Consider the following 1,153,433-nt stretch of genomic DNA (forward strand, 5'->3'; position numbering starts at 1 on the left):
CACTAAAATTAAACAATTATAAATATCTAATTTAAAATAAAGGAAAATCCCGTTTTCTTCTTCAAAGTAGAAAAATATTTATTTAACAAAATAAATATAACATATATATTTACATATGCGATAAATCTATGACAAAAATAGAGAACAAATTTTTCACGTCATACATATTCATCAAATCAACATTCATAGATGATTTACTCTCTCTTATTAAGTATAACATATATATTAATCTAAGTTTAAAAATAAAAGAAAATAGGAAAAATACACTGCCTAGAAAATCAACAAGAATCTCTATTCTATAAATAATGTTCTCAAACATATCCGTATGGCTAATGATGAAATTTCTTTCATACGTGACCGACAATTAAAAAATAACCTGTTTGTTATTCAACAAAATTTCAATTTCAATGAAACAACTGCATTCATTATCGTTTCAAAATAGACATTTTTCTTGAAAACATTTAAAATATGTATATATGTATGTACGTACGCAATAACAGATGCAAGAGTACACTTGGCACGAGTTATATATTGAACAATCATCATAGTAACTCTTCAATAACAAAACGTACATACTAATTTCAAGCGCTGCAAAATAACTAGGTAAATCTTTTATTTTCTAAAGTTAACATAAAGTATAACACTCACAAATGATGCAGTTTTCGAATTTGTATATATAATATAATGCGTACTGCATTTCAATGCATGATTATTTGTGGATTGTGGAGAAATTATAATACTTATAATGCCACTATAGAACATAAAATTCCTCATAAACTAATAGATAATTTTTCATACATGTATATGTGTATGAGAGTCTGCAAAAAATTTCAAAGTTTCTATTATAATTAATTTTCTGAGATAACTATAATCTACTAATTTAAAACATCATAATTAGAAAAAATTTATGTAAATAAATCAGTTGCGCAATAAAAATAATTAGTTTGAATTAAATATACATTATTGTTCATATGATAAGACAATTAAAAAAATAGAGATAATACGTTTTGTGCGTTTTACTTATACTTAACAATTGTGTAATAAAAATGCAATAAGGAAACTATTCTATTAATAAAAATAAATAAATAAAATTTCTTATTAAAGTAGATTTGCACAATTCTTTTAGTCAATTTGAACTCTTGAAAAGAAGAAAATGAAATCGTTTATGTAAGAAAAGTTAATAGGCAATGTGGTACAGCATTATTAGCATATCAGAATCACGCGACTACGATAATAATTCTCCTTACAGTACTTTCTTCTTTTTAATCTCTCCTTCTCTCTTTTCCGCGCGAGTAAACAGTCAGTCTCGTTACCATAGACTTACGATCCAGTTCGCGAAGAATAAGGACGTCTTACTTCCATATTTATGTTGGTTTCGCCGGTGTGTACGAGGGCGCGTAATTCCATGGATAATTCGACAAGGTAGGCTTCTGCAGTTGATATGCAACATTGGGATAATAATATACCGGATATATTGTTTTGATAGGTTTATAAAGAATAGGGTTGATTAATGCGGTTTGCGTGCCGTATGTATGTTGGATACTAGATGTTATAGCGGGGGTGACTTGCGCTGGATATATTGGATTTGTAGGCAGCAAAGAAGTGACTGGATGTACCGGCGTCGCGAGAGGATGTAATGGAGCAACAGGTCGTATTGGTTGAACTGGCAAAGTTACCGGCGTGATTACCGGTGTAAAAGCAGCTCCTGGTTGATTAGCAGAAGAGGTGGATGAAGGTGTTGTCGTTGATGGGATTGATGGCGCCAATTCTGCCGGCTTTTGAGACGGTTCCGTAGGAATCGGTATCCCAAAGTGAGTGGGTGATGTCTCGGAGGATTGGATAGGTTTGATAGATGTAAAGATGCTTGTACCGTAACTAGGAACTAAGTTTGTACCCGTAATGATGGTTGGTACGAACCCGCCGTAAACTGGAATTCCTACAGGAGATCCAGCCGCGGCTGATCCAGATTGCGGTGATACTTGAGTAGTACCGTCACTTTTAGATGGTTGCGGAGGTCGAGTGATCGGTATTCCAGTCACCGTTGTCGTAGGAGTAATCGGCGTGGTAGTCGAAACCCCATAGTTAAAAGAAAATCCCTTCAAAGGATTGACCGTAGTTCCTGGTAAAAAAGGCGACTGACTAAGAGCGGTATTTTCAGAGCCAAAAACTGCAGTTTGCGGCGTCGAAATCTGCGATTTCATTTGTTGACTTATAGATTCTAGAAGTTCCTGATTCTGAATGAAACTCGCTTGATTCTGAGCGTATCTTCCTGCCGTGCTCGGAGTAGTCTGGGCTTGAGCGAGAGCTTGTTGCAGCTGCACGATTAACCGATCTTTCTCCAAAGACTGAATCTGCTGCAGAGTCTCTTGATTAAGTGTTCCCGATGCATACGGTGGCAACGCGCCCCGAAATTCCTGAGAGCTCTGCAAGGTACTCTCAAAGTCTCCAAATTGATTCAGATTCTGAATTTGATTGTTGATATCTTGAGATTGATTAGGCGCGAAATCCTGATTGTTCGCGGGTGAACCGTAAAGTTGTTGAATCGCTTGCGCGTTCTCAGACAGAAAGAGCGCAGCGTCGGAGATCTGATGATTCTGAGTCTGTACCAAATTTTCATTCTGCAAACTTGTGTCGTGAGAACTCTGTAATGACTGCGGAACGAAATTATTCGTTGAAGAATAAGCTGGAACTTTTTGATTTTGCGGTGGTAAATAATTGGCCGTGTGCATGCCGAACGGCTCGTTATTTTGATTGGCGATCGGATTTACTTCCGCGAAATCGACGTTTCTGATCGGACTCGGTACTTCCTGCTCCGCCAATCCATCATGGAAACTGTTCGACTGTTGTTGACTGACGTGATGTTGTAATTTGTCTCGATGCTGTTGAGAACGATATCCTTGTGTGATTGGACCGGAAGTCGAGTGGCTCGGTGGTCCATATTTCGTGAACGGTCTACTTAATTGACCGGGGAATTTAGATACGATTCGACCTCTAGATTGATGACCTTGAAAGCGCAATCGAGCATTTGAAGAAATATGATTCGATTTATTGTGGATGTATCCAGAATTTCTCTTCCGTTGGACATCGGTTTGCTCGGAATTAGGCGTAACTTCGATCTCGCCAAGGTTCACCACTTCCAATTTCGTAACTTCTGGCTTTTGCACTTTGTCTTTCTGCTCAGCTTGAGTCAGCGAAAGCACCAATACAAGAATATAAATGACCTAAGAATATATATTTCTTATAAAATAAAAATAAATGCGTTGTGTGAATAAAAATAAAAATATGGGTGTGAAATAGAATAAAATTATTTTAATTAAGCCATAAAATATGAAAAATAAATTCACTAATTTATTATTTAGAAGAAATGCATATCTTATTTTACATATAAAATTTTTTATTTTGTTTATATTAATAAAATATTAAGGTATATTAATGTATATAATGTATTATAAAGTATAACTGACACAAATTTATATAAAAGATTCATACATAGTTAGATAAAGAAACATGATAAAGAAATACAATAAGATTTTATATATAAATATTAAAAGAAACTTTAAATTCTAATACAATATAATATAATTTTCAATGTAATATGTATAATATAATCTAATATAATATAATTTTACATAATTACAGAGAAATTTACGAATGGATATAATAATTTGATCTAAGCCTTAATGTTACATACTCACCAGAACGGGCCGCATTTTCGAACCCATATAATTCTTATCACACTTAACACTGCACTAAGACAATCCAATTATTTTTTTCAAGATTGTGTTACTTTGCATGAATGAGATCTTGACATTGAATTCTACTGCACAAAATTAATTTGTTCGAGGATGGACAAGTCCGTACTGACTAAAACTGCGACCATACCTGCACATGTATAAATACAATCGGGTCGCGACCATCCACGAATTATAATAGACTTTCTTACTGGCTTTCATCGATCGAGCTTAAGCAATACTGTTACGGATTTGTGATGTTATACATATCGATGCAAAGTACATCATATAATCGGAGCGATCCCATGATCGAAACTTTGCTATCGCTTACAAAGATCTATTATTCTTGATAATATGTGTCGCTACAAAATGCGACTGAAATTGCCAAGCAAAATCTATTTTGTATTACTAATATTAAATAAAATGCTATATAACATTGAAATTTCTCTAAAAACTGAAAAAATTGTAAAAATACAAAAATACTACATAATTGCAGAGCTATACTTATAAACTTATTAATTATTTAGAAAAAATGAGAATTAGATAATATACATATTGCAACAATCTTTTGTAACATACATGTTATATTTGCCATTTATTTGAAATAAAAGAATGCATAATATATCTTATAAAAAGCATTCAAATATAATTAAAAATACATTCATTCGATACATAAATTAATAACACTGTGCATGACTTATTACCACCGGAAAAAAAATATTTTTGTTCTTTTAAAAACCTTTATTGAATCTCTGCGCATCTTGTAAAGAAAAATATAATGAAGCGTGAATAAAAGTATGTAAAAATCAAAATAGTCTATCAAAAACGAAGGGATATTTAAAATCGTAAGACTTATTTTTAATAATATTTTAATTATTGCTATAAATTCAACTTTGCACTGGAAGGATCGTGTTTCTTCTTTTCTCTCTTTTATCAAGATGAAGTTTGCAAAATCTTTCCTTCGCTGTCGCAGCGAAATATAACACAGGAGTAAATAGAAAAGAGCTCGAAACTTGCATATTATAATCATTTCCCTATCTTCTAATTGTCCTTAAATTATTCTCAATAGAGAAATGTGAGACGGTGAAGGAAAAGAATATCGTGAACTTCCGACGAGATCACATTATTGCGTGAAAACACAGCGAACTCGTTTATAGGATTCTTGTCACGCTTGTCCGGCTCTTCTCCGGGTCTTCCAGTGAAAGTCGCAAAGGTGAGTCTCCGGTCTCGGAGAATACGGAATAAGCGCTCATTTATAGGGATATATTCGTATTGTGTAACGTGCGATTACGCGTAAATCAAAATTTGCATCCGAACACCCGAAACATTGCCTTTTTAACATATGTATTCGGGATACCTGCAGTGTTATGTGATTTAGTATCGCGTAAAACAGAAATCGAAAATTGGATAACATCGGGCATGTCATTCGCTCATCGCTCACGTGTCCTTCTTCGATGGCGGAATTGGTAAATAGACACATGTGGAAGTGAGGACGCGACTTAATTATACATTAAAATGCATGAAATAATGTTGTAACGACGCTATAAAAGAATAATATTTCGCACGTTTTGGACGATTTTTCGACATCGATCAAAACTTTATATTTTGGTTTATGGATGATCTTTAAATACAAGGTTTTCAAATTTGTTAAAGATAATATTGAACACAGCAAATTATTAAAAATAAATTATTATTATTTTTATCATACTAATTAATAATATATGTTTAAATAGAGTAATAATTAAGAATTTTTTTTGAAAAGTAATAAGTAATAAGTACATATATAAAATATAAAAATATTTTTTTAAATCTCTCTCCCTTTAATTATTTCAAATATTTCTTGGATTATATTTTAAATGTTACATAATAAACAAAAAATAATTAGAAAATATATATCTCTTTATTTCAAAAATTAGAAAATATTTATATCTTTTTATTTCAAAAATAATTATAATTAATTTAATACTAATTTACAAAAGCAATTAATATAATTTAATACAAAATTCCGTTATGTTTTGCTTTGAGATATATTCAAAGAATTAATATAATTACATGAAAAGAATTATATTATATAGTGCTTTGAAGAAGAATATAAGAAAATTCATATTTTATATTTTAGGAGACTTATTCTAGAAATATTAAAACAATAATTTCTTGTTATCATAAATTCAAATTATACAAATATTCCGGAATCTATATTATGATAATGGAAAGCATGCATTGTTTGACATTTGTTAAAACTGACTGTTTTGTTTTCTCTATATTACGCAGATTTACTCAAAGAGATGTATTACTTGTGCGTTTGTGATTTCCTACTGCTCTTGTGCCAGATATGGAATTCATAGGTATGTCGCATTAGTGAAACTGATGTCAATGTCCACGGCTGGTGGTGAAGCACGACGATACTAATGCAACCCTATTTACGTGCACACGCGTTTACGAGCGTCAATTCATTTTCGCAACTTAATAATGTCAACGCTTTCGCTCAACGTCTTTCTGCATGAATGTCTGAAAATCTGCACTGCAATCCGAGATAATACATTATACATCCATATTAAACGTGAAAGAGCAAACGTATGTGCGATAAACTCGCCGAATCTGACTGTGAAAATGATGTTTGTATATCGGATATATGCACGATCTGCGGTTACATTTAGCTCGAATTAATATATTTTTGTCATTAAAATCATTAAAATTTGTAATACTTTTAATAATACTTTTGATAGCTTAAGGACAGTATTCCAAATAAACTAATATTTTGCGAAGATTAATATTAAGATTAATATTATAATAAATTATTTTTGCAAGTTATAATAATTTGCAATGCAATAGTTTATAATTATCAAATATCTCAAAAATATATATCATTTTGAATGATATATAGTCTTAATAAATTAGTCATTTATTCTGTTATAAACAATATAATAATTAACATAATTGCCAAATATAATTTTAGGCTTTCAAAATTTCCAGGAAGGAAAATTATAGAAGGGACAGAATTTTTTCGTACAGTTCATTGAAAAAAAATTCACACATTTCTTACATACTTAATATTATTTTATTATTAGAATGAATACAATGATAAGATTGCTGGTAGCCACTTAAACTCACATGTTCATGGTTACCGAGAATTTGAGGGACAATTAAAGATTGAGCGAATGTACATAATTGGAGCAAAATTTTCCAAGATTTCCATGATCTGTCCTATGTCTTGATCATCGCGTCTTAAACTACGTAATAGGGAGAATTGTAGTAAGGGTAACGGTAGTAGGAATAGGCGTACGGGGGGTACGCGTACGGCAAACTGTAGCTGCTGTATGTATATGGTGCTGCATATGAGAGTGGTGCATACGCGCCTAATACGAGGCCTCTCTTGTCTCTTGTGGCATCGTCGACCTGCGTTTCCTTCTCTGCGGATACAACCTTCTTTACCTCAGGTACCTGTTCCACCGCCATAACGATGGCAAACAGAGCCAAAAGAAGAACAGCCTAAAAAGTAAATTTTAATCAATCCATAGCTAATGGTTTTATCGAATTCATATCATATATATATTTTATAATGTGTGCCAGATGATTTATATAAAAAGCTATTTTCCAACTAATATACTATGATATAAAAACATCATATAATTTTTGTAGGACGCATGAAACAGAGACAGGATCTTATGATTAATTGACAATCACTATAAATGCCTTTATGAACAAAGTAAATGTGTAAGTATATTTAATATGTAAATATATATATTCAAGTTACATAAATATAAAATATAAAATTACGGAGAGATACAATTCGCAATTTAAAAAATCTGAAAATATTTAAAAAGAACCATTAACCTTTAAATATGAACCATTTATACAACATCACATATGTAAAAATTAATGTAAGATGCAAATATCAAAATAGATGTTGCAGGGACCTATTTTGAAAAAAATTGTAAAAGAAAGTAAATCATCGATAATTAGTTACTATTAATAATATGAGAAAATATTAAAATATCATATAAACACAAATACCAGGGCTTAATCTAAAGAAACTCAGAATGTGCAGTTGATCAAATTGATAGATTTACAGATATCCGCGCGATGATTAAACTAACACGGCATAGGACGATCAGTTAGTGAATTATCAGTGAAAATCTATTAGAATGCAACCTATCAGAATGCATGGGCACGATATATAAATCACACCAACATATACGAAATCATAAATTCACGAATATTTTATCAAAATCTTAACTTGCTTAACTCTTTGCCTTAGCTATATCAGCGAATGCGTACAAAATATCAGAGAAGATCTATCGGAATACTTACAACAAAGCACTTCATAGTTGATTGGATCCTTTGAATCGTATGAGAGATCAGCTGCTGATGAACAGTAACTGAGTGATGCCTCTGCTTTTCGGCGGATTGCTTATATACCCGACGATCCATGCGTTCTATCTATACGCGTCCTAGCCCGATTGATCAATGCACGAGGACGCACGCGTGTGTGCGTGTTGCATGTTGCGCGTATCTGCGAGCCGTTACATGAGGGTTGTTATACGACGCATATTGTACACGCCTTTTTTTCTCATACGTAATCTGTGGGCGTATATTATCGTCGTCTTCGTCATCGTCATATAGACATCGTAGAGATTCGCCAAGACATCCCGTATTCCGCGATGTACTCATGCACCTTCGATGGATGGAGCTTGGGTGAGGCAAGGGACCTTGGCAATCTGCCAAACACGGAGGAAAGTGTTTTATAATGCCTGCATAATTATTACTGCATGTATTACGTATCTGTCTGTAAAGTACTCGGTGAACTTCAATGCGCAAATTAATTGCAGTCAAGGTACGAAATAAAAATAAACTAATTGTAAAGCGTAAAAAGTATATCGACCATGTAAAAAGTATATCGACTAAAACCTGTATTTTGCGATTATTTTACAAAAGTACATTTATACCTTTTGTATGCTAATATGTTTATAAGCATGAAAATATACAAACATTTAAAAATTAGAAAATATTAAATAATTGTTATATCTCTAGATTAAAATCAGTATAACTTCGTAATATGATTCGTATAGTTTTATTATATATATGTACTACATATATATATATATATATATATATATATATATATATATAGAAAAAAATAAATTTTAGAAAGCTGAGAGATTGGCCTTTTATTTAGAAAATCATGTAATACAATAAATAAATATTAAAGATTTCTTGAACACATATTTATATCAACAATTAATTCGAAATTTAAATTGAATTTTATAGAAAAACTTCTCGTAAATTATTATTATAAATGTATTACAACTAGCAAAATATTAAAAATTATATAGTTAAAATATTATTAGAAATCATATATATGTATAATTACTTGTATTAATAATAGCTGTATGTAATTATCACTTTGTTCGAGTATTGATAATTACCGTATCAATACGAAAAGCAAAAAAAAATAAAATTACCATATGCATAGTATCCAGCAGAAAGAAACCAAATTAGTGTGTTACAAATATGATTCTGTTATTATACCAGTTTTGTGGCTGAATCATCTAGATTATAGTGGCATGAAAACAAATAATTTTGCAGAAGAAATTAAAATAGAATATACAACAAATCTCGGTCAAATAAAATTAATTTATGATGTCTGGTTCACTTTGTCTCATTCAATCGTCTTTTCAGATGGATAAATATTTCTGGAATGCGCTATTAAATCGCTCTCTTATTATCGTGGCTTCTTAATTATCTTCGGTGAAATAAAATATACTAAAAATTTGGAATTTAAAGTGTTTTTTGTCGTAGTCATTTCAGGAATAATTTACAGAACTTCTTTAGTGTTACTAAAGAATGCGAGTTTATTAAACGCAACAAATTATTAACTCCTGAACTCTTAATACAGTCTATGCTGCATTGTGTCTACTTTGCTACATTTATATACTACGGAATCGTAAATTGCGAATTTCATTTTGTTGAATTTGCTTGAATTTGCATTTGTAAAAGCTAATCAATTAAATATTCAGTTCACATCCATAAATTTAATTAATCATAACGTACGAATTTGTCTCAGTTTAAAACCGGCAATACCGAACATATGCGTTTTGCTTTGATTTTCATTTACAAACATTTATGCTAATTAATTAGTAATCTAAAATAGAAACTCTATAATAACATAATTTTAAATAAAGTTACAATGTTAAAAAATTATAATATTATCTTATATTTTATACTTAACGACTTATAATTTTTATATAAATTTATTTATATTTAAAAAGATATTCGCATTTGCATTAACATTATTTAAACCCTTAGAATTAGAATTCTTAATACAATTAAAGAATACATTATATTGTATTGGATTTACAGCTATTTATTTATAATTATTTATTTGTACTGGATTTACAATTATTTACAGAATCCAGTCATAAATTCTATTGCATAAACTTCTATTAGTCAATAAGAAGTTTTATATCTATATTTCAGATTCATCTCGAATAAATCATAAGAAAGTAATATCACAATTAATTTTGAATTCTGAATGGATTAAATGTTTCTATCTGACAGAAAAGATCAAGGATATTTATTCACTTGAAAATAAAGTTCTATTCTCGATATTTATATAAATCCGGATTCATGATGGCGCCGTAAAATTGCGTTTATAAATTAGAGTGGCCAGTCCCATGACCTCAATTTTAAAGACAAAGTATTTATTTTCGGCGTCGATTGCACTAAATTTTATTAAAATTGTAATTTATACGCTAGTAAGACGACATGTTTGCATAAAATAGCGATTAATACTAGGCTCACGCTCATCACCTTCGGCGCCGCATTTTAAATTCCTATAAACAGGAAAAAGATCAACTTGTGTTCACGGTTTAGATCGTAAAAAATTCACATATTTCTCTCTAAATTTTTCTAAAAGCACTTTTATTTTTATATTTTTGCATAGTTCTTTACGTCTATTATTGTCACTGATTTACAAAACAAAATGTTTATATGACGTAAAAGGATATCTAAAATCCCATTATATATGATTTGCAAAATTTAGATTATTATTTTGTAAAATAGAATATATAACTAATCTTTAATATTTTTTAGATTATAATTCAATTTGTATTTTATATAAAAGAACCTTTAAAAATATACAGCTTTATGTATAAAAAATTTAAAAATATAATAAAATTAATAAATGATCTCTCTCCCCCTCTCTCTTATTTTTACAATAGTAAAATAGTAAAATAGTAAAATAAATAAAATAAATTAAAACAACACTGAATCTCTAACGTAAATAATTGTGCGCGTTTTTTAAATGTAATATTAAAAAAATGGGGGAAACAAATATGAATCATCTGTATTTATTTTATTGATACATGAATTATTATAATAGCACTGAGATCTGGCGTATGACTCTTTAATTAATTTTACTTATTTTATTGTACAGCTTTATGTAAAAAATATATAATCGATATAAATAAATCAATAAAAATACTATATAATTTTTTAATTCAATGCTATTAATTGAACTAAATTTTTTACTAGTAATTATAAAGTAAATTTATTAGTTATATAGTATATGTATGTTAAATAAAATAATTTCAAAAGTAAAATCATAATATTCTGCAAAATTGCGGACAATTTATTCAAGTGAAATTAATTGGAACACGGTATCAATTTAAGTAATAAGTGTTACAACGTTCCCAAAAGTGTTTCAATGATTACACTTTCAAATCAATTTTTAACACATAATATTTTATTTTAACATTAGCGTGTGATAACTGTCTTTAGTCTTATTATTCATTTGCAATCTTAATGTTTGCATTAAATCCTAAATGATATGCTCAAATGGGCAATAAATTGTGACACGATAAAATAAGTCTATCCATATTTATCATGACTTGTCATTCATAAGATGCTTCTTCATTTAATTATGTCATTTCGTAAGAAATTTTAAGAAGCATTTTTCACAATCGTATACAAATTGCATTAATATTTTAACATAAATTTTCAGGTCTTAAATCTTTTATGTTAAAATATTAACGCAATTTGTATACGATTGTGAAAAATGCTTATTGTTAAAATTTCTTATATATATATAATAAATATAAGATTAAGTAAAATATCATTTATAAAACAGAAATTCTAAATTTCTCTTCTGTTTGAAAAAAGCAAAGATTGTTTAAATTATAATATTATTTTATAAAAGAAGAGCGTAATGTATGTAATTCTCTTGTTAAAATAGAAAAATAAAGAATGCCATTTCAAGATTTGTTAAAATTGTTTTCACACTACATTCGACTATATTTAATTCTAGAAGGATTAGAAAGATCGAATCCTTTATGTGAATTACAAATTGCTGTTTATATGCTGGAAATAGAAAGGCATGGAAAGGAAGTCGGAAGTGTTACATCCATTCCCCGATTTCAAAGATTATGAATTCAGTTTCACAAAATAGATCCCTTTTACTTCGACAGTTTTTGTATAGTTTGGAAACATTACTTGTATCTATTAGATATACTTTTTTTAATTTAAAAATAATATCATAATTATATAAGCAAAAAATTAGATATGAAAAAAATGCGACACAATGCATCAGTCATTATGTTACGTAAAAAATGATATCTGTGCACTTGAATGTGTGTGTATAAAATTATTGTTGCAATTTCGATTTAGATTATTGTTGTCCGCATCTCCAATTCAAAAACTAATAGGTTACGATATGATTTAATATTTCAACACACGCTTTCTGAATCCATTTTATTAACGGATTATTAATGTCATGATATTTATAAATAAATGATAGTATAATATGCTATGGTAATTAATTTAAATATGTCAGATACAATTAATTACATTTAATAAGGTTCGTGTATTGCCAATAGAGAACCAAAATTAAACGAGATTAAATAGATTAATGAGAATCAAATGTATATGTGTGTGTATAAACATAAATATAAAATAAATATAAAATTACATTAATTTATGTACTATTAAACATGTGAATTTTAACTGTATTTTCTTAACTCATTAATTGATGCGATCATTTCTGCAACATATCCATGCATATGTGCGTAAAATTCTTAATAATTGTTTTTTTAAAAAAATAAATTTGGAAAAAATATTTTACACGCAAATGTAACATGCTGCTAGTTCAAAATAAAAACGAATTTCTTTTTAAAAATATTATTGTCTCAATATATTATTTAAATTATTTGAATAGTTTTAGAAAAATCCTTATTTTTAATTTTAAAACAAATTATTTTTATAAATATGGTGAATTTACAAAATTTACGCAGATTGAACTTCAAAAAATTACATATAATGTAGGTGTGCGTGTGTTACACAAACTTTTCTGTATATTATAAAAATAATATCATAATAATATAAATATTCGATAATACTATACATTTAAATCTAATTAATAATTTTTACTTAAATTTATGTGTATGAATACAATAAAATAATATAAAATTTTCTGCGCGATATCGCGCATTTTAATATGTACAGTAAAAATTAATATAACTGATGGTAATAAATTAAACAGTTTTTTATCGCTTGTTAGCTACTAAGGCATATGTAACTTCCATGCAAGTTTTACAATAAATTAATTTTTATTATTTTTAAATTATATTTATTTTACCTACACTCATAAATATAAAATTGAAATTTATTTACTCTAACTCTGTACTGCCAGAATTAATAAAATTATATACTACTGCTAGGGAGAACACGTATGTGCTTTGTAATATTTCCACAAAAAGAAAGACTACCGTAAATTAAATATATAATTTCTTTAGTGATAAAGATTCAATAATAAATACGTGGTTTTAACATATTACTAAAAAAATTTTAAATCTTATATAAAACAATTTATTTTACCGTAGATATCACGATTATTACATTAATAAAAAACGACTGCTTTTTATATTTTTTGAATGCAATTTAAATACAAGTGGTTATTTAAAAAAATGTATGCAACGACACAGTTCACGAGTTTAAATTTAGTCATCAAAGATTTTAATTTTAATTTATAAATAAAATTCGAAATTTTTAAACATTCACATATAATTGTGTTATAAATGATAATGAGGGAAATAGGGACACTGTAAAGATTGAAGAATCAAAACGGATGAAGATAATATATAACAATATTATTTTTATATTTTATCCGTAAGATTGAAATAACAAAATATTTCAATATATTTTTTAATTAATAAAAGGATTTTAGTACAGCTGCAACATCCATGTATGAAAGATAGTTAAAATGAAAGCAGAAATGCTTTCGAATTATTTATTCAACTTGCATTGCACAAAATTGATTTTCTTGCAGCCTTGCAGCTTCCCTTCGATTTTCTTCCTTTACTGTTCGCGCGTCATCAATTGTCCCGTTGGTATTTCTACGCGACGCTTTAGCAATGTTAGGAACGCAGGAAACTTGATATCTGCCAACAATATAGTAATTTGCGATTTATATTTGTGTTATGAGAAATAGTTAAATATAAATATGAATTGATAACGAGTTAAACATCAGATAAAATTAATAAGAATCAGGGGATTCATACGAAAGATGGTGTTGAGAATCATCATTTAATATTTTATATAAATAATGCTAATATTGTGCAATATTAACATTACACTCACCATGTGTATAATAGAGCGTACATATATATAAATAATTTCTATATCTCTATATTTATATCCCAACATAAACCTATGAACAATAAAAAAATTTATAGTTTCATAATGCTGTAAGGTCTATGAAAACATATTAATTTATAATAAAACTGTCAGATAGAGCTAATATAATAATCACGATTCATGCGAAAGATGGTTAAATCATCATGAAATGTTTATATATATATAAAAAATTAAAAAAGTACAAACATTAAACTTACCATATCACTTTGTTGATATGAATTGTTTATATGGAATCTACGATCACAGAGTTTTTCCTATAATATATATATAATGATATTTATTTTCTGTAATCATTTTTCATTATTTTAAGAATATATTAATTGCTATTTTTCTCAGTGGTAGCGACGAAATATATAATTATATCATGATTTGTCAATATAATGAATATATATACATCATTAAAACATATTAAATACAAAAATTATAAAATATATATTATCTAAAACATATTTTACAAACTTACAGTATTTGATATGGCTTCAATTTGCTTCAATTCGAAATATCTAAAATATAAAATATTGCTTTTAAATTATTTAAAAAATTAATAAATCCAAAATATAATATATGAATAAAGAAATATCAGTTAGGGACGAAAGACTATAATATTAAGTTGTCGTCAGAGTTGTATCAGTTGAACTATGATAGTCATCATTATGTATCATACAAAATAAATTAATACATATATAATAAAAATTTAAATATGTACCTTTATATTAAATGTCATAGATTTACAGTATTTGACATGACTTAATTTGATGTTTGAGAGGTCTCTAAAACATAAAACAATATTGTCTTTAAATTATTTGAAGCACCAATAGATTCAAAATATAATATATGCATTTTAGAAATGTCAGATAGGGACGAAAGACTATAACATTAAATTGTCGTCAGAGTTGTATCAGTTGAACTATGCTAGTCATCATTGTGTATTATATAAAATGAATTAATACATAAATTAGAAATTTTCAAGTACGTACATTTACACTAAAAGTTGATTATGTTACACCAATTTTCTTTTGTAAATCACAATTCATACATGTTGGCAATTCAGATTTTTGGCAAATAATATTATAAAAAATTTAATAGCATTTTTATTAGAGTCCCATAAGCTTTTGATCAATATGTATAAAATGTCATCTCCATTTCAACATTCTTATATAGTTTGCCATAAATGTAATGTTATTGAATTATTGTATTATCTGCAAAAAAATTAAAAAATTATGTTAAAATAAATTTCGGTAAAAAATAATACAGAATTTTATTAATAGAAGAATCAGTACTGCAGGAATTTCGATCATTGAATCTGATAATTCATTAATCATCATTTAAATATCAATAAACAAGTATAAATATACTTTACAATATAATAAAATTTTACATTTCAAAATATACTCATTAAAAAGTTTATAGAGCTAGAACTGCTAAAATTGCTAAATAAAATAGAATTACCATTTATTCTTATATTCAAGATTTCTTGAATTTTGCCTGCACAAAAATTCTCGGAACATCAATGTTTTCCTTCAAATTCACTGTACGTCTCTGTATATAATCACAACTTAGTATTTGAAAACCAACAGATACAAATAAATCTGCTACTTTGTCTACAGAGAAATAATAACTCCTGAAATCCAAAGGACATATCTATCATTAATATCATTACTATCATTAATATGCATTAATTTTGTGAAACAGAAATCTATACATTATATAACAAAATCAAATTTCAAAAATTTAATTTTACTTTATGAATAGAAAATTTTACCTTGTTCCATCTTGCCGCATATAGAGATTCTCACTGATTTTATGTCCAGGTTTAAAACGTAATTGTGCCATATCGTATAACCCATAATCTCGGAAAAGTAATATTCCTCCAGTATCAAGAGCATTGTATATATTTTGTGCAACTCTAATAAAAGCAAAAAATGCAAGCAATTAATAATTGCATGTTTAACAATATTAGAATTTTACAATAATTTTGTTATTGATGTATTTATCGTACTTGTGAAATTTATCAGGATGAATAGCTGATAATACAAAGATGAGAGTTGTAATATTAACTGGACAATTAATTTCAGAAAAACAGTTCTCTAATGTAACATCTGTTTGAAAAGCTTTCATTATAGCTGGATCATATAATGCGTGACTCTATAATGAGATATTAACGCACATTAATTTAATGGAATAACATTAGCACTAATTTTCAACAATGGCTTATTCAATGTACCTTAAATAATTCGATTGCTCTTGTAGATAAATCACATGCGAATATTTTTCGAAATTTCAATCCATCTTCTACTAACGGATAAACGAAATTCCCGACTCCACATCCCACTTCGAGGAAGACATTTTGATTCTCTTTGCTAGCCAAACCCAGCAACTCGTCAAACTCTCGCGTCGTCCAGTGTCTATCTTTGAAGAATCTAGTATCGTTACGCTTGTAAAATAAATCCCAATGCTTCTTCGCATCCCTCTCGAGTTGATTCGCGCGAAATTCGGATACCAAACGGGAATCTTGTGCTTTCATCCTATCGATTTCTTCCGATGTGAGACGCTTGGCCACGTGTTCCACGCTCGATGTACCATTTTCAATTAACTCGCTCATTTTTCTCCCGAATATATACTATCGGAGCGACTAAAACAAAAGGAAAAATTTATCGCGCCGTTCGTCGATATATTCATGCTCTCATAAAAGTTCATTGAGATTTGTAAATCCGATTCATAAAGAAAAAAAGATGCTTACTTGTTACTAATTCATGCTTCCTCGTTGAGATATCCACAGGAAATGAATGAGAGTAACACATAGCGCGCGAGACGACCTTGCCATGAATGTGCAACGCCGAGTGCGATGTTGCCACGTATAGCTACGATGGGCCACGTGACTGAAACATAACACGTGATTTAGTACGCGCGAAATTTAAATAGAATATTTTGCGAAGAGCGTGATTTTTTTGAAGAGAACAGCATTTAATGACATATACAAGACAGCAGCACTTTATTTCTCAATTGTTTGTAATTTGAAGACTTGTGATATTGAATAAATTATTAATCCGCATAATAAATTAAAAGACTCTTTAAAAATCTACCATTTCCTTGAAATTTCTGGATAATATAAATATCTCTTCCACATACAATATTCATTTTTCGATTACTTTATCATAATTCTTTTATGCAAAATTGCCCAGAATGACAAAGAAAATGATTTGTAAAAACACACAATTTTATCTAAAAAAAATGGAAGTTGTCTTCCTGTCTTAAAAAAAAAAATATCCTATTTATTCTCTAAAAGAATACCAACTAAACTCAAAGAGAACATATTATTTTGTTATCTTTAATAGTTTCCGAGAAAACAGTACATGTAAAATTTTATGGATATTATATATTTGTTTAATATGTTGTGTCTATTTTACTTTGAAATTAAAATACAAAAAAAGTTTATCATTTTAAATATATAACTGAATCTTCAATAAATCTGTAATACATATGCAAAATCTTCTATATATTATAAATTATTAATGTAAATATTTTAACAGTGGCTAAAGAAAGGTTAATATTAAATTTATTCGATTAAATTCCTTCACGTATTGCTTATCCAAAAATTAACTAGACTTCTCTTTACGCATGTCGATATTCCGCATGCTAACACGTTTCTTCGATTAACATGCAGAACTCGTAGGGGACAAGTATTTTATGCCACCGTATAGCATTGGCAGACAATAGTATACTATTAAAGGAGGGTGAGCGTGACTAAATTTAATAAGATTGCACATTGCTCATTGTAATGTTGTAAAAAAATGAAACGTAAAAAAAAAACAGTTTTGATAATTATTATATATATCCTTATATATATGTATGTATGTTGATGCAATACAAGCTCGCATAAATAATACCTCGCTTTATCTCTCATCTTTATTTCATCATCATACATGTTTCACATATTATTCAACACATTTTATGATTTATGAAGAATCTATAATCTGTAAATCAAGCATGGTTGAAAGAAAATGAATCGATCGAGTAGTATGTAGGTCATTGCAGACCACAATTTTGTCGAGAGCTTCGCGAGAGGTAACAAACATAGATTACCTGAATGGAATGAGAAACACGTTTCGCAATTCACAGTCATTAATGCCTTGTAGTCGTAGAATAACGTCATTTTGCTGTTTTCAACGCCACCATCCTTCATAGCCGCTTTATAACCGCATTTGCCCTGAGCATAAAAAATGTCACAATTAAAATCGCGCTTCCATACATAGTAAATCGTGACGTAAAATAATCAAGTTGGTCATATAATTTATCGTAATGTACTAAAAAAGAAATCTCGATTTTCGGCTCTTTATATCAAGTTTTTATTAATATACGCGTATGCTTTTATTAATTATAATAAATAATTTAAAATATAATAAATTACTTTAAAGAGAGTTTAGGTATAATCATAATATTAATTATAATATTAATATTAATTAATTAAAAGTTACACAAACAATCAAATGAAATATTAATTTAAATTTCAATCAAAATTTTACACGCTAATAATCAAAGTAATATTGTTTCATTAAAAAGCCGATATAAAAATATGAAAAAATAATATTAAATGGAGAAAATTTTTAAATATTAATATTACATATCCATAAATGATTATAGCAATGATTATAGCAATATCGGAGTTTTATATGAAATGTGTGATGAGCGGGAGATCAAATTACATGAATAATTTGTATCCAGAAGCCGCCGAGAGCGAGTAATACCGTAAATATCGGAATTACGATGCACTCGCTAACATACATGATTTTATTTCGATGTTATTACTCGAAAATTTATCTCTCTAATTAGTGGATCGTCATAGCTAAAGCGTGCTTCTCGCATCGGCTTTCATTCGGAACACTGCGAGCGGTTTATGATTATGTACAGAGGCGCGGTGTGCATAATCGTAAAAACAATCCTCATTCCAGGGAGAGCTCTCACGAGATTGAGCGGCCCTCACGAGAGCGATCAAGAGATTATGCGAATTTCTCTTGCCGCTGATACCCGTTATTACGTTTTAGCAACGATTTACGCCGTTTCAAATCCCACTAATATTTCCATTAACGGCCAATGTGAAACCATTTTTGAAATTTTTCAGCGGAGAGAATTACAAAGATTAGCTGTGGCCGTTGTTATCCGTGAAATGGTCAGTTACCTTTCCGCATACAACTAAAAGCTGCGATGAAAAAATTTCCCTCATGGGAAATGAAAAAAGTATATGCCAAAGTAAATATTAGTCGGTGAGAAATTCTTTGACGGTGTAGAAATTGTGCTTTCTGTAAATTTAATCCACTGTTTATAATTTGTAATTTAATTTGATAATTTATAATTTAAAATGATAATATTATATTATCTGTGCTTTTCTAAGAAAGAAACATTACAGAATTAAATAAATATATATTATTAACATATTAATATTTATGTAATAATATACAATAATATTTAAGACGATAACATTCGCGAATTACGTATTATGTCATGGATTACACGTCAACATACTTAATGACTGCTTATTCTTTACGAGAAGAATCTCTGCAATTGTTTACGGAGCAGTTGCGTGGATGCTTCTCACGATTTATGAAACTGTGTTACACATAGTCTACGAAATGATTATTTCTCATAGTGAGACATGCTATAAATAGATTACATCGCATGCTGTATTATTATTCTCATGGTGACAAAGATTATATCTCTGACGTAATAAATTCTATCGATTTGTAGGTATCGATCAATGTAAATAATTTGTGCATTCTTTGCATTTATAAATATGATATAATATGTTTCTTTTTCTATAAAAAATATAGTACATATTTTAACTATTTGCAAATTTTATACAAATAAGCCAAGAAAACATTACATATTTTGAAGTTAAACATATCTTTCCTTCCATATCCGCTTACAATTAATCGTGAAATTTACATTAATAAATGCACGATATCCAGATTAAAATTTCTTAACATGCATTGACCGAGAGAGGAAAAGAGAAAGAGGGAGAAAGCAAAATTGAATAAAAAGTTAAAATTTACAATTTCTAGTGTAGATGAATATTAGCAATTAATAACAATAATTATTAAAATATAAGTTATATGCAAATCTAAATGCAACTGTTGAACAAGTAATGACCGATATAAATTTCTTCACCGTTATGTTATCAAAAAGAGCAAATAATAAATACGTGATGATTAACGATCAACGCGGACTCATCTAAAAATACGTCGTATCGAAAAAAATATTTCAGACGTGTGACTTCACTCTTTCAAGTACTGCCGCTTACTTTACATAACTTTCCAATGCGCAGTTAGAAAATCACGAATGCCAGAATGCAATTGAATAATTTTGTGTGAATAATTTTCCTTATTTTATGTGTATTGCACATTTTTAATTTTTATTATTTAATATTTACATTTTATAAAATATAAAATAAATATAAAATAAATATTCTTTTAACAAATATATATCTTCTTTTAAAAATATTGTTAATAAAAAAATTATACAATACTAGATACGTTATATTACATAAATAATTTTAATTATATAATCTGTTCCTAAGAAAAACACCTAAATACTTTATCATATTTCTATAAATCATTCTACGCAAATAATACAAATTTACTCAAAGAAATAAATTGTAAATGATATATTAAATAAGACTGAAATTTTATCATCTTATATAACGCACACAATTAATGTACAACAATTTTTATTACATACTTACAATTTAATGAAAAATATATATCTTGAATTAATAATTTTGCTTGTGAAACTTGAATAATATTATAGCGTGCTGCTTTCATTAATTTTCTAAATGGTACGTAATAATTTTGAAATAACATCTTAACAAATATTGTTTTATTTTAAATATTGTTTTACATTCAGCTTTTATATCTGAAAAAATATTAGCTTCGACTCTGTATAATCAATTCAATTTATTAAAACGTTCGTCACTACGTAATAACATCTTCTTGTTTAATAATTTGATAAAATTAAATATAAAAACAAGAAAGTTTATATAAAATTAAATTATTTTTAATTCAAATATCTTATCTAAAACGTAAATACGATAAATTATTGACTAATTTCATTTTTATGAAATGGCTTATTCCTTAATCTACAAACAAATAATATTTTTCAAATAATAACATACCATTTTATTGATTTGTTTAGAGAGAGAGAAAGAGAGAGAAAAATGGAGGGAGAGAGAGAAAAAGAATAAGATATTTTTGGGTAAAATTAAAATAAATATTAACTGTTATCTTTTAATTCAGTTAGATAGATTGAAAGCGGAAAAGGGAATAAGCTCTATAAAAACATATATATTCAAATAATTATTCGGTTATTAAATTCTAAGATATAATTAAAAATAAAAATAAATATAAATATAAATATATCATCAGCTTGATCAAAGATCTGTTATAGCTTACGATAAAATTATATAAAATTAAATTTTAAAACTGCTCCTATGTTACATTTTATCGATTTCTTTTTTAAAATAGACTGCGCGTCTCTATAAAATCCTATGATGGTCCAATTTGTAATATCATCTTTTTCTTCATGGCAATCGATGCATCTCAATTATTACGATGCGATGCATGTGAGAGGCACGCACGTGACCGTAGGCGCGGCGGAGGTACGAGAAGATGCCTCCTTCGCCGTGCCTCTTCCATTCCGTCGAGGTAGGCACGGCCCGAGTATCGCGTATATACCGTTCCTTCTCATGGGCATTCCAAGCGGGAATTCTCGAAAGCCAGTCGTGTTGTAGAAACCGCGGCGCGGCTTGCCCGCTCGCCGGTACTTTCGACTGGTCGTAAAGTCGACGTTTCGCAGCTACGCGCCGCTTTCAGTAATACGGAATTTCGCCCCAAAAGCGGACGCGACCGTCGTCGCCGAGGTATTGGCAACCCATCCGGAAATCCCGACGGACCATCCATAAAATTCTGGTGAGTTATGCGCACAATTCTACCTATCCGTCTACCTGCGAAATCGACGGTCACTTCTGCCAGGCATCCATCCTTAACGTTGAATAGAACCGTCCGGCTGTTCAATATTTCAACCGTCAGTTGAAATATTCGAGACATCGGTGCTTTAACTGAAATTTATGGCTCAAACTTGTTATTTGTATTGTGTGCGTTTAACGTAAATGTTATGTTGCATTATTGAAAATACATATTGATAAACATGTCAAATTATATTGACCATTCGTGTTTATGTGTTGCTCATATAATATGCTACTGAAAAAATGTGCTTTCAATGATTCTATTTGTAATTTCATGCGCCGTATATCCTAATATATTTTATATGTATTTTACTCTTCTTTAATATTTTCTATATTAGACAATGCATAAAATAATAAATGGAATTTTATCGTAAATTTCGCTGAAATTTTTATCATGATTTATAGATAATTTAAATTTTATAGATAATTTGAAACAAATTTAATGTATTTTTAATGTATTGTCTTATTTCATGAATCTTAAAGAATTGTGTTAATATTCTTATTCTAATAACATCAAGATATCAATAATATTACTAATGTCAACATTCTAAAAAAATATCAATGATATCATGGTTTATTTTATGCACTATATCAATCTATCATTCTATCGATTTAATGATAAGAATATTAATAAATTCAAAAGAGCAATTTATTCATTATTTTAATGCATTCAGATTATTTAAATCTTATTCGTATTAAAAATAAAGTTTAGACTCTAGCTTGTTTGAGTATGATGTCAGAGAGACCTCATTGTCGTAGAAAATAGCAATTAAATGAATTATGAATTAATATTCTAATTTTGTCGCGTATATGTCAATGACGTAGAAAGATTTTTCTTTTGTTGACATTCCAAGAGCAATTTAGATAATTGACATATTTGATCGACCATCCAGAAAAAATAATATTAAAATTCAATTAAAAGCGAAGATTTATTTAAGCCGAGATTTATCTTAGAGTAGATTTATCTTAGAGTTAACACGCTGATCGTTATATCAAAATTTATCTTCCAAATTAGTTTTTAACAGTTTTGAAATGAACGATACTACTTCGTTATTAAGAAATCCATCGTTAGATATGACTTATCGTGAAACATTTAAATAAGTCTCGATAACCATTAAGAGGAAATTAAAATCTCGTCAAATGTAGGAATTTCTTTCAAAGTTTGTCCTAAAGTCATCGCGTTAATCGATATCTGATATTTGGGATTTATCTTCGAAATTGCGTTTGAATAGTCTCGAGTATAGCGTCGAGTTCGACGAAACTTCATCTCGCTACATTTGGAAATCCGTCGTATATACAGTATCGTTTGTGAAATGTATCTTGTGCGGTTTCCGAGATCCAAGGAAACTCACGAACATAATGTCAGGGCTGCATTTGTTTGCACGAGCGACTCCTTTGTCTCGATTCCTCGACCGGGGTGAGGCTCGTCGTTTCCGCTTTGGAGCCTTCGATTATCGCTACTAGCGGACCGTGTCATCGCGAAGGAGACCGTTTCCGGGATCGATTATCCACGTCGTGAACAATATTTCTGCGTCATGTCGTTCGTAGGAATGTGAGATCGTCCGATGCCGAGAGAAACCGCGGGTTTATCTCTAGATATAATGAATTCGAAAATCGACGCTGGACGCCATTTTCGCGGAGCGTAATAATTACAACTTAATTAAGTTGAGAGGACTACGATGCAACGTATGCCAGGGTTGCAATCTTTTTTTTTCCCAAACGTTCGCAGACGTTCGGCTCACTCAACGTGCTCTACTTAACTAGTGATTTAATTTTCACTTCGCGTCGCAATTACGAGCTTTATCGCAATTAAACTGCTCTCCCTGATCATCTTCACTGTTCGCGACGCGCCGTCATCATCATTGCTGTCCTCGTTGATGATTCTTCGTTATTGTTGCGGGTTCTATAATCTTTCCCGGACACTCGACAAGCGAAAATGACGATGACCGATAATAACGAGTTTCTAAATTTGTGATGAGAGATCGGTTTTTCTGCCCGTCTCGAGAGATCGTGGAAATGAGCGATGCTTACAGACACTCGATACGTGAATCAAAGACTTTTCGAGAACACTTTTCATTAAAGTTATCTCAATTCATCATTGAAACAATTAGATTATATTTCCAGAGAGTCCTTACATTCGATAAAATGCAATTGCATAAGTGTAGGATATCGATTGCCTGTAGTATTATATTTATCCATCATTTTACATTTAATTTATGAATTTCTGTTCAAGATCAAACGATAATGTAATCTTACGAAAGTCAAGAACATAATTTCTCCAGAAGCGATCGTATTAATTAAGCAAGCTAAAAATATGGTTCTCACTTTGTATCATTTTTCAAGATAAAATCGTTTCACAAGCAAAAGATTACGATAAGAAATAATATATAAGTGAAAAGTAGCGCGTTTAATTTTTTTTTCTTGACAGATGCCACTTTCGCTACGCCCTAATTACGGCGACGCGATGTGAGCAGTTTTATATATTTGCTACAGGTGTTGTGCGTCGATGCATGGATCACGATTATGCACGATTAACTCGCGCATTTATCTAATAGTGAAAAAAGGAGAATAAAATTGTAAGTGAAACGTTAATGTTGATATAAAGCGCTCACTTTGCACGGAGATTATCAGAGTGAAATTGATAGTTACTCTACACTTACAAAACAAACTTGGAAATCAGGTCGACAGAAATAATTGCCAGTGTCAAACAAATTTCGTTGGTAAAGCAATGTAACTTAAGAAAGTCAGCTATTAGAGGGAACGCACTTAGTTCGCTCGAGCCATAAATTAACCACAGTGGTATTGTGATTTCAATTAAGTGATTTATTACACCACATTAGTCTGCATAACGCTCTACATTCAGCATCATTTCTGTAATTGAACCTTTACGCCAGGCAAACTAATTCCGAAGATATAACGTCGCTCTTCATTCAAATTTTCACCGATCTTCGACGACATCGCTTTTTATTCAAATTTTCACCGAGAAGCGTTTCTACAAAGAGAAGAAGCAGGAAATAATATCAAAGAGATTCGATTCAAAATTTCTTGTCTCTTCACAAAGAGTAGCAAGTTCAACACTTCACCCATCTTAAATTATTCGATTCAAAATCTCTTCCATTCTTCACGAAGCTCGATCAACTTTATCCGTCCCAAACAAATATACTTTTTAACGATTCGACTTCTCTGTCCAACTCGAAGAGTCCCGGTTGCTTGCGAGACCTAGCGACCCGTAAAGTTTATTAGTGTACCCGGATGGATGTATACTTTCTCATCGACACTCGCGAAAATAAGTAGTCGGAATATCGAGTCTCGTGAATCGTAATATCGACTGATTACAATGGCGAAGCGAGTCTTGCGAGCATCTTGCATTCCTGGACGAGCATAACGTTCTCAGCCTTTCAGTTCACGGCAGGAAAAGTGCTTGGCTTAAACTTTCTAAGCGTTTCACGACGTGCCATATCGCGCTTCATATTCGGCCCCAAGATATATAGAGAGAGACAGACAGAGAGAGAAAGAGAGAGAGAGGGAGAGAGAGAGAGTGATGGAAAAGGGGGGCGCAAGGGGAAAACTATAAAACCAGGTCTGTCATCGTGCAATGCCGATAAAACCGTCGAGGCTCATTTATGCGATCGTAGTCGGTTGCTAACGCATGTAATTAGAACTCCATGCACGCTCGCGGAGTCCAGTTCTCTGCCCACCTGAATCGCTTAATTACTCCCGTTGAAATCCTTTTTTTTTCCAACCGGCAGAAGCTAAAGTCGCTCGTACAGTTTTCCCTTTCTAATTATTCAGAGCTTTTTGTGTAATCTGAGTTTTAGGAAAATGTTATCCTCAAGATTTGGTACGCCATAATTTGATACAAACAATTAACGTTATATGATCTGAAATTAAAATTTTAGATTTTTAAATAAAATAGTTTAAGAATTTATTACGTTACATTATATTACTTACATCATATTTTGATGTATTGTATTAATAATCTGTTAAAAAATAACAATATATGTTATAAATAATAATATAGTACTAGAATATATAATATATTTATTAGAATATTTAATATAATATATATAATTAAATATAATATATTTATTAGAATATTTAATATAATATATATATAATTTAATATAATATATTTATAGAAAGAATGAGTGACTCAATAATTAGTGATATTAATTCTCCTTGTGAGATATCATTCGCAAACCTTTCTGAGAAGCATTGCACCATCACAATTGCGACGATCGGATGCATATGTCAGCTACGAACTTCCATATTACATACTAAGTCACTAACATGCTATAATTTCTTAGAATGTATAGAATGAGATATACGAAATTGATGGTGATATTATGCGAATTGCCATTTGTAGTACAGGAAGTCATGAATATGGTAGAATATAATATGAATGCAGTATAAAACGAACGCGGCAATACTTTCACAAATAAATCGCTCAGGTAGCTTCACGTACGTACATAGATAATCTTTATACATAATTACAGTTCCGTATGTTATCTATTAACATTATTACTAATTACAAATGATTATATATTGTAATGAATAGTGCAGAGATATCAATCACATTGTAAAAGATATTATATTATATTTTTTAATAAACGTACACTAATTATTCACAATTAAATCTCAGATAATATTCATACTTTGCATTCATTTTTTTCATATTTTATGAATTAGGAGGAAGAGAGAAAACGACAAATTGGTTATATGCAATATAATTGCATTGATTACATTACATATACTTCGTGTGTTGTATCGGCTTGTTTTTAATTGGCCATAAACACGTAAACCATTCCTCTTTTGCTTGTAAAATCGTATAATATTTTAATTCAATATTTTAATTTACGTTTAACGCATTAAATGCAGGTGAAAAGTTTTGGTAAAATCGAGCAGGCTGATATTTTCCAAACAATAGAAATAATTAAAACAGAAATAATTTAAAACACGTTCTTTAATATATCTGTCGATGTAATCTAATAAGAATTTCTTAACACACTTAGTACATCTAATAATAAATTGCTGTTGAAAAGCAATAATTAAAAAAATAAATAATTTATATGTGTTTAATTTATACAGAAAACCCCGAAACTATCGGGTGGTTTTTGTATGTGTGTAATCAACATAAATATACTTTTCTAAAATGTCAAAAATAATGATTAATTCTTACTTTCTATTATTTTTAATAAATAAGTATATTTTTTTATTTTATATAATCTTTTAATATCGAAAACTATTATTATAAGCATATGGAAGTATTCTCTCATCGATGAATTTATGTGCGAGTCTATAGCGAAATTGAAATTGTACTTTGCCAAGGAATAATTTCGAGATAGATTGAGAAGATACGCACGATGATGCGATGAATACCGTTAGAATCACGACTCGTTTTCTATCATAAATACGTAGGTGTAAGATGAACGTTTCCAAATTGTCATGCAAATATTGAACGACGTACATGGGCCAGCACTATTTACCTCTTACACACGGTCGGCCGCTCGCGGTCAACTGCAAGTACCGTTGCTTCGTGTTGTCCGGCAATTCTGATGTACACACGCGCGCACACGCTCGTAACCACGGATTACACGTTGTACGCCCACGCATCCGTAAACAGAAGTCACTGTCGGAGCAATAATTCTTACGATTATGAGAAAAAAGGAGAGGAGGTCGACCGTCTGCAAAGCCGTTAACCTGCGTCCTCTCCGCGAAAAATCGCGTCGATATTCGCGAATACTTCCGCGAATTGCCTCCCTTCATGTTTTCGCGAATATAAATCTCAGAAATAACAAGGAAATTGCAATTAAAATGATGAAAAATCTCTATTTAATATTATAATTTATATTTGCAATATTGCGGTCAGTTGCTTACGACCCGTTAAATTTTAAATGTCTCATTTCTTGTGTGCTTGAGGTCAGCGCACATTAACGGTATAGTTCAGTGATGTGTATTATGTGATATATATATATATATGTTCTACGTTATGTAATAGTGATAATAATAAAAATATGAGAAAATCCTTCATATATAAATGTTTAATTAACTTGTAAAGCATAATTATTTAGATAATTTGTATACGATCGAATTGATTATATATGTTTAATTTATACAGAAAATCCCAAAAGCATCGGATGGTTTTTGTATGTGTATAATCAATATAAATATACTTTTCTAAAATGTCAAAAATAATGATTAATTCTTACTTTCTGTTATTTTTAACAAGTACATAAGTATATTTTTTTATTTTCTATAATCTTTTTATTCTATATATCTTTAAGTTAAAAAAATTTCTATAAATCTGAATCGAAATTGATTGAAAAATATGATTTTAATAAAATCAAATTACAATTTGTCTCAAATAATAATAATTAAAAATTAAATCGAAATTGGCAACTTAGAGTCACAGCGCGGTAGTTGGAGCGCAGAGAAGAAACAACACTTCCTTCTTTCTGATTACTCGTATATTTCAAAATAATCTTTATATACGAGTAATCAGAAAGAAGGAAGCGTTGTTTCTTCCCTGCGCTACAACTACCGCACTGTGGTTCTAAGTTGCCAATTTCGATTTAATTGTTAATTATTATGATTTTAACAATTTCTATGGTGAAATATATGATTTTAATAATTTCTATGATTCCTTGTGATTTTAATAATTTTAATTTAATTTAATTTCTCTTCTCTGAAGCTTAATTCGTTAAATTTTTTCACGTTTCAACTTGAAAACTAGAGGGACCTCGATATTTTTATTGAGGAAGAAACAAAATAGACTGTAAAATGCAAAAAAAACATTCAGTTATTTTTTGTGGGTGTGTATATATGTTATCTTTTAAAATATATTTTTATTTCATATAAACTTTAAATTAAAATTCTATAAATCGAAATGGAAATTGATTGAAAAATGTAATTTTGATAATTAGTTTTCCTTCTGAATCGTTCTCAATTCGTTAAATTCTCTCACGTTTCATTTTACTTGAAAACTAAAGGGACCTCGACATTTTTATTGAGGAAAAATCGAAATAGACCGCACGATGTAAAAAAAATATTATTTTTTTATAGACGTGGATGTGTTGTTTTTCAAAATACAATTTTTAATCTAGATGCACATAGTGCAAACGTTGAGGCTTAGCTATGCGACGCGTTTTCCTGCCAACCTTTTCCACATGCGAAATCGAAGGAAAAAGCCCGTTAATTTTATAGCAGGATGCACACACCGGAGCGAGGATAATCATTTGGCATACATTAGTTACAGAGAGCACGCGGCCGAAGATCGCTCTTCCTAAAATGCTTCGTTACCCTCGGCAAAATCGCGATTTAATTCCTTCTCTCCCCGCAAACCGATGGTTAAACGCGCAGAAATGCACGGTCAAGCGAATCGATGATTGACGATGCAATCGAGAGTAATTAGCTATCAAGTAGCGTTAATTATCGAACGATAATCACTGATGCAACAGTGCAATGTACTTATACGTAATATCGCTTTGGTTTCCCGGTACGTGTTACATACGCTAAGTAATGAATCTCTCGAGAAATTGAAGCCTGAATATTAATATTGAATGATGAGATCGAACGATAGCATCAAGAGTAATGCTTTCATTGTCAGTTTGAAAGACTAAATACAGACACCGGGCTATTTTGTTCTCCGCACCAGCTACTTTCGCTAGATTTCGTTTATGCGAGCGATTAAACACTATATCCGAATAGCTCTCTTCGTAATTTGCATTTGTATTGTTTGCTCGCTCGAATCGATTTGAATTGATGAATTTAGTTTCCTGAATCTCTCTCCCTCTCTCCAGGAGGAAATTGCGGAACGCTAAAGAGTCAAATAATTAACGAGCGTTAATTGCATGCGCAAACTGTTCGGGGGTTCGCAAAGCGCTCGAGAGACATAGGCGTTAATTCGCGCTAAAAAAACTATCGCGTTGCTTGCTACCAAGCGACGCGTGAACACATGCATTCGTTTGTGGATGCAGGGAAAAAGTTGGTAAACACCTGAAGGAATGCAGTGATTACCTTTGAGCAATCCCCCGCCTGAAAATGCGCGGCTGGTTATTTTTATCAGATATAACGGGTGAATGTGTTGCAGCAGCTGCATGATAAGCGTGCATATCTTGGTGCTGCTATCGTTCGGGTATAGTACACACGTGTTAGCGATATAGGAAAGGAGGATCGTTGCCACAACCACGGATAGTTGCATACTGTCCCCATGGAGGGAAAGCTTTGTCCCCTCCTCTCCCCAGCCACCCCTTCGCGCATACCCGTTGTAACTTCCAACATTCCAACTGGCGCACGTCTCGCGACAGACTCGGCACTAGCGATTAATTGAGATGACATAGTCGCTTATTAGCATGGCGTTGCAATATGCAAGTTGCTTCCATCCATGCGGCACAAGTCAATACTCTCCCTTCAATTACAAATATAACCAATATCTTGAGACAGTTTGACTTATGTTATTATTAAATTTTTAATACTTTTTCACCTTTCTTTAGAGAGAAATAACAGGGAAGCTATTTTCATGTATTCTATTGTTAAATTTTAACAATTATCAATTACTTTACGCAATCCAATTGCAATATAATCACTTAATTTAATGCAAAGTAGAGTTTAACAGAGAAAATTAACGGTAAATTTTTCTTCTTTGAGTTTATATTCGTTTTTATTAATTAATTTTTTTTTTCAAGTGAACAATGTTTATTATACTGTGTGTAAAAAAATTAATTATGTTATATATATTATTGTAATTTAAAGTAATACTAAAAAAATTTCAATAATTGTCTTTAAATGAGACAAATATATTTATATAATTTCGTGCTATGCAAGTATTTAAGAATTACTATATATGAGCATATTTTAGATAAAACACATTTATATATATTACTTGAGATGTACGTTTTCATTAATATAAGTTTAATTTGGAGAGCTATTATGGTACGACGGTTTGTTATTAAATTACTCCCGTGACTCGCAATTAGAATAATTAATGTAATTTCCATCTTGAGAATTGAGGGACAAATGTCATACCTATATTCAAACACGTTATACATATATTCAATTCCAAGCCGAGAGAGAGAAATCATTAACAAAATAATTACGGGGGGAATTTCTCATTTGCGAATAGGGGTACAAGGGTATATTGCTTTATATTTATTGATTATATAATATTCTTCCTTAACGTAAAGCTTAACAAAAAAAATACTATATAAATCTATAAATATATATGTATATATATTTAAAAAATTGAATTTTTCTTCAAAATATGGCATGAGAGAACCATAGTATTTCTCTATTTATACATATAAATAATAATCTCTATGTAATATAGTTTTTAATTCATCAATAAATATATTTTTTAAGCTTAGAAAATATAAATGCAATAATTGGCCACAAAAACAATACTGAAGACATTAATCAAGTGAATGATTAATTAAATATATGCAGATATTTTCGATGAAAGAAACATGATATATCTGACATACATATCGCGTAGATACGATGTTCCTCATCAACGCGATGCTTCTAGCTAACGCTTGAATTCCGGAGAAAGTTAGTGGCGATGACACGGTCCAGCAGGAAGAGAGAAATGTGCTACGTACGCACTATGTACATTAAATTCGCGCACAATCGCGGATGGACACATTCGTCGCGAAGCGATGAAACGCTTATTACATAATTTCAGCGTCGAGTGACAAACGCTCATCTATTAGTCGTATGTCAACGAGTGTATCACTATGACGATGAAAATCATGCTTCGCGATCGAGATCAATTATCGGGAAACGGCAAGTGGTTACTGATATATATTTATATAACTATCACTTTTTTTTTATTCTACAACAAATATGACTTACAACAAAAAGCTGCAAAGAATTGTGTGATTTTCTGACATTTTGACAGATACGGAAAATCGTGTTTCAGTCACCTCGATCGGGAGAAAATGTCGCAAGAAACGGACTAGTTTTTGTGCTTGCACATCTCAGACGCCAAGCTGACGTTCTTTAATATAAAGTTATACGCTTTTTATACATCGCTTTTTCGCACATCTCTGTCGTTTTGTATGTAGGTGGACGACATTCTCGAAAAGGATTGCGTAAATATCTGTACATGAAACTTCTTATTCTGAAATGGACAAGTTTGCAGATATGAAGACATTTCTTTTACAAGCATATATATATATATATATTATATATATATATTGATAAAAAGTATTCCGTCAAAAGAATGTTGTCTTGCACAAGCAAAAAGCGTAGGAGAATATGATAAGATATTTATTCTTCTTTTTCTGTTATCTTTAATCAAGCAACTTTGAAATGCGAACAAATGAAACGTAAATAATAAAGTTTCTTTCGCCGGAGGGGATACTGAAAATACCAGAAACGTGGATGCGCATGCGAGAAAGCTTCTTGAGACTGCTACCATAGAATATGTGCGAGGCAAACATCGGTTTCACGTCTCGGTATATCTCTTTTACAGTATATACATATATTTATGCCTGATATGCATCGGACAATGCTTTTCGAGAAATGCATCTACCCTTCCGCGTGTACGAATCAACGTTTACATACCGAGCGAGGTGGAAAGAGCGAGAGAATAATGTTCTCTAAGAGAAATTCGTACAAACTATCTTGTAGTCTTGTTCTCTTGAGTGCGATCAATAAAGTTCGTTTTGCCGCAATAAGGTTGTTGTTTTTGAATATTTGTTGTATTTGAATCGCCATTGGGATTTTTGATAAATGTTTCAATTTTGTTTATTTATAATTTATAATTTATTTATTTATAGTTTATTTATAATTTTGAATAAGGTTGTTGTATTTGATTATTTTTAATTTTGTTTATTTATTATTTATAATTTATTTATTTATAATTTAATTATAATTTTGAATAAGGTTGTTATATTTGATTATTTATAATTTTGAAGGTTGTTGTATTTGAATTGCCATTGGGATTTTTAATGAATGTTTCAATTTTGTTTATTTATATTACCCGATTTCGATTTTTAATATTTCTACTTCAAATCTCCTTGTCTTATGCGGGCTAGATTAGACCGGGAATTGAACCCGGATTCTTTCGCCTGTCAATCGACTTTTCTCCGCTGATAATGAACCATCTAGATCACCGGACATTGCATTACGCGCGTACATTAATCCCCTGATTCACGATGCGTGTCGCAAAGACGCGGTTCGATGTTCTCTATTATAGATAGCGATCGGCGAGAAAGCGCGAAGAAACATTTCGTACCGCGAGAGAAAATGTCCCCTCCTCCATATACGACCTGAAATACGACGGCCCGGTCCGTTTAATCGATTCGGCACATTAGCGGTACACGGTTCCGCCGCTATTAAATCAGCCGAGCGAGGAGGAACAAACGCGCACGATTTTCATCGATTGTCGGAATTTCACTGGTGTGTCCATCGATCTATCTCGCGAATCCCTCCGGCAAGCGATTTCCAAACGAGCATTGCGGAAAATCAGTAGCTGACCTAGTAGACCGAGCCTAGATACAGTTTAGAAAGGCGAGTGATTCTTCCGAGCAAAAGCGACCCCGCCCCGCCGTTCACTTTTCACTGGAGAATCAATTCCTCGAATGCACTTCTTAGACGTTTTTTGATTCTTTCATTTATCGAGTCTTTACCTGTTGTTTGCTGTGTGTAAAACAAAAACTAAATTATTCACGAGCACTATTCCCTCTCTAATTTAGGGTTTTTCTATACAAACTCTCTTCAAAATTTAATATGTAAACTTTCGATATATATAAAAATGCGAAAAATGTTAAGAATGCATAAAAAATTATAAACTTCGCGAATTTTCCTCACGCGAAGGGGATTTATAATTTAATTTAAAAATTCAGAACTAAAATTCCGAATTGATTCTAGATTACAAGCTATACTTTGACGTAGCTTTATAAATATGTACGTTGATATTTTTTGGATGCAAAAAAATTTCTTGGATGCGTTAAAATTAAGTTTTTGTGTACATTCATTCGTTTATTAAATATTTGATGTTCTATTCATAAAATCTCGTCGCTATATACATTCGTATAATTAACAAATATCTCATTCATCTTGTAAGAAATATGAATACTTGAGATTTATGCCTGCTATTGTTCGCGTGCTATGATAAAAGTACCATATTAAGGATAATAAAGCACTTTCCTTTGAAAATTATTCATTAGCGCTGCCTCACGATTTTCATGCAAGAATATACCTCCTCAATTAATTAATAATTGTCGCTTTGTGTGAAAGTTAATGTTATTATTATCATTATTTGATATTATCGCAATTGCATACTATTTTAGATAGGATATGAAATATATATTCAATAAATATTCTACTTATCATTAATTCTGCGAAAACATTCTTACATAACTATCTATGAACATATATATATATTTAAAAATAATATCTCCATACTTATTATTTTGTACTTTATACTTAATATCTTTATATTTATTAAGAAAAAATATAATTATTTATTTTAGACATTTAATTAGACATATAGAAAGAAAGGCTAAAATTCTATTAAATATATTCGGATTCCGTTGAAATACCATTGATTTAATGAAAAATAATCCATTATGCGACGATTAACGCGATTGCTTCTTTTATTTCGCAGATCTGCTGCAGCCGCAACCAGTCGCACAATGGATGTTGAAACCGGGGCCATTCTGGCCCTGCAAATATTGGCTCTATGCTCGATAGTCGCGGCTCTATTGGCCTATCTGATGCGACAATCCAGGAATGCCGCCGATGAGTACGAGTCACGTAACAAACGTCACGTACTTGTTACCAGCTGTGATACATGCGTAGGCCTGCAAATCGCCCTTGCACTCTACGAAGCCGGTTACAAGGTAATAACGACCTCGGGAGGAGGTGGAGGAAGAGTATGCACATCTCTGCCATAAATTACCGGCGCTACGTAAACTTCGCCGTACGTTTGCTCTCCCTCTGCATTATACCACAACCGCCGATATTCTGCGGTTGTTAAATATTCAAACTTGAGCGAGAGATAGAGATAGAGATGGATAGATAAAGACAAAGAGAGAAAGAGAGAGAGAGAGAGAGAGAGAGAGAAAACCGCGCTGAAGGCTATGCAAAATAACGGCTTGCAGCTTCATTGCGTGGGAACCGTACCGAATGTTTTTGTTGTTACGTCAACTAGTGGGAAATCAATGTGGAGATAGATATTATATTATCGTAACCGAGTATGTGACTTGTATCTATATATTGTAAATTTCTCGTAATATTTAATAATCGAAGATCGAAGCGATTACATATTTTGACTATATTTTCATCTTGAATTTTCAATAATAAATGCAATTTGTGTGAAAAAATTTTTCATATTTTTATCTTTGTTCAGAAATCAATTTTTATTTTCTTCTTCGTGATAGATGAGAAACTAGCTTTGCGAATAGCTGGCAGTTCTCTCGGACACATTAACATTAGAATGGATAGGCATCAGACACCTTCTCATATGTCCATTCTTTTTGCGGTTGTACAGCCAAAGTTGAACATGATGACAACCGTTGAAACGCAATATCTCGCGGCCTCACGTCAGAATCCCTATTATCCCTTCGAGCGTGCAACATATTTCAAATTGTCGGAGTCCGGGCTCCAAATTAGTTTCCTTGTGTCAAGGGAGCGGAACATCGGTGAGCCCTTAAATCAGTTCTGCCGACAATCTCGACAGGTATTCACGTATTCACCAGTCCCGCCGAGTATATCGCGTCACCACTCAAGAGCTCTGCTCAATCAAAGATTGCCACTAAAAGATGAATATTCGGTAAAGTGGGATTCCACTCGAATAGGAACTTGCAAAACATAACTTCGTACTGATATTGTGATAGTTCTGGTCTCTTGAATCAAATACATATCTTCTTGAGATCATATACATCTTCAATATTAGTTTTTTGAAAAGATACATTGAACACACGCGCGGGGCAATAATTTCCTGTATAATCTGTATGTAATATGCGCGATAATTTAGTAATTTAATTTAATTTTTTAATTCAACATGAACTTATGTTGTCTAATTATTTATTGATATCTTTATAACGTTTAGATTAATATTTAATGTTGAAATTTAGTTTGATTTCATTAACGATTTACAGTTAATCAACTTACGTCATTCGCGTGCTTCCTACTAAGTATGCACTTTAAATTAGAACTGAACGGCACACGAAACTTTCATGTCGTACAAAGGCAAAGTTAATGTAGGTCATCTACGAACGGATTCCAATTGTGGTTCGATTGTTCCATGTGTCTGAAATTCGAGCTTTGGATTACCTCTATTACCTTTTGTGCACCAAGAGCCGCGTATGTCAAACGACCGCAGCTGATTTACATGAAGATTGTTAAATGATTTATTTGGATTTTGCAATTAATAACTCAAAATAATATTAAGCGGATATAAAAAAGTACTTTAAAGTGCCATTCATGGTACAAGAGTATTTAAAAAAGTCAGTTTTTTAAAATTTTATGAAAAATAAGCACACACACACACAACTTAAAAAAATTTTTTAATAATATATATTATTAAAAAATTTTTTTAAGTGATATAACAATAATATATTATTAATAAATTACTTTACATGTAATGTATATTATTAAGTTATGTAATATATATTATAAGGTTTGATTGAGATCTTAATTAGACACCAACATCAAATTTCTTTTTTAATTAAAAGCAAAAAGTGTCGAAAAAATTTCAAGCTTTTCATTCTTTATTTAAGATCCAGTTCATTGATTATAAACGAGTTCATATGTCATTTAACATGACGTATCAGCATCAAAGCATAACGTTATCGAGTGATGTCGATATGGTGGCTTGTGTAACGGAGTAGCACGCGAAATTGCGGTGACGATGGGCTTTCAAAACATAACGTGACGCCATGTTTTTCCTCTATGACAGGTTTTCGCGGGTCTGCTGGACCCAACAGGCAACTCGCCCTCGGTCAAAATCCTGAAGGCGATCGAATCGGAACGGCAGAAAGAGAGCGAACCCGGAGGTGCGGGTGACAATAATCCACAGCAACTGGAAACTGCACGTGCCCGCGGCCAAATCGTGCCATTGGAGCTGGATCCGACGAGAGAGGACAGTTTGCGCGCTTGTTTGGACGCTGTCAGGGCAAAACTTCCAGCCGGCGAAGATGGCAAGACATTTTTTATTAATCTAGCCCGATTTCCTCAACTCATGAAATTGAATAAAGTTAGCCGAGAGATAACTACATTTTTCTTCCTAATTATAATATGAATAAGTAAATATGAATCTTACTGTACATAATTTAAAAAAGACTTTAAGAGTTTAATTATTATTTGTTTAATTTATTTGTTTAATATTTTATTATATATTATGCGACATATACCTATGTGATTAGTAGAAAAGAGCTGTTATACACAAATGCGTATATATTTTAAAGCGTAATATTTTTAAGAATTATAACATAATTTAAGAATTATAATAAATTTTTCATTTTTTATTTATATATATATATATATCTCGGAATAAATTGATTCTGAAGAAACCGGGCATTATACGAATATTTAAACTAACATAAGACAGAATGAAAAGAGGATCTTTAAACACACGAAAATTATAAAGCATCCTTTTTATGACTATTTCAGAAAAACTTTAATTACTCTCTCGTATTACGGAGATATTAGTCAATGTTGTACTACATATAGACTATGTAAATGATTCATTTACATATAATCTATGAAAGTGCATCGTCTATGTAAACAACGCTTTTAATAGCTGTGCTTTCTTCCCGCTTTAGTTTTGCTTAAGTTTATAATTACTTCCTTGATGTTACAGTACTGGCGCTTATCGTATATTAAAGCCATTCTGATATCGGTATTAAAATCACCGTGGAAAATTTCTACTTTTTAGTCTACAATATTTAGTTATAGAACAACTTAATATTTTCGCTAACCTACAGTAGATGAGTGCAATATGGAAACAAGACACAATTTATTCATAAAATCTTTTTATAATATGAATTCATAATATTATAATATAAATTATAAGTTATGAAAATCTAATATTATATAATACACATAAATTTACATATGTCATTTAATCAACACTTTAAATATAAAGATGTTGAAAAATTGTTTGTTTCTTTTTGTCTTTATGATTTATTATGAATTATAAATGTGGAAATTAATCAATAGAAAGTCGAATATATTTACATATGCAAATGGATTTTTTATTGTGTATATTATTCTCTCGTAATTATATATTAAAATATATTGGATATATATTTTTGGCTTGTGTAATATATCTAAAAATATATTTTTGTAATTATGTTGTTTCATAAACATTTTAGTTTTGTATATGATGTATCTATTTATCTTTTTTTTGTTTAATTAACTGCACGAAATGATAACTAAATACACACGAATAAAATGAAATAATTATTCCTTTTTATATTTTCGAAAAATTTCGTTATTTATTCAGTAAATCAAAAGAGATCTTCTACACATTCAATTTCATTTTACATGTAGCTTCATTAATTTTATTGTTAATTATCTGTGAGAGAAATATTACTAAACTCTAAGAAAAAGTTTTATATTTCAATGTACGGATACTAACATGTAGGAAATATGAATTCAGAATGTTTCAGATATATAATCAATATCATAGCAATCATTCACAATCTTGTTAGATTCGATAAAGTGTTTTTTAAGGTTTTATCGACGTCAACTGGATAGATATTGATGAGTCTATCACATATAAGAAACCAGGCAAAATTCATATGAATCGAAAGTATCATAATAGAATAAACAAAGTATTTAAGATAAGAGAATGAAAACAAGATTTTTAAAATTTGTAAATTAATTGTTAAATATAATATAAATAATATAAATAAATTTTTAATTCTCTTATACAATGATGATCGTATTAAAATTTTTATCTGACAAGCATTTGCAGAAATCACGTGATATATCTCGCACGATATTCGTGCATAATACAATAGAAGTATAATGGGAAAACACGAGGATATAACATATTTCTTTCATCGCGCAGAATAAATAAGCGCAAACGTCAGATTCGTAGATCTCTGCTATTTGTTACCTCCGCGAAGCTGTCAGGTAAATGTTGCGAAAAACTGAAAAGAAAGCGCATCGAATACATTTATTTAATGTTAGTTAATGTGGATAGCATAGGTGAATGGAAATATATTTTTATTATTAAAAGTCATACTTGCAGATGAAATTTTAGATGCTCTATATCATTAGAAACCGTAATTACTCGCGATCCCTCGTTACTAGCTGTACGTTCTCGTTAGTGCGAAATCGATATGAGCGAAATTCAAGTTCGGTAAAATAAACTTCCGTCTACTTCGTTTCCGCGCCATCCGAAGACAGTCTCTTTAAGTACGTCGAAGTGCTCAACTTCACTTAATTGCAGGTCTCTGGGCGGTCGTGCACACGGGTGGCTTGGTTTTGCCAGGTGTCATAGAGAAACAGACCAGCTCGATGTGGGAGTCCATGTTGCGTCATAATCTGGTCGCACCGCTCAGAACAGCCAGAGTATTCATCCCTCTTTTGCGTATTAAGAGAGGTTCGTTAAATATACTTATTATGATATTAAAGAAACCATTGTTTGCCTTTTCTTGAAAGACCAATAATTTTTCATCTTGTTTTAAAGAAGATAATTGTTTTTCGAATAACGAAAAATATTTCTTGCCATTAAGTATGTCGCTAAAAAAATATATATGTTCCTAAAAATATATAAGGCCGCATCGTTCTCTTGGGCGATTCCGAGACGAGCTACAGCAGCAGGACGGGCTCCGGATTAGTGGCCTTCAGTGCATCTCGTCGGGCCGTGGAAGGTGCCGCCGAAGCGTTAAAAAGCGAATTACATTCCTCGGGCGTCGACGTTGTGCTTTTGAAACCGCCGCTCGTGAATCCCGTCATTCTTTATGCACCGCCCGTTCTCAAGACGTAAGTGCCTACCAAGTATCAGTTTATGACGTCTTGTTTTCGCCAACTAACAAAGAGTCGGTTAAGTCGGTTACATGGGCAGACGGGTATCTGAAAGTTTTGCAAGCTGCTTCACGGTTTCTAGACTCTAACTCTCCCTATTTTTATTTCTCTCTATTTATTTTTCGAACGCACATGATTCTCGTTAATCCCAAAAAAATTGAACTACTATTCAAAGCTGTTACTCTTATCTTTAGATATTTTTCTACCCTTAAAAATGTAATAATCAGAATATAATAAAAGATATTACTTTCTGCTGCTGGTATTGATAAGCGACGAGGAAAATATGACCTCGTCTGTTGAGAATTAAATTCCAATCATACTGCACTCCAGAGAGCGTTAATATTTCAAAGTCTTTAAAGTTTGTCTGCCTGATGTGTCAATGCGTCCCGGCTTATGATGGAATTGGCTGTTACGAAGAGTATTTAATTATTTGCAGAGTTTCAGACGTGGAGTCTGGTGTAACAGCCTCGGAGGGGAGGTGGACCGCTCCGCTATCGATTCACTCCATACAGAACGTCCTGATCCCTGCAATTACTTCCTCGTGCCCTCTGAGCGTTTACGATATGTCCGTCAAGCCAAGGCTCTTCTGTCGATAATCTCATTTATATTGCGCAAAAAGAAAAAGAAATTGAGAGAGTGTATTAACGTGAAGGATTTCTTAAACCGATTGTGTGTAGTATATGATATACAATCGAGCGTGGAAAATACGGGAGATGCATGTTTGCGATGTCATTTGCACTGACATGCCATTCCGTATACCCTAAGGCATCATAAGCGGGATTTTTCCCTCGCTTTCTGCGTATGAAGATTGTCATTCTTTCACGTGCTCGTCCCACAAGCAGTATCAGTTTCGAATTCTCGTTTGTTTTCCATCCATTTTGTATCACGTCTACTGTCACGTTTTGTATCGAATCGAAGAGACGTTTAATAAAACAGCCAGCAATCTTTGACCAATAGAATAAGTTTGTACTGCAGATAACTGTCTCTTAATATTGTGCGTTTCTCGTTTCAAAGTCGTTCCAGTGCGCTTAATAAGAATAAAATTACCCCAGAAATAACTATTACGTTCTCGTATATTTTCAAGTTGTAGATTGAAACTGGTGAGTTTATCTTCGATCGTGGTATTTAAATATTTGGTTGTGTGTTACGATTTCTCGAAGTGTATATGTATTCAAGAGGTTGAAACGGAAAATGTGTTTTACGTGAGAAATTCTAACAGGCGTCTATATAAAGTTAGAAATGTTTTCACTCGTGCATGTATAAATACATGAATCTATAATATAATATATGTGTAGAGAACTTTCATCTCAAAAATAGAATACCTGAAGAATTCTCCTAAGTTTAAAAATACGAGAAAGGTGTCAAGAATATAATTTGTATGAGTTGCATAATTTGTGTGAAGAATAAGTATAAAGCAGAATGTTTTTTTTATGATCATTATTTAAAAGTTTCCAAAATCAATATGTTTTCTTTTAAATAAAAGAATAATATTTTTACTTTCTCCTCTTATATTTTATTATTAGCACTGAAAGGAATTTATTCTACGTCATAAAAATTCTTCCCGCTTTGCCTCTTTAAATTATACAAATTACATTTTTAATCTACAAGAGTTATTCAAGTATTTTATTTCTAGTAAACCATTGTATATAATTATGTCAGCCCTTCATGAAAACTATTTGTGTTAACAAAGCATAATTAAAATTGAATCTTTTGCTAATAGATTTACTTTTACATAGAAATCATAAAATGCAACACATATACAGAATCAATTATTAAAGCATTAAAATTAAAGAAAATCTGTATGCGTCCATGATATTTGTTCTACGATAATATAACACGTTTTTCTGTATGTTTTATCAAATTATATGTATAAAATAATTTGAAAAAGCTTGTATGTATGCTGTTTTAATAGTAATAGAAATATTTGAAATATCATAATTTATTTTTGCTACGTGTGTAATATACAATAACCTTCGATAATTAGTTTTAGTCTGCTTTTAGCATAACATTTCGATTTTTGCAAGAAAGTATATTCGGCAAACGCGAGAGCTGCTGCTTAATTCCAAATTACGTTCACTTTATTTAAGCGGCAGTTAACTTCTAAATGGACTTGGCAAAATTCGAGCGAAATAGTATGTAAGGTCTTGCGTAAAGAATATCCATATTTCAAGTATGTATATGTATTTCTTCGAATAATTATAATTGGACAAGAATATATGTTTTATATAAACACTCTTTACATTTAATGAGCGTAATTCTCGTGACTTTGATTGGCTATTATAGCAGGAAAAATAATAATTCATTGCAATAAAATATATATCTCCTCTCTCGTTAAATAAATACTTGTTCAATTTGCGCGATATTTTGCAGATGCCAGTCAATTTTATAATTCGCCCAATGCTCGTAATTATTCCGTTCGCGATATACAACTGGTAGTAATTAGAACTGCATATGTATTACCTTTCGCGTTGGTGGCAGTAGTTTCCATCACGAGTTTCGTGGATAACTTGCCAGACAACATTGTGAATAATTAATTTGTATGTAGCTTGTTGCGCAACGCGAATAATAAAATTTCGAAGTAAGATTAACGCGGCGCATAATGTTCTATGCATATACATCAAGTGTAAGTAATATTGCGCTCGTTATCGTGTTGTCCTGACTACGGGAAATTAACGGATCTGCCTGTCGCTTCTAACAATGAGTTTCGCATCGGGAAAGCAACATTGGAAACAGCATTGGAAAATTGCGCGAGACAAGAACGGGTAGAATAATCGAAAATTCTGCTCGCGCTTTCTCTATGAGAGGGCGAGTAAAAATCTCCGGTTCGCTGCACGACTGTGATTGCGTCACTTTTATGGCAGCGCAAACGAAAAATGCTAATTGACTGTTTCGGAAATTGGTATGTAATGAATGATTTCGTAAGATGTGGTCGAAATCAATTGCATATCACGAGAACTATTACAAAATATACATAACTTTCCACTGTTACGATTAAAATTTGTAAAAAGATATATATATATATATATATATTTATAAAAAATATATATAAAAGATATATAAAAAAAGTGTGTTTGAATTGAATTTTTTTACTTAAATAATTTTCTAACTTAAATAGAGTTTGTCACTTATACTTCCTTGATATTTAACCAGGAGAGCTTGATTGATGTAAGATTACAATTCTTTGCAAGATATAATTCTTTTGTAATCTTAGGATTTTTTAAATTAATATTGTATATCAATGTATATTTTATATAATTAAATTTAATCTTTTTTAGTTAATTTACGCGTTAATTTTAAAAATAAATAATCTAACGCATTTTATTATCGCGATTTCAAAAGCTGCTTATATACTAATATACAAGTCACTCCTCAAACTTGTAAAATTGAGAGAGAGAGAGAGAGAGATATTAGCTATTCCAATCAGACATTATCTGAATGAGCGCATTAATAATCATGCCGGAAATTCATAGCCCTGACAAAAGGTATTGTTATTGATCATTATGTTAGAACAGATATTTGACATACAATCTCATTGACAAATTACAATTCTATCAATGTCGCGTACATCACATGAATGCACGCCAATCAGAGAGAGACAAAGTCAGGAAGAGAAAGAAACACAATAAAATCTCAATAAATTATATTGCAGTGATATCTGGCTGTTCAACCAACGTATGACACACATTTGTTTTGCTGTTTACAATTTCTGTGATGTTTTATCATTTATTGATTTTACAATTCTCGTAATTCCATCTTTTCTGCAAAATTAAAATCGATAAAATTCAACTAAAATAATTAGAAATTATCGAATAGTCATTATCTCGTAATATCAGAATACTTTAAGAAACTTTTTCGCTTTTCACTCAAGAATTAAAGAAATCTTTTACAAATAAAAATAAGTCTTGTTTTAAGAACATTTTTTTCCAAATTACATACTATTCTTTCCCGTATTTCAAGAAAGTTTTAATACGATTCATTTATATCCGAATCTTCTATTTATTTCTACAGTGTTTGCAAAAAGCACTGATTAATCAAGTAGTAATAAACCATGAAAATTAATGTACATTATATATTTTATTATTTCCAAACCGTTATTTTCCTAAAAGCACGATGGCAATTCGTATCTGGCAGTGACGAAGATCGGGATCGTACTGGAGGGTCGTTGTTTCAAAGAATTATTATTATTTCCACGACCCGACTGGTCACACACCTCTCACAGTGTGGTATCGGGACCAACCGCAGGCAAACGAATTAATGGTTAAAAGGGAGTGTTTCTGGCTAGTCGGGAATGCTATAAAATGCTATAAAACGATCCCGGTTCTTTTCGTTCCTGGAACAAGTCCATCGGCGGTTTTCGCAAAGGAGGAAACACGGCCTTTGTGAAGGTAAACTAAAGTCGATAGTACGGTATTTGTTACCGCGTGTTGATACGTTGCGGACACGAACGCGAAACGCGTTACGTACTATTACAGCGGACGCTTTGAACGCAACGGAAATTCGTGTTGTAGCAGGTTGGCCGAAGGCATGCACACGTCGCTTATAATTACGTATTCTTGCGAACAAAATTGCGCGGAAGGTGTTGCGAATCTTTTGTGCGCGCGTTACGGTCGCTGACGTCGGAATAATTGCGGATTCCGGAAAGTCTTACTCTAGAAAATGTTACGATGCGCGAAACACACTGCACTGATAGGGAACTTTCAGTTCAACGTGGCACGTTTGTGAAACGCGATTAAATAACGATTAAATCGGAAATGTAATATTCTGTTATTATAAATGTTGCAGTCCGTTCAATTGCGATTGCATTATACATTAAAGTACTTAAGTGACACAATTATATTAGAAATAATAATATATAATGTTATATCAATTGATGACATAAAAGTATAAGCATTAGTGTGATTGAAATCAATAATTATTAGCTCCAAATAATAAATAATTTTCTAGAATTCTGTGTTAATAAGTAATTAATAATAAATGTTACACATATTATTTATATTAAATTCATAAATTTAAACATTTGAATGGTAATTATATTAAAACTTTATTGTAAATGATTATTGTAATATTATATCATATTAATAATATAGAAATTAATGTACGTCTCATACACACACATATGCACAATTTAGTATTTATTACCTTTAAATGATAAATTGCTTTCTATAAAATTTAGTATGTGTTCAAATTTTTGATATTCTTGTCTACAATATTTACACAATACATGTAGCAATTTTTTTTTAAGTCAAAATATATCAATTAAATAAGAGAAAGAACTTAAGAAAGCAATATTATATAATGATTGTCTTATTTAGAGAGAAGAATACGTAAAATGCTCTATCCATCTTCATAAAGTCATTTATGAAACGTTACAATACAAACTTATCGATCTTTCCCTCATTTCTCGCAGAGGTGCTTTTTTATTTTATAAGTTAACTGAATGGAAAGCATCAGATTAAAACTAGAATGATATCAATAATGAAGAAAAATGAATGTAATATACCGTGTAATGTTTAAAGCAACATTTAATGTAAAAAATCGAAAAATATTCCGTACTAATGATGAAATTGTAATAAAGCTCGCATCAAATAGTCAGAAATTTCCTGAATGGCACATTTTACCGCGAGAAAGCTCAAAGCCCTCTCTTTGATATCCAATTTGCGGAAAGTGGACGGATATTAACCTTTCATGATCTCCGCGCCCGGGCAAAGAACTACAACGTATAACGTGAAGAATAACACGAAGGGCTCAGCAGTTTTACCTGGCCGCGGGCGAGAACCCGCCGGGTCCCCCAGCCACAACTCGGTCGGATCGATCCAATTTCAAGTTTCGCCGATCTCATCGACCGACGAAGGGCGGATCGCAAAAGCTTTCGTAAAACGAATCGCCGGTACCACGCCGCGTTGAACAAAGTATCGCGCGGTCATGACCGTAAAGTATGAGCGTGGTGTGTTTTGGAGATCTTTATGTGGGCGGTAAAAGCGTCTGGGGGGCACGAGTCAGTTTCCGGTGCGCATATTCGGGGACGGAAGAATAATGACGGGTTTCTTTTTCGCCCCCTCCGATATTTTTTCAACCGCTGAAGTGTCATAACGACGATGAAAATGAATTTTGCTCTCCGCGCGTGTGGTTCTTTCGATTAGATTTAAAGGATTAACTTTTCCAATTATTCGCAGTCACCAATTTGCCTTTAATAGAGAACGCTGCTTCATGGGCAACATTTCCCGGTCACAGAATGTCTGAATGTCCCTCGTAGCTTTACAGAAATTGATTGTCCGCGTTGTCTTCGTCGCTGTCGTTGTTAAGGACTTTCCCAGGATGTACGAGGAAGATGCGGTAAGTAAATGTCGCTCGTTTAATTCGTGAAATCGATCACTCGAAGAGGCAATTATACCTGTTGGCGAAAGAAATATCGATTCGCGCGCAATTATCCTTGCATTCTCACAGGTAAAAAATAATTGCTTAAATTACGTGAATTGCTTTGGAACGGAATAAAACTTTTCTACAATACACGTAAAGTACATTAAAATAATTTTAAAGTACATTAAAGTACATTAAAATACTTTTTTTTATCATTTTAAACTTTACATTTTCAAGATGCAATCAAATATTTTAAAAACCAGAATTATATTCAATATAAAAAGAAATATATAAAATAATTATTCTGTTTTCTTAGAGCTTAGAAAAAACTTTTTTCCTTAAATTATTATTCGAACAGAAAATAAATATAATGATTTTATGTAAAATATTAATCATAGATAAAATTTTGACAATAAGATAAGATACTGGTCAAATAATCAGGCATCATCTCGTTATCATTTTTTCAGATACATCATTATGAAAAGATATTCTAGAAAAATAAGTATAAACATCAACATTATAATTATAAAGCTAACTTTCTATATCGTTTCTGATATTTTTAATATTAATAAAAGCAAAATTTTTAAACAGCTGAAGATTGCTGTTAAAGTATTAACTCTCTGGAAGAACAACATATATATCTTCTCGATATTATTTATAGTATCTCTTGTTAACGTTAAGGTTACTGCAAAATATCGATGTAACAATCCCAGGTATGTATTGTACAACACTGATCCAGGATCAGCGAGGTAGCGCGATGCAACTTGATCTCGCGCTCTTAATTAGAATCTCGAAGTAATTGGATATCTGGTTTGGTTCTTAATTAGAAGTAGGAGAGGCGAAGGAACAGATTCGTTTCTTGCCCGAACTTGCGGTCTGTTGAGTGCATCCGCTACTTTTCTGGCACGCTTCGCAAAAACGCGAAAGCCCCTTCGCAGTCGCTAATATCCGCGTGCGCCTGTTGAATTTAATTGTGACTGATACTGAGAAAGGGGGATGAGAGTTTATTACGTTTTCGTTGGGAAGCTCTGCAGTAAAGCCGGCGAATGAAATGCACAGAGCTTACAGCAAAGCTATCCGATACGACTAGGAAAACGTGTAAATGTCTGCGTGAACGCGAATTTAATTGAAACGTATAGGTACACAAGAGTTTCTATTATATCTTCATTCAGCGTAAATACCATCTCCGCGTTCTGTATAAGAAATATCATTTACATGTGCATTGGACAAACGATAGGAGTAACGGTGTATATTACTTTGACAAATATATCGTCAAGAATGCCACAAATTATGCAGGCCCACTTTTAAGTTTTCTTCCGCAGTCCTGCAGAAATTAATTTAAAAATTTCTTGGCCAATCTACCTCCAAAGTTATTGAGTTTATTCTCGATTGTATACTTAAACTTTCTCTACACTTTTATACGCCATAGAATTAATCATATCAAACACATTTCAAAGTTCACAATGTTGCATAAAAATTTCTTATAAAAAGTAATTATAAATGTAATTATAAAAATAATTATATAAATTGATAATATCAGTTGAAAAATCTAAATGGCATTGATTCCAATGATGATTGCACATCTTATTTTTAATAAGAAATCTTATATGAACAATTTAATCAAGATCTAATATCATGTTTCTTACAAATCTATAAATCTTTAATTGATTTCATATTAATTATTAACTAAATAGTCTTCGATTAATCTTGCTTATATCATCGAACGATCTCTGATTAACATTTCTCAAATTAATCGTTAATCCAAAAGAGTTAAATTAAATTTATTAGACTAACTTTAAAAATTTAATTGATATTTTCGCATCAGGACTCACTTTTGAATTTTTGGGGTAGGATTCTTTTTCCCACATTCTCATTCTCGGTTTTACCACAATAGCGTGATTTCGTTTCATCGGAACGAGCGAGGCTACTCATGCTCGATTTCTGCTGACTGAATGCGGCGAGTTGGCCGATCGCTCTCATCAACAGGGACCGCAACATCGTTTTTATCCAATCACGTTTCCGCGCACGCGTCTTCGATTTCTCGAGTCAGCAACGCGACGAAACGTGGCGGCAGCGGTCCGGGTTGTCGAAAAGCGATAGAAGCGCAAAATTCACTGACAGCAGGCAGGAAAACGAGTTGGCGAGTTGAGAGAGAAAGGAGCAAAAGCCGAAATTCCGTGCTTGAACAATCGCGACGAACGGGATTGGGGTCGTTCTATAAGGAGATCGGTTGGTCATTGTATTATACCGGGTCTGACCAATTTTGTTGCCAATTTCGTTGCCAATCTCGTCGCCGGTTTCTAACGCGGATAATCGCATCGCGCAAACGCTTCGACAATTTCTCTTAGCGGCGAGACTACGGTTGTGTAGGTTTCCGTTGAGATAGAAATGTTGAATTTCTCCGAACGAACAGAGCTAAAGCTGACTGCGAAACAACGTTTCCGAGCTTATAATCTTCGTCCTCGATTTCATCTAACAATTAGTTCGAATCGTTATTGTTGCTAAATCGTCACTATAGTAATAAAAGAGTGAGCTAAGTGACGTTATGAATCATGATAAAAGTTTTTTTTCTCTTTTGAAGGTAACAGCAAAATTAACTTTGTCTCGAACGCTTTTTTTCTCTTTTGAAGGTAACAGCAAAATTAACTTTGTCTCGAACGCTTTTAAAGATTAAAAAAAATAATGATATAAATAAAAGTATACTAGAAGATGTGCAAATATCATGGTTAAAATTTTAAAGATCAATTTCTTAAATTTTTTATTTGTCGCATAGTTTCAAATCTGCTGTTATTTTATGAACATACTACTAGAGTGTTTTTTGAATATTTATTTACGAATTTTTTTCGTACATATCAATTATTAGACCTTCTTGTATTCTTCTCAATTTTTATCCATTGATTACATTAGCATTATATAAGACAATTTATCCACGAAAGATTTCGTTTCTATAATTGATGAGATTTGTAGAAAATATAAATCTAATAACTAATTAAATAATAATTATAGGAAAATATTTCGCATCCTAGATTATAAATTTTATATTAAAAAATTCGATTATTATCTCTGTTTTTTAATATTGGATTTTGCCGTTTTCGATATCTCATTGTTTTATGCAAAGCCGCTGTAATACTATAGATATATTGCTCTTGGCTTCTTGCTATTGATCACTAATCTGTTGTAAGACCTTGTTATGTATATGCGATTAATTCAAACATTGAGTTAAGCCGACTGATTACTCGTTTTAGCTATATTAGATTGACATCAGAATAATAAAAGATGAATTAATTCATATCGCGACAACATAGTATGAGAAAAAATTATAATTACACGAAAATTTAAAAATATACACAATTTTTCGCTTTTGTTTTTATAATTAATGGTTATAGTAAATGATCAGAAATAATAAAATAAATTTTTCTTTTTAATTTACTTAAACAATTATTATAACTTAATGAAATTATAACAAATGATTGAAACGTAAAAGAAAAATAAAAAGTATAAATTCGTAAAAGTAGTATACAAAAATTTTGTTACTTATACAATCAGAAAAATAATTATTTCAATTGATTTTTGAAGTCTCCAATATATAATTGATACATTTATTTCTCATTCGTAAAATTAGAGGGATAAAGAAAAAGAGAAATAAATTTTTTAATAAAATTTTAATCGTTACATATGAATATATTACTTTTATAGTGAAATTATTTATAATCTAGTAAAAAAATAGAACTTGTAAAGAGAGAAAAATCTTATTTTTGATTTTACATTCTTTTTCATTTATCAATCGTTTTTGTTTTTCATTTAACAATTGAAATGCAAATTAAACATTGATAATTATTACACTAGATCAATGTGTAATTTGCTGCTTTGCTAAAACTAGAGTATCTTGTAAATTCCAGCGCAAGTATTGTGTTCAATCAGTTAAATAATTACAAAAGATGATAAATTAAATCAAGATTAAGTGATGTGAAGAGAACGTAAGTCTTGAATATCATAAATATGGCGTCGCATAAATGCATGGATATACGCGAAGGCGATGCAACGTTCTGCGTATAAACGTATCTCGTTGCAACACAACGGCTCGGATCGATACAGTCGCAAATTACTGAGAGCAAATGGATGGATTACCAGTTGACTACAAACACTGACACAGTCTCTTTTTCGGACATGTGGCAGCTCCGAGGACAGTTATTTCAGGCCTAAATTAATCTAGTCGATACAATTCCGCGAAATATATCTAGCTAGAGAAACAGAAATTGCATCGCGAAAAGCGACAGTGCATTTCATAGGAGGATCATGCCAATTATTTCACAGATATACACGCGATAATTCAAGACCAATTTTATTTTAACAACGTGCAACAAAAATATTTTTTGGTCTGCGTAATCGAGCAATTATCGAAGGTTTGACTTTGTTTGATGCATCGGATATGGCCGGCAATGCGCATTTACTTTGTCTTTCTGTCGGCGACAGAGTTATGAATGAGAAGGTTAAATCTCTGGTATCAAGCGTATCACACGCGTTTGAATTTCACAGGCAACACAACGCATTTGTAGTGTTAATCGATTATTGTAATACGTGGCTTAAGCTTGATGTAACATGATGCGATATTTCGCAATAATGTAACTACTTGTTATGTTAATCTTAAGAATGATAGAGTTATGATATATTGAATCAATAATAATGATTTAACTGACTTTATCGCAGATGATGCTTGCTCCATTGTCCAAAATTACTTTGACTTAATGTAAAAATGTTTATCTAAGCAAATCTGCAAAAGAAATCATCAATATTATTTTTATATCCACTACATGATGTATAATAAATCAGTGTATATTTTTTTAAATTACATAATAACTAATTAATATTCTTGTAAATATTTCTTCTCTTTATGTAATGTCCACTTAAAATTATTTTTCGATTATTGAAAAAGATTTATTTAGTAAATAATCAAAATTGTGAATATTTTATACAAGATTAAATAAAGTCGAGTTATTTTATTTACAAAAAAATGATATTGAAAAGAATTCAGTTTATCTAAAAATTCCTAAAACACACACACACACATTGATTGGAAGTAGTTTCATCCCCCACTACGATTCCTAATAAAAACAAATTGTTTCGTGAGACTTGAGAAAAAGTCTTCTATGACACAATCGATAGAGCGAAATCGATTATGATTCTAGTGAAACCAGGCATTCACATGCATGGCATTCACTATAAAGGTGTTTCATCGCAGGAATGCTTAATCTTATGCATAGAAAAGTGATTGGTTCACGTTGTGCTTTTTGTCGCTCTCGCAGGAAACGTTCTGTATGCCTACTAAATAGTATTGGCGAAATTTTCTGAGCAAAAACGAACGCTGGCGCGAGCTATATAAACTTCCATCGATAGACAAGCGTATCATTCGCATTTAGGAATCATTAAACACCGGAAACATGGTAAAGGTTTGTATCTCTACGTTCGATAGATGATCAATCGGAAATGATTATTATAGTTTAATTGCGTTATATTTTTGACTATTTAAGATTACATAAATCTTTGTAAATATTAAAAATGCTAAGAGCATTTATACGTTGTTATTTTAGAATATCTAAATAACTTATGTAAAAAGTGAATAAATTTGTTATTGCCACAATTCTCCATTATTTCATACAATTTTTAATAATAACTGTGCTTTCAAATAATCTGTTGCATCTATCTTGTTTTTAATGCTTTAGTGAACATTACATTTTCTTTTATTGCAATTGTTATTTTACTGTTAATTTTACGGTAACTGTTTTCGTATGTTATCTTAAATTTTATTACATCATGGAAACATGTTTGTTTATCACAATTCGCTCGTGCAATCCATAAAATAAAACTAATTGTTATAGCTGATATAGAAAAGTATTAGATATAAATATTAGATATGAAATATTACATATAAAATTTATTCATTAGAAATAAAATTTATTTTCTTTTTCATATAAGAGTACGTATATGTAATTGGCATCAATTTTTATTAGCAGTTTGTCCCACTGTTGGCTATATTGGCTCTCTTAGCGATCCAAAGTGGATTGACAGAGCATGCTCACAGTTTCGCGCATTTTTATGGACCTGTCAAAGGACCCGGCCATGAAATAGTTGTCCATGATAAGCACGGTCATCATCATGTAGATTACATCGCACATCCCAAGTACGAGTTCGCGTATGGCGTCGAGGATCATCATACAGGCGATTATCATGGACAAAAAGAGCAAAGGGACGGTAAGCTGAATTCGTAATTTCCATAATGTTGAAGATAACAACTTGTTTACAGGCACTGTAATTAAAAAATAGCTCATTATAAATGCTTTTTAAGCGAAATACACAATTGAGATTTGATAATCACTCTTAAGCTTAGTTAAAATGATGACATTTACATTATAATACGGAATATGTAAATTATCTTGCTTTTATGTTAAAGGAAATATAAATATTATTATTTTACGTATGTCCTCTTTACTGTTTTCTGAACGATAAATTGAACATCGTAAATTATTCAACATAAATTTTATTAAAATTTATGTAACTATGCAAAAAGTTGCTGAATTTTTTTTACGATGTTTGCGCAATAGCTTGGAAAATGCTGCGGTTACTAAAGTTTCTGAAAATTTCGATCAAAGTTTGTTTGGCGGATCTTGGCGAGAGATATTCGAAAGCGCAGCTCTGAATCGCAATAAGTCGGGCAAAGAGGCGGCGTTCAAATTTATTTCTTTTTTCTTTGCCTCCCACACTTTTGTATCTAACACAACGGCTGCAATGTGATAGTTAAAGGTTATAAATGATGGGGTCGGATTACACGGTAGTACGCTTTAGCGTGCGCTCAATTTTAATTAAACATTGTGGCGGTAGTCGTATTGACGTAACATAATATGTGGACGGTACACACATGTATTACGTTAATGTCGATGATCCTCGTCTCTAATTCTCTACAATTAATACACGTTTGCGAACGGTTAGTTATAACGTTGGCCGCACAAGTTCATATTACGCATTTTCTTTTTTTTTTTATTCACAGGGAAAAAAGTTACCGGCGAGTACATTATCAAGGAACCAGGCGGTAACACTAGGATCGTGACGTATCATGTCGATCCTCACGGAGGATTTTTTGCCCATGTTCATAACTCCGGTGGTAATAACCACCATGGCGGTACGTATGGTGGTCACGGACAAAAGTATCACTGAAGGCATTACAATTTTTAATCTGAATATAGTATTAGATAATATAATATAATATATATTATATAAAAATTCTCTTTAATCTTACACAACAAAATTATCTATAAGATTTCATTGAAATGTTTTTCTAAGAAAGCATACTCTTAAGAAGAACAATATTATTTTGTATAAAAGAACACGAAATATTTTGAAGATAATAAAATAATTATTTAATAAAATAATTTTTAATAAAATTAATAAAATAATTTTTTTAATAGAATTAATAAAATAATTTTTTTATTAATAAGTTAGCGTTTCACTCCGTAATTAATTTGAGCATAATACAATTTACAATAAATCAACAATTTTTTTTTACAATAAATCGACATTCTTTAAGAGAATTTTACTAATATGATAAATCAGTCTATAGCAAAAGAAACAATATATTAAATATATTATACATATGTAAAGCGAATGAATATTTTAATTTAATAGAAATAATTTAAAAATATATGTATGTGTGTTATATTCCTCTAGACTCTGATTCATAAAATTATATTTTACATTTCTATCACACAGACGCTATTTCGATTTTGCTTATGTAATCGAAAATGTTATTACTTATGGAATAGCAATGGCAATTCGGAAGTGTAGGCAGAACAAATAAATGGACAGATTGCGTGTATATAGGTCTAGCTCAATGAGCGAGCGAGGTATTCTAAGCTTCGGCGAACATATTGGGTCACGTATTGAGACCAGTGCGATCGCTATCATGCGAATAGACTAGCAGAAATTGAATTGCACTTGCAGATATAGATGGTATTGAATAACGTAAAAGTTTCCATTATCGCATTAGAAAATACATGCTAAAAGAAGAATTGCAGTAATTTAAAATCTTTATGATTGTTGACCCTCTTAAGCCGTGGTTTCATATCTAAGGAGATGTCTCGCTGTTTACATTAAATTAGAGAAGAAAGAAACTTTGTGAATGTGAAAAGATTTACGTTATACTTTAATCTGTATTCTTACGTTTGATATGAATCTTTAATATAAGATGAATTGCTTATTCACCTTCCAACAATTTTCTTTATAAATATCCTGCAATTATTCATAATATTTTGATATGCGTGCAGTTTTAAAATCACAGATTAATTATATTTTAATTTTAAAAACGCATTTCATTTTATTATTCTTTCTACTATAAACTTTTAATATATTTTCAAAATTATTTCCCTCCACAGTAATAAATATTTAGTGATAAATATTTTATATATAATTTGAATTTTTTTAATAATTGATAATTATAAAGATACATTTCAAAATTTCAAGGAAAATTCTGAAATTTTGAAATTTTAGTCACATTGCTTCTAAACAAAATAATTGAAAAAAGTGCAAAAGAATTATGGGTACAAAGAAATTATGATTCCGTTTTTAAGTTGATTTCGATAATAAATGTAGAATAAATTTTTGAAATATTTGACAAGACCAGAATTAACAATTATGCGAGGTTAAAATAAACAAGCAATGATAATAATCGATGTGACATAACATTTAAGAAATAATTTTCTTAAGAATTATCGATTGTAAAATATATCTAAGTCTAAATTAACAAATAAAATAACAATAACTATTTATGTATGAGACATATTTTTGTGAAATGTAATTTTAGCCGCTCGTTTGGTTGAAGCTCCGCGATTAAAAGGATGAAATTAAGATGCCGTTCTTTGAGCTGGATGAGATGCTACACAGAGAAAGAGAACATTATTCCTTGGAGGATGAGCCGAGCTTAAATGTCGAGGAAGCTATCACACGACTTAGCTGCGTCTGGCGTCAGACAACGCATTAATTTTTCACGGCACATCAGAGATGCGATTGAAAATTAACCCGGTGCATGCACTTTCAAAGGCAAGTTTTCGAGCACATAAATGTATAAAACAGTTTTATATGGATGTCTAAGAGAAATCGGCATTTGTTTACAAATTTTTCTGAAAATACTATTAAATTGATTATTTTACACACAATAGACTTTGAATCGAGCTGATCTTGATAATAATTATAATAATGTGTTAATTCAATTTTTATAAATAAGGATTAATTACTACTATATTATAAGAAAGCTAAGTTACCTAATTAATTAAATAACACTTTTTTGGTTAACACTAGTTTTTTCTTTTTATAGACAGTTAATTTCTAACAAACGAAATATATAGTATCACCTGTATTTATAATTGCATATACAATTTATATACGTATTAATATAAAAATAAACACCGCGGATGTAGTCAATATTGTATCAATATTGCACAATTCGACATTTTTGATCGAGCGATTCCATCAATTCCAATTGTAATTTCGTGTAAAAATTCATTCTAGAACTCACCGAATGCACTTGCGCGCGAGTCCTATATATTACTATGATTGATCATACGAGAGGAAAAGAAAAATGTCAGAGATGATATATAAACAGCGAAATATATGAAGTGCACCTAGTCTCAATGATTTCATTTATATGAATGATAATATAAATCTGTCTATATCAAGGTTGCTATTACTTTTTCTTTTTTTATTTCTTTATCTACTCTTTTGTATGCCATTCACTACCAATTCATATGCTTACAATCACAATTACGGAAAAGCTGTCTATGATTCGCGCAAGTGATAAATGAAATTTATTTTCGTTCGCCGCAGAAAAACACAAACAATTCCCGAAACTTTCTTCTCTCCAGCTTTGCAAAGAAGGTAATTTTATCAGCATGTGTTATTCCGGTCACCACAGTCACTCTTCCTTCCCTTTCGATTCTCTGCAATATCTTGATGCTGCTTTGCAAACACTAGCTAATCTACAGGGCTGGATCGCATTGTTCTACAAACTCAAAAGGGATGAAAACAATATCAGTAGAAATCGCTTAGGACGATCAATTTGCATCGGCGATAATTTTGGAAACATAATAGAAAAAAATCTCTTTTTTTACATTTTAATTCTTTTGAAAATTTTTTCTTTATATTTGTAATAACGTTAAAAAATAATACAATCAAAATAAAAATAATACAATCGACAAGCCTTGAAAAATATAATAATCTAACTTAAACGCGAGAAAGAGAAATATTAATTTTTAATTTTTCACGCGTGAACAATTTCTTAAAACAACAATCTAAATACCTATCACAATTATATTCTTCATCAAATATCTTATTTTATATTGATATATTATAGTTATATCGATCTTATTCTTTAATATTGATATAAAAATTTAACTAAAAGTTAAAAGCAATTAAATTAAATTATGAATTACGAAGGCACAAAATATTAATGAATAATTAGAACAATATAATTATAGACTTGAGGAGCTCCAAAATGCGCAGGCATGGCGCATAAATTCATCGATAAGGATAATTCTTATTTGCACGGTCTTTAATTCGGCCCTGAAACAGCGCTCTGTCAAGCGTATAGCCATATTCAGGTCTCGTCACGTAAGAGGAATGGGGACGAGTTGTCGGAAACAGCCGGTGGCAATAATGCGAGATGGACGTGATAGGGTGCGATCGATTTTCTCGATCTCGTGAGAATAAAGTCCTTATTATTCCGACGGGTAAGGCGCCTCCACGCGAAGAGGCGTTGTTATTCGATTCTAACCGGCGCAGCTCATTCTCACTCGAATCCACATAGTCGCTGCCACCATCACCCCTTATTTCCTTAGCCTACTTCGCGACCGTAAAAATCCAATTCATCTCGGGACGCTGGACAGGAATAAGAGTATTCCAGCAACGTCGTTTTCGTCGCACCCGTACAGCATAACAAAACCGCTGCGCGTCGAATCTTGAGTTAGGGAAGAAATCCGGGCGGTCGAAAGTCGTTATCGTCAAAGGCCAATTCGGCAAGTTCACCACGACTATAAATCTAAACATGACCCTACGTAGGGTGTTCGGTAAATTATGGTACATACAACCGGCGAGGAAGTGCTTCCTCATGAAAAGACAGCTAGAAACCACAGAATAAATTTCTCTCATAGGTTGTACGTAATTTTTAGGAAAAATTATTTTGCGAATATAAAAATAGCGCGTTATACAAATTTTTTTGATTGTAAATTTTATGTAATGTACAAAGAAAGATATAAATAACAGAGGATAAAAAAATTTAATTAAAATTAACACAAAGTATAAATATATAGTTAAATATAAAGATATAAATATATAGTTTTGAAATATGTATATAAAAATTATGAAAAATCCAACGATAGGTACATTTCAAATATAAAGTTGTGTAATTTAAATATTAATGATATAATCAAAATATGCATCTATTTTAAAAATAATGATTATTTGTTTAATATTAATTTACAAATTTGTTTAATATTAATTTACAAAAATAGCTGATATATATGGTTTAATAAAAAAGAGATTTAAGAGATGTAAAATACATAAAGAAGAAACTAGCTTTTACAAATTTGTGAAAAAAATAATTTAAATATTTTATTATTTATATAAAAAAATTATTTCAATTAATAATTTAAAATTATAATTTTTTAATTTATAAATTATAATTATAATTTCAAATGAAAAATACGTATTTTATAATATTTATATTTTTCTGATTTATAAAATTAAATAAATATTTTAAATAGGATTTGTTATTATTTTTAAGTATTATTTTTTAAATACGATTTTAAGAACATACGAATATTATTATTTCACAGTAACTATTTATCTAATAAAAAAGTAACACACATATATATCTTTATTTTTCCTACTTTAAATTCTATTTTGCTTATTTTTGGAAAAACCACAGATTTACACATATAAATCACTTTTAGCAAATTTCAATTTGCCGGTCTGTCTTATCATTGACACAAAGGAAATCATTATCGCGTTTCAAATCAGCGTCATTCAAAAGCGAGCCCTCTAGGGAGAAGTTTCACGGTTCGCCGGCTTGAAGTGCTCTCACAAAAAGACCATTATAAATTCCATTAATACTTGCCGGGCATTCGGAGCAAGCCGGGAGTTTAATTATCTCATGGACAGGTTCCTCCGCGCGATGCTAAGTAAAGGGAGGGAACGATACGCTGAATTAAATAAGACTCGATAAAACGATCGTCAAGAATTAACAGGTCAGCTTGTGGTCTTCTTCTATAGAAGTTGCTCTTTTCCATTTACAATATATTATATTTATTATATATATTGTCTATTTTATTTTTTGTATGTGACATATGTTTCTTCTTTAATGATTCTTTATATCGTACATTTAATGATTCTTTACATTGTACATTTTAAATTTTATATAATTCGTACGCATAATTTTTTTTTTAACCGTACACTTGTCAAGTGTTACGAAAAATTCTTTATACAAATCATGTAATAATTTATGAACTGTAGCAAGTAAAAACTATATTATTATTATATATTTAACACAATAGTGTTAAATATATTAATCGTAATAAATGGATGGAGTCACAATACAAATATTATAAATAAAAAACATGTAGGAAGAGCTTTGATTTTCGAAAGTCGCTGCGTTTCTCTTTATTCGTTAATCCAAAGAATCTACTCTTCCAACGATAAACAAAGTCAGGGAGAAAACGTTGTGTAAATATGTTTATAGAGGAAAAACTCTTTTTATTTTATGAGAGATGGCGAGCACACAATAGCGGCAGCTGGTGAGGTAACGATTTTCTTCGGATATACTCTGTTTTCTTAAGATGCAACCTGATCAGAAGTTACAAAGTACTTCGTTGTAAAGTTTCCGGCTAGGATAACGATCGGCTAGTAAGACTATAACTCTTTTATTACAGGATTTGTAACGGAAAAGAGAATGCTGTGTCGATGAAAGCCACAATCTCTTCGGGTATTTTCTGTTTAATTATGTTTAATTTTATTTTGCGCAATAATCCTATTTCTGATGTAATGATTTAAATTTAACTTTTCTAAATCAAGTTCTAAATACAATTTTTTAACTGTAGATGAGAGTCATTAATTATTTTTATATAAATTATAATAAAGGAGCTTGAAGCATAATATTCAAGAATGATAAAGAAACTTTCCATTCATTAAGATTGTAAATGAATAACGCAAATATTTTTATTCTGTTTCATGTAAAACAGACATTATATTTATAAAAAAATATATGCTATATAAGGAAATTTGTTAATTATACATAATTTATAAAGTCATACAATCAAGATGTGATAAACTCTGTATATATTTGGCTTTCACGTTTATTTTAAATGAAGAACACAAAGTTCTCTTGAAAAAGCGTTTTACGAGAGTAGTCTTTTGAGAGACTTGATTACAATGCGTGCCATTGTGGACTTTGAAGGCCAATCGAGACTTTGGCTTATCGCCTGTTACCAGCTTAACTCGTTTCCATTTAACTTTTGCAATACCGGTCGTCTGCGCTTCCGACAGATGATCTTAATGATTCATAAAAGCTCTCTAGTTAAATTACAAATACTTATAAAAAAAGATCTTCACAGATATTCCATTTTCTAGTTAATGTTTCATAATCGTTCCTTTTAAGACACAGTCTTATAACTATGTAGGTAGTTACAAAAAATTTTAATTTTTATAATTATAAAAATTCTCCATTATTTCTACATGTCAGTAGCAAATGACAATTTTAAACGCAGACAAAATTGAAGGTAATTATTTATAAATAGCTTTGTTTCAAATAAATATTATTTAAAAATGTACAAAGGAAAGGACGAAACATACGGAAAGACATAGGCAAAATATTTATTTAAAATAAAATAAATAAATTTATCAATTAAAAAATGTATATTTTTTTTTAATTGATAAATTTACTTATTTTATTTTAAATAAATATTTTGCCTATGTCTTTCCGTATGTTTCGTCCTTTCCTTTGTACATTTTTAAATAATATTTATTTGAAACAAAGCTATTTATAAATAATTACCTTCAATGATCTGCGTTTTAAATCATTCATATATATCTATCATATATATATAATATATTTAAATACAGTTTAAAAATCAATCATTTTTAAATATATCGAGATTATCAGGTAATTTTTAATTGTTTTATTTTGTTGCGGTTTAGAGAAAATACACGTCTTTCTGGACACCCTCTACATTTCTCTAAATTCAATCGAAGATTTAGTTCTTGCGATTACGTGTTCACGTGCATCGCTCCTTTATTTTTAACCGGAACGATTCCCGGTATAGAGTGACATTTCAATTAATGCACTCGCCTATTCGTTGGTGTCGAAGGAATAAAAAGGTGGTAAAATCGCGGGGGTAAAGCGACTTCATAAATCTCGCTGTGCCATCTCATTGCGCGCGCGAGGCGTACATTTCATTCGAGGAGTACATTTCCGCTCGCGACTCCCAAACGCGAAAGGAACGGATTAAATCCACCGGATGTTTGGCAACGCAACCGTCTTTGCTCATCCTATAAAACACTTTTACCCAATATGTATCCAAGATTTCCATAAATTCGCGCAGTTCCCCCGGCTCGCTCGCGATGAAGCATCGTACCCCCGCGGCGGAAATGCGCCATGAAAATATTCGGAAAAGTAACGTTCCGGGCCGCCTCGCGTGGACTTGTGACGGATTTGTTTTTGGAGTCGCGACAAAGAAGCTGCTTCCTCCTCTCTTCGATGCGACACGGTTCGTTTGTTCGAGAGCGAAGGATCGCTCACGAAAGCGACGTTTTTTACTTACGAACCTCTCCTTTTTCTCGTCCTGAGAGAGAAATGGTCGATCCTCTTGACTACGTGCGGTCGGCCGTAGTGAAACTTTCGGAGATTCGAAACAAAAGAGCCGGTGGAGTGACAATAAGAAACAAAGGACCGGGGATGAATTATTGCGGAAACGTTAAGAAAAACAGCCGATGCTTTGAGCAAAAATGATATTTGTTTCTGGTAAACACGGAATACTAATATTGTGTTTAATAAGCTTTCCGCCACGGTACAACTATTAATGATTCATTTTAATCTCGTTGAAGATTTATTAGAAGTTCCCGTAATATTTCCAGACAAACAGTGTAATAACCACGCAGGTGGTTTTTGTCTTATAGGAATCCTTATGTGCCCCTCGTTTTAGTCTCTTTATATATTCCTTGAGATAAAAGGAGAGACAGAGAGGAAGGAAAAAAAGACGCCTTTGTATTTATATTCATAAAAATCTGAATAGAAAGCAACACAGTAAATGTCTTCATTTTCATATTATCATATCTTGATATACTGGGCTGAGAGGAAGAAAGAAAAAGGGACAGAGAGAAAACAAGATTAATCAAGATTAAGATTAATTCAACTAAAGATTAAGATTCTCTTATGTAAATGAAAGAGCAGTCATAATATATCAAAGGTATCCGTGTCTTTTCACGTCGACATGAATAAATTTTCATTTTCATATTACTGCTTTTACTCTGACATACAAAACTTATTACTCCATTTTACAAATAATCTTTAGATTTGATGAGTTACGAATATTGTTGATGCAACGCAGAATACAATCTCTTTCTGCTATGAAACAACACCATGCCATTGAAACTCCATTAAATATATTTGCGAAAAGTAATCACTAGAAGAACGACTATTTTTCTCTCAGTTTCTCTTCAAATTAATCATTGGAAAATAAACTATCTAAAGAGACTGGATAAAGAAATGAAAAAAACAAGATGTAAAATAGATTTTTTCTTACACGATTTTTTCTTCTATTATCAAAAAATTCGATCGTAACTATTAGTTAATTCTTGTGATGATAATTTCCGCGATGCTCCGTCATCCCTGCATCAACAACTAGTCCTTCTCGTTACCGGATAACATTAGAGTTTTGGTTCTTTGCCAAGATATATCTGCAGATCACTACTTGCAGACATGCGATTGCATGTATAAAATCGGGGAAATGCGAAAGCATGTAATAGTAAAATAATTTATAATTAAATACAAGTTGATTTCTTCTTAACAAGAAACATTTAATAAATAACATAATCAGTAATTGTTCAAAGCATCAAGAATTCTTAATAAATTATATTTCTTTAAAAAACTTCTTTCTCTTTCTTTCTTTCTTCCATTAAATTTACATTTTTAAGAGCATAGATATATGTATTTCTATTATCTAAAATGTAATGAAATAAATATTCTGAGAGATTTAATATCCTTAGCTTATCTGTTATAAAATTTCATAAACAGCAGATTTTCTTTGAAGAAAAATCGCGCAAATTACATATGCTTGCAATCCTCTGCTGTCCATTTATTCTCGGACATATACCGCATACATCTGCAATTTCTTTGTCATCCTTGTGTCTCGATTTAAACTTGCTCACAAGAGATTCCTTCTCTCTCTCTCCTTTTCTCTATCGTTTCTTTTCTTGCTCTTTGTATGCTACGCGCGGCTTTATACAGCTGGCAATCGATTGTCGGTCTATTCGAGCTCCGTTTCCGCTGAGACGCACGCCAGCCCTTTACGGCTCCACATATCATAAAAGACGACGCGTTTTATTCACGGGGACCGCCGTTCTACGCTCGTTTCGCGGACACACATCGTTGAAATTAAATTCCCTCTCGTGCTGTCGATCTCTACGGACTCTTCAAAGGATGGCTTATCTACGAGGTATTGCTTCTTGACCGCGACATGAAAGACATGCGTGGACATGCGGTAAGTCTTAGTCGTCCGTTTAATTTCCGTTCTCTCTCTTCTCTCTTTTTCTCCCTCTCTTTCTCTTTCTTTCATATATATGCCGTTTTCTCATTCAATACGACAAGTAATTACGCAGTGACATGTGTCCTCTATAACGCATGTATTGTTTTGTGAATAAAATTTAGAATCGAATTTTATGCCTCGTTAGAACATGGCGATTAATTGTAATGAAAACTCAGAGAAAATTGTTTATCTCTTTTGTAAAAAGACACTGATTCGGAACTTAATAAGAATATGAACTTATTATTTTTTTTGCATACATTCTCAAACAAACAATAACATGAAGAATATTTCTAGAATTTAAAAGGACACATCTTATTATCAAGATTTTATTGTAATTCTACACACGCGCGAGAATTTTAATAATATTGTTATGCACATGATTATCTTATATAATTTAATAACTTTTGCAGCAAAAAGCAAGTTCAAAAGAGCAATAAAATACATATAAAAGCAAAATTTTTATATACAATGATTTTTTATAGGCACATAAATTTAATACCATTTAATATATATTTTTTTTAAATTTCTCTTTGGAGAGAAGATTATTATTAATTATTATTATTAATTATTATTATTAATCTCTGAAATGAGTGTGAATTTTTAATAAAGAGTTTAAATTTTATTCAGGTTTTATCTTAAATATTAATGTCTTGTATTCTGCATCTATTGAATTTTTGTTATACTGAATTTTTATACGAAAATACATCTGGAATACATTTGGAAATTATTTAAGAACGATTCATTCACGCGATTCTGATGGTCGGTGCTACCGATACCAAAACTCGTATATCAGGTGGATTTTCTTGTACCAAAAGCGAGGGTACGTAGATTTATAGTACGTTTTTATCGTATTTCAACTTAACTGCTTCACATACATTTCGACGTCAACGCAAGTACGTTAAAGTCACGAACACGAGATTCTTCTTACCACCGTTTTGCCTTGGTAGCTATCCTACAGTTTCCCGTTATTGCGCACAGTCGCTTATTTCCTGAACGCGAAAGAGCGGCCGTTGGGCAACTCGTGATTTCGTACATCCATATTTGTCACAGGCCTTACGATGGTAAATCTACATCTTATAAAATTATTTTCCGATATTACTGTTCAATAATCTCCAAAAATAGTAAGAAACCAGCTTTGAAAAAGATTTTAAACATGTGTATACATTTTACTCGTCGAAAGAAAAAATTATCGATCGATTATTAATATATTAAAACGAGTGCTTAACTTTTAATTTTATTTATTATTGGTAAATTTATTTGTTTATTATTATTGACGTGTAGACCACGCGTAAATGTTGGGGCGATGCAATCAAAACACTTCACAGGCACTTCTATTTCGGATCGGAGGAAAGGTATAAGATCAGAATGCCAAGCAGCCACGCCGTTTGTGGTATGGAAAGAAGAGAGTGGAGAGAAAAATGGAATTTCATTATTGTGTAAAGCTGCTCTCGCGGGTAAAGTTGTGCTTCTATAAAATTTCATCTCTGTTTATGCCGGTACGCCGCTTCTATTAAATTGAAACCGTCATTCACGCAGTAAATATATAGCGCACTTACGTATGTGAATGCAGATTCCATCTGCCTTCGAATTTGTCTCTCTTTTACATATAAAAAAAATATATTTATAGTCTCGATTATAATTCCAATGACATTTTTTTCTCGTTATTTCCTGCACGTTACATCATTTTAATCACTTTTATCTCATGATTGATATGTTGACACGCATATATCATGATTAAAAATGATCAAAAGCTATTATAAAAATAACTATTTTCACGTGATAATTTTTAACGCTGAATTATTTCGCAATTTTTAATGAAAATCAAGGCTATAAAATACAGTTATATATACTCCTGGACAAAATTAACGCACAATTTTTTTTCACTTTTTCTTTAAAACTGAAAAATTAAATTTTCTTTAAAAATTTTAAAGAAAAAGTGAAAAAAAATTATGCGTTAATTTTGTCCAAGAGTATATATTTTAATTTTAAGATTTTATATATAAAATTTGAATAATATGTAAGAATTTAAATAATATTTCTAAACTTTAGCATTATTCAAAATTTGTCGATCTCCTGTCCTTTCAATACACCACCCGCAACGCATTATGCATACACATGCAATCACTACTAGTTTCTAAGATACTTGTATCCGCAGTTAACGCATCATAAAACTCCACGCACAGCAGGGAATTCATCCGTTTGCGCTGGATTCAACTCTTTCCCATCTACCTCGCGTCCGGCCTCGTCATCGCCTTGGCCGTTGCAAAGGAAAAGAATCGTATGGAAGAGCGAAAAGTGAATATCGGGATGTATGATTCGGTAAAGCCCAAGCGCGACGGGGTTGCATTACCATTTTGGCTGTTGGCCAAACCTAACTCTCCGAACTCCGGGAATCTCCGATAAAAGATAAGCCCTCACCTCCTCCGCTCGCGGTTAGATTCAGATTGCACACCCGGTAGATAAACATACCCGGGGGAAGCCAGCCCCATCCCGCTTCTCCAACCCTCCCGTCGACTTCTCCCCGGCTGCTGGGAGCGCGTCGGGAGGACATGAGATTTACAAGCCGAAATTTCCTTATCGCAATCAACCAGCTATATGTTTCTTCGGGCGGTCATAAGAAATCGAAAGGAAGCGAGTTATTAATCTTGCAGTAATATCGCTCGTACTTTGTCGAGCGTTTTTTCTCAATTTTTTCTTAAAGTATCACCAGTGTAATTTGTGTGCATTGAAAGTACCGTTCAATGAGATCAAAAGCTCATAAAGAGATTTCTTAGTCAAATAATGTATTGAGATACTGATAAAACGTAACTTTATACGTAAAATTATTTATTTGCACGCACAAATTGTTGCAATTTTAAAAATTATTAGATATATCAACTTTCGATAATGTTATAATGCTTCATATCGAATAATTATACATAATAATCAATCTATACTTTTTGATATTATTTTCTCTTGAAGACTTAAATGCTATCAATATTTTATTTATATATTATAACATGATAGCCTATGTCCAACATTTGTATTGCCTTCCAAGAAAATATTTCGAAAAGTTTCATCGATTTCCTATCAGATAGAATGGAACGAACGCCTACATTCACATTAACGCATTTCTTTTTTACGAGTGAAACTTGCTCCGTTTTTTCGATGATATTTTTTGTATATCCAATTGATGCCTAGTGTCATATTTTCTTATTACCTATAAGATTATGATTAATGATGATGATGAGGGTCGCATACGAAGAAACGTAAATAAAGACGGCATAGATTGAGGTGTGTAAGTAAAAGATTGATTCTCTGATATAAATAACAATTGTCCTCGAAACATTGTAATACGATAATTTAGAAAGAATAAATGTCTATATACGATCAGACATGGCTACGTAAGATACAATATTATGGAATCAATGAATATTTTCTTGAATCGCTGTTTATATCTCAATTTGCGAACGATTTTTCTTTTGTAGAAATATTATCATTTATTGCAGCAATTTTTAATTATCTAAATTTTCAGACAAAAAATTCTATTCAGAAAGAATCTACTTTTCTTGTAATTAATTGTAAAATACAATTTCGTTATTTAATTATTTTCATAAAGATTAATCTATTAATCTAAAATGTATTTTATACTTTTAATTCATAATTTATGTCGATATATCATTATATAATTTTTTCTCATAAACATTATGTATATTTTAAACTTTAAATAAACTCTTTATTAAATTGTTATTGTGTATAAAAATTAATTTAACATTAACTATAAATTGCTATATATTACATTTTTAAAACATTTATTTTTAAGAAATAAATGGTGCACATACATACGAAATATTTCCTATATAATATCTCTTCCCAGAACCAAAAGTATATCTGCTACAAGAATACAAGATATTCCCATATCTTGTCCTGAATCCTTTTTTCTTTTTCCGCTGAAATTCGCTTCATATCTTTTCCCTGTCGTATAATCGAGCATGTCGCTTGACAATCAAATTTTTCTTCGGCATTCCTTCAGATATATTTGTATTCTTCCGAGAATTCTCTCTTCCACTTTCCAAATATAAAAAAGTTTCACAAAAAACATTAAAAACATTAAACATTATTAAAGAATTAAAACGTTGGCAATAGCCATTACTTGTAATATACCTCGACAATAATATTCCTGCAAGCGTCTAAGTATTTCATTCGAGTTATAACATTCATCAATAGTTCATGTTTAGTTTAGCTATTTCCTGCATCAAAGTAGTTAGCATTCAATGTAGTTGCACTATTCATGAATAATTTAGCCTGCTATATTAGATCATTACTTTATCGGATCTTCCATTATCTGTCATTTACTATTCAGTTATTTCACTTTTTATGTTAATTGATGTACGAAACATATATAGATACAATTTACAAAAAAGTGTAATTGCGTATTACAAGTAATTCAGTGCATATTATATACAAAAAATAAATCCATTATTCGACTTGACTTCTAATCGCGAATTTGAGAGCGAATATATCGATAGTGTTTCTGTTTTTAATGCTATCTTATGTATAAATTTGAAAAAATATTTTCTACTTTGAGACAATTAAGTTTAATAATAATAATTTTAGGATTAGGATTAAAATTTTTCAGTCATCACTGTTTCGCTGCGCGATCGCGTGCTTCACATGACCGAATTAGCTGTGCGTAGCACGCGCGTAGTAACCGCGATCCACCACATCGCGCGCGAGCAATTGTTCATTCATAAATCGAACGCGGCCGTGCCTGTAATTTTATAGACAGCAATAACTCTATGGAAAATCAATCGAGTGGCGCGCGACAAAGATAAATTTTCAAGGCTCGCGATCGAGTGTTTTTTCATAGATGTGGTTATTTAAATTTCTCGTTTATCGAAAGAAGGGAATACTATTCAAATACAAAGACGAATATATAATTGTTTGATTTAAATTTCTTTGATTATGGAATTAATTGATTAATTGACTAATTTATTAATTTACTAAATTAACTAATTAAATTGAATTTTGAACGAATTAATGTTAAAGAGAATTAATTTTAAAGAGAAAAATGTTTTAGCCGAGATACGAGAAATATTTTACATCATAATTTAATATTTTAATTAGTTAATTTAATTAATATTGGATATATAAGTTAATAAAAAGTAATAGTTAATAAAAATTATTTTAAACAGATTAATTAATATTCATCATTTCAGACATGTAATATTTGTTTTATAATTGATGGATATAAAGACATAATTTTAACGTCAGATAAAAAAATATCTTTCTTCCAAGTTTTTCTTCCAAGAGTTTTAAAGAACGAATGATATGTCCGTCACGTAGAGCTATAAGCCAACATCAAATAGTGGATTTGAATAGTAACAGTCAGGAAATGAATGCCACGTGATCCCTTTATCGGCACTTTCACTGTTATGAATCTCATTGAATTTATACAATATTTTGTACAATTGCACTTATATTTAAGCAGGCGTTATGACATTTTTCATGCATCTCTGGTTAATATCTCTTTTTATAAAAATTTTTTTTCGTTTCTTATAAGTGTTACTTTTTAATAATTATAATATGAAAAAATTTTTTCTCGATATTTACATTGACAAATCTTTGAAACATTTTAGAAATAACCCTCGATTCACAATCGTATATAATATTTAATAAAATATTAAATAAAAAATTTTATTAAAATTAGAAAAAATTTTAGTAAAGTCAGTAAAAAAGGAAAAATGAATGAAAATTAAATTAATAGAAGAAAGCGATAAATATTGTTCTCTCTTTTTCGTTTTCTCTCTTATGTATATTTATCGTCAACTTTAACCGCGCTTAAGAATAATATACTTGATATGGAAATTATATGCATAATATAATATTTTAATAAAAATATATTTTATCTTATATATAATATTTTAATAAAAAACTTCTTGAGTAACTTCATTTTTTCTTTAACATAACACATAAAGAATTTCAATTTGAAAAAAAACTGTCTTAAATCAAATATATAATATTTACAATTATAAATTTTAAATATTTTAATATTAAAATATTAAAATACTAATACATTATCTAAAGTTTTAAAAAAATTTACTTAAAGTTTTAAATATTAATAATTTATTGCGGAAGAAATTATCATATAAGGCAAGATATCAGCATTATTCAAAATATTCAAAATCTCTTTGACTATTACTTTGCTCGTGTCACAAAAGAAGGCTTTTTATTATAAGAAAACTATAGAAACATTATCGTGAATTTAAATAAGTGTTATGCCTCTATAATGGAAATCTCGCTTAAATGTACGGAAGTTTTTCGTGTTCTTCAGAGCTGGCACTATTTGAGGTTCGTAACGAGCCTTGGCAGCAGAATTGCCACGATCACAATGCAAAGGCGAAATCGTACGGGGAAAGTCCCTTTATCGAAGCTATATAGAGGGCATTTCACCACATTAAGGCAGCCCGCACCGTATTATCACTTTCAATTTATTCTCCTTTTCTCCCCTCGACGATTTCGCGAAAGCGATGTGGAGTTTCGAACCGTTACTATCTGCTCATAATGGCAGATAAATGGTAATGGATAAATGCTCATTGATAGAACTTGATGAAAAAAAGGTATATGATATAGACTTTTTTTAAAAAAAGTATTAAGTATAAAATTAAGTATAAAATAAAACTTGCTTTTTAAAATTCAATTTAATTTGTTTTTTTTCGTAGGATTTTAAATAATGTATAACTATGTAAAATAAAATAACTGCAATAAAAATAATACTTGGAACTTTTAGAATGTGATTTTTATAGATATTGGAAACGATTCATATCATATCAATATATAACAATATATCAAATTAATGGACAATTTCTTTTTATATTCTTACACGTCCGTATGTTTATATTGTTACTATAACATCGCTGAGAGCAATTAATTTCGTGAGTAATAATTGTAAATTAAATAAGTTATAAATCATAAATTAAATAAGTTATAAATTTCTAACTTTAATAAAAATAAAATAAAAAATGTATAACTTTAATTAAAAATAAAATATGTATAATTTTTAATTAAATAAATATATATATGTCGCGTCATATGACATACATAATTATACATCAAATAATTTTTAAATAACGAAAAGCGAATACCGCGTATATATCTAATTAGGGTTAAAATTTTTTAAAATCTTTATACGTTTATGTAAAAATGTTAATTATTATTTTATAAAATATACAATATTTCATATTTGATGTACATATTATATTGTCTTATATTGTGATGTAAGATGGATTATCATCGCTGAGAGCAATTAATTTCGTGAATAATAATTATAAATTAAATAAGTTATAAATTTCTAACCTTATTTACTCCACCATCGTTGGATGTCTTCACGGGCCCGTTTCTCCTCTCTTGTTCCTTGAATGCTTCTTCATAACCTCGCACCTGTCTGACACTCGATACGATTAATTACGATCGCGAACTAATCAGATGGATACAATGATCGTGCGTTACTACGTACTACGCACAATATTCCCGATATTAATCGCGATTCCTCATTATATAATCAATATTTACGACGAAAAAAATAACGGAAAAATTATAACCATACAAAGTTATTTGCTTTTGGCGTTTAAGAACCGCTGCAGTTACATTTATACGGCGCGTTCAAAGATAAACGAATACTTTTAGAAAACTCTAACAATAATCTAATAACAATCGAATCAATTAAACGATAGCGAAACACAATAGGCCCGTTCTTTTTAGCTGCACTGCTGCACTAGTGCAATTAGAGTGAAAGAAAGTATGTTTGTCTCTTTCTAACTTATTGCACTAGTGCAGCAGTGCAGCTAAAAAGAACAGAGAGAGACGCGTCCACACGATGTCACCACCGTCGCGAGACTGTCCAAGATGGCGCTCCTTGCAAGATTCCGCCCGGCGCTGATGCCAGACCGAGGACGCGGCTCACACGCACACAATCAGAAGACCACATATACATGCTGCGCAGAGCGTTCTGCGCAGCACATATACATGGCTCCCTGATGTGTGGATGTGAGCGCCATCTTGGACAGTCTCGCGACGATCGGACGTGTTCGGACGTGTTTGGACGTGTTTCTCTTAACCGCCGCTAACATTATTAATTATGTGTTCCGCTATTGTTTAATTGATTAGATTATTAGATTGTTAGATTGTTAGAGTTTTCTCAAAGTATTCGTGTATCTTTGAACGTACCGTATAAATGTAACTGCAGCGGTTCTTAAGCGTTAAAAGCAAATAACTTTGTATGGTTATAATTTTTCCGTTATTTTTTCGTCGCAATAAATTATATAATAAGGAATCGTGGTTAATATCGGAAATATTGTGCGTAGTAACGCGTGTGATCATTGTATCCAACTGATTAGTGCGCGATCGTAATTAATCGTATCGAGTGTTGGACAAGTGTGAAGTGTTATGAAGAAGCATTCAAGGACAAAGAGAGGAGAAACGAGCCCGCGAAGGCATCGAACAATGGTGGAGTAAATAAGGTTAGAAATTTATAACTTATTTAATTTACAATTATTATTCACGAAATTAATTGTTCTCAGCGATGATAATCTATCTTATATCGCAATATAAGACAATATAATATATACATCAAATACGAAATACTGTATATTTTATAAAATAATAATTAACATGTTTATACATAAACGTATAAAAAGATTTTTAAAAATTATAATTAATTAGATATATACACAGTATTCGCTTTTCGTTATTTAAAAATTATTTGATGTATAATTATGTATGTCATGTGACGCGACATATATATATTTATTTAATTAAAAATTATACATATTTTATTTTTAATTAAAATTATTCCTTTTTTTATTTTATTTTTATTAAGGTTAGGAATTTATAACTTATTTAATTTATAATTTATAACTTATTTAATTTACAATTATTACTCACGAAATTAATTGCTCTCAGCGATGTTACAATAACAATATAAAATATAAACATACGGACGTGTAAGAATATAAAAAGAAATTGTCCATTAATTTGATATATTGTTATATATTGATATGATATGAATCGTTTCCAATATCTATAAAAAAATTATAACCCTAATTAGATATATACACAGTATTCGCTTTTCGTTATTTACAAATTATTTGATATTGTATATTTATGATGTATGTCATATGACGCAACATATATACATATACTTATTTAATTAAAAATTATACATATTTCATTTTTTATATCAAGTTTTTTGTTATGCCGGAAACATTCACTATTTGAATGAGATTTAGATTCCTGTATCTAGTTATTCTTTTTCAAGATTTGATTTGCAAATATAACCTGATAGGCTCGCAAACCTTCAAAGTATAATGTAGAGGACATTTTTTAATTCGGCAGAGTACTTGCACCTTGTCAGTGATTGATTTCCATCAAGTCATTTATTTAATAAATTAAATTAGAGGTGACAACAAAATCAATCATAAGTCTGTCATTAATGTGATCAATTTTATAACAGCATAAAAATTAAAATACAGTAATCTATCAAAATGTCGCACATATATGGTACCAATTATATTCAATAATAAAAATGTAATTATAGCCTATATATTATAAATAAATTGATTGCATTGATGGAAAATTAATTATACAAAGTGCAATTAATTTTATATTGCATAGCAATTAAAGCTTGCGTGCTAATCTCCAATCTTGTGAAATATTAATTTAATTCACTTAAATTAATTCAAAATATATTATATGCGTAAAATATAAGGAAAACAAGATATAATAAAAATCTGATTACGTATATCTATTTCCATCGAATCGTATCACGTGACTGACAAGTAGGGACGAAAGTGTTTTCGCACGCTCGATAACAAAAGTGAAGAACAATGAAGCTCGATAAAGTTCGGTCAAATCGCCACTGCAACATAAACACTTCGCAAAGTGGCGAAGTTGAGAGCTCTATGCAGCCATGTCACGCCATTTGGATTATAAAGTCTATATGGAGTTACTTTATTACCCCAATGTCGCGCGCGATTCTCCGTCTGCGACGAAAAGTCTTTCATTCACCTCACGATGTTGGAATGACTGTACCAGTTTTGTTACCGTCGTAAGATTAACGAGATCTCGCGCGCAAGGAAGATCTGTTTGTTTGCAACACACGGAGCTGATAGCGATGTAACGAGATGTGCTCGCCACACTGTGCACGTAAGATTGAGCTTTCACGAGATGGCGAGACGAGAGAATAGCAAGTCGCGTGGCAACTGTGAATAGAGGTGGATTGTCAGTCCAATAAATCGTGGTGGCTTTGATTGTTTTTGCAGATACGAAAGCATATACTTTTTCATATGTCTTCAATAGTACGAATACCATTTCCAGTTTTGCAACTTAATATTTAAAAATCAAAGGAGATAAAATACATTTAAAATATAATTAAACGTGAAAAAATAAAGCAATTAAAAAATTAATAAGATTCTCATGTGAAACACATTTTTTTTTTAATTTTGACTCTTATTAGCTCGAGAAATTAAAAAAGGATAAAATATAAAAGTTATATAGTATGATATCCAAATATAGTTCATATGTTCAAATAATTTAAATTAAACTGAATTATATTTTTTAGATTAAATAATAAATTTTTAATTATTTTACAGAAAGAAAAAACAAAAGAATATTTAATTAATAGTCCAATATAATTCGACAAACATACATAATTATATCACATAGAACATTCAGTACAGAAATGTTTGAAATGTCGCTGCTTATTATACAGTTCTGTGTGCGTTAAACTTGCCACTTTAGAGAATACCACTATATATATATATATATCTCTTCCAACTGCGACATTTGTTCTCTATCCTACTTTATTCTGGAGAGTATTTCGACTACTGATCAGTTCTATAGTAAATATTATAACATTAATATTTCAGATCAATAAAGCTTAGAAGTTTTATTTAATGGCAATATTGCGATATTGTGAATTTGCTGTGTAAAAATAACAAATATAAGGCATATATATATATATATATATATATATATATATATATATATATATTGTATACCTTATCATATTACTTTATTAAAAAAATATATTATAAAAACAAATGTAGTTTTAATAGTTTCAATTAATCACAATCAATATTTCACACACACATACATATTTTTAGGTAGAAATTTTATCAAGTATTAACTGTGTGCATGTGTGACTTTTTTTATTAATAAATTTAATTTCTTTAAATTTTTTTTATTTAATACTCGAACATATTTTTGTTAAATAATTATATTATTCAACAATTTTATGTCTTTCCAAGAATTAAAGAAATAAACTAACTCTTTTTTTTTTCTCAAACAATATTCTATCTATTTATTTTTTCTATCTTTAATAATTTTAATAACCAATATAAAAAAAAAAAAACAGAACACAAAAGATTTTACATATAAAATCGACAAAAATTATTTTAGAAAATAAACGCTATTGTGTGAAAAAAAAAATAAAGATAAATCTTTAACATAGATAACTGCATACGTTATATTGAATTAATATTGAATGCTTTAGAATATTAGAATTCATGCTCAAAATTCGCATATGAATCATCACTTGTATATTTTAGTTTATTATAAAATAGTGAAACAATAATATTTAAAAAGTAAATATCATTGGATATTGCTTGCTTGATTTTATCAAGAAAATCTCAGTCATATTTCCTTACAATGCCTTACCGATACGCGGTACCAAAGATTATTCTGAGAAAACTGCTACAAACTGCAAAATATCAACGATACAAATCGCAACGTTCTATTCTTTTATTTGAACTTCGCCACGTATGCTCCATCGGGATTATTCGCAGCTTGCATACGAAGATCTATCTCTCGATCTAAAATTCGTCGCACCCAGATACGCCTCTGGTCCAGTGACGCAATCCCGCATATGTGCTTTGGAGGTCGGGAAAAGTGGATGAGGAAGAGAAAAATAGAGAGAGAGAGTGAGAGAGAGAGAGAGACAGAAAGAAGACCCGCGTGTGGATGCTCGTGTGACACTGCTGTCGCGTATCGAGAAAAATTACCATATCATGCAAATCCGGGCATGGACCGAAACACCTCCGGTTCGGAGCGTTGGTCCCCGGCTACTAGCAACGGACGAAAGCTGATAGAGCGTAACGCATTTGTGCTGCCAACACGCAATTCCGGTCGGCCGAAACAACAGTGACGAGCCGGGGTTGCTGCTGTGCAGATCGCTCAAAAAACGGCATGCCCGATAGGACACGGGGGCACGATCGGCTTTAATGGAGGCCGTACTACGCGTTCTGCGTCGACGATTTTTGCGTCAATATTGATATACGTCCGTTGAACGCGCAGTTTATAACTACAAAAGCGGACTTGCGCTCGAACTGGTTATGTAATGCAGGTCGTGTGGAAGATGTACGGACGATTCTCTTTAAAAATATTTACTATTAAAAATGTTTACTACTAAAGAAAACTGTTAAACAACATCTCTTCAAATAATCTGCATTCGATGCTTTTTTAATTTTAAAAAACTTGCAATCTTAATAATATTTAATATACGTTACAATACATAATAATTATAATGCAAAAATATATGTAATATTTTTTTTAAAACGTCTTTTTTCACCAAAGTATTATTTGTAAATTTGAAACATAAATTATTTTTTCCTGTACACACATACATACAAAACAAATTATTAAAATTAAAAGATGTGAGGAATTTCAATTATGTCGTTTTAAAGCAAAATTTTATTTTCTATTAATTACAATACAAAGCACATTTTTTTATTTGAATTGTTTATAAAATCTCTTTATTTCTAATATATATCTTTTTCGAAGATTTATTAAATATTAATTCGATTATATATACTCCTGGACAAAATTAACGCATAATTTTTTTTTCACTTTCTTTAAAATTTTTCGTTAAAATTTAAATATCAGCTTTTAAAGAAAAAGTGAAAAAAAAATTATGCGTTAATTTTGTCCAGGAGTATATATCATATTGATTCTGGAAAAGAATGCTTCAGGAAAATGCTCTAATGTATTATATTTGTAGAATTTGAAAACGGAGGAAATGCAAAATATGAGGAATAAAACTCGAAGAATGCGTGTCGATTTATACATATAACGTGTATCCTGCAACGTAAACAGTATCCTTGGTCTCGTGTGTGTCATTTTGCGATCGATAGCATTTTTCTCGATGCCATTATTGTTAGATCTTCATTCTCGAAGGAGTTTGTCCATTATTGAAAGAATAACAGCCCGCGGTCGCGTCGCAACAAAGTCGAAGAAAACGCAGAATACATCGAGGAAGAACGAGTCCCATTTCTTATGTTTGAAGCGGTGATTGTTCCATTCCTCGATCGCTCGTTATTTGTATTCTCAGCAAATGTAACATGTAGATATAGTACATACATCGATCCAACTTCCAAGATAAATGTGTCATCTCAGCTAGATAATTATAAACACACAATAATTACGGTGCGATCGATACGGAATATCTAATAATGAAATGATACAAGATAAGATAAATGAAAAATAGAAGAAATTATTATTATAGACTCATTAACATCAAGATAAAACGATTAATATTATTAGTACTGTAGAAGGAATTTGACGGCAAATTTTCTGTTCAATAAAAAATCGTGAAAAGAATTACTAATTATTCTCTTGTGAAAAATAAATTAAATTTCTATGCGTATCGTATCAAGAAATGAAAATTAAAATTGAAGAAAAAATTAACAAACAAATTCTTACCTTCGATTACTTATAATTGGAATAATATTCACATATTTTAACAACGTTAACTTTTATTAAATATATAAAACGTTTTGGCAAAATTTAACGCAATTCATATGAGATTAATTAATTATCGAATCAGTTGCGCAAGTATGTATTCCCTCTGCAGTAATATCATGACAGTAATATTGCTACCGATCTCTCTAGAACCAGATTCGTAATCGACTAGTATCAACATCGATATTTTGCCTGAAAGGTTCTGGTTTCTGGGAAATTCAAATCTATTTATATGAAAACGTTGCACAACAACATGTTTTCCACAAAAATAAAATCCATTTTAAATCGACAACTCGTTGAACGGTCGCAATCGAATACTTGTCATTCGGAAGAAGGAGATCAAGTAACGATGTGCATTCCACCTCGTTGACGGAAATTACACCGGTCAGTACACGTCGGTTTAATTACAGCGAACGGAGTGCGGTAATTGGGGGAGAGGTGGGAGATTGCGAGGCAGAGTCGTAATCGGATTACACTTTGAGAGCACCGTAATCCGAAGTCTCTCTCACGAACAATTAAATTTCGCGGTATTGGCTATATCTCTGGATTCTCCAGGACATACGAGCCACCTCCTTTACGCGGTCATTTGACTTTTATGACGCAGCACTTGGAAAGCAGAATCGTGGGGCTGAATTCAACGAGGTAGGATAAGCAAACCAATATTTCGCACGTTTCTGTATAGGTTACGGAAGGTCTCGGGGTTACAAAACACTGACCTAGCAATCTCCCGTTTCTATCTGTATCTAAATATTGAGATTATCGATTATAACATTCTTGAAAATAAAGAGTACAAATAAAATTAGGGGAGACAAAAGAAGAAGTAAGATTATAAAAAAAATTATTAATTATTATTAAAATTATTATTAATATATAAAAAACGCAAATGGTAACCATAAAAATAATTATATATTTTGATTCCAAATACACTAAAAGAAATTTGAAATTATTTGCAGTTTTAAGCTTTCAATTAAACTATAAAAATTATATCTTCTTTTAAAATAGTACATTTTTTAACTCTCTAATAGCCTAATTATATTTATACACCCGCACATATATTTAATATTATATAATCTTATTTATGAGTTGTAAATGTACAATATCTCTCTCTTGTTCAAGTTTAAAAGAAAAACAAATCTGAACTAAAATCTGACCTAGAAATATGTCAACCCTAGAGAAAAAACTTTAGACGAAATGTCTCGTCGAACATGAAAACGAATACAATGTGGAATGAAATCTAAGCATCCCTCTCGAGAGGAATTTTGTTGCACCCCTCGAGAAAGAAACAAGGTTGAATGTCATTCAGATATGCGCAATAAAGCGTTACTGTCAAAAGAATCAGGACGAAATTGACATGTCCGGCGTACATTTTTCAAAATCAAACCGGAAGCAACAATCCCAGCTATCGGAAGATCAAGGACGTTTCGAAGAGAAAGACTTCAAGGTGTTATGTACATAGGTATACGAATATCTCGTATGCGACTCGCGAGTTACCATCGGTCGAATAAATTCTCAGCGATATTTTCTATCTCATATTGGGAGCTCTCGTCGCGAATGTGAAGGATACCCCGAGAATTCTCGCAACGACGCAAAAATCGCACGAATGCAACACAAATGCTTACAGTCGATGTTACATACAATTGCATATGGATTTACCTAAGAACAGAAGCTTAAAATATGAATGATTCTCGGTTCTGATCCACGAGATTCTGTAACATGTTTGTGTTATGTCACTTATATATTTTTTCATATTTTATATATGTCACTTGTATATATATATATATAGAACATTTATATACATAATATATAGAATATATAGAAAAAAGAGCAAAGATACTTTTGAACGTTTTTATGATATTTTATTAAAAATAATTAACATCACTTATTTAAATATTTATATTTGGATAAAGTAGTTAAGTAATATTGCATCCATCATTGACACATAAAAAGTTAATAAAAAGTATAGCAATGTTTTTTGATTTATTTTTTATAACAATTCTAATTTTTTATATTTTGTATTATTCTAATTTGTCTCTTTCTTCATTTTCCATCTTATTTTTCTTTTAATATCTCACGGAAAAATTATTGTATATGAATTTAAATGAATATATACATAAACATATATGAAAACTAAGTAATCGATAAAATGTTTTATACGAGAGATAATCAAATTGTGCACATAAAATTTATATTTCGTTATTGAAAACACGATATGCTTATTTTTTTATACAAACTTTTAATTATAAAGATTAATTGTTAATCTAGTAATATAAAACAAATGAGTATTTTCTTTTTTTTCCAAGAGAGCAGGCCTTAGGCTAATTGTAAAATCGAAAATCAGCATCTAGCAACAATAAATTATTCTTGAATGAGTTTCCAATAATGAAAAATGAAGAAATTCACATTTTGTTTTAATTTTAGCTTCTAGATATTTTATTTTTTCGACAATTTATGCGATAGTCTTTAGAAAATAAACAAACCCGCACTGCGGTTGCAAGATAACGGCCAAGTAATAATCTTATAACCGAAAGTCGTATTGCAAGTCTTTGTGCGCGATTTCCGATACATTAGAAATCTCTTCGATTGACAAGTCGCGAGTGCCGGCTCAAAAGCTAGTCCTGTAACCCAATTCATGCAGATTGCCCGAATTCAATATCGGGATTAAATCCGGACTCGGCTATATCTCCGGAAGTATCCACAGGCGAGAACTTGGCTCTGCGATCTTAGTGGTTCCTTTACTCGCAAATCCAAACGATCCAACGATCTTATCCGAACTGTAGCTACGCACACTTGGAACCCTTTGCGTAATGGGTGTTAAATCCGATTTACAGCGTCTAGTAGTTGTATATAAATTGATAATAATTAATCAAACGAAATAAATAATCTTGCAGTCGATATTCGCGAACCCTAATTTGCGCGGTCCTTCTATCTCGGACGTGATACAACGGCGTTTTGATATTTCGAAATTACAACTCATGCAAATCCGTTACTCCTAACTCTGATTGCGATTTTAATTGTCATTTCCTGTGTCGTGCGCGAACACATGCTTCATTTCGATCGATCTCGTCCCGCGTGATTTGATATATGTATCTGAACGAGAACTTTCGAACAAGGAAATTTTCAGAGCATTTTATTATATCTTACAAATCTAATATTAAAAATATAATATTTTATTTCCAATTAATAATATATATATTTTATATATATTTGACAAACAATATATATAATTTTTTTTTATTAATATTTTTTATTTAAATGAATTTTACGTGATATTTATTAAAAATGATGTATAAATATATCATAGAGCTCACATGAAAATAGTTGGCGATCAAAAACGTTTGAAATAACTGTGGCGAAATTATTCCATTCAGTTAGAGGAAGGAAGTACTGTTGACGTTGGTTCAATGATCTTGAAAGTCGACGTCATAATGGTAAAAGCAATGCTGTCGTATATATCTAATGCCGCTCGACCCACTTTGCGTCGTATAACAGGCGATGCAAATTTTTGTCGCGCCGCGCGATCGCAAATGCTATTGCCTTGCGGTCTACTTCCGAAGCAAATACTGTGACATTCTTTACGGACGGAAACTTCGCAAACAAGATATGAACGTCGATTGTAGATATACCGCGACGGTATCATGAGATCACAATTTTCCATTATGACTTGCATATACATCTTACAATTACATTAATTAAAAATATTTCATTAATAAAGCTTAATGAAAAAGCAAATAAAAAATTAGTGCAAAGAGGGAGAAGAAAAAGACAAACGTATGTGTATGAATTTATTAAATAATAAATATGTAATATAAATATGTAACAAAATCTTGAAGAACATATTCATATAATTCATATAAAATTATGATATAACATAAATTTTAATAAATCTTAATTTTGATATAATAAATATTGAATATAGATAATCATGATAATCATAAATTTTTTATAGTTGAACAGATATACGAGAAAGAATATTATTATTATATTATTTTTCTTCTAACACGATACAAAAATGGATAATACAGATGCAAAAAATGGGCAATTATCCTAAATAGAATGGGAACTCGTTTCTATATTGAAAACATATATTGTTCATTTTTAGTTATATCAAAGTAAATGGAATTCTTGATGAATCTCTTTGAGGATTTAAGATAGAGAGATATTAAACAGAATATCGAGAATAAATAGAAAATTATTATCTCTGTTGTTACTATAATTTTAATATTCAAATCAACTCATTTTCTCTCAAATTTCTAAAAGCACCATAGAAAATAAAATAACTTTACAACTACTTTCAAAAAAATTTTTATGCAACTTATCGAGGAATCACAGGTGAGGAGAAATGATATGATACAAACAAGAATGTATTTTGTTTAATCTACAAGATTTTTCAGCAAACATAATAATACTCAAATTATGTTTCTTTTACTGTTTCGAGTCTGAATTATTTATTTTCTATTTCCGAGAAAGAAAGCAAGGGGATTCTCTCTCCTTTCTCACACTTCCTATCGATAGAGTTGTGTGACAGGGGACAAATAAAGACGGGTTTTAGCGGATTAAAAACTCGGATTGCTCTTTTTCGTAATGATGTAACGGCCTCTCTCGAAGGAAACGCGATCGTGCGAGTTGGCGAATGTGGGATTCGGGTACTGTCAGTGAGAGGATGCATACGAACTCTGCGAGATACTCGGATACACGACACGCCAAGTACGCGCGCGATTCGCGAAACTTTCAAGTTTGGAAACTTACCAACGGATAAATGGTGATGGTAGTTGCGAGAAGACGTAGGAGCAGGACAACGCATCTCCTATAGCCGCGTTATATTTTAAAACTTGGCAGCTGCAGCTTTTAAACATTTTCGAGAGCGCCAGTGTAGAGCACTATTGCGTAACATTGCCAAAAATCTCGGGGGTGCGAGTGACGCTCGTCTGTAAACGCGCGTGAAAAACGTGTCACGAGTTGAGTATCAATCGCGCCATGAGGTAGGTACACAAAGGGCTTTTTAGAAAATGAAACAGGATTGAGTATCGGAAAAGAAGGATCACGGATTCGCGAATGATTACAAATTATGTGTGTGCTGCTTGTATAATACTTTTAAAAATATATAATACGTTTTTACACAAGTTTAAAAGATAGATTTTAAAATTATGATTAAAAGAGAAAAGAATATTATGCGAATTCGAGTGCCTTTACACGTGCCTTCTCTCAGAATAATTTATGGCATAATAACGAAAACTTTAAGCTATTTAAGAAACAAACCAATGTTTGTTGGAACTTTGCCATTAATTATTAAACTGAATATCTTTCTCTCTCTCTCTTTCTCTTTATTATCGTATTGCGAAACTTTGCAAATTTTGTAATAGCAATTTAGAGAGTTAATAAAGTAAAAGAATAATACTATCTTTGACCAATATTTCCGGAATTAAAATAGAAAGCAAGAGTTTTATAATATATAAATATAAGTGATAATTTTTATTTTGATTATCGTGTAGTCTTGCATTGACATCAATGACGGACATAAGATTCGATAAAACTATTCGAAGACTGAGATGCAATAAATATAGGAACCCACACTCAAGGGAACAAAGTTAGAAACAAAGACAATCGCGTAATAAATTATTCATGCATCTATTGTCACGAGAACCAATCCAACTGCGTTGACAGCTGACGATTCTCTAATGCATGGTCTATCGCAATCGTATTCAACGACATTCAAAATCATGTACGTTTTCGGTGGCCATTTTGGAAGTACAAGGTTTCACGAAGCTCGATGATCTGCATAAATTATGCAACCATTAACTTCGTACGTTGGCTGCTTTGTTCATTCAGTTTTGTCGAGTACCGAAAATTCGGTATACTAGAGAAGGACGAGCTTTAACTTAATTCATTTACATACTTGCAGTCGTCATCAGTATTTTACACTTCGAATCTCATTATCCTATTTACGAATAGTGTATTTGGAAAAAACTATGAGAGAAATAAAAAAATGCGAGAATATATATAAATTCTTATGGATATAAATTAATATATCTTAATATTGTAATATTCGTACATTAAATAATAATGTCATAAATGTCACAATTGATAAATTACTAATAAATTATTAATACGCTACTTTCAAATAGCTAGTAATGATATTCATAATATTTCTTAATATTATGAATATTAAATTATTCAGAAAAATATTTAGAATATCAAATTATTCATGAAAAAAGACATCATGTAAATAATATTACTTAAATATATCTATAATTATAATATAAAGATTCCAATCGAATCATGTACAATTATATTTTTATCTTCTAACAATGAGTAAAGAATAATTATTTTTTCTTTAGATTAGTGTATGAGATAAACTTCGTGATACATCAATTATTTAATAAATAATTTATACTTAAAAATTTTTGTATTTAATTTAATAATCCGTATATATATATACAATACATACACACACACACACACACACACACACACACACACACACACACACACACACACACACACACACACATATATATATTAATAATAAATTAATAATAACACAGTATTCGATCTTTGCATAATAGCGGATTAATATTTACATATTTCAGCTCTATTATCATTCACGCGACGATACTTGAACAGAAAAGTAGTGGTACGAAACGCTCAGTTAAATTCCTATTTTAAACGTGATCGCGATCAATATCGGAAAATTATTTGCAATAATAATATAATTAATGAATAATTAACTTTTATAAATAATGTATAACTACATATGTATATCGCGACAATAGTTCTCGATGTGCATATTTCGAGTAATTTATTCATTTAATCAAATAAGAATCGTAATAGACAGGAATTTAAAATAATAAAATAAAAATTTCCTTACGATCTTAACGGACAATTATTATTTCTTTAATGATACTTACAATTAAAGTTAAATATATTTCGTCCGCGATCTGCACTCTTTATCTAGTTTGCTATAATTTAAATGTAATTCCAATTAAGAATACGCAATAAAACATTTGAATCGAACAACTAATTAGCATAATAAAAGGTTCTGTGATATATCAATAATCTAATAAATAATGAATCTGTAATCTAAAATATACTTCTATACTTTAAATATTCCACATACATATGTGTCAAAAGTACGCAAAATATTTCGGCAATGAATTGACAACAACACGGTGTTCGGCCTTGGCGGCGTAAATAGTAGCGCGCCATTGTTTATATCTCACGGCCTTGATCATCAGTCGCTTAACGACACTCAAGCAATAAAGTAGTGCTGTGAAATACTTCGTAGTATTTAATATTTGTCGAATTCTTTTTCTGAAGGTAATCATGACTAATATCGGGACATAATTTGCCATGATTATTACAATTAACAATTAATTAACTTGATAAATGACATGAAGTAGTATTACGTTGATAAATGTTATTAAAGAGCAACTATTCATTGCAAGTAAAAATTGAAACAAAATGAATATAAAATAATACATTTTGTTACAATTCTTTGAATATCGATTTTACGGGCAATAATTATTTAGTCTAATATATTAAATTTTTATAAAATGCAAACATAAATTAACTGTTAATTAAACAATAATTATACCATAATTTTTCGTTTCTCTAATCTTTTAAGGAAAGAAAAAGTCTTACGATTTATATCATATATGAATCGTACATATATCAACAGTAATAATAAGCTTATTGTAACGAGTCGCGCATGATTTTGTCCTCATGTAAATGTCAAACAAATCATATTTTTAGTGTTGCTCTATTACAATATAATAAAAAGCATATTTTGTGTGATTATTTTGTAATTGGAAGTGCTGTGTAAAATGTCTCGCATATTCGATCAATCATAATTAACTGTGTTTTCACGAAAAAAAAACAACAAAGAAAAGAAGAAGGAAATTTGGAAAAGCATCCGATGATAGACTGAACAACTTATGCGGTATTTATATTCATATTTATCATTTATATTTTCCCAATATACATATCGCTCATTTTTTATCATTTTCTCGATTTATTCTTATAATGATCTATTCTAAATTATATAATATAACGCATATATAAAACATTTCATGTTTTAATTTTAAATACGTAAAAATTTCTAATAAAATATTTTTATTCGAGAGATAGAAATATATTAATATTTTATAAATATATTAATATTTATAATAGAAACACATTAATATATTTTAAAAGATATTTCATAATTGTATATGTAAAATCTATTTTATAATATGCTTATATAATTTATTATTTCGTCTATATATTATACATATATATTATACGTAAATATTTCAGGAAAGAATTATCAATAACATGGTTTTTGGCCTTGGCGGCGTAAATATTAGCGCGCTATTGTTTATATGTTGTAGTCTTATTATCATTCACATTGCGATACAGTAAAATAGTGGTTCGTAATGCTTCATATTGCCGAATTCTTTTCTTAAACGCGACTAGTATCGAAGCATAATTCGATATAATTATTACAGTTCATTATTATTAATTCTTAGTAATTCTTTGATAATTAATTTCTTTGGTTACTTATTCTTTGGTAAACGACACAAAATGTATCGTCGTGATAAATCTTTATCAAAGCGAAAAATTTATTATTCATTGTTACGAGTAATCGTAGCGACAGGGATAAAAATTATAAATTTCATTACGAACTAAATATTTCGCACAATTTATTCATTTCAAATAGAAATCGAAGAGATAAAAATTGAGATTTATTAACATTTACGATATATTTATAAACAATAATTATTTTTTTAATTATTCTCATGTACATTTCTTATTTCGAAGTTAAATAGAAATTGGCAAATAATTATATTCGAATAGGTATCTCGCATCGCAAGTAACAATCGATGAATAACTATTAATTAATTTTTAATGCAATTTTTTGAACATTCAAGTGACATTTTCAAGTGACATTTTCATTATATTATGTCATAATGTAGCTTACAATTTATTTTTTAATTAAACAAGCGGATTTTAATTGATGGTTATCTTAAAAAAAGAAAAAAATATATATATACATACATATATTATTATACGAGCCGAATTTAAATTAAGTGCATATATAATAATTTTTTGAAATATTAATTTTTTTAACCTAACTACAATTTTAATCTTTGTATGTTACAGATCAATGCAACTGATAATCCTGACGACCTGAGAGGAGGAGGAGGTCTAGGATAGGCATCCTGCATCGGCAGGGCAACCTGAAGGTGAATATTTATTATTTGTATATTAGTTGTTATAAATCGTACGCACAATAATATTCGGTCTCATTATTTAAATGAATTAAACAAGAGAAAATTATAGAGAAAGATTTTTCATGAAAATCGTATAGAAGTTTCTATTCAAAAAATAATTTTAAAATTCAAAAAATTTTTCCATATGTATATATCTGCTTATTGTTTTATACACATCGAATATAAAATTTGATAAAATAATTTCTCGAAATATTAATTTTATTTGGGACGTTGTTATAATTTGGATTTTATATTTTTATGTTACAGACAACGTAATTTCGATAGCAACCGCTGTTGCGCATCAGTGCCGGTGAGTGAAAAATTTTTCATTTGATATTGATTTCTAAAATATTGATGTCGAAAGGATTTACATCAAACGATTATCATACATTTTTTATATATATTTTTATTTTTACACATCTCACAAACGTATATCTCCTCACGTATTAAAATTAATTTCTTATATTACATCCTGATGTTGAAAGGATTATTCATTACATTAAAAAAATTATTTTGTGGATAAAACTTTGCGGCAAAAATAAGATGTTTTTTGACGATTGATTCAGCGCTAATCAAGCAATGTACTATTCAAATAATATGATAAATCAAACTTCTCTAACTTGAAAAATATAAGAAATATGAGAAAAACGATGTATTAAAATTCTTTAAAAAATAATTCATATTTGATAACGTCTTCAAGAAATATTATCGAAAATATTTAATAGGGAAAGTCTCTATAAATAACTCGCAATGCTGAACCATAATTTTCCAGCGCAAGGCAAACCATAGACGTTAATATCGACCGGTTAAGCTCCTAATATGTATGCAATCAAAAGGAAGTCGATCGTTCCGAACTATCGGGGAAGAATGTGACGGGGTGTGACAAGAAAATTGCTTTTAAACCACAATTGCATCCGCAGCTACCTGTTGGAACTAACTGCACTTTTCTCACCCTTGTCCCCCGACTTCTTCATTCGTTTCTTACGGGATGTACTTGGACAGGATCGATTTCATATACTTCGTGAACGGATTCCTTCCGATTGTCTATATTTTCTCATTGGTTTTTCATAATTCTTGCCATTAGAGTGGGATTTATTTTTTTTACTTTGAAATATAAGAAATTAATTTTAATACGTGAGGAGATATACGTTTGTGAGATGTGTAAAAATAAAAATATATATAAAAAATGTATGATAATCGTTTGATGTAAAAAAATGGATTGTATATTTTAATAGGAATTTTTTACTTATTAAAATAAACTTTAGACTTTAATTCTTTAATAGAGTTCAAAGTACTTAATAATTTAATTTAATTTTTTGGATAATTGCGTACATTTATTAGTTTTTAATCGTTTAATTATTCATAGATTAATTCATAGATTATAATATTAATTATACGAGTGCATTCTCCATCGATGTAGAATATTCATCAAAACTAGAATAATAATGACTTTTTGAAATCTCGATAGAAATGCGCAATAGAGTATATTTTCAAACGAGAAAACGTTAAAGAATGTAAATTCTATTTTTTTCGTACATGTAAAAGAATACTGCAAATTTTTGGAAATTTTTAAAATTGTTTCTTGGAATCCATTAATGGTTAATAGTCTGAAGGTTCAATTTCCGTCTGTGTGTGCGCGCAATGAGCGCCAAAGGAGACATCAATTCCGTGGCCGCAGTGGAATTGCATGGAAACGTAACGATAGTTTATGTGTTCGACGTAATATTACGAGCTCGTTTGCTTCTAATGTGGCAAGATATCACAGAAATGAAGCGCTCGCGGCTCGTAATCTGGCCGAGCTAACCACTAGATTGAAACGCGCGTCCATCCTCACGTCTCGATACTCTATACAGAGAACCCTAGTATCTCCTCTCATCATCATCTACATCTCTGTGATGAGTAACATCGTTGCATACTCTAATTTTCCATTCAATTTCCACTCCTCGATAAGAGGCGTATGGCTCTTTCGGTGCTCGCGACGTTACATTAATCAAAGCGGAAACAAAAAGGAGAAAAAGACAGGAGGAAAAAAAGAAAGAGAAAATGGGATGAAGTGGACTAAAGAGCGGTGCTGCGAAAAGCCGCGAATTCGATGAGACGACACGCCCTTCCTCGGTTCTGCGCGAAAGTCGCCGAGTTCGGCGCGGTTAAAAGAGTCGCCGTACTTTCCAATAAGCACTGCGACACTTCTCAAGAGCTTCCGGAAGCCGCTGGATATTACGAGCTCCGTGTGAACGCGTTAAGAGCTTTTGCTCGCGTCGTCGACTTGAAAAATCGACGTCGCGGTTTATCGTCGAGCCCATACTCGAGTCCTGAGACCCATTGTCGTTATCCGTATCTCTGACAGGCGTACTGCAATCATAGAAGTATATTGAGAAAGAAGCATTGTGTTGTCTCGATCGATGATCCGATAAATAATCGTTTTACAGCAAATTCGAAAATAAAAATTTTTCACAAGAGACGCCTTGCTCAACAAGCTTTTACTCATCAATTTTTATTATTATTTTTATTAAAGAAAAGATGTAATTTCTTTAAGAAATTAGATTTATTATATATATATATATATAAATGTAAGATTTGCGACATAATTCTCTGTTTTCTCTGAATAACACTTAGATTTTCAAGAATGATAAATTAAAAACATGAATTATACGTATGACCATCATGAACGGATTTGAGGGCACTCGATTTCGTAAATTAATAGAAAAAAATGAAGAGTAAAATGAAGAGGAGAAATTAAGTAAGATTCTGAAAAAAATGACTAAAGATTGAGAAGAAGAATGGGGTCGAAGAGAAAATTTAAGAGATAATTACAATTCGACGAAATTGAATCTCACGAGATAATGATGAGAAAAGATATTTCTGCTAAAATTGAAATATCTCCTTTTACTTTTCGAATCAATTCTACGTCGTTGCTAATTAAAGAAATAATTTCAGTCTTAATTGATAATATTTTATTCTGAGAATAGTTTAGAAAATTAATTGCTGCTCTCCTACTCGAGTTGATGTATTAGATCGCTTCAGGTATTGGTATAGATTATGTATACCTCACATAAGCTTCGCATCACAAATCCGACAGTAGTACACGCTACGCTAAGCAACAGAAACAAACACTGTCGTATAAAGCGGGCACAAAAGGCATGAATAAATCACCGGGGCGCAAGACGAAGTTTACGGACCGAGGGGAAACTTTTCATAGAGTGGTCGCGTCGATTCCACCGTGGGAGTAACTCACTGGGACAAATTCAAGGTACGCTGCGCGCTGGCGCTACAATTTTTACACAAACACGACCGTAACTCTCTTATTCCGCCCGGTCGTGCGCGCTTGTTCGTCCCGGTAAATATATAGCGGCATCCGTGGAGGTAACTCGGTTCGTAGGTTCCTTCCGATTCCACTAGGAACGAGGGTAATTGGAAAACGTTCGATCACGGGGATAAGGGGTTCGGAACGCTCGAAAATCGTGAGGCATCGAAACCGCTGAGCTCCATAGGACACCTTAATGCGTACCCTAGAGATGGGATATTAGTGACGTATTCAGTTAATTTATGGTTTTCCTTAAAATAACGATTGCGACACTCGTTGACCCGGAGTTGAGTAAATCGGATAAATACAATATTTATTATAATTTGATACCGCGATTCAATTAGAAGGGAAGAAACTAATCACCAACGTAAAATGAAGCGGATTATATGTTCAAATAAGATAAAATTTAATTATATTAATTAACTTAATTAAATCACGGCTCGTGAGGTGTCATGTATATCATAAATTATTGCATTTAATTAAAAAGCCAATTTAAAATTCCACGTCAAGACCAGAAATAAATATATCGCTGAAAAACTTGATTTATACGTTAAAATACAATTGAATTCTTGTCAGGGCAACGACTAGCATAATGTACATACATTTCATGAACATAGATCGAATCTTGACTTAGCATGCAACATTGTTTTGCAAACAAAATAGATAAGCAGGAAAAAGAGAAGTTTTGAATACCTCATAGTTTTGCACAGGGTTGCGTTCCAAGCGAACGAAAGGATGAAAGAAGCAAGAGCTACCATTTTTCATCATACATAAACTATGCATAGTATGAGAGAATCAGGAATGTAGAGGTGTTCTATAGATAGTACAGCTCTTGTCCGAAAAATGATGCTTCTTCACTGGAAACTGACCGAAAACAAAAAGAAACTGTTATTCAAAATCGCCCCGGGTGTATTCGAAACTATTTTACTCGCTTCTACTCATATTTCCCTCTATTGGGAATGGCTCATCCTTCAACGTACTCACGAGCTTATTCAATTTCCGGCGGTGGGTGGTTAACTCTTTTCCCGGCGAACTTTACGCGGCGAATTACGCAAATGGACAACCGCGCACAATTGGACGCATAAAGTCCCGACCTAATTCGCGCGGCATCCGATCAAGTTTCGTAGGCGGATTACGAAGGCTTAGTAGAAGGCAATGAAGTCCGGAAATGGAGGCGGACCCTTCGATTCGTCATAAATCATACGCTCGATTACCTGTCTCGCGGATCCACTTTGATAAAGATTTCTCGTCTGCGGCGCGGAAGCCTTTCAAGTTTACTCTCGTACGGGAAACTAGGCCTCTGTATCTGGTAAGCCTGTGTGCGGTTTCCGCGCGGAAAAGCCATCACTATTGCGGTATACGCTTGCTATTCCGGGCGCACGTTAAGGGAGACACTCGAAGCCCGGCCTTCGCCGCGCAAAACGAATCTTTAGGCATAATTACTGCTCGAGGAAAAATCCCGGAGAAATGCCGGGCACGTTGTCCAGCAGACCGGCTGACGGACGGCGAACGTGATTTTCATTCCGGAATACGGCGGCTCTTGACGAAACGCGCCTTTTTTCGCGTCGGAGGAGCTTTTCATGCATGAAGCGTGCCGGATCATTAATTTGTCATACGCAATCACGGCCGACTTTCTAGTAAATAAACTACGTAGTCGTTTTACCCGTGGAATTGCACGATATAGCGGAAGAATTGAAAGAAAAGAAAAATGTAGATAGAAGTATCCTAGAGGAAGAAATAAATTCATGAGAGATAGCGCATTCGAAATATCATCAGCTTATCGCACTGTCGGAAAATATTTTAAACAACAGGTTCTTGGACAATCTTCATATCAATCTCTCGTGGAACAATTTAATTTCCTGAAATTTTGTATTATCTTCAAGATACAAATTTTTTCCATTTCATATCTTTCCGACAAATGTGTAATGTGTCGTAGTAAATGTCGTAGGAAGTGATCGCTATCAATAACAAATCATTTTTACGGAAGATACATACTACGCGCACATATATATATATATATATATGCAAACACGAAGCTCATCCTTTTCTAGAAAGAAAGAAAATGGATCAATTCTACTCTGTTTGGTTTGGAGCATGATGGGAATTTATGACCGAGAGTACGCCAACCTTCTCGCAAGCAGATGGTTACAGCGCGACGCGACGTCGAGATAAGACCAAGACAAATTCTCCGTAGTGGTAGCAAGAAAAAAAAAGAAGAGTGAAGAGGATGGAAAGACGGGGTGAAGCGACACGAAAATTCGTCACGGCCAAGATCGATGTAGCGTAAACGCCACCGCGCAACGACGATTCTCGTTAGGAATCCAGCTTCTTCATTCTTGGCGAAGCGTTTCAATTTTATCCGCTTGAGAAAATGTACTTTATAATAACGGCTTTTGATGATCGCATTTAATAATGAGCACGTCGAACGAGCAAGTCTCAACTTTTCAACGAAGACATTATATAAGCAAGAAACAAGATCATAAGAAAAGTATATCTGACATTGCATGCATCGAATAATCTCTATATGCCTCGATCAAGTTTGATTGCCACTGCAAACTAAAATAATTAAAAATTAATTTTATAAATTTCTAACGCCTTATTCTTGATATAATAAAATTATGAGATTTATTAATGGATTTAATAATGGAAGAAAAATTTAAAAAACAAATTTATATTTATAAATTGAGCGCTCTCTTTAATAATGCCCTGCATCAATTTATTTAAAATAATCACATTATTTTTAAGTTATCCACTAATTTTAAAAAATATTTTTTAATCTTCTGTTTTCTTTTATGTCATTATTTTGTGTCCACGACAAAATACTATACAAAATACAAGCATATCCTGTATAAAAGCCGTTTCCTTTTCCAACGTTGGTTGCAAATGCGCCGAAATAAATGAGCAAGTTTTTCAGCATGCGAGCTATTTTTTTTTCGAGAAAAAAGAGCATGGATAACTTTGTATTCATAGAAAAATTACATAAGAATTTTCACGCGCGTAAAAACAATTTACATTCGAGAAACATCTTGATTTTCCCGAATATATCATCTTTACATATCCCGGGGAGGAATTTTTCAAATTTGTGAGATTCCATGGTGAAGGACGCGCGTAAAGTTTCGCAAGAGCAATATTTTCGTGATTGTATCATCTGCCCTGCGAATACTACATCACCGATCACTCCTCAAGCGTCAATCTCGATCACGTCGGAAAGTCGACAGGACGAATCGATCGATTGAAAGTCGTAACGAAGCGCGCGCGAAAAGCGGGAGGGATAATTTTTCGCGGTGATTCCCTGCACCGGCAGCGTCGAGATAACTCGGTAGCGCGCAAGCGAGGGTTTCCATTAGCATCGGTTAAAAGTGCTTTCCATTAGCAGCGCCGCCGGGCCACGCCGAACAAAAGGGTTGGGGTACGAAAGGCGGGTTACGTGCGCGCGCGATGGCAGACCGTTGAAACGAGAACGATGGCAGGAGAGAGAAAGGGAGAAAGAGACAGAAAGAGAGAGCGACAGAGAAAGAGAGAGAGAGAGAGAGAGAGAGACGAGAAGGGCAACGGCCGGGTAGAGAGCAAAAGGACCGACAGATAATGGGTCTTGCTGCGCGGCCGCTCCTGGCCTAGACCGGGCGAGCGCACCTACTCAAAATAATATCGCAGGACGATGGCTCGTCATCAATCACGCTGCGTAATGAAAAGCCCCGGTCGACGTTAAGGGTGTGTGCGCCGTTATGAATGGCCCCGATCTGCTGAAGCAATGCACAACGATGGCGTTGCTAGAGGGCAAGCGTAGGGATGTTGTTCCTCGTCAGGTTACTCGCCATGATCGAAGCGACCTTGTCCTCGATATTCGTTGCTCTTTTCCCGTCTCCTTTGCTCGGGATTTATACGAGGCGTATACGAATTTTGTTTTCTTTTTTCACGACGAGAAACGTATCTTAAAAATGTACTAGATTGTGAGATTATTATGTTGTTACCGAAGCCTGCTGCGACTTTTCTATTATTATTTCAGATACAGTGATTTAATCATCTCATTGCTATTACACAGTAAAAAATAAAATGTTAATTATAACATTTTTCACGTGTCCCAGAAAGTCCACTCTAAATTTTAAGTTAAAATAACTCATTCGTCATATGTTACTTATTGACAAACTAAAAATGTTAAATAATTGACAGAATACTTTACATTTATTTTTGTTATTGTGACTTTAAGTGTAATGTAAAAATAACATACAAATTAATTAAAAATTACATGAAAAAATAGTTACAATAACTCGTAAGAAATGTTGAGGACATTAACATATAATGGTAATTATTTTAACTTAAATTATTTGTAATAGAAACATTTGATTTTAGTAAATTTGATTGTTTTTGTATGTCAAAGTTCAAGATTATTTGAAGATTCACTTTTCTTAGAATGTTAAACTGACTTTGAGATATGTTGATTGTTTAAAATGATTGTAAAAATTACTCAAAATACTTTTAAAATATAAGGTTTAAAAATATTCAAAATAATATTCCATTTCTAAGAGACATATACAAAGTGTTAAGTTATGAAGGTGACATAAATGTAACACATGAAAACGTTATAAAAATAATAACATATAGGTTGTATGTTAATTTTACATTGAAATGCTACTCAAAACGTGATAATACAAGAAAATTTTAACATATGGATGCACAATTTTTTACTGTGCAATAATATAAGCTCGTTATAAACCGGTAATTATTGCAATTATGTAATATATTTTATTAATATAATTCAATATAGAGATTGAGGATTTATATATATTCAATTATCGTTTCTATATTTTTGTGCACATCCACTCACTTAAAGAAGAGTACATTGCGAAGAAATTATCTTGGACCTTCAGAGTGACAGTTTAACTGGCACGTAGAAAGGTAAATTTTACCCTGCTAAGATAGAAAGATCGATGAAACAGGAGAAGGGTGAACGGTTTCCGGTTCTCCGCTTTCTAGACAGGTTGCACACTAAATGAGACTTACCCTGCATAGCGAGTAGTTTAGCTTGCAGTGACCCGTAAAGTGATCCGCGAGAGTCTTAGTATCTGTTACGTTACAGAAGAGAATTCCTGTCGACAGTACACTTCTCCCTACAGTAACACATATCAAACGAGTTCACTGCACAGAGAAGCTAACCCGATAGATATTTTATTACAAAGTCCTGTTTATTAGGAATGTACCTGTCATTTACCGGTCAATTGTTTTAAAGACTTATGAAATGACTAACAAAACGAGATTAGACTTACGCTATTTTGGAGCTTGTTTCCGAGACAAGTCCAAAAAGCTTATTTTGAGAAAAATTGACATAACACATATATATTTTTTCTTATTATATTCTTATTATATTTATATTCACATTTTAACGTTTTGAATTTTTTCCCGTACATAAATTTCTCCATTCTTTTTTTATTTTTATTGAAGAAATCTCTTTATCTATCCGAGATTTTTGGCGCACATCTTATTTTTTGGAAAGTAAATCCCCCGAAGTCTGTAAGTAACTTAAACAAGGGAAAGAGAGAGGTAAAGTTTCGAAAGTTTGCTTTGTTGCTTTTCAGTTGCGAACGCGTTTCAGCGTGCGCATAATCGCCGACTTGTACCGGAAAAGTGGCGGAGTTTTATGGAACGCGTTTGAGAACGTCACCTCGTAAAATAGAACTTTCGCAGTTTTTACACGATAGTATAAAAATACAAGAACGCAGTTATTAAAGTCACTGAGCTTACTTTTTTCCCATAAATATGGCAGACCTCCGGACCAAGGTGCGTCTTAGCATTGTATAAAAAAATACGTGATGGTAACTCAAGCGATTTTAAAGCGACTCATCAAGAGTGTATTCTTGTGTCGAAATTTTATTATCTTTGCGTTCCAAATGCATAAGATCATTGAGTTTAACCGATTGTGACTGCATAATATTTGATGAGGATTAAAACGAAGGCGGTGAGAGAGACCGCAAATTTGTATTTAACCTGGCAACTTGTTCCGCCACTTGACAGCCGCTTCATTAGAGTTATAACAGTAGTAAAAGCAACCGTGAAGCAACAAACGGAATAATAATTCTATGTTGTTGTATTTTTCTAATTACATAACTTTTTAATTACATTTTAAATGTAAAATAACAAAAATTATAACTTGGTAAAATTATAACTGGGAATGAAAATGTTAAATTATGTTATTTACGTTATGTGAAATATAATGTTTTAAAATTGGTCAAACTAATATATGTATATTTAAAATTAAAAAGTGTCAGACTGTGTAAAATTAAAAATTTGTAAAATTAAAGATTTAAAAATAACTTATGTGCATGTATATATACTTGTTATACAATCTTATAATCACAGCATTAGCAAGAAATAATCTTGTGGATTAAGACGTTTAATTTTAAAGGCAATTAAATCTATTCTATTTTTTTGAAATTATAATTATAAAGTAAGTATCATAAGTATTTGTATCAACGGAAAATTATAAATTTTTCACAGTTAAAAAAATAAGTTTAACCATCTTTGCAAATTTGATATTGGATTGTATAGCAATCCTTGCAATCCTTTAGCAAGAACAGTCCACGCGTTGATACTATGCAAACAAACACAGATATGCACTGCAATTAAATAAACAGAAATGACCTTGTGGAATTGAATGCAAAATTGCGACTTGCAATGCATACGTTTAGTATTAGCGAACGTATTGTAGAGGAACGGCGAGCGTTTACACGATTAAGGCTTTTGTTTCAATCTCATAGCTCGCGAATTAATCGCGATACGGCTTCGGATCTACGTGTCTACGAGTTCGCTCATGCGAGCTTTAATTAGAGTCACGCTCATGTTCGTGCATCGACGACGGAAGCGAAGAACGGAATACTAAAGTAGCTCCGAAAATGGAGTGTCCGGGGATGACAATTGCAACGATAATGTGACCGCGATGAGAAAATGTCTCTTAAGTTCGATGCAGCTCGTGCTCGGCAGACAATGGCTAATAATTGAAAACGAAATGAACGTTCGAAACGCCTCAACGAGATGCGCAAGTCGTGTGTTTACGTAAACTCGTATTGTTCGTAAACGAGAGGCAATCGCGCGAGAAGTAACAATGCTATTCCGCTATCCACTCGTGCGTCAGCGTGTCATGGTAATTAGCGGTTCCGGATAACAAAGCACTGTTTTTGCCGTTGTTCATTTAATCAGAAAGCTTCCGAAAAAAAAGAATGTATATAATATTTAAAAATAACAATAAAAAATAACAATCCCATAAATAATTGTATAAGTGGAAAGATATATTTTGTAGACAGACGAAAAATTGCGAAAATATTTATAATTTTAATCACATTTTAATTACATATTTTTAAATTACATTTTACTGGAATTTCTTACGAGTTAATTTTGCAAGTTTACATCTTTTGGCTCTTAAAATACTAGTGAGATAAAAAAAGTATTGAAAGATAAAATCATGGCATATATACGTTTGCACCAGAATAAAAAGAAATTTAGAGATTATATTTAATGTTGTTTAAAAGACTAAGTATAAGGATTTTGTAACATTTTTCCATATTATAAATTATTTTTATGATATGAGTTTCAAAAACGTTCTTTAGCGTAATGCACATTTTTTTTACTTATAAAATGTTTTTCACTCTGAAAAACATTTTATGACGATTTATTTAATTAATATTTAAAAAGTTTGACAAATGTTAAAGGAATATTTACAGTTTACGCAATCAGAGGCAATGATGTCAGAATAAAACTCAATTATCGGAGTGCAATACTGCCACAAATTGCTAAACAAATCGGTAACAAGTGACTATAGCTCTTCAAAAAATCGCAGAGTGAAGAGGCAACGCGGTACAGGCGACACAGATCGCACAATTTGATTAAACTAACTTAACTCCGCTAACGAGTTTAAGTTTTGCCTATGAACTCGATATTCGTCGCAATATTTCCTCGGCTAGATCGCCGAACGTCGTAATTAGCGGTAATTACCACCGAAGTGGACACAGCAGTTCAGTATTTCATTATCGATAATAGTCGTCCCGTTTTACGACGTTGAAACGCTGCTGGCGCGAGACTGAAAATGGGGTCGGTGAGCGAGCCGGTCAACGAAAGGGCGAAAAGTCAATCAGAAATCGGGTGTTGAGGGCCAACTGGAGAGGAAACTGAAAGAGGAAAGTTGGTTGGTGGAAATGGCGGATTAACCTGAATAATCTGTGGAATATAGGCGAGAGAAGAGGAAAAGTGAGACTGCATGTTGGGAGTGTGAATGTATATATATATGTGTGTGTCTGTTTTGTATATGCATGTGAAAGAAAGAGAGAGAGAAAGGACAGGAGATGTAAATGGGAGAAATAACGGAAAAAGGGACGATGGGAATACATGGAGCGATAGTTTTGAACCGGCAATCTCTGAACGAGTTCAGGATACCTTGCACGTGACACTCATATGACCTGCTAATTGAAGGAAAGCAATTAAAAATGTTTAATCGAACGTTCGTTTACGCCATACGGTATACATAGAAAGGATGGAAATTTCCAATCGCACCACCGTCAGTTTCGATCAGCGCCGTGTGTTGCCCGACTTACGGGTCATACATTCCTTTAGTTTTATTTCCGGTTTAATAGTAATCAATGTATTGTTATGTGAAATTATCGGCATACATTCCACAATTTTATAATTCGAGCATGAATTGAAAAAAAATCTATGCAATTTATATTAATAAGATAAAAGGGAAAATACAGAAAGATATTTTTATTAAATCCAGTGCTATTTGACTGCTTTAAATTAGAATAATCGAATGATTTATTCGAATTTATATCGCGAGCTAACTCTGATTATCCAAACATTAATTAAATGAAATTTAATCAGTCCTTTTTAATCAAAACATAGTTTGTTTGATTTTTGCTTTTGTATGAAACCTAATATTATATCATGAAAAAATAATAACTTCGTTACAAGATAGAAAATATTATTATGGAAACCTGCTGAAAAAAATATGGAATTTTCATTTATAAGGGGTTTTAATAAAATAATAGTTTTGACACAACTATTAAAAAATTAGATGCCAAGAGCTAGAAAAGAAATTTTAAAAAATTTTATAAAAATATAATCGATAAACTGTTAGCTCTTCTATATAATTTATTTCGAGAATTTAAAAATATTGAAAATATATATATATACATAAACTATTGTATACACATTAAACTTATTATTTTTCTGTATTTCTTTATAATACACGCATTTCAGATTGCAATCGTTCTGCTTACATAAAAAAAAATTTATACGAGCAGTGTAACAGCATTAGTCTTTTATCACAGTTAAATATGACATATTTAATAATGGAACTTTTGCTTGTATGTACATTGTAGATACGTTTGTGCATACTATTGTACGTATCATTATACAGAGCATTTTTATATGCTCTTTTCATTTATTTTATTATAAAAGTAATTAAATAATAAATCAAAATTAAATAATAATTTTGTGTAATAAAGGAAAGCAAAGAAAAATAATTTAATAAAATGTATTTTTTAATTTTGCTAATTATGATATGTTCTTTTAGTCATATTTTTATATAAATAATTGCAATGATCTTAATATTTTCAAAGTTTTACATATGTATACGTCATGTTACTAGCAGATTATTATTTCTGCAGCTTTTTTGAAATTAAAAATCTTTGATAAAGAAATGTTATTTTTATTTTTATATTACGCTCCATTTGATATAAACTGTCAAAATTGCTGCAAATTAATATATTATTATATACAACATTTAAATGTTAAAAGCTCATAGGATATTAAAAACAAAAATGGGATTTTATAATACCTTTCCCTCTATCTTGTCAACACGTACATGGAGTGGTGCATTTTCCATTTCCTACGAGTTTGCGTACTCTCATACCACTTCCTAGCCAGTCTCATCTTTTTCTCGAAGGAAAACATCATGACTTCGTAACGAGCTGGCAAGACGCCGTTCTTTACGCAGTCTGAGCACACCGGTAACGTAACTTAATTATGTGCCATATTCCGAGACTTCTGATGGAATAGCTAGACTTTCGTTGGAATTATAAATATTTTTATTGAACCATTTCTCGATTTATTATGAAAAAAGATAGAGCTAGGCGGCGATTCATTGATGACTAAAATAGAAAATGTAAAAACAGAACGCTGTAATCATCGAGATAGAAGGTTTCTACGCGTATTTCAAGAAGCGCTATGCGTTCCCCATTTTAATGACCATTATACTGCATAATGCAACATAGAACATTCATATTTTTCTTCAAACATGTGTATGTTGTAATGTCGCATATTAAAGTAAATGAATGCCGCTGTGTGTGTGTTAAAACAAAATACTAGCTGTTTTAAAAGTTTAAGACGATAATAAAGTAAGTTTGTTTAATCTCTAAATATCTTTAAATAGTTTTTTTTAAATAGCTTTTTTATAATTACAAATCGATATCAACTCATGTAGAAAAATAAAATCTTTTTACATTAAAATATTTTTTACACAATAAGATAAAAAATTAATTAAACTAATTTAAAGAAAAATATGAAAAGTTATATATTATTGTATGACATAAAAGTAATAATTTATACATGTGTGTGTGTGTATGTAATTAATATAAAAAAAGCTATTATTGCATGTAACTTTTTTAAGTTTTAAAAATACTTTCCAATTTTTACATTATAGTAAAATATATATTAATATATATTAAATATATATTGATTAATTTAGACACATCCCCCATACACATACATTTGTTAATATATAATTAATATTAATAATATATAACAATCTCTTTATACGAAGGCTTTTCGAGTTATAAAAATATATTTCCGCAACATAACTCAAATCTTCTATAATATAATTATGTATTGGTCAATGAAAGAAGATTCGTTCTCATTTCCGGAAACATTTCATCACGCTTTTATATAATTTGATTTAATTGAGTTACATAAAAATGCGACAAATTACTTCAAGAAATAAGGACAAATCTTCTTTTATCGCGTTAATAATGTTTGGCTCGTTGCGTAATTAACAGCATGTTACGCCTTAACATTAAGGAGAATTTGAGCTGTACCGAGAGAGAATGGTTGTCGCACGAACCTCAGGCAGTTGTACGCATTGTCCGTATTGTTCGGGAAAACAATGCTGGTAGCGGCGAATGCGCCGCAAGCGTTCTATGACGAGTTGTGTGTAGAAACTGTCGGTACGCGATGTGGAATCCGGTGACCACTCTTGTTTTCCGGATTTCGAATCTCACTCCAATTTCGAGACGGTAATCGCCTGTTTATACACAAGCACATAGAGAGAGAGAAAGAGAAAGAAAGAGAGAGAGAGAGAACAGAGTAATGTAATTTAATGTATTACAAAATGAACGTCAAATGAATTCACAAAGACGCGTATTGCATTCAAATGAAGAAAATATGTATGAGATCAATTATATCCTCTTAAATGGAATTATCCTCTTAATTAGTGCAATCTCACTGAATTGAATGTGAAGAATCAATGGTAGTAGTTAATTTTTCAGTGAAATATTATACTGCCAATCAATAAAATATAAGACAAAGCAAAGTATAAGTGTTTTGTCACTAAAAATCATTAAAATATTTCTTGATCTTTTATGAAATCTTATCATTACTTTATCATTACTTTATCAGTTATATTTTCACTGATTCATTTTAAAAGAATAGAAAATAAAAGCTATTATACAATAATTTTATCATTTTATTGTTTAAAAATTATTTTTTATTATTTGCTTATTCATCAGAATAAATGCATAATCATAAAACATATCTTAGATATTAAATTGCAAAGATTTATTATTTTTGCAATTTTTATTATAGGGTAGTAGATAGCAATATTGCAAGACCGCAAGATTACAAACGTGATTATGCGAGAATGTAATTTGAAGTGTTGTATCAAGAGATATAACTCTTTGACAATTTGACAATTACGCAATCTCTTATACACAATTTTGATTAATAAGGTATTAGATAAGAATGATATTAATTGAGACTAGAGAGTTTTTTCAAGTTCACTTTCTTATGCAATAAACATATAAATTATATTTTAATATCTGGTATCCTTGTAATAATGCAAATTTATACAGAAACGTTACATTTCTCATTACTTACATTTTATACAAAATAAATGAAATTAAACGTACTCATTAAACTCACGGATATGATTAATAAAGATATTTATATGCACTTCAATAAGTACATATATTTTTCGCGCAATAACAATTGGACATACATAACGTAGCCAAATAATTTGATCCTTTATTAAACATTTGAAATAATAAACGGTCTCAAAAGGGAACGTTTATTTCGCTCTTCATTTGCATGATACATAAAAATTTCAAAAATTTTAATATAACTACGCGAATATTATCCTTCATATTTAATTACCATGGAGAAAATTACAAAATGTCCGTTCTTTTATTTATACCATTTAATGTAATGTTAATAATTGAGCTTTTATACAATTTTTCATTACGTTAACATGATCTGCTTCTGTGAAGAAGCATTTAATTTGAGTTATTTCAATATGTAATCCATATCGAATACTTTTAAGTACATTATTATAGTTTTAAATAAACATTAACCAATGTTGCAAAATGAAAAAATTTTAATATAATTTTAAAACATTTAATTTACTTTTTAAACTGTTAAAACATGTTATTCTCGTCTGCAAAGTAAAATATCCATTTACGCTCATTCAAATAGCTTTATTGATTTCAATATTCATATATGTCGACAAAATATTTCAAATTGACATGCTATTATGAAATAGCTGAAATTATATCTATTTCGTTATACGCTTGATGCATCACTATAAATTCTATGAAAATACTTTGTACAGTTTGATTAATTAACGTTTAATAGTTGGAAGTATTTCGCGGTTTTTTAACTCATTTCAATTCTTTCAGTTCATTTCATCTATCTATTGTTATCGCAAAAATATTTAAACATTTGTCTGTATTAATAATACATGAGAAAAAGTCTAATATATAAAGTAAAGTAAGTTCATACGAAGCATTGAAAATATTATTTCGCGAAATTGTCTTTTATTCTTTCCTCATTTAATGGATCCCACGTTTAGCATCGATAAAATTAATATCATTTATTATTCTTGTCATTATTTTATCTATTAAGATTATATTTAAGAAATGTGATGACCTATCAATTGCTTCGACATATATGATTATACAGAATTTTGATGAATAAATTTGTAATTAATTGCTAAAGTTAATCATTTAATTTTATGGCATATTGAGCAGTATTATCTTTTCATAATACATATAAGCTAACATAAGGAAACTCTTGGAATTCTTGCAACGTATAGTTTTTTTTATTTCGTGCATGCGCACCGGAACTGCGAGTTACACCATCGGCGATATATTCGCGAAAAAAATAACGCGGCACTGAAATAAACACTAAAATAAACTAAGTTTTCCTCTTTTCACCTCACGCGTTATCGCGTTTGGCAGAGTCTCGGCTCTATTCAAATATATTCCAGGCACTCCAGTCACGTGTGTATATTGTGCATCCTATAAAAAGTTTTTTTTTCCTCTGTTGCCATATGCGCACAACGTATGTACTTCTGGCACTAAAATCTCCAGGGTTTGCTTCTGGTTGAACGTGCCACGTATCTACTTTGCCTGCTACGGAGTATCATTTATATTGCTCGAATGTTATAGTTTCTAGCAATGTTAGGTAAAAAGAACACTTTATAAACCTTCCCAAGTTAAATTTAAGAGTTTCATTAAAGTCATATTTATTTTTCAATCAAAATTTTCTTCTAACTAACCATTTCATTTATAAATGTAAAAATATAATGCAGAGATATTTGCCTGTCAGAGTATTGGAAAGAAAATTAAGTTGAAATAATGAACAATATATAATTATATCAATATTTGTGATCGATATTTTTGTTACGTTTGCAATATTTTTTTAACCAAGAGATCATTATTTCTCGCAACTTATTTCTCTTATTTTAAAGCTTAAATAATATAAATAAAAACTCTGTTAAAATAAAATTAACTTTAAATTAGAGGAGTAAGAATTTGCTTTTCATTTGCATCGCTGAAGTTTAAGTCACGAGAGAGAAACTTTTCGTCCTGGATAGCTTATTACTCGGAAACCATCAATGTTTCCACCATTGAAACTCAGCGCATTCTTCTTCGTTTGGCTCTGGCATTCGTAGTACACAGAAAGCGCTCACGAAAATGCATTCAATGACATTTTATATAAAATGAGAAAGAAGAAGCTAACGAAAAGCTAGACGGAGTAAGAGGAGACAAATCTCCATCATGGGTACTTTAATTCAAAATTGATTTTTTTCCCTCTCCTCGTAACCTTCTCTTCGACTTTGGATCCTTTCTGTCGCGTCTCTCGTCATCTCTAATCTTTCCGATCGATTTAAACTCAATCGTCCTTCCTTTTGCCCTTTCCTTTGCCATTCTTTCCTTTTGGCGTTCTTCCTCCGAAGAACACCTTTCCGTTGACCCGATTGCTCAGGTTTTTCCTTCCACCTTGCTGTTTCGCAACTGCCTTTCCGGCGACTTCGATGCATCTCTCCTCGACCGATGCGTCTGTGCTATTTCACTCTTAAGTAATTCGCCCAACCAAAACGATCTTATTCTCGTCCATTTCCTTCAATTTCATTTCCGCTCGACAAGCGTTGGTGTAGCGATATATGATGATATATATTGAATCAGGAATATAGAAAGATAAATGCATCAACAACTAACTTTTCTCAAAGAGTATTTTATTAGGTAGTGTAACTTTTTTTAAATATTATTTTTATCGTATACTAATTCCCTTCCTTCGGATTTAAATTTTTCAATGATAATGACGTCATGTGAAAAAACGCATACATGATTAATGGGAAAAATATATATGTTTGTAAACATGCTTATATTTTTTTCGCATTTTTACTTATTTTTGTAGCATCCTTAGCATCCTTAAAAATTTAAACATAATAAAAGCAATAATAAAGTGAATAAATTTATATGTAGCGATCCGGAAAATACATTAAAAAATCTCTCATATAAAAGCAGAGCAAAAAATATTGCAACAGAAACGAAAATGCTAAATGCGACAAATGCGAATCGACTTCACTTTCAATTATACGAACATTACTGTTCATTAGATAGCGTTACAATGTATCTAATTAAACGTATAAATTGGGCGCTAAATTGGTCGGTTTCGGTTGTTTCGACATCCTATGTGTCATTATCCACAGTGGCAAATATATAACGCAAATTAGAAGCACACAGAACTGGAAGCCTAGTTTAACGTAAATGATCTAAACGTTACTGTTTAGCCACATTATCGGTAATAAATTAGCTAAACACACCATACACTATTCACTTGACCTCAAAATGATCTGCTTATAATTTAATATTAAATTTTATATTAAAATGTTTGATATCGATTTATGTTATAATCTTATCATGGAATGAATAATGAACGAACATATTGTTACAGAAAATGTACTTTTTAGCAAAATTGACTAGTTAATTACAAGGGAAATTACTTAATCTGATTTCGCTGAGTATTGTATATAATAAAGTATATTGTACGATTAATGAAATTCACACATTTTTAGCGTCAATAATTATATAAATTGATAGTATACAATTAATCATTTGTTTCATTATATTAATCTCATTTTTAAATAGTTAATTTTTTAACTTTTAATACTTAATAATTTTTTATTTTTTTAAATTTCTCTATTTGTCACGTACACAAGTATTTTAATATTTTATAATTAGATATTTTTTTGGATATGTATTTAGCATGTGTGTGGTTTTTATTCTTTACTTATATATTATATATATATTATATATTATGTACATTCATTATAGTTTAAAACAGAATAGCAGATCTAACATGAATTTATATTGTAGAACGTTAACTGTTACAAATATTAACACAGTTGACAAAGCTTTTGTTTTTAGCATGCATAGCGTGCTATTGTTAACACATGCAGTAATATTATTGTCATTTATGCTGTGAGACGAGAACGGAAAGGTCGCGGCTTCGTATTGTCAGATTATTAGCCTTTGAGAACCGCGATTATATCGATTATTACAATTAGCAATTAATGACTCGTAAACATGTTAAATCAATATTGTTATTCGCGATTTATTCGCGACGTGCTATATAGAAGTTAAAGCGATGGGAAATGGCAATTATAAATCATTGTTTTATTTCGGCAAAAAATTGGGCTATTATTTGCTAGGATTAAAACTACTAAAGTTATTAGAACTATTCTGTTCAGATAGATACTTTATATCTGAAAGAGTTGAATATTATTAATTTTAACAATTTAATTGAGAGATTTAAAAAACAAGAAGGTGTAGCTTTCTTAATGGAATCTTGGAGCTGCGACGGCTCGCTCTTTGATCTCATTAGAGAAATTTAACGCAGTAACATGCAAAAGATTAAATAAATAGGCAGGTAGCGCGCTTTGAGATGCCGCAGAGCCAGCAAGAAGCAATTTCCCGACCTATCAGAAAATCTTCAGCGCGGGCGAATACTTTATAAAAGATAGAAGAGCAGCGCAAATATAAAGAAGTCCAATTTCTACGCGGACAGCAGAGCCTTTGGCACGAATTGTACGGTGTGCAATTACCAATTAACCGCGTGAGCGCCTATAAAGCACGCGCGTTTGCGAGATGCGAAATAATTGCTCATAAAGTTATGACAACTTGACACAACGCGACGCAGTCGACAGGTCGAATCTGATAATGGCAGTGCTCGAAAGACGCAAAAGAAAGGAAATGAGTAAGAGAAAGAGAGATAGAAGGGAGGTTTAGAGGGAGCTTTAATTTCCCTCGTAAAAAGTGAGATAGTCGTACAATTTTTCTTCGAAAATACGAGTGAAAAAAGCACTTAATGTTTCTTTGATAGCACTGCTTATTAAAGTGCCTACCAAATTCGTTCAAGTATCATCAATGTAGTGTCAAAAGTCATAAATAATATTATAAATAGTATTATATATGAAATCAGCAGCGAAATGAATAAATGAGTTGGACACTACATTGATATTAATTTTATCATTGTACTTCAACGATATAAATTTTCACAAAAACTCTATATATTCTTATCTTCTCTCGTCTTTCCGTCGCTGAAAACGAATGATAACATTTATCACGTAATAACAGAAGAATTAGGTAGAAGAGCTCTTGATATATATAGCATAGGCAAAATGGAAAAAAGAGAGGAAATGAATCTTTCTGAGTTCTTATTTATATAGTTTTGATCTAATTAATATTATAATAATATGTAACATATGCATATTCCCTTTCTCTTTTTGTTCCGCAAAAGACAATAAAATTACAATTGACAATAAAATAACGAATATATAAGATATGTATATATTGTGTAATTATTAAAATTAATCTCTAAATATAACATATTCGGCTGAGTTATAAACAGAAAAAAATCCATAAATGAAAATTATTATTATTATTTTATTGCTATTATTATTTTTCAATTATTGCTTTTTTTGACGTAAATAATATTTACATTTTCACGTGATGAACGGTAAACGTATTAATACATGACACAAATTATGGAAAAATTTCAGATTGAGACTCATGTTATTCATTTTAAGAATCGATAATTTCTTTCTACAAATCTAAAGTAAGGACAAATTTTTATTCTAACATACTCTGGAATTGGCACAGCGTACACGTATGTATAGAGAAAATGCTATATCTTTCTTTTTTAATATTTTCTGGTTAAATAGCTGATAAGAGATTTTTCGACCCTCGCATGGCATCAAGAGGAATTCCGGTATCTACGTCCATGGTGAAGCTTTCGCTTACGTGGCGGAATTTCTGAGAGAATCGAGCGAAAGAGTATTCGCAAGAGCGCTCCGAAATGAAAAATTCTGATACGTTGCATGCGATATTCATCTCGCTGGTTTGATAATAATGCATAAAATAGAGATTATGCTAATGTATGATACAAAGAGCTTATACGAGACAAATTGGGCTGATTGTATTCAAGAATGCGTAAACAAAATTCTTGAAAAACAAGGTGAATAAAAATATATAAAATTCTTTTTCCAAGGAATTCTCTTTTCTAATAATTATAATTAACATGCAACTTTTCCATTTATATGATTAATATGTTAATGTGTCATATAAAAATATAATATAAATTAAATTGAATTAATAATTGTTGTGTAACAAACTATGTTACATAATTGTAATTTTTTTCGGTGCAGTTAGATAAATTCATATTGCTATTTAAAAAATAATCTTCTTTTATCGGTTTTTTTTTCTATGTATTATATAATTTTAAACATTTTATCACAATATGTATACATATATATGCATCTATTCATTATTATATTGTTGTGTATTAAATACTCAGCATATAAAGAATGTCTATCTAACAATAAGATTCTATTTTAGATGCATTCATATGCATTTATTTATCTGTAGAATCTGTTGTTCAAAGAGTAATCTTGTTATTAAGCAATTAAGTTCATAGGAAAATTTTATACTTTTCCAGCTGATAATTATATAATTTTACAATTATTGAGAGAATAAAGAAATATATCCATATAAGATATCACACTTATATTAATAATTGTTATCGATGTCAAATTCGAGAGGAATAAAAAGTCCGAAAAAATTGTACCATGTTAGAATAAATAATATTCTTTAGTTCTTTATCCAAGTATTCTTTAAAGAAAACGGCTTTGCTGATAACAAGAAGGCGAATAAAAAGGAATCAGTGTCTGAGATTTTTACGTTTAAGACATCCTAAAGTAAGAATAATATTTAACAACAAGAATAATGTTTAAATTGCTTAAACAAGAGGAGGATTTTTAAATTTATAATATTAAATAATTTTATAAAAAATTTCTCTGAAATTTATGCTGCGAAAAATGTAGTTTCAACTTCCGGAAAAAGTCTGCGGATGCAGGAAAATCCTATAGATATGTCAGTAATCCTCGATGTTATTTCTGTCTTATTAAAAATAGTATGCGTGCCTCCGTCCTATAACGACGATCCTGCCATTATATTTAAGTCGCATCTTACCATCATCTGATCGAAAATCAATCATTGCAGAAATAAAGACTGTCACCACGACTGTATGAATAAGAAAGATCTTGCGACCTGACCTTACTATCCTTTTTAAAATATATGTAATAAAACCAAAATCACTTATACCAGCTCATATTCGATGATCGCATGATTCATCGTTCTTTCGAAAAACGACAGGATCGTATCCATACGATGGAACCACATAAGATTTTACATAAATTTTTGGCAAGACTAGGAATGTAGGAAAAAGGAAACTTAGATAACATTCTAAAAGAAATATGACTTAAAAAACATCCCACAAGAACTACAAGAGATTTTCGAGATTTTCTTCTTTTATCGTACACTTTATTCATCTAAAATACTGATAATACATGTTATGTAAATTATTCTCTCTCTCTCTCTCTCTCTCTCTCTCTCTCTCTCTCTCTCTCTCTCTTTCGATATTACCATATTTTTATTTTTTTTATTTTTAATTTCTTTATTTAATATCTTTATTTAATATCTTTTAAAATTTTTATTAAAAAGTTTTAAATTTTAATGACTTAAGTAACAAATATTAAATGTCTTATCGAAAGAAAGATTAAATAGAATAAAAAAATAATATTTGCTTTTTTTATTTTTCTCTTCTATTTCTTTGCTTTTTAAAATCTTACGAAATATATCTCAACAAAGTTATATTATATATTATAAATTATACAATAGTAATTGCACAGTAAGTTAAATGTCATACGAAATAATTCTTAAACAATTGTTTTATGAAAATAATAGAAAATAATAGAATAAATAACTCTAAACAAAAACATAAAACAGACTGTGAGAGCCAGCGCAAATATTAATTGTTTTATGAAAATATAAAATGCATAAGGATATATTTCTTTTATTTTTCACGTAGAAGATCTCGAATAAAAATAATATTTTCATTTTATTTATTTCATAACCGAAACTTTAAAATAAATCTGATTTTTTTAAATTAACCCATATATACAACAATGTAATTTTTTCTTATTTCATAAAGTCAAATATTTCAGACAGTGTTTATCAAGACACATTTTATAGATATTCATAAATTATATTCATAAATTATAACGATGATTTTGCAAGTAATTAATTGTAATTAATTATTTAATACTAACAAGAGAGAGAAAGAGAGAGTTTCCTAATATAAATATAGATATATTTTTCTCTTTCTTATTTTATCTTTTAACAATCTTATCATTTTCTTATGATAAAATAGAGGAACAGTTTTCTCTTTCGACTATCACGTTCATTCTAATCAATTGCAGAATATTTAGAGTATATATATATATATATATATATATATATATATATATATACATAATATATATTCTGTTTATACACAGTGTATTATATACTTGTAGCGAGTTAGCTCCACGTAGATATCACTGTCTACATCGAAGTTGTCAGTAGTTGTAAACGGACTTTGAATTTACCCCGATACGGATACATTACGAATGAATACGTTAATCGAATTTCGTGGTCTCGGTATAGTTAACGAGGTTGCGGCGCGAGACATGTTTCGCGATAATACGGATTGCAAGTTCCGTAACTCTTCATCGCTTAATAAGTTACCCCAAACAATCGCAATATTTCGCGATACTTATCGCAATTACGAGTTATACGTCAATTGAATACAATCGCGCAAGATATAGAAATAATTTCTTCTTGTCGTTTATCATCGATCTTTGACTCTGATAGCACGATTACGCGAGCTTTAATCGAATCTTCCCGATACAAACAGGGTTAGCATAATAGTGGCGCGGTATTACTTACGAGAGAATAAGCCGATAACGTAACCCGAGTCGTCCCCTAGAACAGGCTACAAAACTGGTAGATATTCTGATAATAATTTCATTCCGCTTTGCGCGCTCGTCGTGCGTCCGCACGTGCGCCAGGATAATGCATGATAATCGGGCATTAAGGAGCGAATTATACGGCGCTTAACGTGCATCTCGGAAGGCCGGGAGTTTCGCAAACAATCGGCTTTTTACTCACTCGCGTTGTGTACGTTCGCCAATTAAGGACACGGCCGTGATTAGAGCGAACGGAGCAAGCTCCCTTTAAGGCTTCGGCCGTTAAGATGCTCTTGAAGTGAAATTTGCATAGCTTCCCCCGGTCGAGAAGGAGAGCTTTCTTCGCGGACGCGCCAAGTTACCGTGGTGAAAACGGAGACGTGGCTGTCCAAGTTTCGCCATTTGTTTCCAGAACGGTGCTACAAAGAATTAATGAGGATTAGAGATAAGAGTTGCGAAAAATTACGAAAAGATTACTCGGCTACCATGGATTATTTTGTTATCTCATTGTTTCACATTATTTTCAAAATGCAATTTTATTAATTGCAATCATTATTTATTTAAAACTAATATCTCATATCATTATTTATTCGAAATTAATCTCTCCGCAGTCCGCTTTATAAAGAATTCGCGGCAGACTCCAAAACAAAAAATCTATTTATAACTTTATGTGGATATTTTTCTTAGTTTAATGTGTTTCGACATGTTATATTTTACATGTGTGAATTTTAATTCTAATATTTTTTATGTTGCATGACACATAAACATATTTTTGTCCTATGAAGTTCTAATCGTAGAAATTCATTCTATCGATTTCATAAATCAATATTTGTGAAATGTTACATTGTACTTTCGCTGAAAAAATATCGATTACGTGTAGAAAAATATTGAAATTGAGCAATAGAACAACATTTTGCGTTTATTACATAATCATAACTTCGTGTATATCGTGGCAATCGGTTATGAGTGGCACTATGTTAATGAGAAGGGCATTAGAGCGCAGTAGGTAACGAGGCACGCACATATGGCACATCATGATAATCTTCGACTTGAGCCGCGGTTCTCTCTCTCTCTCTCTCTCTCTCTCTCTCTCTCTCTCTCTCTCTCTCAGCTCGATTAGGAATTCCATCGGTTGGTGAAGCAAGACAGTTGCTTCCCTCTAAACTCGAGCGATTGATTTGACCTAAATTAAGTGAATTTTATTATCGAGGAAAATGTGAAATATGACGAGAGACAACTTCGTTCTCTCAATGAAAAAGTGAAGCACTTTTAATGCCACAGAAATCATGTATGATTAGAAATGAGAGGACAATGCTTGATAAGAAGCGATTTTATATTAATCATAATAATTTCAAAGGGCTATGATACTACGATAGAGATTCGTCCGGATCGCGAGAGGTTGATCTAGACTCCTCCATCGTCGTTTGAGCCGTGGAGCTTAAAGCATGACGGTCGACAGCTTAATTGATGTTGACCGACAACAAACAACTCGATATTAATCCCGACATCACCGCCGCGCGCGCCATTGATCGATCTCGATGTCTTTGAGTTCACAGAGTTGACGTGAAGCTCCTTGTTTGTGTAGAGATGATGACTTACCAAACGGCGGTATAATCGATTGGCCCGTTCTCGTCACATATCGTGTTAGATTTAATAGATACAACGATACCGGGATATATTTGGCTATACCAATTATGAATTAAGAAATATAAAATAGAAAATATAAAAGAGAAAAAAATAATGAATTGAAAATTGGATATAAATATTAATAATAATAAGACCAGAAAATAATTAAATTTATATGTTTGAGAAGTACATCAAGGAAATTAATCAGGAAGTACAATCAAGGAAATTAATTTTCTTCCATTAATCTTAACTCTTCTAAAACAATTTTTCTGAAAAAAAAAGAAAAGAAAACAGATTAGAAAAACATGTCAGGCACACAAAGTTTAAATGTAACAAATATAAAAAATAAATTTAAAAAATAAAACTATCTTTTAAATATATATTATAATAGAAATATACAGATTTAAGTCTAAGTAAGATCTAAGTAAGATTTGTCTTTATTTACAAATTCTGTATGTATTTTATTTCGTTATCTTTTATTATATTTGTGCTATTATTTTTTTATACAAGTTTTCTCTTTCTTACATAGTATATAATCTTTCGTTTTCGCATACTTGAGTGCATTTTTAAAGAGCTATTGAAAGTTATTTTTATACTCTGATATTGCTCTCTCAGCTTCCTTGTCTTAGGTGATTATTTCCAGTACAAGTAATTATGAAAAGACATTATATGCTTATTTATAATACAAAAATAAGTTTTAAAATAATAAAAGTAGGAAGTAAATATTGTATTTGATTTCATAAAATTATTTATCTTAAAATTAACTCTCTAAAAGCTTTTATTTGTCTTAAAATTAATCCAATTTAGCATCATAAGTTTTCTTGTATAGATAGTATTCAAATAATAATTGTGGATAGTCCATTTCGCATTTTCCTTATTTACCTAAATAACTAAAGTGAACATATTAAACTGAATTATTTAAATTGTCATTTTTTAAAATTAGAATGTGTATGTAATTAAAAAATCATTTAACATAATTAATATCACACACAATAGAAGAAAATAATCTAAGATATTGTACAAAAATCAAATCTTTTAATTATCTTGCTCAATCATATCATGATCAATTTATCATTATTATAATAATTTGACAATTAATATCGCTATTTCTGATTCGCGCAACAATTTTTCGAAAAATTGTCGAATGTTTCTATAAAAGCAGCTTACGGAATTTCAATTTTTTTCTCTCAATAAATAGAAATTCGGAGAAAAAGATTAACGCGGAACGTTTCATGCATTTCATGTAATCGTTTCATGTTCCTCGGAGCGCGGAGTTGTTGCGTGGGCGGATAAGTTCTATCGGTCTATAGATTGAACGGATTTGTAAAAAACGTTCATTCGCAAATGATTTCTAGATACGCCGGTCACATAGTACTCGTAAAACCGCGCGACAACAGCGGGAACACAACTCGACGTTTTCTCCCTGTTATCCCGGTCTTTCCCCTCGTAGCGTCCTCGATGCTAGAAACAGTTGTAAAACCTGCCGTTTGCCAGGTGGATGCGAAACATTCTACCGGATCCACTTTAAAATACTCCACGCTAGCGACGCGAATTCTCCCCTTCCGTTCAGGCGTTTCGAACAACATCGAGGGATGACCCGTGAAAACGTCGCGCTGCAAAATTGAGAACTTTTTTTTTACCTGCTGTTGCCGGCACCCGCGCGTGTTATCAGCTAATCACGTTGACAGCATCGATCGTAAAAAAGTTTATCGCGAATCATCTGGCGGTGACGCGCCGCGCGTGCAACCTCGTATCGTTACATCGGTTCTTGGAAAAGCAGCGAATAGTGTCATTGAAGTGTTTGACAGTGCAAAAACGACGTCAAGCGGCTCTGTGTCGTTCAGTTTTTCGCCGGAAATTACTTCTTCAATGCATATCATCGAGAAAGAACATAGAAAAAAGTATACTTCAAGAAATAAATGCTTACCTGTTGGGATAATCGCGCGTTGCTTTTTCATAGATACAGCTGATTTATGCATTTTAATTTAAAAAATCGAGAAAAAAAAAGATAATTGCTTGTAGTTTTGATTTTTAATATGATTTAGATTTTATAAATTAATCTGTGATTTTTAATAATTTAATTTACAACTTTCTTCAATACTAAATCACAAAAATCTTAATTATAATTTTTATAAAATTTTTTCGATAATAAGAAATTTTAATATATAATTTATTATAATTTTAAATAAAATAAAACCTTTCCGACATACTTACATACCGTAATGTTAAACTATATTAAAATACTCTCCTCTTTAAACCTCAAATTTTTTCAAATTAAGATGCTAAGGAACATTTACAAGAATAAAACTTTAGTATAGCTAAACAAATTGGGAGAAATAATTACTATTTTTTTTAAATTATGATATATTGAATTATGTTATTCATTGAATTATGTTAATCTTGAAAATAATCAGCATAATTGTTTTAATTGTAAGATATTTTAATTGTTTGCATTTTCTTTATTAAAAGAATGATATTTTTAATACTTTCTTTGCTGTTCCTACTTCGATTTTCTTGAGTCTCACATACACATACACACACAAATATAGTTCTTTCAGCTTAAAAAAAGATATTATGCGGTGAAAAGTTTAAGCGTACTTACAAGTCGCTCGGGAACTTTTAGATGCATGAACTTTCGAATACGCCTCTCGAATTACTTCGCAGGAAGTGCAAGCATCGTGTATATGGATTTAATCTATTTCCTCGGCTCTTCCAGCGCGTAAGCGGAAACTGGAAGAATTTTCATGCGCGTCCGCGATCCGAATCCGATTGCCTAAGCATTGAGCTGTGCTAGAGATACTTTTATTTACGCCTCAGCCAGATTTTGCGAGCTTATGCGAAATAGCTCGAGCACATCTTGCCAAAACACTTTGTATGCATTATATTCTACATAATATCATGCACATACATATATATTTTACACTGAATCAAAACTTTTGATATAGTAAAATGAGAAAAGTTGGTTTATGAAATTTCAATTTAGGAAAAAGGTTAAATATATATACATCACAAAAATTGTAATTTAAATAGACGGATCGTATGTTTTCCGATTAATTTAATTCTGCCGACAAATTTGCACAAAAGAACACCTAAAATTATAAAATTAAATTTAAATAAATTCGAATGAAAAATAAATCGAATAAAAAAAATAGTAAGGCATGGAAAAAATATGATATTTGCAGAGAGTTTCTCATATTTTTAACATAGCTAAACGTAGGAACACTAATATTGTATACAACTTCGAAACTATATCCAATTTCGGAGCCATGTGTTTTATAGATGTTTGTGAGAATAAAATATCGCACTAGTTTACAACGATCGATTCAATGTACTAGACTTTCTTTTTATATCCAGCAAATCGAATAAATTGTTGAATGAAAAATTGGCAAACTGTATCCGACATTGCATTTAATTCCAGCTTGTTGTACACATATTCTATAGTGATCTGCAGAACGAATTTTTTTAAATGAATAAGAACACATGCAGCTTCTCTTACTTTTGCTTTACTTTTTGCAATGCAGCAATGCAATGTCACTTTTTAATTATGATATATATCGTATATATAACTAAGTTTTATTTTTATTTTACTTTTGATAATCTAATGATGAAAAATTATTTATTAAGTCGGAGATATTGCAGAAAAGAAAAATTTATGTAATACCTGCAAAAAATTTATCGACGAATTCAAACGATTAGCGCGTGACACAACCTACTTTTCTTTCTATAATAATTTTATTTTATCGAAGTGTATAATCTTTTATGTAATAAAAAGAGAACGATTTTGTTACATGATGAAAACAAAATTTCAAACAAATTGATCCATATCCGATCCCATTTATTCGAACCGAATGGGATTTGACACCGGACTGATGAAAGTTACAGTTCTCTTTCCGTATAACACGGACAAAAAAAATGTTACAGCCATGTACCAACCTGGCGAGGTCAAAGTTCTAAATCATCGTGCAGCGATTCGAAACGTTCGCCTCGGGGTTACGCGTTTATGTGTCCTCCCTCTATCAGTTTTATCCTTCACAAACGAACGGACCGTCACCGCCGTATCATGCTGCCTCCACAGGAGATGCTTGCGCTTTTGCCGTTTTGCATACTTTTCTTTATGCGCTTAAACACACACGTTTACACGTGTAAGTTGTATGTATATGTGCGGCCAACGTACGCGACAAAGCGACCGGAGCCAATATTATCGGAATGGCATGAAAGAAAATGCAAAGCTGAAACTAACGAGCTTAACTTTGCTCTGTAACCGCGGCAAAGCTAGCAGGATCAGAACGGGGAAGTCTGCTTTCCCGTCTCTCCTGTCACGAGCATGGTATAGGTACGCGTCGCCGGATCCCGTTTTGCCAACTTGGTTGCAGTCGATCCGATGCATTAGACACCCTTTCGGATTTGACAGCGTGACAATTAAATCTGCGCCGATATTAATGAGCGGCGCGCCAATCGAGCTATTTCCAGTAAACGTCAAATGAGCCATTGGATGGAATATTGGTACGTGATGATGTACAGCGATTCTCGTGTGCGAGATTGAAAGATCAAGTATTTTGAACATTTCTAAAAGTTACTTAAAAATATATTATTTTAGAAATTCGTATTTTTACTCGAATAATATGTAAAAATCCGTTTTTATACCTTATCCCTTTTTTCTATTAAAAACTTTTATAAAACATTCAATTAATAAATCAAATCAATATCAAAGAAATAGAGAGAAATAATAAATAATTTTAAAGAAGAATAAAAGAAAGAGAGAAGAAAAATATTTTGTGTATATATTGGAAGTCAATTTAACAAGTTTAATACAAAATGAAAATTTAATTATTTTGATATTATTTAGATATACAAAATAGGAGAATGTATTTATTAAATTTAGTTACAAAATGTTTAATTACGCAATACAATCAATATTAAGTTAGGTGCTAGAGATAACACATTTTATTTTTTTAGAATTAATAAATATAATTTAAGGAAAGGTATGAAAATTCTAAGAGATTTTAATATACATTTTATTTTGCAGCTTATTATATATCGATTTATTAAGATATTTTATTAAAATATACAAATAATAAATATCGATAGATATCAAATATTAAAAAATAAGAGAATAATTTATAAATTCAACACTGTTTATTTTTTTTAAATCTAAACAATAATGATAAAAATAAGTGAGTTCCCCAAGAAAAAGTATTATAACTTTTATATTTTTCTTTTCTCCCTGTTAATAAATCTTTGACTTGCTTGAGTATACTCTCGTTCTAAAAGTAAACATTACATAATGCGGCAACATTCAAGAAATATAAACATTATCTTGAAAAATTACTAGTAAATACTAGTAAATCATCCTCTGTATTATATGATTGAACTCCAAAGCTTAGGTTAATTTTGTTTCGTCGACAGGTCCTCTCGTCCTGAATTCAGGCGCGTAACAAAAGCGTGATAAATGATTTATTCGCTACAGTAATTACTCCCGCGGAATAATTCACTCGGGCCCGTCCGTCGTTTCTCCCTCGTCCGCGGCCCATTATTTGCTCTTCGGCTTATGCGAGGACCGCGCGCGCACAGTTTCTCATTCTGCCGGTAACGCGAAACGCGTCCGGTATTTCGGCGGTTGAATTTCCACGCGAAAATGCATATAGATATATGTAAGATGTATGTAAATGAGACACTTGCATCAACAATTTATCGTTACACCCGTACGTCACCGCCATTCGTACCTGTCGCATAATAACGTACACGAAACACCCCTCTCCTCTTGCATTCGCGTGTCGTTCAGTCAAGAAAATTGTTTGTGATACAGAAGAAAGAAAAGAGAGAGAGAGAGAGAAACGGAGAGAAATATCAACTCATAAAAAAACTGAATAAATAAAAATACACAATAATTTTCTGAATGTCGCGTGTATTCAGAAAATTCGCAAGATAATGCATTTGTTTCATTGTAAATAATAGAGAATAGTTTATAATAGAATGTATTTTTGAATATTAAGGCAACAATAAATTTGATGTGACTTGATAAGGAGATTTAAGGAAATCAGATTAAATAGAAATTGAGCGTACAAATAATTTTGACAAAATTTTAAGAACTTTTATGGCTTGAAAGCTTTGTATTTAAATGACACTAGATATTCATATTTATTTCATATTTTATTTCATCTCCTAATAAGAAAACAAATACACTATTTATAATAAATATTTTTATATCTTTATATAATTTATTAATTATATATATGTATATGCATATGTGAAATTGCAGTTTGTAATTTCTATTTGTCATATAAATACTTACATTTCTTTCTTAATAAATTTTAAACAAACAAAGCAACCTTAACACAATTTTAAATCTTTATATAAAAATTATTTAAGTAATTATTTTACGAATTTTTTTATATTCAGCTTAATTGGTTTTCGAAAATGCGGACAAGAAGTAAAATCTTTTTGTATTTTTCAATTTTATTTTTATTATATTTTGCTGGTTATAAGTTGATATAATTTGTGGCTTAAGGGAAAACTTGCAAATAAATAAATGATACTTCGAATCATGTGTATATATACGAATAGAAAGACTGTATGTCACTGTCAACTGCACTCAAAACGTGTCGCGCTTGTATACACGCCTAAAATATTTACGTATACCCAAGTACCAGCATGAAAGAATATGAATATCCTGGTTGTCTGATCCTTTGTACCCATTGAATTTAAAATAATGGCCATATTTTTAATGCGTCACCTGAAAGTACATCGTGTCACTATGATCTATACATAAAAATTTTTATATATGATCCCTCCGGCGAATAGAAATTTCTTGCCGTGAGATTGAGATAAATAACGGCCATTTATCGAAGTACGTCGCTTATAGAACTTAATCGATTTTTTTTAAGTAAAAAGCATGTTGCCGTAAATGAAATATATTACGAACATTATCTTTGCGTCAAACCCGTTGAAGATGTCTTAATAAAACGGTGTCTCTTAAAAAGTGAGAATAAGTTATTTATAATTTAAAACAGTTATTTTATTTGTTATTTTATATATAATAAATAAAATTGTGTGAATAAAAATACGATGAGCAAAATGATTGTGGGCGATGCAATTTTGTAAGAAAATGATAAAAACTAGAAGTCAGCAATTTTTGTCTCGTGTAAAAATATTTTTACATTCGAAATGATATTCAAAAAAATTAACTTTACTTTTTTCATTTTATTTTATATTATTTTATCTTATGATTTCATATTTAGTGACGAATAAAAGTCATGTATTTACGTGAATAGGTACGAGGTCGAGCATCCGGCGACATATTCGCCGAACAACCGAATGTAGCCGAATACTGATATTCTGGTAACTATGAAATATGGAAAACAAACCTGGTGTACCTGGTTGGAGATGGACAGTATAGCTCGTTTCAGTCGCTACGAATATTCTATTACATGTCGCAGTTGAATTGCCCATCTATAGATTAGCAATTCGAGAAAAAGTTAATTCTTTTTCCTTCATTTATGATATCTAAATTATTATTTAGTATCATTTAATATTCTTCTAAGAACATTTTATCTAATTTAATATAAAAGCAAAAATTATTATGATTATTATTATTATAGAAATAATTTTGAAGTAAATTTTTGTTTACAAAATTTTTAAAAATTATATTGAAAAACGAATTAATTAAATTTTAAAATTCTAAAAATATTTTATATAATGATATTTATTAAAATTTTCATGAAAAAAATTATTTTAACACAATGAAAATTTAGTATTTATTTTAGCCTATTTTAAGAGTTTTATACCTTTTTTTCTCTTCTCTATCAAAAATATATATTCAATATTAGGAACAAATTAAACCTTGACATTTTATTACATAAACAGATATTTCTCTTCTATTAAAAAAAGTTGAACTTTAACGTGTCACAGTGTTCATATATCGTAATCTAAACAGTCATGCTCGTTTACCTCTTGATTAATAATTCCTTTACTAGCTCTTCTTTGTAAATACCTTCTAATTAAGGATTTGCTTCGGATTCTGCAAGATCCAAATGCATACGAACGGAAGTTAAACAGTCACGGTTGCCGCTGTCGTTAGGGGATGCTCGTGTGAACCCTCCCCTCCCTTGGCTTAATTGCGAGGCGCGAGTCAACGGGAAAATCGAAAGGCAAAACTTGTTTGCGGTCGTCAGAAACGAGTGACGAATTAACAGCGACCGCAAACAACATGCCGATGGCCGGATACTGCGGTTAGCGCGACTGCGACGTTTGAAGCGACACATAGGAGGCCGACGTTCGCCCTGTGGGTTTTCATTGAAATTCATCGGAGAGAACGAAACAACCGTGTGACGTACGTATGTGTATGAGGAATGTATTTTATATAAGTGTAGTAATGCATGCGTAAACGAAATGCGTGGGAGAAGAACGGATTGATAGCGGAAGATAGTTGAATATATCACCACGACATGAATATGCAATCTTGCCTTCTTCGTGTTTACGTAATCTTATTACGTATTGAAAGACCATTAACTCATAAGTACACTCACGTCGGACTCAAGAGAGTTTCCGTTCGTTTGAATTTTTTATTATAAAGGAGAATGTAAAAGTATATGAAATCTATTGCTAAGCTCTGCCTAAAAGTGAAATAACTGATATCATTAACAAGAAACAAAGATTCGACATGACTAGAAATTTGGCCAAATAGATTAGACATAAAATATTTTTATTCTTTTTCTTTGATTGACTCATTGTTTATTATTATTTATTTATTTATTAATATTTTTTATTTATTATTATTTTGCTTCATTTATAGAATATTTAAAAAATATTCAGAATATGGTTAAAAAATTACTGACAAGAAAGTTATCTTGCAACGAAGAAATTTTTTTAATAAGAATGATAGTTTATATTTATTGTGATGCAAATTTAAATTCTATACACAATTTAATTTAGATTATAATAAAAAAAGTTCCTTTCACTTTTTTATAAATTTGCATAAAAAGGCATTAAGTATATGTGCATAACTTTCTATTATGTGAATACAAAAGTTTTAAAATGAAAAAAAACTTAAATGACTATGAAAATGTGAGACAAGTATTTTGTCAAGTTTTTAAAATAAAACTAGTTCACGATGTTTAAGCATAGTTTGAAAATGGAATTAGGTGTTACTAGAATTTTCCAAGCACTGTTCGAGAGGCAATGCATTGAAGCAGTGACTGGAAGCTAAGTGCTATGGGCTTTTATAAGGATTTTCAAAAGGTTTTTATAAGAAAAAGGTTTTTATAATGCGCGTAATGGCATGGAGAGCGAGAAGAAAAGTTTATAGAGTTAAATAAACGGTATAATCGATTTTATGTATAATTCTTTATGTCAAAAATATCAGAGTACAAATTTGTACGAAATATTTTAGTTGAGAAATTTGATACTGCAAATGTTGAAAATATCTTCATTTTTTTATATACATATTAGCCTAGAATAAAAGATAATAATACCCAGTATTTTATACGATACGCATATAAATAGAATTTTTAATTATTTGTTATATATTTTGATGTTATAACTTTCCTTTGTGTGTATAATTCTTTATAATTTTCGTTTTAAAATAAAATTATTTATATAATCACATTTTACAGCAACCGGCTCACAAATAATTTAAAATTACCTACTTTATGTTTATGTATCAAAATTTGATCGAGTAAAATACAGGCATTTATCAACTAATTTTCACAATATTATTATTTACAACGTATTATTATAATCCGGGTTTTACTGATTTCAATATAAAACGCGTTTCGATATCGGTTACATATGAAGATTATAAAAGATATTAATAAAATTACGCGCATAATAACATTTTCTATCAATTAAATTGTGAGTTTATTCTTAATATGCAAGCAAATACTTTAAAAAATTTAATAGGATGTGTAGATACAATATAATATTAAATAATAAATTAATACGTTTATTATTATTTAGTATTTTCTGATTGCGAGATAGATGAGAGAAATATCATTCATTTACTTATATGGAATTTTTTATCTCGCAGAATATTGTAGTGCTTCTATTTCATTTAGTTTTTGACATTCCAATACATTAAATCTCTGCAATAATTGCACATACTGATATAATCGCGCATTTTATACAAGTTACACAAGGCAGCCATTTAATTCCTCCATATGTATTATACACATAAATTACAATATTTAATATGCTAAGCATTTTTTTCTTGTTTGCTTGCTGTTATATTAAAATTGTACGTGTACGCGTGCCTACGTAGCACGAGATTAGATATATTATGGTAAACCATTAAAGAGCTAACCCCTTGGAAAGTAGCACGCATCACAGTTATTCAATCTCGCAAGCATGTCAGGTTTACTTTAACGCTAATTAATTCTAACAAAGAGCACTCGTGCGTCGGGATCTTGACAACGTAGAAAACGCGGCGTACAAATGAGCGTTTACATAAAACGTTGCTAAAAATACTTTTCCCGATAATCTACCGCATAATTAAAAAATAAAGGTTATATATTCTCTTTATTCTATTTATTATACAATAACGGACTATTCTAAAACGATATAGGTATTTAACGAAGTTCATGTATGTGCAAACGAGCGCAAAAAATATTGATTAAGATTTTTTACTTATAGAAAAAACAGATTTTAACAATAGTTTATTGAAAAATGAATCAATTGTACGCTCGACTTTATTATATGTTAAAATTTGCTGAAAATATCGAACGAGAGGTCTATAAAAATCATATTTTTAATAATAAATTGACTTGAATCATTACATTGTTTTGATCGCACAATTCTATTTTACTTATTAATATGCCATTAACGCGCGCAATGCAACATGTATGTCAACGGGCGAAAGGAGAGCGGGAGAAAAATAATTTCGCATAATTATTATAATTTGTTTTCGCTTCGCACGTAAACACGTCGCTAAAATTTAATCGATCGACTCTCTGCCAAGGGCACCGCGCAAGTACAGATGCCGAAAAAAATCTCCGAGGTTTCCACGAGAGAAAATCTGGTTTCCGGCTCTATCTGGTTTCCGGCTACCCTCCTCTCCCCTCTCCTTTCCCCTCTTTCGCCAACCGTTATCCCGCGAACGGATAATCCATGACTGGGAGCCGATAGAGCCAACCATTTTCCTATCAGACATTGGAAAAACGTGTCTATCGAATTGGAATATATAACGGTAGTCGGAGGTGGAGGAAATCCGGGCAGGATATACGTGGGGTGGTCTCCACGTATCATCTTTCTCGTACACAGTTATCCCGCGACCGAGAGTATCATTCTTCTCACTCGTTCGTGCACGAGGCGTGCGCCGATTCTCGTGCAAGAGGGAAATATTTCTTCTTATCGACAAGTCGCAATAACGGTGTCTGGAAGATACTCGCTCGCTTGGCAAGATGGGCTCTTTATGAGCGAGGCAGATTTACAGGCGCGGAAAAGGAGCTTCCACTCTCGCCCGCGTCGCAAGAGAGGCTGTCCCTCTTGTCCTAGACAAGAACCGTGCTATCTTATCGTGCGCGATGCGAAAACAGGTTGTATTGAGTGGGTTATCTCGTCCCCAACAGCGTTTTTATCAGGCGAACAGTGTAGCCGGGTAGAAGGCTCAAAGGCGGATGCGATAAATTGGCGCTCGTTGAAAGTTAAGCGGGGAAAATTGGAGACGTTAACGCGTACGCTTCTCGAGATGGTACATATAATCGTAAAAGTTTTAGATAGTTCATGAGTAAAAAATAGAACTTAATAAATAGCCGACGATTTTACACTTTATTCTGTTTCTGTGAGACTTTTTACGATAATAATTTTTATTATAATATTAGTAACATTAAGAGAGAGACTTCTCCTTTGCAAAGCATAATTAAAATTTTTGCTACAGAAAAGGATTTCCTTTAATGCAGCTTGTGTGTGTGTGTGTTGAGCTTTTTAAATTCCAAGTAATCTTTCATTTTCCATTGTCAAATTTTTTCAAATAAAATCTCAATTTTTACATTAAGCAATGGCTATTTAAAATTACTTAATCTCAGTTAGCCATTAATTTATACTTTTTATATATTTCATTTAACTCTAGATCTCATAATCAGTAGTCATTATTATCTTTATAATGATTCGATAGAGTTTAAGATTAACCATATTGAGTTAAAAAATTATACCCTTAAACTATTTAGCGTTGACTAAAATTTCTGTCTTCGGTGTGTTCGCGAATTGTAAATACGGCATTAATTACCTCAATAAACGAGGTTCAATCAATATTTTGCGATTTTCGGGTCACCTGATACCGCATGACGAGATCAGTACGTTTACGGATGCAAAGAAATCCTCGTGCGACGTATTCTCGGTGACCGCAAATAGGAACGAGCTTCGTCCTCTACCGATTGATATAACGAGGTGCATTAATTAGACCGATCGATAGCTTGTGATTAACAGGTCAGCCATCGCTACCTCGCGTCCCACTTACTTGTGTTCGCTTCGATTACTTCTCGTTCTATTTTTATTACGCCAATAAAGCAGTAGGCTGCTCCAGGAGGCCTCGAATACACAAAGACTTTGATATACTGTCGGTGAATGTATGCAAATGCAAGGATGCAGCTGTGCGGTTGATGAATGCATCAGAATATGATAATTAACGTAGACAAGAAAATATAGTACCACGACTAGTCTGCGAGTAATGCCATGCCCATCAGTTTCTTCCATTGTAAATATACATACGCTTCTATCGTTTTCTTGAAGACTTTGATTGAATTATAAATATTGTATTTTCTATTTCTTTAAAATTAAAAAAGAAAAGCATTTATATACAAACTTAATATTTAACATTAAACGAAAAATATTGTAAACGCAATAGATATATAAATATAAAAATATATGAAAAAGAGTACTAAATTTTGGTTCACATAAAAAAATGCTTATCAAACTTAGCATATATTCAGTATAACGATCTTATTACAATAAAATTTTTGCGAAAAAATTCATCTATATTCATCACAAAATAATTGTACACAGATTTACTTTAGCATTTTAACGAAGCGATAAACAAATTGATTATATAAAGATTTATTTGCGAAAGACAGATTATTCTTTTAATATGCCTCGCTCTTTACTCAACGTCTTTCTCGTTCTCGCTTATCTGTTCTGAAAAAGGAGCATAATAATTACGTTAATTATCTAAGTGAAAAATTAATATCTTTGGTTTACTTTCATAAAATGGAACGAAGGAAATCTTCTTTCTGTATTTATGAATAATTAAAAATCTTTACGTATTTATATATGTAGTATAAAATTATATATTATAAAATTATACAGGGTGTCCGATTCCTGAGTGACCAAACGAAAAGTAGTAGTAGATTGGGTCAAACTGAGAAGAAAAGTCCTCTACCATTTTGCAAAATTCGCAATAATTATTAAAAAATAAGCAAAAATGTCTCGGTACATGAGAAGCGGTAAACCGCTTGTAGTGTGTGATTATTAAGTGATCAAACGAAAAGTAGTGATAGATTGGGTCAAACTGAAAAGAAAATTCCTCTACCATATTGCAAAATTCGCAATAATTAAGTTATAGGCAAAAATGTCTCAGAGTATAAGAAGCGGTAGACAGATCGCTTCTCATGCGCTGAGACATTTTTGCCTATAACTTAATAATTATTGCGAATTTTGCAAAATGGTAGAGGACTTGTCTTTCCAGTTTGACCCAATCTACCACCACTTTTCGTTTGATCATTCATTAATCGGACACCCTGTATATTATATATATATATATATATATATATATATATATATATATAAAATTAAATTTTTACAATATTAAGTGTAAGGAATATTTCTTATAATACAATTTTTCATTTTTAATTCTATCATAATTATTCAAGTACCATATTCCTTGTCACGTATAATATGTTTAAATTATGATTTATAAAATTATCTTTAAAAATTATAAAATCTTACAGATTAATTAAACACGATATAGTTTCTTTTTTTTAATTTTTAGATTAAAATCTATATTATTTAAGAGAAAAATTTTATGTAAATTAAAACTTTTACTGTATATTTGAGCCATTGATGTTACATTTTTGTCAGTTTACGTACAAGATATTGCTTTTATAGGAGAAAACACTCTCCTCTTATCATCGTAGAAAGAAATAACATATTCTACAACAGTGAGATACGGTCTTTTGAGAAAATAGAATCTCCATGCTGCGAAGAGATTGATATAAGTATATGTTCAGGACAGAGTTTATCTATCAAACCATTGCCTACAGGTAAATTGAGTCACGTAGCTACTGTAGACAATTTCCTTACTTTGTTTCTTTATTGTTAACAAGCTTCCTTCTGATATGTTTCTGATACGTTTTGCCTGTGTAATTATTAAAATATCTCTTTACTGAACACATTTGCATTATATATAAAATTATCTCAGCGATTCAAACATTAAAATTCTATAAAAATTATTAATAATACAATCTTATTTCGTGTCATTTTGAATTATATAATTTTTTAGACTAAATATTATTTATTCCAGATATTCATTTTATGCGAGAGCACACTAGAGGGAATACGAGAAATCGATAGAACACGAGAAATCCAAATTGTACTATTTTTAAGAATTAAATAGGCCATCCTCTCTCTCTCTCTGATTTTCGCGAAAAACGTTGCGAATTCCGTCTTTTAGGACAATACGTTACGAAACTATGCCGTATTTCACCACAGCAACGTCAAGTGAAACGAAACAACATAATCCCCTGTCTGCGATTAATGGATCACAGTGTGTAATTCCTCCTATGTGTGTCAATTCAAATCAGATACGTCAATCGGTGTCTCAGACAGCGCGGATAACGCTATGGAGCGTCTCCGTGTCACCGTGATTGGCCGCCGCTCAGCTGAAACGTAAAGCGACACAGTCGCACGTCGACAGATGTTTGACTTTGGATTAAACGATCCGTCAGACCTAAACGATCGCCGTTAATCGCTGGAAAGCGGCGGAATCGTGTTACACGATTATTCACGCGCGCGCACGTAATGCGCGCAATTCAAAGAGAATTACGCGATAGGTGAAAGCCGATTTGCTCCAACGTATCCGGATCGACGGACGTAACATCGCGGAAGCAAAAACACATGGCTATTACTCGTCGACGTTGAGCATTTCAATTGGCATCGCAAAGCGCGGATGTGTCTTCAACCGTATCGTACACTGAAAGCGTAGGAAGTATGAAAGCGTATGGAGAAATTTCGGCATTGAATTTCGCATCTCACATTGACGTTTCACCGAATCTGTCAAAATCTTCTGCATCAATATTTGCCATCACTTGGAATTGATTCTGTTTACACAAATGCTCCTTCTTTGTTTCCCCAAATCATACGTAATATTATTATTCGGAAAGATAAATTGCTTTAAAATTATTCTTGCTCGCTCTCTCTCTCCTCTTCTCGAATTTTAAATTAAAATTTATGAAAAGTCTCTCTTTCCTCAAAAATCTGTAAAATGTACAGCTGGAATTTATCGAAAGAAGCCACGTATATCCGGAACGAATTCATAACGGTTTTCCCTGTCACGCGTTTTTTTAAAAGAGGAGCAACAGTAATACTTAATTCCGCTTTCCCATTGCAAGCACAGCGGGTCATAATTCTACTTCTTCTTATAAGTATAAACGGCGCTTTTACAGACGTTAAGAAGTTTCTTAAGCTTTTAGGAACACGAAACATTGCGAATACTTGGAAACTAAACTCGCCGACAAGTAGAAAAGTGGAAAAATAGCGCGTAAAAAAAAGGGAGGAATGTAAACGCTATTCCGCGACAATAAGCCAAGTCAAATAACGGTTGCGTCAAAATTATCAAACAACTAATGGGCGCATTAATTTAGCAACACTTTCACATAAACAATAAGCGGAATGATAATTGTGCTTTTTATTTAGAGAACACACACAAATGTTTATTACATATTCAAACATTTTTATATCTTCGATCTTCTTTTCAATCAGCTTATATTTTCTTCCAAGACATTAACATATCTAATTAAAACAAGACGAAGATGTTTTGTGATAAGCACACTGAGAAAAATCGTTTGATTGTACCAACAAGATGTATCTGACAGAAGGCATTTTTTATAACTAGAACGTTTAGTTAATATTTTCTAGTTGGATCTATAAAACTTCTTATTATATTAATTAAACATAGATACAGAGTGATGCCTTTTTTTGTAAATTTAGTATTATTACCCAGAAAAATTTGATAAATTTAATAGGAAGAAATTAATCATACTCATCTGATAATTCCTAAAGGAATTTTGATTCGTCCATTTTCCAACAGACGGACTGGTTGAATCTACGAGATTTCTAATGAATGCAATCAGATTTTTTTTCTCAGTGCATCTACTTTAAATCCAACGTGCACTTTTTCACGAATCCTAGCTGAATTGTTAGCGAGTTATTTACATTTAACTCATATACATATCGCAGCGTAATGCGGGAAATTGTCCTCGCACCTCGGACCGGAAATAAATGTCAATATGGCGCGGCGCGCCGGCCCGGGACCGTCCAAGAGATCGCCTATGCTAATTTATGGACGAGGCTTCTCGCGAAATGAAAATGATAAGCGTTATTTAAATCGCGTCTACGCGCGTACCGGCACCGCCGCGAAAACGCGATCAGCGTCGGGGGTGGTGTTTGCAAAATACACAAGTATTATATGGCCGGGATGGTAGCTCGCGCGCGCGCGCGCGTACTTTTGTTCGCGTTGCTGCATTATTCATGAATGTACTTATAAGCCACTATTGCATCGCGTCGCACCGGGCCGTGCATCTCTCTCCTCCGCCCACACGTTCGCATCCCACGTCGTGTGTATCGCCGGAAGAGCCATCCTCCGTGCGACGAAAAACTCGGCTACGCGGCTTTCTAGAAGCGTACGACGTCGTACGACGCTTGTCCCATATAACGAAAACTTTATCGGAATCACGAGCCGCACGCTCTTAAGCCGGAGATCCGGCTTTTGCAGGATGCCGATGCGACATAGCCGGCTTTCAGGATCTCCGAAGTCGCCTGGGATTGCTTGACCACGACTGGGAATGTTTGCGATATATTTCGATGAAGAGAGAATGTGTATTGAAAAAATATTTTTCTCTTTCCTTTTCCTAAATTGGTGTGTAATAATTTATTATTATTACTTTGTTGTGGAGGAAAAATATCAAATATATTTTGTTGTAATTTTTGACGAGGATTTGTGTAATTTTTCCGCAATAATTAAATATCTTCGATCTATATATGTAATTCTTTCGATAAATATCTTCCTATCATCAAGATATTATGTAGAATATAAATATCTGAGACAGTGTTATGAAAAAAAAACATATTATCAAAGAAAAGTATTCATTCAAATCAGTCGATAATGATAAAGAATATTAATTGTAATTTATATATATAAATTGTTCGTTAATTTTATTAATTTGCGATATATTTTAATATACATATAGCTCCCCAAAAATATTTCCATTTGGTTATTAAAAGCACTGCACATACTGCAAAGACTGCTTTGGAAAAGATAACATCAGGTAATATCAGCATATTCATAATCTGCTTATAATTATTAAAATTACTTGTATCACTTAAATCACTTTAGTCTAAATTAAATTTTAATTTAAATAATTTGTATAACACCTGTTCATACAAAAACTGTTAGAAGACGAACTGTAGAATATACCCTCTCTACATCGAATATTAATTAATAAAAACATTCGAGGGATTAACTGGTATCACGTTTCAACGTGATATTAAATTTTAATGAAAGAGGGATAAATCAATTAAATCAGATAATTACATTCTTTGTAGATATATCAACAAAAACATTTATCGTTTATTATAATAAGTTTTAAAAGTATAATGTATGATTTGTTTTTTAAAGGTGGCTTGGCCCCATATTTTATAAGCTCGAGAACCGAGACAGTACTTAAAAAATATTAAAAATCTCGTTAGCAACAAAATTCATGATGGAATTTTCATTCATGTCAATGATAATTTATAACTATTTTTCAGTTAAAATCGCACAGATTTTATTATCTCATGAAATTTATTAGGTCTATGAAAATCATTGTTTACTTGCAATCAACGTTTTCATTAAAATCAGAATTTTAACACACATGCACCGTTCTCGTGTTGAAAGCAACGTGAGCGCAGTGAAAATGAATTTTCTTCCTGGTAAACACGACAGAGTGAGTTTATGACGTACGAAGAAGCTTATAGTGCAGGATGGAGCAGATGCCTCGTTAAAACTCTTAGAAGATCATTCCTCGGTAAGCACCGCGCTAGGATGTGAAAATCTTGTTGTATACTTAACCGCACATAACTTGTCGAAAGTATTTATCGGATGTCGAGGAAATAGCATTCCAGGCGTTCCTAAGAAGCTTTTCTTTCCCATTTTGTGCAAAGAGGTTTTATTTTCTAAACTTGTCGTTCCCTTTAAATAAGATATTGATCATTCATGAGAAGTTATCGTATATCGAAAGTATGAAGTATTTTACAATGATATAGCATACAAAAGTATCTGACGATATGTTTTTCGAGATGATTGTTATTTTAAATATGTAGTTTTATATATATGTGGCCACAATCTCTCTCTCTCTTTCACGTGAAAAATGAAATGTCTTATGTTTTTACATCGCTTTTTTTCACAAATGCTTTTTCGTAAAAATTTGGCAAAAATACATCCCATTCAGTACTTTTCCCTCTGTCACATAGGAAGCGTTTTTCACTTGCTGTCTGTAATATTTACGCAGTACACCGAAATAACGCAAAATCAAGTTTTGTACGTATTCGTTTTTTGCTTTGATCTTTGCGACTCTTTTACTCACTTTTCAGTTTATCATACATACGATGAATGATTAATGCTGATACTATTTTTCCAGAAAAGATTTTCATTCATCAAAATTATATAACATTATTATACATAATTTTATAATGTAGTATTAATATTTCTCCTCCCCACACTTTATAATCAATTAAAATAAAAAGTCTCAAATATAAATATAAATAATCAATTTTATTCTATGTATTTCATATATTATTATTTTAAATTTTTGCATGAAACCAACTCCACATACATATTTTAAATAATAGTTAAATTATAGTAATAATTATTAAATTATAGTAATAATTCATATGTGGAAAAAAATATATCTTGTAACTTTTGACAGAGATTTGATCTAATTTCTCTAATGCAATAATTAAAATCACGCAAATAAAGTGGATTTTTTAGTCGTTTTTTTGAAAAATAAAATTTAATTCGTCAAATTATTTTGCGATTAAATATAAAATATTTATATATTGCAAAAAAACACTATGCATGTATATCATTTGTAAAAATTTAAATATTTTCCTTTATTTAGATTTTTTTCTCTCTTGCCTCTTCTTTATGTATAACATTCTCTATATAACATTCGCTTCAGTCTCTTTCCTCCACAATTATATATTTTTTACCAAAACATGATAAATATTTCAATAGTCAAGATTCTTATGCGCGTTCGCTTTTGCATTTAGATAACTTCATATGCATATATTTAGCAGCCTTCAGTGTTCGCTAATGCGGACAATCGAATCTGTTGCGAGCAAGATTCGACAAATTTATCACTTTATATTCACAATCTAATAATAATCGATGACTTTAACATCTGCCAATACGAACTGTCTATTCCGCATTTCACAAAGGATTCATGACGCTCACCTTTTATTAGGACGTTCACATACATTTGATATCGACAAGCGAGACAGGCGCTTTCTTTCCATAGATTCTTTTATGAACCGCGCGTATTAGTTCGTACACCGACTCGCATACACAACTTTGCGAAATTTTGTCTCAATTCGATGAGAGTCCACTCATTTTGCGGAGTGTACAATATGCGCCCCGCGAGAGAGCAGCCTCTCGGCCTGTTGGAAATCAACACGGTTTTCACCGTGAAACGACGGCAGGGACCGCAAAAAGCGATAGAAAGTTACGGTTGATATGCGTCGCTGCTACGTAATACCCGACGAGAACACGAGAGTCAACTTCTTGCTGGTCCACGATACTGTCCGTCGCGGATGAGAGGCGAGATGAGAGAAAGAGGAAGATAGAAAATGAGTACGGGAGGGAAAGAAAGAGATAGATCTCTTTGTGCGGCGCGTCCGCGTATATGCACGCCCGTGTTTACGCGTGACACATCGCGGGAGAGCACAACACTCGACAAAATCTCTCCAATGCGAGCTGCGATAGTGAAACGGCCTGCCAAGGGCTAAATTGGACAATAGCCGCGAGTTTCGATGCTGAAACTCGAGCCAGAGAGAACGTGGCTAGAAAGGCCGAACAGGTGCAACACGCTTGTAATAAAAACTGTCGATTCAATTCCTGACGTCATGAATATCGGTGCGGTCCCTCGCTTTGTCGAACATGTTAAATAAAATTAAAAACAAAATTGTATTTATTTCGAAGTAGTATTTATTAATCAAAATAATTGTTTTTAATATGTAAATTAATTTTAATTTTTGATAGATAAATTATTATATATTGTTTTTAATAGATCTTTAGAAAAAGAAGTTTTTAAAAAAAAAATTAAAATAGTAATTTCATTTAAAATAAAAGCTTAATAAGAAATAATGAATTTCCTGAGGCACATTTTTAAAACATAGCTAAAAGAATGATACATTAAAATAATTTAGAGAATAATTTAATAAAATATTAAAATTGCTCTCATTTATTCAAGAATAGATTTTTTTCTCAGCTGCATATTAATTATCAATAAACATCGAAACGCTAAAAATATATCTCATAATTTTGATATTATAATTTCTTGTATTTTATTAATCAAGAAATTTTTGCATTTTCCCTATATTTTGTATTTTACACGTCAATCTCTTCTCTTAGGAATTTGCGTGTTCTCTTGGTATATTTTTACTTGAGCTACTTAAAGTTTGAAAGCATTCTTGGTAAATTCTTGTGTTTTTCAATGTCCTGACTAAGGCAGGACGCCGCGAGCGGCGTCAACGAAGTAACTCCGAAGGGTTAACGATTCTTCGCCGGAAGGAACTGCAACTATTCTCCCATCCATCTTAGCTCTTCTATTTTCAGGCCTTGTCGGCAGTTTAAATTTGCCCAACTACGTTGCGTAGTCGCGAATCGCAAAAGTGTCAACATTGTTTCCATGTAAAATCGATGCGCTGATGCATAAACATCCGTTGCATAAACTAGCTAGAGAATAGAGTAATTATTCCGGTTAGATCTAGTTTCGGCCGCAGCCGCAATGTTCTACTTTCAATTGATAAATATTGACATTGTACGATGTTACCTATATCGCTCATGTTCGAACAAAATCGAGTGTTCCGCATCTACAGGATAAGATCCTTAAAAAAATATATCCAGATATTTTTGTTGATTTTAAAGATACAGTAAAATTGAAAAATTGAATGGTTCAATGGTTGATGCTAAATGAATGGCAGGGTAGAGAAAAAAATTAAATTATATTTAAATTATATTTATATTTTTTCAAGATTTCAAATGAAATCTTTCTTAAATAAATATTAAAAATGCATTCATTTCAAATATCTGTATATGTGTTATAGTATATTATAGTATAGTATATATAATATATAATCACTATATAATAATATTTTTTATGTGTATAAATTTTTAATTAGGCTGGTATCTTCAAGTTGAAAGGTTCTGAAAATTTTTTTAGGCTTTGCAAATGCGAGAAGTCTCAAAAGAAAGTGATCATGTTGACCTAGTTATGTGCAAGAAATTTGTATGTGCTAAAATATGTACAAATATATTCCATTGATCACGTCATTCCTCACACACACACTACTTTCTATTTCTACATTATTATTCTTAGTATGTATTATTTTTAATATATGATAGAGGGAATATTTTTTAAAAGTATATTATATCACTGTTTATTATATATAATAGATATTTAGATAACACAGGCTTTATTTTTAACATTTTTCGTCGAATTCAAGAGCGTTAAGAAAACATACAATATGTATATCGTTTAAAAAAAAAGGCAAAATCGCCATAAAACTCATACATGGGTGAGGATTGTATTGAACGTCGATTCGCGCCACTACGACGGTGAAACATCGGAATCCGATAAGCGTCGTCGATTATTTAATTATCACTAGGAACGTGTCGCAGAGACATTTGTGTGTGACATATTTTCCGGACGAACAAAAATAACGATGTATTTACGTATATATGTGCATGCGCATCTCATTCTCTCTCTCTCTTTCTCTCGCTCTGGCTCTCACTTGATCTGGCTAAACGGAGGAAGCGAATTATTCCGTTTGAATCGAAGTTCGATGAGAGAGAACGAGCCACTCTCCGTGCACCCGGACATACGAAGATATTTACACTGTTAGGAGGACCGACAGGAGAGAGAGTGGATTAGTGCGCGGTCGAATACGTGGGTGCGTTACACGAGACTCAACGCGATTTTCCAATTTACGTTGATCGATCCGCCATGCCGGCCCGAGGCGAAAGCCGCGCATATCTCGCGCATAAAGCGTAGCCGGTTTTCATTATTGAGGCAAATTCGACGTGGCGCACTGCTGAATGGCATATTTGCAATTCGAATTAAGGGAAGCGTTAATTTAATGGAAAGCGGGAAAAATAAATGCACGACCGTGCGATATCCGAGTACCCTTAATCAAAGGGAAAATGGATGCTTCGTTATAATTGAGCTTATTCTGCAGAATATTCATGTTTCCTCTCATGAGCTTCAGTTAAGCATAAACGTTAATTTCAATTTCTAAGATGCTTATTCTTTTATAAACATATCGGATATATATTTCACTTAATTTCTACATTAAAATGTGACTCTCTTTCTTTATTTTTTTCACTTTGCTACACTTAATGCAATGAATTTTGATTTATCAATTTTTCTAAGAATATGATTTAAAAATATCAAATTAAAAAAAATATACGAGTTATTGTAATTTTTCCATCTACCGCATAAATTAACAATGTTAATTTGTAGAAAATTTATTTAGATACGATAAGAAAATTTATCGAAAGTGTAATAGACATTATACGAATACAATATAAAATGTTATTATTAAGAGCGCCTTTTATATCTGATAATGAATCGAGAGGCTTGTCTTTAAGGCGTTAGCTTTGCTGTAGCCATCTGTGAAATTCTCTGCGAATGGAAGAGCGATTTACTCGTATTCACGTGTGCGAACATGGACGGACCATGTTTCTACCCAGTAGCAATCCCGTCGTTCACGTTTGTGGAGCGTTTGTCTCGCACAAACTGTCATTTCCACACCGTACGCTGCGCCAGTTTAACGATTAATTTATTCGCTTCAGCTTTTAAATGAGCGCGTAAACGAATAATAATGGTCAAATAAATATCTAAAATGTGTATTATCGCTCATTGTTGTCGAAACGTCTTACGAAATGTGCGCCACGTTATATACGTTGGCTTAGATAAAAATTATTTCCGCCGCAATGAACACGAACCGTCGACGATTTCTGGATGGGTGAGAAAATTCGAACGCGCTCCCCGGCATTTTAAAGCCTGTAATCCGCGAAAGAGGATATAATGGGATTTACAGCACGAATTGAATTTTCGTATATAGAGAGCTCCGCGCTGGCTGACTGAATTCGAGCATAATAAACGGATACGCGCGATTAACCATGCTATTTATTTATAAAGAAATTGATCATGGAAGAGCAGTGCATATTTAAATTTTTTAAATGGCTAAAAAACTGTGTTTATTTATGAAAAAAGAAAAATAATCTAATATTAAACGCGTTTTGCAAAATTTATTTTTGCAAAATAATTTAAACCGTCATATGAAGCAGAAACTCTATATACATATACCGTGAAAAATTTATAATTTTAAACTCATGCGGGATAATACATAAGATGTGTCCAACAAATCCATATCCTAGATATAAACTAACTAAAACACATATGCTTTATACAATGAGTTATTTAACATCCTTTAATATTGAAGTTCAATCTTGAAAAGGCGAATTTTTCTTCGATATTATTATACACATGTATTAAATTAGAAATAGGATTCTCCCTCAAATACTGTTGTGAATTATAAATCATCCAAACGTGCTTTCTCATCTCTCCTTTTACTAGAACCATTCTTTTTGCGCATTGTACTACAAGCGACACTAGAAATTCAAGAAAGTAACGATGATGCCCTCGCAACAGTTTGTCGGGGAACTAATGGTTTCGGACTGCAAGTTCGGAAACGACGCGACGGCGCCTCGCGTGGTGCATCCCCTGTATTGTATCCTGTGTAGAAAATAGAAGTCCCCTGCGGTCCGAATTGAGCTCTATAGGAGCGCACAGTGTTTCGAGGTTCGCCACTATGGCTCGCGGTCCGACCACGATGGCAGTTGATAACGTGGGTCGACCCGGTCCGTTGGGGAATGAGGGCTTTACTTTGAAAAGCCCGCAATACCTCCGTCGAAATTCAGTGATTTTTACGCGGTCCGGTTGCATCTTAGAGGATTTACCATTCTGATGTGCTAACAGAATTTTACGATGCGTCGACGTACAGCGAATACAGTACGTATGGCGAGGCATGCACGATGGAGTAATGCGAGAGACGCAAAAGGTAGCTAAGAATCTGAAGTGGAGCAAAGAGATAAGGGAGTACAAAGAGACGGATAAGAAGACGGAGACGAAGTGAATGGAGGATAAGAGGAGAAACGCACGTCGTCAAGCGCGTAGGAATAAAAGCGTAAGAATTGTCTTGTCACGTTGAGGAAGAGAAAGAGGACGAGGGAGAGGAAGAGATGAAGTTTCTCTATAGAAAGTGCAAGCACAACGCGATAAAGTAGAGCATTAACAAAAGTAATACTCTTGGTAAAATGTAATGGATTTTATTTCTATAGAAGCTGTTTATGTAGATACTGATAATATATTTTTTTATATTGCATAAAAATTGCGATAAATTCAAATCTCTTTGCACTATACATTCTTTCTTTCTCTCTCTCTCTCTCTCTCTCTCTTTTGAAGTTACATGTAATTGTAGATTTTAATTCCGAATCTTCAGTATATGATATTAGATCTCATAGAAAATAGATTTTAAAATAGTTTCTTAAAATTCAAACTCTAACAGCAATCTTTAAAAAAAGGAAGACAACTATAATTTCTTATATGATAAGGAAGTTAAATTAATATAATATGCGAACTTTTATTTTTTTCCTTGCGTGTCTTGTAGGATGGGCGCTTTGTGCTACCGCAATATTAATAATGGACAGAGTTTCTGGTGTACATATATGACAGCCTTTTCATACGACAAGGGCTCACGCCGGTAATTGACTAGCGAAACGACGTGGCGCGTTTATGGTTTCGCGGCACCTTGATTCGTCCACGATGGCCCATCAAATCTTTATGATCTTTATGATCCACGATACCGGCGATGCACGGATTTAACGTAAGATTTCTCTACGCAAAGTGCATGTAGGCGAAGAGTTCCCGTTTCAATTAACTCACCGGTCTTAAATCAATTTTATTTAACGATTCATACAATATCGATTATACTATAGTAATCAATATGAGAATTAAGTTTTTTATTCAGAAATTATATTTCTGTCGATTGAAATTGCAATACGAGCAAATCCCCGAGATATATTACGGATTTACATATATAAATTTTATGATTTTCTTTAATATTATATTTTAAAAATTGACTTTTTATACATTTATTATTTTTTGTCATTTTATTTTTAATATAATGTTTTTTGTATATTTTAATTTTGTGCAAGAATAGTTTATTTAAATGTTAATACAATTATAAGTATGCAACAGAAAAAAATGAAAGAGAAAAAAATTGTGCACAAAACGATTTTTCTATATAAGCAAAGTTAACAATCTTTTAATTGAATTTTTTTATTAGCCTGCAAATGATTATTGTAAAAATTTTTATTTATTTTAATTACATTAAATTAATATCTCACAATTAGTCGATTTCATCAATCTTTAAAAAAAATAATTATCGATTTTTTAAAATAAACTAACTGCACGGATTTAAATAAAATATCAGTACTCTATATATCAGCAATATTTAATAATAAAAAATTGCATTTAATAATAAAAAATATCGCTTGCAATATCATGATAGCAAACTATCGCAATTCTACAACATTTAATTTGGATAATCGGAAAGTCAATTTGTTAGATTACATCCAATATATATTAAACATGAGACACAACAATAATAACGATCCTTAATAACTTTATCTGTACTTTTTAAAGTACCTACGAGTATCGCCGATATTATACAGCTACCGGAGAACGAAAAGGTCGTCGTGCGCGCACTCGCGAGCCCGACGCACTCGTGCGCTCTATAAATCACGATTGTATCGTGCCGGTCCCCGACAACACGAAGAGAGCTCGCTCGATGTCAACGCTCTCGGGGCGGCGCGTAATCATATTCGTCACGAACAGGCAGCTTTGCCGCGTGAATTTACGAGCACAGGTTTACGATTTCGCCACGGCGCGATCGTAACAACGGACGACAACGAACGGGGCGAGAGTCGTCGATGAAGCGACCGATCTCTCGAACTACAGATCATACACATACACGTACAAAGAGAGAGAAAGAGAGGGAGGGAGAGAGGAAGTTGTCGCGGAAACTTCGACGCTAATTATTATCTCGTTCCCTATCGTTGGTCGCCACAACTTCGTGACGCGAGAACTTCGATCGATTGGTCGCTTCGAAGGAAGTTATTCCCGGCTATCAGGACACTGTCGTGCCTTTCATTATCTCAGTATTTAATCTATCCGCCAGTATTGTGAAATGTTAGTAATTGACTGCTTGATCTTGTAGGTAGGTAGATTACCTATAGTTTCTAGGAAATTCCTTTCCACGATGTTGTTGAAGCATGAAGTATAGTCTTTGCAAACGTATAATTTGAAATTAACATTATTTCAAGTTCATATACAGGGTGTCAGGGCAATCTCTTCCCCCAAAAAAGCTCTTGTAGCTTACCTCGAGAGCTTTTCAAAACACTATAATAAAGTATTTTTTCATCGAGTACTTTTCGAGTTATGAGGCTTGAAATAATTTCTTAATTTTTACATAAACATTAAAATATCTAGTAAAATATTCATTTTTCGATTATCTTATCTTAATACTTTTATGTACAAAATAGAGAGGAATTAATTGATATAAAGAAAACACATAATTGTTTCGGAAAAAAAATATGTAATTGTTAATTGCAAATTACATATTTTTTTCACTAATTGATTCCTCTCATTATTTTGTACATAAAAGTATCAAGGTAAGATAATCGAAAAATGAATATTTTACTAGGTATTTCATGGTTTATGTAAAATTAAGAGATTATTTCAAGCCTCATAACTCGAAAAGTACTCGATGAAAAAATATTTTATTATAGTGTTTTGAAAAGCTCTCGAGGTAAGCTACAAGAACTTTTTTGGGGGAAGATGTTGCCCTGATACTCTATATCATGTTCTCCTCAGTTACTATACATCTTTTTTATGATTTTAGTTCATATAATTTTCTAATATTGCACAAGCGAGATTGACATTTTAAAAGAGCCTTTATAATTGGATATTGCGAAAAAAGACATAAAATTCGAATAAAAAATTCGTTTCAATTTCCTTGATAACTAAATATAAAAAATGCGCAACAACTTTTGCGATTAATAACAATAAATGTCGGATTACAGGATGCGCTGTCAAACCTGCAATCGTCACGTTGTACCTCGCAATATGTGTCACTTTATATATCGAAAGCATTATTTCAGCAATTTTTGCACTGGGAAAGCTTGTCGCGATACACGTTTGATTTACGATTGCGTGCGCCGGAATGCGGCAGAAAATGACTGAATCATCGAGTTTCGAATTCGCTCGCGATAGTATCGTCGTTCTCGGCAAATCCCCCGCGTGTTCTAGCTCGTTTGCCTTCAATGACTCGGCAGTTTCGCGAGAATAACAGGACAACCGTACGAAATCTTATCGTAACTGCAAGTGGAGGACCGTAACGGCCGCCGTGAGTCAGCGCGTTGTCGGCGACCGTTTGATCTCTTTTTCAGTCGGCGCGATTATAGGAAACGCGTGTTGAAATAAAAAAAAAACAATTCTGAAACAGAAAAACGTTCGAACGCATCATATGCCGTGCAGCCGGTGTATATTTTTATGGTATAAACAAGTCGGAAAGCAGCAAAGTTTATATTAGATTTTACATGTATATAAAATCACATTTTTTCAAATAAAATAAATTCTTTATTTCTAAGTATTGACAATATAACATCACGGATAATATAACATTAGATATTATCGTAAGAATTAAATTATTTTTTTTTCTCTTAAATTGCTCATATATATATAAATAAATAAAATTTTGAAGTTTGCGAAACAGATGATCACAAAATGCCTCTCCTTCATTTTATCAAAAATCGTGTTCGAAAATTATGCGAATTTGTCGCAATAAAATATCGATACCCATCTCCATACTCATCTATATGTATACGTTTATGTCACAATCTTATATGCGATATCTGGTGATGGAGAAGTCATTTATTTTGCGAACAATGCAGTTCCTTTCTTGAGTCTGCAGTTCTCGTTTCAGTTTCAATCGCTTCAGTTTCGGATGTACGTGATACGAGTGAGAAACGGGAACGCCGAGTAGTTAGGGACAGTCGATAGTCAGACAGACAGACAGGCAGGCGGGCTCGACGGCTGGCCGCGCGCGCGAGACGGTCTTTCTCCACTTTCGTAGGTTTACGGTCCTTCGATCGTCGGATGAGCGATGCGTTCGGCGTTATTGCGCATTCCGACGAAACGCGCTCGTTCCAGTCCGATTGCCGAGTCGATCTGATCGCCTATCTCGTATGATAATGGATTGCGGGCACAATCATGGAATGGAAATGATGAAGAAACACTTCTTTCTCAATTGAAATTCACCGATCATGCGGTAAACATATGCATTTGATATAACGTAAAGTTGAAAATGTTATCCACTTTAGTTCTTAATTTTGTCTACATGTTATTTATATAATATTGTCCAAATTATACTAATTATATTATTTAATTTATATTATTATTAATATTATTATTATTATTAATTATATTATTTAATTATATTAATTTGGACAAACTTACTGTCTTTATGTATTAATCGAGACAATATTAATGATCAAGTAATTTAATCAGTATTGAAAAATTTGGATCGATTAAATCTACATTAATCAAATCGAAATTGTAATTATTTCTTTGTAATAAGAAATATCTTGTCATTTTTCTTTAAAATATATCTGTTTAAAGAATCGACACATCTTGTTTCTCAGTTTTCAACGGATTCTTTTGTATATACGGAGAGAATATAGGTATATCCCGTGCATTTCCACAATTCCTAGAATAATCCGCCGACTACTGCAGAAGATCGCATCGCATATGCGCCGATAAATATTGTTTACCGATAGAAAAGTGTCCGAATCGCGTAACGCTTCGGTGACGGCAAACGAAAAGAGTGGAGATGTTGAGGAGCCGGCTTATTTCTGAGCCAGGATAGAGGATGGTATCAGAAATCGATGACGGCTCAACCTGTCGTGTATCTGCGCAATAACACGTTAAAGCTACATGAAGGATAAAGTGCAGGACGAAATGAAGTCGATTGGGGGTGGAGGTCTCGTGAGTTATTTTTATATTAGGCTCGACCTATGACATATATAAATATACGTCGACGCACGTTCCTGAAATCGAATCGATTCCTCACTTTTTCGGAACATCATTTTCCGTTTTCATTAAATTGAGAACATTACGACGAAAAAAGATTTACTACATGAATTTCTTGGACGAATAAACACAATAATTGACACAAATATTACTTTTTATGGGTGCTGAACAAATCGAATTCGCGTATAGCGATCGTAAAACGAATTTGTGTACATGGCAACAGAATCATTTAGGAAATAAGGCAGTCTATACATGGAAAAGGAGTAGAGAAAGAGATTCTCCTTGACTTTATTTATTTTATATAAGATAGCGTTTTCTTAGAAATATTTCTTAATTCTAGTTTTACCGATTCTTTGTGCAAGTATTCATACGTTATTATTGTGAATAAATTGCTCGTACATATGCAAATTTTTTTCACACATATAAAATGCATTTCAAATAAATGTGCTGCTGCGGCAAATTAAACTGTAAATAAATCTAAAAATAAAATTTAGATTTATATAGTTACTTTTAGGAATTAAATCGTTGGAATTAATATTATCCTAGAAAGAAAATATAATTTATCAGAAATTCACTTGCTTTTTGAATTTTTCAGAAAAAATATACAAGTGAACTATCGATTTCAATCGCAATAATAAATGTTAATGGATTAATTAATTAAAATGTGTAATATCGTAATGAATTGGTTTGAATGATTAATAATGAATATACGTGTGTAATATCGACACGTTATAGACTATTAGGATTTTCTTTATTGCGTCATTTAGGCGAATCAGTATTGCGGTATTGATTTTCTCGCACTAATGCGGAAGATTCTCATAGCCATATATTTTTCACTGAATCTATGGACTCTCGTACGGATGTCATCTCGACGTCCATCTTACGGTTCCTTTCTCTCTTAGGGATGTAGCTTCTTTGAAAGATTTATATTCATCCGCTTTCTAGATTCTACAATAAATTGGCTCAACAAGCTTCGTAGCTTACTTCGCTGAGCGAAACATCGATCATGGATCCTTGCGAATGGATATTATGCATGGATCTATTGTATATTTACACGATGATGTATCGTTTCGCTCATTCAATTAATTTTGTTTAAGAAATAAATTAACATCTTTCTGCTGACAGATGTTTTTGCATAACAAAAAATAAATTGTTTAATCAAATCTAAATACTTTATCGTGCAATAAGTTATATAAGAACTTTACATATGTTTATGTAATTTTAAATGTTGCAAGAAAGAGTGTGTTTCGTAAAAAATTATAATATTTTATACTAAGCACCATGATTTGCACCATAGAAAAAATGATTACGATACTAATATTCGATATTTAGAAAAAAATAATTCCAAATAATTCATTCCAGTCGTGAGTTCATATTTTTATAACATAACTGCTGAATTTCATTCGCGTACGATCGAATATAATCCCATAAAATCTTTGGCGCACAATTGATACGATGCAGTTTTAACCGCACATTTCACGGGATATATCGCTTCTTGCTGTTTTTAACGCGACCCGCAAATAGAGGGGGAGGGATTACAGCAGTCAACGGGCAAACGATCGCGAGCGAATGCAGCAGGGCGAAAATAAAGCTTCGCTATACCTGCCTATTTATCTCTTCCGGACGGTGTCATTGAAATGCGCACGTGCAACTCGTGCACGGCTGCTTCCAACAATAACCGCGCGCGCGATGCATCCCGCAGAGATATCTTCGCGCTGAATGCACCGGCAATCGATTATCCCCGGGCAGGGCGACGATGTCGCGGAACGTCGGGGGTTCTAACCGAAATACGACAGTCCGTATCGCAGAAGAGGGAGCCGTCCGGGGTTTCCTCCTGTTATTCATAACCCGTGTCGTTAGGTCGTGCCGTGGCGCGGATTCGCCATCGTACGGCAAGTCGTACGGCTTATCCGGATTTCGCGTGCATCGTGCTTTCGCGAGATGGTGAATACATATATATATATATGTATATATATATATATTATATAGTTGGACGCATATACCAGGGATAACCTGTACCCCCGGCACTAATGATGACGCGCATCAAGAGTGCTGTTCGTACCGTGACTCGCCGTCGCTCGCGAGCCAAAATTTCTCTGCACACAAGGCCGCGCGTGACATTATCTCGAATTAAACTTAGACTGTGCTTTTGCACAGTGTACAGATTGTTTCGTGAGCTTTTCACTCGTATGACATATTTGAATAAATATAGAGACTGTTATTTCGAAAAATTTTCTCTCTCTGGTTCTTCTCAAATTGTCAAAATTATGTAAAAATTATATTTCTTTATATTCTTTCAATGACGAGTCTTCAATTATTAGATTAATTTAAGTAATTTGTGAGATCCGCTATCAAAATAACATAAAAAATATATTTTCTTACTTTACTTATTTTAATAAATAGTTTTCTTATTAACAAGTATCCTCTCTTTTTTCGATTTTATTTCACTCTTATTAATTGTAATTAATTCTTTTAAATAGAATTATAAATTAAAAATATTGGACGTTTTTTACGTGTAAGCAATAATTGGATAAATGGAGGCAGAGAGAGATTATCGAATTATATATAATATTATTATTGTAGTAATATTATTGAGAGAGTTTAAATATAAATTTCAGTTTTTAATGAGTTTTTATATGATTACAAGTTTGAAGAATTATCTCCAAATTTGTTAAAACTCTTGCTTTCAGAGATTATCAAAGTTCTCGAAAATTTTTCCATGTAATATTAAGACTGCGTCCATCTGCCATTGTCACAAGAGATTGTAAATGTCGATTTGTCTCGCTATAAAATATTTTGCAATATAAAATCTGTCATGGAGCTTCCGGTAAATTAGAATGTTTTCCATTCAGTTTGGCAGCTTCGTAAGCTAAACTTCTTCGATAACGTTCCAAGCGCTTGCAAGCGTCACGTGCATTCTGGCCAAGGAAAGGAAGAGATCACTCTTCGCCTGGGATATCCGCGTCTGATTTCGTTTCGCAAAACCATCCCGGGATTCGTTTCCGCGAATGTCTCGTTCCCCAGGATGTTTCAGATTAAAATGGTAGAACGGTTCGGTTGACGGAGATTGGTTTCAGTTGGTAGACGGTGGCAAATTCCCTATGCAAGAGGTGGTTTACCAAGATCGAGTGAGGCTACCTCATTGCACGGAAGCGCCCATCGAACCAAATCGATTCTCATCGCACGTATTGTCCTTGTTACGCCGACATTCGCCGTGATAGCGAAGGAACTCGCTCACGTCGTTACCAATCAGTAGCCAGATGTACAGCGAACTCAGATAATCCGAATTGTCAATAACGGATTACCTTTGAGAACGATGCTCATTTTGTGTGTGTGTGTATGTATGTTCGCGGTTTTAAATTGAAATATGTCATCGGAAAGAAAGTTTAAAGTGATAAGTACTTGGAAAGATAAAATGAAATGAACCCAGTAGAATGAGTTTTTCTATTAAAGTAAGCGATGCTGTTGAACCATTTCTGTGATCTCAGATCATGCTTACTTCTTGTTTCCTAAATAATTAACATGAACATATTTTTATGTAATTCGACCGGACAGCAATAATAGTTATTAATGAATATTAAGCTGTAATATCACGTAAATGATTCATATAGGATAAAAAGATAATTTTTCGCGAAAAAAAAACAAATAAAAAAATGTGCAACAAATTTTCGTATTGATTTGCGTAAAATATATTAAAAAAAAGAAAATAATTTTGTAGAAAAAAATATATTATTTAGCCAATATATCAGTAAAGTATATTTAATATATAAACATGTATCTTAGAATATTCCTTTCATAAAATATATAATGCAATACATTATCCACACGTATCATTATAAAATGTACAAAATGCATGAGAATTAATGTCCGTTCAATTAGAGGTAAGAGAATATATTACAAAAACGTAACGACTGATTGAGTGATATTGGTAATTATCTTAAAATGTCGGCACATTTATCGATGAAAATAATTCCCAATGTAAATTCTCGAAAATTGATAGTAAATGAAATTATTAATGTAACATAAATATTATCGATTATATACACGTCCATATATGTAAACGTTATGGTGAAACAGTAAATTAGTGAATATAATCTTCATTCATTAATTCATCCATTATAGCATATACAAGTAATCCTAAATAATAACATTAATTATTTATTTTTTGTAATACAAACTAAATTTGATCTGAGAAAGAATAGAGAAGATATTGTGGGATCTTAAAAAAATGACTATGTATATCTTATATTTTGCAACCCTAAAAAAATGTAAATTTTCGTCTTTAAAAATTTTATCTATATATTTCTTTTCTTCAGCGTAAATTTCCTAAATAATTTCAAGATGCATCCACTATAGTTACTCCACTAAAAACAAGTTTAAATTATTTCGTACGATAAATTTTCTGGGAGTACATATCTTAAAAATCTCTCTGGTTTCCACTGGCTACGTGGTCACGGCATGTTTACTCGCTTGCGTGCAATCTTTCTAATATAAGTAAAAAAAACCACTGAAACGGCACAACTTAATTTGAAATAAAATTGCTAGGTTTATGCCGGTTGCTTATAAGGTCGACCAACGTCAGGGAGCGTCATAGAATAACAACCCGAGAAATTACCTGTATTGCTCATCACGGTTAAGTTAATCTACAAACACATCTGTTTAATATTAAAATAAAATAATATTAAAATAAAATTGGTCACAACGATAATAATATTAAAACAAACATTAAACAGTTATTGCGAAAATAGCAAAATTTTACATCAGTTGAATATAATATTGATAAAATTTAATTTTGTAGCATTGTAATCAATTAATTATCATTAATTTAGTTAAAGATCGTTTATATATATATTTATATTCTTGGTCAGTGCGACTAAATTTTTGTCTTTTTTTAGCTTTAAATATATATTACGCTGAAAATAAATGTCAACTTTTTGTAAGAAGGTTAATAAAAAGCTCGTGTCGCAGCTGCTAACACCGAGATATTGCTTTCAGCAAATCCTTAACTTGAATCCTTAACTGAAATGAAGGAGCCTTTAGAAATACTGCAAAATCAAGCATTATTCTCACGAATAGCAAAATTCTGAAAATGTCTCCGGTGTCACAACAAAAAAAGGATACTATTTAACACGCAGATTTGCGGCGTAATATTCGTTTTCTCCTTGAAATATTCGTTAAAAAAAGGACATGTTTTATGTTAATCTTTTAAACATAATGAAAGTGTCAAGCTGTTGTTGTTGGAAAAATACATGCTTTCATATTTAGAATTAGAGTTGCACTTCAGATGCAGATTAAAAATAATCATTTAAGAGAGAAAGTAGCTTTTTAAAATAAAATATAATTTGTGAAAAGACGGAAATATAGTTACTTTTTTCTTGTAAAAATAATAGATAAAAATATTTTTTTAATGCAATAATTGAAATTATTAACTAAAAATAATAAATTATCAAAAATTCTTACTTGAAATAATAGGTGAAATTTTTGAACTTGCATTATTTATTTTAAATATCTTTCTTATATTATTTTAAACATTATGTAAGGAAAATTATAAGAAGAACGATGAAATAAATACATGCTTTCATTTAAAAAATAACTACTATTTAATAGTAATTTAAAAGGGCAATGATATAATTTAATAAAATATGAATAAAAACAAATTTAAAATACGTAAGCCACCCTTTTTTCTAAAGTATTTTAATAGCTGTGCTTTTTTTATAGTTTAAAATTTCTAGATGTTATGAGATAGTTTTATACTATCAATGCATTTTCGAAATTTATATTTGGTGTATTATAAAAAATATGAAATTAATAATGCTTATATTGCTTCATGTTAAACGCTTCGCGAACTCCACATCCTTCATGACCATTGATTTGCGGCCGAGTATAAAATATCGCGGAACCGTTAGAGGGCCCGAAAATTAATCGCGGTACGCGTTCGAAAATTGCACGAGCCGCTCGGAAATGGAAATTAATCGATTTAATTACGGCGCATCGGGTTAATTCCGCGGATATTAATGCCAATTCGTCCAGCGTTACGCGGTCAATTTAACATCCGGTCGCGACCCGCCCTGAAAAAAGAAAGACCGAAATAGTCCTCGTAATTTCTTGTTATAATTTTCTCGCTCGCGACACGAAAACGACCAAGACTAATCCATTTCGAGGGTTCTCGTCTAATTTTGCTTTAATCTCAATCACTCAATTTGTAGCGGTACTTTTTTTAGGAATCCTTAAAGGAATCAAATAACAAAGCTAATTGAATTTTCAATCACATATATGTGCATGCATAAATTTGCGAAAGAATATCTTTATTAAAAAATAAAAAAATTCAAGAATATTCGAAATTCATGAAATGTGAACAAGTGAACTATTTAGAAAACTATATTTTTGACATTTTATTATCAGAAAAAGTCATATACTTTAGATTATCATTTTCTTGTTTATTTTTAAGTAAATTATCGATTAAATTTTACGTCAGTTAGAAAGTTATTCGTATATCTTTTTTGCCGACATTTGTGAAGTTAATATTTATTTAATAAACTTGCAGCTACTAAAAATATAAAAATTAAACAGTTAAGCGAGAGCAACAAAAAATTAAATATTAATTTTTTTAATATTTAACTTTTTTAATTTTTCTCTTTTTACAAGACACAGGTTACAGAAGTTCTTTGACCTAAATGTGAGATCGAAAAAGCAGATATAAATTTTCAAACGATACAATCTATTCTCATTGATTGTAAGTTTTATGTGTTTCCATAAATAGGAAATGAATGTAATAAGTATAAAATGTCATACACACATATATAGATACGTGTAAGCGTGAAATCTTCCTAGACAGTTATCTCTTCAATTGTGCTTCAGAGCCGGAAGATTAAGACAAATTTTAATTAATAAGTTTAAAGTACGATGAGAGAGGAAAACGAAAGCTTTATTTCTCTTCTTCCATCGTATCTTAATCTCACATTATTTAAAATTTATCTCGACTCTTTATCGCTTGAGTTAAAAGATATATACCTGTTCAGAAACTTTAACACGGCACCATATATTACGTATGAATAATACAGTCTCGTGACAATGGCTTTAATTTTACTTAATATACCTTATTTTTTTGTTGGCGTAATCGCTATTGAGTCAGAGAGAAAAGTGCAGTAAAGGAAAGTAGAAAGCTATTGAGGATATTATTCGTCATTGTTACGATAGAAGAGATCTTTTTGCTAAGAGCAAAGTCCGTGAGAGCTTATCAATTTGTGTAATTAAGAACAGCCTTAAATTAAAATCCGGTGATGTCAGGCGTTCCACGCGCCGGAAGATTAACGCCGGCGTAAGAGTCCGCAATCTCGACGCATCGCGGCGAGATTTATCGCTCGTGAACCGTGGCGAAGGTGACGATAAATTACAAAAACATCACACATAAATCGCGCCACCGGCCTGGCGTTTATAAAGCGTAACGAATAAAGAGTGCGACTATTCGCAGTAACGACAATGCATTAACGTTGCGGGGGAGGATACCATTGTTCCCGGCTGCGAAAACGCAACGTGAAATTAAGCCGAATACAATTACGCCGTAATGAATGGCCGTAATAATCCAATTGTGTCACATTCTCAGAAATGCGCAAGAGTGTTGCGGATTGCGCGGTAAGCCAAGAATTGCTCGCAGGCCGTTGTAACTCATGGGGCGACAACTCCTAATTACGCCATCATAATACATCATCGTGACAAATTAGTAATCCTGCGAGACTTACCTGATGAGTGGGCATGTGCTGGGAGTTTCATTTATTTATGCCATTACCAACCAATCTTGTCTGGAGAATGTCTCTTTAGCGATATTCATACGCTCAACAAATGCAAAAGTGCATTATATGATATAGGAATAAAATGATTAAGGCATTTTTAATAAATTTTTATATTTATTTTTTTTTTTAACGACGAGAGGAATTAATTCTCAAGCTTCCATTTCGCGAAAATAAAAAAGCTTTAACTGAGTTTTGTAAAAGTTAAAATTATACATACACATATAGAAGAATAAATATAAAAAAGCTAATATACATAAATATTATAGAGAGGAAAAAATCAATATATGAGAAAGAGAGAAAGGAACTATACTATTTAGCAAACTTATTAATATATTATATCATTACTTAATTAATTCAATATGTCTGATTAGAAATAAAATCCAAGCATAAACAGTTTTATTGATGTATTTAATGGCATATCTTAAACATCTCTTTCTTAATTTATGATACAAAAAAAATGACGTCTTATTGTGTTAGTATGTTGAAAGCTTAGTATGTTACGTTGAATATTGCAAATTTTATAAATTTTCTATAAGAAAATTCTTTATTTTCATTCTCCGCACATCAATCGTATCTTTTCACAAGTACCTGCTTTATTCGATGATAATTATTTATAACGCTGTTACTATTTACAACTAATAACAAACTAATTACAAACTTTAACTGTAATAGAAGATTGGAGAACATCAGGGAAGTCGTCCAGAGAGTTTTGTCTAAGTTAACGAACCTGGAGAGCCTAGTATCGGTCGAAGTTTGTTAATCGATCGTCGAAGATTCTTAGAGATACCTCATGTGGTAATTGCTAGCGGTAACTTGTGGAGTATGTGACAAATTTTCGATACGCTTGGAATCAACTAAAATTTCAAAATGGCGTTTCTCTTAAAATTGTTAGATCAAAGTTTTCATTAATTAGGTGGAGACGAAGAAAAATGTCTATTACATATAAAATAGCCGCAAACAGAGATAAAATATTACTCGTATACGTAAGTATGGAATCTCGTTCTTATGTATGAATATTTTATGAAATAATCAAGAGGTACGCTGTAGCATAGACATCATCTCAAGATCTTGCTGAGAAGTGCAATATTCTTAAAAAATAATAATTCATATAAAAAATATGAGATATCTAGATGCTATTTCTAAGATACATATGTGCTCAATATTTAAAGATATTTCGTTATATCTATACAAATATATATATATATATATATATATATATATATATATATATTTAGATATACAACTAGCACATCAAATTATTCATATTTATATAGCAATAATTAAAATCAATAAAGATATAAAATGTAGCAAATAAACTAATTGTAAGTAAGAAAGCTTCTATATCAGCTCTTAATTACTGAGAAATAAAAATATGATTAATAGAAATCTAAATCATTATATTAGTTTCTTTCTTTCTATTAGAAAAAATTTTGTAATCAATTTCTTTTATGGAAACAAGCTAACAATTTTATCAACAATATCTTTTTTTTTTATATACCGTTGGCACATGTTTATTAGAAACATTTTATTTTAAATGTATATAAATTCCTTTTTCTCTCTTGCTAACTACTTGTCAATTGACAAAATTATTTATTTTCACATAAAAATTGTTCTTGACCGCTGCAGAGACCAATTTCATATATAAATTTGATTTATTGGAAATACACCTCGAATGAAAAACATAGGCGTGATCGATCACTTTTCAGTATTTTAATTTAATTGTCGATGTTATTTGGTTCCGATATATTAAAATTGACACAACATGAAAAAACTGAAAGAGTAATCGAGGTTAAAAAACAAACAAAAATATTAATTGAATTGTCGTGAAAAATCTGCAGGAATAATGACAATATTTCAAAGTTGTACATTTTAGTGGTAATCATTTAATTTTGTTTTAAATTTAATTACATTTGATAAAACTATTTGGAAGATACTACTTTTCGAATTAAATCGTGATTTAATGCATACTTTGCGAAGATGACAGAAGTTACGGTGTATATCTTAATATCTTAGAAAATATTCTACAAAGTAATGAGAATATTTCATAAGAAAGTATATCAGCTTGCTCCCCAATCCAATAAGTATATAAGTATGTAAGGAGAATGCAGAACAGACCGTTCTATCAACGGTTAAACTTTCTACTTAATTTCCGGGAAATTTTCGCGGAATTTTCCGCCAATCCATCCCTGGCCGGAATAAAGCAAAGAAGATTCCCTTGATAAATTCGCATCCGCGGAAGGAAGCGGAAAACTTTTCAATACGTTTCCTTCATTCGTGAATAAGAACGGCATAATGTGACGTATTTTGATGGGCAACGTGAATTTGACGCGCCGTGTAAAATTTTCGCCGGTAAGGTCGACGAGAAAACGGATCACCATGAAAGCAGCTTTATCCGCGGCGTCTGACGTTAGAGGGAAAAAGGCTTCGCCTAAAATTTCACGTCACGGGACGAAGTGGAAGCAATTTGACACGCGTCCCACCAACGCGTGTATATCAAATTCAAAAAAGCAGCGCTCAGGTTCCGTTGAAATACGATAACGCGTTGCTTTTTTCCATATATACAGCGAGCTCGCGTTTCTTTGCGCGTTAGTGTAAACGTGATGTTATGCGACCGATGATGTTATGTGACCATTCGATACTTGTAATAACGATAGTTATCGAAGCATTTGTTTGGCTGACATATACGGCTGGTTAAATACGATATTATTGAAACAACCGAAGATGGCACGGAATAAACGAAACATGCAGGAGAAAAATAGATATATAAAGGATATAATGCAATATAAGTTATTTTTATCAGTTTTATGCAGTTATAATTATTCATATGATGTGTATAAAAAGAAAATATCAAAAAACTTTAGTAAAACCATCTAATAAAAAATTTTCATGTAAAGTTGTGAAATATTTTTATAATAATTAAATTTTACAAAGGCAAAATTATCAGTAAAATTTACACGTTGATTATTTGCATTTATTTTATTTTAATAAGCTTTAAGAGAAAATTTATTTCATTCTGGATCGTAAAAAGCAAGATTTTTATAATGAAATTAATTAAATTAATAATTAAATTAACTTTTTTAGTTTAATGTAATAAAATTTCATATTTTAGAAATTTTACATTTTAGAATCAAACGTTCCTTAACAAATGTATTTTGCGAATAAAATGGTGGATGCGTTTACACAAGGATTGTAAATTACCATGAAATAACATGGTTGTTTGAAAAGAAAAATATCGTGTAATTTGCATGATTATTCTCCATTTTATTGCAAGTTACAATTCAACCTTGCATTTGTGCGACTACAATACTATTTACAATTTTAATTTAAATTCACCATCTCTACTGTTATCAATCAAATCAAATATTAAAGTATCTCTGCTTTCGAATAACTAAACTAGCGTGAAGAGTAAATACGAGAGTTTATAAAACATGTAATTATATTTTTCAACTGTAATTTTTTTGTAATAAACTTTACTGTATAAGACGTACATAATTCTAGAGATATTATTCGTATTATTCATCGTATAATTTTCATCTTGTTAAAAAAGTATGTTAGTATCAAAGACATACTTTAATTCTCATTAGGAAAATTTTTTCAATCATTAGTAGATGTTAGCTTCATATATGGAAGACTTAACACTTTGCTTAATATAACGATATAAAATACAAATGGTCGTTCCTATTATCTTAATGGCTTATGAAATATTTTCGAGTTTATGTTCGACTCTGTTAATGTTTGCTGCAACCGATAAGGTTCTTCTATTGCGGCATTCCTGTGGATACGAAGCAACGAAAGCCATTTGGGAGGGTAAGGATGGCAATGAAAACGAGGATTACCAGGTTAATCCTGAATTCGCTTATAATAACAAGGATTGTCATAAAGACGTTTACGATGCCGAAGCCCGTAGAGATTGCAACGGAGATTGCGCGCTAATGATTGTTGTTTATGTCAAGAAATATGTCGTATTGTTCTATTTTCGTTACTGCTAAACATGAAATAAGAAATGCCGTCATTAAATGTGTCCCGTTTCATTCATTAAAAATTTCTCGATGCAAATCTAAAACATGAATTACTTTAAATCATATTTTCCTTGTTAATACATGCGGAATAGCAGCTATATAAGATATAATTTGTAAAAGAATATAATAAAATAATTTCAAGTATGTTTCAATATCTAAAAAAATTAAAATATAATCGAAAGATCAGATTACTTATAAAAAAGTGCGATTGCCTAATGCTTATTTTGAATTTTGCAAAAGTAAAATTTCATAAACTGATGAGAAATATATTAAACTGTTTTCTTTTATTTCTTATGTGCAATGTTTGTGCATTGTAAACATTTTATATATCATGTGTCACTTTAATTTTGATATTGCAAAACTCCTTGAAGAATTTTATTTGAAAAAAAATTGATATGAGGATTAATTAAAGATGTAAGATATAAGGAAATGTCAGAAAACATAGTACCATTGAAAAGGAAGGAATATAAGCTGTAAATAAATATATTAAAGAGATGAAAATATATATTAATATGTCTAATTTCAAAATCAATACTCTCGAAAAGCTAGCTTTATAAGAAAAAAGTTTACTTGACATTTTCGGCTTATTCTTGTACAAGAACTTGGTTCCCATCGTACCATCTACATCTCACTCTATATAATATAATGGGAAATTCACATAAATCGCCTTCGCGCTTTGCGGTTGCGCCTAAAAACAACGGAGAGATCGAGCGAAAGCATCGGAGGATGGATAATCAAAGATTGATGCTGGCACCTGCCGCGCTTCGTCCAATATCAGTCGGATGAGATGATTGATCGAGACATCAAAACCTTTTATGGCTACGCCGTCTAAAAATCCGCTGGGATATTACCGAGAACAGAGGCTTCGCCGCGAATATTTTCGCTCGCCACTATCTCGTCCGTCTATTCCGTGTTCAACTTTAAATCGAATTTCATACTTTGCGCGGAGTCACGCTCCGCGAACCGCAAAAAGAGACGGTTAGCATATGATGGGATTTGCCGGGGAATCGCAATTAAACTTCCACGCGCTCCCGGAAGCTAAAAAGATGATCGTCGAAACGACGGAAGTGAATGCGAATGGTATAGTGAAAAAAACTCGCCTCTTCTTTTATATAATCCAATTTTCATGTTAGGAAGATAGTGGAAGAAAATGGAAAAAATATTTTTACATCTATATTATATTTTATACAAGATAATATAAAGATTATACCTATTAAGTGACTTATATTAATCGTATTAATTATTTTAATTATTCATTTGCGTACGATCGAAATATAATCAACGAAAAGTTTATTTTTGTTAAGAATAATTTACATAGTATAATAATTACTTATATATGTGTTTATAATTGCGATTAGGATTTTCAATTTTGTAGGAGCATAATTGAAATTTGTAATAAGATCCGATAATCATCCAAAATCATATACATGCACATTTTAAGCAATAATTACATCTCGATTTGTATGCACATGCATAAATTTCTACATTGTCATAGTTCTGTGTGTGCACAAATATATACATACATATTTGATTGTATGTCATTAAATCCTTAATCCTAATCAAATCAATTTGCATTTTGAAGAAAAAAGAATTCCATTTGCAATTAATTCAAAATATTTTTCTCTTGCACAAAATTCTTTTTTTCCTATTACATGTAAATTATCTGCAAAACAAAAATAACTTGGAAACTATTTTATCACGTACATTTATTACATATCAACATTATAATTCTTTATTTTCAGGTATTTTTTTAGCACATCGGTGTGAATTTATAGAGATATCTCGAAAAAAATACTCAACTAATTGATAAAACTGCATAGTTTGCAGATGGATTATCCTAAATCACACGCGCATAGAACAGTAACACATTAATGGCTACTTGCCAACGTTGTCCCTTCCGTCTCTCTTGTGTCGCATCGGGAGCTCAGCTATCTGGAGTTTAATTAGATACCGAATCGCGTATCGGGGTTTGAATCGCGTTCCACGTGACTTTGTGTCACGATCGCAAATTAAGTGGTTTATCGCTCCCCCTTGTTACGACACATCCATGACCGATGCAATTAAGCATTTAACAACACAATTGCACAATCCACTCTTTTTATCTCACAAAGTATTATTTGTTCCCGATATCGGAAATTAACTAGACTAGCTAGACAGAATTTTGCCTATCGGCAATTAAGTGATTAACAATGCTGATTGCAAAACGGTATTTATTTTTTAAACTGTAGCGCGTGAAATTCCGTTTCGGAAAGCATAGATCTCGTTTGAAAATTCAGTTGTGAAATACGATGAGAGAAGAAATATTGAGAAATATTACACATAAAAACTACATATACAGGATTATGAAAAAAATATTTGCTATTAAATAAGGAAAGAATAGGGGAATATGAGGGGAATGTGAGATAACAAAGTCATAAATATGCGTTATGGATATCAAACTATGATCTTTTATTTTTAACAATAAAAAAACTGTGGAGTAATAGATAATTTATATAGATTATGTGTTTGCGCACATATGAATCAAAAGTACATAAGGAAATAATGGATATAAAAATGTTATAAAGAAAAAACACATATAATAGATATCACATATTTTTATTTTCCTTTATAATATGGACATAGCATATGTTGTGTGGGTTTCATGCGACATGTTGACGATTTTAGTGCGGCTCTATGCTGTCAATATTGATTTATTTTAGGCAAGAGAGAACTTGCGCTCACTGATATATATTGGACATATTGGTTTTTCGACTTTTCGATAGGTATTATTCATGTATTTTTTATTGTTTTGGATAAAACATATATAATGGTACATCGCTTTTTAAATATAATATATAAAGTAATTGCACAAGAGTAAATAAATGCCAATTGTTTTATTTATCGCATTTTGGAATATTTTTTTTTTTTTCATAAAATTTTACATTATAGGATATATGATTGCTTTTCATTTAATCTAGGTCACTGAATATTGGAATTATGATTTGTAGTTGAGTACAGTGTGTGTCTACGTGGAATGTAATAGACAATACTTTATGTAATGTCAAATTCTGACATACACATATACAGACATAATATAGTACACATATATAATCCAGTATTGTTTAAACTATAAACGAAAGAAAATTTTAAACCATTTCATGAATATAATTAATTGATTTTCGTGTCTTATATAAAATAAATACTAAATATCTTATAGTGTTATTTTGAATATAGTAAAAAATTATGCTACACACATAAATGTAGGAAATTTTTAAATTTACAATATATGCGTTTTATATAAGTGCAAAACTTTATCGCAGGTTAGTTTTTTTACTTATTCCGCGTTGCTTACATGCAATCTTGCTATCATATCTCATCTCTATGTCCCGACTTTAAGCACCGAAGCGTAATGTGATTTCGCGCATGCGTTGTTTATGCAACAAATGCATTTCGCGTGCACGTTTTGTACGGAACGCACCTCTGTATTTCGGAGAGTTTAGTGCCTGTTTACCTTAAAAGCCGTAATGCGGCTTGACGCGTAATTTTCCGCAATGCGCGGATCATGTAACTCAGTTTGCCAGGCGGAGCGCGGCTGGTTCCGCAGGGGATGGATTCTCCCTAGGAGGCATTTCTGGATCCAGGTTCGCGGATTTGTTCCCTTCGAGGAGGCTCGGTACGTGTCGTGAGAGCTGATCTCATCGGGCCGAAAGTACGGGATCCTTGCTGCTGTGAATTTAATCAGAACGCCCTCGGATAGGCTGGATAGCGAAAGTTTAATCAGACGCCTAACCGGCCCGCCATTCGATCGCGCATTTCGCCCATCGTCGGCGTTATTTTCGTAAATTACTTAACTCCTCCCAGCACACTTGGGACTGATTACCTGCTCGTCATTACGTAACTCCGGCTGGACCGCCAGCAATCAAAGATTTAATCAGAGGGGAGAGCGCGAGTGGATCCTACGCACAATACATCATGCCGAGTAAGGGGATACAAATTTCCATCTGCTTCAGATAACGCTTACACTTGTTCTCGTTAAAGGCCGAGAATTGTGCATCACGGCTTAATAGGATCTTAATGCGTACTATAACATTTAATGCGCATAACTTCTCTCGTCGCGGACCTAACTCATCTGTTTCAATTTACATCTTGAGAATGAGTAAGCGTTTTGCGTTAATTACTACGATATTATATATTATTATTTATTTTAATATTATTTTCATTTTTATTATATTTAATTTTATTTTAATTTATTAAAGTTTTTATGTAACTAATATTTTTTTTCTTGCACCAATTTTTTAATTTCCGCGATTGTAGAATAATCATATTTTTTAATAATAAATTAATATTTTTCTGACTATACTTAATTTGTTTTTAAAATAATTAGGATAAATATGAATTAAATAATAAATTATATAGGATTGCAATAATATAAACGATAAGATAGATTGAAAGAAAAAAAGTAAAGAATAAAGAAAACGTAAAATCGGATATGAGTTAAAAACGATCGGAAACGAATAAAGACTTAATAATGAGAAAATTTTAACTAATGAAATATGCAAGAGTGAAAATAAATAAAAATGTCTATATGAATGCAATCGATAATAATATCCGTGAAAAGAAATAAAATCAAGTAGCAGTTACAAAACGTAAATAGTGAACGGATAGGTTCTCTTTGGAAAAGTAAAAAATAGATATTTTTTCCATATAAAAGAGTCAATACCTATAATTTATGATATATTTTCAATGTAAAATTATTCGGGAATATAGATAGATTCGAAGACAAAGCTCGAATATATTTTTAAAAACTTATTTCTAGGATTTCTTTACCGTCTTTTATTTAACGTACATACAAAGCAGACACGAATTCTAGCAACCATAGGAAGTACCGGAATGTTAAAGTAATACTATAAAAGCAATTCATGCTTATTATCTCACCTGCGTGTTCATGGATTCTGCAAACTCGGGCCCATCACTGAATCCATTATACCGATCTGAATTACGTATAATTAACTAGGAGAACAAAGAGAATATATCTCACTCGATTAATGCTGTTTCTTCTGTCCTCCGGATCAGACAAAGGGATACATAATTTTTCGAGAGGGCGCGATACGCCGAGAGGGGATGAGTTAGTGACAATTACGGCTTTATCGGAGCTCATTTAAGCCGCGCTCTGAAACATAATGCGCCGTGCATAATATAATATTATCCCGTTCTATGTTAAGCAATTTATTACGATAAATACAATATAATAAAGGACGTGCAGGAGACCGTTTGCTTTATTAGCGAGGCATGATTCTGTCAACTGTAAAACGGTGAAAAGGAAGGCTATATGACTCGTGCACAACGTACAAGTTAAATATGCATGTCACCGACCACGCTAAAGTTATATTAGTCACGACGGATATTTCCCGCACTTTTATGAGCCTCCTTTACCTTTACCTTTGCCTTTTCGCGGCACGATATCATCATCGTGTACAAAGAAGAAATTGCGGCGGTGTAATGCGATAAAGAATTCGGGCGACGGAGACTATTTTAATTAAAAGCGGATGAGATGTAAGCATGAAATTGCCATCTGAAATTCGCTCAAACGCTTCGTCGTCCTCGGCTCCTTTTTAGCGGAGTTTGCGTATCGTTTGTTTTAATGACGATGTTTCAGTAATGATGTAATTTAAAGGGCTTGTACTGCAACGTCTGTGGTTTTATTGCTTCGATTTATATTTCGCTGTCACATTTCCGCCTTTTTATTATTACTTCAAATGAATGTCAAAGTTCGTATTCATAAAAAAAATTCTTATTATATTATAAAAACTGATTAATCTGAACGATAACTATACATTATGTTATAATTATAAATTTTATGGCGCTCAAGAATATACTTTGGAGTAATATAAAATGTATTATTCAAATTGAAATATAGCAGTCACACAAACTGTAAATTTAGATTAAAATTCAATGTAAGATATTTATATATTTGAATTTACTACGTATAATGACGAGTTAATGTTTTTACGACGAGATTAATGTTTCAGTAATGATGTAATTTAAAGATATGCAACGTCTGTGGTTTTATTACTTCGATTTATATTTCGCTGTCACATTTCCGCCTTTTTATTATTACTTCAAATGAATGTCAAAGTTCGTATTCATAAAAAAAATTCTTATTATATTATAAAAACTGATTAATCTGAACGATAACTATACATTATGTTATAATTACAAATTTTATGGCGCTCAAGAATATATTTTAGAGTATTATTAAATGTATTGTTATTCAAATTGAAATATAGTAGTCACACAAACTGTAAATTTAGATTAAAATTCAATGCAAGATATTTATATATTTGAATTTACTTCGTATAAACATAGAGTTTCCTTCCTCTCTTTCCATCATAATTACATTCTTAACAAGTCATGATAAATGAGACGAAAAGGCGCGCGCAATAAATTAGCATAATGCTTTATTAGTTCATTCTCCAAATTGTGCTCGCTACACGCGATGTTTTACATAGATATCCTTTGAGCGTACGAGCTGCGCGTACGCGAGAGCATTATCATTAGCATCACATTGTCCATATTACATGTGATATCGCTTTTGGCGCAATTTAGTGACTCGGTAATATATACCTGTTTCTATGCGGGTAGCTAATTACAAATAGCTTTTGTATTAATACGGACCAAGCAGGACTCGTCTCTCAGGGGTCCTTTCTCGACTTGACTTGACCGCTTGCGGGTACGTGGCACGCGCGCGAGGTCTCTCAAGGAACACGTGGGATCGCTTTCATGTAGGGTCGCATAGAATTACAAAGGCGTTTGATCCTTCGCGTCGACAAAGTACCGAGGACCACAATACCTCAAGTGCCATTCAGATATGTGCGCGATAAGTTGTTCGAATAATAAAAAGAAGAACCGCTCGCTTTAAATGCGTTAACGTCATGTCACGTACGTAATGTCGATTAATTCCAGATAGATTTGCATTGTATTTAAATTTCTTTAAAATTTTCTGTCAAATACGTTATATCTGATAAAAGTTTAGAAACATTTGGAAAGTTTCAAAAAGTCAACACTTATAAATAATGTATTTTTATTTGCATTAATAAAATATTCCATGTATCAGCGATTATATGGCTCGTTATCGATGAAACAATGTTTCTCTCGACAATTTCTTTAATAAGATAAAATTTACATATTTCAAAAAAAATGATACTCTTTGTCTTTTCAATCATTAGCTTATAAAATATTTTAATTTGCGACAATCAATTCTATCAACAGAACACATGACAGTCAGAGCAACGCGAGAGTCTGTATTAATCAGTATAATTTATGCGCGTAATAACTATGCATTGTGATGTCGTATCATAACGTATAGCATAATTATTTATGTTACTTCTACACATACGAATATAAATATTTAAATCTAATGTTCGCGTTAATACATTAAATGACTTAGCCGTTCATTAAACGGATAATATGATTAAAAGTGTAATTGATCGTTCGCTCATTGACCGTATGAATTTCCACGTTGATAATCTCGCGAGACAACGTTGCGCCGAATAAATCACGACGTGACAGTTCGCGCCACGTGTAATGTAATTTTTCGCGATAAGGACGATAAATGCGCTGATAGATTAGAAATGTACGTATTACAGCGTTGGACCACATGAAAAGGAAACCATACGCGATACATCAAGTCGCATATAAAACTCTAATCTCCCTCATTAATAATTGTGAATAGCATTTGCGAACCCCCGGCTGTCGCGATGCGTTTACGAAGCTATTTATCTTTCTCGCGCGGCACTAATCATAGCTGGAGTAATTGTGGCTGGATTTTACCATTAATGAGAAACTGGTTATTGACGCAAGCGCGGATCATTTTGATAGTTTCGCGCTATTTCCCTCGGGATAGCAATTTCATAGGTAAATCCATAGAGATCTTCTCTATGCATTTGCAGGTCACATTTTTCTGCAGATTGTTAAATATGAAAATATTTAAAAAATAGTCATCTATAATTTCGTGCCTTTTGTCAAGAAAAAAAGAACAAAAAATGTGTTATTTAAAACTCTTCTATCAAATAAAAAACAAATTCTATATTTCTACCGCACACATTTTGTAATTAAATTTCCATTCATCAATTAACTTTTAATTAATAGATATCATATATCGAAAAAATCAAGTCAATTCTTATCGTACAATGTGAATTTGCAACATTGTACCTTTCTTCTACAAATAGCTGTTTTTAGAATATTTACATTCAAAGTTCGTTGCGCTCATACGCAATAGCAATTATTTTCGAATGTACGGACTGTACGTGCTGTTTGTTGTAATCGATAAGTAACTGCGAAACGAAACAACTGCAATTAGCAACGCAAAATGTATAAAACGTGATCAATTACGTTTCTATCGTTCATCGATATAACGCCCGTCGAGCGCCCAGCACGCGTTTGAAATATTTATCACGCATATAGTGAATCTTGATTCTGATAAAATATATTAATTGTCGTGCTATTTATTTATAAATAGATTAACATCAGGATTTTAGCACACGATAGATATATATTTATTATAATTTTTAATATAAATATATATATTTTTTTAATATAAATATATATTTTAATATAAATATATAATTTTTAATATTTTTAATATAAATATGTATGATGGATGATAAAAATCACAAGTAAAAAATACGATACAATAAGTGAGACAGCCGCAAAATGTTCTCTTAGAAAGAGCTATTTAATAGAACGGACCTTATCAGTGCTGCAGACATTATCTCTTAGGCTATTTGCATGACCAAGTTGGTTGAAGTGCGTTTGTTTGCGTATCGCCAAAGCACGTGTCGGACATGGTCCGGTGACGAGAAACTTGATTGCGCTCGATCAACAGGTCTTAAGATCGCGACAAGCGGCGCGCTTTAACACAGAGCGGAGGTGTCACGCTTGGGTAAGCGCGACAAGTGCAAGTATATTGGAATCTTGAACTTTGATTTACGTAGCAGCGCCGTCGACTCATGAATGATCGTTGACGGCTCGCCAACACATTAATCCGTGAACACATGGTCAACTATTCCATCACATATGTCAAGCCAGCGAACAGTTATACTTTTAATCTCTAGAAGAAAATTATATCAGAAACACAGATTAGTCTTTTTTGAAATTTAAATAAAAATAGAAATTAAAGAGTTAATAAGATTATATTTTAACTTATATTTTAGTAACTCGTATTTTAAGTTATTAACTTTTAAATGAACATTAAACATTCTAAGTATGAAAAATTTTTTAAATTGTAAATCTTCCTCTTTAGGTGTTCATTCATTATCTAAAATGTTTCCTGATACGAACATAATTCACTTTGAATTTTCACTTTAAACTTTTTTATTTTAAATCAATCAAAGTTTTGTAATAAATAAATTAAAATGGTTATTGAACATTACTGCAGAATTTTTAAATCAAATTAAAATATTTTTACTTATATATATTCATACATATACATGTATATAAAAGAAGTATACAAATTATATATAGTCTGCATGCAATCTCAAAAAATTGATTCGTTTTATAATTGAAAGGAAAGAAATATTATAATCTCAAACAAATAAAAAAAAACTTATAATAAAACGAAGCGCGGAAATATAGAGAAAATATTATATACATTGGAAATGCACGAAGCAATTAGTTAACATATTTATAATACACAGAAGAATGAAGATTTATACAATAATATCTAATGACAAATTGTTAAATACAATATTCTCTTACATTTATCATTTATCATTTATAATTTATCCTATAAAAAACGATAAAATGTCATAATGTCAGATGTTTGATGTTCCGTTTAAATTGCATATTTATCATGATTTTAACGAGCGAATCTTTGTCGATGCAAGTGTTATCTTAATTGTCGTTTGTTCGTCGGCATTGCTGCAGGTAACGGAAACAACACTCGATACGCCTTTTCGTGCAACGTGTGAGTAAGTTTGTGAGTAATTAAGTACCGGAATGAAGATTGATTAACTACGCGGATGCTCGTTAAGATCTCATCGCTTTTGTATTGCGAGTTTGTCGAAAGCTCCTCTCCACCAGCTCATGTTTTTGCCACTTAGGACTCGAGGAAGATGTTAATGTTTGATCGAAGGAAGCATAAAAATGGACAGCTATAAATGATAGCTTTAAAAAGTAGTTGTAAAAAATTAATATTATAAATATAATTTTGTATGATGCAATTGATTGACGTAAAATTACTTATTCTTATCCTCTATTTATTCTAAATATTTTAAAAGAGATATATTAAATATATTTTAATATTTTTTAATTATTTTTATTAATATTTATTTAATTTATTTAAACGAATATGAATTCGCCAAATTCTCCAAGGAATTCGTAATTGAAAAAAATGGCAATATATAGTTCTTAAATATACATACTTTTATCTATGCGATGAAAAAGCGAAATAGAAAAATAGTACGCATCAATGGCGCGTTTCTCGATGATTGTGTACATTTCAACAATTCGTAAGCGCGATATTCACGGTTGGATTGGAGATTAATTCAGCCAGGCTCTCAACGGGCGGTACGTGACAAACGCGAAAATTAAAAGCCCCATACTCGCCAGTTACGTCGTCGAGCATTTTGTACCTCGGGATTAATCGCCAAACACAATTCGCAACTCGGTACTTCTAGACTAGTCACGCTCCAGACCGCGACACTTCGCGAAGAGCGGATGGAATTATGTTAGCCTTATCGCGTTAACCCGTTTCCAAATGATACGTATTTACCTACGATCCATCCGCCTGAAATTGCGGTGGAAGAAAAATAACGACGGAAGAAATTCCGCAATGTTAGAGTGTCGTACAACGACGACTACGCGGCTGATGCGGACGGTTTCCCGCCGGGATAAGTGTCCCGGGCGAATGAGAAATTTCCGTGGGAATTTTAATTGAGCTTCTGACGACTGAAGCGCAATAAGCGCGTAGGAGTGCTGGCGAGTTCCGTGCTTCCGGCTCGTGATATCTCGTCCGTTACTGCCGAGAGTAAAAGCTCAGCTTTCGCGCGCAGTCAGAGTTCGCGTAATTTGCGTAAATATGTTTTTATGCGACGTTTGCTATCGCTTTTCATTCGAATGTTTCTGCTCGCTTTGCCTCTCTTACTCGCTTAATTTCGATAAATTCAATAAACATTTTTAACACTTTTCTTCCATCGTTATATCTCATGATCAGTACAATTATTATTATTTAATATAATTATTAAATTCATCTTCAAATCAAATTTGTTAATACTATTTAAATTGAACTTCTTTTATCGGTAAATATATTTTTTTATCTTTTTCCCTCATCTTACATAATATTTGATAAAATAATATTTGAAATAATATTTGATAAAATCTTTAAAAAACATTTAATAAAAATCCTCTTGTATTTAATATAAATTTTAAAAAAATCATGTTTTTTATTTAAATCTAAAAAAAATTTTCTTATATTTATCTTCTTGTATCTATAATATTTTCTTTTCATTTTCTTTATCATTTTAAATACAATTTTGTGAAGACGTCGAACATTTTTTGATATGTGTGTTTACTTTAGACGCTTCAACAATTTGTTTTGCAGTCATCTGCGAATTTAATGCCACTTTCAAAATTGCTCGTTTTTCACAAGGTGTTACCACTGCAGGTCGCTCTAAATTACTTTACTCTTTTTTACCTATTATTTTTTAGATTTTTAAAATATTTTTATGACAAGATATTTTCTAGATTCTTATAGTAGATTTTATAATTAAATAATTTTCTTTTAACAAAATCAAAATAAAATCTATTTCACTATTGTGTCAATCTATTTCCATGATCCATTTATCAGATAAACTTTATATATAATATTTAAATATTTAACATTCGCATGGAGAAGCGATTGCGTTTCCTGTTACATTTTTATAAGTCAAACAATGCAGATTTGAAGCGCATAAATGTCATGCAATAATTTGCGTCTTGATAAGATAAGATTACTTTATATATTTGCGTGCATGTATGAGACTAAAATCATGATGATAAAAAATAAATTGTGATATTTTTCATATATAAATATTTAAGACTTATGAAATTAATTTTATTAACAATGAGATTAAGCGCAATTCAAAAGTTTGCGCATTGACATTATAAAATACTGTTTTTCATTATGACAATAATTCCTAAGATAACAAAAACATATTCAAAAAAATTCTAGGTAAGCTATTTAATGATACCTCGCTTTTTTCATATTCGTGATATCGAAACTGCCCAGCTTAATAATGTCGATTTTTATTATTTAAAAATATCTTATTCGCTGAATAAAATATAATAAATACTTATTTATTAATATAATTGCAACTTATATTTTTTGTAATAGTGACATATTATAATATTGATATTATTCTTTCTTATGCACGATAATATAATATTTCTAATTCATTTTGCATCTGCATCGTGAGTAATAAATGTCACTCTTACATATGCAAGATGCGTTTTTATTTAGAATCTTCGGGAGATAAAGCCGAGAAAAGAGCCGTCAACTTTACTCTCACCTTTACCCTCCGCCGTCGACGATCGCGTCAAGTGTAAATTGCAGTAGATTCACCCGATCTGGGTCAGACTCTCTCTGCATGGGTTACCGGAACTGCGACCTGAGCGCTCCACGATTAAAACGAATCCACGAATGTGGCAGATCTTTTGAATAGGTTTCTCTACGCGAAAGCAGGGTCTTCTTTCTCTCAGTCAAGAAGCTCCATATCGCGCTGGGAATCATACTTACTCTGGGATCGAGCTTCTTGATTTACGATCTGAAATACGAGGCGTAGCCTTTTATGGGGTTCAAGTTATATAATATATTTTATATATATATATATATATATATATATATATATATATAAAGCTAAGATCTTTTCATACGCGCGGGATTCCCCTCGCGAAACCGTTTCGATTCGTGGAATTTCAACGAGAAGGGCTTTGTGCGGTATAATGCCGATTTAATGGGCGAGTTGAAGCAGCACGCGAAACACAAAGAAAGTTATCACGGGCAAATTGTACGGTTGCAATTAAATTATAATTGATCCTTAACTTATATACACGAGACGAAGAAAAATCACGCATATAATACGAAAGCGAGGTCATTGACGTCTTGAGAATGAAAATGTGCAATGAATAAAAATACCATTGAAATATTCGGAACATCTCAAATGTATCATTCCACTCCCTTATGGATCCTCTGATTAATTTGGAGCGGTGAAGAGGCACGTGGAAAATGTCTGTATCGATATAAACAGTCAACTATCTTGTTGTAGAATTGCATTACAATAATTAAATTGATATTTCATTAAACTGATTATTCAAGTAGCGAAATGTATCTCTCGATATGTGCGATGAATATCTGCGAAATGCCAATTAGTTTAATCGAGTCGAGCGTTCACCTTCTGACGTGCGTCACGTGCGAAACGAAAGCATAATACAGTCGACAACGCGACGTTCGTTTACAAATGTTATACCGGAACGCGATGAAATCGCGCGGCACACATTATTTATGCCGGTTTATTCGATGTCCGACCAGTTTTTTGCGCCAACTGTCAGTCGCTTTATACGTGTTGATGAATTTGGACTTCAATTCACTTATTGTCATCATTCGTTGTTGAAAAGTCGGTCACTTGAGAACATAACGAATGACATGATCGATCTATTGAATTATAAGTTATCCTAAAAAAGAAAAATAACATGCCAAATACACAAGAAAGTATCTTTACTTGTATGCGATAATTAGAATTTAAGAAAAAACAAAAATTAAAACATGCACTTGTATATATTTGATGCTTTTTATAAAATGAAAATGTTTATCATTCACCAGATGCACAACAGCGAAGTTGATTACGAAGATTGCATTGATCTGTAACAAATATAAAATAAAATTTATAGCAGCAATAAATAAATAAATAAATAATAAAGAAATATTTTTATTAAAAAACATTTAATATATATTTTTATTATATTATACTAAAATAGGCAATATTTTAAAAAATAACTACTGTACGTATCGAATTTTATCCAAAATTTATAATTAATAATTATATAATAACATATAATAACATTCAAAATTTATATTATATATGTTATAACTCAAATAACATTCTTTGATATTAATTATAATGAATTGATTAATTCCAAAATATTAATTATATATTATACTGTAAAATAATATTCACTTTCATGTATTATGTAAATAGAGAATGCGTATTATGCGTACTATAAAATATACTAATTTATTCTATACTTTAATATTATTAATATATTTATATTGTAAATACTTATTATTACATTATACTTAATAATAAGAGAGAGTATAATGTAATAATAAGTATTTACAATATAAATATGTTAATAATATTAAAGTATAGAATAAATTAGTATATTTTATATATATATATATATATATATATATATAAAATTATATATATATAATATATACATACATATGTATGTATGTATGTATGTATGTATGTGTGTGTGCGTATGTGCGTGTGTGTGTATGTGTAACATAATCAATATTAAACTAATAAATAATTTAATCGAAAGTTAACATCAAGATTATAGTATAAAAAAAGTACTGTTAGATTTCTCAATTCTAGATATACATTAATTAAAAACATTTAATTAAAAACATGACATAAGAAAATTTCGGATAAATTACTTGGTAACATCTGGATGATATGCCGTAAATGGCACGTCGCTCACTTTTTATGTATAACATTTGTCATTATGACACCACTATCGGAGATGCAGACACAACAATACACTCACGGCATCTCTGATCACTACATTGCTTGATTTCAGAGATGACAGAATTGTGTTATAGTCAAAGTGATATCGAAATAATATGTTTGTATTCTCTGCATACATCTTGAAATGTCGAATATTAAGAGGCATGCATTGTACCAAACCACGTTATTCGCATGTTTATCGACATTACGTTCGCGTATTTTCCTGTGGATGTGTATACTATTACTCTAAAGCCACTTTAACCCCCGCGAAGCGCATTATATAATAAAATTCTCTCTGTATAATTTGCTTATTTATTAACTGTAAAGAGAGAGCTTATTTGCGAGACCGCAAAATTGCTTCAATTACCGTCCTTTGTAGCGGCGATCCAGGACACTTCCTCTACGTCAATTATATTACATCGTGCACTGAGGTCGAGGGGGTTGGTTGATTATCGTTGCGCGTACAGAATATCACGTTCGACTTGCTGTTGCTTCGAGGAGCAAGAATATTATGCGGAGAAATGTACAAAGAGCGAGCGCAAGTGCGATACGTTTATAATCGTTTGATGCGAAGACACGGTAATTTGTGCCGTATGTACGCGTTTATAATGGAGCACATTTATATTCAGCGAAGAAACAAGCGTATCATCGTTCCCCCTGTCGTCGTCGAAACAGCGGTTTATATCGTTTCAAAGGTTTGCCGGATGGTTAATAGTGACAAGGCTTTAATACGCGTATTTCCGTAGAATTTCTCTCACTCACAAAAGAAAATCCAATTAGCGATGTATGGCGAGTGCTGACGCGGCCCGTATTTCCCTTTACGCGCGTTCATTATCATAGCGCAGTCCATTAATCGGGTTATCAAATGTGGCGAGGTCGATCGTTAACGTCCATCCTTATTCGACACCGCCATAAATCCCGCCGATCAAATTACATGTCGTGAGTAATGGGCATTTACGATAATAATATATATTATATTATTATAATGATACTTATCTTATTAACTACGTATATATATATATGTATAAAATATATGTAATTAAATGTACATATGCGTATAAACGATAGCTTGTTAATCGCATACCACGCATGCAGTTGTAGCGGATTTGCAATTTACGCGTGACGTCATTTGTTATTATAAATAAACAAATCGTGCATGAATATATCATTCGTGTGTGTGTATATATATATATATACACACACATATATATATGTATATATGTGTGTGTGATATCGTATAATGGACGACACTCCAATGAATATGCTAATCATCGTCGCTAATGGAAAGCTGCGAAATCAAAGAAAGATATGCATGAATTTGATTTATAATAGCGTCATATTTTACGTTTCGCTCTCACAATGTCGAAAAGGCGAAAGGAATTTCCGTGATACATAGCTTTGTGATATTTCTTATCGTTTCACAACGAAGAAGGCAGAGAGACGCCTTCCAGCGTCAGCCAACTTTCGGTTGACTCTCTTTCGTGAAAGCAGCATCTCTCTTGGTGCGCGTTTTAAACTGGAAAAAAAAAAGATTTTATGTCAGCTATTTGAGTATGATGTCGACGCGACGTTGCTCTCTAAATATAAAATACGAATTATTAAAGAGGGAGCAGCTTACTATAATCCTTTTGCCGATATTCATAGATTATAGTGAATAATAAACAAATTGAAAAATGATAATTATCGGAAATTATTGCATTAATATTGCAAAAAAAAATATTTTTTTCAATGATTACTGTTTTTACTACTTTTATTATTCTTATTATTTTTTATTGTTGCTATTATTTGATGTCAAAAACACTTGACGAAATTTTATACGAAAAGACCTGCGCTTAAGAAACGCTTTTCATGAAATGGATGAGTCTTTTATAGAACTCTGGATTTTCATCAAGCCAGATAATCTTAAAAAAGATTACTATTGGAGAAGGAACAGTTAGAATGAAAGGAAATAATACAATCTGATCCAATTTTGCTTAAGAATTCACGAATATTATATTGATGCAATTAGAACTTTAAAATATCTTTAAAAATTCATCAGAAAAATGTTTGACGCAGGAAATTGACGGAGTATGCTTTTATGCAGTTCAATATTTACTTTAAAAAAAAATTGCAGTGCGGGAGTAGTACGCAAATATTGTACAATATTTATATTTAGCCAACAACATAAATGTAAATTGATATGAGTAACACGCAACTTTTTCGCAAATTGTTGACATTAATAAAAAAGAAAAAAGAAGAAAGTTTGATCCATATTTCACATATCATACAATTAATCAATTTTAGAAATTTATAAAAATCTAATTATCTTTTATTAATGCTCCAAGCAATTTTATATATATATATATATATATATATATATATATATATATATATATACGTAATTAAAGCATTATTATTCAAGGATAAGCATATTTTCAATTACATAATGTGATTTAATTTAATATCTACATGTATCATTCTCTCTTTATTTTTAGCATATTATTATTATGTTTCTTGAAATAATAGCTTGAGAATTAAGATTTTCGTTGAAAGTAAAGAATTTTCATCTCTGAATTCTCAGAGATAAAAATTGATTCTCTCAAACGAATCAAGTACCGCGTCTCGATGTCGAGAAAAGCTCGCGGCAATAGTGCCGTGTATCTCACGGGAAGAAGGAAGCCATTCGATGAGGCGCCGGCTGAGAGGAAGGAAGCGATCTTATACGATCTCCCGGATCATTTTTCAATGCACATTCTACGTAAAGATGCGCCGGTCTATTAATACGTAATCGGTTTTATGGCATTACGAGTCATCGTGAAACGCCATTTGGAACTCGTGCTGATTTTTGCAAAATATAAAGCATATATAATACGATATTAATTCTACTTATTCTAAACAAGCTACCACTATAAATTGCGCCTCCATTAAAAATAGGGAGAGAGATATATTTAGAGATGATAAAATCTTAATAACTAATAACTTCTCTTTTTAAAAATGTTGCTATTATTATTTTTTACATTTATTTTTTTAAATAATTCCGAAATGACTTTCTCTCTTTCTTTCTCTTACATGTGCGTGCAAAATGCCAAGCTTTGTTATATCTATTCATACATAAATATGAATTTGAAATTTGCATGTCTAATACACATTAAAGATGAGTGCTTATTGTAAGTCAAATGATCCTATACTTTTATACTAAAATCTAGTTTTGTTAAAAGTAACTATTTTTGTAACTATTTTTATATTTTACCTATTTCTGCCTTACTTATATGTTGGATAGACTTTTGTTATATTTATAAATACACTGTACAATTATTTTTGTGTTTTTATTCTCATAAGTATCTTCTGACTATAAGTTTTTTGTTTTTTTCAATTTAATTACGTGATGTAATTTAATTTAATTTCTACATATATACATATATCATTCTCTCTTTACTGGATTTTTGGCATATTTTTATTACGTTCTGTTTTTGAAATCATCTCTCATTTGAGAATTGAAATGTTCGTTGGAAATAAAGAGTTTTCATCTTTGAATTTAGAGATAAATATTGATTTTCTCAAACGAATCAAGTAGATAATGTATAAATAAAACTATATTGCGCGTTTATATGATTTAAAAATACGAGTTTACATTATCCATGTATGTTTAAAATTTATTTATTATCGCATTCTTTTTTTGAATGTCTCCATGTGACATTTATCTTACTGTCTCGGAAGTATATCTCAATCTAACATCTGTATTCGTCTCGGAACCGGAACCGGGCGCGGATGTACGCATGTATGTATGCGCGGGCACGTGTAAGCAGAGCGGGCCCGCTATATAAAAGCCTAGAAAATACGCTGGTAAGTTGCAGTTCTCATCTGGCCGTCTGAAATACCGTAATGGTGGAGATGACTTTCAAGGTAGAGTGTCGAAACTCATCGCGAAAGAAGGAAAAGTGACGCGGCGCGGAGAAAGTGCTCGTTAAAGAATAACTCCGCGACATTCGAACAGAGACAGATGTAGGGGACAGTAAAGAGAAAGAGAGGGAAAAAAGAGAGTGAAACATAAGGGAAATTCTCAAAAGAAAATAAGAACGAACGGCACTACGGATTCTTAATTGCCTCGTAATTACGAAGGTGTAATTGACGCGCGCGCAAGGGTTGAAATAAATAATTCGAGATGAGGCGGAAGGAGAAAAGTAGTTCTATACAGTCTGTCGGAAACCCGAGTAACGCCAACGTCGTGAATATAAGATGAAATTAAAGCGTTCCTTAACATTCGGGTCTGCTTGATGTAATTAGTTCGTTTAGACGAGTCGTATCTCGAAAGTACGTTTTTACAGAAAGGTACAAATTCTAGGATTGAATTCTGTATATAGGAAAATTAAAAAGTGCATCCTGATCTATGGCAAACGCTTGTTTCGAATCGAATTAAATAACTATTTTTATATATTTATAATAATATTTATTTTATATATTTATAATATATTTTATATATTTTTTTCGCTTAATCTTTAGACTTTTTCTCTTATAGCAAATTTTTCTATATTCTTTTATTATAGCAAAAAGTTTTATTATTTTTCTCTATGTACATATAAATATTTTTTTCTTTTATATATTTTTTGAGTAAACTCACATTTTATTCCTACTGTACAAAAAATATTGATATAAAACTGCAGGATTTTAATTTTTGATTTAATCATTATGATAATAATAATCTTAAAACTTAATTATCTTAAAAAAATATTTATATACTACATACATTTTTTGAATTTTGGAGATTTATGATATGTGATTCGAATTATGATTCATATTTGCCCTTTGATAAATATTTAATGATACATTCGGTATACATAACACTGTGCAGTTACATAAAGCAATGTAAAGTATGCAAAATCTTGCATAGTGCATCTTAACATACATATATTCCATCTTTTTGCATATATTGTACTACATTTCTAACTTGGACGTATATTCATAAACAGTAGTTCAAGTTGTACTTCTACGTGCATGAACAATTGTCTATCCATGTTGTCAGTCCTGGCAAAATTTGCATAAAATAACTTTATAATTCACGATATAACATTATTAATATAACTTCAAATTTCGAGAGAGAGAGTATCTGTCTTTAACTATTTATGAACTATTATGATTATGCTCGCAGATACATTTTTCAGTCTTTTCTATTGGACGAGTAACAATTTTTTTTACGTTACATTTATTTATAAGTTAAAAAGACGCGAACATCAAGTGAGAAACGTCAATTATAACGAAGACAAGATTGATAAAGCGTAAGCAAAGACGAGGAAACGTTTCTTTCATTACGTCTATTTCGTCTTTTCAATCGAGCCACTTGAATCGGTTCATGTTGGTTTGAATGTTGACGGCCGGGCTCTCGGGACTTCTGTAATTAAAAACGAGAGGTCGATGAACTTTCCCTCTCGCGAGAGATATGTCGATATCGTAAAATTCTAGAGTTTCATCATGGCATCGAGTGAGTTCGTATACAAAGGCAACATCGATTGCGTATAGATCACGGTTACATTTCAGCGCAATTTCGACTCATCGAACATTCTGCTAGTTTGAAATGTTCCAATTTGTTTGGTCGTTTATATATACTATACGTCTGCACAGAAAAATATTTGATTAGAACGGATTAAAAAAAAAATGTTTAAATTACAATCCTTTTCGCACTCGGCGATTTTTTACCTGATATCCGGAGGCATTACTCCGCGAAATATTGTCGAAAAAAGCTTCTCCAAATGAGAAGGAGGAAGAGCATTCTGATAAATATAACTAGCGCTTATGTAAATTAACTCAACGGTTCGTGCGGTAACATGCGCTATTTACATCCATGATCGATAACTCGATTGGAGAATCGAGAGCGTGCCATTCCGTACCGGAGGTGAATCTCCGGGACGGCGCGACGATGGTCGTCGACATAAACTTCTTGTGTCATAGGTCAACGTCGCGCTAACCATCGGCCTCGCCCTGGTCAATCGATCAATCACCGGCGTGATACCGCTGGACAGCGGCGCTCACCACGATCATCGCGTCTCGGTGGCCAGTTCGTACATGCACTTCCACGGGCCGGTGGAGGGTCCGGAGTACGAGGTGAAAGTGCCGCACGTTGTCGTTGACCACTTCGGCGAGCACAATTATTTACACGGCCAGGACCATCAGGAACATCGCCAGCATGACGGCTACACGGTCGATTACGTGGGGAATCCCAAGTACGACTTCTCGTACGGTGTCGAGGATCATCATACAGGCGACTTTCACGGCCAGAAGGAATCCAGGGACGGTGAGTCAGTCACTTTTACGCCTTCGTGACTTTCGCGCGCGGATGACAACGGCCTCTGGGATGCTGGGGGCTACCTGTGGCGTCGTTTTACCCGATTTCCACCGTGACGTCGGCAAAAATTGCTACGGGTGAAGAGAAAATTGCATTTCCGTAAAGGCTGCCCGCGAACGCGCCCTCCCGAGCATGTGGGTCTGTATGAACGAATGCGAGTTGCGTGTGTATGAGTGTATACGTGTGTATACGCGTCGACACTCTCTTCAGTCGAAACTACGTTTTCTCACTTGGAAACGTGAAGTTGACTCGAAGAATCGTAAACTGGCGTCAACAGCGACGATATGATATCATAGTTGTGTACAAGGACCCTATATAAAGTTACCGAAAGTCGGCAAACTTTACAGGTGTATTTTTTGACCAAGTTGGAGTCAATTTTTTTCCAATGAAAGTATGGAGGTATTATTTAGTTTAGCTTTCTTTGAATTATATACGTGATAGAAAGTGAAAGACTCTGCAAACATCTCAAAAGTTTAAATAAGTAAGGGAATCTTGGTCTACATTTCAATTTAAGTATACTTACTTGTATAAAAAGAAGTTTAATTTTTAAGTATCAAATAATATTCAATATTACATAAATGTATATTAAAGCATCTTTTCATCGAATCTTTTTCTTCAAAAAATTAGTTTTATCTACCATTCGATAAATCGATAAATAATGTGATATTACGAAATATTTTTTTATATTTTGCTATGTGTTTTTTGTTATCAAGTTTTTATCTGAAAGAGCGAAAAGAACAAAACCGTATATAATATATAGATCATATTTTGATTATATAATATATTGATTGACATTATGTTACTAATCTAAAAAGAAATAAGCATTTTTCACAGTCGAAAGATAATTGCCGATACTATTACATTATAATGACATCTTGAAATCGATGTTCGCCCTGTCACGATTGCCCGTAATTTAGAAAAGAGAATCAAGAGATACTCTGTCTTGTTATCGAACATCTTTCTTTTCGTAGGAGGTAGCGTATCTGGAGAATATAGCGTGAAAGATCCAGGTGGCACTTTTCGGGTCGTCAGCTACCACGCGGACAAGGAGGGATTTCACGCGGTGGTGCACACCTCCGGGAAAAACGATCATTCAGGCGGGGTATACGGTGGTCAAGGACAAGAAACGGAGACCCAAAGTCCCTTTCATGAATACGCCGCCGCGCTATCCGCACACGCGGGATACTGAGTGACATCAACCATGGCAATCATGACTGATCGTTTTCGCGCGCGTACCTGGTATAATTAAATTCTTCCTCCTAGATTGTCAATATTGATGCGTGTCCATTTTGTATACCAAAGGTAACAACATGCTATCCGTTCGATATTATAAATACGCAGAAATAACGTATTCTATGCACCGTTGTAAATATTGTTTATCCTCTCTCCAATATACGATACAAGCTCAATAAAAGGTACATAATTATTTGCTCATATTATACATAAAAGTTATTGATAAAACGTGATAAACATATAAACTGTGCATAAATAAGGATTTATGCGAAGCTAATAGAATTTTTTGGTAATTTGGCGTTCGCTTAATAATAATCGAAAAATATTGTGGTGATCAAAAATGATTTTTTATTATATGTATCTCAGTTATTCTTTTTATATTTATCGGAAACCAATAACACTTTAATCGAGAATTTGCATTTATTTAAAAACTCTTATTAAAACGCCAGGAAAAATTTAAATACATTGGGGAGGGGGCCATTCACAAAGTATACTTATTTAATTTGCGAGAATTTCTGCACTTTGAAATTTTCTGATAGTCAAACATTTGATTTAAAAACTAATAAAATATTTGAGAAATATAATGTTAAATATGTAAAAGAATATATTAAAATATATTAAAATATATTAAAATATATTAAAATGTTTATGTTATAATTTTGATTACAATATTCTCTTAATACCAGATATATTCGAAAAATATAACAATATTATTAACGTACACTTTATGCTTTTATAAATTAATGCTATACATGAAAATATTATACATATATAAAAATACATTTTATTTTGTAGAATCCCTTTAAAAAGCTAATATATATATATATATTATATATATATTATATATATATATATATATATATATATATTAATATATATATTATATATATATTATATATATATATATATATATATATATATATATATATATATATATTATATATATATATATATATATATATATATATATATATTATATATATATATAATATATATATATATATATATATATATATATATATTATACAACAAGCGTTTAAACTTATTAAACAATCGATGAATAATTGAGATATAATTATGTAAAAAGTGTATATATATTCATTATATTATTTTAAAGTCATGCATAAATTGTTCCCTACATTTTAGTGAGACATGACATGCATATATTATAAAAGAGTCGAAATCGGTATTACGAGATAGCACCTTATTAGTGTGCTGGCGATGATTAATATTGGAAAGCTATGGCAAAAGTCCGCGCGAAATATAGAGATATAATGACGGGGATCGCGCTCTGTACTAATGAAAATAAATTGCGCATAACGGGAGAACGAGTAATAATTTCTGATGCCTCAAGTGCGAGGAGATTCCGATTGCCGCTAATCACGTGGATTACTCAGTAACGATGGTGTAGCGCAAGGTCGGTCGCCAGCGAAATGAAAATCCAGGTCACGGGATTGAATTATCTATTGAATATTACAGACCCGTGGAGGCTACGGGTTAAAAGTCCGTGTCTCAACGGCGCCATTATAAAATAATCGTGAAAAAAGCGCGCTTCCTTTAATATGTTTTAACGTAGCATTAAAAAGCTCATTTAAAACTTCGTAGCGCATAACTAAATATCGCAGCATCCTACCTAATTCAATTTTCGATGTAAGGAATATTTTTTTTAAACATACAAAAACACTGTAAACATTTAGTTTATGAAAAAGATATTAGATATTGGAATAGCACCATGAGACAAAAATCACATAAGATAGACATCGCAAGGCGATAAACAATTCAACGTATCGATTTTTAGAGAAAAGAGCTAATGAAAAAATTAATTAAAAATACAGCAGTGCAAACTTTATCTCGCAAAAACCAAAACATATGAGTTGCAATTTAATTTTTGAAAGCAATTTCCCCGCAATGTATTAACAAATGAGAATAGAACAGAGAAGGAAAAGTCATTTAATTTGATTTTACGTCAAGAATAGTTATTTCAAAAATGTACACGTCATTACAGTGCATCTTGTGCAATCTATTCAATAATCATGAAACGTCATTATCGGGGATATTTTAAAGAAAAATGTAATCTAGGTCTCAAAGATATCCGATGCGGTAGTGTACACGATTCACAAGGAAACTGCAAGAAACACGTTTTTAATCTCCGTTAATAACGACGAAGATGCACGTCGATGAAGAGGTAAGATGGGAGAGATAAAGATGACTGAAAAAAAGGAGAGAAATTCTCATGTGACACGAAGGCTCGAAAAACATTACGTTATTAGATTAATATCCGATAAAAATTCGCGATACAATTCCGATAAGATAAATCGTTGCGAGTTGAGATAAATGCGCACATCGATGGAGAAATATCTAATAATTTTATCACGAATCGTTCAACTCGCGTTTGCAAGTTGCACGTATTGGAGTCGTACTTTATGCGCCATCGTCGTAACATTTCAAACGATGTAAACGATCGCGATAATGACTGCACATATAGATATTTCGTCCTTCCAGCCTCGGGAGTCGAGTCGGCCGCCCGCGGTAATTTCCGCAGCGTCGCACGAGCTACTAATTACTGCTGGCATCGTGCTGATTATTCCTCCCGCTACTGCTCGCATCCTCAACAAATCGCTTGTGATCGAGCCGCTGCTACGTGAACATCGTACCCGTTGCCTGGCAAAGGCGAGTTTATATGCTTTACTTCCGATGATCTCGAACAGCGTGTTCGAGCTTTAATCGAACATTGAATGTCGCATCCTCACTAATGATACTGAAAATTTCGTACGTTCGAATATAGGTCTCTTTTACCGAAAATTTAGAAACTAAGATTACATTTTATTATCGATTAAAATAAGCTGGTTCTTCTAAGATAAATTTATGACAGATAAAATTAAAAAACTTCATCAATTGATAAAATTAATAGATTATAATACATGGAAATAAATTTATAATGAACAATTATTAATGAAACAAAATTCTGTGAATATGTATCATGTATCGTATAATTTTTCGGATGCGAATTTTTCTTAAGAAACAAATATTCACGTTTTGTCAACCAATTGATAATCATTGCTGTGGTGCGAATGAATTAATAATTTATATTGCTGATTGGAACGTACGGTTGCTTTAATCAAGGCACCTCGTTAACATGATATGGTCGCTATGTATCGTGGTTTTATTTGCGTATTCATAGCATTATAATAATTAAAATGCGAATATGCATTATGCTGAATCATATTAATGCATGCGCATATATCTATGTAAATTGTCTCTAAGAAATCTAAATGTAATAGCGATTTAAAAATATTTAAAAAAATTTTATATTCTTAATAAGAGCTATCGAATTACAAAAAATTCTTTATTATAAGCTGTATATTTAAAGAAAATAATATTAAAATATAATAATATTAATATTAATATAATAATATTAAAATAGTATTTTCTAGTTTATTAACAAGTAAACGTTGGTTTGAAAACGACTTAATTGCAGATTCAAATATGCAGACTCGATAATCGAATGTTGCAATAAATCTTTTCACCAAATTTTTATTTTAAAAAATCGAAATTTATTAAAAAAGTTGTTATTTAAATAATAGCAACAACAAAGAGAAATTAGTTTAAAATTCTCGCTATTTACACTCATATATATATATCATAATATAAAAACCATTGATAAGATAACTGTTGATTAGATTTATACAGTAAACGATAATGTTTACGATTTTATCGTCCACATATCCAATTTTATAAATCAAATTTAGCAAGTCGAGGGAACAAACTTCGCACTTGTGTTTCCCCTTTAAAGTCAGACGTTAAGAACAATTTAGTTTCAAAACCGGATTTTATTCCGCAAGTATCGCGTTTTACGCGGTCAGCGAATAACTGTATCGATCTAACGGTAAATTTGCCAATAGCCAGGAGAGCAAATATTTTTAGCCCGGTAATTGAAATCAATGAACAGCGGCGAATTGTTGCATAACCACATGTAGCATGATCGCGTAAGAGAGGATCCTAAAAATTCAGTCTTCGATTTTCAAAATTTTTATTAAGTTTGAAAAACACGATATTATTTTCGATCCTTTTATTTTAATACATTTTATTTTTGCGTAAGCTCGTAAAAATATAAAAACAGAATTTTAAATCTATACATATATATACAATTTTTATTTTTGTCAGAATTAATGTTAGTATAATATAAATAGAGAATACATACACACATGTTTCCATTAATACAATTTGACAAATATTATAATTAAATTAATATTAAAATTAAAATATATTTAAATATTAATATAGTATTTAAATATTAATTTCTTAAATCAAATTAATAGAAAAAGCGTTTTTCTATAATATCGTAATAACCTCGTAAGTACTATCGCAATTATATGCTCAGTCATTAATTAACAAATTAGCAAACGCATGTATGCAATTGTCGGTCGGCTACGTACTGGAAAATACTCGATTGAGATACGAGCTCTCCATCCCTCCTTTCCCCAAATTCTCTCGGCTTCGACATATAGCAGTATTGGTAGATATTCGAGCGATTCAACGGCAAACCTATCGATTATCCGGCCACGTTTCTATCACTCCGTCCATTTGCGAACTGATTCATTATAATTGTAGCGTCAAAGTGACCCGGCCGTGCTGATGTATGCGCGATTTCGCGTGCGTCGCACTTGTCGTCGCGCCGGTACGTTTACGAGTTTATTTTACGAATAATCCGCCACCCTGAGCCATCACGCGATAAATCCTCGCTCGAGTTTTATCTCGTAATTGAATTTTCCGACGCGGCGGGAGTTACGTTAACGCTCGCGCGTTACGCGAAACGACAGGTTACGTTACAGAGAGCTGATGCTGTAACGTTGCTGTTACAAGCCTTCGCGCTGCCGCTACGCGAAAATTGACCGCGTGCGTTATTTATACACGCTATCCAAAGCGTATTACTTTAATATTGTTTATCATGTTTATGACGCATGCAGTTTATAATATAAATAGCGTAGCATATTACGTACGTGAATTGTACGCGGATGCTAGTCTGAGTTTTGTTTTAACGGACGTTGTTTACTTTAGCAAGATCGCTATTGTCTCTACAATATAAACACTATTTTTATTTTGTTATCATTATCTAATTAAGCGCAACTCGAACGTATTATTCGGAAATATTTCATATTATGCAAACAAGTATAAATGTACGGGATAGAGAATAGGATTTAAATTGCAAGGTATCTAATTATATAATTTGTAATTTTTACAAAAAAGTATAATATGCAAATGACATAGCGTTTTGACATAAATGCAAAGAAAATAGCATTTTACGGTGCATCTTTGATTTTCCCTTCAATTTAATGAAAAATTAGTAGGTTGTTAAAAGAGAAAAGCACGAGTAGTATATTAAAAATGAAGGGAAACAGGAGTTGGCGTGCTTAAAACGTGTATTTGAGTCCGCTCAGAGTTTATAGTAACATTATTAAACGAATAGTCTAAAGGTAGTTTTAACGACGAGGAAACTTGACGCTGCCGACTGTTTTTCTAACCATTCCGGAAGCAGCGAAGAAGGAGAATCCCGTGTTAATAAGCTTTATTTTTACGGAACGGCTCGGTTCGCGAGAGAGTTAAACTTTCCGTGGGTTTTTTTCCTCTATTTAATTTGGGACACGTCAGGTGGTTAGCAGTACAACGTTCGCAAAGTAGCTAAGTGGTTCAATTGCAGTGTGACACGAAGCGCGGGTCCACTGCCGTCGACGGTTCGTGGAAAGATTTTCACGTGGACCGAGTGCGCCAAAGTGCCAAACGCAAGTGACAAATTTTCGGCGGATAAAGTATTAAAAGGGAAAAAAAAGGAGGGAAAAAGATAACTATTTTTCTTACCGTCGAAAGTAACTTCCCTCGAAATGAGCAGCGTGAGAACCGAGCGTTCGCCAAACTTCGCGAAACGATCAAATGGATCTGGCTGAATATTTAATCTCCCGATCTGCCCGAAAATACCGTCCCTGCTTGGAAAGAAAAGCTGGAGATAGACGAACGTGACTTTTTGCCTTTCATCGTGCTCACGAAAACTGAATTTCACATGCGCGTGAGCGTGCGCATCCTCTGTAGGGATGGTAAGCTGTGTATGCATCTCTCGATGACAAAATTCTTTATGCATATATATCAGTATGTAATGTCACACCCAGACGCACACGACATGACATAGTTAATATGATAAAAATACATATATTGTTGAAGAAATTTAATAAATGTCCTAATATATTCTTTAGGAATTAAATGTGATTATATTAAATGTGATTATATTAACTGTGGTTTTACCACTCGTTGTGTACTTTGAAAAGAATCTAATTGTGTCTTCAAATCCATTTTTCACGTATTTTTTTATTATTTATTTTATTATAAAATTTTGATGAATGAAATATATTAATTCCACATTATGAAATACATCTGTCGAAAAAGTTTATTAAAATAATAATCTAGAAAATGTTTAAAATATATGCACAGATATTCTTTAGATGTTTTTTTTAATATCTACATAGACATTAGTCGTCTGTGAAATAGTATAAAAATATAAAGAATTCAAAAAATGAAATTTTTTTAACAGTGAAATACTATTTTACGAATATATAGACCGGATATAATTATCGATTCAATGGCTCATCATTCGGACTCTATGTATGTTCAGGGAAAGAATCGCAATTATCGAGAAAGAGAGAGCGGGAGAGAAAGAGAAGAGGTCAAACGAATTGAAACGGAGGCTGTGTTTAAGAGCGAACTGAATCAATAGCCCAGTCTACTGTGACCCGTAGGCCAAATGTGGGTCATACCGTTATCCAGTTCTCGCTCTTTCGTCCCTCCGCTTCGCGTTCGACGCCACCCTCTTTCTTCCTCTCTTCACGCTATTTACTCTCTTCGCGCCCCTTATTTCCGCTCTCGTTCACTTCTTGCTCGCGCACACACATACACATCTGCACATGTCTCTCGCCTTATTCGTGTTCATTCTCGCGCACTTCATGCAATGTTACTGCACCCCTACTTTCGCGCGTACTGATGGTTTATATATTTTTCATAAATAAATTCCGAAAATATCTTGCACAGCAATCTTATCATTCGTGGCCAATATCTTCCTAAGATCGTATCCATTGCGATCTTGTACGTCTTATTTCTTACTTCTTTTGCTCGCATTATCCATAATCGAATTAACGCGAGGAGCTATTTAATTCAAAGACACATGTGTGTAAGCAATTATGATGAAAACAGGTCAAGTACCGTATCAAAAATTTTCTCGTAAAACATATTAAATAGCAGCTGCAAAAACTCCTCTGTCTAATGAAGCTTTCCGAGATGACTTCTCAGTCGCGTCCCACGTGTAAACTGCTTTGTTATACAAGGTGCATTCTCTGGAGATTGCATGTGTGCGCACGTCCGTTACTGAGACTGACATTTTGGATTCTCTAGAAAATTATGAACTTCTCATTTAGATTAGATCCAAAATAATTCATAAGCGTTCCGGAAATTAAGATATTAACTTATACTGATAAACGTAAATTATTTCTTGCGTCGAGCAAAATTTTTTTGTCAATTAAGCAATAAGAAAGGCTAATAAAAAAGGTCGTAAATCTTTTTTATTATATAACAATTATTATAATATTCTCTTAAATTTTTTAAATTCGTATAATAAAAGTTATAGTCTCAATATATTATCAGATGGAGGCGATAATGTTCATCGTAATGATAACGTTAAACATTTCTTAATGTTCCTTAATTTTATTCTAATAACGGCGGTGATGGGAAGGTGACATTTTCCATGACATGCGACGATCATTACCTACACTATTTCCGAAAAAGAAATACGATGACATGAGCCAAGATAAATCGCTTCCTTACAATCTTTTCGAAAAGATAAGCGCACGGAGCAAAAATTTATGAGAAAAATTATCATAGACGAAGAAAGAGAAAGAAGGATTTTAGAAAACGGCGCATATTTAGACATTTAGACATTCGCCGCTTGCACACTCCGCGCATATGTAACATTGCATATGTAATCGTAACATATTTGGCTCTCAGGATATACATACAAAAATTACTAACTGTTTAAACTTAGTAACCAGTAATTTTTAAAGAACTCATTTAATTTCAAATTTGCATACATGATGGAATCTTATAGAACATAAATAATGTTAATGACGTTTGCTCATTATTTGCTTATTAGAACAAATATTTGCATACTAGTACAAAAAATTCATATAATTATAATATATAATAAATATTTTTTAATGATTTTTGGTAATTGAAAAAGGAAAAACTGAAGGTAGAAAAATATAAAAAATGATACTAGAAAATCTGAAAGCAGAAAAATATAAAAAAATGATACTAGAAAATGATAAATTATATATAAATTAATTTAATTAAATTAATTATAAATAAATTTAATCATAATATATAAATTATATATACATTTTTAGTAAAAGAAAGAGATACTAATAGAAAGAATTTAATTTACAGTCCAGCATTGCGATCATTTAATGTCAACAAACATTATTTAACAATCGCTATTTAAAGTTTAATCATAATACGAATAATAAACAACAAATTGTTTGCGTTCAATAATTATTGGTAAATAGATAGGCCATTATCGGGTTTAACATCTCACATATATGAAATGTTATTCAATAATAAAACGTTGTGAATAACAATCGAAAGAAGAACGCAATTACGTATGTATTATGTCGGAATATATCACGTGTTTGTTTTTGCGCGTATTTCACAAGCGCTGTTCTACGAGCGAAGAAAAAAGTGTTCGCCCCTTCTGCGATCGATCGTGTAACACTCGGGCGATTTTATCAGTCAGAAAACTTTTTACACACCGTGCATATCGAAGCGAGCAGAATCGATACTTCACGATCTATAAACCCGATATGCTTCGAGGACGCTCCACACAAAGCTGCATGATACTCGACGCGAGCTCGCATCCCATAGGATCATGCATGGTTTGGCGCCACAAGTATATGCACTCATTTGCGTTCATGCAGCAATGAAGCATGGCATATACAGTCCTTCAGAAGGCAGATGAGAGTTACGTAAAATAATATCAAATAGAGACTTAAAGCTTTGGCATTTCTTACGTATAATAATTTTATTTGAATAGTGTATTTTTCTGAAATACTATTTTTACTTTTAATTAACATATAAATATATAGCATTTTGATATCGATGCCAATTGTATATAAAATTTTAATTATCTTTGTAACAAATGTCTATGAATAAAAGTAAAGAAGATTATTATATTTATGCTTACTATATTCATGAATTTATATAGTGACAAGAGATTTTCGGAGATGATTCAAGAAGGAAATCAATTAAGAAAATTCTTATATAAAGCGCAACTTGAAAAAGAGCAATCTTTTCGAGATGAAAAACGAGAGATACAAAAATATGAAATAAATATTAAGATGTTTAGATATAGAGAGATAAAAGATTCTGAAAAAAGCGATCAAAAATACATATAAATATACATCAAGTGTATATATAAAAAAATAATTTTGACATGAGATGAATTTTCGTACTTTGATTTATATCACGTTATTAGATCTTGAGAATAAATGATTAAGCAACTGAAAATTAATTAACCTAAAAAGATCAAATATCTTCTTATGTTTCTTTCGATATTCGAATGCATATATCTTACAAAGAGTTCAAGTACTATTTTGTAAATTAGATTTAATTTTGCTTTATTATTGGCCTAGTTTTAAAGAACTTTCGCAGTTACTTTACATTTTTTAAATATTGATTTGCACCGTAAGAAATTGCTTTAATTACTGGGGTTATTTTACATTATGCTTCTGTATTATGAATGTGATTCGTTTCAGAATAAAATCTGTAATACAACTTAATAATTGTTCTGTAGTACAAAACAAAATTGCAGTAACTTAATAATGTTTTCTTCCATCTTATATTAAAATCTGCTTTTTTTAGCACTTTGATTTTATTTAAAAAATATATCTCATACTATTTTCGGATCTTCAATTACGAATAGCTTTTTGGTGATTGTGTTTTACGCGCATGTATGTAAAAAAAGAATTATGTGACATATATGTATTAATTATATTTGCTCTGTTCTCCTTGAATGAAAACGTTCTTTGTTATACAATCTGATGTTTCGAAGCTAACGAAATACCGCATCATCTAACGGTTATTTGCGCTGTTTCATTAATTTTAAAGTGCATCTCGACAAAGCAGGTAAACGCTTCGTACATAAAATATAACGTAATATGAAGAGAGTGTCTCCCGAGTGCGTGTTCATCATGAACGTCATGTCAAACTCGTTTCCACTCCTTTTTATGTACACGATGCAGCAATCCCATAGGAGTCAGTCGAGGGTTAAGTAGGTGCCAGGATGATACTAGGCGGCGGAACGGATGCTTCCTTCAGGCACGAATGAGCGTCTGACGGTCCCTCCTCGGAGGATTTGGCGTCATCCTGAACACGAAACGTGACGTCGCATATTCAGCGCTATGCCACTTCGCGTCCTTTCTGCGTCCCGAATCGCCTGTCTGATCGTACACCCCTTTGTCACTTCCCCCAGAGGCTTCTTTTCCCTCTTCTGCCTCTCTCTTATCGGAGACCGCTTATGCGTCTATCTTACGGATTTGCGCACCGTCGTGGTGAAGCTGGATGAGACTCTCACGTGTCGTCGAAGTGGTTTAGGCTCCTTCAGCTCACACAAAACAGACCCTCCATCCTCGCGCATATAACGCAGGATCTACAAGGGGAGAAAAGAGTCTTGACATCGATGGTTTGTATATTTAAATTTAGAGGTGATTGCCAACGAGATCATCGAAAAGCTACTTGTAATTGAGGATCAAATAAGTGCGAGATATATTTTTTTATAAAATTTAATGCTAACAAAACGTAGAGTTTTTTTAAATTAATAAATGATAACTGACGACAATCTTTTGTTATTATATAAATTCATGAATATAAGCAATCTTTATTTATTACAAAGTAATTAAAGTCTTATACGCAATTAGCCTTAATATCAAGATGCTAAATCTACTTCTAGAATCCTCCTAAATTAATGGTAGAGTGTTGTATCATATTGCGCCAATTCATTTCGCATTTGTTTGAAGTGGCTTCATTAATGGCTTCATTATACAATCAGTGTGTGAAAATATATAAATTATATTGAAAGATATTTATTATAAATATTATCTTTATTTGACTGGAAAGGACAAAGTATATATTGAGAAAATTTCTGCTCAACTCTTTGTTCGTCCATCGCAAGTACTTCTTTTAAGATATTCTGACATGTGAGAGCGTAGTCGACCACACAGCAGTAATCCTTTAGAGATTTCCGGGATTTGTTGGAGCTATGCCAGACCGCAGAGGTGAAAATGCAGAAGTATGATTCGAGACTGCGTTACAAAATATTATACCGTTGTAATCTTCTTGCGTGACGTTAAATCATTTATTATTAAATATATATAGCAACAAATGTATGTATATATGAATAACATATGCGTATTACAGTTTCTCTTAAAAATTCATGAAAACTGCAAAACTTTTTATTTTTTTGCGGATGATAATCATATATTTTCAACGCCATGTAAAAATAATTCAAATCTCCCAGGTTTATGTAATTTTAATATTCATTATTTCATTATTTATGCTGCCATATTTATGATGACATAAATTTAGAAAGCTCTTTTTATAACGTTTTATGAAATCCGTTCCTTTGTTTCCAAATGATATTATGTTGTCACGAAAACTTTGCCGAATAATCTATGCTAAATGAAGTCGCGCGAATGAGATTCTATAACATTATCAGTCGTTAGGTGCACCATTCACAGTAGAGATAAGAATCGTCAGTCATCTCTAAAAGACCGAATGTTCTTGGATTCGCTGGCGCAATTCTCTCTCTTCCACTGTAACAAGTTCGACTTTGAGCATCGCTTGTCGAATTACTTGCGCGCGCGCGCATTTATGACGTAATGAAGTCTTCGCCGCAATTTCCGCTTGAACTGTTTCGATCATCGTCAGAAGAAGCTACGAGACGGTAATTAGCAACTTGTTTAAATTAAAGTATCATCGATGGAAGCATCTCGAAGATACCGAGACACTCGTGAAATACGCGAATCACGTTAAATCTTTTCATCTCGGATTAACTATAAGTGCTCGATAAGATATATGCACATGTAACATTTTTTTTAAATGCGATAATATATCGTAACTGTTACGTCATGATATTAATTAAATATTATATGTCAATATTATATGTACAGTTAAAAAAAGCTTCATTAATTAGTAAAAAGAAATTGTTTTAACGTGTAGATTTTATAAATAATGAATTCTGATTATATATTTTTGCAACATTTTATTTTAATTTTCAGAATAAATAATTCATAAAGGGCCTTGTGCTTTTATTATTGAGTATATTTATATGTTTTAATTAATAAGCACGATAATTATAGGATTTGATTTGATTTAATTTATTGTTTTCTCTAAAAATAAGATATTACAATTTTAGAAAGAATTTTAATAAAATTAATTTTTGTAAAGTATACGAATATAGAAACAATAAAAAATTGTCAAGTTATTTTTAGTCTCAAAACATTTCCTTTACAACGTTCGCACGTTCTTTTCGTAACGAATAATTTGTTAAATCGATTTTTATCAGTGAAAGAGAGAGAAAAAGAAAGGCAAAATCTGTTTTGAAAAGATGCGCAGCCAGTACAATCGATAATTGACTATCCGCCAATATTTCTGCAGAACGTTGCGTTTCACGCTTTACGTTCGCGCGTCAGCGTTTTCATAAAAATTCGTTACAGATAGGCAACTGATACGTCGATATGCAAACACGCCGCGAAAATCGCTCTGTTGCACCACGATGGCGCGCCTCCGATTGCGGATTATGCGCGCTCGAGCAAAAAAAATCGGGCAACGGGAGGACGGGGATGGGAATGGAAAATGCGAGAGGAAACCGAGTCCGAGGGGTGGCATCCCTTCCGTCGAGGCCTGGCAATTGGCCAATTCTCGGCGCGGACTAGATACGAGAGAGTAGCGGAGCCTCCTCTCACGCCCGAGTGGCAATTGAATTTTTATATCTGTCGAGCGAAAAGCGAACGGCATAGGATAAGAAAGAAAGGAGAAGGGAATGTCGAACGGCTCTCAAGTTTGCGCGGTACGAAAGATGCTGAGATATCGAGAACCGTCATCTGTCTGACACGACGCGTCTGTATCTACTGCGTGACCGGCTTTCCTTTTTCTCTGCCGTGACGTTTCGTATTTTCGCATATCATGGTTGCGCATTTACACCTACATTTTCCTTCCACATTTTATTATCATGTTATATAAGGAGTTTTATAAAGTAGCGTGCCACTCACTGTTATCCGTTGAATGGAAAATCGAAGCCACGATCTTTGCAAGTTTTTTCGACGATGATATATACTACATTTTGCAGGCATTATATTGCATTATAATTTAGATAAAATTTCGTAATGTTAACTTATCACTTTTTCTTCATTTTTTAAATACAAACAACAGATATATAATTAATAAATCTATATATATGATAGATTTCTTCAACTTTATCATAAATTTTGGAAATTTTGCTTCCATGTCCATTATAGAGATGAAATTCTTGATCGCATAAATTAATTTCGAAGCGTTAATTGCGCATTAATCATGCATTATATATTGCTATTTTCTCTGCAAATTATCGTTATTATCATATCGTATTTTAGGGAATTTTTTTCTGCGAACGATATATATGTAATCGCAATTTCATGAAAATTGGTTACAGAATTTTGATGTAATATTCCGGCAAACTGTATCAAACAACTATTGAATTCCGGTGATGGCCCATTGAATATCAACGGAATTTTTCGGTAGTGGTCCTGCCAGCTCGATCCTCACAACTCATCGATATCCGTTTTCTATCTTGCTTAGAATATTTTTCCTTGGCGTTTGCATCCCGATAGCACGTTATTGCTTCCGTGGCATTCATTGCCGTCGAAATATTTGATGTGATGAAAAATATAGAGCGGATTCTTGTGGCATGTGAAATAACGAAACGCGACCGACACATTAAATTTCGACGGAAAATGCATTAAATATATTATCGCAGAAATTTCACGGTTGATTGAGAAAATATTTATACGATCTACTTATGTTCTTAACCAGTGAATTGTAGCAGCAATTCGTTTCATGCGAATTTAATGTTATGTTTAAAAATTAACTCCAATATAATTAAAAACGATAGCATATATTCAAAAATGATGACGCAATAATGAATGCGCATTCTTAATAAGATTAAGAAATAAGGTTTAAAACTTTACACGTACAAAAATCTATATTTTTATTGATGGGATTTTTTTTTAAAGGCGAAAGAGTGTATTTCGTAATATTTGATTGCTGCATAATATACACGTTTGCTTTCATTTCGCCTTTTCTCGCAAACGCTTTTAACGCGACTGACATCACTCAGGATTTCTCCTCTCAAGCTGTCGTGCACACGCACACACACGGATCTTCAGGCGTCTTGCCTTGCCAGGAAGCTTACGCTCACGCGCGTGTTTATGGAGGGCCTTATTGAGATAACGAGTCAAGGTGCGATGGCATAACTCTTGTTTGGCGCACAAACTAAATAAATTAGAAACTTGCTTCCGCACGCGAGCGCATCTGCCAGATGCCGCGAGACGCGAACACGTCCCGATGATCCGCGTATACCATATGACTGCTCATCTCCGAGTCAATTACTTCCTGGAGCAGCCGATGGCAACGACGGCACTTTCCGCTACCGTCGATTTCATCTAGTAAATGAAGCTTGTCGCCGGAAGCCGCAGTGGGTTTAGCATTTCTGGCGTGTTCATCATGCCATACGCGTACATATATCTGTCACTTTCTTTTAATTCTACGATGACGTCACGACAAGTACACATGGATTCACAGAGCACATGCACACGTTACGTTTATTTGATCTCGTCTCTGTTTAACTCACTGTATAATTATAATTTTATTGCAATTCTCTAGAAACTAATTACATTAAGTACTGGCGCTTGAATTATATTCATATTATTTTTAACTTTTTTTCAGTAGAAATTAAATAAAAATTAATTTCATCGTATAAAAGAGAGAAAGGTATCGTATAATTTATTTTACTTATCTTTATTTTTATTTACATCTTACTTATCTTTATATTTCATTTTCTAGAATATTTATAAAGATATCGTGTTCATTATATATTTATTTAGCATTTTAATTTAAAGCACAAGCTATGTTTTGTAAAAACTCTATAAAAGATTGTTGTTATCGTTCTTTTGTAGCTCAGTTATTAAAATAATTCCGTCCTTATTATAGTAAGAATAAATGGACTGCATAATATTGTCCGTTAATATGCAAAAGCAACGTGTGCCCATTAAGCATTATAGATAATGAGGAAAGTTTGCATGTTAATGTATTTTTTAGGAGTCGTTACATAATAGCTTTTTATCAATGCATCTATTCACGATCTCTTTTAAAACTTGTATTATAAACTCAACAGGATACAGAGAGATCCTTGACTTCTATATTGGGAGAAGATACATATATATTGTTAAGAAGAAACGATAAAAAAAATATTCTATAAATTATACACTTTATTAAAAAGCTAAAAGAAATAATTACTCCATGTAGTTCATGCTTGATGCAGTTTTGGGGTCCAAACTATTTGACATTAAGTTTTAAGAAAATTATTAATTATTATTTTTTTCATGCTATAAATATGAGTGAAAAGAATTTAAATATATTAAGTATATTTTAAATTTCTTTTTATAATTTCAAACTTTTTAGAATTATGACAGAAGATTTCGAAAAATTAAAATCAAATTTTTATTGAATTGTTTCATCTATCAAATGTGCAACCACTCACATTTTTAACATTTACACGACCTCTCCACATCGTTCTTCAAAAGGAAACAATTCAAAATGTCCCGGCATCCGGAAATCACAATTTCATCCGAGCTCGGGATCGTAACCCTGGTTGTAAGACAGGTTCCTCAATCCCTGTAAGTGAAACGAAAATCCGTGGGAGCTGCGAAACTGCGGGCGAGGTGGAGTCGACGCGCACGACGGTATCTCGTCGACAGGCTTGATCGGATATCGTGAATCCCCTTGCGAATATATCGATCCGGTTGCGTATACGGAGCGCAACGACGGAGATGCAACAAGAAAATGCACCGAGGGCGCTATATCGCGCTATACTCATCTGCATCTCGTAACTTGGGAGGAAAAACTCGGATGAGGAAAACGTTTTTATACAGGCATCCACTCTATTTTTCTTTCGTAAGGAAGACGCTTTATGCAAATGCAATAATCGATATCGGGATGCAAAACGCGAAAGGTTTACGGCTCGAGAAATGTGAAAAATATACACAAAAGGTTTAAAATTCCGACGCGAGAGTCTTAAATTATATTTTTCCAGGAATATCCAATATATAGTGACTCTGAAACATTATTAAACGATAATGATGAGAAACAAGATTGCAAATTGATTTTCTAAAACATAGTACTATCTATAATATATTTGAAATTTTTTGAGAAAACCTGAAGACTATCTTTTGAAGATAGTCTATAAATATTTCCATGCATAAATATAAAATGTATATAATTCCCAAGTAATATTTATTGTCGAAAAAGAAAAAGAGAGTTACACATTTTTTGATTGTAAAATTATTTATAAAATAATTAATATATTTATTCTAATTAATATATTTCTAATAATATATTTATTCTAAATTATGTTAATTCATGTTAATTATCTATGAAATAATTAACATAAATTATTTATAAAATAATTAACATAAATTAACATAATTTAGAAAAGAGAGACAAAGGCGTAATTTCTGAAATTTCTCTCGATTTCGATATGTTTTACATTAATCACGTGCAAAAAAAAATAATTAATCGTAACACTACTCATTGCATATTAAATGCATTAATTTATAAATTATCGTTTACACACGATACACAGCTTCTCATAGAGAAGCTCCAATATAGATACAGCAAATCCCTTTGCGGATATGAATCGATATTCGGTTCGGTCGAGTCGACTGTGCGCGGCAAGGAATTGGAACGATAGTCGCGTACGAAATCGGCGTCCCGTACTTGAAGCATTTGTGCGTGACGCATGAGGATGCTACGCGTATTTGCATGCGTACGTAGGTTACGTGAAAGTTTATAATCTGACGGGACGCAGTCGATCGCGATCATTAGATGGCATCCACGTTGCCTACCAATGTAGCCTACGATAGATGCGGCAGATCACCGGAGGATACAAATTGGCTCTCGTATCGCATTGGGAATTGAGGTCCCGCTGGCATAACGAAGCCAATTCAGATGAATCGCGTGTGTACGTACGTAGGGACTGATAGCGCGCACGAACGCATTGTTAGAGCGAGCAATATAAAAACTAATGACTATAAATGACGAACGAAACAAGGTGCATATTTATAGCTCTAACAAACGAATAATTTTTGTTAGAGATCTCATGATAATTTATGAAATTTGCGTGATTTTGATTACGGTAAGATTACTTCTATAATGTAACTTATTATAGTTTTATATATATTTTCTTATCTTAAGTTTATTAACTCGAAAACAATTTTTATTATTTGAAAAAAGACAATTTTTTAATCGCAATCGATATTACTTTTCTCACTTTGTAAATTTATAATTACATTTTCAGCTTCTGACTGCAGGAATAATAATGTATCGGCGAATTTTTAATCGTGAAGTATATTGCATTAATTTCTGTTGTCACACAGTATGAAAAGCTTTTGCAATTTAATCTCTTGTGGGTCAACGAACAGCGTATGACATCAAGTTTCATGGTATTGGAAGAGTAATATCAAAACGAATTTTATTCGCACACATAAAATTGGATGCCACATATAGTAAGTGATGGCATTGTATGTTTATTTGTAAAATATGTAGTACAAGTTTTTGACATGACGTTATTTTGCCAGCAGCGAATCATAAAATCGATATCGAAAAAATTAGAGAAATTGAAAATAAACCTAATTATGTTTTTGCAATATTAATTATGAATTTTATAAAATCATTGGCATTCAAATGCGTACGGTTTGCAATATACTTTTTTACAAAAGTAGAATAAAAACTTCTAATACCTATATATATATATATATATATATAAAATTATTAATTTTCTCTCTTTGTCTTTTTCATTCATATGTTATATAACATATTTCTAATATATTATTACATTTTCCTTATTATAACATTTATAATAATAATTTTAATGCTTATAATAATAATAACGCTAAAATAATAACGTTTGAACAATCAAAATATTTAATTATAATAAGAAACATAACATATATGTGTGCAAGAAAAGACAGAGTGTTAAATCAAAATATATCGAGATTAATATATATAATAATAATTATATAATTTCATGATAAACAGCTCAATTTATTTAAACTATTACAAGTGATATCAACTTCTAATGTACAATTAATATTACGATGAATCCTTCACGTAGTTTTCTCTTCCGAATTAGCGAAAGTAATCGCAAAACCTAAGCCGCTCTGTATAATCGTCGCTAGCAGATTGCATATAAAAGCGTGAGGGGGCGGAACGGAGAAAGAGGGATAGGATTTGCAATATTGCTTTCCATCTCGACGAGCGGCGGCCGTAACAGTTTCACAAAATTTCGTGGACCAGCGTGGAACTGGGCTAATCTCATTCACGATTCGTCCGCGGCATTTATGGAGCCTTCCCGTAAACTACGCGCTATCCACCGTGCCATTTATTAACATCGCGCTGCGCCCGGCGCTTGGCGGAGAATTTACGCTTTCAACACCGCGAGGAACGTACTCATCTATGTATGTATGTATATATATATGTATGTATGTATGCATGTATGTATGTACCTACCTACCTATCATCTATTCTACGCTTTGTCGCGCAGTTCCTCCGAACTGCTGATTAATTGTCAATGGGAACTTTCCAAAGTGGAACGAACCGGAGATACAGCCGAAGACGCTTCAGAACCTTTCGGGCGAGGTAATTAGTATCGCTAGATTAGTGAATTTAAATTAAGTAAGTCGCGTAATAGCGCTTTGAATCGGGAACGTATCGGATTCGAGATAAATATATGAAAATAAAATAGAGCTAAAATAGTCACGTCTAAAAAATTACTTTAATCAAGAATAAAAGGAATATTATTATTTATACTTTTCTCTCTGACAAATTTAAACATTCACAAATAACTGAGTAATTTTATGGCTTGAATAAAACTCAATTATATCAATTGATTATAATCTGTCTTATATTTTTGAATACATTGTTTAAAAATGATATTATAATATAGTAAAGAATAGAAAAGATAAAAAGAGATTTATGGAGTTCAAACATAGATGAAGATTAAAGAGCTCAAATATAGATGTGAGGATATATATAATATAGAGAAATATTTCAATTTGAAGAACAGATAATTTTAAACAAGTTTAAATTAGGAATTTATATTTTATATACTTTTATACATTAAGTATGCGTTCATTCGCATTTAACTCGCATTGATTTTTTTTTAGACTTACAATATTATTCTTTAATCATGCACTTTTATTTCATCCGTGCTCAACTCGAGTGCCCTTTTGATCTCCTTCTCTTAATTTTTTAATAATCGAAAAGTTTCTTTCTAATATTTTATTTCATATTATAACAGTTTTCTCATTATAAAAGAAAATAAATCGAGTTTGTTATACATGTATGACGTTTCAAATAACTAAAACGTTTTAAGTAATAAAATTGCGATCGAACTTGCTGTCTTCGCGAAAAATTGCGCAAGAAAGACGACCCGATTCGCGCAGCGAGAAACGAAGTGATAATTTAATCCGATTCTTTTTATTTCGAAAGTTTCGGCAACTTTTCGTGCAGGCGACTGAGCGAAAACCAGGTTATACTCACTGTCGTCGCATTCGCCGATCGGCGCAATGTAAAGCACAGTGGATAATAATTTGGCGCCGTACCAAAGTTCGGGATTCTGTTAGCCGGCTCGGAACTGTCGCCGTAGAAAAAATACGATTTCCAAACATATCGGGGGAATCCGAGTGTCGTCGTGCCCGCTGCTATTCAGCGAAACTTTGGGGACACATCGAAACCCGACACTTTTTTTCTTTTTACTCTAATTTTTCCCTCATGCACAATCCCCTGAACGAATAACAAGTTCCAATAGATAGAATACAATGCGATTGATTTTCGCGAATATATATATATACTATATTTATTAATTCCTGTTAAGTCTATTTATTAATTCATTTATTAAAATTTCAAAACATTCCATAATTTCAGAATATCGAAATGACATTGCTATGTGTGATTCTATATAAGAAGATTATAACATCTAATCAGAAATTATTATCAATTTCTTAATGCATCGAAAAATGAATATCCGCGCTTTCTTACTTCGGCTGATATTTTATTTATCTTTTAATCTATAAAGATTCTCAAGACAGCTGCAATCTCAGGAGAGCCAAGCGGTGCCAAAGTACAGATTCGAATTTGAAGCGAGAGGTATGCGCTCTCCGGGATATGTCCAGAATTATATGGAATGGTAGGCCGCTGACCACGGAGCCTAACTCTCCTTATATCCATATTCAAGGATTTGTGCTGCCAAGAATCTCGGGATTCATGTTCTCAAGAATCCTAGAATTCATAGAAGTGAGGATGGCCACGTGCGCTCAGTTAGATTCCATGCAATATTTTTAAGTCTTTTTTATTATCGAATTTTATTTTTTAATGGCATATCATTATATAGTATATAAAATTCGATAATGATGAAAATGCATGTCGTTAAGTATATGGAATTTTTACCTAAAACAATTATTTCTGAAACAAAGCATATTGCTTTTAACTCAACTATAAATTTTCTTAAATCTTCTTAATTTTTTTTAAATAGAATCATAAATATCTATTGAAAGTTATTGAAATATAAATAAATGCTTTCAATCAAATACTCTTTCATATAAAAGAGTTTTATGATTTATTATTCTTAATTATTAATAAAACAACAATTTTAATATTATTTTTTTAAAAGAATTAATTAATTTTGAACTAATTTTTTAGAAATCAAGAAAAATACGTTCTATAAAAATAATTACATATTAATTTAACATATATATGTATATTATTGCATACTTTGCATGTGTTTTTAAAAATTCTCATTTAGGAATTAAAAAAGTTTATATACTAAAACCTCGATTGTTATAAAAGATCTATTATATATATGTATGCTATGAAAACTCGCAGATCCTGCCTGTTATTACGACCACGTTCGAAAGCATAAATTCGATATTGCTCAAATCCATGCATAAGCCAGGACGAAGGGAATTTAATTCTCCGTGCGAGAGTAACGCGGCCACACCTATACGTATATATAAGTTAGCATGGGGACAGTTTCTCGTCGCAAGGCGAACACAGTAAAATCCGCGTAATCCTCGTAAGGGCCGAAATAGATTACGTACTGACTCCCAAAGGGTCCGAGGAGAACATTGGTTTACGGAAACGGGTTTCCGTTATCGGCATAACGCTGGGGGTTCGAGCCGCAGGGTTATCTTTCTCGAGCTTACTGATCCCTCGGCCCGTGCTCTCTACGGCTCATGCTCTCTCATATCGTACCAGATATAATATATATAATGCGCGCATAAGAAAGGTCATGTATAGCTCACGTCAACGAGGATCACGAAAATAAAAAGATTTGAGACCTTTCGATTCTCGTCGTTTTGAATCTTTCCAGAAAAAATCATATAATTATAATATGAATATTATTTAATAATGTAATACATCAGAATAAGCGAAAGAGAAAGAGAGAGATGGATTTTTCAAATATTAATTTTTATATTTAATATTTAAATTAAATTTATAGATAAAATTTTATATAATCAAATTTTTTTGCAATTTGTATTGTGTATTAAAATTAAATTTTTTATTTGTCACTTTCCGATGTAAACTTTATCTTGAGAAATTGTTGCGCTGCACACATACATTTAATTGCTGCGCTAATCATATTAAAAATATTAAATTACTTTTATTAAATTTTTATTAAATTTTTATTAAATATATATATATATATATATATATATATATATATATATTATAAAACTGCCATTAAAGATTTTTGCAAACATAAATACGGAGGTCGCGGATTTACACAGTAAAAAAATGAAAAATTAGATTTTTAAGATTATGAAGACCAACTAGACAAATAATTTTAGGTTTACCTAATTTAAAATGTGAAGTGCATAGATTTCAACATTCTGGTGCAGCAGAATTTGTGAAGCATATGTGTACATGGTATTTTCCATGTATTCCTTATATATTTGCGAAGCGATACATATGTCAAACAACGTGGGAATTTGTGCAATTGCAAGCACATTAAAGGTAAAAGCATAAGCAGATTGTAAACAGGTTTATCAACATACAAGACCTAAAAGACTTTCCTTCCATGTGGACCCTTATAATCTATAGCGACCTATACGTTACAAAGAGTGCTGCACACAGATGTAAACGGAGCAAGTACGTGATAATTAAATTTCGTGCGTGGAAACCATCGGCGCTCTTTACAACGACGTCATTTTAAAGTGATCTTATTATTCATTAATAACAAAAGTTAAAAAACAGCGAAAAGCTTTCATCTTTGCTTGCGGCAAAATATTTCGCTTTTTTAATATTTTTATCTTATGTGACATTCATATATCAATAATTTTTCTCCTTTTATCAAAATAAATAAATGTACTAGGAAAATATTAATAAAGAAAAATTTTCCTTTTTTGAATGTCATAGCGACATTAATTCCTAGCATGAACGGATGTATAAATATTGCAAGAAACAATCATGTGCGTCAATCCGCGCAAAATTATTTGAACAATTCGAAACATTTTCGATAAACCAAAAAATTGTCACATTGATCGATGGCTAGTATTTAACGACCGCATGTTCTGCCGAATGCAAAGCTTGAAAATATGAGAACTGCCCGAAGCGCTTCGTTCGTCAGAATTTCCGAAAGGGCCGATAATATTCTGGCAGCGTGCAACCAGTATCTGCACAAAATTGATAACGTTGGAAGCAACTCAATGCAGTTTATGGAATATAGGAATATAGGAATTATGCAACGATTTAACGCGATATAACACGTAGGATAGACTTGCGATTGACATGATTGAAATAAAAAATTTTGAAATTGTATAATTCATAGTCATACTTGTCTTTCTTCTTCTTACTTATAATAATAGATGATAAATCACACATTTAAATAAAAAATCGGTCTACCTAAATTAGTATAAAAAAAAACAGATAGTGTCTTCTTTATTTCTACATAAAAAATATAATCAATATCTGTCCTATCTAATCTATCTGATTCGAATATAAATGTCTCAATAAAAGAAATCTAACAAAAAGAGATCCATGTCTTAATTAATACTTCTGTCTAAAGTTAAATATATAGTACGAGTTCAACAGTATTGAAGAGAGCATCATTAATTAATCGAACTAAATCAGTAATTGTAGCATCAAACATTTACCTCTGTGTCTCATGTTAGAAATTCGAGTTTAATCTATCTCTCTTTCGGAATTACTTTATATTGTGCACAGGAAGAAGCGAAAGATTTGCAAAGACATATCAGAATATGTAGCTCGCGCGGTATTCGAGATATCCCACGCTGCGAAACTCATTTCCCGCAACGCGATGCGTTTAATTCCAAGCGGTGCGTTCCTTTCGTTGTCCGTTCTCGACCGACGATGCTCCCGAGCACCGCGGACTCCCGAGGCTTGATTTAAAGTCTTGAGCAATATCGGACGCGGCCTCCAAGGCGCGGAATTGGACTCCCCGGGGTATGCCCGGGTAGATTCCAACGAACCCCACCTCGGTACGACGGCATGCCGGCAATGTCTAATCAGTGCCAACTCAATTTCTCGACGCGTCTATTGTCACCCGATTCCAGGCGCGTCTCAACACCCGACGTGTGGATGCGCGAGCGTGCAGTGGCCCACGTGTGGGTGTAGATGCGGCGGGGGAGGGTAGGAAAGGGGAGGGAGAGGAGAGGGTGGATGACCCTTTAGAATACACTCGCTAATTCAGGAGGGAATGGCTCGGACGAAACTATTGGTCCCTGCGGAGGACTAACGTGCGTCGAATTAACATTCTGTACAGATACGCCGCAAGATGATCAAATTCGAACAAGTAATCGGAAACTATCGTTAAATTGCATGTTTGACGTGATACTGGGAAACACGTAAAAGGCGTAGCAGTAAAATAACACGATGCGATGAAACATATCGCGGTCACCTATACTTGACAAATGAGTGAGACGGTTTTTATTCTGTATAAATAATACTCCACAACCTTCTCAGGATTCGTTAGTGTGCGCATTTTAATATGCACATTATTAAATTATGATAATGAAATACATATATATATATATATATATATATATATATATATATAAAATAATATATAAGAAATTTAATACTATTAAAAAATAATAATAAATATAAAATAATAATAATAATAATTAATAGTATTAAATTTCTTATATATTATTTTATATATATATATATATATATATATATATATATATATATTTCATTATCATAATTTAATAATGTGCACATTAAAATGCGCGCATTAACAAATCCTTATTGCTTTGCATATAACAATATGTCATATGCAAATGTAATATCATATGTGTATTCAATACGAATACATATTATTAGGAATAATATGAGATTTTTCAAAATTAATATCAATTAAATAATTTATTTCATTTTTCCGCTGAAATTAATCAGTAATGTTACAATGAAGTATAATAATTTTTCATATTACAATATAACAAAATAAATTATTAAATATCTAGTGAATTACATGATTTTTTTGAAATCTATCTCTTTTAGATTTAAAATTATAAAGAAGATTGAAAAAAATAAGGTTCTATTTTTATGAATATAAAAGTGAATATCTCGAAAAAAGTCTCTATTTAGAACAAAACTGAAGAGTGCCAATAGAACCATGTCACAGGATATCCTTCTAAAACAAAACTTTTATCTAAAACAGTTTCCTATAAAATATTTTAAAATTTGTTGATTGTAATTCAATGAAAGAGATATATATGTTCAAAAACAAATGTTCATAAAAAATCTATAAGAATTGTATGTATTAAAAAAAGAGCTTCAATTATTTTTATGTCTATTGGACAATGAAAAATTTATGTGCAATTTTAATAAAAATGCAAGTATCTCCGAAACTAAATTGTAAAAATTCCAAGTTTCTTATGTTATTTCAAACATTATAAATTAATATTCTTTTTACATAAATCACATAGTTAAAGTTTATTTATTACATAATTAAAGCTACGTAAAATAAAAATAAGATAATGACATCAAAAAGTGAAGAAGAAAGTATTTCTGAAGCATAATTGATATACATTTTTAATAAATTAGAAGAGCGTCTAATTAATTCAATTTAGTTGGTTATTCTTGTCTAAGTAGAAAATGTTGAAACAACTCATGAAAGTGTGGTCTAATATTTTTTGCAGGGAAAAAGATCTCGCCGGAAGAGTATTCTTCCTTCGGATGTGTCACGAATTATTTATGATTTTGTATGAGCGAGACGATTCTCGAGCGGTTAAGGATTATCCCTCGAAAATTCGAAGATGTAAAAATATCGAAGATCATGATTATATTGATTTTGAGATTTTCGCTTAGAAAATGAGAGTAATGACTTGTGTAAATACATTGAGGAACCGACGTCTAAATAAAAACATTTTAAATAAACAAAAATATAAGCATATATATCTGCGTATATAGCTTTATTTCAGAAATATTCCATTAAAGTTGGAAAATTAAAATTGTCGCGTGATAGAAAAGACGATATATTCGATCGACACATAAACGTAGTGCAACGAATGTAAAATATGCAGATAAAACAAAGAATTATGACCTGAATGTAGAAGATAATGCGAATATTTAAGTATAATATTTTATTAATAAGATGTGCTATGCAAATAGAGGGAAAGAAAGGAAAAAAAGAAAGAACGTATCGTAGAAAAGTATTTTAAATAGAACACAATTTTTTTATAATTTAATAACGCGATATTTTTCATTTAAAGATTACTCGGAATAATAAATGTTTAATTCTCTATTAAAATAATAAAGTGGATATTATATAACAATTTTATACAAATTATACAATTAACGCTTTCTGGTCGTTTTCGGAAAGGCCGTGATCTTAAAATAAGCGTCGACAGTTTAATGCGAAACGTCAAATCAATCGGCCTATGATTTTACGTAAAAATTTTCGTCTGCGTATCCGCATATACCAATTGAATGTAAGCCGCAAAACTAGGCACATTTTGGCTTGGCCGCGATTTTAACTCATTACCGTCTAAACGATGTGAAGAGCACATTTTCCACAATTTCGAGCGTGCTGTATATCGGCGATGAAACGTATGATAAAAATTCAATGGGACGCGTCGGGATGATTTTCGTTATCTCGCATCTACGACGGGATGGATTATCGATCGTTCCCGTTCGCCCACTGTTATTATTATATAGAGGCGCTAGCTCGTGCGTGGCGTGCGCGCAGCCCTACTTCACATATACGGGGTGTATGTAATAACGGCATGGACTAACATCACGAAGTAAGATATAAAGGCGTCGGCGGAACATATGGCGAACGTGCCGATGCGGTTTCTTTCTCTGTGTGTTGCCAATTTCTGCCGCTTACTTCCCTCTTCCAGATGCAATAACTATGCGGTCGGCAACTATAACGATGTTATTTCATGTTGCGGTTATTCCGTGTACACGAAAATATCTAGTACTCCTTCGAATATTCCATCCTTCGATCTGCGATTATGATTACATGCTCCTTTTTGATGCTCCGATTGACGCGCTCTGACGCTAAGAATACATTTTGACGATCTTTGTTAACGTATATTGATTCATAAATATGCTCCGCGTTATAAAATCAACGCTAATTACGTTGCTGTTGTTATAAAATGCAAATTTTGTACGAATCGCGTGTAGCGATAAATTAATAAGTGTAATGCAATTATAAATAGGTATGTTACGATTTAGTGAATTGTGCAATTGATTAATATGTAATTATCTTCATGTAACATGTTGTAAGCTCTGTACAAAATTTATTCTACTTTGCTCGATATGTATCGCGAGAAATTAATTATCTCTTCCCTGCTGAGATTATTTACGCGATTTTGTACACGTGAATCACACAATGTTTCATCTTTCTCTATTTATCGCAGACGACTAGTTCTAAAAGAAGATTAACAATTTTTCTTCGAAAAATATTGTTGTGTTTAAGATAAAAAGTTTCTCTCTCTCTACGTGCGTCTTTCAATCAAATGTTTTAGTAACATCTACGATATTTCTAAAGGAATCAAAGAGAAGAAGAAAAAGCAGAATTGCAATTGTCTATTTTTCGTGGGAAGGATATCAAATAGTTAAGTAATGTTATTATATTTTTTTATTTACATATATATGTGCATTTAAATTAAAGTAGCACGATTTAAGTCAGAGGACTTCAGACCAAGCAAATAATTACAAATAAATATAACTTAATCAGCAGACTAGTTTAAGAAGAGTTGATTATTTATAATTTATAATTTTTTAATTTTTTGATTTTTATATTAAATCTCATATAAATTAATGTTTATAAAATTATTAATTATATAACGATGTTTGTGATATTTATTCATACTTGTTTGCTTAATTTTATAAAGATAAAGAATACATTTTAAGTTCAAATAGATTTAATAGTTCCTCGTAGACGATGATTTATTATATGTATATTCGATTTTTCCATTTAAAAGGAGCGTAATTCTTCTGATGAAAAAGACATAAGAAATTCGTGGTTGCACGGATTGATATCCTTATCGCTGAAAGACAAATAGCTCGAAGGATTAAAAAGGTGAGATAAAATATGTATGGGAATTTTCATTCACTCGAATGGTCTGCAGATGATTACTCGTGAAAGGATGGAATTCTGCTAACAATGTAGCTCGAAATAAAGGGGAAATCGAAATCAGTGACGGTTCATAGACGCGGATGGAATTAGCTCGATAAATCTATACGTTATCCCCCGTCAAATCTCATTATATTTCGGTAATGAGCAACGCTATTCCATAATGATGTTTATTCAATTTAACATAATACGCTTGTAAATTGTATGACACATTAGCGGAATCAATCGAGAGAGTTTTATTTGTTATAGCAAATAAATTGCAACAGGTCTAAATGAAACAAAAAAAGAACAAATGATTTTTTTCTGGTAATTGTGCAACATGTCGAATTGCATGGAAAAAACTCTACAGACGAGTAGTATTAACAGAAATTATAAATTATTAATAATAGTTACAATTAATTTCACTTTTTTCAAAATCGTTAATAATTTTTATATTATTAGTTTATCAAGTTTTGATGAAAATTAAAATAAGAAAAAAATATATTGTAAATTAAAAACACACTAAACCGTATAACGATGAAAGAAAAAAAACCTAATATATTAAAAAAAAAATATTTAAAAATGTATTCGAAAAGAATAAATTACAGATTTAATGATTTCTTTACTGCTTAATAGTACATGACATTTATAAAAGAAGAGAACCGTAAGAGAATTGGAAACTCACACAAACCAATACTTATAAATAAGTATGATTGTAACTTTTCTATTTTCTTGTTTCTTGTGCAAAACCTTTTCTGATACAACTCCATATTTTTGCACGCGTTACTTACATTCGCGGATAAATGAGAAAGAAGGGATCTCGAAGTTCTGAGCATTAGCGTGGTGCTTTACTCCTACATTAGCTCAAGCCATTTACTGACAACCGGTTTCATAATTCGCAACGAAGATACCGCGAGCTTACCGCAGATCTGAACGTTTTCTTAAAGACTCCGGCGGCGCGCGCAGCCCTTCCATTTCCGCCGCAAATCCGATTATGAGAGGATTAAATCTACATCTTCCTCTTCGCACCTTAACCATCTCTCGTATTTCACAATGGGATGAGAGGCGAGAGGCGAGAGGTCGAATTTGGCAATAAAACGACGAATCCGAAAATTCTCGCACAAATCACATTACGTACTTCATCTCCGGTATTGCGAACGATAGCGTGTGTAACGTACTTTATCTCAGCTTATATCCGTGTTAAACGGATATCGCGCTACGCTCATGGCGAGCTTATTGATGAAATATGAGCAGAATTCGATTATACAGCAGTTTACGTATCTAATTGCAATTGAGTATTATCTATCGCATTTTCGATGTTACTATTTAGCTTTAGATGGATAGTCGATACTACGAAGAAGACAGAAAGAGCGTATATTAATATATAACTGTAAAAGAGAGAGAGAAGAAATATCTTATTTTCAATATATATATAATAGTTATATATATAAAATATTAAATAATAAATTTCGTATTTATAAAATATTAAATATTAAATTTCGTATTTAATCAATGTTCTCTGCCAAACAATATACTTCCTAATTTGATAATAGAACATTATTATTATCGAAATACAAATACACACAAATATAAATTTTCTGATACAATTAAAATATATGAAAGGCAAAAGAACACATATTTTGAAAAATAGCAGTATGTAAATGATTTTAAAAATAGCGATATAAATTTAAAATTATAGTGTGTATATTCTATTGCATTTGATTTGATAGTTATTAACGATCGCTAAATTAAATGATAAAAATAATCATAAGGTAATATTATCGATTGTGCAAAAGCGGCTCAAGAAAGGTGAAATACTCCAACTTAGAGCAGAAAGCGCGCAAAGTTGCCAAATATTACCTAAGAACACGCCAAGCGTCCGGTTAAGAATTGCATATATACATATATAACCCAACCTGTGCCTGGCAGGTGTGCTTAACATCAAAGTGTTTTCCTGCATGGTCAGAGGCACGCGGTCTTAAATCAGCTCGATTATCGCGTATAGGATATTGCACTTGGTACGCGAGCCGTTGCCCTGCATTACGTTCGACCATTAGAGAGGTCAGGAAGCCGACCATTACACTATCGTGCCGCGTATCCGAGGAGAATGAGGAGAGCGAGAAAACAAAGAATCTGTCCGGTGGTTTTTTCAAGCCATGTCAACGAGGATAAAGCTGCCCGGATGTTCCTTTCAAGGTGCAGTTTACGTGAGAGACTAACCGCTCTTTATTATGTAAGTGTAATATTAAACGTCTCTTGCTTGCGCGTGTCTTATATAATTAAGCTTTATTGAAAAAGCGATAATTTTTAACGCTTTTATTTTCTTTTTAGCTACAAAATCACATGTCGTTTATATTCTTTATTTAGAATAAAATACTTGTGATAAAATTACCGCATATTTAAATAAATCCTTTACTTGATACATTTTACATAATTATGATTGTAAAATCCACAGCGATATATAGGATGTATATAAATTTATTTTTGAATAGTTTTACAATACTTTAGAAAAAAGCTAAGAATTTCCAGCAAAGATTTCTAGCAAAAATTTACCATTTTGTAAATAGCGTCCGGTTGTAACATTTGAAATTACTTCCTTGAGTCGATAAAAAATTCGAAAGAAAGAATTCTTACTGCCTGCGAAACGTGAATAGATTAAATCAAAAAGCAATTATTTCCCACGACAATATAAAAACCGAGAAACAGATCATAATAAATACGCTCTCCTGAGATTTGTCTGTATTTTGGTTCTTAACCTTTTTCTTTCTATTTATCCAGTAATAGGGATTCGGCAATGATGAGAAAAGAAAAAGAAATCCCTCTGGAAATCATGACACGTGAATGGCTATTTCTCACAAATATAACACTCTGTTTGAACTTATTTTATCAGTATCCAATCTAGTATGTTTATTTACCCATTTCTGCAAACATTTCTTTCTGGATTATAGAAAGTTCATTGAAAGGTAATTTATGGAGCGACAGAAGAGTTTATAGTTCAAATGCACGATAATTCGCAATATAATCAGAGCACAAATAAATTACAGAAATATGTCTTTATAGAAACTTTTTCTCTATAGTATTTTTCAATTAAAAAATCATAAATCAGTAAATCATTTCTTCAGCTTATAAAAATAGTGTAATAATTAATTAAATTTTAATTAGAATATTATATAATTTTTTATAATTATATTTTATATTTAATTTTTTATAATTATTAGATGAGAATCATCCAAATTTATCGCGTAATAAAGAAAAAATATTCAAAATTTATTATTTTGATTTCAATGATATATTACTTTTTTGTATTATATGAAAGTATTTGTTGCTTAAACTAGTTTCCTGCTTGAAAAAGAACGACGAATTCTTTCCATTATTCTTAGCGACAAGGCATCACGCCGATGGCGGATAAGCTTATCTTTGTCATGATATGCACGGAGGACAAAAGGGGAATTAAAATGGACGGAGAATTATCGCAACGAACTCAAATCCTGCTGACCTGCACTCTCTCGATTTCGTGCCACCGCCACATACATACCGATACCGTGATAATCTCTGTCACGTGTCGCCGCATCTTTTGTCGAATCATCTTTTCGCTGCCACGTGGAAGTAGAAGTGAGAGGTAAAATCCTGGATTTGCTATGCCATCACTGCTACTTAATTCCGACGATAAAATTTACGCCGTTTTTGCGTGCGCGATTCTACTGTATTATACGACTATTCCGGTCAACAACAGTTTTCGATACTACGCGCGACAGCACGAGAAAATTACATTGCATACCACACTTGCTGTTATTTTCTGCTCGTGAGAGCATAATCGAGAATCCATTAAATGGCACAGCTAAATGCAATATGTTATTACGACTATAAAGTGCAATTTAAAAAACATATAATTGTGTGAATACCTTTGACATTACTTTATTAAAAGTAACTTGATTCGTATAATATACAAAGAGAGAATTTATGTAGCGAAAATTAAGGATATTTGCGCGATGTCAAATTAATTAACGTTCACAAGCACGGTAGATTTTTCATTCTTTAAATAATCATATTTGGTAATTATATTTTAATTTTTTATATCTGTTAATTTTTCGCACTTTTATTATTTTACATAGATAATGATATTTGACTCGACCTGCCTCATTGAATCTAATAACGCTTGGTCATCATTGTGTAATAACTTAATTTTCTCTACAATTTTGAAATTTAATTTTCTCTGGAATTTTGAATATTATGCAAATTTCGTCATGGCATCCGTTGCAACGACATTACTTTTGTTTCGCGTGCGCGTGACAGTAACGCGTTCGTGATTACAAAGTTGCGACGAAAAATAGTAGACTTTGAAAGTGTGCGAAACTTTAGCTAATTTTAATTACAACTTGCAATATCTACGGTGTGATATACGCAGGTCTCTCTGCGAAATTATGAAGATGTTGTTGGCCGAAAGTTGCGGACTAGTTCTTTGTCAAAGCTTGGACTCGAAAGAATCTTGAGCAACTTTTCATCCATCTGCTTTCGAACTATAATTAACGAACTCGAATATAATTGCATATTAAACAGACAATTTCCTAGAGAAAAAATGTGGATGCTTAGATTTAACTTTAAAAAGGATGTACATAATTTAATCTCTCAAATAACAAACAGTTGTAGCTTTAACTTACATGCAATGGATTAATTAGTAGCTTAAAGTTTAAATAAAGCTAGCTCCTATCTAATGTATAATTTATTCCCTACTGCAATCTGCTTAAGGAAAAAGGCCAAGCTTATTGTATCTTTCGAAGATACTTCTTCGTTTAACATTACTAATATATTGGAATACTTTGCAATTTGCTTATCTAATGCTTAATGATAATATGTTATCGTAACACAAGATAAATTCGATATTAAAACTTAAAAAAAATAATTGACTTAAGATTATTGTTAAAATTAATTATAAAAATAGCTTGTTATTTCGACGTTATTAAATTGTCTGATTATTTATGAACTTTACTACTCCATACTATTTTTAAATATATTTATTTATAATCATCATAAGGATATTTTATATATTGATGGAACAATTTTAATTATTTTACGTATAAGTGTATAAAAAATTTTCCGATTTAATTTAAAATTTTAACTAAACTAATTTAAAGGGCACATTTCGATCTGCTAGATAAAAACCGTAACAGTGTAACACAGAGAAGAGAAACGGATATTGAAACTATTAAAAAAATAATATAATTAACTCTTTTAAGATTATTGTTAAAATTATAATTATAAGAATTATAGAAATAGCTTGTTATTTTAACGTTATTTAAGCAAATCTGATCATTTATGACCTTTATTATTGCGCACTATTTTAAATGAAATTGTTTAATCAATTTTCTCATTCAAAAGCTTTATTAAATATAATACGTCATAAAAATACATATTGATAAAGCAACTTCAATTACTTTACATATGTGTATGTGTGAAATGTATATGTGTATGTGTAAGTATAAAATTCTCCGATTTAATTTGAAATTACATTTAACAAAGCTAATTAAAATGGCGCGTTTCGGTCTGCTAAAACGAGCAAAAACAAATATATCACGTTTTGTCGAATTTTGCTAAAACAAATTCATCCGAATTTAGAAAAAAAAAGAAGAAAAAAACCGAGAATAGCGAACTTGAACATGAAAGTCGCAACGCAAGCTTTCGTTTCTGCATCATAGAAAAATTTCGCGTTATGCATACTGCGTATCTGTCGAGTCTCAAACTTCGTTGCGAGTTGCAAAACACTGAAAAACACGGAAAAAACTCAATAAGTTTTTTTCCCTCTCCCGCCAGAAAGTCTCTCTACACGCACACACGCGTTTTTCCATGTATAATACTGCTTGTTTGCTTGCGCGCGGAACTAATTGCCAGTTTCGCGTTGCATATTTTAGGACTGGAAAACGCGTTGCACGCAAGTCGGGAGAGAGCAAAGGACCAAAATACAGTTTTCGTCGCTCGCTTCTCGACCGAAGCTTCGGAAAACATGAAACCGCGAGTCTTTATGGGGCGAGGTCGTTTTACGAGCAGCAACACGCCGTCTAAAGCAGCTTGTGTATTAGCAGACGGAACGAAGCGAAATTCTTTTAGCTTTTGTGTCGTCCCGTCGACGATGTACGATATAAGGCGCCGCAAATACAAAAACAAAATAGCGCGCGCTTTTATATACCAACCAACGGATCGGCGTAAACTTTTAGTGCCGGAGAAGACCATAATTTTGGCGCTATTTTGGAAAGCTCATTCCGTTATAACACGACTGGTTCCGAGGTTATATCTCTGTAAATTAATTCTTCGCGATTCAAAGTAATTCTCGGGAAAGTGGATATGAAATATTTTGTTTCTTTTTTAATGTCAATAATATATCTATAAAACTATTGTATTATTTGTTACTTTTATTGGAAAATAAATAACTCATAAATCATAATCGCGCTATTTCAAATAATAAAATGTAAATTTACGCATGCTTTATTAATTTTATTATTTGATATTAATCTATATCGTTATTAATTCGTATAAATCTTTAAATATATGTACAATGTTGCCTGTTTGAAAATATCATAGAAAAATATTTGAGAAATGTGAACCATGATTGAATTGATAATTCATTTCTCGGGGAATAATCCAATTTACATAAATTACATTTAGGAGAAAATATCAATGAAAATTTTCATTGCATTGATTTTTGCCATTCATTTGATAATGTGGATATTTAAGATAGTTGAAAAAGAACAATACATATGGAAACTGAACATCGCCTACGGTGATTCGATAACATTAATAATTAGAAATATATGTTTGCATGTCTCGCGGCGCAATGCAGGTTTCTCTCTGGAAGTTCTCTGAAATTTCAATGATGTTAAGCGAGAGAGGCGTAGTTGTTCACAGTTATGTATACGTAACTTGCTAATTTCCACCTATTAATACATACGCGTAAATCTATGTGCATATCTATGTAAGTAAGATTTTGTCATTAAAGTTTGCTATTCAATAACAGCGAATATTAATTGGTTGTAATTGTGTTTGAGTAAAATAGGATGAATGTTGTTTATATAAAAGGAGTTAGAAATAAAAAAATCAATACATAAAATACATTAATATTTAGGACACTAAACGTACTATTGCATTATAATTATATGTAATGCTGGATCGCCAGCTAGAATCACATGATTAAATAAAAAATACATTGCGCTTAAAACATTTACACACCAGTAAAGCTTGAATTTATCGCATTTTCTCTGATATACTTTTTTAGCTCATTAATTTTCATCAATATTTGTTCTTTTAGTCAATCTGTATCAGCTGCTCTTGCAAAACATTAATACGTTTACCTATATATTTCACTGTTTTGCGTCTACCTGGCATGTTTAATGGATGTACCGAGTATACAGTCAAACTATCGATTGGAATTTTAGAAAAAAAAGAAAAATACGAAACCAACAAAATACGATACAACAAACTTGATACGCTATTATGTTTTGTAAATTGAGATATTAAAATAATGTAACTCTTTCGATATCATATAATATCATTGTTTAGTCATATTTTGTTTATTAATGTATAATAATATTTTACGAAAGTATTATTATTTTTTATTTATATTTTATATTTTTGCAAGCACATGAACACAAAAATATAAAAATTCAAAAAGTATACTTTTTACGAATTAAAATGAAAGTATACATAAAAAATAACTAGTAAGTAGTATTAATTAATGTAAAGAAAAGAATATAAACAAATCTTTTTTTCTAATAATTTATCTACTTTCTCTTTATCAAGCGCGGAGTCTGCAGAAAATCACTATTGAAAAATCCTCGCAGCACCATTCTTACCTTAAATGCATCAAATTCAACTCTCGACTTACCGGAAGTGTTCCGATGCGATTCTCGCTTACACGTGCGCGGCCGATTGCGGTGGACAGTTCCGGATGCGGAGAGCCCTCGTCGTTCGTGATTAATCAGCGTGGACATTTCGTAACGACGTAGCAACACAACATCTGCCGTGTGTCGCGCCACTAAACGTCAGTCCAGAATCCGCTCGACAAAAAGCGCCGCCCGTTATGCATAAGAGCCCACCGGCTCGGATACCAGTCATCCCTGTCGACGATGATAACTTGGCTACGAGTAGGGAAAGGGTCGGGCACATAACGGAATGATCAGGAATAACGTGAAGGAAGTCCGTTTGCCGACATATCCCTGCGATATTTTCAACTCTTTGTTTCACATATTAATTAACCCCACTCGTTCTCGCATATTTATCGTCCCTTGCAAAATAGATTCCCCGCGAAACACAATTTATGTTAGAAATACCGTTTCTGGGATTATAACGGAAAAATTATTCGTGGAGTCAAACGAGCCGGTTTAAAAGATGCGGGTAATTCTTTCTATCGCGAGAATACTCACGAAATAAATGTAAAAATGTAGAAACAACGAGAAGCCTAGGAGCGAAGCGCACATCATCCTTGTGGGACGAGAGCCGCGACCGTTTCCGCATCAGGTATTCTCGAATTCTTTACGTAGCGTTGTAAAGGCCGAGTGCTCGAATTACATTAGCATAATAGCAATTAACTATAATTATTCAATTTAAAATCGCCGAATAAAGTCGCGGTGTTTGCACAACATTTGCAATGGAATAGGACTTTTTGCATGTTGTGAGAAAAATCCGCGGAAGAGTAAATACTTTCCGCAGCTTGTGCGAACGAATGGTATTCGTTCACTTGCGAATTGTAACGACTAACATCGCACGCATTGCATATTCCACGATAGTGCAAGAAAAACTTCGAAATTCGGGCGAGAACGTAGCGCGAAAATATGGAGAGCCGCACAACCGCCGCTCGCAATTTCGAAATTAAAACATCAATGTGTAATGTGCTCATACACGTTTCGTATGCAAACTTAATTCAAATGCATGTTCGCGAGGGCTGAACATTACCTAGATAATAAAGCTAGTCATTTCGATGCAATTTGACATCAGAATGACTACTTTCGTTAACTGGATGTCGTTTAATATACATATGACTTGTAAAAGAAGTATTATATCACGAAATATTAAAAGAGAAATGAGATAAGAAGCGTGTTATTTTAGGAGTAAAATGTAAATCGTACTAAAATTAACGTATCAAAAATTAAAATTTAAAATTTAATTTTGCATAAAATTTACAATTACGTATGTCTAAGCTGCTTTTCAAATAAATGATTTATCTAATTTCTTCATTAAGCTAGGATATGTTCTAAAATTGACAATTCTAATTGCAAAGTGTATTCCAAGAAAAGACAAGAAAAATGTCGATTTTAAGAATATTTCACATTAGTGTACTATATATATAATTCTAGAACTAAATGATTCGTATTTTTCTTCTTAAGAGTGCTTAAATTTCATAGCATTTACGTACTACTTCATTAGCACGAAATGTGGAGCACAGAATGATGAACTTGCCCGACGACAGAAATCAATGATGTGATATTTCTGCATCGTGTCCAAATTATTTAACAAACCTTAAAAATTAAATGACGCCGCTCATTAATGTTTTTATTTATAATATTAAATATTTTGTGAGGTCGTGTTAAAAGCACGAAATCATATAAGTCATTACTTCGTTCATTTTTCTAATTGGTTAAAAGTCAGAGAAAGAAAGAGAGAAAGAGAGAAAAAAGAAACATGTAAGACACGTAATTGCGAATCTTTCATTAAAGTAGTCTCATCACTCGAGTAAAGTCTATACAGGATATTTCGGTAAAAGTGGAGAGCAGATAAAAAAAAGTAACGCCACAAGTTCCTATAAGTTTTTTTTCTACAATGCATTTTTAATCATCATCATTTACTTTGAATCGGTCAAATGTGTTTTTCTCGGAAAAAGTTTTCACAAAATGAAATAAGAGCATCTTTTTTTAGAAAAAAATGTAGAGAAAATCTAAGAACATATTTAAAAATATATATATTTATAAAAGAAACCTATCTCTCGGCTTCAAAGTTACAAAGTTTCAAAGTTAGAAATCTTGTAAGTTGTAAATCTAAATCCGTCCCTAGCTTTTCAATATGAAATATCTATCATGCTATATATATTTTAAAAACCTTTAACATAAGAATAATGATTACAAATTATTAAAATCGACAGAGTGATATAAAAATTATTTAAGAAAAGACGTATATCTCGGTAGAAATGCGTGGTAGAAAAAAATTTTATAGGCACGAGGGAACGACGATGCCAAGATTAAAATAAGGAAAGAGAGGAGGATTGTATTCGGGCTCTCTCTCTCTCTCCCTCTCTCGAGGTCGTTCGAGGCACCACCTCGTTAGTGCGAGAAATCGGCGCAGGACTCGCGGGAGACGCGGTTAAAGCGCCACGTAAACACAGTCCAATCAAAGGTTATGGGTCATTAGGCAACGGAGAAAATTGCGCTGCGTATGCACGCGCGCGCGCGCGTGCGCGCGCCCCTAATCGGACGACGCGCGCCCGACCGAGCGCGTAATCTTTTCGCGTCATTGGGCGCCGCGAGCGCATATAAATCACCGACTCTCCGGCCGCGTCGACAGCGCGAGTCCCCCTCACCCCTTTACCGCCGCGCTCACCCCCCTTGCGCGTAAGTCGCTCGCGAAATTACACGGATCGTTTCCGCACGTTGTATCGCGACCCCGCGAGCGCGAGAAAAAGAGCAACGCGAAAAACGTGCCCCCGTAATTGATGCATCGCGACGTCTCATCATGTAACGTCGTCACGGTGTGCACGAGACATCTATGCTGAGTTCGCGGTTTCGCATCAGGAAGGCGAGCGGAGCATTTTTGCGAATCTCTCCAAGTAATCAGCTTTGGTAACGGGAATATTAAAAATTTTTAAGGGGAAATTATCTCCGGATTAAAAGGACGTAAATTTGATTACATATGCAAAATGAAAAGGATGTCACGAATTAAGCTTTAAAATAATAGCGTTTTATATTTTGAAAAATGTTTTTTTAGTAGAAAGATTAACATTCGATTTTTCGCAAAGTGATTCTTAAAGTTCTCGAATAAATATAAGCCATTACATTCTATCGCGAGTAAAACACACACGTTTTATTACTGGTATACAAGAAGTAAGTACGCGTTAAAACTTTCAGAGATTGAATTTGTTGAAGTTTATAAAATAGCCCCTCGAGTGTACAGGAGAGTACAGGGATGGATCTTGGAAGTGTTACGCCTTGTACTCAAACTATAAGCGGAACGTCGCAAGATCTACGGGCTCGTTATGCCTGGTCGTTTCGTCTTATAGTTTGTCGCGAGTGTCCTACCAGCCCCGCGATAAAATGTCGCAAGAGCCTCGATAGAAAGAGATTTTCCCCGCGACCTGTTTCGAGAGCTCTTCTCTCTCCGGCTTATCCCGATCTGTCCTGGAAAGCCGTTTCTTCGTCAAGACCACTAAAGAGATTGGTAGTCGGCGATAATAAGGGCTCATAAATAAAAATTACGAATAGAATCTCTCGGAAAGATAGAAGGGAGGAAGCATCATCTCGGGGATGCAAAAAGAATCTATGCGGAAAAAAATGTCTCTCTCTTCATCGCGCAAACTTTATCACTTTAACCTTTTCTTTATCTCGTCCTGAGCGCGTTCTCGCACTCGCATCGAGCTTCTCCTCGTCCCTTTTAGCACAGAACGAAATCTTCTTTTATATAAACTCGAGAATGACTTCTCCTCACGCTGCCAACATATCGCTTCTATCGTCGTTTCATCCTATACTCGTCTATCGCGTTCGTCTTCATCTCAACGCTTTCTTTCTCTCATCCTTTCTTATTCTCAGTCTCTTTTCCTTTCCATGCATTTTTTATTCACTTTCGCGTTACTTCGTCCAGTGGCTGATTCTCTCGTTTGTTTTATTTTTGTGCTTTCCATCTTCTCTCTTGCTTTCTTTTTCCTCCGCTCCTTTTATTCCTTTTTGTCCATTCTTCTTTCCCTTGCTTCTTCGTATCACGAATTGGTTTCTTTCATCAGTGTAGTTTCCGTAAATCCAAACTTATTTTGTACAATTTCGTGTATTGCGATGATAATAAATACAGGCTACTTCAAACATCATACACGTTATCCGCACAAAGATGCTAAAGATTAAAGAGAATGTGCAGTTATTTATCAAAGTGTCAACTTTAATATTTATATATATTATACAAATGCTTTATAAATATATAAAAAATATATAAATATATATATATATATATATATATATATATTAATATAAAATTTATTACTATCTTAATTAATAAATTGATATCTTGATAAATATTAAATATTATGACTAAAATTATTAAAAGTTTAATAATTACATGTTTACATCTTTTAAATTATTATTTTATAGGGAAATAAGATTTCTTCTCGCAAAATCATTAAAAATAAATTTATTAGATAAAGTAACAATCAAATTATTATATTTAAAAACTGTATTAAATTTAAAACAAATAAAATCAAATTTATACAAACAATAAAACAGAAAATTTATTTAAGAATGAATGATTAATAATTATATAAAAGTAAAATTTAAATTAAATGTGAAAATGTTTTATATAAATTAATTAACGCACAAAAAAATTCTTCATAAAATATTAATTTTTATATATTTCTTTATATTATTATATTATCGATAATTTATAGATATTTACTACTTGTACATATTTATTGTGCATACTTATTCATAGAACACTAAAATCTAAAATCAGATTCTTGTGTTAAAAAGAGAGTTACGTGTAATATAAACTTTCATAAAATTTTCCAAACATCAAAGAGTCATACGTAAGATATGTAATAAAATATTTTCACATCTAAAATTATCCATATAGCTCAAGAGCAATTTTTCACGAAAAATCAATAAACACAACGTGAGATTGATGCATATTGAAATTTCCAAAGATCAAGTTTCAATGATAATGTATCGAGCAGCCCTATTATCGATAATTGGATGAAAATAGGCAATCGATTCGCCAGTTTGTCTTTAGCTTCGCTCGTCCGAAGTCGGACTTTCAGTCGATATCAATATTGGCGAGCACAGTAACGATCACGTAGCTGCCGTAAAAAAGCGACAAAAATGTATATCTTCTCGCTATATGCATGATTGATATATGTATATCCATTAGCCAAATGCGTTATAGGATTTTCGATAATGTTGCTTATGGAAATGCAGCGACTGCAATATATGATTGGCGCGCGTAATGTTTGTATATCGACATTACGACGTCGACAAACATATCATATGGCACATTTCTTGGCATGAAAATAATCATACAAGAAAGAACACTTATTGCATTCACGGGAAAATGCATTTAGAATGATTTTACTATTCAACAAATATTATCGAATAATTATAATAATATAATCTTATTGTATATTATCTATTGATTTCCAAAATCATCGTAAAAATTGTTTATGTGTTTAAATTTTTATTTAATTTCTTTTTATTTTTTGGAAAAAATTTAAAAATGTTTTATTTCTCAGTCCTGTATAAATTGTTTACTGTATTCATCTAACATATTTAATAATGCATTAAATCCTTTAAAATTACAACAAATATTTTACTTATTTTATATTGACAGGATATAATTTATTCAAACAAGACAAATATGGAGGCACGAAATTAATAATTACATTTATTTGTGAAAATAAGTAGAGCATAATATATAAAAATTTTCAGACAATATTTGAATTTGCAAAGTTTTAATTAAGGTAATATGCGAGGTTCATAATCATTAAACATGCACGATTTGTTACCGTAACGGCGCGAATTGTGTATTTATAGGATTTCATATAGCCATTAATTTTCGATTACATTGATCGATTCTAACTTTCCAATATCGTGCCATAATTTATGCACGCGCATATCAATACGAGCCAACATTTATTTTGACGATTTTCGGATTTACGTTAACTAAAAGATATCGAGATAAACGGTTTAGTAAATGTTGACGTGAGTATTAATGAAAGATTTGAGAATATCTTGCTGACGTTTCATCGAGATATGATTTTTAAAATATATCTAAAATGAATTATATATTATTGAATTATACATTAAATATCATATCATATAATAATATTTTAATTGCAATTAAATAAAAGCCATAGTTAATATCGAGTTTATTACAACGTGTTGCCATATTTTAATATTTCATTCGTTTAATTTTTATCAATATAATTATTCGTTCTTATAAACTAATGTTACTTATGTTTTTGCTATACGTAATAAGTTTGATTTCTGCTGTCGTTTAACAGCGTTTTCTTGAATTCGCGACACGATAAATGAAGAACCACAGTGCAAGGGTCGCTCTCATAAAAGTTACAGTGACATGATATCAAGGCGCACTATATCACAAGTAGTTGCAAATTATACTGCTTCGCGCTGCGTTTGATAGACGACCGTAATTCAGCTTGCTAGTAATGGCCACGGGAACGCCTTACGAACAGCTGGATCACCGTAACTTCTGAAAATAAGTAATGGGCTTTTATCCCCGCGCGCACGTGCCCTGTTCCAGAGAAAACCCCCTCTTACTGATAGGATTAAGCTTGCTTCTAAGTTCTAGACAGAAGCATTAAAAATTATGTTTTCAACTCGGGATTTAGTTGCAACTGTATTAACTTCACAACATTCATTTTTATTCTCCGTCGCTAGTGAAATATTTTCTGAAATACCAGGATATACTGGGCTTACGTAATCTCCGTATATAAATGTATCTATCATCAATTTATCTCACTCACGGTGATATCTTTTTTAGAAGATATTTATTCCATCTTTCACGCCCAATTAGATTTCTCTCCTCCGTTTGATTCTTTAAAATGAGGGATTTGAAGAATCGATGGTAATTGAGACACGAAGTAAACATATATAAAGATATTTACTGCACGTGTATGTAATATATTTTATATAGCAATTTAGTACTAAAACACTAACTATTTGCTTTATAAGAGACAGATAATTAATTTAGAAATATTATTCAGAAGTGATTCTTAATTTTATTATTTTTATAAATATGTTACTTAATGTCAGAACATATGTCGAGGGTTTATAACAGAAGAGCGTATCTTTTTCTAATTTTAATACTAAGTTGTAATATTAAATCAGAGATTAATATTTTGCAAATCCAGAAATATGCTTATATCCTAATGGAAATCTCTTTATCCAAAATGATAATGGAAATAATATTCCCATGTATAAAATTCATATTTTACAATTTTCATTTTACATTTCTTCCTTGTTCTTATTAAGTTGCGATTTCTGGCTTTTAATAAATAATAAAACACATTCGAATAATTTCACTTTCAATGTGATAATCATAATATAAATTATAAATAATTATAAATAATGAGTATCAAGATATGATTATAATATTTTAAAATTGTGTAATTTTTTTTCGACTGCATTTCATTTATAGCTTAATATTGTTCTTACACATCGTACATATTCATAGAAATACTGATAAGCCCGAAATTTGCTCATTATAATGTTATAATCGTAAACAGTCGTTTCAAAATGGAAATAGGTGGTGGTAACATCGTTGAATTTCCTTGGGCACATATTATGTTACCCTGCAGAGAGCTGCAGAGATATGTATGTAGGCAAGGCCGATGCAAATTGACTCAAAACCGAACTTTGTACACGAATTAAGTACCGAATTAGGTTCACACGAGAGGCAACATCAACAAGCTAAATGTTCGTGGAACGAACATGCGTGGAACGTGTTTCATGTTATTTTGTTTTAAATTATATATAGAGTTGCGAGTTTGCTCATCATTCATGATTGCTTAATATACGTGGAGTTACAAGATTAAAAATACATTAGACACACTATTGAAATAGTAATATTATAAACTTATATTACTTTACTTATAGGGACGCGTACGTTATATCTCTTCTTGAAATAATAATGAACGTCAATTCCCTTATCATTTTAGTATTGATTTTCCATTTATAGCGTAATACTCTTGATAATATCTATTTGAGAACCCGAACAAACTAAATAAGTACAGTGGGACAAATAAAAAAAAAACAAGGTTAATTGTTCTCAGATATTTGTAGAACGTATAACATTATTCATTATGGATCGTATCTTTTTTTATTATCTGCAATAGAAAAAAGTAGTGCGAAAAATGACCATTTTGTAGAAACTCAATTAAGTTTTTTAATATTATTTTTAATATTTTTATTGTTTTTGGTAGTTTAAATAAATAATTCTGACTTAAGACTCTAGAAATATGTTCAGTTTGAAACATTTTTTTCATTTAATAATCAGAATTATTCTTTTTTAACTCAAAACATCAAGAATTATAGAATTATTGAAAAGAAAATCAGAAATTGTAATTATTTATGATTTGCCAACTAATACATAAGAAATTTTTTCTCATCATTTTATAAATTAATGTATTTAAAAAAAAGGTGAATATTTTAATTTTAATTTTAATTATTTTATCATAATCTTTATATTTTAATCTATCACATTGTAATATAAAATGTGAAATATTTTATAAAATACAATCAGAGTTTTAAATTATTTTATTTAATGCTTTTATGCATAAATTATTAGAATTTATAATTCTTTATTTCTTTTTTCATAGAGCAATGTAGCAATATTTTTAATATTTCACCAAATATTATTTCGTAAAATAATGGTCTTTCTATAGTGCAAAAATCATTACGCATTGTAATGAGAAAATTATTCGGCACGATCTCGTGTAACTTAAGACAAAAGCTAAGTGGTAGCTATTGAATTGTATTTCGAAAGGTAGCGAGGAACACCGGCGAACTATCCTTTCACGCACAAAAGGAAGTTCCTGATATATGAACCAACCCGACTTGTTCTTCGCCATTCATTTCTCACAGATGTAACTTTGGGCAGATATGAACGAGAATTCGTATATAACATATATTATGAAATCTACAATGGCACGTCGAATAAATGTGAATTATTTAATATACGATTGTTGTATGCACACCGTTTCTATACATCCAAAAATATAAGAGCGCGAATTCCTCTCGTTACACATACTATCTGCACGAACATAATGAATTGAACGAATTATTTAATAAAAATAGATAGATAAATAGATAGATAAAATAATCTTTGAAAAATAAAATTCAAAAATCAAGAATTATAGAATTATTAAAAAGAAAATCAGAAATTATAATTATTTTGACTTGCCAGATAATAACATACATAAAAAAAGTGTGTTTTATATCATGTTGATAAATAATTATTACAAAAGAGTGATAACATTATTGTTGCACTTTTATTTTCATCAAAGATTAAGAGTTTACCGTGATCTGACAGCAAAACGACAATTTAATATTGATTTATATTAATTTTTAGCATCGATAAATCACATACTTATATGCGTATTATAAAATCACAGAAATATGTACATGTAGTAACACATAACTTGTTATATATCATGCTCAATTCAGTATAATAATCATAAAATACTATTGGAACTAAATGGAGAGAGAGTGCAGCGTTTTTTGATTTTTTTGACATTTATCCTTTTAAAGTTAATTGAATTTTCATGTTAACGAGCAGGTCGACAAATCCAAGCCAATTTCCGGTATTAAACATTTCTATAGCGTTTATACAAAAGTTGAACGAATGGTGAGAGATTTGATACCTTTCAATTAACTTTTGTGGTGCACTTTGAAAGTCAAGATGATTTGCACACACAGGGTATCGCTTTATTTTCATTTTCAGGTATTTTTGAAGAGAAACTAATGTACCGAGATACTTCAATCATTCTTCTCATATTATTTATTTATATCAAATCGTATAAAAATCTAAGATGAAATTTCGAAATTCAAGCTTTTTGGAAAAATGAAATAGAATTAATAGCATTAGAAAAAAAATTAAATTGTATAATACCGTAATCATGTATTTATCAATTTTATTACCAGGTTTATTTTTGTTTTCACGAACCGTTTATAATAGGTCATCTGCGGTAAAATCGCCCGTTACATCGGTTATATTTTATGGTAAATTGAGTTTTCATATTATACAATTATGCGGAAAAGTTACTTGCTATATCCCTTTCATCCGGAGCTTTGTGTACGCTTTAAACGCGCCGAGTCATTTCCGACACATGTGATTCAAACACGTACACGTAATAACATCGGATAAAAATGTTTCGAGTAAGATGAAAGATGTTTTTATATTCCGCGAACGTGGACGCGTGGTTGCATTTTACGAGGGTAAATAAAGCAAGGAAATACGCGACCGGGCGTGTAAACTTCTCTTCGGTTTCCCCTTTAGTTTTTAGCCGTTCGATCGATTTTAATGCAATTCTCGACGATCGAAGTTTGTCGCGTTTCGAAATGTAATGCGATATTCACCTTTACGAGCTATTCCTCCGTATGCAAAAGTTACATATATGTATATTAAAAGAGAGTCTTAATTATATATAAGTATAATTTTTAATTTACCCATATGTTTATATTTATATTGTAGGTACTTTTATAATATATAAAAGTGTGTGTGTATACACAGAAAAATACAATATATTTTGTTCTTTAAATTTATTCTTTTATTCCTAAAAAGTTATATTTAAAAACCATAAATTATTCAATTATAAAATTCATTATAATTACGTCTATAAAAAATTGTTTTTCTTTATTTCCGACTTTAAATTGTTGAAATCAAATTCTGATCATTGATGTTTATTTAAATGTCGATTAAAAAATAATAATTAATTCATTACTGAAGAATATTATTTGCAATAATTATTAATTTATTTATTCAATCTAAATTTTAACTTAATCAAGTAGAATATATCTGTCCATTGTTGACACATCAGCTGCTGCTATTCGTATCCTTCGTTTGAGTGTTGGTGCGATCGTTAATTGAGAATATGGATATCACGATACGAGAACTCGATAACGCGGCGCGTCGTAGGTAATATGCCGATATAATCAGCGCCTATTGCTAATGAATTAATTAAGTTATCAGCAAAGGTGACAGAGATAGATACCTAGAGAAAAAAAAGAGAAGAGGAGAGAGACAATTCGTGCCTCGTCGATTGAATATTAAAGGATTGAGTATTCTAGTAGTTGAATTCAGCGATTTTTAGAAATATCTGTAAAAGATCGTAAAAGATTTCGTCTTAAAATTATTTCTCACCATTTCCAAAGCAATTATTTTTAATTGTATCAACAGTGCATGTAATTTCTCATAAAACATTATCATTAGATATCAGTGAGATTAAGTTCGTTAAAATGAAAACTTATATCATTTTCAAATTTGTCGTTTTGTTTCTAATTATATCGCGAACAATTTTAATATTTTAATATTTTTTTTTTTATAAATTACAACTACGAATTATCCAATCTTCTCACTTGTACATCGAGCATTTTTATCCATTCACAGAGAATTTATTACCAGTAATTTTAAACTACCATGATTGCGCATTATCTCCAATTTCGTTGCAACCGTTCTGCGATAATCAGCACGTAATATATTGTCGTGCCAAATGTCCCTACTTTGCTACATCGCGTTACTACCCGCGTTTAACACAATTTCCTACGCTCTGCCTTCTGATCCCTCATTTGTCGCTACGATTCCGAATCACGCGACTTCAGACCGTCCATCGTCGTATCGCCGCAATATAAATCAACGGAGATCTTAAAGATCAAAAGGGCTTGCTAATTCAACACTCCGATCAGAAATCAAATTTGAGAATATATGGTATAATTGAATGCTAATTTATTGCTAATTGGTTTGCTAATTAATTATGTTATACATACGAATTTGATTTCTCATGATAGGATCATCTCTCATGATCTGATATTATTTCTCATGATATCAGATTAAGGTTTCTTAGAAACGGTGGGCGATAAAAGTGTGATAGGAGCTCGTAAGTGCACGTTTAACGTAGTATTATCGAATATTAAGATCGCGGTAACGGAATCGTACTTTGTGTTTTTTCATTTATTACTAATATTAAATACATTTTATTATTTTGTTATAATCAAAGAAGAAAATTACATAAAATTATAAATATCTAATTAATGATAAGATTTTTTTATCAATTAAGTATTTATTACAAACTTTATCAATTAAGTATTTATTACAAAGTAGCATCTTATTTTACTCACAAATAAAAAAATTTAAGGAAAATGTTTTCTTCTTTACAAAGAATGATTAATTTAAAATTGATCTTTTTTTCTTTTTATTCCAAAAATAGTTAATTAGAAAAATTTAATATGAATACTTTCTCTTTTATTTTTTTATAAATGTTTGTCAGTTAAATATATGGAAACTGATATTGCATTAATAAATAGATTAAAAATAGGTACATATGGAATAAATAAAAAATTGGAAGAAAATGAGAAATTATATTTTGATAAGAAAAATTATATTTAAAAAAAAATATATTGCGTTACAATATTATAAGTCAACATTATATATATATCCATAAAGAATATAATTTAAACAGAGTTATCAGTGACAAATTGCAGCATTGTTCATATCTTGGATAGCTCATAAGTGAAGAAATGCTTGTGTTAAAAAATGGGATTATATAGAGTAGACGTAAAGCATTTTCATCTTTCTTTTATCTGCATAATATAAAAAATGCCTTGATATTATTAAAATTAAGCGCAGGCTTGCGATTGTAATATATTTTTAGAGTGTTGCACGCTAGAACCGCAATTACAAGCTTATTTTTTTCTTGCTTCTCGCCATTACACGCCGCCATACATCACTCTAGTTTAAGACATGCGACGAAGCTGCGATCTTGGCTATGCGCTCTATTAATAATCGTTATTAGCATATTAAGGTGAGTAATATTTATAATTATATACTCTTCGTTAAAAGCACTCGTGACAATCGTGACATGATGTCTTACGCGAAAATCAAGTAGTAGAGACATATGTATGCAGCGTCGTATTATCGATTCGCCATTTTCTCTCTCCCTTCTTTTCTCTTTCTCTCTCTCTTTCTCTCACAGCAAAGTTACGAATATGTCGCGAACGTCACGCACGTCATGCTGCGTGAATGCGTGACTTAAATATGGAGAGGAAATTGTTAAGAAATTGTTAAACTAGCAAAAAATGCTAAAAAAGGAATTTGAACATATTTTAAGAGAAAGTATCTCGCGAATGTAAAATTTTTTAAAATCGTTGTTATTATTTTAATAAGCGTTTTGATTTGAATTCGAATTGAATTGCATATAAGTTGCACACAACTTAAATATATTTGTCATCAAATATCACATTTGAAAAATGATAACAATTTTATCTATTAAGTTAAATACAAAATTATTAATTACTAGTTATATTTAAAATTCAATAAACATATTTAAAGTGTATATAATTTTCTCATTTGTATAAGAAAAATTGTGCATATACATATTTGCATTCATCACATTAAGTTTTATTTTCATTGTTTATTTATACATTTATTTATTTACATCTTTTCATTCAGATAATTTATTCATGCAATTTTACTTAAATCATACTTTTGATTAAAAAGCTATATTTAGAATGTGTTAAAAACTGTAAAAAAGCGCGATATCCAATAAAGATCACCGCGGGAGATGAAAATGCGGGCGGAAAGGTATTTTTCCGAGTATATCAGCAAGTCCAATCAGGCTTCTCAGCGAGTCGTGCGCATATTATTTTTAGTTCGCCTACCCTCGACATTTCGCCAGCTGGTGAAAGATCGAGCGCGGAAATACATACGAAGGTCCCACGATGAAATGGCAAGGACGAAATTATTATGAGCAGAACACGATGTATGTGAGATCTCTGAACATTCTCGCATGTACATGCGGTAATGTTCCCTATGACTGTTGCTGCAGCTCGCCGCAAGGAGTGTATTAATTGAAAGTTTCGCACAAATGCCATTTGCTTTGAATACATGTTTGATGCGAGCAATTATCTATTTACATGAAACGTGTGTATCCAAGTGTGTATCCCATCAGTTATTCTACCATGTATCAATAGAAGATGCAATAAAGGTAGAGACGAAAGTAAATGTGAATAGGAAGATTATTTTTATCGATTATTTTTTGATTTTCGATGAATTGCTGTATCATAAACGTATTTAACTAATGAAAAATGACAACTGTGCAAGTTTAACATCCTAAACTTTAAATACATAAATAGATTTAGATTAGATATTTGACATTATTGTAAAACAGTTTGCACTCTGTAAGGTAATATGCATGAGTCGCGATATTGTAACGTCGTATTATACAGGCTTATTAATATATTCAACGCGGCACACTCGCCTCCTCACTTTCCACCCCGTGTGGAAGAGCTGGCAAAGCCAGAATTAGCCGGTTAAACGCGATAATTACGAGAACCTATTATTCGTAGCAAAGCTCTCTCAAAATATATTTTGCTTCAATCTGTCCCAAAATGAATCTTCATCCATAGTCTCGTTTCGCTGGCAAACAAGATGATTGTTATTTTCCCCGTATACACAAATATGTACTCAAGTAAGCACATCACACGCTCTCTTGTTCGTTTGCACATTTGATAGAAATTCTTTGGCTAAACAAAATGCATTATCTTTCGGTAAAATTAGGTCCGCGTCTGAGAAAATCACGCTAAAAGGAATGTTGTGTCGGATTAACTATTTCAAAGGCAGATTTACAGCAAAATAAAAGTTTCTTTATAATTTCGTATAACACACAATGCGTTTTAAATGTCAACGAACGTACATGATATGAAAAACGTTAACAACATTAAATTTTAAAATTTAATATAATCTTTATTATAAGGATAATAATTTAAAAAATGAAATTTTATTGCCATTCACAATTCAGGAAATAAATTAGCGGAAAATATAAATTTCTATCTGAGAGATTCGAGCGAAATATTTTTCCAATTAATTCTAATTAAATTGTCTCATATATTTTTTCTTTAATCCACAAGATGCATCGTATATTGTTAAAAGAATATATTATTAAAAAAATGTATCGATATTTTATTTATAAAAATATATTAAAAGAACAACAAAAAGAAATATTTATACTGTTATTAAGTAAAAGCTACATGTCATTTAAATACGATCATTATTAACGTAAAATTATTTTTGTTATTCGTCTGCCCAAGCACTCGAACATCTTATAGTACGGTGTAATTGAAGTTTCGCGGGAGGAATGGAAACGAGAACGCGACTAGACAGACAAACAGGGATAGACTTTTTTAAAGTCCGAAGCGGAGTGCTGCCGGCACGTAGGCCAAGAAATTTGCGTAATACATGGAAGAAAAGGAAAGTGGGTGCGCAGTTAAGGTGGCGCGTTGACGGACGGATGGACGAATAGTCGGGCGGAGCCGGGATGCTGCGCCCAAGAGAAAAGCGAGAAAAGCCGCGGGAGCGAAGATTTGCAATGCTAACCAGGGACTGCATTAAACGGGAATTAATTTCTTGCTAACCGTCTGGAGTAGCTGCGCGCCTCGGGAGAGAAGAGGAAGAGATCTCCTTTCTTCTTCCCCTACGCTCTGCCAAGGATAGATAGGAAAGAGGAGAGAAGGGCATCTTCGCATACTCGTTGCCGTTGCCGAGCATTACTATGGATAATCCTGTCCCGTTTATTACGCTTCCACGGGACGAGCGTTAAGAAACGGTGACCATCGAGTACAGAATAGAAAATAGTCTCCCGAGCCTTTCTTTCTGGCTATCCTGGCGCGTTCTCGAAACCGGCTTAAGGCCCGGTATACTTGGCGCACGACGAAAACGAGCTTGGCTTGTGTTTGTCCACGCCGTAACGGCAAACTCCATAAATCTCCATAATTCAACCCAGTGAATCTCTGTGCACACCTCCAGTCCGCGATAGAAGCTTCTTTTGCCTGTCGCAAATTTTATTTTGATGATTTAGGGTAATTTTTCGATCTTTTTTAAACGTTAGATTAATTGTCCATTTTTTATATAATGGCTTGTTTAAACTTTTATATGTACATATATGTAAAGAGATTTTTTTAAATATTTGAAAGAATTATTTAATGTTTGTAATCTGCGTCTGTATGTGTATGTATGCTATTACGATTATTTTTGTGAAAATGAATATAAATATGTAAATGCTTTACATTCTATATACATTTGTATGCTAACAACTAATTTTAAGTGGCCATTATTTACTTTAGATATTCTGTCATAAGACACAAAGCGTGTGCACGAGTAGCATACAAATTAAGATTTTGGTAATGCACAAAAGAGCTTATCTCATGAAAATCTACATGCAGCTATTTACATTTGTATTACATTGTTCGAATATTAAGTGTAGGTTTTCGGTTTATGCGGCATTTTATTATTTGCTTTATCTTTTTTATTATTTTTAAACTAATAATTTATTATTTTAAATAATCGTCTCACTGCTTTTGATATTTTTAAGACAATTTTAAAATATTATTAGTGAATGAAGGTTTGCGTTTGTGACTTTCCCAATCTTTTAGCCTGAAATCATTCGATTGAATTTTTTTGTCAGACAAATAAAATGCGAAATGTATTATAAATATTTTAGCAATAATCGTTTTTTGTAATAATTATATGTATCTCTCACATACGAGAAGAATAACTTTAATAAATTTATTTTAAGGACAATTATTGCTAAAATATCAATAGATCGATATATTTTCTCATGAATGTATTAACGTTGTAATAATAATGTTGTATACCAACCCCTCATGAATATAGAGTCACAAAATAGGCAATCAATTTTCAAATAATCTAATCATATTAATATAACCTGTCAATTTTATGCGTAACAAACCTATATTAACTAATCTACTAGTGAATAAATTTGATTATGCAAGAGTTTCTGATACATATTATTATTTGAAATGTTGTAATTTTGTTTTTGTAAGTGATAAACACACATTTGTCACATATTGAATTTTACGATAAATATGTGATTAAATAATTTCGATATATGGTAGCTTAATGAACGCTGGGTTAATTAATGTAACTGGGTTGACTAATGTAACTAATAATATAACTAATGTATCTTCATGATCAATATAATTTATTTATATTTATTATTTATGAATTCAGTATCACATATTAGGTAATAATATGCAGTAAATAAGAATTTTTGATTTTTAATACATCGAAAATGATTATTTTTTTTTTTGCTACGAGAGGTAAATAATAGGGCCTCGTAATTTGCTCTCACAATATATAGACATGTTATTTGTTTAATCCGTTTTCAATTTTTATTGATGAAACATATTTGCTTTCAGTAAACCACATAAATACGTAACTCGATCGTCACATCACCATAAAAACCAGTTCAGTTTTTAATTGTAACAATAAAAATAAATAATTTTGAATATTACAAGAGAAAAGCAATAAATATGACACACACACAGCTTGAAATATATAAATTCAATAAAATTTATATGTCAGCATATGTAAGTACGTTTATCAAATTAAAAAATGCGATAGAGCATATTAATCCATAATAAAACACATACATCTAAAATGTGTTATTATATCGAAAAATTTGTAAATATTTCGTTAATTAAAATATATTTTATCTATTTTTGAATAATTTATTTTTAACAATTTTTTATTTCTTTAAACTTCTATATTTTATATATAGATTTTTGTGTAATATTATATAATGTAAATATATTAAGAAATTATATATATAGAAACATATAATTATAAATTTTAATTTTTGTTATTAGAAAAATTCGAAAAATTAAAGCTTATTATTTTTTATTACATGTATACTTTGAAAAATGATTGTTTTAGAATATAGAAAGCGTTTCTTGTATTGTACGATACTTGTGTGCGTGTATGTGTGTGTATAGCATAGTATCAAATTATTGCTAAAAGGAAAAACAAGAAATCTCACGATTTCTCACAATCTCGATACTTTAGCGTAATATTTCATCTACATCAAAAAAGCTGTGAGATGAAGAAATATTACGCGCTCAACGAAGTAAAAAGCACGGTCCAGCAAATGGACTAAAATAATTTCTTCTTTCCATCCGGACTCGATGTTTCTTCCGTTCCCTCGTATATTCACACTCTCATTTCTCAGATTCTTTTCTCTCATCATCGACATATCAATTCTCCTCCAGCATTTCTCTCAGTCATACGATATCCGAATCGTCGGCAATTACTCCTTTTAACTTTATTCTTAATTTTTTGATATCTTTCACACATCGCATATGAGTGTCATAAAGGGATCTTATGCAAAGGCAAGCGGCTTGCTTAATGTGTCGCAAATATACGTATGAATAAGCAACAATATTTTTCGAAATTATAGAACGCGAAGCATATCCCGTTGACTATTGAAGAGACTATCTCAAACAATAGTCTGTTTGTGAGCTTTATATTCTACATATAATTTATGCAGTTAGAGAATTATGTAAGGCTTACATAAGAAGTTAGAGAATTATGTAAGGCTTACATAAGAAATATGTAAAAATTACATAATAATTATATAATAATTATATTCCGATTGATCAATCTGTAAGCCGCGAGTGACGTAATCGGATAAATAAAATATCAAATGCATTTCCGTATCGAAGAATGCTAATTATTAAATGGGCAAGTTGTATAATACATTTTACGGAGGCTATAATTTTTGACAGAAATTGATTTATAATTTTATTTATAATTCTGTGAGTTGTGCATAATATATTTGAAAACATTCACATGAGATCAAAATACACAGTAAAGAGAATAAAGAGAATTATATTTTTAAATTGTCACAATTTATAAGTAGTTTAAAATTGTTTATTTATTAACTTTATCTTATATTCTTGTTTCTCTTGCGACGCACTCATTATAAATTCCTCTACTCAAAATATAATCAAAATATAATGATATTAAAGCTTAGAACAAAATTAACATTTTTTTATTATACATTAGATGCTCAATAAGGAAGAGCTAACAAAATTACGAAGGCATTCAGAGATATATCATATTAGACGGCTCAAGTTCCAATTTAAAGCACCGCATATCGCATACTTGAAGAATTTTCAATTAAAAATCGCAACAATCTCCTTCCTGCATCAAATCTACGTCAAGACGTGTTCAATCAGATCACTTCATGCTCGTGTTACGCGAGTAACTTTTATGGGGCAGCCGCTGCGCAGCGCAGTCGCGTGAATCTTAACGATGTAATCATTTAATGGAGTGTCTGCCGTATCCCGGCATGGCTGCGAACAGGAAAATACGCAGCAAAATTCTCTCCGTGTTATTCTACCGTGATTCGCCCTGTAGATGGTAGCCAGATAAACTGAGGGCCAGCAGGGCTAAACGACTTAGTGACTCGGGATGCTCTGGCGAGTCGGCAACGCGCGTATACCGGAAAAATTGCGCTCCCGGCGAGAAAAGCTATTCCATCGCGGAACAACTTCTTTTCGTTTCGTATCGGATACACGGATTTTCACGAAATCTAGGGCACGTCCGGAAATTCCGTCAAGAATCGCGAAATCAGTGGGATCAGTGAAATTGCGCGAGTCTAATTATTTCCTGAAACTTGATTACATATCAGAACTTTATTCACCTTGAAGCATTTTATTCTGTAGAAATTATGAGATTATTAATTAAAGTTTTGAACTTAAATAAAATTTATAAGAATACAGTTTTCTAACCTTATCGATTTAACGCATAGAATAGGGAATTGTTAATGTTATGTTCTATATATTAGTGATGTAATAAAAAAATTGCTGTGTACTTTACACTACCTTTCACGTATGGAGTTTAATTAATTCATATTCGTTTTTTAATTTATATATTATATTAATAACTAATAAGAGCAAATCAAGATAAGCAATATAGTGAGTGAATTAAATTTCTTCAAGATTTTAATTTAATAGAAAATTACTATAAATTAAAAATTAGTGTAATATATATTATTATAATATTGCAGGTTTTTTTAAATTTAATTTGATGTAAGTTTTCGCGAGTATTCATATTGTATTTTTCAGCAAATTTTAAATCAACTTTTTCTATATGAAAACTTAAAACGAGATGCAATTATGAAGCTATTTAACATCTAAAATTAAAGGCTTTTGATGGTGGATAGAAGCAGTAGATGAAAGCGGCAAGAATGCAAATTGATAAGAAAAAACTTGAGCTAATTTTTACTAAAGCTTTAATTTAAAACAAATTTAATTCGATATTTTTTTTCAAGATAATTAACATGGAAAGTTTAAATGCTGTGAAAAAAGATATAGAATTTTTATTACAGAAAAATTATCTTCCCAGAGTTCTAAAGCTCGCAAATAATTTTTGCGGAATATCTTGTAAATGTAAAATTGGTATTTCGATTTATTATTATTTGAAGCATTTCACAATTAAAATTGATTATAATGTAATTTTTTAAAATAAAATACCGATACTTGAATGAAGTGACACGTCATAATAATGTTAGTATCAGGCGAATTTACAATCCGCTTGCGAGCAGTCTTGACTCGATATATCTCAGAGCGATAAGGAAGTATAGTAAAGACAGCTCGCGAGAGGCGAAGGAACGGACGGAGCGAGCAAGCGGCTAAGACAAATGGAGTCGTAGTTTACGTCGGTGCGGACATATAGGTGGTAGCTTTCGTTGGAAGAAGGACGACGTAAACAAACGTGGCGGACGACGAAATGTAGGTAGGTGTCGATGTCGAGGTGCGCCCCTCTTTCCCGGAGGGTGCGCATGGGACCGTATCTCGTGCACTGTCCTGTTCCCCTTTTCCACGAAGGGATGTGTGGCCGAACCTGATGGTCGATACGTGGGTCAGCAGCGTGCTCCACCGACAGCGCTGATGGGGTGGTTTACGAAATCCTCCTCGAGAGCCAGTACAATCCGACTACGAAGTATTCCCCGCATCCGACACCGCAAGTCCCTCCAATTGCGGTGGCTAAGTGCACGGTAATGATCGTTACTGATGTTCAGCATGAGAGGAGAAACGACTCTTCCGAACGTGCAGCCGATATGATCATTTGGGAGCCTCGGGAAATTTGCCGATAGATATTGATTTAATTCCTCTCAGCGTTTTTATTTATTTACGTAGTGCAGATAATCTGAATATATCCTAATCAATATTGCCGCTTGTGTGAATATAGTGAATACAGCGAAATATGAAAGCATTTTCGGATATTTCTCAATCGTACAAGATTGATTCATTTATGAGGGCCTATTTCTCTTTTCATATATTTTACATGTCTGGAGAGAAGCTTATATCAAAATAATAACTTTCTGTAATCTTGAACATCGATAATTATCATTTATTTTTTCCAATTCTTATTCTCATATTTAACTGCTTTTCCAGTAGATTTCTGGAGTAGATTGATATCGCGACATCCTTATAAGTGAAAGCTTTTGTAAGAAAGTTGTTTAACAAATTGAAGAAGCGATCTACGCTTTGAAACGACGTTTTGGCTTTATGGGCATCCGAGCAATTGCTGCAAGATACCACTTTGAGAAATTCCTATGGAAACTATTACTATTATTCAATGTCTTGTCAAAATAATCGATATCTAGCATTAACAAAAATGAAATATCATGATATATAATACAAAAAATCGACATACACATTTTTCATTTACAATCACGTGCACATGTTTCAAAAGCAATTAATTTTTCACAATAATCCGATGAAGATTGTAAGTCCCACTAATTAATTTTAAAAATTTATTAATTATTGTATGTTATAACTTCGAATTATAATTATTAATATGTACAAAAATAAAGATTTAGGTCATATTAATTGTCAATATTAAAGCAGATTAATAAATAATCAGAGTAGATTATACGTGATGTTCATAAAAAAGTACATATTCTGTTTTACTATTACTTATTAAAATATATATTCGAAATACAATTCAAAATAAAAATTTCTCATGTTTAACTTATAAAAAGACGAATTTAGAATACACCTTAATATAATCGATGATTTGTATTAGCTGATTAATCTATTGGCTTCACAATTATCGCGTGTCCATCGCGTCGTTGTTTTCTCAACATCGAAGCTACTTCATTTTCTCTCTCTCGCGATTCGACAAAGTTACTCTCCCTTCGCCCAGTGCACAATGGTTGTTCTTGCTAAAATCCCATTTCTCTCTTCCTCCTTTTTCTCTCTCTTTCCTTCCATCTTCGTCTTATCTTGGTCATTTTGTTGAATCGCAGGGTTGCTTGTCGCGGGACAGAAGTAGATCCCAACTGCAAGACGAAGTGGACTAAAACCACGAGATTGAAAATCGATTTTCGACGTGGCGATAGAACGGCCGCCCATTTGCCAACCTTTATTCGATTAACAGAGGGGCTTAATAAGAGTTGTCGACGCGCTTTGCGGTCGTGCAAATAAGGAGACCGCGGACAAAGGAATGTGGACGGTTTTATCGGGGATCTATGAAACACAATCGTCTATGCAAATGTCGTAGCCATTAAAGAAATGGACCAACTCCATTCGTCTCGTCTGTTTTTCACTTCTTGACTTTGCACACGCTTCTCCTCTTTCTTCCTCCCCTTGTTCATCGCTATATCTGTCGAGCGCGTTGAATCTACATTCTAGTGGACTCTGAAGGAGAAGTAAATCGAATCAGCGTGATTGGAAATCGATTTTCGATACGGTACTCAAAATCAATCTCTGAGACAGCGGCAAATAATCCCTTTGTACTCTTGATTGACATCGGCATTCAATGTCAATAATATAAGATACGCGACCACTATTAGCGACGAATTGGCTTATCCATTAGACTAGTTATTTTATCGCGAACTTTCAAAATCGTGAAAAAATTTAATGTAAACTATAGTGTAGAATATATCATGTATGTAAAAGATGTTTCATCTATAAAATCCGAAGCGAAATATCGGAAAGCGCAAATGCCACGTCAAGTCGGATATAGAGTTTTTCGAGTATGTTGGAAAATCGACATTATTTTCTTGATCTGTCAAGTAGGCGGAAGAAGATAGCAGCCCTTTCACATAGTATCGGAAATCCATTTTCAATGTTGCATCTTGGATTTGTTTCCTCTATTCGAACATTGCCTCGACAGCACACGAATGTGGCAATTTCCTGATAAGATAATAATGTTGTGATTGAAGAGGAGTCTGATACAGAAGAATAAAACGGGCAGTATATAAATTATGTTTCAAATATTAAAATAAATATTATACTTACAAATATATAATCTTACACAGCTGGAAAGAAATGATAAAACAATCAATGCCGATAAACACAATAAATTTTTTTATATCCATACATATTTTTTATATATTTTATAATTGAATTTGATATGCACATAATAATACATATTGCATATTTTGTTACCATCATCTTTCAGAGAAGTAATTCTCGGATAAATGTACTATCCATTTTATTTTAATTTAATGATAACGCAATAACTCTCTTTTTCTTAATGCATTCTTAAATAGGATTTAGTTTCTTGGCAAAAACGATTATGCTTTATCGGTATTGTAAAGACGATTCTATTTATTTAACTGTCCAAGCAGATACGTCTTAATACGACATATAGACGAAATAAAGAACCGTGGCTGCGTGAAATGGACTACCTGTACGTCTCTTTAATCTATTAGAAGCATTGAACATAGATTCCGTCCGCGGACGGTCAGGAGATTTACTCTCGTCGGTTTCTTTAACCCCAAACTCGCTTCGTCCATTTTCCACTTTTACGAATCGGACCGAGCTGCTTCCTATCTCTTTCACTTCCTGCGTTTCTTTTTATCTGAGAGCGAGCGCCGTCGTCTTATCTCCGTCCGCGTTGAGTCCATAGACTGTCCAGGGACTGAAGTGGACGAAGTAAGCGAAGCGGAATCCCAAAGCCGCGCAATTGGAAATCGATCTTCGACACTGCTGGTTCGGGTAATTCGTAAGAATGTCCTCGTTTCAATGACCGACGAATGACCGACCATTTGTCTCGATTATCCTGCGCAAGAACGGGCGGCTGCCGGTCTAGGATATATCCTTTGGAAATTGGTATACGTGGTTGCGCGTTAGTGAACAAATGTACACGTCCCCGGACATACGTGTACGCCTCCAAATCGATCCCTCGTCCTCCTGTATAACGGCGACGGAAAATTGCGAATGCGATATTTGCGGCAACTTCGGAATAAATGGCTGGCGACCAGCTTTCTTGCGTAGCGAACGTAGCAAACCGGGAGAATTTTCCTTCTCCATTCCGCATTATTTCGATCGTGAGTCCGGTTATTTGCGAACCTGTTTGTTTGTACGTAGTTCCGCATGTGCATACAAGTATATCCACTCCTATTACAAATTGATGTATGTACTATCTTTTTCATTGAAATTTACTGTGTGGATGGTTATTGATCAGATTGCACGCTCACGGGTGAAATCTTGTTATCACGAACAAAATATTTTATAGCACGACGTCGAAATAAAGTAAAAAATATTCAAAATTTCTTTCAGCTCAATATCAAATTATATTTTATTTTTATTAAACATAAGAATATATGTGGTGATTTTTTATCTTTACCAATAAATAATTTAGAAAAAAGTACTAGAGAGTAACTGATCAAAATATATAATATTTCTCTCTATAAATATATTTAATTTTTTTTATTTCTTTTTATTAATTTTTTAAAATATTTTGAGATACATTATTTATATTAATAGGTATTTTTTTATGATTTTGACAAGTACTATATTTTATCGTTGCAGGTTATTGGTTATTGTAGATATTTCTCTCTTGCACATATTTCTCTATGTCATCCAACTCCCTCTGGTCCGAATGTCAAGATTAGGAAAAATCGAAATATTATTGATCATATGGAAGAGAGATATGGAAAATTTAGAAGTAAAATGCCACCATGTTGACGTTGCTTAATAATCTCAAAAATCGAAAACAAGAAAATGAATTTACAAAGAATAGTTAAATTAGAAAAGAAAAGTCGAGAAAAAATCAAAAAGGAACAAATGGAAATTTGATTACAATAAAATTTATAAATAATAAAATATATGTATATTTGCTTTTACAGATTATTTTTTAGAACATTTAATTAAATGAATCTCTTTTTTCTAAGAAATTGTATGGAAAAAAAGTACTAATAAAATAAAAGATAATAAATATCAAAAAAATGTATATAAAATAAAACTAAGAAAGTTAATTGTCGATCTATTGCAATCAATTTAAAATAAAAAGGATAGTTTTTTATTCCTATATTTGCTTGAATTGCTTTTGTCGTTCTTTTTTTACCCTTTGTTTTTATTCCCACAAACATTCTATGCTCGCAATTCAAAAGACTATCGCGTTTCAAAAGCTGCGTTTGAAAATAAAATTAATCCAGTACTGTGTAAATTCGGCCAATAGTCGAGCGATCGTACATTTAAAGTTTAAAGGCGATTTACAAGCTATTGTTAAATTGGGAACTGGCAAGATAACGTAAAAGATGTTATTGCTCCCAACGGACGTGAGATAAATTCGATGCATACCAATGTAAAGCTATATAGTCACAACGACGATCATCTCGCTTGGACATGTGATATCGTTGGTGACAATTTATTTTAGCGAATACAAAGAAAATCGCAAAGCCTTTCATTGTTCCGTCGTTATCTCGTCCAATCGAGTCGCTGCTTCCGCTCCTGCGAAAGAGCTCTCTCTAATCTACTCCTTCGTATAATTTCATAAAGTAAATCTGACTGCAAACTTAATGCTAGACTGCACAAATTACCATCGTAAACTTCCCTTTACGAGTTCGGTTATCGTGAGGAATTATTTTCTTGATTTGGTCGTCGAAGAGCGAGGCAATGCGACGCACAGCGAAGGCGCAAACAGTGGAATAGTCGCAGTAGATTGCCTTGTTAGACTTTGGAACGAGCCTGCAAAGATTAACAATCGTCAGAGGAAATGAATGGAATGAGATAAAGACAAGAATACGAAGGCAGCATAATAGAAAATGCATGGGCCAGCAAGGAAAGTATAAAACTTGTTTGTTCTTATTTGGGAAATGGGGATGAATAATATCAATGTGCCTGCTATTTCCACGCGGATAAAAAATTCAAGTAGTGAACACATTTTTCTCAAACACAGATTATTGTATATATTTAAATAATTTTATTTATAAAATATTTTAATTTAAAACAAAATCTATATGTAGGTGTATATTTTTTTACGTATAAAAACGTGATGCAAATACGTATATCAATATTTCTTTAAAAAACATAATAATTAATATTATTAATGTTTTGAAATAATAATTGTAAAAAATTATCACAGAAGAAACATAATTTAAAGTATATAAAGAATTATATTTTAAAAGTTTCCAAATGTTTATGTTTATTATTTTAAATATTTTATTTCTCATATTATTTTAAATATTATGCAGTAGAATAAATAATTTAAAGAATAATAAAACAAATATATATCAGTATATTTTTTTGCTAATTTAAAAAATTATCTAAGTTAATTTAATAGATTATATATATGAACGGATATATAAATAATTTTTTTAAGTATTTTTTTTCATACAAATATTCTCTAGCCAACACATTTTTATTCCTGTAGGAAAACATAAGAATCATACTGTTGCAGCAAAGACGTAGATGACATAGGTTTTATTCGGTGAATGATTTTATTAGACACATAATTTTCGTGACAAGAAAGAACTGCAGCTTTACGCAATTTCCGTCCGCTCTCATGGTTGGTCGACTGACAAGTAATCTGCAGTTTTCACTGACTCGCTAATGCTAGCACGATCTACGGTTGAATTTTCTTTTCTCAAGCTTGACCTGCACATTCTCACCTATGCTGGCGTGAATGTATGTATGCGTATGTGTCTGTGCAAACCCCAACCTCACGATGGAACTATAGCAATTTCAACACACCGTCTGTAACACACCTTCTACTCGCTCTGGATATACAGAGTGGCTTTAGACAATAAGTAACAGAGACAGTTTCAAATTCCACCGTAAAAAGCTTCAACAAATCCAATTTTTATACAAGGATATATTTCATAATTATTGTTAATTTAAAAATGAGCAATCAAAAATTTAAAAGAAGTATGATTTTTAATTTTACAAGAACATAGGATAATAATAATTAAAGAAAAATTCAATGTTATCTATCTAAAAAAAGAGATAATATTATTAATATAAATATAATTCTGTAATCACAAAATTTGTTGTTTCAATTTTTTTCTAATTGTATCCGTGTTTGTTTTCAATTAAGTAATAATGATATTTCTGTCATTTTTTTCGAGCTACATGTGAAAGATATTTATTGCCCACCATATATATCTGCCTGTACACAGAATCGCGACGTGTTACTAGGTTTCTTTGCAAAAACCATGCAGCTTTAAAGTGCAAGAGAACAACACCCCATCAGCGAATCGTGGCGAATACAAAGGACCAACATTTCTTATGGTAGATATACCGCTGCAGCCGCGTTATATACGCAGTAAATTACATGCGATTCAAGATACATGAACAAATATTTATTATAAGTAATGTTTTTTACGTAAATAGCAGTTTTCATCGCAAATTTGTTGCGATAAATCTATATATTATTATAAATATAAAAATCTACATCGTTTTAAACATTTCTGTCTATGAAATTTGAAGGCTTTACTATTAAATCTTATTTTTCTTGTTTTGGAAAAAAACTTTTTTTCAAAACAACTTTTAGTTGTATATAAAAAAGCGTTTTTTCAAAACAACTTTTAGTTATATAAAAAAGCTTTTTTGCAAAACAAGAGAAATAAAGTTCATTAAAATTTGAAACCAATCAAAAATTCCAGATACATTTTATAAAGATGCATTCGATTAAATCATTTTCGGAAAAGAATTTTATCATAAATTATAAATCGAAATGCAGAAGGGAATTTTACCAAATTATAAATCATTTATTAAAATTTATGTGTTATATGATACAAAAGATATTTGAAAAGTAAAATACACACACATGTATATAAAATATATTACACACACAAGATATGCATATTTACCACTTATAAAAAAATTAATTTTTAGAAATAATATATATTTTATTTTTATATAAAATGTAACAATATTAAATGTAATATCAATAAACAATATTAAATATAGTAATAGTTAAATAATAATTTTTAAAAATTTGAATTGTGCAAACTATTACTACTACCGTACAAAGTATACATTAGATGTTTAATCAATCAAAGTGTATATATTTTTGCATTTAAATAACTTAGTATTTAGTTGCTTTTAACGTGTATCAATTCACACATACACACATACAATGCCAACAATCATACCCTCAAACTAAACAGGAAATCATTGCATAAGTTGCAACGTAGTTATTCATGAATCATCTTATTGTTGTATCTTATAAACATCAGCGACCGTGTATTTCGTTCAAAGCTGTCGGAGAGTCGTGTCATCATACAAGCATGATATCTTACAAGCGTATAATGTAATGGACGTAGCCGCATTTTCGTAGCTTTATTCCGCCAAAAAGAAGAAAAATCTCTGATACGCGGGCGTGCGATCTCGGATGTCGAGTAAATTACACAGTTTGTTTCCACCGCGGATATATTTCCCGGTTTAACGGGCAATCCACTACAACCACTCCTTTTCAACGTACCCCTCTCGAACCTTTTAGCCTCTATTTGCCAAACCTTCCCTGGCTGTGGCAACTTCCAAAAATGGCTCCCGGGTAGGTAACTTTCTAGCGCGCGCGCGCGCGGAATCCGCAAATAAATACATAAGCGCGGTTTTACATTTGCTGAGTTTGTAATAGCACCGTTTATACATAAACGCGTCCACAATGTAACAGTAGTTAGCCAGAACTGTGGCTTGTATCATCTTGTTTATCTTGTTACGGTTTTTCTTTTTCGTTAACTCAAGTAACGAACGGGAGAGCGTGAATTTATAGTTATGGTCTTCAAGTTAAAGTACTTTCCTCTCTCGAACCATGAGAACGTGAATTTTTATTTGGGACAGACCTGGATCCCATTTTAAAGTCATTTGTCTTAAACCATTACCAACCAAATACGTGAATGCCATAAATTACTGTTGCAAATATTTAATTTACAATTTACATATGCTATTTTTATATTTTTATATATTTTTTGTCAATATATGTTTCTTTAACAAAATTTGTAACAGAAATTTATGAAGAGCTTATAATTCTTTTTGCTTCAATGAATTGTTTAAAGAGAAGAATATGCATCTTGATTAGCACATTTATCTTAATCGAAAATTGTCTTTAAAACGAAAGTAACGAGAAATAGAAAGAACTTTTTGTAAATAATTTGCAAATACTATCGCATTCAATCTATCGCTATTCAATCGAATAAATATCGTCAACGATAACTGTCCTGCCTGTCCTGCTAAAACTGCGTCATATTCCGGGATGATGTACGGACTACGAAGTCACGCGAGACGTGATCGCAAGAAAGCCAATTTACAGGCCACGATCGTCCGAGGTATCCGGATCGTAATTTGAGTAAGTGGCTCGTGGAGGCGCAATAATGGATTCGTTGGACTGACTTGAGGGGCGAAACGAAAACAGCCCTACGTCGAGAGACATCGTCACTGGTACGACGTTAAGGCTCGGTCCCTCATTAATAATGGCCGCGGTCGCCGCCACGGTGTCTGGAAACGCGTAAATTACGATCCTGACGAACGTTAACGAGAACGTACGACAGACTAACTGCGACAACGACATTGAAACGGCTGTTACATGCCATGCGATTACAATAACACGAGTTCTATCAAAGGTTTTCTCGCAGACGGATAGCTCTTCGGTATTATCTGTTGAAATACTTATGCGGATGGCTCGACGATTAATGTGAAGTTCTTCATTACGCAGTCAGTCAAGATGTAGTTATCTACTCCGTTAATTACTTTAATCTTCTAGACGATAATCTTAATATTAATGACAGCTCTTTTTAAAATTAAAATTTTTTTCTTCAAAAATATCGGAATATCAATATTCCCATTATAAATGATTGAAAAAGAAAAACTACTTCGCAAAATAATAATAATAAAGCCATGTTTTTCAAATAGATTTTTACAATAAAATTTTAATTTGAATTTAGAAATATACGATACGCGTAAATAACGAATACATAAATAAAAACCTAGAAAAAGTAACGATAAATGATGATTTATGTCATTGTTTTTATTAAAGGAAAAACAATTTCGTAATAGTTAGAAAATTTCTCATTTTAATTAATTTAATTTATAAAACTTGCATAATAATAATAAATCACAACATTCAATTTAATTTGATATAATATAAAATTTTACATTAAACTTTTACATTATTGTTCTAATAATTATAGAAAAAAATATTGTAATAATATCTTCCCTCCTCTTTGAGATGTATTGCAATATAAAAATAAAAGCTATAAGCGCGACCTCGATACTACAGATTCCACTCTCCCTATAGATATACCTATAATTTTAATGAGAAGTAAAAGCCGAAGCTGACTTCAGGCGATGCAGTATATTCTCGAAAGAATAATGTGGCGAAATAAGCCATATGTATCCAAAGGTATATGCAGGTTTTCAAAGAGAAATATCGAAAAATTGTTACTGTTGTGTATTATACCCGTTATTCTATGTAACACACAAAAAAATATAAAATATAAAAGATAATTCCGACTGTGCCGACGTGGATACATCCGTGATCAAGCATTAATGGAACATCTCTGCGTGACCTGCCAATAAATTGCATTTCCCACAGGAATCTACAACACACCGGCATTTCATATAATACGCGATATTCCGCACGATCATCCATCGGCGAATGGACGCTTTCTCGCGAACATACGGTGGAAAAGGGGATTAAATAACGATAAAGATTTTACGGCCGTTCGATCGGCGCAGCAAGACCCGTACATTGCAGTTTTCTCAATAGGAAGACTATCAATATTACATGACTTCAAAGAATGAATTCGTCGGCGCGAACAACGAATTTAGAAGACGTAAGAGGAATTTAGAATAATAATCTTTTAATTACTTGAGATTGATGACAATTCTCTAAATACTCGAGTATTTATTATGTAGGATAAATCTAATGTATGATCTAATTAATGCAAGAATTCCAGATAAGTTGATGTTAAACGCTACGATTTGTATATACTTGATATTATACATTTAAAATACATTTAAAATAATAATCGAGCTTGTTTGAAAAATTTGATACAAGTTTATCCTATTTTTTTCATGTGGTTTTTATTATTTGCTTACAAGAGAACCTTTTTAACAAAATATCATTACTGATATGAAACATCTAAAGAGATTATTAAAATCTTGCTTCATATATACTACTTCATACGTATTACTGAAAAAATATTACATATTGTTACTAATATATTTTTGCTAAAAAATCCGTATTTATAATAAAGATGGAAGACAGATTTTATAAAAATATTAATTATTTTGATGTTTTTTTTTCTTTTTTAAATATAAAAATGTGCGAATATATACACACATTAACAGAGAGATTATTTTAATCAAGAATATTTACAATTGTTACAAGTAAAATGAGCAAACAAATACAGTGATTTCGTAATTTATCGGTAAATTAAAAAGTTGCCAGACTATACCATTGCTATATTCACTGATCACTGGTGTCTCCAACCTACTTTTCAGATGACCGACATACGGATCCAGAAATACGGTTTCAAAAATTCCATAAGTTTATCCTCCTTTTTTTATCGTCCATTTACCAAAAATGTAATCCTGCCAAAAGATAGGACATCTACTGCGGAACGCGATGAGAGACGTGCCCTTCGAGTTCTTCTTCCATTTTTTCACAAACCACGCTGTTTCGCCGAATAAAAACAATTTCTTAAATATATCGAAATAGTTACGAAAAATGATCGAATTTTAGAAGCGTTTTTTTTTAACGGATTGAATGTTGGAATATATTTTATCTTTTCTAAGAGATGTCCATTATATAATATAGGAAAAATAATGTGATGTGCTTGTATCTTAAATAAGTTTTGTTTTCTTTTAAAGATACAAAAATTTATAAAAAGCAAAATTGTAGAATATAAAAAATATATAGCAATAAAAGAATAATTTTTTTATAACCAGAGGCGTTTAGAGATTCAAGTACCGCTTTTGTTATTTAACTGGCACGAAATAATAACTTTTTTCTTTACATAAATCCATTTTTCTCATTAATCTACATCTCATTAAGAAATGAAGTCATATAGAATAATAAATGCTTTACGAAAAATCTGTTTTATCTCATTCAATAAATTATTTAATTATATAATTTTACTTCTTTCTATCTCGTTTTTTTTTACTGTAGAAATTTCTCATTTCCATGTCATTTCAGTTTTAAATTGTCACTCCGATTCGACTACATAATTCCGTAAATTCTGATTAATCGCTTTTAAAATAGTGCAATAATTTAGTCGATGCATGAAGTTATTTAGATAATTTCAAGTCATCGATTTATCGTCTAGTTTTATCTACTTCATTTCTCTTTCCAACAGCGGCGCACAGATTTGCCACTTCGTTTCTCGCGCAGTCGACAGACATTAAAGAGGAAAGAATGTCGCTGGTGTATCGGAGAAAAGAAATGTCAAGCAGTTTATCGGTGATACAATTACGTGTCTAAGGATACAATAAACGTGGCAATTCAGGAGATCGCATGGATGCGTCTAGTCGCGATGAGAGTTTACCGGTATTTTACAAGCGCGATGTTATGGTCGTGTGTGGAGCCGAGAGAGCCTTTAACTTGGAGCAGTAAAATCGTTTATGTGAATTTATATAGAGTTTCGTATTCCGCGAAACGATTCCGTTTTTGGCCGAGGAAAAACCAAGAGGGAAGAAATATGAATACAAAATATGAATATTTTATAGAACAGCGTTAAACGGTCTTCGCGTAGATAATATACGTCTATAATCGAGCGTAACAGAAGGCATTACTGACAGACTTAATGCTGCGGCGCCTCTTCTTCGTTCTCTTCTTCGTTCTTCTTCGCAAGAAAATTTGCCGTGACATAAGAGGATTTATCTTGCGGCGCGATCCCGTGATTCTTGCGATTGAAAGCCCGTCGATGAGAGCTGATTTCTTCGCCAACTCACAAATACTGTTGCTGACGCGGTATTATTGGATATATCAAAGGTATAAGAGAGACTTCCATCGTAGTGCGAAGTACAACGAATGGATGATGCAATTCGATATGACATAAAAAAATATTATTCCGTTCGGAATAAAATTCGTAAAACGTCTCTCTTTCTCGCATTAAACGAGCACAACAGGAGGATCCTTGCTGTCGTCATCTTGTCGTATGCGTAAACAACAATCTCTAGCAGAAGAAAGCTCGTCAGTTGCGAAAACGTTTCCACGCCTTAGAACAGGATTCATGAGAGACTTCCTTTAATCTCTTATTTGCGTCTCTTGGCGCGCGTCGAGTGATTTCGTCCTTCCTGTACTATATCCTGTACTTTACGAGCATCGGTATACTGAAATTCTTTTCCGCGTACCTCTCCTGCATTCGTGTTAAGCACACTTCCGGAGAACGACGATCAAATCGCGTATCAAGCGGAAATGACGGAAACTAATAGCAGAATAGATCCAACGACGATCTAATCGAAAGATTTTCAATATCCATTACACATACGAATAGGCATCGCTCTTCTTTAACTTTCAGTTTCTCTTTCCATCTTTATTTTCCTATAATTTCTTTATGAATTATTAAATATAATTATCATTTCTTCATGAGTTATTAAAGAAATACCGTACATGTTACAATAAAATATGCGAAATACTAATTATAAGTTTTGGAGTCTATTCGACAATAAGCGCGAAATAAAAAATATCGAAAAAATTCTATGCATGATATCTCATTTCTCACGTATTATTTTTTAACGACAGATTTTTTAACCCAATTTAAAATTAATTTTTCTTAAAAGAATTTCGGTATATCAAATTTTCAAATTACGAGCGATTAAAAATAAAATAAAATATTTTTTCCGAATTAAATTCTACGGAACTGAATTAATAATAAAAATAGATCTTTCAATTAATTTGTCAGTTAATTTTATATAGATAAAGTTTATTTTAATTGGGTTCTAATTTGAAATTTGATTATAAAAATACATATTTTTTCATAGAAACTTTTATCGCTTATTATTTATTCTTCTCATACATGCTTTGTATTATTACTGCATCTCTTAATTTATAGAATTAAATATTTATAAATAAAATAATTGCATGTGTTCTAGAGATATAACACCAATTACCTACACAAAATCATTATATATCTCTAAGTTATTATATATATTTTTGAAAGAATGCATCTCTCAAAATTATACATATCTCTTTCTGTCGTATTTTACATATATTATAATCATCCCATCATGTTATTAAAATATTAATAAATTTTAAAATTATGGAAAAATTACGTTAGTCTATATCTATAAATATGTCCATAAATTCAAGCGAATATATAAAGAAAAGAAAAGATAGGGAGATTCTTCTTATAATGACAGCACACTTGTTTACGAGTGTAACTTGGACACTCCTACGACGTTGAACGTTTGTAACTACGTTGTAGAATGTCTGTAAGCGGGATAAAGAAACACACAAAGAGGCGACTCGCGATTGGGACGAGTAGGAAAGGAGTTAAAGGACGCGCAGAGGATAGGATGTGATGGGAGCGGCGTTAACTTCTAACTGCAGCTAACCTGCTGGTCGCTCGGTCAACGAGATTTATGTGTTTACGCGCTCCCGTAGCAACTTTCTATTTTCTCCGAATCTCGCAACTCCCTCATTTTATTTCAGCCCCAAATCCGTTCGCCGTGAGGGGTGCGCGTGGCCCGCGCTCACCCTCCTCGGTGAGGAACAAGCGGCTTCACTTGGCTCACCGCCAGGACGACTTGCCTTCGTCGAAACTATTTTCGACAAAGAGACCTAAACGATGCCTTTCTGCTCCTACTCATGCCGTCGGCGTAACGTGGCTAGCGTCAATCGAAATGTTCGCGAATGTTTCCCTAAACCTGGCGCAGATTCACGTACACACATTCACAAGTCTACGTCGACAAACAATGTTGAAGTGCCACATTATTCTAATTTTAATTACAGATGATTGATATAAATTAATACACATTCAAGCTGATCTTTGAAGGTTTAAAGCTAATGGAAGCTCTTTTTCAAAGAGGAGTATAGTTTATAAAATACACGTAGTTTTATCTAATTATCGTATATAGACTATTCAGCAACATAATTGTTATATAATATTTTAATATATAATGTATCTTAATTTATAGAGAAAAAAACTGAAAACACATCATAATTCAAAAAGCGACGTGTACGCCAGTCTATCCGTTATGAAACTATTACAAGGCAAGTTAATGAAGCAAACTAATTATAATTTACTTTGAATATAGTCGGTTTTGTATACAGAGTGCTCTTTGATATTACACAAGCCGTTTTATTGAAATAACTTTTTACTTAAATATTTACAATGTGCATGAGAGATACATTTATTAATGTTGATACGTAAAATTTGAGAATCTATTTTCTGACAGGACATTTTATTACGAGTATGATGTAGGAGTAAATAAATTCAACACATACTTTTCTTTGTTGTAAAAGCGAAGTCAGGACCTTGGAATGATCCTTACTAGTCATATCCGAAGAAGACGCGTATATATTCCGTTCGTGTACCTCCCGCGAGAAATTCACTAAGCGTATCGCCTTGAGAGCGCGCAGCATCCAGAATTTCAAGATAGAGCTAGGTCGATCGTCTCGGTAAATCGGACAACTGTCCGCCGCAACGGCCGCCCATCATTTAACTAGTCTGCACTTGCGGCCAATTTCACCGAGTATTCGCAAGCTCCGACTCCGAAGCTTGCCAATACGGCGAATTAAACCTTAGTCACACGAATTCAATGCAAACCGCGTTGGATACTCGCTCCGCGCGCAACCCCTTCTGGCATCGCAACCAAACGCTGTTCGTTCGCCGTGAGCGATCGTGATCCCGATTGGAATATTCTCGTGAGAACATCGTTATGATTGCTTCACGTCTGTCAAGAGAAGATAGACGATCGAACGTGACGAATAAATTAATTTAGTGATTCTTCAAATAAATAAAATATAAGAAAATTATTATTTTTTTTGTGAAAACTTATTTTTTAGAAATTTTTTCTTCTGCCATTAATTTCATTATAGATTTTTCTCATAGATATTAATATGTATTATCATTAAACGCATTTATATTCGAAGCTTATAAAATATAAAGAGAGATGGGATGCTATATGTGATATCATCTTTTCTTCTCTAAAGTTTGCTTAATCGTGATATAATTCACATGTGCACACGTTATCCACATAAGAGACGAATTGAAATTTTCGCACGCTAATCAAACGTTTTTCACGGCAAGAATTTAACGATAATTCGATGAGTGTCGGAAGAGCATTCGTTCATGAATTTCCCGTCGTTTTCCGTCTCAATAGTACGCGGGTAAAGCTGCGGGATAAAAATACGACATAGGAAATACGCCCGGTATTTGTTCCGTATAATTACCGAGCGCGCGAGTTACGACAAAGGCTTTCCGTGTTCTACTTACGTTTCGCCTGTAATACACAGGATGCTCCGTTTTGCATTCGTATACATGTCTACAAATGCGTTTGTCTTGATATACGAGTCATAATTAATTCATACAAATAAGTCATTTTATTTAGCATTATCTATAAGAAATTTTTTTTAAATAAAAGAAAATTTTTTTAAATGATAATTTTAATTTGTTTATCTTAAAAGATTTAACTACATATGTTTCTTAGTGTTTAAAAATGTTTACGTTAAAAATTACAGAAAAGTGAGGAATATTTATTTTTCCACCCTTTTGTGTCATCTTATCCAATATAATATTATTTTATTCAGTATAACAAATGTATGAACAAAATGTTAGTTTTATACAATACAAATAAATGACGTATAACTTGTCACTTAAATTTTTTGGTTTATGTATTAATTGAAAATGCAAATTATAATTTTTTAAAAATACAATAATAGAGTATTAATACTATATTAAGTAAACATTTTTAAAAATCTTTCAATTTTAAAGAAAAGTTATTTATGATTTTATAGTCAAGATTAAGAAACACGTGTAAGCAACAAATATAAGCACCAATAAATAAAGCGTTTCTTTCTTCCTATTGCCGGGTCGTGCTCGTTGTGCGCCCGACTTATTGAAGAAATAATGGTAAGAATAATGAGCGGGTGCATGCTATGCGATACACGGAGGACGCAAAGTGGGACTGTATAACATGATGAGTAGCGAGTTCGTGCACGGAGAACAGAAAGAAAAGAGACGGCGAGAATAAAGGTGGAGGTGGCTGAAGTGGGTGCTATTGGAGGATATACCGGACGACACGATCGTAATACTCCGCGAGGGACGACAACTGGGAAAAGACTCTCTTTAAAATGGGAACAATAAGAAACACGGTATATATACACGCGGGACAAGTTTTAAAAAGGTCTATGCCGTGCATATTACGGAAATTCTTTCATGCACACTTCTATGGTAAGCGTCGTGCCTAATATTGCAGCTGACAAAATTGAGCAATGTCGACTTTGAAAATGCAGCGGACTTTGGTAACAATAAAGATACATGAGAGGAATAAGCGAGAACCTTCTTCTTGATTTATCATTTAGTATTTTCCAATATAAGAATTGATCTAATAATTAACGATAATTGTCATAATATATGCAGATAACGATTCTAATAATATTACATATTAATTACGATTTTAATAATATTTTATTTTAATAATAAACATGTAATGTGATATTTTTTAAATATATTAATGTTAAAATTAATTAAAAAACGTGGCATGCATCAAATATGTGTAACATCACATATAATATGCTTAAAATATTTGTACATATATCTATCCGTATTGTCATAAAAGATTAACACAAGTAAAAAAAAATATATATATATATATAAACGTGAAATACAAATTTTTTTCTTGCTTTTCGTAAATTAAAATAATATTCAAAAATATGACATAAAGCTACACTCTATAAAGAACAACTTCCGTAACATAAAAATTACACAAATGTATAAGTCAAAGTGATATTAATAACTATACCAATTGTTCTCTCAACCCTTTATGTATAATTAATGACTCTGTAAAAAGCGAGTAAAAGAATCGTACACATTCGTCAGATGACAGACACATTTGCGTTTACTTTTAAACTTTAAACTCTTCCGGGTAAAATAAAATAAATTGTCGCGACATATAGTCTACGTTATTACTACCTAAAAGACCAATTATTGTCTTCCAACGGTAACATGCATGCGAGGTATCATGATGTAATATTTCGTAGCCGTTATTATATGTATGTTGCCACGTCAAAGTTATCTCGCGTTCTCACCGGTATATAATTAACACCTTAGCAGTTCAATGCAATTGACCTGCATAACGCGTTCGTTTGAAGTATATCTAGCAGATCACGCCTCCGGTTAATTGGCGACACGTAACCCGCGTGAGTATTAACGTGGACGCATGATGTAATAGCACGGTAATATGCAGTTACTTGAGTAATAGCTCTGTGTGGTGTTGTAATTTGACTTGCGACAATCCTGATATCTCCTAACGTAAAATTTGTTTTATCTAGGAGGATAAAAGAAATATTTCATCTAGAGCCATGCAAAAAGAACTATGTGCGAGCAGTCACGCTTGAAAATTTATTTATTCACTTATATTTATTTCTGTGCGTGCAGCAAAATGAGCAACAAAATTTCTTCATAATTTTATCGAATTTTCATGATTAATAAAGAGAAAAATATCGGAAAGAGTCAATCATACACGTAAAGCAATAAAATTACACAGCTCATTATTAAGCACGTGAAGACAATATGCAAAATGCAAATACAGGTAGACAAAGTCTTTTCTTTGATCGTAATGAAAACTCATCTATCCCTATATCCGTCCCCCTATTTTTACGCATTCTTTTATTATGTCAGCTTTAATATTAAAAAGTTCCATTCGCGAGATTACCACTAGCAACGATGACATAATTACGTTTGCTGTTTTGTATATTAGTCGAATCTAGGTACATACAAAATGAATAAACAATTGCACGTCTCGACAGTTAATTATTCTAAGAACATGTCTTTAGTCTAATCTCCATTTTTTGCGAACGCATTCTAACTGCCTATTGCAGACAAGATTAAGTGGGACAAGTAACAGCGGAAGAATTTGTGCTAAGTACGGGGATACTGATTACCCGCATGTTGCAGGTTGCGCTGAATGCGAACGGTTATCTTGACATTGCAAAAAAGTATCCGCGATAGAGCACTCACATCGGTATGTTCGCAAACGCTTGCAAGTAATTTTACCCCATCGTGCACCCCATCTCACTCTAGGCGCTACTGTAAATCTCTCTCTGTCTCTCTCTGCCTCTCTCTCTCTCTCTCTGCATCTCGTAATACTAGTATTAAGTAATGGCGTTGAGTGCCATCTCCGAACCAGACGGTGTATTAATTCAATTTTGCTTACGTAAGGTAGATAGCCGAGGCCGGGCGAAGACACTAATTGCGATTTTTAATTAAGGCACTGATTCAATTACATCCCTTTATCCGCTCTAATTATTAATGTCGGCGGGAGGAGGCGGTGGGGCAAGGGACAAAGAGGAAAGAACGGATTGTAGTTGCTCGAGGATGGCACCTGACGAATGGTCCGCAATTTTGAGCCGGCCTTGCCGAACGCGACGTTGTAACCCATCGTGGCTGCTTGCCAGGAAAGCTACGATAGTCCGCGCAACGAGCGACATTCTGCTCTGATGCAGATTTAATTGATTACGTCTTGCAGTTTTGCTCATTTAAATTCGAGACTGTCGGTAGCGATACGCGCTGCGACATCTTCATGGCTACTGATGACGTTTGACGTTTATGTTAAAAATGTAAGATGCACCAATACACTTATAACGCAGCAGTGGTATTAAACAACCATCTATGGCAAAATGTACGCCTGATCGATGATCTACTTGAGCAAACATTCATATGAAATTTCTTTACTTAGGATATCTCCAGAGAGATGCATTATTTTCAATCTAGAACGAGCACGTTTATTTTATGATGATCAAATAAACAGTTATTGTTAAACGTAAGTTGAAAATAATTAATTTCGCACAGTTTGCAGATTTGAGAAAATTGAGTTAAACTACTATTATTATCTAAGTAAGAGCTTCACCTTAATACTTTAAATTTTCTGAACATGAATTTAAATCCTTGCAAGGTAAATGCATAAAAATGGCATAGAAAATTGATTTTATTAGTCTAATATTGAAATCTGGTACATATTACATTAAAGTTCAAATTTTACCACTGATTATTAATATAGTACACAAATATAGCTTAATAAATTAGAAGCAAATTAATATATAGAAAATGATTTCAGGATTTATGTTAATAATTTAGTCACATAACATAAATAGGAAAATAACTCTCTTTTCGTAAATTTTTTCTTTACTTTTCTACTAAAACGTTTCTATGCGATAGAACGGAAACAAAAAAAGCATTAAAATTTTGGTTTTATTTTTTTTTGATAAATTTTTTGAAATTTATAAAAAATTTGAAAAGTTCGCGGAGTTTGATTGAAAAATTTACAAATCGGAAGAGAAGATATTAGCAAAAAAAAACAAATATAGAATTTTTGAAGAAAACTGGCAAACACATACATACGTAAACGTAATTAAATTTAATGTTTGCTCAAATTAAACAGAGATGGCACAAATTTTAAAAAAAATCTGTTATTGTTTTATTCTCCTCTATTTATTATTTCTATTCCTCTCTATTTCTGTTTACTTCTTTTTAAAATTTCCGATTTGTTTTCGCAGTTTGAACCATTTTGATGAAATGTGCGGGTAGAATATTTCGGTAGCTGCGATAAGCAAGCAAATATTGTAACACGTTTTCGACTATCGCTGCTGCTGCCACTGCTATCGTCATCGGCGATTGCATCTCGAAAGAGGGCCATGCAGAAAATACTTTTCCCATGATCGTATTTTGTGCCATCGCAAAATTGCCACATCGTGAGCTAGAAACACAAGCAACACTGCACCCCCTTCATGCACCGTTCTCTAGAATTCGAATGAATCTTTCCACGTGATCGAAGACGTTGTTTTCTTAAACTCGAGCATATACGGATGCACTTTACTCGTTTCTCAAATATGCAACGTCGCGGGAAGAAGTCCATCAAGAGAAACAGGAGAAAAACACCGAGATATGAGACGAATATAAAACTAATGGAATTGAAGTGATTCTTATAAACAAAAATTATTTAGACGAAATTATTAAGACTATTAACAAAAATTATTTAAAATTTCTTGAAAATCTTATCATATATATATATATATATATATATATATATATATATATATTTTTTTTTTTTATTATTCGTTTAACTCTAAATACTACTAGTCTCGATATTTTTATTAAGAAAGATTCAACTGCAAATTGATCAAAAAATTCATATAAAAAAGATTAGCTAAGACTGCGATATATCATCCTGTATCTTTTTGCTTAATAACTATTCTGATTCGAGAGAACTCTTAAAATTATTAATCTTAAGCAAAGTCACATTTGTTTTGTTGCAAAGATTGAATTGCAGAAGCACGAGTGGAGAAGGGGAAGGAAATTTGAAAGCAAAGATAGAAGGAAAAGGACAAATTTACGCTGCGTTCGGCGTGAACGTACGTTCGACAAATGTCGAATCGGAAAACAATTGAGACGTGTACGCTACTCGCTGCTGAATGTGACGGGGACATCTAGGGATGGAAGGGGGAAGGGGGGGAGGAGAAGAACGATCGAGAGAAACCGGAAAAGACCTCGGGGAACATCGAAGCGGAAGACGAACAACCGGATAAACTGTTTCTTTAAGAAGGGATACAATGGGAGTGAGGGGCTATCGCGCTGTGGAATCGCAATAAATAGCTCCTCTGAAAACGCAACCGGACAAGTGGTTGAAAGAGTAGTCAGGGAACGGGTATGAGAAGGGGGAGGAAGAGGGGCCGATTTAAAGAGAGGGAGAAAAAGCGAGATATGTGTCGATGCGGATAAATTCGTCGCAAAATATCGAAATATCGGCACGCTTTTGGTATCGATTAATGTCGTCAGAATTTATTGTCGTGTCGTCAATAGTATTTATATCGTAATCGCGTCTGTTACGACACATTCCTCTAAAAGCATTGAATTTGTATGGCTTTTATGTATCTACTTGAAATGTTTATCGTGTATTCCTAAACTCTTTGTCTTTTAATTTATTATCGCTGAAAGCGTTTTGGCAATATTTTATGATAAATTATTATCATAAAATTATATTTATTAAAACAATAATTTGTTTTATTCATAATCTTATATTGACGTATATACATTATTGTAGAAAATATTTTTTAAAGAAATATGTGAAAGGATATAAAATATGAAATATATTATTACAGAACATGTGTTGTCGACATGTAGGCCACACATATTATAAATATTGGAGCAATTTGAGTTCTAAAATTTAAGAAAGGCTGAAGGGATAATAAATTTACGGTGAGAGATCAAGTAAGCATGACATTGGCAATAGACAAGAAAATTCGCGAGAAAACCAGGACACGGAGAACCAGAAGATGTATCATAAATAAATGAATCGTTCTCTCTACCGCAAAGCTCGAGGAAAATTGACTAAATAATATAACATATGCAGTTACTAACATGACTTATTTTCTGCAGCAAACAATTCTACGGTATCCCTTATGACAATATTAAGACGCATATACTTTAATCGTAAACTATATATTAATTATAAATAAACAGGTCTCTCTGTGCGCGTACAATAATTCCAATTAAACATTATTAGATGGCTAACTACATATAACAAGATAAAAATAATAATGTAAAATTATATATTAAAGAAAAAGGGTATATGTGTGTAGTTTAAAGATATATTTCATATTTTCTGATTTACAGATAGTTAAACTTCCTAGTGTTTTAAGTCTGCTAATATATAAAAAATTCTAGATATAATAAATTTCGAATTTACACAAAAATGTTTGATTTCTTAGATAATATTTAAATCTCTGAGTATATTTTGCATCGCAAATATTATACCCAAAAAGATGCTACAAGTATTGTTGTGTCTGATATAATATTATAACAAAGAAAGAGAAAGAGAGAGAGAGATTGTAACGCGGATTATATTCAATGTTAGTTGTCAGATGGAAATAGCGGGCAAATAAACAAAGATGTTAATGCGCTGGGCTGAGGAATCCTTGACGAAACAAAGGTATCCATTCGCAAAGAAATTCTAACCAGTTCATCTACGAAACAGAAAAAGAAGCAGAGAAATAAACTCTTCTCTCTTTCTCTTGGAGGAAACATTTCCCAAAGGAAACATTACATTCACGAAGATATTAATCGTAAAGCAGAGATAAAAAGCAAATAGTAATATATATTGAGATATTAGTATATATCAGCTGAATTATATTTCTCAATACCTATTTCTCGATAAATAAACTACATAATGTATAACAGCTATCTGCGAGAAACCGAATAGATAAAATTTTGCTAAAAATATGATATGTGTTTATGTATGTATAAACGTATGCATATATATGTATTATCGTTATTATTATATATATAAGTAAAAAACTAGATCTATATTTTGCGTTTACGTATACATAGCGTGTAATATTTCAATAAAATAAAATTTTGAATGTAAACAAATTTAATTTATTTCTTTTCTCTTCTTTTCTTCTTTTTTATCTTATATCATACAATCAAAAATATCTATATATATTCTATATATATTTAAAATATTATATTTAAAATATTAATTAAAAGAATAATATTGATATTTAAGAGTTAATTTACAGATTTTTATTGCAAAACAAGTTCTCATGTACTTTCAATAGAATAAAGAATATTATAGAACGTATTTATAATTCTCTATTATTGATCGCAGCGACAGAAATAAAGAGTGCACGGAACATCGAGACTGTTAATACCGCTTAAAGAATCCACTGCGGAGAGAAAATAACCACTCGCGACAAGCTCGATATCTTGCGATAGCTGACTTAGCGCAAAATAAATCTGTGGCAATTAATATTAATAACGAGAGAAAAAAATGAGGATAACGCGATAAAGAACAGGGGAATAAGAAATATAGTTGTTAATATAGAGACTCGAGAAATTTCTTTTACGAAACAAAGCCGTGGTCATCTCTCCTCGATGTCGGAGCTACTTGGACTTCGATAAACGGAAGGGAGAAAACAAAGGAGAAGAGAGACAAATGAAGAAAATTAAGACAAGGGGAGAGAAATAGAACGACGTGGGGCGCAGCCGCCGCTCTTCGAGCATTAGCACCTCGTTAACGTGTTGCATGGACATTTCCAATTTTCATTTATGACCTCGCGCGCGCCTCGGTAAAAAGTTAAACGGGAAAAGTTTCGCCGAGATCTTTCCGAAAGCCGAATACGAAATGCGAGCGGATGTGTGCGTTTCCTCGTGCGCGATAAGCAACGAAATCGAAGCTCGGAAGATAAAATGGCAAGATGTGTTTGGGTGCGGTCAGAAATCACCAAAGATTGAACTTAGGGGAGATTTCGGAAATTGCACACCGAGAGAGATACAGATGTGATATGCGGGGACACAGGATATGTCCGTTGTAAATAAGAAATAAATGAAGAGAAAATGAATGATAAAAAAAAAGTAATTAATTATTGCGCCATAAAAATAATTGTATTTTATCATTCAGTAGCAATTTTTCTATATTACATAATTTTTCATATTTATAATATATCAATCATATATAATTATAACATACATAATCATATTAATAAAATATAATATGATAGAGGAGAGTTTAATCTACTGAATAATTCTGAATACTGAATGATACAATTGCAATTTATTTCAATGTCAATTAGATCGTCAATTAAATAATTTAAGAGAAAATATATACCGCCCACTTTTTTCTATAATAAATCAATTAAATTATAGAAAAGAGAGAAAGAGAAAGAGAGATCTATTTTCTTTTTTCTTCTTAATTTTATGGAATAAGAGATGACACGATTAGTTTAGATAAAAATGTATGTAAGAGAGAGTCTGTGTGAGCGTAGTTATAAATATATTATCATTTATAGAGACAAATATTAAAAAACACATTTTAATTTACATTTACATGCTTTCCAATGATTCAGAAGAAATAATAAAATAATAACAATTGAAATAATACTAAAAAAAGTAAATTGAATAATAATTGAAAAAATACACTAAACAGTAAAAATAAAATGTAAAACGAAAAGAAATCGAAGTAATATAAAAAGTTATTTACATAAGTAGTTATTTTCAATTAAATTGTTTTTCAAGATTAATTTGACTTTTAATGCAGAAAGCAAGAATTTATAATATATTATCTCTTATAACTGAGCAAAATTTTTAATATCGTTTAAATCGTTTAAAAAATTATTTTCCAAATATATCATTAAATCAAAGCAATTCCTAAAATAAAAATATGCTAATATAAATATAATAATAATAATTTTCTCTTTTTTTTCTTTTTCCTCTATTTCTCTCTCTTTTTCTAAAAGTGGTTTATATATGCTACCGTGTTATTTTGTGACTTGTAATTTTGTCACATGTTCGATCCATCTGATGAACAAACATTTCTACCGTATTATGATCAGTTCGATGTAATGTGAAATAATAATCCCATGTGCATAATTAAATTTAGCTACATTTACGAATTGATTATAATTCGTTACACAATAGTACACCGCAACTTTACGTTACATATATAACCACTGGAAAGTAATTTTATGTGCATAACGCGCAACAAAATGTTTATGCGCAGCAAAATGTTTATGCGCAGCTAAATGTGAAATGTGTAGGTGTATGAAGCAGCGTTTATTTTGTCAGTGCAAAGGTATCGCAAGAATTTCTAGAGGCGGAAAAGTATCATCCGAAATAGGAGCAGCGGACGAACACTTATACACGCAAGTTCGCGAAGTTGGCCATCATCTCGGAGCAAGAATGTTTGCCCTGCTGTGCCTTGAGCCAGCCCCATTAAGTACTCGCCTCATCGCCGCAAGCCGCAAGCCGCAGGCTAACTGAAAATTACCGTGCCACTGAAACCCTTAAAACCGTCCAGGATTTACGTTGCCACACGACGTTGAAATGTATACGTCGTACGTGTAATTATGTAGTAAAATTAAAATAGGGACGTATGTAGACTGGATACTTTTACTGTCATCGCGTAATAATTTCCTCCTCATTTTATTTATGCTGGGCTTTTCTCGCTCGTTTCGTTCTTTTACTACTAATTAAGTATTTTACTGTACTCTAATGCAAAACAAGATGTACGAGACGCAAAAACAAATTAAATGTGTATAAATATGTTAAAAATATTTATATTGCAAAAGCATTTCCAAAATTTTTACTTCAATATTTTCAGACTTCTAAATTCATTGTTTGAACAGAATTAAGATAGAGAAAATAATGAGAAAACATTATTATACAAGTTTGTTTTTTATTTTCTAATTATAAAATAATAGTTATAATTGATAGTGAAAAGATTATCATTATCTTATTTTTAATTCTAATGTCACTGTCCCTTGTTTATTTTTAAGAACAAAATGTAATGCAATGAAAAAATAGTAATATATTTATTAATAATTCCGTGCAACGTCAAAAGAATTCTTTCAATTCTACTATAATTATAACAAATATAAATATATTAGCATGAGTTTTATGATAGAAATTATTGTGAATGATTTGACAAGTTATTCATAAGTTCTCTATCTTATTAAAAGCAATCAAGTATCATTAACAGAAAGAGAGAAATTATTAATTCAAAAAGGTCTAATATAACGTCTATATATGAAGTTTGATAAGGAATTGAGGAAAAGTGTCCAACTCTCTTTCCACAATGTCAATACGATGGATCCGCATATTGAACAAGTAAAATACAGCCGTACAAAGGTACAAGAGATCGATTCCCAGCTAAAGAGCCGAATCCACGCAGAAAGCGGGGCAAACTACTCAGCGAGTTTCCCTGATTGGTTAACAGGCTGAATACCCGCGTAACATTTTGGATCGTGATCCGGTCAAGTAAGAGCGCCCGGTCAAACCGTGAGTCGCAACAGTGGAATTCACCATCGGGAGCAACTTCTCTTAAATAAGCAACCCTTTGACGGACTCATGCCCTGGGAGCTTCGTTTTCCCGCGAACTTGCGAATCGGCATACGCGAAATAAATCTATCGTGTCGTAACTTTGGTAACAAGCGGGTCATTGCAAGGACGAGAAATTCTGTCTCCTGGCTCTGTTCGCTTAACTAAGCAAAAGGAAATATCAACCGGAGGCTATTGTCCGAAGTACAGAAACGTTGATGACCAACTGATTTTGGCGATATATCTGAAGTATTCTCCGCGTTCAAATAATCGAAATTTCATATGCTCGAATACGATACATTAGTTTTTGATGATTTTCTTAATTTTAATAGGATTTGATATTAAAAATGCATTTATTTTCCGCACAGATGAGTACGATAGCATATTAGAGATAAAAAATAGGGAATATTTCTAAAACTATGTCATACATAAAGATTCTAAAATTTTGGTCTTCACGTTTTTTATATATTCAACGGAAGATTCAACTGTTGTATTCCATTTTATGCAAGGATCTGAAAAAAGACATAATTTATAATATCGAAATATATTCCTCACTTGTCTAAATATTAGAATTCGCAACTTATATTCAATTTCCGACGCAATGCTGAACTGTGTTTAACACGAACCGCAAATTCAAGCACTATACGTAACTATCTCGTCTTGGCGAAGGTGTCAAAATTTTCGATTCAACCAAGATCTCTACTTAAGTCTGCACTCACGGTTAACCTACGAGGATCGCATGTTCCGACCATAATCTTGCGAACTTGGCTGTTTAGTTTATAGACTTGGTCCAAAGTACGCAGGAAACTTAGTCAAAATACTCTACAAGCACGACAAGCAATGAAACATTTCAATTTAGCGTTTGCTACAATAGATAATAAAGTCTAGTAGTACATATGCAATACACGAACAAGATTGAAAGATAAATCAAATTTCAAATCGATTATTTAAAAAAAAACACAATATATTATCACATCAACAAACACATCATATTATATATATATCATATTATATATCATATTAATATATAATATTATACATATAATAAATTATATATCTTGAAATTTTGAAACTTGATTAACTCTTATTATTAACATGTTAAATTCAATTAAAAATATCTTTATTAGTTTAAATTTATAAATTGTCAGTTACTCTTATGTATATGTCCAAACTATATTTATTTTTCCCAAGCAAATTTTTAATTTACGTTCGATTCGCCTATCAATCCAATTTAGTTAGCAATGCTAACTTAGCGTATATTTTATATGTGTGACACATTTGTCAGTTACTCTCGTGTATGTGTCCAAGCTATATTTATTTTTTCCGGAGCGTAAATTTTTAATTTACGTTCGATTCATCTATCAATCCAATTTAGTTAGCAATGCTAACTTAGCGTCTCTTATGTGTGGTACATCTTGTATAATCCCCAACCGCTCTCTTTTTGCATCGTTGACAATCTTCCCGATTGAAAGGAAATATCACACAGCGCAGAAAAGAATATTTCATCCAGCAAAAGCGTATCTAACTTATTGAAATAGTTATTTGAGCAAATATTTGATCTTTATCAACACAATGCTCCTTTATCGACACACAATTCTCACAGTATTCAATTTAAAAGCATCGATATTCTAAAACGTCGTGAATACGGTTAATGCGTAAATGCTTCGCTTAAAATTCATCTAGGGATATCGGGTCTCAGCGCAGCACCGAGGGAGTCTAGCAAAATATGCGAGTATAAACATTCCCAGAGTGCGGAATCGTTTATCGCGGCGCGTGACGTATTTTTCCGTCCTCGCCCTGGTGTTTTCAATTTCGCGCAAAAGCGATTGGCGCAATCGTGCGCCGATAAGACAACACGTGAATAAGCAAACGAGAACGGCCAACGTCCATCGGGCGTACGTTATCAGCGTTAATTTCGAAATATCGGAAATCTTAGCGTGTTACAGTCGTGTTTCGCGAAAAAAGGAGGTCGCCGGCTTACCTGAGCTAGAGACAAGCTTTATACATCACTCTTTGGGTATACGCCCGATGTCGTGAGTATAAGTCTACCCTTTAACTCTTGGTCCGACGCACACATACACCCATAAAATGCCGACATAAACAACTATCGCTCGAGTTTATCTGCGAAGTGTGGAGTTCCGCGCGGCAGAATTTTATATCTTTTCCCTGAGTTTTTTTAATCTCGTTCTTAAAGGGTATAATCGTCGTAGCCGCCGTTGTGGTACGATGCGAAATTAGCGGGTGCTCCCGTAGCGAATGAATCAGCCGAACGATTACGACGGCTGAGCGGCGTTTCGGGGGAGTAACGACTTCGTTACTGCGTCCGATTACTCACGCCTGGCGGAATAATTTTCAGGAGCGTTAAAAGACTAGGAGAAGCATGTTATTGCCGTTACAGGTTTTCATACGAATATTTTAGAGAATAAATTTATCGTCAAAAAAAAGTTTAATATAAATTTTTAAGAATTTTTTAATAAAGTTCTATATAAGAATTCTTTTAGATTTGACGAATCTACGCATCACATGAATTAATTGATGAAATTGCCTTTCTTTTGGCAGAAATATTAAAAAAGATTATAGTTTCTCGTATACTTTTATATTAAATATCTTTATAACAAATTCCCAGATATTTTACAAATTTTTCAAGTGTGTAAACTTTAGTTGAAATTTGTCAAAACATAGATTGATTTTAAATTTATATGTTAAAAATTAATTTTCCAAAAATCATAAATTTTCAATTTTTTATTTTATATTTGAGAGAACAGATATGTTTGATAGTTGAACGGATTAAATTATTTGGAAATTTTTTTACAAAAATACATTTGCCAAAAGTAATAAGATTATGTATAAATTTTAAATTGATTAATGAATTTGCAAAAGAGAACGTGTATATATGTATATATATGAGCAATGAACTTAAAATATCCTATGTACAGCTAAATATTTATTTGTTATAATCCCCGATTTATTAGAGAATAAATTGAATATTCCAAGCATCTCTGCTAAATAAATGTTTTTCTCTCTTTCTTTATATTTTTTACCTTTCCCCAATTTAAATTTACATTTAAATGTCGAATTAATATCTTATATTCACGACAAGAATCATCGAATTAACTATTTATATGATTCGACAGATGTAATCGTATCTATGATTGAGAGCACATATAGAGGATCCTTAATTAATTCAGATTAACTGAAGTAAATTGGTTACTGTATGTATATCATATATTGTATGCGACCCAAACGACTACGAAGTCTAAGAGCTCTGATTAGCTTTAGACGCGAAATCTAATTACGGTATGTTGTACATTTCGACACACGGTAATACTATCAGGAACAATGTCTTCCATATGGTTTGGAATATCTAACACTTTGTCCTTTACAAAAGGAAACTCTAATTAAATCTCATATAATACTCTAGATGATTTATCTATCATGATAATTAAAAGTAATTATCAAATTTTTAAAACAATCTTTTTTTAATGTATTACTTTTTTTACGTATAATATTATATACTTTTCCTTATAACAATGTTTGTGTAAATCAAACATAATCTAACTTTTTTAATTTTGTAATTTTTATACAAATTACTGAATAAAAAAATTGAAATCATATATTACTAATTCGAGTTAATCGCAATTTCTCGATCGAGATATTACAGGAAGAAGAAAGAAAGACTGAAACTCACTCGGAAAAAGCATGACCAAAGCGAATCGGTCATGATCAAGAAGAAGCATCACGATGATGCAACGATGGAGAAGCAGTCAAGAGCAAGATCGTCGGGAGCGATCATCATCATTCATCTCCCGGGGATGAAACGCACTCGCGTCGCTATCTTAACGGCGGCGAAGCTGGTTTACCTAGTGTCGCGCTATCAGCTGATCCGCGCCAAATGACCCGGGCGTTGAAAGATCGCGCACGGAATCGCGTCGCGTGGCGACGGCAGACGGATATTCGTCGATCGGCGTGTCTTTCAGGTAAAACGATCGCGCCACGCCGAGTCGAGTCGTTATCAGAGCGTTCACGTGCGAGGCGCGGCTGATGAATGGTCCCGCCAGCCAAGGTACGGGCCCGTCACGCGAGACGTTATTTATAACCCTGCCGAGGTGGAGGCGGAGGATGGAAGGTCTGTACGTCATCGCGAGGCGGGACATTCTCCTTTTTTTTCTTTTTTTTAAATTCATTTTTCGAGAACACGTTTGCCTCCACGAGTTACGCCTTCGCGCGATCAGTGTCGATGGAACGAGCTCATATCCGATACACGTCGCGATGCGTATCGCGTCACAGCCCCGTCTTCGCGAATTGAATTCGCGGCGAGCGCACAATCTGATGAGAGGGAGAGAAATAGAGAGAAATTAATGGGGCGCGCACTCTGTTCTGCCTTTATGACCAACGCAAACGACCGGCCAACGAACGAAAATATGCCTGCCAGCCGCGCGGTCGCACTATGCGTCAACCCTCCGTAGTGTGCAAACGTTTAATTATTTACCGATAATGACGGCAAATTGAGGGCGTCGATTCGCTCGCCAAATGGCCCCCGATATAAATCTCGCTTTGATTACGTACGCTTTCTTCATTAGCGCATGTCGAGCTAAATAAAATATATCACTTTGTAAATGGCGTTTGAGAAGAAATTTTGAATAATCGTTAACATTGTGTTTTTATGAGGAAATTAACATAACTTTTTTAATATATTTCAAAAATGACAAATTGCGATCGTTGAAGCATATTTTATGTAGATAAATATATGCATAGAGATGAGAATTAAGTTATTTTACATAAACCTGATTAATGTGACAAAAAAATATTAAATTGTCTTAAAAATTATATATATTGCAATTACTTGAGATTGTGTCTTTATTTTGTAATTATTTTGCAAGCTTGATTAGAGAAAAACTTTTTACGAGCATAATAATAAAAACATGTATCGTAGATTATTTGTCGTACGAGAATTATAATATCAGTGTACTTTACTTAGGCAAATGTCACATATTTTTTTCGCATCAACATATCCTATAATTTTGCGCAAACTCATCCCAGCATTCCAATCACTGACCTATATTGCATGATCGTTTAGATTCTGGAACATCAAGTATCTATGTCGACATGTCGATATACAAAATAAAGACCTGAGTTAATATTTAACGTCTCCGTGTGCTGACCTTATCATGGACGTCCAAATATTTACTAAGGTTCTAGAAATGTTGCCGATCTATACACATTCATTATGCATTATGCACCATCCCGAACACGACTTACTGCGATGGGCCGGAAGACCAAGCCATAAACAAGACACACTAAAACGAAGAACGGGTGATCCATTGCGCAGTTAACTCTTTCAGTACTAAATTCTCTCTATTTCTTTCCCCCTGTCTCTCCTTCTCTCTCATTTATTTATTAATTACGCAGACTAATCTTTCCGAAATTCTTGGATACAACAATTACAAAATTTAAATTATTGTTAATTATACGTGACCAAAGTAACAAGAGAATTTATTGTCATTTCTTATTTATTATTTCTCATTTTAAAAAAATCTATGTTAATAAATAGAAAACAGCAATAGAAAGAAAGATAAATTTATTAATTTTATTTAGGTAAACGGTCATTTTTTTTTGCATATTTTATATTCATTATATTTATTCTTTTAATAAAAAAACTGACATGTGAAAATTTTTTAAATTATAACTTTTAAAACATGTATATAAATCGACATAAAAATATTAAGTGACATAATTAAGTGACATAAAAATATTAAAGACATATGTTTATATATCTTACAAATGACATAAAAATCTGTCCACGATTGTGGGAATACTAACGGTTGTTACACACGGGATTCGGAATGACAGAATTTCCATCCGCGCCGAACGGAAGTAAAAGTTTTACCGCGTTTCCACCGTGAAAAAGCGCTATCGAGGGAAATGGTGGCCTGCTGTGTTCGGCTGATTACTGCTGGCAGCTTAAAAGCGATGATACATACAAACGTAAATCAAACGATGAAGTATTTTCAATGTATGGTCCATCCTCCCGTTTTCCCCCCCAGTTCACTCGTGTTAAGTCGCGTCGAATAACGGGGTAGGAAAATCTCCCGCAATATTTACTTCCATTTTGTCGTGATGCAGTAAACCGGTTAAAAGTTTTGAATCACGGCAAATTTACGCGGATGCACTTTTCATATAAACAAATGTTGGATTTGCACTTTAGCGTTTAGATAGTAAATCTGTATTTCTACTCAATAAAACGAGAAATTTGTCCGCTAATATGCTTATCCGTACAATTGTTGTAGATTTTATTGTGTTTTTATTTTAAAATAGGAAATATGGTAAAAATATAGTGTGCCCATTTAATATATTTTATTATATTTTTTTTTAAATTGCGTATTTTTTTTGGATTAAGAAATGTTTGTTATTGTTAGTATCAATAATTCTTGAATTTTTATAAAATTTAATAATAAAAACCTGAAATAGAAACCTGATTTTGATCAAATTGTTACTTAAAGATTCGACATTAATTAACTCTGACACATGCACGAATTAATTAATGTCTTAGAATAAATGATTAGAGAATATCTTTTGTCTTAATTTAAATCATACATATTTCCATAAATCATACATATTTCCATAAATCATACATATTTCCATTATATAATATCTTTTTGTAATAAAAATTTATGCCGGTTTTTTCAACACGGCTTCACCACGCAAAAATAACGCCCGTCACGACTGCAGGTCGATATAGTCAGCGAAATAAAAATACGAGCAATTTTCAAAATTACCAATAACACTTTCGTGCAAAAAGTTCATGCACCGTTGACATACTTTGTGGCTGACATACCTGCCTGTATCAATTGGATCTCTGATAGTATGATTAGTTTCACCAATACTCTTGCGCGTAGCATTATGCTTTTTGCAAAACAAATATTTTATCAATGATATTCCATCAGTATTTCATTATCTAGGACATTTTATTGGCTACACAAGCTTTTGTTTAGAAAGTGCAATAAATAAAAGCAAGCAAATCATATGTAACGTATTAACAAAACTGAAAATTAGCTTTAACTTTGATAAAATCGAGGTTTTTAATTCATATTGATTAAAATATTCATTTTATTTTATTTAAAGAATGTGCTCTAATGTGTTTTTATTCAATTCAAATAGGTATCTTCTTTAAAATATTATTTTATATATCGCATAGATATAAAATATGGAATATTAAATTATTAAATAACAATATTTGTTGGATAATAATAGAATGGAATGTGTATCAGTTACACACACACATATAATATAAATAATAGAAAAAAAATACAGAAGATATATTTTTCGTATATCGACATTTGTGTCTTCATAATCTGCGATAGGATCTACACGTATCGCACATGGCTTTTTAAGTATACTTCGCAACTTTTACAGTATATTTGTATTCCTAAAACGTTTTCTTCACATTACAATTTCTTTTATGGTTCGTATTCCTTTAACTTTTAATCGAACTAGTCGAGAATTTGTAATACTTACGTTCCTGGAGTGTCGTATTCCCGAATCAAGATAGTTTCGAATCTTCGAAGCTTGTAAGTATTTCAGAAGAGTCTAAATAAACTGTGGAAAAAATTGCGAATAAAAATTGAATTCGAAAAATTAGATTAAAAAAAAAACGATTACTACAATATTGAAAATTATTCTTACATCATAATTTTGTGCTAGTCTTTTGCTTTAGGTAGTCAGATTTACATTTTCTCTGAAAAAGAGAAATCTAGAAACCTGACAGTCAGAGATCCGCCATATTCGTGATATTGGATTGACAAGTACGTGGAGACGCGAGTAAATCTTTAAGCCCATCACAATGTCTCTAAGAGTACCGTAGATTTCGTACCTTGATTCTGCACTCCTTGCACGCCTTGCCACAGTTTCTGTCCGTGACACACAGTCCTGTACGTCCTGAGGATAAGAAGAAGAAAGGGTGAGAAGAGAGAGAGAGAGACAGAAAGAGAGGGGGGAGAGAGGGAGAGAGAAATGATGAGGAAGAAGAGAGAGAGAGAAAGGGAGAGGTTTCCTTTACACACACGCATACACATATAAGTGTGTGAGTGTGCGTACACCCTCCTAGACGAATGTTTGTGTGTCGACGTACTTCCTCGTGGAAAGAGAGGGAGAATATATGTGAATCGGTGTGAATCTTTATGTGTGTGTGTGTGTGTGTGTGTGTGTGTGTGCATCCGCGGACCCTCTGCGCGCTTCCATCGTCACAGGGGGTGGATCGGAAACGCGCATGCTCCCACGGCCGAGAATCTCCCCAGTCAGGTTAAATCTGCCACCGAAACAAGACGTGCGTGCGTGCCGTTATGCTATATACAATGTCGCGTACGCGAACGATCCCCGTGACGATTTCTTAAAATAGCGCCGCGTATAACAGCTCGCGAGACCAAGTATCGACATGGAAAACCGCGACGGTTGGAGTTCCGAGTTGTTTATCGAAACGTAAAGTCGGAGCGCAGGGGGAGGCTGAGAAACAGAAATAAAAAGAAGCTCAGGAGGCCGCATGATCCGACAAACGTTCTTCAATCGACGAATTATTAAAGAGTGCTTTGATGTAAAAAGAGAAGGGTGTCGATGAACGGATGTCGTTATGCGGTGAACGGAGAATCCTCCTGCGATCACGACCACTGGTTCGAACAATTTCGAGCGGAGCGACGGAGTGAGGGTGAAGAAGAGACTGCGTTTCGAGAATAATTCTCGACTGTCAAGTGGCGCGCGATCGATCGATCGCTCCGACGCGCAGCGTCGATCGCCAAGATCTCGTCGCTTCAATCGAAAGCAGCTCGAGATAGTTCTGATTATGTGTCTTACGAGACCACAACGATTTTTCATTCTCAGGATTCTCCGCGCAACGATGAGAGCCTCGCGCGTTCGCGCGACGGAAGCTGGGACCGTCCTGTGAAGGGACTTGGTTCGATAATCGCGAAGCAAGGGAGAAGCAAGTTTTTCGAATCTTCGCAAGTGTAACGCGTAGAGCGGAAATTCCTCGGAGCAACTGCAACGAGAGTTTACAGGTTTCTTCCGGAACCAGACAAGATTCAAACTCTACCGAGTCGCGTCGAGAAACACGACGGGGTGAAGACTTTATCCGACGATATAGGTGGAAAGTTCCGCAGGATACGCGGCACGCCGCCCGTCGAAAGTTTTGCCATAATCATTTCCGCGCGTGTTATCGTCTACCTAGCCGTTATATAGGAGATACCACTTTGCGGAAGATCGATCGTATGCACGATCGGGCCGCATCTTATGGGAGATCCGACCAAACTGCCAGCCGTCGCGCTAATTCATCCCCCTTTTAGTTGAACTCGCGGCGAACGGATTGATATCTCAAACTAACCGTGAATAAGTATCGGCTTTCATTTCCCTTTGAAACCCCTTTGAAAACCTTTAGACGCGACTGTGAACTGTGTGTGTTAATTAACGTGTAAGAATCAGAAAGAGACGAGTGATAAGACGCCTCCTGATCAGTGCCATGTCAGTGAATGGTGATAATAGCGATCACGGGTGGAGGATGTGAATGATTTTAGTAATTCAAGTGTAAGCGTCTCTCGAAGAAATAGTCGCGGAAATGGCTCTGAGATGGCAAGCGAGGCTCTCGATTGCTGCCATACTCTTTATGTGCACAGAAGGTAATCACTTTGCTACTTTCTAATCATCTTTGCATGATCCCCTCGTAACTCGCGACGAGGAAGGAGGATGATCCGTGGCGTGCACTTGCGACATTAGACGACCGTAGGGAAATCGTGAAGAAATACTCTGCATCATAAAGAAAAAAAGAGACTAATATCTTGGAATTATTAATGCATCCGTGATGCACAATTGCAATCTCGTTGTAACTGGTTATTAATTATTAAAAACGGTGCATAAAATTGTTTGCTTTGATAATTGCATCTTTGAACATTATAAACATGCTAAAGCAAACAATTAATTTTTAAAACAATCAATTTTTAATTATTGTAAGTGATTTAAATTAATATTGAACATACAATCTCTTGCCTCGCGTACTTGAATATAAATATTTGCAATATTAATATTACAAAAAAAAAAAGAAATTGATACAAAAATAATAATGATAAGAGGAGAATATAAGAAAGGATTTAGGTTTAGGTTTTTTTAAATATAAAAGAGATAGGTATATATGTATTTACATATATAAAGCGGCGAAGCGGTATTTCACGATGCAGATAAAATCTCATTTACTATCGTCCACGAAAATTAAGATTCAGTTTAATTACGTTAATTGCAACGCGACATTTGCTGTTCAGAAAGGAAGAGAGATTTACGACTGCTGTTCTAGTCAAAAAGCAAGAGAGGGAGAGAGAGAAAGAGGAGTAGGGGAAAGAAATGTAGAGATTTATAGCTCATGTTTGCGCTTCGTAAACGCAGAGGAAGTCGATTGTTTGCTGTTTGCCTGTGATACCCGTACAATTCCTTTAGTATGTACGGTCGATGTAAACTGAAAATGGAAGATGATTTATAATTGAAATTTTGTTGATGATAGATGAACATCTAGAAATGATAAAAATTACGACATAAGAGAGAAATACGTAATAATTTAAGGTCTTTTTCGTGAAACAATTATTTATGCATATGTTTAAATAAAATTTATTATTAGTGATAAATCTAATATGTGGGAACAAGAATTTTCGATTTGTGTGAGAGCTACAATTTCTCTTGAAATAATAAAAAAATCTCTTTCGTAAAATAATAAAATTAATAATATAAACTTAATTGGAATGTAAGAATAAATTTTCCACTGATGAAAAGTTTTCAATGTACATTGCTCATGAAGAGATATTTCATATATAAGTATTAAATTGTTTTGTATATTCTTTCATTGCCAATATAAATAGTTGAGATAAAACTTCTAACTATTTCTGATAAATAAAAACGCGCGGATACGGTAATAAAAATATAAAATATTTGATAGCAAGAAGAAGTTATCAGCAAATAATTAAGAAGCATCTAACAAGTTTCTTAAAATGAAATACAGAAATGCTCATGAAATGAGATCAAGAATGAAGAGAATATAATAAGCTACTCGAAATTTATAGAAATGTCCAAGAGAAGAAATTAATATTAATATAGTGATATATACATATTTATATTATACAATTACTTTTAATTAGGAGAAATGTCTATAATGTATAAAATATATTATAGGTTGAAAATTGGAATCAATACATTAGTGATAAAGCAATTCAATTTAGAATTTTGAATTAAATAGTAAAAGAGATTAGATTTACAATTACGTTGATAGGGAATATTCAATTATTTACCTATTAAGTTACATGTAATTATTTATAATGAAAATATATAATTAATTTAAACATTTCATATATTGGATATATATTACAAGATTTACATATAATATAACTTAACACGTATAGTAAATACATATATTATTATATTTGCAATATAATAGTAAATAAATAAAAGAAATGAATAAATTATTAACATATTGAAATGTAACTTTGACACATCAAATATATAATAAAAATGTTTACAATTATTTTAAATTACATAATTTTAAAATGTTATTTAATTGTTACTGATATTTGATAATGCTAGAAAGATGATTAGTGCTTCTGTACGTGCTATATAAAGTAAAAGTGTGGAAGTGTGTATTATAAGTATGTATATAGTTCTTGCCGTTTTTCGTCGATTAATTAGAATGATTAATGAATCGTCTCATAAAGGAAGGAAGAGATGGTTAAATTACGACACAAATAGATAATGAGATAACACTACATATTATGTAAAGGACATGAATTATTATCAACTATAAAAATATATAGACACGAGAAGATTCACTATCGAATGAATTTAACATGTATTTATGGCAAATTATTTTCTTTATTTTATTTGTAGAATAGATTGTGCTTACTAAACACACACAGTGTTGTTCGAAAAAATGTAATAAGTCATATTTTATTATATTTTTTAAATATTTTTTTTCATAAATGTATGCTTGTATATGTTAATTAAATATAATTAAATATAACGAATGTGACACAAGTCGCCTTTTTTCGAATATATCTTTTTTATTAATATGTAATTAAAATCTTCCATTAAATAATTAAAAGTAATATTTATTAATATTTATGATAAATAACATTAAAAATAATTGAAACTCAAGAAAATACTAATACATTAATTAAAGTTATGAAAAAATAAATCATTGTTATACATAATAAATCATTGTTATACATAATTTAATTTCATTGATTTTGTCATGCTAAAGCTCTGTTCATACAAAGAGAATGTAATTATCTTTCTTATATATCTATAATTCTGAAGGTACACTATGACACGTCAATAACTTTTAATCTATAGAAAACTTCTTTCCGGAAACTGAAATATTGCTAGAATTGTTTATTTTTGTTTTTATTATTTTAAGTTAATTGCTAAAATTAATTTCAAAACTTATAAAATAGAATTTATTTTTATTTGCGACAGAACAAATATCTATTGTTTATATATAATTTTATAAAAGTAGAGAATGTTAACTCTTTACAAAGTGAAATATATTTTCTATATTCAAAATTTTTGTATATCCATATAAGTGTGCATAATATATCACAATTTCTCATTTTTATATAAAAACATTTATATAAAATTTTTTTATATAAAATATCTATATGAAAGTTTTTATATAAGAAATTGCAAACCTGAGAAATTATTGTTTGTGCTTTTCTAGAATTTTAATGATAAATAATTGATCTATTATTTCATTGATATCACTTATTAACAAGATAACCATATCTGTTAAAAAAATAAACTGTGGACATTAATGAACTAGTTAACATGCCACACGACATTTATCGTGCGCGAGAAGTATCGGGATCACGTACCGCACACCCTGCGACTTGTCGTGGCGCAGGGCGGTCGTAGGAAATAATGGAATGGTACTTGGCGGCGTGAAAGGAGTTACTCAATTGAATCCACGGTATCGGGCGATAAAACGGTACAGCTAATGGAATTACACCGGCGCGCTTGCATGCGTGCGACGCAAATTTATCGCATGCATTATTCATAACTCGGCCCAAGTCGGCCGACGCCGTCAGCGATGGTGTTCGCGCGTCCCGCAAGTAAAGCCCTTCTCCTCCTCTCGAACATATATCGATGTGTACATACATCGATCTCGCACACATGGGGAATATCGCGCGACATATATTGATCATTGGAATGTTACATGGACGTACGGTGTAAAAAGTCGCCTCCGGAGAGGCCTCCGGGTGGGTAGGAATGTCGTCATCGTTGTCGTCGTCGTCGTCGTCGTCGTGCAGTTATATTTCATAGCCTCGCTTCACACCTCGTTTGCGCCATTGTCGTTCTAGACGAACAACTTTCGCAATTTCATTCGGCGCCACGGACTGCGACAAGGACTTGGCGCGCGAACTTGGTCCAGGTAAATTAAACGCTTGTCTCCGCTCGCGATGCCTAGCTCGGCGATCTTCAGCCGCGCTGGAGGACCTCGGAAATTCAAGCAATTACCATCGCTTCGGGCGCAAAATGATAAAAGGCGAGCGTCAACGATAAAGTGGTCAAAATAGACCGAAGTGGACAGACAAAAGTGCCAGAACGTCAAAAGTTTAGCAAGGCGGATATTAAAACCGGTATAATTTCGATGGGTTTGATTTCCGATGTTGCGTAAAAATTGACAGAAGCAAAGGCCTTACACCACTACGCATTTCTGTCCCAAAAAATATAGATATTTTTAGAATTGCAGTCTACGAAATATAATACCTGATTTAGGACAAATTGGCGTACTTTTGCTATCGGTTTCCAAATATTTATTTTTCGCGCATTCGTTGATTAATACCAGTTACGTCAGCAATGATAACGCTCTAGATATACACATCATGTTTTTTATTTTTTATTGAACTTGTTAAAATTGAGATTTTTACAGAAAATATTATTGTATAGGATTAATAATTCAATTATAAATATAGTAATAACGGGAAATGTGTTAAGAACTTTTACGAATTTTTATAAATAAGTTGCAGAAAGATATATAGATTCGTATTTTTATCAACTTTATATATTCACAATCCAAATTTAACTAGATTATATTTTGACAGAATTTTATAGCTTGAAGTTTTTTAATTACAAAAATATTTAATTTTAAAGACTGTTGAAAAATTGCAGTCAAATTTTTATTGTGGAAATTTATAAATTGAATATAAGTTTAGAATAGTAGAAATGGAATATGGAACTTGATATAAACTTACCTATTTTACATATGACAAGCTTCCTGTTTTTATACAGAGTTTATAGCTTCTCTCATGTATAAAGTATAAAGTCTGTCTCCATGTTCGTTACAATCTTTGAAACTTTCTCTTCACTGTTCTAAGCGGGCTAAAACATGCTAATTGGGTAAGACGTTGCGAGATAGTCACCGTAGGCGAAGGTGTTTCGTGTTGGATCTCACGATATTATGGGATCAAGCAAAGTTAATCTTCTGGAAACGCACCCGTGGTTTAACAGATTTACGCTCGGCAAACATTTCAAGAGATTTCGAGATTCTCACGAAAGGATTGCTGAAAGGGACCAAGAAGGTTTTATGCAAGATGCCGTAAAAAGTGCACAAAGACTTTACAAACAGTTTGCATGTATCTTAATTTAAGATGATAAGATTTTTAATTTAGAAATGTTTTATAACGGAAAATTACGCAGATTTGAAAAATGTAACAGGTACTTTGGCTGTTTGAAAGATACATGCGTCAAAGAAACTTGAAGAGAAACCTCGTAATTAATACACGCAAATTATTGTTTCTATATATCTTCTAAATTTTTAGCAAGTTTTTAAAGGTGTATGCCTTTCCGCTTATTTCTTTTAAGAAATATTCACATATTCCTGTTAAAGAGACTATATAGAAATCATAGTTTTTTACACTCGGAAGTTTGTATAATGATACAGTTTCCTACTTTATTCTTTGCAAGATTCTTGCATATCCTAAACTTTCGGCCGTTGTTAGCCAAATGCATACCAAAAGTCTCCTCAAAAATCTTTGCATTATCATTTTCACGGAGCTTTGCAAAGCTTACAAAAACTTTCCGACATTTCAGAGTCAGCATATAGCTTAAATAAACTTTTGAATATCTTAGTTTTCTTTCTATTTCTCTCTTTCCTTATTTCAATAGGCTCCAAAATAAAACGCATTTTATTATAAACATTCTTAAAATATTTATATTCCATTCTCACTATTCATGCAAATTAAAAACAAATCAGAACTGCTTCTGCAGAATACGATGCATTTCGTCGAGTTCGCAAACAGGTCAGTTTCTCTTTTTCGCTCAATATATTTATAAAATTAATATTTGGAATTATAGTTTGCTCTAATAATCTTATCACAATAACAGCAATTCATCGATTGGATTATCACCAGATTAATGATGAATTTGCACAGTTATTATTAAAAGCCATAAAATATGGTGTTGATGTAGGCGCCGCGCCAATATTAAGATTAAATTTACGGGATGAACACCGTTGTAACATTAATAATGCACGATAGCGATATTTATTTTCCTTTTGCATACATATCTCGTACATGTTTCGCGAGAGAAAGATAAAAAAAGAATGATTGATGTCGCACACTCAACGCTAATATATACGCTAATTAGCGCATAGCAATATTCTACAAAGCGACTTTACCCTAGTTAGCATCTCGATACGTCGCGGATATAACGACGGCAAAGTACGGCTTATAGAGCACTATAGACGACTCGCGTTTGCCTCCAACGATAATGGTCGGCCGTGTATGCCATCCGTCGTGAGGACGCGAGTCGTTGACCCGCAGTACTTGAACCTGCAATAAAAGCGACGTGCGTGTGCCTTATCGATAGATATGTACATATATATGTGCACAGAGAAAAAAATTTCACCGTGAACACGAAGAATGTCGAGTGAAAAGTGCGTTGGAATAGTTTCAGGTGTCCCAATGTGTCTCATTCTGAAAATAATGGTCCACCATAATTCACTTTGGGCGACGTACATTTTAAGCCGGGTTGCATTCACAATCAGAGTCTAAAAAAACCTAACTCGAATTTATTTTAATTTTAGTATCTCTTGATCATTTTGTTATAATGAAAAATATTATAGGTTGATGATATGGTTAGTCATAATAAATGAATAAAATAAATATGATGTATATATGTAATAAAATCATTAATTGAAACAAGCATTAATAACTTTTTGAATTAAAAATGATGAAGAATAAGGAGTTTTTGTACTAAAATTTATATAAATAAATTAATAATAAAATTATATTTTTCATATAATTTTAGGTAGACTTTATTTTCACAAAATTATCAATTTAAAACTGAAATATAAAAATATATAATACTGAAATTGAAAATATATTGTAAATAATAATATTGTTACTATAAAGAAATTGATTGAAATTTTAACAAAGAATCTGTTAAAATTAAAAGTTACTAATTGTGGAGCATCTATGTATATTTGTAGAAAGATTGATTTTATATCAAACAAATATATGCATATATTGGATTTCTCGTGTAAATTGAGCCTTCAGAAAAATTCTCATATCTCATAAATTATCCCTCTCCAGACATCTGATCTCGCCAACATGACTATAATCAAAGCCACAACCGACATTAGTTATCGATAAAAGAGCGTGCTTTGACATATAACCCAAGATCGATAGAACTGGAAATATCCAACTATAATTTATTCACGTTATAATCAAAAGTATTTTTATACTTATAAAAACTATTTATAATAAATATAAATATAAGATATATATATCGGAAATATAAAAAATAAGATATAAGAATAAAAAAATTCTTTTTAATATAACGATAAAAATTGTAAAATCGAACATCGAATTAACATTTATCACATATGCATACAAACGTTATAGAGATGTAATTTTCTGAATCTTTATATAGACTGAGAAAAGATCACATTTTTTGAAAGATGTTAATTATATTAGAAAAACGTCACATCAGGGATTACGGTCACTCTAAAACCGTATCTCAAATTGATCTTTCGCGACGAGATCTAGATATGATTGCGAGATAAATCAGAGATAAGATCAGAGATAATGAAACACCATAGAAAGTTATGCGAAATATCCTCCAGACACTGAAAACGTTAGCAGTGTTTCTTTTTACTCTCGAACGTACGACTCTTCATTATGTTATATGAATCTTCCCTTCTCTCTTTCTCCCTTGTTCTCTTCCTATTCTGGTGGAAAATGATTGTTATAGTCTCTCAGTGCACTTTTGCAAGCGTGGTATGTTTCGAACTGTCTTGTGAAAGCACAAAACTTTCAGGCCACGTATCTCATCTTATTATACCGGCTTGTCGCCGCGGAGCTTGCGGCGCGCTCGTTCCGGAAAATATGACCCGACGTCGTTCGAAAGAGAGATCGGACCCCGTTCCTTCTCTATCTCGGCGATAAATCGAAATTTCCTGCTTCCCCGCTGTTCCGAACAACTCGGATCTCCTACCAGTTTTCTCGCTGTATAGTACGATGCTCTCGCCATGTAGTTTCGCAATATTAAATTTTAACGAGAGACACTTTTATCGACTCGAAAGTCGATATTTTCTTTGCGAAAATTCGATGGCAGTTCATTATTCTCAATATTTAATATGCTCGCGATTCAGTCTCCGATAAAATTGACGTTAAAACGAAATCGAATAAAACTAACTTGAAAAACGAGATTTTATGACCTATTTATACATTATTGAAATTTAATTAACGAGATGTTTTTAACGCACATAATTTTCAGTATATGCATTATAAACGTTACATATTTCCACGATAAATAATTCTTTCATAAAATTTATTGCAAGACTCTTTCAATATAAGCATGAAAAAATCTTTTATTGATGAGAACGGGACAAGACTCGTACAAATAATTTAATTATTAGCATATTATCATTAGTAAATTTCCTTCAAAGATATTTTTACAATATCATAATCATATTTTGCATTGTCTTTTATTTTTAATAAATTGGAATTTTGAAATTAATCTCTCTCTTCGATATGCGCATCAATTCTTTTTGTCATGATGTTATCATTAGCATTATATGGCTAAAGTAAGACATGTAATTGTTTTGATTAGCGTTAATTGCAAACCAATGTAATGCATAAATAAAAGGAAGTTTATTTAAGGAAATATCGATTCAAAAACTAACTTGATTTCAACTTCAATAATACCTATTACGCAAATATTTATCACCAATCAAGATATTTCCGCATGTTTTATAATATACTTGTAAAGTGTTCATCAGAAAATTAATTTACTCATATTTATCCACATAAGCAATACATTGAATAATATCTGCCATTTATAAATAAAAAAGCTACGGACCGCATTGCAAACAACTACGTTGAATTCAATTTTAAAAATGGTATAAGTTTAATCGCAAGAATAGATATAATAAGAATAATTAAGCAATTCTAGTTTAGATAAAGATATTTCTATATTACTTCAACGAGAAACCAGTTCTTTGAAGAAGTCCACTATACTGTCTCTAGAAGTTTGCGCAAACGAGAGAGGTTCCTCTCTGCGATTGAAGTAAAACTTTATTAATTAAGTACTACTAGTATAAAACTGTCGAAAAGGTTATTTCTCAAGTTTAAAATGTATGTGTAGGTGTGTATGGGTATGTGTGACTTTCATTTATATAAATTCATGACAACAAAATCATGAATATAAAATAATGAATAATGAATAATGAAAGATAATTTATGCATAAAGTTTGTTGTATTATTAATAACTTAAAAATAAATAAAGAAGTGTCAAAACAAATTTTTCTTTTTTATTTTAATAGACTTTCTCTGGAGGCCTGCCCCGGCCCTATCTTAGGGTCCATCCGCCACTGCTATTTGGTACAGTGGGGATTTTAGTATATACTAGAGGGATCTTGGGGGATGTGATCACTCTACGGCGTTGTGCTCGTCGGTGCCGTTTTATACGGAAGGCCAGTCGGAAGCCAGCATGTACGCGAATACCTCCACCGGCACTTATTTGGTCAGCGAGCGACCTTTTCAAGGATCCTCCATGGCAATCGGCATTGCATCCATCGAGCAAGATACCAACATCGCTCTGGAGTCGCATATCACTGTGTTAAAAAGCAGCATTAGGTGTGAGGTCTGGATAGCTCAGTGGTCTAGAGCAGTTGCCCGGAAAGCGAAAGACTCGGGTTCGATTCCCGATCCAGCCACTTGCGCCTCACATATTTTTCTAGTCTGCGAATATTGTTTTCTAGCAATTATTCGTTAGGCTGAAAAATGTGTGAATGCTCTCTCCACAGGATATGCGTCAATGCCGTTGCCACGGATGGATTCTGTCGCTCGTTGATCAAATGGGCGTAAAGACACGTCCGACCTCCTCCCACATACATCCCTATCTTTCTCTGGACTATTGCAAGGAATACAGATTAAAAGGAATATTATCATACATTACATAATTTTAACGTGAAATATTTTTAAAAATGTAATAAATATATTATACAGGGTGTCCGATTCGTGAGGGACCAAACGAAAAGTGATGATAGATTGGGTCAAATTAAGAAGAAAAGTCCTTTACCATTTTGCAAAATTCGCAATAATTATTAAGTAATAAGCAAAAATGTCACATGAAGGTTTAATTTTTTAAATGGAACCCCCTATTTTTTATTATGTATTCTTATAGCTTATCTCGAGAGCTTTCCAAAACACTATAATAAAGTATTTCTTCATTGAGTACTTTTCGAGTTATGAGGCTTGAAATAATTTCTTAATTTTACATAAACCGTAAAATATCTAGTAAAATATTCATTTTTCGATTATCTTACCTTAATACTTTTATATACAAAACAATGAGAGGAATCAATTGGTGTAAAGAAAAAACATAGTTTTTTTAAACAAAAAATATGTAATTTGCAATTAACAATTACATATTTTTTCTTAAAAACAACTATGTTTTTTTTTTACACCAATTGATTCCTCTCATTATTTTGCATATAAAAGTATTAAGGTAAGATAATAGAAAAATGAATATTTTACTAGATATTTTATGGTTTATGTAAAATTAAGAAATTATTTCAAGCCTCATAACTCGAAAAGTACTCAATGAAGAAATACTTTATTATAGTGTTTTGGAAAGCTCTCGAGATAAGCTATAAGAATACATAATAAAAAATAGGGGGTTCCATTTAAAAAATTAAACCTTCATGTGACATTTTTGCTTATTACTTAATAATTATTGCGAATTTTGCAAAATGGTAGAGGACTTTTCTTCTTAGTTTGACCCAATCTATCATCACTTTCGTTTGGTCACGAATCGAACACCCTGTATAAATATTATTTTATTATATAATATTTGTCTGTTATATTGTCTAATATTATACTATTATATAAAATATTATATAGAATAATATGAAAACTCTAAATAATATTGAATTTTCAAGTTCAAAAGTATTTTAGGAGATAAATTCGAATAAAAATTTTAAAATTTAATAAAATTTTAGCAATATTTGCAGAAAAAATCGATATTCATAGTAAACAATAAAAAAGTTGCTAAGTTATGAAAATTGTATTTATGTCATTATATAGCAGCAAGATTTCTGCATAAATTTCGCAGCATGCCGTCACATTTTTAGGACGTAATCAACGATCGATTTTTACAGCTATTTTCAGCGAAGATTCAAAATATCTTTGACCGTGTTATTCAACAAATTTAAATCTCGTGGAGCTACTATCATAGGTGAGATATAAATCTCGATCCGCATGAGTTTGCAGTGGATTAAGTGGAGCGGAAATCATTTCGCGACGCGGAATGCCGCTGAATCCGGCGTAATCTCTGGAAGAATCGTCTTTTTTCGCGCAGCATTGCCGGGCGGATCCTTAATGGAAACTCGAGAGTTTCGCGTACGACGTGAAAAATAATTACCGGGCACTTTATTCTTATTCGAGTTTTCTCGCCGATATATATACGCGAGACTCCTCTAAAAAGAGATCCCCGAACGGAGTAACCAAGTGCGCCCGAGGGCACTACCGAGGCAAGAAACTCCATGCTTGCAAACTTAGTCGAGCTTACTCTTTCTCTTTCTTCCCCTCTCTCTCTCTCTCCTTCTCGTTTTATTATTGCGAGAAGTTATTTCAAGGTTCATCATACTTTTCGAGAGCGTGCGAAAGAGGAATAAAATGATTCTAGGATGGAGTCTAGCAGGTAAATTCTCGAGATTGACGGCGCACCTGCCAGCTACGGCAAAATTCGTTCCAAAAGTAACACCGTTAGTCGCTTGGACGGCTCGAGTTGCGCTCAATTGACTCGATATTATAGAAAAGATGATGACTTGGGTGACTTTAGTCAGTGAGAATAAACGAAATGGTCGCGAAATAAACCTACCTAATGAAAAAGAGAAGGAGAGAATTATTCTAGAGTTTTGATGCTCTTAAATTTTGAAAAGTCAACCGAAGTACCTTAGAATCAGTCATTAAATATTGTTTCCTTACTCACTGTTCGCGTGCATTTTGCAATTTCTCATGGAAGAGTTCCGATGATTATAGAATGCAAAAGTTTTATTAACAAGCTCTGTTCCGTCCGTTACATGATAATTAATTATGTGTCCAAATAATTGCTCAGAAGATAAAAGAATATCCTTTAATGTTACAACAGAAACTTATATAAACTTTGTGTGTAAAAAATTAATTATATTATAAAGGAAATAAATTTTGCATCGATTTAACACACTTGCGACTCATTGTACGTGAGACTGTGAATTACACCTACATAAATCATCCGTTATTTCATTATCGTACATATCTCGTTGAAAATATTTTTATCGAGTTTGTTCTCGTGAGTACACACAATAAAGCTCTGGTTAATATCTACATTAATGTAGCGAAAATTTAATGCAATCCAAATATCAGCACAATCAAATACACTTAAATTCAGATTCAGAAATTGTTGTAACGAGATTCGTTATTATATTACTGCGTTATGCAAATAAAGCATTTCATTCCAATCTCTCCTCTACGAGTTCGTCTACCTCTTCGCATGCAATTCGCAAATGACGTCACGCACACGATGCAAAACGTAATTTAAACTAGATTGTGCAAGATTCGGGGAAACTTATTGTTATTCGTGAACCTTCGAAAGAGGAAGGAAACGTTAAGTTTCCCCAGTTCCCCCTCCGCGTTTTAATTACGAGACTAAGTGTGAGTGCTTTCGCCTGTTTTAAACGGAGTTCTTGCAGTTTTGTTGCACCTTCGCGTCACGTGACAACAAACGATAAACACGCGGAATCATGACTGTCATCATTTCGCGACGCAACTCGCTCGTCCTACATTTGATATGTTATATAGCCAAGAGATTTCGAGCGCCATATAGTGCGTCTACATGTTTTTAATTAATTGGTTCTATCACGCTGTGTTGTCTCGCGAGGATGCAATGTCCTTTTTTCCTTTTGCACGTAATGAGCGAGGAAAGTTAGGGAAGATATTCTAAAGAGAGAGAAAAAAAGTGGAAGCGTCGAGGTCTAATTTGGGATCATTAGCGGTTATAATGAGGGGTGTTACTATGAAATTTATACGTCAATAAATTTAACTTTTTGCGTACTTAAACTTCCTCTTTTGGTCCTTTTTTGTTGAGGTTAATGACGATAGGCTCATTATCAGTGTTATTAGAATATGTAGATACAAATAATTTAATTAAAAGTACGGTATTTCTTCACTAATGGAAAATAGTCGTTATGTGTAAACGAGTGTATTTACCTAATTCCGCCGACATCTGGTAATGCTCAAGCTTTGATATTACTTGCTCTTATTTTTTCTCACTTGCCCTTATTCTTGTATAAAAATTAAAAAACTCTTCCACTCTGCAACTCTGTTTCCACTGCTGGAAAAATTTATAAAAGAGTTTTTGAGAGGTAAAATTCAACATTTTATTAACGGAAAATAACTGACCTCTGAATAATTAATGAAATAATATTGTATTGTATTGAAATATATTTCAATCATCTTTTAAAACAAGAATTTATATATCATATACATACATGATTTATTTTAGATATTAAAATATTTGGAGAAATAAAATACTTGTAATTTATATAATTTCATCTTTCACTACGCTTTATACAATATATAATTGCGTGTTAGTCTTAACACTGGCACCAATATTTTAGCACTATTAGCTACAAATATTATAAGATTAATTTTTTAAAATTACTTTTATAAATATTTAAATAAAAAATTTTATTAATTTGTAATATCTTACATTTTTAAACGGTTATATATATATATATATATATATATATATATATATATATATATATTATTTATATTTTTATATACGTATTTTATTTTAATTGACATTAAATTATTTTATGCGAGGGCAGAAAATCAAGTAATAAGCAGAAAACATCATAATTTATTGCAAAACGGATTCATTGCAATTTACGCCGATTAATTTATGTTCTACATATAAAATATATTTTTTATGTTCTGCCATCGCTTTATACGATCTCTCGATTCCACGAGATACTGTCCTCTTCTATTCAGGTTTTCGTGTAATAAAAATCATAATCGTTTAAATTTATGAGTGAACGTGAAAACATCCCGAGACACTTGCAGTTCAAAATACTTCTCTAGAACTCGCATTTAAATATCATAATGCCCTGCCGTAAATTCATGCAGTTTTTAGCAAGGGAAATTTTACGCGACGATGCATTGGATGCAATGTGCGACGAGCAACGAGAGCGAGTAATCTCGAAAAAACCGACACGAACTACAAATTCGGCGAATGCAAAACGCATTTGCAATGTCGTGGCTAGAATTATTTGAGAAAAAATGCCACACACAGCGGCATTAGCGAGACAACTGAACGAATTAGAAACACGCATAATAAACGTAATAATATTTACTTTGCATAATAATATTTTTAAAGCAACCTTTCTATATGATTACTACAACTTTTGTAATATTGTTGTCTGATTAGAAAATTACGAGTTCCTGAAACTTTCCTTCAGAAAGGAAAACAAAGCGATCCTCACTCGGTATATGTATGTATAAAGAACAGATTTAATTTTAAATTAAATATATTATACATTTTGTGCTATTTATTTGCGATAACTGAAAGATACGACAATTGTATTCATTATCAAATAACAATACAAAACTGGCAAATCTAAGATCTATCATGCACAAATATGTTGTACCATTTTGAATACAAAATGTTAAATAAATCAATGATAATTTAAATGAAATGATAATTAAAATGAAATTCTCTAGGATAAACTTAAAATTTTATTAATCTAATTATTTTAAGATAAAAAATAGAATTTTATTATTTATTTTATGTGATCAAGATATATATGTTATATTTATATATGTATGTATATATGTAATTAATATAATAAAAAAATAAATTCATTTTTCTTATTTCCATAAAAAGTATAAAAATAAAATTTAATTGATTGAAAAGAATAAAATTGATTGGAAAGAATCAACATTTAAGAAACCACGAAAATTATACATATTATTGATTAAAATCCAATCTTTTACAAAATGCAAAAATTTATTTTCAGATAATTTTCAGATATTTGTTTTCAGAAAAAGTAAAAAAAAATGATTTGTTTTACCAAACAAACTTTTATACGTTATTTTAAATTTAAATTAAATTTATAGATAAATTTTTATTTAACAAAATAAAATTTTTTGTAGAATATCTACAGATGTATATATTTGTATTTTTTAAAAATATTTTTTCTTTATTGAGGTAAATTCTCATATGCTATATAATAGTATTATTTCTAATTAAAATCAAAACTTTTGTTTAACAGAAAACAATTCTTTTATCAAATATGTAAAGATATATATATTTGCGCATTTTTTTAAGGATAAAAATATATATGCTTACCTTGTCAAATAAATTCTCATATGGTACGTAACACATACCATTTCAAATTTCCGCTTTTTTTAGGTTCAGAAATACCCATCTAATTTCGTTATTAAAAAAATATACGCTTGCACATTTCGCACGCCATAGTATCAGCGACGGGCGCCCCGTTTTATTCCACTTTCGTACCTACCCACAAATCATTTACGTCGCTCGTTACTACACGCAAAAGTTATGCTCGCGGCGCGCATACGAGCGGGCGCGATTTATTTCCGTGCAATCTCGGGCAACGTGAAAAAATAACGCGTCTCTCGCGCGAGCACATAACATCGGGCACAGACGCAACGACTCTCATGGAAGACAAATCCGCGATGCGGGAGTCACGCGACTGCGCGCCGGTGTGATTAAATTATATGGCCTGTTTCAAAGAGATAAGGAAACCAGGGGATTATCTGACTTACTTATCGAAGGTACAAGCCATTCGAGAGTGACTGTTAAAGAACGATCGAGCTTCGAGCTTCGAGCTTCGAGCTTCGAGCTTCTTGACTTGTCGATTTATTTTAAATTTGCATATTTCGCTCTTACACTTCCTTCTCAAATATTCGTGCATCATGGATGCATAATTTACGAAATAATAGCACATATAGACGCAAACAGATGTACTACTGGACGACGGAATTACGTTTCGGCATTTCCGTTATTTCCGCGAAACTGCACGCAGAGTACGCATTCCGGTAGTCGTAAATCTTGGCAACGTATCGCGGATTTTCGCGTGGGATTTTATTAAATTTATTCCGCAAACAATTTCGATGTCTCTAAGCAAGATTTCGTGTACGTTCAGAAAGAATGAAACAATCGCGGGTCGCAAAACGTCGCGAAATAATGTATGAAATGTTACTCAAATAACTTGCGCGTTCTACAATTTGAATAGAATATTTCTATGAAAATTGTCATATATTTTTTTTTTTTCAACTTGTGAATAAATTTTACGAAAACTTTGCAACAAATGCGTGGTAATTCACTGTAAACTGCGTGCTTTTACAAATTTGTTCATGCGACACGCACAAGTTTCGCGCACCAATAATTCTTCGTGGGTAGAGAGTGAAAAATGTTCAATCTCGTTTATTACACAGCGATGCATATCCGACCGGAGAGTATTTTCACAAACCAGGTAAATAATATGCGATATCTTAAAGTAAGTTTCTGATTGATTTCAAACAGATTGAAAATGTAATATCAAATAACATTGATATTTAAAATAAGGTCGAGTTTTGCTACGCACGATAAATAATTATTCAATATGTAAAAATGTGAAAAAAAATGAGGCGCGAGAAAATGTGAAGTGAAGTAATTAGGTTTGTGCGATATTATTTCGCTGAAAAATTCATCGCGAGATAGATACTAAATTAAAAAAATTAATCGGAACAAAAGTATTTATCTTTAAAATATATATTAAAAGTTAAAATTGTTACAAATATAATTCATGCACTCTTTTAAATATATAGATTACAATATTATTAATAAAAGGAATTAATTAAGTAGCTTTAATAAGGATAAATATATATCTGCAGTGTGTGTATTTATTCCACTTCACTACTTTCTAAAATTTATTAAATTAATTTGAAACTTTAACACATATGACAAGTTTTTATTTATAATATTAATTTGTAATATTTATATTAATTATATTTTCTCCTTTTTTTTTTAAATATGAATTTGTTAATATAATAAAGAATATTCATTTGATGAAGGATACTCATTTTCGATCGTTATTTTTTATTTCTATTATTTCTCTTCAAAAGTTTATTTCATCAAGCATGTATTTTAGTTTTAATTATTTATTACATTTTTAAATTACTTAATAATTAATTATTTTTTAATATTCCATTATATAGAAAAATCGATTTCTCATATTGTTAAATAATCCATAATAAAAAAGACATGATGACAAATGATGATAGGTTTATGGCAAATATTTTTTCTACAAGAAAAGATAAATAAAAAATATTTATTACAAAAATGAAAGTCATTTTATAATTATTATTATTAATTTCTTAGATTGCGGATACAGTTTGTTAACTGTCGAGAAGTTTAAATATATAATCTTCTATACGAAAAAGTATTAAGAGTAAATTAATCCACTCTCGTTATATATCAAGAGAAAGGCCAGCGCAAAAACGATTAGATCTGAATATTTTATTCCCGCCCCTGTAGAAAAATTCCCAGCCCTTTCGTTCGTTTCGTCGAGCCACAGTTACAGAGCCGAATCGTAAAGGCGAGGAGCCTGAGTACAAATTGCGATGAGCCCGAAATAAGATCGTAACTTTTACCGTCCACTTACACGCGGGTGGAAAACGATCTTCTCTCACTATTGTAAAGGTCACTCGCCCGATGCCCCAGAGCGATCTAAATATTCAGATCGCTGGGTTATGGTACAACGGCAGTCTGGAATTCCCCTTTTTCCCCTTTTCCGTTCTTTCTCTATCTCTCTCTCTCAGGAAATTGCAACTCAAAGACGGCTACGATCTGCATGTTCGTTTAAATACCTTAATCCAGAAGCACCAACGCGAGTCGCCCGCAAATCCTTTAGGTCACATGCGGCTACGCGCAGTTGGCGTCGAATAAGTCGGCGTGAAAAGTAATTTTCCGTCCAACATGCTGTGGAAAAAGACGCGGAAAGCGCTATGCGGAAGATTATTTTGTGACGATCGATATATCGTAACGCGAGAAATATGTGCCCGCCGGAGGTATCGTTATTCCTCCTCCATCATCGGCGTTTTATGATACGGCTGCGGCCACCGCAGCTGTTACAATATCTATTGGTACTTTCGCGTCAATAACTCATTGTATATGCCATTCTTTTTCGCGGCTGCCGTTTCGCGAACTATTTTCCGGTGTAATGAATTTCGGCATTCGCCGCTGGCCGCGTGAATGACGGACGGTGCTTGAAGCAATAACACGCTAAGTTACACACAATACCGAAATTGGCCAGAAACTAATTCAGAAATCGTTTCATAAACAAGAATTGCATTTCTTTTCAAAGCTTTTAAGCTTATTTCCCGCTACAGCATACTATCTTTTAAAAGAATTATAAAAATATTTTCATTAAAAGCAAAGTTACATTTGCTAAATTTTTAAGTCCAAGAATCAAGAAAAGTTAAGTTCTTGAAAATCAACCTTCTCACTGTTTCAGATTTCTCCGGAAAACTATCTATATTCATTGAGAGATCTTGCCCCATATTTTTCTCCACGATATATTATATTTTTATATCACGATTTTCTTGAGATATTAAATTTATTTCAAGTTGGACAAAAAAACAGATATGTATATGTAATCAATAATGGTTAATTGTTTTTGAAACTCGATGAGGCTCAAAAAATTAATAAATATGTAAAAGTTAATAATCTGTATTTTAATTTAAAAATCATTAATACTAATCTTTTTTTTATATTTGAGACACAGATTAACAAATATGTACCAGTAAAACAATAAAAATGTGAAACTTGAAAAATATACACCAATATAGACATTTTATTTTCTAAAATTTTTTGAAAATATAACTAATGATTAATGCAGCACAATTCATAAAAACAAGAGAATACGGAAAATTAAATTTAGAGATATCATATAATCCGCGTGCTGGCTTTTTTTCTATATAACTGCAATTAAAGCGCGCTTATTCTATCATACCTAACATAAATCTATGATTTCAGACACGATGGTAATAACGTGAGTAACCATCCATGTCAAATAATGTCAAAGTGACGGAGAGCGCAATTACTGAGAGTCGCTCTGAAAAAAAGGAAGCGACATGAACCCATCGACAAATCCAGTTTTTCCTTAACTCACTGAAAACGAATGGTTCGCAATTTGCTGAACGGCTAGTCGTCTATAAATTGATGAAAATTGCCCGAGTTATACTACAAATCTATTCGCGAATAATCTTACTTCGCGGAATGTTTTTCTTTCTATTGAATATAATTTGTATGTACGCTGCCTTTCGTTCCGAGAGATTTATTTTTGCAGAACGTTCCATGTTCATTAAACAGATCAACATTCGCAAAATAACAAGAATATGTAATATGTTTCTATTGAAAATATTCTATCTGAAATTATAAATTCTCATATTATATATCTCATATACAATATTAAAATTTATTCAATTCCATATTCTCCATATTCCGAAATTAATCTAGAAAAAATTAATATTGTAGAATTAAAATTTTAAAGTATTAATCATCTAGAATTAAATATTAATGATCTCTTATACTATCTAATTGGTATATCTGTTTTCTTATTAGAAATATAAATAATGTACATTACTTAGATTCGAACAAATTATTTGTAAGAATAATTATCGCGCGTACTGTACGTAGAATATATAAATTGACAAAATTCGAACAGAATTTCAACAATCTATAATGACGGTATACTTTTCGAGATGCATGCAAGCTGCAACTGTTATATTATGCAGTATTAACATGCCACGCGATGTCATAATGGTGACGAGCAAGATATGAACACTCAACAATGTCTTACATATATAAGTGACGCATAATTTAATCTTTATCTTAATAACATTTTCTCTCAATTTTAAACTGGGAAAACATCTATCGCTTATTATCTCTCTCGCAAAGTGATGCGGATTAATCGCTGTGTGGTCAACAAAAGGACATTTCTTGATATCTCGCATCTGCCTGAGTGAGCACTTGCTTTAATTAATTTTGTAGCGGCAACTAAGAGCTTATAACGAGCTTTTCCATGCACTCCGGGGAGTCCCTCTCTTTGGCTTTTCCCAGAACTCTTCTGTTCTATATCATCACTGTCTTCGTACATTGAGATTCGAGCAAGCATCTACCAATACTAGTATACATACACACACATATAGATACATACATTTCTCCACGGATATCACATTGTTAAAGTTTTAAAAGCATGAGACTACTGCACCTGAGGCGTATCACAGTGGAAAGCTAATGAAGTGCAAAGTTTTCCACAGACTATCAGCTTTTGCTCGCTTGTTGCGATACGTCCGCGTTAATTAGGGAGGTTACAATCTACCGTTTCCATTTGAATGCGTTGACATCAAACTAACAACTCGACTTACTCCCCTTTGTTGTCTCACGAGAAACGAAGCTTCAACGATTTTATCGTTAAAGTCGAAATAAACAAGCAGTATAATTATCTGACTCGTTTATAAAATGCATGTGTGCAAATGCATGCATTTTCTGTCATCACGATAACATATATTAAAGATCGAATACAGAAAAATGCTTCTTGTTATCTTTTCTTTAAATTAAATTTAATAAAATGTGAAAATTTTTATACGTAAAGTTTCAATTAAAATAGGTTTTATACTTTTATATTTTAAAGCTTGTTGCAAAGATATTTGAAATAATATTTTTTCAGATATGAAAAAAAGTTGTGAAAAATGAAAATCGAGTTTACGAGAGGAGAGATTCGAAAAATACGAGAAAATATGAAGAAATGTGCTACTTTTGCTATCGTCTGTGTCGTCTATCAGATCTTGCGAGGATGCCAAAGCTGAAGAGCTACGTCGGCGTCTTAAAGTTCAGTTCAATGTTTCGAGAGACAAAATACTACTACTATTACATTGCGGCTCATCGCCATTGTCTTCAAGATGGCAGTGCCATTATCATCCACGTGATGTATTATAGGAAAAACAATAAGGAAAAAAGATTTATCTCGGACGGAAGTAGAGTCCTTTACTCATTCTCTACCTAATTCACTCTTAAGCTAAAGCGTAATGAGCTCTGATCTAATCTAATTCTATCCAATCTTCCTCCGGCTATAGCTACATCCCGCAGCTATTACAGTTCTCTGATTACTAAACTATAGATACGTTGAATGCATTTGATTGTTAAACCTATTCATCCATATACTATCTATACATTGATTAAGCGCAATTAATCGTGATTTTTTTTTAGAATCTTTGTTTTCAATTATTATGTATTTTATGTGCTGCTCATTTTGATTAAGAATTTTTCGCTTAATTTATTACTCTTTTATTGTGATAGGATAAAATATAAAATATCAAGAATATGTAAATGTAAAATATCCAGGATTTAATGTCTATTTATTTATTTGATTATTTTAATATAATTAAAGGATATGAATATTTTATACCAAAATTAACATATTGTATTATAGTTAGAATAAAGCCGAAATATGAAAAAGAAACAATTAATTAAAATGCTTTAAATATGGAGTTTGTATGACAGCGCAAGATATATCTTTGGCCATTAAATCCGGAATATGCAGTAGAGTTAGTTTCAAACACTAAGCAAACACTTCTGCTACTTCGAAACATATATCGACCGTTCCTGAGTGCATTTCTAACTCAACAACTTGCAGTGCACAAAGTGCACGAGTGCTATAGACCATTTTGCAGCATCTCAACACACAACTACATAGGTCTTCGGTAATCCTATTAAATTTTCTCGATAGTTGATTGTATTTCATTAAATACATTATGATTAAATAGAAATTATTGTTTTTATTTTCTCTCAAATATTTAAAGTATACTTTAAAGTATGGCTCTATAATTATATTATTTCAAATATCGCAGCGTAAATTGTGCATTTCGTAACTTTCCGTAACTCTAATTAAAAGTTAACATGTACATATTACTTAGAATCAACGTTAGAACTTTGAGGTGAATAGTTTAACCACTCATGACATCAAACCACTTGTTATACACAGTTACTTGTTGTATTATGTTTTATAGTTTCAGGAGAGAGAAAAGTGTTAACAGATTAAACAGGAGAGAATGTAATTTTAACATTTATAACATTCTTAGCAAAATCTCCTATAGAGAATAAAATAATCAAGCGTAAATATTACATTTTTTTACTAATTATGTTTACGATATATTTGAGCGTCAAAGTAATTAACAAAAATCAGATATTAAAATACTATATTTATGCATGATGTATTCTTTATAAAATTTCTACTTAGTATACGTATTGTGTTTACCATTGATAAAATTACATTAGTTAAATTATGTACAGACGTAAATTATGTTCTTTTTGCTTTATAAGAAACGATTTCCATTTTTCGATACAATTAGATCGTTCCATTTCGTTGCGCTTTAACGATATTTGTGTTGTTATCATGCAGTTGCTTCCCATAAATTGATATTTATACGCGATTCGAAAATCGATGGTCCGCAGTTGGCTGGAACGAATCCCGAAAGTTATTCATCGATGCGCACCATTTTCACACATGTATTCTTATTAAAATATTCGTTGCCTTTCTTAATGTAAATATATACGAATAATGACAATTCGCTTTGCTCTCGCAATTTCGCATATAGAGTAATTTCTTTAATTATAGAAGAGAGAGAGAGAAACACAGAGAAAGAGAGAGGCGGGAGGGGGGAGAAAAAATACATATAAAATAAAGAAAGAAAAGAGATTGAACAGACTGAATAAAGAAAGAGAAGAAATTAAATAAAAGGCCGAAAGAGAAAAAGCTTCGTATATAACAATTTCATTTCTTCAACATCGCAGAGCAAAAGCGTATTCAGTGCAGATGATGACTTTTAACAAAATTTAAAATCTTTGAAAGTTTCAACACAAACATATAATTTTGAACAAAAAAATGTTAGAATAAAGATATTCTATATTCTATTTCATATAATATATAATAAAATTCAATAGTTATTTAAATAATTATTATGTATATTGGTAAAATTATTTATTGCTGCGAAAATAGATCGGAAAAAAATCTATTAAATAATTATTATTAGTCTTTATTGTGCATCTACTGACAATTGAAGATATTTAAAATTCAAATGTCACTACCATTTATATAGATTCGCTCTTAAATCGACTATGTTGCAAATGTTACAAATTTAAAGCTTTCACTGTAATAAAGTTTCCGCGTATAAGGGGATCATAGTAAAATATAACAAAAATTATTGCAAGCGCGTGAGCGTATCACATGCAAGAAAAGATACAAATGCGTGCAATAGTGGCGAATGCGGCAAGAGTGAATAGACGGAATCAATAGCCTCGATTTGTCGAGTGAAACGCCAATCGCTCTCTATTTCGAGGAATACTACGATCGTCGCCTGCGTATCAAACTGTCGCTACCTGCGTTACTTCTGCGAGTATTGAAATAGAGGGAGAATTGATAAAAAAATCGATTTTCAAGTTACAAAAAGATTTGATAGTTTTTATTGGAACTTGGAGCGAATAATTCTAGGAAAAATGCGCTGCCGAGAATATTGCGTATTTTTCAAAGAGTTGTAAACGTTTGCGGATGTTGCATTTCAGAGCTTCGTTATTCCTCGCTCGTGTATTTAATAGCTGCCATTGGAGATTTCAATTAACCGGAAATTTCACTAATCGCTTATCTGGTTTTAAAAGCTGATTTATCAATCGTAAATTAAAGGATATAGATAAAATATTCTATTCATGTATTCTAGTACAAATTGAAATTCTATAATTGGAAATGTCAATCACAAATATACTTCACGCACATGCCCTTTATTTAAAACAATAATAAGAAACTCAAATAAAATTTGCTGCAATTTTAATGTGATAGCAGTTCTAGAGAAACTCTCTTGTTAAACATTGTATATAAAAATTAATTGATAAGAGAGAACAGTACGTAAAATACATTTATACATATGTACTTGCGTTGTCGTCGACTATAATTAATATCTCATTCGACGTGTGTTATAACTTGTGAATACTCAATCAGCGAATTTCTCTTCGTTTCAGATACGCTGAGTCTAGGAGATCGGACGATAGATAACATAGATAGACATGCGATTCAAACCAGACCACGACAACAATTGCTGGATCATTCTTCTGAGGTGAAAGCGAAACTGGAACCCACCTTCGACTTCTCGCAGAATACTAACGTGACAGCTCTGATTGGAAAAACAGCATATCTCACGTGCCGAGTTCGCAATTTGGGCGACAAAACCGTAAGAGCTTTTTTCATACATATATATATATATGTATTATAATCATTATAAATTATAAAAAATATAAAATAGAGAGATGTTAACTAAAAGTAATACTCACATTGTTTAAAATGTTACAATTGTAAATTGTAGTAAAAATTATGATTTAATAACATCTTTAATCTTAATATGTTTATTTTTCTAAATATAAAAAATGCGGAAATATTGATTATATTGCGCGCGCGCGCGCGCGCGCGCACACACACACACTGTCCATATATATATATATATATATATATATATATATATATATATATATATACAATAAATTATATATTCTAAAATTCGTGCATCAAATTCGCATTTAGAATTAATATTCATATTTCAGTATTATGCATAAATAAACAAGAATCTTCATTTTGATTGAAAACATCACTTTGCATTGTTACTCACACACATGTTATATTAATAATATTACATTTTGTGGTATTAATTATACGACACCTAATATATGTATAATGGATGATAATATTATATTAATATTTTTAAATATATTTTCTCGCCTACAACACTACAGGGGGGGAATAGAGGGATAATAATTAAATAATTTCTCGAATTGAGAATTATTTAAAATTTGCTTGGTATCGTACCAAGAAAATTTTGTGCCCTGTGCACACAAATAAATTTCAACGAAAACTTAATTCTCGTTGAACTTACGCACTACCATCCGCGTTTGGCTCTGATGGCCTGTTTAAATTTAAATTTATATTTTAATATACAGAGCCTAATTTCTTATAGTTATTATATTAATAATATCATATTTTTCTAATGCGGAACATTACTTATTTTTCATATACGTATAATTTAAATCTGTGAAGACATTTAAACTAAAAACAAACAGTTTTTCTTGCTTTCACTCCTTTTATTAAAGAATTCAATCTTAAGAGAAACTATTCCCAAGATATAATCGAATTGCACAGGAGGTCGATTGGATGTTAATTGACCTTAGAGGTAGCTGGAAACTCAATTTTATCGTAGACGCAATACTACCATCTCTATTGAAAGAAATCACCTGAGCTGTTAAGTAATCAAAATGATCGATCTTAATGTGGATCATTATTAAGAATATAATCCTTTACGCGAATACACACACATCCTGTAAAATATATGTAATTTTATCCGTTTGATTATTTAAATAAATACGTTTGTTGGATATCGTATAACGATAGTCCTTGTATTCGCTTTCGAAGTGTTGATGTTTTCCTTGGTACAAGGCAGAGATTCAGTTACTGTACTCTAATGAAAATAGATTCTTGCAACAACAACATGGAAACTTAACTCCATGCCAGGCTTTATGAAACAATTAAAAAGATTGAGAAAAATATTATTTGACAAAAATTAAAGATTGTTACACAAATTATTATGTATCGCACTCTCTTTTTTCTCGATAAATTCTGATAAATTATTTTTTTAAGCTAGATTTAATCTTTTTCATATGAAAAGAACTTTAATAGTTTTAGAAAATATTTAAAAACTTAAAAATATAAAGAGAAGGAGAGAGAGAGTTTTATTTCTTAAATTATTTTGTCGCTTTAATAGCATAAATAAATAACAAAACTTATATAAATAGATTTTATTTCAATAGAGTAATTTAGAAAGTTTCTCACGTAAAAAATTACTAAAATATTGAATATTAAATAAAAAATTTAAAAAAAGAGCGGGCGAAAAAAAACAGGAAACGTTCCATTAAATTTTTATATTAAAAAGAAATTAATTTAATATTATAAGAAGAAGATGCAAATACAATATCGTACACAAAGCTTGTTTTATTTCTTAAAATATATCTTATATATCTGCTGTTTTCAATCATAACGGAATTATTAAAACTGCACAAAGACTTAATTTAAGCGCTATTGTCTGTAAAAGCGTCGGATGCAATATTACATGGAAGAAAGAAATTGACTTTGCACTCCTTTATAGTTGTTTCGCCGCGTTACGTGGTAATTGCGTTTAATAATAGATCAAGGTTTTGCTCGAAAATTTTTCCGCGATTTTGCTTTCTCACAAAGCAATTTAATTATTCGTGCACTAGTGGTTAAGCTGCCTCACGCGGAACCCGATTTACAAGTTGGTTAGTCGCCTGAGGCTGCTTGTTGCAAAGCTAATATATAATATACATATATAAATAAATTACTCAAAAGTAATTATTATATTATAAATCACTAAAATCTTAGATTTAAATCATCTTAAACTGATGTGTATGATAACTTTCTTCTCTATTTCTTAAATTTTACGAGTTATCAATATAATTACACGTATGATTTAATTCGATGAAAAGATACAAACAATTTGGTTAAACTGAATATTATTCATAAAGTTTGTCAATTAAAATTAAATTGAATTAAACAATTTTTTAATTTAAACTCAATTAGAGTAAACATTTCATAAAATTGAATAGAAGCAACAATATAAATAAATTAAATAAATATGGAATATTATAAGTGATTGTTAAAAAAAAAAGAATATACTTAAAATAAACTTGTTAACAGAAATGCAATATATATATTTACAAACAAAATATATTTTAAAGATTTCTTCGAAGAATTTCTCAAAATATGAAACTTAACATCATTTATGATGTATGATTTTTAAATTAATCTTACTGATTTACAAATCGAGTATTATCGTTTGGCGCTTTGCTCATGACGTTATAAAAATTCAATGTGTCTATGTCAAGAGTGCTCCAGTTGAAGCCGAATATGGCAAAATTGTGTAAAATTAAGACTTAATTCCTAAATAAATTTATTGTTTGTATTAAATAAGAGCAGGATTAACGCTGTGCGCACATAAAATAATACCCGTACAAGCTATTTTCTCGAAATTCTATTACAAATAATGAAAATATCTTTTTTATTATTTGTAATAGAATTTCGAGAAAATAGCTTGTACGGGTATTATTTTATGTGCGCACAGCGTTAATCCTGCTCTTATTTAATACAAACAATAAATTTATTTAGGAATTAAGTCTTAATTTTACACAATTTTGCCATATTCGGCTTCAACTGGAGCACTCTTGACATAGACACATTGAATTTTTATAACGTCATGAGCAAAGCGCCAAACGATAATAATACGATATATAATATTTTATTAAGCTTTTTTTATGAGTTTACATTATATTTATATATGCGATATAATAAATATATAAAATTTAAAAATAGAGATAAAAATAAGCATTTCATTTACGTTCATCATTGCAGATTACTAGACATAATATTACTATTGGATTTTGTTTTATGACATTACACAAAGTATTAAATGGTTATATTGCCACTAAACAAGAAAAAAAATTTACAAAAATTTCATATCATCTTTACATTATCACCTTTACATTAATAATTGTTCTTCCATGTTATTTTATATTAGAAATGACGGTTGTGTGTGTATAATTAATTGTTAAATATTGCATTAAATATGACAAGTCTAATATCTTAATTATTTGATAAAATAATGATTTATATTTTTCGACAATTTCATAGTTGTATTAGTCTGGATTATATTTCACATTTGCGTCCTTCCAAAGTATTGTTAGTAAAAAATAGTGGTCATTTTATATTTCTTTAATTATGTTAATAAGTACAAAAAAGAGTTTTTAAAAGTAAATGTTGCTTATAATTGTAATAATTAAAATTGCATATTTATGTGTCATTTGAAAAAATTAGAATAGTTACACTATTTTCATTAAGCAACTGACGGTAATATTCTGTTGCATAAAGATTTTTAATGATCTTTGTAAAAGTCTGAACATCTCATAACATTTTATCAAGTTTCCCCATATTGTATATTTTTATTGATATATACAATATATTTAGAGAGAGTCTGTACTCTATATATTTTTATAAATACGCAGGATATATAATAATATTTTATATTTTCGATAACTACAGGCAAGCGTACAATCAAATGTTTCAGGAAACTCATATTACTCGGAATTATTTTCATTTAGCATCGATGGATTAAATTTCAATACATGCTTGATGTGGCACGCATATTAAAAGAGGGAGTTTTTAATCATATTTTATGACACAAACGCTCGTCTGATTAGTACGATAGCGGGGATTATCGAGAGAAAAATAGCACGAAATTCCACGTAATGTCGGTCATATAGATATTAAAAAAGATAAAGAAGAAAATTTTACAAAAGTGAAAATACAATATTCCGCAAAATATCGAAGCGATGAAAGCGTTATTATAAAAAATGATGAAACTATTTGTATATATTATTTTTTATATTAATGCAGAAATTTATATTACAGCATAAATCTTCTTGCAATAATTCTATACGTGATAAAAAAATTCAGGCTTGAAATTACATTTACAGTTATTATTCAAATCTCTAACGTATCTTTAATCGCAGATTATTTTATATCAATTGAAATGTCCGTATTTTATATTATTATATAATAATGACAAGGATTTTATAATCTATAGATATAAAAGAATAGATAGAGTATAGACAAGTTAAACTTTAAATACTAATATTAATTTTAAATTTAAATATTAAATTATAAATATTAAATAGAATAAATCACTAGAGAAAATAAATATCGGATATTATTTTTATATCTTTTAACAAGAAAATAACGAAACCTATTCGGTATCTCATAATCACCGCACTTTCTAAGGTGATTTTTGCTCAAATAGTATGATCTTAAATACCATTTTATAGTTCTAAAGGCCACAGCACGAACAGATTCTCGTTGTAATCCCATACTCTCTGCATTTATGATAGAACAGATCCGCATATGCGGGTAGATAGAACCGATTTTAGCGGAGAAAGGAGGGAAATCGATAGTTTCAGCAAATATGGGTCTACCGAATTGATTTTTGTTAGAGATTTGCAAGATTTCTGTTCAGTACAGAATATTCGAAACCCATAGATTGCCTGATTGTTACGTTTGCGTCTTGTTGTTCGATTTTGCGAGCCGGATATGAATGAGAGAAACTTCTTGAGTGCTACAATAATACACGTCATCAAGATAACTGATAAGATTTATCGGAAAACCACTAATCATTTAAGTGAAATTTTTAAGCAAAATTTTTCTACGAGTAAAAATTCCACTAATGGTATACGGCAATTAGACTCTCTCATCTTTTTTAAAATTCTCTTCGACAACTTGGAAGGCTATAAAAAATTCTTCTCAATAAATCAGTGCATCACCGCATAATAGAATTGCCTTCTTTCATCTTCCTTCGATAATTACAACAATTTAAAAATTAAAAAGGATATGATTTCAGATCCTATTTATCAAAGTTTGATCCAAATTAACGAGCTTACTTATAAGCAGTGGCAAAATATTTTTGATTTTAAAAAATGTATAAATTTTAATTGTCAATTTTGCGATGGCAGTTTGAATAGCAGATGGCAAGACTAAAATTTAAAAATTTTAAGATATGCTTAATTTGAAACGATACAAATTATAAATAAAGAATTTTATTTTTTGAGATAGGAAAAGAGAATATGAATGATATATATATTTATATAGTAGTAGTTATAACTGTAAATATTGTGTCATATGTAATTCTCACAATTGTTTTGTGATGAATACAATTTTTAAATTCATGTAAAATTTCATGAATAATTTCAAATAAAATATTCTGCGAAAAGATAAAGGGACCTTCTCGATGCTATCGAGACTCGAAATATATCCTGACGCATGTCACGCTAGATATCTGTTGATGCGCATGCATTACCAATCACTGCCGTCAATATCGCAACGAATTGATGGTTAACATTTATATGACGAAAAAAATATTTTACGACTAAAGTAAATAAAAACGATCGAATGTCGATCGACGAACACCGGAAAGATGATCAACTAACAGAATCATATATCGTGTGTTCAATTGACGCGAGAGCGAGGATGCTTGTGAAAAAGAGGCGATTGAAAATAAAATAATGAAATATATGAAGTTTATTCGCGATGCATATGTACAAGAGTTTAAACAAAAACGGCATCAATTTAAGAGTAATTCTTCTCTTTATTATGGAAAATGCAAAGGACTTGTAATACTTTAATTTTTACGTAACATTTATATAATGATTGCTAGAATTGCTAATAATATTTCGAGAATATATAGAAGAATTGATGGCTAAACCGGAGAAATGTATCTTAGCATACAAAGTGTTAGAATCGCTTTTAAATATTTGATTTCCAAATTTTTAAAATTTTTGTTAAATTTTACTCAATATTAATATCAAAAAATGATAAATATTGATATATTGTACAAAATAACAAAAAATTATAATAATTTTAAAATTATACAGTTTATGTGTGTACATATATATTTAATTATAAGAACACTAATAACGAATTAAAAAAAATTCTCAATTATACTGTAATAAATGTATCTATCTGCGTTATATCAATACGGACTATTTTGAACAATCGCGATATTAGCAGAGTTTTGAATTAGAATCTTTTTGTATTTTTCTTTATAGAAATGTATATGTTAGAACTAGCAAACAATATGAGAAACCATTTGCCACATTCCTGTTATGTTCGCACGAGTTTCACTTAACGTTCGACATACATCATTCCCGACGTCTCCTTGTAGTTTCGCGCGGGTGCCGGCGCTTCGTATCCGTCTGTGAGTCGCCCCATTCGTCCCGATGGTTAAGTTAGGAAGCGCTAAACTGCTTTTGTTCCCGTGCGATAGCTGCCCAGACGCCGCGAGAGACGTAAACTTCGTCGAGTAAATACGCTAAGTGATGCCAACGGCGGGATGTGGATACATATATGTGGACGGCAGTAGTACGTACGTACGTGTGCGCCGACACACCACGGTCCTCCTCGCCTCGTTTACGTACGGGGTCGGACACTGTGAAAATATCGACGAACGGGCAAGTTCCGACCTCACTCTGCTAAAGACCACCCACGGGGATGTATTTCTGAAATTTCCTCGCTTCGGGGATGCATGCTCCATGCGAGGACCCGACGTTAATACGCGTCGAACTTATACAGGGTTCCAATGTTCGCTCGTTGCTCCGCGATTGCTTTCGGGATGGATGGCTGACGGATGGCAGCGATAAATTATCTCGACACGAATATTATTTCGCACGACGACTCTTTGGACACTATGATTTAACGGTATTATGACTTAGCGAGGCGTGTATCTTTTGATTAAATTTAATATGAAAATGATTAAATAAAAAATGTTATTTAACTATACAAACTCGGACAAACACGGGAAACATGTTGTAATTTTATATATTATAGATATTATTTATATTATTATTACAAGACCTTTTTCCTTGGCCTGAAATCTTACAGATTTATTTTTCTTCATCATTATGTTGTATATTCGAAAACAATAAAAGAATAAAAATATGTACTTTGACAGAAATATATACACTTTATTAAAAGCTTGACGAGTAGTCTTTGAAAATATCACGACAGCCGATGAGCTTTGACGTGAGAGAAGTGCCTCTTCTTACGGCCTAACTTTTAAGTGACTGAACTTTCCTCATCAGAAAGATTTAATTTCTCGTCCCTGTCCACTTATCACCGCGATGTATTATTATTCCACGCAAGAAAGAAGATTACGATTAAATTAGTCCCTTTATTGTCCCTTTCATGTAATTAGAATGATAATTAAAATTTCTTTAGACAGATGGCTGCCCCTCCTGAATAGTTTTCATTCACAAATTATGTAAGAAAATTATTCAAGATTTTCTTATAACTTCTTACTTAATAATAAACAATGTATAATTTAATTAAATTCTATGTTAAGTATATCCATGATAAAAAGAGCAGAATTCATACAAGTCCACTCTTTATGCTAATCTGTGCTATTTTGTAACTTGTCCTGTAATTCGATTCCTGTCATAATTATATTGATTTTGCTTTTCATATTGTAACTTTGTTAACTTTGCCTTCAAGATAAGATAGTTGATAAAGAGTTAAGAATACTAGATAGAAAGTCTCACAATCAGTCGAGTAAAAGAAATACAAGAAGATTCGAATAAAGGGCGCGGCTCCTAGGATAATATTATTTTTGAAGAATTCTGAGGGAGGGATTCAATGTAAGAGAACGCCTGGATCGTTTCGTTCCGCGGAAATCCTTTTATTTTCCGTTCGAAGACTTTCTCTGAAAATCGTCGAAGACTCTCGTAGTTTCGCACTGACACCACCACGCGTTCGACGGAATCTCCTTTGCGTGCGCCAAGAGGAGAAGGGGACGCTAAAACTTCCCCAGGAAAGTTTTCTTCGCAACTTTTCTTACCGTTTCGCGCACGGATCGCTGGTTTTCCGCGCAAGTACGGAAATAGACGAATAGATTCTCTCAATCCTTCTATTGCGGAATCGCAATAAAATCAGATACTATATACGAAACACTTCACTAGACGCTAGACTGTATTACAATCGAGCGGGTTAGGTTCAAAGTTATCGAGGTAAGCTTCCAATGTGAGAGTATATATTCTTACAAAAGTATGAGTCGCTCTTACAGGAAAAATTCACTTAAGGTGACGCATAAAATTTATGAAGCAACTTTCTCATTTGTACATGCATCCGCTTTAAAAGGCAAAACTTAAGAAATGATTTAAACTTTTAAATAGTTAAAGAAGAGCATTTTTTTACTTAAGATTACTTATCTTTTATAAAAGTGATACGCGAAAATTTGTAATCGTTTTGAATTTACGGTATTTATTGGATGTCTAAGGTATAACTGATATGACTATAAAAAAGATGATTAAAGGTAAATTTAAAATATGTGATAAAAATTTTTAATATGAAAGTTAATTTTTGAAAGAATTTTTTTTGAGGATTCAAAGAAATAAATAATATCTTTTTTCTTTTTAAACAAAGTATTCATAGATTTTATAAATTTTATCAGATATTAATAAAAAAAATAATTAAAATGATAATTTATACTAATAATATTATGTATGAAATTCTACTTTTGTTTTTCGAAATAAAATGTAATCGAAGCATACAAGACACTTTATGGGCGTTATGTATATTGATTATTTGTTTATCATTTATCACATTTACTGTCATTCTCGTTTGCAAAGGTATCCTGGGTCAGGCACAGAGATATCCATATTCTAACGGCAGGAGCATACACATATACGAGCGACCAGCGATTTCAAGCGCTACATAAACAAAACACGGGTCACGAATGGTCCGAGTGGACTCTCTGCATAAAATGGGCGCAAAAGCGAGACCAGGGAATCTACGAATGTCAGATTTCCACCGCACCTATGAAGTCGTATCAGTTTCATTTAAACGTCGTTGGTAAGTTTTACGTATATTTTCGCATGATTTAATCTTACATAGGTTCTTCTCATATATAATAATATTTTTAGAAATATTATTTATACATTGTAATGGAATGTATTTAATTTTCAATTCATATAATGTCTCTCTCGATCTAAAATATCAATCATTCTTTTTTTTTGTTTTTAAAAAATTTTATTTATGTTTATAGTAAAATTAACTTAATAAATATATTGAATGAGCAACAAAGAGAATGCATAACCATAAAAAATTATACATTCTCGATAATTATATATCGAGTCATATAAAATATGCATAGATGGTGGATAAATTTATTTCTCAATCATGCTTAGAAAAATATTCATTGTGAATAAAGAAATAAAAAAGATTAGTATAAAATAAAAATATCTATAGATGCATATTTCTTCAACGAAGAAAGAAACGTTTGACGATTGAAACGTTTAACGATAAAGTTCCTAAGGCTCTCGGTAGGGAATAACACCGACATCCCGCTCATTATTTCAATTAGACTGACCTTGCGCTTGTGTTAAGAAGCTCCACCTCGTTACTCCTCACAGATCACGAGACGACTTTAAAGATCTTTCATTCCCCTCGTTCGCTAAGTACCATTCCCGAAAGGCTTTCATGCGGAGAGCTTTCACGATCTCTGGAGTTATCCAGGTCGAGCGAACGAGAGGGGAAAGTGCAAGAAATAATGGAAGAAGTAAGGAAGTGGAGGAACGAGCGGGAAGGGGGGAAAAGAATAAGAGAAAGAGAGAGGAAGGCGAAAGAAAATTTTTCTTTATCGCAGTACCTACGGCGACGATACTGGGCGGACCTGAGCTGTACGTCGGTGCTGGCAGCACGATAAACCTGACATGCACCATACACTTTAGCTCGGAGCCACCAGTCTACATCTTCTGGTACTACAATGAGAACGCCCTGAGCTACGACAGTCCCAGGGGCGGCGTCTCGGTGATAACCGAGAAGGGTGGCGACGTCACCACTTCCTGGCTCCTTATTCAGACGGCGCAACCCTCGGACTCCGGGGAGTACAGCTGCAAGCCCAGCAACGCCAATACGGCGTCCATCAGGGTTCATGTCCTAAATGGTGAGTCTTTGCTCCTGCGAGTCCTCGCCAGCTCCGACTTCTCGGCGATGTTTTACGAGCGACACGAGTACGATAATTGCGAGAGGTTACTAGACGCGTAGAAATGTTGCATCCCACCGTTTAATCAAACTTTTACCGAAGTAACTTAATTACAAAGTTCGTGTTTCGTAAATTTGGAATTTTTGTCAAACTATACATACAGCGTTCGCCAACATTTATATAAACAAATCGAATAATTACTAAGTATCGTTCATAAAATCTACGCATAAATTTGCTAATAAACATGAGCTCTTTGATTGCATTTATTGGGAATAATATGTTGCAATATATAAAAATTTTGTTCAACCGCTTTGAATGTTTGTGAAAATATTAAAACAATTAACAAATAGTAAAAACGTGCGTCAAATTGAGAAGCTATTACTTACGCGTGCAATTCCATATACTTAGGATAATTCTGTCTCGTTGTGTAATGACTGGGCATCATTTCGAAGCACGCAAGAGGATATACCGGGACTCCGATTCGACTATTCATTCCGAAAGTTGTAATTTCCGCCTCAGGAATTCCCAAAGTTGTCGTCAGTCCCCGTTTTGCAGCGTTCAGAATTACTCTATTGGCCGTCTCTATATTCGGGGATTTCGCGCGGGGCTTCTAAGCATTAACTATTTACAGCTAGCTCGTAAACTCGAGGTATTTCGCGACCATGATCGTTAAAATCTCTTCCCGTGCCCGATGTGGATCGAAAATGTTTTCCGGAACGCAATGGAAATGGCTCCGCCATTTCGCTTAGAATGGAAATCGGACAAATAACGCCGAGAGGAGAAAATAAAAATATTTTCTCTTGCATTCGTACTACTCTAATTACTCGCGTGTGTGATGACTCACATATAGATTTCGTATAGAATTTTAAATTCCTGATATCTCGAAAATAATATCGGTCTGAGATGTACGCTTTCACAGCTGTCCCTTCCCAGCTATCGGTTTCGAAACTTGCCGCTCTAATCAACTCCCGGTAATTATGCAGTCGCGAAGTTCGCGCGTACAAATACGCGAACGTCTGCACGAATACACAAGTGCAGCGAATGCACCGGTCTCGCATAATAAGGCCCTTCGTCATTCGCGACGAGCTGAGTTGGTAAACGCTTCGATGATCCAACTTGAATAATTTATTAATGAAACGCGCGCGGGAAACAGAATTATGTTCGTTACCTCTATCTGTTTTTCGCGACGCGAAAATATTGCGCGAGTACGGAACCAATTTCAATTCGTGAATATTCTCGCATCAGAATTTATAAATCGTCAAGTGGAACATCACGGGACAAGAAAATAATCCGAGCGTATTGTAATCGTGTACTATCGTATGTAACAAGCGATCACTTGCAAAAAGGGAACGATATTTTTTTTGTAGATAGTTTATTCTCTATATATTCGAATATATTCCGATATGAAGAGAAGCCATTTTATCCAATAATATTCTATTAATGAAATTATAAACGTGGAAAGCTAGCGTTGGATGTTTATAAAAATTTCTATTATACATCTCTTTTGTCTGTGCTTCATAAAAGATCCATTTACTTAAAACAATATTATCAAAACTATGATACGGTTTAATAGAAAGAGTAATTTCCATAATAAATATCCCTAGAGATAAATTTTTATTTTATACTTTAAATTAAGCTTCAGAGAAATAGAACTGTATATCGATTCTAATGTCTTTCTATTTGCATGTTAAATATATATATATATATTGATGTCATTTCAACGTAAATTGTGAGAGTTAACAAAATACATTAAGTGGAATAAATTCTAAGAGCTTAAGTTTCCGTAACCTTTAAATCTTCCTGATTTTTTCCGGGATATTTACTTCGAAATCTATCGCCAGCGATTTGATGTCGCAATACCGATTAATGCGCGTATTGTCGCAGAAAATACAAATTGCAACGGCGAAAAATAATTCTCGAGAGTACACGCTCTTAAAATTTCACCGTCGAAAAATCCCGACCCGTCCGTTAGAATACGACATCTTAAAAGCTCGCAGAAATTTACAACTACCCGGCTTGATACGGCTTGAACGGGGCGGAAATTACTCTTCGATTCGTACACGCATACAGAGGCGCGCTCGTCCGGTCTTTGGTGCGACCGATATTCCACGTCGAAAGAAATATATAGGTCTCCGATTTTCGTGCGAAAACTTTGCCATTAGCCGTATTCCGGAATAATTCCTCTAAGAGTTTCCGGTTAAAATGCGTTAAAAACAATTTCAGAGAAAGTTCGTCTCCTACTTTCTTCTCTCTCAACCCTGCCCCCCCCCCCCCTCTACCCAATTTCTTCCGTCGTCGGAAAGAATGTCTTTCCGAAATCTCTTGCGTTGCGATAAGAAACGCGGATAGCGCGGGAACGGTAGCAAAGTTTCGCGTGGGCGCGAAACTTGGAAAATTTACGAGGACCGAGTCGGAAAATTTCGCGTCCAGCATCATCCGGATAAAGCGAGGGGACGGGGAGGAGGACGCGCGTCTCCGGAAATTGTACTTCGATTCGCTTTACGAAGTGACCGATATCCGATAAAACGCCGGATTAGAGGGGACGAGCCTAATACACACCGCTACCGTACCTTTCGGCCGGAACTTTTACAATAGCGGACGAAATCGTCCGCGATCAACATTCCAAACAAACAAACAAACAAACAAACGTACGGCGGCGGTACGGCAAATTGCGCCTGTCAGAAAATAGGATCATTTATCCGGATGTATCGCGCGCTCTCGCGAGTTGAAATTCATTAAAAAGTTTCGCGACGCGGAACGAACGTACGATTCAATTAATTTCAACCAGTCACATCGGAGAAACTTTCCTCGCGCGGTGTACACGTCACTAGTATTTCAATAACTTTCCATGCAAAAATCCAATCCGTGGCACTGGCACGTGTTGCATAGAGTAAGCCCTCGTTATCCGGATCACACCCGCAATCCCGGCCGTTTCAGCTCCCCTTTCTTGTCTCCCGCCCGCCCTCCTTTCTCACTCCCTTCTCCTTCTCCGCTTCCGGTTCGCGTGAAGTAGATTATATTCACTGAATGAGACTTGATAGATTGATGGATGGTTTATTTATTCCTGGCATAAACCCCCGAGAACCTCTCATAATAATGGGTTTACCGCGTAACAGAAGCAGAAGTGACGTAATAAAAATGTATAGCCGGTTAGCCGAGTTACAGTTGGAAGGGTAATTCAACGCCAACGTGTCACGATAAAAGACGGAAGCGCGCGAGAAAATAGAGAGAGATATTCTCTCGTATAAATTGCATAATGAGATAAATATATTTAAAAAAATGGAATCAACCATTATTTATAAGAGATCAGCAATCTCAAATAGGATTGCTCTTCGTGTTACAGGCGAGCGACCGGAAGCGATGCAGACCGGGACTGCGGGACCGATACTGTCCTCGAGTTGTCTATTGGTGTCCCTCATCATTTTGTACATATCCTCGGTGTAAATGGAAACGGAAATGGCGCCACGACTCGGAGTTCACATCCGTCGCGGTACGTTCCTCATGCGTTTACGCGAATGCATTTCCATGTATTCCATCTAATAGATGTGATCGCGGGACGATACTGCATTTTTTTGTATGGGATATAAAAAGATTCCGAAAGAAATTAAGACAGCGTGTGTTTAGTTGATACGTTGCATGTAATTCGCCATGATTTTATAAAGGAGAAAAGAACTGCCAATGAAAAAAATTGCAATTTTCTCCCCGTAAATAACAGTTTTCAATTAACTGGGATTATTGCACCTCTTATAAAAGCATCGTGAATTACAATGTATTAGCGATACGTCAGATTACAAGATGTATATATATATACCGTAAAGCAAGGATGCGCGAAACATAAGAGCGCCCACGCGAATCTATTCCTTCTCTTTTCTGATCTCAAAAGGGATACGATGATACACATCGAGTTACTGCCGAACTGATTGGTTTCTTCCTATCGGAGAAGAAACGCTATTTTCTCCATACACCATTAATTAATAACAATCTCGTGCCGATGTGCATCAGAAATCAAAATGGAGAATGCAGGAATGTATGTACTTACTTACGTCGCACGCATTTCGGCCGGCCGCGATGGAATTGTGCGCATTATCGATGGAATGAGAGAGAGAGAGAGAGAGAGTACGTGTGTGTGTGTGTGTGTGTATATGCGTGTGTGTATGCGTGTGTGTATTTTTGGGTGAAAAGACATTTAGCTAAGTAAATGTCGATGCTAATGCCGGAAGCGCGGGCGCTTCGTGACAAATCCGACGTGTAAAAAGTCTCCTTCCCTACGAAAGGAGGAAAAAAGGGTCGTCTTCGTCACCGCTTGACCCCCTCTTGATAATCTAGGTAATCCGCATCGGGAGAAACCGATTTACGAGAAACGTAAAGGCGAGAAGCAATTGCCTTTACGGTACGTTTTACGAGCGGTCGAATCTTGGGAATGCATGCTACGTGGATTCAATGGAAAATAAAACGTGACTGGAGTGCTCAATCCGACAATTTTTCATATTTCATAAAATTGCCGTGCGATAATCGGTGCGATATTCATATACTTTTTATATCATTCTTAGGTGATGCTTCCCGTAATTATATTTTAATTTTATTATATCATTCGCCGAATTATCTCTGTACGACGTTTTCTCTACAATTATAGTTTTATCACAATTAAACATGTCTCGGAATTTCGGCACTCCTTAAAAAAAAATTCTGCTTTATAGTGTCATAAATAACCGCCCTAAAATAACGTTCTTTTTACATTAATGAATAATATCGTTATACAATAAATTTTATGACATTTGTAGAAGAGTTTTTGCGGTCAACCTGATATTTAAGTTTCTTTTTTTCCTATTACCATCGCACAGATCAATGCATTGATCAATTTGTCCTTATTTTCTTTATCCGTTTATTTTCTTCATTAGTAGAAGCTGCAAAATGATAAACATTTATATAGGAAAAAATATATATATATATGTCATCTCCAATAATCAAATAATTAGAAAATACTTATATCAAAAGATATTGATCGTTGAAAACATTATTTTTCTACTCATATAGTGAAAAATTAAAAAATTAACACTGCATGTAAATCTTAATGTACGCACAAAAAAGGATAATAGAAAATATCGATTTTATATTATTTTTTTGCTGAAAATATACATACACATCTTTATGTAGCATTTTACAAATCAATCATATTAATTATAATTTTATACGAATATACACATCAATTATACTCAACTATCAATTTAAACAATTAATCCCATTGATATGATAAAAACATCCTAATTTAAATAAATTATATATATATATATATATATATATATATATATATATATATATAACAAATATTTTCAATATAATCAAATATAACATCCGATAAGACATGTTTTGATGCAGGCAACATACATTGATTCGCGTATTGTGAAATCGTATCTAAATTTGCGTTCGTTCAATTCATGATTGAATTCGCGGAGACATGGAGAATCAGTAATTGAATGCAATCAGCATAAACTCACAATCGGCTTAAGTAGTTCATTGTAAAGGCTTTAATTATGCCCTAATTTTCTATCGTCCACGATTAGCCGTTAATTAAAGGCTTCAACAATGTTGAATAGCATGAAGATAAATTATCGAGACACATTTAATTTCGAAAATTTCCCTATTAAAGTATAACTAAAATTAATAATCATCGGGATTTAAGATAAATTGCATAAAAGAAATATATGTGATCTTTTTCGATTTTTATAAGAAAGAAAAATATATACACAAAATTAAAATATTGAAAAAGAAATTATATACAAAAATTTGATTTTTAAAATTTGGTTTTTTAAATTTTAAATTATTTCTCTTATGAATTTAATGATTTTTACGTATTAATCTGCACAAAAATCTTTAGAAACACATTTGAGAAATAAATTGATATATAATAAACAAATATTTTGTGTACAAAAAAAAGCAAACCTGAAAATCAGAAAAAATGCATACATCAAAATCAACGTAACTGTAATGCGACGATATAGCGTTTAATAGTAATCGTCTTATTTTAAGACAATAAGCAAAAATACAAGGAACAATTAGACGCGCTTGTTTTAGCTCGGCACATGATCAAGAGCCGGTAAAAATCAATTAGCGCGGATGGATAACAATAAACGCGGCATACGCATATGAAAGTTAATCTTATAATCGCAAATAAACGCGAAACGGTTGAATAATCGAATCGAAGTTCACCGTGTGTGCGCGACAGTTTGATACAATAATCGCCAGCGATTATTGCGGGTCACGCATAAATAAGCATCGACGGAAATAATGACGAAGCGCGCTTTAAATTTTACTTCTGTAAATCGATCGTTAGTTAGTCATAAAAAATTTTATACATTGCACGATTATATTTCTCGATATATATTTACTTCTATTTTGCAGTCAGTTATAACCATTTATTTCATGTATTCAATATGATCGCCATATCATGTTATGTTCCATTATATAAACAAAACAATGCAGAATTGGATTACCTGTTAAAAGAATGTAATTTGACGATAGCGAAATATTATTATATCAATTTTTGAAAAATGCATTCAATGCAACGTTCATTATAATGACATTTTATTAATTCCTTATTTTTGTAATAATTATCCTATCGAATAATAATCCAACTAAACATCAAGCTTACCAAAAGAGATACGTTAAACAATATTGTTTTATATTGCATATTTAATTACGCGCTATCTTTAATATCATATCGAGCAAATTGTTACTCTATTAATTAAATTCACACAATACTAGAGAGAGGATTATGTAAAGATCTTGACATCAAAGTATCAACGCAATGATATCGGCATAATTTTGCATAATTTTGAATGCATTAGTTTATCGCTAGAAAACGAGAAGTAACAAATCAAACGTCGAGCACTCCCGTCCTCGTTTGTCATCACCCTAACGATCCACGTTGCCGTACAAACAAAATGAACGAGATAATGATGCAGACAGATGAACGAAATAATTGATTAAAAGACGAGCCTGTAGAAACACGCGTGTTAGCTCGCTTATCGGACACATGTTAACATCTCGACCCGTGATAACACGCATGCACGTACGTACGCACGCACGCACGCACGCACGTACCAATGTCTCTTTGGCACGTATTTCGTACGCGTCTACATACGGATTAAGCCTAATGGCGATGTGCCCTAATCAGCAATGCGACGAATGCGTTGGACCGACCTGTTTTGCCGTTCAATGAACGTCCTGCCGGCGTTAGCATCAGCATACTAAATCGCGAATTTGTACATAATGTCTGTATCATAACTGTGCGACATCACATTCACACGCCTTGGAAATTTTAGACGCGAGCCGATCTCTCCCCTCACTCTCGGACGCATTCAGACAATCGCGAATTTTTGATGCGGAGAAATCACTTTCCAATCGCGCGAATGAGAGAGATAGATAGATAGATAGAGAGAGAGAGAGAGAGAGAGGGAAGGACTTCACTTTCTATTGTATGTTTCGATGTGACATCCTGCCGGAGAGCGCTGACGAGCGACGATCGACCTGTCTGACGAGAAGAAGCTTTATCTCCTATGAAAAAAGTAATCTACAATCATTTACTTCCTACAAGTTTCGCTTAGATTTTGTTCTGTTATATGTAGAATGGTTTATCATCGCAAGTGTATATACAATTAATAATTAAATACAATATCTCTTTCTATATTAAAGTTCTATATAATTATCCTTATTGATTTTAAAAGTATATAACAAATTCGGCTTTTTAATACCATATAATTAAAATTTATTTAACATATTTTAAGTAGACGAAAATTTTTCTAGGATACATTTAAATATTCAAATGTTTCATGAATACATAATTGAAAAGTTTTTGAAAAAGTATGTAAATGTATTCTCTTTATTGTATATAATTTATAATATATATTAAGTGTTATAATATAAAATAGAATTTTGACTTTTTTATTCCTTTAAAAAGTTAATATTAATCCACATATATATTTATTAATTAATAAAATGCGTAAAAATTTTTAAACTATTTAGAAAAATTTTTAGTCCATTATATATATTTAAATACAGATTTAAAAAATGTCTTATTTGTAATTGTAATATCGGAAATTTTTATATTGAAAATATGAATTTTAAGTGCAATAATGTGTGAAAAACACGTCATTTTTTTGTCGCTTGTGTATGTAAAAAATGGAAATTGCGAGAAAATGGAAAGCTAATAAAAGAAATCGTCATTTACCCGCTAATGCGATCAGATAATATCGAAAGTATTGTTCAGGTCATCCGCGTCCGATGAAACAAAGTCGCTTGCATTTTTGCATTCCTACGCGAATATAAAGCCAGCTGATATAAAAGAAACTCTAGGACGGCAGATGGTCGTTTGTCAGAAGCGATTTATGTAACGCGATGAGTCGAGAGAGCGATGAAAAAAGATAGAAATATACGTGTTGTCATGACTCTAGAAAAGTAGAATCTTACAAAGAATGTACATTTATTTTTATTTGTCAGAATTTTTCAACAAAAATAGATATTTGTTTACAAAAATAATCGGCTAAAGTTTCTTAAATTCTTCTACTGACAAAATGTTCTGAGATTTCACGAAAGCCTCTTTAAATTGGCAGCGAAGAGAGAAGTATATAAATAAATATATTGAATCTAAAGACACATATATGTCTTGCCTTAATAGAGTATAAAAAAATTTTCTTTCCAATTTATTTGTATCAAGGAAGCTAAACTCATTGAATTATTTGAATAGAAAGATTTATAAAATTTCACAAATTTTTACATTATTTATAATATTGAAAAAGAATAAGTATATATTTAGGACTATTATATGATTAACAAGGATAGTATCATCTCTTCTGCCGTAAAGTATTTTTCATATACTTCATTGACATCTTTTCTCTTACATGTATTATGCTTTGGAAAGAGGGAGGAAGACATAAAAAGCAGGGAAAAATGAAGCTCATAAAGAAATCTCGAAGCAGGACATGTCGGCATCTTGCCACGTGGTTGTGGAAAAAGCACGTAATTCCGAAAGAGTGCAAGAGTAAGAAGATAATATTTCGGAAGTTCTCTCAAGAAGTCGAACTTGCTAGAGTCACGCTTATACGTGTGGTTCGGCGGTAGAATATACGGTCCTCGAATACAATGAGAAGTTGGGAGAAAAATAATTGCGCGGGCGGGCACGAACGTCGGAGGCCGAAACAAAAGTTTGCAGGCATTTTTCTTTCTTTTCGACGGAAACTGGGTGTAAGAGATAGGAAGCGCGCCGTTGAGTCGCGGAACCGGGTCCGCAATGCGTGTCGCATCGATTTTCTCGTTACTGAGCGGATGTTTGGAAGGCGTATCAATGGCCCTGATTATTCCGGTTAAACACAGAACGCTTATAAATGTATGTTACTAACAAGAATCCTTCAAATTTGTGGTTAATTTTTTCTTAATGCAAATATACGTAAAAAAAATTATACATAAAAATATAAGTAGCGTCTAAATTATAAAAACGACATACTAGAATGCAAATTAGTTGATCGTGTATTTTATAATTTTATCGTATTCGGCATGTCTACGATTAACGAAAGGACATCGAATAATCCGAAAATGAAATAAACGTGTTATTCTCTCCTGATTTGAATTTACATGAACCGGAATGTGATACAGCATTTACCTGTTTCTCTGGAATTTAATGTTATGTTACGCTGATCCTATTATATAACTCATTATTTGTTGATAATGCTATTTAAACTAATGTCCTTCCGCGGATATTTGTTTGAAATATCGTATCTGATTAAAAATAAACTATTTTTTCGATTTCATGGATGTTGATTAAAATAATCAATAATTTGTAGATAAAATTATCATTGTTATGTATAAATTAATATATACATAATTGTTATATGTATAAATGTTTAGTTGTAACATAAATATTTCTAAAATGTATAAAATATGTATTTTTCATTTTAATAATTATAGTATATATAGTACGTTTTACATATTAACTTAGCTTGATTGTAATTTATAAAATACGTCAATGTAAATTAGAATTAAGAATATACAATTTGGCTGTGATTTTGTAGCTTCTAATATTAATATCAAATTTTCTCTCTTCTCTTTCTCTCTTTTTTCATTCTTTATTATAGTACAATTTACAGTACATTATAAATTTAACACGAGAGAGAGATTTTTTTCTAAAAGATCTGTGATGCGCAATGATGTCAATTTTGTTAGTTGTACAAATGCTAAATCTAGCAGTAACGCAGTTAATACTCTTCTAACTTTAATTGCAAAAATATATTCGATCCATATTACTTTGCAATATTCTTCGATAAACTTCGATTCCTTTAGCACAACAATTAGCCGAGCGCTGGGAACGAATCCAAAATCAGGCAATTTCGCACGAGCCATTAGCCGGCATTCATCATCCTTCGAATGCAACACGCGGGTGAAATTATTGTCCGATCCAAACGAAACTATCGGCAACTGCAACCACACCACATATACATCATACTTACACATACACACAGACATTCGAAGATTACTCCTCTCCTTCTTTCGCCTAATATTACTTCCTAATAATACGAATTATTGGATGAAACACCCGTTTTATTACGCAACGTATATATCACGCGAGCAAAATCCTACCGAGAGTGTCGTGACCGAATATCGTACCAGGCATCGCATGGTTCACGCTAGAATTCATCTATGGAAACGGAAGTAACTTAAACGTCACGTCGCTCGCTGTCAAGGGTGATAACTGCAGAACAATTTTGAACAGTAATTCTTATCAATTTTTCTCACAATTATATACAATATACTCTAGAATCATCGGAATATCGTTAATCATTGCTTTGAAATTAATTGAAGATTATTTTTCTTGTTACGAAAATATCTAAAGAGCTTATTTATTTGTTACATTTTTTCAATTATATAATAAAACTTTAAATTAAAATTCTATATAAGCAAAATTTATTTTTAAATAGTTGTCGTTTTCATTTTCTTTTTTTTAAGCTTAATCTATTAATAATTCCTTATTTTTCATCTCATTAATTATTCAGAATTTATAGATGCCTGGAGAACAAATCATCTCAAAATAGATTAAAGGATTTCTCCAAGAACACTACGACGGTTTTATCCTATATAGTGCGTAGAATAGAAGCGGACACGTTCCAAATTCCCGACTCCGCGAGCCGCGAAATGAGGTAAACGCGGCACGTTGCCCGAGCTCGGAAAGATGAAACGAATTCGAATTTTGTTCATTCCACGTGGCCGGCCGTGTCGAGAATTGAATTCCAGGCGCGAACGGAATCCAATTCAAAGTCCGTGGTTGGTTTGTCCGCGAAAGCTCTCTCACATCCTCATCCTGATCTCCGAACTTCAATACGATCGTTTTCCTTTCAGTGTCTTCACTTTCAGACTATCTTTTCCCTTATCATTGGCGAGCGCGAATTTTTCCCGTATAAATAAGCACTTTTGTTGCGAAAAGAAAAATTCTGGAGTTGTGACACCTGTGCAGTTATACTCGCTTGCATTTGTATTTTTATGTACATTATTTGTACAGAAGTCATTTACAGAAAAAAAAGAATTAGTTGTTTGCAGAGCTACGCAAAGTGCGATCATAAAAAAAATCACGGAGATTTTAAAGCATCGCTCATCCTCTCTCGATTCGTCCGCATCGTAATGTTGCGTCCAATTTGCGCGCGCCGCGCATTTTATTGCGGACGCAGAAGCGTGTGTGAAATTTTTTCGCAACAGCGACAGGTGATGGGCGCCGAGTGAGAAACTAATCGTTAAATAGATCGTGAATTAATTGTTTGGAGATTGCGCTCCGATGAGAAACAATGCGACGGACCGAATTCGACGAGCCGTAGATCCTAATTGACGATTTCGCTAAGCGTAAGAGAGATAAGAAGAAAAAAAGTGGACACAAAAGAAATCCGTAATCGCAGTGATATCGTTAGAAATAGATAGGTATATTATTGTACATACTATGATATTACGATGTTTACTAAATAAAAATGTTGAAAGAGGAAGTGGAGTGGCCTGCTCTTTCGGGTGGAGCATGTAGAGCCGCATGTACATAACGTATCCTAAAAAATAAATGCTCCCTGATAAGTCTCCATTGATCTTTTCACTGGTATTGAACAATAATAATTTTATTTCATGATATTATGTATATGAAATTTATTTATTTTCTTCTCTTAATATAAATCGTTCAATCTCTCCTTATTGATTTATAATTTGACATGTTCGCCAAAAATTTTCCTTACAAAATCATCAAATCCAGAGACCAAAAATTATGTATTAAATAGTGTCTCTTCAGGAAAAAAAATTCTTCTCATTAAATTTACTTCTACTAGTATTGTGTATAATATGAATTATATGTGATAATATTTAATAAACATATATTTAACACAATATAGTATATTAATAATAATTTTTGTTATTATATTTATATAATAACAAAAAATTTTTTTATTCAAGATTGATATCATACTTTTCGTCTCGCATAAACATGCGATTGACAAGTGAAAAAGTTCGTTACAAAGGTGACATCGTAACACCTTTAGACGATCGACTTGAAAGTATTTCCTTTGTTACAATCTTCACCTTTGAGAGACATCTCGCAGTCGTAGAAACGACCAGATTCTCGAAGAAATCCTTTTGCTTGAAGACCTGCGTCTTCTCTGTTCCAACAGTCTTTTTATCGAGAACGCTCCTTTTGCCAACGATAAGTAACTAACGAGCATCAAAGGACATCGTCGAGCGGTATTTCTGGCACTCTATCGCCACATGATTGTATTCGAAACACGATAAATTAAGAGAAGACAAAAAGTAAGCACGGGAATCGAAACTCAGATAAAAGTACATTTTTATATTTACTATACATCTATTGTTATATCTATATCTTTTATATCTGTTATTATATCACTCATACACACATGTAACGATCGAATACGTAACCGATTCTTTACATATTTATTTTATAATAACAGATTCGTTTTTTGAATCTAATATATAAGAATTATTAAATTTAATATATAAGAGTATATCGCGTGTTTTACTTATCTTAATTAACAAATCACACAGAAGATTCATTATCAATTTTCTAAATACCGAAAATAACTGTATATCACCATTCCTAATAAATATAAAAAAAAAAAGAATTTAAAGAAAAGAGATAAATAAATATGTCACAGATATAATTTTTAATAAGTCTTTTCATTAATTTTAGCATTTATCAGGAAATGTTATTCAAGATAATTTTTTTTAGTTTTTTAAGTTTGTTTTTAAAGAATGACTAAAGTACGAACAAAATACGTATATTTTACATAAGATACTGGCACATTTCTTGCCTCTTTCCGACTTTTGCGAACGGAATCGGTATGAGACCGTAAGATTATGGAAATTGAATATTTAACTACCACAATACGCGCGGGTCACCAACTTTTAATAACCGCGCACTGGCATTGTTCCAAATTAAGGATAACTGGCTACTAGTGGAATATCTTCCTGAGAAAAGTTTCCGTTGCGCTAAAAATTTCAGTGCTTTCTGTACTTCTCTTCATCAAAGGCGAAAAAAAGACAAAAACGTAAGCAGTAAGTGCTGCAGTCGTATTAATGTCATTGCAGTATTAAAAAATGACTGTAGAAACGAGGTTGCGTATTCGATCGTGGTTATTTTAAAAGCTCACCTATTATTATTAGAAAATATATAAAGTAATTAATCTTCTCTCTTTGATTTAACTTTAGTTAAATCATGACACATTATTTATTTTGTACAAATTTATAAAAGAATTACTAATTTTTTTCTTTCTATCACTTTATATGGACGATTTTATTAAATTATACTATTATAAATTTTAAAGAATAATCTTACAATATATTTACCATTGCCGAACACTCGTAGAATATTAGGAATAAAATGACATTCTATAATATCACTTTTTTCCTCCAATTACATAATCATATTTCATCTCCTATTCATCTTCTATATGTTTTCTCAGTATTCATTAGTATCTCAATTCTGCTTATGTCTGTTTCATTGCTTCATCTTTCGCGCAAGCACCCTCAATTTCTTTTCCAATTTGCGAGAGACATCTAAATCAACTGCGATCAATCACCCTGCATTCATCGACTTACAAATGCTCGACTCGATTCAACGAAAGGTAACGCAATATCCTTCTACAGCTAACGAGCATCCGGCCAAACCTCTCTAACAGCGTGTCGAGTTTCAACGTTTGCAGCATCCAAAGTGACGGACGTTTCTTCTCCAGAAGTACCTAAGAAACGAACTCGCGAGATGCCGCGCGGTTTTGTAGATTCCGCAGTAAAGAGCCGTGTTTCGTACACGGCTAGAAGAAGAATATGATAATCCTTAAATATGCTACAAAGGTACATGACGAGTTCTAACGAGACGCGGATGTAACACGAAATGCAACCGCAAAAATCATTGCACAACCAGCCGCGACTATGATAGCGTGACCAAACAAACATGGAATGGTGAGGATGATTTCAGAAGATAATCATCACAGTGTGAGTATAATAAGTGAAACGAGAAATAAAAATATTAAGCTAATTCTAATTAATTATTGCTAATTAATTGCTAATTAATTATCATAATAAATTTTTGCACATCGGTAAAGAATGGTTTTCATAAATCTATCAAATTTATGTTAAGCTATTATCTCTAAAACATTATTTAACGACAGTTATAATAATAATAAAATATATGTTATATTTTTTGTAGTAACAATGTATGATAAATACATATATCGGCAAGATAATTATCGCGACTAATTTTTTAATACATAATTACATTTTCTCTAATTAATGAGCAAATATATAGAAGTACATATCATTATTATTACGAGAAGTTTCAGAGTAGTTATGTTTAGCAAGCAAACATATGTCTCAGTATATATTGCTCTAATTATCCACTTTAATATTATGCGTTATAATATTATTTTATCGGTATATTAGCATTCTTAAATTATGGCATGTTTTAAACTGCTGGATCATTCGATTTTTCGGCTCATTAATTCATCGTATCAATGATTTTATCCTTAAAGCTCTCCGAGAGACAGCTTCTGGAAATCCGCATAATTTATACAGCAAGGAAGTATTAATGAAATTAATTACGTAAAAATCAATACAGAGTATACAAGATGATAAATAAATCTACTTAATCAACAAGAAAGCAGGATTTCTATCGCGATGCAATGAAATAATAAAAATATCTTAAGATATATAATATGTATGAAACATAATAAAATATCTTATCGTATATAATAATATGTATAACAATGGTAATATTATACGTTTATTCATTGCTAATATAATTTATGGATTTTTAACAATGTGTTAAAATTAAGAACACTTTTCATGTAAAATTGCAATAATAATATTTCTCGATTTTTCCTGCAAAAAAGAATTTTCCCAATTTTTTCTCAATTTGTTTTCAGTTTTTAAAAGAGAAAATTCCGATGCGCGCGGTGAATCAGTTTTCGCATAAGTGCGGATACGTCGTCGACAATTTGCGTTCCGCTACCTCTTTCGTCCTCCCGGACTGACGGGGATGATGCAAAAAATTTTAATTTCAGTCAGAATAACACGTCGGAAATGGTGCTCAACGTACAGCACGATTATACATGTACGTTTCCGTATAACCCTTTTTATCCAGGTGACTTTATCGCTTTGCAGCGCGGCCGTTAAGAACGAAAAGCACCCATCCCTGTTTTGCGGTTAACTACAAATATCAGTTCAACTGCACCGCGCCGCTCTTCCACGTACATGCCTCGAATATTTCGCTATTTGCGCTTCGGACTTTACAGCTCCCGAGTGAAACAGTTGATTCTAAAGATACCGAGAGAGGGAAAGAGTCAAACAGAGAGGAAGTTACTAATGTCGTTGTAAAACGGCACGCTTATACTAGAGATGCACAGGCGAAGGGAGAGAAGGTGGGAAACAAAAATAAAGGGTGACAGAGAAACGTCGATGGAGAAGGTAGCGAGAACAAGTTGAAGGAGGATAGAGAGAGAGAGAAAGGGAGAAAGGGGTGAGCAACGTTTTATAGCCCGAGCTAGATGGTCCGGAACGCAGGGAGAGAAATAAACAAGATAGAGAAACTATGTTCGGCACTACTCGCGGTTCAGACACCCGTTGTGCAGATACGCTTTTCCCATTAAAATCCGTTTCCAACATCTCGGTGAACATATCTACGATAAGGGAAAGGTACGTACGGCCTCCGAGGGCTGGTGTGTGACACGCAGCGGGATGGATAAGCTATGACAGTTCGTTCTTTGCTCAGCGACGTAAGGTCTATCGCGATAAAACCACACACTTCAGGAGAAATATCGCGTGGCGATTCGGGAAGCGGGAAAATCCACCGCGATATGATCGCGAGCTGATTAGGCCGTTCGCGAGGAAACTTTAGTTCCCAAGACTTCCACTTCATTAACCCGAATGCAGTGCTGCGCTTGCATAAGTTCTGCAAGACCGTTGAAATCATTTCAATTCTCTTCCGGTATGTGTAACTTCGTTTAATTTAGTGCCACTTAATTTAATTGCCTTAATCGCGATACTTCCCTCCCCCTGTTGCCTTGAAATATATGCGCGTATGCATTTCTTCTTTATGTAATAGCAAATGTGCGAAAGTATAATAAAAAAACAAACACCACCAGAAAGGACGCATCTTATTCTATTTAAACGAAAAGCATTATTAAGTAATTTACATAATTCGATAATATACCTCATTTTTCTCGCGCCTGTAAGAATCTCATTTTATACTTTCACAAAAAATAAAAATTCAAGTATAAATATAGGGTTTTTTTACTGGAATATCATAGCAATTTCTACAAATTTTTCTTAACAAAAATAATAATTTTATGGCATTGTGTGAAATTTTTAATGTATTTATATATATTTTTTAAGCAGTAACTATATATTCTATCAAAGTTTTAATCGAATTATATTAATAATGCAAATTTTGTTTTATTCGATTTTAATAGCTCTTTTGCTACAGTTAAGGTGAGATTTAAAAAACGCAAAAAAATGTTAGAATAATAAAGTTCGACGATGCAGAATAAAAACAGCGTCATATATAACCGTAATCGCATCTAAACAGAACGTAAAGCCAATATCACAATGCCGTTTATATTCCGACCACTAAATCAATATAATTTCCTAATATATACCGCCAGCATATTTCATAGACTTTTTTTAACGTTCATGTATTTTTATATCGAATTGTTACGTTCGCGGAATTATTGATAGAACATAAATAACTAAGTAAATGATAGAATCAAGATACATGGATATTAATAAAGCTGATAGATTCGCAAAGGCTACGTTAATATATCGATTCAAAATCTTAAAACTGCATATTTGATTCAGATCAAGATGCCAGATTGAGCATCGACCTTTACGTCGAGTTTTGACAGCTGATTATCATCGCGAACAATTATATCAGCAGCGGTATATTATTATTATTTAAATATGACACTCTCTTCTATCAAGTGTCATCCTGAAATATTTGTTCAATTCAATGATAACGATTCGCTCATCTTATATATAATTTCTGTAATTCTATAACACATATATTATTCCAGTCAACATGCATAAGAGATACGTTAGAAATATAGCATTTAACGAGATGCAAGAAAAAGTCAGTGAGTATAAATTCGCTTATCAATATCTTTAATTGCAACTGTAAGAATCGTAATCTGTAGAGAAACAAAATTATTTCACTCTTTCACTTTTCCTATACAAATAAGACAAATGAATTCAAATTATAGGTATTGCATATCTCGGCTCACCTGAGTCTGAGCGAATAATCACAATAGAGCGACCGTTTATGGTGTGATGGCACGCTATGTAAGACCGCTAGTTTCTCCGAACAAAAGGTTATTAGATTCTGATGACTTCGCTTACGGGGCCGATTACGGAGCAAGCTTAACCCTTAGGCAATCCGATGGAAACAAAGTTTTGATATGAACTTAGACGGAGGCAGATATCATCTTCTCATATGTCACTTTGAGGACATCCGAGATAATTAGAGTTTCTAGAGTAGAGGATGAAGGAAAAGGAGGGGGAGAGCGATCACTCTGGGGGTTGATTTACCGAAAGGAAATGGTACTATGTTGTTTCGACAATAATCGATTCGTCATTGCTAATAGCTACGAATACGCACTTTGTCATTGATTACAAGATGTTACATTCAATCTCAAATCGGACTAGCACGGACGCGATATATTCATCGTAATGTATAACACTTGCACGTCTTAATCAGCTTGCGATTATGCGTATATGCGTGTAATACTGTATACTGCAATAATTTTCACATGGATGCATGAGCAATTTATGCAGTTGTTATATTCGATATCTCCGATAGAATTGCAATATCTCATGAGTCTCTCATGTTTTACTTATATTAAAAATGCGATATGGTAAGCGCGTGTTTAAGATATTGTAATTGATAAAAATAGAAAAAAAGAAAAAAAAATTATACTGAATCTCTGCTTTTCTAATTTAAAATTGGATTATGAGTGAATTGCGACACGTTCAGCGGAAATTAAGACCAATGCGACACATTCGTAGGAAATTAAAATCGATGCGAATCTCGCTCTGACTTTTCATTTTTCAGATATATACTAGGAAAACCGACACTTTCTAAGAAGAGTCGCGAGATGACAATGAAATAAGTGCACAGGTGCGATTGTCTTGCTTCTACGTGATGCATTGTCTCAAAGCTGTCAAGAATTCTTTGTTCTAACGCGAATGCAAGACATATATACCGAGGTAAACCCTATACATTCCATGTTTCTCGATAACTTCCGGCATGTCGCTGCACTAGCTGCTGACGACACGTTGCGGGATTCTTCCCGATGACGTGCGCTCCAACGGTTGTGTCTTCAAGTCTCTAAGTACACGACAGAACTTTGTTTCGACGGGTCGACCGAGAAGCCATAACGTCACGTGTAAGTAAGCCACAAGATAAAGAGAGAGAGAGAGAGAGAGAGAGAGATGAGGAAGAGAGAGTGAGATCGTCAGGATCTAATAATCTTTTGTCGGGCAGCCGGATGGAAACTCGCCCAGTTACATGACGTCGACGTCGTGCCGTGTTACCATGTAAATGGACGTCTGAATGTCCTTGGCAGGGATAAACGAGTCTGTAGCCCGGTTCGCTATATACGTAGCGACGACAAGTTCGGTGCCATCGATCCGACTCGGCGAAAGCAGGTCGGAGATACTTTCTTTGGAGACATTGTCGGCTATCCCGGGTTATCTTTCAAATTCGAAAACAGTTTGACGATTGATACCACCCCGCCCTTCTCGCGCGCGACGTGAACTTTCATTTATCTCTCATTTGCCTGCTCCTGTGTGCTCGCGATGGCGCAGACGTATCGGTGACAAATGTCGCCATCAATCGTGCAGATATAATTTTTGTGTTTGAAGAAATTTTTAAATATTTAAGGATTATTTCTTTCCATGATAGATTATTATTCTGATCATATTTGTTGTATTGAGAAAATATTAGTGGATTGTATATTATTATCAATAATATTTTGATGAATATTGAATATCGCATATTAAAATAATTTATGCAGAAAAATGAATTAATGCCAAGTATAAGATAAAAGGAATTCTGTGAAAAGAGAATTTCTATGAATGCATTTCGCCGATGAAATAAATTAATTGGCAAATGTGTTTGAATGTCTTCCATTTGAATGATACTTATTATATGTAACTGTTTTTGTTATATTTCCAGAATAAAATGTAAATCAATTCATTGGGAGAAATTTAATTGTTCTTGATTTTTTTGTTTTTGTTTTGTATCTCTTTTTTATATACTAATAATTATAAATATTTTTACATTTTCATTCTTTTAATAAATATAGATCTTACACAATTTTTATGATACTAATATTTTTAAAATAAGTTATTTATTATATTATTAACATTATTATATTGTTAACACATCTATGTAATTTTACATACATTTAGCCTAATAAAAGAAAAGTCTAAGAGTTTAATGGGATTGTCTGGTATGCAAAGATACGTGTGTTGACTAATTGCTGGGGCTGTTTCGAGTCGGATGATAATTAGACCGGTAGTAATTAGCAGCAGATGTTACCAGACAGAAACTAACTATATACATCTTTGTCGAGTTGAGCGCGAATATCTTCTTTAAATCGAAAGATTATTTTCGCGAACGAATTAAATTATCTTTTACATTTTAAAAATAAATTTATATAAATATTATTCATATATATATTAATTCATATATTTTTTCCAATTTTTTATTATATTTCTGACAATATATTTATCATATGAAAAGAAAAAAATAGTTATGTTATGTTGATAACTAATATTTATAAATCTTATATCTTGTATTCTTACATCTTATATTTTTAACTATTGTAATTTAAATTACATATGCATGCTCATATATTTATTTAATATTACGTATTTTTATTTATTTCGAAATATTCATTAAATTCATATAAATTCAGATTAAAGACAGCTATACAAAATTTTTTAAATAAAATCAAAGTTTTAGAGTAGAATTGTCTTTTCAAAGATTTTATATTGTAAAACTATAGAATATAAAATAGATGCCTTACTCAAATTCCTTGTTTGCTTATGGAAAATTGCTTTGTAAAAGAAGAAACATAAAAGCAGAGTAAATTTGCGAGATTATAAATTATTTATATATACGTTACATACACGATATACGTAACAATGTGAGAAGCAGGAGAAAGAGAACAATATGCACGTAATATGATAACCGCTAAACGATTCAAATCAATCACGAGCAATTGGCCTGGGACTGAAATTTAATTACCGAATTCTAACGGTGCGTTGCGAGATACGAAGAGATTACGCGAGATCCGCTAAAATACTTGAAAATCGATGGGTCTATCTAAAAACTTTCGGGAAAAAATTAAAAATAATCTAACAATTTTCTTAACATTCATACATCGCGATAAATTGTGATTTAACTTGTAAATACTAAATTGCAGGACATATTTAATCAATTATTTTATTTCGATTTTATTTAGATTTTATAAGTTATTTTTAACACTACTCAGGTTTTTATAAATGTTTCTTTATAATTTTCTCTTTACATGCAAAACGTGTTTTCAAGTTCCTCAGAGTTATTCTATCAGAGCTATTCTATTTATATACTTCTATCCTTTTTTTAAAGAGGAAGTTAAACTGTGAAAGATTCAGTTAGAATGATCTAGTTATCTTATTTTGACAGACATTCTCCATTCTAGATCTCTTTTATACATGGAGGTACAAGTTATGTAAGTTTCATTTTGTAATATTCTCATCTCCTCTTCTCGGAGATAAGAAAATCATAGGAAATAAATGGGAAATTGCTTGCGAATCCATTGACGCCAATGTATCATTCAGACAGTTTCAAGGGTTTGTTTTCCAATCGCGCCACGTTCTGCAGATAATAATTTCGTGAACTCGACATTTCGATCCGACAATCCTGAAATTGCGCTTAGATCTTCGCCATTGACATAAGCGATGGATATGTTATACGAGACATGTCGTTTAATACAGAGAGAGAGAGAGAGAGAGAGAGAGAGAGAGATCGTGTATACATGTGTATGTGAAAATGATCGCTTCTATCGAGATGTTAATGTAATTGTTATACATTGTTATATATTTCGATATTTTGAAATAGAATGACATATGTGTACGATCTGTGTACATGTCTACAATATTTTATATTTTTTTTTTATACTTTAGTTATATTTAGTTGTACTTTTTTAGATATAAATCGTTATTTATAACGTAAGGGAATCGCGCAACTTCACTTAAAAATTTGTTTCTTTAACGTTGTTTCTTATATTTACAAGGTTTCTTATATTTAATAGGATTCTTTGAAATTTTATATCTCTCTTTAAGAATGTAGGTAACTATATTTTTTTAGAATGTAGATAACTATATTTTTTTAGAAAACTTCGTGACATGGCTCTACGTTTTCTCTCTCTCTCTGATTCGGTCAGCAAATCGTCATAAGCGCATTGTGCACAATCTCAATTCCTGGTTACAACACTACCACGTAATTAGGATTGTCGACTGTATAGAATATATAAGCAAGAACCTATACCGCTGATAGCTTCAGAGGGAATTTTGCGCTCGAACGTAAAGGATACTGATACTGATGAATATATAGAAGCATGGTTCTCTACCTCGTAGCTATCGAAATCGCTGTTGGATAATCCGACGCACTTGATTGGATGCCTGCCTTCGCAGATTGATTGTTATACAAGTAGTGTTATTGAAAGCGTGATGAAAATTTAATGGGATACATATAGATCAATGGGGAAATGTTAGTCTTGCGCGAATGTTGGAGTTCGCCACTTTGTGCCTTCATAAATTTGCTCCCGTTTCACAACTTGCGTTTGAAATTACAAAGTCAATTACGAAAAGAATTTATTAAGAATGTTAATCGCGTGTAATCTGTTTTTAATAAAATTAATAAAAAATAATTAACCGCAGATTAAAAATTTATATTTATTTTTTTAGACGAGATTTAATAAAATATTTAATAAATTTAATACATTAAAGATTTAATAAATTTATTCCAAGTATCTTACTCGTGTTCGAAACTGTCAGTTAACTGCTGATTGAGTGATAGAAAATATTGATGAGGGGAAAGACGGATTATTCTATTTACTTGTTCACACGATGTGTTGTCGCAATTCAAAGCGATAAAGCCTCACGGGTGTGAAATGATACGAGCTGTGAAGAAGTGGTGCGAAACGAGACGAGACGAAATATATAGGGGTGCGGGCTCTTAAACGGACTGAGCATAACGGCGTGAGAAATGGCTCTGTTTTGACAGTTGTCCGTTACGCCGATTCACTCTTTACCCGCCATTGCTCACGTCGATATTAATTTTGATAAACTTTACATTAAAAAAAAGTATATATATATATATATATATTTTTTTTTTTTTTTTATGTAAAGAGAGAAAGATTCATTTATATTATTTTCTACATTCTTATTTAAGTTTAAATCAATATTTTTAATATATAATTGATACATAATGCGATATTCTGATAATACTGATTTGTAATAGCCTCAATGACGGAAGTTATTTTGCATTGAAATTACATTGTCACGATTAGGCCGTAATCAATATGCTAACAATATCTTAGATCTGTCCATATTACAATCGAGGCCAAATGGGAGCTTAAGCAGGACTAAGCATGAATTTAATGTACCTTATCTCATACTTGGATCAATCTACTGGAAATATATCCGATATGCTCTAGATGACTATTAATTAATTAGATAGTTGCAAAAAGTACAAATTACTTGCATTGATATTACGTAAATCTAAATTAAGTTTTAAACTTTAATAAGTTTCCACAAAAATTTTTATAGATTATATAGATAAATATTAATATTACAAAATTTTCTATTTAATAATATTCTATCACAAATAATTGTTAAAAAATCAGTAGCTATAAAATAAATTTTTTAAATTTCTATCCAATATCTAAAATTCTTATACATAATACACACATATATATACATATATATATTTAAAAATATAGGAACAATTATTTCGTAAATGAAACTAAAACAATTATTGTTTTAACGATTAAATAATAATTTTTTTACGTTACATCTATCAAAAATATGCTTTGAAAAACGTTGATCCATCGATTGTACGGATAGTGTGTTTTATTTTGGAGACAAATAAAACGTGTAAACCGCTTTTGACTATGTCTGACGAAAATTGTTTTTACGAATATAGCTATTGAAATGCAACAGTATCACGATGAAACGCAACGCTCACCACTTGCATTTAACCTGTGCTTATTGTTAGTCGAAATATCACTATTGTTATATCACTAAATGCTTTATGTATTAGCGGTATATAACTAGTGTATTGCGCCCACGATTAAATTCGCGCGGAAGACATCTCTCATTGAATGAACCAAATTTCAGATTAAATCTCGCACAGTTACGTCTACAAACTAGTATTCATGTGTTCTAATATTTACTAAATAAATTTATACATATAAAATAAAAAATAAATTATTGTCCTAATATCACGTAATTAAACGATAATTAGTTAATATTATCTAGGCGACTGTTGTTTGAATATCTTAAAATCACGTGATGTTATGTGAAAGATGTAATGTCACAAACTCGGCCGTTTTCATGCAAAGCCTTTACACACGCGGCGACAAGTTAGCGAAAAACTCCGCTTGCTCGGTTGAATGCAACGACATACCGACATTCACGGAATACGTATACGCTTGTTATAAATGCGAACTTTACGAGGCACTCGGAGCAATTACGGCCTCTGCCGTGTCAGCGAGTTTTATCGTACCGGCTCCGAATTTATGGGTCTCTGACTCCCCCGTCGTCGAGATATTTTTAGATTCATCGGTTTACAAACGACTTGACAACCCTACACAGTCTCGTCTGACTCTTTCCTTTTTGCAGCTTTACAGATGAATTAAACAAGCATAAAAATCGCAAAAAGAGCACCCTTTTAACTTCTAATTATACATGAAATGCGGACGAACGTAGTAAATAATTAAAAAGAGCCAGAAGAGCTAGAAGAGACTCTTTTATTAACGGTAAAACAAATTATGGAAATTCAAGGAAAAAATTCTGCTCTTCTCTTAGATTATTAAACAGATCTGAGGTTTCTCGTGTTACGTACATTGAGATGTATTATTCAATATATCTTAAAGTTATAAAAATTTAATATTTTTATTTTCTCATTACCCTAATAAATTACTCGCATAGTTTCCTCTTTTTCGCATCATACAGTTTTCCATAACTAAATCCACAATTCAATTTTGTAAAGTACTTCTTTTTTGCATATATTTTTCACATCTAATCTATATTTTGTAAATTTTGTAATTATGTCACATTAATTGTACGACTATTTTTTAGCATAAGTTTAATAGAGCTTAAACTTTACTGTTAAAAACTATCCTCAACCTAAAATCACTCGAACTATATATTGAAATATCGTAGAGTATGCAGTTCTGACTGTATAAATAATGTATCGTTAGTGACAGAAGTCCATTCCTCGCGTACATGGTTCGCCAATACGCGTGCCTCAATATGTACGAAAATCATTAGAAACATATGTCACGGCCATGAATATATACGTATTGCCAACATTCCTGAAATGTTTAACGCGCCTGGGGGCTAACGATATCAAAGTGCAGGCCAAAATACATGGCGCGATGCGGACGAGTTTTGAATGCATTTCAACGGACCGAATTCCGTTGGGCGCGGTCGGCTCTCATGAGGCTAATTTCGTTTTCAAGCTGTTAAACATGTAATTGAATACGCACGACTCGCGAAATACCTTTCACGATCCGATCGAACATTGCGGATTCAAGTATTTTTTATAACGAAAAAAATCACATGTATATATGTAAAATAAAAATCATATTTAATCGCTAAATTTTTCCAGTCTTGAAATTCTACTATAACACGGACGTAATAAAATTACTTGATTCAATTAATTTGATGATTATTTTCTAAATGTTGTTATGAAACAATAATGTTAATATGAAACGATAAAATAACAGAGAATCGCTAAGAGAGAAAATACTTCAAAACTTTTATGTGATTTTTATCGCTTTGAAAATGATTATAAGTAATTCCTTTTATGTATCAAAATATTATTGAAATCCTAATACAATAAGCAATAAAATAAAATAAATTTTATTTATTAAATTTAAAAAACTAGCTGATAAAAATACTCAGAATCTGCAGTATTCATAATATTTACGATATATGTATGTCTAAAGGGCGGTTATTATTTAAAACTAATTATTCTCTAAAAATATATTATAATTTATATATTAAAAATGTATTGTTTTAAAATATCAAATAATATAATAAGATATTTTCGAATTTTTAAAGATCTCTAAAAAGATTTAAGGCTATATATTCTCTAATTAAAAATATAAATATAATCAAAATATAAATATATAAATATTATATAAAAATAATATAAAATAATATAAAAATATAAATATTATAAAAATGCAGATGGTTTCTACTTATTGACAATGAAGTTTCCTAAATATTCGAAATCATATTCGGTGCGTTGAACTGTACGTTGCGATATTTCGGTTACTTTAACCGACACGCATATATTATTCCGGTCATACAATATGCACTAAATTGTCCGTAAGAGGACATTAATGTCCACTTCGATACGACACACATATAATGGCAGCTCGAAGCGACCTAATGACCTAATGAAATATCAAATCATTGTCAAAAGAAATAAAAATCTGAGGGAATATAATAGAACAAGATACCTAAACAAATATTATATATGATAATATATTATATATGATATTAAATATAATGTTAAACTTTGAGATACATTGTTAATTTTTAATGAATAATATTGTGTAACAATATAGAGTCAGAATAATGTTATATAATTAAACGTTAAATTTATGATGCCTTATTATGAGTGCATGTTCGCGCGCGAATGTTTCTACGATAATCGGATACACGAAGGATCGCGTACTTTTAATTAAACTGCGAATTATATTCCGTATCGTGTCTCGTCCGAAATCCAGTTGAACTGTGGCGTTTAATCAGACCAGCGATACAATAGTGTAGTGCTACAGTCATATTCGTTGCGCATCACATACACATACACATATCTTCTTCAATAATAAAGTGTTCATTCCGTTGTTCAAAGAAACAAATGTTAAACTTAGCAGCTTATCAGCTCGTGCACATGGAGACTTCTCGTTGTTCCACTACGAAATAAACGAGATTCAAAACTAAACTATTTATCCCTCGAGTATCATAATATTCTATCGTTACTAGAATTAGGTCAAACTTGATCCCAGTATATTTCGCTTATAAAAAGCATTTACACATTCTTGTGAAATATACCTATAACATTTTTTTAAGAAGAGTGTTGTCTCTCTCTTTTACTGAATTTTTAATTTTTGCTTTTTTCAAAATTTCTAAAATAAAATACTTGAAAAATATTGAAATTTTTGTAAAATACAATAAGTATATATTTTAAATGAGTTTCTAATATTTCTTGTACTAAACTGATATTGCTTCCACATCTTATTCATTGTTAAGTTATGCTTTCGACAAAAAGTTTTGCTGCTTGTTAATGATATAATTTGTTCATATTAAAATTATGTTGTTTTCATTATGCCATTATTTGCATTTTGTCCATATTTTCATTCTATTTGCTCTTGCATTTTATACATTTTTATATCTTATCCTACTTTTATAAATCCAATGCAATTATGACAACATTCATTATTTTATAAAGTAAAATATGACTTCTTTTTTATATTTTCGTATAACACACGCGAAATGTCCATACGATCCGATAGTATGAGAAAAAAGAAGCACATCCCCAGTTAAAATAATGACGATGGGATTGATAACTATTATTGATAGTGCAGTTTTTATTGCACGGACCGTTTCTAAAAACTCTCTGTCCTCTGCTACACTTTTATCAATGTGATACGCGCGCACACAGAGCTAATCCATCGCGAGCGTCCGACTGCGAGTTTAGAAAGGAATAAAAAAAAAATCAAGTGATTCACAAAACAAATTGTTTCCCAGAGTGTAAGATAGCGGTTCAGCGGCGTGCTGAATTTTACGGTATAGACCATGTTGCGCAGATTGCGGTATGCATGTATATTTCACGGCTATTATATATTGTTTCGATTCTCTTCTCTGCTCTCGTCCCATCCCGATAAATTACTTTCCCATAAAAATCGATATATAAAATCACCCTCTCCTCTGAATCGCGATAATAATTTGCACAGAAAAATCATAAAAGAAAAATATTCTTGTACTTTTAAAAACCTTGCACGTCGTACTCCGCGGTGCTCTGCTTTAAAAGTTACTAAGAAAATGGGTCGTAACGCAAAACTTTCAAAATTCCACCAGTGTCTTATGCACGTTTCACTCTCTTTCTCGTAAATTCTCCTCTGCAGCCCTCTTTGCTATCGAAGTCTCTTTTTTTTATTTAGTCATTTTCTACCGCACTTAAAATAAGAAGTGTAGTAATATATTGCATCACACATTGTGTGCGATTAAATATATATAAGTTTTAGAAGACTAAAATTATATATTTTTAGTTGATATTTTTTTACTATCAGGTTTAAAATTTTGACTTGCATAGAAAACTGTTTGCTTATTCCTGTGCTATTTTCTACGCTGTAGATAAAATTCTGATTTTCTCTTAAGGTAAACTTACGTTATATTTTATAAAGTATCTGAGATAAAATTATTTAAATAAATTTTCTTTTATCATAATTTTTCAACTTTTACAACAGCTTTTGTTATAAAATTATATCTTTTAGGTTAAAGAGAAGAGATATTACAAAATAAAAATATTCAATTTAAATTTCATAATATATGTAATGTATCAAACAAGGATACAACCACCAACTATCTTCCAAAGTATCAAAGTTATTCTCCTCGTCGAAAGAAAGTTGGTTCCGGTAAGCTACAGTTGTGGTGGGCAATCGGACAGACAAATCGGCGGATAACATACGAGCTCGAAAACTTCGCGGAATGTTATTCACTTTCTTATTTTCTTATTTGTGTGAGCTGTATCCGGCAACACACCGGACGTCGTATCCGTCGCCGATATAATTTATGAATTCAATACTCATGCTTTTTCTCACCGATTTTTGTTGCTGTACTAGTATCACAAGTCCGACTGACACGTCCTGCGTTTTAATATCGGTTTCATCTTATTTAAAAAAAAATGTTGCATTAATTACATGAATATTTCGTCATTTATAATAATAATTAAAATCATCCTTGCAATTCTGCACAATTATAAGAAGAGATAATTGTAATATTTGCAATAATAGAAATTCTTATTTACAATTATATAATTCGATATGAAATATTCTTTCCATTAAAATTTAGAATGTAAAAAAAAATAAATTGACTTTTTTACAATTTATATTATAGCGATCTAAAATTTAAACAAAATATTTCTATAGTCAATCGAAAATTTATTTATTTATCAATATAATAAATGTGATTTTTTTTTTGATACTACGGAGGGGGCGAGCAACTACACTCGCAACGGAACAGAAGCTTTTGATTAAAAAAGAGCCTCTCTCTTTTCCAAAAATTATTCTCGCCAGATTTCGCCCATTTTGGTCGATTACTATCTATTGCGCGGCAGACTTTCGGGATTTTAGGAAGCTTAATTTTCCGTGATGTGCTGACTTCGGCTCATTGGGAACTTAGCTGGTGTCTCGTGGGTGCGCTCGCATCTTTTGCCTTGCCAGACAAGCCTGGCGATAACAAGGGGGACGAGGAATAGCATCCCCGCCATTGCCGACCCATTCTCCAGGGTGCCGTTGTTCGGGAAGCCTCTCGAGCCGATAAACCATCCGGAAGCGGATTCGGGTCAGAAACTTTTCATTGCTTTGCCATAACGTGCGTGCAATTCCGCGAAATACCATCAATTAACAATACAACACGTATGATCCAACAACGGAGTGCTATGACTACAAGTTCCGGAATGCTGCATTATTAATATGCATCAGCACGTTCATAAAATGTTAGGATCGAAGTTTAAACCGGTATATTCGAATGTTATAAAATGAATGAATGTTTCAATATGGAAATACAGAGTTAAGTAATGAAACGCGGTTCCATGAGATATGTTGCGCTCTCTTTCTCCTTTCTTTCTCTCGTTTTTTTTCTCTCTCTCACTCCCCACGCGTCATTTTTCATACTCTTTGGGTATGTTTCCGCTCGACGTATGGCGAACTAAATTAAAACGTTTCCGTTGTTGCTTCCTATGAAGATGAAACGACAAACAAACACCAAAATTGTGAGAACAAAATAAAATGGAATAAATATAATATCATTTGATCCGCGTCTGAAGAATCTGTAAAAAAATTACCTTTACTTTAATAAAAGTAAAAAAGTTTTTATTCGCGGAAAACGCGAATATTAAATCGAGATAAAATCGAAAATAATTATTTAATCCCGTAATTTTTTTATTACAAATAAAAAAATTTAATACAAAAAGACTTTATAGTGCTATAATAATTTTTTTATATTTTATTGTAGTGTAATTTAATATAATATTTAGATATTAATAATAATTACAGCGTTAAAATGTTAATTTTGATTTTCTCACGCCAACATCAAGGTTCTTTTTGCATTAAATTTTTTTATTTTTAATTATTGTGATTATTATTTTTATCGATATATATTATATTTTGAGAAGATTTTATGTATTTTGTTTATAGCAGAGTACGCAGAGCAAAAATAAAAATACTTTTCTATAATTATTATAATATACAACGGTAAATTGATACTCAAATGCACGATATATTAAATCTATTAAGATATTAATTTGTCCGCGATTAATAAAATCCGATATTTATCTAACAATAAGATATAATTTCTCATATATATTTCCTGTCAAACTCGCTGTTGCTACGCATAATTTGAGGTGAAACACCTGGTGCGGCCATATCTCTTGATCGTTCGATTTTAGTGTCAGAACTATCCGCTGCTTAGCTTTTATTCTTTCTACGGCCATTCCAATATTGATAAAGATGCATATGCATACATATGTACACACATATATATGCATACACACAAGACGTCCCCTGATATTTCGCAGCGCTTTAATTTCCCGTATGTATCGGCTTCTCTGCGTTCAATTTTATTTTTGGCTTTCAACTGCTGGTATAAATGCGAATTAAATTTTTGTTTGCAAAGCAATTTCGCAACGAAACATGCAAGCATCTACACGTATATTGAAAGTTAACACAGTAACAACAATAGCTATATTTATAAGTTAAAAAATAAAATTTCAATTTAGCTGATAAGCAATAAATGCTAAGTATATCTCTTGATAAAATAGCAAAAAAAAATTGATAATGCATATGTTGCATTTCATATCGATGCGATTATAATTGCAAACAGAATGAGTATAAATTATATAGATTTCACTTATCAAAATAAATGCCTCTAATTAATTTTGTACTTATCTCGTTTATTAATTAAATTTTTTTTCTATTGCATTCTTTGATAAATTTTCTAAGATATTCCACTAAAAATGAAAGATTCATGCGCGAACTTCACTAAAAAACAATTTCATGTTTATGTTTGCTAAACTTCAATTCTTTATATTTCTACATGAAATGTTAGTTGAAATCTTAGTTCTGGTTTGAATAAACTTAATAAGTGAGCAAAAATAATACCGCTGCACAAAAATATTTTTTTATCAAACTTTTTATAACGAGAAAAAGGGAATCGACATGTCGCATTTAAATATCGATCAGATCTACAGGCTTTGGAAGCGCTTTTCCACTTCCGTTTGATTAAACGTGCACAATCTCATCAGAGTCATTCGTCGAATAAAGCAGAGCTATCCGAGCTTTATATGACTGTGGTGTTACTTACATCAATGATGTTTTAGAAAAATAAGCTATAAGAGGATGAATCCTGACGGGATCATATGTACAATGAAAAAGAGGATAATTATTTTTAAAAAAGTCGCGAGATAGAAAGAGAAAAAATAACAAAGGAAACGAATTATAGACGAAACGCTGTATAAGCAAGAAATCCACTTATCCAAAACAATCGTAACCACAGCGAAAAAATTCTTTATTATTATTTTCTTAGTTATTTACGAGAGCCATTAATATTGTAAGCAAAATACAATTAAAATTAATATGTATTGTAGAAATAACCATAACGATTCTTGTCTTTGACGTGTTTTTTTAATTGATAATCAGCTAATATTCTTTCGTTGTAGATTTTGGACAAATACTGCATATAATCCGCGATTATGTATAGTTTATTTATAGAAAAAGCTCAAGAAAAAAATCATTATTCTTTTTAATTTTTTCATCCTCAATATTATTTCAAAAATACTCTATTTCGTTATAATTTTCGTTATAATTTTGACAAAATTGAGATTAAAATTATATAAGAAAAAATAATCTTAACATAATTTGTCATGTTACAATTGTGAGATGGTCGCAATTAATATTATGATTAATCATCTCATTCGCTTTGCTTAATGTCTCATCTTACACGACGTTTCTCTAAATTCTTCAATTATTCGTTGCACATTGTTATTGCTTTTATTATTGTTATTGTTTCTTGGCTTTTTAATTATTAATATCAGAGTGAGAATCAAAAAATTCAATGGGCCATAAGTTTATCTTGATCAATTCTTAATGTTGCCATTAGCGAAGAGAGACAGAATCAAATTCAATTTCATCCTTAACTCCGTTAAGGCAACGTTTGCATCGGCCTTAATAGAAGCGGTAGTGCTATGGCGAGCGCGGTTTGGATTGCGCCTTACACGACAACGTAGCTCGAGGATAAACCGAGTGCGCGGATGTAAACTCGCGGACTGGATTCGTTTGAAGTCTGCGATAACTGTCGTAACGAATTAATGTTCACGTTCAATTCGCCGAAGAGACCCGTCGGCGTTTTCTCCGCCGCCGACGTATATACGCTCGCCGTTCATAGTCGGCACCGACGGGAAATAACTGCGAATGAAATGACGAGTAACGAGATTAAACTCTATCGTGATGGCGGCGGTCCCAAGCTTTGCATTGTGAGGGCAACGGAAATGTCGGTGATAACGGGATGTAATAGACGTGCAAAGTGGACAGCGCGCTTTTCCCGAGACGACGCAGTATCTACCCTGCATTTGTGACCCGTATGATTTTATCGTCACTTGCCTCACAATATCGTCGTCGTTGTTTTGCTAATATTATGTAATGCATGTTTCTTTCTCTTGATATAATGGAAATATGCAGAATTTACTTTTATTTCTTATCTCCCTTTACTTTCTTCCCTCTACTTTAGGCTTTATCGATTCGAACAGTTGCATGCCACGGTTTCCTACGTGAATCGGAAAGTACTTTATTTCGATAAATCCCACGAAGAATTTATTCAAGCGTACAAATAATCGAGGTCTCAATTTAATATATTTTACATTGCAACTAAAAATTCGCGATTAGAGATTTTAACAATTAAACTCTTTTTTTTCTTATATACATAAATAATCAAAAATAAAAATCAACTCGAATCTTGTGGAGATAAAAATTACACGTAAGAATGCGATATTACTTTTAGATTTGTAAGTACAATATTTTCGGTGCTTAATGAAATTAGGTAACTCACAGGAGCGAACTTTGCTGTTTGCATAGACATACATTGTCGAGGCACTACCGTTGTTGATATAAACTCGGATTCGTATGTTGCCACATCATAAATCCCCCAAGTACGTGAGCACTCTGCGTTAATCATATAACGTCTGCCATTTGCAGAATTATCATTAGCATTTGAGAACATTAATTCTCGTCAGTTTTAATTTGTCAAAATATTCATAAGATAATTTCCTTCTCTTCTCTACTTTAGATAGATGTAAACTATTTTTTTTTTTTAATTCATAAAAGGTAGAAGCAAGCGCGCGTTTTTAAATTGTAAATTTTTATCTATTAATCATTATATAATTTAAATCATTAATCATTATCCATATTTATAAATATATCCATTTATAAAATACATGTTAGTTTTTCCGATACAGTCGAGGAAGAATCAATTTCGCATTGACCAAAGAAATCGTAACTGAAAGAAAGAAAATTTCTAGATACGTATCACAGACTGTCCATTTATCGAAAACAAAGTTGAGTCTTATTTTCAGAAGCTGAGCTGGAAACGCTCTGCGGCCTTACTTGATAAATTCACCCTACATTTTAAAATTCGAAACTCTTTTCCCCCCCAAAAAAAGAAAAGAGCGAAATAAACTGCGAGGGAGATAGCGAGCAAGCTTTTGGCAACTTAGTAAAACAATACCACAGCGAAAATCGAAGTGCTCGCACTTTCCCGCTTCAACCATTACAGTTCTCGTCGTTGGCGAATGTTTCATCAGTAGAAAGATAATTTAGGTAACAGGCCGTATTTCTCTCACGCGATCCTAACGAATAATTAATCAAAAAATTGTTCAGTCACGCACGTTCGTGAAAATAAATGATGAGTTCAGAATCGCCAAAGAAACTGTCTAATTTAAATAGCTTATTAGCTATATCGGCTTATTATCTCGCATTGCTCTGTGATTAAAATATTATTTTAATTTTAATATAATTATAATTTTCCTATACATCTATGTGCGATATCAATTATTTAACTAATAACGTTATGAAAATAATTTTAACTCAAAATATAAAAAGTCGTACATGATTCCTTTCAAGAGATTATTTCCACAAGTTTGTGAAAAAAAGTTGGCAAAATAAAAAAGTTTGGCGAATAGTGTACTAATTGCATAATGACAAACTTTGTTTTGCAATTTTATAGACCTTCTTTTATACCTAATGGGTTTTTTTTCATAGGAATTGTGTTAAACATCTTTTCTAAAAAAACGTTTTAAACGTAGAATTAAAAAAAGAGATATTAATTATAACTTTTGTTTTAAACATTTTTCACAAACTTTGGAATTAATCTAGAATATACATTTTTATTCAATATATTCAAAAAGAACTAATTTAAATATTAATTTTAAACATATATTGTACTATAAAAAGTGAAATAAAAATGTAAAATAAAAACTGAGATATTTCACTAGTATAAATCAATTTTCTAGCGTTTCTTACGACGTTTGAGTTCATTATAGGCAATTAGCACAAGAACTGGGTCATACGATCTATACAGTACGCTCTGATAGCTCTATGGAAACGGAATAAACTGATATTGACAAATTCAACTCTAGAGTGAATATAGAACAAATTATTTCTTACAATAATGAAGTGATAAATATAGATAAAATAAAAAAATATAAGAAAAGGATGCAAAACAATTTGGCAATAAAATCTGGAAACATCAGATTTGAGCGTAAAAAAAATTTCTTAACTAGCTATATGAATTTCTTGAATACAATTTCTTGAATACACAAGATATTCCAAGTCTCCAGATGTTTTTTTAATAGCAGATTCTCTAACCAATTTAAAGATGACTTTTTCTTAGTATTAAAATGTAGAGGAAGATTACTTCTTGCAAGTGTATAATTTTTTATTATATATCAAGCAAATCAAAATTAAAATTCTATCAAAATAAATTAAAAAATAAAATTTATTAAGAATTTGTAATTTTGTTAATTTTTTAACCCTCTCTCTCTTTCTATCTATCTATCTATTTATCTATCTATTTATCTATCTATATTTATCTATCTATCTATCTATCTATCTATTTACAAAGATTAGTTTGCGAAAAATTTTTCTTTTTTAATTGGTCTTATAAAATTCTTCTGAAATTGTTAACTCAACATTTTGTCAAAAAAAAAATCTGGCCAAAATGGTCAGAGAATCTGTTCTTCAAAGGACATTTGATGGTTTTTGAAAAGAATATGTATGTAATATTGTATATAAAATGCAAAGTAACGGATATAATGCTTTGAAGTAAATAAAATGAAATGGCTTCTGATTCTTCAATTATGACAAAGAATAAACTAATAAAGAAGAATTTCTAACCTGGCAAGTTTATAATTCAAAATACATGAACGTAAAAGCATTTTGTTAGTACGGCAAAACAAAAGTAAAAGTAAAGTAAGTATTTTGTTACCGTTCAAACGAAATAACGGAACCAATCGAAGTGCAGGGGAGAAATCGTTAGTCTTGGAGACATTTGAGCCGGTCTTGCAAGTCCTCGCGCTTTTCGTTGTTTCTTTTCGAATTTCAATCCGGCGACGCGAATTCAGGTCGATGAAAGACGGGGAAAAGCTATTTGGGCTCTCGATTTTCCGGACTGTCGGAGAACTTCGTTAGTCTTGGCTGGAAAACCCCGAAAGAGGGTCGTTACCTTATCGTGACGTATAAAATATTTTCGTAGCGGCCGCAACGTACTCGCTCCGGAAGTGAGCGCTGTCTTCTTCGGAATTTTATACCGCGCCGTATGTATGAGAGTGGCAAATCAGAAGCGTAATATTCCGAGCGTTATTGAGACTCCGTATAATATCTGCAGTCATTTGCTCCATTTTATCACATTTGATATTTTATCATGAATATAATTATAATAAAATATAAAATTATCTCTTCTTACATTTTTAAAAACATTCTTCAAATATTAGTTATTGATTTCAATTATAATATTGTACATAAAAATGGTATATAAATTGACTAATTTTCAAATTTTGCAGTTCTTAAAGATATATATTGTTAATTAAAATGCTTTCTAAGAATTTATTAAAAAAATAATTACAGAGAAAGAGAGAGAGAGAGAGAAATTCTCAATATATTAGCGAAAATATATCGATATTATATGCAAATTAATATATTGAGTTAATTAAATTATTTTACTTAGTTTTTTTATTGTTTCTTCAACTATTTCTTATACGATATTTGAAATTACTTTCAAGGTATTTTTTTACAAGGATGTACATATGAAACATTTCTTTTTTCTTTTACTAACACTGTACAAGAAAATTTTCTATTTCTAACACTGTATAAGAAAAGTAGCAGAGAATGACAAAAATATTAGTCTAATTGAAGAACAAATATCACGTTTCAATTCCAATCGATCGCTCTACGAAACAAGCGTACAAGCAAATGCAACGCTATATCCACGTAGGATGCAACAAACAAGTATTGCATCCCGTGTGTTGTCCGACATGTTTCGCCAGTGAATTTATGCTCCACTCTCCTATTTCTCTTGGCCGTTTAATACGCCACTCTTGGTTCCCATTGTTTCAATCAGCGTAATACCGTGCCATCGCGCGACCGCTTCGCATTGGAGTAAAATTACTCGAGAGTTTATATAGACGTCGTCGTTAATAACCATGCCAGATTACCAGCATTAATATAAATGAAAATGTATCTCTAAAATATTCTATGCATTATTTATATAAAATGGATTCACTTTTTAATTGTCAGAAGCCAAGCAATTTATTTTATTTATTTGTATTACTGTATTCAACGTGTTTTCATATATTAACTATCTTTTATCTGTTGAAAAATTCAATAAAATATGAGTTTTAAAATCGACTATATTTTTATTGTGTTATTCAAATTTTATAATTGTGATATTATTTAATAGAAAGTTAAATAAAAAATAATAAAATTAAAACTTCATATAAATCCACTTTAAACAGCAATTTTATTCTTTAAAATATATTCTCGTATTAAATAAAAAAAAATATATATATATAATTATTATTTTCTTCGGCATTTTCTTACGTTAATTACTCGTTTTATAAGAAATAGCTTGGCCAATAAATTCTAATTGGCACTGAAGTAAGTTGCTTCTTCTTTTTGTCGTCTAAGATCTTATTTTGCTCATGATCTAACGAGAAGCATTTTGCGCGAGACATCGCAAGCATAGTTCGACAATAGCAGGTGTAAATAAAAAATTTAGCACGATTTAAACTTTAATATACGAGTCAAGTTTCTAAAATGGAATTTTAGAAAGTAATATCGCGAAAACTGTTGATTGAAGTGACGCGCCTTTGTGCGACGTCGCCCGTAAAAGACTGATGTAACTTCCATATCTTGAACAAGGAGTGTGATGGAAAAAAAAAGTTCGACATATACTCGTCTCACGGTTCCGAGGCGGCAGTTCCGTTCTAAGCATCTCTTTGCTATGTCATTTCTTTGTGAAAAGTGAGTAGAGAAAGGAGTTAGATGTGAGGGAAATGTCTCATACGTGTATGTGTATCCCTTTGCCAATACATTCAGATCTCAGACCTTAAAAATCATAGCCGCGACATTTTGCCTTTTTATTTCGTAAATTTTTCTTAATCCGACGGCGTTGAATAGCTTGTTAAAATCTTGTTCTATCAATACAAATCGAAGATCGAAACTAATAGAACGTTCAAGGTACTTTGAGAAATCTGAATGTTTGACGTAGCATAAGAAATTCAACCGATGGGGCAATCCATCAAATTTCTCTTGCCATCAGAATCAATCGACATCAAGTCGATTTGCGGACAGCTATGGCATTCTCCAAGATATATTTTCAAACGGAGATCATAGGACTTTTCGCATCGAATGCTACCGAATCATTATTTCTCTCGTCTCGCTGATCACAACATCAGGAGTGTAGCCGAAGAGGCCCTTTTGTTTTCTACTTCCTTTGACAAAATCGCTTCCTTTGCGGTCCTTTGACCCCCACAATCCTTTCCATGGAAACCTTTTCACCTTACGATTCCGCCCCATCATCATCAGAGTTCTACCGACAGTTCCATCCGTGATTTTCTCCGACTGAATACATTTTACGGTATGCAAAAAAATTCTTAATTACCGCGTCGCATATTATGCAAAATTGTTAGTATCGAATACGAGGATCCGCTCGAAAATGATTTGCATGACAATAGGAACACTTTAGCAACAGACATTTCCAAAGAGATTATATAATCTTTATTAGTGATATCGGTAATATAACAATATTTGTCAAAATATTAATAAATATATAATAATAAAACAAAATATAATTTATTTTAATAAACATAACAATGCATGTATGCGTGTATGCGTTGGCGCATAAGTATTTTTCTATTAATTATAATATATATGAAAATTAAAAGTTATCACGATCTGATCTTTTGCATTATCTTTTACTGCAGGAAAATAATTAAAAACAATTGTTAAATCTTATAATCGAAGATATTGAAATACTAATTTTTTTCAATAGCGAAAATTATTTACAAAAAATTGTCTTTATTATAACAACAACTATTAAAAGATTTAAAAACTTTCATGAGAGATCGATCTCCCTCTTTCTTTTTCTTCCTTTCTTTGTCATCTCTTGTTACTTACACATTGACAGTCCCTGCCCCAATTGCGATCGGATTTCAATCTATGCATATTAGATCCTAATTGCGATTGTAATTTCCATGGAAAATTCTCAATTCAGGAGCGAATCCTCATCGTCGCCGGAAGAGACGCGACTCTGAATAAAAAGTATGCATAAATCTTCGGTCCTCGGCGAAGCGATTCGACAGCCAATTACGTTACCAATGTTGAGGCTTTTTTGCGAATGTACTTTGCCGATGGAAGCGTTCCAACACGGTGATCCCCGAAGGAGAAATTTACGGGTCACCTAACATTGCACCCAGAAAAGATTCAGGCGTTGTCGTCGTGTCGTCCGTCAAATCGACAAACGGCGCTCCATCGGCGATAAATTAATTGATTAATTAAATTAGGTGCCGCGATCTGATCGGGTATTTGTGCGAAGAATATTTAATCAAGATCAAATCTATATATTTTCTATATAAAGCGCTTAATTACGTAACTCATTTCGTATCATATTTATCTAGCAAACTTGTGGCATATTAAACAGGATATTAAAATTGAATTAAATGAACAATTATATCACATGCGCGCGAAACGTCTCACACCAATAATATTTCATATCGATATGGAGGTCATAATGAAAACCAACTCTTAATAAAACTAAGTACATATCATAATAAATTCATAAAATATTGAAAATTAATTTATTACAATATAAAATTTTTTGATAATAACAATGGAAAATTTTGAAACAATTGTTAGCGTAAAATAAGTTTCATCATTTTACGTTATTTTAAATAAAGTAACCAATGCTACATCAGTAAGAATAAAATAATAGAAAGTTTCTTAAATATGTCACGCAGCTTTTGTTAAATTTTTTAATTGATGCACATCAAGCTTTCCTTAAAAAATGTTAAAATATTAAATATTAAATTATTTATAGTAATAAAGATGAAAAGATATTTATTCCTTGCTTAAAATGAAATCTAATTGCACGATAAGAAAATATAACTTTATTTTAATTTTCTCTGTTTATCTAACATCTAACTAATGTAACTTTATTGTTTTATTTTTTGTGTCAACTTTGTAACAGAATTAAAATACAAAACTTTACATCTATGAAAAAATATATATATGTTTTCTCTCTAATTTATGTTAATAAAAGTTCTTTTAAATCTCCAAAATCCAAAAAATAATACGATCAATCAAAAAGTTAACAGGAATTTAATTTTAAATTTAATTAAATATTAAATAACATGAAATAATATATAAAATTAAATTAAGAACTGACTATTAAATTAAATATATAATATTAATATTTAAATTTTTAATAAGATATAAAAATTCTAATATTTAATATATCATATTTTTTAAGTAAGAATCAAATCTGAATTATATGAAGAATTCAAGACTAGAAATAGCATAGTAGATTCTAAATCTCTTCTTTATAAAAAGCAAAGCAAATTAATCACTATGAAGACAATATAAGATCGCCAAGCCAATTAAAGAATGGAATTGCATTCCGGTATTTACGATATCGTTGTTGCAACGAACAATGGCGATAACAAATAGCTGCACTTTTCCGTTGAAAGACCGGAGACGATTTAATCGAGAGAAGAAATCTTCTTGAGAACTATATTTAATATACGTTATCCGAGTAACGTAAGATTAATTTTACGTCCCGACCCTTGTGACGTTCTTTAGAAGAGTCTCTTTTCAAAGCCAAGACGAGCCCATTTCAAAAACCCGTTCTTCATTTCCCGTTCTCTTTCGTTATAACAAACTAATTCTTCAAAGCAACTTCTTAATTAATTAAAAATCAGTGTGGATCATTTATATATTTATTCGAACATTGTGCACAAAAACGCGAATTAATAAATATTCCAACAGTTTTCGAATTGCATAAGAAAATAATTATAAGACTCTGCATTGTAATCTTCCTCTTCTTAAGAACTCATGTAAACTAAGGCCATTAATTGCATCCTAGCCGCTTTGAGCATAAAATAATACGAATACAATACGCATTTTGATGAACGCTTACAGAATATATATGCATCAGATACATAAATACATCTCTATGTATTTATTCGATGTTGAAAAACGCGAATCAATATAATTTTTTATTTGAGACTAAACCGATTTAGTTTCAAATATTTGCATAGATATTACAATTTATTGCATTTTAATAAGTTTATATATATTTCTTAATACTTGAGACAATAGAGCCAAACTGTATAATTATTTCAGTTAACTACTCTTTGAACGGAAAAACTAGGCAGTAAGTCAAAACTCCTAAATTTGTGAAGTTACTCAAATCACCAACTTTGACTAATTAATTAAATTTCTGCCCCAAGTTAAATGTCAACAGTCGCTTGTGCTCTTTTAGCTTTGACAGCTTATTAAAACACAATAAACTAGATGTTTTTAAAGAAATTTTACGGTCAGAAGTTTGATGAAAATAAATGTGCTTTCTAATAAATTAGAAATTCTATTTAGTTTTATTTAGAGTCGACGGAAGAACGTAAATCCGGAAGAAAGTAATTACCTACGTTTTATTCGAGCAATTTTCTCATTCAACCTAGTTACTTTTAATTTAACTAAGCTTGAAGTGTACATAATACATTGCACAAAATGTAAGGCAATGAACTCATTAAACATTATATGCTAAGATTTTATTATACAAAAAATTTTGTAATATTAAGATCTTTAAATTTTAATTAAGCTCCTTTTTTTAAATAAGATATCAATATTTTGTAATTTTGAAAATTTTCAGATTCATTATTAGATTAAAAAAACAAATAATGGTTCTTGTAATGCAAATTATTTATGCAACATACATATAAATGGCAAAGTAATTAATAATAACACAATATGCTATTATAATAGCTTTATTGCGGCACGCTCATAATGACCGACTGTGTAGCGTTAATATTTCCGAATACTTCCTGTGGCAATTAATTTATATCTTAAGCCTGGAAATTCTCTTCCTAATTAAGTTCTATTTACACTATCCCTTGTCCTGAATAGTCTAATTTACGTGATTTAACCGTGACTATTCAACCGTGATTTCGTTCGATTAATTTAACATATGATTAATTTCCGCGTGCATTGTTTGAAAATATAATAAGACCGAAGAACCCCTTTCATATTCATTCTTCGTCCGGTCTTCTAATGTTTTGCAACGATGCATTATCGTATTAAAATTTAATCTTGATAATTCATTATAAAGACTCGCTATAATTTGATAAATCTCTGCTAATTTTGAAAAGACTAATTTTCCTACATAATATATATAAATACTATACATATTATCAAGCATACATGCATACTTAGTACTTAATATTATTATAAATTGTATCTTGATAATTTAAAATGTGAGATATCTTAAATTTCAAGTGTTCAATAATAATAGAGTCAATTATACGATTAACAACACATATTCGCGCATCTCTTTTAATAAACATTATAAATAAAGTGTCCAAGTGTAAACATTCATCAATTATGATTGTCATTAAATAATTTTCTTTACATTCGATCATACATTCTTGGAAATGACATGAATAATAATATAAGTTTACCATGTTAATATAGGTTATTTACACTATGAACGGAATATCGGAATTGCGCGATGTATATAATCCAGATTTAATATCACTCGGCGTATTCAATGCAGTCGACGGGAATATAATCAATATTGGCCGGTGTACGCGATAAAAGTTACCATGTACCTCTAGCTGTATTTATGTTAATACGTGTACAAAGCATTGATATACGTTATGCCCGATACAATGGCCGCGTTATAACAAACCACCGAATATCCGCGAACGCAGCCGGAATCAACTTCCGACCGCGAAGCAAATCGTAATGCGATCGTTTGTTATCGCGCGTGAAAACTGACAAAAATAATATTTTTAGCGTATCGAGTATATTGCATGCGTAAATATTCATATATTTGCGAAACAACGATTAAAAAGGCTTCATTGGAATTTCAAATTGCAGATATGGGTCCATTCTCCTCAAATGCCGCAGCGTGGCCACAGAAAAAAATGTTAGATTAAATTTTAAATGTATTCAATAACACAATGTATTCCAATATACGCTTCTGATATTGATACCGGCGTAATTGTAATTCTTGGATAAAAGACCAGTTCTTTAATTAAAATATGATTCAAATAAAAGACACATTGAAAGGGAATAGTGTTTATATGAGCAATAAAGTTAAGACAAGCCAAAAAAAATCATATAATACTATTCCATTCGTGAAAAATGTTGAAAGTAATTTTTCACTGTTGGAGTTAAAAATAGATAAAAATTCTGGTTATGTTTTGAACTTTTTAATGTTATTATTTTCACGATAAATGATTTTAAAAATATATTTTTGAAAATTTGAATAGAAAAGTTCTCCAATGCGAATTGTACGATAAACCGATGTTAAAATGATACGAACAGTGGCGATCGGCAATACACAATGCAATGAGTAGTTCGGTAATCGCGATGGAACCGATTGGCTTCACACTACAGAAGGTTGATGTTCGATGATTCGATATCGATTCTGTATCGCATCGAATCTCTCATACTCGTCCGTTTCTACGACACTGGGTAATTTTCTTCCGAGGGTATCTCGTATGGCGATGGCATAAAAGAGAACGGAAAATGCGCGAATACGACGATGCTTCCCGAATAGCAAAATTTCAGCTGTGAGAATGTCTATGTTTGATCCGTTTTATCAAAATTGAGAAAAAGAAAGAGGAAGATCTAAAGCAATACATAAAATTTCCACCAAAAGATCATCGATCGAGTCAGCTATAAATCATCTTTCTCTCTCTTTCTCTCTCTCTCTCTCTCTCTCTCTCTCTCTCTCTTTCTGTTGCATAAAAAAATTGATATTCTAATATTTTATATTCTAAAAATTCCGTACATCATAAACAAAATCGTCCAAACATACGAGATAACCTGAAAGTCAAAACACGATCCGTCATAAAAAAAAAACGAAAATCAATCGACATTTTCTTAACAATAAAAATTTTATTTTAATTTAAATATAAATTTTATCTTTAATTTAAGTAATGTTTTCGATAAAATTTGCTGCATTTTATTTGCTGCGTTTTATTGCGTAAAAAATTAAAAATTAATTACTGCAAGTATTTTAAGATAAATACTGATTCAACGTAAACAGAGAGATAATTATTAATAACATAAAATTTTATAAATTGACAAGTTTTTAAAAAGCTAATAGTTCAAGCAAATCAATAATTAAATATATTTGTAATTTCCTCGACTTTAAAAAATAAGTTACTAAACATTTTATTTTTATATCAATTATTTGTCTGACCAACTTTTCAAAAGATTTTTAATATTAAATGGAAAGAACACAAAAAAAAAATTAAAAATCAAATTTTTATATTAAATTAACAATGATTATTTATTTCTGTAAAATTTGAAATTTTTCATTGCAGGTTACTTTATAGCATATTTAATATGTAAATTGTGAATATGATGATCATATACGATTTTATGTGGTTACAAGATATCTATTTTATTGCGCTTTCTACCTCTCTTAAAAGTTCGTCGAATTTTTCGATAGATTTATATTTCTGCACGATTGAGCTATTTAAAATGCAGGAACTGTCACGTTTCGAGCAAGTTAGTTTTTACTTATTGTAACTTTTAGATACCGTGAAAAAGCAGCGCTTTTCACTTTCTTAGCTCACGAATTACAAGTCTCGTATTGAAGTAATTTCATCGCGCCACGGATTAGTTCACGAGGCGTCCCATAAAGACGAGAATGCGCGCGTACGGTCCGGATATAACGTCAATGTTAACAACGCGATAACGTGTAATTGACGTTTCTGACAATGATATCGAAATAGCGCGCGCAGCAAGTGCTCGTGTAGGCGGCGCACACAAAGCGGCCAGTGTCACGAATTTACACCGCATCCAGCGAGAGGCTGGGTAATAAACAATAATTCCGTTTTCTAAATGACGTGTCGTGATAATAAGCGCCAAACAGCTGACCAAACGCGCTCGCGGTTATAAATCGCCGTCGTGAATCATAGACGAGATATTTCTGGTATTTTGTACAACTGCCGCCCATAACAAAAATGTAACATATTGCTTGCGACCTATCTTCAAGAGATGGACATTACTACAACGAGAAAAATTATGATGTAATTGCGATTTGCAGATTTCATGTTTATTTATTTTTTAACGCCAAAAAATTAGAACATCGGCTTTTTCATATCCCGTGCCTTGTTTTCCGTATTTCATTTTTATCGATTAACAACAAATCTTTCACAAAGTAACGAGAGCACCACGTTCTATTTTGGCAAAATTATTGGATTCATCAACTAATACATGAAATTTGACATGGTGACGTACAGCTGATAAACACGGATAAGCAAGACGTTCGAATTCCCAAATTATTGCGCGACATCAAAAATCTATCTAACTCGTTAATCTGAACAAAATAAATCGTGACACGAGCTTCTCCTGATACGCCCGGTTACAAATAAAAGTGATCAATCATTGTATTTTATTTAATTGTTATATAATAGAAGAATATATATGGAATGCGCGTGTGAGATCGATTGTGATTACACAAATAAAATTTTTAAAATAAAACAAAACTTAAATAGAAATACAAATTATATGTAATTAAAGATTATATTTCTAAAAAAAAATTATATCGAATTATATATAATTAAAAATTATATTTTCAAATTTCATTAAATTATATTTAATTAATAATTATAATTTTCATAAAAATTATAAATAAAATATTAACGATACTTTACTATTACTATTACTATTTAATACAGTATATTTATTAATATTATAATACTATTCATGTTATTAATTTCAGTCCATATTTTTAATCTATATTTTGATTTTATATTTATTGAAATTAGCTGCTAATTCAATATCTGTATAAGATATAATTAATATTATTGAATATCCAATAACTATCCTATCTGTATGTATCAGATATATGAGTTTCTATATATATATATATCTCATTATTATTATTTGTTAACCATGCTATTCAAACGTTATATGATATGACCACGCATATCGCGCAGGCCACTAACAATTTGAATTTGACGTAACCACATTTGCATATTACAAACATTATGCTAACTATTCGTTACGTGCGAGCATCGTTACTCCCTCCTGTTCGCGTATTAAGTTGAGAATTCAAATTCCCGACGCGTGTACCGGACTTTATTACGACAGTAATCCCCCTTTATATTGTTTACAAGATCGCGTTACTAGCGCTGACATAAATCTTCGACGACTGACCTCAAATTTGACAGAAAACAAGGAAGGAATTTATTCGCGTTAACATTTAGATATCATAACGGCCACTATTTTTCCCTGGCTTTACTTCCGCCTTTCTCCCATCACCCTTTTCCCCTTTCACGCTGCGGGAGGCCTCATTTTTCTCTCGTTATGCCGAGCGGAAAGCCGCTTAGGAGGGTGACTTACCCTCCATTCGTAACATCGTGCAACTCTACCTTTGTTAGCAATAATGAGAGAACCATTCATAAAGAATTGGGAGAGCGTCTGTTGCGAATATGTGCGAATATAAGCGATATCGTTGTCTGATCATTATGAGAGCACATGCTGCTCTATTTGCGACTTTAATATCGAACATGTCAATTGCGAGAGGTATATATTCATTAAATACAATAAGAAGATGAATACTTCATTTATAAAATTTTGTCCGCATAAAAATACTTATAATTACATATATTGTATACGGATCAAATTTGCCAACCAAATTTTTAACACATTTTTTCTATTGCGAAAATCTTAAAATTTAATCGATAGTAATTTTTTGAACGAGAGATATAATTGTGATTATTTTTGAAAAATTTGTGTAGAAATATAACAAGCGATAAATATATTATTTAATCTTTATTTGTTAAAAATTAAGTTTGAATTTTTAGTGTACAATGTTAACAACAAATGTTATAAATGTAACTGGAATTATTGAGATAAAGATGTTGTTTAAATTTAATTTTGTGCAGTAATAATAGATCAACATTTTATGGGGCTCTATTGTAGAAATACGAACGTTATTCAAGCATACATCATTATACGAATATTTTCCTATAAAAGAAAAAGAAATATCTCAAACAAATGAGAACTACTTTAAAGCGTGACGTTTACGCAAAATTTCCGATATTGATCGAGCAAAGTAGTTTCATTATTTGCATCCTTCCTACTCTATGCGTCGGCGATAATAATCCTTCCAATGTTTTCGCGGCAATGAATTACCACGCTAGGATGAGATATGGGGGACGGCCAGATCGGATCGAGCTACCAAGTCACACTGGGCTTAACGGACTAACAAGCCACTTTAATATAGAAATGCCGCAGCACGCTACTAACGAGCCCCCGGGGCATCGTCCATACGAAACGAAGCAATAAACGTTTCCAATTGTTATAGGGACAAGAGTTGAATTCCGTGGAGGTTTTCACCTGAAAAGCACGCACAGTTTCCTGAGCTCTCGACTTTAGTCGCGCGATTATTTACGATAAGCACAAACTTTTCACATACAGAGAGATATCCTAGAAAAATTAAACTTTATTTTAAATATTTTTTTATTCTTTTTTACTTTAAATTTAGAGATAAAATAAAAACAAAAAGAGAGGAAAGAGAAAAAGAGAAAAGAGATAAATAAATATATATATAATTAAATAAAATATGTAATAAAAAAACAAATATACGACTATCAAAAAGAAGATAAAAACAAAATAAATAAATGTTTTTGTAAATTTTTTATAAATATTTTTAACAATTTATCCCTTTTCTTTACAAACAAATATTATAAAAAGCTACCTAGATAAAAAATCGGAACCACTAAAGAAGAATCAAAAATTCGTATGTTATCAGATAAGAATGTTTCGTACAGTTTTTTACCGTTTCTCATTATAAAAGTTGCACAAATTTTTGGATTACTCGATACACTCCTAGAAGGAAATTATCTTGAATAAAATAATATAAAAAAATGTTAACAAAGTTAAAAGTTAAATATCTAAACAAGAGAGTCCAGAGATACATATTTTTTCAATAATGTATCGATGTTATTGAAATGTTACATGCAACCGACACGCGAGACGCCATAAATTTTAAAGCATGACATTGACGCAGCTTTTACCAGTATGAAAAACAGCGAGTGTTATTGCGCAACAGGCGGCGAAAGATAAGTCGTAACGATGTCATTGAATAATGCCCGTTGCACGAATTTGGCTGAAATCTAAATCATCCGGCGCAGAGTCCGAGGCAGATTGTAAATCTTACGGCGTTACCGTGTGACCAGATTTATCGTAACCCCTGTAATCCTCTTGGTTCTCGGCGCATTTGTTGTACCCCCAGTATTATTAGCCGTAACATTTTGCACGGAGATAACATAATTCGAGAGGTGCACGCGCAAACAACCTCCCAACAAATCAATTCGAATATAAATTATGCAAAAAAAATTGAAATTCTATTGAAAATTGCCGACTTCTTTAATTAGTGCACAAGAAAATCATACGCTCCTTTACAGCGAAATTATTATGAGAAGAAATATTAAAAATATTATTCCTTCTATTTCTTTTATTAATTTTTCTTATTTTAAGACTCTCTTATTAAAATATTTTGATTAAAAGGAACATAATTAAAGCCATACTTGAATTAATTACAGATTTCTTCTTCTCTTTCATGCATATAGACTAACTTCGAACAAATATTCCGACTATCTTCATTATAAACGATCTGAATATAGCGAATCTTCAGCAATTACATGAAGGATCTTGAATGAACATGTATAGAACGTCTTGCGCGTATACGCTCTTACCATCAAGATACAACTAATCGGATGAGGGAACACAAAGCAGCCATTTTGAATGTACTGGTCCTACCCGAATTGTGAAGCTGCTCGTCCAGTTTCTCCTATGATTCTGAATATACGGAGCAATAACACGGTTCGTTAGCTTATATAAATATGGAGTGTGTAATATGGAAGACGATTTCCGTGATAAACTTATGCGCGCGGTCAGTGCAGTTATGCTTGGCTTAACCCTTTGCTGCAAAGTGAGCACGAGTGCTATTTAGCATACGTGCTGCCCAATTTGGTCAAATATATATATAGGAACAGTGATAATTTAATTTAACGGGGTAAAATCGCGCGTAGATTGAAACGATAAAATTGCACCAATCTTTCTATTTGTAAATCTGCGCCGGGAATTTCCGAGCCGACATTAATCGAGACGAGAAGACTGGAGAAAGGAAGTAATTTTGTCATAAAGATTACATTATTTCGAACGAAATATCAGAATTTTCGTGAGATTGGTCGAGTGGGAGAAAATTGCGACTGTTTAAAATTCAACGTGTGAGCTATTACGACTAATGTAAAATAATATAGCTGATGATAACGTTCGCGAGCAATAACGACATACAATTTTAGCAGAAAATTTTAGCATGAAATTCGGGAATGTATGTAAAGATGACTTGCACCGAATAGTTCAGTTTCCTTCAACGTAACGTTGGGAAACCGGAACCGGGACAGAGACGAAAAGTACGATGTAATTCTACAGGAATCTGTTCAATTGTTAAAGAATTCTTATAGTTTCGCTCAAAGGAAATTCAACACTTAGCATGAACGGAATACGTGCATCCGTGTGCGACCTGCTTGCAATTCCTGAAATTCTCCGCGTACCAAGGGACCATGACAAAGGATCATTTATGCAAGTGGGCGATAAGCCTGATAGGTCCGGTGATCATCTTGTCCTTTTCGTCCGGTTCTCGAATCACACTTAGTTCGAGGGTTCGGAAACAATTGATTGAAGTCTTAAGTCTCCTCTAATAATAGAGTAAAAGCAAACATAGTGCGATCAGGTGAAATTAACGAGAAGAATGAACGAGTAAGGGATAAGAGAGGCAAAAAGAAAGTTGTCTAAGTGTAAAGGAGAAAGAAATAAAGATAAAATGCGAGATGTGCGGAAAATGTGGCAGAAAAATCAGAGAGAAAAGTTAAGAAAAAAATTGCAAGGAAAAGCAAGTGGAATATAAAATGCATAAGAAAAATAAAAAGAATGTCGCGAATACTGAAGGAAAAATAAAAGGTAAAAAAATATGTATAACAAAGTTAATAAAAACGGAGATAAGAGAAGAAAGTGAATGAGAGGAGGGAAGAGAGAAAGAAAAAGATAGAAAGACTAGAGAGAAATTAGAGTGGTAGAAACGCGAGGTCGAGCGGATACTTTTGCGCTAGAAGGTGAAACGACAAGGCCGTGCGACATGACGACCAGAGAGAGAAAGGAACGAGGAACGTAACGGGATGTGTGTTGGCGGAGAACCGGGCGCAAAATCACAAGTTGCCAAGAGGCATGTAATGTCGTCGGATTTGCAATTCCATTACCGGCTGCCATCGTATAGGTAAAGGATGAAAAGGGTGCGCGGTTGGCGAGGATGCTCTCATCTCGGTACTCGCTACCCATTCCTCGTCCCCCTCCCCCGTTGCTCTCTCCCACTTCCCTTTTCACCCCGTGCATTAGACGCTTATATTGACCAACTGTGCGGTTACGCAAAGGTTTCTTTTGTCGGCGGCGTCTCAAACAATAAAAAAAATTGGAGATCGCGTTTAAACAACGACGACGGCAGCATCGAGAGAGCAACGTTATTGCATTACTGTACTTTAATAACTGTCCGAGCGCAAAGAAAATACGCGATCCAAATTCTTGAGCTATTGCCAGCTGCCCTGACCTCGTCGGTGGCTGGAAACGATTGACAAAGTTGTCCAAAGTATCGGAATTCGTTAATGGATACAACTTAATTAAATTAAACGCCGCGATTCCAATGTAATAGAATGCCTGTGCAAGACAAATGGCTGCGGATTTATGAAACTTGCTGAAACTTACTATCAAAGGATACCGCAAGAAGGTCCTATTCAGAAATATTTGTCAGTTTCTTATGATTACGAATACTATCACACTACATATAAATATGATATACGTTAAAAGAGGAATGTGAGGCTTTTAATTATAAATATATTTAAAATTAAAAGTAATGTTTGCATTTTAGAAATAGCATATTTTTTACAAAATTCGTTTTTCTTTTTCAAAATATTAATAAAAATTATTGCACTTTAATGCATATCTTAAAATATTTCAATATACACGGTAAATATAATTCATAATGTAAACGAAAAATCGATGTTTGTATAAAAATAGATTGAAAATGTAGAGAAGTTTCTTTTCTTTGGACTAAACTTTTAGAAAGATTGACATTGAAGAATAATATCTTCTGTCTTTTTTAAGATTGAATCTTTGAAAAATCATTGATTCAAGAATTGTCTTGATAACAATAGAAATCCGGAATAGAAATAAAAATTTTAATCACTCAATACAAATCTTATATATAGGAAATAGATTATTCACAAGCTGAAAAAGCGGAAATATTTATTAATTTGCCAAAGTGTCTTATAGTGTATTTTTTCCAAAAGCTAAGCTTCGAGGAAAAGATTTTGTCTTACATTTTCAATTTATTTTTAAATAAGAAATCATTTTCTTGTGGAAATTGTATCGCGAGTTATATTTCTGTATTTTATTATATAACTCATAATACGTATAATTGTGCCTCATTTTTCTCAGGTTTCAGAATCTCTTCAAACACACCTTGCTCGCAATCTCCTCGTCATTTCCGGGCTTCACGTGCCCCAACTCTCATGCGCGGCAATGAATCTGTATTAAAGCACCGCTGACCGCGGCAACGAAATTAAGTATTCTCCGACAAGGTGCAAGGTGCGTAGATTCGTGATGTACGTGTCGACGCGTGTGAACGAAGGATAGATAGATCTCTGGTCATTTTGAATTTAATTGACGCGATAGATGCACTCGGGCGCATTGAACCTGTCGTCACTTCGGATAATTTCTAAATTGAATTGGCATCATACGTGTATATATATATATATATATATCATCGAACGGAGAGAATAAGGACACATATAGGTGTGTTAGACTCCTAGAGGGACGGAGGGTTAATTTAACTCCCTGGAGGGATACGGGGACGGCGCAACGCGCGGTGGAGATGTGCGAAGTCAGGGGTGAGCACCGATGTTACGGATGTATGCTAATGGAGACCTCGGGAAATGTCTAACATCCACTGGCCTGAATTGCCTACGTATATGTAAACGACTACGTTTCCGTGTTTACGGACCTCGCGGTCGAGTATACGTTTAATAAACGGCTGAAACTTAGCTGGGCATCAAATCGCCAGATTCAGAATTTATTACCGCCATGCATAAACCATGTCTAGAGATTTCCGGTATTAACCCGGCAATAAGTTTGGGATATGCATATATCGAGCGCGCGACGATAGCTCGGTTAATTCGATTATCGGGAATGCATCATTTCTATAGCCGATTGGGAACTTTATCAGCTTCAAAAGTATATATATCTTTTCTCTGAAAATTGAGATTCTGCAATTCTAAATATATTTTCGATTACCTAATTTAATTCTTCTTACATTTATTCTTTTTTAACTCATGACATATACTATCACTACACTTGTTAGCTGATTATAATTATTTTTCAACTGAAATTTTTTACACAAAAGATTTATCTCTCAAAATATATTTATTAAGAAATATGTTCCTAGACATTAATCAAGTTTTTGCAAGATATTTTTCTATTTAAAATTATTCTAAAGAGAAAAGAACTAATTATAAATTTATCACAAAAGAGTTACTACTAAAATATTATTAAAAATATAAACGAAAAATGAATTTTTTGCAATACTCGGTATATTAAAAATCATACGTGAAAGATAAACATAAATATAAATATAAAGAAAACGCTATACTTTGTTACGGGAAGAAACTCGTAAATATTTATACATATACAGGTATATGCATGGTATACGACATAGAGAAGGTATAGGAAGTCGAGTAGAGTTCGCTAAAAATCGCCGATCCACGTAACTGTGACACTACGTGCTCAAAATGTCGCAACTTCGAGAGGAAATCCGAGTGTATGTGCGCCGAATTTTTGAAAGAGAGATGACCCTAGATGACTGCAATAATTTGGAAATGTTTTGCAGTAATGTCAAGCTCATGTAATTTTACAAGTATATATCATAAAATAACAACGTAACAAAATCTGATTGTTAATACGTATATTTGGATTAACTAGAGAACAAAAGAAAAAATTAAATAATATTATCACCGAAAAGATGTCTAATGTGTCTGTCCGGTAAAATAAAAAAGATTTACTCGAAATTTTTCAAAAAAGAAATATCCTTTATTTTCTTGAGAGCTTTTTCTCTTTTATGAATATTTATTAACGACATTAGAATAACGTTGTTAGATTGTTTTTATCTTAAAAGATACATTCAAAATTAATAAAACGTCAATTTAGTATTCGTTAACGAAGATTTAGGAGAGATTTTTTTTTAGTAGTTTCTTTCCTTTGGCAGATGGCCAATTTCATCGAGCTTTCTCAAGACATATAACATCCGTTCAACCTTTTGCTTTTATCGATATCCGCCGACAATTATTAAATTACTTCCATTTATAATAAGCTGTTAGTAATTGATAAAACATTAATCTACCGTTTGTGAACAAGAATATCAGGAAAACTTGCTAAAATTGGACATGGCACATAAATACAACTTAATGACTTAAAATGCAACTAGGACAACTTCTTGCATAAAATCGATTGATTCTATTATAACTTCTCAGCATCGCATGGAATATGCGTTGTATTAATTACAATTAAATTATTATTATCACTTTTGCAAGAAAATGTTAAATACCTACGTATCTTTATTCTTTTACAGAAATTTGATATCATGTTAATTTTAATCTGAGAATTCCTCGAATCACTGTGTAAATACATGTATCTGCGTTTATATCACATTACAGTTATTATAGTCAATAAGCAAATTTAACAAATTATACCCTTCTCTCTCTTTTCATCTGAATATATATTATTATGGCTCAAATTACAAATATTACAAATTATCAATTTACAACGCTAATCGAGACTTTCGTCATTTACATCAGCGAACATTGTTCAGATATCGATATTATATTCTGTTACAGTAAAACAATTACAATTCGTCACAAGGGTTGTTACGAGAATATTAAATTATTAACGATTTAACACGGGTGGTTGGTGCCGAAACCACCGGGGGCGGGACGTTTATAAAATCCTAGAAGCCCTCGAATGTAATCGCGCTTTTAATGAGGTACTCTCGCTATTTTTAAACGTTTGCGCGTATTAGCATACTCCACCGCATTTGCATCGCATTTGCATTTTATCCGTGCTGCGGCAAGAGTCACACGATTACGTACTGCCTTACAAAGTTATTACTACATTTCAAAATGTGGATGTACAATGATATCTTTAAGGTGGCTGTTAATATTAATTACCTATTTCTAATCTCTTTTTCTTTCGTATAAAATGATAAAAAACATAAAGGTTTGCAAAAAAAATGTAATTGATTTTATTTAATTTATTAACTAACGATCCTAAATTGATGAGATATTTATTATTGAAAATATATTGGCAGTGATATGTATGTGTAATAATAAGCTTTCTAAAGTGCATTTGACATCAAAGTGAATTCTTTGAAATTATATGTTAATTATATGAAATTATATGTTATGAAAGTATATGTTATGAAATGGGACTTATTACATATACAATGCATTTGGCCATTATTTTGCATATACATCAAAAATTTGTAAAGTTGGAATTGCTTGAATATATTATGTTTGAGTAGTTTACTTTTAATACTTATGCTAAAATTTTAATCTCTAGTAGAAAATTTAATATTTATAATACAATGCATATTAAAGTAATATATATATATATAAAGTAAATAGTTTAATTTTCAATTACTTTTCACATTTTCTGTAAATAAAATTTCTTTTCATATATATGTGTGTGTGTGTGTGTGTGTGTGTGTGTGTGTGTGTGTGTGTGTGTGTGTGTGTGTATGTATGTACGTATTTTTATAATAGTGAGTAAAATTTTTAATTTTTATTCACAATGCACGAAAATCGACGAAAAGATTATGAGTAACGTTTACTGAATTGGAACGCAATAAACATTAAATTTATGTGTCAGATAATATCGATAAAAGCAATTAAATACTTTAAAAAACATAGAGATTTCAAAATCTAACACACACATACACACACACTTATGTACTCTAACATACCTAAAATTCAACACCGATAAATGATAGAAGAGAAAGTGGGGCATAGCTAATTCGAACCTAATACAGTTTCGGAAATGAGCTATTAATAATTTGTGGCGAATGCGCAACATTTAGCATCTGAGGCATTGATGAACTTTGTCAAAGATTCAATCTCCAATCAGTGAGCAAATCACACGGAATAAGGTCGCATGAGTATGAAAATTTGAAAGCACCGTAAAATTACTACGCAAATGTGATAAGATGATGGAGGTAATTCGTGAAATGCAAAATTTATTAAGCGCAATTAAATTTGTACGCGATAAGCGTTTGCATGAGCTTATTTTATTATAAATTAAATTATATTTAATTTGTATTTTTTATTGTTTTATTGAAATGTACTATTCTTATGTAAAAATTCATTTAAAAAGAAAAGCGAAATCTAAGCGAAAATATATCTAATATAGAGAAAAAAAGAATAAAAAATTGCTACAAATCTCTCTTCGGACAAAAATTGTTAAGAATTATTTTCTCTGCTCTTATCGCAGAGAAAATGCGATAACGGAAAATGTTATAACGCGCAGAAAAGATACTATAACAGCGACGTGAGACGAGGATATCGATTGAATCTTCCGGTTTTCTATTCTCATCGTGCACGAAAGAACTCTCGCAACATCATTATCCGTTATATATATTTTTTGCATTTTTTGCATTTATATCGATAATGAATACAATGTTTAGAATGCTTGATATATTCATCGATAATTGCAAAAATTTAATAAATCAAAATTTGGCCAATGGATTCGCCGTTGATTAACATTAGATTCGGGTGCATCCGAAGAGGTGCGCGCGTCAAGGGATTATGAATAATTACAAGGGCATAGAAAAGAGAGAGAGAGAAGAGAAAGAAAGTGGGGTAGCAAAATCGGACAGATGCGGTCACTTGCCCATAGGTGGTGGAAAGAGTCACCCAGCAGAGTTGACAGAAAGAGTTGGTTGGTTAGTTGAAACGAGTGCATGCACCGACTTTATGATGTTTTTTGATGCGACAGCACGATCGTCGCGTTTACGCCAAAGAGATGAAGCGGAAATGAACTCGAGAGTGCAGCTTCCTATTCGCTTTTCAGACTCCTGTTATAGAACGGACAGAGAAGCGCAGAAGGACATCGCGTTACGACAACAATGTCTCTGAACGTATGCACGCTATTTTCACAGAATACAGCTGAATTATGAATCGGTCGAGTTCATTCTCGTCTTACTGATTGTCATCGTGCAAATGCACGTGCAACTCTATCTCCTTGCATCTCCCCATCACGAAAAAATAATTCGGATGTATGACATAATTAAATGCTAATTTATTGCAAATTTATTGCTCTAATTTCAAATTTATTGCTTTTCCCAATTAAGGGAAATTGATATGAAAGATAGGAATGTTGATATTATGCTAGTACCCCAATTATCCAAAATTGATTGTAGCAAATTCTATATAAAATGGAAATATACCAGAATTAATTGTTAATTTAATGCTTAAAGAAATATTTAATTTTTATAAATAAATTTATATGGAATATTATATAACTATAATCTTATAAATATGTAAATATAATACACAGAAATATTATATAATCATTACATCAATTAAGTGATCAAAAATAAGAAGTATTAAGATTGATGTCAAATTATTTTTCGAATTAATTCTTATCATAATATATCTCCTATTATATCCTAATACATCCTATATAATTCTAAATATATTATTCCCAAAAAATAAAAAAATAAAAAAATTTATTATGTGAGCATTAATTTCAAAAGTGGTATATCTTGAGAGCAATTAATTTAAAAAACGTTTTAATAAAATCAAAATAGCTCAAATTATGTCATACATCGGAATTCGATTTTTTATAGTCACATTTATCATTAATCTTACCGTAAATGATAATCATATCTCGTAAACAAATTATTTAGTTTGAGTGGCATTCTATATTTTTAACTCAAATACTACTATTTAAAATATAAACAATTTAAATATTTTCACTACTTAATTTTTCGAAAAAACTCTTATTATAGTATTTTTTATTATAGTATTTAGTTTTCTAAAATTTGCAACACCTAGTATGTATCTTTCAGGCAATTAATAAAAATAAATAATGCGTAATTAAAATTAAATGCCACATGATTTAAATATCGGATTACTGTAATTTTATAATTTTATTTATACTGGATATCTCTCTGTGATATAATTAATTACTAAATGCTCCAGATTATCTCAAAATTAAAATAAAAAACAATTTAATATTTACTGATATGATGCTCGATAGAATCGTAGAATATATATTGATTTTTAAAATATAAATTCATGCAAATTATATAAAATGTTCAAGATAATTAATATTCCCAAAAATAATTATTACACACAATTAAATTGTAATTTGTCTATTTAAACAAATATTTAATAAAAAATTTATTTTAATTCAAAAATAAAAATTTGCAAATTAAAAGTAATTACTCTGACAAAATTGTCAAGAGCCAAGACACAATTATTAAGAATATTAATTGAATAATAATAATCTTTTCGTCTCTCTACGCGTTGGTGTCTTTATCCTTTTTTTTTTTTTGATGACTTTTTATTCTAGAGACGCGTGCACTACGTCATATTGATATACTGTTAACAATAATAAATAAAGACGCGTCGCTATTTCGTACATATAATCATAAGATTTTACACATCTAACCCAATGTAAAATAAAATATACTTCATGTGCGATTAATTATATTAAATGCTACGTGTAAATTGCCATATGTAATATATTTTCCGAATTATATTCAATTTCATTAAAATATTAAAAGTACGTACTTAATATGTATATTTTAACAAAATTGAATAAATGTATGTAATTTGGAATATAATAATTAAAAAGAAAAAAGTTTCTCTTTTCTGCGTTTGAATTTACCGCGTCTTCGCTCTTGCCAAATTGTATCGTTAGATAAAATGTTATCTATATAATATATATTATTAGTGTTATAAATTTCTTATTAAATATTTGAAAATAAAATCTACAATATTTTAATATGAATCTAACTTTAACATTGCATAATGATAAAGAAAATTCTATTGCAAAGATCAGCATAATTATTTGTAAGAATATTAATTAATAAATTAACAGAGTTAAATTACTCACTTTTTTGAAGTCCCCTGTCATTACATGATCTCCCCGGATTTCTTCTTCTTTTCGGATGTGGATGTGTTGTTTGTCCTTTTCAGAGCACTCGCCAACACTCACTCGCGAAAAGGATTAATTACGATCGCCCGACACTTTACGGAGCACTCCCGACATATTAGTCGCACACTTTATTTTATGTTACATCCAGAAAATATAATTATAGTCACGTAATCCGCTCACCACTGGCATATTGCGCGACGAAATTCATACGTCATATGTTGCAAAATTCAAAGATCTTGACACTCACCGAACGAATATGGCGCTCTTCATGCAGTGCCACCTATGTGTTACATCTTGAAACACTACACGTATGTAGGAGACGCGATCATTTTGTAGGCGATTATTAGTTAACACGCATTATTAACGAATTTTCTCAATTATCGCGTATCAAGCATTGTGCGAATTCGATCTCGCGATTTTGCGATCGGATCTCGAACGGATTAGTTTCGTGTACGTAAAATTAGTTTCGTGTAAGTAAAATTAGTTTTAAAAGAGCGAACTATGTCAAAAATTACGAACCGTTGCCAAGAATTTCATCGATAAGTAACATACACGGATAATACGTCCTTCTACATGTACGAACGTTAATCGAATAATAATAATCTGTTTGTCTTCGTGCGTGTTGTCCTCTGTCTCCTTTCTGTATTTGTATTGTGTAGCGAGACGCTCGCGCATCCCCACTCCGCGCGCCGCATACCAAGTTAGTGACGTAGCACGTCAAGCATGTGAGTAGAAACGCGTCACTATTTTTTACGCGTAACCGTAAGATTTGCTCAGTCTTTCAACGTGCAATATAAAGTAAAGTATATTTCGTGTGTGATTGACTATATTAAGTGCTCCACATGTAAAATGGCGATCGTGATATTGTAGTAATTAGTGCGTGCGTGATCGTAATTAATTATTTTCGCGAGTGAATATTGTATATATGAAAGCAGCAAAAGATATGCAAGGGGGAAAGAGGAAGCATCGAAGAATCAGCAAAGCAACTATCGAGTGAGTAGATAATAATATGTTAATTTATTATTGATTATTTGTAAAATAAATTTCTCGTTGATATTCGCGCTAGTGGCTCGTGTTTTATGCTACATATATTTTATAATGTATTTATAAAATATTCTAAAGCTTATTTTGAAGTGTTTGATAAAATATTTCTAATTAATAATTTTGTGCAAATCTATACAATATATATGTTTTGCACATTTCTTTTATTTATAAGATTTATAAAATCTTTTTGATTATTCATATAAGAATTATAAATTTCTATTTTTTAATTATAATTTACGTAAACTTTTACATATGTACGTGTACATATAATTATAAAAGCATAATTAATACTGAAGTAAAAAAAATTAATCAAAGATGAGTAATCAGTTACAACGTTAATTTTGACCTACAAATGTCGAATATATTGTCAGTTTTATCTACTATAAAAACGTTTATAAAATACTCTAAATCTTATTTTTAAATATTTGATAAAATATTTATAATTAATAATTTTATATTAAATATATAAAATGTTTTTTGCAATTTTTTTTATTTATAAGATTTATAAATTTCTTTACATTACTTGTATAAAAATTATAAATATCTGTTTTTTTTATTAAAATTGTTCTTATTTATATTTACATAATTTTTATTAACATAAGCTTTTGTATATGTATATGTACATATAAAAACGCAATTAATACCGAAGTAGAAAAAGTCTACTTAAAAATGAATAATCAACTACTACTATTAATTTTGATCTAGAAATATATTATGAATCACAAAAATATTGTCAGTTTTATCTACTTTTTAGTTTAAAAGCTTTTTAGAAACGTTGCATATAATCATTCTGCTGCGTTGAATCGAAATTTTTTCACTTATACAACATTTTGCGAATGCCGTTTCTATTCCTAACTGGAGATGATCTAACGCAACGTTAAAATGCTTAAAACGCGTTGAAAACTCGCTTTTTTGGACCTTTGCTGGTCCATTTACGTCGCAATATATTGTCGCTCTCTCGCGTGTGTGGGAAATAAAGTAAATATTGAAATTGCACGTCCACTATCGTCCGTCTGCTAGCGTGTGATCACGAACACGGTTGAATTCTTTTGAGCGTGCACATCCGGCAAATCCGAAAATCCGATTTTCGTCGACGAGTAGCCTACGAACAGCCGATCGAAAAATGCGATTCTGTAAGCTTTTACGTAATATCACACGCTCAGATCCTAGAACAGTCACAGTCGCGGAATATGACGCTTAACGTAGCTCCATATACCCCTGGCGGAACGACCAAACTTTTCAAGGGACATAAATTCGCAGCGCGACTTCAAGACGTTCATAAACGCCTCGCCTACGTTTCGCACGATTTACGAATGTCCTAATGAATTTATTAACGTATAAAGTTTAAGGGAAATAATGATATAATTTCGCGAAAGAATATATGCATTTCGTGCGAAAAGCGAACTTGAACATTCCTTCGTTTTACCTTTTTTATAGACGCTACTTAATTAATAAACGATATTTCTCGTACTTTAAAACAGCAACAATAATTTATTGACTTTCTATGATAATAGCACTTTGAATATTAATAATTACAAAAAATGATTATTAAAAATGAGACATTAAAAATGAAAAATCTGACGAAAAGGTATAATTTCTCTGCTAAATAAGTATATATAAAAGATCTATTCAAAGTCAGCACACTTCGAGTTCAGCAAAATGCTTCGACATCAAAATGTTGAAAAAGATTCATTCCAAAGGAAAAGCATTACATTACGATCACATTTTGTAGCTATGTATGTCCCTGTAAAGTTGCTGTAAAAAGAACGTAAAAAGTTTGGTACATAAATCTAATTTTTTTACTTCACTTGACAATAATGCGTTTGCTTCTTCATAGAAGTCTTCTTCAACGAATTGAATAATTTTATTAAATTATATAAAATTCTAATTATTATGTATAGCACAATAGTTTGAAAACCATATAGAAATACTAAACATGTAAAACACTTGTCGAAATTATTTTTTAAGATATATAAAACAATTTCAATAGAACAATAGAGCAATTAAAAATTCATTATTAAGAAGAATTAATATTTTTTTCTTATGCTTATTCTTGAAGAATGCTTATTCTTGATTTATGCTTATTGAAATTTATTATTATCATTATTGTATCGATAATTACTAGTTATATATTACTGCTAAATATAACTTTATTATTTATTCGATGATATGGATGATGCATAATAAGAAATAGTGCAACAACAATTTTCTTCATCAAAAAATTAAAAAAAAAATATTAATATTTTTGAAATATTTTTATATTTACTTTTTATTATTAGCATCATTTTTATACTTAATGTCGTATATACCAAATATATATTGATATCTGAAAAAAATAAAATTTTTCATTCTGATTAGTTCCAAAATAATGTAGCAAAAGTAAAATATAGTTAGTTTCGTTAGAACCTCGAATAAATTCCCGAATAAAAGTTTAACTTGAATAAAGTTAAAAGTTCCTTTTTCCAGAGTTCCATTTGTATAGAAAAAAAAGTTTTGATTTCCGAATGCATATCCTCGCTCTATCTCACTAGTGTGCCAAAAACTTTTTACATGCGTACATGTCGATTCAACAAATAGGAAAAAATCGAAAAATTAAAAAAAACTGTGGTTAAACCGTTATGAAATGATTATATATATATATATATATATATATATATATATATATATATATATATATATATAATACTTTTGAACACGTGTTACTTTATTGTAGTAGCAAAATATATAAAATGTCATTTCTCGATCATGCACACAATGTCATTTTCTTTGTATGTGGGAAATGTGAAATAGATGAAGAAGCAACGTATAAAAGGTATTAAAAATAATATAATAATAAAATAATAATGTAATAAAAATAATATAATAAAATAATAAAGTAAAGAAATTTTACATTACATCTACTTAAATAAAGTAATAAAGCTTATTAAAAAACATACATAACATATAATTTCAAGAAATAATACGTATAAAAATAAATTGTAATACACAGCTAATATAAAAAAAATAAAGTACATTAGTTTAATTAATAATAATACTCGTAACAAGATTTTAAAAAGCCCCAAGGCACTAGGCATAAATTCATCTAGATAACAAAATTTTTGAAGCAAAACGTTACCAAAATGATCGATGCGTTAAGAGATGACGGACGAACCTGTTTCGGCCATCAAGACGTAAGTAAAGAAGCTAAAAAAGCGCAAAATTCTCACCTGCATTGTAACTCACGGAACATAGGGAGTTGCATGAGAAGGAATTGGATACAAAATGTACATTTTGCCCGACAACGTCGAGATGTAACGAACATACAAGGTCAATATAAACGATGCAAGATTGATGCTTGCTCTGGTATTCAGTGCGCGCGCGAAACGAGAAAACGGGCGGAACCGATATCAGGTGATTGAAAGGACGGCGAGAGGTATAAGGCGAAAATTCACAGAGGTCGATTCTCGGCGACGAGCGGGCGTGCCGGGCGGCGTTCGATTTCAAAGCGGACTGCGAAAAAGTGTCTTTGACAGTTTCGCTATATAGAGCCGGTCGTTAGGCGACGGGCGTCGCACGGATTTTACGGCGAAGTCGCGAGGAATAAATGACGCCGAGTAGCGAATAAGCACGTTCCCTTTCCCTTCCTCCCTTCTCCCTTTGTCTAGAGTATAATTGCGATAAATCCGCGTTCGCAGCCGTGCCCGCGGATACGGGTCATGCTGATAAATTGCGTCGCGCGCGCGTTCGAGGGCGACGAGAAAAGCGCGGGCGGCACGGTGGATTTAGAAGAGGGAAAAATTGTGAAAAAGAAGGGTGAGGGGTGGGAGGAGGGAAGAGGGAAAGAAAACTGAGGAAGAAGTAAGAAATGCCTCAGTTTCTGATATTATACGGAAGTAAACGCTCGCCGGTAACGACTAGAAAAGACATGAAAAAAGGAATCGGTGGTTAGATGGCTGGCACAACCGTGGTCTTTCGCGTCTCACGGAGAGCCGTGATGATGTTCGCGGTTGTCTCGAGGAGATGTTTTTTCGAGGACGGGGATCTTGGAGGATCGCCGACGCCATATCTGTCATCTGTAACGTGTCGTGAGAACGGACGGAAAACGGTTCGTACGAACGCTTCTGACGTATTTTTCTTCATACTTTAAAGAAAACATAATGCTGGCAAACAAAATCGTTATACCTGAAGCATCACTGTAGCAAGTATAATATCAAAAGCGGTATTTTTAAAATTATTGTCAATATTAAATAACATTAGAGAAATATTATACGTAACTTAATATTATCCATAAATATAATTCTGATAAATAACGATGTGTATATAATGCGTATAAATGAGATGCATATTGATAAACCTTTATATTTCAGAAAAAATTTTCAATAAAAAAATTAAAACAAGCGTTGGAAATTTCCTTCGTTGTTATTTGATAAATAATATATTGTTCCCGATACAGATAATACATAATAATGACGTATCAATGACAAAAATGAGTCTCATATTGTTGATATTTGTAATTAATGATACTGTAACACATACACAAACTAGCAAATACAACATGTATAAATCGGAAAACCCGTGCCATTCGTCAAAAACAACCGAAGCAGAAGAACGGTTAATATATGGAGCATCGAAAATAGTTTCGCTTTCTCTGGTTATAAATATCAGGAGACAAAATTTAGCTGACGTCTAACCTACTTTACAAAACACCTTGAAAAACAGAAAACGCGCGCAGAAATGTTCGTGATAAATAATGTTTTGATATCCTCCACACGTAACGACGACAGGATAGTGTCGGCCCCCGCGGTTTAAGGACGTTTTTCGCCCCCTACATCTCCGGCGCACGATTCCAATGAGTTTGCTGCTCCGCCTGCACCCTCATCCCTTGTTTATCACTCTGCCCCTGACGGATAATCTTCTTATCCCGCTCCTCTCGTACTCCGTCTTTTAACCCCCTCCCCCCTTCTGTCTCTCTCACTCTCTCATCCCATGTTCTTTCATCGCCCGCGTGCACAAACTCCACCAACAAAGTCCGCCGTGTCTCCTACGGTCTCAGCAACAGACGCTGCACGATCGTTTCAACTCGGGGAAACTGCCATTGAAAGTTAGCGCCCAGCAATAAGGAGAAAACAAGGAGAAGGACGTAACGATCCGTCGGTAGAAAATGAGCGGTGTATCCTGCCGCTTTCTTGGAAGGTCCCGAAATGATCGGCGCCATCGTCGTGAGAAGAAAGCCGTCCTCGGAGTAGGGTACATTGTCTGATAATATGGTCTCCTTTACTACTGATCGACGAACAAAGCGCGCATTCCGCGCCTTAAGGTGTCCTTAACCCTTCTAATCGGTCCATTTTTCCCTTGCGAAACTCAGTCAATTAATTTTTTTTAAGCTACAAGTTATCTTATTATATATAAGAAAAATATATTTTAACAATAAAATAATTCTTTTAATTACATATCATTTCTATGAAAAAAATTAATAAATAACTGCAAAATAGTAATATATTTTAATTTGAATGTTAGAATACTATACTATAAAAGTTATCATAAAAACTAACATAATAAATATGTCCAAAAAAATTGCTTTTTTATAACTCTAACGTAAAAATATAAATTTCTTAATGCTTTTTTCAATATGTTAAGTATTTAGAAATAAAAAACTATAACATGTAATTAGGGAAAAATAAATTAAAATAGATTTCTTATAAGATTTTGCTTATTATATAAACAATTTTCACAGTAAAAAATATTAAAAACGCTTAAAATTTGAACAATTTATATAGAGATAAAATCAAACTTATAATAAGTTGTTATAAATTCATGTGATTAATTGAAATTATATAATTCATAAATTAATATATGTAATGTATAAGTATAATTCATCAAATTAATTGAGATTTATATTATAGAATAAATTTCTTTATTGACAACTAAAAACATCAACTTTATATCAATGAATAGAATTTATTTATTTATTTTAAGAATAAAACTGGCGTTTAAATATTTATACGATTAAATTTTTCGCATCACTAGAACCTTTATTTTTGTCAGATATTTTACTGGTATTTACACATTGATTATTTATGCGCATTAAATATGTACATTGCGTGAAAAATGCATTTCTGATAAAATTAAAATGAAATTGGAATGAAACAAGAAACGGAATCACAAAATCAGATTAATTAATGCATTTCGATTTGCCTTTAGCTAATATCATGAAATTTTATAAAATTTTACAGTGTAGAAATATCGATGCAAATAAGTTATAGTATCATTTTGCAAACATGGGTAAATTATATGTGAAACTGCACGCAAAAATGTATTGTGTGGAAGATTGCGTATAAGATGAATAAAATTAAATAGAAATACAGTTCAACTGCAGAGAGAAATAATATATATATTATATATATAATACATTAGAGTGAATAGTATGTATATAAGTGATGAGCGGATTTTAAGATTCATTAGAATTGATATTTAGTAATAAATAGAAGCATACATTTTCAGAAAATATCTAAAATTTTCAATATAAATAAATGAGACATTTTGCATTATATTATAATATTTTGTTAGAGAACAATATTTCAGATGTCCAGATGTTTCAAAGCTCTCAACATTACAATCAAATATTAAGTAGCATTAATAAATTTTAAAACAATATCATATGTATAAAAATTCTCATATTTTAATGGGAAAAATTGAATAATTATTCACGTATTGCTTGTCCACACTTCGAGTCTCTAAAGTTAATCAGACTGTGAACAACGTTGACAAGAGATGAGTATTCGTACGCACTGATCAATAAAATACACTTCTCTTTGCGAGAGAAATTGTACATAAGTTTAATCGCTAACTCATAAAAGATACAACATTGATCTGCGTTTGTAAAATCGTGATAACGATTGTAAAAAAATAAATATATTATCGTCCTGCTCATGCGTCGACAAAAACGAGAAAAAAAAAGACAAAAGACGATATTGAATTTAATAATACATAACTTGTTAATAAATATATCGCGCGGGACAACGCATTGTCTGTGCTCGGTCAACAATATATAAAGCCGAGCAATAACTTCGGTGAACCCGGCTATTAATTACCTTAACGGCCATGCTTATATGCTTATCCAAGCGGTCTGCCCTTCTCCCTCGAGACATACGCCCACGTATACTAATAACACATCGACCATGCACTGATGAGTAGCCATACTACAGAGCTGCTTGCATATGTATTTTGCAGGAACGAAGCTTGCTCGAGCTCAAAAGAGATAAGGTTTTCATACATACACAAGCGCATATATATATTTTCTTTTTTTTTCATTTTACCTTCAATCTAATTTACCAATGTGTACAATTTAAATGCACAGATTACTTAAAAATAATTATATGAGAACATTTATTATTGAAAATATATTTCTAATTTAATTCATTGTTCAAGTAAATTAAATAAATTGTATGAAATGGATAAATCAATTCATTATTCAAGTAGCAGAAACTATAATTTAAATTATTTAAACATAATATGTTATATTTCTATTGTACAATAATAAATGAATAGTAATTTATTAGTAGTAATTAAATAGTAATTTATTAGTACATTTAATAGACTATGTTTCAGTGTTAATAATTTATCTTGATTCAATGATTTTATGTTTTACATATATTTCATATATATTTGCTTGCAAATAAATTATAAATTAATAATTAAGAAATCTATTTGCATAATTAATCTCTATAACTCTTTTTAACTTTATAATTCTTTTAACAATAAAATTTAAAAAATTTCGTTTCAATAATAATAAAATAAATTTCTATATAATTTTATATAGAATGTTATGTTTGTCATATATTATTACAAATTCCTATAGCATAATAAACGACAATTATTACTGCAATTATTATTACGACATTTTTAATTGCTACAATTGGTTTTAATTTTTACGATTCTTTTTTGTACACATATGTACAAATCTGTATAAAACTGATACGAGTTAAAAATACACATAGTAATTATATTACAACCCGATTTAAGCAATAGTGCGCTGAGTATTAATCAGAATAAAAAAAGGTCACTTTTTTCTTTTGAATAACGATCAATAAAATTTATAAAGATATAATTCTACAAATATGATTGTTATTTTGTTATAGTTTTTATTTCTTTTATCATACATAATTTTTCATTACATAATTTTAATATAAAATTTCATTACATAATTTTCATTTTTTATAAAAAACAAATTTGTTTTGGTTTTGCTATATGTAGCTTTACTGGTTTCAATTTTTAGCCATTTTATAAATTTATTCCACCTATATTTAATAAAACAGAGTTAATAATAAAAGGAATGCATATTAATAATAAAACAAGTAATATTAATATTTAAAGGTGAAATAAAATGTAAAATGATCATAAAAATCTTTATGGAATTGTCATGGACAATGCTACTGCTATCTGCGCAGTGATGATTGTAGAAATATTCTGTCTTATAAATTATTGACATTTACTACTGAAATATCAAAAACTATATGCTATGAGCACTTTTCTCTCTGAAATACATTATTTTACATTTTCTTACTATGAAACCTCGACAAATGTAAAATATATAAGAGCAAAAAATTATTTTTTATAATAATTAAAATAATATTGTGCTTGTGCATATGCACACATATATATATATGCATATTGCATGCGTTCTATAAAGATTACTTTTCAAATATCACATTTATTGTGGGAGATAAATTTAATCTTTATCGAATGAAAGAAAGCCATTATTTTTACGTTTCCTTTAATAATTTGCTAATTTTATTTAGATATAATGTTCGTTTTTTTTTTGGAAAATTATCAAAGAATAAGACTGAATGAAAATTGGAAATCATAACAATGGACGATTAGAGATACAGGAATATACATACATACTTATATAAAAAGAATATTGAAATGTGCACATGTATATAAAGAGGAGAGAAAATAAAAGATGATGCACTATATTGTGATTGGCGAATGAGAGAAAGGAAGACAGAGAAAGAAAGAGCCTCAGGCTATGCACAAACTATGTTTGGCAAGCGTAACGATAGGAGATATTTGAATTGGCGCAAACTAACGAACCTATCACCCGTACAGCCAGCCTCAGGTTTGATAGCTTATCCGTAAACAAATTTTGCGGCGATATATAAACTTAGCGAATACCTTTTAATCGTTATAGACTTCTGAATTCGAAAGAGAAATCTGAATTTCTTCAAGTTTGAACGAAAATGTTTATTCAATAAAAAATCTTTATTGTTATTTTAACCAGCACAAATATAGAATTTATGAATAAAAATGCAAAGTTTACATTTCTTGTCAAATTTTCTGCTGCATTTTGGAAGACAATGATTAAAGTGATTAAAGTGACTAGAGTGATTAAAAATTGAAAAACTTTAATTTATTTTAACAATTCTAAAATTCTTATAATGAATACATTAACGCGGTTTATATTCATGATTTTACTATAATTATTTGTTATGATTTTTTATTATAATTTTTAATAATACATGCAAAATATAGATTGAGTATATTATATTTCATTGATATTAAAGGTTTTTTTTTTATAAAAGCTAGTTACGAATATAATTTCACATATTTGTGTGTGTGTGTGTGTGTGTGTGTGTGTGTGTGTATGCATGTATGTATGTATAAATCGCTCTATCAAAATCAATATTAATTATTATCAATGATAATTATCGATATTAATTATTCAGCATAATGCTCTTTTATAATCTATGGCTTAACGTTACCCTGATGAATGTCAAATGTGTGGAAAACTATAAATCCAATTACATCACTTAATTTGGCAACAGTTTTGATTCATCGGTCAATTTTACCGCGTTTCTGCTAGTTTAATCAATTAAATTTATTAATCTGATATTAAATCTATACATCTATGATAGTTGCAAAGATAATTTTAAATAAATTTCAAAAAAATTTTAATATTTATATAAAGTTTTAACATGTATTACTCTTTCCATATTATTTTATATATATATGGATATAATAAATTATTATTTTAAATTTACATATGGATAAAAATAACTAATATAATGCAATTTAAAAAACTTTTTATTTAAACAATGTTTATATTAATCTCGAAAGAGAGAAAGAGAAAAATAAATAATTATTAATATTTTTAACAAATAAAATATAATACACACAATTTATAATTATATTTATAATTATTATTGAATATATAATATGAAGGTAAATGAGATTTCATCTATCTCTTTTGTCTTTTTTTCTCTTTTTTGCAATGGTAAATAAATTTAAAATATTGTATTCTGCCTTTCTCTTTTTATGTACAGATGTATTATATTCTATATAATATTTTACTCTATTTTCTCTTTATCCAATATTATCAATCTCTCTTTGAGATATTAAGATCTGCTATTAATTTCCGGATCTACACGTCGACATGTAAAGTGATATCTATTATATGTCATAGCATAACAAAGACCTTCAAATCCTTTACACATGAGTCGTCACTTGATCGAAGTTGTCATTGTCGTAAGATCCATTATTTTCTGTTCCAACGCAGGAAGGGTGTTACAATACTTGGCTTCTCGTAACGCATAAATATATGCCTATATATGTTGCCTATATATATACACACACACACACGCGCGCGCGCGTGTGTGTGTGTGCGTGCATATCGCATGTGCGTGTATTATGCGTGTATTGTGTAAATGACAAGGACAAACGTTGCATGCAGCATTGATAAATTGTTCTGTTTGATATCATTGAACATCCAAAAGAGGGTTAGGGAAAGCGCGATCTTCTTTCTCCGTTGGTTGAGTCGCGTGGAAAATGACGGGATTGAGGGACACGCGAAAAGAGAAGGACAGAAATTGCCGAGCCCGACTACGGACTACCGTATAATCTCACTCGCTGACTTTTACGTGGTTTACTTTCTCAAAGAGGCGTATAAAGGCATAGGCACGCGAGAAAATTGTAAACGGACCAGGATGAATTGAGTCTAAAACGACTTTATCGAATGTACTCTATTGCGCGCGAAACTAGCAGAACGATCTTTCGCTTTCAGCTCGCAGGTTTCAAAAGATTAGTGCACACCTAAATAATCATTGTAACTCAATCGTAAATCAATTGTATTATATTTTTATGCTGCAAATACTAAAAATATATTTTCTGTGAAACTTAGATATACATTATTCAATAATAATTTAATAATGTTCTGCTATTTAATTCATTATTATGCTCGTACAGTTTCTTTTAATATGCCAAATTTTTTAGTTTTTGAAAAGATGCAATCAAATTATTTTTATGCATTTTAAATGTAGTATTAAAAAAAGGCTTGCGCAAAATATTTTGTATTTGAAAAATAATTTTATGTAACTTATTGTATTATTAATTATTAATTATTATCACATTAATTTTTGTGTGATGTAATATATTTCTACGTACAAATAATATTTATTAAATTAAACATTTTAATTATATATTATTTAAAAAAAATAGATATAAAAATATCATTGATGTATATGCAATACAAGCTGTTTAAATAACGCAATCTTAACGCTCAAAAGCTCTAGTTATGTATTCAAAAAAATGTCTTCTCATTAATAAGGCCTTAATACCACCTTCTTCTATAGAGATATCCGCTCATTGATTTGGAGTAAGGATCAATAAATTAGCTGTCTGATGGAAGTTACCGTTTGCGAAATCCATATTTAGATTTCGTGTTTGCTTACCCTCGGTGTGTATGGTGCAGTGATCCATTCGAGTCAGCTCAGAGTAAATTCGTGTCAATTTCTCCTCCCTTCCCTATCTCATCTCTCAAAACAGTAGCGTGTAAATAGTAGCTAATTACGGTCGTCTGTGATAATTTCATGCAGTCTTTTGCATCCCACATTTAACAGTCGGCGTTCCTTTGCCTGCGGCTGGCGCAGTAAATTGCATGCGGTTATGGTCGTGCAAATATTTACATGTTACATTCGTAATACTTGCACGATATTAACGCGGTGCCTCCGATAACCAAATTCACCGTCACTTGTTAAATTTTTATAGTGTGAGATTTATGAGCTACGTGCTTATGTAGGAATTCTCTCGGCTCTATCTATGCTAATATTAAGATATAAAACGTGTTCAATTACATGATAACATAGTTATATATATAATTATATATATAATGATAATTTATATATGTATTAAAACCAAAAAAACACAGCAATTCGCTTATTTTACTCATCATCTGTATGATTATACTTTGAATAGATATACGAGTAGCATGTAATATAGTGTTCCAAATCTAATAAATCATCTTCTTATTTAATTAATTTTAGATCGACGTAGCAAACTTTAAAGACAGTTATTATTTATCACAGGTTTTCAAAATTTTCAATCATAAATATAATTTATAATTATTATAATCTCTTTTCAAGTAATTTTCAAAAGATTGTTAAAATAAAGTTTACTTGAAATTAAGAAAGAAAAAAAATTTTTATATTTATTTACATGTGCATGTGTATGTCTAGGTACATTTCTATAAAAAGTTAAAAATATTAAATAATCCCTTAATTTTAATTAATACATATTATTTATAGTTAAATTTATTAAATATTAAAGTAATATTTAAATAAATTATTTAACCTTAGATTGTTTTATAACTATAAATTATCGGTTTTCGTATATTTGTATCAGACAAAAAACTCTTATATATATAAAAGATATTTCGATAAATCTAAAACACATACACATATACTATACATGCACGTTACAAGCACTATGGAATATATAATATGTAATTAGGGTGCGGAAGTTTGCAAGGTTTCACAGTAAGCCTTTCCAGACGGGCGGTACTTATACGTTAAGATGGTCCAGGGAGACTTATCGTGAAGATATTTGCGATCGGAAACGGGAATTTCCAACTACTATATTTTCAATAGTAAGGAAGAAGATTATGGATTTTTCTGATAATATTAAATATTAACTTATCTTTTCCGCATTGTGTGTACACTCATATTCGATGTTATATTTTTACATATATTGCATAAAATAATTATAAACAAAATGTCCATTAGTTGCATCGTTTAGATTTTAGATGATTGATTCAAAATTACCTGACTAAGAACATTCATCAATTTCCGTTTCTTAATAATAATGTATTGCATATCGATTATGTTTATTGTACAATTGAGTCTCTGTTTTTGTAATAATAAAAATAATAACAAACAATAGATTCTCCGACATAGAACATAATCGGAATTTATTAAAAGCAGATCATTTTAGCAAACTGCAAGTAAAACATAGCAAATTAAAAATTAAAATAGCATGTTAACATTATGTTTAATATTATTTTCGACAAAGATCTTGACTTTTTCAAATCTTATATGTTTGGTAAAAGTCAGAGAACCATCAGAGTTACTTTCATGCATATAAAATGAACGCAATTATCATATAAATTTTTTATATCGATGAAGATATCTATTAGAGTTGAAAAATTAAAAGGTACATATCATATAATCGAATAAAAGTATCTCATCGAGGCGCTTCCTTCATTTTAAATAGTACAAGAAGAAGATCGTTATTCTTCTCGAAGACGCGAAAGCCTTTTAAGGATCATCTCAGCCCATAGGATGTTGTTCCTTTTGGTTCCTCACGATCTCCTCACATGCTCGAACTCGGGCCAACGAACGTGCTAGGCGCCACTTAAGCATCCGTCTCACGTATTTTAGCGGTCGCCGATCGTCATTGGACACCTAAAACCGGACGCGACAATTGTTCGGGGAACAATAGCTAGGGTCACGAACAAAGACGAAAAACGAGTGAACAGTGTGCGGAATCGCAGGACTGCGAAGGAGGGAGAAAAAGTGTCGTGATAAAGAATGATGATAATACGAAGAGAGAAAGAGAACGCAATAAAAAAAAGATGAAAAAGAAAGGAGAAAAAAGAAAGCAAATCCTGGAGAAAAAATAAGTCCGAAGAAAGAGCAAAAGGAAAGGGAAAAGGAAAGAAAGGAAGGATGAAAGAGCGGGATGGCTACGCCAGGCTGGCTCGATGCCAACCAATTACGAATGTAAAGTTATGGTAATATTGATATCGAGCGCAAAAAAAATGGCCGTAATAAAACCGAGAACGTCTCCACCGTCTTTCTGTCGCTCGCGCCGAGCGTACATTATTCAGAACGTTCTCTCATACATACTCTGAGTGCGCCTATCGCGCGCACAAGATAATTGAAATCCAATATATCTGTCGGTCAGGTTGCGAAAAGTCCTCGCGGTTTATTTCGATGCGCCTCTTTCCGCGGGATTTTGTTTGCAACCGTTCGAGTAGATGCAACCACGATAGGGCCAGACAATCTCTCGAGATATGCATTACAATTAAATCTTGACTTTTGATTGATGCAAAAACGATCTGCGTCAATGCAAATTTTCAAAAATCATGGCTGAATAATTTATCCGCATAAAAGCATTCGTATATCAATCTGAAAAATTTTATAATGATTTAATCTCGCATTAATAAATATTTTTATATTAATTTAAATATTAAATAAATTTATTTGTCATAAGTTTTATTTTATAAGTACCTGATGAAATATTGTATATTGCATTCATATGTTACAAACGTTGCATTTTAGACACATTATAAATTTTTAAACAATACGTAGAGAAATATTCGTATCAAAACTTGTTGTAATTATTGTCAGTCCGGGCATTATTATTGACTGAAAACAGCATGTGCAAATTTCGTCTGTCATTTCAATGGGCGCACTTGTCGTTAAAACCGCGATCGGATTTACCGTTCAATCCGGTACACGATTAAAATTGAAAAAGACCTGAATATTTTCCAAGAGATCGTATTATATGTTAATTCTTTCAAAAATAATCGCATTACGTTAACAGACACGTATCAATTATTTGAAACGTTATGTATTTGAAATCATCTATATTTGATCATAAAAATTATATCTGAAAATAAAGGATTTATTATAAAATTCACTTCGGCGTTTTTAAAGCTTAAACCTACCGTCCGCTTCTCGTGATTTTAATCGCATTTTTATTAATTTTATCATATATAAACAATTTGAAGAACCATATATGCAGTTATTTTATTGTTATGTACAGTATATTTATTGTTAAATGAAATTGCATTGCTTGAAAAGTGTCTTATAATATATAGGGTAATGACAGAAAAAGTAGAATCTTAAAATATGATAAAATATGATAAAATATGAAGTAACATTACATTAGAGAAAGTTATAAAATAATATTGAGAAAGTTACCGTTAATATTTGATTGCTTTACATTATACAATTAATTATAAGCAATGAGTGGAACTTATGTTTTCCAAAATATTGCTAGTATTTATATAGATAAGCTAATATTTTTGTAAGAAAATATTTGATTAAATATAATGAAAATTTATTTATTTATTATATTAACAATCTTGATATAAAATGTATTTATGCCGCAAACTATATCTTAAAATCGTACATAAAAAATACAATTAAGATGAATTGTATATATTTTAATTAATAATTATATATTCTATTACAATATATTTTAATTTTACATTTTAAAAAATATTAAAATATATATGTATGCATGTTTATAATTATTTTTAAGTAGAGGAGAAAATTGGAAATTGATTATATTACATTAGAATCGTTCAGAAAACGATTTATCTATACATCTATGTGTTAACACATCTCAAAATTTAATGTCATCATAAAGTTTAAACTTTGTTATCAATATAAAATATCCCATGATAAAATTATAAACATAATAATCACAAGTTAATAGAGCTAATATAATTTAAATTATAATTACAATTGTTATTAATTTTAATTATAATTGTCGGTTCTAGAAACATATACATTCGCATCAATGTAGGTCACGAAAAAAAATGATGAAACTTGACTATTTAACTACAAAGATGAATCTACTACTTGATCGCAAAAAGATGAAAAAAAAAACAATATTACACATTTCTGTGAAATATGTGTACGTATTATTCCATACCTCGCCGCTCACGATAAGAGCAAACAAGCGCAGCTGCGATGCTTTCTAACGATGCTTGCGTTGTTTGCAATTTTTACGTTTGCATTGCAAATTCATAGCTGCGGCTAAGCAAAGCGAGGCGTTTGCGCCCGTCGGGTTGCGCAATGTGATGCGATTAATGAGCGCTGAGTCGTCGCACATTGCTGGGTACACGTGTACGCGATCCCGCCAGCAGCGCATTATAATCCATTAACAATTAACGAACCGCTAATGAAATGGAACGTCGGTGCTGGGCCCACTGATCGTCACGAGAGCCCGATATAGGGCAATCGTTACGAATCTCATTGCGCAATAATCGAATGCATACATGTACAATGTTGCGCTTGCTCTAATATTATTGTAAAAACACGTCAAACGAAAATGAAGATAATACGTGCCTATGCTTATAATATAGATTTTTTTGTTTATATAATTCGTCAGTGGAAGAAAAAGAATTCTCTCGACAATTTTTCTTCTCTGTATGTAGGATTCCGATGAAAATGAAATATGTAGATATATTTTTTCTATTCATTTTAACAGCCGTGTAGTATCGGAATACGTGACGAAGCAACGTCTACAAGTAATACGGCCATTAAAGACAAGGATCACGTCGACTGCAAATTAAGTTTAAGTCAAACGACGCATCGGATAAACTTCAGACATGGCTTTTCTTAAGTCCGTGGCTTTTCCCGTCGAAACTCTCATACTATGAGAGAATTCCTTTCCATTTCTCTCTCGTCATCAATTGACAGCGATGACACATTTTAAATGCAAACTATTGAGAAAATAATCTTTTAAATATAATTTTATTTAAATAAAGTATGTGTGTTGTTTAAAATTCTCTTCCTGTTAATAGTAATAGGTTACAAATATGTGTATAGCAATCTAACAAAATCACATTAATACAGTAACATTAATAATATAACTAATATAATAACATTAATAAAACGTAAGAGTTTCGAAGTGTAAGAGAAATGTAAATATAATATAATGTAACAAACTCATGATATTTTAATATCTTACTGTCCATATATATAACGAAAGAAATAATTATTTTAATGGATAATATTTCTTTAACGAGAAATATATAAAGATACATTTAAGATATTTATTTTATTTGTTTGCAATATCGATTGAATATTTTAAGTAAGATTTTAATTTTTTACTATACAAATAAATTATTATTTGACATTAATTAATTTTAAACAAATAAAAAAAGTAACTTTTATAGATACTTTTATGTTCTGTTTCAAATATATATACTATATTTTGTTCACCTCTCTTCAATCAGCTTACTCGTATGTCTCGAAAATAAAGTTTGCTCGCATTCGTCGGGCGAAACGCACGCCACAGCAAACGAATAATCGAATCAGCCCGTGAGCATGCAGAAATTTTATGCAAGCCAAAGTTGCCGAAGGACTATCTCGCCGCCTGCCGCGTATCTAATTAATCGAGATTAGCGGAGCGACAGCGTGACGTATTTTGTGCGATTTCGACTCGAAAATCTAATCTAATTATTCGCGGCAGCTAGACACAAAAATTAAGCGAACTCGTCTGCACGCACTCGCACGCATTAGCGCGGATGCGTGATATCTCGATGATAGGAGTATTCAATGAGAGGTAAATTGCATTACCACGTTAAGATTAATTCACATTATTATGATACGTAGAGTGCATATCAACCGCAAAATGCGGTTACTAACGGCGGTAATGTTACATTACGCATAATATGATTCGATCTTTGCGTGTCTGCATTCAGGCGAACGCGTTTGCTATTAATTCTCATACATTGTATAATCGCGAATTAACATCGTGAAAAACTCAAAATTCTTTCAGATTATTGCTCTTTAATCTCACAAATTTAAAACTTTATACAGTTGATTTTTCACGGTTTTTGCAGCGAAAATTATCATATCATTTTAATCAATAATTAAAAAGAGTATTTTAATCTTATAAATAGGTTTTTTGTAATGTTATATTTATTTAATATAAATATTGATATTTTCGAATAAAAAGAAATTTTATCGAGTAAAGAGAAGATATTATTTTACTTATACCGTTTATACGCACGATCATTTAAGTTAAAATAACAACCACATTGCTAAAAGATACCACTGATACTTTTATCCCTGTTATAATTTAATTGAATATGATCGATTCAATATTTTAGCAGGTGCTAAAGTATACCGTTAAGTATATCGTGAGCTTTGCGGTGACGTCGATCGAAAAGGAATTTAATGACGAATGGCATCAAACGATGGCAAGGGAATTAAATGTGAAGAGGGAAAGAAGGAGACCTCAATGTCCTCTCAATCAAACGGAATTTTTATCGAATTTAACGACCGGTTCTCCTAACGATCGAGGAAAAAGGTCACGACATTACGACTTCTAATGTCGAACACGCTCAAACTTCCACTCGTTGCACTATACGTTGCATATACAATTACAACTGGATCACTTTTAAAAAGAATCAATACCTCTATATACAAACTAAGAAATAGATTTTCTAAAAATAAAAAAATATATACATGAAAACAACACATGAAAATAACATATATACATTAAATATATGAATCCAAAAAAAAAAAAACGATATACGTAGTTCTACTAAAATATAACATTTCTAAAACAAACATATATTTGTGTGTAAAAACATATCTACTCTAAAAGTATTTCAACTTATATTTTAATAAATTTTTAAAAATAAAAGAAAAATCAAATATAATAAGGAAAAAAATTAATTATCGATTTCCGGAAAGAAAAAAAGATATTTCTTCAAAAATAATTTTCATTATATATAATATTATTATTGCAATAATGATTAATGCTTTTTATTTATGATTCTATCGATATATATTGATTCTATTGGCACAATAGAATAGTAGAAATTATTTGATTATAAATAATAAATATCGCAATATTGGTGCATAAATTTATAATTTAGAAACTTTCACACACAACTTGATTACTATTAAATATATAAAATTGACAAAATAGCTTGTTCGATTTACAGTTATTGAAAAAATGTAAAAACATAAATTTTTTATTCCAAATTTGTAAGAAAGCTCATTGTTAAGCATATTTACTCAAATATGTTGATACGCTGCTGCATCTCTTAATATTAATCATATACATTATGTCATATGAAAACAGAATTTATATTAATGGATCTTTTTAATCTACTTACAATAATTACACAATAATTACAAATATTGTAATTATTTATACGTATGTACGTATATTATAATAATGCAATTAATAAATAAATTTCCAATTATTTAGATAAGTAATCCGTGTATAGAGATAATTGATCGAACTAATTATAAAAAGAGATTTCGCATTATACAAATCCCAATTTATATACTTTCAAATTATTTTCGTGGTAAATTTGCGTGAACAGTTATAATTCTTAAAAACATTATTAGATATATATAAGAAATTAATAAAAATATTTAAGAAACTTATGCACTGTGCTTTAAAAATATATCAAAATTTTTGTGGAAATATTAAAAAATCTTTTATTTTTTTTCTTTTTATTTTTTACTGCATTGCATTTTATTTTATTGTATTGCATTAGTACATTTAATTGTGTTATTATTTAAAATTATAATAAAAAGTACTATTTATATTTCTCTTTAAAAAAATATAAATAAATTCTTAAATTTTTAATTGTATTTTAAGCATTCGAATACAATTCTATTTATTTCTAACATGTAGAAAAAATTTCTTTGGATAAAATTAAAATAGATTTACACTAACGTAATTTATTAATTGAGTTAAATAAACCACGTGAAAAGATGCAAATATAGAAACCGAAAGAAATAAATATCCTTTCCAAAAACTGCTATTGATTGAATCAATATATCATCTACATGGTAAAAAAAACCTACATATATAAATTTTAAGTATCCCTATCATTTCTTACTGGTATCTTTAAATAGAAATATATTTAATTAATTATATAATAATATAAGTACTGGCGTGATAGTATTCTTACAATGATTATAGATATCGCACGCGCGTGCAACTTTATGCCGTGCAAGCTAAGTCGAAAAATCAGAGAAGCGCTTTCGTATCATCAGATTTACTCTGGCAGGGTTATGGGATCGTGGACGATTTACCGCCTTTTCGTTATATATGGTGTCACCGTCGGTCAAGCGATGCAACACGACTAGTCTGCGTATATACAATAGTTTTATGCGCAACAATTTCCACACAAAGATGAGAGGCGGTACGTTATGTCAGAGTTAACTGCTTTGCTGAAACGTGTTTTCACTTTTATAAATTTCGCACAATGTTTTACGATTTTAATAGTTTTATCGATACAAACAATTCTTGCGCGAAGAAGTCCTGATGCAGCTCGTTGATAAAAAAATTCGTTGTAAAAAAAAAATGAACACGTATAATGTTCCGTTTTATGAATTGTTCAATATCAATAAAAGTCATGGATTATAAAACTGTATTGATTTTCTCTATAAAATAATTGTGTTTATTTCTATGTTTAATCTCTTTAATAGCATTTCTAGAAATTTATTAAATGGATAAAAATACAATGCTTATGTAATAAAACATGAAAACATAAGACGAAGTTTAAATAAAGAAGAGGAAAAGAAATAACACGCAACTAGTAAAAACAAGTTATTGCTTTTTGTGAAAGCCGTAGTAGGTGAAATGACAGTAATAAGAAAGAAGAATGTATGTCTTGTGATTATTTTAAAGAAAAAAAAGCTTCAGACCAAACGAGTTTCCGGAAGACGATTCATATGCTAAGTACCTCTTCCCAAACTTTCTGCACACTCACGTCGTACAAGGGTTGCCTCGCAGCTAGGAAAAGTTGTTAAAGAAACAAAAAAAACAAATCTGAGGAACCAGTAAGCAAAGAGCCGCGTTTAGCACTCGATAAAACGAAATCACATTGTATATTAATGATGTATATTAAACTAAAATGGACATAATTCTAATCAAAATTCAGCAGAATAATATATAATCAATAAAAATATTTTTTGTTTCACAGGAAATTTTTATAGATTAAATGTCTAAAGGAGATAGTGATAATTATTAATATTGCTTTTAGAAATTATATTGATAAATTCAGTATATCGAATGTTAAACATTTATATTATATTATTATTTTATACGAATTAATTAGACATAGTACTCTCATTTTAAATATTTTGCAATCTAATATACCAGTTTATATTAAAGTCGTTTTAATATAAAATAGATGTATATTTTTGATCTAAATGTAATATGTCAATATTAAACAAGAAAATAAATTTAACTGTCAAATAATATATTCAAATGTTATGAGAGCTAAGAGTTTTTATTATTAGTTCTTAATTGTTTCTGCGCGCGTTATATAATGTTGAAGAGAAACCAACTTATACTATAAAATATATTACACAAAATATAGAGAGATCTATAATCAGTTCTAATATTTATATATAAAGATTATAAATTGAAAATGATTATTATTTGAAAAATACTCTCCTTCATTAAATTTAAAAATCGACATTAATTCAAGTTTTAATGAAACTTGAATTCAAGTTTCAATGGTCAGATTGTTTAATATTGAAAACAACATTTGCAACGCTACGACCTACATTGGTCTTCAATCGAGTTTCCGATAAGAAAAGCACGATTCTGTATTCGCCAAGGAGTCTATAACTAAGGTGTACGTGATTGTTAACACACCCTGTATAGCAGGCGCGAATCTGGTACTTCCTCGCCATGACCGTGTACCTGCAAGCCGCGCATTCCTTCTATTCAGGAATTCATTAAGCCCGATTCTACAGCCGCGCAAATATAGCTCGCAGACATCAGCCAAACGTCAGACGAGAATTTGGACGCCGGCTTAATCCGCAATTTACGTGGAATTCGAATAATCATTCACCAGAGAGAATGCACTCTGCTTTCTCTTATTTTATTATTTTACGCGAAAATACGATTTTCACATATTTGTTAACATTTTTATACATACATATATATATATATATATATATATATATATATATATGTGTGTGTGTGTGTGTGTGTGTGTGTGTGTGTGTGTGTGTGTGTGTGTGTGTGTGTGTGTGTGTGTGTGTATGTATATGTATATGTATATATGTATATATATACATATATCCATAAATTACATTCTATACATATATATATGTGTATATGTGTACATATCCCAAGTTTACTACATATAAGATATTTAAATATGTTTAAGAAGCTTTATTTAAAAAAAAATAATAGATGTTAGTGCTATTACAAATTAAAATAGACATATAAATTATCCTAAATGAAGAATCATAAATGATAAATAAATTCACAGTGATATCTGTGCAACTTATTCTTTGTAATAGACGGTAGTTTGTTTCATTCGTGTATATATATTAAATCGGAAATAGAGAAAAGCATTGAATTTACGCACGATCTCAACTTAACTAGCAAGAAAGATTTTTGCATATGCAAAAGAAAAGTTCAGAAATCTATGATCTCTCTATCAATCCAACCTTTTATCTCCTTGTTATCTGTTCGTATTCGAGTTTCACTATCGGAGAGGAAATTCAGCTCGTTTTCAATGAGCTCGAAATGCCTGATGTACTCGGTATCATTCCGAGACGGCTCCTGTATCCGGTAAATCTTACGCGAATGCAGAATAGACCGTAATGAATTCCTGAATACATAGAATATATACGGCGAGCGGAAGTAAGTCCAATTTGCTCGTATCTGCACACGTACGTGACGCACCAGCTCCGTATCGGACATGAGGACAGAATACATCCTGTCAACGCACTGTAGATATACAGTGTCTTCACGATCAACGGGGCTGTGGCGGATCAATTTCCAACCGTGAATGATGGCCGCTTGAGTATGTCCGGGAAATCGATTTATAATAGAATGCCATTGAGACCGATCGTTTGAGGAATAAGATAATCTATTCTCCTATTATATCATCGAGAGAGACGCTTAAGGGGAACTATATATATAATAAATGAATCAGAAATGTTGGATTATTTTATTTTTTAAACGATACAAGAGAAAACAAGTTAATAGCTCTCTTTCTTTTCAATCATCTTACAATATGACAGCTTAATAAGAAATAATCTTTTTTCAAACTAAAGAAAGATCATTTTTTCTATTTTCCATTTTTAATGTTAAATACAATTCTAATTTTCAAAATACTCTGTTACATCACAACAGAAAAGTTTTATTCTATTCATTTAAAAATTAAGGATGTATATTATTAGAACTTTTAATCTTCAAAAAAAATTTAATTGCAAAATAATTAATATAATATGATTTCTATAATTAAATATTGATTTAGTGCGGAAAAATTATAAATTAAGCCATTAAAGATTGCAAGTAATCTCTAAAATATCTCTTCCAATTATTTATTCAAACTTAAGAACTTTCAGTTCGTTGAATATCAATTTGATGTCAAGAAAAATTAAAAATGATAAATTCAATATCTATAAACTTCTCAGTTGAAGGTAACGAGTAGTAAATTACTTTAAAATATTCATTTTACTCTTAATTCTTTTTATTTTTTAATATTAATCTTAATTTTCTCAAAATTACAATGTAATAGAGAATTTCTAAAACTAAAATTAGATTAAACATGAAAAATTTATAAATAATGATTATTTCTTTTTCCAACCTTTCTTTTCTTATTGAGCTGTGTATCTTATTTATTATTATGAATATTATTTATTTTGATATCTTTGTAAATTATTACGATCACATTACAATTGAAACAATAAATTTTTCGATCGTGCAACCATCTATATTTATTTTCGATAAAATTTTTAAGACAAGTGAATATAAAAAAAAGAACAGAATTGCGCCGATTCAAAGATATTTATTCGAAGACAATTATTATTTTACTACAGAAATTATCCGTTTAATCTTGCAGCTATTCTGTACCAACAGTTTATTTGCATAATTTTCATAATGCATTAGTGAGATTTCTATCAGAGACGTGATGCACCTAGCGCAAAACTGTGTAATCAACGGGCGGACTGCCGTGTGGTCGGCGGACGTGCAAACACAGATATGCTTCCGGTGTACCGCGACAACCGTTTCCTATTGACTGTAAATGTAGGTCTACAACCGTACAAATCTCGAAGAATACAGCCGTTTCTTCCATAAAATGTCCGGCAATATTTTGTAGATGTTTTGTAGATATTTACAACTTAATCTTATATTGATAATTTTACACACATTGTTTTGATTTATTTAGCGAAACATCGTATTATTGTGCGTGCAGTGTGTGTGTGTGTAATTAAATAAAATATATATTTAAATACTAGAGATTTTTTAAATATAATAAATTCAAAAATAACATTTTTTTATTTGAATAATTTTGAATTTCTTCAAAAACATTTTAGTTTTCAAGTATTTCTCTAGTTATCAATCTATCAAGATGCATAATTAAATTTATTTAAATTCTTCAATTCCAAATGATACATGATTAAAAATACATGATTGAAGAGAGTTTGAATATTCTATTCTAACATTATTTCTATATACTATAGTCTTATGTAGACGATGATGTATTACAGAACCTTCATCTTCTTGGATAACGCTTTGAATAAAACATTCCGATATCTTTCAAATCGAGTTATACGTTGGAAGAATAAGAAAATATAAATAACACGTTGCGATAAAAATTCAATGATCATCTCTCATTTCTCACGAGGAAAGAAGGAATCAGTGTTGGATCTATCTTTAACTTTTGAAACAGAGAAAGTCATGTTTCAGTTTCGATCGAGTATTGCGATGTTAAATCATATTCTAACAATACATTTGACGTTTGTGTTTGTGTTTGCTGCGGTATTGCGGCTATTCCATTATGAAGGGCTCTTGGATCGATAACGTACAGCATGAAATTTAGCCTTGTCAGTACCGATAGTGCGTTAACGTGGGCAAATAGATATCCGGCAAACAGAAATTAGTCGGCGAAATCTAATGTTTAAGAAATAGCAATCATTTGCATGATTGCAGTTACATCGTGAGCCAAAATAACTTGGGCAATTGATGAATACGTATTATACATGTCGTATTTCGATGTATAATGAAGGTGAAATTGGTTAGACTCGATCGTATGCCCGTTCTATTTATGGCGAATAATAACCGTGGCAATTCTACTAATTACGACTAGCGACGTTTGCTTAAATGTGTACTTAGGGCACAAGTCCCATGCCACGGATAATGTACCCCGAGATAATTACACTCCCGCGGTAATTGCGGCGGGCTCTAAAACCAATATTTCATACGCTCTATCTACGAGAAGGAAGCGCGGCGAAAATGTTACCGATCGCAGCCGAGTGAAATATCGCGCCGAAGGGGCGTAATAGCGACAACGACGGTGGCGGGTTAACAAATACGTAAATCCTATCCTTGTAACACCTCGTAAATCTGGCGTTAATTTCTCTCGCGAAATTGGCGCCTCGCCAAAAGTGCAAAAAGTTCGGGTCGCTTGAATAAAGTCAGCATCACTTCCCCCCCGTCTCTACCTTTCCTACCCCTTCTCCTTCCCTCTCTTACCCCTTTCGTATTGAAGGGAGAGAAGAGTAACCATTTTCTACGGTCGCGAAAACACGGCTTTCCGATCCGCGAATTCTCTAGAAGTAACAACGTTTTTCGATAAGAGGCCGCCCATAAATCAAAGCCGCGTCAAAAGGATTCGCGGTTTTCATTTCATTCGATCATGTTCGTAATGACGCGTTTCGACCCTCGTTGTTGTGTTTCGTTAAAATGCACGCCGTCGTCTAATGCTTCGTATCGCTAGCAACAATCGTTAGCGTCGCGCTTCTACACGTCACATTCCGTTAAACGCCTTTTAATTGCGCGAATTGCGTCCGCATGAAAATTCAGAGGCCGGGCGATAAATATTATCGCTCTCGGCTAGCGCTCTTAATCAGTCTATTATACGTTATAATCGCATTAAATGCGTTTTATTGTCGACAGTGCGTTGCGATGCGGTCGCGATGAGAGTAAGTTTTCCATTCTCCTCGCGCTTGTTTGGCTCGTATTTAATTGAAATTTAATATCATTAGCATAAAATACAATTTCACAGAGCATTCCTGAAATTGAACATACCATGCATATTTAATATTTGCAGAATTTTGTTGTCACATAATTTTGATGTGAAAAGAACGTACAAGTTTTGAAATAAATGTTGTTTATGCTGTATATAATTTTATTTATTTATTTAATTATATGTGATTAAAATAAAATCATATTTGATCATATTTTATTGATATTTCGGTCATTAATAACACAAAAATTTCGAAAAAGATAATCTTTTTTTCTTTAAAATTAATATTAATAACTTCAAGGAAACAACATTCCATCACTTGTATTATACATAAATTTCTTCAATAAATTTTATCGACATAAAGCAGTGAGGTGTAAGAAACTAGAATATTTATCAGATTGCAACTTCTATTCTTGATCCTATCGTTAAGTTGATGTAACGATGTGATCTCTTTGGCACGATACATCATGTCGATCGAGTTTTGAAGCGATATTGTCTACGATCGCCGGAGTTATATCCGTTTTCCCAACAGTTTCTTAAGTTTTAATGATCGCTATTGCAACTACTCCAATTTTGTAACACATACATGAAAGAAAAAATTCATATGAAAGAAAAAATTGCTATCATTCACCGATACTCCTCATTAAATAAATCGTGGTGCTTTCTAAGTATCAAAACATTGTACAATATCGTGTTCATGTTCGAGGACAAATCGATATGTCCGATTTTTCGCATTTCAAGTTATGTCTCGAATTCGAAAGCTACGGGCGATAAACCACAGAGATAAGGATTTGACACATGACTAAGAGGATTTGCTTTTTCGAAATCTTTCGATGGAGAAATCTCTCTTAACATACTGTATATCACATGCCACAAGTTAGTTCGTAAGTTGAAATTACTTCATGTAGGACGATTATTTACGTACACATATCCTTCATGAATTGATATATTTAACAAATAATATTAAGAACATCCCCGTAATATATTTTTAGATATATAATTTTAGCTATAAACTTTAAAATAATATAACATTTTATTTTAAAACATTTTACTTACACTTTTCATAAATTTATTTTTCAAAAACTATTTCCCAAAATTAAAATAAATATAGGCGAAATATTGCAGTAATTAAAACATGTTAAAAAATATGTGTCAAAAGATAATGCATTCTCTCTATTAAATTATGTTAAATTTTTTTATCAAATGAATACATATTGCATCTTTATGTTAAATATTAATATTCAATGGAACATTCTGTATACATGTACGTATATGTGCACGTACTATTGTATGCGTTTTACGTCATAACATTACTTTATACGTTAGCATTTTGTCTTTATAAATCAAAGCGAATGTTTGTAAATCATTGGAAATATTCAAGAATTCGAAAAAAAATTGACAATAAGGAATTCAGGATTGGATTTCTTGAATTTCTAAAGGAGACCCACAATTTGCCCCTTTACTCTCTAACTTACACCTTTTCCAAGTTCCGGATATACCTAGCTACCTAGCTAGTTGACTGAAGCTCGGTGGACGAAGTTCTCCAGAAGTTTGATCTTGGACGGAGGGCAGCCGGGCATCTTGAGACGAGGAAGGGGTCGTTGGGGATTCAAAGTTATTATCTGTTGGTAACAGAAGGCTGAGAGCTGCCCCTTTTTAACCCCATCCCGCCTGACAAAGTATTTATTCTGCGTTTCGCAATGGCGCGCGACTCCTATTGAAACCAGTTCTACGCAAACTTATAATCGTTTTTAGCTTTCTCACCGTGCAGGATAGGTAGATAGAAACGCGTCTGGTGCAAAGTCAGATTAAAGTTTCCGTGAGCTTGAAATATTCCACCGCATATACAAGCGCGCGATGCCTTGCGAAAATGCTGCATGACTGATAAAAGTATGAAAAAAAATGAAATGTAGAAATTTGCAAACATTAATATTAATCTAATAATTCATTCACCAATTACTTCTTATTGCTTGTAAAAAGATTATTATTAATATTTTAGGACATAAATAAAAAATATTATACATACTTTTAATACATAGAGAAAATTAAGAAGGCTTCATAGAAATAGTAAAAGTAATCGATGTTTCTATAAGCAAAAAATAATATTTATATTTTTATTAAGCAGAATTTTTAAAATTTTGTTACGTTAATTTTAATTATAATACACACACGTGCGTATTTATGCCAAGTTAAAAATAAAGATATTTTTCAACACATAATATGTATTAATATAATTATATAACATTTAGGAGAGAATTTTACATATAATATTTGAATATCATTTTTCGATAAGAGTAACAAAAGTTGCACATATTTCTTTTATTTTTTAAATAAGAAAGAATAAAATACATATATATTTTACATTGTATTATGTATTATAAAATTTTGATTGATTCATTATTTCCCAATGTAAAATGAATATTTAATTATAGTAAATTATGTATAGGAAACGATGATGATGATAATTATTATTCATAAAGGGCATCGTTATTACAAAGGCTCGAAGTAAATTTAGGCTGATATTCGCGTTTCACCGAGACTTTAGTGAGAAACTGACATCTAACTTTACGCTCCCCTTTTAATAATTGCAGCGCAGCATCAGCCATAGGTGTCGTCTTGCACTCCGCATCTAATTGCATTGCGCCCCATCGGTATTAGTTTACACAGCTATAGATGACAGTGTCGGCCTTTGACCTTTTGAATAATATCTTCTCTAATTTCTCCTCTAAAAAATTTATACTATTTTTACAATGTATTTCCTGGCAAGAAGAAAACTAAGCTTACAATATCAGATTTTAAAATTTATATCTAGAGATTGAATCGAATTGATTATATAATATTTAGAGATAAAATGATAAGGAGGAAATATAGAATGAAATGTGCGATAAACGTAAAAGATTATAAAAGTTGCACCATTTGTTATCGACTGATAGAGGTTAGCGCCTTCGTATAGATAAATAAACTAATATTGGGATACCAGTTTCAGAATCCAGAGATTTCCCATGTGACATTTCAGATGTGTATGTATGTGTGTATATGGTGGTTATAAATACGCTTACGGTAATTATTATTGCAACGACTGTGCTACAATGTATGTCGGTTTATGTAGAGCATTACAGGTAACCAGAGTAGAAGATTAATTAACCGTGTGCGGATATAATAAAGTTAGTTATTGAGGGATCATTATTAAGATATTTAGCGAAGCCTAAAGGCTTTTAAAGATTCAATGAAAACTAATAATCAATTATTACACTTAAATGACTATACAAAGGAATAATAACTTTTTTCAAAGTATACTTATAAAGAATAAGTAATATATAAATACATACACACAGACACACACATATCACATCACCATATGTTTATAATTTTATAAAGCATGAAAATTCACAAGATTATACGAGGAATATATATACACATATTGTATATATATTCTTAATACAATCAAAATAGTTTTACAATTTCTCAGAAAATTCTCTGATGACTCAATCGCTGCAAATTGTACGAAATATTTTATACGATGAATTTTCAATAGCATTAGCACGTTTGTTTCAAGGCTTACTAAAATTCGTTACAGTTTGTAAAATTGGAATATTTTAACTTGATTAATATGTCATTTCTCTTTCTCTGTCGACGAGCAAAATAAGGCCATTTATTAGCATTTTAAAATATCATGATATCTTCCTATTAATTTAATAGCATTGTAGTATATAATAAAAAATGCAAACTACATTGCATTAAGTAATATTTATGTGCTTATATGATTTTCAAATTAGTTAGGAAAATTCAAAATAATTCGAAAAACTTGATTATCTCCATGCATTAAAAACTATAATATGATATGAATCTTTAGTGCTAATTCTATTTTTTTTCAGACAATATAATACGTTTATTTTATTTATTTTGTTATTTTGTTAGTTTGTTATTTTGTTATTGCACTTCGATCAGTTGTAAGAATTATCGCCTTCTTTATGAATTTTACTGCAATTTTACTGAATACTTCTTTCGCTCGTCTATGGCGTCGTGTCTCATCGTGGCAAAGTCCTCCTCTTATCGTTTCAATTATGATTTCATTAAAGATTGACTTTTCAAATACTGTTACATTTAAATTTATTCGGCAAATAGCAAAACATTTTGTTAAGAAATCTAATTACTACACAGAAAGAGTATTACAGAAAGAGAAAAAAAAGAGAGAAATAAGATCATTTTTTTAATTCGATAAAATCTTAATTCAGCAGTTTTTCATATTTTGCACAGATTGCAAAAATATATTAAAATATATTAAGCTAGTAATTAAATCAGTATATTAAAGAAAATGCAAGATATCCATTAATACATTACAGTAACATACAAATTACTTTTTCTGTCAACATTACTCAGACATCAATCTTACGATTTACATTGTCAATAAATATTTCATTCTTTTATCCATTTTTACACGTAAATTTGCTAGTGAATCTGTCTCGCAAATATTCCACGTGCATCACGTTCACCTATGTAATTAAATCTTGTCAATCTACGCGCATCTCATCAAATATTTAATTCAAATATTAATCTCACGAGGCTTTGATGGTATCTGTTGATGATATCAATAACGCATGTTGAAATTCAATATTATTCATTTACATGTACAGTAATAAGAAATAGAAAATATATACATATACAAATACAAATATAATAACTTATATGCGGAATAACAAGAAGCTTAAAACTAAGAAGCTATTTGCTTTTTTTAAAACGACTTTTATTGAGCTTTATTATCAAGCTTTATTATTGAGGAAAATTTTAATTGTGATCGCTTTATCTAGTCATTTCATAAATTCAAAAGTTTATGATAAACAAAAAGTATATATGTAGTAGAATCAATTAATCTCCGGAATCTCAATTATTTAAATAAACATTGATTTTTTTATATAATTAATATTCAAATGTATAAAAATAAGAAAATTTTAAATTTATATTTCCTAAAAATGTATTGTCAGTATATTAACAATATATCATTTTATTTAATATCTTTATATAATATCTTACGTTTTTACTTTTTATTTAAAAGCTTCGTGTTTCAATAACAAATTTATTTTTACATATTTGTTTGTCTAAACAAACAGTATTTTATACTCTATGCAGCAAGATATGATTTATATCAAGAAAAATAAATATTTTTCATTAGAAAATGTGCAACTCGAGTATAATAGCTTTTACTTTGACATCTAGTTTCATTTATATTCGCAAAAAAATTCAATTGTAGAGATAGCAGTAGCCCCGTTATGCAAATGCGACGGTATAATCCCGTTCTGATTAACGAACTTTTTAATACTTTCGTCAAAATACACGGTACATAAAGCGGCTCTTTAATCTCCGCGGAAATCTACAGACAAATCCAACTTCTGTACCGGAACAAAACAGATCGCTCTCGGGAACAGCATGTAGCCAACCTCAACACGTTCTCGAGTGCATCGCCGCTCGTGACTACATTTTCCTTAACCCAGAACGTACGTTTCTCGTCTCCGCGAATAACCGTGGTGTATACGTTGTAGATTTGTCCGGGCAGCGAATAACAAATAAGAGCTGATCTCTTTCGCTCGTCGACAATCATTCCGTATTTCGTCGGTACATTTATCGCTTCACATTTTCCATAAGACAGTATCTTGACCCCGGTGTTTTTCAGCACAACGGCAGAAACTCGATTTCGAGTAATCCTTTTAGCTGAAGACCCTTGGATCTTTCAGTCGATTTCCTTATTCTCAGTTTTCATCTTTATGCGTCTCCTTAAGCATTATCAAGATGCTATCTGAAAGAAAATGCCATATCGAAAAACCGAATTAAAAAGTCGAGTCGATCTTCAACATATTCTCAATTCGGCAGAATGGAATTATCTTTATTATGAACATAAAATTCGAAATATTTTTTAATTATAATTATAGAGCATATTTAATTCTTACAGTTAGTTCATTTAGATTGCAAATTATGAAAGAAAAAGTTTTTTAGAAATTGGAAAATAATACTTATTCATTTCACTAACACGTACATACACAAACGAAAATACAGAACGAAAAAAAGCATTCTTTTATATAGTTATTAAATTTTATTAAAAAGCAGTAAATCGAATAATAATTGAAATTGAAATTATGTGCTCATTATATGTGTCATTTAATAAAGCTGTTTTATTTTAATATATAATAGAAGAATATTTAATATATAATATACATAGAATTTTAAAAATGGTTAAGATGTAAAAATTGTTAATATGTAAAAAATTCGATACGTAAGAAACTGAATTAAGAAAATATAAGAAAAATTTAAGTTAATAAATATCTAAGAATTTTAATAATTTAAATATCTAAGAATTTATTTGACAGGTAAAAACATTAAATAATAATTATTCGTAAATTATTGCTTCTAATTTAAGTCCTCGAAATTCTAGCAATGAGCAGTCTGTGATCCGCATTAAATAAGTAATGAAGTAATCTGCACGTACATACGGAGCATAATTACTAACGGCATTACGCTGTGGCTACCTTTGCGGTATGTTTATGATAGCGCTATGCAGGATTAGTTCTTCGGCATTTACATCTCATAGCTCGTACTCGGCTAAACGCAAAGTTATCGTGAGTAAAGGGTTGCAACGATCGCTTGTAATCAGCAAATTTGCGGCCAAGCCTTATCTATCTATATGTTACCTATGAATACAGCTTGCTCACTTGCCACTTGTATTAATTTAAATGCATTTATATGCTATCCAGAAAATTTCTCATTGTATTGTTGAAATTGCAATGATGCAATTGTTACACGTGGCTTCGTTACATATATGAAAAGCTTTTGTAATTATATTTTTAATTTATATAATTTTTCTCTTCTTTTACTTCATAATTTATTTCATTTAACAAACATTTTGCTATTGATTCTAATTAATTTTTCTGTTGATAATTTGTGTTAAATTTTGAATCACACTTATACACATAATAGAAGTTATTTATTTTAGTTTAACGTTAATTTTTTATTATTGTTCTAGCAAGAGATTGCATAAAAATTCTCTTTGATATTATTATTGTTGACACAATACTCGTATTTTCAGTATATACGATAAGATTATATGTATATATAAGTAAATATATCAAATTAATCCCATTAATATAAATAATATTAGCTTATTGTATTTATATAATAGTTTATTTATATTTTATATCGATACATTTAATTTTACTCGCCAAAATAATCGGAAAATAATTGCTACAAAGTTGCTTCTGGCTGTTAAACGAATAACAAGCTCCAAAATTATTTATATATTATTATAATATATTAAACATTACGGTAAATGTGCAAAAGTTACATGAGATTTTGTAAACCAAAATTTAAAACGATCTGGCTATATCGATGCGAAATACTATCTTGACCTTTGAATGGGTAAACGAGTCGACCATGGGTAAGAACTCTCGAGAATAAAACGAAAGGAACCTCGTCGACAATCGAGCGAGAGGATATGAACCGTTGGAAACTTATTCAGAGAAATCATGGAACGGAGTAACGAAAGTTTTACGGCCAAGTTCTATGGATAGCTGAAAATTAAATCCCACTGAGAGAGAGATGGAAAATGTTCGATCTTATAATACGCTACGCTGGCGATCGGCATACAATCATTTATCATAACCATTTCTCATCTCTTTGTACAAGTTAAAAAATACACCGTGTACAAGTTAAATTAATTCAAGAACCAATGATTTGATTAATTATGTGTTTAAGATGTCAAATATAAAAAATAATTAGAAATAAGTGATAAATGTGCTAAGTAATAAATGATAAAAGAAATCTTATTTAATTTAGAAATGATTCTACACGAATATGAACATTTACGCTATTCAGTTTATTTTTGAGATAGCAAATATTACAATAATTACATATATATAATCTTATTTTCTTAATATATCTTTTATTTTTCATAATTTTCCAAAGAATATTGTATCTCTTTTATAAAATTTTTAGAAGCATCAACTATGTTAAGCTCGTTAATTTAGTATTAGTTTAAAAATACAAAACGAAGCTCTAAATTTAATGTTATTATATTATGTAGGTCATTGTAAGGTATATGAGAGTGTAAAAGGCAATTACACGCGTAAGTCATAAATTACAAAAGGACATTAAACTATGGACATTAAAGCCCTGTTCAAAGTAGATATGTATCATTGTATACGCATGCAAATTTGTCCAATATAAAATATGAATCCCGCGTGTATGTTTTCACGAAAAGTCGGGCATCATTACCCGTATGTACATTCAACAAATATAAATAAAATAAATATTCAAGTAAATATTTGATACTGTTATATATTTACTGCGTCTTTTTACGTTGAGCACTTGAGCTTAAATAGATCTTCGCAAAATACAGTTAAGACAGACGTAAGACACCAGACACCTTTTCGCTTGGCCGCTAAATAAAACCAAGCGTGTCAAGTGTGGTATAAACAGTATGAAATGACATGCAGAGCAACACAGCGGAAATAACAGTCTTTGGACTGTCTTCATGTTCACAATGCATATTGTTGGGCACGAATCTGTCATATGTGAATTTACATGAAAAAAATGTACGTAAATAGAAAGCAATTTTTTGACAAGGTTTTAATAAAATAATTGATATTATGAGTTATAATTGATTGCAAAAATGCCTCGGCTTGCTATAGATAAAAAAATATTTTTTTATCTATTTAATTTAATAAAAAAAAATTATAAATTAATCCTATTTATGGATGCAAAAGAGAGATGTATATTTTGATTAAAATATCTTTTGATATCAAAATGAATTAAATCAAATAAATCTAGATAATATTATTGCGTAAGTAATAGGGACAAAAGCTAAAAATAACAACTTTTATTCTATTTGATTTTTATAGCAATATTTAATTTATTAAAAAACGTAAAAATGTTTAAACGTGCAAAATATAAAATAAGTTAAAGAAAATATTATATAAAAAATATCCTGTCCATAATTCTGACCCAAAAAATTTTATTTTAATTTTGGGAAATTTCAAAAATTCTTTTTATTTTACTAAATAAATGAAAACTAGTCACATTGTTGCTCGACGTTTTGACTGGTCTATATAATATAATGGTGCAAATACATCGACAGAGCATAATTCACGCGACGCGTTTGCGAGAACTGGATCGATCGTTAACGAATATCGCGGAGAGGGACCGCAGATAAAAACTAGCCGAAAGAGAAAATGAATCAGAAACAGGGGAACGTGACCAGCGGTATGGCACAGCAGCGGCGTCGGCGTCGGCAATAAACCACAAATCATTGTTTTATGAATATTCAGAACTAGCTGCGAAAATAACGTCGGTTGCGGAAGATCGATCGGCATTTCCTTCCTTCCTCCGTCCTTATGCCGTCGTTTTAAGCTCGCCTTATGCAAATTCACCCGCGTGCAATATCTCTACAATACTTCTCGTTCGCGCATCTACTCTTCCACTACGAATGTGTGCACGTGTACGATTTTCAATGGTCATGAACACGAACGAATGAGCAATGATGCCGAGCTGTCTTTCTCTTTTGTCCATCCTTTTTGTAAAAAAAATCCACGTTAAAAAGATTTGAAGAAAAATGGTAGGTAACAATCTTCTCTCTCGTGACCTATTCAGGGAACAGTAGCGAGAAACCCAATAAGCTACAACATTTGACGAAAGATTGAGAATCTCTCGCGTTTTTTTCTCGAATTTACTCGTTATGCCCAAGTTTATAAAATTACCGAAGTCTTCATTGTAAATTTTTAGTTGACTGCGATAAATTTGCTTTCTGCGTCCTATTGGAACATTTGAAAATTCGCCGTATGCGGCTAATTCATACATCGTAACATGATTTCTTAGTATCTAAAAGAAGATTTGCATTTTCATGTATTCGCGTTTATGTTACCGCAATGAGAATAAAAAATGGAAACTTGAGTGATACAAGCATTTCGTTTATAAATAAAGAAAAATAAAGAAAGTTATCTGTTTTCTCATTCAAGAAGGCAGCAACACTGATAAATAATTTCAAAATTTATTTATTATAGTAAGCAAAATTATAAACAAAGAGCATAAAAGAGTGGGAGAGAAAGAGAGAGAGAGAAAGAGAGGTGATTATATAAAGAAATAATTAAGAATTGCAATATAATTTTTTTCCGAACTGTCTTTTTACTTTTTATCTCATAATTTAGATAAATTAGATTTTCTGAATTTTTAATAATTAAAATGCCATTCGAGCGTTTTAAAAGTACGTCGTTACATTCTCATTTCCGTTAAATTCTCGCTCTCGGGATATCCGAATGGCAGCCGCGCTCATGAAATAAGCTGAAAAACCAGGTACACAATTCTTATCCGCGATGTTCGTGAAACGAACTCGGCAATTTTTTATTTTGCGCTGAAAATGTGAAATCTCTCCGGCATATTTTTGCGACGCCGAACGTAATTTAATTACTACTACGGATGTAGCCTGATATTTGTGAATGCAGATAATTAAAAATCGTGCTTGCTTATTTTAATAATTCGCATAGCCTCGAAGAAAAGTTGGAAAAAATATTACATCAGAGCATTATTTTAATCTTGCTGATTAATATGAGCAAATCGTAAAACTTAAGAACTGATATATTCTTAATTTATACTCGCGATAGACAATTAAGATATTACTTTTATGCTTGCGATATGATTTGCGCGAGAAAGAATTAATTTAAGTTATGGCTTTTTTTGACGGTTACTAACGATGGTTTCCACTTTCCATTTTATGAATACTTTTCTGTTCTATACGTGAAATAATATTGAAAACGATTGATATGGATAAAGATGATTTGCGGAAAAAAAATAATGTTTATATTTATACGTTAATAATTATTTATTATTAATTATTAAATTTTTATTATTAAATTAATTATTTATTATTAAATTTTTAAAATTGATTTTTAATATTTAGAAATTTAATAAAAATTGTCAGATGTTACTGTGCGATTTGTTCTAATCTTAATTGTATCAGTTACTTTGAATAATATTTTTGCTAAAATTGAAGTTGCGACATTTAAAAGCAATTACTCTAGAAAGTTTTATCAAGCAATTACTACCAAGAATTTTATCTTTATTTATTTACCTTTGGAATTTAATTTAAAAATTCCAAAAATAAAATAAAATATATATATTCAAACATATTTTGATATTTAAACATATTATTACAATTCTGTTTGACTTCAAGTTCTTCAATTAGTTACTATCATAAAGAATGGAAACTAAATTAATATATTCAGACATACGAGCGCGTTAAACTTCCGCACACGCGACTACGAACTCTGCTTGGACACTTGGATTTTCGGATCTGTAACTATTCGTGAGACAAATACATGAAGATCCCCGATAAAGTAATAGTTCTACAGGAACCGCAGCGAAGAAAACAGGAGATGTTCGGGATATTCTTACGAGAGTTTGTAGTCCCTTTGATCGCGCGAGGATCCTCCGCGGATCTCGACGGTAGGAAAGAAAACCCGAGTATCCGATCCCCCTTAAGTATCCCCCGAGGCAGTGAACAAACTTACGATATTTTCCCGTCGGAGGGATCATAGGTTACGCAAATAACGCTTGGTATTTTGCGCAAGCGGGTACAAGCGGACTTGAGCGTCGCTTGACTTCCTCTTATCCGCGTATCACTCAACTTTCCATTGAAGCAGCATGCAAACTTGCTCGCACAAATTGCAAACTTTACCGCACTGGACACGAATATCTTCTTCAGAACGACAGAAAGTTACTAACATGATATAACATCTAGCACGGATTTCATTGTAAATAAAATTCTAATTTTGTAAACATTCAGAAACAGACCAATTTTCTGAAAAATTGAAATAATCAAAATTATCTACATATCACAGTTTATCTCGACTAAATTTAGTATGCATTTGATATAAATAGATTATAAGTGACTCAATATTAAAAATGTCATTTTTTTGCATTGCGACCGCGTACGATAGAAGATTGTAAGAATAATTAATTTATTGCACAGGCCATAAATCTTGGATATATCTCTCATGTGTCCGTGATAATACTAGAGTTTATAGCCGAACATCGAGTTTTCACGGTAAATTGTACGAGAGTGAAGCAGGTGAAATGTTTCCGACGATAGCCACGCAGCATATATTCGCAGGGCAGAATACGCTCTAATTATACACCGTCGCAACGCAATTATCCTGATATGGGTATGATGAAGCTGTTACTGACACGGCGAACCGGTAGATAATCTTTGCCGTTGATAAAACTTTTCCTTGTTGCAAGTTTTTTCCAAAATAGATTCACGCGGGTGGAACGAATTGATTCAAATCTATCCCATCATTGAAACTTTTCACAAATGTTATTATTTGCTAAAAGCTTTTGTAGACTGTCAAACGCATATTTTTCTGATATAAAAATGAAATATTTAAATCGATGAAACATAATCATCGGATAAATTACTTAATTTTGAGATATGCATTAGTTTCAAAATATACACGACAAATTTGTATGTATTACTTAAATGTATATTGGATAAATTCCAAGTAAAAAATACATCATAGCGTTTATTCTTGATTAAATTGGCTAAAATGCACATTAATCTTAATTAATATTATATGAAAAGTCAATTTGTAGTATAATATGTATTTATATATGTATAATTTGTATTTATAATATAGTACATAGATCTTGTATCGATACTTTTAATAATACTAAATAATAGTGTTATTGAAAAGAAACATTATTTGAAACCAATTGGATTTACTATAATCATAAAAAAATATAACAATAGAAAATGAATTTTTGATAGATGTAAAAAATAAAATATTTCTTACTCTATATATATATATATATATATATATATATATATATATATATATATATATATATATATATAATGTCTATACTTTCTACAAATGAATTATTTGCTCTTATCTCAAATCTGCAAAATATTTAACATCTATTAATCATACATATTACCTTTGATGCGGATAAATAGAATTCAATTATTATGTAATTATACAACAATTTGTAATTTAGATGAACCAAACAAAACTATGTTTCTATGCTCGCACGAAATACGAGTCAAATTAAACACGGACAATTAATGTAACTAAATCTCTTTCGTTAATGAAAAGGCAACATAATCTATTAGACTATAGTGTTGCATATTTTATGAAATTATCTTACATCAACTTCTATATTATATATTTAATTTTTATATTATTTGTTAAGATACAGTTAATGATAAAAAAAGTTATCTTAATAGATATAAATATCTTAATAATTAATAAATATAAATATTTTAATTATCAACTTAATAAAATTAAAATATCGTTCGCGCGTGCAGTCCCTTTTATAAAAATTATTTAATTTTAATATTCTTCAAGTTTGTTAAAGGAAAAAACCTATTAACAATCTGTCATTGAAAATTGCAAACTTGTATTTTAATATGCATCTTAGTTAGCTTGATAAATATTAGTATTGAAAACATTGTGGAATTTCTCCTGGCTAATGTAAATACTTATTCATAGTGTGTCTTCATGAACTAGCATAGCAAATATGCAAAATTCTATAGAATTAGCTTATTTAATCATAGCTATCATTAAAGTGTTTACTGCTACATATGAATTTATACCTTTCACATACAAAAGTATTATATACATATATACATATAGATGTGTATATGTATTTTAAAAAGAATCAGTTTCAGGTAATTCACGACAGATTCAGGATAAAAATTTATCTATAATTTTATATGCTGCATATTTTAATAAATGTCTTTCAATAATAAAAAAATTTAAAATATACTCAACAAAAGGAAAAAAATTGAGTAAAAAATTATTTTGCATATTCACATTCTTACCAATTTTTCATACTAATTTTATCTCTTAATCTCAATTGAGTGCACATGCATAAATCACATTTCATATTTATATAAAAGAAAATACGAAACAAAATGTTGAATATGTAATTTGTATCAAGCCTAGTGACAGAATGATCGCGACGTAATCCGAATTATAGTTCCATAGATTGCGTAAAAAGCTTTTTTGTAATATGCAAGTGCGCGTTAACTTTGACTATATGAAAGCGCAAAATATGTCACGTTACATATTTTGCAGTCACAAAGCGGTTTTGTTCACATCAGAGAATCCGCGGAGAATCCTCGTTTTTATTATCATTTATATATTGACTATGTCTCTATATATATATATATGCATGTTATATCACGCTCGACAGGACAGAAATGTGGACAGTGGGGAATAAGCTTGACATTATATAATTAAAAATGTCGTTATACTATTAAGATTGAAAGCAACTCAACTGATTTCGCGCACTTTTATGTACACTTCAGCAAAATAAATTGATAGAAAAAATATAACTAAATTAATTTTTATTAAACCGAATGTTAATTTAATGATTAAAATTTTCTTAAAGAAATAAAAATTAGAATAATTAAGCATACATTAAAAAGACAATATATATTTTATATATATATATATATATATATATATATATGAATTTTTAAAAATACAATATTATTTGTAATAAAAATGGATTTATTTATAACTTTAAAATATAGAGAAATATGATAACGTGATTTATCGATTGTTGGCTTAAGCAAAAATTATAATTTTATGTTAATGCGGATTAATATCCATATAACATATTATAAAGTTCTTCTTCTAAAATTCATACTGAAAATTTAAGCATGTTGAGCTTTACTAACATAATAAAAAGCTCAAGCCTTAAAAGTACAGGTAAGAGATCTTAAAAAGCTGATCCGGTAAAGCCAATGCTAAGAAACTTTGAGATCTTTGTACAATATCTTATTTATTCCTAAAGAAGATAACTCTCAATTGCTCCTCTATGAATTATAAATTTCTATTTCTAGTTTTATCAAGATTACATTATTTTCTATCCTTTGCGAGGAAATAATTTAAATATAAAATGTAAGGTAATTACCGATAGAGATATAAATCTAATTGAAATGGATAAGAAAATTTTTATCATATATTAATGAAGGAAATGAATATAAAAAATTTAATACTAAACTTATTATCTGTTTTAAATTAAAGATTACGATTCTAATATATTTGCTACAGCATTAAATAATCATAAATTTAAAAAAGCTGAAAAGCATGAAAAACAATACATAATATCTTTCCAAAAGAATAATTCTATAAAATTAATTATATACGAAGAAGCAAACTTTTTCTAGTCTATTTGAAAATTGTGAATTTTTAATGTAAAAGTTCTAATTACCCAATCTCAAACTAATCCCAAGAGAATTTAAAAGGAGAGAAAATATCAAGGCGAGAAAAATATCGAGGATTGAATCGAAAAGCTGTGCGAATCTTTCATTTTCAGGCTGACAATCGCAGAATTCAATTTCTTCTCAAAGAATTTCTCAAAAGTAACATATTGTACACTGTACTTCGACTTTTATCGGTTTATTACCATTTGATATCCATTTTCTTACAGTTATAATTAAATTCTTCATAAAATGACTAAACTATCTTTCGAATTGTACAGGAAAGTCTCGAAAATATCTTGCAAGTACTAGTATATACTTAGAAATTGACATAACAAAATGTTTACTAAAAATTATTGTTGATAAATTTGTAAACTAATTTTATTGGAGTTCATAAGCGTCATTAAAATTTACATTTTAACTTTAAAGTACAGTAAATATTGTGTATATCGGCATCCTTGAGAAAAGCGTCAACTCTGATCGATACATGCTGGTATCATCTTCGGATCGACAAACCACCGTCCCCTTGGGCGCTTTTTCCATCCTTTCTGCTGCATCCGATCGTCGTAAAGCGACGACCAACCCGCTCAAAGGAATCCGGAGAACCATTAACCGATGCAAAGAGACGACAATAGCCGTATCGAGGCGACAAAGCCGTCTCGCATGCGTTCTTCCTTCATCACTCCCTTCACTAGTTCGTTCCTTCTTACTTTCTTCTCGTTTCTCTCCGAAGCGACAATAATAGGGACACGTAAGATGCAGAATTTTTCGATAGAAAAAATTTCGATGTAATTTAAAATTACGTTTTAAAAGGATCAATCGCTAAATTTTTATATTTTTTATAAAACTATCAGATTTTTCTATCACAAATAATAATAAAAATAATTTTAATACACACTATTGTGTAAAGGACATATTATATAAAGGATTATACACTATATACTATCGTTGTATAGGACATATTATATAAAGGATTATAATTTTAAATATAAAAAATTAACGAACTATAACGAAAAATATACATACTTATTTAAATATTTCAGTTATTCGGAAAAAACAGAGAGAAAAAGAGGGAAAAAAAGAAAGAGAGAGAAAGTTTAATTTAATTTAATGAAATGTTATGATTGAATTAATAAAGTAAGAAATACAGTAAGATAACCTAGCGTAGATAAATAAACAATCCAACATTATATATTTTACGATAAAATTATCAGACCACACACACAATTGACAAGCAGATTAACATAAGAATTTAACATTTTTTGTTCTTTTTCTTTTCCTTTTTCTTATCTTTTTTCATCTTCCTGTCGGAGTTGAGTCAAGAGCAAAAAGGTAGAACCCGTTGACCAGCTCGCCGGGAGCGAGAGGATGATTATCAATTACACGGGTACCTCGCGTTAGAGTTTTCCGGAAATTCACGTAGTAAGTCAAGCCCAGGGACACTGAAACTCCGGCGGGCGAACAATGCCGAGCAGGCCGCGGGAGCTTTCACATTTGCATATGAATTGGAGGAGTCCCTGCAGGTCGACGACGCTGGGTCCTGTAGCCTTTAGCACCTCCGACCGACCGAAGGTGGACGCATACGACCAGGTGGTTAACAGGCTCGACTGTTGGATAGTTCGAATTACCCTGAGGACATCGGTTAGATGACTGGATATTCGCTCGACATTCGACGTTTGATGTCTACTAAGTATATTTATCTTTGAAAATGGTAATCTGAATATCCACTGCAAAAATTTATAAACATAATCTTTAATTTTGAAAATTTTATACGATCCTATATATAATTGAAATTTCTTATATTTCTTTTAATTACTCTATCTTTTTCATTTGTATATTATATGTATATTATCTTTTATAAGAAAGAAACAGCATTAAAGTTTAGGATCTAATCATTTTATTCAAATTGACGTTAATTAATCGAACCATATTAAAAAAATTATGAAAAATATATTGATATAATGAATGTCAAAATATGGTACGTTTTGATAATGAAGAAAGAAAACCAATATAATGTAAAGCAAATTTATAAAACTTATATATAACAGCGTTTTTTCAAAATAATAATTTACTTTATTATTATAACTTAGCAAAAGAGACATATTAAATATCTTTCGAAAGTAATAAAGGCAATGGAAATCATTTAAATCAATAGGACAATTCTCAATTTAAAACCTCAATCTATAATAGTTTTAGGATTTGAGGAACTAGATGATAATCGAGCATATCAAGAAAAGAATTCCGCAAATGCATCCAAGTAACTTATCTAGTCCTGATTATAAGATAATTAGATTATTTTGTGTAAGAAAATAATCTTCTTTCTTTTTTTCTATTCTTTTATTACATATAATTTATAACAGAAACTTATATATATATATATATATATATATATCTTTTCTTTATTCAAATATGAAATTTTTGTTAAACCAAATCAAAAGTCGAAATTACATAAAACTAGTATATTCCATTTCCACTTACTATATGCGCGACTATTACGTCTTTAAATTACGCCCGGTTAATTAAGGTGCAATTACGATTCCGTCCGCACCGCGAGCCGTCATGAAATTGCATCTTGGGTGAACTCTCTCTTTCGGCTGAGCGAATCTTCCTCCAGGGCAAGTAGCGCAGGTTTACTTAGGCCATGCGGGGCACGCGGAGGACCGGGGTGTTTGCGATTTTGCGAGCGTAAACCAATTACACGTTAGGGAGACGTAGACCGCAGGAATAACCCTAATTCGGCTAAGACACGTAGGCTCTCCGATCGATTTATCATCACTGACATATATCTATACGTATGTCAGTTGCGCCTAATGTTGACCTTTGACGTACGCGACAATTATAACAACATGTAATTCGATAAATGTTTCTTCATTCGAAATGAGAGCAATGCGTTCTATCGGCATGATTCCATTGTCAACGCAGAACATGGCATTAGACATATTGATCGATAGTTGCAGCTTCCAACACATAATATTTCTCACTGAGAAATCAATAAGTTGCAATTATAACGGTCCATATTAGAACGAGGATAAAAAATAAAAAGAGATTATTTTTATTCTGGACGAATGTAAGTTTATTCACATAAAGAAAAAAAAGGAAGAAAATTCTATTTTAAATTTATATTTCTTCAAGAAGATTCTACAGATTTTATGCAAATGTTATGTATAATATAATTAAATTATTTTTAATTATATTAATAATATTCTTAATTATTAATAAATCTCGATATTTCGTTAATTCATGCACAGCAAAGGTTAAAATTTTAATTTAACTTTTCATTTAGCATTACATAACCGAATATCTTCATTCTTGCATATAATTGCATAAAAATTCTATGCTATAATTCTATATTAAATTCATAATATTGAATTCTATATTAAATTCATAATATTGAATTTAATATTTTACATTTAAAATAAATGTTTAATATAAATATATGCACTTTTTATTACTTACAAAATATTGAGATTTAAGAAGATACAAAAAGCCTTCTTTTATTTCTTTTCAGAAATATGTAATAATATCAAATAATAGATATTGAATTAAAAATATTCGCTTTTCTAATTAATAAATATACTTGTCAAGAAATTAGCTTGAGAACTTTCTATCGCTTTAATTATTCGCTACCTATGTTAAATTCATATACTTTATCAAAGAATGGCGAGATCAGCGAACAATAACGAAATACCTCTTTGGGAATGCACTGCATATGTGGAAGTCGGACTGAAATTAGTTTCATTCTTGCAGTTACTTGTTTAAAAGGAATGCTAATTGTTCCCAAGTGTAACCATCTCCAAACACACGAAACTTGCTGGAATCTCGTTGGATATGCATATACATATATATGTAGATCCGCGATAGCCTTGCTACTATTCTGGTCAATTGTGGAAGCTGATGCATAAATATGGTTGCCGCAGGCCGCACGTCTAAATTCGTGTTTACGTACTTTTTGACAGTTCCAGGGTCTTCGATGTACTTTAAAAGCGATATACAACTGTCTCTCGAGATGCGGAGTCGCGGACCGATGGTAACTTAGTCATTCATTATTCTGATACGGTTGTATAATGCCTGAGAAATCCTGACAGTTATTACAGTGGCGTCGCAGGGACTTCCTCGTCCCGCCGGATTTCGAGATTCAGCGAATTACGGGAGCGCACGGAATGGATTTACAATGTTTAATTTACTATTCAAGCTAGATAGGATTAAAGATTCCACCGGAAAATTATCACAAAATGGATAGAAAAATAACACCGGTGGTCGCAATTTCGCTATTTAAAATTGATAGAATTGACAGTCTAACGATAAGAATAAACTAAAAATAAAAATTTTTCTCGAACTAAAAGAATTAAATTTTTATAAAAAAAATCTCCGTGATTTCTTCAAAATCATCACCATAACGTCATTAAAAAATATTTAAGCTTGTAGCGTTTAAGATTATAGCGTTAAATGCGCATGTAATAAATAAAGTCGCAAAGTGTAAATTAAAATAATCACGACATCCTTATCTATCGCACGTAAGTAAATTATAAATTCAATCCTCCCGCTGTTGTAACGAAAGAAAATGCAAATTTGTTCTAGCAATGCTTGCAGTGGCACCTCGTAGTTGCTCGATCAATCATGCACTTGCCACCTTGCTCCTCCCTATGCGCGTTACTCTTCTGAAAGTAATTAATATAAGAAACAGATAGAGAGATAACGCGAGCGGCAAATGAGCCGCGATTAAGTCGAGACGGTGTGAATCAAATAACGATACAGTTTACGTAATGCTTTCGAAGAGGAGCCAATGCAGCTCAATACCGATCGTTGTCAACACCAGGTATTAACCTTTCGCCATCGAATCGCATCGAGAGTGCCACTTACACAATGGATGGTAATCCGCGGCGGATATTCCTAAACCTACATTAACTTTAGCGTCGCTGTGAAAACCAATTAACCCGACTCGCCCGGTGTGACCCCGGCCGTGTCATCACCGCCGTAATCGGGACACTTGGAAAATTAGCAAGGTCCCGGAAAATGCTCTTGGTCATTAGCGGAAGCGCCTCGCTACAGACATCGCGAGACTCTACCCCGAAGCACACTCGAGGTATACTCGAAAGTAAACTTTCTAGAAATGACGTTAAAGCAACTTTACACGGAAATCTTCGAATTTCGATCAGAATTCTATCGTTATACTGAATTACCTTCTTTCTTTATGCGAGTCTGAAACTTGAAATTACATGGTCGCTTTCCACACACAAATCAATATTATTATAAAATTATCATTATCACGATATTATTCGATTGATTGAGTATGACAAGGTTTTAAAACTGACAAATCGACCTTTTTTTACAAATAATTGACCGATCAATTGCAGTTTTAAAATTAATTACACATTATTATCGTAGGCTCTGGATTTTGTATGATATCAAGTTGAATTAATATTTCTATGAAAAAGTTTTTTTGATACACATAAATTTATGATAATATTTCTACAAGCTACAAGATTCGTTAACACAGAGAGAAGCGAATGAAGTTGCGAAATATGCAAACATCTAGTTACGAAACATGCAGGCAATTTACGCGAAGCCTTTGATTCGCGCGCGAAGAGAGTTCACTCTGCAGCATCTTTCCGTGATATTTCTATCGAATTTTCGCGTCTCTTCGCGTGTTTCCAAGCATCCATCCGCATCTGAGTGTACGATACGGAGCTAGCTCACCCTATAGCTTCCCATCTTTTCTCCTATTCTTGGCGCATTTCTATCTCCGCACAATTACGCGAAAACTTTCGGGCGAATATCTGCCGGCAACTCTGTGGCGCATACAAGGATGCTTGAGTTGTTTTGGGATTCCGAGCCGCAAATAGGGGTCAAGGAGGTGTCCCGAACCGCGCCGAGCCACGACGTTGCATCGCGTTACATCTTCAGCTGATGTTGAGGCGAGATCCCGACCCATAAATGGGTGAGCGTCCTCGAAAGCGCGACGACGACGATGCATGGAGAGGGTCGCTGGTAGAGAGAACGGCTTGAAATTCGTGGACAAACAGAACTATTCGTCTTTCTCTGGGCGGAACAATTTCCTTGGAATTTATCCCGGAGACACTCTCAACTGCAGTTGCACCGGCGTGCGGAATAGTTACGATGCCTTAGCGCGTGCGCGGCCGCGGATAAAAGGAGGAATCTCGGCGTCGCGTAATCTCCGGGATTTATCCCGGGGGAAGTTTCTTACGGCTTCGTGTTGTCACGAATTCATCGGCTTCTGTAACTTCTTTGTCGTTTTCGGTCTTCTCGATGAGAATGCGTGCATTTGATATGAGGAAGATATAGACAGCTTAGTCTGTCGAAAAAGCCGATATCTGACTAGCGCAAAAGGTTTCATTTCCAGTCTAATAGTACAGGTAAAAATATTTTGAATAGAAATATTAAAAATTGCAATAATAACGGACGAGTATAAGATTGAGTATAAGATTGAAAAAATTTGCTGTTAATAAAAATATAGAAGCATGAGGTAAATATTGTGCCTCGATAAAAATAAATATTTAGAAAAAGAGACATCATATATATATATATATATATATATATATATATATATATATATATATATATATATATATTAGATAGAAAGATTAGTTTGGCAAAAATTCGATAAGACACATTATCGCAGGAAAAAATGTCTTGGAATGAAAAGCTATCTGTCACAGCAAATCATGCACAGCAAACATATGAATTTATTAAATATGTAAAAAAACATGTAAATACATATGTGCATAATAATTGTAATTATATGTGTGTGTGTGTGTGTATAAATACAAATTTCAAAATATTTAATATTTTCTATTAATAATTCTATATTTAATAGTTAGCACATGCAACTTTTATCTATTTTATGACGCGATAATTTCGCAAGTTATTTGACAGTTCCATTAAGTTTATCTCATTCTTGCGTGAATATTTACAGTATACATTCTCGTTAAAACATTAAAATATTTGATACTTTACATTTTGCGCAAAAATGCACGGTGCAAACACGGCAATGATCATTAATAATACTGTCAATAACAGTCCACAGTTTATTAAAAAGCATTTTATATATATATATATATATATATATATATATATATAAAATTTTGAATATTGTGAATAGATAAAAGAATGGTTTGTCAAGTGAGCGTGAAAAAGTGATGATTGTATAACACGTATAAATAAATTTGTTACAATATTAAAAAAAAAGCAAAATAACATATACAGCTGAAAATGCGAAAAAAAAACGGAAAATAGATTTTTCCGGAGGGAAAGAAGTAAAATAAAATAAAATATGATGATTTATTGTCTAACGTATGCGCATGCCAATTTGTTCATCTTCCACGCGTGAACTGTCTCGTGTCGTGAGAATCTGTCCCGCAGGATGCAGAAAACACGGATTGCATAGTCCAGGCAATGTACTCGTGCAATGGAATTACAAAATATGTCTGCGGATTACACACACGTGAGTGTGGCTGACATGTCTGCACCGAAGATACGCCAATAATTGTCCACCAAATGATATGACAATTATCGGAATCAATAGACAAGACCTTTCTATTTGTTCGATAGCATGAAATCACATTGAATAGCACCGTTAATACATTTTACCTAAAGTGAAGTATTAGTTTTACTTTCTGTTAAAATAAATTAGTAGCAAAGCTATATGATTATTGTTTTAGTATATTTCACCCCATTTTAACAAATATATATTTATTTATTTATTTTTCTTTTGTAATCCGATTATTTGTCATTTCTTCTGTATGTGATTCAATATTTTATTAACATTATAACAAGAAAGAAAGAGTTTTTTAAATATAATACGATAATACATAAAAAAAAGATAATTATTTATAAATAATTAAAATTTAAATTGTAATAATTTTCTAATTCTATTGCAATATTATTTCTAGAGCAAAGAAATTATAAAAACCTAAAGCAAATCATTAACCGTTATTGTGGAAAATACATACATCAAATTCATCAATTTAAATTTAAATATAAATTATGGAATTTTTATTTCGTGCGCCTTCTGTTTCATGCAATAACAAATCATATTTTCTGCAATTTAATCTTGAGTTTGATTCATTGCCGTCTCTTTATGCAACTTCATAATTTCAAGAGAGACTATAAAACTTAAAAATTATACATATAATTCGCAATCATTTTCGTTTTGCAACATTTACTTGGATATACTTATAATAATTTTTCGTTTTATACAGCTGTTGTGAATTACTTTATTTAACAAGAATATAATTATTCAGAAATAAACTTTTAATTAATTTATTGTAACACGTTCGTTACAGTAGATTGAAAAAGTAAAAAAAATACATTTATGTAGGATGTTTTATTTTTCTCGACAATCTTATCCTTGGCCAATTCTAAATTAATTTTTTCTCAAAAAAAAAAAAAGTATATATATATATATATATATATATATATATATATATATATATACACTGCTATATATACATAGTAAAGTAATTAGCGATTAAAAATAAGAGGTTTCCGGTATATTAAGTTTAATGACAAAATAGTAAATGACAAAATCATATTCTTCAGTAAAGTAAATTGCTTTAACGGAAAATGATTTCCCTTGACATTTTCTTTAATAAAAATTGTTATTATAAAATAATGTACTAGGAATGAGCAAACACTTGCACATATTTGTACAAGAGAAATACATATAATATAATATTCAATATATTATAGATGTGTGTATATATGTGTGATACAGAGATAATGAATTTATGTTAATATAATAATAATTAATATAATCTAATTACTATATTATATACAAATTATTTGGGTATAAAAATAACAAGCAAAAATTATTAATATAAAGAGCATCGTAAATAACTTTTATAATTAATATTAATGCTAATAATGTTAAATAAAAATAATGTATATATATATATATATATATATATATATATATATATATATACATATATTTTATTACAAATATAATAACAATAGCATTTTTAATATTTAATATTTAATATTTAATTTTATTAGTATTATTATGATAATAGTAGCATTCTTGGAATTAGCATTATCGCTTATTTATGTGTATAACTTACCCGCTGGAGATAAGCTTCGAGTGTAAAGGCTCGTAAAAAGGAAACTCGTCAGTGCACTTCGTCATTTCCTTTATAAGGGCTGTAAGAGTCATCATGGTAGACGAGAAATTGAGAGCGAAGAAGCTGCTGTTGCTGCTGCTGTGTGGCAACGCGTTCGCAATTAGGACGAAGACGAAGACTTCAGGCTCCTCATTAACTCCGGCATAAACTAGCGAACGAAGCGCATCAACGGGCTAAAGTCGAAGAAGTAACAAGCCGGCATCCTGCATCCCGCGCCGTCATCCGCGCTCCGTTCCTTTTATTTCGCCGGAGTGTCGCCGGCAAATCTTATTTAAGGCAGATTTATCGCCGGCTCGGCACTGAGATCGAGGTGGGATATTACACCGGACCCGGATGCGCCATTCACAATGCGACTTCTCGACTCAAAAAGTGTCATAACTCAAAACCTGAGCGCCTCTTCGAGCACTTCCGCCGCTCCAGCACATCGTGTGCCAGAATCTGTCCTCTCGTCGTCCCTGCTCCGACCCACCTCTCTTTCACCTATCCCATCTCCCTCTCACATTTTACCCATCCTTTCATTCCTTCCTGTAGCAAGGAGAGAGCAAATGGAGTCTTCCGTTTTTTGTTAATATGCGAGAGGACATTCGGGTTAGTATCAAGGGTTCTGCAAATTTTTTCAGCATATCTCTATTTCATCCGCATGACAAAAAGTACCGTGCTGAAAATTTTCATCGAATTTTCTGATATTTTTTGATCAAGAGAAATTATTCGATTTATTCAAATTGAATAAAATTAATGAAATTTACAAATATACAAATTAGTATATAAAGTTATATAAAGTCACAACCTATACTGTTATGGGTTAAAATTAGTAAAAAACTAGATAAAAAATGAACTCTTAAAAGGATGAAATGTAATATAAATAAAATAGTTCAATAACAAGTAGCTTTAGTTAGAACTAAAAAAGTTGGCTGCATTTCCTATAATTTTACAATGCGGAATTCTCTTTTCCAAAATGTTGTCAAAATCATATTATTATTTCAAGCAATTTGAGAAAAGTTTAAAAAAAGTAAACTATTGTATACTTTTTACTGTGCTACGACATATGATAGACATAAAAAGATACAGAAAAGATTCATTTTATTTAAGCTTTACTGAATAAATTTGCTTATATACTCAATAATAATATTTTATTTCTATTTTAAAATATAATTTAACTAAAAAAACTAATTAATTAATATTCAATATATAAAATATTAGTGTGTTAAAACTACTATTAACATTTATTTATATCACTGACGTAAATAGTCGCTGTCAAAGTACGACAAGCGGTTTCAATTGGTCTGTTGATCTGAAAGTGATATCTATTCGATTTCTTTGTCCCGGTCTCTTTTCTATTGCTATATTATCTATATCGATTTGACTCCCGGATATATCAGACGAGAACTTGCATAAGGAAGGACGCATTAAGAGAAATGAACCGTGGGAGGTAATGTTTTTTGGTACACCGGAAGAAAATCCAGCATCGTGACGTGAGCGTTGTCCCGCGACGTGATGGCTTTCGATGCTATCGATCGCGGCCATCCTGATCGATACGCGCGTGTCGCAGAACGAAAGAAACGGGCGAGTCCAGCGATCCATTTTTTCGCTCTCCTTCCGCAACGAGCGGGCTCCATTAGTCCGAGATTGGCTAATGCGCTCGAGCGAACACCGCGACACTTTTTGTGCCGGCTGGACCGGTTGAATAATTGTGTTTTGCAACGTCCGCGGGAGCGCTTAGTTGAACTCCCTCGGGCATGCATCCAAAGAAGAATTAAGCAAAGGGGAAACTTGTGAAAAGCAAACCTATAAAAGGAACAATGGCACCAGGCGAATCGCACAGTTTTTGGGACGATCGCGGGTCACGCGGATTGATTAGGCTTTTGCGGAAAGGGGGATAAGATTCGCGAACATTAATTAACGTCATGATCTCCGAAGTGAGTGCATATTGCGTGACATATTCTAGTCAATTCTGAACCAATCGTCAACTTTAACATTCCTTCGTAGAGAAGCGTTGAAACTACCTGTATCAATATATTGTAATCGTTGAATGAGTCAATCTTGCGATTAAAATAAGTTTTCATCTTTTCAGTTTTGCTATATATTTTTTTTAAACTATGCTATAAAAAATTTAAATATAAAATTTACAATGTTTTAAAAATGCTAATAAAATTTTATACCATTTTTATTTATACTATTATATATTTTATTTATACTATTTTTAAAAAATATGATAATAATTGAGAAGCTATTTGATACAACTAAATAAACAATCACACAAACAAACAGAGAAAAAGCGTATCTAAGAATAATGTAATTTTGTATTAATATGCACAAATTAGAATATATGTAAAATTTTTTTAATTGTTTGACTTTAAAAAAAAGATGCTTTTAAATAAGATTAATAAAACTTATTTAAAAAAAATAAAACATAAATAATATAATATTCTAACAATAGGTTCTTCTAAACCCCAAGATTCTATTTTCATTAAATTTAAATTTTTTCATGATATTCAGTTAAAAAGAAAACCAGTTTGAAAATTTCTTATTACTTTTCTCATGTGAAGTTTATTTTTTATTATATGATAATTAATTTAATTTTTTCTTTTCGTTAAAGTTGTAAATCTTTATATTTAGCTGCTTTTTTGTCATTTTAATAATCTGCATTATTTTCGTATTTCCTTTCAGCCAATATCACATTCTATTGCATTTTCATAAATAAATCTCTCTACAGACCTCCTTTTCTTCAAGAATTCTATTCAAATTGCTTTATTTTTTTCTCTTAGCTATATATATTTTCTTTATTATCCTAATATATTCTTACATATACCTCAACACTTTGTCTTTTGAATTCTACCTTATATTTCAATGCTAATACTTAATTCAGGAGAATTTTATTAATCTAGTCAATGTATTTCTTGTCAAGTTTGTTCTATTCGTATTGGTGCTTTCGACTTTGCTTTTGGTCAATGCAAAACCAGACGGATATGCACACTCTTTCCAACATTTTCACGGGCCAGTGATGGGCGACGAACATGAAGTCACCTGGAACGACGATGATGGACGTCACCACGAGGACTATGTCGCTCATCCCCATTATACCTTTTCATACGGGGTCGAGGATCACCATACAGGCGATTATCACGGTCAAAAGGAGCATAGGGACGGTAAGATACGTAGTTTGAATGGAGATTAATCTCCTCTGCTTTAGGAGGATCCTTCTCGTCTTCTCGTACGTATCGCGAGCGGAAAGAATAAGAATAACCTACTTACGTACGCGGAATCGCGATGCCGTGCTCTGAGGGAGAAAAAGCTGACAAATGTACCGAGGTGAACGTAGGACAGACTGATTGTGCGAATAAAAGTGGCAACGTGACCTTTGCTTGAGCAATTTTATAATGTTGCTCTTAGAATACTCAATGGAAAGCCACAACACGGTAATTCTTTTAACTTGACTTACATATGCTTTATCATTCGTCAAGTGATGTTAACAATATTTTATTAGTAATGCATACAATTTTAGAAACGATTTTAAAAAAATAAGAAAATTTGAATATTAATATATAATTTTGTTTTGACTAAAAAACTATTTTCAATATTGCCATTTAAATGAAAAAAGTAAATTATATTCTTTTACAAATATATATTTTAAATAAAATCTATGCTTGAGTAATTCTTATAATTTTTAATAATAAATTTATTTAAGCCGCATTCATATGTGTCGATAAATATTTAAAAATAAATCTTACAATTAAATCTTACAATTCTCATTCATTCTTTCTTCTTATAATTAGTATATCTCACATTATGAGTAGAGACATATGCCATTATAGTGTGTAATTGCAATATAATACTTTATAAATAATTTACTTTATAAATAAATTTTGTCAGAATAAAACAAAAATTTTGTAATGCCAAAATAAATATTTTTTACGTTGCCAAAATAAAATATTTTTACGCCAAAATAAATATTTTAAATGTTTTTAATGAGTTTTTCATTGATATAATTTTGTTATAATATTTTCACAAAACATAACTCTTTTTTATATAAACTGAGATCATCGAGCGTCGTCAAGTTTTAACTAGAGCGAGAGATTTCGTAGCAACGCGCCGAGAGAAAAGTTAGGAACGATAAAAGTGCTGCTAAAAAAGCACGCTTCAGTATTCCTACCTTCAAAGGCAGACGCGCACCGGCTGAAAAGTTTATAACCATATAAAGCATAGATAGCAGCTATTGATAGAAGAGTCTCTGAGCAATTGCGAGCATATCATTCCCATCCTCTTTCACAAACATTAAATTAATTAGAATAATTAAGATAAATTATACAAAATTTCAGTTGCGTTTTATCAAAATAGAATTTTAATCTAAATTTAATAATGTGCATTGAAATATGCTGCAATTGGATTGATTAAACGAATGTAAATACATTAAATTATGATTTATCAATTATTATATTTGATCAATGAATCTTCTTTAGATAAACTCAAATATTTTTAATATTTTATAAGAGATATATTTCTACATTTAAATATTAGTTATATTAAATAATATTTATGTCACATAAAATAAGAAAAAAAGATTACAAATTTAGCAATATTATTGTTAGAAATATCGAAGATTATTAATTATTAATTACACATAATTATTAATATTGCACTTCTCTAACTTTCTGCTTTTGTTAAAATTGATTTCAAATATATATAAATATAATTAACGAACAGAGTATGCTGTGTATGAGCATAAAATTATTGTTATTAACTTTTTTGATAAAATAAAAGTAAGATATTTACGGAAACATTTTTAAAATACATTATTAATAATTCTTGCATCTTTATAGTATATAGTTTATAGTATATAGTAGTAGATTTATCAAAATAATCACTTTTTTCTCTCTTTTTCTCTGTAAGATTTTCATTTTTTTAAGTTGAATGTTTTAAGTTTATATAATCGTGTGAAAAACATATGCAGCGAAATGTAAATGATTATGGATTTCTGAGAGGAGTGCGAAAATGTTTTATATTCCGTTGTATTCGTGTAAATCTCAATTTGTCTTCATAAGAAGGAACGATAACGCGTGTCTCAAGTGTACCAGCTTCGCATGAAGCAGCGTGAGACAAATAACTTGTACGTCGACGTTTTGCAGGCACAGAAGTGTTCGGGGAGTATACTGTGAAGGAACCAGATGGCAATATCAGAACAGTGAAGTATCAGGCGGGCAAGGACGGATTTCACGCTCAAGTGCACAACAGCCACCGAAAGGATCATCATAATCATGATCATCGTTAGTCCACGCGGCTCAATATTACTTTCTACCAAACTTTGCCTTATTCTATTCGAACTTATTTTTACGTATGTAAAAACTTAGTTACGTATTAGTACGTATTTAGTTGTTTTATATCCATTGTTTTTAACATTGAATATCGTTAATAAACGTTTAATTTATATACACTCATTAAAAGAATAGTTAAGTACCTTAATTGTTTTAGTTTCCATCTTTTTAACGAAGATCCACGGCTATTTTCACGATAGACTTATAAATTGCCTTTCAATATTACAAAATGACTTTGAAGCTGTTGTGAAAGCTGATCAATCGCGCAATTATCGAACTGAATTCTTCTTTGGAAGAAATAATTACTTCTTCTAAGAAAATCCAGTCGATTGTAACCGACAACATTGGATTCTTATTAATTCAATTTCTAGATAGAATTATTTAGAGTTTTCCAATAAAATAATTTTGTAAAAATGTATAATTTATTTTTTATATTTGTAATTAGTTATATTTGTTATATTTCTCTCTAATTATAATCTAAACTCTACTGTTAGGGAATATTTGATTAAACGATATTTTATACATTTTTTCAAGGAACTGACTATATTTATAAATTATAAAAGTCTGTAATTATATAAATAATTAATAATAATTAAAAATATATAAATAATAAAAATGCTTATATATATAAATGTGCAGTAATATATTAAAATATTTTTAAAAATATAGCGTATATACACAAATATACGTATTTGAAAAGATATATAATATGCTGTTTCTCCGCATAATTTCTTCTCGCATGTATAAAGCATATACACCGCATCTTTCCAAAATACAATAAAGGTCCGTTTATGTCGATATTCCATTTTCGATATGTCCACATGTAATTTACATTCGGCGCACACGATCGCTCGAACGATAAATCACGAAACACGACTGGGAAAAGTCGTGTGATAAACACCTGATGACGCACTTTCCGTAACATACACAGTGTCATAGAAAATAGTAAACTTGCTAATCTTGAAACATATACATCGTTAATTGACGGTATCCTACGTTGTACATCATAAATCAAATTCCGAACTAGAGTGAATGAGACAAGCTTAATTGCATTTCAATACAATAGTCTGCATCTGTCACATACATCACCATACGGTTCTCAACAACCGTACAATAATTATCTAAATAATGTACAATGCATTATTTTCATCTTACCGTTTAGATTTCGTCAATCATTGTTATTAAACACAAAGTGATTTTTTTTTAGAAGAAGAGGGTTAATATAAGATTTTTAGAAAAAAATACTCGCTTATTTAGAATTAATTAACAATACAAAATAATGCAAAGTCATCACAACTGATAAGATTAGTAGGAAAATTTCCTATCGCTCCTTATGTCACAATTTCTTATCGTATCTACAGTCAGAATATTCTGAACTACTATTATACCATCGAACCGCTGGACCAACATTACAAATGAACACTTGCGCCAATATTATAGTAGAACTTCTATATACGTAATTCAATAACTATCTATCCTTATTCTTAATATTTTTTTTCATTCTTATCTCAATGTACGTACGCAGAGTAAAAATATTGTTTTAATCGTGCGTATATTGACATTTTTATTCTGTGCATGTGTGTTTAAACGGCAGATGTGAAATAGTATGAAAATAACAGATAACAGGAAAATATAAGTCAAAAATATAGAAACTGAAAATACGAATGGTATGAAAATATTAAAAAAGGAAATTATAATGTAATAATAAAACAAGTGTATGTTAAGAATACAAAGATTAGATCATATTTTAATGTTATAATAGCGCAGCATCGCAGAATAATATTATAGCATTATTCACCAATCTTGGATTGGCGTATAATATTAAAAATCCTGATTGAATTAGCAAAGTTAGTTGTTCAGTATTTTTTAATAAATTTCGCCGTTTGTAAATTTCTATGTAATAGCCATTTAAATCCAAAAACTCGCTCGCGCTGTAGAAAAGCTGTGTAATTTCCAGTTCCTTGGAGAGAAGGTACACGCGCACATTTTATATTCATAAATGCGTCTCCATCCGATTACTGAATCGCGAAAGTTAAATGGCGTTATTCAACGCGACGAGCATCGCGACGGTTACGAAGTAACTCCTACCTGCTTTATGATGTTTCCGGAGTTGAGTTACAGCAAGGTTACAAGATCCGGAGCAATAAAAAATAACGATGTTACTGCACATTGTGGGAAAGAAAGAGATATGATGAAAGAAACATTTTATCGAAGAAATTTGAAGTTCGTTGGCTTTTTCAGTAAAAAGTAAAATATTTACAATTCCCTTTTTTTCCTAAAATAATATAAGGTTTCCAAAATATTTTATGTAATATTTTTATTGGCGTGCACATAATATTATAATACAAAGTATGAATAATATTTTCAGAGCGAAACATCGAATGAAAACGTAGCTTTTAAACATACAAAATGGAATATTATAAATATATCGAATTTTGAGAACAATGCGAACAAGCATATTATTATTGACTACAATGTATGAAACACGTATAAAATTACGGTTATTAATTAAATATTATTATAAATTTTGGAATTTAATTTTGTAACAAAATTTAAAAAATTTTTAATCATGTTTTTATTTCATCTATAATAACAGCTCTTTTACTTTTTTACATAGACTCTATAAAAAGGAAACGCATGCAAAAATGGTCTGTTTGTGGAATGTAATAAGTAGGAATATAATAAAAAGAATTAATCATTATACTGTTTTATTATATAATAACTTATAATAATTTATATATATATATATATAAGAGCGATAAAAAAGTAACAAACGCTGTTACAATATCTGTTATCGATACTAACAAGCTATTTCAATCTTGATTCGGAATAACCAGATATGACTTACATCAGTTATTTGCTGTTTGATATAAACTGTTACTAATTTAACATTTTTGTGAAATATTCCAACATGCGTAAAAAAAGTATTGCAAATAAACTTCCTTGTGATTTCGATTTGTCAGAAAATGGATGGGAATCCAATATAAATGCTGACTTACGTAAAGTAAAGTCGCACAGCTCTGTTCATGCTTTAAAAGTCACGCTAAGATGCATTCCCGGTATGTATCAATTATATTCCCTTCTTCTTATTTAAATGTCACGGCTCGCGATTGCATAAACGCGAATGAGAGTCACAGGCCTCTTCACTAGTAACCGCAAATTACGTTAGTAAACGAAATTCCCGTGTGAACGAGAAGTTTCTACGCGCCAGAACTTTTACGCGACTGCGTTCTTCAAGTCTTTTTACGCTTTGTACCTGTCTGACTCTATACGGAAGATAAATCTTTATTTAAAGTTTTCGATGCATTGCTCCGAGAAAACGTTGCACAGGTATTTTAAATGTTATCATAACTATCTTTACATCACTGGGAAAAAACTTCATCTCAGTTTACTTTCTCTTCTTCTGTTCTTTCGTGTTGATATTCTTCTGAATAAGATAAGGCAAAATTGTTTATAAAAGCGGATATTAAACAAATTTTTTGATAGTTAACACTTATTAAATTATTTCTATATCGGAGATAATTTTTGAAACGAAAGTATATATATTATGAGTTATAATGATAATTACGTTCTCGATGTTTTGATCTTGTAGTATAAAAACGTATCATACACAGTCATAAATAAATGCAACAAATACTTTGTATCAATATACAACGTATATTTGATACATCATCTCCGCGAAAATAAAAGATTCAATTAAAGTTGAACACATTTGATAGAAATATCTACGAAAAAAATCTCTTTATCTTGTATTATATATTGTCAATTATATTATATTATTAATTTACAATAAAACATTATTGTTACATATAATTATATTTCTACATTATGGATAGACATTAATTATAATAGCTTTAAAATGAAGATCAATATTTTGTTTATTTCCAGTCATTTTAAATTAACATATAATTCGAGAACAGAGATAATATTCGACATTTCATTTCACTTTCCGATATGTGATATTTATAATACACATTGTCGCTTAATATTTTCAAAATTATTAATTATTAATTTCATTCTCTTTTATTTGCTTCCTCCATAGATATTTACAAATTAATTTAATTGATTTAATGATATATTATATATACTCGCACGGACTACAAAACATGTTAAATTGTATACTTTGATTATTTATTATGTGTGTTGAATTATATATTTATATGTAATTATATATTTATATTAGTTTATTTCAAAATTTGTTGTAATAACGAGTGTGTTTATAGATTACTCGACAAGAAATTTCAAGACTCACCTCGACCTTACATCGGATCGATTTGTAGGTCAAGACTCGCGAGAATCGACATTAAGGCGGAATTTACTCATCACCGGCATTGCATCACTGGTGAATTGTATTCTTCAGTGACGTTTACGTAAAGGAAATACAGCGCGAGAACAGGAAGAAACTCCACTTTCGAAAATTACTGGATCGCAAGAATTGTTTGCTGGAATTGTTTACGCGATGGACTGGTATGTATATGTGTGTGTGTGCGCACAGGCGTTTCGAGACTTGTTCGCGATCAATCACATTAGATGTAAATATACACGCACAAATATTGTGTATAAAACTTTTCAAATATTTATGAATCTGATCTGTATTCATGGTTGCACTTCCGAAATCGCGCGATTACACCTAAAATTTTATTTTTGTTTCATTAAACTTATTAATTCAATTATGAAACAACAATGATTTAAAATATCATAATTTAATTTTTCTAACCGTATTGTGAATGAAATAATAAAGATAAAAACGATTTAGAAATCTATTCTATTTAAATGATATATGTAACTTGTCGAAAAGAAAGCCCTAAGATTTTCAAACTTGAAGAAATCAATATAGATTAATTTAGTATATAAGTAAACAACGGATGCATAAACACTAGGGCTAATGACTAACTAATGAATCGAGTTTATATTAATTTTGATAGATTATAGTTTTAATTGCTGAGAAATAGAGGCATGTCAGTTTAACAATTCTATGTTGGTTTTTAGTATTTTTACTATCTATCTAAATGCATTAATACTTCTTTATATTTTAACTGTTTTAGTCACTCACACTTATTACTGAGCAATAAAAAAAGCAATAGGTACAGTTTTAGACATCACACAAAATAGTTTCGTCGTCCTCCTCCATAAAAAAAAACTTTGTCGGTCATTTATGGCTTCGGCCTCTCGAAACTTCGTATCGGATCTCTGGCAAAACGTGGATCCGAATGAAAAGTACATGGACTACGCGAACTAATGGCGGGATCCGACTTGACTCGAGAAGATTAAACGAAGAGCGAAAGAGACTCGGAAGTAGAACAAGAGTGGAAGCCCGTCCGCAAAGTGAAACAAATCGCCGTGAAGGAGGCCAGGCGCGCTAACATAGCTGTTGATTTTTCCTCTAATGCCGCCATAAAAGGGACAGAGTCCTCGCTAACTTTTTTTTACTTGACCCTCCTACTTTCCCTATTCAACCTCTGTTATTTCAGAAGGAATTTTTATCGTAAGAATTTGCAAATAAATATATTATCAGAATATAAAAATTTATTATCTCGTGTTTTAATATATATGTATATTCAATCAGATTGTTATTTAGTCACGGAGATATTTTATTGGCACATATTAGTATTATGTTAAGTACTCACGTAAAATTTAATTGCACTAAATAATGAAAGAGGTAACGTCAATATATTATATAGTAGAAATATTTGAATATTTAAATTCTAAGAAGTTTCAATTTCTGAGAGAACATGAACTGCTTCTTTCCTCTTCTCAAGTTCCTTTCTTTTAAAGTTGTTTTTGCATATATTCGCAGTTTTACGAGTAATTTCTTTTTTATTGCTAGTTTATGCTAAACGCTATACAATTATGCTCGCTTATCGTCATAAGAATAAATTGTTAACTACCGAGACACCTTTCTTGAAGAATAATAAGATGTTTATTGCAAATTAGTCAAAATCGGGCAACCTATTATACATTCTTTATCTTAGTAGTAGTTCAGTAAACGCCGGTGATTTGCTAGTCTCATAAAACTCCTAATTACAGAATACTTTATCTTATGTTTACTAGCAGCTGGCATAGCCGGAACCTTTTCCTTCCTAAAAAGCAATTAAAAGTTTTCGGCGTGTTTTAATGTTTGTTGGAATGAATGAAAACTATACACATTAAATTAAAGTTTATAAGCTAGCTAATACAAAGACTGCTACGTATTTTAAATTGCATGCTTTTAAATAGAAACATTAAGAAACATGATAAAAAAGATGACCAGTGAGCTATACAAATGAGATTTTGCGGTCTTATTAACTATCAAAAATATTTATATTTCGGCTAAAAAAGATTTAATTTGGCACTATATGCATAGCGCGTGCGCACCAAATGCGCACTAAAACGCACCGACGTATAAAAACGGCAATTAAAATTATTTATGTTCGGCGACGGCAGCGTTTTCTGCGCGTTCACGAAATTTGCATTTTATCGTTCGCTGCTTTTGTTTGTAGTATTATCGCATGTTGAATGTGTCAGGCTGATGTATTTTATTACGATTTATCGTAAATTCGACAACAACATTCTTTCCTTTTCTGTTATCCTTTTTTACGCAATAAATAAAATTGTAAGTTTGTCATAATTAATAAAAATAACTTTCTGCAATTAAAATTAGAAAATATAAGAAAATTGATAGTAAATAAATTCATAAGAGCAGAATTCTTCCAGAATTATGTTATTTTCTCAAGTAATATGTTAAAATTTTATTAAGTTAAAAAGGATATCGAAAGTAATAAAATTTAATATAAATGACAAAAATTTTACTTTTTCTCATTATTTTATAATTATATAGCTTTAAACATTCCGAGTTTTTAATATCTGCTAAAATAAACATTTTTATTTGATATTATTTAATCAATAGAGTAAATAAATTGATAGAATTATATCAGTAGATTTTGAAAGAAATTGTTATAAAATTTAAAACGAAGATAAAAATAGGAAGAAAAGAATATAAGCTTTCAATTTAGAAAATGAAAATAATTTTCTATCGCAAAATATAGATAAATTTATACATATATAAATATAACTCTTAGCGTTAATAAGCTTCTCGAAATTGAACGCTTCAACACATTACATCTATCTTACAGTATGACAGCTTCCGTTCAAAGCAGATGTTCCGGTGCATTAAAAGATCTGGCTGTACGACAGCGATGATTATTCGATAGATGGCGGAACCGGAAGTCGAAGATCTTAATCTGTCTTTAATATCCTGCGTCTGAGAGGACTGCCGAGCTACGATCGCCATTCGATTCGCAGGCTGAAGAAAACTGGTTGCTTTCAACCGCACAGCTCTCGAATGGACATTCGCTCATTTTCTCACAAAGATAAGAGAGAGAAATCCTGAAGAACGAAAGTTCCGGCAAGAAGAATCTCGCTAAACGGAAACGAAATATCGATGAAGTAAAATGCGCTAGGAATTAACGAGTTTCTATGAATTCTAGTTGCTTCGCATCGATAAAAATTGATTGCTCTCTCGATTCTTCAGCATGACAATAATATTATAAATCCATTTTCATCGAACATCAAATATCCTAATTTCTCCAATGTAATCAACATTAGAAATGTGACATAATTTTAATAATTTCAGATTTTGATATTACAAATATACAAGAATAATTTTTATATCTGATTAATAACAGTTAAGATAAGATTACTTATCACATAGAAGTGGCAAAAGTAACAAAAGTGACAAAGTTTATGGAAAAATTGATCTGAACTAAACTCTCTAAAGAACAATAATTTCTGACAACAATAATTCAATAAACTTATAAGACACTAAAAAGTACATTTTATTAAATAATTAAATAATTACGCGGGAAATATAAATAAAACAATTTTTTGACATCCTGAAAAAGATTAACTAAAAAAATATACTTCGAAATTTTGCACTATTTTGGTATAAAGTGGCGAATTTTGAAAAATTAATGTTAAGAGAATAGCATTAAAAAATGTCCTCACTGTAAGTATATTAGTTTTCTTTTAAACAGAAAAGAACTATATATCATAGAACTTGACATTTCGTTTCTTTTTCGACGTTAAGATCTGCAACGTTACAGAAGCAGACTTTACGATTTGTCCTCGTCGTAAGCTTACTTTGAGAGCACAGCTGAAATTCGTCTTGTCTCTTATCTGTCTCATTTAAAGCATAAGACAATCTAGACAGATAAAAGACTAACAATAAGAAAAGACAAAATAACGATAAGATATCGATCTAAATGTGATAAAAAAATTAGCTGTTATTTTTATTACTTAATCTTTTAATATTAACAATTAATATAAAGTCAATTATTAATATACGAAATATATTCATGAAGTATAAAATATTGTTATAATTCATATATATGCAATTATGTGAACAATTTTATTACAAGAATTCTTTAATGTATAAATAACAAACAAAATATTCATAATAATTAAAGTATTTATCTTTTATGTTTATAATGTAGTAAAAGAACATTGTACAATTATATATACAATTTAATATATTGAAGTAAATTTCGCATACGTGAGTTTGTACAAACATTGTAATGCATAATACGAAAACGAAATCGCTCTCTTGGACAATATAAAATACGTTACGTTAAGTGAGATCTGAACAGCTTCGAAAACATGGATTTAGAATTTTAAAGCCACTTTACGGACAGATTTTAATTCCTAAAGCGCTTTAAGCTGTCCTAGGGGCTATTTAAACTTGCAAATCCGTTCATTTGAGTTAGATCCTGATAGTGCTTGCTTCCCTTTAAAAATGCCCTTCCATTCGGAATACAAGCAACGGCCGACTATTGCATTCCGTTTGCCGCTGCGATTAAAGCAATTATTGATTTCGTATTCGCATCGACCAACACGAATTATTCGAAATATTAGCAAATCATTCTAGAAATTTGCCGCATTGATTACTCGCGGTTACAGTCAATATGTGACTGACATTGCAAATTCGTAATATTCCTAGTATGTTCAAGACATACTAAGCAGGTTATTAAATCGTATTACTAGTGCACATCTCAAAATATAATTTCTTTTTCAAATTCAAAAAAATGAGTTATAAAGAGAGAGAGAAAGAGAAAGAGAAATTGAATAATTCTTATATGTTATTCTAAAACTTTTTTCTTCTTATCAAAAGGAATTTATTATAAAGATAACAAAATTTTTTTTGATAAAATATTATAAGTTAAAAATTTCATTCTTTGCTTATATTATCATTGTTTACTATCTGCTTATTCTTTATAAAAATTTCAAATATAATTTGTATGTATTGTAGATATTAAGATAAAAGCAATAGCATTGGTTTAGTTTCCATGCATGTGTTATGTATAACAATACTATTTATATTGTATAAATTTTAAGCTTTAATTTCCTTTTAATTACGCAAATACTTAGATATTATTTTAATATTTAATTAAAATAAAAATTTTTTAAATTCCTTAGAACTTGATTTGTTTACCGAACAACTACTTTAAATTAAGATAAATTAATAAAGATTAGAACTAGACACACACGTTCATATATACTTTCATTAAAAAAAAAATACGTATTTAATAGTTTAGTGAATAGTATTGATTGATATGCCTTTATTGATTCCCCAAAGGGGTTACAATTAATTACATCTCTTAGCGTACATTTATTTCTTATCTTACATTATCTTACTTATTCTACTTATTCTAACTTACACTCTAACTTATATTAACTTATTCTACTCCTTTCTTAAGCCTGCCTATACACCCACACACGCTAAAACCCTGCTCTACTTAGCCTAGTTAATTTTAGTGAATAGTATATAAAGAAGATAAATATAGATTTTTCTCTGTTTGTAATATGATATAAAGAAAGAATAAAAAATTAGTAAATATTGATTTTCCAAATATTCAACTTCTAGTGCGTTCTCTCTCTCTCTCTCTCTCGCTTTCTCTAAAAAGTTTTAATACTATGCAGAAATACTATGCAATACTATGCAATACTATGCAAAATTTTAATACTATGCAGAAATCAAATTCCTACTAGGTCTCATGAATCGAAGAATAATTAATGAATATATAAATCCTTTCCTTCGAGAATACACTCGAAGAGTTTTACTGCTGCGAGCGAATGCGTATGTGCTTTTTACGATTTTACTGCAGTATTTTTCACTGGTCTGACCCGTTTCACGAAATAACAATATTTTCCGGCGAGATCACGAGGAGAAGGAGAAAAAGAAGAGGAAAGAGCGGAAAAGAATTTTCTAGGATCTCTGTGTATCTTAATTTAATTTTTACCCGTGCAAATGCCTTCCAGGTATGCGATCCATAGGGAAATAGTCTTCCATATTGTCTTTACTTTTTCTTTTTCTCGCAGACCAATTATTTATCTACATATAATTTATATACATATAATTTTTCCTAGTTGCTTTTGATTTTCTATTGCTTCATGAAATTAGCGCATGCTAGTTGTGTGCCATTCATATTTCGTATTTCAGCTGGTTTATTAGGTATTTTAGTTATTTTTTTTTGTAGTTAATAATAGAAGGCAACACGCCGCGAAAGAACTTGGCTGCTGCGCGCTTAACGGCGAAAGCAACATTTTACCAACGAACTTGGCTATTGTATACTTTATATTAAAAAAGCAATCAAAATACACAATTTCTACAATGATAGTTCTTCAAAATATTATTATAAGCTTGAAAAGTAGTATATATTACAACTTCTTTCAATCTTCGAAAGCAGTAATATTAAACTTGCATCAAATAAAATTATTCATTATTAACTTATTCAATATATGAACTTCGAGACATTTGAACTGTCAAATTAGAAAATCTTTATTCAATAATGAACCCTCATCCATACGAAATAATAGCGCATAACATCGAGATGATCAATTAATATTACGAGATAAAAAATAAGAATAAATTTCGTTACTTTCAAATAATCAACATACGACAATCGACAACTTTACATAACTTTTTAAGAGTGAGAGGAGAAACATAAAACACATGATAAAATCATTGCTAAAATTTTAATGTGCAAGTTAGAAAATATAGAAAAAAATATAAAAAGTATATATATGTATATTAATATACACAGAGTGATTCTCGTCAATTTAGTACGAAAATACTATTTTAGGGCTACATATAGGGCATGAAAAAAAATGTTATATAAATGTATTGATTGTATGCTTTTTCAGGTGACAACGAATTAAATAAAAATGCACTCAAAGCGCTCGCTTTCAGCTATAACATCATATTCTAACTACATGTTTTTCTATGAACTTAAAACAGCAATACTATTATTACACATTCTTCTTCTCCTATACAATATTCCAAATTTATAATTAAATTTTATACAATGTGTATGTACCAGCTATGTGCTGCAATTGATTATTTATACTTAATGCTACATTATGCTTGCAAAAGAGAAATAAATTATCAAAAAGGCTAAAATTAAATTTTAAATCATTAACTTATCCTCGGCGCTGCTTTCTCTAAACAGAGAAACAAGATACAGAGTCATTTTGCGTTAAAACCCCTTCATGAACCATGAGTGGACGCAGCGCCCATATAACATCCCTTAATACGATCAACTGCGCATAATACCTTAAAAGACACTGTTAGGCGCGGTTGCGCCGACAGTCTGGGTTAGCTAACTCTAAGTTAGCGACTCGTTGTCCCTTTCTGGATTATAGTGCTATTCTATAACATAGACTGAGAAAGAAAATTTAGTTGAACTGGGTTAGCGTTAAACCCTACGTCAGTACCATCGGCTCTTAATGGCATATCGAGGATGCGGCACTTGCAGTATAACGCCGCATTGATTACAAAAGCTAAAGGGGCTTGCGCTACATCGATATAATCGATATTCAACGCATAATCTCGCGGCTTGAACGAGCATCAATTAAAGCCAGTTTGATAAATTAAATTAAGGACTTGTTATACAAATATAGAATCTACAGTAAATGAAATAAATAAAATAATTCCAAAATATCTGATATATCTCAAGGTAAAAATAAAAGAAATAAAAAATTTTAGAAGACATACACAAAATATAATTCACTTAATATACTTAATGTATTAAAATATATTTAATAATATAATTTATATATATATATATATATATATATATATATACATTATTTTTTATTAAAATATATATTCTTTATCAAAATATATATTGCAATAATAAGGATAATTCACTAAAGGAAAAATAAATATTTTTTTACAATTCGCGTCAATCCCATAGAAAAAATGGATAATTTTTCGTATAATTACTAGCTTATATGCAGAAAAATATAAATTTGAAAATAGTATAGTAAAATAAATTGTATATATACAATTACATATATGTATTTATGCATAATTTATTGTACAGTTACTTTCAAATCTCTATTTTTCTACACATAAGCATAGTAATCCTACGAGAAACTATTCATTTTCTAGGGGTTTAGAGCGAATTGCGAGAAAATATTTTTTTTCCTTTAGTGAATCATCCTTTATTATTGCTTGATGCAAGAGCCGTGTACGTAATTTTTCTTCCACTGAATCCGCAAGTTCCATCCACACTTCCAGCATTCTTGAAATTCAGAATACCAGTTCAAGGATTTTGATAAAATTTATCTGGTTCTTTATTTTTATCGATAATCGAAGATTTCAGCTTTGCGTTTGAGATTAAATTCTTAAAGAAAAAAAATCAAAGAGATTATATTAAATGTAAAGGCAAACATTCTTATATAAATTTGTATTGTCTACATAAATATTTTAATTTCATTCTTATTTTATTTTATTATTAGTACATAAAATAAAATAAAATACATTGTAGCTAATTGTTATTTATTTTATAATACATTCAATAAAGTAAAATATACTATTCTAGTGTTTATTTATATATTAGAAATGAAAGAGCATGTGTGTGGTGATAGATCGTGAATCAAACATGCGTTTAATCGACAGCATGTTTGATAAACGGTATAAACGATGCATTGGTTTATCGTCAAATCAGTTATCAAGTATATTGATTGTGTCGCATCTCTTACTACTAGCTTACTATCAAATATTTGCTTTGATGGGTAGTTTTTACATGATTGATTCTTAAATGATATTTTATGTAACAATTAGATCAATAAATCTCTCAATAAATCTTAAAATTAATATTATTATTCAATTGATCTCTTTATCGAATCTCAATTTCAAAATTTTTATGCATTTTTTGAATTATTTATATTACATAAATTACATTTTTACACAGATCAAAATCATAATGTTAAGTTCTTTCCAATTATTTACATAAATTTACACACATAAAATTACGTATCAATCTTATTTATATATTCGTTTAAATAACGGATTTATCGATAAGTCATGAGCTTAAGTATTTTAATTTATTAATAATTATTATAAAATTTAAACATAATTATTAATATATCAATTATTAGCTTTATTACAATACTAATAATTATTATCTACTTTATAAATAAATAAGCACTTTATTGTAATTTATAAAGAAGAATTTTTGAAAAAAATTAGAAATATTACAAGTCTTCGAAACATACATTCATAACTGGTTGTATCTATGCTTAGAGCACGTAGAACACGTAGTTGCTACGCTTGACAGATAAGATAAGCTTATAAAATTGTAATACAAGCGATAAAAGAAATGCCGACAAAAAATTCGTCAATAGCATACGTTATCGTCATTATGAGTCAGCTGAAGCAGATAATGCTAAAACACAGGTAAAAATGCGTCATATTCTCACTGTCATTCAGCGTTGACAACAGAAATGTTTTCACAAAGTCTGCTGCTGATACTGCTCTTCTGCGTCTTTTACTGCTACACGCAAGTAAGTTAGTGCTCGTCAAGGTCTAACATTCTAATTGTAAAACTTGATCGCTCTACAGGATAACTTATCTTTCATTAAATCTGTAAATTTTATGAATAATCATATATTTCATATTCTAAATTATTGTAATATTCCCTGTAATATGCAATGAAAGATAACATGTTTGACAATTTCATGTGTGTTGAAAAATATAAAATGTTATTTCTAAGATAATTATAAGAAAACTCATGCATTGTTAATACATTGTAACATATAAATTAAGTTAACGTTATACGTTTTTTCTTATTATTATTAAGAATTTATATTTTATCAGATATTAAATTGAAAATATGAAATAAAACAGTTGACTTAATTTATATGCTACAATGTATTTATATACACGGTGAGTCATTTTAATCTATAATCCCAATTATCTCGTTGGCAAAGCATGACAGAGAAAAAATTTTCCCACAAAAGTTGTTTGTTTCTTTGGGGGCCATAAGATGGCACCATTGGTTTGACCTTGAAGAGTCATTTGAAGGTCACGTGAAGGTCACCTTCAATTTCTTAAATGGAACCTACTATTTGTCATTGCATATTCTTGTAGCTTATCTCGAGAGCTTTCCAAAACACTATAATTAAGTACCTTTTCGTTAAGTACTTTTTGAGTTGAAATAATTTCTTAATTTTACATAAACCGTAAAATATCTTGTAAAATATTCATTTTTCGATTATCTTACCTTAATACTTTTACGTACAAAATAATGAGAGGAATCAACTGGTGTAAAGAAAACACATAGTTGTTTTGAAGAAAAAATATATAATTTGCAATTAACAATTCCATATTTTTTCTTAAAAACAACTATGTGTTTTCTTTACACCAATTGATTCCTCTCATTATTTTGTACATAAAAGTATTAAGGTAAGATAATCGAAAAATGAATATTTTACAAGATATTTTACGGTTTATGTAAAATTAAGAAATTATTTCAAGCCTCATAACTCAAAAAGTACTTAACGAAAAGGTACTTAATTATAGTGTTTTGGAAAACTCTCGAGATAAGCTATAAGAATATGCAATGACAAATAGTAGGTTCCATTTAAGAAATTGAAGGTGACCTTCATGTGACCTTCAAATAACTCTTCAAGGTCAAACCAATGATACCATCTTATGGCCTCCTCGAAACCATAAAACTTTTGTCTGAAACATTTTTCTCTAAAATGCTTTGTTTCCGAAATAATTGCGTGCGTTAATTAAAATGGCTCACCCTGTATATACGCTTTTTCTTTATATATATATATATATATATATATATATATATATATTAAATCCATTTTAAATTAATTAGCTGCATAACTAATTAATGTTAGAGTTTAAAAGAGATTAGTGATTTCAAGGAAAAGTCGAAATTGGGACAGATTTTCGGCATTGATGCTTAAGAAGAAAGTTTGTACATTTTCATTGACTGTATAAATATTCTCTCTTGCGTTAGTTTGCGTCTCTGTCGTAAAGTTTAGCGACAGGTATGGTGCAAAGTCTATGCGCGCGGTTGTTGCGCGATTAACCCGTTCACGTGGCCGATATTGCATTTTCGGGTCAAATAATGATAACGAGCCAAGTTAAACAATAAGCAGTTTCTCGGAAGGACGATGCTGTCGGCAAAAGTTTTAATGAGGATCGAAAGACAAGTCGCTCGATTTCCTGTCTGACATGAACAACCTCGATCTCCTGTCTCAGTCAACTAGATGCGAATTTCAAGCGTCGGCAATTAGTTATTATACTAAATAGGCATGTAGATTAGATGGGAATAGATCAAGTTTTGCAATGCAATTGCAGAGAAAGCAGTTTAATTTCATGTTTTTTTGTTTAGTATATAATATTAATTAATTTCAATTTTTAATAACAATTATACGTATGAATCCATTTTTTAGTTTAATTATATGTATGAATCAGCTTTTTAACTAATTTATTTTTAAATCGAAATTAAGATTTTGGTGCAAAGATTTTAGTTTAATATAATCAATGAAATTACATATCACAGACTATTAAAATTATTTAAAAATGAGAAAGCGTGCAAATATTTTTCAACATATTATATGTATGTATTTAAAATTTAAAATATGTAATTTTTGTCAATATTAATGAAATGACACTTTTTTCTTTCTTTCTCCGCAAAATAGTGTATCTCTTTTAGATTATGTGCTCAAATATTTATATTCAATAAAATAATGTTAACGTTAATGACACAGAATTTCTTATAATTACTAATATTTATCAGATACGAGCTCTTTATTTTATCTTATATATATGTGTGTGTGTGTGTGTGTGTGTGTGTGTGTGTGTGTGTGTGTGTGTGTGTGTGTGTGTGTGTGTATGTGCATATGTATATTTGTACATTTATAACAAAAATCAATTCATGAACGTAGGAAAAAAGATACAAGCTACAATTATATTTTATAAATATTAAAAATTACAAATTCTGTTTTATAAAAGTAAAATGAATATATTAATGATTAATTAATTATTTTTTTGGAAAAGGGAGATGGAGATCCTATAATATAACATTGAAATGATATATGCAATAACTGAAAATTCCAAATATATCAATGTTTATTGAATTGCAAGCGATAATATCTATGATATTTCGATGTGAAAGGTTGGACATACGAAAACACATTTCAAGCGCACATTGATAAAATGTAACATTTTATCTTTGAAAGATAATATTTCAAATTTACTAAAAGTTTACTAAAAAGACAGGAGACTGTGTCAAATTAAACTATAAAAATATAAAAAATGTATTATTTCAGGATAAATTTAAAATACAAGTATATATAATGCATTATATCGCGATACGTGACATAATTTTAAAAAACAAAACTATATCTTTATCTCTATAAATTAAACAAATTAATATTTATCATCAGTAACGTCAGTATTTTAATTATCGAAACTTAGCATATAGTTTATGTAATTTTACATATATATAATTTGTTATAAAATCTTAATCTCTCTCTCTCTCTCTCTCTCTCTCTCTCTCTCTCTCTCTCTCTCTCTCTCTTTCTCTCTTCAAAAGGAAAGCAGAAAAATTTGAAATGAACAACATATAAATAATAGATATAAAATAGATAATAGATATAATAGATATAATAGATATAAAAAGAATTTGTTTTTAAATAAGTTATCTATTTTATAGATAGTCTAGCATGGAAAATGTATTTAATTTTTTAGTACAGATCCTTTCAATCTTATACTATCCTGTATCATGGTTATATAAAAATAAATATGTAAATTAAGTAAAACTGGTAGAAGAGGTTGCACTATCATCTTTCATTTCGTTTGTAATACTTACGAAACTGATTTTCACCTTCCCCGCCCACTATTTCCTTCCTTGTAACTTAAAGGATTTGCTAAACGACCATTTAAACACTCAAAAGACTTAACTTTCTTTCCTTTAATTAATTCCCTGCTGATTCTTCGGAATATTAAACGACTGAAAAAGAAAAACAAAGTTTATATAAAAAAACCTCTTTACAGTAGTATTTTAATAGACTTTTATGGTTTAGGTAACTACACATTAAACACACATACACATTAGTTTCTCTCTCTCTCTCTCTCTCTATATATATATATATATATATATATATATATATATATATATATATACATTTATCATATTCCAGATATTACTACAAAAATTTCCCAGTTTTATTTGTTTTATCAGTTTTCCCGTATTCAGTTGAATAGAACAAAGAGTAAGCTTTATGATGAGGCTGCAAAAGCGTGAAAAGAGAGTAAGAGGTATAGAAGGGAGGAAGGTCGCGCTCGAGGGAACACGCATCCAAAACTAGATTATAAAGTTTCATTGTGTTATCACTGCTTAAAGGATTAACGCCTTCTTGCGAAACGCGTGTTGGGAATTCTATTCAGTTACACTGGCTTGCACAAAATCGATGCAGAATTGAGTAAAGTGGCAAACTAATTAGCCGCACTTTTCTGTGCCATATATATATGCATGAATTATTTAAAACTCCGATGAAATTCTTATATGTCTTATATATTACACAAAATATTTTAAAACTCTTGAATTTTATTTTAATAATAGATTATAATGACAAATTTTAAAAGAACTTCTCCTTAATATAATTTTTTAAACAAGAATGATTTATATATTCATATATATATATATATATATATATATATATATATATATATATATAAAATTTTTATGTATTGATGTGTACATGAAATACGCAATACTGTTCATACACATTATAGTAGCCTTTGAATCAATATTTTTACGTATGTATATCTACTTGTTTTTATGTTATTTTTAATATTTTATATGTATTTATTATATTTATTTACAGGAGATCACAGTAATGCAAAATGAAATAAAAAGTACAATGAGCGAATCGATGATAATATCGACTGCCATGGTTTGCTCTTTGGTCTCAGTCTTGATTGTGCTAGTTCCTACAATATTATATTAGTAAGTATTTTTCTGCATATTTTTATAATAATAAAAATACATATCATATAATACATTATCTTGATACATTCGACAAAATCATTTATGTTAAGTATTTTTTAACATATTTTTTAACATATAATTCTAGTATTTGCTTAAATAAAATAATTCTAGTATTTGCTTAAATAAAATTACATTTCTATTTAATCTCAACATTATTTACATCATTGTATTAGATAAAATGTATGAAATATTTATAATGTTTTAATATGATATTTAATTATATTTAATATAAAAATACTTTTTTGCAGTAGGTACTGCTCTAAGAGAGAAATTGAAGTACCAATCAATTGAAATATCGTCAATATTGGTGATTGCAGACTGCAATCATTTTTTTCAACTAAATTGTATTATTAAATAGATATAAGCATTCTATGTCACATATTAAGATTAAAAAAGAATTGAAAATAATCAAACTTTTTATCGCAAAACGGCCGCATGCCGCTGTTAATCCGCATATTTATTCAATAAATATACATAAATTAACGCATTCGCGTAAACTAGTATGAATTTTATAATTAATCCGTCAATCTCATTTTATAACTCGTTATTAGCGAAACCGCGCGAACAGACTGCTCTGTTAAATTTCGATTCGATCAAATGCAAAATATAACGAGGGCAGTGTATTTTATATGATTAACTCACACAAAATGATCAATTATGTATACAACATATATTATCTGCTTGTCAGCTGCGTATAATATCAAATATATATCTAATGTATGTAGTTTTCTTAATGTTAATATTTTATCAATGACAAAATCATTATATAATTAATATTTATGTATGAAAAATTTTTTCTTTGTTTATAAAATGTTTAATATCAATTTTATGGAATTTTGTCTTTGTCTTGTTTTGAGATTTCCTATTTCCTACTGTAAATATTAACATTTTTTGACTGAAGCGGGTTTAAATCGCTCTCCGAAAGCAATTAAAGCTATTTTTTATAAATTTTAATATTTGACTAGCAGTATATATGAATGTGAAAGCCAGGATAGAATCGTGATATTAATCGCTTTTAGAAATATTCAAACTTATGTAGAAAAATATATATTCTACATTATTAATTAAACTTTTCACTTTTTATTGATATAAAAAAAGTACAAAAAGTATGTAGATATAAGTCTAGTAAATTTAACTTATTTGATATTAAAGAAAAGAACAATAATAATTAAGAGAATTATTGCACAATTTTACTTTTATCATAGCTATATTTTCTATATGCTGCCATCTTACACTTGTTGCATATACTAAAACGATTTAAGCTTATAAGACTGTGTATGTAGATATTGGATTTTATTATTAACTTTCTTTATATACATATAATAATTATAATCTGGAATCTATAGTTATGGCATTTATTTAATAAAATATTATTCTACGTTGTTTATGTATTTAAAGATATAGAATAATTTTTAAAAAGAGTATTACAAAATTTATAAGTATACTTTGAAATTTAAAAATAGTAAAAAAGAATTTCTTTATCTCAGATAAAGCTATTATAAATCTTAAAATAACAACAGTTATATGATTATATAAAAAATATTAAATATCATTCTATACAAAAAAGATCGATCTAAATAATATCTTATGTCTGTTATAGATTCTTTCTATCTAATGTATATAGTAAGTATTAATTTCTCTTATTAAAATTTTACATTTATAATCAAATTTTAAAAAATTGTTTCTCGCACGCAAAAATAAATACAATTAAATTTACATATATATATATGTTTACTTTCTCTCTGAAATTTGTTATTACGTTTTTGTTATAAAATATACCTCGGTGTGAAGTCTAAATAAATAAATTTGAAAAATTAATCTGCTAGCTAAATACTTATAAAATCTTTTAGTAATAATTTTTTCAGTCATATATTTTCAAATGTATTTTTATTGAAATTTTTTTACTAAAAATTAAATTTTTTATTCAATTCCCTACATTAGTATTCTTTTATCCGGTTACATATATGTACACTTATAGTGTATATATACATATGTTAATATTATTGTGTACATTTGTATAGATACAGCAATTGTATCAACTGAAAATAAAGGAAAAAAATAAAGAAATTTAAAATTTTTAAACGAAATTTCAGCAATTTATTTTGTTTTAATTTAACAAAAACATTATAAATTATCTAAGAACACTCTTCAATTGATAATTCACTCTATGGAATCGAATCGATGAGCACAGAATCGGAAACGATAAAATGTCCAAGTTGCAACGAAATGTACGAACATGACTGATACTTCAACTTCAGGCCAGGCAGTCACTGACGTTGAACGATAATGAAACTATACCCGTGCTCTATTTGACCGAATGGTCTCGATAATTTCATTCAAATAGAGTACTTTATCGACTTGGATAACCGTGTCCTGTTTGTGCACGATTGCAGAATAATAATAGTGCAACAAAATGTGCGATACGCACATATTGCAGTAAGAAGTGTGAAATGCAATACAATACAACAGCACATGTTCCATCCATTGTTATGCGTACATAAAATGATGTGCTCATATCAAATAGATCTGATCTATATATATATCATCAAAAAGTTTTTTCTTATTTAAGACAAATTTCTCGTACATGATCTCTGAATTTTAGTAAAAATAAACTAAAATATAAAGTTTTACAACAATAATTATTAATTTTGCAATAATTATTGCGTAAAAAAATGGTTAATTAAAAAAATAAAAACTTGTTGTTCAATATTTTATGTTCTTTCTTTCTTTCTTTATTATTTTTTGATCTCTGAATATTTGTAAAATAATTTTAAGACAGTTTCAGCAATTATGCGTAATTATTTTTTTAAAGAATTTTTTTACTCTTAATTTACAGATAAATTAACAGAACTGATACCCTTGATTCTAAACACATTTTTAATATGATGTTCGTCCTTTCTCTTCCTTTCTCTTTTTTTTGCAAAAGCAAACTATATCTGAAGAGATTTCAATTACAGCATAAAATTTTTTTATATAACAAGAAAAAAGACATGTTCAACTATTCTATAGTAAATATCTCTATTTACTAAAATATTTTTATTTACTAATTCTATTAGTAAATAAAAAAACTATTCTATTAGTAAATATTTATAACCAATAACAAAATTAAAACAAAAATTGCCTGAAAAAAATAATATCATGCACTTACAATAAGAGTAACGAAGTGTCACTCGTAAATTTGTGTCATAACATGAACACAAGAACAGTCAACGTTGATAAGGGAAAATATGTATAAAGCTCTTTCCTCAATGTGCATAGTAATATAAAGTTTAATACAGTCTCAAACTTTCACGAATTGTGATCAGAACTGCTCGGTACACCAACGCCCAGGCAAACGCGCGCATTCTCGGTGCATTGCAAATTTGAAATGCTTCTTTAAGGCATGAAGCACAGTCGGGTTTTACGTTGTGCAAAAGAGCTTATTTGGGAATTTCGAAGGTAGAGAAGTGAATCCATTACGCTTGCGTCGTAACTTTGGCTTAAAACGAAATCACAACAAAATACTTGGTAACGATACAACTAATTAACGGAAATCATATAAGTAAAAATGATGAAAGCTAAGAATATATTGTTGCCAAGAGAAAACGATATGTTAATATTTGTATTAATACAAACTGTTGACTATAATTAATCACTACGAAATTACAAAATTAAAAAAATATTTTAAAAAATTTTTATTGACAGTTAAGAAAATTGTGGATTAAAAGAATTAAAAGTTAAAAAATTAATTAGTTGCGAATTTTTTTATTACACAAAGTTAGATTATTCTAACACTTTGTTTTTTCATTTTAATCGTTTAATGGTAAGAATCATAATCGATATAAGTTTACGACAAGTTTAATATTATCTATCGTTGGTAATAAAACATTTTATCACTGATACCGACGATATTGTATCATTAAAACAATCTTACGGATACTCGCGTCAAAAAGAAAAATGAAAGATGTCATGATCCGCTTTTAGGTGATCTCTGAAAGCGATCATCCTCTATAAACATCATAACGTGAACATGGAACTACGAAGCCAATATCTACGAATGTTTTCAGTGGATAACACACAATTTCGGATTGTATTCCATGCTACGTGCATGAAATGTCGATAACACTAGTGTCATAATGCAAAACGTTTGTATATATTAAATAAATTTCTAATATAAATAAGTTTCATTGTAATTTTTACGGACAACAATTATTCCTTTAATAACATGTAGAGTCAAATATATTTCATCCACGACATTTTATTGTTTTACTTTTCAACGATTAAATATAATCTATATCAACTACGCGTAACAATCAAATCGCAGAATCAAGTAATTAAAATAACAAAAGATTCAATGAGATACAATCGTTTAATAAATAATTAAAATCTACAATTTAAAATATTTCTATGCTTTAATATTCCGCATATATATAAAATACGTAAAATATTTCGGCAACGAGTTGATAATAACACGGTATTTGGCCTTGACGGCAAAGCGCGCTATTGTTTACATCTCACGGCCTTGTTCTCATTCGCGCGACGACACTTGAGAACTATAGTCGTAGTGCGAAATACTTCGTATATTATCGAATTCTTTTTTTAAACGCGATCGCGTCGAAATATAATTATTACAACTACCGAATATTAAACTTTTAAATCCAATTTTAATAAATTATTCATTTGATAACGTTTAAAGTCAAATATATTTCGTCTGATATTTTAAATTTTCGTAAAATGCGAACATAAATTAATCATTAAATAAACGATTATTATGTCATAATCTTCAATTCATTACATTAATCTTTCGATCTTACGATTGGTGTAGTATGCGTGTACATACTATCAACAATAAAGATAGCACATGTAGCGTCATTTCTAGCGCATAAATTTGGCTTCATATAAATGTCGAACGTATCGTCTTCTCTCGTGTTCTTTATTTTTTACGATATAAAAAAGTATGTATCTCTCGTGTAATTATTTCGTGATCGGGAGTGTCGTGCAAAGTGTTTCGCGGTCGTTCGATATATCTAATCATTATTAATCGTATTTTCGAGAGTGAGTGTGAGTGCCATGAATAACAAAGGACAAGGAGAAGAGGAAAAGGAGATTAGGAAAAGCATCAGACAACATACGGAGCAACGAAATATGTGATGTAAGTGATTTATAAATTATTTATTATTTATATTTTCATATAGATTGTTCTTTTTTTATTTTCTAATTCATTCTAAATATATTGTCAAATATAACGCATATATAAAATATTTTAGTTTTCATTTTAAAAAATATTTCAAATATCTATAATAAAATATTTAATATTTTAATATGTTTTTGCATTAATTAATATTATTATATAAATTGTTTAATATTTTGTAAAATACTTCACAATGCTGTAATTATTAATTATTTGCATATTTAGAATTAGAAACTTTTAATATATTAAATTTACAAATGCATTTATTTATATGCAAGAAAATATTTTTCTGATAATTACAGTTTACAATATCAAATATCTGTTAAAAAGGCAAAAAAATTGACGTATATTTACGCGTAATAATTAATTTTACAATCGATTAATTTAGATTTGTTTTATACAAAATAAATTTATAAAAATATTAATCGATTGTATTTGCACTTAATTTGTATTTGGCGTAATGATTAATATTAGCTTCGAAATGTTCGATATATCAATAGTATTTGTAGATTTGCAATAATTTTAACAATAATTACTATATATCAATAAATTTTCATTATTATTTATTATCATAAAATTTCTGCAAATTAGGAACTAAATTGTAAAAAAATTATATTATAGCTTTATACTATATATTATAGCAAGAATTATAATATTACTAATTGCAATTATATGCTTTATTTTTAATAATATTATATGTTATAAAATTGACAGCACTATATTAATTAAAGCAAAGTTATATTAAAACGGCAACAAACGGGCACAATATGACGACTGTAAATGAGCATAAAATTACCCTGATGTACCGGTGAAAATAGTAAGTGAAATAAGTACCCGGCAACGGGAAGAAGTTTTGCTCCTTCATTGACCTTTTTTAATAGAGATCGAATCTATTATATCTTTGAATTCTACGTATGGTGGCATGTAATAAAATTATGTTTTTAAATATATGAGTATTCAAGATTAACGATATAAAAAATAAAGATAAAAATTCTAAATCTTAGGGAATTTTAATAATATAATAAAATATTTAACAATAAAATAAATATGGAAAGGAATATTATTTAAATTTTTATTAGTTTTTAATGGGCTTGATGAATCTTTGATAAATAAAAAGTAAATGCAATATTACTATTTAATAATAATAAATAGTAAAATAAAATAAGTTGAATAAAATTGATTTATAATGTTGCATTATTAAAAATCTTTTTTATATTCATTGAACTGTTAGATTATTAATATATGGAATTGTTAATATTAAATTAGTAATTATGGAGAGAATGCGCAATAAAATAATCGAATCACAGAATCAATTAACATAATAATAAGCTCCGTAATACGTACCATCATTTAATAAATAATTAATCTATACTTTAAAATGCTTGTATAATTTAATAATCTACGTGTGTATATATATCATTGTGTATATATGTGCATATGTACATATATATTTATTGAAAAAAAATCCTTTATCAATAACTTTCCTACTTAATCTCAAAATAATGTCTCCTTCTAATGTCGTTTACAATGAATATTAATCTTCACATTAAATAAGTCAGAGTTGAGTTTACTAGAATTATTTATTAATTACCATTGCTCATTAAATATGTTTACGATGACAAATTACCAGAAATGAGCTATTATTTTACTCTATCTCATTTATAATCTCATTTACAATTTCATCAGAAATATTCTATGCCAGAAAGAACATAAAACGTGTTTCTTGATTTTTGCGTTTTAAATTCTTTGAATAATGGTACAATTACGACCGAAGATTCATCAAATATTTCGTTTTATTCATATAGGTGGTATTATAACAAATACGTGGCCGTATGATCCTAATAGAGGAAAACTTATTTTTATTTTGCGAGAAATTGAGTGGAGTTTTATATTCTTGAATATAATTGTAGTAATAGTGTCATTTATGTTCTCTATTTATAAATCTTGGGACGATATAACGACGATAATGAAGGCTCTTTCACAATTTTCTTCTGCAGTGGACACGTTTCTCAATCTTATCATATTCAAATTAAAAAGCATGCGCATACAGGTCAGTGCATTGCATTAACCATTACTCTCGTATTATTCTGATGTTGTAGAGTGAGATATATTTTGTATAGTGATATACATTTGCTCCTTACACAATGTCACGTTATGTTTGATATTTTAAATGCGTAAATGATTTTTTTCAGATATATTATTAATAAATTCTCATGAATTTTCATGTACTCTAAGTATTATTAATATTGTTTCAAACAAAACATTGTGTCGTTCAGCTTTATTACTTATGCATCGTTGAACTTATTTTTTAATTTGCTAATAAAAATATTAAATATTAATAAAATATTAATAAAATATTAATAAAAATATTAAATATTAATTAAATATTAATAAAAATATTAATTAAATTTAGAATCTTCTGCGAGAAATAGAAGACTTTCTTCGCACTTCCGATGACAATGAAAAAACCATCCTGCAGAAATATACGGATCGTTATTTCTTCTTTTCTGTATTTATTATAATATGCAACTGTTTAGCCATTGTCGTCTTTTCTTGCGGTCCTCTTTTTCTTTTGACGAAGTTTCCTATTGAAGTATGGTACCTATTTCCTATTGAATCGCCGATTGCAATACGTATCTTCTACACCATACATGTCTACTGTATTATAAAAGTTGGACTTAATTTTATGCCGAACTTTATATTGGCCATATTGTTTTTATATTCATCTGCAAGATTAGAAATGTTATGTTTAAAAATACAAAACGCAAAGAATAAAAGGCAGATAAATTCATGTATTAAGAAACATCAGAAAATAATCAAGTAAGTGATTAAAAACCTAATTAAAAAACTCTTTATCATAAAATTGTATCTAATAAATATAGTAAATTTTTAGATCTTTTTACATATCTCTATAGTGTATTGCAAGTGTATTAATATGATCAATTTATTAATAATTTAATATATTAATATTAATATAAATATATTAACATGATTAGCATGTTTTGATATAATAACATATAGTAAGTAATAAAATTATAATTTATTTTTCATAATTAGATATATGAATGAAATAAAACATACTGTGAAATATATTCTTCTCAAAACAAACATTATGATGGCATCACTTATTATTTTTGGTGCTTTCCCAATTATTCGCGTATGTTGCATTTTTATTAACATTTAATTATTTCTTATTATAATTCTCGGTTTCTAACGATATTTATTTAACTTTTATTTTAAATTTATTATATTGTTTACTATAGAAACAACCGATATGGGTATTATCTCAATTTATATTTATGATAATCTGTGGATATCAAAGAGTATATATTACTGCTTTGACAGCTGATGACTTAAAAGAAAATGTAATTATAATAAAAATTGAAGTTATTTTCTTTTTATTTAGTAAATTTATAATAAATTATGAATAATGTGAATTAGCATATTTTATATGATCATAAAAACTATTACATTTATAGAACTATTTTGGCAAAAACTAATTAATGCTTTATAATAAATTAATATTGATACTGTTACGATTTTAGAGTAAGCAGATTGGAATGGAAATATATAATATACCATGGTTTGAAAAATTACAATATAACGCTAAAGATATATGTTTCATGATTCAAAGGAGCCAAATACCATTTGAAATCAGCATAAGAGGTCTTCTACCAACCTTATCCCTTGAATATTTCGCTAAGGTGTATATTTTTTATATAATCTTTTTTTTATATAATAATATTATATAATAACTTTAAGCATAATTGGAGATAGAAATAAAATAAAAAATATGAATTATCTTTTTACAGTATCTCGTGATGACGTTATCTTATTTTACAACAATGAGAGCAATAATTGGTGATTAAAATAAAAGGAAAGACAACTTACATATGTATTATTTTCACATCTATTAAATAATTACACAAACGCAATATAAATTAATAACTATATATATATCGATTTTTTATATATACTGAAATATGTAACTAAAAATTATTATTTGGTACTAAAAATTACTATTTTAAATAAATTATATAAAATGCAAGTTTTTTGGAAAAGAGTTTGAGACAAATGTTGCTTAGAGCGATTTTTAGAATAGGCAAACTTTTACCATTGTTTTTGTCTGCACAATAGTATTTATAATTTAAAATTTTTAATAAAATTAACAACTTTGTTTTGAAACAATATTTTATTTAACGCTTAAATTGTAAAGTAGCATGATCAATTTATTCATAAAATACAAGCGATTATTAAGATGATATTATTCTGAGTATTGTTAAGAAAAGAAAGAAAAGTATATTGAAGATAAACATGATATATTGACAATATCTATCTGTACCTTACCTCATGACATTCTGTATATTCTATGTTTGCTACATACTTCTACTACGTCTCGAGCATTATTATAATAAAAAATTAATTTTCTTAATCAATGATGTGTGTGAATAATATGTCAGACAGCATTTAAAGAGAATATTAATTTCTATCAGCTTTACTATGCTTTGGAACTTATAAAATATAAGTCATTTCTTGAAGCTATAATTTGACTTTTAGTATTTTCCTAGAAAACAACGCAAATCATACTATCTACTAAGCACCTCTATTCATATATTAATTATTTACAACTTATAATGAACTTCAATTCTCTATATTCTTAATTGCGTTTCAAAATACTAAAACAGCGCATATATTGAATGTTTAATGATAAGAAATCGAGAGTACATGGCTCGGATTATATTCAAGAACCCCTATTCATATATTAATTATTTACAACTTATAATGAGCTTCAATTCTTTACACTCTTAATTGCGTTTCAAAATACTAAAACAGCGCATATATTGAATATTTAATGATAAGAAATCGAGAGTACATAGCTCGGATTGTATTCAAGAGTTAACTGTACATAGAAATGGCACGTTTTCACTTGAAGCCTCAACAACTGCTTTGGATTCTTGAAATATTAGGAGTGTTATCCAGTACATCGCCAAAACCGATATCTGGAAGATTTTACAACATTCTTCGAAATATTTTTTGGTGTCTTATCTGTGGCAACTTTATATTTCAATTAATCGGCGAGATACTCTACATTTATCACAATCAAGATGATATCATTATGGTGCTAAAAACTATATTGATGGCTGCTTGTGTTACTGATGGGCTTCTAAATCTTATATTATGCCACATTCAAAGAGAGCAGCTTCAGGTATGACAGCTTTTATTATTTTAATCAAATATAAGAAAAAAACGTATAACAATGTGCAACAATAAACAAAATATGAAAATGCTACAATTTTCTAAAAATAATATAAATAAGTTTAAATTTACATAAAGATTACGCAATATTAAAATAAGATTTATATAAAAATTTATAAAAACTAAAGATTTATATAAAGATAAAATCATAAAAATTATGAAAGATTTTTATAATTTATCTTACGTAAATAATTAATATTTTAATAAAAAATTTAATAAACTTATATTTTGCCATAAAAAATAAATATATATTCACGTTTAATTTATAATTATCACATTTAATTTTATGTTAAAAACTGTCATTAATATCTTATCTTGTATTTTATTATTTAGTAGATCTCAATAAACATATATACACATATATATAGGACTATTTTAAATATACAGAATATTTATCATGAATATTTTGACATGCCTTTTATTTTTAGAGAAAATATCTCCAGAAAAGAAATTGCTTTATTATAAGCGAATAGTATGAAAAAAATTTTCAGTCGAGGTTTTTTTTTAAGATCATTTCGAAATCATTGTTATTTCTTAAAATTGTATTATATTTTTTGATTCGATGACATCAAAGTTTAAGACGTAAAAAGACTTCAAAATACGTTTTTCAGTACGAAAGATTAAGAGAAATTGAGTAAATTAATTTTGACATTTATTCTTTAATGTATAATTAAAATAATAATTACGGAGATATCTGGATGCACTTTCGAGCACGACAAATAAAAAATCGCAAAACATTTTTTATTTCTTGACTCAAATTAGAATATATTCTGTAATATGTATATGCATTTTTTTATATTATTCGATATTATTGTGAAAATATGTTTCTGCATCGATTGATAATATGATTTTAACATTACCAACTGACAAAGCTTTGCGTTGTACTATTGTAAATAATATGTTCTCTAATTGTTTGATTGAAAGTAGTGCAGTCACTTACTTGTTAGCTTATTCATTAGATTTAATATTTAAATAACGTAATAATTAAATTTTTCTGTAAAAAAGATTTTAAAAAGTAATAGTTTAAAACAACATATCGTTATAATATCAAATCCATATTCTTAATTAAAAAATTTCCCTAAATAGTTATGTTTTCAGTTAATTTCTAAGATATTTTTCCATATTTAGAATAAAGAAAATTTTCAATTGTAATAATAAATGAAATAATTAATATGCACAATCTGCGCGAAATTTGATAATATATATGTGTATACATTTTTAAAATCATTTACAGCATCTTTTAGAAGAAATTGAAAACTATCTACAAACTGCTAATAAGAATGATATAAATATTCTGCAGAAACATATGAATCGTTATATGTTAATATCAGCAGCAAATATTTTATTGCTATCCTGTGCTGGATTGATCGTCTGCTTTCGCCCTCTGGTCACAAATGATCGTTTTCCTGTTGATGTGTGGTATCCATCTTTTATGGATATACCACTTACAATAAGATCATTTTTAATCTATATCTCTCAAATTTTTTCCGGCATAGAATGTGTTCTAGCCTTTAATACCGATATCACAATCGCCACATTTATCTGTTATTTCACCGCTAGACTCGAAATATTACAACATAATTTGAAAAATACAAAAACCAAAGATTTTATACATGCATGTATTAAAGAACATCAAGATATTATCAAGTGAGTAGCATATTTTTATTTTGATACTAATATTTATAAAAAAATATTTCTATTTATTGTAACATTCATTGTGTTTAATATAAATATTAACGTTATATTGTTAAATATATTTCAATATATTGTGTATGTATGAGCATACACTAGCATAAATGTTAGAAAAGTATTTTTAGCTAAAAGATATTTATATTTATCTATGAATTCGTAACAAAGAAGATATATTACGTAAGATGCTTTTATACCACTTATTATCGAAATTAGATTAGTTGAACTGACCCAAGCTACTATACAATATTTAATTCTAAAATTTAATCTTACCATGGGCATAACTATAGTTTGCAGTTTCTTTCCACTAATAATTGTAAGTTTATTAGCAAATTTTTACTATTTAAGATTTCTTTATTTATTAATGTATTTATTATTCAAATTGCACTTAAAATTAGCATTTAAGAATAAAGATTTAAGAATAAAGATTTTCTTTTATTTTCTTCACTCACTTTCTCACTTTAAAATATTAGAAACATAATTTTATTTCAAAGAATCAACCCTTGGCTGTAAAAGGTCAATTTATGTTCACATTGCTTAGTGCATGCCAAAGATTTTACATCAGCGCCTGGTCAGCAAATGATTTAATTGAGATGGTAAATAATTTTAAAATATCTAGTTATTATTATCTAGTTTTATTATTTCCATATATTAATAATTATTATGTTATTTTGATCTATAAATTATTGTGAAAGAAATATTGACGAAAAGATATTATTATAGTTATTATAATTATTAAATTAAATTATTCTATAAAATTTTAGAGCGAACAGATAGCATACAACTTTTCGTTCGAAGATTATATGACACCAGAAACTATAAACGATATTTTATTCATAATAATTAGAAGTCAAAAACCTCTTACAATATCAATGGCAAGTTTTCTTCCCGTTCTCTCTTTAGAATATTTTGGAAACGTAAGACAGATTTATATTAAATACATAATATATACGTAAAGAAATAAATAAATTATTAACATTCGTGTTATTTTGCAGTTTATGACAAAGGCTTTTTCTTATTTTACGGCATTGAAGAGTATATTATAAATACTTAATTTTATATACACATCTAGATACTGTTTAATGCATAATCTTTATTTATTTTAGAATTTAATTCGTTCATTGCAAATATTATTCTAGAAACTATTATTGCACGTATTATAATTATTTTTTTGCAATATAATTTTTTTAATTTAAAAATTTTCAAGGCTATTTTTGTTTTAAAACGATAAAACTTAAAAATTATATTTATAAAAATGTACACATTTTTGTAAAAAAATTACACTATTAAATATCATATTTATTGTGCAAGAATATGAAACATGTACAAAAATTATTGAAAAACTTTCCAAAAATAAGAAGAACTGTTCAATATATGAAAAATTTCAAAGCATAAAGGAATATTTCAATTTCAGTATTTCATATGAAATCGAGATATCGATAGTTTTACTTATAAAAAATTTTACGAAAATCAATAATTAAAATGGATAAAAATAATATGAAATAAATATTATATGTACGTGTATATATACTTATATATATATACAGGGTGTTTCATTTTAATCCGACCAGTCGAATATCTCGAAAACCAAGCCCGGGAGAGAAAAATATTTCAGACAAAAGTTGTTTGGTTTCGAGGGGGCCATAAGATGGTGACAATGATTTGACCTTGAACAGTCATTTGAAGGTCACATAAAGGTCACCTTAAATTTCTTAAATGGAATACCCTATATATTTTTGCACATTCTTGTAGCTGACATCGAGAGCTTTCCAAAACACTATAATTAAGTACCTTTTCGTCAAGTACTTTTTGAGTTATGAGGCTTGAAATAATTTCTTAATTCTACATAAACCGTAAAATATCTAGTAAAATATTCATTTTTCGATTATCTTACCTTAATACTTTTACGTACAAAATAATGAGAGGAATCAATTGGTGTAAAGAAAACACATAGTTGTTTTGAAGAAAAAATATGTAATTTGCAATTAACAATTCCATATTTTTTCTTAAAAACAACTATGTGTTTTTTTTACACCAATTGATTCCTCTCATTATTTTGTACATAAAAGTATTAAGGTAAGATAATCGAAAAGTGAATATTTTACAAGATATTTTACGGTTTATGTAAAATTAAGAAATTATTTCAACCCTCATAACTCAAAAAGTACTTAACGAAAAGGTACTTAATGATAGTGTTTTGGAAAGCTCTCGAGATAAGCTACAAGAGTGTGCAAAAATATATAGGGTGTTCCATTTAAAAAAATTGAAGTGACCTTCATGTGACCTTCAAATGACTCTTCAAGGTCAAACCAATGATACCATCTTATGGCCCCCTCGAAACCAAACAACTTTTGTCTGAAATATTTTTCTCTCCCGGGCTTGGTTTTCGAGATATTCGACTGGTCGGATTAAAATGAAACACCCTGTATATATATATATATATATATATATATATATATATATATGCATATGTATATATTTTTTGTTTCCTTCTTATTGTACACACAAACACACACACATACGCACGCATACTATATATATGTATATATTATGCACATTTTGCCACTGTAGATACTTCTTATAGACATTAACATCGGATATATTCCTTAAAAAAAAAAATCTATGCAAATTACAAGGTTTATGAAATGAGAGAGTAATTGCAGAACAATAACGCGTGAACGCTAGAACTATAAAATATAGATTTGACGAAAGCTGAATATCAGCTACGTTTAACAGCTTTGTACAATGCATTTCCTCATACCTCACTTTATTCGCATCATATCTTACTTCCTCTATCATTCGTAGGCCATTAATTACTTTCTTTTTAATCATGCACCTTGTGAGGAATATGTAATGAAACATCGATTTATGCTTCATTCGCGTTCAGTATTACTACAGCAGTGATGTATAACTGTATCACAAAAAAGGCAATATGTGAATGTATCTGCAAATATAAAATATAAAGAGCAGTGATCTCAATAATCTGAGATGATGGTGCTAATCCGTATAAAGATTCATCAGGTACTTCGCGTACTCGAAATTTGTGGTACGTTCATAAGCACGTGGCCGCCAGAATCCACAGCCGGAAAACGAGAAATCTTTCTTCGAGATCTCGGTTGGACGTTGGCAATTTTGAACGTGTTGGGCTCATTGCCACCGCTGATTCTTGGTGCATGGTATTCCGAAAACGATATTATTCGAATGATGAAGGCACTGTCTGAATTGACAGCATTGATAGAAGTATTATTAAATTTAATATTGTGTAGAATAGGAAGATTACGATTACAGGTTTGATTCTGTTATACTAAATAGTATGGCTTTACATAATATTAAAATCACATATTATGCAAATATATTCTTGCTATCAAGATAAATACTGTTCTTTTTTCTTTTTTTTGTAAAGAATATAATATAATATAATACACATCTCAAAAAAAGTATATGGCTGGGCGCTTATTAAATAAACATGGCACTAATACAGTGTACATAAAATAATGTTATATTTCTTTACAAGTAAAATCTGAATCTTATTAATAAATTGTTTATTAGTTATATTTTCTAAAAATACTATATCAAAATTTTAAATACGAAATAATTATTTTAATTGTTATAATTAAAATATTTCTTCATGTTTTTCACATACGTACAGAAGCTTTTAGCACACTTGAGAAATTTTCTCAAACATTCCAAGTTACATGAGAGGCATATTATACAGAAATATATAAATCGTTACTCGGGCTTTTATGCCTTTGTTGGAATATCCTATATTCTGGCAGCAATCACTTTTTCCTGCGGCCCTTTGTTCTTATCGATAAACCTTCCAATGGAAGCTTGGTATCCGTTTTCTACTGAAACTCCTTACACTAGAACGATTCTTTACATTTTGCAAGTATTCGCCATCTTGCAAACTGGATTCTGTATCACGGTGGATTTTATGATTGCAATGTTCTTCTGCTATTCCGCTGCGAGGTTGGAAATGCTCGGACAGGAATTGCAGCAAATAACGCATGAAAGTCATGTGAAAACGTGCATTCAAAAACATCAAGAAATAATAAAGTAAGAAATTAATTCTCTTTTGAATATAAATATCATCAAATTATAATTTTATAGCACGTTGCACAATCTCTATTAACCATTAATTACTTAAAAGAAATATTGTTTTCTAAATACTCTATTTTCTAAATATATTCTATCATTTAATTTAAAAATTTTTTATTATCTATATCTAGTAAAACATATTATGTATTATTTTTATAAGATACAAGTTGCATACTTATGAAATTAGTCGTCTAGATTAAAATTACGTATTTTAAATTATACATTTCAATATCTTGAACATGCAATAAAAATCTTATCTCAAACTCTTAATAATACAGTACAAAAAATGCATATAATTTTTGTCGTAATTAACATCAATATTAGTTTTGTAGAAGAAGTTCAATATACGGTTCAATATTTAATTTGCAAATCAAATATTACAATGGGCTTTACCATAATTTGTGGAGCCTTTCCGTTGGTTCATGTGAGTAATTACAATATTATCTGTTTATCAATTTTTTGTTTATGTTTTCGAGATATTTAACTATTCTTATAGACAAAATTTAATTAGAAAAAAATTACAATGTTTTTTTCATTATATATTGCTACATTCTTAACAAAAATGGTAACATTAGTGTAAAAATAATAATTGTAATCATATTCTTTCTCTTTCTTTCTGTCGTTTTCTTTCGCTTTCTCTTTCTCATTTTATATAAATATTTATGCATTATTTTCAATAACGTACAGATAATTATAAAAATCATACAAACATTTATTTTTGTATTTTATATAGTATAGATAAATAAAACATTACATAAAAAGCGTAAGGTCCAATATTGGTTTAATATTGTATATTATATTTTTACAATATATATCGTTATATTGCATTTTATTATGTTTTATGTGTACATATTTGTCGTCTCGTAACTCTCATCATTAGACATTTGTCGCTTTGATAAACACACATGCAAAACATGAATTATTGTAAAATATTATAAATAAATTCCAAATAAATTTAAATTATATATATATATATATATATATATATATATATATATATTTATCTAGAAGCAACCTCTGGCTGTAACGGCACAATTTATTTGCATGGTATTGGGAGGATGTGAAAGACTTTATATTACGGCTTGGCCGGCAGATGATTTAGCAGAAATTGTAAGTTATTAGCAAACAAAATATTTATTCGTAATAACACAATCTTTACTATAATAGAAAATTATATATTAATTATTGTTTTTTAGTAAAAACTATAATTAAAAAACACTATAGAGTACATTAATATTATAAATATTATTATATTATATATAAGTTAAATTTAGCAGAACATTTTTAATATATATAAATAATATTTGAATTGAATTGACATTACATCTACGTTGTATTATTTAAGATATATGCACAACTAAATAGATTATATTTATAAAATCTGTTTATCTCCACAACATTTTAGAGTCAACAAATTGCTTGGTCTGCATATAGTATACCTTGGTTTGAAAAATCTCATGAAACAATCACTAATATATTTATCTTTATACAAAGAAGCAAAAAACCACTTTTAATATCTATGGGCGGTATGTTTCCAGTGTTGTCGGTACAATATTATGCTCATGTAAGATATCATGTTATATTATATCATATTATATCATAAATTCGTTTATATATCAAAGTTTGTTATTATTAATATTTTTCTTAATCATATTTATTTATACAAATATATTAAAATACTTATTTATCATACATAATTTAGTTTCCGCATTTTTATAGAAAAAAAGAGAAAAAAGAGAAATAAACTATATAATTTTAAATTATTTTTTTGTACAATCAAAATAGCACAATAAATATTTATGAGAATTTGATTTTTTTTGTTCTCATCTATATATATTTCATAAGATATATATATTTTATTTTTACAGTTCCTGAAAACGATTTCATCTTATTTTATGACAATACGAGCTACAATTGCTGAATAAAGCAATAATTTATGTAAGCGGTACTTTGCGAAAAATATTAAAACATTAAAATATATTATTATAATGTAATCAAATTTACACACACACACACACACACACACACACACACACACACACACACACACACACACACACACACACACACATATATATATATATACAGGGTGATTCTGAACAAACGTTTGTCTTTAAAATATCAAATTCTTGAATGAATTCTAAAACGATTTTTTCTCTTGCAAAATTTTGCCCGGAGCTTAGTTTTTAAACTATAAAGGAAAATAGTTAACTTACGGAACGAGTACAGGAGGTAGGCAGGGACGGCGCAATATAGGCGATTACGTGGGGCGCTCGCCGCGATCAGCTATACGCGATGACTGTAATAATCAGTGTGTGTGTGTGTGCGTACACATTTTTCACACACACACTGATTGTTACAGTCATCGCGTATAGCAATCAACTGATCGCGGCCGTCCCTGCCTACCTCCTGTACTCGTTCCGTAAGTAGTTAACTATTTTCCTTTATAGTTTAAAAACTTAGCTCCGGGCAAAATTTTGCAAGAGGAAAAATCGTCTTAGAATTCATTCAAGAATTTGATATTTTAAAGACAAACGTTTGTTCAGAATCACCCTGTATATATACATATAAAAATATTCTATAAACATAATATTATTTTAATATTATAAACATAATATTATATAATATTATTTTATAATTAAAACTAATTTAAATAGAACTATGACTATTAATATATGAGTGATACATCAACTTAATATAATATTTGTGTGTGCGTGTAGTGTGTAATATGTAACGGTAGTGTGCTACTTTATTCTATTAAACATTTAATATATTATAATACCATTTGCAGAAGCTTTAGCTTACAAACATTTAATGTATAAAATGATAAAGTTTCCTTTTTTTAATACACGCTTTCTAAAAAATATACATTTATTATTGTGGTATATTTCAAAAAATTTATCTTGTGTGTATTCGCAGTTTGTAACAACAGTTTTGTCATATTTTACGACAATAAGAGCAATAATTGCATAAATTATATAGATAAAGATAACTCTAAAATAGAAGAGAAAGACAAAGAAGAGATATATAGATAGATATTTAGATTTTAAATTATATTATTTTATTAGATTTAAATTAAAAAATAATGAATAGAAAATATTTTAGTAATAAATATTCATATATTATATCCTATATAATAATGTATTCATTTTTATCACTAAATATCTTTACATATAAATGTCAATTATAAGTGTCAATTTCTGACAATAAACATCGTATCTAAATAAATAATCGATAAGTAATTTTTTGCATTTGCTTAGTTACATTTATTTACAAAATAAAAATCGAAATCTTTTTTAAGATAAAAAATTTGCAATGCAATATAGTTTTACGTCGAATAAATAATAAAGGCTAATATTTTATAAGGCTATATGTTATAGATTTTATTTTAAAAAATTTTGTTCTTTTTATATAACATTTATTGTTTAAATTTTGCAATTTTCGAAAACGGTTTTTCTTATTTTATGACGATGGAAACAATTGTTAAATAAAGAAATGGCTTGTCTAAGCACTAGGGTTTGCGAGAAATATGAACACATTAAATTATTTTTCTTCAATTATTATTTTTTCTACAACACTTTTTGAGAATTTTGCTACTACATAAATAATTAATGTATAGACCAATTTTGCTACTACATAAATAATTAGTGTATAGACCAATTTTTTATTTACGATTCTATGCTTAAATAGGCTTTTAGTTTGTAATGAAACGAAGCAATAAATAAAAAAGCGATCTATATGCTTTTATAAAATTATAAAAATTATAGAGTAGTAGAAGCAATAAAACTGATCAACAATGTGCATATTTATTATTCAAGGGTTTATGCGTGCCATATATCACACGTATTTTAACTTTATTTCCTATGATCATGGGAATAGAAACTAATAATTACCGTGAGAGATCAAACGCTACCCAACAAATAATAAATGCGCTATTGATCGCACCGTTCCGCCTTCAACCATTTTATTTCTTTTTTTTTTTACAATATTTCCTTGATGCCTTTCACAATATTTCCTTGATGCCTTTCACTTAATGCCTTGTAGTTATCCAGAACATTTTGTATAGCAGAAATTGACACTATGACAATCATTCAGTTTAAGTTCCAACAGGTAATTCATTTCCTGCGAGTATTAGGGACCATTGCTAACACGTGGCCACCTCAACCGGATAGTGGAAAAATCAAGCTGTTCCTTCGTAATTTTTATTATTGCGTTGCTATCTTTATATACGTGACAACATGGGTATCAATGGTAATAAATGCATACAAAACTCGAAACAATGATGTGGGCGAGTTTATGCTGAACTTATGTCATATAATATCTCTACTGGATGCTACTCTGAATTCAATTCTGTGTACAATTAAGAGAAAACAATTACAGGTAACGATATTTATTATTGGAAATTTTTTTTGATATATGCTAATAATTTTTAATAACCATCTTTTTGAGATAATTTTCTCTATTTCGTATTAATAAAATTTTTTTAGTTATATTAATATGATGAATTTCTGAAACATAAGCTAATATGAGATAAAGACTTTACAAATGCAGAATATAATTACTAATGAATAAAATGTAATACAATTGAATGTAAATGGAATAGATTAAATGTAATTAATTAATTAGATGTATAATTTTATGTAGAAAAAATGATTATTTGATTATATATTTGAGATAAAATGAGAAATCAAAGATTATAAAAATTAGTCAATATTTGTTTCATTTAACTTCTCTATTAAACATAACTAATTTAATTTATGTAACTTTATGTGTATTGCTATAAATAAAATTATGAAGACATATAGAGATAATTATATTAAAATAAGTACCAACTATAAATATATATGTATATATGTATATATATATATATATATATACACATATATATTTATAGTATATATATATATATATTTATATATGTATATAATATATATATATATATTTATATGTGTATATAATTAAATTGTTTTCCAAACTCCTTGTTTTTAAATTTGTCATTATTATTTATTGCAATCCATTTATATAATAATTTTATAAAAATGCAACAAATAAATAACTTCAAATTAACTGCACGTGTATATGTATTTTAAATTACATAGGTAATCCAATTGTAATAGTAACAATGACACAAATTTAAAGATAAAGAGAACAAATTAATTAAATGCATATTTAAATATCTATATACTGATATATTTAATGGTTACAATTAAAATAAGATACACGCAGATCATATTTATTATGTGTAACTATGACTTATTCTTCTCTTCTTTTATTTTTTTGGTAAATGTTTACTTTACGTCACACAGCTCGAAAAATTTTTATTGTCACATATGTTGTAGAGGATACATTCCTAAGTAATACACCGTTTGAATTTTGTGGCGCTCTCTCTTCGTTCCTGAGATATGCAATTTTGAAGTTTCATACTTTCATGTCATCTTTTCGTTATATCCTATTTATGTGTTTACATTTTTTGTTTACATTTGCTCAACACGGTTTCATATTATATTTTCCTTGTGTGTTTATATTTTTTTGTTTATGTTTGCTCGTTGTGACTTCCATGTCGCTAAGCTATAGAAATATCACAAATGTATGTGTACACACACACACACACACACACATGCGCGCGGGGGGGGGTGCAAGGGGGGCCGAAGGCCCCCCCTTCCGCAACCGCCGATAGTCAAGGTGGACCTCGCTTTACAACTTACAGCATATATGCATTGTGATTGAACTCTTCGCAATGCGTCCCCTACCGGCGGGGTGGTTGCGGGAGGGGAGGCCGAAGGCCCCCTTTGCACCCCCCGCGCGCGCGCGCGTGTGTGTGTGTGTGTGCCTATATTTCTTCTTAACATACATGATGTGGTAAAATTATATTGTATTCTTGAAACTTTTTTTGTTAATAACTATTTAATAAATAACAATAAGCGGCTAAAACCTTCTGAAAGTTATTCAGAAAGATGACCTCAGGAAATGTAAACAGAAAAATATAAACATATTTAAAAAGTAACGAAAAGATGATACAAGTAAGTATAAAATTTCAAAATTGCATATCTCAGGAACGAAGAGAGAGCGCCACAAAATTCAAACGATGTATTACTTAGGAATGTATCCTCTACAACATATGTGAAAATAAAAATTTTTCGAGTTGTGTGACGTAAACATTTACCATTTTTTTTCTTATTTCTATTTTACTCGCTCTTCGTCTTAATAAACTTACTGGAAAGATTTATTTAATACCCTTTGGAAGAGTAAATCAGTTTGTTGCTTTAGAAATAGCAAATATTTAATTTTAAGTCCTCTGAAGCAATCTTGCATTATTTTTAAATAAAATAAAAATTTAAAAGAATATTTTCTAAACTTACATACAATAATAGCATGATAAATTACATTAAAAAGTATAGCCTTTTTTACCTTAAATTTCACAAATTTCAAATGTACAAAATATTAATATTCCTAAAACCACAATTGTACACAAAGTATTAACTCTTAAGTAGCGAATAACATGATCGCGTATATGGCAAAAACAGAGTCACTTTTGATCCATAGCAAACTTCTTTTTGTACACATCCTAGATTATAATTTCATAATACATTTTAATTTTATACATACATGCAACATCTTTAAATATTCTTTCCTCCCATAATACTATTTGTACTTGACAACTTACAAAGAATAAAAAAATTTTTAAATAAAAATTATTGATATAATTTTGTACAATGCACACATAAAATATTTATTTCTATTATCGTGTAAGTTTTATATAACATTTTTAAGATATGAATCATAAGTGATTTGGCGTTCGCCGATAGAAGGTTGAAAACATCTAAAAATGATTATTTCTAACTTCTGTTAAACTGTTACTTATATATTTCTTTTATGGATCATTTAAATGTGTCTTAGAATCTGGTGGTACACATCAAGGAATTTATGAAAGTTTCGAAAGATCGCGAAACAGTTATCTTGCAAAAGTATATAAATCGTCATACTACATTTATATCGATTGTCGCAATATCCTTTGCTATGGCAGGGGTTACTATCATATGTGCTCCTTTATTTACGCCTAAGGAATTTCCTTTGGACACATGGTACCCGTTTTCAGTGGAACCATTGTTGCTAAAATTTATCTGCTACGTCACACATATACTTATAGTTGCGCATACCGTTTTCTGTCTTAATGTAGACGTCATGATGGCTACTTTTTTCTTGTATTCAGCAGCCAGACTGGAGCTGTTGGCTTTCGAAATAGAACAAGCTACTGATGAAAAGCATATCATATCGTGTATTAAAAAACATCAGGAAATAATAGAGTATGTGAGATAGACACAAAATATTTTTTACATATTTCACAGAACATTGTGCACAGAATTCCGCACCGATTATCGTTCTAATTGCAGAAATTTAATTAATCCGTACAAAACAAACGTGTGTAACTATCGTGTATTTATTTGATATACAAACATGTTTTTTTCCCTTTTCCAGGGAAAGGAGAGAATAAAAATAAGATTAAATTAATTATATACATGTATATACTATATAAATCTGTATATATCAGACATGTATATATATATATATATATATATATATATATATATATATATGTATATGTGTGTGAATGCACCTATGATGAATCAAAATATACTGTTGTGTGTGTAATCCCTTTGTATTTAAATTTTTATATTTTTGCAAAATTATTTTTATATGTTTATAATTTTATATATTTATAGAAATGTATAGTAAAAATAAATTGTCAATTATTCTTTTCATATATTATTCCACAGTTGTATAAAGTAAAAGTAACCATATTTAAAATCTCTTTCTTTAATCTTACTTTCTTAAAATTTCCATAAATAAAAATATATAAAAAGCAGATTTTTTTTAATGATTTTTTTTCTACAACTTTCACTTGAATCTAAACAGTAATACGTGAGCAAATAAAAATCTTTTAATTATGCCATTACATGTTTTTTTTTTTTACTGTTATCTTTTATAAATTTATTAATATATATACCTCAATAATATAATATCTATGACTTTATATTTTTCAACTTACATATTTCTTTATATGAGCAGATTTATTTCAAAAACGCAAGAAACTCTTCAACATGTACTTTTCAAAGCTAATTTTACGATGGCATTTGCTGTAATCAGTGGCGGTTTTCCTATATTATATGTAAGCATTTTATTGTATAATGTAAATGTAAATAGGGGCATAATATTGGGACTTATAATTTGGAAACTACTAATTTTAACTTCTAATTTTAAAATTACAGCTAGAATCTTATGTTCAGCTTCCTCAATTTATATCTACGGCTATAGCCGCTTTACAACGAATATATATCACAGCATCGGCAGCCGATGATTTGAGAGAAGTCGTAAGTTTTCAAAGAAAATAGGATAAAATCATGATAAAAGGCTTATAAATATGCATCTATTTTATCATTATTAAATAATCATACTCAATAACATTGATAGCACTGTTGAACTTATTAATATTCTGTTCCATATATCTGTTCCAACATAAATATGCATTTGATCGAAACAATAAATAAAATAAAATAAGCCAAAAACATATAAAAAATATCAATTAAGTATATTATCAATTATGATAAAAATTTTTACAGATTATTTATAGAATTTTTAAATAAGTGTAAAATATATTGTGCTTCAGGCTATAGTATTATACATATAATATAAAATAACAATTATAAGGTTGTATGATATAAGCACAATTGATTCGGATATAAAACACATAAAAATAATTTCAATATACACAAGAAAAAAATAAGATTTAATTTGTGATTTGTTCTTATTTACAGAGTACGCAACTTCCTTGGTCAGTATATGGTGCACCATGGATTGGTAAAACGCAAAAAATGAAAAATGACATTTTCATCATGCTTCAAAGAAGCCAGCAACCGTGTTTGATATCTTTAGGTAGCTTATTACCAAATCTTACTCTGGAATATTATTCTAATGTGAGAAACGTTTTCTTTTTTTAATAATATATATATATATATATATATATATATATATATATATATATATTAAAATACATATAGTACTTTTTCAAACAATATATATTACTTTTATAATTGTAGTATAATATTTTATAAGATTTATCTTATGTGTATTCGCAGTTTGTAACAACAGTCTTGTCATATTTTACGACAATGAGAGCAGTAATTACATAAATCATATAAATAAAGATAACTTTAAAATAGAAGAGAAAGACAAAGAAGAAATATATAGATAGATATTTAGATTTTAAATTGTGTTATTTTATTAGATTTAAATTAAAAAATAATGAATAGAAAATATTTTAGTAATAAATAATCAAATATTATCCTTTATAATAATGTATTCATTTTTATCACTAAATCTTTATATATAAATAGTGTTAATTTTTGACAATAAACATCGTATCTAAATCACATCGTATCTAAATAAATAATCGATAAGTAATTTTTTGCATTTGCTTAGTTACATTTATTTACAAAATAAAAATCGAAATCTTTTTTAAGATAAAAAATTTGCAATGCAATATAGTTTTACGTTGAATAAATAATAAAGGCTAATATTTTATAAGGTTATATTTTATAGATTTTATTTAAAAAAATTTTGTTCTTTTTATATAACATTTATTGTTTAAATTTTGCAATTTCCAAAAACGGTTTTTCTTATTTTATGACGATGGAAACAATTACTAAATAAAGAAATGGCTTGTCTAAGCATTAGCACTAGGATTTGCGAGAAATATGAAGACATTAAATTATTTTTCTTCAATTATTATTTTTTCTAGAGCACTTTTTGAGAATTTTGCTGCTACATAAATAATTAGTGTATATATCAATTCTTTATTTATGATTCTATGCTTAAATAGTGCTTTTAGTTTGTAATGAAACAAAGCAATAAATAAAATAGCGATCTATATGCGTGCTATTATAAAATTATAAAAATTATAGAGTGGAAGAAGCAATAAAACTGACCAACAATGTGCATATTTATTATCGAGGGGTTTATGCGTGCCATATATCACACGTATTTTAACTTTATTTCCTATGATCATGGCAGTAGAAACTAATAATTACAGTGAGAGATCAAACGCTATCCAACAAATAATAAATGCACTATTGATCGCACCGTTCCGCCTCCAACTATCATTTCTTTTCCTATAATATTTTCTTGATGCGCTAACTAAATACGTATCGTAGTTCAGAATATCCTGTAAAAACAAAATTGGTATCAAAATATGGTACTCATTCATCTGAAGTTTCAACAGATATTTCACCTTCTCCGAGTGTTCGGGACCATTACCAATACGTGGCCACCGCATCCGAATATTGGAAAAAACAAGTTGCTTCTTCGTAATTTTTATTACTGCATTAGTATCTTTATATTCACGACAGTGTGGATAGCAATGTTAATGAATGCATACAAAACTCGAAACAACGATGTCGGCGAGTTAATGAAGAACATATCTCATATGACATCAATAATGGAAGCTATTCTCAATTCAATTTTGTGTACAGTTAAGAGAAAACAACTACAGGTAACGATATTTATTATCGAAAATTTTCTTTTGATTCGTGTTAATAATTTTTAATAACTATTTTTTTGAGATATTTTTTCTATTTTGTATTAAATTGTTAGTTATTAATAGCATTAATTTCTGAAAACAAGCTAAAATAAAGACTTTACAAATGCTAGTCGTATTGCTAATGGATAAAATATAATGGAATGGAATGAAATGTAATTAAGCATTTTATATATTTTAGTAAAAATAATTATTTGAAATGGGGAGAAAGATCGCCGATTTATAAAAATTTGTAATATTTACTTGATTTAATTCTCTTTTTAAATATAACTAAGAATTTAATTTATGTAATTTAATGTAGCTATATCGCTTTCTCATATTAAAATAAATATAATACCAATTATAAATATACATGCAATTAAATTGTTTTCCATAAAATCCTTATCTTTAAATTTGTCACTATTACTTATTATAGTTAGTTTGTACAATTTGTTCTAAAAATGCAAACAATTAACTGGATGTAAATGTGTAGATAATCCGATTGTAATAGTAACAATGACACAAATCTAAAGACAAAGATTTTTTATTTTTATTTCACTCGCTTTTGGTTTTAACAAACTAGTGGACAGGTTTATTGAACAATCTTTGGAAGGTAAACCAGTTTGTTGCTTCAGAAACAGAAAATATTTGATTTCAAATATTTTGAAGCAATATTGCATTTTATACTTTTAAATAAAATAAAACTTCAATAATTTTTTAAAGTTATATATAATAATAATATGATAAATGACATTAAAAAATACATTTTTTACAACTTTAAATTTTACAAAATTGTGATTGTAAAGCATTTCTAAGACCATAGTCGAGTCTTAAAAATCAAATGACATAACAATCGCATATATGGTAGAGGCAAAGTCAATTTTGATCCATAATAAAATTCCTTTTGCACATATTTCAGATTATGATTGTATATATTTGTATAATTTTAATATATTTTAATTTTATACGTTTATATAACATTTTTAAATATTTTTTTATAGTACTATTTGTCCTTGACAATTTACAAAGAATGAAAAATATTTCTAAAATAAAATTATTGATGTAATTTTATACAATGCACATAAAATACTTATTTCTGTTATCGTGTAAGTTTTATATAACATTTTTAAAATATAAATCATGAGTGACTTGGCGGCTGCCGGCTACAGATTGACAAAAATTTATAAAAATAATTATTTTTAACACTTTTATTGTACTTTGTTACTTGTATATTTCTTTTGTGGATTATTTAAAATGTGTCTTAGAATCTGGTGGTACACATCAAGGAATTTACGGAAATTTTGAAGGATTGCGAAAAAATTATCTTGCAAAAATACATAAATCGTTATATTACATTTATATCGACTATCGCAATATCCTTCAGTATGGCAGGGGTTACTGTCATATGTGCCCCTTTATTTATGCCTCTGGAATTTCCTTTGGATGTATGGTATCCGTTTTCGGTGAAATCATTGTTGCTAAAATTTATTCTCTACATCATGCAGATATTTACAATTGCACACACTGTTTTCTGTCTTAATGTAGACGTCATGATTGCTGTTTTCTTTTTGTATTCATCAGCCAGACTAGAGATGTTGGCTTTTAAAATAGAGCGAGCTACTGATAAGGATCATGTCATATCATGCATTAAACAACATCAAGAGATAATAGAGTAAGTAAGGTAGATGTAAAATGTATTTTAGATATTTCAAAACATTGTCCATAGAATTGTACACCGATTATCATTCTAATTGAAGAAATTTAATTAATCTGTTCAAAATAAGTATGTATAATTACCGTGTATTTATGATACACAAAACATATTTTTCTTTCTTTTCTAGAGAAATAAATTCAATTTAAAAAAATAAATTAAATTAATATTTCAAATAATTAATATATATTTTACTAGTATGATTAATGAAACTTTTGTAAAACGTTTCTTGATATCTTAAACAATTTCCGAGATACCAAAATAGCCACAAGCTATTATACGTATGAGAGAGGAATGATTTATTAGTTCTTACGTATATTTTTTTTTTTACTATCTTTCATGAATTTATATGACCGCAATAATATAATATCTCTAAGTTCAATTTGCACATTTCTTTATATGAGCAGATTTATTTCAAAAACGCAACAAACTCTTCAACATATACTTTTCAAAACTAATTTCACGATGGCATTTACTGTAATCAGCGGCGGTTTTCCTATGTTATTTGTAAGCATTTCGTGATATAATGTAAATGTAAGTATATATAAGTGCATAATTAGGACTTATAATTTTGGAATTTTGGAATCACAGCTACAATCTGGTGTTCTGATTCCTCAATTTATATCTATGGCTCTGGGCGCTTTACAACGAATGTTTATCACAGCATGGGCAGCAGATGATTTGAGAGAAATCGTAAGTTGTTTAAAAAGATAATAAAACAATAAAACATTTTTGTTGCCAATCTTTTCCTATTTATAAATAATTATGATTAATTATAAACATGCACTTCTATTTAAATATGCTATTTTGCTATTATACCATATCCCTTATTTGGCGACATTTTCATATTTTATTTTTATCTGTTTAATATTCTTAAGCTATTAAACTCAAAGTTATATTCGTCAAAATATTAATTTATATTACTCTTTGAATGAATAAATAAAATAAAATAAGAAAAAGTTATAGAAAAAGGACTCCGTACATTTTACATGAAAAAAATGGCTTCGGCCACATTGGCTGAAATTGAAATATGTTGTAGTTTAGGTAGTTGATCAAAAATTTCCTCAAACAAAAAATTTGAAAATCAAAGATATAAGAGATATAGGTATAAATGATGATTTGAAGTGAGTGATATTGAAGCTTAAGAAACGCCTGTTTTTGAATACATAGATTAAATTAATATATAAATAACATTCAAACACACATACGTATATTAAATTTCTTTACACAGAAAAAAAATGAGATTTAATTCATGATATGCTTTTATTTATAGAGTACACGACTTTCTTGGTCGATATATAGTGCATCATGGATTGGTAAAACACGAAAAATGAAAAGTGACATTTTTATAATGCTTCAAAAAAGTCGACGACCGTGTTTGATATCTATGAATGGTTTATTACCTGCTCTTACTCTTGAATATTATGCCAATGTGAGAAATATTTTTTTTTAATGAAAATATATATTATTTTTAAATTTTTAACATAAAATTTCAAAAGATTTACATTGTGTGTGTTTGCAGTTTGTCACCACAGTCTTGTCATATTTTATGACCATGAGAGTAGTTATTGCAGCATAAATTCTATTATTAAAAATAATTATAAAATAAAAGAAAAAAGAAAAAAGAGAGAGAGAAAGTGTTAAAATAAAAATATACATTAGATATACATTATGATTTGAAATTGTATTACCTTATTTTACTAATTGTACAAATTGTATTTAATAACATATTATTTATATTTTTCTTTAATTTAATAAATCAAAATTTATATAATTATATATAAATATAATTTACTAATAAAATATAATTACATATATTCATATATATATACACTTTTTTATTAGAAATAGAAAAGTAATAAAAAAGCTTTTTTAGCATCAAATATTCAAATTGTGTGCTTTTAAATGCTGTAATTGCATTTATCTTATAAGAATAAATATCTTTACGTACAAATGAGCTTCATATGATACATAATGTATCTATATCAGTTATCGATAAGTAGGGTTTAGCGTTTGTCGATACATTCTAATCTACAGCGAGTTATAATAGTTTTCTTTAAAAATTTTTTTACAAATTTAAATTCTTTAAAATTTTTTAAAAAATTTAAAATACTTAATGTATGATTGATTGTATAATATTTTTGCATATATTTTGATAGATTTATTTAACAGTATTGCTTTTTACTGCAAAAAATTAATCAGCTATATGAGAAGTTAATAAATCAAATATGTTTCGAGGTTCATGAATTTGATATTGTGTAAAAACGGTTTTAGTCTTTTAAAATATGAAATTAATAATTAATTTGTCTGAATCAAAATGAAGATATGTAAAGAAATAATAATTAATATTTTATAAAAGAAGAATTTTGGTGTTTTATTAATGAATACAAACCATAATATTTCGGAGAGAGTATTATCTCAAAAAACATAATCTTAATGTTAATTCACTTCAATAGATCAATACGCATTAAATATATGTTTGCTTATTTATCGTCGAATATCACTACGACACAAACTCAGAAGAATATTTGCTTGAACAGAAAGGTATATAACACTTTCTCGAACAATCAAATAACTGTTAATGCCGAGAATAATATTTAATGAATTAAGTGCGGAAGTTTCATAATAGTCCAGATATCACATCTTTACTATCGCTTCATTGTAACTTGTTATTATCCTTACACATAGATGCAATTCTAGCCAAGGGTATGATTATGCCAATGCCTAAGGGGATACTTTATTCATTAACAGGCTAGTTTCCGAGCTTCGCGTGTGAAATTATAGTACGTTTCAAAATCGATGTCTATGTAATCATATTTGATTTTCTTAATAATAAACAAATATTCAGAAAATATTTCTGTGTAAAATTTTGACTTACATTAATAAGTTGATTAACCTATAATTCAAATAGGAATTCATATAGGAATAGCTATAAGATGCTATAGAAACCTTTCAGTACAATCATGATTTATATGGATACACCTGTAACTTACTTTGCGGATAATTCTCGTTGGGTTCTCCTTTTTGCTTTTGCAATGCGCAAACGCAAAATGTTACGAAGGAAATTCATTGGCATACGAGTACAGAAAGTGCAAGGAAAATTTATCACGGATAACCAATGTACTCTCTGTGCTGATAACGTGTTTACGAAATATATACCAACGACTACATTATGGCAATGAAAATTACGCCAGTCAAAGCTATACTCTTTATGAAGATGAGCGTAGCATTGACGTGTACTTGGCCACCGTCGCCAAAAATAACGAAATCTAACATTATCCTTTTTAAAGCTTGTTGGTATATATGTTACTTCTGCAGTATCTTACTGTTACTTCCACTGTTAAGCTCAGTTTATGAGTATCGTGACGATCCCGTAATTTTAGCAAAGTCAGTGTGCCTCTCTTGTGCGGTCCTTCAAGTCACAATTAAAATGATAGTGTGTCGCATACAATATACTTCCTTTCAAGTATGTATTATATAATTAAATAAAATGTAACATATATTTGCATACTCAAAAAGAATAAATACATAAATTTTACAGGAGAATTATTTATAACACACACAATAGTGATGTATGATGTATAATGCATGAATAATCTTGTAAAACAAATTGTAATTTTGAAAAATTATCCTTTGTTTTTTATGAAAAGATTGATGTAAAACATTTTAAATAATTACAAATAAATATATGTGGATAATGATTTGACGTAGATCTAATTTAGTCGAGATAACATTAAAATAATATAAATAATTATTTAAAAATTTGCACTCTATAAATAATCTTAATTTTGAATATATTATAGAATTAAATGTTAAAAAAGTCACAGTCTATAATTTTATGTGTACGCTTATGCCAAATTGTAATTTGTTCCAGCTTTGTCAAAACAATAATTAATTAAATTCATTAATTAGTTATATATGTATCAAAATATTTTTATCTAAATTAGTATATTCTTAAAAAAATTAAAACATATTTTAAATTTTAAATTTTATTAAACATGTTTTTGGCATAATTATTTTATAATAACACTAATGCATAAATGTAATATATTCTCAGTTATTAGAGATAAATAAATTATTGTAAATATAAAAATTAATTTTTGTAATAATATTTAATACAAATTATTTATAGTGCGTATAATTTCAGATGCTTTATCATGACATGGAAACGTTTTGTAAGCAGGCAGATGATAAAACAAATATTACTTTGCAACGTTATGTTGACAATTACAAATGTACATACGGTAGTTATATTTTATGGTGTTATCTGACCGCTATTGGCGTCATTTGCGGGCCATTATTTCTTCCGCAACAATTTCCAACTGATGCAAAATATCCGTTTTCTGTGGAACATCATCCGGTAAAAAGTATTATTTATTTACATCAGTCATTAGTCGGTTTACAAGCCTCGGCTGGAATGTGTATCGATTGCAGTATAGCGATTCTTTTATTCTATTCCGCGGCAAGATTAGAAATGTTGGCCCAAGAGATACGCAATGCCAAAAGTGAGTGCGAACTCGATGCATGCATCAAACTACATGGTGAAATATTAAAGTGAGAATTTATTATTCATCTAATTTTTATAATTATCAAAATTTAATTATCAAATTTATTATTATAAATATTTATATGCATCTTACATACATAATACTACGTGTGTGTGTGTGTGTGTGTGTGTGTGTGTGTGTGTACATTATGCATTATTAAAAAATGTTTTAAAAAAAGACTTGCCGATGCATATATATATGGATATAAAAACAATAATATATGTAAGATCAATAAAAGATAAAATGGGGTAATATATAATTAATAATAAATTGCCAATCTGAAAGTCTTTTCTATTTTTACCTAATTAATAACATATATAAAATAATCTAAAATGCAAAAATAAAAAAAATACTATAGCTATATTTTGTGTCAAAATTCAATTTGTATATATAATATGTAATTACTAATATAAAACGCGCGTTATTTAGTAGTATGGCATTTTTATAATTGTATAATAAAATAACTCTCCTATTCTGTATATAACAAATACATATATATCACCGGGATGAAACTTCCTCTATTCTGAAATTTCTTATTTTAAACATAATTAGATGATCACATGATAAATGTAAAATGAAAACATAAAAACAATATAAAAAATTTTTTTCTAATTTAAAAAATGACAACTAATTCATAATGAGAAAAATTAACAAAAACAAAATAGAAAAGTATCTTTTACTCTAATGCTAAATGCTATTTTTTTTAATTAAATAATTTTCAGATATATTAGCAAAATGATTAGCGTGGTGCGATCTTTAGTCTTGACTACAATAACAATGACAACTATGGGTGTTGTTTTTGGAAGTTTAAATATAATCACTGTAAGTTATTTTATTCACGTGAGTTATTTTATTTAATATAAAACCTTTTTTGAATCTCTTGAATCAAACTTGACGAAAAGACACCAGAGATCTTCTAAATAATATAAAAACATCTTTAAATATTATATTGAATTATTAATATTATATTGAATTTCAAGAAGAGATGTGTTTGTGGCTTATTTTTAATAAATAGGAACAACCAACAATTGTCAAGATTCAATATTCCATCGTAGTATTTAGTGCCGGTTTAGAACTCTTCATGTGCGCTTTCCCAGCTGATAATTTAATGCATATGGTAATATTCTTTAATTAAAAATTAGATTGATTAAAATTTGTTTTAGATCAGAAATGCGATAATAATTTTTGCTTTTCCTCATAGAATAGCAGAATATGCCTTGGAGCGTACGAGTCGGAATGGTTTCAAAGAAGTGTAAGCATGCAAAGAAAGATCATTCAAATTATTTTCAGGTCACAGAAACCTGAAGTTATTCGAATTAATGGCATTCTTCCAGCTTTGTCATTACGTTATTACGCAAGGGTAAAGATCACATATATTGCATATTTTTATACATATTTTGAAATTTTTGCTTCATTAACTCAGCATCTCTAATACTGACTTAATCTTGTACTGACCCTTTTGAGCACTTTGTATATGTATATAATTACGGTTTACTAATAACAATTTTTGTGTTCTATTATATAAGAGCAAAAATTTTATTAATCATCTAATTATAATTATAGCTATAGAAGATAATAAAAAATTTTTTTTTGTGTAGTTTTTGTATACATCCTATTCCTACTTTACTGCAGTACGCATAATGGTCAATGAAAAGATCATAGATTAAATCAACGACAAATATTTTGAAACACATAAATTTATCTTGTTAGCATTTTTGCATTTTATAAGAATTAAATACATTATTCATATTGTTGAACATGTAAATGTAACACTGAAAATAATGCAGCAAAATAAATAATTCTATTTGATTCTTTGCGAACATTGCATACATTATTTGATTATATTATTTGATTTCGCCTTTTTATCTCATAAAATTATCATTCATGATCAAGTAATCAAAAATTTTCTTATAAAAATACATTTACAATTTTCTTTATTAAATCTGTTTATTATATAATTGTAATTTCTTAAATCAGTTTTTTGATATGTATTGCGACGGATTCTCTTCTCTAATATTTAGAAAAAGATGTTCTATGATTTCTGTACATACTTCATGATAAAAAACTTTTATTATTTTGATGTAAAAAGAAAAACTAAGAAACAAAATTAAGAAAAGTAAATTTATTTATAAAAATTAAAAATTAAATTCTAATAAAAATACTTAGATTTATTTACTAAATTAAATCTGCTTACATATATATATACATATACAGGGTGTTTCTTAGTGTGAAAAATTTTAGAAGATGATTCTTTGTCGAAAATTAAGAGGGGTTTTTCATATAAACACATATACTTTTCATATAAGTGTATATAACCCTGTGGAGTTACACTCCTCCAAAAATGGGAGTAAAAATTAGGTTCTTATTTTTTTCTCAAATTTGTGCACATATGTACACATATGCATATACATATACACATATATATATATATATATATATATATATATATATATATACACACATATATATATACATATATATATATATATATATATATAATAAAATATATTTAATTCCTGATAGCAATTATTTTTCTTAAAATGTATAATGGATATTACCCCATAAGCAAGCGTTTTTAACCTAATATAGTGTTCCACTTTTCTATAGAATTACAATTTTACTTTTTATTGAATGCATCTCACGAGTATATTATATGAACAAAACTAGATTCTTAGAAATACTGTATATCATTCAGTGTATATAACACTCGCATATCTTTCTTTCTACACATGTCCATTTCATGAGATATGTGTTTCAAATAATAAAATATGTAATACATAACGTTGAAGATACAGATGCACAATTATAAGTAGGAATGCTTTATGGCAGAAACATCTTATTACGGTATCTACAATAAGAGTCAAGAAAAACACCTAAGAGAAATGATAGATCATTTACGATATTTTATGGATTCGTTTCCATATAATATTTAGGATATGCGAATGCGTAGTATATTTTCCAGATATGGTAGCTAATTTTCAATTCGTATTTATTATTCTGTATTTATATTTTATTGTCCATGCGGAAGTTTTTATTTGTTAAACCTGAACGCATAGTACCTCTCATCGCATAATAAATTTATCGATGTATATTCTATAAGTATGCGAAACAGAAATGTGCAAGAATGTGCAACATATCTTCTCTTTAGCTATACATCTATCGCTATATCTTTGCAAGTCAACAACCATCCAACAGTTTTTTCCTAGAAGTGTCTATTTCAAATAATAATTAATATTTTCTCATACGAGTACATAAGATACAAAACACGTTAATCATGCGTGGAAAAGTGATGTTACAAAAAGTTATATTTTATGTAAAGTTAAGTTTGTCTCCAACTTGGTGTTGGCCACTGTCAAAAGATGCTTCGAGATTGGAAATGACCTGCGTGAAACTATATCATTATTTAAGCATTATTTTAACAATGATGTTACAACCACCATTGATATATACTATCAAAAATCATCTTGACGACTTTTTAATTTTAGTAGAATGTGTTTTTGAACTAAGCAGCACTACTCACAGTATAACAAATTTTATCTTTCACGGAATTAATAAACACCGTATACAGGTAATTGTTATCCATGTGCATTTAACATCGGAAAATTAAGTAATCTCGTTTTACTACTTTATTCTTTTATATCAATAATATGTACAATTATTTGTAGTATGTCACTTTCGAAATGATACATTTTTCTGAAGTGATTAAGCCACACGAAGATATAATTATTCAACGATATATTGATAAATGTGTTATATTTCACGGTGCATGTATATTAATTGTCTATGTGGCTGCGATAATATTCATTATTGGTATACCTATTGTAATGAATCAACCATTTCCAATGTTAGCTGAATATCCATTCAATGTACATTATCAGCCGCTAAAATCTATTATATATCTGCATCATAGTGTGGTCGGAGTGCACATAGCAGCGCAATTATGTAGCAATATTTTCATGGCTCTTTTACTTTGGTTTGCATCTGCAAGATTTGAGATGTTGACCGATGAGTTACGGAAAACTACCAATGTGTACCATTTGGCCAATTGTATTAGAAAGCATCAGTACTTACTCAAGTGAATATCGTTCCTTTTAAACAATTGCAAACATTACGATTGCCTGACGATTGTATTTCCATTATATATTTTCCATTTATTCATAAAATAATATATAACGGACAACAATATAGTTATACTATATGCGATATATTAAATGTGATATATTAAAAATCATATTATTGCATATATTATGTGATTGGAAATACATTTAAGTATTGTGAAAATTTTAAATGATTAACACATATATAAATTTATTTAGATATGCAACTGAAATTACTCTTGCTGTTCGTCCTTTCGCACTAACAACTATGTGTTGTAGTACAATTTGCATGGTGGTACTCTGTCTTTTATTTCTTGCCGTAAGTACATGCTTTATCGAGAAAAGTTATTCTCTCAAATTTTTTCTGGAAGTTATTTTTTTATAGATTTTTATATACGATTATAAATATCAAAATTATCGACTTAAGAAATTAAAATATAATTTGTATACAACGATACGTGTACACAATATGAAAACGATTCTGATTTTGACATAATACAATCTAACAATTATTTTGATTTTAATAAAATAAAAGGATAAAACTATAGCTTTTAGTTTCCTAATTATATATATGAGAAAAATAAATTATTTTTCTCTGTATAATAACATTTCAACTAGTTAAGTTACTTTATAAAAGGGATATTAAATTGTATATTAAAGTAATATTATATTTATTATTAATATTATATTATATTTACCTATTTTTATCAATAATTAAAAAATAATTAAGTCGAATAAACGTCTAAGACGTCTTATAGGTGTCTAATAGACGTCTATTAAATGTCTATCTGTTTTGTCATTTCTCACTGGCTATAGATATATATTTTAGAAATAGATATTTATTTATTTGTGCATATAATAAATATAATTCAATTAACAATAAATCAACAAATTTTAATATAAAAAACATAAACAAAGATGTATCAAATTTCATTTATTTTAACAAATTGTTTAAACAGAATCAATCAACAGGATCTCTGATAATAGCCAAATTTATCGGTTTAATTTTAAGCTGCTTATCAGAAGTATTTATATATACATGGCCAGCAGAACATTTAATTTACAAAGTAAGTTGTATTTATAACTAAAAAGTATTATAAATAATTCTATTCATGTTTGTTATTCTTTTCAGAGCCAAGACGTTGCACAGGTAGCGTTCGATACACCGTGGTATGATCAATCAATTGAAGTACGCAGATGTCTACAAATTATTATACAAAGAAGTCAAAAACCATTAACGATTGCAATAGCTTGTATTATGCCCACATTATCTCTCAGTTATTTTGCATCGGTAAGAAAGATTTAGAATTGATCGAATTGATTAAAAATATCTCTATCATATCGATCGTATCAGTTATTTAGTTATCATCATATACAATTCTGATCAGAATGTTTATTGACATTTTATTAATTAATATTTGATTTAACATTTTATTAAATATTAGATTAATATAAACTATTTTATAATTATAAAGATATAAAAATATATACAAATTTTTTTGCATTATCAACACGATTAAAACTTATCTACATTTATCCTCATATGTTCCAGTACTGTTCGTCTGTAGTCTCTTTTTTCACGACGTTTCGAGTATTTCTAAATGATGAAAAGTAAAAACAAACATTACATAGAGATAATGTATCATTGTAACACACACAATTGATGTTTACACGAAGAAAAATTTATATAATGTCATATTATATAAAATTTATTATATAAATATAAATTTCTGAATTAGCAAATTATTTTGTTTCATTTCAAAATTACTATAAATATAGTTGTATATCCTTATTACAGATTTAGATACGTTGTTATGAAATGTAACAGTACATTCTATCCATCTTTGATACTAATAATGCTTATTTTTATATTATATTATATTTAGGAAAAACAACATTTTTACTTAATATGCAAAATATATATCTAATATTGCCACATACGTCAGTAAATATCGCAGATGATCAAACCGTTCAAAAATGTAATTATTCTTTAATATACTAATATACTCTTTAATATACTAATAATATATATAATATATTCTACAAGTACATTCATAAATATATTCTATAGTACATTTTTATTAATTTGCTACTTTATTGCAGTAATTATTGTGACATCCTTACGGATTAATCGTTCTCTATCTCGCTCAAATATTTGTTTATTGTGCTTTATTAATTGCTAAAAATTGTCTCATATGCATCGTAATGTGTGATTGTATTAATATAACAGCGTTAATAGAAATATGATGGGAAGAAGGTAATTACATCGTTATTTTCGATAAAGTCTTATACATGCCTTAAATTATTACACTTCATTCTATGTGAGTAAAAATTTGCTCGATCATGAGAGTTATTGTGAATAGCAGTACGTATTAATTTAATTTAGTCTTTCATTTATTCTCACCACAGATAAAAATTATAACATCCTTTAATTTTAATTGAAAAATATAACTTGCTTCAAAACATTCTATCTTCCAAAATTATAACACTCAAATATATATGTCTTCGGCCACTGCATAGTTGACAATTCACTTTTTCGTAGAATTACAATATTGTCTTTCTCAAAATGCACAGCAACATACAAGTATATTATATAAAGAAAACTCGATTCTTCTAGAAATACTATATATCATTCAGTGTAACGTACACACATTTTACTTCCTACACATGTTCATTTCACATGAGATATGTGTTTCGAATTATAAAATATGTAAGAGATAATGTTGAGGTTGCATGTTCAGTTATAAGCGGGAACGCCTTATGGCACTTACAAGCAGAAACACCTTATTACGGTATCTACAATAGTCAAGAAAAACACTTGAGAAAAGTGATAGATCATTTATGGTTCGATATTTTATGGTTTCGTTTCCATATAATATTTAGGATATGCGAATGCGTAGTATACCCTCCAGATATAGTAGCAAATTTTCAATTCGCGTTTTTCATTCTGTATTTATATTTTATTGACTGTGTTACTAAAAGATTTTTATTTGTTAAACCTGAACGCGCAGCACCTTTTCTCATCGCATAATAAATTTGTCAACGTATATTCTATAAGTATGCGAAATGAAAATGTACGAGAATATGCAACATACGTATATCAATCTTCTCTTAGCTATATATCTGTTTACGATAAGCAGATATAAAACCAAGGGAAAATTTATATACGTATTACTTACTCTTGTACATTTTCGCAAGTCCTTCGCTCATATGTAACGATCTTTCTAGAAAAGTGTCTATTTTGAATAATAACAAATTTTTTTCTCATACACGAATACATAAGATACAAAACATATTATAATCATGCGAGGGAAATTGATGTTAAAAAAAATTATTTTCTGTGTAAAGTTAAGTTTACTTCCAACTTGGTGTTGGCCGTTATCAAAAGACGCAACAAGATTAAAAATCACCTGCGTGAAACTATATCATTATTTAAGCATTATTCTGGCAATAAGCTTACAAATACCATTGATATATGGTATCATAATTCATCTCAACGATTTTATAGTTTTAGTAGGCTTAATTATGGAACTGAGCAGTACTACTCACAGTATTGGAAATTTCATCTTTCACAGAATTAATAAACATCGTATACAAGTAACTGCTATCTATGTATATTTAGTATCATAAGCACTTAAATATAAATTAGTTAAGAAATATCACATTTTACTACATATTTATTTATATAATAATATTAATATATACTATTTACAGCATATCACTTTCGAAATGATACGTTTTTCTGAATTGATTAAACCAGACGAGGATATAATTATTCAACGATACATAGACAAATGTATCATATTTTATGGTGGATCCCTATTAACTTTATATTTAGCTACGATAATCATCTATATCATTGCAATGCCAATTATAACACATCAACCGTTTCCATCGTTAGCCGAATATCCGTTCAATGTATATTATCAGCCTCTAAGAAGTATTATTTATATGCAACAAATTGCAGTGGGAATACACATAGCAGCGCAACTATGTACCAATATTTACATGGCTTTTTTACTTTGGCTTTCGTCCGCAAGATTTGAGATATTGACAGGAGAGCTGCGAAAAACCACCAATGTTTATCATTTGGTCAAATGTATTAGAAAACATCAGTATTTACTCAAGTAAATATTGTCCACATTATATTTTTACTGGTGCAAAGATTACTCTTCTCGATACCTACAGCACTCAAATTTTTCTGTAATATTTAAGAAACATATTATTATTTAAATAGACAACAATATAGTATAATTATATGTATATTATTTTATGAACAAATATCAATATTGCATGTCTTAAAATCTCCATGAGAATGCTGGTATATTAAAAATCATATTATTGCATACATTATGTAATTTAAAAAGTACATTTAAGTATTGTGAAAATTTTTTTAAATGATCAATAAATTTTTATTTAGCTACGCAACTGAAACTGCTATTGCAGCTCGTCCTTTTGCACTAACAACTATATGTTGTAGTACTGTTTGCATGATAATACTCTGTGTTTTACTTGTTACCGTAAGTACATGCCACAGCAAAAAAATTATTCTAATTATAGATTTTCTCTGCGTTATTTTTTTATTCATCTTTACATATAATTACATATGTAAAATTATCAATTCTACCTAAGAAATTAAAATACTATGATTTGCATACAATAATATGTACAATATAAGAAATATAATATAAGAAATACAATATAAGAAACAATTCTGATTTTAACGTAACACAATCTAACAATTATTTTTATTTTGATAAAATAAAAGTATAACTATAATTTTCAGTTTTCTAATTAATATATAAGCATTATTAAGCATATAATAAAAAATAAATCATCTTTCTCTATATGATGCATTTCAATCACTTAAGTTATATTATAAAATGGAAATTAAATTACATATCATTATATTTAAATATTAAAAAGTATATCTATTATTATATATATAAATATATAAATGTGGAATACTTATATCTTACTTTATAAATGTGCTTATATTTGTACATATAAGAAAAATAATTCAATTATAATAACAAGTCAAAATTTTAATGTAAAGGATAAATGATAATATATATCCAATTTCACTAATTTTATCAAATTTTTTAAATAGAATCAATCATGGGCACTGAAAATCAAATATATAGGTATATTTCTGAGCGGCTTAGCAGAGGTATTTATATATACATGGCCAGCAGAACATTTAATTTACAGAGTAAGTTATATTTGTCACGAAAAATTACTAGAAATAATTTCACTCATATTTATTATTTTTTCTAGAGCCAAGATGTCGCACAAGCAGCGTTCGATACACCTTGGTACGATCAATCAATTGAAATACGGAAATGTTTACAAATTATTATAGGAAGAAGTCAAAAACCAGTAATAATTGCAATAACTGGTATTATGCCCACATTATCTCTCAGTTACTTTGCATCGGTGAGAAAGATTTTAAATTGATTGAATTGTCTAAACATATTTATCATATCGATCGCATCAGTGAATTAATTATTATTATATGATAACACAATTCCAATTACTGATATTTTATTAACAGTTTTTAATAATATTTATCTAACATAAACTATAATTGTGAACATATAAAATATATATGTACATATTTTATGTATTATTGATACAAAGAAATTGATACAATGAATTAATTTTTATGTATTTTATTGATACAATGAAAATTTACTTATAATATATATCCTTATATGTTCCAGTATTGTTCAACTGTACTCTCTTTTTTCACAACGATTCGAGCTTTTGTAACTGATGAAAAGTAAAAGAAAAGTATTGCATAGAATCAATATATCATTGTAGCATTGTAGGTGACACAAAGCAAAATATAATATATGTGTGTTATATAAATTATTATATAAATATAAATTTTTGAATCAGCAAATTATATATTGTTTGATTTCAAAATTATTATAAATATAGTTGTATACCCTTATTACAAATATTTTAAATATTATTTATAAAATATAGCCATACAACACTCTATCCATCTTTGATATTAGTGTATAATTTTACGTTTTATTATATTTAGGACAAAAATCATTTTCACATATGCGAAATTGATATCTTGCCACATCATACATCAGTAAATATTAATCAAGTTGCATAAAGATATAATTTTAATTATAAAATATTTAAGAGATAACGTTGACACCCTATATACTTTTGCATATTCTTATAGCTTGCCTCGAGAGCTTTCCAAAACACTATAATAAAGTATTTCTTCATCGAGTACTTTTCGAGTTATGAGGCTTAAAATAATTTCTTAATTTTACATAAACCATAAAATATCTAGTAAAATATTCATTTTTCGATTACCTTACCTTAATACTTTTATGTACAAAATAATGAGAGGAATCAATTGGTGTAAAGAAAACACATCGTTGTTTTGAAGAAAAAATATGTAATTTGCAATTAACAATTCCATATTTTTCCTCTCGAGGCAAGCTATAAGAATATGCAAAAGTATATAGGGTGTCCCATTTAAAAAGTTGACCTTCACGTGACCTTCAAACGACTTTTCAAGGTAAAACCAATGACACCATCTTATGGCCCCCTTAAAACCATATAACTTTTGTTTAAAACATTCTCACCGAAACCGCCATGGTTTCCAGTTACTTCGATGTCTCAAGTTAAATGGGATATTCTGTATATAAAATTAGTTAAAAATAATTAAATTAGGCAAAATGTTTTTGTAAAGTATTTTTTATAATTAATTATACCATAAAGAAGATACAATCTTGTCTCAAAAAATTCACTTTTTTTATTCATATTTTAAAACATAATGCTATTGTTGTATCACATTAATGCTATTGTTGTTTAATAAATAGAATACATTTATTTATAAACGATTGCCATTGCAGAAGAAGCAAAAGATATCTATTTGCTTTAATAAAAAAAGTCATATGGTATTATATTTGATACAGAAAAACTAATAATAAATTATATTGTAATATTGCATTGTAATTATAGTGTAAGTTTGTTAGCTTTAATTATTATTAGATACATAAAAAATGTACTAATGCCTAAAATTGTATAGTGAAATAATTAATTCTCTATTTTATTCCTTCAACAAATATTGTACATATTATATGTATTATGTTATTATATTATATTTAACTTCACGTTTATTGTGTAACATCAATTCATATTGCTTAATTACCAATTCATATTTAAAAAAAACAGCTGTAATTTCAAATATCTCACTATTGACACTTTCTGATATTTTAGCGAAACTCCCATGTGTTGTATGATATGTATACATAAATAGTGCGTTTCATTTTTTTTCTTATAATGTACAGAACTTAAATTGTTATGAAAGTAGTCTATAGAAATGATATATGATTATTTGAATTGATAACATGCAATTGTTTCAATGAAGCCTATAGAAGTATTGGCAAATAATCGCAATACAATTGCACAAATATTCACATGCATGTTATTTGTAATGATTTATGTAATAAGTTATTTCCTTTATACCTTCACGTAAACCAGTGTATTATATCGATGAATAGGAAACGAATAGTGCAGAAAGCTTTCTATTACATATGCGCGCGCATAATCATAGTTATCATGTAGCATTATTGATATTTTTCGACGTATGTAGAAATGTATTATTTCCCTCTATGTTTTTTTATTGTACATCTCAGATATTGACAGCTATTTCAGTTGGCCGTAAGATGTCGAGAAAACTAACACTAGAAAATGTTATCACTTTTACAAAATTGAGTTTAGTTATATCCCTTTCATGGCCACTACCGGCAACCGCTACGAAGCGGCAAGTAGTTCGTTTTAGGTTGTTACGTTTTTTAACTTACATGAATATATGGTGTCTTTTTGTACCGTTGTTCATGACCCTTCAAGATTGGAGTGATCATCCTGACATTTGCATCAAATCGATCCCATTAATCGCTGGTAGTGCTCAAGCTTTTATAGAGATGTGGATATGTCATGGACAACATAAACATCTCCAAGTAAGATTCTAAATAAAAACAGCAATTTTTTTCTTCATACGTTTTGTTTCTATTTTACTCTCTAAAAGTGAATCAGTGTATTATCACTGTAATCAGTGCTGTACTTATAACTGCTTGTAATCAGTGAGTATTTACTGTTTTTCAGTGATAATACACTGATTCGCGCTAGTGAAAGTAGTATATATACTACTTTCACTAGAGTGAATCAGTGTATTATCACTGAAAAATAGTAAATATTCACTGATTACAAGCAGTTATAAGTACAGCACTGATTACAGTGATAATACACTGATTCACTTTTAGAGAGTAGTTTATATGTATAAATATACAATTTAATTACTATATATTTATCATTATGATATGCAATTTGTTTATTCCCGATCATCATAATTCTTTAATACTTTTATAAGAAATATATATATATAAATTTCATACATTTATATTTTAACTAAATATTATTAATTATACATATAAAATAATCATAACTTGTTTATTACACTTAAATAGTTCAAAATCATAATTTATAATAATTATATTATTATTCATTGAACAGTTTTTAATTACTTTAATAATTAAAAATTAAAATATATTAAAATTAATGTTCTTAAATATTATTATGATAATTTTAATTAAAATATAATAATTTTCTACCAAAGCACAACATATTGCAGTTATTAATCGCTGAAATGGAAAGCTACTGCAAACATGCTATAGGTTACGAAAAAGATATCTTACAACAGTATGTCGACAGATACGCGATGTTTTATGCTGCAACTGCGATGTGGTTTTATCTAACAGCGTTTGCTGTTGTGTGCAGTCCACCATTTTCATCTGATACTTTCCCAACGTATGCTAAATATCCATTCGACGTAAATTATCAGCCATTGAAAACAATCATTTACGTACAGCAGAGTTCTGTTGGCATACAGATGGCATCAGTTTTATGTATCAATATTCTTATTGCACTTTTACTTTGGTTTGCTTCAGCTAGGTTTGATATGTTGTGCAATGAATTACGAATGATATCAAATGTTTACGAACTGACACAATGCATTCGGAAGCATCAACAAGTGTTAAGGCACGATTATAAATCTAATTAATGTAATTAATCCTTAATTTTATAATGAGCAGCTTCATCAATTAGAATCTTAAAAAAGCAGAAGAAAAATATGTATTTTGAAAAATTATTTATATTTTATATGTAATTTATTTTGGATTTATTGATAAGATTGTAATTTATCATTATAAAATATGAATATTATATAAATTTACAGATATGCAAATGATGTAACTCACACTGTTCGTTTTTTGGTTCTGACAATAGTAGGATGTAGCGCAGCGGCAATACTATTTGTCGGTCTCACTCTTGTCAGTCTTGTAAGTAATACTCTATTAAAAGAATGGAACAAAAGCTTATTCAATTGTTTTATTCCTTTCGTTTCTTTGAAATAATATTAATATATTCTTAGTCATTCTAATTATTATCTAATATATGTCAAATGCATTTTAAATGTTTCTTTTAACTATAAATTCTTTTAACTATAAATTATTTAACAAAATTTGAATCAGCTATTTTTTAAGAAAATTGGAAGAAATTTTTTTCATCGCCTTTTTAAATTTTAAAATTTTTAATATTTTTCAATTTTTAATATTTTACTAACCAAACTTTTCAAGATAAAATTCCATTCAAATAAAGTCAAATAAGTTTTAAATGAAATTATTTACTTAGATTATTTTAGCTTTACAGTTTTATTTTTAAAAAATTATTTATTGTCAATCATTTCTAAAACTGATATCTTGATATGTTTATGTAAAAAAAGTATAAGCCTTTGATTAATTAGAAAAACTGCAATTAGTGGAACCTTTCATTTATATAATTAATGTAATTGATACCTAAATTAAAATATGAAGAGAAAAAAGTATATAGATTATAATAATATATTACATTAATATATATGTATTAAGATGAGACGTTATTATAAAATCTATTAATCTTACTCATCAACAGCAACAACCTTTAATTATCAAAATGCAGTTTTGTGTGCTAATTTTCACCTGTCTTTCCCAAGTATTTATGTGCTGCTGGCCTGCTAATAATCTACTAGTTGCAGTATGTATATTTATATTTTACGAAATACGTATATACACAAGTAATTCTTAATAAATATAATTCTGATAATATGTATAATTTTAATATATGATATGTTTACGCAATTCAAACAGATTATATTTCTTTTATAATCTATTAATCAGAAGCAGAAATTATCTAGATATATATCAGAGATAAAAATTATCTATTTTTAGTATATATTCTATTTGAATCTCTAATTTTCTAAGTGACTATTTTTTAAGAATTAAAAGTTTATAAAGTCTATAAATATTTTACAATATTATATAAATAACAATTACACATATTAAAAGATTTTACTATTAAATATCTTTTTATAACAGAGTTCAAATATTGCTTTAGCAGCTTATGAATCGTTATGGTATTCTCGCAATGTATACATGCAAAAAAATTTGCTTCTCATTTTATTACGATGCCAGAAACCAGTTGTTGTAACCGTCACCTGCATTATACCAATTTTATCCTTAAGATACTTTGGTTCGGTAAGATGGAACTTTTGAAAATTTAATATGAATACATTTTAATATACATACAATAGATGTATTTGTATATATTTATTATGTTTTAGTATATTTCAACGGCTTTTTCTTATTTCACGACTTTAAGAGTGATGTTTGAAGAAAATAAAGTTTGATTATAAAATAAAAATATATTACAAGTCTATCATCAGATTATAAAAATAATAATATTTCATATATTGAAAGTATTATATTTAATAATGTTTATTATATATGCGATAATATTTTTATGTTATATAACAACGTAGACAAAAAGTGATTTCATATAACAATTATTAAATGTTGCAAATATCATATATTAAAAGTATTGTAAAAATTCGTGCACATTTATTTCATTTGTAGACTGCTAGATATATCGTGCATATATATTCTATTTGTAATCTCTCATTTCTTAGTGTTTTTTTTAAATGCAAACATTTTTATTTTTTGAATATGCCAACAGAAAATTAAGACATCACAAAGCTTATATTACTACTTAATTATATATATGAAATTTTCGCTTTAATTTTCATTAAATTTTATTCAATTGATATACACGATAAATCACGATAATCAATATGTTTAAGAAATAATAAAAAAATATAAAAACTAATAGATTAGAATTTAGCATCAAAAAATTAAGAGTGATAATTAATAGTAAAACAAATTACCTATCTAACAAAACTCATCTAATGAAATTTATAAAAAAAATTGTGTTGAAACTTATAAGAGATAACTTATAGACTACGCGCACGCGATAAAATTTCTTTCTTATTTTCACATGTTTTCAACATATTTCAATGATATCTCAGTGTATCTTTGTGTTAAAATACTTCATCAATATTGCAACAGTACTTAAAAAAATTGCTATATAACACCACAATTGCTATTCCAAGTTCTATTAATTATTCCTTCTCTATCACTCAATTTTATTTCAATACAGACAATATGCAGAGATAAAAATTATATATCTAAAGCTACTATATATTTTGCTAAATCGATGTTCTATAACTCAGAATAGCAAATTATTCGCACATTATTTTAGTTCGTTACAGTGCATGAATATTCTTCCTATCTATACTAAAAATAATTGATACAAATGTGTATCGATCTCATTGTCAGTTTTTGTAAGTTTCCATTTATCGCTTATTTTATAAAAATATTATTAAGATAGTGTATGATATTATTAAAATAGTCATGTGTACGAAAGAAAAATTTATGAGGTATGGTTTCTTAATAAGACTTCGCTGTGCATAATTCTGACATTTCGCCGCATGTTCTATTGTTGTTTCATAACAGGAGAGATAGATTTGCATTAAATAATATTTGCGATATACTTGTATGCGTATACGTATGCCTATAGCTTATGTACATGATCATGCAGAAAAAAATAACACTAAGAAAAGCGATCGCTATTGTAAAGTTGAGTTTATTCATTATATGGTTTTGGCCGCTACCGCAAGACGCAAGTAAACGTAAAGTGCTGTGCATGAAATTGTATCAATGCATCACTTTATTATTAATGATAGCCGAACTAGCATCGATGGTATATGCCCTTGTAAAGAATCGGGATGATCTTGAGCTTGCCGTAAAATCATCATTGGGTATATTCCCTTGTAGTTATATTATCTGGAGTATTCTATGTCGCATATTTATTAATCAACGTCTACAAGTAATTAATAGGGATATTATTTTTTGAAAATAAAACACTTATTTTTCTCGTGCATTCTCAGCTGAAATAGCACAATTAATTGCAGTGTGTCACTTTTCAAATGGAAAATTTTTGCGCGTTGATCGAAGCTTATGAAGAAGCAATTATTCAGCGAGACTATGTTGATAAGTGTGCCAACTTCTATGGCTTTTGTATAACATCGTTCTATACAAGTCTTTTTGCCCTTTTTCTGGGACCTGTCCTGCAAGATGAACCGCTTCCGGCACCCGCTGATTTTCCATTCGATGCATCTCGACAACCGTTAAGGGCTATTACATATATACATCAAGTTGTGTGTGGCCTGATTATAGCTGCATATTTATGTGTAAATGCTTCCATGGCCCTTTTGCTCTGGTTGGTATCAGCGAGATTTAAATTGTTGATGGAAGATTTACGAACAATTACAAACATCTACGATTTCATGAAATGTATCGAGAAACATCAACAATTACTCGAGTATAATATCGTTATTTTTTTACGACGATTTTCTGAAAATTTTTGCGATATTAAAGAAAAAGTTTTATGTATCTTTAATTGTTTAAAGAGAATAATACCATGCGTGAGATAAAATTATAAAATATAATTTTAGGTACGCAGAAGAAGTAACTTTTGTAGTTCGTCTTTTTGCATCGGGAACCGTATTTTTTAGTACTATATCATTAATAGTATTCGGCCTTATTTTTATTACAGTAAGTACATTTCATGGAAAATTATTGGCATTCTATGCGTCAAAGATATTTAAAAATTATCAAGTGTTACAGCAATTGTTATAATTATTAAATAAAATAAATAATTTAAATATTATTAAATTAAATTAAATAAATAATTTAACTATGCATTTATAAATAATAATAGTGCAAATTTGAGTTAAAATATAAAATTCAGTATATATTATATTATATCTATATGTAATATATTTTTAAACATTGTTTTTTTAAATACATATTAAATCTTTTTAATAAACATAGTAATAATGTTTTATTATCATATTATTAAATTATTATTAGTTTCTTTTTATAATAAATTTTTCTTTATTATATTTATTTGAACAGAAAGTTTCATTAGGATTGAAGATCCAGTGTGTCGTTTTAGCAATCACTACATTATTAGAAGTATTTATGTATGCATGGCCAGCAGAACACTTGATTCACATAGTGAGTTAATTACTAAATATAAATAATGACGTTATCATATTTACATTATTTTGTTATTTCTTTGAATGTCTCTTTTAGAGTAATGATATTGCACAAAAAGCTTTTGAAACAAATTGGTATGATAAATCCGAAAATTTTCGGAAAAATTTACATATGATTATATTAAGAAGTCAGAAACCAATACTTATTACATTACCTTGCGGCCTGTCTTCGTTATCTTTACATTATTACGCATCGGTAAGATAACAATGTTGGTTGCTAAAATTTTTCAATAGTGTACATTATCACCTAGTCATCATATAATTATTAGAGATTATTACTTGTGAAATAATTCTCTCTATACAAAGAAAGAAAAGAAAAAATTTTTTTTATTTATGTTGCAGTAAAATAAAACAATAATTAAATTTAATTATTTAATACTTAAATATAATAATTATTATTATACTAAAAACTAGAAACCGAAAATTATTTATATATTATATATGTATAGCAGTAAAGTTTTTCATAGCCATCATTTCTACTTTGATCACATAATGAATAAGAAATAAGTACATATTTTTCCAAAAATAAATTCGCAAATATACACACATACACGTTAACACATATAATAACTTGTTTAAAAAATGTATATTTTTAATATGATAAAATGTTCCAGTACCTCTCAACTATATTCTCTTACTTCACTACAATGCGAGTAATGTTCGAAGAAGGAGCATGAAACAGGTCAATATTTTGATAAATTCTAATAAAAAAAATTCTTCTGCACTATACTATTAAATAATTCTTAGTTGATTAAAAAGAAGAAAAAAGAAAGAAAGAGGTTTGATCTTTATTTAGATTAGATTTAAATTTTCAGATACTTAATCTTCTATATATTATAAGAAAAATATATAACGTACAAAATATTGAAAAATTTATATTTTTAAATACATTTAAGAAAAGTACGGAAAGAGAGAAAGAGGACTATTTTTAATATAAAAAATGACCCCAATTTTTTTATTTTGTATACAATAATATTAAATTCAAAAGCTTAAAGTTATAAATTATAATCAAGACATAGTTGTCGGAAAAAATTGCGGTATAATGATGTTGATTATATATATCTCATCTGATCATTAATGATAATACTGAGTTTTCATTGCCAATTGCATCCGATTTTTAATCTATTATTTTTGTATATAAATATAATTCTTGCAATATTTCTCTTTTTCATGTTTCTTATTTTGTTCTTAATCTTTCTTTTATCAAATATAAAAATTCTCCTATTCAAAATCTCTGAAAGGTATAAGGAATAAAAAATAAAGACCGAAATTAAATTTAGGATCTGCACGTTGTTAGGAGGTTGATCTCACATAAAATCATCAGTTATCTTTAATCTTAATTCGGTTTCAATTCAAGCTCTCATGCACATGTGTTGACACTTTTCGAAATATAATTGTGTAAATACAATAAATTTCCTCTGTAAAATTCTCCTTCTCTGTAAAATTTTTCTTTCTTAAAATTATAATTTACAAACATTAAGAACAGGAAAACACAGAAATTAATATTAATAAAAATATCATATATTATTTCATTGTAATATATTTTTTTTTTCTGCATATATCTATTCACACTAAATATACATCGATAAAATTACTACTACATGCATGTAATATACACGATGAGGTATAATGTTTAAGTTCGATAGGCGGAGAAATTTCTTTCACCTACAACAACAATTAAAATATATACATGTAAAATAATAAATAAACTAATATAATTTATATGTATTGGTTATAATAGTTTTCCAACATTGTATAAACATATTATAAAGTCTGCAATGTACATTGTACATTTTATATAAAACCCCTTTCAATGCTGAAAGATAAGAGATAAATAAATCTATCTACTTATCTATAATAGTTTTCCTAAAATATGCATACTTTGGATATCGTCAAGAAATTTTAATTAATTTATTATTTAAAATTTTCGTTTTTGTTTAAACTATAGATACTATAAAAACACTTTTACTTAAATTTGAATACGCAACACACATTATCTCTCATTGAATATTTCATAACTTCCCTGATGTATTACATGCTGCACACGAAAGGATAATTTGTCGAAAGATATTTATATTAATTTAGTCATTATTTTATATTTTCATTAGTTAGTCTTACACATAACTGCTTATGAAGAAGTGCTTTCTTTCTAATAAAGTTTATAATATTCATATAACATAATACGTAGCGAAGTAATTATGCGAGGAAAATTAATGCTAAAAAAGTGATCTTTATCATAATTTAGAAAATTGTGATTTAGAAAATATATACGTAGAAAAATATTATTGTCCCGTAGATGTCATTATTAAAAAATAAAGCGTCTTTTATATGTACGTGCATATATATAATATTACAATCATTATAGATTTTTGTCTCAAGTTAGTTTTATAACTTAAAATTTCCCATAATCTATTGAACTTATCTTTGATTTTTTGTCTATCATTTTATTCATATATGATATAATTCCTCACATAATTCATAAAAGTTATAAAATAATCAAAAAGAGTTATTAATCTTCTCTAGTTTTCAAAAAAAAATAGGAATAAAAAATAATTAAAGACAACGCGCAATAGTGAAGCTAATATTGAACGTAGGTATAGTATTATTGTAATACAATAAAACTACATGTCTTGATTTTCAAAGCATTTCAAATAAAACTGAGGTTATAGTGGAAAACTTTATCGCACGAGTAAGTATTGTTCAAAACTAATATTATTGTATATTAGTAGTAACGATTCCTCAATTTACATACTACAATTTACATAATTTGCATAAGCCATAGCTTTTCAATAATTCTCTCAGTTTTATATTCATAATATTGCACAGATAGATGTAGGAAATAATATTCTGAAAGCTTTAGTTTTCAATAAAAATGCTACATTCTAAGAGAGAATTCCAACTATGTATTAAATTAATAATATCCTTACCATATTTCTTCACCCTTATCGTGTTTCTTTTGCAATCATTTTAGAATGTTCCATAAATGCGAATTGAATTATAGATTTACTATCTATATTTACTTTTACTTCCTACTTTATATACGTACTATTGTACCGCTTATTTTATGAGAGTCTTATTACAGATATATTAGATGTGAAATCGAAGCGTACGAGAACGTATATCATTTTTTGTGCTAAAGTTTTCTTTACATCCATTTATCACATCACTGCAACTTATGTAAGAAAACTTTTGATATATATCGCAATAAATGCGTATGTGCATTTAATCATGTGGAAAAACGTAACGCTAAAAAATGTGATCGCCACCGTAAAATTAAGTTTGTTTATAACTTGCTGTTGGCCTCTTCCAGCAAATACAATTAAGTTCAAAGTCATCTGTGTAAAACTGTACCAATATTTGTGTATGATTTTAACTTTGGGCATAACTGTTGGATTATGTAATACAATTAGAAATCACCTTGATGATCCTCTTATTATAGCACAATCGATAATGATTATGTGTTCTACTATACACGTTATATTCAATATTGTGTCCTGTAAAATTAATTCTTATCGTCTACAAGTAATTAAATAAATATATATAAAATAAATATATATTTAATAGAATAAAATATGGGATAAATAATATTTATTATTAATTTTTTTTTTATAATACATGTAAAACAAAATTGATCAATTTCAGTTGGTTACATACGAAATGGAAAATTTCTGTGAATTAATTAAGTCTCATGAAGAAGCAATTATTCAACAATATATTGACAAATGCATTTATTTCTATGGTGGATCTATCCTCTGGGTCTACTTAACTACTATTGTGATCATTACTGGACCTGCTGCTCTCGATCAAACATTTCCGACAAACGCTGAATATCCGTTCGATATTTACCATCAACCGATAAAATTTATTATCTTCGTATATCAGGCTTTTATATGCATGCAATGTGCTTCCCAAATATGTATGAACATTTTCATAGCCCTACTGCTTTGGTTTACATCAGTGAGATTTAAGTTATTAAGCGAAGAATTACGAGCAATTGTAGATATCCATGATTTAATACAATGTATTCAAAAACATCAGAAATTATTAAAGTGAGACTTAAAAGATATTAATTTTATTAGAAACTTTTTTTTAATTACATACAAATATTTTAATTAAAGCTAAAATATAATGCTATAAAAAAGTTTATCTAGGTTGGATCCAAGCTGAATCTCATTTATAAATCTATTTTCTAGCACACATAAGAATCTAACTTATTAAAATTTAAATTCTAACTTAAAATTTATTTTTTAAACAGATTATGCAATATATTTATTTTAGATATGCAGAAGAAGTGGTTACTGTAGTTCGCCCCTTTGCATTGTTAGCTATAAGCATTAGTACTTTTGCATTAATAATAATCGGAATAATCCTCATTACTGTAAGTATAATAGTATATTATTAGCAACGATATTTTGCGATGTATTGTAAATATTCTCTAAATGAATTAATTTTTCCTATCTTTAAGTGTATGTTTATTTCATTTTATTCTGTATATAAAAAATTCCTCATGATAATATTATATATAATATTATATATAATATTATATATATATTTTAACAGAATATTCTTATTCTAATTAATTAAAATTAAAGATTCTAATATAAAAATATTAAAATCACAATAACCCTTAAAAAATTAGTGTAAAAAGATTTGTTTAATATCAAAATCAACATCAAAAAGGGCATTAAATATAAAGCATTATTTTAATTATTTTACTTATAAAAAATTATAATATAAAAAATGCATTAATTAAGAATAAAAAATTTATTTGTAAATATTTATAGAATATTTTTGTTTTATATGTAGCAAGGGCAACCACTATCCATGAAAATTCAATGCGTCGGTTTAATTTTTGGTGGATTATCAGAAGTATTTATGTATACATGGCCAGCTGAGCATTTGATTCACATAGTAAGTTAATTATCATTAATATTTTGCTTTACTTCAATTTGTATCATAATTGTCCAATATCTTTGCAAGAGTAATGAAGTTGGACAGACAGCATTTAATACGCAGTGGTATAAATTATCATTTACTATACAAAAGAATCTACAAATAATAATACAGAAGTCTCAAAAACCAATAGTTGTCGCGATACCATGTGTTATGCCTACATTATCTTTAAATTACTACGCATCGGTAAGGAAAAATTTGAAATATTATTACTTAATATATTAATCATTATGTATATCATCTGGATGGCTTATTGTTCATAATTGTGGTATATTATTTTTGTAATAATTCCTTCTAGTCTCATTATTACACAATATTAAAATAGTATGGCAAATATCATTTTTACAATCTTTAATTTTCTATTAATAAGAAAACAAATTTCAACAAAATATAAAAAATATATTTAATATCAGAAAGAATTAAAATTTTTATCATTGTTTTTTGTATATTTATAAATTATATACTTATAAATTATAATACTTTATTGTTTAAATACAATAGAACTTTATTATATTTCGAATGAATATTCCTTATTGGAATGTCTCTGTATATGTATTTGATATGTGTGTGCTTATGTACATAAAGTTTAATGTTCATTGATTGCTAGTGTACCTCAATTGTTAATATAAATAATTTTACAATTATTTTTATTGTAAAAATTCTCTCATATATATAGTATTATGTGATGATATGTCTATAGCAAAAAATGTAATACGATGTATGTATATATTATTATATACAGAGATTTAAGTAATATTCTAATAATGAAGGAAGAGTTTATATTTTTAAATATACAATTTTTTCGAAACAAATTTAATTAAATATCACATACGATAAATGACAAATGCATAAAATATAAGTAACAAACTAGGAATAAATTATCACATATAACGATATCTTTTTATAAGACGAAAACCAAAAGTATACATTTAAATATTATTAATGTTGCAGTATTTGTCAACTATATTTTCATTTTTTACAACGTTACGAATGGTCATACAAAATACCCAAGATGGAGGATAACTAAGGATGTCAATATTTTTGAAATTTTGAAAAATCTAGATATATTATATTTTAAAGAGCCAGTAGCCACAAAATAATTGTATATTATATATCGTGGCGATAGTTGAAACGTAATATTCTTTCTAATTGTGTAGATAAACTGCTTTGCCACACAAATATTAGAAATAAAAATGTATTGTAACAAATAATATAATAATATATTGGAAGATATATTAAAAATATTTCAAGAAAATACTTTTTCGAACAATTTTTATTTTACTCAAAATTTATGAATTTAATTTAATATTATTGCATGCCATCCTATATTAAGTAAGAAACAAATTTTTAGTCACATTATTTTCAGTAGTATTTAATATAACAATAAATAATAATATACATAAATGCGTATATATAGTTATGTGTGTAAGTATATATACTTTTGTGTGTGTGTATACTTTATTTATCTTCCGCTTTAATCATGTTTCTTAGCCGTCAATTGCTAATTTTCCTATTTTTTTATCTTGTGCTTTTTTATAAATGCAATTGCAAAGTAAAACGTATTTATAAAATTTTAACTACTAATACGCTAATTTAAACGTTATAGATTTTACAAAATAACAAGTGATATTCAATGTTGTACGCATTACTTATATCATTGCTATTTTTCGATTATTTATTTTTTAAGTGAGTATTGTGGAATGATACATGATTCTATATCGTGTAAATGTGTTATAACTGTAAAAATCTTTCTATTTGCATTATAGTTCCTACAAAACTGCACTATTATAAAATCAGCATCATATAGGTATATATGTTTTGTGTATACATATAAATTGTACATACGAAATATGAATAAAAAAGTGTTTTAAAATTTATAAGTATATTCAATTTTTTAAATCTAAAAATAAAAGTTCTAATAAATATGAACAAACAGAGATAGCTTTATAGATGACATAAAATCAGATTTTGATAGATATTGCAAAATAAAGATGCATATATACAGTAGTATAAGAATATATATAATATATTTCAAAAAATTTTACAAATTAGTTTATTTCAAATCAAGTGCAATAATAATAATGATTATTATGATGATCAAGGAGGGAAAAATACATTACAAATAGTATAGTACAATAGAATTTATAAACTAACTTTCTCTCTTGATGCAGATTATGAGCTAACTGAAATGGATCACAGAGGGGGAATCACTTGTACCTGGAACTACATGTCTGATGCAAGTGGAAGTTATTAAACTATGACAGTCAACATTTATCCACGATTATATATCGATCGTTGTTTATTAATATGTTTCTTATTTATTAGAAAAAATGTGATCTGCAGGTAGTGCAGAAATACATTCTTTTCATCTTCTTTCTCATCTTCTAAAATTTCTTCTTCAAGCGCACTTCCAATTTTTATTCATACTCGAGCAATTTTCATTGACGACAATTCATTTGCATATACATAATTAAATCGTACACATGAACATATTTATATCGATCATTGTTCGTAATATTACTGTTTCTTAACTCTCTACTTTACTTAGATACTTTATTTTGCTCAATTAATTAATGTTAAAAGTGAATTTTATCAGTTTTATATTGTTTCAAACGATATAAAAGACAATATAATTCACTTAGCAACTATATGTATATCATATCAGCGAGTGTTCTGAAAATTTTATCTTTCTTACTAAGAGTTAGAGGCAAACAAATCGACTCTCATTCTCGCTCGTTTCCTCTAACGAGACTGAATTATCGGGAGTGATGTTATCGAGAATACAAGCTCAGAAGAGAGCGGGATCCCGACTCCCAATGTTTTGTAAGAGTCCTGGCACACAAAAATATGTAAGCAGTAAGAAAGTCAACAACGGAATTTTTACATTTTAATATGGCTGCCTTACTGCTCAATCGTGACTGGTCGATTTCCTTACTGTCTATATTTTTGTGTGCGAGGGCCCTTAGAAGGAGTGAGGAGATAGAGTCTTCCCTATCCTTATTTCATTGTCGCGCAACATACTGAATCGTCTCGACTTTGGGAATCGCCGGGAATCAAAAGTCTCAATCTGTTCCGAGTGCCAATATTGAAAGATCTCGATTCACATCGTAGCAGGTAATCTTTATCTCATCTTCACTTTATCCGCTTGCAAGACTGAAACATGTGTCAAAGACTGTCGAGACCAAATAGGAATAGAATGATATTTACTCGCCTCTACTAAGAGTAAATTATATATGATTATCAAATAAAAAAATAATTCGTTGTAAATCATTAAAAAGCATTATTATAATGTAATTAACATTGTCTATTTTAACGAATTATATAAAGTTTTTATTTAATAGTAAATATTTTAATATAAAAAAGATAGGGGGGGAGGTAGATTTCTACCCCCACTCCATCTAATAGAGCATCGAGACTCGGGACTCGCTCTCGTTCCCGAGCTTCTATTCTCGATAACAGCGCTCCCGATAATCTGAGTCTCGAGAATCCAGTCTCGCTGTCGGGAACGAGCGGGAGTGAGAGCAGATTTGCACGCCTCTATCAACTAATACTTATTTCGAAAAAAATCTTTTTTTGCAGGAAAATCGTTTTATTTAATTGTGCATTGATAAAAAATCAATTTCAATTTAATTGATTAAGACATAATACAACTTATTGAATGCAATTATTTGTGAGTGCAGTTTGATATTATTAAGTAGTTTATTTGATAATATATTCAAGATTTCTCTCATAACTAGGATCTAAGATAAAACTATCCTTATCAAAATGGTTACGGATAAATCGAAGGTAAATATGAAAACAACCTCATATAATTAATGTTTTTAAATATTTAAATAAAAAAACCTGTCAAATGGCTTTAAATTAATTATATATCACAGTGAGATACGTGCAGATTAAAGACAAGGTATAAACTTGCTGCAAAAATTTGCAAAGATATTGCGATTTTTTAAAATTATCTATTATTTTCAGAATTTTACTATAGAAAATAATGTTTATAAGGGAGAAATGTTGCCTTATACTGGTAATTATAAAACTCTCGGAGAAATGGTGTGGACCAAGATTAAAAATCATGGAGATAAAATCGCATGTGTAAGTCGATATTCACATCAATATAAGAAAAAAGAAAATATTCGGGATTTACAATAATTAAGTAAATAAGAAAACAAATTTTTTAATAAAAAGTATTTTCTCTTTTCTAAAATTAATACTTATTGAGAGATATAATGAAATAAAAAAGTCTACTTTACTACCAATTTTTCATTTTCTTAATGTTATTATAAAATGCTTAACATAGATATCTTCTACTAAAAAAAGAAAAAAAAGTTTTTTTCTTTATATGTAATTAATTCTATATAAATATTTTAAATGTATATATAGAATTAAATTACTAGAATTAAATGTATATAAAGAAAAAATTTTATTATTATTTCTATATTAGATACAAAACTAGAAAATAGAAATAGACATTATTGGAAAAGTTAAAATGTAACGTTCTGCTTCATAGAAGTTATAATGTGTAAAATGTATCATTATATGCAGGAAAATAATAAGTTTTTATATCTGCTTTTTAATACTATTGCATATATGTATATAGTATGTTAAATTTATAACAAATAAATACTTTAGAAAAATTCAAGATTCTTCACTTCATTTTAACTGTGGCTTAATAGTCTGCAATGAAACGGACATCCAGTTTTAAAATATTATATAAAAATTCTCTATAATAGCAACAATATATTGTAGTTAGATGCACGCACGGAAGAAGCGGATACATATGCAGAGCTACAAGACAAAGTCGTGAGATGTGCATTATGGTTTCAAAAACAAGGAATTAAGTCCAGCGATGTTGTCAGTGTGTGTACACATAATCATCTTAATTCTATCGTACCTTGCTTGGCGGCACTTTATGTCAACGCAATTTTTAATCCGTGGGACGAAAACATGGATCTGCGTGAGTTCTTCTGAGATAATCGTTATAAAACAAATATTACACTGCATTTGATCAATAAGATTTTGAATCAAAATAAATATAGTTCCGATAACTAAGCAAGTATAATTTTATCTATCTCGAATTAATTAAAAATATTATTTTTTATATTAATTAATTACATATAATGTTATATAATAATATTAATTATACAGGATGCACCAGAATTCGCGGATGCGGAATGCACAGTGTGATAGTTTGTGCCAAAAGAAACAACTTTTTCCTTTGGCAAAATTGCGTCTGAATATTATTTTTTTAATGACAGCAACTTTTTTTAAGCTAACGAATAAGCACTTTAGATTAATCAGGGGCGGCGCGCACACAGCTTGCTTGAGCATATACGCTATTTTATTTTGCTAAAGATTGTACCAAAACTATGCATGTGATAACTAAATATTTATTAAATATCTATTAAATATCTATTAAATAGCTATTTTCAAAACAATTTACTTAATGAAAGAACATTTTCCATTTGATATCACCGAAGTAATGACTAAAAATAAAATATGTAAGTAGATTAGATAACATAATTTGATAATTTTGATCCAAAATTATTGTTCCAACGTTCTAAGAAATTTTTTGGCTCTAAAATGGACCAATAAATGTTTTAAAGCATATGTTCGAATGCAGACTTTCTATTTGTATACACATATTCGCTCTATAGATAAGATTTTTTTGTATAGTTGTATATTTCTGATGTGACGATTGCTATTGCACAATAGAACTGTTCTTCTAAATATAATATATTTGGATCAAAATTATTATTCACATGTTATCTAATCTACTTATTTTACTTTCAGTCATTACTTCGGTGATCAAATGGAAAATATTCTTTCGTTAAGTAAATTGTTTCGAGAAAATAGCTATTTAATAGATATTTAATAGATATTTAATAAATATTTAGTTATCATGCATAGTTCTGATAAAATCTTTAACAAAATAATAAAATAGCATATATGCGCAAGCCTGTGCGCGTGCCGCCTCTGATTCATGTGAAATCTAAAGCGTTTATTCGTTAGCTTAAAATTGCACTCATTAAAAAAGTAATATTCAGACGCAATTTTGCAAAGGGAAAAGTTGTTTCTTCATAAACTATCATGCTGTGCATTCCGTATCCGCGAATTTTGATACACCCTGTATATAAAATTATATGTGTAATACCATTAAAAATGTAGTAATTTAATATAGTGTTTTATTTTATTTTATTTTTATTAATTCTAATTATAAATATTCTATTTGTCATTAGAAACCGCGCTACATGTCATGCAGCTAACCAGACCAAAGATAATCTTCTGCAGCGAGAAATCTACAAACGTTATCTTAAATGCATTAAAGGAGAATAACTACAACTCTAAGATTGCGGTTTTCGGATATGATTATCCGATTCATTCCGATATAATCTCCTTTTCCGATATTTTGAACACTTACAGCGATGCTGAAGTAGCGAATTTTCGATATATCGAGACCGATGATATTAAGAAAACGGTGTGCATTGTGCACTCTTCGGGTACCACGGGAATGCCAAAAGGAGTTGAAATATCCAATTATTGTCTGTTACTCAACGATAATGAAATTTTAGATATGATCGACGCAGTATCGATTTGGTTCTCATCTCTTTACTGGATCAGCGGAATCATAATGTACTTCAAAGCAATTACACAGGGCGCTAAAGTAATCATCTACCCAGAATTCGACGAGGAGATGACATGTTTACTTATTGAAAAATATAAGGTGAGAGAAGAGCTAACTGAAAAGGTTGCAATATGTAATATTTAGCAAGATAATTTTTTTCATATTATTATTTTACTTATTTAATTATTTTTATTTACTTTCTTTTATCTTATGTATAAAAGACTTTTCTTTATATATCCATTGAAATCATAATGATACAAATAAATTTAATTTTTATCTAATAGACTAACTTAAAAAAAAAGGATAATTAAAGTATATCAGCGCGCTCAATTTTACTAGAGACATTTTTATAATAATAATATATAAATAATATTGTTTTTATTCGTGATAAAGATGGATTAACTTTTTTTTACATTTAATGTTTATTAAATATATTATATAAATGTATCACTTTGACGAAAATGGCATTAATTTATTATTGAAGTTCGTTAGTCATTCTGACATTTACATATGTAAGCAAGAAGTGCCTATCATCGATTGACTACATATTAAAGTCTTATGATAATAACACAAAAAAATATCGAAGATATTGTCTTTGTGCATGCTTTTGTAATATTTATTTAAATTACATAACTGCTTTTACATTTCCATACGTATGACGTGTTAGAAGACAAAAGCATAAATCATCTTTAATCTTCCTGTTTAGATAACATTGATTTTCTTAAGCATAAGCATGATAAACCGGCTTCTCAAAACGGATTATGTAAAAAAATATCCATTATCATCTTTAAAAGCCATACTCTGCGGTGGTGCAATAATGAAGCTGAAAGCGCAAGAAGATATAAAACATATTTTACCGCATGTCCAAATATTGCAAGCTTACGGCAAGTATCTTTCTAATGTAATAAAATAGCATAAATACAATAATATCGAAATATATAATAAATAATATATAAATTCTCTATCGTCGATTTTGTTTATCTCGTATTTGTAGGATTGACGGAAACTGGTGGAACTGTGACATTGCAACTTCCGCATCACAAGAATGGGTCTTGCGGGACAGTAATACAGAATGTGCAAATAAAGATCGTAGATCCAGAAAATGGAAATGTTCTTGGCCCAAATCAGTCGGGGGAAGTGTGGATAAAGACGGCAACCATAATGACTGGTTATTACGGAAATCCTGAAGCGACAAAAAATACGATTGATGAAGAAGGTAAAAAACTGTTTTTTCTTTCTTTTTATGTAACATTAATAATAATAAAATTAAGTTAAACAAAAATATTATTTATAATAAATTTATTTATAATAAATGAACTACAAATATATATTACTCTCCTTTCCTTTTTTTTTCCCCTTCTCTTTCTGTCTTTAACAAAATACCTAGTAATATTATAGAAACCAAATTTCTTTCAGGATGGCTACACTCAGGTGACATCGGTTATATCGATGAAGATGGAGAACTATTTCTTATCGATAGAATAAAAGAGCTCATAAAATATAGAGGACATCAAATTTCACCAGCAGAAATCGAAGGTGTGTTATTATCACATCAAGCAGTGTTGGATGTTGCAGTAGTAGGGGTATCTCATGCAATAGACGACGAGCATCCTATTGCTTACGTCATTAAAAAACCTGACATCAAGGTATAATTTTATTATGGATATGAAAAACTCACGCAAGAGGCCTCACGAAACGGAAATTTACTGATTGCAAAATTGGAAATTTTTTAAAATTGTTTCGGCAATTCTTTTTTTAATTTATAACGAAATTTTTTGAAAAGAAATCCACTTAGGGATTCGAGTTTTTTTCGATTCTTTAATCATAGAACGTAAATATTTTTGTTTTCTTTATAATAAATTGCAAATTAACATACAAATTATTTTAAGCATTAGGCACATATGCAATATGCCGTGGCAGTACAATTTTTATAGATAATTTTTTAATAGAAAATCTAAAATATTTTATAAAATAAAATATGTTATTCTGCACAATAATTAAATTACATTTGTGTAGGTGACGGAGCAAGAATTAATAGACTTTGTGACAAATAACATGATGGACCAATATAGTCTTCGTGCTGGCGTGATATTTCTAGAAACTTTTCCATACACAGGTTCAGGAAAAATTGCAAGAAAAGATTTAAGAGCAATGGCTAAAAAATTAGCTGTGAAATAAAAAAATTATTAATTACGATTATATTTTTTATAATTATAATTAAAATAGCGTAATTATAATATAAATTATATTTTTATCATAAACAATATAAAATTTATAGATTATATATAATTTATAGTCAGAAATTTCTTTCGAATTATATACAATAGGTATTATGAATATATTTATTCTCTCTTACACAGATATATATATATATAAATTTATCAGTTTATTATAAATTATTTATTGATTAGTTATTTCACGATCAATAAGCTCCGTCTTTAATCAAGGCACTTAAATAAAATATAATCTTAGTAAACGCATAATTAATCAGAAAATAAAGTAAATAAATAAAATAAATAAAGTAAATCGATGAAATTAAATTATATATGATACAAGAGAGATGTTTACAAATCCTTCATGAAAAGAATAAATTAAATAAAAATCTGAAAAGACAGAATAAAGCTCAGAATTTAAACTAAGCTAATTGTTTCTCTAGGAAGGTAATAAAATAATGTGTAATTTCGTGTATCAAAAAATTCAAAATATGCAAAATTACAATATAATATACTAAAAAATAAAATTTATTTAACATTAATTAATTATAAACTCAAATCATAAGAAATCAATTTATAAAACATTTTTTTCTAGAATTACTTTTTCTATTGATAATATTTATATGTATCACAACAATATAATTAATATAATGCTTAAAATAACATTTATTTATAAGATTATTATTATCTACAAATTAAAATTATTATTAATTGTGTTAAATATTAATTTTAATAAACATTAACATACACTATATTAATATAAAATGTTATTATAAAATATTAATATATTTTTAATAATTTATATACATATATATTTATTACATATATATATATATATATAATTTTATTATATAATATATATAATATGTAATATATATTATATAAAATATATATGTATATATATATATATATATATATATATATATATGTAATTATATTATATATATATATGTATATTTAATATTTTTTACAAAAATAGAAAATTAATTTAATAAATCGCTAATTGTCAAATTTCTGTATGGACAAATTTCTACGTGCTTTTACTTCTTTGAACATGACAACAAGAGAGTCCATAATTTCCTCTCCAGTCGGAATAATCTGGTCAGGGGGCAGCAAAAACCCATAACGATTGCGATCACGTAACTCATAGATATAAGTGATTTGCTTACCATAAGTAGCCTTAATATAATCTACACTACTTCCTGTGACTATATCTAAAAAAAATTTATAGCGTTTAAAAAGCAATATTTCATGTCCTAATTAATAAGAAATTACAGACTCAAAATGCAACAATGCAAATTAGTGTCATAATTACACTGCAATATGCAATAATTTCAAAGAAAAAAAACTTTAATTATAATAGATTATATGAGATAATTAAAAACTGTTTTAAAACGCATGATAATAGAACGAGAGTTAAAAATTCTTCTCTTACACATTTTTTCTGCAATATTTCCGGTCTGATATTCAGTTCCATATTTTTTCTTGAGAGCTGCAATCGCTTTCAAACCGATGGCATGCTAAAATTATGAAACTTAAATTAATATAGAAATGTTATTATCATAACACACACACACACACATATATATATATATATATATATATATATATATATATATATATATATAATTATCAATATCAACAATGATACAATTAAATGATTAATTTAAAGCACTTAATCCAAGAATAGATATAATATTATCGGGACAATAATAATTAAATTGATATAATTAATGAGCCTTTAAAAAGAATGAATATTGTTTTTAATACAAATTAATGAATTTAGTATTCGATTTATTAAAGAATAACTTATATTAATTTGTAATAACAAAGATAATGATGATAATGACAATAATGCATATATATATATATATATTGATTTACTTTACGTTTTGAAAAATCTTTATTGTTGCAATAACAAAATTTCTTACTAATTCATCATAATTATCAAGATGTTTTTTTCTGTGCCCATAAGGAAATAATAACAACTGCGCATGACTGTGAAATGCGATATACGCATAAAACTTGTCGGAAATGGTCTTGATATATTTAGACATACTTTTCGTTTCTATTTCAGACAACGGCCCACTTCCTGCATAGTTATTAGAACATGGGTCATTTTTCATTGGTTTGTCTGAGAAATAATATCAAATTAGAATTAATGTTAACATTAATATAATAAGACTAACTTTTAATTTCTTCCAAAAAGTTCTAAAAGTCTCAAATTTCTAAAGTTGTTTAAAGTTCATGTATAATCTATACTGTTGATGTTTTATTTTTTTATTATAATCTTATGTTCACAGGATACTCACTATTCCATTTATAGTTCCATTTATAGTTCCAATTTCTGTTAAGATCTACACCAATACAGAAGGAATTTGATAGTTTACGATTCTTTCTCCACATTCGATTCTGTGTAAATGAATAAAAAATCTTTATTCGTATGATTTCAATTTAAAAAATTAATAGAATTAAAAAATATAAAAAATAAAATAAAAAATATAAAAAAATATCATATAATATTATGAAATATTATTATATAAAATTATTTACCGTAGTATGTGTATATACATATCCATCGGGATTAAATACAGGAAAAATGTACCAATCATGACTTTTTGCCAGAGCTCTAACATCCACCTCATTGCTGGTCAGCACTTGATGTAAGATATACATGGCAGTTGCTGGCGAGATCCACTCCTTAGCGTGAATTCCTCCCTCGATGAAGATTCCAGGATTATTCGCCCTGAAAGATACTTTGACACCTTTGATCTGGCGTCCCTCATACGTTGTGCCACCTATAATGATCTGTACATTATCCGGATAATGCTTGGCCAAATTATTCAAATTATTATAGATTCTTTCGAGAGTGTGATAATTGTTAAAATCGAAAGACGTTGATCGATTCGAAGGCATCGTCTGATCGACAAGTTCTTGAATATTTTCGATGTTGATCTGATAAGATATATTAATTTGGGCCATTATTTCGTTGAACAGCGGCAATACGTGCGGGGCAACCATAAGATTTACTGTTCTATTATTGAGGGCTGGCATGTTCCAGAAGCTGAACTATAAATAATAATATTACAGTTAACTATAAATAATAATATTTAATTTCTCAATTTTGCTTAATTAAATTTTAATCTGGCGAAGATTAAATTTTAATCTAAATTATAAACTAAAAAAATATAAAACTAAATTTTAATCTATCTAAATTTTAATCTATCGAAGAATTTTTAAGCCGCTTATTCTTTAATTTTATTCTTATTTTTATGAATCATTAATAAAAATCTTTGTATAAAATATAATAATATAAATTATAAAATTTTCATATTATAAATTTCAATTTACGAAATAAATTTATATAATCTAATTTCCTGTAAAGAAGAAAAGAAATCTGTGCGGACTATATGTACATGAAAGATCTACTTACTCCATTATGAATGTCAACCATTTCGAAAAGTTGTTTGATTTGTATCTCTGTAGTCGGCATAATACTGAAAACTTTATAATTCTCGAAAGTAGCTTTCTGAGCGATAGTCAAGCACATGATCATATTTAATAAACTCACGCTCCAAAACATGACTCTGTACCAACATTTTTCCATAATTTAATACATAAAATTAATTTTTATTAATTGTTAAATTACACTTATCAAGACATAATTTTTTTAATTTTATGCTACGTATTTTAATATACAATTTAATCATCGATAATATTGTTATCTTAAAAATTTAATTTTCAAAATTTGAACCAAAAATCAAATACATCTTTCGAGGCAAAATTGCATTTATTGAATTTAAATATTAAATACAAATGATGCATAATCTAATAACAATAAGTGCCAATAACCGATAGATCCAAATTAATAGAGAAGAAATGCTGTTTAATTAAACGAAAAATGATCACATTGAAGCCTATTTGTCTATCAGATTAATTTTATAATTATATTATATATTCTTGTAATACTTATAATTATATATGAATAATATATATAAGTATATACTTATAATTGTATATGATTAATATACATAAAAGCGATCAAAGATGCGAAACAATAAGTAACGATTTTCAATATGTGTTAAAATCATTTAAAAATAATGAATTAAATAATTCACTCTTACGATATCAAAATAAAACTAATTAAAATTAATTAAAATAAAATATTAGACATACTATTTTCTATAGAATACTCTATAGAAATTAAAATTCTTTATTAAATACGAATAATCATAATTATACCTTTTTATTCCAAATCTAGACATTTTATTACACCAAAAATAGTTGTTATCAAAATTAACTCACGAAATGTTATAAAATAGAAATAACGATTATTTTTAAATTATACATTTTCAATAAATTTTTCTTAAAAATTGACGTTTCAAACAATCAAATTCAAATATATAAATAGAGCAACTAAGAAACACATCTGACACTGGCGAAATATGAACAATGTTTATATGATTAAGCTTATATTTGCTTGTGTTCAAAATCTAATGTTTATGTGTGTGTGTGTGTGTGTGTGTGTGTGTGTGTGTGTGTGTGTGTGTGTGTGTGTGTGTGTCTATATATATGCGAGATTAACTTGTTTTAAAATATTCTTAAAGTTAGAAAATAATTATTTCCAATATATATTCCTCCTTATTCAATTTATTCTTCTTATTGTATGTATAAAAGGCAATTATTGCAATCAAAATACGACAATTAAATAAATAAGAAAGATGTATACGTACTACATTTGTAAATGTACTAAAAAAATTGAATAACTTCCGTAAGATAAGCATTTAAATATTTTTCCAGATAAATCTCATATTTATTTTTAAAAAATATTATAAGAAAAATTAGCTCACAATGTATTTTGTCATTTTTAATTTAAATTATATTTTCATGAGAATTTTGATATAAATTTAAGTAAATTATTTTCGCGTAAATAAATTATTATCTTCGTCTATCTATCCATTTTTATTGTATACATGATTTGTGAACTATTTATCATAATAGCATCAGTTTTAATCGCGTCACTTGTAATCGAGGAAATTGATTTGAACAAACAAGTAACTGATATAAATGTGATAAATAAATTATATTAAATTTTTTAACCGTGCAAAATACATATCTATAAGCACAATATTATAAAAAAAAGCTTATTTTCTTCCAAAGATAACTAATCAAGTCAAATTCAAATATTGATAATTTCACTATTTGTGATAATAAAGCCGCAAAAAAATGAAATTTAAAACATCATACATAATTAAAAATCGAAATACCAAAATTTATTATCATCAATTTCATAAAATAATACCATAAAAATCAGCAATTTATACAGTAAGTTTTTAGAATATGTTATCGATGAAGGATATTATATTTACAATCAATTAAGCTAATTTTAAGTCTCTTTAGGAAATCCATGTTTTTCGGCTTCTTTAAACAGGGCTACAAGAGAATCCAAAGTTTCTTCTCCAGTTGGAATAATTTGTTCTGGAGGTAATATGAAACCATAACGACCTTGATCACGCAATTCATAAGAGAAGGAGAGTTGTTTTTGATAAACGCCTTTTATGTAATCACAAGTACTTCCAGTGGCCACATCTAGAAATAGTTTTATATATTTATTTTAGCATCTAGAACTTATATATTTACATATATATTACATTACGTATATATTTACATTTAAATTAATATAATATATTTGAAAACTGACAATCGCTTCATATAATTAAATAATGTTTAAATATAATCGATAAATATAATCGATATGGACTAAAGAAATTAAGATAATTTAATATTATTTTACTTACAGATCGTTTCGGCAATATTTCCTGTTTCATACTTAGTTCCATATTTCTTTGCGAGAGCTGCAACTGCCTTAGAACTGATAGCATACTGAAATTACAAAATCACATAAATTCCTATTATTAAATCTGAGATTATCAGGGATAAGATACGATTACACTTGACAGTACATTTTTGAGACTTACTTTGATTGATATATAAAATTATAAAAAAATATGACATAAATTTTATATTGAATTGAATCATTCTACTATTAATATCACTTATCTCGATCAATCCGTAAGAAGAATAAATACTTTGTTTTAAATATAAAATCGATTCTTTTCACATTGATTCATAATTTAGATAGTTTACGCGAAATTTATATTATCTTATTAATATACATATAATAATAATAATGATTTGATACAAAAAAATAATAATTATTTTATTAATTTATAAAAAATATTATTTTTATATTCTATTCAAGATTTTTTCAAAATCATAATATCGTACAATTAAAGATCCCTTACTTCTTCGTCGTAATTCTCTAGATGATCTGTTGTATGGCCGTAAGGAAACATTAGTAGCTGCGAGTAACTATGGAAAGAGATATACGCGTAAAATTTGTTTTTTATGGACTCGATGAATTCAGACAGGCTCTTCGTCTCTATTTCAGAAAACGGTTCACTTCCAGCATAAGTTTCGGAGCATGGATTGCTGCTGGCACCTCCAGCTATCAAAATTACAATATCAATATCTAATTAATAAATACAGGACTAATGTTAATTTCAAGAGTTTTTCAAGGATTTTTAGAACTCTCTTCAGAGTTATTATATTTATTATATTTAACAATCTTTAAACTCTTAAGAGAGATAACATTTTATTCATTTTATAATCTTCTGTTATAATAAAAGAATACTAGTACTTACTGTTCCATCTGTAATCCCAATTTCTATTGGGGTCACTGCCAAAACAGAAAAGACCATACGACTTACGCGTCTTCCTCCACATTCGGTCCTGTAAACGATTGATAGAATATCATAAATGATTTCAATTTAAAAAAAAAAAAACAATCTTATATAATATCACGAAAAACATAGTTTACCGTGGTGTGTGTGTATACATATCCGTCGGGATTGAACGAGGGGAAGATGTACCAATCATATCTCTCGGCCAGATTTCTGACGTCCGTATTATTGCTGGTCAAGAATTGATGCAGAATAAACATGACAGTTGCCGGAGAGATCCATTCTCTGGCATGAATGCCACCCTCGATGAAGATTCCAGGATTATTTGCCTGGAAGGAAAGTTTGACGCCCTTGATTTGACGTCCTTCATATGTCTTGCCGCCTATGATAACCTGCACGTTGTTTGAATACTGCTTTGCCAGATCATCTAGGTTCTTGTAAATTTCGTCAAGAGTATGATAGTTAGTGAAATCGAACGATGTCGACCGACTTAGAGGAGTCGTTTCATCTATGAGCGCCTGAACATCCTGGATATGAAGGTGATAGGGTACTCCGAGCTGAATCATTATTTCGTAAAAATCGGGCAATTTGTGTGGTGCTACCATGAGATCCACATTTCTGCCCACAAAGCTCGGTGCCTCCCAAAAAGAGAACTGTAAATAATATTCAATTTTACATATTGAAATTTAATTTTAATACTATCAAACATTATTTAATTAATTATTAGTCTTATTCTTGATTTTGTGAATTTTGTAACTTTCGATCAAATTGCGTAAATTTCATGAAACTAATTTTAAATTAATATTAACTGATAAATAAAATCTAATCTAGTCTAAGTTAATATTAAATCTAATCTAAATTAATAAAATCATTGCTTCCAACTTCTTCAAAAAAATATAATTCTGTACGCATATATTACTTAATCTATACACACATCTGTAATTTAGACATTTGCGAAAAAAAATTTACTCACTCCAATTTCTTCCAATCCGCGTAGAATTTCAACCTGCGCCTCTGTAGTTGGAATAATCCTGAAGACTTTGTAATTATTGAATCTAGCTTTCTGGGCGATTGCCAGACTCAGGATCGCGCACAACACTATTGCCTTCCACATAATGATTCTGAAGAAACACAGTTTTTTTTATTTTTTAATGAGCAAAATAAAGTTTTATTGTGATTATTAATCCATAATAGCCACAATTATCGCGAATATTTTTTTCAATTATAACACCGAAAAAATTGTATTCTTAACTTAAGAATATACCACCTAAAATAGGCGCCAAGAGGATCCTCTTAAGTTAAGAGGAAAATCTTCTAAAGAGATATTCTTAACACACAGAGAAAAATATTTCTTTAGATTTAATAAATTTTGCTGAAGTCAAATAAATTTAATTATTGGTCTAAAAGTTTTTTTCCGCCTAATTTCAAATAATCTATTTAATATTCTGAATCCCAACAAGGAATCCAGATTATTAAATAAATTATTTTTAATTCAGCTTGAAATTAAACTGATAAACAATGATGTCAGAAAGAGGATGCGGCTCAAATGCACACAGAAAACCTGTGTGTGAGCAGCGTCCTCTCTTTCGCGCCACTGCTAAGGGAAAAAAATATACTTTAGATCTTACGTTAATACAAGTCCTTTATATACATTTCATGATAAATATTGAATACAAGAAAAATTAAGAGTGGTGTCGCCGCGTAGCGGCAAATGAAGAAACATATCGCGCACACGAAAATCGAGTTGCGGCGTAGAAGTCGCAAATTAAGAATATATTCTTATTCATTAAGAATATATTCTTATTTATTAAGAATATTTATTAAGAGGACTTATAAAGTATACATTTCAAGAATACAATTTTTTCGGTGAATATAATACGCAGTTTTTGCAAGAATATTTGCAATCGTTGATAATTATTGTCGTTAGTTATTTAATTTAATTTAGGATATTTTCTTCCAGAAAATTGGCTTACCCTTTGCAAGAAATATTTATGATCGTCGCTCTGTTTCAGTCATTGTATTTAAACACTAAATGCACACGGCACCAAACAACCGAGACATCAGAACATGATTTCAAAAAAAATCACAACAATCAATCAAATACAAGATTACGTTTACTTTATATGTGGGTTTTACCACTCATCGGATTAACTTCAAGAACAGCGCGATATCAATTGATTCTACGTGGCACTCTTGACCAGAAATCGAGATTTCACAATTAGTCGTCTAGCAGCTTTATTAGATATTTAAACAATGCGTGGATATATATTCTTTTATAATTTAAATCTAGATGTTATTATACATTGCGTATTTTACAAATTATTTTTAAAATAGAAATTTGTTTTGTTTGATTCAAAATATAAATACCTTTAACATCGCAAAAAAAAAATATATATATATATATTCAAGAAGAAGAATTGATCTAAAATATGGATAATCCAAATTTCTGCTCTTCAATAAATATAAAAATAATATATAAATTTATAAAAATTATACAATTCGGTCTCAACGTGGATTTAATCATATTTAGTATAACATAGATGCTTGCAAGATATGTACGTAAAATAAGTGTCAAATCAATTATTATCAAATAATTATTGAATCTTTGCTTATGTTTATACGCATTATTCCATATATAAAATATTATATAAAATAATTTTAATAAACAGTTTTTCTATATTTATTATAAATAATGTACTTCTTTTTGTATTTACTAAGTAAATTATCTAAATCTAAATGGCCATTAAGCCATATCTCTGATTTTTTTTAATATAAAGCAATTTAATTTAATCATTTTGTTAGGAATATAAAAATTGCACTTTAGAATTTTACGCATAATTATCATATGAATTTATATATTTTTAAATGCACTATCAATTTTATCATCTTATCAGAAATGTTCCATTGATTAACTATAGCATGATTGCGATAGCGTCGTTTTTAATCGCGTCGCGCATTCGGTGATAGTTAATCTGTGCAAATAATTAAAATCGATAAAATTATCTTGTCATCTAATTATAGATTAAAATCAAAACAGAATTTCTCATATATTTCTCCAAATATATTGCAGAAAGAATTTCATATATCTTGACCGATACAAACAGTGCATCAATTACAAAATCACAATCAGTGTTTTATCTTTATTCGCATGATATTTGCATTCTTAAATTTTTCTATATAAATAAATATTTATATAATCATTATATTAATAAATAACTCGCATGTTTCGGCGTTGTAATGAATTTAATCAGTAATCAATTTTATGTAATCATTTAGGGAAAATAAATAAATAAAAATAAAACACAATGTATTATTTTTTATTTCGATAATTTAGATGCTAGAAATTTTTATTAATTAATTAAACTTATATAACAAAAAATTAAAATTTGTACTTATACTTGCTTAAATGACAGTAGTTTGCTGGATGCGACCTGTATAGGCTTCATGAAATACGTTAAATGTCTCTGATTATCCACCTTTCGACTTTTATATGCGCGATTATCTAGAATTATAATATACGTGAGATACATGCGAAGTAACAGAATATATGTGTTAATTTGCATGTGCAAAATAAATTTTTTTTCTCTAAAAAGATAATGAACAGTTGACTGAGTGAACAGTCAGCATGCTACAAAATGTTCTACATTTATCTTGATAACATGCGGGTCCCTATCAGAGCGTACTGAGGATACTGTGCTAAGAATTAGTTAAAAATTGCAATTAAACTTGCGCTCGGATTAGATTAGGTTGACCTCTATTTCACAATTTAAAATAACCTGTACGCATTTTACATTTGTTGCGACGTATTTATTAACAATGCTTTACAAGATCTTCATGTCGCGCGTATGAATATAAGTCTATATATAAGTAACAACAAAAAATTTACATATTTAATTATTTGTGTAACATAACATTCATAATGTCGATAATTTGTATAGAAGCCGTTTTTTTGAATAAATATAAAGAAATGTGTATATAGTATACACATTTCTCTTTATAATTAATCAGAAAAAACGGCTTATATATATGTGTGTGTATATATATATATATTTCTTTATAATTATTCAGAAAAAATGGCTTCTATACAAATTATCGATATTATGATCTCTCGAAATATATGCATTATGCACGCGGTACGCTTTGCTTGACACACTAGTTTAATTAGGAACGTTTTGATCTACATCTTCAAAATTACGTCTGAAAAGTTGCAGCATCGTAGAAAACGTACATAGCATTCATAATTCTGATTCATTTATCAACATTACAACATTCTTCTTCCAGCATAACATTATAAACTTACAAATTAATTGTTTTCTGTGTAATTAAGTGAAAAACTTTTATAATGAAACAAGAATCAATTAAAAAATCATGATTTTAGAAGAAAAACATATATACGTATAAATATATTGGTATATCATATTTTTCTAAAATATATATATAGTATATAAAGAATTGATATTTTTAAGACAATTAAGAAATTATTATTTTTCCAAGAGTATTCAATGAAAATGAATAGATTACAAGTTTTCTTATATCATGTTAAAGTGTGCTACTATAAAAAAAAAACATAATATTATTAAAATAATTAAAATAAATAAGTATAATGAGATACATAGATATACACAGATTTTGGAACGTTAAATCTATGCCAAAAGATTTCTTTGTGAAGAAACAACTCTAATTCGTTTAAAAATAATCTGTTCATATAAATTGTAATTAAAAAATATATTGTATACAGCTAGTTTGCCAGCTGTAAATTTTTTTATATAGCATCAAATACTTTCTGAGAAATAGAGAGTAGTTTTTCTTCAGTCACTATTATAATCATTCGAAACAACGGTATAGTAGCAACAGTAAAATTATAATTTACTACATACACGATACACACCTTGTGCACACTAATATAATATAATTGTTTACTAGCTAAATCAAAATTTCAGGCTACATCACAGTCTGCAGTTTGTTACACATCAATTCTCAAACTCGGAAATAAATCCTATTTTTCCTAGATCACATTCTAAATATATTCAATATATAAAGAATCTTTCTTATTGTTAGAACATAATTTGATAACATAAGAAAGAAACAAAATAGAGAAGAAAGAAAAATAAAAGAATATTAATTTTTCTTCTTTTTGTGTACTTTGTCTATATATTATACAACATTGTATATATTTTACATTCCTTTTCAAAAAGAAATCATAATTTTTTACATTTATTTATATTATTAATCAGATCATTATCTGTAGTATCAACATTATCGTTCGTTAATATGTCAAATAATTGTCAAATAATTATAATAATAATAAGTTTGTCAAATAATTTTTATGAATTCAGAATATATGATCTAGGATGTATTATTGGAGATTACAAATTATACTCTGCTTATTATTGTAACAAAAATGCTTCCTTACAAATTGAAATGCTCTTTGATTTTTGCAATATAATTAATGAGAAGATCAAATACACTTCGTTACAAAATCTAATATTACAATCACAATCCAATCATTTAGACGCAATGCTTCATTTAAAATCATTCATTCCTTTGAAATTTGTCAAAATATTTTTTTTCTTATTCAGCTCGAATAAACCCTGTGAAAATGTTTCCCCTAAAAACGTAGTGAATAATTCTATGCTTGTGTCAGAAAAGGTGTTGAAAAAAAATCTCAATTGTCTGTATAATTAATTTGATATGTAATGCAATTGCGGCACAAGGAAGATTATCAATGTTATTTCTGGCCAATATAATATTTTATACATCTAATAACTAATTGTTTCTTATATTTATAAAGAATATTTCTTCAACATTTGAGTCCTAATTTCAAATGCAGATCTAGCTTTCCTGTTAAAGCATACTTTTCAACTTGCAGTCAAAAAATCTTTCCGAGTTCCCTAGAAAAAAAATAATTTAATTTAGTCTATTAAAAATAAGCAGAAAAATTATGAGAATATATGTCTCTGTATTACAAATTATTACCCAATCGTTTCCTGATCCGCATCGATCGCGTTCTGCTATAAATGAGTGATTTCCATTCCATGGGGAAGCCTGTGACCCTGAGCGTGACTCATTGTAAGTTGTCTTGTCGCCATCCCACCACCACATTGACTGCTCCAATCCGCAGTGGGTATCGGCATGCGGTAAAACCTTGATGAAGTCTTGTTAAATATTGGCAATAACTCGTTCGCCTCGGTAGATAATGCCTGAAGATAAAAACTTTCGTATTTCATACATCGCTTATAAATAAAATATAAAGCTATAACAACTATCATTAAATGTATTTTTATAAATTTTTGCGAGGATTTTCGAGTATTACCTTCAGATAGATGATAGCGTCTGTTCCATAACCTTCACAACTAAGTAGCACGATGTCACCGTGTAAATACCTGGCATAGAGCCGAGACAATGGCAAACCGTAACCGTATCCTGCTAGCGGTACTGTGTGAGCATCCGATTTGCTCGGCTGTGGGGCGGTACTATACATATATTTAAATAAATCGTCCATTTGTGAACGAGGAATGCCACCACCTCTATCGGATATCTAAAGGAAGCGGATAAAATATAAATTAATAATCATAAAATATAAATTATTACTTATTGTAGTCTAATCATTTATTATATCTACCATATTATATTTTAAAAATTGAAATTGTAAAAATTGAAATTCTCTCTGTCTTTCTCTCTCTTTCTCTCTGTCGTACCTTGACACAAATATCCTCTTTACCGCACACCAACAAAACCTCGAGCGGCGGATAATTGTCCGAATCCGATCCCTGATACTCCATCACGGCTCGCATGCTGTTCTTGAAGAGCTCGAATAACATATGATATAAATGACTCGGCACATAAATGATTCTAATTTCATTACTACGGTCAAGCTCTGGAAAAACGAAATGCACGGCAATTATATTATACAATATACAACCAGAATTCGATCTATTATTCATTATCAATTTTTAATCATATAATAAAAATATAACAAGTCGAACGTACAGATATAATTCTCTCTTTTTGTTTTTATACACACAATTAATATATGTATAAAAATAATAAAGATAATAATGGATGAATATAACACAATTTATATTATATATTTTTTATAGAAAAATTGTTCATATGTCCTATATCATATATCATATAAAATTATTTACTTATGCTAATACAATCAATAATGTTTAAACTTGCCATTATGCTGTTTGACTATTAATTCTGGACTAGCCAGATAATATTGATCGCATAAAAATCGTGCATTCTCATAAGCGTCCTTAATAACGCCGATCACGTCACAAGATGGATCTATACATCCTACATGTCTACTGTGCCCATTCAATTGCCCACCAAAAAGGAGTGCTAAAAACACAGAACGCAAACAAAACTAAACATTAATAAAATACTGATACTTGATTTACACTTAAATTCCATTAAATATTTAATTGCATTGAAATATTCGATACATACTGTGCTGATTGATTAACATACGAATGGAAATGCGGGACATTAAAAATCTGTCCAGAAAATACTGTATGCTGTTTTCAGTCTGAATATCCACGTCGTGAGACTCCTTCAGCTCCAGAACGCCTTGCGCCATAGTTTGAACGACATCGGTGTGTCTATTCCGGATTTTTATCAGAGCTTGACAAAATCTATAAAAAGATTCATATCGAAGAATTCGTAAAATCGATCTTCTCTCAACAAACATCGCAATTCGCCCAAATGCTTAATTGGCACACTCACTTGTCTAAAGTAGTATCACTGACTTCAACTTTCTCGAAGTGTATTATTTCCTCGAAGGAAGTGGCATATAAGTTATTAACAATACCCACACTAGGCATCTTCAGCAGATTGTCCGGCAGCAAATGAATCTCTTTCATAATATTAGCGAGCCGAACCGGCAATTCTTTCCTCAGGAATATGAAAGATTTCCTTTCGCAGGCACTTAGACCTGAAAAATATATACGATATAATTATATACTCGTAAGCTTAATTATCAATATGATAAAGTAGGGTTTTAATCAAGTCAATTTTATTGATCCAGGTATCGGAAAACTTTAACAGATAATTTTATTTCTAACAAATATAAAAATAAATTCTAGACATCTTAATTCACGCAAACGCATACGAGAAATAAACTTTAGCAATCATATATTTCATTTTTTTTTTATCTTCTTTTCTACTGTTTAATCTTTCTCTGTTACTTGATAGATTTGCCCGTAACGTGCTGACGTTAAACAGCCATTAAAATGATGACAGTTATACAATTGCAATATTCATGAACATAGGTTTTATTCTATTATTATTTTTTTTCGTCTGCCAGACACAAAATACATATTTGTTGCAAGGATTAAGAAATGTCTTCCAGAAGAGAAAAAATGATAACTCATTATCGCGTTATCGCTACAGTATAAGATCAACAGAAAATTAATCTGTAAATTTAGTGAAACTTTTACAGTTGTCATCAACCGTATAAATAATTGATAAATGTCTTTCGAAAAAGTATATATTATATTTGAATAATCTATCTCGCAGGAAAACAAAAGGTCTAAATAATGCACAATTTAATATGTATTTAAAATTTTCAACAAGAATATTATAATGTAAACTTTTATATACAACAAGCAATAATATCAGAGACATAATTCTAAATTGAAAAATCTTTATCTCAAATATAAAATATTTGTACGTTGAGTTTTCACTTTATAGTTTAATATAATCGAGAAAGAAAAACTGAGAGATAAAATTTACGAATATTTGCATGTCATGATTGCAACAGAGCACACGCGGAAGGCGGAAGCATTCATCTATTTACTAATTAATTGATAAAAGATTGTTATCATGAGATAAGGAATTAAGAATGTATACCGTTTTTCATCACTAAATTATGGCAGTTTTTAACCAATTATTAATTGTTACTAAAAAGTAATTTACGAAAAATTAACATAGCTTTTTATAGTCATGTAGATACACATATAAAAATATTCCGATGCAAAGAAACTCGAAAACTTAACAGTTTATATCGATTTTTAATAAATTAAGATTATGTTAAAATATATCTAATTTATTTATTTTAATATTTTGCATAAAAAGTTGCAAAATATATTACCGAAAATTCTATACAAAACAAATTCATTTAAAAGTTATTACATTATTATCTTATCATCTATGTAATGCCAAAAAATTGATACAAATTTCCTTTTAACGAAAAATCTTCTAACAATCATATTGACCTATTTAATGATATGTTGCGATCACTATGATAGATAAATATGAATTGCACTCGCATATAAGATACTCCATGCGCATTCGCTAAAAATATTCTACCACTCAATTACAAATTATTAGAATAAGTAGATAAACTCTTCATTTAAAAAAATAAGGCTTTTTTATTTTAAAGGTTTTTCTTCAATTCTGTTAAGACTTAATTTCCTTTATTAAAAAATTATATGCATTCTTAGATATCGTCAAACATTATTTTCTTAACAAGTAACAAATATTTATATTTTGAAAAACGTGAAAGATAGAAAATTGTTTGATAGGAAATTATTGTAATAGGAATGTTTATCGATCATTTATAAAATATTTGATATCTGCACGCTCGAGTAGACGTCATCGATAAATCGATCGTAACATCCCTTATCTTCTCGTCGGAATGAAAATTCAATTATTTACATAGACATGCGCCTCTCTCTGAGACATGTTCCCGGGTGTCTACAGCAGTATACTCTGAAAATAAACCTCGACCTCGTGAGCATGCAACGCGAGACATTGTTACTTGGGATAGCAAATCTGAAAAATTATTATTTGGCATCTTAGCGCGCAAAATGTTTGAATGTTACATAGTACATAATAAATATCAGAAAGACGTGTAAAATGAAAACGAAAGTGTACTTTATACTCATTAATAAAATATTTGTTGATCAGACATCAGATAGAATTTTAAATCATAGACCTTTAAGCTATTAATCTTTAGACCTTTAAGCTATTAATTCGATAATTTTGCAACTAGTAATTATCCTAAAAAAGCAAGCTAATATAGAAAAAAATTGTACATGTAAAAGATATAATTTATATTTATTTTCTGCAAATAAATAAAATTTACCATAACTTTCAATAATTTTTAACAACTTGTTTATTAAATTTATTATTTTTCAACTGAAAAACATAGGAAGTTAATATTTATTTTTGTAAATAAGAGAAGTTCCTCGTATTTTCCCATAAACTTTGGTTTAAGAACACTACCAAAAAATATTAGATAATAGTTCATCGATTCTCTGTTTGAGAAATGATTATTTATCACGCGACATGTAATCAATGTAAAAGTTGAGAACATCAAAAAGTCAATGACGATAACTGTGTGTTTCTGCGCAATTTTAATCAGCCTTAATAAGACGGAAACATTGCGTCATTCTCTCAATAGCGAGGATTCGCCTTGTCGGCAAGGCTCCATTTACATTGTATAATTACATTGGATTTACACGCGCATGCAACAGTTCTGCTGCACATTCTGTACAAATCTAATTACAAATAGATTCTATTTGAACAAACAAACACGTGACGTTACAAGACAATGATACATTTCATATCGTTGCGCGATCTTTGCAACAAATTTCGTATTGTCGAGCGTGTCGCAAACGCTCGTGGGTTCAAACGGAATTACATCCTCATTAATTTTCTGAGGAGAATTGCGACAATCGTGATTCAATTTTAGAAGCGGCCAGCTGGGAAATTGCTGGGAAATTGCTGGAAAATTGAACGCCTTTATCTACCAAACGCAGATTGAATGGACCATCATTAAAGCGCCTGGAACTTTTATCTAAAACTTCATTTAATAATGTGAAAATGGATAAGCGAGAAATTCTGTAGCATCTGTTTATTGTTTATTGTGACCTAATCGTAACGTTTCATCGACAGATAATGAAATTTATTGTGATCTAATCTTAACACTATTTACATCGATAGATAATGAAATTTCTCGTATCGCGAAGCTATTTCTATCATAGTATATTATTTTAGTATATTATTTTTAATTTGATATTAAATATTTAATTTAATTTTCATTACTTATACATATTTATTGTGTATATATTCTAAATTAAATGTACATAAATTACTAAACTAATATATCAAATACAGCTAAACTTTTCTGATCTAATTATAAGCGTCTTAAAAAAATATTATTCTTATAAATCTTACAAATCTTAATAATAAGAAATATTTAAAATAACTACATAGACTTATATTTTCTAATTATAAAGCTTGAGATAAATTTATTTATGTGATTTCTATTGCTTTGGATTTAAATAATTTTATTATGATCGAATTCACTGTTATTTTACATAAGTAAAATGTAAATATTATTATTGTATTTGTTACATAAAAATAAACGAATCTTCGATAAAAATAAGTGATAAAAGCAAGTGATAATATGTTCAACTTTAAAAGATTATTGAGTTATGAAGAATTCAGCAGACATATCAGGCATACTGAAAGTAGCACGCAAGGGCATTGCTCTCATAAATTAGCATATTGAAATATGCCTAAACGTTTATCTCGTGCAAATAAACACATAGCTGCGCTATTATCCGCAGATTCTGCTTTGTTCGAAAATATTATTTGTTTCAAAGTATCAACGATGACGGCGGGTTCTTTGTCAATTGATAAATAGAATAATCCCCTTACAAAGAGCGAAAGAAATATCTCACAGTTTTTCATTCTGAATCATCATGGTATGGCATGTCAAGCATAAGCAGATAAGAATGTTATTTTGTCCGAATGGAAGTAGCAATCATTAAACGCACTATATGGATATTGCTATCATACATAATTATTCGATTTAAACTGACAAAAGATACTTCAAGAACGATATGTATACATATAAATATAGATAAAGTAAGATAAACAAAAGAGAGATTAAGAGAAAGAGATCAGCTCAAAGAAGTTTTATCTTCTTAACATACTTTTAACGAAAGAAACGCGGATAGTTTTTTATCTAAAGAGATTATTGTTATTTGAAGTCAAGAAGAGTAAAGATACCAGTAAATAAAAGATAAAAGTAATAAGATTGAAGAATTTAATTTTTTGTTATTACACTCACATTTTGTATGATCAATTCACTGAATTATTTCGATAACGAGAGACTTCATCCAAACAAAAAAATAATTTGGAATTTGATCTCAATCGTTTCTTCACCGAGTAATACATGTCAGTGACGAGATTTCAGGGTAGTGTACGAAAAAAGCCACGCATCCAAGAATTTATCTAATAGAGATATAGGGTGACGTCAAATAAAATCATTTGTTTACCGGATGTATGACGGCAAAACTGAAAATGAACAAGCTTTCTGGACTTTGAATTTCGTTCCTGATACTCGTACCTATAATTGGCCGCATTCTAGCAAATCTATAAATTGGCTTCTTTTACTCAATGACGCAGAGGAATATAATTTGCAAGAAATGCATGTGAGATTTACTCGTTTTAATCGCACTTCTTGCATTACGCTCCTTTTCTCCTTTTTCTTCCAAGATCTAAGTATATTTTATTATCTTTTGTTTTAAACGCACATATAGAAAGTGTAATTAAAATAAATATAAATCTATTTCTAATTTATCAACTACATTTAGTTTTAAAAAATTATAAATTTACATCTACATTTCTCTTTAATTATAATAAATTTTAATAGCTCTAGTTTCAATAAAATATTAAAATGAAAATAAAAAATTTCATTTGCTGTATAAAAAGAATTACATTCACAAGTATTACATAATATTTTGTTGCAAAATTATTTATTATAGATAAAAAAGTAAATTTACATTTTGAATAAATTATATTCACAAGTATATGTGTTAACTATCTAAGTCGTATTTTAAAATGTCGTATTTAAACAAGGTCGTATTTAAACAAGTCTACTAATCAGTTTTTCATACTAATAGATAGTGATTCATTTCAAAAGTTGATTCATTTTATTTTCACACTGTATTAACATTTAGACATATAATAACGCACATAAAATTAAAACTTATCGTGTTTGTTAGTGACTTTTTAAAATGGTAAATGCTTACACTATAATATATCTTTCTATTTCCAGAGACTATGTATCATACGCATATATTAACACCGATATTTGCACCGTTCAATTGCATAAAAATTGCATTACAATTGAAATCTAATTATTTATAACATACACACGTACATACACGCATCTATATACAGGGTGTTCCTAAAAGGTCTCGTCAAACTTTAACCATGCTACGTATCAAAACAAAGCAAAATGCCCATATAAACATGGGTCCGGAAATGCCCCCCTTCTGAGATAACACAGGGTGAAGTCACGTATCTTCATAGGCCTATTTGGCTCAATCACTGTAGTAATGATTTGCATCAGATAAGATGTTCAAAGTGGCCACCATGAGCAGCAATGCACGCTCCACAGCGTCGCACCATGGATTGTCGAACATGTTCGAGAATTCCGGGAGTACCCCAAATTGTGTTACACCCATCAACAATACGATCGCGCAGAGCCTGTCGATCAGGAACTGGTGTAGCATAAACAAAACTCTTGAGGTATCCCCAAACGAAAAAGTCCAGAGGATTTAGTGATTGAGCCAAATAGGCCTATGAAGATACGTGACTTCACCCTGTGTTATCTCAGAAGGAGGGCATTTCCGGACCCATGTTTATATGGACATTTTGCTTTGTTTTGATACATAGCATCTATGGTTAAAGTTTGACGAGACCTTTTAGGAACACCCTGTATATATAACTAATAATAAATATATATTTGTTTATATATATTTATTATTAAAATTTATTATTAAAATATATTTAAAATATTGAGTATAAACGTATGTAGAAAGTTAAAAGAAGATTATAAAATAAATATTCTAATATGTAAAATAAAAATATTTTCAAGATGTAAACTCTCATATTTGTTTTTCGATCATTATAAAAATTTACTTTTTCTGTATCTATCGTATATCTATATGACATTAAAATATTAATAGCACCGATAAGTAATTGCTTATAGAGAAGATAATATTAATATCATAACTTTTTACCCTATTACGTTCCAAAAGTCACTTCATGAAAAGACGATAATTGAAATTCGTTGTTATTCAACTATCAAGTGCGATTAAAAATAAAAATAACTTTGTTCCTTCAAAACAAACGTTTCTATGAAAAATTTATTAAATGTATTTAGGTATTTATTAAACGTATTTAACTGCTTCTTTAGCGTATAATTTTCGATACAAACAGTGTATGAAATGATTACAAATAAAATTGCTGCAACATGTATATACGTACAATGAAACTGCGTAATGTAAGAATTAATAACTTTTAAATTGTAAGTGCAATTTCAGATCTTAGAATTTATTTGTGATTGAGGCAATTAATATTTACCATCTCTGACTTCTTTTAATTTTTTATTTTAACTGATTTATTTTTCATTATATTTAATTTCATATATAATTTCATTTCATTCCACTTTATTTCTCTTTCGAGAATTTATTAGAAAACTAAAAAAACCAATGTTACATAAACAACTATATTCTCGCAAAACTAATCTTTTGAGCAGTCCTCAAATTTTATGTTTGGAATAATACAAGATAAAATGAAAAAAATAAAATTTGGTTTATAGTTTGGTTATAGTACTTCTTTAGCTGCGGAAAAATGCGCGTAATGTGATGCAATTACAAGTGTTGTTAAAATATAAATCGAATAATTTGAATACCTGAATTCTAATTTCATTTTATCAAATTTTACTTAAGTGTCCAGATAGAAATATTATCAAGTATTTACTAACTATTTTATTAATATATAACGAAAGTATTTCGAACGCTTTAAAATTTATATTTCGAAATTGCAAACGTTGCTAATCTAAATATTACATCTAATATTACCCCAGACATTTATAATTATGCACAAGTTCGTGGAAAATATATAATCGCATATTTTATACGATAATGTGTAGTAATCACAACTTGTTAAGTTATAGAACCACATATGTCATTAAACAAACAAAGGCAAACTTGAATAGTACGTAGTTTGTAGATTATGCAATACGTCGATGACGTATCATGCGAGTAAGTGTAAATTATATATAATTGCATAATACGCACAATGAACTTCTTACGAATTAAAGTCAGTTTCTTCAAAAAACTTCCAAAAGCATTACTTTATATAAAAAAGCAGTTTCTTCCTTTCAAATGAAATATACCAAAACAAAAACAACATCGAGGTACATACATTGTACATCTATATTAATTTACGGTGTTATCAATTAAATTATTTAAATAAATTTTTTATTATTTCTCTCGTAGGGAGCCAACATCAATTTGCTGTTTTTCAAACAGCGACCTAATAATAGAAGATTGTAAAATAAAACTAGCATTCTTAGATCAACGAGATACATCATTCGTATGATGGAGCACTTTTTAGGAGTCATAACATTGGCGGATGTGGTAAAACCACTCCAATGAACAGTCTCTATTTCTACGAAGTCTAGAAACCGGAGTATTAGTAGATAAAGGATAACATAACCAAACATGTGCACAAAAACATGCTTATCGGCACGAAGCATACTTTCGCACGTAGACAACATATGGTCAAGGTGCGCCATACGTGTCAAACGCGTTCCTTGCAAATGATAAAAATAAAATCGATAAGAGAGTATTACGTGTAAAGCCATGAAAAGTGTAACTACGTTGCTGACGCAAAGTCATAAACAGACCTCAACAGATAATTGATACCGAGTAATCCATGGATAATCTATGTAATTTGTACGTAATGAAAGAGACAGGTTGTCATAAGCTGACAGCTATAACATGTAAATTTTAAAGTATAATGTGTAAAGAGATAACAGAAAATGAATGTGATAAACACTGCTATTTTGACTGGACATTAACGCATTGCAATAAAATTTATACATTAAAGTCAGTCAAGATGAATATAAAACTCAACAACTGTTTGCTGCGCATTATCTCACTCATCTCTCATTGCAAGAGGAAGATCCAATGTACAAGTGTTTCTCAATCTTATTCTTCGTAGCAACGATACATTTTCAGTCGAGAGAATAAATTTTTAATTTATATAAATACGGAAATAGCACATTATTTTATCACATAATTTTAATATCCTATAATTTTTTTTAATAAAATAGGAATAAGATAGGTTGAGAATCTTTCATATTAAATCAGATATTTCAGATTAACGAAAATAACTTTTATTATTCCTAGAAAAATATCTTACTTTCCGAAAACATTTGTTATGATTAATATAATTAATTAATTTTAAATTATAATGTGAAATTTAAATTATAATTCTCTATTAATTAATATTTTAAAATTCTAAATATATGTTAGTCAAAAACCCTATTGTCCACGTAAATTTTACAAATAGATTTGAAATCAGCGCAAAAAATATAAGTAAGAACCACTATACTAGATTAATTTAATATTTAAAAAGTCAAATTTGTTGCTAAATATGTTTTATTATCGACATGTACAACTTTTTTATAAAGTTCAGAATATTTAAATATTAAAATAACATTTTATTAACATTCATAAAACATAATTATAAGACAATATTAATTTTTCCATTTATACGAAGTGTATTTCAGAAATTATAACACATTTATAGCACATTTTCCTTCGAGATTTGATTTTAAAAACTAACATCTGATTTCAGATTTAAGTCGATTTTGTTTATTGCTTTGACCTCGATTCTACAAGGCTAATAGCACTGTCGAAATTTTCAATGATCATTTCGAATAATAAAATATCCTTCTTCTTGCCTTACACAATTGTGAAACAAAAATAAATAAATAGATAAATAAATAAATAAATATATATATATATATATACACACACACACACACACACACACACACACACACACACACACACACACACACACACATATATTTAAAAAAAATATTTCGAAGTAAACAAATGAGTCAATTTAAAAATATGTGATGAATATATGAAAGATATTAAGCACATATCGGTTGAATATAAAGTATTCAATGACAAATGGTATAATTTAAGGTTGTACGCGCGCACGTGTATACGAAATATATGTACCTATTAATTTTAATCAGCGTATTCATTCATTCAATAATCTTAATCACGCCTTACATATATATGTCATGTATTAAATATATATCAAGTATTTAGATATATATTTAATTTGATTTGTCATTGATCGAGAACGCAGTAGCGTAATGAAAAATCATGATCGTGCGAAGTAGCACGTGATGATAACGTATGTTTCGCAACATTGATGATCTCTAGCCCTGTTACATAACAAAAATGCCTAATAAAAATTTAATACGCTAACATAAATAGAAAAAATAAAGTAAATACAAAACGTAAATATATAATGAAACACATAAAAAAATAAATATATATATGAAATACATAAATGAAATATTTGTTAATAAAACGAAAGGTATATTACGTGATAAATAATTACAGTAGAATAATTAACAATTCATAATTAGGGTATTATTCTATCTGTAAAACAAATCATTAATCCTTATGTTAAAATAATATTCATGAATAAATAAGTATTTAATATTTGCAATTTTAATTAAATTTTCAATTTACCTCAAAAACAGAATCTTTAATAGTTACGATTCACGATAAATTTTTCATTTATTTTCTTCAATTTACATTTTCTACAGAATTACACAAAATTTACTTTTCTACTTGGCTCACATTTCTATATTTTCATATTCACGCTATATGCGTCGTACATTGCTCCTGTGAATGAAAATGTATCAATTTCGCGGTACAAAGTTCGCGGTAATGACGTGTGACGTGCATATTTTTGGCGAAATGCAGATATAGTGAGATAATGTGTGGGCGTATAATTGCAAGAGCGATACCATGCGGGGTGCAAATTCCACCAGATCTATATCCGCTCTTGCTTTTTGTATTATCAGACTTTGCCAAGTCTTTGCGTAGGCAACACTCCAAAATATAAGATGATATCGCGCTTTTGTACTTATTTTATTTTCGCGTCTAAGTCCACGTTGGAAGATCAATCGAATATTACTAATGAAACAACCCTGAAATCGAGTAGCTTTCTCCAAATGTATATGACACATCGTGACCTTGACTCTGTACGAAGCGAAGAGCGCACGTTCCTTGAACGTGAACGTGTATTGTCCGTGTATCTATGATTTGCAACACAGGTTAAGAGAATTATTCGAATAGATTTTTGCTCAACATATTATCTCGATAAATTTATTGTTTCAATTCACTACTTTTCTTCGCATCGAAATTAAATGGATTATTTAGTTATTATGTTACATGTTCCAAAAATAATTTTGATGTATGCTTCGAAGCGTGTCTCATGATATTCATCAGCATTCACGCTTGAAGAATAGCACAAAGGAAATGGTAAACACAATCTGCGGACAAGGTGAGGCAGGAAGTTATCGCGATGCATTTACATAATTACAATTATCTGATGTTATTTAACACGCAATAATAAAGTTGAAAGCGAAAATCTTTCTCAAAATTTTATTAAAAGATATGCGACCCGTCAAATCTCTTTGTGTGTATTTTACAAAACGTTTCTAATAAAAATGACTTAAATTAATTATTAAATAATTATATCTTCTTGATCTATTAATCTTGATATACCAATAACTATTCCATAAATCATATCAAAAATTAATAGACTGCAAACGACTTTTATAAAGTATGTTACAAAGAACTCTATTGAAGCACAAGATTCCTTTAAACACGTTTGTGACATTAAATCATGGTGTCTAACGATGTTTTTGAAACAAGAACAACCGCTAGACAAAACATATAACATACTTGTACATTGGAAATAAGAGATCAAAAGTGAATGACCTGATCTGTCTATCCCACGTTCCCATGATTCTGAAACAAGATTCTTTTCACCATACTTAATTATCTAATTTTAATGTCAAATAATCATTTTTCAAATTATATTTTTTAATATTTTTATATTATCTTGAAAAATCCAGGAATTGATATCTTTAATTTAAATAATTTTCCTCAAGATTTTATTTGCTATTTTCATCCATTACTTTGTAATTAGAATAATATCGTTCTTGATCGCGCAGAAAAAAGCAGACTCGAGTAATAAATATCGATCATATGTAAATGATTCTGAACGTACTGCTGACACGACAGGAAGAGACTCATTTGAATTGTTCATGCGTACAATTGCATCTCACAAGCGCATCTTATCGCTCTTTATCGACAAAAAACACATATAACACAGCAAATAAAAGAAAGATCGACTACTCTTATAATTATAAAGAAACATCATGGCAAAAATCGCAGTTTTCTTTTTATAAAAAGGAGAAGAGAAAGAAAGAAATATCAGTTCCCCGTGAGATCCGAGAAATGAGAACCAGTTCTTACATATACAAGTATATGCACGTGTTCAAGCATTATAAATTTATCACTGAACCGCACGCTATGCGTGTAAAAAAAACAGCTAGCATAATAACGTCATTGTTATCATTAACGCGTAAATGCAATAACGAATCATACAGTAGAACACTCATATAAGGCTTTGAGTTCTTTATAAAATGCGTTAATAATGTATTATAAATATATATTATTAGAAAATATAGATAATTATTAATTATTAAAAATAGATATTAATTATAAATAATATATATTATTCATTAAAAATGATATCTTTACGAATAATACATAATTTTTTAGATATTGTTGTTAGATATTGTTATTAATTATTAAAGACAAATTTATTTCAAAATTATTATTAATTATTAAAAATTATATTTAAGACCAATATGTATATATGGTTTTTTAATTCAAAAATTGTATATATATATATATATATGTGTCTGTATTTATTATATATAATATTTATAAATATAACTATGCATTAAATGAGAAATATTTTGTTTTTGTTATAAAAAAATGTATATTTGAGTATTCCACAAAATAAAAAATACTTTAATATACATATATGTTAACTTAATTTTGTATTTTATGTTTATATGTATATAATATCGGAGATTAACATAATATTGCAAAGTGTTATGTATGTGTATATATGTATATATATGCATATATAATACTTTCCAATATGTTTGTGCATATATACATATTATTATATATGCACATACACATTCTATGCTTTATATCATATTATGATAGTGTTACAACATCAAATAGAGAGAGAAATGTCACGTATCACGATTACTTCAATTTGTATGTGTCCATGAAATAACAAAAATTATAATATGCAAACTATTCACTCTATGTATAATGTATTAATATTTTTCAATGTCTTCAATTACTGGAAAATTTCTAATATTTTTGCACATTTTTAATTGTGCATAATTCTTGTAATTTTATTCCAAAAATGTTTCTATATCAATATAATCTTTTTATTATACATATGTGGCAAATATGTATGTGTCAATGCTCATAATTTTCGAAAAGTATAGAAATAATATTTTCTTCAATTTTTTAAATAGAATCGTCATGAAATGTTTAACAGTGTCACGTATGAAACATTTTATTTTCATTATATCGACATAAACTCTTTTTTCATACTTTATTTACAAGTTATAAACATAGAGGAAATATACATATATTAATGAAATTTTTTTATGAAATACATTTTAATATACACCATAATTTTTCTGATGTTTAAAGAATCTAAGATATTTCTTGAATATAATAATATAAATAATTCTCCTAAAATTAAATAATCTCCTCAAGTTAAATAATTGATACCGGAATATCACACATACAAACTACTACATGCGAAAGTTTTCGCGGACGCCGCATCGTGTCGACCGGAATTGAGACACTTCTCTGTCAATCGCGTTTAATTCACGTAACGAGCGAAGCGGATATACGAGGCACACATTGGGATGTATAAAATCTAAACGCGATATAAAACGCCTTGACCCGCGGCCGAGCTGACGTCAGAGGCGAACGTACTCGTCGAACGCGACGACGAGGATGAGGACAAGGAGGGACTTACCGAAATCGATGAATTGCTTTATCGAGAGCGGCGAAGGGTTGAATTGCGAATAAAAGTCCAACATCTTGCCGATGTTGCTGAAACAGTTCCGGGTGAGCTTCATCTCGCATCGCCTTGTTGTTACACATTAAACCCAAAGCTCGAAGCTCCAAATCCCGTAACCCGTTGCACGTCGAAGAGAGACTCGCGCCCGGAGAGGTGGACTTCTATCGCACAGTGGATAATGTATAAAAAATGTAGTATATAGCACTCGTCTCTCTCGCCTTTCGTAGTAGTGGTAGTCGAGACACGAGGATAAAAAGATATCGCTGACTGTCGTACACAATCGCGGGGACTCGCGTCAACGAGTGCTGAGAACTCGACGGAGCGCGGTGCGGTATATGTGGGCTCGCGTCAGCCGCGCATGCGCACCGCGGATGTACGAGTTATTCCGTGCGACAGGGAAACACACAGGCGGGGTTTCACTGTATATGTGTAATTTTCCTTTCCTTCAAGTGCAATATAATCGATGTGTCATACTCTGTACACACACATATATATATATATATATATATAAAATTATACTATACTTGTGATCTTTTTTCTCTCTGTTCCAATTGAAATATTAAATTTGAAAATTGGTAAATGTCGAAGTACACTAAATTACTTTCCCAGGAAAATCACAGAGAAAAATTTCACCACTTTATATAATATACTGGAATATAAGCAGCAAATAATATTCTTCCACATTATACCTTATTTTCTTTGGAAGAATTATATCTATTTATATATCGGCGAGGTACCTTCGTTTCGTCGATTCGTATTCCGGAAATGACAAGCGATATTTTAAAGCGCCATCTATTACACTCGCGATGACATCGAGAAATAATTAACCTCTTCGTTCCACGCCTCTCGCGGCGCGTCCTTTAGCGTGCGATTTCGCGCGGTCCACGAGGACGCGTGCTCCCGACGAATCGATACGACGTCATTTTCCGCTCGGAAAATCGCGAGCGCGCCGAGAAGCGTGCTCGATCGTCCGTCACGCGTGCAACGTGACGCGTAGCTTTCAGGTTATGAGCTCGCGCGTGCTCCTTTCACGTTGGTCTTCTGCTAGACGGTGGGCGACCCGCGCGATTTCGGAGTCGCTTGTCGTCGCCGACCGGGCGTCCGGTTGCGACGAGGAGGCGTGAAATATCGTCGGCGTCGCGAGGCCAACCTCGGCCGAGCGCTTTCGAGCGAACCAGGAACGTCGTCGACGCGAAATCCCGTCCTGTCAGGGACGTTTAGTCGCGCGCTTGACTCGCGCGCTTGACGCTACCGACTTCCGGTGGAGACAAGCCCATGTGGACGGTCGTAGCGAAGACCCAGATCAGTCCGTGATCGGTCGTGTTCTCGGTGCGCTATAATTCACGCGCTCGTCGCACGTCCTAGATCGTCCCCTCTCGGTTCTCGTGTCACCCGGACTCTGTCGCGTCAGCATGGCCGACTTGGACGACTTTTTCGCTAAAAAGGATCGGAAGAAGGCCAAGGGCAAGAAGTTCGCCACGACCGACGAGGTCGCCAAGAAGCTGGAGGAGACGGGCAAGCGAATCGAGAAGCCCAAGCCGAAGGAGAAGCCAGCGAATCCCGAGGGCGAGGAGTCTCAGCACACCGAGGTGAGGCGACGACGAGGCGACGAGCCTTTCATGCGTTTTCCTAGGATGCAGTCTCCCGAGTTCGTGATTGTGCACGACGTGCTGCCATGTTTGTTCTCGCGGACATCGTAGGGTTGCGTCGAGACCGACGACGATGATGCGCGAGGTTCTTGAAACGATCCCTTAAACGCGCCTTATGTAATAAGGCCGAACGTGTCAAGTGGTCCGTACGTCGCGCCAGCTGTTTCCGAGCACGTGTATTCTGGATCACCCCCCGGTGAACGGCATCCGTGGACGCGCTGTTTCTCGTATATGACTTTCGTGATTCTTTTGCGAATGCACTGGATTTAAAACGAATCGCAACAAATGTGTATTATACGCTATGATACTCTAGATTAAGAAGATATTTTTATAATTATGTATAGTGCTATTTTAAATTCAATTTCATCGATTCTAATATTTTAGTAACCTTGACTCAATTTCAAGATACAAAAGTAATGGAAGTAATCTAGCGATTACTCCTTTTAATTTGCTTTCAAAAGTGTGTTATGAATCAGATACGTGTCCAAAAATTATTTAAGATGAATGCAATAGGAGTATCACATGTATATCTTTTTTTCTTTTTTAGGATGAGGACGAATGGAAAGAATTTGAGGAGGAGAAAAAGGATTATAGCGGTCTAAAGATTGGACACTTGACGATAAATGACAGTTTGGATGCAGAGTCGGATGACGAGAGGGGCACTGGTGAAAACAGTTCTGACGGAGAATCTGGCGAGGGTGGCACAAAACATACGGGACCATGGAAGAAACCAGATCTACCGCCGGAAGTAGTTCCAGAAGTAACAGTAGCACCGCCAGCACCACCTGTATCCACGGGAAGTAGTTACAAAGCTCCACATTTAAGAAATCAACCTACGTTTACTAGTCCACGACCACGAGGAAGAAATGTCGCACCTGATATACATAGCGAAGAATACTTTCCCACTCTTAGCTCCAAGCCTCAGCAAAGTAATGGCAGCAATCCATGGGGCAGAAAGTAAGATACAAGTATATTTAATGATAATATTTCATTAACCTTAATTCAATTTTAAAGATATGAAAGTAATGAATAATGAAGAGATTACTCTTGTTAATTTGTCTGTAGAATTGAAAAATTTGCTGTAAATAAATAAAACATAAATTAAACATTTAAATAAAATATAAATTAAGGCAATTGTACTAATTTGTCAATAAGAAAATGTCCGAGTCTCTAAAAAAAAATATATATAATAATTGAATATTAATAATAAGTATCAATAAATTAAAATATATTATTAATTATAAAATTTAAATCTATAATTATTTTTAAGAATGAAATAAATATGAAATAGAATTTTATTTAGATCACTAAATAAAGGATTAAAAGATTGGAAATGTATTATACTTAAATATATGTATATTTTTAATTATAGACGACGAGAAGAGGGAGTGTTCGAGGAAGTTCGCAACCGAGGCGGCAGCAGGTCATTTAACACGTCGGAGTCTCAAGTCCAAGTGCCCAAACTTTCCCTGGGCAACAAGTATGGCGCTCTATCGCAAGATCAAAGCTGAAAACACCGATCAAATCAAAATACATCACATCAATATTGCATCGTCGCTCTTTTCTGTTTCGTGACCCAACCTCGCCGAGAAAATATATTTTCTAGACTAGGATCACGTATCCCTAGCGTATATCACAGTGCGCATGTACACATACTCCGGAGTCTTTATAAGACTCGGGTATGTCAATTTTGGTTCTCGTCGGCGATTTTAAAGTGATCGTGCGACGGATCATCGATCTTAGGTATTTGCACGTGCGCTCATGGACCTTGCGGACGTGTGTGTGCGCAAGCTTATTTTCATACCGTATAGACACGTGGTTGGAAATCGATTTTGATATTTCATTTTCTAATCAGCATAGTGTGTAGTACACTGCTTCCAGAGAAATGTCGGAATGTGCGGAAGAATGTGTTCGAATCCTCGAAACGTGCTCGAATCCTCAAAATGACAGATTGAAACAACACTGTATACGCGTCATTGTTATGCGCAAAGATTGTGTAGGCTGAAAAATAATCTCAATTAAAGTATTTTACGTATTTACGTATTTTACGGTATTTGCACTTTTTTTATATAATGCTACTTTTAATTTAACGTACATATTTACTGCCACGATCGATGCCTTCTCATTGAATAGTGTCGATATAGATAGAACAGATTCGCATTGACGTTCGAACATACACAATAAATTTCGAGATCGGCATAGCAATGTCGCGATATCGAAATTCATACAATTAGTTTCAGCTGATCTATAAGAACATTCTTCAAATAATTTCCAGAAATCGCAAGATAAATTTTGAACTCTCTCTTTCTCCATTTTTGAGAGAGTATTGCTTCGCTCAAAATGGCAATGTATGTCAACGAACAGAAATTTCTAGGTAAAAAATTATATACATATATAAATTAATGGAATTTTTTGCGAGGCTGGGCTTAAAATGGCACAAAAACATAAAGATGAGAAATAGCATAAACGCAAATTGGGTGAGAATCACCAGATGCGCAGGGCAAAACAGTGCAAGACACCAGTGAACGTATTGCGTGATGATGTTGTAAAATAGGAGGGAGAAAGACACACATATTATACATTGTGTTAAACATAAAGAAACTCTTGTGTACATCTTTGTTGACAATTGTATAATTCTCTTTTTATTGAGCTAAGAGTTTCTTTCTCGAGACGAAGAATGCGGCAAATATATAAATGCCGGATCCGTTTCTTGGAAGATGGTTTCTCACGTTATTGGCGAATCCTACGGTGGGATGATGTATGTTGTTTTCGGGATACGCGGAATGCCATACGCGGAAACGATAGATAATAATATAAATTCTTGTATAGCGTGATAAAATGTGATTATTTATAAATAAATTTCTTAGGATAATTCATATTTACTGCCTTCGAGCATTTTTAATTTGCCGCAACGTATATCATCGGTCAATCAATTTTCGAAATGAAAAGAAGCGAATGAATCTAAGCGTGCTTAGATATTCGCGAGCATCTTATTTAGTCGATCGTTTTTTTGAAAATGTAATATCTGTCGAAAGAAATATCGGCTTTCAATAAAAACAGCGTGAAAAGATATTTAACTTGAGCACGTGGTGGAGATGCAGCGTCGCTGCCTCTCGAGGATAGTTTCGAGATAATTTTGATCGCCACGGAGTACTCTGCCTTTTGTTACAGAATAGTTGAAATACACACTATAATTTTATCGCTACTGTTATACATGAGAGCGAGCGATGGAATGACAGGAAATGAGAGTGCACGAAAGTATGAGGTGCGAGCATACGTGGCATATTTAATAAAACTCAATCATCAAGATATATTTGATTGCCACTTTCTTCCGCTCCTTCATTTGTAAAATCCTATATATATATATATATATATATATATATATATATATATATATATATATATATATATTTATTATAGATTCAGTATCATTTAATTTTAATTTAAAGATCTGGTAAAAAAGTTTATTACACACTATTAATAAAACGATTATTATATAAAATCAAGAAGTATCGAAAGCAATTATGTAAAAATTATTTTTAATATTCTAATTCTAATATATTTCTGGAAAAAAATAGTTCATATCTACATATATAATCATATCTAATCATATATAAATATATATATATATAAGAGAAAGATTATTATTATTATTAATTATTAAAAAATTATTATTATAAGTATATACATTTATATATATAATTATATATAGTTATATATTGTTATATAAAGATTATTTTTTCGTGGGCTAGAAATTAAGATATGTTTCCTCTTAAAATATAGTTTTTAATATAGTTTTTAATATATCATGATTATGCGGAACGCACGCGCGGCAATACAAAATTATTTTTATTAATTACTTATATTTTCTACACATTCTTATTTTCTTTGATCATTTAATCGCAAGAATTTTAAGTAGTATTGTAAGAGAAAATATTCGTCATTCTGCCCATTAGATAGACCGTTCAAAGAACATCATTAAGGCTCGACGCGTCCTCATCGCTGAAAAAAAAAAAAAGCCGGTGGCAATGATTTATTGCACCTCCTTTCTATGATCGTAGGATGGATCGCGAACATACTTCTCACAATACTTCAATCCGTGACTTCCGTTATTGCTGTAAGACGCGTACATGGGACTATCCAGTAAGGAAGACCTGTATCTTGGCAGAAAGTATATCGCGGCTTTTGTCAATTCGCCAACCTGAAAAAGAAATAAATTCATTAGAAGAGAAAATTAACGAAATTAAATAATGAAAAATATCAATGTCTTGCGCATTCAATATTGAAAAAAAAATCATAAGGAATAACATATTAAATATATACATATATATATTTTATATAGGAGACATTCAAAATTATCAAATGCTTTTTTTAATAATTTTTCATTAATAAGCAATCGAAAAAAGATATTTTCAAGGCGATTTTTGCTAAACTTTAAAAATACAAGGGCAAAATAGATAATAAAATTATATGTTAAATTTTAAATGATTTTAGTTTAATAGAATTTTAATTATTGATATATAGAAAATTACAAAGATATATAATTAAATTAGAAATTTGATATAAAGTTAGAAATTTACAATAAATAATTTTCCAAAATTAATTACAAATTGATAACATATTTAAAAAGTATTTAGGGGCCTATACATATCTCTATTAAATTATATATATATATATATATACTATTTATATATTTATATATAATTTATATATACCTCTTCAAAAGTTTTCCCAGACTTGAATACAGTTTCTGGAGCCAATAAGACTTCTTCTTCAGTTCGCTCATAAAACGTTGGATGTTCCTCTAATTCATCTAGTCTTTTCAGCATTTTAGAGTCTACATCATATATCTCTCCAAGCACAAACTGTTTATCCGAAGCAGTAACACACATGCAATTTTATTATAATAATATGTATTATAAAAATAAAAGATTAATTCTTAGAAAAAAATTAAAATTCTAAGAATAAAAGTATAAAAAGAGGTGAGAAAAATATACACACAAGATTTAGTTACAAATAATTTCAAAAAGCTATGCGAGCAATAATTAGTTGTTTAAATATAATAAAATAAAATATATTGATAATAAAATAATACTTTGAAATTTATATAAAAATATTTTTTTTTCTTCAATCAATTTAATTAAAATGTTCAGTTGACAAAAATTATACATGATTAAAGAGAAAAAGATTAATTAGTGCAAAAACATTCGTTTTTTTTTAACATGCATTTTGTTAAATGCATTTCATTAATAAATATATTCCATTTGAATAATATTACATATATTTAAGTAAAATTATACATCCATTTGTTGCTCGTATTAGCCTTTTATTAAAAGCATTCATTAATATAACAAGCCAATGGATTTTGAGAGAGAAATTATATGAATTAAATTCTACAATTTTTTCAATTCTTCTACTTTTAATTCTTTATGATTTTTAATTTTAATACTGTAAGAATTTAATTGATTTCTCAACTCACATTGCCCACGTTGGGTTTCTTCAGCAGAAACGGGATATTATACTTGGTAGCGATTATCAGAGGATATAAGACTGTTGTCCTGCCAAGGCCCAGAAATTTTGCATAGCCGTTCGCGGCATCCTTAATAAGACTGTGATTCGGCTCGCCTCGTTTTAACGTGCCGTACACGAATACGCGGTGCAACGGACTCTTGAACAGGTTTTCATACATGTCGGAAATCGCGGATGAGTCGCGGAAATTTTACGTGATTTTCAAGCGATATCAGTGACATCGCAATCGACAATATTAATCAACAATATTATTTTTTATCGCACGTTATCTATGCAGCATTTAAGTCTTACGAAACACATATCTCTAACCTAGAATAAAAATTGCTCGAGTATATTTTAAAATGACATTTCAAAGAGATTGAAATGTCGCGAAAAAATGTAATTAAAAAAATGTCAAAATTCTCTTTAAACTCGCGTTTGGAACATGCACAAAATTATGTCAACTCAATAAAAAAAAGAATGATGAAAAATTTGACGGTACGCGAAAACAGTCACGTGTGAACTGTCAAGATTATGGAATGTCAACACTAGATGTCAGTAATGTCTCAGTTGGCGGGATTATTTAGGATTCAATCGAGAGAGAGAATATGTGTGGAACAAAGTATATAAAATAATATCTTATATATTTTAAGCATATATAAAAATATGTGTACGTAAAGTATATATAAAATAATATTTTATAATTATATTTCTCATCTTTCAAATTTATTCTTATCATCATCTTTAATTTATATTCATACGTGCAAATTTCACAAATGAGTATGAAAATGATAAACGAAAAAATATACTGAGATTGTAATAATTTAATCGAGCAAGCGCAAAAAATTATTAATTTTCAATTATTAAATCGATTACAATATAAATAATGCGAAACATAATTTTTCACAAGAAAATTTGTCACGTGTTACTATTATTTATACATATTTTATGAATAGAAAGCGTTCGCATAATTCACTTATTACCTTGGTAACCGGCAGATCCAAAGTCTTTTCTGATGAAAGAGAATAAAAAGAATCCAATTCTATAATGGCAATGTTAAAGAGCACGGAAACGGCGGCGACGTGCAGCAACATCTTCACAAAGTGCAATAATTGAAATGACAATGTCAGTTCGAGTTCGTCGTCCATCGGATGTAGAGAAAGAGCATCACGCGTGGCGATAAGATAAGATTTTCGTCCAATAAAATTTTCAAACAATTGCACTATCGCTGGTCACACCATCTCGCACGACAATGTATCCAAAATGACTTTAAAATTTAAATATGAAGATTCTATGGAAAAAATAGAAAAATTAATATAATATACATATAGAAAAATTAATATAAATACGATAAAATATTTTCTGTTCTGTGAAATAGGCAGTTTTCATTATATTATCACAATAATTTTGCACAAATTTGCATCAAAAGAATATTTCACAAGTGTACAAAAATAATTAAAAGGAATAATGATTATACACTGATTCTGCTCCGCAAGGTTTCACTCTCTACAGGTACAAGATCCTTAAAATCCTCATCTGGAATTATTTGATTCTCTTGTCGTCTGCAACGTAAAAGCTCCTGTAACGTTGTCCAATCTTCATTCTTTGAGATATCATTACCCTAATTATAGAAAAAATGATCTGGTCAAACATCGAAAATTTTTTTATATATATCGAAATTTTTTAATAAATAATAAATATAGATTACCTCTAAAAATACATATAATAATCCCCTACTGTAATCATTTAATAACACGTAATTCTGATAATACAGACACGATATCAGTTTCTTCAATGTCTTATCCGTCAAACAGTTGACTAGCCGCAAAACATATGATTTTTAGCCATAAATATGTATTGCAATTCATCGAAAATTTGATGTTAAGATAACAAAAGCGTACAACTTAGACTCAAATGTTGCAATTCCAAATTTCCACTCGTCATCATGGAACCTTTCATTGCCATAGTTTCTCTTGTAAATGGATGACTAATATTGCTATCTGAGAATTTTTCAGATATCTGTATAAAAATTATATTTTATATTCTTATTCTTATTTCTAATAATTTCTGATTAATAAATCAAATGCTAAAAAAAAATACTTGAACGGAATTATCTGATATCGACGAAGAATTCATTTGTGTCTTCATCTTTGACGAGCTGTCACGACGATTCACTGCATTTTGAAAATTATTATGAAATGGATTTTTAAGCAACTTGGAACATGTCAAACGTACTTTTCTTAGAATTCTGATTTAAATTCTGACGCTGCCATGTGTGTGTTTTACTTCTCTTCCATTGCGTTGTGACACAAGTTTCTTGAGTAGTTCCGTTATCCAGCTATAATTATAATCTTTCATTTACGACTGAGCAAAGTAACACTATGACGAGAGATAATCTATCAACCTTGCTCTCCAACTCGAGAAATCTGCGACGTCGAAGATCGACGACTTCTTCGTGGGTCAAAGTGGACCTATCGCATTATTAAAGATAGCAGTTTAATCGAAAGTATCTAATTTATAATCGCTTTTATCACTTTTATTATTAAAAATACATGCAAAGTTCCTGGATTATCAGCAAGGCCCCATCATCTCGTATCTTGTTTCCGGTTAAGACCATGCTTTGTAAAGATCTACAAATATTGGAAAACATTATGTTTTACTAAATGCTTTTGCCTTGGAGAAAATATAGATTAACATCTTTTGAATTAAAACTATAATAATCAATTATTACCGATTAGTTCGAAGCATCGCTGCGATATACTTGGCGCCGACATCTGTAATATCGTTATCCGCTACATTAAGAGCAATTAATTTTGGATCGTTCGGCGAATCCCGGTACTTTAATTCATCCATGATTTTTTGTATACCTTTATCGGACAACTTACACATTTTCAACGATAAATAATGTAAACTAAAAAACATCAAATTAACTGTTCATCGCAATCATACATATATATATGCGATTGTATGACGTACTTTCTAGCCGGTGTGCAAAGCAAAAAATAATTCTCTTGCACATTCGGATTGTTGTCTAGATTTAAATCAGTCAGGCATTCAATTTCCGTCAACATTTGCGCTATTTGTAAGATGCCGTAAGCATTTATTTGACAATTTGGCAATCTGAGAGAATGTAATTATTATGTATTACATATAAACATTAAATTACACACGACTCATTTTAAAATTTCTGTTACTTGAGCACTGTAATAGTGTTATATTTCTGCAACGTAGTATTCAATGCGTCCAGGATGCAAATCGACACTTCCTGTCGTGTAATACAAAAAAGATGTTACGTGAGTCGTAAACATATAAATGTTAATATCAACTAAATGATAACTAAACATGTTAATATACATATATATTTCTTCACGATATATCTTTGTCATTCTTATCTTTGCATTCCAGTTTCTGTATGTTCTCCATTATTTTAGGATTCTCGAAGGAAATGTAAAAGATCGGACCATCTTCCTCCAATTTGACTCTAAATAAACCATGAATTTAAAGACATAGAAAAAGTTTTAATAAAAATTAAAATATTTACTTTTCTGGCTCAAACTTCGTATATTCTATACCATTCCTTATCTGCAAAAAAATATAATATTACAAAATTAATAATATGCAAGTCAATATGATAGCATATTTAAAAAAATTTACTAGAAAACTAGGCAACGGCTCTTCGTATTCCTCGCAATGTCTTAAAAACTCGGTAATAAAATTTTCTTGAAGCATTATTTCTGATCTGTCATAAGAAATGATATTGATGAAAATCTATATATCACTCTATCTTAATAATTTTAAAAATACTTTCATATGTTGCTTTCTCCTCTGAATAATATTCTAATCTAAAATATATTAACTATTTGTCAAAGGTGTTTTATCTCTCATGGATAGGCGTATTTTTTCTATATATATGTCAATTATTTTTTATCTAACTTTAACCTTTTGCTAGTTTTATTGCAATTTAGACAGAAACAAATGACAATAAAAATATGCAGCAGACAATTCACTTTTTTAATTTAGAACATTAGAAAACGCGTGCGATATATAGTTCCTTTTAGTATGTAATATATGATCTAAAAAATATATATGTATATAATATATATCATATATAATTAAAAATAATTTTATATATAATTATGAGCAACTATTATCTCTAAATATAATTAGAAATAATTTTGTATATGATTAAGGGCAACTATTATCTTTAAATTTGAGTGTCATGACTGTTAATCAATCATCATTATCGCCATCGCCACTCTCTCTTATAGCAATATAATAACAAATATTTAAGTATTAAACTTAGCATATCGATTATATTAGCGTGCTTGCCTCCTTTATATATTTCTATATACACACACACATATATATATATATATATATATATATATATATATATATATATATATATATATATAAAGTATCTTAAAACCATCAGATATTATCGGATCTCATTAGCTGCTAAAATGATCAAGTTTCGAATTATTGTGTGTGTTATACTTGTTATAAAAATCTTAAATTCTCAATATTCTTCATGCATTCTTATTTGTTTGCATTCGTACAGTGTCATCGAATCGAATCGATTTTTTCCACATGTAAATTCATAGATCTGGCGCCTTCGTCGGGCATCCCCGCTGTGGACAGGATGTAATGTGATGCCTAAAAAATATAAGGGTGACTAACCCCCAGGACCATGACTAGGGACACATAACTGGGGAAGTGGGGAAAAGCCTTGGAAAGGTATATCAAGCGAACCTTTGTGCGGGTGTGCTGTATGGTGTAATAGGAGGCAGAGAGAGCATCGAATGGCGATAAAGGTCAGCCGTGGGGCTTTCGAGGGATTAAAGTCTGTAATTACGGGGCTACAGGGACGATTACCGAAATGATTTGTGTTGATCCTAACGGCGCAAACGACCGCGAAAGCCCCAGGCTCGATCGATGACACATCGTACGAGAAGTGAACAGTTGCGTTAAATCGATAGCGCGGCAAGAATACTCAATTGAAGAGAGAAAATTATATATTTCTTTGAAAAATAGAGATTCATATTATTTACTATACAAGTCTCACTATTGTATATAAAATTATTTTGTGTCGGTCCACAATCAATCCATTATTTTAATATATTTACATTTTTATTAATACTTTTGTTTACATTTTTATTATTGATGTATTATCTAATTAAATGAAAGAGCCATGTATTGTTATATAAAATGATTACAAATAATTCGAATAGCGATTAAATATACAATAATAATTGTTAGAATAATGTAGGATATATTTCTCTAAAAAATCTCTACTCTTATATTAATTTTGAGATATTCTTCGACCGAAAACTTACGTAATAAACATTTATTAGTCTTTTCATTCGTAATTTATCATTCAAATAAAATTGTCCGAATAAAATTCTCTTGCTACACGGCGGTCTGACAAGTTTGCATCTCGTTATAGCGCTCCTCCATCGAACAACGCGCGTTCTTCAGTCGTGCTTCGCGCGTCCAACGAGCCGCACGTGAGGTAGATGATTCGCGTTTCTATACCGAGATTAGACACGATCGGTGATAAATTGTGCGCGTTTTGTCAAAGTAGTGGCTTCCAAATCGATCCTGAGTATTAAAATTAAAACATCACTTATCAAAAGATGAGGCATCGGTTTTACTGGGAAATGTTGCTGGATTAAAAGCGGAAGAGGAGCAACAAAATGTAAATTGCATTATTATAATCTTTATCGCAATTTTTTAGCTGTAATAAAATTTTCTAATTTAATTTCTAATCAGTGTTTCGCAATTTTCAACGGAAGAATTTATCTTTAGTAATTATTTTATACGCAAATTCTTCTGTCTCTCTTTCTCTCCTTCTTCTCTCAAATTAATTAATAATATTAGTAATATTGGAGCAAAGTAAATACTAATGATTTCGTTAATTTTTTTCTGAAAGAAATTATTATTACGAATATTTCGACGATAATGCAAAAAATTTACGTCGCGTTAAATTTTTTCTAGAGAGTGTTCCACGCTTCTTTGCATCCACGAGTGCATCCCTCGTCGATTGCATTAATTTACGAGTGTTTACATCACGATGTAAGGGCGCGCCGTAATCGCACATGGATACTATGAATTATGCATCCACATGATTTCGAATTTCTTTTAGGGTCATTTTGATCCTGAACACGAAGAGATAGCTCGCTATATGTTCGCAGTAATTTTACGCGATGCAAAATTGCTAAATTGGTACAAATTACGACATAATATAAACGACACGCTCGTCAATTAAACCATTGTGTCACTTTCAGAAGTTTGTTTCGTGAATATTCATTAACAGATTCTTTTTTTCGTTATTTTCAAAGACATTTTTTAAAGCGTATTTTCATTTATTTCAAAGATATATTCGATGAATGATGAAAAAATAATATGCAAGTGGGAATTAATTGATAGTCTTGATTACGATTTAGAGTTTGGCAAGTTGTACGTGTGATAAGCAGTTTGATCTTTCTTGTCTGTCAGTGAAATGAGATAGGCATGAAATGTTTCAAATGTCGCTGCATTCGTGCACTCTTTATTTACGTTTAATCTAGAACGTATTATTTACGTATAATCTAGAACGTGAAAACTATGCACAGTCATTCAGAATGAATACGAGTCCGAAATTGTATAAAAGAGAAATTAAATTGATATAAAATATTTTATTTCATTCACAGTAAAGAGCATACACATGAAAAAGAAAGAAGAGAGAGAATTATTAATCGCGAGAGAATTTATCTTAAATTTTCAAACTCGGCAATTTTTTAGCACGAACTTTAATCATGCAACTCTATCCATGTCTCCACGATCGCATTTTTTTGCACCGCATATGATAAAGAGCAAAAACACAGAGATATCTTTCGAGATCAAATCGTGTTTCTCCAGATGTTGGTGATGCACTCGGTGCAGCTGGTCGACCGCTTGTTACAGGCGCGTTCACTTGTAAATTCACTTTATTCCTCTTTTTCTCCATACGGAAGGAGGCTTGCTTGCTTTTTTTTCTCTGTGTAAGGAATGCGGGCGACTCGTGTCTGGAGAACGATTCGATGAACAAAAGGGGTTCCCCGCGCTTTCTATGTGGGACCTTCCGGGCCCTTTCTTTTTGGCTTTCAAGTGGGTCAGAGTTGGATGGACGAAACACGGGACGAAGAAAGAACTTTGGAAAAAGAGTTTTGAGAAAGTCAATCGAAAAGAGACATCAGAAAGACTTAGATGGGATGGAATGTAAAAAGAAAAATTAAGAAGAATGTAACAAGCTCAAAGAGATAGATGGAAGTTATAAGATCCTACTTCTCAATCTCCAAAAACTAAACAATCGTTGAAAGCCTTAATTCATTCAAATTCTATAAATAAAATATGTGAATATAAATTCTACAAATAACAAAAAATTATTTTTACTCTCTTTATATTGCGAATTAAAATCGCGGAATAGATTCTCACGGATGTCGCGTCCGCTTTATCAGGAAATCCGCTATTCTGTCTTTGGAGAATTCTTTTTTCAAGGAGTAATGTCACGTACGGACGTGCATTATTTAAGACGAATAATCTGTGAACAGCAATTAAAATGCGTCGCGTGTCATTGCACGTAAATGCACGAGTAGGCCGAACACGTGGTAGCTTAAGAGCAAATAGAAGTCTGAATTGAAGAATACAATAACGACTGTCAGTCGAATCGGTTATTCCTTCTCAAGTGGAAAATTAAAACATTCCAATAAAGAAAAGAAAAAGGAAAAGTCTGAAGAATAATCTTTTTCTAAAAGAAGACGACAGAATTTAAAACAGATGCGAAGAGAAAAGGATTTTAATCCTACAATAATGATTGTGTGATGGTGGCTTTTTTCGATCGAAGGAGGAAAATCTTTTTCTTTTGAAAGAACAGTCTTGTAATTTATGGAAAATTTGACTTCGCGAAATTTTTACACCCTCTTAATATTAAACAATTCTATCTGGTATCGTTCGTCGCGAATTTTTCACTCTCTCGCAATCAAGTTGAACGGAAGTGTAGTAACCCACAAAAGGACAAGCGGTCAGACCGTTTTACATTCCGTGGGTGTTTTCTCTCGCCTCTCTCCTCTTCCTTGTTTCTCTCCTCCTACTCTTGTCAGCCGCTCTTCTGTGTCTATTGCTCCTATCTTTTCCTTTCTTCCTGGCCTTCTCTCGGCCGGTTCGAGACCAGCATAGCCAGTCGCTGTGTCATCGAGGCCTGATACATCATAAATATAAATTGGCTGAGCACTCGCGCGTGTGCACGCATAAATAAAACCGCGTAAGTGCGTGCGTGCGTGCGTGCGTGCATGCGTGTATGCTCCCGGCAACGTTAGGGAATGTTAATGTTTAACCGGCAGCGATGCTCGCCAAAAATGATAAACAAATCGCATCGAGAAGTTTCGCATTAACACGCCCTTCCGTACGTAAACACGAGAATTTAACAGGAGGAGTAGCTGCGAAGTCACGGCAATTTACCGCGAGAAACCGGTTTCTCTTACTAAAAGAATATAATGAGTTAAATCTTAAAAATTCGTTAACTTTATGAAAAAAATATATGATTTTATTGCTACAAATTTTTGATAAGATTTATCTCTTGCTTGAGTGGCTGCAAAATTAGTAACACTTTAAATGCATCGAAATAAGATTGCATAAACATCAAGAGCGCGGAAATAATCTCGATTTCGAGCAACACGATGATTAACCGCGTTCGTAGAATCGCTTGTTCGCTCTCTCCAGAGAGAGAATCTGAACATATATCTATTTTATTTTAAACACACAGAGCGCAAAAGGAAACAGCTAAAACGAATAGAATCTAATCGTGCTGGTCTTGTGGCCGCCTTCGGCGATTAGTCCGCGCGTTCAGAAATATGCATGGAAATGCGGGCAGCAAATGTGCAACTTCCAGAGGCTGGAGATAAACTCGTTAATGACGTTTATATTTATCCGGGAGTGCGCAAAGTGTCATCGCGAATTCGCGCCGGATCCGATAATAGACTTGACGAATCATTTTCAGCGCGTATCCAATCTAAATAACATTATGCCAATCATAATTTAAAATTAACATAACGTATACAAGATCTTTCGGAGAAATATCCTACCTCGATTTGGCGTATATTTCTTCTGATAATATTTTATATAATAATATTTTTTTTATACATGACACGTTACAACTTTTATATATATATATATATATATATATATATATATATATATATATATATATTTACAAACATAACATATATACATAATTGAAATTATCGATAATTAAACACAGACGTCACAACGAACGCGTACGCGAGATTTAAAACCGATCAACGACAGTTATCTTAATTGCCGGGTCTTCAACGTGAAAGCACCGTTAGCTCGTTGTCGTCATTCCTTAATTAACCCGTCGTTATGTTAGAACCATAGAAGACTCGCTCTTATCACGCTGGTTCGCTCATAAATAACGTTTCATCGAACTTACAATCGGAAGTAACTCTTTACGTGAGATACATTTTCTGTTGATTAAGTTGCGATAGCTGTCAATCATATCTATCAAAATAAAAATTTCTTCGATTTTTTGTAGACATTGCATGTATTTTCTTTATTTTTATATTGGAATAAAATATGTCCTTAATTTTTAAGATTGATATAATAATATAGCTTTATAAGATTATTTATTATTATGTCCAGATAAATAATAATTAATTTACAATGTAACTGGATATTTAATTTCCTGCTGTACTTTACTTGAACATTTCTTTAAATGCCAAATAATATAATCAGCTGACATATTTGACTTGTTTTAAATATTATATAATGTATTATTCAGTGCAATATTGATTACATTCTCGCCAAATTTTCTGATAATCACGAATCTCTCAATCATATATTCAGTACAGCTTCAGAACCAATCGATTGTTTGAAAACAAAGCAGGAATCGCGATAAATCACTAAAATCGATGGACTAAACGAGATGTGGTGAAGCTAAAGAGGAGAAGAGAAAATGAATTTCTCTTTCTTTTTCTTTCTCTCTCTTCTTGCAGACTGGATCCCAAAAAGGGCGAGAAGAGGGAGAATGAAAACAAGAGATGCGAGATGCAAGGAAGCACCTGTCTAACAGCTGCCTCGCATATGGCATTACACTCGCGAGATTATGTAAGGAGAGTATATATACGTCTTGTTTTGAGATGCTGCGGGCAAAGGCTTTCAAAATAATTCAGACGATCCGCGTCGTAATAATCGAGAGATTTTTTTAGTCTTCTCTCGCAGGGATAATATTTTTCTTTTAAAATTTGAATAAAATACTTTCTTCCATGTCGTTTAATATCCTTACAATTTAACGACAGATTAAAATTCTGTCTTGAATGTGAAAAATCATTCGATTTTGTCAAGTATATTTGAGCCCATTCACAAAGGATTATATAATATATTTAATCCTATTGTGACCGCATCTGTGTGTGGGTGGCATCTGAATTTCTCATTTAACTCACGCATCTTCGCGGAATGCAATATCCTCCCTCCTCCTTTCCAGTCGCACAGACGCTCCGACTATTAGTCATCCGCCAATGGGTCCTCTGTCCGGTAACTCATGGTCGAAAAACCATAAGTCAGCGGAGAATACTAATAATTTCCTTGTAAGTCTAAGTCCAGCGTCTGCGCTCGATTTCGCCGCGATAATAAATCTGTCTTCTCTTTCTCCTTGCAAACAAAAAAATATTTAACTAAAGCGCGCGCAGCAACGCACTCATCTCGTTGTTGAAAAGTATACAACAAATAATGACAATTAAAATAATAATGAGTTAGAAAGAAAATAATAATGAGCAGCGCTCTTCTATGCTGTCGAGATTTCGATACAAATTTAAGTACTAATTCACGACGGTAGCTCTCGCGTTCTCGGAGAAAGGGATCCGTGCATGGGGTATATCGTATTATGAGAAGGCGTGGCAGAGCTACATAACAATATATGAAGCCGGCAATTAAAATGAAAGGGAAAAAACGCGCAGCTGCCCATTTATTCGCGCAGTCTGCCCACGTGTCCAATGCCGGATTTATCTCTTCGTCCGTTCGAATCTTATCGAATCCATAGATTGTCAATTTAACTATGGCTCATTAATTCCCGATCATGCGCAAGAACAGACCATCGAAGGCTGTCGAAACAAAGAGCTAAATGTGACAAAAAATCTTTTAAGTGGAAGCGATAATCTTCTCTCTTGGCGACGCGATGGCCACACAAATGGGGCAGCCATCACGATTAATTATTCTTAATTAATGATCAAGCATCTGAGAAAGCAGAAAATTGCCGGCATTTCTCGCATTGTTATTTGAATAATTTATCATAAAATAAATTCGCGATCATCAAACACGAAAGAGAAATAAATTATAAAAAACAAATCTAGCTAAGAAAAAACATTTTCTCAAGACTCTCATAATAAGTCAACGTCGTCTCTTGTCAGAAGGATTTCATTATTGTATTCAAGAGAGCGTAAATATAAACAGCGATTAGGGTGTGATCCTAAGTAAACACATTTTCTGAAGTGGTTGCGAGTCACAGGCAAGAAGTGACGAAAGTAAAAGTGATAAGTGCGATAAATTTCTCTAATCTTATACAATGATACTGCTATAATATCCTATAAAATTTACTTAATCTACTTATTTAACTTTCACAAAAATTAAAAAAAAATCTTAAATAAATTATTTTATATTATTTTTCGAGACAGATCTCCAAATTCGAAAATGTATTTCAAATCTGAAGATTATGTATCTATTATGTATTGTTCCAAATATTGAAAAAACGTACAATCGAGTTATTAAAATATTTTTTTTGAGATGCGCATCTTATTGATTCGCCGGTAAGATCAAAGTGATGCTCTTCAATTGGCGGTAAGAGGACGAGGGCGATTAAGTTTGCGGGTTTGAAGAGCACTAAGAATCTTGAGAGAGCAGTCTCAAGCAGCACGTATAGTGTAAAAGTGAAAAGGCGCCGCCCTCACAAACACGTCGAATAGACCGAAGCTATTCCAGACTGAAAGATAAGATGAAGCACTTTGGATTACTCCACTTTTAATGTATCATTTCTCTTTTCATAAAAATTTATCATCATAAGTGACTTAAAATACTTGATGATGTTTCATCCATTATGATAAAATTATCAAGAAATTTTTGTTTCTTTTTTTAAAATTCTTCTTCACAGGCCTTGCATATATTGAGAAAAAATTTTAAGATCGATAAATTTTTAGATTTAATTAAAATTCTAAATTAAAAACGTGATTTTAATTTACATAATTTTAGCCATAAAGATTACACGCGAGATATTTCCAGAAAGAAAGACTACTATCTTCGGAAAGGAAGCACAAGCATCTGGTTCCAGAGTCAATCACCGATGAAATGTCTTAGTGTTCGTTCAAAGATTCCACTCAAACGAATGCCGCGTCAGATCCACGGATCGATTGATTTCAATGCCCGGCGAGGGAGATCCCGTGCCCTTTCACGATTTCCATGAAATCACCGAATAAAGAGTTAGAACTGTGTTAGTCGTTATGCCGTAACCCGAGATTTGTGTATTCTACGTTTCGGTTTTGCGACCTCTCTTTTAATATTCATGCTCGAGCAAAGAGAACCTCGAATAACACCAACGCGCGTTTCCTCGAAATACATGTGAAAGGCATTTATTCTACTGCCAGCCCGACCAAATCCCCGAACTCGCTCATTAAAAATCTCTCAATCTCACTCGAGAGCAGAAACGTGTTTGCATTAATTGCAAAAGAATTATCAAGAAATTTTCTTATCAATCCTTGCTTGTCAATTGTATCGATAATTATAAATCTAACATTTTCTAATGCAATTTTTAAGAAAATTTTCTAGTGCAAGTTGTAAGAAATTTAATACATATTATTTTTCAGCGATCGAGCAATTTAAGAATGTGATGGCATAAAGCGAAGGAACAACCGATCGGCAGCATGTGTTATGTGATAGTTACTGGACGCAGTCTGCTATGGACGCTCTTGTCTCTGGCAGCATTGATGGCGGTTTTATCGGGCCTCATCACTCCCAGATGGCTCGTGGGACCACCGACGATTAAGGATACGAGTAAATATCTTCTTCCCAACTAGATATCCGCGTGCGTGGATGCAATATCGGAATTCCCGTTGCATATTTATATATAAAGCAACAATAATAATTCATCACAAATGAAGTATCTCCCCATTTAATATTAACGACGTGGGTTATCGTAAGATACACCTACGCTCGACCGTTCATTTGCTTGTTTGAAAATTTCAGAAAATGGCACGGAACTATATACACCGACAGTCGGGATTTTTAATCGTTGCACGAGATTATTCGGCAAGATGCATTGCGCTAATTTTAACGTGGACGGTTTCGCGACGGATTCCAACGTCTTTCCGGGATGCTGGAAGGCTTCCCTGTTTTTCTTGTCCGCGGGCCTGGCTGCGATGTCGGTGACCGTGATGGCTGCTCTACTCGGATGCTGCGTACAGAGCATTGGCCGTAAGAGCATCTTCAATCTGGCGGGAGTGGCACAGGCCGTTGCCGGTAATGTTGTCCTTCGAGAGAGGATTGATATGATGAGATGATGAAGCTCTGACATTAAGCTTCTTAGCTCGACGAAAAGCGAAATAATCTTATAAATGATGAGCGATATCTTAGGTATCTTATATGAGAAAAAGTTTTATGTATTATTTTTTTATACAGGGTGTTCGGAAATTCAATCGACAAATTTTTAGAGATTGTCGGGGGCATCATAAGAATCATTTTTTGCAAATGAACCTGGGGTCGGAAACGTGTCATTACATCGCTACGGCATACGGAGTGTTCGAAAGAGTCGGGACCTCGAAATATCACAAAAAATAGAAGTTTTACAAAAAATTGTTTCAAACAAAAGTTGTAGGGTGTAAAAAGGTCTATTTACTCCATACTTATCTCCATAAACAGCAATCATGTCAGCATACTCGTTCCAAGAGTATCGCTCCATGTCGCATTTGGTCAGAAAGAAATAATATCAGAAATCAGAAATAAAATACTTTATTTTCTAGATGATGATTTCAATCAGATACGTGCTTTAACAACAGTGCACAACAGTACTGTTTGGAGTACAAACTCAAGTCTACAAAAAAATAAAGGTTTTTATTTGCTCGAATGTCTGTAATAAAAAATGGCCCAAAATATCATACGCATCGGTCAGTTATAAAAGTAGATCCACCATCATTTACCACTTCTACCTTTATTTGCGGATAATAATACGATAGCTACAGTCGTCGACTCATCAGGAAAAACTTTATAACTCCAATAACTTCGAAACGGCTTACTTGAAGTTGGTAAAATTAGTGCTTTGAAAAGGTCTCGAGAAGGGCTACAAGAATATGCAATAAAAAGTGGAGGATTCCATTTCAAAAATTCAAGGTGGCCTTGTCGTAACCTTGGCGACGCCATCCAAGATCAAACACATGGCGTCAGTAAATAGACCTTTTTATACCCTACAACTTTTGTTTGAAACAATTTTTTGTAAAACTTCTATTTTTTGTGATATTTCGAGGTCCCGACTCTTTCGAACACTCCGTATGTCGTAGCGATGTAATGATACGTTTCCGACTCCAGGTTCATTTGCAAAAAATGATTTTTATGGTGCCCCCGACAATCTCTGAAAATTTGTCGGTTGAATTTCCGAACACTCTGTATACAATGGGATCAGAAAATTTCTTGTACGTTTAAAATATTGATAATTTCTAAACAAAATTTGTAATTTAATTTTTCTTCCTTTTTTTCAAGACGCATTATTTCACGTTTCTTTCATTCAATATGTATAAAAATCGCCAGTCTTTTCTCAACATTGCTGACAATAAGAGTAATGCAAATTTTTAAAAGGCAATGATCTTTGTACAGCTGACTATTCCACGTGCGCTTTAATACTAATCCACGTGCCTTTAGCCTAACAATGGCATCTCGAGCATGAGTTGCGCAATTTCCATTGTAACGAAAGATTGTGTCCGGAATAATCAACGAATATTAACGCAAATTTTAAAAAACGATGTTTACTTTGCCAACAAGTCTAACAAATCAGATAATCGGAAAATGTATCCTTATAACGCGTGCTTGTAAAATAAATAAATAAATTAGTGTATCGCGCGCGCTCTAGTTTAGTGCATATTTTTTTATTTTCACAGGAATATTGTACCTTTTCGGGATGATCTTATACCCCGCCGGTTGGGGTGCCGAGAGGGTGCAGAGGATCTGTGGTTCTGAAGCTGACGCTTTCTATCTTGCTAACTGCAGTCTTGGTAAATCTAAAACACCGATATATTTATTATTAAAAATTTAAAAAAATGCAAGTCCAATTTTGAATTCGGATTTTTATTATTCTTTTTAAAATATTTTCAATTTCTCTTGAAATAATTATGATGCATAGATGTAGTGCCCTATTCGAAAAAAAATCAAATATATATATGTAGATCCCTGCTCTCAAAGTAAATTAAATCAAATTAATTTAATCTTAAATCAAATTAATTTAATCTTAATCACATTAATTTTGGAAGATTCTAAAAAAATAATTTCTTTAGGTTGGGCTTTTTATAGCGCAGCGATCGGCGTCGCTCTCACTTTTGTCTGCGCCGCTTTTAGCGGACAGGCGGAGAAGTCGACGGCCAGCGACAAGGTCCAGGACAAAATGAACGAAGGAAAAACTCTAATATGCTTAGCCTGAACGCGCAAATAAAATCAGCAAGAGGTCCAATCTCGCCAATGGATGTTCTCGATATAAAGCGTCGAAAAGAAATTCTTGGAGAAAAATATATTCTTTTAAAAAAATATCCACCTCGTTGTGTTCACTGCATAACAGAACAAGGATAGCTTTTTTTTGCGAACGGAATTATACAATCAGAATAATTAATCGTGCGAGACTAGAAAGGATGAATATTTACAGAATATGATATGATAGAATATTAAATGTATGTACTTACAGTCTTCCCACAATTACTGCCGCAATTTATATAGATGTCTGCAATGTTTTTGCAGAGAATTCCTATTTTATATTTTATAAAGTAAGCCATTTTATCACAAATGTTCCGTCTTGTTTACTTGATGTAAAGAGAATAAATGTATTATCGTAATGAGAGATAATATATTTAACAGTATGATTTATCTTATAAGCACACACACTCACACGCACAGACACACACACACACACACACACGCATCTACTTAATTAATTTTTCATGTTCTTCATGTTCTACCAACAAGTTTGATTGATAAATAATGGAATTTATTTGTTTCATTATTATTTTCAACAGATTATTTGAAATTCGATCGAACATATAATTTAAATAGATACATGTACATAAAAAATTATCGGCTTGTATGTCAATCGATTATATACACATGTATAAATAATGAAGGCACCAAGGGAATCAACAATTAATAATGTACATGAGCAAATTTATACAGAATTTTCGAAAAAGAATATAATTGACAATGATAGGAAAATATAACGGGAGCAAATAACGAAATCGCGAAATTATACAACTCGTGTGTAACAACGCGCGATGCAATTACTTAAAGTATGAGTGTTATTTGGTTGATGACTTGCCGCTTAAAACCGCTGACCATTGATCGCAGTAACGCTACAATCGTATAACTATGCAAATAGAGATTGACGTGATGTGATGAGAGAGACGCTCTTATCGCAGGGGAATGTCAAATTCGGCGGATCACGGACATCAAGTGACGCGTTTGTCGATCACAGTCGGATTATCCGTGTATGACGCACTGCAATAATATTATTAACGCATCTGCCATACATCTAATGTATCTCGCTCTCCCTCTCTCTCACAAACATTCGAATTTATGTGCAATATTCGACAATTTATTAAATACGAACATTTTACAAATGTCAGCCTGCCAGCGTATTAGAGTCTCGCGCGCGAAACTTGGAAAAACAATATTGCGCAGAAAATTACTGAGAAGAGAGCGGGATCAATTTTTACGTCCACGTTTCGTGCAGGAGACACGAGGAGATATAATTGCATATAATTATAATTAGAATGAAGTATAATAAAAAATATTTAATATTAATCGCACTGTGAGACAATGATAATAAGAATAATAAGAATAGTAGGAATCTTTTTGTTTTTACCTGCTATTGATGACATTTCATTCAACGAGAGAACTTTATTGATATCTGATAAAAATTATATTAGGCAAACACTCGGCATAGAGTCGGCCTTGTGCAAATGTGAATATTCTATTTACATACATCAGCTATATAATAAACCTGTCTAAGTTAAGGAAAGTTGTAAATTATCGTAATTCAGTTTAGCCAAGAAAATCAGAAAACAATGCTTTTATCATTTTTCTCCATTCTCTTCCTCTCCTTAACCTAGACAGTTTCTAGACTTTCAAAAAGCGACTGACTCCCATTGGTGAGAACTGTGTGTGTATGTTTCTTCTTTAATCGCCAGTTTAAACGCCCACACACACAACAATTTACTACCTTTTATAAATATAAGTTAATAATGTTCGCCCCCCCCCCCTCGCTGCGATACGTAATGTAGAAAAACAGTTCTACAAGTAAAGTGTTATAGTAAATATTTCACGTTTCGCATTTACAAAATATTTTTATCAAGAGGCGACGTACCGTTATCGTGCCGCGTTATTGCGTTAAAATGCTTGGGATAATATGTAACACGTCAAAGCTCGATGAAAAATGATAAATTTTTATGAAACGTAAACTCCTATTCTTTGTGTTATCTTGCATGTATTTATACCCTCTTTCTCATGGATAATACTAAAAATTTCTGCAACTTCAACATATATTACACAATCTATCTGCTTAATACTTTCTCCTTTCTCATATGCATATAATCCGCATCCGAATCGCGCGCGCGCGAAAGATAATATCTTGAATATGAATAATTATAACAAGCAGGTTTGACTTTTGTTGAAGCTGATTGCTGAATTGATGTTACCTTCTCGTACAAATTTATTCTCTCTTTCTCTTTTCTTTTCTTCTTCCTTCTCCTTATCTCTCTATATTCGAGTCAGACATATTAATATCCCCTAGGAGGCGCGACGCGATCGATTGTATCGCTCGTTTAAATTCTGATTCAATGTGCAACGATTCATCGTTACGTTTCAGGAGCGAAGATCTCGACGGAATTATCGGTGTTCTGCGCATTGGAACGCATTGCTCGTCTTCGCTCTTCGATCATTTGTCGTCGCGCCTGCTCTCTCGCCTCGCGCGCCTTTTTATTCGCCTCGCTGTTCGCGGTCGGCTTCGCTTTGTGGACCGGTATGACTCGTCGTTTACCGTTCTGTTGCGAGGCTGATGCAGCTTTCTTATCCACCACGACCTGTATAAAGTATTAATGATACAATAGTCGTAATAGACGGAATATTAAAGTATTATAATAATTGTTTAATTTTTATTAAAGAAACATTTAAGAAACGTTACATTTAAAATATATCGCGTAATCATATCTCTTCATTTTTTCCACACATCATCTTATATAATAGATATTTTTATTAATTTCATTTTTTAATTAAGAAAATTTAACTAAGAAGACTGCATATTATTTTTAAATTTTAAACAATATAGAAAATTTACCGTTTTATAGGATTTTATCGGCACCAGTATAATTTCAATATATTTCTTGGTGAAATTGTTTCCAACTTCAGCTTTTCTTATCGACTTTGCTTGGATTCGCGCAATATATGTGAAACCGATTCATTAGTATTAATTCTAATAATTTTTAAACATACCTCTTGCCACTGTGATGTCCTCAGTTTTTCTATCTGGTCAAAAAGTTCGTTTACTTGAACAACCTGTAACATTACCATGTCCCAAAAACCAGCTAAGTCTTCATTCGTTGTTGGAAATTCTTCACCCGGTACCTGATTCTAATATCCAAACACAAACCGTTAGTTGTATTCAATCTAATTGCACAAGTAAAAAACAATTAAAATGTTGCTTACAATATTCTTTTGACATAATCCTTCGAATTGCTGCATCTTCTGCGAAGTTAACAACTTGGCTTTTCCCGCAGCAGATCGTAGCTTACCAGCTGCTTCCTCTGGAAGTGCAACGGTATCACTGGCTAATTCGGCCTCTGCAGATGCGGCCAACGAGAGCAACCTATCTGTTTCTTGTTTCAATAACTAAAAACACGAATGTCTCTATAAATTTATATTGTCGGGAATTGTGTCTGCATCACCTATATAGTTATGCATTTTTTTCAATTACCTTCATAAAGTAATGACCATCCTTCTCTTCGATTATTTTTTCCGCTTCTTGAGTTTGTTTCGCTATGTTCGTCGAACTGGTGCTAGGTTCTAATACAGGTAACACTACTTTCGGCGCCGCTGGCTGTTGATCAGGTATGCTTTTACTACTAGAATCACGCTTCAATGCGTCACCTTCTATAGTAATCGGAATTCTCGTTATGCTATTTTGTGAATTCATAGTTGTGGGAGTCTTCTGCTCAATTTTTCTTATCGGTGTTACCCTAAAATATATAATAAAATATATAATAAGTATTTCATCATTAAAGCAAGAAAATAAAAAAAGACATTTGCTATTTTATTTGTGGATAAAATATAGATACTCACCTTTGTAGAGGTTTTATGACTTGTTCCGTTCCGTCTGTGGGTTTTCTACTACCGACTACGGGAAGCTGAGCCCGAAATTCCGGACGCAGATGTCGCAAAACAGGTAGATTTTTCAACGACTCTTCCATGTTTGCGTTATCTGCCGAAATGTTATTGTTATTACTGGATTTATTGAAATTACTGTCACTGGTGTTTAGTTTAGTGGTGCTGCGTTTGTAGAAGAAACCCTGTGCTAGAGCACCTGGACCGTAGAGCCGTTCCACTCGTTGCTGAATAAAAGATTTTTCGCTACTCGATGAAGTGTTTAACACTTGACTTTCAACTTCCGTCGAGCCGTTTAAAATACTAGCATCACTAAATGATGCATCTGAAACTACGTAAAAAATAAAGAAAGAATTAATAAAAAAATTTAGGAAACTTTATGATATAAAATATATGTGAATAAAATTAAAATGAAAGGAACAATAAATAAAAATTAATATCAAAATATTATATCATTAAATATTTCAATCCATTTTGAATTCCTTTTAATTACAGTAATTGGAATAAGAAAGAACTAAAATGAACTTTACAATCAAATAAAAATAATAATAAAACACGATACGAAAAGTTATTTAATTGTAAGTGATAAAATAGCGACACAATCTATGCAAATGTATTAATTAAAAATTCTGTTAGTTAGAAACCTTAAAATTTCATTTAATTGTAAATTTTAACAGTCGAAAAACTTACCAAACGTAATTCAAACATATAGAAATATTCACATACAATGATCAAGAAAACAAACTAATAACGTACATATAGATACCAACAGTGTGTTTTCTATTACAAAAATCAATAATCGTCAAACATCAATAAAGAATGTCAATACAAGTATAAGTCGAAACCATGACCTATCAATATAGCGACAATATAGCATCAACGACTAATATTTAAATATTGATAAAATTATGTAAAGAACACTTATCGTTTTGTATTGATCTAACGATATCAAAAATAAATTTTTAATAATTACAAAATAATTTTTTAAGTTAAAATTCAGAAAAGAATAAATTATATAGGAAATTATTAAAATAATAAAATTGACAACTAAAATTGTTTATTGAAAAGAGTTTCCCTTACGATTAGCAACGCCCTGCTTCGGAGAGGAGAAACCTGTATAGGATTTATTTTGTTGACCGCAGGACATCATCTGTGGCAAGCCGGGGCTCCGTTTAGTCGTAGAAGTACTCATTCTAATAGGACTAAGATCAGGAAACGTCGTGTGTAACGACACTCCCTTATCGACTTCCGAATAACCCTGACATATACTGATCGTGCTTCTGCTCTCCATGTATGTTTCGACTTTGCACTCTTCCTTCATACCATTCGTAAATCCGTTTTGCCTGTCCATCGCAAGCGGCGATATCGACTGACTCTTAGGCGGATATTGAGGCGTCGGAACGCTGAGATTCTCGTTGGATCTTTTAACATTTTTCAGTTATTGTTAGTTACTTAACCAATATATGCGTGTGTTTTGGAAGAAATAAAAAGAGTGAATTGCAAGCATCTCACCTGAAACCTGCAGGACTCGTGTCCCTCGTGATCAGTCTTGTGCCAGGACTGCTATCTCTCGAACGGAATCCTTCCCTCAGTTTGCTGTCGTACCTGGTGATTCCCGAGTAGCCGCTTATGCTGCACGCCAAACCCAGATAACTTGGTTTCTTCGCTGCCGTCACCTGCTCCGGCTCCGGGCTCCTGCGATGTACATTGCTGACGTTTAGCTTCTTTTCATCGGGAGTGAGGTGCGACTTCTGCAACGTTTCGCTACTGCCGTTCGCCAAATTTTCAGGTGATGACACCGGTTCGCCGTTGCACCCTGACAGATTCAGACTGTGCAGCGTCTTTTCCGACACGGAGTCTACGGTGTTCTCTGAAAGAGGAAATTCCAATCTAACACTCGCAGAAGCGCTCTTCTTCTCAGCTCCAATTAACGATCTTACAATTCCTAGAAACTAAAATTACGAGACACTAGCGCAAATGTCACATTGTATGATTGAATAAGATTTGATAATTTTGGAAAATTAGCTTCTGCAATATTAAGATGATATAACAAATCGGTTTTGTATAAATCGAGAATTATTCAAGTAAATATTTAAATCGCGCATTCAGATACACGTTTAAATCATCTGTAAGTTCGCTAATTATTCGATTCACCGTGTTCTTATTAACCGATCAATGTTCGCGAGCCAACTCGACGAGACATTCACCCTCGAAAAGTACTGCCACCCACGTAATTATGCGTATGCCAACTCGCGTCAAATGAATCTTATTCACATCGTTGTCGCGCAATGCGACCTTATTTTCTACGAATGGAGCGATTCCAAGCTCCTTACGTCGAAACAACAAAAATCCAACTTGGTCACACAGATCTAAGCTACGATAGACCGACGCGTCTCGCAGAAGCGAGATGTAGCGACGAGAGGTCTTCACGCTCGTCTAAATCGTGGCGATGGTCCTGGAACACTGAGCAGAGAGATTCCTCGTGGGCATCTCGTCAACGCCTTCTTGGCAACGATGAGGAAAAGAAGCATTGCACTTGATGCGCTTGCCTACGGTCTAAATCCGATCGGCATTTCGAGCGAGCAAAAAGCGCCCGCGACCTGCGAGAAGGTAACGGTGGGAGAGATCGGCGACCCCGAAAGACGACCTTGGAATCTCGAAAATCTGCATGGATCTTGAGTACCTGAGAATTAGCGTAATAATACGAAAGATGCATACGAAACGAAAAATCTAAGCTAGTTACAGACAAGCCTCTTTTCCTCAATAAATTTTACTATAAAATTTTATTCTATAAAATATAAACGTGAGATAATTTGTATCGATTTAATTGGATAATTACGTCGGTATTTTTGGGTGTTTCTCGTGTAGCTTTCAGCACCAATTAAATTCTGTATTTTGGGATAATTGAAAGATCTCGTTCAAGAGATAAACTTTAAGAAATACATTCTTTTCAGGCGCACATTCCGTCCTTTTTCTCCGGAATGGTTTCCTCGCTTGAGCGACGCGTCTAATCATTCTCCGCCCGACCGAGTTCTCACCGAGAATTCCCTGCGAGAAACAATGCTTCCAGTAAGAGACATTTTCTGTCATTGCAACAAGATTCTCTTTTCTAAATTCTAGATATTATTTGAAAATCTAATTCAACATCAATTATCAAATTTCCAAATCATGAATCTCTTCCCGCGAAACGCTCTAATATATTTATAAATTATCGGATTATATATAAATAATATTTAAATGTACATGTATTTCTCTTATTGTCAGAGAATTTAAGATAATTTTTTTATCAACAAGTTAATTCAATAAAAATAATTTAACCACGGAATTTTTCTCGATAACAATCTCTTATCAATAATACGTCTCCCAATCGCGGAAACGGTGTTCTCAATGCGTGGATAGCCAACCTGATCGGTCGGACGCGGAACGGTCGACGTCCAGGCTGCAGCTCCCGATGCTCTCCTGGCTGGTCATGTTGGGGTGATGCCTGGCACCGATCGCCGACGATCTCGAATCCGGGTCCAAGCGATGGTAGTTGAGGGGTTGCACGGCCAGAGAGAGCGGCCTAGTGCGCCGATGTGAGCGGATGCCGCCGGCTCCGGGTACCGACGACGTCACCGTCGCGACGCAGGAGTCGTCAACGTCCTCCAGACCCGCCACCTCGCCGCCCCCGCGCGTCTGTCCGCTCCCTCGGCGCTCCTCGTCCACGCGATCCTCGTGCACACTGCACAGGTCCGGTTCTCATCGCGTATATTGTCACGCATGTGTCGGAATTTGTTCTCGAGCTCAGTGTCGGCTTACGACATTTCCATGTATATGTATATAATACACACATACATAGTGATGTGCGATTCTAAATATACCGGTGCCACTGCTATTTCTGATTAAATGTTTTCTTTATGCAAAGCGAAAATCTCAAAAAAAGTAAATAATGAAGTATTACTGTATAATATCAATTTTTATAAAATTTTAATTCAAACATTTAACACGTCTCGAAAAGCTAACCTCTCGATTGAATCTCATTTGAGAAAATATTATTTTAACTTTCAACAAGGAATATTAGTTTCTTCCATCTTTCATCTTTATCTATCAAGTCTATCTATTATTCAATCTCTTAATATTATAACGATATTAAAAAAAGACAATATAAGAAATATTGATTATTTGGTTTTGAAGGAATTTGGAGATTTAATAAAAAAATTGAAAAAATCACAGAAAAGTGACCTTAATCATTTAATAAAAAAATTGAAAAAAATCACAGAAAAGTGACCTCAATCATTTAATAAAAAAATTGAAAAAATCACAGAAAAGTGACCTCAAATGTAATGAAACTTGAGTTATCTCCAAGAGGTCCAACGAAACGTTTCGCTGTCGCATTTCTCTGCATTTCCTTTTTGAATGTAGTATTGCCTTGAAGAGGCACGAGAAAGCGGCACAAATTAGCATTTACCGGTAACCGCGACTGCTTTTTGCACACGGCATTCGTATGGCAACTGATAAAAACGGGTCTCTGATACTGCTTTCTTTTCCTCATATCGTGTACCACCGAAGGAGCTCGAGAACATCGAAGGGACGGGAGCTGGCGCCACTCGAATAAGTCCGATAGATTACCGGTTTCTCGATGGACCAGCGCATTTTGCATGTATAATATTACACAGCTGGATCTTGCGGAGAGACTCGACAACATAACATTGATGCAGGGGAATCTCGCGGATAACAAAAATAGATTTTACAACAGTTGCCGCTCGCTTGAGCGAGCAAGAAGTCAATTTCGACGAGATTCCCTCAGAATTCTTTCGGTGCATTTTTGCGGAGTATTAACGAGTCATATATTTTGTCTCTTACCAATGTAATGAGAGTAATTAACGACATATCGACGTGGCACGCGCATAACTGTCTGATAAAAACTCAACGCTTTAATGTCCCAGCAATGGAGAAAATCAATTGGAAAGTTGCACGGCGCAATAATAACCAGATTTTTGAACTTAATGAAGGCAAACATTATATGTTATGTGCAGGCAATTTCATTAATTTCACCGTGACTTTCGTATTTTTCTGCATAATCAAGACAATGAATAAATAAGCAGTTTTTATTGCTGCCACTCACGCAACACGCATCAATGCCATATTTTCTTTTTTATGTTGTATTATGCACGAATTCTCCGCATGTCATTATCTTTTTTTTCAGTACAATTATTACTCAGTATTTACTGAGATAAATATTTACAAAAAAAATAAAATAACATTATATAAAATATCTCGTAATATTAGATATCAATCCATAAAAATAAAAAAAGTTTATATAAACATATGATTGACTTGCTTCCGAATTACAGAGGTTTATTTTAGCAATTTATATTTAGTTACTTTCACAAGATATGTTTAAAATGACCATCTTGTATGCACGCCTGTCAACGTTTCTACTTGGACTTTTACTTGTGAAATCACCTGAAGAATTTATCTATCATCTAAAGAGAATATCTATTAATAATATTGAAATTCTGCCATTGAAAGTTTCCAACGAGTCCAAAGAATATTTAGAAAATTCCGAGGAATTAAAAAATATGAATGTTAAAACCTACAGACATACATTTGGACAAGATAGTCATTTTGAACACTTCTTGCGAAGATAAGCAGATACAGATTACTAAAGTACCAAATTCAATAATCGTTATTTTTAATGAAAATGAAAAAAAAAACATTTAGAGAAGAGCTGTATAACGGATCTGAATCTCGGAGACGTTATCGTAGAGTGGCACTAGCTTCCGATAATTGATTTATCGTTAATAACTCGCTCACGAGAGCCTCGTGCAAATGGTTCCGGCGTGCGAATGGAATTATCGGCAAATTGGCGCCGGTGTTAATTGCACGTAGCATCGGTCATTCGCCGCGAATCGAGCAGGGATATCAACTACAAGTCCGTTCATTTTAGCCGCACACTTTCTCGCTTTTTGAAACAAAACACGTAGATAACAATATACATCAATATTGTGTGAAGAGAAAAACATTCAAAATTGTGCTAAAAGTGCGGCTAAAAAGAATAAACCTCACGTACAATCGTACGAATCAGCGCAAGCGGGTGCATATCGAATGAGTGCCAAACTATAATACATGCAGTTAAAGTCGCTCTCACATCGGCGACTAAACTCGCGCGACAGCTCTTCAACATGTTGCCCAGAAAAAACGCATCGTCCATTGACGATTGTCGCACGTTTACTCGCTTATGCAATCGCGACGGCAGTGTAAGTATGTAATGTACACATAGAAACAGGAGGAATCTCTTCGAAAAAATCACACATAGTATAGAATACAGCGGCTCGCTTTTCAAATCGCTACGTGCCTCATTTTAAGCACTTAAAATTATATCCCGAGGAATTAAACGCGAGGAAATATTTTTATAGACACTCTATTTATAAATATTTTTATATAAATATTTTTATAGACACTCTATTAATTATGTACCAAAAGTTATAGTGTAAATGAATTTTACGAAATTACTGTATTATGATAAATTTTTTGCATTACAATAATAACGCATCGATGCAATTCCTCGAGCAAAAAAGTGCATCAAACTCCAAAATTATATCCCGAGGAATTAAACGCGAGGAAATATTTTTATAGACACTCTATTTATAAATATTTTTATATAAATATTTTTATAGACACTCTATTAATTATCTACCAAAAGTTATAGTGTAAATGAATCTTACGAAATTACTGTATTATGATAAATTTTTTGCATTACAATAATAACGCATCGATGCAATTCCTCGAGCAAAAAAGTGCATCAAACTCCAAAATTATATCCCGAGGAATTAAACGCGAGGAAATATTTTTATAGACACTCTATTTATAAATATTTTTATATAAATATTTTTATGGACACTCTATTAATTATGTACCAAAAGTTATAGTGTAAATGAATCTTACGAAATTACTGTATTGTGATAAATTTTTTGCATTACAATAATAACGCACCGATGCAATTCCTCGAGCAAAAAAGTGCATCAAACTCCAGATTGCATTGTGCATGATGCTCATAACGCGTTGAAGAAACGAGTCGCGCGAGTAGATAGATAGGTAGGTAGATAGATAGGTAAATTGTCCGGTGTTGTACAATGTTGTTTACGATGCGGAAATCGGCGCTGACATAATTGCGAGTTAACGGTTTAAAATGCATCGCGGATGTATAGGCGTGCGGCCAAGCAAAAATAAAATGTGTAAGAGGTGAACGAATCATGCTCGATCGTCGATGACGATGATGATGATAATGATGATGATGAGCGTGTATGCGTGAACGCACGTGAGAATTAATCGACGGTCTGTTGGAGAAAATGTCAAAGTGTTATTATATAATGATATTTCTCCGTAAGGTGATGCTGACCGCGCAAATATGCGAACAAATCATCGTTGATGTGTCGAATCTTTTAATTTCGCCTGTCTTGAATCTTGGATATGAATCTCCGTACATCAGATAGGAATAATATCTGAATGCATATGGTGGATGCATCGTACTATGCCTTGACGTTTTAATCGCTCACCGTAAATATTCAGAAGGCAACAAACATCTTGTGTCTCCCAGTATCTGTTGCGCCCTGAATTATATATATTTCTAATGGGACGTTAATCAATTATTATTAATTATGGATTAATTGTCAATGACACACATTAAATATTAATCATGTATTAATTATCCATTCTCGGTAAAAATAAATCCATGTTACTCTCCATAATAAGAGAAAAAAAGCATGCAAGTGTAACACACACGATATTAATGTCAGAGCAACCCTGAGGATTCGCTCTTAAAATTCCAAGGAAATTTTTCAACCCTTTGCAAACTTCTTTCTCTCTCTTTTCGCCTACCTTCGCCGCCAATGTTTCCAGAGGAGGAATTTGGAGACATTCTTTTTCGTTACCGGATTCACTGTATAGGTACCGCTCTCAATTTTTAGAGGCATCCTTAGCCGCGAACGCGTCACTTTGGATTGCGCTCGATTCGCATTTACGGCGTGCGGGCCGATATATCGATCGAAAGATGATCTGCGAATGTCAAAGGAGACGATATTGCACGATGGTATTATTCTCCTGCGCTTGTATTTCGAAACGACGACAAGCGTCGTTAAAATGCAATTCTAAACGTTATTGCGCATTTTATATATATGCGTGTTACTTTATTCATATATGACCTTTTCTCTCTAAATTAATTGGGGAATTTTTATTCCTAATAAAATTATAATTAATATTTCCTAGTTACGTACTTATAAAGACATCACATTCAGTTTATCTTATCTGTCAATTAATCTCACTTAAGTAAAGAGGATATATATTCGTGATGCAGCTTCACCGCTATCGATTTATTTATTCTAATCGTGGTCAGCGATAGTGATTTTTCTCTTTTTGCGTGACCCTTTGCCGTCGTGTGATTCTCGCGAGCACGTTTCTAGGATGACTAGCTGCCGAAGACTGGCATCCTCCCAATCTCGTCTCTCTGTACTGTGATTCTCTCTCTCTCTCTCTCCTCTCTTTATCGTTATCTTCCTCTTTCACTCGGTCTCTCCCAATCTCTCGTCTTTCCAGCTGGTCTCTTTATCTTTTCTTGAGTCGGGAGTATTTTTGGAACACTCAAAAAACCACGATGGCACACGGTGCCGCTTTCTCTCGTCAACCCGCATGTTGTCTTTTCTTCTTCTTCTGCTTCTGTCTTACTCCCTTTGCGCGGGCATTAACGCGTGAACGAACGTGGAAGGGCGCACGAATTTCAAGAGGATCGCGAGCGGAAAGTCGGCGTGTCTACACGTGCCCGGCACGCGCTCTGCAAAGATGATCATCGCATAACTCGCGAGCAATCTTCGTAAACCGTCATTCGCTCGCTTGTGACCAAATTTGATAGATTTTTAAATGTAAAAAAATTCAACATTTTTACTATAAATAAATAGAAATCAGCTCTCCGAGCCTTCAGTAGTTATTCGATATTAACCCAAATATTATCATTTCTTTTATTCTTCTCTCTCTTGGCGGAAATTATATGCAAGAATAAAGATTAAAATGAATAGGCAAGTTAACACGTCGGAAGAAGAAAAGCTTGCCTTCGATTTCATGTGCAAGCGAGCAAATAAGTATCGTGTGTAAATCGTTGTTGAGAGCTAATAATCCCTTTTGGTTTCTGTCATCTGGTCTTTTATGAACCGTTAATCCGTAAGCGCTTTTATGGCCTGCGTAATAGTTTCTCTTTCTTCACAGGGTTGCTTTCTCCAATGCCGGCTTTCAAACGGCCTCAATCCGCGACTATCGCAAAGTACGCATTACCATGTATAAAAGATTTGTTACGCTTTGTGTCTTTTAATAATTTGATATAATTCACTTATCTTTGAGGTGAAGAAAATTCCGGAGATACACGCGAAGATTTTCTGCGAAAAACTTTCGAGGATCGCTTGAATTAAGTCCGCGATAAAAAGTGAAATTTATGGCAAATGCTAAACTTTTAAATTCAAGCAAAGGCTCTCATCCAAGTTACGATCAACAAATTTTCTCCAGTCTCGGAAGATATATATAGAAAGAAAATTAAAATTTACTATCAATCCTCACAGAAATGTAATCAACGTGGTAAAAGCTGTTCTTACAAACTATTTTTAAAGCCAGTAACGAAAAGATTAAATAAATTTGAGATAAGACAGAAGCAAAATAGAGAAAGGATTTCGTTTCTCCCCGGAAGATTTCTCGTATTCCCGTATGTTGAACATAATCCGTACAAACGTTTCTATGTCATTATTCTATTTCAGTGCTCCTACAGAGATTTACGGGCTCGATAATTGAAACCGACAGAATTCGGAACGTTGTCGACAAGGGTTCGTGTCGCCATGGGGTTTCCGGTTCGTTTACAGCAATAGCATGAAGAGCATCTCGGTATGTCAGCGGCTCTAACAATCTAGAATTGACAAAGTCTCGTTCATGGGATCATTATAACGTTCCATGACTTCCTCTTCTCATTGTTGGCATCATCAGAGAAACTCTTAATTATAAAATTCCCACTGAGAAGAGAAAGAGAGAGAATGCACATTCAATTCTGCCTCCTCTTCATGAAGATCATGAAAAGCATAGACTACTGATGAAAACAAAAAATTTCACAACCGTGAAGAGGCGTGAACGATAAATTTATAATCGATTAGAATTCAATCACGAATTAGAATTCATAAAAATTTCAGATTCCGATTAATTTCTAGCAATATCATTAAACCGTGTATTGCAAGCCTAATATTTTGATATAATAAATATAATGGAATTATAATGTCTCATAAAAATTTGCATAAAGTATCATTAGCACGAAGTTTATCATAACATTGTAATATTCGCAAAAAGGTACATCAAGGACGCAAATAAAGTTTAATCGAACGCATGACTAGCGTGAAGCAGAAGCTGCCGTCTGGGAATGCAGAAAGTGCAGCTATGAATTCAAATGCAATATGTGCTAGCGCTCCGCTGAAAGAGTTGTCACGTGCGAATCCGATGAAAAATTGCATCGCACCGAAGGAACCTGACATGTCCTAAATGTACTTAAATGTGTAAACTGAAAATTATTTTACTTAGAAATTATTTTATTTATAAATTTATACAAAACAATTTTCTACGAGAAAAAATATTTTCTTTCGAAAAAAAGATTCAAAAATTTTAACTTCAAAACCCGACTGAGGTTGTATCTCGAAAAAGTTCCTACGAGTTTGCGATAAAAGTATAATATACTTGATCTTATCTCGGGACGACGAGTCACCAACTCATGTTTGATATACTATCTGCGATTCTATATTCAATAAAACGACAGTGACCGTGAGATGAGATATGACTGCCATTTATGTAACCGAACGAACATAAATCCTGAGGGAACAAGGTACGCGCGTCCTCTATATAAACTACTCCTATAGATATCAAATTGAGGAACATGTATTATCGCGCCTGTCATGTTTTCCGAAGGAAAATTACATAAATATCTTGCATACCGATCTTTCCATCCCTCGAATGCACCTGTCTCTTAACATTAGAAGGCACGTTTCCTTCTTGTATTTGTTCATCGAAAAGACACCATTAACGCGAATGATTTTATATAGATAAAAATTAGAAGAAGATTAGATCATTAAATGTAATGTAAATATGTAAATATCGTATGGGCAACGCTAATTAATCGATGACTTTTACATGCGCGATCAAAAATAGCATAGTTCTTTTGCATTTGTTACACGTGACCTGAATGTAAAATGCCTCATGATTTCTCGTCACGAAGTCCATTGACATGAAATTTCCCGCACTTAGAAGAGGAAAATATTTACCTCCGTATGTGGGTTGGACTCGCTTCATGGAAAGTGGGGTAAAAATTAGCATTTATCCGCTTAATTCACGATAATCACGAGCTAGGTAAAATTAGATTCTGAGAAAATACACGGTAATTTGAAATACTGTTGCTATCGTAAGAGATTTTTAAAACTTCAAAATTGAAACTTCCGTAATTCTGCACATTAGGTGAATGTTTATGCATATTTATGTTATGATGTATCACGCATGGGAATCCTATCTGGATGTCACGGTTGAGAACTTGCGAGGTATATTAAGTTACGAAATGAACGGTAAATCGTGGGGAGACTAGCCTAAAATAGAGAGCCACTGTCGCAGCCACAAGACGATTTAAATACCGGTATTAAAATGCTCTTCCGGTTTGCTCATCCAACATGCAACGGAGAAAATATACATGAATCCATAAGTGAGCTATTGTGCGCAAAATTGATCGACGTGAGAGACGATAAGATCTTAAAATCACGATATTTTTATTTTTCTTATATTTTTATTTCTCGGTTATGCATATGTTAAAATCTCGAAAGTTACATTTCTCTCTACACCACGTCTATGCATGTCTATTTCGCGTACAGTCGCATTTCTTCGCGAAACTTGTGCAGCTTTCCCGCTAAAGAGGAATTCCTCCTCGCTTTCTGAAAATTGTCAAGCGTGCATCGCTGGTATTCAGAGGTAAGTGACACCGGGTGAACTCTCCCGATCTATATATAAACGAAAATAAACTAAAGTGACATTTGAACTATACTCTCACTGTCGCCCCTCTTCTTGCACGACAAGCCAAAAGAGAGACGCTGGCAGAAAGGACGAGGGGAAACGGACGTCGCGACGATCGTCTGAGAAAAATTGTGCCAGCTAAATCAAGAGGCGCCTGTCCTCCCTTAGGCTTTTCTATCTTCTTCTCGAATTATTCCTTTTTATAATTAACTCTTAATTTTCATCGCACTCGTACATCGCTGTGTATTTTAAGGAGTCAGAAGGATTATACGCGCATCTTCCTGATACTGGAAAAAAACGTCAATTCACTGACATGACAAGAATTATAATTCCGAGGTTGTACTTCAATACAACGTTGCATCCTTAATATATATCAACATCGCGGAAGTAATTATGCAAGCATTTTTCCGGCTAAAGTACTCTTGTGCAAGAATAGCGTATAATAAATTGAATGGTGTAAAAAAAAATAACGGTCTTTAATCATAAATTCATAAAATTAATTATTTGAAATTCTCCCATCGATATATTACAATATTTAAATATAACAACTGGTAAAAAATATTTAATAATTGCAATTAGAAAAATTATTTTATATTCAAATTATATCAATTATTTTAATTCACATAAAAGATATTAAAATAATTATATCAATAATTTTTATATAATAATTTTATGAGACAAATATTCAATATTTATATAATTATATCCTTGAAGAATTTTGAGTCTACGCAAACTGTAATTTTTAAAATATTTTAGTATCTTCAAAAAAATTTTTCACAGGCGAATATTTAACTATTCTACTCACTTGTGAAAACATCCTCGCAATATTATATCGACATTGTCGCAGGAAGTAAGAGGTATGCACGTTGCAACGGAAGAGTGCATATTGAGTAGTGAAAGAAAGAGCCTCGATCGAAATCTACATTGAAGACCGCAATTGCTTGGAGGAGTCCTTTGCCTCGTCTAAGAAGCTATTACGGTCGAAATTTGACATATGATGACGCGTCATAAGTCACGCTTATACGAGATCGTGTATCACGCTTCAACTGTACGTCATTAATCTCTCACATGGTTTCAATTAAAGGAACCGTTTTTGCAGATACGCTAATGATCAGTTATTCATGTAAACGGTTCTGTCTTGCCATCATCGGAAGAATATGTATCCTGACTTGTACGAGATATTATATTTCATGTTTTATGTATGCGATATTTGAATATTACGATTCAGCTTTGAGACTTTTTTTAACGAGTCCTCAACCGAGCTTGGTAAATTGAACGTGGGTTGCCTGGCTCGTACTAACGAGACAATAAAGAATAATTTCAACTTCTGTATTTTAAACGAAAGTCATCGCGTTGATTGTACCAAGTATTTAAGCAAAGGTCATATCGTATCTTTCCGATTCTGACGTCTAACTTGCACGTCCAAATGTCAAGGGTTTATTCTTTCTAGCAAATTTAATTTTCAATCAAAATTTTCTATCAAATAAAATCAAATAAAAATAACGCGCGGATAAGAATTTAAAAAAAATCAAGCGCGTTTCACTTTTATTCACATGACGTATGAATAAAAATGAGCCAGGATTGAATGTGCAAAGCGTGACGCTGACGGAAAATATTCTAACGTCGTTGACTCACAATGAGCCTCGGTAATTATTCGCGATGTCGAAAGCTCGGCGAAGAGCGGAGCGGCTGGTGCTGGTCTCGCCGAGAATGGGACGAATAATCACGGCGGAACGCCCGCACTTTATTCGATGCATTTATGGAAAACGAGCGAGGAACGATCATGGATAAAAGGCGACGTGAATTCATCGAGCTATTTTATCCTAGGATAAAAGACATAAGCTTACTCCTGCGGAAAAAAAAACTGTCTCATGGCAGCAGCAGCGCACGATGACGCGTGCATGAAATGTCACGATCACGTGCGTGGCGCAAATCGATAAATGCAATGTTATGCTCTACATCTGCGATCAAAGTGGCGCGTGAAGTTTTACGTATGACGGATGTATGATGTGGGAATAGATGAGTGCGTAAGATTGCGTGCAACTGTGTCGGTCTATAGTTGTGCCAGATTGATGTATGCAGTCGTATAGACATATTAGTGTTACTACAAAACGTGGAAAAATCAATGATTGAACGAATGGTGGATCGTGTAAATAAGAATGTCAGTCGTGTAGAACTACGCACGTTATAACATGGAATTATTAAACATAAGTCCCTCTCCGTGTATTACATGCTTACAAATTTCTAGGTAATATTTCACATTAGTATCTTAGTGCTACAAGAAACAAATAAATATGGTACATTTAACATCACTGAAACGATGTGTATCATAATAATTTAGCGATAATAATTGACACGATACGTACTTTGTGTCTGATATTTCCGTATAATTTGAATTCACGATTCAAATTTCATTCGCTTCAAGACGAAAAGAAATCAGTCGATGTTTATTTCCGTTTCGAACGGAAAAACATTCAAGGGGGAAGGAAAATTATGGGAGCGTCCCAACATGGCCCATCTTTCTGTTGAGAGTGGGGAGGGGAACCGGATTTCCGAAAAAGGGAAAGCGCGGGATGCAGGTTGCCTGTGCGCGTCTCGCACGCACTCACTCACGCACGCACGCACATACGCACGCCTACGCGAATGCGATAAATTATGCGAGGAGGCGGGCCACGATATAGGGTAGGGGCTACCATAAAAGAACCTGTTACGTTCTAGATATTAGCCCGACGAACGCGTACAAAATCGGCTGCGTTACAAGTAGCGAGTAGAGGGAAAAGAGGAAGCGGGAGACGAGCCATCCTCGCTCCTTCCCTGACACGTCGACGTCGATCACAATGAAGCCTGGTAGAAAATAAATACAAACAGGGTCACCAGGATAATCCTCGATGCTCGGTTAATGGCATCGTCATAGTTACACAATAAATAAGTACAGGTTTTACGAGCTGTTGTGGCTGCTTTTAAGAGCGCGATTAGTGCGATTAGCTACACATAATAAAGATACCATAAATGACGCGAGCAATTCTCCAAGAATTTTTTATTTATTATTATTTAATTTTCCATTAATTTTTATTATACCTATTATGATAGTTTTATAACAAACGTCTTTAAATATAAATCTTCTTCATTTATTCCAGTATTTTATTTTATTTTTCCCCCGCTTTGTAAAAATATATATTTTTAAAAAAATTTTGTCCAAAGTTCTTACTCGGCCGCGACGTTTCTGCCGAGTAAAAGCCGAGTGTCGCGCGGTTCTTTATTTCTGTTTATCGATCGGCGGCAGAGAAAACCGGTACGTGTACTGTACGGTGTTTCGTGTAAAACGGGCAAAGAATGGCTCCGTACGGTAATTTCGCGCCGGCCAACGCGTACCTATTATAATTATGTGCCGGGTAAAAACGGCATTCCGCGAATAAGGCGCCGCAAACTGTAACGATCGCGCATCGCGGGACAATGCGAACAATAATACCCGGCGACGAAGGCGTGACACGGTCAAATTTAGCGCATGTCGAGGGGTAAAAATAAAAGCGGCGCTCACAAACCATGTCTCATGAACGCGCTTCAATTGCACTTTAATCAGAATTGTCCACATTATTTCGACATCCTAATTCGTCGCGAGATTGCATTATTATTTGTACCTTTGTAGTCTAATTCGATTAGCACTTGTGACTTAATCGTGAGTCACGTCAAGTGCTCGGAATCACGAACTCGCAGTTTCCTTTAGTCGTGACTAATCTATCTCGAAATTGCAATCTAATCATATTTGCATTCGATAGTAATAAAATGATTATTAATCCGGATTAAAGTGTGATCACGATCAACGATTTGGCTCGTCGTTGCGTTAGATTTTGTAGATTGGAGAAAGCGCGATTTAAAAACGACAGTTTTGCACGATTAGGAAAGTGCACCGACGAGAAATCAAATTTCAATCACATCCGTCATAACCGATCTGAAACGGCTGTCAAACGATGCGCGATGCCAAACCGCGATATATTACACAAGTTGTGCGGTTTCCTGCTTCGCCTTAATCTTCTTGCACGCGTATAGAGCAGTATATCATAGCAGCTGAGAAATTATGCGGCAATCATATCTCGTTGCAGTTGCAACGTAGCAACTATGTCACACCGAGCGCACTGCATTTTATCGCGGTTGCGATGCATGGTATAAAAGTCATCGTCGCCGCGACTGATTGGAGCAATCAAGAAACTTTGCAATTTCTATAAGAAGTGTGCATCAAAACTGTCATAAATTTCGAGTCGAAATTATAGAAATGTCAAATATATACAAAATATATTTAAAAAAATGTAAATAAAAATCACAGAAATATATATTGTGCAAAAAAGAGTGACAGAAAGAGAGAAAAAAAATACGTAAATAAACGAATGATTCTCATATAAAATTTTCGATGTGTACATACATATACTCTCTGCCGTTCGCGATGATCACTGATCACTTTACTCTTCCCTAATCATCGCCAATTAATATCGGTTAACGTCGTTACCTCGATGCATCATACCGGGAGGCCAAGTCGAGAAACTCTTGTAACGAAACAATGAGAATCGCGCGCGCGTGCGAGATTCGACCACCCGACATCTCTCGACGATGCACACCACACTCAAAAGCACATCGCACTCTACTGATGGATGAACGATGCCATAAGCGAATCGAACGGCTGCGTCGAGCCGTTACGCTGCCATCGCGCTCGTCCAAGAAGAGAGAAAGAAAATGCACCCGGCACATTTTTGACGTGGCGATTATTTCGACGACTATCTACATATAATACGCGTCTGACTAATATAAAATACAAATTATGTATGGAAAGTGTCATCAATAGAATAACCAATTATGTATCATCATGTGTCATCGATAGAACCAATTAAACAACGTAATAAATATATCGATAAAATCAGCAAAAAATATTGCATTGTGCTCTTTTGTGTATTTTTTATATCACGCTCATTTTCCAATTATATTTTATCATATATTTGCTTAAAAAATATTGTAAAACCAAATTTTATATTTATTCAATATTTTATTTAATTGTACGTGTTTAATTTAACTCATGTGAATAATTTATAAAGAAAAAATATTTAGGATAAAAAGAAATTATTGTGAACTTTTTTAGTTTTATAGTTACAATATTTTTTGATTTCAATAAAAAATTGCAATTTATCATTAAATTTCTCGACAAAGTTTAAATCCGTACGGTATTTATAACGCGTTACGTGGCGAATAACATGTGCGAGCCTCGGACACTACCGTTACCGCTTTATTAAAAGTTATACATCATTGATCAAACTCTCTCGCTGTCTCTCTAATCTCACGATCTGTCAGCGAGGTATAGGATGGATGGGATAAAATCGAACAGTATTGTTCCATAGAAAAAATTCGCCTTCTCATATTTTGATAAAAATTGAAATAATACCCTGTCACACATGTTTAAATTGGCATTAGTATTAATGGCTTCTTTATAAATCTAAATAATTTTAAATTTCTAAAAATGACATTTCCATTAACCGAGACTCTAACCAGGGCGATGTCTGAACTAGAGGATCTACAAACCGCTAAACACGCGGAAAGAAGGAATAAACGGGTTATGCGTGCGCGTGCCTCGACATATCATTCTTTTTTCACGCACAAGAGACGACGTAACGGTTCGCGCGTGTACTCGAGTACACGACTACATTAATCGACATACATCAAACAACAACAACGCTTTAATGGCACAACTGACAGTTTAGTGACTGAAGTGGCGCAATCATTAAACTCGACATCGCCGGAGGTATTTTGTCGGTAGAGAAGCAGAAAGGATAATGACCCATCTCATCGCGGTAAGTGCATCGATTAGAACGCACACGATCCTATCCTATCAAGAGTATATTTTCTCTTTTTTTTCGACCGATGCATCGATCATTTTAAGTGCCTAACGCTCCTGAGAATAATTTTAAAGCACGTTCCGAGTAAAAAAATCTTTATTCACATTTGTATGAGATATTAAAAAATAATCATTATCGAAGCGGAAAATTGAAAAATACTCCAATATTGTTGAACTATATCATAACGAAAATATATATCTGTCAGAAACAATTTGGAATTTTCACTTTAGGATGACCGTGAAAGAAACAAACGTCAGCTATGACATTAGAAACGAACTATAAGAAAAAAAACAGCACAGGCGACTTCGTGACATCGACACACACGTGACTGCATTTACTAATCGATAGTAGCTACGCGATTCGCGACTCAAGGAAAACGTCCGACGTGTAATTTAATTTAATGTTAAATTATGTGTATGTCGATGAGAAGGCGAGACTCCGGTTCGCCTCCGCAAAATGCTGATATCGCGTACGAAGTTTCGAAAATTCGATAACCCGTTTCTCGCCATAATCGCGATCGCAGTAGGACGCGAGGAAAGTACGGCTCAAGGACGACGATAATCTATACCGCAGTCGAGACTTAAAAAATTCTACGAAGACTCCTGCTTTCTAGAGAAAAATCGAGAACGTTGAAAGTCCTAGTACGCGAGGAACGACGAGTCATCGATGAGTCGCGTTCGACAATAACACTTAAAATATTAAGGCGTAAATGATGTCAGACAAATATGTATAAGGCCGTACGAACGTGCTCCGAAAATGACGTTGATTTTTAATCGCATTAAACAAATTAATAACTAGGGGATAGATTAATCTAATCCGGAAAGCAGGATATTTTAATATAAATAATTTTAATATAATTTAATATAATTATTAATTTAATATAATTTTAATATAAAAGAAATACAATTTTTTGCCATGCTGCCATTTCAATTCGTCAGTCGTATTAAATGCCGTTATAAGCACGTTGAAACATACATAAACACCTGCACACATCAGGTGTAAAGGAACGATGACGAGCACTATACGCATACAGACATACATTTATTAAATCGGAGCAGAGCAATTCCAAAATTTCGCAATGCGATAAAAGATATTTGCCTGTCATATCGATAAAATATATCTATAAAATTTACAGAATTGATTTTAATACCCTTAATAAATCCTCGCGAGAAGCCGGTGCGAACGTGACCGACGAGACGATCTCGCTCCGAATTTACTCGCGACGCAAAGGACCCTGGTGCGTGTCCTTTCGTGTGTCCTGAATCGCGCGGGTTTACCTGTCCGGAAAGACCCCACCCTCCGCCCCAACTTCCGAGAGCGCACAGGCAACCGTGAATCTCGGGAAAAAGGAAATCCCGTCGAGATGACGAGGGGGAAGGAAATCAGGGAGAAGGAACGCGAGGCTCGCGCTTGTCAGTAAAGGGTTATAATATTTACTCACGGTATACGTGCGTCCCGCTGGTGTCAGGCTCCAGGATGCTCGACGGGCGACGTTTCCTCGCGAAACCGGTACCCGCACGTCCCGACGCGCTCACTTCACCTCGCACGTTTCCACGGCGTGCCCCAGAATGCGCCCTGCGAATCCCTTCTGTCCACGCGACCACAACGGCACCCGTCAAACGCGACACGCACCCGCCATGTTGCCACGGCGACGCCAGCGCCGCCTGCCGGCGCCACCGTCAAGCTGCGGGCGCGCGAACTTTCGAAAGCGTTACGAAGATATCCGCGCTCGAAGATCGATTCTGAGAAATTATTGCAAAATCCGACAAAATAATCATTATTTTATAAATAAAATCGTCATAATCTCGATCGTCGATGACATACAAGACGAGAACCGGAAATTTTTGCGAAACATGACGTAAAGATACGCGTTAAATTCCTCCCTCTTTTCCCACCTTCGATCGGGCGGATGTTTTCCGCGAGAATAATACGCGGATTCGTCGCGTCGTCATCGCTGCGCGATATCGGACGCACCAGACGGACAGTGGCTGATTCTTTGAATTTAAATTGTCGCAATTTTTGTGGTACGTATGCACGAGCGCGCGTCAACTATTCGCAAGCTAATATTTATCAATCGCGACGATTAGCGCGATCTTTACGATTGCGATATCGTTCTTCTTTTCACTTATTATGCTCGCAGGTATGTACAATCGACTGACCACGTGGGCTGCATACACCGAGTAACGCAACCATTGCGTTCATTCAGCGACTCTATCACGTGATGCTGTCATCTGTCGCATTGAGAACGTGTTTGAGACGACGAGACACGCCGGAGATTTCGACGAACGCCTACGCGCCGACTAGTCTACGAGAGAGGTTAGGTTGTCAATCGTAAATAGTGTCACGTGCATTCGATTATTGTTGCGAATCCCGTTTCGAGAACGATTAGGTAGGAAAGATGCAATATTGTTAATTGTAAAATCCCTTTCACATTTTTTATCAAGTAAGTAGGTCAAATCTGCAGCGCGATAGAAATATGACCGATTACTCCAAGATTGCTTGAGAGAAGTTTCATGTGATGTTGTAAAATAGGATTAAGAAAATTTCTACAGATATATATTATCTGTATAGTGTCTCTGAATCGAAAAATTGTATGCGTAGCTTGGTAACAAAAGAGATAAGAATCATATTTAAATTGTTACTTTGATTAAGTTTGACAAAGTTAGGAAAATATGGTAGATGAAGGCCTGTTTTCGGAGCACATATATAGCACCAAGTTTCAAGAAGAATTCAAAAAGTATTGGCATTCCCAAACTGACTTTAAAAATGTAAATTTGGAGATCATATCAAAGCCTTTTAGAATCTGTAGAATATCAAATTTTTTAAAAAATGAAAGGTTTATAGAGAATTTGAAATGCGAATTGGAAAACCATGATCATAAACGCAAAGTTACTGACCTTTATCAATTTGAGAAAACTGATGACTTGTTTGGTGCCTCCGACTATTGCAGCCAGATGCTACACAAATCTTTTCAGAAAGATCTGGCATCGTGGATGGAACGCAATACAAACATTAAACTAAACAAAACTATCTCTATGTCAAGTGCTCGTTACTACGAAACAGACTATTTATTATGTCATGACGATAATATGGGTGATAGAAGAATAGCTTATATATTATACTTATCAAAAGGTTGGACAGAGGAGGATGGAGGTGCTCTAGAGCTTTTCGATACAGATGAACATGGTTCGCCTAATAAAGTAGTAAGATCATTAATCCCAGAATATAATTCTCTTATATTCTTTGAAGTTGTAGAAAATTCCTATCATCAAGTAGCTGAAGTAATAACCGATGACAAATGTCGGTGGTCGATTAATGGATGGTTTCATGGTCCCTTAAGAGAATGTTACCAAGCTAAATCGCCAAGATTCGAATCAATAAGAAATTTCATAGAACCGAACACTACTGAAATAGAGTTAAGTTCTTGGATCTCTAAGCGTTATCTATTATCCAGCATAATAGACCAAATTCACGAGAATGTCATGAAAGAACCTTACACATTTCTTGAAAGCTTTTTGAAAGAATCTGTATATGAGCAAATTGCGAATGATTTGACGTCACAAGACATTAATTGGCGGATGGTTGGCCCTGCGGACATACGTCATTACGAGATAGCCGATGAACAAACCCTACCAAAACTATTGAAGGACTTTTATAATCTATTTAAATCTATTTCCTTTTTTGAACTGCTATGGAAGTACACGGGACTCGATCTTGTGCCCGATGAGAAGACTATGAGGCCTAAGATGACGATAGAATTGCAGAGATGGTCGGCGGGGTGCTACACATTATTGTACGATAAATCGCTAGTGAAAGATAGCTCAGATGATGCGGTAAAAACTTCCCAACTTGACGAGAACACGAGTATTACAGCTGGTGCATCGACCTCAAAGTCTTCGACCGAGAGTATCTTAGATACAAGTTCAATAAAAAGAAAAAGAGACGGCTCTTGTCCAACTACGACAAATTTATCTCACAAAAAGAAGGTAACTAAATATGTCGAGTCTGACGTTAGCACGCAATCCTTGAGTAAAGATTCTAAACATGGCACGGACACGAGTGAAATTTCGCTTCAAGATGAGGAGATTTCTAGTGATACATCAGCCAGTGACAGCGAGAATGATTCCACCAATGACGAGTACACATTAGACGTAATAATGCAATTTCACACGGTAAATGACCAGGGCGTATCAAAAACAGGAGACACGATAGATTTTATAGATCCTAATCAAGAGCAAGGGACTCTAATTCAAATACCAGCGTTAGATAATCATCTTTGTCTAGTTTATAGGTCATTGATGGTATATCGTCTTCAACAATATCTGAATCATCTTTACGAGGGTTATTCTTATACTTTGATATGTTCATATTATGAATAATCGCGCATATGATGTAATATTCATTTAGATATTCAGATGTTTATTATAAATCGATGTTGTTCTGTTAAAAAAAATCTAAAGAAAAACAAAGATCAAAATTATTTTTTAATTTAATTTTGTTAATAATCAAAAGTAACATTCTTGAAGAGATAATTCTCTTCGAGACAATAATATTTTATGAACAAATTGTAAATATTCGTATTTTAATAAAATTTATCGTGAGAAATAAGTCTCTTGTTTTCTCTTTAGTAAAAATATGGTAGATATAAAAGCTAAGTAATAGTAAGCATAAAAAAATTGCGGATATTATTCGCGAAAAATTTAAGAGATTGATTTAATAAACGTGTCAACAAAGGATACTAACAGTGATGTTAAATAGGAAAATTTCTAGTACATAAATATAGTTCCGGCTAAATATTTTTTTTTTTAATTTTTGGAGGAAGAGAAAATTAAAAAAAAATATAGTAGATATATAATAATAAATTTTAAGAACAAATATCGGTGCATTAAGCAATTTATAGACTTGCGAAAAGTTTGCGGTGGTCTTGCCAAGGTGGAGATTAAGATCATAATGCAGAAAACATATACAATCATTTATTGGATGCAGTAGTATATACATGTGTAAAAGAAATCCTTTATTTCACTTGCGAGAGTCACGGCAAACGTTTTCGGGATTCATGCAATCATAAAGTTGGATGCGAGAAATCGCGCTAAGGGATGTTTGAGAGAAAAGTTTCTCTTGAAACTTAACATTCGTATTTTTGAATATGTACAGTTAGACTGAAAAACTTTTCTCCGCTTTATGAATATGCGATTATTGGATATTGCGATCCGCATGTGCATCAAGGAAACTCACACGCTAGTCTTGCGCTAGTTTTGCGAGATCGATTGCGATTCTCTCATCTCGCGACTCGAGCCATTCCGTGAAGGAAGCCGGAGGGGATGAAAGAGAGGGAAGATCGAATGAAAAATGAAAGCTTACGCTCTGGGATGATTACACTCGGTGGTTTCAGGTTCCTGCACTTGAATCCTGGGTCGTGGCAGATTCGGTGGCCCCGCTACGCCATCCTTGGCTGCGGTCTTTGACGTAACCTGACACGTGATAAACCGTTTTAATACGAAGACTACGACGGCGACGCGAGATCGTAATTTCGCGAGTAGATGGCTTAAAGAAGCGTTAAGAGAATTTAGTTACTCGTCTTTAGGAAGGAAACTTTATCCGTCCCGCGTTCCTCTCGCGTCGTCTTCTATTTCGAGAGCGATCAGTTCACCGGAAGTTATTAGTGGGCGCACCTTCGATGCGATTCCGTTCCGAATGACTTCATCGGACTTCTTTAAGTGATCGTTAAATTTATTCGTCTGATTGTTATTTAATTTATCATAAACAGATTAAATAATTGACAGCTGCATATTTGTCATATTCCTTTAAGTGATCGTTAAATTTATTCGTCTGATTATTATTTAATTTATCATAAACAGATTAAATAATTGACAGCTGCATACTTGTCATATTCCTTTAAATGATCGTTAAATTCATTCGTCTGATTATTATTTAATTTATCATAAACAGATTAAATAATTGACAGCTGCATACTTGTTATATTCCTTTCCCGAAGCCACGTATATATTTTTACAAAAATTTCTCAAATTATAACATATATATTTTTTTTAATTTTCTGACACGTGATACGTTTATGTCAAATGTATTTATTGTTGCTATTATAATCAAGTTATCGAATCAGGACGCGCGAATTGATGCTAAGTATGTATATATACGCTTGTATGCCATTGACAGATTCGTTACTCGTAATTAAACGATATTGATTTATCGCGCGAGACGGAACGGAATCGGGACCTTTATTCAGATCGTCGTCCGCAGATTACTAATCACCTGGGACGTGGAGGCAATCCCGGCCATTCGTTTCCGTAGCTCGTTCAATTGCAGCTCCTGCTGAAAGCTGACATCGCTCTCCTGCGACTCCTCTCGCTTGCCGCCCTCGATCGATTCGGTCGAGTACTCGACCTGGATCCAGGGACAAATCGTCGGCGACGATTGCAGCGAGCCTTTGCTTCCGGGTCGGGACAGGCGCGGAGAGAGTCGTCTCAATAACGACACGAGTTTCGATCTAAGACGATACTTTTATCTTATTCCTAACGATATCTAGCACGATAAATGCGACAAGATATAGTCAGAAAATTTTTTTTTAATTACATTGGAATTTTTTTTTATCAAATGTATCTTTTTTAAATAGCCATGAATGCGTAAAATTTAAAACTATGAAATATTTTGATGTATCACGTAATTTTCAGGTATCGATAATTATTTTCCGCGGCAGTTTTAGTTACATTTCCACCGAGTTGTACATTTTTATCGCGTGTCTTTCGAACAAACGTCATTTTTTTCAACAAATTAATTGCCGTTTCCAACGTAATTCGCGTTTTCCCGGTATGACTTCATCGCGATTCACTCGCTACATTCAATACTAAAGTTTCTCTTCCTCTCTCCATCATTAAACCTGCTGGTTTCCTCTTGACTCACGTCTTTACCGTTATACATTTCTACTCATCTACCGTGCGAAACAGCGGCCGCCCCGTTTCGAATAAGCTTATCATAAATTATTCGCTTTTGTTGCGTGTGCACGCCAAGCACACGAATTAGCATACCTCGTGCTCGGCGTTTGAAGATGATCGGAAGTGAGAGGCGCGCTCCTTGAAAGCTGCTCGGCACTTCGCGTCGCGTCCCTCCAATGGAGCTGATTGGAGCCGAAAGTGACAGATCTTCCTACCCTCCAGTCCAGGCTGCTACTCTGTCTGGCTTGCAGATCTGAAAAGGAAAATCGATAACCGATCCATACGAGAATTTTAAGAGCCGTGATTTTTTTTTAGTACACACACTAGTTGCAGTAGAGCGATTTTATACAAATTTCATTTGCATATTCATAGGGGACCGTGAAATATAATCAAATATTATATTCTTCGTTTAATTCACACTTTCAATGAAGAATAAAAAAATGCGAATTTTTTAAATAAATAAAATCAATTATATAAAGTACTATAACTTCTAAAAGGAGCGTAAAAGGATTAAAGAGAGAAAAATTGAATGTCTGATGAAATTTAAAAAAATTAAATTGCTATTGAGTAACCGTGAGCTCCCCCAGCTCGCTAATGATTTTATGAGTCACAGTTAATGGATTACCTTGCTCGTTGGCGGTCTGGCCGACCCTCCAGTCCAGAGAATTACTATTTCTATTCACGCTATAAATGTTATCACAGGATTTGGTGGCAAGGCATGTCGCGTGATGACGACGTCTCAGCAGTCTTGATACTGGTCCCAAGTTTCTACAAAAAATTCAGCATTTCTTAGATTCGCGCCAAAAAAAAAAGAAGAGACTTTGCAAAAACAACGCTTTTATCCTTTATCAATGTGACGTAAAATAATACATCGAAGCGTGCGATAAAAAAAACGAGCGAATATTATCTCGATAAAACTGATATTTCGCTTTATCGCGAAAAAGATAGATATTCTCTCGCGATAGAGCGATCGAACGAAAATGTACTAACTTCTTGAAGCGTCGCGTCTGCTCGATCGGCGGCTTGTTCTCGGCGGTCGGTCCGCTGGTCGTTTCCGGTTCCGGGCAGTAAGTGCCTACTCGCACGTGGCTATACGTAGCACGCAGCTGCACCCCGTCCAGCGGCCGGAAGTTGCTCCGCTCGATGGACGAGACGCGCACAATCTCGATCTTCGGCCGCGCCTCACCTCCGCTTTTCCTCTCCATGATCGACTGATGTAACATCGATCCCTGTCGTCCTCCCTCGTCGACGACGACGACGAAATCCACCGACGCGTCGAGAGTTCAATTGCTCTCGATCTTATCGCCCGTTCGATCCTCCCACATCGTATCTCCGCATCACGGAGGGAAACCGCTGCGTCACGTCAAAGCCTTCGACATCACCTCGTACTTATCTTCCTTATCTTTGCGATTAGGCTCACGTGTTACTATTTCTCGTAAAATCCGCTCCTTTCGCTTTTACGACGACGAGACCAGAGATAAATACGTTGACACGCGAAATATTCGCATATAAAGTCGTGTAAAACTGGAAATTCGAAGTCTACGATTTTTCACATTTATATCGGCGGTAGAAAAGAGATGGGAAAATTATTTCGATGCACGGATCACCGTGATACTCTCTCGAATCACAAGGTGTCTCGATCGGGTCATGATTGACGAGAGCGCGACGCAATCCACGTGCGCAACGTTACGTCACGGTCGTTTTGACAGTTGCCGCTTCGAGCTTCCTCGCGCGACGAGTCGAATCGCGGATTGAGTCTTCCCGATCTCGCGATCTCTTTGGTGTTGGATGATATCACAATAGGTGGTTGTTTTTATCAGAGCGACGAGCGCGTTCGATTCACTTGGCTCTCCTTTTCTCTCTCCCTTCTCTTCCTCCTTCTCTTCCTCTCTCTCCCTGCGTCGCGAGCCAGGAGGGAGAAAAAAATGCGCGGGTCACGTTCATTCATCCCACGGAGAATGCTACGACGTAATTATCACGCTGCGTGATCGCGATGCACGCGAGCGAGCGTGCACACACGCCCCCGCCACTCTAATAATTGAAATGTTCACGTGTGCGTGTGCGTGTGCGTGTCGCGAGATCTCGCCGTTTCTGGCACTTTTCAAATTAACGTTTCTGGATCATGTCGTTTCGCTCACACAGACTCACGTTGACACTTACGATCGTTCCCTCGATTAGATATTTTTTCGGTAAAAACAAGCAGTTCTGTGAAAAATTCATCGAACACTTCCAAGCCTACTTCCGGCAAATGGTAGTCGACGCTTTCCGGATTGGCACAAACACACCGGCACATAGCACTTTCTTGTGTAAAATGTTAAGAGGAAGAAATAAACTCGATTGAACATAATCAGATATAGATTGATTATTTGAAAAAAATTATTATTTTTTGTTCAATGAAAAATTTTCGCGGCGTAAAAATTCGCTGCTTATACATGCGTATCACATCACTTGGCACATGTCAACGCGTGTGGGCGCTTAATTACAATTTCTGCGTGCGCGTTATATTGTCTCGCGATTGGAAAATCGAACTCGGATATCAAACGTCCTACTATTTAAAACGATGGCCACGCAGTGAATGCGGCTATTCACTATTCACACGACACACGGTCCATCACGTCTCTTTTCTCCCTGTTTTATTTCTCTATCTGGAACGCGGCTTCCCCCTCTTTGTCGATAAAATGTAACGATGTTCGTCCGTTCGACCCAAATTGTGGCTACTTGGAATAATGCAAGTCAATCGACGGAGATCGAATTAATAACCGTGTCCCTTTGTGGTTTTTCGAGGGTGAAATCCCATACGAGAGCTATTTGAGCGAAACTTGGGCGTTTTTAACGCGTCTCTAAAAACATGATTCTGATTTTATAATTAAAAAAAATAAATTATATTAATTTTATATTATTAGATTCTCGCTCCCTCTCTTATTTTTATTACGCTTACAACGCATCTCGCTCGATCGCGCATTTAATCGACTTTTTTTATTTACACGTGGACGATTTTTTTTGAAAACAATGACATTATTATCGGCACCGCGAAACTTGGCGCTTTTATCTCGCGCTTAATTGAAATCTCCAGCTAAGATAATTATCTAAAAATATCTTTCTTTCCAGAATCTCCAATTCTTTCGAAAGCGTCTCTTTTAATCCGTGCTCCAATTCCGTTTTTCTCTCATTCCAGAAATTCCATGGTTCACATTCGTATTCGGAAAGGTCAGACGAGTATGCTCTAAAATCGCGTGTTAAAGGGCTAAATTTATCCGCGAGGACGCGCGCGGCAAAGTCCGGTTTCTCTCCATTTTTCGACGACGTCAACGATCCAACCGCCATGGAATTCCTCCAGGAACCAAATGGGAAAAGGTCACGCCAGGAATGAATTGCGAGCTTAATTATCGTGCCGGCCGCGTCGTGAACATAATATCGCGAGCGGAATTACATCGGTGGGCGATGTGGAATGCGTTTCCGCGTCTTCTTTTCCGCGCATTGCGAGGAATGCAAAAAATTGCAAGTTGCATCACACATCGCAAGGTCAATATTCAAATGCTAGTTTGCCTCGAGAATAAGATCGAGGGGAATTCAAGCGCGATTTTAATTCGCGCATTGCATTCATACGTGCCTTGCAATCCACGTAGATGCGTTCACACGATATAAATATGCTTCTGTCAATTAAATCCAGTTACGTTGCCATCGTTTATTTTTAATCGCATCTAGTTCAAAGAGAATATACCTCTCGGCTTTATAAGCGTATAGTTTTCTGGAAAGGTGCTCTCCTGACTTGACTGTTTCTAATTGAAAACAACTTATCTCGCGACGACAAACTTCGTTTTATCTCTACTGGAAATCGGATCAGTGCTTCTTTTAATTACATCATCATTGAAAACGGTCCAAGTGGAACGGCGAAAAGAAAAAGAGAATTTTTCTCGCGAGGATCGTTTAATGCTGACATTTAATTCAGGGGGACGATTCTGTGCAACGTTAAATTAGCCGGTTGCAATCGACAACGAATGCCTGAAAAGTCGTTTATAGAATGAAGCTGTGTCGAGCGATTATAAACGAATCGTCGATATGGTAAATTTAAATCGATGCTTTTCAATGCGTCATTCCTCTTGTGTCTCTCTTCGTTTGTAAGAATCCAGATGAGCGACCAAGAGGACTTAAAATTCTTTAAAGTTCTCAATATGAGACAAAAACAGGCGAAAATACGAAATAAATTTATGAAATTACAAAGATGTAGACTTGGATTATTATATCTTAATCAGACATATAATAATCTAGATTCATACATATATATTTTCATAGTAATTTTTGATCAATTCTACTCATATGAATTGCATTTCTCTATAAAACTTCACAAATGTCGCTCGTTTGTTTCGTAATAAAATTAGAACACGGCTAGCAAAGCTGTTGAAGAAACGCTGACGCGAGGATTTTTTCTCTTCAACGAGAAGTAATTACAGCAGATAGGCTTCTACAAAGTCTCGTTGCGGACTGCAAGTCTTTTAAAACGGATTGCGAAGCAGTACAGCGTGAAGAAACGAGTTTGTTGTTGCACTGCTTGCGTTTGCCGTTTTGACAGCGGCTCCGTTGCTGTCATTTACGACAAAGGGATCCAGATACGGTAAATTAATGAGTCGCGCAAAGGAAGGGGACCATTGTGCCAGGCTGTATCGCGACGTTGCATCGCGATGATAAATACGTAGGCGAAGATTTCGAAAGGCGCGGTCTGATCATATACGAGCGGAAACTACTGCGACCAAGCTTGAGCCGCGAACTGACATTTACGCGCGAACAACACGCTTGCTTTTATCAGCCTTATCGGAGGACCTCCACAACGTCGTTCAGCGATGTCTCGCGTATAATTCGAGTCGTTGAATCGTGACGAAAGGAAACACCCGTTACTTTGAAGTATATTTTTAGATCTACGTAACTGTATCAAAGCGGCTCCGAGATCAATTTTTATTTCGAATGCGGAAGCAAGATTAGAAAAAAAAAAAGAGAAAGAAACAAGAAATAAATTAACCGACTACCCGTCAACAATGATGAAGTCAATCGTGCGTACGATATACCTACGAGACCAACGACTCTAAATATATATTTACATGTAAACATAGGACACACTGCGCAGAGAGAACACTTTACAAGATAGAGTAAAAAAAAATAACGAATAAAAGATGTTCGATGTTGGACGATCCAGCTGGATTTTGGAGGGTCTCGATAATGTAAACGTAATGTGTAAACCGCACACTTAAAGGCCGTAGGCGTCGGCCGTTCTACGTCCACGTTCGGCGCGTCACCGGGATTCACTGCTGGCTGCGTCGCGTCGCTTCGCTCCAAGCCACGAGGAGGCGGAGGAAGGGGAACGAAGAGCTCTCCGTCAGCTCTATTACACATCGGTGGCTTTTTGGAGCGGCGAAGAAAAATGTGTAATTAAAGCGTAGCTACCTGTGTAACTGTGTGCCGGCGAGCGTTATGCTTTAGTAGGGACGAGGGAGGATTGTGCGCGCGCGCGCAAACCCAGGCCCAAGCTATTATTCGCTTGGGGTATTGTCGGCGATATGTGAAAATCTCCAGTGGCCCTTATATTCTTTTTTTTTTCTCTTATGACTGCAACACGATAAAATGATACAAAGGCTACTTGAAAGCAGCCCACATTCTATTATATTTTTCATCTAAGAATTTCAGAAAATTTTATAAAGATGGATATAGTGTTAAATTTTGCGAAATCTCATGCTATTGCTTAAATCTTTCCTAGAGTCCACTTTAGACGATTTATAATTCGCGATAAAATTCAAGATAGACAAATTTATTTATAATTTTTGTGCTGATCTCTCGTATTTTATTCAATATGCGTATATTTTGTACACTTTAATTCTTCGAATGTATGTAATGCAATATTACAGATGAATATTACAGATTCACGAATTACACATATATTACTTACAACGGATTGTAAAGGAAAAATTCAAAAAATTCGTAGATGCGAGATTGTTCGTTAAATAGGAAGAAGAAATTAATGTTAATCTCTCTTCAAGGCACGCGATAAATATGTACCATGAAAAAATCCTCCTCGTTTTTATCTATCGTCTTTAGGATCAATGATAGGTCAGTCCTTCCGAGTGGAAAATGTTGCAAATAGTAATATGGTTGGTATTGAAGTACCTGCGACGCATTTGCCAAGGCTATGATAAGCACTTTTAAATTGATATGCGATGTTTATCCGCGTAGCGTTGAGCTTTGAATTTCTTTTGTTCTTACATGAAAACAGCGTGCTCGTAATGCGAACATGCGTCTTTAATATTATATTTAATATTATAATCTACCTTCTCCGTGAATTATATGAATCCATTTTGTATATTATATAGTGCGTCCCACCCTAGAAAATGCACGTTTTCCTTTCATCTTGCGTATTAAATTGCAACTGTCAGACTTTAATTCGCTTTAATCGAATTTCTGTCGTTTTCCGTGATAAAAGCGTATCTGTTTACGAGTATTTAATTAAGATACATACTTGTATCTGTTATATACAAAAAAGTTGAGAGAAATTCGATATCAATACATCACGTGAAATCCCGTCAGTCGAAGTAGAAATTATATTGCATATGTGAAAATCGCGAAACGAATATCAAATATAATAACTTGTCATAAGTCCAACATTCTTTAATGAAGAGATTAATTATAGAATAAATTTGCAAAATTAAATTTTCAAAAATTAAATAGATTTTTTTCCTTTAATGAGAAATTTAGAATAAATAAAGAATACACACACACGTGTATGTGTGTGTACATTTTTTATTTTTCAATATCACGAAAAAATAAAAATTGCGTAGAGACTTGCTTTAAGAATAAGTTGCAAGAACTTTTTCATTAATCGACGAATAATCCTCTTGCATAGACATCAGAGCGAAATGTACCGTGTAATAAATCTATTATTCGATCATTTTCAGCTGATCCTTCTCCTCTGCGCCACTCGTAATAATTTTACGAAACGAACCAACGACAGTTGCAAAAATGTTTTCGCGACCAACGCGGCGAAGAGAGAGAGAGAGAGAGAATTCTGCGTCGTGGAATCTTGTCCTGAAATATAACGTGCGTGTAACACGTGTTTCCACAACGCGTTAAAACGCGTGTGCCAATCTCACGTCGAGCACGTATTGTTTCCGAGGAAACGACGAATCGCTTGTTTTGCTCCGATTTTTACGCGAAAGCAACGAGGCGATAAAGTAACTCTAAAAAATATTATATATCCACATAAAAATTTTTGAATGTAACAGAATAGTAGAAAATACCTTATATTCTTATTATCGTCCTTATTAAAGCACAACATGAAAAATAATTAAGATTCTGCAGGCACGATATAATAATAATGGGCGTAGTTATGAGGCTATTGTGAGGAATTAAAGATAGATTAAAATAGAAAGGATAATAGAATAAGTAAATCGTTTTCACGGAAGAACGAGAAAGCTAAGTAATTAACGAGTATTCCGATAAAAAAAACATGTATCTGATAATATTCGTGTTGCACAAGATTCTGAGGAGAACTCAAATATTTTACGTATAATGCGTAAAACGCCCTACACGCTACGTTGCTCGTGAAATATATTATGCGTTGCGCATGCTGAAAATCACTACAACAACGGAAACAGCGGTAACGTCAGTTGTCATCAGCAACGCAAAAAAATCTATGTAGTATATATATTTTTTTAAAGCCGAGAAATGCGCGCGAAACAAACTTGGAAGTTTCTATCAGTCGAGAAGAGTCTGTATCTAATGCCTTCAAATGCTGATGTCGCACATCGAAGTGACATGCCAAGCACATCTCATGCAACCCGCGACGCGAAATGCGATAGATATTTACACCAAAAATTGTGTCCACAGTGCGTTAAATTCGGAAATTGCGCATTCATAATATGCAGATAGACGAGAAAAAAAAGAAAAAAATGGAGCGATTTTTTTGAAGACACGATACAAACTCATTCAGCGCGTTCCACCCCGACGCGCGTCCCACCTCGAGATACGTACATCAGTATCGCGACGACGCACTTGGCGGTATCCTGCGGCGACGTCATCGAGGGATGATGCTGTTTGCCGAGCCCTACCCGCAGCTCGACAGCCAGACGGTGGCCGCCTTCCCGCGAGTCGCCGACACGAGGGATGAGGCGCTCAACTCTTTCGGGACACCCTCTGGAGGGACACACACCCTCGTCGGCGTTCACTCCGCGAGATATACCGTAAACACTGTCGTTCCGCGGATGGATCTCCGGATATCGCGAGCATTTCCAGGAACGATGAGATGTTTATATGTGTCTGCCGCTCTATTTATGTATGTATAAAAGGCGCGACACGACAATACTCTCTCTCTTTTCCACTCTGTCCGGTTTGTTCTCTCTGGAAGGCCGCAAATAGTTCTCCCTCGCGGATACAGGCTGGGGTTTTATACGTCCCTCTTTTTTGGCGGGAGGAGCAGAGACGTTGATACACACTATGAAGAGCGAAAGACGGTCAGGGGGAGGCAAAGACGAAGAGCGAAAAAAAGAGAGAGAGAGAGAGAGAGGGGAGGAAGGGAAAGAGAGTGTATGTCTGGGCAACCCTCGCCTCTCCCTCTCTGCTCGTCGGCCCTCCCGCCTTTGGTACTTCGATCACGACCATCCGCGGGATGCTGTCGACTACTGCACGAGATGCATCGAGAAAATCCCTACGTTTTCCGTGCCCCTCCCGACCTGGCGGGCCTCGCTGCACGGGCCTGCGCTCTTCGGATGATGTCGCCCGACGACGACGTCGTCGCGACGCTCGCGTCGAGACGCCTCGAATTGACATTGCATTTTTGTACTTCTAAAGAAAAAAATATATAATTAAATGTGATGTTTCTAATAGAATTATTGTCTTAGAATTAAAATATGATGTATTACAAGATTATCTTGGAATAGAATCGCAAACAAAAAACATTTATAATGCACAAGATAATCGATTTATAATGCAAAGATAATCGATTAAGCACCGCACATCAACAAAACACTTGCCACATCGTGGTTCACTTAATCTTTATTTCATATTTGTACACGCCCTTAGCATGCCACATACAATCAATATAATACAGTCCAACGCAGCCAAGGTAGAAGTAAAATACAAAAAATATATATATATTTATATATTTATATATGTATACTCTACGCCGAGAGATATTATTGTTACCACGATGTGTGTGTTATAACGTTGAATATATTAGATGAATAGTAGCTAAGAGTATAATACAAAGAAGAGTGCTGTGGATACAGTAGGACACGTAATTCGGATTGAATGTGGTGCGATTTCACGCGGATCTTTTGCGATCTATCTCTCTTTCTCTATCTTTCACTCTTTCTCTCCGTAACCATAATCTCGATTAATAAAAACTCTCGCATTCGGTCAACTATATAAATGTATAAACTAAAAGAAAGCAACGAGTTTTTCCTAGACATTGAAGATCACAGTTCGGCGCCGTGTTTATCCGTCCGTAATCTACATACGCAGAGAAACGGAAGAACGATTTAGCGTCCGACCTTCGCGTGAAGCATACTCAACGAAAGCGTAGAAGTTTCCTAGCCGGTTGTTAAGTATGGCATGAGAAAGGTTCGACCGCGAATTCGGGAAATTTCTTCTTCCAAACGCAAACGTTTTCCGAGCCTAATCGTCTAATTAACGTCCTGTCAATTCACTGTATCGTGTCGCATTTCGAGCTTTTACCGCTCGTTTAAAGCGTCCGAGATCTCTTGCGATTAGACAAAACAAAATTATAAACTATCTCGATTCTACCTCGATGAAATGAATCAATGAAATAACTTATAACGAATTCGCCGACACGTTATATAAGAGAGTGATAAAAAATACCCGTGATATAACAATGTTGGACATTCGCCGGGAAGATTAAATAAACTCATTTAAAAGTATGAGAAGAGAGAAGTTTATGTAAATAACAATAATTCTCTGTCAAAGATTGTAACATGCGACGAGCACGTAAATCTCGTCCAACTGCTAGAGAGTTAATACTCTTAGATACATAGTTCGCATATACAATTCTTTGGCCGTCAATCAAAGACGGTCATCGGGAAAGAGATGTTCTCAGTAAAAAGAATGATCATTACTGGACGTAAAATCGATCGCTACTCGGCGAGCGTGATCCGATGTAATTGTTTTTTTTCTTTTTCTTTTTTTTAACATACATACTGCTTACACAGCCATAAGTTTTCTCAAACTCGGCACGGAGACGCCTTCGTCGCATACTCTTAACGCGCGTAACCGGTAAGCATTTATGGCAGCGTTATGAGGCCTGCTTAAGGGTATAGCGATCGCCGTAAAAATGAAAAAGAACTTAACCCAAAACGATGAAACGACAATAAGACAATAGTTCATGAGAGTCAAACCACGTCAAGCCTTGTCAAGCGGTTTTTTCGCAATCGCCGTAAAAGGATTTCTCTGCACGATTTAAGACGAGAAACTGAAAAAATCGTTCGAACGATTGACATATGATGACTGTATTAACAATATAACGTAAATGAATAATTAACGTAACTCAACTAAAAATAGATATATATCGCATAATCTGACTTATTCCTCAACTAGGCGGGCGGCAGGAAAACAAAACGGAAAAAAAGAAAAGGCGGTGGTAGAGCAGAGATTTTTAGAATACATCGTATCATCATATTCTTTCCTGGTTTCTTATCAAATATAATTATTCAGATGAAAAGCAGACTCAATTGAAAAACAAAGAAAACAATAAAATTGACGCAATGATTGTATTTAATTTAACGTAATTAAGTCCCTTTGCCATTTCACTTTTAGATTTTTGCCATTAATTGACGTATCCCTTTTTTACAAACTCGTGATAAATAAATTATCCCTCTTCTTTCACTCTTGCTCTATCACCCTCTTATATCTCCCTTTATATCACCGTTTACGCAGGATGGTCCTTGTATTCCGTTGGAACGCATGTTCTCACTCGCGAGATTTCTCTCCGACCACCTCGTAGATGACATGTTCTCTATAATTCCTCTATCTTTTACGCGTGTGTGTGTACATGTATGTATGTGTGTGTATGTATGTATTATTTTGTGTGTGTGTGTGTGTGTGGAATATATATTTTTCTCTCTCTATATTTTATAAAATACATTAGTTTACAAACAACGTGGATTAAGTGTCGACGCCCTGCGTGGGAGTCATCGCAGCTCAGACTCGATCGTGGAAATTAAGGAGTATGAGGGAGGGGAATGAATTCGGGAAACGTGTGTGCATATATATAACGTAAGTTGAGTTTGGAAGAACGGCAGTACTCAAGTTCCACGCAATATATTCGGTCGCTACCGCTCGAACGCGCTGCATATTCAAGGTTCAACAAACTCTTCTCGTATCTCCTCGTTTAGTAAAATCCGTCTGGATCGATTGTCAGATCGTCCTACGTAATGCTTTGTCGAAAGGGATGAAATTCTTATTTATAAAAGACGCTTCCTGTGGCATTTTTGTCTCTATCAAACTATCGAATCGCGAAATTGTTACAATCCGGCAATATTATACGAGCGTTTTAACAACGTGTTAACGTGAAACGATTCCGATATTAGTCTAAGTTAATGATGTATACGGATATTTCAAGATCGATGCGTTTTTCGCACACGAATGTACGTATATTCGGAGACGATAGAATTCTAAAATAGCATTTTTCGACGATCTCCAAGTGGGATTTTCACACACAACTAGAACTTAATTACATATATTTAAACACGCTACTATGTGTCGCATATGGGGAGCTGCTCAAACACTGTAGCGCTTTACCTGCAATTTTTATGCAACAAGCGAAAACTACATCGACGAAACGATAAAAGCTCTCGATAAATTTGTAATCGCAATATTGCCTATAGTCTACGCCTATCATCTTTTTCAATAACGACCGATGACCACGGAAAGAAAAAGGGATTTTTTTCTCTTCGTAACAAGATCGTTTAACGGAGCTGTGCGACCGATTGGCAAAGACGTCGATCAAGAACAATAAGACTATCTCTTATCATGCTACATACATATTTACAATTTCTCTAGCATTGCACGCTAGAGCGCCTTTCTCCTTCGCGTCCGAAACCTGCACTAGCATAGGAAGCAACAGGAAGGAATCTATTCAGAGAACGCATCTTTCTTTTGCTCAGCTGCTACAGGATAAGTTCTCTTTTATCGAAACACTATTAAATAAATATACTGTCTGTAAAAACATCAGAGTAGAAGCGCCGCTTTTAAAAGCCCCATAAAAGCTTCAAAAAGTCACTCTTTCTTACATAGACGTCAATATATTCGATATAATGCGATAGTGCATGCTGCGGACGTATCCACATTGAAAAGCAAGACCAAGTCATCGAATACTTTTCATCTATCCGCTTTGCCTTTAAATCTGTACAATTTTACTTTGTTGTCGCATTCGCCAGATCGATGTTTGCGCTGAATATGGAGAAGGTTTCTAAGATTTTTATTAGGCTATCGCGCGTAATAAAGATTTCAATTCAAACTCCTTCTTACTAACACGTTATAGTCTACCTTCTGCCTTTCTCTACTCGTAATTGATTCGCCAGAACATTATATTTTTTTCAAAATAAATTCAAGTTATTAAATACATACTCTAGATTCTCTCCGCAATTAAACTACTGATAATGAAAAACGTTTTATGATCTAACGCTGGAAAGAAATCAACCGACAGTTCCGTTTGGCTAAATGTTTTATTAACTTTATTGATACTAATATAACTTTATTGATACTAATAAAGCAGTATATTTTTAAAGATGAATCGGCTTATTGAGTTAAATATAATTCGGTTAAATATAACTCGATTTTTCCTATTATAAAATGATTTTATGTTCTCTTTTCGAATGGAACATACAATTATTATTTAAAATTAGACTGAGAAATTGTCGCATTAGGAAATTCTACAATGATGATTGATTTGTAATTAAAAGGAACTGTCGATCGAACCGATACGACAAAATATGTAAATGTAGGACAGTTTAATCGAAAAGTTTGACAAAAGATCGATGACAACAGATGAGTAGGAACTGCAAAAATACTGGCACAACGTTTCGCGTGCATCTGCCGTCGTCCATGTATTTTTATCATATGGCGAGGTAGATATGTGGGTAGATGGATTTGGGGCGGTTAATATAGACTACTTCGTAAAACTTCGATAGACTTCGTTGTAGTACGGTCTTTACAGATTAACGAAGGAGAGGAAGAGCGCGGAAAAATGTTGGGGAGGATAGGCATAACGAACGCATTTCCCTCGCATCTTTGCGTTCACGCATCCGGAGTCGTCGCTATTTAACAACGACGTGTTCGATTCGTACTGATTAGCAAATTGATAATCGAGAAAAATAACGAATGGCTTTACAACGTCAGTATATTCTGGGACCACAGTCTCTTGCGGACCTTTGTCCTCTCGTGTCCCTACGTATCCCTTAAACAGAGAAGCGTTGATTGTTTTCTGCACGAATTTGTCGTGAAAATATATACGCTCGGGAAAGAGAGAGCATTACCTCAGAATAACCTTCTCCATTAACATAGACAGGCGTCCTTCCGAGTGATTGGGCGGAAGTAGGGATTTTATGAGTTCGCGAATAAGGGACTCTGTCATTCCTGGCGACGTACGTTCCGCCGATTCAAAAGCGCCCCGCAATTCTTCAATAGCACCGCCATTCTTGCTACCGCTACCACCTTCGCCATTATTGTCTCTCGCCGAATATTGGTGCTTTCGTTGAAGCTGCAACATTATCAGAAACATAAATAATAAGATCTTTACATACATTTTATACTGCTATCATTCTATCATATCTGTAATTCATTATATACCTCGGAAAGCAGAGGAATGACAACACCAGACAGAGCGACGCTTCGTGGATGTTTGAGTTCCTGCGAACTTCTAGGCCTCTGCTTATCCTCGCCGGGTCTGTGATCGGCCATCGAAGTGATGGGCACTTCCGGCTTGCTGTTTCTCCTCTTCTCTCGTGTGTTAAAGTCCCTACTGGCTCTATCTCTGCCTTCTCTATCTCGTTCTCGCTCCCTGACACCTTCTCTATCTCTCTCGCGAGCGTCGCGCATCTCCTTCGGCTCTCTAAGAGTGGATTCTCGACTCAAATCACGGTAGTCTCGTTCGTCTCGTTTCTCTCTCGTATCCACTGGCGGTGGAGGCGCAGCTTCGTGTGGTCGGGACTAAAAAAGAGAAATAGAAAATATATAAACATGAAATATCGCACAATAAAAATCAATCGCATATAAAACGTACCGGCGTATGTTTCGCTTGACCATCGCGCAACGAATCTCTGGACTCGCTTCTGTAATGATTAAGCGTGGTGTCCTTCGGCGGTGATCGCGAAGCACCATTTGCGTGCGGTTTACTCGGTTGGTTGTGATTGGAGGACCTGTGATTTGTGTGCGTTAGGGTCAAGGATGCGGGTTGCTCGTCCAGTGGCAACATAGGCACCACAGATCCTTTGACCCCGTGTGGGCCTTTCACCGTCATTATCCACGGTTCGTCCATGTCGCTGTCTTGCTTGGATTCCTCCCTGAACACCGTGTAATATAACGTGTTACAATTTACTACTGCGGTTCTTCGAATGTAATCTATTATACCGACTCATAAATGATTTCAAACAGGTTCTTTTTCTTCTTACACGTTCAAGATATAAATTTATTATGGAATTAACAGAAAAAAGTTCTCAATGTACGTAACATAAAGATAGCAAGCGGCCGGCTTTTACTTTCATGAACAGATGAAACGTGAAGAGAAACGCGAGAATGGAGATACTCACGAGTCCGAATTCTCACTCTCAGTCTCCGATTCTTCGCTGCGTTGCGATTTCCACTTTTTGTACCTATCGATCAGGTCGATTAGATACGAGTTCTTCTTCGCCTTTCTGATAAACTGGAACTTTAGCAGCTCCTTTGCTGTCGGCCTCTATACAAGCACAATGCAATGATCGATGAATAAAAATTAAACACTTTCTTTTGTCGAATTCTCTGATCTTTTAAATTAAATTTCTATTGAATTGTCTCTTTTGTTATCTTGTTTAAAAATTATTTTTTTAATCACAATAAAGATCTTAAACTGTTCGACAATATGAAACACATTTCCGAATGGATGAATTAATAAACTAATGACTTGAAACGCAAACAGTCGTACATAACAGGTATATAACGGTATACTCACGTTTTCAGGATCTTTATTGAGGCAAGCTTCGACAAACTCCTTGAACTGTTTCGTGTAGTTTCCGGTCAGTTGAGGCGGATTGTTCTTGGGTATTAGGAAGAGGACCCTCATGGGATGCAATTCACTGTTGGGAGGCTCTCCTTTCGCGAGTTCGATCGCCGTAATGCCCAAAGACCAAATATCAGCCTGCAGAATAATCGTTCACAGAGTTACTACTACTGGCAGTCAGATGAAGCGCTAACGATATGCTAATGAAAACGTGACCGCGCTACTTTTGGAGATAATTTTCTAAAGTGACAAAGCTTTGAAGAAAAATGAAAGATAAAAAAAAACAAAATAACGAGCATTAAATTTAAGTCTAATTAATAAAGAGAGTTAGTTATATAAAATATTAATTGTAAAAATCATCTTATAAAAAATTAATCGTAACATTATAGTAATAATCTCTTAACATATGAATAAAGAAACAGTGTTCGCATTATATATTCTTTTTAATTTTCGACAAAATATGACTTACAATTTATAATTAATATAATTACCTTGGAATCATAAGCGGATTGTTTGATGACCTCGGGTGCCATCCAGAACGGTGTGCCGACAAAAGTGTTTCGTTTGCTGGTAGTGTTTGTCAATTGACCGGCTACACCAAAATCGGCCAGCTTGACATCGCCCATTTCGCTCAGCAATACATTTGCCGCTGTAAAAATAAAAAAACTCACATTAATTTCTTATTTACAAAATAACTAATAAAAATTAATAAAATAAATTATATGTTATACACTCGGAACAAGTAAATTTTATTTTTCCAAAATTTATCATAATGAAAAGAGAAATTAATAATGAAATAATATCTTTTTTTCAAGAGAGAAAAGAGTGGCATCGCAGTTAATTTCCTGTGGAATTTATAGTTAAATGAAACGTTATAATCAGCATGATATATATTTAGCGTCTTGCTAAAAATTATCTTGTACGAAATCTTTTGGCGCCGAGCGTTAAAGTGTTAATCATAAATATCTCTCAAACGTTATCGAGCGTACGTACCTTTAATGTCGCGATGAAGCTTACGCTCGCTGTGCAGATAATCCAGCCCTTTGAGCACTTCGCGTAGTATCACGGCAATGTGCATCTCCTCAAAGCTACCGGCCTTCATCAAGTCCAGGGCCGAACCGCCACCCAGGTATTCCATGATGATCCACAGCTTCGTACCCTATCGAGCAGAAGGAACAGAGATTGAGGATCGATTGAGAATCACTGTGGAAAGATTCATAACAGATTTGCGTACCGGCGATAAAAATCAAAGAGTCTCGGATAGCCGCCAATTAACGAAAATAGATCGTTTCGTCGAACGATCGTTATTCCTGATCGGATTGGACCTTGAGACGTTAAGGAAACTATGATACAGCCAGCTTCTACTGCATCGTGATATTTCTGACACATTTTCCACGCGTGACTACTCGAGAATTTCCGCTAAATTTCAGCAGTTTTTTTATATGCAAATTTTTCGAATTATATCCAAATCAACTGTCAAAAATGGTTCAGCGATTTACGATTCAAAAAATAAAATTTTTGTCAACACTAAGAGATAATCACGCGAGTGTGCATCGTCCGGATCGTACTCTAAGAGACTCTGCGAGACAGATCGACTGCAAAGTGGCGATCAACGATACAGAGCAAGCAACATCCTACCACGAGAGTGAGACGACCTTTCCTCAACAACGGACGGCGATATGATTAATCCCGCGGTCATTCCGGTAATGAAGATTCATCGCTCCTCGAACAGTCGTAAATTATTGTCTAATACGAGGGTTGTTAAGGAAAGCGTCGTCGTTTCCTGCGCGGCCTATTAATTTTCCCCGAGCATGTTGCGCCCCAAGGTAACGCGCGTCAGCGCTGACCGGATCTTACGCGCGGTAATTATATCCGACATCGATGACCAATCACTGTGCGACTTATCGGATAATATAAATTATACAGCGCGCGTTGATGATGATAACGTGATGGTGGTGGTGGTGGTGGTGGTGTAGCGCGTAAGGGCGATAAAACCGATGAGTTATCGCGCGTTAATAATCAGCACGATTCGAGCTAGTGATCCGAGGATGCCGAGGAAGATTTACACCCTTTGTTCACTCGATTATAAAGAAATAATTAATTGATCCCTTTCCCCCTCTCGGCCGCGGCCTTGCAATTACACGCCGCCGTGTGTACTATATGTCGCTCTCCTGCTCGCCGCACTTTGTCTCCCTCGTCACCTCGTCACTTGCGAAGTGAAAGTAAATGTAGCTTTGAGAAACAAAACATGAGCCCTTTGCTATTTTAAAAATTCCGCAAACGTTCGTGACTTATGCCGAATTTTAATTCCACAATTAATTAATATAATCTACAGTATTAATTAATCCGACAGCGAAACAAAATTATTTATAGAAAATTTTAAAATAAATATTCAGTTTAGTTTCTTACAAAAAAATCTATCCTCTCTGAAGGGCAAGATAAACGATAGAAGATACTACCTCGTGCGAAAGTACATGTATCGTCAGATTTTTCATATTCGTCTACCTTTATGGGCTATCCTAAGAATATTCCCGAGAGAGACTTTATAAGTCTTGGCTCCGACTTTCGCTCGACGTGTGGTTGACGCGCGCCATCGTTTTATGGCAAATAATTTTCATAGTTTAAGCAGATCGACCGAGAAAGCACATTCGCCAGGATGGCGAGTATAGCTCCCCATAAAATGGGCACTATTTATCACCGTCGGCTGGTCAAGAGGCTTGCTCGGCGCCCCACTTTTTCCCCTTTAGATCGTCTCGAGGTAGGTGGCCGTCGTTGTCGTCGCACAAGGTTCGTTCAACCCGATTTCGACCGCCCATTTCTACGCGAAGAGGTTTGCTATGTCATTCCTCTTGTTCGATAGACCCTTTGTCTTCCTTCGTCCAGGAAGAATGATAAGCAGTTGGTCGATTTATCGAGAACGTTATCAAAGATATCAATTCTAAGATAATCATGAATTAAATTCCCGAAGGAGATGATAAGAAAGTAAATTGCAGGCAGGGTTAATCGACGGGAGTTAATGAGTTTTGCCAGAGCAAATATCGATCAAGAGTCGCAAAGCTGATGTTCATTTTCATTTTTTCTTCTAAAATATATAATAATAAAGAATATATTTTTTATTATATTATTTGCATAAACAACAAATTTTTATTATGTCTTTTCTTTAAAATATATAAACAATCATTTTATTTATGTAAATATATTTTATAAATAATACACATATATAATTTATTTTTATATATACCTTCTTTTATTATGTGTGTTTGATTAATTATATCTTTTAGGGAAGAAGGAAAGTTTTCATTTAAACATTCTAGGATTTATTTAAATCCTCAATTTTGCTACTGGAAAGAGAAAAGGCACTTTCGAAATTAACGCAAGTGATTTTCTTTACACAGTTCGACCCCATCATCGATGACGATAACGAATTTTAAGGGGTCACTTTACATAACAGGTTACGAATTCTAGCATTGCGAGGGAGCTATTATTAATCGGTCAATTTCCTAATGGTTTGGATCTCTCGGTCGACACGATCCGAGAATAGACTCTCGCCCCTCGCTTAGTCAAGAATTATTTTTCGCTCCTCTTCCCCACTCGTCCTCATCCGTACGCGGCAATTATTGTTAATTGACGGAACCCTGTAATCGGCCGCTTTCACTCTCGGCGAGTGACGACAGAAGCGCTTAATTTCAAGCCTCTTTGGGGGAGAAAGTCCATTCGAACACAGTAATTACCATATCGGCAATTGCGATCTTTGTGAAATTAATCGGCGTTACTTAGAATTTTCACTATTCGCATTATATGCGAAATTTCTAATGCAATTTCTAAGAGATGAAGAGCAACTCGATATAATCGGAAAAAGGAAACAAAGCCAAAACCTTTGAAAATTCGGAGCTCCAATCGTCGAAGATGGAGGGAAAAAAAACTGATTTATTTGTGAATATGTTGTAATTTATCGATGTTTAATTCGGCATTTTAGTCGCGAAACGCCCAGTGTCAGGAAGAGGACGGAGCATCGTAAAACGAAGATTAATTCCGTCGCGTCGTCCATCAATGCCAACAGCACTCCTGCCATTTCGCGAAACGTAGGAACAAAAGGACATAACGCGCGTGCCAAAAAAGCAAAGAGAATTCGACCGGTCCATTAATCATCCATTCGCTGAACGCTCTCTTGTCTCTATTTTGCATGCCGTGTTGCATTTTGTACGATCCACCCTTCCCCTCATCCTTCTTTTTTCCTGCCTAAAATGCGAGTGGTAAAAACCCATTTTAGATGGACCTTGTAGTTTGAAGAATTTTTACAGTTTATTTGCTCGGCTCTCGTATATTACACTACTTTACATCTGTAATCTTTGCGACCTCGATCTAAAACGCTCTTATCTCTCATGACGACAACCTCCACGATAAAGCACAACATCACGTGTATCGCAGCAACCGTAAGGTCGCCAAGAGTTAAAGCACCCTCTTCATCGATCCACCATTATCGGAGAACGTTTTCTAGAGTCGATAGCCACTGACCGTAAATCTCTCTCTACAAAGTAGAGGGAATGGTAAGAGAATCGCAGTGATTTTTACGGAAAAATTGACACGCGATCTACTCGATATTCCTCGAGCGAGACATTTCCCGAGACGCAAACTAGAAACGTAAACTGCGATTTTAAATTGCTTGCGCGTGTCGATGATTCTGTCTGCGAAATAGGAACGACAGGTATATGCGTTCTACATATTATGCCGTACTGATATTCATCGGGTCGAAAAGCACAGGAGGAAGCCAAGTGGCAAAAATACCGTAATTTCGTCTAGACGTTCGCCGAGACGAGTGCTCGCATAATATATATATAACTGGGCAATTATACTCATTCATTCATAAAATCTCGGCCGCACCGCTGTCGGGCATTGTCTTTTGTTCGATGCACAATGAACCGACTATAATGGGGTAAAAGAGTAGAAGCGTCGCGGATTTTCGCCCGTATTATATTATTGTCCAGATATTATAAGCCACGGATAAAAATCTGTTCCGTAAAAATTTCCGTTAATTATTATAATAAAATCCTGCAACGATACATTAAAAAACCCTGCAAAAATACATAAGTTTTATTGGATAATTTTTTTTAATGAAAATTTAAAAATACATAAGTTTTATTGGATAATTCTTTTTTCATTAAAAAAAATTATCCAGTAAAACATGTATTTTTAAATTACTTCAAACACACAAGTTTGATAATAAAAATTAAAAATTAAATTATTAAAAACTGTGTGATGTATGTGTATGTATATATATGTTATAATGAATAGTAAACAAAAAATATTATGAGCTACACGTGCAGGGTTTGTTTTATTAATCTGGCTACGACAGCAAAACAATATTTTTAGAAGATCGATAATAAAGTAATATTTTTAGCCGCCTCTCCAACGGTGAGAGGATACGACAAAAGAATCCCGTGACGCCTTCATAATCGACGATACATCCGGATTGAGAAATCTGAAGGAGTGCCGTAAAGTATTGCGAGAGTCATCTTTAATTCAACTTATTCAATGTACATCTATGTATTTTCATACAAATTCCAGAGATGTACGAGAAACGTCAAATCTGAATAATCTAGACAATATTTTTTATGGTATTTTTTTATGGTATTTAATAAGGAAATATAATTGTCGCGATTGCAACAATTTTGACAAGATCATCTTACGTGAAATTAAAGTTTGTTTCACAATTTCTTCGAAAAATTACAATACACTACGCTCTAGTATCGCATGCAAGAAAAACTCGGATCTTTTTCAGCGAGAGAGCGCAATGGAAAGCTGGCGTTATAGAAACATACGGAGGAATTTACATCTGGCGAGCGAGCGAGGAGTGCCGTCGCCCGATAACCGTTGTTGACCGACTTGGTCTTAATAACAGTTTCCGAAGGTAGGAAAGCCGCGACGATCGAGGCGGCGACCGCGGTATACACCCGTTATACGCGATGACATCAGGCGCGTAGACGGACGCGTAGGTACCCGCGCGCCTTCTTTCATCTCGCAACAATCGTCGATGTGTCATCGTGAGATTACAAGATCGTGCCATTGTGCGTATTGTGCGAAGGAATGGAAAAAATTCAACGACGAGAAAGAGGCAAGACGGATGTCTCGCTGAAGGCGTCGCGAAACCTTGCGCTTCTGACATTTATCGATCAGCTGTTACGCTTCGTTTGGAATCGAACGATTTTCTCGCGCCTTCTCTGCTTACTTCTCTCCCGCTTTTTGAGTAAATTATTGATATAAATTCGGAATTAATTATCTCGCAAAGACGGATGTCTCGCTGAAGATGTCGTGAAACCTTGCGCTTCTGACATTTATCGATCAGCTGTTACGCTTCGTTTCGAATCGAACGATTTTTTCGCGCCTTCTCTGTTTATTTCTCTCCCGCTTTTTGAATAAAATATTGAAATAAATTCGAAATTAATTATCTCGCGAAGACGGATGTCTTGCTGAAGATGTCGCGAAACCTTGCGCTTCTGACATTTATCGATCAGCTGTTACGCTTCATTTCGCATCGAACGATTTTTTCGCGCCTTCTCTGTTTATTTCTCTCCCGCTTTTTGAATAAAATATTGAAATAAATTCGAAATTAATTATCTCGCAAAGACGGATGTCTCGCTGAAGATGTCGCGAAACCTTGCGCTTCTGACATTTATCGATCAGCTGTTACGCTTCGTTTCGAATCGAACGATTTTCTCGCGCCTTCTCTGTTTATTTCTCTCCCGCTTTTTGAATAAAATATTGAAATAAATTCGAAATTAATTATCTCGCAAAGACGGATGTCTCGCTGAAGATGTCGCGAAACCTTGCGCTTCTGACATTTATCGATCAGCTGTTACGCTTCGTTTCGAATCGAACGATTTTCTCGCGCCTTCTCTGTTTAGTTTTCTCCCGCTTTTTGAATAAAATATTGAAATAAATTCGAAATTAATTATCTCGCAAAGACGGATGTCTCGCTGAAGATGTCGCGAAACCTTGCGCTTCTGACATTTATCGATCAGCTGTTACGCTTCGTTTCGCATCGAACGATTTTCTCGCGCCTTATCTGTTTACTTCTCTCCCGCTTTTTGAGTAAAATATTGATACAAGTTCGGAATTAATTATCTCGCGAAGACAGCTCATTGAGTCAACATTTCGCGTCACTTCGTAATTATGTTAATGAGACGTTTATACACCTCCTTGCGTCGATGATTCCCCGTATCATTTATAAGCGTCGCTTTGCAACATCATAATTGCGATCATAATAGCATTTGCGCAATTATCTATGCAAACGTAAGCGTGAGGGGTAACGTTTCTCAGATCGCTACGCAAATTGGCGAGAGAATGTATTTCGAGTCGAGTTCGTTCACGCCCGCGAGAGAGCGACTAACGATCGTTAATGACCGTTTCGCGCGGTCGTTAAGGAAACTTCTCTCGGCCGAGCATCGGGAGGTGGCTGCTTCATTTCATAAGTAATCATATCGAGCTTTCGCGCAAAGCTCTTCTTGGTTATAAAAACGACGAGGACGAAAAATAGAAGGGCATGTAGGAATAGTTAATCTGTTTCCTCGTTTTGTATGCACACTTTCGAGATCGACGCGAGAAAACGATAATCCGTCCTCACTCCTTTAGCTGCAATTAACGGTCCTTCAACAATTGTCGATAACGATCGCGCCGATCCTGTTTATTTCCTCCTCTTCTCTGTAACGAGAGCTCTTTTCGCAAGATTTACGATTTATTCGTTGCCATTCGTTGTAGCGTCTCGAATCGACTAAATAATTGTCATCGCTATTATGGAACGATAGAATGTAACAAGTGGCGGCATAATTGATAAGTATTAAGATAAATAATAAAAATTCTAAGTATTGAACGAAATAAATATTCTCATAAACATAATTAACATTATTTATATAAATGTCTTTTTGTGAAAAAATCCACTGATAAATTTTAAGTTAGAAAATTTAGATAAAAATACAACGCGTTAAATTATCCGTAGAGTTGATGAAAAAATTTATAATATAATTAAAGAAAATAATAATCTGAAATTTGCGTATTTCTTATCCCATCACGCACAAACGAGCTGTCGCTGTGTAAAAAGAAAAATTTGTGACTCCTAAAATTTCTTAAGAGATTCTGGCATTCGTTTCAGAATGCGGACAATGTTAGCCTCTCTTTTTTCTCCTCCTTGTGGGATTATAAATAGCTTCGGCTTGTCGGTAATGCAACAAAACGACACGGTGAGAAAATGTGTCTCCTCCTAGCCAACGTCGAAAGCGTGTCGACGATCGCGCAAAACATAACTTCTCGTCGTGGTTCACCGGAGAAAGACGAGACTTATGCAAATGAACGACCGTCCGTGACTTTTCCATGTAAAGCGCTCGATCTCGATCCCGTTGATCGACATGATTTTCCCAGCGCGCGCTACAGAACGGTATAAAATCACGTTCACTCGATATGCATGAATGTCTTCTCTTGCATTTCTTGGAGAAATGTGTCTCTTGTATAAATGTGTATACATAATATTTAATAATTTTATCAATTTATTATTTTTTTTAATAGAAAATTTAATATGAATAGGAAATTTTTAATAGAAAATTTAATATGAATAGGAAATTTCAATGAATTAAAGCAAATGTCTGAATATGAAGAGATGACAATTATTACATAATATTACAAATACGGTATGGAATGAATCGCGGAGATTTGCAGTGTTCACGATCGTGAAACCTCGTTAAACCTCTCTCTCGCAGGAAGCGGAAGCAATGGACGACACAGTCGAGCCGGAAGCGATAGTTAACCGACCGTCATGCAAGTCCTTCCTATTCTTTGCGTTTGAAAAATGACAGAGCGCAACGGCCAAGTGCCCTCGATATAGTGAGCTTTTATTTTTGTCCGTATGCGATTATTCGACAGAATAACGTTATCAAATGAAGAGTGTCCCGACCGACATTTCACCGATAAATGCAATTTGATGCTCGAGATATAACAAGGGGTTCTAAGTTACTATTTTACAAAATACTTTATCTTTCGGGAGAAAATACTTTTCCACTTACTTTGAGATAAGACCCATAATACTTGGTGACGTATGGACTGTCGCACTGCGACAGCACCATAATCTCCTGCTGTATGTCCTCAATCTCATCTTCCGCCTCTTCGAGATCGATGATCTTGATGGCCACGACTTGCTGACTTCTGTTGTCGATGCCTTTGAAGACTTCACCGAAGCTACCCTTTCCGATTCGCTCCTGTTTTGTAAATATCAGCTCGGGATCCACCTTCTGCAACAGAAATTCGATAGTCTCCGGTTATTACTTTCTGCCATTCGACTTCGTCTCGCTTCGCTCCTTCGCAATATCTCTCGCGTCATTTCCGTAAAGAGTACGGATCTTTCCATGACGCAATAACCATGACAATATAACAAGGTATTGAGAAATTTCGAGATTTCTCAGGCAATAGGCATGCGAGACTTTCTTCGCTACAACGCGGCCTTCGGAGATTAATAAATGCAGCTATTCCACAAGCAGCAATGCAGTTCTCCTTGGCTCCTTTCTACGAGATGACACACGTTATCATACATGCGCACGTCAAAAAAAAATTTGCAAGTCGCGTCGACTTTACGTACCTCGCATAAACTAGGTAAATTATTTACTTTTTAATAATAAATCGCGATTTTATACTCGTAATAAATTGTAGCACTGGATTTAGCTATCGTTGAACGGTTTGACAAACGTCCTTTGCTTTAATCCACCGTTTAGACTTGCATACGAGCGCTATGCGTGCACATTTCTTCTTGCTTGTGGAAGCTATTTGCACTAAGAGACGACATTACTGCCCGGGCATTAATAAATTACGGTTACTGCGACTGTTTTGCGTCTTTTCCCTCCGGCGCTTTTCCGCCCGAAAACGCGTCTAACGTCGACTAGAGAATCGCCTTTAATCAGGCGAAACGACCGTTTTACGGTCAACGAAAAAAGAAACTCTAGAATTCAGTCTGTTACTAATCCTTTCTTATGGGTTTTCCCCCGAAAGTATATTCCCCGTACATCCCATAACCGCAGAACGCTAAGAATTTTTTCGCTGGAATTTTTTTCACCGGAATTTTTTCTTTGATTCGCGAAGAGATTACCTCGGTAATAAAACAGCGGCAATAAAAATCGCGATGAGAGAGAAGAACAAGTTCTATGTATATATTTTTACGTAAATAAATTCTTTGCAATTTCAACACGCTTTTAGTATTCATCTCACGCGAGAAACTGAGCGCGAGACGACAAAATAGTCCAAAACAAATTGCATTGTCTTGAATACGACATTTAATGTTTCACTCGTAAACATTACATCTTTTATGCAACTTGGATGAAATGTTCTAATTTGCCATAAATGGTTAGAATTCTTTTTAAAATTCTTCGTGGTGTCTTCGAATTAATTCGTTAATTAATTCTTCGAATTAATTCGTGGTGGAAAAGAAATCTAACAAGTCATCTAATCATGAATATAATTTTCTACATATCGTAATTTTTTCGCTAGCAAATATCGTAGAAATAAATCATTTTATTCTCTTTTCTCTCGTATCTTCCGGACAGTCGTACTCGTTGATAAGCATTAAAAATGTCAGACACGCTAATTTGTCTCGGACACCCAAATTAATAATGAATATGCACGGAAGTTTTTTATGGGGGACTGACTCTTTATTCTCTCTACCTTCGCAATCCACAGATCACAGTCAAAAAGTCAGTAAACTGAAAGCTCATATCAGAACAGCGAGATTAAAGCGAAGCTTCGAAGCCTGGAATGGGCTCTAAGGGCAATGGAATAAAAATTCGCGACCGTCGGTAAAATCCGGAAAATTTGCTTTGCAAATTCTCTCATATATCCAACGGCGGTATTTCGTGACTGTCGGAGCATTTTATCGCGCTGATGGATTTAAAGCCCATTGATTTTCATTGGATCTCGATCATTTCCATTTCACTTAGTATTGTCGATATTTTTTTTTTACACCAAAATTGATAATCGCATGAGCGTATCAAAAAGCGTAAAAAAACACTCGGAAATTACTGCTGCTGAACATTACATTAGTATGAGATTTTACTGCAAATTATCAAATTATCTAATCTCCAGATACTATTGAAAATTAGTGCAAATTTGTGGTCGGCGGTTTGCAGAGTACAACTCGCTACTTGTTCTAGCAAGTCACGTGAAGCCATGGTTAACCACGCTTTGAATCGGTAATATTTGCAAATATTATCGAGCTTGTAATATATTAGCGCGAAATATTTGCCAAAATTGTACGATAAAAGGAGGAATATAATCATATAATGGCATAATTTTCGATACAACCTACGTTGTGGCGATGCAATAATACTTGACCAATTAACGAGAAACTGCAAAAAAATTGCATATCCACCTTTTCCATCGCAAGAGCGCAGTCGACACACGCTGTATGCAATCTGAGATTCGTGAGCGACGTAAGGGCCATCGAACGAGAACGCGAGAGACAAGAGAAGAGAATGACTCTCGACTCGGCATGTAATACTGCATCGTCGAGATGCACCGGACGTCTCTCCTTTTTTCAAGTTGCTTTTTAGTGCGCGTCGCGTCGCCTGGAACTCGCGACACAAATTCTAATTAGCGGTCGCCGCAAAGAAATTCGCGGCAGATAGGTAACCGACGATCGAGGAACAAAGGCAACACAGATATTTGCATCGCAAAAATAAGATATGAATATTCTTTGTTATTCTACACGTATTGTGAAGAATTGAAATTCAAATTTGCTTCCTTTTTTCCTTAAAAAAAGCTTTTTTCTTTCATTAAATAATATTATTTATATTTTAATATTATTTAATATTATTTATTGTTAAAAAATAAATTTTCCTCGCAAGATATTATGAGAAAGAAATTTTATCTATTTGTAGCATCGTCATAATGATGCTTTAGATTTCCAACAAACCCCCTTATTAGGCGAGTTTGGACAATGGTTCGCTTGATTTTGATGGACACGCCTACTCTAAACCATATTAACTATGCCACGCTATGTAAGCATATGGGTTTCCTGTTGGGCGATCTTTGACTCATGATTGGCGGATATGATGAAATTGACGTAGAGCCATCAAGAGCGCTCAATTAACGGTCATGTAACAGCTTTATTCTATTATAAACAGCTATCAGCTGTTGCACAATTTACAAAATCTCGCCAAAATAGCGTAACACAATATCTCGACGCACTGGTGATATATCAGAAAATTAACGTGTGCTGAATGTACATAATTGGATTATAGCGTTACATTAGCTTCTCGTTCAAGCATATGTTACATTCAGCATTAATTTCTCGTTTATATCGGGATATGCGGAATTAATTTAAAAAGCAAATTACGTAAATTTCCTGAAATATTAAATTTATTCGGATTATATGAGAAATGTTAATCCTGACAAAGTAACGTTACAGTTTTGTGAATTTGATTTGTAGAACTTCTGTATGAGAAATGTGGCGATTTAATGATGTTTAAATGTGTGAATTACATGTTATTTTGTTATATATCTCGATGTATTTGTCCCCCGTAAAATTGTTCTATCTGTTCAATCCATTAAATTTCCATCGCTGCGAATAAATTCTTTTAGATTAGATTCTCGAATTAATTTATACACACACACACACACACACACATTTCTCTAAAATCTTCTTTACCTTTAATGCCTAGTGATGAAGTTCCCATTTAATATCACTTCGCTGAGCATGGGACTGAAATAATTTGCTAGATAACGCGAAGTTTGGTATCGTTCTGACACATCTTAATTAAGAAGTGTAACCGCGTCTCAAGAATTTCGTCTCAACCGTCCTTTTAGGGGGAGACGGGCTCAAATAGACTCGCCGCCTTTCAAGATAAACGTGCCAACTTCATCAGGAAGCTCAAGACTGTCAGACTACAGCGAGATCGCATTAATTCCAAGAAGCTACGATTGTTCTCTCTCGAGATGGGAACAGTCCGATACCTATTTGCAATATGTATTCCAGCGATTCAATGAAACAACAATCCAAGTCAATTGTATATTTCATCACTCGAAATAAGGCATTTGCAGTGAGATATTTATAAATAATAAATCGCAAATGAAACTTTTACTGCGATAAAGAGACAAATAAAATCTTTTATTGTCAATTTGCATTGCGTGCAATTTTGTATGTGTTGCGTGCTTCCGGATCTCGATGCAAATTGACTAAAACATTTTGCGAGATTGCTCCGGTTAACTCTATTGTTGCAAAAAATTACCATATTATTTTTGCGGCTGAATAAACTTACACGAAAGGTAACTCAGACTATGTACGCGCTTCAAACGCATTGTTATGTGTAAAGAAGAATTTCATTACCATATGTTTAAGTTACTCTTTGAGAATCTGAATGCATGACAAATCGGAGCTCCGCCTAAGTCGTGGATTTTAAAATGCATTGGGCGAAAGTAATGTCAAGTACGCGAGACTATGTTGTTCGTTTTAGTATCGTCGATTTTCTTTTCTTACATTTGAATAATAAAATCCGTTCGTTGCTTCTTATTAAATATAAATTATGTTGTTTCGCGTACGCACGAAATAAATAAAATTATACCTGGTTATCTTTCTTCTATGGGAAAAGAATTTTGTATAAAAAAAAATTCACTTTAAATTAAATAAACACAAACTACTTAATAGAATTCATATAGAAAGAATTATGCAAATCTGGAGGTTAAATATAAATTAATATATCGCGTAACGTCAATCTCTCTGAAGTTCAATTGTATTAAAGCTACTTCTGAACTTTCTCTCTCGCGTTTGTGGAATCGTAAAATATATTCGTGAATTTATCGGTGCATTTTTGTCGCGATCCGTAGACGGATAGAGGCGAACAATAGGCGCGCGAATAATTCGCTATAAATTGAAACCATCGGACGATATCTGGCGTTGCTTTTTTTCACATATACAACCGAGAGAGAATTGCGATTGCCTATCTTTCACGTATGCGATGCGACGCGAGTGCAGCGAAGCGATGCAGAATGCAAGAGGCAGGTGCGGGCTGACGCAGCGAGTGTTCTAGGGTCAATCAACACAGTCAATATTGACGATGATAAAACGAACGGACAAAAGCACGCCCCGAACGGAATCAGAATGATACGCGACAATTCGCAACATCTGCATCGCGAATTCTGAAATGCGACATAAGTTCGAGGGAAATGTATTACTGAATTTATATTTATAATTTAACAGCCACTTTTACCAGATGAATAAATAAACCAAAATTCTCGCATAATTAAAGTTTCATTATCTAATTATTTGTCTATTAAAATTATATAATTTTGTATTTCTTTTTGTTATTTCTTATATTTTTAATTCTTCTTTAATTAGACTTGGAGAAATTAGGATATTTACCCTTGTCTTTTAATGACAGTTTTATTTTTTTATTGTATAAATACTTTTAAACTGTATTTATGTTTACATCTTATTACACCTAATAAAATTATTTTCTATATATAATGCTAATTATTAAGAAAATAATATAAAATAAACACATTATTTCCTGTATATAATGCTAATTATTAAGAAAATAATATAAATGAAGAATTAGGAAAAAGATAAATAAAATTGACGCACGAGTGTGATTTTAAATAAGGCCAAATAAGGCTTCGGGATTTCTCGGCATCTCGTCGCGGAGCTCGTTTGGCATTAACATAAATAGACGGGACGAACTCCCAAACTACCAAACTACCAAACTACGCGTTCAAGTGTTTTCCTGATAATTCTCCCTCGTTTAACGATGGAGCGAGCACGCAATTCACCATCATCAAGAGCGCGTCCCGTATTTTCCGAGCTCGAGGATCAGCGTCGCCGCCGTCCGCGCTCGCTCGAGTGTCGTTTAAACTTTAATTTCGGGAGTTCACCCCTCTCCTCGGTCGAATGAATTACTCTCGTCGCGAACGAGGTCAAATAACGACACGTGGCGCGCAAGCTCGTTGAACCACTTTCGAAATTTGCAGCCTAGCTGCACCGCTTGTCGTATTAGAACAACGAGCGAGCGAGTGTTGAAACGCATCTTTACGACCGACGTTCTTATGACCCACCTCTTTCTTTTTGTCCCTCGTCCCTCTAACGATCGCAGTCCGGGAAGCTCGCATGAATATTCATTTAATTAAAGCCGTATGACCGAACTTTGCACGTTCATTATATATATAATTAGGTATATATATGCGCTCTTTCGCACTACATTACATCGCTCATTACGTTGCATAATATGCAACTCGTTTAATACGGCATTGATAGATTTGCCAGCCTCTTATCATTTGCACTTCCTCGCTTCGCGTTGTTTTTCACATCGAGATTTTATTTCAATTATCGGGAGAAGGTTATCGACGATGGTTGAAATTAAAATGATTAAAACGGCATTCATTGTGAGAGATAAATCGCGATTAAAAAATGCTGACGATGACACAAGATTTTCCCATCTTTTCCCATATTTTATATACTTACCCAGTATATCTTATCGCGAAAATAGAACGGATTCACGTTAAAGGATAACACATTTCGCGTGGCCGGGCATAATTTTCTCGAGGTAACGCTTCTCATATTTACATTTATAATTTTTGCACATCCGCGCGCGCGATAAAAATGCAAATGCGTCATCGATCGCGCGATTCCTCGTCCTCGTAAGGAGAATCTAAATCAATGGCAGGCCGAAAATTGCACGTTGGTTGTGACAATATGCTACCGCGAATTTAACGCGAAGTCATCACGCTCGCTAATATAATAGTAGTAATAACGCGAGCGTTGAAGCGCGAACGCATTTCCCTCGATCGCGTGTTTAATCGCGCGGGGTTGAATGGACGCATGGAATTCGAAGCTATTGCGCAATGCCTTGATCGTGAAATGCCGTTCTGCCGCCGATATGAGATAATGAGAAACCGCGGCACGCGAGGTACGCGCTGTAAATCGTTTCCCCAGCGCGAAGCGATAGGCGCGCTGAAAACTTGACAGGCAAATTGCTCTCGATGCCATTTTTTCCTTAAATTATATCGTGCATGATTAAACTTCAACAGGCCGTACATCAAACTGACAATGTCATCGCGGCGCAGGATATGTATACTCAAATCTTGTAGATAAATTCCCTGAAGATCTCATGATTTTTCAACTAGTTTTGTTCAAAGTTCCAGGTAGAATTGAAGTCTAAAATTTTTAGATGCAATTTTAAAATAATTTTGTTGTGTATGATTTTTTAATAGAAATAAAATATATTTTAACATGTTTTAAACTTAAAAATTTAAAATTATAAATATATTTAAATTATTAATATATTTATGTATTAAATAAAATATAGACTTTAAAGTACTAACATCTGATATCTGAATATATTATCTAAATCCTAAAAATATTATAAACTATTAAAAAATGGTGTGCATATACAATAAGTTGTATTCTTTAAATAAAAGATTGTGTATACATAGTTATTTAAAGATAAGAAAAATATTTTTAATAAAAATACAAAAGATAAAACTAATACGAGAGATGAAAAAAATAAAATCAATAGAATATTATAAAAGATTTTAAAATTTAAATATTTCAAAAGAATAGATTTCTTCAGAATTTCAAAATTAAAGCTGTTAAAATTAAAACATAAATATTTACATAAAAACAAAAATATCAAAACTCAATTTAAAAAAAAAACTCCCTGAATCTCAATAAAATTTCATGAAAAGTCCCTGATTTTTCAAGGAACGAAAATACCTGAAGAGAAAACCAGGTTTCCAAGGCTTTTCCCAAGAGTATACATCCTGCGACAATGCGCGAATACCGCAGAAATCTTCTTTTGCGATTCTATTTCCAGAGAACTTCCAGAAATATATATCATCTCACGTGATATTTGTGCGATTAAATCATGCGTGGTCCCACGCAAACATTGAATAACGAATACTCTCGTGTTTGCCTGTTCTCCTGATATTTTTGTCGCGATAGATACGCTTTATCACGGCGAAAATGAGCGCGATAGCGCGACACATGCTCATAATTAACCGCGCTTTTTATCACCTGCGACGTTTCTGCAAACATCGCGATAGCTGATTCTTATCCGAATGATAAACTGCCGTGAAACACATTCGCTGACTCGTTCAATGCCACGCTAGCACGTTGTCTAAACGCGAGAACACTTCGATCGCGTAATTACGATTAATTCATTTGGATTACGAAACCCGTTGTTCTCAACCTAAATTGTCGAGTTATCACGAGTTGGGAAATAATGTGGAATAAATTCCACGATAATATGACGAACGATATTATCGCGATCACTGTGCTGTCGTAGGTTGAAACGAAGGTTCTCTATTATGACTCACACTAGCGTCGCCAGAAACAACCGCGACGCCAATGGAGTTATGCGCTACAGCTGTTTATTTATGTATGCAGGCGCACGTAGGCATCGGTATACAATATGCGGGATCGCGCATAGAATGCAGTTACCAATGCATACGTAAAGGCGACCACGCCGGATCGAGTATTGGGCGCATTCTTTGAGACATTACGCGCCGAATCCGATTTATCCCGACGTTGTAAACACGAAGCTCGCGCTCGCCTTCCGAGGATGTTTATCGCGGAATATGAATCTACATACGTAGGAAAATATACTACGTACCGTAAATAAATTGTTTGCTCGCGATCAGGAGTTTCAATTCGTTCCCGAGTTATTACCGAGACTCGCGCCATAAAATGTCATCGTTTGTATCTCTGAACGGACACATTTCGCATATACATTTTGGCCAACTTGCTTCGTTTATAACGAGCTGCAATTATTTTGACAGTCGACGTGATGGCAGATGAGAATAATATTAGAGAAAAGCCTAGTTTAGCATAAATTTTACCGATACACACGAAACGTCAAGTGCAACAAGGAGCACTTTTACTAATAAATGTTGCAAATCTCTCTATATTAATAAATAGTATAATTAATAATTAATTATCAAATAACACAAAATAAACTATACTGTTAGATTCATTAATTCTTGATGTAATGATTATGCGATTCTCGTCGCAGAATATTATATAAAATGGACGCCATTTGCATCCTACGCACGTCGAATTATTAACATGACGAGGTAACAAGGATGGTCTATCGATTTAATGATCTTGGCCTGAAAGTAACGTAATAAAATACGGCACCAAAGCGAACACACGAAATCGATTATTCGACGGTAACCGATGTCTCGATCGCGTGGTCTTTTCAACGCACGCGAGTCCACACGTGTGAGGCGATATGAGGCAAGGTGAGAGTCGACCTTGCACTGGCCTCGGCCGAAAGAAGAGAGAAGAAAAAAAAAGAGGCAAAATGCACACGGGACGGTCTCCGCGCGAGATCTTACGGTCCAGAGAATCCTGTTACACCGGTATTTCCACGCTGCATCGTCGCTCCCGAAGCTTTTTTACGTCCGCGTTTTGTTTTATTATGACCGATAACGGTCAAAATATGGGGGACGTTTCGACAAATGAATTCGCATTTTACCGGAGAGAGAAAACTTGGCTTTATCATATATTATATTAATCCAAATATAAAGTTATTATTAATACTCGTGACGAAAATGTGAGATAAAAAAATAATTTTTTAATAAATAATTATAATAAATTTTTATAATAAATTATAATAAATAAAAATAATCTTAATAATTTTAATTAAAATAATATTAATTATTATAATAAATTATAATAAATAAAATATCATAATAAATTATAATAAATAATTATTATAATACATTATAATAAATTATTATAATAATTTTTTAATAAATATCGATACAAAAACAGATTACGACATCTTGATATCAAAACTTCTCTCTCTTCAGTTTTGCTACTTTAAAAAACATCCTATTAATTAATTCAATATTTGCAATAAAATTTTCTTTCAATAAAATTAGATGTTGCTAAATAAGAAAATACCTTCACCAAACTTGGCTATTTATATAATAGAGCTGCGAGATAAAAACGCTTTTCTTATCCCATCTTATCGAATGTTTCTCCCAGCAACCGATCAACTTTTTCTCGAACCCCAGGGAGCTGGCTGGAACATTCGATCGGTTGGAGACCGAAACGCGACACCTTGACCACTTTCTAGTGTCTCGACGTAGCTCGGATTTCAGACTCTCGGGTTAGAACTCGTTTGGACTTTAAGGTCGAAACTGGTCTCTCGAATCCCACCTTCGCGGATCTTCTCGTGCATTCTCCTTGTGCGAGACGATCCGTGTTTGTCTCAAAGTTTTATCCGCACAGTTTGCAAAGACTTTACAACAATCTTCTCCTCCAGAATTCTTGAGAGATCTCGAAACTGAATACTTTTGTTGCGATAATGCTCAAGTTCTTACATGTCTGTGCATTTACTATGAAATTATTATATTAAATAAACTAAAAAATATTAGAAGTAATTAATATATTGTTAGAAGCGACGATATTAAAATCAATGACCACAAACTATTTTTTTCCAAATTCATTCATCGAGCGTTGACACAAACGTCGGCGGTACGTAAATATTTCTTATGTAGATATATGTGATATACGCGAAAGTGTTAGGAATTTTTAGTAGCCAGATATGCATATTTTCTACGTCTTCTCTCCCCCTTTCTCTCTCCATAATAACGTGGAATATGCATAAATGAGTATCAGTGAATAATATTATATATATTCGCGTGGCAACCGTCAAACAGCCTGCAAATAGATTATCACGTTCTAGGCTCTCTCTATTGTGTCTATCAGTTTTCATTGACGAGTCAATTTCAATTTCAATTTCTATAATTGAATTGCAAAACTGGCCTGTCAGGATGACAAGACGACACACTGATCGATAACTGGTCACGGATACATCTATGATATATCGTTTTAAAACGGAATTATAATTCTCATTTTCGCAATATCAGGAAATGGCGAGAGAGAAAATGTTAGATTGCTTAATCAGAAAATTAATTTCCAATATTAACATGGCATATATCGGAGGAATGAATCGAAAGAATTATAAATTCTCATCTCTTCATAATAATAAATATATGTCAGATAATAGCGCGAGAATGTTATAGATTAATTAATCAGAAAGTGGATTTTCGATTTTAACGTGAGATTTAGATGAAGAATCCAATTTCCTCGATATTCGATAAAAGTGATATGTAATTTCCGACATTCCTGCAGGGGAATATCTCTATTCCGTATAAGGATTAAGTATTCCGCAGCGCGTTTTTCTAGACACTCATGCCGCTCCATGATTCTTCCGTTCCTTGCCTTTCTCTTTCTCTACTTGAATATCATTCGATTTTTTTCAAATTATTACCAATCAGCTTAATAGCTAAATTACAAAACTTTGGTGAAATATTAAAGCGTCAATTTTCAGCGACTTTTCAAAGCCTTGTAACTTTTCGCGCCTTCTGTTATTAAAACTTCCCAACAAATATCTTTCAATATTCCGGTATAAACTTTCAATATGAAAATATTTGAATCTCTGGATCGTATAAAAGTCCTATAGAATACTAAAGCTTTTCACCTCTCTAAGAGTTTTTGATTCTTATAAAATATGAACTGTTTGGATCTCCTTGGATACTTTTGACATCGAGCATAAATCCAGGAGAGATGATCTGTAGTCGTAAAATATTCGTGTTGTGCTACGCAACACAATTGACTATAAATTTCAAGCATAGTGTACAAGCAAATATATATACTCGGTAAATCGCTCTTCAATTCATCCCAAGGCGATATCCGTAATAGCGAGTTGCCATCGCAGAGAAATCCCGAATCTATTCTCCAAATCGTACTTCAGAGACGATCCCGAGATCCCTTCTCGTCAAAGGGGAATTATAGTTATACGCGTTCAACCACCTCATCGGGCGAGCTTTCGTTTCTCGGGGGAGAACACACTCGCGTGGGCGGACGCCATCGAAATTTCTGACGTCATTTATTGTACGGGTCATATTTTCATTCAATCGGCGACGCGTACGCTCGTAAATAAACGCAGATCGATATCCTTGGCCCTCTCGAGCGAATCTAAAGAATTGTGCGGGCGAAATTCTCCGAGAATCGTAGCTTGCTGGGTTGATTCCAAGAAACTAAACTTCTTCTCGAAGGAGAGTTGGCGTGTGCTTCGTCTCGCCCCACCGGAATGCTCCGGATTTCGTGGCGCACTTCCTCCTTTTATGCATTCGATAAAGTAACTACCGACTAGAGCGTAACTATCCGACTGGAGCAGAGCAGGGATAATGATCCAAAGCTGAATAGTTCCCATCGCTCTCGCGCTGCTAAAACGACCGGTTTATATAACGCGGTGAACTCGTAAAAAGGAAAAAAGCAAACGATCCTATTCAGACCTTGTACTTTTTTAATCCTCCTTACCCCAATTCCACTTTTAACCAAACCCAATTGCTCCTATCATTAATTTTTTTTCATGAATCGTTGACTGACATTCAGCTTGTTCGAGTCTTTGACAAGTTTCGGTTCATTCAAGAATACTCGAGATGATTTTGTTCTCTTTCTCTCTCAAAGCATTTCCATAAGTGTTTAACTCACCGAGGGAGTGGTACTCCTGTGGGTTACTGCTCTGGGATGCGGCAGGGATGTGTTTTTGGCGCTGACCGGACCCCCGTTGCAAAGCCTCTGGTTATCCCGTCTGGAGGGCGGCGGGGGCGGCGGAAGTGATAAGGGTCTGCCGCCGCTGCTCCTGGTCGGATGCTGCGACGCGGGATGAAATTGACTCCAGGATTGACGTGGCAGATATCCCGTCATGTAACCGCCCGAGATGAACTGCGCCGAGCCGTTCAGATGCGGGGGCGTCATCACCGCCGTTTGCTGCGCCGTTTGCCCGCCGTTTCGCATCTTTCGCACGCTGAGATTCGTCCTTGATGATTAGCGCGTTTCTTCAGATGACACCGATGCCGGTCGCTCGACAAGGAAAGCATCAACGTCCTGCACTCTCACTCGCGATAGCACAACACGCACATTTTTTTTCATCATCGAAACGCGCATCTGGTGTTTGGTCACTGGATATTTCAATTGTCGATATTTAATTTTTATATATGTATATGTCTCTTAATAAATTACTAATAAATTTTATCTGATTTGTCTACAATTAAAAAAAATTTTAAAGATTGCCTGACAGGATTTATATGTTTGGATTTTATTCCGTTTAATAGATTTGCTTGTAAAATTAATTCGCGTAAATTTATTTTTGCGAGATAGACCATACAAGCATAAATATAACATAAGATATCTTCTATTGAGATTGGCAGACATTCGCCTGCAGTTCCGTTATCCCTTTCTTGTCTTTTACGCGTTCCATCGCGTCCTGTCGTCCTTCGTTACAGAGAGCTAAGCCAGCGAGATAGAATAACGTACCGGGACGATCGTCCCGGCAAAAAGTCGAGGAAGGTTCGATAAAAATATAGCGACGAAAAAAGAGCATCCATCTCAAGAGAAAGAAAGAGAGAAAGAAGAAGAAAATTGTTCCGAGTAGTCATCCTTGCCGCGGCTTTTTCCGCGAGCGAAGCTTCGGAAACACGGGCCGCTCTCGAGTGTCTCTCTTGGTGAACAAAATCGATTTTTCACGGGCATTTTCGAGAGTTCGAGCGTCGCGATCGATGTTAACGGAACGACGACGCGGCAAAAAGTGTACCGTGTATCCTCCTCCTCGATTTTTATCGCCGCCGGCGTTTCGTTCGATTGTAAAAAGACGATGGAGCTGTAAAACTCTCGCCTCGAAAACTTTCGACGCGGACGATCGCGCCCCAAGCTATAAAGTTGCATCCACGTCGTAATTCGCTCCGAATTACGCGGATTAACCATCGCGGAAGTGTTACACACAAGTTCAGTGCCAGACGCGAAGAGTGCTTACCTTTGTAAAAATAGAAAACGCCAATCGCGATAATAATCTAGGTCGCTGCGACGTTACAAGAGGAAGTTCAAGCTGATTGGACGCGATCGGACTAAATTTCGGCTCGCGTCGACACCGACACGACCGGAATAATATCGATCGATGAAGAAGAAATTCTCAGTCACAACGAGGGCTCTTTGCTCATTCCAGAATAAATTATGAGAACTACCGAGCATTTTTTTCACCATCTTTTTTAAGTAATAAAAAAAATTAACGAGTTTCTCCGAGATTCGACGGTATCGCACCTTTGCATCTTTAAATCTTGCATTTTCTCTCTTTGGTTCTCCAGAGTCATTATTCATGTTCGCATTGACGATCGCTTTCGTAATCCCTCGGATCTCAGCGCCGCGGGAAGAAAGAGACAGAGAGAGAGAGAGAGAACGAAAGATCGCGTCGAGGATCAGCATCGACAAAGGAGGCAAATGGATCGCTTGGCCGATATATCGATCGCGAGGAGAGAAAACAGACGGCTATCGTGACTCTCGTTCCCCGCAATCACGCGAGGGCGATTCGACGCGCTCGAATAATTTTCAGGGCGGCAGCTTCCGCCGGAAAGTCCGCGCGGGCACCATCAGGTCGGAAAGAGATCGGGTTCGCTGCACCGTCGATACCTGGTCGATTAAATCGGCATTAAATCGCCGAGACGGATGGCGATTAATTCGCGGCCCAAGTGCGGATACTCAACGCGATGCGAGCGGAAGCGAGCGCGTCTTTCCGCTCCATGATCGCGGGAATGTCGAGAAATTCGATCCAGTGTTCATTCACTCTTTTTCACGCTTTTTTAATCACGCTTGTAACACGCGTAACACACATCTTGCCAACAAGAGTTTCACAACAAATTTTGCTCTTACATAAATGGATCCGCATGCGCGCGCGTTCAGGCTGCGCTCCTTTACACACGCTCTTCAAGTTCTATAATTATTTCAAGTATTCCACGGTTATCGAACCTCGGGGAATTAGAAAGTTTAAGAGCTAGCGCTATAAATATGCATGAGAGACTCGAGATTCTTGCATCAATTTTTCCCTGGAAAAGGGTTTAACGCTCCTCCATTTCTCGATATAATTTAACAATAAAGCTTCATATACGTATATTTTTAAAGATTTAATTAAACTCGAGCGTCACATCAAGTTGCGGTATCATTATAAGATCAGCGATCAAGACGCTTGATGAAACGCGCCATAAACGTCGAATCATTTAAATACACCGGGCACGAGCGTTTGATGAGAGGGACGAGTCTCTTGAAATACGATAGCGCATTGTTTCTACCCGGTAGCTCGTTTCTAACTAGACTCTAGACTCTCGTTTTCGGTCACCGTCGTTGAAACATGGCCTTTGTCCTGGCCGTCGCGGCCAGTGAAAACGTGGGAAAATACATGCGCCAGGTATACAAAGGAAAGATATGCGTTACGTCGCGCGGAGAAACGGGGGATAATTGAATCATTCGCGTTGCGCTACTATTTCTCCCAGATCGCAAACGAGAATGAATAGCATTTTTTTGCAGAATGTTCTTTCATACTCTTAGAGATCGTATGGCTGTCAAGTTTTACACGAGCAAACAATAGATCGTAAAATGTGTCACGAGCAAGGTATTTCAGGCACTTTGGTGAATCCTCCGACTATGGATTTTTTCAGCAATTTAGAATAGACAATTTTCTCAAAGGGGCTCCAGGTATATCCGCGACACTAAAATGCGCGATTACATATCCGGAGGGTCAATCACCGTTAGACGATAACCGAGTCTCGGAATCTAACAGGTACGATTTTTCGAAAAGCACACGCGTGCCATCCCGCGCATGACACACATGACACGTGTGTCTCGATCGCGTGCGCGCGAACGCGCATTCCTAGGTCGTGTGTGTCCGTTATTCCGAACAATTGGGACTCTCCTAGTTATACTTGCACGTGCGCAAACGACGACGACGACGGACACGACGTACTTTTCTACGCCGAGGAGGCCGCACGGCATTCGTTATATGTCGTCGTTAATTGTTAATCGTGACGCGTAGGCGGATACGTGCCTTTATCGGGACTCGCGCGTCGCGTGAGATCGACGGCCCTGTCACGGTCGACTCTTTTTACGGCGCACGTCACCGACGCCGGAAAAGGGTTCACGCCGCGAAAAAGGCTGCGTATTTTTCGCACGGGCGATTGACGCCAAACAAAGATCGACGCATCAGAGAAAGAGAGCTTTAAATCTCGCGTTAGTCCGAGATACCTGCGATAAAGTTTTACGTTAACTTTCCCCAATAAACGTTTGATGATCCGGATAATAACGGGCATTTAATTAGCCTAAATGATGTTCGTTAATAAATTGCGGAAATGTACAATATTATTTATGTAAAAGTATAATGGTATTATTTTAGAAATCTTTTTTCGTCAATCAATTTCAAGCATACTTCGACAAAATTTTAATATTTTCTGTATTATCGAGTTATGCCATTAGTGTTATTTATTTAGCAACATTAGAAATGAATTAACGATTGAGGAAAAGAGGTAAGTGTGAAATCTAATTTTTACAATAGGTTGGTCGATTCGAAAGTTGACTTGAAAAGTACCACTTCAAGATTGGATAAAACAGGAAATGCAAATTACAGTTAGAATATAAAAGGAAAGGCGTATATTTTTTATTCGCGCATTGAACGGAGCGAAAGTCAGTGACCGATATTTTTTTTTATTTTTTGCAGTTTATAATGTGCGGGTACGCATAACATTATCTCGCCTATTTAGGATTGCGTCGGCTTTGCATGCACGTTTTTCCATGTTGGAAATCTAGTTCGACGCGGAGGAAAGTCGGGCGTGGAATTACCAGGAAATGTAACAAACTTTTGAGCTCTCGAGGCATCAATAACGTTACAACAAACAAACAACGAAAACGATAATTATGCCAATTACGTGCAAAGTGGCGCATGCAAGAATATAACATACTTTTTTCCTGAAGAAGAAGAAAAAACCGAAGAGAGATTTATTCCCTCTTTTTATTGCATTTTATTGTATTGTCATATTTTTTTTAAATAATAATAAAGAAACGTTTCTCTTTTTCTTCGCGCTTTATTGCGGATACTTGTTTAAAGTCGTTAGTTTCCGGCACTCTCCGTGATTTATCATTGTTTTTCTCGAGACTCTTAATTTACAGCGCTGTTACATCGCAGGTACATTACAGTCTAATGGGACGCGACAAAACAAAGTCGCTTATCGATTAGTATTAGCATCGTGTTCTCACGCGCGATCGTAGGGAAAGCGGAGTTTTCTCGCACACACACACATATACAGATTCAAGTATGGATCCTATCGTGCGTACACGCGGCAGCTGTTACTGAAAACCGACCAAGCGTACGTGAGCGCGCGCGTGCAAGGAAGAAACGTTAATTCTAACCGCGGCTATCGCGCTCTGCGAGCCGGCGATTGGATACCGTTATGCCAGCTACCGACATAAAAGTTACGCAAGCAGATATCGCCCGCGGTATCGACAACTTCCGTGGATCTCGGCTGCCGCCAGGATATCACAATCGCGAGGATCGATGAGCGACAGGCCGGGCATCTCGGCGCATTCAACTCGCGTGGGAGTAACTGTCTTTAGTGAAGATGTCATAGTAAGATGCGTTCGTTTCTCAGAGGCATCTTGGCACGCGACTTAAGTGGAACGTATATACGCGAAAATTTTGATACGTCAAAAAAAAAATACTAAACTTCGAAAATAAAAATTATATAATTCTTAAAATATAAATAAAAAAGAAGATTAAGGGCCCATCGAAACGAGACGGCGGAATTATTTAATTTGGCGCATGTGCGCAAATGTAGAGTTTCGCTTCGTAGTAATTTTCACGTCTGATCAAAAAAAGGTGCAACCTTATCGCGAGAAATCGATATCCCGATGCGCGTCGGCGCGCTGGAAAAACTCGCGAAACATCTAATTTATATAACACCTCGGCCGCGTACTCTTCGATCGCTTTTCTCTTTCTGGTCGGCGGGGGGTTCGAGAGGGGAGGGGAGGGGGAGAAGGGGGACCAGTGAAAGTGAGCGAGCCAGCGCGGATAATCGGCCATCCCGTGTGCGACGGATTCGCGATAACGCGATCACCTCCATAAAACTCGTTTCTCCTCGTACTTGGATGAAAACATCGCAACTATTTTTCTTTTTGCGACTTTGATTCCGCACAAATGCAGCGCGATGTCTCAGCTTTTTTCCGACATTGTAGGGCTATTTATTGTTTCGTAAAACGCGGGTAAAAGTTATTAAATATAAGTGCCATGTAGTAATAGTTACCGATATAACCGGTATGACGAGTGGTGAGAAATGTAATAATGTATGTACGATATATGAATGACGCATGACACATGTAAGAGCTCGAACGGTTAATCGAAATTAACCGGCGACAGGTGGTTGGTCGATTTTTAATGGCGAGAAAAGCGCCAGGAAGTGCCAACGACCGGCGAAACGCGCGACCGATCGCCGTTAAGTCTACGATCTTTTTTTCCGATGCCTAACTCGTTTCGATCGGGCAGGAGATGGAAATTCGTTTCGCCTGCTTCGCGTCGCGCGTTTTGAGAAAAATTCTTCACGAGCGACCGATTGTACGTATTTTCATTAAAAATGCGAACCGGTCAAGTGGTGGAACCTGTTTCTCTAATTTCCGAGAGCGATACCGAACGGATCGATGAAACTGGCAACGCGCGCGAGATAAGAGACGACGTCCGTTTAATTTCTTGGAAAATTTATGCGCGATCCAACGCAATCAGAAAGAATATTTTTTAACAAAAGAACGTGAGAATCATGGTTATTCACATCCGCGAGTTGAAAGCAATGACGGCTCGTCGAAAATCCAGCGTTTCTCGATTTTGACGTTTGAAAGATGCGATTAAGAAATTCCCCTCCCATCATCGGGAGTTTGTTGGAACAAAGCGAGACAATAGGTACAGCGTTACCGGATGTTTTTCGGTTAATTGACGGTGAGATGAAGTGAGGTGAGGTGAGGTTTTCCGAGAACAGAGTTAAGTAATGGCCACTTTCACTCATTTCCACGGGGCGACCCTCGAGATCGTCATTCCCTTTGTATGAAAACTTTCGCGGACGAATCGCGACTGCATCATCGTCGTTCCTACGAGCTTCTCACGTTTTTATGTCACGACGCGAAGCAAAGCGCTGTCCTTTCGAAAGTCGTCCTCCTAGAGAAAAGAGGCACGCGACATGAATAAAGCATTTCGAGAAAAAAATATGAAAATTTTTGCAAAATTTAAATTTGAACGAGAGAAATGGGGAATCAATTTTCATTTGATTGCAAAGTTTAAGACCGGATAACTTTTAACCGAACTCTCCTCGAATGTTCAAAAAGGAGCGCAAGAGTTGTTCGCGAATGAATTTGAAAGAAGTTTCGGGGAAACTATTCTCTATAAAATAATACGAGGGTAATTTTCACCGAGCCCCGCGATAGTTTACTTTCAGATATCTGTCGACATCGCGAGGCTTTCCTCGGGAATTATCCTCGACAACGGAATAGTGGAGAGAATCGTGCCCACCTCCTGAGGAGGGATAATTATTTCGAGCAGCCTCTTTCTCTCTCTCTCTCTTTCTTCCTCTCCTCAGCCCTCGGCGTGGACGAGGCGAATCGGTCGTTTTATGCTCTACATAACTCAGCCATCACCATAGAGAGAGAGAATTAACCTACCGTGCCCGAAAACACACTACCTTACTTAGCCGCACGAACGTCCTGGTCGACGGATAAATTGCATCCGCGCGCTTTAAAAGAGGCTCTCTGAATTGAAAATTTCGCGTGGTGTCTGCAAATTGACAAGGAGGGAGGATAAATTATTGCAGAGAGAAACGCTACACGCTTCCTGAATTTTGATCGCGCTTGCTCGCAGAATTTATCATGTCTCAGTTAACTTATCATTTCTCATTAACGTTATGGTTTGTATCAAGCACAATAGCAATTTGCCAGTCGCAAATCTCTCGTACGCGGATCTCTGTACGTCTGGATGGAAAACAAACGATTGCCATGTGGGAACCACCATAAGATATATTAATCGAGGCGATAACCGAGAATGAATGTCCACGATTCATTAGAATAAGTGTTGTTTACTCGACTGTACAAGCGCGTCCTACGTAATCATGCGAGACACAAATGAGCCGTTCCTTCGGATTAATTATCATATGGCGTAAACATATGACGCAACAGCCATCGTGTAAAATTTATAAATTTTAAATATATTTTTTTTAAATTCTTAATATTCAACATTAAATAGAAATTTGGATATCAAATTCTTATTAAAGTTCTTTAATAGCGGTTCGAGCAACGTTCGTTTAAAAATAAAAAATTCCAAATAGAATTTTTAATTAGAAAGATTTTTAATCATAAATATATAAATATATTAAAAATTAAATTAAATATATAAATATATTAAAAATTAAATAAATAATATATATTAAAAATTAAACAAATAATATATATTACAAATTAAATAAATAATATATATTAAAAATTAAATAAATAATATATATTAAAAATTAATAATCTACTTATATAGGCTAAAGTGATAAATTAGTAACTTTACACACTGGATCAGTAAATTTGAGCCTTGCACGTTACGTGGATCAACGACACATCACTAAAACCGCGAATCGCGTTTAAGCGAAACTGACAGCAATAAATCGTTACCGAATTGTCCCCGGTGTTATCGTTTCGCTATAGAATAATCGAACGAATGCAGATCCTGATAGCATATGCTATGCGCTTGCGACAGATACACGTACATAACACACGTACTAACACACATTTCTACGACTTTATACATGTACCCGTGATACGCGTTTATCAACCGGATATTCATTCTCGTTTTTCAACGCTTCCGCTCTTATATTACGTTCTCGTGCGATACCAACCACTCGTTTTTCCAAGAATCGATCGCGATCGAAATCGTTGGCGAATGCAACGTAAATGCACCTTTTTTTCATACTTTGCTATTATTTCAACGCCATTAAGCAATGAATTTATATAAATTATACTTGCAGTTGTGCATCTATTTTAGATACTATTTTTTAAATAATTGATTTAATTATATTTATTAATACTATGCGATAACTTATACTCAAAATTCGCTTCTTGTAATTTTAAGAATGCGCAGTTTTTAATTTTCAATGAATCCACTAAATACAAGGTAAAAAAAATAATTATTAAGCTATTAATTCTATAATTTTTAAAGTTGAGAGACAGAGAATGTCAAAAGTGCGCAGTTTTTAATTTTCAATGAATCCACTAAATACAAGGTAAAAAAAATAATTATTAAGCTATTAATTCCACAATTTTTAAAGTTGAGAAACAGAGAACCTTGAGATAAATTAAAGCCTGAGGGATTCAACGATAAGATCGTTGTTCGAGCAGCAATCCGTCGCTTTTCGAATCTCGCATCAATCATCAAATCGCGTCAGCATTTGTTAAATTATTGACGAATAATCAGAAACGATCACCGTTCATTACACAATTACCAATCACTCTCGATATACGAAGATTGTGCCTTCGATAATTTTGGACTGGATAACCAGAAACGATCACCGTTCACTAACATACGTCACATTTCCGCGATTTTCGAAGCAACCGTGTGTTCCATCATCGATACATCGCGCTTCGGATTTCGAACGATTGTCGCCGAGAAATCGACAAGACTGGCCGGCCACCAGTTGTCAGGTATTGTCCGCAGTTGCTTTCCAACTGACACGCGGTTTGTAGCCGCGCGAAGAAAGGCGCGGGAGAGACTGGCTCGCTTCGTTGTGGGATAGCAAAGGCGATCAGAGTAGGGGCATTGGAGTGGGCATCGAGAGGAGAAAAACACAACCGGTGGATGGCGATGGTGCGGTTTGTATTAAATAAAGTCTATGCTTAGTCTAATAATTCCCGATATCTTGATTACAGGGGTCAATAAAATTATTTCACTTTCTGGTATCTTGAAAAAAAATGCGTACAATAGTTTTTATAATTAAAAGTTGGAAGAAGAGGAATCGTAAATAATGTAAAGTATTTAAAAAACTATCCTACATACGCTACTGTATATATTAAAATACCACAGCTATCTCACATACACACACACAAACTAAGAGAAACTCTGTTATGGATAATGACGATATCCAAAGTACAAAATACCGTTGCTGATGTTATAGCCGTTGAGATATAGCCATTCCGATACCGATATTAAAATGTATCACAATTTTTTCCTCTCAGGACATTTCAATATTTTAATTTTTTATGACTATTGTTTAATTAATACTAGAATAATATCAATAACATTTTATGGCAAGTTTGCGAATGTATATATTCCTTTTCGGGAAAGTGATAATAAAAGTAAATTTTCAATTTTCCAATCAACAATAAATTCACTAATTGTAAGATTTATTCGAATGTCATCGATTGTCCGCGACCGCGAAATAACAAATGTAAATTAAATCCAACGGCAACTTTCTTTCCAGCATGCGCACGCAATATTTTTCATTGTTCCTCGCAATTGTAATCGTAATAGGCGGCTTATTACCGGCATCATTGCGGCAATAATTATTACGTGTGATGCGCTCGGATCGCGGAAAGAAAGTAGCTGGTGAAATTACGGCGCGACGTGCGTACACACACAATATCTCGTGTATTTTAAGCAATACGATAATAATAGGTGTAGCCACGCACCGCAGTGATGCGTACATCAAAGAGGAGCGAATGGTGAAAATATGAATTTTCACGCACAAGTGCGCGGGAGGTATCGCGGAGATCGCAAATTTTTGCAACTGTGAAAGGGATTGTTAATTACGGGCGCGATATTCGCGTATAGCGTACGCAATGATGTGGATCTATACTTTCCTTTAATTTACGCGGTCTACCCCCTTCACTTTCCATCCTCCACTAACCGCACGGTGGTGTAACGCGATTTAATAACCGGAGCAGCAGCAACAGCAGCAGGCATTTCTCATTTACGTATAATTGAGGCAAATTTAACATAATTACGTCCTTCCCACGTAGCCGTCCTTATCAAAAGAAAATTTAATTTTCGACGTTATTATGTGTGTAAAACATACAAGAGTCAAATTAACTACAGGTCTTATTTAATGATGTTTAGCATGGAATTTTTTTTTTCTTTTTCTTTTGCTTTATAAAATTATCAAAATTTAATTAGGAGTTTAATTACGAATTTAATTACGAGTGTTATTTGTTAAGCATTAAATCCAGAAAACAGACAAATTGTAATAGTAATTAGTTCATAATTTATTCGCATTTTATATATTTATATATATGTATGCACGGATTATCTTAAGGTCTTTTTACGATAAAGTTGTAGCTGGCAGATCCTTTTTTATTAATCAATTTACTGGTTTAATTTCAAAGTTAATTAAAAGTAACGCGGTAAAGGGCAATCTCGGAATTTGAAAAACTCGTTACTGTATCTAGTGTCTGTTGCTGTGTACCGACGTAATCACTGTTAAAGGGATTATTCTCAAATGGCTAAAAGTGGAGCAGAATCAGAATCGTAGATTAAAGAGCAGCGAGCTCTGCGAAGTCACGACAGAAAGTCATATCAATGATAATGTGTGTATCCATTGATCAGATACCAGTCTTGAGCAATGTTCAAGAATAATTTATTTTAACATAATCGTTCCTTTATCGATCAATTCCCCGAAAAATTCGAGCATCGCTTAATCGTCTAAGTATTTACGGATTAGTTTGACAAAAAGTCGTGAGATGCAAATCTCGCATTAATCCAAAATCATCAAGTTAATAGTATGTGTCTCGTGAAAGAATCAGTAACATTAGTTCATTGAGAGAAATTAAAATGATGACGCTTTAAACAATTAAAACTGTGCAATGCATAATGAGCAACAGGTGTGCAACGACGTGCAAGCAATGTGAGTAAAATATGAGATTGTAATATTTAATGCACAGCCGATGGGAAAATGGACATTTTTAATATATGTGTATCGAGAATTTATAATTAATCCGTTTACGTTATCGAACATGTCATTTTCAATCGAAATTACGAATGCATATCTATGTTATTTTAATTTCAATTTATTGATACTTGATATCTCGTATGTAAATAAATGTGGATACTATCGCGAAAATAAACCGACAATATGACTACCGCTAATCTATTCGAGAAACTCACAACAAAGCAGGATCTTTCCTTCGAGAAATGGCAATCTTTTACGACTCTAGGATTTATTTTGTCGATGTATTATTAATGGGAGATACTATCGCTCCGCGTCGGCGGAGCTTTTAGTACGCTCGCTAAAAATAAATATGGATGAAGATCCGCTCGTGTGCGAGGTGCTCGTGATCGATCGGTGTTCCCTTTCGCGCGGCGTCGGAAACGTCTGAAAGCTTCGCGACGCGGTTAAGACCCGATGTGATTTGTGCCCCGAGAGGAACGAGTTACATCTAGGTAATCTTACTACACGAAGGTATATGCGTGAAATAAGAGCCGTCGGCGCTTCCATTCGCGATGCGAGCCACCCTCGTCCTTATCCCTTGCTTTCGAGTGCGCGTTATATGGATTTTACGGCGCCGTCCAAGTAAAATGCTTAAATCTTGTATTATCCTAACTAATATAAAAGTATTCGAAGAAAAATTTTAATGGATGTCTCGAAAGAATCTGTAATTGTCATTAACGCTAGTTAATTAAATAAAGCTTTAAATAATTAAAACTGTGCAATGAGCAACTCAGCAAGAATCTTGAAAGGACATGAAAAAAATTCACAAATTAATAGGATATGAAAAAAATTCACAAATTAATAACTCGACATTTTTTTTGTTTACGATAAAACATTCTTAATTTGGTGGAATCGTAATTTCGCAAAAGAAATTTTTTTAACATGAAAACTAACGGAAAAAAAAATCTATCGATTTCATCATGTCCTATATGTGATCGATAATTTCGACATATCGGTTGCAACATTTTTTTAGGCTCCTATATCTCTACGATCGTCTGGCACGACCAGTTCCGATCCATTTCAGACCCCATTTTACACTCTTGAAACTTGACTTGGCGTTTCCACAGGATGCCAGCCACTCGATCCGCCATCATCGATAGAGACCTCGATGTACGATTAATGTTCTTACACATCGGTTATGTTTTACGCATGTCCAAATGGAGTCTGTAATTTTTCGTCTGTCACAATGATATACGTTACTTTGTAGTTTGGCGAGGCATATGAGCGAATAATAAATTCAATTGTCCGCGAGAGATTAATCTAATCACTTTGAATACTGAGAGATGAAAAAATCAAACTAAATAATATCGTACAATATTATCAAGGCTACTGTCATATTTACACATTATTGACGTACAATAATTACAAAAAAAGCAAATCGTGATTTGCTCGCTTTTTAAAATGAATCGTCAAAATTGCGATTGTCCTCGCAACAAAATTAAAACTCACTTTTGAACAAAATACGCGAAAAATACACGACTTGACCGCGAGAATCATCGGGGGATTCTCGGTATATTCTCGTTATGACAATATATGACAACTGCCACGCCTCGCGCATGGGATTTAAATTTCGGCCGACCGATACGCAGCGAAAACGGCTTTATCGCGGCCCATCGGAGATATATAGGAGCATGGAGACTTTACTTTCGCACCTGGGCCCGCGGCGTTTGAAATACATGTCCCAGCTTTGCAGGCTGAGTTATGGGCCGCAGCGATATTTCGCATACTACATCGGTTATTGCGAATGATAGACAAAGCGTCGCGAGCAATCTCGTGTGATTCATGCTCCGCGTGTGTCATTCGGCTATTAAATTTTAAATAACATCATCGGTGCGCGCGATGAATCTTGACGAATCTCTCGTTCGCCAGCGAGATTCATTTATTTCTCGCTATCAAATATTCGCGATAAATCAAGGGTTTATTCTCGATGGGATGCGAGATTTTGCCAAGTAAACAATCGCACGCGCTGGATTAGTTGTACAACTCATTCTCGGCGGGATACGCGATTGTCCTCGGTTTCCTCGCAACGACCAGGTCGTCGCGGCACGTGCCGGAAGAGGATAACCGAGCGACAGCTGCAACGCGACCGCGGCGCGATGACGAGCTCCCGCGCCTTTATTTTGCAATACGCTACGACTATAAAATATCGTTGCGCAATCGCCGCCGCGCGACTCCGCACAATGGCGTGGAGTACCGAGTGAAAGGCGACGAGATACATCGCGCACAGCTGTTAGCTGTCACGCGAATAGGGTTGCCAAATCTAAAAATCTAAATTTCGTCTTCAAACAAAACCTAACAGAAACAAAACTAGATCAAAAGTACTAAATTTCATATTAGAAAAATTACTTGCAATATTGTTTTCCTAACAATTTTAAAGACAGAATCTGGATAAGTAAAATAAAAAATAAACTAAATTTTATTTTATTATTTGGATGTGTCTAAAAATCTGGAATATATGACTCGTCAACCGGACACTGGACAAGACTTCTGAAGACCTGACAGACCTGATGTCAAACCGGACGGTTGGCAACCTTACACGCGAACCATCAGCGACGAGTGATTCAGGCAAGAAAAAAGGGCGCCTTCTCGCGCGGAACCAAAGACCGATTAAAGTGGAACTCGAGAGACAAGTGACATAATCGTCGCCTGCCAATCGCAATATTCGCCTTTCGAAATCAGAATCGTTGCGACAAATTGTATCAAACATGCCGTTTGTAGAACCGCGTGCGATGATTACGCGGTTACGATTTGCCGACCCAATTTGCCTCTATCGTACGATCCGTTTGTTCCTCGAAATTGTTCAACGACGGCGAGCTCGATAAAGCTTCGATCGTTTCGCCAACTAACCATCCAACTACCTACGGACGTTGTGGCGCATGCCACAACGATCCGTTGTTACGTAAAGGTCGCCTTTGTACGCGCGACCCTTGTCTTCGACAATCGTGACAAATTCTTTTTTAATTCCGCGCACGCATAAATCTGTTGCACGCTTTATGTAATTTACGAGCCATCGAGAATTAAGCAATACGTCGATTACAGAAGCCAAATTACATAAATCGAGATTACAGAAATAATATCATATTCTACTTTCGAGGAATAAAACTTGGAAAATAGATAATTTTAAATTTATCGTTCAATTAAGAGGATCTAAAATAAAATAATGCAACGTCAGAAAACAATATTTTTAAAATGACGTAAAACTGACGTGACGTCAGGTGCAAAAATTTTTCCATGTTTTTATATATATTCTTTAGCGATCAAATATTCACTTTTACAACGCAGTCTTAATATAGATGGATGATAACGCGGCCGTTACTCGGCTTTTATATACTTCGATACATACGCTCCATCGCGCCTAACGGATCGATACGACTTTCTTTAGGTATACATGTCATCTTAAATATTTACACATCGCGTTATTAAATTATCTTTCTTTCTCACGTTAAGCAGAAAAAAATAGCTTAAGAATTTCTCTAAATTTATTATTTATCCGTGCACACTATATAATTATGTTAAATAAATTACAAATTTGCATGGAAATAATTGTATCATCTTCTTGACGAGCTAAGATTCTAGAAGTATGAAAAAAATAATGATTTTTAAGAATTTTTTTTTTGAAAAAAATCAGACGAATCATATAGAACAAAAAAATGCTAGATATCGAGATTTAAAAATACTGACGTATCGCTTAAACATCAATCAAAATATGAGATTTATATGAAAATATTAGATAAAAATATTAGATGCCGAAAATATCGATTTCTAATTCTTCAAAAAAAATTCCTAAAAATTCTCAATTTTTCAAACTGCTAGACTGGATATTTAAATGTCACAAAGTGTACACTAGCGAGTGCTAACCGGCCGGCGTACACGGCAGCCAGTTGAAAGTGGTTGGTATTAAAGAGTGCGGCGGTCGTTCCTTTCAAATGCCGCTCCGACATTTGACGAGGTCAAGACGGTGCGCACGATTCGTCGTCGATACCGAGAGCGGCTACGATACGCTCGATACCACGTTCTAACCACGAGAGGAAGGGTGACGCGAGTAATTCACATTACTTTCACAGCGATATACATGACCAAATGACGCGAGTGACAGATAGTGCATGTTGCGCCAATTACATTGTAAAGAAATCCGAGCGCTATAGACTGACTCTATATTCTGATTAGAATTGGATAATACTGGCATCGCCAGTTGTTATTTTTTAATATATTGCAAATATAAATAAGTATGTGTTTTATACGTCACTATTAGTGAATAATCGTAAACACAAATATTTATCGTAAACAAAAATATAATTTAAAAACTTTCATAATAAAATTACGGAATAAATTTTCATGAGTTGGTCTAAAATATATCATCTTACAAAATATATGCAATATATTTTTTTTCGCAATTTTCACGAAGACACGGTTCAATCTTCATAATAAATGCTTTCTCGTGATTTATAGGACACCCTACGCATCGGCAATTTCAAGCTACAAGATTTACACTTTGGTTTATCATGGCAAGCTTTAGAAATGTAGTAGTTTCCCGCGATGTTCGACTGTCTGACAAATAAAACATGAAGCCGGCGCAACCGTTAGTAAATACTTGATGACAGCTAGTCTCGAACGATGGAATATCGACGCCAAATCTTATTTGGAATGCCGGAAGCTTGCCAATTTTGCCACAGCCTCCGCGCATCCTCCAAGATCCTTGAATGGAGGTGGCGGCGCGGATGCCGGAAAAATGAGACGAATAAGTGGAATATTAGATTTTTCGAGGTCGAATAAAACAATGGCAGCTGCGAAGCACGTAAGATTGAGTATGCACGCATGAAAAGATGAGAGAAACTAAATGTGTATTGACTGACTGTAAGGATGCGAAGCTTCAACATTGCGTTCTGACGTTTGGATTTGAGTGAAGGTTTTTTTCGAATGATACATTAAGAAAACTGTGACATGGATTTACAAAACTTATCGCTCATAAAAGAGAAAAATGCGATAAGCGCGCGATAATAAACAATCAATATTATACATTATAAATATAATCCTCTTGGTAATTAAAAATTATAAGCAAACGCGCGAGAAATATTTTATAACACAATCAAAATTCTTAAGCCTAATCTCTCTTCCATTTTCTAACGAATTTAAAAAGTTTAAAAATCTATTTACAATCTTGTCCGTACGTTGGTTTATCACCGACTGACTTCTGTGTTGACATTTCTGTGTTAACATTTGAAGTACTATATCCCATATTTATTTTACTTTCTATCAACGAGGTCGAATACAAAAAATAAATAAAAATAACGTTTTCAATTATTCAAGACACTTTGTCCTTTTTAAAAGACTGGCTTTTCGAAAAATGTAAACAACAGAAGAATGTAAACAAAACGTTTCGGTTGTTTTGCGCGAAAATAAAGAAAGAAAATGCGAGTGTTTACACGAATAAAATAAAATCCGCGACAAATTATCTTTCAAATTGTCGCCGCTCTATCTTGCACGGAATCTTTCGAATTTGCCCTCGCGTTGATTCATCGCCGTATATCGTTCGCTTACATATATTCATGACGATATTTTTTGCGTTGTTTCGTGCGAGATATCTTTTATCGATCATAAATATTCAACGTAATCCAAGATTTATCTATGTGTCTATGTGCGTTCCCCTGTCTATTTAAGTGCGTATTCTCGTGGTAAAATGGTGGCGTGTAACGTTTTGGACGGCGAGGAAAAATGGAGAACCAAATAGTCCATTTCGTCGGAAAGATTGACGTGTCGAAAATTGTTAAGCAAGATCTCTCGAGAAACGAGTTTTTCCGTAAAATAAAGAACAAATACTATAAATACTTTAAGCATCGAGAAGAAAAAGAAACAGATAAAAATGTTAAACACAGAAACAATCGCGTAATTTTAATATTATCGCATTAGCATGCGTAATTGAACGATTTTTACGATTAAAGCGTAAATGAGGAGGAAAATTAAATATTAAAAGATAAAAAAAACATTCTTTCAAGATTTTCTTATTATGCATCTACAGATCATTACACTCCGACAATCACGATAATTGGATAATAAGAATTCAATGAAAATCTAATGAATGATAATCAATTTTGCATTATCTCGATCCGAAACAATCGAATAACGTAACAATTCGAGAGCGAAAATTAGATTGGAAAATTTCATATCCAGAGAATTGCAAAATTTACAGTTCGATGTAGATCCAAATCTCCGAGACTTTCATAATCGGAAACTCAATTTCCAAGATTGAAGATCAGGAGGTAAAATTGAAACTCGTATAATCAGTCCCAAAATTCGAAGCGTTTTATCAGAAGATATGAGATGATTTCAAGTAGTTGCAAGATTTTACTCTTCACTGCATGTACAATTCTTTAGACAAAGCAACCATCAAAAATCTTTTAGTTTCCTAGATTTTCTCACGAGTATCGACGCTCTTTAAAATCGCGGAAGCACGTACTAGATAGAAAAAAAATAAGACTTTTATATTCACCATTATATATAAATTTATATTTATATATAATTAATATTTATATTTATATTTAATATTAATTTAATATTAATGTTTTATATTAATTTTATATTAATTTTTTATATTAATTTTATATTTATATTTAATATTAATTTTTTATATTTAATATTTAATATTTATATAAATTTTATTAAATTTATTATAATTTACATTTATATATAAATACACGCGAGGAGTATTTCAACCTTGCGGATGTACCGGTAATTACCGTTAAACGGGAAACCTTCGGTTCAAGAATATCGTACCGGTTTCTCGTCATAAAATCAACCGTTCCGTTTCGGACTTTCCACGATGGGGAAGTTCTAGTTTTACGATCGACCCGGGGGACGACGATAGCGGTCTCCACCGGCATCAGGAAGCTCGTAACCGGAAGGTACACAGCGCGGGTAAGGTCATTACATCGTTACCATTAGGCGGTCTTTGGTTCCTCCTCCTCGTCGACATAGAGTCGGGGTGCAGGGCAGCTTCCTGCTGTCGGCCAACGGCGGGAAATGCACGTAGGGTGCATTAATAGGCGGCAACGTGAGTGTTTAACGGTGTTACTCCTGACGATGCCGAGACTGACTAATTAACCGACGCACCGACTCTTGTAGAATAAAACCTTCCCGTAGAAAAAAAATTCCGTTGTAACTTTACTCGAGACTTTCGTTTTTCGGTCTTGTAATTTTGAATGTACTACGCGAAAAAATAAAAAAAAAAAGATTTTACGATACAAGACAAATTTAAAGATAGTATTATTAAAATTAAATTTATTTTTTAACTATAAAATTTTGTAAAATATGTAAAATTTTGTACTTGTGAAAAAAGTTTGTATAAATAACAATTAATAAATATGTAATTAATAAATAAAAAGACTACACAAATTTTGTAAAATTAAGATTATAAGGTCATTAATGCTTCATTTGATAAATGTGCTAATTAAACAATGCATCTCAAGGTAATAATCAAGATGTATTCGAGTACTAATGATAACAATGACGATAGTCGAAATATAAAAGAAAAAGAGACTATACGATGCAGAGAGATATGTATACTATTGTGCAATCAATCACATGACACAAAGGAAAAGAACGAATCAAACGCGTTGCTCCTTAGACGATCGTCTTCCTCGTGAAAATGCCAAATGAGTGCCCAACATGTTTGCCAAAAATTTTTGCCAACTGTCTCGAATTCTTTGAAGCACTCGTATTAACGATCTTCTCTTTCTGTTCAAGCGAGCTCATCTATAGTGAAACGTTCACGCGAGAAGCTTTGTGTTCAAAACAGCAAGTTTGGTTTGATCGATGTAATGTCAGATGTATACGTTATGTGTAAAGTTGCTGTATCATCTCGTAAATATTTATAAATCAATAAAAAGTTTTATCCTTATTTTCAATATTCCTTTATAAGTATAATATTAGGCAAAAATGATTTTCCAACGAATGAAACTCTAGAAATTGTTTGTGTTCCATGTAACGTTTGTTCATCACATTTTACTTTAATCGTGTCGTATTTTATTTTTAAAAATATGAAAAACTATAAATTAAAAAAAAATGATATTTCTTTTTTAAATCTTTCAAGACAAAGTAAGATACTTGATGTATATGCTTTTTCTTTTTGATAAAAAATGTTTAAGAGATAATGATCAAGAATTATAAAACTATTGAAAATAAAGTTAAAATACGCTTAATAATTTATACGAGTTTCCACACGAAATGAGACGCCAGCTTAACAAATACAATATGTATTATCCAAACGTATCAGCATACTCAGTTTGCGACAAACTCAATTTGCAATCTCTGGCCACATGTTTGATTTTAACAGAGAGAGTTTACCAAATCGATCGTTATCGCGACAATTCCACGCATTGTTTCGCGATATCAAACGTTCGTAGTAAATGTGAAAATTTCATTAATTGTCAGTTTACATCTCTATGTACGGTAATATCAATGTCTAATTGATTATATATTAAATATAAAATTTATCAAGTATTTTATAAATGCAAGGTGAAAATTTTGCATAAATTTTCAAAAATTTAAATAAAAATCATGCAAGTCTAAGATATGAAAATCCAAAGAATTTGAATAAATGTGAAAAATTTAAATACTTAATGGATGATAAAAATCAAGCTTTTATAAAATTTAAAATACTCGCAAGTTTTTTTTAAATATGATCTTTTTATATCAGATATTCATACATTTATACTCGTATTTCTCAAGTACAAACGCATATTCCGTTTTCATAAATGCCAGAAAGTAAGTCAGATGATGACTAGTTATGTGACAGAATAAGAAAATTTATGCGACATTCGCATAATGCGACAATATAAAAAAGAAATTCGTGTGTTTTATGGATTTGAGAGAGTTGGCTCAGTATTACACATACATAATAGAAGACGATGACAGGATGGTCGTAGAGTGGAATCGTATCGAGAGACTTTAAGGTTTATATCTGCATAAAACCGACGCGAAGCAGACTATTACGATAATCATATCCGCTCTTCTGTTTTATTATCTCGTGACAGAAAAAGAGTACTGTCTCGCCAATTAAATTGATGTCTCTACCTCTCGTTATTCAATGCACGCGTGAAACTTTATTTATCGCTTTAAACTGTATTTAATTCCTTCGACGCGTCGCATAAATTCGCACGAATATAATAAATTTGTCATTGAATTATAAGTAATAATATAGATAAAATTCATCGTCGATAAAATTCATTCGCGTAAAATGTTTAGTGAGTTGCAACGTGCGTGCTAAAAGCGCAGAGGAGGTGATTATACGCAAACTAATTCGCGAGCTAATTACAGAATAGCGAACGAGCTCGCGAATCATTTTCGAAATTGTCGACTCGTTGGTAATCACTTTCCCGGAAATGACGATCAATGACATCGGCGATGTTTTTCCCATCCACGAGAACGCGGTGGCGCGCTAGTTATTTGCAAAAGCGGCATGGCTGGCCAATTTGTCGAACATTAATGATGGCGATCGGCGACGCGTTAAACGAACACCGTTTATAATCGCGCTGATTACAGCCGGGTCCATTGATTGTCCAAGCATAACCTTGGCAACGCGGACGAGATGCGGTTGCCCGGGCATCCTCTCCCTAGTAACATCATCCCTCTGTAGACATCGACGAGAGGGTGAATTTTCGAGCCGATGGATCCGTCTCGCTTCACCGACGCGTTAATGGAAATGCATCAACGTTTCGCAAAAAATATCCCATTTTTTCGGCGAAAGTTCGATAACATAAAATCGTTAACACAAACGCAGAGAGAGAATAAATAATTTTGCATAATAATTTCGATCACACACAGACGAAAAAGAGATTGTGCGTGTAAAAAATTGATGTATGTATATAAATTCGGTTTAGACTCTCCAATATTTATTACGAAGGAAATATTGATATCCGAGGCGACTATTTATATATTTGCTCGGCTGGAACAATAGATCATCGATCTTTTAAATTACTATTCTAAAAAGAGCAAATATTCTTTCTTTGAGTCTCCTACCTGATTGGTTTTTATTGTCACGTAATCGATTTACCTCTCTGTCCTGTCATCTAAAGATTAAAAGCTGCGTTTTTAATCACAGTTGACGTTTTTAATCATAGCTATCCTTTGTCAGCTTATATTTAGTACTTTGAACTCTCAGAATTACAGACTCAGAAATTACAAACAGAAAGAAAGAAAAAAAAAAGAGATTCCCTAGAAAATTGTTTTTATGTAATATTATTTTAATAAATTGTGAAAATCTTGTTTTCATAACTTATAAAGAAGCGTTAGAAGAAATTTCTTATTGTTAGGTAGAATCGCTTTGAAGTTTCAGCTTTAAGGCGGGACGATTCGCCAAGTTATAAATCACATTTTATGCTTGCAATCGTGCAGTTTCCGATTTCCCATGTCTATCTGACATTCCTCATATCGTTCGATATAACGTATTACATACACTAACCGCACATTTGGGAAAATCGAAGCCTTTACGAAGTTATTTCAAGCCGGCGAGGGTCCGACAAGTCGCACAAAGCGGAGTCTCGTCGTGCTCTGAAATCGAATTACGCGGCGGTTGAGAAACGACGCGAAGACTGAAGGGCGAAAGGTAGATAGGCAGGTACAACACGAAACAAGGGACTCGACGGGCTCTCCCTTCGAGGGAAAACGGCCTTTATTCCGCTTCACGTCGATATATTTAACTGTTTTTGTCTTTTACCGTAGATAGCGATGCTTTCACCCTTAGAACGCGTTTAAGGGACGATGGAAGCTAAAAGAGTCTTGTTTTCTTTTTCGGTAAAATTTCTTTTGCCATTTACGAGAATTTTCTCTATTTTTCAAGTCCGATAAATTAATAGATCGTATTGACGGTAATAATAACAGTGATGGTATAAACCTAAATTATTGTGGCCGCTATAAAACTTTAATGACAAACAATTTTATCACATGATAAAACCAATAATCTATTTTTCTGTGAAAAATTTTAACAATTTAATATTAATATTTCATGTAACATAAGTTCCTTATAAAATGCATTAAAAAAAAATGCATTCACCTAAAAAAAAAACTATCTGTAAAGAGAATAAAATAGATATTCTGAAAGCGCAGACACACAATTATTGATTAATTTCTAGATACAGATAGAGAGAATGGACAGAGAGACGAAAGACTATATAAAGATGTTAGACAAGAATCATGGATGGTTTAATCTAGTTGTTAATTTATAGCGTATCGAGCGAGTCCTTTAACATGTTCGTTATCAGGACCGAATAGCACAAAGGACTTAATCTCACTACTTCATTTGCATTTAACCCTCTCCAAGTTTCGCCTTGCTTTAGGGGAGGGGGAGGTGGGAGCGACAGATGCAATTAACTCATTCGTAATCCTCCACCCTTTCCCTGCTCAAAAAAAAAAAAAAATAAATAAATAAATAAATAACTAAACTGCCCGCTGGACGGCAAACAGGATGCAGATCGCGCCGCAGAATAATAAATAATAAACCGCAATGGTAATTCGGAAAATGAAGTTAGAGGAAACTAGAAATGAGCAAGCATCCTGAGTGTATGCATATTGTTACCATTTTCTCACTTTATGAAAATTACAACAATAATAACAATCGTTGATAATAATGATAATCTCAATTTCCATCGAATCTTAATTAAGAAATCGCGATGAGAAAAACAACTTGTAATTAACAAAAAAAAAAGAAGGAAAACGATCTCCTGTTTAACAAGATATTCCTCTACCGCGATGGAACAAAAATAACCAAAATCAATATCGGCCCTCAAAAAATAGATTTCGCGTAACAGGGTGAATCCCATCTCCCGTTGAAACCCGCCACGCTTTACCACTTGTATAAAACAAATTCTGTCACATCGCGTTACACGTGGAACCGATTCCCGACTGTACTTGCAAATATTTCGACATCGACTACTCGCTGAATTCTCCATTTCCAATCTTTCAGTCGAGTATATCCTGGGAAATTGAAACTGGAATACCTTGCGCCACTTTAACGAACCGCACGAAATAGAAGAGATATTCGCGAGGAAAACCTAAAATATTAAACCGATATAATCCGCCGTGCGCTACACATCAAGTAATACCATGTGTGCGGTGGCATCCATACTTAACCGCAGCGCCGCATTTACAATAGAGTTTAAATTTTCAGTTTCCAATTTATCATTCCTGCAGTACAATTGCCTCGAATTAAAAAGGATTACGGTTTAATGACAATTTTTGCTTCATCTTGTCCGGTGGACTGTCCCTATTTCAACAACGCGTCTTCTCAAAACGCGCGAAAATATTTTACGAAGAATTTTTTACGAAGAAAACGACAAAAAAATCGCCTTCAAGCATAAGGAAGATTTTTTCCACATAGTTGTTTTTGATGTCACACAAAAAAAATAAACAACAGAGATAAGCCGAGGGGAGTGAAAAAAAAACGCGATGGACGAAAAAGAGAAACCAAGTATAATAAAAACTAAATTCACAACCACCGTAGCGTTTCGCAGGACGAATCGTGCCATGTCAGCAAAATCATCGCGATTTTCTCGGGATCGTTTCTGCAACGCGAGAGATAAGACCCACCCTTTTGCGCCGTAAACGTGATTTCCCTTCGAGCGGAAAAACTTTCTTTTTTTCGCGTCCTCTTGCTCGACCGAAAGGAACATTCCGCCGAGCTTTTTCGCGCTCGGCTGATAAAAATCCTTCTAAATCTTGTCGGAGCCCGCGAAAAGCCGGTGCCGACCCGCCAGAACGGTTCGCTTCGAAAAATACGACGACATTGGAAGACATAAAATTTACATCTAACTACTCGCGATTCGTTTCTACGCGCTTGCAAAAATAATAATTCCCTATAAAAACGCGTTGTCGTCAAGAAGCGTTTGATCGAATTGAAAGGCGGGCTTGCCTTTCAATCAAATGGATATGTTGTCAAACAGTGAGATTTCTTATATTTCTTACGCATAATCCAGATAAGACATCCGGATAATCCGTTTCCTCCGATTCCCTTTTATTTTTAGTCTTTTCATAAAAATATTATTTTATAATTATAAGATATTATTTATAAAATATTATTTTATAATCGAATGTTTTTTAACGATAATTGAAGAATTATACTTTTTTAATTACTGTTTTAATATAAAACTCAATCAAATTGTAAACCATTTTTATGAAAAGGCTAAAAATAAAAGGGGATTGGACAATTTTCAAAATTTTGACGAAGGTACAATGTCACTTACCGCCCCCCTCGTGCTGAACGCCTGGTTTACGTTGTTGACGTTGTTATTGATGTGATTGTTGTTGTTGAGATGATTGCTGGTGTTGGAGTTGGTGGAGTTATTGTTGCTCGCGTGATGATTCGAGTGATTCCCATTGTTGTGCTTGTTATGCTTGTGCAGCACCATTGCGGCGAACATGTCGAATGTCTACCCGTAACACACGGTAAACACGCGGAACGAGCAAAGATGGTCTTTCGAAAAAGCGCCGATCTCACTGCCCCTCGTTTCGCCGCATCACTCGAATCGTTCACTTCTGACCCAAGTAAAATACCGCCAACTAAAATACCGTCTTCAATTTATCGCAACCGTCGTAATAATGGAATAATCGTGCGCCTGATGGATGGAGACCTTTAAACTTTTTACTTGGAAAACTTGGAAAACTTTATAGAAATGTTTTCGTGAAATTTATGATACGTCGCTTATTTCTAATTAAATAAAAGACAAAAGAAACACTGTTTTAAAAAAATCATAATATCATAATATTTTAAATCATAATATTCTAATCGTAATATTTAAAATATTCTAAAGGTTGATAATAAATCGATTTCAGTGTTGAAGCTCCGAAGAACCGTCTACTTTCGATTCGATTTTCAAACACACACACACCAGACGATTTACTACTTTACGAAGAAAGACTAATTTCATTCTGCCGACTGCGGAGACTACCTCGGTGCACCACAAAGATATCGCGCGGCTTGCGGATTCCGTAGGAAACCGCGTACAAGCATAACCGGAGCGCAATCGAATGAGCGAAGAAGCTTTTCAGACTTTCTCCCGTTAATTTCGTTGGTCAATATCCACGGTGTAATTGAAGGCAACGGCAAAAACCGCAGAAACGCGGAAATGGATGATTGTTTGCGATACCGTAGATAAACAAATCGAACGCGAAATGGCAGTATTTTCTGTCAATATTATATAATATATTCATCTTTATGTACATTTTTTTCTTGTTCACTTTTTTTTATATAAGTATTAGAAGTTTAAAACAAATATATATGATGATATGAATTTTCGTATCGCGTCCAAGTTTATTTAAAAAGATTGCACTATTGCAAACATTCGAGAATAATATTACGCGAATGAAGAGTCAACAAGAAACTCTTGCGATCAATGATAACATAATGACAGATTAGCGTAAAATAATTATTTATCCCTGCCTTCGATAATTAATGCAGTGCGACGATAATGTGAAAACATAAACATAACCAGCATAGTGAATCATCGATCGCGATTAAATTATATCACATTCTTAAATCGTTTGACAAATCTCTTTTACACAATCGAATTTCTTTTTCTATATAAAAATCTGCGTTACAAACCTTTTCATCAGAAAATTGCGATAAATGATGAATAGATCATTTATCGATGATGCAATCAAGAGTCGAGTGTGTCTAAGGTTAATCGCATTTAAGGTGTATTCGCGGGAACCATTTGCAAACGCAAGAAACACCACTATGCAGGAACGCACCGGCTGCCGGCACCTATTGATTTGTTATAAATAGTCAGGTGCAGCGAACTGCGGCTATTCGTCTTCCCTTCCCTTCTCTTCTCTCGTGGCTTCTCCCGCCACCTTCTGACGTAGCCATCTCTCTCTCCCCTCTCGATTTGAATAATACGTCGATCGGACTTGTACCACGATTTTCAATGAAAACATCGCGCGTTGCATACAAGAACTGTAACCTTTTAGTAAATCGACGTAAGACACCACTGATAAATTGTTTAAAATATCGTTCCAATTTCATTCTCCCTCCCCCCTCCCTCTCTCTCTTCCTGTCTGTCTCTCTATGTATCTATCTCTATCTCTGTTCTATCTTATTTGATCCTGCGATCTGATAACTTATAATTAAGTTCACCCATCTTTCTGTCACTTACAACTTATTATAACTGTATTACTCTCCGGCACATCTATTACAGTTAAGTCATATACGTATAAAATCTTTCCGTCTAGATTTTATAATTTCAAAGACACATGGCTATTACGTTTAAAATTTCATTTCAAATTTTTTTTAATAAACGCACCTTTTAATTGTCTAAAACGTCCCAATATGTCATTATTATTAATTATTATTATTTCATAATAAATGATATATGGTATCGTAGATCGTTTCAAATATAAAATTGATGCTTTAATATGAGGGTTTCTAAGAAAATTAATTTTTCTCATGTATATAACATACAGGCTTAACTATAATTTAAAATTATAATAAGCAATTATAAAAATGGTAATAAATTAATCGAGCTTATTCTCGATCAGTGAAGGAAATATCGACAAGGAAGTATGTCAAAATACTTGTGAGAGTCACGACGATACATCAGCGAGCAAAGCGAGCGACACGTTAGCGGTCAATGTGTCTGTCAATAAGAATATTTATCAAGAGTTACCCAAGAGTTAATGACGCAAACGGTAACTCAAACGGTTATATAACGTCCTACGAGAAAGCATCGTAACAGATTGTTCTTCTCGAGAGACTGATTGGCTCGTACGTACCGTACGTATTTACTGTTAATTGAAATAGTTATATTCGAACTCGGTCGATTTGATTGCTCGACTTACAGGGCACTTGGCCGGATGTCTCGCGGCAGCAGGTGGGGCTCGTAACGCGATTAGCGCCGTGGCAGTAATTACGGCCAGAACATCGCCTTGTAATCAAATTGGGTCGCGCGTGATCCATGGGTCATCTCTCGCAATCGCCGCGATATTTTCTCCGTCAAAATCACCGTCAAGCTCCGCGATTCCATCGCGAGAATCATGGGAGTGCGAAATATCAAGGGAAATTTCCAATCGCGCCCAGATAAAAAAAAATATAGGGAAATTTCAAAATCGACGATCCAAAAAATACGTAGTTGCTGTACGATTCTAAATTTCAAGTTATGTAACTCGACATTATCGCATGTTGTAATTCATTGTGTTTTTATCGCCTGGGAAACGGCCAATCGATTTACTCGCGACTCTCGAACGACCGATAAGCGGCGAGCACAGGTACTTTAATCACAAAGTAAATCGCACGAAATCTCGATAATTGAAAACTTTCTCAACTTAACCCGGCAGTCGCGTTTGAGCCTCCGCCGATTACATCGGAGGAGTTTAGTTAGATAACCTCGTTAAAATCGATTTCAAATTGTACCGAGAGCAATGAGCCCATCGTGTCATTAAAAAGAGGAAATTGCCGGCTTTGTCAGTGAGAAAAAAAAATACAAAAATTACTGGTCGCGATCGAATGTGTTTTCGCTCGTGCATCAGCCGGGATTCAATCGCGGCTAACTTTTCCAATTAACTGAATGAAATCGGTCGAAGAAAAAAAGGATCCATCAAAATCATTCGAAAGGCACGTCGCGCGCCAAATGAAATGGGGGAATTAAATGTATTTCTTTCTTCCTTTATTCATCGATAACACTTCTCTTTCTTCAATATTTTTTTCAATCATCGCCGCTCAATCGTAAGTCAATTGCAAATTTTTCTCAAACGTCAAATCGATTACCCGAATAAAATTTTCAAAAGGCAAAGAATTTTGCTATTTTTCCATCTTAAAAATTATCGCATAAAAATTTATGCCACGAATTTATTCCAACTTGAAATTGTAGATTTCGTCGCTCGTCGATTTATTCACTGTAGGAATCCTGTACCGTTTCGCAGAATTTTCAATTAACTGCATTACCCTCGAGCGAGCGATGTAGTCTTTATTCGCGACAATAGAACGACGAAGGATTCGGGCGAAGGTCGGGGTTCCAGTTCGTAAAACCGGGCGCATAAAGTTTCCCCCGGTGCGTTCGTTGTTTTGCAGAACAAAATTGGGCGAGTTTCTTGTCGCACCGGTAACGACGAAGGACAACGACGAAGACGACGAATTTAGACAAATATTTCGCCAACAAACAGCCCCTTTCTCTCCCTCCTCCCCCGCAATTCTTCGGCATTATGTTATTCCGCCTTTCGCAAAATTTTCAACGAAACTTTTAGATATGCGAATGCATCTCGTTGCAAAAATTTTACACATTTCGGCAAGTGGAATTTATTTTATTAATCAAAAAGAGACGCAATAAATTATATATATAAAATATAATAAATATATAAAATATAAATTATATATATAAAATAAAATTTATTAAACTTTGAGATGTTCGTTTTTGTAGTATTGCATAGATATAGATGAGGAAGAAAATTATAAAACGGTTGTTTTCTGGTTCGCAATATTAGCGAGGATTTATTTCCGGAGGAATTTGTGTTTTTCTTCAAAAAACACGAGTCTCTTTCGTCTAAGAATGTTCGACGCGAATAATATGAATATACATAACTAGTTCAGGCCCGAATAATATCTCGCTTCATATGCAACGAGCGACAAGATCACTCGTGTTTGATTTACGATACATTGGACGAGAAGATATTGCACTAGTATCGTATCAAGATATTGAAAACTCGCCACGGAGACGATTTATGATCGCGTCGAGCAGGAAAAGATGAAGCTATCATATCAAAACATTGTAAAGCTCGCAACTCCATTTCCCTTCTCCTCCCTCCCTTCTTTTTCACGCACAGGAAATTCCAACCGGCCACGTTTAGATTATCCATCTCATCGCCATTTGAAATTTCTGCGCATCACCGCACATTAATCCTCCCAATAATCAATCATAATTACACCGATGGCAAAATAATCTATGAGATACACTATACTTCATATGAGATATCTATACTTCACAATAGCAATCATCGAGAAACGGATTCTGATCTTTTTGCTACACGTTTCCTTATCAAGTAAACAGTTATGGGCGTGCTTTCCACTAGTTACATAACACATTCTTCCAACAGATCACAGAATTTTAATTGTTTAAGACCAGGTTGCACCAACATTATTTTAGATTTAAGTGACACTTGAATATGTGCCTATCTTTATTTTTCTCTTTAGATAACTAGAGACAGACACATATTTAAGTATTGCTTAAATCCAAAATAATGTTGGTGCAACCTAGAGAACTGCTCGTTATGCAGATGCTCTCGCAGACAAAAGAGTGAAAATCGATGCGTTAATTTTTGACCGAACAAAAACGTCTCCCAGACGCGACGTATGTACGTGTATCTCGATGCACAGTGAGGTTCATGTTCTACCTGCTCTCTCGCGCTCCAGCGTTACACGGCCGCTTACATAACGCACGTGTACGCGCGTGCGTGTGCATGTATGGCTGTACATACGGCGATATATGCGTCGCTGGGGGAGGGCCAATATGGATGACGTGTATGCAGGTATAGAGCAGCGTCGAGGCACATGTACATAGTACATGTCCATCTCTATCGACTCTCGCAACGTGCGGAAAAAAAACGCTTAGCCTATGCGGTGGCCGGAACAAAGCGCGGTGATCGCTGCCGGCATTTTTTACAGAATTATCGATATAAAGCTGTTTTTTTTTTAATACCGTAGTCGTTACAACGAGACTGTCCAATAATTGTCAAAAGCCACTATAAACATTGGATGAAACAAACAAAAAGAAAATAGATATACGCAATATCACGCGAAAATAAATCTGCGCGATAAAAAAATTGTAATAAATTATTGCACGATCAGATTGTGCATTTGATAGAAATATAGATAAAAATTTGTCCGCATCTTCTTCGAGAGATTCAGAGCGTTGGATGTATCAATTAAGGTTGCCTCCATCAGCAATTATTGTATATCGTGAGCGAACTAATATTTGAACGCAGAATCTGGTGCTAATTGCTTGCCGTATCTTACCGTGTTGCTAATAAGGGGAGAGAGCTAACAATGGTTATTGGTATATTACGTTATTAAACTCGATTTCAAAAAGTATTACGCAACGCTGTCAGAAACAGCTGTTCTACGTATAACTTATACAGTTGGATCGACTCGAAAAGAATCCATCACGAGGACACGGATATCGCGCTCTCTCGCTCGAAAAAGTAATTTAACCGCGTATATGTGTCCGATATAGCCGCAAACGGTATCCTGACAGCCGTCTGACAACGCATTGTCTGACGCGTTTGCGACTGTCGGCCGCCGATAGGATTCATGGAAAACTGGCCCATAGAAATCCGCGGTGACGATGTCAGACACTCCGGGTTTCACGATAGAGAAAGGCAGACGTACAAGAGGGGAAGGGGGCGTATTGTTTGCGACAGACAGATTCATTTAAACTTGTCGCTCGCCGGATATATGTGTACCTGATTCTCCATTAAACGACGCTCAAACGCGGTCTTTTGCACCTGTACATAGGTTTCCGGTCATGTCGAAATTCGTAACGTGTAACATTTTTGGAGCCTCGCCAGCGAAGCGTTTTGTAATACACGATACATTGTGGCCAGGGGATGAATTGTTCGAGTTAATTTTGGCACGCGAGATAAAATACGAGCATGTATTATGATTTAGCATTATTATCAATATACTTGTAGTAATAATTTAATTAATGAAGAAATCTATAGGCGGAGATCGCGTTAAATTAATTCCGATAACGTATTATTTGATGAATTTATTTTACTTTTTCGACTCAATTTTATCGATAAAAATCCGTCGGTAGATAATAATAAACTGATGAAAATTTATTATTCAAACTGAGATTCGCAACAACAGGGGTTGCGTTAAAATGATAAACATCACGTTTGATAACGGAGCCAACGGGGACTACAATTTTAATAAAACGTTTCGGTCAACACATAGCAGTTGGACGCGGTCATCTAGATTATTCGGTTAATGGTGTTTGCGGACAATTAAATCCCATGTTTGTGCGGAGCCCGTATTCATTAGTCTGCGCGACAATTGTGGATTGCGATGTATTGCGAGCACAAAGTATATTTTAATCAAATGTGTAAATTGCTAAATGAATTGTCTCTGAATTATTTCTCTCTCACATCTTTCTATATATTTATATGCATAATATTATAATTAAATAATAATAAACACACAGAATATAATATTCGAAATGATATAAACTCCTCTTTTGACATCGCAGGAGTTTCGAGAGCAATCGTATAAATGATACGTGACTTTGATTGAGTATATGATGTACCTACCCACATAGATATATTTTACGCGCTTATTCATGGCGACTGTCTCTTCCACTGTCAAATCACGAGCGTTGCCGTGTCATATGTAGGATACATGGATGTGTTACACATATCGAAACAGCGATGTCAGTATATCAAGACCGATGGACCGATGGACCGATGGTAAAGGCAGCGCAAGAGTAAATAATGAACTAACCGGCAAGTATGATCTCGCTCCCCACATATAATTCATTATTTACAAAATACATCACTCTCATATTACGACCAGATACATATGACAGGTTGTAAATAGATAAAAAATTATATTATAATTAATATTATTTCGCATATCGTGATATTCCGGCAGATGGAAATAATTTCGCAAATTTCTCGTCGCGGTAGAAACAATCAAATTTCTGCATTTTGCGGGCGATTTAACGACTTAACGAGATTGACGGAAATGGGGATCGATAATTCCGTCGGCGGAAATAACTAACTAATGCGGCAGAGAGTGACGTTCATATAACCGTCCAACTGTCAACTATCTAACGTATCCGTGGAATCCGAAGTATTCGGAAATAGACTCGTCTCCGACATCTCCTACCTGTCGCAGCGACGTCTAAAAATACGGCGACGTATATTTGCCGTCAACGAAAGATCGATGACCGCAAATGTGTTCTTCGCGAGTGATAAGAGTAAGGGGCGTATTTTACAATATTACGCAGGAAAAAAACCAGAAATAAAAGAGAACGAAGGTTACTTACTCGATTAAAATTCTTCGTCGGATTAAATGTGCTTCATCGTCGTTTTATATTAATTGAGAAAGATAAAAAATTGTATTCTTTACTCAATAAATAAGAGCAAGACACATCGTGCAATAATTGGTTTCGCCTCTTACAAAGTTTTCTCAGTCATGTGATTAATGAATAGCGATATAAGCTCGAGTTTTGCGATTAAAGTTTTCCGTCGCGCAAAGTGATATCTGAAAAACTCGCGTTAATTCCGGAAGTACGGATGTACGTGCGACAGGTCGTCTCGTATATAATTCACCTTCCATCTCAGGAAAAAGACTAGTTTTATTAGAAATAGCCATATCCTCGCGTTTCTCCCCTTCTTCCCCCGAGACAATCTACAAAACTGGAACAAAACCTTTTTCCTATTTACGCTGTAAAGCGAGAAAAGAACATAGACAATAAACAATGAAAAAGAAAAGAGAATAAAAAACAAGACGTATTCTCGGTGGAGCAAAGGGGAATTTTTGAAAATAGCTCTCGAGCCAATTTCAGCCAAGTAATGGCTTGCGCTGCTCGATACATATAACTTAATGGTTCGCGTGCCCCTAATGGGCAAGGAAAGTATCCACGCACGAAAAGCAGCGATCGAAGCCACCGCACCGGTCGTTGGGAACGTACTCACGCACGCACGTATTTACGAAAAATCAGATATAGCATGAATTATCACGGAAGCGTTGCATCGGTTATACACGCGTCATTACGTGAATCATGTGAGAATATAGATCACGAATACGAGGAATTCACAGCAGTCCTCGTCAATGGGTTGCACGCTGCCTTACGTCAAGCTTAGATAGATATACCTCATGTAAATCTCATCTAACATTCGTGAAGATTTTTCTGCGAAATAAAAATTGTTATATTGTTATCATATTATTTCCTCGCACGCTATGGTTCATCGCGATATTCGAAATCGTGATCAATAAATTAAGAAACAATTATATTTTAAAATTAATAAGATTTTAAATTTTGTTAAATTAATAAATTTAATACAATGAATATAACAATTATAATTAATACAATTAATAGATCATTAAATTGCGTCATTAATTTTTAACTTCAGTAGCAAATAAAACTCGCTAAAAAATGAAAACTTATCCCATCATGCAAATATTTAAATGTCAATATCGCAACTAGTTTCGCGATAAAACTCTTCCGTGACGCGAAATTGCTCGTCACACTACTTACTTATTAATGTTGCTCAATGAGTAAATTATATGGTTGTCGTGAGATGATTTTACTATTAAGGAATTTATGCTCTTGTAAAGTAGTATACACGATATATGAAAATACATAATAAATATATCGACAAACTTTGTAGGACATCACCTTGTTTTTCGTCCGCGATGATGAAAACTAGCATGCAAAGGTAAACTGTTAATAACGGTATCGTCCTTTTTTTCTTTTCTGTTTTTATAAGCCCGACGCTTTGAGTTTCCCTTATTAAGGGCGAATTATTCGAGCACAAATAGAGACGTTTTAATCGACGCGAAAATCGTCGAGGCAATAGAAGTAAACGATAATTGCAAGAAACGACGATCCAGCGAGCGGGCTTTTCTTATTTTCTTATTTCCATCTGGCAAGAAATGACGATCGCTTAAAAGCTCGACAATAAAAGTGCCAGTTCTATTTTCTTCCGGTATGATATCGCGAGCTCGGCGATATACTTCTTTCGCTTCCGCACGGTCGTGCGTTTCCACTTGGTTGAAGGGAAACGCCAGAGACGACTCGCGAGAGATCCCTATAACGCTCCGCGCCGAGCATTATCAAAGTTCTTCCCCATAGACACCGTAAATCTTGGCGGGCGGAGGGAAAGGGCGTTCCCCGTAGACGGAGCCGGCGCGACGGGACAAAGGAAGCGCCGCGTTAAAGCCACTTTATCTGAACTTGTCGGGGTTTTCCCTGTAATCGACCTGCCTATTTTCAGACGCCGCGGCGCATTGCGTCTGTTTGAAAATTCAATTTACAAAACGATATCGCGCAATTTCCTACGTAATTCATTCGGCGCGCCTGTCGTCTGACCAACGTCGGTTACTCCTGTCTAGTCTAGGCTATTTCATTATCTTCATTCACAAATTTATGCAAATAATATCAGTGCATAATGTCAATTATTATACTATAGCTAACACTGCGAATATGCTCTCAAATTTTTCTTTAAATTTTATTCTAAATTAATTTAAAATTCCAATTATTAATACAATATAATGTAATAAAATCAATTAATTTAATTCTACATTATTAATATATTAATATATTTAATATATTAATATATTTAATACATTAATATATATTAAATATATTAATATATTTAATATATTAATATATTAATATATTTAATATATTAATATATATTAATATATTTTTTCTCATACATTTATGGACTATATCATTTCTTAGAAACTCGAATTAAAGCGAGCTCGTGCGTGCACGCGAGTCTAATTGAAAATTTAAACATCTCTAACGGCACGCGAGATATTTTTCACGTCTTTGTGAATTTCCACAAGCGACCACACACGTGAACGTCCTCGGATCGAAACTCGATGAAATCGACTCCGTTTCGGCGCGAACGGAGATATCTCCGCCGGGAGGAATCGCATTCAAAGAGAGAAACGACCGCATCACGCGATGCCCGTCTCAACAAGTTGCGGAAATCGGTACCGGTGTAGTTATCGAGAAAATCGCCGCGAGAATACGCCCTTACTTTGTACGTTATCATCACGTTATCCCTTACGAAACACAAAACGGTTCTCGATGTTATATATGAGATTCGACGATCCCTACGCAAGAACTGCTTGTAAATTCGTTAAAGAATTAAAAAAATCTTTAATTAGCCTGAATAATCAAAGATTCTGACATATAAAGCAGCTGTGTCCCTCTTTGCCGATGATTTCATTGCACTTATGAATGCAAAATAATTATAATTTCTGCAAAAATTTAGATTGTTGTATAATAATATTAATAATTAACAAATTAATAATTAAAAAATTAAAACTTTAAAACATAAACACAAACTTTTTACTAATGCTTGCTCTTCTATCAATTTCACAAAGTTATATGTTAAGAAGATTAATTTTAGACTTGTAATTACACGTCAAATATAATAGCAAACTTTGCGAAATATTGCTATCTTTGTATAGTGGAAAAAGTTTGCGAGGTCTTAGTCATCGGGAAAGAGATTGCACTATTACATGTCTGCTGTGATTTTCCACCATTGCACGAACGACCGAGGGTGAGCCAGCATAATGAAGAAACTCTATCTACGATTGGTCGCAACTCGCAATGTCACGTTCGAGAATAAAATACCAATCGTGAGGATGATTCATATTATACAAACGTATTTGCATAACGAAACGTGCGAATAAGAAGTGTGGATATGTAAAAAATTATTAATTCTCCATTCATCAGGCACAAGAATTCAAACAAAAAAATATCCATTAGATTAATCGAAATATAATAGATCATGTTTTTAATCAAACATCATTTAGAATCATTATAAATATTATATAGAAAATTATTTTAAGAAATTTCTGTTTGAATAATTTATTCAAAATATAATTATAAAATAAAATATTTCAAATATATTAGTTTGATGGAAAAGTAATTTCATTTTTTATGTACGTTTTTAAAAAACGTAAAAAAACGAAATAATTTTTCCAAGATATATACATATATCGTTTTATGTTTCTCTTCTTTTCCAAAGTCTCATTTCTCAAGCAGAAATTAATTAATTTTAATTTATAATTATTAATAGCTTAATATCTTACTTTTCTAAAATCGATATTTTCCACCGCAACACACCCTTTTAAAAAACCAATAAAATAAAAATCGCGCGAACCCGGGAATTCCCCAATTACCTCGCGTCTTCCTGGTTGTTCGCGCGCTATCACACACCCCTTCGATCGGGGCGGCGGATGCCTCTCACACGGGGGTTGCAGTGACGATACGGTGCAGGTGTCGCGTGCAGGGTGGTCGCGCGTCGACTGAGAGCTTCTCTCTTTCGGGGCACCGAATCCGCAAGAAACGACAACGGCGACGCCGCGACGCAACCCCTTAGCAGCTAGCCAACCATCCAGCCAGCCGCCCCCAGCCGCCACCGTCGCCACCCCCGAATGCATCCCCACCGCGTCGGTGATTATCGAAGGAGGGGATGCTTGTATCGCCACGCGGCCGACAAACTGGTGGGGGTGTCTGCTGGTGGAATTACTTTGTCCGGCAAAAAACATCCCGTCTCTTCCCTCTCTTCCCCTCCTTCTCTCTCTCTATCTCCCCTCGTTGCAAAGGGCGGAAAACCGCGGGGCGGAGGCGCAAGGGCCGATGTACCATAAGCATGAAGGTCGTGACGATGGAGCAGATAAATCAGAATTCGCGGCTGAACGAGTTGGTACGGATTTTTCGACGTGGGTGGCGAGAACATGACATTGATTAGGATGAGGAAATGTCTGATATGTAAGAAGGTAATCTGGCAGGAGAATATAATCCTTAATCCTTTTTGATATTTGTCATATAATAAAATAATCCACGGCAAAATTAATTTTTACAAAACAAATATAAAGAAAAGAGTTTATTGCTTTTTTAAGACTTTTTATGTAATTTTGATCGATGATTTAAATAAAAAAAATCGTAACAAGGATACTTTGCTAGTAGAGGATATTATTTTTTAAAACTTTTAAACGTTTTTCCTAATTTTAATAATTTTCGAGACGCTGATTTTATACATTATAGTCAAAAATTATTTATTGATCTTCAGCATAATTTCCAAAGCCAACTTTCGTGAGAATGATTGAGTTTTACGAGGGGTAACGCAGGGCAAAACGACAAAAAGATCGAAACGATGGAGAGAGAATAAATTAAAATTCACTATGCGTACTACAAATTCTAAAAATAAGAGCGAAAGAATAATTGATTGCCTTCAAAGTACGAAATCCATTGTTACTAAATCACAATCAAATAAAAGTCGAAAAAATTTTACTTTTATAAATGAAACGAGAATAGAAAAAAAATTGATTAATTAATAAAATTATGCACACACTATTTTAAAAAAAATATAATATATTGCAAGTATAAAAAAACAATGAATTGTCTGATACTGAGACAGTGCTTGAAAAATGGTTATTGCTTAATCAAGTTTTTTAAACCTGGCAGCGTTTCATTATGCATCCCTTATTATATTAGTTAAAAAATTACTTGTTAAAGAAGGCTCGCTTGAATAAACTCGGAAACAAAAAGTTTCTCCTCATCTAGAAAAGTTAGTAACGATACCATAGAGACAGAAGAAAAAAAAACAAAAGACGAAAAACTAAGACCAATGTGCCACAGAGCAAAGTTTACGTGACTGCAAGGAAATTAAATTTCGGATAAATAGCGTAAAAATGAGCGTGTCAGTAAATTAAGTTAATAATGTTTTCAGAATATCAATTTAACGTAAAAAAAAGTCGGCAAAAACCAGAAAAAAATTACTTATAAAAAATTAAGATCCGTAATTAAAATTTTTATAGTTTGCAATTCCAAATTTATTTCTAATAGAGTGAAGATATTAATAGATTTTTAATAATAATATTACGTAATTAAAAACGCTAAATTTGCTCTCGGAGCCGTGAAATCGAACGCCACAACGACGAGAAGGCATCGTTTTTATGCACTGTCGAGAAACGACGGGAGGAAGATAAATTAGAAACTGTATCGAGATAGACGGTGCAAAGTAAGGAGAACGAAATCCATATCAGTCGTCAGGACTTGACAATTTCCTCAGGGCGCGAAACGACACCGCAAAGATTCTTGGATGGCTGCACAACGCGATGGAAAATGCAAAGGATTGATGATACGGGACATCTAACCCGTTGACGCGAAATAAGTTTGAGAGATAAAGCTCGGCTGAAATTTGTTCGATCGACGTCACTCACGCATTTTGATGTCTAAAAAAAATTAAAAATATCCGAATGATGATATAAAAATTCTAAGATCATGTAACACTCATCAAACGATGTTAAAAAATAGTAAAAAGATTTTTGTTTATTTTATATATACACACGTACACTCTCGACTATAATTATGGAATAAAAATATGGTCTAAATAAAGTAAATCTCAGAAAGGAAAAAGCAAGAAAAAAAAGAAAAAAAGTTATGTATCATTGATTAGCATAAAGTGAAGTGCACAGACTACAATCTCAAACGATACGCTCGGCATCTTAGGCGCGTCTCCCATGGGATGGCTTCTTGCGAATAAAAGATAACGAACGTTTACGAGAAATGGCGACTTGCAATCCATTGAGATTGTAGCAAAAAAGCAGAGCTTTCAGCCTGGCGCTTTTATCCAACGCGAGAAAGAACAAAGCAAGGGAAAAACACGGAATATGAAGTTCGAGGTGCAAGAGCGATCGAAGAACAGCTTTGCTCCGTGAATCAAGCCCGAAAAACCGGTTCTAGATCGCGACGGAGGATCTTACGGTGCATCGAAGGCAGTCGAGGAAGTTCAATGGGCGGATCGACAAACATGGAAGATCGATCGCGTCAAAAAGATACAAGCAAGACGAGTCCTCTCCTCTTTGTACATCGTCTAATTTCTCACACATGTTTTTGCACCCATACAGAAACACTGGTTAAAACAGTTTGTAAATAAGTATGTTTTTATTCGTCGAATTACCTGATGCAAATTCGTCAAAAATTCGCGACAGCGAGTACACATGTATATCTGTTCGTGAATTGCGAGGCTAACAATTCAACAGTAACAATTCAGCTATAGAAAAAATTTTCTAAATTTGTTCAATATTTTTCCATCTTTTAGATTTCCCTTGCTATATTTTTTTATATTAAAAAAAAGGCTTGACAAATTTGTAAGTTTAAAAACGATGCCTCGCGGTGATCAACTTTTTACGTCTTATATATAAGTGTTCAAACTAAGTTTTATATTCGCGAATTACGTAGAAACTTTCTCAGGTGCGAGCATAAAATTACGTAATATTATTGGGTGGAAATTTAAATTTGACGTCAAATCTCTAGCACGTGCTGTACCTAATACAAAGATTTAAATATGATAATTTTGCTTGAATATACAATCTAGAATACAGACAAGCAACAAACGAAATTCGTATTATCTCTCATGAAATTACTATCTCGACAATTCGCAAAATGGAATCCTGTAATTTCTAATAGATAAACTTTCATATAATTGAAATATATAAATTTTATATAATTTTACCATATATATAGATCTTTCCGGTATGCAAGTCTATATATTACATAATTATTTAACTTGTATAAGCCAATTTAAGTTGGAACGAGATGCGATTGAGGTACATACATTATCAAATATATGCCGAACAAACGATAATCGATTATCGATAGTAATGTATTTCACGTTCATGTTGATTATTCGGCTTGATTACTCATTTGAAATAGCAAGGGCATTAACTGGATCGGATAATGCAAAGATTAAAGCTTTGCTGCTTGGATCGCAATCGAGAAACGGCGTTCTGACGATATCTGATCGTCACCCGGATATCGGCCCTTCCCTCGCGGTCGAGACGAGGGATTGACGTTAAGTACGTTAAATTAATTAACGTTAATTAACGCTCCCCGTGGGACTAGGTACGACGAACGAGAGTGGGATACAGCGCGGGGATTACCGGGTCCCTCGACGCGAGAGGCCATTAAAAACTCTACCAAAGCTATTTATTCCGCGACCATGCGAACACACGAGGCCACGCATAATTGCCTTTTCATTATCAGAAAAATCAATTTTGTCTTTTCCAGCTAGCTACATCATACACGCGCGAGAGAACATAATCGTCTCGAGCGCCGAAACCTGCGACTTTACAATGGAAATGCCGAGCCTCGATGCAAAATCGATCCATCAAAGATTATAACGGCGCTCGCGCGTGAAACTTTGATGAATCGGCCTGTTACGATGTATAATTCTAAGAGGATTTGATCGATACTGGTTAATTCGATCGCGACGATTAATATTCATGGAACGGATGTTTTCTACTATACGTTATTATTATTCGAGAGGTATTCATTGATTATAATTTATTAATCATTTAAAATTCTTACATTATATTATTGTCTATTAATTTATATAATTGCTTTTTTTTTATTAATATTACCATTTTGAGCAAATTTTCAAGATTTTATTTTTTGTATCAGTAGATATCCAAAATTTACAGACTATTAAATGCTTTTATCTATCTCGTCCTATTGTCTATTAATTGATAATTGCTTTTTTGCATTTCTATTAATATTACCATTTTGCGTAAATTTTCAAGATTTTATTTTTTGTATCAGTGGATATCCAAATCTACAGACGCTCTTAAATGCTTTTATCTATCTCGGGGAAAATCCTTTCGGGAAAAACTTCAGTTAGAATAAAGATCGATTAAAGTTCCCATTTTCTTTTTCCGCCGAGGCAATGATCCAAAACGCCTTAAATTGACCTTCGAAACTCGACCTCGGATACTATTATCTCCAGATGACTCCCTACGGAAAAACTCCATTGTCAACTTTCCGTATTAGAATCTACGAAGTCGTCAAAGGACTAGATAGATGCGTTTCCTAATTTATGTGTCATCGTGAATCAGAGGAAACGAATGAAACAATCGGCGGAAAGTTTGATGAAATAGCACTAATTTAAATAATAATTAATAAATAAATTTATTTATTTATAATTTATTAATATATATATATATATATGTATAAATTGAAATTAATAATCAAGTAAAAATATGTATAAATTTGAAATTAAATATAAATTTGAAATTAATAATTAAATTTAAATTAAGTTTGCAAGACTATCTGCGGATTACTATAATTTTGACAATTTTGTAAAAAACCATCTTGTACGATATAATTGGACCAGATTATTTGCTTAATAATTTATCAATGTATTTGTAATACATATTATTTAATAATCGAAAATTAATATTAAAATGGATAATAACAATTTTAACACATTTATTTTTCTTTTTTTTTAGCCTACTTCCACTAGAATATATCAAGATGTTACATCGCGATCAATGTCCATGTATTATCTATCTCGGAAGCCCACGTTTCCAGCCATCTTTTCGATTCTTTTTAACAGTAACCCACGTTGTCGGGCGAGTCCCGATTCTAAATTATTGCGTTCGCGTGTCCGCTCCTTGGCATACCGGGATTATCGGGATTCCGTGCCTGGCTTTCCGAAAGATGAATAATCGCTGCAGCTACGATTCCCGTGGGACGAATAGCAATTCGTGCCGCGGACATTGCGCCATCGCTGCTATGTACATAACGCACACCCGTTAGACTGGCCGCCGCAATAAACGAGATCTCGACGTGGATGGGGATTTGCATGGCGAATGAGGATAACGTAGGCAATTTAGCTATCCTATGCTCCGTTTTTCGTCACGGCAATTAGAAAAATTCGGAGAAAAATATGTTAATTATTTAGAAGAGAAAGAAAAAAAAACATTGAATGCGGTGAGTAAGTTGGATAAACGATCGTTTCGCGACTGCTTATCTTGGCTTATGTATTTATTCAGTGACGAACCACACAAAATGGCGAGCAAAATAATCAGAGCTGGCAACTTTGTACGAAAGGACGACATAAATTTCTCCCTCAAGTCCACGCTCTATAAAACCCTCGATATATTTTGTATTTCTTCTCGTGTTTGCGACACGAATTGGGGCATATTTTGATTAATACCACATATACGAGCGTAATGTTACACGCGATACATTATTCGTTGTTTTCCCTCGACCACCGACTAGTTTGACACAGAGAGAAGCCGCGATAAACAAAAAAAAAAGGAATGGTTCTCTTCGACCAGGAAAATTCTCCCTCAGGCGGCGTTTCCGCATACGCGGCTAGCTCACCCTTATTACGTATAAAACTCTCTACGCTATAAATCCTGCATCCTTTGTTTCGCAAAAATAGTCGGTTGTTGCGCGGTAAGCGGAGAGGCAAGGCCCTGCACACAAGGCGCTCGCCTTTATTTATAAATCTTACAACGATACGGTAACCGTTACCTACAAGTATCAAAGAGATGCGCTTCTTTTCGCGATCGCTCGCTCGAATGAACCTCAACGGAAAATCAGGAAAATCCCTTGGCACTCGTGGCACGTTTACCTCGTAACTAGTCGCGAGTCGCGCTGACGTGGCACGAGAGAAATACGAACGTTTATACCTTGACGGCATGAATTATCACCATATGATGGCGACACGTCGCGTGACCAATAACGGTGGCGCGGCCACCTCTTATTGCGTTCGTTTTGAATTTATCGGAGAACGAACAATACCCACTTGACCCTTGTGTTTGAAGAAACGAGTCACGCTTGTGCTGCCGATTGTGTCGCGATTGCGTTTAATAATATTTCCCCCTGATTTCTTCAATCATTTCTCGCGCGATAATATCACCTGCGGATAAAAATCTATAATATTCGGTATCGAATCATACGTATTTTCTTTCCGACACGTGCTCGCTCAAATGTTATAGAACTCGATTGGATTTTTTGTTCATAGATTTAGATATGTAAATGGAAACCCGTTATTCAAACGCCTAAATTTTTTCTTGCTTCTTGATATTTCTATAAAAAACGTCATTAAAGCATGATCCAAATCTACAATACAATTTACATGATTTCATTTAGCGGGATGATTGAGCTCGTTACGCTTTCCGAGGCTAATTCCCGACTTCATCCAGTAGCGTAATCCCGTGGAATCAAGTTTCATCTCTCTCTCTTTCTCTCTCTCTCTCATTGGATGATGTTGCGGATATTAGTTGTCGGTCGAACCTCTCGGAATTACGTAGTCTGAGAGTCGACCGCTGGAAATCATCGCGATCCCCATGATCCACGAAATCTCCACGAAAATCCAGTTGCGACCGCTACCGGTTCTATCACAATCGTTTCTATTCATTCTTTTACATATATACGCAAAGAACGCATTTTCAGGGTACCTCACCACAAACCAAAAAATTCCCTGATCTTCCAAGTGTTTTTATTCAAAATTCCGGATAAAGAGAATATTTTAGAGATTTTTTGATGCAATTTTGTAAAATAAATGTTTTTATTGCATGCGTTTTTTTAATGTTTTTCATTCATAGGAAAAAACAACACGGAAATTTTTAAGTTTTAAATACTAGATTTATAAACATACTGAAAAAACTGAATAGTTTTCGTAAGATAAACATTTTTCTCTCACTTACATTTTCATATTTTATCACGAAAAATTACAAGAATATAGTCTATAGACTATATATTCAATATTTCATTAAATTTCATGTATAAAAAAATTAAATATGTAGAAAAATAGACAAAAAGAAAGAAAAATAGGTATATATTTATAATATATTTTAAATTTTACTAAAACTTGACTTGTCGATTGTTTAAAATATGAGAAAGAATTAAAAAAAAATTCTCTGACTTCTAATAAAATTCCATGAGAATTCCCTGATTTTTCAGATATAAAAGAAATCGCTAAGAAATCCAGACTTTCCATGTTGTTCCAGGTAAACATCCTGATTTTGTACAATCGATTCTCATTCTTTGCGTAACTTTTGTGAATGTCATTGTGCAAATACGAACAAGTGACTTGGTAAAAGCAGCGACTTTATCGCTCCGCGAACATATTCATTTCGAGTGTATATTAATGAGCTATGGCGATATGGTTTTTGCGCAGAAATAAAAACGCGATGACTCATTCCAGAGAAGCACTTCGTTATTGCATTTTAAGGTAGAATCGCAATTCTAGGGCATTTCACGACGAAAGCTTTCTTTACGACGCAATTTCATATTCAATCTTACGACAGGGAAACGTATCAGTGTTTCTATATTACATATTTAAAATCTTTTCCAAGTTTCACATGGGAAATTGTGTAAAGCGAAGTAAGCGGCTTTTAAGCTTAGAGCGTCCAGGAAACTAATTTCCTCTCATAGCTTCTGATATCAAGTGCCTGTACGAGCATCCGTGCAAAATAAAGAATACCGTTGGGGCATGAAATTTATGAAAATAAAAGTCCACCGCGACAGACTGGGAAGAAAATATTTTGGAATCTTTGGATTACGTCGCGAGTTACACAAGAGGAAGTCGAAAAGAAAGACGATAGAAAATAGAAAAATCGCGATAATATATGTATTTCGTGTAATTTACATTTTAAATACGTCTCGGATGTATTTTGGAAATAAAAGTTTAAATAACGGAACAGTCAAGACTATTGCATAATTTTTCATGACACAATTTCATGCGTTTTATAGAATATAATACATAAAATATGCGCACTCACCCTCGTTCTACAAAGATTTGTCAAGAAAAACTCACCTGTAACAAAGAAAAAGGAAAAAAATTAGCGCAATTGGAACATTTAATTAATTTGAACAAATACTTATAATAAATTTCGCGTATTTTCCATTCACAATTTAGCGAATTATGATTACGAGTAACTTGTGGAATTCGCTGCTGGCGAATCAACAGTGGTGCGTTTGGAGAACGCCATGATATTTGACTCGCCGCGTACACAGGAATTCTGAATTAAATGCAAACTCGACGGCAGGTAATATCACGCCATAGATCAGCATAATCCTGCTTAAAAATACCGTGGAAGTAATTAAATGCAGAGCGAATCAGTCCGCGCTTAAGTCGCGAGACAATTTTGCGGTAGCGCGCTCGCGTATCCATTCCAGTCGTCGTATTTTATAAAGCTCGCCTGCGAAAAAGCTCGCTCGGACTGGAAAATGAGAGAATAACGATGGTAATAATAGTCACCTCTCCGTTCGTCTCCCTTTTTCGCTTTTTCCCGACGCACTACCGAACTTGTCCATGAATTTTAATCGGTCGGACGAACGCTATATATGTATATATGTACAACGAATAGCATAAACATTGCTCCTGCCCTTTCAGCGACGAAATAAAATGGTTAAAATATTAATTACCCGTGGGATGCGTCCGAAAATGAATGCGAGGAAATAAAAACTAGCGTCATGTTGCCCGTTCGAGAATTAACGAGTGAAACATGCACGGAGAAATGGTATATTCTTGTTGCAGTAATTGAAACTTCGTCGTGATCAAGTACCGACGATAAAGTGGTGACTAATGGTTAATTAAAATGGCTAGAGCCGGAAATTGACGAATTAGGCAATGACAATCGTGAAAATCCAAAAATAAATTCACAATTCTCGTATAGATTCGCGTAATCAAAGCAATTTAATTCTTATTTATATAAGAAATGGATCTCTCTGGAAAAAAATGAGAATTTTTAATAGCACATTAAAGCCGCAACACAATTGTTTTTTATGACCTAAAACGCTAAACGTGTTTGTTAATTACGTCAAACTTAGCTCGAAACGCGATAAATTTTTTTTTAAATAAATATATAATATATAATATATTTTATATAATATATTTTTAAATAAATATATAAATAAATAAATATTTTAAATAAATATATATAAATAAATATACATATAATTTTTATATAATTTTTTTAAATATAAGAATTTAAATATAATTTTTTTAAATATAATAATAATTCAAATATAATTTTTTTAAATATAATAATTCAAATATAATTTACATGTAATAAATTTATTATATATATACAATAAAAATAAACTTTTTGATTTTCATTTTTCCAATCTAAAAATTTATTTACGTGGAGATACATTTTCTATAATTCGGGACCGTCCCAGAGAAATCGAGAATGGTTAGGTCACCTTGATAATCAATGCGAGTGACAATCGCGACTTGTGAGACTCGTCCCGTGTATTCGTCTCGGAGAGGCAATATTGACGGTCCTAACCGGGCGCGTCGTTGCAATGAACGGATCTCTTTTTGTTCCGCGAACACAAAGCTGCAACACACACGTGGTATTGTCGGTAATACGCAAGCAAGCACGACACGTCAAAGTCTTCTCGTAGCGATATCGCGCTTTATCGTGGCCACTCGCAGAGTATGTGTCGTCTCCTCGTGATGATTCACGTTCGCGTCCCAAGCCAGTGCGGGATACGGAGAATCGTCCCTTATGCCATCACCAGCTTGATATATTTTCATGCCAACCGATGCTGGTGTCCGTAAAGCTTATTTCACAAGACGACGCACGTCTCCTGCGCCCTTCTTGTGTTAACGACGTTGTAGATTATGAAACTGCGAGTTATATCGATGATTTTTCTCTACATCAACATCTCCCAATCTGCGACGGGGGAAGGGAAGAAGCTATATCATTCTTTCACAATGACTCGGTGTGTTTGGTCTCTACATGTTCGTACCTTTATATTACTATCTCTGAAATGTTCCAGATTGTAGTGAAACTCTCAGATCGAGCGACGAGTCTCCACGTGGATATATTTTCGTGAACAAGAGGCGACGTTTTATTATATTTATCATGTAAGCCACGCGCGTCTATTATCGCATGTTGTAAAGTTGGTTATCGCAACTAGGCTTCCAACGCAACAATTTTACGCGATAGCAAATACTGGCTAGAATACTACGACTTTTTTAAAAATACACAACAGGTTAGCAACGCGGTTATAAAGAGGTTGAATTAAACTGCCGCGATATCTTTATTCGTGACGTGGAAAATGCATAATCTTTCGTTAGCCCACGAGTAGTTACACGTGCAGAGGATACACGTGTTCTAACGAGACGGTGCACTCACGTCTCCAGCCGCGTCGTTATAAAGTCGTTTCGTGTAAAAGCACCTACACATCACGCCGGGGATCGATAGACTCGAGGACTTTTATCACCGAGATAAATTGCATTTGCATAAGAAGGAAAGTTTACGTGGCGTTACGTAGCTGGTAAATGAGCGAATTGCGAGATACACTGAGAAAAGTATATCTATGATGAAAACGATCTGTTGTTGAACGACTAAATTTATCATCTTGATACAAATTGAGAAAAAAAACAACAAACGAATAAATAATGTCAAACATTATTCTACACAATAAATAATAAATCTGAAATTATTGTCATATATTATTTTCTAAATTATTATATTATTATTATTATTATTATTATTATTATTATTATTATTATAAATTATTTTAGAATTATTTAGCTTCTCTTCTAAAGCTTGCAATAATGTCAAACATTATTCTACACAATAAGTAATAAATTCAAATTATTCTGAAATTATTATCATATATTATTTTCTAAATTACTATTATATGTATATTATTATTATTATTATAAATTATTTTAGAAGTATTTAGCTTCTCTTCTAAAGCTTGCAATAATCTTTTCTCATTGAGCGCGGCAATTAAGCAAACTGTTGACTTTCGCAAAATCTATTTGTCTTCCTTAACGAGCGCCATGTGCATAATAGTAAGACGGTAATACTCAATCAAATTTATAATACGTGCTGCATCTGCCAGCCAGCCCGTCTTTGAGCTAGTCTCCCCAGCAATCCAGAGACTCTCCGCCGAAACTGTTTGATTAGAGAGATTTTCTTAATTAAAGATACTCATCTCCTAATGTCGTTCTTTTACGTCGCCGTTATCTTCAAAGACAATCCTTTTTAAAGGACAAAGCTACAGCATTAAGAGATATCGATTACCGCAATTTTAGTGAGATTACTATCTTTTGATTAAATTTTTCGATTAATATACAAAAATCATATTATAAATTATGATACATTTATGATACATTTATTTAGCAGACTTTAATTAGTTTGCGGTAAAATGTATTGTTATATTGTTAGTAACATGAAACTTCATAACGTCGAGATGAGAATAGGAAAGACCGAGACAGTTCGTCTGGGGTCCAATTTCGGTACGACTGAGTCAGCCTGTATAGAAGGGTAGATATCCCTGTGTGGGGAAAGTACCGTCTACTTCGGTTGTTACCCTGGCCATCGACCGTCTGGCCAACCGCCGCGTCCTGGGGCAAGGACCTTCGCTCGTCGTATATTCCACCCGACCGTGTCTACACGTCTCACGATAAAAATGTTACGTCGCAGATGAGAGTTCAATTTAACGTTTCATGATATAAGCTGCGATGTAAAGCGATTTGCTATAAAATAATAGGAGAAACTGAACGTATATCGCAAATTAGTCGCAATTAATCGTATTTATGAAAGAAACGCGTGTTTTGAATTAATAAGTTACTTTCGATGGAATTGATCCTGTTGATGCGGTATATTATGCACATTTTATTGCGAAACCAGATAACGGCGAGAATGGAACAACGCTGTTAATTAAAGTTAGAGCAAAACCGGGATGCGCTCTAATGTTATCACATTTATTCCAACCACCTGTTCGTTTCTTCTCTATCTCCATTCTCTAGAGGATGAAATCATCCTCTTCGATAGTTCTTTTTCCTACATTCATCGGTTTGTTTACCAGAGCTCACAGATTTTTCATGTGTAAAAAAATATGTTTTACATTCATATAAAAAAGTCATGATTCATTTCAATTATTTTTATGATTCAAGATTTTATATAAAAATGAATCAATTTAAATTGGGAAAAAACACGATTTATAAATACTTTTATTAATCTATCACACTTATAAAAAATTAAATTTAGAAATATGACATAATTGAGTGCTAATTTATTGCTTAATCTCGAATCTATTGGTCGAAGCAATTAGCACTAAATTAATATTAAGATACTATAATATTATACTAATATTTATATCCCCACTTCTAAAAAAACATTTGTAAAAGATACTAAAATTAACGATATTAATAATTAAAGATCTTGCAAATATATTTCAAAATATTATATATTTTATGTTTTTAAATATGCTATTACATAAATTATACAAATTATCATTAATTATGCCATACGCTCGAATTTAATTTCTCATTTAATTTCAAATTTAATTTCAACGAGGGAAAAGATATCCAAATTTTCTTAACAAAAATAATTTTAAAAGGTCAAAAATATATCTTCATATTTCTTATTATTCATTTTTTTATTATAATTCAATTTAGGATCTTAAAATTAACGTATTTATAATTTAATATAAATAGTACATGTTGTTATTTCCTCTAGTCATCCCAAGTATAAAATATATGTTCAGATAATCATTTTTATAATTGCTATATGTTTACGAATTTAATGATATAATTTAAAAAATTACAATTAAAAAATGACGATTATTTTATTAGATTTAATTGATAAAGTCGATGTACCATAACTCGTGCAAAACTGACGCGTCGAATATGCGAATTATTTCAAGACATTATTGGCATTGAAGAAGAGGACTTCCACAATGGAATTTATTCTCTAAGAAAATATTCCGAGAGAGAGAAGGAGAGAATACGGATACCGTTGCTTCCACGCCTCACAACAACTGTTTCGGAGTCAACATGACAACGCTATTTCATAGCTTCATCGGAGCAGTGTTAAAAAATACGGAAAGAAATCTATAGTGCTCTCGGATCTATAGTGCCATCTGTTACATCAAACATTCCGCAGCTTGCGTTACCACAAACTCGATTGCATTATATTAATATAAATATATATATATGAAATAATCGCTTTTAAATTCAATTTAATTATATACTTAGATTACGCATGTTTTGCAAAAATTATATGTAAATACGAAGTCGTTACGTATCGATGCATTCATGTTGTTTCTTGGATTGGATGACTTGTAATTTATTTTATCACGCAAAAATCTGACCGACAAAAACACATAAAACTATTCAGATAATATGTAAACACTTTATAATCTCACGTATTATCATTTAATTATATGGTACTTCAAAAAGTTTGTAAAATTCGACGAATTCGCTGGCTTCCTAAAGTTATTTAATCATATATTGCCGAGACAAGCAAATATTTCGCGCATGCCTCGTAAATTGAAGCATCGTCATCAAACATGTTTGCTAAAAATTCCGTTGGTTTTCGATATTCAAATCCCTTCGCTTATCAAAATGCGACAACATTCCGACCAAAAAACATTTACAAAAGTAGGACGGGTTAGAAAGTAACGCGCTCGAAAAGCGACGAAATATAATAATACTTTGAACATTTTTTATCGGTCGACCGAATTCTACATTTTTGTGGGTACTTCAACATTCCTCAAGCGTGTAATGTGTGTGGGCGTCAAAATATTCATTCGAAATACCAGCGAAAGTAGATCAACGCGACATGTGCATTCTTTAGTAGAACGCGAAACGGTGTTTTTTGGTTTTAAATCCGTCACACGTACAATTCACGCGTTCATTTGCATCAGACGATACCGACGATAATCAACTAAAATAACTGACTAAATTATTATCGAGTAATTTAATCGTGAAACGATTATGTAATTTTTTTATTTAAACGATTATGTGATTTTTTTATTTAAACGATTATGTAATTTTTTTTAAGTACGATTGCGAGAATTTATGTGCAAATTTGTTTAACTATGATTGCGAGAATTTTTTAACTAGGATTACGATCTACGAGTTACACAGATCCTAAAGATTTAAAAATATAAAGTGTAGAGAAAAGAAGAAAAAGTATATAAATGTAGAAAGAATATAGAAACCATTGTAAAATGATTTTTTAACGGACGCTGCCATTTTCCTTTCGAGCAAATCACTCAATCGGACGTCCCAAACGTGAAATAATGCAACAGAAGATTTCAAGCGAGATACCGGGCAATCGATTTTCTTTAATTATCTAGCGAGTGCCAGTACAAGACGAGATAAAATGTCGAATTATTCAGTGGCTTTTAGATAGTAAGGAATTGATAATAGATTCCAGTCACGGTCGTCTTTATCGAGAATGATACTAATGGAAAACAATAGTGTGAAACTTTGATGGTTACTTCAAGTAGTTACTAAACATTAAATATATGCTCGAGAAGAAACGCATAAAACGATTTTCACTATTTATGCATATTAATACAATATGAATTAAATATGACAGTATGATTAATAAGAATATTCATCTATTCATATAAGATATAATATGTATGTATAATTTAGCACATAATTTTTGTTGCTTTAACATAAAAACTATTAATAATTAATTAAGATGTAGCTAATTAACGCTTAATAATTAATTACTCTCTTAAAAGTGTTTAAATTAAGATATTAACGCTTCATGTGTTTCATTTCGTGTTCGAAATTTATATAAAACTTTTAATTGGTCTAATCTAATTACAGGAGAAGTATATAATTATCCAATAAATAAATAAATAAACAAAATAAAATATTAATCAGAGATATTAATCATGTCATTGAACGGATGCGTTTGTATACATTTAATTGTGTAACACAACACGGGCACAATCTCCATTCGCGAAACCCAGTCTGCCGGTTCAATCTAGCAAACATCGACAAAGCTTTATCGGGGCGCTCCCAGTAAGCGGCACCGCCATACCTTAATAAGGCACAGTCGCACAGTTCAATTCCCGTGAAATCGAACATCCTGGAAATGGAGGAAATCGATATCGATCGTGCCCTCGCCGGCGCTAGTAGAAACTGAACGCGTAATTTGCCGAGTTTGAGCAGCAGAATCAACCGGGTGGACTGCTTTTATCCTTTCCGCGAATGCGACAGCGATGGGTGCAAAATCGCGGGGGTCGTGAGAAAGGCTGATGGATATAAAGGAAATGAGGTATCCCGTGCAAAGAACGGGCTATCCGCGAAGATGCGGGAGGCAGAAAGGAAGGAAGGAAGAGAAAGGGGGAGGAAGGGATCGCGCGCGCAGGGTATCTGCTTCTGGTCGAGGAGGAGAGATCCGGTCCTCTGGGATAATGGAATTCCTTTCTCCTCTCAGCACTGACGAGGGTGGTCTACCCATCGAAGATCTCGAAAATAAAACCGGGTTCTACGGAGCGAACGTTGGATTTCAATCAACGTCGATCCTGCCTCCCGCCTGCTTTTCTCTCCTCGCGAGCGGATTCCCTCCGCCGCCCCCGCCTCCTCCTCCTCCTCTCGCAACGCGAAGCGTGAATTAACGTCTAACTCCTCTCGTGCAAAATTCAATTATGCCACGAGTACCTGCACGAGAATACATTTCTTTTTTCTACGCTCCACCAACGACGATGCGATATAGTCGTCCGAGCGTGCGCGAGAACAGCGAGTTCTACTATCATTTTTATTAAACAGGTGCAAATTTATTCTATATATTATTCCGAGAGCCGTCTTTCTCCCTGAGAGAGAGCGGCGGCTCATCCTCTTTTAAATATCTCGTCATTAGTGATACGTGAAAGAGGTATTTTTCGATATTTCTCAAGTCACATTCCACATTCCACATTCCTTTTCGTCGTAAATACCGTGAATATTAATTAATTAATCTAACGGTAATGTGTGTCGGTAATAAGACTCATTCCTAAAATATCTTTGATTTTGCGAAAGATTCAAGTGAAGTTAAACTCAATAACAATTTTTTATAAATTTAGTAGTAACAATTTTTACAAATCAATATTATTATAATTGAGCAAATAATACTTTGCACTATAGTAAATAATTGTATTGTAGTAAATAATTGTAATGTATTGTATATAAATGACAAATCACATTATACATATACATGTTGAATTTTTCGCTAATTAAAAAAAAACCGATACTACAAAAAAACCGATTATCCGTCACTTTTTCGAGCTTGAACGTATATTCTTTTTCAATCTTCGATGCATTCCACAAATAAAATTTGAGTTTAGAATTTTCACATTATTAACAAATATTTTCGTGCTAATACAAATTTTTGCATGAAAGCAAACTTGTGTTAACATGAAAATATTTGTTAATAAATATCATGATTTAGATATATTTATAATACTTTTCTGTAACGAAACTATAGCACTATAAATGAATTACTACATTATTTCACTACATAGTGAAAATACCTCGAATTTGCATTACAAAAATAAATTAAATTTCAAACAAAATAAGAAATATGATTAAATTTCTATCTCGAAAGAAAAATAAGCGGAGCAAGTTTAACGGATGAAGTTTATGCTCGATCGTGAGATATTTTTCAGGGTATCACACGGTCCAGCGGATTCCATAAATACACCCACAATCACAGATCGGAATCTCGAAGGAACGTGATAAATTTTCCCGGCTCGCCCTTGATCTCTAGCGAATCAAAGTTTTGTTTGTTTTACGAATCGAACTTTTTAGATACGAGGAATTTCAAGACGAAGAACAGGGGAAATAATGGCAGCGCCGCGGTAAGAAACCGCGATCGGGTAAGAGGTTCAAGTGCGCTCTCAAGACGAGGTGGAAGGATGGAAGCGCGATTCAACAGAAGTTTCAAAGAGCAGCGACGACCAAGTGAGAAGGCAAACTTAAGCACGGAAAGTCGGTGCTCCGGGGGAATTTTCAAAGGTCACTTTAGAAAAAAAACGAGGGATCGTATAACATCTCTTTTTTTCACTTTGCCGTTATGCTTGAAATTCTTACCTTATACTTGCCAAACTCATTAGTTAGAATCGTGACAGGTTAAGATAATGCATGGAAAAAAATCATGAGAGAGAAAGAGATATGATATTACCCTATGACTATTCTTATGAAATAATATAAAAGATTTTGTAAAAGATATTAAAAAGAGCCACGAACATCTCTTATCAACTTTCCATGATTGTTTAAATTTTTTTATTTAATTATACACGACTATCAATGCAGGCACGCCAAAAAACGATTCATCTTCATTAGGAATCTTTTTTCCTTTTTCTAAATAGAATTTCATCTTGATGTAATGATCTAATCGTACGAACGTGCATCGCCATGGAATCAGAATTTCCTTTCCTTTCACCGTGGACGAGAACCTGTTACACGAACTTTTTTTGTCGTCATGTCATTACACCGCTAGTGCTATCAGTAGCACTATAATTTCGGATAATTTATTAAAAATCTATGGAGTATGTTGTAGTTAATTAATAGGAAAATCTATCGGGCGTAAAGATCGCATTTGCCTCGCCGATCGCATTTGGTCGGACTTAAATCAGCAATTTAAGTTACTTTCAAATGCGATCGTTGAGCGTTAAATTTTCAGCTTTCTGTCACGGATCACCGAGTAGCATTCTTACAATCACTACAATTTTCTTTTCGTGTCACACACATGGCTACAAAGATTTTTATATCGAAATTCTACAAAACCAAACGAAATTTCATCCATAATGTCAACACGATTGAGAAGTTACATATTAATATGTCTTATACAAAAATTAGAAAATTAATTTAATATCTCGTAAAAAATATACTCGCACTAATAACTATCTTCTCGATTATTATTATGAAATGTCTACCTGATATAATTCGTTTATTAATTATCTGGGTGCTGTTTCGTGCGTCAAGAAATATTAAGAAAGCCTCCTCGAAGGTAATCGAGTTGATCGTTACGTACGCACATTCCAGGGATTAATTATACGTCACAAAAACGTCTCATCCACTTTTACGATAATTCGCTTCGCGTTAACGCGTTTCTGTTACGTCTTACGACGTGCCAGACGTTGCAGGCATGTCTCCCTTATCCGCGCCTCCTTCGCTATAATCAATCCGACTTACTAACGAAGTTTCACAGCGCGATACATTGACTTTGAGATTAACGTGCATTGCAACACCACGCCAGATATCAGCGTCGCACACTCCCTCACCCCCGCGTTAAATACGCCAAAGGCGTCTGCTCCATTCGAGGTACGACAGCATTATCACCTACGTACACACGTGGATAAATGCGTGGTTAGAGGCGCCATATGCTCGCGACCATGGATAAACGTAAATGCAGACGCAAACGCGGTATTTATACGTATGCACACGCGTACGATCAACTCGCTGTCACTTCACTTTACGAGGGACCACGTGCACTCGTGACGTTTACGACCGAACGAAACCATCGCGCAATTCACCGTGATTTAATTCCTACGTTCCAATCCAAAAGTTCTTCCGGAAAATAACAACGTATCCCAGAGTATCTCTCTTGCATGCGTGATATCCTTTTTTTCCTGTCGGTGAGCTTTAGCGGCTGTGGTCGCAGAGAGAAAAAATTGCCACGAGTGTCGCAATAGTTTCGCAATATTACATCAAAGTGGATTGAATCTTCAAAAGATTTTTGTGTTTTGGCAGAAAAATGCTTAAAAATAATTATTTTTACTTTCTAAGCCTTTATAGTGTTTTCCTGTCAGTTATTTTTTTTTTAATTTTAGTACTTATTTTATAATTTTTATTTTTATGTAGCAGATGTAGAATCGAAAATATATATGGTCTAGATAGAAATTATGTTGCGTTCGATAATTAGATTTCTGCGGAATAGCAATGCTCGAAGGAATTACTTAATCATAATTTAAGTGTCTACGGAGAAATTAGCGTTGTTTGAAAGGACTCGCAAACTCGCAATTACTGGGGTATATGTACAGGATCATCGGAAAATAACTATATACCTATTTCAAATATAAAAAAAACATTTATTAAACATTATTAAATTAGTCTTCTTTTTTCATAGATATATTATCAGAAGAATTGAAAAGGGTTTTTAATAACAAAATTAGAGAGTTATGACTTGTTTGTATTCTCGTGAAAATCACACTTTTAGTGAAAAAAAATTAATTTGATAATAATGTTTAATGCTTTTTTTTAATATTTGAAATAGGTATTACTTTTTTCAAACATCCTACTACAACATATATAAATAATGCATCTTTGAAAAATTTGACAATACTAGTCATGTCAAAGTTTTTACTTTACTTAAATTTTATATTATTTTATATTAATTTTATTTTATTAATTTAATTTTCTTTCGATTACAAATAGAATGATTCGCTATTATAACTGAAGATTTAAGAGATAACTGTGTATTACAGTCGGTTTTTTTTTTAGAATCAACATTATACGAAGATCATAGCCACTGTCGAGAGAAGAGATTTACTCGGTCTAGAGATCGGGATCGACTTATAGAATGGCCTTTATTCAGCAATTTCGGTGAATTCGGGGTTTGGCTGGCAGTATTTTGCCATTTTGTACCAGCGCCTTCCAAAAGCATACTAAGCAAGGTGCAGATGCTCTTTTCTTTTCGGTGACGCGTATATTTTATCAGGAATAAAATGGATCGTGGCCAAGAGCGCGAGACGCGTATGCAGACATTACTAAGAAAAGCCATAACGATTGCCACGTTTCGCTTTTGCAAGATTTATCTCAACATCGGTGATTTAAATCGTCGAAAGTAGTACGAGCATTAACGAAATCATACTTGGTAAGTATAATCCGCGTAATTTCTCCTCGAAAACGGAGAAACGGAAAAACTAGGATAAACTGAGAAACAGGAAATTTTTATTCAAAATTTCAGAGGGATATTAAAAAGAGATTTTAAAGATTTTTTAGTGCAACTTTCTAAAATAAATTTGTTTATTGTACGCGTTCTCTAGTGTTTTTCATTTATAAGAAGGAATATCGGAACGAAACTTTTAAGAAAACTGTATAGTTTTTTTCAATACATTTACAAATCTAGCATTTAAAACTTAAAAGGTTTACGAAAGACAATGACAACTGTAATAGTTGTTTGTTGTTGTTATTGTCTTTCGTAAAATAAATATTTTTCACTTGCATAACATTTTCATTTATCACTAGAAATTATAATAAAGAATATATATTACATATTCAATATTTCGTTAAAATATTGAACATGTAAATAGAGATAGGCATATACTTATAATATATTTTAAACATTAATAATTCGCTTGACTTGCCGACTGTTTACAGTACGAGAGCAAAATTATCAGAATTTAAAAAAAATTCTCTGATTAATCTCCCAATAAAATTTCATGAAAATTCCATGAAAATTCTCTGAGAAATCCAGGTTTTCCATGTTTTTCAAGAAGTAAACATCCTGATAAAATCGATACACGCATTTCGCACATTTGCGGATATTCAAAAATTTGCGGATGCGTAATTTGCGAGACATACGTAATACGCCGTATCTCAAAGATATACGTAAAAAAATAAATCGATGCACGACGTGAAGCGATAGAGGCAAATGGCAAATTTTAATTTAAACCAGGAAGCGGAGGCTACGCACCTGGAAACAGAGTACAATGGGGTGCATTGTCCGCGCGCGAGCGTCGGGTTTAATCACGGATGTGCCCGCCTTTGTCAATTTCCATAGTTCGATTCCGAGCTATCTGCTCGCCCACGGTCTCGGTCGTACGTCGATGCATCTAGAACGTGTCCCCCGTCGCATCCGGCCTACATCGTATGCGCGCGTCCAAGGAAATGCGAGCCATTAAATGCCGTGTAACATGCGCGGATCTTACGTAACGTTAATGCAGCCGCGATCGCTCTGTCACGCGATTTCTCCTTAAGGCGATTTAGTCATATGCGATATGCATTCATGCAGATCAATTTTGTCCTTTTGATTTTCGTTAAGGATCGCGTTTTAAATTAGCTTTTACTATTTTTCGATAAAGTTACGTTTTGCCTGCATCCCTGCTAATGAATCAGCTGATCGGATCATCTATATCATATTTTCAAATTTAAGTTGAGATGATTAAGAGTTAACAGATTTTATTAATATAAATAATTATTAATATAAATTATAATATATTATATTAATATAGTTAGTAGAGAGAGTTAACAGATTTTATTAATATAAATAATTATTAATATAAATTGTAATATATTATATTCATATAAATAATCACCGCAAACGAAACAGAATTGAAAATTTGATTAAAATGCTTCATTAATCTATACACAACGATTTCAATAAAATTTTCGAATCTCGCTCTTTTTTTTCTATGGCGTTTATTCAGATTATTAAAATTTATTAATTCTTCATTACTTTTTTCAGCTGATCAGCTATTCATTACGGAACATAAGTAAATAAAGTGTTACCAATTTTATAACAAAAAAAATAGTTAACGATAGGCTAATTTGAAACGCACTCTAGATTTTAATACAGAAAATTATTTCATTTCAAATATCGAAGTAAATATGTAAAACTTGAGGAATTTTATGTCATACGTAGAGAATATTTTTTCTTGTATTATGCTTTATATATTACGTTGTATCTTTTATATTATATTATATCTTATGCTTTATTTTATTTTATATTGTATCTGATTTTACACGCGACAGCTAGATTCGCGAGAAAAAATTTCTAGACGCAAATAAGAATTACTTATATAACATAAGAGAAAAATACAAATAATTAAATGGATCACGAAATAAATTATTCAAAATGATTCACTTAATGAAAAAAGTGTCACGAGGAAACAACGATGTTTGCATCATTGAACTTGTTTATACGAATGAGGGGCACGTAATGACCTGAAAAGGAAACTCGAAACAACACCGTCGTCAAAATTTCGTTGGCCCACATAATAACGGTACATACCTAACATGTACAATTCACGTGCACGTCTCGATATACGATAAAACCGGATGGAGAATAACGTGGCGATAAGAAGTAGTCGCGTGTGTGTTAACCGGAGCTACTTTAAGTACAAGCTGATAAGAAGAATAGAACCGATATTTGTGGGTCCCTACACACGAGAAACCCTTTTAAGCGATAAACCTGTTTAGCATTTAAAACTGTGCGAGGGGCATTATATTGAAGTACAAAAAAATATTTTCCATAAAATTTAAGTAATATAAAAATAAGAAAAAATTAAATACATGCTCTATAAAGAAAGTACGCGATCCTCACCTCGCAGCATCACTTGTGCAGCATATATAAAGTGTTCTATTACAATCCATGAGATATGGCAGGTTGTAAAGTTTAAGCAAATTTCAAAACAGCCATTTCGACAACAACGCTAATAACAAGTACGCTCAGAATTCTTAATTCGCTGCCAAGTTTTACGATTCAGAGCACACATTATATGTGTAACTCATACAGTAGCAGGTACAAACAGCTACAACATGCAGTTCAACCAGGTCACCCGGAAAGGTCGAAGGGAAAACTTTGGGTCTAATTCTCGACGAGTCCATTCGATGAGAATAGACACGTTGTAAGAATGGGAGGGAGAATTCAGAACGAGAACGAAGCCCTACGTGGATGACGCGTAAGAGACATCGAAGGAGCGGAATCCCTATGCTACTGATATACGACATCTCGATCGATATCAATCATGCGGGTCACGTACGTAGCTTTGTTGGCGATTTTTTTCCTTCTCCGAGTCCTGACGGACAGATCAAACCCCTCTTGCGAAATCACGAAGCGTGATAGATAAGATAACGATGACGAAGAATACGGCTTGTATAAAGTGCTTTTCGATATAGATCCGTCGAGGTCGTCACGAGATAATTAAGATTAAGAATTCGAAATTAATCCGCACACTTTCGACAATCGCGTCGTTTTGTGTTTAAGAATTTCGCGCGGAGGAAAATTTAATCAATCAATTGTGATAAAAAAGTGACACTCGCAGCTTTGTTGAAGAAGCGGACGGTAATCAAGTGAAGAATTTCTGCGTCATCGAAGAAAATTCAAACATTCCTCGAATCGCGCTCGCGCGCGCGGAAGGTGAGAAGTTCACGTCGCGCATTCCATTGAAAGTATCAAGAGCTACGTGAGAATAGAAGTCACGTTCCATGCGATTATCGCACCAGTCGAGAGTTTTATGAACCGTATGTAACGTTATAGCAGGCTATCGGCGAAATCCGATCGCGGTATATTAATTACGCACCGGTATATTTTTTCATTTTTATTTAATACGACTCGACCCAGCGAAAAAATAGACGAGAGCGATAAAACCGAGAGCTACTGCACAATTGCATGCGTCATGCGCGATGATAACGTTCGATGAACAGAGACAGAGTGAGGTAAATTATATTTCGATTACATATACATATATATATTTCTGGATATATTCCTGAACAAAATTAACGCATAATTTTTTTTTCACTTTTTCTTTAAAATTTTTCGTTAAAATTTAAATATCAGCTTTTAAAGAAAAAGTGAAAAAAAATTATGCGTTAATTTTGTCCAGGAGTATATATCCTGTTACGGATTCCATTCTGATTATACACAGAGAAAAATATCATTCTACTGCCAAGAAAAGCGATTACTCAGTTTATTTTTTTTTTAAGTAATAGTTTTCTTCAACAAAGAATATATTCTTGATAATAATAAAATATACTTATCACAAGTGTTAGAAAATCTCATTATTATGTATTCAAAAGAAGAATTTATTTTCTCTTTAAAAATATTGTAAAGTAAGTATTGTAAAGTTGTATCAAAGAAAAATCAAACTTACTTTACGTCAATTCTATGTAGTAAACAAACCAAATTTTTGTTTTAATTTAATATTCTTGATTAAAATACTGCACTTACTAAAATTCAGAATATATTTAATTAAATTTAACGCTTGTGGTGAACTTATGATATATTTAAAATAAATAATATTTATTTTAATATACAAACTTATGATATACTTAAAATAAATAATATTTACTTGAATACAGTATACATTTTTCTCTGTGTAAGTCAAGTATTTTAAACAATGTGCAAAACACTAGTATAATAATCGGTAATACTTAGTAATAATTAGCGTAGACTGAAATATATTAGCGAATATATAATAAAAAGTGATCCTACATAACCGAGCATTATACACGCACCAACAAATGATGGGAAGCTTCCCATGGTCCACATGAAAGGGTCGATGTTATCTTGCGTTGCGTGCGGAAACTCGGATGCAGTCGAAATAGGAAATGAAACGCGCGACCGAGATTATTCAATCGAGCGTAATAATTAAAAAAAAAATTACAAGTAGAATAAAAATTCCAAGAGACCAAATTGAAACGAATAATTTTCAAATCGATCGAAACGAGAGACATAAACATGTAACGCGCTATCGGGAGTCAGCGAGGCAACAAGGCCAACTTTTTTTTTTATCAAAATCGATAGCAACGAACTCCCCAATGTTATTGTTGTTACGACTCGAAGCCGTGAAAAACAGCGCGATGCGAGGCAGATTACAAATTCCTAAAACTACGTAACGTCGCGATAATGGCTGCGTTCAGCAGAAAAAGCTGCTTTGCAACTGTTGTAAAATGCGTGAGCCTGATTGGTGTATGCTCTTAATTTTAACTGAATCTAAGAGCATACACCAATCAGATTCACAAATTTTACAATAGTTGCAAAGCAGCTTTTCCTGCTGAACGCAGCCAATGACAGACCAATCACTGTCGAGCGACACGAAACTACTGTCGAAGTGATAGAATTATTATGTGGCAGATAAAACCTTGTGTATTATAACGACATTTATCGCGTCACCTCAAGGACGTGAGACAATTAGACGCGCATTTACCAGCTCATTGTCAGAATTTATCGACTCCTCGCTTGGATTTTATGCGTGCATATTTTATTCAACGTTTATTTTTTCGACACATTATTATTACAACACACCGAAGGTTAAATATATACGGTCGGAATCTAATGCACGGCTGGATAAGGTCGCGAACAGATAGACGATAGACACCTTCAACAGCTAATTTCTTTTTACAAATAGCTTATAACTACTGCAACGTCTGATTAGAGATCTAAATTGCGCGTATGAAAGAGATACCGGCCGCACATAATTATGGTACGTAAACACGTCGCTATCAACTCCAATTAGCGCTACTGTTTTACGCAAACTTTACTTTATTATTATTATTATTAAACAAACATCGCGCGATCTCACTCTCTGATTTGGCTCTCGAATTCGACATCGTCGTGGAGTAAAAATGGCAGGATTTTAAATATCTTCTTCCCCGCTTCCTCTCCCATTTCGGATTCAATTAAAGCTAATTTACAAAATGACAATCACCAAGAATCTATACAAGACCGATCCCTGTTAAACGCTAAGCATCTTTACGGGGGAGACGTGGGAGAGCGAAGGACGAGGCGCCGGGAAGAGTAAAGCGGGAGTTGATAGCGTGCCAGCTGTGTGCGCAGGAACGGAGGTTAGGTTAGGTTAGGAATGGCGTTTGGGGGTCGCGGGGTCAACCTCGCGGGATCGAAACGACTCGATGCGCGATCGCGATGCGACACGATGCGATGACGTGCGGATGGAACAGGCAAAACACAGGCCAGGCCAGGCTACTCACCTCGTTGAAGGCCATCTTCTTCGCTATGCTTCCGGATTCGCGGCTGCTTCCGGCGCCTCCTTGCCCCACCGCTCCAACAGAAGGATATCCACGCAGGAGGCCGCCGGGCTAGTAGTCCCAGCAGCAATAACAGCAGCAGTAGCAGCTGATCTCGTCGGACGTCCAGAGGGGTTGTTGGTCCTCCGAGGAAGGGCGACAGCGCATCGAGATCGCCAACGGCACTCGCGACGCAGTATCGTCGACGACGATAACGCGAACGTAAACGACAATGACGGCGAAGACACTCGCGACGACCGACCACCCGTCTGGCAGACGACCTCCGCGAAACACATACGTCACGGAAAAGAATAGCGACCGCGATCACCTTCTCGGGAGGAGATCCCCCACGAGAGCACACTCCGCCGTGGTCGCGAGGTCGTTTTTTTTCTCTTCTTTCTTTTCTTTCTTTTTTTTTTTCTTTTCACGACTCGCTCACTCGTTTTCACGACGCGTCACACTGCCGATCATCCGTCGACCTGCTGCCGGGAGGAATCGCGAGCGATCTGGCATTCCTCAGGTGGGCACCGTTCGCGGGAGCCGCCTCCGGAGCCGCGACCAATTACCGAGAATTCGGCCGACTTCAGGGGGTTTCGCGCGCCGCTCCGACTTTGCCGCGACGACGACGACGGGGATCGCGACGACGGAGGACGAGGCAGACGCGTTACCTTGGCGCGACCTTACCGCGACGCGTGGCAACGTCGATCGGACACGCGTATCACGAGCGACCGTCACCGACCGCTCGACTCGTCCCGCAATCGTTTCTCGCGGCACTGTTTTCCTTCTCTTTTTTTCTCTCCTCTCGCGTATTTATATCCGTCGCGGAGATATTCGCAAACAGACGGGCGCCATCTTGCTTTCTGTGGCAATCGCCAGCGGAACGGACCGGAATGGCGCGACCGACACGGCACAGCTGGTGGCGCGAGTGGCGCTGGCGTGACACGCCGGGCCGGCGACGGTGCTGCCGCGCGCGCCCCCCGAACCGGCGGAACGCGCCGGAAACGGACCGGCCGAATATGTGTCATGCGCGCGCGATTCCCGATCGCACTCCGCGACGCGCTCCTCACTTCGGATCGCTTCGATTATGCAAATTTTCATACACGATTAATTTCCGAATAATTATCCGATGTATTCTTCTCTTCCAAACGATGATCTCGCCTGCAATAAAATAGAATAGATAAAAGTAGATGGAGAATAGAATTGACGAAAGTTTGTGCTAATGATGTTCTCCCGCGATTGATTCTCGATTAACGTTTTTTGCTTTGAGAAAGATTTTAATGTGTCAATATGTTAATTGATTGATTTTTCGCGAAATCCTTATACTTACAGCGTTCTCTCGAGTAACTTTTTGTTTATATGTCGGATAAATGTCGAAGGAAAACGTAAAAAATCGCAATCGAAGGCGATGATATACCCGTCGTACAAGCAGACACCGCCATATTGTCGGAATATCGTTACTTAATATTTCAAACCGTTTAATAAAGGTTGCCAACCGTTGGCATGAGTGATTCACGCAGCATTATATTTTACAAACAATATTAATTTGTTAATTTATTGATATATTATTATACTTTGGAGTATTTACTATATTCTGTTATACAATTTAATATTTAAATTTTATATAAACAATTATTAATATAATTTAATTTCAAAATAGTTAATATACAAACTTTTATATTAATGGACGTTGCCACGATTGATTTTTCGCGCCTCGTGCTTTGCAAAAAATTGCAAGATATAATTGATTAATTTTTCATAATATATTTTAGTTCTTATTACATCTTGTATAATTTTACATAAACCTGCCATTGTACATTTTTTTAATAAACTCTATGTTGTTGTCAATGGGAGCTTTCCAGCAAGCGACACAAGTCGACACAAACATCATTCTATCTTCGTTATTCATTGGAGTTAAAAAAAGACAGAATGATGTTTGTGTCGACTTGTGTCGCTTGCTGGAAAGCTCCCAATATCATATTGAGAGATGCTGTATAATATAAATAATATTTCACCAAATTAAAACATTTCCATAAAACGTAAAGTGCATAAAATATCGATTATTATTACAAAACTTTTCAAAAGAATTATAACACTACAGAAGAAGAGAGGTTCTATTTGCAACATCGAAATGAAATATCAAATAAAAATATAATACCTTCCATTGATCCTGTCGATCCTGTCGATACAAGTATCCACTTATATGTTCAGTCAGATTCATATGCATTTGTGACACATTGCTCTACAAATTTAAACTTCAAACACGTATCGTTGCGTTCGAAAACCTGGTTATCACGTAGAGCATCTTTCAATTGGCCAATCAAGCCAAGAAAAGTAAAAATTTCCTTATCTTGATTGGTTAATAGGATGCTCGCATCTCTCCGACCGCAGTCTGTATATCAGAAGTCGGCCATATTGAATATTAGTTCACGCGCGTACCTCTAGATGGCGCTCGACAAAGCAAAATACGGGAGTCGGCGATCTATATTCTTACATCATCTTGTAATTCAACATGTAGAAGGTTCTTGGTGTTCTTGCACTTCTTGCTACTTTTGTCGGGTACGCAGTTGGAAGCCGAGTGATTATTTGATCGCGTTGTAGTGAAATATCGAGCGAATCTCGTAAAATAGTGACTCTTCGTGCTTCGCCGAGCTGAACTGAACGAAAAAACGATCGATCTCGGGAAGATGGGCCGGTCGCGTTCCAGATCGAAATCACCGAGCAGACGGCGTCACAAGAGCAAGCACTCTCGCAAGCGGTCCAAATCGCGCGAGAAGCACTCCAACAACAAATATTCAGACAAACCGAAGGAACGTAGTTCCAAGTCCAGGTGCGTTGCCTTGCATTGCGTTTGACGTGTCGTAGATGATCGATCTGATTCTAAAATGATTTCGCGAGAAGTTTAAAATCGAGTATTTTTTTCAGCCATCTTGTCATACTCTTAAACACGTTTTAATACGTTTATGTTTGGCGATAAAAAATGTTTACAAATTATTACATGTCTTTGGCTCGGTTGCACCAACGTTATTTTAGCTTTAAGCGAGATTTAAATATATGTCTATCTTTATCTTTCTTTCTAAATAAATAAAGACAGACGTATATTTAAGTTTCGCTTAAAGATAAAATAATGTTGGTGCAACCGGGTCTTATTATTGCATAGAGTAAATCTTCGATTTTACATGCAAATGCGTTTGTCCGGATTTTAATGTGCGATTGTTATGGATGACATCTATTTTAATAGATTGTGTATGTGCGTAACATTATAAGAATAACATTATAATTATAATTGATTGTTATTTTAGAAAGCGATCCCATTCCGCATCATCCAGCAGTGGTTCGGAAGTATCGGATGATGTGCACATTGTCAGTCTCAAGAAACGTTCGTACAGAGATAGAGATCGAAAGATGGATGAAGTGGAAAGATTAGCTGAAATGGAACGGCAAAGGTAAACAGTAGTAATGATATTGGTAATGTTCCTCTTGATAGCTCATATATTATTAGAGTTGGGAAATACAAATCATTTCTCAACTTTATTCCTTTATATTTTGTTGAATATCAAGAGTGAAACATTATTTTATATTTATTTTGTATCCGAAATTTTTGTTATTCTTTATAATTATGTTGTCAGGAAAAAGAAAGAATTAATGAACAAAATCTTCACTACGAGCACAGCTGGGTAAGAATGTGTAATTATTTCATGGTGGTGGTCATATTTAAAGCTCATCAATTCTCACTGTTTTGCTAAAAACATGCTTGATGTGTATGCAAGCACCAAATTTTTCGATAACATTTTTAGTTACAACAAATTTTAATTGTCGATTCAAATAATTATATTGGTAAACCTCAAAATTTATGGCACTTGATATTTAATGAAGATTTAGCATGTTGTTAACTTCACTTTTGTATAAAAATAAAAAAAAAACGATTCTGAAATGGTGCTCTGGAAGAAGATTGCTACTTATCTGTCTGCAGACGTCAGCGTGAGGTGGAACAAAAGATGGTGGAGGAGGAAGCAGCCAAACGTATTGAAGAACTTGTACAAAAAAGGGTGGAAGAGGAGCTTGAGAAACGTAAAGAGGAAATTGAAGCAGAGGTGCAAAGGCGGGTAGAAGAAGCAAAGAGGGCTATGGAGCGTCAAATCATGGAGGAGATGGAATGGAGGCAAGCAAAACTACGTGAGGAGGAGAAACGAAGAGAGGTAAGATCTATCGATAGAAATATTGGTCAGTGATAGCCCAAGCGCTGTTGTGATCAGCAGAAAATAAAAATCTAGCATTCTTTTAGTGCAATTGTTCCGAAAAATCGGAATATGTATAGAATGTATTTTTGCAAAAAATATATTATTTAATATTATAGCTGAAAAAACAATTTTAAGTGATTATCGCAATTTATTGCAACATTTACAGAATATGAAATCTGTAATAAATGAGAGTAGAAAAAATCCAAAAGATACATTTGTATTAAAGCTTTGCTATTAATTGTTAAGCTGGGCTAAATACAATTTGTAAATCTCGCATATTTTGATCTTGATGTCAAAACTATAGGATTTACAAATTGTATTATTTCTATTTGAGAAATCTTGATTGAACAATTGAGAGAATTTATCAACTAGATCTATTATAATCCTATATTTTACGATCACAGCGTTTGGGCTTGAAGTATTGTGGTTCGCGACTATATTGTAAGAAATTTAACGATAAAACCACACTGCTTCGATTTCTCAGCATCCACTGAAGTCGCGTTACTGAGAAACTATATTTTACATTATTATGAAAGAGATTCTCTGCTATTATAGGCGCATGTATCGATTATTTATGATCAAATTATTTCTACCATGTACATATATTTATATATCTGTACAACATTATAACCTTTTTCATCACACAATATATGGATTGACGTTTGTGTCAACAATTTTAGAAAATGTGCTTAGACTGTTCTGATTCGTTTGGATCACAGTCCTCATTCACAATTTCTGTAATTGTTGTGCATGTTGGCAAGTCTGCTTATCAATCTTCTTATATACTTATCAATCTAATTTTAAAAAATGCCCGCGAATAGCCACTTTATTGCATTATGCATTATGCATATTATATTTAAGAAAAAATAGAAACGAGAAATTATCTATTATCTATTAAAAAAAAAAGTTAACAACCCCAAAACTTTGTAATTTATTGATCAAGAGAAGTTTATTATTCTTGAGTCTGAAATAAAGTTATTTTTATATGAAATTATAAAAAAAGTATTCTTCCCTGAACAGTTGTTACTGTCAGTTGAATCAGCGTAGTGATAATATTATACTGATACCGCATAAAATGTATATGGATTCAGAAGACATTGCAGATAAGAGAATAGCTTGCTATCAGTTATAAATAAAACTTTATCAAACTTTTTTGATTCAATTACTTTTATATAATTAGATAATATAAACAAAGATATGTTTAGAAATGTATGTTGTGTAGGATATCTTTTTTTATACATATAACTTGATTAACTTATATCACTATTTTATATCAGTTTACGCGCGCGCGCGAGAATATATATATATATATATATATATATATATATATATATATATTTAATAACAGTTTTTAATATATAAATTATCTTTGTCTAAACAAATACATATATAACTATAAACAAATACATGACTATTACCTTTGAAATTCAAGACAATTATGCAATGATGTAAATAATTCTTACCATTATATTTATTATCATATTTTATTCTTCAATTTTTATTTTTAAACTTGCTCAACAATTATTACATATATATAAATGCATTAATTATTACAAAGAATCCTATTATTTTCGCGGCAGATTTAATTAAAAACTGAAAATTTTCTGAATCTTTTTTATTTTATTTCATTGATTAGGATTGTAGTTACTATTATATTTCTTGTGTCTATGCACAATTATTTACTTTTATACCCTTGAAACATCAGCTCCCTGTTGATTGAACAACAATCTTAATTACAAATTTATTACAAGTTTTACCCTCATTGCTTTGCATATTGAGTTTGCGTTGATTATCTCTACAAATTTGGGAGAAAATTTATTAGAAAGGGAAAAGTTAGAGACTTTAAGGGGGCAGAGAATTAGAATTCCATAGCGACAAAGCACGACCTAGCGATATATAGGTCATCTTCCTTACTGACTACCAACAGAAGATGCCGGTTTTTTACTCACTGCTGAGTGATTGTCGATGAAGAAGGCATCCCCTACGAGCTGGCGTGAGCTTCATTCAGGTATTATCCAATTTATATATTCATAATTCATTTTATACCAATATTATTATCATTGTTCTTTGTTTCAACACTTTGTACCAGAAAGACCATATTAGGGCTCATTTTATAGAGTTCGCTAAATACTATCATCATAGGATACAACGAATTTTCATCGACAGGTCAGGTCAGGCGGATGGCAACAATCATTCATGTATTTTAGGGTATTAATTTTTGAGTTATATCATCTATAGATCTCTTCTCATTTAACAATTTTATCTACAGACATAATATTACAAATAATATCATTATCATTATCTTATCATGCACTTGTATCGAATTTACGAAAAGAAAGTTTTATGTATATTCTTTGCATGCACACTGGAGTCATATAAAGTTATGAGAAATTCATTTTCTTTTCCATTTAAACGACATTTGTCCAAATCATCGTATTTTTATTTGGGCAGTGAGAAAAAACGAGTTTGCTGAGATCTAAGAGGAACGCATTTTACACAAAAGAAGGAATTGTATTTATATACATATGTCCTCTGTCACTCTCTATTTCTCAAGCCATCCTCTTTGAAATCTGACTTAAAAATTTTATATCCCGAACTTACCCTTACAAAGGTTCTTAGGATGTGTAACACTAGGTTGTTGACATAGCAGCACTATGATTTCGAAAACGAACGATGTAACATCGGTGATCGACAACATCATTGCTTTGTGTAAACCTATTTCATTGTCATTGTAGGAGGAAGAGCGGAAGAAGCGTGAGGAACTAGAGAGGATTATGGAGGAGAACAACAGAAAGATAGAAGAGGCTCAGAAGAAATTAGTGAGTTATTAGCGTTTACGAGAAAAAATATTAATATGCAATATTAATTCAACTTAACATCAATATCAGGCTGAAGAAAGATTGGCTATGGTTGAAGAACAGCGATTAATGGAAGAAGAAAGGCAAAAAATGAGAAAGGAGCATGAAAAACGCGTTAAGGAGGAACAAAAGAGGATCTTAGGCAAAAACAACTCGAGGCCTAAGTTATCTTTCTCTTTAAAATCGGTTACGTGAGTCAGTGTTGTTTCATACAGTTTGATGTGATATATACACAAAATCTTGTCAGTTTTCGTACTCGATCCGCGAGAACAATCGTAGATTGTATCTACATAAATACATTATAGTTTAGTGCAGTAATGTAAGACTCAAAGTTCACCCTAATGTATTCAAAACGATTGTTGAAATCAGGCAAGATTGTATTTTATTTAATTGTGATGTATTGATAGATGCATCGTAATTAAATAATTCTCATCTTGTTAGATTTTAACACAGATACAAATGGGAGTTCACATTATGCGAGATTACGCTAACATCAGTATGAACACAAAACAAATTTTTTATCATGTAAGAGTATTATATATAATAATTAAAAACATATAATATCTTTAATGAAAATAGAAAACTTGAAAAAGAAAAGAAATTTTAACTATATATATCATATCTTGAAATATTTTTTTGAACAGTTGTCGCGTTCTTCTGATGTAAGTGTATTCTAGCCTATTTAAATGTGTTCTATGATTTACATATATATGTATAATTTGTACATTATAAATCCTTTATTATCTCATCTTAATATTAAATGCAATATTTTATTTCAGTGAAATGAATCACATATAACATTAGATCAGGTGTATCACAAAAAATAGTAAATTAATTTCATATTGTTAAATTGAATGTAATTTCTTATATCATGAATAATAATCGTCATTATACTTTTCATTTTTTTTACAACAGTTATCTATTTTACGAATGTGTGTTAAAAATGAATGATTTTCACAATAATGTGATATGTTTAAGCAACTATCTAATGATACGCATTATATGATCATACACATCCACTTTTAAGATCCATTTTTAGAATCTGATATAAAATATATTTATTCTATAAAATGAGAAATAATAAAATGATTTTATAATAAAAAGACAAATTAAAAGAATAATAGCGATTTAAAGAATTATAAAATTAAGTGATTGTATACGCGAATAATATATAAACATGGGCATAATTGTCTTATATCATAATAATGTATATTCATTGTTCTGTGAAAAAAAATATCTATAGTATATAAGATTGTATACCTACCGCGCATTGTTACTTGTAAAATAAACATATTTCTAATAAATTACTTGCTCTCTTTCTGTTAATCGCGCGTCATGCAATGAAAAAAGAGAATACAAATGTGCTTTTTCAACACGTTTATCTAGCAATCCATAACGCATTGTTTATATGCTAATACGAAATTGCATTAGGATTGGCCGGATTATGATTGGAACTGAAACAGGTCTATGCGAAATAAGTTTTCGGAGAAGCAATGTTACAATTGTGTTCGAGTTGGAGATTTCACGACAATTTCGCCGTCATAAATAAACCTTTACCACGAATGCCAAGACTCGTACCTTGCCCCAAGACATTGACTCCATAAAACGGATTACGTTGCTTGTAAATACATTCGAATCTGCCGCATGGTGCTTTTTTATTTTTACGACGATCTAAGACCACTAAATATTATAATAGATGTGAGATTTTTATATAATATTTTTATAAATCTTTATATATTTACATTATGTTGTATCAATTTTTCTATTCTTAAAATTACTTTTACCTTTCATCGCGTCTTCTATAACTTCCGGATAGAGTTTCGCGGTGACTTCGCTGCTTGGCGGATGCAATCGCGGATTTGTATTTATTTCTAACAGCCATACCGAAAAATCATCCGCCACTACGAAATCAGCACCGTACAATTGAAAACTATTTTTACGGTTTACCATATTATCTTGAGACGCCAGAAGTGCTCCTATAAGATTTTGCTTTATCCCTGGTCTGATGATTTTTTCCCAAGCCATTTCTTGATCGCGCGACCTAAATCAGCAATTTAACTCCAACTAATCAATTGATTAATTTTTAAGAAAGTTTGTAAGAGAGCTTGTAAGATAAATACTGTAGATAATTTTTGAAATCTTGAAGATTCCAGTGAAGTTCTTTTGGTAAATCAAAATTGCATCTCGATAACTTTCGATATTTTAGCTGCACGGTCGTATTGCACAAATGAATGGATTCGTGAAAATCACTAAGAGTGAAATCTTTCGACGCGAATCGTATTAAGATATCCCTGATTAAATAATCTAAATTATTGAAAGCTTTAAAGTATACAGAAAAGTCATAAAATACGAAATACTTGAACATCCACACGACAAGAGGTTGTGTACTGGTTATCAGAAACCATTGCCTAATATCTACTTTTGTTTTATGGACAAGCAGTGGTCGCTCTATAAAAATTATGATTGTAATTTATATATTTTTTTAAAACATTGCATTTCTTCAGCGTATACTTTATATTATGTTATTAAATATTTTATATTATTATGTTAAGTACTTTATATTATATGTTATTAAATATTTTATATTATATGTTATTAAATATTTTATATTATTATGTTGAATGACCTTTTGAGAGATGGTACCTATATATTTCTGTACAACATATTCAGTATTTTCTTTCGCTGCCTGATTTACTTTTGCGAGGATATCGACTATAGAACTCTTCAAAACGATTCCGCGTCCCAAACTGTCGTCGCCCGGTTTTAAAATCCAAATATTACGTATACCGTCGATCCTACTTTGCGATCGATATTTCATCACTGTTTTCATTACGTCGCGCACAGATGTTACAAGATTCTATAAATTCCAAAATTCTTTAATCGCGCTTTTTTCTTTCCAAGATTTATACTATATATATTATAAGAAAAAAATAATATAATAATAATATTTATACACACATTTATATCAATTTTTTCGCTTTCTTTCAGTAAAACACGTTCGTATATTATTTGATAATACCAATCTAGAAATTGATACCATGCAGATAGAGGAATATCCTCGCAAATTACACGGTCTATATCCTCGTGTGTTTGGGTACTGAAAATGATTTTCGTACAAATCATAATGATTTTGTATAATATAAATAATACTTTTACAACCTTATATATTCTATACAGCGTTTCAAGGCGAACAAAATTGCATCTATGGGGATTGTTCCATTCAGGGACCAGGTATTTTTCGCTCCTACCAAATTGGTGAGTAATAAAAACCACTTTAAAATTCCAAAACACGCAGTAATGTAATAATCTTGTATAAACTCGTCCATTTGTGCCGACTATTAGAAATAATTATATGTATATAATAATTGTATAAATATTTTTTAGTATTGTGTAATTTTCAAATGTGCAGTATTCATACTTGATATATGTTGTAGCATCGAGGAAATTGTATATCTGACACTCCGGTTTCGTAAAACCAATAAGCATTTTCCAGATTGTTACACATGTCAATCTAAATATTTTATTAATTAAAAATTGTTTATTCCACATTACTCAGCTTACTTTTGAATTAAATTACCTTTGATGTAAAATAACTGCCAGCAAATTTATTCACAATAGTCTTGTCGTCCGCTCTTATATTAGGTTTTTTATTCGTATACCATATAAAATCAGGAGGAGTTTGAAGCAATTTTTCGATTTGTTCCAAGCCATCTGTAAAGTGAAAACGTTAACTTTCAAGTTAATTTTCTTCAAATGATGACAAAGTAAAATGCAATACCTTCATACGTGTCGGGAGTCATCGAAATTATTTTTCTAATTGCTTTTTTTTCGAGCCAGCCTCTATCTGCCAATGGTTTTCTCAGAGCCGGAAACGTGCCACAGATTACGTAATATTTGTGGTCGATTATGGCTCTTGTCAAAACTTTTAGTAAAAAATTTATCTTTGTTTCGTCATCTGTTACTAACTTTAAATAGTCTGTCAATATTATATTCCCATTTTCCTGATCGTTTTCTCTATCTTTCGCTTCTAATATTTCTTCTAAATTTTCGCGATTACAACAAATCTCGGCATCCACGGTTTTAATCCTTTCGGCTGCGCATTGCGAATTAATGTTCAATTTTGGGACTGTTAGGACTAATTGTAAATTTTTTTCTTCATTGCTTGCGCTTTTTGGATAAATCTACAATTTTATAAAATTGATAACGTTGGTAAAATAAATCAGAAGAATCTATAATCCATAGAATCTCTCGATGCAAACCTGCCAACCTTCCAGATGTTTTCTGATTGTGCAATTTTTTGAAGTTAGAGTTATTTGCCATTTATTAGATTGATTGTCTGCACAAATTATCGAATTGTCATTGCTGTCACAGTGCATGTTGCGTGCTGAAATTTAAGATTTTTGGTATTTTTTATTTGAATAAAATCTCTTAAAATATGATTTTCAGACTTGATAATTTGCTATGAAAGCGACAATTTTTACCGCTTTCGTTTTACTTTATCGATTATCATATGACTCGATAATCTACATTCATGTTTTATGACGTGAATTTTTTATCATGGTTATAATAAATATCTTCGAAAATGCATTGTACATATTTCCAAATTAATGCAAGCCTGTTTTTCTTATATTTTATTTATCTACTAAATTTTTCTGGTCTTTGCATTTGTTATTATCTTTTATATCTCTTTAATGTCTTTTTCATTCAAGTATTTCTCCACTGCAGGATTTTGAAAGATTGGCTTCTGAATCTCATCAGTTTGATACTTTGAGTTTGCGATAGGTAATTTCTGATGTTCTTTATCCGACCCTGAACGTTTGTCTAATTGAGGATGCTTAACATTCAAATATTCCAATTGATTTTTTGAGAGAACCGTTGAAAGCATTTTTGATAAAACTTCATCGTTTTTATTCATTTTTTGAGTAACCTTTTCGACAATTCTTAACATGTATCTATTTCTTTGCTTGTTTTCGTATGGAATTATTGCGCTTCTGCTAGTTGGACTAATATTTGGAAAATTTTTTTATTTATCACGATATTTCAAGATATTTTTATAAAGAATTTTGAACAATGTAAATTTAAATTGAAATTGCAAGAGAAAGAATTTTTGAAAATCACATTGAATTTATTTTCATCGTTCGAAGAACTTGTGTTTTGTTTCGATATTTTTCGATATCTCATGTAATAAGGACTTTTATGATAATGTGAATAAATTACTAGTAGTATATCGATAACATTTATTGATTGTATACATATATCACTTGTGTAGATAGAATTCGAGAATTGATCAACAGTAAAGAGTAAAGAGATAGATAACGAATAAATAACAAGCGCGATTGATAGATTTTCTGATTATTTAGTCAGACTTAAACCGACAGCATACATGTCGGTGATATCTCCTAGAACTTTATTTTTCTTATGATGCATTCGTTTTTTCGGAAAACTGGGGATTTTATTCTTAATTGTTGACGCAGAGATGGCTTTTGTTGTTGGCGTAAGGGTCGGCAGTGATGGTACTTGTGGCGAAGTCGTTACGTTTCTTTTGTACTTTTTCACAGCGTCTCGCATCGCAGTTTTGATGATCTAATAAAAGAACGGAAAATAAAAGAAAAATTTCTAAACATACATGGAATGATAAGAAATTTGTACGCGAACCTTCTCTTCATTTTTTCTCAATGGTTTTTCAGATTTAAGCATCATGTTCGCCGATTGCTCCTGAAGAGCCATAATCTTTGATATTAATGTTTGTTTCGTCGGAGATGCATCTAATTTGCTACTTGCAGTGTCGAATGTACGTGACTTTCGTGCCGGTTTATGCGGAGAAGATTTTCCATTTCTCGAAGGTTTAATCTGATTATTCTGTGTGAAACATGACATAGTTTTAACATTAAGTAATTATTTTCGATGTTGCTCTTTCTAATTGAATTTCTGTTACCTGAACGTTAGTTTTAGACAAAGTTGACGACTTTATTTTATTGATAGATTTTGCATTTGCCGAAGTGCTCTTTGTGAGAATTTCTTTCTCATCAGAAATTGAAGACTTCGTTGGCGCTGTCGCCGGAAGTGCCAGTCTCGATTTAGGCGAGTCCGTGTTGTAATAAGAATTCAACTCTTGATCAAGCTGGATCTCTAGTTCCTCGATAAGATCGACGATTACCGGCCCGATATTGTTGTGCACTATCGATTTCTTTTTCGTCTAAGAACACGAATAAAATACTATCAATATTTGCAACATTAAATTATTTGTTATCTTTATAAACTCACCATCGGAGATTTCGCGATTAAGCTGGCTTTGGAATCTTGATTCAAACTCGATTTCTTTTCGCAAGTGGCGAGACGAGTACCCTGAAGCGATAAAGCGGCTCCCAAATACGGTTGGCAGCTTGGCATTCGTTGCTTATATGCTAATTCAAAACCTCCGGTATCTGCAGTTTTATCTTCTCGAAAGTCTATCACGACTATCGAACAGATATGATTTTTTACTATGATCATTTGTATAATAGTTTAGAAAAGAAAAACATTTTTTTTAATCAAATTATCATTCACCTTTAATGGTATCTTCCATCACTTGTCGACATAATCGCGTAGTGACACTGGTGGAATAACTCATGTCCGGATGACTGTTGATCTCGATCAGCCATACAGAAAAATCCTCCATGATCATAAAATCAGCGCCATATAATTCGAAACTATTTTTCCGTCGATCCATAGCCTCTTGACTAGCCAATAACGAGCCCACCAGACCTTGCTTCATTCCAGGATAGATTAGCTCATCCCATACATTATCGTGACCTTGAGATCTGAAGAATTTTTATGAAAATCGTAAGAATTATTATTTCAATCTTATATGTTCAGAAATTCTTCTTGGATATTACTTCTTTATCGGAGATATAGAGAACATTTAAAAAGTTTTGAAGAAATTTTAGAAAGGTAATTCTTCATATGATATAAATCGTACTTGAGAAACTCCTTGAATGTCGTGGCGTCCCACATATTATCCGCGGGTAGAGCGGGGTCCCTGTCGCCGCAGTTATTGTATTTGCATTGAATCGCGTGATTGCACAGGTGGATCGACTCGTGAAAGTCATCCAGATTGAACTTTTGCGAGCAAAAACGAAGATAACTCTCCCTGTAATAAAATGGCGAACCTTGCGCTAGCGGCAATTAAATAGAGAATAGCGGATAATGCATTCTGTATGTACATCGTCTGCGGATATTTATATCTACAAACTTAACTATCAAGGAAACAGGGTCGCTTTAATGCCAGCGAGGCATAAATTGATTATTACCCTAGTTCCGGAGCTCTATCATTTATTTCTTACAATCGAGCCGCTAATTGTTCTGGCGTGAGCCAGATGTTACCAAAAATGTCGTGACTTATCTAAAAATCCTTGGTATATTTGTATCATGTACCTGTACATCCAGAAAGTTAAAGGTTGAGCGCATGTCACGATGAACCATTGTCTTATGTCGAACTTTGTATTGTGAATTAATAACGGTCGTTCTATCAGAGAAATAATCAAATTATAAAAACAAATAGCCTGAGAATAATCTATTCTCTTTCCAATTATTAATCCGACAATTTTATTACCGATGTACTTTTGCACAACGTATCGTGTGTCTGGTTTGCCTGTTTGATTTACTTTCGCCATTACGTCCTCCAACTTGTTTATTAGAACGATACCGCGTCCTCGGCTCTTGTTTCCAGGTTTCAGGATCCACATGTTCATTATGCCATCCATATCTATCTGCGGCCAATATTTTCTCATCTTTTTTAATATGTGCTTTGAAGCTAGAACATATTTCTGCAAATATAATATAATTTCTTGAATGATAAATAGCATGATAATAAATAAAGTGAACGAAAAATAAAGAAATTGTTACTTGTCGGCAGATATCTCACATTAAAGGGTACATTGGTGCGAATGAAGAGAGCTTGACCATGAATAATTTGGTAATACCAGCTAATAAATTGATCCCATTGATGAGACCAGACTCTTTCAGCCTCTTGATCGATATCTTCGTGTGATTGGGCACTGATATAATCGTTACATCTTTTAATTGCAAAATCGAGAGCCTTGAGAGGTATCGTACCAGTTGGTGAACGTACGACGTCTTCGTCCTCGATGTTGACTTTATCTACTAGCCATTTCAAGAGACTCAAGCAACCTGTAAGTCTAACAAAATATAATTTATAAATTTTTATTATTAGTCAATAAATTAATTGAATAATTATACATCTAATAGACAGTCGACCAACTCACTGAAAATCCTCGACAAAGGCGTGCATATGATCATTCTGACATATGTTGTAGCAACGTGGAAATAAAGTGTTGGCCACTCCAGCTTCGTAATACCAATGCATTTGTCTGACGCTTGAACACAAGCCCACCTGAATAATTGATTTTCGAAGAAGTACATGCACCTTTTCCCTAACGATTTGTCGGCACGCTCGTCGAAACTGTCTATTCTCGACAACGCGTGCTACATCCTCTATCTAAACACTTCTATACTTTACAAACATTTTTCAAACATCTGAATTAAGTGTACTAATTTTTCACAAAACAAAATTTATGCAACAAATTTTTTACACTAAAATAAGAAAAGTGATTATTCCGCATTATATTTTGAATTGTAAATTTTAGATTATGATGTCTATAAATAGAATTTTAAAAATAGTACAGCAATTATGATGGGCTAATGATACCTTGGACGTAAAACCAGCTCGACAATATCGATTGAACACAGTAGTTTTGTTATCTTGCGCGGGCCAGCCGGGCCAATCGGACCCTGTGTTCCAGAGGAAGTCAACAGTATGATTGGTAAGTATTCTTGATATCAATAAACATTCATTTTGGTGATCCTTCAAATCACCGATTCCAGCTAATAAAACTACCGGGCTGGATTCGACGTTAAAATGCTGATCAGCTGCAACGATTATCATTTTTGAAAAATGTAAAATATAAATCATAAAGTACAAATGTTCAGTTTTTTCATTAAAGTAAAAAAGTCTATTAGAAGTTGTGAGGTTGCCGAGTGATTTATTACCGCCGCTGTTTCTACGATAAAATTTCTCGCACCAGCCTCTTTTCAGCATGCAATCGCGAATGACCCGTGACTTGCCATAAATCATAAAAGTATGATGGGCAGTTATAGCGTCCTTCACGATTTGCTTAATACGCAAAAATCGTTCGTGAAGGGTTGGTTCTAAAGGCAGTTCTAAAGATGATTCAATTTTATTTTCTGAACACTCTGGCTCTGTTATAAAAAAAATTATTTAAAATGTACATTTATTTGATATTTTCAATCTATTTACGTTAAATATAATTTTACTAAATGTTTTCAACCTTCCAGAATTTTAATATCACAATTTGTTGCATCCGTATTTATCACTACTTCCTCTCCGGGATTTTCATTTTCGTCCTCGGTACTTTCTTTCGTATTCTTTTTGTTCTCATTTGAACTTTCCAGGTTTGAAGAGGACCCATCATTGGCATTCATGTAGCGGATCTGAGAACCGCAAAACTTTCCCACGCAAATGCGTATCACTGATTTTCATGGATTCTTCATCGCTCGGCAGATATCAATGAAAGGTGTGTAAAGAAAGCGTCGTTATTTTAGTCTGAAACTGCTATTGCATAAATATATTTAGATTTACAACTTTGATTCAAGGATAACAAAATCTACATTATTAAAGATATATCTTTAAAATATTCCATACAAATAAATTATAAAATTCTCGAAAGCAAAACTTGATGCGAATATGAAAAGCACGTGCTTAATTTTCAATGCAATTCAATAGATTGTAGCAAAACCCACTGCGACACTTTTGATACCTGTTGAATCCTCGATACTTGTCCAATAATAAATACATTTCTTGCAGATATCAAAAAGTATTCGCGCGAGACTAATTAAAGATTGTTACTTTCAAGAGGAAAAGTAAATAGAGCGTTGCCGCACGATGAAAGAAATTGAGCAAAGATGATATACGGATGGAAGTAAAGGCAAGACTGAACGATGACTACGAGGACACACGCGAGTCAGATGGTAGAATCTGATATTTCGCAGGCGCGCGCCGCAGGGGTGTTTTAAGGCGCCCTTGTTAAAAGTAATTGGATCACGCTGATATCTCACCATAAAAATTATCTGATGAAATCCCTTTCTTACTCTAAACTATTAAAAAATCAATCATCTCAGATCAATCGAGAAAAGTTTGAGTCACAGGACTCTATGTATTTTTGTCGCATGGTAAACAAAATTTTTAAGATTAAGACTTATGTGTCAATTGTTTTAATTGTGTGTTAAATAAGTTATATAAAATTAAAAGAATTAATCATTATTTGAAGAAAAATTTCGACAAAAGTCCTTCAAGAATTAAAGACACTTGTATAAGACACGCTCTCGAGTATTTTCTAATTGTTGGAAGTGACGTATATATGACGAACAAGTACTAGACTAAATGATTGCGTTAACCTGGGCAATAAAAGTGGATGAAACGTTCCTGCACACGTGAGTTGTGCAAGTGATGGTTGAACGGGAGCTTACGAGCAGCGTACCAGGTACACCCCCGCGGCCCAATTCTCGCGCAACCCGCCCGATCGGAATATAGGCAAGAAAGTCAAAGCAATCGCACGGTTAATCGGACCCTGCTCCTCTTTCTTCAGGCTTTGCGTGTATTTTGACCCACTTACACGGTTGCATCTCCGGTTGCGTGGAGAAATCGCGGCAGGTGGCGGCGTGATGAATCGCTCGCTCGTTCGGTTTGGTATTTTCGTTAATTACAACAGGGGGTTTGATCCTCGTCGTCTGATAATGTCTATTTTCGGAAACCGACCGAATTCATTTCCAAATTTGGCACTGATCGCGTGCGAGATAGGAGGCACGCGCGGCGAGGTCTTCAACGATATACTCTGAGATTTTGAGAAACTCAAGAAAATATTAATAGAACACGAAACACCGAGAATTTATTGGACGAACGATTTGAATGATTGACATGTTGCTGCCGCTGATAGACGATATTGGAAAAGTGAAGATCGCAAGAAACGTGTGGTGACACATAGAGAACAAACATACATTATGAATAAATAATTTTGAAAAACATATAATTCTCTTTCATAAAATATAATAATATTATTTGATGTAAATAGAATAAATTTATTATTTGGAAACTTTTTACATATATTATACATATATTACATATATTATTTTTATCTATATAAATCTCTATATAAATCTTTAATTACTCAATTTTATTTTCAACAATTAGTCTCTTTTTCATTCTATAACTATGTCATTGAAACTATCAACAAGTTTGTTTGCTTTTTTATTTGGCTTGCAACTATTATTTGGATCGAGGGCACGCGATCTTTAGCAATAACAAAAATGTTTCTCACCTACCCTGGCGAAAAATAAATATCGGAGCGTAAGTCGAATGTAAAGAAAGAGTAACAGAATAAGTGTAAACGAAGCTTCTAGGAGGCGTAAATTGAAACAACGAAACGTAAACGAAGCATTAATACTTCGTTTACGTTTCGTTGTTTTAATTTACACTTCTTAGAAGCTTCGTTTACACTTCTGTTACTCTTTCTTTACATTCGACATACGCTCCGATATTTATTTTCGCCAGGGTATGGCATTAAATCGTTAAAAATTTTTATCATTATATATAATATTCACTTATTTTTTAAAGATGAATAATGATTCTTTGTAATATTGCAATTCTTTGTAGTATTCTTATATTACAATAATATTTTACACAATTATTTTAAACAGAACAATATATCAAAAACGTTTTGTCATCAGAATCTATTTGAAAATTAATAATGTAATATTTTCTTGAGCTATAATGTAACGTATATTTATTTCTTATTTATTATTTCTGTCTGCTTTTTTTAAAGTAAAATGTATCTTTTGTATTTTTATCATTAAGAATAATATTTTTATATATTAATTTTGAATTTTTAGCACATTAGCACTCTTTATTATTAAGAAAAAAGATAGTATTACGTCAGCAGCTTTTAGGTTTAGTCTTAAAAAGAAGTAGAATTACGTCTTTAATGTGTTAATGTGCTTTCAAATATTTTGGCGATATGTCTTTTGTGTTACCAGCCAAGGGCATCGTTCAAAGTTCAAAGTTCGCGCTATATTATAATGGTTTCTAAAGCTGTGTTCCGATATTTACTGCCAGTACTGAAAATCTATAGTTTACGTCACGTATACTATAGATTTTCAACACTGGCAGTTTATATCAGAACGCAGCCTAAATACCGCTGGGATGCGTTCAGAAATCCTACTCTTGGGCTGCGTTCGGAAACATCACCCGAGTGTACCCGGGTATCATTTTATCTTTGTTTAACATTCGGTGAACAACAAAGATAAAATGATACCCGGGGGCACTCGGGTGATGTTTCCGAACGCAGCCCAAGTGGGATAAGTTAATTGACCAATCAGGACAAAGAAAATATAATATTGGAGGGGCCTTGCCTATATACCAATTATATTGCTATATATAATTTGTTCCAGGAGGATCAACAGAGAGGTGGATATATTCTGTCTCAACTTAGGCTCCCTCTCCCTTTCGTAACCTTTCAACAGGCCTGTCACATATGTTTTACGGGCCACATGAATGATATCTTAACCATTTCTAATTTTCCCTTTCCACATATCTCATTTTTATTTTATTTGTCGGTTTTATTATTATTATAAATTTTTCTTTAATTATGCAAAAAAATTTAAATATGTATTGCATCGAAGAAGCTTTCGCAAAGAAATGAAATAAAGTACCAGATCATGCGTAGTTACGAACCTGCATAGTTGAGACAGAAAAATGTCCTTGACTTCTTAAGTGCGCTGAGCCCCTCCGCTATACAAGCTCCATGTGTCAATGTGAGTTGGCAAAAAATAATCTAAATGTACAATCAGCCATCATTTAATAAATGGATTGACAAGCGCTTTGCCAACAGTTCCAAGTCACTCGTGATTATTCCTCGTGACATTCCATGCGTGATGCCCATGCAAAATAATATCAAGTAATATATATCACGGCGATATGGCTCAATTTATTAAAAAAGCAGCGTTATTGTTATTTACTCAAGAATGTACGAGGGAGTACTTGGACAAATTCAATTTTTTTCATGGTACGTTCTCACTCCAATAACATTAACTTCAACTTTATTTCAGCTTTTTATCATATGTGAAAGTAACATTTTTCAGTTGTGTTTTACAAATAAAAATCCTCAATTTAAAATTGAAAGATATAAATAATTTATTTATAATTTATTAAATAAGTTTTCTCTTGTCTTTGTGATTAATTAATTAATGTTATTATTCTTCAAATCAAACTTTACATGTCCTACTTTTTTACAACTCTATTCTTATAAAGAAATACCATATTTATTGAAATATAACACTTTACTGGTGTGTGACTGTTTTCAATGTATTATATTGAAAATTTGTTGCTAATATTTATAAATAAGCGAAATTGTATGTAAATAAAATATGATTATTTTGAAAATGTTTCAGTCGCATGCTTCAAGGCGACGTTAAGCAAACTTTTAGGATTGGCCATCATTGGAGGTTCTTTGCTTGGTTAGTACAATCATTATATTAGTGAGAGATGAAGATATTTCATTGCTTTATGAAAATATATGCATAATATTTTATTCAATAATCATGATTCCATGTAATCGCTTCAACAAATAATTTTACTATATGATTTATATTAGCTTAAAAATTTATCTCTACTTATAGTTCATATAATATATATTTCTTGATTCTGTTTTGCTATTTTATATATACATATGTCTTATCTGTATGTTAAATGTATCATATTATCTTGCTTTTTTTCCTTTTTTAGTAAAGGTACCTCAAATTGTAAAAATTCTAAAAAACAAGAGCGGTGAAGGAATTAATGTCTTCAGTGTATTATTAGATTTATTTGCCATTACTGCAATGTTGTCTTATAGTTTTATGAGAGGATTTCCATTTAGGTGAATAAGTAATTCATTAACAATGTATAAAAAAATATTTTTCTTCTGCTTAAAACTTTATTCAACATTGTATAATATTGTAACTTTTAGTGCGTGGGGAGATGCAGTATTTCTGGGAGTTCAGACTTTGATTATTGCAGTTTTAGTAATGCATTATAATGGAGATACAGCAAAAGCGACTGCATTTCTATCCGCTTATTTAGCGGTGCTTTTTACAGCTAATAGTGGATTAACGCCTATTCATATTCTTTGGGCATGCCAAACAATGAATATACCAATTGTTCTTATTAGTAAGGTATACAGTTTGATTATCAAAATTAAATCTTGGAAGAGAGAATATCTCATTTCTTTTATCACTTACGCATGTATCAAATTTTACAAATTATTAATCAATGATTTTACATGATTATAGTTTTCACAAGCCTATACAAATTATTCCAATGGAAATACCGGCCAATTATCGGCGGCAACATGTTTTATGCTCTTCTTCGGTTCTTTCGTGAGAATTTTTACTTCCATCCAAGAAACAGGCGATGCAGCTATGATAACAATGTATATGTGTTCTACACTGGCAAATGGTGTTATAGTGGCACAACTTCTTTACTACTGGAACATAGGTGTAAAAAGTAAAGAAAAAGTTAAAAAGAAAGAGTAAAATGAAAGAAATATGAATGTTTATATACAGTGCGCAATTGATAATCTATATAAGCCGATAATAGTTGTAAATTTGATATACATGGCTGTATGAAATTTTGTGTGAATGATATTTTATGAAGCCAATGTGATATTGAAGAGATGAATACTTAGGAATGAGTTTCCATAGAGGAAATAAATTTGGAACTATGTTCATTATCATTATATATACTGCTGCCATTCAAAGTGCACACTATAATGTTGCAATTTTAATAGCCAGTATATATAAACAGTTTGAGATATCCTGTTGAAGCAGTCAATATCGTTTTATATTTTGAAAGGTAAATCATGGTATTATCATCTCTTATCAATAGACATTATATAAGATGACAATACATACTCTAAAAAACATCACTTTTTAAATATACGCAAGATAAGATTACATTAGATAAAATTATATTACTATTCATTTCCTCCACATATCTATGTTAAATATTCTTTCAAAACAAATATAAAACAAAATAATATATCTTATTAGTTTAAAGAAATTGTAAGCAATTAAATCTGCTTTAGATGATTTTGCAACGAACTTCGAGACAGAATTTCATCTACTTAATATTTCGTACATATTTTCATGTACATGTTTTAATATGCATTTTGTATGTGTGTATACATTCTATCTTTTTAAATGTTCTTTACATTATACGCGCAAAAAATAAATTATATAAATATAATTCTGTTATAATATTTTGTTATATTACATATTATTTAAAATGGGTTTTAAAAAATATTTTATATATGTGTGTTATATAATAACTTATAAATTACAATTTTTTTATATGCATTGTGTTATTGAAAGTGTGAATCATTTATATATTAAATGATTATATTGTTGAAATGCTTATGATTTATTTCAGGCTTGCCCAACCTTTACTAAAATGTAATCAACATTACATTTATTATTAGAAGCAATATCATAGAAAAAATTGAACTGATTAAAATTATAATTTTTGAGTTTATAATTAGCTAAATATATAATGTATAACATACTTTATAAAGCTTAAGAAGTGCTTCTAAGTAATATTATTTCTAATAATAATTGTAATGACTACATGATATTTAATTTTTTTAGATAATATATACTTAATTTTTATTTCAATTTGTAATTTATTAAGAAATATGCAATGAGTTTCTATTACTATTGTGTATTTACGTTTACATTTTGTATAAATATTTCAGTTTTTTTTTTTTTTCCGAAAAAAGTAAATATATTTACACATTCTGTTATATATATATATATATATATATATATATATATATATATATATATATATATATATATATATATATATATATATATATATATATATATATATATATATATATATATATATATATATATATATATAAATGATATGTATTTTTTATGATTATTTTTTTAACATATTTTTTTAACATTTTTTAAACATATTCCTTAAGTAAAAATCGATTTTTGATTTTATTATACCAATGTAAACAAAATTATTTAAAGTAATTTTTAATTTGCAAAGCATTTAAACAGAGAGAAGACTGAGAGATGTCATGGCCTGCTTTTAGGTGATCCCTGAAAGTGATACTCGCTCTATAGACATTGAAAACGTGGACATGAACTACAAAGCCAATGTCCATGAATGTTCTCAGAGGGTAATATATAATGTGCACAATTTCTGGTTTTGTTCCGTGCTATGTGCACGAAATGCCGGTAGCACCAGTGCTGTATAACAAGATACTTATATATGTAAATTGATAGTAAATAAATTATTCAATCGCGAAAGATATTGTAATATTCAAAGATGAAATAAATATTTTTCTATATTCATTGTCATATTTATATCTTTTTATTTACAAAACACAAAATGCCTGCTGGGGGATAAAAACATTTTTAAACATTTTTAACCGTATTTCTATAAATCTTCTTAATTAGTAGTAAACTGATCTTTGATATCCATCAATCATTTTTTTAATTATTTAAAATTTTTATTAAAATTATTAAAAATTTATTTATTAATTATTAATTATTAAAAATTTAATTATTAATACATGTATAGAATTTGTCAAATTAATCACTGATTCTTCTGAAGTTTTTATAATTAAGACTTGAAAAATATAGATGTTGCAAAATATTTTGTCTCTTCTTTATATAAAATATAAAGAATTCATATGTTTCATTTTAATATAGCTAACATTATTTTTATATATTTTTATTATAATTTTCATACCAACATAATATTTTTATGCTTAATATAATATTTTTATGCATAATATTTTTATGCTAAATACATATTACAAAATATATGACAAAATATAATACAAATTTAATATAAAATATAATTCGAAATTTAATACAAAATAATTTATTACATGGAATAATTTATTACACGAAAATGTCCAAAATATACGTATAATATAAAATTTACTAAAAATTTTTACATAGTCCAGACGAGACTGATCAGCGAAGATTAATTACGCGACATTTATTATTAATAATAGATATGCAATAATATAATTTAATAAGTTTTATATAACGTAAATAATCATGATCAAAAGAGTCATTAATAAAATTATTGATCGTTTCTTCGATTGTAAAAGAAAGTATTTGCATTATTGGCGCATTTTGTATAGATTATCAAAGGAAATATTCAAAATGAAAAGATAGAATAAACTTCGAAATCAACAATTAAATTACTAAATAAATCGCGATTTAAAATTTGCGAGAAAACGCGACGAATAAATAAATCGACAATAATCGGAATATTCGATTGTGAGATACGCATAATTTTTATAATATGATAATCGAAACCATCAATAGACACGCGTGCAATGAAATGAGCTCTATAAGCTTTAAAATATAATTAAAAATCGCGTTGTGGCCACGTTTAATAGAAAATAATGGAACGAATGATTTTCAAAGTCCCTCTAATAATCGATGTAATTGTAGAGTTTAATAAGATTTAAATAATGTAAAGAATCATGTTTAAAACAGTCATTAATAAAGTTATCGATCGTCTTTTAAATTATAGAAGAAAATATTTGCACTATCAGCATTTTGTACAAACTATTAAAAACAATATTCAAAGACATGGAAAGATAAACAAAGCTTCGATGTATAAGTCAACGATTAAATTATAAGATAAATCGCGATTTAAAATTCCCGAGAAAACGCGACGAATAAATAAGTCGATAATATGCGGAATATTTGATCGCGATACGTATAATTTTTATAATATAATAATCGAAGCTCTCAATAGACACGTGCGCGATATAATTATTATCACGTAAATATAGAAAATCGAAAATATTTCGACAAACATTTGAGGTCTGTAATGTTTGTGAATATGCAATTCACCGACCGATTTACTTGCGAATTTTTATAAGATAAATCGATTCAAAATTCGCGATAAAACGTGACGAATAAATAAATCGATAATATTCAGAATATTCAATTGCAGATACGCGAGTGACATACCGGTAATCCGATAAAAAGAGGAGCGATCCTAAAAATGTAGAAAGATTAACATCTTATTTCTACATCAGATTTCGCAAGATCAATCTGCGAAGAAAAGTTAAGTGATCCATTGAACGTCGGGAACTTCACTGTAGGAGGGAACGAATCGTGGATCTTCCGGACTATTCCCGATAGCAATGATTTCAGTAATAAATCAACGACAATTATCCCTTGTCATTATCTTCAATTCACGAAATTGATATGCACATCAGAAAACATGTTCTTTCATCATTAAGAAATATATTTCTTTATTAAAAATTAAATGGATATAACGACCTTTTTTATTGAAATGTGATTACGAACGATTATATTTATAAATAATAAAATACATGCATTATTGGAGTTTGTGTTACATGTGCGAACACATATAATTTGGGGTACCGTTCGCGCGCACGAGACGAATCGAACTCGATATCAGCAAGATCTAAAAAATTTCAATTCGAACAGTGTGCAAAATAAAATAAATCAAATAATTTTAAACAATTAATTCTAGATTAATTCTCTAGATTCTTATTCTTATAACGTTTAAATTAATAATTTTTTTTCTTTTAATCAATATCTTATTGATATAGGGGTACCCATTCGATTCGTCTCTAAATTTTTAAGTATTCGCACATTTTATGTAACATTCATATATAATTTCGCGTATATATAATATATCATATTAATAAAAATTATAAAAATATTTTGGATACGTTAATTTGTGCATGTATTTAATTATACACATATATAAAATGGTATATATCTAAAAATTAATATTCTAAAATGGCGATGGATGTCCAATACCTGCAAATAGTTTCTTAAAAGAAACTAAAAACTAATATTAATATCCGCAGTACCTAGAAATAATTTTTCAAATGAGATAATTAATTAATAATTAATAAAATATATTCGTTCGTAATCATTTTTATCAAAAAATTTATACAAATTAATTACAATATGAAATTATTTGAAAAATTAAAATTTATACACAACGCTATATCCATATTTAATCTACTATTAAATCTTTCTGGCATTATATATATATATATATATATATATATATATATATATATATATAGACAATAATAATACCAATCCTAATAATGATAGAACATTTTTAACGAAGAAAAGAGAAGATACATTTCTCTCATCTAAATATATATTATTTAAATAAATTCGACGTTAAAGAAGCGTATCGTCGTTGAATTACTTCCAAAATCATTGCTTTCGGAAATTGCCAAGAAAATCTGGGATTAGTTCCTTCAATCTTACAATAAAAATTCCCAATTTTCAACAGGACACCGAACTAGACGTCGTGAATGGATCTCACAAGAATCGGTGAGAAATAATTCTCCATGATGAAAATCATTTCGACTCCTCGACGGTACGAGCCACGCAACTTTCATTAACGTTTATTTAACGGAAGGAACAATGATAACTCTTTTATTAAAACGACAATCTCGTCTAGGAACGCGAAAAAGAACGCGAGAAAAATAATGCGTGTTTTCGCAACGATAATTTATTAATTTATTTATAAATATTTTCCGATACGAAAAAAAAAATTCGTAAATACAAATATAACTGAAAAAACAAATTATTAAATTCATAATAATTAACTCGCGATTCTATAATATCGAAGGTGATCGTTAAATTTTGTGAAGCTAATATTTAATCGTTGACTTATCCCATCGAATCTTCACCCTCTTATTCGACATTTCTTTATATTTAATTAGCAATATTTAGGAATATTATCTGACGAGAGGGACAGCGATACAATTCTTCTGTTAAAATGATAATCTTGTATAAGAACGCGGAAAGAACATGGTATTTTCGCAATCATAATTTAATAATTTATTTTAAGAATATTCAGTTACGCGCGATATCGAATTCATAAATAAATAAAGCTAACGGAAAGCATATCATTAAATTTATAATAATTGACTCGCGATTCTGTAACGAAGGCGTCCGTCAAATTTTATAATGCTTATATTTAATCATTAATTTAACATCGAATTTTTATATTTTATATAAAAATTTTCCGAATTTATTAATGACTCTTTGACATAAAAATACAAACAGTTACTCTTTTATGAATATTCCAAAAATATATACTACAGAAACAAATACTTTAATTTAATGAATTACTATTATGTTAATTACTATTATGTAATCATTATACGTATATTTTCGATAATTTTTCGTGTAATTTACATAAGAATTTACAATCGTAAATACAATTTCATATAATATAATTATAGTCATAATTGTATTGTATTTTACAATTAAAATATCAATGTTAGATTATAATTAAAATACAATTATAACTATTTATAATTTACAATTTACAATTTACAAATTTATGATGCTATCAATATCAAATAATAATATTCGATTTATTCAAATATTTAATAACATCGATATAATAATTTGATATTGATAGCATTAACATTTGGATTTAATATTATATTTGATTTAATACACATATATTTTTAAGTTTTAAAATAAAATATAACATGTTAAGATTTCTTAAACGTTAATAATTATGCAATTTCTTTAATATTTCTGAAGATAATTTTGATAATTTAAATTTCACTCTTAAAACATGTTACATTTATTTTTACGTTTTTAAAAATAAATTCAACTTAATGAAAATAATTTTAATTTACCCCTAGGATTATTGAAATATTAAAAGAAAGAATGAATCTTACTTAATAGCCCTAACAACCCTACTATTAAAGGATTCTAATAATTTTAATAGCTCTAACAATCCTACTATTACAGAATTCTAATGATCTTAAGAGCCCTAACAATCCTAATATTAATAGAAGAATTCTAATGATTTTACTTAATAGCTTTAACAACCCTACTTCCTGATTAACTAAAATTATTCGAGATTTGAGGAACCTATCTCTAATCATCACCTCACCTAATCATGTATATATTTTAGTCACGTGCCCTAACCGCGTACCCTAACCGTATTCTTCAGGCCAGTTGAACCTACCTTTCGTTGATCCTGGCCACTTTCTTTCTCGATCTCTAATCAGAGATCGAAGAAGGAGATAATTACTCCTTCTTTTGCCGGATAATTACCGGCAAAAGAGCGTGAAATATTTACGCTCATTTAGTAACGATCATTCGTTTTCACGATCGTTCGTTAAATATTGAATATAACTTTATTTTAACTGAAATAAAGCCAAATTACTACAAATTTTTACAAATTTCTATAAATTATATTTTATAATAAAATATAAAATTAATGTGTGTATTTATCATATTACAAATTATTTAATTAATTAATCATTTGGCTTTATATTAAGTTAAAATAAAGTTTAAAAATAATATCTACAAACAAATTCTACGATGGATGAGCTATGAGCAATTAGAAGATAAGTGCGTATTATAAGAATAAATTAGCATCAAAAATTGATAAAATTAATAATTGTTAATGCGTGTCCTTTATTTAATAAATTAGACAAAATCTTTACAAAAAATCTTTTCTTGATCTCTTTTTTTTTTAATTAATATTTCAATATATTTTCGCGATAGATGCAAAGCATAAGTTCGAAAAAACTTATTAAAATTATTTAATTTAATTTAATTAATTTAATTTAATTATTTAATTTAATTATTTAATTTAATTAATTTAATTTATAATTATTTAATTTAATTTATTTAATTTAATCCATCCTAGCTCATCCATTTTAAGGCAACGGATTTATCTACAATCTACATCTACATCTACATCTGCAATCACTACGAATCCGTTACCTTAAAGTTAAATAAAAGTTTGTTTCACTCACCGGCACTGATGCGCAACAGCGGAGTTGTTGTTATCGAAGCTAGTTGTCTGTAACATACAAATATAAAATTCATTTATAATAATGCTCACAAAATGCAATTAATATTTAAAAAAATTTTTATCGCGAGGAATTTTATATCCGATGTGTAAAATAATAAGCAGATAAACACGTATGGAAAAATTTTATCAATTTTTGAAACTGTTTTTCAAATAGAAAATTTTATATGACTTTTATAAAAATCTTTCTCTTTAATTCATTTAAATAATAAGATCGAATGTTCGTTTATAACAAGTTAACGATTTACAACAATTAATATATAAATAATAGATATTCACCATCAGGTTGCTCCGCCGATGTAAGATGCCTCTCCCAGGCCTCCTCCTCCTCTCATGTTGTTGGCGCGCGATACTTTTAACGACACTCCCGCACTCGCGAGCGATATTTTTATATCGCTATTTCCGCTATTTTACGCGCGATACTGGACGGTTCTCGCACTATTTCGGTACGATAAAAAATTTTCTATTTGATCGCGCGATGTATATACTTAATATGTATATACTTTAGACGGCACTCCCGGTTTCGGTACGAGCGAAAATCCCATTTCACTTATGAGAATCAGCTTCGAGCCAATAGGTCGGGAACGCAACGATACAACGAGCAAGGATTAAGTCCAAACCGGAAAGAAGACGAAACGATTGACGGAAATAGAGGAAAATGAAGTTCACCAACTCTTTTTCGCGCATAATTATCCTATCTCATATCGAACCTGGACCCGCTAAGCACGATTTCAGGTGCTCCGCCCGGACATATTATGCCTCCCGCGGTTGCTATATGCTACACCAGGCTAGTAGACGGCAAAAGAAGAGGATACCCACATTTTTTAAATGCTAACATTTAGCAATTTAGAAAATGGGGAGGCAACCCCTTTTACCGAGCGAAAATCGTGCCTAGGGGAATCCACTCGACTCCTCGACAGGGTTAACACACGCAGTGCGTGTGGCTGTAGACGAGCAAAGAGAAGGGACCCATTGACGACCATTCCGAGCAATCGATCGAGTTCTAATTAATTCGGGCCGAATCACTTGACGAAGCACGAAGCACGAGTGTACGTTGCAAACAACGTGTGCAAACTCGGAACATCCCAGTTAGTTGGCATCGGAAGTAGAGACTCGTGACAATAAATGAAATTGGGATTTTATATGAAAAAGTCCAAAAGTTCCGCGAAAACGCGACGACGCGAGAATACTACAACGCGAAAACGCGGTAACGAAGCGCTTGCCGTCCGCGGCACGTTGACGGCACCGACGACGCGAAAGGGTACTTAGCTTCCCATTCAGGCACCTTAAGATTTATCATAAACAGAAAAATTTAAGATGAACCTCAAGGCACCATCCAAGTACTAAGCCCTCCCACCGCGACAAGGTGTACCCCATGGGAGGGTTATATTATATATAATTTTATATATAATATAATACATAATTTAAAATTTATTTTGTAATATAATACATAAATTTAAATTTGCAAATATAAACAATAAACAAAAATATAAAAGATAAGAGAAAATCTATTATATAAAGCAATGTTTAAAATAATTGATTTTAAAACTAATTATTGCGCCCAATTAATTTTTACATTTTTACTTTTAAATAGATATATTTTAATGTTATAAATTGCGTAATTACAAAATAATTTATATTTCTTAAATATAAACTTTTAAAAATATGATAAATAAAAAATTTCTATTTTTTTATATATGAAGTATTTAAATAAATATATTAACATGAAATATTTTTTAAAATATAAGAAGTATCTGAAAATATTACTTAATAAACATTTTATAAATGTTTTAATTATTTTAAAATAAAATGGAATATTTTTTATAAATATATGTATTATATATGTTACACAATTTAAAATCACTATTGAATCACAATAAAGAAATGAAACGAAATGAGAAATATGTATATTTTGAATATTGTTACGTCCGCGGCGGCGACTTCGAGATATCGAAGCGCGTTCAACACAATGGGGCACTCGCGGACCGCGTAAGATAAGACACTTTTAACGGAAATTAAGAACTTTAATTAGAAACACAGAATACACAAACAACAAATAATAACAGGGGAAATCTCGCGATAACGACCCGTAATGTAAAACGCGTCCGGACAGCTTGACAATTATTCTTCGACTCAGCTCACCATTGTTGTTAAACAACAATATATACTATTGATAAATAATTTATATGTTGTTGCGTTCGCGGAACGATATATATCGAACGCGCACGACACAATCGATCGGCACGCTGACGTTCACGCAGTAAATAATAACGCGGTTTAAGGTATAAGAATTTTAATAAACCACGAGTAACATACAAGAATTCAGAATAATCGTAAAACGGATCACAGATAGACGTGTCCGCACAGCTTGACAGCTGGGCTCAGACTCTCTGACAGTCGTTGTTTATAACAATATCTTGACAACGCGCGCGGAGATGATCTTCCGTCGACGTACTTCCCGCCGAAAGAATTCAACAGGTGGCGAATACATCCAGCGGGATGGGACGCGGGGACGTAACAATATAATAAATGATGAATGTGATAAATAATTAAAATATTAATGACTTACATCATATCTTATTGATCGATCCATTTCCAAGACCTCCTTTTTTTCTTTTGTTTTTTTCACTTTTTCCTTGTGGCACTCCAATCCTCATTGCACTCGTTTGAATTCCTCGTTGCACTTACACTCATTCACGAAAAGTTCCTCGTTGCACTTGCAATTGTGTTTAGAGAAAGAATTTGATAATATATGAAACGTCTCACATCACTACTTCACTGCTCAAGAGCCACTGAGCGAATGATCGTAAGTCAGAAACACTACCGCGGTACTGTTTATATCACCCATTGAACTATAGAACTAACTGGAATGAGCGCTCCTTTGTTACGAGCCGAGCCTGCCTGTGCGACGAAGGCCATCGCTATTTGGAATCGCTATCTCTGTTAAACTAACATGCTATAGTATATTTCTCCTATAGTTTCATGACGTACTATCTGTGTCCATACCTTAGTCAGTATATGTTCGAACAATGAATATATAAAAAATATTATTGTAATGTGAAATGGATTATTCAAGGAAATATAATGACGACAATAAACGAAATAAAATAATGCTTTATTTTGCTAAATTTTTGGTGAAAAAAATCTGTACACAACTTTAATGCGCAGACGTATATTTTTAGCTAAGGTAATACATGAAAAAGAGAGACGGCAATACCAAATAAATACTGTCTCCCTCGGCTCGAGGTCACCGGGCAATAACAAAGGCAGCGCTCGTTCCAATTAGTTCTATAGTTCAATGATATCACCAAGATTGACTATGTAAAGAAAGAATTTGATAATATGTGAAATACCTCTCACGTCACTACTCAAGGTTACTATGCGAATGATAATAAAGCCGTGTAACATGTTAACAATAGCGCGATACTGTTTATCAAGGTCGAACACGGTGTTATTGATAATTCTCTCGTTGCCGAAATATTTTCTGTAATATAAAATATTTGCGTGAGGAATATTAAATTATAGAAGTATTTTAATTTATTGATTAAGATTAATTGATTATTTATTAAACTATTCATCACTCATGAAGTCTTTCGTTATGCTAATTATTTGCATCTATAATTCCATTGTTTTACTTCGTAGTACACGAACACACGTTTGGATTCTCTCACAATCCAAATTATATTGAGATTGTCAAATAGAATGATAAAGTAACACGGATGGAATATATTTGTGACTCTAAGTATTAAAATAATAATTATTGTCCGTAAAGATTGCAAACAGTTGCAGTATACTGCGAGTCATTTTCCTCTTTCTCTCTTTCTCTTTCTTAAAAAAAGAAAATTATTTAGATGTCTTATTTATATAATAATCATAACATATATGTAGATATTATACAAAAAAAATATTGACTAAATATGCTTATTTCGTTATTGTTTTTTGAGTCTGACAGTCAAATCGCAAAGTCGAGATTAATATAAAGATTCGTGATACATCAATCGTATAGTAAATTAATCAATAATTTAAAATACTTCTCTAAATTAATTTAATATTTCGCGCGTATATGTATGCTATATATAAAATATTTTTGCAACAAATTAATAATAATACCGCGTCCGATCTTTGCAACATATAACGCATTAATATTTACATGTTTTAGTTATATTATCATTCGCGAAATGAATTCGAACAAAATAGTGATGCGAAAAGCTTCATCAAATTCCTTTTTTAAATGCGATTGATTTAAGAAGTATATTAAGAAATAATTTGATATGATTATTACTTAATTTTATATGTGCTAAATAATACGCAAAATTGTGTCGCGACGATAGATCTTAAAATGCATATTTAGCGATGTGCACAATTTAATCAAAAATCAAAGTGATAGAAATCTAAGATAATAAATAATCATTTCGTTGCGAGCTTTACGGACAATAATTATTTTTTCAATGATACTTAAAATAAAACGCGCTTAAAATAAAATATTTCACGTGTGTTCCTTTGATAATCAAAATATATTTGGATTATGAAAGAACGCGCGATAAAACAATTGAATTATATACGTAAATAATTAGCATAAAGACTCCGTGATGAATACTTAATAAATAATCAATTTAATCAATAAATTAAAACACTTCTATAATTTAATATTCCGCGTTAGTGCGTATTTTATAATATATAAAATATTTTGGCAACGACTTACCAATAACATTATGTTCGATTTTGGCGACGTAAACAATAGGATGCTATTGTTTGTATGTTATGGTTTTGCTATCATTTATTCGATGACACTCGAGCAGTAAAGTAGTGATGCAAAATGCTTCGTATGTTAATTAATTGTTTAATAAATAATCGATTAATTAATCTATAAATTAAAATACTTCTGTTATTTAATATTTAGCGTTAATGTATATTTTATAATGTATAAAATATTTTGGCAACGAATTATCAATAACACGGTGTTCGACTTTGGCAATATAAAATATAAACAGTAGCGCGCTACACTACGGCTTTGTCATCATTCGCACGGTGACTCTCGAGTAATAAAGTAGTGATGAGAAACGCTTCGTATATTGTAATTTTTGTACTAAACACGATTACGATTAGTATCGAAACATAATTTGCTTTAAATATTAATAAAAATTAATTAATTAAAAATTAATTAACGACATAAAACTGTATCGCAACGATAAATCTTTATCGAATCGTAATCATTCATTACTGCGAATAAAAATTGAAACAGGGGATACATGAAAGGGGACGAGAGAATTAAATATATTATGATCTTTTGATCATCGATGCTTATTATATGCTTATAATATTTCTTTAACAATATTAGAATTAAATATATTTCGACCAATGCTTTAAATTTTCTCAATCCTGGTTAATTAAACAATATACAATTTAATCGAGAATCGATTAAATTCCTAGGAATATTCCTATCACATTAAATCGATTCTCGATTAAATTGTATATTGTTTAATTAACCAGGATTGAGAAAATTAAAAGCATTGGTCGAAATATATTTAATTCTAATATTGTTAAAGAAATATTATAAGCATATAATAAGCATCGATGATCAAAAGATCATAATATATTTAATTCTCTCGTCCCCTTTCATGTATCCCCTGTTTCAATTTTTATTCGCAGTAATGAATGATTACGATTCGATAAAGATTTATCGTTGCGATACAGTTTTATGTCGTTAATTAATTTTTAATTAATTAATTTTTATTAATATTTAAAGCAAATTATGTTTCGATACTAATCGTAATCGTGTTTAGTACAAAAATTACAATATACGAAGCGTTTCTCATCACTACTTTATTACTCGAGAGTCACCGTGCGAATGATGACAAAGCCGTAGTGTAGCGCGCTACTGTTTATATTTTATATTGCCAAAGTCGAACACCGTGTTATTGATAATTCGTTGCCAAAATATTTTATACATTATAAAATATACATTAACGCTAAATATTAAATAACAGAAGTATTTTAATTTATAGATTAATTAATCGATTATTTATTAAACAATTAATTAACATACGAAGCATTTTGCATCACTACTTTACTGCTCGAGTGTCATCGAATAAATGATAGCAAAACCATAACATACAAACAATAGCATCCTATTGTTTACGTCGCCAAAATCGAACATAATGTTATTGGTAAGTCGTTGCCAAAATATTTTATATATTATAAAATACGCACTAACGCGGAATATTAAATTATAGAAGTGTTTTAATTTATTGATTAAATTGATTATTTATTAAGTATTCATCACGGAGTCTTTATGCTAATTATTTACGTATATAATTCAATTGTTTTATCGCGCGTTCTTTCATAATCCAAATATATTTTGATTATCAAAGGAACACACGTGAAATATTTTATTTTAAGCGCGTTTTATTTTAAGTATCATTGAAAAAATAATTATTGTCCGTAAAGCTCGCAACGAAATGATTATTTATTATCTTAGATTTCTATCACTTTGATTTTTGATTAAATTGTGCACATCGCTAAATATGCATTTTAAGATCTATCGTCGCGACACAATTTTGCGTATTATTTAGCACATATAAAATTAAGTAATAATCATATCAAATTATTTCTTAATATACTTCTCAAATCAATCGCATTTAAAAAAGGAATTTGATGAAGCTTTTCGCATCACTATTTTGTTCGAATTCATTTCGCGAATGATAATATAACTAAAACATGTAAATATTAATGCGTTATATGTTGCAAAGATCGGACGCGGTATTATTATTAATTTGTTGCAAAAATATTTTATATATAGCATACATATACGCGCGAAATATTAAATTAATTTAGAGAAGTATTTTAAATTATTGATTAATTTACTATACGATTGATGTATCACGAATCTTTATATTAATCTCGACTTTGCGATTTGACTGTCAGACTCAAAAAACAATAACGAAATAAGCATATTTAGTCAATATTTTTTTTGTATAATATCTACATATATGTTATGATTATTATATAAATAAGACATCTAAATAATTTTCTTTTTTTAAGAAAGAGAAAGAGAGAAAGAGGAAAATGACTCGCAGTATACTGCAACTGTTTGCAATCTTTACGGACAATAATTATTATTTTAATACTTAGAGTCACAAATATATTCCATCCGTGTTACTTTATCATTCTATTTGACAATCTCAATATAATTTGGATTGTGAGAGAATCCAAACGTGTGTTCGTGTACTACGAAGTAAAACAATGGAATTATAGATGCAAATAATTAGCATAACGAAAGACTTCATGAGTGATGAATAGTTTAATAAATAATCAATTAATCTTAATCAATAAATTAAAATACTTCTATAATTTAATATTCCTCACGCAAATATTTTATATTACAGAAAATATTTCGGCAACGAGAGAATTATCAATAACACCGTGTTCGACCTTGATAAACAGTATCGCGCTATTGTTAACATGTTACACGGCTTTATTATCATTCGCATAGTAACCTTGAGTAGTGACGTGAGAGGTATTTCACATATTATCAAATTCTTTCTTCACATAGTCAACCTTGGCGATATAAACAGTACCGCGGTAATGTTCCTGACTTACGATCATTCGCTCAGTGGCTCTTGAGCAGTGAAGTAGTGATGTGAGACGTATCATATATAATCAAATTCTTTCTCTGAACACAATTGCAAGTGCAACGAGGACCTTTTCGTGAATGAGTGTAAGTGCAACGAGGAATTCAAATGAGTGCAACGAGGATTGAAGTGCCACGAGGAAAAAGCGAAGAAAGCAAAAGAAAGAAGAAGGTTTTGGAAATGGATGGACCAATAAGATATGATGTAAGTCATTGATATAAATTATTTATCACATTCATTATTTATTATATTGTTGCGTCCCCGCGTCCCGTCCCGCTGAATGTATTCGTCACCCGTTGAATTCTTTCGAAGAAGATCGTTTCCGCGCGTGTTGTCAAGATGTTGTTAGAAACAACGACTGTCAGAGAGTCTGAGCCCAGCTGTCAAGCTGTGCGGACGCGGGTCTATTTGTGATCCGTTTTACGATTATTCTGAATTCTTGTATGTTACTCGCGGTTTATTAAAATTCTTGTGCATCTTAAATCGCGTTATTAGTTACGAGTGCACGAGCGTCAGCGTATGTCGATTGTGTCGCGCACGTTCGATATATATCGTTCCACGGACGCAACAATATATAAATTATTTATCATTAGTATATATTCAAAATATACATATTTCACGTTTCGTTTTATTTCTTTGATAGTGATTCAATATTGATTTTAAATTGTAACATATATAATACATATACTTGTAAAAAATATTCCATTTTATTTTAAAATGATTAAAACATTTATAAAATTTTTTATTAATATTTTCAGATACTTCTTATGTTTTATGAAATATTTCATATTAATATATTTATTTAAATATTTCACATATAAAAAAATAGAAATTTTTTAATTTATCGTATTACTAAAAGTTTATATCTAAGAAATATAAATTATTTTGTAATTACGCAATTTATAATATTAAAATATATCTATTTAAAAGTAAAAATATAAAAATTAATTGCGCGCAATAATTAGTTTTAAAATCAATTATTTTGAACATTGCTTTATGTAATATATTTTCTCTTATCCTTTATATTTTTATTTATCGTTTATATTTGCGAATTTAAATTTATATAGTATATTACAAAATGAATTCCAAAAAATATATTATATATAAAATTATATATAATATAACCCTCCCATTGGGTACACCTTGTCGGGGTGGGAGGGCTTAGTACTTGGATGGTGCCTTGAGGTTTATCTTAAATTTTTCTATTTAAGATAAATCTTAAGGAGCCTGAAGGGGAAGCTAAGTACCCTTTCGCGTCGGTGCCGTCAACGTGTCGCGGACGGCGGCGTTTCGTTACCGCGTTTTCGCGTTGTAGTATTCTCGCGTCGTCGCGTTTTCGCGCTTCCGCGTTGGACTTTTCGTATAAAAATCCCAATTTCATTATTGTCACGAGTCTCTACTTCCGATGCCAACTAACTAGGATTTCGAGTTTGCACACGTTGCTATGCAACGTACACTCGTGCAACATATAACGCATTAATATTTACATGTTTTAGATATATTATCATTCGCGAAATGAATTCGAACAAAATAGTGATGCGAGAAGCTTCATCAAATTCCTTTTCTAAACGCGATTGATTTGAGAAGTATATTAAGAAATAATTTGATATGATTATTACTTAATTTTATATATGCTAAATAATACGCAAAATTGTGTCGCGACGATAGATCTTAAAATGCATATTTAGCGATGTGTACAATTTAATCAAAAATCAAAGTGATAGAAATCTAAGATAATAAATAATTATTTCGTTGCGAGCTTTACGGTCAATAATTAGTTTTTCAATGATACTTAAAATAAAACGTATTTCACGCGTGTTCCTTTGATAATCAAAATATATTTGGATAATGAAAGAACACGCGATAAAACAATTGAATTATATACGTAAATAATTAGCATAAAGGCACCGTGATGAATACTTAATAAATAATCAATTTAATCAATAAATTAAAACATTTCTATAATTTAATATTCCGCGTTAATGCATATTTTATAATATATAAAATATCTTGGCAACGACTTATCAATAACATTATGTTCGATTTTGGCGACGTAAACAATAGGATGCTATTGTTTGTATGTTATGGTTTTGCTTATCATTTATTCGGTTTTATACATTATAAAATATTTCGGCAACGAATTATCAATAACACGGTGTTCGACTTTGGCAATATAAAATATAAACAGTAGCGCGCTACATTACGGCTTTGTCATCATTCGCACGGTGACTCTCGAGTAATAAAGTAGTGATGAGAAACGCTTCGTATATTGTAATTTTTGCACTAAACATGATTACGATTAGTATCGAAACATAATTTGCTATAAATATTAATAATTAAAAAGTAATTAACTTTTGATAAACGACATGGAACGACTGTATCGCAACGATAAATATTTATCGAATCGTATTCATTCTTACTGCGATTAAAAATTGAAAGAGGGGATACATGAAAGGGGACAAGAGAATTAAATATATTATGATCTTTTGATCATCGATGCTTATTATATGCTTATAATATTTCTTTAACAATATTAGAATTAAATATATTTCGACCAATGCTAAATTTTCTCAATCCTGGTTAATTAAACAATATACAATTTAATCGAGAATCGATTTAATGTGATAGGAATCCAACATATTAAATAATCACATCGATGTTTGCAATCTTTACGGACAATAATTATTATTTTAATACTTAGAGTCACAAATATATTCTATCCGTGTTACACACTTTATCATTCTACTTGACAATCTCAATATAATTTGGATTGTGAGAGAACACGAAGTAAAACGATCGAATTATAGATGCAAATAGTTAGTATAACGAAAGGCTCCGTGATAAATTGTTTAATAAATAATCAATTTTAATCAATAAATTAAAATACTTGTATAATTTAATATTCCGCGTTAATGTATATTTTATAATGTATAAAATATTTCGGCAACGAATTATCGATAACACGGTGTTCGAGTTTGACAATATAAAATATAAACAGTAGCGTGCTATGTTATGGCTTTGTCATCATTCGCGCGGTGACTCTCGAGTAATAAGGCAGTGGTGAGAAACGCTTCGTATATTGTAATTTTTCTACTAAATACGATTACGATTAGTATCGAAACAGGTAATTATATACATTAGCGATTCCTCACCGATTTCAATGACCTTGAAATATGTTGTCAGGAGCATGATTCTGAACAACTTTTCCTTATACATGTTACCGCCGCTCGGCCTTAGTTTCCGAGATATTTATAAAAATATTTTATGATTTTGCAATATTGTCACCATTATGAAATAACTTTTTTGCACCATGTATTCAGTTTTTGACAAAGTAATAATGTTTACCAAACAGAGTTGTAAAGCGAGATCCTACCGGCGGGGTGGTTGTGGGCCTTCGGCCCCCGTCGCACCCCCCCCCCGCGCGCGCGCGCGCGTGAGTGTGTGTGTGTGTGTGTGTAATATACATACATTTCTAATATTTTTTAATTTGTATAGAATTTAATACAATTTAATACAATTAAAAAATATCAGAAATGTATGTGTACACACACACACACGCGCGCGCGCGGGAGGGGGGTGCGAGGGGGGCCGAAGGCCCACAACCACCCCGCCGGTAGGATCTCGCTTTACAACTCATTTTGGTAAACATTATTACTTTGTAAAAAACTGAATACATGGTGCAAAAAAGTTATTTCATAATGGTGACAATATTGCAAAACCATAAAATATTTTTATAAATATCTCGGAAACTAAGGCCGAGCGGCGGTAACATGTATAAAAAAAAGTTGTTCAGAATCATGCTCCCGACAACATATTTCAAGGTCATTGAAATCGGTGAGGAATCGCTAATGTATATAATTACCGAAATTTTTTTATTTATCGTATTAATAAAAGTTTATATCTAAAAAATATAAATTATTTTGTAATTACGCAATTTATAATATTAAAATATATCTATTTAAAAGTAAAAATGTAAAAATTAATTGCGCGCAATAATTAGTTTCAAAATCAATTATTTTGAACATTGCTTTATGTAATATATTTTCTCTTATCCTTTATATTTTTATTTATCGTTTATATTTGCGAATTTAAATTTATATAGTATATTACAAAATAAATTCTACAAAATATATTATATATAAAATTATATATAATATAACCCTCCCATTGGGTACACCTTGTCGGGGTGAGAGGGCTTAGTACTTGGATGGTGTCTTGAGGTTTATCTTAAATTTTTCTATTTAGGATAAATCTTAAGGAGCCTGAAGGGGAAGCTAAGTACCCTTTCGCGTCGTCGGTGCCGTCAACGTGTCACGGACGGCGGCGTTTCGTTACCACGTTTTCGCGTTGTAGTATTTTCGCGTCGTCGCGTTTTCGCGCTTCCGCGTTGGATTTTTCGTATAAAAATCCCAATTTCATTATTGTCACGAGTCTCTACTTCCGATGCCAACTAACTAGGATTTCGAGTTTGCACACGTTGCTATGCAACGTACACTCGCGCTTCGTGCTTTGTGCTTCGTGCTTCGTCAAGTGATTCGGCCCGAATTAATTAGAACTCGATCGATTGCTCGGAATGGTCGTCAATGGGTCCCTTCTCTTTGCTCGTCTACAGCCACACGCACTGCGTGTGTTAACCCTGTCGAGGAGTCGAGTGGATTCCCCTAGGCACGATTTTCGTTCGGTAAAAGGGGTTGCCTCCCCATTTTCTAAATTGCTAAATGTTAGCATTTAAAAAATGTGGGTATCCTCTTCTTTTGCCGTCTACTAGCCTGGTGTAGCATATAGCAACCGCGGGAGGCATAATATGTCCGGGCGGAGCACCTGAAATCGTGCTTAGCGGGTCCAGGTTCGATATGAGATAGAATAATTATGCGCGAAAAAGAGTTGGTGAACTTCATTTTCCTCTATTTCCGTCAATCGTTTCGTCTTCTTTCCGGTTTGGACTTAATCCTTGCTCGTTGTATCGTTGCGTTCCCGACCTATTGGCTCGAAGCTGATTCTCATAAGTGAAATGGGATTTTCGCTCGTACCGAAACCGGGAGTGCCGTCTAAAGTATATACATATTAAGTACATACATCGCGCGATCAAATAGAAAATTTTTTATCGTACCGAAATAGTGCGGGAACCGTCCAGTATCGCGCGTAAAATAGCGGAAATAGCGATATAAAAATATCGCTCGCGAGTGCGGGAGTGTCGTTAAAAGTATCGCGCGCCAACAACATGAGAGGAGGAGGAGGCCTGGGAGAGGCATCTTACATCGGCGGAGCAATCTGATGGTGAATATCTATTATTTGTATATCAATTGTTATAAATCGTTATAAACGAATAATAATTCGATCTTATTATTCAAATAAATTAAAAAAAAAATTGGAGAGAAAGATTTTTATAAAAGTCATATAAAACTTTCTAATTAAAAAATAGTCTAAAAAATTTATAAAATTTTTGCGCACGTGTTTATCTCTGCTTATTATTTTACACATCGGATATAAAATTCCGCACGATAAAAGTTTTTTGAAATATTGATTTTATTTTGAGCGTTGTTATAAATGAATTTTATATTTGTATGTTACAGACAACGTAGCTTCGATAACTTCGCTGTTGCGCATCAGTGCCGGTGAGTGAGAAAAACTTTTATTTAATTTTAAGGTAACGGATTTGTAGAGATTGTAGATGTAGATGTAGATTGTAGATTGTAGATTGTAGATAAATCCGTTGCCTTAAAATGGATGAGCTGGGATAGATTAAATTAAATAACTTTTAATAAGTTCTTTCGAGATGCTTTACATCTATTGCGAAAATATATTGAAGTATAATTAAAAAAGGAGATCAAAAATAGCTTTTTTGTAAAGATTGTGTCTAATTTATTAAATAAAAAACACATAAATTTTATCAATTTCGGATGCTACTTTATTTTTATAACGCGCACTTAACTTATTCTAATTTCTTAGCTCATCCATCGTAGAATTTGTTAGTAGAATTTGTTTTATTAGTTTTAAACTTTACTTTAACTTAATATAAAGCCAAATGATTAATTCATTAAATAACTTGTAACATGATAATAAATAACTTACCATATAGCCGTGTTAGCAATTTAATATAATATATAGAAATTTGTAGTTTGTCTTTATTTTAGTTAAAATAAAGTTATATTCAAATATACGAATGATCGTATAATCGAACGATCGTTACGATGAGCGTGAAATATTTACGCTCATTTGCCGGGTAATTAACCGGCATAAGAAGAAGATTTTATCTCCTTTTTCAATCTCTGATTAGAGATCGAGCGAAAAAGTGGCCAGGATCAACGAAAGGTAGGGTCAACTGGCCTGAAGAAAAGTTCGCACGCGGTTAGATTAGACAAGGGAACGTAATTAGAGCATTGATTAAAATATATACGATTGGAGATAGGCTCCCCAAATCTCGAATAATTTTAATCAGGAAGTAGGTTGGTTGTTAGGGCTCATAGGGCTATTAAGATCATAGGGTTGTTAGGACTCATAGGATTGTTAAGATCATTATTTCTTTCCATTCTTTTAATATTCCAATAATCCTAGGGATAAATTAAAATTATTTTAAAAAATTAAATTGAATTTATTTTAAAAAATGTAAAAATAAATATAACATGTTAAAAATAAAAATAAAAATGTTTTAAAAATGAAATTTAAATTTTCAAAATTTTCAGGAATATTAGAGAAATTGCATAATTAATAATGTTTAAGAATTATCTTAACATGTTATATTTTATTTCAAAAATTAAAAATATATGCGTATTAAGTTTAATAATATTAAATGCAAAAGTGTTAATGCTGATCGCGTCTTAAGATTTCGTTCAATTATTAAAATAGTTTTATAAAATTTGGAACTTAAGACGATCTTAAATATAAGAGTGAATTATGAATATCGGCCGTAGTTACCGGTGGAGTCACTCATGCCGGATAGGTCGAAGGGGAGAAGAGTCAGACTAAGAGAGATACTATATTTTTTGTTATATTAATATTTTGAATAAAATGAAAGTAAAAGAGATAATAATCGAAGAAATAGAGCAAAAAGGTTTTAGTGATTTAAATACATATTTTAATTACATATTTTAAAAATGTGCCTGAGGACAAACAAGAAGATATTCTGATGCACATTATAAGGAGAAAGAAATGCTATGTAAATCTCTACGATCTTGGGATAAGAAAATGTGACAAACCATAACAATCCAAGGGAGAAGAAGATGTATTGAGAAGAAGAAGAAGAGGATGTATTGAATAAGAATGCATAACAATTAGGGACAGGAAAACAGCTTGCAGCTATATAAAACTCGCTAATAATAATGTTTTGTTATTATATTATACTTTATACGTATAATCCAGTACATTATATTATATAGAGCATTAAGCATCAAAATATTATATTGTTATCAAAATTATGATGAAAAAAGTAAAAAATATTTATTAGAGCGGAATATATTCGAGCGAGAATTATTCGAAATCTTATATAAAGGAAAAAAATTTAAGATATTTTTCAAAATTGTTCGAGCATCTTATTCTTTATATATAGATCCTTTAGAATAATCAATTTGTTATTAATTTAACAAATTCTATATATGCATTATCAATAAAATTATGTACCCAATTGATGAATATCAAAGATCAACGATGACGATATATATGGACGTCCAACGAATAATCTAAATATAATTCACGCGCGCATATTGAAGATAATAATAAAATGATTGAATCTAATAATTAGCATAACGAATCACTTCGTGATACATCTATCATATATTTTTTCATGATTATTTGATGAGCCGTTTGAAGGTATAATATCACGTCTTCGAAACATATGAAAAATCGCAGTATTTTTAGAAATATTGATTTTACTGTTTCAAACATTAAGAGTTATATTTAGAATTCGTAAGATGCTACTCAAAATTCTAATCAAAAAGCCGGAAATAAGAAAAAATTTTTTATCCCCGGATTTATTGTTAGAATTTTTCGAAACGATGAAATATGAAATGTTCGAATTTTTGAAATTAATAAGGTCTATTCGGTTGTAATTTTTCTTTTAATCATGTTCTATCATTTTTAAGGAGTTCTAATTATTAGTAAAATTAATTAATTTTTTTGTAAATTTATTATCATTCAATTGAAAGTATAGTGCCACATTTTTAACATTTATGCGAGATACTGCTCGGTTTTCGAAATAAATGTCTATTTCATTGCGAGTAAAATTTTTTGACGTACAGTGCAATATAAATAAAAATTTAAAGCAATATGAGTAAAAATTAAAGTAGAGGAAACAAAAATATAAATTTTGTTACAATCTTTTAATCAATTAGTCTATCCTTATGAATGCTTGTTAGAGTCAAATATACTTCATTCGGTACTTTAAATTTTCTTAAAATGCGAGCATAAATTAATTATTAATTAAACAATAGCTGTATCACGACTTTTCATTGCTTTAATTTTTTAATCTTACGATTTGTATTTTATGCATATACTATTTATATCAACAATAAGCATAACAAGTGGCCGCATGGTGTGATTTTAATTTCGTATGTCGGAATTGTTCTCTTATGGGTATAATAAAGTGCGAATTTCATGTGATTATTCCGAAATGATTAGATCGAAGTGATTGGATCGAAAATATCATGCAAAATGTTCCACATATTTGACTAATCATAATTAATTGTGTTTACACGGATGAGTACAGTTGCAGGAAATAGCGAAGATATACAAGAAAAAAAGTGCTTTGGTTCTGTCACTATTTGCGCAATGATAGTCGCACAGAAAAATGATGTGAAAAGTTCCGTCAAATTCCTTCTCTAAATATATATATATATATATATATATATATATATATATATATATATATATATATATATATATATTATGCTGTAACGCAAGACGCTTACGTATATTAAATAAATTTTTAATATAAATGAGTTTTGTATGGTTTTCTATCTCTCTCTCTACATATATATATATATATATATATATATATATATATATATATATATATATGTAGAGAGAGAGATAGAAAGCCATACAAAACTCATTTATATTAAAAATTTATTTAATATACATAAGCGTCTTGCGTTACAGCACTTGTGTTATCGGCATTTCATGCACATAACACAGAACAGAACCAGAAATTGTGTACATTATATGTTACCCTCTGAGAACATTTGTGGACATTGGCTTTGTAGGTCATGTCCACATTTTTAATATCCACAGAAGGCATTTCAGAGATCATCTAAAAACAGGCCATGTCATGACATCTGTCATTCCTCTCTGTCAACATTGACGCAGATGTAAAGGAGAGGAAAAAGATCCTAACTTTTATTTTTCCTATATCTTATGATATAAGATTTGGAAGAGATAAATTCAAAATAATAGTGCGATGGATACACGAAAGAGAAATAATAAGTATGTTGTTGGTCATCGTAACAATTATAAGAAACGTAAACAATTGGTATTAGAACCGGGTATGACAGGATTCTTATGCACATGTAATTTTCACGAAAAGGACTGCATCACTGACGCCTATAAATTGCTTAACCTGTTTGCAGATGAGGAATCTGACATAAATAAGGTATTTAGGAATACTTAAGTTAGATATATAGCTGGAAAAAATATACGATTTGAAAGCACAATATGTGTATTCATAAATGTTTATTACAATTTTTTTTTATTTGAAGGAGTCTGAAATATCAAGCACAACGAATACACTTGATAAAAAAGAGATTAATAAATCTTCAAAAGATAAAGATGAAGATGAAGATATATCCACTGCTCTGGAGAAAGAAATCAATGAACTTAGAACAGAACATGAAATGCCGCTATCTTCTCGAAAATTTCAAGTATGTTTTTAATGTCACAATAATAATTATTATGACATCAGACAATAGCTTGACATTATATTAACAAAATCTTTTTTCTCTGAGAAAACAATATATATTTATCAATATTGCTATTTTCTGTAGGTAGTAGACACAGGTGCCAAAAATGTAATTTTTATAGCAAGTACCTTACCAAATCCATTAGAGCTAGTCACTAAAATTCTTACCAAGTTGGATGCAACTAAAGAACAATGTACTAGATACCTATTAAGATTACTTCCAATAGAAGTTATATGCAAAGCATATATAGATGACATAAAAACAAAAGCGAGTGCATTATTCGAAAAATATTTTGCTCAAGAACCTAAAACATTTAGCATAGTGCTTAAGTAAGTTACGATAGTATTTTATAAAAATTTGCATTTCTTTCTTATTTATAAAATATTTATGTTCTAGTCGTCGTAATAATAACAGCATTAAAAGGGATGAAGTTATTCAAGACTTGGCAGAAATAATTCTAAGAAAAAATCCAGGCAACAAAGCAGACTTGAAGAATCCAGAGATAGCCGTGGTTGTTGAAATTATATGTGGAATCTGCTTATTTTCTATTGCTCCAAATTATTATAAATTTAAGAAATATAATCTTCATGAAATATGCAATAGTACAAAGAAAAAGGTAAGAATACTTTTATTAAATTTACTTGTGTAAGAATTCATTATTAACAATTATGTTATTGACAACATATTTCTGATGTATTATGAAAAATATATTTGATAAACAAATATTTAGATAATTTCCAATAAAGAAGCAACAAAAATAAATGAAAAAAGTGAAGGAGATTTAGATACAGTTATATCAAGTACGCAAGAAGCAGAGAAATCTACTGACAAAAGTTTGAATACTTTGGAAATGGAAAGAAAAGAACAAACAAATTAAATTTAATGCTTAAAATAAACCTGTGATACATATATAAAATACATATATATTTATAACTACTGTGTGTGCATTTGTTTTAGACTTCATAAAGATGTATAAACTATTTGTAAATAAACATCACACATATAATGAGATACTTTTTGTATATTCTCTAATGTATTTTTATTAGAATTATTAATAATATTAATATATATGTATATATATATATAAATTATATATATGTGTGTGAATGTTTAAATATAAATATTATTTGTGAGAATTTCGCATAAAATTATTATACGATTTTTTCAACGTAATATCTCGCTATGAAAATATTATTTTAATAGGAAAATATATATATTTTTTAAATTATAAAATATAAAATTAATGAATGATGCTTATAAAATTAATAAACAATTCTTGTAGATATTGTACATTAAATGATTAAATAAAATAATGAATACGAAAGACACACTTTCAAGCAAGGTCCCATGGTGTAATGGTTAGCACTCTGGACTCTGAATCCAGCGATCCGAGTTCAAATCTCGGTGGGACCTTAATTTTACATCATATACAATTTTTTAATTATTTTTAATGTTGACATATAAAATTATATTTTTTTCGGATTTAAATATATATGTTATTGTATATGCAGATATATTTCGATGAAACTATTAATAAATTAAAATTAAGGATGTAGAGAGAAGGCGCTAATATTAGAGTTATTTTGTTTAGATCTTTTACAAATCCTCTCTCTCTCTCTCTCTCTTTCTAAAAACGAATATATATCGAGGGACATATCCCCAATTTTTTTGAAAAATAAGATATTAACTAAAAAATGAGATATTAAAAAATATATTTTTTTAAATGAACAATAAGATATTAGTATTCCTGATGTCTTCTCTTATCCAAAACGTAAAAATTATATTCCTATAAAATTTGAACTTTAAAATGTTTTCTTCGTTTCTGTAAAATTGCGTTTTCGTTTACGCCTTTATATGATGTTACTTTCGATATATAACGATATATACATATTTAACGAAAAATATTAAATAATAAATAATTTATTAATATATTGTTAATTATTTAACAATAAAGAATACATATGGTATTTTAATCAAAATATCGATATCAAAAATGATAATATAATAACGTAATAACAAAGAAATGTTGTATTAACATTTATTATGAAACATTTATATATCAACATTTGTTATAATATTTCGCTGCATCTTTATATATTTATTGTAATATATGTATGTACATATATATATATATATATATATATATATATATATATATATATATATATATATATATATAATATATATTGTGTATATATACGTGTTCTAATTATTATGATTATTATTAATAATATTACATTAGTGTTTTATCAATCGATACAAATTATGAAAAGCTTTGATAGAGAATATGTAAAATTGACTTTATAAAGAACTTGTTGAGAAAATGAAAAGAATGAAAAACTATATAAAGATTAGAAATATTATTAGAAAATGTTGAGAAAATATTCCCAAAAAATCAAATTATATATCAAATATATAAGTCAAATATTTATACTGTTTGTTACATATTATTTAAAAATTCCTATACATTATACATATATCATTATTTTTTAATATTTATTTACATGCGCTTGTAATAATATAACCACGACAGTCATGATAGAAGCAGAGAACTAAAAAACAGTTAATTTTTATATAATATTATGAATTTAATCATTTATAATAAATAATTATATTATAACATACTCCGTAAAGGAATTTGAAGCCAAATTGAAAAAGTCCAATTCCATAGAATCTGAGCGGCAATTGGGTTACTTGCAATAGAATCTGTAAAATCTATATTATTAAAATGTATTATTTAATGTATATATTTTCATGTTTTCTATCTTTACTTAAATTTAAATGAAGATTTTCATTATTCTCAAAAAACGCACATAATAATAAGACTTACATTTTCACGAACTTCAACATCATAAGTAGAATACGATATCCCACTTATAAAACTTCCTATTGTATTTGCCTAAAATTAAAATATAAATATAAAATACAAATTATAGTGTTGAATACTGATTTAGCAGTATAATTTTAATATTTCTTAACAGTTAAACATATAATGAATACGTACATATATACTACAGCAAATTCAACACACATACACATATACAGGGTGTATCTAAAATGATGCACTAAACTTTAGGAGCGTATTCTAGAGGTCAAAATAAGACTTTTTTTCTTATGAACATGGGTCCGCAAATGAACCCCCCCTACGAGCTAAAATTCGAAAATGTGTGAAATTGACCAAACACCCGCAACGCAAATTTATTTATCTCTCAAGAGAGGGTGATAGGTAACGTCAAAACCAAGGTCAAATAATTTTTTTCTGAAATACAGCCAATTTTCAATTTTTTCCCCAAACTTTAGAGGCCTCTAGCTCGGAGGGGGGTTCATTTGCGGGCCCATGTTCATAGGAAAAAAAAAGTCTTATTTTGACCTCTAGAATACGCTCCTAAAGTTTAGTGCATCATTTCAGATACACCCTGTATATATCGCGAAATTGAATATAGAAGTGATACCTTAAAGCTGACTCTCTCACATATACAATTAATGAGAAGAACTTGGAAAGCGTATATAATAGTCCAGAGTGAGATTGCGACATAGAACTCTATTTTTTTATTAATATAATTTTTGATGAATATCGTGCTGAATAATACTCGAAGACATGATGCTACAAATCCGAAATACAATCCTATTTTGAAAGTCAGCTGCATTCCAAACATTGAATCTATTTCGCGAAATATTTTACGTAATTCCAAATGAAGATGTCTGTATAAATAGCAGTAGTAAATATTTTGCTGCACAGATTCGTTGCACTTAATTTATGCGAATTCTTACATCACTATCCACGTCATACGCTTGTTGCTTAAAGTCTTTAAATGTTTGCGTTGACGCGAATGTAACACGTCTTCCCAAGTCTGTTTTATTCCACATATATTAGTCAGCTTTCGAAGATTTTCATTAATTTGATCAAATTTTAATCCGATATATCTATATATAATTAAAATTAATGAGTAATGATATTATTATTATGAGATATATACCGATACATTATACCTGTATTTCTTTTAACATATCTCGAAAAGATTTAAATTTTTATAGGTAAAATAAATTAATATTTTGATAATATAAGTTTTTTATGAATTATTAGATATGACTAAATTTATGTGTGTGTGTATTATGTGTATGTACCAACCCAAGTATATTGACAGTAATCAAATCGTTAATGAAATTAACGTAAGAACAATAAATTACTGTAATAGCAATACAGGAAGCTATTACAATATTATAATCATATTCATTTCTCAACCATATAATTTCTGTATAGGTCATTAGTATGACCATCACGGACCATCCAAAGATAAGCCATATTATTCTTGTATGCAATTTTTGATAATCTGTCGTTGTTCCCAGTTGTTCCAGAGTATCATCGACTATAGCAATCTTCTCTAGACATTTTATAAATCTCTGTCATAAAAGGATATATAATTAAAATTTATTTGACAACTTTATATCTAATAGCTATAATATTATTTTTTAAAGAAATGAATATTATGTTAATTTTATATTTTCAATTCAAAGAAATAATTTTTTATGGATATATAGCGATATAGAAAAAGAAACTAGCAAATAATTTATGCTTGCATATATATCAAAATATTGAAATATATCAAGATATTGAGAATTTTATATCATTATGATAATTTCATTTAAAAAGTAAACATTCAGTCTATTCGAATACTATCAAAATTATTTATTAAAAATATGTATGGTCATATACGAATATTTACTTACTTTATTATAATGCACTCCGAAGATGACTGACATTAACGAAATAAAAATATTTAGATAAAAGAAAATGATAAAGTCAACATTATATTTGTATATATGAAATAATGCTATACGTAAGAGGAAGAAATAAATCGACCACAATAACAATACATATAGTAGGCAAAACCGTGCTTTCCAACGATTTGTCGAGAACTCGACGATTCTTAAACCAGACACAAAACTAATTAACAAGAGCGGTGTTAAAATCGTTCGAATATTATTGGTCATTGCACGCACTATTTCGAGTCCGAATTATATTTCGTTAGCCGACTGAATGGCCGTGTCTCATCAGATGGTGGTGATAATGGGTACTTATAATTTCATTACACTTAAGATTATTAAAATAATCGATCTGTTGGAGTTTACAGAGTTACCGCGATATATTTAAGTAGGTCAGATGATGAATGTGGCATTTATTTATATGAAACATAATACAAATATGAACATTATTCTTAGTACATTTTTTCTTTATTGTTTTATCTCAGAAGTTTCTATATTCATATTTAATGATATAACATGTATTAAAAAATCTTTTCAAGATTTTTTCAAGATTTTTAGTAAAAAAAGTATCGACTTTAATATCAATTAAAGATAAAATAATTATGAAATATAGAAAGTAATCATAAAACTGTGTTTTTGTTGTAGTTGTAGAAATAATATTATTCGATTAAGTAAGTAAAGTTGATTTTACACACAAAATATTTTTTATGAAAAAAAATAAAGCGGAGAAACAAAATCGATATAAAATTAAAATAAATAATATTAATCTTTTATCTTGCAACATTTTCTCTAACGAGATGATTAATATTAATTTCCGTAGAGTACACGTAAAAGATGGTCAGTAATATAATATAATAATAAAATGTAATAACTGAAAAGAAAATTACCTTGTTCTTGTGTAAAATGAAGTTAAAGATATAAAATAAGTCCTTTTCTATGCTTATTTTATTTTATTTATTTTTTTTTTTGAGAAAATAAACTTTAATATACTAGAATAGAAAAATCAATAATTCACACTTTTTTAATCAAATGGCTTACTTTATATAATTTTGAAAAAAATATTTCAGATTACGCCACATCACGTCATGTGATCATATATAAGTTTTTTAATATTATATTACACATAAACGATGCTTTTTATAAAATGTTACATATTAAATATTACGTGCCGATAGAGTTAATCATGTTGTTTACAATATTTTTTACAATATTATAGATATAATTTTTTTTAAATGTTTATTCATTTGTGTATGGTTGCAGTAACGTAGCTAAATTAATAGCAACAGATACAGTAAACTATAAGAAAAGAAACAGTAGTTTATTTTTGGGGATATTTATCATTGGGGGACTTAACAATTTAAAATAAATAATTATATAACTTACTTCTTTAAGGAATTTGAAACCAAGTTGGAAAAGTCCAAGCTGGTAGAATCTGAATGGTGATTGAGTCATAAGTAAAAATTGTAGAATCTACATTATTACAATAAGTCAGTTAATATATATGTTTTTGGTTTACTATTTTTATATATCTAAACTTAAATATATAAAAGCTTATATTTCTATAATAAATTAATACATTAAATGTTAAGACTTACATTTTCATGAATTTCAACATCACAATTAGAATATAATAATCTATTTATAAAATTTCCTGTTGCATTTGCCTAAAATTTGAATATGTAAAATAATATTAATACCATCGTGCGCGCGTTTTAATATCAAATTTATTATATATATTTAATAAATGAAATAATTGTTAAAAATAAGTTTTAAATAGATGCATTTTTTTAAGCATGATACCTTGATGCTAACTCTCTCACATTCATAATTAATGAGAAAAAGTCTGAAAACGTGTAAGGAAAGCTATACTAGAAGTAGGATAATATAGAGTATATTGTTATAATAGTCGATGAATATAACATTAAAAATTTCTTGAGAACCCAGCGCTATGAAAGCGAAGTAACACACCATTTCGATAGTCATTTGTGTTCCGAATATTAAATCTATTTTGCAGGATATTTTACGTAATTCCGAATGAAGATGTCTGTGCAAATGTAATATTAGCTTTGTAATATTAGCTTGTCGCACAATGCAGAGCCATAACGAATTACATTGATATAAATCCTCTTACATCAAAATCCATATCATATATGCATTTCTTGAAGCTTTTGCATACTTAAATTGATGGAAAAGTAACACAGGACGTTCGCAAGTTTGCTTCATTCTACGTTTATTATCTTGTGTTAATTTCTTAAGATGTTCATTAATTTGATCAAATTTCAATCCTACGTACCTGAAAATTAAGAAGAATTATTTAATTAGCAAATATAAGCAAACATTTTTATATACATATTTATAAAAATGAACTAACCAAAGTATACTCGTTATAATTAAATCACTGATAATATTAATATTAATGCAATAAATACGTATAAAAGAAATATAGATAGCTTGCGCGATATCATGACTCTGGCTGCTTAAAAGTAGAATTTCGCCACAAATTATTAATGTAGCTATGATAAACCATCCTAAAATGAACCAAATTGTTCTCATATGCAATTTATAATCTGTTATTGTCCCCAATTTCTTTAGTGTATTATCCACAATAATGAGGCCCTTTATACAATTTTTAAATGCCTGATATAACAAGATAATATACAATAAATTAATAATTTGTACACATAATATCGAATTATATCGAAATATTGAGAATTCTAATGTCTAATAACTTATTCATTTTATCTTGAAAAGGATCTAATATAAAATGTACATATATTATTTTTATATTCATCATTTTATATTTATTTTTTTCATTTACCATCTTGCAAGGAATAATTAATGTTAATCAAACATGTTACTATGTAGGAAAATTAAAATTTGTTAAATAATGATGTAATAATTTATGATATATCAATATGCTAAATTTTTTATAACAAAATGTATTTTGTTACTTAATTTATTATAAAAAAATCTATAAATTATATTCCACTTTAAAATCAATGATTTTGAATATTTGCAATAATATTTTTTCACGTTAAATCTTTTACCTTATCATGATACATTCCGAAGATAATTGACAATAACGCTATAAACATGCTTAATGCAAAACAAATCTGGTATATGACAGAGTAATGAATTGTATAAGGTATTACTCCATATATAAAGGGAAAATTATATAAAGACCACAATAGCAGCATGTACAGAAAACCAAACCATCGTTTCGGGAAACCTGCGGGAAATTCGACTACTCTTGAATCACATATATAACTGATTATTAACAATGGTGATAAAATTTTTCGAATGCTCATAACGTAGAGATGCGACTTCGAACTGCATTTGCTTTGCCAACAATTACACTGAAACATAATGATAGCAGATCTTCGTATGTAATATTAGCTTGTCGTGCTAAGCACAGTTATAATTAATTAAATTAATACAAATCCTCTTACATTGTAATCCATATCATATATGCATTTTTCGAAGCATTTGCATATTTAAATCGACAAGAGATATGGCATATTCCAAAACACGCTTTATTTTTTGTTAATTTCTCAAGATATTTATTGATTTGTTCTAATTTCATATAGAGATCAAGAATAATAATGGGTAAATAATTAATTAGCAAATATAAACAAATATTTTTGCATATTTATAAAAATTAACGCAAGCATGCTTCTATTAATTAAATAAAGTTAATATGAATGCAATAAATTTGTATAAAAGAAATGTAGACAGTTTGTTCAATGTCATGATTCTTTTCAAAAGTAGAATTTTCACAAATTATTAATGTGATTATAATAAATTATTTTAAAATAAACCATATTGTTTTCGCATGCAATTTCTAATTTGTTATTGTACCCAATTTTTCCAGTGTATTGTTTACAATAAAAGACGTTTTTTCATCTAATTTATAAATCTAATTTCTAAATCTAATCTTCGATATTTTTATGACAGTGTTTTTTTCGTTAAATATTATAAGAAAATCTATAAATTTTATGTTGTATATATTTAAAATCAATGATTTTAAATATTTACTACGCTAATATTTTTCTACATTAAATCTCTTATATTATCATGATAAATCCCAGGATAATTGACAACTATAAACATATTTATTCCATACTAAATATAGGGTGGAATAATGAATATAAAATATTACTATATAGAAAGACAAAATTATATAACAATCACAACAACATGTGCAGAAGACCGCATTATTGTCTCGAAAAATCTGCGAGAAACTCGATCATTTTTAAGCTACATACATAACTGGTCGTTAACAATAGCGATAAAGTTTTTCGAATAATCATAATGTAGATATGCGATTTCAAATTGCATTTGCCTCGCTAAAAATTGCAGTCAAACATAACGATAGCGGATTCTTGTATAATACTTTTCATTATATTTATCCGCAATAAAATAATCGATAACTGTATTGTACACTGCTGTCTATAAAAATAGAAATATTTAGATACATCATATATTCTCAGAGGAAATTATGTTCCATTATGTTTGGAAAGCAAACATTGTTCTTGACGTTTTTATCTTTTATTTCTTTATTTACAAAATATTATTAAAAGTATCAAAGTATAATGAGATAATATTTTTATTTAGTGTTGATTTTAATCAGTATCAATTTCGACAAAGAATAAAATAATATAATTTCAAAAGAGAAAGAGAGAGATAAAAGAACAAAATAAACAATTTTAATTCACTAATATAAGCCAATAGAATCGATCATATTATTTTCGTATAAATCCGTTACAATTTTTTCTAATAAATTTCTTTTAAAATATAAACTTATCTGTGTATGTTTGTAGTAATATGACTAAAACGGTGACAACAGATGTAGCAACCTATAAAAAAAGAAAAAAAAATCAGAATAGTTACTTTTTTATATTTATTATGGATTTCAGCTAATTATACCGAATGATTATATCATTATAACATACACTTTGAAGGAATTTGAAACCAAACTGAAAGAGTCCAAGCCCGTAGAATCTGATTGGTGATTGAATCATAAGTAAAAATTGTAGAATCTGCATTAATACAATCGATTATTTTTTATATATATTCTGTTCTTATGAATTTAAACTTAATTAAAGTTCATACTTTCATAACAATATAATACATAAAATTTTAAGACTTACATTTTCACGAATTTCATAATCGCAATCAGAATATGATAATTTACTTATAAAATTTCCTGTTGCATTTGCCTCAAATTTGAATATATAAAATAAAATTAATGTAATTTTTTTTATTATTAAATTATATATATATATATATATATATATATATATATATATAATTTAATAAATCAAAAACTGTTAAAAATAAGATTCAAATAAATGCTTCCTTTCATACCTTGATGCTAATTCTTTCACATGCATAATTTATGAGAAAGAGTCTGACAATGTGCAAGAAAAGCCATAAGAGTACAATCATGAGAAGGTATATATTATTCTGAAAATCTTTGAAGAATATCATATTAAAAATATCTTGAGAACCCAATGCTATGTAAATGAAGTAACATCCCATTTCCATTGTCATTTGAGTTCCAAATATTAGATCAATATTACGGGATATTTTACGTAACTCCGAATGAAGATGCCTGTGTAAACATGATATTAACTTGTGACATAAAGTGCAACTATATATGATTAATTAAATTGATATAATTTGCTTAATTAGATTGATATAACTCGCTTACATTACAATCCATATCATATATGCGTTTCTCGGAGCTTTTATATATCTAAATTGATGAAAAAGTAATATAGAATTTTCCCAAGCTTGCTTTATTCTGCGTTTATTACTATTTGTTAATTTCTCAAGATGTTCATTGATTTGATCAAATTTCAATCCTATGTACCTAATAAGTGAAAAGATTAGTGAATTCTTAATTGGTGAATATTTAATTTAATTAGCAAGTTTAAGCAAATATTCTTGTATAAATATAACAATGAACTAACCAAAGCATACTCGTTATAGTTAAATCATTGATAACGTTTATATGAATGTAATACATGCGCATGAAAGGAATATAAATAGATTGCGCAATGTTAAAATTTATGCTCCTCAAAAGTGGAATATCCAAAGAAACTAGTAATATGACTATGCTACACCATCCTAAAATGAGCCATATTGTTCTCATGTGCAATTTGTAATCTGTTGTTATTCCCAATTTTTCCAATGTATTGTCCACAGCAGTGATATTCTTTATACAATTTCTAAAAGCCTGATAAAAAAATAATATATAATAAAAATTAATGATTTGTATTCGTAATATCAAATTGTAGGAAATATTGATAATTTTAGTATCTACTAGTAACGTAGTCATTTTATCTTGAAAAAAATGTGATATAAAATATAAATATATATTATTTTTATATTCATCAGCTTTTACATTTATTCTTTTCATTTATCATCTTTCAAGGAATAATTGTTAGAATCAAACATGTTATGTCATATAAAAAAATTAAAATTAACTTGTGATTTATCACAACATGCTAAATCTTTTATATTTATATGACCATGTTTTTTCGTTACATAAATATTATAAGAAAATCAGAAAGTTTTATGTTCGATTTTAAAATCAATGATTAAATAAAATCAATAAAACAACAAGATATTAATATTTTTTAAATCTCCTACCTTGTCATGATAGATCCCAAGACTAATTGATAATAATACTATAAACATATTTATTCCATACCAAATATAGTATAGGGTAGAATATTGAGTCATATGAGGTATTACTACATTTATAAAGACAAAATTATATAAGGACCACACTAGCAGTATGTATAGAAGACCGAACCATTGTCTCGGAACACCTGTGGGAAACTTGATCACTCTTGAACCACACACATAACTGATTATTAATAATGGTGATAAAATTTTTCGAATGCTCATAACGTAGATATGCGACTTCGAACTGGACTTGCTTTGACAATAATTGCGTTGAAACTTAATGATGGATTTTCATAATTTCATTCATTATATTTATCCGTAATGAAATAATCGATTGTATTGAATTTTACATACTGCAAACTATATACAAGTAGTTTAATGTATCATATGTATTTTTAGACAAAGTATATACGTTTAGAACACTAACATTGATATTATTTTTAATTTTTATTGTTCTACTTATATGATGACACTTTTACACCATTAGAAACATCTAATAGTGAGGTAATAATATTTTAATTTATTATTGATTATAATTAATATCAAATTTGACAATATAATAATAAAATAATGTAATTGTAAAAGAAAAAGAAAAGATAGAGGAAGAAGAAGAATAGAGAGAGAGAGAGAGAGAGAGAACAAAATATAAAAGCAAATTTAATAATATGTTTCTTTTTATAATACAATGATGAAAAATAAAATTGCCTCCAAGAAGCATGCTTTACATTCAAAATATTATTTTCAATTATTTAATGTCTATTCAAATCGTATGGAATATTAAAAGAAAAAATGTGATTGAATTGTTAAGTTGCTTATGATTTATACTCTGCCATTTTTTAAGATGTCTGCTTATTTTTGCGTATTAATAAAACTAAAACAGTTATAATAGATAATTTAAAGCCAAAGACATCAATTTCTTCTTTAAAAAATAATTTAGCATAGATTTAATTGTTCAATAAATATCATGTGATTATATAAACTACACATATGTACACACACACACGCACGCACACGCACACGCACACGCACACGCACACGCACGCGCGCACACACACACACACACACACACAAATTACACATATGTACATACATATATGTATATAATAATTTATTTATGCGGTTTTGCTTTTGAGAAAATTTACTTTGAGGATTGAAAGTTCAATAATTATATATTCACGCTTTATTAATCGAATGATTAATTGTCAGAAATATATTTTGATTAGGTCACATCATGTCACATAATCATATAAGCTTTTTTACTTATATTATTACTAAATATTATATAGTAAATGGTGCATTTTGGAAATGGTACATTTTGTTAAACTTTATAAGATGTTACATGAGTATTATGTGCCGAGAGTCAATTATATTATTTTTGCACATTATACGTTATAATTTTTTTTAAAAATGTATATAGTTATTTGTGTAAGTTTGTAGTAATATGACTAAAACGGTGACAGCAGATGTAGCAACCTATAAAAAGAGAAAAAAAACCAAAATAGTTACTTTTTTATTTTTATTATGGATTTTAGCTAATTATAACGAATAATTATATCATTATAACATACACTTTGAAGGAATTTGAAACCAAACTGGAAGAGTCCAAGCCCGCAGAATTTGATTGGTGATTGAATCATAAGTAAAAATTGTAGAATCTGTATTGATACAATAGATTATTCAATATATATATATATATATATATATATATATATATATATATATATATATATATATACACACACACATTCGATTCCCTATTTTTATAAATTTAAACTTAATTAAAGTTCATATTTTCATAATAAAATAATAAAATATTAAACACATTTAAGACTTACATTTTCACGAATTTCACCATCGCAACTGGAATATGATAATTTACTTATCAAATTTCCTGTTGCATTTGCCTAAAATTTAAATATACAAAATGAAATTAAGATTGCTTTATTAATATTAAAATTCATTATGTCATATCATCTAATAAATCAAATAATTGTTATAAATAAATGCTTTCTTTCAAATAAATGCTTTCTTGAAGATTGATACCTTAATATTAACTCTTTCACATGCATAATTTATGAGAAAGAATCTGAAAATGTTTAAGAAAAGCCATAGTGGTACTATTATGAGAAGATGCTTTTTATTCCGAAAATCTTTGATATCGAATATCATATTAAAAATATCTTGAGAACCCAATACTATGTAAGCGAAGTAACATCCCATTTCCATAGTCATTTGTGTTCCAAATATTAGATCAATTTTGCGAGATATTTTACGTAATTCCGAATGAAGATGTCTGTGCAAACATGATATTAACTTGTCACACGAAACGCAACCATATGCCATGATTAACAAAATTGATATACATCCGCTTACATTACAATCCATATCATAAATGCATTTCTCGGAGCTTTTGTATATCTAGATTGATGAAAAAGTAATATGGAATCTTCCCAAGCTCGTTTTATTTTACATTTGTTATTATTTGTTAATTTTTCAAGATGTTCATTGATTTGATCAAATTTCAATCCTACGTACCTAAAAATTGAAAAGATTAGTGGATAATTATCTAATTAGGGTATAACAAAATATTCTTGTTTATCTACAAAAATAAACTAACCAAAGCATATTTGTTATAGTTAAATCGCCGATGATGTTAATATTAATGCAATACATGCGTATAAAAGGAATACAGATAGATTCAGCAATGTTAAAGTTTTTACTTCTCAAATTGGAAATATCCAAACAAATTCTTAATATAGCTATGATAAACCATCCTAAAATAAGCCATATTGTTCTCATATATAATGTATAATCTGTAGTATCTGTTGTCATTCCCAATTTTTCCAATGTATTGTCCACAGCAGTGATATTCTTTATACAATTTCTAAAAGCCTGATAAAAAAATAATATATAATAAATTAATGATTTGTATTCGTAATATCAAATTGTAGGAAATATTGATAATTTTAGTATCTACTTGTAACGTAGTCATTTTATCTTGAAAAAGATGTGATATAAAATATAAATATATATTATTTTTACATTTATCAGCTTTTACATTTATTCTTTTCTTTTATCATCTTTCTTAAAATCAATGATTTTAAACAATAATATATTAATATTTTTTTACATTAAATCTCCTACCTTATCATGATAGATCCCAAGGATAATTGACAATAATGCTATAAAGATATTTATTCCATTCCAAATATGGAATATTGTGGAATAATGAAATATATGAGGTATTACTACATATATAAAAACAAAATTATACAAAGACCACACTAACAATATGTATAGAAGACCGAACCATTGTCTCGGAATACCTGTGGGAAACTCGATCACTCTTAAACCACACACATAACTGATTATTAATAATGGCGACAAAATTTTTCGAATGCTCATAACGTAGGTATGCGATTTCGAACCGGACTTGCTTTGGCAACAATTGCATTGAAACGTTATAAGCGGATCTTCGTAATTTCATTCATTATATTTATCGGTAATGAAATAATCGATTGTACTGAATTTTACATATTGCAAGCTATATACAAGTAGTTAATGCATTATATGTTTTTAGACAAAGTATACAGGGTGTAACTGAAAAAGCGCCCACGGAGCAAATAGTGTTATGCCTGATTAAAAATCGAGCCGAAAAGTCCATTTTTTTTTATAATGCTTAATAAAGCGGTAATTATTGAGTAAAGTTGCGCCAATAAGCACCGACCTTTAGCCTCCTTGTCGAAATTTTTTTTAAGGAAACGCTTTTGACAGAAGAAATATGATTTTTAATGCAAATTAAAGTTTTTCACATTATTACACATTCTTTCACATTATTACGCATAAGAATATTGCATGATAGCGGCATAACATAGCGCCGAAACGGCGCGGCGGAGCGCTCACGCACACTACCAGGCGCGCGGCTCACTGACGTACGCCCGTCTAAAGGTCGATGCTTATTGGCGCAATTCTACTCAATAATTACCGCTTTATTAAGTATTATAGAAAAAAATGGTTCAGGACTTTTCGACTCGATTTTTAATCAGGAATAACGCTATTTGCTCCGTGGGCGCTTTTTCAGCTACACCCTCTATACGTTTAGAACACAAACATTGATATTATGTTTGACGCTTTTAATTTTTATTTTTCTACTTATATGATGACACAGTACCATTACACAGTATCATTACACTATTAAAAACATGTAATAATGAGATAATAATATTTTAATTTATTACAGATTATAATTAATATCAAACTTGACAATATAGTAATAAAATAATGTGATTGTAAAAGAAAGATCGAAAAAGATGAAGGAAGAAAGAGAGAAAGAGAGAGAGAGGAGCCAGAAAGAGAGACAGAGGGAGGAAGAGAAAGAGAGACAGAGAGAGAGGAAGAAAAAGGGAGAGAGAGAACAGAATATAAGAAACAATTTTAATGACATATTTCTTTTTAATACAATGGTGAAATATAATATTACATTCGTCTAAAAAGCGTATTTTATATGCAAGATATTATTTTCAACTATTTAATGTCTGTTCAAATTGTATGAAATATTAAAAGAAAAAATGTAATTAAGTTCTTAAGTTGTTTGTCATTCCTATCATTTCTAAAGATATCTGCTGATTTAATTCTTCAATAAATATCATATAATTATTTAAATTACGCGTGATATGTACATGCATATATGTATAAAATAACTTATTTATGTGATTTTTGAAAAAATTTAAAATTTACTTTGAGGATTGAAAGTTTAATAATATATATTCACGCTTTCTTAATCAAATGACTTATTTTGTATAATTGTCAGAAATATATTTAGATTAGGTTACATCATGTTACATGATCATGTAAGTTTTTATCTACAAATATTATATAGTATATGATACATTTTGGATACAAATGTTAAACTTCATAAGATGTTACATGTTAAGTATGTGCCGAGAGTCAATCATATTATTTTTACACATTATATAACTTTTTTAAAAAATGTATATAGTCATTTGTGTAAGTTTGTAGTAATATGACTAAAACGGTGACAACAGATGTAGCAATCTATAAAAACAGAAAAATATAGAATAGTTACTTTCTTATATTTATTATGGATTTAGTTAATTGTAATGGATAATTATATCATTATAACGTACACTTTGAAGGAATTTGAAACCAAACTGGAAGAGTCCAAGCCCGCAGAATCTGATTGGTGATTGAATCATAAGTAAAAATTGTAGAATCTGTTATTAATACATAGTGTTATTAATACAATAGATTATTATATATATATATATATATATATATATATATATATATATATTCTGTTCTTATGAATTTAAACTTAATTAAAATTTATACTTTCATAATAACATAATACATTAAATTTTAAGACTTACATTTTCACGAATTTCATAATCGCAATCAGAATATGATAATTTACTTATAAAATTTCCTGTTGCACTTGCCTCAAATTTGAATATGTAAAACAAAATTAATGTAATTTATTTATTATTAAATTATATATATATATATATATATATATATATACAGGGTGTCCCAAAAGTCCCGGAACGGTCGAATATTTCATAAACTATGCACTTTAGAAAGAAATGTTTCAGACAAAAGTTGTGTGGCTTAAAGGGGGCCATAAAATGGTGTCATTGGTTTGACCTTAAATAGTTACTTGAAGATCACGTGAAGGTCACCCTCAATTTTTTAAATGGAACTGCCTACTTTTTATTACATATTCTTGTATCTTATCTCGAGAGCTTTCCAAAACACTATAATTAAGTTAGTTTTCATTAAGTACTTTCCAAGTTATGAGGCTTGAAATTGTTTCTTAATTTTACATAAACCGTAAAATATCTTGTAAAATATTCATTTTTCGATTACCTCACCTTAATACTTTTATGTACAAAATAATGAGAGGAATCAATTGGTGTAAAGAAAACACATAGTTATTTTTAAGAAAAAATATGTAATTGTTAATTGCAAATTACATTTTTTTTTCGAAACAACTATGTGTTTTCTTTACACCAATTAATTCCTCTCATTATTTTGTACATAAAAGTATTAAGGTAAGATAATCGAAAAATAAATATTTTACAAGATATTTTACGGTAAAATTAAGAAACAATTTCAAGCCTCATAACTTGGAAAGTACTTAATGAAAACTAACTTAATTATAGTGTTTTGGAAAGCTCTCGAGATAAGATACAAGAATATGTAATAAAAAGTAGGCAGTTCCATTTAAAAAATTGAGGGTGACCTTCACGTGATCTTCAAGTAACTATTTAAGGTCAAACCAATGACACCATCTTATGGCCCCCTTTAAGCCATACAACTTTTGTCTGAAACATTTTTTTCTAAAGTGCATAGTTTATGAAATATTCGACCGTTCCGGGACTTTTGGGACACCCTGTATATATAATTTAATAAATCAAAAATTGTTAAAAATAAGATTCAAGTAAATGCTTCCTTTCATACCTTGATGCTAACTTTTTCACATGCATAATTTATGAGAAAGAGTCTGACAATGTGCAAGAAAAGCCATAAGAGTACAATCATGAGAAGGTATATATTCTGAAAATCTTTGAAGAATATCATATTAAAAATATCTTGAGAACCCAATGCTATGTAAATGAAGTAACATCCCATTTCCATTGTCATTTGAGTTCCAAATATTAGATCAATATTGCGGGATATTTTACGTAACTCCGAATGAAGATGCCTGTGTAAACATGATATTAACTTGTGACATGAACTTGTGCAACTATATATGATTAATTAAATTGATATAATTCGCTTAATTAGATTGATATAACCCGCTTACATTACAATCCATATCATATATGCGTTTCTCGGAGCTTTTATATATCTAAATTGATGAAAAAGTAATATAGAATTTTCCCAAGCTTGCTTTATTCTGCGTTTATTACTATTTGTTAATTTCTCAAGATGTTCATTGATTTGATCAAATTTCAATCCTATGTACCTAATAAGTGAAAAGATTAGTGAATACTTAATTGGTGAATACTTAATTTAATTAGCAAGTTTAAGCAAATATTCTTATATAAATATAACAATAAACTAACCAAAGCATACTCGTTATAGTTAAATCATTGATAACGTTTATATGAATGTAATACATGCGCATAAAAGGAATATAAATAGATTGCGCAATGTTAAAATTTATGCTCCTCAAAAGTGGAATATCCAAAGAAACTATTAATATGACTATGCTACACCATCCTAAAATGAGCCATATTGTTCTCATGTGCAATTTGTAATCTGTTGTTATTCCCAATTTTTCCAACGTATCGTCGACAATAGTGAGATTCTTTATACAATTTCTAAATGCCTGATATAAGAAGATAATTGATGATAGTAATTTAATTTAATGATTTGTATTTATAATATCGAATTTTAATTGACAATTTTAGTCTAGTAACTTATTTATTTTATTTTAGCAAACATGTAATGTAAAATGTATACATATATTATTTTTACATTCATGTTCTTACATTTATTTTTCTCATTTTCTTTTAGAGGATAATTAATGTTATAATCAAACAAATGTAGAAAAATTAAAATTTCTTAATTTATGATATGTCGCAATATGCTAAATATTTTATATTTATATGACAATCCTTTTTCCTTATATAAATATTACAAGAAAATCTAAGTTCTACATTCTACTTTAGAATTAGAGATCTTAAATTTTCATTGCACTAATATTTTTCTACATTAAGTCTCCTACCTTGTCATAATAGATTCCAAGACTAATTGAAAATAATGCTATAAACATATTTATTCCATACCAAATATAGAATAGGGTAGAATAATGAGTCATATGAGGTATTACTACATATATAAAGACAAAATTATATAAGAACCACAATAGTAGCATGTATAAAAGACTGAACCATTGTCTCGGAACACCTGCGGGAAATTCGATCACTCTTGAACCACACACATAACTGATTATTAATAATGGCCATAAAATTTTTCGAATGCTCATAACGTAGGTGTGCGGTTTCAAACTGCACTTGCTTTGACAGCAATTGCGTTGAAACGTAATGATAGCGGATCTTTGTAATTTCACGCATTATATGTCCGTAATGAAATAATCGATGTAATAAATTTTACATACTGCAAGTTATATAAATAGAAATAGTTGAATGCATCACATGATTTTAGACGACGTATATACGTTTAGAACGTAAACATTGATATTTTTGATTTTTGATATTTTTAATTCTTATTTTTCTACTTATATGATTACGCGGTTCTTTTGCGCGATTAAAAACATCAAATAATGAGTTAATAATATTTTAATTTATTACTGACTATAATTAGTATCAAACTTGACAACATAATAATAAAATAATGTGATTGCAAAGAGAGATAGAAGGAGAAAGAGGGAGAAGGAGGAAGGGAGAGAGAAAGAGATAAAAAGAGAGATAGAGGGAGAGAAAGGAACACAAAAAACAATATTAGAAAGAAAAGTGTTAAAATATTTTTAAAAGAAATGATTCAGTTGTTAAGTTGTTTGCCGTTTACATTCTGTCATTTTTTTAAATTGTCTACTTATTTATGCGCATATATTAATAAAACTAAAACAGTTCTAATAGATGATTTGAAATACGGTTTTGCATTTGAAAAAATTTACTTCGAGGATTAAAAGTTTAATAATATATTCACGCTTGTTTAATTAAATGGCTTACTTTGTATAATTGTCAAAAATATATTTAGATTAGGTCACATTATGTTACATGATGAGGAAAGTTTTTACTTACGAAATATTATGTGCTAAATGGTATACTTTATAAGATGTTACATGTTGAACATTATGTGCCGATAGAGATAATCGTATTATTTTTTCATATTATGTGCGTTACAATTTTTTTTTAAATGTACATACTTATTTATGTACGCTTGGAGTAATATAACTGAGAGAGTGGCAACAGATGTAGTAAACTATAAAAAGAAAGAAACAATAGTTCTCTTAAATATTTAATATAATATTTATTATTTGTAATTATATCATTATGACGTACACTTTGAAGGAATTTGAAGCCAAACTCAAAAAATCCAAGTCCGCAAAATCTGATTGGTGATTGAATTATAAGTAGAAATTGAAGAATCTGTATTAATATAATGGATTATTTATATATATAATATACATATATATTTTCGGTGTTTTATTGAATTTAAATATTTAAAAATTTTCTAAATTTTAAAAAGGTCATATTTCCATAACAAAATAGTATATTAAGTTTTAAGACTTACATTTTCACGAATTTGAACGTTGGAATATGAGAATTTACTTATAAAATTCCCTGTTGCATTTGCCTAAAATTTAAATATGTAAAATCAAATTAATGTTAGTTTTTTAATATCAAACTAATGATATATAATAAATCAAATAATTTTGAAATATGTGGATTTTTAAATTTTGAATAGATAGATTTTAAAAATATTTACTTTGATTCTAATTTTGTCGCATTCATAATTGATGAGAAAGAGTCTAAAAATGTGCAAGAAAAGCCATACTATTAACATGACGATAAAGTATATTTTATTGTGGTAATCTTTGATGAATATCATGTGAAACATTTCTTCAATATCCAACGCTATGAAAGCGAAGTAACATCCCATTTCCATAGTCATTTGTATTCCAAAGATTAAATCTATTTTGCGGGATATTTTACGTAACTCCAAATGAAGATGTCTGTGTAAACGTCACATTAGTTTGTCACACGAAACACAGTCATGATTAAATAAATTGATGCAAATCTTCTTACATTACAATCCACATCATATGTGAGTTTCTTGGAGCTTTTGTATATTTAGATTGATGAAAAAGTAATACGGAATCTTCCCAATCTTGCTTTCTTCTACGTTTATTACCATTTGTTAATTTCTCAAGATGTTCATTGATTTGATCAAATTTCAATCCTACGTACCTAAAAATTGAGAAGATTATGAATGATTATCTAATTAGCAGGTACAAAATATTCTTGCATATTTAGAATAAACTAACCCAAGCATACTCGTTATAGTTAAATCGGTGATAATATTAATATGAATGCAATAAATCTGCATAAAAGAAATATAGATAGCTTCCGTCAGCGTAACGTCATCATTGCTTCTCAAAAATGGAGTATACAAACAGATTATTAATATAGCTATAATAAACCATCCTAAAATGAGCCATATTGTTCTCATATACAATTTATAATCTGTTGTAATTCCTAATTTTTCCAATGTATCGTCCACATCAGTGAGATTCTTTATACAATTTTTAAATGCCTGATATAAGAAAGTAATATGTAGTAAATTAATTATTTGTTTTCGTAATATCGAATGTATGATAATATTGACAATTTTAGTGTTTACTAGTAATTAATACAGTTAATCTTGTAAAAAGATGCAAGATAAAATATAAATTATATACATATATTAATTTTATATTTATCTCACCTTATGTTTATTTTTTTATTTATTATCTTTTAAGGAATAATTAATGATGTAAGCAAATATGTTATCATGTAGGAAAATTAAAATTTATTAATAATTCATTAATAATTTCATATATCAATATGCTAAATCTTTTATATTTATAACAGTGCTTTATTACATAAATATTACAAAAAAATTATACATTATGTTCCATTTTAGAATCAGTGTTATGAATGTTCAAGTTGTAATAATATTTTTGAATGTTATGTCTCCTACCTTATCATAATGTATCCCAATAATAATTGATAAAAACGCTATAAACGTGTTTGTTCCAAACCAAACATGATAAAGTGGAATAATGAATTGTACAAGGTATTATTATATATATAAATACAAAATTATATAAAGACCACAACAGCAGCATGTATATAGGACCAAACCATTTTCTCGGAACACCTATAGGAAATTCGACTATTCTTAAGCCGCACACATAACTGATTATCAACAATGGTGATAAAATTTTTCGAATGCTCATAATGGGAATATATGACTTCGAACTACACTTGTCTTGTCAACAACTTCACTGAACGTTATGATAGCAGATCTTCGCAATTTCACTATATTTTTCTGTAATAAAATAATCGATGTACTGAATTTTACATACTGCAGGCTGTAGAAACAGGAATTGTCGGATATATCATATGTTTTCAGACAAAATACATTTGTTTAAAATACAAACATTGATGTTTTTGTTGATACATTTAGTTTTTATTTTTGTAATTATATGATTATATGGTTTTATTACATGTGATTATTGATTAATGAAATATAATAGTAATACTTTAATTGATTATTGAGATTTGTATGTGTGAGTATCATCACTGACAATACAATAATAAAATAACGTATGTTTGCAAGATGGAAATAAAGTAAAAAAAAATAAGCGGGAGAGGGAGAAAAAGAGAAAGAGAGAGAGTAGGAAAGAGAGCGAAAAAGAGGGAAAGAGAGTGAGAGTGAGAAAGCAAAACAGGAAAAATAATGTTACATAATAACATGTTTCTCTTTAATACCATGGTATAAAATAATATTACATTCTTCAAAGAGGGAAAGAAATTGTTTTATTCGTTTAGTATTATTTTCAAAGTATTATTTTCAGAGTATATTTCAGAGTATTATTCAATTTATATTTAAGTTCTTTAAAATATTAATTTTAGAATTTGTTACGTTATTTAGATATTTGTCATTTACACTCTGTCATTTTTTAAAAATATGTTTATATATATATTAATAAAATAATCGTAGTAGATTCGCTGAACTAAAAGATATTAATTTCTTCTTTAAAAATTAATAACTGTGGATTGTGTAATTTAACTGTGAATTTAATTATTTAATATATAATTAGATATACACCTATTACATTTACATTATAATTATAATACATACATATTATATATATATATATATATATATATATATACTCTATATTCTTGAAGAAATTTGTAGTTAAATTGGAAAAATATATATTTAATGACATAAATAAACTGACAATATATGCGAAATTCTGAATCATAGATTTTAAATGATTCAATAGGAAGCTCAATAATTCATAATCTTAATTTAGACAAAACTGTATTTTTCAGAAACTCTTGTTAAAAACACGACAATTCTTTAACAGACAGAAAAGGAGCAATGTTAAAATCATCTGAATATTATTGGTTATTGTGGATATTGTTTTAATTTCGAATTATATTTCGTATGCCGACTAAATGACTGTGTCTCATCAAGTGATAGCGTAGTATTTGTAATTTCAATATACTTTTATTAAAATAATCGATCTACTAAAATTTACATATTTAAACAGATCAGATGATATGATGGATATGGCATACGTTTTACATGACACATCAAGCAAATATAAACGTTATTCTTGATACACTTTTTTCATTTCTTGTTTTAAAAGACTGTATAATGTTATTATATATATATATATATATATATATATATATATATATATATATATTTTGAAAAATATTATCAAGTAACAAGAAATAAGGTAACCACTCTAATATTAATTAAAGATGACAATAATTGAAAAAATACTAAAAGTAATAATTAAAAAATTAAAAAAGTAATTGTTAAAAAATAAAATTGTTTTTATTATAGTGTAGATATTGAAAATATTATTCAATTAAATAAGTAAAATCAACTTTGCACAAAGAAATATTTTTGAAAAAAATAAATAAATTGTAAAACAAAATCGATGTAAAACTAAGGTAAATTATATTAATCTCTTACCTTGCAACATTTCAGTTTCGAATGAGATGATTCAATTTTTAATCTCTAATGAGAGTGAGATTCTAATATTAATTTTCACACATATATAGTATAATATGATCAAGAAACATACTATAGCCAGAAAGAAATAATTTCTTATACAAAATTATACTTCGTCTAATTGTCAGAATTATATTCAGATTAGACATGTCACATCACATTATGTGATCATGTATGTTTTTATTTACGAAATATTATATGGTATAAATAGTATGCATTTTATAAAATATTACATGTTGAGCCTATTATTTGTAGTTAGAGCAATCATATTGTTTTTGCATATTATATTCGTTATAATTTTCACAAAATGTATTTATATATGTATGTATTAATTTTTATATGATTGTAATACTATAACTAAAACGGATGCAACAGATATAGTAACCTATAAAAAAGTAGCTTTTTTAAAATCATAAATTATAGCATAAATTTAATTATTTGTAATAGATAATTATATCATTATAACGTACTCTTTGAAGAAATTTGAAGCCAAATTGGAAGAATCCAAGTCCATAGAATCTGAACGGTAATTGAGTCATAAATAAAAATTGTAGAATCTGCATTACAATAGATATGTATATGCAATATAATAAATATTTTAACATGTCTCTTTATAAATTTAAATTTAAATAAATGTTTATATTGCGATAACAAATATTAAATATTAAATTAAAATATTAAATATTAAGCCTTACATTTTCACGAATTTCAACATCGCAATTGGAATATGATAATTTACTTATAAAATTTCCTGTTGCATTTGCCTAAAATTTGAATATGTAAAATCAAATTATTGTTAATTTTTTCATATTAAACCAATGATACATATCATATAATAAATCAATAATTTTAAAGAATATTAAGAATAAAGAATATTTTTAAAGAATTTTAACAAAGTTTTTAATACATAGATTTTTAAGTTTTGGATAGATAGATTTTAAAAATATTTACCTTGATACTAACTTTGTCACATTCATAATTAATGAGAAACAGTCTGAAAATGTCCAATAAAAGCCATACTATTAACACGGTGATAAAGTGTATTTTATTGTTAATCCTTGATGAATAATCTTTGATGAACATCATATCAAAAATTTCTTTAATACTCAACGCTATGTAAGCGAAATAACACAACATTCCCATAGTCATTTGTGTCCCAAATATTAGGTCTATTTTGCGGGATATTTTATGTAACTCTGAATGAAGATGTCTGTGTAACCGTCGAATTAGTTTGTCACGCGAAACGCAATCATGATTAATCGAAATGATTTAAATATACACTTACATTACAATCCATATCATATGTGCATTTCTCAGAGCTTTTGTATATCTAGATTGATGAAAAAGTAATACGGAATCTTCCCAAGCTCACTTTATTTTATTGCCATTTGTTAATTTATCAAGATGTTCATTGATTTGATCAAATTTCAATCTGATATACCTAAACATTAAGAAGATTAATAAATTATCTAATTGGCAGATATAACAAAATATTTTTGTATATTTACAAGATTAAACTAACCAAAGCATACTCGTTATAGTTAAATCGCTGATAATATTAATATGAACACAATACATTTGCGTAAAAGGAATACAGATAGTTTGTATAATGTTAATATTCTTCAACAATGGAATTTCCAAATGAATTATTAATACGACTACCATAAACCATCCTAAAATAAACCATATTGTTCTCATATACAATTTGTAATCTGTTGTTATGCCTAATTTTTCCAATGTATCGTCCACATCAGTGAGATTCTTTATACAATTTTTAAATGCCTATAAGAAAGTAATGTGTAGTAAATTAATTATTTGTATTCATAATATCGAATTGTACAGTAATTTGACAATTTTAGTGTCTACTATAGTAACTAACTCATTTCATTTTGAAAAAGATAACAAGTAATGATGAAAAAGATATTATAAAATATCTATACATATTAATTTTTTACATTTATCTAATCTTACGTTTTTTAAATTAAAATCTTTTAAGGAATATGTATAATTAACGTTATATCAAACATATTATTACATGTAAAAAAAATTAAAATTTATTAATAATTTATGATATATTAATATGGTAAATCTTATATATTTATGTGATAGTGTTTATCCGATTTATAAATATTATAAGAAAACCTATAATGTACATTTTATGTTACATGTACATTATGTTATGTACATTTTATGAACATAATGTACATTATGAAATGTACATTATGTTATGTACATTTTAAAATCAATGATTTTAAATATTTAAACTGCACTAAAATTTTTTTAAGTTAAGTTTCTTACCTTGTTATGGTATATCCCGATGATAATTGACAAAAACGCTATAAACACGCTTATTCCAAAGGAAATATTAGATAAAGTTGTATAATGAATTGTACAAGGTATTACTACATATATAAAGATAAAATTATATAAGGACCACAACAGCAGCATGTACAAAAGACCAAACCATTGTCTTGGAAACTCGATCATTCTTGAACCACACACATAACTGATTATTAACAATGGAGATAAAACTTTTTGAATACTCATAACGTAGATATGCGATTCCAAACTGCACTTGCTTTCCAACAACTGAGCTGAAATGCAATGATAGTGGATCTTCGTAATTTCGTTCATTACCCATATTTACCCATAATGAAATAATCAATGTATTGAATTTTACATACTGCAAGCTATAGAAATGATTGGATGCGTCACATATCTTTAGATAAAGTACATAAGTTTAGAACGCAAATATTGATGTTGTTTTTGTTTTTATTTTTTTTCTACTTATTTTTTAATCTTTTTTTTATTTTTCTACTTATATGATTACATGGTACTATTACGCGATTAAAAACATCAAATAACGTGATACTGTAATATTTTAATTTATCTTGTCACTCTTGTAAAAAAAGCGGAAAAATAAAGTCGATGTAAAAAATAAAATAGGAAATGTAATCTTTCACCTTGTAACATTTCAATTACAAACAATATGATCAATCTTCAATCTCCGACGAAATGATGAAATAAATATTAATTTTCATAGAATATATGTATAAAATAATCGAAATACTATAATATAAGAAATGACTTCTTGTACAAAGAAATTAAACAAGTAAAACAACTTTTTTATGCAGCTTTATTTTCGAGAAGATTTATTACGATTTATTTTGAGAATTTAGAAATCGTGTTGAGGTAATATGAGAGCAGAACAAAGTGAACACACACACAAATTTATTGCATTAAATGCTGGTTAATACTTTCAATATAATGTATATACGTGTAAGTAAAACAAAGAGAAACGCGCGATGTTAGTGACTTGAAGACATGATTAATAAAAAGACTATAGAGAGGAAAGTGAATAGAAAAAAATAAGTCGACGGTTTGCGCCAAGAGCGCTAGGTATAAAGTGCAATTTCAACAATGTAAAATTTGTAACTCTAACAGAAATTTATAATACATTCACGCTTCTTTAATCAAATGACTTTGTATAATTGAAATATACTCAGAAATATATTTAGACGTATATATTACGTCACATGATGTCATGTAATTACACATATATGTTTTTTACTTATGAAATATTAGATATTGTTTGATATATATTTTATAAGATGTGTGTTACATGCTGAATATATGATTTGTCGTTAGAATCAATCACATTATTTTTACATGTTATAATTATTATAATTTTTTTTAAAAATGTACATACTTATTTGTGTACGCTTGTAGTAATATAACTAAAACTGTTGCCACAGATGTAGTAAACTATAATAGAAAGGAACAGCAGTTTTTTTTAAATATATATCATGAATTTAATGTAATGAATAATTATATCATTACAACATACCCTTTGAAGAAATTTGAATCCAAATTGGAAGAATCTAAGCCCGCAGAATCTGAATGGTGATTGAGTCATAAGTAAAAATTGTAGAATCTGCATTAATATATAAAATACAACAGATATATATCCTCTTTATAAATTTAAAAGTTACATAAAAGTTTATATTTCGGTAAAAAATTAAAATATTATATGTTAAAACTTACATTTTCACGAATTTCAACATCGCAATTGGAATATGATAATTTACTTATAAAAGTTCCTGTTGCATTTGCCTAAAATTTGAATAGGTAAAATCAAATTAATATTAGTTTTTTATCAAACTCATGACGCATATCATATAATAAATGGATTAAGTTTAAAGAATAATTAAAAATATAAGACTCAAAATATAAAATTAAATAAATCAGTTTTAATGGCAATACGAGTCAAGTGTCGATCTTATAACACAGTTATTTATTATACAAACAAATAAGTATGGAACAAATTACAATGAAAAGATTGCGAACGTTTCGACCTTATTTTTGGACTAATAAAGACTTTACTTTAGACGGCACACTTTATAATTGACTCCGATAAAACCTTTGTTATTTTTTATCATCACATTTGCGCTGAAGAGGGCCCAAAAATAGGGTCGAAACGTTCGCAATCTTTTCATTGTAATTTGTTCCATACTTATTTGTTTGTATAATAAATAACTGTGTTATAAGATCGACACTTGACTCGTATTGCCATTAAAACTGATTTGTTTAATTTAAAGAATAAGTTTTCAACTTATACATTTTTAAGTTTTGGATACATAGATTTTAAAAATACTTACCTTGATATTAACTTTGTCACATTCATAATTGATAAGAAAGAGTCTGAAAATGTCCAATAAAAGCCATACTATTAACAAGATAACGTAGTATATTTTATTATTATAATCTTTGATGAATATCACATCAAAAATTTCTTGAATACCCAACGCCATGTGAGCGAAGTAACAACCCATTTCCATAGTCATTTGTGTTCCAAATATCAGATCTATTTTGCGGGATATTTTACGTAACTCTGAATGAAGATGTCTGTGCAAACGTCGTATTAGTTTGTCATGCGAAACACAGTCATGATTAATCGAAGTGATATAAATACATTTACATTACAATCCATATCATATATGCATTTCTCGGAGATTTTGTATATCTAGATTGATGAAAAAATGATATGGATTCTTTCGAAACTCCGTTTATTCTACCTTTATTTGTTAATTTATCAAGATATCCATTGATTTGATCAAATTTCAATCCTATGTACCTAATAATTCAATAAGTTAATGAATAATTATCTAATTAGCAAATTTAAGTAAATATTCTTATACAATTATAAGAATATACTAACCAAAGCATACTCGTTATAGTTAAATCGCTAATAATATTTATATTAATACAATATATGCGTATAAGAGAAACATAAATATCTTGCATAATGTTAATTTTCATGAAGTTATTGTTCGACGATGCGATGTCCAAACAAACTATTAATACAGCTGTCATAAACCATCCTAAAAGGCGCCATATTGTTCTCATATACAATTTGTAATCTGTGGTAATTTCTAATTTTTCCAATGTATCGTCTACAGCATTGAGATTCTTTATACAATTTTTAAATGCCTGATATAAGAAAGTAAGATGTAATAAATTAATTATTTGTATTCGTAATATCATTGTATTGAAATATTGACAATTTTAATGTTTAGTAACTTTATCATTTTATATTCTAAAAGATTTAATATAATATGTGAATACATATTATTTTTACATTTATCATCTTACGTTTATTCTTTTTTAACTAACATCTTTCAAGAAAGATAGTTATATCAAACACATTATTAGACATGTACAAAAATCAAAATCAGCTAACAATTTATGATACATCAGTATGCTAAATCTTTTATATTTATTATACGACAGTTTTTTGTTGTATAAATACTGTAGAAAAAACTATAAATTATGTTCCATTTTATAAAGAATGATTTCGAATTTAAGTTTAACTAATATTTTTCCTTGTTAAGTCTCTTACCTTGTCATGATATATCCCGATGATAATTGACAAAAACGCTATAAATATGTTTATTCCAACCCAAATATGATATAAGGTGGAGTAATGAATTGTGCAAGGTATTACTACATATATAAGGATAAAATTATATAAGGATCACAACAGTAGCATGTACAAAAAGCCGAAGCATTGTCTTCGAACATTCCTAGGAAACTCGACCATTCTTGAACCACATACATAACTGATTATTAACAATGGCGATAAAATTTTTTGAATGCTCATACGTAAGTATGCGATTCCGAACTACACTTGCTCTGCCAACAATTGTACTGAAATATAATGAGGATCTTCGTAATATCGCTCATCATATACTTATCTATAATGAAATAATCGATGTACTGAATTTTACATGCTGCAAGCTATAGAAATGATTGAATGCATCACATATCTGCAGGTAAAATACTTTTAATATTGATGTCGTTTTTGACAATTTTATTTTTTATTTTTCTATTTACATGATTACATGGCACTATCACTCGATTAAAAACATTAAATATTGAAATATTGTAGTATTTTAATATATTGATTTTTTAATTAACATCAACCTTGACAAAACAATAATAAAATTATGTGACTGTAAAGGAAAGAAAATAGAAAATAGAAAGAGAAAGAGATAAAAGTACATTAAAAATAATTTTAATAACATATTTTTTTTTTATGAATAATAATGTTATGCTCAAAGAAATATTGTTTTACATCCACAATATTATTTATCAACTTATTTTTTTTAAATTTTTGAATTGATTAAATTGTATAATTGCTTGACATTTACGTGTCATATTTTAAGATGTCTGCTTACTTATGAGCTTATACTAATAAAACTAAAACGATTGTAATGAATGAGCTGAATTGAAAGACATTAATTTCCTCTTTAAAAAACAATTTATCATAGATTGGTTCATTATAATTATGATATTTACATACATATATACATTACAAATGTTTATATCTTGAAGAAATTTGTAATCAAATTGAAGAAGTCCAAAGTCAATCTGGCATTTGAATTACTTACTATAGAAGCTATATGATATCTGCATTAATAGAATATATACGTACGTGTATATATATATAAAGTGACTACAAATTCGTATATTTGCATAGTTGTAGAAATGATATATTATTCGATTAAAATTTTTTTACAAAGAATCATTCTTGTAAAAAAATAAAGCGCAGTAATAAAATCGATGTAAAAAAATAGAAAATATGACCTTTTATCTTGCAACATTTCAATCATAAACGAGATGACTCAGTCTTCGATCTCTAACGAAATCATTAATATTAATTTTCATACAGTATATGTATAAAATAAAAAATGTAATATAACCGAAAAGAAAATGATTTCTTGTACAAGAAAAATTAAACAAGTAACTTTTTGTGCAACTTTGCTTTTGAGAAGATTTATTTTCAGAATTGAAAAATCTATACATAATATGTTCACGCTGTTTTAATCAAATGACTTACTTCATATAATTGAAATATATGCAGAAATATATTCAGATTACGCCACACGATGTCATGGGATCACACACATATATGTTTTTACTTACGAAATATTATATGTTAAGTGGTATACACTTTATGAGATGTTTTATGTTGAATATATATGGCTTGTCTTTAGAGTTATATTGTTTTTGCATATTATAATCATCATAATTCTTTTAAGAATGTACATATTTATCTGTATACCCTTGTAGTAATATAACTAAAACGGTGGCAACAGATGTAGTAAACTATAAAAAGAATGAAACAGTAGTTCTTTTAAATATTTATTATGGTATTTACTATAGTAGATAATTATATCATTATGACGTACACTTTGAAGGAATTTGAAACCAAACTGGAAGAGTCCAAGCCCGCAGAATCTGATTGGTGATTGAATCATAAGTAAAAATTGTAGAATCTGTATTAATACAATAGATTATTTTATATATATATTCTGTTCTTATGAATTTAAACTTAATTAAAGTTCATACTTTCATAATAATATAATACATTAAATTTTAAGACTTACATTTTCACGAATTTCATAATCGTAATCAGAATATGATAATTTACTTATAAAATTTCCTGTTGCATTTGCCTAAAATTTGAATATGTAAGATAAAATTGATGTAATTTTTTTTATTATTAAATTATATATATATATATATATATATATATATATATAATTTAATAAATCAAAAATTGTTAAAAATAAGATTCAAATAAATGCTTCCTTTCATACCTTGATGCTAACTCTTTCACATGCATAATTTATGAGAAAGAGTCTGACAATGTGCAAGAAAAACAATAAGAGTACAATCATGAGAAGGTATATATTCTGATAACCTTTGATGAATATCATATTAAAAATATTATAAAAACCCAATGCTGTGTAAAAGAAGTAACATCCCATTTCCATAGTTATATGTGTTCGAAATATCAGATCTATTTCGCGAGATATTTTACGTAATTTCAAATGAAGATGTCTGTGCAAACATGATATTAATTTGTCACACGAAACGTAACCATATGCCATGATTAATAAAATTGATATAAATCCGCTTACAGTACAATCCATATCATATATGCGTTTCTCGGAGCTTTTGCATATCTGGATTGATGAGAAAGTAATACGGAATCCTCCCAAGCTCGCTTTATTCTATGTTTGTTATTATTTGTTAATTTTTCAAGATGTTCATTGATTTGATCAAATTTCAATCCTACGTACCTATAAAATTGAAAAGATTAGTGAATAACTATGTAATTAGGGTATAACAAAATATTCTTGTATATCTACAAGAATAAACTAACCAAAGTATATTCGTTATAGTTAAATCGCCGATGATGTTAATATTAATGCAATATATGCCCATAAAAGGAATATAAATAGATTGAGCAATGCTAAAGTTTTGATTTCTCAAATTTCCAATATCCAAACAAATTAATAATATAGCTATGATAAACCACCCTAAAATAAGCCATATTGTTCTCATATATAATGTATAATCTGTTGTCATTCCCAATTCTTCCATTGTATTGTCCACAGCACTGATATTCATTATACAATTTCTAAAAGCCTGATAAATATATAATAAATTAATGGTTTGTATTCATAACATCAATTGTAGGAAATATTGATAATTTTAGTGTCTACTAGTAACGCATTGATTTTATCTTGAAAAAGATATAATATAAAATATAAATATATATTATTTTTATATTCATCAGCTTTTATATTTATTCTTTTCATTTATCATCTTTCAAGGAATAATTGTTAGAATCAAACATGTTATGTCATATAAAAAAATTAAAATTAACTTGTGATTTATCACAACATGCTAAATCTTTTATATTTATATGACCATGTTTTTTCGTTACATAAATATTATAAGAAAATCAGAAAGTTTTAAGTTCGATTTTAAAATCAATGATTAAATAAAATCAATAAAACAACAAGATATTAATATTTTTTAAATCTCCTACCTTGTCATGATAGATCCCAAGACTAATTGATAATAATGCTATAAACATATTTATTCCATACCAAATATGGAATAGGGTAGAATATTGAATTATATGAGGTATTACTACATTTATAAAGACAAAATTATATAAGGACCACACTAGCAGTATGTATAGAAGACCGAACCATTGTCTCAGAACACCTGCGGGAAATTCGATCACTCTTGAACCACACACATAACTGATTATTAATAATGGCGATAAAATTTTTCGAATGCTCATAACGTAGGTATGCGATTTCGAACCGGACTTGCTTTGGTAACAATTGCATTGAAACGTTATGAGCGGATCTTCGTAATTTCATTCGTTATATTTATCCGTAATGAAATAATCGATTGTACTGAATTTTACATATTGCAAGCTATATACAAGTAGTTTAATGCATTATATGTTTTTAGACAAAGTATATACGTTTAGAACACTAACATTGATATTATTTTTAATTTTTATTATTCTACTTATATGATATACTTATATGATATACTTATATGATATACTTATATGATGACACTTTTACACCATTAGAAACATCTAATAGTGAGGTAATAATATTTTAATTTATTATTGATTATAATTAATATCAAATTTGACAATATAATAATAAAATAATGTAATTGTAAAAGAAAAAAAAAGATAGAGGAAGAAGAAGAATAGAGAGAGAGAGAGAGAGAGAGAGAGAGAACAAAATATAAAAGCAAATTTAATAATATGTTTCTTTTTATAATACAATGATGAAAAATAAAATTGCCTCCAAGAAGCATGCTTTACATTCAAAATATTATTTTCAATTATTTAATGTCTATTCAAATCGTATAAAATATTAAAAGAAAAAATGTGATTGAATTGTTAAGTTGCTTATGATTTATACTCTGCCATTTTTTAAGATGTCTGCTTATTTTTGCGTATTAATAAAACTAAAACAGTTATAATAGATAATTTAAAGCCAAAGACATCAATTTCTTCTTTAAAAAATAATTTAGCATAGATTTAATTGTTCAATAAATATCATGTGATTATCTAAATTACACATATGTACACACACACACACACACACACACACACACACACACACACACCCACACCCACACACCCACACCCACACCCACACGCACACGCACACGCACACGCACACGCACACGCACACGTACGCACACACACACACACACACACACACACACACACACACACACACACACTCATCGTGTGCAGCAATCAGCTGATCGCGTCGCGCGCCCCACATGATCGCCTGTATCGGACGGTGAGTTGCGCCGTCCCTGTCTACCTCTTGTACTCGTTCCGTAATTCGCGAACTATTTTATTTAATAATTTAAAAACTAAGCCTCGTAGACAATTTTGGTAAAGGGAAAATCGTCTTAGAATAGACTCGACAATTTATCTTTTTAAAGACAAACGTCTGTTCAGAATCACCCTGTATATTATATATTATCATTTAATAAATCAAATAATGGTTAAAAATAAATTTCAAATAAATGCTTTTTTAAGCTTCATACCTTGATGCTAACTCTGTCACATTCATAATTTATGAGAAAAAGTCTGAAAATATGTAAGAAAAGCCATACTAACATTATAATGATATAAAGTTTCACATTATTAATATCGTCCATAAATATTATATCAAAAACATTGTGAAAACCACATGCTATGAAAGCGAAATAACATCCCATTTTGATAGTCATTTGTGCTCCAAATATTAGATTTATTGTGCGGGATATTTTACGTAACTCCAAATGAAGGTGTCTGTATAAACATTACATTAGCTTATCGCACGAAGTATACCATTATTAATTAAATTGATACAAATCCTCTTACATTATAATCCATACAATATAATCATTTCTCGAAACTGTATATTTAAATTGTTGAAAAATTACGATCTGTTCCCACGTTTGCTTTATTTTACGTCCACTTGTTAATGTTTCAAGATGTTCATTGATTTGATCAAATTTCACTCCTACATACCTAAAAATTGAAAATATTAGTAGACAATTATCTAATTAACAGATATAAACAAATATTCTTGTATATTTATAAAACTAAACTAACCAAAGCATACTCGTTATAGTTAAATCACTGATAATGTTAATATTTATGCAATATACGTGCATAATACAAGTGCAAATAGTAGTGCAATGTTATCTTCGTTGCTTAAATCTTGAATTTCCAAACAAATTATTAATGTAGCTAATATAAATCAGCCTAAAATAAACCATATTGTTCTCATATGCAATTTGTAATCTGTTGTTTTTCCTAATTTTTCCAATGTGTCGTCCACAGCAGTAAGGCTCCTTATGCAATTTTTAAATGCCTGATTTAAGAAGAATGCAGTAAATTAATAATTTGTATTTGTAATAACGTATTGAATCAAAATATAATTTTGATGTTTAGCTGATCCTTTTATCTTATAAAACATGTAATATAACATGTAAACACATATTATTTTTTATATCACATATTTTTTATCATGTTACGTTTATTTTTTTCATTTATCATCTTTCAATAATAATTGGCGTTCATATCAGATATATAGGAATATTAATATGTTAATATTTTATATATCAATTTTTAATTGTTATAATTGTTATAATTGATACATGAACATACTAAACCTTTTTTATATTTATATGATAGCGTTTTTTGTTACATAAATATTATAGAAAAAATTAAATTATATTCAATTTTGTAATCGATGATTTTGACAATGTGTATGCTACACTAATATTGTTATACGTTATACTCATTTTATACCAATATTTTATATGTTAAGTTCCTACCTTGTCATGGTACATCCCAATAATAATTGACATAAACGCTATGAACATGTTTATTCCAATCCAAATATAATATAGAATGGAATAATGAATTGTAGACGGTATTACTACATATATAAAGATTAAATTATATAAGGACCACAATAACAACATGTACAGAAGAGATCATTGTCTCAGGATACCTGCGGGAAACTCGACTACTTTTAAACCACATACATAACTGATTATTAACAATGGTGATAAAAGTTTGCGAATGCTCATAATGTTGGTATGTTTCGAACTGCACTTGTTTTGTCAACACAATTGCGTTGAAACCATAGACATATTAACACAGACTGCTTATGAGACAGTGAAGCCCGAAGTTGGAGTGTCCTTCTGAGAAAAAGGATAGCATTTGCTTGTGTGTCTGCTAATATGTCTATGGTTGAAACATAATGATAATCTTTGTATTTTCATTTATTATATTTATTCATAATGAAATAATCGATATACTGAATTTTACATATACTGTGTACTATAAAAACAGAAATGATCGAAGATATCGCATATTTTTAAACGAAGTGCATACGTTTCGAGCGCAAACATTGCTGTTGTTTCTTTACACTTTAATTTTTTATTTTTCTACTTATATAATTACTATTACATGATTAAGAACATAAAATAATGAGATATTGTAATTTGTTATTAATTTTAATTATTATCAACTCTTTAATAATATAATAATATATGTAATTGTAAGAGAAAAGATAGAGAGGAAAGGAGAAAGAAAAAGACAAGATGAACAAGATTAATGACACGTTTACGTACATGTTACACTCCACTTACATAAACACAATTGACAATAATATTATAAGAATATCTAGTCAAAAACAAATAAAATATTCGGAAGAATATAGTATATCAATTTTATAGGATTTTGTTAAAAAATTTAAAAAGAAATAGTAAATTGACCAACAAAATAGTATATTCGAAATACTGAACTACGGTCTTAAATGACTTATAGAAAACTCAATAAACTTCAATCAGAGAGATCATGACTGATTATTAACAATAAAATGAAACTTCTTGAATGTTTTTTAGCGCCAAACTTCTTGAATGTTTTCTTTGCTATTAGACTGAAACATAATAATGATAATGAAACATAATAATGAAACATAATATTATACATCATTATAATTTCAATTACAACATTTATGCATAATGAAATAATTGATTTATTGAATTTTATACACTATGTGTGTATAATTGTCAGAAATACATATATTCAGATTACGTAATATATTATGATATATATCATGTAAGTTTTATATATCATGTAAGTTTTCACACAGAATATTATATTAAATATAAAAAGTATATTTTATGTAAGATATTATACATTACACGCGTCTTGAATATTATGTACCTATTTTTATGTGTCAAGATTTAAAATTTCATATTGTTTTTGCATCTTATCTTCGTTATAATTTTCTAAATGTATTTATTTATTTGTGTGTGATTGTAGTAATATAACTAAAACGGTGACAACAGACATAGTAACCTATAAAAAGAGGAAAGAACAATAGTTGTTTTATATTCATCATAGATTTAGTTATTTTTGTAATGGGTAATTGTCATTATAACGTACTTTTTGAAGGAATTTGAAGCCAAACTGGAAGAGCCCAAGCCCACAGAATCTGAATGGTGATTGAGTCATAAGTAAAAATTGTAGAATCTACATTAATACAATGAAGCATTTAATGTATATATTCTTTTTATAAATTTAAACCTTAATAAGAGTTTACATATCAATAACAAAAATTAATGCATTAAATGTTAAAACTTACATTTTCACGAATTTCAATATCAAAATTGGAATATGATAAATTACTTATAAACTTTCCTGTTGCATTTGCCTAAAATTTGAATATATAAAATAAAATTAATGTTACTTTTTTAATATTAAATTCGTTATATATTGTATATTATCATTTAATAAATCAAATAATTATTCAAAATAAATTTCAAATAAATGTTTTTTTAAGCTTCATACCTTGATGCTAACTCTCTCACATTCATAATTTATGAGAAAAAGTCTGAAAATATGTAAGAAAAGCCATACTAGTATTAAAATGATATAGCATATATTATTATTAGATTGGACCATGAATATCACATCAAAAACATTTTGAAAGCCACATGCTATGAAAGCGAAATAACATCCCATTTCGATAGTCATTTGTGTTCCAAATATTAAATCAATTTTCCGAGATATTTTATGTAACTCTCCATAAAGATGGCTATGTAAACATAATATTAATTTGTCGTGCGAAGCACAGCACTATAATTAATTACTATAATTAATTAAATTGATACAAATTCTCTTACATTACAATCCATATTATACATGCACTTTCCGGAGCTTTTGTACATCTAAATTGATGGAACAGTAATACGGGATGTTTCCAAGCTGGCTTTATTCTACATTTATTTATATTTGTTAATTTCTCGAGATATTTATTGATTTGATCAAATTTTACTCCTACGTACCTAAAAATTGAAAATATTAGTAGACAATTAATAGATATAAACAAATATTTTTCTATATTTATACAACTAAACTAACCAAAGCATACTCGTTATGGTTAAATCGCTGATAACGTTAATATTAATTAGAAATATACGTATAAAAATAAAATATATAATTTGCGTAATGTTATCATTTGTGCTTCTTAAATGTGGAATTTCCAAAGAAATTATTAATACAGCTATGATAAACCATCCTAAAATAAAGCCTATTGTTCTCTTATGCATGTTGTAATCTGTCATTGTTCCTAATTTTTCCAATGTATCGTCCACAATGGTGAGATTCTTTATACAATTTCTAAATGCCTGGTACATAAGAAAATAATATGTAATAAATTAGTTCTTTATATTTGTAATATCGAATTGTATCGAAATATATCGACAATTTTTATGTCTAGCAATTTAATCATTTTATCTTATAAAAGATGTAATATATATTATGATGTAATGAATATATATATTATTTTTGCATCATTTTATATTTCTTTCTTTGCTGTCCTATCTTTTAAGAAATATATGTATATGATTGATATATATATATATATATATATATATATATATATATATATATATATACATATATATGTCAGTAATAGAAGATATCATGTTATAGAAGAGTGTGTAAGTATATATAATTGACATTATATCATCCATGTATGTATGTTATTAAACATACATGTATGATATAATGTAAAAAAAATGAAAATTTATGATATATCAATTTATGATATACTAAATCTTCTATATTTATGTGAAATAATATTGCCAATTTTTTGTTGCATAAATATTAAAGAAAAAAAGTATAAATTATATTTTATTTTACAGTCAATGATTTTGAATATTTAAGCTTTATTAATATTTTTCTATGTTAAGTTTCTTACCTTCTCATGGTATATTCCGATGATAATTGACAAAAATGCTATAAACATATTTGTTCCAAACCAAATATGATATAAGATGTTATAATGAATTGTAAAAGGTATTACTATATATATAAATGCATAAATATATAAAGACCACAATAGGAACATGTATAGAAGATTGAACCATTGTCTCGAGATACTCGAAATAGGAAACTCTATCAGTCTTGAACCACATACATAACTGATTATTAACAATGGTGATAAAATTTTTCGAATACTCATAATGTAACCATGCGACTTCGAATTGTACTTCCTTTGCCAACAATTGCACTGAAACGTAATGATAGCGGATCTTTCATTATATTTTTCCATAATGAAACAATCGATGTACTGAATTTTACATGCTGCAAGCTATAGAAAGAGAAATGATTGGATATATCACATGTTTTCAAACAAAATACATACATGTAGGACGCAAACATTATTATTTGCGCATTTTAATTTTTTATTTTTACTTATATGATTATTTGATATTATTACACAATTAAGAACTCATGAGACGAAATAATAAGATATAATTTATTATAATTTTAATCAGTATCAATTTTGATATTGCATGATGATTGAATAATAAATGTAATTGAATGTATATAATTGAATATTAAATGTAATTGCAAGGGGAAAGAGAGAGGAGAAGAGAGAAAGAAGGAGACATAGGATGAACGATATTAATAACACGTTTACATACACGTTGCACTCCAAACACAATTAAAAATAATATTATAAGAATATATAATAATAAAATTAATGTTATTATAAAATTAATGTTGTTATATAGAAAAAATATGTAATTGTTAATTGCAAATTACATATTTTTTTTTTAAAACAACTATGTTTTTTCTTTACACCAATTGATTCCTCTCATTGTTTTGTATATAAAAGTATTAAGGTAAGATAATCGAAAAATGAATATTTTACTAGATATTTTATGGTTTATGTAAAATTAAGAAATTATTTCGAGCCTTATAACTCGAAAAGTACTTGATGAAAAAATACTTTATTATACTGTTTTGGAAAGCTCTCGACATAAGCTATGAGAATATGCAATAAAAAATAGGTGGTTCCATTTAAGAAATTAAAGATGTCCTTGACCTCACCTTAACGATGCCATCCAAGGTCAAACCAATGACACCATCTTATGTTCCCCTCAAAACCATACAATTTTTATCGAAAACGTTTTTCTCTAAAATGCTTAGTTTTTGAAAGAAAAGGGGTGTACGGGTCTAGGACACCCTGTATATATATATATATATATATATATATATATATATATTTTTTTTTTTTTTTTTTTTAACACAATAACCAAAATAGTAATTTTCAATAAAATTTGATACATAAAAGTATTTTTATGCAATAAATAATTTTTTATGATGGAGAATAGAAAGTTACAGAAAAGTAAGCTGAAACGTAATAATAGTGAATCAACATAACATTAATTTTCGTAGAACATATATGGAATAGAAACGAAAAACACAATATAGTTGAAAATTACTTTTCGTAGAGAGAGAGAGAGAGAGAGAGCACATATATACAATATGATCGAAAAACGTAATAGCCGAAAGAAAATGATTTCTTACGCAAAATTATGCCTTGTATAATTGTCAGACATATATTCAGATTACGTAACATATTATGATCATGTAAGTTTTCACATACAGAATATTATATGAAATATAAATAGTATATCTTATGTAAGTTATTACACATTACACGTGTTGAATATTATGTGCCGATAGAGTTAAACATATTGTTTTTGCATCTTATCTCCGTTATAATTTTCTAAATGTATTTATTTATTTGTGTATGATTGTAGTAATATAACTAAAACGGTGACAACAGACATAGCAATCTATAAAAAAAGAAGAGAATAATAGTTGTTTTATATTCATCATAGATTTAGTTATTTTTGTAATGGATAATTATGTCATTATAAAGTACTTTTTGAAGGAATTTGAAGCCAAACTGGAAAAGTCCGAGTCCGCAGAATCTGAATGGTGAATGAGTCATAAGTAAAAATTGTAGAATCTGCATTAATACAATGAAGCATTTAATGTATACATTCTTTCTATAAATTTAAACTTTAATAAAAGTTAATAAAAGTTTAATAAAAGTTTAATAAAAGTTTATATTTCAATAACAAAAATTAATACATTAAATGTTAAGACTTACATTTTCACGAATTTCAATATCAAAACTGGAATATGATAAATTACTTATAAACTTTCCTGTTGCATTCGCCTAAAATTTGAATATATAAAATAAAATTAATGTTACTTTTTTAATATTAAATTCGTTATATATATTATCATTTAATAAATGAAATAATTATTAAAAATAAATTTCAAATAAATGCTTTTTAAGCTTTATACCTTGATGCTAACTCTCTCACATTCATAGTTTATGAGAAAAAGTCTGAAAATATGTAAGTAAAGCCATACTAGTATTAGAGTGATATAGTGTATATTATTATTATTAGAGTAGACCATGAATATCACATCAAAAACATTTTGAAAGCCACATGCTATCAAAGCGAAATAACATCCCATTTCGATAGTCATTTGTGTTCCAAATATTAAATCAATTTGCCGAGATATTTTACGTAACTCCCAATGAAGATGTCTATGCAAACGTAATATTAATTTGTCGTGCGAAGCACAGGTATAATTAATCAAATCGATACTAATCTTCTTACATTAGAATCCATATTATACATGCGCTTTTTGGATCTTTTGCACATCTAGATTGATGAAAAAGTAATACAGGATGTTCCCAAGCTCGCTTTCTTCTGCATTTATTTACATTTGTTAATTTCTCGAGATATTTATTGATTTGATCAAATTTTACTCCTACGTACCTAAAAATTGAAAATATTAGTAGACAATTAATAGATATAAACAAATATTCTTTTATATTTATACAACTAAACTAACCAAAGCATACTCGTTATGATTAAATCGTTGATAACGTTAATATGAACTAGAAACATACGTATAAAAATAACATATATAATTTGCGTAATGTTATCATTTGTGCTTCTTAAATGTGGAATTTCCAAAGAAATTATTAATACAGCTATGATAAACCATCCTAAAATAAAGCCTATTGTTCTCTTATGCATGTTGTAATCTGTTATTGTTCCTAATTTTTCTAATGTATCGTCCACAATGGTGAGATTCTTTATACAATTTCTAAATGCCTGGTACATAAGAAAATAATATGTAGTAAATTAGTTCTTTATATTCGTAATATCGAATTGTATCGAAATATATTGACAATTTTTATATCTAGCAATTTAGTCATTTTATCTTATAAAAGATGTAATGTATATTATGATGTAATACATGAATATATATTATTTTTGCATCATCTTATATTTATTTATTTCGTATCCTATCTTTCAAGAAATATATATATATATATATATATATATATATATGTATCAATAATAGAAGATATCATGTAATAGAGAAGGATATGTATATAATTGACATTGTATCAAACATGTGTTATTGCATATACATGTAAAAAATGAAAATTTGATTTTTAATCATTTATGATATATCAATTTATGATATTTTAAATCTTCTATATTTATGTGAAATAATATTGCCAATTTTTTGTGGCATAAATATTATAGCAAAAAGAGAATAAATTATATTTTATTTTACAATCAATGATTTTGAATATTTAAGCTGTATTAATATTTTTCTTTGTTAAGTTTCTTACCTTGTCATGATATATTCCGATGATAATTGACAAAAACGCTATAAACATATTTGTTCCAAGCCAAATATGATATAAGATGGAGTGATGAATTGTAAAAGGTATTACTATATATATAAATGCACAATTATATAAGGACCACAATAGGAACATGTATAGAAGATTGAACCATTGTCTCGAGACACTCGAAATAGGAAACTCTATCAGTCTTGAACCGCATACATAACTGATTATTAACAATGGTGATAAAATTTTTCGAATACTCATAATGTAAGCATGCGACTTCGAATTGTACTTCCTTTGCCAACAATTGCACTGAAACGTAATGATAGCGGATCTTTCATTATATTTTTCCGTAATGAAACAATCGATGTACTGAATTTTACATGCTGCAAGCTTATAGAAAGAGAAACGGTTGGATATATCACATGTTTTCAAGTAAAATACATACATTTAGAACGCAAATATTGTTTGGACACTTTAATTATTTTATTTTTATTTATATGATTTTACTTGATATTATTACACAATTAAGAACACGAAATAATGAGATATTATATTTTATTATAATTTTAATTAGTATCAATTCTGATATTATATGTTGATTGAATAATAAATATAATTGAATATATATGATTGAATATTAAATGTGATTGCAAGAGGAAAGAGAATGGAAGAGAGAGAAAGAAGGAGACACATAGGATGAACAATATTAATGACACGTTTACATACACTCCAAGCACATTGACAATAATATTATAGGAATATATAGCCAAACACAAATAAGATATTGGATAGAATAAAGTATATTAGTTCTACAAAATATTGTTGTAAATTTTAAGAAGAAACTAAACTAACCGACAAAACAATATATACGAAATACTGAACCAAGGTCTTAAATGACTTATAGAAATCCATAATCTTCAATCAAACACATAACTGATTATTAACAAAGACAATAACATTTTCCGAATGCTCTTCCTTATAGCGCTGCGCTGAAATGTTTTCTTATTTGTTCTTAAGCTGTAACGTAATAGTGTGAGGGATGATTGTAATTTCAATTATAACACTTATGCGTAATGAAATAATTGATTTATTAAATTTTACACACCATGAGTCATTGAAAAGAGTCCAATTAAATTATTTCGAGTGACACGAAGCATATATGTCTACAGGGTGTCCCTGAATGGTTTGTACAAACTTAGTGAATAAGTTCCAGGGACCTAAACAAGCAGAAAATGTCCTATAAACATAAGGTCGGAAACGCTTGCTTCTGGAGTTACGACGGTTCGAAGTTTTCCTGCAATAGCTGGAGAAATTATCACGTCAAATCGCATAGGTGTTACAAAACTGTGTTTATTTATTTTCTCGGTTTTGCCACGGACATAACAGGACAGTACATTTGCTATAGCAAATGCTCGAAATGGCCTCCGTTAGATTCCAAGGAAGCCTGCGCACGTCGCCGCATTGTCTGGCGAACCGTCCATTTCCACCGGCATGGCCATACACCAGATGGATATCCGCCAGTTCATCAAATGAATAATTTGATTCATTCATGTTTTTAAACACAGTTTTGTAACACCTATGCGATTTGACGTGATAATTTCTGTGATAAATATATAAAATTATATTTATGCCATGCAGAAACTAATTTTTACGGAGGAAAGCAGAAGGTTATATAGGAGTAACAATAATATAGAAACATAAGAGTAGAGAGTACAAGAATTAATTTTTTTTTAATTTAAAACAATTCCTGTGAAAATGATAAATATTAATTTACGGCATTAATATAGAATTAAACAAATCATGTTACGATTTGAAAAATTTGTCTATATTTATTTGAAGGACTTTCAGTCATTATATTAAGCATGACTTTTTGAGAACTCTTACTTATTTGCATAATCTTGTGCTAATATAATTAGAACGGTTGCAATATATTTGGAGAACTAGAATAAAACAGTCTTTATATTTTATACATTTATTTTAAATAAATGCTTAAATAATAAATATTTATATATGATTTTATTACCTTGTATAGGAATTTGTAGCCAAATTGAAAAAGTCCAATCCCGTAGAATTTAACTGGTGCTTGAGCCATTTGCAATAAAAACTGCGAAATCTATATATATTAATATACTAAATTATTTAATATATATATATATATATATATATATATATATATATATATATATACATTCTCGGTTTTTTTGTTTTTACTTCTAATTTAAGTTAACATCTGTTTGAATAAAATGTTCAGTAAATATATATTTTAAAATTACATTTTCACGGATTTGAACGTCACAAGTGGAATATGAAATTTCATTTATTAAAACTCCCGTTGCATTTGCCTAAAATTAATGTAAAGGTAAAATTAAAATTTATTTTTTTAATCGCGTAAAACTTAAAATATTATGTAACATTTAAATATGTATTAAAATAAAATTTCTCAACAAGTACATTTTAAATACGAACACACATGTAATTAATACAATTTAATACCTTGGCACTAACGCTCTCGCATATGAAATTCATGAATAGAAGTTTGAAGAAGAAAATGAAAAACCAAGATAAATTTAAAATAAGATATTGTATTCTGTCGTCCATATAATCATTGATGAGTATCGTGCAAAAAATTTCACGAAGACATTCCGCTAACCAACAACAGTAACATCCCATGGACATTGTTATTATCATTCCGAATATCGAGTCTATCTCATGACACATTTTACGTAACTCTAAATGAATCTGCCTAAACATAATATTAAATCTTAATATTAATAAAACTAAACTTCAACATATTAATAGAATTTACATATATTCTCTTACATTATAATCCATATCATCCATTTGCTATTTCGAGTCTTTAGAAATTTATGTTTATGTGAAAGCGACACATGATTTTCCAAAGTTCGTTTTATTCCGCGTTCATTATCTATTGCCAAATCCAGAAGATATTGATTAACTTGATCAAACTTTAATCCTACATATCTAAATATAGAAAAGACTAATGTGTTTGTATATTAGATATTTAAATTATTATTTGCAAATATATGCACATTATTATATCATGCATATTATATTATATTAAGATTAAAAGATTATTAAAGTAAGATGTTTTAAAAATATCTCTGTACTTATATACATAGTATATTTCCATTAAAATTTAAAAGTTGTTTTGAATCTACTATAGATTAATTTTCTTCTAAATATATTAGTAAAATAAAAAGAAAAAAGATATACCTACCTAAGGATAATGATAAAAATTAGATTGTTAATAAGGTTAATATGGTTGCAGTAATTTATTATTAAACTTATATAAATAGCTTTTGCTTTATTATAATTATATTCATTATTCATTATTTATTATAATTATATTCATTTTCCAACCATATAGTTTCTAGAAAAGTTAGTAATATGATTGTCGCAAACCATCCTAAAACGAGCCAAACTGTCCTCATACGCAGTTTGTGATAATTGGTTGTTCCGAGTTTTTCCAGTGTATCGTCCACAATAGTAAGTTTGTTCAGACAATTTTTAAATTTCTGATGTAAAAAGAAGCAATACGTAGTGAAAGAAAAAATAATTAAAGCTTATCCGAGAATTTTAATAAAGTATAAATATTATTCTCTTTTTTTAAATATGTTGAGAAAAGAAATTTTCCTAATAATTTATAACGTATTAATGTACAGCTTATTTTATACTCTTATGATAACTTTTTATACATGAGACGTATAATGTAAGAAATTATAAAAAATTTTTAAATCTTTAAAAAAGTGATTAAAAAATTATTTAAAAATTATTAAAAATATCATTAGTATTTTAAATGATTACTATTTTCGATTCTATGTATGTATAGTTTATTGCTGCCCCTTAGGGATTACAAGGCGCTTTTACAAGGAGCGTTCCCGAACCTTTAACAACTCCAAAAAGTATTTTCGATTCTATACTATTTTTAAATACAATCAAAATCACTAAGTGCTTGTATTATTGTAAGATTTTCTTACCTTATCGTGATATATCCCAAAAGCAATTGACACTAATATTATAAAAAAGTTCAGATAAAAGCAAATAGAATACATGATATCATAAATAATGTAAGATATCATGATATAATTGAAGAGAAGAAAGTAAACCGACCATAATAGCAGCATATACATGAAACTGAACCACGGTTTTGAATGATTTGTAGGAAACTCGATAATTCTTAAACATAAAACAGATTATTAAAAGCGGTGTTAATGCAATCCGAATGTTGTTGATCATTGTGCACACCGTTACGAACTGCATTTCCTTTGTCAACCAGATGTGTTTTTGTGCTAGTTGCATCGTACTGATGAGTAATGATAGTGGATTTCTGTAATTTCAATTGAGGTACTCGCAGATATTAAAATATCTACTATTATAATATACTGCTGTTATTAGTTTCTACCGTGACTTATCGAAATAGAAATGATGATAAATAAATATGTCACCTTTTTCTACATTTATGATACAAATATTAATGATGCTGATTATGTACTGACATTTCTCATTTTTATTTCTTAATACGAGAATTTGCATTATATATTATCATTACATATACTTAAAAATATTATTAAATAGCGACATAAGGATGATCTTAAATAATATTAATTGAAAAATTAATGATAGGATTAAAATATGAATATAGGAAATGTATATAAAATACTTTTTATCATAGTGTGAGAAAAGTTGTATCTCTTGATAAAATATATGAAAAAATTTTAAATTTTTTAAAAATAATTTTAAGAAAAGAATTAGAAAAAGATGTATATGTGTCTGCGTGCATATAGTATGTAAATATATATGTATATGTAATTTATCTTTTATCACATAATATCTTTTTGCAAAATTTTTTAAAAATATTTAGAAGAAATTATTTTATATATCACATTCCAAATACTATTTGTCAATGCTTCTTGAAGTCATTTATACAACATTGTATTATTACAATCTCTTAATCGTCATTTTTTTTTTAATGTTTGCTTACTTATGCATGCCTGTATTAATAACACTACAACGGTCGTAATCGATGAGGTAAACTGAAAAATATTATTATCTCTCTTTAAATAATTATTGTATATTTAATTATTTATGATAAATAATTGCATTCATAAATAACATTTTACAACGTACCCCATAAAGAAATTTGTAGCCATACTGAAAAAGTCCAATTCCATAAAATCTGACTGGCGCTTGAGTTATTTGCAATAGAAGCTGTGATATCTATATTGATATGAAAAACTTTTAATAAACTTTTAATGTATATATTTACAAATTTTTATTTTTCTTAAGTTTAAATCATGATTTATTTTAATATAATATTGAATAAATTAATATTAAAACTTACATTTTCCCGAATTTCAATATTAGAAGTAGAATAAGATATTGTGTTTATTAAATTTCCTGTTGCATTTGCCTGAAGTCAAAATATGTAAAATAAAATTTGAATGATTCTTTTAATTTAACAAAGTCATACTAGTAATATTTGATATTATTTAATAATTGTCGAAAAAAAATTTCAGACAAATACATTTTGAATGTAGAAGTAATACCTTAGTGCAGACTATTTCGCATACATAATTAATGAAGAACAGTTTCAAAATGTTTTGGCAAAGCCAGAATAGGATTAAAATAGTAAATAATATTTTGTTAGCTTTGATATAATTGTTGATGAGTATCACACTGAAAAGTTCACGTAAATCGAGCGCTAACCAAAAGAAATTACATCCTATTTTGAAAGTCATCTGTGCTCCAAATATCGAATCTACCTCCTGAGATATTTTACGTAATTCCGAATGAAGATGTCTACAGACAAACACAATATTAAATTTTCCTGCTCAAAATAATTATGATTGATAGAATTTACGTTAAGTTTCTTACATTACGATCCATATCAACCATTCGTTACTTAAAGTTTGTGGACATCTATGTTGGAGCATGGAATTTTTCCAAGCTCGCTTTATTTCATGGTTGTTATCTCTTGCTAAATTCAAAAGATGTTGGTTAACTTGATCAAATTTTAATCCTATATATCTAAAAATGTAAAAGAAAATTAATAGATGTAATGTAATAAATATATATAAAATTGTTGTGACAATTTAAATATTAATATATCGATATATTAAAGAATTTTAAAGAAAGCTTATATTTTTATGCATTACAATACTCTTTATGACTTTAAAAATGAATATATTAAAAGAATTTTCGTATAAAGATATATCAACGTGAAAAGATATACCAACCCAAAAATACTTGCAATCATCAAATCATTGATTACGTTAATGTAAGAGCAATAATTTCGCACAAAGAGAGCACACATAGATGTTAAAATACTATAGTTAAACTCATTTCTCATCCAATATGCCGATCCATAGCTCATTATTGTAATTATTAGGAGCCATCCCAGGATGAGACACATTGTTTTTTTGTACAGCTTGTGATAATCTGTCATTGTTCCGATGTTCAGCAATGTATTATCGACTATATCGATTTTCCTCAAACAATTTCTAAATTTCTGTCACAAAGAAGCAGTGCGATGGGCAAATAATTAATATTTACAATTAGTTGGACAATTTTATGTATGGCAGATCTTATATGTATATTTAATAATGTAGTTTAATGTAATTGAATCATCTAATGTAATAAATAGCTGTAAACTTTTTCAAAGAAGGATTAAAAGAGGTATTTATATTTGAATTTTATATATTTTCTTATGTACTTTACATGCAATAAATTTTCAAATTAATAAATTATTATTAAAATGTCGAGAAAAGAAATTTTTATCAATAATTTGTTATCATATATAGTGTAATACGTGAAATATTGCATCTTTTGACAATTTGTTTTGCTAAACGGATAAATATTAAATTTTAAATAGAATTAATATTTATATATATTATATTTTATAATATTAACATTTTTATAACTACTTTAGACATCACAAATATTCAAATACACATTCAAAATTATTAATATGCAAATAATTAACAATTTATCATACATACTTTATCATGATACACTCCGAACACAATTGAAAATAATGTTATTAAAATGTCTAGGCCAGTGCATATATGATATTCGGTATTAAAATATTTATTACTAAAGTAAGATATTATTGCAGACTTTAATAAGAAAAAATAAATTAACCAAAATAGCAGCATATACACAAAACTAAACCATACTCTTGGACAACCTACAGGAAATTCGATAATACTTAAACCGGACACATAACTGATTATCAAGAACGGTGTTAAAATTGTTCGAATGCTTTTAGTCATCATGTATACTGTTTCGATTTTGAACTGCATTTCATTTGCGGATTGGTTGTGCTAGCTTCATCATATGATTATGATCTTTATAATTTCAATTAGGACATTAAGTAATTGAAATATAATCGATCTGCTTATATGCGATATATTTCAACAATTCGGATAACGATGTGTCTTCTTTTTAGATAGTAGATAGTAGATAGTAGATAATTATATTCATTACATATGCATAACAGACATATGAATATTGTTCTTAATATACTTTTTCATTTCATCTCTTTATTTTTTCTCTCTTTGTAAAATACTATGATATATGTTGTAAAATGTTACCAAATAAAAAATGAGTAATTAATGTCTATTTCAATCAATAACTAATTTGTTTTTAACGTATAATAATGTTTTAGAAGCTATATATATATATATATATATATATATATATATATATATATATATATATTCCTCAAATATATATTTCCTCAAATATATATATATATACATTTATAAATAATCGTAAATCGGTGCTTTCCTTTATATTACGTGATTATTCTATCAAATATTCTATCATATTGACTTTATACATAAAATTAATTTTATGCAAAGAATAATTCTTATGACAACGAATAAGGTAAAGATATATCTGATATCTATATAAAGTAAAAAGTTGTGATTTTTATTTGCAATGTTTCTTAAAAAAATGACAAATATTTCAATTTAATAGAATATATAATGAATATCACCTATTTAAAAAAAATTTGTATTACATATTACTTATTTTAGGGGAGGGGGGGTCAATGTCCATTTAAGTTTTAACGTATTATATTATGGTAAATATTTCAATGAAGGGAGCCCGTCTCGATTACCATGATCTTGACATATGTTGTCAAGGTCACTGCCCTGAATAACATCCAAAAGGTTTTAGCCGTCGCTCGTTGTTTATTAAAAAGTTATTAACAAAAGAATTTCACAATTTTAATGCTTTTTATCTCCGAAAATATTGATTTGAGAAAAAAATTTTAAGCAAAAAGTAAAGCCGCTGAAAAACTCTACAAAAAAGGTTATATGCATTTTTTTCATAAACCTACTATTTTAGCTGTTATATGAAAAAATAATAATTTTAAATACATTTAATACAATTTAAATTTATATAGAATTTAATACAATTTAATTGGAATTGTGAATTGCAAAATACATATTTTTTCTTAAAAACAACTATGTTTTTTCTTTACACCAATTGATTCCTCTCATTATTTTGTACATAAAAGTAGGTAGGATAATCTTAAGGTAAGATAATCGATAATCTTAAGGTAAGATAATCGAAAAATGAATATTTTACTAGATATTTTATGGTTTATGTAAAATTAAGAAATTATTTCAAGCCTCATAACTCGAAAAGTACTTAATGAAAAAATGTTTAATTATAGTGTTTTGGAAAGCTCTCGAGGCAAGCTACAAGAATATGCAAAAGTATATAGGGTGTCCTGTTTAAAAAGTTGGAAGTGACTTTCATGTGACCTTCAAACGACTATCCAAGATGAAACCAATGACATCATCTTATGTCCTCCTTGAAACAACACAACTTTTGTCTGAAACATTTTTCTTTAAATTGCTTCGTTTCCGAGATATAAATTTGTAACACTTTACGTGGGCTACCCTGTATATCTTGTAATAATCTTATAAAGAGATAGCAAATATTTTAATTTAGAGAGAGTACAGTATATAATAAATGTAACGTATTTAAACGAATTTATATTACATATCAATTATTATAGGTCAATATGCATGATAATTTGTACTATATATTATTATTACATGTACTTAAAAATATTATTGAACAGTGACATAGCGTTGATTATAAATAATATTAATTATAAATTAAAAATATAATGATAGAATAACATGAATATAAAAAATATTTATAAAATACTTTTCATCACAATGTGACAAAAAATAATGTATCTTTTGATAAAATATATGGAATTTTGAGAATTTATAATATTATACATAAAAATAATTTTATTAAGAAAAAGCCAGAAAAAAGATATATATTTATATATGCGCGTACACGTGTGTGTGTGTGTGTGTGTGTGTGTGTGTGTGTGTGTGTGTGTGTGTGTGTGTGTGTGCGCGTAGTTCATCTTACCACACAGTATCTTTCTGCAAAATTATTAAAATACATTTTTAATTCCAGGATAAAAAGTTTTGTTTCAAATATTTAAAACAAATTATTTTATATATCACATTCCAAATATTATTTATCAATAATTCTTGAAGTTATTTATATAACATTATATCATTACAATGTATTAATCGTTATTTCTTTGAAGTGTTTGTTTATTTATGCATGCCTGTATTAATAAAACTACAATAGTCGTAATCGATGAGATTAACTGAAAAATATTAATTCCTCTTTTCAAATAAATATTGTACATTTAATTATTCATGATAAATAATTATGTTTATATTAAACATTTTACAACGTACCCCATAGAGAAATTTGTAACCATATTGGAAAAGGCCAATTCCATAGAATCTGATTGGCGCTTGAGTTATTTGCAATATAAGCTGTGATATCTATATTAATAAATAATAAAGTACTTTTGTAATGTATATTTACTATTATTGCTCAAATATAAAACTATATATAAAACCTTTATTATTTATTTTTCCATAAACTGTATATAAGTAAATCATGATTTATTTTAATAATCTTGTACATATTAGCACTTACATGTTCTCGAACATTAGTATCATAAGTAAAATATGACATTTTGTTTATTAAACTTCCTGTCGTATTCGCCTTAAGTCGGAATATGCAAAATAAAATTTGAACGATTCTTTAAATTCAGAAAAACAATATGTAAAATTTGATATTATTTAATAGTTAGATAATTGTCGAAAGAAAATTTCAAATAAATACGTTTTGAGCTTGAATGCAGCATACCTTGGTGTTAACTATTTCACATACATAATTAATAAAAAAAAGTTTCAAAATGTTATAACAAATCCAGAATAGTGATATAACAGTGAATAGTGTTTTATTAGATTTGATATAATTGTTGATGAGTATCACACTGAAAAATTCACGCAAATCGAGCGCTAACCAAAAAAAAATACATCCCATTTTGAAAGTCATTTGAACTCCAAATATCGAGTTTATCTCACGAGATATTTTACGTAATTCCGAATGAAGATGTCTACAGAGAAACACAATATTAAATTTTACTGCACAAAACTCTATAATTGATAGAATTTACTTTCTTACATTACAATCCATGTCAAACATTCGTTGTTTAAAGCTTGTGGAAATCTATGTTCGAATATGGAATTTTCCCAAGCTCGCTTTATTTTATGTTCGTTATCTTTTGTTAAATTCAAAAGATGTTGATTAACTTGATCAAATTTTAATCCTATGTATCTAGAAATATAAAAAAAAACTAATAATCAAAGGAACATATATATGCAAAATCATCGCATTTTTTTGAATATATGTATATATCGATATATTAAAAGATTCCAAAGAAAACTTATATTTTTATGCATTATAATATAGTTTTATAAATTTAGACAAATTAAGATTATGTCAGAATAATTTATATATATGTATATATGTATGTATATATTGTATATATAGATATACCAACCCAAAAATACTTATAATAATGAAGTCGTTGATTATGTTAATAAAAAAACAATAATTTTGCACAAAGAAGATATACATAGATGTTAAAATATCATAGTTAAATTCGTTTCTCATACAATATGCCGTTCCATAGGTCATTATTGTAATCATTAAGAGCCATCCTATGATGAGACACATTGTTTTTTTGTATAGCTTGTGATAATCTGTCGTTGTTCCGATATTCAGCAATGTATTATCGACAATATCGATTTTCCTCAAACAATTTCTAAATTTCTGTCATAAAGAAACAATGCGGTGGATCAAATAATTATTGTTAATAATTAGTTTCATAATTTTATGTATGGCGGATCTTATATAATTAATAATGTAGCTTATTTAATGTAGTTGAAATAACTGTAACTTTTTCGAAAAGAATTGAAAGATGTATATATTTATTTTATATATTTTCTTATATTTTATGCAATATTTCACACAATAAATTATTAAATTAATGAATTATTATTAAATATATCACATAAAGAAAAATTTTCATTAATAACTTGTATTGTGTAGGTATATTATGTGTGAATATTGCATGTCTCTTCATGACAATTTGTTTTGCTAAACTGATAAATACTTAAAACTTTTGTATATACTTTATATATCTACTTTAGATATATAAGATATCAAAAATAGTACACGTACAAAAATAGTCACGTATAAAACTTCAAAATTACTCATTATTAATATGCAATTAATTAACAATTCTTCAAACGTATACATACCTTATCATAATACATTCCGAACACTATTGACAATAATGTTAGTAAGATATCAAATCCAATGCTAATCCAATCCAATATATGATATATATGATAGTCAGCATTAAAATATTCATTATTAAAATAAGATATTGTTACAGACTTTAATAAGAAAAAATAAATTGACCAAAATAGCAGCATATATAAGAAACTAAACCATACTCTTGGACAACCGACAGGAAATTCGATAATATATAAACCAGATACGTAACTAATTATCAAGAGCGGTGTTAAAACTGTTCGAATGCTTTTAGTCATTATGTATACCGTTTCGATTTCGAACTGCGTTTTTTTGTAGACTGTTGGTTGCGCTAGCTTTATCATATGATTATGATCTTCATAATTTCAGTACAGGCACTTATAGTTATTGAACTCATCGACCTACTTATATATAATTATATTTAATTTGTTTATATGCGATATATAAATAAAACAGATAATGAATGATGTTTTCTTTTTAGATAGAATATGTTAAAACAAATTATATTCATTATAAATTTATAACAGAAATATGAATACTGTTATTAATGTTTTTATTTATTTTTTATCTCTTTATTAGTGCTATGATATACTTTTTTATCTCTTTATTAGTGCTATGATATACTGGGTGTTAAAAAAGTCTGGACACGGTCGAATATCTCGATAAGGAAGAGTTTTACTAGAAAGTGTTTCAGACAAAAGTTGTATGGTTTTGAGGGGGCTATAAGAGGGTACCATTGGTTTGACCTTGAAGAGTCATTTGAAGGTCACATAAAGGTCACCTTCAATTTCTTAAATGGAACACTATATTATTTATAGCATATTTTTGTAGCTTATTTCGAGGGCTTTCCAAAAAACTATAATTAAGTTAGTTTTCATTAAGTACTTTCCGAGTTATGAGGCTTGAAATCATTTCTTAATTTTGCATAAACCATAAAATATCTAGCAAGATATTCATTTTTCGATTATCTTACCTTAATACTTTTATGTACAAAATAATGAGAGGAATCGATTGGTGTAAAGAAAACACATAGTTGTTTTTGAGAAAAAATATGTAATTGTTAATTGCATATTCAACGGATTTGCATGAAACTTGATACACCCACATTTTTCAGGTCGCTGATGACAAATTTGGGATCGAAATTTTAAAATTCAAAATGGCGGATTTGGTATAGTGAATTAATTTTGTTATTCTATTATTATATTTGTTATTCCATTAGAGAAGATTCAAATTCGATATGTTCAAGTTTAAATGTCTTGAACTAATCCGTTATCTGCGACCAAAAAACGTACCGAGTGTGATTTCCATAATGGAATATCAAAGTTAATCACTAGAAACCGCCATATTGGATCTGCTAGTTTAAATTTTGCAATTTTGTCTATAGATTCATCATAAGAGACTCGAAAAACGCGAACATATCGAATTTGATCTTCTCCATAATGAAGTAAAATTAGTCCGCCATATTGGATTCGCTATTTTGAATTTTGAAATTTCGACCCTTGATTCGTCACCAGCGACGCAAAAAACCCCTTATAGATAAACTTTCATGTAAAATACGAATTTATTTGCTCTCACCAGTTTTAGCACAAAACGTTGATTTCGGGTGTACCAGTGAACTGGTTAAAGAAATGGCAAATATTTCAATTTAGTACAATATATAATAAATATTACCTATTTAAAAAAATTTGTATTACATATCAATTATTTTAGGTCAATGTCCATTTAGATTTTTATGTACTATATTATTTACATTTTATTTAACATATTTTTATCAATCTGTGTATTAATATAACTACGTCATGACAGTCATGACAGACGTGGTAAACTGTAAAGGTAAAAAACAGTATTTTTTTTTATATTTATGAATTTAACTATTTGTAATTATATATTACATAATAATATAATATTTATTAATAGTGTTGATTATTTATTGACATTTATTGAAATTTCTCATTTTTATTTCTTAATATACAAGAATTTGCATTAAATATTACTATTACATGTACTTAACAATATTATTAAATAGCGACATCTTAATAATATTAATAAATAATATTAATTGAAAAATTAATGATAGGACAATGAATATAGGAAATGTATATAAAATTTTTTATCATAGTATGAGAAAAGTTGTATCTCTTGATAAAATATTCGGAAAATTTTAAGATTTTTTATAAAAACAATTTTATGAAAAAACCAGAAAAAGATGTGTGTGAATGTGTGTGTATGGCGTGTATACATGCGTAATTTATCTTTTATCACACAATATCTTTTTGCAACATTAAAACAAATTTTTCCAGTTCCACATAATATTCAGATTTCTTAAAAATATTTAGAAGAAAATGTTTTATATATTATATTCTAAGTATTACTTGTGTCGACGCTTCTTCAATTTATATAATATTGTATTATTACAACCTATTAATCATCATTTTTTTTAAATGTTCGCATATTTATGCATGCCTGTATTAATAACACAACAACGGTCGCAATTGATGAGGTAAACTGAAAAATATTATTATCTCTCTTTAAATAATTATTGTATATTTAATTATTTATGATAAATAATTGCATTCATAAATAACATTTTACAACGTACCCCATAAAGAAATTTGTAGCCATACTGAAAAAGTCCAATTCCATAAAATCTGACTGGCGCTTGAGTTATTTGCAATAGAAGCTGTGATATCTATATTGATATGAAAAACTTTTAATAAACTTTTAATGTATATATTTACAAATTTTTATTTTTGCTTAAGTTTAAATCATGATTTATTTTAATAATATTGAATAAATTAATATTAATCGGGAAAACTTACATTTTCCCGAATTTCAATATTAGAAGTAGAATAAGATATTGTGTTTATTAAATTTCCTGTTGCATTTGCCTGAAGTCAAAATATGTAAAATAAAATTTGAATGATTCTTTTAATTTAACAAAGTCATACTAGTAATATTTGATATTATTTAATAATTGTCGAAAAAAAATTTCAGACAAATACATTTTGAATGCAGAATTAATACCTTAGTGCAGACTATTTCGCATAAATAATTAATGAAGATCATTTTTAAAATAGTATGACAAAGCCAGATTATTGCCATAACAATGAATAATATTTTATTAGCTTTGATGTAATTGTTGATGAGTATCACGCTGAAAAGTTCACGCAAATCGAACGCTAACCACAAGAAATTACATCCTATTTTGAAAGTTATCTGTGCTCCAAATATCGAATCTACCTCCTGAGATATTTTACGTAATTCCGAATGAAGATGTCTACAGACAAACACAATATTAAATTTTACGGCTCAAAACTCAATAATTACGATTAAATTTACATTAACTTTCTTACATTACGATCCATATCAACCATTCGTTGTTTAAAGTTTGTGGACATCTATGTTGGGGCATGGAATTTTCACAAGCTCGCGTTGTTTCACGTTTGTTATCTCTTGTTAAATCCAAAAGATGTTGGTTAACTTGGTCAAATTTTAATCCTATGTATCTAGAAATGTAAAAGAAAACTAATAATTAAAAGAACAAATACATGTAAATTTATTATTGCATTTTGAATGTTAATATATGTATATATTAAGATTTCAAAGAAAACTTATATTTTTATGCATTATAATATAGTTTTATAAATTTAGACAAATTAAGATTATGTCAGAATAATTTATATATATGTATATATGTATGTATATATTGTATATATAGATATACCAACCCAAAAATACTTATAATAATGAAGTCGTTGATTATGTTAATAAAAAAACAATAATTTTGCACAAAGAAGATATACATAGATGTTAAAATATCATGGTTAAATTCGTTTCCCATCCAATTTGCCATTAAATATGTCATTATTATAGTCAATAGAAACCATCCTATGATAAGATGTGTTGTTATTTTGTACAGCTTGTGATAATCTGTCGTTGTTCCCATATTCAGCAATGTATTATCGACAATATCGATTTTCCTCAAGCAATTTCTAAATTTCTGTTATAAAGAGACAATGCGGTGGACAAATAATTAATATTTACAATTAATTTGATAATTTTATGTGTGGCGGATTTTATATAATTAATAATGTAGCTCATCTAATGTAGTTAATAGTTATTTTTCGAAAAAGAATTGTAAAGGATGTCAATTTATATATCTTCTTATACTTTACTTATTCTGATGTAATAATTATTATATTAATAAATTATTATTAAATATATCGCAAAAGGAAATTTTTATTTATAATTTGTATTGAATTATTATAATACATGAAATAATTTGGTATTAGGCTCAAATAATTAAAAATTAAATCGAGATTGGCACAGAGAAGAGCTACAGCGCGGTAGTTGGAGCACAGGGAAGAAACAATACTTCCTTCTTTTTTATTGTTGGTTTATTTTAAGATCAAAATTACATTAATAAAAAGCGAAATTATTATTGCTTTTTATTATAAATAAACCAACAATAAAAAAGAAGGGAGTGTTGTTTCTTTCCTGCGCTTCAACTATATCGCGCTGTGGCTCTTATGTGCCAATCTCGATTTAATTTTTAATACATGAAATATTACATTTATAATAATTTGTTTCGCTAAACTGATAAATATTACTTAAAACTTTTGTAGCTACGTTAGATATCAAAAATAATCACGTATATAATCAAAATTACTCATTATATGCAATTAATTAACAATGCCTTATCATACGTACCTTATCATGATACACTCCGAATACAATTGACAATAATGTCATTAAAATATCTAGACCAGTGCCTATTTGGTAGATGATAGTATAGTGTTCATTATTAAAGTATAATACTGTAGAATTAAATAAGAAGAAATAAATTGACCAAAACAGCAGCATATACACAAAACTAAACCATACTCTTCGACAACCGACAGGAAATTCGATAATAATTAAACCAGATACGTAATTAATTATCAGGAGCGGTGTTAAAACTGTTCGAATACTTTTAAACATTGTGTATACTGTTTCGATTTCGAACTGCATTTCATTTGTAGACTGTTGGTTGCGCTAGCTTCACCAAATGATTATGATCTTCGTAATTTCAATTAAGGCACTTATAGTTATTAAACTCTCATCGATCTGTTTCTATATAATTTATATTTTCTATATAATCTGTTTATATGCGACATATACAAACCAAAAGGATAATGAATGATGTTTTTTTTTAGATAGATTTTAGAATATGTTAAAACAAATTATATATTCATTATGTATTCATAACAAAAGTATGAAAGTACCATTCTTAATCTTTTTCTTTATTTTATATCTCTTTATATAGTGATATAATATATATTGAAAAATGTTCCCAAATATAATAATAAAAAAGTGTCCATTTTAATCAATATCTGTTTTCAATTATAATAATGTTTCAAATGTATAATATTTTAAAAACAGTACATGTATATGTATGTATGTATGTATATATATATATATATATATATATATATATATATATATATATATATAAGAAATGATCGTAAAGTGTTTTTCATTTAAAGAATGCTGGTTAGTAAGTTGTTTATTATTGTCGTGTTCATTGTTCCATTAAATACTGATTTTATATAAAAATTGATTTTATGGAAAGAATGATGTTTATCATTCTTAATAAGATAAGTAATAGGTTTTTATGAAATAACAAATAAAGCATAAAAATATATATAAAAATGAAGTAAAAAGTTTTAGTTTATTTTTATATATCTTGCAATAATCTCTATAAAGAGATAGCAAACATTTCAACTTAGTACAGTATATGGTAAATATTACATACTTAAATGAATTTATATTACATATCAATTATTATATGTCCATGAGAATTTGTATTAGATATTACTATTATTACATATGTACTTAAAAATATTATTAAACAACGACATAGCGTCCATTATTAATAACATTAATTAAAAACATAATAATAAAATAACATGAATATATAAGAAATATTTATAAAATACTTTTCATCACAATGTGACAAAAAATATTGTATCTCTTGGTAAAGTATATGGAATTTTGAGATTTTATATAAAAATAATTTTTTCTTATTAAGGAGAAATTAGAAAAAGATCTGTATTTATATACGTGCGCCTGCATATGTGTGTGAGTGTATGTGTATATATGCAGGAGTTTAGTTTTTAATATAAACATCTTTTTGCAACATTATTAAAATACATTTTTAGCTCCAGAATATAGACTTTTATTTAAAGTGTTTAAAACAAATTTTTTTTGTGTATGTATTATATATATTACATTCTAAGTATTACTTGCCAACGCTTCTTGAAGTTAATCACATAACATTGCATTATTGCAATGTTAATCGTCATTTCTTTTTAATGTTTGCTTATTTATGCACGCCTGTGTTAATAAAACTACAATGGTCGTAATCGACGAGATGAACTGAAAGATATTCCATTTTTCAAATAATTATTGTATATTTAGTTGTTTGTGATAAATAATTACGCTCGTAATAAACATTTTACAAACTCTATGAACAACATACCCCATAAAGAAATTTGTAGCCATACTGGAAAAGTCCAATTCCATAGAATCTGACTGGCGCTTGAGTTATTTGCAACAAAAGCTGTGATATCTATATTAATATATTAAATTACTTTTAATGTATATATTTACTATCTTTCATTTTTGCGCAAACTTTATATAAAATATTTATTATTTTATATTATGGGATAAACTATATATTTAAGTAAATCATAATTTATGTTAATAATCTTGTATATATTAAAACTTACAATTTCTCGAACATCAATATCATACGTAGAATACGGTATTTTGTTTATTAAATTTCCTGTCGCATTCGCCTTAAATCGGAATATGCAAAATAAAATTTGAATAATTCTTTAAATTCAGGAAAAACCTATGTAAAATTTCATATTATCTAATAATTAGATAATTGTTGAAAAAAAATTAAACGTTTGAGTCTGAATGCAAAATACCTTGGTATTAACCATTTCGCATACATAATTAATGAAGTAGAGTTTCAAAATGTTATGACAAAGCAAAAATAATGCTACAACAGTGTATAGTGTTTTATTAGATTTGATATAATTGTCAATGAGTATTGCATTAAAAGACGCAAATCAAGCGCTAGCCAAAAAAAATTACATCCCATTTTGAAAGTCATCTGTGCTCCAAATATCGAATCTACTTCTCGAGATATTTTACGTAATTCCGAATGAAGATGTCTACAGAGAAACACAATATTAAATTTTACTGCACAAAACTCTATAATTGATAGAATTTACTTTCTTACATTACAATCCATGTCAAACATTCGTTGTTTAAAGCTTGTGGAAATCTATGTTCGAATATGGAATTTTCCCAAGCTCGCTTTATTTTATGTTCGTTATCTTTTGCTAAATTCAAAAGATGTTGATTAACTTGATCAAATTTTAATCCTATGTATCTAGAAATATAAAAAAAAACTAATAATCAAAGGAACATATATATGCAAAATCATCGCATTTTTTTGAATATATGTATATATCGATATATTAAAAGATTCCAAAGAAAACTTATATTTTTATGCATTATAATATAGATTTATAAATTTAGACAAATTAAGATTATGTCAGAATAATTAATATATATGGATATATGTATGTATATATTGTATATATAGATATACCAACCCAAAAATACTTATAATAATGAAGTCGTTGATTATGTTAATAAAAAAACAATAATTTTGCACAAAGAAGATATACATAGATGTTAAAATATCATAGTTAAATTCGTTTCTCATACAATATGCCGTTCCATAGGTCATTATTGTAATCATTAAGAGCCATCCTATGATGAGACACATTGTTTTTTTGTATAGCTTGTGATAATCTGTCGTTGTTCCGATATTCAGCAATGTATTATCGACAATATCGATTTTCCTCAAACAATTTCTAAATTTCTGTCATAAAGAAACAATGCGGTGGATCAAATAATTATTGTTAATAATTAGTTTCATAATTTTATGTATGGCGGATCTTATATAATTAATAATGTAGCTTATTTAATGTAGTTGAAATAACTGTAACTTTTTCGAAAAGAATTGAAAGATGTATATATTTATTTTATATATTTTCTTATATTTTATGCAATATTTCACACAATAAATTATTAAATTAATGAATTATTATTAAATATATCACATAAAGAAAAATTTTCATTAATAACTTGTATTGTGTAGGTATATTATGTGTGAATATTGCATGTCTCTTCATGACAATTTGTTTTGCTAAACTGATAAATACTTAAAACTTTTGTATATACTTTATATATCTACTTTAGATATATAAGATATCAAAAATAGTACACGTACAAAAATAGTCACGTATAAAACTTCAAAATTACTCATTATTAATATGCAATTAATTAACAATTCTTCAAACGTATACATACCTTATCATAATACATTCCGAACACTATTGACAATAATGTTAGTAAGATATCAAATCCAATGCTAATCCAATCCAATATATGATATATATGATAGTCAGCATTAAAATATTCATTATTAAAATAAGATATTGTTACAGACTTTAATAAGAAAAAATAAATTGACCAAAATAGCAGCATATATAAGAAACTAAACCATACTCTTGGACAACCGACAGGAAATTCGATAATATATAAACCAGATACGTAACTAATTATCAAGAGCGGTGTTAAAACTGTTCGAATGCTTTTAGTCATTATGTATACCGTTTCGATTTCGAACTGCGTTTTTTTGTAGACTGTTGGTTGCGCTAGCTTTATCATATGATTATGATCTTCATAATTTCAGTACAGGCACTTATAGTTATTGAACTCATCGACCTACTTATATATAATTATATTTAATTTGTTTATATGCGATATATAATATGCGATATATAAATAAAACAGATAATGAATGATCTTTTCTTTTTAGATAGAATATGTTAAAACAAATTATATTCATTATAAATTTATAACAGAAATATGAATACTGTTATTAATGTTTTTATTTATTTTTTATCTCTTTATTAGTGCTATGATATACTTTTTTATCTCTTTATTAGTGCTATGATATACTGGGTGTTAAAAAAGTCTGGACACGGTCGAATATCTCGATAAGGAAGAGTTTTACTAGAAAGTGTTTCAGACAAAAGTTGTATGGTTTTGAGGGGGCCATAAGAGGGTACCATTGGTTTGACCTTGAAGAGTCATTTGAAGGTCACATAAAGGTCACCTTCAATTTCTTAAATGGAACACTATATTATTTATAGCATATTTTTGTAGCTTATTTCAAGGGCTTTCCAAAAAACTATAATTAAGTTAGTTTTCATTAAGTACTTTCCGAGTTATGAGGCTTGAAATCATTTCTTAATTTTGCATAAACCATAAAATATCTAGCAAGATATTCATTTTTCGATTATCTTACCTTAATACTTTTATGTACAAAATAATGAGAGGAATCGATTGGTGTAAAGAAAACACATAGTTGTTTTTGAGAAAAAATATGTAATTGTTAATTGCATATTCAACGGATTTGCATGAAACTTGATACACCCACATTTTTCAGGTCGCTGATGACAAATTTGGGATCGAAATTTTAAAATTCAAAATGGCGGATTTGGTATAGTGAATTAATTTTGTTATTCTATTATTATATTTGTTCCATTAGAGAAGATTCAAATTCGATATGTTCAAGTTTAAATGTCTTGAACTAATCCGTTATCTGCGACCAAAAAACGTACCGAGTGTGATTTCCATAATGGAATATCAAAGTTAATCACTAGAAACCGCCATATTGGATCTGCTAGTTTAAATTTTGCAATTTTGTCTATAGATTCATCATAAGAAACTCGAAAAACGCGAACATATCGAATTTGATCTTCTCCATAATGAAGTAAAATTAGTCCGCCATATTCGATTCGCTATTTTGAATTTTGAAATTTCGACCCTTGATTCGTCACCAGCGACGCAAAAAACCCCTTATAGATAAACTTTCATGTAAAATACGAATTTATTTGCTCTCACCAGTTTTGGCACAAAATGTTGATTTGGGGTGTACCAGTGAACTGGTTAAAGAAATGGCAAATATTTCAATTTAGTACAATATATAATAAATATTACCTATTTAAAAAATTTGTATTACATATCAATTATTTTAGGTCAATGTCCATTTAGATTTTTATGTACTCTATTATTTACATTTTATTTAACATATTTTTATCAATCTGTGTATTAATATAACTATGTCATGACAGTCATGACAGACGTGGTAAACTGTAAAAGTAAAAAACAGTATTTTTTTTTTATATTTATGAATTTAACTATTTGTAATTATATATTACATAATAATATAATATTTATTAATAGTGTTGATTATTTATTGACATTTATTGAAATTTCTCATTTTTATTTCTTAATACAAGAATTTGCATTAAATATTACTATTACATGTACTTAACAATATTATTAAATAGCGACATCTTAATAATATTAATAAATAATATTAATTGAAAAATTAATGATAGGACAATGAATATAGGAAATGTATATAAAATTTTTTATCATAGTATGAGAAAAGTTGTATCTCTTGATAAAATATTCGGAAAATTTTAAGATTTTTTATAAAAACAATTTTATGAAAAAACCAGAAAAATATGTGTGTGAATGTGTGTGTATGGCGTGTATACATGCGTAATTTATCTTTTATCACACAATATCTTTTTGCAACATTAAAACAAATTTTTCCAGTTCCACATAATATTCAGATTTCTTAAAAATATTTAGAAGAAAATGTTTTATATATTATATTCTAAGTATTACTTGTGTCGACGCTTCTTCAATTTATATAATATTGTATTATTACAACCTATTAATCATCATTTTTTTTAAATGTTTGCATATTTATGCATGCCTGTATTAATAACACAACAACGGTCGCAATTGATGAGGTAAACTGAAAAATATTATTATCTCTCTTTAAATAATTATTGTATATTTAATTATTTATGATAAATAATTGCATTCATAAATAACATTTTACAACGTACCCCATAAAGAAATTTGTAGCCATACTGAAAAAGTCCAATTCCATAAAATCTGACTGGCGCTTGAGTTATTTGCAATAGAAGCTGTGATATCTATATTGATATGAAAAACTTTTAATAAACTTTTAATGTATATATTTAAATTTTTATTTTTGCTTAAGTTTAAATCATGATTTATTTTAATAATATTGAATAAATTAATATTAAAACTTACATTTTCCCGAATTTCAATATTAGAAGTAGAATAAGATATTGTGTTTATTAAATTTCCTGTTGCATTTGCCTGAAGTCAAAATATGTAAAATAAAATTTGAATGATTCTTTTAATTTAACAAAGTCATACTAGTAATATTTGATATTATTTAATAATTGTCGAAAAAAAATTTCAGACAAATACATTTTGAATGCAGAAGTAATACCTTAGTGCAGACTATTTCGCATACATAATTAATGAAGAACAGTTTCAAAATGTTTTGGCAAAGCCAGAATAGGATTAAAATAGTAAATAATATTTTGTTAGCTTTGATATAATTGTTGATGAGTATCACACTGAAAAGTTCACGTAAATCGAGCGCTAACCAAAAGAAATTACATCCTATTTTGAAAGTCATCTGTGCTCCAAATATCGAATCTACCTCTTGAGATATTTTACGTAATTCCGAATGAAGATGTCTACAGACAAACACAATATTAAATTTTACGGCTCAAAACTCAATAATTACGATTAAATTTACATTAACTTTCTTACATTACGATCCATATCAACCATTCGTTGTTTAAAGTTTGTGGACATCTATGTTGGGGCATGGAATTTTCACAAGCTCGCGTTGTTTCACGTTTGTTATCCCCTGTTAAATCCAAAAGATGTTGGTTAACTTGGTCAAATTTTAATCCTATGTATCTAGAAATGTAAAAGAAAACTAATAATTAAAAGAACAAATACATGTAAATTTATTATTGCATTTTGAATGTTAATATATGTATATATTAAGATTTCAAAGAAAACTTATATTTTTATGCATTATAATATAGTTTTATAAATTTAGACAAATTAAGATTATGTCAGAATAATTTATATATATGTATATATGTATGTATATATTGTATATATAGATATACCAACCCAAAAATATTTATAATAATGAAGTCGTTGATTATGTTAATAAAAAAACAATAATTTTGCACAAAGGAGATATACATAGATGTTAAAATATCATGGTTAAATTCGTTTCCCATCCAATATGCCGCTCCATAAGTCAATGTTGTAACCAATAGAAACCATCCTGTGATGAGACATATTGTATTTTTGTACAGCTTGTGATAATCTGTCGTTGTTCCCATATTCAGCAATGTATTATCGACAATATCGATTTTCCTCAAACAATTTCTAAATTTCTGTTATAAAGAGACAATGCGGTGGACAAATAATTAATGTTTACAATTAGTTGATAATTTTATGTATGGCGGATCTTATATAATTAATATTGTAGCTTATTTAATGTAGCTGAAACAACTATAACTTTTAAAAAAGAATTAAAAGATGTATATATTCATTTTATATATTTTCTTATATTTTATGCAATATTTCATACAATTAATTATTAAATTAATAAATTATTACTAATTATATCACATAAAAAATTATTTATATTAAGTATATTACGTGTGAAATATTGCATGTCTCTTCATCATAATTTGTTTTGCTAAACTGATAAATACTACTTAAAACTTCTGTATCTACTTTAGATATACGTACAGAAATTCAAAATTACTCATTATCAATATGCAATTAATTAACAATACTTCAAAATCATACATACCTTATCATAATATATTCCGGACACTATTGACAATAATGTTAGTAAGATATTTAATCCAATGCTAATCCAATCCAATATATAATATGTATTATAGTTAGCATTAAAATAATTATTAAAGTAAGATATTATTACGGACTTTAATAACAATAAATAAATTAACCAAAATAGCAGCATATACACGAAACTAAACCATACTCTTGGACAACCTACAGGAAATTCGATAATACTTAAACCGGACACATAATTGATTATCAAGAGCGGTGTTAAAACTGTTCGAACATTTTTAGCCATCATGTATGCTGTTTCGATTTCGAACTGCATTTCATGTGCGGATTGGTTGTGCTAGCTTCATCATATGATTATGATCTTTATAATTTCAATTAGGGCACTTACAGTTATTGAAATATAATCGATCTATTTTATATGCGATATATTTAACAATAACAGATAATGATGTGTTTTTAGAATATGTAAAAACATAATTATATTTATTAGATATTCATAACAGAAAATATTGTTCTTAATATACTTTTTCTTTTTATACAATACTATGATATATATTGAAAAATATTACTAAATAAAAAATGATGGTGTCTATTTTAATCAATATGTATTTTAATCAATAAACAATTTGTTTTTAACGTGTAATAATGTTTTAGAAGATGTGTATATACACACACACACACACACACATATATACTTATAATCGTAAATCGGTGCTTTTCTTTTTGTTGATATTATATGATTATTCTAAATATTGACTTTATACATAAAATTAATTTTATACAAAGAATAATTTTTATGACAATGAATAATGTAAAATTATATCTGATATAAATATAAAGTAAAAAGTTGTGATTTTTATTTGCAATGTTTCTTAAAGAAATGGCAAATATTTCAATTTAGTACAATATACAATAAATATCATCTATTTAAACAAATTTGTATTGCATATCAATTATTATAGATCAATGTCCAGTTAGGTTTTTATGTGCATTATATTATTTACAATTTATTTAACATATTTTTATCAATCTGTGTTAATATAACTACGACAGTCCTAACAGACGTGATAAACTGTAAAAATAAGGAAACTGTACTTTTTTTAATATTTATTGATTCAACTATTTGTAATTGTATATTACATAATAATATAATGTTTATTAATAATGTTGATTATTTATTGACATTTATTGAAATTTCTCATTTTTGTTTCTTAATGCAAGAATTTGCATTATATATGACCATTATATATTACCATTACATGTACTTAAAAATATTATTAAATACATCGACATCTTAATAATATTAATAAATAATATTAATTGAAAAATTACTGATAGGATAATGAATATGGGAAATGTATATAAGATACTTTTCATCATAGTATGAGATAAGTTATATCTCTTGATAAAATATATGGAAAATTTTAAAACTTTTATAAAAATAATTTTAAGAGAAAACTAGAAAAATGTATGTGTGTGTGTGTGTGTGTGTGTGTGTGTGTGTGTGTGTGTGTGTGTGTATGGCATGTGTACATGTGTAATTTATCTTTTATCACACAATATCTTTTTGCAACATTAAAACAAATTTTTCCAGTTCCACATAATATTCAGATTTCTTAAAAATATTTAAAAGAAAATGTTTTATATATTACATTCTAACTATTACTTGTGTCAACGCTTCTTGAAATCATTTATACAACATTGTATTATTACAACCTATTAATCATCATTTTTTTTAAATGTTTGCATATTTATGCATGCCTGTATTAATAACACAACAACGGTCGTAATTGATGAGGTAAACTGAAAAATATTATTATCTCTCTTTAAATAATTATTGTATATTTAATTATTTATGATAAATAATTGCATTCATAAATAACATTTTACAACGTACCCCATAAAGAAATTTGTAGCCATACTGAAAAAGTCCAATTCCATAAAATCTGACTGGCGCTTGAGTTATTTGCAATAGAAGCTGTGATATCTATATTAATATAAAAAACTTTTAATAAACTTTTAATGTATATATTTACAAATATTTATTTCTTCTTAAATTTAAATCATGATTTATTTTAACAATATTGAATAAATTAATATTAAAACTTACATTTTCCCGAAATTCAATATTAGAAGTAGAATAACATACTTTGCTTATTAAATTTCCCGTTGCATTTGCCTAAAGTCGAAATGAAATTTGAATAATTCTTTTAATTAAAAAAAAAGTCATATGTAAAATTTGATATTACTTAATGATTAGATAATTGTCGAAAGAAAATTTATATAAATACATTTGAATGCAGAATTAACCTTAGTGCAGACTATTTCGCATAATTAATGATGAAAAGTTTCAAAATGTTATGGCAAAGCCAGACCAGCATTATAACAGTAAATAGTGTTTTATTAGATTTAATATAATTATTGATAAGTATCACACTGAAAAGTCTACGCAGATCGAAAGCTAACCAAAAAAAATTACATCCCATTTTGAAAGTCATTTGTGCTCCAAATATCGAATCTATGTCACAAGATATTTTACGTAATTCCAAATAAAGATGCCTACAGACAAACACAGTATTATATTTTATTGCTCAAAATAACTGTGATTAATAGAATTTACGTTAAGTTTCTTACATTACGATCCATATCAACCATTCGTTACTTAAAGTTTGTGGATATCTATGTTGGAGCGTGGAATTTTTCCAAACTCGTTTTATTTCATGTTTGTTATCTCTTGTTAAATCCAAAAGATGTTGGTTAACTTGATCAAACTTTAATCCTATGTACCTAGAAATGTAAAAGAAAATTAATAGATGTAATGTAATAAATATATATAAATTTGTTTTCAACTTAAATATTAATATTTCGATATATTAAAAAATTTTAAAGAAAGTTTATATTTTTATGCATTACAATACAGTTTTATAAATTTACACATGATTATGTCAGAATAATTTTCGTATACTTAAAAAGATATACCAACCCAAACGTATTTATAATAATCAAGTCATTAAATGCGTTAATAAAAAAACAATAATTTTGCACAAATATGGCATACATAGTTGTTAAAATATCATAGTTAAATTCATTTCTCATCCAATTTGTCATTAAATATGTCATTATTATAGTCAATAGAAACCATCCTATGATAAGATGTGTTGTTATTTTGTACAACTTGTAATAATTTGTCGTTGTTCCGATATTCCGTAACGTACTATCGACAATATCGAGCTTCTTTAAACAATTTCTAAATTTCTGTCACAAAGAGACAATGTGGTGGACAAATAATTAATATTTACAATTAATTTGATAATTTTATGTGTGGCGGATTTTATATAATTAATAATGTAGCTCATCTAATGTAGTTAATAGTTATTTTTCGAAAAAGAATTGTAAAAAATGTCAATTTATATATCTTCTTATACTTTACTTATTCTGATGTAATAATTATTATATTAATAAATTATTATTAAATATATCGCAAAAGGAAATTTTTATTTATAATTTGTATTGAATTATTATAATACATGAAATAATTTGGTATTAGGCTCAAATAATTAAAAATTAAATCGAGATTGGCACAGAGAAGAGCTACAGCGCGGTAGTTGGAGCACAAGGAAGAAACAATACAACTTCCTTCTTTTTTATTGTTGATTTATTTTAAGATCAAAATTATATTAATAAAAAGCGAAATTATTATTGCTTTTTATTATAAATAAACCAACAATAAAAAAGAAGGGAGTGTTGTTTCTTTCCTGCGCTTCAACTATATCGCGCTGTGGCTCTTATGTGCCAATCTCGATTTAATTTTTAATACATGAAATATTACATTTATAACAATTTGTTTTGCTAAACTGATAAATATTACTTAAAACTTTTGTAGCTACGTTAGATATCAAAAATAATCACGTATATAATCAAAATTACTCATTATATGCAATTAATTAACAATGCCTTATCATACGTACCTTATCATGATACACTCCGAATACAATTGACAATAATGTTATCAAAATGTCTAATCCAATGCATATATGATGTTCGGCATTATAATGTTCATTACTAAAGTGAGATATTGTTATAGATTTAAATAAGAAAAAATAAAGTGACCAAAATAGCAGCATATATAGGAAACTAAACTATACTCTTCGACAACCGACAGGAAATTCGATAATAATTAAACCAGATACGTAATTAATTATCAGGAGCGGTGTTAAAACTGTTCGAATACTTTTAAACATTGTGTATACTGTTTCGATTTCGAACTGCATTTCATTTGTAGACTGTTGGTTGCGCTAGCTTCACCAAATGATTATGATCTTCGTAATTTCAATTAAGGCACTTATAGTTATTAAACTCTCATCGATCTGTTTCTATATAATTTATATTTTCTATATAATCTGTTTATATGCGACATATACAAACCAAAAGGATAATGAATGATGTTTTTTTTTAAATAGATTTTAGAATATGTTAAAACAAATTATATATTCATTATGTATTCATAACAAAAGTATGAAAGTACCATTCTTAATCTTTTTCTTTATTTTATATCTCTTTATATAGTGATATAATATATATTGAAAAATGTTCCCAAATATAATAATAAAAAAGTGTCCATTTTAATCAATATCTGTTTTCAATTATAATAATGTTTCAAATGTATAATATTTTAAAAACAGTACATGTATATGTATGTATGTATGTATGTATATATATATATATATATATATATATATATATATATAAGAAATGATCGTAAAGTGTTTTTCGTTTAAAGAATGCTGGTTAGTAAGTTGTTTATTATTGTCGTGTTCATTGTTCCATTAAATACTGATTTTATATAAAAATTGATTTTATGGAAAGAATGATGTTTATCATTCTTAATAAGATAAGTAATAGATTTTTATGAAATAACAAATAAAGCATAAAAATATATATAAAAATGAAGTAAAAAGTTTTAGTTTATTTTTATATATCTTGCAATAATCTCTATAAAGAGATAGCAAACATTTCAACTTAGTACAGTATATGGTAAATATTACATACTTAAATGAATTTATATTACATATCAATTATTATATGTCCATGAGAATTTGTATTAGATATTACTATTATTACATATGTACTTAAAAATATTATTAAACAACGACATAGCGTCCATTATTAATAACATTAATTAAAAACATAATGATAAAATAACATGAATATATAAGAAATATTTATAAAATACTTTTCATCACAATGTGACAAAAAATATTGTATCTCTTGGTAAAGTATATGGAATTTTGAGATTTTATATAAAAATAATTTTTTCTTATTAAGGAGAAATTAGAAAAAGATCTGTATTTATATACGTGCGCCTGCATATGTGTGTGAGTGTATGTGTATATATGCAGGAGTTTAGTTTTTAATATAAACATCTTTTTGCAACATTATTAAAATACATTATTAAAATACATTTTTAGCTCCAGAATATAGACTTTTATTTAAAGTGTTTAAAACAAATTTTTTTTGTGTATGTATTATATATATTACATTCTAAGTATTACTTGCCAACGCTTCTTGAAGTTAATCACATAACATTGCATTATTGCAATGTTAATCGTCATTTCTTTTTAATGTTTGCTTATTTATGCACGCCTGTGTTAATAAAACTACAATGGTCGTAATCGACGAGATGAACTGAAAGATATTCCATTTTTTAAATAATTATTGTATATTTAGTTGTTTGTGATAAATAATTACGCTCGTAATAAACATTTTACAAACTCTATGAACAACATACCCCATAAAGAAATTTGTAGCCATACTGGAAAAGTCCAATTCCATAGAATCTGACTGGCGCTTGAGTTATTTGCAACAAAAGCTGTGATATCTATATTAATATATTAAATTACTTTTAATGTATATATTTACTATCTTTCATTTTTGCGCAAACTTTATATAAAATATTTATTATTTTATATTATGGGATAAACTATATATTTAAGTAAATCATAATTTATGTTAATAATCTTGTATATATTAAAACTTACAATTTCTCGAACATCAATATCATACGTAGAATACGGTATTTTGTTTATTAAATTTCCTGTCGCATTCGCCTTAAATCGGAATATGCAAAATAAAATTTGAATAATTCTTTAAATTCAGGAGAAACCTATGTAAAATTTCATATTATCTAATAATTAGATAATTGTTGAAAAAGAATTAAACGTTTGAGTCTGAATGCAAAATACCTTGGTATTAACCGTTTCGCATACATAATTAATGAAGTAGAGTTTCAAAATGTTATGACAAAGCAAAAATAATGCTACAACAGTGTATAGTGTTTTATTAGATTTGATATAATTGTCAATGAGTATTGCATTAAAAAGTTGACGCAAATCAAGCGCTAGCCAAAAAAAATTACATCCCATTTTGAAAGTCATCTGTGCTCCAAATATCGAATCTACTTCTCGAGATATTTTACGTAATTCCGAATGAAGATGTCTACAAACACAATATTAAATTTTACTGCTCAATACAATTGATACAATTACGTTAACTTTCTTACATCATTATCCATATCAACCATTCATTGCTTAAAGCTTGTGGAACTCTATGTTGGTGAAAAGAATTTTCCCAAGCTTGCTTTATTTCATATTCTTTATCTGTTGTTAAATTCAAAAGATGTTGATTAACTTGATCAAACTTTAATCCTATGTATCTAGAAATGTAAAAAAAAACTTATAAGTAAGGTAACAAATACAAATTTATTATTATTTGGAATATTAATATAGTAAAAAATTTCAAAGAAAGTTTATATTTTTATGCAATACAATTTAGTTTTATGAATTTACACATGATTGTATCAGATTCATAGACATAATAATATGTCTATGATCGGATAATTTTCATATACTTAAAATGATATACCAACCCAAAAATACTTGCAATGATCAAGTCATTGATCATATTAATATAAGAACAATAATTTCGCACAAAGAGAGCATACATAGATGTTAAAATATCATAGTTGAACTCGTTTCTTATCCAATATCCCACTCCATAAGTCAATATTATAACCAATAGGAACCATCCTGTGATGAGACACATTGTTTTTTTGTATAGCTTGTGATAATCTGTTATTGTTCCAACATTTCGCAATGTACTATCGATAATATCGAGTTTCTTCAAACAATTTCTAAATTTCTGTTACAAACAGACAATGTGGTGGACAATTAATATTTACAATTAATTTAATAATTTTATGTATGGCGGATCTTATGTAATTAATAATATAGCTTATCTAGTTAATGTAGTCAATAGCTATTTTTTAAAAAAGAATTGAAAAGGATGTTAATTAATTTTATATATTTTCTTATACTTTATTTATATATATATATATATATATATTTTTTACATTGATATAATAATTATTATATTAATAAATTATTATTAAATATATCATATAAAAAAATTTATTAACAATTTGCATTGAATTATTTTTTATAATAGATGAAACATTACATTTCTTTATGACAATTTGTTTTTGCTAAACTGATAAATATTATCTAACACTTGTGTAGCTACGTTAGACATTTAAAATGGTTAAGTATATAATCAAAATTGCTCATTATTAGATACGATTAATTAACAATGCTTTATCATACATACCTTATCATGATAAACTCCGAATACAATTGACAATAATGTTATCAAAATGTCTAATCCAAGGCATATATGATATTCGATATTATAATGTTCATTATTAAAGTAAGATATTAGTATAGATTTAAATAAGAAAAAATAAATTGGCCAAAATAGCAGCATATACAAGAAACTAAACCATATTCTTGGACATCCTACAGGAAATTCGATAATACTTAAACCGGACACATAACTGATTATCAAGAGCGGTGTTAAAACTGTTCGAATGCTTTTAGTCATCATGTATACTGTTTCGATTTCGAACTGCATTTCATTTGCGGATTGGTTGTGCTAGCTTCATCATATGATTATGATCTTTATAATTTCAATTAGGACACTTACAGTTATTGAAATATAATCGATCTGTTTTATATGCGATATATTTAAACAATTCGGATAATGATGTGTCTTCTTTTTAGATAGAATATGTAAAAACATAATTGTATGCATATTTATAAAAGAAATATAAATATTGTTCTTAATATATTTTTTTTTTATCTCTTTATGTTTTATCTCTTTATGCAATACTATGATACATATAGAAAAATGTTGCTAAATAAAAAATGATAATGTCTATTTTAATCAATATATATTTTAACCAATAACCAATTAGTTGTTAACGTGTAATAATGTTTTAGAAGGTGTATATGTAAATATATATATATATATATATATATATATATATATATATGTTTAATAATAAAGTGGATTATTTACGGACATTTATTGAAATTTCTCATTTTTATTTCTTAATACAAGAATTTGCATTATATATTACCATTACATGTACTTAAAGATAATATTAAATAGCGACATTATAATAATATTATAATAATAAATAATATTAATTGAAAAATTAATGATAGGATAATGAATATAGGGAATGTATATAAGATACTTTTCATCATAGTATGAGAAAAGTTGTATCTCTTAATAAAATATATGGAACATTTTAAGATTTTTTTTATAAAAATAATTTTAAGAAAAAACTAGAAAAAGATGTGTATGAGTGTATATACATATATGGCGTGTGTACATGTGTAATTTATCTTTTATTACACAATAGGTTTGTTCTTTTTAGCTGAACTAGTGCTGCACTGGGACTGCACTAGAACTAGCGAGTTCACAGAAAATTCTGCCAGTGCACAAGCACAATGAGGAATAAAAAGAACGGTTTAGTGCAATACTAACATCGCACATCAAAATATGAGAAACATAAATGTTCTATAAATAATAGAATTATCCGATGAAGAGAGACTTATTTGTAATAAAATTTATTTTATTACAAATTTGTAGAAAAATTAACTTTAAGTTTATTAATTATAATTAAAAATTTATTTCAAACTTTTTTTTTAATTTTTAAAATTTTTCTATTAATTAATAATTGTTTTTATCTATATTCTTTATATTAATGTTATTTACATGACTATTATGTCTTCTTTTTCGCAATTAATGCGTTATTAATTATACCTTAAACTGCTGTTTGTGTTTAAATAAATCGCCATATTGAACCGCTATTGCACCGCTGCAGTTACCTCAAAGGTTTGTTCTTTTTAGCTGAACTGGCTGCACTTCAGAAAGTGTACATTGAAACGTTCCTTTTAGCAGAAGTGACGTCAGATACTGTTATTCTTTTTAGCAGTGCAGTGCTGTTCAGTGCAACAGTTCATTGCACTGCCTGCCCTAGGTCTTGAGGTAGTGAAGCGATGCAGTTCAATATGGCGATTTATTTAAGGTTTGTTCTTTTTAGCTGAACTAGTGCTGCACTGGGACTGCACTAGAACCAGCGTGTTCACAGAAAATTCTGCCAGTGCACAAGCACAATGAGGAATAAAAAGAACGGTTTAATGCAGTACTAACATGGCACATCAAAATATGAGAAACATAAATGTCCTATAAATAACAGAATTATCCAATGAAGAGAGACTTATTTGTAATAAAATTTATTTTGAGAATTTATTTGTAGAAAAATTAATTGTAGATAAATTAACTTTAAATTTATTAATTATAATGAAAAATTTATTTCAAATTTTTTTTTAATTTTTAAAATTTTTCTATTAATTAATAATTGTTTTTATCTATATTCTTTATATTAATGTTATTTACATGACTATTATGTCTTCTTTTTCGCAATTAATGCGTTATTAATTATATCTTAAACTGCTGTTTGTGTTTAAATAAATCGCCATATTGAACTGCACCGCTGCACTACCTCAAGACCTAGGGCAGGCAGTGCAATGAACTGTTGCACTGAACAGCACTGCACTGCTAAAAAGAACAGCAGTATCTGACGTCACTTCTGCTAAAAAGAATGTTTCAGTGTACACTTTCTGAACTAGTGCAGCCAGTTCAGCTAAAAAGAACAAACCTTTAAACACAAACAGCAGTTTAAGATATAATTAATAACGCATTAATTGCGAAAAAGAAGACATAATAGTCATGTAAATAACATTAATATAAAGAATATAGATAAAAACAATTATTAATTAATAGAAAAATTTTAAAAATTAAAAAAAAATTTGAAATAAATTTTTAATTATAATTAATAAATTTAAAGTTAATTTATCTACAATTAATTTTTCTACAAATTTGTAATAAAATAAATTTTATTACAAATAAGTCTCTCTTCATCGGAATTCTGTTATTTATAGGACATTTATGTTTCTCATATTTTGATGTGCCATATTAGTACTGCACTAAACCGTTCTTTTTATTCCTCATTGTGCTTGTGCACTGGCAGAATTTTCTGTGAACTCGCTGGTTCTAGTGCAGTCCCAGTGCAGCACTAGTTCAGCTAAAAAGAACAAACCTCAAGACCTAGGGCAGTGCAGTGCACTGTTGCACTGAATAGCATTGCACTGCTAAAAAGAACAGCAGTATCTGACGTCACTTCTACTAAAAAGAACGTTTCAGTGTACACTTTCTGAACTAGTGCAACCAGTTCAGCTAAAAAGAACAAACCTAATATCTTTTTGCAATATTAAAACAAATTTTTTCAGTATAAGAAAATATTCAGATTTCTTAAAAATATTTAGGAGAAATTATTTTATATATTACATTCTAAATATTACTTTTGTCAACACTTCTTGAAATCATTCATACACAACATTGTATTATTATAATTTATTAGTCATCATTTTTAAAATGTTTGCTTACTTATGCATGCCTGTATCAATAACACTACAACGGTCGTAATTGATGAAATGAACTAAAAAATATTAATTTCTCTTTTTAAATAATTATTGTATATTTTATTATATATTTAATTATTCGTAATAAATAATTATGCTAGTAATAAATATTTTACAACGTACCCCATAAAGAAATTTGTAGCCATATTGAAAAAGTCCAATTCCATAGAATCTGACTGGCGCTTGAGTTATTTGCAATAGAAACTGTGATATCTATATTAATATAAAAAATCTTTATTAAATTTTTAATGTATATTTACAAATTTTTATTTTCTCTCAAATTTCAATCACGGTTTATTTTAACATTGAATAAAGTTAATATTAAAACTTACATTTTCCCGAACTTCAATATTAGAAGTAGAATAAGATATTTTGTTTATTAAATTTCCCGTTGCATTTGCCTGAAGTCGAAATAAAATCTAAATGATTCTTTTAATTTAAAAAAATCATATATGAAATATGATATTATTTAATAATTAGATATTTGTCGAAAGAAAATTCATATAAATACATTTGAATGCAGAATTAATACCTTAGTGCAGACTATTTCGCATACATAATTAATGATGAAAAGTTTCAAAATGTTATGGCAAAGCCAGATTAGCATTAAAATAGTAAATAATATTTTGTTAGATTTGATATAATTATTGATAAGTATCACACTGAAAAGTCTACGCAAATCGAGCGCTAACCAAAAGAAATTACATCCCATTTTGAAAGTTATCTGTGCTCCAAATATCGAGTCTACCTCTCGAGATATTTTACGTAATTCCGAATGAAGATGTCTACAGACAAACACAATATTAAATTTTACTGTTCAAAATAACTATGACTACGTTTACACGGCTTCTAACTTCGATTTAATAACGCTGATGTTATAATTCCTATTTAAAGTGAGTTGTGTTTATACGTTCAAGCTTATCCTATCCCCACCAAGCTAAAATAACTTAATAACTTTCAAGTGAAGTGAGTCCAAGAAATGATACCAATGAAGTGATATTAAATTTGCAAACAAGAGAGAGTTAAGATGTTTAATTTATCGTTTGGCATTATTGCCATCGTTACACTGCGGCCGTTTACACGTCCTTTTTACGTCGATGTTAATAACGCTAAGCCTTTTCGCCAAACGACTTTGAGTTACTACATCGATGTATAACTTCATCGTAAAAAAGTGTTTACACGGCATCTAACATCAGTAGTTATAACATCAATGTTAGAACTTCCGCGTAAATCAAGTCGTGTAAACGTAGTCTTTGAGTTACTACATCGATGTAATAACTTCATCGTAAAAGAGCGTTTACACGGCATCTAACGTCAGTAGTTATAACATCAATGTTAGAACTTCGGCGTAAATCAAGTCGTGTAAACGTAGTCTATGACTATCATGGCAATAATGCCAACCGATAAATTAAACATCTTAACTCTCTCTTGTTTGCAAATTTAATATCACTTCATTGGTATCATTTCTTGGACTCACTTCACTCGAAAATTATTAAGTTATTTTAGCTTGATGGGGATAGGATAAGCTTGAACGTATCAACACAACTCACTTTAAATAAGACTTATAACATCAGCGTTATTAAATCGAAGTTAGAAGCCGTGTAAACGTAGTCTATGATTGATAGAATTTACGTTAAGTTTCTTACATTACGATCCATATCAACCATTCGTTACTTAAAGTTTGTGGATATCTATGTTGCAGCGTGGAATTTTTCCAAGCTCGTTTTATTTCATGTTTGTTATCTCTTGTTAAATCCAAAAGATGTTGATTAAGTTGATCAAACTTTAATCCTATGTACCTAGAAATGTAAAAGAAAATTAATAAATAAGATAACAAACACATGTAAATTTATTACCACATTTTGAATGTTAATATATAAAATAATTTCAAGGAACACTTTTATTTTTATGCATTACAGTATAATTTTATGAATTTATACATGATTATGTTAAAATAATTTTCGTATACTTAAAAGATATACCAACCCAAAAATACTTGCAATGATCAAGTCATTGATCATGTTAATATAAGAACAATAATTTACAATAACAAAGATGACATATGTAGATGTTAAAACGTCATAATTGAACTCGTTTCTCATCCAATATGACTCTCCATAGGCCATTATTATAACTATTAGAAGCCATCCTATGATTAGACATGTTGTTTTTTTGTACAACTTGTGATAATCTGTCGTTGTTCCGACATTCCGCAATGTAATATCGACAATATCGAGCTTCTTCAAACAATTTCTAAATTTCTGTCACAAAGAGACAATGCGATGGACGAATAATTAGTATTTATAATTAGTTTGATGATTTCATGTATAATCAGTCTTATACATCTGATAATATAACTTATTAATGTAGCTGAAATAGCTATAATTTTTTTCAAAAAAGAATTACAAGATGTATATGTTAATTTTATACATTGTCTTATATTTTATATACACGCAATAAATTATTAAATTAATAAATTATTATTAAATATGTCAAGAAGAAAAATTTTTATCAATAATTTGTAGTATTAGTATAATACATAGAATATTGCGTGCCTATGTGATAATTTGTTTAATTAAACGGATAAGTATTATTTAAAACTTTTATAGCTACTTTAGATATCAAAAATAGTCATATACACAATCAAAATTGCTTATTATCAATATACAAATAATTAACGATTCTTTATCATACATACCTTTTCATGATACACTCCGAATACAATTGACAATAATGTCATTAAAATATCTAGACCAGTGCCTATTTGGTAGATGATAGTATAGTGTTCATTATTAAAGTAATATAATACTGTAGAATTAAATAAGAAGAAATAAATTGACCAAAATAGCAGCATATACAAGAGACTGAACCATATTCTCGGATAACCTACAGGAAATTCGATAATACTTAAACCGGACGCATAACTGATCATCAAAAGCGGTGTTAAAACTGTTCGGATGCTTTTAGTCATCATGTATACCGTTTCGATTTCGAACTGCGCTTTTTTGTAGATTGTTGGTTGCGCTAGCTTCATCATATGATTATGATCTTCATAATTTCAATTAAGGCACTTATAGTTATTGAATTCATATCGACCTGTTTATATACAATTATATTTAATCTGTTTATATGCGATATATCTCTCTGTTTATATGCGATATATACATAAACAACACAGATAATGAATGATACTTTCTTTTTAGATAGAATATGTAAAACAAATTATATTCATTACACATATTTATAACAGAAATATAAATTCTGTTCTTAATCTTTTTCTTTATTTTATACAGTGCTATGATATGTATTAAAAAATGTTGCCAAATAATAAAAAATAGTGTTTATTTTAATCAATGCTTGTTTTCAATTATAATAATGTTTTAAATATAATTATATTTTAAATACAGTATATATATATATATTTCTTAAACATATTATGTATATATATATATGTTTAAGAAATAGTCATAATCGTTAATCGTTGATTTTCGTTAATTTGATAGCGTTTATTATTAAATATTGACTTTATACATAAAATTGACTTTATACAAAAAATAATTTTTATGAAATAAAATAGGTAATAGATTATTATGAAACAAGAATTTTTATGAGATAAAGAATAAAGTACAAAATTATATCCGATATAAAAATAAAATAAAAAGTTTTAGATTTTCATACATCTTGCAATAATCTTTATAAAGAGATAGCAAACATTTCAATTTAGTACAGTATATGATAAATATTACATATTTAAATAAATTTATATTACATATCAATTATTGTGAGAATTTGTACTCGAGGCTTTATATAAAAATAATTTTATTATGAAAAAACTAGAAAAAGGGTATACATTTATATATGCACGCGTGCGTGTGTGTGTGTGTGTGTGTGTGTGTGTGTGTGTGTATTTCATCTTTTATCACACCACATCTTTCTGCAAAATTATTAAAATACATATTTAAATTTAGAATACAGAATTTTGTTTAAAATTTTTAAAACAAATTGTTTTATATATTATTAAATATTACTTGTCAACGCTTCTTGAAGTTACTTATACAATAGTGTATTATTACAATGTATTATTTCAATTTACAATGTGTCATTTTCTTGAAATGTTTGTTTACTTATGCACGCTTGTATTAATAAAACTATAATGGTTGTAATTGACGAGGTAAACTGAAAAATATTAATTCCTCTTTTTAAATAATTATTATATATTTAATTGTTCGTAATAAATAATTATGCTCGTAATAAATATTTTACAACATACCCCATAAAGAAATTTGTAGCCATATTGGAAAAGTCCAATTCCATAGAATCTGACTGGCGCTTGAATCATTTGCAATAGAAGCTGTGATATCTGTATTAATATAATAAAGTACTTTTAATGTATATAGTTACTATTTTTCATTTTTGCGCAAACTATATATAAAATATTTATTATTTTTTATTATGACATAAACGATATATACAGGGTGGACCATTTTAACCTTTAATGGAGAATAACTCGAAAACCAAGCCCGGGAGAGAAAAATGTTTCAGACAAAAGTTGTTTGGTTTCGAGGGGGCCATAAGATGGTATCATTGGTTTGACCTTGAAGAGTTATTTGAAGGTCACATGAAGGTCACCTTCAATTTCTTAAATGGAACCTACTATTTGTCATTGCATATTCTTGTAGCTTATCTCGAGAGCTTTCCAAAACACTATAATTAAGTACCTTTTCGTTAAGTACTTTTTGAGTTATGAGGCTTGAAATAATTTCTTAATTTTACATAAACTGTAAAATATCTTGTAAAATATTCATTTTTCGATTATCTTATCTTAATACTTTTACGTACAAAATAATGAGAGGAATCAACTGGTGTAAAGAAAACACATAGTTGTTTTGAAGAAAAAATATGTAATTTGCAATTAACAATTCCATATTTTTAGATTCAGATTCTTATGGCCCCCTCGAAACCAAACAACTTTTGTCTGAAACATTTTTCTCTCCCGGGCTTGGTTTTCGAGTTATTCTCCATTAAAGGGTAAAATGGTCCACCCTGTATAAGTAAATCATAGTTTATTTTAATAATCTTGTATATATTATAACTTACATTTTCTCGAACATCAATATCATAAGTAGAATACAGTATTTTGTTTATTAAATTTCCTGTCGCATTCGCCTTGTCGGAATATGCAAAATAAAATTTGAATAATTCTTTAAATTCACAAAAGCGATATGCAAAATTTGATACTATTTAATTGTTAGATAATTGTCGAAAGAAAATTTCAAATAAATACATTTTCAATGCAGAATTAATACCTTAGTGCAGACAATTTCGCATACATAATTAATGAAGAAGAGTTTCAAAATGTTAAAACAAATCCAGAATAACACTATAACAGTGAATAGTGTTTTATCAGATTTGATATAATTGTTGATGAGTATGACACTGAAAAGTTCACGCAACTCGAGCGCTAACCAAAAAACAGTACATCCCATTTTGAAAGTCATCTGTACTCCAAATATCGAGACTATCTCATGAGATATTTTACGTAATTCCGAATGAAGATGTCTACAGACAAACACAATATTAAATTTTACTGCTCAAAACTCAATAACTACGATTAATAGAATTTACATTAACTTTCTTACATTACGATCCATATCAACCATTCGTTGTTTAAAGTTTGTGGAAATCTATGTTGGAGCATGGAATTTTCCCAAGCTCGCATTGTTTGACGTTTGTTATCTCTTATTAAATCCAAAAGATGTTGGTTAACTTGGTCATATTTTAATCCTATGTATCTAGAAATGTAAAGGGAAACTAATAATTAAAGGAACAAATACATGTAAATTTATTATCGCATTTTGAATGTTAATATATGTATATATTAAGATTTCAAAGAAATCTTAATATATACATATATCTTATATTTTTATGCATTATAGTATAGCTTTATAAATTTAGAAAAATTATGCCAGAATAATTTTCGTACACATAAAAAGATATACCAACCCAAAAATATTTATAATAATGAAGTCATTGATTATATTAATAAAAAAACAATAATTTCGCACAAAGCAGATATACATAGATGTTAAAATATCATAGTTAAATTCGTTTCCCATCCAATATGCCGCTCCATAGGTCATTATTGTAATCATTAAGAGCCATCCTATGATGAGACACATTGTTTTTTTGTATAGCTTGTGATAATCTGTCGTTGTTCCGATATTCAGCAATGTATTATCGACAATATCGATTTTCCTCAAACAATTTCTAAATTTCTGTTATAAAGAGACAATGCGGTGAACAAATAATTAATGTTAACAATTAGTTTGATAATTTTATGCATAGTGAATCTTATATAATATTAATATTGTAACTTATTTAATGTAGCTGAAAAAACTATAACTTTAAAAAAAGATTTAAAAGATGTATATATTTATTTTATATATTTTCTTATATTTTATGCAATATTTCATACAATTAATTATTAAATTAATAAATTATTACTAAATATATCACATAAAAAAATTTTTAATTAATAATTTGTTATATTAAGTATATTACGTGTGAAATATTGCATGTCTCTTCATCACAATTTGTTTTGCTAAACTGATAAATACCACTTAAAACTTTTGTATCTACTTTAGATATCAAAAATAGTATACGTACAAAAATTCAAAATTTCTCATTATTAATATACAATTAATTAACAATTCTTCAAAATCATATATACCTTATCATAATACATTCCGGACACTATTGACAATAATGTTAGTAAGATATCAAATCCAATGCTAATCCAATTCAATATATGATATATATGATAGCCCGCATTAAAATATTCATTATTAAAGTAAGATATTATTAAGGACTTTAATAAGAATAAATAAATTAACCAAAATAGCAGCATATACACAAAACTAAACCATACTCTTGGACAACCTACAGGAAATTCGATAATACTTAAACCGGACACATAATTGATTATCAAGAGCGGTGTTAAAACTGTTCGAATGCTTTTAGTCATCATGTATACTGTTTCGATTTCGAACTGCATTTCATTTGCGGATTGGTTGTGCTAGCTTCATCATATGATTATGATCTTTATAATTTCAATTAGAGCACTTACAGTTATTAAAATATAATCGATCTGTTTTTATATGTGATATAATTAACAATACAGATAATGATGTGTCTTCTTTTTAGATAGAATATGTAAAAACATAATTATATTCATTACATATACATAACGGAAATATGAATATTGTTCTTAATATACTTTTTCTTTTTATCTCTTTATACAATACTATGATACATATTGAAAAATATTACTAAATAAAAAATGATAGTGTCTATTTTAATCAATATGTATTTTAATCAATAACCAACTTGTTTTTAACGTGTAATAATGTTTTAGAAGATGTATATATATATACACATATACACACATATACTTATAATATACTTATAATCGTAAATTGGTGCTTTTTTTATGTTGATATTACGTGATTATTCTATTAAATATTGACTTTATACATAAAATTAATTTTATGCAAAAAATAATTCTTATGACAAGGAATAAAGTAAAGATATATCTGATATAAAAATAAAGTAACAAGTTGTGATTTTTATTTGCGATGTTTCTTAAAAAAATGACAAATATTTCAATTTAATACAATATATAATAAATATCACCTATTTAAAAAAATGTGTATTACATATCAATTATTTTAGGTCAATGTCCATTTTCGTTTTTATGTATTATATTATTTACAATTTATTTAACATATTTTTATCAATCTGTATATTAATATATAACTACGACAATCATGACAGACGTGGTAAACTGTAAAAGTAAGGAAACAGTACTTTTTTTAAAATTTATTGATTTAACTATTTGTAATTATATATTACATAATAATATAATGTTTATTAATAATGTTGATTATTTATTGACATTTATTGAAATTTCTCATTTTTATTTCTTAATGCAAGAATTTGCATTATATATTACCATTACATGTACTTAAAAATATTATTAAATACATCGACATCTTAATAATATTAATGAATAATATTAATTGAAAAATTAATGATAGGACAATGAATATAGGAAATGTATATAAAATATTTTTTATCATAGTATAAGAAAAGTTGTATCTCTTGGTAAAATATATGGAAAATTTTAAGATTTTTTATAAAAATAATTTTAAGAAAAAACTAGAAAAAGCTGTATGTGTGTGTGCGTGTGTATGGCGTGTGTACATGTGTAATTTATCTTTTATCACACAATATCTTTTTGCAACATTAAAACAAATTTTTCCATTTCCACATAATATTGAGATTTCTTAAAAATATTTAGAAGAAAATGTTTTATATATTACATTCTAAGTATTACTGTCAACGCTTCTTGAAATCATTTATACACAACATTGTATTATTACAATCTATTAATCATCATTTTTTTTTAATGTTTGCTCACTTATGCATGCCTGTATTAATAACACTACAACGGTCGTAATTGATGAAGTGAACTAAAAAATATTAATTTTTCTTTTTAACTAATCATTGTGTATTTAATTGTATATTTAATTATTCGTGATAAATAATTACGCTGGTAATAAACACTTTACAACGTACCCCGTAAAGAAATTTATAGCCATACTGAAAAAGTCCAATTCCATAGAATCTGACAGGCGCTTGAGTTATTTGTAATAGAAGCTGTGATATCTATATTGATGTAAAAAACTTTTAATAAACTTTTAATGTATATATTTACAAATTTTTATTTTTTCTCAAATTTCAATCATGGTTTATTTGGATAAACTTCCGAAAACCGATTACCTCCGATTTGAATGAAATTTGGTAAAAAGCTTCCTTTTAGCTTAAAATACAAGCCTGTAAAAGGAATTTTGGCGACTCCTACAAAAAAGTGTTAAAACAATACACAATCGTCACGAATAACAATTTGTAAAAAATCATACCTTGATAGATAAGATTAGAATATATACACAAAAAAATACTGAATAAAGCTTTATTAGCTTACTAGTTAACGTTACTTCTTTGAACGATACATACGTACTCAGCACAAATCGAAACGTAGACCACGAGTAACGGCTAGCAAAAAATGTAAACAAATCGTAACAAATGTAAACAAGGTCGCGCAACAAGCCAAATACACACACACACACGGGGGGTGCAAGGGGGGGCCTTCGGCCCCCCCTCCCACACCCATCTCGTCCCCCTCGCTTCGCGTGGAAAGTTACAAACCCATGTGGAACCTCGCTTTTAAAAAAATGACTTTTTTGTAGCAGTTGCCAAAATTCCTTTTACAGGCTTGTATTTTAAGCTAAAAAGAAGCTTTCTACAAAATTTCATTCAAATCGGAGGTAATCGGTTTTCGGAAGTACACCCGTTTATTTTAATAAAATTGAATAAGTTAATATTAAAACTTACATTTTCCCGAACTTCAATATTAGAAGTAGAATAAGATATTTTGTGTATTAAATTTCTTGTTACATTTGCCTGAAGTCGAAATAAAATTTGAATAATTCTTTTAATTCAAAAAAGACATATGTAAATATGATATTATTTAATAATTAGATAATTCTTGAAAGAAAATTCATATAAATACATTTTCAATGCAGAATTAATACCTTAGTGCAGACTATTTCGCATATATAATTAATGATGAAGAGTTTTAAAATGTTATGACAAAGCCAGATTAGTGCCATAACAATGAATAGTATTTTATTAAATTTGATGTAATTATTGATAAGTATCACGTTGAAAAGTTCACGCAAGTCGAGCGCTAGCCAAAAAAAATTACATCCCATTTTTAAAGTCATTTGTACTCCAAATATCGAATCCATGTCACGAGAAATTTTACGTAATTCCAAATGAAGATGCCTACAGACAAACACAGTATTAAATTTTATTGTTTAAAATAACTGCAGTTGATAGAATTTACATTAAGTTTCTTACATTACGATCCATATTAACCATTCATTACTTAAAGGTTGTGAATATTTATGTTGGAGTATGGAATTTTCCCAAACTCGTTTTATTTCATGTCTATTATCTTTTATTAAATCTAAAAGATGTTGATTAACTTGATCAAATTTTAATCCTATGTACCTAGAAATGTAAAAGAAAATTAATAAGTAAGGTAACAAACATATGCAAATTTATTATCATTTTGAATGTAAATATATAAAATAATTTCAAGGAACACTTTTATTTCTATACATTACAGTGTAGTTTTATGAATTTATACATGATTATGTCAGAATAATTTTCGCAATAATACATAAAACATAAAAAGATGTACCAACCCCAAAATACTTGCAATAATCAAGTCATTGATCATGTTAATATAAGAACAATAATTCATAATTATAAAAATGACATATGTAGATGTTAATACATCATAATTGAACTCGTTTCTCATCCAAAATGACTCTCCATAGGCCATTATTATAATCATGAGAAGCAATCCTATAATGAGACATACTGTTTTTTTGTACAACTTGTGATAATCTGTCGTTGTTCCGACATTCCGCAATGTACTATCGATAATATCGAGCTTCTTCAAACAATTTCTAAATTTCTGTCACAAAGAGACAATACGGCGGACGAATAATTAATATTTATAATTAATTGGATAATTTTTTTCATGTATAATCAATCTTATACATCTGATAATATAACTTATTAATGTAACTGAAATAGCTATAATTTTTTCAAAAAAGAATTACAAGATGTATATGTTAATTTTAAACATTGTCTTATATTTTACACGCAATAAATTATTAAATTAATAAATTATTATTGAATATGTCAAGAAGAAAAATTTTTATCAATAATTTGTAGTATTAGTATAATACATAGAATATTGCGTGTCTTTGTGACAATTTGTTTAATTAAACGGATAAGTATTATTTAAAACTTTTATAGCTACTTTAGATATCAAAAATAGTCATATACATAATCAAAATTGCTTATTATTAATACACATATAATTAACGATTCTCTATCATACATACCTTTTCATGATACACTCCGAATACAATTGACAATAATGTCATTAAAATATCTAGACCAGTGCCTATTTGGTAGATGATAGTATAGTATTCATTAAAGTAATATAGTACTGTAGAATTAAATAAGAAGAAATAAATTGACCAAAATAGCAGCATATACAAGAGACTGAACCATATTCTCGAATAACCTACAGGAAATTCGATAATACTTAAACCGGACACATAACTGATTATCAAGAGCGGTGTTAAGATTGTTCGAATACTTTTAGTCATCATGTATACTGTTTCGATTTCGAACTGCATTTCATTTGCGGATTGGTTGTGCTAGCTTCATCATATGATTATAATCTTTATAATTTCAATTAGGGCACTTACAGTTATTGAAATATAATCGATCTGTTTTATATGCGATATATTTAACAATACAGATAAATTGAAAAATAATATTGAATTATTAATATTGAAAAATGTTACCAAATAATAAATGATAGTATCTATTTTAATCAATATGTATTTTAATGAATAAGCAATTTGTATTTAACGTATAATAATGTTTTAGAAACTGCAGGTGTATATATATATATATATATATATATATATATATATATAATAAATAATCGTAAATCAGTGTTTTTCTTTACGTTGTTAGTATGTGATTATTCTATAAAATATTGACTTTATACATAAAATTGATTTTATGCAAAGAATAATTCTTATGATAACGAGTAAAGTAAAAATATATCTGATATAAATATAAAGTAAAAAGTTTGGATTTTTATTTTGCAACGTTTCTTAAAGAAATGGCAAATATTTTAATCTAGTACAATATATAATAAATATCACATATTTAAAAGAATTTGTTTTACATATCAATTAGTTTAGGTCAATGTCCATTTAGGCTTTTATGTATTATATTATTTACAATTTATTTAACATATTTTTGTCAATCTGTGACTGTATTAGTATAACTACAACGGTCATTATATAGACATTATAAAGGTACTAGATAAGACTGTAAAGATACAAAAACAGTATTTTTTAAATATTTATGGATTTAATTTATGGATTTTTTTATTTGTAATTATATATTACATAATAATATAACAATTGCACGTACTCTTTGAAAGTATTTAAAGTCAAATTGAAAAAGTCCAAGGCCATAAAACCGTAGCGGCGATTGAATCAATTGTAACAATAATTATGAGATCTATATTATTATAACAGATAGAGTATATTTATATGCATATTCTTGTTTTTCTGTCAGTAGATTTAAAAAACTAAAAATGTTTATTTTAGTAATCCATAAAACTAGTATATTAACACATTACATTTTCAAACATTTTAATGTTGCGTGTAGTATACGATATTCTATTTACAAAATTTTTTGTGACATTTGCTTAAAATTATTAAATATTTAAATTATGTATAAATATTTAATTATATAAATATTAAAAGTACAATTATTTAAATTATTAATTCCACATATAGGAAATGTACGTAATTTATTAATAAGACTAGCGCGAACCATGCTAAAACGAGCCGTACTGTTCTCGTATGTAACTGCTGATAATTTATCGTTGTTCCTAATTTTTCTAGCTTGATGTCTACTATGATAAGTTTTCTCAAACAGTTTTTAAAATTCTGAAAAAAAAACATAATACTTTGAACACAAATAAATAATTATTAGCACTCATCCAAAGAGAATCCAAAGAAAATATTTTATTCTCCTGCCTTTTAATAACAATTGTATGTTAAGATATGTGAATATTTTATATTCAAGGAATAATTTTATTAAATGTATCACCAAAGAAGTTTGTTAATTTATGTTGTTTAGTGTGTAATGTATTTTATGTTTTAATGACAATTTTTTTTTCCTACGTATAAATATAAGAAATTTTACATCTCAATAATTTATTCCAGACACTAACACAATAAGACTATTCAAAATTAATTGAGATTATTTATTGATAGAATGTATTTTGTGTGCGTTAATATTCTCTTACCTTATCATAATATATTCCAAATGCAATTGATAATAACACTATGAAATCATTCAAACTTTGAAAAATATGATGTATGTTGGAAAAATGACTCATAAAAGAGAACATTGTTGTATACCGTAAGAAAAAATAAAACGACCACGAAAACAATATGTATATGAGGCTAAACCATAATCTTGGTTGACCTGTCGGAAATTCCATGGTTTTTAAACCAAATACATAATTGATTATCAGAAGTGATGAGAGAATCGTCCAAACGTTTTTAATTATAGCGGATATCATCACGATTACAAACCATACTATTTTACTATCGATCGAATACGGAATACAACACAATTATATCGTAATTGCTGCACTTATGCATATTACAATTATCGATCTGTTAAATATTTTATATGTCGCGAGCTATCGAAAAAAGTTTTATGATGAATACGTTGTCCCAAGCAGCATGTATTGATTTCATAAGAGATCTAAAATCATTATGTATACGTTTAGAGATTGTCTGTGAAATGAACATATACTATCTGAGGGTCTGTCTTTATCCAAGCAAATATATATTTACAATTATCGTTATTGTTTTTGAAATGTCCATTACTTTATTCTAACATTTATACTTCATCATAATATAGTATACAACTTAATATACAACTTAAATTACCTTTGATACGGTAATTTTATTGTAACGTCACTTAAAAATAAAAAAATTATTCAAGTTTAAAAAGAGTAAAACGAAGATCCATTACATTTGTCATTCGAGTCGATCAGACATTCTGATTGACTATCGAATAGAGAATTTTTAGAGTTTCTTGCAATTTCTAGCATCACATGATTGCGTTCGAAAACCTATTCGTCGTTGAATTGGCCAATCAGAATAAAGTAATATATACTGCTTTGTTTTGATTAGTCAACCGAAAGCACTCCAACGAGTGGATTTTCGAACGCAACCTTTGAATTGACATACACATGTGTGTTAAAGATATTGGAGGGAAAAGAAAGAAGAAGATTAAGTATAAAAATTTCAGATTAAACGACTTTGATACATATTATTCGATAAATATTAAAAGTTTAGTGAGAAAAATGCAGAAAGAGCCAAAAGGTACTCCAAAATCCGGACGTATTCGAAGGTAAAATTATTACTTTAAACTTTTGTCAAGTGAAACATAATATATTAAAGTTTATATTTTAATTTGTATACAATGTATGCTTTTTTATAGAATTAACGACCCAAATGTATCAGAGATTACAGGAAAAACTGTACTAGATGCCACATTATCTAATATTTCAAAAAATAGAGCCACTTCTCATAGAACAACCATGATGCCAGGCGATATCACACAGAGTAAGAGTTTTTTATCAACATTTAATTTTGTTAAATTTTCTTGACTGCTTTATTTTACGGCATTATAATGTTATGTATTATTACTTCTCATAGAAATGTTGAAAAAGAAGATTGCAGTCAACAGTAGGCAATCAATTATGCCATCGCATTTATCAAAAAACTTAGATACTGAATGTAAACAAAAGAAGACAGATACTGAATGCAAAGAGGTAGAACTTGGACTTCTTTATGATGAATATTTACAAGCTATGATGATGAATCTCATAATAAAAAAAAAGGCTGAAGAGAAAAAGCGCTTGATGATAATGCAGTTGGCAACTATAGCACAAGAAATTGATCAAGATGCAAAAAAATTGATGAAAATCAAATCAAGGGAATGTGATATAATAAACTTAAGCTTAGCACAAAAAGAAATAGATGCGCAGTTAGCTGCAGTAACAGAATGTACCAGTAAGATTTAAATTGTTCAAAATTATATTAAACTTTATTCATATGGGATTATATATTAAAATTATATATATATATATATATATATATATATATATATATATATATATTACATGTACAATTTATTACATTTATACTTTTACAGAACATAAAACATTTAAAATAGCAAAAGATATGTTATCCAAGCTACAATCTCTTCTACAACCTATGGATGTATTGCGATGTAATGATATAATACTTCCTAAAACGCAAACTGAGTGGGAAAGAACTCAAGAAATATTAGCAAAATGTTCGAATACCTTAAAAAGCATCATGAATTTAATTAATTCGAAAGGCGAAACGTATTGCGCTGTAAATGATGGATTGAAGAATTTTGTTGAAACGTATAATGAAATAGAAAATCTTCAGAAAAAGTAAGTGTGTGTGTGTGTATAATTGTGACAACTGTTTTTATATTTTTTCTAGATTTATTTTAAGTTATATATATATATATATATATATATATATATATATATATAAGATTGTTTATTTATATATTTCAGATTGGAAGAAACACTCTGCAATTTACAAGCGACGATATTGAAAAATGCTTCATTTTCATTAATGCATGCTGAAAAATAGATTTTTTTATTTATAGTTTATATAAAATATTACCTTGTATTTTTCTATTGCAAATTATTTGCAAATGCATCAATAGATTGAATTTGCAATGGAAAAATATAAGGTAATATTTTATATAAGCTATAAATGAAAAAAAAATATGAAAAAGTATAATAAAAAAACTTAGTGTTTCACAAAAATTTATTATATGTTATTAATTATATTGATAAAAATGTTAATTTTAATCAAATAAAATCTATTTTCTACATGGCAACAAAGTTATTTTCTCTCTAAGCAAATAAAAAAATTTAAGCTTTTATTAGAATATCTTTTATTAAGCTTATATAGATAGAAAAAGTAAACATGATTAAACAGCCTAATTAATTTCTATTTTATTTAACTATGGATATACTTTATTTGATATTATAAATCATCCCATGATTATTTAATAAGAACAGAACTAGCTGTTCCCAGTGCTTTACACTGAAATTCATTGTCAGGTAGAGAAAAAGGAAAGAAAACAATGGTTGTATCTCTTTCTCTCTCGGTCGTGATTACGGAATGATGATCGAGCATATGATTGGATGCTCAGAGATTATGGTTTCCCGCTTTCTCTTGTTAGAAAAAGATACGAAGACCATATTCATCTTCAATCTCGAGCTTCGCGCTCGATTCAATCCTTCAACCTACTATCCCACGCACATTCACGAGAGGTGCGCGAGAATCACGGCCCGCGGTTCTCTAGTGACTCGCTTGACTCACGTAGCAGCATGACACGAGTTTTGCGATCTCGGGTGTCCGACGAGCAGTGTGGTGAGGAGTGACAGGGCTAGAAGAAAGCGTGAGTGAACGCACTCGCACGAGATTGTTTGAGCGCGAGATTGCGAGACTCTAGACATAGATTCCCATCCGGGACACGCGGCGTTTGCTGTTTGACATTTCGCGCGACACCAACTTTCCTTATCTCTTGATTTTCTCTCCCGCGCTAGCGACATCAGGAAAACGATAACACGCATACGTTGACTTGACGTTAGGGTTAGCGCTCCTACGAGGAAGGTGTGCGACCACCAATCACCCCGAGATGGCCGGTGCGATGTTGTTCGAGCGGGCTCAGGCCGTTTCGATGACGAACCGCAGCGAGGGTATTTCTTTGCTCAACGAGATCGTCTCGGATCCGAGCATCGGAGTCGCCGATGACGATGAGGACAACATCCGCGTCAAGGAGCAGGGTATCCTGCATCTGGGCGAGCTCTATAAGAAGGAGGGTAAGGCGAAGGAGCTGGCCGACCTGATCAAGGCCACCAGGCCGTTCCTTAGTCTTATTAGTAAAGCAAAGGCTGCCAAGCTCGTGCGATCCTTGGTGGACTTCTTCCTGGATCTGGAAGCTGGTATAGGTATTGAGGTAATGAGACGATTTGTTCTATAATATAATCTGTAACGAGAGATATTGAATTGGACAAGCCAAAGAATGGATTAGATTATGTATTTTTTTTCACCAGCTGGTAAAAAATCAGCTGGAAAAATGTCAAATCATGCTTGTCCAAATATTCCATTTTTATTAGATTTGAATAAATATTTTCAGTTTTCCAATAGTAGCACAATGCAAAATTATTGCACGCTTATTGAGGATTACAACTATATATATACAGGGTGCTTCAAAATTAAACGATCAAACTTTGCAAATATTTTACAAGTAGAAATAAGAAAAAGATGTTATGTAAACATAAGTCCAGAAATGTTTTATTATTATATTACATTGAGAAAAAAAACAAGTTGACATTGGGATATTAAATTTAACACTATGAATTTTATTTTGCTTTAGTTCAGTGAATGTTTTTCATCATTGATCATTGTCAGTCATTGATCTTCTAAAATGGTTTTATTTCTTGTTACAAATTTCTTGTCGACTCTGATACAGTATTGTTTGTACATTTCTTTACAGATACAAGTCTAACAGCATAAGATCTAGTAATCTCGAGGGCCAAACAATTGGTCTTCCTTAGATAAACCTCTTCGACCTATTCTTATATTAATGAATCTGCTATTCATATTTCATACTTTATTATAACATTTTAATCAAGTTTCCAGATTTATGTTTATATGTACCATTTTTTTCTACTCAGAACATACTGGCAAAATTTGATTGTTTGACTTTGAAACACCCTGATATATATTTGTATCTAAGCTTGAATTCTCTAATTCTTTTTACTAATTCTCTAATTCTTTTTACTCTAAGTCTTTTTACTTTTGAAAATGATATTAATATTTGTACAAAAAAAGTGTAAAATGTATTTACATGCATTATATATTTAGGTGCAATTGTGTAAAGAATGCATAGAATGGGCAAAGGAAGAACGCAGAACGTTTTTAAGGCAATCGTTAGAAGCCCGCTTAATAGCTCTTTACTTCGACACGGGCATGTTCAGTGAAGCGTTGCAATTAGGGTCTGCTCTCCTCAAGGAACTCAAAAAACTGGATGACAAACAACTACTAGTAGAGGTTCAATTGTTAGAGAGTAAGACATATCATGCGCTGAGCAATTTAGCGAAAGCAAGAGCGGCGCTTACCAGTGCCAGGACGACTGCCAATGCGATTTATTGTCCACCTAAAATGCAAGCAGCTCTAGATCTACAATCAGGAATATTGCACGCTGCGGATGAACGAGACTTCAAGACTGCTTATTCTTATTTTTATGAAGCCTTTGAAGGGTAATCATAGTCAATATCTTTATATTACTGCAACTGTTCGCTTCTTATATTTTATAACAGTACATTACCTCCATTTTCTATATTTAGATATGACAGTGTTGAAAGTCCCAAGGCGTTGACTGCGCTCAAATACATGCTACTGTCTAAAATCATGTTGCGCACACCGGAAGACGTTCAAGCTATTATGTCTGGCAAATTGGCGGTAAAATACGCGGGATTAGATCTAGACGCAATGCGTGCGGTAGCTGAAGCTAGCCACCGACGATCATTAGCAGATTTTCAGAAGGCAGTTAAGCAATACCGGCAGGAATTAGAAGACGACGTAATTGTACGTGCACACCTTGGTTCTCTCTATGATGCTATGCTGGAGCAAAATTTATGTCGTTTAGTCGAACCTTATTCACGAGTCCAGGTATTTATATGGATATACATAATGTTTTCTAACATGCGTAGAAATATTTTGTAAAAAATCCAGAAGTTTTATATTTCTTTTCAACTATAAATTATTTGGTGAATTAATTTTTTATATTAGCAATAAAGCATATATAAAATTAATTTATTTCTTTTTTTATATATTAATATTTTTTCACAGGTGAGTCATATTGCCTCGTGCATATCTCTGCCATTGGCACAAGTAGAAAAGAAACTATCGCAAATGATTCTGGACAAGAAACTGCGAGGAGTTCTCGATCAAGGAGAAGGTGTTTTAATTGTATTCGAGGATACACCGCGCGATAAAACTTACGAAATCGCATTAGACACAATACACAGCATGGGAAAAGTCGTTGATACACTTTACCAGAAAGCCAAGAAACTCACCTAGCCTTATTTAATATGTATTTATACAAGAAAAAATTTATCACAATTATTATAACCATTATTAATTAGTTATTCTCATTAAATACTATCGATTAACTGTATTTTTCTCGTAATTAATGTGGATGACACATAAGTGTCATGACAAAAAGCTCATTTACAATACGTTTATATAGAGAATGGCTTTTATTAATAGTAGGAATTTTAATTTGAAAAATGATAAATATGAAGTTATTTAACATATATAAAATTAATTTGCTTGAAATCTAATCAACATACTCTTTAATCTCGTGTTTTTTTGGAATTATTTTTCGTAAATATTCTTCAAAAAAAAAGAGTGGAGAAAAATGTCATACAATATTGAAAACTATAAAAATATAAAAAAGTAAAAAAGTTATTCCTTACATTTATTCACTTGCCCTTGACATGAGTGATTAATTACATATTTCATAAGAAAAGTCGATAAAAGAGTAGTGAAAAAGTGTAAAAATAGAGATATCTTAAATACTTTAAAATTATCTAATTTAGGTTTTTGTATTGTAATTTAGGATAAAACGGCGTGCATGTAAATTTCCAAATATTTGAAATTGAACATAATTTACTTAAGATCATCAAACCGTTGTTTCCTAAAATGTTGGAGAAATTTCAAGCATCATTTAAGTATGTGAATGTATTTGAATCTTTTAATCGTTTTAAAATTCTATATATCTACCTTCTGTTTGAAATATAAATATTAGTATTTGTAAAATTTCTAGCATTTGATTTCTCAAATCTTTAACTCTATTGTTATTGTCTATTTGTCTATTGATTTGAATCATTAAACACTTATCTAAAGTGAAATAGAGTTATCTCAGCATAAATAAAAGAAAGTAATTTTCTGATATTCTCAATGACAATTATAATCAACATGTTTTATACAAAAGAAGAGAAAAATTGTTCAAGAATTAAGTTTGTTAATTTTGCTTGCCTCTTAAAATTTCAATATTTGAAATGGGAAGGAGAAAACTTGAATATATAAGAAATGCAAATGTAAAACAAGCAAATCTTACAATACAACCATACACAAAACTTACTGTATTTCTCAAATATAAACATACATGTATATAAAATTGAAGAAAAAGCAAGAAAGAACAATGAATGGAAGCGATGTCATAGAGGTCATGAGAGGCTGAATTAAAATTCGACATTATTAAATACATGTATAATCTGTCATCGAGAATTTTTTTTTTAAATTTTATTATCAAATATGTACAAGATACTAACTTTACATCGCAGAATTGCTATTTTACCAAGATGCTGAATCATTATTTTTTTTAATCGATATATATTCCCCGTATGATTCACGTTTGAAAGATCGATCGCGGGTCCGCGTCATGCGCATGCACCTGCACGCGCTCGAAATTGACTCGATGCCAGCCAAGCCAGGTGTCCGTCTGTCAATTACGCTCTATCTACTCTTATCTCCCTCTCTCTCCGGGAAAAACGTAAATACGTCTTCCGTGAGACCTTAAATGCAGGAGACGTCGAGGGCAAAAAACACGAACGGCCTTTGCCAAATGCCTTCGTCGAGATCCTCGCTTGACAACAGCGGTAGTACACGGTGGTAGCGCGAACTTCCTGTTTGAGTTGCACGTTTTTCAACAAAGGGACACGCATACACAGTGGCTACGGTTTAGAGAAGACAACTTTTTCTTACGGAACTTGTATAATGGAGGATGCTACAGTGGAAAAGGTAAAGCACTTCTCCGGTTCGCTTCTCGCGCTGCCTCCCGTCGTCCAGGACGGCCTCGAGGAACGAGCGGCTTCGAGAAACGAGCGACTTCGGCAACCGTTGGTTAGGTTAACCATCCGCTGTTCGAGCGGTCATGTTTGTGTTGCTGCGTCTCCTCGTCCATCGTGACGTCCCGGTTTTATGCGCTGATTTCGACGATGCCACGGGACTCCTTCCTCTTTCTCGTCGCGTGCACTTACGTAAATACCGCGGAAATATCGAGTGTCGTGAGAAAAAAATTCCTCTCCCCGAAGGAGACGGCTTTAACCTCTTTCGAAAACATTGCTCGGCATCTCTTTTACTCGAAGTAAAATTTTGTCCATATCCCGATAGTCTCGTCTCGATAACATATTGACAGTCAGTTGATAGATAACGTAAGACGTAAAGATAATTTGTAATGAAGGTCGCTTTTTTAATGAATTTACCTGTTTTAAAATCCCCTCAAACGTCACGCAGGGAAAGATAATATTAATATTATTTTGGTCTCGATTATAGTTTTTATGTTAATTATATTAATTTATTGTATTAATTATATTGTTATTATATTAATAATCTTTTCTTAAATTTTTGCATACATTGTCGCTGTAGATAATATTAATTATAGTATTTTTTGTATGTAGCATCAGTATGATACGACAGTAATTTGTCAAAATTGTGGCAGGTTCGTAAAAGTAATGCATTTAATAGCAATGAAGCTTGTCTCTTCGATTTTATAACGATTATTAACAATAACAGTTTACCTAATTTATAACTTTTTGGAAAATGCAAAGATGATGAAACAGCTGTGAATTATATAATGATTCTTGTAATAGCTTTTTATAATAGGAAATTACAAATGTCGTGCAATATGGCATTGTGATGGCAGCAATATGAAACTATTTATTTTAAGTTATATATTTTGCAATTATTTAATTTTGTTATATACCTTAGTAAAAGCATATGCCTGGTTACATCTTTTTCTGAAATAATGTAGAGATAAGATTACTTATTATTGTTAATAAATGTATCAACCTGATATATATTGTGTGAAAGAACAAACATTTTTTTACTTTTTTCTCATTTAAATAATACAGTACCATACAAATTATCATTATATATTTTTAAACTTTTTTCCAAATATGATGCAATCTAAACAATTGAGTGTAATCTGTTATAACCTGTTAAAATTGTATGCTGTCATAAAAGTACAAGTTAAACTTTACAAAATTTTAAATTTTTGCTTAAAAATTTCTAAAGTTACTTAAAATAACTTCTGTGCATATAGTTTATTATTTCTCGTCAGTGTTTTTTTTGTATAAATGTTTTCTACATTTGCTAGTAATTCAAGTAATGAGCCAAGTAATGCATTATTGGATAGTTATACAGAAAATGAGGTAACTATGGATATAATGACCATGATTTGCATATTGTAATACTATCACTGATGCTCTAGAGATATTAATACACCTTCATATTACTTATTTACTTTCACTATTGATTTGCTTATTTGTGATGTCAATATCTTTAACTCGTTATCAGAGATAATACTATATCCTGATTATTAGATAAATTTACAATTAATGATATTTGTAACATTTTCTCAAATCTTTGTATTTCTTCAAATTTTACAAATATGTAATTTTTAAAGCAAATTGATTATTATTATAGTATTGTATACAAATTATATTGAGATAACAAGATATTTTTTAGCAGATATTTTATTTCAATAATAAATGAAATATCTATATATGTGATTAAGGAAATCATTAAGGCTTTACAAGAATCATAAAATTATTATTTTAAGAAATGTTACATTAATAAATATGTTACTCTGTCTTCAAATTATTTCTTACTTATGTACAATCATCTTATCAAAGTGATATATTTTTTGAGTTTATCTTACAGGTTCAAGAATACAAGGATTCACTCAAGACTAAGGTAATTTGTACTCTCTCTTTCTCTTAGATATTTATAACTTTTTACAATTCTTTATTACGCATCCACACACACACACACACACATTGTTTAGTAATATCTTTATCAAAATTACAGATTAATAAATTATCAATGTATACTTATTATTTATATGTATGCGTTATTTAGGCGGAGGAATTATTGATAAAAGGATTTCCCGAAAAAATAGTTAAATTAAATGAATTGCTGGAGACGCCTGGATTCAGTAATCGAAAATTGTCAGATGTACACCAAGATTTAAATGTACCCATTCCAGACCCTATAGTTCTTAATCATTCCGAAGATGCTCCTGCTACAAAAAAGCTTAAGTTGGACAATAATGCAGAAGAAACCAGTGGAACCAAAGTTATGGTACTACCAAATGGTCCAGTACCTTGCAACAAAAAACTATGTGATCTGATTTTGATAGTTAAACCATACATTAGACAACTTTTGGAGGACTCTAATTTAGTAAGTATTAAATGCATGTGTGCTAAAATCTTTATTATTTTCTTAAATAGTTTAATATAATTCATAGGACTTTTTCTCTCTTTTTCATTTTTTTATCTTTCTTTTTTTTTTAATGTTTAATTTCTGCAAAAGAGAAAATATTTTCACAGTGTTAATTTTAAACAAAATTAGGACTATTTTGAAAATTATCTTTATTCGAATTTGAGTTTCTAGTGTAGACTGAAACATTTTGTACTAATCTATTATATATTATTCATATTATATGTGTTATCTTTATTGTGTTTTATAAAAATGAATATTTTTTTATCATAATCTGTTAAGCATTTTTCTTGTATTGTATTGCTAAATGTTTTTCAACAATTTTTCAAATTGTTATTGACATTCTCCTTAATTTTCTAGCTAAAAATGTGGATTTCTTTCCTGATTCCAAAAATCGAGGATGGAAATAACTTTGGTGTATCAATACAAGAAGATACATTATCTGAGATTCAGTCAGTTGAGAGTGAAGCAGCTGCATTCTTCGATCAAATTTCTAGGTAAAAGAAGAAAAAAATAAATGTTTATTATATTCTAAATGATTATTTCTAATTACTTTAACCTAACAAGAGAAAAGAAATATTTTATTTCTTATTTCTACAGGTACTTCATCTCTAGAGGAAAGATCATTAGTAAAGTCGCGAAATATCCACATATTATCGATTATAGAAGAGCGATTCAAGAACTAGATGAAAAAGAATATGTGAGTTTATGGCTCGTCATGTGCGAGGTTCGCAATCGCTATTGTTCACTGCACGATCTCGTGATCAAGAACCTTGAAAAGATCAAACGGCCACGTTCCTCCAACGCGCAGTCCCTGTACTAAGCATGCTCGTACTACGCGCTGTACCTACGTACGAAATAATTCAATATGGATATAAAAATTCGCAAAATATAATAATATAAAATAAAACTCATCTTCATCGACATAATTCACTGCCTTGACATTAGTCCATCATTCGTTTTATCGATTATGGCACTATATAAATAAAATCAATATAGCTACACTCTTCGAAATTGTATTATATATAAAGTATACTTAACTTATATTTATATATTAAGTTTATATATAACTGATTTGTTTTCGTTCATTAATAACATAAAAGAAACATCTCAAATTTTAAGATTTAAAATCAATATTTTTCCAGTGATTTTTTTCAAATCTTTCAAATCGTACTTTATTTTCTTTAAATTTAAAATTCTTCTTAAGTTAGGATTGTTTAAAATTTCATATTGAGCATACATATATACACACACACACACATATATATATATTTATTATATTTATATATTGAGCATAATATCTGCGCATAATTTTCGTCACAAAATTATATGGTGTAGCAAGCTTGCATGTAGTTTTGCCAATTATATAATCGAGGTGTACTTATGAAAACAACAAACAAATGGTAAGATTAAATTTAGCATAGTTAAGTGAATCATTTTTTGTAATTTATATTTATAAGAAGATTGAAATTACACAAATCACGAGCTATTTTAAATAATATGAATTAAATATAGTATCCTTTTTTTCTGTAAATGTTAATGGATTATCACGCGATAAATCTTAAATATAAGATAAATACGAGATTATATAGAATATAGTATTAATTGATGCTCGAAATAAATCTCTAAACTTGTGAGATACGAATTCTTTTTTTTTTTGTCAAACATTTTATACAAAAAATGTTATATATATATACATATGTATGTATGTATGTATGTATATATGTATACATACATATATATGTAGAAAGAAAGACAGAGCAAAAATAGATGTATTGATAGACAGTACTCTAAACACATTAAATTGAGGTAAATTCAGTACTCATAATTTAATTGATTTTATTGAAATGAGCTTACAAAGAAAAAAATAACCAATTTCATAGTCCTGAAGTTTAGGACCTAAACTATTAACTTAATTAAAATTTTTTTATACTATGTTGTATATACAAATAGTCTTCTAAAATTAAATAAGGATCAAAAGAATTAAAAAATAATTAATATTGAAAAAACAAAATGAGAATTATTTAAACGTAATTTCTTTTAAATTTTGATCATAATATATAGATAAAACTGGTGAAAGGAGAAAAGAGAAGAGGTTTAAGTTAAAAAAATGAAGCTAATCCTGAAGAGAATGTAATATAGAGAAACAAATATTGCATATGATATAGAAAATTATCAATAACAATAAATAGGATAAATACAATAAAATCAATATAGAATAAAAAAACAATATATAAGAAAAAAGAAAAATATATATTCTTAACGACATAATTTAGTAAATAATATAATAACAAATATATATAAAAGAATTAAAAAAGAGAATTAAAGACGATTTACTTTTTCCATAAAAAGATCATAAAAAGTTTATATAATAAAAAATTGGTAATTATTTACAATATAAAAATGTTCTGTACTAGCACCGAAAATTAAATATGTTAAAATATTGGCAATCAAAATATGAAAATATGTAAAATTCATATATTATTGCTTGTGTAATAAAGTTATCACTCTCTTTTTTTCTTCATTGTCATGATTCAGAAAGGCCAGGATTGAGATAACAATGTTTATTAAATCCCCATGACAGTATAGATGATGTCTGACACTCGTTATATCCCGTTCTGACCATTTTCAATTGTGCATCAACCTGTAAATTGCATTAATTGCAAATTTTTACAGAATCTCTTATAGAAACTATTAATTTTATATTTTATTAGTATTTCATAATATTTACCATGGTAAATAAATCGTAAATATGAGTCTTGTAAGCATAATTCATGAATATACTACAAAGGTAATGTATGAACCAACTACCGGTTATTTTATCTCGATATGATACATATCCAGGCAAAGTAGAATAAACTATGAGCATATCTGAATAATTCCTTGTTGATAAGTTAGATGTATTGTATTCATGTGTGATATTGTATTCGTTATTTGGATTAGAAACGATACTATCTGTGACAGTCCTAGAGTGAAATATAGCTTGTTGTTTTCTTTTTCCTCTAAAAAACATGGAAAAAAAATAGAATAAATAACGAAATATAGAAGAAAAAAGATACTATGTATTTTATATAGAGATTTTGGTACATTTGCAGATAAAAAAAATAGGATCTATACAAAATTCCATCGAAGTACAAAAATATTGCCATCTATTGGAACAATAGAATCTCAAAAATTTTCATTAAGCCATAAAAAGATTTTTACAAAATTTAACTTTTCGATTTAAAAATGTGTTTACATATATCTCTAATATACACTTACGATGTCATATTAATGTTTATATTTATTTGAACAGTTGTAAAGATAAGAGCAATGATAAAAGAATGAAGAGACTTTATTTTCTTAATATTTTTGACAAAAATTTAGAAGTTATCAAATTTTTATTAGTTTAATACAACTCTATGAAATGATACAGAATCCCATTTCTATTCATAAATGCATTGATATAAGACTGCAAGAAATTATAATTTTAATAATACTACATACCTGCAAACTTGGAAAATAAATATCTTTGGTTTTCCTGCAAGTTGTGGACAGGCTTCTGCAGTGAAATAATCATAAATACCTTCACACAGAACTTTTTCATAATTTTCTTGCTTGCTTACAGTAGAATAATCCAATCCTTGAATTTCTGTGTTATTTTCTTTATCCTTAGAACCTTGAGCTTCGGTACCATGACTTGTAACTATTACAAAACACGAGTCGACTTTTCCCAAATCATCATGTTTTGAAAATGTTTTTATTACCTCATTTATTTGCTAATAAAAAAGAAGGAAATATTAAAAAAAAAATATATATATACACATATGCATACACATATATCATTTATATTTTATACATATTCTATATATTTTACACACGTGTGTGTGCGCGCGCGCGCGTGTGTGTGTAAATATATAGAATATACATAAAATATAAATGATATTTTAAATGGTATTTTTTATGGTTATCTTTTGAACAAATTTTATTTAGTAAAAATCTACCTTTAATTTTGTCATACTAATGTAAACAAAATTATTTAAAGTAATTTATTAAAGTAAATATATATATACAGGGTGTCCCAGACCACCTGTACACCTCTTTTAAAATGAAAATAAATGGCTTTTGTCAAAAATCGCGAACAATTTTTAAGTAAATCGGGTACGCTCTATCAAATGGTGATATTTTCAACTTTTGATTCCGACCGGAAATACGCCATCCGGATCGGAAGTTGAATTTTTTTAGAGGAACATGATACTTTTTATTATAGATTCGAATTGTACGTGAAAAAATAAGAAACTTTGGTATCAAACGTTTTTTCTGAAAATGCCTCTGTCAATCTTAAAATTGACCTTGAAAGTAACTGTGATGAACTTTCAATAATTAATATTTCTATTATTATTACAAAAATCGTTACATGGAATAGGATTTCTTTATTTAATTTACTGCGCTCTACCTCCTCACAAGTGCGTGAGCTCATGCTCAGGGACACCCTGTATATATATATATATATTTTTTTTTTTTTCTAATGTAGGTAGTATAGTGTATGAGTATACATACCGATCCGTTTAAATTTTGACGTACAATAACTTTAAAGCCCATTTCTTCAAATAGCTTTTGTAAATTAACTGTATCGTGTGTTGCCGAAAATCTTGGATTATCCTCCAGTTCGTAATCAATATTTGAAATTATCAAAACCAACCCACGAGGTTTACTCCGCATGGGATAGCGTTCAATAAGACCACGATATTCACGATCTAAAAATCGTGTTGCTTTACAAAGCTTTATTGTTAGAGGCTTATCAGACGAATGGTTAATAAATGAAGTGTCTTCTTGATTAAAACTGAAATATTATAAATATAATGAGATTTTTAAAAAATTCGAAAATAATTTTCAAAAATTTAAATTACACAACCTTATTACACATTTTTGTATAATTATTAAATACTGATCACACAAAAGTTATTTTATCTATATACTTAATTATTTAATAATACATTGTAACAAAATATCTTGTACTATTATTTTTTCCCTTGAATATACTAGTTATAATAATTAATGAAATATTAATCTCATAACTAGATTGTTTTAAATTACAAAGCATAGATATGTATTTAAATATATTTATATAATTTATATAATAAGATATATTTATGAATATACTTAAAATTGAATATATATTTAAAAGCTTACTTCAAAAAAGCTTACTTCAAATTTGTTTATAAAATGATATATTATTTATGTTCATTTAAAATCATTAGAAATGTCCATTTTTACAATAATTATGATTATGCTACATTCTCAGTATTAATATCAAAATCAAATTCGTTATTACTTTTCAGCAAAATAGCTTACATTGATATTCAAAATTGAAAAAATTAAAGAAACAGACTAAAATTTAAGTTAACAATCATTAAATAGTAAAATTTGCAAGTAAGAAGTAAGGGACACAGTAATTTCAAATTTAAATCTTTCTAATATATATACTTAAACAATTTTTAACATACTTAATCGCGTTTTTATTATACATTATGCAAAAAATGTGTAACATTCAGAAAAAATTAATGATGAACATTAATGACGAAAATTAATGATTAAAATATACCTTGTGTTACTTGTATTATTTGTATTATTTATGCTAATTTTTCCTTCTAATATATCAGCTACATTTTCATGGTCAGACTGCCTTAAACTAAGAATTAAATTTTTAAATGCATGTGGTCCTCGTGTTTTTATCGTTAAAAATATATCTTTGATTATATCTGGGTCCATAGTATTCTTCTGCAATCAGACGTAATGATATATAATTTCTATAATATCAATTAATTTGCATTTGTTTTTTAATTATTTACACTTTGCGAATTTTCGCACAATATTTACAATTTATTTTATAGCGATATTGACAATTTATTATTGCATGAATCTATAATTATTGATGTGTGTGTGTATAGATATGTATGTATGTGTATTCATATTTACTTATATTTGTTAGAAAGAAATAATATGTTTAACAATTATATGCTTAACAATTTATATTGTGAAAATAATGATAAGCGTTAAAATACTTTTATTGTTGTCAATTATCTTTTTCCAGCATTATATTTGAAGCACATTTATGAAACAGGAATTATACAGATTGCTAAATGCACAATAATAATAAATATTTCCAAAAATGAATGCACATATTAAAACAAGTAAAAAATATTATTAACATATATAGTCTGTATTTATTACCTCAATTTAAGGCTGTTACTAAATTAATTCTAATTAATTCAATTCAGAGATTGAATCAATATTATTTGATTTAATTAAATTGAAAAATAGACTTTAATCTATATATATATATATATATATATATATATATATATATATATATATAACGATGAGACTTATTGTTCGTTTTGTACATATCTACATTCATTTGGATCAAAAATAAAAAATGTGCTCGTATATTGAAGTTCAAGCTTCATTCATTTCGAGTATTTTCTTTACTATTCATAATTAAAAAATTATATATGCGACATACATTCACATAACATTTTTTACTTGTTTAGTATGTACAATCCTTGAACTAAATTTATGGAACACACTTATGTACAAAATACAATTATGACATTTTACTATAATAGAATCCTCTTAATAAATTCGGAACTCTAATTGTAAGCGCTATAACGAGATTACTCCCATGATTACTTTCATGACATTCAGGGCCGTAGCGTCCGCACGAAATTCGTATGACATTCCTTCAAGTATTGTCAAAAGAGGACATTGCACCCATAAAGATACACATTGCTATGCAGTTGGATCGTTACTTCCCCCTCTCCTCAAGCTATTTCGAACTTTAGCACGTATGGATATGGTATTTTGCGCTATTTCGAAGTATACACAATTACGAGATTCCAATTTAATTATATATGAGAACTATATATATTCGGAAATCAATCTCTGATAGGAGATAAAATTATGTTCGGTAGAACGTAAGAATTACAAAACAAAACAAGAAATAGGAAAAACAAAAGTTATCTACATTATTTTTTTATTTACATATATACATTATTTGTTGACATAATCGCTATTCGAATTGAGGCACAAGCTCTTGTATGTATGTACATTGATAAGGGCATACAAGTATTGAAAAAAAATGAATAACTTTTGTGAGATAAAATATTTTTTCATTTGTATAACATTTTCATTTTTTTAAAAACTATAATAAAAAATATGTAATGAGTATTCAATATTTTGTTAAAACATTGAATGTATAAAAACAGAAATAAATACATATTTATAGTATATTTTAAATGCATAATTTGCTTGGTTTGCTAACTATTTACAATATGAAAGCAAAATTATCAGAAAATTCTTTTTTTAATTTACTAAGTTCCAATAAAATTTCATTTGAAAATTTCCTGATTTTTTTTTTAGGTACAAAAGAAATATCTGAGAATTCCAGATTTTCCGGAGAATAGACATCCTAAGATACATATGATATAAAATATCATAAACTATAAATAACACATGAGACAATCAGTTAATCTGATTTGCATAAAGGATAAATCATATCATATCAAAATATCTTAAAATTGTTTTCCTTTCTTTTATCTCTAGCTTTCTTCTCTATTTTATTACTTAAAGAAAGAATATGAAATGAAAAAGATGATGAATATGAATCATGATGTATTTACTTCGTATAAAGAATTATTTTTTCTTTGTTCTCTACAAGATAAGCAGTTTTAAGAAAAAAATTATCTAAGAGAGAATCTCTTTGATAATTTTTTCCTTAGAACTGCTTATCTTATATAGAGAACAAAAAAAAATATTGAATTTATTTGTAGTTTTGATTTTGATAAAAATAATCACTCGATCTTTTTTGTAAAAATAAAGATTTACATTATTTATTTTAAAAAGTAAAAATTATGCTTAGAATTATTTAAAAAATAATTGATAGGGATTTGGCTCAAATAAAATAAAAATTAAATTACAAATTAGCATAAGAGCCAATTCTCCAGACTCTTATGCCAATTTTTAATTTAATTTTTAAAAAATAATAAAAAATAGGCTTTAATATTATATCACAAGCAACGTTTTTTAAATAAATTTATATTTTAATGTAAATTAGCTAAATTCGAAAGTTCAAAGATCTATCTTCCAAATTATTATTTTATTAAAAGATATATGTATTATTCTTACATAAATCTTATAAAAATTAAAAGTGAAAAATAACGAAAAAATGTGTAGCAATCAATAGTATAATTAATACATTACTTTTTTTCTAGCAATTGCTTGTTGCAAAAGCTTGCTTGTTTAGAGAACATCAGAAAAAGCAGTCGGTAGTTGGTAAAAAATTGTCGTGTCTATCACTCATCTCTTTGAAAAGAAATGACTGTAAACTTGCTGTATGTCAGACGATGTAATTAACAGTAGAATAAATAAAACTCACCATCCAGCGAGACATGTTTGTGTCATCTTTGTTGTAGACCTTGTTTTGCACCAATATTGGCAAGAGTCTTGTCATATCAATCTTAGATACAACTTCCTCGCAACAGTTGTTTATCTGATCGCGATCTCTTTGTTCCATGTCGAACGTGAAAGGCAGTGAAATGTGCAATTGTCAAGTATTTAAGAGAGCCACTGTGGAACCTTCTGAAGCCTGAGTGATACTGAATACGAGCACGAACAAGCTACAACGAGGCACAATGACAGGCACAGCTGAAATTTTCTAGATTCTTCTAAACCCGTCTTTTCTGTCACCACTTGGTCGTTCTGATAACATGAAGATAAAAAGAATGAATCAGACAGCTCAGCTAGTTGATCCTATGTCACCGACCAATAACTGCTGTTCAAGGTGGCCCTATAGGAATTAACATGGCCAGAAAAAAAAGTTCATTATATGCTACTGTAGGTACATAGATCTTTGTACCATTGGCAATAAAATTGCGATTCTTAGAATAAAACACTCATGTTTTTGTTATTTCTGAAATAACTACATAAAAAATCTATATGTTTTCAATAATAAGACAAGAGTAAGATAAATTGAAATACTCGTAAGATCACGAATTATCTTCGATGCAGCAATTCGAAACAGTTGGTAATGTCAACACTCTTCAATTATCTTCAAGCTCCTATGAGAAATTCCTTTTTGCATTGACAATGAAAATTTTAGCCATAGCTACCTGTCTTGGATAACAATCTCGTCAATGAATATGTCAAACATGAATTTTTATAAAGACATTTCTATTATATATTAATAATGAAAATAATGCGATATCTTTTTTTTTCATTCTGCACATGATATTCGCAGAATGATCAGCAGATAAAGAATTATTTATTGAAAGAATTAATTAAATCACAGCATACACACACACACACACACACATAAATTTACATATACAAATTATTATATAATTTTCTTTATAAATGTGTGCATATTTTACAGTATAGTAAACATTCGTAGAATCATATAACGATAGATGTATATTTTAATCAATTTATGCGTCAATCCGATTTCCTCCGATTTCCTCTCAATAAAAATCATAACATACATCGCAATTTTACACTTATTAATTGCTAAACATTTAACATGCAAAGAAATTAAAAATTATATTTAGTAGATATTTAACATGTAAAGAATCTCTTTCTATTAAGTATATACTTCAAATAAATCTTTTGTATTTCAATAAAAAGTTATTTCTATTCTGGAAAAAAATCTGCATCTGTAAAAATATTATCAATATTAGATAATTTTTTGGAGCACTCTTCATTTAAAAGATGTTTATTAAAGATATTGAAACATGAAAATGAAAGAAAGGAAAGAGATTCATTATTCATTTTATAGAGATATATTATTTTTCGTTTGAACAAGTGAATATAAAAAAGTATAAAAATATTTCACAAAATACTTATATTACACTATATACTAACTTATTAATAATTCTGACATCACTACTTTAATAACTTTCTCAATGTGACTTCTAAGTTTCCAATTGCTGCATTATTTCAAAATCCAACAATTTTTCCATGGAGGAACATGCAACATTACGTACAATCTTTCTTGATGCAACAAAGCAGATATCACATTGCTGTTATACAAAAGTTAAAACTATCAAGTTTTTCTATATTTAACAAGCTTGATCTTTAACATTGATCTTTGATAATTATGTCATATGTATTGTCCAATCGCTGATGTCTTAAAATTCAGAATTCAAATAAATCCTTCCTACAATGAAAAGAATTATTTTTATTATTTAGTCAAGAAACATATAGAAGATATTATTAATAATAAATAATATTTTTTGAAGTGCTCCTAATATGTAAAAGTTATTAAAAATATTGAGAAAAAGAGGAAAGATTTTACATTATTTTTTTTTCATATAGCTAAGCAAAGAGTATGAAACTATTTCACGATATAATTATTATATTAAATAATAACTTGTTTACTAACATTTTTATACTGTTACTTCAATGCAATAACTTTCTCAATATGATTCTTAAGAGTTTGCAACTGTTGCATTGTTTCAGAATCCAACGGAGGAATATGTGACATACGCAATCCCTCTTGAGGCAACAAGGACATCACATTGCCGTTACTCAAAGGTACATTAATATTAGCAATTTTTTCCTCGATAACAGCGGAGACCAGTAATGGACTGCCTTGCATGCTGAGAACCATTTCTCCTTGCCGTGGACGTCTCAATACATTCAATGGTGTATTCGGCTTGATTTTTGGTGTAACCACATCATACACGCTGCTCGAGGACTTTATTGGTGCTGGTGTCTTAAAAATATCCATCTTCTTACTCTTGGATTTAGTTGCTGTCATTTTCTGAGTGATATCGCTGAGTTGGGTCCTACTTGCTCTAGTAGAACTACGTGTCCTCCTCATTGTTGTCGGTACTTCTAGCTTCTTAGCTTCTGTTTTAGTAACTCGCGATGTGCTGTCCACACTAGTACGTCTCTCAGTTCCGTATCCATCATCAGTGGTGGTGGTGGTACGTTTGGCAGTCTTATATTCTGTCTTCGCTTTAAATTTAGACTTAGATACTACGGGTGGCTGCATGCAATCCTTGATCGATGAGCTCACCTCATCATTATGATTCTCGTGTTGATTATCACTGTGGTTCGTGTAACCGAGTATCTCGCCCAATGTCATCTGACGTATCGCCATCGGTAGACGAGAAATTATAACGTCCACGAAAGTTTCGAAGCTCCTGATCTCCGCTTGTGCATCGCGTTCTAATTTGGCGATACGTAATTGCACATGCCTGTCGAAGGTCTGTGCCAAGATATCGTATTCTTTCATAGAGTCGCTCGCCGCTTTAGTTTTACCTCGTCCATACTTCGTTCGCGGCATCTTCGACAAAAACAATCAGAGCTTTCAAACTTCCTCACTCCTGCAACGGATGCGAATATGTGGACGCGAGGAATTTAAAATTGATCACGTGATAAGGAACGAGAAGTAGACGCCATATTGAAGACATAAACATGAAAAGTATAGACTGCCAAACTTTTCCTTGGCATTGAAAATTGAAGATTGGGAGATTTGAACAAAATTCAGAACAAAAAAAAGCTAAAATTTATTCGTTCTAGTTGATCAAATTTCAATCTTCTGTGTAATCTCTTTCTATTTAAAACCCATATGACCATTTCGTATAGATAGATTAAGGTGGATTTTCATTTGACACGCTCATTTTCCAGTGTCAAGACATCAAAATAAAAATAAAAATATAATATAAATAAATAAAAATAAAATAAAAATATCAATTCGTTATTTTTTGATCACGTGCACTCTTACAGGACAAAATCGATTGGCTGTCGAATAGAAAATTTCTGGAATTCACGTTCAATATGAGGAGACTATCATATTACTATGTAGTTTATGGCAAACTGGCAATAAACCGCGAGATATGAACTTCAAATCAAAAACATCAACAAGAAGAACTTCGAATGTTTTTCAAGATCTGACAAGGTTACTGATCAAGCCAATTATTCGCAATGAGCGTTAATTATTCCGCGGAAAATCACACGTCAGATTACAGGCGAAATGAACGACAAGAAATGCTGATCGCTCCACCGTTGGATTTATCATTTAGAAAGGCCACCACGATGGAAGGTATTTACATACATAAATAAAGGGGAAAAGAGATGTCATTTCTTCATATTTTTTTTTTATCAATATAAATTGTGATATATCAATATTTGTATAATATTTCTTTTCACATTGAAGGCAAATTTTTGTTACAAATCAATTCTAAATATTATATTCAACAATAATTATTATATTATACGATCACTTGATGAAAATATATATTATGCTTACAGAATTGATGGAGAAACGTGCACAGATAATACGTACGGGAAAAGCACCAGTAAGAACGTTTAAGGATCGTTACATGACCAGTACATTGTGGCTAAGTAACAATCTATTAAGCTCAATGGAAGGTCTTCAACGTCTGGTGGATAAAGTTCTTAATGATCCAATATATCTCAGCTGGTTGGATCTATCATTTAATGAGATAAGCGAAATTGGAGAAGATATTGAGAAGTTTATAAACTTGAAGATACTCTATTTGCATGGCAACAAAATTTCAAATATTGCAGATACTCTGAGACTGAGAAAACTGCAAAATCTCAGATCGTTGACATTACATGGTAATCCAATTGAGGATGTTCCCTGCTACAGGGGTTACATCATACATCTTCTCCCACAACTGCTTGTTCTAGACTTTTCACCAGTGATTGCTGCTGAGAAAAAAAAGGCACTACCTACAGGATTCTTTAAGATGATACAGCCTAGGATATGAATATAAAATTTTATTTTTTTTTACGTTGTGTTGTATTTTATATACATACCTTTCTATTTTTATATCTTAATATATCATGCATTGATTGAGATTGAGGTATGGCTCAGCTTTGCAAAATTTATTCGCATGATAAATTAATATTCTCTTGAGAATAATGCAATTATTTAAATCTAATTTTATAAGTAATGATATTCTTCATATACACATAAAAAGAATACTTATATAACTTGAAATGAAGTCATAAATATTACATGCACTAATACTATTTATGACATTTTCACTTTCATTAAACATTTTTTATGAATCTATTAGTCAATATAAAAATTTACAAATGTGTAAGTGTACAAGTGTTTGATTTATCTATTTTTTGTCCTGATAAGTTTCTATGAATTTGTACAAAGCATAAAAAATGCTTCAGTATTTTAAAAAAGTCATATGTTCAATATTTAAAAAAAATTACATTCATCTCTCGTAATAATTTTAAATACAAATGATGCATCTGTAAATAATGAAAATGCTAGCTAGTTAGTGAAAATGCAATATATAATGCTATCAAAACAGATGTAATGAAATTCTTCACAAAATAATCTAGAAACTGAATGTATCCATTTGTTAATTTTAAACTAATAGAATTGCGGTAGGCCTATACAAGGTTTCACTATATTACAAGTTAATTACAATTATTTACCGTTTTATTCCTGAAATATTTTGTAGAATAATGCAAAATTTCCATTTATCAACAATCCATGTTCAGTGCCGTCTGCGCTTACTGCGGTGTTTGCTCGATTTCTCCAAATCCCTGTCTCGAGATCTACTTCGTGATCTGTAACTTCGCGATCTTCGGGACGATTTATGGCTGCCTGACCGTCTTCGCTGCGTCTTTTTAGGTTTGCTAGATCTACTATGACTGTGACTTCGGGATCTACTTCTGCTGTGTCTTTTTCGCTTGTTGGAATGTTTTGTCCCTTCGCCTCGTGATGGAGAAGTACTTGGAGATTTCGAACGCCTGAAAAACAATATCGAGATATATGTTGACGCAATCGGTCAATATCTTCTTTTCTCATCTTTGAAATGCAATATTACTTAACAAATGCAATATTACTTAACAAATATCGCTATTAAAAACGAATTGCAAACATTTATCTTAGTATGTACTGTATCCTCAATTAAAAATAATTAGACAATATTTTTATGACAGAATTTTTATAATGAACATTCGTTAGGTTTTATTTTTTTTTACATGCATTATCATACCTGGGTGATTTCGTTCTTTCGGGAGCGGCGTGAGTACCGCTGCGGCTGATGAATCCACCCCAAGCGTTGTGATGTTTCGGTAGCGGTGGACTCGGTGTGTGCCCGTCAACATCTCCACCACGCGCCTTGGTCCTAGCTTCTTCGTACTGACGTCGCAGTTCCTCGACACGCTTCTCCAGCTGTTCGGGTCTCACACGCGGTCGCGAATAAAGGCGCAATATCCGCCGACACACGTCTCTGATTGATGACTCGCTGACTTTAAATAACGAAAACCAAGAGGGTGATGTGGGCAGCGGTAATTGCAGTTGACGAGCGGCGAGATAAACACACGCGCATGCCACAGTCTCCGGCTGATAGCGCAAGAAAACATCAGAGCGTAACGAGTCGTTCATGTAATTCCAACTCTGTTGCATGAGTGAACGGTTCTTCTCATATCCCAATACTTGCAAATACATAACTATGATCTTGTGAGGATGTTTTACATGAACGCAGAAACCTAATTCCTTCAACACTCTTCTCTCTGATTTAATTACCTGATTCTTCAGTGCTACATAATTCTGATCGAGAATCACAGGTTGTATCGCTCTAAAACAAATCATAAAGATGGATTATTTTCATTATTGTTATTTTCTTGTCTATGTATTGCACATCTTGTAATCTTAATTATTTATATTTGTGAGACAAAAGTAAACTTACTTTTGGCTAGAAACTTGCTTTACATGATTGAAAACATTGATGACATCCCTGATACGCCTGGGTGCTTCCTCGATTTTGCTAGCCAAACATATACAACCCATTGCAGTTGTCTCCATATTGTGCCTAACTAAAGATTTGCTATAATAAAATCGTTGAAATATTACTTGTCCCGTAGCCATTGCAACCTAAACATATGAAAAAAAAGAAAATGATTAGATTGCAGCATTTTGCAGCTTTTGACACATTAACTATATTTAACCCTTCACGAGCAGAGATATTCCCATCGCCATATACTTCTATTGTGCTGTTCGACACACGTCGACAATCCAGCGCACACGTTGCCACTCATTTGTTTACATTAGCCACCGAGACTCTGGAAAGTACATACATTTTGAGCTATTTTTCAGTTTTGCATTGAATGAAATGAACAATATACAGATGTAAGTTCTGTCCGCAAAGGGTTAAAATAGTATTTTTATGTATATTAAAAAAATTCAAAGTAAAGCAATATAAATATCAAAGCAATGTATTTTAAGATTTCTTTTTCTCTCTTTATTATCTCGATTTTAAATTCTATAAAAAAATTTCTATAAAAAAAAAATAACACCGAATACGTGTAATGCATACATTTTTTTCAAAATTCAAATATTTCTTTCAATTTGCATATTTTATTTGCATATTACTCCGGTAACTAAATTTTACTTTAAAACCATTTTAAAATATAATTCGTGAATATATCTTAATCTAATGGAAATAAATGATATAACAAAAGGTAAAAATCAATTAAATAAATTAAATCAATCAAATAGTTTTATATAATGCACAGAATTTATACATATTAATATCGAATAGAGATAGGATTAGATTAAAAGAAGAGTGAAAGTGCGCGGTAGTTTCTCGAAGTTTAGAGAAATGTACAGGTTTGTAAATTGGAATAAAGGTTAGGGGTTCCGAATTTTAATATGGAAACCTACCTGCGGTAACTTCAGCAGGATACCAGCCGTCTGTATAAGTTCGCATCCCAGTATACGCAAATCCGTCTCGGTTTCCGCATCGAGACCGTCCAGGTGCGACGGAGTGGAGTTGAGCTTCTCTTCGGGCAGAAGGCAATTCTGCAACGTCAATACAATCTTGCCGTAGGGCTTCGCGTTCGGCGCGATCGCGTTCTTCGTCGGCGCCGTGGAATTTTCCTTCGCGTTCATCGCAACAAATTAATTTCACGACGCGCAATTAATTCAATACGTCAAAAACGAAAACTACCGTAAACTATTTATGTATCGCGCGAGATTCCCAGCAAGACGCAACATAACCTTTACATCTTCCTTTTGCATCACGAACACGACGAAGAAAAAATGGTACGTAAAGAATGGCTAAGTGCGGTAACTTCAGATTGTAAACGGCGTATGGAGGAAAGACGCCGTAGTGCACGTGTTGGCCGCGTCACAGGAAATAGGGATCCTCTAGGAAGGGTTCGGAATAACCGACGCCATTGGTTTCAAAAGCGGAAATGACGCATCCAACGCCAAAATTTAAACGGGTTTTAATATAAATATATATTAAATAGAATATAATATAGACATTATTGAAAACTGAGATACATTCTTGCATATAGGGAGATATACATAAAATCGACGGATCACAAATGTAAAATTCTCATTAATAACCTACTCTGACGGAGCACATTCAAATTTTAATTTATAAAGCATATATATATGTGTGTGTGTGTGTGTGTGTATATATATATATATAAACATAGATTTATATTATACAATATTAAACTTTGTTATTTTTCCCATTATACATAATAAGAATAATATGTAATTGAAAATAATAATAGTAATTTTAACATCATTAAATGTTACCATACATTATAAAATAAATACATTATAAAATAAATACGTGTAACAGATCACGAGTCATTTTGTTTTAACTTTTTAAATATTTTTAGTAATATTTTAACAAAAATATATATTTTTTTATGTAACGCACATGACACAAACATGAACTCGATCCATGAACCCAGTCTACTCTGTTCACATTGTTGATCCACAGTTTTCTTCTTTTTTCTTCCCGGGAAAATTTGCACATCTGATATCCTTTGCTTGACGAATTTGTGCAATAATCAGTACTGCAACCCGTCATTTTTTCTTCTGTATGCAAAAGTCTTAAAAGATATACATATAATTGCAGAGGTTATGTGAGATAAAGTAATATATACAAATTTGACTATCTATCTCTGTTTATCTTTATATTCTCTCTTCCTCTGTTTCCGGTTTTAAAACCAATATGGCGCGACCAATAGAAAACGTAACCAGTTATTCCGATCCCTTCCTAGAGGATCCCTAACAGGAAGAGGACAGTTGGACATTGATCGATGCCTAAAGTCACTAGTACGATTGGCCAATCAGAGAACCTTGTGTTTAATTGATTAAGGCCCGATTGCACCAACGTTATTTTAGCTTTAAGCGAAACTTAAATATATCTGTCTTTATTTATTTAGAAAGAAAGATAAGATAGACATATATTTAAGTCTCGCTTAAAGCTAAAATAACATTGGACCCGGGTCTTAGGCCGATATTACATTTGTCGTTCGACAAATTTTTTAAGCACATTGATTGGCTGCGGGATAGAAAATTTCCAAAGATTCAAAAAATTATTATCCCGCAGCCAATCAATGTGCTTAAAAAATTTTTCATACGACAAATGTAATATTTCTGTCTTGGAGCTGGATGATTGCATTTAATCAAATATATAATGACAGGGCGATTAGATATCTTATTTTATCTAACGGAGTATTTAAATTAAAAAGTAGAAGAAGTCAGACACGATCAGGTATCAGACGTCCATTTCGTTTGTTGTTACAGAAGTTTTAAATGTAATTGAACAGTCAGATAGCAGAGAAATTTTTGTCCTGATTGATCAATAAAACGATTCGAAATTTTTAGGACGCATTTCATAAAATCTATATTTGATTATGCGTTGAAAATTGAAGATTAAAAATTGGGATTTGACTAATCAGAATAAAAGAAGCTAGAAGTTCCTTGTTTCGATTAGCCAAATTTTAATCTTCGATGCATACGGGCTTCAGAAGCAAATAGAAAAAGAGAGAAGACATAGCTGGTAGCTCTATCTTTCTTTAGTGAAAGAAAGAAGCTACGATGTTTATGGCGTTTTCGAATGGATGGCTTTAATTATTCCGGTGTAGTTCACTAGACGTCATTGACCAATCACAGCTATTCGTCTGAAGAATGTAACCATATATTTTTCAGAAGAATGGCTGTGATTGGTCAATGACGTCTAGTAAACTACCCCGGAGCGATTAAACCCGACCAATCGAAAACGCCATTAGTCTAATGTATTCTACGATCTATGATTGCACATCCTGCGCGGTAAAAACATATTTAAACAAATTCGTAATTTATATTTATAGTTGGATAATTCAATTGACATATGAATCACTCTTTCAATATGGAAGGTAACGTATTCTTCACGTTAAGCGCTGATTAGTTTATTTTTTTATAAATCTACGTTAAATAGAATCTCATTTAATAGAATTTCTCTATTTTATATCTTTCCATGTATTTTAGTTGTATTGTTTACTCTTCAATAAATCGAAAATTACTTCTTGCACAGCTATTATAATTATTATATATATATATATGTCACGTGACCAACGACATTTGTATTTTGCGCATTTACTAAAAGAGAGCGGGAACGGATAAGAATAATTGTGGTGTTTCAGTTTCAACGATTTCGGAAGAGGAAAAAGTTCTTTTGCACTGCTACGAAAATTTGGATAGAATGGGAAAAGATGACCTTGATCGAGTCAATCAATCTTTGGCTTTTTGGCGAGACACGCATAAAATTTGTGAGTAAAAATACTTTTAATTCTATAGCCAATTTTTTCAACTACGCGATAAAGAATGGGAATAAATAATTTTCGAAAGATTGTGTTTCCACTTGTCAGTGATAATCCAATATTTTAATAAAAAAATGTACAATCCTTGTGATACGTCAGAGAAAATATAATGCTTTTGATTTTTCTCGCTTTTTCACTTTCTATTTCAATGGCATATAATGCAGAACAAAAATATTTTAACTATATATATATAGTGTGTCACTTTCATTTTACATTATGTATTCAAAAGGCAAATGTGACATAATAAAGCAATAATGTAAGAAGAAATTTAAAAATGAGAAAATTGGGACTGTAAATAAATAATTTACATAATGCATATGACATTTACATATCATCTATAAAAAGATATTATTTTTTACGAAGAAGAAATATATGTATATATATATATATATATATATATATATATATATATATATATATATATATATTTAAAATACCTTAAAAAGAGAAATTTATTGTAAAGATATAACACATATAATTGTACAAATTATATATAATGTATTATACAATCATATGTCCGTAAAATGAATATTTGTTTTCTGCTCCGCTTTTCATATTTGCCATGTTACCACATTTGAAGATGAGTAAGCGAATGAAAACCAAAGCATCCAACAAGCATTTTCATCGTGACAAGAATGTCATTAGAATGAGAATAGGAACTAACAAAAAATGTTTAAAATAAACAATCTTGTCGAAAGATATTGTTTAATTCAAATGACTTTACAATACGGACATTTGACTGTATATCAAATGTAGAAACGATTCTCTTATCATGATACACATATCCTTAATATATAAAACACAAAATGCACTCTGTTAACTTCTGATTTAGTAACAGGAATTTCGAAAAGAGGACATTGCTATGTCCTGCTTATTATCATGTACATAATAATCATAAATATGTACAAGTCAAATAAAATACAATTAATATAATACAAATACATTGTGTATAGCAGCATAACGTAACAATAATTGTACAACATATAGACATTATGCATGTAACTGTACTAATATGTAGAAAACATAACACAAAGTAAGAGAATAGTATTGGATTGAAAGTTTTTTTTTTATTCTCCAAGAATATGTCGTGTATGCGATATCTTTAATTTACAGTATTGGATCTATACATGTGGTATTGTGTATTCGCATCATATATTTAGTAATTTTCATATCTGAATTTAATTAACAAATTACATAATAATATACATATATAATAAAAGATAATGTAAGGAAATAAAATATAGATAATTATTTTATTATCCTATTGATTCAATCTTGTAATCTTCTTAATTTTGCAACCACTTGATTATACATTAGCAACTTTTAGAAAAATTATATTGTGTAAAATGATATTGAATCTACGTCAAGGAATCAATGAAATATATGATATGCAAATACAGTTTACCACTTATTTTTGCTTGGACCACTTTTAACTTCTTGTTACTTTTCTTTATTATAACTGTTACAACGCAGCTATAATGCTTGCTATTCATAAATTGAATATAAAAGAGGTGATTTTGTTACATGATCCGATTCCAATAGCAAATATTGAAAGCAATGACTGTAAATTATACGGGACATAATTCAGTCATGAAGCAAGCTGTCGTTGTCAATCTGTATCACTGATCAAAAGTTACATTCTGACCTCTGCGAAGAAGATTCTTAGAGAAAGACAATGTGGAAATTCTTTCTTCCGGAATGTTTCCAAGTTTTAATTTGATAAGATCAATAATATAGTCTATAGATCATTCCAGAGCATATGTGAAAGATTCTTTTTAAGAAACTTGAAAAAATAAGATTCTCGACCTACTGCTCTTTATAATACTATTCTGTATATTCTGTGTACTCTATAATATACGTAACGTTCTTTGTGAAATTCTCCTCTTCCATTTCGCGTGAATTATAATAATTGTGTGCATCCCTGTAAAAAATGATTCCACGCATTTTTCCATTCATATGGCAGTGTCTCAGAGTTTATCCGTTTGTCTGCTTGTTTCCTATATTTTTCTCATTGTCATCATGTTTTATACGCACGTTATCGCGTATAATAATGGATTCAGTGAAACATCCAGTCTATAAAATCATCGAAATAAAAGAAACTAAAACTGTCTTTTCAGAGCTGTAAAATCCTATATAAAATTCACATCGATGACTCGAAACACCATACGAGCGTATCACTTTCCCGCAACACCGTAAAATAAAAGCTCATTTTTTCATCCTCGTCGGATTAACGGAAATATTATTACCGAGTCTCGCTACCCTCGGTCTTCCGATCGGTTTTCTCCGTCTTAGATTCGTCGGTGCTCCCTTCATTTTTTATCGTGGCGTTGAGACTCTTCAGGAAGTTTCCCAGATGCTCGGCGGCAATGGGATTGTTCGCCCATTCGTTCGAGGGAAAAACTGCCAGCAACGTTTTCTGCACGGAACTCAATTGCTTCGCGATCTCACTCGCTTCCGATTTGATGGCGAACTTGTTCTTGTCGTCAGGTGCGGTCGAATCATCAACCACGGTTGGATTCGCATCCGAGGTCTTCGTCACATCCGTCGACACTTCCCGATCCGTCGTCTTGCTTGAACTTGTGCCTGAACTGGACTCTACCGTGATCGAACTCGAGTCCGGGCTGTCCGGCGATTTGTTGCAGGTCGCTTCGGAAACGATGCTCTTCGTCGGACTCGACGACGTCCCGTTATTATCTCCGTTTGAGCTGTTAATATTATTGTCACCCTGACTAGTACTACCCTCACTTCTTACACCACCATTGCCGGGAGGTGGCGACGGCGAAGCCGTCGACGATACGATATTAGGACTCGCTGCCTCGCGATTCTGCTGCTGTTGCCGCTGCTGTTGTTGCGAATTGTCAGGATTGATCGCTTCTTTCTTAGACTCGGCATTTGTATCTCTAGCAGTATCGTTCGTGGCTTGGCTGATGCTCTTTGCATCCTCGTTCCGCGACAGGAACCTGTTATTTGTACTCTCGACATCCAAGGCAAATCTTTTTTGAACGTTCAAACGAAGAGTGTCGTCCGACGAGCCGTTGTTCCGATCTTCGTCGTTGCGAAAAGTCGAAGGTTTGCTCGAGGAGTCGCCCAAGATCGTCCGATTGGCATTAACGTTTGCAGATTTGTCGGCAGAGTGTTGTTGTTTATTGATGGGAACAGCCAAGGGTGCCACGGAAGATCTTGCGGGTTTAACCGGCGCGCACTGAGCAGCTAAATGACTCTTCCCTGGCACGCCACTAATGTTGGAATTAGCTGGATTGTCACTACTTCCAGACGTCGCAGAAGTCGCGCCGCTTTCTGCAATGGAACGCGGTGGCAGTTTCAGTCGCGCCGTATCCATTTGAAACTGCTGAAGATTCGGTGCCTGATTCAGAGCGTAAAAACTCGACAGAGTCGGAAAGACGGATGAAAGATCCGAGCTCGATCGGTTGATGGAACCGAGGCACGGTGCGTAAACAGGGGTACGCGATGGCGACGGTGGTAATGGAAAATCATTAACACGGTGAGCTGCGGGTGTCAGAGAACCCGGAGGTGCTCGATAATACAGATGATTGCCCAGTGTCACCAGTTGGCCCTGATCGGAGACGCTACCCGGTTGCATATTATCCCTGCTCGTAATCTTATTGGTCTTGTTTTGATTGAGTTTTGTCACCGGCTGAGGGATTCTCAAAGGATGTAAATCCATACTCTTTTTACCTCCGCTCAAATCCAGAATGTCCTTGGATAATTCGTGTTCCCTTTTCCGTTTGCCAGCAAACGTCGTCGTTCGTTGCTGGTTCGTTGCTATCTCGCTACGATCCGTTGTCATTGGTGTCTGTTTCGTTGTCGCTACCGTTGTTGCCGCTGGTTTGGCCTTCGTTGGAGTGGCTGGCATTCTGATCTGTCCCGTCTTCAAAGCTTTTAACACACGCGGGTCGACCGACCGATCGTTCAACGTGATACTAGGATTCACTTTGCCCAGCGCGACCTTTCCGCGATTATTATCGCTGGGATCTTTGAACTCGACTTGCCCGGAAGTCCCAGAAGACTTGGGGGACGTTAGCGTTATGCTCAAACTCGCCGGAATATTCAATCCGTAGCCATCCACTAGAAAATCCCTAGTGTCATTCGGCAGCAGCGGGCTGGTCGACGCTTTTGCGTTGGGCATGCGACTTGAATTGCCACTGTAATCTCCTGCTAGATTGGTCGCTTTACTCGTAGGTACCACATGTTCCGCGGAAGAAGTGCGCGATAACTTAACAGAATTATACGAAGAAGCGTTTTGCCTCTTGTTAGCTTCCTGTTTCTGCGCGATTTGCGGCGATTTCCGACGCTTCAAATCGGCAATTGGCACACCCGGCGGGCATTTCCTCTTTACCGCTCCGGCTGGGACAATCGGCGGATCACTAGAAAAGGTATACACATCCATCTTGCCGCTCGCGATGTTCGTGTTGTTTGAACTGACTCCCGAATTGAATGCACGTCCGTTTGGGTCATTAGTTTTGTTTGTACGCGAATTAGCAGTCATTCCGAGGAGATTCCGTTTCGCGATCGCGTTTGTCGCGATGGTGTTGCTGTTCGCATTCGAGCCAGCGTTCTCAGTGTTGCTCTTTTTCTTAATTTCATCAGTATCTTTCTTCAAGGATTCCTCCACTTTTGCGTTAGCTTTTTGAAGAGATTTAAAGGCGTTCACTGCGACACCGATGTCTCGAATAGTAGGTATCAACTTGCTATCATTTGGTACCGATGGTTCTCGAGCGGTCAACTGGAAACCCTGTAGGAATTGCTTTTTATCCTGTTGCTCCGCTGGTTTCTTCAGCGCTGTTTTTGGCACGGTACCGCTGGCGTTAGTGGGAGAGGTCTTCTCGGATGTTGGAGATCGATCTACTGAGAAAGTCACTTTACGCCGTTGTTTTTCTAATTTATCCGGCAATACTGGATTAGTCTGGATAGTAAATTTATCTTTATCTTGTGCCTGTTGTAGTCGCTGAATCAATGGTGCGTCTTTCTCCACTTGGCCGCAACGCAATAGAACGTCGCTGATGACTTTCGGTTTCTTCGCATTGCTATTTTGCGGCGGTGAACATTGCTTCAGCGTTATCTTGACACCATTGGAATTCACGACACTAAATTCAGGACTTGTTGGGCTCTTAATATCTGTAGAAGGAGCAGGCGGATTCTTTAACACTTCGTATTTTCCGTCTGGATTCTTCATTATCTTAATCGGACTCTTTATCTGCTTGTTTGAATCATTGCATATCGTCGTCGCCGTCGCCGTCGCCGTCGCCGTCGCCGTCGCCGTCGCCGTCGCCGTCGTTGTCGTCGTCGTCGTTGTCGTCGTCGGCGAAGACGCGTTTGTCGCTACCGTGGTCAATATTGTCGTCGTGACGCTCGTCGCTGTTGATGTCGACGTTGCGGATGTCGTCGTCGTTGTCTTGTTTGCTTCGTCTTTCTCGCCTGTCACTGTTGGCTTACGATCCACGGGCGTATTTATCTTGCTGTTTGCAATCTTATCCGAATTTTTCGTTAAAGACATTATCCTGTCACTATCGCTGGCAGATTTAACTTCTGATTTAGAGGTTTCCGGAATCTGATTAACAAGATTAGTGCTTATATCACTGTTAGTCCGAACGTCAATCGGCGGCAAACAGTCCCGGGCTCCCAATCCCGGAGTCGATGGTCTTTGATGCAGCGGTGCTTCGAGTCTCTGTTCATGCGCCACTAGGTAGAAAAATCTCATCGGTGCAATCTGCAAGAAAGGTAATTTAAATGAAGTCTTCTTACATATTAAAAATAAACGTCTAATATGTATATAAACAAGAACATTATGTACTTACAGATGTCACGACTTAATTACATGTCATCTAATAATTATGCGAAGAGAAATGGATAAATGGAATAAAGTAATACCTACCCTTTTCCACGCGTAAATATAAGCGACGTCCATGAGGGTCCAGTTTTCGGGCAAAGTCGCGCGTCGATGACAAATCTCGATGGTGTATCTTGTTACGTCAACGCTGTATTTCATTGATATGAACTTTTTCAAATGCGCAATAGTCACGAGAGCTGGACACTGCAAGTATCTCCTGCTGCTGCCGGTATTGCCATTGTGATTACTGTTATTGGTATTGCCACCGCTGTGGACGCTGTTCGAGTTGTTCGTATCCACGTCATTGATACTCAATATATCCAACGGATCTGCTTCTGGCGGCAGGTATTCCAAGCTCAAGCTCACCACATCCTCCGGATTGAATATTAATCGTCCGCTTACATCTTCACCGCGTTGCTCCGGCGTTGTTAGGTTCGCTAATTGTTTGAAAATTGAGATATAATAAGTATATATAGTTTATATTAAGATTCTTGGTCCAAACCATGTTGAACATGAAGTATGACATTAGAAATAAAAAATTTTGTGAATTCTTTTCTCGTTATATATAGAAATAAATCAGTGTTACCATAAAAAAGATTTACATAATTTCCTATTTCTAACATTATAATTCAATATAACTGTGGTAAGAGACCAGGAATTTAAAATGGGAATGCTAGTGCAAAGATTCGAGAATTTAGGTGATTTTAAAACGATTATTTACCATGTTCGGGATGCTTTTTATAAAATTCTCTCCTCCTTAGCATTTCTCTATGGTATAATCCGGGCACCAATTTATACACGATCTCCTGTAGCGCTTTATCGGCTCTGCAAAGAGATTCCAATCGTAATCAAAAGTAATAATTTTTAGAATATAAAAAAGATGTATATTATTTTTTAATTATATAAAATACATCGCGCGGAAATCCACTCACTTTGACCACTTTGAAATCAATATTCCGCTATTTGAAATATAAAAAAAATTGTGTTTTTTGATATTGCATATTTACAATTATTTTATAACCAAATTTTTATCTTTTTTTATCTTTCAACAAAAATTAAAATTTTATTTTTACAAACAACAGTTTATTACTACTGTAAAAGTGGAAATGGACGATGTAAATTGCTGCATAAATTATTCGAACAATGCAAAACAATAAAAACATATGATTACATACTTGATATTTGGCTTCGCTTTGTTGAGCGCATGTTTGCACGATGGGCATTGTGCCGAAGTGCTGAGTGCTTTTAAAATGCAACTTCTGCAAACTGAATGGCAAATATACACATTAGTTTATCGTGTATGTTGATAACCGATAAAATCTGAACTATATAAATCTCAACTTTTACTTACAGGAATGCAAACACTCCACTATGGTTGTGGCATCTATGAGGTAGCCTCGACACAGCAGACAGACCAAATGTTGATTAATATCACGTAAGAGCATCCTTTTGCCGATACCAGCCATTTCTTCGGAAATTGCAAAACGCTAAGTCTATAAAGAGAAATGCAGTTATTTTCAATTTGTCAACTATAGACTTCAGGATTCAATCAATTACTACCATTAACTTGAGTATTAATCCCATGAGAAATTGAAGAGCATCGTCAGAAGTATTTTTAATCGTAAGTACTTATAATTCTCAAAATCTCCGCAATAATGCAATGATACTATATACATAATTTAGATGAATTAGATATAATAAAATATGCATATTAAAATATCGAATATCTAATGAAAATATCATGAAAATTATGTATTTATAAATGAAAGATTCCAGCATTTTATTAATGAAATAATAACAAGACTATAAGTTTCAAAATATAAAAAGCAGTTTTTAAAAACATATAATCGAGAATATTTTATAATCTATGTAGTTTTAAATAGTTGGAAAAAAACTTGAATATTATAATTTTTTATATATTAAAATAAAATATTTTTAGACATATGTTTGTAACAATTTTTTTTTCATTTTTTTCTTTTTTTTTCATTTCGACTCTTCAAATTCGTTATAGAATTATTTGCTCACATGTTTTACAAATATCGTGTATATTAAAAGAAGATACCAATCAATAGTGTCGATAAAGTATTATACATGATTGCAAAATTCAAAAATTTATTTTTCAAAAAAGCATTAAATAAACACGAAACTACATAAAGTTAGTTTCTTGAGATACATGATTACTAATAAAGTAATATTGGAAAATTATTACTTTAAATAAAAATGTCCAAAAGGTATCTGGTTACTTTATTTCTCATTTGTACTATCGAAATGCAATATTTTTTCTTGGCATTCTTCTATACAATACAATTGCAGTACTTTAGTAACAACTAATTCATATTTCACTCTGATACAGAAATGCCAGCGATATGTCATTATGTACATTTAGTTGAATTTTTTCGAGGGTTTCTCAGGTAGCTCCCGTTATGCCCGTTGTCATCCCCTCCAGCCGGGCTCAAAAGCCCGTAGGTAGGAAGGTATACGGGTACATTTCCCGTCTCTGTTTAGAATCGTCCTTTCCGTTTTTCCGCTCGCCCGGCGGTGCGGTTAAACCGCCAAACGTCCCTTGCAACGTGGTGTATATTTGCGTGTGTGTACGTTCGTCGAATATACCTGGCGGTATTGATCGAATATCGCGGTATTTTACGGCCCGACGAGATAAGTCGACTCACCTAGTTATTTACGTTGCGCTACGCGAAGAATTGCGAATTTTGCGGAATTTCCCTTTTTTTGCGCGCGCGTGCACAATTTGAGAAATGCACACTCGGGCTTGTCAAGCAGCATGCTGTGCGTCGCCATAAACGTAACACGTGTTGTCGGCAGGAATACATAGATTCCGCCATTTACATCGTGACGCGTCTTTTTGTCGCAGCATGCTGCCTAGTGTGAATCCCATTTTTTGCTCTCAATTAATCTGAAAAGAAGTTTCGTAGAATCGAAACAAAAACAAACGCTTTTCTGTTTTCTTCCTGAAAGAGAACTGAATTGAACGTTTCTAAAAAGAAACATCGTACAGGCTGAAAATAAAAAAATACAATGCTTCTTACAGATGTATCTTCTATTCAAAAATATAACATATAAGTGAAAAATTAAAATATAATGTAAATTTTATCCCTTCATCTCTCTCACATGATTATCTATATTTGAAGCATAATATATTCTTGATTATTTCAACGAAATGATGAATTTTTAATTTTAATACAAATAATCTGAGATAATGTAAAAATTAATGAGAAAATTTTTAACTTTGGAAAAAGAATGTATAATAATTTTGATTCATAGAATTTCTGTTGCAAGTAATAACATCAAGTTGATAAACAATAACAGTTATAAAAACAGTTATATAACTGGAAAATTGTTTAAATGTTTACATATAATTCTTATGATGCGATTTTTACCTATTAACAAATTCCCCTCTTCTCCTCTTCCTACAAATCTGATTCAATGTTTTCTCTCTCGGTTATTTACTTAACTCTGTTGCCGCGCAACACGTGTCGCGAATGCTATAGATGCATAGCCCATAATCGTACTATAAGATTTTTATCTTTAACGATGCAATATTTTCATGTTTAATTTAAAAATTGTTTAATTTAAAAGAATGTTTAATTTAAAAGAATGCTGATTTATATAATGATATCTCACATATTAAGAATCTAATACTAGGAGAATAATAAAAAAAATTCAGTTAAGAGTATTGTTTATTGAAATTTCATCTGTCAAAAATCCTTTTAATTTAAACATTAAATAATTTCATGTTAATGTTACGCAATTTTCACATTTATAAGTAGATTCAATATTTCCACTATAAATATATCTTTAATCTTTAATATAACAACCTGAAACACACACACAGTTCTTTACATATAAAATTTGCAATTTTTACATATCTGCAACTTATTTCTAATTTAAGACTTTCCCGAAAATACATGGGCTATCCGATAAATATAAATAATTTCGTTAATTGATTTTTCATGATGATCCAATTCCATTATCGATTTCAATTAAAAGATATTGCTATGGAAAAACATATATTTTTTCATACATGCGGAAAAAGGCGAAAAGTAATCTTTCGAATTCAATCAGCGGTAACCGCGACCGACAATCGCCACACCACGTTTCCCTTATCAAACTAGAAATAAATCACAGATAATAGACTATCTACGCGCGCGCGCGGGCGCAGTCGACATATGTGTACGTGTGCAGTTTATCAAGTAAAGGCACGCGGATAAAAAAAAATAGCGAGAAACGGAATAATTCGCTCCCTCATTATCTTTCTACGGCGTTTTATCTCATCGTTATTTACTCGAATTATTTAATCTGCGAAACGTGTGCCTTAGGTACCACGTTCTGCGCTGTCTAACGTGCTATGTCTATTTATATCGGACTGCTTCGAGAAACGAAGGAGCGAAATTCTTAGCGTGACGTGCGGCAAAAGAAACGCCAATCTCTTTTAAAACTAAAGATTTACAAAAATACCAACAAAAATAATATCTAGAGATATCAATCATATAAATGAAAATATAGTAATAAATATATTTTTTTGATATCTTACATCAATTAATTCGCGAATTGTAATAAAAGATACAATGATATCATAATCTATAAATGTTAATTTTTTATTAGGATGTCTACTCCCTAAAAAAACACGAATACCTTGTATGAAGACTATTAAAAATGCATACAATAAAAAAAGTTATTTTACAAAGTTGCAAAAAATCTTTAAAATATTCATCTAAAATTTAAATAAGAATACTTCGAAGATTACAATCTTCAGGGAAGATTTTTTAACAAGATTTAAATAGACACCCTGTTTATAAACACTTTCCAAGCAGAAAAGCAAAATTTGCGGATTAAAGATCTAATCTAATCTGATCGAGTCATCGTTAACGTAACTGACATATCAACACGTGTTTCAGAAATTAACACGTGATACGAGTAGTCGTTCTCACGCGTCATTGCTGCGCTCCTGTCAGCGTGTCGCGTAAAGAGTTGCATAAAATTGAATGCTCAAGACGGCTTTTGTAGTGGAATTCCTTTCGGAATATTGAATAATGCGTGCATCTGTCGCAGCTTCCTCTTTTTTTCCTGCTAGATCTCTCATACACGTATCGAAATTTTGTGTCACGCAAGATAGTAGACTAGAATTTATTTCTCTCTTGATTATTTTATGAAAAATCACATATATATTATTTTTTATAAAAGAATTATATGTATCCCTAATACTTTCTGCATGCTTTTTCATGTTATTGAATGTATGTATAATTATGTAAATATTTCAGATTAATATGAATTTTATTCACCAAGAAATATATTTGTCTTAAAACGATTATTTTATATGTTATGACAACTTGACAATTTCGAATGATAAAAGAAAGAGAGAAGAGGGGGAAGATAACATTTCAATTTTCATAATTATCGTGTTAAAAATTCTTATATAATAATATTATATTTTAATCAATTTATAATGAAGGAAAAAATGAGATTCACACACACATGAAAGAATTGTACTTAAATTAATTAGTACATAAATAATAATTTTGATAACTAAACGCTGTGTCAAACGGGCAACGTAATAAGTAATCTTCAATTTCAATTCTTGTAATAGAAAAAAAAAACGATCGCAGGCTGCTCGTGAAATATCGTCACGACATTAGACGACACTTACATTTGCGAAAAGCAAAGGGCGACCCTGCCAGACTGCCGTTCGCAGTCACTTAGCGACCAAAGGAGAGACACAGAGACCACGAAAGGCGGACATCGGGGGAGCAACTTGGCTTTTCCGTTATTAAGGGTGGGAAGGAAAGGACGATTGGCTTTTTATAAGAATCTCCTTCAATACGCGATCACATAAACGGGAGATCAGAAATCGAATACAACATTTTAAGGATCGATCAAGCGTCGCTCTCGTAATGAAAGCGAGGAAATCGAAGCGTTGAAGAGAAACACATTAGATAGATATATTGAAAGTAATAGGTGTAATAGTGATTTCGTAATTAAGTAAGATACTTGTCGCAATAGTGAGAATTTTTACGGAATTTTTTTTTCGACTCTGCGGACATTTTTTTTTCCTTTGTGATTATATTAAAAAAAATTGATATTTTTCTTTCATATCGAAGAACTCATGTGAAAGAAACATTCGTATTTTTTCTGTTCAAGCGTCAACATTCAGATATGCAAACACAGCTCAAATTCAAATCATTCTGCAAAATAGACAAAAAATTTCAATTTTTAACGATATTTTTTCAATTCTTTTTTATTTTCCAATTTTTTGCATACGCATGACAAAATGTATTTGCATGGTGATGTCATGAATGATGCCAGCTTGTGAGACAAAATATTCTCTCATATGAAAATTCTTGTTAAATTTTATCAGTTAAATTCCGAAAAATTTCGTATTAAGAATCTATTAAAATATAAAATTCATTTGAAATTAATTTAAAAAATCATATTTCATTATCTGTACGGGCTTTTACAGTTTCCAACAATTCTGTAACTTATTATATATTTAAATTTTTCCGAAGAAAAATTCGCGATCGTCAGACAAGTGTCTCTAATATTTTTTACTTAAATACTTTAAATTTTATGAAGTATTCTGTATCATTAATATACATTTCTTTCTTTGAAAAAAATTTATAATTAATTTTTCATTTTACAATGTACTAATAGTGCATATATTCTATGTAATGATATACGTACGTGTATCAAATTTCTTTAAACTTATGCGAAAAAATTTATCTATTTTTTGCAAGTATTTCAATTTGCGGTGTCATAAAAAAAATAATCGATACCGAATTCCAAGAGAAAACTTCTGTAACAGATCCACAAACTCTTAAACTCTTTATTACAATATTTTTTTTGTATAGATTTTGTATATAAAGATATAGATGAAATAGAAGGAGTTGTATATCGAGCATATGTCGAAATTGTTTTATTGCAAGGAAAATAATTTGGATATTTTAATGAGAAAAACATTTGTGTAATCTATATGTCCGAGACATATCGCGTAAACTTGAAAGATTAAAGCATCTTTATAAATGACAAATGCAATTCATAATCTTTAAAAAAAAGAATCTATCCTAGACGTAATGCATTAGATACACAATTATCATTTGCGTTAAGTCTACGATAATAAAACAAATTTTTCGAATATCTTAATATATTTTTTGGAAGAAAAAGAGCCGATACTGTTAAACTATATCTTAATCGAGGCAGATAAAAACATTCAAAACGAAAATGTAATCAATGTTTATAACTATCACGATAGTAAATAACCCAATTAAACAATGATTGAATAATCTATATATGTTTCTGCAATTATACAATCGTTACTTTATCTGTATCGCTACGGTAATAATAGTAAAACAATCATTTTTCAGGGGATGTTTTTTTACGATGCAGTTTACGCGAAGCCGCAAAATGCATCCAAAATGCATTATAACTCAGTGTCGTAATCGACGTTCGGATTGTTAATACGCATCCCTGGCTGATGCCTATTCCAGCATGTTTGCCTACCGACGAATGAATCCCATGCGATTCCGAGGACGGAACGAGAAAACGCATAAATGCAAGTATGTACGCTGAAAAGAGAGTAATATGAGAGAGAGAAAGAGAGAGAGAAAAGGGGGGTCGGCGGGAGAAGAAGGAGGGAGAGAGGATAGGGAGAGAGAATACGCGGGGGACAACGCGGAGAAACAGACGAGGAGAACCGTCCACCTCGTCGCTCCATCTCACGGCACACAGGCGCATAACGTCTCTGTGTATACACCGGCGTGTGTAGGTGTATGTGTAGGATTTATTTCGCGTACGTATGCGTGCACCTATGTGTTATGTACTCGAGCGTATTATATTATATACGTATATATATTCTTTCTATATATATATACTTACGTGCAGGCATGCGATCCGGAGCAGCGGGGACGAGTGACGCTACGTTACTCCCGGTTGACGATTCTAGAGCACGAGCGAGTCTACGCGCGCGCGCGCGCGCGTAGACCACACGGCGGCGAGAGACGCGTCTTTCGCGCGACACGAGACACGACGGGACACCACGTATGCGCGAGGCGCTCACGGACAACGGTCTACAACGACAACGTCTCAAAATTCACCACCACGTTGTCCCTGTCTCTCTCTATCTCCCACCCTCCTCCAGGATTCTCTCTTTGTGTGCGGAGTAGCCAGTCTACTATTATTACTACTACTATTACGATTACTACTACTACTACTACTGCGATGTCGCGTGGTACTACGGCCTGATCGCGCGTCATTCCCGTCCCGATCTAGCGCGATCGGAGTAACCTGCCATGTCCACGCGATTCGCACGGCACCGTCGTGAAGACGGCGAGACAATCCGGAGACGAGATCGAGGAGGGCTCTCGAAAACGGCAGCGAGAAACTGCAGTGGCGGAAGGCAGGGCGGTCACGAAATTACGGGTGCCGGTGAGCAGCGCCGGTGAGCGCGGCGCGGCGCGCTCGCGAACTAAAGGCAACACGACGGCCAACGCGCACACGGTCCTCTCGACGCGGGATACGGGCGACGGGAAAGCGCGCGCAACGATACATTCCACCGACGACGTCTCATGCCGAACTAAACGAGAGACGTAGAACGGGATGTGCCCTTTCCCCTGCGGGCTCTCCCCCCTCCCGTCCTTTCGGTCCCTTCTGATCCGCTCTTCCCCTATCCGTTCCGCTCGCTCTCTCGCAGCGGCTCGGTTCCCTTCCTCCTCCTCTTCCTCCTCCTCCTCCTCCTCTCCGACATCGCTCGTCCTTCTCTTTCTCTCTCTCTTTCTTTCTCTCCCTTCTGTCCTTCAGATCCGATGCAACTAACTCTGCTGGTTCGTTTAGCCTTGCCTCATCGTCGTGCGTGTACTCACTCGTCTCTCTCTCTCTCCCTCTCTTTCTCACCCTCTTTATTTTTCTCCCACCGCTCCTGATTGTACCTCCTCGCTTGTACCTTCTCTTCTCCACTGGATAATACATACGTACCTCACACTAGCACAGCAACATTGAATTGCCCCTCTCACAGCGGCACTGTGTCCCCTTCCCGCTTGTCGTTACCAGCTGGGGTTACCAGTTTCCCCCCCGTCGTGCCTGTTCCCGCGCTCCTCGCCCGTCTCGTTATCCCACTGTCGCAGCCCCCACCCACCGGTTCTCTCTCTCCCTCTCCTCCATTACGGGTAGAGAGAGAGAGAAAGAGAGAGAGCGAGGAGGTAGCCCTTGTATATTTCCTCCTTTCTTTCTACCTTCTTCGTTTTCCGCGTACGATCCCCTTCTATCCGTATCGTGTTCCTCTCCCTTTTGCTCTTCGCGGGACGCTTCCCTCGACTCCCCTCCCCCCCGCCTGTGGCCCCTCAATCATGCTTTATCTCGCGACTCTGGCCGCCCTTCTCTCCCCATTTTGTTCTACGTTTTTCCCTTCGAAGTGTCGAGCGCCCTTTCCCTGTTCACCCCCTCTTTTTCTATCGCGTTGCGTCGCTCTCTCTGTCTCTCTCTCTCGTTCCGCTATTTTTTTTCTCTGAAAAGAAGCTCGCCCCCTTCTCGTGCTTCTCGACCTCTCTTCTCTTGCCTCTTTCTTTACGCTCGTTCGCTTCCTTCTCCCTTTTTCTTCCCACCGTAATCTCTCTTTCCTCCCCTCTTTCCGCCAATCACCCCCTCGTCCCTTTCTCGTTCTTGATAGATGTAGCGGGAAATCTCTGACCAGCTCCGCAATGTGTGATCATTTTTCTTCCAATCGTCGTTTCCTGTATAATGTCAATGTACTAGTCTACCTGACAAGTTTGTATAAGTTCAGGACAAGGATGCTACGTGTGCATCGCGTGCGAGAGTACAATGATGATTTCAAACATTGTCTTTCTAGATCGAAGAATCGTCTCAAATTTAATACATGTGTGTGTCGACAATTTGTATTGACACGTACATACGATGCGTACACACATAATATACATGTGTGTGTGTGTATGTATATATGATAATACAATAATCATCAAATTAATTACAATAAAATACATTGAAATATTAACAAATAAATCACTCCAATAAAACATATCTAACAATATAGAGAATTAGAAGCTATTACGAACTGTTCTCTCTCTCTCTTTGTTAAAATAAAGTAACAATGCTATAAATGTTGCTATAAATGTTGCTACAAATGTAGACGAATACAGATTGATTTATGCGTATATTTATTATAACTAACGCGAAAATAATAGAAAATATATTTTATATTACTCTATCACGAGAGAAAAAATTATTTAATATCTTGCAAGAAACAATTTTATACGATTTCAAGTCTTTGACCAGCTAATTAAACACGACTGCATGGAGGACACTGAAACCTTAAAGATAGTGTTATTTCCGAGAGATAGCTGTTTGCTGATAAGAACTCGAGAAGGAGGCTACATTTCTCTTAATATAGAAAATGATTCCTTTGATCTTTGAGTGTTTAGTGCACATATTAAAGCTGAAAATATAAGAATTTTGTTTTTTGTCGATATATTGAGTCTATTGTCATGTATAAAAAAATATTGCTTTATTTAAAATTGATAGAAAAAAGTATCAAAAGTACCAAGTATCAATTAAATTAATATAGAATTAAAACGATATATACCTTTCTATTTTATAATTAGATATTGAGCATTATATAAAGTTGATATGAACTTGATTTATGTAAATTTTTATTTTAAAAGCCTATAATTTGTGAATTTGATGCTCGTTTATGTGTTAAATCAATTCATATCAAATTTTTATAGATTTCTATAGAAAAATTTTATTTTCCTCTTCTTTGTTACATCGCTCATGTTGATGGAAATTGATCAAAAACTTCTTTTTAGCTTCGATTAATAAATAGGTCTATAAAGGTCAAATTATACAATCTATGGTATCTATTAATGGTGTATTTTTCTCGTGATAGAACGATCCTATTAGCTTGTAAATTTCTAAATCTGCATTATTTTTATCTTTACTGTTAAATCTTACAGAGCAAGAAAATTAAATTAAGATATTTCGTAAACCAAGATAAATTCTACAATTTATATGTAAATACGATATAACATCTCGTTTCAAAATGTTTATTTAAAGAATACGAGCAAATTTCATTTGCTAAAATTCAAAAATAAAATAATATATGAGTCTTTTCTCTATAAATTACAAACGTTAATTATATACGTTAGGAATTACGTCGACAAGGAACAGTAAAATTCTAATTAAAAACATATAAAAAAATGTAACCCGTCAATATTCGCAGGATCAAAGAAAATAAAAAAGTAAGAAAAGCATACGACGAGATGCATATGTGGATCAAACGGATGCCGACATCTAAGATCCTCGTGCGAGTCTTCGTGTGCAAGTGAACTGTAGAGATCTCCGTGACACGTGAGGCCGCGCTGTCGCTATTTGCGCGTACGCCGCGCCTGCGCCGTACGAGCGTTCCCTCTCGTTACATCTCGTCGGAAGAGCGGTTTTGTCCTCTTGTTCATCTCTCTCTTCTCTCTAGAATCTCGCGAGAATCATATTATCTAAATATACAAATCGAGGTCGGTTGCATCAACACTGAGCTCGAAACTCCCTCCATTTTTCCGCACTCTCCGATTAATTAAATTTCTTCTTTCTCTGTCCGCATTGCGGATATAGCACGTCCATTAGGCTGGCCACAATTTAATGAAACGCATACATGGGATTTTAGGGTGCTTCTTTGCTGCTAATTTGTTGCTTCTTTCCGGATTTTCTTCCAGCCGTTTCGTTAAAAACTATCATTATGCTAAATAACGATTTCATCTTGAAGATATACGATAAAAAATTGAAAAGACACACATAATGTGTGTACTTGAGTATTATCTTTAAAATTGTTTCTATTTAGTCTATATATAATTAGTTTCTCTATTCAAGAGAGTTTATTATTTTTAATAGTTTAATAGTTTAATAGTTTATTATTTTTAATAGTTTCTCTATTCAATAGAATTTAGAAATAGAGAATTTATTCTCTTAATCTCTTCCTAAAAGTTACTTCTAGGTTATCTCCCGTTCCTTAGTACATAATATTTTATAAATATTATTTTATTAAATATTTAGATAGATAGATAATTCCTATATTTTATTACCCTATATTCTTTTTTATCCCAAATATTGCCCGCTTTTCAATCTTTAAAATATCGTGTTATATGAAGTATAAAAGGCATTGTTACTTTATAAAAGTATGTGATGTCATAATGTTCGATTCTATGGTAAATCTAAAAAAATATGAATAAAGTCTCGGAAAAAGGGAAAATTATAAAATAGTATTATATGTGCTAAAAGTTTTCGGAAAAAGAATATTTCTTTTTTTAATTTTCTAAAGATTCTTTTTTTTTCTTTTTTTGACAATGCCAATTTAGTTATCAGACTTACAGAGAATAGTCTTTCAAACAGTATGGAGGCAAGCGCTATGACTGTGCGTAATAATGGAGATGCCGAATTGAATAGAGTGCGCGCCCGGAACAAAATAATTCATGAAACGAAACACAAATTGCTTTTATGATATAAATCATAGCAACGAAATCTCACAATAGAGTTAAAAATTGTCATGGCAATGGATTTAAACAAATAAGAATTCACCTATATACCTGTGTTTGTCTCTCTTCGGTGTTTTTATTATTACAAGAGGTATCATTGTCATTTCGATTCTTTATTTTCACAATTCGTCAAGTTCTATAGTTCTTTCTTCTATAACTCTACAATTCTTTCTACGATGATTCATTGAATGCATGTTATTGTAAGATATTGGATAAATTTTTATTCGATAAATGCGATGGTTCAAAATACAACAATTTGTATTTTATGCTCCTGTTTGCTCCTGTTGCTTATATATTTTTTAAATTGATTTCATATTTTTCATTACTCGCGTAATTATTTAGTATTCCAGGATCATCGACGTTTTCTTAATATTTTTTCCAATCAGCAAAAGTAATGAGAAAAATCTCTATTTATGGTAATTATTTACAATTATACGTAGGAATTTGAAAAAATTGAGATTTTTAAGAATTCTTTTAATTTCTTTTTTTTAATACATTTGATGCATTATTGGTTTTTTTTAAATCATACATTTAAGGATCGCGTACGATCATAATTAAAATTTATATTTGTATTTGATCTGTATTTCTCTCATTATTTCGCGTTATAAAAGAATCTGTGCTGTGCAAAATTTGAATCGAATTGAACAAATTCAAACTCTCATGCAAATACAGCTTCACTTTGTTTGAAAATGGCTTTCATTATTTTCTGCAGAGAATAATAATGTAAATGAATTTTTTTTGCATTGCTGCGTTTGCGCTTTCGCCAGGACATCATAAAAATTTAAGATAATAGCGGATACTATGGTGAAAAAAACCTATGAAAGCATGATGAAAGTGTTTTATTATTTATTAAAGATAATAATTTAAAATTTTGGGAAACTTTTGTTATTTTTTAGGATTTTAACACAATTATATTGTTGTAATACGCTTTCTTTACCATCAAAATTTAATATTTATAAAAGAATACCATTGCGAAAAAAAGAATCACTGTTACTGAAAAATCCTCTCTTTTAAAAAAGCATTTTTCTTAATTTGTTAACGATGACATTTTCTGTGTATCAACTAACTGAAATTTTTTCTTTCCACTCTACGAAAGATTAATACATTGTTAACTTGTAACAAAAATTTTACAACATAAGAGAGAAAGAGAGAATGTCAAACGTTCTCAATCTAAAATACATATTATTGCTTGATTCTTTTTATTCATTTATGAAACATGATTAATTATTAAAATATAAATCTTTTGACAATAAAAAATCAATAAGGAATGATTGATTAATCATTTGCGCAATTTATATTATTTACAGTTTATAAATCTTTATAAACGTAGAAAAAAGAAAAAAACATGTAAACGTAAAGTTTGATAGCCTTTTATACAAAATTATATCAAAATATCCAGTCTACTGAAAACTTTCCGTTGATATTTAATTACAGTGGTCATAACCGTGACAGGAAACTATGTCCCGCCCCATTACAATGTGTAATCTTCCAATCCCGATTCACTCTCTCTCTAGATGTATGTATGTGTGCATGATCGGTATATGAAGAGACTACCAAGACTATCCTTCCTCTCTCTTTTATGGTCTGCTGCTGTCAAATACCCTGGCCCCTTCCTCTCCTCTCTACCCTAGAGACTTATTGTGTCCCGAACTTTCTCTTTGAGAAGCTTCTTAGAACGTTTCTCTCTTTCTCTCTCTCTCCCTACTACGAAAATTTGTACAGAACGGTCGGTCATCGGCGCGACGAGTGAGCAACGCAGCGAATGAGACGCTACCCTGAGACGGGGGGGCACGCAATCTCTCTTCGTCTTGGCCCTTTCTCTGAGCGCGGACCGTTCCGCGAATCGTCGTTCCCTTCGTCGCGCGTGTAACCTGTATAGGTGATGATGACGCGTGGGCGGCTCCATCCGGCCGAGGCATGGTGCGCGCGCGCGCGCACGCGTGCGTGCGTGTGCGTGTGTGTGTCCGCATACGTATACGCGTGCGGGTGCGTGCGCGCGCGCGCCGGGAGTCTCAGTGAGCCTGCGCCGCGCGATATCGGTCGATAGAAACGGCTCTTTTGGGAAACGCTCCACGTGCCTCTCAGAGGCCGAAGAAAGAGAAGCGGGGGAGTCGACTCGCCACCCGCGCGTCCTCGGAAAAAAGATAGCTCTTTTTTTTTTCTTCTCTCTTTGCGAGAGAGGATACGTATGATCCGGAGTAGGATAAGCTCGGTCTCTCTCTCTCCGGCCCCCAGTCCAGGTCCAGGTTTCTTTTCGTCGAGTCATCCGGCGCGGAATAGACGAGGCAAGCTTGTTGCACGAAGGCGGTAGCGTGGACGCGAGAGCGTATCGATTCATCCGGCCTGCCACTGATTTTAGGACAGAATCGCGCCGCGACTCCGCCTCGCTCGACTCTCCTGTCGCATGACTAGGGAGACCGATGTTGAAGAGCGTGGTGGAGGGAAGACGCCTCGTCGTTTAATCCTGCGGCATGTGTATGATACGCGAAATACATATACAAGATATATAAATTCATATACTTAGAAATATAGCTATTTTTATACTTTATACTCCATCGATCTGTTTTCAAAGATTCTCGATATCTTCTTGCGATAATCGAATAGTAAGAACGATTGAATTAATTAATGAATCATAAATTAATTAATTAATTAATTAATATTGTTTTAATCTCTTCGCCAGGTAGTCAAACTTCCTGCAAATCTGTAGCACACATATAATAAGTCTTATTAATGTGTCGATACTTTTTTTTCAGATTGTTTTCCTTAAGAATCGATGCAATCGTTTGATCCTGTTGCGATGACAAATGGAATTTAAATTAGCTTCGAGCAGAAATAATTACACCAACATGGAAGTCCACGTCGCATGAGTAAGTTTCACCGCTTTGTTGAAAATCTATCTTGATCATTAATTTTTTTCTAATCCAATTAGTCATTGGAATCGAATGAACGATCCGAATAGGACGAATAGAAGAACGATCGAGTATCGAGGTGCACAAGAAGATCGTGCGTGTCAAAGCCCAGTTCGCCTACGCGTAAACCGCTCGCAGTCGGATAAGACCGAGGCAGCGGCCTGTGCGTCTTCGCACAGGACGGTAAGGGAGAGAGCGGGCAGGCTTTCGCATTCCCCGGAGCCCCTCCTGGCGCGCGAGGGTACATTATTCATTCTCCACTACACCCGCAGGCATTACGAGGGGTGCGCCGTGTGCGTGTCCCGCGCACGTGTGTGCGTGTCCGCGCGAGTAGATATCGGTGTATACGCGTCGTGTATCCGTGCGATCCCGACGAAGGGGGAAGGTCGAGGAGAAAGAAGAAGAAGACCTCCGCATCGTGGGGAGTGGTGGCGGAAAGGGTGGCGGCATTACGTCCGTCCGGGCTGTGACGGCAAAGGGATGGAGGAGAGACGGGAGATGCCGAAATCCCGAGGATTGCCCGCCAATGGGAAGAAGCGAGATGGGACGCGAGCGAACGAGAGGGAGATAGTTGACGCGCGATATCCCTTGCACACGATGAAGGTGTCGTTCTCGAGCGGAAGACAAGTGTTTTTCGAAATATAGCAGATGTGAACTGTCAAGCTAGGCTCGAGAAGTCTCCTATTTCTTCGATATTAGAATCTTTGATATTTCCCCTATAAAATTCAGAATCTGTAAAAGAGCCATAAATTATAAAATTAAGATCAAGATTCGTTAAGCTTTTTAAAGTGTGTATTATAATTCTTTGTAACAACTTGCTTTAAACTTCAACTCGACCTTAAATTTTGCATTAAATTTTGTAATAAATTCACTATAAAATATTTGAAATATATTGCATCATAGAGAGAGACAGAGAGAATATAAAACATCTTATAATCGAATTAATAAAATCGAATTATCATTAACACAAACAGTAATATTACTACCAACATTGATCGAGATTGCGCGTGCAAATCCTGTTGCCGACCTTGGATTCATCTGACGCTTCGATGGACATCGAATCCAAGTGTCTAGCTGCGATTGTGTTTGATCGAAAAAAAAAATCAGAAATCTGTTCCGCGTTGTGTAACCGCGCCTTGTTCTCGCCCCGAACGCGCTCAGCCCTCTTCACTTCCGACGCACTTCCCCGGGGAGGCTGCAGCCAATCAGCGACCGAGCCCCGGGGCCGCAGGCTGACTCTCTCGCGTCCTAATGTAAGTTGTCGAAGATACAGGCACATCGCGCGCGGTGTACTTTGTACACGCACCTCGTCCCTCCTCCCGATAACGCAGATCTTCCACTTCAAACGTATAATTGAAAGCGTCCTCTTGGTTACCTGCGTCGACAATTCGACGTAGGAGAGGGGAGGATAAAGATATTGTCTGATCTTCTACCATCCTGGTCCGAGACCTCCAACTACGTTTTCCATGAGTTTTACATTGTCCTAAAAATGTCGGCGTCCGATCAATGACAATCATGTATGCGTTATATATTTATAATCAGGCGAGAGATTGCGAATCACTTGTTGCTATAGAAAGGAAAACTGGATGACGTTTTTAGAGATAAAAATATAAAATGTCGGCAACCGATCGTATCGTATCAGCCAAAAAATCATGGGTTATGCGATTAACCACTTTTTATCTCATATATCATAAACAATCTCGATAACTTTTAGATAAAATATCGGTCAATCTTTTAAAGATGGGCATCGTGAAAGATATCTTCTTATTCAAATAATAAATAAGTAAACTATTTTAATTGTTATAATTTAATTGTTATACATTATTCTGATGTATCTCAAGTCCTAAGAGAGAAAAATGCACATAATAAATTAAAATTTCTACGGAAAATTTCCACGTAATTCTATAAAAAAATCATTAAGGATGAAAATCATTGATCGATAAAATATGTTTATTAATTATTGATACGTCTATTCGCTGATCAAGCATCGATCGCTAGACGAGAATGATAAAATTACTCAAAGTAAGCAGTCTGTGACGGTTGCGCAAGTCCAGCCTGTATTCGCCATTTTCGCGCTCGCTCTGAGATCAAGTTTCCAGGAAATCCGTTGTTATCTTACGATATGGGTGTCTACGAGATAAATTTTTACGCATAATCTTTAGAGAAAACATTATTAGCATTAGAAAACGTTATTAAAGCTAGAGGGAAATGACATTTTTATGCAATTTCACGATACAGATTTGATGAGCTATTACGAAATCATTCGACTAGCGAACGATGATGAAAACGCAGAGTAGATTGCTCGTATATTACAGTCTTTACGGTATTTTATTATCGTCGAAACATGGAATGACAAAATAATGGAGACAAAGTATGATAAAGTTTAAAAATAAGAAAAAAAGTTACGTAGTTTGTTATGTCAAATGTCAATCATCGATATGATAAAATTATGAAAATAATTGATACGTTTATTTTGTGCGATTAGATCTGCTTCACAAAAAGACACTATATTTTCAAACACTTTAGAACAAATATTTGCTTTACTCCATATCATGATTGACATATTTTTATTATTAACGAAATAGAATTATACGAAACAATGCAAATTTTTTTTAATAAAAAATCGAAACAAATAATCTTTAATACAATACTGCAATAATTCTTTTTAAACAACAGAATATATCGTTATACTTTTTATAAACTTATATTGAGAGAAAAGAGTAATGTATATTAACTTGCTTATCGCTAAGGGGCAAAGATGAGTGATTGAAATGAGTCACATGTAAGATACATTTTATATTTCATTTACGAGCAATAATCCTACAGTGTATACAATGCGATATGACTTCCAGCTCAAAACAAAATGATGGAACGCATGGATGATAATAAATACGCGCAACGATTACTGCCATTCATTCATTCGTCCACTCATTCATTCGGCATTTAATTTTTCTCTTGCTAAATTAAATTTGACGTTTTAGTTAACACTGAAGATCACGTCGCGCAATATACACACACATATTCCTCTCGTCGATTAGAACACTCGGAAACCATCAACAATATTAGATAATATTAGTATCAGTGTACCTATACACGCTCTTGCAAACGCTGCGAAATTGATTTTCATCACTCTCATCATCGATTTTGATTTTAGAAGCTGCTAGTACCGTTCTCTAAATTCCTTAGAAGTCCCCTTGACCATTTCAAGTATATAACTCGCGCGCCATTGTTACGATTCTAGTGTACACATACGGTTAGGAAATTTAATTTAGGATACTATATTTGTGTATTTATCTTAATATTTACGTTCGATTAATGACATGAAATCTCTTGCCATTTCTATTACGTACGGAAAGAAAGGATCGTGCACGATCTTATTTTAATGGTAATGGATATTCAGAAAATTGATATATCTATTAAAATTAATCAATATCTATCTTGATATAAATAAAGATTAATTTTCATAATAAATCAATTTCTTATAATAAAATTCTGTAAAATCTCATAATTCAAAACATATACAATGCACACGTATGCACATTTTGCAAAAACAACATAGGAAAATTTATTCAATAATTATATAAGTATTGAATTTATATATTTAAGATATAATTTAGGAAGTATATAATAAACTTAATGAGAGAAATAATAAAAATTAACGTTAAAATATAAACTTTACAGACGTTTACAAAAATGTACAATTGTGATTATAAAAATTTATAACACTTGCAGTTTCACATGTGAACATGACGCAACATAAAGAGAAAAATTAAAACTTGATCATTACATGGTTAATCGCACATCACAAGTATAGATGATAGAAAACACATACTATTTCTCGTTTGGCATTTGGCATCGATCGTAATCGTTACGATGATTATACTATAGTAAATACTAGGCAATTCTCTCGGATATCTCCGGAATACTACTTAATATGACACGCTTATTAGTCACGATAGTAGATTTTATAAGAATCTCATTAAGTAAAAAAAAGGAGTTTTCAGGAATTTTTTTAAATAAAAGAGAGATTCTCTCAGAAAATTTTAGTTTCCGCAAATGAAGCCATTTCTCGATTTACTATTTATGTGTATCTTCATATATTGTATATATGAGATTACATCAGTACATTAATGGCGTATTAGATTTTCGTATAGGAATCAGCAAATTAATTCCTTAACATTTGTGGAAGAAAGTAGGAAGCAACGCGTATCATTAGCGATGAATCTTACATTTTTAATCCTTTAATGCGACTATTTCGCATGAGATATTCTACGAATATAATTATTATTCGTCACTATTCGCTATTCGTTACTGTTCGTATCAAATCCACTATTATGGTAATCGACGAGTGAGACCATAATGGGAAGAATAAGAGAATCGCATGAATTTTTTCTTAATTACATCGAAATATATTTTATTTCTTTTTAGTTTCCTCGCGTTTGACAGGATTTGCGAGAAGTTATGTCAAAGATTTCCTTTTGGTTGTCCTTTATCAACAAACAGTCATAACAATAAAGGACACGACAGTAAAATCAAACAGCTGTACGTTTCTCTTCGTAAAAAAGATCTCTATATAAAAGAAAAGTTGCGTGTAAATTACCTTGTAAAAATTTTCGGACTATACTTATACTCACATTATATGTATATATCACTGGCGTAATTTTTCAATACACGAATAGAAATCGCTCGACGTATTTTTTTCTGTTTTCGGCGGAATTTCATTCCTTCGAGATTGTCGCGACACGACATTCTCGTGAGATAATAAAAGCGCGTTTTTCCACGTTTACTCTTCAAAAACGCGATAGAAAAATAGTTCTGAGAAATCTGGGTCCCTCTCTATCGCGAATGAAACTGAAAATTGTAACTCCCGTTTGCAAGGGAATGGCAGTTTTGAAATTTTATTCTTCCCTTCTTTTTTCGCATTGTCGAAAGCACTTTCACATGGCGACGATTTTACACGATGATTAATTGACTTGATCTCGTTACGGAAAATCGAAGATCGTTTTTTTTTCACTATTAATGGTAGTCGTAAACTTTCTCTTTTTCTTTTTTCGAATCTTATTTATTAACCATCCTCTTCTCGTTTTTCTTTTCCACGTTTTCTCATCGCGTTATTCTGCTCATTAAAACGTCATTCTTTTCAAACTTTCCATTTATTCATCGATGTTTTTCCTTTCAACAAATCCAATTTTTCTTGGTAATGATGTGTATATTTTTGTGCGTTAATATCTCTTTTTATTTTTTAATATTTTTTATAGGAAGTGAATATTTTCATTTATCTACATTACAACTGGGATGAATTTATTTAAGAATACTTAATGTCACTCGTGGTCTTACATAGTTTCAGCGTATTTAATCTTTTCTATATTAAAAAATGGTTTTTCCCAAGAGTAAATTTTATTTGCATTATTAATTTACTTATCGTAATTATTATAATTATCACTGTGGTATAAAGAGACATATGTGTAAAAAAATACATAAAAATATATTTATAACGGTAAAAGAGTTAGAAAGAGATAAAAGAACAAATAAATATTAAATGGCTATTTATATTATTTGGCATTTAAATCTTTCTGCTGTTTATTAATAAATTAATTATATATGTTAATTATATATGATCGATTTTGAAGATCACATTTCAGATTAATTTCTGTTTGCTTTACAAAAAGATTATTTGCTCAAAAATGTGGATATTATCAAATTTATGAAACGGTCTATGTGTGTGACATCTAATAAATGCCTGTAGATAAATATTCATTTTATATTTTTAACTAGAGAATAAAGCCAAGAGCAAAATAATATGTCAGTTTGTGTACATGTGACGCTTTTTCTTTACAAAGTTTTGTTCATTAATATTGAGAAAATAAAAATTAGAAAAAAGAAAAATTTTATTCTTCAAATTCGGTAAAATTGTTGGCACAACAGGAATGATGCAACTACGAGAGAAATTATCTGCTGTAGAGTCTTATGTAAATAATCGCAACATATACATACATATACATATATGTACATATACAGTGTATTATACTTCACTATTAAAGCAAATCTTTAGTGTTTGCAGAACTCTTTTTTTTACGCAAATATAAAAATTTTATCTATAAATTCTTCAAGATCTGTCATATCAATGTATTTGTTGTTGTAAATTATTTTCCATCATTATCTTTGTATAAAAGGGACTTAGAAATTACAACATGAACGTCAAGGAAGCAACCGTTCAAGGAAATTTAAGACCACTTCGAACAATTTGTTATCGAATACGTATTTTTTTATTTTCAAATCGTAAGTAATTATAGTCCGTCTCGCGTATACGATTTCGCTACGTATGAATTCCAATGCACGAATTAGCAAAGCGATTACATTGGTCGTATCTTATATCGCAAGCACATATTCCGCGTCTTATCATTTCGCTGCGGTTCGCACTTTAAAATGTAGTTTGGTTATCAGAAATTTCTTGATATTTATTCAATCAATCTCTCAATGTCAAATCATAATTTGACATTATATAATTAGATTTATATAATGATAAATTTACGAAAAATTTACGCTATTTACCATTTCCGATGCTATATTTTGCACTTGGCCATTTTTTCCTGAAATTTACGAGAATTCTTATTCCATGATTCATAACCCAGTGATTTCTTTCTATAATATATGATTATTTATTTAAGACGCTGGCATTTAATTTTTATTAAAACATTCGATATTCCGTTATTCATGAAGAATGTAAATGCAAAAAAAACATTCGTATTTTCAAGTGTTCCAAAACACTTGATAAAGTTAAGAAACTTCTCATAAATTCGTAATAGATTAACTCGAATAAATTTTTCAGATTTTTTTATTTTTAATATTTAGTTTTGCTATATTCATTTTTAACTTCAATATCCAAGGAAATATTAAGAATACAAGAGAACTTTCGCTTTTGTATGTCATATATGATCGCATACCATAAATTATCTTAATACGGAAGATACAAAACGCATATCGCTTGAATTTGAAACAAAATTTGCCAAAAAAAAGATTTTATTTCTTCAAATGTGGCGAAATTTTCAATTTTTTGGTCTGACTTGTCGGGTTCACTTTTAAAAAGCCTAAACGCTTGTCAGTCAAAAGACGTTCTTGCCGCTTTTTGGTCATCGTCGCGCAAATTAAAGTTTGTGCGACGCTCATGCGCTTAGAGAGAAATCTCCTGCGACATTTTTTCGTTTTCTTTTTATAAATTCCACAAAAATGTGCTATTACAAAAACATCTTATCTCCTTCTACGCTACAAAGTCCCATCGGGGAATCACAAATCACGCAATTCGTATATAGGTCCATACGATTATCTACCTATCTACCTACCTTTTACAACTCGACGATGTTAGTTCGCCGAGCAATAGATCGATTATACGGTTACATTACGTTACACGGTAATGAAATTGCACTAATACATTGCACACGTTCTCTGGCGTTCTCTTTGGCATCTCTACAAATTATTACACGTAGGTATATTTCGCTAATTATAGGTTCTGAGAGAGAGAGAAGGAGAAACATATCGCCCGACATATAATAGGCCCGTGCGAACACTCGAAAGAAACGCATTCTCGCTTCTCGCTTCGGATAGAGGATAATATCTCCTGAGGATAATATCGACGTACCATACATGAAAAGGACGTGATCCTTCTTTGTATAATAAGATCGGATTCCATTACGTTACTTGTACATCTTTGGAATCTCGTATAAACCCAAAATTAATCGACGTTATTCGATTTACACGTGTATCATACGTTAGCTATTTCTAACTATCTCGAATATTTCCAACAAAAACAAACATTCTACATGCACAATTAAATCAACAAACGAGCAACTAAGATGATTCAACAATTGTAAATATAACTGCAATAATAGATAAAATATCGCAAGGAACTTTTTCGATCAACTGAAATGTATTTCCTTCTGAGACGAAGAGATACTTGAATGTAAAATATAAAATGTAAGAGACATATACTTTAATTAAAATATATATAACGAAAGTTCGAGATATGCTCGACTCGTTGCTGACGATCGCCTCGAGGGAATTATACTACTTAATAAAATAAATATTAAGCTTGCACTATATGCACAAAAATCTTTGACTATTCGCGCGACTCAGACTCGCTCGGAGTACTCGCAATCCTACCAAAAAAATGACGGATTATTTTATATACATATGTATATAAAATTATCTGTCATATTATGTATGATGACAGATTCGTCCTTGAATATCGTATACAACGACGTTACGGATTTTCCTCGCGAGAGTTTTCGTTTGTCAGATCGATCCGTTGGTAACCATAGTAAGAGTATAGACCGCGACGCAGGTCAGGCATACATTATTACAATCATATACAGTTTTGATACATCTAGGTAACAATAATCCGACCAGTAATCGGTGAGCTTTCTTTTCCCCTCCCCCCAAAGAACAATGGCGTAATCAGATCGAAAGTACGGACGATTTGTGCGCTTCTAAGCATGTATATACTTATAAAGGTTCTTTCTTTATACTCACCCCTAGTGTTATTGTGAAAGTATAAGACGACGATTGTTTTAGGATAACTCTGTACATCATGTTATATTTCATCTCTTTGATTTTCGTCGAAATAGCAGTAGGATCTTGGACAAATTTCAACTGGAATATGTCGAGTATTGACATGTTCGCGATATATAACTATAAATACTTCCTATGAATATCGTGACAGCTCGAAAATTGTTTCAAGTTTCGATATTTTTATATTTTTAGGAACATACGATTTAAGTGCGAGCAAATTGTTCGACTTTACCTAAAAGTGAATGTTTCGAAAAATTTCAAGAGATTTCGATTTTTCGTAAAAATCTGAGCAAATGACATTTTTTTCTCTCACTATTGGATAACTTTAAATATCCAAGCGATTTCAAGATCCAAGAGTTTAAAACGTTATTAAGTAAGAAATTTATTTGTGATTAATCAAAGAATAAGATTTTATTTTCTATTCGCGTTCGCGAAGCTTAGCTTGCAAAAGATTGGTCCTTTTTCTCAATCACTTATAATTTAAAAACTATTTATACTTGAGCATGTGTACTTTTTATATATAAGGAGAAATTTGACTTTAAATTTGACAAAGATTTTATACGTAAAGTTTATCAGGAATATATCTGCGAACACTTGTTTTCAAGCTCAGCTTTAGATAGAGGATTAGATAGTTCGTTAGATGTATATATTAAAAGGATATATTGCTTGCTCCAATAAAGATAATACTTACGATCGTCCCAACTGTCGTGTAATTTCTTACTGTTACTCGCAATATTTTTTATTCGAACGAGCAATTTCACGAATGGGAAGTCAGATCGACATACCACTGAAAATGAAAATCGTCTTTCCGAATCAATCTGATTACGTGTCATTAGCGAGCGAGTCAAAAAAAAAACGATAATAAAACGCGTAGTAACATATAGCCTTTGGTCGTATAGAACTTGTGTCCTCCGTCTCCCGACGACAGGAAATAAAAGAAAAAAAAATAAACAGAGAGAAGATGAAGGAGGCGGAAGAGAGAAGGGACAGATTACGATTAAGAGATTAAGAGACACAGATTTACAAGGGCGGCTGCTGGGAGACGGCGTTGAAGTAACTGGCCCTCTGGTTGCGATACTGGGAGGCCACGACTGCCTGGGGATTCGGGATGTGCCGGACGCCGAGGTTGGGCTTGATCTTCATGTTGAAGCCGGGGATGCGCTGATGCAGCTGCGGTATGCGCAGGGCGACCTTGCTGGGGGTGGCATGAAGGCTCGCGGAAGCCAACGCGAGCGCTTCCGGGTTCTTCTCGGTCAGGCAACCGCTCAGGCGGGAAACCGCGACGTCGGAGAGGGTTCTCAGATTCGACTCTTGCGGTCCCCGGCTACGCTGCTGATCCAGTTCCTTGGATTTCCGGAGGAAACTGTTGGCGCTGCCGATCGCGGGTCGCGCCGGCGGTCTCGAGGACGGCAACGATGACGACAACAAGGGCATCGAGCAGGATGAGGGCGACGAGGATGAGGAGGAGGACGAGGAGGAAGAGGGAGACGAGGAAGATGAGAAGGTGGCCGGCTGTCCGCCACCGGGCAACGTAGCCGATAGGTCGAGAACGTTATCGTTGACGGTGGTACCGCCGCTACTGAGATCCAACGGCGTCTCGTACTTGGACGTGGTGTTGGACACCACCATCACGCCGCTGGTCGCGGCAAAACCGGACGGTTTCGCGACGCGCAGAGGCGCCAACGGCGGCGGTTCCTTCTTCTTCGGCGCGGTTAGGGAGACGGAGATAGGGGTGGATGCCGATGCGCCGACCACGGACGACGACCGTTCCTCCTTCGTCTTGGACATGATGCTCTTGAGCGCGTCGCGCATCTGCTTTTCCGCCAGCAGACTCCGCACGCGATTGGCCTTGCTCTCGCGCAACTGCTTCTCCAGTTTTTCGCGGTCCAGGTTGTCCGTCTTATCGGCACCGCTCTGGGTGCGTTGCTTCGTCTTGTTGCCACCGGCCTCGTTGATAGCCACTAGACCTAGTCGTCGGAGAATCTCCTCGTCCTTCTTCGGTTTCTCCGGCTCGCCATTATTGTCCGAAGTATTTTTCGACGCCGGTTCCGCTTCTTTCTTGCCAGGCATCCTGTCCGCCGCAACATCCTCGTTCTGATTGCTGATATTCTGCGCGATACGTACGACTTCGTCGGGAATGCTGTCGATGATGTCCTCGATCGTTTCTTCCGTCTCTATAGCGGCGCACTCTTTGGGCCCGACTTCCTCCCGCGCCAGCGAGCTCGTCTTCGATCGTTGCTGACCGATCGCTTTGATCTTTTCGCGCCTAACCGCCCGCATTTGCAGCAACTTCTCCTTCGTTTGACTACCTGCACCGACGCCCCCGGGACCGCCACCTGTTGCCGTGCCAGAGGTGATTCTGGGAGGACATGGTGTCAGGCGAACCTTGAGCTTTAGCAGATCCTCGCGGGGAGTTGTAGTGATCTCCGCGATCACCCGCTTGTTTCGTCGCTTGCGCCGCTTCCGGTGCTCCAGCCTCGTCAGGTCCTTGCTCTTAGCGCTCTCCGTCGACTGATGATGATTGCTCGCTGCAAGTCCGCTGGTTGGGGGATCGGGGGCACGCATAACGGGTGTCACCTCGCAACGCGGCTTCTTCGTTTTCGTCTCCTTGTCGCGGACGTCGACGTTCGTTTCGAGAACCCGAGGGGGTTCCGGGGCGGCGCGAGCTTTCGCTTCCGGTTCGCGACTGAGCTTGGGACTAGGCGGAGGGGTTGGCGGTCGTTGCATGATCTCGATCGCCGCCGGGCCGTCCTTCGTCGCATCGTCCTTGCACGACGCGGGAACTTTTAACGTCGAACTTTTAACCGTCTCCTCTTTTCGTAACACCCGGTAGAACAGCCTCATTGGCGCTTCCTGCAACAGACGAACCATCGCGCCGCCATTCATAAGCCTCTTCGGCACCGCCGGCCGGTCAAGCTTGGTTTTAGCAAACAGGGGACTCGCTTGGAATTCTTTTCATGGGGAGTTTCTAGACTCGAGATGATTAAATTTATGAATGGCCTTCATTCTCCGAAGGCAGCTCTCTAGGGGAAAGTGAATGATTATGAGGAGAAAAAAATATCAATCTTAAAATTAAACCTTGCATTCAATAGCACTAAAAAGTATTGCAATTGCAAGCTTTTTATTTATTAAAAATTTATATTCGATTATTATTATTATTTATATTATTAAATTTAGATTTCTCTATATTTGCATGAGAAAAAACTTTTCAGCTAAAAATAATAAATATTGAAAATATTAATTAAAAATATAAAGGAAATATAAATAGCAAATATTATATAATAGATTAAAGCAATAATATTTTAACAATACTTTTCCTAAATTGTTAATAAAATAGCATTGAATAACTGTAATTAAAAGTCTCATTGTTATACTTTTCTTTGATACATCGAATTGTCTATCTATTTAAGAATAAAAACTAATAATTTTACAAAAACTAAGTTACCAGAAAAAGTTTTCCACAAAACATTACTAGTTGTAAAAAGATACAGTAATTTTCTTTTAAAATGAGAAATTTTTTCATGAAAGTATATTTTTAAATAGATCCTCTACAGTGTAAGAAGATCAATTTATTGGGTCGATTTTTCATCAGTTTACCGTGCAAATTTCTGACAGTAGCTTCTATATATTTTTTTCATTTAAATCTGTTAAAATTATAGAATGTTTATAAAAAATATTATTTAAAAAATAAACTACTACTTCTTTAAAAAAACAAATAAATAAAATGAGACTTTTTAAATTATTTTCTAGAAAAATTCTTTCAAAGTCTAACGATAAATAAATAGATAAATTCAAAATGTTACCTTTTCAAGACTTACAAAGGCAGAAAAACTAAAGGAGGAATCATTTATTTTCGAGGGTCAATTTATTATACGCATATAAATTTTTTTTCTTTTTTTTTAAATAGCATATAGGTGTCAAGAACAATGGCAATTTCTTTACTGAAATAAGCCATATATATAATAAAGATGCAAAGATTTTGCACGGAGAAAATATTATAAAAGTTATAATAAAAGTTATAATATATAATTTTTGTGAAAAATATTAATATAAGAGAAATCATATTTTTATTTAATAATATTTTATATTTTAGAAAGGAATATTGCAATTATTTAAATATTTGAATGCATAATCGTTAACAAACAATAAAACAGATGCATAATTTATGGTTTTTAAAGTAAAAAATATCTTACAGCGAATTCGGTTGGATGCATTAGTGCGCACTGGTGCACATAAAGGCCGTTGTAAATAAATTTATAATAGCATAAATAATTAAAACAGTAAGATAATTAATATTTCGAATAATAATTATTATTATTCAATACGAATAACGATGATGATAACTCGTAGAATTAATTATCTTACTATTTTAGTTATTGCGTTTATGCTATTGTAAATTTGTATACGACGACCTTTAAATGCATCAGTGCGCATTCTCTAGTTCATTCAATCAAATTCGCTATTAATATAATGTCGTACAAATTGCATGAAAAATGCAACACTTTTTTTTTTAATTTTTAAAAAAATATTCCAGCTTTATGTTGTAAAAAGTGATGCATTTTTCATGCAATTTGTACGATAAAATATATTTTCTTTGTGCATTCCATGAATTTACAGCCGTTATCGGTGAGTTTCTCTGTTTCATTGTATCAAAAGCTTTCCCGAAATAACATCTGTACAAATTAGTTCTCAAAAGATAAATTAATCATAAAATGTCGAAATGTTGCCGCTAAGATGCGCAATAGTAACTGCACGAAATGCAAAGTTTTAAAAGATAAGAACTACGTAATAATATTAATCAAAACGCGCAAACATAAACAAAAAAATTGTTTCCTATAAAAAAAAGAAAAAAAATACAAACGCGTGAGAGAAAAATCAACTCGACATGAATGTTTGAAAGTTAATATAGGTTTAGTAATTAGAATCTATAAAATGGATCAATGAACCGCCGCACAAACGGCACAAACTGAATCACAAGACTCACCCTTTCCCATCGAAATATGCAAGCGAGATCCAGGAGAGTCCAAGACGAATCGAGCGGACGCATATTCTCGTCATCGGGATGCTGGTACATAATCTCTATCCTGTTATTGACGCCGTTGACGCTCGCGTTAGCCTCTTCCCAGCCTCTCTTGAGCATCAGCAGCCTCACCAGATGACGTACTGTCACGGCGGCCGGGCACTTGAGGTATCGCGTCGATATTCCCGACACCTCGTCCTTCTGCGACGAGTCGCAAGCGTCATCCTTGATCTCGCTCTCCGCGTCCGTCCGCAGCTCTCGCAGGCTCAGACTAACCAGATCCTCCAGGGTGAGGTCGAGGGCGCCCACGGGCGATGCCAGGGGCGGACATTGCGGATTCACCAGGCGGAAGTGACGTCTACGCTCGAGCTCCGATCGGAAGAGACCGGGTACCGCGAGGTACACGAGCCGTTGGAGCCGCGTGTCGGGCAGAAGCGGTGGGGAAGCCGCTACGTTGCACACGGGACACGCGCGGGCGCCGCTACTCAAACGTCGAACGATGCAGCCTCTGCAAACTGACAGTCCGCATCCGCGACGTCAAGGAAGAGTGGGCGCGACGCGAATCGAAATCGTATTCCGGAATAGATAGATGGGATCGATTCGAGCGATAGTTTTTTAAAACGATAATATAATTTCTTGTCAAATAAATCTTTCATGCGATAATAAATTGTGAAATAAATCATCCACTTTAGAAAAAAAAACATACTTGGTAATTTTATATATAAGGAAGATACAGAAAGAATTTTTTATGAATGAATTTATCTTTATTTGTTGATATTATCTTTTATATATATATGTATAAAAGAGATATTATTATAAAAGATAAAGATATATAAAAAATTATATTGAATTTTATTTTGTCAATTTGTAAATAAAAGATATATATAAATACATATATACAATATATATGCATATATGTGCATATATGTGTTAAATATTATAGTGTTAGCTAAGCCACAAAATATAATATTCCATTTGAAAAAAGCATATCGATCTATTAAAAATAATCTCGAGAGAGAGAAAAGAAGAGAAAAGGGAGGAAAGAAATAAAGAGAGAAAAAATTCTTTCTGTATCATATTTAGAGGCAGAAATACTCTTTTTTGTATCTTAAAAGTATACAAGTTATCTAACAAACTTTTATACTTATGTTAGAACATTAATGATAACTCGACGATTAATGATAAGAAATGATAGCGATGCTATGTATACAAAATGTACTAACAGGAGTGCAGGCATTCCACAAGAGTCGTAGCGTCTATGAGATATCCTCTGCACAGAGGACACACGATATGTTCATTCAAGTCTTTGACTAGCGGCTTCTCCCTTTCCTTTGCCTCCATATTGATAATCGGTGCTGAAACAGATGTGCCAATTGATTGTTAATCATCCATCACGAACGATACAGTTGGCATGTACGGGATATTAACATGTGCTCGATAATTACTCTTTAGCCTACAATTCTACTAATTTAACTAAAGAGAATATCATGTGTTGCTTTCAGTTTATTTGAAGTTGTGATATAATATTGACGTAATATTGAACAGCAACGAATATTATTTTCTAATCGATTTTTTATGTACACAAATTAATTTAATTCCGAATAATGGAAACTAATATATTTATATGGTCATCTTGTATATTTTTTAATCAAATAAAATAAATAGCATGTGTAGGAATTGGTTCATTTTCTTAATATAATCTAACAATAAGTGACAATCTTTTAGATAATATTATATTTTTTCATATTCTTACATCTTCTTATTCTACAGTTCTTATTCTGCATCTAAAATTTTTCCTAACATTACAAATCAAGTTCTGCAAAAGATTTTTGTAAAAAATCACTCTATAATTTCTTCAATTTTCCAATAAAATATAATAAAAAAAAAATTAAAAAATATATAATAAAAAATTCTAATAAAGCATAACGTAATATAGCAAAAATTTTCTATAAAATATAGTTAAAAAATAATAAATATGTATATATGTATAATCTATATAAAAATTAGAAATTGAATAAAAAACCGCTTATAAAATTTCAAAACTGGAAATGTGTTAAAAACTTAAGACCGGAAATAAATTTCATAATTGCAGGAAATATTTCAAAGCTCATCTAAATACGCTCTCTGTTTCTCTCCCTCTCTCTCTCTTCCTCTCTCTCTCTTTCTCTCTCTCATGTGCATCTCGACAGCGTGCACACACCGACAAAACGCGTAAGTCAGTAGCACAAGCCGCCGCTGCGTGCATCCGCGCAAACGCACGCGATCGCGAGACGATAATCCCTCGCAGCGCGTCGCGCCGGCGCGACATTCGTTTGCGCCCGAGACCGATGCACGACACAGCGCACGATTTCCGTGCGCATCGCTGCGCAATGTCGACGTACGTATGCGGGCGAGGTACGAGTGCGTCTGCCTCCCGCGGGGAGATCCCGGGGGAAATTCGTGCCGGCGTGGCCGAGCCTTTAAGGTCTATCTCTTAAAGGGGATGGTTTCTCTTTCTCTCTCTCTCTCTCTCTCTCTTTCTTTCTCTGTTTTCCTGTCGCGAGAACCGGCGAGATACTTTCGTGCCGGTAAATGCGCGCCCGGACGACTCTGTCAGGTACAAGTGTAAGTGCGTGCGCGTCGTCATAGTTTATTCGTGCGATCTTCGTCTCTCTCCTTCTCTCTCTTTCTCGTGCGCCTGCTCGGCATCGACGACAAGAATAGCTAAAGGCCGTAAAGCACAAAGGAAAACGTAAAAGCGACAAGACGAAAAGTAATCACACAATCGGCGTTTTTTCCTCGACATGTCGGAGGCGCTTGACACGTTTATTACTCCATTTATTACTCCATTTATTACTCCGTTTATGGAGTCTTCTGTTTACATTTTTTTTTTATTTAGATACGTATTAAAGCTATATGCACGAATGTAAATTTTTGCGATCGAACGAGAAAAAGAGCATGAAAAAAAAATAACGGGAATCTGTTTGGTTGAAAACGCGCGAGCATTAGAAACTTATTTTTAACTCTCAATTAATTATGGAATTGGTGATTATCACTGTATTTAGATGAACTCTGTGTTAAAATATCCTTCGAAGTCTTAGCTTATTTTCGGATTTAAAATCCTTCAATCTTAATACATTTCCAGTCTTCGAATTTTCTAAGTTGTTTTTTATTTAATTTCTAATTTTTATATATAGATTATAAATAAATAAATATATACATATATATTTAATATTTTTACATTTTATTCTATTTCGGTCTTTTCTATTCTATTTCGATGGAAAATTGAAGAAATTATATAGAATGAATTTTTACAAATGTCTTATAAAACTAGACTTTAAATTAAAAATTTATGAAAAAATTTTAAGTAGAAAAGATGTAGAATAAAAAGGTATAAGAATGTAAGCTAATGATAATGATTACAGACGTAATCGATTTAATATTTTCCAAGACTCTAAAAAGTGAAAGCATTATCATAGAGATATTATTGATTTTTAATCGCATTCTTATAAAGAAATGTAGAAACTATATATCATATATAAAATATGCAAATCTTATTTATAGTCATTTGCTTATCATCATTAAATAATTATTAAATGATTAAACGATGTAGACATACACATCACCACAATATATAATTTGTATCAATACAATTATGAATGAAAAAAAAATTATGCAAGTAGTAAAATTGAATCAAATTATTCAACTGTCAATTCTAAAATATATTGTCCCTCTCTTATCTTTATGATTATTTAAAAAAAAACATTAGAAATCTACTTTCACAATCTTGATACTTTCAAGTATTCTATGTTTGCTCTCTTTTTCAATACCGCCTTTAAATATCATTAGCCCTTGTGTCTCTTTGTCTCTTTTATGTTAAAACTAGAAAATACGGTTTGAAAGCTAATTGTCCGTAACTGTATCAAATTTTCCGAAAGGTTTCGATGGAATAACAAAACGCTGCCGAATCTATGGTGGTATAATGAGCGAGAGGGAGGTTAATGAACTTATGAAAAGGAAAGTCGACCACCACCTGTGTTCATGGTATAACGTTGCACAGACGTACGAATCCGTGCGAAAGCGATTCTGGCCTGTGAATGATCCGTCAAGGCCGAACGAGTGAGGAGAGGGAGACACGGCCTCTTGGTTCCCCCTCCCTTCCCCGTGAGAGAGCGAGAGAGAAGGAGAGGATATACGGGCGCCAAGTCCAGAAAGCGTTCCTTGCATGCCGTGACTCGTCGGAAATCGAGTCACGTGTCATCGCTCGCGTCGGATAAACAAACTCGCGAGGTCAGACGAATTCGGATCAATCTCAAGACTTGTGTGTTGTCTATCGCCGAAAGGCTCAAGAGGAACGATTCGTTCGAATAACGCGCATTTTCTTTTCCCCGAAAGTCGGCCAAAAGAGGCAAGGACAGGTGACTGACAATGAAGTTTTTGGTTTAGCAAATTTCAATTTGAATTTAAAAAAATATATAAATTGATGTTCTAATATCGTTATATTAGAATATAATAATATATAATTATAATGAATATAATATACGTCGCAGTTTTTAGCGCGATGATAGATGCAGCGCTTTAGTTTTCATATAAAATTAAACAACTATATAGATTAATTTTCAATTATTTTTAGTTCAATTATTCCACGAAACGTTTCTTAAATATAAAATAATATTCTTCAATATAATGCAACTTCTAATATAATTACAATGAATATAATTCATCGCAACTTTTAGTGCGATAATAGATTTTTGTATAATAAAAAATTAAACTATATATAGATTAATTTTCAATCATTTCACAAAACGTCTCTATAAAAGGTAAAATAATATTCTATAATATGATGCAACTTCTAAAAATTATCTATCATTTACATTTAATTATTTTTAATATTTTTGTTTTTAATATTATAGAGTTATGTATAAATAATATTTCAAATTTATCTGAAAGCCTCAATTTTTACGAGAGCGCCGCAAATCTGATTGCACATAAAGTTTATATTGCAAACGAATGTTTCTATGCCAGAATAAAGTTCTTGAGAGAAATGCATATGTGTGCGTGCGTGTGCGTGTGTGTGTGTGTGTATACGGGGTTTTCATAGATTTCGAAACATTTTTGAAGTAAATGTGTCGTGACGATCGCGATAAGAAAAGAAGTTATATACATATATAAAGATATACATGTTTCATACATCTTTTAAAATGTATTAAACGTTGTTTATATAATTGAAGAAATGAAAATGATAAAGAAAACGATGGCTCACAAAGTGCATATTTAATTTGTATCTCATAAATATTTAATTCATTTCCGTAGTTATGTTGGATGATATCAGAGAAAATGTAAAATTACTTTTTTTGTAACACGTCAAAGTAAGTAAATTCTCGATAAAACAAATTTGAAAAATTTAAAAAAAGTTAAAAATATGCTAAAAATTCTACTTTTAATTTTTTTATTAATATTGAATATAACATTTGTAAATAATATTTCAAATCGTCCTGAAATATGTAATGGAATCGTTATATTATTTTCATTCGTTTCTTAACATTAAAAAATTAGAGCGATATATATTTAACAAACAATATATAAATAATATATAGCAAATAATAATATATGTATATAATATTAAAATAATAGTATAATTAATTATAACGATATAATTAATAGATATATTGTGAATAAAAAATATATATAGAAAGCTATATATTTTGTAAAAGATAACGTTTCTAATTTTGCAACATTAATTAATAATAATTTTAAATAATTATTTTAAATGCGTAGTGTAAAAGATATTTTTATTCACAGACATTAAGAAAGCGCGCGCGCAGAGAGTGCATAATATGTATATACATAACACTAAACACGTGACATTTTGATGGGTCGCCCTAAAATTCAACATTTTTCGTGTCGAGTTAACAGGCGAACATCGAGCGAAACAAAATACGATAAATATATCCCCAATATTAAATAGCCATCCATCTACAGCATATTTTTACTTTCTCGTGCATTTCATGGATTAAAAATAGTTTGTTTACATTTTCACGCGCCGGTAAATCGCTCTACGTATTTCTGTCGTTCAGAAACGAATGAAATTTCAGTCAAACATACATTCTTCCCTTCGTTCGCATATCAGTCGTGTTGCGTCATATCATCGTAATACGATAGGTAAATTATCACTCGCGATAACTATGGAGGAGGAGGAGGTAGGTATATCGTACCTACACTCTTTTTCGTGTCGCGTATAAATATCTATATATATATATATATATACATTTTTTCTTACCTTGCTATAAAAAAAAAATACCGCGTCTAATCGACTAGCACGCGCGCTCGAAAGGCGCCTTATCACTCCGTAAAGATCCAAAAGTGACGTCTGAGGCTCGAGGTCGCGAGCGTGCCCCCTCAGGTGGGAGACCCTGCCTTTTATACTCGGCCTACCATGGACTCCCCCTCCTACCGTTCCGGAGCGGCGCTTTACGAAGTTCCGCTACAGGAGTACACACCATAAACTCTGCGCGTCACACATACCGAATTGGAGCCGCGCGATATGTCACACCGATTCACGCGCAGACTATTCTATAGAAAGATAGAAAGAGAAAGAGAGAGAAAGAGAGAGAGCGGCACGCATAGCAGCAAAGTAACTCACCAGCGTATCCGAGAAGCTCGTCGTCGTCGTCGTCGTCGTCGTCGTCGTCGTCGTCGTCGTCGGCAGTGGAACGTGGCGGACGTGGCAACGACGGTGCGACGGCGATGGCGGTGGTAGCGGTGGCGGTGGCGGTAGCGGCAGCAGCAACGGTGGCCGCGATCGCGGCCGCGGCGAGGAGATGGCAACGCCGCTTCGTCCGTCGGTGTGCAACGGCGCCCTGGCCCCGAGGCGTCCGATAGCGCTCGTCACACGTAATCGTCGCTCTCGGTCGGCGACGCTGTTCCTCCTGCCGTGCGCGGCGGGCGCGAATCGTCGGGTCTACTCCGATGACTCCGGATAGGTAGACGAGCGCGCGGCGACAGCGGCCACGTAGCATCACGTCCCCGCGTTGGCCGTCATGGCTAACGACGACGCGACGGTCATGTCATGCGGACGCGCCTGCCAATCGTCGTCGCCGTCGTCGCCGCCGTGATCGTCGTCATCGCGTCGACCGTCACCGCGCTTCGTCTTCGTCTTCTCGCTCCGATCACCGTCGCGACTAGGCCAGCCCGTTCCTTGTCAGTCGCGCTAGTCAGTCCTCGTCCTCTAGTCACCCACCGTCGATCGACCGGCGCGAGTCGAAGCGAAGGGCGCGCGCGCGCGCGCGCACACTCTCTCTCTCTCTCTCTCTCTCCGTGCTTCCCCTCTCGAGTTTCCCACCCCGCCCGTCCCTCCCACTCTCCCTCTCCTCACCACCTTCCAACGCGCGCGACTTTCGCGAGACCGCCGCGCCACGATATAACGTTACTGTCGTCGCTCCGACCGACTTCTAGAGCGCGAATAGTACGAGCAACGCGAGATGATGATTATCTCGACAGATGGAGAGAAGGAGAGAGAGAGAGAGAGAGAGAGCGCGAGTGTGGCGATTGCGCCGGGCGGCGGGTGACGATAGTCTCGCCGCGATGCGTTTCGATATCGGCGCGATTAAGAGAACGACGACACTGTACGGAAAGAGAAGGCGCCTCGTATCGACCCCGCCTAAACCCCGCCTCGTTGCCACGGAACCGCACGAGCGACGCCGAGCGTCGACGGGCGTCGGCGAACGGCTCCTCTCCGATGATCCCATAGCGTCTTCTCGCTCCTGTTTCATTCGCGCGTCTTCGTCCGTTATCTGCCTTTCTCTCTTCTATCCTTCTCGTCTATCCCGTCGCGGATGGAGGTCGCCGTTCCGCACCTATGTTCCTGTTCGACGTGCGGATCGCGCGTTATGTTTTCCGCGCCTTGTCGATCGATCGAGCGATCCATCTCTCCGGGGAACGATCTTCCCGACTCTTTTAGGCAGCATCGATGCATCCGCTCTCGCGATCTCCTTTAATATTCTGAAATCGATAGCGCGCTCTTCTTTGCTAATCTTAAGTGTGACGGACGATGCGAAAACAACAATCGCAATTTAAATCGTGCGTTTCTAAATTTATACTTTAAATACGTACATTGAAAAATAAAAATGAGATTTTAAATAGAGGGATTAGAGAGAGAGAGAGAGAGAGAGAGAGAGAGAGAGAGAGAGAGAGAGAGAGAGAGAGAGAGAGTGCATTTGACATTAAGCATGTTTGTTTCTAAAATACTTGTACGCTCCTCTGAAAAGTTAATGGTAAAAATATTATTCTTATTATTCATTTTATGATATTCAGTGACAACAATCGCGGAAAAACTTTTAACGAGACAATTAAATGCTTTATGGTAAAAGTAAGATGTTAGATCGCATAAAGGACGCTTTTGTTTCCTGCTTTTATTTTTACTTTATGTGACGTCCGCTATGATAATGCATATAATAATTGTATCATAATAGAAATGTCATATATTATCTGTAGTTATCGTATAGAGAGTATCTTTTTTTATATACATATTTCTATCTGTTACATTTCACTATCTATTATTTCATGGCACTGTCTTTTCGGTTTATTTTTCTCCTTTTGAGTATCTAAATATTACTTAAATTAATAAATACATGAAATAACAGCATCCTTAAGTGAAATTTAATCGAATTCTTAGTATGATAAATTTAGATAAAGCTTTTATCTTTTTACAATAGATAAAACTTTTTATATTTAAGGAAGCTTGTTATCACAAAACGATTTGTACGTTATAAATTTTATAATTTTACATAAACTCTCTTACATATAACATTATAAACGAAAAAGATTAAATTGATTTATTTTTTAAATATTTGTTAACTGCTAATTGAAAAATTAATTATTCTTTAATGATTGATCCAAAATGAATAATGATTATAAATAAATAATTTAATACTTAATGGCGCTAATAAATGCCATGCACATAAGAAACTAAAAATTATCTTGAAGTTTCTTGAAAGTATTAAGACTGTCATGTATTCATTATACATATACTTCGAAGAAGATCGACGAAAATGTATGCACAATAATTTTATTGCCGATAACATAGCATCAATAATTAACTGATTATAAGTAAAGAAGTCTTGTAAGAAAGATTTTCCTGTCAAAATGAATAAACTTTATGATTCTTGATTTTAATGTTATTAACATTATTATTTTACATTATCGGTATAAAATTAATCTTTTTTAAATCAATGTAAAATACATTGTATAATTTGCCAATATTTTCAAATATACTCGTGAAAGTTCTTGATTAATTCTGGACGTAATTCTTTTTTTATTATCTCGTTAAAACAACAATGATGACTCAATATTTGATAAAGAAATTGAATTTTTGTTATCGATTTATTTAAACAAAATGTGTAAATTGAATATCATATATCATATGAAGGTCATATATAATGTAATTTCAGCTCGACGAAAATAAAACTTTTGCATAGCAAAATTCTAATGAAAAAATCTCGATTGCAGATTATAAATGCAAAGCGATCAATTGCAAAGTATATCATGTGCATCAGTATAATAATTTATAAAACTGGGTCATGTCGCATGCAAACAAATGTAGGACGGATGCCCATAGCCACTTATTTACTTGAGTTCTGATAGAACCGACACTTGCTTGCTATATCTGCAGCGATATATACTATCTACATTGCGTTAGTGATATTTTTTTTATCGGTGTCTTTTTCAAGTTGACTTTGTAAAATGGAATAGCAGGTCATGTTTGCTATTTTGACACGTGTCCGTCGACAATTTTCCATCTGTCATTTCCTCAAGCTATTTCGGCATTCGCATGACAATTCTCTGTCCAATATTTTAATATAATCTAATCCCACTTTCAGTACGTTTTTAACTTTTTATGATTATATATCGATTGGTTAAGACTAGATTATACATTAGAGATCGTATCTTACGTATATAATCAGTAAATTTGCAATTTAATAAGTTTAACAAGCGAGAGAATGTCGAACAGAGAATCGACGTATAGACGATACAATATTTCGAAGAATGAAATTTTCAGATGGAAAAGTCGGCGAACAAGTATCGAACCGAATAGATTCAAAAATAATAGGTCTTGCGCGCCTGTTGTGATTTTTTTCAGAGAAATGACAGATAGCGAAGTGTCTTTGTAAAATTGCAATCATTTGAAAAAATAGTATTGATTAAACAATCGGCGCAGAAATCGTTTCAAAAATATAATTGCTATATACCTCGATACATAATATACGTATTAATGTCGAAAGAGAGAAACAAATAAAGTAATTTTGAGTAATTTTAATTAATGTTTTCTCTCTTTCTAAGATATTTCGGAAAAAAAAAACATATTCATATGCATGTCTTAAATTGTTATAAAATATCTAATAATAATAATAATAATAATAACTGAAACAGTGAATAATACATTTTTCAGATTATCGAAAGATACATTAAATTATAAATATTATTAATTTGTTACTATTCTTTAGTACCATAAAATGATTTGAAAATGATACAAGAATCTCGAGGATATGAAAATAATGAGATATTCACGTGAACGATAAGCGTTTATTTGTAAATGTGTTGTATCACACACATACGTAAATTATGATTTTATGATCATTTTCCTTAGTGTCTCAATAAAGCACAATACATTACCCGAGTTATTGATTTATCTTTTTTAAGCTGTAACATGTTACATTTCCTACATAAAACGAAATAAGCGTACATTCCTAAAACATCGAGTAGAAAAAAAGGAAGAAGAAGAAAGATCGAAAGAAATCGCAGAATGCTAAAAGAACAATGAGTATTTCTCGATTATTCGAATCTGTCTTCACTTTCCATCTTGCCACTAGTCTAGTGCACATCGCCCCATAAAAAGTAATAAGATAAAAAGCCATAAGACGCGCCACGGAAGCCGTTTTCATCGTCCGGTGAAACCATGCGAGAGGGACGCGTGCGATTGTGTGCGTAAAAAGAGAAGAGTCGAGATGGGAAGGGGAGACGAGATGGCGAGAGGGGGAGATGCCGGTGGTCGTTGATCGATCGGTCGCGATAGCGTCGTCGTGTCGTCGGAGGCCGCCAAACTGGTTCCTGGCGCGCGCGCGCGTCGCGTCCGTCGGGCGGACACGATTCCAACCTATGGGCGAGCAAGGGGGTGTGGCCGACGCCGTCAAAATGGCGCCCGACTCCACCCATCTGACCCGCCTGCTCCGAGGCGCGCAGCTGCGGCTCCACCCGCCGCGTGCGCGAGCGACGCGATGACGCGACGCGTCTCCGTCTCGCGCAAGTGGCATCTCGCGTCCGTCGGTACGTGTCTCCGAAGCGACTTTGCGTTTTTTTGAATAGAATTTTTTTGTCCTTTTCGAGAATATCGGCAGATATGTACATTTAGTTTTAGTGTGCAAAAATCTTTTCACGAGTAGTTAATCTTAACGCATAGTCATATATGCGCACATTATTCCTTTCAGAGATGTCAAACATTTTGGAATTTTTCTCTGTTTTATCTAATAATCATAAAGATATTTTGAATAAATGTAAGAATAAAATAATTTTTTTCAACTTCGATAAATTCATTCATGAGGTTTTAAAGTTTATATCAGACTATGCATTGAAGATTGAAAATTGACTAACATTGACTGAGGAAGAAATTTCAACTCTTTTTGTTTTGATTTTTTTTCAACCAAATTCCAATTTTTAATTTTTAATGTTTTTAATCTCTTCAATGCGCAATCTGATATAGTCTTAACGCGAAGATCCTATATCTGCTTGGAAAGTGAAATCGTTATTGCGTATTGAGAATTGTATGCGAGAATGACACTTTGCTTTCATTTGTCCTAATCATTAGAATTTTCAATGCACGATCGCGATCTTCTATTGTAACGTCTCGATTTTCTAATGACATCTGATACGCTCTCTTGTGAAATTTCTCGTGCGAAAGCTGCTGGTGCGGTAATTTTGAAATTGCATATGGTAGTCGCTTTCGGCGAAACCCATAGAATATATATAATAAATATAGAACGCGCACATTCTTTACTCGTAAGCACGATGCGTGTCTAAAAAGAGAATACGATGTTTCACGCGAGTGTATTTATATTTCTTTAACTTATACTCGTGCACGTAACCATTTTTTTATTTCTTTTACATTCTTTTACAATCGAAAGTGATTGCTATTAAAGCAATCTTTCTCTCTCTTTACTTCACATTTAGGGGTGAAATTGTCTCGATTTTTTTTTTCTCGTTCAAGTTAAATGTGAATAATGATTTTGTTCTCGATTTTTACTTATCTACGCTACGTAAATGATCGATTTGATTGAATGTATCAATCTCAGATTGGAGTAACTAGGAAGGAAGAAAGGGGAATGGAGGTCCAGATCCGTCGTTCCCCATACAGTATAGAACGTTGCAGCAACGTTGCGGCAAATGTTCCGTGCTGTATGGTTTATAGGTCGGATCGAAAGAAGGGGTATCTCGGCGAAGAGTAACGCAGGGAAGCGGGAAGAGGGGAAAGACAGAGACAGGAGGAGAAAGGGGTATTCCTTGCTTTTGATTTATGAAATCCGGTTATAGAAGGGCAATGCGGGATTTTATCGATAAGGACAACTATCCGTGATAAACATCTACACGTCTACACGTCTTATCAGACGCTTATTATATATAAAATATAAAATGATTATATAATGTAATCATATATATACAATATAAAATAATAATTTAAAATTATATACATCCTAAAATCCCAATACATCATATTAATGGCATATAATGTCAGTAAATTACATTCGCTAAAAAAAAGATTTAAGTAAAATATTGTTCTTATGAGAAAAAATAATAAAATATGTATATATGTATCAATTGATCTCTCTTTGTATCTCATTTAAATTAAATTTAATTAAATTTCAAGATTAAAGAAAATAAAGTTTTTTTTTGCGAATGTTTTGTACAATTAATATATTAAGAATATTTATGATTCTGCTATATACTTTTACACAACGGATTCAATTAATAATGCTTTAATTAATCTTGTAAATTAGTTAGAGATGATATTCAATTTTTTTATTACAATCTAAAATTTAAAAACTGTTTGCTTCACGCAGGAAAAAAATCCATTTGTAAATTTAAAATAATTTATAAACATATATGTATATATATCATTAAAATTTTCAAGGAAAAAAGATATTAGAGTATATAGATTTTAAAAATTATTATGCTTAATATATTAACTACAGTTTCTCTTTTACTGTTGTTATATTATTTTATATCTGTTACACATGAAAAAAAATTAATATTACAACATTAACAGAAAGATCCGACTGATCATTTTCTATTAATGAAACAGTAGATTGATTTATTTTGCGGAAAAAATGCCATGTAAATCATCTCGAAATGGGAATAAGATCGAAAAAGATGAATATAATAACATATATATGAGAATAACATATACATGATCATATATATTTTTGATAATAACGAAATATGATTATATATATAATTATATTTCATCATTACTAAATTTATTTATTTCTCTCAGAACCTTGTATAAAAGATTTATTTTCCATTTTATATACACTTATTACATGAAAAATAGATGAAGATAGATGAAATAATATGGACGTACAATATTGGGACATCACAATGTCAATTATATCATAATTTAATTGCAATTGCAATTAAATATAATCTGAAAAAATCTCTAAAAACGAGGTTCTAAAGTTATGTTTTTTGAAAACAATTGATGAATGTTTTCTCTTCTATAGCTATCCTTGAAGAATTTTATTTGTAATAAATCTTTTAAATTCGTTAAAGAAATATAAAAAACCTGATAGAAAGAAGAATACGGAATTTATCATGCGCAGTTTAAAAAACTGTGCAAGACGCTTGTTCCTCTTTATAAGAAAATTTAACGCTTACCAGTCACAATTCGTGTAGTATATATTTATTAAATTAGAGGGGATAATTCAATAGCACATCCTGCCGAGCCAACTCGAGCAACATGGGATCATCAAAGAATTTGTTGATGGAAACGTCCTCGGACAGGCCCTTGCGTCTTCGCGTTTTCAACATAAACTCTCTGGCTAGATGTGTAGCCGGCTGTGGCTCCAGCGGTCTGATAGTTATACTCTTGTCCAGAGGATCACCGGGCACGATTTGCCAATGATGAAAGACAGATAAGCAAAACGCTTGACCTTGGGTGTGCGTCCGTAAATCTGTTTCAAAGCCAAAACTGTCGATGGCTGGTATAAAAGCTTTTATTGTATACAATGGACTGCCAGGTACCGGGGCATCCTGCGTTACATGACCTCGCCGTTTCGCCAAGACTGTATAAACAGCGGACACGCAATCCGCGGGTGCTTGCACTTCGACAAACAGATAAGGCTCCATTAGACGCGGAGTCGCCATGAGAAAAGCGGAATATGCGACACGTCGAGCGGTAGGAATGATTTGGCCGCCTGAGAACACAGAATCAAGGTACATGGATATTATGAAAATTATTCTTCTTCTCTTTACTTTCATTTATATAGTAGAATTAATTTTTTCTTTAAAATATGAACATTATACATAATAAAATTAGTGACTACAAATGTATGACAAATGAATACTTCTTGTTGAAGTGAAAAATTTTTAAGATACTTGGTATAGTCCAAGTTTTAAACAAAATGTTTATGGATATCATTTAAATCTGTTTTGACATGTATGCTTTCAATATTCTTTATATACTATATATTATAATATTAGAAATTAATATTATTCAGTGACACTAATTAAATTACCTCCTCGATGCAGTGGCTCTTGCGCGATGACAGCATCGAGGATTTTGAATTTAACATTTCGGATCGGCTCTTCGCATAGTGGTCCTTCGCGAGTTCCCCACTGAAAGCCCTGAATGATAGCATCGCGTGCACTGTTCAATAGTGTTTTATCTACTTCTGAAGGTAAAGTATCGTCCACTAGGATGTTAGGTCCTGTAGAATCAGGACCAAATGCCCATATACTACGTGCTGCCAATAAATCCCAATCGTATTTTGTTTGGAAAAATTCTCCTAGTCTTTTTCTGTAAGAGAAAATTAGAATTAAATTAAAAATAATTATAATAAATAAATTATGAATTTTTTCAATATAATACATGTGTATATATTATTGATGATACAATGTATTTCAGAATTGGAGAATGAGAATAATGAGATATATTTTTTGTGAAAGTTGTTAAATCAATATTTGATTTTTAAAAATGTCCAATGAGATTTCTTTAATAACTCTTTTCAACTTTCAAAATATAATTTATTATGATAACTTCCAAATTTCAAAATTAAAATTTCAAATAAAATCTCTATGTCAAATTCAGAAAAATATATATTTCATTATTTATTTCTTGAAATTTAGTTCGTGGAAAACTCATCATTTATAATTCAAAAAAGTTATGAATTCAACATTTTTGTTAATAAAACTATGAGTTCAAGATATTTCAGAAAATAAAAATCTCATTTTTCCCATTTATTCTCAGACGAAAAATATATAATATAAAAATAGTAAGCACATATATCGACTTCATATAATTACTTACTTGTTCCACGTGATACGGACATGTTCAGCCTCTATATCCTCGGCAAGACCTCTTTCAAGTGGTTCCGCTATCATGGTCAATTTATTCCGTTTATTCGGCGTTTCAGCGAAACATTTGAGGGAACTGGTCTCCACTACGGTTTCCGCGAAAGCGACTACGGGGTCGGCCACTTTTATGTCAATTTCTGAATACATGCGACGCAGATCGTGCATCGCGCAATCGAGATAGAGTTCGCCAGTTCCCAGGACAACGTGCTCACCGCTTTCCTCCACCCGCGTACCCAACAATGGATAGCTCTTGTTCACTTTTCGCAAACCATCCAACATCTTGGGTAGTTCAGATGGATTGACTGGCTCGACGGCGATTTTGATAACGCTTTGTGTGTTGAACTTGAGTGGCCGAAAGATGTGCAAGTCTTCTGAATTATTGAGATCCGTAATGGTGCTAGTCTTCACGATCGGTCGATCGATACCCTCGATAAGGACCCAATTGCCCGCGGGCACTCGACTCAATTCGATCGAGTAACGTGCTTCACTGATCCATAATCTACCTACTGTGAGAACACGTGAATCTTCCTCATCCGTGCGTGAATACGCTTCGCCTAACACGCGAACACGTTGTCCCGCTTCCAGCGTGCCAGACATAACTCTGCCAAGCACTACAAATAGGGTGCAATCCTCGGTTGGATACATCTTTGTACTGTGAATCATTAATCTTCCCTAGAAAAACATTTATTTATATACTATTAATATGTACGATTATTATAATTCTTATAACAATTTGATATTAAAATCTAATCAAATTAAATTGCAACAATTGAGATTCAAATTAAAATACTAACGTCCGGGTCACAATTGACCATATCCTGCGCGAGCGGTGAATCTATCGGACCAGTATAGACATGTTGTACTTTATTAGGTGCATGCGCTTGCGGGCTAGGTACGTGAGCGACACACATATCGACTAATCCGCACATATCTCCTAAGAATCGTGTACAGACAAGTCTTAGCAGCGGTCGTATATTCATCTTCATTTCTTCGGATGTCAATCGTATGCCAAGTTCATCCAAAACTATATGATAAAACATATAATTAATTCTCGAAATTATTTCAAGTTACAATAAAAGAGAAGAAGAAATGAAATTTACCATCTGGTAACGTTGTGTCTACGTCGCCGACGACTTGCGCAAATATCTTATACAGAGGCTCCAAGATGAACTCGATAAAGCTTCGCTGTGCTGTATTGTGCGGAGGTTTTTTAGTAAACTTTCGCGTTTTAGGATTAAAATAAATATCGCCCCAGAGTCGCTTGGCGAACTCGCCGGGATTGAGTCCGGGATAGTTTCTAGCATAAAGAGCAGCAAATGATTTCAGAGTGAAGCATACATTGTATTCAGAACTGGCAAAACAAACGTTTCCAACGGCGGGCGAAACAAAAGCGGGATTCTCGACATCCGAGGAGTATAATGCTATTAGTCCGTTGATCTCCTCAATAATGTGACGCAATTTGTAATAGGCATCCAATGGTGGTAGTTTCAACTCTAATACCAAACGATCTATTTTGTTTATGCAGACTGTCAGAGCGAGTTTCTCTTGAAGCGCGTGCTTCAATAGACGTTCAGTGTTTAGCATCACACCTTCCGCTGCATCGACAATCAGTATAGCACCGTCTGACAGACGAATCGCAGCTGTTGCCTCATCAGAAAAATTCACATGGCCCGGTGTATCGAATATGTTCAATAGATAGGACTTTGATTTAACATCTTGTAGCAAAAGAGTAACAGGAGTTGCTTTCGTGGAAACACCCCTTTGTTGTTCGGTAAACAATGTATCCGTATACCTAATGATATATAAACAGAAATGAGAAGTTTCATTTTCATGTGTTTGATTCAATAAATAAAAGCTACATTATATATACCTCAGTGGTTTCTCATCAGTTATACTGTGTAAGTAAGGATGTGTTTGTTCTACCAAACAATCAACCAAAGTGGTTTTGCCATGATGAAGATGTCCCAGCAAAACCACATTTCTAATTAGATGCGGAGCATCCATTATATCTGCCAAGAATTCAATGCTATATGTCGTATCAGGCAGCTGTTGCTGTTTTATTTGAAACTTTGGTTTTCTAGTAGGTGCTATCAATGGTTTATCTAATGGCTGTGCATCTTCTTCTTGCACAAGTGTTTCTACCTAAAAGTATTTATAGAAAAAAAGAACATAATAGTTGTACAATATATCTGCTTTTATCGATAAATCATAAGGATATATTTATATCCCAATTGAATATACATAAAACTTAATTGTAACAATATTTAATAGTTTTCAATCGTAAATTAATATGGCTTTATTACCTCAGGTCCATACACCTCTAATGCACTTGGATAATATCGTTTGTCTTCGTGTAATACAACTGCCATAGAAGATCCTTGCTCCAATTGTTCTCGCGACTCATCCCTGTCTTCCTCCATTTCTTCATCGGATCGTTCTCTATCTTCGGTATCATCACCGACATTGCCATATTCATTTTCATCCTCGCTCTCTGATGCCAGATCAGGACCAATATAGTTTCCAAATTCATCATACAAATCGGCATCCATTTTGATACTTCTATTAATTCAGCTTCCTTCAGTATCTGATATAAAAATTTGAAAATTACTTTATTATTTCTTTTTATAGACACATTCGTGTTATACATCTCTTTATGTAATTGCTTTTTATTCCGACAAAAGAATGAAATATATACGACCATATAATAATAATCATTATTATTATCAATTTTTAACTCATTTTTCACATGAGATAAACAACTTGAGATTTAGGAGCAAATCGTATGTTAATAATATGAATTAAAATTTTAAGAGATGTATAGACACATACATACATTTGTTTGCTTTGCTTATTATTATTTTATCACAACTTTAACATACAAATATGTATAAGATAATGCATTAATGCAACGCACTTGTCAATATAACTTACTTCTTCTTCTTCTTCTTCTTCTGTCGTGGCACTGGGCGATATTATTTTTCGCCCATGCTGGCAGATATCTTCGTTGCAATATAACCTGCAACCGTCGACACCGGTAGCGGACATAAGTTCCTCCCTAAAGTTAGCGGCAGTATGGATAACATGTTACCAACCGAAAAGATTGGCCGCATTCAGCAGACTCAGCAGTTGGGCAACATTACTAGATTTTCCGATGTAATTCGACGCTGATTGGTCGGACCTGAAAGTAGAAACCAATCATGTTCGATTGTTACTTAACGGTTGAGTCTGCTGAATGCGGCCATTGGTGTATGCTCTTAATTTTGGCTGAATCTAAGAGTATACACCAATCAGATTCACGAATTTTACAACAGTTGCAAAGCAGCTTTTCCTGCTGAACGCAGCCATTGGTTCGCTTATTTGATCGCAGCCATAGACATAGAAAACAGAGAGAAACCTTCAGAGAGAAGACTTTCGATACGAATCGAGTGTCGGGCTTCTTTTTTCGCTCATGCGCGAAGGTGACGAGCACGTGTATGGTCCCTTCAGTTTGAGCGGGATCTCGTTTTGACGCATTTCATTCACGTTTTTAATTAATTTTCCAGAAATTTTTAAATAATTTGCAAAAACGATTAAGCGGGGACCTCATTTCGTAAAATTTATCTTTTTTATTTATTTTTTCATCTACTTCATTTTAATATCACATTCAACACGCATGGGCGAAAAAAGAAAAACAGCGTCTAACAACACTGTTTATTATCTATGGTCGTGCTTGCAATTGCAACACACTTCATGTCGATGGAACACTACGCGCACGCGTTCTTATTACATGCTTGTGTGCGTAAAAGTGTGTATGTACGTATGTACATTTACACTCTCACCGTATCGCGCAAAATACACTTTACACACACGCGCAAGTATATTTGCACACGGTACATATCTCTGCGAATTGACAGCTGCCAGCACGAGAAGCAGAAGTGGCAGATCATGTAAGGTGAGCGATACCTCGTTACAGAACAATTTTTTACCGCGCGAAACGCGATAATATCCCGTCTATTGTTGCACGTGAATCCGTAAGCCGTAAAACTGCAAAGCGTCTCTTCGACGGGGAAATCGAAGGAGAACAAGTTTATTCTCGCATTGTTGCACGCGTGATTGACACACCCGCTAATGTCGACGATGTCGCGGTTTCGCTTGTTTATTTGTAAACTGTAAAAAAATTCTGACGCATTTGCATCTGGACATCCTAAGATCCAATTGTTGATTGTTGCAGAATCTCTCGAATCGGCGAAGCAGTTTACCATCCCACGAGCGATTGCACTGCCAAAGAGACACGTTAGAAGAGTTGGCAGAATAGGCAGACGCAGGAACAGTAGCGGGCGAAGGAGTGGACGATCCAGAGGCGGAATGACACGTCCTCCTAATAATGACAACCTTATGACCTTTAAGTTGGTCGTTGTTGGAGATGGAGGGGTCGGCAAGAGTGCTCTTACAATACAGTTTTTTCAGAAACTGTTTGTCGCAGATTATGATCCAACTATCGAAGATAGTTATATTCAACACACAGAGATAGATGGCCAATGGTGTATTTTGGATGGTAAAGTTTTTACCTTTTTTTATGTAAATATATATCTAAATACTTTATTATTGATGCGTCACTTTGATTTGTATTATTTATTCTCTTTAACAAAGATTCGATAATTAAAAAATTGATAAAAGATTATCTCAGAAATATAGAACATTAAAAATAACTTCTCTAATGGATCCTTGTGTTTGTGTTCTTGTAGTGTTGGATACGGCTGGTCAAGAAGAATTTAGTGCTATGCGTGAACAATACATGCGTAAAGGTGATGGATTTCTTTTGGTATATTCTGTGACCGATAAACAGTCTTATCAAAACATTGTCAATTTTCACACTCAAATTCTACGAGTAAAAGACAGAGATGTTTATCCTATGCTATTGGTGGCCAATAAAGTTGATCTAGTGCATTTGAGGAAAGTCACAGAGGAACAGGGAAGAGAATTGGCTCATCGTTTGGGCATACCTTATATTGAAACTTCTGCCAAAGATCCACCCTTAAATGTAGACGCTGCATTTCAGGAGGTAAAAATGATAGATGAAAATATCACAGACTGTTAATTTCATTTACATTATTCGATTAATATAAAGACTTGTGATGTTTGTTCAAGGTTGTTCGTATTATCAAAAATCAACCACCAGCCGAATTGGAGAAAAATCAAAGAAAACGACGGCGTTCGAGAAAATGTAACATTTTATAAGTTACAAAGACAGAGTATATGTACGCACATTGTGTGTAAGAACTAAGGACCATGGTGCTGCATCGTAATTGTGCAACGCCTTTATTCCCGAGAGAGTACGTCCTTGAGTTTAGGAGGTTCATCAAAAAGAATGATTCTTCTGTTTCCCAGTAAGGTATCTGTGACTATCTTTTTACCTTCTGCTCCTCTTGCTTTATGTCATAGCATTGACAACTGCTATGAAGTATTTTTTGCTTCATACTCTGTGAATGTTATATCTGTGGAGAATAAGTATCACAGAGAGCGTGCCAATGCGAAACAAGAGAGCTCTGACATTTGTATCGCGAAAATTAAATTAGAATTTTCGAATCTATAGTTCAGGATTAATTTATTATGATAATTGTGGCAAAAAAAGGAGCGTTGGAGATATTGACTGTTCATTCTCTACATGATAAATCGAGACCATGTCTCTATCCGTGCGTACACATCAATTTTCTACCATTGAAAAAAAAATGGAATTGAGCGTTTTTTATTGCACAATGCATAATATTAGAAGAGTTTTTTTACTCTTCTCCATGTAAGAGAGATCTTTGTCATAAAATGACTATAATGGTTTCGTATATCGACTCACCGTATATCGAGCTCACTTTTCAGATAGTTATAGCTTTAAGCATATTTATTTTATTACGATGTCGTTTTTCTTTTCTCGTATAGACGGAATATTCTCTTCATAAATTTTATCACGTTTTTTAAAATCGAGCACATTAAATGTGTATCCTTTTGTGACTTGAACCCTTCCATTTTTCTATACTAGAAATATATTTATGAGAATTGATTACATTAATTGTTCGCATAATTAATAAAAGTAAAACAGTATTATTTTATTTTTTTATGCATTATAAGATATAAAATAAAAAATTACAACAAAAAATTTAATACCAATGCGCGTGATTATTAGATAATTTTTCAAATACGATAGAGAATCGATTAAAATTATAAAATATCTATTATATAGACAGTTTTATTAACGATCATTATATTATTCAGTTTATATTAGTCATTGTTTATCGTTTCATAATATATAAAAATATCGCCAGATTTAATTCCTATGTTAACAAAGATTTTTGCTTTATTGTCAAAGATGCAGTTGTTGATCTAAGTTTAAATCTGAATATAAGAAATATATAAAATAATATAAAGGGCTCTTTTGGTAAACAATTGCCTTTACTACTAATTATTAATTTTTGTACATAGAGGTCTGATATATAAAAACATTTATTTCTATTTCTTTTATTTCTCTTACAATTTATTTTAAACACGCATATATATGTATATATATACATATATCTTTTAATAGAGGAAATTTAAGGAGAAACTGATTTGTATTCGACAATGTTAAAACTGAAATATTTAGATTGTTAAAATTTTCGAAAGCATTGTGATCCTAATTATTTGCCTATTATTTTATTGGTAAAAGAGAAACATGTAGAAAATAAATTATATTTTATAATTCGGATTATATTATTGCCGATTATATCGATTAAAAATATTTTAGATAAGACTAGATAATTATGTCTATATAATATTGAATATTTTATTATTTTATTATTATCTATTTTTATATATATGATTGTCTATAAATGATTTGTTATTCTTTGAAATTTTTTAAATGAAATTAATTTACATTTTAAATTCTTAGATATATACGCACGCGTGCGCGTCTATATCAGACCTTTTTATACACTGAAAGAATATGGCCTACATTAGTGTTTAAATGTAAAAGAAAATCTATATACTTTATATATTTAAGAAAGCATCTCTACGTGTGCGCATCTATAAATTAGCTAAAAAAATTAGTGTTATGTGTTTTGAAATGTCTTTTAATCTCTCAGATTATTTCCCGTTCTCGTGAAAAATTTCGATTCTTCGTACTTGCCATTTGTATCTTGTACGCAGATTGCGCGTATAATCTATATGTTAATTATAAAAAGAATAATTAATTCGCGCAATCACGTTTCTTTATGCGCGTTCGCACATCCATGCACATAAGTTATTTTCTCGTTATTTTACAATCTACTAGTACGTTATTTCTATGTATAGAGTTATAAACTCTCTTCGTTACGCTGTAGGCAATTTTTCTCTTACGGGTGGACACACATTAGCACAAACATATTGTGTCGAGGCAGCCTTATTACGTGCAATTAATTATACTGCGCGCAAAAACGTAGTACGTAAAAACCCTGCTGTTATACAAAATCTCAGATTATCTTTTGAATATAATAACTTGAGGTGTTATTTACTTCTTGGATATTATATGTGTTACACAAGTGCTCTGCAAAGTCTTTCACGCAGCTATTAGCATGCAATCTGTTAGAGTGTCATAAAATGACGTCACGTATGATTAATATCGAGTTAGATTTCACCGTGCAACATTATTTTCTATTATAATCTTTTTTTATTACATGGGCATTTGAAAACATATTGTGTTCGAAACAATTAAAGGATCACTTTTCTTTACAACAGATATCTAACATGAAAATCTTTTTTAGAAAATAACATTTAATTTGTATAATTGTTTTTTGCTCTTTATAATTCTATATAATTTCCCGAAAGAGTGATCCTTTTTAATTATTTTGAACGGGGTGCTATATTTATTATACATTCGATTGTACAGACAGAGTGTGTGCTGTTTAATGTACACTGATAAAGGCTCTGTCTAAAATTGTTTGGATCTGTGAATATAATAATAAAAAACAAAATACATACAGGATGGCGCATTTTAATTTCGTTAAAATTATTTTGGTTTTTTTTTCCAGAAAAAAGCTTGAAATTTTTTATATAATGCGCGAATATTCTTTCTCGTCAAAAAACTGTGCGAGTTTTGAACAGAAAGCTTTGAAATTTTTTTTTCTAAATCATATTCCGGCAAAATCAAAATGCGTTATTTAAAAAAATGGGCTATTCTGTAAATATATACATAAGAATATATTTATATTAAGTACATATATATAATATGTGTGTGTATTATATATAAGATCATAAAAACGGGACATCCCATCGCAAATGCGTGTGTATGTATGCACACATTCCTTATATATCATTTTAAAGCTAAAGTAAAAAAAAAACTTCCTCTTTTATACCCTCATCGTACGCGAAATATTGTATACTTTACGATATCAGAACCATGCATAAAAAAAACTCAGTTTCATTACGATCGTGAGAATGTTCCGATTGTTGTTCTCGTAACGGAAACGATTGTCAAAGACGTTTAATTAATCATTATATCGGGTAGAGTTAAGGGAGGACGAAGCTATAGTCGCGTGTAACTCGTTTGAAATTTTAGATACTCAGGATTTATAGCGTTCCTCGGATACTCATGTGTCATATGATCTGTAATAATGCGTCGTTTTATATCGCCGTCCATGAGAGTACATGAGGATAAGAGGGAATAAAAGGTGCAAGATTGTGTCCAAGCGTGGGCGGATGAGGTCCACTTGTGCGCGTGAACAAGACCAAAAAAGGGAAGCGCGCGATACATATTTATAACAATAGAACGCAATTCGTGTATACTTAAGTACGTTTGTGGACATGTATAGATAATTAAGGCGTCAAACTATCGAGTGTATCGATTTGTTTCCACTAGTAACACAGCTGGACAAGAAAATTCTTTTTTCAAACCAAAGAAAGAAGGCAATTAATTGTTATAATTTTTTTTTTAATCGAATACAATTTGAAAATGCGGTTGCGTATGTTAGCGGTTTAATATTCACTTTTCACAGAGATGCTTTACATTATTTATACGACATACGTACTTGAAGACGTTATCACAATCGATAAAATTATTTATTTTATAAATCTAGAAATCTCTTAACACATGCGATCTGTCAAATGTGCAGTGCGTTAGTTGATAATCGATCGAAAGAATGATAGTAATAATAGAATTTTGTAATAAAAAATATAGTATATCGATACTGAAGGATTCCTACATATATATATTTCTCATAATTTATATTTGTCAAATTTTATAAATAGTTCTTTTCATCTCACATAATTCTATTGTGAAGATCTGGTAGGAAACTTTAATTTAAAGTAATAAAAAAAATGAAACCTTCCAGCAAGAGCTTAGATTGATCGTAAAAACAAAATACAGTTATGAAATTGAAATTAGAATGATCATGAAATATTACACATTTAATCCTGATCATTAGTGTCGTGAAATGGCAAGAGAGAAAAAAGAATTACTTTCAGGATGAAAAAAATCGATAATACGCTCGTCACCTACTTCTAGAAGTTAAATTATCTATGAAATATATATAAGTCAATATACTGAGCCATTGTGATAACGAAAAAATACGAGAAGAAATAGAATGCAGAAGGTTGTGAGTGTCACATCATCGAAAGACCAGCCGTTTGAGAGGGACGGTTGATTTTCCGAAATTGACTATTCAAAAGCATTTTTTCTCAAGAAAAAAATTTATCATTATCGTTCGCCCACGTTCACTATTATCGTCGCTCGTCGCATCACACATGCAAATGTACAACTTTTACATCACTGTGTAAAAAAAAAATTAATAAATTATAGAATGTCGACGCATGCAACACGAAACTATTGGTACATAAGTGAGAAAAAGACGAGAGAATAAATAATATTAGGCGCAAGGGGAGCGTAACGTACATCATTCTATGGACATATATACATACATATAAATGTGTGTATATATGTATAATTACGAGAATTATATATTTTGAAATAATGAACGAGAGAACAACATGAGCAAAACGAAAATTTTCCCCTTCCTCTACTCCGCCTTACAAAATAATTATACCGAGCAAACAATGCCGATGTATATCGTATTATACATCACAGTATGCGTACGCGTGTGTATGTGTGTGTGTTGCATATGTATAATCTTTCATATAATATATATATATATATGTATATATAAGAGCATATACACGTATGTGCGAGTGTATTTGCATACGTATGCGCGTGAATGCCCAATTATTTTTTTTGTTGAAGCGTGTGTATGACTGCGCGTGATTTGCGAGCGTGTCACTAACTGTGCTAGTCTGTATGTATGAAGTACATTGATAATAAATTATAACTCGTGTTTACAACAACTGTCCCCCGTGTTTACGCGCGTGTCACCTCTTTCATATATTCCGCTCCATTTTACGTACAGTTTTGTCATTCGTATTCGTCCTGTCTGTAAAAATAGTAGAGGAAAGCTCGCTAAAACCGACGTATCATTTTATTTTTGACCTTTAACTTCTAGCTGAAAGTTCAAAAAGTTGAAAAATTTACATTCATAGATACTTTCTAGAAGAAAATAAGGATAAAATTTTTTATAAAAAATAATTGGGCTGAAAAGAATTATTTTATAAATATATGAAATTATATAAAATATAAATCAAATATCACTCTTTTTACATTTATTGTCTTATTTTAATATCTTACATGTAATATTATTTGTAAATAATTAATTTTTATTTTATAATGAACACTTTAAAGAATACTATAACGCAAACAATTTAAGCGCCTTCGAGAGATGACAAAATTATACATTCTAATAATTCATTTATATAGATATATAACTTCAAATTTTCATTTATATAATTTCATATATCTAATTATATTTCATAAAATTAAATAAAAATTTGAAATTATATGTAAATATCTATATAAATGAATTATTAATGTATAAATTTGTTTATTTCCACATGTACACACATGTATAAATGTATAAGTACATATTCCACGCGAATAATTGCAAGCGCTGTGACAATTACAATTTAATTCCATTTTAGAGTCACGCTTCTCTTCGCGTGAAAATTCAAGCGAGATCGGCACACGCTTAAAGTACTCTCGGTTGATAAACACCGGAGGCCACTTAACTACTCGATACGAGTCAGCAATGCGTGCACTGCGGCGTGTGCGTACCTACGCAATTGGCCAATAAACGTCGCCGCAGCATTAGACAATAGCACCCCGCCAAGTGTGGAGTACTAACGGCACACGACGTGCCGTTTTCGAGGGCCACGTGCGAGTAACTGCGAACTAACGTCATTACCATCGCGCAAATGGTACATATACTGGTAAAGCTCCATCGAAGTGCAGGAGGCACGTTGTAACATATGTATATATACCGGATATGTAATATCTGGCAAAATATTATTCGACGATAGTAATTGTGTTTTTATTTGCAATTGCATTTTTATTTGTGCGACGATATTTTTGTAGTACGTTTTGTAGCCTGAAAATAACAAACATGTTATGTGTAAACATCTGTAAAATCTCAAGTGAAAAAAATATTTAGAAAAATTATAATTATATAGAAATAATTTGCTGAACTGCATTTTATAATTTTCATGTATTTTCACAGAGCATATGTGCTTGAAAAGAATACTGTAATCCTCTATAATCCATGTAGTTTTATATTTATATATATATTTTTTGTGTGTTTCTATCGTACTTGATTCGAGAAGAAAAGTCTATTGTACAAATCATACACATTATGAAAAGTTATAGCTTTACAATTATAATTCTCTATTTACATCGAGAGATGCTGAATAGATTTATTCAGAAAATAATGATAGAAGTTGAAAACAAAAGTTTCATTCTCTTGTTCGCTTCACATAATACCTTTTTTATTACGTTTATTAGTGTCAATCATATTTTTTTTCTCAATTATCGTAATATCGAATATTTCATATACTCGTTTCTTTTAAATTGTATGATGTATTTAAAAGTATTGTACAGCACATTTTAACAAATAATTTTTCCAGATTCTCTCTTCCGATTAATTCCAGATGTATATGTAAATATGTTATTTTTAAGCTACAAATCCTAATAAATTCGATATTTTTAAGCTAAAAAATATTCTATAAAAATACTGCACAAATTTTTTTAATAACGAACTACTATTATTTTTATTTGAAGAGGATATGAGAGAATCTAAAATTTGAGGAATATAAACGTGAGGCTTAAATTTTTAACCAGGTATCATGATACAACGTAGTAGACTCAAATCACATCTAGTCTCTTATCTGCACTCGTTCTCAAGTGGATGTGTACCTTCGTGCTTAGCTTTGCTGTATGCCATGTGATAATGTGATGAGAAATGAAGATTAAATAGAGAGAAGCGGTCTGTGCAACCATTAATACACCGGCTTGCCAAGGAAGAGAAACAGAATTAGATAAATGGCACTGACAACTGACGAATAAAATTGTTATATTTAAATAATAGATGTGGAAGAAAATAGGATTAATCGGAAATGACACGAGATGTCAAAATGATATATATACATGTAGAAAGATAGCAAAAAATATCGAGAGCACGTAAATAGATGAATGCAATAAGAGAATTACAAGTATGTCTATTAATGTTGCAAATACTTCTTTGTTATATCAGTTACATATTTCACAAGGATATACATTATTATATTCATACGTGATCGACTTTCGCGAAATATGACAATTTGATAGAAATAGCAATTCCGATAACAAACGTCAAAAATAAAAGTAGGAATTGTGAAGAGATTGACATGTCATAAAGAATGTAGGTTTTTTCATTTCAATTCCCTTTTTTATACAGAGAGAGGTTAAATGTCGCGCTGGATGACACCTGAGGATTATCATCCCTCAGATCTGAAAGCAAATTCGTGTCACGAGAAACGCTTTTAGAAATACGAAATCCTCAAAATATTGATCGAAAGCGTTCCGGACATTCATTGTATGTGGCATTGGTTATAATTCGCATGCGCACATTTAAAATACACGTCCAAGTAACTTTACGATGAATAAATCAATCTCGCGCGCGATGCAATAGATGCCATCCATTGATTTCTTTTCTCGTCGACATATTATGTCGACAAGATATCAAGGTGAAATATCGGAAAAATATGTCGCGCTTGATGTATTATGTTTCCGACTATTATTCCGTTTTTGCTTCCGCGTGTCTCGGAGGCAATTGTGTACATTTGCATAAAGGGAAAAAAAATCCAAAAAGTAGGTCATGCCACATAGGAGAGCGAGAGGGAATATTTGCAACCGTGTTGTCCATAGGGAAGTGTCTTAACAAAAAGTCTAATAGTCTCTCCCTCTCCCTTTCTTTCTCCCTTTCTCTCTCTCTCTCTCTCTCTTTCTTTTGCACGTGTTCTGTATCATGTCACCGGCTATAGAATTCCTTCCCAACAATAGCCAAGTGTCGGCATGCAGTGTGTGATGTCTTATCGTAATATCAAGCGCGATAAAAGTTTTCATCTCTGGGACAACACCGAGAAAATACGGTGGATTTAAACATTTTTATCCCGTCCTGACTTGATTCCGACATTAATTGTACTTACATCAGAGATGTTACCTCCAGATACGCCATATTTTATCGCTTTAGTAACCGGTGAGCTTTATGCGTTTTCATTAATAATCGAGAATACCAAGACAAATTATAGAACATTCTTCTTATGTAATTTTACTTGAATTAATCTCAAGTACAAGGACTCCCTTCTCCGATCTTATTAAACCTCGCATATTTTCGAATCTGTTGGAAAAATTTCATTTTGATAAACGAGTATTTTTCTTGAAAAAATTTAGTTAATAAAAAAATCTGTATCAAATTCTTATCAAATATTTTATACGTCAATCTGTATGTATATCGCACGAGAAAGTCCTTCACTTTTCAAACATGATACAATTCACGTAGCAAATGAAAATTTCAAATAGCGTATTTTGAAAAATTAAAATAATTTTTAATTTTTTAATTATTGCATATTTTAAACATTAATCACGTTAAGTAACTACTTAATATCACGTTAATTTATTTATGCAAGAAAAATAGTGATCATTGTCATGATATTCATATAGAGTAATAATTCTTTAATATAATTTATTTTTTGATGAAAACAGCTGAAACCAAATAAATGCTAAACATATCGTTCCTTCTTTTTTATAAGATTTCTCTCTAACGTAAGTTACACGCATATCTCTTCTGGTTTCAATTTCCGCGGAAATTGTATTCGCATGTATTTTTACATCGTCACATTTCTAAACACGCACGATCAGCATACACGCACATCATACATACGCACACAACTCTGTCGCACTACCGTGTATGTAAACAAAGCGACCGAGTTCGTTTCCGAGAATTCTCCGCCTCTTTTTTTGAACGCGGCCTCTTCGTATTTTTCGAGGAAATTTCTTTCGCTTTTCTCGTATTGTCTGGATCGTTACTTTTCACTCGCGTGTTAATGTCAAACGTTTATATTCACTATTTAATTAATTTAATGTCGCGTTTAATGGATGAATTAATGATCGAATAATTGTCGTTTGTAACAATTATATTGGATTCCAAATTTGTAATACAAATTCGAAATTCAGGAATCGATCACATACGAGGTCAAAAGTTGACAAGTTTAATACGAGACGTAAAGATTTAATCGCGATCATAAGAGAGTTTTAAGTTATTGAGAATAAATAAATAATAAAGTCTGCAAATAAATATGTAATCGGGAAAATATCAGTTGTATTATATGCAATGTATCGTTTTAACAGTGCAAACATGCGACAATTTTATTCAAATGAATTGTACGCGACCATGATTCCAAGTATTGTTGAAATATTATTAATAAAATTAATAAAATTGTTAAAGCTGAATATCACATCTATAAAAAAATTTATAGTATCAAGAAATGCCGAGAAAATATCGGACAACTGTAATATTAGCAGATGACAGTACATTGCATGAATGTTGAAAACGTGTGACAATTTCATCAAATAAACTCCAGGCGACCGTAACTCCAAACATTATTAAGTAGATTAATAAAATTACTGGGAAATTAAGTTATTGAGAGTAAATATATTTTGAAAGTAAGTGTATAATACTTGAGAATATCGAGAAAAATCGGACGATTAAAAATGTATGAATTTTTAGGAACATTTTGTATATTTTATGTTAGAATTATAAGAAAACATTTATATATGTTATGACATTTATATTTCTATTTTTTAATACTTTCTCAATGCGTTGTTCGATTTTATAAATATAAAGATTTAAATAGACATCACGAAAGATATATATCTCATGAAAATTGATTCTTGCAAATTTATTTTAATTCAATAGAAGGAATAAAGAGATAATTCATATCGATTCTTTATAAACGGATTCTATAAATGCTTTAACATTATAGCTTTTTCGAGTTTAACATTCTGAAATTTGTCTAATAATTATTTTTTTATACAAAAACATGGTACATTCTCTCTTACAACAAATATCAAAAATAAAAACACTAATGATTCCTTTTTTCGCATTCTTCCAATGATTAAAAACATTTTTATTATTCGCATTTCTGACAGTATTGATAAATGTCAATTTTTTAAATTCAAATTTTCATTCTTTCCCTCGATAATTTAAAAAATTTCAAACACATCGATATCAAACGAGACACTGATATTTTATAAAAAAGAAACATCGATATTTTCCTTAATGTACCAAGCAATACACCTCGATATCTTTTCCCATTAATACTTACCTAGAGACATATATATAGACATATATACGACGTATATAACACATCGATATATCGGTGACAGCCAATCTAAACTGTTACCGATGAGAAGCGTGGTTTAACGACACTCTCGTAGCCGCGGTCCGCTTCGATTTTAATTCTCGTATCGCACATATACAGACACACACACAGACACAATAAAAACATACACACGTACGATCGGCGTCGCGCCGGCCGGCTGGCGGAGAGGAGCCGTCGGAGAGATTGGACATGCGCGCGCAGCCGGTAAGATCAACTACGAGGCAGTCGGGCACCGAGCGAGCATGCCTGCCGCCCCCCTCCTCTCCTCCCCTCTCCTCGCGCTCCTACCCCCACTCCGGCGCCTCGCCACGACTTGCGCCGCGCCGGAATCGAGTCGGTCAATACTCCGGACAACGCGGCGGTGAGAGCACGACGGTCGGCTGTGCACACGCCGCTCGCGCTTCGCGTCGTCCAGAAACGTTTTCTCTTCGCGCTTGACGCGTCCCCTCTTTCTCTCTCTCTCTCTCTCTCTCTCTCTTTCCCCTCTCATCTCGCACGCGTAATCACGCAGTCATCGCGCTCCGACGTTGCGTCTGTCCGTCTCCGTCGCAGGCGCCGGTAGTGCGTCTCGCCTCCGTGTCACCGTGAACGTAGCAGCGGACGCGAGCGACGTAACGCGAGGACGTATATATACACGTATACACGCGGACGACAGGAGTGCGTAACGCGGTGTGCATATCTACGCACGCGTAGACGCGAGACTACGTCCTCCGCAGGGAGGAGCGCGCGAGGGGGCGGCGCGCGCGACCGCCGAGCAGCGTCGTCGTCGTCGTCCTCGTCGTCCTTTATCGCTCCGGTAGCTCTTACTCGCTCGTTAGTGTGCGGGGCACCTGCGTGTGAGAACGTTGGCTACGCGGGTACGATGTGAGAGATAAGTGCGCGGCAGGACGACTCCCGTCGACAGAGACGAGCAGAGTGAAGGTCGCGCAGGACGACTCGCCCGCGAATTCGAAAACGATCTTTCGGTGAGTGCGTTCGCGAGCATCGCAGCGAGAGGAGCGGAAGAGGGAGCGCGATACACATCCCAAGCGAGATAAGCTATGCGTCTCGGTGCGTGATGGACAGGAGGCGAGCCTTCCCAGCCAGTAGCAGCGGCGGCTTCTTCTCCATCGGCAGACTCATGGATACGTGGATATTCTTCCTGTTCGTCGCCATTGCCGGTGAGTACTTGTCTCTCTTTGTGTCCTTCTCGTACGCGGTCTTTTCTTTCCCGTGGGGATTAATCCCCGCGAGAAGTAGACCCCTGTTTCTCTCTCTTTCTCTCTCTTTTTCCGTGTTACGTCACAAGTATATCGGAAAGTTGACATTCTTGAATTCTTGGACGTATTTATTTGATAACGATAAGATATAAGGCAAGAGAGATTTTTTTAAGGTGCTACTAGTTTTTAATGATTAAGCATTTAAATGATTTTCGCTGCAAGAGAGAAAGAAACAGAGAGAGAGAGGTTATACACGTGTGCTATACAAGTAGCTTTGATACGGATTTGATTTTCGCGCTAGACACGCGTCTACGCAAGATTGTCATAGCGCACGTACGAGAAAGGTGTGTTTACGTTTTTTATGTGTGTGGTACGGTTATGTTTACGTGATGAATCACACCATAATCAAGAGACAAAGAGAAAGAGAGAGATTTATTATAGTTGCGGGTTATGTATAAAAGATATTTATTCAAATGTGTTGCCTACATTTACGTGCAATAAATTTCTCCAAGATGGAGAAATAAAGACATTATAATTTTTTCCAAGTTAGATGAAATATTTTGGAAAATGTATTTCATGAATGAATACTGCTTGTGTCCATTTCTTGGCTTATATCAATTTATTCCAATTAAATCGATATTTTTAGAACCTGCATATATATGTGACACGGTTTTTCGAAATTTAATTATTATATATTTTTGTATTTTTCGAATGGAATTATAATCGTAGATATATTTTATATTTTAAAAGATTTGATTCAGATGCTTTTCGATCAACATTTTACAATATTTGGATTATATTTTGACCAATAAAGATATCGTAATTATATAAAATAAAATTAGCTAAATAATACAGATAATAAAATAAGATATATTAAAATATATAAAAAGTTAAAAATCTTTCTGAAAAAATTTCTAGCACACAAGTTACATAATCTAAGAATTTTTTCACACTTAATATTCATAAAAGATCCCTTATTTAAATGCGACTTTTTTGTACTATAATCTCTTAAAAACTTTTTTGTACTATAATCTCTTAAAAACTCTTGTGCAAAAAATGTACATATAATAATAACAATAAATTTACACACTGATTTCTCTCTTTCTCTTTCTTTCTTAAAACGTAGAAAACTAAATCGATTTGCTATTATTATAATTTTAAGTGGCATTTTTCCGTAACGAACGATATCGACAAGTATCGTTAACACAAATACTGCAGCGAAAAAGTCATCTTTTTTTTTAATACAACGTTTAATCGTTACCCTCGGGCGTTACTCGTCTCTGCGCGAAGACCAACGTCGAATACCTATATTATCACTTTATCTGTAATCCAAGTAAAACCTGCGTAATTCGAGCTACAGCAATAATTATGTAATTTTAGAGATGATATTATCTGAATGGGACAATTATCGTTACTAATTGCCCTTTAATTACACTTTATAGACGGAGATATTTATATAGAAATGCAGATTTTCAATAAATATAGGGAATATATTTTAACAAATATATTTTTTTAAGAAATATATTCTTAATAAATATATTTTTGATAAATATAAAAATTTTAAACGTGGCGAAACTTCAGCTCTGTTGACACTACATAACATATTTAATAACATATAATAATATATTTAATAATATTAATGAAATTTAATAAATATATTTTTAATAATATATTTAATAATATATTTTATATTAATATATTTAATAATATATTTTTAATAATATATTTAATAATATATTTTTGTATTATCGAGCACCTTTTAAATTCTACATCCACTGCAAATCTATTCAGAAATATTATGTAATTCACCAAAGAATTACATGTCCCTGAAATTTCTTTCGGATTTTTGCGAGGAGAAAACTCCAATTTCCCACGGGAGGAAATACGTATTATTATTATATCGCTGCTTATTTCCACTCCATTCGTCGAACAAGTAAAAGCAATGGCTTTGTGCGCGCAACTTTTTATCCCATTGATGATTCAGAAGATATCCTTCCGAAGTCTGCGCGCATAGGGGCGCCTATAACACTAGGTCGTCCCACCCGTGATTCGGCGATATGCACTTGCATCTCGCTTTGTTCGACGCGTCGATACGCATTACGTATGCAGCACGTGCGGCACGCATGAGTGCATGTACCGCTAACGCCGTCCTGAAACGCGCGTTTCATTCAAGAGGACGACTGGGAAACGTCGGGAGGGGAAGATAAAAGAATTCTATTATCGATTCGTACTTTTGGATCGTTGATCCGCGGATTTCCGGAATTTTACGACGGTTCGAGGTCGCGACTCGTTGACACGCGCCTTTTTAATCAGCTGTTTTATATTTCGAACGCGAAAAGGAGTGTTTGCAGGCGCGCGTTATGGATATTGTTACTAAGCGTGATAATAAGAATTATGAAAATTAACTGACGCGGAAAATAAGTGGAGATACAACTTGCAGCGAAAAAGTTGCATCGCGTTATCGAGGAAGCGAAGTAGTTGCACCGATAATCGAATAATGATTCCATAGAGATTGTTTTTAGTAATTATGCGGAGAACAAAGAGTTTCCTCTGTTCTCGTAATATCTCTTTTCTTCTTAACGAGACGACGTTGTAATTTGGATATTAACAAGTATCTCGCACGCGCTCTATTCATCTTCGAACTCGGAATTGCCAATTATTGCAATACAATCAATTCTAATTATGTCAAGTTACCGTTGTATATATGCATATACGAAGCAATGAATACATGATATATCGGCCTTATGCCCTGGTTTTGCACGCGAGGAAATCCCGCTTTTCGCCATCGGTTCGGCTCATGCATAACTTATGCAGCCGTCATCACGAAAAGTAAGCGTACAAATATTCCCGATATTATTCAAAATCGAATAACGCAATAAGAGAGACTTCGAATAATGTTTGTACCGCTTGATCTCTTGCGCGTATATATCATTTATGGACAAGTTGATGTTATCGGATTTTTAATGTTTTTCTTTACATACAAAATCTCTTCGCAATCTCTCTCGAATTTTCTTAGAGAGCGATAAAATTTTCAAAATTGATTAAGTTTAATTATGTCATCTCAAAATGTATCATATATTGTGTTGTTGGATTAATATTTATTAATTAATTAATTTATTATTTATTATTTTTATTTTTTCTATAAATTTTTACTCGCGGTTTTTAAATTATTTCGGATTTAATAAGTGAAAAATTCGAGTTTTGTAATACATCAAATAAACGTATCATATGTATGTATCCATCTTGAATATTGTCGTATCAATTTTAATTTTATAACGTCTTAAATACACACACGTCTCTTTTGCTTGAAAAAGAATGTGTGTATTTTAGGAACTCATAAATTTTTAAAAGGTTTTCCAGACGATAAATTTTGGATTTATCGTATCTTGAGCCTAGAAGGTTTTTGAGCCGCGAGAGACGCGATGAGACGATGTTTTGCATAAAAAGATTGCACAAGCGGGATGCTCACATATATTGCATATGCAAATTCTTTTTTATATATTAAAGATTGATATATAACATCGTGCGATATTTTTGTCTTCTGTAGACGACAGGAAATTCTCGAGTTGAGCGATTCAATATTAAAGACATTGAAAATGCAACGTGTCCGTATTTCGGTATTTCAAGCATTCGCGTATTACGTAATATTCTCGCGTACTAAGGATATGAGAATACAGATAGAATACAGTCAGGAGATGTAACAAAAACATTGGGATAAAAGAAATTCCAAGCCATGTTGTTTCCGATTACGGTGAAATTAACGGGCAATTTTACTTCGTTAAGCTCCTCGACTCGTCTTATTTTTGTCCTTTATGGGTATTTAACTGTGTCTCTCAATTGCCTTATTCGACACTTTAGTGATGATTACATATTGACAATATATATTATTATATTTTATGCGTATTCATTTTTCGATATAATATCGTATAAGTGTATTTTAAGACACGTCCAATAACCTTTATCGATTATCTCATTAGTGCATGTTTTTAAAGAGATATTTTAGTTTCCTTGAATTATACTCTGAGACATTCATAACCATGCTCTGTGAAATATCAAGCAAAAGATTAAAAGAATCCACGTATAAATATTAATGTAACTTGACATTAATAAGGAATATCGTAAACTGAGAAAATATTTGCAGAACAGTTTCATTAATAGTTTTATCTTTCGACGGTGTGAAAGATTTTTAAAGACAGCAATATTTTCCGACGTTAAAAAGAGATTGAAAACGCAGAAGCACGCAGAGATCTTTGTGATAGCGTGATTATTTTATATAAATGATAGGAATTGATACAATATTAAATTAAATACTTCTTTATAAATGATAAATTAAATACTTTTATATAAATGATAGGAACTGATAGAAACGATATTAAATTAAATATCTTTACATTTTTCAAGAAAAACAAAAATTTTCACATTATTCATTTTATTTAATATGCAAACAGTTTTAATGATTTAAGAACCCAACATTTTTTTTCTTTTTGTGATAAATTATAGTAGGATATAGAGTTGATCGCGGCATTACATTAAAGCCGGCATTCACGGTTTAATGCACCAATGACGCGTGTACACACACTGCGGGAAGAATGATAGTGCTGCAGAGGGGCGAGACCCCCCATAAAATAAAGTCTCGAATGGCAAGCGCCACGGTCCTGCCAGCAGTCGCAGGGAATCGCGGCATGATGCCAGATGGCCTGGCATTCTCGGTGACGTGCAGAAGAGGAATCAGGGAAGCTGCTCCCTTTGTCCATTTTCTTCTCCTCGTTCCCTTATTCCTGTTCTGTTGGTCGGACGATAACCCAGACGGATACCACGTTTTCTGTCTCTGTTGACCATCGGCAAGTCGCAATCTTTTTCTACCGTTTCTCTCTTTCTCTTTCACTTAGTCCATGATCTCTGTCTCCTTCTATTTCCGTGCGATATCTTCTTTTCACGTTTCTCGAGTCTGCTACCGTATTTGCTCTTGTATTTCAGGAGGAAAGAGAAAGAGAGAGAGAGAAAAGAGATACGAGAGACGGAAAATCATCCATTCTCTGCACTTTTCTGCGGAAAAAAGAAACCGCGTTTATATTTTCTATACCACTCAAAGTGTTAGTAACGCAATGTGCAGAAATATATAACAATATAGCGCCATTATTGAAAGATACTGAACTACTTTTTTTTTTAAATTGGAAGTTAAAACAAAAGTTGCTGAATTTTGAAATCGAAGTGCTATTTTTACACGTCCCAAATAATTTTTCGCGAAACCTGCTTTTTCATTTTTTTTTTAGAATACCGCACGTACGTAGGAGACATTTGGGGAACATAAAAGCTTTAGTAAAAGCTTTTAGAATTTAGTTAATACGTTTACCTTCGGCCTTTAATTTCGGATAGTTTAAATTAATTCCTTTGTTCTCTGTGTAGTGCCTGCGGTTTTCATAGTCAGCTACCGTGTATTCTGTTTTATTGCAGATTTCTGTATAATTAAGCTTGCTCTTTTTGAGTTTTATTAACTGCGTTGGATTTGTTTGTGCCCATTTTTGCCGTAACTATTAAATTAGTAACTCAAAGCACATTAGAACATACTTTTATTTAGATCTTTCAATTTACTTCTCTTTTATTTAAACTCCATTAAATGACATATATTTTTGTTGATCATATTGATTTTATTAATCGTGCTACATGCTGGCATTAAAAGCATAAAATTCGAGTCGAATAAGTTTTAAAATATAATAGATATAATATAGAAAATAAAGAAAGGAGCAAATTTTTTTTATATGATCAAAAATTTAGTTATTTATTTCCGATTATAAATGATATAAATTTCATATTATAAATCCGATATAGCCGTGCGATTGATAAACGATTCGCCGGTTCTCTCGATTAAATTCATACATTTCACATTTAAAAATTGCCGATATTTTCCTTTATTTGCATAAATTCTCAAAGAGATAATAAATATAATAACTCTTTTTGCAACGCATTTATAGAATAACTGTGTATTATTTTGATTTAATTAGATATTGATATGGAGAAAAGAAAGAGAGAGAAGTATCTAAAAAAAAGATTTAATAATCTGGAAATTTGATTATCTTTTTTTTTTTATAAAAAGATGAGGCGGACATAAAACTTCACTTTTCGAAATATTTCGGGGATTACGGTAGCTGCATAACTCTTTTTAATGAAAAAATAGTATCAATTTATCGGAGTTTATTTCGAACGACCGTCGATGGATTGTCAAGGCTATTAGGATTTTAAACGCGGTTGTGTAGTGCTGAATTATTTCTGTCATTCCTCGTTCATCTTCAACTTTTTATTGCCGGTTTAGTATACACACGCGATCCCCCAGGGAAAATAAAAAAAGTTATTGAAAACCTCGTTTCATTGAGTTGCAACAATATTTCGTAATCCATACAAAATTACATTTAATGATATTGCGAGATATTAAATGCGGCGATTTGATACATGATTTAATACATGATATTCATCATTTAGCATAGATTGATATGCTCGCTTGATATTTATAATAAATGTATACGTGTGTTTTTATTATTGCATGTAATCTTAATGAAGGTGGAAAGTAATATTTTCGTAGGAGAAGAATTTCTTCCGCCTTTTTGCTCTTTTGTATTTTATAGTAAAGCTTCTTCTCGTAGCACATTGATAATGCAAAGACATTATAAATGCAGGATGTCGATGGTTATACATTTTTTACACGGTTATTAATTTCGTATGATTATACGCGAATGTTCTTTAATTTATCATGTATGTTATCTAAATATTTCCTCTACATAACGACGTGAAAAATGGAGGCAAACTCGGTTGAGGAAGTTAAAATTAACAGAAACTTTGTACTCTCTTAAATCAAATGCTGGGATGTACTCCTCTTTTTACAAAATCGAGAAACACGACATAATAACTCGCGAACAGGAGAAAGTTGATGATGATGACAGTATCGATAGATTGATCGTAGCCGGTTCCGTCACATTGACAGTTTCGATGATACTGTTCGATAGAGCTTTCAGCGATACGTTCCGTCATCAGGGACATCCGTTATTTTACAACGTTGCGTTTTTTTTCTTTCTTTTTTTTATAACTCTAAGCGCAGACTGATTGAAACATGTTCGTAATATCCGGACCGACAAACGCGATCATTCCTGGATCTCTTTCCTTTGTAGAATCCTTGCGTGCGACAGTGGAAAGTAATTTAACCCTTTGGGGAGGCTCCGCCGACCCGACCATTGTCCCACGTCGTTTTAATTTCTCATGGATGATAGCGGTTAACGCACGTGAAATAATTTACCTCGGTCTTGGAAAAAAATCTCTAAAAAAAAAACGTAAAAATAGTATCATTCGTATTAAGTAATATTATTTAAAAATCAACACTTGTTGTTAATTATCATTGTATAACTTCCGAGGAAAGAAATAGAAATAAAAAAATGACAGTTATAAAAGTAAATATATTTATTATACATAAATAAGGATTTTACAATCAAATGTATTTTTATTATAATTCTATCTTTTTTTTGAATTTTTATTTATCTCTCGATTTCTATTAATTTTGAAACGGAAGTGTTATAATGTAATACACAGTTCTCCCAAAGAACGAGCCAAAAGTGTTAATTCGCATACACGTTAGCGAACACGTAAAGGAGCACAGGTCAATGTACGGAAGAGGTCGGGTCGTAATAAATGTCTGCCGAAAGAAATATCTGTCCGGGATAATTTTCCCGATACGTTTTATCGGTCGTCTGGTAACCGAAGAAAGGTATCGCGCTCTCGATACCTAACGTCCCCTTTCCGCAGAACGATAATTTCGCGAAATTTACGAGGTAACGCGTATTGGAAATCGGGCGAAGGAATCGGATTTGGCGTGCGATAGAAACGCGATAATATTTCGCGCCGCCTCGTCTGTCTGGGAAGAACTGTCATTCAAGTTCCTCCTCATCAGGGCGGATAAGCGGCGGCTGCGTATGGCGTAATCGTCGATCATGGTCGTATTTTACGTTGTCGCGGAGGGAGCGATAAACCCCGAGAGTTGTTTGCGAGAGACGCGACGTCGCGTCTTAACGTCGACGGGAAATATCCTATCGCGCTCCCGAGAAATCGCTTCATTCTCGCTCGTAATCTACCGCTAATCTTTATTTTCTCTTATTAAATCGCGCGAGATTAATTTCCATTCATCCCGGCTCACACATATGTAAGTGTCATACGTATACCAAGCCAATTACACATGTCGTTTTACCGCGACGCGGCTATTTCTCAAGCGCGCGTCCATTATTAAATCGGTTTCTCGAATCTCCATTTTTGTCACGTTCACATAGTTCGCATCGTAAATATCGCAGAATGAAATGTTTTTATTTTATTTTATTTTTTTTACAACATAGAATGAATCTGAAATATTTGTGGCCTCGAGTAAACATAGCGCAGAAATATTTTTAATGAGAAAAATTTAGTAATTATTTTATAAAATTTTTAAATATAAAGTAATGAATATATCAATTACACATATGAAACATACATTGGCCAACTGATGTGTATTATAATTAATTTCGCGGTAATTCATAAAATTTCTACATCTAAAAACACACACACATCTTTCGTAAAACAATTATATTCCTAAAAATATAAGAATATAATGCACATGTGCTCCATTTCTGACATATGACGCTTATATGCGATAAAGTTGATGGTATATCTAGCAAGACAAATTATTAAGAACCTTGTCCTAGATCGTACCACACATATTGAGTTTAACTAAAGCGGATCAATCAAGTAGATGCACCCTCAAAAGGTACATCGGTATGTGCACGCTAATGTACGCTTATTTGATGCATCTCGTTCAATTTATACTCCATCGGTTATATCATGGGATGACGTCTCTGTCATGCCCACGCTCATTATCGTATCCATATAGCTGATACGGATGGTTTCCCATAAGTAAATAATGTTCAATAGCGGAACGAATCAATTAATACGCTCGTACCTATATACGCAATGTATAAACAACATTTCCAGAACTGTCATATATTTTTGATAGACTAAATTAGGGGAGAAAAAGATCTCTCTCGATTTTTTCAATGTTGAAAAATTGCATTAAATCGGATATTAAAGTTTAAAACTAATATAAAAACGAATTGATATAAAAACAATTTGAAAAGCTCTCCAAATTATGCATTCTACAAATGAGAAGAGGAAATTATATTTTCGTAGGAATATCGTCATTACAATAATATAAACCGCATGAAAACGAAAATTATCAATGTTGGATTTAAATACAATAATAAAACAGATTTTTGCTGATACGGATGGTTTCCCATAAGTAAATAATGTTCAATAGCGGAACAAATCAATTAATACGTTCGTACCTATATACGCAATATATAAACAACATTTCCAGAACTGTCATATATTTTTGATAGACTAAATTAGGCGAGAAAAAGATCTCTCTCGATTTTTTCAATGTTGAAAAATTGCATTAAATCGGATATTAAAGTTTAAAACTAATATAAAAACGAATTGATATAAAAACAATTTGAAAAGGTCTCCAAATTATGCATTCTACAAATGAGAAGAGGAAATTATATTTTCGTAGAAATATCGTCATTACAATAATATAAACCGCATGAAAACGAAAATTATCAATGTTGGATTTAAATACAATAATAAAACAGATTTTTGCTGATACGGATGGTTTCCCATAAGTAAATAATGTTCAATAGCGGAACAAATCAATTAATACGTTCGTACCTATATACGCAATGTATAAACAACATTTCCAGAACTGTCATATATTTTTGATAGACTAAATTAGGCGAGAAAAAGATCTCTCTTGATTTTTTCAATGTTGAAAAATTGCATTAAATCGGATATTAAAGTTTAAAACTAATATAAAAGCGAATTGATATAAGAACAATTTAAAAAGCTCTCCAAATTATGCATTCTACAAATGAGATGAGGAAATTATATTTTCGTAGAAATATTGTCGCTGTAATAATATAAATCGCATGAAAATGATCAATGTACGATTTAAATACAATAATAAAACAGATTTTTGAAGTGAAAATCGCATGCGGTGGAGAGAATCGATATTTGATAACAAAATTAATTCATACGTAATAACTCACGGAATTAGTAATGTTGCAGATTGGATATTTTATTTAATGTCGTGCTAGTTAAGTTAGTCTACGTATATCTGACGATTATTTCTTATATTTGGCATATTTTTGAAAACTGTTAGATTGTCGCGCCAACATATGTTACGAGATGTATAATATACCTCGATTATTTAATTATTCCGTACCGGGGATGTTTCATACTCTAATCCCTCGCGCACGCGCGCACGATCCCGGAATTCTCATTACCCTTCCGTGACACGGGCACATTCATCAAGTGTCAAATAAAATTCACCGGGCTCTTCGTTACTTAAAGTTTAACAAAGATCTACTCTCGAAGCAACGACACTCTTATTTCACTCGTGCACTTTTCTTCCCCTCCCTTTCCCCCTCCTCCTCCCCCTCTGGCCACTCACCTCTTGTTTTCTCACGAGTGTCAAGATGAATTAAGAATAAAGCTATACATGCGGTTCGTTGCGTTTGTCGAATCGACAAGTCGTTTCGTCTGTATTAGGAAGCCGAATTTACGCGGGGGGGGGGGGGGGGGGCGTTATTGTTCCATCGGCGCCTCGTAATAATCGCAGAAAGTCTCGAAGTGCCGAGGAACGATCGGGATTTAATCTATTTCAGCGCTTTAGAAAACCGGACGCGCGCGCATGTTTCCGTCTATTAGTCGCATTAAGGTAGAGAGGGCACGCAAGAAGAGTCGAGTCTTGAGACTGACTCAAAAGCCAGAGCTCTTAGCGAGCGATTGAAGCGCGAAAATAATTTCGAAATAGTTTCGAGTTAGCGAGACGAATTCCCGAGTAAACTTTCGCCGGCAACTTGCCGTAAGTCTTCGATCGCGATATCCCGACGACAGACGATGATGACTGAAATTTGCCTGACATCAATCGCGCGAATCAATTGAATCGGAGTCGCATCTCTCGGCAAGTTTCTTTAAAAGTTGAAGAGGAAGACCCTGGCCTTCACGTGTGCTTTCTGTATATCTCGTTTATAAATCGCGTTATTTACATCTTGGTCGACGCTGAACGAGGGGGGAAGGAAGGGTACAAGCGTCCTGGGCGTCCTGCGAACGGAAAAATATCAAAGTAGCTCGATCGACCGGCCGTTTACCCGACGAAACGTGTTCACGGCAATTCTTAAGATTTCGAGATGCGTGAGATGGGGTCGTCCTGGCAACCTGCTGGCGAAGAGAGGGCCTCTTCTCCCGTATGGTCTATCTACATCGACCGTCGTAACGAGGTGCGCGCGCGAGAGTGGGACACGAAAGAGGAGAGAAGGACAGAAGGGTTATAAAGTGGGGGAGCTCTCCGATTCCTGTCGGATCGGAAACGTGGATTCCCCCTCTCGACCCTTTTCCTCCCCCTCCTCCTCCTTCCCCGGTTTCTCATACGCGACGCGGAGGAGCAGGTGTTCCTTGGTGGAGAGCGTGCGCTTTGTGCTCGTTCTTCTTTTTACCGCTACCTACCTGCCTGTGTGCACGACCTTATGCGAATTCCACCCACTCTCCTCGCCCGCTGCTCGTTGTCCTGATGGCTCCTCTGTTCCCGCTGCTGATGTCGCATCCGTGCGGTTGATATTGCCCTATCACGCGTCGGGGAGTACGACTTTGTTTAAGTTTTTCCATCACGGTTAACGTACCTTGATGCGCTCGTAACGATCAAGTGCGTCATCAACCGAATTTATGCGCCCTCGGGCAATCTGTAGAATCGATCGGGCCGTTTCCTTCAACGATCTATAACGCGCGGAATTATTTCCTTTCTTGGAACAGATGATTATTGCCCCTTTTCACAGCGAGTTGCCTTTTAAATTAGATATTTTATTATTAAAGAGAGAGAGAGAGAGAATGTAATTACAATATTGATATTGTATTAATATTATATTAATATTACATAGAAAGAGAGTATTGTACATTAATATTATATTTGAACGTGAATAATATATGTATTATTATTTTCATACAACATAATGTTGACATTTCAAATATGTATTTCGTTTTTCTTTTTTCTTCCGTTTTATGTCCTGGCTAAAAAGCTTTTAAATTTGTCATTATATTTACGACTATTTTATTATATTTTTTAAATTAATAATAAATAGATTATATCTTGTTTCGAGTAGAATTTCACAAAATTATTCAAAACTTGCATTCTTCTTTCTTTGTCTCTTCCTCTCTTCCGTCAATCGATCTCATAAAAGATTCATTCGTTTTTATCTACCAACGCGAGAGTTCTTTTATCTCCAATTTTATTCGTGTCCGGCTGGATAAAACTGGATGCATACTATACGTAATACGTAACGTTACCGTCACGTCAACGTCAAATATTCTTATGTAGGTTTCACGTGGATCGATACATACTGATCATCACCGAACCGGTCGACATTTAAAATCCCTAGAAGAATATTTCATGTTGTCATCAACGATATAATGTTCATTCAGCTTAAGAGAGACAGAAATAATAACGCTGGGAACCAGCTGTAAAGGATCTGGCTCTGGATGAGAAAGCTTTCGGTTAACTGAATGCAGTGATACCTGGTCGAATGTGCGGGACGAAAGTCGAATATAACAGCGGTTCGCCCTTTGCCTTTTCCGTTTTATTTGAAATCGATGACTTTTACAGTCAGAGAGCGATATCCGATCCGACCAATGACTCTACCATATCGGATCACGGGGTCACTTTAAATACGTGCTCTTCCGTCGCATAAATGTCTCTACGATCTGTCGAGAATCTAATTGGAATTATGGAGTTTGCGAAAAATGACGAGGATTTTAATATTCTCGAATCAACAAGTAAATTAAACGGTAAATGTTTACTTTAGGTTACACAGCTCAAAAAATTTTTATTTTCACATATGTTGTAGAGGATACATTCCTAAATAATACACCGTTTGAATTTTGCGGCGGTCTCTTTTCGTTTCTGAGATATGCACTTTTGAAATTTCATACTTTTATATCATCTTTTCCTTATATCCTATTTATGTATTTACATTTTTTGTTTACATTTATTTATCACGGTTTCATATTATATTTTACTTGTGTATTTATATTTTTTGTTTACGTTTGCTCGTTGTTGCTTCCATATCAAGAATTGTGTTCTTGACAAGTCGAAGAAAAACGCAAAAAAAGGTAAATTAAAGGTAAATAAAAAAAGGTAAACAATTTAAATTTATATAGAATTTAATACAATTTAATGCAATTAAAAAATATCACAAATGTATGTGTACACACACACACACACGCGCGGGGGGTGCAAGGAGGGCCTTCGGCCCCCCCTCCCGCAACCACCCCGCCGGTAGGCAAGGTGGACCTCGCTTTATAACTTACAGCATATATCCATTGTGATTGAACTCTTCGCAATGCGTCCCCTACCGGCGGGGTGGTTGTGGGAGGGGGGACCAAAGGCCCCCCGTTGCACCCCGCGCGCGCGCGCGTGTGTGTGTGTGTGCCTATATTTCTTCTTAAACATACATGATGTGGTAAAATTATATTCCATTCATGAAACTTTTTTTGTTAATAACTATTTAATAAATAACAAACGGCTAAAACCTTTTGAAAGTTCTTCAGAAAGATGACCTCGGTAAATGTAAACAGAAAAATATAAACATATTTAGAATGTAACGAAAAGATGATACAAGTAAGTATAAAATTTCAAAATCGCATATCTCAGGAACGAAGACCGCCGCAAAATTCAAACGGTGTATTACTTAGGAATGTATCCTCTACAACATATGTGAAAATAAAAATTTTTCGAGCTGTGTAACCTAAAAGTAAACATTTACCAATTAAACTTTTGTCCCAAAGAGACTCGTCTCTCATAAATATGTCGCACCAAAAAGAATTACGATCCTCCCCTTACGAATGCGTAATAGTGTTACATACGTGGAGCAGAAATGGAGAATTTCGCGATAAATGTCGAGCTTCTCGCTGTTATTTCACTGTTATTGTTTCAATATTATTTTCCATATTTATGTAAAAATAATTATTCTCGGCGATGTAACGCACTTGGATTCGTTTGTGTGTCGGTAAGCTCTCAAAAGAACAGTTTAACGTGCCGCAGTGTTAATATTTCGCTATCATTCCTATCGAATATTTCCATACAGGGTATTATTGGCGGCGAGCGTATTGGTAGATTTGTACGCATTGCGGACCCAGTTTTATCGCGGTCCGGCCAGACGTATTAAAACCGCGCGTTTAATCGGGTTATAAAATATCGGGACCGATTTGCGGTATGTATACGTGCCAAGCGCGCGCACGTGTTCGATTTAAGCTCTCTCCGCGTATTGCGTCACGCAAGGATGCATTTGAAACAATAAATTTATCATTCGTCACGTGCGCGCGCGCGCACTTGTCGACATACTTCGGGGCGAAAAAAAAATATGCCCGTTCTTGTCCACACGTACTCGTCGTCGTGATAGAGTTTTGATTATTTGGCGCTCGCAGATGGACAAATGAAACAAAAACAAGATGTGTGTAGGTGCACAGATGTGTGCGAGGGACAAATCGATAACCGGAGATATACGGTTTAGCTTCCAATATCATCGGGTTTTCGGGAACGAACCGCGGGGACGTGAACGCGAAGATGGGAACACGAGGGAATCGCAATTGTGGAAGTAAAAATCGAAAAAGCTTTGATGAGAATACTACTAGTTGCAAAGTTAAAATTGGAACGAATTCCTCTCGCGGCGAAATATCCGGAGAATCTACAAAATTATGCAAGATTCTAAGAGACTTTGCGAAAAGGGGAAGTCTTGTCGAAGATATCTCCATATAAATCTCGGTTGTCAGAGACGCGGATATTATTGCAGATCTAATATTGATTTTTTTTTGGCATTGGATAATAGCGATATAGTCTTGACATCACTTGTATAGTGTTGTATCATTTTATTAATCCGTGTTTCCTTTAACTTTGGATGACTTCTAGTTTTACATTTGTTATTTAGTGACTTTTGTGTGACGTAGTATAAATCTTGTGTAGTGTAATATAAAGTATAAATAAATATATCTAAAGTAAAAATATTAAAAATGCTTATGATAGCTAAGAGTAAAAATATATATCAACATAAAACAAGCTATGAAACTATAATAATAATATTGAACTTAAAAACTTTCTTAAAGTTATTTCTTATTATTTTCTAAAGCCATTTCTAATTACTTACACTTATATATAATTCGCATATTATAGTAAAAAGTTTTGATACATAAGTAAATAAATAAAATAAAAGTAACACTGCCTAAATCTAGAATAATAATCCAAATCAACGTAAAATTAAAATAAGCTAAAATAAATTGGTTAAATATATAATTGTAATTAAAATAATTATACATATAATTATAATAAATTATAATAAAAAAAATAAACTAGACATCTTTGGTGCGATCATTGGTTTCTTAAAATTAAATTGCAATTAAAAAACAACAGCCAAATCATAATCAAAATTAGAATTGAACTTGAAATTGTAGATGAAACTTCATTATTAATTAATTAGTATATTAAATTAGTATATTAATTAGTATATTAAATCTTGTAATTTAAATGTAAAATCAAGCTCAATTTAAAAATCTATACTTACATAGTATTGAAATGGCAACAGCAATTGGTCAAAATTTGGCGTAATAATTTGCAATAATGTTACACAACTAAAATCTCGTAGCATTGACAGATTGTATTGTTACGCAATGTCGATGTCATATTTCATTTTTGCACTGAAATATACGATACGTATGAGCAAGGGAATGCTGCGATTCTAGCACATCCTCTGTGTGTATGTGGGTCGGGTTTATATGCACGTCCTATTTTATTAACGGGACAATGCGCTCTTCGTGACGGGAGTCGCGAGTAACGGAAATGCGAAAGAGATCGGAAAAAAGCATCGATTGTTAACTAGTTGGAGTAGAAGGGAGAGAGTGGAAGCGTGGATGAGGGGACGGACGGGGCGATAGGGCAAATTCCAATTTTAGTTTCCAATTCCGGCGTGCCGTGCGTTTCAAGCCGCGCTCGCGATTCCGCACTGCAACGAAAGAATGCATCGCGTTCGCGTTTGCGACTCGACGGCTGTGAAATTGCACGACGTTACGTTACCTTCGTCGTCGTGGAAGCTCGCGGAGGGACACCCCACGTACTCTCTCCTCGCGTCGCGTGGGCGCCACGTTTCGCTCCCTTTCCAGTCCTTTCGGGAAGGAGAGAATTGGCAGTGAAGGTGTTCGGTAACAGCGATACGTGATTCGGTAACAGCGATACGTGATTCGGTAACAGCGATACGTGGTTCGGTAACAGCGATCGATCGCTAGAGTAGCTCGCTCGTGTCGCTTGGATTCGTTCGATTTAATTTCGTAGAACGATTGGCCCAAGAGGGAAAAGAGATGGACGCGCTATCGCTGTCGATACCTGATAACCCTACGCTCGATGTGAAGACCGACGAGTCTCTGGAATCTCTGAAACTGGGTTACGAGACTGACGCGTATCCATTCGTTTAAGGGCCCACTCTATTCTAGAATAATTGATAATTTTTAGGATTTTTTTTAGGATGTTAGAAATTGATCGTTTTGATGTTTTACATATTTTTTGATTGATAAAACAGTACGTCAGTATTTTAAATCTTGGATATTTAGCTTTTTTTTCTTGTTCAATATCTCTGCGCATAGCGTGCTTGAAAACGCATAGTATGACATGCTACTTCTCGTGTAACTAACTCGATCTAGTTTTATTCTGTTCGGGATATTTATAGGATATTAAGTCTAATTTTATTAGAGATAATTGTGGGTATATGTTTGTATGAAAAAGAATCAGTGTCATTTTAAAATTACACATTTCATTTCTGTTAAAATTTATATATTTTTTTGAAAGTCAGAAAAATATTAATTATTAATTTTTAATATTGATTATTAATTCTATTTAGGACTAGTATCCCCAAAAAATTTATTGTCTTTCATTTAAAAAAATTTAAATTATTAGTTCATTCCTCAAAATATTCGTCACATTAGCTTTGAAAGCAGTGGTTTGAGAAAAATACATTTTAAGTTTTGCAGGCCATCCTATTCAAAGTTTTATAACTCTATCAATTTTGCAAATTTTTTAATAAAATTACAAAGAGACACATTCTTTAAACAGGAAATGTAAAGAAAAAGGTCGATTTTTTGATCTTCTAAAATAAACTGGATCCTCAAAGCCACACAGTTATTTTTTGAATACCGGATGTACCGGATGTCGCGTTGCACGAATTTCTGCGGAGTATTTAGAAACTTTGATATTTGCAATTTATTTATACTACATTGAGCGCATTGCAGGTACATTGGGGGGGGGGGGAAATCTGGCTACTAATAAGATATAAAAGAGTCGGTCTGCGAGTAATTTCGAGGCAAGCTTCTCGCTGTCGCAGACGTAATTATACCGGGCAATTTCACCGTCGGTTTATCCCTACCGCTTTATTCCAATGGGAATTTTGTTTTATCGTGCGCTGCTGCTATCCTTCTTTCATGATCTATAATTTCGAAATATATATCTAGTTTTTCACGTCGAAACATATCTAGCGGGATTAACGCGAAGGAATAAAATCTTTCCGAGAATTACACGCTATTAATAGCGACAAGTCTCGTTATTTTGACGTTTGAAGCTGTCGTGATGAATATTAGATTAACTTCCCAGTTTGAGTCGCCTAAATTCTTTATTCGATTCCAACGTTCGTTTCGTGAACGTTTCAGTTCGCTTCATCGGGGAAAATTTTTTTTCTGATAATAAAGTCCCAAATAGGTTTGATTATATTTCGAACGAGAATAAAATTTAAATATATAAATAATATTTATTTTCGTTACAAGAAGCGATAGGTCAATATCATCTGCAGTCATGTGTCCAATCGATTTTTGAAAAATGCTTAGACAAAGTAATAATGATGAAGCGACGATTTGCCTCGCCCATCTATTATTACGAGATCTCGGACAAAGAGCTCGTCCTGAAACTCGCCCATCGATCGCACGAAAACGGTGCGGATCCTATATTTAACGCGGCGTTCCGTCTCTCTCTCCCCGCCAAGTAGAATCGTAGAGAATATATATGTCGGAGAATAAAATTCTTGCCTGCCAGCGACTTATCTCCGCTTCTTATCGAGAACGGTCTAAGGAGATCTATATATCTCGCATCGTACACTTCTCGACAACGTTGCGCTTCCTGGCTCCCAAAGTATCGGCAGGAAGGTATCTTTGAAAAATGTGGAAACGTGAACGCGAGCACTTTATTGTCTTAAGCTAAACTTTTTTCGATTAATCTTAACGAATGAAATTTGTCGAGCGGGTTGTTTTACTCTAATATCGAATATATCAGTTGTCAGATATAGCGTGTCGAGTGTCTTCGATCAAAACCTTGTCAGTTTTCATTCTCTTATTTTATTCAATCCTATTAATTTTACCGCTTTTATAATCGCGAAGAACGCGATGTTCCGTCAAAACTTTTGGCAAATATTGATTCCGTCTGATGCGAATGAATCTGGATCGTTTCGATTAATGACTTGATTATCGCGAGCAGTCGAGGGCATTTCGCTCTTCTCTAAACAGAATCTCGAAATCTCGAGCGACAGCCGTCGTTAAATCTAGGGCGGTCCATGTGTGGAGACTTTGAATCCTCGCTGTCGTTTCAATCCGAATACGATCTAGAATGGGCGGGTGAATAGGAGTATCTCGACAAGTGCCCAATGAAATTCGGGAGAATACTTCGTTCGGGCTGCAAATAGCGGTTGAAATAAACATGAAGCGAATCCGTAATTTCCGCGAGCTCATTTAAATATGAAATAGTTGCCAGTCGTGTTCCGATGACGACTCGTAATCAATTTGTCAATTTTTTTCCCTGCACGATTTAAAAGAAGGAATTAAAAATCCGATAACAGTGGAAATGCGATTAATTTTTTTCTTATATGCCAAATGAAGCAAAATAAAAATATCACACTATACAGCTTATATAGAACTATAACATGTAATTACTGTAATAAAGTGTCGACCAAATGTATTGTATCGCAAAACACAACTTTCCAGGTTATATTCTGGCTGAAATTAAGCTCAATTTATCGGAGCTATCACACACATACACACAGATTCCTAAATGCTGAAAAAGATTATGCATATTTACAAATGCGATTCGTTATAATTTGGGTAAAGTGAATACTCGAATATTTTGATAATCCCGAAATCAGCCAAGTATTTTTTTAAAGAGATTTCTACATGAAATGCAGGCACGGAAATATTTTGCCCTCGGTGTAATTCGACCAAGCAAAATATTTGGCGCAATCTCTGAATAAAAACGCGTACACGCAAGGGGTGACGCGAAAACACACGGGGAGAGATCCAAAGCGAAATGACATTTCGGGCGTACGAGAGCGTGACGGGAAAGCTCGTGCTTGGTTTTTTTGGAAAGGAGGAAAGAGGAAAAATAAATTCGAGTATCACAGTTGCGTGTACGCTCGTAATATCGCGACGTAATGCCGTCCGCTGCCGACTGTAACTTGGTCCGGAGTATTCGAGGCCCCCCCGGGCCGTAGCAGCGGTTTCGGACGTGCTCCAAATGTCGGGTTCCCACGGGTATAAGTGCGCCGTGTACCGCGCCGTTGTCCAATAAATATCTGTCGATCGCGTATAAACTTGGACGCGTTCTCGCTCGTTCTCTCCTCAACGTTAGGTAGGAACTGGAGCTTCCGGTTCTGCGGTCGCGTTTCTGTGAACGCTCGGAGGGACGGACGTTTCGACTCTGGCGAGAAAGAGCGAGATCTCTCTCGCAAAAACTCGCCGATCGATATGCGTCGCGCTCATACATGTGGGTTTGCGGCGAGAGATGAATCAACCGGCGCGATTTTATCGCGAGACAGACGTTCGTTTGTCAAAACCGAGCTGCAGAGTAACGCGAGAATCCGCTGGTTGCGTTTCCGGTCTTGCGTCCGATCGCGAAAGGGACGGCTCGGGTGAACAAAAGGAGCCGCTCTTATCGGTGGGTATCGAGAGCAGAAACAATGCTCGCTTCAAAGTAAAAATATGAGAGGAAAAATAACATCCGACATGCCTCGTATCCGGATAATATTTTGTTTCGTAAATATTTGTCTTGAAAATATTTGATTATACGAAAAATTTCACGGATCGCTCGAGGCTCTAACTTGATTAAACCTTTGTGCGTCGAAATTCGACAATCCCTTCATTGGACGTCTATTCGAATATCCGTCGTAATGATGGTACACACGCGCGAATTGCAATCGACAGATATTTCTTCGGAGAGAATCTTTGTCAAAATATTGTCACGTAACTCGATTATCGTGCTGTCAGTGTCTATCATGTCGGATGAGATTAAAAGGACGACAAAAAGGATAATGTGTAGGTCGAAAGCCGATAGCTGTCGATAGTGGATTCTGTATAGCATTTTGGCGCGCGGATCAAAGTAATATCCCCGGGGGTTGCGAAGGGTTACGAAAACGCCGTGTCGACAACAGCGTGGCACTTGCGGTTCATAGCGTATACCGACCGACGTACACCCGTATATACGAGCCCTCCGTAACTCAGTTAGCTGCCACACTGGGTTCAACGGTGATGCGAATTACACCCCCGCCGCCACCCTCGCCCACGCTTTCGCTCCATGGACAGGCTCGCATAGACGTGCACGGGGTGTGTATTACCTCGTTACCGCATTTGCCCTAAAGTTACACGGCAAATCCCGACGGCGAGACACGCGTTCCTCTCGGTTTGATTTGGTCTCGCTTGGTTTCATCCGGCTTGCTTATTAACAACAACGCTCGCTTTTGATCGGCACCGATAAACGCGTCGTCGCTCTAGGTGCGAAGATGCAAAAGTGCGTCGAAGTTGATCCAAGTCGTTCAACCGAAGAGGTAAAAACCAAATGTTATTGCTACTCGTGTTCTCGAAGCGTTTAAGTGGTAAAAAATTTCCAACAAGTTGGCAGCTTGTAAACTAGGTACCGAGAGAGGTCTTGTAAGAGCGGTTTCTGCGAGTTAAAATTTGAGCTACTTTTATGTATACTTTAAATAAGGCAATTCTCTCGCTTTATCGTATCTTTTTCCGCAGAATGTAACGACTTGAAAATTCAACTACACCCGAAACGAGGACGAAAATAGTTGTACGTAATTGCGAATGATGGCATCATGCGGGTGTATGTGCGAATATGTATCTTTGTGCGTGCATGAATCGCTATTTTTTTGCCTAAAAGTTTTTAATTAGAACTGGTGTACTATTACAAGCGCTAAAGTTTCGCTGTGAAATGTCATTAATAATATTGCTTAGTTCTCTCCTTGATCTTAAGAACAATCCCTGACATGGAAAAAAATTATTTTGTAGTTAAAATTATTTTTATCCATGATAATATATATATCCCACTGAAAATAATCAATTTTTATAAATATTTTTTGATGCGATAATGTTTGTAAACATACGTGCTTCATTAAATTAACGTAGATGCCGAAAAAAAAGAAGAGATTAATTCGCGATTAATTGTTATATTCTGATACATTATTTGACGCATGGAGAGCGAGATTTTAGGTCGCACTTTGCAATTTTCTATTAAACTAAATAGAAAAGAAACTGGGACGCATGCGGGATATTTTTTATGTCGCTTTGTATCACGCATGAAGCGTCATGTGTGTCGCTGGCGAGCCGCTTTTCGGTGTCGCACTTTATCGTACACTTTGCACAGCGAGTGAGGTAGTATAGCCGAGGATTGCAAACTAATGAGTGCCTTACGGCGACGAGAACCGCGCGATTGTTTTCCAAGTTAACCCGAGAATAATTCATCTCTCCTCTTGGTTCAACGCCGGAGTTTGAGGGCGCAGAAATGCGACAAGTCCTGCACGCGATGCTCCCTCTTTATGCAAGCTTTGCGTAAGATATTAATACAAATGCAAATTTTACCACGAGACTTGATAAACGTTTTAATTGTTATACATCGCACAGAAAGCTTGCATTCCCGTGATTGATTCGGAAGTTGAGAATTTTTTTTCTCTTTTTCAGTTGATCTCATTCCTTATTTCAGGGTGTCTGTTCTCTAGAAAAACATAAAAACCTGGAATTTTCAGGGGTTTCTCTTTTATATTTGTAAAAAATGAGGGAATTCTCTTAATAAAATTTTATTGAGATTCAAAGAGCGAGAATTTAAAAAAAAAAATTCTCTGATAATTTTGCACTTGTAAGCAGTCAGCAAACCAATTAATTATACGCTAGTAAATTATACGTTAATAAAATTATTATGAATATATATCTCTGTTTATATTATTTAATGTTTGAACAAACTATTTAATGTGAAATACACATTCTTTTTATTGTAATTTTCAGCGATAAAAAAATGAAAACGTTATACCAGTGAAAAATGTTTACCTTGCGAAAGCTATTCAGTTTTTTTTAGTACATTTGCAAATCTAATATCTGAAACTTAAGTGACTCTGTTTTTTCTTTGTCTGAATTAAAAAACGTATATACACGAAAAAATCTATTTCAAAAAGTTGGATTCAAAAAATTTTTAAAATATTCTCTTCATGAAATTTTAAGCAACAATATCTAGAAAGAACAGGGAATTTTTTTACGAGATTTGAATAGATACTTCTCTTGGAGATTTGATTTCATTTTTCCTTTCAAATTAACTTTAGAAAACGTATATGTGTATCATATAGTTATATCCCGAATCGATAAAATGTCGAAATGTTTCAAATAATGTATTAGTCATCTTGCGAAATTTGCAAAATAAACTAGTCTCGAGTTTGAAGGAGAGTTACAATTTCATAATCTCAATCGCGATTGAATCGTGTAAAGCTTTTTATTTATAGTTGACAATAGGAGAGGAGGAGAATTCAATATAATGCTTACATGTATATATGTGTACGTTTTATATTTAAATGTCGTTCAAATTTGATCGTATGCGAAGAAAATTTTATAATACAAGTTACATAAAAATATATTTTCTTTTACATTTTAATGTAAAATTGGAATATAACGACATTATGATAAAATATAAAAATTTGACAATTATTCGAAAATATAATAAATAATATATTACTAAAATTATAATACATTGTAAAAAATTGTTATCTATAAAATAAGTTATTTATGCTATAATTACTATTAAATTACTATAATTCATTTATTACTATAATTACAATAATTCTTTTTGTAAAATATAAAACGTTCATAATATTATTAAACATAAAAATATAGTAATTCTTTTGATAATATTGATATATTCCCCGTTTACAAAAATTATATTGTAATTTTTATTACAATATTTTTTTTGTATAAATGATACGATACATTTTCGTCTGATGAATTACGATATAATTGAGATTCTGCCGTTGTGAGACAAGATGAATATCACGGGTTTTATAGTATTACCGCATGACACTTATAGAGGTACATCGATTACCTCGTTACCGCATTTCCAAAGTTATTCTCGATACGTATATACGGGCTGCCGACTTGGATTCATCGCGCGAATCCAATGGCCGCGTTTAATTAACGGTCGGCGCGGTTTCGTTCTCGAATTTCCAGATGCCGTTAGTCCTGGTGAATCGCCATGAACCAAAGTTCTCAGCCCTTATCCGAGTCGTAAGCGGACTTTTCCGATAAATTATCCGTATAAATCCCTATCGAGATAGAGGTCGCAATTATCGGGAATAAAAAAGCGCAAGTAAAAGTGCAATTGCGATTGTAATCTTAATGATAATGAAATAATAAAATACCGATCGGGTGCAGAGTACCGCGAGAAAGATGGATGGATTAATGAAGACTGTTAAGTAAATGGAACGAACAACGTAATGATTGCACAATGATTAATGGTGTTTCTCGCAAGAATAATGACCGAAAAACTTGTCAGGATCCGTAAATGGGAAACATTTTAAAACGGAACGCGGAAAAGTACACGTTCATGAAACTCGCGTAAATGTTGCTTCTTTTTCATTCTCGGTATATTTCTGTCTGGCAAGAGGTGTTGCCTACAAGGATTTTTTTTACTTAAAAAAAGTCGTTTCTAAAGGTCTATATAAATAATACATGTCGCAAAAAGCAATTCCGACTATAAGTAAAGCAGGAATAAATAGTCTTCTATGTTTAACTTGATATAGATTTTACAAAAAAGAAAAACGTTGAATATTGTTTATTACAAAAATGCGTTGTATTTTAATATCTATTGAAAAATGATTGAAATATTTGAAGATTATAAGATAAAATGGCTATGGTTAAAATTCTTAACTTTTAAGCATGTTAGACAGCTTGTTTTGAAAAATGAATTGAGTGATTTTCAATTTGTTTAAAAAAAGAAATATACTCTTTTTTTTCTTATCGTTAAATGATTGAAATGCAGGTCACGTTTTATTTTTCATAAGTTTTCCAATGCATTTTTTTAGTCACATATTTTTACGTAGAATTGTGTCACATACATGATGTGTATTTATATTGCATGATGTATTATATGTTATGACAAATCACTACGAAAATTGAATATCGAAATATTGAAACAACATCATAACATTACTGTCAAGAAATCAAATGGGATTTAGATACTATTGGCAATTTTTCCCGAGAAAACAGAATAATGCTGTTATTTTCTGACTGATTTATCACGATTTTAAAAAAAGAGAAACACGAAAGTCAAAAATATTTGGTATTTGTATTATTGACGTTATTGTATGCTAGTAAACTTTATGACAGTAATCTCAATGGTTTTCATATTTTGTCGAAAAACTTTGTAAATCGAGATATACATGATAATTGAAAAGAATATACTAACGTCTTTTAATGAAATAATTATTCCAAATTACATTATATTTTGATGGGTTAAGATAATATTTGATTCTTTTTATATTTGAAATCACTTTTTTTAACTCTTTATATCCTTAAACACAATTTCATTAAATTGACAAATGTATCCTTTTCTTTCGTCAACGTTAAATTAACGTAATGCGAGCATCAGAGAATGATAGAGTCGAGCGATATTTCCTTTTGCACAATTTTGGGCAAGATTCTCGTCGTGAAAGACACGTGGCATGTATTTTCTTGCGACAAGCTAAATTACGGAAAGACATCGGTGCGGCAGTAGCAAAGTAATGGTTGCTATGATGACGGGGGGGAGATGGTCCCCCTCGAGGACCTTTATATGAACCTAGGCGAAAGCAGCTCGTTGTCTGTGTTTCAGACGACGAGAGTGTACAAGAAGATGCACTCTCGGCTTTTTTAGAAAGGAAACTAAAAGTTGATTAAAACGTAGCGCACATTTTTTAATTTAGCACAATAGTTTTCAGAACAATTAATCCATCATTGCGGAAAAGAACTTTATAGCAATTAGATTTTGCAATCGTTGTGATCATGAGTAAACATTTTTTTCCCCATAAAATACAATTTTTATGAAAAAAAAAATATTAATTTTTTTTCAATTTTTAAATATATTTTTAACATTTTTATTATTATTAAAAAATATTGAAGTCTTTTATAGTCTGCTTTTTGTATTTATTCGCAATGTAAACATTTTATAAACTAAAAATACTAATCCTTTTATTCTTTTTATCGTTTTGAAAATAATTTTAATGAAATAATGAATTTTTATAATTAAAATAATACCAAACACAATATAATTTGGATAATTTTCAGTTAGATGCATAACGAATAAAAATAAATTAAAAACATAAAAATGAAGTAAAATTCTATTAAAGTAATGAAAGAAATTTAATTTTTTCGCAATGAAAAAAACATGTTTTTTTCTATTACATTAAAAAATGTTTTTTTTTTATATCTCATCACAAGTAATTATAAAAGAATATACGTGATTTAATAATGATTACGCGACAATATGTAATACTAGTTATTTATTTATAATGACCGGTGCGTGCACGAACGAAATATTTTCCACGAAAATTTATTGCGGCGATCATGCACAAATAAAGACACACACATACACGGATATACACTTGAGATGAGCGCCGCGGCGCTCTTCCAGTCTGCGGGGGTGGAAACGAGTGGCTGGCGTGGATACGAGAGAAAATCGCGGAAGTGCCGACGCCAACCTACTCAGACTTCCTCTTCGTTGCGTTTCCCTTTATCTTTCCCTCACCCTCTCGTCTCAAGTTTCCCCCGCGAATATAAAGGTCGCCACCTCCCTCTTCTCCCTTTTCTCCACCGCTGTCGCGCAAAATAGTGCCAAGTACGAAACAATCGTGCATGCAGCTATACTTAATCTGTATTATATAGCATGTGGTTGGAAATTTGGAAGATCTCGGGGAAAATTTATCTCTCTCCTTTTTTTTTCTTCAAACTCTAGATTGCATTGTTCCGACTCTGTGTGTGAATTTAAAAGAAAACAGCGTGCATATTTTTCCTGTCTTCATATCTTAAGAAAAGATATGGAACCTTGATAATAAGACTAATTGTTTATATAATAGTATAATAGTTTACATAATAGTAAACAATTATAAATCGTGCTATAGGATATATTTAGAAATAGAAAATTATCAGAACATATAAAATAATCAATGGATTGTATTTTTTCTATTTCATTCTATAATATATGATGTAAATATTTTTATGTGCTTTGCTTAATATATGTATTTAAATTTAATGTTATTAAAATTTTATACATGCATTCCGCGTCAATTTGTTACTATATTTTATGGACTTGCATCTAAAGGAACTTTGAAACTATCAGACGGATTTGGCGCTTTGAAGCTTTGGCAACTCACGATATCGATACTCGAGTATTTGTATTCAGAATTTAGTCGCTCTAATTCCGTAAGGATCTTAATTCCACAATAGCGTTACAGCAACATAGCTTTCTAGTAGCTGGATTTGTCTGGCTTTGTGATGACTGCACGTTTGAATATGTATACAGGAGCATGTATGCGACGTGCGCTTTATCATACAATTATATTCTCGCGGGAATATTTATTATACAAATAATTCTCTTGTAATTATAAAACGATCGGTTTCGCGTGTGTTTGTTCAGCTCGCGCTTTATACAACATTCAGAATTAGTGAGATTACGGTGATTCCACACAATTCCCTACAATTTTAATTACACATTACTGCATTTAACATTAGTCACAAGCAGATGTTTCAAAAATATTTAATACAAATATTTAAACGGTACAAATATCACACGAATACTTTTTTTAATTAAGGAAATTTTTGATTTTTATTGATATATAATTTTTGTCGATTTTTTTATTAAGAAAATCTTTTGATTTTTATTGATATATAATTTTTGTCGATTTTTTTATTAAGAAAATCTTTTGATTTTTATTGATATATAATTTTTATTAAACATCTTCATAATCATCCCTCTTAGCCATTGCTTCTTTTACATCATTTTTTTCACTTCTCACTTTTCCGAAGTTCCTAAAAGAGATAGAGAGAGAGAGAGAGATGCACATTAAAATAGTCGGTATGCGATAAAATTGTTGTTGGTCCCCACGTTGGTCGGTCGTTATCGTAAAATCCGGGCTGCGCGTTTGTGTCCTTATTACGTGGGCGTGCGCTTTAAACTTGCAACGACGACGATACGTTGTATCGCGAGAGACATTCGCAGAGAGAATGCGCAGTGTCATTTGTTAAAAAGCTCCGTGGCGTCGTTCAGCCGTTGCAGAACTTGCGAAATGCATATAATACTGCGGCTCCAACAGCGATGTAAGAGCGCTTCATGTCGTGCTTTGTGCCTGAAACACCGGGGAAACGACGGTAAAACGCGATCGTAACTGCCGATTTTCCCCCGACGAAGATCCCCCCGGAGTTAACCCGGGAAAATTTTCACGATCCGCATTTTTCTCTCTCTGTGAGTCTCATCGCTCTTTGAAATTCATTCCGTTCTCCTCCGTCGCACGTATTACAAGTAATCGGTCGCGGCCGGAGCACGAGCATGAACCGACTAATCCGATTTTATCGATGCGTGCCTCGGATCAGGAAGAACGGTCATTTTTTCATTCAATAAGTAGAGGAGAAGCGTCAAAAATCTCCATAATCCGAGACTTTTCCTTTTTTTCCGCTCATTGAAAACAACTTTAATTTCTTCTTGATCGTTGATATTTTAATTCTTGCTCTCTTCGCTTTTATATCACTGAAGAGAGTCCAGCCTAGGACAGAAACGTTTGCGTTGTATTTGTATTTTTGCGTCATCATTTTTATGCGATTCGCGATACGTTATTGTTTTTAGTTTCAAGCTTTATTATTCCTGTAAACTTTGTAAGATTGCGTGTGTAATTTTTGATTCGATATATTGTACGTATATCTGCGCTTGAATCTGTTTATTATCTTGTTTATTTCATTGGAGCTGTTCGCGTTAATTTAAATTTTATTTTATTTAATATTCAATTTAATTTTATTAACAGATTTTAAATTGCATCGAATTGCATTTAATTATAGGAGGATATAAAAATTTTAATTTTAATTGTCGAATAATAGTATCTTTTTTAAAAAATAACGAAAATAACGAATTGATAATAGTGGGAATAATGTTGTCATACTGTGCTCGAGGATACGCGTGATATCGCTATCGTTTATCGTGCGTGAACTTTATGAAAACGAGGACGCGCACGCGACGATACAAGTTTGCCGCGATTCCGCGTTAATGATCTCGTCGTAATTCGTATTCTCGAAAGTACGAACGCGCTCTAAATCTGCAAGTTGGAGAAAGTCGAACAATTCGGTCGCGTCGGGACAAAAACTCGATAGAGTTCGACGACGACGAGTGTTCGGGGCTTCTTCGAGCTGCTGAGTCGACATTTTAATACATTCACCGTTTATAAAACTCACAATGTCCTCATGCATTATTCTTCAGAAGAGAACTTGCGTTTTCCACCGAATATAAAGTTAATGTTATGTTAATATTGCGGGGGAGGGGGATACGAGTAGGATATTTTGAGGAATGAGGGTAAAGCAAAACGATTTTAAAGCGCGTATTCTGCCTACGCGAATTATCCCTTTCATTGTATACGTGATCGTAGTTCTTTGTGAACGCGTTTCTCATTTTCAGCATTTAATATTCAACGTAAGCAAAATTTTTTTGCTCGCATAGTCATACGTAAATATTGTATTTTATAGTAAAAATCGCTCTCTTAAATTGAATCGACGAAAATGTCACTGATTACAGCAGACGCGAGATTTCACTAGAGTTCGGTGAGTGTTTCATTGACTTTACTTCACTGAAAACATTTTTTAATTTAACATTTAAAAATCTGTAATTATATATCTGTATAATATGTATCTGCAACATGTGGTAAATGAATAAGACTTTGATCAAATTCAGATATTCCTTTAACAAAAAATATATTGCTATAAATTTATCTTATACAAGACATTTTAAAATACCTATCACTCATTGAAACAGTAACTATTTTTAACCGCTTGCTTCATTGAAATAAGAGAGAAACAGATTTTTTTCTTGTGCTTGTGACCTCTTTTTTATACATCCGCACTTTTTTTATTTATATATTTATAGAGAGAGAGAGGAAATAAAAATATCTCATATTTTATATCAAGATATTTTCTACATGTACATCAAACCGCGAAAAAGTTTAAATAGACTACTTCAGAAAAAGATTCACTTTTTTAACTATTTTTTTATTTGATGCAATTGAGGGGTCAGGAATATCTTTCGTAGTGTAATATTTATTTTCATGAAAGAAACTTTTTGCAAGATTATATCACGAGCCAATTTATTCGAGCCCGAGAGCCTCTAAATACTCCGTTTCATTAACGCGTCTCATCAAATATCTAATCTTGGAAATGTTTTTTCGAGAACGTGCATTTTTGTTAATTTTGCAGTTTTGCTCGTATTATTATTTCGCGTGCATTATGTTTTGTCTCTTAAATATACATGTAATATACGACGTATACGAGATTGAGATATTTTACACTGTCGCTTCTAGCTTCGAGCTAGTCGAGGGAGGAGAAAAAGACGGGGTGGAAGGGACGATGGAACGTGTTATCGAGTAATGCACCGTCGTTGCAATTTTCTCGCGTCATAACGCGGGTCGGGAGCGTTCCGTGGTTCTGGGATTGCAGTTTTCTATCACACGATTTGAAACGCGGAAGCCGCAGCAGCTCGTGCATTTTCCGCGTGTTCGCATGTATACATCGACGATGAGACCCGTACATAAATACAGGGGGAGAAAAAGAGAGAAAAGGGATGATGACGCAGAAAGCGGAAGCGCGCAAAACTGGTACATGTCCTTCTTTCTTTTGGCTTTTACGAGCCAATGATACGTATACGGAATATGTTACGTTATGTTATAGTGTTGCAGCGCATCATGGTTATGCATTTGCGATAATTGAATGGCGCTTTTGTGAAATCGATTCGGCTCGAATCCAAGACTGTTTTGTACCGAGCGATATATTACAGGAAGGATTGCTCTAATCATTGAGAAAAATCAGGAGTTACTAGGTTATTGCAGATAATTAGAGATCCTGTGTATTACACGAGAGGAACATAATGATGCTCATTTATGTTTTCTTGATCGAAGCTGTTTCCCCTTTAATTTGATCGAATCTTTTATTACAAAACTTTTTATTTTAAAGTGACTTACTGATAGTAAAGGTACGAAAATCAAGTGTGCTCTCCTTTTTTTTAAAAAATAGACGCGTGCTTAGATCAATTTTCAAATCAATTTCAAATTAATCTTCTCAATACAATACAAATACAAATATCATAGTATGCGTATCATGGCTATGTGTTTGCGATAATTGAATGGCGCTTTTGCGAAATCGATTCGGCTCGAATCCAAGGCTATTTTGTAGCGAGCGATATATGATAGGTCAAAGGAAGGGCCATTCTAATCATTGAAAAAAATCGAGAAGTTATTAAGTTGTTGTAGATAACTAGAGCTCTCGTAATAGACGAGAGGAACATAATGATGCTCATTTATGTTTTCTTGATCGAAGCTGTTTCCCCTTTAATCTGATCGAATCTTTTATCGCAAGACCTCTTATTCCAAAACTTATTGTTAGTAGAGATATTAAGAAAATCGAATGTGATCTTTTTTCAGAAATGTGCACATTAAATTTTAATGTATGAAATTTTTCCCGAATATAATCAACACACAATATATGTTTACATCAAATTTTTTTGCAGAGATTTCAAATTCAATATTTTTCAATTTTTTCTGTTTTGTTTAATAATTATTATAAATATATTAAATACATATATTTTTAGTAATTATAAATATAATAAATATTCTGTTAATAATTATATATAAATATATTTTAGAAAAATACAATTGAAAAAAGAGATAAATTAATTTTTTCCGACTTCAATAAATCCGTTCCTGAAAAGGTTAAAAGTGAATTACGCAATCATATATACGTGTGTAAAGTGCGTGTATGTAATTGTGGTTTGCAGAAGAGAGGATACAAATGGAAGTGCATGCAATTGGCATGCATTTAATTTCTTTTCGCTTTTCATAGATTTCACATACGGTTGATGATCGATACGATAATGAAATTCATAATTCAACCTTTTTTTTCAATATGTAATCTCTACGCTTTCAAAATTTTCCTTTTTTTGTAATGGGGGTATGAAAAAAATATGGGGATAACGATTCGATAAAGACCCGAGATGAAATGCGGTTTATAGATTTCTCATAGTCGCATACTGAAAATAGAAAATGTAATGAGAATAGAATGGAACGATCTTTATCGGCGAAGCTATCGAGTCACTTTTAACTAACTTGTTGAGACTATTACTGGAATTTATTTCAATCCATGAAATTCTCTCGAGAGATACAAGTGTTTTTTGCATAATTATTAGGAATTTATGAAACGACTCGAAACTTCACTTTTCTGCTATCTATAAAATAATTAGACGAATATTGCCTTTGCTTAATATTTATATATATATATCTTCAATCGGATGTTCTTTTAATAGATTCTATGGCTAATTTCGATTTTTCGTTAGCGAAAATGTCAAGACAGCAATACTTTTCGAATCATAAACGCGCGATTGCAAAAGGAAAATTTTCACAAACTAAATTTCGCGTTGTTAAGAAGTTTAAAAAAACCTACATTCTTCAGTTAATTTCAAATAGAGTTTACTTTAACAGAATTTTACTTGGAAACTTGTTACAAAGATATATAATGGCAAAAATTGAAGACTTATAAAAAACGATCTCCTTCCACGCTAAGAACAAATAGACTCCGAATTCCAGAGAATCTGCTGAAAAAAAAAACATTCGGTGACTCTGGGATACAGATAGCAGATATCTGCATCGCGTAGAATACGTTCGCAAGCGAGACGTTGCAACATGGGACGATTATCAGAGTACTTGGCGATCCGAATGATTGCCGGATGTTGAATCGCGCTCCCTGATTGTGAGTCAGAGACATAGACAACTCGATGCGAGCGCGGAATCCGCGCCAAAAGATGAGGGGAGGAGGGACGGCGAGGGGGGGATCTGATATTCCGGCCAGCAAGAAATCAAGCACCGGCGAGTGATTAATCGCGCACCGCGTCGCGACGCGGAGTCTCGCCTCCTCTCGTCGAGAGAGACAGATAGAGACTCTCTCACGATCGTTAGGATGGAGAGAGCATCCATTATCGAATTACGCTCTACACTCGTCGGATTCCTAACCGATCGCACCTGTCGTAAGTGCCGCGATGCAATTAATTTCACGACGGTACAGCGATTCCGTTCGATCGCTCGTAAAGCTTTACCTAACGGGCGTCCTCGATGTGCTCGACGCACAGCGAGATACAGGGTGCCTTTGAAAGCTTGATTTTTCTCGTTCCGCATCGATACGTGCCCCCTTTTCCCTGTGTAACTCGCATGTGCGCGAGTTACGGCAAATAGTCCTTTTCGCAAATAAAAAAAAACACGGGCTTTTCGCGAAACGTAGGCTTAGAAAGATTCGGTGCTTTGTAAAAAAAAAGGTTTAACTTTTTTTATAAAGAGGCTGGTCCTCTCTAGGCAAAAAATCTATACGTGTGTACAAATATTGCGACTACAATATTAATCTAAAAAAATGCGAGGGAGAATATTGCGCTCTCGCGTGCGCTTACGTCCTCGGCATTTTTAAAACACCGTGTATGATGCAACGTAATGTGACATGCAAGTAATCACATACGCGCTGCATTTTATATTTAAAAAATTTCATATCCAAATCCCTCCCTTGCTCTCCTCCTCTCTCCCTCGTTCTCTGTAGGCCATCGTGCCACCAATCCTCTCACGTTCCTCGAACATAATTCTACGTCTCTGTATCTATGTACGTGCATTCGTATGCATGCGCGAGTCTATGCAAGCCCATCGTGGTGGATGCAAAACTCGCAGTCGCAGTCGTAGTCGTTCTTGATTCTCGAGGTTCTCGGGCCCGGGTCTCTGGCGCGGCTCGCCGACATTTCGTTCATACATTTGCACATGCAACGTGACATCTGTCCAATATTCGCTGACAATCCATGGAGGGAGAGGGTGCTCTCCGCTTCTCTCTGTCCCCTCCCGGATTTCCACTTGATTTATAACGCGAATCTAAACGAGAGCGCAGATGTATGCGGACGTGATGTATGCGATGATATACCGACGCGATGCGCGAGATTTGGCGCTTCGTCGCTTCTTAATGAGAAAAGAATGACCGCTCTTCATTTTGCGGTCGCGCCCACTAATTTAGTCGGAATAATAACAGTCCGATAATGAAATTTTGCTCGGCGAGATGAAAAATTTGCGACTAATCTCATCAGTCACAGAATGAAACAGTATCGCTCCCTTAGTTTTTATTGAATGAAAATACCGCATTAAATCATAATGCATGTATATATTTATCTTTTAAACCTCGCGTTAGATTTTAGTCCCTGAATGTTACTGATGACGAAAAATCAAAAATAATTAACAGAAAAAGAAATTAAATTTTTTATTCAGTTTTGAGGTCAACAGATGTGAATAATTTTTTATTCAATAGAAATTTGCTTTACATTTTTTATTCAATCGTAATGCATATATGTACTTACTTTTTAGATCTCTTTTAGTACCTGAATGTTATTGATTTGATGGCGAAAAAGTGTATTTTCATCGAAAAAAAATTAATAATAAAAGAAAGAAGTTAAATTTCATTGTCTGTTTTGATGTCAATAGATATCGCGGATAATTTTTTCAACAGAAATTTTGCTTTACATTTTTCATCTCGCTTTCCACATTTTTGTTTCCTCCATTATACGATGCACATGCATGGATGCGTGCGTGCGTGCGTGTGTGTGTGCGTAGGCGTGAAAATGCACATGTGTATGCACAGTCGTTGATATATGCGCGCGGAAGTTAAATATGCTTACGGTAAATTTCCATATTATACTGTTTAAGGTGTCTTAAAGCGTTTACACAAGTTATTCGCTAGTTATGTCGTGCAAATTTCTGCGAAACTCTTCTTCTCCTACCGCGTCTCCTTCGGAATCTGCGGCGTGAACGACAGATGTTAATTCTTGGATTAACAAAAAGCTCCTTCTGCGGATCTGAGAGCTCAACTATTTTAATGTGTTTGGCAATGTTGTTCCGTGGAAAGCAAATATTTTGTTGCTTTACATTTCGTGAACTCAAATAAATTTGTTACTTTTATAAACAAATTTTTACAAAAATAAAGTTTTACATATTCTCTTTTATAAAAATATCCGACTCGATATATTGGATTTAACGATTTTTTTGCTATAAAATATTTTATAAAAAATCGAGTGTATAATTTTGTATCTCTTTTAAATTTGAAGAATACTCATCAAAAAATAATATTATTGAATAATCTCAGCAAAGAGTTATTAAATTACGAGAAATGTGGTCTTAACTGGTACTACCTAAATTAATACTGTCATATCCGTTAAAGGTAATCTATTTAACTTCATTTTTTATTCACTATTATTCTATTTTGCTTCAACTGAGTATATTTTGATAGCGTGTAATATCGTTATTTGCCAAGGCTCTTTTGGAAATAGTAAAGTTTACACGGCAGTAAATGTTATATAAATCCAAGAATAAAAGTCTGTTTCCCCTTTTTTGCCAAGTTGACCTCTATTTTTGAAATACAAAGATTCACTCCCGTTAATAAAATTCCCGAACTCCACTAGAAAAATACATCCGTGTTATTTCTCGCGATAGAATAGAACCGCATCGGGAAAGTGACGTTGAAATGACACAATATAAGGCATTTATAGAACTACCCACTCTTTTCAGTGTCTTTCTAATGGAAAGAAATGCAAGATATAGAAAATTACGAATAATAATATCGCGTAATTACGACTCATCGCACGAGAGTCATGTGCCAAATGCATACGAGACATCCCCGCGAGAGGGGTAGGAGGAAGAAAAAGAGAAGAAGGGGAGAGGATTGAGGGAATGGGAAGTCCATTAAAATTCTTCTTCTTCCAGGGCGAGTATTTACCCACGCGACGTCCAACGAAGGGGAGCACCCGGGTAATTACCCGAAAGCAATTTGAAGATTCCGCGTGCGAGTACACGCTCTCGCGTCATTGTGCATGCCGTGTAATGAGTGGATTAAGTTTGTGCACGAGCGTGCTTCTTAAATTACGGTGATCCGCCCAGAGACCTCGTTTCCTCGGCTCTTCGCGTCCGCCCCCGCCTCCAACCCCTCCGCGTCCGAGGCATCATGCACCCTCGTCCGCCGACCTCGTTCGGAATTTACATCGCGGTGCTTTTGCGCGCTTGATCCACGTTTTCGAATTGCCCGAGTTCCAAGCGCAAAGATTTCCTTGCCAAGGCCCCTGTGTTGGCGAGTCGATTTTTCTTCTATTCAGAATTTATTTGCGACCCAGTTTCCGAGATCCTTCGTATCCGGCTTTGATTCGGTCCGGAACTCGCTTTAAAACGAAATCCGTAATTGTTGGATCTTCTAATCCTGACTTGTACTCCGGGAAGAAAAGTCGGGCGTGCACATGTTGGAGAAGATTCAAAATCTCAGAAGCGTCAGATATATACATGTGCTAATTTAAAACTTACACGTATGTTATAATTGACGAGATCTCTTCTCTTTCGCGAGAATAAATTCTCCGTTCAGAATTTATTCTGCAGTAATTAATGGCCCTCATGCTTGGATTTAGCGCATTTCCAATTTACTTTTGCGATAGTTGCGATAGTTGAATAGGATGAAACTGATCTGCCTATTAATTTATCCTATTCTACGGTAGTCTCTCGAGCGAAGTTGAATTGATTTAAACTGTACTTTACGATAATTGCGATCTATTCGAGTTGACTCTGCAGCTTGTTTGATGATGATTAAGAGTTTCCATATGACCGACCCTCCATACACTTTACGATGGCGTTCCAATTTGAAAGACACGCGCAAGTGCCTCTCAAACTGTCATTTCAAATATATTAGCCTACGAAATTGTTTTCTGAAATACTGGTCCGTATCGAAATGTATCAGATTAGATTCTCCGAATTGATTCATGAGCTAGTTCGCAACATTTAGTACGTCGGCGTACATTGACTTTCCGAGTCTCCTTTACGATGGATAGGAGCGATGTTGAATTTGCCCAGAGAATCTGCGAACTAGCCGATGAGTTAACCCCGCAGTCGCGACAGTCATCGTAGCGCGACGAGTGACGAAAAGACGCTCCTCTGACGCCTTGAAAATTAAATCAAAGCTCAACGAGGCATCATTAGAGCGAGACCAGACGGTCTTTGCGACGAGCATCCGCTGTAGAAAGGCGAATATAGAATGTTTCAAAGTTAAACGATCGAACTTTACCGGTATTTCTATGAAAAATAAGAAAAAAAAACATTAATGTAAGTCCAAAATAATTAAGAAAATAATAATGAATTTTATTATCACGATATATCGCAAAAAAAAGTTATAGATGAATATACAGTATTGCAAAGTTCCAATACGATTATACCTCGCGAGTATATTCCACGAGAGATAAGACAAAAATGTTATATAAACATATAGAGGTTCAAAATAATTTAAAAAATTAATAATAAATTAATATTAAATTTTACTATATATTGCAAAAAAATAAATTTGTTTAATTTCGAAATGCCTCTCCCGTTTCTAATGAAAAATTAATCTTTGGAAGATGGAATTTAACATCCTACGAACTTGATATCTCTTGCTTTCACCTCAATGAACGCATCATTGATCCTGTCCATCAGTTCCTGATCGCGAGTCGACTCTCGTACGGTACACTATCGTTTTCCAATTTTTCCACGGATAAAAATCTAGCGATGTAACATTTGGTGATTACGGAAGCCAAACAATTGGTAAATGGATTAGATAAATATCGCCGAGCTACTTTTACTAATTCATTATCGATATATTTCGTTATAAAATTTTTAATAAAATGTTCTCGAATCTATGTTTATGACACTTTTTTCTTATTTTTAATCCTAGAACGTATTGATGAAGTTTGGTCGTGAACTTTGAAACATCCTGTATATATACGTGCGCCAAAAGTGGTTTTCATTAATTCACTTTTAATTAATGTTTTAACTCTCCCCAAGCTAGAGTTGGTAACTCATCTACAGGTTAAAAGGATAGATCGTCGATATTGGTGTCGTGTAAAGTGTGAGAGAGAGATAACGTAATAAATTATTCCCTTTGTCGCGGAATCAATTTTCTCGTTTCTTGAAATTCCGCTTTTTTGCACATTGTATCGATATTTCTTTTTTTTTTTTTGATCAAAATTTCGACAATACATGTAATTTACAATAAATAATATCTCGAATGGAATTTAAAGATTCAATGATATTTACTAATCTTTTTATAAATTCTTTTTTTATAAATTAATGACACAGAGGAGAGATAGTTATACTTTACATACTAGAATAATTTCACATCTACCTATTTAATTTAAAAAATCGCAAAGAAAAGAAAAGCAACAAAACTTGCTGAGATTCCACAAACGATTTATATTTCCATTATTGAAGGGAGCATAAAATTCAGAACGTATAATTATAAACATGATAGTTCCATTAAGAAAAAAAAACATGAGCATCTCATATTTTCACCTTCCTCTCTAAGCGCATTATCGCAAACGTACCCTTTGCATTCTGCTGTCGGAACGAACGCGAACACGAGCTCAAGTAAAGTACCCGCACAAACGTGAGGGGGATCAAAGCATTTCCTTTCGCACGCCATTGTCCGTGCTTTACCCTTACACCTCCGTGGGCAGGAACAAGGGACTGCCTGGTGTGTACTTCGCTGGATTAAAACACTGCTCGGTGCTCACTTGATCTCGCCAGAAAGGGGCCAATAAAGAATGACGCGACTGGAAAGAGGCAGAGAATCAGTAGCACTCTCGACCTCGAAAATGATCAAAGATTCAGCGAGCTGATTCATCGCGCGATCGAGCAGGGGTCAATCGATTTATCCCCGAATACGTACCTAAAACGCTATGGAAAATTCAAGATATCGTAGATAATCGAAGAGTCACACAGGTCACATCCTTCAAGGTTTATTGTGAAGATCGGAATGTGATATTTTATCGCACGAAACAGCGATGCGAATAATGTAATTTATCATATGCGAATCTCTCCCACTGAACTTTTATTCTCTAGCAAAAGTTACTTATTTAGTATCGCTCGCGGTTGACAAGTTCCGCTGCTTTTTCCGATTAGGTTTAGAGCTAAGTGCGATAATGAATTCTGAACAGGCACATGTACATGTCAGCAAAAGTTTCATGTTGCTTTATTGCACTAGAATATATTAATCTCTATAAAATTTAATGGGCCATATTCGCAGGCGCACTCTCTTCCGTCTCGTTTGAGATAAAACTTTCATGCAAAAATGATACGAGCAATTAACCCTGAAATTAGTGGACTTTTTACGAGATTATTAACGCGAGGAAATTTCGTTAAAAATATACTATACGTATTATAATTGAATTGAATCGATCCATATGCAAAATTAACATGTTATATAATATGGATATAACGTCCTACTTTTGATAATGAATGGCGAATCAATCGATAATGATAAAATGACAAGAGATTCTTAGTAAATTGGTATCAAAAGCATATTGAAACATGGAGACGAGTGCTTTTGAATTAAAATTAGCATAGTAGTAAGACTCGAGAGATTTTTGCAAGGCAAACTTTCGAAAGAGAGAGGGAATTATATAATAAAATTTTATATTTCCTTCTTTTAATTTCAAATAGATTTTACCTTTAGCAGGAACGTCGAAGAAAAACTGTAGAAAATCGGATGATTACAAAAGGAGCGCTTATCCTTTGAAAGGCACCGCACCGGCTAGTCGCTTAGCCAATGATACTCGATCTCTCTCTCTCTCTCTCTTTCTCTTTCTCTTTCTCTCCTCAGGGAAGATTTATCAGACCCACCTTACATAGAGTCGGGCGGAGGTCGATGCTTCACAATGCGCTCTCATGAAGCACGATTCGCTGGCGCAGCAGGATGAAACTTTCTGCTCCGTAGTAACCGACATGAAGTGTCGTTGTCGTCATTCCCGGCCGCGTTGCCACCTGCTTGAACGTTTCCTGATGCGACGCTGATGAGGCATCTGCCCGTCAATTAGAGCTCATTCGTGCAGCAATTAGTGCCGCCGATATCGACCTGGCCGGTTCGCCAAGCGCTTTTTTTGTTCGCTTTAACGGCATTCGATGCTCGATCCAGTAGCGCTGGTATCTTCTTATCCAAAGAGAACTATCGAGAAAATTCACGAAAGAATTTCTAGATAAAAACGTCTATTTTCTAAAAATATTTGGGATTTTGATGCAAAATCGACACTTCGCAGGTGAAAATCACAAGATCGATTTATATGAAAATATTATATTGTACGTGAAAAGTTTCAATACTATAATTTTATACAATAATTCTATACAATAATTTTATATCGGAAATATTTTAAAGTTAATAATTTAAAAATTAATTAAATAATACATAAAAGATTTCAATATAGAGACGATCTGTTCCTCTTCGTTTCGCTTAACAAAATGCAGTTTCTCGTAATTCATTAACGGTTGGGGGCTAATGAATTATTTTCCGGAACGCGAAACATCGAGGAGAAGTTTCCCGTGTTTCCGTTTGTTCTCGAAATGATACGGCGAATCGAGTACTCTCGTTTTGTAGCGTAACAGCTCGGCGGACGAGTAATATAGGTTCGCGACTTTCCCCACGTGCTTTGCCGCGAAATGTTTGCCATAGTGGATGCATTGCTATCCGTGTTAAATGATAGTTACGAAGCACGTGCGAACGATAACGTGGGAGAGCGTTTTTTAGCCCGGGAAGCTTGCAAGTTGGATTCACCGTGCAACACCTTTGACCTGCATCCGGAGCGCACTTAACATTAAATATACGTGTTTAAGCCTGATCTCCATCGGCTAAAAGGATCTATTTAAAAGGAACATCATAAATTATCCTCTCTTCTCATGGCTTTTAAATATCGTATTTTTCGAAAGATAGCAAGATATTTCACACAGAGTATAAAGCAAAAATATATGAGTGATAAGAAATATATATGATTATTATATTATAAAAAAATCTCACTTTTCAATTAATTTAATTTAATTTAATTATTTTAATTTAATTTCGTTTTTATTTTTTGACGATTATCATATCGAAGATTCTTTTATATTCGCCAAATTTTTTATGCCATACCCTCGACACACACACACACACACACATTATACATATGTTAAATAAATAATACGTAATATTAAATGCACACAGTACACAATGCATCGTATTATACATGCTGTTTACATTGTGAACAAACAATGCGCGACGACCATGACATAACTTTCGCAGGTTTTCGCGATATCAGTAATTGTGCAGCTTGAGTTTTTCCGAGGACCGCGTCATATTTTTAATTTTTAAAGTTTAAAATTAAAATTTTCGCTACTAGTAATATTAATTTGAGATGAATCTTGTACGCTTTTTGTTCGCGTCACATAAATCAAGCTTGTTCAAGCGTACGAAGATTCAAGAGGAAAACGATTACAGTTTACCTTTTACACGGAAACTCCAATTCGTCGAGCTGTCGGCTCGGATTATTCGCAGATTTTCGTATTATCTTCCCGGGTGGGTTTATCGCGATCGGGAGGCGTAAATCCCAGACGCGCGTGTTCGTCGCGTTTTCGCGGGCGTATCGCGCCCGGCCAACTGACATTTGCGAGCCCTTTCGGGGATCGCGACATTATCGCGACACTACGACTGAACCGAGATAAGTGTAAATTCCTTTCGAACGCTCGTGCGATGTGGAATAATATAACATCCGGTAGATCCGAGGTTTAGGTAGAGAAAATTTTCTCGCATCTTTCGTAAAACGAAAGAGAAAAGATTCGAGCTTCCTAGGATCTCATCGGAGATCTTTTCCAAAGTTTCAATGCTTTTACTAAGAGTACATAATTTGCAAAATGCTTTATATATCTATATATGTTCGCACGATGTTAGGAAAGCTTGTATGATCTTTTAAAAAATTAAAAATTATTATAAAAAAATATTGTATAATTATGAATAAAAAAATTATGATTCATTTAATTTAATTTAATTTAAATTATAATTTAATATTTGTTATGTCCCTTTGGAAACATGAAATGTAATTTGAAATATGACTAAAAAATTATGATTATTTTAATTTAATTTAAAGGAATTATAATTTAATATTTTTCACGTCTCTCCTTTTGAAAAATCCAGAAGAGAAATATGTACGTTTGACATTCTTTTTTAAAAACACTTAAAAAACAAAAAAAAGATTGTCTGCATCTCTTTCGCAACTGTGCATATATACGTTCGAGTTTGTTCCCGGCATTTAGATTCTAATCCTCAATGCGTAATCGGCAGTGCAATTTCCGTTTTTGATGCATAGGGCGATATGGCATTCTCGGAGCGCGTTTGCCCTAGCTATTGCGATAGAATAAATTGCATTCGGACCGCAGTTAACCCCGATAGAGAGCTAGAGTGCGCGTGCCAATACATACATACATGCATATATGTAACACACACACACACACACACACACACACACACACACACACACACACAAATATATATATATATATTTATTCGCGTAAAATCTCGGCCTCGTACGTTTCTCCTCCCCCGCGCGCGCGGCGCCGGTCAGGGCGAATAAAATACATGCGTAAAACCAGGCCGGGGTCGGAAATTCTCTTGGCCACCTTGCACCGCGAGTTACTTGCGCGCTTGAGCTTTTCCCGGTATGAATCGTACACATACAGACACATGCAAATACAATCTTGTACAATGCATACACAGATCATTTAAACCGCTAGTGAAATATGAATGCAATATGTTACATGGAAACATATATACCAGATATAAACTATGGCCTTCTTGGTCAATTTCGAATTTTCCTCATTGCTGTTTCGATCGTATCGTTTCGAGGTTTTTTTTTTTACATATAATGTATCTCGGATTAATTCTCTGTAAAATATTCGTCATGAATTTCCATCAACTTTACGAAATTGATTAATTGTTTTACGATAAATAAATTTTTAATAATTATTCATATTATGCAATTGGATCGACTCTTCACGTAATTGTTTAAGCTAGTGGTATTTTATATACATTAATACATGTTAATATATTTCATCATTAATAATTATTAATATTATTAAATTGTATTCTTTCGTAACAGCAGAGTATCCAATAATCTGTAATTTTAATTAATCTGTAATTTTTTGTTTTAATTTCGCAAATATTTTTCGGATAAAATTCTCTCGCGAGAATCATAGATTATCCGAGATGAGGCTAATTGATTAGACGCTCAGAGAGCTAATGAATAATACGTTACATAAATTTGCATTAATTGGCGTCGTTTTCGCATTTTCGCTAGTATTTATCGTCACCGTATCTGGCAAACGACGCGACTGCGACTACGTATTTATAAGAACGGGGTTTCGCTTGAAATACAGTGTACGATATAATGGATATACATTTACCCTGCGCAGTGTCTGCGGGTGAAGGAGGTCGTAATTGTGCATGAATATGCATTTGCATGGAATGAGTGTTCGCAGCATCCGCGAACGCTTGTCACCGGCTTGCGAGCGATTTACATTACGGATTCGTCCAGATTTCGCAGCGTCTCGTAACTTGTTGTTTTCTCTCGGTTCTGGCGCGAGGAGAACGCGATGCGTCTTGTACGATTAATCGAAGGAATTTGTGCGATGCCAAAAATTTATCAGTTACTTAGCCTATTTGGACGTCTTATCAGGTCGCTCTTTAAATAATTCACAATTCGTTTTTCCTTTTATGATATACTATTAGTTCCGTCCAATATTATACCGTCGTATCGTTATGCATGCACTGTAACCGATACCGTGCGTGCTTGTTTTTAAAACGATATTATTTGCTTATCTGTAATTGTAGCGTACAGTGCATTGTTGTTATATGCGCGATTAAAATTCATCCCGCGTTTGCTGCGCTTCAAGCAAGGAGCTGCCGGGAGGTTAGTAATCCAGGCACATCGCAAGACACTGCTCGGTGACGCAGAACACAAAGCCTTCGGAATATTATTTAATTATAAAAGGAGAAGAACCTTTGCTCCTCGCATTTATTTTATGAAGCTTGCGAATTTAGATTACATTGAAAAAAAACTCATTCACAAATTTCATATACATATATACATATATCAAATAATTAAATCAATGTACGATACTAGAATGTACAGTTATTTCAGGCAACGCCGAGATGCACCCTCTATTCAAATGATATGTATTGGAAGTAAATAACAAATATTTGCATATCCTTTGCTTTGTTTTAAATAATTTTACGCAAAAACGCGCAGAGGATATTATTTCGAAATATATATTTTTCAGTAAACAAGATTCGATAAACATGTGAATGGAAAAAATAATATGTATAAACAACATTATATTATAATATTTTAAGCACAAAATTAAATAAAAATTCACATTTAAATTAGCATCAATTGTGAAATTTGACAAATAGTAAAATTGCAATGTCCCATACTACATATTAGTTCGTGTGGTCGCCTGCAATCTTTTCTCTCTCATCGCATTATCGCGCCAATTAATTTTTTACCAGCTACTTTTGAGGTTTGTCGGCGTTTCTTTTTTTTCAAACCACATGTATTTACCGCAGATTAGGTTCTTTCAGTGCAATTTTAGCTCGCCCCATGTGCGCCGCGTCGCGGAACAATTCCGTATAATAAACGACTAATTGGAGGAATGGGTACCGCATATGCATATATGGTTGCCCTTTAAAAGCCGCGCGCCGCTTTTGTACACACTCTTTGGTCACCTAGTTCCACTCGCGAGAGTACAACGCCCACGCAATGGGAATATCTAATGACCTCCCGCGGGATTAAACTTCGAAAGCGAAGATAATGCGAGTCCCGCGACGGCGCAGACCGATAAATACTCCGACCGGTTTATTCTTGGTGGAAATGTAATTTTCCGGGCCTCGGCCCGGAAATATTGCGCATCACATCTCGAGCATAAACGCCCTTATTCCGGTGGATAACGTGAGGTTTTCGTCGGAATGCATGCGCCGGAGACCTTTAAAATTCGGCAAGCACTTTGCAAGGACTTTCATAATCCGGTTGATCTTTCAAAGTCAAATGTTTTCTTTGCGAATAGTTTGTCTTACGGTAGAGAAATAGGTTCTATATACACGCTCTTTTGAGCGCAAGACAGAATATTCGATATGCTCTCCATTAAAATTAAACAGGGTTGTCGTGGAGATTAATTAGCGTAATATGTCCCTTCCCCGGTGTTTTAATAACTGGAAGCGATTTTTCATATATACGCATTTATGCAGGAGGGAGACTGTATTATTTATCGGATCTTCCGATAAGACTCCACCGTCGCTCGTATTTCACGAAAATGTAAATTACATTAACTTCTCGCCGGGAGACGCGGCGCACCTTACATTAGAATAATACCAACGTGCGATTTACACGTCACATCGAGGATATGTGAAATAAAGATTTTAATTTTATAGTTTTCTCTTCTCATGTATCGGTGACTTTTTTAAATGGTAAAAAAGAATGTGTTTGGAATACGTGGTTATATATATTAAACTATATTTGAATTGCGAGAGATGAAGCGCGTAACTTTGCGTAGGATGCATTAAATAAGCGAAATATAATGATACCTAAATATAGTCGTGTATTTTATCCAAGTTTAGTTTATATTTTATAATTAATGTATGCCAGACGCAGTATACTACTTTGAGACTACATAACTTTGTGATGCATTATATTACGTTGTTATATTTTTAACTGGTAATTATCGTATTCTTGATTAACAGCAGTAAAATTGTATATTAAAGTTTGATTAAGTTTAAAAATATAATGTACATAGACACAGTAAACAAAAATAAATAATTTCTCATCAAAAATTTATCGCGATACATTAATTATTGTGAGAATAGCAAAATAAAATGAGTAACAATAAAATTTTCGTAAATAAAAAATAAAAACAGAAAATATATAAATTTTAACTATCAATTATTAAGTTATTACTCTTTCTTCCTTTTTTAGAGAGAAGAAACGTTTTTGATTTTTGAGTCATTTTATTCTTCTCATGATTAATGTATAAAAACTATATAATTAAAGAATATATTAATTAAAAAAATATTCCAATTTTTCAGGATTAAATACGGTAACTTTTTTACTTAAATACTTGTTCAAGCATTTTTGTGTAATTTTCTGCTTCTCTGTGCACCGTTTGCTAATATCGTTTGCTAAGTTTGTTATCATTTTAGTAATCACGATCTATTTAAGAATGTTTTATTTAGATATACATAGATAAATATTTTTTGAAAATAAACAATATATGTATGTACATTTACAGTAATTTTTAACCTAAGAGGTTTTCTTTATAAAAATTCCTGAAATGTTATAAACTTTGTTAACTCCGAGAAACTGTTTGTAATTAAATTTCAAAGAAAAGTTGCAAGAAATTCGCTAAACTAAATCGCGACGGTTAGTTGCACTTCTTTCCAGGTCGCTCTTTATACATTTAACATTATAATTAAGGAAATAAAAAGCGTATAATTTCAGTATACGCAACTATACTTCACGTTAAAGGAAACGTGAGCTTGTGAATAATTCTTGCTATGAAAGATTATCTGCAATTATATATATGTCTATATCGCGAAGAAATAGAAAGGGCAGTAATTATCTCTCCTATATAATTCAATGTCAATAATATAATCAAATTCTAGATAATTCCATTTTTCTTTCTTACATGAACAAATTTGGAAAAGCTAAAGATACTCGGAATGTACTGCATGTATCGATAATTTTTTTGAAAATCAAATTTTAATTCAAAATGAAAAAAAAATTGCACGAACAATTGTTCCTCTCCTTCTCGTTCCTCTCTCGCCTGATTGATCCCTCATTATTACGATCGAGCTGTCAACGCCTCTTTTCGAAACGTCTTCATCGACACGCGGATTCAACGCGATGCAAACTACCTGTCACAGTTTGTTACCGTGTAGATGGAAGAAAATTGATCGAGCAATTACAGCAACGATTTTATCATTGCGATACCCGTCGAATTATCGGCGCAAAGGTCGTCGTTCTTCGCGATTGATAGAATCAAACGAGACGATCGAGACGGAGAGAGTCGATTTCCCCGGTGTCGATCGCGTGTCGCCGAACTCGCAATCGGTAATCGCGAAACGCGATCGACCGTGTCGATGTACGAGAGCTCGTGCGAGAGACGAGAGACGTACGACGTGTGCGTTTCGACGTGGGCGATGATCGATCGCGATTACCATACACCAGGCCGTATTGCCGGCGGCGTCTGTATTATCGCTGATCCGGTTGAAACTAAACGTTACTGCATCCCCGAGCTGAAACAAACGTCCGGATAATCGCCCGTGATCCGATTAAACGTGTTTCCCTCCTTCGTGGCTGCGAGCGCAGCGGTTCGACGCGTGTTTGGCGGGATCTGTCATGGATATCCGCGATTTTTCGGCGAGCATCGATGGCCCGACGTGTATCGGCTTGTCGGGGATATTTACGACGCCACCGACGACACCGGGACACGCGATGATGGAAAGATGATGGATGCGTATCGCCGCGAGACGATCTAGTCGACGTATAAAATACTACGTCGCGCTTAGAATAACTCATCGAAGGAGGAGAATTTGTGCAACAACGAGAATAATATCGCATTTTTTGTTTCATTTTTTTGTTATATTTTTTTTTTCATTAAAAAACAGCAAGTTGGAAAAGGAAAAATTGAATAATCGACGGAACATATTTTTTCAATGGTCTCGATATCGCGCGCAAAACGAGCACGAAATAATATTCAATTTCTTCTGGCGTAAATAACGAATCTATTTATATCTTATATAAAAACACATCTCTCTCATTGTGGAATCGACGTGAATCGATTTTTCATTATGTTTGCACCTGAAAAAATTAAATAATGTTTTTCCTAGAAAAATATCGCGTATCAGGCTTGAAAACACGATAGCTAAATATACCGTAAATATAACCGTAATTTGTCAGAAATCAAAGATCTAATAATATAAAAAAAGAGAGAGAGAGAGAGAAAGAAAGAGAGAGAGATTTTTACGACAATTTTTTCTCGCAAAGAGAAATTTGCTCCTTTTATCATACCTGCTCTTACAAGGATGATAGATACACAAATATCAATCTAATTTCAATTTGATATTCAAGAGTATTCAATCGCTGCAAAATCGGATTTCGCGAAATTCAATTAAGAATACGAGAAGACAGAATCGCAGGAACACTTAATAGAAATTTGCCTTTAAATTTGTATTCTCAACTTTCCTCTTTATCTACGCATTCTCTCTCTTTCTCTCTTTGACAGGAAAAATATTTAATTTTTCCTTACGCGAAATGTGCAAAACTTCCTCTTTTTACTGCTCTTTCTCTCTTTGTTCATTTTTTAAAAATAGGTTGTGTATAAATAGTCCTTTACAGGTATAAGAAATCAGATAATTAAGATGATGATTTTCACGTAAAAAAGTAATTCGATAAAGTAGATAAAAATTTCATGTTTGAGAAAATAGAAAAATTATCTATTCGATTCATGGAAAATCCTTCAGTTACCTTTTCACACGTTCTAAGGATAGCTACTAAAGGACCATCTTGTATAACGTATTATATCCGACGCGCTGCAATGGCGGTGCCGCCATCGTATCCTATTTGTGCTCGATAATTACTTCCCGCCCCGAGGTGAAAGGCCACCCGTCCCGGGGGGTAGAAATCAAGCGGGATTCTCGTGCGCGCATCGGGGGGATTAGATCAAAGGGGGACGACAAAAGCACGCCTGCTGCCAGAAAGGAGCCGACGTACTCGTTCTCTCCTCGTCGTCGTCGTCGGCGTCGTCGTCCTTCGAAGGCAGAAGCGCGCGGTCGAATCGAGAGAGACGAGTCGTCGGGGTCGAGTATCGATTAGGTTGGTATACGATAGGTAGGTAGGTAGGTAGGTAGGTAGAACCGGTCCCCCAAAGTCACCGAGATACCAAGAGGAAGAGGTGGCGGCGGCGGCGACGGCGACGGCGTCGCAGTCGCAGTCGTCGCCGCCGCCAGGAGGATCGATCGTGTGTTCTCGCCGACTCCTGCCCCCGGCTGAAACAAATAAAACGGTAACGAATGCCTCGCTGCCTCGAAACCGATTCCCAAAGCGGCCCTTTCGGCCGCCTCCATGCGGCCTGCTCCTTAGATGGTTTTAACGCGGAAGCGTAATATCGAGCGGAACGAGATCCTTTATTCCGAGAGACGCGAGACACTCGTTTCCCGTCGATTCGTTCTCCGGTTCTACGTCTGAAATTGCGTATTCAATTTATGCCCAAGATTACGGGACTCCGTAATGTAAAATAATGACTTATTAAGGTAGATTTATACGAAGGGTGTCAGGAGATTGTATAGAATGTCGCGTCGTTTTTTATCTAACTTTAAGTCTCCTTATGAAAAATTTGATAAAGTACCACTTTTTCCTCGACATTACTAATTTTTTAAAGACATGTATTAATTAGTTTAATAATTAATCTTTAAAAGAAGAATTTCTGTTGAAATAAATTTGTTCTTGAAATTAATTGGAGAATTATTATTATTTTTTGTTAAATAAATGTTTGCACATTTATGATACTTCATTTTCGAAAAACTATTTGTCTCGCCACGTTTTTCGTTAATTGGCTCCAAATTAGTCGGGAAATCCGGCGAAATGAGAAATGATTCGGGAACATTTTGTATAGCCGGTATCTATGGAAGTAGATAAAAAAGGGGAGTTCTTCGATTTCCGATTTTTCAAGCGAATCTTTCAGCCGTTGAAATGTGAGATAAGTCATGATAAATGACAAACTCTTTCGACATTTTTGCTAAGGAAATATCGACGCGAAATGTCACAAGGAATAACGCCGCGTGGTCATTTTCCATCAATTTTAAATCGGCTCGCGCTATCGGAAGATTATATATGATTGGCTTGCAAAAGAATAAAATATCTGACAAATTATTTTCTTCGTCGAGTAAGTTATAATTAATTCTGTTAATTCTTAAATAAATCACACGATTTTTTTCTGCAAAAGTTTCTTAATCTTCTTCTTCTATTATTTTGTGAAAAAAATAATATTCTTATCACGGTAAAAATAAGGGAAAATTGATGGAAATAAAAAAAATCGATCAAACAAAGTTAAAAAAGTTTCAGGGAGATATTGGTTCCATTAATAAAAGATAATTAGCGTTTGTCGCATTTTATGAGCCAGTGAAAGATTAATGAATAAATGCCAGGCATTCAATGGAAAGTATCGATACTTCGTTAATAGCGTAATATTATATTGCAACTAAATTAATTGTAAATAAATTAAGCCGATTTTGGAATTGGATATTGTCGCATACAATTATGCTTCATTTTCGCGATGACAAGTTTAAATGTACAATTTTATACGCTTAAGATATTAGATGTTAGCGTTATGTATTGAATTAAATTAAATCTTGCTTTTTCGTGAAAAACTTTTTAATTGTCTTCAATTAATCAACATCTCTTCAAATTTATATTGCAAAAATTATATCAAATTTATTTATGACTTTTTGAAAGTGGGAGCATCAGCTAATTTAATTTTAATGAGCTTTCTCGGTTTGTGACTACATTTGTCGCATTACCACGTCTCGGGACCTGTAATCTTTATGCATAATGGCGAGCTTAATTTCATTTTTATATAACTTGGCTCTATATATATATTTTAACACTTGTGTTATATTTTTTTTTCATTCAATGCTAGAAAACCACAATTTTTTGTGTGCTTTTACTTATTTGTAAGTTAAAAAAATCTATTCTTCGCATGTAAACAAGTTTTTTTTTCTTTCTATCATGAATCACCAAGATTAATCTCAAACCGTCATAAAAACCGCAGAAAAAACATATAAACTTGAATGTACAAATTAACGATAAGTTTACCATGTAGTATACAATAATAACACAATAATCTTGAAATATTTTCTCTTCTATTTGCTCTTAGAATGCACCTTGTAATATTTTATTTACAAGTGCACTGATACACGAATGGTTTCGTGCCATTTTATCTGAATTTATGATAAATATATAATCGAGATTTTATTGATATTACAATATTATTGTGTGTGTGTTATCATTTACATCGTAATTTCGTTAACATGTTTTGTCGTGACTTTAGCGACAAAGAGAGGATTGATTGGTCTTTATAATAACGCTTAAAAAGAGCACGAGGTTCCAGACGTGCGATTATATTTAGTTTTCTGTTAGCCTTCCACTGATCTCCAGAGTGGAAAGTAATTATCGAACACAAACGGAGCGTTCCCTACCTTGAGTTTACAATATGATGTGAGCAAGATGCAGCCTGTCTCTTTGAAACGATGAAAAATTCTTTCGACACGGGGAAAAAAAGAAACGAGCGTTTTATATCGTCGTTACATAACTTGTTTTATTTGTTTTTCTCTGTAAAATGAAATCACGGTTAAAGAGAAAACAACGGATAAAGAGTGATAAAAAAGTTCGAGGAGATGCAAAAGATTCCGTGAGGAAAGAGTACGCTAAAATTTATCTAATAAAAAGGAAGAAAGAGTCTGTTGTGGAATATATTTTAATAGAAAAAAATATGTCGTTTCACAAATTACGTGCGATCTTTACTTTTTTCTCCTTTTAATTTTACATTAGACGACATGATGCAATAATTTTAATAACGTGATGGAAATATATTTATCTTTATACATTAATTTGGGGATTTTATAAAGCAAAATCGACATTCAAGCTATTTATAATGCCATATTATTGTGATTAATATAAAGCTTTGCTTTAAAATTTTAAAAAATTTTACGTAAAATACTGAAAATATGAAAATTTTTTACATAGTTTTAATGCCTCTGCTTTTTCAAACGTGCAAATCCAGCACGTTGCTCGATTCGATAAAATAGTCTTGAATTGACGTTGAATTCATATGATTTTTAAATCCATTCGACTGTACAATAAATTATCTCGTTTTTTTATTCCTCGATCATATCTGCCATTCAAGCAAACTGACGCTAAGTTTATTAAAAATTTTGATTCTCGTATATGTATATTTCACATTTGACGTTAAATATAGCTCTTTAATTAGCCGAAATCATATTTTCGATATGAAATTAATGAAACTTATAATTAAACAAATTCATTTGGCATTAAATATGAGGCATCTCAACTATTTGTATCATTTATGATAGCGGTTTAAATAAAAAATAATTTTCACAATAAATTTTTCAAATAACTGGAATCTCAAATCTTAATTTATGTAAAAATCGATTTGCAATCGGAACAAAAACTTTTTATCCATCAATCACTACATGATTGCAACTGAACATCTTTCAACAAAATCGTTCTTTTTCAAGTGTGCGAAAAGAGATAACGCACAATGGATATTATTCACTGCGATATAATTATGTCATGATATAGTCATATCATGATTGTCGGATGATTTTTGACCGTGGGTAACAACGCGAATAAATAATATCACCATTAAATCAGTCTAATGGCCTCTTTACGCTCCACGTATGAATATATCCCGATATTAACGTGCATAGCTCGCGTATAAAATTAATGCAGCGTTCATCGGAATTTCACGAGGATTGATCATAAGTACCGAGCAATGATTTTGCATTCATCAGCGCGCGAATAAATTTCATTGCGCCGACGAGATACATGTCGCGGCCCCATTAACGATCATAATATGTCGACACAGTATCTGTGAATCTAATACATATATAATGTATATATAATGCATGTACGTGTAGGAATCATGCGTTACATAGGGTCAAGCATCCTCTCCCTCCGATTCGCAGACTGTAACGTTGTGTAATTCAAGCCGAGTTACACAAGCGTCGCCTCGCATTTCGACTTGTACCTTTGCACTGCCTCCATGACTTGTATCCTGAAGATTGTTAATTCATCTTGTCATCCGTACTTATTCTCGTTTCTAACTTACTCGGTCGGCTTCTGACTTCTTGCTTTCGTTACATTGATGATATAATTAGACGACAATCCGTTCCCGGGATTCTCGTTCGCATATCGCGTATCGTGCCAGAAGACATAAACTATAACTGAATTAAGCTAAATTAAACGAGAGAGCTAGGGAGGAGAAGATATCTAACGAGATGCGCGAGAGATCGGGATTTCTAGAGTAATAGGACGTCTACTCGCTAGAAAAACATGGAAAACCGGAAATTATCAGAGATCTCTCTTGTACTTGGAAAAATCGGGAAATTCTCGTGGAATTTTATTGAGACTTGGGGAGTTATTAAAAAAATTTAAAAAATTCTCTCTTTGATAATTTTATTCTTATATAGCAAGCAGTCGGCAAGCTGGCAATTATGTGTGTAAAATATAATTATTACAAATATTCTTTATTGCAATTTTTAATAATTTTAATTTGATAAAAAATGTTATTCAAGTGAAAAATACTTACGAAAGCTGTTCAATCTTTTTCAGTTCATGTACAAATCTAACACTTGAAACTTGAAAGGCTCTGTGCTTTTTCTTCGTATGAGCGAAAAACATCAAAAAACGTATATAAATGAAAAAAATGTATTTTAGAAAATTACAAATAAATAAATTTTGAAAATACCCTCTTTACCTGGAATTTTGAACAAATATATCTGGAGAATCAGAGAAATTTTTCGAGGGATTTTTTTACAAGATTTGAGTTAGACATCCCTGGTAATCTAAGGATACGAATCTCCGAAGAGAGCCTGCGAGCGTCAAAAGGACTCGTTGGAAAACGTTATTGAGGAACGCGTAGCGGGAAGTGGAAGACGGTAAAACGATGTCGAAATGAGTTTATCGCGGGTTACCCGCCTCGGAAGGAGGCGGAAAATTTTTAAAGCGAGAACTTATATAGGGCGAGGCATTTTGCGCGCAATTCTTGTCATTTCTCCGGGCGTTTCGACGTTGCAGATACACGTATCGCGAGCACGCATTTCCATAAAGCGAATCTCTTTTCTGTAAGTTCCGCCAAGGATGCCGGAAGTCGCGTCGCGTCGCATCGCGATGACGACGACAACGACGTCCCGAGGAGGCTGTTGAACTCCCTGCGCGCGCGCGCGCGCGCTTTTCCTTATCCCGAGACGCGGAATTACTTTCGACCGGACGAGAAACGTGCGCGATAAGCTACACGAGCATATGCCGTACGACGTGACGGAAAATGGACGCGTGCATCTATTTTCGTTCCCCGGTCACGTAACTACCGCGAGCGCCAGACATATATTATGCGCTACCTTATACATATATACATACATACACACACACATGTATGCATACATGCACTACATGTGCGCTGCGCTATGCGGTATTCATCCCGCTCGCGGCTTTACGATGGATATCCCGCGTCTACCGAACGACACGTCTAACGAGCCGTCACTTTAATCTGTGTTAACACTTGGAGAGCCGTTTGTAAGTTTAATTTAGCCACCCCCGCCAAAATTACGTTTGACGGGGATAGCATGAATGATGTCACGCAAAATTATGACGTCGTAGTAAAAAAGCTCGAATTTAATGGACACAACGTTGATGTAATTTCAGGTTTAATTAAATTTGTATTTTTTTTTTGGTTTTTTTTTTTTAGAATTGTTGCCCCTAGAACATCTCTTGTTTCATCCTGCCGAGTATTAATCAATTTGAAATCGTAGCCCCTTTTTAATGAAATTTTAATTGCGCGTTACGTACAACTTTTGAGGTCTCTCTTTAATATTAACTTCTTGGCAAAAGAAATTTTTAATGAAACAAACATATGTATGTATGTTTAATATATGTGTGGTTTAATATATATATTAAACTAATATTAAGAATTTTGCAGAAATATGGAAAAAAACAGTTGAACTTTTCTCTCGCAATTTAATTTATGTATTTTTATGCTGCTTTATAGAGATTAAATTCTTTTCTCCCGAGCAATGTATATTAACATTATATTTACATGATATTACATTATATTTTTAATTCTTTGTCGGTGATTTCAAAAATTTAGTCCAACGCGCTGCAGCTGAAAAGTTAATCTTGATAATTAAGTCTCGAATTAAAATTCTCTTAAAGAGAAATTTATCCGAAACTAACCGAGTAGCAAGATTTTCTTTTTAAGCTTTTCTTACGTATTTGCATATCTGAATCTTAATTCGTAAAGTCACTTTATTTCTGCACTCTCACTTTTACAAGGCTATCCAATTAATTCAAAAATTGTTCATGTCTTGAATAGAGAAATAAATAGTAAATTAATCAAAGGATCTACATGAAACTCTAACGATGATCTGATAAAATATTTAAATTATTATTACTATTCTATAATAATATGATTTATCTAATATATACTAATCCAACTTAATCCTTGCAATTAATTATCCTAATCCTATTATTAACTAATTATTTTATGGATTGTCGTATAATTGCAATTTTAATTATAATTTTAATATACATTCTAAAAACTCTTTTTAAAGAAAGTTTAAAAATTAATAACAATTATGCGTGTAATAAATATAATATTGAGATATGATTAAATTTAAAGTGTTAAAAGAACAAATTTGATAAAGCAAATATCGATGTTTCGAGAAATGTTAAAATTTATATCCAAAACTATAAATGTAGAATTTCCAATTTTCCAAAAGATGAGAATTCAGATTACAAGTTTCAAGAAGATTAAATCTTGCTTTTGGATACAGCAAATGGATTTTGTTTCGTATATAATCATGATTTACCGAATAATACATTTATCACATTGCCATAACTACAAACATGCAACAGATGTAGATTGCATTGTCAAAACTTCTGTTTCCAATTTTCAATTTCTACTCAGAGAGAAAGATTGAGTAACGATTAGATTATATTTATAATTTTATTACATGTATTTCTGGCAATTATATTACACATATACAATCGTACGTACATTGCTCGTGCGCTTTTGATAAGCGCTCGCAAATTTATGAACGACTTGAGCAAAAAAAAGTTATTTCAAGAAGTTGTTATTTGCCTCTTGCAAAGTCTCTCACAAAGTCCTCTTTTAAGGAGAAAGTTGCGAGAGTGTACGTACAAACTGCTAAAAGCTAAATGCAAGACGATCGATTTAATAGCAGAAAAATTAATCAAAATGACGCAGATGTCGAAAATATTTACAAGAGTATTTCAACGCTTCTCCAGTGATACATGTCAACGCGCGCAGCAAACTAACTGGGATGGGAATGTTAATTAAAATAGAAAAATCCCGGCCTCTCTCTCTTGTCCGCATTTGCCAGCACGCGAAACGTGCCTATGCAAATGCGCTTTATGTCCATCGCGAGTGTCCATTGAGCCTTCACGGTTACCGCCCATGGGTGCAATCTGCGCGCCAACGACGTACACAATGTTGCACCAGGTGCTAGATGCAACTGCCAGTGTCGCTACCGGGTGATTTAGTCCCGCCGTATAATTGGCCTTAACTCTCTAATATAACCAGCATCCTCTCGGTCGATTCGCGCACCGACGATGAAACTCCCTGCCGATTAGCATGGACATTGAATTTTCGCCGATTTGGATTTGCGTTGGATGTTATCGCACGAAATTAAATCTCTCGCGGTCATTTGGTCGGACGGAAAGTTCGAAGTGACCAGAGCGCATTAATTTATACGTATTAGCCATAGTAATTTCGTATTTGCGTCCGTCCGAAATATAATGTGCCGCCTAATAAGTGTACATTGCTCGCAGCTTCACTAATTATTTTATTAGTCGTGATGCTTTCCAGAGAGCTTTCATCTCTTAACAAATATTAACCAACATTAATTACGTGAATGGCTTATTTTGCTCGTTTATTTTTCACTCGCTGAATATACTCGTTTTTTTCTGCCAGCAAAAATTTAAAAAATATAATAATAACGAAAATACATAAGCCAAAAATATTAAAATTTGGATTTTTTTTATTAAGTTTGCAGATGCAATAGTATTGATTTTAATTTCCATTGCTTGAATTATCGTCCTACGAAAACTTTAAACATCTTAGCAGTTAATATGTTTGAATTAAAATGTAAAAAAGTTTATTTAAATATTTAAATAAAAAAATGTACATACATGTATATAATTTTTAGTATTTTTATATTTTATTTTATAAAAGAAATCTCGAAGAAAAAGCTCTGTATCGAGTAAAGTCTTAAGTAACGAGATATCTTGGATATTTGAATTTTTTTCAAATATTTAAAGGAAATAAAACAATTTTTTATAAAAAATTAATCGTACTTTCAGATGCAAGATAGTGGAGTAATATAACTCACGAATCCACTTTCGATGTAAAACCAGCCCTGGCGCACCGGTTTTATGAATTTAACTTGCAATTTTTATTTCAGTGTTTTTTGCCCCTTGATATCAGTTATTAAAGCCACGTCGTTTCGCTTCGTGCAACTGTTACAGCCGGCATGCATTACGCCTGTCGCCTATTCATTGTTGGGCTCACGACGGTATCAGATATGCACCGAGCAGTGTGGCAGTACTGCCATAAGTGCCACAATACTCGCGGCTATAGGCGCCGGAAGTACCTATGGAGGTGAACGCAATAACCGCGCCGGCCGATCGACTTCTCCCGCAATTACTTGCACGGAAAGTCGCGAAAGCGGGTCGAAGAACGAGAAAAGTCGTCGACTCTTGTCGGCTTTTAGCATTGTTTACAAGAGCAAAAGAGCCAGAAGCCATTGCCATTAGTCATATATAACAACTTTAGGGGGGATTGTTTAATGTCTACACAGCTTGGCGACTCATCTATTTCAGAATCTTTCTCTATTTTGTGACTTGGGTGACTATCGATAAACATTCTCTATATTTCTAGAGTGTCTATTCTTTGAAGAAACATAAAGAATTCTCAGGAATTTCTTTTGCGCGTCGCAAAATCAAGCAATTGTCATGGAATTTTATTGAGATTCAGGGAATTTTTGAAAAAATTCTCTGTTTGATAATCTTGCTCTTATGTTGCAAGTAGTTGGCAAGCTGAGCTAAATTATGTGTGTGTAACATAATTATTATAGATATTTTATTGTAATTTCTAACGATAAAAATATAAAAGTGTTATGCAAATGTTGATCTTACGCGAAAACTTCACTTTTTTCAAAATGCATTTGCAATTTTAACACCTGAAACTTAAATAGTTTTATATTTTATTCTTGTATGAAGTAAAAATCTAGAAAACGAATACAATAAAAAGAACTTATTTTTTAAAAAGTTTACGAAAAAAATTTGTAGAATATTCTCTGTGCCTGGAATTTTGAACAAAGATACTTGGAAGATCAGGGAATTCTTACAAGATCTAAGTAGACACCCCCTGTATATATCTATATTTTTAGATGCTTTTGTTCTCTTATGTTCTCTTCCGAGAGTTGGAAAATATTCAAATTTTTTGCCTAAAAGAAAGATAAATAAAAAATAAGTCTCTCTTTCTATTCCATCTCGCGCGTTAAATTAAGAACCCATTATACGTATTTTTCACGATCGGATACGCGATGTGAATCTCGAATGAGACGAGATACGAGATTCCCTTGAATAAAATTTCAATATCCGGATACACGCACATAGCTGGGACATTTATTTTCCTCTTAACGCTTAGCGGAGCGGCGGTTTCAGTTAAAACGTTCGCCCAAAACCACCCTAATAATTCAGCCAGCGGCCACGCTCGCAATCCTCTCACGCACATAAATTTCTCTCGTCGTCGCCATTAGCGCGCGATTTCACCGTTCACCGACGATCGTTCCGGCCGCCAAGTCTCCGCTCGACGGTCCGCGAAACGTCACTTTGCAACAGGAAAGACACCGAAGCGGGACTTCATCCGAACGATTCATCTCTCTCGATTAATGTCGGTCCGCGCTTTTTTTTTCACCTCTTGGCCTTTGAGGCATCGAGGAACGATGCACCGACCCTCGACTGCTGGTACCGGCCATCGCCGCTTATTACTCCTCGTGTTCGCAATCAGATCTCCCCTCCCGTCCCATTGAACTCCGTTCAATGGACGATTGACGTCCTGGCGGCGATCATGCCAAAGCCATTCCTGAAGGACGACGAAATTGCTTCCGTTCCCTATTCGAGTCCTCTCGCAGTCTCTGATATTCATGCAGGGATAGAGCGGAACTCGCGGTGGGAGGGAGGACGACGAGGATCGCGAATAACGCGATTTTTCGCGACGCGACCCGCGATCGATTGAAAACTAGGTGTTCCGCCGATTACGCTCAAGATGAAAAGTATCAAAAGGAAATGCATGTTTAGTCTAGCAGAGAAGAAAGAGAGAAAGAGTCAAAGAACGGCAAATTGTTTCGCGAAAAATTTGCTTTCAATTTATCGAGGAACTTTCTCTATATTTCTAAAGAGTGTCTACTCCCTGAAAGAACGTGGAAAACTTGGAATTTTCAGGGATTCCTTTTGTGCCTGGAAATATCAGGGATTCTTATGAAACTTTATTAGAATTTTTTTTGTAACAAGATTCTAATTATAGACTGCCATCGATAGCTTTTTAATCGTCATTATCGTTTTCTAATAACGATAATTGTCAATATCCTTTCAGGAGAGGAAATTTGGATTTTTAAATTCTTGTTCTATAACGAAATTTATATCCAAACCTACTGTCATATCTATTTACTTTATTGAAAACGGAAATACAGATATAAGATAATTAAACATTGTAATAAATCTATTTTAAGATTAATTTTCCAATCGTGTCTCTGTGCAATGATAGCGCTTTATTCCTGAAAGATTTTGACCTCGATATTTTTCTAACAATAAGTGAAAATAAATATAACCAAAATATTTTTTTTAGTTTTATATATTTATACATATATATAGTCTTTAAATTTATTTTTATTCTTCATATTCGATGTGCGTTTTTGAAATTAATCTTTTAAAGTATATATTATTCGAATGTTGAGAATTATTCACCATTATTTATCTGTACTCTTAATCCTTAATTCAAAGGTGGAAGTTTATCTTATCCAGGAAAGGAAGGAAGAAAAGGCAGGCATTTTTTACACGTTGGAAAACATCGGTAGCGAGACTCGAACTGAATACGAACGTTTCATTTATGCATCGCGACAAAAGCGACAGAGAGGCCGTATCGAGAAACGTGTATATGTGTCGACGCATGGATAATAGAATGGAGGGTCGCAATAATGCGAGGGAGGAATGAGGTCGGATCGATCATTGATTCTGACGGTGGAGGAGGACACTGCCGGTGGCGGCCGTTCGATTTCCAGAGAGGGCTGTCGATCTCTGTTGTTTGCCCAATACCATTTGTATTCCATTGAGGGTGTCGGCGTATTGGTCTTATTGTTCCAGGCAATTCACCGTGCTTTCATCGCGTTTATAAAAATATTGACTGGTGTATGTTCATTGAGACTGGCCATGGATGATTGTAAACGCGTATTCCTAGAGCAAAGCATTATACGTGCAAATTGTGCGTGATTAGCTTGGATATTTGGTCTTGTGGAATTTCGATTGTTCGAAATTGATTGTTTACGTGTCGAAGTCTGGTCTGGTATTTAATATACAGATTTTTTTCAGACTTTTTCGAAACGGTTACATTTTCTAGATCTTGTATTATTTTTATATTCAAAGTTCTTGAGAGATAATTTCAGAGAAGAGTCAACAAATGTCCTTTAAAAAATCTCGATTATCTGTATACATATGTAAGCGTTTATTAGAGATCTCGTTTTCTACATATATGACAATATTTCTATTTAATCAAGTTTAGTTTGAAATATTGTGAATTTTTTAGTTATAAATAATGATGTCAGTTATTGGAAAACTGAAAATTGAGCTTTTATTATTTTTAGGTAGCACTCACCCTTCAGCATTAAAATTTTTGAACGTGACATGTATGACGTTGAACGCTTCTATTTGCAAAACTGTTATTTGCATTAACAAGATGTGCTTCATTAAAGATGACGAAAACAATTATGTCCAAGCAAATTGTGAACTCGTTCTAGATATTTTGTCACACATAAAATTGTTATAAACTTTAAAAGGTGGATGTGCCGATAGACATATATATATATATATATATATATATATATAGGTAATTTTATAGCAAATTGACTGAAATTGAACGAATAGATATTAAAAGCGACATGTGAGAGTCAAATAACCGACCAGTTATTTAAATTTTAAAAGGGTCGACGTGTACACTTCTCGTAAAATGAAGTACATTTTCAATGTTTCATCGTTCGTGGTTATTGCAGTTTGAGTTTGCAACTGAAGTGTTAAATTCCCTGCGGAGGACTTTGGCGGGACTTTCCACCAACTATAGCGAGGCTTTGGATTATGACACAAAATTTATATAAAAGCTATAGCTTATTAGATTACTCGTTATCTCTTTCGGAGATGTATATTATTCGTATTTGAATAAATCTATCTTATTGTGTAATCTTTGAAGATTTGCTGAACAATAGCTGTTAATAAAATAATACTGTTAACGCGATAATTTAATTCTTTCGTCAATAATAGAAAAATAAGTAGCTGCTCAGCATTATTAACGTTTTGTGAAGTGTATTTTTTCCATGTTGGAAATTTTTTTAATTTATATATGTTTTTAAATATTTCTATATATATATATTTATATATTTGTAAAATAAAATTTTCCACGTCAATAAGCATTGAAAAAAAAAATATATATATTTAAAAACTTTTAACGTGGGAGAATAGAATATAAAAAAAAATTTATATAATATTTTTGAGCTGTAAAAAGAATTTGTTTAAAGATTGCCATTTTTCGTGTATTAAAATTCTGATATTTACTTGAACTCCAGGATATTGTCTCTCGAAGTATCCATCAAAGTGGAAGTGACGGATGCCTCCGCGAATCGAATCGCTCGATACCGAGCCGCGATTCGTTCGTCTCTTGTCGCTTCCGCTTGTCTTGGCTTTCGCTCGCGTTCTTCCGCTCCGTGCGCGAAATGTCAGATCCGCAGACCGAGCGGATTTACTGCGCCCAACAAATAAATATACCGCCGACATTCCCGCACATTCTCAAGCTCTACGCGAAGGCGGCGATTCGAACGCAGCCGTACGATCTTCTGCGATGGACGGCCGCGTATTTTCGCGCTTTGGCGAACGGCGAGGTGCCTCCGGCGAAGGTACGGTTCATTTTTGTGCAAACACATCGCTCCCGCTTCGCTTCGGTTGAGAGCTCGCGTTGATTCCCCTTTTTCTCTCCCTCTTCTCCGTCATATTTCTTGCATCATCTTTCCTCGAATCTATTATTTATCGTACAATATTTATCCGCAATTTTATGTTATAACTTGGCCCTAAAAATCAATATATATATAAAGGTTTTAGACTCTTGAGAAATATTTGGATTGTCATATTGAAAAATTTTAATATTGAGGGCTGAGTTATTGAAAAATAATAAAAATTTACAAAGAGACATAACACATCATTTACGGTTAAGATTCACAATATTTTGGAATAAGCCTAATTAATAAAGCTAATAGAAAATATATGATTTAATAATTAAGAGGAAAAGAGATCTCCAGACTCTCTCGTTTATATACATATATAAACGATATAATCGAAATTTATTAAAGACATTTTGTATTGACACTTCTTTAAAATCACTTTTCAGAAATTTTAATATTAAATAATGCAAAATCTAATCATCAGGAAAATTTCTGAATAAAAATATCAAGAGAAATACATATAATAACGAATATTTAATCTGTATCTTAGACATCAAATATAAGGTAACATATGTGGAAAAATTTAATATAAATATGTCTTTTGCTTCTTCTTTTTTATTTGTTTAAAGTTCGTAATGGAGAAGGGTAAGCATATTGGACAATATATTTTTAAAAATATTACATGTTACTTGCGCAAAAACTAATCAAAATTCCACGCGTGCCGATCGATCTATATTACATTGCTTCTGCGAATATTCGTTATTATATTATTTGTAAAGTATAAGTATATAAGACACGTTCATCTCCGGAGTTCCTCCACCCGCGTTCCTCGGAACGGATGTCTGTAATTATAAGTTTACGTAATTCTGGTTACAAGAAGTAACAACATTAAAGAGAAGTTACCGATGGAGCTTGCGATCTTTCTCTTATTCGATTAATCGATTAATTAAAAGTTGAAATCTGTTGCGTCGGGATATAGACATGCATTTAAAACTGGAAAAGAATTAAATTCCATTAGAGCGCCGAATTAATAAACACTCGACGCGAATATTTTGCGCGCAAACAATTTCAATCCCCCTCCTCCTCCTATAATTATATTAATATATAATATTATTATTCTCTTTATTAATATCCATTTATCATTATTCATGCGCTACCGATAAATTTGCAAATTCTTCGCGCAACGCGATTTAATGAATAATTGTTGTATCGGTTAACGAAATTAATTCAACGGCCAATCAAGTTCTTTACAGCGTTATATTGATATTATTATTATTTTTTAATGCGGAAATTTACTCTCGATATATTAAATCTCGATGTTCTATCAAAGCGTTTCCAAATTCAGTTAAAAAATATTATTTCTTGATGAATTTTTTAGGAATTTTACATATCATTCTATAAAAATGCGTCTTGTTTAAAAGTTTATGGATGACACTTTTGTTTTTATTTCAAAGCATGTTTCATTAAGTTCTTTGATGTTAAGGATTAAATAATTCCTTAATTACCATCACGGCTTAAATGTTGACAGACGCAAAATTGGTTTCAATTCCGTTAAATTACACATCGCTGAAGATGAAGCGATGCATTCCCTCGTGAAACATTCAGTATATGTCACTATACGCAGCTCTCTTCCTCTCTCTCTCTTTCTCTCTCGCAACATTCATGCATTTTACCGATTAATTTAATTACAGCGAGCATAATCTAATTTGTAACTGTTATTCAGTGCAATAACGCTCGCGCGCGCGCAGTTATTGTTATCACTGATGACTGAAATTCCTCGTTTATCTGTGATATATCGCGTTACCGCGCAGCTGACACGCGATACCTGCTTATAGCGCGATATTTCCGGCGGATGTGTACGTCGCTCTCCTAGAATGGAGAGAGCTGCAAGACAAATATCAGCGTAATTCGCACCCCCGTGGGAGAGCGAGGCGTCGTCCGATGGAAACGCGCTTGTCGCGCGACATTTCTATAGCACATACTCCGAAACCGGTTTGCAACAGCTCCGTCGCGTTATATGTGTACGTACACGCACGCCAGGGGGTATTATCGATGGTCCGGACACGGCCATCGCAAGGTTATCTGGCAACTGGTAACTGACCGCGAACAATCCGGAATGGCCGTCGATATTGTCCTACAGGACAGACTGGAGTATCCGCCCTTCGCCCACCCCACGGGCATCACGCCCGGCTACCTGAAGACCCTACTCAATAGATTCGGTCACGTGGACAAGGTCCGCTTGAAAGCCCTCGTGCAGGACTGGCGTGGGTTGGATTTGCCCGAGACGAACCTCTATCAGCTTCTCATGGTGGCTGGTTTATTGCCGGATAAGGAGTACTGTGATTTTTATCGATTCCTCGCGGTCGCCTGCGGATTTTTAGGAAATGTAAGTTGATGTCGGACATCGCGATGGATCTATTTTTCGTAAAGTTTTTTTAGATTATAACGATTGAAAAAGATGTTTCAATTTTTGCTTGTTACGAATTAAAAATAACGCGATATAAGTTGATTCTCGAGAACAATTAAGAGAATTGACATAATGTCAGTGCATGATCTGACGTGTGATTTGTGAAATTTGTAAACGAAAATGACAAAGTTTATTGACTCATGTTGCTGCGAAAATTTACATTGTGCGCTTAAAACATGAAACAGTAATTTAGCTGATTAAATTCCTTCTGTATTCCTGATAGACAGCTGTCAATTTTCGGATTTTTAACGAAATTAATTATTGAAGAGCCATTAGCGGTATTGAATATAACAAATCAGGTCGAGTCAAAAGAATGCAGTAACGTATCGTTATACATTCTGTATACGATTGATATCTTTTTTTTTTTAATGAAAAATAATAACTAAAAAATATTTCAATGGAAGTAGATAACAAAAATTCCAGCAAAAATGTTCGCAAGAAGTTTGGATTTTTTATTTTTCCTGTACGTTTGTTAACAAATATAATTTGAAATATAAAGATAACTCCCTTTTTTTATAATCAACGAAAAAAAATTAATCACGATATCTATTCCCTGGAAAAACATAGAAATCAGGAATTGTTTTTGTACTTGGAAATATCAAGGAATTCTCGTAGAATTTTATTGAGATTCGGGAAATTTTAAAAAAATTTTCTCCTTAATAAATTTGCTGTAATATTCTGAGACAAGCAAACTAAATTATGTATTTTATAAATATTGACATTACAAATATATATCTGTCTCTGTTTATATATATTCAATATCTCAACAAAATATTAAATATATGCAGTACATATTTCTTATTTTTAATGATGGAAAAATGAAAATGTGTCACGTAAATAAAAATATTGATCTTGCTAAAGTTATTTAATTCCTCCAGTACATTTGCAAATCTTGAAATTCCATTCGTGACTCTATTTTTCCTTTGTATATTTGAAAAATGCATACAATGTAAAAAAACTTGTTTCAGAAAGTTGCATAAAAAAATCTTCCAAATATTCTCTTTACCTAGAATTTTGAACAAAAATACCCGAAAGATCATGGGATTTTTTTGAAGACAAGATTTGAGTAGACACTCTGTTAACACATAACTATCTCTTCTTTCTATATTCTCGTATATCTTATATAATTAAGCGAAGAGGTAAACGCCATTAATCTCGCGGCTGTAATTTACGTCCGCTTCAGAATCTGCTGGAGACGATGATATACGTTTGCGAGTTACTGACGCACGAGCCGGAAGGCGGCTCAGCCATGATACCCCTGAGGATTTTCTTGGATCTCTACGGATATCTGGCGAATCTCGATTGCAGCGGCGAGCCCGTTCACCGTCGCGAGGTCGAACACGCTGCTGATTCCTCGAGCGAGGAAGCGTCCGTCTCGGGACCGTCGTCCGAGACGATCGATTCGACGACGACGACGACGACGTCTTGCAGCTGCGAGTTCACAGCAGCGGAAAAGGTATCGCGTTGGCGCGCGATGTGTTTCTCTTCTTCGCCGGCTTGAATAAAATATTGGATTCGGGCTCTTTCCACTCGTTCTCGTTTAGCGATTTTTCCGTTTATACCATTGGATCATTAGATCGCAAAAGAATCGCCCTTTACTCGCGCGGTTAATGAGATTTCCGCTATCCTGTGTATTCCTCGGAGGATTTGCAGTCGTAATGGGCGGTGTGAAAATTGATCCCGAGAAAATGTGTCGTAAAATTACCGGGAAAATGAGCGCGAATTTCCGCAAAATTGGGGATTCCGATTGAATTTTTATTCAGCGAAAATGCCGAGAGCGAGCAATATTTTGTCAAATTATAATTAGAGGATGATTGTCGTTTAATATGCATACAGCATCGCGTACGAAGCTACTTTCGGGATAATTAGAATACATACATATTCGTTGAGATGAATAGACTTTTGACTTATGATACAGAGCGTGTGGTGAGCAAATTTGACATTTATTTATAACTTAGATACGGTAGAGCCGTTTTATGCGTAAGCAAACCGTGTTTTAACCGAGCGGGACGCATTGTAATTTTCGAGGCTATAATTGTAATAAAGTTATATAACCGCCTTTCTAAAGAGAACAATGCAACGGGGCGGACGGTTTATATACACAACATTTGCATATTTTATAACGATTTAATAATTGCAAAGCGCATTTCCACGTTGGGCGCGCGTTTAAAAAGGAAAGTTGCGACGTTTTAATTATTACGAAACAACTTTGCCCCTTTATTAATAATTATAACGTAATTTAATGATGTTTAGATAATTAATTAAAGCTAATATAGCATGTCAATCAGTGTCCACTTCGATGCTCAAACGTCAAATGAACGCTGATATAATAGCGTTCTATCAAAATAGATAAATGAGAATGTTGAAACGACGTACGCAAAAGTTACAATTGGAAAATTACAAACGTGCAATAACGAGGAATAAAATTGAATAAATTTCCCGAGCAAAATTTCGCCAATAAGCTTGCGTATGCGCGGAATAAGCTGCTTTCGTCATACACTATCCACGTTACATCCACTGCTAACTACTTCTCGTTACAAGCAGTGCTGCATATTTTATATACGCATTTGCGCTTCGGACTACTCGGTTTTCGTATTTCGTAGCCGGCGAAAATTAACCAGTTCGTGTAGATTACAGGAAATATGTGCTAAACTTCGTTTAACTTTGCACCGAAGTGACTAAAATTTTTTGAATCAAGCGCATCGCGATCGCGAATGTTACTTGGTGATAATATAAAGGAGGAGATTATAATAACCGCGTACAAGATGTGTAAAAGTAGGTTAAATTGAATATTAAATTTCGGTCGAGATACTTGAAGCGAGGTACTTGAATTTCGCTCCCAGTTGTGTTATCGAGATTACATTAAATCGGAATAGATAATCTCTACGTCGTGAAGACGTCGCTTTTCTCGATTTTATCGAACGCTCGTATTCAATCAAACACGTGTCAGGAGGAGGCGAGCGACACCGATGAGGATGTTTGCGGGGGAGCGCTTCGTGAAAAGCGAGCTTCGGAAAGCCTCGAGATCTTGAAGGATCACGGAGATGACCCGAAGTACTCCAACGTCGACACAGTGTCGGCGAGACAGTCTGTCGCCGGCGATAAAACCGAAATTGAGATCGAATCGATTCATCGTCACATTTCCCAAGGTGGGAGTAGCGAGGTACGCTCGACCGAGACACGAATAGAATGCCGGGAAAACGATCAGTCACATTGAATTTTGCGATCGGTGCGATTGCGTCGTAAAATTTTACAAAATATCCCACTCGCGTCGATGTCTGAGGAGTGAACTTTGATTTTGGGGCCGCTTTTCTCTAACCTCAGTCGCGTAAAAAACGTAGCGCTCTCATATTTCGAACAAATATATTAGAATATATTGAAAAAAAATATCGAATTTTTCGAGCTTTATTTTGCTGGAAGTTATTTACTTATTTCGTTTAGCTATTCACTTATTAAATGATTATAGAAGGAAAGAGAGATTTTAGTGACTTTACTCAGAGTACTTACTCTCTAGAAAAACATGAAGAACTTGAGATTCTCAGAGATTTCTTTCTTTTATACCTGGACAAATCAGAATTTTTATGGAATTTTATTAGGACGTAAAGAATTTTTTTTTTAAATTCCCTCTTTAATATATTTAATAAATTTGCTTTTATATTAAGCTCTTATAAGTAATCCACCTAAGTCAAGTTGTGAATTTTATGTTTGATGTTTTACAAAAATATTTTTAAAAATTTCCTTTACCTGGAAATTTCAAAAAATACCTGAAAGATGAGAGAATGTTTTTTACAAGACTTGAGTAGACATTCTACTTTACTATATTACACAATACATGAAATTCTAATCGCGAGTAAAACAAATGGCTGAATGTTTGCTTAGTCGATTGAGACAAACTTGGAGAGCACTACCGTTTCTTCGATCATCGATCACACCGAGCATTATGACGATACTCAGGAGGGTCTCTCGACGCGCGACGTCGATGCACGGACGATGGTCGACGATGCGTTTGCCTCGGCCGAGAAGGGGATCGCGGGGGAAGCGGAAGTGATCGAGAAGACGGCTTCGGACGATCTCGAGAGTTCATCGAAGGGGAGCTGCTCACGGCTCGACGAGCCAGAAGGCGACCAGACGCCGCCGCTCGACCCGCTAAAAGAGTTCCTGAAGAGAATGCGAGCGGAGGTGAAGGCGGGTCGCCTGGAAACAATCTTCCGGGTATCTGGAATCGGCCCGCCGATATCGACCGAACGTGTAACGGCTGTTGGACTCTGGTTGGCAGACTGTGCTCGCCGTCAGCAGGGTCTGGTCGGGCCGCGAAATATTCGTCACTTTCTCTGCCCGAATCTCGACGACATCTCGGAGTGCGTTTGCACGTAACCGATACAAAGTGCATTTCTGGCGAAAGGTTTTTTTAAAGCGGCTTTTGGTCTCCACTATAAGAGAAATCTTGACATTTATAGATTTATTAAATATTTATGTCACAAAGAGATTCGTGAGGAAAAAGATTTTCGAAGCTTTATAAAACGGTATGTTTTATGGCCTCCGAATAATCATTAAATCTTTGTTCTAGCGTGAATGCAATCACGTGAGTGCAATTGCATATCGAAGAAGAATAAATTTCGGTCCATTCCTCATACAGAGATCTGCAATGATTACATGTGCAAATTTACTTGCAGTCTATTGTGTGTTCTGTTTTATTACATAATTATTCAATATCATAGTATTATATAATTGCTTGCAATTTATAATCATATATGGTTACAATTGAACGGTTATAATTTACTGCGACATGTGGAATAATATTTGCCCTACTGACACACTGTTGTTGTTGTAAACAGATAAATAGATTTTTCTGAGACTACCTCTTGAAGAATCCAAGCAATATTTTTTAAATCGTTAACTTTCACAATTTTTAGGATTTAATTACGCTTATTTATTTCATTTCACATACACGAGGATTACATAAATACCCCGCGAGAAAGAAGTGCACGTGTAAAATCTATCTCTATTCATCTAGCGGAAGTGATCGATATTTTTTGAGTACACGTGAGTGTTCGTTATTTTCGGTAACTGCCAATTTCACGCGTTTTGTCGATTCGCCGACTACATTGCATCGACAACAACTCGGTAATCGATTATTGGGCAGGTTAATATTAGTATCACGGTTGCACAATATTGACGTATGCCGGGCCTGCTCCAGGGTTTGGAGTCCGACCACCCGCGCCCTTCTCTCCTCGATGGGATGAATTTACTTTGGTACCGACTATCACAATCTCCTGTTACAAGGAACAAACAGCGACATTGAAGCGAGCGCATTATTGAACGTGCTACATTTATTTTAAGAGGCATTTGACTGAAGATCGACACCCTCTCGCGTTTCAATCATGGGAAAGGAATCAAAGTCACGGATTTTAAAGACAGAGGACAGGCCGACGAGCTTTCAAATGACAGCGTCCATCTAAATCGATGCTCGATATCGCGTTTCGCTCTGAAAGTTGGAGCCGTTTCGAAAGTGTCTATTATTCGTGCATCACGGAAAAAGAACGTTTCTCGTTCGTGACGAAAATAAATTTTTTAAATTTTCTTGCTGATGCACAATCCTATGAAATTCAGAGTTTTCACTGAAAATTCGCTGGAAATTCCTGTTCGCGGTCATTCACAGGCTTGTGGTCGGTTCTTCTATCAGCGGTGAATAAATCCCAGATTGATATTCGTCTCGGATGACTAGATCATCCCCTTTAATTTTTCATCTGTCAGTTTTCGTATCTCTCGAATATTATAAAGATAACTTATTAATGATATCTAATTTCTCTCTCTCGTAGTTTGATAATACATGTGATATCTTTTTTCTTTTAATATAGGGTGCCTATTCCCTGGAAAAATATGAAATATCTAGATTTCTTTTCTCTAAAATCTCGTGAAAATCCTCGTGGAACTTTATTAGAATTCTGGAGATTTTTAAAAAATTATTTCTTTGATTTTGCTCTTATAAACAGTCAAGATATGAATTACCTATTTAAAATATATTATAAAGATATATTATCTGTACCTATTTATATATTCAATGTCTTAACAAAATATTAAATGTATAGTATATATTCTTTACTTTAACTTTTAGTGATAAAAATGAAAATGTTATGCAAGTGAAAAATGTTGAGCTTACGAAAGCTCTTCAGTTCTTTTTTTAATACATTTAGAAATTTAGCACTTGAAACTTAAATAGCTTTGTGTTTTTTCGTATGAATGAAAAACATTAAAAATTACAATAAAAGAAACTTACTTTTTTAGAAAATTTCAATAAAAGATCTTCAAGAAATTCTCTTTATCTGAAACTTTGAACAAAAATATCTGAAAGATCAGGGAATTTTTTTACAAGATTTGAAGAGAGACATCATAAAATATTCGCCATCATTAATTTATCTCTGTCGGAAAAACTCGGTTCAGTTTTTCATTTAAGGCTAAATTAGCCCGGAAACTATGAGTCATTTACTTGGGTGTCTTCTTTTCGATATCGCGTCACGTCGCATCTGTTACGGTAATCAAGGGGGACCCTCGATAATTCTCATTTCGAAAACCCCTTGAGTGGCGTTATCTCGACGCAGATTAATTCCGTCACAGGAAACGCAAACGTTATCCAACGCATTAGTCGCCTCTTTGGTACGCCGGGCGTAATTCGCGCGATTAGATGGCTTAGAAACGAAATGGAGCGCATGGACAGTGGTCCTCTTTATATGCATATATAAGGGGGCTTCTTCTTCTACCTTCGTTTAAACGATAGTAGAATTCCGTCGCGATGACTTTAACCACCGCGTTGCTTTCCGTGCTTTCGTTACTCTCGTTGACCCGAAACGCCCCCGCATGGCACATTGCATTTCCAAACGACAGCGAGATCTTTAACATTGATCTCGGCGAAACTTTACAACCAGCCCTCATATTTCCAGGTAGGATTTATTAAAATGACATATTCTGTGTGAATAGTCATTATAATGTACTACATACATTTTTTTGAAGGAAGAAAAATATTATTATTATAATATATAACATATATCTGACATACTTATGTTTCTGATTCTTGCAATCAATATTTCAATTATGACTCAGAAACGAGAAATTTACTTAATTTAATTTTTATAATTATTCTTACATTATATAAGTCAGGATAAAATACAATATCACATTTGTATTTAATAAAATAGATTTAAAAAGCCGAAAAATGTCTGTTCTTTTCATAAATTGTTGTAAAATTGAATCAACTCTTGTAACAAAAGACTCACTTTTATTGAAAAAAATGCAAGACGAGTTCAAAGTTATCGGCATATTTTTTAAATTTACTTTTCCATGCAAATGGTATTCAAAAGGTTCAATTTTATCTCGACATACATAGCATAAAAAGAGATTTGTGTAATTTTTCTCTTTTGACGTCATAATTCAATAAAGTCCAAATGAAGGGCTATAATTATTATCGTAATTGTGAAAAAAAATGGCTATTCTACAAAGTGAAGTCGGTAAAATCGCAATCGAAGAAAATTTTTCATCCAACTTAATTAACCAAGTGATGACAAGCTTCATTATTCACTTTGAATATTTCATCAGGAACAAAATGGTGCGGCAGCGGCAATATTGCAAACAGCTCGGACGATCTCGGAGTATTCGCCATGACTGATGCATGCTGCCGTGAACACGACAAATGCAAAGATATAATCGAGTCGATGCAGACTAAATACGGTCTGACCAATGACGCTTTCTACACAAGGTGAACCTTTTGAATTGGGACAACATAAATAGATAAATCTTTTAATCAATTAAATTTTTTTACCAGAGAAAATGATATAATCCGGATTAATACTTCTTAAAATATTCCACGTTAAATGATTTTTAATAGAATTTTATTCTATCTTTATCTAAATTAGATATCCACTTCGAAAGAATAAGTAAGTTTAACGATATATCTTCGAATATTTAGTAAACTGGCTTATTTTTATATCGTTTCTCGATTGCTAAAAATTAGCTTTATTAAAGATTCAATGTATTTTAATACAGCAGAGATACTTGTTTATTCTTTAGTAAAAATAGTGGAAGCATATTCGAATATTTGAATACGACATAGATGAACTTGTTGAATATTGAAGCAGCTAAAAAAACTGAAAAATAAAAAATATTTTGGCTCCTATTTTATTTATGAACAAAATGCACGATTATTTTTCATTCTACGTGTCATACGAATTTCGAAACATGCAGAAAGATTCGCTAGCAATTATAAAAAGAAAGTCAATGAACTAGTTTGCAATAACTGAGTCTGTTGAGCGAGTTTCACGCAACTGGTGCAGTTTACCAAGTTTCGTGCGTGTCTTGCCATAGTTACGGCTGACGTTTGATGTTGATATATGACGTCGTGCATTATCGCAAACTTAGTATATTAATTATACAGGGGTGTAATTTTTTCTTGTGTGATGTATATGACAAAATGGAAAAAATAATGGTTTCCAAAAACTAATATTGAAAGCACATATCGTAAAGTTTAGAGAATCTGAAGCAATCACATTCGATATATTGAAATATTTTAACGTGGAATATAATTTTATAGAAAACATCAAAATATCATATGTGATTAATGCGCTGAAAAAAATACAATTTAATATTAATTATTGTGATAAAATATATCTTATAGAAAAAACGAGATGAGGGAGAGTAAAGAAATATGTTTTAATGCACGGGGGAAATATTACGTCTGAAACATATAAATCTTTATTAGTGTTCGAGGATCCAAATTAAGATACTAGATTTATAGACTCTCTCTAAGCTACGTAATTTGTAAGTTACATTTTAGATACTCGATTTCGTGAATTAAGGTAGACTTTGCTCGGTCCATCCTTGAATTATTTGTTACAACATACTTTTGTTATTTCATTCACTCGTTAGTCCGAAAGATTTCTCACAAACGTCACCGCATTTCCACGATAGTTGTGCGGTGAAAATAATTTGAAATTGAAATGAAGCGCGCGCGCTATACACGAGGTCGCTTTTTACAGCGAGTAATCTGATAAAGCGTCGTGTAAAATGTGTAAAATCAGGCTACACTGTTCGTGCGACGAGAGGTTCTACGACTGTCTCCATGGCTCGGAGGAACTCGTTAGCGCGAAGGTCGGCTTCCTCTACTTCAACGTGTTAGACACGAAGTGCTTCCGCGAAGACTACCCCATCGTTGGCTGCAAACGGCATTCACTGTGAGTCGTAAGCGTATTAAAGCTACGCGAGTAGAGAGTCGGCGTTCGACTTTCAAATGGGTCAGACACTCGAGAGAATTTATCGATCCTCTCTCCTATTTAATACATACACCTGTTTCAATTTTCCACGCATCACGCGATCTATTTATGCATGGCAATATTATCTGTTGCGTATTTCAATCAACGACACGTTTTCCGTACATTTGTATTATTCTCGAAAATGTGACGTTTTTTTAAGCAATTTTTCAAATCGTTTTCTATAAATACTCTTTTTCTAATCAAATTTTGACATGCCTTGAAAATTATATCCTTTGACATTCTTTTTTCACTCGAATTTACCTCTGTAATAACTAAATATTTACACATTGTCCTTTCGCGACACACCGTAATCACGGCAATTTTTTAAAAAGAATGTAAGAACATTTCATATATCGTAGCCGGGTACGATTCGAGGAAGCCGCGGGTTTATTTCGAAAGCCGCGAGCATTGGAAGCTTTAACAAATGACGTGCTAACGATCTCTTGGCAGCATTCCTAGACGGTGTTTGGAGTACGAGCTGGACGAGAGCCAACCGAAGATGTATCAGTGGTTCGACGTACCTACGTACTTCCAAAGCGACCACCGGTCGATGACGATGCCCGGCCGTCACATTCGATCGCTCGCGGATCGATAGAGAGATCCATTTTCGCGGCATCATCCGAGGAAACGTCGCACACGTGTACAGAGCCGTGCAAATTACCGCTCGACCGTATCTGTCAACGTAGTTGAATAAACGCCAATAAAACAACTTTTACGACCGCATCTCTCTCTCTCTCTCTCTCTCTCTCTCTCTCTCTCTCTCTCTCTCTCTCTCTCTCTCTCCCGCCGTCCCTTTTTTTCCATCCCGCTCTGATGCGCGTGCTCGAAGAATACGGAATTATAGGGCGGATGATCCGCAAAAGTGGGAATTGCGAGGATCCCATTAAATACGCCAATCGACTGCGAATCGTAAAAATATTTAATTTTCATGGTTCGATACGTTGATACGTGGCAAACGGCAAAGCTGTAAAATATCGCATCGAACACGGGCTCGTTTTGAAATATTTAACGAAAATGTAAAAAAGAATATTTAAATATTCATAAAAAAAATATCGTCGCGTTGAAAAAAATACACACGCTCATCCGGAGTGATTAAAATTGCCAAATAACATTTTCCATCTCGAATATCATCGTAATATTATTATTTCTATCCACCTGGCTGTGTATTCGGCTGGCTGAACAATGTAGCGGCAATAAGTTCCGTTGGAAGAGCCCACTAAATCATTTCGCTGTAATCGCCTGTTATCGTATCAGAAAAACAGAAGCTGAAATAGAGGCTAAGTTAGCACGCGGAAGAAGCGAGAGGGCTGGTCCATGGGGGTGCCAAGAGGCGGGAGATAAGCGATGAGGGTCGAATCGAGGGGCTCGCTTCCCTCTTTGCTTCTCTGTCTTTCTCTCTCTCTCTCTCTCTCTCTCTCTCTCTCTCTCTCTCTCTCTTTCTTTCTCATTCTCTCCATCTTTCTCTCTTCTCGCTTTTCCAAGGATTTCCCCCATTTTACGCGAGGTCGGTGCGGGCAGCTGGCGCTTACTCCGGGATTTGCTCCGGAAATTTATGTTCGGATGGAGCGCAGCCGCCATCCTCCGACCTCCCTCTCCCCCTCCTCCTCTTCCTCTCTTCTCCCCCCCGTCGCACCGATTTACAACTTGTCCGCTCACCTGGACCAACTTTCGGATGCGCGTAAGCGCGCGCCAACTTTCTCGGCGACTCCATCCTTCGTCGCGTCGTGTACCATCGACGCGATAGGAAAAATTGTCGACTTGGCGTTGCGCGCCAAGATGATTTATCGCCGAGGAAGTCGCGCGCGTCGCAAGTCGTCGAGGCGTGATGCAGACCAGACACTAATACGGGATGTGAGACATTCGCGGAATTAAAATTAGTGGGCGATGAAAATAAGGGCACGAGATAATGGATACTCAGAAATTGTTTGCGCGTCTGAAAGGTATTATGTAAAATGCCAGGAATATTTTGTAAAATTGCGTCGAAAAGATATTTGTCGATATTAAAGCGTTTCTCGTGTATCATGGGGCATTTAATTAAATTATATTTTTTATTCGTCTCTCTTCCATTTTCCGATAATCCCCATTACGAGCATACAATTTTGATCTTTGTGGATTCAAATGCTTGAAATTAAAATAAAAGATAAAATTTCTATAAGATGTATTTTTTTAAAAAGTTGGAGATATATGTATTTTTCGAAAATATTTTACATACATTTTAGATGCTTTCATCCGATTGGGTACAAATCTATTGTATTCAACACTGATCTCAAATTGTCTTTATTGTTTGGTATCAAGAGAACCGCTATGTATTATATTATACGTTGTATGGTGAGAAATATAATATATAGAGTACTAAATTAAGCTTGGTTTAGCTAAAGAGCAGGGATTTAAACTAATACAATTAAGGTGACTTTAAATCTCTCTTTCTCTCCCTCTCTCTCTCTCTCTCTCTCATTCTTTCCTTCTTCCCTGGATATTTTAATTAAAAAAATATACCATATACTATATTTATATAATAATATTTTCGCAAGTAAAGATTATTACATATTTTTATTATATACATATTTATAATATATATGAATGTGATTGAAAATTACATCGTTTTATGAATTACCAAGAAGATTCTTTACGTATATCAAACGCGCCTGACTTGTCAACATCGAGATTATGCATCAACATGCTAACTGTAAATCAAGTAATTCTAAAATAAGCACAAAGTCGAAACTCCCATCTGACCGAGCGTTGTTTCAATTTTCCTTTTCAGACGTGGCGGCGTCAGTGGAGGTTCACTTCGAGAACAAGGATGGCGGATTCTTCCTCAAGCATACGCAGCGACAATATTATCCGGCCCGCGGCACATCGGACTCCGTCCCGGCGCTGTCGACGAGCACGTCGAGCAACAGCAACAACAACAACAACAACAATAACAGTCCGGCGAACGCGGTACCGTCGCCACCGCCGGGCTCCGTCCTCTCGATCGACAAGTTCACCGTCTTCCAGACGAGCGAGCCGGTGTCGGTGCGGGCCACGTACGGGCCCTTCAGCACCAAGCAGACCGTGCCGGCGCGTTACATAGTTCCCGACCCGCTGGACGCGTTACCGGCACCGGAAACGCGGCGCAATCTCACGGCCGCGACGATCCTGGACGCGCAGGAGCTCGGCGCCCGTCACCTGGACATGTCGGCCCACCTGGTGGGCAACAGCGTGCCGCGCGACTCGCCCGTGCTCAGGGTGCTCTTCCACGCCGGCAGCGAGACCGGCGGTAGACGTCAGCTGCTGATGGCGCGTCATCAGCGGGTCTGCGTGGTGCTGCACGCCAGTCTGGCCAGTCCATCGCGAAGCAACGCCGCGAGCAGGAGCATCAATGGACGCGGCTATTCTTCCTCCTTCTCCTCCTCCTCTTCGTCCTCTTCTTCTTCTTCTTCATCATCTTCATCTTCATCTTCCACCCTCACGGCCGCCTGCAGCCCCGACGGTGAAAACGGCGTATGCCTCGCGCAAATCACCATACCGGCCGATTGGTGGGCGCCCTTGCCACCGCCTGATGCTTCTGGTCGTGTCAAGGTCGCCAAGAGTCTGCCGCGATTGATCCAGGTCGCTTACTCCGTCCTGGAACCGCGTACGGAGGAAGGCGGCGGTGGTCTCGGCGGTGACGGCGGTGGCTCGGTCGACGGTTCGGGATTCTGCAGACCCAGGGTGCAGATTCAACCCGTCACCCCTCTTGGTCAGGTACCGCTGGCGCCGAACAAAGCGGATTACAAGGAGCTCAAAGCGGATGACTTGCTTACGCTTCTGGTACCCCATGGACCGCTCTATCCGAGATCCAGGCTGCACGTTCCGGCGTTCCTGCATCCTGCCAAGGTAACGGATTCCCGGCAGGATCGACCGTTAATCGTCGCTGTTATCCTCAGGTAAGTAACTGTGCGAATTTTACATGTGTCAGTTTGAGAAGAGGATGTACATGGTGTTCAAAGAAAAGTTTGCGTACATCTGTCGGCTTAGTTTTAGAGTTTAGGGTGTTGGAGTTTTAAAAATATTGAGTTGATGCAGTCTTACGTTTCCACCAATATTCTATATAATCTTCTCTTTTTAGAGAAGCTGAAAGGCATAACCACTTGTGATGGTTTGTCAATTAAAAACAAATTAAAAATAGAGAGACTCGTTTCAGACAAATCCGCGATTATTACAATCAGCGAGTAGAAACACGATGTCCACTTTAACCGCTTCCAGGCAAATAGACAATTATATGCAAGAGCCGCAATGTCGTTTCCGCATGTTGAGATTCACTTTGTGCGTCAACTTTTTTTCAACCGCATGTATTTCGGGAGGAGGTTTTAAGCCCCCTTCTCTCTCTCGCGTGCACGCGGTGAGAGAAAGTGGGTCGGAAATGTCCCCTCGGGGGGGAGCTGAAATCTCCTAATTGGATGAATTGTCAAGTAAGCCGGCGGGCAAAGTTACAAGCTCGCCTGTTGTTAGTAAGCACTTGAAAGTTCCGCGACGCGGAATGCGAAGCAGAGGGAGAGATACACTCGAGCGTGGACTAGCAGCCAATCCGCGTGAGAAACGTGTCGTTGGCTCTTTAAGAATGCGGCCTGTGCTCGTCGGAGATGTTTCTCGCGTTCGATAACGCTGCGTAGAACGCTTGCACTTTCCAAGCTAGATACTCCGCGGAATAATGACGTATACATGCGATGCGAACTTACAGCGAGCTATAAGAAACGCGCAAAATCGGTGAATAATAAAAGGCTCCCCGCATCGGCTTCGTACAGTCGCAGTACAACTTACATAATTAACTGTATTAATTAGACTGACTGCTGTTTGATATGCATGTTACGGATATCGCGAGAAGCTCCTTCAGCCATTCTCTCGAGGATAAAATTTTGAGGAGAATTTTAATTCCTTATTTCGAACAATTAATTGAATGAATTTTTTTTATTTCTCCATCCTTTGGTGAATTTAAAATATATCGTCAGATTGAAATATATAAATTTTTCAAAATAGAAGTGTAGTTTGTTTAAAATTTATAGACTCGCAAATGCAACTACGAGTTTTAAAAGTTCCTGCATACAACATGGGTACTAAATATGGTGTATAAATTATTTAACTCGCTTTTTGGACGAGATCATACACGAAATGTACAGATCTAATATTAGATTATATTCGCTGTATAAATTTTTAAAAAATCAAATCGACAATTAAACTTTTATATATAAATAACGTTTTTTACAAATATTTTACAAATATTTTTTTTGCACAATTTCGCGCTTTATATTATAGGATATTAATTTTCATAATGTGTCTTTTGTTAAGCTGTTTCACTATTTTTATCGCTGCTACGCATTAACATCGAATTAAAATTTATGCATTTTCGAAATGTATTTTTCGTGTAATTTTATTATTATTTTGCATCCAAATCCAGTGTGACCCGTTTGAACGATGAGATAAAGCGAAAGATAAACGGTATCGATAGTTGGACTCATCGGACGGAGGTCGCAGGTTATCGAGATCATCTTCGCAATTTCTGCATTCAGAAGCGATTTCAAAACAGAAATGCGTAGCTTATTTATATACGCAGGAATTTACGCGTGGCCGAACACAGCCTTGACATTCTACAGTTTTACGCAAATTAGAACGATACGGTCGTACATTTTTATAAAAGCTGAGAATTATGTAGATAAAGATAAGTTCTATCTTTTTTCCCCTATTTTTAGTCCGTATAACGCAGTTCTTGTCATTTCGAAAAAATGTGAAATTTCGTTTTCGCGTTTTCGATTACATAAATTATTTTAGCTAGGAACATTTTTATGCAAATATCTTTTACAAATATTTTACATGGCAAAAGTAAGAAAGCTTATTATCTTTCAATTTTCACGCGCTCTCTTTTGTACAATATTTTATAATAATAACGATAAAATACTGTATGAAATCAATAGCGTATAATTCCAAAAACTTTTCTGAAAATAAATGATATTAGATATTAGATTTTATTAGTACAACTATCAATTGAAAAAATTTTTATATTGTTCTAATAAGAAAAAAAATCAAGTATTATCGATATAATATATTCTTTTTTTTTCCACTATTCTTTTTATTTAACAAATGTAATTTTAATTTTGGAAAGGCTACGCTCGTTCGAATCTCTCGTAAATACTTTAAACGCGAACTACCTCGTATAAAAGTCCCGGGGAAAAAAACGGGTTCGAGGCAAGGCGAGCGAAAATTTCTTCACGCGTTAAGGAGCTTGTTAAGGGCTAATCGTAGCCCCTGTCCGTGTCGAGGGTCGAGCTTTATGCCGCTTTTTATGTCTCGCAACCTTAATCTAAGGCTCTTAGCTAGCCACGTTAAACTGTAGATTTTCTACGTGCCCGCCTCTCGTAAGCCGCACTGTTCCGGCCATGAGTCTCCTCCTCGGTATTGCATCGTTTCCGGTTATCGCGCATTTTCTTGCAATTGCAGGTACCTACCGAGACGTGAAAATTAAGGATACAACTTTTTTTTATGCCGATGAGAAAAAGTATTCTGGGTTCTTTTTCATGACTACGATAGACTCGTATAATCATATTTATATTTCATGTATCAATATTTCGCATCAAACATTGGGGGAGACGTGATCGATATTTATAATCAGAAAGAATCGATCTTAAATTCAGGATATCTACTTTTTGAGAAAACATGGAAAAAATCTGGAAAAATCAGAATTCTCATAAATTTATTAGAACTTGGAGAATTTTTTACATTTATTAATTTTGTTCTTATATTGTAAATAATCGGCAATCAAGTGAATTCTATTTTTAATGCATACTATAAATATATATCTATTCTTTATATATTCAGTGTCTTAATAAAATATTGAATAAAGGCAGTATATATTTTTTATTGTAATTTTTAGCGATAAAAAATGAAAAGGTTATGCAAGTGAAAAATGTTGACGAAAGTTGTTTAGTTTTTCTTCGGTACGTTTATATATCTAGCACTTGAAACTTCGGAGACTTGTGTTTTTCCTTCGTATGAATGAGAAATATTAGAAAACGCATACAATAAAAAAATTTATTTTTAAAAATTGCATAAAAAAATTCTTTAAAATATTCTCTTCATCTGGAATTTTGAACAAAAATATCTGAAGAATCAGGAAATTTTCAGAAAATTTTCTTACAAGATTCGAATATAGATACCCCGTAAATTCTGAAAATTTCTAAAAGTTTTTGTCGCGTGATACGTACAGATGTTGCCGATTTGCGAGTGATTTTATGCATACGCCGTCACCGATATCGATCGCCCACGAAAACACGAAGGAAGAAGGGACTGAGGGGGAGAGGGCCAACGACGACGATCATTGAATAAACGGGTAACTACATTTGGAGCGACATTTGGTCATTTGTCAACGTGAGAGAGCACGCATACGTGTACAGATTCGAGGTCGCTTCTCCGGATAACATTCCTCGTCGCTTCGCACATGGATGATTTGTATGTAAATGCGAGATAGGCTCGCGGAAATAACTTGATCTGGAACTTGTAATTGGCTCGCTCGTCCGACATTCCGAGCGCCGTTTAACGATGACCGATATCCATCACCCATTTCGCGTTATCTTTCTCCGCTAGTTTTCATCTTCTTACTCCATAGATGATCATTTATCATCGGCAGGCGATAATCGAAAATGTCTCGGCACGTCATGCAAATTTTGTGCTTAATAAACAGCTGAATATAAATACAAACTTGATTAAATCGCACAAGAATGTGGATAAATAATGAAGGGGTTGCAAAAAGGATGCGCGAGGAATTTAGAGATAAATGACGAAGGTTTAATAAGAAACTTTATAAAGACCGCAACACGAACAGCAATATCATTAATATATTTCGTTTATAATTCTTAATAAAAAAATATGTGTAAGAATTATGTACGTATAAAGGGGTTGAATGCTGTTTTCATTACTCTCGTTAAATAAATTTTCATGCAGCGCTTTGTTATCTGACTCGCGATGTCGCACAATGCATTGATGTTTTTCTTTAGGTTTTTGTCATGCGCGCTTTTCCCCCGAGTTTAATTTACTCTCGGCTTAAATATTTAATTAAAGTTCCGGATCCGAAGTTCGCGACGCGATTAAGATCGGAGATATGTAAATGAATTGTCGAAAGCGAGAAAGCGAATTGCCGCGCAGAGAGACGGTAATTACGCTTGTTTTTGTACACTTAAATTGCTCGCGACGCAGAGAACAACTGGAGTTCTCTCTTCTTAGATATACGGTACACATATATCCTCGCCGCTATGTAGTACGATTGCCGAGAATAAAGTTAACACACTGTATGTGTTGATCCTAGTATGCCGCAGTGCAAACCGCCACATGTTATATAACATCTGACGCCGGCGGAATTTTGAAGCGAGGCAAAGATCCTAGATAACTTGACAGTTCGCGGCCGATTAATCTTGAAACTTTGCTGAAAGCGTGGAATAAAAGGCGCGGAGGGTGTGTACGTAATAATAACGTAATAATAGCGAGAGGGTATTTCCTTCGCCGATAAATGAGCACTTGTCCTCGACGATCCTTTGTACTTGACCGGCTTCCGTCCGAAATACGTGACGCCGGAAATCCCTCCAGCTTAGGATACTCGCCGACCCGGACAAATCAGACTTCGCCTCGAAGCGACATTTCGCCTTGAGAATATTTTATGCCGTCGTCTCTCGGAAAATGTCGTTTCCGCGCTTTGAATTCCTCCCGCGATCCCTCGCATATGATGCGGGGATTACGATGACGCGCAGGGAGGGAAAAAGGTACTCGCTCGCTCTCTCTCTCTCTCTCTCTCTCTCTCTCTCTCTCTCTCTCTCTCTAGGCGATAAGGGCGAAGGGCGCTTCGCCGACACACCGTTCTTACCTTCGTTTTCGAGGCAAATCGAGTTATTATTACGGACGACGTCCGATGACGGTGGAGCGTCCTTAAATACGAATTAGCCAGCCGCTTCTTCTCGGGGCAAACACGCCCGAGTGACTTGAAGAGGCAATATCCTGTCTCGGAAAATATATACGCCCCGAGTTTCTTTTTACCCGCTCTCGGTGCACTTTTCCGCTTGCCGCGAGATCCGCTTATAGCGCACTCGCACTCGCGCGATCCTCCAAAATCCTCGTTGAATTAAGGATGACCTCAAGGCCGAAAGGATACAGGTCGCGAACAAAAGCTTAAGGGCGTGCGCATCGAACCGTCAATGACGTGAATAAATTATTGCGGCTCTCGCATCGTAATGTACGACACTCTCCTTCAATTCCGTATGTATATATTTTTTTCAGCATTAAAATCACGTAATTCTGACTCCAGATAATACGCATAATTTCATCTTATTATGTCAGGGAGAATTATGCCACAATAATTACGTTCCTCGATAAAACCGAAGCATTACGTCAATATCGAAGGAGCTGTTTGCAAAAAAATGAAAGTGCGAAAATAAAAGCAAAGCATTTAAACGATAATGATATATTGCTTGTTTTACAGCTCGGATAATCTGACCCAAAGGGGACCGAGGTCGGATTATCGGCTTGGCTCTATCGCGGCAACGACAACGTCTGATTTGTGTTGCCGCAAACGCCAACACGAACGCGCAACATCACGATGAATAATCTGTGCGTCGACGGCGTCAGATAGACGCGTTTCTTCCGCCGCGCTTCCCCCCTTCCTCTCCCCCTATTATACCGACCTTGCGCGACTCGATCACGTAACTGGAGCGTGAGTGTGCAAGCGGTTCGGGGACGACGTCGAACGCAGCTTCTGGTTCGCGCGAGCGAGCCGATGATGAGGGAAACGTGACGCTCCCGACGAAGTCGCGCGAGAGACCATCTTATTCGTCCGCGCGATACTCTCGACGAAGACAAACGACGCCAATGTCGCAAAATTTCCGTCGGAATACGTGCGTAGTCGTTCGTGACTCTCCTCGTAGCATGGCTGTAAATTTTTCAAAAATCTACGCGAGAATCTCGAGATCGAAAGGAATGTCACGCGCAGCTATCTGTCATGTACGTACCGTTTTATGATTATGCCCGAGCGTCCCAGATACGTTTTCCTTTCATCATATCGTTGCTCCTTTGGCCAATTTAAGGATGATTTCTCTTTATACGGAAATATTCCGCTATAACGTGAGTCCCCAAGTAGATTTTATTGAGTGTACTTTGGAATTTTCTCCGAATTCAAAGATATTTTCTTACTTGTCTATCTTTCTAAAATAGGTACATAAAATAGAAAAATATGGCCTTCATCTCTTTTTTAGAAAATTAATAAACACTTGCTTTTCTTCTATCAAATATTATAATTATTCTAAAAATAATTATTGGTTTTATTAGAATTTAATCTGGTAGTCAAAATAAATTACTCTCTTCTTGTTCAACGTTATCAATATTTTCTCTTTTTTCTGTACTTTACTGCTTCAGTCTGCAAAAGACTAGGTCCTAAACGAATGTTTGATGAAACATGGTCGAAGAAGGATCACAAAACGCGATAAAATGCAAAGTATTATTGAGGTCTCTTTGATTATAATTCGGCTCTTGAGCGATTGGAATGCGCGCGACATTGACAAGTGGTAGCGTGGTGTTATTGCGACGACAACCGATGCTCGAAGCATGAAGATGCCATACGTGAAGGGTCCTCGAATGGGTCCGACGAGCGAACAGGAAACCAATACGTACAACTTTGCCAAAGATAACTGACAAGATCGAGAAAAGACATAATGGGACATAGACCCTCCAGAATAGAGGAAAAAGGTCGACTTTATCGCGAGTTATTCGTACTTCATCTATTTTCTTCTCTCCATTTATGTGTCGCATTAATGCGGTACAAGTGTAAGTAACGGTATAAATAAAAACGAGGATTGCTTTCGAGTCGAAAGATCTCTTTTCCCTTTCGCTATTTTTATCAGTGATATCAATAAAGCTTGTCAAACGTATAAGCGACGTTGCGATCAAGAAATCAGGGTTCAAAGTGATCAGTGTAATCCCCTTCTGTGTTTGATGAAGGGAAGCAAGCGTTATTGACTTCCTTTTTTTCACGAAATTTCTCGTAAACAATCCTTTCGCGATGAGAAGCAACAAACTGTTTTATTATTGTACACTCGAAAAGAGAAATGCTTCTACCCACTTTGTTTGCATCTAGAAAATTGTATAAATATTAGTTGTCGACTTGTACATCCGCAAAAAGTGCGACTAATTGTTTTGACTTTTATATGGGTAAACTCAAGGACTACATGCTCAAACGTACTTGAGAGGATATTGTTAGAACTACATGGATGGGAAAGGGGGAACAACGGGCCTCGTTGGTGAAGGACTATACGTTCATTCATTTTTAATAACAAGAGGACGTAGCTAATAATACGGTAGATGAAAGAAACGCGCGCGAGTCGCGATCGATATGACGTGATATGAGTAATGGAAGTAGCGCACGAGTGGAGTACCCGTATAAGTCTTCGTTAAAAAGAAACAGTTTTAAAACTTTGTACGTGACTTGTATAATATCTCGAGCGTACATCTTTCTGTTTTTTTTGTTTTTTTTTTATTGCTTTTTTCCCTTACGATTGTTCCTGATAATCTATCACTTGCAACGCACGAGACTTCCTACATCGGTTCTTAAACGGATATAATTTCAGAATATTTAAAAGCTTATGTACTGGTTTATTGATTGCAAGTTAATTATATTGTACAGGTATGAACAAATTTTTACGTCACATTATTATGCTTGAAACGATGATAATGATGAGATTAGTATAAAACGCGTTTCTATTTTTGATGAAATTTTATAATTCATTTTTCCGAGAAATTAAATGGATATATTGATTATTTGATAACAAGCTTCAATGTATCGTCTGATGTAAATCTCGAATGGTATATTCAAGAAATGATTTTAATTGCTCTCTGAAGAATCCATATTATACGATTCGATAACGAATAAATCTAGATCGATATTATATTCTTACGTAATAGCCAATTATACGTACAGATTATTAATTAACGAGTCGTTGGGACAATTTTTTTCTCAAATTAATGAATAAGAGTATGAGTGCTGTATTCATCTTGATGGAAAGAAATGGATTAATTATACTTTTTTACAAGACATTTACACATGAACATTTCTCATTCGCTATCTCATCCCTTTCTTTCTATTCATCCAAATCACGGTAAAACGTGCAATTGAACTCATACTACAATTATGAATTTGTGTTTCAGAGTGAGAGTAAAATCTGGTGTGAAAATCGTGGATGCTTCGTCCAGTAGCCCGGATTGGATCGTCCAGAGCGATGTAAACGCGAAATGTACGGCCGCCACGTTTACAGCTCGGCGCAAAGAAACTTCGCGTGTATTATTAAGCACGTAAGTAAATCTCATGTTTTTTAAATGCATCAATTTTTACGCTCATGAATGTCGATTTTATAAAAAATTATCGACGGCAATTTTCACTTTAGCAACGTATAAATTATAATTATAATTAAAAAATCTTTATTGGGAAATTAATTTTTCAATCAATTTTTCTAATCTTTTTTGGAGCATTCAACGTAATATAAAAAATTTATTTAAATGTATTCTTTTTTGAAATTAAGAGATTAAAAAAATATCTAAAAGAGAGAGTTGATTTTAACTTTAAATAATTGTCAATAATATAAACATAAAAATAAAAAAATTGATTACAATATTGAAATAAAATTTAACGGTTTCTCGTTTTTCAACGCACATTTGCCAAGAAATTCGTCTTATGTCTCACTTTGTGGCAGAACTTAATTCGCAGCGTTTTCAATTTAACGAACGAAGAGAAGCGAGGGATTTAAATTGCTCATCGCATTAACTGTTCTCATGTTCACAATCTCAGCGAAAATCTTTCCAAGCTCACCAACATATGCATACTGACTTAACGAAATTTTACGCCCTCTGCATAATATTTCATTGTAATATTTTATTTTAATACAAAGCATATTAAAACATCTTATTTAATAAAAATTAATATTTATGACTTATTATATCGAATTGATTCATCAATTTTCAGAAATAATTATTTTAATATAAGATTTATTCGTGTATAAAAGATTCTAAATCTTCGCTTTTAATCTTTACTTTCATTAAACTTGGACGGTTAATAAAAAAACAAATAAACTTTATGTTTGAGTATATATTTACTATGATTTGAAGAACGTTCAATTAAACGTACAAATAAGGTATTCAAATTGCATTAACATTTATATAACGTAAATTCTTTGTGTATATCACACTTGTGACGTAAAGAAAATATACTTTAGAGATTAATGCTACATATATATCAAACCGGAAGATGACTCGCTGGTAGCACCGTTTCATCTGGAGTATCTGCCTTAACAGTAGTCGCCTTGGGCGTACAATGGCGCTTCGTCTTCTTCTTCTTCTGGTCCCTCTTCTTCTTCTTATCATCCTTGGATCGAGTCACTCGATTGTGCGGCTTGTCAGTTTGCTTTACGATACTGTGCGTTCGAATCCTCGTGCTAACATCCTCGATGTGAGGGGGAATAAGGGAAAGGACTTTATCACTTTTTTCAGACGACAATTTACTCGTGGAATCTTCGATTGACCGGACAAGCTGAGTCTTTGGTTCACCCCTTTCTTTCGCGGAGGACGATTTACTTTCTTCCGAAATATCTTTGAACGCTCGAGTAAATCGATTCTTCGGAGTGTGGATTTCTTCGGACGATGATTTACTCTCGTCTGAAGTATCCTGGAGCATTCTGACAAATCGCATTTTTAACGGCTGAAAGCGGTATAAAGGAACTCTGATCAGTTTCGGAGTTGTCGATTTGTCCTCCTCTTTGGATGACGATTTGCTTTCCGAACCAACCTTGATCTCATCGATATGTCCATTCGTCGGGTTATTTTTCTCCTCGGACAAGTGCGTGTTCGATACACCTCGAATAAATCTCTCCTTCTTCACTTCTTCGGACGATGAGGATGATACACTTTGCGTATCGTCCTTGACGTCTCTCTTGTTTCGTTTTTTATCTTCCTCCGAAGACGATGAGGAAGACGATGAGGAAGACGAGTCGTCGTCATCGTTGTTATCGTCGTCATCGTTATTGTCATCGTCATCATCACAATTATCGTCGTCATCATCTTTTCCTCGTTTCTTGCTGTTACGCTTCGAGCTTTTCTTATGATTATTATCATCATCGTTATCATTGTCATCGTCATTGTCATCATCATCGCTAGAAGAACTACTACTACTACTACTACTACTGTCGTCCTTGTCATCCTTGTCATCCTTGTCGCCCTTCTTCTTCGACGCACGTTTCACACGCTGAAAATCCTCCTCCTTCTCTGCCTCGACAATCACACCATCATCTTCATGCGTGTCTTTGCTCGCGTGTTCGTCAACTTGATTCTTCTCCTCGCTGGACGACGCCGAACTGTCAGACTTGGCCTGAGGTTCGTTTTGCATTTTGCATATCTTGAAGTGACACAAATCCACGTCGTCTAAACCGGCAATGATCGGCATCGTCGTTAATGCATCCTCCTGACCCTCCGTGGGATACGCCCGAACGTCGAGCGTGCTGAGTAAAGTGAGCAACGTGAAAAAGAGTAGCGCGTCGCGACGCATGATCGAGTCACGCTAAAGACGAATTGTGACAGCGGCCGCACGGATCGCCTTATATACCGTCGTATCACGAGACGTCGAGCGATAAGGAAGAAAAAGATAGGGGAGCGCCGTCTGCTGTGCCGAGTCGATGGAGGAAGAAGAAGCGATATTCTCTCGTTATCACCCTTAACCCGCCGATGGTCCGCTTTGATTCCGCCTCGACTCGACTTCCGCGAAATCGACGATTTACGCCGCTCCGGATCGTCGATCCGGAGGGGAAGAGAGGAAGGGGGGAGGGGAGGGGAGGATACGAGGATAACGTCGGCCGTCATGCACGCAACCGTAGATCGACGGCCGCGATAAGGGTTGGGAAGGGGTGACTTCGTCCCGGAGGGGGTGGGGGCGAAGGGGGATTTCGCTTATCGAGATTCTGTGCAGGCACGACGGCTCTCTCGCATCGAGATCAGACGCGAATGCGACGCGTGTGATGCTGCTGCCTTTAGGCAAGTATACCTCGAAGCTGCGGAATAATTATCTCGGAGATGTAACGTCCGTTATGTACCTCCGATAAGAAGGTTCTTCGATAAGAATCTCGATAATCTCGTGTAATGAGCGATTGAGAACTTGACGTTTAACTTCCGGATGAGAAACGCGCACTTTCGCGATTTTAACAAGTGTGCAATTATATAAATATTGTTTACATAAAATTCAAAATATTTTTTTAACATAGATACAGATGCAGATATTTATTTAACATCACGCACCAAGTAATGTTTTATTTTGATTATTTTACCTGCGTTTTTAAATAAGTCTATTAAATTTATAGATCTTAATCAGTATAATTAAATTTGCATTTGCTATGAATGCTTAATTATGGTTTAATTTTCGTGGAAATTGCTCATTTCACGGTAATTTTATGTTGCCCGCTGCTCGTTGTAAAATATGAATGAGAATTGCATATAAGCCACAAAGATATTTTGGACCTCTTTATCTCTCTTCCTCTCTCTCTCCCATCTCTTTCTCTTTTAATACGTATTGAGGGAAATAGGAAGCTCGTCGCGCGAGAGCAACAATTTTCTATTTACCATTCAACAGCCGGATAACAACGGGCGAGTTTTCGTTCCTTTTAATTCTATCCCGCTCGTTCTCGCAAACTCCCTTAGTAGGAAATAGCATCAATTGCGAAGAGTATATTTACATTCGTGCGAGCACGAGCGAATGAACGAACTCATTTGTTCGTATCCGTGGCGGAAACCCGTATATATACAAACCGCTGCAAACGGATCTCTTTTGCCGGTGATACACAACTTCCCTAGATTATCCTCAACATCTCAAACTTTGGAGGAATCTCTGAGATCTACATATGTATATACTTTACGAAAACTTTGTCATGTTACAAAATTATGGATTCCTATTACACATAGTTACTCTCATCATCTTCGCTTTTGAAACATCGAATTTTCGTGGGAAATTTCTTTCATGGAGAAATTCTCCTCTCTCTCGTTCTTTTTTTCGAGTAGTAAAAAATTTATATATTCCCCTATATTATATAATTTTTATTAACTTGTAATTTTTTTCTATTAATTTTTATTTATTACGCGATTTTTTGCAGAATTAATTTTAAAGAAACAACTATGTATTTTCTTTACACCGATTATATCCTATTATTTTGCGTATAAAAGTATTGAGCTAAGATCATCGAAAAATAAATAGTTTACGAGATATTTCATAATTTATATAAAATTTCTCGTAAATTGTTTAATTTTTAGTTCTATCTTTTATGCTAAATATTACAAGAAATCGATTTATATAAAAAATTTATATAAAATTTATAAAAAGTATATATAAATTTACATAAAATTTATATAAAATTTATATAAAAACATTACGATGGCTGCTTTTAAAAAGAGGGGTTTGAAAACTAAGTTTCCACGACCTTTAAAAATGATTTTAGTTAAAATCCAAGATTACATATGTCAATTTTTTTTTAAATCCCATAAATTTTCTCCGAAACATTTTTTTTGTACGATTCAGAGATATCACTTTGTAACATTCCGTATATTTTGTGAAAGTTTGTCATTATTAAAAAATTATAAATTCCTATTACATATATTGTTATTTCTGATCTTCCATTTTACAATCGGGTTATCCAATTTTTACGGAAACATTTTTCCGTTCGAGATCCTCTTCTCTCTCATTTTTTTCTTTCGAAAAGTAAACTTTACATTCATTTCTTTTTATTTATTACCCGGACGTTTCTTCAAAGAATCTATTGTCATGTTTCAGATCCGCGGAAGAAATAATGACGATGTTGCTGGAGGCCAGCGAGGAAGGAATAGGCGGAAGTTGGGACGGCGGTAAAATTGTGTGGAGCGTGCGTTATGAGCTCCAGGACGAGGAGGAGAAGGACTCGCAGTTGACGGGCGTCGATCAGTTGCAGCAACGAATGCATCAGCTGCAGCACCATCATCATCATCATGTCGAGAAGAGAAAGCTGCAGGTGCGGCTGGAAATACAGAAGGACGATATACAGGCGGTGCTTCCGATCTCTAAGGTAAGTAACGCATTACACTTTCAGTGAAGTAAATGTTAATTTTACGAAATAATAGTTACGCGAGCACGTTTTGTTTCGGGAAGAATTACTCCTGTTTCATCTACCTTTATCTAAGTTAAAAGTTTAGAAGACCAGGTAGGCGGGTTTTAAGAATTCTTAGAACCGGTATCTCTCTTGTATCTAGCACAGAGTTGGCTAGAAACTGGAGTAAGTGGGAAAAAATCATAAATTCCAGAGTTTTACTGTCCCAGATTTTATTCAATAGCATAAACTAACTAAAAATTATAAAAATAACTAATATGTAATAAAATCTATTTATATAATTTTATGCACAAAAATATTTTTTTGCTTTAATTAATAAATCATATTACTCACTACAATATAAAAGACGAGATCAATATAATAAGAACATTTTTTTTAATTCAAATTAATATGTAAAATACACTTTTAAAATAAAAGCATGGGAGATATAAATGTTATTAAAAATTTTATATTATATTATATTAATTTTTAGATTGATAGGAGAAAAAAGTGTAATAGTAGCAGAATAAAAAATTTTTACCGATATAGATCTGGTTCGCGTTCACCATTCAATATCTTGTAACAAACTAATTTATTTGTTACGTCAATTCCTAATCTATTATTTTGGATTTTATTTTGGACATATTTTAAATAACACTCTCTTAATTGACGAATATTGATAGAAAAATTTTTTATTTTAATATTTTTAATAGATAAGACCAGTTTTTGCAGTTTTTTTCCGGACAATACCAGTTTTTATCATTAATATGAATTTTATTTAAAAAATATGGAATTTTATTTAATTTAAAAAATGTAGAATTTTATAATCCTAATTTAAAATATTATTGTATAGCTTACGTGGGGGAGTGTACAATTATTTTTCTAAATATGAATATAACAGTGTAGATTTAAAAATATAAACCAACTTGTCGATCGATTTGCTCTCAGCAAAAATTTACACTTAATTTGAATATCTCATACTTGAAGATGATTGAAATTGAAAGATTATTTCTGCGATTAAAGTTTAGAGATAAAAATAGATTTTTTCATCGCGCCAATCGATTTATCGAACAGAGACGAAAAAAGGAAAATCTTGGCGCATCTTTTGTCAATCTTCTCCAACGTAAATGATGGAAAAAAACTCTTGTATTATTTCGATATACAATAGGATAAAGAGGGAAGATTCAAATAACTGCACTTTTGACGTTATAATCTGCACGATTGCAGTGGCAGATCGGGAACTTAAAAACATCGTAGGATAAAGTCTGTGGGTTTTTAAGATTTTGGTCAAATTTTGGCCATTTTCGTCGGTTACGGTTATTTTCATCGCGACGCTCCTCGTCCTCATGAAAATCCCTCGGAAAAGAGCTAAACTCGAGCGACGGGGAGGCCGATCAATACACGTTCGTATATCGATCACGCCGTCGCGCGAGAATCTGTTTCCACTCGGTCGGCCAATCTACGATCCTCGCGAGCATCGGAAGAGAGAGAGAGAAATAGAGAAGGAGGGAAAAAGGGAAGATGATGAGAAAAAGGAAAAAGCACACCCGGTGCAGAAAGGACCGACAAAGGATAATGCTTTTCCCCCTTCCTCCTCGCTCTCTCTCTCTTTCTCTCTCTCTTTTTCTCCGGTGTCTTCCTCCCCTCGGCTTTTCCGCGCCCGCACGTTCACCATAAACGGCAATATTTCTAGCCATGGCAAAATTCCACGGGATCGATCGCCGATGCTGCATACTCCTTTTTCGATAACGGCAACGATGGTTGTAACGGCAGCTGCCGTAACAACGGATTGTAATGAAATTTTCGATTGCTTGCGTGACGTCGAGTGGCGTCGATGTATTTTTTTTATTATATTTTTCTTATATTTTATTTTTTTCTTATATTTAATTTTTTTTTATTTTTTGTTCTTACACGAGGGACACATTAATTTACATTTAAAATATTAATTCTCGAGGGAAGAGAGTATTTCCGAATCAAAATTGTAGAATCGCAAAGAGGATCTATTTCGACGTGACTGTAATATAATTATAGTTTAATCCTCTTGATTGAATTAGTTCGATTTATTTTATTTTTGCGCAGTTTTTGAACGAGGATTTTTCTGAATAAAACTACATAATTTGTTTCCTACATCGAAAATTTCAGCCGAGAGACATAAATTCAACTTTACATTTTTTTCGATATCAATGTAAATTTTTTTTGCGCGAGCTTTTCTAGCGCTCGAAATTTTTATATTTTTATAACCGCGTATAATAAAAGCACAGAATGTGCGTATGAATGTGATCGAATTGTCAAATCGATCATATATGAAAGACTCTTGAAAAATGAACGAATGATATAACACGAAATTGCGCATAAAAATTTAAAAAATATATATTTTTTACATTTTATTTAGAAAAAAGAATTGTATCGTTCGATCTTCTTCGAATTTGGCTAAATTCGATTAAGATTAACGATTGAGTTTTATTTACAAAAAAAAAATGATAAAACAGAATGCAATATATTTACAGACAAGAGCCAGACATTGTTTTGGTAAAGCACTTTTCAAACAATCTACAACAACAGAAGAGGGACATAATCCTAGGAATGCGAATTAAATCGGATGGTTTCACATTATCCGTGACATGCTCGCAATTTCCGGTAACATGATGCAGCAGGTGCATAGTACATAGCTCTGTGTATGAAAGTCAGCTTATATGGAGTCGCATTGATGATTAGACGCGAAACAACGTCAAAAGAATTAATTGAAAAATACATCAATACATTGATTCATTTAATCATAATTTAATAATTGATCATATAATATAACTAGAAAATTAGTATATATATATGTGCGTATAAAATAATCAACTTAGAAAACTCATCTCTTCATACAAATTTTTTTAATAAAGTAAAAATACTTTTTCCTTTTAAATCCTATCTTTCAACTTTAAGATTATATTTCGATATAATTTTAATTTAAAAGTACTTAATTATTTTTTAATTGAAAGATATTTTTAAAGATACTTGGTAAATTCACGACAAAGAGAGATAAGCAATCTTTATCGATATTTTCTCCAAGGAAATAGCGTCCTCATTAGCCAAAGTATTATGAATATAAAGATATTTAATGGGATTCTACGGCATCCTGTAGATATAATATTATAGGATTATTAATTTACAACTTTTCAGAGATTTTTATCAGATCGGTGTTGAGTTCGATAACGCTGTCGATGAGTTAGTTTGATGATAAAATTCCAGTATCGCAATGTCGATAGGTAACTCGGAACACATAGATCGAGAACGTCGAAGGAAAGAGGTCGCGCCGAGTTCTCTTTTAATTAAAAACTTTGCTCGCAGTCTCTCGCGCGCGGAAGGAGTAGCAATTAGAGTAAGGATAATCAAGAAGCACACGCGCGCGCACCCAGTTTCCGGCAACTTTCCGCGAGCGTGCGTTCGCGCGCGCGAACGTCTTCAAAAGGATATGTAAATGAATTAATTATCTAATTTATCAATTAACGACCTCCGACACGCGCGCGTTTGTTTACTCCGCTGAAATTTATTAACGTAATGGACTGTGTATTGTGCATATTTTACGCTCGCAGGATCGTAAGATCCTTGCTCCTTTTCTTTTCCCTCCCCCGTCCCACGTTCCTTTCGATTAAAAATATTTACATTCCATGCTGATAATGCTCCTCTTCTATGGACACGGAAAATATAATTTGACGTGTGCAGGAGTTCATTTTATATCAAAAAATAATTTTAAAAATAATTTCTATGAAAGTTGGACTCTCATATATATGTGTGTGTCAATTTATATATCAAAATTTGTGCGTACACTCGCGTTGCATTTTATCAGTCTCGAGTTAATCTATTGAAATGCGAATGAGTGTGAAAAACGAAAATGTGAAAGATTTTTCCACAAGAATGAACATACAAAATATTTTGGAAGCATATATAATAATTGTCTCTTAACACATTACGGTCCGGGCTGTTTGCGCGAAAACTTTTGCGTGTAGCCGGCATATTTTAAGGTTTTCGACTATGTTGCATCACTTTACAAAAATGGTTATAACTTTTAAAATATCAAATATTTTTTCATGAAATTTGAAGTGAAGACTTTTTATAAAGTAATTATTTTACAATTAAATAATGAGTTGCAAATAATTGACAGCACTGGTCTAGTCGATAAGAAATATCACCTTTAGCGTAAGTAAGCGAAAACAATAAGAAAAGGGATTTCCTTCTCATTGAATGGCGCCATACGCATTAAAAAAGTGCATTGTTCCTAAACGATGTTTATTTAGGCACTCATAAATCCCTCTTACTTCTTTTGAATGTGTTAATTACATTGCTATTTTATTATGTTCTGTTTACTAGGCATTTTCGATGTAATTACTTACGATATAATGTCTGTACTTTCCTTTATATCACATTATATATATATGCTGTAACACATATTTATAGGTCGCCGGCATTTAATGCACAATGCGTAAAACCCTATTTATATGTCTCCGGCATTTTACGAGCAGTCAAGAAAAAACATATTTTTATGTCTCCGGACGGTAATGTGTTAATAATACAGATGCAAAGAATGAAATTAATCTTGATACGATAAGATCTATTATTTCCGCGACTTGATTCCGAAAGAAGCAGACGGCAAATTGAGAGTAGATTATTATGCGAATAATGCAATTGAGCTTTATATAAAGTTTATAATCGTAAGCTCTTTGCGAGTCAAGTCGCAGTCATATTATCAGCTATCTACGATATAAACGCATTTAGAATATAATTGAGTCTGCGAAAAACGCGAATACTTTTATGTACGTACATTATGCGCTTTTATAAGATTTATTCACAGATTTATAGAATTTATTTGTCACATTTGTCAACACGAAAGTATAAGACAAATCTTAATTATATTTTATTTGCAACTGATAACAGATTACTATCATATAATATTATCTTGCTCTCTTGCTTTATTATAGTCTAATAGCTATAACTAATGTAGCCAGGGCCATATTCGAAGTGCTCAAGGCTTAAGTGCAAGCATTATCACCCCTCCTCTCTCTCTCTCTCTCTCTCTCTCTCTATCTATCTATCTATCTATCTATCTCTATCTATACGTGTCTACCATCCCTTCAAGTAAGTGTAAGTGGTATAAACTTATGAATTATATAGTAACTTACGATCCCAAATTGCTTCAATGAGGTCAATTCTATAATTTGACTTAATCATCATTAATTTTTAAACACAGAAAGGCTCGTGGAGCAATAGATATCCATACAACATTAATTAAAAATTAAAATATATCACGACAATTTTAATACATGAAAGATCGTAGAAATAATACAATTGATTAACGAAATCGTGAATGCAAAATAAAACGCAAAAATACAGAAGAAAACGTTTTAGAATCCTTATTTGGACTCTCTTCAGTAGTATAATATAAAATGTGTAGAAATGGCCAAGAAATAAAAATATAGAAATACAAGTGTCACGATGTGAAAAATATCAATTAAAAATTGGTTGTGGGATTTCTTCAAAAATATGTCAGCAGAAATCAAAATTCATTATTCACGACAAAGTTATATCCAGAACTTGCACAAGACAAATAAAATTGAAGTCACAATGCTGGCTAGAGAGTTATTTTTAACGTAGTGATAACGTGAATAATAACAAATTGATGCGCAAAATAACGATACAAAAAACGCAATTTCGAACAGAGAAATTAATTTAAAAAGTCATAGAATAAAAATTCAAACAGCAGAAAAATGACATTTCAATAAATTTTAATAAAATACTGTCGGGAGGTTACGATCTTTTTTTAAAAATTACCTGAAGGGGATTTTACTAAAGATATTCAGTAGACAATTGCTATTTTTACGTATCAAAGGATCGAAGATTTTTTTTCTATCGCGACAAAACCTAAGTCAGAGATTAATATGCGTACAATTGTAATCGATTATTCCTTTCAAGGAGTCAATTCGCGTCGCATTTTGTAGGATGGAATACAAGATAACGGCGTTACATCTTGTTACATCTCGTTACGTCTCGCGCGGACGGCCTCGTAAATATTCGCGAGTGCGAATAGCGATCCCACTGGGGAAAATATTTCATGAAAGGACGGGAAAAAGGAACCACGAGTCTCGCGCGCGAAGGTGAGCCGCGCCCGCCGCTTCTACCATTGTTGAGGGAACGCGGTCTCTCCGACTGTTGACGATATAGTAAATAGAGTTGGCTGGCGCATACATCGGACACCAAGGGGAAGTATCGCACGCGCGGCGTCAGAGATTTAAATTCCCTCGCTGCAATATCCGAGCCGTTTGATGTTCCTCTTCCAAAGGCCCTAGCTTGCAGAGTCTGCACGGACGGGAGCCAACTTGGAAATGGCTTACTGGACCGACCGACCGATCCTCGTCAACCAACTCCCTTTGCGGGAGAGTCCTCTCGTTGACGAACTAGTATGAAGTGTGTATACGCGGACGCAAACGTAGCAAGTAATTTCTACGTGTATGTAACGTGTATTGCGAGCGAGTCTTCAGCAGTAGTAAAACAGCTGTGTACGGTCAGACGCGTTTAGGTAGATATTATTAGTTATCGCATTCACGGAAATCCTTTTGAACATTTTGAGAGGATATTTTAGCTAAAACGTTAGTAAATAAATCGGTTGTTATGAAAAGGCAAACTTTTATCGTGGAAAATACATGTATCATTGGAAAGGATAGTCTCATCGGTCTACGTAGAAGGATTTTGAATTATGGTCTATGAACTTCTTGCAGTTCCAGTTTTCACAAGAGGTCAAGAAATCGTATTCTTTTCATCTCGAAAGAAATTTTAAAAACTGATAAAATATTTAAATTTCTTTTATATATAATTTTTTTCATTGAATAAAATAAGATGACAATTCTAATCAATTTGGAATTAAAGAAAGGATATTGAACATTTACAGAAATCAACTGTTTTTTTCAAATTTATATATTTTGTGAATGATCCTCTATATAATATGCTTCCATTTATTTTATCTGTCTTTAAATAATTTATTAAAAATAAGTTTTATGCATAAATTTGTAAATTTGAGAAAGAGAGATATACGATATTTCTTTCAAAGAATATCCTTTCGTGCATATATTTTTCTATGCTTTATGAATTTTTTTCTATATTTTGGGCAATACATATTTTTTAATAACGCTCTTACCGCGCTTTTTATCATGTCAAGTGGCGAAAGGGGGATGAAATAGAATAGATAACAGTTATGAATAATGTATATAATGGCTCTATCACATATGAAGGCTCTAGAAATGTGTATATTGAAATATACGCAAATTTTTCGATCACGTAGCATTAAAAATTGGAGCATTCGAGCTATGACTTTCTTTTCCTCGAGAAAATATTTTGTGTTTTGTTTCAGAACTGGGAGGTGATGAATACGGCGGTGCTGACGGGGCGTCAGGTGTCGCAGGGGATGAAGGTTTTCATCGTTAGTCAAGCCGGCACAGTGGCCGACGTCACATTGCAGTCGTCCTGTCATTCCGAGGACGAAAGCGTTCTCAAGGTAATTGCTTTTTAATTCATCTTCAGCACTTATCGAGATTTCCTTAATTTGAAGGGAAACTTTTCGAAGGGAAAAATCGCCGTATTATATGAACGTTAATAGTATTTTCAAACTCTTCATTCAAGTTTTTCAATCCTATTATTTGCATGATATAATTTTTAGATATTTTATATGTATATTTTTGAGATATATTTATCATAATTCATCATAATTTTTAGGTGTGTATATAATATAAATACATACATATTTTGAAGACACATATACGTGACAGAAAATACTATTTAACATGATTATTCTGTAGGCAATGTTTTTTTATAAATGTTTATTTTAGAAAAAAAATATTATAACGTATGTAGAATTTATTTAAGTATTGATTCGCCATCTCCGAGATTTCAAAAGTTTAGCAGCGATTTATTTAAGAGACCATGAAGAGTGCATCTTGGAAACAAGAAAATTTATATATATAACGTAATATCTCTCTCTCCAAAGTTTTATAATGTAATATTTTAAGTTCCCTCGAAAATATATCGTATAATATCCTCGAGAAAGTTCCAAACTGTTGATACTCCGTATAATCGCCAGTTCAAGTGGCGCTTGCGAAACTCCAAGTGTCGTTAGACGTTGTATTACAAACTGTAGCCCAGAATCAAACTCCACTTAACACCCGATCGTTCGAAATTCGTAGGTATCGTCCTCGTGTAGCAGCGTGTACGTGGACGGTTCGGAGATTCGGGGTTCCAGCAACGCGTCGGTCCTCGTCAAGTACGGCACGTACACCGGTTTAGCAAGGTTCACCGTGTGGATGCCCGAGTTTCCGTTGGAGGTGACCGTCGGCGACACTCGGCTCAGCCAGATAAAGGGCTGGAAGGTGCCGGAGGAGCACGCGACCAGCGCCAAGAGCAAACGTAGCTTGCTGAACGCGACGAAGCTCGAGGAACGGACCTCGGAATCGCCGATGGTCACCGCGCGAGCGAAGAAGAGAAGCGCCGTCGAGCTCGAGGAATCGATCGAGGACACTTCGATGGATATGGACGACCCGGACGAGCCGCTCCTCGAGGAGGACGATGAGCACGAGGAGCGATTCCGTGGCAATGGGAACGAGCACGGGTGGGACACGATCAATTCCATCGATCGGAATCTATCCCCGGCCAATTGTCGACTTCGCTTCCAGCAGAGTCCGGTCGAAGTTCACGCCCGCTTCCTGGCGACCGATCATGACTCGGGCAGGGTCTCGTATTTTGTCAATCGACGCACCTGGCTGCGCGTCACCGACCTCGTGGCCGGCATGTTGCGCGTCTCCGATCCTAGGATAGCGACGCTTCTTCAAAATAAATTGGTCCAGGGCCGCGGAGTGGGACGCACGGAGGTGCAGGTACTCTCGCCGATCACTGGTAGAGTCATCGGCGCGAAGGAGATCAGGATCGGCAACGATCGCGTGTCCGTGACGCGACTGTCCGTCCGAGTCGTGTCTGGACTTCAGCTCAGCATCAGTCCCGATACCGCGATCGAGAACGGATATGTTGCGGAGACCTCGGTTACAAGGAGACTGACTGCGCAGTATCAGGTAAAGTTATTGAATTAACTGAAATAAGCATGTTATTTTTCAAATACATCTTGAGAAGAAAAATAACTTTAAAGAGGCAATCTTTTAGAATAAAAAAATAAAGTTATAGAGTTCAATATTTCGATGTTTTTTAGCTCATTCAAATCTAATTAAATAAGTCTAAATTAATAAAAGAAATATACATATACATTAAAGTTAAAAAATAATGTAAAATTGTGTGTTATTCTATCAAATGTTGAACTACTGGAGAAATTAGATCCAAACTTCCTCAGGTTTCTGTGATCGAAACTGTGATTGCACAAAGCAAACACAAGCAAACTGTATATAAGCTTGACTCAATTATCGCACTATCGCATCAACAGGAGGGATTGCTGGACATCGACGTGGAGTTCTCGGACGGTACCCGTACGCCCCTAAGGGAGATCGCCGTGAGCGATTACTATTTGCAGGTCGAGAGCACGGATCCGGAAGTCGTGGCGTTCGCGCCGATGGTCGCTTCGCATCATCCCCGAGTCATCGCCGTTGGTGAGGGTCGCGGTGACCTGCTGCGCGTCAGTCTTCAGCTGGCCGATTCCTGCCGATTATCCGGCAGACGGTCGGGCAAGGGCTCTCAGAGGACGACGGTCGCCGCGTTGGCGAGCGCGTCGGCCAATGTCGAGGTGGATTTCGCCTCGAGCGAGGTGCCCAATCGGCCGGAATTTGTGCAAAATGACGGCGGCGGCACCGTCGGCTCCCATCATCACAGAGAACGTAAAACCAACCGGGGCGAAATGGCACCGGATCTACATGACATTCTCATCGGTAAATAGATCCTGTTCCCCTTTGCCGCTTTCTCTCGCTTTCTCTCTTTCTCTCTATCTTCCTTTCTTCTTTCTTTCGCATTTTCTTCGCTTTTTCCTCCGTTCTCTACTTTATAACCGCCACGTAGCGCACAGCATGCATTTCCTACAGCGAAAACTTTCTTTGGCTTATAAAAAGTTCGTCTGTCTATTGATGTGTAATCTTCCCCCGCGATTTCCCTCCAGTTCCCCGTAACTGATAGTTTCCTCCCCTTTTGTATGTTGAATATCAAATGCGTCTGAAAAATAATTTGTGATTACTTTTATACATTATCCTTTATCGGGTTTAATAACATTCTAAACTGTTCTAAAACTGATCAATCACAGCTATTCTTCTAAAAATAGATTAACTGTAATTAGCCATTAGTTTTAAAACTATGGGTGTTACTAAAGTTATAAGTTACTCAATTAAGGGTAATAATTAGGGATTTGGCTCAAAAAATTTAAAATTAAATCGAAAATGACACATAAGAGCCACAGCGCGGTAGTTGGAGCGCAGAAAAAAAAGAACACTTCTTTCTTTTTTAATATTAGTTTATTACAAGATTCATATTACAATAATAAAAGGCGAACGTTTCGAATTATCTTTTGATCTTTTTTCAGCGCGATGCTAATAATATATACTACAAATTAAGACACGTTATAATATACGAATTTGTCTCTCGACGCGCAGGTGACGCTAAATTACATCACACGGAGGTTTAATAGCGCTGCTCCTAACAGTCCATCAAATACTATAATTGCTGTGCAAAATCGCAGCAGATCGGACAAATCGAGTAAAAATAAATACCGAAAGATATTACACGTGAATAGGCTTTTTTTTAAATTAATAGTTAGAAGCGTGACTTACCAGACTCTACGCTTTTTTACAATATGCCGTTGTGTGTCTCATATCAATTTGAGATTCGATAATAAAATATATAAATATATCCTTGTTAGGACGTAAACATAGATTTAACCGAAGACTCAGTTGACTTAATGATAATAAATATATAAAAATATGAACGAACGCTTCATATTTTCGATAAATTATCGATTATCAAATGCATGATTCAACGATTGCGATAATCGATAATTTATCGAAAATATGAAGCGTTCGTTCATATATTTATATATTTGTTATCATTGAATAAACTGAGTATATCCTCAGTTGAGTCTATGTTTACGTCCTAACAAGGACATATTTATACATTTCATCATCGAATCTCAAACTGACATGGGACACACAACGGCAATTGTAAAAAAGCGCGGAGTCTGGTGAGTCATGCTTCTAACTATTAATTTAAACAAAAAAAAGCCTATTCACGTGTAACATGTCTCGATATTTATTTTTACTCGATTTGTCAGATCTGCTGCGACTTTGCACAGCATAATTATAGTATATTTGATGGATTGTTACCAACGCGCTTACTAGACCGATGACGTTCGCCTTTTATTATTGTAATATGAGTTTTGTAATAAACTAATATTAAAAAAGAAAGAAGTGTTTCTTCTCTGCGCTTCAACTATCGTGCTGTGGATCTTATGTGCCATTTTTTATTTAATTTTCAATTAAGGGTATTGTGTAAACGTAATCAGTGATGCAACGCGCTTATTACAAATCGTTGGAATACCTCATCATCAATCAACTTGAAACATCTACTATTATACGCGAATTACGATTTATGAACAATGACAAAATTGAAAAAAGTCGAGCTTAAAAATTACTTGAAACGTTTATACACACATGATTTTCCTTCTCTTTTTATCTCAAAGTAGTATCAAAATCTCAATATAGATGATATTACGCATTCAATAAGATAGTACAAAGTGATTATACGTATTATTGTCGCGTTGAAAGTGTAAATGCACGATCCAGTATCCCTTCCTCGATCCTCGCATGCCCGATAGCATGTCTAGCCAGCCGTCTGTTCAGCTTAAAGGGGATTAAGGGATGAAGATTCTCTCGCGGTGGCTCTCTCCAACTCGGCACAAACCCCCTGTCGTCTCACTCTGTCCTCTCTCTCTTTCTCTCTCTTTGTTTTTTTCTGTGCAAAGGGTTACCGCTGAAAGACGAGAAAGACGGGCACAAGCACGAGCCTCTGGTGCAGGCGCGGCAGCATCGCACGGCTATAGCTAATGGCATGTCTTCAGGGGGTATGGGCGGCGTCGGCGTGCGTCATCACGGCGTCGGGGCGCGCATGAGTCCGCTCGAGATCGGGATGTACGTGCTGCTCGCGGCATTCTGCTTCGCGATCGTTGTCTTTGTCGTCTCCTGCGTGGTGTACGCCAGCAAGTTCAAGCCTCAACCGCCGGACTCGCCGGGGCTCCTGACCGGCGCGGCCGTACCGGTCCTCGCCGGAGCGCGCGCCGCCGCGAACCAGCTGGCGTCCGGCAGACGAATCCACCACCAACGTCCACCTCGCGAATCCACCACCAACGCACACGACTGGGTATGGCTGGGTAGAGCTACCCTCGAGCGAGCCGCCTGCGGTCCGCAACAGGTACGTATGACTTGCGATATACGTGAAAGCGAGATGTCTACTCCCTGGAGAAATATGGAGAACCTAGAATTCTCACGGGGATTTTTTTTATAGAAAGATCAGGAAACTCTCATGGGATTTTATTAGGATCGCGGGGAATTTTTTAAAAAAACGACCTCTTTGATTATTCTCTTCTTACATTGGAATCTAAGCAATCGGTGATTCATTAATTGACCAAGTTGTGTATTATATGTACTTAAAGTAATACAAATATTTATCTGTCTCTGTGTGTGTGTTTATATATTCAATGTCTTAACAGAATATGCAGTATATATTTTTTATTGCATATAATTTTTAGTAATGAAAAAATAAAAAATACGCGTGAAAAATGTTTATCTTAAAGCTATTCAATTTCTTAAATATATTTTCGAATCTCTTGAAACTTAAGTGGCTTTTTATTTTTTCTCCATATAAGAGAAAAATTAGAGAACGCACGGAATAAAAAAAAACTTATTTTCGAAAATTGCACCCAAAAATTCTTCAAATAAAAATTTTCTTTACCTAAAATTTTGAATTAAAAAATCTGAAAGATCAGAGAATTTTCGGAGAATATTTTTTACAAAAATCAGATATCCTGACTGATAGAGTCATTACTTTTGAAAAATTTAATGTATGATTAACTATGATATTGCCTAATTATTGCTAAATGATATACGCATAGTCAACACATCTAATATTAATTCAAACTTCATTCAAACATGACTATCCGTAACATAGAGTTACTTAGGATTTCTGACGATTAAACGGTAACGCGAATGAAATTTCGATAAACGTAACATGGATAGTCCAAATTGACAGTTCAGAGAATATACACATCCAGGATTAATCGGTGATTCAACGAATTTCCAATAGGATTCGATGCTGTAAATACCTTTGTTCATCTCCCTTCGCCCCGACAATCCAGCAAGCGTTTAAACAAAATAAACGAGAGATTTCGTTGAATCTCGTTTGATTGGAAACTCGGTTTATGATTGCAGGTGCGCGTAACAAGTAATCCGCTGGCCGGCGAAGGTGAACCCGAGAACGAACTGGGCACGTGCTTCGACAATCCGAACCACATCGAGCTACCGTCCGCCAACCAACGCATAACATCTAGCAGCGGTACTAGCGCTATCGACACCACAACTTATTCCAAGAGGGACAGAGTAGTGCGGAACAGTTTCGCGGCGAAATCCGCGATCAAGCCGTCCGCGATGATAGCACCCACCAATGCGACTACGACGGCGACAACTACGACGTCGTCGATGATAGCTCCATCAATGGCCATTACGCGAAATGAGTAATTATAATTAAACGTTACTCTTCTTTTTTACACGACGGAGGATTCTTTATAAACAGTTTGCAAAGATTGCCGTTAAATATCCTTTCAAAGGCAAAGGAAAGAAAGTGGTATTTATGCGAAAAGAAAAATGATAAAATTAATTTGATATGAAATAATGATGTCCTTATAGAAATTTAACCGTCCTTGGGAATTTCTTTGCAGCAACGACGATATCCCTCCGCCCTTGCCGCCGCATGGGGTGCCGGTCGCGATCTCGACATCGGTTACGACCACGACAACGGCAACGACGACGATCGGCACAAACAATGGGAATAATGGCAACAACGAGGATTATAAACCACCGGTACCGCCGCATAGAAATACGGGCGTTAACGTGCGGCTGCCGGAACCACCGCGAAAACATCGCCACAGGACGTCCAGCGGCGGCAGCGGCGGTGGTGGCCACCATGGGAATAACCATCGACACAGCGGCAAACCGCCGCAACAGTCGAGCCATCACATGGTCAAACCGCATGCGAAAGCCAGAGTGATGGAAAATGCGAACAAACAGCAAAACGGCGGCGAGGACGAGGAATTTGTGGAGCTGGTGAATCACGACGATAACAAACGCGACCTCGCGAAAGACGCCGGGAGGTCCCGGGAGATCAAGAGGGCGACCATAGTCGGTAATCCGATGTACTCGTCCTTCTCCACGTCAGCTGTCGCTTCCACCGTCAACGCGTCTACTCCTATCGGCGGCACAGCCTCGTCCACCACCACGTCCCCGCCGTCCTCGTCGCCGTCCGCCTCCTCCTCGTCCTCGTCATCCTCATCCTCCTCCAGCTCCTGCGCTTCGTCGTCTTTCCAGGAACAGGAAGAGTCAGTGCCGCTCGACGATCTTAATCTAGGTATGGACTACAACCAGATCATGCAATATTTTGACAATCTGAAGGAGTCGAATGCCTAGGTAGGGCCGTTCGACCTCTTGGAAGGTCGAGCAGTAGTCAATGTCGATACGGAACACCGGGATCCTCGTCAGTAGATGCGGGCGAGCGTGTCGAACTGTTTTCTTTTTATGTTCGCCTCTTGAAAATTCTCTCGGAGAATTCTCTGTCGCGACAACTCGCTCTCACAGAAATGAGATTCCGCTATACACGACGACGGTGACTTCCCCGGATATTTCGTATTTTAGACTATAATCTAGTCAGCTTCCTAGCAGCACATCAAGAGTAACGCGCAAACATGCATAAATACATAGTACACTCTCATATTAACGGAATTAAGAGAGAGATTAACTCCTTCATACACAATTCATACAGTCTCTCGGCAATTTATTACGATCGCTAACAGTTTTCGGGCGCGCAATGGGTGAAAGTTCCTGAAGTATGATGATAATTTGCACCGATAATATATTCACGTCAATACGTAAATAATGATACGTAAAATGTAATGCGCGATAAGGAAAATCTATGCATTACATCGATACTTTATATTATATATCCCAAGCGAAGAGATGCATATATTCACTATATTTTTTTACCATTTTTACAAAGTATATATACATATATGTATATCATTATCCCAAATGATTATATCAACCAAATAAGTATATCTTTTTCGTTTTCGTTCATTTTTATTGACTATTTTTGCTACTTTTATCTCCAAATTTTCTCTTTAATAGCTCTCTAAATAACTTTATCTGTTATATTGACAATATTCAATAGATTTAATCTATCATGATGTTTTTCTTTATTTTCTCTCTTTTTTTATCATTTTAAATTCATACGGGAAGATATTATTCGTGTGTCGCGAAAACTTGTCGACGTAATAAATAATCGAAGCACTGTTCGTATATACACGCAAGAGGCTTTAAAAAAAAACTGACTGTCGATGGCCAAGTGGGGTAGGTAGATCGCTCGCTCGATGACGACGAAAACGTCTCGCGCGACGTTTCGTTCCTCGCTGCGAGCTTTCCTTCGTTTCGTGCAGGATCGTCGCGTATCCTCGCCCCTCGCCCCCTCCCCCCTCCGTGCCATCTCGATCTCTCGCTCAAAAGCTCTTCCCCTGCGCTATCACGGTTCCTCCTCCCTCTCACCCCCGTGAGGGTTGCAAGAGACGAGCATCACTTGCGAGATGCTTTGTATTTTGATCGCGCAATGGCTTTCTATGCCGCATCTAACGATAAAAAGTGCGAAGGGACATCACCTCGCGAATCTCTTTCCATAACTGATATCAAAATGTCACGTTTCATGTACAAAGAAGGAAGAGTTTTGTACGACGGCGATGTGTATGACGGCGCGTCTTTTCCTCGCCCTTTCCGCTGGATATTCGATCTGCATCAAATACATATTCGCTTAACGCGCGCGATTCGCCGTCAAGCCGGTGAATTTTTCATCGGTTCGCCGAACGGCAGACTGCCAATCGGTCTTTGTCAGGTGTATACGAGACGCGCGATCAAAATACGACGAAGCAAAACGTGCGAGACTTGCAATCCGACCCGACCGCATTGGAGGACGCATATTTATTCGATCGACCATACGTCATAATGTTTGTAAATTTTGCTTTGTAAGACTGTGTACATATATACATATATATATTATATATATATATATAAACGCGATAAAGCGCATGTTAATTATGGACTTACAGATTTAAAGTTACATTTATATAGCTAATAGAGAATCGCGTTCCACGCATCGAGAGACGTCGGAAATATCGAATGAAGAAATATCTCGTCGACAAAGTGACGAAGCGTATATACATTACACGCTGCTCTCTCGCTTTTGAATTATCCTCCCTTGGGGAGAGACGATCTTTTTTAAGTAAACATCGCGTACTCGTGTCGCAATCAGCACTTTTTAAAAGCACGCCGAAAATATCACCTTCATCATGTGAAAATGCGTGTGTTAGCGAGATCAGTATATCGCGAAAAACGTCTATAAATGTCTAGATAGTACCTAAATATAACACGTATGCGTATCGACACGTATTTAGGTACAGTATTGAGATACGGTGTATTCTCATTATTCTTGCTTTAAACATTTGTATCTAGGTATTCTATATCTGCTACGAGATATAACACGTACCATGTATATTGCCATATCACGAGTGTATATAATTGTATATTTATCGTAAAAATATGTATTATCGGGAATATTGAAATCGGCCGAGATATTCTGAAAGAGATAGCCTACTTCCTTTTGTAATACATATCTATTCAGTTTAGATTTTTTTATTTACAACTGCACTTTCAGCTAAAAAGGCCAAAAGGGCCAAATGTTCAAAAGGGCTAAATATCAGGAATATGTTTCGCAATTTTTAATGACTATACTTCATACCTGAATACTATTTCGAGAAATGTATGTATCATCGTATAAAGAGGAACGCATATTTCTATCATGTATCCGAGCATTTTGTACCTAGATACAAAGAATGCGTGTTGAAAGTGTGTATAAACTAAGTGAACATTATTGTCTATAAATGGCTTATATGGCTAGTAAAGGACAAACATACACAAACGTATCGTGTATGTGTATATGTGCACGTGAGAAATAGTAGAGAAAATATTAATTGATATTTTTGAGATAATAACGTAGAATTAATTTATAATAATTCGCAGATTCTATTCTCTTCTTAATAATCAGTCTATATCTTAGTAATCGATCCATATAACGGAAACATGTTGATTTTTATAATAACCAAATTTGTTCCTGGCGAAAGTAGAAGCATTCATTTTAAAGTATGAAAGCGTAAAACAAAAACATATCCTATATTCCATATAATAAAAAATTTATTCTTTAATTATTTATTTTCTTATCCACTTTGTTCGTATAAATCTTTTGAAACAAGATGTGCAACTATTGAATATAACTGTAAAGAATCTAAAGATACTTTCTAAACAAGAGTTCTTCATTGAACGATAAATAATAAGCAAAGTATGTTCGCTTAATCTGTACGTGCTTTTAACTGTACACGGAGAAAATATATAGTAAAAATTACAATATAATTTTTGTGATTTATGGAATATAAGAAAAATCACGATATTTTTATTCATAATATTATTATATATGTATTATATTTTAAAGAGTATGTATTATATATGTATTATATTTTAAAGAGTATTATAATTATTCAAATATTTGATGCATAATCGTTAAGAAATAATAAAACAAATACATAATTTATAATTTTTATAATAAACATCTTATGTTCCAATTTTACAATAGACGTTATAAAAGGAAATATATCCTTCATGTAATTTATACTGTAAAATTTTCTCCGTGTACTTATATGTATACAGCGAAGAAGAAAAGAGAGCAAAAAAAATATACCGTTCTTCCCGATCAATTTAAAATATACACATAGTTACGAGCTCATACAGTGTCATCCCGTTGTTTTCCATTAAAATAAAACTGAGCACCGCAAAGCGATCGAGAATGAAAACGAGGTAGCAATTCTGGACGCAAAGAAGTGAGCGACCTACTCCAAAAATCTCAGCCAGAAAAAAATCTATAACACTATATACATATTCTTAAGGACTACGTGTCTAAGTATGTATGTAACTCTGTAAGTTGTGTGTCAGCACAATCACGTGGGACAATAGTGATCCAATCGAATATGGTGTTAGACGATTCTGCAAACATTGAGGAAGAATCGGAGCATACTCTCTCCCTCTCTCCCCTCCTCCCCGCCGAGAATCTAGTCTCTTATATAGCGCGTAATATATAAAATATTAATCAACGTAAAAAAAAAAGAGTGCGATGTACGTTGCCTTTCGCCTGATGATAATACGTATCTTTCGAATGCTCTCGCGATCACGATGCGTCAAGCTTGATGTACATATGATCGACCCTTAACTGCTGTGGTGTAAAGCGAATCGTATATCCGGATGTTTCTACATAATTGTGCAAAACAGAAAATGATGATGTATTCGTAAGGAGACGATTTTTGTCTCGTACAAGAGCAACGAATGAAACATTTTTTCATTTTAATAATGATGTAATGAAATTCATGAAATTATTCAAAAAATAATAATAATATGTAAACGCATCTAGTCTTATATATCACACTGTAAGATTCCGCCATATTAGTTAAGGGTTGAATAATTTTTGAACCGATTGCAGAAAAAACATTTCGTCTCATCGACATCTAGCCGCAATTCCTTGCGAATCTCATAACTTAATCTATTTGATACTATAAAAGAAGAACGCCCCTCATATAAGATAGATTCATAAAATTCCCGAAAGCGGTCTTAATCGCTTACTTTACGATGAAATATACGGATATTGTTTTCTGCAATCGGTTTTCATGCTTTGAAAGCGATTCTTCATACTATATTCTTCGATCAGCGCAAAATTGAGGGAGTGACTCACTCGAGAGTTTTGCTTAAGAGATATTATCCATAATATAACTCTCGAGTGTACGCTAAAATTTGTACTCGTATCTCATATTCGACACTTTGACCGTTTAATTATCGTAGACACAGATACAATCAGGATTATATGATTATACTAGATGTGAGGCCGAACATTTCCCGATGATATTATAATCGCTTTTATTATTACAAACTGTTAAATTGTATCACAATTATCCTGATTGATTCTATACGATATTCTGTGCGAGATAAATAAGCTGGATTTAGTGCCAAGTATGCGATGCAGGTATACCTAGTCTTCCGGTGTCGGAAGCTAATGTAACGCTTTGTATATTCCTTTTTATCTTCTCTTTCTCTTGAGATGAACATGGAGAAGCGAGAACTTATCGATGAACTCAACGGTGAGAATCTATACGATAATTGCGATCATATCCGAATATCAAGCGAAAAATAGACGCGCGCTAATCGTTCGTAACTATTATCTAGCGAGTTTGATATAAGAGCACCCCATCGGTGATTATCATGATGCCATAGCGTTTACTTAGTCTTACTGAGAGTGATCGGAGTCAGTGGCTTGTATGTTAGTATGTATCATTGCGAGACACAAATACCTAAACACATACACGCACACGTATGTATTAGATGAGATGTCGTGTACATTCTGCACTTCTGGTTCCACATCATTCCGATGAAAAGTTCGCGCTTTTGTAATCATCGACCTGTGCTTGCCGCAAAACAATGCATCGGAAATATATTTGCGATATAAATTATCTTTCCAATGTGAGCCAGTGATTCCTGAATAGGATTTTTGTTGTCATACAAGAGATTTCGAAGTCATTTTTCTTCCTCTTGTATTATTTTATACTTCTTTCTTCTGTCTTCCTTTCGCTTCCTTTTCTCGTTTTTTTTATTCAACTTCTCTCCACTCTGTCTATTCTTAATTTTTTTCCTTATCAAAGAAAATTATATATTAATTAGATAGCGCGAGAGATTATATATTAAATCGCTTGGCTAAAATAATATTCAATCACTCGGGGATCACTGGTAATCTCCCATATCCGTATATTTTTCTCATAATTCATTAGATTATTTTACACGAAAATTCTTGTCTCCGCGATTAAAGTCCTTTACAGAATCCCCCTCTCTTCCTTTTTCCTGTCGATTAGAGGTGTAATAGATTCATCGCGCAAAGAAAATGCATCACTGACTCTGCATCCGCGCACACACACATTCCTCAGCCCATTTACATAATAAGTGTGATAAATGCGGAAATTAAGAGAAAAAAAAACGAAAGCGATAATTACTAGTTACTAACTGTATGCTTCGCGACGACGACGCTCGAGCGACGTCGTCAGCGAAAGGATGGCCGACGATGACGATGGTGATCGATGATCAACGACGACAATATCCGTGTAGTACATATATGCAAAAAGTTCTTCTTGACGCACGATTTTGGGGAGAAACTGATTACACTAATGTACAGAAGTCTGTCGACCATTTCATCGATTGATGAAATGAGACGAAAAGCAAAGCAGAGGCAAGATTTCTTTTACATTTTCAAGCACAATAACAAAATTTTAACAAAAGAGCTCATCTCCAAAATAGCTTTAAATCTATCTTCAAAATAATAAAAAAAATCTTTCCATGCTTTTGTAAGATCTGAGCTCTACCTTTGAATTGTATCGAATTTATGAGACGATTTGAAGAGGAGCTCTTTAATTAATAAATGTTCTAAGCCAGAATTAAGTGCTCATTTAAGAAGATTCACTTGTGTGAAATTTTCGCACTCTAATAATAATCAATCAGATTTCGCCTCTAGCTGTTCGTTACCGTTTGTCAAATCGTTGTGTGAAAAGAGATCGTCATTTTCCTTGGTTTCAAAAGTTCAGAGACATTTTGCTAACATTTGACATTTCCACAAGAACGAAAATATTTTATCTTAAAAATATTACAGTCATTTTTCTTTTTTCTTTCTTCATTTCTTACAATTGTGCTCAGAATCAAAGAAATCTCAAAAGAAAATATTTTTCAAAATATGTGAAAGGCACGTTTTTTGTTTATAAAGGATTATTTATATGTATCATTGTTTGAGAAATATATATTTTAATATTTTAATTAATTTATTTTCTCTGTCTTAGTGTGTCAAAGATATAGTATATTGACAATATAAAAAATTAAAGAAGTGTCAAAATATATCCAAGAAGAATAGGATATTAAATTTTGTTTTTTAGAGTTTATTTATTTTTATAGGTTTTTTTTATAGTTATTTTTTCTCGAAGTTATCGCGATTTATCGCAAAAGTCTCTGAAATATCTCATTCGCAAACTATAGGACGATCTTCTATTCTCATTAATGAAATTATTATCATGACTTTTATAATTATACTCTATTGTTACCTATATTACTGTCATTGTATTATTGTCATCGTTGCTGTTGCTGTTATTGTTATTGAGATTGTTGCTCCTGTTGCTACTGCTGTTGCCATTGCCACGTGTCCATCGCGTGTCGATCCTGAAAAATATGAAAAGACGTTGTTCACGATTTGTCATCGTTATCGTCATCGTTGACATCAATGTCGACGCCATCGATACGCTAATTATAACAATAAGATACGACTATCGCCTACTCAATGTACAATATGTAGTATTTATCTGTTGTTACCATCAAAATCGTCATCAAAGATATATAAAAATATTGTAATTGTAACATATCGAGCTTCTCGTATCACTAAGCCCTCTTTCCTTAAACTGACCGTATTATCTCACTCATATCGGTTATAAACGAATTCACATGTTTAATCGGCGGTCTACTTCTTCGAAATTTGTGTTTACTTTTGTGCTAGAGTTTATATAAAAAAAGAAAAAAATGGATATTAATATATAAAAATGACGTATATAATATCAAACCACGTAAAATAAATCTAAGATATGTAATTATATATGCACACAACTGCAGCATTAAAGATAGAATTTTTGTTTAACCATTGTAATTAATTTTTTTGTAATTATGATATAAAAAGCGACATATAGTATATAAAAAAATAAATTATTATTCAATGTGTATATATTATATTATTCATTCGGTTAAAAAAATACGCGATTTTTAAAACATCCTTGTATAAAAACAATTTTTCTTTCATATTTAATACATATTCATAATTGAATTTTTCCTTTAATTTTATTCATTCCAGATGAATAACATCAATAATTGTGCATGAAAAAAATATCTTTATTTTAATAGAAAAATATAAAAATGTGGAATTTCAATACATATATATTATACAACCAATAATAATTCTGTAAATTAATTATGTAAGAATTTTAGTTCTTTAATATAATTAAAGATGTAAGATTCATTCAATTTCTCTCCTTAATAGTATGATATTTAGAATTATAAATATAATATATAAACGTGAGATATATCAGAAAAAATCTGCAATTAGGAAAATAAATTCAAAAATGATACAACCATCTCAATTATATGAAATATACGAAAATTAATAAATAATAAAATGTGATTGGGAAAATGATTAATTGTATAAAATACATACATATTTTAAATGATTCTTGTTTGACGTAAATGTATATTTGAATGTGTTTAAATACATACTGATGCCATTAATATTATTTCGATAATTATAGAAATATAGAAAAGAAAAAGAGCTGAAAAGATTTTTTCTATTTATGTACACATACCTGCTATCAGAAAGTGCAACATCCACATTGTATTCATATATGATATAGTGCTTCTCTGTGTTCCTTTGCTGAAAAACGTTTTAATCGGTTTTTTAAATAAGCGACATCCGCCTTCTGATTGGATAATCGAAGAACTCTCTGATTGGTCAATCAGTGGAATAAAAATCTAGTGGAATAAAAATCTTCCAACAGAGGCTGCGTTCAGAAACATCACCCGAGTGCCCCCTGGTATCATTTTATCCTTGTTCACCGAATGTTAAACAAGGATAAAATGATATCCGGGTACACTCGGGTGATGTTTCCGAACGCAGCCAGAGAGAAAACTGAGAGATGTCACGGCCCGCTTTTAGGTGATCCCTGGGAGCGATACTCCCTCTGTGGACATTAAAAACGTGGACATGAACTACAAAACCAATGTCCACGAATGTTCTCAGAGGGTAACATATATGTCCCTCTGATAATATAAATAATATAAATAAAAATATAAATAATTTAATTAATAATAATTTATTATATAAAAATATTAGTATGTTTTCTCTTTTCACGCTATTATTTATTTATTTATTTATGTGTCTTTCTTTTCTTTTTCTCAACATCATTTATTTATTTATTTATTTAATTCGCTCTAAGTCAGTCTTTTAAAATGCAAAACTAAATATTATAAAATTTGACTTCGGAAAAGTGCGGTAAAATAATCGAATAAATTCAAATCATTACCATAACAAAAGGTTCCGTGATACATCAATCGTTTAAGAATTAATTTAAAATAAAATATACCTCTATAATTTAAAATTCCGCGTGTATATGTAGTACGTAAAATATTTCAGCAGAGAATTATCAATAATATCATGTTTAGCCTTAGCGACGTATAGCAAGCGCGCTATACATGTCACGGCTTTGTCATCATTCGCACGGTTAAACTCGAATAATAAAGTAGTAGTGTGCGAAACGCTTCGTATATTATCAAATTCTTTTTCCAACCCGATCGTGACTAATATTGCAACATAATTCGTTATAATTATTATAATTAACAAGTATCTTTTTATTAAATTTTTCTAAAAAGCAAGTATAAATTAATTATTAATTAAACAATAGTTATATCGCGATTTTTCATTACTTTAATTTTTGATCTTACGAGATTTGTATTTTATGCATATATACTATATATACATCAACAGTACTAGTGCTACTCGCTCTGCTTATTACTGCTATATTATTAATTTTAATCTCGTATAAATATTGCTCTTATGATATAATAAAGTGCGAATTTCATATGATTATTCCGCGATCGAGAATAGCATGCAAAATGTCTCACATATTAGACTATGGTAATTAATCGTATTCTACTAATTGTAATTAATCGTATTTACGCGGATGAGTGTCACCAGGAAACAGTGAAGAATATACAAGGGAGAAAAAAAAATCTAGAAAAGCATTGGACAACGTACGGAACACACACGCATATGCGGTAAGTAATTTTATTATTTATCATATTTATATATTATTTTCACACATAATAAACATTGTTTGTTCTTTTTTCATTGTCTGGATAATAATTCATTCTAAATTATCATGCAATATAACGTATATATAATATATAAGACACACACACACACACACACACACACACATATATATATATATGTATATATATATATATATATATATATATAACATACATTCCACATTTTAATTCCAAATATTTAAAATTATAAAATAAAATAAAATATTTTTATACGAGATACATGAAAACTATGGATATATTAACATTTAATAGATACATTATAATATATTAATATTTAATTATAATAATATTAACATTTAATAGATACGTTATAAAATATTTTTTATAATATATTTGTTTCGATATTTTATATATAAGAATTAGATTTTTTATTCATTACACTTTTTAAAAGTAATACTCAAGAACAATTTTTTCGATAATTGTACAATTGATGATAAAATATCTGTTCAATGGACAAATAAAAATATAAATAGGGCGTAATAATTAGTTTCTCAAAATTATTTATTTTGGACACTTTGCTTTATATAAAAGAGATCTATAAAAGTACCGTTTGTTTGCATGCTTAATTTGTGCTTGGCATTTATATTTATAACAAATAATCAGAGGAAGTTCTCGAAATTGTAATTAATATTACTGCGAGTCATTTTCCTCTTTCTCTCTTTCTCTTTCTTAAAAAAAGAAAATTATTTAGATGTCTTATTTATATAATAATATTTCATCCGTGTTACTTTATCGTTCTACTTGACAATATAAATATAATTTGGATTATGAGAGAACACGAAGTAAAACAATCGAATTATAGATGCAAATAATTAGCATAACGAAAGGCTCCGTGATAAATTGTTTAATAAATAATCAATTTTACTCAATAAATTAAAATACTTGTATAATTTAATATTCCGCGTTAATGCATATTTTATAATATATAAAGTATTTCGGCAACGAATTATCGATAACACGGTGTTCAACTTTGGCAATATAAAATATAAACAGTAGCGCGCTACATTACGGCTTTGTCATCATTCGCACGGTGACTCTCGAGTAATAAAGTAGTGATGAGAAACGCTTCGTATATTGTAATTTTTGTATTAATCACGATTACAATTAGTATCGAAACATAATTTAACTATAAATATTAATAAGTATTAATTAATTAAAAATTAATTAACGACATAAAACTGTATCGCAACGATAAATCTTTATCGAATCGCATTCATTCATTACTGCGAATAAAAATTGAAACAGGGGATGTATAAAAGGGCATAAGAGAATTAATTATGTTATGACCTTTCAATCATATTGATGCTTATTATAATGATATTTCCTTAACAATATTAGAATTAAATATATTTCGATCAATGCTTTAAATTTTCTCAATTCTGGTTAATTAAACAATATACAATTTAATCGAGAATCGATTTAATGTGATAGGAATCCAACATATTAAATAATTACATCGATGTTTGCGATCTTTACGGACAATAATTATTATTTTAATACTTAGAGTCACAAATATATTCCATCCGTGTTACTTTATCATTCTACTTGACAATCTAAATATAATTTGGGGGGGGGGGGGGATTGTGAGACAACACGAAGTAAAACAATCGAATTATAAATGCAAATAATTAGCATAACGAAAGACTTCATGATGAATAGTTTAATAAATAATCAATTAATCTTAATCAATAAATTAAAATACTTCTATAATTTAATATTCCTCGCGCAAATAGTTTATATTACAGAAAATATTTCGGCAACGAGAGAATTATCAATAACACCGTGTTCGACCTTGATAAACAGTATCGCGCTATTGTTAATATGTGACACGGCTTTATTATCATTCGCACAGTGGCCTTGAGTAGTGACGTGAGAAACGTTTCACATATTATTAAATTCTTTCTTTACATAGTCAACCTTAGCGATATAAACAGTACCGCGGTAGTGTTCCTGACTTACGATCATTCGCTCAGTGGCTCTTGAGCAGTGAAGTAGTGATGTGAGACGTTTCATATATTATCAAATTCTTTCTCTAAACACAATTGCAAGTGCAACGAGGAACTTTTCGTGAATGAGTGTAAGTGCAACGAGGAATTCAAATGAGTGCAACGAGGATTGAAGTGCCGACGAGGAAAAAGCGAAAAAAACAAAAGAAAAAAGGAGGTTTTGGAAGTGGATGGATCAATAAGATATGATGTAAGTCATTAATATAAATTATTTATCACATTCATTATTTATTATATTGTTGCGTCCCCGCGTCCCGTCCCGCTGAATGTATTCGTCACCCGTTGAATTCTTTCGAAGAAGATTGTTTCCGCGCGCGTTGTCAAGATATTGTTATAAGCGACTCTCAGAGAGTCTGAGCCCAGCTGTCAAGTTGTGCGGACGCGCGTCTATTTGTGATCCGTTTTACGATTATTCTGAATTCTTGTGTTACTCGCGGTTTATTAAAATTCTTGTGCACCTTAAATCGCGTTATTATTTACGAGTGCACGAACGTCAGCGTATGCCGATTGTGTCGCGCGCATTCGATATATATCGTTCCGCGGATGCAATAATTTATTTAAATATTTCATATATAAAAAAATAGAAATTTTCTTATTTATCATATTTTTAAAAGTTTATATCTATAAAAAATATAAATTATTTTGTAATTACGCGATTTATAACATTAAAATATATCTATTTAAAAGTAAAAATTAATTGCGCGCAATAATTAGTTTTAAAATCAATTATTTTGAACATTGCTTTATAATAGATATATAATAGATATTCTTTTATCTTTTATATTTTTATCTATCGTTTATATTTGCGAATTTAATTTATGTACTGTATTACAAAATAAATTTCAAATTATGTATTATATTATATATACAATTATATATAATATAACCCTCCCATGGGGTACACCTTGTCGCGGTGGGAGGGCTTAGTACTTGGATGGTGCCTTGAGGTTCATCTTAAATTTTTCTGTTTATGATAAATCTTAAGGTGCCTGAATGGGAAGCTAAGTACCCTTTCGCGTCGTCGGTGCCGTCAACGTGCCGCGGACGGCAAGCGCTTCGTTACCGCGTTTTCGCGTTGTAGTATTCTCGCGTCGTCGCGTTTTCGCGGAACTTTTGGACTTTTTCATATAAAATCCCAATTTCATTTATTGTCACGAGTCTCTACTTCCGATGCCAACTAACTGGGATGTTCCGAGTTTGCACACGTTGTTTGCAACGTACGCTCGTGCTTCGTGCTTCGTCAAGTGATTCGGCCCGAATTAATTAGAACTCGATCGATTGCTCGGAATGGTCGTCAATGGGTCCCTTCTCTTTGCTCGTCTACAGCCACACGCACTGCGTGTGTTAACCCTGTCGAGGAGTCGAGTGGATTCCCCTAGGCACGATTTTCGCTCGGTAAAAGGGGTTGCCTCCCCATTTTCTAAATTGCTAAATGTTAGCATTTAAAAAATGTGGGTATCCTCTTCTTTTGCCGTCTACTAGCCTGGTGTAGCATATAGCAACCGCGGGAGGCATAATATGTCCGGGCGGAGCACCTGAAATCGTGCTTAGCGGGTCCAGGTTCGATATGAGATAGAATAATTATGCGCGAAAAAGAGTTGGTGAACTTCATTTTCCTCTATTTCCGTCAATCGTTTCGTCTTCTTTCCGGTTTGGACTTAATCCTTGCTCGTTGTATCGTTGCGTTCCCGACCTATTGGCTCGAAGCTGATTCTCATAAGTGAAATGGGATTTTCGCTCGTACCGAAACCGGGAGTGCCGTCTAAAGTATATACATATTAAGTATATACATCGCGCGATCAAATAGAAAATTTTTTATCGTACCGAAATAGTGCGAGAACCGTCCAGTATCGCGCGTAAAATAGCGGAAATAGCGATATAAAAATATCGCTCGCGAGTGCGGGAGTGTCGTTAAAAGTATCGCGCGCCAACAACATGAGAGGAGGAGGAGGCCTGGGAGAGGCATCTTACATCGGCGGAGCAACCTGATGGTGAATATCTATTATTTATATATTAATTGTTGTAAATCGTTAACTTGTTATAAACGAACATTCGATCTTATATTTAAATGAATTAAAGAGAAAGATTTTTATAAAAGTCATATAAAATTTTCTATTTAAAAAACAGTTTCAAAAATTGATAAAATTTTTCTATACGTGTTTATCTGCTTATTATTTTACACATCGGATATAAAATTCCTCGCGATAAAAATTTTTTTAAATATTAATTGCATTTTGTGAGCATTATTATAAATGAATTAAATAATTTTAATAAGTTTTTTCGAACTTTGCTTTGCATCTATCGCGAAAATATATTGAAATATTAATTAAAAAAAAAAGAGATCAAGAAAAGATTTTTTGTAAAGATTTTGTCTAATTTATTAAATAAAGGACACGCATTAACAATTATCAATTTTATCAATTTTTGATGCTAATTTATTCTTATAATACGCACTTATCTTCTAATTTTATATTTGTATGTTACAGACAACTAGCTTCGATAACAACAACTCCGCTGTTGCGCATCAGTGCCGGTGAGTGAAACAAACTTTTATTTAACTTTAAGGTAACGGATTCGTAGTGATTGCAGATGTAGATGTAGATGTAGATTGTAGATAAATCCGTTGCCTTAAAATGGATGAGCTAGGATGGATTAAATTAAATAAATTAAATAAAATAATTAAATTAAATTAATTAAATTAAATAATTAAATTAAATAATTAAATTAAATTAATTAAATTAAATTAAATAATTTTAATAAGTTTTTTCGAACTTATGCTTTGCATCTATCGCGAAAATATATTGAAATATTAATTAAAAAAAAAAGAGATCAAGAAAAGATTTTTTGTAAAGATTTTGTCTAATTTATTAAATAAAGGACACGCATTAACAATTATCAATTTTATCAATTTTTGATGCTAATTTATTCTTATAATACGCACTTATCTTCTAATTGCTCATAGCTCATCCATCGTAGAATTTGTTTGTAGATATTATTTTTAAACTTTATTTTAACTTAATATAAAGCCAAATGATTAATTAATTAAATAATTTGTAATATGATAAATACATACATTAATTTTATATTTTATTATAAAAAATAATTTATAGAAATTTGTAAAAATTTGTAGTAATTTGGCTTTATTTCAGTTAAAATAAAGTTATATTCAATATTTAACGAACGATCGTGAAAACGAATGATCGTTACTAAATGAGCGTAAATATTTCACGCTCTTTTGCCGGTAATTATCCGGCAAAAGAAGGAGTAATTATCTCCTTCTTCGATCTCTGATTAGAGATCGAGAAAGAAAGTGGCCAGGATCAACGAAAGGTAGGTTCAACTGGCCTGAAGAATACGGTTAGGGTACGCGGTTAGGGCACGTGACTAAAATATATACATGATTAGGTGAGGTGATGATTAGAGATAGGTTCCTCAAATCTCGAATAATTTTAGTTAATCAGGAAGTAGGGTTGTTAAAGCTATTAAGTAAAATCATTAGAATTCTTCTATTAATATTAGGATTGTTAGGGCTCTTAAGATCATTAGAATTCTGTAATAGTAGGATTGTTAGAGCTATTAAAATTATTAGAATCCTTTAATAGTAGGGTTGTTAGGTCTATTAAGTAAGATTCATTCTTTCTTTTAATATTTCAATAATCCTAGGGGTAAATTAAAATTATTTTCATTAAGTTGAATTTATTTTTAAAAACGTTGTAAAAATAAATGTAACATGTTTTAAAAGTGAAATTTAAATTATCAAAATTATCTTCAGAAATATTAAAGAAATTGCATAATTATTAACGTTTAAGAAATCTTAACATGTTATATTTTATTTTAAAACTTAAAAATATATGTGTATTAAATCAAATATAATATTAAATCCAAATGTTAATGCTATCAATATCAAATTATTATATCGATGTTATTAAATATTTGAATAAATCGAATATTATTATTTGATATTGATAGCATCATAAATTTGTAAATTGTAAATTGTAAATTATAAATAGTTATAATTGTATTTTAATTATAATCTAACATTGATATTTTAATTGTAAAATACAATACAATTATGAGTATAATTATATTATATGAAATTGTATTTACGATTGTAAATTCTTATGTAAATTACACGAAAAATTATCGAAAATATACGTATAATGATTACATAATAGTAATTAACATAATAGTAATTCATTAAATTAAAGTATTTGTTTCTGTAGTATATATTTTTGGAATATTCATAAAAGAGTAACTGTTTGTATTTTTATGTCAAAGAGTCATTAATAAATTCGGAAAATTTTTATATAAAATATAAAAATTCGATGTTAAATTAATGATTAAATATAAGCGTTATAAAATTTGACGGACGCCTTCGTTACAGAATCGCGAGTCAATTATTATAAATTTAATGATATGCTTTCCGTTAGCTTTATTTATTTATGAATTCGATATCGCGCGTAACTGAATATTCTTAAAATAAATTATTAAATTATGATTGCGAAAATACCATGTTCTTTCCGCGTTCTTATACAAGATTATCATTTTAACAGAAGAATTGTATCGCTGTCCCTCTCGTCAGATAATATTCCTAAATATTGCTAATTAAATATAAAGAAATGTCGAATAAGAGGGTGAAGATTCGATGGGATAAGTCAACGATTAAATATTAGCTTCACAAAATTTAACGATCACCTTCGATATTATAGAATCGCGAGTTAATTATTATGAATTTAATAATTTGTTTTTTCAGTTATATTTGTATTTACGAATTTTTTTTTTCGTATCGGAAAATATTCATAAATAAATTAATAAATTATCGTTGCGAAAACACGCATTATTTTTCTCGCGTTCTTTTTCGCGTTCCTAGACGAGATTGTCGTTTTAATAAAAGAGTTATCATTGTTCCTTCCGTTAAATAAACGTTAATGAAAGTTGCGTGGCTCGTACCGTCGAGGAGTCGAAATGATTTTCATCATGGAGAATTATTTCTCACCGATTCTTGTGAGATCCATTCACGACGTCTAGTTCGGTGTCCTGTTGAAAATTGGGAATTTTTATTGTAAGATTGAAGGAACTAATCCCAGATTTTCTTGGCAATTTCCGAAAGCAATGATTTCGGTAGTAATTCAACGACGATACGCTTCTTTAACGTCGAATTAATTTAAATAATATATATTTAGATGAGAGAAATGTATCTTCTTTTTTCTTCGTTAAAAATGTTCTATCATTATTAGGATTGGTATTATTATTGTCTATATATATATATATATATATATATATAATGCCAGAAAGATTTAATAGTAGATTAAATATGGATATAGCGTTGTGTATAAATTTTAATTTTTCAAATAATTTCATATTGTAATTAATTTGTATAAATTTTTTGATAAAAATGATTACGAACGAATATATTTCATTAATTATTAATTAATTATCTCATTTGAAAAATTATTTCTAGGTACTGCGGATATTAATATTAGTTTTTAGTTTCTTTTAAGAAACTATTTGCAGGTATTGGACATCCATCGCCATTTTAGAATATTAATTTTTAGATATATACCATTTTATATATGTGTATAATTAAATACATGCACAAATTAACGTATCCAAAATATTTTTATAATTTTTATTAATATGATATATTATATATACGCGAAATTATATCTGAATGTTACATAAAATGTGCGAATACTTAAAAATTTAGAGACGAATCGAATGGGTACCCCTATATCAGTAAGATATTGATTAAAAGAAAAAAAATTATTAATTTAAACGTTATAAGAATAAGAATCTAGAGAATTAATCTAGAATTAATTGTTTAAAATTATTTGATTTATTTTATTTTGCACACTGTTCGAATTGAAATTTTTTAGATCTTGCTGATATCGAGTTCGATTCGTCTCGTGCGCGCGAACGGTACCCCAAATTATATGTGTTCGCACATTTAACACAAACTCCAATAATGCATGTATTTTATTATTTATAAATATAATCGCTCGTAATCACATTTCAATAAAAAAGGTCGTTATATCCATTTAATTTTCAATAAAGAAATATATTTCTTAATGATGGAAGAACATGTTTTCTGATGTGCATATCAATTTCGTGAATTGAAGATAATGACAAGGGATAATTGTCGTTGATTTATTACTGAAATCATTGCTATCGGGAATAGTCCGGAAGATCCAGGATTCGTTCCCTCCTACAGTGAAGTTCCCGACGTTCAATGGATCACTTAACTTTTCTTCGCAGATTGATCTTGCGAAATCTGATGTAGAAATAAGATGTTAATCGTTCTACATTTTTAGGATCGCTCCTCTTTTTATCGGATTACCGGTATGTCACTCGCGTATCTGCAATTGAATATTCTGAATATTATCGATTTATTTATTCGTCGCGTTTTATCGCGAATTTCGAATCGATTTATCTTATAAAAATTCGCAAGTAAATCGGTCGGTGAATTGCATATTCACAAACATTACAGACCTCAAATGTTTGTCGAAATATTTTCGATTTTCTATATTTACGTGATAATAATTATATCGCGCACGTGTCTATTGAGAGCTTCGATTATTATATTATAAAAATTATACGTTTCGCGATCAAATATTCCGCATATTATCGACTTATTTATTCGTCGCGTTTTCTCGGGAATTTTAAATCGCGATTTATCTTATAATTTAATCGCTGACTTATACATCGAAGCTTCGTTTATCTTTCCATGTCTTTGAATATTGTTTTTAATAGTTTGTACAAAATGCTGATAGTGCAAATATTTTCTTCTATAATTTAAAAGACGATCGATAACTTTATTAATGACTGTTTTAAACATGATTCTTTACATTATTTAAATCTTATTAAACTCTACAATTACATCGATTATTAGAGGGACTTTGAAAATCATTCGTTCCATTGTTTTCTATTAAACGTGGCCACAACGCGATTTTTAATTATATTTTAAAGCTTATAGAGCTCATTTCATCGCACGCGTGTCTATTGATGGTTTCGATTATCATATAAAAATTATGCGTATCTCGCAATCGAATATTCCGATTATTGTCGATTTATTTATTCGTCGCGTTTTCTCGCGAATTTTAAATCGCGATTTATTTAATAATTTAATTGTTGATTTCGAAGTTTATTCTATCTTTTCATTTTGAATATTTCCTTTGATAATCTATACAAAATGCGTCAGTAATGCAAATACTTTCTTCTACAATCGAAGAAACGATCAATAATTTTATTAATGACTCTTTTGATCATGATTATTTACGTTATATAAAACTTATTAAATTATATTATTGCATATCTATTATTAATAATAAATGTCGCGTAATTAATCTTCGCTGATCAGTCTCGTCTGGACTATGTAAACATTTTTAGTAAATTTTATATTATACGTATATTTTGGACATTTTCGTGTAATAAATTATTCCATGTAATAAATTATTTTGTATTAAATTTCGAATTATATTTTATATTAAATTTGTATTATATTTTGTCATATATTTTGTAATATGTATTTAGCATAAAAATATTATGCATAAAAATATTATATTAAGCATAAAAATATTATGTTGGTTATTATGAAAATTATAATAAAAATATATAAAAATAATGTTAGCTATATTAAAATGGAACATATGAATTCTTTATATTTTATATAAAGAAGAGACAAAATATTTTGCAACATCTATATTTTTCGAGTCTTAATTATAAAAACTTCAGAAGAATCAGTGATTAATTTGACAAATTCTATACATGTATTAATAATTAAATTTTTAATAATTAATAATTAATAAATAAATTTTTAATAATTTTAATAAAAATTTTAAATAATTAAAAAAATGATTGATGGATATCAAAGATCAGTTTACTGCTAATTAAGAAGATTTATAGAAATACGGTTAAAAATGTTTAAAAATGTTTTTATCCCCCAGCAGGCATTTTGTGTTTTGTAAATAAAAAGATATAAATATGACAATGAATATAGAAAAATATTTATTTCATCTTTGAATATTACAGTATCTTTCGCGATTGAATAATTTATTTACTATCAATTTACATACATAAGTATCTTGCAGATACATAAGTATCTATACAGCACTGGTGCTACCGGCATTTCGTGCACATAGCACGGAACAAAACCAGAAATTGTGCATTATATATTACCCTCTGAGAACATTCATGGACATGGCTTTGTAGTTCATGTCCACGTTTTCAATGTCCATAGAGGGAGTATCGCTTTCAGAGATCACCTAAAAGCAGACCATGACATCTCTCAGTCTTCTCTCTGCTTCCAATCGATATTGTTATGTTCACGCAGTTACCGAAAGATGGATTCGTGTAGTGTTCCTGTTTTCTAGGGACAGTAGATTCGTGAAGATGGTTAGCTAATCTAGCAAAATATATACAACAGCCTAACCTATGTGAAAAATTTGACAACAAAAAAATATTAAAATACATGCAAACTTTGTCAAACGCATCCCGTAGATAATTGATACTTTCTTAAATTAAAAATGATGCAAGCATCCAGAAATATAGTGCGATTTTTATTTTCTAGTAAGTTTTCAATATAATATATACTTTTAAAAGAAAAAAACAGATTACATTTACATTTATTAATATAGTCTTATTAAAATTTGAGTTTTATTTCTAACATTATATGCTATTTTTTATAGATTTGCAACCTATATCGATAACACCGTCAGCTGGTTTAAAATTCTTTCCGCCGCCTGTAAAATTTGGCAGTAAATATATATACGCAATTTACTTGTTATATACATGGAATATTTTGTAATTTAAACTTATGATTACTAGACATTGAATATCCTGAACGACGAAGACTCAAAATAATGGAGAAAGTCCCACAGTATCCACCAGGAACGCGTGCTTTTAAAATGCAAAAGCGATTGAGATACATGCGTGGTCCAGAAGAAGTGCACAATTTCCTTTTATACAAGCAATATGGTATCATTGTAAGTCTGGATATATAATGTTAAAAGGATCGTTGTAGATCATTTATAGATATTTTCTTAAATTGCACAGGCAACAGGGGGAGGTAGATTAAAGCATAATCATTTTGAGATGATACGTTTAAAACTTGGCAGAAAACTCGATCAAGACAGGATGTTTGCAATTTGGCGTGTAGATCCACCATGGCAACCAGTTACAAAAAAGGTTGGATAATTAAAGAATAAATTATATCATTGTTATTATTAAACTGAAATATATTACTTTTCTAATCTAACAATTACGGTTATTATAACTTAGGGACAAGGACATCGTATGGGTAGTGGTAAAGGTTCTATTGATCACTATGCTACTCCAGTTAAAGCTGGACGTGTCATTGTAGAAGTTGGTGGTCATTGCGAATTTTTTGAGGTATCTTCCAGTAATGTATCTTTTTCAACATTTATCTCTTTCAACAATTTTAAAAATAATTTATATTTTGTAATGGTATATATTAATTATTTTTATAGTAAGTTTCAAAATTTGTATGTTATTAAACTCATTCTGACAGCAGTTAATCAAATATGAATAAACAAGAATGTATTAATACATGAAATTCTTTTTTAGGTAAAAGATATGTTGTCTAAAATAGCACAGATTATGCCATTCAAAGCCAAAGCTGTCAGTCAGGAAATTTTGGATAGAGATGCAGCTAGAGAAAAGTGGTTGGAAGAAAACAATCAGCATTTTTGGACCTGGAAATATATGGTTCAAAATAACATGCTAGGTTGCCAAAACTGGATATCACCAGTTGATAAGCGATGGTTTAACAAATATGTATAAATATGTACAAATATGTATAAATAAGAAAAAATAGCAAGATATTAAATATCCTTGATAGATATTACATATCTTCTCTTTATAAAATATCTTAAAATTTATATCAGTAAAACTGAATAATAAATGGTAATAAATAAATAAATATAATTAATGATTTTTTTATTCATCAATAATTTATTTGGCATTCTTGGAAGTATAGAATTATGATATAACCATGTGTGACCAATTAAAATAAAAGAACAGATTTCCTTGCAATTTCAATCTTTAATACATAGGCTTTACGTTTCTTGCACGAGTTACACTCTCTTATGTTATTTTTAACTCTATGGTGCGTGCACGAGTCCTAGTCCTAGCTTTTAGAGGTTACGATTTATAAAGTATGTGCGGAAACGTATCAACATTATATTATTTGATTATGCATCATATTTAAATCTCGATAAAATTAATATAACAAGTTTTACATTTTACACATATATATTTATTATATACGTATTTCATAATGTAAGATATTATTTCTCTATAACCTGTATTTATCCAATTTTGAATGTTACATATAATATTCTTTAACATTAAGTATTTCATCTTATTTTAATGATAATAAAATATTAAAGAATGCATATATATGTATTATAGATGACAAAACTGTTGGAATGGTTATCGTGTGCAACTGTAATTTTTGGCATCTGGTTTGCTACGATTACAAGCAGCTCTACTTTTGTCAAGGAATGGCATGAAATTATACTTTTTCTCCCAATCATTTGCTTATTTCTCTTTGGTTTGTACGCGGCTACCGTCGTTTTGTATAGAGTATTCACTTTCAACAACTGTGATAGCGCAGCCATCGAACTTCAACAAGTTAGCTTGTTTTGTATCTATAAAAAAATATATTAATATTTTAGTAGTGTTAATATCTACTTGTTATCATTTTCTCTTTCAGCAAATAGAGGAAGCTACAAAGGATCTTCGGAGTAAAGGTGTAGTACTAAGAGAGACTTCAACTTAAAACTTATAAATAAAATTTAAAATATATTAAATTTTCTAATCTTTTTATATATAAATTTACATGTATTATATTCTTTCTTCCGTATTTTATATGAATATGTATAAACATATGCGTGTAATTATGTACTAACTCAGAATATTATAGACAGCAATATAATTTTCTTTGAGTCACTGTTTTTATCTTTATTTATAAAATGATGAATATAATAGAAATAAAATCTTGATATTTATTTCACATATGTATACATATATATAAAAACAAAAAGAGAGAGAAAAAGTATCTGCACATCAGAATTATATTGCTTGAAAGATTTCTTAAAAACTATTTTTAGGCAGTAATATAACATTCAGTTATATTAAATAAAATCGTAATTTATTTATATGCTATGTATTACAAGTATATTGAGCACACAACAGAGTGCATTCTTTTTTTAACAGCATTGTTTTCTTAATAACTTCTTCATATTTATAAAAAAAAGAAGATTAAAATTGTATTCAGCATGGTAGATTGGAAAATTTTATGCATTATTATTAAAGCTTTTCAACAAATAGCTCTTTGCTTTCCTATTATCTTTTTATCAAATATAAGAGCAATGAAAATTTTTTAAAATATTTATTGTAGTTTTAATGATATTAATATAAGTAACTGTATGGTACAAATTCAAGGAATTTTCTGTAACATGCATAAGTACGTACATACGTATGTATGTAATGTTATTATGCAATGTGCATAAAATTAATTAGTCTTTTATTATGTAAAGAAAACCGCTTAATATCACTTGCTATTTTATGCTGCCAAAAAGTAAAATTACGTATGTCATATTTGTAATACAATCTATAATATTATACCACATCTTAGCGCGCTTTTTAATAGAATCTCAACATAATATACATAACAATATTTAAATGTTCATAATTTCGAGAGTACTATCGATAGATACATAGTGTTTTAGTGCTGTATTATTTCATTTATTAATTTCAATCAATATGTGTGTGGTAAGCAAACAAGCTTCTTATTATTAGAATTTAATAATGTGATATTTACACATCATAAATTATAATTTTTGAGATCTAAAAATTGATTGATGAAAATTATATTCTAAAGCAGGTTATTTTTTTGTGACAGATTTTTAGTTTACCAGATTATGACACATGCAAGAGAACTTTTAAATCAATTTTTCAATATTACCATTTAAAAGTAGACGTCTTTGTACATACATACATAAATACGAATATACGCAAGTACACATAAATGGATGCACTCTATAATTTTTATATCAGAAAGCCAAATAAGTGTACAAAGTGTACTTATTACATCTATTTATAGATGTGTTTAGACATGTATAAAACATATCCATAACATGTGTGAGAATGGATATATCTCTTCAATTTTTATATATTCGCAACCCTCAATATATATATATGTATATATAATACATACACATATATATATATATATACACAATATATATATGTGTACATATAACTACTGCAAGATATTCTTCTGCAGAGTATTTCATACAACACAATAGGCTTTCTCATATAAAAAACAGAATTATATTGCTCCATATATATTTTAAGAAACATAAGATTCTTATAGTAGAGCATTCATAGGCTGTATAAGGATGGATTTTATAACCCCATTTGCTGTAAGCAACAATTCTTTCTCTCATAAAAATGTGGTATATGTTAAATGAAAGTATTTTTAAAAATATGAAACAAGAGAGTTGGTATACGTAATGTTGCGGTATACGCGCTTATCTTAGATTCAGTCGCTTACCAAACACACCAAAGGTTTTATCTACACAATGAATAAAATAGCATAGATATTTGCGTGTATATCTATATACAAAGTAAAGATGATTATTGTAAGACCAAAATGAGATAATGATGTTATCATTCACCTTCTGTCAGTCCTTTTTATTTTCTGTTTTTTTTTTTAATCGAAATGTCACACGAAATTAAATGAGTGATTCAGTCGTCGAGATTTTGCGAGAGTAGGAAATTAGCAGCGAGATTTTCATTCTTTTCACAGGCGAAGTATGCTTGTACGACTAAGTGTTCTGGAAAACCTAATGCCTTCAACCTTTCGATAGCATCCCTGTCCTGTGGCGTTATTTGGATTGTACCGGATCCTACGCCCGCGGCTGCACCCGTACCAGCTCCGCCGTTTACAGCACCTCCCGCTGCAGCCGCTGCAGTTGCGGACGCTACGCCTCCTCCAGATGTTGGCAAAACTCGCGCCCCCGCTCCTGTAGTAGGCTCCACTAAACGAGAAAAGACAAACCGAGTTTTATTAGTAAATTGATATATTATTAAATATGATTTGTATTCTCTTTTCAGTTATAAATACAAAATAAATCATAGATAATTAACTGGGACTAACCAGGTTCATTGAGCATGCGTACAAACGCTTCCTGATTTTGAGAAATGAGCTGCAATAAGGCGGGATTAGTAGAACCGATTTGCTGAAGAAGATTATTCAGCAGCTGTGGATTCTGTTGAATGACTTGACGCATTTGTTGAAATTGTGGTTGCATACGCAAGAAGGCCAATGGATCTTGACTCTGATCCTGGAGTTGTTCCTGAGTTTCTGGCGGATCCTCAGGTGGATCTTCAAAAAGTTGCGCTGGTATACCTGTTAGAAGATACTCGACGGCTCTATCAGGATTGTTAAAACTCGCACGTAATGCTTGTACAACCTGTTCGCGTTCATACCTGATAAAAAAAAAACCCCAATATTATGTAAGTAATTAATAATCATCATTTAATAGTTCCTTCTTCATTATACATACCCCATATCCATGATGTTGTTTACCATAGTATTATAATCCTCTCCCATTAGCAAGGCACTTTCTGCTTGACCAGCCGCTGGTGTAGGTACTGCTGATTGCTCTTGCACATTACTAGCAGCTTGCAAAGTCTCTTGAACAGTAGGATTCGAACTAGGTTGCGTAGTTGCCGAGCTATAATTGCAAACATAAAAAAAGAAAATAAACCACACGGATTTTATATGCTTTTTATCTAATCTGTAAAGGGAGGAGGGGGGGTCTCGTTATATCAAAGAATTTCATAACAGACTAACGTGTTCTCTGAAAAATGAGAGATTAAGATGAAATATATCTTAAAAAATATTAGAGATATTAGTATTCCTAATGCCATCTAATCTAAAACGTAGAGAAGATTGTACTCTTATGTATAAAATTCAAATTTTAAAACAGTTTTTCTCGTTCCTGTCACAATTTAGGGTTACACCCCTACGTGATGACATCTCCCATATAGATAGCGATTAATAATACATAAAATATCTTATAATACAAAATGCGAAAATGTCGAAATTACCTAGTAGATTCTTCCTTGTTATCCGTACTCTCCGCACGCTGTTCTTCGCTTGTTTTGGGCGTAGCACCAGCTTTAGGCTTTGTTACCATAACAACTATAAACTTCTTCTCATCGATATTATATTCTGTTAACGGTTGCTCATCTGCCAATATCTTCCCTGTAAGCACATTATCGCACATTATCGCAATCTCGAGGGTAAAAAAATTGGTACGCTCGTTAATATACCACGTTCGTATACCAAAATAACATAACCTATGAACGTTTTTGCAACATCATTCTTATCCCCTCGGGAAAGACACACACATATATAAATATTTAAGCATACGCGCGAAAGTATATAATACTTAACACACTGTAATAAGGAGGCGGAGAGTCCGTGTTGCGTTTACGCGAATAAGCGCCGGGCGCTTTCTTTCCAACATCGTTCTTGACGAATTAAGGTTACATTGCTTACCAGCGTATATCAACTTCTGATGCTCGGCAGGAAAGCCTTTTTGCGTTTCGATCTTCTCCTTCAAATCTTTGACCTAGCAACGATAATAAGTACACATCTAATCGTTTCCGTCAATCGCTCTCTCTCTCTAAAAAAAAAAGTCAATTTTCTCTCCCTCTCGTCCGATTTTTACTTACGGTTTGCGACGAGTCGATCTCTATCGTAAACGTTTGCTGCTGTAAGTTTTTCAACGTTATAATCATATTGCCGAGCTGATGGGTGCCCCGTGTGTGTGTCTACGCCAATTCCCAATTGCAAAATTAACCCCCTTTTCCGCCGATAAGAATAAAACGGTGTTTTGGTAGAGATTTTTTCGGCGATGAGTCGGCACTGCCTTAAACAGCTCTCGCAAGTGTATATACGTACACTTGCGACAGTGTGCGCAAAACATATGATGATGAGGGGGCCGAAGAGGAGCCAACCACGGCTACCAACCGCTGTTCCGTTTATGGTATTGGGCCGACATTGCGTATCGAATCTGTCAAATGTCGTAGAAAAACCTCTATTATTATCTTATTATTTTATTATTACATTTATTTATATATATTATATATATATATATTATATATATTATTTATATGTTTGTTTGTTTATTATATTTTATTTACTTATTATATTTTATACTTATTATATTTATTTAGCTAACGTTATTTATTATTATTGTTAGTATTTATAATTATTATTTGTTATTTATTTATTTAATAATATGTAAATTTTAATGTATTTAACGTTTGATTTTTTGCAAAACTTACTATAAAAGTTACTAATTTGCCGCATCATTGGCTGTGTTCAGCAGAAAAAGCTGCTTTGCAACTGTGTAAAATTCGTGAGCCTGATTGGTATATGCTCTTAATTTTGACTGAATCTAAGAGCATACACCAATCAGATTCACGAATTTTACAACAGTTGCAAAGCAGCTTTTCCTGCTGAACGCAGCCATTGGGGGATATTTTTTAGACTCTTGAGGATTTAAAATGTGCTAATTGGTTGTCAAATAGTGAGTTTCCGCGTTTTTTAAATCTTATATCGTGAACGTATCAGCATCTCGACGACATCATTGGTCGCGGCGTCTCTTTGTTGTTATCTTTACGGGACATCTGTTTGTTTTGTTTGCACTTTCTAGAACTCCCTACGTCTGAAATGAGACAGACGTATTCAACGACGCAAGAGAGAGAGAAAGAAAGAAAGAAACTCAAGTGCCAAACGAACAGGCTTGATTCCAGTTCACTGTCACATTCTTGTGAATCGTCAACTGACCACCTCGACCTGTCACAGATGATCCGAGGGTGACTCCGCTTCGAATTTGACATTAAAAAGAAGATGTGACATACCGTAGTTTATCGCAAAATGGAAAGAGTTCTTCTCGAAGAGCGCCTGAGGGAAGCTGTCTGTATCGGTGACACCGACGTCGTGCAAGATCTCGTGAATTTAGGTGTCGACGTTAACGCACGACAATCTGTCACTGGATGGTACTTGTCACTTTGGATTTACTTTGATAAATTTGCGCAATTACAGTCTAATGCATATGTATAAGATAAATTATTTACCAAGATACATGTTTATAATACTATTCTGCTACTGGATGGTACTTGTCATTTGGATTTACATGATATCTTTGCATAAAGATCAGAAAATATTTATCAGAATCTCACACTTTTATTTTGAAAAACTACTCTAATGTGATGTATAAAATGAATTTATTTTTCAACATTTTTTATAATACGATTCTGTCACTGTTGATATGTTATTTTGTATTTATTTTTGTCTAAAGATCAGCAAAGAAGTAATCTTGTATCTTATTCTGGAAAGTTGCACTCTGATATAATGCAAAATAGAATAAATTTACTTCATCTTATTAAGAGATAGGCTTTTATGATTTTATTTCGTATTATCAAGATAGCTTTTATAATCATGTTCATCTCTATTTCTCAAGGACTGCTCTACATTGGGCATGCAAACAAGGATACTTGGATGTTGCTGCCTTACTCTTAAAAAATGGTGCCGATAAGAATCTAAGATCTGAAATAGGAGAAACTCCAGCGTCTGTGTGCAGCAATCAACAAATCTTATATCTTCTGGGTATAAGTAGTGATAATCAACGAATCATGAACGAATCATCATTGCATACCATTACATCCACATATAATCAACCAGATTTTCTGCATACTACCACAAATCTCTCAAAAACCAGAAATAATGCATATAACGAAAATAAATTCATCACTACTTCTCAAGATGGTTTGATATAAATTGATACAACTCTTGTAATGATATTGACAGTCAACAAATATGGTCGCAAAAATTAATATAATGTTATATAATAATTATTGTGTATATTTATATATATTGATATTAATTAATTTAAGATCTAAAATATAATTGATATTTATGAAAAAAATTTTTTATAATTATATAAGACTGTCAAGTAATCATTGTTAACATACAATATATTATACTTGCAATGTAGTATGTATAACGATTTGTACACTGTTTTTAGAATTGATATTGAAAATCCGAGTGGCTAATACAGCAGATCCGGATTTCGTCGAGGTGGAATTGTTGCGGAGCGAACTTACATATCAAGCTCTGTTGTACTTGTGTTGCAAGGAGTTAGATCTCAATCCACATCAGATTCAAAAATTACGAAAATTACCCAACACCAGATTAAGAAAAGACAAAGACATTCAGAGACTTGAAAACTTTCAAGAAATTGAGGTAGTCATGGATGCAAACGTATATAAAAGTATGCAAAACGGTGTCACCAGCAGTCTGGCTACATTGCCGACTAATGGATATCAAAGTATATCCAAGAAGGATCAGACTATTTTATACTGATCACTCACATTGGAAAAGATCCTTCCTTTTAAATATTTCCAAAATACTCTCTAATATATTAATAATAGAAGCAAACAAGCTATTTGTTAAATAACAGTATATATGTTTATCTAATATTAACATCTTAAATGCAATAATCGAATATGAATTATGTAAGACGTGATATATTTAATGTTAATTAAATTAATATGTTAAATTAATATTAGAAATTTTTAGAGTGTATTCTAAATTTACATATATAACAAATTTAGAAATAGTGAATTTTTGTAATTGTTTTTTACTAGATTTTAAATTATTAAAGTATAAGGAGAGATAATTTCTATATATTGTCTTAAAAAAATTAATTTATTTGTCTTTCTTTGCATTCTTCCTGTTTTGTAAGTTTTTTTGTTTGTTGAGAATAACTTCGCCATCGGGCTTAACAGTGACTGTGGCACGCACGAACGTCGATAATTCTCCCTCCACATCGTGATAAGCTTTCGGTCTCTTAGGCGATGCCGCAATTATAAGTGGATCAATCGTATTTTTATTTTCTGAAATATATAAATTTGTTTAAAAAATGTAACATTTATAAGTGTCGCTAATAAGTTAAATAATTCATTTCAATTAAAACATACTTAATGTCATATAAAAAGGCAATGCTAGAGTAGTTGTGCTTTTCAATCGTAGAGCTCGTATGTTCACCCAACCACCAGGATAATTTTTAGACAGATTCTTGCAAGTGGCCAGTATATTTTCCAAGATTTGTTTTTTATCCATAGACGTATTTCCTATCTGGACCAAGTGAGTATCACCATTAGAGTGAACATGCATGCAAGTTTTTCTCAGTGCATAATCGATTTCATGCTTCAAATTTTTGCTGTCCATCCTGATAGATGTTGGCAATTTTCGTCTCTTCATGAAATGCTTTCCTAACAGATGTGACATATGCCCAGCAATGCGACCATCGACAAGAAAATGATCATAACTGCCTATGAGCTTTTTTCTCAATTCGAATTGATCAAATTCAGTTTTCACGCGATTCATAGGTATTATATCATTCACACGAGTACATTTATGTTCTTCTAATAGATTTCTGTAATGTTCCACTGTTGGTTCATAATCTCTTCTTCTTCCTCTTTGCGAATCGCAAACAAATAGAGCAATTTCATCATCTGGTGCTACTATAGAATATGGTAGCAAGCTGTAAACAAAAGAGAACAGGGATATTAGAATTTTATCAAAGATACAACACAATAAATTAGAATATAAAGTATTATCATTGTTGGGTTTATAATCAGGTTGAATCTCATAAGGATCCATTGGCAGTTATAAAATATAATCATGTAAAATCCAATCAGGGAAAAATATATTAAAATTAACTCCAATATAAAAATAGAGAATAATTATAATTTTTATAAAGTTTTGAATTAATTAGATTTCTCTAATATACGTATATAGATTCCTATTTTAAAAGTCAAGAAAGAATCGAATTAATTCATGTAGAAAGCACACATAATTTCATAAACTTATTTACATTCTCATTTGTCTGCGAGGTACTTGTGGGATCTTAACACAAGTAACTTGCATAAATATCGGTTGCACCTCCGTGGCTAGAACATCGTTTTTTTCTTTCAACTGTTCCTGAGTTAAATGGAAAATCGCAGAAATGCACTGTAAAATATGTTTTTTCGATAATTCCTTTAAGTCGAAATCCTTAGATGGTGTCTCCTCCGTTTCCGAATTCGCTCGTTTTCGCTTTCGCGAAATTTGCGAATCCGAATTTTTTTGTTTCATTCTCTTTATTTTGATATCGCTTTTAAGATTAGCACACTGTACTTTCCTTTTTCCGCTATCTCTCTTTCCCTCCTCTCCATCACACGACTTTCCACGTGCTGGCTTCATCATGGACCCGCCATTTTTCTGCCGCAGCCGGAAATGGGAAGTAGGCGGAAGAGACGATTTTACGCAGTGATGCCAAAAAAGAAAATTTTGGGCTCTTGCAAAAAAAGACGTTACTTTTCAAAATTTATTCCTTAAGTTTTCAGTTGACGTTCAACGCTCATTTTTAGCGTCAAAAGTTATCAAAAAATAACAAATTGGTATCTTTATCTTTAGTCACTCAGGCCCATATTCTGAATCCTCTTTTATCGATAAAAGTGCCTCTAAAAGTGGCTCATAGCCAATCAAAAGGCTTATAAGCCACTTTTAGAGGCACTTTTATCGTTAAAAGAGGATTCAAAATATGGACCGTAATATATTTGATGCTGGAAAATGAGCGTCGAACATGAAAAGGCACCTTTAGAGTAGAGTGGCGTTTGATTAACCAATCAGAACACAAAAATATTTGTTTATTCTGATTGATCAAGTACAAAATTGAAGATTAAAAATTAGAGAATAGAATTTGATTAATCAAAACAAAAGGAGCTAAAATTTCTGATCCTGATTGGTCAAACTCCAAATTTAATCTTCAATCTTTAGTTTTCAATGCTCGATGTAAAACCGTAATCACACTACGGGTTGCGGGCTTGGTTGCGGTTGGAATTGACCAATCAAAATAGTCGGCCGACAAATTGCTTTGTTCTGATTGGTCAATTTCAATCGCAACACAAAACGAACCATGAAAGAACAGACCTGCCGAATATTGCTGTGTAATATTGCTACTGCGCATAATCAGAATTTCATTCGAACTTGTGTTTTTTTCAATATCTGATCGGATTGTGTTGTAACCTTGAGGGATTTCGACTTTGGCATTAATTCGATAGAGATCTGTCTGGTATGTAATTATTCTCTCATATTTTAATACACAAGTTTTATTCTTGTAATCTTATTATTTATTACCTTAATATTTATCTTATAATATTAATCTAATTCATATATTTTCAATTCGGTTCACATATAATTTGAATTGTAACTGACGAGAAACATGTGTGCCGAGTATCAAAAAAAAATTCATCAATATCATTCGAGTCACTTGAATAACAAATAATAAATATCAATTTTAAATTTTAGGTGGTTCAGAAACATATTCGAGATGGTTTCAATAAAATGGATGATGATATATGGCTCGCTAGTGCCGTTTTTTGCAATGATTTCTGTGCTCTATATTCTCGGAGTCGCAAGATACGTTACCGATTTTGAAGAGAATACATGCGAGATGACATACATGTTCGAATATCCGCAATATGTGGTATGTGTATCACATGTGTGGCACAAAATACTTTATCAGAATGCCTGTTACAATAGTAGAGATTGTACGATACACTTATCTCTCTATCCACCCTATATCTATTGTATTATAAGTGATCTTTTTTTTGTAACTAGACTTAATAATTCTCTTTATTTCCTAAACTATAAATATAGATTTATTCCATTTATTAAAATATATATATATATATATATATATTGTACAAAAATAAGTATAAAATTTCTTATGTGGATTCTCAAGCAACTTATTTTATTTCAGAGAATATTTTTAAACAAGCATATAGAAGAGAAATATCCGCGATATGAACTATATGCCTATGGAGAAGGTTTTGTGACAGAAAAATTGAGGAGAAAACACTTTACTGGAATACCAGTTCTTTTCATACCGGGCAATGCTGGATCTCCTGAACAAGGTTTGTATTACTCTGTTATACATTCTAGAAAATTAATTCTATAACAAATATTTATATAGTAGACGTGCTTTATATATGTATTGTTTACATTTTTTTCTTTTTTTTTCAGTACGTTCCATTGCTTCAGTAAGTATAAGAAAAAGCAAAAAGACTCCCTTCAGTTTTGATTTCTTCACTGTTTCTTTCAACAAGGATTATTCTGCGTTGTATGGAGGTAAAAATAACACAAATAATATTATATGCATTTATATTGGTATCTTGTATATAATATTAATTGTTATTTTTTTAAATTCATTAATATAAGGTGTGCTTATGGACCAAACTACATATGTTGCACATTGTATAAAGACAATATTAGCTCTGTATCATGGTAAAGTGGATAATGTTGTGCTGATTGGTCATTCTATGGTAAGAAACACAAGAATATCATAGATGCAATGTAGCTGAAATTTTTTTTTAATCAGTATTTATTTTATAGGGTGGTCTCGTAGCAAAAGGAGCTCTCTTATTAGCGCCAAATATGAATGCTTCATTTGCAAGTATTATAATAAATTTAGCTACACCACATACTCCAGCCTTAGTTCTCGATAATGTCTTCGCCAATTACTATAAGGAATTGGAGAAACATTTGTACAAACTTAAGGATGCAGGAGTGAAGGTGATATCAATCGGGGGTGGACCACGTGACATACTCGTAACCGCCGCGCAAACTTACGATCATACAGCAGATATAAATGTCCTTTCTACAAGTGTACCAACTGTTTGGAAATCTACAGATCATTTGAGTATTTTATGGTGTAAGCAACTGGTACTTGTAATCGTACGTGCACTGTTTGATGCTGTAGATCATGTGAAAAAACCATTTAAAATTACGTCGAGTCCTGATTTGAAAATGCAGGCCCTATCTTATCACTTCTTACAAGTAAGCAATAATCGTTTACAATCTTTGCAATAACACCATTTCTTCAATACAAAATTGATATTTCAGCATAGTTCAGGCAAGAAGTTGTATCATTATAAGGAAAAAGTTCAGTTTGAAAACAATAGTGAATGGATAAACATTCCATCTCAACAGTATGTCTGGAACAAGAAGAATAGATCTAAAAAATTTTCTACTGTATATCTCGTAGTAGAACTATTTGACAAATCCGATTCCCTAACTATTGATGCAATAAACTTGGAAAACAAGGATTGGCTGTTTATGTGTAAAAAATCCATGAAACAAGATAAAAGAATTTGGTAATGCACGAAAGTGTATATTATTGTTACAAAAGAGATGATTGTTTACTGATAAAATTTAATATATACATTTTAGTGAGTGGGGTTGGAATTTGACGAATAACACGAGAATTTTAATCGATCCTTTACATCGCCCAAGAAAAGCCGTTGATTTAGATTTGAAAGAAATAAGTTATCTAAGTATGACGCACATCATCGTAAGGATAACTCCAGAAGATTTGAATAAACATCTTACAGTCAGCTTTGATTCCTATTATTATAAGAATCGAGTTGAATCTTTAAAAAATAAAATCTTTCATCCTAAATATCTTTTCGGTTTCTACGGATCTAACTTGATTGAAACTATCAAGGGAAATATAAGATATTATGTAACGCTTCCTAACATTATGGATGTAGTTACAATTGAAATGAAATCGACGGATTGTGTCAAGCATTATGCTGTTGTCGAATTGCTCGAATCATGGAGTGCAGGATCGACCCAATCGAGATTTTTCATGAATATGTATATATCACAAATATATTTAATGCAGGGAATTTACTTTTGTTATATAGCTCACTCTATATTCAATGTTATGATGCAGGGATGATGGTCCAAAATCGATAAAAATGCAAACTCTCTACGGACGCCGCAACGAAACGGCAGATTTAAGAGTAACATTAGATCCAGAATGTAGTTACGCGATTAATATTCAACCTGGAGGAATCATCGATAAGATCTCTTGTAGAATACGGGATCGTTGGCCGTTGCTTTACATAACAATTATCAGCTTACTTTTACTGTTTATCTCTATGATGGTACATAGTACAGACAAACTACAGGCAGTAATTATTACTATAATATTATCTTTTATTTTCAATATTACTTACGAAGCTTGCATTGCTTTATGCATTATCAGCATATCTGCCATTGCTGTATGCTGTTGTGTCATATTTCTGGGTTCTGTCGCACATGGAATAGCTGTCAAGTAAGAAATTTTCTATTTATATAAAATTATTTTCTCGTAAAATTATGAAATCAAAATTAACTAATAACGATAACTTATAAAAATTTTATACATATATATATATATATATATATATACTATATATATTTTTTTTGTAGATTTTTAGCACGTGTAATAATTTATTCAACAACATGGTCAGATTGGTTATTGAATGGTCTAAATCAGCTGCCGTTTATCACAACTATTCTCGTATTATCCCTAATTCCAGCAACATGCGGAGCTCTAGCTATGGTCGTTTCAGTATTTCTATATTTTTTGAAATTAACAAGGATGTATGAAGATTATTTGGAAGAGATATTAATGACCTCGCTTCAGCATTTCAATTGGTTTAAACGTTTCATGAATATAAGAGAAGAAAACACTAGAAGCCCTTGTCAAGAAATATATAATCATCTTATCTTGTTCCTATTGTGGACTTTTACTGCAATCCCAGCAATTCCAGCTGTCTTAGTTTGGGCAAAAAATTTCAGGTATGTATTATAAATTTCTCGATTTCGAGTCACACATAAATCTCTCATATGTATTAATGAGAACATATTAACATACAGCTACGACATGAGACTCACTTCAGAAGACCCTGTATTTCTAACAAGTTGGATAATACTAACTGCGTGTAGTACATTGGGTATTGTACATATCTATCCTACAGATGACGGAGCTCGTTCGCTTATATTAAGCAGCATATTACGTCTTACCAGTTGGGTCGTTCTTTCCATGACAGGAGCTCCGCGTCCATTCTTTTATCATTGGTATATGCCACCTATCACAGCCGCAATAGTAACACTCCTCACACTAAATACTATAATTCCTAAAAACCTATCTTAAAAGGTAATAATTTGCAGAAATATTATGTTTATGCAATTCTTCTCACCATCCATCAATAATTTTGTATAAAACAATTTGAATCATGCCATCATAGCCATGACTGTTATTTAAAATTTATTATATTTCGAATATTTTTATTAGATTATATTATATTCGATATATATTACATTCGAATATATTTATTAGATTATGTAATATAAAAAGTAATATAATAATGTTGTGGCATACAAGTATTGTTTTGTACAAAAGTAGTCAAAATATGTAATGTATAATAAGACTAAAGATAGTTCGTTAGCAACACTTTAAGAATAAGCGCAAATTAATCAGAGGATGTTTGTGTACTATAATGCAAGACTCTTTTCTTGTTGTGATATGTGTGTGATATATATAAGTATAGATAAAAATTATTCTTAATATAATTTATTAAAAAATTTCATCGATTTTTATAACATCATTTAATGATATGTATTATATATACAGTATTTAACTATGTCATCTAAATTATTTTGTACATTTGCTCGTATAGCAGTAACAATGCTATGTATATTATTATTATAAAATGTTTTCTATCTACATTTAATTTTATATAATACAATATATCTCTCTTTTGCTCTCTTAAAAGGAAACTTATTCCATAAATGTAGTTCCAACATCTATGTTTTCTACACTGTATACACATATCTGCTTTTTGGTGATAGGATGTATTCCATAATTTGCAACCATGCCCATTTCATGTCGCAAAAAATCTATTGTTTTTTTCGCTAGAGTTTTATTATTTGCATGTACTTCTGGATGTTGCATGAATTCAGTCAACTGAAAAAAAAAACAAATTTGATATTTAAAACAGTTATACAATTTGGGATACAGATATGCAACATATGTTATATACAATTATTACAATTTAACATATCGAACATTTGTGATACACTTTGTTAAAATTATATATAAATCAAATACAATAATATCTTGGTTTGGACACAATATATGAGGAAATAATCTTACGAATCTCATTGTACCTTCATCCATTTGCATTCTGAAATTTCCCTTTTACATTTTTGAATCTCAAAATTCTGAGGTGTTAAGTATGCAATCATGTATATATCCGAGCATCCAAATAAGTAATCATGTCCGTGTCTAAAAGATATTAGACACTTGAAGTCTGTTTGAATTCCTGTTTCCTCCAGTACTTCTCTTTTAGCTGCTACTTCAATATCTTCTCCTAACAATTATAGATACATATATATACATGATGATAAAACCAAAAAAAAAAAATATATATATATACCATTGCCTAGATTAAGATACCTGGCTCTACATAGCCACCTGGAAGTTTCCAGGCTTTATTGAGTGCATACTTTTCTTTAATAACAAGAATTTCATTAGTATCCTTGTTGAACACAAATGCACCAACACCTAAGAATGTATGAGCATATTTTGGAATGTTGCATTCTTCACTGGGCAACCAACGATATAACATGACATATTCCTCTTTTGCATGATGAAAGATGAATCCCTGTTCTGTCAATATTGGAACCCATTCTGTGTTCGGTATATGTACGCAAAACCATACAGCACGTTTTTTATCTTTAGTCCATTGCTCCAAAGAATCTATATATAAGGACATTTATAAGTGATGAATCTATTTTGATGTCATTTTAAAAAGAAGAGAATGGAACTGTTAACGCTTTCACTTTAATATAAAATACATTTTGCCAAATAATAAATCAGAGAGGATCAATTTAAGAGGTTTTTCTTCATACAATTTTTATATTTTCATTTATAATAAAATGCGCCCACCTTTCAGACGCTGAGCGAATATTTTACTGTCACAAGCCTCCTCGATCGAATCGACCGTGATACCGTTGTAGTGATCGTTACGACCCTTGAAGATTTGCTTGGTCATTGCGGTAGTGGACACGTTCAATCGTCCAGCGATTCGTCGTCGATGCGTGCTATATCGCGAATCCGAGAGAAAGACGATCGTGTTCTTTAGTGACGATCGACCTTTGAATGTTTTCGTAACAATATCACGAAACAATATTGCAGTTGACGCTCTTTTCATCGAACACGATCGAGTCTCGGAGAGACCGATGATTATCAAGCAACTATCGTGGTACCCCACATTCGAGGACTGATAAGAGCACGATTGCAATAACAATCTTGCATAAGCAGCGCACGTGAATGATTTTTCTCATTTTTCTTCATCATTATTTACATCGTCCATCGAGGGAACTTTAACCTGTCAAATTTTCTTTAAACATTTGAACGGTTCAATTTCCTTCTTCTTTTCGTCGAAAATTGCGGGAAACTTCATTATTGATTTTCGTCATTGAAGATTATATGATTATATAACGAGTGGCGTTATTTATGCGCATATATTACGAAATATTAATCACGCATAAGTGAAGTGGACGAGGTTAAGATGTCAAAGGACATTGCTCAGGCTGCGGTCAAAGGGACGCTGAAGCTGAAGATGCTTTGAAGCGTTTGATTGACCAATCAGGATAAAAGGAGTAAAGATTTCTTTAACCTGATTGGTCAATCAAACGCTTCAAAGCATCCTCAGCGTCACTTTGGGTACTTTCCGATTCACGCATGATGCGCATGAAGTGACAGAAAATGTATAGTTCATGGCTGCGTTCCGTTTCACGCATTATGCGCAGAAAATCTATAATATATGTAACATATACTATAGATTTTCTGCGCATAATGCATGAAACGGAATGCAGCCCATGTCACGCATATTATACATTTTCTGTCACTTCATGCGCAAATCGGAAAGTACCCTTTGACCGCAGCCTCAATGTGCGAGAAGAAAAAAATATCCTGACGTCATTGAACGTCACCGAATTTGTTCGTTCATTTTGAAACGGACCAATCGCGCGCGTTCACGATCGAAGGAAGAGCCAATCGAAACGCTGAATAAAATTATCCAAGCGGTTTAATAGGCGCAAAAATGCGGTAAATAAACTCTCTTTGTATTTTCTTATTCATTGGTAAAAATTCAAGTGATTCAATTGAGTTGCAAAGTATGTATTTCTAAAGAAATTTGCTGAACAAAAATCGAGATTTATATTCGTTATTTATATTGTATTTATTCTTACAGATCGAAGACAAGCATTATAGATCGAATCTTATTGGGATCGGTTCGTTACACGACTGTAAAACATCATTGAAATATGTGATACGCCAGAAGAACGCCATTTGCGCGAAAATGGAAGGTAATTAAATAAAGAAAAATTAAAAAATATTATAATAAGAATAAATAGAAATATTTTTAATTGTTAATTAATTGATACAAATGTTCCAATCTATTTAAATATGTTGAGTCTACATAATTATATAATAGAGAAAACACACACACATATTTATATGCATTTACAATGTTATATTCATATATATATGTGTGTGTGCGTGCGTGCGTGCGCGCACATATATTCTGTATATTAATTTGCTAATGTCGCGATTTTAAAATTGGTTTCCAGCATACTCGTTAAAAAATATTATAATAAGAATAAATAGAAATATTTGTCACTTATATTTTTAATTGTTAATTAATTGATACAAATGCTCCAATCCATTTAAATATGTTGAGTCTACATAATTATATAATAGAGAAAACACACAGACATTTATGTGCATTTACAATATTATATTTATATACGTATATATACACACACACACACACACACACACACATACATATATGTGCGCACACATATATTCTGTATAAATTTGCGTTGCTAATGTCGCGATTTTAAAATTGATTTCCAGCATACTCGTATATCTTCGGGCAATGCAGTTTAGCAGCTATTCTGTAAGTCGCCACTATATCCGCTTTAGTATCCCGACTATAATTTGTCCACGAATAGATCATTTGTGCGTTTTGCATCACTTTCATCAATTCATCCATATTCCGTGAGTAAGGAAGCACAGAGTAGAATTTCTCCGGTGAATAAATCGTGAACTGCTTGCATTCTCTATCCTGCAAAATAAGATATTATTCGAATTAACGTAATTACACACGTAAGGTCGAAGGCATTTTATTCGTTGCGTTTTTTCCCCACATATCAATTATTTGTATCATAGCTAAATTATCTTCGCATTAATCATTCGATACATTCTAACGCAACGAGATTTATTAATCGTCCGGCGATCACGCAAACAATGACACTGTGGTCACGCGATAAAAAAATTATGTATGCTTTTTCTATTTATGATTCATATTATAAATTTAAAAATATTTAAAATCTCTCGTCCGCGCATAAAAATTAAACTATGACATTTAAAAGTTTGTTATAAAATATAATTTTTCAACTTTTTTCTCATCACGGGATTTAATAATATTATATAATGAAATAAATTCATAAAAAAAAAATTTGGTTTATTTTTTTTACTAAAATGTTTCGTACTATTTATAAAAAAATTTCTATTTAATATGCATTTAGTTATAACAGATAATAATATAAATAATAAATAATATGTTTGTGTAAATAATAAATAATATATCATGTAAAAGATAAAAAACACGGTTTTCGATCTATAAACAATTTTTCTCTATAATAATGTTGTGTCAAATACATATTGTTTTTATATATGTTTTAATAAGTCCTTTTATACTCACATATTGCTCATAACAGAGTTTTTGCAGAACTTCAGTTATTACTCTTGTGATGTTATATCGCGAATAATTCTTCACGTTGATATTTTTAATAACTTCTATTGAAGTGTCGACAAAGTTCATGCCAAAATTCGTGCTTGTGTCCACGCCGAACACATCGACGTCCGTACTTTGATTGTCTTGCGCAACCGCGAAAGTAGTCAACTCATCCAAGGATCTAAATATAAATTTTCATATTTATTTGTCATTGCATCTTTAAGTTTTACAAATATTCCAATGCCAGTATTTGTTTAGTCACGCATAAGTTTCCGTGGAATATCTGACACAGATTCTCAAGATACATTCTTACTTGTATGTTAATGTGAGAAAACTTTAAAGAGAACTGTCTCAATTTTATCTGCTATTACCGAATTTACTTTGAGACTTTCGATTGGAGATGATCGCGTAACTCACGTCGGTATTATATTGTTCAGATTTAACGCCACGCCGCCGAATTTCCATAGTGTCAACATCCGGATGTAATCGTGAAAATCTTTATGTAGCCAATCATGATTCTCTGAAAATTCTTGAATGTTTCTCGAAAACCAACTCTCTAATGGTGTATCGATAACGTATGTCGACAAACGTACTCTCCTTATGTATACATTGTCGTATGTCTGCAAAATATCGACGAATGCTTGGGATTTTTCAGAAAACTGGCCGGTCGCAAAGAAAAGCACAAAGACATTCAAATTGTGATTGTTCCTGGCTGCTGATTCTACGGCGCACGCTTGTCGAGGAGTGAGATAAGGCGGTGAACAATTGGTGTTATGAAAGAATATGCATCGGCTTGGTATTAGCATTTCTTCATCTAGGAATTACAGAAGAGCAGGTATGTTTACTCGAGCAAACTTCCGAACAAGAACTTTTATCTCTTAAACCGAAATGTATACACAAAAAAAATATTTAATCAGAAACACAGTATATAACTTCCTGTATATATCCGTTATTAATTCAATAAATAATTTTACATGTTATTTTCTATTCTATAAGAATAGAAAAACATGTATTTACTATATAATTAAAACATTTTTAAATTATACAATTGAATTTCAGAAACTGAGACATTTCGATTTAAAGATTAAATATCGTATAAAAATTTTTTTTTTTTTAATCTTTTTCTTTAAAAAAAAGAATGCAAAAATGATAATCATATCTCACAATACAAAACATTCTTTCGTGAAAATATTTTTCATTTCGCACAAATATATTCAGAGCAATATATATTACACAGCGTTGAAAATATCATATTATACTGTAACGCAACTCTTTATCCTCTCTAATTACGAGTGGATATAATATTACATTGCATACACAGTGTCTCAAATGACTAAAGAATTACATCTAATGTTATATAGGTCGCGAATTTTATTAGAATTACAAGCAGCAACAAACATAGTTCTGCAAATATGTGCTCACTCAATGTTACATAAAAAGTAATATATCTTTTTTTAATATAATTACGCGACTCGTGCAAAACTCTTATAAAAAAATTCTACAAAAATAAGTTACGCAAATGCCATTATATAACTCGTCTAGTGCGATTTGTGATCGCATATTTCTATTCCCGTGAAGCTTGCCATTAGCGTAAGTGAGTAATTGCATATGAATTCCTCAGTTGCATATAGATCAAGGACTTTGAAATAGAATATTTTTATTAAGGAAAATTTATCCTATTTAATTCTTATTTTCTTTACAATTGATTATTTCGTTTTTCCAAGTTTTTACGATAATTCGAATAATTATCTAATCTAATTGTTAAACATTTCTATAATTCACAATTGTATAAAAAATATATCCTAAAAAATATAAAATAATTTAAAGGATATCGCATTTTCGAAAAATACACGAATCGTTATAATGCTATTTATTATCAAAATGTGAGATATCATATACTAATATACTTCAGAAGTTGTCAATAGTGTTATAAATTTTTACGCGTGAATTTAAGATCGTTTTTTCTTAACTTGAAAGAAAAGAGGAACATCTCTATTTTTCGTTTCTTCTCACTAACCCCATTTTCCTTGCTTAAGTTCCACGATACCATTGGATCTACTCCAATAGCAGTAAAGCTGTTTGGATGAGACGATGGCTGTCAATTCTATCGACAGTTCTTTCCAAAATACACGAACGATGGCCGTTAATCCGAGCAGGGAACACAGTATAAACAATACGCGACCTTTCTTCATACTTCACCTGTCACAAAGATAACTTTATCTGTTTAGCAGTCTTCCCGATTACACTGTAAATTCGTCAAAGTTTATGATTTACCATCAATATTTCTCGGTTTCCACACATTGATTTTTCGTATTAAATAAAAATATTAAATAATAATTTTAAATAAAAATGTTGTTTTTAATACGAACGAATATTTTTTAATAACTAATAACTAATATGTAAAACGCAACTGATACACAATCTCCCGTGGTAGTCAATGTGGTACTGCTTCTTGCAAGTAGACGATATTCCGACAAAGAGGAAGAACTTCCGCGATGAGTGTGCGGTAAATAGCTCTTGACTGCTCGATTATCACTGATTTCATCATAATATCTGGCAAATATCTATGTCAAATACCTTCGAATGATATGGGAGTGGAGAATCAAATATAGCTTTATTTTGATAACCTTTTATATTTTATTTAGAGAGAGAGAGAGAGAAAGCGAGCGAAAGTATATATATATAAAACAATCTTAATATTAATATAAATTATATTGCTTAATATATAATTTCTATTAATATTAGAAATATATGTGGACTTCAAGCATTATGACAATTAATCCTTCACATGAAAGAAAGTATAGATGAAAAAGAATTACGAAATCATTTAATCGTTCTGTTTCTGTTATAAAGAATCAATTACTCGAGTCCTGGAATGAGGAATCATATCGAACAATTAATTTCTCAAAGGCCAGACCAAACTGACGCATGTAAGATAACTTTTTATTCCATAATTGTTATAATTATCGGTAAACTTTTGAGGAAATATCGTAAATTTAGATGTAAGACGTATGTATTAAGTTGTATATATTTCAAAAAAGGTATATTTATCAAAAATATATATAGCTATACAATTTTCAAAGATAGAAAAATAAAGTGATAGAGAAGAATAAATCTTTGTTTGGACTTTAGTCTCTCTCATTGTATTTCAAGTTATATAAACACACAATGAGACAGGTAGATCTTGAAGCATTTTATTGGCATTATTAATTGCTCTTGAAAACATGTCATTCGAAGATTGAATGAGAATGACTGATGAGAATGAGAATTGAATTTCGCTTCTGGTAACCATTAGATCGTCAAGAGAGATCTTTATATATATGAGACATACTTTTTTTTCCAAAATATTTAAAAAACACTATCTTTAAATCTTTAAATCTTTAATAAATTTTCTTAAAAAATAATATCGTACTTGAGACAATGTCAAATGTAAAGTTGACTTTTCACAAAGTAATTATTTAACAACTCAATATATATCTAATTAAATAAAACTTATATTATTATATGTACATATAATGAGCAATGACAGTATCTGAAGTATATTTTGATTTTTTGAAGTCATTTTATTTCTATTATGTTTTTATAACCAGAATATAGCTAGAGAATCGATAAATATATGTACAAATTATATGTACAAAATATAATTTTAATTTTTTATATCTTCAAAATTTCATGTATTAAAAAATTTTTATTATATAAAATAGCATCTTCTGTCTCTATACATACATAATCTTATTTCTACTCCCACACCCACAATAATTTCTTCTCTAATTATGTATAACTTCAGAAATAATTACTAATTGTTGTTGATTCACTATTTATAAAAAATTAAAAAAACAAAGTAGCGGAAAAGACGAAGAAAATTGGCATAAAATATAATAAATAAAAAAATAAGAAGTATCTACACGTATGTTTTATTATCGTACAATATATCATTTTTATATTCTCTTTTTTTTTGACAATTTTATAATCCTTGATCATATCATTAAATATCTTTAAAAGAAAATCAAAATACCATCTTTGAAAATAAATCAATTATAATGATGGCTATTTCGAATAAATAGTATAGCTTTTAAATAAAACATCTTTTATCATTTTCTCATATTTGCTAACATTTGCCACCCATACAAGTTATATCATACACATTATACACATATCATATAAACACATAAGTTATATTCCTTTTTAATTTTGTATTCCGAATATCTGTGGAAACAATGTACCTATATTCATAAAAAAGTTTTAAAAACAAAGTGCTTGATTTAAAAAATATTTTGCGGTTAGTTTGTTATTTAAAAATCAAAGAAGATCTTCAAGTTCCGAAAATTACACTGATTAAAAGTCTGTCCTTCTCCCTTAAAATCAATGATTTTTACTTCAAACATTTTTCAAGAAAATGCATTGTTTTCCAAATATTCGTAAAATGGGAGAGAGAGAAAGAGAGAAACCCTGACTATACTTATATATATATATTCACTGATAAAATAAATCTTTAGTTTTTTGAGAGACTTATGCTATATATTTCTGTACAATATGAAATGGAGTTAAATATCGGATTTCGGATATTAAAATATAATATTATAAAATTATATAATATAATATTATAAAATTATATAATATATAAAATTAATTATATAACATTATAAAATTATATAATATAATATTATAAAACATTTTTTATCATTTGATATACAAAATTTATAAAATCCTTACTCAACTCAAATTTATTTCATTTATTTTTGCAAGTATAAAATTTCTAACATCCTTCCAATTGTACTATCAACTTACATGCGAATACTTTAAGATAGATTTTTTGAAATAATATGTTTAGAATTATTGATATATTTGTCATTTGTTGTCGATATTTGTCATAATTTCTTACTTTACGTTAACGCACTTGCAATTTTATAGTTTTATAACATGTATGTATAATAGTACAAAAAGGAGTAAATTATATTTTTTCATTGTTTAACTCTTAATTTCTCTGGACCTTTTAACTATAATGAATTTATTTGAATTTATTTGAATATATTTTAATGTAAAATGGGAACACATAATTTATATGTATGGTCAACAGTTTAACAAAGTTGTTGTTTAACCGAGTTTACACTCTAATGATTTAAAACATTAACTATTGGCACATCGAGCCAAACTAGCTTTCTAATACTCAATTTCTATATATTTTTCCATCAAGAATATGATTAATTTTCCTATTCAACTATTATAAATAAGAACAAATAAAATATTTATTACTATCAAGATCAAACTATTCGCAACAGACAAATGCAAGGAAAAATTCGTCAAAAATGGATATGTTATTAATATAGATATGTTGCATATTTTTTATAAAACCAATCTTTTTAAAAATCTTTTGAAAAAGATTGATTTTACAAAAAATCTATAGATTCTCGATAACATGCGCGGAACACATTTGTCGTCAATCTCGGATATAAAGCAAAATATTGCACAGCCATAATATCAATACTATCGTAACATTGAGCGTAACATCGTAATATTGAGCTTTTATGTGATGAGTTTTTATGCGATGAGCTAAAATGAAATATATCCAGTCACATCGATTTTTGTAAAGCCATTTCCAAGAAGATCAGCGAAGTTACGATAGTCTGGTATTTAAACTATGCCATGCTTGCGTATACGCAGCGAATTATTATTATACATTCGAGAAACAATAACATTAATATTAACAATATTCACAGCATGAATGCAAGAATTTAAGTGATCTAACTCGCTTTGTTAAGAACTCGAGAAAATTAATCTCAGATTTATGAACACAAAAAGTATATACAATTATTAGATTAATTCTCTCAAATTCTTAGGAAATTACATTGCTGTGCGCCGAAATCTTTGATTATAATAATATTAATAATTAATTATAATAATATTACTAATAATAATATAGATAATAATAATAATAATAATATTAATATGATTATAATAATATTAATAATATTAATATAATATTATCAATATAAATTAATTGTTTTTGATAATTTGTACTAATGGATCATAGTTTTCGTAACTGCATTCGTCCGATGTTTATGTAATAGATTTCGACAAAAACGTTACGCACTGTTAAATGACTGTTGGTTTTTCTATGATGAGCAATTAATTATCTATTCTACTTTAAGAATCCTAATCCGTCAATTAATATACTATTTGTATATTTCGATACTAGAACAGTCGATATCACGTATCTTGATATAAAATAGGTATCAATCTTCGAGAATTGTATATACGCACACTTGAGACATTTATTGAAAATTTATTTAGCGATGATAATCCTTTATGATGATTTTGCGGAGATTTTCGCTCGCTAAGACGATTTTATCGAGTGTAGAGAATAACTTGATTAGAGTTTTATTTGAGTAATATTTTATGAGCAAAATTGCGTTTCCTCTTACGATATAATCTAAATGCGAAAAATACAATTGACGAGTCTCTTTAAATGTAAAAATAGATTTTTCCTCCTTGACAGCGGAATAGGAATAATTTGTTGGCTTGTACAAGCGATCAATATATATGCTATCAACATGTTACACTATCGAGGTTATCACGTTAATACATATGAGTTACAAACTGACATTATATCGCGCATCGTAGCACGATTTATTATTTAATAGCCGCCGCAATACTTATTGTAAAGCGACGCTATAGTCTCTTCAACGTGACATTTTTATATATTAAATATATAATTTATTCGTATGTACAAGTATTGCGGGATCATTAGAATACTTTTCTAAATCAGCCTTTATCTCGTTAAATACATTTGATTTGGCGAATCCTTGACTCGTCGCGTTCCTTCTTAAAACCAGATGCGCTTTTCTTATAGAGATCACATGGATCGTTTGGATTTTTCCTATATTGTTTTATCAGTCGAACTTTCGCTAATTTTCCTCCAATGTATGTACTCGGATTTAAAATATTTTACCACAATTGTTAAAAACGTAGGGACAGTGCTTCCTCGCGATAACGGCGTATGGCACGTGACTGTTCACTCGCACCTGTTCAGCTTTGCTCAACTTGTTCCACACGTGAATCGCCTTTGCCTTGCTCAATATTTTCAATGTCGCATTACTGTCCCTCGTGTCGAAATATTTCTTCCATTTCTTATAGTGAATCGGATAGAAGACCGACGGTGGGAATACTGTGAAGCCGCGACAACGATCGGTCGTCATATCTCGCACCTATAAGATATAATAAATTATATAACTAAAGGAAATGTATACAATTACACATATATGCAGGATGTTTCAAAGTTAAATGATTATACTTCGCTAGTATATAGGAAAGTTTTATTATAACGTTATAACGAAGATAAATCAAAAATAAATGACAGATTCGCTGGTAGATGTACATTATTACGAAAAGTGGATATAGATCGGAGAGGATAATTGTTTGGCTCCAGAGCTTACACTGCTACACTTTTATTTCTGGAAAAATTTGAAAAATGATAATGTGCTGTACAAAAACCGATTTGCGACAGAAACTGATAAACAGTGTCATATGAAATTTATAGGCTGTTAAATTCAATCTCTCTAAAATCTTACGTTAGAAATAGCATTTTAAAATAGTAGAGAGATCGAATTTAAAATGGGAAATTCTCTTTTTTAATGTAACATGTAATAAAATAATATAAAAAATTAAAAAGAAAATGGCATAAGAGCCAACGCGCGGTAGTTAGAGCGCAGAGAAGCAACAACACTTCTTTTTTTTTTCAATATTAGTTTATTAAAAAACACATTATAATAATAAAAAACGAACGACATGGGACGCACAGCGGCATACTATATTATTAATTGTAAAAAGCGCGGAATCTGATCTACTGTGACGTCGCATAGCATAACTATAGTATATTTAATTGACTGTTGGAAGCAGAGCGCTTACTAGACCTCCGCGGAATGCAATTTAGCGTCACCTATGCGTCGAGAACAAATTCGTTTAATGTAACGCGTCACTATCTGTAATACAAATTGTTAACATCGCGCTGAAGAAGGATCAAAAGATGATCCGAAACGTTCGTTTTTTGTTATTTCAATGTGTTTTTTAATAAACTAATATTGAAAAAAGAAAGAAGTGTTGTTGCTTCTCTGCGCTCCAACTACCGCGCGTTGGCTCTTATGACATTTTCTTTTTAATTTTTTGATTACTTGAGCCAAAGCTCTAATTATTAAATTTAATAAAATAATACATTTCTAAGTATTATGATATGTATAATAATACATTTTTATGTATTTATATTAATAAGGGGAATTTAAAGTGCTAAGAAAAATAATTTAACTTTTCAAAAAAGATTTTACTTTAATTTTAATTTAAGAAGAATTAGAAAAATTGCCAAATATAAAAATCATGCAACTGATAAAGTGCAACAGAAATAGGATGGAAATGAAACATAAATTAACAATTATTAAGATATTAGAGATACGGGAACATGCAAGAAAATTAGCATGCAGATTAGATGGTGTAAATAAAAAATTACAATGTTAAACACGAGACATCTGTTATCACTATTATCTGTTATCACGAAAACGTCTGTGTTTGTATTTGCATTAGATACAGTATCTTTTCTTCGAGACTTGCTGATATTTAGAATCCACTTAGTATGTGCGTATAAAATGTAAAATACTATGCAGAAACTGATAACGCTATTCGTTAATAATGCTTTTAACAATCGTGTTTTAATTGTATTGTTAGCAAATTGACAAAAATGACAAAGTAAATATAAGGATGATTTTTTTTGGGTGGATTTAATCCGCTGCGAATTAAATCGGCATCTTTAATCTTCTTTTAAGAGCATAATGGACTATATCCGCTGAACGAATCAATTCAATAGGGCATGTCCCTTATTCTTCTTATTAATGAATGCACTTTGTTGTTTACTTTATGCATATTATCGTGTCTCGTTTATTTAAACAAGGACTGAGTAAACGTGTAATTTGCTAACGTCACGAAATGATGGATTCAAATTTATTCCACAGTTTTTTTTTAATCATTGCTGTATAAACATCATATTACGCTTATCGAACAGATCATACACAAATATTCTTAAATAATTTGTTTATTCATTCATACATAATTCTTATAACCATCTGTTCTGTTCATGATTTTTTTTTGTTAAAGACATATGTCAAAATTATTGATACTTATTTTATTTCTTCGAAAGTAAAGAAATTCTTTTTTTTTAAGATTAAGACAATTAACAATTGAAATTTTAAATTTAATTTTAGAGTTTTCTCTCAATTTCTACTGCTTTCAATACTCACGTTTATCGTCCCGCAAAGCTTTTGCAATGTCCTGGTGATAACTCCGGGTCCGTTGTTGCCCCAGACATCGCCGCGGAAGTTCTTCTTGAAGTCACGCACGCAGGCATCAGCTATGCGTCGACCAAGCTCCGACGTGTCGAAGCCCATAACACCGGCAGCGACGTCGTCCCAATCCTCGGCACCGGCGAAATTGGTCAGATTCTCCAACGAACTGATGACCACCACGTCTAGGTCGAGGTAGATACCGCCATACTTCCATAAGGTCAAGTAACGTAGCATATCGGACATGTGGCTGGCGGGCCAGTGGCTCTTCTTCAGCATACCGCTAGTGTACCACACCTCGAACGGCGTGTCCTTTACGTATCTATTCGGATAGATGTGTCGGATCTTGATGTTACGATAGTTGAGCAAGTGCCTGACGATCTCGCGCGTGCTGTTGGAGAAGTCGGATTTGCTGACGAACAATAAATACACGGTCATCGTCGGGTTCATCCGCGCCGCCGATTCAACGGCGCAGGCTTGCCGGGCATTCAGCACGAGACCCTCCTCGCCGAAGCAGGAAGTCTCGTGGAAGAAGATGTTCCTTCCTGGTACCGGTTTATCATCTGAAGTATAACGTGTAAGACTTGAACAACCTTTTTCACATAAATATTTATATATTAATATATATTAATAATTTAATTACTAGATATCGATTAGGTGATCAGAGATCAGAAAGTGTTGAGATTAATTCTATAGAAATCAATTTTGTATTACATGCGATAAAAATAAAAATTTCTTAAATTTTACATATCTCTAATTCTATAGAAATTAATTTTTTATTACATGCGATAAAAATAAAAATATCTTAAATTTTACATATCTCGAATATGTTTTAAAAAGAAATATTTCAAATTGAAAGATTTTGAAAAAAAATGTTTAAATATCTATTGTTGCATTCAATTTTTCTCATTGATTGATATAACTGAAATTAATAAAGTTAATATAAATTGATATAACTAAAGTTATTAAATATAAAAAATATTGAAGTTTGTCCCAACATTTTTTCGAGATACGCAATCTTCAGCAAATTTTTCAAAAAAGCCAAGCAATCGCTACGTTGAATCGTTTAAAAACAGGCACATATAAAATAAATGCAGAAAAAATGTTGCTTGAATGCGAAGATGAGTATTTCTGTAATTTCTGAAAAATCTGTAGTAAACATTATCCTTATCTGATTGTAAACTTAAATGAAAATATGAGGCATTACTGCATCTAGATAAAATGTATATAAATTTAGCTAAAAAATATGAGTGAATTTTTTCTGCGCGCACAATCAGAGACATTTTGAATACGAATAATTAAGGATTGCTCGCGAAAATATTATAAGTTGTATTTAATTATATTTCCAATAAATTAGAGATATGTTAAAAAAATTAGCTATTATAAGAGATTTCATATATATATAATTATATATAATTATATACATTTTATCGTGCATATTATAGTACATCTTCAAAGAAATTGCGTTGTAATGCACTTTTTTAAGCATATTAAGCATATTTTGATTATATTACACATTTCGTGCAATTGTATATCGCAACAGTGATGTTTCGCTGAGCGCATCAAAATTGCAGGAATAAAGCGTCAATAATTAACTTGAATAATTTCCTGTGCACGAGAGTATCATGAGTAATATACTTTGGTTTTTCCAGCGCGAATGACTTATCATATTTAATTTACTACAATTTTAATCACTGACTGAATCATTTTCAATTTCAAAAAATATAAGTATGTCTTTCTTTATTATTAACTAAATAGAAAACATTAGAGAGTAATAAATTTTAATTTTAATTTTAATTTTCTAGATTTTTAATTAATAAGAATTCTACTCTCTAAAAGTGAATCAGTGAAAATATTACTAATTTAAACGGTAAAATAAGATTTCACTGAGAATCAGTGAGTATTTTACTGATCTTCAGTGGAAACGCTTATTTTTTTGTTATTTTATCTTATATCTCACTGATTATGGTCAGTTAAAATAAAATTCACTGTAAAACTAGTAATCGCTAGTTCGTTCGTTTACCGCTACGATCGTTATCTCTCTCGTATTTAGTTTTAGTCATAAGAATTATATAAAGTTTGCAAAGAGCGACAGATAAAATTAGAAGTATTATTTCGATTTAATTTCTGATACAATCTCAATAGAGAGGCTTTAGATATGTCTGACGACTTAATGAAAATTATGAAGAGATGAATTATAGTTTAATATTAGTGACGATAACGAAAGAAATATTACTGATATTGAGAAATATTACTGATTGAAACAGTCAAAATTATTAACTGATTCAATAAAATATCACTGATTTACAATGCTGTACTTATAACTGCTGCAATCAGTGACTATTTACTGTAATAATATACTGATTTACTTTTAGAGAGTACTATTGAAAATTATAGTAACAAAAATTTATGTTTTATTTCCTGTAATTTTAGAGATCGAGAAAGCTTCCCAAGTTTGTGAAATCATATCTAAAATAAATCTTATAAATGTGACAAAATTGGTTTATTTTTATGTTCAAAATTTCTCAAATGTAAACATATCTGTCATTATAATTTCTAAGAATTTTATCCGAAATCGCGTATGTCAAGTGTACAAAGTTCGTGAATCATAGACTTGTTCCACTTTCTCGAATTCTTGATACGAGGAAAAATGACAATAATGATAAATAACAATAATTGACTGTCATATTACTTGATTCTGGATCGAAATCACGAATGCCTTCTGCGGACGAGACTTCATCGTAACATTTGATATTGTTGATTGTCGACATGTCAAAGAACGGTATCCTTTGGATGATGTTGTTCTCGGTCGAGATCATAAGGATGAGCAGCACGACGGCGAATGTGAAGCCGCACCACAATAATCTTTTTTTCATCTTTGTTAATATTCTCATTCAAATGCACTATCGAGATAAAATTACCGATTTATATTTCGAATGTAATTTTCGCTTTCTATTTATTTTTCAAAAGATAGTGCGTTCTTTTTTCTCAAAATTAAAAATCTAACAGTTACAATGCTTCTAATATAAAAAAATACACATGTAAAGAGCCATGCGAGACGAAAAATGCATTCAAGCTTATCTATAAATATGTAATTAATTATTTTAAAATAAAAGAATGTAGAAATGAATCTTTTTGACAGAAAAAAACAAGCAGAAAGCAGAAGCACTGCAGATCTATTTTTGAAATCCCATAAAAATGGCATACAAAAAGAGATTATGGAATGGCTATGTAATGGCTATATATTTTAAAATAAAAGAATGTAAGAATGAATCTTTTGACAGAAAATAACATGCGGAGAGACTGCAGATTTATTTCTGAAATAGCACACAAAAAGAGATAAGATGACTGTAATATTTCAATTTCAGGCATGATAAGCGAGAAGATATCGTATAAGTCACATAAAAATGCAATATATACGAGAGTTATTTCCTTGATTATTATGTCGCAAGAAACTATATAAGTATAATTTCGAAACAATTTTAATGGACGGTCGTTCTTCTTGTATATGTTAATTCGAACAGTGTCAAAGTATAAGTGTAGAAATGAATCGAGCATGTGTCATGCAAATTGTCAGAGACAGTTTAAATAATCTTAATTCTTTTGAAGAGAATGATTCAAAATTAGATTATCGCGTATGATAATAGAATAATCTACATGTGTACAAGTGACGGTTCATTGAACCAAGAAGTTTTTGAACCACGCGGGAAGGATCGCACGTAAAAATGTGAGAAATTTATGTTAATAAAATGTTAAACGAGGCTATCTATTCTTAAAACAGGAACTTTAAAAGCCTCTTGTTTAGAAGTGCTAGGAAAAATATCGCGAAACTCTTTTTTGCAAATTGCAGTACAAGTACCTGATTCACAGCGCTTGTTTAAGCTCGTCCTTTCGTCCTTATTTTTATACAAGTCTCCCTTGTGCGCAATAGGCGTCGGCCTCCAATCATCACGTTCCAATTCAAATATGATATACGTATGTGGTATTTTTCTTCTTATCTTACGATATTAATATTCATGGCACACAGTACATTTATAATTGTAATACGTAACAAAATTGCCGTGCATCTCTTTTCCCCGTCTTTTCGCGTTACGATCGGATGCTATGATGTTACACGATCCCGCGACGAGGAGGAAATTAAATCCGACATGAAAATTAAATCTCGGTCGGTCTTTCTCTCTCTTTTCCATCCGAAATCCGTCGTTTCGCGTTGACGGGGCCGAATCTCACACTGGAATAAAACTTTGGACGTGTTAAAGAAAATGTGTCATTCCGTTTCGAGATAAGAACTCGAGAGAAATAGAAAGAGAGAGAAAGAGAGAGCGAGAGTATTCGCTCACATGGGGAGTACTCGGTACTCGCGCCAGTGTCTTATGCGAGATAGTAGCTGTTAAACTGGCTATCCTCGATTGATATGCGAAATATTGCCACAAGATGATATCATGTTAATTGAGCATTACTGATTATGTTAATTCTCATCGTCGACAACTTGGCGAATCTTGTTCCTTCCTCCGGAAAATTCCGGAGCATTATTATTGCTCAACTTGACAGACACGTCAGGATGCTTTCGCGTCGTCTACCTCTTTCCGCCATCCGTATCGATCGTCTCGCTGACAATCAACGCGGTTTCATGAGTATTTAGGGCAAAACGACTCGATCGCGATATGTATGATAATATTGCTTGCGATTGAGCACAGGGAGACAGACCTCCTCCTCGACGTGATCACATTTCACGACTACTTGCAATAACTTCGCTGACAATCGAAAGGTCGAGTATCACCCCTCTGCTAGTTGATACTATGCTCTATAACGAGATATACTTCCGACGCATGCGTAAGGATGACGACGGGGTCGACGACGACGCGTGACGCACGACGCTCTTGTTGCTCTTCTCCTCGAGAGTCCGGAGTCTGGATTCTCGCGAAAAGATCCGCGGGTGTTTAACGACGCGACGTGTAAATATACACGTCGACATGATTTGCGACACGATGTAAATGTACTCGATGATAATGTACAGGTGACATTCGGTCCAATTTTCACCAAGTGGCTTTTATTGTCGGTTAAAATTGTGCGTATACACTGCTAAACTGCATTTTGCTTTCGTCTACGTGTGCTCGTATCATATATTACAGCTATGTAAACCTCGAAAACTACACATGATGCAAGATAGCTCTTCTCTTTAATTATTTGTTCGCTTATAGGTAATTAGATGTACAAGATCGAAATATGCGCTAATATGTCAGGGTCCGTTCAGTCAGTAGGTTTCATCAACGGGTAAAGGGGATGTTCAACTTCTTCGCATCGTCCAGGAGTTTTTGCACCATCGCCTGCCACTCCTCGGGACGATTCTCGGTGTACCACACGACTATCTTCTCCACGTTCTTCTTTTGCGTTTCCGTACATTTTCGACATTTCGTCGCGAATGCCTCGGCAGCATGCTCTGCAAAAACATGACAACATGAATATTTTAACGGACTTATCTGGCATCGTGACAATTTCTATGATTCTATATAGCACATTCATATTCATTCCAAACTTTACATACGATATTTATAATTGACAGTAACATTTTCTTAATAATTCGAATTTTTTTGCACGAATTAAAAATATTCTTAATTCATTTTTATTTTCTACACGAGCGAAAAGTTAATCGGAGCTCTTTAATAACAAGATCGCGCGAAAAATGATTCTTTATATTGTTACATTATTATATCAGAAATATAAAAAAATATAACTTAAAAAAATGTGCGTAAATGAAACAAGTTGAAACACATGCACATTATCACAAACAAGGAATAGTGTTTCTAACATATCATTATCGATTATATCTTTTACATCTTATATAATATTTTTTCTGTTTCCATATCTATAAATTAAATAAGAAAGACTAATATTTTGCGAGATTATAGATAATTATATGATAATATTATTTGTAGAATTAATTATACATTGTTATAATGTTACTTTTAATGTATGTTTTAAAAAAAGAATCTATAATTTCCGTTCTCTTAAAAATTTATATGAGTTAATAAGGTATCACATACCCTTGAAATATTTCTGATCCTCTGTCACGCATGGGCCAGTATCCATGAAGCAGTTATAATACTGATTTCGTAGCTCATCGTTGGGCAAGATATCATCGGGATTAATGTGATCGAACATGTCCGAGTACATTTCCTCGGCGATGACGGCCGCCAGCACGCCGAGGGCCAGCAAGCAGAGACTCGATTTATCCATATTTTTGGCTTTATTAGAAATTCGTACCGCGCGAAACTGAATATCGATTCGGTTCGGCGTGTCTTTTATAATTCGCGCTCGCCCTTGGCGAACTGCTCCTTACGTAAATATACTATGTAAATAGTCGTTAGGAACACGTCGTACTAATTGTAATTACATATATTTCAGGTGGACGGAAGGAAGATCCTGGAAGGATTAATTGATGACTCGAGACGAGGCGAACACTCGGTTGTTTCGCTCATGTAAGGTAGTGATTAAGGTGGCTTGCGAACTCGATGTTGGTTTACAAGGCGTCTTCATTCTCCTGGATCACCAACGAGCCGGGATTCAAACTGCTGTTCTTGCATTACGCGAATACTGTAATACATTGCACTATTGTTGACTAACATGCAATGTCACACTCGTAACCATACCATTTGCTCTCATGTTCGATATGTGGAATCGGTACCTGAGAATTAACGCTGAGTGTGTTTTTTATCTAAAAATAGTAGTTCAGGTTGTAGGCAATTTCCTCTAATAAATGACTTAATATCTGACCAGAAAATTTGCCGATTATTCCGAGGATCGTTTTAAAAATTCGAGATATGATCTACGAGATTGCAGCTTAAGATAGATAATATGAGATGTTTATTTCAAACAATTATACAAGTAATTATCGAAAATAATCTCGTTAAGATTGTTTCACCGTGTAATTTTATAATTCTGCTTGTGTGTTTCTAACTAAAAATTTTTAATAATTTCAAAATTGCAGAGAATTTTATAAAATACGAATTATCTATTTTGTGATATTTTTGACGGAAATTTATTTTCAAAATTTTGTTGTAACAAAGATACATATATATATACGTATATATTTTATTAGTGATATATTATTACACTTCTTAAGGATCATAATATATTTATCAAATATTTAAAATATATTTCAATCCGATTATAATATATTTGAAATTAATTAATTAAAGTATATTTTTATAGCTAAATGTTATAAATTAGCTTTGATTATACATGTTAATATTGCGTAGATTAGATTGTAATACATAATTATATTTTAGGCATGTATTATTGCTACAATGAGAGTGACATACAAGCTCATTGGTATAACGGGTTATCTTTCAAAAGGGGCAATTTTCGTACGCGATTATTGTGCATGCTTTAATCGTACGTTTTCTTTAATTGGAGGTATTAAAATTATATATTAGTATAAGATAAGAAAATAAATGACGCGCGTACAATGTAACGTACAGCGAAGATTAATTAAGCATACAATAATTCCTTGAACTCAATAAACGTTGAGTGAACGAAAATTAAAACTACTATCTCAAGATAAGATATTACAATCATTAAATCGCGATAAATTATTAAAAACAAAAACGTCGTAAAAACTAAAACAAAAGTGCCATATCATGAAGATAAATTATTAATATCAATTATTAATATCAATTTATTAGAAATTAGTTTATATATTTGAAATTATATAGTCATGCTTTCGTATTTTGTATCTTTAATTTTAATTTAATAATTTTTTAAATTTATTTATTTATATATTTAATTTAATTAATATGTTTTTTTAATTTAAATCATATGTTCCTTCTCTTTTTTCGAAGCAATTTTTCAAATGCGGGGATCGAAACATCTACAGGATATTATAATTAAATACAGGACGATATTATAATTAAATTAAACGCACGTTCGGGCTGTCAATCGCGGTAGTTCATTAATCGGTCTTTCTGATCTACTCGCTCGCAATTCGGAGATCCGCGGAAATCTCGTATTTAACCCTAGACGCGCTTATCTCGGCGCGCGTCCGCGAAACCCTAGTAATTTTAATATCACGAGATTGGCGCGCCTTCGCGACCGCTACTTGAAAGCAGTCAACGATCGCGCTGCATTGTGGCGATCGAATGGCCGCCTCGTCTGGTGTCTGTCGATTCTGTTCTTCTGTAATTAGTTTTACTTTATTCGGTGATCCACGCGAGCGGTACCTCACGACGAACGATCCGGTAAGGCAACGCCGATCGCACACGCCCCTCCGATCGTACGATATAACGGGTAGAACGATAGATCCGCTCTAGAGCGACGAGTCCCGAGTGCGTGCATTCTCGCGGCCGGTGTGTGTGCGAGATTTGTTTTTCGTTAAATAAGTATAACCGGTGGTACGCGTGAAACGCGAGCGCGGATCTCCCCGTACGTCATCGGCCGTATATATAGGGTGTACCGGGCGTATCGTCGTCTTGGGGAACGACAATCGTAACGTACAGTAGTTTTGTCCCCGAGAGACGTCCACCGCTGCATGCGTGAAGTCGGAAACATTCTTATTCCTTTCCCTTCTCCTCCGCCCTCCCCCCCTTCCTCCTTCCCCTCCCCTCCCCGCTCCGCTCCTGTCTACTCCGCTTGTCATTAGGTTATTGCACGATTAACGGGAAGATAAGTAGAGAAATACCTTTTCGAGGCTGGTGCTCGAAAAAAATGTATTCGATTCACCGTCCGATATGTGAAAATTCCTGATGCATATATAAGCATGTGAATGTATCCATGAAAATTATGATCACAGTAAGGTGGATGGGTATATGTAATTTTAAGTCACTCGAAAATTCGTCCTCTCATTGTGTAAAATATCTCGATTTTATATTGCGCACAAATTGATTTCATTCATTATATATGAGACATATATATATATATGTATAATAAGAAAATAGTATAGTATGCAATAGTATAGTATGCAAATGCTAGACAAAATTAAATTTTACAAAATCAAGAGTAAAAAATTTTATAAAATAATTTTTATATAATAATCAAAAAGCATTTATTGCTCCTGCATTATTAACATTGCATTATTAGAGTTGTAATGTGTCAATATTAAATTGCAAATATTTATGCTATCTACATATTTCATAAATTTTTTACTATAATTAGTAAAATATATAAAAAAAATTTATATGTATATAGGTGTGTGCTTGTATGGTTTAAAATACAGTATATAAAGATATTTTCTGCCTATTTCTAAAAAATACCAAATTAATATTTAATTTTGTTGCTCAAGTATTCAGCTTTAAATGCACTTGGACTTTGTCACTATTAGTGTTACTGATAAATATATTTAGTAAAAATAGTGTTGCACAAGTTAAATTATATAACAGTGAAGACTGCTAGTATGATAAATTTTAAGTCAAATGTTTTGCCATTTGATACTATATATATAGTTATATTGTAGTATGCACAGAAATTATATATAAGATAAGATAATATTATGTTTGTGAATGAGAAAGAAGGATGTATTGATTTTTTTTTAAAGTTTCTGTCTTTATAATATATTATTTAATTATATATTTATATTTATATATTTTATAATACTTAATACTATTTTTACATGTATCTTTCTCATGTCAATGCATTTTGTACATCTTTTTTCTTACCAACTGTTATAGATTTAGTGATATAGCAGTGATAATAACATTGACAAACGTAACATTGAAATGGAAAAAAGTGGCGATGGATTGCTGTTTCGTGCTGAGAGAAATAATGGTGCCGATGAAGCAGCCATGGACATTGTTGACGAAAGAGTAGCTATTTTAGATGCAGGTGCACAATATGGAAAAGTGATAGATCGAAAAATTCGTGAATTAAATATCCATAGTGAAATTCTGCCACTTGATACACCAGCATTTACTCTTCAAGAAAAAGGATACAAGTAAGATGTGCATGTGTTTGATATAAACTTTGTTATTACAATTGCTTTGCTTGTTTTTGTAAAGTAGACATGAATTTACATATTGATTGTATATGCATTGTTCTTTTTAGAGCTATTATAATTTCTGGGGGTCCTAGTTCAGTATATGCAGAAGATGCACCCAGATATGATGCCGATATCTTCCGAATAGGAATTCCTGTACTAGGTATTTGTTATGGGATGCAAATGATGAACAAAGAATTTGGCGGTACTGTAACCAGAAGGGAAAGTCGAGAAGATGGTCAATTTCCCATTGAAGTTGATACCAAGTGCCTATTATTTAAGTATGTAAATTATTATCATACATTTAAAAAAATATTTAATTAAGCAAAACTTTCTAATTCTACAAAAGTACATTTTTAATGATATCTCGAAAATTCATAAGATACGATAAAAATATTATTTATTAGGGGCTTGGATAAGGAACAAATGGTACTGCTAACGCACGGAGATAGCATAGACAGGGTAGCCGATTGTTTTCGTACTACTGCCAGATCGTCAAGCTTTATAGCGGCTATAGCGAGTGATAAGATGAATTTGTATGGCGTACAATTTCATCCAGAAGTGGATCTGACGCCTAACGGAAAATCGATGTTACACAACTTTTTATTCGGTATCGCTGGCCTTACGGGCAATTATACGCTCCGCGATCGGGAGGCTCAATGTATACAATATATCAGAAATACTGTAGGCGATAAAAAGGTTTTGGTAAGCAATTAATGAACACACATAAAATCGTTAGGCTCTTAAAATAGTATTACTACAAAAGTGTTAACGCTTTAAATATGTAATGAAAGATATTTCATTAAAATATTTATCTGGAAACTTACAGTTATTGGTGAGCGGTGGCGTGGACTCGACGGTATGCGCGGCTCTGTTACAAAAAGCTTTAAATAAGGAGCAAGTTATAGCCCTACATATTAATAATGGCTTCATGCGTAAGGGAGAAACGCAATTCGTTGAACAATGTCTAGCCCAATTGTGCGTGACGTTAAGAGTGGTGAATGCTGGCCGTTATTTCATGCAAGGCACCACGACTGTCCCGTTAGACAATGTTGCGCCCATGATGAACGCTAATATTACGAATAATAAAGGAGTATGCGGTGCGACGAGTAGCCCGAGAACCAGGTTAACCAAGATGTTATGTGAAAGTACCAACCCAGAAGAGAAACGAAAGATAATAGGAGACGTTTTTGTAAGAGTCGCGAACGAGGCGATGACGGAAATGGGATTGAAACCGGAGGATGTTTTCCTCGGGCAAGGCACTCTTAGGCCCGATCTTATAGAAAGTGCAAGCATCTTAGTCAGTGGTAAATATCATTTTTATAGTTTTTAATCAACATTAAAATTGTTTAATCATCATAGTTTTTAATCATAGCTTTTATAGATTAAAAACTATAAAAATGTTTAATCATCATTTTTATAGTTTTTAATCAACTTTTATAGAATAATAATGTGAATTTTATTCGTTTAGGTAAAGCGGATGCCATAAAGACGCACCATAACGACAGCGAGCTTGTACGAGTACTAAGAGCGCAAGGACATGTAGTCGAACCATTGAAAGATTTTCACAAGGATGAAGTGAGACAATTGGGATGCGATCTCGGATTGCCGGCAGCGCTCGTCGCACGTCATCCGTTTCCCGGCCCTGGACTTGCAGTACGAATTCTATGCGCGGATGAGCCTTACATAGAAAAGGATTTCTCCGAAACACAGGTATATTACGAAAGTGTGAAGTAAAATACATTAATTCTTAAGTTACTTTTCAATTGACATATTCAATTGATATTTTCGTTTGCAGGTCATAGTCAAAATAATGGCAGAGTACGAGCAGATGCTTCAGAAGAAACACGCGTTGCTCAATCGAGTGGAAGGCGCGACGACCGAAGCCGAACGTCAACAACTCCGCAGAGTCTCGAGTCATCGTCATATCGCAGCGACTCTCCTACCCATCCGCAGCGTAGGAGTTCAGGTACTCGAAGAAAAACCTTATTGCAAAAAAAAAAGAAAGAAAGATCATTAATAAGATATTCTATTTTTCGTTTTACTTAGATACTAAACATTTTTTATCTACTTACAGGGTGACCGAAGAAGTTACAGCTACGTGGTAGGCTTGTCGTGCGAAGAGACTGTATCTGAGGGAGTGGAGTGGGAAGATATGTTGTTCCTCGCGAAGCTAATCCCGCGTGTGTGTCACAACGTGAATCGTGTGTGCTATATCTTTGGACCACAGCTTCATCACCCAATACAAGACATCACGCCCACGTATCTCACCTCCAATGTGATAGCGACCCTGCGACAGGCGGACCACTTGGCTAATCAAGTGTTAACTTCGAATGGCTGTATGGGGGCCATCAGCCAAATGCCTATTGTTCTAATCCCAATACATTTCGATCGCGATGCGGCATGCCGAACGTTATCTTGTCAACGTTCTGTTGTGCTCAGGCCGTTCTGTACTAATGATTTTATGACCGGCACGCCCGCCATTCCCGGCAAAGATTTGCCGATACACGTAAGCTTCATATACAATCTTTCCATATTTATGATATGCACGTCACAATGTATTACTCTTCATCGTATATTTTTATTTATATCTATATCCATATATTTGATGTTATATTGGCATTCACATATTCGTAAGAAAAGAAAGATGATAAATTCTTAGAAGGATTGTGAAATTTTACGTGAAATTTATATAGAAGAAATATTAAATATAATATTTTAGAATTTTATGTAGTTATATAAACTGTTTAAACTTATAAGAATAATCACATACACATCTGTAATTGACTTCATCATGTTTTAGGTGGTGAAAAAAATAGTGACTGAAATATCCACGGTGCCCGGTATTTCACGTGTTTTATATGATCTAACGTCTAAACCGCCGGGAACAACTGAATGGGAGTAGTGAACGCTCATCTGGTCCCTTTCTATTTTTTCACCATCCCTGCGCGCGTAACGACAAAGTGAAAAAAGTATATATATAAAAAAATATATATATAATATTATGAAAGATACACGAATTCGAAGTTAATGACTTCTTACTAATTTATACAAGACCTTCGAGCAAACTTTTTCAAAGGTATGCATTAAACGAGTCGTGTATTATTGGCTTCTCTAGGCAAAGAATGTCATTTGCGTTCGATTAAAAACTTATAGGTAAGTATTATATATGTTTGCTTGTAAATAGGTTTCTTATATTTACTACACTTTGATTATATAGAAGATTTAATTTATTAAATTTCCAAGATTTCAAATTCACAATCACCGTTATTACATCTCGAATCATTGCATCTGATCGACGGTACCATTAAATTGTTATTGTATTCTATTTGCATATAACGTTGAACATGCTTCACGGTTCTCCTATATGTCTTATGCCAAGTACAGTCGTCATTTTTTGTTATACATCTGCAATATGAACATAAGAAGGCACATAATAATATTTAATGTATCATATGCCGAATATTTTTATTTATCAACCATAAACGAGTAAAGGGATGTCTATTGTTTAAAATTTGCAGCCTTATTATTTATTATCCATCTGCATTATACAAAATGGAAAACGTTTACATAATACGAACATCTGAACATAGAAATAAATTACCTGTGCATGGTTTTCAACAAGATATGTAAGTCCTCGATGCGTTTCTTCTGTGGAAGCATGCTAAGAAACGTTGCAAGTGACAGGAAATCCACTTCATTCACGACTTTAGACTTAGTGATCCATGTTTGTATCTGCATTTTTACCTATGAAAGTATTCTGTTCAATTCAATGTTGAGGCCAACAAAATACCACCTTTATATATTTTAATACAGTTTTCTCTTAACAATCCATATGTACATACTAATTAACGAAATTATTATAAAGAATTAAAAGCAGATACGATTCTTCATTGAAAATTCTAAACAATATTTATCAAAAAGAGGAGAGGGGGAGAGAGAAAGAGAGAGAGGTCCGTCCTTTATTATATCAAGGACGGACAGACTCTTGAGTACGAATATTGCTGGTAGTTTAATAGAAATTTTTCGAATTCTAGACATCCATTACAAAAACTTTTTTTCCCTCTTTATTTATTTAATATAGCGTAAGAAAAATCGAACATTTCTTACTTATTTATTTCAATGATATACGTATGTAAAAATGCGTTAACCATTTATACACACACGTTTGTTTATAAACTAGGTCTAAGTTTTTAAAGTGTGGTCATTTCTACTTGTATGATAAGAGAATCTAAAACTGGAATTATATATCCCGAAATAAAATGGCACTGCGCAATGTACTGTGATAAGCTAATAATTCTCATGAAATATATTACCGATATACACTGACGTTTATTTACCATTAGACATGAATTTTTTCGATGGTTTTGCTCGTTATTATAACAATTATTTAATGTTCGGCATAATAATCGTAATTCACAATATTTACATATTAAATATATTGCACACATCTATTGATTTTACATACAGATTGAGGGATTTAAACATTTAGTGTATACATAAATCAAGTATTCGCAAGTAAAGAAAACATGTTTCAAAAAAAAAATTCGCTGTTTTTGTAAAATATAAAATTTAGTAAATTATAGGAAAGAGAGAGAGACAGGATTCTGATACATGTTATTATAACAATATCAGGAACATAATTTGTATAATTTATACTTGCTAAGGAGTAATTTTGTACATTACCGTTAATTGGAATCAATTGAAATTGCAACAATTATGTGCGCCAGATCTCACAGAAAAAAAAGATAGAATACATAAATACACAGTTCCTACTTATTAATTTGTTTTAACGAATAATTATGTGGTACCTGTTGTAATGGAAGAGCGAAGAGATGATTCACGAGAGTAATCAACATTTCCTGATGTTTATCTATGTTCTCATTGTTATGTAAAATACTTAAATTCTGTAAAATAAAGGTATCGGCTTTATCCATCGCAGCATTATTGTATGAAATTTCAATACGACTACTGTGACACGATGTAGAATCTGCTTTATTGACATCGTCCTTTTCGCATAATTGGTCCTTCGTATGTAATATTTTATCTTCTTGCAATATGCATGCAGCTTCATTTGTACAAATATTATTTACAATATGTTTCGCATTCTTATTCTTGCTATTATTGGTCTTTGAAGACAAACTTGCTCCTTGCAATTGTTTACTACTGTTTTCATTTGATTCTTTCAAATTTACTCTATTCGCTTCTCTCTTCATATTACAATAGATCTGTACATCGCGTTGCACATCAGGATGCAGATCGTTTTTCATTAAAGCTGATAGAACGTCCGGATCAACTTGCGAATAATCCTGTATATTTGAATTTTTTTCGTCATCCGAAACTTTATTTACCGGATCAGCGGCGACCTGAGATTGTTGTCTCTTATTTCTTTTGTATTCGTCAAATATCTCATTTCTTATATCCTCGGGTAATTCGATTAACACGGACATATCGATGTCTTGTATTCGCGGTATCTCGTATTTCAACGATTTTCCGCTACTCGGTTTTGTATGTTTGAAAAAATTTTCTTGAGATGTCTGTTTTTGCGTAGCTCTCTTACTTGATATTCCAGATAAATTTTTCGCTTTAGTAATATTTTCATGTGCCTTACAATTATGCAAGTTTTTATCTTTTGCCTCAGTCGTCGTCGATTCGGTTTGAACGTTACACGGAATTGCTGAAGATTCATCTTTATGTACATTGGAAGATTTTGTCAATGGCAAATTATTAATCTTTGCTTCGAAAATATTTTTTGTTCCTGACGATTCTGCAGTTAAAGGCACCTTAGAATTGTCCAATTTAGAATTCTCGCTAAAATTCGAGTCGCATCGATTCTTATCGTCTTTACTCGACATTTGATCACATGTTTGCAATTTTGCAGTTTTACTAAAAAAATTAATCAAGTTGCCTTTATTCTGCTTAGTCTTACATATTTCTAATCTGGATATTTGTATTCCAATTCCTCTCATATCTTCAGGTGTTAAATGCAATTGATTCCAAATGCTTAAAACTTCCCTGCATAGCAAAAAAACAACATCTACATTAATTCTTTTATATTCTTTTTTATAAAGTATAAATATGCAAGACAAGTAAAACATATTAACATGTTGCAAGAAAATCAACATTAAAAACTTACTTTCTAATAATATTGACGTCGTCGACAGCTGCTATAAGATTTTTCGATTTTGTTACATAATTGCAAGGACCATGACCCATGAACTTCGCGGTTTCTATCGGTGCTTCTTCGGCTCTGACCATAAGTTTTAACGTGATGCATCTGCCCTTTGCACGAACTGCTGTTAATCGATCGCATACCTCCGTGGATAATTTGCTCAAAAAATCCACGGCATCGTCATTGTTCCGGAATCTTATACCGTAATTGACTTCAGCTGATACTGATTTTCTAATATGTTCCAGATTCAGTTTCGTGTCGTCCAATCCGCGGCACATTTTATGCAACTGTTCTCCCATCTTTTTGCCGAATTCTTTCTGTAAAACACTCAATGAAACCTTCTGTAAATCCTCGCATGTATGTACATTCATTTTACGTAGTTTATGTGTTGTTGTTCCGCCAACTCCTAAAATATCAAGATGAGACAAATTAATTCTACTAATATAATAAAATATAATCGAACGAAAATGAAAGCATATAGATTACACAATATTTATACTCGTTATAAAATATACATATTTCTACAAATTTTTTCAAAATATTTGTACAAAAATTTAATATTTAATATTTTTTTGATACGAGAGTTTGTTTTTTCACAGATATATGTTTCAATATTATAGACGACATTGAAATCATTCAAATGTACCTGGTAAATCTCTTGTATCTAAAGTCCGCATGTGTGTCTCCACATTCTGATTACTCAAATAGAATTGATTATCGGGTTTAGCTCTTCGTGTTGCCAATCTCGCCTGCAACCTATTATTGCCGAATCCTGTGGATACCGGACAATTTGTTTTTTGCTTTATTTCTTTCCTAATTATAGTAGCAAATTCCAATGGTGATAATCCAGACGCTTCAAGAATTTTTGTGCAATCCGCATACATTTCGTCACAACTTACTGCCTCGATATCTAATGTATAAGATGCTACTGTATCATACAATATGTAAGAAACTTCCTTGTAACCCTCAAAATCATATTGAATCGTTTTAAGATTTGGACATAGTTTCAGCGCTTCTCCCAGAAACATGCCGTTTTTTACACCAGCCTTTCTTGCCGCATAAGAGCACGAAGCAACTTCTGATAATGATCCAAATTCTTCCTTGCCGTCGTAATTCGCCGAAAATGTATTGCCTTTTGCGTGTGTTACCGCTACCGGTTGATCTCGCAATTCCGGTCTATTCCTAATTCCAACAGACACAAAGAAGCAATCCATATCAATATGCATTATAATAACTTCTCGCTTGCGTTTTACTTTATCTGTAAAATATATTTCATCTTCAGGATCTGATTCGCAATCAGTTGAAGTTAAAACATCTCTTGCTTCTTTTAATTTTATTAAACGATCAAGTCCGGGAAATACTCCGTCACTTTTATCCCTCAACTCGTTGACATAATCTTTAAAAGTAGTTCCCATGGTAGCGATGTAATGTAATCTCGAGTTACTATAAAATGTTGACAAAAATTCAACATCTCTTGTAGATTGTGCGTTTGTTTTTACATTCGAAGATTGATGGGTGCTGATTGTATCATGTTTTAATGCGTCATTAATTGCATTGTGTTTTGATATATTTTGGTTATTTATATTAGTCTCATTGTTAATTACAATTGCTGAAGCTTTAGACTGTTCAATATCTTGTTCCTTGTGCATAGTTGAGTTAGCATTGTCTTCAATTTTCTTATTGTTTAATTTATATGCCAACAGAGATTGTACATTAGTATTATTGGAGTAAAGTAAATAATTTTGAAAATTCAAGACTTTCCCAGCAGCAATACTGTCAATGATCCATTGTGGTTTGCATATAGGAATTGGATTTTGACTCTTTCTGTACATTATTATTTTAGAATATGGTAGATTGGATGCTATAATATGAGTTGTGACTTTAGGACGCATATAATGATGATAGAGGCCTCCATGCATCATCATCAAACGTCTCAGCTCATCAGATGTTGGATCTGTATAGCCATTTACAAATATTGCAATTCCTTCAAATAGTTTTGATGGTTCTTTAAATTCTTTATTAGCTGTGTCACGAAACTGTTCCTCAAGTTTAGCTTTCTTCGCAGCCATATAACCACCCTGAAATATATTTATTGTTAAAATACATAGAGTTAAAATACATTGTTAAAATACAATTAGATAATGGAGATAATTTTTATTTAAATAATATGATAAAATTCAATTTACATAAATGGATAAATGTAATATTAATATTTGTTAACACTCTTTTATACTCACCCAATCTTCAAAGCCATTTTCGCCCCATGCATGATCCCTTTTCTTTCTTGACATAATTACACAAATTTGGTCATGTATAATAATTGTCATATAATATATGCACTAGAAAAAGAGAGAAGAGGATTAATAGTCTTTAACTACAACTTCCTCAGAGATCTTAAAATTTGCAATAAAATTTCTCCTAATTTCTCTTTCATGTAAAATTAACTACAACGTTTATAACCTCAACCATAGAAGTTGCATCGCGTCTTTAAATTGATATAATAATATAAATTTATTTCAATCATTATGTATCAATTCATAACTTACGTAATAACAATCGATGATTTATATAACTCCATAAATTTATATACAACTGTTGCAGCATCATAAATATACGTTTACGTTTACCGTTAAAAATATTTCAAAGATCACTCTAATTTTCATCATCCATTTCGTGCTAATATGATAAAAAATTAAAAAGTCACACACGGCACATATGTCAATGTAAACATTAAATATTTAGCATCTATCGCTTTCGCGCCATTTTATACGACTCTGACAATGAGTTATCAGCTGTCAATTTTACGACACCTGTTACGCGACCACATACATACAACTGCTCGTTCGTGACACACATATACGCACTTTGCACGCACACACATATAATTTCTTTAAAATTTATGCATAAATAATACTATTTATTTTCTTATCCACACGTTATTTATAATGTTTTAATGATATTATATCAGGAGGAAATAATTTTATCTTTAAATACTTAATCACTCTAAAAATTTATGTATGAAACAACTTTTCAATCCGTTATACATCTTGACTTGAGATTAAAACATAACAAATAACTTACATTTAAAAATACCATTATCTTTATTCCTAAATTTTCGATATTTAGAATTTATTTATAATATACAATATATTAACACATTTTTCATGTATTAATATTACATTAATACATTTCTTCAATTTTTACACCTAATAATATAATGTATATCTCATCATATAATATGTAATATCTAAAATATATCCTATAACAAATCTCTTATATAAAATAACACGGGATAACAATAAAGAGGAAAATTACTGAAATATAAATGGCATGTATGTAAAACCAGAGACTTCAGAATGTTCTGTATTCATACATATTTATAGAATGTATATGTATTTCTGTGTAAAATAATCATAAAATATTTCAGTATATATATTACGTACATATTATATAAATTGTACGACAGAGGATTTAAAAAAATGCTATATATGATACAAATTTCTTATATTGAACTCTATAAGAAATTTACCCTCCTATTATTCTTCAATGAACATGATAGTTATTGTATTATACATATAGAAGTACAAATAATATTGCAATTGTGTGCGTAATCTTTCATAATAAACATATACTACAAAAATAAGTTTATTAAAAAAATACACAATATATGACAAAAAAATAAATTGCCATCATTTTTTGGACTTAATAATAAAAATTTTTCACAAGCACACAATTGTAACTATGTTAAATATTGTTTATAAGCAGCAGTCATTTGTTCCAGGAAAATAAATGTCAAGACTGTATGAGGCCCCAGACGTGCATAATATGGGAAGAATCCTTTCCATAATGCAAACAATCCTTCATTTCTTACGACTTTGGTCAAAACATCAATCGCACCTGTAAACTCTGGCTTGCCATTTATCGTTTTCATATTTTGAATTCTAGAAAAAAGATAATGCAAAAGTTTGAATTAGGAATGTCAATTAATTGAATTTTAAATATAATTCTAAATTTGCCAATAATTTACCTCGTTTTAGCTATATCTACAGGCATAGAGGCAGCAGTAGTGACTAAACCAGAAATCATTGAACTCGTAAAGTGCAGTACAATATTTTCTTCGAAATATCCTATTTAAAAAAATAACAAAAAATTATAACAAGCATTAGTGACAAGTTTCATTAAATTTTATATAGATACAATATTTAATATTTCGTTAATATTTCTATTTAATATTTCTACAATGCATACCTGTATCTAACAATGCTTGTTTTGCCTGAGAATATGATGCTAATTGTGCTGCATTTACAACCATAGCGCGACCCATAGTAGGAATAGCACCACGCCATAATGTAAAGAGACCTTCCTCTCTAATTATACGGAATAATGCATCGAACACATTTTTGTAATTGCGTCTATCAGCTGTATTTAAAATATGGAAAATATTTAAATTCTACAATATAATATATTTATATGTGTGTATACATAGTACATTGTGTCATGTATAAAAAAATGAAAATTTACCAATGGGCGATCTTCCATCAGCTGTCATTCTAATTAAAGCTACTTCAGCAGGTGTACCTACAAATGCTCCAACACAACCAGCTGCCATACCAAGTAATGCTTTTACTATAAAATTTGGTTGACCATTTTTCCTAAATAAGTCAAATATATTTTATAATGTATTTACCTCTCAATGCAATTTTCTTATACATTTATAATTATAGAAATTTCTAAATTGTATAGGTTAGGTTACGTAATTGTATAGAGTTAACTTACGAAGAAAGTTCTATAAGCCAAGTATATATACCAAGTCTAGTGGTAGTATATGTAGCCTGCCGCATTAAACCAGCAGATAAACCCGAATATAATGCCAAAACACCTTCATTTTTTAAGATTGATGATGTAACAGTTATTGTTGATGTTTTTGTACCACTTAATTGCATGCGATTCTTTATTAAATCCAATGGCTGTACAAAACATGTTGCTGCCATGCTGAAATTAAATATATTATGAAATTAAACATATTATGACATTTTAACATTAATTATGAGAAAAATATATAAATTTCAAATTTATTAGTTTTTAAATAAGATATTTTAAAATATATACATATAATTTAAAATATATACAATAATTTCTGATATATAATTAAATTTTTTATATTTTAGACCAAATTATATATTTTATAGAAATCACAAATTTTAGTTAAAGTGTATTACTTTGTATCTTATCTTTTTAGATAAGATACAAATTTATTAATTAAATTATTAAAATGATATAAAAAAATGTGATAAAATTAGTAAAAATATTTTATATATAGTTTCAAAATTATTATAAAAATTTAATAATTTTTTTTCCAGATAAATTATATATTAAAGAAGCTACATTTAATGTTCAGGGTTGCAGCTATTTATAGCTCGCTATTAAGATACACATATTACATCATCATGAAAACATCAATTTTTTCATCTTTATAATTATTTTTTAATTATTAACAATATATTTAGGCAAAATAATCAATGAAAAATAATTCTCGTAAAATTTAAAAATTTATGATCCTTCGAAACTCAGTGATTGCAAAACACCAATAACTAAAACAATGAATAAAGAATAATGAACGTTTTGTAAAGATACACTGGTCAATGTTACAATCCCACATATATTGTTCACAAATATTATAAATATGCATCCAAAATAAACAAGGAGAAAAAAGGGAAAGACACAAACCCAGAAGTGCCACCAATGAGGAACTTGACACTGTTTGGCACCGTCTTCTGACTACTCATTTTTGACGATGTGATTTTGATTAAACGGATGATTTTCTAATTAAATGTCTCGTCGATTAAGCGTACTTGTTGCTCATTTTTTGTTAAACAATAATTAACAGTATTCGCGAAAATTGATGTATAAGCAAAAAAAAATTTTAAAAAGATCTCTTCCTCGAAGTACCTTGCCGAGTGCACTGGATCGTGATCACGGAGGAAGTCGGTCGGCCAGTCGTATCATATGTTATCAGCTGATACGGAATTACGAAAATAGCGCCACCTCGCAGCATCGATACTTCCTAAGTAAATCCGAATTGGCCTTGAAACTTTTCTCGAGATCTGTACGAATATAGGCGCCAAAAGTGTCCGAGGATGCGAAGCTATTTTTAACACACTTGCATAGTCATTTAAATATTTGCGTATGACGACTGCCGGCTTCGTAAATCTTGCGATCTTGTCCTTGTGGAATCACGCGAAGATATAGCCCGAGAAAATATACAATGAAAAAAATAAATAAATTCTCGAAATTATACAATGCTCAGAGTTTTTAACTCTTGGAATTTTTCGATTAACACTAATGCTCTTACCTGATATTTTCCTGATATCTTGTCCATTTTAGATTTTGACAGTACGCAAAATATTAATTGCGAAATAAAGTCTCCGGACTTTAATAATCACTTCTTCGTATAATCACTTGAAATTCCTGAACTTTGATATAATCTGAGGAATAAAGACAATATCACCAACGAGTACTGTTGAAGACAGCTAGCCTTACGTGTACTTGCATAGTTCAAAAATTCTCTGCAATCCTCTGTACTCTGTACGCTAACGCTCTCTCAGGAAATGTACGGCCAAAGTAAGAAGTAGTAAAGACAGTTGATAATAACAGAAATGCAGTTACACGAGAAAGAAAATTATTATATATATATTTAAATTTGCGAAATGTTAAAATAATAATTTAATACGAATATAAATAAATAAAACAAAATTAATACAAAATGACAATTGTAAATGGCTACCTTTCAATGATGGTTCTAGGTATAAACAGGTATAAACATCAGAGATAAAAATAGAAGTTTGTGGCCCTTCCTCCTTGTGCAACTAAATGCATTCGTCTCGTTTTTCTATAGGATAATATAAATTGTTCCAGTATACTATAAAGAAAAAATGTTCACTAATTAAAAATTCATTATTATTTCATTATTAGTCATTGAAAACATTGACATTTTATGGAAATTTTGCCTCGGAAAGAAATGACGTTTTCGAATGGACGGGTTAATTGCTCCGATAATTTACTAGGCGTTATTGACCAATCACAGCTATTTCTTCTGAAGAATGTATGGTTACATTTTTCTGAAGAATGGTTATGATTGGTCAATGATGTCTAGTAAACTACCTCGAAGCGATTAAACCCGATCATTTGAAACTTCGATTGAATTTCAAACATAAAGGCATATATACATGAACTCATTGATTTGGATTGGACGGTCCAATTTGGACCACGAACAATTTTAATTGTAATGATCGTCAGTTTTATGTTGCACGTGCATTTTGCAGTCTCTGCTTGCAGTGTATAAAGTTTAAATTGGAATCCTGTTAAATTAAATACATATCAGATAAATTGAAATATTTCAATATGAAGCCAACGCTTGTGGCCGATGAAATGTTTCCCGAAGGAGCTGGACCTTACGTTGAATTAGACGAGGTAATATGAATTATATATATATACATGTGCTTTTACAACGGATTAGAGGTTAAATGTTAATGCCATGGTTAAGAACAACGTGAAGAATTTTGTTCTGGCATTAATTACATTCTACAGATTTGTGATAAGCACAATTTATATTATAACTTTTCACAATAAAATATACGATATTGATTTCAGGTTGGTGGTAGTAGATTATTAGTGGATCTTACAGCAAGTGAAAAAGCTGTTCATGCAGATTTCTTCAATGGTATATCAAATATCGTGCACTATATTTCTTTTAATAACTTAGTAAATTACTTAATTCTATATTAATTTGTAGACGTCATTTATTTATTCTTTTTTTTTTTTTTTAGAAAAATTTTTTTATAATAACAACTACCTAACTGATAATAAAAATCTTCAGAACACAACTCATTCAAAATCTCTACCAACTAACAAACCAGATATATTATTGCATAACAAATCAGACATATTATTGCATAACTCTATAAAAAATGAAGATCTTTTGTTAAAAAAATTAGAAATTTTAAAAAAAATTATGAAGAATGCAGTCCATTCAGATTGCAATCTTATGGGTATATATTAAATATTTAATTTTCTCAATAAGCATGCATGTATAAATGAGTAAATAGTGTGTGTATATGGTAATGTCAATATAATTTATCAGATAAAGGAGAGCATCATAGTTTTATAAAAAATAATAATTTCCAGTTAACAGAATATACGGTTAGTTTATTGAAATAATTGTTTAATTTCAGATTTTGATGACTTGTTTGACGATGATGATTTGGATTGAAGCGTTCCTATAGAAATAAACTACGCATTGCTTTTGCAGACTGCAATTAACTTAGTATTAAAGCGGAAAATTTCTGGTTCTCATAAATTCATGTGAAATATTGTATAATCAATCATGTTATCAGTTGCATTCAGCAGAAGTATTGTATTAGGTTAACTAATGCTTTAATAAATAAAAACTTTTACTATAAAAACTTTCTACTATAAAAGCTTTTTTTATCAATCTACAGTTGTACTTTATAATTCCTTGATTTCTTACTCCTTCGAGCAATATCTTCAACCAAATTAATGCTAGCTTTATATAACCATTACAAATGGCATTAAAATATTTGCAAAATATATAATTTTACCAATATTTTTCAATACTTTAAGAGAAATAAAAACAAGGTATAAAGTTATAGTTGTAAAATTATTTTTCTCTGCTGAATGCAGCCATCAAATTTATCATATTCATATGTATATATATATATATAATAGAGATATGAAAAATGTTTCATTTTTAAGTTTGCTGTATAAAACTACTGCAAACTCTTACATAGTGTGTTATTACATATCCTTTCTTCTCGAAAGACTAACCACAAACTACAAACTTCATATTATAACATTATTACAATTTATTTGTATTTTTAATTCGAGTCAGATGTGTGCCTGCATCTATCATACGTCATTTTACTGCGTACCACAGACAAGTGTTATTATAAATGTGCCATAAGAAAATGAGTACTGGTCAATATGTCTTGTACACATAATAATATTGATACTGTAAGATTATATTTTATAATACATAGATGCTAGAGTCATATAAACTTGTATGACGATGCACAGTTAAAATATAGCACCCCATTATTTCAGTCATTCTGCATCTGTTCCGATCACTCCATGCGCGTGCATCGAACTATTTTATTATTTGATACGAAAAAAGAGCCACTTATAGATTTGCCAATTCACTCAGCCCAATTAATTGCTACGTTCTCTCCTTGGCCCCAATCAACATATATTCCTTTTGACCATTCTCATTTACTTCAACTGATTTACTTTTCACTCGCGACAATTAATCCCTTTATCCTTGTTCGATGTGTGTTAAAAATTGGTGATCGGGGTGAAGACGATGTTGGCAACAGCGGCGATATTATTAACGTTGACATTGCTGATGATAGTGGCGAGTATCCTAAAATTTGAAAGTAAAATTATTTTGATTTTATCTTGATGTTATATTTATGTTTTAGCATATTTTTTATTAATATGCATTGAAATAATGATTTCTATATAAAGAAACAATTATTAAAACTAAACATAATATATAATATAAATTTATATGAGTATAGTGAATATACCACTAACCCTGAGTCTAGCCATTGAAGAGTTATTCGGGGTGCTAGTTAACTTCCAGGTCACTATCAGCTTGATCGTCCTGATCGCTTTCTTCGTCATCATCCTCCTCTTCCGAATAGTACTGAGATGGTGGTGATAAGGGATCTTCTGACAATGAAGTATGTGAAGACGATGGTGGTCGAGAACCTTCCAATTTGATGTCTAAATCTTCCATTGACGTACTTGGACCAGGAATACTTACTGGAATAAACTTTTCTAGATCCCCTGATGCCAACTCTGCAATGCAATCATTAGTTTCAGACGAGAGTACGAATTGAAATTTAAATCTGTATACAATATATATACAGGTAACATACGTTCTACATATTTCTCGAGTGATTTCGGAACCATTAATTTTGCTTTTTGTAAATTTTCCTCAGTGCATTCCCCTTTCTCTAATCCTGAAACAATATTTTACTTGAATATTTTATCATATATATAATATATATTAGCAAGAGATAAAATAGTGTATTATATATGTACAAATATTCATAGTATAAAAAATAAAATCAATAATATATTTTACCAAAAGCTAGACCCATTTGCTTTAAAACTTCAATATCATCATGAATTTCAAACTTATCATTAAAATTAAACAGGTACTCAGTTCTGGAAAAAGAATTAAGAAAAATTAGTAACTCTTCCTCTTTATTTTATATATATTTACCAATTACTGTTTTACTATATTGCGACATACTTGTCATTTGAAATGCTGCAGTCTATGACAGTCTTTTTACTGGTATTCACAATGAGGAATGGCAGCTGTATGGCAGAATTAGGTTTCGGCGGCCCGCGAAGACTCTCATGCAAACGATTACGTTCAACTAAATTCTTAAAAGAAATGTGAGAGAGAATAAGTTGATGTAACTGCTGCGTTTTAGCCTTAATTCTCTCAATCTTTTTCTTTTTATCCTTTTCTAACGCTACACATTCCTGTAATGAATTGGTTGGCAGGCCAAGCCACCTAATCTCCTTTTTCTCTTTGGAAATGATATTCATTGCCATTAATACATTCAAAGCGTCGTATACGCGTCTTCTGATATTTTTCTGATCATATTGCTAAAAAAAGTATGACATATTGAATATAAATTCAATTGACAATTTAATATATATATATAAATTATTTTTCTATAAAATATAAAGATATTATATGAGGTAAATACCTGATCTGTCAGAGAATTCATGTGAGCAGGATTAGTGAATTCGCCGACCAATTCATCCGCTACTTCATTATAAGAAGTGGTACCTTTCTTCTTTACTTTCTCACATACTTTCATTGAGAAATGTCTTAATCCTTTACCAACTTTTTCCGTTTTTCTCCGTTTGCTACGATACATAGAGACAATATAAATTGAGACACGTAGCTCGGTGCGACTGGACTGGACAGAGTATATCGCGAAATTGCGAGCGGGGGAATGGGGGAGGAGAAACGAAGCTCATTCTATGTAATTAAAGTGTACGCGATAAAAACGTTATATTACTCAGGCACAAAATCGCCACTTTCAACATCCTGCCTCTTCCTAGACCCACTGTGATCCAGTATTGGGCTGATAAAGGTTTTTCCAGTGGCATCCTTAACGAGTTGCGAAGTATTAGATTGCTGTTGCTGTTGTTGTTGGGATACAATAGCCTGTTTTATGTCACTCTAAACAAAGCATTTATATATTTAAATTGTTTAATGTAAAATTCAATTGTTTTGTTAAAACACTAGAAAATTATCTCTACCATCTGTGCAGAGGTCAACTGTATAGTCTTGGTCATCATAGGTTCCCCTGCTTTTGATGTTGCCATTTTAGTATTTTGCAAAGGTATTGTAACTAATCCTGTAAGGAAATCATTGTACAATATTGTTACTTTTAAGTTAGTATAATAAAGTCTACATTTTTTTTAAGTAAATAGTACTTACTTTGACCTGGTGTAGATGGACTCTGCAAACTGATAGTCCTAAGAACTTGTGCATTTGATGTCAATACCTAGTTACAATATATATGTGTATAGTAGTTGTGAAATATATATGTACATATGTGTAATGGTTGTGAAACTAGTTGCAAATATTCTTTTGCATTAAGAGAGAATAGAAATAAAAAAGAATATATACATATACTTTTAAATAGACACTGTATATTATTTAATAGAGCACTTCCTTTTGAAAATGTATTACAATATATAACCTCTGCACATTAAATCAATAAATTGTTGTAAATTAGTTGTAAAATTGAGACAAATACCTGTGATTCTTGATTAGGAGTTTTAAACACTTTAAGGCCACCTGCATTTGTCGTGCTAACAATACTACCTAGTGTTTTATTAGGTGTACTTTGCACTACTTTTATCACTTGTGGGTGTCCTGCAACAAATTTGACTTATCTATAATTGAATTTTTTCCTAAATTCTTTTGTCTGTAGGCAAAATATTTAAAAAATCTTTTCCCTAAGCAAAATATCAAAAATGTAAATCAATTTCAATTTATAGTTCCTGATATATTTGTTTTACAAATTCTCTCTTTCAATCTAAAGATCGTAACTTATAATGTATATACAAGATGTAACTTATATGTACACATCATTGTATTGTTTATATAAAATTACAAAATCTTGTATAGAAATCTCAATACTATCTGGAAGTTATTGGTTTAGCAAGTTTAGAAATTGTCAGTGAATTGTGCGATTATACCTGAGAGCAAGCAGATGGAAATATGCTCATTTAAATACAAAGTGTTCAGTCCTTATTTACTGGGAAGCTATCAAATATATTTCTACGAGCATTCCACACTTTTCTTATCCAACTAAACGATATATTGTACAAGTTCGAGATTTCTATTTTAAGTGCAAAAATAAGACAATCAAGCTTTGTAACATATTATACACTGTGAACACAATGAAACTTGTATATCAAATTCCTGAGGAGAGTCATGAGCAAGCAATGTATCAAAGTGTAATAAATTTTAATAGAGCAAAAAAAGAAGAGAGCCTCTCGTACTATCTCGTCAGTATCATACTTTATCAAACGATATACGATAATCGGAAACACGCACGTGAAAGACGAGCGAGAAAGATAATTGCGACAGAACGTAAAAATCGCCCATCTCTCGGCGACGATAAAATTTACTCCCGCTGTCGAAAGCGCAGGCGAGGATAATCGACACCGTAGAATAGTCAAAGGTGGAGGAGAGGCAAGGTTTGCGATTGTCAAAATTTCGCTGGAACGAGGAAAGCCGAAAACTCGTAGGAAGCTCGACGAGCTCGACTCCGATCGGGGAGGGAAATGTGCGCGTAAATTCGCGGCCGGTCGCCGAGCATCGGAATGCGGCTCGAGGACGGGGCCGGGGACGGGAGCGCGCGTCTCGGGACTCGGGACGGAACGAGGTCTGTCGGATCTCGCTTCAAAGACGAGGGGGATGCAACGCGATCGACGAGGATCGGACGCGCGCGGTATCGGCGAGCGTGCAACGGGTTGGCGCGCATCGCGGATCCACTTACCGTTAGCGTCGTGTATTAAGAAGTTCATCGTTTTATTTTGCTGTGTCATGATCCGGCGTTATTGGGCCGTCGATCGGCTGAGGACGATTCCGCGGATGGGCCGTGCAGGAAAGGGAAATAAAAAGATCATAGGGCCTACGCTCCGCTCGGCACGTCGGCTCGCCGTATCACCAAAATGGCGACCCCGCATATAAAAGCATTTGCGACGGTTTGCAATTCGCGTGGCGTCGCGCGACCGATCCCGGCTGTCAACGGCGGCGATTCGACGTTTCCTCTTAACGCGAACGGCCGACCGTAATTCGCACCGGCCCGGAATAATCGCGCTCTATCCTGGCGGCCAGTCGGTACTCGCAGCTTCCGCGTGCACACGGACTGGAAATGAGCTTGGCGGCACGACAAAGCTAAACAGCTGATTGGCCGGCCGCCGGTCACATGGTCGACCCTCGTTCCACGTTTATCGCGGCGCCCCTCGCGGCTGCTCGCGGCGTAGACGCGCGCTGCGCGTACACGCGTATTGCGGATTTCGTGGCGCGCATTCGCGCGAGATATCCCACGTACGTGAAGTCAGGTGCGTTCGAGAAGCGAGCTTTCGGCGCTGCCCACGTACTCCGTCCTTGTTCGACCTTCCGTAAGTGACGGATAGAGCGACACTTTCAGCGACGACTTCCCGAACGCAATCGTATAATATCGACATAACTCGTATCAGGTTATACATCGAGGATCGAGATTGAAGATTAAATTGATCAGATGAAAAAAGTAAATTTTAATTCCTCTCGTTCCGATTAATTTTTATTAATCTTCAATACGTAAACTGATACGGGCTTTAGGCCCGGTTGCACCAACGTTATTTTAGCTTTAAGCGAGACTTAAATATATGTCTATCTTTATCTTTCTTTCTAAATAAATAAAGACAGACATATATTTAAGTTTCGCTTAAAGCTAAAATGATGTTGGTGCAACCGGGCCTAAGACTCTCTATATCGATCAATATCGATCGACGAATCGATGTTCGATTCTTTTTCGAGCAACTTCAGTATCTTTACCAATCTCGAGAAGATTTATACACCGGAGTAAAATATTTAAAATTTTTGGCAGAGAGACAAATCCTTCTTTTCGTTCTCTTTTTTTCGATCGTTTTCCGGTGAAAATAAAATCGAGTTATTTCATTTCGCGATTTTGCAATCTTTCACATTTGAAATCCTGTCTAAATTTCGAAGTGAAAAACTGAAGGCTCATATTTAATCATATCCGACATTCTTTAAACACACAATGAATATTTTTTAATATACGAGCTTGTTTGTTTTACCGATACGTTACTCGTGCACGAGATATGTTTTTTGCGTTTTAAGATGAAATATACATAAGATGAACAGCTATTTATACTCGTGCCAGCGCAAACTTGCATTATAAATTGGCGTTTAATATTCAAATGAGCCGCGAGTTTTAATAAATAGCGGCCCGGACGAGGGGGGAGGTGCATTCCTGTCACTGCGCAAGTATGATGACATATTTCGTTTGACGTATACGTGCATCTACCACATACGTCAGAGAGAACTGATCGCGGTGTGGTGTGTATCGCTTATAAATTATTTCTCTCTCTTTCTCTTTTCCTCGAAACGTCTGTTTATATATTAAATTAGGTAAGTGATATGTAAGTATTTGCAACATCATCTTTTCACCATCTTATTAACTATCCGTGCGTGTAAAAATATTTATTTTTTACCTGCAGTTTTTAAATTTCCAAATATATTTACAAAATAGTAATTTTGTTTTTGTCATTTAATTTGTATATATATTGCTCTTGATATTTCTCCTGCAATTTGAATCGTTTCTTTATGAGTTAAGTTAAATTATTAATATTTCAAAAGACAAGAATGCTATTTTAAAGTGATTATCGGTATTGTTTAATGTACAAAGATGTTTTATATACAATATATTTATAGAAAATCAATACTTTTAATTTTCATCCAATAGAGCTCATAAAGATTCTTGCATCTGCAGTGTAATGTATCTTCTTAATCTTTTTTTCTTTTGACACGCATGTTTTTAATAATAATAATAATTAACAAAAATAATCTTAATTTTCTTCTCTATCAAATTAATTTTTATTATATAAATCTTTTATATATAGAAAAAATGAGGAGTGGTAGCAGATTATTAAAAGTTCTCCTGCAAGCTTCGGAGAAGGCAGCAAACATTGCCAGAACCTGCCGACAGAAGGAAGCTCTATTTCAGTTGTTGGTACAAGAAAAATCTTTGGAAGAAAAGAATCCTCGTTTCTTCCAGGATTTCAAAACATTAGCCGACGTTCTCATTCAAGAAACTATTAGACACGACATAGAAATTGAGGTAAAAGAGACACAGAAAAAGAGACAATATATAAATAAATTTTTATAATACTAATGAAAAGAATGTTGATTTACTATTGTCATACTTCAAACTCTCTTATTGCACTGTGAATAGTTTCCAGAGCTGGCTAAGCTGGTACAAGGCGAAGAAACTAATGTCTTCAGTAATACCTTAGGAGAATCTATTATTGTTGAAGTTTGTTCATGCAGCAAAGACACAACACGACTGCTGACTAAAGTTATGGGCAACGATGCTGTGGCAGCAGAACTGCTTGCTACTGAAGTCCATAAAGATGTTCAGCTTTCTGATGTGCCAAACATGTTAGAGATTCCCACTGATTTTGACATCAATGTTGATGATCTTGGTATTTGGATAGATCCAATTGGTAAGTATACAGACTTGCGACAGAAAAACAATATAATCTCAGATTACGACATATTCAGTTGATATTTAGTAAATTTAAATTAATTCAGGGCAAGACTGAAATAAATACAAATGTTGGACAATATTATGGTAAAACTCTCTCTCTTGTTACTAAGAATCGACATAATTGGCCTGTAAACTGAGACGCAACGCTTGTAAGAATTTCTGTTTGTTTTATATTTTGATAATACATGCCTGTGGAGCAATTAGTGGAACTTTTGTAGATTCAACAGCAGATTACATAAGTGCAACGGAGGTCGTGGACGAGCAGACTGGTTTACATTTAAGTGGTTTACGTTGTGTCACTGTATTAATTGGAGCGTATAAGAAAAGTACAGGAGTACCAGTTTTGGGAGTAGTTAACCAACCTTTTTACACCAATGTCGATTCGCAGTAAGTAAAATAAAATGATTAATAAATTGAAAATATAATTTTTTTTCTTTTTTACTTATATTTAGTCTCAGAGTTGTTTGAAAATATTCTGTTTTCCTATTTATAATGAACAGAAAAATTGTTTATATTCTTAATACTACAACAAATATATTAATATATTTATTATATATTTATTATATATTTATTAATATATTTATATGCAAATAATGTGTTCTCCATTTTATTATACTGTATTAATTGTACAGATGGATAGGGAAGTGTTACTGGGGTTTTCTGGGAAGTGGCATCAGCAAGTCTTCCATAAATAACACGTGCAACGCTGATAAAATCATTTTACTAAGTCGTTTTGAAGATGCAGATGTGAAATCAAAGCTGTTAAACAACGGATTCAGACTAGTAGAAGCGACTGGAGCGGGATACAAGATATTGAGTGTTGCTCTTGGACAAGCGGCCGCTTATATTTTGTCAAAAGGTTCCACTTATAAATGGGACACGTGCGGACCGCAAGCGCTCCTATTATCGGTAGGCGGAGGCATCATCGAGTTTAAAGAGTTTATCATAAATCCAAATTCAGAAAATCTCAGTGTGAATTATTTACCTATTGGCACGAATTTTTCCAATCGTGCAGGCTTAATAGCGTACAGAGATCCTCAAATTTTGGAAAGGTTCAAGTGCATTTTATGTAAATCATCTAATTGAAATTAAAAAAGAGAAACACTGACGAAGATGTAGCATGATAACATCTGATATCATATTCTGAAGATTTTTTCGATAATTACATAATATAATTTATATTCGATTATATAAATGAATTGTATTTCACATTCCACAAATATTTTATTTAAAAGATATGTTTTTATGAATTGTCTGGTGATTATTTTGTGATATTATCTATAGAATCTCTATCTCTCTATCTCTGATGCAATTGTACAAGATGTTTATAATACAGATGACGTGTCCAATAATAAATTATAGCTATTGATTACAGTAATATATCATAGCTATTGATTGGACGAATGGATTATTATTATTTACTTAATTGATGTTAATTGTGATATAATAAATATGGGTCCAAATATAAATCATTAAATATATATACATTGGCGCACATTTTTATTTTTATTTGTTATTGATTATAAAAGCAGTTTCTTCGCAAGCAATATAAATCTCACGTCAAAATCTATATACTTATTATTCTATGTTATATTTTTATTGTGCGTGATGTAAGAAAATATTTTCGTACATGATGTAAAATGTTTTTACATCATGGTGCGACTCTAATATCTATCATTCCTTCTCCGCCGTGATAACGCGGCGTAGTTTGTGATTGATCATCATTATAATTATTATTATTGTTAGGAGTTTCTGATGTTTGCGGGAATAGCGGTGGTAATTGGTTATTATTATTATTATGAGTGTTTGTAGGTTCTTGTTGAGTGATAATCGGTTGTGTCCATTGATTTCCATGCTGGTGATGACCTGGTGGATTCTGCCCTTGATGTCCCGGTGGATTCTGCCATTGCCATGGTTCTCTACCAGGATAGTCCCGTCGTGTATTGTCGGTGGCGATAATCATCTACAAAAATACGCTTTTTAAATTAATATTTTCACACATTTTTCTTTGAATATATATTTGTATGTATGTACATAGTGTTCTCTACCAGTTTTATTTTTCCATCGAATTTTAATTTTAAAATATTATGACTTCAAAAATCAATTTTGAATATTATTTTAGAAGCCAGGTATGTATGCACATCTCTAATTAATATTATTTCGCTTACCAAATATTTTTTTATTTAAAATTTGAAATAAATTTTTTTTAAATGTTAAAAAATATAAATAATAAATGTGTATAGGTAAAAATGTTATTTGTGTAATATGTGTCTCTCTATATTATGTTAAATATAAATGTTATTTATATAACGTGTCTATAAGTATAAATGATAAATGTATGTAATAAATAATCGCATTATTTGAAAACTTTTGAATAGATAAAAAGATTTTTAATGTAATTGAAAGATATGAAATTTATATTCTCATATATGACATTACTATGTCATTTGTTTTCGGATTTTGGCACACCCATTCGACATCGGAATCAAATAAATTATTTTGCGGATTCTGTTGCTGTGGATATGCCCAAGGACCTCGGCCACCAGGGCCATAAAAAGGCCATCCCTGATGAGCTTCGACGGCTACGAGTAATACGACCACGATCAACAGTACCTTCATTCTCTATTGTTAAGTAAAGAAAGAAAAATCAATGTAATATAAATTACGATTAATGCGAATTTACATTATATACTTCAAATGTTTTTTATCAAAGATTGAAATTTATGTTTTTTTTTTCATCCATCTTTGCTCTTATAACATTCTTTTTTAAAATAATGCAAAAATTGCTGATTCATAGGACTAGAAACAAATTGTACAACTTGCGAATATCGAAATAATTACACGAAATGATGAGTTGCATTAAATTTACGTAAGATACAATTGATGCAAAGTAAAATTATTTTGCACACTATTATGTGAATTACGTTCATTTTATATAAGAATTTTGATAAAAATATGAAGTTTCAAATATAATTGACAAATTATGAACAATTGCAATATTATACGGCACTCGAGCGAACTCTATAAATTTTATATTTCAACAAGCGATTTGATTCGTATATTTTTAAATTTTATATTTCGGCACGATTCAATTCATACAATATTTTTAATCACACTATCAACTCAATCAATTTTTTTAAATCCGCATATTGATTACGCAACTCCGTATCAAATCATTCCATTACTTACAGTTACTAACGTTGAAGAGAATGAAGAGGAATAGACGGAAAGCCGCGATCGACGAGGAAAACCGCACTTTACGAATGATGGAACGTCTCAACATCATTTCCTTATATAGCAAAATTGGCACACATGGAAAGTCTCGCGTATCCGGCATCGAATTGAATTCAATTGACTACAATCGACTACGAAATGGCCAATAATTTAGATCGATCAACCAATGATATATCGGTAAATATATATAACAATATACATTCGAATAATATTTAATAAAGGAAAAAAACGACTCGTGTTCATCGGCCGCGATTAGGCCTTTTCTCAGCGAGATTCGTCGTCCATAATACCGGTTCGAAATTTTAATCGAACAGGTATCGCAAAGTTACGGGAATCGCTGGCTGCCACTATCATTAAGCATCGAATTATAGGACGCGCGAACTGGCGGCCATCGCGGAATTATTGTAATTTATGTCACGGTTTATCACACCGCTGTACGCTGTACGTTTAACGTATGAAAGGTCAATGAATGTCGCATGCTGAATATACGCCGCGCTTTTCTTTCAGAATATTTTTTTCGGAGTAGTTAGTTCTCGATAATCTATCAGCATAATCGATCTGTACAAAGATGCATATAGATAAACTTTTATTTGAATTGCGAAGACCATATGGGGTCGCAAGTTTTAAATCAATTAATTGGGAGAAATCGATGTGCATATATAAAATATATTTAAATAAATCAACACGTAACACTCAAAGAAAATATTTGCTCTCGCTACTCAAAAAATTGCACACACAAATACTTATTTTATATAAAATTCCAATAAAACATATACACATACATACATATATATACTTATTTCAACATTATTTTATAAGAGGCAATTTTTTACGATTTAGATTTTAAAGAATAATCAGAAATTAATGGCTCGGGAAAAAATCTATATGTAATATAAGTATATATAATTATATGTAAAATTTGTTTTCTTTTTTTTTGTATGATATCCATCCATATGTATAGGAAAAATGATAAGAATAAATGAGAAATAATTAGAAAAATCATTTTTGCTGTTTTTTTTTCAAAGAAAGTAAAATTTAAAATAATGAGAAAAAAATTGCTTATATAATATATAAATTTATGTGTATTATTATATATTTTTTAATCATTTCTTCAAATTTAATTTTTTCTTCAGAAACAATGCGAAAATTAAAATTCTAAATTTTTTCAATTATTTTTATTATTTGTCTTGTATGTACGAACAGAGATTATACAAGAGAAAGAAAAAACATTTTACATATAATTATATACAATACATATTTGATTATATATTTGATTATATTATATGGATTTCTTTTTTTCGGGGAAAAATAAATTTTTGAAATATAAAGATTAAATGTAATACAATCTCAGTTACATTTCTGAGTATGAAAAGCAATTGATAAGAGAAAATTTATTTCATAAATTTAATTCCGATTAAAAATTCAGATTAATTTTATTAAAAAGATTTTAAACTCTCTCTTTTGCAATTTATTTTTTAATTTATTTACTTTCTAAAAAAGATGTATGTAATAAGCATTCAGAAATAATGTTTTATTCTATTGCTCTAAAATGAGTTTAAATAATTTAAGCGTATATCATTGTGGCGAAAAATCTAAATCTTTCTAAAGCGTCACGCGTTTTTTTCCAGCAGTTATTTATGGCATAGAAATCTCGTGATATAAATGTCGCACTTTATTCACAAGTTTGTGCCGGCTGATGTCGGCATGCTTGTCGGCATATTTGAAGAATCGGATAAAGGCCAAGTAACAATTCCAACAGCTAGATGGAACCATCGGAACGAATCGTAGTATTAGAACCGGTCAAACGGCACTCTCTTTGACAGAGAACCTCTAGTTGCGCTCGTATTTGACTTTGCGAATAGGAGATATTTTTTATAAACACATGAAATATATTTATATATTATATATATTATATAATATTATATATAATATATTATATATAATATATTTATATATCGGTAGAATTCACAAAAAATTTATATATCGGTAGTATTCACGAAAAATTTCCAAAAATCTTAATCTCCTAAAATCGATTACTAAAAATTTTAATTATCACTTGATCTTTTATAAAAACAAGTCGCATAAAAAATATTATTTTTCGAAAAATGTCAACCTCTTGTAAGAGATACTTTTGTTTATTCACAGAAATCTATATTATTTATTTATATAAATCTATATTATTTATTAATTATTTTTTTGGTCATGTGTCAATAAGCCTAAAATGATATAGATCAAGAGTGATTTGCTTCACTCTTTACATTCTACATTTATATTAAAATATCTATTATTTAATATCACGTTATTATTATAATCATTTGGAGTAATTTTTAAATGTGAAGATATTATTTTTTTCTCTCTCTTTCTTTTTCGTCCCATCGCATTCTATTTTTCTTCTTCGACTGGGCAGCCGTCCAATCGATCATGGTACCGTGTATCGCGTTCGGAGCAAAACGAATACAAGGTCTTGAATGAACGAAAACACTCCCCTCGCGAGGAGTGTGGTCGCTCAAGTATCATGTCTCGATATCGCGGAAAGAAACTGTTTCTCGCGGAATTTTTCCGTCAGGCTATCGCACACTCTATCGTCGATCCTGATTACTCTCGAGTTCGAAGAAGCCGGCTTTGAATTATTCGCTCGGTTAATTCGATGTTCCTCTCTCTCTCTCTCTTCGCTTTAATACTGGCTCTCTCAGCCTCTTATTACCGTGTACGCAACTATTGCCTTCCTAATGAACGCTGTAATTTATAATGCGTGGCGGCTGCTTCTGTCGGGTTTATTGGGCGCAGAAACCGGGGACACTTCAAAGGCCCGCTTATCATTTATGTGTCACATTACGTTACTCGAGCAGCTATCATCAACTCATCGATCGTGATGGGGATTTTGTGTAATTCGGTTGTTTACGTGTAACATAAATTAAATGCGTAAAGTTACGAAGAATGTTAATCGATATCGCGCTAACATCGACAATATTTCGTGTACTCATAATAATTATTAAGAACATTACAATGAAATTTTAAAATGTGTGTTACATTATTTGCATCTCTTCCTGAAAATCGTAGTAATTTTCCTTTTTTCTATGTTATTTTAAATAATTAGAGATATAAAGAGATGAAAAAAAATATACGAGCCCATTACCAAACACACTACTGTTCACTATATATATGTACAATTATTATTTATATAATCAGAAATGAATTAATATTTAATTATAAATTGATGAGAGAGAGAGAGAGAGAATCACATTAAAAGAAGAAAGTTCTCAAGTCGCGGACAATCATCTGGTCCCGGGAATTTGTATCTCTCTCTCTTTCTTCCCCTCTCTATCTTTCATTTTCTTTTTCTCCGGGGTGCAACTTTTTCTCGATGTAAAATAATTGACGCGTTTCTCCTCCGCAGCGATCCCACGAAACGCATGCACGCATACAGGGAGAGAGAAGGTCGTGAACATTAATGCGTCTCCCCGATGTGACAGACAGACCGCGTGTCCGTCGAGCCGGACGGGGACACAGAAGAAGAGGCGGAGTTCAACGAGCGGTCGTGTTCGAAATCGAGAATACGTCCCTCTGTAAGACGACAAGGTGGAAGGAATTTTAGTTGTAATGTGGACTACAGAGAACATTATTTATTAATAGCAAACCCGATGGCATACGCGCGCGTGCACGTGTATGTGTGTGTACCATCGCTACGAGGGAGTGGCGCGGAACGCCATGCTAGAGCGAACGCAATAGCACGATGAATCGTGGAACGGATCTCTTGGTGTCTCTCTTCCATCCTCTTCCTTCGTCGGGGTAACAGCTCGAGGCTCTCTCTCTCTTTCTCTTTCTCTCTCCCACGCTTCAAGTTTCCCGATCTCTTCACCTTTCTTATACCTTCGCATGATTCTTCTATCGCACCGCACTCTCTCTCTCTCTCTCTTTTTTCCGCTCTGCATCCTTTTCGCTCCCACGAGTGTTTGCTCTCGCTCGTTCGGCCTTTCTCTCTTCCCTTGCCGGTCAACACACACGGATGCCGCCTCTCGCTCGCTCACCCACGGGACAGCTCGCCGTTGTAGGAGAGTAGACGAGCGCTTTGTCGGCGCCCGCGGCTGTGTGGTGTGCGTGTATGTGTAAGATCAAACGCGCCGACCGCTTCCTTCCCCCTTCCACCGCACCGTAACACGACCAAGGCTCCTCCGTACGTTCGTTCCTCCGCTCCGGACTGATCTTTCTCTTTCTCTCTCTCTCTCTCTCTCTCGCTCTTTCCCGCCGGTATCGTCCGGCAAGTCACGTCGAGAGAGTCCACCAGCACTGCTGGTCGGCCGGTCGCTGGACCGACGAGTCGTTCGCTCTCGCTGCGCTCGCTCGCTAGCGGCAAAACCGTATTATAGCCTTCTCTGTATCCTGTCCTGCGCGTCGGGGGCCTCCGTGCACCTCGCGGGCCCTATCCCCTTCCCTTAGCGAGAGAGAGAGGAGAGAGCCTCCGTCGTTCCGCCTCCCCGCGATAAATATTTACCTCGCCCTTTTGACGCCGTTACCGTCTAATCGACGCAATTGCACGCGACGCTTGACAGTTAGCCGCCTGACAATGACGTTTCGGTACGCGTGACACGCTTTATTCTCGAGCGTCTAATTAGCGGCTCCGATGTCGCGGATGCTTTCATGTCCAGCTGCTATCTTCTCATTTCACGATAGGCCAATGAAATTATGCTATAATATTGTCCAGTTCGGTCTCCGATGTATAAATGAGCAAAAATTGTATCATTCGTAGCGGCCGAGTTGATTGACACGAGATGCTCCGACAATTCAATTATAATCGATCTCGTTCGCGATAGACGATCGCCAACAAAATCACCAAGTTCAACGAACAAGAGAGGGGGGGAAAAGGGAACGAGATTCTTACCGGTGGCACGAGAAACGCATCTGGAAATAGTTTATTATTAATAGATGACTCGCGCGTGAATTCACGCGCACACGGAAACGCAGGTGGAAAGAGGAAGAGGGAAAGAGAGAGAGAGAAAGAGAGAGAGAATGCGTGTATGTGAATGCTCGCTGCCGGCGTTATTTCGAGGCTAGTCTGTACTCGCGTTTTTTGAGCCGCGCGTTTTATTCCCCTTACTTGCCGAACGGAGAGCGAGAGCGCGGGGCTCTCCTTCCCCCCGTCCCCCCCTTAGCCCCCGAACCTTACAACGGAACCGTCATCTCGCTCCCTCCGATCCCCTCGCAACCCCCCGCTAAGCCGACCGCCGTTTCCCTTTTGCCTCTGTCTTCCCCTCGCCCAGGTCGCCGAACCTCCCTTTCCCCCTCTCCTCTCTCTCTTTCTCTCTCTCTTCGCCGACCTTCTCTCTGCCGCCTCTTAAAAACGAGACTCGCCGCCGACTTTCCGACAAAGGAATAAAGAAAAGAAACAACTAGCCACGCTACGCGGCTGAAGATGGCACGGCAAACCGTACCGCAACGCGGCACGGCACGGCACAGCACGCCACAGCGTGGTATGGCGAGTAGAGAGCCTTTCTGTATAGGGAGTGCGAGGGGGATGCTTCGGCTTCGGCACCGGCCGACCGGCGGTCCATTGGCGTCGCCGCGCGGGGGCCTCCCGAAAAGTGGAAAATCCCGAACGCGTTTTCACGTTATAGTACACGATGTGATTATGCATTCTGTCATTGTCATTTAATCCCACCCCTGTCGTTATAGTCCGCGTTATCCGCCCGTGCGATTATTTCGACGTGTTACATCTCAATTATACATTTAAATTTAAATGACATTTAAATTTGAATAATACATTTAAATTTAAATGATGTATTTAAATTTAAATGATACATTTAAATTTCGCTGTCCTTTTACCGTTGTTTTTTTGTGTATTTTACACGCGTTAAAGAGAAAAATTAATTTCCCTTCGCAAAATGTGATACGCGTTTCTATATTTCGACAGCGGGTTGTTGATACGCTTATACATAGCATATGTGTGCTTACTTTATTTTTCATCTTTATTATTGCGTCGCTGTCAAATATTTAACAAAGAGAAAAAAAATTTTTCATTTGAAACATTATGTGTAATTTCACATTATGGCATGCATATATAGAATGAGGAAATTAAGGAGGAATTATCGAAGGACAGAAGTCATCGATACATCACGATGTGTAATATTTAATTTCGCGGTCAGCGTGAAACTGCATGCAAAGGACCTCGGGGTCGTTTTTGTCCAAGTTAATTGTCTCTCTCTCTCTCTCTCTCTCTCTCTCTCCCCCTCTGTTTTTTTATTATTTTTTATTCCGCTCAAGCGTGCGGTGCTAACAGTAGCTGATGCCATGGTAGTAGGATGTTTAAAGGAGCGGGGGGGGGGAAGGGGGATATTGGGGAGATATACGTTATATCTCGAAGCGGCGAACCTTCTTCGATGGCGACGCTTATGTTTCTTCTGAAACACCGCTAGGAGATAATAGCGTGCTGGTACAGTCTCCAAAAAGAGTATATTTCCGATTCGTTGCACGGCCTTTCCGAGTAGTACTGCGCAGCACTACCTCGGTGAAGCTCTTTCGATGAAGCAACGTAAATAAAGAATATGTAACTCATCGAAGAGAGGAGAGAGAGAGAGAAAGAGAGAAGTGCGAAATCGGAGCGCTTTATCCCAATTTGCTTGCCTCCCCCTCGTTTCTCCGTCCGACTCGTGCTTCATTGAAGCAACACACGATGACGTGCATGTAAACAACATCCGTGTATACGGATCAAAATCATTCAATGGCAAGGATATCGATTTCGCGGTAAATAGGCCAAAAGTTTAGGATTTTTTTCTCTTAATAATGATCGTTCTTTGCTCCCGCAGGATCAAATTCCTGTCATAATTCTACGTGGAATGAAGGCAAAATAATTCTCGATTTTATTTCGATCTCCAAATGTTGGAAGAAAAATTTGCGTGGTTATATTAATTATAACACATAATTATTTATAATTTGTCTGGACTTTGATAAATTATGTTTTATATATTTTAACTATCATCATTATTACGATATTTTTCAGCTTTGGAATATTAAATAATATTTATGATACAATTTTCGTCTTGAAAAATGTACACTCACCATTAACATTCCTATAAAATAATAATTTATCAAGTTAATTGGATAAATTTCGGGATAGCAATTTCTCTCTTAATCTAAAGAGATTAGAAAAATACAGTTTGACAACAAACATTTCCTTTTTATCAAACTACCTTATGAGAATAATCTCTCAAACAGCAATTCGATTCGTCTATTATTTAATATAATTAAAAAAAAGGAGAACGCGACATGGCAGACGGAAGAGCTTTCAATTCCTTTCAATTTAAATCTTCGTGATTTGCGGGGGCGAGAGACAGCTTTTGAAAAACCTCGCGCAGAAATATTCATAAGGGAGGCACGTCATAATCCAAACACAGTAACACGCGCCGTTCGTAATTTCCGATGCTCGGCGCGACGTCGTTTTGCATATTACTCCGGAAACGACCAAGTCAAAGATCGGCCGCCGCCGCCGACGCCGCGACGTACTTTGACGATACGCCGGACAAAAATGCGACGTATCTGCGTTGCGAGGCGCAAATGTAAATCGCGATGCAATGAGCGAAACGATTGTTTGCGGAAAAGTCGATCTTTGTGACGTATGTATATCCGCGAAGGGAAATTTTGCGTGAATTTTTATCCAACGTAAAATTCATGTTGACGTGTCACTCCGAGATTTTGACAGCGTCAGGCATCTCGTCAAAAATAATCTTCGACGTTTTACATCGCATCCATAATTTATGACAATACTTAGAATTGAATTATTTTTTTATTTCTAATAATTATATATATAACTCGATAGTCGATCAAATTCCTTCATGTTGCAAATTTGAACTATGAAAATTATATAATATATATTAAATATATATATAACAAATTAATAATATTAATATCTTATTTAATATTATTAATAATATTAATAATATATATAACTTATTAATAAATATATATAATTAATATTACTATTAGTACATATACATAATAAATTGTAATCACTATAATCCACCAGTTCGTTACATAATCGACTCTAGAGTCGGAGAACTTTAATCGGAGATAATTTTTCCCTGATCAAATAGAAATTTTTTTTCCCAAGATAAATTATAGAAATATAAAATGTACGCGTCTACGATTATACCATACGGACACGAGATTTACCAAACCGTTACAATTCTAGGTCGTGTAAATCGGGCTTCGTAGCGTGCGCTTTTCGGAGAGGAAGACAGCGCGTTCGCGCTCCCCAGCAAACGGGTATGCAAAGGAGAAGGAGAAAATAAGAGAACGGCGGAGAGAGGATGCTGCTGCTGCTGGAGAGAAGAAGAGTCGCCGCGCCTCCCTACCTTCGGGGATACCGCGTATATCCTCGCCTCGGCACCGACACAAGAACGCGAACTCTCTGCCTGCCCATGCCAGCGATGGTCGTATGGTGGTGGGTCGTCGCGCTGCAACGACGAGATGATAGTGGTGCCCCACACACACACACACACACACACACCACTATGGTGATGGTGATGGTAGTGATGGTGGGGCGGCGGGTAGGGAATTACGGGGAACGCGCTTTTAGGCGAGGACGAGCGTCCGTAGTCGTGTCCGAGCCGCGAGAGGAGCCGGGCCTCCGCCAGGAGCCCGTTTGTGCCAGGAGGACGAGATTTTCGCGCGTCCGCGTCTCGCTTCGATGAGCGAGCGACGAAAACGCACTTGGGTCCTTGCGCGTGACGTTCCCGAACGAGTGCCGTAGAATCGCGATCGTTTCCCGCCCGGGTCGCCGGACTGGCTTGGCAGGCCACGAGCACGTGTGTGCGGTGCGCGAGTGCGAGACGGAGACGACGACGACGACGACAACGACGATTGTACCCGAGCGCCGCTCGGGGTGTCAGTGGTGCGTACGTACGTACCATAAAAGGACGACTGGACGTTTGTGTGCATGTATCGCATCGTTGTCAGGAGTGACAGGTCGAGCGCGGTGCGGAGAGGAGGAACCTATCCATCTGATTTGATTCTAAACGGAACTGAATCCGGGGAGCAGAGAACGCATCGGATACCTCGCGTGCTTCCATATTCATGGCGTGTTAGTAATTCACGGAGAGATCAAGTGTATTCGCCGCCGGTCAGGTTTACGAGAGAGCGATAGAAGCGCAGAGGGATCGCACCCGCCGATCATACGCACGCACGCACGCACGCAGCAAGCAAGCAAGCAAGCAAGCAAGCACGCACAAACGAACGCACGCACGCACGTACGCACGCACGCACGCACGCATGAAGGTCCCATGGCTACCGGATTGGTAAAGTGGTGGCGAGCAAGGTTCCTCGCCGGCTACAGACCCTTTTCTGGTAATGATTCCTTCTTCCTCTTCAATTGGAGAACGCATGCTTCTCTTCCGCCGCGATATATATGACTGCGCGATATCGAGATTCGAAGAAAAGAATGCGAACGCCGGATGTTATTTAAATCGGAGTCGTGAGAAGAAGAAACGCGCGGAATGTGTTTATTTCCGTTAAATTCCCGTGTTACGGTAACTATAGCAGGATTTTTAGTCTTAATACAGGATGTCTATTCTTCTTGGAAAAAAATGGAAGATTTGGAATTCTTTTGTACTTAAAAAAAAAAGGGAAATTCTCGTGGAATTTTATTGGAATTCAAAGAATTCTCTTCGATAATTTTGTTCTTTTATTGCAGGGCAATTCATTGATAAATTAAGTTGTGAATTATATGTATTTAAAATATATTATAAATATATTATAAAAAATATATGTATATTATTTAAAATATAATATAAATATATATTCAATCTTAATAGTCTTTAAAATATTGAATATACAGTATTTTTTATTGTCATTGTTAGTGATAAAAACTGAAAATATTGGCAAATCAAAAATGTTTATCTTACGAAAACTATTTTTTTCAGTATATTTGAATATCTAACATTTCAAATTTAAGTGACTTTATATTTTATCTTCGTATAAGTAGTAAAAAAACATTAGAAAACGCATACAATGAGAAATATTATTTTAAAAAATTGCACCATAAAATCTTTAAAATATTGTCTTTACCTGGAATTTTGAATAAAAATATCTTTCACACACAATCAGGCATTTTTTTAACTTATTTTTTTTATAAAATTTCAGTAGACATCCTGTTAATAAATTTATAGCTAAATTATATTAAAAAAACAATTTCGTTACGAGTTTTATTTCATTTGTTGAAAGATTTTTTTGCGTATAAGAAATGAGCAATATTTTTTACACGGATAAACTCGCACATGGATAAACACACATTTTACATGTTTTCTGTCTTATCGAGGGGAAAATAATACTTCGCTTCGCTTTGTGAGTCACCCTCACCATTCCTCGTACGAGCGAAACTTTTTACCTGAACTTTAGAAAGCTCTTACATCTGACCGACATCTGTGGTAGCGCTCGTGCTTTGATGTCGAAAATCACTCGCTCTTATTGTCGTCTAGCTTTCGACCTTGACGAGTCGTCGGAAAATTTACGAGACAGTTCTTGGAAGAGAAATAGATTACCGTTTCGTTTAAATATCAAATCTCCGAAACAAGATGAAACGAAGTAATATCAGTAAATTACAGTTTTTGTTGCTTTTCCATTCCGTTAAATGACGTTTGACAAAATCAGCTTGTGAGTCATATACGATATCTTTTTTTCAATTAAAATTGTATGTGCAAAACACTAGATATAGCTGTTATTATAACGGATATTTATATATATGTTTCCTGAACATAATATTTTCGTGATGACACAATGTACTTGTTTACAATGACAAGACGCGATTTAATTGCGAGGACAATTGTTACATAAACTCGATAAAATTGTCTTATTAAAAAAATGCTACAGGTTTACACGAATAAAAATGTTTGAATCTCTTCAAAGTTGGAATAACGAAAAGAATTTGAATGTGTGTATCTTTGAACAAATCAGGGAAGTGTTTAGAGAATGACGTAGGGTGCTGAGCAAAGGGCGAAGGGGGACAGGTTTACAAAATAAAAAGAATGTAGTCGCTGAGTTCGAGTGGCGCCTATACAATCAATCGCATCCCGCCGTGAAAGAATGACCGTCATCAGAATAATGCTAAAATACTATAGAAATGCCACGTGGTGTTACGTCATACTTACACTTTTCTTGGCTTTCGACTCGTGTCTACCGTTTATCTCGTATAAAGTAATGCTAAAAATAACGCGAATTGCGTATATTACGACAGTATACGCGTTTTTTATGATAAAATTAATCGACTTTTTTTAACTTTTATGCATATGAATTTTTATATTCATATATATGTGTAATCTTCAATATTTCTTACAAATTTTATCGATTGTATAAAATTACTAGAGTTAAGAGAAAAATTAAATATTGGATATTTCATAAGCAATATATTCATTTAATTTTGGATTTTTGTTTATACTTAATAATAATAACAATAAATCTGTGTGCGAGGACCTCTGAAAGGATTAAATCGAATTGTTAGAAAGTGATATATATATGAATCTCGATATCGTTTAGTCTTATAATCGCATGATATTAGTTATTAAAATAATTTAATATGAATTTTTTAAAACAATCAATTATTATAATTAATTTTTCATATCATTGATACTCTTATTTGCTCCGTATTTTTAACATGTTTTTCATTTTATATATCTTTAGAACTTTTTTTATATATTTTGTCCCTTCATTACTTACACTTATTATAAACATACAATGAAAATGCCATTATAATCCAACATTTTCATTCTACACGCATATGTATTGAATCAAAAAAAGAAAGTGTTAAGAATATAGAGAGATTATTGTATCTGATTGTTCTATCGTAATTAAGAGATTACAGAGCTGAAATAGTAAGTTAAAAATATATAAGATACATTCTTCTAAAGAATTATTAAATTATAAAAAAATTTTAATATAAAAAAATTTTATAAAATATATAATATTAAAAAATATATATAAATATTACACATACATATTCATCACACAAATATTTCAATACATACAGTGTGTTGTTACTCGAAGTTATCAAGTTGCAACTTCCGAGATATATCGCAGATATTCGTTAGTTTTCTACTTTGGGAGTAATTTATAACGTGCGAGTATCATATTTCGAGGACAAGTTTCTGTTGCACTTTAACACACACACACGCACATAACGCGCGCGCGTATGTTCGTCTCTGCGTCGAGTTTAACAACTGTCTATCGTATGTATGTACATCCGTGCTTTGTACCCGTTAGGTGGGACGAGTTTATGACCCATTACACAATGGTTGGCGATAAAATCAGAGCTTACAATACGGAATATAAAAAAAGCTGTTCAAGGTAATGTGCCGACACGCAAATTTAAAACGCGATTTAACATTAAATTCTTCTTGACGTATATCTTTTTATATTGCGTAAAATATATGAATTATGTAATTCGCTTGCATATATATAAAAGTTTATTTATGAAAATAAATTTAAATAAATAAATTTAAATAGTAGAAATTAAATTAAATAAATTGAAAATAAAATTAAAATAAATAAAATTAAATAAATTGAAAATAAAATTAAATAAATTATAGAGAAAAACAAAATAAAATTTGTAGAAATTATTATTCAAAGTTTCAATTTCTGCAACCTCAAGGGATACATCAAGAAGGTGACATCCCGACATTAAAATTCGTTTGGTTAGAGCCCCAGCTGCTTTTCCGGTTACTACAGCTTACGAAAGGTTTCCTCCCCGAAACACACCGATCGGTGGTGCGTAGAAAGGCGGTAAAAATACCGCCCTTGCATCAAACATGCCACGGGTGCGGATGTGCCGGTACAGCTCGTGTTAAATGCCGCCTTTTATTCGCTCTTCTCTCTCGCATGAAGCAGAAATCGCGCGACGAAAGAACAAGCAAAGAGCGGCTTGTCGGCTTGATCTTATAAAACATGTAATTTAAAAAAAAAGATAAAAATTAGCGAAAAAATTCACGGATTGATTTAATTTTCGCATTATTATAATAAATAGAATCCTGAAACACACACACACACACTTTGTATCACGTTGTGGACTCTTAGTTCCTGAGATACCACACTTTAAAGAATTGTATTTTTATTCCTTTCTATATTTTTAATTTTTTATACTGTGTTATTCACATGCCTCTTTGTTGACGTTTTTTGGTTTGTGTATCTCTTTTGTGTCTTCACGACTGTTACATTATTCGTCGACGGATTTCACTTATTTTTACCAGTTTTTAAGCAGCTTTCGACATGCGAAAGTTTTGTAAGTTTTTGAGAAAAATTATATATTTTATTAAAATCCCTTTCTCCGTTCACGCATAATACTTTGTAGTAAAGTAAAATAATAAAATATTAATATCTTTAAGCATAATATGTCAAAGTTATTCACTAATAATCGAACTATTTACATACATTACACTTAAGATTTTTTTCTTAATTTAAAAAGCAAAAAATTTTGTGATAATACATTTCTCAGAAGAATCCACAACATGATTCAAAGTAAACCTAATTCAAGACTTTATCCACTACAATATATATGAAAATTAAAGTAATCAGAGAGGGTATAATTTTATCGCAAGGTCTGCCAAAAAAACAATTTCGATTCTTGCACAAAAAAGAAAGGAAAGAAAAACAAAAATCAAAAATTACGTAGATCGAATAAGTTCTGGGAATAGTGCCCTTGCATAATGAGCTCTTTTCTGTTGCCTGCAGTTGTGGGGACTAACACGGAAGGTAGCGATTCCGAGGAGTTGCTGACGGGGGTCCCGACGACCTGCAACATCTCGTCACCGCCGACGACGGAGTCGCAACCGACTTTAATTTCCCCTGCGGAGCCACCGCAGGTAGCGGTTGATGGCCCGAGCGTACCTGCAGCAGGACCTACCGGTAATGACGAACAGCCTACTTGCGGTACAACGAAACAACTTAGTTTCGAGGTGAAATACTTTAATTTATATATCTCGGTAGGAAAGAGAAAGCTGGAGATTTGTAGCAAACGAGATGTCACATAATTATTTAAAGATCATTCACAAAAGTGTTTTTTGGAAAAATTTATGATAATAATTTTCCACTATTGCTCAATAATAAGTATTTTATAACTAAATATTATTTGTTCCTGTTTCATTTTACGATGTCGATATTATTTGTGTAAAACGGTCAGATTTTTGATCCTATTTTTTCTTATTTATCTGGTATTTTTTAAGCAGATTTCTCACACACATGCAACATTATTTATTTTATAACAAAGCATATGCCATTTATTTTTAAAATGATGCAAATTCAACTTGAAAATAAATTTCATTATTGATTTTAATAGGTTTTTGTTGATTTTTAAGATTTTTCATACTAAAATCAATGCTTTTGATATAATTAATAAAAATTAATAGTCATTATATCAATTATAATTAGTGGAAATTTTGAAGAAATTTTATATTATTATTATATAACGAAAAATATATTAATAATTATTATATTTTATATTTTTTCAAGCTTATAAATTATCAATCTTTATCAAGATTTTTTTTCAACATTATAAAAATGTAGTACTAATTAAATTTATGTTTGAATTCTGTCATAATTTGCTCTTTTTACACCAGTTTCGAATCGCTCGAACTTAATCTAAGCGCGATTCTTTGCAGGAATTCGAATGCGACGTGTCGGTCGCGGAAGGTGACAAGAGGCGGCAGGAGTTCTCCTTCACCCTGTACGACTTCGACGGCCACGGGAAGATCACCAAGGACGACATAGCCGGCCTGGTGACCACCATCTACGACACCCTAGGCGCCTCGATACAGGTACCTCCGTGCGGCAGTAAGACGATCAAGGTGAAGCTGACGGTGTCGCCGGATCAGCGAGCCAGCAGCAGCAGCAGCCAGACGCCGCGCAATCCCGCCACTGGCCCTTGTCCCGCAAATCCCACGCAAACGTCGCAGACGACGACGTTGCCCGGTAGTGGTGGTCATCAGCACGGCTCGTCGTCCTGTTGCCATTTGAAGCACACCATCCCGTGCAGCCATGCAACTGTCGCCGCGACACGTGCCACCGCCCGGCATTGTGCGAGCAGAGTTCCTAGAAGGAGGAGAGCAACGCGATATCGTTGTCAGGTGAGAGAGACCTACATTCCTCGTATGCCCACGTACACCGGCTGACTATCTCGCGAGCCGACGACGGGAATGCCAATCTCGTAGAGTGTATATGAGGAGGAGGAGAAATAAATGGGCGCTTCTCCGCGCACAAAGAGAATCTTCTTTCGATCCTATGAGGATTTCTAGTGACTTGGATTTTTACAATTTTCCGCGCTTTCTAATAATATGTATCTAATAAATTATATCTTACAATTAAATATCTTGAGAAATAATTCCACGATGAAAATGATAATGGAAGGATTTTATTAAGAATATCAGGAATAGTATATACCTCGAATTCAGAAGCTACATATTTATAAATAAATGCACACTTTCGAAACTTTCTAATGATCTGAGAAAGATAATAAGATAAATTTTGCATAATTATTTATTTATCAAAACATCTTTATATATAATGTTTTATATATAAAGATGTTTTGATAAATTAATAATTATATATAATATTTTACTTTATATATAATATTTATCGAGATATCATTTCCTATGTATAATTGTATAATTGTATATAATTTCTCATTTATTAAAGTAAATTGTTACATCCAAGCATTATCCGAAAAACTTGTCGTCGTATCATACTTATATCTGTTTCATCAACTATCATTTTCGTTACAGACTGAGCGGAAAGAAGTAGAGACTCACAGCGAAGATGAGGATGAAAATGCTCGTGCAAATCGAGTACAGCAGGAGGAGCTGCGCAAAAGAGTCGGTCCGGTGCCCCATTTACCTTCTCCCTATTCAAACAGCTCGGAGGGTGATGTGAGCGACGATAGTGATACTTCCCCCGCGTTCTCACCATTAACACCTCTTCTTATGACGAATCAGAGGAAACGGAGTGGCGCTCTGCAAAGACAACAATTGTTGGAGATTATTCAGGCTAACATGGAGAAAAATAATCTCAGTTTTCACACATCAAGGTGAGTTAATTACTTCATCAAGTTAGCATGCAACTCATTATTAAATTATCAAAATTTATTAATTTTTATTGGGTAGATAATTAACATCAATATAATATCTTATATAATGTTTTTGAATATATTATTCACAGGAATATTATTTATATAAATTTATGTTAATAATGTAATATCTAAAACTTCATAAAGATGTCTTAAGCGATGATTAGATAGAATTTATTTTTTCGTCTGCAGGAAACGGCATCAAAACGAGCAACCGCGCATTCCATCTCAGAGTCCCCATCTAGGAACCTCGAATCACAATAATCAAGACTGTCAAGCATCTCTGGAGCCTCGTCAGACGGCTGCCAACTACCACAAACCGATCCCGGAAAATACAACGACTCATTCCGCGTCCTTCCCCAAAACACCGGCGAAATCGCGGACGGCGAATCTCAGGAAAACACGACACACGACACCGAGGAACAACACAGTACATTCCTCCCCTCAGACGTACTCGCAGATACTAAATCGTAACGTCATCGTGCCGACGACAACGGTCTACAACGATACGCCGCAGCACACGACTGCCAGCAACACGACTCACCGCAACATCGTTAACCTCGTGCCCAACAACAACCAGCAGACTGCCAATCATCAGACAATTACCAATAATCACAACAATTTGCAGCGCAACGACGCGCAGTTCGTTCCCTCGCAACAGTGCGGCAGGTCCAAGAAGCATCAGCTGAAGCACGCAACGCGAGAACAGGACCAGGCCCGAGCGATGGCTCAGGTCGTGCGTTGGCTCGAACGCGAATTCTCGCAGAACGCGGTGGCGGCCACGTCAAGCCGTAGACACGTTCACGAGCACATACACCATCACTATCATCACTATCACGCCGAAGCTCTGGTCTAATCGGCGATCGCGTAAAGTCGTTTTTTTTTAACGTCTCAGATTTTTCGAAAAGCTTACAATATGATCGGATATATTTTAGGAGGAAACTTTTATTTGCATTTATGTTGTTATTTCGATATCGACTTTAATATTTTTCAAACAGCATCATAAGTTGCGTTTCACTTTCGAGCTCATATATATATTGCCCACTATATAGATCTTGAGAAATCGCATGCGACATCAATATATAAATTACTCATTGAATCTCCAGTTTGTTTTCTTGTACGAGGCAAACTGTATATATCGCATCGTTTGATTATATATATATATTCCTAGTGCTAATACGAATAATGATGACACGTCACGTATTTTTATTTTAATATAAACGACTGAGTTTTCCCCCATCAGGTATCGAAAAATGCGACATGCTTATGATGCTCTTCGATATTGCCTTTGTTGGTAGCATCGTCTAGACAAGATAGAAGACCTTTTGACTCTTCCATATTATAAATAGCAAACTGCAATTGTCTAAAATCATTGTAAGAGACACACATAAACTAAACGCATCATTTGCGCGAGTTTTTCCTTGAACAAAAATATAGTTACTATAAAAATCTCAGGCTTACAATTTATCACACTACGACGAGACAAATGCATTTCAGGATTTGAAAACGATACATACTTTAATTATTGTGCATGTGTGGAAAGAAAACAGATGTGTGGAAAGAAATTTCATTCTTCCTCGAGAAAAAAATACAGACGTTCCTTTTCACTCGAACTTATAGTAAACTACGGCTACCCATCATTGTACATAAAAAATATCCCAAAGAGAGTTCTTCTTCCAGTATACAGACATTACAATTAAGAGAAATAAACGGTTTAGAGTCGTAACGATTTAAAAAAAAATAAAAGCAAAGCAGATTGAAACACGGTCTCTTGTACGAATGTTCCTGTAATCAGAGGTTGATAATTTTCTTCGCCGACATAGTATTCCTCGAACGGAAATGTGTTTTTAATGGTGCTTGTATAACGTATACATGTAGAATTTCAAGTGAACGTGAACGAAATTTCTTTGATAAAGAAGTGTCTCATTCTTTCATACATACTTTTGTCGCGCAAATAGATTGTTCGGCTTTAAGATATTCTTCTTCGGTGAAAATCCATTCAAGAGATAAAGGAAAGCTTTTAATAAATTAAGCTTTAGAAGAAGATAAAAATAATACTCTAATTAATTAATGGTGCGCGTGCGATTGAACTTTAATAAGACTTCAAGATATGAGAGTTCTAAAGCTATAGCGTTAAAAACTTTCGTGCTGAGAAAAATCTGACGTTCATGAAATACGTCTTGTGTATCTCGCTAGTCCTAAATTATGACGAAGCTCCTTCGTTATCCGTCAAGTACGATGGATATCTAGGAAGAGAGTGACCATGAAATTCTTACTCTAGTGCCTTGTAATCTGTAACTACGTATTTGCGAACAATATTAGTCTTTTTTGCAAACCTCTTTTTTACTCATCACACATGCGAGTCAAGTTCATCCGGTGTGTTGGACATTAAACTATATTATTAAGATTCGCGTGTCGTTTTGCTATTGTAAGACTCGTTACGAGAACTTGGGTGATTGTTAAAACGGCGATTATTCACCACTGTTGACACACGTGCGATGTAATGCGTGTGAACGCGAATTATGAATGTCGACAATATCTTTCAAATCAACAATGGGAGAAAAGTATTACGATTACTTTTAGCGCGCTTAATAGCGCGAATAATATTAAATGCAACTAATATTAAGATTAGATAAATTGAGAGAGAGAGAGAGAGAGAGACCCTCCCCACACATAAAAGAAAATGTGTAGGAAAGTCCTCGAGAATATTATTATGTTGCGAATCATGTAATTTTATATATATATTGATATATATTTGTAATTTGTGTAGATATTTTCTGTAACTTTTTTTTATTGATATTTATTAAAACATGTTTTTATACATTAAATCACTCGTATTTATCTACCGAATGCGTAGTGTTTTTAATAATATCCTGGAAATTAGAATTTTTTTTTAATTTATTCGTTTTAATATGCACGAGAAAAATAAATATCAATATGATTTGCGCGCATAATCTTTCTTGCAAGAAAAATCCACGATTGAAATCTTTCACTTCTGTAAGATCATCGAACGATTAAAATTAAAAAAAGAAAGAGGGAGACGTCGTTAAATGTCGCTCTAACTTTAAAAGAATTGTTCCTCGTAATATTTCTGGACGTCACTTTATTATACATACATAACCAAATGATCTTTGTACAAAAAACACTTTTGTGTATCTGTGTTGTTTTCGACTTACCATCGAGAGAGCGTGAACTGCGTGAAGAGTAATACATATCTCACCCTCTAGAATGTTCGAGAAATCGGATCGGTCGTAAAATGCTTATCTCTTATCCTTACGATTATCTTACGAGGGGATAAATCAACTTTCGTCGAAATCAGAGATGAAAAAACTCCTCTCCGAGTGGGAGGGAAAGGAGAGGACGCTCCTCTCTTTACAAACATACTCGAAATTCTTGCCACTTAAAATAGCACGAGTTGCGCAAAAATTGCACCAGTTTCACACAAGCACAAAAAAAAGATTGATGAATTAATCGATTATTTAATTATATCGTTTCTCTCCACATTTTTAACAATATCTCTTTCTTTCTTCACCATCTCAAAAGTTATTAACGCTATCATGCATCATATCTTTATCTTGACATTTTTTTAAAGTGCACAATTTTAGAAAAATTTTTCATTTTCTAAAATTGCACAATTTTATAAAAATTGTTCACACTTTTCAAAAGTTGCATAATTTTATAAAAATTGTTCACATTTTTTTCAAAATTGTACAATTCTATAAAAAAAAATATAATTTCATATATAATTTTCGAATAAATTTGAAAAACTAAAATTCTGATTGTCAACGGACGATTTAAAGAATTAATAGTCATATATAAAGTATATAAAATATATAATATTCGAGAGCATGATAGAGTTCATAATACAATTATAACACGTGCTTTTATTTTGCGGATGATCGCAAGACAGTAGACACGATACAGGCTAAAATTAAAAAAAGAAATGTGAAGAGAATCACGCGCACGTGCTTACTTATCTATAAGAATTTTATTATCGCAATCTGGAGTGAAAGAAAAAGAATCGTCCGTTTAGGAAACGTGCAACTTCGATCCACTCTCGCGTAAGTCAAGTAAGAACAAGTGTATATATGTACACGTTGTACTCGAAATTCGTCGCTACAGGTAAAGAATCGACGGGAAAAAAAAAAGAGACGCAAAACGGTGCGAGAGAGAAAAATGATCTTAGTCCTACGTATACATATACCATAATCGATATATGTCAACGGATATATATACATCGTACAGTTAGTTTATTTGATTACTTTAGCAAATCAGCATCCGCGCGAAGCGCTTATATGTAATATGTATATCTAATAAGAGCTAATGTTAAGACACTTAATCGTTACGCGAGTCAAAAATGCTCTCCTAATCGATTTACAGAATTTACTTTAGTACTTTTTCTCGGTTTCAAATGCGAGCAACATCACGACAAACATCGTCCGAGCCGATCGATGATAGGTAGATGATTCGTTCTTATCTGTAAGAATTATTGGGAATATACTTGAGCTTGAGACGAAATTATCGTGTCCCACGTGGAATCCACATGGAAGAACGGGGGGAATCCGGCAAATGAATTTTCTGTAATTGGAAAAAATCATTTCTCGCGCAACGTTTCGTACTTGAATTATATTTCATTAACATATCTTAATCGTATTATATTCTAATAAAGTCGGGGGTATATTATATATATATAAAGAACATGATTTCTCTCTCTTCGACAGAAGCTGCGTAAATTAATGAGACGAGTTTATCGTACATGCCTTATACGCCGACAATTACACGTTAATTGCATTTACCGATTGCACGTTGTTGCTGACGATCCCGTTCGTTTCGAGAAAAAGAAAGGGAAAAACGCGCAAGCATTTCCCTAAAATAATCAAGTAATAATAATAATAATAATAACATGAGCAAACAGTTCTCTGTATGATGGTATTGTTATATTAGAATCCTTCACTAAATTTTTATACAGTATGCGTATATTTCTCAAATACAATGTGCAATGGACCAAATACGACAGGATTGATATCTTACTCGCGTGTGTCCCATCTCGAGAATCAAATCCACCTTATAATCATTTAGTTATGATAATTATATATCCTATTTTTTTCGAACAGAAGTCGATATGCCTGTTTTTTTTTGGCTTTTTTCCCTCTTTCTTTTTTTAAACGGCACATTTGAAGCCGAGCGTTTGCACTCGACATTCATCAATAATGTACAGCGCTCATGACCGTCAATGAAAAATAAAAAGCGGATATCGAGGATTGCATTAAATATTCGATAAACGTAAAGCGGGTGTAAATTACGTGCTAAGCAAATTGCAACGTGATCGCCCGTGTAATTTTACTCTCAAAATGACGCAAGAGATACTTTCTCTCTCTTTTCCTGGCTACATTCGTATGCACAATTTTGATTATCTAATCGCTTTATGTACACGTGTATGGGCGAAATCAAGCAAGGAAACGTCAACATTCTTAACGGCCGATGTATAAAATACGTTTACACATATCCTCATATCGAAATCTTAGTCAAAAGAAACCCGTTAATGTAATCGACGATGTACGAGTACTCGTTCGCCCGTACTCGAACTTATCGACACACCCCCTATAACGTTATAAATAATCTATTTGCTTCATAAGATTTTCATATACTTCTACTGTATACTGTCGTAGCGTAAAAAAAGAGGGGGAAACAAATATATGTATATGTCACGTTACACATTACACAAACAAATAATGCACATTCCAAAAGTGACTTCTTTTCGTAAAGAAACGCTGACATATGTTCTTTGCAACGAATGTACGCCGACGTGATATAAAATATGTGTGCTACGTTAAAATATAAATATATATATATATATATATATATATATATATATATATATATATATGTATGTGAATTTAATTTTGCGCGAAATATATATATATATATGTATATAAACCATATAATCGTCTAATGTATATTATCAAATATACACTTCGTCATTCGATATAAATGACGAAAAAAAAATTAAAATTAACACGTACATGAAAATAAATCAAAAATTTATACAATTGGATTCAAGACTTAGCGTTCTAAATAAGTGCTCTCTTTCATTCACTTCTTCTAGAATTACATCTATGTAGCTAAATCGTAATAATGTGGCACCACTCTCTCGCTCGCTCGTTCTCTCTCTCTCTCTCTCTCTTTATTTAATATGAACCCTGCGATTTTACAATGATGGGCCGCCGCAAGTGCATTCAAGAAACTATAAGCAACGTGCTACTTTCCGCTCGCGAATCTTTCGCGAATCCTTGACTCGACAAGGAGACAATTCAGGGCACTTTACTCTGCCTGTCTTTATATAGGCGCTGGACCATTTTTACGTGCTATTTTTTTTAACAGCAAGGATTCAGCATAATGTACAGTAATATATTGTACTTCGAGATCCTTTACCGATCGGTCGAAGATTAGCTCGGGAGATCGGTAATAATCGGGATTGTTCTCGTTTTCTTTGTCGATACTATTTTTCATTTCTCGGTATCTTATCTCTCTTTTTTTCTGTTTTACAGAATACATATAATTTCCACCCCTCCCATACATGTATATTTGTACATAGTGTATATATTCATATCCAATGGAAAGTGTACATTAAAATTAACTGAATCACGTACGGTTCACTCACAACATCAAAAATAGACTATTGCAAGAGTGCATTAGTATGTGACACCCTGTAGATTAGTTATTACTCAACTCAAGGTACCATTCCCATACATTCCGTGACTTTCTTCTTCTGAAGGAGTCTGAGACGTAGACGATATGTACAAATTTTGTATGATATCACAATATCACTCGCATAAATCTCTGAGTTTTTTTCTTATCTTTAACTTTTAACTTTTCTTTTTTTTTTTTTTTCAAATGCGACTTGACGAATCAGAGATATAAGTCGTTGATCCCGTATCATTGAACTATAATATTATCGCAACACATGATACATTTAAGAATCTTGAAATCCGTATATATGTATATATTACATAACAAATTGATTGCAATTTCAAGAAGTGTACCACACGTACATATTGCCTACGATACAGACTCAGCTGTAACTATAGCATAAAAAAGCAACGTTAAGTTAGTTTTATGCTCGACCGCGCGGTTTCTTTCTTGGAGAAGGCGCCTCCTCGCTCGAGAGAACGCCGGTGGTAGCGGCTACGCGCTTCGGACGCCCTGCCATTTTACTGGCTTGTTGTATAGCTTGAGCAGAACCTTTAAATTGATTGTTCATCAGTAATATGTTTTTTTTTTTATTCCAGTTTAATAACCATACATGACGTATATTATCGCATCAAGAGTCTAGATTTTAAAAAGTTTCTTACAATATGTTTATAATATAAACAGCTAGAATTTCGATAAAATTTTGTTTCCCTAATAAACTATATTTTAAAAAGTAACGCATAGACAAATAATGCATTTGGGGAAATATGTACATATATAAAATTATTTACCTCCGAGTTTTGTTCTTGGAATTCCCCTGATGCTATTGTTACTTTGTTGTTTGCCATTTTTTTTCAAGTCCAATTTCTTCAATTCTGGATTATTTTTGGCATCTGCCGCGGAAACGTTGATGGTGGGATTGACGGTTGTTGTACTAGTAGTAGTAGTAACACTAGCAGCAGCAGTAGCAGCAGCGGTAGCGGTAGTAATCGCTGGAGCAGCAGTAATAGTAGTGGTGATGGTAGCAGTAGTTGTAACAGCAGTAGTAGTGACAACATCGTTGCCTAAACTATTGCCAGATTTTGTGCTTCTGTTGAGTGCTCTCTCCGCTCTACTAGTACCTTTCGCGACGGATTTGGCAATCGCCAATGCCTTATTAACCGATTGTTTCTTTGAGCGGTTTGCCTTGGATGTTTTTCGATTTCGATCCAATTCTTCATCGTCCGCGTCATCATCCGTGGAACTTGCGATTTGTTTAGATTTTTTACGTTGTGGCTTGTCATTATGCAAGCCTTTTCTTCTCTTCAGCTGCGATTCATCTTTGTAAAGAGACAAATCCACTAAAAAATAAGATTGTGATTTATATATTATCTATCTGTAGAACAATGTTATAAAGTACACATGGACAAAATAATAATAATAATAATTAATAGTATTTAATTATTTTAAAAAATCAAGTTTACTTACAGCCATCAGGATGCTCCTCTGTAACTCTAGGTTTTTCAGAGACTCCAGCCTCAACATCGATAGCTCGTTTCAAAATATTTTCTGTACGTAGCAGTTCTATTCGTGTTAACCAGAATTTAGACTTGTCAACCTTGTTTAGATTCAGATTTGTTAATATACAATCAAAATCTGAAAATTAAATGATAAAATTAAAACAAATACAATGTATGTCCCTGTGATGGCAAGAGATGAACGTATAATAATGCTACACATATTCAAATAATATCTGATAATACCTATGGTATCATAAAAATCTGGTGAATAGAACTCCCCGTTGGTTTTATCTTGAGATAGCCAACGTATGCGAATACGTCTGCTTGATTTATAGATATTTTGCATCGCTTGACAAACATAAAAGCTTCCCTCGGCATTCCTCACAGCCAAAAATTCGTTTCTAACAATAAATATTTGATTACTCAATTTATGCTTACAAACAAATACAAAGATATTGAAGATTTTTTATAAGATGGAGAATACTTACTTATAAAATACAATAAGTTTATCATCAGCAGCTTTAGAACCTGGAGTTTTATTGAGGCTTTTGACCAATAAAGCAATCTCTGGTAATGGACTTTGATAGGGTTGCGTTTGAATCCGGTTCCTTTTGGGTTTACTTGCTCCATCAGTGACTACAGCAGATGCTGCTTTCAAATCTTTCAATTCTCTAGATTTTCGTTTAGTTGTCTTTGGAGAGGTAGTGACTTTTGCGTCAGGTTTATATGTACTAGTTAATGTTGTAGCAGCATTATCGTTTGGTACTTTCAAATTCTGATTTGTAGGTTTGGCCTTTGGAACTTCGTTCTTTGCTTGTACATCTTCTGGTTTATGTGGAGATTGTTTTATATGTACAGGTGTATTAACGGCTTTACCATCTGATTCTTTTGATCCATTATTTACAGGAACCTTCTTTTCCTCAACTTTATTTTGTGCTGGTGTGCTTAGTGCTATAAAAATAAATGTAATATTACACATAAATATGAGTTTCACACTTTATCTTCTCTCATGCGCAATATAAATTTATATTAATATATTGCCTTTATACTTTGCTTATTGTTTACAATGTTTTGTCTTGTATAATTTATTATGTCAAATTTTATCTTGTAATATTACAAAGCAATTAAAATACAGAACTAGATCAACATGTATAGTTATAATACAAAATAAATATTATATCAATAGTTATAAAATGTAATTAAATAATATCTTGTTCCAATAAAATAATTTTTATTTATTCAAATTTGCAATTAATATATTACTTACGAGTATTCAATGGAAAATCTATTAAAGATGTCAGAACTTGTTCTGGTTGTATTTCACATGGTTGCTCTTGTACAGGATTTTCAGGACTTAAATTGTTGTTTCTATTGGATTCAGTTTGTTTTGTAACAGCAGGCACATCTTGCTCCGTTTCCGTCTTTGTAATCTCCACGCCATTGGGGATCAATTTTTCAGTTTCTGGCTCCTCCACATTGCTACCAATATAAGGTGGCGTCTGGTACACCGATGGTCTATGATCCTGTACCAGACTAAGCGGTTGACTGGGTGGTTGTAGGGTGACATAGCTTAGTCCGGTCCCTGTTAAGGGTTTCATCGATCCGGACTCTGATCCTGGTACCACTTTCTGTGCCATGGCATTCATGGGAAGCATGGAGTGGCTGATTGAAGTTGCCGACGTACCTATTCGAGATATTGTTGATTTTAAGATACATAAGCTATTTTTTGATTAGAAAATAATTCCTTTTATTTACTTAATATAAAGTAAAAGTACTTTATTATTATATACTTAATAACTTAATAACTTAATAACACGTGAATGTAAACAGTAAATGAAATGATCATTTTATAATTAATTTATCTCATATATCAAATTATGTTTCAGTAACATTATTAATCATGTCTAATTAAACAGCATATAATTTTTATTAACGCTAGATTTTCAATTTGTGCATAACGCAACATAATTCTCATAATTACAGCTTGGTAGTCTGCGATTACTCTGCTAATTGAGCTGAATACGTTAAGAGAGAACGTCATATCTATTGCTGTTTGCGAATATATCGAGGAGCAATTGAGAGACAAAAGGAAAAAAAAATCACATGATAATACAAACTTTATATAACACAATTATCATCGCGAGTACATACATTATACGCTCTTTTGCACATTCCTACACAGTGGGCCAAACAATTATTACAGATACAATCCCGCGATAAGGAGGTGCGATACCGTTCGTTCCCGCTAATAAACGCGGACGCGAACGCGGGGGCGAAGGAGCTCGCGCGAGAAATCGGGTGCGTGGCGTGAAAAAAAGAGCGGCGAGGAAAATCGAGAAAGGCGGGATGTGCGGGACACACAAGCGAGTATACGCGAGGGGGGAGGTGGCGCGGAGAGGAGAGAGCGAGAGGGAGAGAGAGAAAGGAGGGGTAGAGGGGGGTAATTAAAGGAGTAAACATAAACACGGGCGAGAATTTTCGTCCGCGGGACGCAGCTGGCGGTGACCGGAGGGACGATGCGTACTCGCGACGTCCGTTACCTGTATTATTCGCAGCGCGAGGTGCGAGCCGTGGGTGGCCGGCCGTTCGCGCAGGAATCCGCCGCAAGTGGGGTCCCGTCCGGGAGGTTGACCGCCGCCGCTCTCTCTCGTGCGTGTGCCAACGCACACGGGTTAGAGGGCCGTACGCACTCAACTATTAGAACGCTTGGCCGGCACGACGCAGGGAGCCCGGTCGCGCGTCTATCATTTCGCGCGGCGCTCTCGCGCCATGACGTTGTTACCGCGAGGAAGCTGGGGATACCACGCGACGCGCGAACTCGCGAAACTAGGAAGAGTCCAGAGAGCGGGAGCGAGCCGAGGGAGAGTTCCGCGCTTTCTTCGACACGATGGCCCCTGGTTTTACCAGCGGGAGCGAGCAGGAATGCCAGTCGTTAGATGGCGTCGGACGCCATGCGTAATTCGACTCGGTCGCCGTCGTCCGCGCGTCCCGATTGGCCGCCGTCGAGGCTAAAGGCCGATCCGCATTGGACGCGAGCGAGCCCCCGAGAGTGGAAGGGATGACGAGATTCGTAGAAAAGGACGCGCGCACGCTGAGTGGATCGCTGTCCTCGTTAGGAACTCGCCGATTGGTCGATGCCATTGTCATTAGAATCGCGGTCGAGAATGTTGACTTTACGTGTATTTTAATTGAATTGAAGGAGAATAAGTCGTTCTAAATATTTTCAATTTTAAATTCCTAAATAAAACCAAAATATTTCCTGTGATACGCATATCGCTCTTATCGCTAAATATCTGACGAGAGATGTTTTTAGTTCGGATGATATAGTGTAAAAAGAGACGGAGATCCATACGAGAATGTACGTGTCTCTTTCTAATTCTGACCTTGATTTTCTATAGGATAGTATAGAGAAGACTTGACTATTCTATAGAACTCGATAGACGCCAACAGGGACACAGTAATTATAACAATAATTATTGATTAGTATTTTCTATGAATTATATGTTTGCGAGAATTTTTTTCACACTTGTCTCTCTCTGTGAACGAAAATTACACTGGCTTTTGAGGAAGTTTGGTTTGGCAAGTATTTTTATTGGCGTTACTTTCGAAACGGTTGTGTCATGCGCATGCGCCAATCTGTCATTTCCGCTCATGCGCAAATTTGACAATTTCGAAAGCTCTCCTAACCTGTAACTTGTGTCTGTATCGTATAAACAAACATTGGTAATTTTGTCCAATTTTTAACAAACTTAATTTAATCAGAAGTAGGTAAGAAAGAGGAAAAATAATATTTTATTTCAAATTAATAAAATTCTATAGATTCTATTAATTTTTTCTATTTCTGTGAATTATATCAAGAGATAATCTAAAAGCTAAAAATAGAGTATATGTCTGATATAAAGATACAATACAAATTATTATATATTAAAATTTAAATCTTAAAATCTTTAAATATTCTTGATATTTTATGATTATATTTTATTAGGAGCAAAATGAATATCCCACCGATTCAGCAACCAGGAACCATGGGAGTGGGACAAATGGGGCAACCAGTGAATCCTCAAATGTCTCAGAATCAACAGCAGGCGCAACAAACGCAGCAACAACAAGTCCAACAGCAGCAGCAACAGCAACAACAGCAGCAGCAACAGCAGACACAAGATAAGCTGGATAACATATCTAAAGTGAAATCCCTGGTTGGACCTTTGAGGGAATCTCTAGGCATAGCTCTCAAAACCGCGGCACACACGTTGCATCAAAATAGTTTGGTCGACGTAGGATCCATGAAGGGTATAGATCAGCCTGATCATCGATTCAACAAGCATATGGAAGAGTTTTACTCCATCTGCGATCAAATAGAACTGCATCTGAAAACCTCCGTAGAATGTCTGTCCCAGAATAATAGCTCGGTCCGATATCTACCAATGTCCGTTATAACAAATCGTACCGACACAGTAAGTACACAAGAGGGACCAGCGCTGTCTTATCCGCAGTTCTTGATGACTGTGCGCGCACAAGTGGCATACGCTCGCGACATTCACGACGCTCTTATGTCTCACGCTCGTGCAATATCGTCCGGAGAGCAACCTTAAATTCCATGTGTGAGTTTGTTTCAAGAAATGTTGTAAATGCTCAGTAAGATATAAAGTATAGGAGAGATAGAGCGTAACAATTATGTGATTATGTGTTAATTTATAAGTTTTTCGATATAAAAATATTGCTATTTAATAATAATAAAATATTTAAGTCGCAAAATATATATATTTTTATTATATAATTAATATATACAATATATATGTCTACAGAAAAAGAATGAGAGAGAGAGAGAGAGAAAGCGCAGTTTTTTTAAGAAAATATCCTAGTTATACATCTTCAAGCTGATTGATATAAGTATGAAAAATATTCAATGAATATAACTGGATTAAATCGACGTTATAAGAGAGGAAAAAAAAAGTGTTTTACAAGTCATTTTCCCACTTTAAAGCATTCAACTATACAGAAGGTAATACATATTTTTAGCTACATATTTTTACACGAGGCATCAATCATTGCTCGACAACTGCAAACACATCGAAGATTCCATGTATCTTAGAAATACCAGGCTGTTAAAAACTGTCTTGTACAGAGAAGATCATTACCGAGAGAAATGTATCAACGTCTCGCGCGACAGGGTAACGCCGTTAACGTCTCATTAGAGTTCCGCGAACGACGTCGCTCTGGGGGAGGCCGATGATAAAAAGTCGGAAGTTTACGCGTTACATCCGTAACGCGGCACAGACGGGACGGAGTCATCCGGTCCGGTCGGCACCGCCGCGATTTGCGCGGTCACGTATGGCATATATACGATATACACGCATGCATGTAAAGGGAGAATACAGGGGATTCGGTCAGAGGGGGTCGGGAAGGCGTGCAGGAAGCGCTACTGTCAGTTGGATTGGTGTTTCGACGCGGCGCGCCGTGCGATTATTCGAAAAGGAAGGACCACCTCTGTTCACCATATTTGGCAAACTTTCCCTAATATGGTAACGTCTACTTCTAAATATGGCAGCCGGGGACGCCCTCTCGTCGCGCTTTGTAACCCTGCGCGCACGCATTCGCGGCCGAATTCCGGGCGAATCGGCACGTCGCGCGGTCGATTTGACGGGCGATCCGGACGCTTGGACGCAGGGGCGATTTTTCGACGTCGGTCTCGACGCGGATCCCCGTCCGCCGGCGTCCGTGGCGTTACCGCGGACTAGTTTTTTTACGGCGTCGACGCGGCGCCGCGCGGCGGAGTGGGGGGAACCGCGCGCGCGCGGACACTCGCGCAGCGACACGCGGAGGCATCTCCGCCGTAGGCACGTAGGTCAAGTTACGATACTCGGCGCGGTGGCCGCGCGCGCACTCAGTTCGCGGGGAGCGCTCGTGCGGTGCGCGTTGTTGTCCCGTGTTCCTCTAGATGATCGATCACGTGGGAGACACTGCGCCGAGTTCCGCACGCGATTCCGTGGCGAAGACGCGCCGCCGTCGTGGGGAAGGGATTAAATGTGCGCGCCGACGCCGCGATGGACAACCCTAGCGGCGGAAGAGACGGTCGGTACACCAACCTCGGCTACATGGGGATGATCGGGGGCGATACTGGCGCGGAGATTTACGGCCGACCGTCCACCTCCCAGCTCGCGGCCGCGGCGGCGGCGGCCTCTCAGATGGGCCGCGGTGGCGCCACCATGATGGGCGCCGCGACGCCCGGCGTCGGCCCCGGCCCCGGCCCGGTCCAGCGGGGCATCAAGCGCACCACGTCCGACGTCTGCTACGCCGATGACGGCGCGGCCGCGCGCCAGCAGGCGCAGCTCTCGCAGGCGCAGGCCATGTCCGGCATGCCCGGCGACTGCGTCCCCGACAACCTCGACGAGTCCTTCACCAGCCTCGGCCAGCCCAAGAAGTCACCCCCGTCCAACGGCAAGAAGACCAAGGGCCGGGTGAAAATTAAAATGGAGTACATCGACAATAAGCTCAGACGGTACACCACGTTCTCCAAGAGGAAGACCGGCATCATGAAGAAGGTTTGTGTCGAGTCTGTTTGTATCTCGCGTAATAGACGTCCGCACGTGTAACCTGCTCTTCCCGCTCTTTTTTCAAATCGCACGTAAGGCGAGGATGATGCTGTTAATTTTAACTTCCTCGATATCTCCGTCAAAGGTCTCTCCGAGTCCTGACGACTCGTAAGATCAATTTTCATGGGTTCATTCAATCTTTATACATATCTTTCATACATCTTTCATACGTATCTTTCGTACATATGATTTATTATAAATAATATTTGCTGAAGAGAGAGACGCTAGTTGACGTTGAAACATCTCGTTTCTGGTAAAGATATCTTGAATAACTGTCTACATTTGTTTATTTTCTAGGCCGAATCTGCAATAGATATCGTAAACCTTAAGTCGTAAGATATTAATCAATCATAGTTCCATGTAAGAAAGATAATTAAATATGATTGATTAATTTCTTACGGTTTAAAGCTTATTACATCTGTTATAGATCCGGTCTACAACAAAACAAAACCTGCTTTCGCTCGCATAAGTCTATTATTATTATTCATATTTATTTTTTTGAGATAACAAGCTTTATATCACTCAGCTTTCTCAACAATTTTTACTACAATTTTTCTTGTTCAAAAATCACTCGCTGACGACGACGACGTCCTTGTCGCGTCTTGGACCAGGACTAAAAAAGATAGGACTAAAAAAGACAAGAGTAAAAGAGGACTGAAAAAGACAGGGGTAAAAAAGGACGGGAATAAAAAAGGGAGAAAGTACACGTGAAAATAATGATATTAAAACACACTGACAACAAGTATACCACCGTTTCTCGCACGGTTCTCCGATTTATGGTACACCGCGACCTTCGACGGGCGCGAGTCATCAGTGACAGCGCGTTCTAGGGTCGCTTGCACGCGTCGAGGTAGCAGTTAGCGTTCACTCCGATTAGCTTTGTGTTTTTCTATCGGGGACACGAAGATTGGACTGCAATCTAAAAGAGAGGACGAGTTTCTCGGTTTCTTAATCCGGAGATTAGGATTCCAAGTCGGTGCAACGCTATTGTACAACTCCCTTGAGCGCGCGATCTCAGTCAGGGATAAAAGCCGAGTGATTATGTCGCGGATTTAATTTACGAATGCGTACATAAAGATAAATGTGAACGTTAGATCGCATTTATTGTGCATTTTTCTATAATCGAAATCAGACGCAATCAACGCATGTCGTATTATTTGATAGATTGATTGGTTGAAAATCTGAAAATCGATAAAGTATAATGAAAAATTATTATAATCAGAATCGTATTTTAAAGGAAATGATTTTTATACCGACACATATCTTAAAATTTCGAGAATGAAAACCGGATATTTACGACCAGGGATTTTCAACAATTATTTGTTTGACAATCGTGTTTCATTTTTAATTAATTATTGGAGTTTTCTCTGTTTCTCTCTTTCTCTTGTATTTTTTTATCGCGATCTGGATAAGGTATTAATCTCCTTCCTTTTTTGCCATATTATTTTACTGATTAACGCTTTGAAAAGATTTTTTTTTAATTTCCTTTATCTTATTTCATTTTATTTTTTAATTATTCTTATTATACACTTTTCTCATTAATTTTCCTATAATAATTCTTTCTCTTTGTCTCCTGTTTTCTCTTGTTAATATAATATATACTTGATATATATACTTTTATCTAATTCTTTTTAAAATATACCTTAAAATATTTTTAAAAAAAGTCAGATAGAAATGTGTGTGTCATATTTAAAAAATATATAAAATATTTCTATAACATGTATTCTTTCAAATCGATTAGATTAGATTAAATTTAAATAAAATTGACTATTTACAGAAAAAGGCAACTATTAATTGCATTCTCTTTCTCCCATGCTCTTTCTCATATGCCTTCAGTTCGTTATCATATCCTTACTGCTTTTGAGTTTATGTTCTTTATTATTGTAAATAAATATCTTTTTCTCTCTTCAGTGAAGAATAAAATGAAAACTTAATCGCATGTGGTAAAAGCATTTAATAATGGAATAATTCTATAATATTTTTCATGTTTATAATACAGTATATTTTACAACATCATTTTTATAAATAGTCATAATGTATTTAAACTATATATCATACGGTTGTAAATTATTAATAATCGCTTGAAAAAAATTAATTTTTTGCTTTTTTCTTAATTTATTATTTTTTATAAAATATAAAATTTGTCAATTGAGATTATATATATAAAAATAATTATATACATTATATATATAAATGAAATTATAATACATTCATAAAATTTAGAAAGCAGCGGAGTGTGAAATTTCAACACTCAAAGCAAACTTATATCGCTTGAGGGCAAAAGATAGAGAGAAAGAGAGAGAAATTTTGAATTAAGGCGATCCGCATCGTTCCGGAAGCGATTAAATTCAATGTTCATGATCTTATGTTTGATTAAAGAAACTGAGACTGTATCCACACAACGAACATGTAAATAACGAGATATATCTCTCTCTAAAAAATACGAAGCATCACGCTGACTATATGTATATTATCTTTTTTTTCAGACTTTAATTAAGAATCCATGTCGAATATTTTTATTTAATTGTTTTCGAGGCAAGCCAGATTACTTTAATAGAAACTGCCAAATGACTCATCTCCTTAATGAACAAATTTCGATGAATTTTACATATTTCGCGTAAGGTCTTTAAAAAGAATATAATAATTGAAAAGTATATTTTACGCATAAATACAGATATACTACATCTGTTTTTGAGATAAGACATTACATCGCGATAATGCAAATTTTTCCAATTATTAAACTTTAATCATGAGATTTACTACAATTTCGTAAGATTGATTGTAATTTAATTTCGTCGGTGTTGATTTGTATCACTTTATATATTTTGCAATTAACTTTATATCGCTTTATAGGACATTGGGTTTTATAACAAAAAATATGAATAATTATTTCGCAAATTTTTGGCTCCAATTATGGGAGTGATTATTGTTACACATGTTTAAGTGTCTTCTAATTCTAATTGTCAATAAGGTAATATGCATGATAACTTGAGCAAGATCCTTTACGTAAGGATATCGTGTCTTTATATAATAATTTATCGATTTATATTTAAATCAGAGAGGACCATTATGCGTAAGACGGTGTTCCGTTATTCAATTATATGTTCAACTTGAAGGTAATTAATCGATTTATCACAAGCACACTGAAAATTAAATTTTCATTAGCATTACAAATGTAAATGTCTTGAAATGTATTTGCATTCCAAGGAATAAAAATACAATATATTATATACATACATATAGAAGAGAATATGTAAGTGAATAATGTGATCAATTATTACCGTTATTTTGCAGCACATTAATATTTCAGAGTCTTTAATATAAAGTAATTTATATATTTTCTTTTAATTAAGGATATCGTAATTTAATTGATATTATTTGAAAAATATAATGCTCAACAAATTAGATATTAATAAGATTTTTCTTTCGCACTTTCTTAGTGTGACAATGTTGGAGTAGAGTATAGGTGTAGTGGATATATTTACTACTTATGTTAATATATTTTCAACATAAATATGTGAGAATTTAAAAAGAAAAATATGGAGCAAGTTGAGATAAAGTTTATTATTAGATATCAATAATGTAATTGTTCTTCTATACATATATACATCTATATATTTAAAAACAATCGATCGATTCTATCCTTAAAAATTTACAAATATTGAATTAGTATTACACAAATTATCCGATCATCGTATCGATATTATCTAAATTTGTAACATGGTTAAGTTTCCGTTGCACGTTATAACATTTCTTTTAATTCAATAGTCATTTTTTACATTGATATTTAGTTCGTATTTTGAGCATAAAGCGCTATAATAATTTTTTCTTTATAAAATGAAGCAAGAAAAACTTGTCAACCAATAGCTTTCGAACTATCGATGTTCCTCTTTTAGTCTAATCTTTAATATAATGTGAGAAAAAGAAATAAAATTGAGATCTTGCGAATAAAACCATTTCTACTATCGAGTAGGAAAAAATTATTATATGAAATAATGATAATAAAATTACTTATAAAATTATACAAATTATTTACTATACAAATCTTTCTATTATTATCGACTATAAAATATCTAAAATAATCCCTTTCTCTGGGAATTAACCAAGGTATCGGTCTTTACTTGCAGGCGTACGAGCTGTCAACGTTGACAGGCACGCAGGTGATGCTGCTGGTGGCGAGCGAGACCGGTCACGTGTACACATTCGCGACGCGCAAGCTGCAGCCGATGATCACGAGCGAGGCCGGCAAGGCGCTGATTCAGACGTGCCTCAACAGCCCGGATCCGCCGCCGTCCGGCTCGTCGGGCGACCAGAGGATGTCGGCCACCGGCTTCGAGGAGACCGAGCTGACGTACAACATTGCCGACGACGAGCAGAAAGTAAGGCAATTGGTGTACGGCTCGCCGCACGGTGGCTCGCTGCACGCCGGCTATCCTGGTGGCGGGCCAGCGGGCGGCCCGAATACCGGACCCCATCCGCAGCCACCCCCGCCGCCGCCGCCACCGGGCTCGCAGCACGCGCCACCCTCGCACGCGCAACACGCGCACCTCATAGCGCATGCACACGCAGCAGCAGCGGCGGCGGCGGCCGCCTCGCCGAGTTCGCACCTCGTGCCGTGCTCGAGCCCGGGCCCGATGCTCGCCGGAGGCCCCTACCAGCAGTCCTGCCCCTCGCCCCTGCCGCCCCATCACGCCGCCTATCATCCCCACATGTCGCACTCGCACCCCCAACGGTAGTACGCGCTCGCCCCCTCGTCGACCTTGTGCATTCCGTCCTCTCTCGTCGCCGGATTTCACCTCGTGAATTAGACGGCGTCCTCGACGAGTGTCTCGAGACTCGGTTCCGAGCGTACCGGGGAGAGACGCTTTACTTCGTGCTTTATCTCCCGATACTCTGGGTAGGTTCTGTTCGGACCAAGTTTAGAGAACGATAACCGTTACTCACGAGCCAGCGACGTAAGAAAGTTTGTGCAATTTATGTTGTGTACAAAGAAAACGACGACTAGTAATTTCCTGTGAAATATCGCGCGTCGATGTGTAGAAATATATTACTCGGATTAAATTCTAATTTAATTCGGGATTTTTTTTTTAATGGCGAAGGGACTGCGGCTTAAAAAATCCGATCGATTATCGTTGAAATATTCGCACGTTAAATATGAGATAGTTGGTATTTTTATATAATATGTTTGAGTATTACAATTTGTTCGTACTTAGATATTAATTTTTAATAATTAATTTGCTCTCTTTCTTTTTCTCTCTCGAGAAATGGTGCACAATTAAAATTTTAGCGCATGCCGACGCAAGGCCTTCATATATCGAAATAATTTCCCTTCGGGCGTCATATATCATTGACATAATTTTCTCTTGAACGCTACATCGGCGAATATGTGATGATTAATGATGGAAATAAAAATGCTTCGAATTAGTTTGAATATATCATAAAAAAATTTGAATCTTTCAGTTCGAATATTATTCGAAGTTATCTTGACAGTCTTGGTTTTGAAAATTTTTCGTCTTGAAAATCTTGTGTATCTTGATAAGTTTTATAAATGTTTTAAATATTATAAATATAATACATATTTTATTTACAATATTGAGATTTTTCGTCTTGAAAAATCTTGAATGTTCTAAAAAACTTTAGAGAGAGAAAGTAAAAAAAAAATATTGAGATATACATACATACATACATACATACATACATATATATATATATATATACATGTAAACATTTTAGTTCCTACATAATAAATAATTTTTTAAATAAAATTTAACAATAATTTATTTATAATATATTATATTATATTTATAATATATTATTTATAATCTTTATTATTTATAAAAAAAGTATTGAGATATATATATATATATATATATATATATATATATCTCAATACTTTTTTTTATAAATAATATATTATAAATATAATATAAATAAATTATTGTTAAATTTTATTTAAAAAACTATTTATTATGTAGGAACTAAAATGTTTACCAATACTTATCGATACACAAATAAAAGATTGAGGTGATGAATCACTCGAGACCTTGGAAATCAATCGAAACTTTCAAGACCTATCAAGAGTTTTAAAATTGTATAACTTCTAATAATATTCGTGAAATATTTTGAAATAGAGCGATGTCTCAATTGATTCGAAATTTGCAAGAAATGCAACTGAATGACTCCATCACTAGCAATGATGGAGTCATATAGTATTTATCGAATTATATGCGATGGAAAGGGAAATCATTTCTTTATCAAGAATCAAGTGCTTTCAATATCGGTCGCACATATACATCTACGGCCAATTTTACGCGCGCAAAAATCTAGTCCAATCTCTCGACATTTTTATTTAAAAAAATATATATATGACACATATGTATATATATTCTTCTTTTTTTATATCCGTGTATATCGATGAATCTCGATAAAAGTGCGACGAATCGCGGAAAGGTGGAAACGCGTGTTGACATGCGAAAAGACAAGTGACTTCCCGACTAAGCGTAATAATGGAGGAACGCGAATCCATCATTAGCGTTTCCAAGAGTGAATCGTAGCCGGATCCTCGGCAGATCGTAAGATTCGACGGTATTAAATTTTGTTTTGTTGCTGCTTAAATTCGTGCTTCAGGCAAAGCGCAATAGCTTTTCTCCAAAGCTCGGCGGTACTAGATAAAGGACAATGTATCGGCGGGAGTCACGTCGTGAAAGAAAGATATTCGAGATTTTGCGAGGAAAGATATTATTAATTAAATAATTATCTCTTAATAGATAGATAGATATATATGTAGCGTAGCGTCGTGTGTGATGAATTATACTCGGTGAGTGATAATAGAGTACCGATTATACTCTGTTAGCGCTCATTTCAGCAGCTCTCTCTTCTTCTTTCACGTATTTTTCTTCTATTTAACTTAAATCGTATTTATTGACGCAGATGTCGGTATTTTCTTATTTATTAGGGAAAGGCAGTGTGTTGTACACATTGTTATTATAAGTCGTAACGGATGTCAATACTATTTTTCGTATCGTGTACCTTGTTTTGCATTTGTATCTTGATGAGGAAGATCGACGAGTTCTTGAAGGGTTCTCTATCTCACGAAGAAGCGAAGATCTTCGCTCTTTCTCTTTCTCTCTCTTTCGAGAAATCATTCTGCGACGATTATGTTCCATCCATCGGATCGGTGGCGTGGGTGGGCGCGAGTCCGGCGATGCACGCTTACAATTAGTATTGTTGCGCATTTTCTTTTCTTTTTTTTATTAGCATACCGTTGTGTCTCGTCCATTGTTTTTTTGTACAATGTGTTGTGTACCGCTACTGGCATGCGTAGTTTTATTTGGAGATTGTTTTCTCTCGTAGAATAAGTAGTTAGTATTTAGACTACCTTTTTAATTTAATCCACTCCTTTTCCCCTCTATTCCTCCCTTGTCCCCTCCTCCGTTTCCTTCCTGCAGCGGCACCATCGGCATTATGCATGCGTATGTGTGTATGTATTGTTTGTTGATTTCTATATTATATCGTGTATTTGGAGAAGAGAACCGGAGGAGATAAGAGTAAGAGAAAAATAAAGGCGGGAATGTGAAGAGCGGGGCCTCAGGCCTCGCGATGATCAAATAGATGTATAGAAAGAAAAAAAAACAAGAGAGTAATGTAATCTATTCCCGCACGCGTCGACATGCAGAGTACAAATAATAATAATAATAATAATAATAATATTAATTATATATATGATATTAACGATATCTGCGAATAATGCGGCTTGATTACAATGATTAGTCTTATATCTTATTGTTAGTATCTGTGTACATATAGAGACTCTGTAAAATACTGTGATAATATTTATATATTTCTACGTCTGTACATGGCACGCACAGATACACGCACGCATATACACACAGAGAAATAGACACATATATATTCCTTCTCGTCTTCGACAATATAGTCCCTGTAGTCGTTCGAACCTGGTCACTTGATTCTCTGCTCCGATAGATTCTCTCTCATTGTGCTCAAATGTTACCGACGTCACGTTTTACTTTTCGCGAGCCAGGTAGGTATCTTACAAAGATCCTATTTTTTTAGGTAATTTTTAAAAAAAGAAGAATCTTTATCGATTCGAACGATAATATGCGCTTCGATTTTGAAATAAGTCGTGATTTTTACGGAGATATTAAAGATTGATGAAAATATGTATATATGAAAAAATATTCTTCAAATGTTTACGCGATATGTAAGTCTCTTTTTATATAAATAGACATCGTTACTTTCGAGTAATTATTATTAATAATTCTTAAAAAATGCGTGTAATCATGTCGAAGAATAATTTCGCATTTTACGTTTTCCGTTAATCAACGTAAATTTTTTCTCGATGTGCGAGTCTTCCGCAATAAGGGATTTCACAAGCTACGAAGATGTCGGAGTCTTATTTCGCGTTTCAAGCGCGGGGCGGATATATATGCCTATTTTTGACAATCTGTTTCGGGATATATTTAGAGGCCCGAAAACATTCCGCGGTGCGCGTTAGGAATTCCTTTATTTCTAATAGAAGGCGCGTTAGAACCAGCATGTAAGTTACATCTAGTATCATTATCGCGTGGCACAATCTCGAAAATAATTGCAACGTCGTTCGAAGTTTGAAGGCGAAACAGGTACGGGAGGAAGAAACGCAAGGTAGGTTTTGCGTTCCGATCGAATAGGAAAGTAATCGATATCACTTTAATAGAAGCTACTCTCTTAATGTATCCTTTACCGATTAGCTGTAATGATGTGCGCGGATGGAGGATTTTGGCAAGCATCGATCTTGACAATTTCTCCTAATCTTCGTAATTTCAGAACTTCGATGATATCGATTGAAATCAAGTGCCAGATGTGTTATTATTTAGTTCGTTGCACACACAGAACGCAAATAGTACTTATTATACTCTTTTTTTTACTAGCACATAGCGTTAATAATAATTATTATAACACAGATTATCGAATATTATGTATCCCAAAATATAAAACAATGTTGATGTGTTGAATGTCTTCAACATCTCATTTTATGTCAATCGACATGTGGCACTTCTTTTATTTTTATTCAATTTTTCAAACTTATGAAAGCGAGATGTTTACTTCATAAACAATCTGGAAGACCTCATTTTTTTTAAATTTATGAAATCAGAATTTTCATAGAATTATTTTGGGGTTCGTGAAATTTAAATAAAAGAATTGTCTTTGATATTTCTATCGTTATATTGCAAGCATTCTCTATCAATTGGCAAGTCAATCGTAGGATACGCATCTGCATGTGATTAGCGAGTTTGCAATATAATCCTTATTATAATTTCTTGTTAATAAAAAAATGAAAATATTATATGAGCGAAAAAAATACTTATGAAAGCTATTTAGTTTTTTTATCTAACATTCTAAATTTAAATTGCTTTTCCTTTTTTTCCTTCGTAATCATATGAATAAGAGGCGCAATAAAAAGCGCACGATAATTAAACTTTCATTTCATAATTGCATCTAAAAATTCTTTAATTTTTATCTACAATATTTGCAACAAAAAATCAGAAAATTCTGCGGAAATCTTTCCGCACAAGACTCGAATAGAAACTGAAAAGGGACTGAGGGAACTATTAGATGCGTAATAAATTACTTCTCTCTTCATGTTTCTATGATTTTCAAGAGTAAAGTTAAATAATGGTCGAGCACCTGACGTGTTTGTTAAAGAAAGCGTGAACCAGAAAAAAGCGGAAAAAGAAATCTAAGGGTAAGAAATGTACATATATAAATGACACATTTTACGAGAAATTTCTTTATTCTTCTTCGACGTCCACCGAATGCACCAAACTTATTTTTATTCGACCTGAAATTGTTTTTCAAAGAGAAGAAAAAAAACGACAAATAGTTCAATGGCAATCATAGATTATTGAAAATTTATTAGCATTTGATGCGACAATTTTTTTAATAAAAATTCTCACGATGCAATTTTTTCGATCGTGCTAATCTATTTCACCCATAATGGGAAATACCCTTAAGTGATTATGCGAATCACGGTGCGTTTAACGAACACTCGCATAACCCGGTACCGGAAACACGCGTGGAGCTTTCCGCGGGGTCGAGGCACACACATACGATTGATACGATTTAACGGAATAAGAACGCCGTTCGTTGGTTGGTCCGCTCGCTGGGGTTGCTTTGCAGACAAGGAAGGCGCGCATCCAGGTGTATCGCTCCTCGCGCGAGACACGCAACGAGAGAGGGGCAGAAATGAGGAGAGAAAGAGAGAGGAAAACTGCCGAGGCCCGCCGAGATACCTTCACGTGTGAGAAAGAGGGAGAGAGACGTACGCACGTACGTACGCACGCACGCACGGAAGATGGAAGCGGAGTTCCATATACGGTCACCTTTGTCAAAGCCCGGTTGTCGCCATATACAGGCAATGTTCGCGATGGCAGACACTTATATAGAGTCCGACTTAAGAGTCAGGAATGTTGCTTTTTGTCGCGCCTTCTCTACACGTACACACACCCGCCCCCTTACTCCGCGGGTAAACAGCAGAGGGGTAGGAAGGCCGGTGTACGTGAACCAGCGGTAGTCGGAAGCGAACGTGTGCCGGCTTTTCGAGCTTTCCAATTGGTACCGCTCGCGTTCTCCGAGCCTCTCTCCTTCTCTCTCTCTCTCTTTCTCCCTCTCTCTCGCAGATAATCTTCGACGCGTTTTTCCCGCGCGCGATTCGCACGCACGTGTATTGTCGATAGTTTTGCCGAATCAAACGGTAATTAGCATAAATTACGAGGTGGGAAATGTGCGCTTCCGTTTGCATCGGGAAACTGCTTTTAACAATGGAATTTAATTGAGGAAACTTTAATCTTTTATAGTCCAAACTCTCTTCCTTTTTCTCTCTGTATGTGTCATTAAAAATATTATTGGAAAAAAAGTTTATTATTTTTTATAAGGAAATAAGTGTTACCTTTCTTTCGACTTTTGTAAAAAAAGAAATTGAAAAGTCACTTATAACATACATAATATTTTTGCAAAATTTTTGCAACTATACAATACTAAATTTACAGTAAGAAAAAGATGCGAAATTTCTCTTTCGACAATTAGAGTTCTCTCACACCTTAGCAATTAGTTTCTATAAAAATTGAATCACGATCTTTGTTACTACTCAAATAAATAAATAAAAATACCTCAGGTAAAATACATACATTATAATTATTATAAACGCCGCGTAAAGGTATTCCAAGACGGGAAAGCGCTAAGGGAAGAAAGTTTCGCGAAGCGTCCCTGCCCAAGGGTCGCGAGGGAATTCGCGAGAATTCCTCTCCTCCGCGAGTGCATCGCGCGCACTCGCGCGAGTGGAGTCTGCGAGAGAGATGTGGCCATATAAGGAGCGCGGACAAGAGCTCGCGCATCTCTCTGTCCGCTAGGTAGGTAGGTAGGTAGGTAGGTAGGTTGGTAGGTAGATAGGTAGGTACGTACATTTGATAGGTACGCTCTTCTCCTTGTTACACGGTACGTTCTTTCCTCATTCGTTGCGACCGTTGTCCGGTAGCGACTCGTCGCTACGCGAGAAAAAAGTGACGTCTCCTGTTATCCATCCTATCCTGTCCTGTCCCTCCTCTTCCTCGCCGAAAATTCGCAAGTATTTTCGTGAACCCAAGACTTATCGCTCTTCTTGGTTTCAGGAGGATGGTGGGTCGCCCAGATCTGACATCTGCGCCAATGAGAGTGACGGTGACACCAGCGACGGCGACTCTAAGGATCCTCTCAAGAATAATCACTCGGGTGAGTCTCATTATGCGCAGAGTAGCCCTTGAGTAGTGGAATGCGAAAGAATTGTCGAAAGCTCACTTCTCATTCTCCCCTCTTTGAATTTTTCCTATAAAAATATATAGAAAATATGTAGAGTATTATATATTTTTGAAAACTAAGAGTTGTACAGCATCCTAAATATGTGCTTATTATGCAATTTTTTTCTTTCTGATGCTCAAATTATTATTTCGAATAGAGCTATTTATAAATATTTTCAATTATAAATATTTTTCAATACTTTCAATATTTCTAATATTTTCTATATGGTTGTTTAAAATGGTAGAAAATTTTACTAACTCACGCTTAAATATCTCATGGAAAAATGCGTATTGAAAATGCAAAAGAGACACACTTATAAAATTTTAAATTAAATTCGATTCGTGATCTTTTTTTTCAAATTTACGTAGTTTCCTCTTGACGGAGGAAACGAAAGAATAGTAATTATCGGTCACATTATCGGAGTAAATACGTATTATTCACCACAACGTAGACATATAATAATAATTAGCCGTCCAAGTTTGTACAAGGTTCTAGTTAGATTAAGTTCTGCGGTTATGTCAATTTTTTTTTCTCATTCGCGTGACCGTAATTACATTCATGACATCTTTCGCTGTCCCAAATAGGGAAATGGATGCAACGAAACTTTAGAATCTGAACGCAAAACTTATTTTCAATCTACGCGTGTTATCAATTGCATCTTTCTCTCTTCGAAAAATGAGAAAATTACTTGCCTCACGGATCCTAATCGATATCGCGATTAAGAGGTAAATTAAGAAAAAACAGACAGTTTAACAAGATTCGATTCGCCTCGCCCTCCCTCGCGTCATCTGATGCTAATCACGTTGCAATTGTCGCCGATACCATTTGCGTCGCGCTTGACCTCATCGCGCGGCTGATAATGAACAGCTGTTCAGGACACGCAGGTAAGTGAGTAGACAGGTAAACACATCCACGAGGCCCGAGAGGAGATAGTTCGAGGGAGAGGGGACAGGAGGGGACGAGAGAAGCGTGAGAAAAAGGTGGGAGAGAGATAAAGGAGGAGGAAGAGAACGCGCGTGGAGGAAGACGGACGGGGGGGAGGGGGAGGGGGAGAGAATGCTTTTAAAATGCGAAAGGCGTGCGAGCGATGACGGGGTTATCCGTGTAGGGAGCCCGTAAGGAGTCGCGTACGGCCGATGACCAAACTTAGACGACAACCGTGCTGCCTAACTGGGAAGTAGGATCCGGTCGAAAGCCGCCGCAGAAAACGGCGCGGCGCAGGTTGCAGGTGTACACATAAATATCGATGCTAATGTGTCGCGTGGATGCCATTCTATGCCGCGCCGCCGCCGTCCGGAGACGCGAGTCCGGAGCGCGCCGCTTTTTTTTTCTCCCGGGTCCGTCTCGGGGGCCCGTTCCAATTCGATAATAATCCCACCGGCTGTTATGCCCCTCCGTATTCGCGAGAGAGCGAACAAATGTATAATACATCCCTGCGGCATAATGAAAGCTCGCGCGCGCGAGAGGTCCCATTATCATGAGCGAATGGATGGACGTTCGCCGTGCGAGTCACTTTTAATTAGGAGTCTTTGCTCGTTCGAATGCAGAAAGCGTACGCGAGAGACATTTGCGATTTGTTTTCTCCTCGTATGTGTGCACGTATACATCCTACGGTTGCCCGAGAGAGTTTTTGGACGCGCTTCACACCGACTTAACGAGCATTAACGCATAAGGAGAGATATTTATATTATAATGGCTTTCTGAAGACTAATAGATCCGTAGCTAATGTATGCAAGGTAGAGGGAAGTGTCTGCTCTACTAACACGAATTTGCTAATTTTTTTTAAATATGCACGTCGCTCCGCCTTTGAATTCAAGCTTCTTGTAATCGGGATACGGTATCTTTTGGAAAACTTTATGTAAAATAGTATTATATATCGCGAGTCGATTCGGATCGGTTTCAAAAGTATCAAGATTATCTCTCGTGGGGAGATTGCAATTTGTATTTTTTAATTATTTTCGCGCCGGCGATTCGTTCCTTGAAAACTTGCCATATTTTTCCGAGAAATATGCATATGTATTGTAGCAATTTATGTTAAACGTGGAGATCAAGATGAATCAGAGCGCAAATTCGCACCTGGGTGGTCTGGATCGAAGTCTCAGCTCGACCGCCATTCCTAAGTTTTTCTCAGCATATACATCTGTACCAACAGAGAGAAAACGAGTTTAACGTTATGTCGAATGACGCATTTCGCAATAATTCGATACAAATAAGGGGTGTACATAACATCCCTCTCTACATCTTACATTCTTTATTCCATCCATTAGATCCTGTTCAACACGTATATTACAATTAAATATTAATTATTTTCTCAGAAAGGACATTTATCTCTCGCATTGGAATTAAAAATATATTAAAACCGCGATTATTTTTTACATCGAACTTTTTACATTCGAACGAATTTCGATATCTCCCCTCGATCAATTTCACCCTCGACCACATCAATTGCCGGCGTTAGACGCCACTCACACGCTCAATTCCTCTTTGATTTCCTAGGAAATGTGCCTTCGTTCTCTACAGGGATTATGTACCAGATGCCTCAGAGTGTCATTTATTCGCCTAGTCCAGGGGTCTTGCTCGGCATAGGACAAAACGGGCAACCGGTGCAAATATCTCAAGATGGAGGTAGGTCTCTCTTTCTCTCTCTCTCTCTCACACACACTTTCTTTCTCTTTTTTTCTCCTTCTCTCTCCCTCTCTCTCTCTCTCTTTGTCGCTTCGAGAAATGTATGAAATTTTTACGCAATTTATCACGTCGTAATCATTTCGAAATGTCGTTACATGAGAAGAATTTCGAGCACAAATTGAAAAGTCGATTTTACATCTCGGGAAACTCGACGGATTCACTCGGAAATCGCTCGCGCGCTTCTCTAGCTCATCTGATTCACCCGGAAACATCCGGGGGAATAATTGCCTAGATTATGACTAATGATTTTGCATAACGCAAACTGGTCGTGATATAGGCGATAAAATAAATGCATAACATTTTATATGTGTATATTAATCTATTGAGGACGGCTATTTTTTTGAAAAATCAAACTTGTACGATTCATAAGAAATATTTATTTAGTGAAAACAATAGTTTTGATCAAAAATGAATTGAAGTATAATATTCTTTGAAATAATCAGTTACACGGAAATCAACATCATACTCTACACATTCATATCTTGACTTTAATCTCTTCTTTTCTTTTCTTACTCTAACTGGTTATAAACGATACATCTTCCTTTTCCTTTTTTACCAGGCTCAAATTGAATAAGGAAGAGAAATATCTATCGATAAATCTCTTCGGATGTTCTCTTGCATTTGTTTGTCCAATTGATTTTACATGTTGACTGGTAATTTCTTTGATCAATTGATCTCTGAAGTCACCTAATTGATTCTATTTTCAGAAAACTTCAAATTTTAAGAGGGAAATGAATGAAAAACGTGAAAAAGATGAGACATTTATCGATGAAAATTAAAAATTCATCTGTATATTTATTAGCTTTTGACAAAAAAAACCTCAAAACATATAATACTGCCGTCTTCAAAGGATTAATATTCAAATAAGAAGAAGAATAAGAGAGAGATAAATGCAACAATAAATGACGAATTACTCTCTCGTTTGTTTATAATCTTTCCATTTTTTTTTTCCACGCGAATGTACGTCAAAAATAAAAAAAGATCGAGACGGAAAAAATAACGTCGCAATTTCGCGATGATGGAATCTCATTCGCGCTCTTTTCTCTTGCAACTTCCTTAGGTACAGTGACATCGGTAGCAAACTCGTCACAATCGAACCAACCGTTTATCACGATACCGCTGAACGTTGCGATGAACGCGGCAGGATTGTCCTTACCGGTGACCTCCAGGGTGACCTCCAGGTCGCCCACGACGACGACGACGACGACGACAACGTTGTCCACCTGCGGCGACTTGCCATCCGATCTGACCAAGGATCGTGAATGATACGGGAATCTTTTAACGAGCGGAACTTCCGACGACGACGAAAGTAGTTGTAGTTGAACCTCCCGTTATGCTAGAAGCGGAAATTGTCACGCTTAGAAACGAGATTCACAGATATCTTTGGACTCGCGATATGTATTTGCACGCCCGAGATAACATCGGGACGAATAATCGCGGAATTTCGAGCAAAATTCAGGGCGATTATGTCGCAAAATGGGATTCTTCGCTCCCCTTCGTTCTTTCGTTTGAGAGAAATTGAGGAAAAGGATGCTGATAAGAAAAGGATCGACGAAACCGATATTCACGCTTATAATTTTTCGGCTAATAATAGATTATAAACATGAGATTATATAAATTTAATAACAAGGCGAGAACAGTATTTCTAAAGAGAACAAAAAGATCGAGTAAAACGAACTTGTTACGGTATAAAAATATGTACTATCTCTGATTGTAAGAGTGTGATCGTATATAATACTCCTAATTGTACTCCTAATCACCTAAATGATCGGAACGAAAAATGTCGTTTCTCATGTTAAGACGAACTTCAATAGCGTTTTTCGAGAATACTCACTGCCAATTATATGAGACTGACACCGCATACGAATCCAATACCCATGGCGTTTAGAAAGTCGCTTTGTCTTTCGATATATGATAATTGATTAATTTGCCATATAGAATTTTTTGAATTATTTCTAAAAACAATTGATTTGTTTGCGAGTCGAACTAATAGAATATTATCAAAATCTTAATATTTTTGTAATATTTTAAGATATTCTTTTTCGTAAAAATAAGCATAATACTTATTATTGTCTCCAACATTTCGTTATCGGATATTTTTTTTTACAAACTTGTAATTATAATTATTATTTCATAATTATTGTAGCATTGTTACTTAATTATCCCTATATTAGTACTCAATTATCTCTATATTCTCTGATATCACGTTCACTTTAATATTCATCTTGCAAAATCTTGAAAAATCTTTATTACGCATTTTTGTTTTGCATTATAAAAAGTCAATGGAGAGAAAGGCAGTTTTTCTTTATTTAATTTTCCTTTAATTATCAACTTCTTTTACGTGCTATATGGTATGTATTAATTTTACTTTTTTATATTTAAATCTTAATAGAATGAAACAAGTGAATCACGTATGACTCAAAATATGTGTTCATAAACAAAATATAATTAATATTAAAATTTTCTTTTGCGATTTAATATATTCAAAATAAATATTCTCTAACATAAATTGAAATTATTGAAAGAAAAAGAGCGATCTATTCAAAATTAAAAAATGATTATTAATTCTGAGATATACTCTGTATACTTTTTGTTTGAAATGTTTTTAGGGTATAATTATATATATTATGGTATATGAATATCATATATAATCATATATAATTATATATATTATGATATATGAATATCATATATATATATATATTATGATTTCAATATCAAAATCGTAAACTTTATCGTAATATTTGCTATAACGTTAATGAGTTAGAAATACCATAGTATGCGATGTAATAAAAAGAAATTGTTTAACATGGCGTAAATGATTTCGTCGGAAAAAATGTATGTTCTAACAATAAACGTCATGATATTCTTAAGAGAATTGCGAATTCTAGTATTCTGCCAACAATTAGTGCCAATAAAAAAATGAATTCTGTTGTACCTAGATCCTGCAAAAAATTTGAT

General features: G+C 32.2%; 72 protein-coding genes, 10 long non-coding RNA genes, 4 other non-coding genes and 4 pseudogenes across 154 annotated transcripts in view; 44 read left to right on the forward strand and 46 right to left on the reverse strand.

Annotated features, from left to right (window-relative positions):
• Nucleotides 1–1,364: 1,364 nt before the first annotated feature.
• On the reverse strand, nucleotides 1,365–3,722 carry LOC145963371 (uncharacterized). The gene is made up of 2 exons (XM_083085222.1): nucleotides 3,696–3,722; nucleotides 1,365–3,221 (listed from the first exon to the last, which is right to left on the reverse strand). The coding sequence occupies exons 1-2, from the start codon at nucleotides 3,720–3,722 to the stop codon at nucleotides 1,365–1,367; spliced, it is 1,884 nt and encodes a 627-aa protein (XP_082941348.1).
• Nucleotides 3,723–6,766: 3,044 nt separating this feature from the next.
• LOC145962902 (uncharacterized) lies at nucleotides 6,767–8,417 on the reverse strand (annotated as a pseudogene). The gene is made up of 2 exons (XR_014436027.1): nucleotides 8,043–8,417; nucleotides 6,767–7,220 (listed from the first exon to the last, which is right to left on the reverse strand). The product of XR_014436027.1 is annotated as an uncharacterized LOC145962902 (transcript).
• Nucleotides 8,418–13,858: 5,441 nt separating this feature from the next.
• LOC145963345 (tRNA N(3)-cytidine methyltransferase METTL6) lies at nucleotides 13,859–17,263 on the reverse strand. Of its 2 annotated transcripts, XM_083085183.1 has the most exons (11): nucleotides 17,161–17,263; nucleotides 16,645–17,052; nucleotides 16,420–16,565; nucleotides 16,183–16,326; nucleotides 15,870–16,041; nucleotides 15,398–15,619; nucleotides 15,127–15,190; nucleotides 14,884–14,923; nucleotides 14,618–14,674; nucleotides 14,364–14,433; nucleotides 13,859–14,164 (listed from the first exon to the last, which is right to left on the reverse strand). In XM_083085183.1, exons 2-5 carry the CDS (start codon nucleotides 17,020–17,022, stop codon nucleotides 15,885–15,887), a joined length of 825 nt encoding a protein of 274 aa, XP_082941309.1. In that variant the 5' UTR covers nucleotides 17,023–17,052; nucleotides 17,161–17,263; the 3' UTR covers nucleotides 13,859–14,164; nucleotides 14,364–14,433; nucleotides 14,618–14,674; nucleotides 14,884–14,923; nucleotides 15,127–15,190; nucleotides 15,398–15,619; nucleotides 15,870–15,884. The 2 variants fall into 2 exon arrangements, with proteins under 2 accessions (XP_082941309.1, XP_082941310.1); XM_083085184.1 differs by lacking the exon at nucleotides 14,364–14,433.
• On the reverse strand, nucleotides 14,992–15,080 carry LOC145963601 (small nucleolar RNA snR60/Z15/Z230/Z193/J17). Its single transcript, XR_014436209.1, has one exon. It is a non-coding gene; the product is annotated as a small nucleolar RNA snR60/Z15/Z230/Z193/J17 (small nucleolar RNA).
• LOC145963602 (small nucleolar RNA snR60/Z15/Z230/Z193/J17) lies at nucleotides 15,263–15,355 on the reverse strand. The gene has a single exon (XR_014436210.1). It is a non-coding gene; the product is annotated as a small nucleolar RNA snR60/Z15/Z230/Z193/J17 (small nucleolar RNA).
• On the reverse strand, nucleotides 17,172–362,278 carry LOC145962458 (uncharacterized). Its single transcript, XR_014435860.1, has 3 exons — nucleotides 361,660–362,278; nucleotides 18,504–18,627; nucleotides 17,172–17,299 (listed from the first exon to the last, which is right to left on the reverse strand). It is a non-coding gene; the product is annotated as an uncharacterized LOC145962458 (long non-coding RNA).
• On the forward strand, nucleotides 22,114–42,665 carry LOC145962975 (D-beta-hydroxybutyrate dehydrogenase, mitochondrial). Its single transcript, XM_083084511.1, has 6 exons — nucleotides 22,114–22,378; nucleotides 35,045–35,279; nucleotides 37,340–37,580; nucleotides 39,842–39,994; nucleotides 40,170–40,377; nucleotides 40,856–42,665. The coding sequence occupies exons 2-6, from the start codon at nucleotides 35,073–35,075 to the stop codon at nucleotides 41,013–41,015; spliced, it is 969 nt and encodes a 322-aa protein (XP_082940637.1). The 5' UTR covers nucleotides 22,114–22,378; nucleotides 35,045–35,072; the 3' UTR covers nucleotides 41,016–42,665.
• Nucleotides 46,660–53,985, forward strand: LOC145963168 (uncharacterized). Its single transcript, XM_083084857.1, has 3 exons — nucleotides 46,660–46,752; nucleotides 52,785–53,025; nucleotides 53,819–53,985. Exons 1-3 carry the CDS (start codon nucleotides 46,660–46,662, stop codon nucleotides 53,983–53,985), a joined length of 501 nt encoding a protein of 166 aa, XP_082940983.1.
• On the reverse strand, nucleotides 166,267–167,702 carry LOC145963351 (uncharacterized). Its single transcript, XR_014436139.1, has 3 exons — nucleotides 167,340–167,702; nucleotides 167,084–167,177; nucleotides 166,267–166,712 (listed from the first exon to the last, which is right to left on the reverse strand). It is a non-coding gene; the product is annotated as an uncharacterized LOC145963351 (long non-coding RNA).
• LOC145963347 (uncharacterized) lies at nucleotides 172,491–176,429 on the forward strand. The gene is made up of 3 exons (XM_083085185.1): nucleotides 172,491–172,559; nucleotides 174,600–174,942; nucleotides 175,965–176,429. The coding sequence occupies exons 1-3, from the start codon at nucleotides 172,539–172,541 to the stop codon at nucleotides 176,180–176,182; spliced, it is 582 nt and encodes a 193-aa protein (XP_082941311.1). The 5' UTR covers nucleotides 172,491–172,538; the 3' UTR covers nucleotides 176,183–176,429.
• LOC145963350 (uncharacterized) lies at nucleotides 235,328–284,492 on the reverse strand. 8 transcript variants are annotated; one of them, XR_014436137.1, is made up of 6 exons: nucleotides 284,160–284,492; nucleotides 282,017–282,140; nucleotides 266,931–267,182; nucleotides 266,763–266,843; nucleotides 237,810–237,957; nucleotides 235,328–237,720 (listed from the first exon to the last, which is right to left on the reverse strand). It is a non-coding gene; the product is annotated as an uncharacterized LOC145963350 (long non-coding RNA). The 8 variants fall into 8 exon arrangements; XR_014436138.1 differs by having other exon boundaries at nucleotides 235,328–236,860; nucleotides 237,571–237,957; XR_014436132.1 differs by adding an exon at nucleotides 268,918–269,036 and having other exon boundaries at nucleotides 235,328–237,957.
• LOC145963348 (uncharacterized) lies at nucleotides 261,178–263,863 on the forward strand. Its single transcript, XR_014436129.1, has 2 exons — nucleotides 261,178–261,280; nucleotides 262,909–263,863. It is a non-coding gene; the product is annotated as an uncharacterized LOC145963348 (long non-coding RNA).
• On the forward strand, nucleotides 267,552–315,610 carry LOC145963344 (zwei Ig domain protein zig-8). The gene is made up of 5 exons (XM_083085182.1): nucleotides 267,552–268,909; nucleotides 292,890–293,098; nucleotides 302,154–302,376; nucleotides 303,170–303,469; nucleotides 306,852–315,610. Exons 1-5 carry the CDS (start codon nucleotides 268,849–268,851, stop codon nucleotides 306,950–306,952), a joined length of 894 nt encoding a protein of 297 aa, XP_082941308.1. The 5' UTR covers nucleotides 267,552–268,848; the 3' UTR covers nucleotides 306,953–315,610.
• On the forward strand, nucleotides 278,408–278,481 carry Trnas-gga (transfer RNA serine (anticodon GGA)). The gene has a single exon. It is a non-coding gene; the product is annotated as a tRNA-Ser (tRNA).
• On the forward strand, nucleotides 362,030–418,941 carry LOC145963349 (uncharacterized; annotated as a pseudogene). Its single transcript, XR_014436130.1, has 4 exons — nucleotides 362,030–362,694; nucleotides 413,173–415,071; nucleotides 416,061–416,301; nucleotides 418,279–418,941. The product of XR_014436130.1 is annotated as an uncharacterized LOC145963349 (transcript).
• Nucleotides 418,942–432,172: 13,231 nt separating this feature from the next.
• Nucleotides 432,173–437,631, forward strand: LOC145963075 (uncharacterized). Its single transcript, XR_014436068.1, has 3 exons — nucleotides 432,173–432,288; nucleotides 436,639–436,760; nucleotides 437,051–437,631. It is a non-coding gene; the product is annotated as an uncharacterized LOC145963075 (long non-coding RNA).
• Nucleotides 437,632–444,185: 6,554 nt separating this feature from the next.
• Nucleotides 444,186–444,796, forward strand: LOC145962459 (uncharacterized). Its single transcript, XM_083083515.1, has 2 exons — nucleotides 444,186–444,197; nucleotides 444,386–444,796. The coding sequence occupies exons 1-2, from the start codon at nucleotides 444,186–444,188 to the stop codon at nucleotides 444,794–444,796; spliced, it is 423 nt and encodes a 140-aa protein (XP_082939641.1).
• Nucleotides 444,797–446,884: 2,088 nt separating this feature from the next.
• LOC145963343 (odorant receptor 30a-like) lies at nucleotides 446,885–449,963 on the forward strand. The gene is made up of 6 exons (XM_083085181.1): nucleotides 446,885–447,178; nucleotides 448,463–448,875; nucleotides 449,134–449,233; nucleotides 449,412–449,513; nucleotides 449,682–449,834; nucleotides 449,913–449,963. Exons 1-6 carry the CDS (start codon nucleotides 446,885–446,887, stop codon nucleotides 449,961–449,963), a joined length of 1,113 nt encoding a protein of 370 aa, XP_082941307.1.
• A 1,945-nt stretch (nucleotides 449,964–451,908) lies between these two features.
• On the forward strand, nucleotides 451,909–454,940 carry LOC145962460 (odorant receptor 10-like). The gene is made up of 6 exons (XM_083083516.1): nucleotides 451,909–452,205; nucleotides 452,567–452,973; nucleotides 453,340–453,439; nucleotides 454,024–454,125; nucleotides 454,421–454,579; nucleotides 454,884–454,940. Exons 1-6 carry the CDS (start codon nucleotides 451,909–451,911, stop codon nucleotides 454,938–454,940), a joined length of 1,122 nt encoding a protein of 373 aa, XP_082939642.1.
• Nucleotides 454,941–456,980: 2,040 nt separating this feature from the next.
• On the forward strand, nucleotides 456,981–466,875 carry LOC145962461 (uncharacterized). The gene is made up of 12 exons (XM_083083517.1): nucleotides 456,981–457,395; nucleotides 459,913–460,319; nucleotides 461,083–461,182; nucleotides 461,283–461,384; nucleotides 461,829–461,987; nucleotides 462,150–462,191; nucleotides 463,292–463,561; nucleotides 464,851–465,257; nucleotides 465,704–465,803; nucleotides 465,888–465,989; nucleotides 466,570–466,728; nucleotides 466,819–466,875. Exons 1-12 carry the CDS (start codon nucleotides 457,096–457,098, stop codon nucleotides 466,873–466,875), a joined length of 2,205 nt encoding a protein of 734 aa, XP_082939643.1. The 5' UTR covers nucleotides 456,981–457,095.
• A 1,593-nt stretch (nucleotides 466,876–468,468) lies between these two features.
• LOC145962462 (uncharacterized) lies at nucleotides 468,469–479,726 on the forward strand. The gene is made up of 12 exons (XM_083083518.1): nucleotides 468,469–468,762; nucleotides 469,444–469,850; nucleotides 470,566–470,665; nucleotides 470,859–470,960; nucleotides 471,045–471,203; nucleotides 471,442–471,508; nucleotides 477,224–477,537; nucleotides 477,655–478,067; nucleotides 478,361–478,460; nucleotides 479,051–479,152; nucleotides 479,218–479,376; nucleotides 479,664–479,726. The coding sequence occupies exons 1-12, from the start codon at nucleotides 468,469–468,471 to the stop codon at nucleotides 479,724–479,726; spliced, it is 2,280 nt and encodes a 759-aa protein (XP_082939644.1).
• A 1,898-nt stretch (nucleotides 479,727–481,624) lies between these two features.
• LOC145963342 (odorant receptor 4-like) lies at nucleotides 481,625–484,754 on the forward strand. Its single transcript, XM_083085180.1, has 6 exons — nucleotides 481,625–481,934; nucleotides 482,606–483,012; nucleotides 483,209–483,311; nucleotides 483,943–484,044; nucleotides 484,386–484,544; nucleotides 484,631–484,754. The coding sequence occupies exons 1-6, from the start codon at nucleotides 481,641–481,643 to the stop codon at nucleotides 484,694–484,696; spliced, it is 1,131 nt and encodes a 376-aa protein (XP_082941306.1). The 5' UTR covers nucleotides 481,625–481,640; the 3' UTR covers nucleotides 484,697–484,754.
• Nucleotides 484,755–485,925: 1,171 nt separating this feature from the next.
• LOC145962463 (odorant receptor 4-like) lies at nucleotides 485,926–488,142 on the forward strand. Its single transcript, XM_083083519.1, has 6 exons — nucleotides 485,926–486,231; nucleotides 486,317–486,726; nucleotides 486,860–486,959; nucleotides 487,323–487,424; nucleotides 487,503–487,661; nucleotides 488,080–488,142. The coding sequence occupies exons 1-6, from the start codon at nucleotides 485,926–485,928 to the stop codon at nucleotides 488,140–488,142; spliced, it is 1,140 nt and encodes a 379-aa protein (XP_082939645.1).
• Nucleotides 488,143–490,557: 2,415 nt separating this feature from the next.
• LOC145963341 (odorant receptor 49b-like) lies at nucleotides 490,558–493,586 on the forward strand. Of its 2 annotated transcripts, none has more exons than XM_083085179.1 (6): nucleotides 490,558–490,642; nucleotides 491,108–491,514; nucleotides 491,744–491,843; nucleotides 492,272–492,376; nucleotides 492,446–492,604; nucleotides 493,370–493,586. In XM_083085179.1, exons 2-6 carry the CDS (start codon nucleotides 491,123–491,125, stop codon nucleotides 493,439–493,441), a joined length of 828 nt encoding a protein of 275 aa, XP_082941305.1. In that variant the 5' UTR covers nucleotides 490,558–490,642; nucleotides 491,108–491,122; the 3' UTR covers nucleotides 493,442–493,586. The 2 variants fall into 2 exon arrangements, with proteins under 2 accessions (XP_082941305.1, XP_082941304.1); XM_083085178.1 differs by having other exon boundaries at nucleotides 490,585–490,987.
• A 2,584-nt stretch (nucleotides 493,587–496,170) lies between these two features.
• LOC145962716 (uncharacterized) lies at nucleotides 496,171–501,284 on the forward strand. 2 transcript variants are annotated; one of them, XM_083083990.1, is made up of 8 exons: nucleotides 496,171–496,204; nucleotides 496,388–496,507; nucleotides 497,162–497,369; nucleotides 498,652–499,136; nucleotides 499,744–499,921; nucleotides 500,032–500,253; nucleotides 500,454–500,683; nucleotides 501,054–501,284. In XM_083083990.1, exons 1-8 carry the CDS (start codon nucleotides 496,184–496,186, stop codon nucleotides 501,213–501,215), a joined length of 1,626 nt encoding a protein of 541 aa, XP_082940116.1. In that variant the 5' UTR covers nucleotides 496,171–496,183; the 3' UTR covers nucleotides 501,216–501,284. The 2 variants fall into 2 exon arrangements, with proteins under 2 accessions (XP_082940116.1, XP_082940117.1); XM_083083991.1 differs by having other exon boundaries at nucleotides 500,454–500,573; nucleotides 501,054–501,171.
• Nucleotides 501,285–502,337: 1,053 nt separating this feature from the next.
• On the reverse strand, nucleotides 502,338–504,833 carry LOC145963368 (zinc carboxypeptidase A 1-like). The gene is made up of 6 exons (XM_083085219.1): nucleotides 504,684–504,833; nucleotides 503,804–504,319; nucleotides 503,563–503,662; nucleotides 503,310–503,384; nucleotides 502,686–502,770; nucleotides 502,338–502,464 (listed from the first exon to the last, which is right to left on the reverse strand). Exons 1-5 carry the CDS (start codon nucleotides 504,831–504,833, stop codon nucleotides 502,718–502,720), a joined length of 894 nt encoding a protein of 297 aa, XP_082941345.1. The 3' UTR covers nucleotides 502,338–502,464; nucleotides 502,686–502,717.
• A 1,668-nt stretch (nucleotides 504,834–506,501) lies between these two features.
• Nucleotides 506,502–511,692, reverse strand: LOC145963366 (zinc carboxypeptidase-like). Its single transcript, XM_083085216.1, has 7 exons — nucleotides 511,396–511,692; nucleotides 508,967–509,114; nucleotides 508,131–508,646; nucleotides 507,955–508,042; nucleotides 507,556–507,758; nucleotides 507,049–507,133; nucleotides 506,502–506,839 (listed from the first exon to the last, which is right to left on the reverse strand). The coding sequence occupies exons 1-7, from the start codon at nucleotides 511,554–511,556 to the stop codon at nucleotides 506,637–506,639; spliced, it is 1,404 nt and encodes a 467-aa protein (XP_082941342.1). The 5' UTR covers nucleotides 511,557–511,692; the 3' UTR covers nucleotides 506,502–506,636.
• Nucleotides 511,693–512,835: 1,143 nt separating this feature from the next.
• Pdk (pyruvate dehydrogenase kinase) lies at nucleotides 512,836–529,358 on the reverse strand. The gene is made up of 8 exons (XM_083085218.1): nucleotides 528,997–529,358; nucleotides 515,725–515,932; nucleotides 515,449–515,633; nucleotides 515,176–515,340; nucleotides 514,692–514,870; nucleotides 514,307–514,531; nucleotides 513,970–514,193; nucleotides 512,836–513,884 (listed from the first exon to the last, which is right to left on the reverse strand). Exons 1-7 carry the CDS (start codon nucleotides 529,097–529,099, stop codon nucleotides 514,005–514,007), a joined length of 1,254 nt encoding a protein of 417 aa, XP_082941344.1. The 5' UTR covers nucleotides 529,100–529,358; the 3' UTR covers nucleotides 512,836–513,884; nucleotides 513,970–514,004.
• Nucleotides 529,359–530,112: 754 nt separating this feature from the next.
• On the forward strand, nucleotides 530,113–534,001 carry LOC145963369 (protein CDV3 homolog). The gene is made up of 3 exons (XM_083085220.1): nucleotides 530,113–530,630; nucleotides 531,238–531,647; nucleotides 532,063–534,001. Exons 1-3 carry the CDS (start codon nucleotides 530,454–530,456, stop codon nucleotides 532,199–532,201), a joined length of 726 nt encoding a protein of 241 aa, XP_082941346.1. The 5' UTR covers nucleotides 530,113–530,453; the 3' UTR covers nucleotides 532,202–534,001.
• A 469-nt stretch (nucleotides 534,002–534,470) lies between these two features.
• Nucleotides 534,471–539,662, reverse strand: LOC145963370 (uncharacterized). Its single transcript, XM_083085221.1, is given in 17 exon segments — nucleotides 534,471–534,891; nucleotides 535,406–535,555; nucleotides 536,170–536,358; nucleotides 537,182–537,309; nucleotides 537,312–537,417; nucleotides 537,419–537,565; nucleotides 537,646–537,819; nucleotides 537,907–538,016; nucleotides 538,100–538,217; nucleotides 538,299–538,372; nucleotides 538,434–538,536; nucleotides 538,603–538,669; nucleotides 538,751–538,828; nucleotides 538,930–539,109; nucleotides 539,175–539,318; nucleotides 539,393–539,463; nucleotides 539,597–539,662. Coding segments are annotated over 17 exon segments (2,073 nt in total). The 3' UTR covers nucleotides 534,471–534,723.
• A 2,002-nt stretch (nucleotides 539,663–541,664) lies between these two features.
• LOC145962748 (LHFPL tetraspan subfamily member 2a protein-like) lies at nucleotides 541,665–554,564 on the forward strand. Of its 2 annotated transcripts, none has more exons than XM_083084056.1 (5): nucleotides 541,665–541,896; nucleotides 549,086–549,272; nucleotides 549,465–549,737; nucleotides 551,366–551,479; nucleotides 551,759–554,563. In XM_083084056.1, the coding sequence occupies exons 2-5, from the start codon at nucleotides 549,143–549,145 to the stop codon at nucleotides 551,899–551,901; spliced, it is 660 nt and encodes a 219-aa protein (XP_082940182.1). In that variant the 5' UTR covers nucleotides 541,665–541,896; nucleotides 549,086–549,142; the 3' UTR covers nucleotides 551,902–554,563. The 2 variants fall into 2 exon arrangements, with proteins under 2 accessions (XP_082940182.1, XP_082940183.1); XM_083084057.1 differs by lacking the exon at nucleotides 541,665–541,896 and adding an exon at nucleotides 546,238–546,341 and having other exon boundaries at nucleotides 551,759–554,564.
• Nucleotides 548,230–588,862, reverse strand: LOC145962741 (uncharacterized). Of its 4 annotated transcripts, none has more exons than XM_083084040.1 (16): nucleotides 588,730–588,862; nucleotides 581,707–583,017; nucleotides 581,342–581,484; nucleotides 580,810–580,969; nucleotides 580,037–580,271; nucleotides 579,128–579,237; nucleotides 563,703–563,879; nucleotides 559,247–559,563; nucleotides 557,355–557,712; nucleotides 556,923–557,263; nucleotides 555,801–556,173; nucleotides 555,436–555,697; nucleotides 555,168–555,350; nucleotides 554,955–555,092; nucleotides 551,377–554,545; nucleotides 548,230–549,748 (listed from the first exon to the last, which is right to left on the reverse strand). In XM_083084040.1, the coding sequence occupies exons 2-15, from the start codon at nucleotides 581,937–581,939 to the stop codon at nucleotides 554,321–554,323; spliced, it is 3,255 nt and encodes a 1,084-aa protein (XP_082940166.1). In that variant the 5' UTR covers nucleotides 581,940–583,017; nucleotides 588,730–588,862; the 3' UTR covers nucleotides 548,230–549,748; nucleotides 551,377–554,320. The 4 variants fall into 4 exon arrangements, with proteins under 4 accessions (XP_082940166.1, XP_082940165.1, XP_082940164.1 ...); XM_083084039.1 differs by lacking the exon at nucleotides 588,730–588,862 and adding an exon at nucleotides 585,810–586,361 and having other exon boundaries at nucleotides 581,707–583,433; XM_083084038.1 differs by lacking the exon at nucleotides 588,730–588,862 and adding an exon at nucleotides 585,810–586,361 and having other exon boundaries at nucleotides 581,707–583,556.
• On the forward strand, nucleotides 575,564–578,377 carry Sud1 (Prolyl 3-hydroxylase sud1). Its single transcript, XM_083084053.1, has 2 exons — nucleotides 575,564–575,790; nucleotides 575,907–578,377. Exon 2 carries the CDS (start codon nucleotides 576,439–576,441, stop codon nucleotides 578,143–578,145), a length of 1,707 nt encoding a protein of 568 aa, XP_082940179.1. The 5' UTR covers nucleotides 575,564–575,790; nucleotides 575,907–576,438; the 3' UTR covers nucleotides 578,146–578,377.
• A 150-nt stretch (nucleotides 588,863–589,012) lies between the features above and the next one.
• Nucleotides 589,013–681,249, reverse strand: Gckiii (Germinal centre kinase III). Of its 3 annotated transcripts, none has more exons than XM_083084049.1 (12): nucleotides 681,156–681,249; nucleotides 679,793–680,986; nucleotides 605,014–605,238; nucleotides 596,957–597,122; nucleotides 596,455–596,612; nucleotides 595,916–596,101; nucleotides 595,518–595,663; nucleotides 594,992–595,271; nucleotides 594,559–594,918; nucleotides 594,246–594,469; nucleotides 589,407–589,539; nucleotides 589,013–589,189 (listed from the first exon to the last, which is right to left on the reverse strand). In XM_083084049.1, the coding sequence occupies exons 2-12, from the start codon at nucleotides 679,805–679,807 to the stop codon at nucleotides 589,142–589,144; spliced, it is 1,941 nt and encodes a 646-aa protein (XP_082940175.1). In that variant the 5' UTR covers nucleotides 679,808–680,986; nucleotides 681,156–681,249; the 3' UTR covers nucleotides 589,013–589,141. The 3 variants fall into 3 exon arrangements, with proteins under 3 accessions (XP_082940175.1, XP_082940173.1, XP_082940174.1); XM_083084047.1 differs by lacking the exons at nucleotides 679,793–680,986; nucleotides 681,156–681,249 and adding exons at nucleotides 617,490–618,042; nucleotides 626,330–626,576; XM_083084048.1 differs by lacking the exons at nucleotides 589,013–589,189; nucleotides 589,407–589,539; nucleotides 679,793–680,986; nucleotides 681,156–681,249 and adding exons at nucleotides 589,732–594,166; nucleotides 617,490–618,042; nucleotides 626,330–626,574.
• A 1,073-nt stretch (nucleotides 681,250–682,322) lies between these two features.
• On the forward strand, nucleotides 682,323–688,228 carry Arglu1 (Arginine and glutamate rich 1). Of its 2 annotated transcripts, XM_083084054.1 has the most exons (6): nucleotides 682,323–682,655; nucleotides 683,128–683,271; nucleotides 683,455–683,502; nucleotides 683,799–684,024; nucleotides 686,802–686,885; nucleotides 686,955–688,228. In XM_083084054.1, exons 1-6 carry the CDS (start codon nucleotides 682,513–682,515, stop codon nucleotides 687,117–687,119), a joined length of 810 nt encoding a protein of 269 aa, XP_082940180.1. In that variant the 5' UTR covers nucleotides 682,323–682,512; the 3' UTR covers nucleotides 687,120–688,228. The 2 variants fall into 2 exon arrangements, with proteins under 2 accessions (XP_082940180.1, XP_082940181.1); XM_083084055.1 differs by lacking the exon at nucleotides 683,455–683,502.
• On the reverse strand, nucleotides 687,649–691,623 carry LOC145962745 (tubulin glycylase 3A-like). 2 transcript variants are annotated; one of them, XM_083084051.1, is made up of 12 exons: nucleotides 691,406–691,623; nucleotides 691,184–691,308; nucleotides 690,703–691,105; nucleotides 690,502–690,635; nucleotides 690,343–690,435; nucleotides 690,084–690,259; nucleotides 689,883–690,021; nucleotides 689,568–689,781; nucleotides 689,282–689,372; nucleotides 689,045–689,215; nucleotides 688,709–688,965; nucleotides 687,649–688,604 (listed from the first exon to the last, which is right to left on the reverse strand). In XM_083084051.1, exons 2-12 carry the CDS (start codon nucleotides 691,298–691,300, stop codon nucleotides 688,447–688,449), a joined length of 1,953 nt encoding a protein of 650 aa, XP_082940177.1. In that variant the 5' UTR covers nucleotides 691,301–691,308; nucleotides 691,406–691,623; the 3' UTR covers nucleotides 687,649–688,446. The 2 variants fall into 2 exon arrangements, with proteins under 2 accessions (XP_082940177.1, XP_082940176.1); XM_083084050.1 differs by lacking the exon at nucleotides 691,406–691,623 and having other exon boundaries at nucleotides 691,184–691,399.
• Nucleotides 691,624–692,141: 518 nt separating this feature from the next.
• On the reverse strand, nucleotides 692,142–697,958 carry LOC145962742 (tubulin glycylase 3A-like). Of its 4 annotated transcripts, none has more exons than XM_083084045.1 (14): nucleotides 697,616–697,958; nucleotides 696,272–696,552; nucleotides 695,973–696,182; nucleotides 695,632–695,852; nucleotides 695,189–695,421; nucleotides 694,828–695,101; nucleotides 694,516–694,729; nucleotides 694,338–694,428; nucleotides 693,883–694,053; nucleotides 693,471–693,724; nucleotides 693,189–693,382; nucleotides 692,860–693,120; nucleotides 692,580–692,783; nucleotides 692,143–692,507 (listed from the first exon to the last, which is right to left on the reverse strand). In XM_083084045.1, exons 2-14 carry the CDS (start codon nucleotides 696,423–696,425, stop codon nucleotides 692,277–692,279), a joined length of 2,712 nt encoding a protein of 903 aa, XP_082940171.1. In that variant the 5' UTR covers nucleotides 696,426–696,552; nucleotides 697,616–697,958; the 3' UTR covers nucleotides 692,143–692,276. The 4 variants fall into 4 exon arrangements, with proteins under 4 accessions (XP_082940169.1, XP_082940170.1, XP_082940171.1 ...); XM_083084046.1 differs by having other exon boundaries at nucleotides 692,144–692,507; nucleotides 695,189–695,316; nucleotides 697,616–697,957; XM_083084043.1 differs by having other exon boundaries at nucleotides 692,142–692,507; nucleotides 695,189–695,316; nucleotides 695,632–696,182.
• On the forward strand, nucleotides 696,812–698,103 carry LOC145962749 (uncharacterized). The gene is made up of 2 exons (XR_014435939.1): nucleotides 696,812–697,172; nucleotides 697,271–698,103. It is a non-coding gene; the product is annotated as an uncharacterized LOC145962749 (long non-coding RNA).
• Nucleotides 698,104–699,727: 1,624 nt separating this feature from the next.
• LOC145963082 (mannose-P-dolichol utilization defect 1 protein homolog) lies at nucleotides 699,728–701,987 on the forward strand. Its single transcript, XM_083084730.1, has 5 exons — nucleotides 699,728–700,060; nucleotides 700,446–700,511; nucleotides 700,780–700,912; nucleotides 701,003–701,207; nucleotides 701,325–701,987. Exons 1-5 carry the CDS (start codon nucleotides 699,973–699,975, stop codon nucleotides 701,565–701,567), a joined length of 735 nt encoding a protein of 244 aa, XP_082940856.1. The 5' UTR covers nucleotides 699,728–699,972; the 3' UTR covers nucleotides 701,568–701,987.
• Nucleotides 701,988–725,836: 23,849 nt separating this feature from the next.
• Nucleotides 725,837–727,459, forward strand: LOC145962789 (THUMP domain-containing protein 1 homolog). Its single transcript, XM_083084147.1, has 5 exons — nucleotides 725,837–726,141; nucleotides 726,248–726,409; nucleotides 726,533–726,777; nucleotides 726,845–727,064; nucleotides 727,179–727,459. The coding sequence occupies exons 1-5, from the start codon at nucleotides 725,950–725,952 to the stop codon at nucleotides 727,323–727,325; spliced, it is 966 nt and encodes a 321-aa protein (XP_082940273.1). The 5' UTR covers nucleotides 725,837–725,949; the 3' UTR covers nucleotides 727,326–727,459.
• Nucleotides 727,460–727,789: 330 nt separating this feature from the next.
• On the forward strand, nucleotides 727,790–727,861 carry Trnaq-cug (transfer RNA glutamine (anticodon CUG)). The gene has a single exon. It is a non-coding gene; the product is annotated as a tRNA-Gln (tRNA).
• A 1,076-nt stretch (nucleotides 727,862–728,937) lies between these two features.
• Nucleotides 728,938–731,440, reverse strand: LOC145962464 (uncharacterized). The gene is made up of 7 exons (XM_083083521.1): nucleotides 731,177–731,440; nucleotides 730,578–730,849; nucleotides 730,220–730,372; nucleotides 729,901–730,150; nucleotides 729,279–729,347; nucleotides 729,074–729,163; nucleotides 728,938–729,000 (listed from the first exon to the last, which is right to left on the reverse strand). Exons 1-7 carry the CDS (start codon nucleotides 731,438–731,440, stop codon nucleotides 728,938–728,940), a joined length of 1,161 nt encoding a protein of 386 aa, XP_082939647.1.
• Nucleotides 731,441–747,704: 16,264 nt separating this feature from the next.
• On the reverse strand, nucleotides 747,705–753,341 carry LOC145962465 (uncharacterized; annotated as a pseudogene).
• Nucleotides 753,342–764,344: 11,003 nt separating this feature from the next.
• On the reverse strand, nucleotides 764,345–765,149 carry LOC145962466 (uncharacterized). Its single transcript, XM_083083522.1, has 4 exons — nucleotides 764,964–765,149; nucleotides 764,758–764,826; nucleotides 764,559–764,645; nucleotides 764,345–764,471 (listed from the first exon to the last, which is right to left on the reverse strand). The coding sequence occupies exons 1-4, from the start codon at nucleotides 765,147–765,149 to the stop codon at nucleotides 764,412–764,414; spliced, it is 402 nt and encodes a 133-aa protein (XP_082939648.1). The 3' UTR covers nucleotides 764,345–764,411.
• A 3,166-nt stretch (nucleotides 765,150–768,315) lies between these two features.
• Nucleotides 768,316–771,699, reverse strand: LOC145962467 (uncharacterized). The gene is made up of 6 exons (XM_083083523.1): nucleotides 771,543–771,699; nucleotides 769,350–769,395; nucleotides 769,112–769,273; nucleotides 768,789–769,038; nucleotides 768,589–768,657; nucleotides 768,316–768,444 (listed from the first exon to the last, which is right to left on the reverse strand). Exons 1-6 carry the CDS (start codon nucleotides 771,697–771,699, stop codon nucleotides 768,316–768,318), a joined length of 813 nt encoding a protein of 270 aa, XP_082939649.1.
• A 3,416-nt stretch (nucleotides 771,700–775,115) lies between these two features.
• Nucleotides 775,116–789,680, reverse strand: LOC145962468 (uncharacterized). The gene is made up of 8 exons (XM_083083524.1): nucleotides 789,637–789,680; nucleotides 789,143–789,295; nucleotides 785,205–785,357; nucleotides 776,044–776,196; nucleotides 775,716–775,968; nucleotides 775,511–775,579; nucleotides 775,297–775,386; nucleotides 775,116–775,202 (listed from the first exon to the last, which is right to left on the reverse strand). Exons 1-8 carry the CDS (start codon nucleotides 789,678–789,680, stop codon nucleotides 775,125–775,127), a joined length of 993 nt encoding a protein of 330 aa, XP_082939650.1. The 3' UTR covers nucleotides 775,116–775,124.
• Nucleotides 789,681–792,730: 3,050 nt separating this feature from the next.
• Nucleotides 792,731–794,246, reverse strand: LOC145962469 (uncharacterized). The gene is made up of 6 exons (XM_083083525.1): nucleotides 794,029–794,246; nucleotides 793,654–793,806; nucleotides 793,325–793,577; nucleotides 793,120–793,188; nucleotides 792,909–792,998; nucleotides 792,731–792,814 (listed from the first exon to the last, which is right to left on the reverse strand). Exons 1-6 carry the CDS (start codon nucleotides 794,244–794,246, stop codon nucleotides 792,731–792,733), a joined length of 867 nt encoding a protein of 288 aa, XP_082939651.1.
• Nucleotides 794,247–796,449: 2,203 nt separating this feature from the next.
• Nucleotides 796,450–805,762, reverse strand: LOC145962470 (uncharacterized; annotated as a pseudogene).
• A 153-nt stretch (nucleotides 805,763–805,915) lies between these two features.
• LOC145962471 (uncharacterized) lies at nucleotides 805,916–808,587 on the reverse strand. The gene is made up of 5 exons (XM_083083527.1): nucleotides 808,315–808,587; nucleotides 807,603–807,877; nucleotides 807,263–807,415; nucleotides 806,149–806,401; nucleotides 805,916–806,017 (listed from the first exon to the last, which is right to left on the reverse strand). The coding sequence occupies exons 1-5, from the start codon at nucleotides 808,585–808,587 to the stop codon at nucleotides 805,916–805,918; spliced, it is 1,056 nt and encodes a 351-aa protein (XP_082939653.1).
• Nucleotides 808,588–809,705: 1,118 nt separating this feature from the next.
• On the reverse strand, nucleotides 809,706–811,335 carry LOC145962472 (uncharacterized). The gene is made up of 5 exons (XM_083083528.1): nucleotides 811,256–811,335; nucleotides 810,923–811,175; nucleotides 810,714–810,782; nucleotides 809,887–809,976; nucleotides 809,706–809,792 (listed from the first exon to the last, which is right to left on the reverse strand). Exons 1-5 carry the CDS (start codon nucleotides 811,333–811,335, stop codon nucleotides 809,706–809,708), a joined length of 579 nt encoding a protein of 192 aa, XP_082939654.1.
• Nucleotides 811,336–814,063: 2,728 nt separating this feature from the next.
• LOC145962473 (uncharacterized) lies at nucleotides 814,064–816,170 on the reverse strand. The gene is made up of 6 exons (XM_083083529.1): nucleotides 816,127–816,170; nucleotides 815,598–815,750; nucleotides 815,270–815,522; nucleotides 815,070–815,138; nucleotides 814,254–814,343; nucleotides 814,064–814,147 (listed from the first exon to the last, which is right to left on the reverse strand). Exons 1-6 carry the CDS (start codon nucleotides 816,168–816,170, stop codon nucleotides 814,064–814,066), a joined length of 693 nt encoding a protein of 230 aa, XP_082939655.1.
• Nucleotides 816,171–819,602: 3,432 nt separating this feature from the next.
• LOC145962869 (uncharacterized) lies at nucleotides 819,603–821,117 on the forward strand. Its single transcript, XM_083084272.1, has 5 exons — nucleotides 819,603–819,779; nucleotides 819,870–819,994; nucleotides 820,088–820,444; nucleotides 820,587–820,854; nucleotides 820,984–821,117. The coding sequence occupies exons 1-5, from the start codon at nucleotides 819,619–819,621 to the stop codon at nucleotides 821,060–821,062; spliced, it is 990 nt and encodes a 329-aa protein (XP_082940398.1). The 5' UTR covers nucleotides 819,603–819,618; the 3' UTR covers nucleotides 821,063–821,117.
• Nucleotides 821,118–821,713: 596 nt separating this feature from the next.
• On the forward strand, nucleotides 821,714–824,669 carry Rpn6 (regulatory particle non-ATPase 6). 2 transcript variants are annotated; one of them, XM_083085583.1, is made up of 5 exons: nucleotides 821,714–821,882; nucleotides 822,076–822,443; nucleotides 823,355–823,749; nucleotides 823,837–824,161; nucleotides 824,342–824,669. In XM_083085583.1, the coding sequence occupies exons 2-5, from the start codon at nucleotides 822,123–822,125 to the stop codon at nucleotides 824,570–824,572; spliced, it is 1,272 nt and encodes a 423-aa protein (XP_082941709.1). In that variant the 5' UTR covers nucleotides 821,714–821,882; nucleotides 822,076–822,122; the 3' UTR covers nucleotides 824,573–824,669. The 2 variants fall into 2 exon arrangements, with proteins under 2 accessions (XP_082941709.1, XP_082941708.1); XM_083085582.1 differs by having other exon boundaries at nucleotides 821,715–822,443.
• A 1,326-nt stretch (nucleotides 824,670–825,995) lies between these two features.
• Reg (proteasome regulator gamma) lies at nucleotides 825,996–829,692 on the forward strand. 6 transcript variants are annotated; one of them, XM_083085595.1, is made up of 5 exons: nucleotides 825,996–826,297; nucleotides 828,221–828,256; nucleotides 828,419–828,739; nucleotides 829,139–829,275; nucleotides 829,379–829,692. In XM_083085595.1, the coding sequence occupies exons 1-5, from the start codon at nucleotides 826,274–826,276 to the stop codon at nucleotides 829,599–829,601; spliced, it is 741 nt and encodes a 246-aa protein (XP_082941721.1). In that variant the 5' UTR covers nucleotides 825,996–826,273; the 3' UTR covers nucleotides 829,602–829,692. The 6 variants fall into 6 exon arrangements, with proteins under 6 accessions (XP_082941721.1, XP_082941722.1, XP_082941716.1 ...); XM_083085596.1 differs by having other exon boundaries at nucleotides 826,000–826,297; nucleotides 828,221–828,253; XM_083085590.1 differs by lacking the exon at nucleotides 825,996–826,297 and adding an exon at nucleotides 826,321–826,643.
• Nucleotides 829,693–831,010: 1,318 nt separating this feature from the next.
• Dronc (Death regulator Nedd2-like caspase) lies at nucleotides 831,011–837,640 on the reverse strand. 2 transcript variants are annotated; one of them, XM_083085585.1, is made up of 6 exons: nucleotides 837,195–837,640; nucleotides 834,363–834,538; nucleotides 833,318–833,600; nucleotides 832,265–832,536; nucleotides 831,510–831,780; nucleotides 831,011–831,422 (listed from the first exon to the last, which is right to left on the reverse strand). In XM_083085585.1, the coding sequence occupies exons 1-6, from the start codon at nucleotides 837,330–837,332 to the stop codon at nucleotides 831,306–831,308; spliced, it is 1,257 nt and encodes a 418-aa protein (XP_082941711.1). In that variant the 5' UTR covers nucleotides 837,333–837,640; the 3' UTR covers nucleotides 831,011–831,305. The 2 variants fall into 2 exon arrangements, with proteins under 2 accessions (XP_082941711.1, XP_082941712.1); XM_083085586.1 differs by lacking the exon at nucleotides 837,195–837,640 and adding an exon at nucleotides 835,451–835,900.
• A 442-nt stretch (nucleotides 837,641–838,082) lies between these two features.
• On the reverse strand, nucleotides 838,083–840,232 carry Borr (borealin-related). The gene is made up of 2 exons (XM_083085597.1): nucleotides 839,196–840,232; nucleotides 838,083–838,970 (listed from the first exon to the last, which is right to left on the reverse strand). The coding sequence occupies exon 1, from the start codon at nucleotides 840,102–840,104 to the stop codon at nucleotides 839,208–839,210; it is 897 nt and encodes a 298-aa protein (XP_082941723.1). The 5' UTR covers nucleotides 840,105–840,232; the 3' UTR covers nucleotides 838,083–838,970; nucleotides 839,196–839,207.
• A 315-nt stretch (nucleotides 840,233–840,547) lies between these two features.
• LOC145963539 (leucine-rich repeat-containing protein 51) lies at nucleotides 840,548–841,816 on the forward strand. Of its 2 annotated transcripts, XM_083085599.1 has the most exons (3): nucleotides 840,548–840,863; nucleotides 841,073–841,402; nucleotides 841,475–841,816. In XM_083085599.1, exons 1-3 carry the CDS (start codon nucleotides 840,746–840,748, stop codon nucleotides 841,552–841,554), a joined length of 528 nt encoding a protein of 175 aa, XP_082941725.1. In that variant the 5' UTR covers nucleotides 840,548–840,745; the 3' UTR covers nucleotides 841,555–841,816. The 2 variants fall into 2 exon arrangements, with proteins under 2 accessions (XP_082941725.1, XP_082941724.1); XM_083085598.1 differs by having other exon boundaries at nucleotides 841,073–841,816.
• Nucleotides 840,966–844,952, reverse strand: LOC145963536 (cyclin-L1). Of its 5 annotated transcripts, none has more exons than XR_014436185.1 (5): nucleotides 844,479–844,952; nucleotides 843,505–843,689; nucleotides 842,809–843,393; nucleotides 842,243–842,560; nucleotides 840,966–841,492 (listed from the first exon to the last, which is right to left on the reverse strand). XR_014436185.1 is itself a non-coding variant. In XM_083085589.1 (5 exons), exons 3-5 carry the CDS (start codon nucleotides 843,681–843,683, stop codon nucleotides 842,305–842,307), a joined length of 1,020 nt encoding a protein of 339 aa, XP_082941715.1. In that variant the 5' UTR covers nucleotides 843,684–843,689; nucleotides 843,764–843,877; nucleotides 844,479–844,620; the 3' UTR covers nucleotides 842,060–842,304. The 5 variants fall into 5 exon arrangements, 3 of the variants coding, with proteins under 3 accessions (XP_082941715.1, XP_082941713.1, XP_082941714.1); XR_014436184.1 differs by lacking the exon at nucleotides 840,966–841,492 and adding an exon at nucleotides 841,550–842,053; XM_083085589.1 differs by lacking the exon at nucleotides 840,966–841,492 and adding an exon at nucleotides 843,764–843,877 and having other exon boundaries at nucleotides 842,060–842,560; nucleotides 844,479–844,620.
• Nucleotides 844,953–846,916: 1,964 nt separating this feature from the next.
• On the forward strand, nucleotides 846,917–872,340 carry LOC145963542 (uncharacterized). Of its 3 annotated transcripts, XR_014436187.1 has the most exons (9): nucleotides 846,917–846,979; nucleotides 847,247–847,372; nucleotides 848,004–853,162; nucleotides 853,242–853,703; nucleotides 854,625–854,706; nucleotides 854,807–854,892; nucleotides 860,645–860,836; nucleotides 868,564–868,677; nucleotides 868,740–872,338. It is a non-coding gene; the product is annotated as an uncharacterized LOC145963542 (long non-coding RNA). The 3 variants fall into 3 exon arrangements; XR_014436188.1 differs by lacking the exon at nucleotides 860,645–860,836 and having other exon boundaries at nucleotides 854,625–854,892; nucleotides 868,740–872,340; XR_014436186.1 differs by lacking the exons at nucleotides 846,917–846,979; nucleotides 847,247–847,372 and having other exon boundaries at nucleotides 848,660–853,162; nucleotides 854,625–854,892; nucleotides 868,740–871,305.
• Nucleotides 847,722–861,914, reverse strand: LOC145963540 (uncharacterized). 3 transcript variants are annotated; one of them, XM_083085600.1, is made up of 6 exons: nucleotides 861,156–861,914; nucleotides 854,623–854,764; nucleotides 854,447–854,537; nucleotides 853,993–854,096; nucleotides 853,317–853,708; nucleotides 847,722–853,151 (listed from the first exon to the last, which is right to left on the reverse strand). In XM_083085600.1, the coding sequence occupies exons 2-6, from the start codon at nucleotides 854,735–854,737 to the stop codon at nucleotides 849,666–849,668; spliced, it is 4,188 nt and encodes a 1,395-aa protein (XP_082941726.1). In that variant the 5' UTR covers nucleotides 854,738–854,764; nucleotides 861,156–861,914; the 3' UTR covers nucleotides 847,722–849,665. The 3 variants fall into 3 exon arrangements, with proteins under 3 accessions (XP_082941726.1, XP_082941729.1, XP_082941727.1); XM_083085603.1 differs by lacking the exon at nucleotides 861,156–861,914 and adding an exon at nucleotides 855,941–856,181; XM_083085601.1 differs by lacking the exon at nucleotides 861,156–861,914 and adding an exon at nucleotides 855,652–855,900.
• LOC145963541 (uncharacterized) lies at nucleotides 871,501–889,615 on the reverse strand. Of its 2 annotated transcripts, XM_083085605.1 has the most exons (5): nucleotides 888,927–888,942; nucleotides 888,564–888,856; nucleotides 883,528–883,659; nucleotides 882,269–882,819; nucleotides 871,501–880,137 (listed from the first exon to the last, which is right to left on the reverse strand). In XM_083085605.1, the coding sequence occupies exons 3-5, from the start codon at nucleotides 883,643–883,645 to the stop codon at nucleotides 878,305–878,307; spliced, it is 2,502 nt and encodes an 833-aa protein (XP_082941731.1). In that variant the 5' UTR covers nucleotides 883,646–883,659; nucleotides 888,564–888,856; nucleotides 888,927–888,942; the 3' UTR covers nucleotides 871,501–878,304. The 2 variants fall into 2 exon arrangements, with proteins under 2 accessions (XP_082941731.1, XP_082941730.1); XM_083085604.1 differs by lacking the exon at nucleotides 888,564–888,856 and having other exon boundaries at nucleotides 888,927–889,615.
• Nucleotides 889,616–895,829: 6,214 nt separating this feature from the next.
• On the reverse strand, nucleotides 895,830–900,975 carry LOC145962683 (116 kDa U5 small nuclear ribonucleoprotein component). Of its 2 annotated transcripts, none has more exons than XM_083083931.1 (8): nucleotides 900,836–900,975; nucleotides 900,208–900,488; nucleotides 899,775–900,046; nucleotides 899,005–899,696; nucleotides 898,699–898,928; nucleotides 897,858–898,576; nucleotides 897,067–897,347; nucleotides 895,830–896,745 (listed from the first exon to the last, which is right to left on the reverse strand). In XM_083083931.1, exons 2-8 carry the CDS (start codon nucleotides 900,451–900,453, stop codon nucleotides 896,240–896,242), a joined length of 2,946 nt encoding a protein of 981 aa, XP_082940057.1. In that variant the 5' UTR covers nucleotides 900,454–900,488; nucleotides 900,836–900,975; the 3' UTR covers nucleotides 895,830–896,239. The 2 variants fall into 2 exon arrangements, with proteins under 2 accessions (XP_082940057.1, XP_082940058.1); XM_083083932.1 differs by having other exon boundaries at nucleotides 900,819–900,952.
• A 13-nt stretch (nucleotides 900,976–900,988) lies between these two features.
• LOC145962685 (uncharacterized) lies at nucleotides 900,989–902,421 on the reverse strand. Its single transcript, XR_014435924.1, has 2 exons — nucleotides 902,069–902,421; nucleotides 900,989–901,082 (listed from the first exon to the last, which is right to left on the reverse strand). It is a non-coding gene; the product is annotated as an uncharacterized LOC145962685 (long non-coding RNA).
• On the forward strand, nucleotides 901,661–909,435 carry LOC145962684 (ras-related protein M-Ras). 2 transcript variants are annotated; one of them, XR_014435923.1, is made up of 5 exons: nucleotides 901,661–901,835; nucleotides 902,115–902,438; nucleotides 902,629–902,945; nucleotides 903,032–903,275; nucleotides 908,909–909,435. XR_014435923.1 is itself a non-coding variant. In XM_083083933.1 (4 exons), the coding sequence occupies exons 2-4, from the start codon at nucleotides 902,249–902,251 to the stop codon at nucleotides 903,119–903,121; spliced, it is 597 nt and encodes a 198-aa protein (XP_082940059.1). In that variant the 5' UTR covers nucleotides 901,661–901,835; nucleotides 902,115–902,248; the 3' UTR covers nucleotides 903,122–908,221. The 2 variants fall into 2 exon arrangements, 1 of the variants encoding a protein (XP_082940059.1); XM_083083933.1 differs by lacking the exon at nucleotides 908,909–909,435 and having other exon boundaries at nucleotides 903,032–908,221.
• A 4,577-nt stretch (nucleotides 909,436–914,012) lies between these two features.
• Dtn (transmembrane protein 132C dtn) lies at nucleotides 914,013–1,027,536 on the forward strand. 3 transcript variants are annotated; one of them, XM_083085438.1, is made up of 10 exons: nucleotides 914,013–914,841; nucleotides 991,013–992,159; nucleotides 1,000,444–1,000,587; nucleotides 1,005,095–1,005,362; nucleotides 1,012,771–1,012,914; nucleotides 1,013,600–1,014,478; nucleotides 1,014,841–1,015,279; nucleotides 1,017,355–1,017,800; nucleotides 1,018,817–1,019,118; nucleotides 1,019,323–1,027,536. In XM_083085438.1, the coding sequence occupies exons 1-10, from the start codon at nucleotides 914,739–914,741 to the stop codon at nucleotides 1,020,065–1,020,067; spliced, it is 4,617 nt and encodes a 1,538-aa protein (XP_082941564.1). In that variant the 5' UTR covers nucleotides 914,013–914,738; the 3' UTR covers nucleotides 1,020,068–1,027,536. The 3 variants fall into 3 exon arrangements, with proteins under 3 accessions (XP_082941564.1, XP_082941565.1, XP_082941567.1); XM_083085439.1 differs by having other exon boundaries at nucleotides 1,017,451–1,017,800; XM_083085441.1 differs by lacking the exon at nucleotides 1,000,444–1,000,587.
• Nucleotides 976,236–984,712, forward strand: LOC145963466 (uncharacterized). 2 transcript variants are annotated; one of them, XM_083085442.1, is made up of 5 exons: nucleotides 976,236–976,440; nucleotides 978,623–978,868; nucleotides 980,133–980,405; nucleotides 981,900–982,112; nucleotides 982,829–984,712. In XM_083085442.1, exons 1-5 carry the CDS (start codon nucleotides 976,261–976,263, stop codon nucleotides 983,321–983,323), a joined length of 1,407 nt encoding a protein of 468 aa, XP_082941568.1. In that variant the 5' UTR covers nucleotides 976,236–976,260; the 3' UTR covers nucleotides 983,324–984,712. The 2 variants fall into 2 exon arrangements, with proteins under 2 accessions (XP_082941568.1, XP_082941569.1); XM_083085443.1 differs by lacking the exon at nucleotides 981,900–982,112 and having other exon boundaries at nucleotides 982,829–984,711.
• Nucleotides 985,200–988,979, forward strand: Pla2 (phospholipase A2). The gene is made up of 4 exons (XM_083085444.1): nucleotides 985,200–985,887; nucleotides 986,540–986,699; nucleotides 988,018–988,170; nucleotides 988,699–988,979. Exons 1-4 carry the CDS (start codon nucleotides 985,740–985,742, stop codon nucleotides 988,841–988,843), a joined length of 606 nt encoding a protein of 201 aa, XP_082941570.1. The 5' UTR covers nucleotides 985,200–985,739; the 3' UTR covers nucleotides 988,844–988,979.
• Nucleotides 1,013,243–1,028,247, reverse strand: LOC145963469 (uncharacterized). Its single transcript, XR_014436176.1, has 3 exons — nucleotides 1,028,170–1,028,247; nucleotides 1,026,871–1,026,985; nucleotides 1,013,243–1,015,556 (listed from the first exon to the last, which is right to left on the reverse strand). It is a non-coding gene; the product is annotated as an uncharacterized LOC145963469 (long non-coding RNA).
• An 11,817-nt stretch (nucleotides 1,028,248–1,040,064) lies between these two features.
• Nucleotides 1,040,065–1,041,642, forward strand: LOC145962654 (large ribosomal subunit protein uL16m-like). Its single transcript, XM_083083859.1, has 6 exons — nucleotides 1,040,065–1,040,265; nucleotides 1,040,385–1,040,453; nucleotides 1,040,524–1,040,681; nucleotides 1,040,752–1,040,883; nucleotides 1,040,977–1,041,087; nucleotides 1,041,283–1,041,642. The coding sequence occupies exons 1-6, from the start codon at nucleotides 1,040,223–1,040,225 to the stop codon at nucleotides 1,041,496–1,041,498; spliced, it is 729 nt and encodes a 242-aa protein (XP_082939985.1). The 5' UTR covers nucleotides 1,040,065–1,040,222; the 3' UTR covers nucleotides 1,041,499–1,041,642.
• Nucleotides 1,041,643–1,043,091: 1,449 nt separating this feature from the next.
• On the reverse strand, nucleotides 1,043,092–1,046,723 carry Rad23 (UV excision repair protein Rad23). 2 transcript variants are annotated; one of them, XM_083083856.1, is made up of 6 exons: nucleotides 1,046,470–1,046,723; nucleotides 1,046,294–1,046,366; nucleotides 1,045,840–1,045,996; nucleotides 1,045,293–1,045,463; nucleotides 1,044,884–1,045,215; nucleotides 1,043,092–1,044,764 (listed from the first exon to the last, which is right to left on the reverse strand). In XM_083083856.1, the coding sequence occupies exons 1-6, from the start codon at nucleotides 1,046,533–1,046,535 to the stop codon at nucleotides 1,044,472–1,044,474; spliced, it is 1,092 nt and encodes a 363-aa protein (XP_082939982.1). In that variant the 5' UTR covers nucleotides 1,046,536–1,046,723; the 3' UTR covers nucleotides 1,043,092–1,044,471. The 2 variants fall into 2 exon arrangements, with proteins under 2 accessions (XP_082939982.1, XP_082939983.1); XM_083083857.1 differs by lacking the exon at nucleotides 1,046,470–1,046,723 and having other exon boundaries at nucleotides 1,046,193–1,046,330.
• A 735-nt stretch (nucleotides 1,046,724–1,047,458) lies between these two features.
• LOC145962653 (ankyrin repeat domain-containing protein 40) lies at nucleotides 1,047,459–1,049,489 on the forward strand. Its single transcript, XM_083083858.1, has 3 exons — nucleotides 1,047,459–1,047,801; nucleotides 1,048,266–1,048,570; nucleotides 1,048,830–1,049,489. The coding sequence occupies exons 1-3, from the start codon at nucleotides 1,047,680–1,047,682 to the stop codon at nucleotides 1,049,165–1,049,167; spliced, it is 765 nt and encodes a 254-aa protein (XP_082939984.1). The 5' UTR covers nucleotides 1,047,459–1,047,679; the 3' UTR covers nucleotides 1,049,168–1,049,489.
• Nucleotides 1,049,490–1,049,493: 4 nt separating this feature from the next.
• Nucleotides 1,049,494–1,051,235, reverse strand: LOC145962650 (ribosomal L1 domain-containing protein CG13096). Its single transcript, XM_083083855.1, has 3 exons — nucleotides 1,050,684–1,051,235; nucleotides 1,049,785–1,050,350; nucleotides 1,049,494–1,049,700 (listed from the first exon to the last, which is right to left on the reverse strand). Exons 1-3 carry the CDS (start codon nucleotides 1,051,052–1,051,054, stop codon nucleotides 1,049,513–1,049,515), a joined length of 1,125 nt encoding a protein of 374 aa, XP_082939981.1. The 5' UTR covers nucleotides 1,051,055–1,051,235; the 3' UTR covers nucleotides 1,049,494–1,049,512.
• Nucleotides 1,051,236–1,051,801: 566 nt separating this feature from the next.
• On the forward strand, nucleotides 1,051,802–1,072,944 carry Pgap1 (GPI inositol-deacylase). Of its 3 annotated transcripts, XM_083085687.1 has the most exons (15): nucleotides 1,051,802–1,051,922; nucleotides 1,052,159–1,052,336; nucleotides 1,052,613–1,052,766; nucleotides 1,052,876–1,052,980; nucleotides 1,053,071–1,053,174; nucleotides 1,053,245–1,053,688; nucleotides 1,053,755–1,054,005; nucleotides 1,054,082–1,054,507; nucleotides 1,054,587–1,054,970; nucleotides 1,055,108–1,055,479; nucleotides 1,055,558–1,058,347; nucleotides 1,058,633–1,058,795; nucleotides 1,058,941–1,059,055; nucleotides 1,061,147–1,061,326; nucleotides 1,069,737–1,072,944. In XM_083085687.1, the coding sequence occupies exons 2-11, from the start codon at nucleotides 1,052,181–1,052,183 to the stop codon at nucleotides 1,055,832–1,055,834; spliced, it is 2,673 nt and encodes an 890-aa protein (XP_082941813.1). In that variant the 5' UTR covers nucleotides 1,051,802–1,051,922; nucleotides 1,052,159–1,052,180; the 3' UTR covers nucleotides 1,055,835–1,058,347; nucleotides 1,058,633–1,058,795; nucleotides 1,058,941–1,059,055; nucleotides 1,061,147–1,061,326; nucleotides 1,069,737–1,072,944. The 3 variants fall into 3 exon arrangements, with proteins under 3 accessions (XP_082941813.1, XP_082941814.1, XP_082941812.1); XM_083085688.1 differs by having other exon boundaries at nucleotides 1,055,558–1,058,863; XM_083085686.1 differs by having other exon boundaries at nucleotides 1,055,558–1,058,795.
• On the reverse strand, nucleotides 1,056,239–1,058,307 carry LOC145963586 (uncharacterized). The gene is made up of 4 exons (XM_083085699.1): nucleotides 1,057,632–1,058,307; nucleotides 1,057,140–1,057,442; nucleotides 1,056,851–1,057,053; nucleotides 1,056,239–1,056,647 (listed from the first exon to the last, which is right to left on the reverse strand). Exons 1-4 carry the CDS (start codon nucleotides 1,057,894–1,057,896, stop codon nucleotides 1,056,462–1,056,464), a joined length of 957 nt encoding a protein of 318 aa, XP_082941825.1. The 5' UTR covers nucleotides 1,057,897–1,058,307; the 3' UTR covers nucleotides 1,056,239–1,056,461.
• LOC145963585 (alpha1,4-N-acetylgalactosaminyltransferase 1-like) lies at nucleotides 1,059,080–1,063,028 on the reverse strand. 4 transcript variants are annotated; one of them, XM_083085697.1, is made up of 5 exons: nucleotides 1,062,903–1,063,028; nucleotides 1,062,509–1,062,690; nucleotides 1,060,909–1,061,305; nucleotides 1,060,459–1,060,672; nucleotides 1,059,081–1,059,819 (listed from the first exon to the last, which is right to left on the reverse strand). In XM_083085697.1, the coding sequence occupies exons 2-5, from the start codon at nucleotides 1,062,681–1,062,683 to the stop codon at nucleotides 1,059,592–1,059,594; spliced, it is 1,014 nt and encodes a 337-aa protein (XP_082941823.1). In that variant the 5' UTR covers nucleotides 1,062,684–1,062,690; nucleotides 1,062,903–1,063,028; the 3' UTR covers nucleotides 1,059,081–1,059,591. The 4 variants fall into 4 exon arrangements, with proteins under 4 accessions (XP_082941824.1, XP_082941823.1, XP_082941822.1 ...); XM_083085696.1 differs by having other exon boundaries at nucleotides 1,062,509–1,062,736; XM_083085695.1 differs by having other exon boundaries at nucleotides 1,062,766–1,063,028.
• LOC145963584 (alpha1,4-N-acetylgalactosaminyltransferase 2-like) lies at nucleotides 1,064,051–1,074,695 on the reverse strand. Of its 3 annotated transcripts, none has more exons than XM_083085694.1 (4): nucleotides 1,073,674–1,074,695; nucleotides 1,072,507–1,073,131; nucleotides 1,069,773–1,070,377; nucleotides 1,064,051–1,067,696 (listed from the first exon to the last, which is right to left on the reverse strand). In XM_083085694.1, the coding sequence occupies exons 2-4, from the start codon at nucleotides 1,072,706–1,072,708 to the stop codon at nucleotides 1,067,427–1,067,429; spliced, it is 1,077 nt and encodes a 358-aa protein (XP_082941820.1). In that variant the 5' UTR covers nucleotides 1,072,709–1,073,131; nucleotides 1,073,674–1,074,695; the 3' UTR covers nucleotides 1,064,051–1,067,426. The 3 variants fall into 3 exon arrangements, with proteins under 3 accessions (XP_082941820.1, XP_082941818.1, XP_082941819.1); XM_083085692.1 differs by having other exon boundaries at nucleotides 1,072,507–1,072,717; nucleotides 1,073,674–1,074,694; XM_083085693.1 differs by having other exon boundaries at nucleotides 1,072,507–1,074,695.
• Nucleotides 1,074,696–1,074,837: 142 nt separating this feature from the next.
• Nucleotides 1,074,838–1,076,099, reverse strand: LOC145963589 (ejaculatory bulb-specific protein 3-like). Its single transcript, XM_083085703.1, has 2 exons — nucleotides 1,075,859–1,076,099; nucleotides 1,074,838–1,075,254 (listed from the first exon to the last, which is right to left on the reverse strand). Exons 1-2 carry the CDS (start codon nucleotides 1,076,049–1,076,051, stop codon nucleotides 1,075,082–1,075,084), a joined length of 366 nt encoding a protein of 121 aa, XP_082941829.1. The 5' UTR covers nucleotides 1,076,052–1,076,099; the 3' UTR covers nucleotides 1,074,838–1,075,081.
• Nucleotides 1,076,100–1,077,900: 1,801 nt separating this feature from the next.
• Nucleotides 1,077,901–1,084,722, forward strand: Bur (GMP synthase burgundy). Of its 3 annotated transcripts, XR_014436207.1 has the most exons (10): nucleotides 1,077,901–1,078,051; nucleotides 1,079,477–1,079,739; nucleotides 1,079,850–1,080,062; nucleotides 1,080,189–1,080,486; nucleotides 1,080,611–1,081,088; nucleotides 1,081,253–1,081,494; nucleotides 1,081,580–1,081,750; nucleotides 1,081,859–1,082,290; nucleotides 1,082,585–1,082,937; nucleotides 1,083,303–1,084,722. XR_014436207.1 is itself a non-coding variant. In XM_083085689.1 (9 exons), the coding sequence occupies exons 2-9, from the start codon at nucleotides 1,079,525–1,079,527 to the stop codon at nucleotides 1,082,684–1,082,686; spliced, it is 2,151 nt and encodes a 716-aa protein (XP_082941815.1). In that variant the 5' UTR covers nucleotides 1,077,901–1,078,051; nucleotides 1,079,477–1,079,524; the 3' UTR covers nucleotides 1,082,687–1,084,722. The 3 variants fall into 3 exon arrangements, 2 of the variants coding, with proteins under 2 accessions (XP_082941815.1, XP_082941817.1); XM_083085689.1 differs by having other exon boundaries at nucleotides 1,082,585–1,084,722; XM_083085691.1 differs by lacking the exon at nucleotides 1,077,901–1,078,051 and adding an exon at nucleotides 1,078,079–1,078,601 and having other exon boundaries at nucleotides 1,082,585–1,084,722.
• Rev1 (Rev1 DNA directed polymerase) lies at nucleotides 1,082,996–1,088,832 on the reverse strand. Of its 2 annotated transcripts, XM_083085684.1 has the most exons (7): nucleotides 1,088,500–1,088,829; nucleotides 1,088,191–1,088,292; nucleotides 1,086,600–1,088,031; nucleotides 1,085,918–1,086,359; nucleotides 1,084,593–1,085,796; nucleotides 1,083,386–1,083,528; nucleotides 1,082,996–1,083,189 (listed from the first exon to the last, which is right to left on the reverse strand). In XM_083085684.1, exons 2-7 carry the CDS (start codon nucleotides 1,088,278–1,088,280, stop codon nucleotides 1,083,015–1,083,017), a joined length of 3,486 nt encoding a protein of 1,161 aa, XP_082941810.1. In that variant the 5' UTR covers nucleotides 1,088,281–1,088,292; nucleotides 1,088,500–1,088,829; the 3' UTR covers nucleotides 1,082,996–1,083,014. The 2 variants fall into 2 exon arrangements, with proteins under 2 accessions (XP_082941810.1, XP_082941811.1); XM_083085685.1 differs by lacking the exons at nucleotides 1,082,996–1,083,189; nucleotides 1,083,386–1,083,528 and adding an exon at nucleotides 1,083,826–1,084,513 and having other exon boundaries at nucleotides 1,088,500–1,088,832.
• Nucleotides 1,088,833–1,089,582: 750 nt separating this feature from the next.
• Nucleotides 1,089,583–1,092,668, reverse strand: LOC145963588 (mitochondrial 2-oxoglutarate/malate carrier protein). Of its 3 annotated transcripts, XM_083085700.1 has the most exons (8): nucleotides 1,092,504–1,092,663; nucleotides 1,092,306–1,092,438; nucleotides 1,091,681–1,092,177; nucleotides 1,090,730–1,090,945; nucleotides 1,090,475–1,090,605; nucleotides 1,090,202–1,090,372; nucleotides 1,089,981–1,090,080; nucleotides 1,089,583–1,089,894 (listed from the first exon to the last, which is right to left on the reverse strand). In XM_083085700.1, the coding sequence occupies exons 3-8, from the start codon at nucleotides 1,091,737–1,091,739 to the stop codon at nucleotides 1,089,693–1,089,695; spliced, it is 879 nt and encodes a 292-aa protein (XP_082941826.1). In that variant the 5' UTR covers nucleotides 1,091,740–1,092,177; nucleotides 1,092,306–1,092,438; nucleotides 1,092,504–1,092,663; the 3' UTR covers nucleotides 1,089,583–1,089,692. The 3 variants fall into 3 exon arrangements, with proteins under 3 accessions (XP_082941826.1, XP_082941827.1, XP_082941828.1); XM_083085701.1 differs by having other exon boundaries at nucleotides 1,091,903–1,092,177; nucleotides 1,092,306–1,092,666; XM_083085702.1 differs by lacking the exon at nucleotides 1,091,681–1,092,177 and having other exon boundaries at nucleotides 1,092,306–1,092,668.
• A 566-nt stretch (nucleotides 1,092,669–1,093,234) lies between these two features.
• LOC145962842 (COP9 signalosome complex subunit 9) lies at nucleotides 1,093,235–1,095,076 on the forward strand. 2 transcript variants are annotated; one of them, XM_083084214.1, is made up of 4 exons: nucleotides 1,093,235–1,093,423; nucleotides 1,093,604–1,093,673; nucleotides 1,093,780–1,094,001; nucleotides 1,094,185–1,095,076. In XM_083084214.1, the coding sequence occupies exons 1-4, from the start codon at nucleotides 1,093,355–1,093,357 to the stop codon at nucleotides 1,094,220–1,094,222; spliced, it is 399 nt and encodes a 132-aa protein (XP_082940340.1). In that variant the 5' UTR covers nucleotides 1,093,235–1,093,354; the 3' UTR covers nucleotides 1,094,223–1,095,076. The 2 variants fall into 2 exon arrangements, with proteins under 2 accessions (XP_082940340.1, XP_082940341.1); XM_083084215.1 differs by lacking the exon at nucleotides 1,093,780–1,094,001 and having other exon boundaries at nucleotides 1,093,246–1,093,423.
• Dp (transcription factor Dp) lies at nucleotides 1,094,818–1,099,477 on the reverse strand. The gene is made up of 11 exons (XM_083084213.1): nucleotides 1,099,072–1,099,477; nucleotides 1,097,821–1,097,939; nucleotides 1,097,499–1,097,565; nucleotides 1,097,318–1,097,415; nucleotides 1,097,074–1,097,237; nucleotides 1,096,756–1,096,918; nucleotides 1,096,290–1,096,651; nucleotides 1,096,119–1,096,201; nucleotides 1,095,910–1,095,993; nucleotides 1,095,563–1,095,829; nucleotides 1,094,818–1,095,389 (listed from the first exon to the last, which is right to left on the reverse strand). The coding sequence occupies exons 1-10, from the start codon at nucleotides 1,099,118–1,099,120 to the stop codon at nucleotides 1,095,597–1,095,599; spliced, it is 1,422 nt and encodes a 473-aa protein (XP_082940339.1). The 5' UTR covers nucleotides 1,099,121–1,099,477; the 3' UTR covers nucleotides 1,094,818–1,095,389; nucleotides 1,095,563–1,095,596.
• Nucleotides 1,099,478–1,100,095: 618 nt separating this feature from the next.
• Ipp (inositol polyphosphate 1-phosphatase) lies at nucleotides 1,100,096–1,103,813 on the forward strand. 4 transcript variants are annotated; one of them, XM_083085716.1, is made up of 5 exons: nucleotides 1,100,096–1,100,711; nucleotides 1,101,203–1,101,420; nucleotides 1,101,535–1,101,805; nucleotides 1,102,077–1,102,236; nucleotides 1,102,482–1,103,813. In XM_083085716.1, the coding sequence occupies exons 2-5, from the start codon at nucleotides 1,101,208–1,101,210 to the stop codon at nucleotides 1,102,933–1,102,935; spliced, it is 1,098 nt and encodes a 365-aa protein (XP_082941842.1). In that variant the 5' UTR covers nucleotides 1,100,096–1,100,711; nucleotides 1,101,203–1,101,207; the 3' UTR covers nucleotides 1,102,936–1,103,813. The 4 variants fall into 4 exon arrangements, with proteins under 4 accessions (XP_082941842.1, XP_082941840.1, XP_082941841.1 ...); XM_083085714.1 differs by having other exon boundaries at nucleotides 1,100,100–1,100,722; nucleotides 1,102,068–1,102,236; XM_083085715.1 differs by having other exon boundaries at nucleotides 1,100,100–1,100,639; nucleotides 1,102,068–1,102,236.
• Nucleotides 1,103,333–1,117,249, reverse strand: LOC145963598 (uncharacterized). 2 transcript variants are annotated; one of them, XM_083085722.1, is made up of 3 exons: nucleotides 1,117,092–1,117,249; nucleotides 1,104,289–1,104,471; nucleotides 1,103,333–1,103,812 (listed from the first exon to the last, which is right to left on the reverse strand). In XM_083085722.1, the coding sequence occupies exons 2-3, from the start codon at nucleotides 1,104,466–1,104,468 to the stop codon at nucleotides 1,103,501–1,103,503; spliced, it is 492 nt and encodes a 163-aa protein (XP_082941848.1). In that variant the 5' UTR covers nucleotides 1,104,469–1,104,471; nucleotides 1,117,092–1,117,249; the 3' UTR covers nucleotides 1,103,333–1,103,500. The 2 variants fall into 2 exon arrangements, with proteins under 2 accessions (XP_082941848.1, XP_082941847.1); XM_083085721.1 differs by lacking the exon at nucleotides 1,117,092–1,117,249 and adding an exon at nucleotides 1,105,039–1,105,182.
• On the forward strand, nucleotides 1,114,220–1,124,026 carry Nkd (NKD inhibitor of WNT signaling pathway naked cuticle). Of its 2 annotated transcripts, none has more exons than XM_083085711.1 (5): nucleotides 1,114,220–1,114,419; nucleotides 1,118,791–1,119,014; nucleotides 1,119,717–1,120,181; nucleotides 1,120,836–1,121,137; nucleotides 1,121,369–1,124,026. In XM_083085711.1, exons 1-5 carry the CDS (start codon nucleotides 1,114,356–1,114,358, stop codon nucleotides 1,122,030–1,122,032), a joined length of 1,719 nt encoding a protein of 572 aa, XP_082941837.1. In that variant the 5' UTR covers nucleotides 1,114,220–1,114,355; the 3' UTR covers nucleotides 1,122,033–1,124,026. The 2 variants fall into 2 exon arrangements, with proteins under 2 accessions (XP_082941837.1, XP_082941838.1); XM_083085712.1 differs by lacking the exon at nucleotides 1,114,220–1,114,419 and adding an exon at nucleotides 1,118,314–1,118,341.
• Nucleotides 1,120,728–1,132,330, reverse strand: LOC145963590 (uncharacterized). 4 transcript variants are annotated; one of them, XM_083085708.1, is made up of 7 exons: nucleotides 1,131,906–1,132,330; nucleotides 1,130,633–1,131,049; nucleotides 1,129,854–1,130,316; nucleotides 1,129,609–1,129,766; nucleotides 1,129,334–1,129,501; nucleotides 1,128,658–1,129,206; nucleotides 1,120,728–1,121,063 (listed from the first exon to the last, which is right to left on the reverse strand). In XM_083085708.1, the coding sequence occupies exons 2-7, from the start codon at nucleotides 1,131,018–1,131,020 to the stop codon at nucleotides 1,121,032–1,121,034; spliced, it is 1,758 nt and encodes a 585-aa protein (XP_082941834.1). In that variant the 5' UTR covers nucleotides 1,131,021–1,131,049; nucleotides 1,131,906–1,132,330; the 3' UTR covers nucleotides 1,120,728–1,121,031. The 4 variants fall into 4 exon arrangements, with proteins under 4 accessions (XP_082941834.1, XP_082941833.1, XP_082941831.1 ...); XM_083085707.1 differs by lacking the exon at nucleotides 1,120,728–1,121,063 and adding an exon at nucleotides 1,124,263–1,125,754; XM_083085705.1 differs by lacking the exon at nucleotides 1,120,728–1,121,063 and adding an exon at nucleotides 1,124,263–1,128,418 and having other exon boundaries at nucleotides 1,131,906–1,132,328.
• A 611-nt stretch (nucleotides 1,132,331–1,132,941) lies between these two features.
• LOC145963597 (mediator of RNA polymerase II transcription subunit 29-like) lies at nucleotides 1,132,942–1,133,966 on the forward strand. The gene is made up of 2 exons (XM_083085720.1): nucleotides 1,132,942–1,133,133; nucleotides 1,133,351–1,133,966. Exon 2 carries the CDS (start codon nucleotides 1,133,358–1,133,360, stop codon nucleotides 1,133,955–1,133,957), a length of 600 nt encoding a protein of 199 aa, XP_082941846.1. The 5' UTR covers nucleotides 1,132,942–1,133,133; nucleotides 1,133,351–1,133,357; the 3' UTR covers nucleotides 1,133,958–1,133,966.
• A 425-nt stretch (nucleotides 1,133,967–1,134,391) lies between these two features.
• Nucleotides 1,134,392–1,141,668, forward strand: LOC145963595 (uncharacterized). Its single transcript, XM_083085718.1, has 2 exons — nucleotides 1,134,392–1,135,907; nucleotides 1,140,086–1,141,668. The coding sequence occupies exons 1-2, from the start codon at nucleotides 1,135,410–1,135,412 to the stop codon at nucleotides 1,140,692–1,140,694; spliced, it is 1,107 nt and encodes a 368-aa protein (XP_082941844.1). The 5' UTR covers nucleotides 1,134,392–1,135,409; the 3' UTR covers nucleotides 1,140,695–1,141,668.
• A 246-nt stretch (nucleotides 1,141,669–1,141,914) lies between these two features.
• On the forward strand, nucleotides 1,141,915–1,153,132 carry LOC145963599 (uncharacterized). Of its 2 annotated transcripts, XM_083085723.1 has the most exons (4): nucleotides 1,141,915–1,143,999; nucleotides 1,147,622–1,147,721; nucleotides 1,150,284–1,150,412; nucleotides 1,151,533–1,153,132. In XM_083085723.1, the coding sequence occupies exons 3-4, from the start codon at nucleotides 1,150,313–1,150,315 to the stop codon at nucleotides 1,151,736–1,151,738; spliced, it is 306 nt and encodes a 101-aa protein (XP_082941849.1). In that variant the 5' UTR covers nucleotides 1,141,915–1,143,999; nucleotides 1,147,622–1,147,721; nucleotides 1,150,284–1,150,312; the 3' UTR covers nucleotides 1,151,739–1,153,132. The 2 variants fall into 2 exon arrangements, with proteins under 2 accessions (XP_082941849.1, XP_082941850.1); XM_083085724.1 differs by lacking the exon at nucleotides 1,141,915–1,143,999 and having other exon boundaries at nucleotides 1,147,455–1,147,721.
• Nucleotides 1,145,845–1,153,433, reverse strand: part of LOC145963600 (uncharacterized) — a 10,920-nt gene continuing 3,331 nt past the window's right edge. Inside the window, exons 2-4 of the long non-coding RNA XR_014436208.1 lie at nucleotides 1,151,629–1,151,808; nucleotides 1,149,864–1,149,927; nucleotides 1,145,845–1,147,815 (exon numbers count right to left, since the gene is read on the reverse strand). This is a non-coding gene — a long non-coding RNA (uncharacterized LOC145963600). The remainder of the gene's footprint in view (nucleotides 1,147,816–1,149,863; nucleotides 1,149,928–1,151,628; nucleotides 1,151,809–1,153,433) is intronic.

This window comes from Camponotus vicinus, unplaced genomic scaffold (assembly GCF_025532165.1).
Source record: "Camponotus vicinus isolate PSW18456_S1 unplaced genomic scaffold, iyCamVici1.0 SCAF_12, whole genome shotgun sequence".
Taxonomy (NCBI): Eukaryota; Metazoa; Arthropoda; class Insecta; order Hymenoptera; family Formicidae; genus Camponotus; species Camponotus vicinus.

What these genes read in the sequence shown, in the direction of transcription:
- LOC145963371 (XM_083085222.1), bottom strand. Translation starts at nt 3,722, where the DNA reads ATGGGTTCGAAAATGCGGCCCGTTCTG. An exon ending in CGAAAATGCGGCCCGTTCTG is followed by an intron (nt 3,222 to 3,695) that starts GTGAGTATGTAA and finishes ATATATTCTTAG; the next exon opens with GTCATTTATATTCTTGTATT.
- LOC145963345 (XM_083085184.1), bottom strand. Translation starts at nt 17,022, where the DNA reads ATGAGCGAGTTAATTGAAAATGGTACATCGAGCGTGGAACACGTGGCC. An exon ending in CATCCTGATAAATTTCACAA is followed by an intron (nt 16,327 to 16,419) that starts GTACGATAAATA and finishes TGCTTTTATTAG; the next exon opens with AGTTGCACAAAATATATACA. An exon ending in ATGCGGCAAGATGGAACAAG is followed by an intron (nt 16,042 to 16,182) that starts GTAAAATTTTCT and finishes TTTGGATTTCAG; the next exon opens with GAGTTATTATTTCTCTGTAG.
- LOC145962975 (XM_083084511.1), top strand. Translation starts at nt 35,073, where the DNA reads ATGGATGTTGAAACCGGGGCCATTCTGGCCCTGCAAATATTGGCTCTA. An exon ending in ACTTCCAGCCGGCGAAGATG is followed by an intron (nt 37,581 to 39,841) that starts GCAAGACATTTT and finishes ACTTAATTGCAG; the next exon opens with GTCTCTGGGCGGTCGTGCAC. An exon ending in TCTTTTGCGTATTAAGAGAG is followed by an intron (nt 39,995 to 40,169) that starts GTTCGTTAAATA and finishes AAAATATATAAG; the next exon opens with GCCGCATCGTTCTCTTGGGC.
- LOC145963168 (XM_083084857.1), top strand. Translation starts at nt 46,660, where the DNA reads ATGTCCCTCGTAGCTTTACAGAAATTGATTGTCCGCGTTGTCTTCGTC. An exon ending in GGATGTACGAGGAAGATGCG is followed by an intron (nt 46,753 to 52,784) that starts GTAAGTAAATGT and finishes AATTTTTATTAG; the next exon opens with CAGTTTGTCCCACTGTTGGC. An exon ending in ACAAAAAGAGCAAAGGGACG is followed by an intron (nt 53,026 to 53,818) that starts GTAAGCTGAATT and finishes TTTTATTCACAG; the next exon opens with GGAAAAAAGTTACCGGCGAG.
- LOC145963347 (XM_083085185.1), top strand. Translation starts at nt 172,539, where the DNA reads ATGGTGGAGATGACTTTCAAG. An exon ending in TGGTGGAGATGACTTTCAAG is followed by an intron (nt 172,560 to 174,599) that starts GTAGAGTGTCGA and finishes CTTGTGTCATAG; the next exon opens with GTCAACGTCGCGCTAACCAT. An exon ending in CCAGAAGGAATCCAGGGACG is followed by an intron (nt 174,943 to 175,964) that starts GTGAGTCAGTCA and finishes TTCTTTTCGTAG; the next exon opens with GAGGTAGCGTATCTGGAGAA.
- LOC145963344 (XM_083085182.1), top strand. Translation starts at nt 268,849, where the DNA reads ATGGCTCTGAGATGGCAAGCGAGGCTCTCGATTGCTGCCATACTCTTT. An exon ending in GCAATTTGGGCGACAAAACC is followed by an intron (nt 293,099 to 302,153) that starts GTAAGAGCTTTT and finishes TCGTTTGCAAAG; the next exon opens with GTATCCTGGGTCAGGCACAG. An exon ending in GTTTCATTTAAACGTCGTTG is followed by an intron (nt 302,377 to 303,169) that starts GTAAGTTTTACG and finishes TCTTTATCGCAG; the next exon opens with TACCTACGGCGACGATACTG.
- LOC145963343 (XM_083085181.1), top strand. Translation starts at nt 446,885, where the DNA reads ATGGCACGTTTTCACTTGAAGCCTCAACAACTGCTTTGGATTCTTGAA. An exon ending in TTCAAAGAGAGCAGCTTCAG is followed by an intron (nt 447,179 to 448,462) that starts GTATGACAGCTT and finishes AATCATTTACAG; the next exon opens with CATCTTTTAGAAGAAATTGA. An exon ending in GAACATCAAGATATTATCAA is followed by an intron (nt 448,876 to 449,133) that starts GTGAGTAGCATA and finishes TATCGAAATTAG; the next exon opens with ATTAGTTGAACTGACCCAAG.
- LOC145962460 (XM_083083516.1), top strand. Translation starts at nt 451,909, where the DNA reads ATGGTGCTAATCCGTATAAAGATTCATCAGGTACTTCGCGTACTCGAA. An exon ending in AAACATCAAGAAATAATAAA is followed by an intron (nt 452,974 to 453,339) that starts GTAAGAAATTAA and finishes CATCAATATTAG; the next exon opens with TTTTGTAGAAGAAGTTCAAT. An exon ending in GAGCCTTTCCGTTGGTTCAT is followed by an intron (nt 453,440 to 454,023) that starts GTGAGTAATTAC and finishes ATATTTATCTAG; the next exon opens with AAGCAACCTCTGGCTGTAAC.
- LOC145962461 (XM_083083517.1), top strand. Translation starts at nt 457,096, where the DNA reads ATGACAATCATTCAGTTTAAGTTCCAACAGGTAATTCATTTCCTGCGA. An exon ending in CCGATGATTTGAGAGAAGTC is followed by an intron (nt 461,385 to 461,828) that starts GTAAGTTTTCAA and finishes TCTTATTTACAG; the next exon opens with AGTACGCAACTTCCTTGGTC. An exon ending in CAACATCAAGAGATAATAGA is followed by an intron (nt 465,258 to 465,703) that starts GTAAGTAAGGTA and finishes TTATATGAGCAG; the next exon opens with ATTTATTTCAAAAACGCAAC.
- LOC145962462 (XM_083083518.1), top strand. Translation starts at nt 468,469, where the DNA reads ATGGCAATGAAAATTACGCCAGTCAAAGCTATACTCTTTATGAAGATG. An exon ending in TACAATATACTTCCTTTCAA is followed by an intron (nt 468,763 to 469,443) that starts GTATGTATTATA and finishes GTATAATTTCAG; the next exon opens with ATGCTTTATCATGACATGGA. An exon ending in CAGAACATTTAATTTACAGA is followed by an intron (nt 479,153 to 479,217) that starts GTAAGTTATATT and finishes TATTTTTTCTAG; the next exon opens with AGCCAAGATGTCGCACAAGC.
- LOC145963342 (XM_083085180.1), top strand. Translation starts at nt 481,641, where the DNA reads ATGTCGAGAAAACTAACACTAGAAAATGTTATCACTTTTACAAAATTG. An exon ending in GACAACATAAACATCTCCAA is followed by an intron (nt 481,935 to 482,605) that starts GTAAGATTCTAA and finishes AACATATTGCAG; the next exon opens with TTATTAATCGCTGAAATGGA. An exon ending in CTAATAATCTACTAGTTGCA is followed by an intron (nt 484,045 to 484,385) that starts GTATGTATATTT and finishes TTTTTATAACAG; the next exon opens with AGTTCAAATATTGCTTTAGC.
- LOC145962463 (XM_083083519.1), top strand. Translation starts at nt 485,926, where the DNA reads ATGTACATGATCATGCAGAAAAAAATAACACTAAGAAAAGCGATCGCT. An exon ending in TCGGCCTTATTTTTATTACA is followed by an intron (nt 486,960 to 487,322) that starts GTAAGTACATTT and finishes TTATTTGAACAG; the next exon opens with AAAGTTTCATTAGGATTGAA. An exon ending in CTTTACATTATTACGCATCG is followed by an intron (nt 487,662 to 488,079) that starts GTAAGATAACAA and finishes AAAATGTTCCAG; the next exon opens with TACCTCTCAACTATATTCTC.
- LOC145963341 (XM_083085178.1), top strand. Translation starts at nt 490,694, where the DNA reads ATGTGGAAAAACGTAACGCTAAAAAATGTGATCGCCACCGTAAAATTA. An exon ending in TTAATTCTTATCGTCTACAA is followed by an intron (nt 490,988 to 491,107) that starts GTAATTAAATAA and finishes GATCAATTTCAG; the next exon opens with TTGGTTACATACGAAATGGA. An exon ending in AAACATCAGAAATTATTAAA is followed by an intron (nt 491,515 to 491,743) that starts GTGAGACTTAAA and finishes TATTTATTTTAG; the next exon opens with ATATGCAGAAGAAGTGGTTA.
- LOC145962716 (XM_083083990.1), top strand. Translation starts at nt 496,184, where the DNA reads ATGGTTACGGATAAATCGAAG. An exon ending in TGGTTACGGATAAATCGAAG is followed by an intron (nt 496,205 to 496,387) that starts GTAAATATGAAA and finishes TATTATTTTCAG; the next exon opens with AATTTTACTATAGAAAATAA. An exon ending in AAATACGATTGATGAAGAAG is followed by an intron (nt 500,254 to 500,453) that starts GTAAAAAACTGT and finishes AATTTCTTTCAG; the next exon opens with GATGGCTACACTCAGGTGAC.
- LOC145963368 (XM_083085219.1), bottom strand. Translation starts at nt 504,833, where the DNA reads ATGTTTTGGAGCGTGAGTTTATTAAATATGATCATGTGCTTGACTATC. An exon ending in ATGTATATACACATACTACG is followed by an intron (nt 503,663 to 503,803) that starts GTAAATAATTTT and finishes TCATTTACACAG; the next exon opens with AATCGAATGTGGAGAAAGAA. An exon ending in ATGGAACTATAAATGGAATA is followed by an intron (nt 503,385 to 503,562) that starts GTGAGTATCCTG and finishes ATTATTTCTCAG; the next exon opens with ACAAACCAATGAAAAATGAC.
- LOC145963366 (XM_083085216.1), bottom strand. Translation starts at nt 511,556, where the DNA reads ATGCAAATTAACACATATATTCTGTTACTTCGCATGTATCTCACGTAT. An exon ending in AGCAAACTACTGTCATTTAA is followed by an intron (nt 509,115 to 511,395) that starts GCAAGTATAAGT and finishes GTGTTTCTTCAG; the next exon opens with AATCATTATGTGGAAGGCAA. An exon ending in ATGTATACACACACACCACG is followed by an intron (nt 508,043 to 508,130) that starts GTAAACTATGTT and finishes AATCGTTTACAG; the next exon opens with GACCGAATGTGGAGGAAGAC.
- Pdk (XM_083085218.1), bottom strand. Translation starts at nt 529,099, where the DNA reads ATGAAGCTCACCCGGAACTGTTTCAGCAACATCGGCAAGATGTTGGAC. An exon ending in TATGTTAATCAATCAGCACA is followed by an intron (nt 515,341 to 515,448) that starts GTATGTATCGAA and finishes CTGTGTTTTTAG; the next exon opens with CACTCCTTTTTGGTGGGCAA. An exon ending in AATAGTCAAACAGCATAATG is followed by an intron (nt 514,871 to 515,175) that starts GCAAGTTTAAAC and finishes TCGTTTTTCCAG; the next exon opens with AGCTTGACCGTAGTAATGAA.
- LOC145963369 (XM_083085220.1), top strand. Translation starts at nt 530,454, where the DNA reads ATGGCCGACTTGGACGACTTTTTCGCTAAAAAGGATCGGAAGAAGGCC. An exon ending in AGGAGTCTCAGCACACCGAG is followed by an intron (nt 530,631 to 531,237) that starts GTGAGGCGACGA and finishes TTTCTTTTTTAG; the next exon opens with GATGAGGACGAATGGAAAGA. An exon ending in AGCAATCCATGGGGCAGAAA is followed by an intron (nt 531,648 to 532,062) that starts GTAAGATACAAG and finishes TTTTAATTATAG; the next exon opens with ACGACGAGAAGAGGGAGTGT.
- LOC145962748 (XM_083084056.1), top strand. Translation starts at nt 549,143, where the DNA reads ATGTGTTATGTGATAGTTACTGGACGCAGTCTGCTATGGACGCTCTTG. An exon ending in AGTGGCACAGGCCGTTGCCG is followed by an intron (nt 549,738 to 551,365) that starts GTAATGTTGTCC and finishes TTATTTTCACAG; the next exon opens with GAATATTGTACCTTTTCGGG. An exon ending in TCTTGCTAACTGCAGTCTTG is followed by an intron (nt 551,480 to 551,758) that starts GTAAATCTAAAA and finishes TAATTTCTTTAG; the next exon opens with GTTGGGCTTTTTATAGCGCA.
- Sud1 (XM_083084053.1), top strand. Translation starts at nt 576,439, where the DNA reads ATGGTAGATGAAGGCCTGTTTTCGGAGCACATATATAGCACCAAGTTT.
- LOC145962741 (XM_083084040.1), bottom strand. Translation starts at nt 581,939, where the DNA reads ATGTTACATCAGTCGATCATGGAGAGGAAAAGCGGAGGTGAGGCGCGG. An exon ending in CTTCAAACGCCGAGCACGAG is followed by an intron (nt 580,272 to 580,809) that starts GTATGCTAATTC and finishes GTATCGTCTTAG; the next exon opens with ATCGAAACTCGTGTCGTTAT. An exon ending in GATTATGTCAAAAGAATATT is followed by an intron (nt 555,093 to 555,167) that starts GTAAGCAACATT and finishes TTTGGATATTAG; the next exon opens with AATCAGGTACCGGGTGAAGA.
- Gckiii (XM_083084047.1), bottom strand. Translation starts at nt 617,795, where the DNA reads ATGCGAAACGGCGGGCAAACGGCGCAGCAAACGGCGGTGATGACGCCC. An exon ending in ATTATGGGTCTTATCTCAAA is followed by an intron (nt 597,123 to 605,013) that starts GTAAGTGGAAAA and finishes TCTGCTCGATAG; the next exon opens with GGTACGAAGCTGTGGATCAT. An exon ending in GCTTCATCGCGACATTAAAG is followed by an intron (nt 596,613 to 596,956) that starts GTACGTACGCTC and finishes TTATTTTTACAG; the next exon opens with CGGCAAATGTATTGCTGAGC.
- Arglu1 (XM_083084054.1), top strand. Translation starts at nt 682,513, where the DNA reads ATGGGCCGGTCGCGTTCCAGATCGAAATCACCGAGCAGACGGCGTCAC. An exon ending in TTCACTACGAGCACAGCTGG is followed by an intron (nt 683,503 to 683,798) that starts GTAAGAATGTGT and finishes ATCTGTCTGCAG; the next exon opens with ACGTCAGCGTGAGGTGGAAC. An exon ending in AGGAGGAGAAACGAAGAGAG is followed by an intron (nt 684,025 to 686,801) that starts GTAAGATCTATC and finishes TTGTCATTGTAG; the next exon opens with GAGGAAGAGCGGAAGAAGCG.
- LOC145962745 (XM_083084051.1), bottom strand. Translation starts at nt 691,300, where the DNA reads ATGCACTGTGACAGCAATGACAATTCGATAATTTGTGCAGACAATCAA. An exon ending in GATGCTACAACATATATCAA is followed by an intron (nt 690,260 to 690,342) that starts GTATGAATACTG and finishes TATTTCTAATAG; the next exon opens with TCGGCACAAATGGACGAGTT. An exon ending in CTTGTCGTGTGGATGTTCAA is followed by an intron (nt 689,216 to 689,281) that starts GTATTTCGTATT and finishes TTATTTAATCAG; the next exon opens with GGATATCTTAATACGATTCG.
- LOC145962742 (XM_083084043.1), bottom strand. Translation starts at nt 696,425, where the DNA reads ATGAATGCCAATGATGGGTCCTCTTCAAACCTGGAAAGTTCAAATGAG. An exon ending in TGATATTAAAATTCTGGAAG is followed by an intron (nt 696,183 to 696,271) that starts GTTGAAAACATT and finishes TTTTTATAACAG; the next exon opens with AGCCAGAGTGTTCAGAAAAT. An exon ending in GCCTTTGTCGAGGATTTTCA is followed by an intron (nt 695,102 to 695,188) that starts GTGAGTTGGTCG and finishes ATATTTTGTTAG; the next exon opens with ACTTACAGGTTGCTTGAGTC.
- LOC145963082 (XM_083084730.1), top strand. Translation starts at nt 699,973, where the DNA reads ATGGCTCAATTTATTAAAAAAGCAGCGTTATTGTTATTTACTCAAGAA. An exon ending in CATTGGAGGTTCTTTGCTTG is followed by an intron (nt 700,512 to 700,779) that starts GTTAGTACAATC and finishes TTCCTTTTTTAG; the next exon opens with TAAAGGTACCTCAAATTGTA. An exon ending in CAATTGTTCTTATTAGTAAG is followed by an intron (nt 701,208 to 701,324) that starts GTATACAGTTTG and finishes ACATGATTATAG; the next exon opens with TTTTCACAAGCCTATACAAA.
- LOC145962789 (XM_083084147.1), top strand. Translation starts at nt 725,950, where the DNA reads ATGGATACACGAAAGAGAAATAATAAGTATGTTGTTGGTCATCGTAAC. An exon ending in AGGAATCTGACATAAATAAG is followed by an intron (nt 726,142 to 726,247) that starts GTATTTAGGAAT and finishes TTTTATTTGAAG; the next exon opens with GAGTCTGAAATATCAAGCAC. An exon ending in ACATTTAGCATAGTGCTTAA is followed by an intron (nt 726,778 to 726,844) that starts GTAAGTTACGAT and finishes TTTATGTTCTAG; the next exon opens with TCGTCGTAATAATAACAGCA.
- LOC145962464 (XM_083083521.1), bottom strand. Translation starts at nt 731,440, where the DNA reads ATGACCAATAATATTCGAACGATTTTAACACCGCTCTTGTTAATTAGT. An exon ending in TCGGAGTGCATTATAATAAA is followed by an intron (nt 730,850 to 731,176) that starts GTAAGTAAATAT and finishes CTTTTATGACAG; the next exon opens with AGATTTATAAAATGTCTAGA. An exon ending in CGTATGACGTGGATAGTGAT is followed by an intron (nt 730,151 to 730,219) that starts GTAAGAATTCGC and finishes CTATTTATACAG; the next exon opens with ACATCTTCATTTGGAATTAC.
- LOC145962466 (XM_083083522.1), bottom strand. Translation starts at nt 765,149, where the DNA reads ATGACTATCGAAATGGGATGTTATTTCGCTTTCATAGCATGTGGCTTT. An exon ending in GTGAGAGAGTTAGCATCAAG is followed by an intron (nt 764,827 to 764,963) that starts GTATGAAGCTTA and finishes TTCAAATTTTAG; the next exon opens with GCAAATGCAACAGGAAAGTT. An exon ending in ATATTGAAATTCGTGAAAAT is followed by an intron (nt 764,646 to 764,757) that starts GTAAGTTTTAAC and finishes GTATTAATGTAG; the next exon opens with ATTCTACAATTTTTACTTAT.
- LOC145962467 (XM_083083523.1), bottom strand. Translation starts at nt 771,699, where the DNA reads ATGAATGAATCAAATTATTCATTTGATGAACTGGCGGATATCCATCTG. An exon ending in ATCATAACGAGTATGCTTTG is followed by an intron (nt 769,274 to 769,349) that starts GTTAGTTTAGTT and finishes TTCAATTTTTAG; the next exon opens with GTACGTAGGAGTAAAATTTG. An exon ending in GTGAGAGAGTTAGCATCAAG is followed by an intron (nt 768,658 to 768,788) that starts GTATAAAGCTTA and finishes TTCAAATTTTAG; the next exon opens with GCGAATGCAACAGGAAAGTT.
- LOC145962468 (XM_083083524.1), bottom strand. Translation starts at nt 789,680, where the DNA reads ATGGCTCTTAATGATTACAATAATGACCTATGGAACGGCATATT. An exon ending in TGGTTGATATGGATCGTAAT is followed by an intron (nt 776,197 to 785,204) that starts GTAAGAAAGTTA and finishes TTACATTTTTAG; the next exon opens with ATATATAGGATTAAAATTTG. An exon ending in GCTACAAATTTCTTTATGGG is followed by an intron (nt 775,203 to 775,296) that starts GTACGTTGTAAA and finishes AATATTTTTCAG; the next exon opens with TTTACCTCATCGATTACGAC.
- LOC145962469 (XM_083083525.1), bottom strand. Translation starts at nt 794,246, where the DNA reads ATGGGAACAACGACAGATTATCACAAGCTGTACAAAAATACAATATGT. An exon ending in TGGTTGATATGGATCGTAAT is followed by an intron (nt 793,578 to 793,653) that starts GTAAGAAAGTTA and finishes GTTTGTCTGTAG; the next exon opens with ACATCTTCATTCGGAATTAC. An exon ending in ATATTGAAATTCGGGAAAAT is followed by an intron (nt 792,999 to 793,119) that starts GTAAGTTTTAAT and finishes ATATCAATATAG; the next exon opens with ATATCACAGCTTCTATTGCA.
- LOC145962471 (XM_083083527.1), bottom strand. Translation starts at nt 808,587, where the DNA reads ATGACTAAAAGCATCCGAACAGTTTTAACACCGCTTTTGATGATCAGT. An exon ending in TGGTTGATATGGATCGTAAT is followed by an intron (nt 806,402 to 807,262) that starts GTAAGAAACTTA and finishes GTTTGTCTGTAG; the next exon opens with ACATCTTCATTCGGAATTAC. An exon ending in GCGAAATAGTCTGCACTAAG is followed by an intron (nt 806,018 to 806,148) that starts GTATTAATTCTG and finishes TTTCGACTTCAG; the next exon opens with GCAAATGCAACGGGAAATTT.
- LOC145962472 (XM_083083528.1), bottom strand. Translation starts at nt 811,335, where the DNA reads ATGCGAGCTTGGGAAAATTCCATGCTCCAACATAGATTTCCACAAACT. An exon ending in GCGAAATTGTCTGCACTAAG is followed by an intron (nt 810,783 to 810,922) that starts GTATTAATTCTG and finishes TATTCCGACAAG; the next exon opens with GCGAATGCGACAGGAAATTT. An exon ending in ATATTGATGTTCGAGAAAAT is followed by an intron (nt 809,977 to 810,713) that starts GTAAGTTATAAT and finishes ATATTAATACAG; the next exon opens with ATATCACAGCTTCTATTGCA.
- LOC145962473 (XM_083083529.1), bottom strand. Translation starts at nt 816,170, where the DNA reads ATGTCGGAACAACGACAGATTATCACAAGTTGTACAAAAAAACA. An exon ending in TGGTTAATATGGATCGTAAT is followed by an intron (nt 815,523 to 815,597) that starts GTAAGAAACTTA and finishes GTTTGTCTGTAG; the next exon opens with GCATCTTCATTTGGAATTAC. An exon ending in GCGAAATAGTCTGCACTAAG is followed by an intron (nt 815,139 to 815,269) that starts GTATTAATTCTG and finishes TTTCGACTTCAG; the next exon opens with GCAAATGTAACAAGAAATTT.
- LOC145962869 (XM_083084272.1), top strand. Translation starts at nt 819,619, where the DNA reads ATGTGTGTTAAAGATATTGGAGGGAAAAGAAAGAAGAAGATTAAGTAT. An exon ending in AAATCCGGACGTATTCGAAG is followed by an intron (nt 819,780 to 819,869) that starts GTAAAATTATTA and finishes GCTTTTTTATAG; the next exon opens with AATTAACGACCCAAATGTAT. An exon ending in GCCAGGCGATATCACACAGA is followed by an intron (nt 819,995 to 820,087) that starts GTAAGAGTTTTT and finishes TACTTCTCATAG; the next exon opens with AAATGTTGAAAAAGAAGATT.
- Rpn6 (XM_083085583.1), top strand. Translation starts at nt 822,123, where the DNA reads ATGGCCGGTGCGATGTTGTTCGAGCGGGCTCAGGCCGTTTCGATGACG. An exon ending in TTTTATGAAGCCTTTGAAGG is followed by an intron (nt 823,750 to 823,836) that starts GTAATCATAGTC and finishes TTCTATATTTAG; the next exon opens with ATATGACAGTGTTGAAAGTC. An exon ending in AACCTTATTCACGAGTCCAG is followed by an intron (nt 824,162 to 824,341) that starts GTATTTATATGG and finishes ATTTTTTCACAG; the next exon opens with GTGAGTCATATTGCCTCGTG.
- Reg (XM_083085590.1), top strand. Translation starts at nt 826,431, where the DNA reads ATGTTTGTGTTGCTGCGTCTCCTCGTCCATCGTGACGTCCCGGTTTTA. An exon ending in CGGCATCTCTTTTACTCGAA is followed by an intron (nt 826,644 to 828,220) that starts GTAAAATTTTGT and finishes TTTATCTTACAG; the next exon opens with GTTCAAGAATACAAGGATTC. An exon ending in TTTTGGAGGACTCTAATTTA is followed by an intron (nt 828,740 to 829,138) that starts GTAAGTATTAAA and finishes TTAATTTTCTAG; the next exon opens with CTAAAAATGTGGATTTCTTT.
- Dronc (XM_083085585.1), bottom strand. Translation starts at nt 837,332, where the DNA reads ATGGAACAAAGAGATCGCGATCAGATAAACAACTGTTGCGAGGAAGTT. An exon ending in TTTATTTTCCAAGTTTGCAG is followed by an intron (nt 831,781 to 832,264) that starts GTATGTAGTATT and finishes CATGTTTTTTAG; the next exon opens with AGGAAAAAGAAAACAACAAG. An exon ending in TTTACGATTTATTTACCATG is followed by an intron (nt 831,423 to 831,509) that starts GTAAATATTATG and finishes TGCAATTTACAG; the next exon opens with GTTGATGCACAATTGAAAAT.
- Borr (XM_083085597.1), bottom strand. Translation starts at nt 840,104, where the DNA reads ATGCCGCGAACGAAGTATGGACGAGGTAAAACTAAAGCGGCGAGCGAC.
- LOC145963539 (XM_083085598.1), top strand. Translation starts at nt 840,746, where the DNA reads ATGAGCGTTAATTATTCCGCGGAAAATCACACGTCAGATTACAGGCGA. An exon ending in AAAGGCCACCACGATGGAAG is followed by an intron (nt 840,864 to 841,072) that starts GTATTTACATAC and finishes TTATGCTTACAG; the next exon opens with AATTGATGGAGAAACGTGCA.
- LOC145963536 (XM_083085587.1), bottom strand. Translation starts at nt 844,706, where the DNA reads ATGAACGCGAAGGAAAATTCCACGGCGCCGACGAAGAACGCGATCGCG. An exon ending in AAGCAAGTTTCTAGCCAAAA is followed by an intron (nt 843,394 to 843,504) that starts GTAAGTTTACTT and finishes GATTTGTTTTAG; the next exon opens with AGCGATACAACCTGTGATTC. An exon ending in GAAAGAACGAAATCACCCAG is followed by an intron (nt 842,561 to 842,808) that starts GTATGATAATGC and finishes ATTGTTTTTCAG; the next exon opens with GCGTTCGAAATCTCCAAGTA.
- LOC145963540 (XM_083085600.1), bottom strand. Translation starts at nt 854,737, where the DNA reads ATGGCTGGTATCGGCAAAAGGATGCTCTTACGTGATATTAATCAACAT. An exon ending in AAAGCGAAGCCAAATATCAA is followed by an intron (nt 854,097 to 854,446) that starts GTATGTAATCAT and finishes ATCTCTTTGCAG; the next exon opens with AGCCGATAAAGCGCTACAGG. An exon ending in ATATTTACGCGTGGAAAAGG is followed by an intron (nt 853,152 to 853,316) that starts GTAGGTATTACT and finishes CCTTTCTTGCAG; the next exon opens with ATTGCACCGATGAGATTTTT.
- LOC145963541 (XM_083085604.1), bottom strand. Translation starts at nt 889,302, where the DNA reads ATGCTACGTGGCCGCTGTCGCCGCGCGCTCGTCTACCTATCCGGAGTC. An exon ending in CGAGCTTCTCGGATACGCTG is followed by an intron (nt 883,660 to 888,926) that starts GTGAGTTACTTT and finishes CATCTGTTTCAG; the next exon opens with CACCGATTATCAATATGGAG. An exon ending in GCATATTTCGATGGGAAAGG is followed by an intron (nt 880,138 to 882,268) that starts GTGAGTCTTGTG and finishes CGTCTGTTGCAG; the next exon opens with GAAGCGCCAATGAGGCTGTT.
- LOC145962683 (XM_083083931.1), bottom strand. Translation starts at nt 900,453, where the DNA reads ATGGATGCCGATTTGTATGATGAATTTGGAAACTATATTGGTCCTGAT. An exon ending in GTCCGTATCACGTGGAACAA is followed by an intron (nt 897,348 to 897,857) that starts GTAAGTAATTAT and finishes TTTCTCTTACAG; the next exon opens with AAAAAGACTAGGAGAATTTT. An exon ending in AGAGCCACTGCATCGAGGAG is followed by an intron (nt 896,746 to 897,066) that starts GTAATTTAATTA and finishes CTGTGTTCTCAG; the next exon opens with GCGGCCAAATCATTCCTACC.
- LOC145962684 (XM_083083933.1), top strand. Translation starts at nt 902,249, where the DNA reads ATGACACGTCCTCCTAATAATGACAACCTTATGACCTTTAAGTTGGTC. An exon ending in CCAATGGTGTATTTTGGATG is followed by an intron (nt 902,439 to 902,628) that starts GTAAAGTTTTTA and finishes GTGTTCTTGTAG; the next exon opens with TGTTGGATACGGCTGGTCAA. An exon ending in TAGACGCTGCATTTCAGGAG is followed by an intron (nt 902,946 to 903,031) that starts GTAAAAATGATA and finishes TGTTTGTTCAAG; the next exon opens with GTTGTTCGTATTATCAAAAA.
- Dtn (XM_083085438.1), top strand. Translation starts at nt 914,739, where the DNA reads ATGGACAGGAGGCGAGCCTTCCCAGCCAGTAGCAGCGGCGGCTTCTTC. An exon ending in ATCGTCGCTGTTATCCTCAG is followed by an intron (nt 992,160 to 1,000,443) that starts GTAAGTAACTGT and finishes TTTGTGTTTCAG; the next exon opens with AGTGAGAGTAAAATCTGGTG. An exon ending in GACTGACTGCGCAGTATCAG is followed by an intron (nt 1,014,479 to 1,014,840) that starts GTAAAGTTATTG and finishes TCGCATCAACAG; the next exon opens with GAGGGATTGCTGGACATCGA.
- LOC145963466 (XM_083085442.1), top strand. Translation starts at nt 976,261, where the DNA reads ATGTCAGATCCGCAGACCGAGCGGATTTACTGCGCCCAACAAATAAAT. An exon ending in CCTGCGGATTTTTAGGAAAT is followed by an intron (nt 978,869 to 980,132) that starts GTAAGTTGATGT and finishes CGTCCGCTTCAG; the next exon opens with AATCTGCTGGAGACGATGAT. An exon ending in CCCAAGGTGGGAGTAGCGAG is followed by an intron (nt 982,113 to 982,828) that starts GTACGCTCGACC and finishes ATGTTTGCTTAG; the next exon opens with TCGATTGAGACAAACTTGGA.
- Pla2 (XM_083085444.1), top strand. Translation starts at nt 985,740, where the DNA reads ATGACTTTAACCACCGCGTTGCTTTCCGTGCTTTCGTTACTCTCGTTG. An exon ending in AATGACGCTTTCTACACAAG is followed by an intron (nt 986,700 to 988,017) that starts GTGAACCTTTTG and finishes GTGTAAAATCAG; the next exon opens with GCTACACTGTTCGTGCGACG. An exon ending in GGCTGCAAACGGCATTCACT is followed by an intron (nt 988,171 to 988,698) that starts GTGAGTCGTAAG and finishes ATCTCTTGGCAG; the next exon opens with CATTCCTAGACGGTGTTTGG.
- LOC145962654 (XM_083083859.1), top strand. Translation starts at nt 1,040,223, where the DNA reads ATGATGCAAGCATCCAGAAATATAGTGCGATTTTTATTTTCTA. An exon ending in AGTGCGATTTTTATTTTCTA is followed by an intron (nt 1,040,266 to 1,040,384) that starts GTAAGTTTTCAA and finishes TATTTTTTATAG; the next exon opens with ATTTGCAACCTATATCGATA. An exon ending in GCCGCCTGTAAAATTTGGCA is followed by an intron (nt 1,040,454 to 1,040,523) that starts GTAAATATATAT and finishes TATGATTACTAG; the next exon opens with ACATTGAATATCCTGAACGA.
- Rad23 (XM_083083856.1), bottom strand. Translation starts at nt 1,046,535, where the DNA reads ATGATTATAACGTTGAAAAACTTACAGCAGCAAACGTTTACGATAGAG. An exon ending in AGATCGACTCGTCGCAAACC is followed by an intron (nt 1,046,367 to 1,046,469) that starts GTAAGTAAAAAT and finishes TATCGTTGCTAG; the next exon opens with GTCAAAGATTTGAAGGAGAA. An exon ending in AACAACATCATGGATATGGG is followed by an intron (nt 1,045,216 to 1,045,292) that starts GTATGTATAATG and finishes TTTTTTTATCAG; the next exon opens with GTATGAACGCGAACAGGTTG.
- LOC145962653 (XM_083083858.1), top strand. Translation starts at nt 1,047,680, where the DNA reads ATGGAAAGAGTTCTTCTCGAAGAGCGCCTGAGGGAAGCTGTCTGTATC. An exon ending in CGACAATCTGTCACTGGATG is followed by an intron (nt 1,047,802 to 1,048,265) that starts GTACTTGTCACT and finishes CTATTTCTCAAG; the next exon opens with GACTGCTCTACATTGGGCAT. An exon ending in CATCACTACTTCTCAAGATG is followed by an intron (nt 1,048,571 to 1,048,829) that starts GTTTGATATAAA and finishes CACTGTTTTTAG; the next exon opens with AATTGATATTGAAAATCCGA.
- LOC145962650 (XM_083083855.1), bottom strand. Translation starts at nt 1,051,054, where the DNA reads ATGATGAAGCCAGCACGTGGAAAGTCGTGTGATGGAGAGGAGGGAAAG. An exon ending in CCTCGCAGACAAATGAGAAT is followed by an intron (nt 1,050,351 to 1,050,683) that starts GTAAATAAGTTT and finishes TTTTGTTTACAG; the next exon opens with CTTGCTACCATATTCTATAG. An exon ending in GCCTTTTTATATGACATTAA is followed by an intron (nt 1,049,701 to 1,049,784) that starts GTATGTTTTAAT and finishes TATATATTTCAG; the next exon opens with AAAATAAAAATACGATTGAT.
- Pgap1 (XM_083085688.1), top strand. Translation starts at nt 1,052,181, where the DNA reads ATGGTTTCAATAAAATGGATGATGATATATGGCTCGCTAGTGCCGTTT. An exon ending in TTATTCTGCGTTGTATGGAG is followed by an intron (nt 1,052,981 to 1,053,070) that starts GTAAAAATAACA and finishes CATTAATATAAG; the next exon opens with GTGTGCTTATGGACCAAACT. An exon ending in TGCTGATTGGTCATTCTATG is followed by an intron (nt 1,053,175 to 1,053,244) that starts GTAAGAAACACA and finishes TTTATTTTATAG; the next exon opens with GGTGGTCTCGTAGCAAAAGG.
- LOC145963586 (XM_083085699.1), bottom strand. Translation starts at nt 1,057,896, where the DNA reads ATGAAAAGAGCGTCAACTGCAATATTGTTTCGTGATATTGTTACGAAA. An exon ending in ATTCGCTCAGCGTCTGAAAG is followed by an intron (nt 1,057,443 to 1,057,631) that starts GTGGGCGCATTT and finishes CCTTATATATAG; the next exon opens with ATTCTTTGGAGCAATGGACT. An exon ending in CAGAATGCAAATGGATGAAG is followed by an intron (nt 1,056,648 to 1,056,850) that starts GTACAATGAGAT and finishes TTTTTTTTTCAG; the next exon opens with TTGACTGAATTCATGCAACA.
- LOC145963585 (XM_083085697.1), bottom strand. Translation starts at nt 1,062,683, where the DNA reads ATGAAGAAAGGTCGCGTATTGTTTATACTGTGTTCCCTGCTCGGATTA. An exon ending in ACTTAAGCAAGGAAAATGGG is followed by an intron (nt 1,061,306 to 1,062,508) that starts GTTAGTGAGAAG and finishes TGTAATTCCTAG; the next exon opens with ATGAAGAAATGCTAATACCA. An exon ending in AACTCTGTTATGAGCAATAT is followed by an intron (nt 1,059,820 to 1,060,458) that starts GTGAGTATAAAA and finishes CTTATTTTGCAG; the next exon opens with GATAGAGAATGCAAGCAGTT.
- LOC145963584 (XM_083085694.1), bottom strand. Translation starts at nt 1,072,708, where the DNA reads ATGAGAATATTAACAAAGATGAAAAAAAGATTATTGTGGTGCGGCTTC. An exon ending in TGATTTCGATCCAGAATCAA is followed by an intron (nt 1,070,378 to 1,072,506) that starts GTAATATGACAG and finishes GTTATACTTCAG; the next exon opens with ATGATAAACCGGTACCAGGA. An exon ending in AGCTTTGCGGGACGATAAAC is followed by an intron (nt 1,067,697 to 1,069,772) that starts GTGAGTATTGAA and finishes TATATCTTATAG; the next exon opens with GTGCGAGATATGACGACCGA.
- LOC145963589 (XM_083085703.1), bottom strand. Translation starts at nt 1,076,051, where the DNA reads ATGGATAAATCGAGTCTCTGCTTGCTGGCCCTCGGCGTGCTGGCGGCC. An exon ending in GGATCAGAAATATTTCAAGG is followed by an intron (nt 1,075,255 to 1,075,858) that starts GTATGTGATACC and finishes ATGTTTTTGCAG; the next exon opens with AGCATGCTGCCGAGGCATTC.
- Bur (XM_083085689.1), top strand. Translation starts at nt 1,079,525, where the DNA reads ATGGAAAAAAGTGGCGATGGATTGCTGTTTCGTGCTGAGAGAAATAAT. An exon ending in CTTCAAGAAAAAGGATACAA is followed by an intron (nt 1,079,740 to 1,079,849) that starts GTAAGATGTGCA and finishes TGTTCTTTTTAG; the next exon opens with AGCTATTATAATTTCTGGGG. An exon ending in AGGATTTCTCCGAAACACAG is followed by an intron (nt 1,081,495 to 1,081,579) that starts GTATATTACGAA and finishes TTTCGTTTGCAG; the next exon opens with GTCATAGTCAAAATAATGGC.
- Rev1 (XM_083085684.1), bottom strand. Translation starts at nt 1,088,280, where the DNA reads ATGACAATTATTATACATGACCAAATTTGTGTAATTATGTCAAGAAAG. An exon ending in GACGTCAATATTATTAGAAA is followed by an intron (nt 1,085,797 to 1,085,917) that starts GTAAGTTTTTAA and finishes TTTGCTATGCAG; the next exon opens with GGAAGTTTTAAGCATTTGGA. An exon ending in TCGCTCTTCCATTACAACAG is followed by an intron (nt 1,083,529 to 1,084,592) that starts GTACCACATAAT and finishes ATACTTTCATAG; the next exon opens with GTAAAAATGCAGATACAAAC.
- LOC145963588 (XM_083085700.1), bottom strand. Translation starts at nt 1,091,739, where the DNA reads ATGAGTAGTCAGAAGACGGTGCCAAACAGTGTCAAGTTCCTCATTGGT. An exon ending in CTCATTGGTGGCACTTCTGG is followed by an intron (nt 1,090,946 to 1,091,680) that starts GTTTGTGTCTTT and finishes ATTTAATTTCAG; the next exon opens with CATGGCAGCAACATGTTTTG. An exon ending in TGGCTTATAGAACTTTCTTC is followed by an intron (nt 1,090,606 to 1,090,729) that starts GTAAGTTAACTC and finishes TGACTTATTTAG; the next exon opens with GAAAAATGGTCAACCAAATT.
- LOC145962842 (XM_083084214.1), top strand. Translation starts at nt 1,093,355, where the DNA reads ATGAAGCCAACGCTTGTGGCCGATGAAATGTTTCCCGAAGGAGCTGGA. An exon ending in CTTACGTTGAATTAGACGAG is followed by an intron (nt 1,093,424 to 1,093,603) that starts GTAATATGAATT and finishes TATTGATTTCAG; the next exon opens with GTTGGTGGTAGTAGATTATT. An exon ending in TCATGCAGATTTCTTCAATG is followed by an intron (nt 1,093,674 to 1,093,779) that starts GTATATCAAATA and finishes TTTTTTTTTTAG; the next exon opens with AAAAATTTTTTTATAATAAC.
- Dp (XM_083084213.1), bottom strand. Translation starts at nt 1,099,120, where the DNA reads ATGACACAGCAAAATAAAACGATGAACTTCTTAATACACGACGCTAAC. An exon ending in CTCCTAATCAAGAATCACAG is followed by an intron (nt 1,097,566 to 1,097,820) that starts GTATTTGTCTCA and finishes TATTGTAACTAG; the next exon opens with GTATTGACATCAAATGCACA. An exon ending in AGTGGCGATTTTGTGCCTGA is followed by an intron (nt 1,096,919 to 1,097,073) that starts GTAATATAACGT and finishes TATGTATCGTAG; the next exon opens with CAAACGGAGAAAAACGGAAA.
- Ipp (XM_083085714.1), top strand. Translation starts at nt 1,101,208, where the DNA reads ATGAGGAGTGGTAGCAGATTATTAAAAGTTCTCCTGCAAGCTTCGGAG. An exon ending in TATTTGGATAGATCCAATTG is followed by an intron (nt 1,101,806 to 1,102,067) that starts GTAAGTATACAG and finishes GAACTTTTGTAG; the next exon opens with ATTCAACAGCAGATTACATA. An exon ending in TACACCAATGTCGATTCGCA is followed by an intron (nt 1,102,237 to 1,102,481) that starts GTAAGTAAAATA and finishes TTAATTGTACAG; the next exon opens with ATGGATAGGGAAGTGTTACT.
- LOC145963598 (XM_083085722.1), bottom strand. Translation starts at nt 1,104,468, where the DNA reads ATGAAGGTACTGTTGATCGTGGTCGTATTACTCGTAGCCGTCGAAGCT. An exon ending in ATCCGAAAACAAATGACATA is followed by an intron (nt 1,103,813 to 1,104,288) that starts GTAATGTCATAT and finishes GTATTTTTGTAG; the next exon opens with ATGATTATCGCCACCGACAA.
- Nkd (XM_083085711.1), top strand. Translation starts at nt 1,114,356, where the DNA reads ATGGCTACCGGATTGGTAAAGTGGTGGCGAGCAAGGTTCCTCGCCGGC. An exon ending in CGAAACAACTTAGTTTCGAG is followed by an intron (nt 1,119,015 to 1,119,716) that starts GTGAAATACTTT and finishes GATTCTTTGCAG; the next exon opens with GAATTCGAATGCGACGTGTC. An exon ending in CAACGCGATATCGTTGTCAG is followed by an intron (nt 1,120,182 to 1,120,835) that starts GTGAGAGAGACC and finishes TTTTCGTTACAG; the next exon opens with ACTGAGCGGAAAGAAGTAGA.
- LOC145963590 (XM_083085705.1), bottom strand. Translation starts at nt 1,131,020, where the DNA reads ATGCTTCCCATGAATGCCATGGCACAGAAAGTGGTACCAGGATCAGAG. An exon ending in AAACTTATTGTATTTTATAA is followed by an intron (nt 1,129,767 to 1,129,853) that starts GTAAGTATTCTC and finishes ATTTATTGTTAG; the next exon opens with AAACGAATTTTTGGCTGTGA. An exon ending in TCCAAGAACAAAACTCGGAG is followed by an intron (nt 1,128,419 to 1,128,657) that starts GTAAATAATTTT and finishes ATCAATTTAAAG; the next exon opens with GTTCTGCTCAAGCTATACAA.
- LOC145963597 (XM_083085720.1), top strand. Translation starts at nt 1,133,358, where the DNA reads ATGAATATCCCACCGATTCAGCAACCAGGAACCATGGGAGTGGGACAA.
- LOC145963595 (XM_083085718.1), top strand. Translation starts at nt 1,135,410, where the DNA reads ATGGACAACCCTAGCGGCGGAAGAGACGGTCGGTACACCAACCTCGGC. An exon ending in AGACCGGCATCATGAAGAAG is followed by an intron (nt 1,135,908 to 1,140,085) that starts GTTTGTGTCGAG and finishes CTTTACTTGCAG; the next exon opens with GCGTACGAGCTGTCAACGTT.
- LOC145963599 (XM_083085723.1), top strand. Translation starts at nt 1,150,313, where the DNA reads ATGTACCAGATGCCTCAGAGTGTCATTTATTCGCCTAGTCCAGGGGTC. An exon ending in GCAAATATCTCAAGATGGAG is followed by an intron (nt 1,150,413 to 1,151,532) that starts GTAGGTCTCTCT and finishes CAACTTCCTTAG; the next exon opens with GTACAGTGACATCGGTAGCA.